The 987,884-nt window shown below is 39.8% G+C and overlaps 5 protein-coding genes, 5 long non-coding RNA genes and 1 other non-coding gene across 20 annotated transcripts; 6 read left to right on the forward strand and 5 right to left on the reverse strand.

Moving 5' to 3' along the window:
- Positions 1–17,524: 17,524 nt before the first annotated feature.
- LOC126940978 (peptidyl-prolyl cis-trans isomerase A-like) lies at positions 17,525–18,298 on the reverse strand. The gene has a single exon (XM_050767153.1). The coding sequence runs from the start codon at positions 18,244–18,246 to the stop codon at positions 17,749–17,751; it is 498 nt and encodes a 165-aa protein (XP_050623110.1). The 5' UTR covers positions 18,247–18,298; the 3' UTR covers positions 17,525–17,748.
- A 27,650-nt stretch (positions 18,299–45,948) lies between these two features.
- On the forward strand, positions 45,949–51,564 carry LOC126940984 (uncharacterized). Its single transcript, XR_007721026.1, has 3 exons — positions 45,949–46,102; positions 49,894–49,989; positions 51,398–51,564. It is a non-coding gene; the product is annotated as an uncharacterized LOC126940984 (long non-coding RNA).
- Positions 51,565–195,824: 144,260 nt separating this feature from the next.
- CHST9 (carbohydrate sulfotransferase 9) lies at positions 195,825–480,396 on the forward strand. 3 transcript variants are annotated; one of them, XM_050767139.1, is made up of 6 exons: positions 195,825–196,035; positions 231,553–231,777; positions 327,879–327,917; positions 352,796–352,837; positions 443,411–443,448; positions 477,427–480,396. In XM_050767139.1, the coding sequence occupies exons 2-6, from the start codon at positions 231,648–231,650 to the stop codon at positions 478,519–478,521; spliced, it is 1,344 nt and encodes a 447-aa protein (XP_050623096.1). In that variant the 5' UTR covers positions 195,825–196,035; positions 231,553–231,647; the 3' UTR covers positions 478,522–480,396. The 3 variants fall into 3 exon arrangements, with proteins under 3 accessions (XP_050623096.1, XP_050623097.1, XP_050623098.1); XM_050767140.1 differs by having other exon boundaries at positions 231,553–231,768; XM_050767141.1 differs by lacking the exons at positions 195,825–196,035; positions 231,553–231,777; positions 443,411–443,448 and having other exon boundaries at positions 327,882–327,917.
- KCTD1 (potassium channel tetramerization domain containing 1) lies at positions 315,970–938,905 on the forward strand. 5 transcript variants are annotated; one of them, XM_050767132.1, is made up of 6 exons: positions 315,970–315,977; positions 843,386–845,214; positions 890,839–891,017; positions 915,521–915,665; positions 933,962–934,267; positions 937,964–938,905. In XM_050767132.1, exons 2-6 carry the CDS (start codon positions 843,406–843,408, stop codon positions 938,120–938,122), a joined length of 2,598 nt encoding a protein of 865 aa, XP_050623089.1. In that variant the 5' UTR covers positions 315,970–315,977; positions 843,386–843,405; the 3' UTR covers positions 938,123–938,905. The 5 variants fall into 5 exon arrangements, with proteins under 5 accessions (XP_050623089.1, XP_050623090.1, XP_050623093.1 ...); XM_050767136.1 differs by lacking the exons at positions 315,970–315,977; positions 843,386–845,214 and adding exons at positions 738,274–738,350; positions 883,998–884,175; XM_050767133.1 differs by lacking the exons at positions 315,970–315,977; positions 843,386–845,214 and adding an exon at positions 738,218–738,350.
- LOC126940981 (uncharacterized) lies at positions 413,999–534,330 on the reverse strand. 2 transcript variants are annotated; one of them, XR_007721023.1, is made up of 4 exons: positions 534,306–534,330; positions 463,286–463,434; positions 415,483–415,539; positions 413,999–414,031 (listed from the first exon to the last, which is right to left on the reverse strand). It is a non-coding gene; the product is annotated as an uncharacterized LOC126940981 (long non-coding RNA). The 2 variants fall into 2 exon arrangements; XR_007721022.1 differs by lacking the exon at positions 534,306–534,330 and adding an exon at positions 520,976–521,126.
- On the forward strand, positions 533,853–585,624 carry AQP4 (aquaporin 4). Of its 2 annotated transcripts, XM_050767148.1 has the most exons (6): positions 533,882–534,008; positions 537,115–537,529; positions 538,418–538,582; positions 538,860–538,940; positions 543,207–543,467; positions 585,520–585,624. In XM_050767148.1, exons 1-6 carry the CDS (start codon positions 533,977–533,979, stop codon positions 585,559–585,561), a joined length of 996 nt encoding a protein of 331 aa, XP_050623105.1. In that variant the 5' UTR covers positions 533,882–533,976; the 3' UTR covers positions 585,562–585,624. The 2 variants fall into 2 exon arrangements, with proteins under 2 accessions (XP_050623106.1, XP_050623105.1); XM_050767149.1 differs by lacking the exon at positions 585,520–585,624 and having other exon boundaries at positions 533,853–534,008; positions 543,207–547,631.
- On the forward strand, positions 565,744–566,787 carry LOC126940976 (ubiquitin recognition factor in ER-associated degradation protein 1-like). Its single transcript, XM_050767150.1, is given in 2 exon segments — positions 565,744–566,083; positions 566,085–566,787. Coding segments are annotated over 2 exon segments (921 nt in total). The 5' UTR covers positions 565,744–565,820; the 3' UTR covers positions 566,743–566,787.
- Positions 658,885–716,277, reverse strand: LOC126940979 (uncharacterized). 2 transcript variants are annotated; one of them, XR_007721017.1, is made up of 8 exons: positions 716,043–716,277; positions 715,625–715,829; positions 712,625–712,709; positions 686,036–686,204; positions 685,610–685,661; positions 684,895–685,044; positions 663,016–663,197; positions 658,885–658,941 (listed from the first exon to the last, which is right to left on the reverse strand). It is a non-coding gene; the product is annotated as an uncharacterized LOC126940979 (long non-coding RNA). The 2 variants fall into 2 exon arrangements; XR_007721018.1 differs by lacking the exons at positions 658,885–658,941; positions 684,895–685,044 and having other exon boundaries at positions 662,938–663,197; positions 716,043–716,272.
- On the forward strand, positions 706,914–707,126 carry LOC126941622 (small nucleolar RNA U3). The gene has a single exon (XR_007721391.1). It is a non-coding gene; the product is annotated as a small nucleolar RNA U3 (small nucleolar RNA).
- LOC126940982 (uncharacterized) lies at positions 728,588–740,003 on the reverse strand. Its single transcript, XR_007721024.1, has 3 exons — positions 739,914–740,003; positions 736,256–736,338; positions 728,588–728,925 (listed from the first exon to the last, which is right to left on the reverse strand). It is a non-coding gene; the product is annotated as an uncharacterized LOC126940982 (long non-coding RNA).
- Positions 938,572–946,864, reverse strand: LOC126940983 (uncharacterized). The gene is made up of 3 exons (XR_007721025.1): positions 945,859–946,864; positions 944,737–944,903; positions 938,572–939,544 (listed from the first exon to the last, which is right to left on the reverse strand). It is a non-coding gene; the product is annotated as an uncharacterized LOC126940983 (long non-coding RNA).
- Between the last annotated feature and the right edge of the window lie 41,020 nt (positions 946,865–987,884).

Consider the following 987,884-nt stretch of genomic DNA (forward strand, 5'->3'; position numbering starts at 1 on the left):
TCTTGTCTGACTGGTATCCATTCTACTAAAGAGTGCTTTGGTCCCTAAGTTGTTAACAAAGTTGCTGACTTCATGGAAATGTCTCGTGGTGTTTTGTTTGAAGAGTAGATGGTATAAACTACTGGGCTACTCGTTCAGGACTTTTCAGATACTGTTTACTGTCTTCAGGAATTGAACATTGCCTTAGAGACATCTGTAGCCAACCCAATTTTCCCATTTGTACACTATTTGCCTTTCTTGTCCCATGCTCATTGTCATAGTCTGTTTATGCTGCTGTAGCAAAAATACCGCACAATGGTTGACTTAAACAACAGAGATTATTTCTCACCATCAGAGTATAAAAAGTCCAAGATCAAGACACCAATAGCTCCTGGTGGGCATCTAGGGAGGGCACTTTTCCTGGTTGTTGATGGTCTTCTTACCTTTGTACCTTCTCATGAGGGAGAGCAGAGAGAGATAAAACAAGCGCCCACTCGTGTGTCCTCTCCCCGGGCCCTTGTCTTTTTATAAGGGTACTAATCCCATTCATAGGGTTCCAGCTCCATGACCTAATTACTTCCCAAAAGTCCCATCTCCTAAGACTGTCACATTGGGGATTAGGATTTCAGCATGTACATTTCAGAAGGGACACATTCAGTCCATAGCATTCACGTTATGTTTTTCTGCATTGTTAAAGTCCAGTAAGTTTCCCAAAATGTCTCGGACGATTCTGTGTCAATTTTACAGACTGCACTTTCAATTTGCAGATTAGGTTTGTTCTCATTTCTGTGACATTTTCACCTGTGCTATTGCTTTGTAATTTTAATTGCTCCATGTTTTCCATACTCTTCTTCAGAGACACCAGTTATGCATAGACAGGATCTCTTTTTCTTTCATACATATATCAACTTCCAAGCCATCATTGTTGTTTCCATTGATCGTTTTCTTCCTAATATGACTTTCATCTTTATCATAGTTTAGTTTTCTCTTATATTTCCTCTGAATCATGCTAGGTCATTTTTTTTTTCTTCATGCTTTGTCTTATAATTTCTTCTTTGAAGCCTTACATCTACCCTGAGATCTTTGCAGAGACCTTTTCAGAGATCATTTCTTTGAGACCTAACAGGTTGAATGTTTCTGTGATACAGGAATATTTGTTGCAGTATTTGGTAGATGTGCTTACAGTTTGAAGTTGTGAAAACTTCCTTGTTTCATTGGAGGTAAAAACCTTTTTTGCTCTATTAGTTCTCAGTAGGAGTGGCTTCCTTTCCCTGGGAGTGACCAAATGCTTAGAACAAACTGATTGTAGGAACTAAGAACATGGGATCATTTTCCCAATTCTTCCAACTACCTCTGCCCAAGAAAATGTGGGGTATAGGAGGATAGAATCATTTGTCCTGATACCAGAGGTATGACTACAGGATAAAACACAATAAATATGGTTATAAAGAGCTTTTTCTCTGCCCATGTAAGAAGGGAAATTCGGAGTCAGGAACTTGACTGTATGTCCAAAAGACTGGGCTGGTTTCGCCATGTTGCACTCTGTATGAAATAAACTTTTGTTATAGAGCTAAAATATGAGCAACACACTTTGGAGGTTCTAGTTCTGTTCAAACTGTTTTTAAAGGTAGGTAGAAACCTAGCCACGTGTTTGCACCAGCAATAAGAATAAAGTCGTCCGGGTACGGTAGCTCACGCTTGTAATCCCAGCACTTTGGGAGGCTGACGCAGGCAGATCACAAGGACAGGAGATTGAGAACCTCCTGGACAATATGGTGAAACCCCGTCTCTACTAAAAATAGAAAAATTAGCTGGGTGTGGTGGTGCATGGCTGTAATCCCAGCCACTCGAGAGGCTGAGGCAGGAGAATCACTTGAACTAGGGAGTCGGAGGTTGGGTGAGCTGAGATCGAACCACTGCACTCCAGTCTGGCAAGAGAGCAAGAATCTGTCTCAAAAAATAAATAAATAAAGTCTAGCTGGAGACATTGACCAGATTATACATTTCTCAAGGAACCATAGTTTATTTAAATAATAAGCTAACTTTATATTTTCAGTGCCTTACACAGTGTCTAGAAAATACAAACTGCTTAATACTAACAAGACTAATAAACAATATGGCTAATAGGTCATTATTCTTCTTACTGCATACTGGTGCCAGATGCTATGCCAGTCACTTGATATGCATTATCACATTTTAATTCTCACACAAAATGGACAACTTATTTACTCTTCCTGATCTTCCTGATAAGGAAACTGAGCCTCAGAAAGGTAAATAACCAAAATTACACTACTGTTTAATAGATATAGCCAAAATTGAATGCTATCTTACTCTAGAGTGCATGTGTTTAACCACCATGAATAGAAAAAAGGAGGAAGGGAAGGACAGAAGAAAGGAAGCTACAGTGAGAGTAATGATTGACATAGCAAGGATTTTAAGGTTCTAAAGGATTGTAGTATGAAAAGAAGAAAGGTTGATCTTGGAGCAGCAATGGAAAAGCACAAATTTGCTGTAGAGACTCTGGCACTAGGGGCACAGGGAGCGTGAAGCACACACAAAAAGCCAACCCAAAAATAAGTTGATTAGAAACCAATAGCAGTCTGCCAGTGGTGAGCAGGTAATTGTGGACATAGGCAGATTAGACAATGATACAGGGAGAATATTTGCCTCTAAATTGTTCGGTGTTTTTCTTAATCCCTGCCTTCCTAACTACCATTGGCTTTCCTTATCTTATCTTTTCTTTTAAATATGTTAATAGGGACAGATCGAATGACTGATTGACAGTTTTATCAAGATACAATTGATATACAACAAACTGCACATATTTAATGTATACAATGTTATGAGTTTGGACATAGAAATACATCTGTTTCCATTCACACAATCAAGGTAATAAATGAATCCATCACCTCCAAAAGTTTTCTCATGCCCCTGGGTTATTTTTGTTGTTGTTGTTGTTTGGGTTTTTTTTCTTTACAGTAAATATACTTAACATGGGATCTACCCTCTGAACAAAACTTTTTTTTTTTTTTTTTGAGACAGAGTCTTACTCTGTTGCCCAGGCTGGAGTGCAGTGGCGCAATCTCGGCTCACTGCAAGCTCTGCCTCCCGGGTTCACGCCATTCTCCTGCCTCAGCCTCCCGAGTAGCTGGGACTACAGGCGCCCGCCACCACGCCCGGCTAATTTTTTGTATTTTTAGTAGAAACGGGGTTTCACAGTGTTAGCCAGGATGGTCTCGATCTCCTGACCTCGTGATCCGCCCACCTCAGCCTCCCAAAGTGCTGGAATTACAGGCGTGAGCCACCACGCCCGGCCTGAACAAACCTTTTAAGTCCATAATGCAGTATGGTGAAGTATACTTCAAGATTGTTCAGCAGACCTCTAGAACTTACTCATCTTGGATATCTGAAACTTTACACCTCTTGAACAATTCTCCATCTTTCCCTCCCATCAGTCCCTGGCACCTACCATTCTACTCTCTACTTCTATGAGTTGAACTGTTTTAGCCCACATGAAATGAGATATACACATACAATGGGATGTTATGTGGTCTTAATAAGAAAGGAATTCCTATCATGTGTGACAACATGGATGAATCTGCAAGGCACTGGCTAGTGAAACAAGCCAGTCACAGAAGGACCAATCATTTTATTGAACACCTGGAGAAAGTGTAAACATGGGAAGAATACAACGGTACTCCATATGGACCAAAATAACTCTTGAGAACTCAGTCACCTTGACTCACCAAGAATAACTAGCTGCAAAAGGCCTGAAGTTGGTGGGATGAGAGTTTGATGAGAAGGACGATCAAAGACCCCATAGTCTGTTCCTCATTTAATATTCTGCATAGCTATAAATTGGGATCCACATGTACAACTGTGTGTCTGTATACGTATCTGCAAAACCACAAAATACTCAGTCTACACTAGGAAAACATAAGCCAACAATACTTAATATCCTCTAGCCTCGATGCTAATATTACTTACAAAAAGGAAGTATTCTGTGGGTCTGGAAGTGAGATCCCAGCTAAGGGAAAATAAGTTAATTGAACTTATTTGAGTCAAAGTAGTGTGCTCCAGGTTTGTCTTTTCTTTCCTCAGTAGAGCTGAGTGATGTGACCCTTCTTGGCCTCAGTTGCTCACTATTTGGGGACAGTTCTATTTGCCCTATCTATGTTTGCTGTGCTGAGTCTAAAACCTATATAAAATAAATCACATTGCAGACACTCCTCAGAGTCCAGATGCACCGGACTATTGCATTAAGCAACTGAAGAATCTTCCAAGTTCCAGATCTTCTGAGTTCCAGATTCTCCTTCTCATGTCCCCTGCTATGAGGCTGGTCCTACTCAGACCTTACTTGCTGTGCTTTCTAATTCTAGTCTGCCTCTACCACAATTCCACTGTCTATTTTCATGTAATATAATTTGATTATTGGGAGACAAGGCCTGAGATAGCTCATTGACACTCATAGCTAGTTACCATCTCTGTATTCCGCATATCAAAAAGTGCTCTTATTTCCAGTTCTTCAGGATCTTCTTAAAGGATCGATTTCTTTATTTTTCTCATTCCTGTGCTTATTCTCATATATATATAGGCTCATTCCAACTACCATAATCACAACTTGTCACACCTTTCCTTTGTTATGTCAGGCAGAAATGAAATCTTAACCCCTCCCACCACCACATACCCACCACCTATAATTTCTTTTACAAGCATCTGTATTCGTATTGAGCTTACATAGGATAGATTTTTTGACAATCAAAGCCAAAAGGCATATTTTTGCTAAATATGCCAAAAGGCATATTTACACATCAAGTGATTTATCAATGAAATATACACTATTACTCCCAATTATTACTACTTCCATGTCCCAGTGACAATGCCAATATTTATCTGAGCTCACGTCTTACAGTTTAAACTGTTTTATCTTTCACCAGATCCTCTTCCCTGTCCCATATATGATCAGCAAAAATATGTGATTCTTAAGTGATTCTCAAATGCAGCCAACCTGAGATGAAAGAATAAGAGGCATCAATGTCTCCTAAATAAATAGGGACTTGAGATTTAAAGAGAAAAAAAATGTAGTATGACTTGTTGAAAGTAAAAGAAAATTGAGGAAGTTTTGAAAATGGGTATTCCAAGAGGTATTGAAATAAAAATCCACAAAATCTTTGATCTATCCAGCCTTCCTCCAGCAATAAGTTCTTTAGAAATACTTGTGCAATTGCACAGGTAAGAGCACACATAAGCAAGGGTATTAATTGGAGCTTTATGTTAGTGACATTTGAAGGTAACAAATACCTATCCTTTGGGGAATAATCAAATAAACTGGGATATACCTAAAGAAAAGTAGATCTCCATGTACATGTAAAAGTGATCCATGAAGCGATGTTGAAATTTTTTAGAGAAAGTTTCAAACATTGAGTGGAGACATAATGCCATTTTTTATAATTCATGCTTCATACCCAGGAAGGTGCCTATGGTTTTAAATTATTCAATAGGGATGAAGATGTTTTATAAATGTAAAAGATTCTTAAAATTCATTGTAGGCTTAATGGTTTGAGCATTTCAACTGTCAAGGTACATGCTCAGATTCTGAAGGTTACTCTTGAAAATGTTAATGGTAGTTATTCCAGGGAAGTGGGAGATTGGAGAAGGATGGTAAGAAGACATGATTTTTATTTTTAAAACTAGTCATCAAATGTATTTAAGTTATAAGGAATACTATACAAACAACAACAACAACAACAACCTCTGAACAGTGTTAGCTACACTATCTCTTCTGTTGAGGAACCAAGCAGTATATTTTCTCTTATCTCTTCCCACCTTGCAGACTCTTTTTTTCCTTCCGTGACTTGTGAAAATATACCTTAAAAGGCACATACATAGCATATAGCATATAGCTTAGGTATTATTGGATTGGAGTTTGAATTCTAATTAAAGTTATGCGTTTGACAAATTACAGGAGGGATAATGTATTTGAGTTCTTTGTAGTTGCTGTTCATATGTTGAATGGTGATGTGTAGGACATGCGAAACCAGCAGACTTATGATAACAATGACTTAGACTCAAGCTTTGCTTGGCCCCAGAAGAGGTGATGTTATCCATTTCAGTTAGAGTTTATCCACATGGTTTAACAACCCCGTGTAAAACCATTTCTATGATGAGCAGCTGTTTCTTCCTATCTGCCTTTCCCCTGTTGTCCCTAAAAATGTTTTCATATATGCTTTGGTCCCTGTGCTTTGATATCTTCAATGATGGACAAAGGTGTCTTACAAATATGAAAGACTATTTTCAAAAAGTTATTTTAAGGCTTAATATTTTGAACATGACTTAAACTGTAAATGCTTAGTATTTTCAGTGGCTTAATGTAATAAAACCCACCTGTTATTTTTGGCTGCTTTATTTGGACCATCTGCTCCACAAAAAAATGAAAAGCTCAACAGTGGATGGAGAATTGTCTACTCCTCATGTGTCAATAATTCATTTATTCTCTCTATCCAAGCCTCCAGGTCACTGCAAAACTGTTTATTCATTTTCTAACAAAAGGGAAAGCCAGTATTTGGCATTTGGCTTTATTAAAAATCATCACAGGGAATTATATTTTTTGAAAGTTCATAATTTCCTATTTTTCTCTATGTTAGAATAGCTTGCCAGTTGCATTTATTTTAGGGACACTGATTCTTTGTTCTTTCTGTGGCAGGTTGGGTATCAGCTGGCGAGGTATTTTTGGCGATGGTTAACCCAATCATGCATCATTCATGTTCAGATAGTTATGTGAGCATCACATAGTCTTGTTCCTAAATTAAGATGGAGTTTCCACTAGAGATGAGAATTACAAAGGTCAAACACTTTGGTCGCCAACTACTTTCATTTGAATGAAATGACTTTGCAATCCTATCCTAATCTCTTGGCAGTTTAGGACACAGAGAATCACCTCTTAGTTTATTGCAGTTTATGATCATGACATTGCTCTTGCCAGGGTTCATTCTTACACCTTTGATCATCTCTAACAATAATAACAGCAACAATAGTAACAGCTAGTTTTTACTGATTGATGACTAGGTTCTAAATACAATACTAAAGACACCACTTATGTACTGCTCATCTTTTTATGTAGTGCTTCCTTTTTTTCTCTCATCTTAAGTTTTCTCTAAATCTTATGCACTTTTTCTTCTTTTCCTTATTTACTTATTTCCTCAACACAACTGTGGACCTTACTTATGTTTCAGACTGCCACCTCTTTTTAGATGGTGGTTAACTTCACTTCTAGCTACTGAACTTACACCTGATTTCCAGTTTCTTGTTTCTAGCTCCTTGTGGCGTGATTTAGGATTACCTGAGAGAAACAAGGCCTAATGTTTTTTGAGTGCCTACCAGTGTTGGGCATTTTATGTGTTAGTTTGTTTAATAAACATAAACAACTTTATTCTCATTTTAGATTTGGGAAAATTTAAGTATAAATAATTTAATAATTTTCCTGAGATCACTGTTGGTTGTGAAGAAGCAAGCTGGGATTCAAACTCAAGTACAATTCTAAATTCCATAACTTTTATAGCATTTCATGTGCGTTTCAAATGAAACACTTTCCTCACATCATTGACTAACTACACTTTCTAAGCATTTCAGGATATCATCCATGCATTGCAAAATATTATCTTTAATGTTTCTCTGTTTATCTCATCTTCACCCACCTCCTTTGACCCTCATCCAAGTCTTCAGTAACCTCACCCTTAGGTCATCCCAGCAATCTCTCTCCTTACTCTTCATTTCCAATTTTCCTGCATAAAACTACCCAATCCATTTTCCTGAGGCTCTGTTTTCCTACAGTCATTTCTTCACTATAGAACCTACAATATCACCCATAATCTACCCATCAAAGCCAAATTATAGATTCAGAATTTTTCTTCAACTTGCTCTAAGCTATTTGTCCAAAGCGTTTGCTATTTTCTTAATTCACTTCACTCGCAGCAATTGTTTCACTGGGTTCTTCACACTCTGCTCTTTGCCACTCCTTTCCTACTTCCAGGAATCCTTTCCTTCTCTTTTTGGCCAATCCAATCTTACTCTGGTTCAAAGGTTCCAATGACTTTCTTCTTCCAAGAAAGTCATTTTGCTTGTCTACAGCCCACTAGCATCTCTTCTCCTCTGACTTCCTGCAGCATCTGCAGATGCACCATGTATTTATCTGTTGCCTTATTTTTGCCTTTCATCATTCGAATGTCCTAGTATTATAAATATACTTTTGAGGACAGAGGTCCTTTGTGCTACTCTTTAGAGCTTGGCATATAGAAGGCACTTGTGGTGTCCTCAATACACTATGACTGACCTAAGCTGTGTACTTAGAAGGGATCACCATCCCGCCACACAGAGCCCATAGCCTCCCTGAAAATCTTGACTATAACCTGCTTGCCCCACAGGTGGATGAGACACCCCATCTTTGATATTATATATGCCTAATAGGAAACAGCAAACACTGTTTATTTAGCTCTTACCTAGGTTTCATATCTAATACAGTCATGTACAAAAAAAGAATTGGTCTTATATGCTACCATTCTTCAGAATCTTCATATAATAACTGAAAATGTAATGCCTATTGTTTGCAGTCATGGGGGAGAGAGAACGCGATGAGGTGAACAATAGTGTATCACTAGGTTTCTTACGTGTAGTCACAATTCTCTCTTCTTTCCAAAGGGCATGCTTACAAGGTAGTATTTGAAGGATATATAAAGTCCTCTCCATCTCTGAAATGGGATCTATTATGAAACGGGCTGGAAAGATTCTAAAGAGCAGAAAAGGTATGATTTACTCAAGTTCTTCTTGGGCTGAATCCAATACGTGAACTATTTTAAAGATAGTACCCTCTGCAGAGATGTTTATTGTACCCTGATGAAGGTGGATAATGTGACAATAAATATGGTAAATGGCTGGAAACCCAGAGTTCAGACATCCTGATGGCTCTTGAGTAGTAATCTGGGCAACTCAACTCAGTGTAATATGAGACCAAAGATCAGGGCCTCTGATGAGATTCAGCTTCTCAGCAAGAGGATGCATTGTATGTAGGAAGCACTGCTTTACCTTTCCAATATTTTAAAACACATTGGCATCATCAGTGGAAGGCCATTTAAAGGTCTATAGAATTCCAATAGAAAAATCAATGACTAGTATAAGATAATACTAAGGTCACATAAAAATGGACATTAAATGGTCAGATAATTCCCAGAGATTTGCTGTGTGATTTCCAATGGGGCATCTAACAGAAGAGTGATTAAGTAGAATTTTAAATGCTCAGCAATACCTCTGCTTTGTTTGCAAATTAAAATTAGGATTTGATTTTAAATAGAATTTTAAACAAATTTTATATATTCTTATTTACTTTTAGAGAAAGGGTCTTGCTCTGCCACCCAGGCTGGCGTGCACTGGCATGATCATAGTTTACTATAACCTTGAACTCCTGAGCTCAAGTGATCCTCTCACCCCAGACTTATGAATAGCTGGAGGTGAGAGGACACATGCCTGCAGATCCTGCCTGTAGACCCAGGGTGTGGTGACACATGCCTGTATACCCAGCTATTCAGGAGGCTGAGGTGAGAGGATCACTTGAGCTCAGGAGTTCAAGGTTATAGTGAAGTATGATCACGCCAGTGCACACCAGCCTGGGTGACAGAGCAAGACCCTTTCTTTAAAAGTAAAGAAAAATATATAAAATTTTAAAAAATAAAGTTGAATCTACATTTTGGTATGCCAAAACATAACCTAAATTGTATGATGATGTAGAAACACAGTGATACAAAATACACCCGAAAACAAATGGCAAAAATTATCGCTTTTGGTATTTTATCTTATTTAATCCACTGACCAATTCTGTGACATAGGTGTTTGTATCCCCATTTTACAGGTAAGTGTATTGAACCTTGGAAAGATTAAATAACTTGCTCAAGGTAAAAATTACGAAGAGGTAGAGCTAGGACTCAGAGCTAATTCACTTCCCTCACTTCGCTATTTGAAGTTTCGAGAAATCCTGGAGTAAATAAATCCACTCCACATTGTTTAGACCAAGGTTTTCCACACTCATTTGATGAAAAAAATCTTGTTGTTCATAGAATAGTTTCTAAAAGCTCAGGCCACTAATGTTCTGTAGCACATACTTTGGAGAGTTCTACACTGGGAAGATGAGTAGTTTGGGATATCACATCTCACTGCATTGAAAGGAACTGTCTAAGTAGTTCATTGCAATTCAGTGTGTGGTCAAGCATGAACACACAAGTCAAAATGCATGCCTTGGTGCGACAGGTTTAAAAGAGGATCAAATCTAGTTTAGCTTGTAAATCGGAAGTGCACAGAGCTATTTGGCCAAAAGTAACTCTTAGGAAGTATCAACCAAGTCAACAAGTCAGTTGTTGGTCTCATTTGAGATTCTGATCAAATCAAACAAGATAAATTGTGGGTGAAACCTTTCTTCTCCAAGGTTGCTCTAGATTTAAAGCAGATGCAATCATTAACTTTTCCAACATTAAGTATTTGCAAAAACAGTCAACGGTACTGCACCTCCCCCAGCTGGAAACCACAGCTCTGAATCATTTCTCCTGGAAAACCCAGATGACCAGGCTGACAGCTTCTTATTTCTATTGAAACCTGTGAGTCAGGAGGCCAAGAAAGTTCCCTGTAAACAATTTCATGCAGCCATTTAGATATAGTTACAATGAAACAGCTAGTTTTACATGGCCTTAACGATTAGCCATTATATTTCAAACTTTCAAAATTAAAAAATGAGTGCTTCTTTTCCTACTTTTGGCTCTGCTCCATTCCTGCCCCGTGAGTAGGAGGAGTAAGAATTGGGAAGAGGGGTAGAAATTAGGTAAGGTGTGATTATGAATATTATTGCTATTTTAAAATGGTCATTTTATATTTTGATGCAATGACATGACAAATGCCCTGCAAATCAAAATTTCCTTGATAAAAAAGTCAAATTAATCAAAATAACTTGACCACCTTAGGGAAATGCCTAGGTCTTATCTGTTTTATGTTCCAAGAACCTAGCACAGTTCTTCACATTATATAAAATCAATTAAAAAAAAGAAAACACTGCCACAACCAATAAAATCAAACCCTAAGCTTGGAAGCTGGCCATGGAAAAATACTTTCCAATTGAAGGGGGAAATCCACTCTTCTATCCCCAGCTCTAATCCTCTGACTACACCTTTCCCATGAGGACCCCTCATTTTTCCTGCCATCAACACTTTCTTGGCCTCTGGGGACATTTCTTCATCATCCAGTATACCTTTTCGTAGCAAAATTGAAAAGAGGCTACATATTTAAATAAGACTTTTATTTAAAGCCTATTGATAAGAAAATGGAGAGCCCCAGAGATGAATGTATAACTAGATACAAATCATTTTCATTTGGGGAATACTTTAAGATATATTCTGCTTAGCTCTTAACCTGCTTCTATAATATAAAAGTCATCCTTCTTCACTATGACAAACGAAAATCCTCTATTTCTAGATTCCTTAAGACCTAAGGAAAATAAAGTTCTCTTTCTTAACTAGGACCTGCTTGACCCTGTTTATTTTTTTATAGCTGTTAGAAATACTACTTCATTTTCCAAAGACCTAGAAGAGTACAACATACACAGCTAGTACTCAATCTGGGGGCTGGCTGGCTCAGAAAATCCTTGAGTTAAACCACAAAAACCTGAAGGCAGCAACGTAGCTGAAAACAATGAATTCAACCTGGAGTTTGATTTTGAGGAATGCCGGCTCCTGGTCAGCCTGCAGCAAGGGTGTCTACCTAAGCATTCCCACCTCTTGGTAACTGGTTTCTATCCACTTTCCTAAGAAGCTCCCTACCTGCAGATTGGCAGATTCTGAATGTGAGGATGTTTTCACAGCATGTACGACTCCTGGGGGTCATTTGCAAAGGTGACTTGACAGAAAATGTCAATTAACAATTTATAGGAAGATCTCTTTCCTGTAATTGATAATTTTAAGGAAATCCTTTGCTTTAGGTTATAATCTCCATAGATCTAACTTACAAGAGTATCATGTTTTTACAAAAAGTCAACGTAGTCATAGCAGAGATGAACTCTTTTATATGATTCATTCTTTCCACATATTAAAAAGACTGTTTTGAAGTAATTCCTGCCCCTTGAACTGTGACTTTTCAATTCTTTATAGGAATTAACATTTAAAAACATATACAGACAATTGAGAATTTTTTCTATAATGTATGCATTATAGAAAATCTACATATATGTATGCATTCCATATGTATATGGAATGCATTCCATATGTATGCATTCCATACGTATATGGAATTAATGTGAAGAACCATTATAGTAGGTGGTGACAAAGCTATTTGCCAAAATTTGTTCCATACCATAACTTCCTTTTTAGAATATTTATATGTTTGATATGTTTAATTAAAGATAGCCCTTTGAGATTCAAAAATATGTTTTTGCAAAATTCTGAGGATTTGGGGATCAAAGGAAAGCAGTTTTTTGGATGAAAAAGTGAGCTTTCTTCAAGGAGGAGTCTCACTGGCAAACGGTAGTTAAGTAACTCTGCCAAGGTCAATGTTAACTTCAGTTACTGGTTACATACTTTACAGTAAACACTAACTGCCTAAGTTAACCTTGCCCGTGATGGTTAAATGGAGGCCCTCAATTATCCCCTCTCCTGGTTCGTTTGGTAGAGGTAACAAGAGAGAAGGCTGTGCATGCACTCTGGTTCATTTCCCTTTCATCTCTCTCAAGCCTTTTATTCCCTCTTTTAGTCTTATGTTTGAAAACTGAGAGTCCATCAAAATCATATCGTGAGCTGTTGCCATGAAGTCTCAAATTCCACCTTTCCGTTCCTGTTTCATTCATTCAGGCTTTTGGGTAAGGAAGTTTCTTCCTGGGCTATACCCATGGGGCTATTCTTTCATTTTTTAAACTCAGTACTACTCTTCACATATTGATTTAGCCTGCATATAACACAAGCAACTTTAAAGTGGGTGCAAATGTTCTCAGGCCACTAAAGATCCACTCTCTGATCCTGTGCAGGTCTAGAGGACTTGCCAAGGCTTGACTGGTCATTTCTCTTTCCCAAATCCAGTTCCCTCAGGCTAGAGCAGCTGGAAGACCTCCTTATTTGTATAGCCATCCCACGCTGAAGAGTTGTAAGTCAGATGTTTCTTTAGAAGTTGCCTTGGATTCCGCAGCAGGAGTCTAGGATCACGGTGTTTCTGGTGTGTCTGCAGAGAAAGAGTCTGAGTGCTGAACAGGAGGTGATAAGCCCGGTTATCGCTGGAGAAGGTGGAAGAATGGATGTTGGCTGTGCTTCTCTCCCCTTTGGTAATTCCCAAGAGATATGTATGTCCCTGCAGCTTAGTATCTGACCAGGCTATATTTCAGGGATAACTAATAGATAATGCTCAACTTATTTTGAAGATGTCTTTGTTACTAATCACTGGCTTACTAGACAGCTCTTTAGTTTCTTTCTGCTGATTTCTAGTCTCTTCTCTGAGTCAGGTCTCCTGGTGGCCTGGTGCAGAGACTTCAGGCTCCTGAACTACAGAGTCCTGCCCTCTCCACTCCCTTCCTTTCTCTTTTGCTCCCTTTTTCTAGATAGAAATCTTATGTTCTCTCTGTGGATTCCTGGATTCCAATCTTCCATGGTAGTCTAGGGGGTAAAGAGATCCTTCTACCACCATTCCAGTAGTACTACGACACTATTGCTCAGCATAGTGATTCTGTTTGCAGGCTGACATTTACTGGAGAGGACCTTCATGCCACAGGCTCACTACAATGAATGCTTCTACCTAACTGCTGGCTCTTTTGGGTTACCTTTAAAAAGGGCATTTTCTCAGCTCGAAAGTGTTACCATGGTCACTGGAATGGAGGTTGATAGAACCAGAGTTCCAATCACTATGGATATGGGTTCAAGTTAAGCACTTGATTACAATGTGGATATTTGACTTTTCTGTAAATAGCATAGCCCAAGAATGCCATGTTATATGCCCATTTTTTAAGCTGTTTTATGATTGCACTTTCTTAGTTTTCCATCACCCATCGAGTATTACTTTGTCTGTGTGGATCACAGAAGAATTGACACCTTGTGAAAAGATTTTAAAAGGGAAAAATTACATATACTCTATATATGGATTGCAGAAAGACTGACATCTTGTGCAAAACATACCAAAGTAAACACGGTCTGTAAAGAGTTTTTCATCATATATATAGAGAAAAATAGAAAGTGATCAATAAGGCTCTGTAGTTATTGACCTGTGAACACTTGGCTAAAGAAAATGCTTTTCTGATAAATCTAGAAAAAGAGCCAAATACCACAAATGAAAAGTCTAACAAAATAACCCACTGAGTTCCTTTCACATGTCTGAGGTGCTCAGAGGTGAGGGGGTAGCATGGGCCATGGGCATGCTGGCAGCCTGACTTCCCCATCATGTTCATGTTTCCTAACTCAATCATTCTTCTAGCCAGAATCAGTTTTCACTGCAGGAGCCTGCCATATTTTACAAATGGTTGAGATATTTTGCTACCATCTTCAGAAGCACTGAAACCTCAACCCTAGGGAGAACCCAAAGCAGTGGCCACTGCCTGAGCTCATGGATAACCAGAAGCATTCCCCGTGAATGCTTTGAGCTCTCTCTCTCGGAGCAGGTTACAAAGGTTTTGCTCCCTAGGAACCAAAGTGTTTCTCCTCCCTCACTTTCCCATGAAAACCAATTCTGAAGATCCAGCTCAGGATTGCCTTGAACTTGGTGGAGGGCATGAGAAATGTATTAAATGCTTTCTCTTTAGGTTCTGTAATGGACTCAATATAATTGACAAGACATTTTTTGCCCGGAAGGAACATTCAAGTTGCCATATGTTTATCTTATCAATTGTCCCTTGGAGTTATTAGTGATTAAATGTTCTATGTATTTGCAGTTGTGTGGTGGAGGGAGGGGTTAGTCTTAAACACTACTGATGAACCTATATGATTGCTGCCTGTTTCCCACTAAATAACGGGTATGACTTACAAAAGCAGAAAATGACTAAATTCTGAGGTGCTACTGAGAATAAGGAAAAAACATGTGCCAACAATTAGTCCTTAAAGGCTTCCTAGAGGCAATGAGTTCTGAATGAGGTTTTAGAAAAAAATAATTGATACTTTCGCTTAAAGGTATAGGCCACTACAGTACATGCAGCAGACCAGTCTAAACACTGTTGGGTAGAAATTGCATAGAAATATAAATATACCTTTTCAATCTTAGTCTTAAAATTGATTTCCAACTGTTGTTAAATCATTAGTTGTATTAGCATAGGACTGAATGAGCTATTAGCAGGAATGTGTAAATTGCAAATGAAAAGACAAGAAAGTTCTAAAATTGGCAATGTCTTCTTTCTGATTAAATACCTGTGTTATGATTTTAGAACAGGAAGAATAATGCAACATTTGATTTAATGCAAATGATTTCTTTGAAATGGAACTAGCATTTGATATGAAATAGACATTTATAATGAGAGACAAAATAGCATAATGTAGTGATTTAGAAAAGTAAAAGATTTTATATCAAACTGTCTTGTCGTTTAATCTAACAAATCCATACAAAGTCCTTAACATAGAAGAAAAACAGACAGGTCTTGGGACAGTACATAATCTTGTTCTAGATAATAATACACTGTGTTAGTTATAAACAACTTGACTCAGTCTATCCAAAATACCCTATATATGCATAAGAGATATTATTGAATAACTGTTATCTGATACAGTTTATTTTTAAGTCAACTATCTGCTTAAAACAGCGCTGAATTCACCCTAGAATACATGGTCTTCATCTCATTCTTAAATATTCTATTATGTATGATCTAGAATTTGTTGTGAAATGAAATATCTCAGTGACCATTCACTGCATTCCGAATAAAATCCAAAGGCCTTATCCTGCCTTTCAAAAGTCTTCCCAATGTATGACTTATTTAAAGATTAGCTTCATTTCCCATCACAAGCAGAAAGACCCCAGTATCCAATTAGACAAGCTGGCCTCACACTGTCCAACCTGGAACATCCCAGCCCTGGCTCAGCTTGTTACGTCTGCTTAGCCAGCTGTACCCTTGCTCTTCAGTCTCTGCCTCTGAAAAGTTTCCCCATCACTCATGATCAAACTCAAATTCCATCTGCTCTAAATAGCCTTTACAGGCCTTCTCCCTTTTCTCCTCTTCCCCTAGCAGATTGTTAGTTACTCTGTGCAATAAGCAACACATCCCGTCAAGCTCCAGGTGCTATGAATTTCACCTCTCAAGACAAAGAATAGTCGCTGGCACATAGTAGGCATTCACTTAATATTTGTTCACTGACTAGCTCAATACTTCTTAAATGATGCTTTCTTCTCCAAAACTGCCCCCACTGATAGTCAGGTCTCCATCTCCTTTGATCTACTCACAGAACCAGTAACCTAACAGACCAGTTGGCCTTCAGTCTTGTCTTCTACCACACTGGTGTCAGAATGATCTCCCCAGAACAAGAACTTGAACATGTCACACTAGTTTAAAAACTGCAGTCATCTCTCTCTCTCAGAGGCTGAATTCCATAGACTTTATATGACATACGAAGCCCCCATTCCATAGACTTTATATGACATACGAAGCCCCCATGATTTGTTCCCCCCTTCTCCAGCCACTTGTCTGCAACTTCCTGTTATATGCTTTAGGCCTCAGCAGCACTAGGGATTTTTATCTTACACAAGTGATGAATTACCGAAGTCCTATGCAATTCAAAACTGTTATGCAAAAATTAAAATTTTCCCATGTGGAAAAAAATCTAACCTTGGTGGGGCATTTTGAAGCAGGTGGTTTTTCGCCATTATAAGTTATTTTTCTTTCCACATTCTTTGACCTAACATTGCATCTATTATTATTTCATAACATACATGCTCTTATATTTACAAAAGAACAAAGGAGAGTGGGTTTTTTTGTTTTTTTGTTTTTTTTTTTTAACTTCGTCATGGTATTTTATTGCATTTAAATCCTGTTTCAAAGTTATGGATTTTCAGGTATTATCTCGGGCCCGAATTTTAGCCTTAGCCCTAGCAGCACTATTTAATGAGGACTTCGATTCTATTGTTAAAGGACATGAGGAAATAATTTAAATTCTAGAGTGGCGAATGCTAAAGTTACAGGATGAAAGTCACTGAAAGCGTTAATGGAAGTGTGAATACGGGTAAACATCCTGTGATTAGACACAGGGCGGAAGTTATTTCTGTTTACTAGCTAAAGTGACCACATGGCGATAATGGAAACTATCAGCTCATCAGCATTGAAATGAATCATTTAAGTTTAGGGAATTTTTTTACCTTTCAAATTTTGTACATAAGGTCATACTTCATTAATACTTTTGTATTTTACTATTTTTAATTTACATGATTGCGGTTATGTAAAATAAAATTGCATTGCATCTACAGTTCCCCAAACATATGCAACAGTTTCTTGCCCTGATGCTGTTCCCTATTGCCTGGGCTCTCATCCCAAACTCCTTTCCCATTACATCTCCTCCACATTTCTTTCTTTTTTTTTTTTTTTTAATTGTTACTTAGTTTTTATTTCATAATCATAAACTTAACTCTGCAATCCAGCTAGGCATGGGAGAGAACAAGGAAAACATGGAACCCAAAGGGAACTGCAGCGAGAGCACAAAGATTCTAGGATACTGCGAGCAAATGGGGTGGAGGGGTGCTCTCCTGAGCTACAGAAGAAATGGTCTGGTGGTTAAGATAAAACAACACAAGTCAAACTTATTCGAGTTGTCCACAGTCAGCAATGGTGATCTTCTTGCTGGTCTTGCCATTCCTGGACCCAAAGCGCTCCATGGCCTCCACAATATTCATGCCTTCTTTCACTTTGCCAAAGACCACATGCTTGCCATCCAACCACTCAGTCTTGGCAGTGCAGATGAAAAACTGGGAACCATTTGTGTTGGGTCCAGCATTTGCCATGGACAAGATGCCAGGACCTGTATGCTTTAGGATGAAGTTCTCATCTTCAAATTTCTCCCCATAAATTGACTTGCCACCAGTGTCATTATGGTGTGTGAAGTCACCACCCTGACACATAAACCCTGGAATAATTCTGTGAAAGCAGGAACCCTTATAACCAAATCCTTTCTCTCCAGTGCTCAGAGCACGAAAATTTTCTGCTGTCTTTGGAACCTTGTCTGCAAACAGCTCGAAGGAGACGCGGCCCAAGGGCTCGCCGTCGACGGCAATGTCGAAGAACACGGTAGGGTTGACCATGGCTAGTAGTACAGGACTTTCCTCGGGGGCAGCGTCTGCAAAGCCTCCTCCACATTTCTTTATCTGATTCATTCTATCGCTGGAATCAGTTATCACCTCCCTGCTGTATCCATTAGTTGTTCTTATACTTTGTTTCCCTGTGCATAGCTCTGTCTTTGACTTCACACTTATCGTGGAATGACGGCAGTTTATTAACTCATTCTTCTGGTCTCAGGAGTCAGTACAGTGCTTGGCACATATGTGTTTAAATACTATTTGAAACTAATGAAGTTTCATTTGTGCTTGAATGTCTAGTTACTCAAGAACTGGAATTACTGGAGAAGAGGAACTGGTATACAACCCTGAGCATATACTATGAAGCTTTATACTTAATTTATGCCCTAACTATAGATGGTTTTAGAATTGAGTTAAACACTGTCTCTTATAAGAATTGCTGCAGTATCTCTATAGGTACATTATAATGATGAGATAACACTGATTTCTAATGTTTTCTGTGAACCCTGAAAATCTGAGACAGGTTTCAGTTAATTTAGAAAGTTTTTTTTGCCAAAGTTGAGGATTTGCGCCCTTTGATACAGCTTCAGGTGGTCCTGATGACATGGGCCATAGGTAGTCAGAGCACAGTTTGGTTTTATACGTTCTAGGGAGACATGAGACATCAATCAACATATGCAAGATAAACATTGGTTTGGTCTGTAAAGGTGGGACAACTTGAAGCAAAGGTGGGAAGACTTGAAATGGGGAGCAGGTTTCCAAGTCCTAGGTAGATAAGAGACAAATGGTTGCGTTCTTTTGAGTTTCTGCTTAGCCTCTCCAAAGGAGTCAATGAGATATGCATTGATCTCAGTGAGCAGAGGGGTGCCTTTGAATAGAATGGGAGGCAAGTTGACACTAAGCAGTTCCCAACTTGACTTTTCTCTTTAGCGTAGTAATTTGGGGGCCCTAAGATTTATTTTCCTTTCACACTTCTTTCTGCCTTTTTTATAAAGACATTTTTTTACTCCTTTCTCTCTACACATTGACCATTTCACCATATTTTTCCTGTTTGCCTTTCAAAGCTGCACCCAAAAGTATGTTCAAACAATTTTCAAAAGTTGTAGGCGTTCAGTTATAGAAGCACGTCCCAAGGCACTGCCGTTCTTTCCGAGCTTGGTCATGCCACCTTCCTTGTTGAACTGTGAGACCCTGCTTCTAAATCATTGATTTTATTTTCTTTCCTGGAATCAGGTGTCAGTCGATGAACTTGCACTTTGCCCTTTATCTTTTCTATTTCTTTAAAGAAGTTCATATAGACCTCTTCAATTATGTACTACAATTTCTTATTCAATTCCATCCACAATTTCTTATTCAATTCCATGCTATACAGCTTCTTTATATTCTTTATAGCTTTCACCTCTGAACTGCACTTTCTGTTTTATAGAATCTAAGGCACTGTCTCTTAAACTTAAGGGTACTTAAGAATCACAGGGGAGAATTTGATAAGATGTACCGAGAAGCAGTGTTATGACTTGGTAAGCTTGGGGCGGTGTCCAGAAATTTTTATCTTAACAAATGAAGCAGAAGATTCTGATGCTGGTCTCTGTAATCTCTGAGCTTTGCTCAGAGTTTCCTCTCTAGGTTTCTTAGCAGGCTTGACCTCGGCTCTTCATTGTTTCTGATCTATGATACTTCTTTGTTTTTTGAGGTTCATTATTTATCTTTCAACTTTCCTGCGTTTTTCCTTAACTATGTCTGAAGTTGGAAATGCCTATCTTAAAATGTTTAATTGTGTTCTTTTGCTCGAGAATTATCAGTATATTATTGCTTGACGGTCAGTCACTAATATTTTGAAAGTGACTTGATTAATATCTTTATGTTATTTTGTATGCCATCCTGTTCTCTAAATACATGGGTCATATCACAACCAAATTTTTCAACTTTTAAGAAAATGAATTTGAGGTAACTTCATAATCACAAAATGTGGCAACTTTTTATTTACAGGTTGCAAATTTCAAGTTCCCCCATGTGTAAATCTTCTAGTTTCTCCAGGTCATTTCCCTTCATTAAATTGTATTCAGAACCATAAGAATGTACATACATACATGATTGAGTGCCTCTCAATCATGATAAATTTATAGTCTAGATATAAATATTTGTCTTCAAAGAGTACATTGTCCCAGTTGATGACTCTGCTATTGTAAATTCTGTTTATTCAACATATTTGCCTTTATTTCCTTCTTTCTTTTCTTTCCGTCCTTCTTCCTTTTTTTCCTTTCTTTCTTTCCTCTTTTCCCCTCCCTCCCTCCCTCCCTCCCTCCCTCCCTCCCTCCCTCCCTCCTTCCTTCCTTCCTTCCTTCCTTCCTTCCTTCCCTCCTTCCTTCCCTCCTTCTCTCCCTCCTCCCTCCCTCCATCTCTCCCTCTCTCCCTACCTCCTTCTCTCCCTACCTCCTTCTCTCCCTCCCTCTCTCCTTCCTTCTCTCTCTCTCTCTCTCTCTCTCTCTCTATCATTCTTTTGACAGGGTCTGGCTCTGTTGCCCAGGCTGGAATGCAGTGGTGCAATCATAGTTCACTGCCGCTTCGAAACCTGGGCTCAGACAATCCTCATGCCTCAACCTCCCAACACCTGACTAATTTTTTTTGTTTCTTGTAGAGACAAAGTCTTATTATATTGCCCAGGCTCGTCTCTAACTCCTGACCTCAAGTAATTTTCCTGCCTCAGCCTCCCAAAGTGCTGGGATTATAGGTGTGAGCTACCATACCTGGCCAATGTTTTTATTTTTATATTAAGAAAAATAGTTAAAGATTTCTTCTTAATTTATTGGGGAAGTTGGTCAGGGAATAGGCAGGAAGTACAATTGTGTTCTGAATTGATATCCCTGATCTTATATCAACACAGACCTACATTTTGCCTTCCTTTTCTCTTCTAGAAGCTATTGTAACCTCTACACATTTAGCACAGATGCCATGACTTCCCTATTTATTCCTTATTTCAATTGTTCTGTCCCATGTTTTGTAACATACACTCAAATTTTTTGCACTTTTTCATGACAGTGATTGTGCATAATTCCAATTGTACAGAAACCATTTTCTGTCTTTTTTCTCTAAACCATAAGCCTGTTTCTGAATTAATTTTATTACCACTTGACAAACTTTCCTTACCCTGAGCATAGCTTGGAAAGAGAACTTTAAGAGGCACATACATCAGGCAGTGTTCAAAGCTACTCTACATTTATTTTACTATTAAGATTTTCCATACACATGTTCCACATACCTAAAACTATTTTATTTAAATCAGTGATATTTAATCATATGTGTGTTGCCCCAAGTGATTTCCCCTTCTACAAAGGAATCCAGCAAGTAAAACGTTTCACTTTCTTTGATAAAATGTATATGTCTCTGCCTTTGTGTGCTTCTTTATAGTTGCAAATGCCCTTGACCTCTTCAGCCTTGCTTGACTACCTGAGTAATATTGCTGCCAGAATTTTTTTTTTAATGTAAAACCCTTAGGTTAAGTATTATGCAATAGGTTTCAAAATAGAGTATTTTTCTACAGAGCTTTTGATTAAAATAGAAGAATATCACGAGATCCTAATCCAAATTCAAAGAGGCATAATTTTAATCATAATGATTAAAGTGAGAATCAAGAGAATGGCAGTTTACATAGATATGTGAATGGTTTATTCATGGTCTGTTCTGTCACTTAAAAGTTTCTAGACATCTCTAGGCCTCAGTTTCTTCTTTTGTAGAACAGGAGAATTGGAATGATTAACCATTGGTTCTCAAATGTAGCTATCTCCATATCACAGAAGTGATTCTCAAGTCCTACTCCAAAATCTATGTTATGGGTTGAATCATATCCTCCCAAAAGTATGTTGAAATACTAACCCTCAGTACCTGACCATGTGAGCTTATTTGCAAATAGGGTCTTTGCAGATGAGTTAAGATGAGATTATTCTGGAGTAGAGTGAGCTCTTAGCCCAGTATAACTGTTATCCTTGTAAGAAGAGAAGAAGAAACACAGAGACACACAGAGAAGGGAAAAGGCCATATGAAGATTGAAGCAGAGTTTGGAGCAATGCAGTTGCAAGCCAAGAAATGTCAAAGATTGCTGGTCATCACCAGAAACTACGAAAAAGCAAGGAAGGATCCCAGAAACTACGAAAAAGCAAGGAAGGATCCCATACAGGATTCAGAGGCAACATGGCCCTGTGGATACCTTGGTTTCAGGCTGCTAACCTCCAGCACTATGAGAAAATAATCCCTGTTTGTTTGTTTTAAGCCACCTAGCTTATGGTACTTTATTATGGCAGCCCCAGAAGTTATCATAACAGCTAACTCAGAATGTTGAGGAATGTGACTAGAGAATCTGTATTTTAAAGACTCTACCCTTCCTGGTGAATCTGCTATGAGTAAGATTTGGTACCAATATGTAGGTGATCTCTGAGGTTCTGTCTAGATCTCAGATTCTGTGATTCAGGAATACAACAGTAGGAAAAAATGTGTATATATATCAATGATGAAGTAAGGTTGAAAAGGATTAGCATTTCACAACAATGTTAAAAGTTTCCCTCCTACTTATTTATGATAATGAAGCCCTAAATCATGCTATTCTATAGTCGGTACCCTAGAAGTACAAGGCACTTGAAGGTCAATTCAATTTCATCTTGACAAATGCATATATTTAAACTTATTTTCTCTTGGAGATATGATGCTTATTCGGTTTTCAGTTGGTAAGTGTTGGGGTACTGTTTGTGATAGATTTGCCTCATAATGGGTAATACATCTTCTATGTATGAACATCCAGTTCTCTCACAATTGTCTGTGATGATTGATATTAAACTATCATTTCTTGGTCTGTGGCACCAAGTGCAAACTTATCTTTCATACTGCCAACTGCAGACGCTCCCCTCTGCTGCTTGGGTCTGCCCTTGAGATGCCGTAATGGGTGTTGCAAAGTGCTGCAGCAGCATCAGGGATTCGCACTGTGCCCAGAGCTGACAGAGTGCCCTGAGTGATGGTGCAGGCTTCCTGAACATGCTGGCAGGGACTCCATCTCTAACTGCACCAGACAACAGTGACCTCTAACTCCACAATTCGTCTTGTTCATCATCATTCTTGGAAGCCATTCTTCTACATTTTTATCTTTATTCTGTGTCTTTGCTATGGACTACCAATGGGAATCCTATAGAAAATGCAGTTCTATGAGGAGAGACATGCACAGGAAGAAAAGAACAGTTCTTCAGCATTTTCCTCTCCTATAGAATATTATCAAATGAAACAGGATTAGCAATTAGTCAAATGTGATTGGGCACTTGGGAAACAGAAAGGGAAGGTGTTTTTGCAGAGCCCTGTTTACTGAAGTGGTTTACAACACACTCGGTGGGTGCCATTTGACTTCTGTCTTCTTCATAAACACACACACACACACATATATTTATATATATTTGTGTCTAGGCTTATTATCCACAACCTTGAATGATCTATCAAAAATTCTCAGATGAGAGTTCACCATCATGGTTGCTTAAAAACTGTTCTTTCTCAATCTCTTGCCTCACAAATGAATAAACTTGCTTATTTTAGATCATTGCAGCAAATATATTATCTTCTATCTCTCCTACTGGAATTGACAATATTAGTGTGTAGAAGGTATTCATTATGATATTAAAATGATCGCTTTATGAGTAGGTTACCTGCAGTATATTGTAGGGTCTCCAAGATTAGGGCCCATGTTTAAACCTATATTTGTACCCCCATTCCTTGGCTTTGTACGTGCCACATAATAGGAACTCAATAAAAAATTTCTTTGCACTGGAATTGTCTCCTTATAAAGCTTAGCTATTCTGGCTTCTCACAATAGAGTGAAGAAGAAGCATACAAAATCATGTATCGTGATGGCACTCAATCCAAAATAGATGGGAAACAGGTTTCAGATGGGGATCAAATCATGCATAATGCTGGTGCATATGACTGGTAGATTATAGATACACTATGAAAGTTCTGGTGAGCTAAGGCTAAGAAGAAAGGAGTAAGGTTTAAATTGTTTCTAAGCATATGTAGAGGCATAGAACTAAGGGGGAAGTCTAAAATAAAAGGGAATGCTCAAGTCCCTTGAGAAACCTCAAGTCTGAGCAGATCCATAAGCTGGAATTTAAGGTAGATAGGTAGGGTGGAAATACATTATCGCTAGTCTCAAATATCAGCATAGATGTAAAAAAAGGACTGGGCAATGGGAACTTAGAAAGTCCATTCCTTTTCCTTTTCCCAGACAAGGAAGTTGAAACTCAGAAAAGTGGTCTGTCATTTGGGGCAGCAAAAAAGAGGTAAATAGTTTCATTAAAAAGAGCAAATTAAAGCATAAAAAGCTTGAGTAGGTTGGAGGGTGTTTGTTTGTTTGTTTGTTTGTTTTTTCAGTACACGTAAAGAATTTCCCTGAAATAATTTTATTCAAATTGCCAGTTCCCAGGTTTTAGATATTTAATGAAATGGCTAAACTCAGCTTATTAAAAAACAAAAGCTATGGCTCATATTTAGTGATTGTGCTGGTAGTTGAGTATTTACAAACTCAGTTAATAAAAGTAAAAAAGCCTCGCCTCATATTTAGTGATCAGTCTGATAGACTAGGTTACAACAAAGGTCACACAGTAGATTGCATTTATATCTGAGCTTTAGGAGACCTCACATACATAATTGAATTTAAGCAGTGCTTAAATGGAGTACGCTGATATTTCTGCTTTAAAGAAAAAGACAGAATTTAAAACAACTGTTATTTAGTCAATAGTATACCTGCTCTCATCCATTAGATCTCTTCATTCTCAAAAGGCCAGTGATTACAACCAACAAAATGGCTCCAAATCAATGTAAACATCACCAGACTCGTGTTTTAAATATGAAAATTCAGTCCTTATTGAGTGGTAAGCAGTCCCAAGATGTGGGAATTTGCCATGTGGCATATCTTAATATAAGCAAAGATCAAATGGATTCAGCATTCATTTGAATAACTACTTGAAAATGCTATGGAGAGTAATAACTTAATCACAGAATATATGCTTACAAAAGCAAAAAGTCGTTGGAAGCAACATTAAGATGAAGAATTGTAATTTTTACTAGCGTTTTATTGCAGTATGATTTTTACACAGTAAAATGTCAAATCCGAAGTGGTCAGCACAATGACTTTCTTCATCTATATACTTCCATGTATTATTTTAAAATACAGAACATTTTCACACGATTAGAAATAATTTCCATCTTATGCTGAACTGTAAATATCAGGAGGAAGGAGTAGAATTACATGTCCAAAATTGTAAAGGAAGTCAGTAAGGAAGCTTAATTCAGTTTACAAATATTTTATTTGTGCAATTTTCAGCTACGCTTCAATATATATATTCATGATCTCTCACATATTTGAAAGTTATTTTACTATTGTCTTTATAATTCATTAAAATCTTTTACAAAGACCTTTGTCTAATCTGACTTTAAACAGAGAAGCACTGTTTGCTGAAGAAACAGTTCACATTGTTACCAGGAATGCCTGTATTTCTTCATCAGTCTACCTCACTTAAAGTTCCTCTGAAGGTATAGATAATTGTAGTTGAGAGTATACTAGTGACACCTAGTGCTTATCCACTAAAAATGTCTGCATTTAGGAGAACATTTATTTCTTCATGGTTAGCTACGGTTAATCAAGTTCTTGTTTATGTGCAGAAACTGACAATGATAATATAAGTGCTATTTCATGCTGTTAAAGACTAAATGGATAACCTTCCAACATAACCTCTTAACATAATTAAAGCAAACAAATTTGACATTAACATTGTGCATTAAGAGCAAAAGCAGAGAGTTAGAGGTTCTAGAATGAGAAGACATATGTTTGAATTGCATTTTTATTATTCATAAGCAGATATGAATGCCAAAATGTTGTGGCATATTGGCTTAGTCCATTCATTAGGAGCTAGTAGATGACAAGAGACAGAGGTGGGGTCTCTGACCACAAGCAAAAAAGACATAACTAAAACTCTTTGTTATTAATGAGTTGATTCTGAGAGGATTCTTTGTACCTTAGGTCAGATTCTGAACTATGAAAGAGCTCAGTAGGCAATGCTTTCGTTGCAAGGCTTGTCACTGAAATTAGGTTGACGAGTCTCAGCATCTTCTCTCCTTCCCCAGTCGAGGAAGAAAATCTCAGTTCCCAGTCCTAGGTTATATAGCCCATAACAGTGCCAAAATGTCTGCTCACACCCAATCAACATATCTCCCAATCTGCTTACCATTCCTATTACACCATGGTTAGAGATTCTATGTCCTTAACCTATGAAAACCTGGGTACAGGTTGAGCATCCCTAATCTGAAAATCCAAAATCTGAAATGCTCCAAAATCCAAATATTTTTGAGTGCTGAAATGATGCCACAAATGGAAAATTCTACACCTGACCTTAGGTGATGGGTCTCAGCAAAAAACACAGTCAAAACTTTGTTTTAGGCACAAAATTATTTAAAATATGTTTATAAGGTACATAAGAAACATAAACGAATTTTGTGTTTAGAGAGGTCCCATTCCCAAGATATTTCATTATCTATAGGCATGTATTCCAAAACCTGGAAAAATCCAAATTCCACAACACTTCTGGTCTCAATAATTTCAGATAAGTGATACTCAACCTGTATGTATGTATGTATGCATGTATGTACCTGTATATGTATCTATCTAACCCTACCATATTATACACATTTTATTTATGTGTGTGCATATATATATACATATATATACACACATATATATATATACAAATATATATATGTGTGTATATATATATCATATGTTAGGTTCCAGATTCTCGAAATAAACTAATAAAAAGAATAGATATCTTTCCTAATGGAGCTTGTGTACAAGTGTGATACATGGATAATCACTATAATAACAACAATAACAAAGATAACTTTAGATAGTAATAAGTACTAAGAAGAAAAAAAAAAGGTGGGGTAGTGTGAGACAGAGTGATGAGAGAAGAATGAGAAAGCAAATTTATCCTGAGGTGGCCAGGGACAACCTCTCTAAGGGAGGTGACGCCTGAACTGAGAGCTGAATGATAAGGCGGATGAAGGCATGGGGAAAATGAGGCACCAGCAGGTAGAAAGGCCCAGAGCTAGGAATAATTGTGGCTTACTTAAGGAACAGAAAGAGAACAAGTGTGGCAGGAGCAGTGGTGCACAACACGGTGGCAAGAGAGTAACAGAAGATCAGGTGTGAGGGAAAGGCTGCAGTGAGATCTTGCAGATCATTCCAGGCTGCAGTTTTGTGCCTTTGAAAATTCATGTACTGAAGCCCTAACCCCTAGTGTGATGGTGTTGGAGGTGGGGCCTTTTGAAGGTGATGAGGTTTAGATGAGCTCATGAAGGTGGGACCCTCAGCAAGGGGATTAGTGGCCTTATAAGAACAAGAGAGAGAGGCCATGTGAGCACACAGAGAGAGGGTGGACATCTACAAGCCAGAGGAGCAGGTGCTCACCATGCACTGAGTCTGCTCTCACCATACACCAAATCTTTGACCTTGAACTTCTCAGCCTGCAGAACTGTGAGAAGTAAAGGTCTATTGTTTACTTCTCCCAGCATATGACCCAAAACCCTTGGGTTGCTATTTAGTTATAGCAACCCAAGCAGATTGAGACACAGGTAATGGCCTGAAATTTGAAGTCTACGGATATGAAATCTAAGGAAAGTAGCAAACCATTGGAAGATTTTTGGCCAGAGAAATATCTATATCTAAAATATATATCTTTCTGGCTAAAAACTATATGTATATTTATATATATAAAACCATATATATTTATATATTACCTATCATATATATGTATAATGTGTGTTTATCTATATATACATACCTAAGTAAAACATATATAGTAGTATTATGTGGATATGGATATGAATAGAAAATGTAGTATTATATGGATATGTATATAAAATGTTTTGATACCCAGCACAGTACCCTGAACATCCTTGGTGTTTAATAATATTTGCTGGTAGTGACTCTTCTAAGAGTGAAAGTAACTATGTGGTTGTGTATAGATACACACGTTATCATTTTATTTGAGAACAGTATGGCTATCATGTAGATAATACATAATGGGGGTAAAGATTGGAAGCAAGATGGCGTGTCATTTAACATCTATTTTAGAAGAAAGGACAAATGAATAACAAAAGCTAAAAAGTGCAAAGAGTATAGCCTACATAGGTTGCTAGGCAGCCTTGATACTAATAAAGATTTTCCAGTAAGTACCTGTATTGCATGTTTAGAATGCTTTTAAGGAGGGAGCCAGGATAAGTCAGTGGACTTGGAAAAGCTGTATCCTGCAGTTCTACTGTCTTTGGGGAATTTATGCTATTACCCTCCTTCTGGTGTCATATATCAAGTCACTTGAGATGTCACCTCACATAATTTAAGGCTGCAAAAGTTAAACCCACTCCATCTCTGTGCACCCCATATTGAGTGTTTGAAGGGCAGGCCAATGATTATTTATTTCCCTGAAAACCTCCATGCCTGGAGACATAGCAAGAAATACCTCGAGCAACTTTGTGGAAGGGCTAACAAAAACTTCCATGCAACATCAGAACTGGTTTTTTTCTTTTTTTAATTTTCATGTTTTTCTTATATGCCTTAAGTTAAACTTAAGGACACAAAGTCTAGTTTTGGTTTTGTTCTTGCTTTTGTTTTTATGTATCATTTTGCAATGTTTAGGAATACCACCATAACTTCCACTCATTGTTCAGTTTAAATTTAGCATGTTAATAATTTTTGCTGTTTTCTAAACACACACACACACACACACACACACACACACACACACTTACAGTTACGCAAGTTTCAGTGACACCAACCATCCTGTCATTTATTGGCTTATTTTTCTTATTCTACTCTTTAGTTAAATGTGAACCCACTAAAGTATCAATGTTAGATTATAAACAATTTGGAATTCTAGATGGCAAGACCTCTTTTTTTTAGATCCCTTTTGTTTACTCATCATTGGTTACTCAACATCTGACATATATGTCACTTTCTGCATGACAACAGCTGATATGACATGGCTCCTGTCCTCAAGGACACACAGCCTCATGGAGAGGCTTCTAGGACAAAGCTCAGCCGCCCCATTATCTACATTTAAAAAATGAGTGAGGGTATCGTAGTGGTGGTGAGATATCTAGATATTATTTAATTAGGAGTTGCACGACTTATTACATGTTCCAAACATTCCCATTTGGGCTTCTGATTCTTTATTCATGTGTCCATTCATTCAAAAAATGTTTCTTCCAAGACTGTGCCAGGCACAAGATACAGGCAGTGGTGAATTGATAACAGCCAGGCTGTTGCCTGTGGCAGAATGCTTCCCACTCCTTTTAGCACCCATCCCAAATGTCACCTCTTCTGTGAAGCATTTCTTGCTCCACACAAGAAGTGTTACTGAATCTCTCTACTACTCATAAAGAAGCAGTAACTTTGTATCTTTGTATAACCTTTATTATAACACTTCATGTTACCTAACTTAATAAGGTGTGTCATTGACTGTTTTGGTTATTTACATCCCCATATATTACGAGATCCTTGAAACCAGCAATATTGCTCATTTCTCTCCTTCCAAACCTCAAAACCCAAGAATATGTGTGGCACATACTCAATACCATAGCATTGATTAAGTGAAATGCAAAGCTTCTAATAGGAGTTAGTATCCAGGCAGATATTTTAATGATGCCTCTCAATTATCTAATTTCTTAATAAAAAATATACAAGTTATTTTCCCAGTGAGTTTATAGTTTTTTCTTGAATTATTTAACAATATTTATATAAAGCTTACTGTATGCTATACACTGTCCTACACACTGTAGAAGGTAAAATCATTTAAGACTCACAACAGCCCAATGATCACCCTCATCAGCCTCATTATGCAGCTAATGACCAAGCAAGGAGATGTCGGGAACTTGGCCAAGGTCACAGAGCTGATCGGAGGTAGAGCCCAGTTTTGAATCTCAACAGTCTGATTCCAAAGTCTGTTCTTTTAACCACTACAATACTTGAGCTCACCAACCATGCTGGGCTTTCTCACATTGTTGACTCTTGAATCCATATGTCCATTCATTTATTCAGCAAGCATATGCCTTTTGATACACAGTACCACCCCGCTGGTCAAGCCCTCGCCTTCCTATGTTTGTGTTCTTGAAAGATTCTTTTTTTCCTTCCTCTCAGGATTTAATTGTCAGAATCACTCCAAGCTGTGTTCTTATCTTAGCATTCTACCTTTTCTTTTTTCTCTCTCTTTGTCTTTTATTTTTATTTTTATTTTTATTTTTATTTTTTTTTTTGAGAGAGAGAGAGTTTCGCTCTTGTTGCCCAGGCTGGAGTGCAATGGCGCGATCTCGGCTTACTGCAACCTCCGCCTCCTGGGTTCAAGTGATTCTCCTGCCTCAGCCTCCCAAGTAGCTGGGATTACAGGCATCTGCCACTATGCCTGGCTAGTTTTTTGTATTTTTAGTAGAGACGGGGTTTCACCATATTGGCCAGGCTGGTCTCAAACTCCTGACCTCAGGTAATCTGCCTGCCTCAGCCTCCCAAAGTGTTGGGGTTACAGGTGTCAGCCACCACGCCCAGACTCAGCACTCTGCTTTAATCTCATTAAATTCTTTCCCTTAGAGACCTCCTTCTGCCTTTCTATCTAATACAAATAACTTTCATAGTATTATTTTCTTGTTTACTTCCTCCCCATTCAAGGCCCTGCATCTTTTGACTCCAAATTATCTTCGCAACCTCATGTCTCGGTTTCCCTTTTCAAATGTTCTGCCCCAGACATACCTTGTAAACAAGGTATGGTCCTTGTCAATCTAGACTCTGTGTTCTTGTTTCTTCTTTCCTGGTCTCCACCAACCTCTACTGTCCACCTGTGAAAATGCTTGCTATATATCTAAGGAGATGGAACAGTCTCCAGGACATCTTTGCTGTGCCTCCCAGACAACAATGTTCTCTCCATCTCTCTCTGCTGTGTTCCTGTAATTGCCTATTGCCTACACCTTTTATTTGGTACCCTGGCAGCACCTTGTAGTGACTGAGAACACAAGCTCTTGAAACTACACTGCTGGACTCATAGCCCAGCTTTGACGCTTACTTGGTCTGTGACCTCCAACAAATTATCTCATCTCATTAACAAAATAGGGATAATAATAGCAAACTCATGAAACAAATACCAGGATGATCAAAGTAACTAATATCTTCAATAGTTTAAGATCATGATTAAGATTAGAAACTACCTGGCACATTGCTTTTAACACACGTTAGCTACTATTATTACTTAATTATATAGAGAACCTTGTAACATTTCTGCCTATGATATGTAACTACTATTGTGTTTCCTATCTTACTTTCCATGCCTTTGTTTCCTACAGTCTGAGATCACCTGACTGATTAGTTTTGCCCACCGCATTGAATTTTCTGAGCCTAATACCTGAACCAGATCTGAAATTGGACCCGATGAATTGGACTTTGTATCTGGCTTTTCTGGGGCTTCCACTTCTGCCATGTCCAAATGAGTTCTGTTTCTGACTGTTTACCACTGACACAACTGATTCTTTCTTCCTATTATCCTTCAGTGTCGGGACACCTAACAAGGTCTTCTCCATAATTTCCAGAGTCTATCCTACTAGATTTTAAGAACATTAAAAAGCGGAACTATATGTTTGCCTTCTTTGTATTCCCCACAGTGCTAAGCACATCCTAGATGTTCCCAAAACATTTATTAAATAAATTAATGACATAAAAATAGAGGTATTCATGGCTCGTTATTATTTTTCAGTTTCCCAGAAAAGACAACTTACATCAGTGAAATTTGACAGACACCTGTGAAAGTTGTATTTTAGTGGGTTCAAAGAGATCATCAGAACATTTCATTTGATTTGACAAATAACTGAGAACCTTCCCCTCCTACCGGCAGTAACACTTAAAAGAGACTCTGTTTCATTAGTAGGGAGAGGTTTATTTGCTTATGGCTCCTGGAAGACAGGAGTTTGATATTTATTCTCAGGCAATTGGAAAATTGATTCAACTCATTTAAGAATTTAACAATGGATTCATAATAACTCTTCTCAAAGAGTACAAAAGAACAAGTACATCAATTGATCAATAGTACATTTAAGAAGAAAAAGAACCAGAGATCAAGGGAATTTAAAGACACCACTGAAGAGCTCGCTTTCTATTCAGAGAATTAAATCATAAAGTATCTCAGAGGATACAAAACAAATAAAGTTAGAAGTGTTTCCTTAACTTTAGGACACCAATTTTAGAGAGGGGGGCTCAAAACACCCTCCTATCAGTAGAAAATCAATGTGGCTATCCCACTCAAAACCTCTGGGTCACGGAAAACATTTCATTTAGTCCTGTGGCCAGTCTCTGACGTCTGTTTTAAGAAATTCTGAGTTCCCACAAAGTACACGCCCTTAGCCTTCTCTTGAGGCTCACTAGATTCACTGATGGAAGAATAAACCCCAAGAAGACTCTAATAGAAAAGGGTTTCGAAGGGAAGAGGCTGAGTGGCTGCATGACAGTACATTCCGCCTAGGGAAAATAAGTAGTTTGCCTCCCTTTTGGTTTCTTCTAGAAGAAACACCAGAAGCCTGGGAGAGAATCTTTCCCATCAGTCACTGTCAGGACTTGGTTCAGATCAATACCTAGAAAATTCCAGTTCTAATGGGTTGGGTTCAGATTTTACCAGCTCCAGCTCCACTGACTTCATTCTCTCTCGTTCATCACTTTAGCTTCTGGAATACAACCACCCTATACTCTGTGATGTGTGCATCCCTGTATCTGCCAGTCTTGCTTCTCTGAGAGCAATGGTCTCCTGTGCCACTTGCTTTTATGACATTTACAGTGACATTTGGAGTGGGTGCTAAAAGGACTGGGAGGCATTCTGCCAGAGGCAACAGCCTGGCCGTTCGCTGATATTCACCACTGTCTGCATCTTGCGCCTAGCACAGTCTTGGAAGAAACATTTTTTGAATGAATGGACACATGCACAAAGAATCAGAAGACCAAACAGGAATGTTTGGAACATGTAATAAGTAATGCAACTCCTAATTAAATAATATATACATATTATTTAGATGGCTGAAACCTGGGGAATATTTTCTTTTCTTTCTTTCTTTTTTTTTTTGAGACGGAGTCTTGCTCGCAATCTCTGCTCACTGCAACCACCGCCTCCCAGTTTCAAACAATTCTCATGCCTTAGCCTCTCAAGCAGCTGGAATTACAGGCACGTGCCACCACTGCTGACTAATTTTTGTATTTTTAGTAGAGACAAGGTTTCACCATGTTGCCCGAGTTGGTCTTGAACTCCTGGCCTCAAGTGATGCACCTACCTTGGCTTCCCAAAGTGCTGGGATTATAGGCATGAGCCACCACACCCGGCCAACCTGGGGAGTATTTTCTACTTGACAAAACTGGGGCAGTCATCTGTAGACCAGTCCGCTGTCTGTATGTAGTGAGCCTCGTCCTGCCCACCTAACCCCTGCCAGGCTGGAGGGGGCAGAGCACCTGAAACTGCTCCTGCCCTGGCTACTGTGCTCGCCACTGCTGCTGCCCCTTGGCCATGACCTTCAGTGATATTGCTCAGCTACCCCTAGCAGTGAGGGCCTCACATCCTTTTCATTAACCAGAAAGTCTGAAGTGTTCAGCTAAGAGTGCAGATCCAAGCCTCAAAAAACAATCGCCCCCTGTGAGGCCTCCCTCATCTCAGGAATGTTTCCCTCTCACAGGGAATACTAGGCAATGTAGTGTTGTGAATGTAAAACTAAGGCTCAGAGTCATGCCCCTTAGATTCTATCTCATCTCCAGCATGGGATCCAGCTCTCTGAGTTTCAATTTCCTTCTCTAAAAAAATGGCATAACAATAGCACCACCCTGTATATTTATAGTGTGAGGATTTTAAAAAGTCATCCTCTCCACTGTGTTTCTTCTCTTAAACCAGCAGCCAAACAACAGATCTTTGTAAAGCTTCTGACAGGCAAGACCATTAGCCTCCAAGTTGAACCTAGTGGCACCATCAGGATTGTCAAAGCCAAAATCTAAAACAAGGTGGGCATCCCACCTGATCAGTAGTGTCTGCTTTTTACAGGCAGACAGGAGGAGAATGGCTGCCTTCTCTCCAACAACATCCAGAAAGTGTCCACCTGCCCTTAGCATATGGCTGTGGGGCTAGACGATGATCTAGTCTTTCCTCTACCAGCTTGCTCAAGGATACAACCATGCCAAGATAATCCACAGCAAGTGGTCTGCCCACCTGCAGCCCCACATTGTCAACTATTGCAAGAATTGCAGTCACCAAAGTCAAATAAGAGCCCCCTTACTGGCTCCTCTTGCCCTCGCAGGGCAGCCTCCTTCCTGAGCCCCATTGCCCTGGGAACTCAATAAGGTTTCCCTTTCCTTGACTGGGAAAAAAAAAGCATCTTTCTAGAGGTGTTGGCACAGGGTCTGCTCCTAGCATGACCTCCATAATGATTATTATTATCATTATCATTATCATGGTGGTGGTGGTGGTGGTGGTGGTGGTGGTGGTGAATATATTGCTGCTGCAAAGCCAAGCCATGTTACTAGGTGCTAGCCTGGAGAATGAGCACACTGTTATGCATATCATCTGCTGCCTGCCAATGTGAGGACTCAGCTATGACAACACACCTGCTCTAGTCTCGTGAAGTCTTGGTTCTAAATGTGTTTCCCAGAGAAATGCCCTTTAGGTCCTACTACAACATCTAATTGTATATTTGTGTGTTGCATTATTTCCACAGGCTCTGTTAATTATATTCTAGTGTATACTAAGTTACTCCCAGGTATATGGGTACCCTTAGCCTTCCAGTAAGGTAAGTTACTTGAATAAGACCTCAGGTAATTAATGTTTTCTAAACAATTAAGTGAACAAATAAATTAGTCTCCACAGACACTCACCAAGTTATTGTCCTTGGGAAATCAGAAGAGTTGGAATAGAAGGAGAGAAAAGAAAAACAGATACCTTAAAATTTTAAATCTAAATAGAGACTAAAGAAATAGGCCAATGTTAATAGGGTAAATTAACTTTCTAATGCTCACTTGGCAACAAAAACAGACAATGGAAATGTAAGGGATATACATAATTAAAGAGAGTTATGTGGAAACCCACATAAGTTCTTTAGGAGAATTGTAAGTGCCTATTGTAGAAGAATTAATGTTATATGGATAGTAGCTGAAATAGCTGTTTTTGAAGTTCATGCAAATATAATGATAATTGACAAGCTTTAAAATGGCAATATAGCAAGAGATGAGGGAGCAGAGAATTTGTTTATTGTCTACATTTACAGAAAAATCTTGAGGTGGAGAGTGAGTTAGTTAAGACTGAAGGTGGTGAAACCACTGCCAGCCTGTCCAGGTCACCACCAGCAACCTTGAAGATCAGCTTGAATAAGTCTGTGTCTTTTGTGAAGACATTTCTGCAACACCATTTTGGCCTGTGAACTATTGGTAGAGACAACTTAGACGGGAAAACAGCACTGTGAATGGGCTGTTTCAGTCTTTCAGAATGTGCGCGTGGTGGTGGGGCAGGGCTGGGGATGCACACGTGCACACTGTAGGCATGCTAAATGTTTGAAATGGTCCTTGTCTAATATCTCTCCTTTTGAACATGTTTCCTCCAACATTAGAAGTGAACAGTATCTTTGAGTTCCCATCCATCCTTTAAGAAAACTAAAAAAGCTCGAAGAACTTATTTACAAGTGTTTCTCCTCCTTGAGCTCACAAATTTTCTTGTTCTTCAGAGTTCACTCCTAGGTCCTCTTCTTGACTCTCTCCTTTAAAGGATCATATCTACTTCTCTAGGCTTGAATTGACATCCAAAGATCAACAATGTAAAGGTTCTATATCCAGTCCTTATCTCTCATCTGTGCTTGAAAAGGGTGTGTGTGTGTGTGTGTGTGTGTACACACTTGTATACACACACACACACACACACACATATATATATGCCAACTCAGCATGCCCACTTAGATTGCTCAAAGACCCCAAAAACTCAACATGTCCCAAACAACTGAACTCATGACTTCTCCTGTGCTAAGCCTGTTCTTCCTCCACTTTTCCCTATTTTAGCACACAATCCCAGACTAGGAATTATTCTAGATTCCTTCCATTCTCAACTCCCCAAATCCTACTCGTTCCACTTCCTAATATCTCCCAAATCCACTTCTTCGCTTCCTCACCCTCCAACATCCCGTAATGCCAGCTGCCATCATCTCTAAGAATAATCAAAAAATCTCATAAATGGTATACCTGTACCCATTAACACCTTCTTCTAGTTTATTCTTCAGATTGTAGCCAGAGTATTCATTTTAGAAAGCAAGCTGTTTTAATGTCTCTTCCTTGCTAAATACCTTTTGATGGTTTCCCATTGCTCTGAGAATGGAAAAAACCCCACATTTATAATCCTTAATATGTCTCCTGGAGTTCTCCGTGATCAGGCTGCCTCCCCATTCTCCTGCCTTACCCATCTCTTCTCTCTACACTACAGAATTATTGGCCTTAAAAATTTTTCTCTGATGGGTCATTCTCTTTCTTACACTAGGACCTATTTATACTCTGCCATATAATTTTTCTCCCTCTCCCACTTACTCGGCCTTTTCTTATCTAATGCCTCCTTTATGGTCCAAACAAATTTCACTTCCTTAGGAAAGTATTTCTGGACTCTCCAGGACAATTTCCTCTCATGGGCTTCCACTGAGCATTTCTCCTACACAGAACTCAATAAAGTTGTTTGATGACTGTCTTCCCTATCAGGCTGCAATCTCTCTAGTTCAGTGCTGCGTGTCTAGCAACCGGCACATTTTCAGGAAAGAAAAGTGGAATGCATGAATACATGTTTTAGTTAAATGATGACAGGCTCGAGTTAAAATCTTGAATCCATTTTTTTATCTTCTGGCAGAGCAGCAAATATCATTACATACTAGCTCAGCTCAAATGTGTTTATCAGATTAGCAGAAAGCAAGGTGTGAAGAAAGAGTAACACCACAGACAAGTAAGCGTTTTCTGTGGCGGGGCTAGGATGGAATAGTGGATGGTGGATGCCTGAAAGGGTGACACAAAAGAGCATACCAAAAGGGGAAAGAAAAGACACAGAAATCAACTTTATAGCATCTTGGAAATAACTTGGGCTTCAGAGTCAGAAATATCTGAACCTGAATCCCAGCTCTGCCATGTATAAGCCAATTAATTAATCTGAGTCAATATCTCCTTGCTGTGATTTGAAGAAAATAATACTACATAGAAAGAGTGAGGATTTTTCTTTTTTTCTTTCTTTTTTTCTTTTCTTTTTTTTTTTTTTTTTTTTTCTGAGGTGCAATTTTGTTCGTGTTGCCCAGGCTGGAGTGGAATGGCACAGTCTCGGTTCACTACAGCCTCTGCCTCTCGTGTTTAAGCAATTCTCCTGCCTCAGCCTCCAAAGTAGCTGGGATTACAGGAACATGCCACCATGCCTGGCTAATTTTTTTGTATTTTTGGTAGTGACGGGGTTTCATCATGTGGGGCAGGCTGGTCTTAAACTCCTGACCTCAGGTGATCCACCCACCTCAGCCTCCCGAAGTGCTGGGATGACAGGCATGAGCCACCACGCCCTGTCTGAGGATTTTTCTTTTAAATGGCAGGAAGATTCTTAGCCGAATTGTTAGTTTCCTTCTCTCTAACTCCAGGAGGACACACTTTCCTCTTATGTTTATTATGCATTCAGTGTATCATGCAGGAAAATTTATGGTGAATAAATTGAATGTAAATTGTGTATTAGTCAAGATTCCAGCAGAATACAAAAACCATGCTATGTAGTTCGAGAAACGTTTTTATAGAAGGAACTGGTTAAAATGGTATTAACAGAGTTGGAAATATAAACAGAGAAGTCAAGACAGCAAAAAGGTAAGCGGGGATAGGAAGCTGTTCCCCAGGCTGGAGGATCAAAGACAGCAGGCGAAACCTCTGCTGGAACACAGCTGCGGGGGGAGAAGAGTGGGAGCTGTACCATGGAGGGAGAGGCTGCCAGAGGGAAGGAGCTCCAGTCCACCGAAGAGGCCACTCAAAGCACAGAGAAGGGGGAAGATGCCCTGAATTTCCTCTTCCTCCCTCCTTCCACTCTCTAGCTGAAGGCCAATGGCCAGGGCCTCCTGGGAATTGCAGTTTGCAGAGTCAGACTTCTGAGACTAAAAACAGAGAGTGGAAAGCCAGCAAATAGACCTGAGTACAACAGGCAAATGACTGGCACAAATGGCAAACAACGGTAATGAGAAGTGATTTACTTGAACTCTGCTACCAGTGACAAGAGAACTACTTAGCTATGGTGAAACTCCATAGACCAACACAAGAAGGATTATTAATAACAGTAATTTCACTTTTTGTGCTTTACAAAGCATTTTCAAAAGGTAAAATGGGATAATGGAAAGAAAACAAGCTTGGAAGGAAATAGCCTTGGTGTGTAAACAATTTAAACACCAAGATATAAAAAAGTAAAGCCAGTATCTTATAATATTTTTTCCACTTCAAAATAAATGACCACTGTTACCAAGTTGTTAAAAATCTTATAGAAATTATTGATATATATGTCAAATAGATGTGTATAGAGATATACAACTTATAAAAAAATGCTAGACATATGGTTTTGAAACTTTGTACCCACTTCAAAATATATCTTTGTCCTCTTAATCACATATATAATTTAATCTTAACTATTTTAGTGGCTGCAGAGTATGTTACCATATACTCAGATCACAATTCACTTACCCAATTGCCTATTGGGAGTCATTTGTAGTATTTTTAATTTTTTTTTCTACTGCAAATAAGGTTGGAAAGAGTACGTTTGTATAAATACTGGCAGGATAAAGTTCTAGAAGTGGAATTGCTGGGTCAGAGAGTAAAGGGTTGTAAATTTTAATATATATTACTAAAAGGCATTCCAAATTTTCCTTCAATTTATATTCTCTTCAAGAGTAGATAGAGAACTTTTTTCATATACTCCTGACAACACCATGGTTTTTAAAATCATATCTAACCATTTGAAACATACACACATGAGAAAAAAAATTCCATAATTATTATTATTTGCATGTCTTCGTTGGTTAGGTTTAACACATAAGAGCACTTGGGCAGTTACTAGTTTTCGTGAACTGCCAATTCATATCCTATGCCAAGTTTTCCATTAGGTGATTTAAAAAATATGTTTGCTGATTTGTAAAATATAACAAACTTTATCTAAGGTTGTTAGGTGTTACAGTCTTTCTTTCTTTATTTGCCTTTAGTCTTCTGGATTTTTATGTTGTTTGCATGCAGAAATTTGCCATTTACAAGCTGTAGAACCTTGAGCAAGTCAATTAAATGTAACTTGCCTCTCATTGATTTATTCATCTGAAAATGGGGAATAACGATATGCTCTTTGCATGTTTGAAGCATCTCTCAGATCACCTGTATAAATTTTCTTTGACTAGAACATAAGTAGTCACTTTTATTATTAAACATTTTTTTATGTTACAACATCTTATTTGAAATAAGTAACAACTTTCTGAAGCGGGTGTGGTGGATCTTCATATCCTCATTTTACAATTCAAAAGCTGACACTCAGAAACTTTTCCTGAGTCTATTATAATCAGACAACTGTAAATGATATTGGTGGGCTGGGGGAGGTCCCCAAACGCTGGTGGGACTTTGACCCCAGCCAGTGTCCAGGCCCTTGGCACCATTGTGAGAAGGAATTCAAGGATAAGTCAGAAAATAGTGAAAGTATGGAGATTTATTGCAAGTGAAAATTACACACCCAAGAAAGAAGAGTGTGGAGTTCTCAAGAGAGACTCACTCAGTAGAGTTTGGGGTTTCTATCTTTATGGTTTTCTTTAACCAAAGGGTGGGATATTGATGAAAAGTCCTGGAAAAAGTTGATTTCTCAGAACTGTGGCGCCACCCTTTTTTCACAACAAATGTGAGTGTTCTCGGAACTGTCATGCACTGGTTGGGTGTGTTATTATGTTAATGAGTATACAGTGAGGTCCTAGGTGAAACCAAGGTCAAATCCAGTGCCATGTTGGTTCCAGTTGATCTTAGCCAGCTTGGTCCACGCCCTGGTTTTTCAGGATCTTACCAGTCCCTAGCTTCTGCAGCTATTTCAAAGTTTCCTTTTGCTAGTAATGTGAAAATGCTGCCTGGAATTTTCTATTCTCCTGCAACCACCTTGTATTATTCCTGACATGTTAAGATTTAGAGATTCAATTTTTGGTTCATGGTATAAAAAATAAATGCACTTACCATTTTACCACTATGCTTTTTGGTGGTTGGATGTTAAGACCAAAAGGAAAGATCCTCTACTACTTATGAAAAGAAAAGACTCCTGCAGGGCTATGTTAATAGTCAGTTGAGACAGAAGCAAGGTGGACTTTACAGGATTTTTTCAAATTTGTTTTAAATTAACGTATTAACTAACACACAAAGACGTTTAATCACTGTGGCTGTGAATATAGTGAAAGGAGGGAGGGATAGTTATGAGGTCTTTTTCAGGTGCATTTTATAGCATTATCTTCCATTCAGCTCCTGTTTACTGCCTAAAGTGACAGCCTGGTCTTCATACATGCAAAAAGACAATTATTTATTGTGCACAAATTTCTTCAACCAAACTTTAAGAAACAGGATGTCTGAATACAGAAAACTGATATTTTCCAAAAATATCATGTTGGAATATGCAATCATATTTCTTAGCTTTTCATCTCCTATTCCGGGAAAGTCACCTGTGACTGGAAAGAAGATTTAATAATGAAGGTTGATCATGTAGAAAAAGAAAAACATACACATAAAAATGCAAATGCCCGGCATATAGGACATTATCAGTAAGCCAGATGAAAGTTTAAGCACTTCAAATATCCTAGGGACTTCAGTTGCTCTAATAAAATGGAAATGCTTCCAGACATATGCTTGGAGAGATTATTTCAAGCTTTATATAGATGTAAAACGTTTTAGTTGTAGAGGCAAGAATGGAAGCCTAGGCTGGGCACAGTGGCTCCTATCTGTAATGCCAGCACTTTGGGAGGCCAAGGTGAGCAGATCACCTGAGGTCAGGAGTTCAAGACCAGCCTGGCCAACATGGTGAAACCCCATCTCTACTAAAAATACAAAAAATTAGCTGGGAGTGGTGGTGGGCGCCTGTAATCCCAGCTACTTGGGAGGCTGAGGCAGGACAATCACTTGAACCCAGGAGATGTAGGTTGCAATGAGCCAAGATCGCACCATCGCACTCAACCCTGGGGGACAAGAGCAAAACTCTGTCTCAAAACAAAAACGAAACAAACAAACAGAGAATGGAAGCCTAAAGCCGATGAGACTAATAGCTTCTGAAACTTCACACAGACACTAAAGATTTTTCACAAAAATATAAGGTAAGCCCTGTGGTTCTGCACTGAAGAGAGACATAGCTGTTTGGGTACTTGGAAGGTGGCACAAGCCATTAAAAGGAGAAGCCACTGCCAGCAGGCACTGTTATGGTGTTCAGAACATCTTTGGAAACAAGAACGTATCTCCATTATGGTCCATTGCACTAACTCTTCCAGAGAAGTGCCACCTTGGAAAACCTCCCGCATGGTAGACTTTACAACTAAAGCTAGACACTTTTAAACTTTATAACTTTTTTGGAAGTAAATTTTAAACAATTAAAGATGCATGATTCTTCAGTCAAGGAATATGTTAATGTATTTTAGAAACCTATTTATCTGGCCAAACATCAGCCTGAGTTTGCCAAGAGGCAGGAAGATCTGTCAGACAGGGTGACGTTAGGTGTTTCAGCTTTGATCTGGTCTAGGGAGAGTCTGAGCTGCCTCTATTCAATCTACACAAGTACAGACCTCAGAGGCTTTCCCTACTACATCATTGCTATCTGTCTAGGTGTCCGGAGACCTTCTGTCTCCAAAGGGGTTGAGTTTCCTGTGGTACTAAAAGATGGGTTGTTCATATAAGAAGGAAGACACAATCTCAGTCCACAGATGGGGATCACTATGATTGAATGTGATTCTACTGTCAAAGAATGGTGGGAGAGCCTTCTTTAATGGCCATGGAAACTGTGTTTAACTTGTCATTTCGGTACAAGCAATCACGTTTCCTCCAATGGAAATGTATGTGATGGTTTATGGGTTATTTCTTGGTTTCCGTGTAGTTTTCAGCACTGTGGAGACTAATTGCTCAGGTACAGACAGTACCTGGATGCTGATGCCCCTCCTATCATTCAGATCTGCTTCTCTAGGACTAGATCACTGATCCCTGCTCACAACATGCTCTTCTGTCTTTTGTCTTCTTTCCCTAAACTCTTCATTTAGAAGACTATGGTTGAGATAGCCAAGATCTTCAGCTATTCTTCAAGAGCCATTTTTTTTTTCTCTTTTTTTTAGAAGGAGTCTCACTCTGTTGCCCGGGCTGGAGTGCAGTGGCGTCATCTCGGCTCACCGCAAGCTCCGCCTCCCGGGTTCACGCCATTCTCCTGCCTCAGCCTCCCGAGTAGCTGGGACCACAGGCGCCCGCCACCATGCCTGGCTAATTGTTTTTGTAGTTTTCAGTAGAGACGGGGTTTCACTGTGCCAGTCAGGATGGTCTCGATCTCCTGACCTTGTGATCTGCCAGCCTCGGTCTCCCAAAGTGCTGGAACTACAGGTGTGAGCTTCCGCGCCTGGCTCAAGAGCCACCCTTTTTGTCCCAACCTAGATATTAAGTCTAAATGGCAACAATTTTTTTGATTTTTTATTTCTCCTACTTTTTTTCACTACGGCAATAGCTATAGGATATGGAATTTGTGAAATGGAATTGGACCTGGAAGTTCACAGGAAACAGAAAAATACATGGACTGGAAACACAATCGCTAGTGTATTAAATTTGTACTCTGCCTCATATTCATTTTAAGAATTTGAGGCTATTTTTTGTGATTAAAACTTAAGGAAAATTGCAAACTACAGACTTGCCCAGTTTATATTTGAGCTTTTAAGAGATTATACTTCAAAAATAGCATGGACTAATAGTAATGCTTCAAACCCATAAACATCCTCATTTGAACATTATGTCAGAGAGGGTTGGATGGAACTTGTTCTGTCACATGGTTGTTGTTAGAATAAAGCAGAGAGAGAAGAGAGAGTTCCACAGTCTGGATGCATTGTGCTTTTGAAAAGAAAAAGGAAGGTTACCTGCAGTAGGCCTTCCCACCAGAGAGCAATCGCAATGTCCAGTTGGTTCTCATGCCTTTGATTGTTCTTGACTGTATCTAGCTCTCCTGCTGAGTTCTTGTCTCAGGCTCACAGATTCACATTAACTCAGGCTGCAGTGAGGCAGATTTCTCTTACTGAGAGGGAGCTGTTTTGATCTGTGCACTTTATCTTTAAAAGGTTTCCTGAAAGCCTATCTTGCAGCATTTCCCAAATCATGTTCCACAGGATCCTGGTATCCAGTGAGATGTAAAAAGGTGTTGCATAGATAAAAGGGATCTGTAGTCAAACTATTCAGTGATATTCTGCAAACTTTACCTCTTATCATAAAGATTCAGAATTCAATTAACATATAAAAGGTTCAGAGAAAATCTACATAAAAGAAACCTGTCTAACTTTGATAAACCCCAGTATTTCCCAAATTTTGCAAACACAATCTTAGTTTTATTCATCTAGTATCAATAAATATCACATGAACCACATTTTGCAAAAGGCTGCTGTATATATATGACATAATTTATTCAGATATTTGATTCCACATACCCCTTTCAATAAAGATAGCAAGTATTTCTATGTAGGACAAAAATCATAAAATATTCAGAAGCATGAAAATATTTTTTACTTGTGGAAACTTTTCTACACACTAACTTCAGAACTTTAAGTGGTCCTTGAACAACCTGGACTGCTAATGTTTAAAGGCTGTGACACCATTAAAATGTATTTGTATTGACATCACCTTCATTATAAAAGCCATCGACCCTCTTTAATATAAGGGGCTCAAGTAAGAGGTAGATTCAGCTAAGTCAGGGGCAGATGAACCACATAGAATTGTGCTGCATGGTACCCTACGCTCAGAGTGAGATTATGAGGATTGCGAAGATTGAAGCCCAAGGGTAAGGCAAGCTGGCAGACAAACTAAGCAGGCAGTAAGGAGCCAGTGGAGTTCAGCCACAGGAAAGCAAGTTAAAGCAACAGATCAAACTCTAGGATCCTGGAAAAATGTAAACAAACACTAGAACAGAAGGTTAGGCAAGGTGGGGAGAGGGGCAGACACACAGAAACATGGGTGCAGGAACACAGGCAGGCTGAAGAGCAGGCACGTGCACTAACAAAAAAGACCTAGCGGCACATGTCTGCTACAATAAACAACTTTCAAAGGAAAGCCTTCCTCTCAGGACAGTTGATGATGGCAGGCAGGGCTATTCCAAAGTCGGAGGGCTGCGGCTGTTAAGTAGCTTATCTGGATAAGGAGGGAAAAAGACAAGCACAACAATTATATGATAAGGCAGAAATCAACCGAATGTTTACTTGTGTTTAGAGGAAGCAGGATTTGATTACTTTTATGGGTGACTCATCATTTTAATTATCATTTATAATATAATTCCAGTTTTACATTTTTTATGTACAAAATTATAACAAGTTATAGGATGAAAATACCCATATCAATCAACAGGCTAAGCATGTCCATCATATATGTGTCCTTTATGAGAGATGACAAATTAATATTAAAATGTTAACCAATGCCGATATCAACAAAAGCCAATATCAACAAATGCAAACGTCAATGCGAAGAGTCAGACTTAGAGTGGACATCACTGTGCACAAGAATTGCATATAAAATGTTAAGCATTTTTCATATACATAATTGTAATACAATTTATTTGAATGAATTGAGTGGTGTCTTATGGTTTTTAAGTTTTTATTTTTATTTTTATGAAGTTTATTTTTAATTTAGTAAAACATTTGATTCTAACCCATAGGTCATTATTTATACAAATTGTGTGATATTCACCATGTTACTCTTTTGAGGGATGTGCAAGCTGTACAAAACAGTAATAACAATGGTTTTGCCATTAGTCTGGTTAGGAGAGGCACTAGGGTCAATCCCTGCCAAATACTACTCAATACATCCTTACATCGTTGGTCCTGCAACGATGTCCATGTCCTACTTCCTAGAACCTGTGCGTATGTTAGGTTATGTGGCACAGGGGAATTAGGTTGCAGAAGGAATTAGGTTGCTAATGAGGTAAACTTGAGATGAAATCATCTTGAATTATCCTGGATTATTTGGGTAGGCCAATTGTAATCATGGAGCTCTTCAAAGTGAAAGTTGGAGGCAGGAGACACAGAGAGAGAACTAGAGGGAGAAGCAGAGAATGGGTAGCATGGGAAGAACACAGCCTGATTTTGCTGGTGTTAAGACAGACAAAGATGTCACAAACCCGAATGGGGCACTCTCTAGAACCCAGAAAGGGCAGAGAAACAACTTCTCCTGGAGTCTCAAGAAGGAACACGGCCTTCCCGACACGTTGATTTTAGCCCAGTGTGACCCGTTTCGGAATTCCGACCTCCAGAATAGTAAAGAATAAATTGTTGTTGTTTTAAGCCACTGTGTTTGTGATGATTTGTTCTGGTGATTATGATGCCATAAAATCCTCTTATGCCACCAGAGTTTCATTATCTTCCTGCTGATGGCAGAAGTGCAAAAGAGTGAGGAGAAGCCCCCAATGCTCTTAAAGCCTCAGCCCAGGCCTGTCACCTCTACTTAGCTTACTATCAGTGGGGTGAGGAAATATACATCACCTTCTGTGGAAAGAACGTCAAAGTCATACAGCTAAAGATGTGGAGACAGGGAAGGGTAAAGTCTTGGACACAGTAAAACAACTTACTGCAGGGGACATCTTACTGCGGTAACATCTTACTGCAGTCATGCATTCATAGCTCTTATGAATGGAGATTAACTACTAAATGTTCCCCATCTTAAATTAGAATTCAGGCATTCCTTCCTTTAAAATGAGCACTATGCTGCACTCATTATATTGGAAAATTGTGAAAGTTGAACAATTTTACTGCTACACGGGAAGGGTGAAAACGATTTGTTTGTGGGGCATTTGCACTGGTACAGCCGTTCCAAAGAGCAATCTAGTGGTACTTATTGAAATTAATAATGTATTTTATATATTCTGTCTCCCAGCAAGGCCTGTCTGTCCATCCCTCAGGAAAATTCAAAAAGTTGTACAACAAAACAGACACAGGAGAGGGGAAATGTATTGAAGTGTGGCTAAATGTTGCAAAGAGTACCCCACTGGTAGGAGAACAAAATACAAGATGTGACAGAGGCATATTATGGCTTATGTCATATACTATGTGGCAGTGAAGAGTAATGAGTGAGATGCACATGCAGAAACATGTATGGATTACAGAAACATACGTTGAGTGGGAAAACAGAGAGAGGGAAATCTCACAGCATAATACCATCTATGCATAATTAGGTGCCCACATAGCACTGTGTAGTTTTCAAGCATCTGTAATTATCTAAATAAATATGTAGCAGGTGGATTGCAACAAAATATAGTAAATACACAAATAGGTGCCTATGTGGGGGTTTGGAAATGGGATTGAAAAAAACAGGAAACTCAAAAGATTCTTAAAAGAGAGGCCCTGACAAATGGATGATGACAATAGTAACTCATAAACTAAGTACTGGCTAAAGCAAATTCGGCACACCTGATCCTTAAAAGCGTGGGAGGGAGAGAGGAAGAAAGGGAAAGAGAGAACCTAAGGGAAGACTCCAGGAAAGAAGTAGAGGAGGTATTTGGCAGTCAGGTAACAGCTTCATAAAGCGGCTAATTTTCTATATCACGGTTCTTATTTTCTATTAATTTCTTTATTTGGGAGGAGATATCAATGCTTTCTAGCCTTCCTTAATAGCACTGTGTGTGTGTGTGTGTGTGTGTGTGTGTGTGTGTGTGTGTAGCAGCACTCATATATATATATGAAACGTCTCTGTGAAATTTCTCTATAGCTATTTCATTTCTCTCAACTGTCCTTAGTAAGTAGTTTCTGAGAGCTATTTGACTTCAAGGGTTAATTTTTAAACCTACATTTCAAGGTTTTCCTTTTCAAAATGCATCTTTCTTGTGAATAAATATGGCAGAATGAGGCAGCTGAAGTGATCAGTTACCTTGGGTGTGTCCTCAATCACGGAGACTTTTCTCTGCAGGATGGAAATTGCTTTCATCTTTCAAAGTAAAGCCATGGAGAGAAGGCTGGACCAACCAGGCTGTTGAGAAATTAGAGAAAATCTCAGTCTTTCAATGAGAGGGACAATTGAAGAAGCTTCCCAGGCTGCAGCTACTGTGATGCCATTGTGTTGGCTTCAGAAGTTAGCTACACCTCATGCTGCTGCCTTCCATGCTGACTGCAGTCCCCTGGGCACGTTTACGTTTTGTCTGAGTTCTTAGCACTCATTTTTTCTGGCATTCAGGTTTCCCATCTGTAACCACTCTTGCCAGAGGTAGAGGCTTTGTCAAGATTGAGGACTATGCTGGACACACAGTAATTCCATTATCACCAGATAAATTAGTAATGAATGAACACATGATGCTCTGCGCTCTCTCTCTTTCTCTCTCTCTGTACACACACACACATCCATCATACCTATATTTCCCCTGGAGGTCTATTCTGTCATTTCTCTTACTACCATTCACTCCCTTCCCATTTCTGCTGGAATCCTGCATCACCAGCCTGCCTCTCTCACTCTTGCCAAAGCTCCACCGCCTGTGGGTCTCCACCGGCCTCTCTCTTCAGTTTGCTCAAGACCAAGATGCAGGAGCTGCAGCATTCAGGTAAATTATGTAGGGGAAGCGTAGGATATGATGGGAAGCCAAAGCAGAGACCCTTTTCTCCTAGAATATCCTGGCCTGGATTACCAATATTTTTGGCATTTAGGCACTCACTGGACTGGCAGGGCAGGGTATAAACGGGGCTGGCTGCTTGTCAAGCTGTTATCTCCCTTAACCAGTCTGTCAGCAGTTCTCAGGGAAAACACAAAATCTTTCCCACAAAGGTGCAGAGAACGCACTCTGATTGTATTTCATCATTGTAAAAGAAAAGACGATTACTTCAAAGAGGTAACTATGCTGCTGATGGGATTTCAGGCTTTAGTAGACACAATATTTTAAAAATCCAGAGCATTTCCACACATAAGAAAACAGACAGATGTACCCAAACATTGCCTCTCTTTCAACCCATTTCAAATGAGGAGCAGGATTAGCACTTCTCAGAGTTCAGGGTAAGTAATCCACTCATCAAGGTGTCCATAAACAATGTGCAGGAGTAGGAGGAAGGGTTTCATGTTACCCAGTGGATCGCATTTTACTTCAAAATTTCACCTCTGACTCTACCCTCAATCCTCCAAGAACGTACCTTGGTCCCTTCTCCCAATCTCCAAACTTGCCACTGGCACCCCTCTGACATAACAACAAGGCTTTCCTATTGGGCTCCCCCTCCTCAGAAGACAAGGAGAGTTTTCTGTCACACATAAAACAGGTCAGGCTGTGAGATAAGAACTGGAAAGTTGGGCTTTTTTTCTTTGTGTATGTAAATTCTTAGTTGAATATGCATGTAATGTTAAAAAAGACTCTTCGTGGATATTTACCAGTTCAAATGCTTTTTCCAGATTGTTTTCCAGCATGAAAAAAAAAAAAAAAAAAAAAAAAAAGCAATTGGAACCAGCCTTAAATTAGAATTAAAAACAGATACTTTTAAAAAGTGTATGTAAAAAAGCTCTAGGTTACTGAGATTCTTTAATCACGACAACTTTAAAATGTGCCATCTGTGGGCAGCAATAGGGTTCTCATCAGTTGAAAGGTGAAGGTTAATCGTAAGCCGCTGAAGAGCTGACTCCAAGCTTAGCTCTGAGTGGAGAATGTATTACATAGTCATGATCTTATTTAGCATGCAGGGTAAATCGCCTCATTAGGAATATAATGTGAAGGAGATTCACAACTTTTCCAACAGGGTCAGAGGGGTCAACTAAGGAAAAGAAGGGGGGCAGTCGTGGAAATAAGACTCTGGCTCGCTGTGGGTGTATGCTTGTCTTGTCTAGTGCCTATAAACTTACTCATTTTAAGAATGATATCTGTCGAGAAAGGAGAAAAGGCCCCATCAGAAGGTGAAGACCCAGAAAAACCTTTCAGAGGTTTGTTCCAGAGGTCATAGGTATGAAATGCAGTCACAGACAGCCAGTTGAGGGAGTCTGAAAGGCAAGGGTGAGAAAGGGTAGCAAGAGGTAACAATCGTTTCAATTAACAGTAGCTTTCGTTAACCCTGAGCTGGCCCTCAGCACAGGTGGGAGGAAAGGAAAGGTGGTTTTCTTTCGTCCAGTTTTCTTTCTTTATCCTGTAGGAAATCTTTTCCTTTACTCATGGCCCAGAATAATTTCTACCCTGAATGGCCCAAATCCAAACTTTCAGCACAGTAATCTTTATGAAACTCCTCTGATGGCTTAGGGCTCATTTTGGGTAGGATCTTGACCTTTCCGTCTTTCCCAAGGTTGCCTGCTTCCTCTAGGGCAGTCACGGCTTATCCTTTCTGGCTCCTCTTTTACCACCTTCTACTGGAATTTACCTGACCTCCTCTTCTCAGCTTGGCAGGCTCTAGAGAGACTGACCTCTGCAGATGGTTTAAAGGGAGAAGCACGAGGGTTCACAGTTCACAGGGCTGCCAATCAGGCCTGTGCAGGTAAGAAATGTATTCTAGCAGTGATCTCCTGGAGGCTTCACTTCCTGTTGCTTTCTCCCACAAAACAATGACTTTTTTTTCTTTCTTTTTTTTGAGACAGAGTCTCTCTCTGTCACCCAGGCTGGAGTGCAGTGTGTGATCTCGTCTCACTGCAACCCTCCACCTCCCAGGCTCCCGTGATCCTTCTGCCTCACCTTCCTGAGTAGCTGGGATTATAGACAGGTGCTACCAGGCATGCCCAGCTAATTTTTGTATTTTTAGAAGTAGTAGAGATGGGGTTTCACCATTTTTCCCAGGCTGGTCTCAAACTCCTGACCTCAAGTGAGCCACCCACCTCAGCCTCCAAAAGTGCTGGGATTATAGCATGAGCCACTGTGCCTAGCCTTAAAAGAATGGTTTTAGTAGACATTTCAGAGACACTGGTTTCCATTTGAGGTACAAGGGACAAAAGATAATACTCTTGGCATTAGGTAAAAAGGATAATGAAGAAGCAGTTTTTCTAGGCTTAGAACTATTTTTCTAAGACATGGAAGAGACACGGTTTTAAGGGTTCCTAAAATACCAATAGATATTAAAAAGAGTAATGCCTTTTCCATCATCATATCCCTCGGAAAGGAGTATCCAATGACTTAGGAGGTAAATCTCTAATGTTTCAATATTGAGAATTGATAGCGTTAACTTATCAAGCAATCAAATTTCTTACATAATATTGGCATTTAAAGATGCTGAGAAACTTTCAGGAACTACTTAATTTTACTCAACTCTATCTGTGACTCTGGCAAAATAACTTTGCTAATTTTAAAAAGAGGTAAAAATGATCTTACATGTACGTAACATTAACCACTATCATAGGGTAAGAATGAAGTTAGGGAACTTGAAGATTGCTTTGCGTGTAGACAGGGAACTATAAAAATGTCACCACTGAGTAAAAATGACCGAGACTTTAGTTCCAACTCCTCTGTGGAAGCTTTTCATTTTAATTTCAGTGTCCTGATTTTTAAAACAGAGTAAACTACAGGGTCTTAAGATTTAATCCATTTTGTCATTTTTAGTCATTCGATAAGTTATACTGTGGCATTTGAATAATGTGTTCCTGGCATGTGATGAGCAAAATGTGTAATATACACAGAAATAAAAATAAGGCAAGTAGGTCTCTATAGAGCAGCCATTAGCCGTTTCAGAGTCTAAGGTCTTTACCAGTAAAGAAAACTGTTGTTTGGTTTCCATTGTAGCCTGGTGGCTGGCAGATAATCCCTGCCTTATTCTGTGAGAAAGAAAAAAAAATCAGAGGGTTAAGAATGCGATAATAAGGAGATATTATAAAATTATTTTCTGACTCTGGTACTAAACATCCTAATTCCAACTGTAAAGATCATTGTTGGTAGCTAATGTAACTTTTATTCCATAGAAAACTCAACAGTCTAAAAGAATATAGGGAGACAGAACCCAACCTAGAAGAAATGGACAAATTCCCAGACACATCAAGGAATTCCTAGACAACTATCAAAACTGAATCATGATTAGATAGAAAATCTGAACAGACCAATATAAGTAAAGAGATTAAAGCAGTAATAATACAAAGATTAGCCAGGCGTGGTGGTGCATGCCTGTAACCCCAGCTACTCAGGAGACTGAGGCAGAAGAATCGCTTGAACCCTGGAAGTGGAGATTCCAGTGAGCCAAGATTGCACCACTGCTCTCTGGCCTGGGTAACAGAATGAGACTCTGTCAAAAGAAGAAGAAGGAGAAGGAGAAGGAGGAGGAAGAGGAAGAGGAAGAGGACTCCAGCAAAAAAAGCTGTTGGAATTAATAAATGAATTCAGTAAAGTTACAGGATATATAATTGACATGGTTTGCATTTTTGTCCCCGCCCAAATCCCATGTTGAATTGTAATCCTGAACACTGGAGGAGGGGCCTGCTGGGAGGTGATTGAATCTTGGGGGCAGATTTCCTCCTTGCTGTTCTCATGATAGTGAGTGAGTTCTCACGAGATCAGGTTTTTTTTTAAAGTGTGTAGCACCTCTCCCTTTGCTCTCTTCCTCTTTCTCTGGCCATATAAGATGTGCCTGCTTCCCCTTCACCTTCTGCCAAAATAGTAAGTTTCCTGAGGCCTCCCCAGTCATGCTTCCTGTACAGCCTGTGGAACTGTGAGTCAATTAAACTTCTTTTCTTTATAAATTACCCAGTCTCAGGTAGTTCTTCATAGCAATATGAGAACAGACTAATACAATAATCAATACACAAAAATTAGTAGCATTTCCGTACACTAATAGCAAACTATCTGAAACAGAAATCAAGAAAAACATCCCATTTATAATAGCTATAAAAAGTAAAAATAAAATACTTTGGAATGAATTTAACCAGGGAAGTAAAAGACTTACACACTGATTAAAACAAACAAAGAATTTACTAGGCGTGGAGGCACATGCAAGTAGTCCTAGCTACTCAGGAGGCTGAGGCAGGAGAATTGCAGGAGCCTAGGAGTTCAAGACTGCAGTGAGCTTGTTCACATCATTGCACTCTTATCTGCATGCAGAGTGAGACCCCTGTCTCTTAAAAAGTAAAACAACAACAACAACAACAACAACAAACAAAACTCAATCTGTACTTCACTATTTTCCCGCCCAAACTTTTTCCCTCTATCAGCATTCAGACCAGGTAGAAACGTGGCAGGCTATGGTACAGATGATATATTTTGAAGTAGCCCCATGACTGCCCAGTCCTATTACCTTCAACTCCTTCTTGCTGTATACATTATTAGTTCATTCTATGTTCCTGTATCTACTCATGGATCAAAATGCCCAGAAATTGCAAGGCAAGAAGAAACAGGAGGTCATGCATCTACTCTTAAGAAGTGTATTCTGAACAAGAAAAATGTCTCAGTTAATGCTAGAAATTTTAAAACGTGTGGTGGCAATGAATGTTAGAGATTAAAAATGTGTTTGATTAGTTCAAATGATCAGGAAAGCGATGCATACGAGATGTAAAAGATCCTACCTCAATTCAGACAGAGATATACTACATGAAAACCTTCCGGCACTCAAATCACTCCTGAGTGACCCCTTCCATAACTTCATTCATCACCGTATCTGACACAAAGTTCCCATTTTCTGATTGCTTCCTCTTAAACAATTAGTGGTAGCATTCCAGGTAGGAAAGTGGATTTTGGATCACTGGACTTACTGCAACTATTAGAATGTCATGCTCTTCTTTTAGAGTATTGTTTATAAATTCTCATCATTTCCAAAATCCCAAATTTGAGCATTATAATATATCCCAACTGGTTCAAACTAAAATTGACCCTGACCACAAGAAGAAAGACAAAATGTAGATAATAAGCTGTCCTTATTTGGATAAACTACAAAAGTCTATAAGTTTCCTGTTCTGTAAAATGGGAATAATGATACTTTTACAGAGCCACATGATAATAAAATGAAATGAAGCATATAGTGTACCACTTAAAAGAGAATAAAATCTAAATAAAGTTGCATTTATTCTTACTAAAAGAAAATAAACTAAGAAATAATCATTTGATAGTATTCAAAGCAGTATTCAAATCACAGTATACGGCCTTAAACATGTTTTAGTATTTAACAATATGGAATGGAAATAAACTAAGCATTAACCTAGAGAAGTTAGAAAAATATATTAACCACAAAAAGTCAGAAAAGTATTCATAGAAATTATTGCATAAAAAGAAAAACTGTAAAATTAATATTGTTTCCATGCTAATACTTTGAAACATCTCATTAAGTGCAGAAAGTATTTTCCAGTTTCATCAATCAAACGCAGAAAACTCAAATCTACATTAGCATATAAAAAGCATACAAACTCAGATTCTGAGGAAATTAATTATGGGAATAGAATAATATTTAATATTAAATTATAAAATATTAATAATTTTCCTAGAAAATATTACAAGACTGTAACTGACACAAGAAGCGGAAAACTTGACTAATCCAATAACTGCTCCAAAGTCCACCTGGTTCTGTCAATTTCTACCATTGCTCCTCCAGTCCATGGGTTGGTAAACTTTTTCTGTAAAAGGTCAGATAGTAAATATTTTAGGCCTTGCAAGTCATACAGTCTCTGTTGCAACTACTCGGTTTCATCATTGTAACTAACATGAAAGCAGCCATGGACACTAAATGAATGAGTTGGGCTGTGTTCCTATAAAACTTTATTTATAAAACAAGTGAGAGTCCAGATTTGGTCTGGGAGCCAGGGCTTGCAGACTCTTGATCTAGTCCTAGTTACTACCATCACGCTGTTTAGATTATGTCCATAATCTTCCAAATAGTTTGCTCACATCCACTCTGCAAAGCAGCACCCCTAACCAATCTGTTCTTCACAGTGCAGAAAGGCAAAACTAAGTAACAACACCCTGTTTCACTTTTAACATCTTTTCATTATTTGCTCTTAGGATAAAGGAAGAAATGCATAAGAAAGCCCAGCCCTCATCTGTTCCATACTCTGTTTCCTTTCAGTTGCTTCTGTCTCTTTGCTCTCTTCCACCACAGGACTTCTCTATATGCTTGTCCATCTGGATGTTTCTACCTCTCCTCTTCCCTAATCAACTCCTCATAAGTTATACCTCAGCTCATGCATCACTTTCTCAGCCAATCATTCTCTGATTTATCTGCCAAATTCAAAACCCCTGGCTTTTCCTGGCAGTATTTGTTTGGACTGCAATTTCATATGTATTTGTTATTTTTGGATCATTATGCATCTCTCCACTAGATTATATACCCTAGGATGGCAGAAGGTATTCCTGGTCTGTTTACCATTTTGACCTCGGTCCTAACATCGTGTCTTTTATGTAACAGAGGCTCAATTAGTTGAATGCGCAAACTAAAGAATGAGTAAGAAAATAAGTGAACCATGGAACAAATGTAAAACTCATCAAATAAATATCTCTATGAAAGATTCCAAGGTCAATTATACAATGATTTGTTTCAACTTTTTTAGTTCCCAGGCTTTACTAAAAATTCTAAAGCATAAAATATTTCAAAAGTCTACCCAATTTATTTCATAAAACTAACATAGACATATTAAAACATAAGAAGAAGACCTGGACATTGTCTTTCCACAATATTCTTTCTTGACCTACTTGATCCAATCAGCTGTATCTTCTCCTCTCCTCAGACGATTTCAGTGCGCACCCAAGGCTGAAACTCACACATTTAGGCAGCTTCACCTGGGTAGGGTGGGGGGCTCTGAAGGGATGGGAGGGGAGAAGGTGGATGGTTTATGAGAATAGCAGGTCATTGATGTCAAATGCTGATGTTATGAGAATAGCGGGTCATTGATGTCAAATGCTGATGTCTCCAATTAAGTAAACCTCTAGTCATGTACTTATATTATTAAACATGTATTTATAAATAAAGTAATACTGAGATTATCAGACTAGAATAGATTTTTATCTCTCCAATTATTTTGAGAACAATAACAGACTGATGTAAGGATAGACAGAACAATAGAACAAAGGAGCCCTGAGCTTTATATTGACCTACATAAGAATTCATTTTTAAATGAAAGGGATTTAACAAATCCGTGACAAAATAAATAAGTATTCAATAATTAGTGTTGGATAATTGATACCCTATTAAGAAGAAAGTAGGAATTTCTAATTTGCACAATAATCCAAGTAAATTCTAGTTAAATATAAACGATGAAATTATAAAACAACCTGCAGATTTTAAAATGGTAAATATTTCATTCACATCAAGTTAAAACTTCCTAAAGTATAAAAGTACTGATAGAAATACCAAGTTAAAATGTCAATGGCATTGTCTATATAAAAATATCCATGTACATACATATATATGTGCATGTGTATATAAATGTGTATATACACATACATAATAGATTAAAAGATAAAACAAAAAGTGAGACAAGAATTTTTAACAAATACTGTATGGCGGCCGGGCGCGGTGGCTCAAGCCTGTAATCCCAGCACTTTGGGAGGCCGAGACGGGCGGATCACGAGGCCAGGAGATCGAGACCATCCTGGCTAACACGGTGAAACCCCGTCTCTACTAAAAAATACAAAAAACTAGCCGGGCGCGGTGGCAGGCGCCTGTAGTCCCAACTACTCGGGAGGCTGAGGCAGGAGAATGGCGTGAACCCGGGAGGCGGAGCTTGCAGTGAGCTGAGATCCGGCCACTGCACTCCAGCCTGGGCGGCAGAGCGAGACTCCGTCTCACAAAAAAAAAAAAAAAAAAAAAAAAAAAAAAAAAAAAAAAAAAACAAATACTGTATGGCAAAGGGTTAATTTACTTAATATGCAAAGTAATTTAAGAATTATTTAAACTTAGGGGAAAAGAGGCAAAGAGCACCATCCAATAATTGATGAATAAAAGAAGAAATTTAAAAGTTGCTGACACACATTAAAAACAAATGTCCAATCTCACTAATGTTATAAAAACAGTCAATTTAAACAGTAATGAGAGATCATCTTCAGATAGAAGATTGACATCTTTTTTCTTTTCTTAATGACGATTCTCAGTGCTGATGAGAGTGAAGTGCAATGTTTACTTCCATTTATGGTTAGTGCTAGTGTAAGTTGATAAGCATTCAAGAAAGCAAATTAGGAACTAAAAGCCCTTAACATCATACTACCTTTTCTAGAAATTTATTAATGTCCAATGATATTTATTGCAGGGTTATTTGTAATAGTGAAATTTTGGAACGGCCTAGATAATATTAATTTGATAATGATTAAATTAAATCATGTGTTCCCTATGACAAAAATATGCATCCATTCCAATTCACGCTAGTGAAATCTACTTCAATGTCATAGGAAAATGTTCATGATTGAATCAGGGTACAACAGTGCATGAGCTAATCAGTATTAAAACTTTATGTGTCGTGTATTTGTTGCAGCACTATTTACAATAGTAAAGGCTTGGAACCAACCCAAATGCCCATCAATGATAGACTGGATAAAGAAATTGTGGCACATATACACCATGGAATACTATGCCGCCATAAAAAAAGAATGAGATCCTGTCCTTTGCAGGGACATGGATGAAGCTGGAAGCCATCATTCTCATCAAACTAACACAGGAACAGAAAACCAAACACTGCATGTTCTCAATCATAAATGGGAGTTGAACAATGAGAACGCATGGACACAGAAAGGTGAATATCACACACCAGGGCCTGTCGGGGAGTGGGGGTCACGGGGAGAGCATTAGGACAAACACCTAATGCATGCAGGACTTAAAACCTAGATAACGGGTTGATAGGTGCAGCAAACCACCATGGCACATGTATACGTATGTAACAAACCTGCATGTTCTGCACATGTATCCCAGAACTTAGGGTAAAGTTAAATAAATAAATAAATAAATGAATAAATAAATAAATAAATAAAACTCTGTGTGTGTGTATATGCATGTGCGCACCTGTTCATTGTGGAAAGAGAGTGACTGAAAGGAAATACACTAACACGCCAACAACACATCATTCTGGATGATAAAAATAAATTTTTTTTTATAGATTGATTTTCCACATTTTATTAAGGGTTATGTTTTGCAATCAGAAAAACATGTATTTTAAAATTACAGAAAAATGGAACTTCATAATATATTTTCAGACACAGGTTGCCTTTCCTCTTTTTACTCCCTTTTCGGCTAGTATAAATTAGTCCATGAAAGAGAGCAAATAACTAGTGAATTCAGATAATGATCTATTTCTGATGTTTGTATCATAATCCTTTTTCTTTTTTTTTTTTTAACGTCGAGTTCATGCTTTTGCAGTTATGCTTGGAAAAGAGACTCTATCATGAATCATGCATGTGTGATACTGGTCTTTATCAGACGACAGTATTTAACCATTATCTTTTCAGATCCAATTGAAAAAATGTCACATCTCCACAAAATATATATTTTGCTTCACACAATAGAAAGCTATGCCAAGGTTATCAGGAAGAAGCAGCAGTTTGGGCAGATCAGGTTTTGGTGCACATTGGTGGGTAAATATACCAGTGACAATTAAGAATCTATACTGTGAATGAAGAACTAAATCTCTATTGGTTTCTTTAATTCTCATCTCAGGATAGTCCAGAATGCTCAATTTACTGCAAAATAAAACAAACTTCCCAAGTATCCCAAAGCCTTTGCGTTTCAAGACAAGTTTGAATCTGAGCTCTAGAAAAATCTGAAGAAGTGGGGATGTTGTTGTGTCACTTAACTGAATTAACTCTATATTTGAAATCTTCTGACATACACTGTCTTTGCAGCATAGTACTGGACCTCAGTCTTACCATTGCCTTTCAGATTATATTTCTATTTATTAACATTTCCCAGATTTGATTTTGATTTAAATGTCAAAAGAAAAACAGAACTTCTCAACTTGTATCCCCACAACCTCCAGTATCCATAGAAGATACGTTTAACAACAAATGCCTATTACTGTCTTGCAGTGCTGTTATATTGCTTGGCACATTGGCATTCTTTCCTTGATACCTAAAGCCCTTCACAGAATAATTCAGCTTTCTGGATGAAACTCATGCAGAGAGGAAAGAAACCCCATGCTTTGGAACCATCCTTTCAATCTTGACCTGACAGGAACACAGACTAAAAGAACATCACTGTGGTTAGAGAATGTGACCCTGTAACTTCTTTTAACCCAGATGAGCCTCTTGCTCTGATAAAGATCATTTTCCTCCAGAACAGCTGATGGGAGACTCCAGTTGATTGGAGACCCCAGCTAATCCTAGTCCCTGGAAATAAGAATAAGCAACAATGACCGATGTTGACTGAGCATTTGTCCTAGGCTAGACAAATTTCTCACAATAATGTATGCATCACAATTCATTTAATCTCACAACAACCCTAAGGGTTTGTTGGTATTATTATCTCCATTTCATATGTGGGGAAACAGAGGCATGGACACAGAGACAGCCATACTACAGCTTGAATTCATTTAATGACAAAAATTAATTGTATTTCTATATTGTAGAAAAAAATGGAAAATAAGACCACTTTTAAATATTTAAACATTTATATGTATTGTTAAACAAAATATTAGGGAATATTTTAATAAAAACATGGAAGTCTTCTAGAATGAAAGATTAAACTATTGCTAAGAAAAATTAAAGAGGACCTGAATAAATAGAGAGAGATACCATGTTTGTGGCTTTAAAGACTTAGTATTTTCTTTACTTTTTTTTTAACCTTTAAGTTCAGGGATACATGTGCAGATTTGTTACACAGGCAGACTTGTGTCATGGAGGTTGTTGTACAGATTATTTCATCCCCCAGGTATTAAGCCTAGTACCCATTAGTTATTTTTCCTGATCCTTTCACTCCTTCCACCATCCGTCTTGCAATAGGTCCCAGTGTGTGTTATTCCACTCTATGTGTCCATGTGTTGTCATCCTTTAGCTCCCACTTATGAGAACATGTGGTATTTGGTTTTCTATTCCTTTGTTAGTTTGCTAAGGATAATGTCTTCCAGCTCCATCCATGTCCCTGCAAAGGACATGATCTTGTTCTTTTTTATGGCTGCATAGCATTCCATGGTATATATGTACTACATTTTCTTTATCTAGTCTACCATTAATGGGCATTTAGGCTGATTCCATGTCTTTCTTATTGTGAATAGTGTTGCAATGAACATACGCATATATATGTGGTTATAATAAAGTGATTTATATTCTTTTGGGTATATACCCAGTAATGGGATTGCTGAATCAAATGGTATCTCTGTCTTTGGGTCTTCCAGTATTTTCAAGATGTCAATTTTAAAAATTGACCTATGAATTGAAATTTATGGTGATACCAGCAGGATATTTTGTAGAAATTAAAACTTTAATTCTAAAATGTATATCGAAATGCAAAGGTCTAGAGTCTCCAAATAATCTTGTGAAAACTCAAGTTGGAGAACTAATATTCTCTGAAAGCTTACTGCAAACCTACAGTAATCAAGACAGTGTTGTATTAGTATAAGAATAGACCAATCAGTCAATGAAACAGATGGAAATATCAAAGAGAAACTTACACAGCCAATTGTTGTCTACAAAAGCACCAATGTAACTCATTAGACAAACATGAAGCTATAGGATAATGTCTACTCTTGTGGTTGCAGCTATGGCTAAAGCAGAACTCACTATATCAGCTTTTGAGGTAGGAAGGCACCAGCAACTCTCTGGGAATGATGCAGATTTAGCTCAGTTTAGAACCCAGATCTTTACCACTGTGGTCGACTATATCCTATGTTTGAATTGCAAAATGGGGGCATTATTTAATCAAAATATTCTAGACTAAAATCAAAGAAATAACTTTTGGTTTTTTATTTCAGTTAGTTAAATATTTAATAACTGCTATCATTCTTTATCATGAAACAAAAGCCACAATAGCATGAAAAAATGCTAGAATATCTGGGAAGTGATATTGCTCACTATCCTCTACATGTGACAAGAGCATGCAGATAAATACGCTCAACTTTCCTAGGTACTCAATTCCACACTACATATTCTTCAAGTTGTAAACAGGGTCTCACTCGTACAAGTTTATACTAGCAGATGTGCAAATCAGAGTTTTCTATATTTGTTCTTTTTTTGTTCTGTTTCATTTATTTATTTTAAAAACAATGCAGAGCTATAATGTGCACAATGACATATTTCTGAAAATTCAAATACCTGCACAGATGACAACTTAATTTTTTGCCTGCAAGAAAGAAATCTCCCTATCAACACTAGGTAATAACTTGGTTGTCTCCAACATGCTAACTTTTGGTATGGAGCATATTTGAGTATGCATATTGTTTGGTGTCATACTTTTTTGTGTGTACTTGTTTTCAATTAAAATTTTGTTTTGGGATAATTGTAGATTCACATGCAGTCATAAGAAATAGTACAAAGAGACTCTATGTACCCTTTACTCAGTATTCTCCAACAATAACATGTTGCAAAACTAGAGTGCAATATCACAATCAGGATATTGACACAAAGACAAAAATAATTCCATCACTACAAGAATTCCTCATGCTATCATTTTATAGGCACACCCACTTCTCTTCCACCCCATCCTCTCTAAAACCCTTGATGCACAGTAAACTGCTCTCCATTACAAGAATGTCATATAAATGGAATGAGATTGCCATTTTTTTTAACCAGCATAATTCATTGAGGTTGTTGGGTCTATGAATACTTTGTTCTTCTTACTGATGAGTAATATTCCATAATATGGATGCACCACAGTTTGTTTAACCCATTGAAGGATATCTGGGTTATTTCCAGTTTTTGGTTATTGTGAAAAATGTGCCATGAACATTAATGTACAGATTTTGTGAGAACATATGTTTTCATTTCTCTAAAATACATGTCCAAAAGTATAATTGCTGGTCTCCATATAAGAATATGTTAATTTTTAAAAATAAATTGCCATGCTCTTTTACAGAGTGGCTATACCATTTCATATTCCCACTAGTAATATATAAATGATCCTACTTCTCCTTATCCTAACCAGCATTTGATAATATCAGTCCTTCTGATAGGTATGTAGTGATACCTCATTGTGTCCACCGAAGACTTGTACACAGAATAACTTGCGTTTCCCTAATGGCTGATAGTGTCAAAATTCCTTTCATGTGTTATTTGCCATCTCTATATTCTCTTCAATGGACTGCCTCTTTATGTCTTTTGTCCATTTTCTAATTGGATTTTTGTTGTTATTTTTACTCTTTAATTTGAGAATTCTTTTACATTTTAGATACTAGTCTCTCAAATATATGGTTTCAGATACTTTCAGTCTATAAGCTTTTATTTACACCCACTTAACAGAAACTTTCTCAGAGCAGTTTTAATTTTGAGGAGGTAAAATTGATCAGTTTTTCCTGTTAAGAATGATACTTTCAGTATCAGGTCTGAGAGCTCCTTGCCTAGTCTTAGCTCTGGAAGCTCTTATGTATTTATTTATTTTTTTACTAAAGAAGTTATAGTTTTACATTTTACTTTTAAATCCGTGGTTAATTTTGAATTAGTTTTTTACCTATGAATGTCAATTGCTCCAGAACCAATAGTTGAAAAGGCTATTCTTATCCCATTGAATTTTTATTTTTATTTTTGCATTTCTATAAAAATCAATTAGGAGATTGGGGAGCTAGCTGTCGGTCAAAGGACACAAAATTTTAGTTAGGCACAAGGAATATGTTCAAGAGAGCTATCGTACATCATGGTGACTATACTTAATAACAATAACTATGTTGTATACTTGAAAATGATTAAGAGACTATATTTTAAGAGTTCTCACCACAAAAAAGGGAGGATAAGTATGAAAGGTAAAGCATATGTTAGTTTGATTTAGCCATTTCACAAGGTATACACATGTCATGTTGTACACCATAAACACATGTAATTTTTTTGTCAATTAAAAATAAATTTTTAAAATGTCACCATTGGCAGGGCACAGTGGCTCACGCCTGTAATCCCAGCACTGTGGGGGACCGAGGCGAGCGGATCGCCAAGGTCAGGAGCTTGAGACCAGTCTGGCCAACATGGTGAAACCCTGTCTCTACTAAAAATATAAAAATTAGCCGAGCATGGTGGTGCTCGTCTGTAATCCCAGCTACTTGGGAGGCTGAGGCAGGAGAATCGCTTGAACTCGGGAGGCGGAGGTTGCAGTGAACCGAAATTGTGCCACTATACTCCAGCCTGGGAGACAGAGTGAGACTCCGTTTAGGGGAAAAAAAAAAAAAAAAAGTCACCATTGAGAAAACGAAAAAGCAAGTCACAGAAAAAATTTTGGCAATATGTGTATCTGACAAAAGATTAGAATATTTAAAGAGCTCCTGCAACTCAATAATAAAACAACCTAATACATAAAACAAAAAATCAGGGGAATTTTTGTGTGGGTCTCTTTCTGGATTCTCTTTTCTATTTCATTGGTCTATGTGTCTGTTCCTTCAGCAATGTCATACTCCACTGATAACATAAGTCTTACAATTGATTACATTGATTCCTCCTACTTTATTCTTGTTATTCTAACTTTTTTTAGTTCTTCTATGCCTTTGCCTTCCAATATTTTAATAGATTTTCGGATAAGCTTATCTATGACTATAAAAAATTTTGCTGGGATAGGAATTGCGTTAACAGATAAACCAGGATCAACAGGGATTAACTAACATCTTCATAAAGATGAGTCTTCCAATTTGTGAACACAGTACATCTTTCCGTTTATTTGCTTCTTTCGTATTTTTCACCAGCATCTTGTCATTTCTAGGAAACACATAGTGCATGTGTTTTGGCACATTTATGCATATGTATTTCATTTGCTTTGGAGTAATTGTAAGTGGTATTGTGCTTCTAATTTCAGGTTCCACATGTTCTTTGTTAGCATATAGAAATGTGATTGACGTTTTGTGTGTGTTGATCGTATCTCTGTGACATGTTTGCATTAACTAATTAGTTTTAGTAGATTTCTTTTTTTTTTTTGGTCGATTATTTGGGATTTCTTACACAGACAACCATGACATCTGCAAACAGGGAGTGTTGTATTTCTTCCTGTTCAATCTGGCTGTTTTTATTTACTTTTGCCTTATTGTTCTGGCTGAGATTTCTAGTAAGATGTTGAATAAGCTTGGTGAGAGTGAATGTCTGCTTTGTTTCTCATCACAGGGAGAAAGCATTCAGTCTTTTGCCACTAACTCTGATGTTAGCTGTAGGTTACTAGTGATGTTCTTTATCAATTTGAGAAAGGTTTCCTAAATTCCTAGTTTGCTGAGAAATTTTTAGCATGAAAGCATGTTGAATTTTGTTGCTTACTTTTCTGCTGATAATTGATATGATCATATATTTCTTCTTTAGCCTGTTAATACAGTGGATTACATTAATTGATTTTTAAATATTGAATCAACCTGCATCCTGGGAATGACCCCTTCTTGGTCATGCTACGTAGTTCTGTTTTTTTTTATATTGCTCAATTCTATTTGCTAATATTTTGTTAAGGATGTCTGTGCCTATATTCGTGAGGGATATTGGCCTTTAATATCTCCTCCTTTTCTCTTTTAAACAAAAATCTTTTTGTCTGTTTTTGGTATCAGGTTAAGTGTTTACGCCTCTTCTGTTTTCTGAAAAAGATTGGGTAGAATTTATGTTAGCTCATTTTTAAATGTTTGCTAGAATTCTCCAGTGAAACCATCTGAGCCTAAAGGTTTCTTTTTTGGGGAAGATTTTTAAAGAACAAATTCAATTTCCTAAATGGTATATGACTATATAATCTTTCTTCATTGAGTGGTAGCAATGTGTGTTTTTTGAGGAGCTGATCCCTTTCATCTACATGGTAAAATTCATTTATGTACAGCTGTCCATACCATTCTTTATTACTCTTTTTATCTTTGCAAGATTTGTAGTGATATCTCCTGTATTTCTAATATTGGTGATTTGTGTCTTCTTTCTTTTTTCCTTTGTTAGTCTTACTAGAGGTTTATCAACTATATGCATCTTTTCAAAGAACCAACTTTTTGCTTTATTGTTTTTCTCTGTTGTTTCTGTTTATAATTTCAAGATTTCTATTATTATTTTTATTATTTTTTCGCTCTGCTCGTTTTGGATTTATTTTGCTTTTCTTTATCAGGATTCTTGGGGTGGCATCTTAGATAATTTAAGAATTTTTCTCTCTTCTAATACACACATTTAATGCTATATATTTTCTTCTCAGCATCACTTTTGTTGTGTCCCACAATTTTGATATGCTGTATTTTCATTTTCATTCAGTCCAATTTTTCAAAAATTTCCCCTTGAAACTTTCTCTTTGACTCATAGGTTACTTATGTGTAGTGCTTAATTTCCATGTGTTTAGAGATTTTCACATTTTGTCTTATTTATTTATAGTTCTAGTCCATTACACTGCCAATTATTTTAAATTTGTTGAGGTCTGTTTTATGATTCAGGTGTGGTCTATCTTAATATATGTTCTATAGATGCTTGAAAAGAATGTATATCTGTTGTTATTGGGTGGGATGTTCTATAAATATCAATTAGATCCTGTTGGTTGATGGTGTTGTTTAATTCTTTTATATTCTTTCTAATTTGTCTAGTTGTTCTCTCAATATTGACAAAAGGAGAGAGAGAGAGATATCAAAGTCTCTAACTATAATTGTGGATTTGTCTGTGGCTCCTCAGTTCTATCAATTTTCGCTTCACATATTTTGCAACTCTGTTGTTTGGTGTGTACACATTTAGAATTGCATGTGTTCTTGAAGGATTGTTCCTTTTATCATTATATAGTGTCTTTCTGTGTCTCTGGCAATTCTCTTTGCTCTGAAGCCTACTTTTTCTATTATTAAAATACTCACTTCTGCTTTCCTTTGATTAATATTTACATGTTATATCCTTTTTTATCCTTCTACTTACAATCTGCCTGTATGGTTGTATTTGAAGTCAGTTTCTTACAGATACTATACAGTTGGTCCATGTTTTCTAATGCACTCTTCCAGCTTCTGTTTTTTAATCTATTTAGATTATTTGCACTTAATGTGATTATTTAAATATTAGTGATTAAGTCTGATATCTTATATTTCATTTTCTGTTTGTTCTCTGTTTTTATTTTCTTTGAGTTTTTTGTTTTTGTTTTTGTTTTTGCCCTTACTTCTGGTGAGTTGCTTGTACCATTTAGAGAATTCCATTTTGATTTTTCTACAGTATTTTTGTGTATTTTTTAGTGGTTACTTTAGGTAATATTATGTGTTTGTCTGTGTGTATCAACACATAAAGTGCACAAGTGTCATCATTTTACCAACTCAAATGAAATTTCTTTGTATGTTTAAACCTCCCTTATTTATGATATTGCCTTAAAACTAAAGGGAAAAAGGAAAAATGATTGTATTTTCACATAATTTTTGCTAACCATTTTCTTTCCTCTTAATGTTACAAAATTTCTTCATTTATTATTTTCTTTCTGTTGATGCAATATCTTTTAGCCATTCTTTTTGGGTAAGTCTACTAGTGACAAATTCTCTTAGTTTTTCTTCATTTGAGAATATCTATATTACCACTTCATTTCTGAAAGACATTTTTGCTTGATGTAGAAATCTGGGTTGACAGTTCCTTTTCTTTAGCACTTGAAGAATATGGTTCCAGGAGAGAAGTCCACTGTCAATAAAATTGTTTTTTCTCTTGGTAGATAGGGGGTCATTTCTCTCCCACTGCTGTCAAGAGACTTTTTTCCATGTCTTTACTTTTTAGAAATTTGACTGTGATGGGTCTTGGAGTAGGTCTCTTTGGGTTTGTGATGGAGTTTCTTTGAATCTGTGGGTTTATGTATTTTGCCACATTTTTAGCTGTTAGTTATATGAGCACTTTTTTGCCCCACCCTCTTTCTTTCTTCCTTTAGAGACTCTGATGATACAAAAGTCAAATCTTTTGTTGTTGTCCCATGGGTCCTCCAGTGTTTGTTCTTTTTTTTTTTCCCCATCCTACTTTTTCTTTTTTGTTCAGATTGTGCAGCTATCTTCTAATACATTTTATTCCTATCTTTTATCTTCAAGTTCAGTAATTCTTTCCTCTGTCCATTCCATTCTGCTATTGAGCCCATCCATTGAGGTTTTTTTAATTGTGATTATTGTATTTTCAGCTCTAAAATCTCGAGTTGGTTTCAAGTGTGTTTGTACTTGCTCATAGAAGCATTTTTTGTAATGGCTGTTTTGTCAGATCATTCTAACATCTCTGCAATCTTAGAATTATCTATTTATTGTCTTTTTTCATTCATTTCAAGATCTTCATAGTTTGGGATATAAAAAATAATTTTCAACTGAAGGCTTAACATTTGGGATATTTTGCAGTAGGCCCCAGCTCTTATATCAATGTTCTGTTTTAGTGCTTCCTTAACACTGCTCCAGCACTGGAAGGACCGGGGGCAGCTTCTGCCTCATTACTGCCAGGTCAGAGGAGAAGTCCACTTTACCCACTCTGCCTTCACTGATACCTGTGATGAGGTCTCCTCCTTACCTTCGGGCATACATGGGGGGATTCCCCCACATGGGGCCTGCACCAGTGGAGAGCTGACTGGGAGGAGTAGGAGTGCTTTGCGACTTCCCCACGTACTTTCACGATGCCACAAGAGATGGTGGTGGCCTCATTCTAGGAGCAGTGGTGAAGCACTACTCTCCACCCAGCCTCGTCGGTCACTGCCCCAGTGGTGAAGGGGCGAGGTCATCATTACTCCTAACTGGGGATGGAAACACAGACTTTCCACGTGGACTCTGCTGACACCATAGGGGATGGTCTCACTATCACCAATGGGTATGAAAGTCCTACTTTCCTGCATGGCCCTCTGTGACCCCACCCCAGCAGGGTGTTTAGGTGCCTCATAACAGCCTTAGAGGACTGATGTCTATGCTCTTCACTTGGCCTTTGATGACCTGGACAGAGCAGGAACCAGTTTTCTTCTGTGGTGTCTGCTGGAGTATATCTGTTATTATCTAAACTTTTCTTTCTACTGAGGCTGCCCATTTCCTGGTCCTACAGGTAGGGAGAGCAAAATTTGAGAGCTTTTTGTATGTGCTTTTCTGGCATTTCCAGGTTGCCTGCTTCTTCTGCTCCAAGTATGGAATATATGAGAGAAAAGGGTATCCCAGGTAACTCACTACTGTATCATGGCTTGGGTCCTAGGTCCTGAGTCTGTCTACCTTCTCTGCCTCTCAGAGTCTTATGTTTGTTTTAGATATAATATTTGAGAGTTTTAGCTGTACTTAAAAGGTGGAATCCTTCCAGCTTTCTGGAAGGGTACTTCTGACGTCACTTGTTACAATAATCAAGCATAGATGTTTCAAAAAATAAAATCGAAATCAAATGTGGAAGGCTGGAGTCACTACTTTGAAATCCTAGCATTGTGAAGAAAAAGGTTTGAAGTCACTGCTTTAACCATGCAAAAAATTTGAAAGGATTTTAAGAGCAGAAGTAACAGAGTCAGACTGCCCTCAGAGTGAGATACTGGGGCACTGTGGAAGATGCCCTGACCTGGAAGATACAGAGAAGCTGGGTCAGAGGCTCTTGTTAAAGTACAGGGTGAAACACGGAGGGTCTGAATGAAAGTGATAGCAGTCAGGACAAAAGGAAACTAATTGGGAGAAAAGAGAGTAGACTTAATAAAACCTGAGTAATAAATGGATAAAAGAAGGAAAGAGGTGAGTGTTGAAGTCCAATTGTGAGGTCAAAAGTGTTAAAATTCACTTATTCTGCAAGCATTCATTCATTGTCTATTCTGTACTCTGAGCTGAATTCTGGGAACACAACATGAATATAAAACATTCTTGCCGTTTAAAATATAATTGTGCCAGAGATATAAATGCAAATAACTACAGTGTGTAAGTACTATCAGTTGTCCTGGCCTGATGTAAATATTGGTTGTTGGTTTTGTTGTTTTAATCTCTATTTGTAAAAGTTTAAAAGCTGATAATATGTCAGTAATCTCAGACATGAAGCCATTAATTAATCTCTAAGCCCAAAGGCTCTATAGTTTTGCAGAAAAGATTAGAACACGACTCATAATTCTGCAAACAAGCCAGAGTCCTCCTCTACAACCCAGATGTTTGGGACACTGAGCCTCATCAGGGCTGTTCAGCATGACAGATCCCACACAACCTGGTCCCTATTTTATGTACTGTAGGCAAAACCCTGTTCCTGTACAGCTTTCAATGAGAAAAATTTTCCTCTGACTATAGATTTAAATTATAAGGAAACTATGAATTATTTCCTGTGAATGTGGAAAGAGGAATGTTCTTGTTAAGCAAGTGCTCATGGAGATCAGTAACAAGACCTGGAAGATAACAGGAAACTCTGTCTTTTGTTTACAGAGTGAAACCATATCAATCATGAAGGTGGGATTCTGTCTAACTCAACCCAGATTGTCCTAGTCATACTCCACATTGGGTATTGAAAAAGCGAATATCTCAGTAAACACTGATGTTAAAGAATAAAGTCTTTAAATTGTTGTTCTTGTAAGGGCCACAAGTGAAAATGGAATCCCTTCTCTGAATGAACCTTATAATAACACTGTCAGTCACCTTGGGAAGATGCTAAACATGAACATGAAGTAAGGCCGTGGCCTAGTGGAAGGGAGAATTTGCAGGAACTGAACCTGAAATCTGAGCCACAAGCACTCATAGAAGTTGCTCATTTGTAAAGGGGCCTAGCCTCAGCCCTAGAGATATTCCCGGAGCCAGGCATAGGGGAGCACCACAGAGAAGCTTAAACATAGGTATGCATGGATATCCGGCTAGAGCCACATCTACTAATAGCAGGTGTAAGTTCTACTCACCTTCTGTTACTCCCAGTGTATGTTCTGGGGAATCTCAGCTGTGGTCTTGATTCTACAGTGTTACAGAAAATCAAGAGGTATGCCAGATCAATCTTTGGGCAGAAAAAAGTAGGGTACAATCTCCAGTCACTCAAGGCCACAGTGCCACTTCATGATTAGTGTTGGTTTAGAACAACATAACCCTAAAGGAAATGGTCTAAGCATGACTGTGTATAACATACCTCTAAACATGGAGGTGGGGGAGAGACTTATTGAATAGTTAATATGGAAGACACAACTGGGAAACAATATTTGAGTCACATGGGTCTTGAAAAAGAATCATTAAGTATCTTTCAAATTTCATGTGATCATGGGGAAGAATTTTCTCTCTTCTTTTTTCTTTGACTCTCTTCATTTTCCTCTTCATCTTTAGCTTTAGTGGCTAAAGTTGAAGGCCGCTTTAATTTACTTTTCTCATACGTTCAATAGATTGTTAGAATCTTCAGAAAAATTGAAGAGTAACAAGAGGTTCAAAAGTAAAAGATACACCAGGGGAAGAAACCAAAATAGAAATATCTCAAAAGCTGTAACAAGGAAGCAATGGCAATGGTTAATCTCCCCAGATGATGAGTATTCTACCCTTTCATGGCAAATAATTCTTCTAGCCAGCAGTTTTTATAACTGTCCCTCATTGTAGAGAATGGCACATGATTTAGAGTCAAATTCTGCTTTTGAAAATATACAAGAGAACTGATTATTGTTCATCAAATTATAAAAAATAAAGCTACAGAGAACCTAATGACACTTAATGGCTCTTTTAGAATTTGACATTTGAGCTAGCTTTGTGTAGACTAAATAATTCCTGTCCGGGAAGAGGAAAAGGGACTTCTATGGATTCAAGCGATTGACAGTATTGTTAGAATTAAGAGTATAAACCATGTGGAGAAGGGGAGGGAGGATAAAAATAGAATGTAGAAGTCCCTGGCAGCAATTTTAATTTTGGAGTAAGGAAAATACAAACGAAAGTGTGGAAAGATGGATGCTTTATACTAATAATATACAAAATTGGTTAAATTTTTTAATGCATATGCTGTGTAAAATCACCACTGCACCATTTATATGGTGTCTAGAATTTGCTTGTAAATCTCTCAAGACCTATGACAAGATTCTCTGCTTTTGCATATGCTGTATCATATACCTAGAATATTATTTCCCTGCCACTTTATCTGGCTGAGGACTACTCATGTGTTGAGAAGCGTTTCCAGTTTCTTCTTTCAACACAACATCTGAGAGGTTAAATACAGAAATAGACAATGGCTAGTTTGAATGGACAATTGCCATATATGAATACAGAACTCTAACTCACAACCTCTGTATCACCTGTCCAGGAAATCAGACCACAATTTCTGCAGCCATGGGCCCAAAATAGGCCTTAGACAATAACTACCCGCCTTCCAATTCAGGATCAATAAGAGAAAATCAACTGTGTTCCCTAAACAATTGCATAGGGTACCCCACTTCTAGTTAACCCACATCCAGCTCCCCATACTAACAGCTTCTTTTTTTCACTAAATAGCTTTCTCAATCTCCTGTCTACCTTTGAGTCTCCACCAAACAAGAACGATGATGTCTAACTTTCCTGCTATAACAAGTTCTGATTGACTAGCTTTTGTTTGTTCTCATTTAGGTGTTCATTTATTTCCATACATTCTGGTTTTTCGTCTTCCTAGCATCAGTATCAAAGGATTCCATTTTAAGTCACATTCACAAGTAAGGCTGACTTATGTTATGGAATCGTAATATTTCTCAATTTAATAAAGATTCAGCAGAAGTACAACTAACTGTGGAGCTGGTCTATATCTTCATCATATGTTTTTAGTTTTCAGCATAAGATTCTGTACATTTTTAAAATATCTATTTCAATTTTTGATGCTATTACACATAGTACTGTGTGTCAAACTTAAATTCCCAATTGTTTATTGTTAGCATACAGAAATATGATTGATTTATGTGCATTTACTTGTATTCTATGACCTTGGCAAACTCACTAATGATTTCAAAGTTTTTGTAAATTTCTTGACATTTTTATATTTGTCGCCTTAAAATACTACAGTAATTCAAACATTTTGAAGGTATCCTTACTGATTTTCAAGTCAAATGTGGGAGAAGCCACTCTAGTCAATCAGTTTCAAACACTTGTAGAGGTACAAATTCTAATAAATTGCTATTTTTTCCATTGTCTTTATTTTCTTTTAATCTTAACCTAGATTATCAAAGATATATACTGTGTTCATGGAATGGAAGATTTAATATCATTAAATATCATTTTATCCTGCATTTATCTATAGAACAAGCAATACAAATCAGAATCCTTGTAGATTATTTTTCAGCTATTAGCAAAGTTATTTTAAAATGTGGAATGGCAAATGAATTAGAACAATTTTTTAAAAGAAGAAAAAATTTGTGGGATTCACCCTACCTGATTTAAGACTTACTACAGTAATCAAAATAGTATTATTGAACGAATAGACTTATAAATCAATGGGATGTAGTGAAAAGTGCAAAAGTAGATCCATACAAATGGCCAGTTGATTTTGGCAAAAGTGCAGAGGCAATTCAATGGTGCTTAACAATTGGGCATTTATGTGCAAAAAAAATGAAACTCATTCGTAGTTTATACCTTATATAAAGACTCACTCAAAATGTATTATAACCTAAATAAAATTTAAAACTATACACCTTTTGGACAAATACATATGAGAAAAATCTTTGTGACCTTGGAATAGGTGAAGAATTCTTAGATATGACACCAAAAGAACAATCCATAAAAGAAAAGAAATGATAAATTGACTGTTAAGAGGAGTAAGACTGTTAAGAGGAGTAAATGATAAATCATAGACTGGGAGGAAATATTTGCAGATCACTTATTTGGCAATGGACTTGTATCAGAATATAGAGAAATGTATAAATATAACAGTAAACAACCCAAGTTTTGAAATGGGTAAATAATTTGAATATTCACCAAAGAAAGGAGATTTATGGATAGCAAATAAGCAAGTGAAGAGAAGTCTCACATAATTAGATGTTAGGGAATTGCTAGTTAAAAGCAATACACATCTATTAATAAGACTAGCTAAATTTTTTTTTAAGAAAACTGGTGATATCAACTGCTTTCAAGGTTGAGCAACTGGTACTCTTACATGTTTTAGGTGGGAATGCAAGAGATCCAACTTTGGAAAATGGTATGTTAGTTTACTACAAAGTTAAATCTATACTTGACATATGACCCAGAACCCAACCCATCAAGTAATTACTCAAGAGAAATGAAAACTAATGTTCACAGAAAAACCTGTCTGTGAATGTTTCAGCAGCTTTATTCATAATTGCAAAAAAACTAGAAACAATCCAAATGCCTTTCAGCTGCTGAAATAATTTTTTTAAATTGTGGTACATTCATGTAATGGAATACTACTCAGCAATAAAAAGTAACAAACCTCCAACAATGTGGATGAATCCAAATGTCTTATACTAAGTGAAGGAAATCAGACCTAAAAGGCTACAAACGTATTATTTCACTTATATAACATTTTGAAAAGGCAAAACTACAGAAACAGGGAAGAAATCACTGGTTGCCATGGGTTAGTGACTGTGAAGAGATTGGCTATGAGGAGAGGTAGAAGAGCATGCTTTGGGGGTTGATAAAATCATTCTGCATCTTTGTCATGATGGTGGTTAGGTGACTGTGTGCATTTTTCAATTCTCATAAAATTATAAAACAAAAATGTGAATTCTACTTTAAATTTAAAAACTAAAACTTCATTTTTTGTAAGCTATTAATGTGAATATAGTATAAAGAGAGAGGGAGATGACATCGCTACACTGGGGTTTGGTCTTGGCTCTCACTTAAACCATTTGGTCCTAGGTGCAATGCTTACGAGCCATAAACAAAGTGGGAAGTTTCAAGTAACAGTTCTCAGAATGTTGAGAATGGTCCCTCTTTTATGCTTCTTATGGGATATATTTCTACAACAGTTATATGTCACATAACGACATGTTGGTTAATGGACTGCAAATAAAAGGATGGTCCCATAAGATTATAATATCATATTTTTACAGTACCTTTTTTTTCAAAGATATGTTTAAATACACAAATACTTACCATTTGGTTACAATTGCCTATAGTATTCAGTGACAAACCATGCTATTCAGATTTGTAAACTAGGAGCAGTGGGCTACACTGTATAGCCTAGGTGTGTAGTAGGCCAAATCATGTAGGTTTGTGTAAGTTCACTCTATGTTTGCACAAAGACAAATTTAGCTAAGATCCCATTTGTCAGAATGTATTCCCCAATATTAAGCAACACATGACTGTAATCATTTCTGGCAAAAGAAAGAATCTGTCATGAGAGATATGGTTCTCTGTCTCTGAAGGTGATCAAATAATCAGAAAAACCACTCTGAGGGAACTCTGGGGAGAGGGGCTTGATGATCTTAAAATTCCTTCAAACCCCGAGATTCCAAAATTCAATTAAGAAAGATAGACGTAAACATTTGATATACGTAAAGGCAATAATTTCAAAAAGACGGTGGTGGGCTTGCCTAAAACTTTAAAAATTGAGCTTATTTGCCCGGGCATGGTGACTTATGCCTGTAATGCCAGCACTTTGGGAGGCCAAGGTGGGCAGATCATCTGAGGTCAAGAGTTCGAGACCAACCTGGCCAACACAATGAAACCCTGTCTCTACTAAAAATGCAAAAATTAGCCAGGTGTGGTGGCATGCACCTGTAGTCTCAGCTACTCAGGAGGTTGAGGCAAGAGAATTGCTTGAACCCGGGAGGCAGATGTTGCAGTGAGACGAGATCATGCCACTGCACTCCAGCCTGGGAGAAAGCGAGAGACTCCATTTCAAAACAAAAAATTGAGTGTATTCAAGTTTATAAAATATTTTTACATATAAAAATTTATATAAATTATATTGAAATTTGACATTAAATTATTGAAGTGTTTTGATATTGTCAAACTCATTTATGTCTGCTTCACATATTGTTATATCAATATTACTATTCAGTGGTATCATTCCACTTGATATTTAACATGGATATTATTGAATTTAGTTTTAACTTATTAAAATACATTAAAATAGTTTTATAGTTCTGTGTTTAAAAAATTCTATTTTAAAGAAGAAACTTAAACCTTTGTGGTTAATTTAACTATAAAGCTCAAAATAGCTGTCTAACTATGTTGGGTTACTGTATTATCCCCTCAGGATATATAGAAATTGATAGATTTTAAAACCTGCATTTTTTATTATTGCTTATTATTCTTTTATCTTTATTAAAGTAGAATTGATATGTAAACCTCCAGAACTGCATGGGAATAAATTTCTGTTGTTTCAAAACACCACATTTTTGATAATTTGTAGTGAAGGACTTAGGAAAGTAATACAGCCATGCAGGAAAACAATGGAAAAAGAGTGTGGGTTCGTTTTCATCATTGTACTTATATCTTTAATTTTTTTAATTGTTATCTACGTATCTTTTTTATATTGAATATCCAGAGGCCAAACTTCATAAACAGTTTCACTTTATTCTCATCTTTATTTTACTGAAAGGTTAATTTAGATTCACTTGAATTTCCCTTAACAAATTACCTTCATTTTTATTTGGCCAGAATGACCCAGCCCAATTCTAAGGTAGAACAATCAAGATAAGTGGATGGACCAATATTTCAGAAGGAGAAAAATGCTCCCTACAAGCACGGTTACTCTCTTTGTACTTTCCATTCCTAGACTGGGCAAAAAGATTTAATTCCTTTAGCATAAAATATATGAACATAAACACTTTGTCATTCTCCAAATGTCTTCCCCTTTATATTTAGTTTTTCTTTGACTTGATAATGGATGCCATCTGTTGAATTCAGTAAATAACCATCTTACATTTGATTGATTAATTAAATCTTGACTCAGCAATTTGATTATCTTTTTCTCAAATATGTTTACTGGAAGAACTATCTCTTTTCAGGATAGAAAAGCTCCTAATATAAGAAAATGCTTCAAGTACATAAGCAGTGTAAAAATCTTAAAAAACAGTTAATTGTAGCCTCCTATTTTTTTACATGGAGAAACTGAAGCACATCAATATTGGCACTTATTGTTCTGAATCTGCTCAGTAAAAAGATGCATGTACCCACATTTAATATCTCTTCACAGTGTATTGATCTGTTTTCACATTGCTCATGAAGACATACCTGAGACCGGGCAATTTACAAAAGAATGAAGTTTAATGGACTTAGTTCTACGAGGCTGGGGAGGCCTCACGATCATGGTGCAAGGCAAGGAGGAGCAAGTCATGTCTTACATAGATGGCAGTAGGCAAAGAGAGAGAGCTTGTGCAGGGAAACTCTTGTTTTTAAAACCATCAGATCTCATGAGACTCGTTCACTATCATGAGAACAGCACAGGAAAGACCTGCCCCCATAATTCAATCACCTCCCATAGGGTTACTCCCATGACACGTAGGAATTGTGGGAGTTACAATTCAAGATGAGATTTGGGTGGTGACACAGCCAAACCATATCACACCGGATTCACAGACACCTTGAAGGTCTATGTTAAGAATTCCTTTAAAAAGATAAAGGACATGGAGAAATAGGTCCTTTCATTTGACAGTTGTAGTTTTCCATGTAATAATTTGAAACTAAATAGTCCAGAGTAGATTCTCCCACACCTTATTTGAAAGTCAGTAAGGATAACATCAAATAGACTGAATCACTCTAGTATTTTCTGGTAATAAATAGTAGAAAGCAGATGGTTATAAAAGGACTTCTAAAGCAGAAATGTTGAGGACAGTTATTTCAAAGTTTCTTTTCGTCTGGGCAAGAGGCAACAGTCATATTTTGTAAGTTCACCACGGTCAGGCATTTAGAATGATTCTTCCTGCTTAATCACTTCTCTGATTGCATGATTGTTGTTATTGTTTGCACTGCAATTTCTTTACTTCAACAAGTAAGATGTCATTTCCCTTCTTTATTTGTGTTGGCAAGGGCCTTCTGGAGTGGAATGCTGTCCTGGCACGCAGTAACCACTGCCGAACAGAGATATGTGGCATTTATAAAGCATTTCTCATGTGCAGGGTTACATATCCAAATTGTGCACCATCTGGGTTAATACAAATAAAGTTGTAATAAATCATTCATCGCATTATGAAATTTTATATAAATTTATATGAATTCTTTTTTTTTAACTTACCACATGGATGTTTCCCAACAGATCTATGACTCTATAAATGCAAGCAACTTTATTTGCTAATAATCCCATAATTATAGCTTCGTTTGTTAGTTGCTTTATGCCTCATGTAAAAATGTCATTTTTTTATCACTAGCAAGGGAACCTTGATTCAAAACCTTTTAATACATTGCCTTTTGTGCAGATGGGTTCCATCCATCCACTGTGCTTCATCATGAATACATTTCAGGGTGATAGCATTTTAACATGTCTAATGATTTAAAAAAAACTATGATGTTATATTTTAATTGAGTTTTACCTTTACACTACTGTGGCATATGCATATCCCTTCTTCCTTCCTCTTAAAATAAAGGAAGTGTCCTCCAGTTTCAAAAAAGAGGAGAGAAAACCAATGGCGATACCGTATACACAAAGGAAGTAAACAAGCAAAGACACGGGGGGCGTGGAGCAGTGGGAAGAGGACAAGTCATTTCCAACTCTGCTAAATTGGAAATGAATTAACCTTCTTATTTAATGCCATTCTCTTCTAACCATCTCGACTTCACAGGAAGCCCTTCCTCACACGATTCAGGACTACTGCTGAATCCTGATTTTTAATGGATTGAAAGTAAATTATGCTAAAAAAAAAAAATCAATAATAGCACCTTAGGTTTAAGAAACAAGGTCTTACTATGTTGCTCAGGCTGGACTCAAAGTCCTGGGCTCAAGTCATTCCCCTGCCTCAGTCTCCCAAGTAGCTGGGACTACAGACATGTACCACCATGTCTGGCTGAATAATGGCACACCTTAAAATGCTATTCATCTCTGGTCGTTCCCCTACTCTTGTTATACATTGATGAAATTTCTTGCTTAATGTTGGTCTTTCCTTCTAGCTGGAAAACTTGGTGTCTTTGGAACACAGTGTGTTCATTTTAGAGGCCAACAACAATATAAAACTATTTAAATGAAGTTTTAAAGCAGGGAGATTTATTATAAAAGGAAACAGGGAATCTCAGAAAACCCTGTTACGAGCTGTGCCTTCCAGGAATCTCAAAGTTGTCACTCATGCACACACTCCCACTCCTCTTCCAATCCACATAGTGTCTCATCCTTGTTTTGTTTTTCTATCTGCTTAATTCTCTCAGCCCTGGAAGGAAGTAGGGCAAGTATTATTACACGAGTTTACAAATGTCTAAAGTAAGATAACTGCCAAATTTAGAACTTAGATTTTCTTAATTGCAACTTTATGCTCCATTTTGACCCCATAGCAGTGTTCAAAATGTGATGGAGAATGCTTTAGGAATTGCTATCAGCCAAGAGTTAACTGTAGCAACGAAAAAAACAGTGGTTGTGAATGCTGATAATTGCAATTCTAATTCTGCTGGCTGAGGGGTGTGTCTCTTAACCCCAACAAGCTTCAGTTTTCTCATCTGTGAAATTATGGAAAATAACACCTGCCTTCTCAACACCAAAGTTTGGCATTATCAACAAAATATGAAAATATTTTAAATTAATAAGTCTAGATAAACGTAAACTATTACCTATATGTACTCTGTTTTATAAAAGAGGTAACATTTCACAATTCTTTGCTATTATATCTTTCATTGGCTTTTTGAAATCTTTGTACCTTTCTTCATCCACTCACCCATCTCCCTATCCCAAATCCGGAGGAGAAAGAAAAAAACTTTTTCCGCATGTGTTTTCTACCTAACATGTTGTTATGGCTTAGCAGTAGTCCCACACTGTAATATTTGTAAAGAATAGATGATGAGAAGTGAATTGTGTTTCACTGAATTCTTGTCCATTCAAAGAATGGAATATTTAACTGATATTTTCACAAGTCTGTACTCTCGGTGATTAACACCTTGAAGGTCAAGAGAGATAGTAATAATGGCTTTTTAACTATCTGCAGAATTTCAGAATGCCTAACTAAAATCATGCTTGCATGGCAAAACTATTATCATAGGCTAATTGTCAAATGTTATTGTTTATAAGGAATTATATTAAATGGTAACGTTAATTCCATGAGAAATTTAATTAATTGTGATTTATTCAATACACAATTTTTAAAAAGAACATGAGGCTGATGGTGCAGTGGGCGGGGTCAGGGCATGAAAGCATCCTTTAACAGGGCAAAGTTAGACAAACTCTGCATTCTGGTTTAGAAAATAAAATTGTTCTTGGCTGAAGTGAGAGTATCCTGAGAGGAGGGAACTTACACTCAGAAACATGTCACTGTAGAGGTTCACACCCTGGAAGCAACCAAATAGTGAAATGTTACCCGCAAACTGCTTCTTCGGTAAAATGCTCATTGTATAAGGGCAAGAAATGGGAAGCTAAATGTGAATGCACCCCAAAACAAGGTGGGAATGAGTCCATGTTAAATAGTGACTCCCCCACCACCCAATTTATGTCTTCTCAGAACTCAGAATTCGACCTTGTTTGAAAGTAGAATATTTGCAGATGTAATCAGCAAACACAAGGTCATGATGAATTAGGGTGGGCCCTAAATCCAATGACTGACAGGAGAGAAATCTGGAGAGACATAGAGGAGAAAGATATGTGAAGACCCAGGGAATAAGGCCATGTGACAATGGAGGTAGAGATTGGAGTTATGCATCTACAAGCCAAGGAATGACAAGGGTTCCTGGCAACCACCAGAAGCTGCCAAAAGACAGTAAAGGATTCTTCCTTAGAGCCTTCGGAGAGAGCATGGCCCTGCTGACACTTTTATTTCATACTTCTAGCCTCTATAATTTTGAGAGAATAAATTTTTATTGGTTTAAGCTACCCAGTTTGTGGTATTATGAAAGTCCTAGGAAACTAAAATAGAAGGTTGAAGGCTTTTTCTAAGATAATTATGTCTACTGATTAAAAAGCCTTATCTCCTTTACTGAGACCCATGAGTGCAGGGCAAATGTACTCCTCTGGAATCTTTGCTCACTGCCAGTCTTAAATTTTCCAGTCGAGCAGTGAATTACTAATTCAGCACATAAATTGAATTTAGTTGCCCAAACATGATAGTGCAATTTTCCAAAGTATTTAATTTACTTGGCTCCTTGATTTGTTTATACTCAGAGCATCTGAGTCATTTAGTTGTATAAGTAAAGCGATGTATTTATACACAACTCTTTGTGTATATGCATAATTTGCACAGGAATATGATTTATTTTTTCCAGATTCAACACTATTCTAATGCATTAGAGTCTCCAATAAGACAGCAACCATCAGTTATACAAGCCATTAAGCAGAGAAGAATTAACTTAAGCAAAAATTTACTGATGTGCAGAATACTTAAAAACATTATCTGTTGCATATATGCCATGACATAGTTCATGATTTCATGCTAGCCAGAAAAGGTTTTGGTGATAACTTGTTTATAAGAGAGGGAATAAGCCCTCATAAGATCATAAAGTTGTTAGACTGATTTTCACTTGTGAGGGAGATAATTTTATAGCAAAACATCTTAGTATTTCCTGTACTCTCTCTGAAGTCATCTACATTTATTGTGTAAGTTTACATTATAAGGAACTAACTATATGTAATTTCATATTTGGTTCAGTAATATCATTTTTCTTCCTGAATATTGGTGAAAATGATGATGTGACACTTTTATCCAAATAATGAAAATACAGTTATTTCTTCTTTTTAAGAATACAATAAGATTGAGAAAATTTTAGAGCTTTATGAATCCATCATTATCAACAGGATAAAAAATAAAAATCATATGATCATATTAATGCAGGAAAACATTGGACAAAATCCAACACCCATTCATGATAAAAACTCTAAGAAAATAAGAATAGAGGAGAAATTCCTCAACTTAATAAATAGCACCTACAAAAAGCCAACAGACAATATCATGCTTAGTGAAAGGTATGAAAGATTGAATCATTTTCCCCTAAGACTGAGAGCAAAACAAGTATATCCACACTCACCACTCTTATTCAACAAATGCTGGAAGTTCTACCTGGCACAATAAGTCAATAAAAGAAAACAAGAATGCCTAGATTAAAACAGAAGAAATAAAATTGTCCTTATTTGTAGATAACATGGTTGTCTACATAGAAAATCCCAACTAACTCAAAAAAAACCTCTTAAAACTAGTAAGTATGTTCAGAAATGTCATAGGACACAAGATCAATACACATAAACAAAAATTAATCAGATTTTTCTATACCAAATATGAACATGTGGAAACAGAAATTTAAAATACCATACAAATTACAATTGCTTCAAATAAAATAATTAAGCAAAAACCTAATAAAACCTATGCAGGATCTATATCTTAAAAATTACAAGACACTGATGAAGGAAAGCCCAGGAAGATCTAAATAAATGGAGAGACATACCATGTTCATGAATTGTAAGTCTCAACATTGTAAAGATGTCAATGCTACTTAAATGGATTTATAGGATTAATACAATTTCCATAAAAACCCTAATAAAACTTTGTAGAAATGGACAAACTTATTCTCATATGTATATGGAAAGGCACAAAGCCTAGAGCAGATAAAATAATTTTGAAAGCGCGGAATGAAATGGAATGAATGAATCTAATTGATTTCATGACTTATAAAGCTATAGTCATCAAGATAGTAGAAGTAGAAGTCATCAAGAGAAGGCATACAGATTTAACACAAGAGACACAGACTTATGAATCAAAGACTTAAATGCAAATAAGACATCAATAGGACAGAAAAAGCACATAGAATAGGTCCAACTGATTTTTGACAAAGGTGCAAAAGTGATTCAACAGAGGAAGGATAGTTTCTTCAACAATTGGTGCTGAAGCAATTGGACATCCATAGGCAAAAATTAACTCAAAATGAAGCACAGACCTAAATACAAAGTGTAAGACTACAAAACTCTTAAATATACATGTTATAACACAATCTTTGAGGAGCTAGGAACAGGCAAAATGTTTTTAAACTTGACATCAAGAGCACGACTCATAAGAGGAAAAATCATAAATTTGATCTCACTTTAAAAATTGTTTTACTTGGCAAAATACTCTGAGAAGAGGGTAAAAAAAGTTACAGATATGAAGAAAATATTGCAAACCATATATCTAACAAAAGACTAGTGTCTAGAATATATAAAACATTCTCATACTCAACACTTACAGATAAACCAATAATCCAATTAGAATATGGACAAGGGACATAAGACATTTCACCGAAGAAGATATATAGATGGCAAATAAGCACATGAAAAGATACTCAACACTGTTAGCCTTTAGGGAAATGCAAATTAAAAACATAAAGATATCACTACACACCTATCCTAATAGCTAAAATAAAAAATATGGATAATACCAAATGTTGGTGAGGATATGGAGAATCTGAATCACTCATATATTGCTAGTGGGAATGTAAAATTGTATAGCCACTCTGGAAAAGAGTCTGGAAGTTTCTAATAAAAAATAAACATGTTCTTCCTATATAATCCAGTAATTGCACTTGGGCATTTATCACAAAGCAATTAAAACTTATATTTTCATAAACATGTACACCGATGTTCATAACAGGATTATTCATAGTCATCCCAACTGGAAACAACTCAGTTGTCCTTCAATAGGTAAATGGTTATACAAACTGTGCTACTTCCATACCATGAAACACGATTAAGCAACAAAAAGGAATAAAGTATTGATACACACAGCAACTTGGATGGATCTCAATGGCATTATGCTGAGTGAAAAAAAGACAATGTCAAAAGGTTGCACACTACATGATTCCATTTACTATTTGTGAAATTGCAAAATTGTAGAGATAGAGAACAGATTACTGATTGCTAGCAGTTTTGGAGTGAGGAGGGAGATACCTGAGGCTATAAAAGGGTAGCAAAAAGGACCCTTGTGACAGAGTAATTCTGTATCTTGACCTTGGTGGTGGTCACATGAATCTACAGATGTGATCAATTAAAACATATATAAACATATACACAAATAAATGAGTGTATAAAAACTGTTCAAATGTGAATGAAGTCCACGAATTGCACCAATTTCAACTTCGTGGTTGAGGTATTGTACTGCAGTTATGCAAGATTTTACCTTTGGGGGAAACTGAGTGAAGTGTATATGAGCTCTCTCTTTGTTATTTCTAAAACTACAATTAATCTATAATTACATCAAAATAGGAAATTTAGACAAATAAAAGCAACTGTAAAAATTCATAATTTCTCAACCATTTATCACACTGATTTTGGACATCTACATGCAATAGAAGCCCATGTGGGCTCACTGTTTCTATAGATACCTTAGCCCAGCCTCCACAAGCTTTTATGCAGAAGGTCTGCAGTGGGGCACAGAGGGTTTAAATTTTTTTAATTTTTATTTTTAAGTTCCGAGTTACATGTGCAGGATGTGCAGGTTTGTTACATAGGTAAACGTGTGCCATGGTGGTTTTTGCTGCACCTATCAACCCATCACCTAGGTATTAAGCTCAGTGTGTATTAGGTATTTTTCCTAATGCTTTTCCTCCCCCATCCCACCCTCCACAGGCCTCAGTGTGTGTTGTTCCCCTCCCTGTGTCCATGTGTTCTCATTGTTCAGTTCCCACTTATAAGAGAGAATATGCAGTGTTTGGTTTTCTGTTTCTGCATTAATTTGCTGGGGATAACCTAAGTATAAGAATATATATATAAATATATATAATATATGTAATATTATTAATAATATATTATATGTAATATTATTAATAATTGGGCCGGGCGCGGTGGCTCACGCCTGTAATCCCAGCACTTTGGGAGGCCGAGACGGGCGGATCACGAGGTCAGGAGATCGAGACCATCCTGGCTAACCCGGTGAAACCCCGTCTCTACTAAAAATACAAAAAATTAGCCGGGCGTGGTGGCGGCGCCTGTAGTCCCAGCTACTCGGGAGGCTGAGGCAGGAGAATGGCGTGAACCCGGGAGGCGGAGCTTGCAGTGAGCTGAGATCACACCACTGCACTCCAGCCTGGGCGACAGGGCGAGACTCCGTCTCAAAAAAAAAAAAAAAAAAAAATATGATATATAATATTATTAGCATATTTTATATATAAGAATCATGACTCCCATTATTATTAAGCAGGCTTTCAACAAGTTAGGTCCTCTAGAACCCTGCAGAGAATTTAGATGTAATTGGCAAAGACGTCAGAGGCTTTCGAATGCTTATGACAAAGCTCAAGTATGTGCTGCTCACTGGGTTAGGGAGGATCTCAAACTAATATTTAACATGAGTTGACTTTTCCTACAAAAAGTATTCTTACATTTTTGATGTATTGATTGCTTAGTGCACAAATAATGCAAAAGTAAATAAATCATACTAAGCTAAAAACTTATATGCATAACTCCAGATCCCAAATCACAACAGATATGCACTCTTACTGTATTGCCATCTGACCAAACATGGAAAATTGTTTTTCCTAAACAGGAAAACTTTATAAACATATGTAAACAGAGGATCAGAGGGGTTAACTGGATTTTCATGTGGCTAGTAAGGAACAGATTTAGAACCTGCTGTAGTTGACATAAAGCTTGTGCTTTTCTACAATATACTTGCTAAGCAAGTATATCATCAACAGAAATGGCTGATGGAGAAGATAGATACATACATGTTTTCTAACACAATTAAGCCTAGTGACAATGTGATGTCATATCAAGTTATTATTCTATCTCATATAATCAATGGCCTCCTAATAATTTTGATAGTCCTGTAATATAAGCAAAGAAGATATGATTGTTCTCCACTTCATAGATTAGAAAATGTTGATGCTTCTCAGACTAGTGCTCCTTATCCTATGGTTTTTAACCTTTTATAAGTATTGTAATCACTGAAAGCTTATTCAAATACATATTTCCGTGCCCTCCTTCTAGAAGTCCTAAATCAGATGGTGTGGGATGCAAGCTGGGTGGTGAGTTTTTTTTTAGGCTCCCAGATGATGCTGATGCTGATACTGTTGGTTCACAGAACACACTTTGAGAACCACTGTTTAGTATCATTGTTTCTTCTTCTCATCCCATTTTTCACAGTGCAGTACATGGTATCATCTTGACATTCCCATCCAACACCCATCATGAGTTCAATTCTGCAGAGTTACTAGAGAGTATGTTTTGCATGTGACCATTTAAAACTTAACCAATACAAAAATTTACAATCTACTCGTGAGAAGCAATTTGTAGGAATCTTGCTGACTCACCAGCACCTACATCGAAATGAAATTTTGACAGTGTCTTCTTCTTAACCATCTGTTTGGATAGCTGATCTGATAAAATGAACTTTTAAACTGTAGTTTTTTTGGAGGAACAAAATAATTTAATTTGATTGACAGCTGAATGATCTGTCCATTTATATTGGTCGATTCTCACTGGAAACAGATGACTCTATATGAAAGTGTGATTCAAGAGAAAACCAAAAGTCTAAAAAGGATTTGAAAATTAAGAGTTTGGCCGGGCGCGGTGGCTCAAGCCTGTAATCCCAGCACTTTGGGAGGCCGAGACGGGCGGATCATGAGGTCAGGAGATCGAGACCATCCTGGCTAATACGGTGAAACCCCGTCTCTACTAAAAAATACAAAAAACTAGCCGGGCGAAGTGGCGGGTGCCTGTAGTCCCAGCTACTCGGGAGGCTGAGGCCGGAGAATGGCGTGAACCCGGGAGGCGGAGCTTGCAGTGAGCTGAGATCCGGCCACTGCACTCCAGCCTGGGCGACAGAGCGAGACTCCGTCTCAAAAAAAAAAAAAAAAAAAAAAAAAAAAAAAGAAAATTAAGAGTTTTCAGTGCTCTCAGGACACCTGCCTACAGCAGAGTTTCCCAACCTTGGGATCGTTAACTTTTTGGGTCAATAGTTCTTTGTTGTGAGGGCTGTCTTGCCCATGTAGAATGTTTAGCAGCATCCCTGGCCCCTGTCTAAGAGGTGTCAGTAGCAGCCGCTTAGTTCTGACAACCAAAAATGTCTCCACAAATTGCTAAATGACCCGGGGAAGTAAAATTATTCTGGATTGAGGACCACTGACCTAGAGAATGTCTACTGCCACTCATTCTCTTCCTCTTCCTTTCCTGAATAATTTAGCCCAAGAGGCATTTGGTGAGTCTCCATAAGGTATATGACTGTGTGTTAGAGGTGGATGAGGCGAGAGTGAAGTGCAGTAGCCCAGAGCAGTACATACAAGCGTTGGTCAGAAGGGCATCCACATAGGGTTTGGAAAAAATAGTTCAACGTGTCTGAGTCTGTGATGAGTGAGGAGAAATTTTTGTGCAAGGGAGATAGTCTGGGACAGGCTTTCCCAGACTGAGTGGGATGAAGAATGTTTCAGTATATGAGAGTGGCCAAAACAGGATGTCAGAAAATAAGCAGGGTAAGGAGGCTGTCCATCTAGAAAGGAAGGCAGTGTGGGAGCATATGAAGATTGAAGAAAGCATCCATACAGTTGGGCAAGCTGGCTCTGGTTGTGACAGCCAGCGTGAGGAAAGCATGTAACCCCATTAGGGAGAAGAGGTAGACAGCAGTGATGGGAAATTGGACACACTCATGGGAATTGATCCCATAAGTAATCACATTAAGGATGATGGAAATCATATGTTTCACTATCAGAGAAAAGAGTTACAAATGAAAGGGGGGAAACCAGGTGTTGGATTAAAATTGGAAATTTTGATATAACTCATGACACATACATAAGAGGGCTATAGTAAGAGGTTTATTGAAAGGAATTGGCTTATGTGATTGTGGGGTCTATGTAGGTAAGAATGAAGTCTGTAGGGTAGGCCATCAAAAAGGACAGGTTGGCATTCTCAGGCACAGGCTGAAGCTGCTTTTCAGAAGTAAAACTTTTTCAAGAAAGGCTTAGTTCCACATTTGAGGTCTTTTAATTGAGTCAGTCAGGGAAATTCAATATCTGGGATAATCTGTGAATTATTTAAAGTCCATTCATTGTAAACTTTAATTATTTCTACTATCTTCACAGCAACACCAAGACTAGTGTTTTTTGTTTATAATTTTTTAGTTTTTAGTTTTTGTGGGTGAACTAGTCTTTGAATAATTGGTTATTGTACAGGTCATCACAACACACATAAACACTAATGTATACCCTACTTATATCCCCAGAAAGGTGCTGGGAGTGATGATACCTCAGTAGCAACAAGCACACCTGATGCCCACATCTAAATGACAGTGTATATTGAAACAAGGGTTTCTTGGAGCCATGGATGGATCCAGGCTGTGGCAGAAAAAAAGTACAAGGTGATTCTGGAACAGTTTATTGTACCGTAAGTTAAGTACACACAGAATTATGGAGATACATCAAAAGGACACAGCAGCCAAAGTGAAGAGGCTCCTACTCGTGAAATCCTAGACTATTTGAGCACCAAAGTAAATAGTAAAATATTATAGTGCATTGGCTATGCTAAGAGTGCATTAGTCTATAGTAATATAAAATAAATAGGCCGGGCATGGTGGCTCACCCCTGTAATCTCAGCACTTTGGGAGGCCAAGGCAGGTAGGTCACCTGAGGTCAGGAGTTTGCCACCAGCCTGGCCAACATGGCAAAACCTCGTCTCTACTAAAAATACAAAAAATTAACCGGGCATGGTGTCACGTGCCTGTAATCCCAGATACTCGGGAAACTGAGGAACAAGAGTCACTTGAACCAAGGAGGCGGAGGTTGCAGTGAGCTGAGATCACACCACTACACTCCAGCCTGGGCAACAGAGTGAGACTCCATCTCAAAAAAATAATAAATAAATAATAGATGACAGATAGTTTGATGAAAAATATATATTTATATATTCTCAAAGTACTTCCCCCAAAAATATTTATTAATTAACAGAAGAGGGTAATTTCACCGAGGAGAACCCTGATAGACACCACCATAATAAAGTCATCACATTTAACATGATCAAAAATGAGACATACAGAAACCATGTTCCACCTGATAGAATGCAGTAAGAAGAACACAGCATCACTTGTGTGATGTTCCTTTCAAATATGCAAACGTTGAATCTAATCATGAGAAAATACAAAACAAACCCAATTTAAGGGTCATCACACAAAATAGCTAGACCTGTAGTTATTTCAGAAAGTCAAGATAATGAAAGCCAAGGAAAGAGGAACAGATCTACAATGATGAAGACTAAGGAGGTGTGACAACTAAATGCAAAGCATAATTCTGGACTGGGGCCTTTTGCTGTAATGAACATTATGGGGATAATTGGAGAAATGTGAATTTGGTTTGCGCACTATATAGTAGTAATGTTACCTTCCTAATTTTCATCATTGGGCTATAGATTATGTTATATAAGAGAATGACCTAATTTGTCATCATTAGGGAGACAAATACAAAAGTATTTGTCTTTCCACAACAAATGAGAAGACATCATGTTGATAACTTCCCCTCAAATGGTTCAGATAAAAACTTTCTACACTTGAAAGTTTTTGTGAATTTGGTATTTTTAAGAAAAAATAAAACTATTATTTCTGAGAATACAGATAATGATAAGTTGGATATTTTGCTTAGATACTCAAAATACGTTGGTCTAGGATCTGGTCCTGAGTTCTGTAGACTAAATAAAGCAATTTGTAAATGTGTTCAGAAGTCATGTTTGTATGGAAAAGGCTAACTCATGTTAGTCAAATTCACAGGAGAGGGCAGTATAAATCCCAATATAAAATCGTTTAATAACAATTTTTAAATATATAATGTCCAAGGGAATCAACCATTCAAAATCATTGGGGGAATATTCTCTCCATGCAAGGAAAATATTTAATGTTAGTTCTAAGTAAATCAGAAAGGCATGTTTAGTAAACATGGAGCAAGAGTTGAAGGATGGTTAACAGCTAATGTTATTAAGCTAATTTTATATATATATATAAAATACATATATACACATGCATTATGTGAAAGCAGAGGGCTTTGAAATAAAAAACACCTAGATTCAAATTCTGGCTCCAAACTTTATTCATGTGGTCTTGAACAAATTAATTAAACTGTTTAGCTTCAATTTCTTCACTCAAGAAGTGGGAATAATAACTATGCGAGACTGATTTGAGGATTAAATACACTGACACAAGTAGCACACAGCTTACACTAAATAAATGATAGCTTGTGGTTTACTATTATTTTGCCAGAAGGTAGGCTAAAAGGTAGAAGCCCATTCTCCTCTAGACAGCCTTGGCAATGTACTGTTAAATTCTTATTCACTTTCTTAACATTTCTCGTCTCTCTGATAACTTTCTGCTTTGGGTTAACAGTATTTCTGCAGATTGGGTGCAATGCTATGGTAGGCTAGAACTTTAAAAAAGTAATACAACTGTTCTTTCATATGATGCCTAACCAAATGCTTGAGGCATATTGTGGGTTTAATGAATGATTAATGAATAACTACATGAATAGATAAGAGCTATAATTAGAATATGAGTGGCCTTCAATGTCTTCAGTCTCACCAATTATCCATGAGATAAATTATTTTTTATAATGGTTATCTAACCTTAGTCATCATAGAGATTTTTTTTTCCTAATTTCATTCTCAAACTATAATCTTAGCTAAAAGTATTAGTGATACCTTTAAGGTGTGAGATACTTTTTGGAAAAACAGTGGTAAACTTAGCCAGAAGAGATATATATATATATGCATATATTCTGGCAAATTCACTCTCTGATGATTCCAATGCATAAGTTGTTACTCGACTAAAATGTAAACTTAATGCATAAAACAACATTGCATATGCCTACAAACTGCTATTTCCAGTAATGCCCAAATTATTCCTTAGGTTGTTCATCACATGTACATTGCATTATCAATTTCATTTGGGGTGTAGTATCACGGCTAATTGAAGTTTATAGATTCTATTGTGACTAACGTGTATCCATAATAACAAAGAATAAAGAGAGCATTGTGATAAAGAAACAGGTCATATGCAAATGTCTGGGTGTTTTGGAAGAGTTAAAAGTTAAACTAGTTCACTTTTAAATACTTTAAAATATAGCTGATATCTATAGCAAATATGAGTTTAAACTACCATCTTTTATTCCTGTTTAAAAATGTCCCATTTTCCCTCTTGAGAAATTGGTGTCAGATCTCTAAGCTTCTCATGCTGTGCCTCAATCCTATTACTTTGTGAGTGAAAAGGAAAGAAGGCAAGAAGGTCATGTGAGAGAGTCCGTCGATGATGGCAAGTTTTCTGAGTGATTGGACATAGCTAATTTGTACTTCATTGTTCTTGGGGCCACACACTCAACAATGCAGTCTTTTAGAGTGTGCCCTGAAATCACCTCATCAGCGAGATGAGCAGTTTAGCACTAAAATTCTACACCTGGTAGGTTTAGTTCAGTCTCCCATCAAACCACTTTTCATTTCCTCAGAAATCCTAATGAGGCTTCTGGACTTAAAAGGAGTGTGTCTTTTGCTTTCTAAATGACCACTTTTTTTAAGAGGGGAAAAAATATCCCTTTTTCTCTCATACAAATAGGAACGTCTATAAATAGATGCCCAGTGTCTGACAAGAGAAATGATATCACAGTTCTTTTGACCCATTTTCAGCCACTTTACATCATGTAAATAGTAGTTGTTTATCACCTCATTGACACCCATACACGAAGCTTCGTGATGTTAATTAATATCACCACAGGCAACCCCTAAGCTCTGTGCTTTGCAATTAGTATTGGCTGGGGGCAGAAAAGCAACATCTGCCAGGCAATATTTATTTATTCAATAGGTTTTCTAGAACCCATCACTATAATCCCTTCCCAAAAAAGTGAAAACCTCCAATAGCATAAATCATTTGCAGGTTGTGACACTAAATTGAACAATTGCTAGTACTCCCAAAATAGCAGTTGCCTTATTATTGGAATGGGCTTAAAGTGAAAAAGCAAAACATAGACTCCCTCTTCTACTTCTGATGCATATCTTCTGCCAGAATACACACAAAACATCAAATCCCTTACAGTTTCAAACCATAAATCTAACATGGCCCAATTGTGATTTAGCCTAGCACACCCAACACTTGTCATTGGCCCAAAAGGAGTAGGCTTTGATTAATTATAAATAGGTAAATAAAATGCCATAAGCTGAATATTAACTAAATGATTCATTTTTCTTCAGTTTTTAGATATTTTATCCCCCCTGCAGTCTACTGCAATAATTTTCAGCTATGAATATTTCATGTCTTTTTCCAGTTAATTATTTATGTTGATGAAACATAGCACTTACTATGCCCTTCTAGAATTCCAGGTTGAACACAGTTCCCAGCTATTGCACAAAGAGGAAATAGAGCTCGTAGAAGGTTTTGGTTTGTGCAAAATATTTTAGAAGTTTTTTTTAAAAAAGTTAAATATTTCCCAGCCCATTGTATTCCTACAAAGTAATTCCATCTGTTACCTCCATTCCTGATTGCTGAATAGCGAATCATATATTCTTAACAATTTCTAGGCTGGGCATGGTGGCTTACGCCTATAATCCCAACACTTCGAGAGTCTGAAGTGAGAGGATCCCTTGAGTCCAGGAGTTTGAGATCAGCCTGGGCAGCAAAGCGAGACCCTCGTCTCAATTAAAATAAAAAAAAATTGCAACCTCTTGCAAAAGAGACTACCAGTCAAATTTCAGAAGTCAGGATAATGCTATAGCAACTTCCCAAATTATAATAAATGATGCAAAACTGAAAAAACTAAACATTCAACAATCTTTTTGTTTTCAGCATCAAACTGTTTTCAATCAGAATCTCTAATTGTCAGTCATAGTCCTACCAGAAGTAGTCTTCCTAAAATCCTGGACCAGCTTTAGAGAAAAGGAATCTAGTTCTTTACTTAGTGGGAGGAGGAAATCTTGGGTAAATAAGTTTAGAAGACTATTGTTTTCATGGCTTTTCTTCTTAGCGTATCTATTAACAAATAGCTAAATTGATTTCTGGAGAATCTGAGGCCTCATTTTCTGAAATAATACAATAAAGAAAGAAATCACTATGAATTAGCTCCAATTTAAGAAGGGGGAAATAAACTAGAAGCATGAAGATTCCATTCATTGTAAACTGTTTCCAGATGTTATAGGAATTACTGATAGGGCAGATGGCTTGGGTGTCTCTTTAAGAAAAAGAATACAAAATTAGGAAGCTAATGTTACTTAGAATAAGAAAATAACATTCCACAAAAACAACAATATAACATTTTTTTTTTTTTTTTTTTTTTTTTGAGACGGAGTCTCGCTCTGCCGCCCAGGCTGGAGTGCAGTGGCCGGATCTCAGCTCACTGCAAGCTCCGCCTCCCGGGTTCACGCCATTCTCCGGCCTCAGCCTCCCGAGTACTGGGACTACAGGCACCCGCCACTTCGCCCGGCTAGTTTTTTGTATTTTTTAGTAGAGACGGGGTTTCACCGTATTAGCCAGGATGGTCTCGATCTCCTGACCTCATGATCCGCCCGTCTCGGCCTCCCAAAGTGCTGGGATTACAGGCTTGAGCCACCGCGCCCGGCCAACAATATAACATTTTACAAATTAATGACCTACTCTACTTCTTTCATGTTTTTGTTTCTCACATTTTTTGGCTACATGCTCTTTGATCACCTTTTTATACAACAATGATTTGTTAATAGATTGTTTTTCCTCTAACATGAGTAATGAATTTTTTAAATTATTGATCATTTGGAAATGTTTCTTTCAGATTCAAATTTGTTTTGGTACTTTTGATGTAAACTTTTATGATTGTCATCAAATTCGGGACAAATTCTAATAAGTATCATGTATACTCATTTTTTTCAAATCAGATATAGGCATAGATATGCTATAAGATTTGGAAGATGGGTAAACTTCTGCTTTTGTTTCAGTTCATTTCAAACCTTGTTTCTCTTCTGTATTCATCAGGGTTCTCCAGAGAGACAGAACCAACAGGATATATACAGAGAGATGAGAGAGGATTTATTAGGGGAATTGGCTTATGTGATTATGGAGGCTGAGAAGTCCCAGGACAGGCCATCTGCAAGCTAGAGACCCAGGGAAGCTGGTAGCATGGCTCAGTCGAAGTCCAAAGCCCACAGAAACTGTGAAGCCAATGGTGTAAATTCAGTTCAAGGCCAGAGAGCCCAGGGGCCACTTGTGTAAGTCTTGGAGTCCAAAAGCCAGACAGCCTGCAGTTCTGATGTCCAAGAATAAGAGAAAAGTGCAGCCCAGCTCCAAAAAAAAGAGAAAAAAAATCACCTTTTATTCTATTGAGGACCCTAGCTGATTGCATAGTGCCTGCCTGCATTGAGGGCACATCTTCCCTACTCAGTCCACTGACTCACACTTCAATCCCCTCTGGAAATGCCCTCACAGATACACTCAGAAATAATTCTTTACCAGTTCTCCAGGCAATCCTTAATCCAGTAAAACTGACACTGAAAATTGACCACCACATCCTCTGTTACCCAAATACTTCTGCTGCAGGGTATCTTCTGCTACATATTGGAGGGTAGGAGGACTATTATTATGAAAGTCTGTGAATCATCTAAATACATCCCATAAAAGGGTCCTCAACTCAACTTTTATTTAGCAAGACTTCATAAATGTCCATGATTACTGCAATGACACTCCATTGAACGTAAAAGACTCTGAAGCTCCACTTCATTATTAGCTTTGGGATAAATGATGGTTCCCTTATTATTGCCTGGAAAAGAAAGAAAAATATCAACATAATCGAGTAATGACATCATATCAACAAAATGGAAACATGTTACTATGAGCATAACCTTCCAGAGGACAAATATAGGGGATGCTACTATATTCAATATTTGAAATCCAATCAATGATATGTAAATAATGGAAGATAAATAATATTTTAGATATATTATGTTAAGCCATAATTAAGAAACTGATGCCACATTGACTACTTTGGTATTTTCAGGTGACCTATCAATTTATTTAATCAACCTAAGGAATTGCCTAAATTATCTCAATGTTATGATTAGGTTGATAAATGTGAGAAACAGAACAAGTTGAGAAGCAATTTATTTTTGCAAGCAGTGAGAATGATGTTTCATCTCACACTATCTGTTTCTCATATGAGGGATAATTTTGAGAGAGCCTAGAGTTCCTAGAGGAACTCTCCCAGTATTTTTAAACTTAGTTCTTTTATACTCTAGATGGAGCACTTCACCTGCTTTCACTGTTTGTTTCATCAAGACTGAATTGCAGTCATGGAGCATTTTGAAAAGGCTTTCATTAGAAGGCTTTATTGGTGGTCTTCAAAAATAATGAAGAAATTTCAACGATTCCATACAAAATGGCTCCTCCTATCCATGCTGCCAAGCTTATGTATTTTAATGATTGCATTCCCAAAGCACATTTGACTTTTCGATTCTGGTTCATAGCATAAGAAATGAGTGTGTTGCTTAGTTCCTCATTATTTAAGTGGTACAAGAACATTTCTTTTAAGAGATTGAAAAATACAACCAACAATTGAGATTGAAATTGGCAAGCCTTGTCATGATTAAACCGTTCAGTTGGTGTACGCTTGTGCTTGTGGCAATGTCTACATTGCTACTAAATTTAATGTAAAAGCTGAATGTTCCAGGAACAATAGTTTTCAGTAGTTTTACAGTGTTTTCATTCATTTCTTTCTTTCTTTCTTTTAAATTGGATATAAGCATCCTGTAAATTCCCAGTGATAAGATAATACGGTTTCTTGTTTCCAGACACATTGAATTTTTTAAAAGTCAGAGCAGAATGTTCTCAATATTTTGAATTAGCAAGCAAACTAGCACTATAAAAACATACAGCTTTTTAAATTCAAAACTATAAAGACTCTATGTAACTAATGACCCATTTTACTGGACAAAAATAGAATATCTTTTTTAAAAAAGAGGATTCCTATGGCCATACTGTAAAGTAACCTAGGATTTATGGGACTTAAAAATAATTATTAATGCTTAGACTAAATTTGTCAGCTTTTTATGTGTTTTTTGCTGAAAGAGTGATTTATTTCCTAAGTAAAAGTGAGATGGAAACTTTCCCTGGTGCATTTCTTTTGTGATCCAGGGGACAAGCTAGCTTCACATGCAGTAAATTACAGGGGTAAGTACTAGGATTTATTCGGCTCAGCTATATAAAATACACCAACACCTTTTTCCAAATGGACTGAGATGGAGGAAAATAGCCATAGTCAGTGCATTCTGCTGTTCCCCAAAATCAAATAGCCAAGAGATTGAAAAAGAAGCTTCTGTCTTCTAGCATTCAAAGAAGCCAGGTTTGCCCTGAGTGTTTTCTATAAGGCTATGAATGCATTTATCTGAAGTAACTCTTTGGCTGAGGTCAACTAGAATACAATGTCTTTTAAATAAATTTGTCAATACTAGAAAACCTGAATGCCTTCTGTGATGCCCAAGGCATTGAAACTCATCCTTTGTGCTCCTTTTTTTTTTTTTTTTTTTGAGACCGAGTCTCGCACTGTCGTCCAGGCTGAAGTGCAATGGCTCGATCTTGGCTCACTGCAACCCCCGCCTCCTGGGTTCAAGCGATTCTCCTGCCTCTGCCTCCTGAGTAGCTGGGATTATAGGCACCCGCCACCATGCCTGGCTAATCTTTTGTATTTTTAGTTGAAACGGGGTTTCACTCTGTTGGCCAGACTGGTCTTGAACTCCTCACCGCATGATCCGTCCGCCTCGGCCTCCCAAAGTGCTGAGATTACAGGCCCAAGCATTTTCACGTCATAATACTTAATACTCAGTACAGGCATACCTCATTTTGTTGCATTTTGATTTATTGTGCTTCACAGATGTTAAACTTTTTACAAATTAAAGGTCTGTGACCACCCTGAATGGAGGAAGTCTATTGGTGCCACTTTTCCAACAGCATGTGCTCAATTAGTGTCTCTGGGACACATTTTGATAATTTTAGCAGTACTTTAAACTTTTATTATTATATCTGTTATGGTGATCTGTGATCAGTAATCTTTGATGTTACTATTGTAACTGTTTTGTGGCACCATGAACAGTCCCCATATAAGACAGCGAACTTAATCAATAAATGTTGTATGTGTTCTGATTCCTCCAATGACTTGCCTTTTTTCCATCTTTCTCCCTCTCCTTGGGCCTCCCTATTCTCTGAGACACAACAATATTGAAATGAGGTTATTTAATAACCCAGCGACGGCCTCTAAGTGTTCAAGTGAAAGGAAGAGTCGCACATTTCCCACTTCCAGTCAAAAGCATTTCTATGATTAAGCTTAGCATGTTGAAAGCTGAGATAGGCCAACAGCTAGGCCTCTTACGTTGAACAGCCCAGTTTTAAGTTGAAAGCAAAAGTTTTGAAGGAACTTAAAAGTGAATACTTGGATGATAAGAAAGTAAAGCAGCCTTACTATTGATAGGGAGAAAGTTTGAATGGTCTGGAGAGAAGATCAAACCAGCCACAAAGCCTAAGCCTCAAGCCAAAGCCTAATCCAGAAGCCTTAAGCCAAAGCCTAATCCAGAGCAAGGCCCAAGCTCTCTTCGAGTCTATGAAAGCCGAGAGAGGTGAGCAAATTCGCAGAGGTTGGTTCATGAAGTTTAAGGAAAGAAACTATCTCTAGAACATAAAAGTGCAAAACGAAGCAGCAAGTGCTGGTATACAAGCTTCAGCAAATTATCCAGAAGATCTGGCTATGATCACTGAGGAAAGTGGCCCACTAAACAACAGATTTTCAATGTAGACAAAACAGTCTTCTATTGGAAGAAGATGCCAGATAGGACTTTCATAGATAAAGAGGAGAAGTAATGCCTGGTTTCAAAGCTTCAGAGGACAAGTTGACTCTCTTGTTAAGGACTAGTGCATGTAATGACTTTAAGTTGAAGCCAGTGCTCATTTATCATTCCAAAAATCCTTAAAACGTTCAGGCTATTAAAAATTATGATAAATATACTCTGCCTGTATTCTATCAATGGAACAACAAAGCCTGGATAGCAACACATCTGCTTAAAGCGTGGTTTACTGAATACTTTAAGCCCATGGTTGAGACCTACTGCTCAGAAAAACAGATTCCTTTCAAAATATTACTGCTCATTAACAATGCACCTAGTCACCCAAGAGCTCTAATGGAGATGTACAAGGAGATTAATGTAGTTTTCATGCCTGCTAACACAACACCCATTCTGTAGCTGATGGATCAAGGAGTTATTTCAACTTTTGAGTCTTACTAATTAAAAAATAAATTTTGTAAAGTTACAACTGCCATAGACAGTGATTTCCCTGGGCAAAGTAAATTTAAAACCTCTTGGAAAAGATTCAACTTTCTAGATACCATTAAAAGCATTCATGATTCATGGAAGGAGGTAAAGGTACCAACACGAACAGGAGTTTTGAAGAAGTTGATTCCAACCCTCATGGATGACTTTGAGAAATTTGAGACTTCAGTGGAGGAAGCAACTGCAGATGTAGTAGAAATAGCAAGAGAATTATATTTCAAAATAGAGCCTAAAAATGTGACTGAATTGCTGCAAACTCATGATAAACTTGAAAGGATGAAGAATTACTTTTTATGGATGAGCAAATAAAGTGGTTTCTTGAGCTAGAATCTACTTCTGGTAAAGATACTGTGAACGTTGCTGAAATGACAACAAAGAATTTAAAATATTATATAAACAGTTAATAAAGCATCAGCAGGATTTCAGAGGGTTGACTTCAATTTTGAAAGAAGCTCTACTGTAGGTAAATGCTGTCAGACAGCATTGCAGGCTACATGGAAATTTTTTGTGAAAGGAAGAGTCGATTGATGCTGCAAATTTTACTGTCTTATTTTAAGGAATTGCCACCACAACCCCAAACTTAAGCAGCCACCACCCTGATCAGTCAGCAGGTATCAACATCGAGGCAAGGCCCTCCACCAGCAAAGACTACTACTTGCTGAAGGCTCAGATGATCGTTAGCAATTTTTAGCAAGAAAGCATTTTTAATTAAGGAATATATATATATTGTTTTCAGACACGATGCTACTGCACACTTAATAGACTACAGTATAATGTAAACATTACTTTTATATGTTCTGGGAAACCAAAAATTTGTGCAGTTTCTTTCATTGAGATACTTGCTTTGTTGCATTGGTCTGGAACTGAACTTGCAGTATCTCTGAGTTATGCCTGTGTTGTAATTGCCCGTTTACCTGTCTGTCTCTCACTGGTCCCACCATAGAGATCATCGAAAGCAGATAATGTGTCTTGTTTATCCTTATTTCACCACTGCAAATCCTGTGGAAGGCACTCATTAAATATGTATTGAATGGGTGGATGGATAAAGAACAGAGGGATGAATAAAAGTAGAACCATCCAGAGATAGTCTAGGTTTCAAAACCAAGTAATAGTCATCTTTTTACAAACATAGATGCACATATATTTAAACTGTGATAAACAACTCCCAAAGTGCTTAAAAACCTGTATCTAAAACCAACAAGAAATTTCTGAAGTTTCTACTGCCAGAAAAGATCACTTTGAGAAAAGGCAATACAAAACAATAGTTATAAATTCTACTACAAATAACAACTAGGTAAATTCTACTAAACCCACAACAGTTGTGGGTCTCCCATTATTATTACTACTAATAATGTATTATTAATTTTTCTCATACATTTATTTTTCACAACTCTTATATCCTTATTTACTAATAGGACAACTGAGGCTACAGAAAGATTCTATAACTTTCTAAAGTCACAGAGTAAGTGGAAGAGCTAGGGCTTAAATTCAGACACTATGACAAGAGTTTATATGCTTAATCACTAGACAATATTATTCTCTTTAGGTAGAGAGACTAAAAAAGAAATACCATCAAATTTGACTCACAAAGTATTTTCTGCCTGGGAGCCTGAATTACTGACAATAAAAGGAAAATTATTTTAGAAAAATTAAAAAGCATCAGTTTCAATTATTTTCCTTCATTGAAAAATGAACTTGTTGAAATACTGTGATATCACTTGATATTACTTTATAGCAAAACATGGAATAGATTTGTCCAACAGAAGTTACAGATTGTAATTGCTGTGCAAAGAGAGGACATTTTAGGCCAAGGATGAAAAATAAGTTCCAACATTTGTGCCAATATGGTAACTTCTAGAGATGACCACTAAAGACTAATCTGGAGAAAACCCACAGTCAATTAGCACTGCCTGCTGTGAATACACGAGCCCTGCTGCTGGGCAAGCACCAGCCACATGCTGTCCTTCTCTCAGAAGTATTGTGGAGATACATTCCTAGCATACTAGTTCTTCAATCAGATTGTACATCAGAATAACCCGTGGAGCTTTCATAAAATGCATGTAACAGGGAAAGACAATCTTTGATTTCTGTAAGCTTACAGTACCGAGAGGTAAAGCAATAGAAGCATCTTGTAGTGCACAGCTGAAAACAAAAATAAATCTTCCCCTGTCTTCATGAATTAGGTAGTCTTAGTCCATTTGTGCTGCTGTAACAAAATACCCAAGACTGGGTAATTTATAAAGGATAGAAATGTATTTGTCACAGTTCTCAAAGCCAGGAAGTCCAAGATCAAGGCACCAGCAGATTTGATGTCTGATGTGGGCCCCTTCCATCCATTGTGTTTTCTCTCAGCAGCATCCTTACATGGTGAAAGAGGGAAGGACAAAAAGGGGTGAATGCAGGGTGAAGCCTTTCTTATATGGCAGTAATCCCATACAGGAGAGAGGAGTCCTTAGGACATTATCACCTCACCTCAGCCCACCTCTTAATACTGGCACATTGGTGATTGAGTTTCAAAATATGAATTTAGGGAGACACATTCAGACCATAGCACACCTCTGGAGTAAAAAATGAAAAATATTTCTACCTGAAGTCATATATGCCTATGCAATTAAATATTTTACCTCCTTCAAGCAACAATGCAGCATGTAATTTGATAGAAACATAAACATAGGGAGTGTAATACATGTTGTACACAAGAATTTAATTATTAGAAGATATTATTTTAATATATAAGTTATTAGCAAGTAGAAAGTAAAATCAAGATGGGAAAAAAGCAAAGCAGGATATATGGTCCTTTACGGTGGCCAGTTATGTTCTCAGATATCTTTCTGAAGTTCAGTTGTTGGGATAAAGCAATGCAGTGAAAAGAGTAAACTCTACTTTACATTTCCATTTCCATTTCAAGTGGCAAAAACTCAATATTTTCCCTAGTGAAACATTATGAATCAAAGCTCTTTCAATAACTACAGAAGCACTGAAAGAATTTTAGTTACATGAAAGATGCTTTTGAGAATAAGAAAAGAGAAGAATACTGAAGACTCTTGAAAGTTACTTTTCCTTTACCACTCCACCAAAATAATAGATTTCTGAAATATCAGCATGTGAAGGGTAATCTCTGAGACCTTTTCCCACCTCCTAAAATGAAGAAAGGTTGCATACATTTTTTTTTCTTGCTGCTATGAATAATAAGAAGCCATGGGATTCCTTGTAGCAGTCCTGGAATAATTATGAAATAGCTGATTAAGTTCAAAGTTAGTATGGAAATCTGTTCCCTTAAAAGTCTTTCATAATCTATCTCTGGAGAGAGATAATTCTATCAAATTTGAATTAATCCATAGATAATGGCAAGACTATTGCCCACCATTATGTGTCTGTATATGTGAAATGAATACTGCATGGATCCTCAGATTTACCATCAAAATAACTCAGGGCCAGATTACAGAAGGGATTAATTGTAAACAGTAAGAGTTATGGCAATCACCTCAAGAAAAGGATTAATCAACTTCAAACACATAACTTGACCTAATAATCATAGCCTAACCACAGTAATTCTTTGGAGAGTAGATTTTTTTTAATGCAGGTCACACAATGATCCTTTCATAGATCTAATAAAACATTTTAAAAATTACCTTACCTGGTGTCATTATAAAGTATAATCAGGTCCTGTAATATCATCACTACTGAAGCCTATAGTAAAATTAATTGTTCTTCATTTCAAGTCAAAAATAGGCTTTTTATCAGGCAACCTAAATTAAAGCTTTCTAAGAAGGTCCCATTTTGAATAGTTAAGCACATTGTTAGTTGTGGGGATGTAAGCACTTACTCACTTTATCTTTTGTTCCTGGCCAATTCCTTCTTTGAGTTTTGAATCCATATGTGTACCATATACACAGCCAAACCTGCACAACATAAATGGGGTTGTCTGTGTATTAGGATACACAGTGTTCAAAGGCTAGGAAAAACTGATAATAAAATAGATTTATACTTTATATAGAATAACTGAATTAAGTGGGACAGTTAATGGGCACGAAAATATAGTTACATAAAATGAGTAAGAGCTAGTATTTGCACAACAGTGTGACTATAGTTAACAGTAATTTACTGTATAGTTTTAAATAACTAAAAGTAGAATTAAAATCTTTTTTCTAACACGAGGAAATGATAAATGTTTGAGGTGATGGATACCTCAATTACTCTGATTTGATTATTACATTATTGCCTGTATTGAAACATCACAGGCACCCCATAAATATATAAACTTATTATGTACCCATAATGATTAAAAACAAACTTTAAAAAACGGAGTTAAATTGTTTTACCTCTTTTTAAACTGTGGTAAAATATACATGAAATTCACCAATGTAATCATTTTTAAATGTACATTTCATTAGCATTAAGTACATTCACACAATTGTGGAGCCAATTTCCAAAACTATTTTCATCTTGTTAAACTGAAACTCTGTATCCACTAAACAACAACTCCCCATTCTGCCCTCCTGCTATTCCCTAGAAGTAACTCCTCTACTTTCTGTCCCTATGAATTTGACTATTCTAGGTACCTCACATAAGTGAAATAATACAGTATGTGTCTTTTTTTGTGACTGGCTTATTTCACTTAGCATAATGGCCTCAAAATTCATCCATGTTGTGCCACATGTCAGAACTGCCTTCCTTTTTGAGACAGAATAATATTTCGTTGTATGTATACACCACATTTTGTTCATTTATTCATGAAGGAATACTGAGTTGCTTCCTCCTTTTGGCCATTATAAATAATGTAGCTATAAACAGGGGTGTAAAAATACTTCTTTGAGACCCTACTCGCAATTATTTTGTGTGTATACCCAGAAATGGAAATGCTGGATCATATATGGTTGTTCTATTTTAATTATTTGAGGAATCTCCATATCGTTTTTCACAGCAGCTGCACCATTTTACATTTCTACGAATAATGAGACTGCACAAGTTTCCAGTTTCTCCACATCATCACCAACACTTGTTATTTTCTGTTTTTTAAAAACTATGAATTAAGATTTTTAACTAGCAACCTTAAATTTAAAGTTTCTAAATTAGGAAATCTCCAATTATAATTTTTCAAATGGTCTATCTAATATACTTGTTGGGGGTGAAATCTGAGCTTTTTCCTTTCTAGAGAAGGTTGTGAAGGGTGAAAGTAAAGAGAATAAAACTTTCCTAACAATGCGGATGACAGGCATGCCCTCCCAGCCTCACCTGGGACCGCCAAATACCTAATATAATGCTTTTCACAAAGTATATACTTGGAAAATATTTTTTTTTAAATAAGGGAGATAAAGAGTTTCAACTCACAGTTTTAAAATTCCAAGTGAATTTCAAGTTTCTTCAGGATGAAGGACATACACTTTTAGGTTTTTATTCTACCTTCATTGAAATAATGAACGTTACCTCATTTGCTCGTTGTGGGGATTAAATAAATGATCCATGTAATGCACCTAGAACTGTCCATTATAAATGTAATGTGTTAACTATGAGAAGTTTTATCATGATTTGGATATTATAAAAATTGATCAATAAGCAAGTATTATAAAATGCCTAACAATGTCCTTAGCAGTACCTTCAGCACAGTGTTGAACACTGTTAACAACCAGCAACGGTTGTTATTGTTACTTTAACAATGTTAAATAGATAAACATATTAACAATGTTAAATAGATAAAATAAAAATAGAAACATATTTTTATTTTAAGAGGAAAACAGATAAGCCCAAGACATATAAAATATAATGCAGGACAGGACTAAAATCCCCCCTTTTGAAAGTCCCTTTCTTTAGCATCCTGATTTTGTAGAATTCTTGCTCTCTTAATATTTCTTCCTCATATTTCCCCACCCCCCATTCAGAGATGGTTCTGGTCTGAGTCCTCTAGTCTTCTCTTTTTACATGTTCTTTCCCTTGGTGATTTTGGCTACTTTCATTTCACCATCTCGAGGATGATTGTGTCCTGGATCACATCATCTTTCTCAATATTGCTTATTCAATGGCCTGATGAACAATGAACTAGTAGTGCCATTTTGAAAGCAATCTAAAACTCAAGTACCTGTTTTAGTTGTTGTTATTGCTACTGCTTAATAAAATGCTGTAAAATCCTTTAATTATTCTCCCTTATCTGCAGAACAAAACCTGGAAACCCTAGTCAGTGACTTTACTTTTTAAAGTTTTTTTTTAAGTTTCTAAATCTTCAAAAGTTTTTCAGTTTTATCTTATACTCCAAACTAATAAAAGCAAGCTATATGTACCTGTCCTTAAAGAACATGCCATTTTTTCCTTATGTCTTGAATTGTGTTATTTCATCTCTGAATTGCTCTTTCTTCATCTCCACCTGCTGAAATCCTATTCTGACACCAAGATCTAGCTCAAACTCAGCTTTCTATGCCCCAACCTGAAGGAATGTCTCTCCTTCCTGGGCTGCAGAGTACCCACTGTATAACAGACATATACTTTGAGGTATCATGTTTCTAGCTATATGCATATATGCACTAGACTGCCAGTCCCTGACAATGACTTCTTTGCCTTGATTCTCCAAAATAAAGAATAGCTGAGCGATTAATTGAATAAATGAATACAACTAAATGTATGTGTTTTAAAGGAAAATTACTTTTGTAGCAGAATGGATACAGAAGAATCCACATTTAGGAAGTCACTGTGAAGACTGTTACATTACATACATAAAATCCAAGCTGGAACTGCCATAGCAGAATGAATAAACAAGTGATTTAAACTACTTAAAAGACATTTTTTACTGTAATGTTGATGTCTCCCATGGTACTTTTATTTTACTCAACTAACTGCACATTTTGTTTCAAAAATTAGCTATATGATGGGTATCTTAGTCTGCTCAGGCTGCCATAACAAATTACCATAAACTGAGTGTTTTAACTAACAGAAATGGATTTTCCCATTGTTCTGGAGGTTGGAAAATCCAAGAGTGAGGTCCTGCAGGGTTCAGTTCCTGATGAGGCTCTCTTCCTGGCCTATAGACCACCACCTTCTTATGTTCTCTCATGGCAGAGACAGAGAAAAGAAAGCAAGCTTTCTGATGTCTCTTCTTAAAAGGCCACTAATTCCATCATGAAAACCCCATTTATGACCTCATGTAACCCTACCCCAAAAAGGCCCCACCTCCAAATATCATCACACTGGGGATTAGTGCTACCACTGGGGGAGGGGGGCGGGCAGGACACAATTTAGTCCATAGCAGTTGAATAAGCGAGGAGATATTTTACCTTTCTAACATAGAGGCATTTGGCCTGAGAATGTCAGAACAAGTTACCCCTTTTTTATTCAAATTTCTATAACTTTACTTGTACATCTATAGGAATATATAGGTATACACACACACACACACATATATATGAATATATCTGTACACATACATCCATATAGAAATAGAAACACATGCCTGTATTTCTAGGAAGGAAGAAAATAGAGACCTAGGGATCACATCTTCCATGACTCTTGTACAACACACAGTCTCTACCAGTGACCCTGGATACTCTGAAAGAGCTAATCCTAAGTAAAAAGTTATGACATCCTTACTGGCATAATTTGAGGTTCATACGGTTCTGGATTTATGAAATTCCCACTGTAAGTTAATACTTCAGCTACTACATGTTGAAACTTCCTGTTAAAATTTAATTTTTAATTATTTATTTATTTATTTATTTATTTATTTATTTATTTATTTGAGATGGAGTCTCACACTGTTGCCCAGGCTGAAATGCTGTGGTGCGATCTCGGTTCACTGCAAGCCTCCGCCTCCCAGGTTCAAGCGATTCTCCTGCCTCAGCCTCCTAAGTAGCTGGGATTACAGGTGCACACAACCATGCCCAGCTAATTTTTGTCTTTTTAATAGAGACAGGGTTTTGCCATGTTGGCTAGGCTGGTCTCGAACTCCTGTCCTCAAGTGATCTGTCCTGCCTTGGCCTCCCTAAGTGCTGGGATTACAGGCGTGAGCCACTGCACCCAGCCCAAAATTTAAATTCTTACCCAAGGGCAGAAACAGGTTTATTATGGAGCTAAAGATACTTTTGCTAAATGTTCCTTCATTTTCATGGGTTACTAGGAGGAGTATTAGAAATGTGATAACATGATCTGCTTTTATGAATGTTCGAAAAATGAGATTTTTGAGAAATTATTTTACTTAAAGATAGCCCCTAAAATATATAAGTTTGAAGTGTCAAATCATCTTGATGAACCTCTGCTTGGGAAGTGTCAAATAACTACAAAAAATAGAAGCAGATGAACTAAACATCAGAAGATGCTCTGATATGGCAAAGCTACCTTGTGAGGCTACCAACAGCAAACACCCAGAAGAGACTGCTGTCACACAGGCCCTTCAAAGCTCCACCTTGCTCATCTGATCCCGGGCACTGTGGATGCTCTGTTCTGACATTTTATTTTGTCCCTAAGGATGTATTTTCTCATGGATACTTACTCAGATCTGGTTTCCTAATCAGTGCCCTGCTTCTAAATTCCAATCCCTGGTTTCCTCATTTATAAAATGAGAATGGAGACAATGCCTATTTCATGGTGCTATTATAAACATAAAATGATATAATGTACATATAAATGCTTTGTTAGCTATTTATTCTATACCTATTTAAGGTCCTCCATGAACCGGTCCCATATGAATTTTCCAGTCCTATATTCCATTAGACCCTCTTATGTATGGTATGTTCTGGCCAAACTTAGCTACTCTTCCATCTCTGAACCAATTTGCAATTTTTGTTAGATCAGTAACCATAGCAGAATAATATACTCTGTAAGGATTACTTCAAACAAACAAACAAAACCTCGGGATTAGATTAATTTGCCTACTAATTATGTTAAAATCTTAAGTAACAGAAATTTTTTTTTGCTTTCTGAATAGTTAACATCATTTTTAAAGTCTTTTAAGAGACACCAATTTATTAAATGAAGCTAGCAAAACCAGAACACAAAAGTACGTCAAAGTCTTATTAAAATAAAAACAAACAGCTGAAAATTTTTTGTTAGGTTAATTTCACTTTTTATGTTACTACAACAATAACAAAAATACCAATACCATTGAATACAGTTAGGAGGTTTACTTAAATCATGTTCCTCAAAATTTGGTGTGCATCATCACATGTGTTAGAATCATGGGAGTGAGGGCAAAGGGTTACTTCTAAATATTCAAACTCTCGGCCTCTCCCAGACCTACTGAATCAGAATTTCTAAGAATGTTGCCATAGACTCTGCATTTTAGCATTTCTTTCCAGGTGATTTTTATGTAAACCAAAATAAAAAACACTGCATTGACATTTTCTGTCCCAGTTTTCTGAAGACTGAAAGTTAACAGCAGGGTTGGGGTGGGCTGGGGTGGGACAAGGTCATGGGAAGTAGCAGCCCAGGAAGCATCAGCACTGTCATCCTCACTGAGGTTTGGATGAAGTACCTTTTCAACAAGCTCTTCTGTATCTCTTGATAAACAGCTACGTGGTAATGAAACTTTTCAAGGTTATTTCCTTGAGAATACAGCTAAGGCAGCTTCTTGTGTCTCTCCAGGCAGAATATTCTGATGTTATTATTAATCTTGATCTTGTCTTGCTCTGAAAACAATTTGAGCTATCTTACAAAATTCATAGTCTATATTAGTTTAAGAAGTAAATGAGAAAATAAGCCCAGGAAAATAAAACTATGGGTGTGTGTGTGTGTGTGTGTGTGTGTGTGTGCATGAAACAGAGACAGAGAGAAGAATGAGAGAGAGAAGGTAACTCTGAGATTAATAAATACTTTAAAAAATAGGAGTTATATGTATTTGAGTTTTTAATTCAACCTAAACCTTCTCTCTGTAAGGTTTCACAATTTTAAAAAAGTATGTCTTTTAATTTGACAAAATGCAAACATATATCTCTACTAGTGGAGAAGGTAGTGAAAAGCTTCTCTTGAGAAAAGTGAATGGACAAATAAAGATTTCTCATTTCAGACAAAAGAAAATAACCTAGGAATAGAACAAAAAAAAAAAAAAAAAAAAAGAAGATTCCAAGGAGAGAGATGGAAAATAATGCCAAGAGGCAAACACATAAAAAAGATTAACAGATCTGACTAATTAAAAATTTAAAAGTCTTATTTGTCAAAAACATCATAAACAACCCAAATGTTTTAGATAGAGGACAAGCTGAAACAGTCTAACCGTATTTGCTATGTAGGTGGGAATTTGCTGAGCTAGGGCTGTCTCTGGCTGACGAAGGTTAAGGATCCAGTTCAAGGTTACCCAGCTATTAACTGGTAGAGACAAGATATGAGCTAACATTTCTTAGCCCCACTGTACATGCTCCTAACCATCATTTCCTGTTTTTTAGATTTACTTGGGATTTCTCTATTTCATTCTCTTTTAAAGCTTTATTATTTCTATTCTGTATTATTTCTATAGTTTTTGTTTTGCTTTTATATTCAATATATTATTCAGTTGTTCAATGATTTTGTTGCTATTTCATTGTATATGGAATAAATAAATGAAGATTCAAATGGGTGATTTTGGTAAATAGACTTCTTTGATGTTTCAAAGCTATGCTATATTCTTACTTCCTGAGATTTTTGTATATTCTCTTGGATTTTTAATCAACCGAATTATAGTTTTGGGAAACAAATATGTTTCCCTTTTTCCAAGAATCAAGCTTCCTTTTTGCATCCCATTTCTTAATGTCTACACCAGAACTTTAGAACAACATTAAGTCATAGAGGAGATTTTTGATACCCTTGTTTAGTCCATTAACAAAAATGCTGCTAATGTTTTTCTGTAAAAATGTGCTAATGTTATTATTTTTTTCTGTTTAAAGATGCTGCATTAAAGTGATTATTCTCTATCATTTTGAGTATGCATCCTTTTATTCCAGATTTTATTATTTTTAAAAATAGGAATAGTTGAATTTTATAGACTGCATTTTAGCATGTATCTAGCAGATTTTCCCCTCTTTTTGTGTGGGGGTGTTATTGAAGTAAATGTTTACATCATCAGATGTCTTGATGTTGACCATTTCTTGCATTTTTGGTTGCTACAAACCTAAATGATTGCAAACAGATGTCAATACAATATTTTTTACTTTGGTTTTAAGACTCATGACAATCCCATGAGGCAGGAAACCAGCCCAGGAAGGTTAAATGACTTGCCTAAGGCCACATTGCTCATAAGTGACAGAGCTGGAACCTGAAACCACAACTGATTCCAAAATTTGCGCTCTTATTGATTCCCAACCTTTTTCTGCAAGTATTATTTGGGCATTAGCACAGGGTCTGGTATCTGAGCACTTAATTCCTGCTGGTTAATACATTCACCACCTGTGGCCCAAAAAAAATGGGCTCCAAAAATGTGTGCTCTTATTGATTCATGACCTTTTGCTGCAAGTATTTTTAAATAGGGATAGAGAGGCAGGAAGTTGAGGGAGTCGCGTCTAAAAGTCTCAACGGTCTCTATAGAAGCCACTGGCTGTGGAACAGGGAAGTAGCCTCAAGGAACAGGTGCAAATTTGGAATATGTGCAGTGGGGATGGAGAAAAGTTGGCCGGTCTCACCAACCACATTCATGGATGCAGTGGACTGCATGCCAGTGAAAGCACCACGTACTTGCAGTGTACTTAGAACCCAGCGTCAGATTTAGCTCAGCTTAAGAGTTTACTCAGCTCAGGATAAGGCACCTGAGCCAGAATAGATGGGTGTTCTCGACTGAGCTCCCTCAGGTCCTGGGAGACCTGCTGGTTGTTGCAGATCCTTGGAAAAGCCTGAACAGGTCTGAGTAAGCCAAAAGCTCTGAATATTTCCCACCGCCAAATGCGGTTGCATATGCCCTCCTACTGTGCAAGGCTCAGGGCGACTCTAACAAGACCCTTCAGGTAACAGGATGCACATTCATACAAACAATACATACTTACAACTTATATTTCCAGTTTCCTTACACCTCAGGATCACTGTCTTATGGGACCAGCAGCAGTCCAAGTTTTCCTGCACTTATACTCTGCTATTCTAAGAACACACAAAAATAGTGGCTAAGAATTGTACCAATGACCATAGGAATAGCAACAAACTGAAAACTTCACATTCTTCTACCAAAATGTCTACCAAAATGTCAACTTTAAAGGCGTAGAATTGAAGAATTATGAATAAATGATTACCTTGCATAAGAAAGAGAAAGAATGTGAATGCTTGAAAGACCATAAAAGTTAGTCTCAAACAGAACTTTAACATGAGTGACTTCATGCCAGCATGTGAATCTTAAAACTGAAAACTCAGATACAGAGCTTAGCCAGGGTCTGGTACCTGAGCACTTAATACCTGCTGGCTAATACATTCACCACCTGAGGCAGCAGCATCTGTCCACATAATCTCACCCCTCCTGAATCAGATAACGAGATGCCTGTGGTCAGTGTTCTTCCCTCTCTATGTGCCTGGAGCCAGTCCTTTCCCTCATGTAGTCAGTGATCCCCTATGGCTCATCATGCGCATCAGCTTCCTTCTCTGCGTGACCCCTCTCCTTTGCGCTTACAAACTTGTGCTAGACTCTTCATCAGTGAACAAATACATAAATCAAGCCAGCAACAAAATATTTCTTTGGCACATTCTCTAGTCTTGGTCTGCTTTCTCCTACCCTTTATAGCCAAGCCACTTGAAACAGCTGGGCAAGTATGCACCACGGTCTCTATTTTCTTAACTTTTATTTCCTTCCAACCCAATCTGCCTTCTGCTGTCACCACTCCACTACAGTCATCCTGTTAACTAGAAAGGTCACAGTTAACTAACCTACTAACACTACAAAGGTTAGTCTGGTAAACTGGCTAGTTACCAAATTCGTTGTTTTCAGTCATTACTGGACCTGTTTTTTTCTGTGGCACTTGCGACAGCCCTTTGAGATGTTCTGTGCTTCCAGCCTGGTTTTCCTCTTCTCTCTTGACCACCTCCCCCTTTGTTTTCGCAACCCTTAGGCCCCTTCCTCTCTACATAGCCCTTAAATGTTACACTGGTCCAGCCCTGATCTCACATCCTATCTCACTTTTCACGTACTTCCTGTGTGATCTCACCTACACACGTATCACCAAACCACTGAACAGTAAAGTGCCCAAATTTTGTTTAGATGGATTTTCCTAATGGCCAAGCAATGTTTGCAGTTATGGAATGCACGTATACATATGGATGTCTATGGTCCCTCAACATCCCATAGTATCTGTCTTGAATGTGCTTCCCTTCCTCAAGTCTCCCTTGCTGCATGACACACCATCACTTACAAAGAGCCCCACCCCGAGTAACTTCTACTCATCCATTCCTCAGATCTCAGCTCCAGCGTCACTTCCTCAATAAAGCCTTTCCTGACTACAAGTCTAACTCAAATTCCTTATGCTCTCATTTTAAAAAGGTAGAAATGAAAATGTTTCTTTCTTCAGTTGCAACTTACATTATGTAGGGTGATTATTTAATTAATAAAAATCTCAGTTATAAAATTGATGATAAAAATCATGTATATTTTCACCAAACATTGTAGTCCAATCACTTAACATGGTGATCAGCATATTTCAGCAGCTGCATATGCAATGAATACATGATTCAATCCAGGCATCCTAGAGTTATCCTAGACTCAAGTATCATGCTCCCTCCTGATATCCTATTAGCTACAATGTCCTACTGACATCATGTATATGCCCTAAATATTACTCAATACCTTTCTTATTTTTCCTATTTTATTTTCAAATATTTATTTTTTTCTTAAGTTCATATTGTTTTGCATCTATTATTCAATAGCCCCTTCATAATATAATAGCGTGGCATTTAATTCCATGATGTAATTCTACATCCAGAGTGCCAGCTTTTATTGTTATTACCATTTCTCCTCCTGGGGTTGCCATCTCCAGAATAACCTCAACAGGATACTGGAAACCCCAGAATATGCCAATAGTGGACCTGAACGTTCTTCGAAGGCTACCCATAACATGAGAATGAGCTTATATGTCGAGGGCCATGAAGAATCTGGCCCATGCTTACTTCTCTAGACTGCTCTTGTTACACTTTTCGGGCTTATACATCTATGTTTCAGCAGTACGGAACTATCTGAATCTTGAAACCTACATTTCAGCATTATGGAGTTACCTGAATTTTACCACATAGCCCATACTTTTAATATTTAGATACTTCTGGAATTATTATCTCATATCTGTCCATTTGTTAATGTGTACAACTTAAGTTTTAAAATTAGCTCGGGCATCTTCTCCTCGAAGCTGCCTGCCTCTATCTTGGTGAAATTTGGCATTCTTCCTCTTTACTGAAACCATTACTACACTGACAACAACTGTCTTGAGGTGATTCGCTGACTTGGACATACCCTTTACCAGCTGTGAATTCCTTGAGATCAGGAATGTATACATTCAGTTGTTCAGATTCTGAATATGCCTATATCATAAATAGCACTCAATAAATACTAAATGAATGAATCATTAAATGAATAACTATTTCAAGTTGTACTAGGGAAATTGGCTATATTATATACATGCTGTTTCCTACACTTTTAACAGAAATAGTAGATGACCACCTCTTTAGGTCGGTGGACAGATTACCTACTTTTCATGTAAGGACGTGGATGCAACCAGATCATGTGAACCTTTTAAAGGTTCTTTTGTTTTTCTCCTCTTATATTCTCATTTTTCTTTTATTAAGAAAAAATAGGCCGGGCACAGTGGCTCAAGCCTGTAATCCCAGCACTTTGGGAGGCCGAGACAGGCGGATCACAAGGTCAGGAGATCAAGACCATCCTGGCTAACACGGTGAAACCCCGTCTCTACTAAAAAATACAAAAAAAAAACAAAAACAAAAACAAAAACTAGTCGGGCGAGGTGGCGGGCGCCTGTAGTCCCAGTACTTGGGAGGCTGAGGCAGGAGAATGGCGTGAACCCGGGAGGCGGAGCTTGCAGTGAGCCGAGATCACGCCACTGCACTCCAGCCTGGGCGACAGAGCAAGACTCCGTCTCAAAAAAAAAAAGAAAAAGAAAACATAAGCAAAATTTCTCTCTCACACTGCATATCTCTATTTTCATTTACCGTGTCACTCCTTCCTAGTCTGTCGCTGATGTCTTCCATAGAGACGCTTCCCTGTCTGTCTCTGAGAAAGATAATACAGTCTTCCATTCTTCCACATGGGCCTTTCCCAAATGTGTTCACCAACTTAGTCGTGGGTAACACAGAGTATCTCTGTAGGTTATCTCCAAGTGAATGCTTGGTGTTGGAGTCTGAGAGGAGAAGAAGCAAATTCACTTGAAAGTTGTTATCGCATACCAAATATCCTCATAAAAATGTACCCACTCCACAGCACATTTTTTCCTCACACAGCACATTCAATTCTCTTATTTCCTTCAATTAAAATCTTGTAGTGCATTTTTATATTGCCTAATTATTTTTGGTAGTGATAAAATTTTAATGTATATTTATAATATTTTATGTCAAATTCATAATACTGTAAGTACCTTAACTATTTCAATATCCTCTGTATAAAACCATTGTCATCAAATCAGATAAATGCCCCAAAAGCTGAGGTAAGACAACTTTAACTCTCTGCTTTCAAACTGTAATAAGTTCTTTTAAACATTGTTTTAAAGGTTAGGCTGCACTAAGGAATATAGTCTCTAACTGTGACAGTTTTTAACATTGCAGTGTTACTAAAGAAAATTTAATGAAAAGCACTATCTTTGCAACAATAACAACATAAAGATACCCAGATTTGAGGGGATATTAAACTTATTATAAGAAAATAATAAATAGGTGAAAGAATAAGTAGTTTGGCCCCACAGAATCTTCTTCTGATTCAAAAAGATCATCATGAGTTTCTCTTTGGACAACCTAGGAGGAATGATTTCTTTTACTTTTTTTCTCTTTGAAACAGAGCAATCACATGCTAAAAATTAATTAGGGAGTTATGAAATTATGCTGTTTTTATATATTTATATTTTTATTTAGAGATATCTATTTCATTGATGTGTATCATTTAAATAGAGATCTGCTTTAAAAATCATTTAACAGAAACAATATTCTGATTGTACCAGTAGGAAAAAACACAACCTTTCCATTTTGTCATGTTGACAATAGCTTATATACCAGAAATAGAACCATCTCCCCTCTCTGGGTAAGAGCTTACCTGAATGAAAACAAAGTAATAGCAAGGAAATAAGAATCCCCTTGTGTGTGAACTTAGAAATCTAACCTACGAAGTGGTAACACTCAGAATTATTTATGTCCCTGATTTTCATCAATTTTCACTGCTCTTTCTCTTTCTTGCTTGCTTTTCAACAATGCTTTGCAGATTGAAGCAGTACATTAATGATTCCATTTGTCAGCCTCTATTGTTGCTAATCCTTTTTATTCATTTTCATCTTTTCTGAGTTTTCAGTGCATTATTTTCATCTTGTTATATTGTTATATTTATTGATGCACTGCTTTCAGTGTTCCACCAAACGTTTCTTTTTATTTTTATTTTATTCACTTGATTTCTTTCTTATGGAATTGGAGTTTTTAAATTTAGAAGTTCTATACAGATTTTTAGGACTCTTACTTGAACATAGCTCACAAACAGGAACTCCTTTAAGGAAATAAGGTGAAATGATAAATATGTGATCTATGGAATAAGACAGGCAGCAACAGATACTTAACTACTCTGAGCTTCAATTTTCTTACCTTTAAAATGTAGATAATAATACCTATATTACAGTCTTATTTTGAGAATTAAAATTCCAGAATGTCAACTGTCTCACACACACAAAAATGGCAGCACTATTATTATTATTATTATTTTATCTACTATTTCTTTGCACTAGTAATGAAAAGATTCTATGTGGATCCAAATGTTAAAGGTAAAACCTACGGGCTTCTAAATGAAAGTAAAGGAGAGTATTTTCAGAATCTTGGATAGAAAACACAAGAAGCACTAACTTAAAAGACAAGATCAATGTATTAGACTTAATTAAAATTAAAAACTTTTATACAAAAAAAATTAAGAGCATGAAACCATAAGGCTTACACCTACAACATATTAACATAATGTAATATGAATTTTTAACATTATTAAGAACTAATAGACACTAATAGAAAGATTGGCAAAAGACTTCATAGAGAGAATATACAAATGGTGAATAAGCATACAACAAAATGATCAACTTTATTAGCCATCAAGAAAATGCAAATTAAAGCCACAATGGGATACCATACCTACCAACCAGAATGACTCGAATTAAAAGACTGAGAGAGACAAGTGTTAAGTATGATGAACAACTGAAATTCCCACACTACTAATAGGAGTATAAATTAGTCCAATCACTTTGGGAAACCAGCAGCATCTATTAAAATTGAACATATATATCTCCAATGATCCATCAGCCTCACTCCTATATGGGAACTAAAAGATTTGTACAAGAATGTTCAAAGTTATGTTATTTATAATATCCCAATACTAGAAAATCCTACATACTGAACAGTATTTGAATTGGGTAAAATAAATTGTGGTGTATTTATACAATGAAATACCATTCAGAAATGGAAATGAATGAATTACTGCTGCATACCACATACAAAGGGTCTTCAAAACATTCATAGGAAATGTATATTATGAAAAAACCATGCATGGATTTCAAAAATTTGTTGCACCAAAATGAACTTACACTAACTTGCTATGACAGAGCTGAACAGAGTCTAGTTTGAGACACTAAGAAGGATAATCTATCAGTTTGAAATAACTCCTATCAGATCAACATAAATTCTGCTAAAATTAAAGCAAGAACAAACATCAAATTTATGGTGAAGCTTGAGTAGAGGAATGGTAAGATTGCTAATGCTTTATGAAAAGTTTAGGGGAACAATGGACCAAAGCAATCCACTATATAAATGGATAAGTTATTTTAAGAAAGGACAAGATAAGGTTGAAGGCAAAGTACAAGCAGTAGTCCATACACATCAATTTGCAAGGAATAAATTAATCTTGTTCGTATCCAAATTGAAAAGAACTGACAATTAATAGCAGAACTAATAGCCCAAACCCTAAACTTCTCAACTGGTTCAGCTTACACAATTCTGACTGAAAAATTAAAGCTGAGCAAGCTTTCCACTTGATGGATGCCAAAACTGTTGATCCCACATCATCTGTAGATAAGAGCAGAGCTTTCAATCGAAATGTTAAACAAATAAGATCAAGATCCTGAAGACTTTCTTCAAAGAATTGTACCAGGAGAAGAAACAAGGCTTTACCAGTACAATCCTGAAGACAAAGCACAATCAAAGCAATGGTTACCAAGAGGTGGGAGTGGCCCAGTCAAAGCAAAAGTGGACCAGTCAAGAGCAAAGGTCATGGCAATAGTTTTTTGGGATGATCAAGGCATTTTGTTTGTTGACTTTCTGCAAGGCCAAAATCATGGTAAGATCTGCTTACTATAAGAGTGTTTGGAGAAAGCTAGCCACTTTGTTAGCAGAAAAATGCCCAGGATACTTCACCAGAGAGTCCTTTCCCACAACACTTTTGCTCATTTATCCCATCAGACAAGGATAATTTTGTGAAAGTTTGGATGGAAAATCACTCGGCTACTGTATAGTCTTGATTTGGCTCCTTCTGACTTCTTTTTGTTTTCTAATCTTAAAAAAATATTTAAAATGCACTCACTTTTCTTCAGTTAGTCACATAAAAAAAATACTGCATTGACATGTTTAAATTCCCAAGACATTTGCTCTTTAATGATGGACTAAATTGCTGATATCATCACTTACAAAAGCATATTGAACTAGATGGAGCTTCTATTGAAAAATAAAGTTTATATATTTATTTTTATCTCTTAATTCCATTTTCCATGAACTGTTTGAAGTCCTCTTTATAACACTAAGTAGAATAAGCCAGCTACAAAAGCATACAAACTATGTTTTATAAAAAGTTCAAGAATAAGCAAAACTAGGCTATGTTATTTGATATTTAAAGTTACGATGGTAGCCACCTTTGCTTTGGAAGGAAATGGTGATTTGAATGGACATGGGGAGTCAGGTGTTAAAAATGTTCTATTGCTTGATGAGGACATTGTTGCCCAGGTATACTCACTTTGTGATAGTTCTAATGAATACTCAGGATGTGTGCGCTTTTCTACATTGTTGTTCTTTTTCAATAAGCAAGTTTACCCTAACAATTATTGCATTATTTAGGCAAAACTGTATGTTTTTGTTTGTCAAGGGGATTGATTCATCAAGATTTCATCCCCAAAATAAGTTGTATTTTGACAGGAGTAAGAATAAGCTCAATTTTGGAACTGAAAATGGAAATTAATTCTGCTATCTTTTTAAAAAATAAATACTGCATTTGTTGATTTTACCAAGCTCCCCAAGTCTCCAAGCAGAGGAGTAGATGTACAGAAAACAAAGCCCCAGCACTAGAAAAGACGTGAATTTTTATCAACTAATCACTTTTATAAGCACTCTATAAGCAGAATCTAATTTATTCAAAAACATAATCTGATGCATTTACTGAACATTGAATCAGTCGTATTGGGTCTCTGGGAGATGTAGAAACCTTCTTTATTTTTAAGTCATTCTTTTAGATAAGCCTCTTATCAGTTTCACTGACTTGTGCTTTAGTGTTATAAAGTCTGCCTTAATTAAGGAGTATATAAGGAACATGTAAGAATAACTATTTAGGTTAGTGCCAATGGCAAAACCACGATTACTTTTGGCACCTACCTAATGTTTAAAAACCTCTACTGGGTGTACTGATGTCGATGTTGAGGCTACGGCTTATTAATTTGTTCAGGGTCCCCATAAAATGCTTCTGTGATAGAAATTTATTATAAAAATTAGTCCCAGGAAATCATTTAATCCCCCTGAAATGTGTTTTCTTCAATGTAAATTAGATGAATGCCTAAATTTCCCTTTCCTTGGACTACCAGGATAAGCAGAGTAAAAAAAAAATTATTTCCTTTGCATTTTAGTTTCTGAACTGTTCACTACTTTTCATTTTAAGTCATATTTTTCTGTTTCTCATTTCATGTTTATTTTATTATTTTTATTTTCTGTAAGTTGCCTCCAAAATAGAAACAAGAAGATACAAAACTTATTTTCAAACAAATAAATATATAAATGTTTTTGTTATTTGCATTTGTTACAAAAAAAAAAAAAAGTGTTGTATTGGCTGGTCACAGTGGCTGACGCTTGTAATCCTAGCACTTTGGGAGACCAAGGTGAGTGGATTGACTGAGCTCACGAGCTCGATATCAGCCTGGGCAACAGGGTAAAACCCTGTCTCTACTAAAATACAAAAAAAAAGTAGCCGGGTGTGTCAGTGTGCACCTGTAGTCCCAGCTAGTTGGGAGGCTGAGGCAGGAGAATTGCTTGAACCCAGGAGGTGGAGGTTGCAGTGAACTGAGATCATGCCACTGCACTCCAGCCTGGGCCACAGAGAAAGACTCTATCTCCGCTTAAAAAAAAAAAAAAAAAAAAAAAAAAAGAAGGTTGCATTTATTAGAAAGTACTCTGCAATGAATACCCACATCAACAATAGATAGTAAATGTCAAATAAATGAAACAGACAATAAAAGCTGTTAGTTTAAAAAATGAAGACTTCACAAGTGCGATGAAGTTGTTGAAGAAATTTGACCTGAGATCTCAAGGGTTTCTATAAAGCAGATAAGCAAGAAAGATTCAATATTACACTGAATGAATGTATTACTTTTGCAGTTACACTTTAAATGTTAACCACAATTATTGAATGAAAGATATGAGATACTCTGTTTTATGTTGACAAACTGTAAGTTCAAATGAAACATTTAGGGAACAGCTTAGCACTACTGCAACTAAATAAATTTAAATAAATACTAGCTACTACTAAAACTGTGACAATTACAACTATTATTATAATCAGTAACTTGATAGGAAAAGTATTTGTAGTTAAGATAAACATCCTAATGCAAGTAAAGTCACTCTTGCATGGACAGTTGCCTGTCCCACCAGTAACTTAGCAGAGGATGAAAATACATTTTGTCTTTGTCTTTTCCAGCTGCACTAAATCAGAATAGATAACTGGAAAATTGGTCAACACAATCGAGCTAAAGAGGAAAAAACAATAAATACGTTTGAATCAAATCAGTACCACTTAAAATCCAGTGACGTGGGACAAGTAAATCATTTAAAATAAGACTATTAATTTCTGTCTTAAGATTTTGTAGAATAATTACAAATGATCATATAGATGAAAGTGCTAGTGAATGCATAGGAATCTCACTGGCCAATGTACCATAGTTAGATCTCAAACAGTCCTTTACAAATTCCAAGACCAAGTAAATAAAACTGCTGCAAACATGAAGAGGCTAATAAAATAGTCCCTGATGAGACAGACCCTGTTCTGCTGAATTTAATGTTCCAAAACTCAATAACAATGGGTACGCCACTTGAATTTTGATAATTTCTTACTTGACTCTTCTTGGTTACTTTGACCTATTCTTTGACCTTTTTATTCACCCCAAATTTTGGCTCTCAAATTATGGATTTTACCTGCTGACTCTTTGAGGAAAGCTGGCATGGCCCTTTGTTTTTATTCACTCAACAAGCATTTACTATCTAGTATATGTCAGGCACTGTTCTAGACTCTGAGTTTATAGCAAAGAACAAAACAAAATCCTCCTCAGATAGAGTGTACATTCCAAAGGGTGTAATTTTAATGAGGAAAATATTTTGTTCACACAATGCCAAGGATGATTACAATAATAAAGCAATTTAAGAGATATGAATAAATAGCACAACAATATTTGAATACAATTAGATTTGAAATAAGCAGATTCAATATAGCTGGATGTGGAGGAATAATTGAAGGTTATTTCAATAGATGTGAAACATACCATCATAATGAAGTGTGGCGGATAATATCTTCTAAAGATGGCTGCATCAATATATATTTTATTCCTCATGAACTTCATATTTTTTTTTTTTTTGAGACAGGGTCTCACTCTGTTGCCCAGGCTGGAGTGTAGTGGCACAATCATGGCTCACTGCAGCCTCAACCTCGAAGGCTCAATTAATCCTCCCACCTCAGCTTCCCAAGTAGCTGGAGCTATAAACACATGCCACCACACCAGTTAATTTTTGTATTTTTTGTAGAGATGGGTTTCTTCATGTTGCCTAGGCAAGTCCTGAACTCCTGGGCTCAAGCAATCTGCCCACCTTAGTCTCCCAAACTGCTGAGATTACAGGCGTGAGCCACCACGCCTGACCCCATGTACTTCTTTTCTTTTTAATTTTTTATTTCCATACGTTGTTGGGGAACAGGTGGTGTTTGGTTACATGAGTAAGTCCTATAGTGGCGATTTGTGAGATTTTGGTGCATCCATCACCCAAGCAGTATACACCAGATCCAATGTGTAGTCTTTTATCCTTCACCCTCCTCCCACTCCTTCCCCAAGTCCCTAAAGTCCGTTGTGTCATTCTTGTGCCCTTGCATCCTCATAGCTTAGCTCCCACCTATGAGTGAGAACATATGTTTGGTTTTCCATTCCTGAGTTAATTCACTTAGAATAATAGTCTCCAGTCTCATCCAGGTCACTGCAAATGCCATTAATTCATTCCCTTTTATGACTGAGTAGTATTCCATGATATATATATGCACACATATATATACACATATATGTGTATATATATTACACTGAGCGAATTTCAGTATGTGTAATATATATATTATACAGAATGAATATGTGTATATGTATGTGTGTGTGTGTGTATATATATACACACACCACAGTTTCTTAATCCACTCATTGACTGATAGGCATGTGGTTGGTTCCACATTTTTGCAATTGTGAATTGTGTTGCTATAAACATGTGTGTGCAAAGTATCTTTTTTGTATAATGACTTATTTTCCTCTGGGTAGATACCCAGTAGTGGGATTGCTGGACAAAATGGTAGTTCTACTTTTAGTTCTTTAGGGAATCTCCATAGTCGTTGTACTAGTTTACATTCCCACCAGCAGTGTAGAAGTGTTCCTTGTTCACCACATCCATGCCAACATGTATGTTTTTTTTATTTTTTGATTATAGACCTCATGACCCATATACTTCTTATAATGACATTGATCCTCAAATCTGGAGGGACCTGTGTAACTGTCTTAATCAAAATAACGTGATGAACGGGATGCTATGAGTCTTCCAATAGTTACAGGGGACAAAAGGCCAAAAAGCAACCATCATTCCCAATTTCACAGCCCGATCTGTGCACAAACAAACATATGACCTGAAGTCATTATTCAGTCACTCTCTTGAGGATTTGTTGTTAAAGCTGATTTGGATCACCTTTACATTGGTTTGGTTAAGCCCAATGGGTAGCTTCACTGAGTAACTGTAGCCTTGATAATCACCTGTGGTACAACTTAAGACCACTCAGCATCAGGAGAATCATATAATCAGTCAGATTGAAACAGGTTGTGTTTGTAAATGTTGTGCTTGGAAGCTACTGTTGATGGCATCAGGCACAGCAGAATAGGTCAAGGCCTGCCATGTTCACCTGAGTTTTGTTTCATTTTTATAGCATGGTAACAGATGACAAACTCAGCCTCAGTTTAGATTGTCAGATGAAGTTGTGGCTTGACTCAGGAAGCAGTGTTGGATCTAGAAAATAGAGTGGGCTTATCATTTATTTTCCCCTATACCTCTGGAATCTAAGTTCCCTCCCTAGTTGCCGGGGTTTTTTTCTCTTCTTCTACTACCAGAAAATTAATGCATCCTATCCCAGAGCACTTACAACTTTATCTTTTCTCCAATGATCTTATACTCATATGTATATATTTTTTCCTGATCATTACCTGGAAAGTTGTTGAAATGATATAATCCCTTTCTGGGCACAACCTCATTCACACTCTTACTGAGGTGTGTGGACCAGGAGGAGGTGAGGGAAGTAAAGTCAGAAGTCTTCCCAAGCTCAACAATACCCAAAATTTATAAATAGTAGGGGGCATGCAATGTCCATCCAATACTTCGGTCATTGTCTGATTACTGATAACCTTTGTGACAAAAAGAACATCACTGTCAGATCATAGAAGGTTCAAAAAGCAAAAATCATGGCACAGATTAGTTTCAATGGCCGAAGTATTATGGACTGGACCACAATACCGTGACCTGAAAAAGTGTCAAAAGTACTAAGGCATCATTGATAATCTTAAGGAAGTGAGGAAGATCCAAGGTAGTCAATCTGCCAAGAGAAGACAGGGTCACCAATCCTTGCAGTGTGTCCTCCATCATCTTGAGACAAACAAGTATTCAAGTATTTACTGGCAGGGATCACAGATTCAGTATGCAGTGGTTGCTTCTGTTTCAGACACAGAACCTCAAAGCCTGACGGTGATATATTTCCATATTTTGATGTGATGACAGATCCAGGAGGAGAGGCAGCATTTCAGCATCACAGGTGTGAGCAGCAGCTTGGCTTCAGTCAGTGAACAGAGCCTTCCTGTAGGCATTTAGGTTAAGTGATGTGAGGTCACATGGTCCATGTGAATGACCCAGACCACCATAGCAGCAGCCACAATTTGTTTCCAGTTTGTGGTCCTAAGGAGGAGTATCTTTACTCTGCCCATCTGTGGCCTTTCAAGTGACAATACAAATGGCTAGACCAGCACAAGGGTCAGTAAAAATATCAAAGGACATATCGGCCAGAGCTATGAAAACAATCTTTAGTTTTGCCTACTGAGTGGAGTCACCATGCCCATTTTCAGTTCTGTGTAGCTGGGGCTGAGGCTAAACAGCCACAGCAATCCCAGTGGACAACATTAAGTTTCGACTTCATTGAACCATCAGTGAACCAGGCCCAGGAATTGAGGGGAGCTTCTTTGAATTGGGGGCCCCACTGAATAGGAATTTTGCTTCAGGCAGCAGAGGGGGAGGTAAATTTTCCCTAAAGGAGTAGCTGCCACCCATTATAATAATAATAATAATAATAATAAGATGAAGCTGAGTCCAGGTTAGCTGATTCCGTGAACACATTGTTTTCATTTGACACGTAAGACTGTTTAGAGAGGCAAATGCTGTCTACAATATTTAAAGAATCCAATAAAGGGTTAGGCCTTTTTTTTTTTTTTTTTTTTTTTTTTTTTTTTTTTTTTTTTTTTGGTAATAGTGGGACCAAATAAGACAGCAGTTTTTGATCCATTGTTAGAAGAATTGAGCATTTTATTATAAATCTACTCACATAGTCCTAAGAAACTGTTCTTGGAATGCAGTTCCAAAATTGTGCTGAGGTTTATTAACCACCTCTGCCAGATGAGGTATGATAGCATTACAGCCAGGCCAATTGAGACTGGAGCTTCTGATTTGCCAATCATCAGGACATCACCTATATAGGGAAAAATCTGGACATCAGAGGAGTGAGGCACTCCTGCTGAATGCTGACTACCCCATCAGTTGCAAATGGCAAGGTACTTTGTTGCTCTAGCGTGTTTTTTAAAGGCCTAAAGCACATAATATCTTCTGATACTTTATGAACACTTACAGCACATGTTACATATTTTGATAACAATGTGTGTTGAGTTGACTCAGAGGGCTTCATTCGTAAGGTCACTTTAATGTTCTTCTTTTTTAAACTGCACATTTTGCTCAGGCGCTATCATTTAAATTCAGGCACTTTCCCCCCACACCATGGGAACACACATCAAGGACTTTAACAGCTATACTTTAGGGACAGCTACCAGGAGGTAATGTCATTTCCTAGCAAGGAGCCTGGGGAGTGCAGAAGGATGGTGGAGACTGGTCTGTAGGGATGGCTGGAGTACACAAGGAAGCATTTTTTTCCCCTGGCTTCTTGCCTGAAGGTCAGTGCTACATCCTCCCCTGTGCACCTCCAGCATCTGAGGCCTGCCAAAAACAGGGGCTCTTTCTTCTTGCACCCTCACATGTCACTGCAGCTTCTACCTGAAATGTTCAGCAGCATTCTGCCACCCTTGCACGTAGCATCCCCTATCCACGCCGAGCCAGCCAGGGGGTGATTTGGACTTCCACATCCTATACCACCGTAAAAGTTTGAGTAACGTCCCTGTCTGAAGTTTTCTAGCACATTGGCTTTTAGTAAAGAAGCTGAGGATTTGGTAGAGGGCAAAAAAAGGCATCAGGGGCTGCTGGTGAAAGAACCTCTTAGTGCCAATAAGCAAGGCTTTGCATTTACTTTCAGTTTTGAGCAGCTGACTTCTCAGTTTCAACAACAACAACAACAACAACAGAAAGACCTCCAGATGTTTAAAGATAACCAAAACTCTATATCCTTGTTGCTGATGCCATGAGGGATCCTCTAGCAGCCATAATACCTTTTGGCTGAGGACCTACCTGAGGCTTACTGCCCCCATTGCCATGATAACATCCCTTCCTTCTCCTTCCCATTTAGTGGAAAATGAACCTAAGCACCATTCAGGAGACTGATTTCAATCTTACCTCTCACCGTAAAGCCTCTGAACATCCATTAATAGGTAGAACATTGGGGAGATGCTTACTCCCACCACTCTACCACTGGGGCGAGAACATTCACTACCAGATCCTGGAGAGTGAGTTTTCCCATAACCCCTAACCCAGTCTATAGAAATCCTCATCCTTTCTATTCCAGAAATCCATGCCTCTGTTAGCACACCATACTCATTGCCAAAACTAAAAAACTGTACAGAGTTTAGTCTTGTTACCCTAATTTTAAATAACAAGTTATATTCTGTTTGAAGATTTACAATGCTGGAAGAAGACAAAAGACTCCTGGATCAGAGACAAAGGTCTGTATTATTCATGATTAAAACAGGAGCCAGGACATGAGATTGATTTGCATCAGTTTCGCAGAGGCAAACAAAATGACTCATTAGGGATTCCAGCACTTACAGTGGGTTGTGTTACAGGAAATAAAAAAGCAAAATAACTGAAATAAATAATTGACTAGAAGGGCTCAACAGCAGATTTGAGCTGACAGAAGAATCATTGAACTTGAAGAAAGGTCAATTGAGATTATCCAGTCTGAGGAATAGCAAGTAAAGAACAAGGAAGAAAGAACACAGTCTTAGAGATATGTGAGATACCATTAAGCAAATCAGTGTCCAAATAAATTGACAACCTAAAATGAGAGGAGATGAAAGATGGAGCAGGAAATATTTGAAGAAATTGTAACTGAGAACTTCCCCAAATTGAAGGAAAGCATTAATCAAACTTCAAGCAAAATAAGCTCAGAGAGATCCATAACTGAAAATTTCATGCTCAAACTGTCAAAACACAAAGAGAGAGATCTTGAAAGAACCAAGACAAATATGACTCATCATAGAGAAGAGATCCTAAATAAGATTAGCATCTGACTTCTTATCGGAGACTGTGGATGCCAGAAGGCATTGGGATGCCGTTTTCAAGATGCAAAAAGAAACAATCAAAACTGTTGACCAAAACTATCCTCCAAAAATGTAAGAGATACAAATATGTTCCCAGATAAAAACTGAATGAATTGTTTGATAGCAGACTTATTCTACAAGAAATACTAAAAAGAGTCCTTCAAATTGAAATGAAAGAGCACTAAACATAACTGAAATCCACATGAAAAAAATAAAGAACACTGGTAAAGATAATTGCAAAGCTAAATATTAAGGAAAGAATAACTGTATCTCTGCTCGTAACTAAATTTTGTTTCTGTTTTATCTAAACAATAACATCATAAAGCAAAAATTATAATAACAATAAACATCATAAAGCAATAATTGATGGACTTAAAATATTAAAAGATGTAATTTGTATGTTTTATGACAGTAATAGAACAGGGGCAAGATAGGAAATAATAATACTGTAGACAAGTTTCATATACTATTGACATTAAATTCATATTAATTTGAAATACATTCTTTTAAAATGTTAATGTTATTTGGCAACTTAAGGGTCACAACTAAAAAAATACTCAAAAAATACAGTAAAAGAACATGGTACATTTTAATCAAAATAGGACTAACAAAAATACCTATTTAACAACAACAAAAAAGAAAGTAATGGAGAAATAGAGTAACAAAATGACATAAGACATGGAGAAAGCAAATAGCTAAATGACAGATGTAAATTCTACCTTATAAGATATTCATTAAACACTGGTAATCAAACATTCTACTCAAAAGGCAGAAACTAACAGAATAGATTATTTGAATGACCCAATTATATGTCATCTATAAGGATATACTTTAGATTCAAAGACACAAATAGGTTGAAAGTAAAGGATGAAAAAAACATGATGCAAGTGGTAACCAAAACAAAAAAACAAATAAAAACTGAAATGGCTATAGTAGTATAAGACAAAATAGACTTTAACACAAGAATTGTCACTAGATACAAAGAAGGGCATTTTATAATGATAAAAAGTCAAGCAAAAAGACATAATTAAAAATATGTATGCACCAAACAAAAGAGTTCCAAAATACATAAAGCAAAACAGACAGAATTGAAGGGAAAAACAGACAAATCAACATTAGAGTTGGAAACTTCAATATCCCGATTTCAATAATGAAAAGAGCAAGGCAGAAGAACAACAAAGAAATGGAAGGTTTAAAAATACTATAAATAAATTAGACTTAACAGACATGTACAGAAAAAGTCACTCAACAACAGCAGAGTACACATTCTTTTCAAATGCACATGACTCATTCTCCAGGATAAGCCATATTAAACCAGAAAACAAGTCTCAATAAATTTAAAAATGATGAAGCCAGGCAAAGTATATCCTTTGCTCACAGTGAAATGAAACTAGAAATCAGTAATAAGAGAAAACTGAAAAATTAACAAATATGTAAAAATAAATGACACACTCCTAAATAATCAATGGATCAAGGTGAAAATCACAAAGACACTTATCAAATATTTTGAGATAAATGGAAATGAATACTGCATGTTAAGTGATATATAACAAAACTCATGAGGTGCAGATAAATCAGCACTTAGAGAGAAATACATACTATTAAACCCCAATAATTTAAAAAGAAATAAAATCCCAAAACAATAACCCAAACTTATACCCTAAGAAACTAGAAAGAAAAGAGCAAATAAAATCCAAAGCAGAAAATACAACACCTTTAACAGAAACATCCAGGTACATACATTAGGACTAATCAAGAAAACAATTGGACCAACTGAGAACAAAGAAAAGCAGGGCAGGATGACAGCCCAACCGGGTGTCACACGGAGCCAGGGGAACCTTCCTTGCCCAGGGAAGCAGTGAGTGAATGTGTAACCTGAGGAACCCACACTTCTTCTATGGATATTTGCAACCTTCAGGTCAGGAGATCCCTTGAGAACCCGCTCCACCAGGGCCTTCAGTCTGACATACAGAGCTACATGGAGCCTTGGCTGAGCAGCCACTCAGGCACATGTGAAGACCCAGGAGCCTTAGATACATTGACTTTCTGGGATTCCCAGCAAAAGCAGCTGCAACTTCGGCAAAGCAGGAGGTTAGACCCCCATACAAACCCCTAGGAAAGGGGTTGAATCCAGGGGGCTGAGCAGCAACAGTCTTCAGGCTCTGCTTTCACAGTGTCTCGCAGGATAATTGGCATGGAACTCAAGCTAGCCACAGGGAGCAGCATATACCTCCCTTAGATGGAGCTCCCAGCGGAAGGGGTGGGCTGCCTTCTTTGCTGTTTGGGCGACTTAGCTGTTCCGGCCTTTGGGCTGGAGGGAACCAGGGGCTGAAATGGACCCCCAGCACAGCTGTTCTACAAAAATGTGGCCAGATTGCTGTTTTAAGCAGGTCCCCAATCTTGTTTCTTCTCACTGGGTGGGACCTCCCAACTGGGGACTCTAGCTAGCACCGCCAGTGTTTTCCAGCCAACAGAGGTTTCAAGCCTCCCTGCAACAGAAAGAAGAAATTGTGAGGCAGGCCACCATCTCTGCTGTTTGGGCAACTTAGCCATTCTGCTTTTCAGGCTTTGGAGAGTCCAAGACAACCAGGGGCTGCAGTGAACCCCCAGAACACAACCACTCTACAAAAACATGGCCAGATGGCTTTTTTATGCAGGTTTCCCAATTCCATTCCTCCTCACTGGGCAGGACCTCTCAATTGGGATCTCCAGCCACCTCCTGCAGGTGTGTTCAGGCTGGCAACAGATCAGTACCTCCCTGGGATGGAGCCTGCGGAGGGAGAGGCAGGCCGCCATTTTTGCTGTTCTGCAGCCTTCACTGTTGATACCTCCAGGTACTGGAAAATTCATGGTGACTAGGGACTAGAGTGGATCCCCAGTATACTGCAGCAGCCCTACAGAAAAGTGGTGCCTGTTCCCATATCTCCTCACCAGGCAGGTCCTCCAAGCATAGGTCTCCAGTCACCCCCACCAGAGCTATTGAGCCAGTAGTAGCTCTGCAACTCCCTGGACAGGGGCAACTGAAAGCCTTTCTGCCGCTGCCTCTGCAGTGGAACTGTCCTTGCTATCCCCAGACTATTGAAAGAGCAAAGACCCTAAGTGCTTTATTGACACTTCCAACAAGCTGCAGTCAACCCAAGGAGAGGAGGCCAGTCCATCTCCCATGGATACCTCCCCCATTCCCCACTCATCACCAGAGAACCTCCAGCTTGGGCCCACAGTACATACCTTCCATTCCGGGCTGATTGCACTGAGCAATTGCTGATCTGCATCTCTCAGGGGTGGAGTCCCCAGGAAACAAGTAAAACACCCTTGGCCACAGTCACTACTAAAGTTCCTTCCTCTGCTGCCTTCAAGTTGAGGAAGGAACATAAACACACATGCACACCTATGTTCACTCCAGCACTACTCACAATAGCAAAGATATGGAATCAACCTAAATGCCTGTTGATAATAGACTGGATAAAGAACATGTGGTACACATATACCATGGAATACTATGTAGCCATTAAAAAGAAAGATATTATGTTGTTTGCAGGAACATGGATGGAGCCAGAGGCTGTTATCCTTAGCAAACTAACACAGGAACAGAAAACCAAATACCACACGTTCTTACTTGTAAGTGAGAGCTACATGATGAGACCTCATGAACATAAAGCGGGAAACAACAGACGTTGGGGTCTACTTGAGGGTGGAGGGTGGGAGGAGGGAGAGGATCTGGAAAAATAACTAATGAGTACTAGGCTTAATGTCTAGAAGATGAAATAATCTGTACAACAAATTCCCATGACATGAGTTTACCTGTATAACAAACCTTCACATACACCCCTGAACCTAAAATAAAAGGCTAAAGAAAAAAAATCCAAAGAAGCAAACAAATACAGTGGATATAAATGAAATAAAAATTAAAAGCAATAGAGAAAATTAACACAATAAAAATTTGGTTCTTTGAAAAATCAGAAAAATTAGCAAGCATTTATTTAGACAGCTCACAAAAAAAGAGAGAACACTCAAATCACCTAAACCAGGAATGAAAGAAGACATAGCAATATCTACCCTGTAGAAATGAAAAGAATTATAAAAGAATACTACAAAAAAGTGTTTGCCAACAAATTAGATAACCTAGACAAAAGGAAAGAATCCTAGAAAAATATAAACTACCGAAACTGACTCATGGTAAAATCTGCATAGACTTCCTACAAAGAAAATCCCAAGATCAGATGGCTTCACTGATGAATTCTAAAACACATTTAAAGAATAATTAACAATTTTTCTGAAAATCTTCCAAAAAATGAAAGAGGAAGGAACACTCCTCAGTGTATTCTATGAGACTAATTTTACACTGAGGCCAAAATTAGCAAAAACATCACAAGTAAAGAAAATCACAGACAATGTTTCTTAAGAATAAAGATCAAATATCCTTAACAAAATAGTTATAAATCAAATCCAGGTACGTATAAACAGGAGTACGCACCATGACAAAGTGCATTATGATGCATAATCCAAGGTTATTTAAACATCTGAAAGTCAATGCAATATACTATATCAATAGAATAAGGAAGGACAAAAACCATATGATCATCTCAGTAGATGCAGAAAAGACATTTGGCAAATCCACATTTTTATTATTAAAACCCCTTAATAAATTGGGAATTGAAAGAAACTGCGTCTAGATGCTAAACAGTTCCCATGAAAAATCCATAATTAACATCATATTTAATAGTGAAAGCCTGAATGCTTTCCCCTTAAAATTAGGAAGAAAACAAGTTATCCACTTCTTCCACTTCTATTCAACATCGCACTAGAGGTTTTATTCAACACAATGAGGAAAGAAAGAGAAATAAAAGACATCCAGACTGGAAAAAGGAAGAGTAAAAATACTTTTATCCAAAGAAGATATAATTTTCAATATGGAAAATTCTAAGGAATACACAAACACACACATAACCTATTAGAACTAATAAATCAGTTCAGCAATGTTGTAAGATATTAATATGAGATCAAAATATAAAACTCAAATGAAGTTTCATGAAACAGCAATGAACAATTCCAAAATGAAATTCATGAGACAATTCCATTTACAATGACATCAAAAACAATAAAATTATTGGGAACAAATTTAACAAAAGAAGTGCAAGATATGTACCCTGATAAATACAAAATACTCTTGAAAAATGTAGAGAAGACTTAATAAATGGAAAAACACACTATGTTCATAGACTGGAAGATAATGATGTTAAAATGGTAGTGCTCTCTGCATTGATTTATAGGGTCAATACAGTCTCAAACTCCCAGATGCCTTTCTGCAGAAATTTAAAAACCAGCACTAAAATTCATATGGATGTGCAAGGCATCCATAATCACCAAAACAATCTTGAAAAAGATGAACACAATGAGAAGACTCACGTTTCCTGATTTAAAAACTCACTACTAACCTACTGTAACCAGAACAGCATTGTACTCATGTAAAGGTAAACATGTAGCTCAACGGAATAGAATTGACATCCCAGAAACCCTCACAGTTATGGTCAATTGATTTTGACAATTCTGCCAAGGCAATTCAATGAGAGAAAAAAGTCTTTAACCACTTACAAATAAAAAGACAACTCATTTTAAAATTGGGCCAATAATTTGAATACTTTTCTAAAGAAGATAAACAAATGATCAATAAGCTCATGAATAGATGGTCAACATCATTGGTTATTGGGGAAAGTGAACCAAAACCACAACAAAAGCAAAAAACAGAAACAGTATCCACTAGGATATTAAATAAAGAAGAAAATGAATAGTGGATATATAGACAAATAGAAACCTTCATGTATTGTTGGTGAGAAAGTGGTGCAGCCACTTTGCAATACAGCTTAATCATTTCTCAAAACATTAAACACAGAGTTACTATATTACCCAGCAATTCCACTCCTAAATATGTGGGCTTGAAGGTGTCCACACAAACAACTCGTCCACAAATGCTTATAGCACCATTATTCCTAACAGCCAAAAAATGGAAACAACCCAATATTCAGCAACTCATGAATAGATAAGTAAAATATTGTATATGCATATAATGAAATATTATTTGTGAATTAAAAGAAATGAAGTACTAATACATGCTACAGCATGGATGAACCTTGAAAACTTTATGCTAAATGTAAGAAGCCAGACACAAAGGTCACATATTATATGATTTCATTTATATGAAATTTCCAGAACAGGCAAGTCCAGGGAGGCAGTAAGTAAACTAGTAGTTTCCTGGTACTAGAGGAGTTGGGAAGAATGGGAGTTGACCGTGGGTGGGGTTTTATTTGGTGATGATAAAAATGTTCTAAAATCAGATAGCTGCGATGGTTGCACCAATCTATGAATAAACTAAAAAACACTGGATTGTAAGAGTGATTCTGTTGTGTAAGTTATATCTTTTTTTTTTTTTTTTTTTTTTTTTTTTTTTTTTTTGAGACAGAGTCTTGCTCTGTCGCCAGGCTGAAGTGCAGTGACACGATCTCGGCTCACTGCAACCTCCACCTCCTGGGTTCAAGCAATTCTCGTGTGTCAGCCTCCCAAGTAGCTGGGATTACAGGCACACGACACTACACCCAGCTAATTTTTTTGTATTTTTAGTAGAGATGAGTTTCACCATGTTGGCCAGGATGTTCTGGATCTCCTGACCTCGTGATCTGCCGGCCTCTGCCTCCCAAAGTGCTGGGATTATAGGCGTGAGCCACCGCACCTGGCGTTAAGTTATATCTTAATAAACTGTTGCAAAAACAAACAAACAAAAAACCAACCAGCTTCTGAAACACTACTAAACTATGATAGAAACAGCTTCGGCCCATTGGACAGCAGCAGGTTACCATGGGGTCAGATGTTACTCTGATGGCTATCAAGTAATAAGGTCAAATGAGCTCAGTAGCAATCCATAGCACCAAATATGGGCTGTACGGTATGTCCTAACTCTCATTCAGGCTAATCTAGCTACTGTTACAGCTGAATGTCTGACCTGCCAGCAACAGTGACCAAGGCTGAGCCTCCAAACCATCCCATCCCTCAAGGAGACCACTTGGCCTCTTGGTGGCAGGTTGAGGATCTGTTTTGCACTCCAGTGATCAACTGGAATAGCTCCTGGTACTCCCGTGTCCAGTTTTAACTAAATGGGTATGCACAGAAACCATAAGCTGATAAATCATGCTAAACTGGGCTTATGCTCCTCAGAGATGATGATCTGAGTCAACACACCGGACAATCCACCTAAGCCAGCAAATGTGCTCGCTGAGGGGAAGAGGATCTAGAATTGGTGAAGAAGCAGTGAAATGATGCATATAAGTTACTGAAGGGTTTCCCAATTTCAGCACTGTTGACCTTTGCGCTGAATAATTATTTGCTGTGAGGGCTGTCTTGTGCTTTGCAGGACATAATGCCTGTAGCAACCTCCAGATATGGCAAACAAAAATTTCTCCAGACATTGGCAAATATCCCTTAAGGAGCAAAATCTTCCGTGATTAAAAACCACTGAGTTACAACCTCAGGAACAATGCAGTAGCAAGGGTTTCAGTTTGTCTGAGTAACCCTCTTCTCTTTTAAGTTTTCCCAAAATGTGTGACCAATCAAAATACTGGAGAAGTTGCACCAGGGTGGATGAACTTGGAGTGAGAAGCAAGTGGATCTGAATAATGCCAAGGATGGACTCTAGTGGGCACTGTTGGTGTCACATCTAGACCAGCTAACAGGTGCACATCCCCTCTCCCCACCCAACGCCCACCCACTCCCATGCTACTAGTTTTGTATGATAGCAACTCAAAGCTGCAACCTTCTCTTGAGAATTGACCTCTGCCAAAAATGGGACCTCCCATGCTGGAGAAGACATTTCTGCACACTCCTGCCTCCCTTTAAATGGGACTGATGCTAATGCAATTTGAGCTGCAGAGCTTCCCCAGGAAATCAAACTGAAGCTAGTTTCCAGGCAAAACTCTGTGAGCTTATTTCCTCTGCCCACTCGCCTACATCCCTCTCTCCTCCTAAAAGTATTTAACCATGAACCTCTTGACCACTAATCTTCATCTTAGGCTCTGCTTCCTAGGACAAAAACAAGCACTTATTTAATGTCTATTATACTCAAGCACTTCCCTGAGATTTTTTCTTACCTGATCTCATTTAATCCTCTGGGTAAGAGGTAGATGTTATTAATCCCGATTTATCCTGTTTTGCGAATGAGGAAAGAGCCTCTAAGAAGTGAGAGGTGTCCAAAGTTTCACCCAAAAGTTGCAGAGCCACCACTGGAATCCAGTTTGCATGACTTCTAACCAATACGCTAGCATCTCTTTTCAGTTGAAAGGTACTGAAGATTATATTTATAGTCCTTCTTAGAGGGACTGCTCCTGTTCTTGCCAGAGGATTTCCACAGTGTGTAAAAGACTGTTGCTTTCCATTTTATGACTCAGTTCACACAAGTTTAGTGTTGGAGACATTCATTAAATGTTGAGAGCTCCATTTCTTAGTATCAAATGATATGTCCTCAGGCAAGAGAGTATTTCTCAATTCCTATAAGAGCTCATATGCTCTCTGGTTCTCAAGTGAGGAAGGGGAGTTTGACATTCAGTATTAGCTTCTATTTTTAAGGAACAGGGGAGGATAATATGTGAAATTTCTCTCAAATGACTCTTACAATGGAAAATAAAAATAAATAAATGATCGTAAATTGTGTCAACATCTGATATTACAATCTCTTTTACTTAATTATGTAAATAAGAACTTGAAAACACTATGCATTGTGCATAAATCCTCTGGCAGTTGAGTTAGAGTCAAGTGAATTATAAACTTGAAAACATAAGTTCTAAGAGATTATCTCTAGCCTATTTAGGTGTTTTGGTGTTGATGAATATAGTTATTTTAGGTAAAAAGTAATGTAACACACTTTTGCTTTAGTGAGAATGTGTGTCTTATTGTACATTTAAAGCAAAGACAGGCTAGTAAACATTATCATACTACTTTGGGGGTAGCTTTGCATTGTGATTGAAATGCCACCAAGAGATACAGTTTCTTCAAGTAGAAGGATATTTTGTTATTGGTGGCAGAGTTCTGGATTATTTTTAGCTCATTTCTGATGTGGTGACTATTTTTAGCATTAGATGCAATATAATTGGTAAGGTATTATAGAGCAGAAAATCAAGGTCAGTACAGATTTTCCCCAATTCTAAGACCAATTTGTTTTGAGGAAAATGTTTTTTTTTTTAGGAGTAGCAATTTTTCAGATTTTCACATATTTTCTTACTAGATAATAGGTACTTTTTTCCATGGGCCACAGTACAGGCCTATGAGACCAAACATTGATGTAATATATATGATATGGTTTGACTGTGTCTCCACCCAAACCTCATCTTGAATTGTAGCTCCCACAATTCCCACGTGTCATGGGAGGGACCCAGTGGGAGATAACTGAATCATGGGGGTGGGTCTTTCCTGTGCTGTTCTCGTGAGAGTGACTAAGTCCCACGAGATCTGATGGTTTTATAAGGGGGAGTTTCCCTGAACAAATTCTCTCTCTTGCCTGCCACCAATGTAAGACACGCTTTTCACCTTCCACCATGATTGTGAGTCTCCCCAGCCATGTGGAACTATGAGTCCATTAAACTTCTTTTTCTTTATAAATTACCCAGTCTTGGATATGTCTTTATCAGCAGTGTAAAAAATTGACTAATACAATATATAATCACAATAGTGGAGGGAAAGGATTAATTTTAGGTAAAAAATAATTTTTAAACAGCCAATTTCTACTTGGCTGGAGGTTTCCCAATGTCCTTCCTCCTCCTCTTTCCTTCCTCCTCCCAGTTTACCACACATACTTCAGAGTTACTGCTACCAGACATCACAATGTTCAGTTAGTGTCTTCCTATCCCTGCTGGCTACAAGAATTTCCAAACCCTCATCCATGAAAAATAAAAACCCCATCAACAGCCAATGAGACTTGAAAATATGAAAGGGCGACCTGTACTCCTTCCAGAATTCCTGATAATTTGAACAAAAAAGCAAAGAAATAATTTAGATCTGTAAACAATTTGAAACTTTTAGATTAATGCATTATAAGGTATGGTTGTACGTAGAAAATGGAGGATGATAGAGTGGGAAAGAAACGGGCGGATCACGAAGTCAGGGGATCGAGACCATCCTGGCTACACAAAAAAAAAAAAAAAAAAATAGTTTAACTACTGAGCAAGTTGGTCTAGGGAGACTAGTGACACCTCGTCAAAGACTCCGTCTCAAAAAAAAAAAAAAAAAAAAAAAAAAGACCTATTCCGACTTATTTCTCCTCATAATGTCTGACATTTTTACCAGCACCTCCCTTTTCCCAATGACTGAACCTGAAACTGCACTAGTTAATTGGCACCAAGAGTACCTCAAAAAATTTTTGAGACTATTTTTGATACTTTAAATCATGGCTCTGTAATTTGCTAACTATATTCTTTGAGCAAAGTCTTTAAAGAATTTGCACTCCAATGTTCTTCTCCATAAAATAGTTTTTTGTAGAGATGTGAGATAATAGAACTAGTAAGCCTAACACAGTTCCAGACAAATTGTAGTTTCAACGAGTTTTGTCTGCCTGAAGTGCGTGTTTGCTTTAAATCATTCACACCTTATTGTGAATTAATTTAATCAGAATGCTGTCTTCTCTAATGTATATCTTTCCTGAATAAATAAGAGTTTGGGTGCATGAGGGGAAAGCTTAATGTGCCCAGAACAGCAAGGTATCACTATCAGTATTTATGCCTGAAGGGTAGAGGAGAGTTGCCCATAGAGATAGGAAGGTAGGCAGAATGGAGTTACAGGGCAGCAATGGGAAATTACACTATTTTTGACTTTTGAGACTAGAAAGGGAGAGCAAATACATTCCTTCTATTCTCTCCCCACTTAAAATCCTCCTGCAACCAGAATCTAATATTTGGACATCTCATTGGTATAATTCTTCAGATACATTGTGAATTACACAACTTTTTCTGAGTAATTTCGTAATGACTTATCTGAAATGTTCTTTTGATAGAAAACAAAAGCATTCTTTCTTACAAATATCTGTTTCCCTAATGAAATTTTGATGCACAACCTGTTTGTAATTGGAGACTGTAATTAAAATAGCACCCGATTAATATCTGTAATCTCCAATGCTGATCCCATTTGGTGATATTCTCTGCCATGCACATTAATAGATTAGTTCTACTTTGAAAGAGTGCATACCTTCCATTGATCACTTTTGAGATTAGTTTTGACTTAGATTCACTAGAACTCATTTCTAAACCATGAAGATACTTGGTTACACTCAAGATATTTGGTTAGCTCAAGAACAGCTTCCTTCTGTTTTTCAAATTATTGACTCTGCCTTCAGAATCTGAGTGCTAGAAAGAGTGGTCCAAATATGACCACCAACATGTCTTCAGGAATACTCGAGAAAATTAAAACACACACATTCACCACTCCTCATTTTTTCTAAGGCCAAAGCTGAAGAAAAAGGAGTAAGTAGATTCCATGTCTTTATAACTGCTTTATTTCTGGGGAGAAACTTTACTCCTTACATCGTCCGCCAACATGTTGAGAATAAGAGTTCAATATTTCAGGTCCACTGTCCATCCTCTCCATCACACATTATCATATGATAGGGTGTTATATGAAATCATCAGTATCTGACAACTCATTTCAATTTAGAGATGTCTTCTTTGAAATTCCTCCCTGCGTAAGGTTTTCCTGTTTGCTCCTTCTTTGTTTCTGTCAAGAATCCATTTATATGAAGAATATTTGGCAGTGTTCATGTAATGTTGCAAATTCATTTGGTAATGGCACAAATTTCATGGAAAAACTACTGGAAAAACAAGCAAAGTGCAATCATTTAGTGTCATTGCAGTGATAAGATCCATGGAGTGTAAAAAGGAAAAATAATCATTGCACCAAGCCCATCAGAACACTTAGTGAGACTCCCTGAGACTCTGCAGAGCAAGAGTACAATGATGGTCACAGTCATGGTCAATGGAAACATTCTCTTTCCCTGAGAATGACTGAACATGACATAAATTGGACATGCTATTTTTTCAAATATAAAATGAAGAAACTTGGGTATTTTCATTGTTTTCTTAAGCACTAAAAACTGTGCAAAATAGGAACATCAGAGATTAGTATAGCAATTCTGATTTTTGAAAGGATTTTTAAAAGGATAGTCCATGGAATATACTAAAGAGAAAATGATACTGATGATATGAATTTATTTTTATTTTCCACAATAAACTATTTTAAACAGGATGCCTAGCAGCTTGGCATGCTGCCAATATTTGACAAAGTGACAAATCAAATGGCACTAATAGGTAGAAATTTCAGAATCTTATACTAGAGGAAAATAGCTCTGAAAAAAATAAGTCCCTGTAAGTGAAAAAAGGGGAACACGAACAAAAAATAAAGGAATCCTAAAGACAAGTACTGGAAAATATAGGTATAAATCTTGCCAAAGCCCAGAGCAAACAGCCTCAATCTGAAAAAATAGCAGTTCAATACTTTAGAGCAGCATCAACAGGAAAAAGTCTGGTGTGGAGGACATTATTAACACTCAGATTCTAGTCTGTTGCCTCTTAGTTCTGCTTTGGTCCCCAACAAAACAGTTCTATTTTTTCATTCATTCATTTATTCAATTGTCATCTGTTTATATATCAGGCATTGTGTTAGGCACCAAGAATGCTGTTGTAAATAAGAAAAAATACAACAGTGAAAGAGACAAATAGGGAGATGCAAGATTGGTCGCTCATGCTGCACTGGGAATAAATATATGATGCTATGGTAGATCATAGAAGGAGTATAAACTCTAGGCTTGGGCTGTCAGAATGCTTTTTTAAAGAAAAATCAGAAAGAATAGTCCAAGCATATAAAAACACATGTGTAAAGGTCCAAAGGATGGAGACAGAGGTAGAGAGAGAGAGAGAGAGAGAGTTGGAGAGAGAGAGAGATGAAAGAAGTGTATAATGGCCAGAGTTTTACATTTCATAATAGTCACAGAAAAGGCAATAGAAACAAGCAGTGACAGGATAGTTTGGAATACTTTAATTGTAAATCTCAGAAACCAATTTCAAACCAACTTAAACAAGAAAGGAAAAAGAGGAATTATTGGAAGTATGTTGGTATATCTCATGCATAAATTGTACAATCATACTATGGGAAAAGAAGGAATATACCTGGGTCTCAAACAACTAAAAGGAGAATTAAATATCATCAAAACTATCTTTTGCTCTCATCACTGCTTTTGCTGTCTGTTGGCTTCATTATTCTCATGGCTTTGGCCTAGTCACAGAAAACAGGCACCAATAGCTCCTGAGTTTTATATCTAGAATTCAACCTTCAGAGAATGAAATAGATTATCTTTCTTAGTTTCAGCTTCAGAAATTTGAGGAAAGGGCTGGGCGCGGTGGCTCACACCTGTAATCCCAGCACTTTGGGAGGCTGAGGTGTGCAGATCACGAGGTCAAGAGATCAAGACCAGCCTGGCCAACATGGTGAAACCCCGTCTCTACTAAAAATACAAAAATCACCTGGGCGTGGTGGTGCATGCCTGTAATCCCAGGTCCTTGGGAGGCAGAGGAGGAGAATTGCTTGAACTGGGAGGCTGAGGTTGCAGTGAGCCAAGATGCTGCCACTGCATTCCAGCCTGGGTGACAGAGTGAGACTCCATCTCAAAAAAAAAAAAAAAAAAAAAAAAAAAAAAAGAAAAGAAAAGAAATTTGAGGAAAGTACGCTAATACAATTATTATTTCTCTTCTTTAGTTCACTCTTCTATGTGCCAGGTATTGTGCTGGGTACATGTGATGAACAAGACAGGTAAACCCACGCTCTCACGGAGTCCACATTTTAGTGGGACAAAAGAGGCAGTAAACAAGCAAACAAATGAATACATAAACAACACAATTGTACTTAGTGCTAAGTGTCAATAAAGAAATAAAGCAGAAAGGTGACAAAAATGATTGTGTGGATAAGAGAGAGGAAAGTGATGGGTATCACCAAGGAGGTGATATTTGAAATGAACTCCAGTCAGCTTGAGATAATATCAAGGGGCAGTGAGTTTTAGGGAAAGGAAGCAGCAAATGTTAAACTCTGAAAGAGAAAACAGATTTCACTTGTTCAAGAAACAAAAAGAGGGACAGTTAAGTCCAGTGAATGAAGAGAAGGGTGGTAGGAAATTGGGCTGAGACAAAATCAGGAGCCAGAAGATGTACGATGTATGAGCCTTATAAAATCAATTTTATTCTAAGTGAACTAGAAAATCATAATAGGTGACAGGATGGGGAGAAAGAGTCAAAGCAGGGATATCAATTATAAAGCTCTGGCAGTGATTTCGGCAAAAGACATCGGGTGACTTGGACTATAATAACAGCAGTGGAGGTGGGGAGAAGTGGGATGGATTTGCAAAATATTTAGGGGATAAGACCGAAAGAGCTTGGTGATGGATTGGATGTAAGAAAGTAAAGAAGAGAGAAAACTCCTAGGGTTGAAGCTTAAGTAAGCAACTGGATGGTTAATGAGACCATTTACTAAGACGGAAAACTCCAGAAGAACAGGGTAATGTTTAGAGAGTGGGCTGCATGAGCTGGCGTGAAGAGGCAGGAATTATTCTTGGCTATGTTAGGTTAGCTTTTAATACCCATTACACATTCAAGACAGTTATTAAAGATTCAGATAGATACACCCCTGGGAAATAACACCTGTAAACATTCACATTTTCCTACTCTTCTTATGTCTCAATGGATAGTAACTATATCAATTGGGGTAAAGCGGGGCAACGATTTTCAGAAGAAGGATAGGAAGATGGCAGATAAACATGCCAAGTACAAATGTATACACACACACATGCGCGCGCACATGCGCACATATTGTGGCTCTATAGCTATCTGTATCTATGCATCTGTATATAAATTCAGTTTGGGCCATGGCAGGAAAATAGCTCACGGTGGAAGCAAAAGGAGAGGCTGCACACACTAGAGTAAGGGAAGAGTGTGACTGGGTCACGCTACATGCCCCTTCTAATAGCATTGGAGTCAGCGATTCACCCTTAACTCAGAAGCTGTCAGCAGTAATGCGGGGAAGGGTTAGATGAAATAAATATGTATTGAACACATACTATGAGCTCAATTGGATGCATACCCTTACCCACACAACTACAGGTAACTGAGTTTAAAAGTTCAGTCTTTCATTGAACTTTTAAAATATATCCTCTCATCCAAAACGAGAAACAAAAAACAAAAAAACTTGCCAAAAAAGATGGTTACCATTTTAAATCCTGAGGACTTGTCAGGAATGTCCTACACAGCCAACTCCTTCTGCCTCATCCACCAAGGACATTCATCATTCTGACCAGATGTCTCTGTCTTTCAGAACATCCCTGCAGGAGGTTGTCAACTTTTAAAAATGGTGCCCTAAATAGAAGGGGGGAAAGTAGCTAATGTGCTTGTTTTCATGGATTAGAGTTCATGGAAAAACTCTGGACTCCTCCCCAAACATCACTGAGAACTGGTGTGACATGCAATTCATCCTGGCTCCTGTTATTTTCAAAAACATTGCTCTTCCTTAGAAATCTCTTTAATGAATGCTTGCTCCCTGGGCTGATTATCCTCTCCCCTGGCAATCCTTTTTGCATTTGTGTAATTTAGTTAAAGGACATATGTTAACTATCTACATTTGTGCTTAATACATAATAGATGTTCAGCTGACAGTAGCAAATTGGGAAACTTGTGTGGTTAGTGTCATTTTCTTAGATTTTAAAATGTGAGTTTTATAAAAACTGATTCCCCAATTACATATCATATGCTCTATGCTATGTCATAATTGTTGGCAATTTATCCTTTCTGCCTATTTTGTTAATCATTTTTTCCAAAGCTTTCCTGAAACAACCCATGGTGGTAAGCCACATACATCTATTTTGCAGACATTAATCCCCACTGCCTCGTTCAATACCATACCAGAGATGGTGCTGAAATTATCTTTTTACCTGAAAGGAGCCAGGAAAAAATTAGTTATTTCCTTTTAAAATTTTGTAAGAAGTGGCCAGGCATGGTGGCTCACGCCTATAATCCCAGCACTTTGGGAGGCTGAGGCAGGCGGATTGTGAGGTCAGGAGTTCAAGACCAGCCTAACCAACATGGTGAAACCCCGTCTCTACTAAAAATACAAAAATAAGCTGGGCATGGTGTCACGTGCCTATAATCCCAGCTACTGAGGAGGCTGAGGCAGGAGAATTGCTTGAACCCGGGAGGTGGATGTTGCAGTGAGCCAAGATCATGCATCTGCACTCCATCCTGGGTGACAGAGCAAGACTCTGTCTCAAAAAAAAAAAAATTGCAAGAAGTATTTTTTTCTTATAGTAAGGATATGATTTCTAGTAATATTTTGGAATAGAATTCTGTCTTTTCCATTTACAGGAGCTTTTATCAGTCCACCATAAGAAAGCAGTAAAACCTGGAGTCCACTGCATATCAGTCCTCTTCTTTTTGAGGCGTGGAGCCCAGTTCTCCTGGCCCCTACCCTTAAGAGTGAGCAAACTCATCAAAGCGCCACAGGACATAGCATAGCCTGTCTTTTGACAGATGGGTGCCTGAGAAAGTTGTACTTTTAAAGCTGTATTTACATTACAAAGCCATAACTTGTATTTTGACAGCCAGGGTTTGTAGCAGTTCACTTTAGTTGTCACATTAGGAGTTCATTTTTGACCCGACAGTCTGTGCCAATATTTGCTTGTGTCAAGTTTGACTTGTCAAAGTGGAAACTATATCAAAACTCCATAACACAAGTGACAGCAATTAACCCAACTAAAAAAATAATTTCAACTTGTAATGCATTTTGCTCATATAAATGTGTATAAATAAAATATTCTTTGAAAAAATAGTCAGACAATAATGAATAAAATGGGATTTCGCAAGATTCAGGCATAGAAAGGATGAACTGGGTATATTATGTATGTATTTCCAAAATAAGAATTCCTTGAATAAATTAAATGGCTAGCTGATTGAAGGATATTTTAAAGAATTTTGCTACTTGGATTTGTGCACATTTATAATAATAAACACATTTAATTTGTGTGAATTCCATGCATCTAGACTTATGGCAAATCTATATCAAAAGTTTGCATTCCACCACAAGAAACAAACAACTGAGAAATCTATAGGCATAGTTGCAGATATGTTTTAAGGAAGCAGTAATAAGATATTTAACTTTTCACTTTAATACACAAGTTGTTATTTTGTGACCCATCTATAAATTTGTCAGTGATATGGTTTGGTTTTGTGTCCCTACCCAAATCTCACCTTGAATTGTAGTAATCCCCACATCTCAAGGGCAGGACCAGGTGCAGGTAATTGGATCATGGGGGCGGTTTCCCCCCATGCTGTTCCCATGACAGTGAGTGAGTTATCACAAGACCTGATGCTTTTATAAGGGGCTTCCCCCTTCACTCAGCACTCATTCTCTCTCCTGCTGCCCTGTGAAGAGATGCCTTCCACCATGATTGTAAGTTTCCTAAGGCCTCCCCAGGCATTCAGAACTGTGAGTCAATTAAAGCTCTTTTCTATATAAATTACCCAGTCTCAGGTATTTCTTCATAGCAGTGTGAGAACAGACTAATATAGTCAGCCTGTAAACTCCAGGAAAAATTTCATTCTGCAGCATTTGAATTAGGTACTTCTGCTGATAAGTGGCTTCTCTTACAGGGAATGAAAATGAAATGAGCTTTGGAACCAACCATGATTCATAACCATGATTTGCTCACAGATAAGCAAAAACAACCAAGTTGCTTTTATAATTAGGCCACTAGGTAAGACAGTATTTGAGGATTAAGACTGAAAGCTCATAGAAGGAGCCAGGTCTCCTTCCTTTAGAGAATGAATTTGAATGAGTAGTTAATAAATAAATAAATGCTATGTAGAGGTGCTGTTTTTCTTGTTTTTGTTTTCTCTAGATAGCTTTCATTCTTAGATGAGCATGGATAACAATAACTTCGTAAATTTTCCTTGACCAACCATTACAGTTCTTCACCAAGGACGCAAAGAGGAAAATTAACTCAAAGAATGTTAATTAAATTTGGTCATTCAGAATTTATGCATCAAAAACAGACAATCAATATGCCAAAAAACAGGAATGGAATCACAAATTATAGGAGTGCAGCAATTGAGAATTGACATAACTGTGAGAGAGGCTAATTATCAGCAGAAGCAGCTAATTCAAATACTGCAGAATGACACTTTTCCTGTAGTTTATAGACTGGCACATTTATGTTACAAGTCACCAAAAAATAACATGTTTATTAAAGTAAAAAGTTAAATATATTATTACAGATTCTTTAGTATAATGGTTTGGTAACTATGGCTTACATATTTATATAGCTTGGATATAAAGAAAAAAGAGAATACATTTTATATATTTCTGTAGGAAAAACTGTTAAAATAATTAGAATTAAGTGTAAAAAAGATAAGGAATAGTCTAAGAGAAAAATATCATTTTAGAAGTCTATTCAATTATATAGAATTATATTCTATTTTATGACATATATGTATTCTATTACAATCACATTTTATATAAGTGGTTTTCAAAAGATGCCATAAGTTTTTCTCTTATGTCATAGAATGAATATACTCCAGTGTGAGATACACAGTATCCCAACACACAATCTCTAGGCCCTGGGTCATATTGTGTTGCATCTGAGTGTGCTTTGAAATTATACAGTTTGAGTCCAAATCCTGATTCTGCTACTTATCTTGTACAACTTTGGACAATGTCCTTAAAACTCTCTGTACTTGATTTTTTTAATCTGTAAAAGGGGAATAATAATATTACATACCTCACAGCATTGTTGGAGAGGTTAAATAATTAATGCATTAAAGAGTTTAGAACTATTTGAACATTAAGTACTCAATGGTGCCATTATCTTACAGAAATAACTGGGTGTTATTTTCATAGAATAAAGGAATGACTAAAAATTTTAACGTACATGTAATGCCTAGAAACACAGCTTATGTCACAATCCTTTTGGTGATATTTGATCAGTTTTTTTATGGTAGTTTCACACTGTAACTCTTTAATTAGACACTGTAGAATGCAATATATGACTGATTATTTCTGCCTATGGTTTTTAGAGTCCTAAGCATAAAAGTGTCCTGCAGAAATTCCTCCTTTGTTTAATAGAGGTATCAGTAGAAAGGAAAAAGTCCCTGTGTCAAAACACAATTAATAATCCTTTAAGAGATACACGGGTCATACTGGTCACAAAATAATTCTAAAGTGTCGGGTTCAGAAATCAGATGGAACCCCTTAATTTTATAAGTGAGGAAAAAGAATTAGAGAGATTAAATAGCCTGCCCAGAGTCACTCAGCTGGTTAGTAGGAGGCAGTGTGTCACAGTTTATTAGGAACATTCTATCACTAACTGGGTGACCTCCAGCAAATTATTCAACTTCTCTGAGTCCCCTTGTCTTCATTGGTATAATGAGTAAAACCAACCAATATGGTTGTTGGAAAGATTAGAATAATACACTGCACAGGTAACATTCGAGCAAGCTTCCACGCAGCCCCATGCCCTCTTGTGATCCAGAGTGGAAAAGAGGAGTGTCCTTTGCCAGATAGAGAAATAAATGAGTGCACATTATCGTAATTGCAGAAAAGGAATGCTGCAAGCTGTCAGTAAAGAACTGGCAGGTAGAGTTGCTCTAGTGGTTTAGAGATCACCAAAAAACGAGAACTTTTTGTAGCCTTTCAACAGATGTTTATTGGGCACTCACTTCCAGGTACCAGCTACTGTTCTAGGCACTGGCAATACAGCAGTGAAGAAAACAAAAATTCTGCCCTATGGAGCTTGCCCTTTAGTAGGGGAGGAGATAGAGATCGTAAGCAAATAACTAAATAATGTGTTGAATTGTGGTAAGTGCTCTATAAAAACAAGGTAAAGAAAGGGGTAAAAAGTTACTGTGTATAGAGAGGAGGGTGTGATGAATTCTAAATGAGATGGTCAAGGATGAGTGAGGAACATAAAGTTTCTTGAGTAAACCACTTTAGAAGTCATTGCTTCACAATGTAGGGAAAATATCTCAGGAAGATGTAAAAAGCTCTGATTTCTTATGTATTTGGAGTATTATCCATACAGATGTTTATCCAAGCTTTGTTTTATGATAGCAAGACAATGTAAATAATGTAAAGCCACAACTGAAGAGTGTGATTCTTCATAACACCATGCTAATGTTTTTAGATTATGTCATATTTAAATTACGTATGTATCCTTTCTGTCTTATTGAAGGCATTTGGAAGAGTTCAGTTTCTGGAATTTTTTTTTTCTTTTTTTTTTTTTTTTGAGACACAGTCTTCCTTTGTAACCCAGGCTGGAGTGCAGTGGTGCAATCTCGGCTTAAGGGAGGAGACCACCCCTCATATCAACTTATGCCCAATTTCTGCCTCCAAAGAAAGAAGAAGTAAAAACTAAAAGGCAGAAATGAAATTCGCAGGCAGACAGCCCGGCGCCACACCCTGGTAGTTAAAGATCAACCCCTGACCTAATCGGTTCTGTTATCTGTAGATTATAGACATTGTATAGAAATGCACTGTGAAAATCCCTATCTTGTTTTATTCCAATCTAATTACCGGAGCATGCAGCCCCCAGTCACGTACCCCCTGTTTGCTCAATCACGACCCTCTCATGAGCACCCCCTTAGAGTTGTGAGCCCTTAAAAGGGACAGTAATTGTTCACTTGGGGAGCTGGGCTATTGAGACAGGAGTCTTGCCGATGCCCCCCAGTCGAATAAACCCCTTTCTTCTTTAACTCACTGTCTGAGGAGTTTTGTCTGCCGCTCGTCCTGCTACAGGCTCACTACAACCTCTGTCTCCCGAGTTCAAGCAATTATCCTGCCTCAACCTACCTGAGTAGCTGGGATTACAGGCACCCACCACCACACCTGGCTAATTTTTGTATTTTTGGTAGAGACGGTGTTTCGCCATGTTGGCCAGGCTGATCTCAAACTCCTGACCTCAAGTGATCCACCTGCCTCAGCTTCCCATAGTACTGGGATTACAGGCGTGAGCTACCATGCCCAGCCTAGAACTTTTCAGTCTAATATTTTAAATATTTTAATTTTAATAACTTAACTTCAAAACAATACTTGTTTCTGGTAGAAAATGTAAGAAAATAATGCAAGTGTTTTTAAACAATCAAAGTATGTATGAAAAAAATCACACAACCTTTTAATGTTCTGTGATGGAAGAATAACACATGGTTATGTGCCACATCCAGATTCGAAGCCATATGTAACTTACACTCCTGAGTTCTTAAGTACACTTTTCTCAAATTAGAAAAGAACAGAATGGTATTCCGTAAAATGTTGATAGCATTTCTGTTATGAAGGTGTGATAGAGATTTTTATTTTTTTAAAAAAATCTTATCTTCTTACATTTTTCTACCAGAAAGAAGTATTGTTTTGAGGTGAAAAAAAAGTTATTGCAATTAAAATTTTAAACTGAAAAGTTCCAGACACCAAAACCCTTCCAAATGCCTTGGATAAGACCTAAAACTGAAGTATATCTAAACATGATATAACTTAAAAAGAACATTAGCCCAGTGTTATGAAGAATCGACAATTTAAAATTATGTTGACAGGCCAGAAGAAGGGCTAAAGACAAGCCAGAAGAAGGACTAAAGATATCAAGATGAATGTTATTAAAAATTAATGTAGGCTGGACGCAGTGGCTCACACCTGTAATCCCAACACTTTAGAGACTGAGGTGGGTGGACTGCCTGAGGTCAGGAGTTCAAGACCAGTCTGGCCAACATGGTGAAACTGTCTCTACTAAAAATACAAAAAAATTAGCTAGACATGGTGGCGTGTGCCTGTAATCCTAGCTACTCGGGAGGCTGAGGCGGGGAATTGCTTGAACCAGGGAGGTAGAGGTTACAATGAGCTGAGATCGTGCCACTGTACTCCAGCCTGGGTAACAGAGCGAGACTCAGTCTCAAAATATATATATATATAAAAAACATATATAACAAAATCGATATATAACCTATATATAAAAAACCTCCCTATATATATAATTTTATATATATAAAAACCCATTTGGATTTTTTAAAATATCAATTATAGAATTACAAAGCTGAGGATTCCATCTTGACAACAGCACATGCAAAGAAAAACCTGAGGGTATTAACGACCACAAGCTCGACGTGAGTTTCTAGTGGACGCAGTTGCCTGGGAACTAATGAATACTTACATTCATTAACAGGATTCTGGGGCCAGCACAGGAGACATAATTGTCCTACTGTGGTGTATATCGGCCAGATAAAATTGGGTCCCCAAACAGGCCCAACACACTGCACGTTGCTTTTCTCCTTCACAGCACTAGTCACAATTGCAAATCATTAATTTATGCAACGGCTTGCTTAACATCTTTTCTCTCTGCAGGTCTGGAAGTTCCCTGAGGATAGGGACTGTGCCTTTATTGTTTACTGTTTTATCTCCAGTGTCTAGCATAGGCTGTCACAAAATATTGCAGCTTGTTGTTTTGAGTATTGTTCAGTTCCAGTAGCCTCATTTATTTATTCTATTTAACAACACTTAGATGGTGTTTATATGTGCCAAGCATGAGTCTAAGTCTTATAGATATTGACTCATTACTCTTCACTACAACTATGTGAGGGAGGTAGAAGAGATCACTGCGATACAGAGAGATTGAAAACTGTATCCAAGCTGGTCAGCGGTGGAAGTAAAACTCTGAACCTATGCACCCCACACTCTGCTCATACTCCAAAATAAAACTTTAAAGATTAGATTCCACCTATATGAGGCTGACTAGAAAATGAAGATTGAGAAATATCATATTTGAAATGTTTGAAAGAAATGGACCTATTTGGCTAAAAGCAAATGAAAAACAGAGATAATATGATCATTTGACTTTAAATTTAGAAGAGCTTCCACGTAAAACAGAAATGACTAAAATTAATGAGGTTTCCTGTGTTCAGTCTGAACCTGCATCCTGATTTGCTGAGTCAGTCCCGGTTTGTGCCTACTGTTCCAACACAATTGTTATTAGAATCCTCTTCATTCATAAAAATGTTCTAATTTGGATAATCGATTATTATATGGTCACCAAATTCATGGCTTAAAAGATAACACATTTTTAGCACATTTGACCATCACAAAAGTCCTGTGTAGTTGGTATTAATATTATTATACTATTCTCCATTCTTCAGCCTGAAAAAATATAGAGTTGTTCCAAAATTCTTCCACCAATGAGTGGCAGAGCTGTGACTTGAATCCTGATATGCTGGTCCAAACTATTCTCTGGCTGCTCTGCTGGGTAATTTGACCAGTTCTGCCTTGCTACAGAGTGCCGAGCTAGGATAAATGGCTGGAAATTCCAGAGAGAAAGATTTATCCGCACATGAAGCACCATATGTAATGAGTTTTTACATTTAAAAAATTGACTTAATGAGTGCGCTTGCCTGGCCAAAAATCCCCTGACCATTTTCTGGATGGACATGTGACAAGGGTTTTACCCAGGGACCTCTTGCACCCATTGTTACTTGCATCACTACCTCTGAGCTTCTCAGAATGTGGAACATACATTGCTAATGGTAAATGAACTATAAGAGTGTCATGAAATGATTTTTAGAACTCCACGGATGCAGCATTCAAAATCACTGACCTTTCTAATGAGACTTTTCAATTCCCTTTTCAATTATAGTTTCACTCCTTCCATTACGGCCTAAGGGAAAGCCTCAGATTGGTGCTATAATACTTTTTAAACATGCTAACCTCCCTTTCAACCAAGAGAGCAGCAGGTTCTAGAATGCAGGCGGCAATAATATCCAGTTAACCAGATTGGATACTATTGTTCTACTTTCAATGAATTTATTCTAATTTTAGTTTTCCATTTATAGCAATGATAAAAATTTCTGTAAAGTCAACTTAAATAAAAATATTTCATACTTTGTATTAGAAGATGTAGAAGGCAAAAATTGTCCCCCACCCGAAGATGTCCACATCCTAATCCCCAGATCCTGTGAATATGTTATCTTACATGACAAAAGGGATCTTGCAGATGGGATTAAGGTTAAGAACCTTTGACATGGGGAGATTATTTTGGATTACCTAAATGTGCCTATTGTGATCATATGAGTTCTGAAAAGTGGAAAACTGTTCTCAGCTGTGGTTAGAAAAACATGTGAGAACAGAAAAGTCATCAAGATGCAATGTTGCTGGCTCTGAAGTCGGAGAAAGAGGCTACCAGCCAAAGAATGTGGGTGGCTGGTAGAAGATAAGTCAAGGAAACCTATTCTCTCCTGTGGCCCCTAGAAAGAAACAAAGCCCTGCCAACACTGTGATTTTAGCCCATAAGAGCCATGTCCAACTTTTGACTTATAGAATTACAAGACAATAATTCCATGTTGCCTAAGCTACCAAGTTTATGACAATTAGGCAGCAGTAGGAAACTAATGAAAAAGGGTATAGGCACTACCCAGTATATCCATGTAACAAAACTGCACTTGTAACCCCTAAATTTATACAAATGAAAAAAGACAGGTATTGAAATAGGTGAAGTTGTGAGAGTGGTGTTTAAATGATTGAAGTTTGGAAAATGATTATTCTAAATGATTCATAATGTCCCTTCAAGTTTAGAGATGCTCTGATCATGTTCCATCGCCTGTCAGACCTCTCAATAGCTAGTTGTGTTTCTTGTACTTTCATGGATGTTCCAAAAAGTCATTTTAAAACAGTGAGACTTATTCACAAGAAACTTGATCTTGTTTGAAAAAGTAGATTGTTTTTCAGGGATGCAGTGTTGGCAATGTATATGCGGCAGTCTTATTTCCAATTACACAATTTTTATGTAGATTCTCTTATGTTAGATTTATCTATTTGCCCCAGATTAGTGAGTTTTATTGTCCACACATCACAATAGTTGTTAAAAGTGCAAAACTATGCTCCTGGATTCTGGAGATTCTCAATTTCTAGGTTAATCTAAGAAATTTCTACTCTGTTTGAAAAGCAATCAAAGTATATCAATAAAATAGAAGTTGGATTTGATGGTGTTTAGTTTGTCAGCATTACATTGAAGGAGAAAAAAATAGGTTTAACCAAGTCTATTTTCTCCACATTGTTTGGGTCTGCCATTTTGAAAATTCACAGCCTACAAACTCATGTTGATTATGTTAATACCTGAGGACACCTGGGTTTATGTAAGAATTAACCATTCACCGTTCATCACTTTCTACTTTGATTTCATTACCCATGTTGAGAAATGTGAAAAGAAAGATTAATCAGTGAGAGGAAAATGTGTGCCCTCTACATTGTATGATTATACCTTACACATGTAATCTGTAGACCAATAAAGCAGAACACACAAATAGCCAGTGAATACATAATCAAATTCATTAAGAGAGAGCCTGTCATCTCATAATGTTAATATGTCAAATGCTATTCAACCAATTTGTCTCAAGCAGCTAATGGGGTAAATTGTTATTAGCTGATCTTGAATCTAAAGAGAGGCAATATTCTACAATTAAAGGGTTAAAATTTTTTTTGTCATCATCCTTACATTTAATTCATTTATCTTGAACAAATGTATTTTAATGCTAATGTCACTGAAATAATACCCAAAAGCAGATTTGAAAATGGCAAGCTGTAATTTATTGTGACTCTGGAAGGATGGAATGGCTACAAGATCTCCAAAAATGCCTGCTAACAAATGGTCAGAAAAGTGTTGACTAGGATACCACACTGATTCATTGTGTTCAGAGCACTAAAGTGCCATACCTCACTCACACACCACAAATTGTAATAAGAATAGAAAATTGATCTTTTCCCCTGGAGGAAAAAACAACAACAACAACAACAAAAAACTTAATCAATGTTCACCTCAGTTTTAAGAAGAAAATGTCAGACTCCTTTAGTCAAGAGTGATTGGACTATATATTATCCTTGATCCATATTATTAGGAAATATATATTCTGGCTCTCTAACAACTGAACTATCCACATGAAACAAGGCTAATTTTCAATTATCAGACTTTCACCACTGAGAAGAATGTAAAATAACCTTTTGCTTTTCTTTTTAATATGTGTTATTCCTGTCATAAGTAGTAATTCCTTTGAAACCATTTGGCATTTGTTTTAGAGCAGAGCTAATATTACCAGAATCCTGGGTTCTAGCATATCATTACTTAGTTGATAATTAATGTAGGATTTGTGGCAGTAATCTTACAGATTACTTCTAAATTATTTTTAATAAGTTGAACTTTATAAAATGTATTTTTATGGCCATTGCCTCTTCCTAACATATCCCCAGTTTCAGAGAGAACTAAGAGAAACTTCATACAATCACTTAACACTGCCCATCTTCACCAGGTTTATGTTGTGTTATAATATTAGATTTTCATTCCCAGGAAGCAAGAGCTTTCTGTTTAGACTTATATGACAGGGCTTGTGTTTCTTGTTTCACTGGATATCCTCAGTGGATAGTGTTAAAGAAACTATACACATACAGTTATATAGGCCTACTTTAAAAACACCTGAGAAAGCTGTCTATTTTATATTTAAAGAAAGAAAATGAGTTGACTTAAAAGTGAGCAGGTAAACATCTTCTCAAGACCACTGCTTTTGGCTCAAAAACTGAAAATCAGTTTGCCTAGACAGCCTCTTCTTCTCTGCATGTGTAAAACATCCTTAGTTCCAGGAGTTGTGCTGTATTAGTTGGTTTGAGGAAAAGCTGATCCAATTGTATTTGTGTCTTTAAACATGAAATTGAAAAATATCTTGAGGGTTGAGGTGCTCACTAGAGTCAGGGGACACTTTTATTAACTTCTAATTACTTTATGGTTCATACACTTGCCTAGATAATCAAGTTTTTTGATGAGAATACACAAATACTTAAACACATATATTATTTGATTTTTCTATTATGTCAGTTTGAAGTACTGGAAGCCTTTCCCAGAAAAAAAAAAAAAAAATTCTCAAAGATGGTTCTTAGTAATATATTTGATAGAAACACCAGATAACTCCTATAAGCCTTAGATATTTGTACTTATTTATGGTTTTTTAGTATAAATCAATAGTTATGTTTTCAGTGGGGATAAGATACTAGATGCATGCTATGTTTATAAACTATTAGCACTGTTCTAAAAAGGAAATAAACTCACAGCTGCTTCCAAGACAGTATATAATTAGATGTTAATATTTAACTTAGTTTGCTCACCAGCATTGATTTGCTATTGCTGTTGTTATGACTGCTTCCAGGTGGTTGTCTACTTTAAAGAAATACATAATTAAATTAATTCAGGAATGATCTATGCCTAAATTATATTTGCACTTTTATTTTCATTTTGAAGTGCCTGAAGTGAATCATTTCATTTGGCCCCTGAAAGTAACAGCATGGCTTCTCTTTGCCATGTGTCTCGTTTCTCAGAACATCAGTCAACAGAGAAAGCAATGTGATGATGGAACCTCTCCAGCAGAGATGGCTCTTGCACAAATGTTCTCCTACACAGATTACCACACTGAAGCCTGACACATTATTATTGAACACAATGCTGCATTTCTGGCCTTCTTCATGACGTCTTCTCCAGTTTTAATATAGAGAATCCTTTCTCATACCAGAAATATTATCCTATGAAGCAAAAGGAACAGGCTTTATCATTGGGGTAATTTAACATTATGCTTCTTACACGGATTGTTGACCGATTTTTACTCAGACTTAAGGTGAACATTCCAAAACTCAGTATTCTTTCAAGTATTTCACATCTCTAAGGGTCGTTCCATAATTCTGCACACTGCATTCTTTTGGAAACCCAATCTCTTAACCCAGCTCAGTTTGGAACCCATGAGCAATTTACCTTTGGATCTGCTCTGTTCCTGTGCACTTCTTCTTGGAATATAAATTTCTGAGCCTCAATGTGCCCTGATGCTGTTCCTTTCTAGAAGAAAGAAAACATTACTATGATGAAGCTAAAACTACAGGAGTTATATGATCGTGTATTGCTGTTTCTTAAATTTCTTGCTTTGGTTTGTTTTACAGGTTTTGCCCATTTGGGTACTGACTACATACACCGTCTTTATGGGACTAGCCTGGTTCACAGTCTGAACAGGTAACATCCTAAAAGGTGTGACTGCAGGAGCCAAAGATGGCCACCCTCCCATCACCAAAAGACCCTTTTCCTCAACCTCCCTACCTAACCTCTTTACTGCTGCCTGGAATGCCTGTTAGCAAAGGATGAATTTCTTTTCAGTGGACAATGAATGCCAGGTTGAAAATCTAAATAGTCTTGCAGAGAATCACAAACACCATAAAAATTAGATGTGCAGCCAAGCGTGGTGGCTCACACCTGTAATCCCAGCACTTTGGGAGACCGAGGCAGGTGGATCGCTTGAGCTCAGAGGTTTGAGACCAGCTTAGGCAACATGGCAAAACTCACTCTCCACAAAAAATTAGCTGGGTGTGGTGGCCAGGGCCTGTAGGAGACTGAGGTGGGAGGATCGCTTGAGCCCGGGAGGTTGAGGCTGCAGTGACCCATGACAGTGCCACTGCACTCTAGCCTGGGTGACAAAGTGAGACCTTGTCTCAAACAAATAAAAAGAAATTAGATAATTAGATGTGCTCTTGTGTGTAGATTTTACTGAGACAAGATGTGAGGGCATAGAACGCATGTTACTTCAGATGAGAGAAACTGGCATTAGATAGGCGAAAAGAGACACTACGTGTGAAACAGCTGCTCTTCCAGCTTTTGCTTATGGTCTATCCTTGTAATTTTTATTGTCCTAAAAAGAACAACACTTGCTGTAAAATATTCCATACTACCTGTACAAAACCCTTGATTTTCCTCTTTGGTGGATAATTTTTGAGAGCATGCGGAAACAGTTTGACATTGGAGTTTCTATGTTCTGTTACAGTTTAAAGTCTATCTTGCTTTTTGTATCATGGTCTCATTACTACCCCTCTAGTAGTTGTACATATATCCTTAAATAATTTAGATGTCAATGAAAGAATTGCTTTACATTGGATTCTAATATACATATAATCCCAAATAACTATAACTTGTAAATTCATTAGTGTTACTCTTGTTAATGAGTTATACAATATAGGCTAATTAACATTTATTGAACCTCAGCAGTACAAGCAAAAATAAACATATCCATTGAATTTTCTGAGCATGTACCTTATTCATTTTGAGTCTAACTTTCAGAAAACATATTATCAGCATGTGAACCATTTTTCAATCAAAATTTCACTTTTACTTGTCTATTTATTATAATGAACTACGAAAAATCAAGCATAGTTAATTTTTCCCTCATGAACTTAATACTTTCATATGATGGCATTTACGTTATTGAATAACTAATTCAGATTACTGTAGACTGGAAGTCAGCAAATTATGGCCTATGGGTCAAATCCAGCGGCTGGCTGTTTTTGCAAGTAAAGTTTTATTGGAATACAGCCACACTCATTCATTTACATGTTATCTGTGGCTGTGCTGCCACAGAAGACTTGCAAAACTGTAACAGAGGCCATGTAGTCCACAAAGCAGAAAATATCTATTATCTCACCCTTCATGGGGAAAGTTTGCCAACTTCTGCTATCCACTATAAACACTTCAGCGTTTGAAAATTCTTGATAACTGTGTAAATTATCTTGCTGTTATTAAAGAAACAATAAAAGTGGTACCTTCAAATGTTTGCCTAATCCAACATGACGCTGAAAAGATAGAAAAATCCCATGGTGGAATTTTAGGCAATACCACAATTAATTTATTTCACTTGGATTTTCTGAAAGCTACTTTTTATTCTTGCAGGCAGATGATTATTTGGTGATAATTTTTCTCTTTTAAAAAACGTGATTCGGCCGGGCGCGGTGGCTCAAGCCTGTAATCCCAGCACTTTGGGAGGCCGAGATGGGCGGATCACGAGGTCAGGAGATCGAGACCATCCTGGCTAACACGGTGAAACCCCGTCTCTACTAAGAAATACAAAAAATAGCCGGGCGAGGTGGCAGCGCCTGTAGTCCCAGCTACTCGGGAGGCTGAGGCCGGAGAATGGCGTGAACCCGGGAGGCGGAGCTTGCAGTGAGCTGAGATCCGGCCACTGCACTACAGAGCGAGACTCCGTCTCAAAAAAAAAAAAAAAAAAAAAAAAAAACAAAAAAAACACAAAAAAAACAAAAAAATGTGATTGTAAAAAGTAAAGTAGAGGTTCCTCTTCAAAGACTTTCCTCCCCATCTAATTAGGAGTAAATAGTAACTTCTCTTAGAAACAAAATTTATTCAAAGACCTGTGCTAACATTCTTTAATATCTGCTAGCTGTAATAAGGAAATTGTCAGGCCTCTGAGCCCAAGCCTGCATGTATTCATCCAGATAGCCTGAAATAACTAAAGAATCACAAAAGAAGTGAAAATGGCCTGTTCCTGCCTTAACTGATGACATTACCTTGTGAAATTCCTTCTCCTGGCTCAGAAGCTCTCCCACTGAGCACCTTGTGACCCCCACCCCTACCAGCCAGAGAACAACCCTTTTGACTGTAATTTTCCACTACCTACCCAAATCCTATAAAACGGCCCCACCCCTATCTCACTTCGCTGACTCTCTTTTTGGACTCAGCCCGCCTGCACTCAGGTGAAATAAACAGCCTTGTTGCTCACAGGAAGCCTGGTTGGTGGTCTCTTCACATGGATGTGAGTGAAAGAAATCAATGAACTTTACATCCTTAGCTCCCACAATTTAGCCTAAATATCTGCACTGGCATGCTTATACTGGTCCAAGCAAACATTAGGTCATAGCCTGTTCCTCTTCCTTATTTAGAAGTGTTTTTACCTTTCTCAGCATGCCACAAGTTACTTCCTCCTTCCTTTGTTTTCCTCTACCTTTGCCTTTTTAAAAAAGTTCTAAGTTGCTAGCCAATCAGGACAAATACAAATATGAGGTCCCATTCCAGCCAATGGAAACCAGACACAGCAGTAGGGTGGACGCATCAGGTTGTAAATGACCCTGTCTCCTTTGTTGGGTGTACTCTTGTGGCAAAACTGCTGGCGAATGTACCCTTTCTGCAGGAAGTAAAAATGGCCTTACTAAATAAATTAAATTTATGTTCAAGTGCTATTTCTTTATGGCACTGGGGAACAAGCATTTCAAACAGTGATTATGAAACTACTAGACAATGTAGGACAGTAATTTCACATTTACACGATCATGTCTGATCCAAACACATAGGAATGATAAAATACAAAGAGAAAGCAAATATATATAAATATGATCAAAATGAAGATAAATATTAGTAAGGACTAGAAACAGCAGGCAAGACTCATTCATAATAAAAATAATTTGCAAGCTAATATAAAGTTATTTTTAAAAATAATGATCTATTACAAACGTAATAGTGGTTAAACTTTAGAAGTATTCCAATAACAGTTCAGAAGACAAAGATTTCCCTTATATCAATTTCTATTAAATATTGTAATATATTTCTGAGATAATAAGTGATCAGAAAGAAATATGAGGTATAAATATTAGAAGAAAAGGTACAATTTGTTTTCTAAAAGATGTAACTGTTTGTAGAGAAAAATCCAGACAATTTAAAAAACAAAACCCTAGTAGAACTTATAAGAATATTCATCAAGATTGCTAGAAATAAGGTCACCATGTAAAATTAATATTATTTCTATATATTCTATTAGAATATCAGAATATGTAATCAGTTAACATTTCCAATCATAATAGCAACAAAATCATAAGAACTTGGAAATAAATTTAACAAAAGAAATACAAGAACATTTTTGAGCAAATTATAAAAGATTGTCAAATGATATAGAAGAAGATCTGGCAAGACAGCATACATGGATTAGAAGATTTGAATTTTAAATATACAATTTTCTCTAAATTAATCTGTAAGTTTAAGGCAAACTATAAGGTTAAGTTCAATCAAACTATCCACATAGTCTTTTGCAAACTAGATAAGCTAATCATAACATTAATAGGGAAGAGTAAAGGATCAAGCACATAAACTTGGAAATTTTGAACGTCTAAAGAGGACAGTACAATTGTGTGGTGTGTGAGGTGGAAGGAGAGTTTTCCCTAGAAGATGGGCAAGATATATTACCAAGCTAGAGGAAGTCAGACTGTGTGATAGTGTCAAAGGACAGCTAACCCCATGCAACAGCATAGAAAGCCAGGAATAGACCCATGTGTAAAAGGAAACTTGAAGTATGATATAGATGGCATTACAGATCAGTGGGGGAAAGGATAAGCTATTCAATAAACACAGTTGGTACAATTGTTTATCCAAACAGAAAATAAAATTAGATTTTTACCTCATATCCTGTGAAAAACTGTTTTGTTTTGTTTTTCTTTTCAAGTATGGTAAAGCCCTAAATATATATATAAAAAAGATATTTAAAACTTTTAGGGAAAAAATAAAGGAGAATATTTTGTGACCTCGGGGCAAGAAAGACTTTCTTGAATAAGACAAAAATATCACAACCATAAAGAAAAAGATTGACAAATGTGACTATATTGGAGAAGAAAAAGACTATTCAAAAGGGCACTATAAATGAAGTAATGACTGAACGAAACAAAAGAAACCAGCCACAGGCTTGAAGAAGATATTTGCAAGACACATAACCAACAAAGGATTTAGATTTGAATTATGTTAACAAAACACAGCTCCTACACACTCATCAGGAAAAGGCCAACAGGCCAGGTGTGGTGGCTCACGCCTATAATCTCAGAATTTTGGAAGGCCAAGACAGGCAGATCACTTGAGCCCAGGAGTTCAAGACCAGCCTGGGAAACATGGCAAAACCCTATATCTACAAAAAAATATTGGAGTCTGTGCCTTCAATCACCATACCATTAAAACCACTTTGCAAAATGATAGCAGTAAGAAAATTATGGCATGGGAGAAATCTGATGTAGCTAATCCCTATCTTGCTCTTAGCCTTCAAAGTTGTCCTTAATTATTCCTTGGTTTAAGACAAGCTAACTTTGGGAGACACGTAGCTTACAGTTTAACTGATAATAGCCCTTCCCCAAAACTCTTGGTGAAGCGTTTGTAAAGGTAACGAGCCACCACCAGGATAGGAGGATGGAGGAGCCTGAATTCTGCCCTGGTATAGAGGTAACCTTAAGGGATCACCAGCCATTATTCCGCAGGTCACAAGATATGCAACTTACACAATTACTGCTGCAGATAACGTCACTATTGAAGAGCTAAGATTGGGCTTTTGAGATCTCTTTTCAGGTTTTTTGCTGGACCTGCCAGCTGCCCCTGTGGCCCCACCAAGAACAACTCAGCACAAGAGGACAGCTTCAATCACCAATGATTTCATATCCAACCCAACCAGTCAGCACTCCCCATGCCCTAGCCCCCTGCCCACCATCTTTGAAAAACCCCTAACCACTGAGCTTTTGATGAGATTGATTTGAGTAATAACTCCATCTTTCCCATGGTGTGGCTGGCCTCGCCTCAAGTAAACTCTCTCATGGCAGTGCCGTGGTGTCTGCGAATTCATTTTGTTTGTGCAGTGGGCAGAAAGAATTCGTTGGGCAGTTACGCCATACACCCTTGCTCGTTTGCAAATATGGGAAAATCCTGATATTTGACAGAGGTGGAGTACATGTTTTTTTAAAAAAACTCTGTTACATTTTAATAATTTTATTACACTGTAAACATTTTAGTTGGAAGAAAGTATATTAATATGCTAAAAGAATGGTACTTATAAGAATAAGGCTTCCCAATGATTCAATTCCGACCATTTTAATCAATAATAACCTTAATAATCATGAAAATAAACGATTTTCAACTTTCCCTTATTTCATAAGCATTCAATTTTTGTCTTCAATACTCCTAAGCAGAATTTTTTAAAAATAGAACTCAGTACTACCATTATGTGGAAACCAAATTCAGTTATTATTTGCTCATGAAGGGAAGCCATTATGCTATATGTAGTTATAATATCTTAATCACCACTGTGGCATTCAGAATTCTCTGCAGGAATGTACAAGAGCAGCTATGAGGAGATTTTTGTGTGTAGTGAATTATAAATAAATATATTCAATAACGGAGAAAGCAGAAGAAGGAAATTGCCTAGATTCCCTCCGTTTGTGATAACATTTGCTTTCCCTATACCAAAAGCTACTTCACCGAATCCATGAGCTCTCTTAAAAACAACTAAGATGTAAATTATGTCCTGTTTACATAAGATCTTTGTGGAGATAAACAGACAATGGCAACTTTGTTCAGGGCTCTGAGTCTTGAAGTATGGAAATGAGCTGGCCCTCCAAAGATATTTTAGATGATTGGCAAGAAGAAGGAGGTGGGGAGAAAATCAGACAGTAACAATTTCTGGAACTGACCCCCACATTGAGAATGAATCAGATTTGCTTCCATGGACACCACTGCTCTTCTCCCTGGGGCTAAGCATGTGTTTCATTCTTAAAGACTTTTTTTTAGGTTAGCCATCAACAGACCCATGTCTTAGAAACATAGTTGAATTCTTGATCCTAAAAATACATTTCATGGTCCTAAATTCTAGCTTCAAAACCCAATGAATAAAGCACCCGTGGTAAGAGAAGTAATAGTGCCAAGGCAGGGAGGTAGTATGGGCTGATGAGACCTCAGGCTCCTAGAGTCTATGCATGTGCCCAGAGTTATATGTGCCAGTTTGGTTTTGACCATTCTCCCTGTCCCATGTGACTAGGTAAACATTTAAAGGGTGAAGTTAATAACATAGCCAAACAAGTGATGCTGCAGGTTTATCTACAAATTCAAAAGGAGTCAAGGGTTTCAACATTAGATGTGTAAGGTTCTTGTATCGGTTCAAACCCCGAGAGCACACCAACAGACAACACGAGGCGATATGGAGCAACATGCTGTTTTAATGAGTGCCTGGGTGCAGGTGGGCTGAGGCCTAAAATGGTGTCAGCACCAAGTGAGGATGAGACAAAGGTTTTTTTTTTTTTTTTTTTTTTTTTTTTTGAGACGGAGTCTTGCTCTGTCACCCAGGCTGGAGTGCAGTGGCCGGATCTCAGCTCACTGCAAGCTCCGCCTCCCGGGTTTACGCCGTTCTCCTGCCTCAGCCTCCCGAGTAGCTGGGACTACAGGCGCCCGCCACCTCGCCCGGCTAGTTTTTTTGTATTTTTTAGTAGAGACGGGGTTGCACCCTGTTAGCCGGGATCGTCTCTCGATCTCCTGGCCTCGTGATCCGCCCGTCTCGGCCTCCCAAAGTGCTGAGATTACAGGTTTGAGCCACCGCGCCCGGTGAGACAAAGGTTTTATAGTCTTCTGTAAACAGGAAGTGTCCTCGTCTGACCTAACTGCTTCCTTGTACCTGGATGGCCTCTTTCTCTATCTTCAGGAGTACATGTCTTCTGGCCGGCTCTCTTCCTGCTTCTGCTATCTTGCTGATGCACGCTGATGGTGCAAGCAGCCTTGCACCTTAGGACTGGGCCTGAGAAGGGAGGAGTTATTCATCTCCTCAAGCTTTCAGGCCTGGGGAAGAATCTTATAAGATGTACCTGTGAAACTCTTGCTTCCTATACATCAGAAGAAAAGCACTTCTCTAACTTTTTAGTTACCTGAGCCTTGTTTCCCGTTTGTTTGTTTGTTTGTTTTGAGGGCAGATATATATGCCATTGTACTAATGCCAAATTGAAATTATTATGGTGATGACTTACGTGTAGATGCTATTTCATGCTGTTATTATTTTTTATGTTAAAAACCACTGGATTCTGGCCGGGTGCAGTGGCTCACACCTGTAATTGCAGCACTTAAGGAGGCCAAGGTGGGTAGATCACCACAGGTCAGGAGTTTAAGACCAGCCTGGCCAACATGGCAAAACCCTGTCTCTACCAAAAGTACAATAATTAACCAGGCGTGGTGGTGAGAGGTGAAGCCAGCTGGACTTCCTGGGTCAAGTGGGGACTTGGAGAACTTTTCTGTCTAGCTAGAGGATTGTAAATGCGTGGATCAGCACTCTGTTTCTAGCTAAAGTATTGTAAAGGCACCAGTCAGCACTCTGTAAAAACGCACCAATCAGCAGTCTGTGTCTAGCTAAAGGTTTGTAAATGCACCAATCAGCACTTTGTAAAACAGACCAATCAGCGCTCTGTAAAATGGATCAATCAGCAGGATGTGGGCAGGGCAAAATAAAGGAATAAAGCTGGCCACCTGAGTCAGCAGTGGTAACCCACTCAGGTCCCCTTCCACACTGTGGAAGCTTTGTTCTTTTGCTCTTCACAATAAATCTTGCTGCTGCTCACTCTTCAGGTCCGCACTACCTTTATGAGCTGTAACATTCACCTCCAGGGTCTGCGGCTTCATTCCTGAAGTCAGCGAGACCGTGAGCCCACTGGGAGGCGACACCTTTAAGAGCTGGAACACTGACTGCGGAGTTCTGCGGTTTCACTCCTGAAGTCAGCGAGACCACCAACCCACTGGAAGAAAGAAACTCTGGACACATCTGAACATCTGAAGGAACAAACTTCGGACATACCATCTTTAAGAGCTGTAACACTCACTGCGAGGGTCTGCGGCTTCGTTCTTGAAGTCAGCAAGACCAAGAACCCACTGGAAGGAACCAATTCCAGACACAGTGGCACATGCCTGTAATCCCAGCTACTGGGGAGGCTGAGACAGGAGAATTGCTTGAACCCGGGAGACAGAGGTTGCAGTGAGCCAAGATTGTACCACTGCTCTCTAGCCTGGGCAACAGAGCAAGATTTTGTCTCAAACAAACAAAGAAACAAACAAACAAAAAACATTGTATCCTCCTTCCTATTTAAAAAAAAAAAAAAAAAAAAAACTTTAAAGCACATCATTACTTTTACTAGCGTGTAAAAGATGAACTATATAAAAATGTAGACAGACCTGGAAAAAATGGCAGATAGGAAGCAGGACTAACTTGCAGCTCCCACTTGAACAAAGCAGCACTTGGAGACTCACACTGTGAACTTTTGCTCCAAGAACTACCACAGGAACATACCAGAAAAGCTGAAAGAATCCACAGACACTTTAAAGGAGGTGGATTGCTGCTGCAGGCTGCATGGGACAGCCGAGGAACCGTGAGTCCGCTTGCTTTCTCAGCTGGGATGCTTGTAGCCTGGAGCAAGTTCTCAGCCCTGCTCACTGGCGGCCTAGAAATAAACTCGGTGCTGTTGTGGGGGCACAGTGGAAATGAGACTGGCCTTTCAGGCTGCAGGCTGCGTGGGAGCTGGGTGAGGCTTGAGGCTGCCGGCTTTCTCCCACTTCCCTGGCAACCTGTGTAACACAGCAGAGGTAGCCATAATTTCCCAGGAACATAACTCAGTTGGACTGGAAACCACATCCCATCCCCTACAGCAGCCACAGCAAGCCCCACCCAAGGAGAGTCTGAGCTCAGACATGCCTAACCCTGCCCCCACCTGATGGTCTTTCTCTACCTGCTGTGGTAGCCAATGAAAAAGGACTCAACCTCTTGGGAGCTCTGTGGACCTGCCTACCACCTGAGAAACCTGAATACTTATCCAAAGGCAACTCTAGGGAAAGCTTGTATCCTCCATATAATACCGCAGCTGATGCACTCTTGAAAGCTCCACGTCCTGGCTGGAAGCCAACCAACACAAAACCAGAGCATTCAACAAAAATACAACCAAGGACCCTCCCAGAGTCCAACTGACTCCCCTGCTTCCTCCATCAGAGCAGGTGCTGGTATCCATGGCTGAGAGACCTGAAGACGGATCACATCACAGGACTCTTTGCAGGCACTCCCCAGTACCAGCTCAGAACCCAGTAGCTCTGCTGAGAAGCTAGATCCTGAAGAGAAATAACAATCACTGCAGTTCAGCTCTCAGGAAGCCCCGTCCCTAGGCAAGGGGGAGAGCACCACATCAAGGGAGCAACCCAGGGACAAAAGAATCTGAACAGCAACCCTTTAGTTCCAGATTTTCCCTCTGACATAGTGTACCCAAATAAAAAGGAATCAGAACTAACAATTCTGGTAATATGACAAAACAAGGTTCTTTGACACCTCCAAAAGACCACACTAGCTCCCCAGCAATGAATCCAAACCAAGAAGAAATGTATGAATTGCCAAAAAAAGAATTCAGAAGGTTGGTTGTTAAGCTAATCAAGGAGGCACCAGAGAAAGGTGAAGTCCAACTTAAAGAAATCAAAAAAATGATGCAGGATGGGAATGGAAAAATCTCCAGTGAAATAGATAGCATCTTAGCAGATTTGAGGCTCAGTATCTGCTCATGAAGCTGGGAGTTAGAATCCCTGAGTTCATCATTTTCTTTCATCACTTCCTCCAGTGAACTTAGACGAAACCAACCAACTACATTATGTTCCTTGGTTATCGACATATAGTCAAATTTAGTATGTATGGAGTCACTAAACTCCTTGCCTCTCACAAGCAGTGAATCAGAAGTGTCAAATGCATTTATTTTGCATAACTCTCTGAAGAGTTCACGCCAAGTACTATCAGTGTTCTTCATACTATTAGAAGTAGAGTCCTTGGCATTTTGGGGTCCGATAATATTAAGCAGCCAACTCCAGAAACCTCCAAACCAGCAAAAGAACTTCATCCTTAATATTCTGTTCCTCTAGAATCACTCCTGGTACCAAAATCTGTATTGTCAGGGTGCTCTAGAGGGACAGAACTAGTAGGAGATATATATATATACACACACACACACACACACATACACATATACATACATATATATATGTTTTATATATATATGTAAAGGGGAATTGATTAAGGAGTATTGACTCACACAATCACAAGGTCCCACAATAGGCCATCTGCAAGCTGAGGAGAAAGGAAGGCAGTATATGTCCCAAAACTGAAGAACTTGCAGTTCGACGTTCAAGGGCAGGAAGCATCCAGCACAGGAGAAAGATGTAGGCTGGGAGGTTAAGCCAGTCTTAGTCTTTTCATGTTCTTCTGCCTGCTTTTTATTCTGACCATGCTGGCAGCTGATTCAATTGTGCCCACACAGATTAAGAGTGGGTCTGCCTTTCCCAGCCAGCCCATTGACTCAAATGTTAATCTCTCTCCTTTGGCAACACCCTCACAGACACACTCTGGATTAATACTTTGCATCCTTCGATCCAATCAAGTTGACACTTAGTATTAACCATCATAACCGCTATGGAAAACAGTGTGGAGATTCCTTAAAGAACTGAAAGTAGATCTACCATTTGATCCACCAATCCCACTCCTGGATATCTACCCAGAGGAAAAAAAAATCATTATATGAAAGAGATACTTGCACATTCGTGTTTACGGCAGCACAATTCACAATTGCAAAACTGTGGAACCAGCCCAAATGCCCATCAATAAAAAAGTTGATAAAGAAAATGTGCTGTATATATACCATGGAATGCTACTCAGCCATAAAAATAAATGAAATAATGGCATTCACAGCAACCTGAATGGAATTGGAGACCATTATTGTAAGTGAAGCAACTCAGGAATGGAAAATCAAACGTATGTTCTCATTCATAAGCTGGAGCTAAGCTATGAGAATGCAAAGGTAAAGGAATAATACAATGGGCTGGGCATGGTGGCTCATGCTTGTAATTCCAGCACTTTGGGAGGCCGAGGCAGGCAGATCACCTAAGGTCAAGTGTTCAAGACCAGCCTGGCCAACATGGGGAAACCCTGTCTCTACTAAAAATATAAAAATTAGCCAGGCGTGGCAATGGGTACCTGTAATCCCAGCTACTCCAGAGGCTGAGGCAGAAGACTCATTTGAACTTGGGAGGTGGAGGTTGCAGTGAGCTGAGATCACACCATTGCACTCCAGCCTGGGCAACAAGAGCTAGACTCCATCTCAAAACGAAAAAAAAAAGGGTCAATGAACTTTGTGGACTTGAGTAAATGGGTGAGAGGAAGATGAGGGGTAAAAGACTACACAATATGTACAGTGTACACTGCTCAGGTGATAGGTGCACCAAAAATCTCAGAAATCACCACTAAAGAACTTATTCATGTAACCAAACACCACCAGTTCCCCCAAAACCTATTTTTAAAAAAAACTTAAAAATATAAAAATATAGAAACTCTTATGCAAATGTGGATTAGAGACAAAGGCCTTAACCCCATCTCCTCACCAGATTGTGACCCTAATTTCATTCAGGAGCCTGTAGGGTAGCTACATAGCTCAAAGCAGGTCACATTTTAATGCCCCTTTTTTCTATACAACGAAGTTATTTTCAGTAATAATCATGAAGCAGCACAAACACATTTCTCATATGGATGAAAATTCATACTTACCAAACTAAAATAATACACTTTACAGTGTTCATTCATTCTGTCACCGTTTTAAATTTTAAACATGAATGGTCCCATAGAACAACGGAATTGTAGTAACTTTGGTTGTTTCTTCTTTATAATCTTCTCTGTGCTAAAATGTGTATTTCAAATCTATTGTTTAAATGCAGGAATCTATAACATACCACCGGGACTGGAGATGGAAATTTCTCTTAACACAAGCTCAGATGATTCTGAACTAAAGGCATATAGCTGAGTCCACATGTACAGAGGATGGGGACAAGAGTTGAGTGAATCCATTTTCATGCCAAATACAATGTATATTAAAGAATAAATATAAAAACATCAACAATACCCACAGTAATGACTTAGTAGACCAATGACATTGTTTTCAGGGAAGTTTTTTTAGTTGTCTTACATCTTTTTTTAAAAAAGTTAATTGACACATAATGATACATATTTATGAGGTGCATAGGGATGTTTTGATACATATAATGTACTATGATCAGGTCATGGCAATTAGCATATCCATTACCTCAAATATTTATCATTTATTTGTGTTGAGAACATTCAATATCCTCCTAGCTATTTGAAACTACATAATACATTATTGTTAACTGTAGTCATCCTACAGTGGTATCAAACACTAGAACTTATCCCTCTTATCCAGCTGTAATTTTATATCTTTCAACAAATCTCTCCCTATTCCTCTTGTCCTCTACCCTTCCCAGCATTTAGTGTCCTCTGTTCTACTTTTTACTTCTATAAGAACTTTTTATTTTTCATTTCCACCTATGAGTGAGAACATGTGATGTTTAACTTTTTGTCCCTAGTGTATTTCTCTGAAATTAATGTATTCTAGTTTTTGGTTTTGTTTTTTTTTTTTTTTAACACTAACATTGTTTAGAAATGCTACTATGTGATAAAACAAAGCACATTAACTTTTGGTCAGTTTTATTATTTTTTAAAATTCTCTATAGGCATTGAACCTTCTTATTCCCAGAAGGTGTGTAGACTGTACCCATTGCTCTAATCTTGGTAAGCCACTGGTCCACCCCATTTAGAAATTCTGGAGCCCAGAATTTCTGGCCAGTCTCCTGAAGGGCAGAGCGCTGGACAAAATTGCTGTCTGAGGAAACTTGTCCTGATTGGCTATGCCTTTACTCTGGTCTTCACACCTACTCACCGTTTTTTTGTTTTTGTTTTTGTTTTTTTTTTTGAGATGGGGTCTTGCTCTGTCGCCCAGGCTGGAGTGCAGTGGCACAATCTCGGCTCACTGCAAACTCCACCTCCCAGGTTCAAGTGATTTCTTCCTCAGCCTCCCTAGTAGCTGGGACTACAGGCACACACCACCACACCTGGTTAAGTTTTGTGTTTTTAGTAGAGACGGGGCTTCACCATATCGGCCAGGCTGGTCTCAAACTACTGATGTCGTGATCTGCCTGCCTCAACCTCCCAAAATGCTGGGATTACGACAGGTGTAAACCACTGTGCCTGACCCCTTTTTTAAATCTCATCTTTCTAACGGAAATGCACAAAATGAGATTTCCTGCCTTGTGGGGGCAATAACCTCCCTAGCTGATGCTTTTGGGGTGAACAGATAGCAACTGTATTGCACAAACCCAGGTGATAAGATAAATCTGTAATAAGGGTCAAACTATTCCGTGTAAAAATTGCTTCTCTAGAAAATAAATGGCTAGAAGTAAGGCCTGATTAAAGAATATGCTTTTCTCCTCTCCAGTAATGATTAAAGTTGTTTTTGAAAGTCTGACCATTTAAAGCAGTTAGAAACCACTGCACGGGAAAGGGACAAACATTTATTGAGCACTTATTGTAAGCAATATTAATATATTGCTTAATATACAATAGCTCCATTACTTTATCTCCATTCATCTTCATAGACATTATTTCCATTTTTTAGAATGCAGTGGTACAGAACACTGTGACTTACTCCTCCTATCTTGTTTCTGTAGGACTTTCTAACCAGCTGCCCCCAGTGGGGGCTGTAATGGTGTTTTGGGTTCTCTAGTATCAGTTTCATTCAAATGCTATGATATGGTTAGGCTTTGTTTCCACACCTAAATCTCATCTTGAATTGTAATCCCCATAATCCCCAAGCGTCAAGGGAGAGACCAGGTGGAAGTGATTGAATCATGGAAGCAGCTTTCCCCAAGCTGTTCTCCTGACAGTGAGTGAGATCTCACGAGATCTGATGGTTTTATAAGGGGCTCTTCCATCTTCACTTGGCACGTTTCCCTCCTGCTGCCTTGTGAGGAAAGTGCCTTGCTTTCTCTTCCCGTTCCTGAGGCCTCCCCAGCCGTGCTGAACTGTGAGTCAATTAAACCTCTTTCCTTTATAAATTAACCGGTCTCAGGCAGTTCTTTATAGCAATATGAAAACAGAAAAATAGATGTTATATCTAAGTGTTTTAAAAGGTTTTGGGTATTTCCTTTCACCTGTGTTCAGGTACTCTGAATATGGTAGCTCCCTTTGAGAAAGAGTTTGGGGAATTTTTCCAGATGACTGCTGTAATGAGTCAGAGTTTTCCCTAAAATTATAAATGTTTTGAAAATTAGAAGGTATTTACACACAGAGTTAGGGTGAAGGTGTTTACACACAGAGCTAGGGTGAACAGAAGAGAAAAATTAGCTTTCTTTAGGGATACATTACATGCTGGGCACGAAAGAACTTGTTTTGAGTAACATTCCAAAAAGACTTGCAAAATACATATTGTTTTCTCACAGTACAGAGAATGAAACTTGGTTCAGCGTTTATGATACTCAATTCAGCTCTGAGTGTATGATACTCACCCTTCATTACCATAAAATAAGTTAGTAAGACTCAAACCCAAGACTATATCCCCCTAGAAAACCTGCCTAATTTACTACAGTGTGCTTTTTCCTGTGGAAGTAAGCATGGGCTTAAGGCACTAAAAATAAATCAGGCTAGACCCAATGAAAGTGAAGTTCAGAGTCTGACATAAATTTAATAAATTCTGTGTCCTGATTATAAGAGTTGGTGTCTATGGGAAATGTGGATGTATGCTGGCTGCAGACAAATATTTTGGTATTCTAGCCCAGTAAATGGAATGGAACAAGGCAGGCATGCTTAGAAGAGAAAGAATTGATGTTAACAAACTGACAAGAACCCATGCAGTTATTACAGTATGACTTAGTTTGATTGCCCCGGAAGCAAGCCCTCACTGAAGGATTCCAGGGTGAATAGTTTATTTGGGAGGTGATCTAGGACATACTGGAAGGGAAATGGGCAAGTGAGGCAGGGAAAGGGAAGGAGTACCTTGAGGAGGACATTCGGATTTTCTCTCTGGCTATGTTAGTGGTTGGTGTGGTGTAGAGGAAATATTGCTGGATTCCATGATTATGTGCTCTTTGTCACACCTCCTCCCTCATAAAGTGGGAGTTCAAGCAGTGTTCATTCATTCAAGCAGTGTTATGTGCGATTCCATGGTAATGCACCAGCATTCTGTGAGCTCTCAGAAAGCAGTGCAGGGTGATGCGCTGTGGAGGGGAAAGACAACCCAGAACATGTATCAGTCTGAAGAAGCATGAATTGCTGCCCTACAGGATGACAAGGGCCCTATGTAATCAACTTGGCACCAAGTGCAGTATGTGCTATCTCCAAAATTGGAAGGAGTCTACTAAATACTGTGCCTCCTTCTTAGGAGGTGCAAAATGTAACACTTGCCCTGAGAATCTGAATAACTGGACCTCTTAAAAAACTTCACTGTGTAGCCCACCTCTTATACCCGAAGGGGTTTCCTTCTAAATTCAGCTGTGAATGTTTCTAATAAGGACGTACATGGTACTTGTGCATTTCTGCGTCTCAGGTGAAATTAAAATGATGTCATCAATGCGTGAAACAGTGCGACGCTTTAACATTCACGTGATGAAGTTGGACTGTACTGTGAAGGAGAGCGCAAGTGTCAACATAGCCCTGGGATGAGACTTTTAATGTGTAGTAGTCAATTCTAGGTGAATACAAACACCCAGTTCTCCTTCTTGATGGGGATTGAAAAAAACCCAAGTACTAGATCAGAAGTAGCATTCTTTTTCTGAAAAAAACAAACAAACAAACAAACAAAAAAACCTATCTGGCACTATGGCTGAGATTGGGGTTAACAAATGGTTACATTCACAGTAGTCTTTTGTCATTCACCATGAGGCACCACAGGAGATGAATTCAATAGGGACCTAACAAGGATGGCTAATAGGTTGTGAGGATGCCTCTAATCTCGACTTTTTCTCCCAGTGTACAGGTGTGTTTCTGATGTCCTCTCCTGGCCAGAAGGGAGGTGGCAGCTTCAGTGGTTTCTACTTGGCCTTTCCTGTCTTTATAGCTCTTACTCCACAGATCAGATGCTCAAGTTGAGGTTTCTGCCACCTGCTAAGCATATCTAATCCAATTACACACTCCCAGTCTAGGGAAATGATCCAGGTGGTGTGTGGGTTTATTAAACCCACTGTGAGACAGACTCAGTCCAGGAATCCACTTTCCACCTGGTTTCTGTAGGACTCCATACTCACCTCCCTGCTGTGGGAGCTGTGATAGTGTTTTGGGCTGTCTGGTATCAGTTTCATTCAAGTGCTATGGCTAGGAGTCCTAAAAGGATTTGGGTATTTCCTTTTACTTGTGTTCAGGTACTCTGGATATGGTACCAGGTCCCTTTGAGGAAGAGTTGGGGGGATGTTTCCTGATGCTTGCTCTGATAATTCAGAGTTTTCCCTAAAATAATCTGGCCTCCCTTTAGATTAATGCGCTCTTGATGTAAGAATTCACTAGGTATAGAAACTGGGCAAGAAGTCAATTTCAGTTGCAGGAGCTGAAATCACCCACTCTTGATCCTTTCTGGATATCATGGTTAAACAGAACTCTCATTAGCTGCCCATTTATCTTCCTTCTAGGAATACTATGGTCTATTAGCCATTGCTAAAGATCCTTGCTACTCAGAGCCCAGCTGCTAATCCAGCCCTGCTGCCCTTTTACAGAATTTCATTCCTTTTTCCTCCGATGATGAGGGGCAACTACCCATCTCTATTGTTTTGAAATCATTCCATCTTCTTTGACGCTATGGAGCCAATTTTATAGTGGCATTTCCTATCATCAACACTGGCCTATGATACAAATCATCTGATTTACAAAAAACAAAACATTCTAGCACACACAGAGAGACACACAAAACATTCTGTTACATTTGAATTTCAGATAACGAGTAATATTTTTAACATAAGTATATCCCAAATATTGTATCCTGTATTTTATTGGGCATCCTCCATACAGAGAGTAGACACCACTGAAATTCTCAGTGATGCTAATGCCCCCTCAGTAGTGAAGTCTCTATTGCTTTAGAGAAAGGAGTGTTCTCTGGGCCCTCCCAATATATATATATATATATAGGCAACTGGTGAAAATAATATCAGTTCTAAATAGTATTTGTTTTAGCATGATCAGCTCTTAGCTTTTTGACCAATCCTCAATACTGTACGAAGTTCTGGCATCGGCACTTAATTTATGGTTTGCCATTGTTTTTTCAAAGCTGTATGAAGACATCTCAGCAGTGCAGATATCCTTGTCACCATGTTAAATCCTCAGTCCCAGGAGAGTGCCCCCATGGCAATAAACTCTCTCTTATCCAGTCTTACATTCCATTCCCCACTTCAGCCTAGCATCTTCACAATCCCTTCCCAGGCATGTTCTCCTGGTTCATCGGGGTACCTTTTAGCCAGATCCTGTGGCTCTTTGGGTAAATAGTCTATTTTTTCCCATAGTAGACCATGCTGTGATGCAGCCCTAGTTATTAGTTCAGAAACAACAAGGAGAGGTGGGAGCAGATCTTGAGGGAGATTGATATCACCTTGGGAGCTATCTGTAACAGGTGTGGGCTGTGCAAGCTCTTCACACAAGAGGATGCTATTGCTTTCCAGCCAGAGGCACTGTGCCACTTCTCCTAGCCCTGTGGGTTCACTGACACTGCGGCACAGAGTGCTCAAGTGCATCCTCTAATTTCCTCAGCCCAGGTCTCAAGGTCCCAATCCTTTCTTATCAGAGTTCTTATTTGACTGTAGAAGGCCATTAATTTAGCCTCCTGTGTAATGCTACTACTTGTAACATCAGTTCCTTGGTTGATTTTGTAGCACAAGCTATTTTCCAACTGCAGACAAGAATCCCTTTAAACACTGTCACAGAGACTTTCTGGATTTCACCATGCCTTAAGATAACAGTTGATGACCCAAAGCTTCCCTCAGTCCTTCATTTAATCTTACCCACAATCTGTACAATTATCATTGCCCCTTTATCTCTCAAAATGCTAGAGATTTTTCACAAGCCCAGTTTGTCCCCTGGAATCTCTATCTCATTCCACAGGTGAAGTCTCCATCTGATGATACTATGGCACACCAGAAATTACCACTTTGCCACTCAACTTCCAACTATCTTAATGTGGGTTCCTCCAGAAATAACCCCTGCAATGAGGATTGGAGTACAAGTAGTTCATTTTGGAATTAACACCAGGAAGCATCAGTAAAGGAGTGAAGTGATCACACCTATAACACCAGCACTTTGGGAGGCTGAGGTGGGCAGATCACTAGGTCAGGAGTTCGATACCAGCCTGGCCAACATAGTGAAACCCTGTCTCTACTAAAAACACAATAAATTAGTCGGGCGTGGTGGCATGTGCCTGTAATCTTAGCTACTCAGGAGGCTGAGGTCGGAGAATCGCTTGAACCTGGGAGTCGGAGGTTGCAGTGAGCCGAGATCGTGCCATTGCACTCCAGCCCGGGCAACAGTGCGAGATTCCTTCTCAAAAAAACAAAACAAACAAAGAAGTGAGAGAAAAAGGAAGGCAGCCAACAAGGGATACATGATCAAGCAAGTCACCATCTTCAGCGATATCACGTAATTCCAGGGTAGAATACAGACCTCACTGTATTCTACCTGAGGGATGGGGCCTGGGTATGGACTGTACCACCCTCTCCAGTGATTGGTTATGGGCTGCTTCTGAGGTAGGAAATTAATTCCCCAGTACTTCTGGCCTGCTCCATAATCAGGTGAAGCAGAGACTGACGCAGATGCTGATGGTTGAAAGTGGAGGCTCACACTAAAGCTAGCCAGGAGCTTATTATTTAAGAGTTTTGGGGGATAAAAATCATCTGTGTGAATCCTTGCATTTTTTGAACAACACCAGAAATAAATACTGCAATTAGTAAATTCTCAACACATGTTTATCAATCAGTATTTGAGTTTGAATTTAACAACAGCAACAAAAAATCACCTGCTATTTTATTGTTGCCAAAGAATTATTTTCCATAAACTTATGCATTCCAGAGGTTTTACTTTATTTCACTGTTGACATCATTGTCAAAATCTATCAAAAAGCGTGTGGCCAAAAGAAACTTTAACTGCATTTTCTTTGATTTAGACAAGTTGCTCTCACTATCCTCTTCTTTTGGAGAAGGGAAATTAATTTCTTACACTCTCCTCAGGCTGAAAAAATACTCTATAGCACACCAAAATCCTTCTCTTTCCACCTGCAAGATTGATTAATCTATAGCTTAAAAAAATGTAAATCTTTGGGGATCTTGTCACTTTTATGGTCTGTAGAAGATGAATTCAAGCAGGATTTCAATATTGCTTGGCCTCTGGTCCCAAAATAATATAGCCATGTCGCCAGGGGAAAGTCTGTGGGAACATGCTGTGCTGTAATAGTTTACAGATTCATAAAAAGTATTGATCAAGCTTTGTCTCCTGTAGTTCTAAATAGAGTATTAAAGGATTTTATCTTCTTGACTGTAGCAACCCAATAATGCTAAGCATGGCGATGAACAAACACATGAAAATCAAATACAACCAACAAACACAAAAGCATCTGGCCTTGTGTTTAACTCTACTATCATCAAGTTAATGGTGCAGTCATGTAAAGCTTCTCCTTTTAATGAAATAATTAGCCCTTTTCTGATGGATAGCTTTATGCTTGGCCACACTGGCTGTTCCTAGAAGCAGAGCTGTCAGGCATGCCATGGCAGAATAATTCGTATAGCTTCAACAAGGTTTCAAAAAGCATCTATCCACTTCCTCTTGGATGTAATCTCCTGTCCGTTTTTTGTAAGTTTTTGTGGATGCATTGGGTTATTAGACTATTGGTAACGTCAGCATGACAATACTAAAAATTCAAGCTGGTTCTGATTCTCAAGTTCAAAAAGACAACTCTAGACTTTTATTTTCTGAAATAGGCTTGCAACAAATCACAGAAATTTTTACTTATTTTTCTGAAGCTGCAGCTACGATTATTTTCCCTAAGAAATGCTATGCAACTTTTAGCATTGACACAAAAGTTCACTGCATGAGTAAGATATTTCTCCTTTCTTGACTGCCCTTTTAATTGTAGATATTTGTATAGATATTTTTGAAGGGGTAGTAAGAGATCCAGATCAGAATGCTAAAATTCTTTCATCATTCTGTGATGAGAAAACTTCAGGGAGATGAAATAATACCTGTACTACTATCAGTAAATCCTGTAAATAAATGTATAGCGTGTGCTATTGTAAAAGTCCTGAATTCCCTAGTTCTTTCAAAATGAAAGAAAATATAAAGGTATCAATCTGCTTGCATACGTAAACCCTAACACCCAGTGTCTGTGTTTGTGTGTGTGTGTGTGTGTGTGTGTGCGCGCGCGCGCGTGTGTGTTGGGGGTTGGGGGGCGGTTCAAGGTACAGGGAATTCTGTAGAAAAGACACATCTTCATTGTTTTGTCAGTCAAAGATTTAAAATCTAATTGCTAAAATGTTATTTGCATTTTTGCAACACTTACTATTCAATGGTGGTTAATGGGTATTTAAATGTTTCTCTAATTAAATTGGGAAAACAACTTGTCTTTGTTATGAATGACTTCTTAAAGAGTCTTTCAACAGAGCCTCAGGGTACTTAGTGACAGCATGTTTACCTCTATATATGAGGGAGATACTATTTTCAATAGTCATTTTGTGGTCGATTCAGATTACAGTTCTTATTTTATTGTTGATGAGATCAGGCCTCTTCCTGGATCCACATGAGAAAATAATTTCTAACCAGGCTGTTTAGACATTGTATTTTTTATTTTGAATAAACTTTCCATCTAATAATGCACATATTTTTAATAGAAAGTCAATATCTCTTCAAGAAATAAATTTTTTATTCTCAAGGACACATTCTGAGCTTTAGGTAAACAATGAATTAACAACAGCCTGAACTTTACTAATATAAAAAATTACCATGTAGATGTTCAAACAGTTCAATAATGTGGTATTCAATTACACAAATCCAGGAGGAAAGTATGGCTTTTTTTAAAAATAAAGTTTTCAACCATTTCCGTGAAAGTCACTACATAAACGAATATTCTTGAAAAGATACTGTGTGAATTACATATGGTGCACACACTGTAGAAATAGACACAACCTGGATTAAGTTTCCTCTTCTGTAAAGTGAGGAAGTTAAGCTTGAGGTTTCCCAAGATCCCTCTAATTCTATAAGTAGACTCATTACAAGTTGTGACTCGTCACAAGAACATGCACTGTTACTGTACTCTGGTCCAGAGGTCATTCACTTGGATATCCCAGGGGGAGGCAGTGTGGCTGTGTTTCTATTTCCCTTTTGGCATTCTTAGGCAAATCTTGCCAGGTCGACTTCAGACTCCTAATTCCATAGGGGAATCCCTGATTCCACTGGAAGCCTGTCTTCAGGAGGTTCTGCATTTCCCCATACCTTGGAAAGGCATCAGTCCAAGACACAAACACGCAGTAATTCAGCACCCTAGATATCCACTTTCCAAGAAGGCCTCTGATTTCTTGCTCTCTCTCCCCTGGCTGGGCAGTGAACATTCCTGGAGGAAAGCTGGGAAATTGGATACACAGTTCCTTGGTTATCCATAGTTCTTCAGCTTCTTTTAAAATGTAGTAATCAGTAGTGCATAGAAAAAAGCTTATCAGTTGCTTTCCAAGACTTCTAGGACATGTCTAAAACTAAAAGAAATGCTCTCTACTATTTCCATGAAATGACAGCAGAAATTGTGCTAAAGGATTAGTAGGTACCGACAACTCCTTTCAATCATGTTCATTTTGATATTTTGATTTATTCTACCTGCTTAGTTAAAATTCCCCTGGCTTAATAAAGAAGAGTTAATTCCATATTTAATTACTGCTATGGTTTGAATGATGATATCCCCTTCAAAACTGATCTTGAAACTAAATCCCCAATACGGTTCCTATTAAGAGGGTAGCCTTTGGGAGGTAATTAATTCATAAAAACTCCACTCTTATTACTGGGATTAGTGACAAAAAGGGTAACCTTATAAAAGATTAAAGGGAGCACTCTTTTGCCCTTCTGCCTTGTACTATGTGAAGACACAGTGAGAAGGGGCTATGTTGAGAGCAGAGAGCAGTTAGCACCAGACGCCACTGCTGGCACCTTAATCTTGGACTTCCCGGCCTCCAGAACTATAAGAAAGAAATATCTGTTCCTTATAAATTACCTAGTCTAAGGTATTTTGTTACAGAAGCACAGATGAACTCAGACAGTTACTAATATCATTATTCAGGTTACTGGGAAGTACAAACATCTTAGCCTGGGTCAGAAGCCATATCCTTTAAACCCATTTGAATTTCTCTGGAATTTCAAATGGATAGTTACTTTTGTTTCATAACTTCATGACTAGTACATACTAAAGAAGCATCCTATGGGAAATACTTACCAGTCTCTCTCACTGCCCTCAGCAGCTAAAGTGAAGACAAAACGGGAAATATTTAATATGCTGTTCATGAGTCTTTGAGTTATTAATATCATTTAATAGGTTTTTTTGTTTGTTTTTTGTTTTTTTGTGTGTTTTTTTGAGACGGAGTCTCGCTGTGTTGCCCAGGCTGGAGTGCAGTGGTGTGATCTTGGCTCACTGTAACCTCTGCCTCCCGGGTTCAGCCTCCCAAGTAGCTGGGATTACAGGTATCCATCACCATACCCAGATAATTTTATTTGTATTCTTAGTAGAGACGGGATTTTGCCATGTCAGCCAGGCTATTCTTGAACTCCTGACCTCAGGTGATCCTCCTGCCTCAGCCTCGGAAAGTGCTGGGATTACAGGCATGAGCCGTTGTACCCAGCCCTAATAGTTTTCCTTTTAATTTTTTCCTTTGCATGAGAAAATCAGTATGTGGTAGATCCGGAAATGCATATATGAGAAAAATCAACTTTAAATATTTGTCTGAATAAAATTATGAAAAATTAGAATGTAAAACCAAAGTAGAATTTTGCAATTGTTTATTCAGTTTAATAATTAGAACAAAATAATGATGCAAGATATATAAATGTATTTAGAATGCAGAATATACCACAGTGAAAATAGTGGACGGTTTTTTTTTTAGCCATAAAATATCTTTATTCCCTTCTGAAAGTGGAAGAAAAATTCTAACTCAGAGGCATTGCATTAGGTAAATTGGAAAACAAACAGTTAAAAATATGTCAGCTTACATATTCCTAGGAAAAAGATATATGAAAGGCTGAAGAATGATCGATACCATTCAATGGATTATCAAAATCCTGAGGCATTTGTTCCAGCACTTTATATACTTGCCAGCCTTTGTCAGTCACAAAATTTTGTCAATAAATAGACTCCAATGAAATAAAGAGAGAGAGAAAGAGACTGTGTGTGAATGAGAATAAAAGCTTGGTTTATTTTGTTTTATTTTCCTCCTTTACTTGAATTTTAATTTCATGAGCAAATGTTCCTTCCTTGTTTTTAGCCCTTACAAAAGCTACTTAGATGTCTGTTCTCTCTGAGCACCTCTATCTCTGGGGTTAAGTGATGATTGAGTCCCCAGAGGTCACATTATCTTGCAAGATAAACTTGCTTGATACGTTATGAATACATTAAAAGAAATAGTTGTTGGAAATTCAGCTTGCACTATAGACCATATAATTCACTATTCAACTAAACAAAACACAACCAGTGCCAGAACTTGGAAGAAAATAGTAAGATGCTCCCAGAACATGGGGATAGATAGAAAATGTGTAGCTGAGGAGATGTAGGAAACAACTTACCTAATATCCATAAGTGTATCTATAATTTATGAGTAGGATCCACTGGTAAAGCAGGTTGCTGGAGCTTAATCAATGGTGTTAATCTATCTACAATAAAGGATAAGTCAGTAAAAGAAGGTGGTTATGCCTAGAATTCAGGGGGAAGATATAATGGTGATGCATGAGGAGCTGGAGAAGAGAAAATATAAAATTTGTGTCTGTGTCTATAATAATTTGTTTCCCAGTTTAGGAAAGAGGACATCCTGATAAACTCTAGCCTGTGATTCAGGCTATTTGTCAGGCTGATGTCTTTGTGTTATGGATGGATGCATTGCCTCTTCCAGCATGATGTACTCTAGCCATAGGAAGAGTTGGTATGTAAATGTATCCTTCTGTTTCTTTTCATAGTTACTAAATAACTCTGAAAATTATATGAGTTACCTTGTAAACTTTTCCTAGCTTTCTGTCCCACTCTATATGGACAGCTCTATTTCTTGTTAAAATACATATACAGTAACATTCTAGTTTTTACAAGCACATGCTTTTATCAGCTCTAGATGCACTAAAAAGATGAAACGTCTAGTGTAAGCTCAGGACTGGTACCACCACTGTGATGGTCATTTCACATAATGCCGTTCTGAGATGTGCTGTCTGATTTTATACATTTGGCCTATAGAATATATGTAGTTTTAAAAACAATATTGTTCATCCTCAGGTATACTCTGGATCTCTTTGAAGTTCATACCACAAACCATCCATCACTACCTTCCTTCCTCTATCTTTTCTCATTACTGCCTCCACCTGAACTTCTAGACACCTGGTGTTTGACTCATAGCCTCTTTTTACCATGCACTCTGCCACAGCCTGCCAAAGCATTCTTTGGATAAGAACTAGGCAAAAATCGTGATTCAGGCTCAGTTTAGGGCTCAGAGGAACTTTGATTAAAACAATAACAAAAATTGTAAAACCCCAAACCAAGCAGTACAGAAACTGGAGTTTAGAAAGACAGGCGAAATGACCTGGGTACCTGATGCAGGGATAGAGAAAACTTCCAGGTCAGAGGCATGGCAGCCCTGAATTGGCTGGTTTGTGGGCTGCTTGGCTGAAGGAAAGAACAGGTCAGCACTTGCTCTGCCCCGGGGAAGGCTCAGTGGGCACTGAGGTGTTTTATTACACAGCATATAAGCAGGACAGCAGCAGCCATGGCTTACCAGTGCATCCCATCCGACAGCCACTTCCTTTCTGAATTGAACAACAGCTAAGAAAAGTACAGCTTGAGATTCTCCTCTCACTCATGTTCTATTTTCCTTAGTCCTAGCCAGAGATCTTCCATTCAGATGCCTCAGTGCAAACTGGACTCCTCTTTTCCAGCTGCAGCCTGATTGAGAATAATTCAGTTCCATTGGCACCTCCAAACGTGAATTAATGAAACACCAATATCCCCTGGGTCCAAATTTTCCAAAGGCTAATAAAATACACAAGGACCTTGATGTATCAATCAAACACCCTAAACATTGAGAATTAAATGCAAATTTACTTATTCCAAGCTGGAAAACATCATATATACGACTTAGACCCACACTGCTATTGTCAGTCATGCTACTGGAAGAATGAGATCACCTAACTGGCCAAAAAACCAAATCTTCTGTGGTTCACCTTATTAAAATACCAGCAAATCTAGGGCACTTATACCAAATCCCTTAGACCTGTGAAGAGCCAATGATTTGGAATTCCCACTCACTCCATGATTAGGATTGCCTTTCTGTAGACATGTTTTTTTGTTTTTTGTTTTTTTGTTTTGTTTTTCTGGTTTTTGTTCATTTGTTTTTGTTTTTTGAGATGGAGTCTCTATCTGTCACTGAGGCTGGAGTGCAGTGGCACGATCTCAGCTCACTGCAACCTCTACCTCCTGGGTTTAAGCAATTCTCCTGTCTCAGGCTCCTGAGTAGCTGGGATTACAGGCTCCCATCACCATACCCAGCTTATTTTTGTATTTTTGGTAGAGATGAAGTTTCACCATGTTGGCCAGGCTGGTCTGGAACTCCTGACTTCAGGTGATCCACCCGACTCGGCCTCCCAAAGTGTTGGGATTACAGGCGTGAGCCACCCGTGCCCAGCCGACATTGTTTTAATCCATTTCATGTTTTGTACCAAATAATAGGCATCTCATTGTATTTTGTATCTCAGCCATTGGCCTATGCCCCGATGCTCTCCCTCAGTAAATCAGTCTGGCTACCGTTACCAAAGTGACATAATTATTTAACATTCTCAACCTCTGTCTCAAGTGTTAGAAGTTTGGACTGTAAAGTTCCACATCTGAATCATGCATATTCCTATAGGCTCTAACTATTCCTGTTAGGATTTCCTGCCTCAAAATCTGGAATTTCGGCTTGTGCAGCTCTTCTGCAAAATACGTTCTACAAAAATACCTGTAGCATTTCTACACACTGCCTGAAAGATTTGAAGACTTTATAGACCACCCTGAGGTCCCTGAATGTTGGCGGAGAGAGAAATATCTTCCAGGCTTAGTGTTCTCCTTCCCAATTTACTTTATTACTTTAGAGTCCTGTATTCTCTGGTTACTCTTTTGATAATGTCACAGTTCACAAAAATATAATCAGTTTGGAGAAATTTGGGTTGAAAACAACAATCAATCAGCTTTGCTGTTCAAATGTTTCTTATGTAGCTACTTGCTCTTCAACTTTTCAGTCTATTTGCTGTTTGTGGGAAGCAGAATTCTAAGACAGCTCACAAAATTCTCAGCCCGTTGTATATGCACATTGTGTTCTAATTATTCAATGAAACACTAATTGAGGTGTTGCTGTTGAAAAGATCTTGCAGATGCAATTAGTTCCAAAATCCATTGACCTTCAGACAGGGAAATATCTGGGCAGGCCTGACCTAATCACATGAGCCCTTTAAATGTGGGTTCAGGGGTCAGAAGAGAGAGAGAGAGAAGTCAGAGAGATTTGAGGTGTGATGAAGAATTAATAATGACTTTGGGCCAGGTGTGGTGGCTCATGCCTATAATCCCAGCACTTTGGGAGGCCGAGGCAGGCAGATTGCTTGAGTCCAAGAGTTCAAGACCAGCCTGGGCAACATGGTGACACCCCGTCTTTACAAAAAATACAAAAATTAGTAGAGTGAGGTGGTGCATGCCTGTAATCCCATCTACTTGGGAGGCTGAGGCAGGAGGACCATTTAAGCCTGTGATGCAGAGATTTCAGTGAGCCAAGATTGTGCCATTGCACTCAGCTTGGGTGGCAGAGTAAAACCCTGTCTCTCTCTCTCTCTCTCTCACACACACACACACACACACACACACACAACTAACAATGACTTTGGAAATGGAGGGGGCCTCTTGGCAAAGAAGTGCCTAGCTTTTAGGAACAGAAAATATCCCCCAGTTGGCAGCCTGTAAAGAAACGGAACTCTCAGTTCTACAACCACAAGGAATAGATTTCTGCCTCTGGAAAGTGGATCCTGAGCTTCAGATGAGAACACGGCCTGACCAACACATTGATTTCAGCATGTGGGACCCCAAGCAGAGGACCCAACCAGACCATGTTTGGACTTCTGACCTACAGAACTTTTAGCTAATACATGGATGTTGTAGTAACAGCATTCTGTTGCTACAGAATACTGTTCAACTATTTCTTACCTATCCATTTATCATGCAAGTTCTATAGAGTTTGCCTTCCAGATTACTTTTTAAGGCTATTGCCCAGAATTTGAATCCATAATTGAACTTCACATATAGAAGACAGCAGTAGGGTGAGAATGTAAGGAGTATAACGTAAGGAGCATATCTGAGTCCATGGTGTTTCCATATAAGGCCTTATAGCACTTATAATGATCCATCATGACTTCCATTTTAAAGGAGAGAAATCATGACTGTCTACTACCCAGATGTTCAATATAAACCAGTTTTTCATTTGTCAAATGCATAAGAGCTTTCACTGACAGCTTTGGAATAAACCATATTTCCTTTACAAATTCCATTGTATGTATGTGTGTATACAATCATATATCACTTAACAATTGGTTCTGAGAAATGTGTCATTGGGTGATTTCATCATTGTGTGAGCATCACAGAGTGTATGTACATAAACCTAGATGATATAGCCTACTTCACACCTGGCTATATAATATACCCTATTGCTCCTAAGCTACAAACCTGTATAGATGTCACTGCATTGAATACTGCAGGCAACAGTAGTACAGTGAGAAGTATTATAATCTTATGAGATCACCGTTATATATGTGCCATATTTTTGAAATGTCATTACACGGCATGTGTATATACATATGTGTGTGTGTGTGTATATATGTGTGTGTATACATATGTGTATATGTGTATAGATTTCTCTTACGTGTTTTGCAACTTTCCATTATCTTTCTGGGTAAATATTAGTGTTTTTTTTTTTTTTTTTTTTTGAGACGGAGTCTCGCTCTGTCGCACAGGCTGGAGTGCAGTGGCCGGATCTCAGCTCACTACAAGCTCCGCTTCCCAGGTTTACGCCGTTCTCCTGCCTCAGCCTCCCGAGTAGCTGGGACTACTGGCGCCCGCCACCACGCCGGGCTAGTTTTTTGTATTTTTTAGTAGAGACGGGGTTTCACCGTATTAGCTAGGATGGTCTCGATATCCTGACCTCGTGATCCGCCTGTCTCGGCCTCCCAAAGTGCTGGGATTACAGGCTTGAGCCACCGGGCCCGGCCACTATTAGTCTTAAGCAAGAATAAAATACATTACTTAATATTTAAAAAAATTTACAATGGCTGTTTCTGGTGGGAATATTGTTTCAGTAATGCATTCAACAAGTCTTCACAGAACTACTCTTTTTTAAAAATTAAAAATTATTAAAAATACTATCTTTATGATTGTCAGCACCTTAATATGTCTTCCCTTATCTATTTTTAAGACAGTCTAGCATGCTTTGAACTATGAGTAAGACATATTATACACACATGTATACACACATATACACACACACATATACATTTGAGAACTTTTTAAGCTGTGTATTTTATTTTCTAAAATTGATATATTAACTATAATTTTATATTACATGTAGATTTCAGGTTATAATTAGTCATAGTGAAAAAAGTCAGCAATATTTTAATTTGGTACATAATATCATTTATTGTTGAAACTACTCAACACAACAGGAAATATTTTAGATACCAATGTGGGTGAGAGGATACATAAAGGAAAACTGATATTTTCAAGAATTAAGACAAGAATGAGTTAGTACTCCCAGGATATAAGTGTTTAAGGCATAAACGTTCATTGAAAGAGAAAAATGAGACAAAAAAGTCAAGAAAAATAAATGGTTTTCTTTTCTAGTACATGAAAAAAATAAATACGTCTTGCCAGTGTATTATGATAGTGAAAAACAAGGAGGAAAATGTCATCAAGGACACAACATGTTATCCACTGATTAAACCTCTCTAGGGACCTTTGGGCATACAAGGATGACCTAGAATAGGCTTGAGAGAGAGAAACTGTGGATAGAAATATAATAACCACCCACAAACATTTGAACATTACACCAGAAATGGAACTATATATCATTTCATGCCAGCTACAACTGAAAGTGATAACAGAAATTTACAAAGAGGTCAGTTTAGCTTAATCTTATATAAAAGTTCTCAGTAGTAATCTATTATCTTTGTGGTTTGGGAAAACTAATAATTTGATGACGTGGATTTGCTTTGTCAAAATAAATTCATGACCCTGGTTAAATTTAAGTTTTTTTTTTTTTTAAGGTTTTTACTACTGTCACATTTTAAAACATCTTTACGTTTTTTATTTCCCCAAGTACCTTTTATCTAAAAAATATTTGACGATTATTTGTATTTATAGTAACTCTATTTCAGACATTTCTGAAAACTAGAGACATTTTTTTTCAACTCACCACGGTGATAATCAGTACAAAAAATCAGTGTAAAAACTGAGTAAACTAGAAAGTGATATTACTTTGTCCGAAAAAGTATAATAATTTTTTTATGTTGAGCAAAGCATTTTGCTGACTAAAATATAATATGTCTTACTCATAGTTCAATGCATGCTAGACTGTCTTAAAATATAGATAAGGGAAGACATATTTAGGTGCTGAGAATCATAAAGATAGTATTAGTAATAATTTTTAATTTTTAAAAAAGAGTAGTTCTGTGAAGACTTGTTGAATGCATTACTGAAACAATATTCCCACCAGAAACAGCCATTGTAAATTTTTTAAAATATTAAGCAATGTATTTTATTCTTGCTTAAGGCTAATATTTACCCAGAAAGATAATGGAAAGTTGCAAAACACATAAGAGAAATCTATAATCACTAAAGACATATTATAAACATAGTTTTAAGAAAGGACAGCTGATTAATTCACCCAGGAAATATTTACTTGGGGCAGACTGTATTAATGGCCCTGGTTCAAACTGCAATAAAGTCAACAACAGTATTCTTAACAAAGGCTATTTTAGCAATAATGAAAATGCTTCACTGAAATTCTTGAAAGGCTATGAAAACTTTAAAGTTCAGCTTTAACAGTGATAAGCAGAGCTATGTATATTCTAAAGTTCAGTTTGATATAGTATTACCTGTGTTGCCAGTGGCAAGTTTTGTATAGATTACATCTCTCCATTCTCTCCACTTTTTTCCCATTTCGACTGCTAAGACATTTGTCCAGGCCACTATCATCTCTTGCCTAGATTAATGTGTCAGTTTCCTCACTCATTCTCTGCCTCCAGCGTTGTGCAGTCACCTCTCTGCCCACAGCCTCGCACAGTTTCCATGCTACAGACAGTATGAGCTTTCTGAAGTGTTAATCCCTTGCTTATTACCTCATTCTTCCCATTGCTTTTGGAATAAAGTTCACACTCTTAAAACAACATGCAAGACCCCTGGTACCATTTGCGACCTCATATTACTCACTCCATCATGGTCTATGCTGCAGCCATGCTAAGCTGCTTTTTTATGCCATGCTCTTTCTCACCCCTGGAACTGGATAAATATTTTTCTCACTGACCAGGAAGTCCACTTTCCTTCTCATCCCCTCTCTTTCTTTCCTATCGCTCCCTTCATGCTTAAAATTAATTGCTCCTTGTAGAAATTTTCTTTGATTCTCCTTAACTACTACCCCAAGGTTAAGTGGTCCTCCTGGTTTCTTCTGAGGCATTGCCTTGAATGAATACTCAGTACCTTGAAGACCCACTGACCTTATATTCCCAACACCATACACCCAGACTATAGTAGATAATAAATAGGTCAAATTAAATAAATGGTTAAATACATGTATCAGAATGAGACCCTGTACTATTCCCTGTATTATTTTATTTATTTATTTATTTATTTATTTATTTATTTTGAGACAGGATCTTACCTGTCACCAAGGCTGGAGTGAAGTGTTTTAATCATAGCTCCCTACAGCCTCGAACTCCTGGACCCAAGTGATCCTCCCACCTCAGTCTCCTAAGTAGTTAAGACAATAGGTACATGCTACCATACTGGTTACTTTTTAAAAACGTTTTGAAGAAATGAGGGTCTCACTATGTTGCCCAGGCTTCTCTTGAACTCCTGGCCTCAGGCAATCCTCCCACCTTAGCCTCTTAAAATGCATTTATTAAATGATGTGACTGAACTGAAAATATATTTATTCTTTGGTCTGTAGAACCTATCTTTATTATTTCAGTTTAGCAAACAGAGGAGTTCAACATTGAGAAAAATTTAATAAATGGGCTATTTGCAAAGATGTGGGTGAGTTTTAAGGAAATCACCCAGGAATAGTGGGTGAATCTCAGGGATTATTGAATCTCAGGGATTATTGAATATAGAATCTCAGGGATTATTGAAGGGAATTGAAGGGGGCCCAGAGTTAGTATTCTTAGGACTGAGAAAGGAGGGGGTGGTTTCAGGACCCGGCACTGGTAGCCAGCTATTGAAAGTGCCTTTGGAAGAGCATCTCAGCTCTCTGTCCCATCCCCCAACCGCAACCCTCTCCAACAACTTGGGAAACTGGGAGCCAAGGGAATAAATATCTCTTCTCTTTTCTCTTGTTCTCTGACCTCCAATTCCACCATTCCTGTTAGCAAAACCCAACCAGAAGCCAGAAGGCAAGGAAATGTGTGAATAGAGTCCATGCACATTTGTGCTCCAACAAAGGGCAGGGTGGGGAGGGTACTGTTTGGGTGTGGAGAGGCAAACAGAAAAAAATCATCACAGTGATCTAGTATTTCAAGAATTAGACAACTTTAACAATTTTCAACATTACACCAAGACAAATGCCTAAAGGAAGAGAAACATGTCCTTAAACCAACTTGGAACAAGTCTTACAATCAGCATGTTTCAATGAATTAAAATAACCTAATCTTCTAATGAAATGGTTAAAATTACTTTGCGTCATATACTCCTTTCTATGTTCCCAATCTTCTCATTTCTGATAGAAATGTCACATAGTAATGTCATTCATCACCTTTCAAGTCTCCTTTCTTAAAGCCCTTACACGAGGGATAAAAGAAGGTATCTCGGTATTGCAAACTTCATTTAAATTTAGTAGAAGAAACTAGAGATGTTTGAGTTGGGTAGTTCGGTGTGGGTAGAAGGTGAGATTTTGAAAGTCTAGGTGACATCAAAATCGTGAGGTTCAGAGTTGAGTGCGTTTCAGTGAGGTCCAATCTGCACAAATACATTTTAATTATTTTTCCTTTGATTTTTTTTTTTTTTTTTTTTTTTTTGCATTTCTTACCCCCATCATATCTCCTGCAATTTTAAGCCTACAAATTTTGTATATAACTCTAGGATGCATTCTCTCTCCTGAATTATGTTGCCTCCCAAGGTTTTTGGACAGCCCACAATTTTATAACATGATTAAAACAGTAACAGCAAAACAGTGAAAAAAAATTCCAAATGCGGTGGAACACAGTGAGCATCCACCGGGCAGTGGGATGAGGGCCTGCTGTGTCCTGTCATCGGGGAACAGTCTGTGGGCCCCACTTTTTGGGTGTGCGGCTCAAGCTGGACCTTTTCTTTAACAAACCTTAAAACCAACCAAGTCTCTGAGATTACTGATGTTTCAAGGTGTAAAAGTCCAGAGGTCAACCATTTTAGTGGAAATACCAATGATAAAAATGGAAAGAGATGGTAAGAGATCTTCAATCTGCAGACAACTTTTTAGCCACATGAAAGATCTATTCATCACACATGAAAAGCTCACCAGAATTAATTGTAGGACTGATCCTGGATTTCATGATGAACCAATGGTGTGATTTATGATTTTCATTAAAAATGTACACTAGAAACAGAAGTAATTGACTTGCTATATTGTATGTATGTATGTGTGTATGCATAATGCAGGCATAAGGGGACCCACATTATGATTAATAACGTAATTATTTACACACACCTAGAGATAGGCACAAATATGGAACATTCTTCAAGGAGAAATTTTTCTGTTTTAAAAGATCTTTAAAAGATGGTAGGTCATGCCTATAACCCCAGAACTCTGGGAGGATGAGGTGGGAGGATCACTTGAGTCCAGAGTTCAAGACCAGCCTGGGCAACATAAGGAGACCCTATCTCTACAAAAATACTAAAATAAAAACTTAGCTGGGCAGGATGACATGCATTTGTAGTTCCAGCTACCCAGGAGGCTGAAGTGGGAGGATCGCTTGAGCCCAGGAGCTCGAGGCTGCAGTGAGCTATGATTGTATCGCTGCATTCCAGCTTGGGTGACAGAGCAAGTTCCTGTCTCAAAAAATCAAAAAATAAAAAATCTATATTAACTCAACTGTTGTCTATTGACATCCACTATCAAGATATATAAATCTGACTATCTCTATTTAAAATCTTCTGCAGGCTTCCCCTACACATAAAATGAAGTGTGGATGCCATGTCCTGTCCCAACCACCCTCATAGCTGGGCCCCTTCCACGTCTTTAACCTCAGCTCAAGGTGTCTCACCTTGCCACAGTATTTGGCTTCCTATCTTTTCTTGAAATATGCCAAACTCTCTCACAACTCAGGATCTTCACACGTGCTGATCCTTCTGTCTGAAACACCATTCCCCAGGCTGTTGGCTTAGTTTACTCCTTCTCATCTTTAAGGACTCTGCTCAAACATCACCTTCTTTCTTGATATACTCCCTCAGTATCCTCTCCCGCTATGAACTATTGTAGAACCCTGGTTATTTCCTTCATTAAAATTTTAGTCTTTATTTCTCCTGTTTGTTTATTTGAATGTTTATTTGGTATTCTTATCCTGCTAGAATTAATCAACATGAAGGTGATTTTCTTGTTTATGTGGCAATCTTCAAAGCGCACGGTAGACATGGAGAAGCTCAATAAATATTTGTTAAACAAATGAACAAAAGAAATGGTTTCTCATATATATATGTACATATATACACACATATATAACATGTAATATTATATAGTACTTGGTGCTTTACATTTTAGCCCATTTCTTTTTTTTTCAGTAGTTACTATGGCTTTTTTTTTTTTTAAACTTTTATTTCAATAGGGTATGGGTGGTTCTTGGTTACACGGATAAATTATTTACTGGTGATTTCTGAGATTGTAGTGCACCTATCACCTAAGCAGTATATACTGTACCCAATATGTAGTCTTTTATCCCTCACCTCCCCCTCAGCCTTCCCCTTTCCTGAGTCCCCAAAGTCCATTATATCATTCTTGTGCCTTTGCATCCTCATAGCTTAGCTCCCACTTATAAGTGAGAGTATATGATATTTGGTTTTCCATTCCTAAATTACTTCAATAAGAATAATGGCCTCCAGCTCCATCCAAGTTGCTGAAAAACACATTATTCCTTTTTATAACCGAGTAGCATTCCATGGTGCATATGTACCACATTTTCCTTATCCACTTGTTGGTTGAGGTAGCTCATTTTCTTTTATATTTTAAAGATATACTTTAAAGATATTTTTCTTTTATAAATCTTGAAGACAGCTTAAAAATGCTAGATTATTTGGTCTTTTCCATGGATCTTATTTTAAATTCAATTCTTTTTTTTTTTTTTTTTTTTTTTTTTTTTTTTTGAGACGAAGTCTTGCTCTGTCGCCCAGGCTGGAGTGCAGTGGCACGATCTCTGCTCACTGCAAGCTCCGCCACCTCCCGGGTTAACGCCATTCTCCTGCCTCAGCCTCCCTAGAAGCTGGGACTACGGGACTACAGGCACCCACCACCACGGCCGGCTAATTTTTTTGTATTTTCAGTAGAGACGGGGTTTCACCGTGTTAGCCAGGATGGTCTCGATCTCCTGACCTCGTGATCCGCCCACCTCGGCCTCCCAAAGTGCTGAGATTACAGGCGTGAGCCACCGCGCCTGGCTAAATTCAATTCTTTTTCTCTTCTTCTTTTTTTCTTTTTGAGACAGGGTCTCACTGTCACCTAAGCTGGAGTGCAGCAGCACAATCATGGCTTACTGCAGCCTTGGCCTCTCAGACTCAGTAATCCTCCCAACCTCAGCCTCTCAAGTAGCTGACATTACATGTGTGCACCACAATGCCGGGCTAATTTTTGTATTTTTTGTCAGGATGAAGTTTTTCCACGTTGCCGAGGCTGGTCTTGAACTCCTGAGCTCAAGCAATCCACCCACCTTGGCCTCCCAAAGTGCTCTGATTACAGGTGTGAGCCACCACATCAGGCTTACAATTTGAATTTTAAAACAAATGCTTAGCAGAGGCCATGTTTATTTTGCTAAAGTGACAGACTACTTAAGGTATCCATGGTATCTATAAATATTTACTAGTTCTTTTCATCAATAGACATGCTTCAAAATATTCAAGTAAAGTAGGAAGTAATAACAAACACTGAGTTTTTCTTTAAGCTCCCTAACTTGATGCTTTTTTCATTGCTCATTAAGGTCACTTCATTGCTGCTTTCTGTTTCATCTTATGTGATATAGTCATTTGTGTATTCAGCACCTGTGATAACTCATTATGGTTAAAAGTAATGCCATTTTGCTGCATTTCATCTGAAAGGCGATTTAAAAGTTTATGGCTAAGGAGTGGTCATTGAACATTCCGTTTTCATGCTTTAATTCCTGATATTTACCACATTTACAATAAAGTTGTCAATTGGGGCATATTTGTTTCTAGATTTTTTTCTTTTCCTTTTTTTTTTTTTTCTTTTTTCTTTTTGAGACAGAGTCTCACTCTGTCACCAGGCTGGAGAGCAGTGGTTTGATCTCGGCTCACTGCAACCTCCACCTCCTGGGTTCAAGTGGTTTTCCTACCTCAGCCTCCCAAGTAGCTGGGACTGCAGGGGCATGCCACCACATCCAGCTAATATTTGTATTTTTAGTAGAGACAGGGTTTCACCATGTTGACCAGATGGTCTCAATCTTTTGATCTCCTGATCCGCCCACCTCGGCCTCCCAAAGTGCTGGGATTACAGGCGTGAGCCACAGCGCCCGGCCTGTTTCCAGATTTCTTATGCAATACCTTTGCTTTCCTTCTTGCTACTTCTTCACATTGAAACACATTTTACTTTTCTCTGCTATTAAAATCTTTAGTCAGCATAACCACAGACAAGGGCCAGCTCCTGTGCTGGGAAAAATATCTGCACACCTAACCCAGAAGTATAAACAATGTTCAGAGGTAATAGGTATTCATTTGCTTTTAGTTGTGGTTGAAAAAAGATAGCACAAGAATTCTATAGTTTCTTGGCAAATAATGTAGACGTGATTTAGTACTCCATGAAATGCAGTCGCATGTGTCTAAACAATGGAGATCGGATATTTATGTGCAGGTTTGTTAAACGGTCCCTCCAATCAAGATGAAAAAGAAAGCTTGAAGGATGTATCAACTGTGACATGGTGAAAGCTTATAAAATTTGTGACCCAACATCAAAAATTAGACTGTATCACAATGTAACTGCAATAGAAGAGTTTCCATGTATGGAGATTTTTTACAAAATAAGGTTGATACTTGAAAATCAAGAATTAAAGTGCCCAGAACAATGGCTAGCTGCTACATAGAATATGAGGCAACAAGATAGAAGAAGAAAGGAGACTTATCAATGTAATAGTGATGTCACTTCATTGAGCTATTTTAATTAATTCAAAAATTCATAAATGCCTAAATCTAGGATTTCCCATAAACTGAAATACGAAAACGTTCTAAGGTAATTGCATTAGGACACATTCCTCCTTGGAAATTTTATTCTTAAGTGTTACCATGTGTATTAAGAAATGTATTGAAGAATAGACTTTAGCAAGAGATTGTGTCTTGAACTTACTTTTTTTTACCTTCTTAACTAAGGTTCAGGTTATATTCACAATTATAAGCCAGAAATAGCATCTTTGTTTTCCCTCTAAAATCAGGTGGCCTTTCAAGTTCTAAATCCCACTGTCATTACCCCTCACAAGTACAAGATGTAAATATCTAATAGACACTTGCCTTCTTTTCTAACTGTTAGGAGAGGATCTTAAAAAATTTTATTACAAAGGGAAAAAAAGGTTTTTAAATAGACCAACTATCCAAATGTTATTTAGAATAGCTATATGTAGACATAGATTCAGATGTAAATAACTAGCTAAATAAAAACATAAGCTTAATGATACTAAGCTGAATTGGTTTCATTTTCAACTCACTTTAAGTATTATCATTAGAAATAATATTTGTAGCACACTGCTAATATTAGACTTATTTTATGATGTTACTGAGTACAAATTTTCTTTTACAGTAATTTTTCATCATATGTATTAGTCTTCAAAAATCATTATTTACCTTTATTTGAAAAAAAAAATCCTCCCATTAAGGACAACACACTTTGAACAATAAACAAAATCCCTTCCCTCAAAAAGGCTAAGTCAGTCACCAAGCTCTGTGTCCCTCTGGGCTGAAATGATATTAGATTTGGTGAGATGAGCTGTATATCACAAGTACTCCCAGTGCTGGAAGAGGAAATATTTCATTGCATGGGGTGGGGGATGGATTTAGAATTACTCTGTGCCCTCAAATGCTGTATTTTATCTTAGGATACATCATTGACATATTCTCTATTTCATCAAATTTCTTACCAGCTTGCCTGTTACCTGCATTCTCTCTTTCAAGTACACGTACACACACACACACGCGCACACGAACGTGCACACGCACATCATTGATAGAAATCACAAAACCATTTTTTCTTTTTCCTTTTATTCACTCCCAGCAGATCTTTCTTTTTCCTGTAAGCTTACCACTTCTAAATTTAATGATATGGGTTTTGAGTTTATTATTTAAAGGAATCACATCTTGCTAATTTTTGTATACAAGACACCGGCACATAGTGTCTATACTGACTAAACAGGCCAAGCTTTGTGAGTTAATTAATAAAATATTTGGTAGAAAAGATCCATCAGTATCTTATCCCTTGACATGACAATGTCAAAACATACAGGATGGAAGGCATCTCATTAATTCAGACCATTTCAAATCAATTTTATTTTGACTTAGGGTCTTGAAATAATATATCATTATCTTTGGCCATATCAAAAACTGAACCCAGTTGGAAAATATTTATATGTCCAAATATTGGTTTAGAGGAAAGTATAGCATTTTTTTGGTAAATTGTTCACACAGAATTTTCCCTATTCCAACCACCTATCAAAAACCATCAAAGATGTAAAATATAATTTCTTTCTACAGAAGAACATTTATATTTCCACATTTTATCTATTTCCAATTTAGGTTTTGCTATATACACACATTATCTTATAAAAATTGTTATAAGACTTCATTGTTTAGGACTTAAAAGTAACTATTAGGAAAGGTTTTATCTTATATTGTTTCAAAAGGAAATTTATACTTGCTTAGTTTAAGAAATTACGTGCACAACTTCCCAAGCGACTTTGATTTTCCTAAAATAACTGCAAGCATTTCTTATTCAATCAACCAATCAATATATATTTATTGACCTGCTCTTTTTACCAAGACTATTAGGTGCTGACTGTTCTAAGTTGTTTGACCTTGAATTATTGCTTTACTGGGGCAGCTGATATATAATAATAATGGCAACACATCTTGTTTCAATTTTATTACTTATAATTATCTCTTAGTTTTTCTGTTTGATCAGTAATATTTTTCTGAATTTATAATTCTTTAGGAGTCATAGTTCTTCCTCATTTACTACTAAGTCTATGCTCTTTCCATAAGGCATTTTCCCCTTTGCATTCTGCTTTTTCTTCCCAATATTCTTCTGAACACTTAATTTGTGCTTTAGTTATAGATATTTGGTCCTCGATTTGTTCTTGATTTTTAAGAAAACAATACTTTCCTTAAAAAATGTTAAAGACAGAATCAAATCTTTTTTTAATTATGTCTTCCTCACATAATAATTTTGATCTACCCCAAATTATAAAATTTGCTATCCTCATGCTATGGCAGGAGGTAAATCATTATGTTTCCAGATCTCTCCTTGACTGGAAAATCTTAATGCTTTCTCCTTTCTTCTATTTATTCTTGATGTTACAATGATTTCTTCTTAAATTTCAGAAAGGAATTTCTACTTTGTACAATACCACATTCTGTATCCTATAGATCAACTTCTGGTAATCAGGCCTTTGTTTCTCCCTTGTATTCACATTTTTTTGGTTGTCAATTTCTTCTACTGAAGAAAAGTCCGCATCAGCCTTTTATTTCCTGATTAGAATTCACTTTAAATGTCCCTACACAGATAAATCAATATGTGAAGGTGAAAATGACTTGAAGAGCTTTGTCAAGGTAAGTGTTCTTTATCAGACATCATGGGAGTTTTGAAACCAGAAGGATCCTTAGGGCTTATGGAGTTCAATGACCTCATGTACTGCAGATGAGGAAACTGAGCCCAGGAAGAGAAGACTTGCCCAACTTAACGTGAACAAATCCTGTTCTCCAAGACTCTTTCTATTTCCTAGCACTAATGGAAGCTTTCTAAAAGTGATTTTAAATTTTTAATAGTTGTTTGTTATTTTTTTTTCCCAGAAATATCTGGATATAGTGGATTTTATCTTCTCTTTCAAGAGTTCTGTCACTCTTTTCTTCTGGTTCAGTGGGCTAGCTTGTGTTCACTTGACCATGAATCAGCATAAATCACATTCTATCATTTTTTTCTAGTTTTATTCCTATGCTGCAGAATAAAAGCAAGATAAGATAAAGGGAAACTACTGTAGCTACTGGACTATCCTCTATTGTCTTGTGTAAAAATATCTCTTCCCAGAAAAATATATCCCTGCTTTCCCTGAAAAAATAGTTGGAGTCATAAATAAGAAGGTTTACAGGTATTTGCAACACCCACATGACCTGGCACATTGTGCTAAATGCATTTCTGCTGAATTTTGACTTTGGCCATTCATTAAGCCAAGTCATCATTAACACCTGCATGATTAAAGCAAAGTGTAAACTCAAAAATAGCAAGAAGTATCCCTTAGCAGTGTCATGCTGATACCTTAAATTAGTTTTTTGTTTTGTTTTGTTTTTTGGTACATAAGGAAACCAGGAAAATATCCTTTCCTACTCTTTTCCTACCTCTCTACCCCAGGTCACCTTACCCACATTTTTCATCTCTGTGAGCAGCTCGCTGAAGTCATTCTTTATACTACTAGTTATACTTTCAAAGTTAAGTTTAACTTTGTCGTTGTGCTTAGCATAACGGTATCAGCATTGTATGTCTTGTCCAAATAAACCTGAGAATGATGACATCTTCCTTCTATAAAGGCACTCTTGCTATTGAATACACCTTGAGTTTGGATGCAGAAACCACGTTGATGGACCATGATTATTACTAACCTATTCATTAAAGGAACAATGATCCATAAGCTTCACACTTGCCCGGAAGCAGTCAACAGTTAAACATTTTAAGAAATTGAAAGAACTAAACAAAATTAATAGACTGGAGAGTTTAGAAACATGCTGTGAATCAGTGTCTTAGAAACAATTCACTGTGTAAAATTAAATTAGTTTAACTCCAAAATTAAAAGGTAATATTTTCACATAGCAATATAACTTCCAATCAAATGGCATGAGAAGATGCATCTTAGACTGGTGCTTGGTATACATTTTAGGTAATTTTTTGTTCCTTTATTCATCAACATTGGATATTAATAAAATTCAATTTTCTATAATAGTAATTCTTCAACTTTTTAAAATCAGTTTTAAACAGAGGTCTAGGAATGAAAGACAGCCACAGTTATAAGTATTTGATTTGCTGTGATAGATAAGTGAATAAAATAGATTCTAAAGACTGGAAAACCCCATAATGGACTAGCAATGTCTAGTAGCTCATCAATCAAGCAAATTCAATAAGTTGACCTGATCATGCCCATTTCCCCCGTTAGCTACTAAAACTTTTCAATTTATGCTCATTTTGAGCATAGAACTATATTCAAATACAGTTCTAATGATATTCTTGCTCAACTTCTGAGAAGGCACAGGCCACAAAATTTGCATGTCTTGCAACAGGCAAGAAGTAGAGTTCACGTATTATGAGGTTGGCCTGGATTTCCTCACTGCTGTGATATCATGGATAGTACCAACTCCAAGAATTCACAGAACATGGATGGATACACAGGGAACCAAACCAAGAGCGAATAAGTTAAATGGTTAGTCATTCAAGGAGCACTCATCAATTGCCTACTAGGCATGTGTCAGTTAAATACAGCTCAAGGAACACTAGCTTGTTTCTTTAAAAGTTCAACTCAAGAAACATTTATTCTATTGGAGAATGAGGATCTGTCCTATATGAAGGATATGTCCTATATGGGTTAAAAGTTAATCAGCAAGTTGTATTACAATGGTTTGCTTTTGTGGAATGATTTGTTTACTTTTTTTTATTTTCCAAATTTTCAATAATGTGTTTATATGGCATTCATAACTTTAAAACTCCTTTACAATTAAGCTGAAATAAAAAGAAATCTACAAAACAGAACAAAAAAACCCCCAGCAAATATACAAATTTAAAAAATTAAACTCTTATTTCTATTCAAGTCCTTTGCCCATTTGTATCAGGTTATTTGACTTTTTGTTGTTGAGTTGTAGGAGCTCTTTATATATTCTGGATATTAATCATACCAGAGATCTAACATTGTCAAATTCATACAAGCAAAAAGTAGAATGGTAATTACCAAGTGCTAGAGGGGAGAGGGAAAAGGGGAGCTGTTTGATGAATAAAGTTTCAAGTTTGTAAGATGAAGAAATTCTGAAGATCTATTTTACGACATGTGAATGTATGTTAACACTACTGAACTGTACGTTAAAAATGGTAAAAATGTGTTTTTTTCCTAATTTTTAAAAATGCATGAAAATAAAACACTTGTGACAGAATAATAAAATCGGGCTCTGTTCAAAAAGAAACCAGCATCAGGCAAACAAGTTCTATAATGGTAATTCTTCAAAGAACCAAAGTTCACTACTACCAGATGTGTTATTCCTAAACCATTAATAAGAATAAGACCTACTAGAAATACATAAGGCTAATATTTCAGTTTCAGCAAAAACAACAACAAAATTCTAATGTCGTAATAACTAGGTTTAACTAGTTAATGCTTTTTCTTTAAAAATCTAAAAAAAAAGTTGAGATTTTCTTTGTGAATTTATAGAAATCATCTGAATGCAAAATAAGCAAACAAGGGTTCATTTATTTTTATTTGTCCTAGTTTGGTCATTTGTTGCTAGCATAATATTTAGGACTAATTTTTAAACCTTAATGAACCATTTTTATTTTTCTTTTCTCTCTCTCTCTCTCTCTCTTTCAAGGCAAGGTCTTGCTCTGTTACCCAGGCTGGAGTGCAGTGTCAGGATCAGAGCTCACTGCAGCCTTTTACTCCTAGCTTCAAGTGATCCTCCCGCCTGGGCCTCCCAAAGCCTGGTGTTTCCTTTAATGATTTAAAAATGTTACTCTAGTGTTTGGTCTTTGCAAAGCCCTTTAAAACCGCCAACTTCAGCTTGTCCAATTTTGAAATCTCAGCCTGGCTCAGGCTGAGAAATCTCCTAGGTCTTGAACATTGTAAATGGGTCCTAGGCTCATTTTGAGGGAGCCCTGGTTTACACAAACCTGCTGCTGAACTTAGCCGTACTTACAACAAGCACTTTATTGATCTATTATAATTGATGTATTAAAACAAACATCACCTCCGGTCTGTAAAGCAAAACACATTCTGACTTTGGAGCTGATGTTTGCGACAGCCTTCTAACCTACGGATGTACCCCTCAGGACTGCGTTTCTAGAAAAGCTAGGAGAAGACCCCAGGGCAGGGGAGAGGAGAGGGCGAATTGGGAAGGAACTGCGAGGGTAATCACTTCCTCCACTGGGCATGGGATGGCACCTGAGCCCTGGGACGCGGGGCTAGGAGGAAGGGTGAGTCGCCAGCGGAGGCGAGGCCAGAAAGTCAGAGGAAAGAGGGGACGACAGAGCCACAAAGGCAGAGCAGGAGAAGGCAGGGCGGGCAGCGGGCGCGGGAGAGAAAAAGAGGGGGGCGGAGCTGCCCGGGCGGGCGGGGGCGCGGGCGGGAGCGGGCGTGGAGGCGGTGCCGCAGCCCCAGCCCGGCCGGACGCACGAGGGCCAGGGCCAGGGTGAGCGCCCGACTCCGAGCTGCCCCGGCTCCCGTCGCCACGCTCAGCTCTCAGCCACCTCACGGCCGCCAGGAGTGCGCGGGAGTTTGCCCTGGAGCGCAGGGAAGTTTCCTCCGAAGCTGCGCTCCTGGAACAGCAGCACCTGCAAGCGCCCGGCAGCGGCCCGCGAGGTAACCGCGCTGGAGCTGGGGCTGGGGGCACTGGAGGGGCAGAGATGACGGGGCGCTGCTGGGGGTACCCACGCCGGGAGCTGGCTCTGGTGGGCGGGGACGTGCGGTCTCACCTTTCCAGGTGCTTCGCCGCTGGGGATGCGGGAGGCATCTTCCTTTTCCGATCTCCCCCTCGTCCAGTATTCCAACCCACTTCCCTTCACTTCAGTGGACGGAGGACTGGAGGTGGGAGGCGGGAGCAGGAAGGGATCCTGACTTTGAGGGGGCGCTGGAGAAGGACGGCCGTGAACTTGTCAGCTACCTGAGCTGCCTTCCTGCGCCCCAGCGGGGCACCCTGGACTCCACATTCCGGAGTCAGACCCCGCTTGGGGCAGGCAGAGGTTGGAAAGAGGACGGCAGGAACAGTCTTGAGTTTCTGCTGCCAGTCTGTCCAGTCCTCCAGCGTGTGTGTGGCAGAAAGACGAGCATCTCTGCTGCGGGGGTGCCTCCTTTGCGTCAGTCTCAAACTCCGCGACCTGGCTCAGGCTCGGGTGCAGGCTGAGAGCGAGGTGGGAGGGAAGTTAGGGGGACCGGGAGGTCAGGTACGATCGTGGCCAGAGCGGAGGGGTTGGGAGAGGCGATCTGAGGAGGGGCTGCAAGTGGCTTGGGGAGAGAAGGAATGGTGTGTTTGTTTCTGCTGCTGTTACTTTCACAGGGTTACCTGCTGCCTATTCTGCCCCGTTTGAACATCCTGCCTATCAGCATGTTTCTGTTAGAAGGGGTTATGGTTGATGCCTGTCAGGAGTTATTTCCAACTAAGTTTACAGGTGCTAAGTCTAGAGCTGCAGGCCTTCCTCCTTTCTCTCTCTGCGGTCCACCCCCAGCTCCCTCCCACAAACAAACTGTGCCTGAATAATTCCCAGCGTTTTGAAAGCGATGGCAAGTGAATAATATACAATGTGTGTGTGACTTTTTTCTCCCTATGATGCTATCAGATTCAAATCAAAACGCCGTGGATGCTTAATAGGACTCCCTTTTCGCAGTTTTTCTGATAATTGAGAGTATTACCAATGTTTATTTTTCTTCGCTTTAACCTCAGAATTGCATTAATCTATCTTTGTATAATTTTATTTACATTATTATTCCTCTCTGTTTGAAGGCCGTGGGCCTCTTTTCAACTCATATATACTCACCCAAATGCAGTGTGACCATATTTAGTATTTGTCTTCTGATTCAGTTGCCGGGCACCTGCTAATTGCAGTACCTAATCATAACACCATATGCCTGCCAACCAACGTGAGGATAAGGTGAATGCTATTGTTTTTCATGGGCAAGAGCACCCTGAACTACCACTTTTTATTATTGCTCAAAGGGTTTAAGAGCTTGAATCAAAGTGAATCAAATTTACAAAGCAATATTACAATTCTACACCATACGATCAAACAGAATATGATTCCTAGGCACTTACAGTTGACTAGTAATTGAGGAAAAATTAAAATCCTCTCATCGTATGGAAAACATTAGGATTGCACATAGTCAATAAGAAATAGCACACACTAAATGCCCCCAGAAAATGGGAAGAATGTTCCTCCTACGTCATTTGGTTTTTATCTCCTTCATTACAGTACCGTCCTCCAGAAAATAAGCACCTTGCATATAGATGTTGGTATGTACTAACTAAACATCATATTTTTTAATACAGAGGCTTGGTGATAGTCCAAAACCATAAATGTTTTAAATCATTACCAACCATCTGTTCTCTCCCACTCACTTACAGCACAATGTTTTATTTTCACAGGTATCAAAACGTACTTACTCATTTCATACATTCCGATGACTATCCTGAAAGCTGTAATGGTATCCAGTATTGACCCAAGTTCAGTAACTGTTGTGTTTGGCTTATTACACCATAGGCTCTGCTTCTTTTATTTTCAGTGAAAGAAGACATTCTAAAAGTTTCAAAGCACTTGGCCAAGGCTGGTGTATACTCCGGTAAATATCTGATTGCTTCCCCCGACCCCAACCTTTTTGTTACCAGAGAGAAGCTGGAAATTAGTGCAGCTGCAGGGTCCTCCTGATGACCTTCTTTTCCTTTCTTCCTGGTCACAAGGGTAGCATTTGATGCTCTGAAGCAGGGCATTAAACAGCCCCGTGACTTCAGAAACCTTGTGTGGTTTCCAGGAAAGTGTAACATCTTCCAAGGAAGAATTCACAAAATAAGAGACTAACTTACTTTTACAAACTCCAAATTCAGTAAACCTAAGAAATACACATTGTTTCCCACATCAATATTGCATATGAATAGCATAGGAGGTGAGATAGGTAATAAATAACATGTTTACCTGTACAGTGTTCTTTGTATTTGAATTTGGGAATCTGGATGAGTTGGGATGTAATCAGCAGATAGATTCACACTCTTTGTTTTGTTGGTGTCATCAATAAAGCAAGATTTGAGATATTCAGTTCCCTATCCAAGAAAGGCTTCCCATTTAAGGGTGTTTGCTCTAATTAGAACTTCAATATTAGGGTATTTTATCATTCAAAATTTAGTTACATAGTAAATCCTTTGTTCCTTTAGCATAGCCAGCACATTAGGAAAATTCTTTTCACTCAAACACAGGCGCAATGTCCCAAAGCATTTTCGTATTTTTTGAGGAAAAAGATAGTGATGATTTCACACTTTGTAAATAATTGATATGTACTTGAAGATTATCAGGAACCAAGAAAAAGTGGGGCATTATCACCGGCTACACTGTTCTATACTGCTCTTTGCCTTGAAAGCGTTAAGTTTCTCCTAACTTAGAAGAATGGCTTTAGGCCGGGCGCGGTGGCTCAAGCCTGTAATCCCAGCACTTTGGGAGGCCGAGGCGGGCGGATCACGAGGTCAGGAGATCGAGACCATCCTGGCTGACACGGTGAAACCCCGTCTCTACTAAAAAATACAAAAAACTAGCCGGGCGAGGTGGCGGGTGCCTGTAGTCCCAGCTACTGGGGAGGCTGAGGCAGGAGAATGGCGTAAACCCGGGAGGCGGAGCTTGCAGTGAGCTGAGATCCGGCCACTGCACTCCAGCCTGGGCGGCAGAGCGAGACTCCATCTCAAAAAAAAAAAAAAAAAAAAAAAGAAGAATGGCTTTCGACAGAATAAACCCAAACTACAGATAATTTTGAAACTAAAGTTGCCTTTAAAAATATAGTCTAATTAAAACCTTTGGATATTACATAAGAACATGTTACATCTTATTTTTCTGTACACTAAAAATGAATTATTGAGGAGAAACAGTTTTACCATGTATAGTAAGTACTCTGAATTATTCATGTTAATGAGAGAAGTAGAGGCAAAGATAATGTAAAATCATGGTTATTTAAGAAGTCATTTGTGTTTGTCTTTGGAATGTATTGCATGTTTGGTTTAAAAAAGATTTGCATTGTTATTGTGGGCAAGTTGCCTTTCTAATTATTTTCTTGCGTTTAGGTTAATTTTTAAATGAGCTTTCATATCTCAAACACCAAAACCCATTTGTGGGGAGGTGGGGAAAATGGGCAGACTGCCCAGAAATGAGCTGGGTGGCAGAAGTAAGCAAACCTGTTATGAAAACTTTGCAGGAGTTTATATGTCATTCAAATAAAGATACTAAAGACTTGATTGTATACCTGTTTAATGAATATGTGTTAAGGATTAGATATGTTCCTAGCAAAAATAAAAGTCTTATAGTCAAAGTTTGAGAAATTCAATCCCACTTTACATGTAACAGGTGGTCAATATTTTTAAAAAAGTGATAATGGTTTCTCCTGAAAGCCAAATAAGAATGTATTAATGTATGCATCTTACTATTAATGCACTGCATTTTTAAGTGTTTTCCTAAAGCATACGTATGTGTTTGGCGTTAAATGGCATTCCTAGGCCTTATATATTAATATGTCCTTTCCAAGAGAAGGAATAGCAAGAAGCCATCTAAATAAGAGGTATGGTCCATTTGATCTTTGTACCTATGCTCCAAATCAAAAACACATTTCATCAAAGAGAACCTCTCAATTATTGTTACAGTGGACCAAGCGAGATAAAATAGTTGAAGTTCAGCAAGACTGCCAATTTAACAGATTTCTATTGTGTTTTTCAAAAGCTCTAGGGCAAAATTGGTTGTAAATAAGTTACTTGAGCAAGAAGCTGATTCATACCATAGCATTAAACATCTTATTTATAGTCAGTTTTTAGTTGGACATAGATTTTGTTGAATTGTTAGTTCTGTGGACTGTTAGAATTTAGAAAACCTGTGTGTGGAAGGTTAGAACTGCCAAAAATATATGACGGGAAAAACAGATAAGATCATTTTTATTTCAGATATTCACAGCCAAATTGTAACTTTTACAGAAGTAAGGAGAATGGGGATAGAAATGTAGATGTACCCTTCAGAATAGAGACTATGTTCTCATCATAAATGTGCTCACTACATAAAGTGTAGGGATGCTTTTTTTTAAGGAAACATTTTCATTTTTTATAAGGCATGGCATTTTTTAAAGACTTGACTAGACTGAATATTTTAAAAGAAATATTGTGGTTGGAAATATAATTGAGACCCACAGGATACATTTTATATACATTTATTAAAGGAATCCGTTTCTTCTTATCAGTGCCTAAGTCTTAGGATCAAGATTATGCATTTTTTAATAGAGCTGGAAAGAACCTTAAAAGTAATTTATTCCTGTGTCCTCATTTTACAGTTGCAGAAATAATGGGGACCTACAGTGATCATGATGAACTGCTAAAGGTCACACTGGCAGTGGCAGAGCAGAAACTAGAAACCTGGTCTCCTGACTCCTCATCCAGATACCTCTTAGAAAGTTAGATTAGTTAGGTAGGGGAGTTAACTCTTTCTGGCCATCACGGTATCAACTAATACGTGATAGTCATGGAATGAAGCAGTACAGAGGTAAATGTAGAAGGCTTGTGATTTGCTGTCTTCTCTTATACACTGAGTAGCCATCATGGACGAGACTTTGATCCTTGACTCTCTTAGACTCTGTCCTCTTTTTTAAAAACAAATATTTTGTTACTCCCTTAATATCCTCAAAAGCCATTTATAAATAATTACAGAATATAGTTGTAATTTTTAAAAGCTAATAAAATAAAAGTAATGTGTAATAAAATGTGTATTTCACTACTAATGCTTGGGGATAACTTTACTAGACATAGTAAAGTCAGCGCTTGTATAAATATATGATGAATAAGTTTGAATTTAAGACAAATAAAACATCAGAAGACATCCCGTACAAGAAGTGCACGAAAGTGAAAGAATGAGGGATAGACTTAAACTAGTGTTGAGATACTAACAACCCAGACTTATTTGTATGTGAAAACCGGAAGAAGGAAGTTAATGGTATAGGGAAAATTTGCCAAGTCAAATGTAGACTCTTGGAGTGGAGAAAATTTTAATGTATGATATTTTGCAAATGAGAGAGTAAATACCATTGATATGCTCCACTAAAATCCCAAAATTACTTTCTGGAACATTTCTATGTTGTTACTAGTGTGAATTCTATTTCAGGAGATGCAGGTTACTCACTGTATTGTCAATAAGTAAAATACTTCGAAAATAAAAATTACTGATTTGGTGCTGAGTTGGTCTTAAGTTTAATTTCTATCAACATTATAGTCTATCAATTCTAGAGTCAGAAGATAGAGTACATGAAATAATTAAACTATTATTATAAATTGCTTGGCTTTTGGTGGGAATGTAAATAAAATTCTTAATTATAATTATGTACCAGATTCTACAGTTTGATATTCATAACATTTAGTTCAATAGGATGCATAAACTTTATATGGAATATTTTTAGAAAAACTCATCATTAAATTGGACTGCCTCCCCCTATATACACTAAAAGCCAAAAGCACACCACCACTACCACCACCAATAATTTGTGACAACCTTGAACGTACCCAGTCCTACCTAAAATATGTTGTAGGGGTGTTACTTGCCATTATGAGAGCCATAGAGCTAGATAACCAAGATTTTTATGTAGGCATGGATTATTTTTCGTGCCCCTACCTATCTTTACTTCTTTTAAGTAGGACCATCCCATTTGTTCACTGATTCCCTGGCTCTAATGGACCAGAACCATAGACTTCACTGCCCTCAAGCAGGTCATGTTCTAATCTTTTTCTGTCACTGTCACCTTTATAAAAATTCACTTATTCTGATCCTTGTTTCTCTTAGGAATCTATCTTTTCTGGGTGACAGTAAGTGGTGAGCAACTGCAGTACATGCTGGATAATATTTAGTTGTCTTAGGCCTTAACTTTGCTTAAATGTATATCTCCATAAAGCACTGAAAGTTTTCATATATATATATATGTATACACACACATATGTATATACACACATATATACATGTATATATAGAGAGACGGACATCACACACGTATGCATGTATGTATATATATATATGTGCATATTTATGAAAGCATATCTGTATACACACATAATTTTAGGCTTTGAGAAAACAGGAAAGGAGATATTATTAAGATTTATATTTTTAATGCCCTTGAAACATGCTTATGCACAAAAGAACTGCACTAGTCCAATACTGGAAGTTATACCACAAAACATCGTGCTATGAAGTATGCTTATAGTAAAAGCCCAAAAGCTATTACCAACCCAAATAAACTGCTGTATTAGAATTTCGTTATATTGTTTGTGATAGATGCATCCTGTGCTACCATATTAGAAGTTGAGGGGAAGGGGTGTGGTCAATTTTGTCTGTTTCGGAGGTGTTTAATCTTACAGAAGTAAGAAAGTAAGAAGTCTACTGGACTGTAACTTATGATCTGCTCTTGAAAATGCAGAGTTAATATGAAATGTCATTTCAGTATTAGCTATACCATCTTGAATTTATCAAATTGAGAGATATTTTTTCTTAGATTACTTCCCAGTCAGGGTGCACCTTACATGTTTTTAGGCCGTTGTATATCTTATTCTTTTTAAAGAAGGAGGCTTTTTAATGTAAGCGCAGCACTTGAGATAGAAGTCAATAATATGTGTGTGTGTGGTGTGTATGTGTGTGAATAACCAATTGCTTTGACACAATCACAAAATTCTCTACATAGAAGGGCATGTTTTACCTAATCAAGAGAGGCAGCTTTCCCTACAAAGAGGATGCAGCAATTGTACAGAACACAATTTGATCTATGATTGTTTTCTGTGTATTGTTCATTCTTACTGAAAGCTTCTTGGTCTATTGAATTGCCCAACATTCAACCTCAGACTGACCCCTAACTTTATTTGGTCTGCTTTTGTTACAGTTTCTAATGTGAGTATAGTGGTGCAATGGGGATTCAGAGAAGATGAAATTGAGGTTGTTGGATTTGGGAGGTGATAAGGAAAATAAGGTGTTTCTTTCATTTGAACAGCACAAAGATCTATATAGGCAGTGAAATTTTACTGGAATATCTGCCTTTTACTCTGTTTTTTATTTTTGTATGGAATAGAGGGAAAGATTGTGAAAGTAAAACACTCCTTCCTCTTTGTACTGTTAACTCTGCTATACAAGAGAACACCTTCTTTGTCGGAATAAACATGTATGAATGACACATTCCAGTCCCATTGTTCAGAGATCCTCCTTTTACTACAGTACTTCAATGCTACCCTAAACTGAACTCTATAACACTAAAGAATATGGTTAAGAAAAGGAAAAATATACCCAGCTAATGTGGTAAAATTCAGAAGCCTCTGTTAGATATATGTGAAAATGGGAAAACCAAATAAGACAACACTGTTGATTCAAATGAAGAATGTGATACTTGTCCATTAATTTCAGTACCAAGAAGCCCAAAATTCCACTTAGTTTTGTGGTCATTTCTATTGCTTTCTCTTTTTTTTTCTTTTCACAGACGGAATTAAAGTGGTGACCTATAGGTCCTGCTTACTTTAAGCAAATATAGTCTGTAAGGATTTAGATAAAATAATGATGTTCATTATATACTTTAATGAATACATTTTAAAATTATATCGGCACAGTTTTAAAGAAATGATCATCTAAATTAATTTAGTTTTTTTACAGGATTCTTTGACAGTAGATTAGAAGGAGGGTAATTTTTCCCCCAAAAGATCGATTTCTCAAGTTATTTAAAAAAAATGCTTAGGTGTTGGTGACATTTTTTGGACAAAAAGCAGTAACTATCAACACCCTTTTACCTTCTAACATTTGTACTCTATTTTCAATTAGGAATTTTTATTATCAGAGAATGAGATTTTATTACTCCAGCAGGGCTGGCATTCAGCTGAATGCACTGGTATAGTCTTACTGGTTATTTGTAGCTGGAGTCCAAATTGTGCTGATTGTTAAATAATTTAAATACTAATCCTCCTCTTGCATGATCACTTTTGTAACTTCAGCCTATAAATACACCACTTGCTACTTGCTAAAAGTCTAGCAAATTCATTTTTTCAGATCTTGCAGATCAGGGAATTAGAACAGCATTTAGAATAGAAATGAATTTAAAAATCACTGAAATCCCAGGTGCCAGAGCTTGTTCATCTAATACCTCAGACCTTTGATTCACCTTGGGGTTTCTCAACATACATATACCAAGTACTATCCAGTAAGAATGCCGTGAGATTACTGATATATATTTAATGCAGAGCACTCTATAAAACATAATCACAGCTCAGAAAGTCCCTCTACATTGCCCACTTGTAGATACAGCTCATATACCTGGCATTTCTTCTCGTCTATCTTAAAGAAACATCAGATGAAACATGTCAAAATCAAACTCCTGATCTCTGTTCATCTCACCTCAAAGGAGCAGGGTTCCCATAGTCCAATCTGGTTTTAATCTTGACATTACTTCTCCTTCAATTCCATTACCAAGGCTTTGATTGTGACTTCCAAAATTAATTACAAAAATCTACCTCTGCCATCACACAAGTGTAAGGTTTCACCATCCTTTGTGTAGAAAACAACAATGTCTCCATGACTGACCTCCTGGCATTGTTCCCCACCCCAAATTCATCCTCCAATGGGATACTAGATATTATATTTGCATTCAAAATGCAAATATGGTAACTATCACCTTCCAACCACTGATACCACTTAAATAACTACCATTGCTTTGCTTAAGATAAAGACCAACGCTCATCACCTGATTTTTGCAGCCCAGCAAGGACAGCCTCCTCCACTTTTATCTCTTTAGATGCTCCCATTCTTCCCTCAGCTTCAGCTGGCTGGCTTTCTTCAAGCTGCCTTAACATTCCAGCTCTCTCCCATCCCCCCATCCTCTAAAAACACAATCTCAAGCATCTAGTTAACTGTCTTAGTTAACACTTTGAAAATATCAACTCAAATGTCACTTCCTCAAATGAACCATCTCTTACCCCTAAATTGAATTAAATCCCTTTATAAAATACATGTAAGTATATACACATTTATGTATCTGTATCCATTGCACTTAGAAGAGTGGCAAATTCACATTTATTTGTTTATTTAATTAACCACTAAGATAGGGATCCATCTGGTTTTGATGGTCCTTGTATTCCTAACAAATACTACAATGCCTGCTTCAGAGAGGAAGTATAATAAATATTTGTTGAATAAATGTTGAGTCAACATCTCTATCTTTAACTCCCCATGTACAAAGTTATACACATATACCACATGCAAACACACACACATATCCACCCTCACATTCTAATAAAACATAAATAAGTAAATAAAAGAAAGTTTGTAAGCTATGATGCCCCACTTTTTTCTTTGTGACCTCTTCAAGTATCATACTCCTCGTTCTTCTATTTCTCTTTCCTCTCCATAATTTAGATGTGGTTTGGGTGGTGCTACATTTACTTAGAAAGTATGGCAGGTCTGTTGAATTTCTTACACCCCCAAAAATAAATAAATGTCCAGGCATGCCTTTATATTATTTCCTCTGACATGTGAAATCCCTTGATAATTTCAGGAATTTTAAAAGGCTTCACTTTATGGGGGTTTTATGCTCTGCTCTTTGTATACATTCCGGCGTTAAGAAGTGGTCTAAGATTTTACCATACTGAAGAAAATGAAAATCCTCTGAAAGTTACCTATTCGTATGGCCCCCATGTGAAAATAAGGAAGTTTATCTTATTATCAAAAATTAAAATAAGAAATATGTGAAATTGAAAAAGTAATATAAAAATCTGTTATAAATTAAAGGTTTATATTTTTAAGAATTGCACAAAAGATTCAAACAAGGTATCAAATAGCTAAGGAAGACATGTGTCATACTGACGGGCACTTACTATGTTTTAGATACTATGCTAACATTCGTGACTAAATTCAAAATGTTGCATTAAAACTGAGTTGGGTTAGCACTGTTTAAAGCCTTCTAGCTTCAACTAGTTTAGGGGAAACTCTTGAACATTTTGTCCCAGAAAGCAAGGAATTGCTCAAAAACAAATGAGGGCACATTAGAAGGACATAGCCAGATTTAAAAGACTCTCCCTGGCCAAATTTGGGATCTTTTGTACGTAAAGAGTAATAATGGATGTAATGGATTAGAGCACATTGAATAAGAAAAGTATCCATGTACCCAGAGTGTGTGAATGCACAGATTGGGTGGAGAGAAGGAAAAGCTCTGTTTCACTGAAGAATACAAGCTGATAATGAAAAGAAAGAATAGAATAATAGAGCCAGATTTTTGCAACCACCACGACAAGAATAAAAAAAAATCATCCGCCATTGGGTGAATGGTTGATAGGGACAGGATATTCACATTATCTCTACGTGTCACCCCACAGATTGCTTATTAATTGTAAAGGGGAGACGTCCCTTTATAGTTGGTGTCTGACAGATACCAGCTAATCAAATGATCAGACTTGACATTACTAGAAGTAGTACAAACTGAAATCATGTATTTTTTAATGATACATGAAGAATGACACAAAAGTCTCTTCTGAAGTAATCTGCTAAAAATGTTAAACCTGAGTCTAATCACGAGAAAGCAAACAATCAGACAAATCCAGACTGGTAGATTTTCTTCACTACAACTAACCTGGACACTTCAAAAATGTCAAAAATGTCAGTGTGATTAACAAATAAAGCCTGAAATATTGTTCAGGATTAAAGGAGACTAGGAGACCTGGCAACTAATTGCAAGACATCCATCCTTCTTGATTAGATTCTGGATGGAAAAAAAAATCTATAAAGGATAATATTGGGACAATGGAAGGAATGTGAATTTGGGCTATAGCTCATATAACAGTATTACATCCCTGTTCAATTTCTTGAGTGTGATCATCATATTGAGGTTATATAGAAGAATGTGTCTTTAGGGACAGGATATATTTGAAAGTATTTAGAAGTGAAATCTCATATCTGCAACTTTCAAATGGTTCAGCAAAAAGAAATGTTTTAAGTGTAGGAAAGGGAGAGATAGGCAAATAATTATGGCAAAATGTTAATTTTTACATCTAGATAAAGATTATATACCATTCGTTATATTGCTAACTTTCTGTAGGCTAGACATTTTTCAAAATAAAAATTAGAAAAAATATCCTATGATTTTAAGTTAGCTATCCAAAGGATGAAATAATTTTTATATATTCAAGTGAACTTAAATGTTTGAAAGTTGATTAATTAACAGTGTCTTCTCTAACGTATCTAAATATCTTCATTCAACATTCTATAATAATTCCATAATTTATATGTAAACACTAAAGAAAAAGTTATCCTTAGAAGAATATGTTTCAGGCAATATAGGAGGCAATACGTAATATGATAATATCAGCATATATTAGATAAAATAATTTTTTTCATTTTTCCAGTTACATATGAGAACTTTTCAACATGAGAAATTTTAAAGGGAAATGAGTCCTCTATGGCAATATGTGTTTTATTCTTCTATGTCTTTCCTAAACATTGGTGCTCGCCTACAAAGTATGAGATTACTGATGATTTTCACTAAGATGTCTACAACCGAGCAGAATGCAGTCGCAGTGTAGAATAGATCTGGCCAGGGCCCACAGAGAGATTTACGATCCTGTGTGATTCTCAACTCTGTAACTTCAGGAAGACTGGCAAGCACCGTTAGTGCTAATGTATTAGAAGCAGATACTTACAGCCCAATAACACAGGTATACAAATATCAGAAGACAAAGCTCTCGATTTAGTCAAAACATATCCATAGAGTTCAGGTTCTATGAGAGGCACAAAGCAAATGAGGTTAAATAAAAATATTTACAAATTTGTAAATAAAAGTTTATTTCTTCAGGAAAATTTTAACTTCAAACTAAATGTTTTAAATATTCCTCATACTGTAAAAGCATATGATATAATATTTCTAATCAGGTCCCTGTAGGAATACTTTGCATGGTGCTAAGATAATATGTAGGGCTTCTTCAGATATGTATGGTAACTTGATCAAAGCAAGCAGAGTGGTGCCTTTTGGTATATGATAAAAAGAAAACATGTAAATCTTCTTGTATCTTGACATACAATATATCATGTATCTTAATGTACAATATAATAAACCAAAGATAAGAATATGGATAGTTATTTCCCCTCATATTTCATATAGTAAGTTGATAAGTTATTATAAATACTAGCAAAGAGAGAGAGTTTCTTGTTTCTGAAAAATCAGAAAGAACTGGTCTCTTGATACCGCCAGCCTACACTATCCTGAGGTTAAAATTCACTATGATGGAATCTCCTTATTAAAAAAATTACGGGTCATCTTCAGCTTATATTGAGACAAATATTAGCAATCAGTTTAAACTTGATATTGTTTTAATAAGAAGAAAATAGTAACAAATTGTTGTGGAGATGGAGCATGTTCTTAAGAAGTACTGATTATCTTAAAATAAAGGTAATAATATAAGAGCTTTGCTCTTACACCCTTATCCCCCTCCCACTCCCATGCTACTCCATCAGTGGTAACACAAAGGACACTCATACCACTAAGAAATTCAACACCCAAGAAAACTGGGTAAAATCGCATTTAGTTATCTTATTAAACTGTTAATACATTTTAATTTCACATACTTTTTAAAAGTTCCAAGACCATGAATAACATAAGTTAAAAGTTGTTTGAATTTATAGCAGTATGAAAGGTGGACTTCCATACAGAATTTGACGTTAAAAGAAAACAGCTATGCAAACAATTTGTGTAGGTAATTATTAGCTGGAAGCTATTTGTACTCTAAGTTTATTGAATATACAAATATGATAATAAGACTTTGCACAAATGGAACCTTTTGATAATAAATCCATGTAAAAGACTGTGCCTTGGGGAATAATTCTAGATGTTATATTTGAATTCCCTGCAAACAGAATGCAGACCTCTAGACCAAGTACATAACCATTTTTCATTCACGATATTTAATAGGTCATTTTACCTAAAGTCTCAGAAAGGACAAGTAAAACAATAGAGAATGAAGCTGTTTTATTTGTGCGTGTATTAAAACATTGCAATCACAGAAGAAATAGCAACGTAGAACTATAAAACCTCTCTTCAGAAGTAAGCAAAATTATAGTGGAAATCATAATTATTGGAAATAAGTAAATACCTAATCATTACCTGACAAGTATTCCTGATATTGCATATAGAACTCAATGATTAACTGTTTTGTTTTGTGTTTTGCCTTTTGTGGTATTTACTGACCAGTTTAGAAAAAACACTTTCATGGTAAAATAAAATGTGAAACAGCCACATTCTCTTTATGAACCTTGTACATTTACAATACTTCATAGGACTGTACTCTCCCCACCAAGTCAGTTTTACTGTATACTAAGAAAATAAAAATGAAGTATAGAATCTTTCAATTTCCTTTCCTCATTTTAGATTTTGGTTACATTTTTATTATGTTTCGTATTTTCACATTTAAATGTAATCAGTGCACAAAACCAGTCTTTTCACTCCTCTTTCTCCGAGTTATTTTAGTTTATTTTGTGAATAATTAGATTTCATGATCAAGGAGTTTCTTCTAGGAAGACTCATATAATGCTACCTCCTGCATTCTTTTGTGCCTAATCCATGTCCTCCCCATGCCCACCCTTTCTTCTTGCCTGAGCCTCTAGTCCATAAGCCATTTTTTTATTGTTTTCCATTCTTGAAGGGGGGTAATGATGTGGAGGTGTTGTACACGGGGAGCCTGCAGCTCCAGTGTGGGTCTTGTTTAGAATATCCTCTGTCACCAAGTGTATTTCACTTACCCTCAAGTTGGAAACATGCAAAGCCCCTAACACTGTGTTGTGATTTCGTAGTCATGGCCTTTTTTCTGTTTTCTCCCACAGTATCCTCATCTGGGAAACCACTACATAGCTAATAAAAATGGTAGGAGAGTGTGCTGTTTTCTTCAGCCTGACGTCCCCAATTATTCTGAGTTTCAGTAGGAAAACATACACCTTCCTTATAACCTATTTATGTCCCAGTGTTCCGGTAAGATTTGCTGGACAGCCTTTTGGGACTACAATGTTATTTGTACAAAAATCTATATCCAGCTCAAGATTTGAGGTGTCGATTCTTGTTCTCTTCTCTTTTCCCTCCAGATTTTATACAATTTAGCAGGTATGCTTGACAGTTGGTTGTTTTTATACTTTGTATTTTTGGGTTTTTTTTGTTTTTTTTTTTTTTTTTTTCAAAAAAAGGAGGTAGAGTAAAAAAGCCTTTACTTCATCAAGAGCAGAAGTTTCAGAGTTCTGGTTACCACTTTTTTGCATTAAATATTTTATTTAATGTTTAAAGTAAAATCACATATATTGATAATTTAAAGAATAATAAATGATAAATAGCCATGTATTCACTATCACACTAAAGGGAAAGAATTTTTCCAGTATCTTTGAAGTGTCCTACTTTTGTCAGGGGAGATTCACTGCTTAATCAGGGGAGATTTGACTCACCAAATATTTCAGGCATTTAATACAATAAAGGCCTGTTTCACATTCATGACACAATTCTGTGAGGATCAGTGGAGAAATTCTACTCCATGAAGTCATTCAGGGATCTGGGTTACTTCCATTTAGCAGTTCTGCCACCTTTCACTGCCTCAAAGTCAAGCCCTGGTTCCTCTCCAGATGAAATAAAGAGAGATAATGTGAGAATTTTATAGGATGTTTTAAGGGACCAGGCCTTGAAGACATGTGTATGACTTCTGCTCATATCCCACCTATTGCAAGGGGAAATCGAATAAGGAAAATAAAAGGGAATTTATCATGGTCTCAGCATACCTTCTGTGTTCTCCTCTCATTCTCTCTCTTCAAGAGGTAACCAGGCTCCTGATTTTCATGTTAAGGGTTCCCCTGTTTTGCATATGTACCTGCCTCAAGCAAATCTTATTTCGTTTTGCCTGTCTTTGACTTTTATAAAAATGGACTCATACTGCTGATATATGTCGCTTGGGTTTGTTTTGCTTCTTGCTGCTTAAAAGAATATATGTTTCCTACATTTTGGAAATAGTATGCTATGTGTGTCCATTACATAAAGTTTTTAAGTCTGTTATTCAAATATTCTTATTTTCTTACTAATTTTGTCTGAATGCTCTATCAAATACGAAAGAAGTATATTTTAAAAATGCTGATGATGGATTTATCCATTATAGTTCCATCAATTTTTGCCTTACACTTTTTGATGCCATGTTATTAGGTGCATATAAGTTTAGAATTATATTTCTAGTAAATTTAATTTTGCAATCAAAGTGTAGTGATCATCTATATGCTTATGACTCCTAAATTTATATATTCAGCCTAGACCTCTCCTTTGAGCTTGTATTAGTTTTCTGTTGCTGTGTGATAAATTACTGTAAATTTAGCAACTTAAAACAACATACATATATCATGTCAGTTTCTATGAGTTAAGAGTATGGGAACAACCTAAGTGGATTCTTTGCTGAGAATATCACAAGCCTACAATCAAACTGTGACTGGGTTTTATTCTCATCTGAAACTCAGAGTTATCTTCCAAGCTTGAACTTGTGGGAAGAATTTTGTGTTTTGCAGCTGTAGAACTGAGGGCCTCAATTCCTAGAGGACACCCCTCTCCATAGGAAGTTCAAAATGTAGTTTTTTTGCTTCTTCAAGGCTAGCAGGAGATCATTTCTAACTTCAGGGAAGTCCTGGCTCCTCTTTGAAAGGGCTAAACTGATTAGGCCAGCCTCACCCAGGGTAATCTCCCTTTACATTGACTCAGAATAAACTTATTAAAAACATTAATTATTTCTGCAAAATTTCTTTACTTTTTTTCATGTGCTTCATTAGAAGTGAATTACAGGTCTTGTTTGCATTCAAGAGGAGGGCATTATAGAGGGCTATTGAAGTTTCTCTCATAATTCTATCTACCACAAAGACCTTGTCTTACATATTCAACTCCCTTTGTGATACTCCTACTTGGTTTTCTCATTAATATCTAAAATTCAACAAGATCAAAGCTGAACTCTTGATTTACTCCTTCAAAAATGTACCTATATTGCAAATGTCATCTCAAAAAATAATTTCAAATTCTGTCACTTCTCTTTATCTCTACTGGTATTACCCTGGCCAGGTCATCATCATTATCTGTATTTGTAGATTATAACAGCCTCCTTCCTAATTAGCTTCTTTGTTTCTCAGTGTATTCCTCCTACAGCAACAGGAATGATCATAAAACACAGGTATAGGCTGGGCGCGGTGGCTCGTGCTTGTAATCCCAGCACTTTGTGAGGCCGAGGTGGACAGATCACAAGGTCAGGAGATCAAGACCATCCTGGCTAACACAGTGAAACCTCGTCTCTACTAAAAAAAAAAAAAAAAAAAAAAAAAAAAAAAAAAAAAAAAAATTAGCCAGGCATGGTGGTGGGCGCCTGTAGTCCCAGCTACTCGGGAGGCTGAGGCAGCAAGACTCCCACTCAAAAAAAAAAACCCAAAAAACAAAACAAAACAAAAAATAGATAGGTATAATCTTTTCACTCCTCTGATTATAACCATTCAACGCCTATCTGCTTCCCTTTAGAATTGCCCTCACAGACTTGATAGGCTTTTTGCCTGTCTTTCTAAGCTCATTCTAGACCACTTTGCTTTCATTCATGAAGCTCCAACCATACTGTCTTACTGTCTTATTTCAGTCCTTAGGATGCTTAGTTAAGTTCTTTTCTGTTTCAGAGCATTTTCTTTTCTTTTTTCTTTTTTTTAGATGGATTCTAGCTCTGTCACCCAGGCTGGAGGGCAGTGGGGTGATCTCGGCTCACTGCAAGCTCCGCCTCCCCGGTTCACCCCATTCTTCTGCCTCAGCCTCCCGAGTAGATGAGACTACAGGTGCCCGCCACCACGCCCGGCTAATTTTTTGTATTTTTAGTAGAGAAGGGGTTTCGCCGTGTTAGCCAGGATGGTCTTGATCTCCTGACCTCATGATCTGCACACCTCGGCCTCCCAAAGTGCTGGGATTACAGGCGTGAGCCACCGCGCCTGGCCTCAGAGCATTTTCATAGGGGATTCACTATTTGGAAACCTCTCTTCTTTCACTACAGCTTTGCACGTGATTAGATCCTTCCCATACTTCAGATTGCAGCTTAGATATCACCTTCTTAAAGATACTTCCTCTGACCAAAATGTCCAAAGACATCCTGTGCCCTTTACCCAATATTCTCTACCTTACGTCTTGATTTTAGCACTTGTCACACTTTATAATCATATGTTCAATTTGTTATAACTTCTTTCTTTTCTCCTGCTCACTTTTGTAGCCCAATACGTAAACACTGCCTGTGTAATAATAGGTCCTCAAAATATATTTGATGAATGACAACTACAGTATTGCTGTTATCATCAGAGTATGCTAGAGTAACTCCCAGAAGACTTTTCTGGGGACATCGGCCTTGAGCCATTTGTTTTAGGACTGAGAATCTGAAAGGAAGAAAGTTCTATGACAGATGTAGTGGAGAGCAAAAACAAATTGATAGATATGGAGATGGGCATGGAGGGCCCAGGAGTCAGTACACCAGAAGGAGGCTTTTTTTTTTTTTTTTTTTTTTGAGATGGAGTCTCGCTCTGTCGCCCAGGCTGGAGTGCAGTGGCCAGATCTCAGCTCACTGCAAGCTCTGCCTCCCGGGTTTATGCCATTCTCCCGCCTCAGCCTCCCCAGTAGCTGGGACTACAGGCGCCCGCCACCTCACCCGGCTAGTTTTTTTTGTATTTTTTAGTAGATACGGGGTTTCACTGGGTTAGCCAGGATGGTCTCGATCTCCTGACCTTGAGATTCGCCCGTCTCGGCCTCCCAAAGTGCTGGGATTACAGGCGTGAGCCACCGCGCCCGGCCAGAAGGAGGCTTTATGTCGGGGCAGTTGGACATTAGGTTGCAGAGATACAGTGACCACTTTATGAAGAACCTAGAAAGGCAGACATAAGAGTTTTCCACTTTGAATAAGGATCTTGATGGCTTTTTAGGTAAAGAGTTAAAAATAAGCCACTCTGACAAATTGACTATGGTGAGTTAAAAGCATCTGAAAAGCAGCAGGTGCAAAAAGATCACTCTGACCTTTCTTCTGTTTCTCAAAAGCAGGAGATGAAATTCCTAAGAGAAAGATGTCCTTCCTTTACCAGAAGGAAAGCGTCACTCTTAAAATCATCAAGAACAAGAAGTTGAGGCCCAGGAAAATCTGTGCAATCAAACTTAGACTAATCCTTATGCTCGGAGCCATTTCTCCACTGAATTAAGGAATCTACCCCTAGCTCCTTTGCCTTGTCACATTTTCCTGGTGTCCTACTCTTTGTCTAATTCAGTACATATGTTCATCACTGACTGCATCTTTGGGTCTTCATTTCCCTATGAAGGCTCCTGTGCCACATAAAACTTATATTAAATAAATGTGTATGTTTTTCTCCTGTTGATCTTAGGCCAATTTAATTATTAGATCCATCTGAAAAAGAAAAAAAGCCCTAAAACAATAGAGGAAAACATTTTTCCTCCCCTACATAGGCAAATGAAAAATAGTTAAAAAGCAATGTTTAAGAAAGATTAATGAAGCACCATTATTTGTGTTGAACTGAAGAGACTATCTAGAGATAGACCATCTACCCGAGAGTCTTTTTGTTTTTTTATTCAATAAATATTTCTGTTCCACTCACTATGTCTAAGGCACTGTCCTTGTCATGGAGGATTCTATGAGCATCATTTCAAAGATGAGTTCTAAAGAACAAACAGAGATCAGCCCAAGGTTGGTATAGGATCTTAAAAAGAAAGGAGAGAGTGTTCATGTGTCCAGAGACAAAAAAAAAAAAAAAGAATGCAGATAGTTCTTAAGAATTTAAATAGTTTAGTTTTGCTGGAGAATAGAGTTTGAGGGAGAGGTATGAATGATAAAATTAACAAAGTGATCAACAGCTAGATCAGGAAGAACGTTGTTTGTGATCATAAGAAATTTGGACAAATTAAGAAGTGTGAGAAATGGTGGAATATACAAATGAAAATAGTAGGCATTTAGAAATATGAGACCAGAACAGATGAGTTATTGGAACTGGAAATATAGATTGAGATTTCCTGTTTGAGAAGTTAGATCATTTTTTGGAGGACTAAACAGAGAAGAGAAAGAAGGGTAGAACTCCAAGACAGAAGAAAAAGGGATGAGATTGTTTAAGGTTGAAAAAGCAAAGATCACCACTATGGAAGCCAGGATTGTGAAACCTTTCACAGTAGTCTGCAGGTAAAATGTCACAAAGTGATCAGGAATTCAGAAGATATATTTTGTGATAGCAAGGACTTGTAGCTACCCGTTAAAAAAGGAAGTTCTATGTGGTATTTCAGTGTGGATGTCCACTTTTGTAAGTACTTAAATGTGGGTTAATGATGTAAAACTATTTGCCAGTGTTAGAAAATACAATGTTTTCTTAAGATAGTAGCACTAGGTTACTTAGGTTATCATTTATTTAATCGACCCCTTTTGTAACTAATAAAAAGTTAGCTCATTTAAAACTGATTTTTGATACATTTCATAATTTTGGCATTACTACAGAAGTTTTATTAGCAGGGGACACAGAAACAATGTAATTTGGAGACAGACAAGCCTATGTTTGGATTCTGGCTCGGCTGGTTATGAGTCCTGTGAACTTTTATATATCGTGCTTACTTTTATCTCTCAACAATATCTATATTGGAACTTGATATTTTAGTTTTAGGCTTTATCTACTGACTTCCCACCATGGGAGAGAGGATTTAGTCATTTTTCCTTCTTCATTCAGCCATACATGTATTTCCTGGTCCTTCCAACCCTCCTATTCTTCCACTATAGTGATGCCATTTTTTTTAGAGTCAGTGCTTTCATTATCATGACTGTGTAAATGTTATACATGATTTAGCTGTGTAGTTTCATCTAATTTTTTTTCTTTTTCTGCATTTTCTGTTTTCCCTAAAGTTAATAGTATCTTACTCTTTCATATGCTCAAAGTTCTAAGTTTGTATCACTTATCCAAGCAAGCTCTTCATCATTGTCTAAATATTCTGTCTAGATTTTAAGACAAACCATTTTTTTTTTTTTTTTTTTTTTTTTTTTTTTTTTTTTTTTTTTTGAGACGGAGTCTCGCTCTGCCGCCCAGGCTGGAGTGCAGTGGCTGGATCTCAGCTCACTGCAAGCTCTGCCTCCCGGGTTCACGCCATTCTTCTGCCTCAGCCTCCCGAGTAGTTGGGACTACCGGCGCCTGCCACCGCGCCCGGCTAGTTTTTTGTATTTTTTAGTAGAGACGGGGTTTCACCGTGTTAGCCAGGATGGTCTCGATCTCCTGACCTCGTGATCCGCCCGTCTCGGCCTCCCAAAGTGCTGGGATTACAGGCTTGAGCCACCGCGCCCGGCCAAGACAAACCATCTTGTCTGCCAGTTTTATCTTTCTAAACAGTCTCCCAAGCATCTGTTCTGCTCCAATTTGAAATGCTTGCCCTCTACACCTGTTACACAGCTGTCATCCTTCCAACCAATCAAAATGTTCTTTTCTCTCTCACCGTTTTCAGATCAGGTTTCTGCATCCCATTTCTTCCTCTCATCTAACTCCCTTGCTTTGTTGTGTCCTCTGGTAGCTTTCCGAAAGGTATGTATTTTAAGAACTTGTCTGAAAATGTTTATTTTACACACACAACCTTGATTGACACATTGATAGAATTTGGTAGCATTTAATAGAATTTTAAGTGATACTTGTTTTCCTTGAGAATTTTGAAAGCATTCTTGTTCCACTGCCTTATTCTAGATTCCAGTGTTGCTACTGACAAGTCTAACACCATTTTGATTCTTGATCCTCCCCATGTGATCTGTTTGTTTTTCTCCAGCAACATATAGAACCGTTTCTTTATTACCAGTGTTCTGAAATGTCAAGACAATGTCCCATGGTGTATTTATTTTTTTATCCATTTTGCTAAGTACTCGGAGTGATCTCTTTAGATCTGGAAACTCATGTCCTTCAATTCCCTGAAATTTTCTTGAATTATATCATTAATGGTCGTCTTCATTTTGTTTTCTCACTTCTAACTGTCTGAAATTCCTATTAGTTAGATGTTGAGTCTCTTAAATTAATCCCATTTCCTGGCTTTTGTTTCTCTTCAATTTTCCATCTTTTTGTTCTTTTGCTCTGCTTTCTAAGAATCACCTTAACTTATCTTCCAACTCATATACTGAGTTTTTCATTTGGTTACATTTTTCATTTGCAAAAGCGTTTGTTTGTTTTTCTGATTTCTTGTCTTGTTATTAAATATAGGACCTTTCCTCTTTTGGTGGAACCAAATTTTCTCTTATCTTTCTGAGGCTCTAACATATAGTTATTTTAACTTTTTGGTTTTACTTTGCTTTGTTTTGTTTTTTCCCCACGTTCTTTGCCTTGCTTCTGTTCTGATAATCTATTGCCTTCTCTCTTGCCTTCCCTCTTCGGAGTCTACCTTTCCTGGATTTTATAGCAAACAACATCTTGCTTCTTGTTGGTATCTATGAAAAAACTTTCATTTCAGCTTTTATGATCTTTAAAGTTAGTTATCACTCCTTTGTCTGCATTCTATATTTATAAAACTTTGTGATGTCTCTCTTGTAAAATTCTCTCTTATATATATTTTGTAACTGTATTTCTTTTCTAATTCCTTCTCTTTCATTTTAGAGGGGTTTGATGAGGGATAGAGATCAATGCATGAGTCCAATATGTCCCCATTTCACTAGAAATTCTCTTCATTGATTAGTTAACTAACTAAAATTAACCAGCATATTGATAACACCAAAATTATCACTAATTATTTATAATTTCATAGTATCCTTAAAGTTTCACAATGCAGTTTTTTTTTCTGCATGTTTTGTATTTTAAGATTGTTTTTATGGAATGTTAATTTTCAGAGTTATGTATTATTTCTGCTTTGATTTGCTGGCATTATTCTAGGCTTCTCTATATATCTATATTTATTTCAGTAACTACCTTAGGCAGTTACTTTGAAATTTTAATATGAGCACTATTTGGTGTGGCTTTTGAAAATGACTTAAGAGCTTCCTATAGGTTTCTTGTCAGTAGATATTTTTGCAGATTTAATTTGGTTTTCTTTTCTAAACCAAGATTTCTGGATTAGGACCTCTGCTGCTTTAGTCCATACTATTTCTCTATTAAATGGTTGCAGGCTAACCACACATGGGCTAGAATGTGAAACGAGAGGAAAGACAGGGAGCATATAGTAGAACTTAATAAATATTTGCAGTGACTGCTTGAAGCTAACAAGGAGTTCGTGGCTCACAAACTTTATCTATAAGAAACATATCATATTAATTTCAGAATATACGCAGACTTCTAGTGTTTATAGAGTTTTATGTTAGCCATTGAATTTTACTGTTGTATGGAAAGCAGTATTATTCTTTCTATAAAAGACACACTACAATAACAACACATCAGATGCCTAGATAATATATGATGAAGCAAAAAAATCAATCTTCCAAATAGGTATTGATTGCTAATCATTAACAGAAATAGCTATGTCACATATCTGGCATAAGGAAGGAGGGTTCTCTATGAATATAATACTTCTAGAAGGATTTTATTGTTATGTGATGAGCAGAAGGGGGAATTTAGAAATAATGTAATATATAGGTGACAACATATTTTATCTAGATAATAACCAAAACAATTATATTTATCTACATTTTATTGTCTCACCATAAAAATATTATTTGAAAATATATCTAGACACTGTTTAATATTGAGCAATACCAAACATTTTGTATAAATTATTTGTCACAATAATTTGTTGCATAGATGTAGCCTTAACTATTTGACATTAAGTGCAGAAGTTGCTATTTTACTGTAAATATTTATATTTCAAAACCAGCTTGATCCATTCTGCTTTGTATTGTGGCTAATAGTCTAATTTGAACTACTTTTTACTCATATGAAGTATGTGGAGAGATCAAAATGACTTTCTAGCATTCTGTTGCCTATTAACTCTTAAATGCTGCTTGGCTGCTCATTTTTGTTTACTTGTTTTTTTCTAGACCTTTTGAAAATATATGTAATGCTATGAAGCTTTTAAAAATCTTGGTCTCTGTCTCTTTCTCCTGCATTATCCTGTTTTTGGAATATCTCACTATCTTCAGTCACAACACCCCACCAAACTCACTCAATTTTATGTATGACACGACATCCCCCGAAAGGAAATTTCTTCTGTTTAATCAACATGAAAAACTCATGTACTGTCATCATTGAAACAGAAAATGAAAATTTAAATTAGTATTGATTATATACATAGTACGCAAAATACCTTATTTTTATTTAAGGTTAAAGAGCATATCTCACATACACTTTTTCTTTTCTGGCACTTCAAACTAATGGGAGGGATACTAAATTTCTCATCTTTCAGTTCCTTTCTTCAGAATCCTTTGGTCCTTTTTGATTTTCTCTCAATACTGTGAACAGTGGCAAAATCATCTTTTCAGGCTCATCTTTTTTCACTTTTTTTTTTTTTTTTGGCCATATTTCATAGTTAACCCTCATTCCTACTGTTCCTTAAATCCTTTCCTTGTACTTCTTTATTACTGTATATTAAAACTTTGTTTTCATGGATATAGTGTGATAATATCCTATCTTGGTTTCTTAATCACATGTTTTTTATAATATATTTCCTGCTTCATGATCTTTTCCTTTGAATTATTTTTTATATCTTGTATTTTCATGTCATGTGAACTGAAAGAATCCCCCAAGGTTCTAACATTTAACCTGCTTTATGCATCCATTTTACCTATGGATGCATTCAAGTTTAGCCACCATTTATATAGTGCTGATTCTCATAACACTGTTTGTCCATTTAATCATGCTTGGATTATTGTATCTATTTCTGAGCCCTGGATTTACAAAAAGTCATTAACAAACTAGAATATATCTGGGGAGGATGATTAAACTGATTGAATGCTCCTAAACCATGTTCCATACGAAATGGCTGAAGGAATTGTGTATATTTATTGTTTATCCTGGAGTAAAAAAGATTGAGTGTAGACAGGATAATTGTTTTCAATAATTGGAAAGTCTTTCATGTAAAGGAGAAAACAGATTTGTTATGAGTTGTTCCAGAAAGCTCAACTAGAGCAACCTGTACAAATTATAAAGAGATAGGTTCAAATATTCTCTAATGAAGATCAGGTATTACATCTTACTCATTTTGGCTTTGCAACATTCTCTAGCACAGGACCTTAGTCATATTTGGGCCTAATAGGTGTTTATTGATTGATCTGAATCGGCATGAATTGAAAGACTACACCTCTCTACCGGTAAAAATAGACTGTCTCTTGAAGTAAAAGTATCCAATCTTTCCACGAAGAATTATTGATTACCTACAATGTAGCTGTCCCTGTGCTAAGCATCTGGAATATAAAGATATTAACATCTTAATGTTGTAGATCATTTCTATGGGCAAAGCATTCTTCTAAACATTTAACATGTACTAACTTATTTTGCAGCAGCCTCATATGGTAGGGGCTTTTATTATCCCCAATTTAGATGTAACTGAAGCACACAGAGGTTACTTTTTTTTTTTTTTCTGTTAAGACAGAGTCTCACTCTGTTACCCAGGTTGAAGTGCAGTGCTGTGACCTTGGCTCACTGAAACCTCTGCCTCCCAGGCTCAAGGGATTCTCGTGCTTCAGCCTCCCGAGTAGCTGGAATTACAGGAGCGCACTACCACGCCGGCTAATTTTTATATTTTCAGTAGAGACAGGGTTTCACTGTGTTGGCCAGGCTGGTCTCAAACCCCTGACCTGAAGTGATCCATCCACCTCAACCTCCCAAAGTACTGGAATTACAGGCGGGAGCCACCACACCCGGCCACATAGAGGTTACTTAATTAGCTGTGTCACAGAGCTAGTAAGTGGTCAAGTTGTGATTTGAATTCAGGCAGTCAGGCTCCAGAATCTGCATACTGAACCGCTGTGATAAACCTCCTCCAAGAACAAGGCAAGATGTGCATATAAACCAAAGGACAGAAAGATTTTTCTATTGTACTATAATCTAGTATAGTTCTTTTCTGGTGATTCCCTGGCCAATTGCTAATCTGTCAACTTGAATGCCTGTGGCCTTCTTTATTTTCAGTCAGCTTGCACACCGTGTCCGGGTGATCTTCCCCCAAAGCAAAGCTGATCATTCAACTCCTTTGTCCACAGCACAAATCTATTCATTCTTCTTGTCCACAGAACAAATGTAATCACCATAATTTAGACACCAAGGCCCTCTGTGGTCTGTCTCCATCTGTACCTCTTACCTTATCTCTCCCTGAACCCTGAATTTGACCATGTGCTTAAATGAGATTTCTTGTCTGAAAAGAAAACAAGGTTATTGTGAAAATTAAGTTAAATAATCAATATAAAATGCTTAGAGTAGTAGCACCAAGAATATAACTACTGCTTAAGAAATGTTTGCATATTTATTTTCATTTATTTCTGATTATTCTGCAAAAATTGCTGTACCCTAACTAGCGCTTATTTTTAGTTCCATCACTATACCTTAAAATTGCTTCATAATAAAATTGAGAAATAAAAATGTATTGGCTTGCCTAATTTACAAATTCAGAGGCAGGGTGGGTCTAGTTAGGGTCCAGTGAGAACTTTTCCTCTGTTTCTCTGCAGGTTTCTCAGCTTAGCCTCCTCTGTGTTGGCTTATTTTTCAGACTGGCTTTCATCAAGGCAGTCAGAGAGCTGCCAGCAACAGCAGGAACTACATGCTTTCTTATTCACATTCACTAGGAGATAAAATATTACTTCCCATAACCAACCAACTGAGGCTCTGAGCTTCATTCTCAGATCACCTACAAAACAATCACTGCAGCCTGGGAAACCCTGAGTCACCTGGTGTAGTGGGTTGAATGGTGACCCCAAAAAGATATGTCCACATTCTAACACCCAGAACCTGTGATTTTATTTGGCAAAAGAGTCTTTGCTGATGTAATTAAGTTAAGGATCTCAAAATGAGATCATGCCGGATTAGCTGGATGGGCCCTAAATCTAAGGACAAGTATCTTTATAAGATACAGGACAGAAGAAAAGGCACACACACACACACAGAGAGAGAGAGAGAGAGAGAGAGAGAAAGACAGAGAGACAGAGACAAAGGGAAAGCAAGAGAGAGGAAAAGCCATGTGAAGTGGGAGGCAGAGACTAGATCTACGCAACCACATGCCTGGAGTCACCAGAAACCTAAAGAGGCAAACAAGATTCTGTCCTTGCCTCCAAGGGGAGTGTGGCCCTAATCACACCTTGATTTCAGACATCTGGCCTCCAGAACTGTAAGAGAATACATTTCTGTTGTTTTAAGCCACTGTATTTGTGGTCATTTATGTCTGCCACAGGAAACTAATGTAAGTGGTCATTCCTGAACCAACTATTTTGACAAGGAGCATAGGATTACACTGTTGGGATTACACTATATCAGGCCCATTGCTGGAGCTGGAGGTGGGGGCAATCCATTCCAAACTGTGTAACTTCCACACAGAGGAGCAGAATGGATATTAGAGCAGCAACACAGCATCCACTTCAGTATCCTTTAATTCCACTTTCTGCTTGTAACCTACTCATTTCTATTGGTTATAACACAATGGATCCCAATCATGGTCTTTATTCAAGAGCTTTATTCAGCACTTTTTAGTTTACATGATTAATTATGACATAACTAAAACTTGATCATTTCATCTGAGTTGCTAACTGACTTACCCAATCCATAGTTATCTTAGCTCATCAGACACATCCCTCACTAACTCCTTCAAGTCATCTTAGATATGTCCACCCATATTACCATTTTTTTTGTACCACCACAGACAAATCCCAGGACTCCAAAAAGTTTTTAAAGGGCTCCCTTTAAAATCTTCTATCTCTATTTTCATTGGTCTCTTTAATAAAACATAATTTGAGTCCAGAGGTACCTTACATGTTACTTAATGCAATGATGATTCTCAACATATGTTGGTTAACATTGATCCTGATGATGCTTAACTGGCATGTAAGTGCATGCTACATATTCTTGTGACTGTGTTTAAACAAATGTCAAATATTTTTCTTTCACCCAAATTTAATGCTTTTAAATTCTTTAAAACTTTGAAATCTTTAGAATGGGGAACAAGCAGACTCGAGGGATGGGATGAACAAATCATTTGGCAATAACCTCTGTGTTTTTCCAGTCTCTAATGCAGATGTGTACAATGGCCTTTGGTTTTACCTTGTGCTGTCTTTAAAGATAGACTATTGTTGCTTAAAAAAAAAAAAAAAAAGACTCTACACTGAATACTAGAATGTAAAATATGAGTTTAAAACTTTTTCTTCTAAAACAAAGAATATAAAGGCAAAGGCTTGTCTTGTTAAAAATTTTAATTATAATTAAATCTTAATCACAACAGCTAAAAGTAGAAGATACCTGTTAAATAAATTATAGAGAAAATCCAAGCAACAAGATGTATAAGGAAGCACCTATAAATTAGTGTCTAGAAAAAGGATATATTTCTGTGTTCTGTATGACAAAACACAGTGAATAGTTGAGTTATTACAGGAATAGCCCATGAAACACTGTATCTGAGAAACCATTTGAAAAATATGGGAAAAAATCCCAGCAGGATTTAACCCATTCAAAGCGATTTTACTACTGTCTTCTTTCAGAATGATACTTTACAAATGGCATTGTACTGTGTTCATTTTCTTTGCTGCTATAACAGATTATCACAAATTGGGTGGCTTAAAACAATGCAAATGCATTGTCTTACAGTTCTGTAGGTCAGAAGTCTGACGGGGCTAAAATTGAGGTGACAGCAGGACTGCAGTCCCTTCTATAGCTCTGGGTACAATCTGTTTCCTTGTCTTTTTTAGCTGCTAGAGGCCACCTACATTCCCTGGCTCATGGTTCCCTTTCTTTATCCCTCAAATGAACAAAAGTGAGTCCAGTCCTTCTTAATATCACATCACTCTGACTTCCTCCTTTGCCCACTCTTCCATTCTTCAAGACTCTGTGATTACAGATGATCCAGCGTGATCTCCCTATGTTAAGGTTGGCCTATTAGCAAACTTTATTCCATCTGCAAACTTAATTCTCCATTGTCATGTAATGTCACATATTCACAGGTTCCAGTGATTAGGAACTTTTGGGGGACTCATTATTCTGCTTGCCACATGTACCATTGTCTAATTCCTGGTCTTGGTAACTGTACTGTGCTTATGTGAGGTGTTATCCTTCGAGGAAAATGGATAAAAGGTATGCAGGGACTCTGCGCTATTTTTACAACGTCTATGTAAGTCTAAAATTATCTCAAAATCAAAGTTTAAACAATCCCACTTTTTTTGAGAATTGAGTGAAAATGTATAGAAATGATTACAAAATTTCAGGAATTACACAATATTAAAATAGATTAAAATGGGGTTATTTAACTTCTAAACTAGTAAATGAAAAAATAAATGATAAAGGTTATATTCTTTACATAGTAAATACTTACTATTTATGGTTGTTACACATTTTACAAAGACCTACATGAGTATTATCTCAGTTTCTTTCCCTTTAAATAAACCAATGCCCACAATTGACTAAATATCATTAAACTACATACCACAGTTTAATTTTACTATGGTTGATAGAAACAATACATTTTCAAAATGTTTATGTGCCTACCAAGCCTATCAAATGAAAATCTAAACCCCTTAAGCCAATTTATACTAAGGTGCTTTATAATACATTTCATACTGTTTTTATAGTTTTCTAAAAGACCATCACATTCTGTTTTACTTAATATTTTGTAAAGCTGTTGGAAACATAGGGCAGATTTTATTGACCTGTTTTTACAGACAAAGAAAATTAGGACTGAAAAGTTACATGAAGGTTTCTGGTCAAGAAAGACAAGTGTATTTATATTTGGGTATTCTAGTCTGCTCCCTAAACAAACCAAAGGCAGATCAAATTTAAAAATGAAAAAACAAGAAGACATAACCAGACTCAAAGTCAAGAACAGAAGTAAACTAACAAAAATGGTGAAATGGGTTGAAATTGTAAGCCTGTTAGACTTTAAATTTGGAAGCTGCTGGAACAGCTAGAAGATTAACTCCTAAGTTAGAGCTGGGAGGCAGGCTCACTGATTGAAGACAAAGACAGGGACTAAGGTACCAATCTATGCCCCAATGAGAAAGAAGATGGAAGTAAAAGAATGGTAGCAATCTCCACCTGGAGCTGCAGTGTTTGGAATGTGCTAGGCTTAGAGAAGCAGACTCAGACACAGACACAGAAGCACTGGAAAACCAGCTAATCTCCAGACTAACTCTCTTGTCTACAGTAGTACCAATGTCACTCTGGCTCAGGGGACACCAAGCCAACGATGGGAAAACAGCTCTGAAAAAAAGCCCAAAGAGCATTTTGGAGACAACTGCCAAATTGTTTGATAAGGAAGGAAGTGACAAAGAAAAAGAAGATAAAGAGGAAGAAAAAAAAATCAAAAGCCTTTCACTAAAATGAATGTAAACATCAGATTTTAAAATAAATAAATTAATGCTAAGAAAGGCCACAAAACTACAAGTAAAATTTAACTTTTATATTGCAGTCTGACAAAAACTTAGAAATATATTTTAAATATGCAAAGAGATAAAGGATAATTTTCAATTAAAGGGTATATAACTTGAAAAGCAAAGAAAAATGAAACTTGAACAAGTGAATATGAAATAAGTAGGAATAGAATATTAGAAATAAAAAATATGGCATTAGGAAAAATACAACAGGCAAAATAAACACTAAGATATAGATAAAGACAGAGAAATTGCTAAGTTGCAAAATGGCTCAGAAGAATTTACTCAGATTACTGCTTAAGAAAAAAGGAACATTTGAAAATAAATGGCAGAGCAGTTGAAAACCTTGTGAGGTATATTGAAAGGTGTCAACATTCAGTAAGAGTTTCAGAAAAATACAATGTAAAAAACAAACAAAAAAAAGCTGAAAATAGTTTGTAAAGACAACTTCAGCAATCCCATTACTGGATATATACCCAGTAATATAAATCATTCTATCATAAAGACAAGCACATGTTTGTTCACTGCAACACTATTCACAATAGCAAAGACATGGAATTGACCTAAATGCCCATCAGTGATACACTGGATAAAGAAAATGTGGTACGTCTATACCATGGAATACTATGCAACCATAAAAAATAATGAGATCATATCCTTTGTGGAAACGTGGATGGAGCTAGAGGCCATTATCCTTAGCAAACTAACCCAGGAACAGAAAACCAAATACCGCATGTTCTCAGTTATAAGTAGGTGCTCAGTGATGAGAACATGTGGACACAGAGGGGACCAGCAGACACTGGAGCCTATTGGAGGCTGGAGTTTGGGAGGATAAAGAGGGTCAGGAAAAATAACTAATGAGTACTAGGCTTAATACCTGGGTGACAAAATAATCTGTATGACAAACTCCTGTTACCTGAATTTGCTTATTTAACAAACCTGGATTTATACCCCTGAACTTAAAATAAGTTGAAAAAAAAAAAAAAAAAATAGTATAGTATTGAATCAATAGAACGGAACAGTGTCCAGGTAAATACACACCTACATAGGTGATCGCTGGAGGAGTTTACAGAGGAAGGAGTCACTGGGGAAAGAGGTTGAGGATAAGATCGGACTGGGGAGGTGTTGATGGAGTTGCGTTTCACCGGAACCTGGAAAAGATAGTGGCAAAAGTGAGGACTCTTGCTTTTCAGAGACAGAGGCAAAGATGTGTGGGTGTGGACCGATGAAGGTAAACTTGTAAGGGATGGTAGTAAATGGAGGCAGTTCATCCCTGCTGGTCTCTGTTTACTCCGAGAGTGGGAAGGAGATAGAGGATGGTGCAGCTGCTATGGAAGTGGGAGAAGGAGTGGGCTACGAACACTCATCTGGAACAACAAGCCCCCGACTCCTGGTTTCTTTTCTGCTAAATTGCCTGCATCATTTGGTCCAAACCGATCTTCCCTCAAACCCACCACTCCTTCCCTAAAATCATAAATGTCTGCTAAACTGGGAAACTCATGAATTCCTTTATGTGAATTGCCTTCAGTAAGTAATTTATTGCTATACTTAAGTCCCAAATTACTTCCGTTTGTAGCCACAATTATTTAAAAAAATAATTTTTAAACTTTTGGAATAGAGATGACAGAATGAAATGATTATATTTCTTTTCATAATTGTTAGAGATAAACAAAAAGATATGTAAATGAAAATATTTTAAACAAAGAAACATAGACCCTATCTTTTAGTATTTCTTCGTATTTCTTCATTTGGAGGTTAGGACTAAGGATTTACAAATACACCTATAAAAAGTATCAATTACCTGTATTTTGTTATTGGAGCTCCAAATTCCATTCAATGCAACAAGTTGTTAAGTACCTTTTAGGCTCAAGATATTGTGTTTATGGGAAGGGAGAAGAAGGAGCTGTACAAAATACAGGAAGCCTTTGGCTGTGGAAATGTATAATGCTCTTACATAAAGCAGCATTATTCCAAGTAATTTCAATCTCCAGTAGTCTGCACTTTTTCCGCAGGCTTGGAGATAGATATATGATTTCCAAATAGGTGTGTTTTCCCATCACAGCTGACCTTCAGGTTTGCTTGAAGCAATCCTGCTGCTCCTACCACCTCACCTTTGTTTAATGAGAGCCATTTCCTAATGCCAACCTTGGGTTAATGGACTGAGATGGGAGAAAATCAAACATATCTCTCCATTTTACACCAGATTGTCTTTACGCCTTGTGGCTTTAATCACTCAATCCTACTCACATCTGCCATAATAACAATTATGGGTTTTCTACTGCTTTCTCACCCAGGAGGATATGTCAGAGGATAGCAACATCTCCTGAAGAAAGGAAGGGCAAATTCTTAATCTTTTTTTAGCGTCATAGGTAATAATTTTCTTCTGCAAACCCCCAAGGAGTACTCCTTTTGTCTCTTACACCCACCATTCCCACAGGTTCATGGCTCTGCTTTGATTTACAAGTTTTCTTCTAGCCTTTTCTCTTCTGAGATAAGTTTTAATTATGTAGACAGATTGTAAAAGTCTCTTTCTTCTTGTAAACAACTATTTCTTTGTTAGTACTAGATTTTGTTTAACTGGTTTCCTCCTATCTGAATCTTCTTATGTACCCAGGAATTATGTCTGTTCATTGTTTAATGGCAGCATCAAGAGAAGAGAAAGCTGGCTTCATTTCATAGCTTCCCTTGAGGGATTCAGTTTGGAACACCTCAAATTGCAAATCTCCCTTAGGAACTGTTCTTTGTTACATATGTTTGGAAACCCATAATATTTTAGTTTAGATTCAATATAAGAGCAAAGTATCACCCATCAAATAAGCAGTATGATAATACTCTCTACTCTTCTACTTACTTAAAAACTTTCTTTACTATTTGAATCAAGGAAATGCCTAAAATCCTCAAAAGCACTAGTGAAGTGTTAAACAGTTGCCCCTTCCTCAGAGAACTCAGAGAATTGGATTTGAGAAAGCATCTTAGGTAGCGCTGACAAATAGCTCTTACCCTGGCCCCTTCCAGGTCAGAGCTAAAATATAAAGAAAATAAGTATTCAGACCAGGGGCAGTGGCTCACGCCTGTAATCCCAGCACTTTGGGAGGCTGAGGCGGGTGGATTGCCTGAGGTCAGGAGTTCAAGACCAGCCTGGCCAACATGGTGAAACTGAGTCTCTACTGAAAATACAAAAGTTAGCTGGGCATGGCTCGCAGCTGTAGTCCCAGCTACTCGGGAGGCTGAGGCAGGAAAATTGCTTGAACCTGGGAGGTGGAGGTTGCGGTGAGCCAAGATTGCACCACTGCACTCCAGCCTGGGTGACAGAGCGAGACTCCATCTCCAAAACAAAAAAAACAAAAACAAAAAACAGAAGAGAAGTATTCACGACATGACATTTTTTTCATTCTGCATAAAAACTTTTAACTGTTTGGTGTTTTTTTTTTTCCTAATCAAGAAATCATTCTAATTCCTTAGTACATTCACTTCCAGTTCTGACCTTCTTATATTGTCTTTGAAGCCCATTTGTGTGAGAATTGGTTTTTTATTTTGTTTTTTTTTTTTGAGACAGGATCTTGCTGTGTTGCCCAGGGTGGAGTGTAGTGGCACAGTCACAGCTCACTGCAGCCACAGCCTTTCAGGCTCAAGGGAAATGCCAGCCCCAAGGACTATAGAAACTCAGGGGTGACAGGAGGGCTCCCATTGAGTCATCTCATGTTTTGATTTCTGAGGCCACTTTTTGAGCTCCTTTAAGAGATAAGGAATTCTCTCACCACAAAGTTAAATGTGGTGTCATGGATATCAGCTATAGTTTGGTTTTTGGTTTGTTTGTTTGTTTGTTTTTTATTTGAGACAGAGTCTCACTCTGTTGCCTAGGCTGAAGTGCAGTGGCCTGATCATGGTTCACTGCAGCCTCCACCATCCTGGGCTCAAGTGATCCTCCCACCTGAGGCTCTCCAGTAGCTGGGACTATAGGCACATGGCACCACGCTGGGCTAATTTTAAAATCTATTTTATTTTTTGTAGAGACAGGGTTTCACCATGCTGCCCAGGCTGGTCTTGAACTCTTGAGGTCACGCAGTCCTCCTGCCTCAGCCTTCCAAAGTGTTAGGATTACAGGCGTGAGCCACCTCGCCAGCCCTGAAAATTGGTTTTGCCAAGAATACCTAAATATTATCCTTTAACCAGACAAGCTATTTCCCACAGCAGTTTTTAACTTTTAACTGGCACCCCGTAAAACACCTCTTAAACAGGCAAAATCAATATTTTCCCTCAAAGACTCTCCTTAAAGATTTTGAGGCAATGGAATAGAAGAGATAACTTTTTGATGCAGCAATGTGCATGGTATCTTCACACTGAAGAAACATTTATTCAGCTCACCCATAGGGGTTGTGTTCTGTGACCAAGGAACAGAGCCAGGGTTTCTGGCCAGCATGAGATACAAAGCCACGACCTTGGTCCCATTAGCCGGGCTGCTCACCAGGTGAGCTCACCAGGCAGGTTACTGCATACTTGTGTGGCAGTTCATTGGGAACAGGGAGTCTTTTTGTTTGTTTGTTTTTTCTATGTTTATTTTTATTTTATTTTACTTTAAGTTCCGGGATACATGTGCAGAACATGCAGATTGTTACATCGGTATACCTGTGCCATGGTGGTTTGCTGCATCTATCAACCCATCATCTAGGATTTAAGCACTGCATGCATTGGGGATTTGTCCAAATGCTCTCCCTCCCCTTGCCCCCATCCCCTGACAGGCCCTGGTGTGTGATGTTCCTCTCCCGGCATCCATGTGTTCTCACTGGGGAACAGAGATTCTTAATGTGGGTTTCAGTGAAGGTACATGGACACTTTGCCGTTTTATGCAAGATTTTGTATGTGATTATACTTTTCTAAAGAGAGGACTCACATTTTCATCAGATTCTCAAAAATGGATGTGATTTTTTTTAAATAAAAAGTTAAGATTATATTAAACGAGATTGTTCTAAAAGAAAGTCTTTTCAGTATTTTTAAAAAATAAAATAGCTCTTTATTACTGAGGTAGATTTCAGTGATTTCATGTTATTGTGGGAGGGGTCCTTGAACCCTGACCTTTTAATATTTTTCTTTTTATTCCTCTGAAGGATTTTAAATGTGCCCTTTAAATTGGAGAAATCTGTTACTTTATATGAGAGAAAAATGATAGAGTACAGCTTCCATTTTTGAACTTTATATATTCTTAACACAGGAGGTGATTTTTCCTTACGTTCTGCAAACATGTTTTTCAAAACCCATCCTTTAACAACCCATTCTGTTATTCTTCCTACTCGCAATTATTTTAAGTTATCCCAAACCTTACTTTACACTTTACAATATAGGAGGACTGAAGTCTGGCCAGACTTTGCCTAACTAAATGTTAGGATGTTACTTATAAACTGTAGGATAATACATTCCTTAGATAAGATAAAAGTATGCAATAGAAAATCGCCATTCTAAGAACACCTTCTAGAGTCATGTCTTCAGAGCATTGGTGTGCACATTGTCTTCAGCGTTGTTGAGATACTGCATATTTATACCATATTTGAGAATTAATGTTAGCAGACATGTACAATGTAGATTTCTTTTTAAAATTCTAGGTTACTTTATGGAATGGGCCCTTAGAGAACAAGAAAAGACTGAAGTTTTACAGGAAAACAAATCGTGTGGTCTTCAGATTCTGAAATGAGGAGAAATGCAGCCATTTGAAATGGTCATGAACCCCAAACAAGTCTTCCTCTCTGTGCTGATATTTGGAGTAGCTGGGCTACTCCTCTTCATGTATTTGCAAGTCTGGATTGAAGAACAACACACAGGTAACACATGTGCGTTTTCTTGTCTTTTAATTGTAACAATAATAGCTATTTTAAATTAGTTGTGATGCTTATTCATATATTAAGAATCACAATATTTTCAACAACAAAAAATGAGTCATAAGCTAAACTTGCGAGCTCCTAAAAGGAATGAAAATTATACAACTCTGGTAGGCATTTGTTTGGTGGCTTAACAATGGGAATTTTTGTTATCTCAGTGGGGAATAGTCGTGCTCCCATAGTCCAGAGAGAACTGCTTGTAGAGAATTTGTCTTCAAAAGTATAGCATTTATCCTACTTTTTGTCTGTCCGTGGAGCATCAGGCATAAGCCTAAAAGGAGGTGAATGTACGGCAGGCTGTCCTTTAATTCCTTCTTAATTTATGTGGATACTCAAAATTGGTATAAATATCATTTAATACCTTTATTATAAAGGAGGGGTTGGCAAATCTTTTCCATAAAGGACTGGGTCATAAATATTTTACTCTTTGCAGGCCATAGCATCTCTACCACAACTACTCAACTCTGATAATATATCAAGAAAATGTCATAGATTACATGTAAACAAATGGATCAGGCTGTGTTCCAATAAAACTTTATTTACAAAAACAGCTGGTGGGCAAGATTTGGTCCACCGGCAATAGTTTACTGATCCCTGCTGTGCTCATCTTGTACTTTTGTTTTTTAATTTGCAATTGCTGCACATTGGAGGCACTCAATTACTGTTAAAAATGATTGTATTTATAATGATATAGTATTATTAAAGTAAAAGACTTAGAATATCATAGAAATTTATACATACAGTTGTTGTGAAGTTCTGATGGCTTCCATTGGTAGAAATAGACTATGGCTTATGACTGTTAAGGATAATAAAGTAAAAACAAAAGAATTATTTCTCAATTGTCTCCAATTGTGGCCCATTTTCAAGTTATTCTAGATATAAAACCCTTTAGAATCTTCTCCAAAAGACAATTTAATACTGAGTTACAACTATGATTATTTTTTAAATTGTTTCCATTTTTAAATTCCTTTCTTTGGTTTATCCTCATACTTTTTTTTTTTTTTTTTCATGAGACAAGATTTTACTCCTGTCACCCAGGCTGGAGTGCAATAGCATGATCTTGGCTCACTGCCACCTCCACCTCCCAGGTTCAAATGATTCTTCTGCCTCAGCCTCCTAAGTAGCTGGGTCTATAGGCACACACCACTGGACCCGGCTAATTTTTGTATTTTTTGTAGAGACAGGGTTTCATCATGTTGACCAGGCTAATCTTGAATTCCTGAGCTCAAGTGATTCACCTGCCTTGGCCTCCCAAAGTTCTGAGATTGGGATTACAGGCATGAGCCACTGCCCCTGGCCAACGCTTTTGATGTATTTAATTTATATAATAACCTTTGTGAAAAGAGATTGCATATAATGATTTTCTGAAGAATATGTAACATATTGTCAAAATATATTCTTAATTCCCTTTACAATTTACATAAACTATTATGCCAACTTTTCTATACTACTGAAATAATTTATCATAATAACATCATATTTAATGAAATCACCTGTAGTAAAATATATAGGCTAATTCTTCCTGAAATATAACCCTTAGCATAGATCCTGTAACATAGTAAGCCTTCAGTAGGTGTTTGTTGAATGAATGCATGCATGAATGAATGAATGAATGAATGGATGGATGGATTGAAAATTCACTGAAGACTATAGACTGAAATACAGCAAAGGAGGAAGAAAGAAAAATATCTCATTGTTTCGAGTTTTGCTAATATCATGGTCTCATAACAAATTTCACAAAAAGACTATCACAGCAAGATTTTAAAACTTAAGGGAAAATGTATTCATATATATAGACTACTATTTGGCAGAAATGTGTTTAATCTGTCACTAAGAAATTATATATCTAAGGAAACAGGTTAATAATACCATACATATAAAATGTAGTTTACCAAATATGTCCATAAGCATTAATAGCTACCATTTATGGAGAGCTTAATAAGTGCCAAATGTTTACATAAATTTTCTGTAATCCTCATATCTTACTAGGTGAGTATTATTCTAAATTTACAGATGAGGAAAATGAGACTTCAGAGGGTTTAGGGGCATATCCAAGGCCTTGCATGGCCTTGGTGCAGAGGGGAAAGCCTGGATTTGAACCCAGGTTGTACTGCTACGAGGTCCATGCCTCTGCACGATGTGTCACGTCCATGAAGGAAAAAGGTGAATATTATTATTTCTCTACAGCACAGATGAAGCAAAGAAGACTCAGAAAGTTTAAATGACTTAACCTGTAGCTACAAAGCTACACGTTTTTGAAGTGTAACCCATACCTAGGTTTTCCTAATTCTCTGAATCCCTAAAAGAGTCTCCTAACCAAAACACTGGATTATGTAGACATATAATTATAAATGCAGTAGCATCAGTACAGATGTTTTAAAATCACTGAAATTGGTCAATTAAATGACATACAGATGTGTAAACTCTTCTACAAGCTTAAATCTTGAGTTCATAATTTTCCCAAGTGTTGGAAAATTATTTTCCTTGGTTAAGATTGACTGATAAAACACCACTTATTCTGTTGAATTTTATTTGTAATGTTGCTAGAAGTGCTTTTCCCTGATTCTTGATATATTTTAAATGAATTATGTAATATTTCATAAGCTACTCATGACAAAAAGCATAAATGTAAAAGTCCAGAGTCCTGTGGATAACCATTTCTCTGAAGAAAAACTGTAATATTCTTCAAGAAGACTTCCATCTGAAGTTCTGCCTTATACTAGGTTAGTGCTGTGGGTTGAAATTCTGCAGTTTTCTAGGTAGGCAGACATTTATGGTTTTTTGTGTGTGTGGGTTTTTTTTTTTTTTTTTTTTTTTTTTTTTATATGTGTTTCAAATAACATCAGGAGCATTAGGAATTTTTACAGGCAATCTCTTTTTAAATAAATAAATATATGAATATGTGCTTTGATGTTAAGTTTAAAAAATGGAAAATCTGTCTTTTGGACACTTTAGAACTGTCACTCAAAGAAACTTTCAAAGATGAGCTGGTTTGGTTCCTAGACTTTCTATAAGTAATGCTGGTTTTAAAATCTAAATGGCTTTGATCTCACATATATTTCAGTTATATATGAGAACTCTTAGGTTTTCTTCCTGTCTTTTATTTGAGGCCTTTCAAATCTAAAATATGGACTATTTTCTAAGCCTCCCTGGTTTTCTTGTTTTGTTTTTTTTTTTTTGTATTAAAATAAAATACTTTAGAATTCAAAAAATCTGAAATATGCTCTGATATACTGGTAAAGGATTATGAAAACAGATTTTTTGGAAGTAAAGAGAAGCTGTATGACAGAAATTAAAATCTATCCAATTATGCAGTAGAGTTCCATAATACCAGCTACTTTTTCAGTATCACTATCAATTAATTTATCCATTTCTTAGTTCTAATTTGCAGTATGTTGATATGTTATCACAAATTTTATTTTATTTTTTTTTTCGTAGTTGTTAAAGGTACAAACTTTTTATTCAGAAGGATCTTGAAATCTCAGATCTGTTTGTTAGCTTTGTAACCCTGGGCAAATTTCTTTGCCTCTCTAAGCCTCAGTTTCCTTATCTGTAAAATGAGCATAGTCATATTTTCCACATAGGGTTGCAGTGAAGATTAAAGGAGACAATGCTTGCAAAGCACTCAGCATGGTGCCTGGCAAACAGTAATGCACAATGAACATGAGCTGTTATTATTATCCTGGAAATGACGCAGAACATCTGCAAACTTGCTTCTTCTGAGTTGCCACAATTAAAACTCAGCCACAATTCAGGAAAACTTAATTGTGCCCAAGCTTGTGCCTTGACTGATTAAGGTTAAAAAAAAAAAAAAAAAAAAAAAAATTGAAGGCTTAGATCCAACTTTGGTTAAATTACCTGGGAGAAGCTAATTGGCACAGAGCCATTCTGGTTCCCAATGTAGAAGCTGGCAGGAGAAGGATAGAATTGAGTGCATAGACAGAGGTCATTGTCCAGGGACATCTCGTGTCCATACAAGCTGCCTCTACGGGCAGAGGAATCACTCATCCAGCACTGTTTCTTGAAGACTTAACAATTGGGTGTGCCGAGCACCATGGTGAATACAGCCATATAATAGCGAGCCAGATATAATCCTTTTTCTCAAGGAGACTACAGTCAAATGAATTGTAAGGGAGAAAATGGTCCTGAGTTCAGGCCAAGCTGCTGGGACAAAAGGAGTCCTTTGTGACACAAAAGGGATAGGCCATCCATTATGGGACAAACTAATGAGTTGGGGGCAGAAGAAGCAGTGTAGTCGGTTGTCAGGGATAGAATTGCTGACCAGATAGAAGCACTAGAAGGAGAGGAGTGGAGGCTGGGCAGATGATAGCGTGCAGAGGACCCAGAGGACCAGAGGAGGGCAGAGAGCTGTGGGTATGATGCCGCAGTGATGAGGGCTGGTTAGGATAAATCACAAGAATGGCGTGTTGTTTATTTTTTCCCCCAGCTACTGTTTAAGTTTGCAGTTTGGCACTTTTTATCTAGTTAGACTCTCACTGCTAAATGGAACTCATACCAAAAGGCAGGGTGTGTAACTGTTACGTGTGTGCCATAAGACAGCGTTGAGACCCTCTAACGACAGAGTCACCATCACAGCTTTAGATAAGAATTCAAAGATCCTCTTGAACCCACCTGTTTTTTAAAAATACAAATTGGATTACATCACTCCCACGTTTAAAACTTTTCGGTCATATCTCATTTCCTTTAACAAAACCTTCTCCCCAGGGCCCACAGCTGTGTGAGCTGTAGCCACCACCTGCCTCCTCAGCGTCATTCTCCATTCACTCACCATGCTTCCGGAGCCACCTCTCTTCCTCTGCTAAACCAAGACCTTTGCTGACTGGATGTGCTCACAGTTTCAGGAGCCTGGGATCCCTTTTGTTATCTCACCTGTCAGGACTTGGCTCAGATGTCACCTTCTTTGATCACCCCCACAGTCAATCAGTGCCTCTCTCTCTCTCTCTCTCTCTCTCTATATATATATATATACACACACACACACACACACATATATAAATAAATCAACATATATAGATTATATAATTGTGCATATAAATAAATATAATCAATTATATGAGTTAACATAATAGATAATAAATTATCTGTTGATTACATGTATAAATCAATCTGTACATCTTATTCATTTTCTTCAGAGAAATTATCACAATCAGCAATTGCCTCCTTAATTAATTGTTGACTTATTGTCTGTATCCTTTCCTATTTTGTGAACTCTGTATGGACAGGGAGCTTGTCTGACTTCCCTCAGCATCCCCTTTTCATAGCATGAAACCTAATATGTGACAGGTGCTCAACAGTATTATGTGTGGGTGGATAAATAATACTTTGATTGGTTTTCCAGTATCCCCGTCTAATGACCGCACAGACTGTTTGACTCCTGGGGACAAAAAATTCACTCCTTCCCAAGGTATCCACTCATCTTACAGCAACTTCCTCAGAAAGGCTCCATATATTCAGCAAGAACTTGCATTTTAACTTCTGCTTAACAACTTGCGCTACCTGCATCCCTGACACTTCATGAGGCTCATCCTCCTTTCATAGCATAGTCTGATCATTTTCATGGAGAATGAAACCCCAAATTTTTGAGACACATTTTCACTCTGTCACCCAGACTTCTTAACCATTTCATGGAGAAGACAATCTGGTCACTCTTGCCTGGACCATGACACCTACTATATAACTCCGTTTAAAACATGATGTTACTATTCCTGTGTGTAACTTGTGTTAGAAATATGCATGTGTAACAACACTTTCTATCAAGTAATGAAGAGTTATATACACATATTTTAAAATATACAAAGCAGTAAAAATCAATACAGATCCCATCTAATAGTTTACATTATATATTTTCCTGAGATTTTCCAGAGTCAAGTTTAGTTTCAGCCATTCCAAACTGAAACCATTTCCTCAATGTAGCCTACATTACAAAAATCTGTCCAAATAACTTCTAAGCATTTCTATCTAGGACCAGTAATTTTTTAGCTATTTATTGATAACAATTTTACATGTTTACTTAAAACCCAGAAACTTCTTTAAAAGCTTCATAAAACTTTTGTTTGAAAACAAGAATGGCAGCCTTGTAGTTTCAGCAGTTATCAGGTCCCAGGCAATGCTCTAAACACATCCCACCCATTATATCATTTAATCCCACAACAAGTCTGAGACAGGTACCATTAGTATTCCCATTTTTCAAGATAAGAAAACTGAGGCTAAGCAAATAAGAAACCAGAAGTCTGATTCAAGCAGCCTCACTCTAGGACTCCAACTAAGCCACCCTGCAGTGTGCAGAGATGGTGAGCATTGTAGAGTCTTACTAAGAGAAGGCACTAGAGAAAGACACAGTGCACTGGCCAGGCAATGGGCTGCCTGGGCAGTCACTCCAGATGCAGAATGACACTCCATGCTTCCAGACCACACCACGCTCCCGGCATGCCTCGCTGTGCCACAGTAGGTCATCACGTGTGTCCTGGTTGGACAACCTTTCTTGGGTTCCTGTGAAACCTGATCTCTTATTTCCACAAGTGAGCCTTCTCCATTGCTCTGGATAAACTGTGGTATCTCCCTTTCTTGCCCCTCAAAAGCCTAACACTCAAGTAAACTGAAAAATATTATCCAATCCAATAGTGGTTCTCAAACTTTAATGTACATCAGCATCCCCTGAAGGTTTGGTTAGAACAGACTGTTGGGCTCCACCCCCAGAGTTACAGATTCACTAGATCTGGGATGGGGCCCAAGAATTTGCATTTCCAACAAGATTTCTGTGGACCCTGATGCTGCAGATCCAGGGATTATATTTTGAGAACCCCTGATCCAGAGTCTCTGTACCCAAAATGTGGAAAGCAGCAGAAGCAACAGCGTCACGTGACAGCTGTTAGAATTGCAGACCCTCGGCACCCACACAGGCCTGCTAAATGGGAATCTGCATTTTAATAAGAATCTCAGGTGCTTGCTGCACATGGTGAAGTGAGAAAAGTACAGTTAGATCATGGTTCTCACCAGCTGCTTGAGAAAGACCAGATGTTTTAAGGAACACGTGCCTTGGTCCACACCCTGACATGTTGATTTTGGTTCCTGGCTTCCTCCCCAGAGATGCTAATTTGCCTGGCTGGGAATGTGGCCCTGATATGGGGAGTTTAAAAATCCCCCCAGGTGATTTTAATATTCAGCCAAGGTTCTGAACCACTGACCCAGAGGTACTGACTTTGGCTGATTTATTGGCACTTCCTCTTACCTCTCACTCATCTACAAGGCATGCACTAGAAGAAAAAAGAGTGGTCACTGTAATACTTATATTAAGCTGACAGAAGAGGAGAAAGACTGTAAACAGTATGTCTGAGGTCTGCATTTTCACCAAGACAGGCTTCAAGCTATAAAAAGTTGAACAATAAAATGAGGCCAACAAAGCGAAATTATTTCTAAACCCAGCAAATATGACTGCAGTATAGATCAGCTGACCCAGCCAAGGAGTCAGACAGAAAAATATACTCTTCCCAAACAAGTGTTTGTTCTCCATATGAAATGGCTCACTACTGCTTCCTGTCCTTCTAAAGCACATTTTTGTCCCTTGTTTTGTGTTATTTTTAAAATTTTTTAATAAGTAAAAATTGTATACACTTATGGTATACAACATGATGTCTTAATACATGTATAACCTGCAGAACGGTCAAATCAAGCCACTTAACATGCATAATCTCACATACTTATTTTTTTTGTGTGGTAAAAACCACTTAAAATCTCCTCTCTTAGCAATTTGAAAATATACAGTACAATATATTGTTATTAACTATAGCCAGCATAGTGTACAATAGATGTCTTGATGTAATTGTCTCTAACTGAAATTTTTTGTTTTCTGACCATCTCTCCAGAACTCAGAAACTTTAAAAATTTTTCTTGTATACTTCTAGTTAGATTTTTTTCCTGACTTCTACCAGTTTCTTTCTGATTCATGCCAAATAAGTACAATGTCTGAATTTAGGATTCAACATTAACATCTAAGGTCAATGCTTTAGTTATGAATTATCATTGCTAGCCTACAAGAGATTTATATAAATATAACCCCACCTTTTAAAAACTCATTGTCACCAATCCATGCTCTGTAGGACTCTGGTCCTGAACATATTTTGCCTGAAAATACTTTTTTTAGTCAGTGATGTGACCTTTCAGTAGGTCAAGGTTCTATTCAAATCCTACATGCTACTATCAGCGTCAAGTTGGCCAAAATAGATGGTGACTTGTGCTAGTTTTTGTTTGTTTGTTTTTGTTTTGTTTTGTTTAAGCGCTATAAACATCAGTAGTCCTGGTTGTATTTCAACCCTCTCACTTTGTATGAAAATGAAAAGTAGTAGCTGCAAGCTTCTGATTTCAGGCAAAGTAAAGCCACCTTATTGCTTTTCCTCAGATAATTGATTCTGGTCTGTGCATCTGGTGTTTCTAAGGAGACTTCATCTTGCTTTTTTTTCAGACTAAGTACACTTTCTTTCTCTATACTGAAGCATATTTTTGGCATATAAAGTTTTGTTTCTAGACTGGACTGATATTCTTTTCCCCTGAACCTCTCTGATGGGAGAGTCTATTCTTTTCCTCTAAAAAGCAGACCGTATATCCTGATTGTGATGTTGCTCTTTTGAAATTGCATTTTCTTTCAGGTTATCTTTGTATACCTGAACTAGAACAAAGCCATTTTTTACATAGAAGGATTTTATGTTTACTGTCAATCATATACTCAGGGAAATAAAATTGTTTTTCTTTACAAAGTCACTCATTGGAATTACTTTCTCTTATATCTGTAAGTGTGGCAAGCAATGTTTTTAATCAAATGAGTACATGCTCTCGCTGCCCACTTCCGGACAGTGCCACACCTCATCTTCCCGCTACATGATTATTCTCATGTCAGGGCTGTTTCCTCTTCCTGGAGCCCGTTTCCTTGGCCATTTCCATGACTGATTTTTCCGAATCCTTCAGGGTACAGCTCAATATCACCTTCCCCAAACATCCTATGTAAAGTGGAAGTTTTCTCTCTCTGCACCTGTCTTATGGTTTCTTAAAATTTACTTCATGGCACTGATCTCAATTTGTAATAATTCCTTTTGTTTGCTTACATATGCTCTGCATCTCCCAGTAAAATGGAGGCTTCCTGAGGGCAGGAAACTTGTATTTTACTCACCAGAGTCCCACAGCTGCTCCTGCTTCCAGATGCAGATTTCAGTCCTTACCTTGCCATGTACCCCCAGCAACCCTATTCACTCAGCCAACTACAACTCAGCTCTGTGGGCTGTCTTAACTCTCTGCCCCAGCTTTTCGAGTCTCTTGTATTCTGTGTACTGTCCCCTGCTTTTGCCCCATACCCCAGAAGTGAAGGAGTCATGGATGTCAAGTTGCTTAAAGTCTTCTGAACCTGAATAACATGCAGCAGCGAAGCTTTGCAACAGAGTCGATCCCATCAACATAGATGTTTAACATCTAGTAATATATTGAATGTGTTTGTTCTCCCAATATGTTTTGAGCAATATAAACAATGATGCACTTGCTATCTACAAAGTGGTACCAGGAACTGCCATATTACAATGTAACCCTTCATTTGTTCTGTTGGCAGGTACCTGGCCAATGCTAGACCTGTCATTCATAGTGTACCACACATGATGAGTATAGTAAAATTATCGTCCAGGGGATGGAAGGCTAATCAAAGTTTGGCCAGTGATTCCCTTTCTGGGGATTCTGGCTTTTGAGATTTGGAATATAGGCTGAGTACCTGGACTATCTGATGCAAAGCTCAGAAGCTTGTTCAGCTGCTTTCTACCATGTGGACCAGAGCAGCTGAAGATTCTAGGCTTAGAGCAAGAGAAAGAAGAAAAGCAGACAGGAAGAAAGGAACAGAGTTATATACAGGGAGCCCCAGCAACTGTTGGGGTCCCTTGATCCATTTCCTCCCAGGTCTAACACTATTCCTACTCTTTCTTAATTTTCTTTCCTACCCTCGGTGAGCACTCATCTGTCTCAGAGAAGGCTTATTGAATTTCAGAGGGGCCTCATAATGAACCCCATTAGCTCTATTTACCTCTTAGAGTAGAGGGTGAAGCAGAGGATGGCACAGAGCAATCCTTCTTTACTGTTTTTAATTCATTTTATACCACAAACCCCAAGGTACTGCCTTGTTCACTCCTGTGCCCTACCACTGAGCATGGTGCCTGGCACTTAGTAGACACTCAGTAAGTCTTAGCTGTATGAGTGAATTCACCCCAAAACTAAGCTCACCTAAGCTAAGGAAGACAAGTGAAGCTGGTGTTTCGCTCGATTTTTCAGAAGTTAAATTGCTTGGTTTGGGGTGGGGTGGACATTTTCTCCAGGGATATCCTGAAATGTCTTCCTTGAGGTCAGAAATGTGTTACCTATAGTTTATTTTTCCTTTTGCTATACAGTATTTTGTTTGAACAAAACACTGGATCATCATTTAGCTGACATGTTGTGAAGAAAAGTCAAAACTTGAATGAGGAATTATAGAAGATAACCTTTTAAGGTCTCTTACAATGTTAAATTTTATGTGACTATCATTTTGTGTCTAAAGGAGATGTTAATGGAAAAAACTAATCTCTGTGAAATATTTTAAAGAAGCTTATTCTGAGCCGATAGAAGTGACCAGAGCCCAGGGTAAACACAAACTCAAGATGCCTTTAGTAAGTGGCCCCAAGTTGGATGACGCTTTGGTTTTGTACATTTTAGGGAGGTGGGCATTACAGGCAAAGACATAAATTAATATATGAAAGGTATGCATTGGTTTGCCTGGAAAATGCAGGGTATCTTGAAGTGAGGGCTTATAGGTTAAAAATGGATTAAAAGATTCTTTAACTTACAACTGGTTAAAGCACTAAGACTCTGTTTAAAATTTGGACTCGCAGAAAGGAAGTTTTAAATTAAAATAGGGATGCTGTGTAGCAAGATTAATGGCCTGCAGGTGTGACTTCACCCTTGCCTTTCATGGCCTTAGGTCTTATTGATACTTTATTATCTATTGCCACAAAAAGTCTGTTCTGTCAGTCTTATGATCTCGATTTTAACATGAATGGTGATCAGTTGTGTCTAAACTCCAAAAGGGGCAGGGAGGGTATAACAAGGCATGTCTGACCTTGTTTCTCATCATAGCCAGGAACTCAATTTTTCTTTTCTTTTTTTTTTTTTTTTGAGACGGAGTTTTGCTCTTGTTGCCCAGGCTGGAGTGCAATAGTGCAATATCTCTGCCTCCCAGGTTCAAGCAATTCTCCTGCCTCAGCCTCCCAAGTAGCTGGAAGTACAGGTGTGCTCCACCATGCCCAGCTAATTTTCTGTATTTTTATTAGAGATGGGATTTCACGGTGTTGGCCAGGCTGGTCCCGAACTCCTGACCTCAGGAGATCCACCCGCCTCGGCCTCTCAAAGTGCTGAGATTACAGGCATGAGCCACCGCAGCCGGCCAGGAACTCAGTTGTTTAAGATTTCTCTGGGGTCCCCTGGGCCGGGAGGGGGTCTACTTAGTCGGTGGGGAATGTAGGATTTTATTTGAAGTTTACAGAGATATTAAGAAATAAGTCTCAGAAGCTCTCCAAAATGGATTAGTATTTAATGCTCCAATTAGTAGTCTGTAGTGAAAAGTATCGTCTAGGGTACTCACTTCTAACCTGCTTTGTGTCTTTGAACAAATTGGTAAATCTGTGCATTATGGTTTCTTTTCTTCTCTCATTTTCATACCTTCTTTCTTGCCTTCCTGAGGTAACTGCATCCTAAATTTGATGTTTATTACCACATTCCTGTATGTCTCTATGCTTTTTAACACATGCATGTATTCCATTTTCATATCTGTAGGTTATATAAAAGGTATCTATCTGTATATACCCTTTGGCAACTTGCTTTTTCATTCAACAGTAGGTTTTTGAGATTTATTTGCATTGATATATGTAACTCTCGGTCATTTACCTAACTGCTAGCTAATACCTCATTGTATGAATGAGCTGCAGTTTATATATACATTCTCCAACTGATGCACATTAAAGTTGTTTCTAACTTTTGACTCTCACACATAATTCTGCTAAGAATATCATTATATAATCTCTTTGTTTACGTGTTTGAGTGCTGCTATAAGGGGCTGAACTGCATATTCTCCAAAATCCTATCAGCTTCAAAATTCTATGCTTCCATATTATATCTTTTCATCTGCTGACATGAATCCAAATTAGGGTTTCTTAAAACAGTAGAAGTGTTCAATGATAATTCTAATAAAACATACACAGAACTATTTTTTGGATACACTGATTGCTATTCAGAATTATAGCAGAAAGATATTAATATAAGACATAGAATCTGCTCTCAGTGTTTCTTTATTGGTATGCTAACAGAGTATTTCACAGTTCATGGAAAATCAATTAAAATAATTACTAGGTCATTAGTGTGGACTTTGAGTATGAGTGTAAAGACCTCACTCACTAAATAATTCATGGCAGTCAGCGAGTTAAGTACTGTTAGCAAGTATTGATTCAGTAATATAATACTACCTAGTCCAAACTATCTAATTTTCCTAATAGAAATAAACTCCTTTAAATGTCAAAGCACCATCTAGTCCCAGCCTCCTTCTTTTATAGAGAAACAACTGGAAGGCTTAAATTTGCACAGCCGGTAGGTAACAAAACTGGAACTAAAACAGAATTTCCCGATAACTGTTTTTCTACACTATATTTTTTCCCTTCCCCTCCTCCACCTTTGCCTTCTTTCCTTCCTTCTTGAAATCCAAGAGGGCTCAAAATCCTTTGGGATTATTGGCTCCTTTCCCAAACTGGTTTGAATATAGCTTTTCCAAAGCCTAGAATTAGGAAGTTTAGCAACTAGATGCACCACGAGGAGCAAGAACATGGTTTCTGTTCTCTAGCTGAAAATCTGTCTGCTGAGAACTTACTGCTGTAACGGCCCCAGACTTCAAGAGAAAGTTCAGAAGTACAGAACCAATGTCTTTGGAACAATTCACTGTGGTTTTCTTTTCAAACATACCTTTCAAGAATAAACCAAGGCTGGCACGTTGGCTCACATCTGTAATCCCAGCACTTTGGGATGCCGAGGCCGATGGATCATTTGAGGTCAGGAGTTTGAGACCAGCCTGGGCAACATGGTGAAACTCTATCTCTACTAAAAATACAAAAATTAGCTGGGCATGATGGTGCACATCTGTAATCCCATCTACTCGGGTGGCTGAGGCAGGAGAATAGCTTGAACTCAGGAATTGGAGGTTGCAGTGAGCCATGATCACACCACTGCACTGCATTGCACTGCACTGCACTCCAGCCTGGGTGACAGAGCAACACTCTATCTAAAAAAAAAAAAAAAAAAAAAAAAAAGAGAATAAACCAAGCAATTAAGGCAATTAAGAGTATTGGTGGCAAGTTGCACAGTATCTCTAGTCCATCATGGACCAAAGAAGTATAAAACTTGAAAAGAAAATAAGGATCATTTTTAAATGAAAGAAGGAACTTAGTTTTCATTAAGTGTTCTGTTATTTTTCCCCAAGGCACAGAATACTAAAAGTTTCCTCATGTTTTATATAGAAACTTGAAAGTACATTTTGTGTGTGTGCTAATCCAATAGACAAAATTAATCGCTTGACTTTCCTCTACTATTTCTCAACCTTTTAGCTTCATTTCTTACTGCATAATTCTGCCTGGGTTGTAAACATTTGCCATTGTGCCTGCCTGCTTCCCTACCGAAAGCCCCCATGAGGGTTACGACCACAGGGCCTAGAACATAGGAGACCCCAAAAAGGAATTCAATGGAAAGAAATGGAGGAGAGATTCCAAAAAGAGAGAGCAGCCAACAGTTTATCCATGATTCACAATGTATCAGATCTTTGGTGTAGTCACTACCTTCTAGGTCTGTTAAATTCTAGATACTTCATTTTGTCAGTTTCCAAGAATTAAACAACTTTTGGGTCATTAACCATCCTACACAGTCACATAGGAATTAATGTATAACCCAGAAATCATTTAACCAATGATTATCATATTAATGGAGTAATATCTTGCTAGTAGTTAAGTAGATATATGGAATGGCCAATCTTCTCTGTTTTGCTAGGTACAGAGTGTTTAAGAAAAAAACTTACTCTTCCTGGATTCACTTAATGATCTGGGGCCGAGCGCGGTGGCTCACGCCTGCAATTCCAGCACTTTGGGAGACCGAGGTGGGTGGATCATGAGGTCAGGAGTTCGAGACCAGCCTGGCCAATATGGTGAAACTCCATCTCTACTAAAAATACAAAAATTAGCCGGGCGTGGTGGCACTCGCCTGGGGTCCCTGCTACTCAAGAGGCTGAGGCAGGAGCATTGCTTGAACCTGGGAGGCAGAGGTTGGAGTGAGCCGAGATCGTACCACTGCACTCCAGCCTGGGTGATAGAGCAAGACTCTGTCTCAAAAAATAAAATAAATAAAAAATGATTTTGGAATCTTCTTGTGGGTGTGTTTTGCTCAGGTCATGAAGAAGCCTCATAACCAGTGTTTTACAAAATGCTATATTTCATGGTTTCATCGCCAAGATCAGCCAGGGTGTCTCTTTTTATATCTGGCAGCTGTAGATTGTGATAGAAAATTACACAAGACAGATTGGTACCAGTATAAATTGATGGGTCCTTAATGTTGCTTCACAATCCTAAGTTCTCTACTGAGCTTTTTCTCTCCTGTTTTCTAGAGAGGCAGCTTTTATGTTACTTTCTCCTTGACACTCCAAGCACATCTCCTCCCCATGTCACTGAAGATCACCTCTCCATGTCACTGAAGATCACCTTTCCCCTGTCATCACAGAAAAGAGATGGCTAGCATCAAAGAAAACTCCCACAGTTTCCTGGGAGTTTTCCTGGGAGTCTACCAAAACAGACTCACTTATTTCCACCTTCATGCCTGGCTCCCCTCTCAGCTACTTCCTCCTCCTCCTTATTCTCCTACTCACATCTGGCTCCCAAGGGCTTCTGCCTCCTCAGTGGTCTTGCCCATCTCTATGTATTGTCTTCTCCTATATCATCTTCTCTTTCTGTATTGCTTTGTTGTTTCTGTAATTATACACAGTTCAATCTCTTCTATCTAAAAAGAAAGCACAACTCAAATATCTAATTCTTTCAACCATATCTTCCCTATTCCCCCCAATTTATTCCTTCCCTCCTCTTTAACTTCTTTGAATAATTTTGTGTCATACCTCCACTTTATGACTGTCCTCATTCTCACCTTTCTTACTGGAGTCGGCCCCTAGCAACCACTGGTCCTTTTCTCCTCAATCACCTTCCCACCATTAAATCCAATAAGTCCTTTTCAGTCCTCCTCTTTTGAGCTCTGTGCAGCATTAGATACTGGTGATGTCTACTTCGTGCCACTTTCCCTTGACATCCATGAAGACAGGCCCTTCCAGTTTTCTTACTGCTATCTGGCTGCACTCTCAGTTTGCTCTTCTTTATTTCCTTTTCGCATCCCTTAGATATTGATGTTCTTCAGAGTTCTACCCTTATTCTCTTTCACCTCACTCTACTTGGATTCCATGTGTGATCCCATACACAGAAATTTGATCCCTTGCAAGTCTCTATAGTGCCATTTGTTCCCTGGGCATCTATACTTGAATGCTTCCAGACCCCTTAAACTCAGTAATTGAGCTAAAGTCATAATTTATCTCCAAAATCTATACTTCCTCCAGAATACCCCGATTCAGTAGTGATGCAATTGTTCCACCTAAGACTGCTGCCATCTATGATGCCTCCAGTTTCCTCTTCCTTCCTCTCTGCCTGCAACTACATGTTATCCAAAAAGATCTTTGTAGCTACTCCCAAGTGTGTCTACTTCTCTCTATCCCATTACTACTGCTTCAGTCTATGTCACAATTATCCTTTTCTGAGGTTGCTGCAGCAGCCCCTAAATCAGCCTTCCTCCCCATCCCATGACCTTGCCTTGTCCGCATCCCATTGTCCTCACTGAGCCTCATTGTCCACCTTGGAAGCCTGATTATCCTCCTGCTTGAAGCTCTTCATGGCTCCCCAGTGACTCTCAGAACAAACCTTAACTCCATACTCGGGCTGTCAAAACCCCTCATGATGTGGCCTCTGCCTACCTCTTTAGGCTCATTTCTGGTCACATTGCTCACATTGCCCTAAACCACCTGCTGTCCTACATTTTCAGTTTCTCAACCGACCATCAGATCTCTCAACCCTAGGCCTCTGCAGGTGCCTCTCAAACAGTTCCTGTTAGTCAAACACTTAAGTTGCCCCTCCCTTGTGCTCTCTATTCTTCCTAGTTGAAGCCCTCATGAGGGTAGATTTAAAGTGTTGTTTAATATCATCCTTATCACACTCAACCCACTAGACCATGAGATCTGTGATGGTGGCACTGGGGGAACATTGTACCATTGCTCCCCCTGTGCCTAACATATGTCTTCCTCGGCCACAATTGGTAGGATTTTGTTAAGTCAATTTGAAAATATCAAGTTAGAAATCTTGGAAAAGAAATACAGGTGTATGCCTTCTCTCTTAGTCAGAGGCACGTGTATCAACCTCCTAACTTCTGTAACCAGGAAAATGAGGTTTTTTATCAGAGTGTCTGAGAATCCATCATCTGATTTCATAGAGCGAAAGGTGCATGATAGTACTCTATCAGAGCAACATGCTTTTGCAAAACTTCTTTATCATGCAGTATTTTACTGAAAAGATAGCTAAATTTTAGTGTAACATAGTTTTGGCTTTTTTCTGTAATAAATACGATTTACTATTCAGATTAGTTATTAAACTTTCATTCTGTTATCCAGACTCCTTATTTCTCTTATTTTCTCCATGTTACCCTGTTACACTTCATTTGTTTTGGAGAATATTGAAACTCACTTGGGTAGCCTGTCTATGTCACTCACAGTAGAAAGTTGTTGTCTAAAGTACTTGTGGTTTTTTAAAGCCAAGAAAAAAGAATATGGAGGCAGAGCTAACATCAGTGACATTGACGGCTATCTTCTCCGGAAGCTTCCCATTTGTTTGGATCTGTCTCAGAGAAAGAACAAAATAGATCCTGTACAGATGCCATTTTCTTCTTTTTCATTGACACTTAACTGATATGTGGGTGGCTGCTGGCTACATATTTAGTATGAATCTCTTTAGTAAGAATCTTGATGGAAAATTTTTCTCATTAATTTTTCAAAAAATTGAGAAGGCCAAAAATTGATATCAAAAATGGTTCAGATTTATTTAGAGAGGAAGCAATACAGAAGGAAACTCCCCAGCTTCCCGTGCTGGGGCTGTGTTCTGAGCCCAGTACTGTTAGAAAATGCCTAGAAGTACTCTTAAGAAAAACATCAGAATGACAGATGTGGAATTCCAGAATGCTTAGCAGGTACCATATGGGCAAAGTCTCAATTAATACTTGTTTATAAATGAAAAACAATAGACATAAATACTTACATATTTCATGGTCTTATGAATAGCTTTCAAATTACTTTTATAACTAATGTGAATTGATAGTTTGTATAAATTGGGGCTCTCAGTTTTACATTTCTTATATGAAATATACTTAAAAATTGGAATGATTTTTATGCTAAGATGTTCTCATTGGTTTCTATATGACTCATCACATAATAATTAGCTAAGAAAGACATATGTAGTAGCACAAAGAAAAATCCTCAATTTGAAAATACTTTTCAGATGTATAAAGCCAAAGAATGTCCAGTAACAGCAATAAACAGAGTAGCAGCCTTCTTTTTTTTTTTTTTTTTTTTTTTTTTTTTTGAGACGGAGTCTCGCTCTGTCGCCCAGGCTGGAGTGCAGTGGCCGGATCTCAGCTCACTGCAAGCTCCGCCTCCCGGGTTTACGCCATTCTCCTGCCTCAGCCTCCCGAGTAGCTGGGACTGCAGGCGCCCGCCACCTCGCCCGGCTAGTTTTTTTGTATTTTTTAGTAGAGACGGGGTTTCACGGGGTTAGCCAGGATGGTCTCGATCTCCTGACCTCGTGATCCGCGCGTCTCGGCCTCCCAAAGTGCTGGGATTACAGGCTTGAGCCACCGCGCCCGGCCTAAGCCTTCTTTTAAGTTTGCTCGGGAGAGAGACAAATCCATAAAACGATCAGGCTGCTTATTATCACTCTGCCAGAAATATACTGTAAACAATGAAATTGCTTCGGAATTTTGGACTCAGAATTTTATGATTGACATTAAGGGTCAGTGCCTGCATTTTAGACCCATCCCAGAAGCAATTCAATAATCAACAGAAATCAAAACTCTATTCACTGAACCACTGGCAGAAAATTAGGTAGAGACTCCCGGTTTGCTTTGAATCAAAGGTGTGTCCAATAAACTAAAGCTAAGGGAAAAGTTATCACTGCAACCTGAAACTCCATATCCAAAAAGCAGGATGCTGTAGTTTTGGAAGAGGTTTGAAGAGTTATGAGCAATCAAGAATTGATGGAAAAATGGTGGTGTGCTTAAAGGGAAAACTAGTGGTAATGTGAAAATGTAATGGGTTTTAATTCTGTTTCTGGTCCTTTTGAAGTGTTTTTGCCTCAACTAGATTGAACTTGTAAAAGCAAGTATGCATTTGAAATCATCCAAACAAATTCAAATTTTACTCTGGCACTACCCATTGAGATTTAAATAGCATAAGTCTTTGTTCATTCACAGCAACAGGTAGGCAGCTTTTTCTCTCTGTATCTCTGAAATTTAAATTTCATGCTCTCTGTTTACAGTTGGCAAGAGTCAGGTTATCCTTGATTTCTGCCAGGATGCCAAGTTAACTTGGCTCATGTTGGATTCCAGAAGGTAAAGAGCCTTCTTCCCTGAAGCAATTTCTGATTAAGAAGAAAATGAGATCTCAGGTGTATTTTTAGCATCTGGATTTCTTAAATATTCATTTATTCAGTTTTGACTTTGGGGACCCTTTGGGTTGTTACATGTGTGTGTGTGCAGCGAGTAGCACTACAACGTGAATCACTGTATTAACTTCAAAGAATTGCGTTGCCTTTCCTTTCTGTCAGCTCCTTTGTAAGGCTCATATAACTTCATAAGGGCATACGTCTATCTGCATTTGTACTCTCCAAATATTCACGAAAGTCATTGATGGCCAAGGACTGCAGGAAGGAGAAAGAATTCCTGAGAAAGATGGGTCTGTGAAAATGTGACAGAGTAGTGTTTCATCAGCTTGGCGCGGTATGAGACGGAGGTCCCAGGTTGGCTGTGGTGGTGGTGGTTTGCAAAGAGTAGCCTTGTTGCCAGTCTCTCTCTCGTCTCCTCAGATCCTAGCAGACCATGTTCTTGAAGTCAGCACATAAAAATACTCTCTTCTGTTGCTTTGAAGCAAACTGCTCACCAGCAATTCTGAGAACTAATAAGGTATCTTGGGGAAATAAGTAAATCTTCCCTGGTTTTTGCCATTTTTCCCATTGCCTATTAGCCCTCCCCAGACTTCTCTTCCCCCCCACCCCCCCGCCCCGCTCCTGTAGAATTTAAACCCACAGCATGATGGTCTATCTTTATGGTATTATAAACTATTTTGTACCGATAAATGCAAGTTTCTAGTTTTAAAAACCCTATATAATTTCAAAAGACTCTCTAGGATATTACTGAATACGATGGCCTTTTACGAGGGTGATGTTGTGTTGGGAAAAAGAAGATAATCAGATTTGGAGGGGATTACAGGGCACCAGCTCTGAATTGACAGTACTCTTGGGTGAGCCAAAACATAACTGTCAGAGTATGGGCGTATGGAGGTCAGGCGATCAATGGAGTTTCAGCTCAGCTCCATCTCATAGTAGATCCAATGGTCCCCATATCCATGCTGTGGTCATTTCTCCTGTTTCTGCAGGCACCATTGGAATAGACATACATACTCAGCACTGATAGAATCCCCACATTGGGAATTCTGAGAAATGTGTCTAATATAAGAACTGTGCTTGATCTGTATGTTATTTCCTCATTGACATATATTTCAGAGAGGGAAATAAGTCATTAATTGGCACCACAAGAACACCCATTTAGCAGCTGTGTCGTCTTAGCCAAGGCCCTCAGTCCACTCAGATGCATCTCCTGACCTAAACCATGAAGAAGTAGTAAGAGCAGTTGTTCAAGTTTCCTTTCAGCTCTGCAGTACTGGTGTTTTCACTCACTTCAAATGCTTTCCTTTTACCCCTTCTTTTTCTTTTGAGTAGTCAAACTGAAGATGTATTAGGTTCCTATCTATTTCTTCATATGATAACCAAAATAAGCCTTGGCATTCCTGCACATTTTTAGTAACAGACCGTTCAATAAAAGCTGATGTTTTCCTATACTCTTTTGCTTCCACATGCATCAAATTTGCCTTTTTCTGCTTCACTCTTTCAGCTCCACCTCTTCATTTTGGAGTTCTTGCTAGTTCTATATGACAAATGTTCATTACTAAGTTGAATGGATAATTACATGGGATGGAGGGGGAGAGAATGATCTAGATTTCAAACATGGAACTATTACCTAAATCTTAACTGAAACTAGTGTAATTATGTACTTTCTTTCCTTCAACTTTTTTTGTTGTTGTTCTACATGTACAAGGCTGATTTTTCATTAACTTTTAATGTTGCTTGTAACCCTATTCCAATTTGTATTCAATGTAACTCTGAATAGAGGTCTGCTCACAATACAATGCAATATTATAAAGCTTTAATGTAAGACAAAAGCTCTTATTGAAGTTGTAAGAACAGCATTTTTATTAAGGTTGTTTCATTTAGTGGAAAGAACAGGCCCACACAAATCCAGAATTATATCTGGGCAGTAGCAAAATTTCTGAGCAGTTCAGATAGTAAATCAATTTTTAAACTTTTTATGAGCAATGTCTCTAATTCATTCATTTTAAATACACTGGTGTGTTTGTTCTTCTATAATTATAATACAAAGATTGCTAGAGCAGTTATGATCCTGCCTCCATCTCTTATCCATACTCCTGCTTTTACTCCTCTGGGTTGTTAGAGAGAGACAGCCTCAGCCTCAGCCCCTCGCCTCGAGCTTCAAACACACACCCCAGAATAAGCCACATTGACCATCAATTTGTCAGAAAAATGACAAGTACACCCAAATGTATTGTATAGAAGTCTGGGTTTTAAGTGGCAGAAATTCATCTCCAAGTAAGTTAAACTAATAAATAAATAGATAGATACATAGAAACCTAATGCATTCATTTGATGAGAGATGTTCTCAGTATTGCCCCTGGAAAGTCCAGAGTGATTTCAGAATTGCTAGATCCAGAGTGCCAACCATGTTTTCACCAGGGCTCTCTCCATCCATGGCTTCTTCTCTTGACTCTACTTTCCTCCATATGGTGTCATCCTCAATCCTCAGCAGGTTCCTTCATTTGACATCAATGACACCCACTGGGAAGTTCCAGGCTTTTATCATTTTTATTGATAGCAGTTTCAAAAAGGAGATCCTTTCTTCCTTGTTTCCCCCATTACTTACCAAAACTGGATGCTGATTCATCCTACTGAGGTCTTCTGCTAACCTATGTACCAGTTGCCATACCCACAGAAATAAATATTCTGATTGGCCAGCCTGAGTTATAGACCTTCTTCACCAGTGGCTAGGAAAGTATGATTTGAGAACTGACAGCCTCCTGCCAATCAACAGGGAGGGAGAGTGGGGGCAGTACTCCAAAACAGGCATATGGTACTCCAAAACAGGCATGTAGGCAGGTTTTGTAACTGTAACTGGTGCCAGGCATGGTGCCTCGTGCCTGGAATCCCAACACTTTTGAAGGATGAGGCAAGAGGATCACTTAAGCCCAGGAGTTTGAGAGCAACCTGGGCAACATGGTGAGACCCTCTCTCAACAAATAATAAAATAAATTTTAAAATTAGCCAAGTGTGGTGCATGTGCTTATAGTCCCAGCCACTGGAAAGCCTGAGGTGGGAGAAACACTTGAGCCCAGGAAGGTCAAGGCTGCAGTGAGCGGTGATTGTGCCACTGCACTTCAGCCTGGGAGACAGAGTGAGACCCCGTCTCAAATAAATGAAAACAAAAACTACAAAAAAACACTAGCTAATATCCATGATACCACATTTAACTCTGTGGTGGTAGAATTGCTCATCTCTTAAAGGAGCTCACAAAATGAACTCAGAAATGAGAACTAGAGGTGACTCCATGAGAATCTTCCTGTCTTTGGGAAAACCCTGAGTTCCTAAGGCCTTTAGAACTGGCATTTCCTTCAGTGGCTGAGCTTCCCATCCAAATATGTCACATGAACTCTGAATTCTCTACCTCTTTTTATACTGACAACAACCCCACGAGATAGGTACCGTTATAATTCCCATTTTATAATTGAGGAAACTGAGTCACAGAGAAAATAAATAATTTGCCCAAAAGCACATAACTAGGAGTGGGACAAGGGTTCCCAGCTCTCCTTCAGATCAGAATCACACGAGAAGCATTTTTTTGTTTTTTTAATGTGGATTACTGAAGTCTTACCCTGGGACATCTCAGTTCAGGAGTTCTGGAATTGGTTGGGCAATACTACAGTTTGTAAGATGGCCAAAGTTATTCTGATGAGTAATTAGGCTCAAGAACCACCAACCTTAAGAACAAGAAGGAAGCAGAACGGCAGAGGGTTCAAGGGTTTTAGTCATAAAATAAGCAATAGTAAAAGGCAAGGGAAGAAAAATAACTTATCTGTTATTATTGGTGGTAACCTTATCAGGAAACTCTGCTACTGGATCATCAGGAAAGAACATTCTGGGAAGATCATAAGTGGTAACGTACTTGGATCTCTCCTTCACCCACTACTTTCTTTACCTGTATCAAAAATTTACTTGTAATGTAGGCAATTGAAATATATCCAACTGTTTCCTTGCCAGCAATATTGAAAAATTGCATGGTTTTATCTTTGGTTAACAAATACTTGTACTAGTGTGAAATGTAAAACTTAAAACAAAACCTTGGTATCATTCTAAATGCTGTTTCTCTCGATGAGGCCTTTCCCCCTCTACCCATCTCCATTAGGTTCCCTGGATATTCTCTCTTACAGCGCCTTGTACCTTTCCTTCGTAGCATTTATCATACTTTGCAATCATTACTTTACTTGTGTGACTTATATTCAGTCTAGTATTGGTCTCCCACACTAAACTGTAACTGAGTGATCACATTTTACTGTTGTATTCTCAGCATGCTTTACTGTGCCTGACCCTTACTTAATATTGGATCATTCTCTGTTGAGTGAATGAAAAGCCTCCTTTAAGAAAACATCAATACCTAGAATAAGTGCTTAAGGAAACATCACTCTAAATGGAATTTGAACCACTCCAAAGAAAAAGGAGTGGAAGAAAGTCTAGGAGAAACTTAGAAAAGGCTTAGGGAACTAGTAGAAAAAAAAAAAAACTCAAAACAAAAAACTGATAAGTAGGCAATTATCACCTGCAATCTAAGTACAGACATAAAAAAAACAGAGGCTTAAGCTGTGAAAATAGCTGGAGACTCATTGGAGAGGGGCAAGTAATCAGGCTAGAGGAATAAGAGCTAATTACAGTGAAACAGAGATAATATTCTTGGGAGTATTTTGTTGTTTCTTTTCCACAAATGTTACAACTGAAAGAGACTTTTAATATTACCCATCTAGTAGTCCACAAACTAGGGTCCCAATATCCCAGGTACTCAGACCCGAGAGCTATTAAGCTAAGTTCAGAACTTCTAAAAGCCCAATGAATGTTACGCCTATAATGTGGCTGAGTGATGTAGAAAACAAAAGCCCTTTGCATTTGTTTCTAGGCATATTAATTCTGTGAGGCTATAAGTACACATTATTAATTAAACCGAGAAGGCAAGTGTACTTGGTTTGGTGGGTTAATCATTTAAAAATGCTGGGCTAAAGCAGAGATGAAATGTGGTTGGATAATTTTTTTCCAGAGGCAAAACTCTAATCAATCGCTTGCCCAGAGCCTATGATCTTTTCAGACTTCTGAAAATGTTTGGGTGCTGAAAAACATAGTTTTGGGTTCCAAAAAGAGAAAAGAAAAAGGAAATTGCTAAATCAAAATGAATACATGCCAACATAAATGCCTACAAAACATAGCTGTTAATCAATTTTATTAATTGTTAAATAGAAATAATTTTGCATTATTTTTGAAAACTATATAATTATTTAGGCAAAGATTTTGATTTGGGTAGGGTGGGTGATGGAAAAGGAAAAGTTAGAGGAATAGTGGCCATTCTGGCAAGACCGCGGGACTACTTGGGAAGAACTGATCTCACCAGTGGCTAAGTGAAGGAAGCCACCTGGCAACCCAGGAGCATGACGTTTCAAGGCAGCATAGATGAGCATGGCCTCAGAGGCCATGGGGCACCATGGGATGCCTTCTCCAGAGCCAAATGCAGACCTAAGGGTCATTGGTATTATTTTTCATTTATTACAAATCTCTTTCTAAAGCATTTTGCTGAGTACCTTAAATCTGGCTTTTAGCCAAACAACCTGGTTTCAGATCTCTCCTCGATTGATGGATATCTAAATCCCTGATGTTGAACTCTGTTTTCGCATCTGTAAAATGAATTACTAATACTTATTTCTAAGATGCTTATAAACTTATTACATAATGTAGGGAAAAGAAGTAATTGATAAGCTGGACTTCATTAAAATTAAAAAACTGCTCTGCATAAGACAATGTCAAGAGAATGAGAAGACCAGCCACAGACTGGAAGAAAATATCTGTCAAGGACATCTAATATAAGACTGTTATCCAAAATATGCAAAGAACTCCTGAAGTTCAACAATAAGAAAATGAACAACCCCATTAAAAAAAATGGGAAAAAGACCTGAATAAACACCTTACCAAGAAGATAAGCAGATGTCTAGTAGGCATATGCAAGATGCTCAACATTGTATGTCATTAGGGAATTGCAAATTAAAACAGTAAAGTACCACTGCATACTCACTGAGTGGCCAAAATCCGAAACACTGACACCACAAATGCTGGCAAAGATGTAGAACAATTGTAGCTGTCATTGTTGGTGGGAATACAAAATGGTACAGTCACTCAGGCAGTCTGGTACTTTCTTTCAAAACTAAACATACTTTTTCATATGATACAGCAATCATGCTCCTTGGTATTTACCCAAATTAACTAAAATCTTGTATTTATGCAAAACATGCACACAAATATTTATAGCAGCTTTATTCATGATTATCAAAACTTGCAAGCAAATAAGATGTCCTTTAGTAGGTGAATGGACAAGTTAACTGTGGTACTTCTAGATAATGGAATATTACTTGGCACTAAAGAAAAATTAGGTGTCATGACATGAAAAGACATGAAGAAAACTTAAAAATGCATATTAATAAATGAAAGAACCCAAACTGAAAAGGCTACATACTGTATGATTCCAAGGATATGACATTCCAGAAAAGGCAAGACCATGGAGACAGTAAAAAGATCAGTGGTTGCCAGGGTTAAGGGAGAGGGAAGGATAAGTCAGCAGAGCATGGAGGATTTTTAGGGCACTAAAACTACTCTGTAAGAGACTATAATGATAGACATATGTTGTTATACATTTATCAACCCTATAGAACGTGCAGTACCAAAAGTGAATCTCAATGTAAACTATGAGTCCACTTTAGTATGTTCATTTGTAACCAGTGTTCCACTGTAATGAGGGATGTTGAAAATGGGGGAGGTTGTGCTTGTGTGGGGCAGGGGGTATATAGAAATTCTCTATCTTCCGGTCAGTTTTTCTTTGAACCTAAAACTCCTCTAAAAAATTAAGTTTATTAATTAAAAAAGTAGGAATCACTTAGCACAAGGCCTGACGTAGGATAGATATATTTTTTCTATCATAAATATCCAAGTAATTTAAATATAACATACATCTTATATATTGCTTGATTATTATTTCTGTTTTTCAGTCATTTAAGAGAAGAATCATCAAAACTTCATACGAAATGTATACTTAAAAAGTAAAGTCCAGTATGTAGATTGGAAAAGATGAAACTGTCTCTTGAAAAATCCTAAATAATCCACCAAAAAAAATTAGAATTAACAAATGACTTCAACAAAGTGGCAGGATACAATCACTTATAAAAATGATTAGCATTTCTATATGCTAGTACTGAACAATTTGAAATGGAATTAAGAAAATCATTTATAGTAGCATTACAAAGAATAAAATACAAAATTAAGGACACATTTAACAAAACAATTGCAAAACTTATACTCAAACTATAAAACATTATCCAAAGAAATTAAATAAATCCTCAATAAATTGAAAGATATCCAATGATCAAGGATGGGAAGACGTAACTTTGTTAAAATGGCAATAACCCTCCAAACTTATCTACAAATTCAACATACTTGCTATTGAAATCCCAGCTGCCTTTTTGGCCAAAATTGATAAGCTGAGTCAAAAATTCATATGAAAATTCGAGAGACTCAGAATAACTAAAACAATCCTGGAAAACATGAACAAAGTTGGAAGAATCACACTTTCAATTTTAAAACTTACCATAAAGCCACAGTAATTAAGACAGTGTGGTGCTGGCTTAGGATAAATACATTCATCAGTGGATTGAAATTGAGAGCTCAGAAATCAACCCTCACATTTATGGCCAATTGATTTTCAACAGGGGTGGCAAGATAGTTTAATGGAGAAAGAATAGTATTTTCAACAAATAATACTGGCGTAAATGGATATTCATATGCAAAAAATGAATTTGACCCTTACCTCACACAGGTAAAAACCTCAAAATTAAAGACCTAAATGTAAGAACCTAAACTATAAAACTCTTAGGAGAAAACATAGTCATAAATCTTCATGACAATGAGTTCCTTAACTCTGACACCAAAATCACAAGCAACAAAAGAAAAATAAGGTAAATTAGATTTCAACATTAAGAAACTTTGTGTTTCAAAGGACACTATGAAGAAAGTGAAAAGACAACCCAAAGGATGGGAAAAATGTTTGCAAATTATATACTTGATAAGGGACTTGTAACTAGAAATATAAAGAACACTTACAACTCAATAATGAAAAACAACTCAATTAAAAAACAGGAAAAGGATCTGAATAGACATTTCTCCAAAGAAGACGTATGAATGACCAATAAGCACATAAAAGATGTTCAGCATTGTTAGTCATCAGGGAAATGCAAATCTAAACCATGATGAATTATCACTTTACACTCCTAGGAATGGCTAAAATACAAAAGACAGGGCTGGACATAGTGGCTCACACCTGTAATCTCATCACTTTGGGAGTCCAAGGTGGGAGGATTGCTTGAGCCCAGGAGTTCAAGACCAGCCTAGGTAACAAAATGAGACCCCATCTCTACAAAAAAATATTAAAAAGTTAGCCAAGTTGATGGCATGCACATGTGGTACCAGCTACACAGCAGACTGAGGCAGAAGGATTGCTTGAGCCCAAGAGGTTGAGGCTGCAGTGAGCCCTGTTTGTGTCACTGCACTCCAGCCTGGACAACAGAATGAGATTTAAAGAAACAAACAAACAAAAAAAGATAACAAGTATTGCCAAAAATGTGAAGAAATTGGAATTTTATATATTACTTGGAGAATTGTAAAATGGTTCAGCCACTTTGGAAAACTCTCATGGTTCTTCCAAAGGTTAAACATAAAGTTATTGTATGAATCAGCTATTCCATTCTTAGGTCTATTCCCAAGAGAGTTGAAGACATATGCCCACACAAAAATTTGTACATGAATGTTTATATGTTTATATGATATATTATTTATAATATCCATAAAGTTCAAACAATTCAAATATTCTCAATGATAAATATATCTGTATTAGTCTGTTCTCACTCTGCTATAAAGAAACACCCAAGACTGGGTAATTTATAAGGGAAACAGGTTTAATTGACTCACAGTTCCACATTACTAGGGAGGCCTCAAGAAACTTACAATCATGGCAGGAGGTGAAGGAGAAGCAAGCACTTTCTTCATAGCGCAGCAGGACCGAGTGAGTGCAAGCAGGGGGAATGCTAGCCACTTAAGAAACTTCTGATCTCGTGAGACTCACTATCACGAGAACAGCATGGGGAAAACTGCCCCCATGATTCAATTACCTCCATCTGGTTCCATCCTTGACACATGGGGATTATGGGGATTACAGTTCAAGATGAGATTTTGGGTAGGGACACAGCCATACCAAATCAGTATCCACATATTCAAATGTGGTATTCTCCATAAAATGTGGAATGTGGTATTCTATACAGTGGAAATGATATTCAGCCATAAAAAGTACTGATAGATGCTACAACATTGATGAACCTTAAGAACATTATTCTTAGTGAAAGAAGCCAGACATAAAAGGTCACATGTATAATTTCATTTATATTAATGCCCAGAATAGGCAAATCCATAGATTAGTGGTTGCCAGAGGCTGAGTTGACTGCTAATATCTATAGAGTTCCTTTTGGGGACAGTTGATAAATGTTTTGAAATAAAATAGTGGTGACAGTTGTACAACTCTGTGCATAATTCCCCAAACCATTGAATTGTATACTTTAAATGGATGAATTGTATGGTGTGCAAATTATACCTCAGCATAGCTGTTAATTTTGAAAAAGTAGAGTCTGGAAAAACTTGATTAAATATAAGGAAAAACATCTTAGCTGGGTGTAATTAAACATTAAAATGTATTGAGGAAGGTCGTAGACTCTTCAGAGGAATTTAAAAATAGGACAGACAACCATCTCTTCTATGTAAAGTATAGTTCTGTTTTGGGATAGAAGACTATATACTTAGATGTTACTTCAAGTCTTTTTCACTTATGAAGATTCCATCATTATAATTGGGTCATAATCCTCAAACGTAAAACATCACCTATTGCATAACATATGACAATATAACACAAAAATTCACTCATTTTCAAACTTCAGTTCACTAAGCAAGTTTGCATTATGTCAATTTGTCTCTTTATATCCTCTGCTGTATTTACCTCAGCTTTATCTAGGTCCAAGAGCAGTATTACTTAGATTAACAACATTAACTAATAAAGTGTGGACAAGTAAGTGTCTGCATTATGTTCACCCCTAACATTTAAATTTTCCTGCAGAGCTGTGTACAATCTAGTTAAGATTTGTTTTTCTATTTGTGAAATGCTAAAATTTTTACAAATTGACCATTTAATATAGCTCATTAGCTGTATTAAACAAAATTTGAATTGAAGTACCTTAAGTTTGTGAGACCAGCAAGGGTTGTGTCTTAGTCCATTTGGACTTCTACAACAAAGTACCATAAACTGGGGAGCTTATAAACAACAGAAATTTATTTCTCATCATTCTGGAAACTGGGAAGTCTAAGATCAAGGTGCCAACAGATTTAGTGTCTGGGTGAGGAGCTGTGTTCTAGCTCATAGATAGCACCTTCTTGCTGTGTCCTCACATGGTTTAAGGAGCAAGTGAGCTCTCTGGGGTCTTTTTTATAAGGGCACTAATCCCATTCCCAAGGGCACCACCCTCCTGACCTAATTACCTCCCAAGGCCTTGGGGTTAGGATTTCAACATATGACTATTAGGGGGACACAAACATTCATACCATGTCAGGCTAAATAGGTTTTAACGATTATTAAATGAAGCATATTAATAGTTTTTTATTTTTCCCTTTAAAGTAGAAAAACACATATTGATAAATAAAAACAAATATAACATTTGAGTTGAGTGGGGTACCAGCTGAGTGAAGAAAATGACTAGAAGGTATTTGACTAAAATGAGTTATTTAAACTACTTTTGTTACTGAAAAGACCAAGTCTGGGAAGATGATAGGTTATGTGATAGTACTGATTGGTGTCATCAATTGATTTTTAAAAAGACGTAGCCAGCAAATTGCCAGAAAGGTAAGTCATATTCTTAGGGATGTATGGACTGACTACTCAGGGGAAATGCGTTGCCATTTTGAAAATGAATAATTGATATGTGATGTGCTCTAAGCATTTTTATTTTTTATTTTTTTGCTTCTTGACTGCATGACTAACAAAATATAGGTGGCTTTATTTCAAGACTTAGAGTTTTGTGTCAGGAAGTTTATTAGAGTTTTCCAAGAAAAGAGAATCAATAGAATATATATATATCCTACACACACACACACACACATTGAACATCCCTAATCTAAAATCATGAAATCCAAAATTCTTCAAAATCAAAAACTTCTTAAATACTGACATGACACCACAAGTGGTAAATTCCACACGTAAGTACTTAACACAAATTTTGCCTTATGCACAAAGTTATTTAAAATATTGTATAAAATTACCCTCAAGGTATGTGTATAAGGTGTTTGTAAAACATAAATAAATTTTGTGTTTAGACTTCGGTCCCATCCCCAAGATATTTTGTTATGTATATGCAGATATTCCACAATCCAAAAAACTTTAAAATCTGAAATCCTTCTGTTATACACACGCACATATACATCCTGGGTTTCCAGCTTGCAGATGGCAGGTCATGGGGCTTCTCAGCCTTCATAATCACATGAGCCAATACCATATATATATATGTAGGTATATATAAGTAAGTATAAATATAAATATAGTTATATTTTTATTAATAGATATACATTATTAATATACATTTATATGCATATGTAAATATATAAAATATATATCTATATGTATATTTTTAGAAAGAAATTTATTTTAAGGTATGGGCTCACAACAGTTATGGAGTGAGAAGACCCGTGATCTGCCATCTGTAAGCCGGAGACCCAGGAAAGCTGATGGTATAGTTTGAAGGTCTGAGGGCTGGAAAGCCAATGGTGTAGATTCCAGTCCATGTCTGAAGACCTCAGGGCCAGGAGTTAAGGGCAGGAGAAGATCAATGCCTAAGAGCAAAGTCAACCTTTCTCAACTTTTTGTGCTATTCAGGCCCTCACTGAATTAGGTGATGCCCACCCACCTTGGGGAGGGTGATGTGTCATCTGCCAATACAAGTGCTAATCTGTTGCAGAACCATTCTCACAGATGCTTTCAGAAATAATGTTTAACCAGCTATGTGGGCATCCCATGGCCTAGACAAGTTGACACATAAACTTAATCATCACAGACAGCAATTCAGTTTACTTCAGTGGGTGATCCTGAACTATTTTAAGTCTGTGTGGCACTCCTGAATTCTTATGTGTGTAAGGGGGCTTTGTGTCATTTTCTTGCTACTCAAAATACTTTCCTGGAAGCAAGAAGTGCTCCCCCATGCCTGTCCCACCTGAGCAATGTAGTTCTGCCCCAACTGGCCTGGGCTCTAAAACTCCAAGACTCAACTCTCGTTTCTACCACAGAAGGATAAAATGTAATTCCATTTTCTTATAATTTCTAAATCTTTCACATTTTGACATTTCCAAAACCCTGTAAAGTCAATATATGCACTAATTATCTGAAAAGTGGTGATTAAATTGCTGGTGTTTCTTATAATTTATAGTGTCTTAGAAAGCAGGACATAGGGTGGTTTCTGATGATAACGGAAGATCCAGCAGATAATAATCCTGTGTGCTGTTTCTCCTGGGTTCATTCGCATCAGAGAAGTTACCTACAAATAAGGTTTGTTCTCTCATGGTCATCAGCCCCACAGCATCAGGGAGTCCTGTTCTTTGTAGACCTCTCTATGACTTCAGCAACTCATTTCTTCTCACAATATACAGTGGAGAGGTCACACTCATAGACTTTAAAGCCATTCTATCCAGGATGGTCAGTGGAAGTCAAAACTGAACTTGAATCAAAATCACTGGAGGGTTAAAGCACAGATTGCTGGTTCCTATCTCCAGAGTTTCTGAAAATATAAGTTTGGGGCTCAGCCTGAGAAGTTGCATTTCTAGCAAGTTCCCAGATGATGCTGATGCTTCTGGTCCAAAACCACACTTTCAGAACCACTAGCCTTAGGTCCACAATGCCCTAGCTCAACAATGTCCTAGGTCAACAATGCCCTAGCTGTCCACAGATGAAGAAATTGACATGTGATCTGAATTTGGTCTCTGAAGCATGAGGGGACGTCTGCTGGGAGACATGTCATGCCTCATCTGGGAATGAACAGTGTCCCCTCCCAGTTCCCCACTCTTTTTCCTCTGGGTAGTGTGTTTCTATATGTCCAACCTAGAAACAACTGAGGCCATCCTGGACCATCCTATAATCTTGGGAAAGTAAGTCATACCATTACTCCAGCCTGAGATTGCCAGAGCAGGGAACTGGAAGTAATATGATTCTGTGATGACAGGTGGCCCGGATAGTAACTGGCTTGGGGCCTGCACTTTCAGAGAAAATAAATATCTTCATTGTTTTAGCCAGTTTGTGTTAGATACTTCTGGTTTTTATAATCTAAAGTATCCTAATTAATACAGAAATGTCAGGGAATCTGAAAATTATAAAAGGAACAGAAAGAGGTAAGTAGAAAAAAAGTCATCACATGTAAATGAGGAAATACTAGACAGTGTCAAACAGGAGGAAATACTTAGATCCCTAAGTGGTAAGAAAGCAACCAGCCTAAAGAAGTAGCAAATTAGCAAAACAAACGTTTCTTTAAGTGGCAGGAATAATCCAAATAAAAAACTAGGCTAAAAACACTCTGGTGAGGAACTCTACATTGAATCTACACTTTTATAGTAGGATTTATTTTAATGTGTTGAAACCCTGAGACAAAAGCTCTGTCTTTCTCCATCTGCCTTCCCAGACCATCCTGGTAATAAATGACTCAACTCTGCTTATACCTAAATAAAGGAAATTGGACTTTGCCATTTCTCTGCTCATCTGAGAGCTTCGCCTCCTGCTAATGGATAAGACATAGAGGACTAACTTCTCTCCATGGTGCCAAGGGCTCAGGGTCTGACTGCCTTGAACCATCCCTGATTACGAAGAGAACCATCAGACTGTCAAACTCACCTAAGTAGCTGGGGCACAGCCTTGAGGTTAAAAAAAAAAAAAGTTGTCAGAATCAATTTTATAATTCACCAGGAGCCCCTGTCAGACAAATGAAGCAGCAGTGATGAATGGATTCAGATAGATCGTGATGGGAGTCAAGCAACTGGCATCAGCACCAATTAGATCTGGCACTAGAGCAGTCCGCGCATGGCCCCGTGCTCCCTTGAAATAAACAAGCTGTCACAACTACACTGGGATAGAACAATGATATAAACACAGATCTCAGCTGGATCAGTCAAAGGCTTTGCGTAGTCTTCAACTGTGGCTGCATGCCCTTTCCTCTCTAGGTTATAGGACAGCAGCTATATCACTCAGTATTTTGCTGCATAAATCCAAAATGAAAATGAGCAACTTCTCAGCACAATTTAAAATAACCCAAGCTTTTTCATACCATAGAAGAATACCGCTTTTCAAGGTAAAATACAGATAATAAATCCCAAGAACCAACAGATTGTGTCCTATGGGTTTGCAGGGAGAAAAAAAAGGTGCTGGTGTCTTGATTAAGAACTTAACTTATGCGCCAGCTCCCAGGTGGCTGGAGGCCATCCCCGGTGTGGACACGAATTCTTGATATTGCAGTATCATCTGCTTTCCTGTGCTTTGCTTATTTTTTACATAAGTCTTGCTGTGTAGTGGGATTTGCTAGAAACACAACTGGCATCTAATTTTGGATACAACTCAAGACTTCTGACCTCCTCAGCATACAGTTATCCCTTGACATAACAGTTGAGACAACTGCCTTGAGAGTTGTCACGTGATAGTTTGGTGTGTCCATCAATGTGTGACAGTGTAGTTCTGCGTAGTAAGGATCGTAGGATAGAGAAGTAGAATAACAGTTATTATAAACTTTGAAGCAAATTTTAAAAGATATTTTAGTTTAAATTTTCCAGGAAAAATAGTTTCAGTTCACCCCACCCTCTGTCCTGTTAAGGACCAGAATTAAAAAACAAAAAACAAAAAATAATTTTTGTGTCCCACTATGAAAGACTGTGTCTCTTTATATTATGTTATGTTTGCAATTTAATTAATCACAATGATTTCTGATTGGTAGGATAAGAAGTGATCATTTTTCTTATATCTCCAGTGACTCCTTCCTTCCCTTTGGACTTGCCCACAAATATTCAGATGTTTCTTTGTAAAAAGTGAAATAGAATGATCTTGAAAAGAATTCTTTGGGACAGAAAATTTCATATTTCTAATTGGTTGCATTTTTTTCTTTTCTATCTTTTTTTTTTTTTTTTTTTTTTTTTTTTTGAAGTCTCGCTCTGTTGCCCAGGCTGGAGTGCAGTGGCACCATCTCTGCTCACCGCAAGCTCCGCCTCCCAGGTTCACGCCATTCCCCAGCCTCAGGCTCCGGAGTAGCTGGGACTACAGGCTCCTGCCACCACACCCAGCTAATTTTTTGTATTTTTAGTAGAGACAGGGTTTCACCGTGTTAGCTAGGATGGTCTCGATCTCCTGACCTCGTGATCCTCCCGCCTCGACCTCCCAAAGTGCTGGGATTACAGGCGTGAGCCACTGCACCCGGCCAGCTAAACTCTATCTTTTAAAGAAATTACCTGTATTTATCATGTAAAACTCTATCAAAGTGAAAAATAATTTAATGTTATTGACATATCATTTAAATACTTGCCCACACTAGAAAAAGCTCGTTTGCTTATTGCTGTACAATAATGTATGTGTTGGCATCATTTTATATTAAAAAGTCCTAAAGAATACTGACAAGATCTAGGTAAATAAAAAAGATTATTTTATGGAAATAGGATAGTAAGTAGGTAGATTAACTTGCCAACTGTGATAGACTGGTAAATTGTTCATTATGAAATTTATCAAAATTAAGAAAGAAAATTACATTATCTCTGCTTTTTGACAGAATTGCAAAGTGAAAGGATGTGTTATATAAATAAGCAATGCTTTAATTTAGGCTTTACTCCTACATTTTTTACCATTAGCCAGAAAACAAACTATAAATACTAAATAAATTCTTATTTCAACGTAGTTGGGAATAAATTATCATGTATACAAAATAATCTAGAAGGGGGAAAGTTTTAGTATACAAGTTATAAATGTGGTTTCCAAAGGTCATGTTCAAAGTCTGAGAGAATAAGCTGTTGCTAAGACAACAATTACAACAAAATAGGAACAAATTGGTTGGGCTAGCAGGCAAATTTATCCAACTCCAATAATGGCATTAACAAAATTAGAGAACTGCTTTCCAAATGGAGCTAATCATTAAGATGGGAAACTAAGAAGAATGATCCTTCATCAATAACGTTGTTCAAAGTTGAGGTTCAACTAATTTTACTCTTAGAATTAGTCCCACACAGCATGGGACTGTCTTTATTTCCTTGGAGGCAAATAAAACCAATGGAAAAAATCTATAATTCAATTAATGGCATGGATGATGATGGCAACCATTACTAAGAATAATGTCTGACTGAGTTTCCTGACTGTTTATACGTTGGTAAATCCTTAAGCTTATAAATTGCTAAATCTTGAAGAAATTTAAGTTTCTAACTATATAAGTTACATTTTTCCTCTACACATTTAAATTTATTTTTTAGTTTCCTGAGTAAAACAGGTAGAAAGTTTACACAGTGAGTTGGAATCCTAAAAATTAGAGAAATATATTTGATAACTTGTATCTGATTGATACATGTTTTGCAAACTTCCTAATTTGAAGGATGCTTCATCCTTATTACCTTAAAATCTCATTCTAACTTTATCATCCACTTAGACTGTCGTCTTAAGTTTTAAAAAACAGATTATTGCATGTGTGTGAGGGGTTGAGTGCCAAAGCACATTTCTGGTCCATATAAACTTTTAAAAGTTTTCACAACTGCATGTGTAATCACAGTCACACATGCATCAGATTTTGCATGACATAATAGTAAAAGGAATAGCCGAAGAAATTAAAACAGAACTTCCATATTCAATTGGGTCCCTTGCAGGGCTTGAAAGAGGTGTAATTCACTGCACATAGGGATATTTCTCAAAAGTTTCTTTTCTTTTCTTCTTAACTTCCCTTCTCTTCTCCTCTACTTTGGGCTGCTTCAGAATTTCTCATACACCAAACCTACAAAACTTTCTCTCAGTAAACATGCATAACTTTTCTGCAAATCACCTTCCTTTCTCTCTGTTCTTTATTATGAGACTCTCCAGGTTCTAAATCACAGTGAGTCCTCAGATTGGTCTGACAAAGACAGAAGTCTTCTTAGGGAGAAGTCAAGGAGAAGAAATTGGTCAAAGAGAGATTTTCTTTATTGCTTTCTTTTCTTTCAGGCAAGTAGAATGGTTTTAGGAGAGGAAGAGGAAAAAGACTTGAACAATTCAAAATTAGTAAATTCTGTCTTTTATGCAAACTTTGATGAGTAAAGTGAAAGGCCATGTATCTTTTTTTCATAGTAATAAATTATATTTTTTAAAATGTTTATTTATTTTACTAATGCCTTACATGCTGTCTCCTGTTCAAATGTCACTAACAAAGAAAAAGAAGAAAGGATAAAGGAAGGGAGGAAAAGAGAAGAGAGGAAACCCTGAAAAAATAGATGCTAGTAAAACTTCATTTCCATAAATTACTGGAAGGTGAATGGTTCCTATGCTTAAAGTGACTAGTATTTGCATCTTTTATTCATTTAACAACTATGTCTTGAGTGCCTTCTATGAGCCAGGCACTAAAAAGGCAGCCTGCTTCCTCAGATCCAAATGCTGAACAAATTTCTTTTTTTTTCAAGTATTCAAAATGAAAGCATGAAAAAGAAGAAAAGATGCCATATTCTAAATGATCTGTGGGCTATAATTGTTTGTCCTAATATAATTACACTGCACCCTGGCTTCATCTTAGTCTATGAAATTTGATTTGAAAGTTTATGGTAAGTGCATATCTCAACAGCACCATCAATCATTTTTCAAAGTTGAAATAAACAGTCAAAATCAACAGCTTAGCCAAAGATGCTGCTTATGGTATACAGACGCACCATCGGAATTACTAACCAGAATAGTTTTGGGACTATCTTATTGGCATGTTGCAAGAATCACTCTTGTATGCTGAGTTGTCTCCCAGCAGCATCTCTTGCCTGAGCAAAATTTGACTTTCATAATAGTCTAAGGAAAGGGTCTTCATTAAGGGTGATTTATCACCAGTCATGGAAAACAAAAGTAACAACTTCTGATAAAAAATGTCTACCCATGCAAAGCAGGCGAAGAACATTTACCAATGAAGTTAGCACAGCACAGAAAATTTTGCATCTGCCAATCAGTCAGGCACACAACTCCTTGTTCAGACACTGTGAAAAATCACAACAATGCCCTGACTATGTATTTGAATATATTCAGTCCATCTTTTGCAATGTATAAGATGAGCTTGGAAGGATGTAGAATTTACTTACATTACATATGAAGCCTTTTCCTTGGGTGCCCAATTCAGTGCCTAGTTCTTAGTAGGTGCTCAGTATGTGGTGGTTTCAGTGGCAGGAATAGTGGTAAGGTAGCAGGTAATGGCTTATTTTAAAGTATGATAGAAGATTTTAAATATTATATATTTAATGCACTTTTAACATAGTATGCATTTAAGGTTTATTAAAATAAGTTGAATTTTCACCCCCTTGCATCAGGTAGTATTGATTAGTAAATTACCTGTAAATTCTAGAAATCTCACAATATTCAGGGACTTCAGGGTAATGAACCTCTTGTTTCTCTGTACTCTTTACTATAGTATTTCCAAACAGCTATGTGAGAGCAGAAAAACATTAATTCCAATTGTATCATTGGTGGCTACAATTAATTACTTGCCTTGGACTCTGCTAATGACCAGCAGTTGATGATTTAAAGAGATCTATGCCACAAAAGGCCATTTGACTTAACTCACCAAAGTCATCTATATACTCCCATGGAAGGAATCCAGTCTTTTTCAATAATCCTTATTGATTGTAAATGATATCAGAGTATAACCTGGTTTTGGTAAAATCCCCTTAAAAGTCCCTCATTTGATCGTATGCTCTTGCGGTCACCATCTTAGCACCATACTGGTTATTTGCAACATGGATTGCCAGATACCATTGCTTTTTCTTAAAGTAGATTTTCATTCACTTTGATTGAGTCTTAGGAGTTTGTGGAGAGGGACCATGACTGAACCATTAACCTTGTGCTTCCACACCTTGAAGCCAGTAACGAGGCTAACCCAGAGGCACTGCCTGTCCCCTGAGACAGAGGTTAGCAGAGACTGGTCAGGTACAGCACTTCCTCATTAACAAGGGGAGTCAGGACTAGGGGCAGAAGCAAGGAGAGCAAGCACCATAGAATCATCCTGAGACAATGTGAGTGCTGGTTCTGATTCTACTATCTTGTTATGTCATCTTGAATCAACCACCTACCCATTCTATGCTTCAGTTTACTCATTTTAACAATAAAGGGAAAAGGCTAGAGAAGGTGTCTCTAAAGTCTATTGAAGCCAAAGAAATCCAAAATTCTATTTGTCATTTAAGTGGCCATTTTTCCTTTTTTTTTCCCACTGTCTACAAACACACTTAGTTGAAGACTTGGGCAACAACAAGAATACATTTGGCTATTACCACATTTTCAAGACTAATGAGTCTCTTTGTCAATGACAAACAAATGGCCCATTATGCAAGCTGATAATTGCAATATATTACCTTCTCACATTAAGTTAGTCACAAATAGTACTTTAAAATTCAATGCAGAAAAAAAAAGTGTTGAGTCCCAGTTTTGGCTAAAGTAGACACAATCCCTGCCCTCAATGTAGCTTTGAGTCCTGTTGGAGAGGCAGCTATTAGACAGATAATCATAGGAATAAATACTATAGTTGAGAACCTGCCTGTGAGGGAGAAGTTCAGGGTGATACACAAGTATGTCCCAACAGAACCCAATCTCATCCAGAGATTAATGTGTGAATAAACTTGTCTGTGCAAAGCTTAATATCAAATTTTGAGGTGATATTATGGTTGTCTAAGAAGTTGTTACGTATTGTTAACTGAATAAGATTCTGTGTTTCCCCAATAAAGAATTCTACATGTATATAGAAAAAATTTATCATTTAGGATGGGGTAAATATGGCAGTGTAATTTTAGACTCTCTTTATAGTTGAGGATGGTCCATTTTCAATAGTTGATGCCGCTAGACCAAAGTAGAATGAATCCCCAAAATAGGGAAAAATCACAGCCCTTGTTTCTCAAGGGTTAATCATCACAGTACTTTCATAAATTTTTCCATAGCCATCGATCTATTCTATAAATCACTAACACTTTTCCTCAAATTGACTTAAAAAATTCTTACTTACCTTTATCCTAAACAAAGATATCCATAAATCAGTACAAAAGTTTTTAACATACTAGTTATATTGTTTGATTAACTTTTAAAAATGAATGCATATCTCTTCAAATAAAACTTGGTTATCGGTATATTTAACATCATTTTGGGTACCAAACTTTGGAAAACACTGGCCTCAAGTCATGGCCCCATACATACGCACAAACACAAACCATAACCCTGGGAAAACTCTTCAGTTAGTGGGAATGATGCAGAAGCCCAGTTGCAACTCACAATCTGTGCCTTTCAGCAAAGTTTTTATAGATTTTTCTCATGAAGCCACCTGTGATTTCCAGTGGTTTTTAATTTACTTAATACGTAATTATGAAGGAACAATTGTGTAGTCTTATTTCTGAATGCAATGACACCTGATCACTCAACATACAGAAATTTGGAGCGATTTTGATTTAACATGATGACTAAGAGCATTTTGTACCTCCAGTCTAAGAATATTCACACCTAATATAATTTTGCAATAACATGTTAGGATATATAGTTCCTCAGAAAGGTAAGTTAAAGTATTGGCAGTGGTAGTAAGAACCATTGGTAATTCTGAGAGCAGAGATATCATTTATAGTAGTTAATACCCATGAGATGTTAACTACTATGTAAGAAGAAAGTGTTTAAAGGCAAAAAATTGTATATTTTTTCATATGGTAGCTTCACTCTATGGTATTCAAAAATAATAATGCATATTAAATAAAACAATTACTTGACAACAAGGAAAATCAATTATATTTTGGCTTTTATTGGATTTAGAATCCTGTGTTAATAAATTGACAGAGATTAGGGTGTGTAGAACAAGAGTTTATCTGTGGCTGGAGACTCAAAGTTTCCTATAGTTCTCTTGACAAGCATACAAACTATTCCTTAAAAAGGAGAATTAAAGCAAGCGGTATGCTTCACAGACAGCAAGATGTAGCTGACTTGGCTGATAACATTTGGCTGCAACAATCTCCTCTGTATCAACCAATGGGAAATGCCAAAATCAATTAGGATGAACTGTGGATTATACCATCATGTCTGAATTACATGCTGTAAGTTCTTCTTGTTCATTTTTCATCTGAAATTATTTAAAAATCTAAAATTGTGGCAAAGATATTTGAGGCCACTATATTAATTATCATATTATGATTTTCTATTTGTTGCCCACATAATATACGCACTAGGAATTCTAGTCATGACTGAGCTCTGTTCAACTTTATTTTTACATTTTTATACAATAATTTATTTTTTATTTACACATGCATCATATTTTACTGCAAACAAAGCAAAGCCAAACTGAATACCATTTTACACATAAAACCACAGGGGAATTTTTGCACTGTACTCTAGCAGTCAGTCAAGAATCAATGCCTCCCTTTCCCTAACTATTCCATACTCACTCTTATTCTTCCTTCCATACATGTGTGTTTTTAACTTGCTTGACTCCCTTCTTTACTGCTAGCACCTATTTATCTTTTTTTTTAATCAGTTTTTATTTTAGATTCAGGCAGGACATGTGCAGATTTGTTTCCTGAGTATATTGCATGATGCTGAGGTTTGAGGTACAAATGATCCCATCACCCAGGTACTGAGCATAGTACCCAACAGTTGATTTTTCAGCCCTTGATCCCATCCCTCCCTCTTCACTCTAGTAGTCCCCAATCTCAATTTTTGTCATATTTATGTCCATGAGTAGTCATTGTTTAGCTCCCGCTTATAAATAAGAACATACAGTATTGGGTTTTATGTTCCTACATTAATTCGATTAGAATAATTGTTTCCAGCTGCACCCATGTTACTATAAAGAACATGATTTCATTCTGTTTTATGCCTTTGTATTATTCCATATATATATGTGTGTGTGTGTGTATGTATATGTATGTGTGTGTGTGTGTGTGTGTGTGTGTGTGTGTATATATATATGTAATTTTTATTTATCCAAAATACCATTGATGGATACCTAGGTTGATTCCATGTCTTTGCTATTGTGAATAGTGCAATGAGCATGTATCTTTTTACTAGGATTTGTTTTCTTTTGGATATAGAGCCAATAATGGAATTGCTGGGTGAAATGGTAGTTCTGTTTTAAGTTCTTTGAGAAATTAAAGGAATTAGCTTTCCACAGTGGCTAAACTAATTTACACTACCACCAACAGTCTATAAGCATTCCCTTTCCTCTGCAGCCTTGCCAATATCTGTTTTTGTTTTTTGTTTTTAAATAATAGCTATTCTGACTGGTGTGAGATAATATCTCATAAGGGCTTTGATTTGCATTTCTCTTGTGATTGATGATGTGGAACATTTTCTCACATGTTTCTTGTCAACTTGTATGTACTCTTTTGAGATGTGTCTGTTCATGTCTTTTGCCCATTTCTCAGTGGGATTATTTGTAGTTTTTCTTTTTGTTTTGTTTTGTTTTGTTTGCTTGTTCAATTGTTTAAGTTCTTTATCAATTCCGTATATTAGACCTTTGTTGGATACATAGTTTGCAAATACTTTCTCCTGTTCTGTAGATTGTCTATTTACTCTGTTGATAGTTCTTTTACTGTGTAGAAGCTCTTTAGTTTAATTAGGTCCCACTTGTCAATTTTTATGTTGTTGCAATTACTTTTGAGGACTTACTTTTAAGTTCTTTCCCATGGCTGATTCCAGAATGATGTTTCCTGAGTTTTCTTCTAGGATTCTTGTAGTTTGAGGTCTTACATTTAAATTTTAATCCATCTTGAGTTAATTTTTGTATATGGTGACAGGTAGGAATCCAGTTTCATTCTTCTACATATGGCTCACCAGCTATCCCAGCACCATTTATTGAATAGGGGGTTCTTTCTATTGCTTATTTTTGTTGAGTTTGTCAAAGATCAGATGGCTGTAGGCATGCAAGTTTATTCCTTGGTTCTCTATTCTGTTTTATGTGTCTGTTTTTGTATCAGTACCATGCTGTTTGGGTACTATGGCCTTATAGTATAGTTTGAAGTTGAGTAATGTGATGCCTCCAGCTTTTTCCTTTTTGCTTAGGATTGCTTTGGCTATTCAGGCTCCTTTTTGGTTGCAAGTGAGTTTTAGGATAGGTTTTTTTCCCAGTTCTGTGAAAAATGCCATTGGTAGTTTGATAGGAATAATGTTGAATCTGCAGTTTGCTTTGGGAAGTACAGCCACTTTGTACTCCCACTTATGAGTGAAAACAGGCAGTGTTTGGTTTTCTGTTCCTGTGTTAGTTTGCTGAGAATGATGGCTTCAAGCTTCATCTATGTTACTGCAAAGGACATTAACTCATTCTTTTTTATGACTGCATAGTATTCCATGGTGTATATATGCCACATTTTCTTTATCCAGCCTATCATTGATGGGCTTTTGGTTTGATTCCAAGTCTTTGCTATTGTAAATAGTGCTGGAGTAAACATACAAGTGCATGTGTCTTTATAATAGAATGAGTTATAATCCTTTGGTTATATAACCAGTAATGGGATTGCTGGGTCAAATGGTATTTCTAGTTCTAGATCCTTGAGGAATCGCCACACTGTCTTCCACAATGATTGAACTAATTTACACTCCCACCAACAGTATAAAAGCATTCCTATTTCTCCTCAGCCTCACCAGCATCTGTTGTTTCCCGACTTTTTAATCATTGTCATTCTAACTGGTGTGAGATGGTATCTCATTGTGGTTTTGATTTGCATTTCTCTAATGACCAGTGATGATGAGCTTTTGTTTTTATGTTTTTTGGCTGCATAAATGTCTTCTTTTGAGAAGTGTCTGTTCATATCCTTTGCCCACTTTTTGATGGGGTTGCTTTTTCCTTGTAAATTTGTTTAAGTTCCATGTAGATTCTGGATATTAGACATTTGTTGGATGCGTAGATTGCAAAAATTTCCTCCCATTCTGTAGGTTGACTGCACACTACCTGACTTCAAACTATACTACAAGGCTACAGGAACCAAAACAGCATGATACTGGTACCAAAACGGATACGTAGACCAGTGGAACAGAACAGAGACCTCAGAAATAATACCACACATCTACAACCATCTGATCTTTGACAAACCTGACACAAACAAGAAATGGGGAAAGGATTCCCTATTTAATAAATGGTGCTAGGAAAACTGGCTAGCCATATGCATAAAACAGAAACTGGACCCCTTCTTTATATCTTATACAAAAATTAATTCAAGATGGATTAAAGACTTAAATGTAAAACCCAAAACCATAAAAACTCTAGAAGAAAACCTAGGCAATACCATTCAGGACATGGGCAAAAACTTCATGACTAAAACACCAAAAGCAATTGCAACAAAAGCCAAAACTGAAAAATGTGATCTAATCAAACTAAAGAACTTGTATATTGATTTTATACCCTGAAACTTTACTAAAGTCATTTATCAGTTCCGGGAGCCTTTTGGTGGAGTCTTTAGTGTTTTTTAGGTATAGAATCATGTTGTCTACAAAGAGAGATAGTTTGATTTCTTCTTTTCTTATTTGGATGTTTTTTATTCCTTTCTCTTGCCTGGTTGCTCTGCCTGGCACTTCCAGTACTATGTTGAATAGACATAGTGAGAATGGACATCTTTGTCTTGTTCAGTTTTCCAAGGGAATGTTCCAATTCTTGCACATTTTCAGTGTGATGCTGGCAGTGTTTGTCATAGATGGCTCTTATTTTTTTGATGTATGCTCCTTTGATGTCTAGTTTCTCAAGGATTTTTAAAGCTATTTCTCCATCAATTGAGATGATCATATGGTTTTTGTTTTAAATTCTGTTTATATGGTAAATCACATTTATTTGATGTTTATTGAACCAACCTTGTATCCCAGGAATGAAGCCTGTTTGATTATGGTGAGTTAACTTTTTGATGTGCTGTTGAATTCAGTTTGCTAGTACTTTGTTGAGGATTTTTGTGTCTATGTTCATCAGGGATGTTAGCCTGTAGTTTTCTTCTTTCACTGTGTCTTTGCCAGGTTTCAGTATCAGAGGGATGCTGGCTTCATAGAGTGAGTTGGAGAAGAGTATCTCCTTGATTTTTTTGGAATAGGTTCAGTAGAATTGGTACCAGCTCTTTGTACATCTGGTAGAATTTTACTGAGAATCCATCTGACCTGAGGCTTTTTTTCATTGGTAGAATTTTTATTACTGATTCAATTTTGGAGTCTATATTTATTTATTCAGTGTTTCAGTTTCTTTCTGATTCGATTTTGGGAGATTGTGTGTTACCAGGAATTTATCCACTTCTTCTAGGCTTTCTAGTTTGTGTGCATAAAGTATTAATAATACTCTCTAAGGATCTTTTGTATTTCTGTGGAATTGGTTGTAATGACACCTTTGTTATTTCTGATTATCCTTATTTGAACCTTCTCTCTCTTTTTTCTTTGTTAATCTAGCTAGCAATCTACCAATCTTGGTTATCCTTTCAGAGAACCAACTTTTGGGTTCATTGATTCTTTGTGTGGATTTTTGGGTCTCAATTTCATTAGTTCCACTCCAATTTTGGTATTTCTTTTTTTCTGCTATCTTTGGGATTAGTGTGTTCCTGTTTTTCTAGTTCCTTGAAATTTGATATTAGATCATTAATTTGAGATTTTTTTTGTGAGGTAGGCATTTAGCACTATAAACTTTCCTCTTAACACTACTTTTGCTGCATCCCAGAGACTTTGATATGTTGTGTCTCTGTCTGTTTCCATTTATTTCAAGGAATTTTTAAATTTCTGCCTTGATTTCATTGTTTACTCAAAAGTCATTCAAGAGCAAATTGTTTAATTTACATGTAATATTGTGGTTTTGAAAGATCTTCTTGGTATTGATTTATATTTTCACTCCACTGTGGTCCAAGAGTATGACTGGTATGATTTCTATTTTTTGGAATGTATCGAGACTCATTTTATGGCTGAGCATGTGGTCTATCTTGGAGTATGTTCCATGTGCAGATAAAAAAATGTCCATTTTGTGGTTGTTGGGGGCAATATTCTGTTTATGTCTATTAGGTCCAATTGGTCACATGTTCAGTTTAAGTCCAGAATTTGTTAGTTTTTTGCCTCAATCATCTGCCTAATGCTGTCAGTGGGGTATTGAAGTCCCCCACTATCATTGTGTGGCTGTCAAGTCTTTTTGCAGACCTAGAAGTACTTGTTCTATGTATCTGGGTGCTCCAATTTTGGGTATGTATAGTTTTAGAATAATTAAGTCTTCTTGAATTGAACCATTTATCATTATGTAGTGCCTTTCTTTGTCCTCTTTTACTGTTTTGGGTTTAAAATCTGTTTTATCTAACATAAGAATAGCAAACTCTGCTCTTTTTTGTTTTCCGTTTCCATGGTAGATCTTTCTCCAACCCTTTGCTTTGAGCCTATTGGCGTCATTATGTTTGAGATGGCTCTCTTGAAGACAAAAGATGGATGGGTCTTGTTTTTTTCATCCAACTTTTCACTCTGTGCCTTTTAAATGGGGCATTTAGATCATTTACATTCAAAGTTAATATTGACATGTGAGGTTTTGATCCTAACATGAAATTGTTAGCTGGTTGCTTTCTAGTTTTTATTGTGTGGTTGCCTTATAGGTTCTGCAGTCTATATACTTAAGTGTGTGTTTGCTGTAGCATCAACCTAATTTTCATTAAAAGATTATTCTGTTCACCTTCATGCTAGATTAGAGAATGATGAGGAAATTTACAATATACATTGCTTTTCCTTCAAAGTAGGTCTTGTTTCCTGACTGTAAATATGTGGTGCACAGTTCACAAACTTCTTATCTTGCTAATTACCCATTGTTTACTCAGTGCTTGAAACTAACTTGCACATTTTATATATCCCTGAAAATTGTGAGTTAAACTTTTTGTATAATACAACACTTCATTTTAAAGGGGATCTTCCCCAAAAGAATATTTTTTAATGTGAACTAACCTGTCTCTTAACATAGTGGATAGATTGTGGATAGTGGAAATAGGAAATTTGGGTTTTAGTTGTGCTATAAAAAATATTCAAATCACTTAACCATAACTAGAGTGCAATTACCTTGTCTGTAAAAAGAAGACAGAATCTTAGGCTTTAAAATCACAAAGACAGAGGTGTTGATTCTGCCTTAGACACTAGCTAGCGATGTGATCTTTGATGAGTCACCTGAACTCACAGAGCCACATTGTGCTGAATTATACATTTGGGGTTGTAGTCTGAACTTTGTTAGGTTGCCATGAAGATTAATTGAAATAAAAATGTCCAAGCTTTGTATCTATTATTATATGAACATAACACTTTATAAATTCCTTCTGACTATTGCTTTTTCTCCAAGTTCTTGAAATCTCTTTTTGGCATATTTAAAATGAAACATCATTTATAATTTTCATTGCTAACATTTCATGTAAATACACATTATTATCAATATAAAAATAGTTATACATAAGAAATTGCTAAATCTCCTTGACAATTTGGTAATGAAAACTGAGAACTCAGTCATACACAGTTTGGTCACTGTGACATTATTACCTCACAGAAAGGCTCTTTACATTTTCTGATGTTAATATTTATTCTGAATCTTGAATAAAAGAGGGGTTTCTATTTGGTATATAGAAAACACCAACAATAAACAAATGAGAGTGAAGATTTTCTTTTAGTAAGATTTTCTGTTTTCTGTATCAAGTGTTCAGTAATTTCATCCCATTCCTCATCCCTACTGTGAATGTGATAAGGCGTTACAGTTCCATCAAGATGTCTCAGTGTTTTATGATTTTGATTCCCCCCCAGTTCATTGTTTTCTATAGCAAATAAGAGTTTTCCACTATATATATGTAGTTCCCTTATAAAAGACACAAATAAAAGTAGGAAAAAATTAGTTTCCATCACATACTTTAATTCCCTCATTGTGAAAATAAATCCTTTTCAAATATTTACCTAAAATTTGCATGCTCTACTATATGGTGTTTTACCTTTGATTGTAACTTAACATGAAGATAAAAACTAAGAACATTCACCTTTTAATGTTTGAATAGCATTATTCAATCATCTCTCATCCTCTTCATTTAAAAAAAAACAAAAAAAGGAAGGGAAGATGGCCGAATAGGAACAGCTGCAGTCTGCAGCTCCCAGCGTGATCAACACAGAAGACGGGTGATTTCTGCATTTCCAACTGAAGTACCTGCTTCATCTCACTGGGACTAGTTGGACAGTGGGTGCAGCCCACGGAGGGCAAACTGATTCAGGGCAGGGCATCGCCTCACCTGGGAAGCACAAGGGGTTGGGAGATTTCCCTTTCCTAGCTAAAGGAAGCTATGAGAGACTACCTGGAAAATCGGGAGACCTTTGCCCAAATCTGTGCTTTTCCCAAGGTCTTAGCAACCTGCAGACAAGGTGATTCTCTCCTGTGCCTGGCTTGACAGTTCCCACACCCATGGAGCCTTACTCACTGCTAGTGCAGCAGTCTGAGATTGATCTGTGAGACGGCAGACTGGTTGGGGGAGGGGCAACTGCCATTGCTGAGGCTTGAGTAGGTAAACATAGCCGCCAGGTAGCTCAAACTGGGCCGAGTCCACCACAGCTCAACAAGGCCTACTGCCTCTAGACTCCACTTCTGTGGGCAGGGCAGAGCTGAACAAAAGGCAGCAGACAAATTTTGCAGACTTAAATGTCCCTGTCTGACAGCTCTGAAGAGAGCAGTGGTTCTCCCAGCACAGCATTTGAGCTCTTAGAACAGACAGACTGCTTCCTCAAGTGGGTCAGGCAGCAATATTTGCTGTTCTGCAATATTTGCTGTTCTGCAGCCTCCGCTGGTGATACCCAGACAAACAGGATCTGGAGTAGAACTCCAGCAAACTCCAACAGACCTGCAGCTGAGGGACTTGACTGTTAGAAGGAAAACTAACAAACATGAATAGCATCAACATCAACAAAAAGGACATCCACACCAAAACCCCATCTGTAGGTCACTAACATCAAAGACCAAAGTTAGATAAAACCACAAAGATGGGGAGAAACCAGAGAAGAAAACCTGAAAATTCTAAAAATCAGAGCGTCTCTTCTCCTCCAAAGGATCTTACCTCCTCCAGCAACGGAAAAAGGCTGGAGGGAGAATAACTTTGATGGGTTGACAGAAGTAGGCTTCAGCAGGTCAGTAATAAAAAACTTCTCCAAGCCAAAGGATGATGTTTGAACCCATTGCAAGGAAGCTGAAAACCTTGAAAAAAGATTAGATGAATGGCTAACTAGAATAAACAGTGTAGAGAAGACATTAAATGGCATGACTTGATGGAGCTGAAAACCATGGAACAAGAACTTCGTGACACATGCACAAGCTTCAATAGCTAATTCAATCAAGTGGAAGAAAGGATATCAGTGATTGAAGATCAAATTAATGAAATAAAACAAGAAGACAAGGTTAGAGAAAAAAGAGTAAAAAGAAACAAACAAAGCCTCCAAGAAATATGGGACTACGTGAAAAGACCAAATCTGCATTTGATTGGTGTGCCTGAAAGTGATGAGGAGAACGGAACCAAGTCACTCTTCAGGATATTATCCAGGAGAACTTCCCCAACTTAGAAAGGCAGGCCAACGTTCAAATTCAGGAAATACAGAGAACACCACAAAGATACTCCTCAAGAAGAGCAACCCCAAGACACATAATTGTCAGATTCATCAAGATTGAAATAAAAGAAAAAGTGTTAAGGGAAGCCAGAGAGAAAGGTTGGGTTACCCACAAAGGGAAGCCCATCAGATTAACAGTGGATCTCTTGGCAGAAACCCGACAAGCCAGAAGAGAGTGGGGGCCAATAGTCAACATTCTTAAAGAAAAGGATTTTCAACTCAGAATTCATATCCAGCCAAACTAAGCTTCATAAGTGAAGGAGAAATAAAATCCTTTACAGACAAACAAATGTTGAGAGGTTTTGTCACCACCAGGCATGCCTTACAAGAGCTCCTGAAGAAAGCACTAAACATGGAAAGAAACAACTGGTACCAGTCACTGCAAAAACATGCCAAACTGTAAAGACCATCAATGCTATGAAGAAACTGCACTGACTGATTAACAGGCAAAATAACCAGTGACCATCATAATGACAGGATCAAGTTCACACATAACAATATTAACCTTAAATGTAAATGGGCTAAATGCCCCAATTAAAGGACACAGACTGGCAAATTGGATAAACAGTCAAGACCCATCAGTGTGCTGTATTCAGGAGACCCATCTCACGTGCAAAGATGCACATAGGCTCAAAATAATGGGATGGAGGAAGATCTACCAAGCAAATGGAAAGCAAAAAAAAAAGCAGGGGTTGCAATCCTAGTCTCTGATAAAACAGACTTTAAACCAACAAAGATCAAAAGAGACAAAGAAGGCTATTACATAATGGTAAAGGGGTCAATTCAATAAGAAGAGCTAACTATCCTAAATATGTATGCATCCAATACAGGAGCACCCAGATTCATAAAGCAAGTCCTTAGAGACCTACAAAGAGACTTGGACTCCCACACAATAGTAATGGGATACTTTAACACCCCACTGTCAGTATTAGACAGATCAACGAGACAGAAGGTTAATAAGGATATCTAGGACCTGAACTCAGCTCTGCAACAAGCAGACCTAATAGACATCTACAGAACTCTCTACCCCAAATCAACAGAATATACATTCTTCTCAGCAACACATTGCACTTATTCTAAAATTGATCACATAATTGGAAGTAAAGCACTCCTCAGCAAATGTAAAAGAATAGAAATCACAACACACTGTCTCTCAGACCACAATGCAATCAAACTAGAACTCAGGATTAAGAAATTTACTCAAAACCACACAACTACATGGAAACTGAACAACCTGCCCCTGAATGACTACTGGGTAAATAATGAAATGAAGGCAGAAATAAAGATGTTCTTTGAAACCAATGAGAATAAAGACACAGCGTCCCAGAATCTCTGGGACACATTTAAAGCAGTGTGTAGAGGGAAATTTATAAGACTGAATGCCCACAAAAGAAAGCAGGAAAGATCTAAAATTGACACCCTAACATCACAATTAAAAGAACTAGAGAAACAAGAGCAAACAAATTCAAAAGCTAGCAGAAGGCAAGAAACAACTAAGATCAGAACAGAACTGAAAGAGATAGAAACACAAAAACCCTTCAAAAGAAAATCAACGAATCCAGGAGCTGGTTTTTTGAAAAGATCAACAAAATTGATAGACCACTAGCAAGACTAACAAAGAAGAAAAGAAAGAAGAATCAAATAGACGCAATAAAAAAATGAAAAGGTGATATCACCAACGATTCCACAGAAATACAAACTACGATCAGATAATACTATAAACACCTCTATGCAAATAAAGTAGAAAATCTAGAAGAAATGGATACATTCCTGGACACATACACCCTCCCAAGACTAAACCAGGAAGAAGTTGAATCTCTGAATAGACGAATAACAGGCTCTGAAATTGAGGTAATAATTAATAGCCTACCAACCAAAAAAGGTCCAGGAGCAGATGGATTCACAGCCGAATTCTACCAAAGGTACAAAGAGGAGCTGGTACCACTCCTTCTGAAATTATTCCAATGAATAGAAAAAGAGGGACTCCTCCCTAACTCATTTTATAAGGCCAACAGCATCCTGATACCAAAGCCTGGCAAAGACTCAACAAAAAAAGAGAATTTTAGACCAATATCCCTGATGAACATCAATGTGAAAATCCTCAATAAAATACTGGCAAACTAAATCCAGCAGCACATCAAAAAGCTTATCCACCACGATCAAGTTGGCTTCATCCCTGGGATGCAAGGCTGGTTCAACATATGCAAATCAATAAACGTAATCCATCATATAAACAGAACCAAAGACAAAAACCACATGATTATCTCAATAGATGCAGAAAAGGCCTTTGACAAAATTCAACAGCCCTTCATGCTAAAAACTCTCAATAAACTAGGTATTGATGGAACATATCTCAAAATAATAAGAGCTATTTATGACAAACCCACAGCCAATATCATATTGAATGGGCAAAAACTGGAAGCATTCCCTTTGAAAAGTGGCACAAGACAAGGATGCCCTCTCTCACCACTCCTATTCAACATAGTGTTGGAAGTTCTGGCCAGGGCAAATAGGCAAGAGAAAGAAATAAAGGGTATTCAGTTAGGAAATGAGGAAGTAAAATTGTCCCTGTTTGCAGATGACATGGTTGTATATTTAGAAAACCCCATCATCTCAGCCCAAAATCTCCTTAAGCTGATAAGGAACTTCAGCAAAGTCTCAGGATACAAAAGCAACGTGCAAAAATTAGAAGCATTCCTATGCACCATTAACAGACAAACAGAGAGCCAAATCATGAGTGAACTCCCATTCACAAGTGCTGCAAAGAAAATAAAATGCCTAGGAATCCAACTTACAAGGGATGTGAAGGACCTCTTCAAGGAGACTATAAACCACTGCTCAACGAAATAAAAGAGGACACAAACAAATGGAAGAATATTGCATGTTCATGAATAGGAAGAACCAATATCATGAAAATGGCCATACTGCCCCAAGTAATTTATAGATTCAATGCCATCCCCATCAAGCTACCAATGACTTTCTTCACATATTTAGAAAAAAACTACATTAAAGTTCATATGGAACCAAAAAAAGAGCCTGCATTGCCAAGACAATCCTAAGCAAAAAAACAAAGCTGGAGGCATCACGCTACCTGACTTGAAACTATACTACAATGCTACAGTAACCAAACAAAACAGCATGGTACTGGTACCAAAATAGATATATAGACCAATAGAACAGAACAGAGGCCTCAGAAATAACACCACACATCTACTATCATCTGATCTTTGAAAAACCTGACAAAAACAAGAAATGGGGAAAGGATTCTCTATTTAATAAATGGTGCTGGGAAAACTGGCTCGCCATATGTGGAAAGCTGAAATTGGATCCCTTCCTCACATCTTATACAGAAATTAATTCAAGATGGATTAAAGACTTAAATGTTAGACCTAAACCCATAAAAACCCTAGAAGAAAACCTAGGCAATGCCATTCAGGACATAGACATGGGCAAGGACTTCATGACTAAAACACCAAAAGCAATGGCAACAAAAGCCAAAATTGACAAATGGGATCTAATTAAACAAGAGAGCTTCTGCTCTGCAAAAGCAACTACCATCAGAGTGAACAGGCAACCTACAGAATGGGAGGAAATGTCTGCAATCTACCCATCTGACAAAGGGCCAATATTCAGAACCTACAAAGAACTCAAACAAATTTACAAGAAGAAAAACAAACAACCTCATCAAAAAGTGGGCAAAGGATATGAACAGATACTTCTCAAAAGAAGATATCTATGCAGCCAACAGACACATGAAAAAATGCTCATCATCACTGGTCATCAGAGAAATGCAAATCAAAACCACAATGAGATACCATCTCACACCAGTTAGAATGGCAATCATTAAAAAGTCAGGAAACAACAGATGCTGGAGAGGATGTGCAGAAATAGGGACACTTTTACACTGTTGGTGGGACTATAAACTAGTTCAACCATTGTGGAAGACAGTGTGGTGATTCCTCAAGGATCTTGAACTAGAATTACCATTTGACCTAGCAATCCCATTACTGGGTATATACCCAAAGAATTATAAATCATGCTACTCTAAAGACACATGCATATGTATGTTTATTGCAGCACTATTCTCACCATAGCAAAGACTTGGAATGAACCCAAATGTCTATCAATGATAGACTGGATTAAGAAAATGTGGCACATGTACACCATGGAATACTATGCAGCCATAAAAAAGGATGAGTTCGTGTTCTCTGCAGAGACATGGATGCAGCTGGAAACCATCATTCTCAGCAATCACAAGGACAGAAAACCAAAAACTGCATGTTCTCACTCATAGGTGGCAATTGAACAATGAGATCACTTGGACACAGGGCAGGGAACATCACACACCAGGGCATGTCGGTGGGTGGGGAGCTGGGGGAGGGATAGCATTAGGAGAAATACCTAATGTAAATGATGAGTTGATGGGTGCAGCAAACCAACATGGCACATACCTATGTATCAAACCTGCTCATTGTGCACATGTGCCCTAGAACTTAAAGTATAATTTTAAAAAATGAAGGAAAGAAAGAGAAAAAGTGGAAGAAAATAGAACTTCATTAACAATTACATGTAATATTGGTTCTAAGTGTTACGAATAGTGTGAAGTTGGAAACTATGGAAAACTAACCAGGCTGTTAGCTTTTATGTTTTAATATCAAATCAGATCATGACACTTTATTTTGAGCAGTGACGGAAGGGTAGCCTTTTCTCCTCTCTGTTTACAGAGGTTCTGAAGGGCAGACTGATAGAGCTGCCGATTCATTGACATGGGCGTTCTGCAGGAGGATTCTAAACCAGGTCCCTGGTGTGTGAAACTCTGTCTGGCAGCTCCTCTCCATAGCATGTCCCTAAATCTGTGCATCTATCTCAAAGATGGCATTAAATTTACTAGCAGCTTGAGTAGATAGTCTTTGTCTATCCCTAAGGAAAGTTTCCCAGCACGCAGGCATTAAAAAAAGTGATAAGAGGCCGGGCGTGGTGGCTCACACCTGTAATCCCAGCACTTCGGGAGGCTGAGGTGGGCAGATCATGAGGTCAAGAGATCGAGACCATCTGGCCAACATGGTGAAACCCCATCTCTACTAAAAATACAAAAATTAGCTGAGTGTGGTGGTGTGCGCCTGTAGTCCCAGCTACTGGGGAGGCTGAGGCAGGAGAATCTCTTGAACCCAGGAGACAGAGGTTGCAGTGAGCCGAAATCGTGCTACTGCTCTCCGGCCTGGCGACAGAGTGAGACTCCATATCAAAAAAGAAAAAAAAAGATGTTAATAATTGGAAATGCAGTACAAATGCTTGTAACTAAGTATATTAGTAACATGGGAAATTGAATGTGTGAGGTACAAAGGTGTAAATTATTGGGAACATAAAGAAGACTTTTCTTGGTAGTTTTGTGTCCCTTACCTTTGCCAGGAAAGCCTGTCTTTCCAACCTTTCAATTGCTAACATTGTTCTCCTATGACCGTATGTGAATTCCTCTCTCATTTACTGAGCAGTCCAAAACTATATGCAGAGTATTCTGCAAAATCCTGGATATTACATTTTCTAAAATGTTGGGATAATTATCACTAATATAAACTTGGAGCCTATAATGTAATATTATACTTGAAGAACACAAATAGGTCTCCAAAAATTCCAAAGTCTTTGAAAAGGAGCATTTGGCTTTTTGACAAGTCATCAACTGTGAGAAATTGAAGTGATGAAGAATTTTTAACATGTTCTTCTTGAAATACGCAAAATTGTTGGGGAATTGCTCATTAACACACAGATCACCTTGGGCAGTGTCTAGGACCAACAAGTGTAGGGACAAGCTCTCATTTCTCTTACAGATGCCCTTTTCACAAATGCCATTCCCTAGGGGACTGTTGTATACATTAGCTTCTTCTAGAAGTTAGCCCACTAGTAAGGTCATCTGATTAGTTATTGTTAGCTAATAAGGTTATTAGATACTCAAGTGTAATCCCCCAATTCATTGTGGGATAGTGTTCCTACTGATTTAGTGAGGTCTCAGAGGCAGGTATGTATGAAAATATAGTCACCATGAGTTATAGTTCTGGGTATTTCAATTGTTACAAATTTGCAAAACAGGATCTACTAAAATATTGAGGTGAAATATGCCTGGTATACTTTCCTTATGAAAAGGAGGTACTCAGTACATATTAGGGAGAAGAATGAATGATTGAATAATTTACTGCAACCTACAGTTGGAAACCATCCAAAGGGGCAAATAGACTCAATAAAAGGGCAAAGAAGCTCAGTCAGAAAGGTGATTTTGCCAGTGTTTCTGCTAATGTTGGGTTCAGATGAATATCGAAAGTCACAGATACGGATGACAAGACAGAAACATGCTTCCTGACACCTTTTAAATAATTTTTTTCTTCTTTCCCTTCTAGCTTCATGCTGACATTTCTGATGTCAATAAACATTAATTTTTAGAAGAGACTTTAGGAAAGAGAATTGAATCCAATTCAAGAATGCTAACTTTCAGATATCCTAATAAGTGTTCTGTAGTTTTATTATTATATGGTTAGATTCATACAGTAGAAAACAGGAGCAGCTACTGTGTTTAAATAGGTTGACTTTCAAGACAGTATAACACACACTTCAATTCTTGCTTCATGTGTCTATACATAAAAGCCATTCTGCTGTTCATAAATCATGTTTTAGGTACCACTTTCTGTTTCATTTAATTAGTTTTAGAAAATTTAAGAAACCACCTCATGTAAGAGCCCCACTTTTTGGTTAAGCAAGATTATCCACACCTCATAGTCTGACAACTTACCTTACTTCATAGAGACCCTTGAAGAAACAGGTTAGAATCTTATCTGATTCAGTTGAGTACTCATTAAGGCTTTCAATCTCTGAAAGTGTATATATAGTATACTCACTTTCTCTAAAGAAAAAAATCAAAAATTATTTTATGTGTATGTTTTTTTAAAGTAACTATCACCTTCATTAAAAACACTTTCAGACTGTTTTAGTTTCACATTAAGCACTCCTGATGTAGAATCAAATAAGCTAGATTCAAGTCCCAGTTTGCTACTTAATAGCACTATGACCTTGGACAAATTACCTAATTATTTTACTCTTCAGTTTCCTTATCTGTTAGAAAACTCTTTTGATTACTGTCAGAATTCAGTGAGATGATACTTACGAAGTACCAGATATAAAGGAAACATTCAATTAAGAGTGGCTATTATTCTTCGATTTTCTTGGATAGTTTTAGGACTGCAAGTCAATTTGCAGAAAACAAATTTCCCCAAACTTTTGGCAAAGGTCAATTCACCAAATTTTTAGTCCCCGGAATTGTAATTTGTCAAAAGAAAATTTCACTTCTGTTATACAAATATATATATATTTTCTTTCCAACTTTCATTTTAGGTTAAGGGGGTACATGTGCACGTTTGTTACATGGGTGTCTGTCATAGAGGTTTTGTGTACAGGCTATTTCATCATCCGGGCAATGATCACAGTACCCGATAGGTAGTTTTTAGACCCTTACCCTCCTCCCACCCCCCACCCAAGTAAGCCCGTATCTATGGTTCCCAACTTTGTGTCTATGTGTTTAGCTCCCACTTGTAAGTGAGAACATGCAGTATTTGGTTTTCTGTTCCTGCATTAACTTGCTTAGGATAATGGCCTCTAGTTCCATCCACGTTGCTGCAAAAGACATGATTTTGTTCTCTTTTATGGCTGTGTTGTATTCCATGCTGTATATATACCACATTTTCTTTATTTATCCAGTCCACCACTGATGGACATCTAGGTTAATTCCATGTCTTTGCTAGTGTGAACAGTACTGCAGTGAGCATACACATGCATATGTCTTTATGGTAGAAGAATTTATATTCCTTTGGATATATACCCATTAATTGAAATACTGGGTCAACTGGTAGTTCTGTTCTAAGTTTTTTGAGAAGGTTCCAAACTTCTTTCAACAGTGGTTGAACTAATTTACATTCCTACCAACAATGTATAAGTGTTTCTTTTTCTTCACAACCTTTCCAACACCTGTTGTTTTTAGACTTTTTGATAATAGCTATTCTGGCTGGTGTGAGATGGCATCTCGTTGTGGTTTTGATTTGCAAGTCTCTGATGATTAGTGATTTTGAGCATTTTCTCATGTTTATTGGCCACTTGTATGTCTTCTTTTGAGAAGTGTCTGTTCATGTCTTTTGCCTACTCTATAATGGGTTTTTTTTTTTTTTGGTTGTTGATTTGTTTAAGTTCCTTATAGATTCTGTATACTAAACCTTTGTTGAATGCATAGTTTGCAAATATTTTCTTCCATTCTGTATGTTGTCTGTTTTCTCTGTTAATCATTTATTTTGCTGTGCAGAAGCTCTTTAGTTTAATTAGGTCCCACTTGTCAGCTTTTGATTTTGTTGCCCTTACTTTTGGGGTCATTGTCATAAAATCTTCGCCAGGGCCTGTGTCCAAAATGGTATTTCCTAGGTTTTCTTCTTGGATATGGTAGGTGCAATATACATCTACAGAACACTCCACCCAACAATAACAGAATATACATTCTTCTCATCTTCACATGACATATACTCTAAAACTGACCACATGCTCGTCCATAAAGCAATTCTCAATAAGTTAAGAACCAAAATCATACCAACCATACCTCAGATTACAGTGCAATAAAAATAGAAATTAATACTAAGAAGATCTCTCCAAACCATATAATTTCATGGAAATTAAACAACCTGCTCCTGATTGACTTTTGGGTAAATAATGAAATTAAGGCAGAAATTAAGAAATTATTTGAAACTAATGAAATTCTTTGAAACTAAAACAAAGATACAGCATACTAGTATCTCTGGACACAGCTAAAGCAGTGTTAAGAGGAAAATTAATTAATTTATTTATTTATTTATTTATTTATTTATTTATTTTGAGACGGAGTCTCGCTCTGTAGCCCAGGCTGGAGTGCAGTGGCTGGATCTCAGCTCACTGCAAGCTCCGCCTCCCGGGTTCACGCCATTCTCCGGCCTCAGCCTCCCGAGTAGCTGGGACTACAGGCACCCGCCACCTCGCCCGGCTAGTTTTTTGTATTTCTTAGTAGAGACGGGGTTTCACCGTGTTATCCAGGATGGTCTCGATCTCCTGACCTCGTGATCCACCCGTCTCGGCCTCCCAAAGTGCTGGGATTACAGGCTTGAGCCACCGCGCCCGGCCAAGAGGAAAATTTATAACACTAAAAGCCCACATCAAAAAGTTAGAAAGGTCTCAAATTAACAATGTAACATCACATGGGATGTGGGATTACAAAAACAAGAGCAAACCAACCCCAAAGCTAGCAGAAGAAAAGAAATAACCAAAATTAGAGCTGAACTAAACAAACTTGAGACCAAAACACCATACAAAAGATCAAAGAGACCAAAAATTAATTTTTTGAAAAAACAGATAAGATTGGTAGATCACTAACTAGACTAATAAAGAAGAAAGAAAGAAGACCCAAACAAACATAATCAGGAGCAACAAAAGGGGCGTTACCAGCAACCCCACAGAAATACAAAAAACAAAACAAAAAACAAACAAAAAAACCCAGTGACTGTTGTGAACACCACTATGAGCTCAAACTAGAAAACCTACAAGAAATGAATAAATTCCTAGAAACATACAAACTCCCAAGATTGAACCAAGAAAAAATTGAAACCCTAAACAGACTAATAATGAGTTCTGAAATTGAATCAGTGAAAAAAAGCCTACCAACCAGAAAGAGCCCTAGACCAGATGGATTCATAACCAAATTCTACCAGATATATAAAGAACTGCCCGTACCAATCATACTGAAACTATTCCAAAAAATTGAAGAGGAGGAACTCCTCTCTAACTCATTCTATGATGCCAGCATCATTCTGATACCAAAATCTGGCAGACACACACACACACACACACAACAAAAACAAACAAACAAACAAAACTTTGGGCCAATATCCCTGATGAACATAAATACAAAATTCCTCAACAAAATACTGCTAAACCAAATCTAGCAGTACATCAAAATACTAACCCACCACAATCAAGTAGGTTTTATTCCTGGGATGCAAAGTTAGTTCAACATCCACAAATCAATAAATGTGATTTATCACATGAACAGAACTAAAACCACAGACTACATAATTATCTCAATAGATGTAGAAAGGGCTTTCAATAAAATTCAACATTCCCTCATGTTAAACTGTTATACAAATATTTGAAACAAGACCCAGGATAGGTTGTTGCAGACAAAGTCTAGGGTAGATACAAGAACCCAGATGGAATAGGGCCCATGAGAAGACTAGAGGCAGAAGTTCCAAGAGTTCTAGGCATCTACATTTTAAAACATGCCAAATACATATTCACCCAATTTGAAATAAGTCATTGGAAAAGGAGGCAGGGAAGACATGATGAAATTAACAGAAAAATGTTGGATAAAATGCAAATTGGTCATTTGACAAATTGGTTTGTAGTGAATTGGCTTTGGATAAATTAGTCATTTAGCAAATTGGTCTGTTTTGCTATGAGGCCTATTTTTGTAACATGCAGGGGAAAATTAACATTTTAAATTTATCTTGTGAAAAGACATGTTCAGAGGCAATCAAATCATATGTTAAAGAACATCAGCCTTGTAATACAAAAGTACAATTTTCATCCCACCCAAAGTTTTCATGGATTTGGATCTCCTGCAGAATGTGCCTTAAATAATTAATGACAACATAAAGTGTAATTCATATTAAATTTTAGTAACTAATAATAAGCCCTTCACAATTGTAGATATAGGAATAAGTGATAATTAGAAAGAACACTGCATTGCCTCCCTTCCAATGCTTATTTAAGCAAGCTTAATATTGAGTTAAATAGGAGTTGATGAGTGTGCGTATTTATCTGTATATCTATATCCGTCTATCTACTTGAATATACATATCATTCTTTAGGTTAAATGTATTACCTTTCCTTATGGCTATCTCTTCATATGGATCATGTATTTCTTTATGGATCCTTCAGCATTTGGGTTGAAATGAGCAATACCTTACAATTTAATAACCTGTCTAACATAAGATCCAACACACCTACCAAAGAAACATGATGTTGTCTTACCCTGAAAAACATCTATTCGCTAAAAGATTTGTGAAAATCTCCTGATTCCTATAGGGATGTAAACCTAACAAATTGCACGTAGCACACCAAGTAAGCACTTAGAGAAAATTTTCTTGCGCTTGAGTGCCCCTTCCGCTGGACGTATCAAAGGCTTAGTGTGTTCCTCTTATACTATCACCTCGTTCTCTCAGGTAGAAAAATGCCCAAAGTCATATCTTTTCCTTGTGTATTGATAAAACTTCAAGTAAATGACAGTGGAAAACAACTGTGAGAAGCTTTTGAAATTTTTGCCTAGGAGTTTTACTTAGAAATTGCCTTTCTTTGATAAATTAATCCCAGTTCCTGAACAGTGAAATTCACTCATTAATTTTACTTTTTATTTTTGTTGTGCACAGTGTTGAGGCAGGGTAAGTGCTACACTGAGGATGGGAGAAGCAGCTGAAAAGATTGATGGGCCAGGTGGATGATCATTGTCATAGAACTCACTTGTGGGACACAGTATTATGAGGAGTTTGTACTTACTTGGCTGTGGTAGAAACATAATCTGTACATTGTATGTTTTTCCATACAATATTGTTCTTTAGATAAATCAATCCTAATTCTGAGAATTATCTGACAGTAGAAAAACTCATTGAAGTTAGTATATTATCATTTATTTTATGCTTAAGTATAAAATATGAACATTTTGATGAATTTCTCAAATATCTATTATTTTGACAATACTAAAAAGCAAATTTTCATTATCTAAATAACTTCACATATGTGGATGTCCTTTGTCCTGAGTCTTTGGAAATCTTGTCTTATGGGATGCATTTGTAGTTAATGTGTTTTTTAAGGGACACTTTTAGGGGAACTTGGTGGATCTTTTATTAGGGCTACATTTCTAGTATCTTAGGTACCAATTACCCTCAGGGGAAACATTTAGTCAGACTGGCTGATAAACATGTCGCAGGTGACTTTAGAATTAAGTCTCATCTCGGAGATAGAAAGCTTGGGTTTATATTTTTAATTAAGTGCAGGCTTCTGTCCTTTACTTGAACCTAAGAAGTATCATGTAGCAGGAAGTTTCAGTTCAGCAGGATTCTGACTATTTTCATGCAGTTCCACTTTGCAAACAAGACAGAATCAACACAAGGTGTGCTTTTAGCTTCTGGCTATGCCCAGTATTTTTAAGCTGCTTTGTAACATTTTCCTCATTCCAGGACCTTAAGGCAAACTTTAGGAGAAACTGGATATATTATGAAATAAAGAAATACCACATCTGACTCTTTCATTTATTACTCCATTGCTTAATAAATATACTAAATGTAAAGAGGTGAGCTCAACACCCAGGAAACATAAAAATAAAAAGACAAAGCCCCCACCCTCAAGAAATATACCATCTAGGAGGGCTGGGATGGGAGACAAGTTCCATACTCAAAGAACAATAATGTAAGGTAGGTGCACTGCTTTCTGCCATTCAGCAGCTCAGAGAGGGGAACACTTGCCTGTTCTCCTGCAATCAGAGAAACCATCATCTGAGAAAAACTGCTGCAGCCTTCATCTGATGTTGATTCTTTTTTCTTTTCTTTTTTTTTTTTTTTTTTTTTTTTTTTTTTTTTTTTTTTTTTTTTGAGTCAGGGTCTCGCTCTGTCACCCAGGCTAGAGTGCGGTGGTACCATCATAGCTCATTGGAGTCTTGAATGCCTGGGCTCAAATGATTCCACCTTAGCTTCCTGTGTAGCTGGGACTACAGGCAGGTACCACCATGCCCACAAGTTGTTTTTTCTAATTGTCTGTAGAGATGAGGTCTTGTTGTGTTGCCTAGGCTGGAACTGATTCTTTAAAAAGTGCCCCCACCTAGGGTCCCTCTGAATACATTCACCAACATTCTGTCCTTGATATTTTTATCTTCTCTTTTTCTCTTTTTGTCTACCTCTTCCTTTAAGCCATCCCTATGGCTTGTACTATCGCTCCTAAGGAAACTAACCTCAAACATGACCCTGATTTTTCTTCTAAATTCCGTTTCTTTATTTCTTGGTCATATCAACAAGCTGTTGCCTTAAATTCTTCAGATTCATGGAGCCTGAAGTGAAGCAGATCACTTCTGTAGTACCTGTCATTCCCTTGGGTATTTATGTCTAATTTCTGTTAAAGACATGACCATTTGCCTGGTTACCCAGGCTTGACAGTTGAGCTGCATTCTGCCATTTCTCCCAACTTCTTTCCAGATCTCCCTGATAACTAGTTAGTTGAAAAGACCTACTTGCCCCTAGTTCCAGTGCGTGGCTCACTTTTCTACTCTGCAGGACATCCTCAACATACCAAATGATATATTTGGCCACCTATGCCTCTGTACACAGTGCCTACCCACATTAACTCACACGTCAAGTATTCACTGAATGCCTATTATATGCAACTCAGCATGAGCTGCCGAAGAATACAAAAGTAAAATTTTTAAAAAGCTGGAAGAGTTTTATAGAGGACAAGCGTTTTTTCTAATGAGAGATACACATAAGCTATTCTTCAAAACCAATGTGACGAAATTACCACCTCTGTTTGGGCATTCGGGAACATATCCTAAAAGAAATGACTTGAATTTTAAAGGCTAAGTAAGAGTTAACCAAGTAGAAGAGGAGGAAATGGCATTTCCAGATGAGAGAGAAGTATGAACAAAGGCATATATTGCCTTGTGGAGATATGCAGGTTGAACCATTTTTCGGTCAGTTAATGACCCATCTCTTTCTTTGGTGAACTCCCATATGACAAGAAAGTTCTTCTACCTTGTTTTATGGTCGTTGTAGTATTTGCCAGCTCCTGCCTAGATTACAGGTTTTAAGGGCAAGGACCATGCATCGATTATCTTTGAACTCTCTGTAGAACTTGGACCTATTAGACATTTGTGGTAAACTGAATAAGGGCCCCCAAAGATACCCACATCCTAACCCCCAGAACCTGTGACTCTGTAACCTTACATGGGAAAAGGGGCTTCGCAGATGTGATTAAGCAAAGGACCCCAGATGGGGAGATTATTTTGAATTATCAAGGTGGACTCCATGTCATCACAAGGGTCCTCCTAACAGAGTCGGGAGGGTCAGAATCCAAGGAGATGAGAGAATGAAAAGCACAAGTGAGAGTAGTGGGATAGCCAGATTTTAAGAGGGTTGTGAGCCAGAGAATATAGGCCTCCTCTAGAGGCTGCAGAAGGCCGGAGGTGGACAGAGTCTCCCTGAGGACCTCCAGAAGCAGCACAACCTTGCCCACACATGGTAGACTCCCGATCTCCAGGCTGTAGAATAATACATCCATGCTATTTTAAGCCACTGTTTGTGACTGTTTGTTACAGAAGTAATAGAAAACTAACATGATGTTTAATATTCATAAATGTTTTATAGGTTCATGACCTGATTTTTAACCTTTTTCGTCTATATGGTATTAGGATGACAGATATACATATTAGGATGACAGATATACATTTTTTTAAAAAAAATTTATACAGGGAATCCTTAATGTAACAACCACTAGATTGTGCTCATTTGATAAAGTAAAAAAAATAAATAAAATATTATATCATCAAAGAGGATTTTTTAAATGGTGAAGAGAAATTCTAGATACTGTGATTTTAGAGTCACGTTCTTGAACTAATGATACCCTATACCTTATAATACAATTCTAAGAAAATTTGACTGGGTGCAATTATCACAGTCTGTGAATTTTCACTCACGTTTCCACAAAATATCATCCTCCATTTATCTTTTACTACCTCCGTAATTTAGAGTAAAAAGACAGTATGTAATGTGCATTGCAAGCTTCCCAGTATTTTCAAAGAAGAAACTCCATAATCCCTTTTGGTAAATATTGGTAGGCAATGAGGATGAAATATGGTTTACAGTATAAACAATTCTGCCATTATTAGACCATAGGAGGGATTCAGAGTACACCCACTCGTTGTCGCAAGCTGATGATGGAGACGAATACCTGTGGGACCTCAAGCATGCACAGGACATTGTTCATGGCTTTAGGAACTGAGCTACTCAATATTTGGTCCTCACCATAAATGACCTTTGCTGATGTAAGATTTACAAATATGGTAAATCTCATTAATGAATTCTATATCTGCAAATTCACCCACTCACAAAACCTTATATGTAACCCCAAAAGCAATATTTGCGGCACTTTGATGGTCAAAAGTGGATGTGTGCAGAGTGGCAAAAATTTGTGTTGTCCAAATGTGCATACTCCTAGCTGAGGCTAAGGAAGGCCACGCTCTGCCACCCTCTTTTCAGCTCTTTTACAGAGATGACCAGAGGATGGAGATGGAAGAGACAGTCCAATGTAGTTCAAGAAGACTTTACTCTGAGGCCATCTGGATAGCTTGAGTCCCATCTCTGATCCCTGTTCGTGGGGAATCCTCAGGCAAATCACATGACACATTTGAACCTTTTTTTTCTTGTGTAATAAAATAGGATCTACCAGGACAAGGTGTTTTTAAGATTTAAGATTATAATATATGTGAGATATGTGTACATATACTTTACATACACACGTATGTATTTCCCCTAAGTGCAATGGTTCAGTATTCATTAATTCAGTGTTTGCAGAGGCTTGGTAGAACAAAACAACCATGAATAACAAGAACCGACTATACATTTCAATGTAAAGCATTTTATAGAGTGACTAGAGCTGGTCATGATGATACTTAGAAAATGCCCGTAATGAACCTCAGTTGGGAATAGATGGGCTCCACTCATGTGTTAACGTTCAGGCTGGCTGTTTGTCACACTCTGTTACCCTGTTTCTCTCTTAGAGAAACAATAATGGATAAAATAATGAATTCCTTCTACCATGTTTGATATGGTTGGACTCTGTGTCCCCACCCAAATCTCATGTCAAATTGTAATTCTCAGTGCTGGAGGAGGGACCTGGTGGGAGGTGATTGGACCAAGGGGTCAGACTTCCCTCTTGCTGTTGTTGTGATAGAGTTCTCACAAGATCTAGTGTTTGAAAGTGTGTGGCACCTCCCCCTTCACGCTCTCTTTTTCTTGCCCCTGCCATGGAGACATGCTCGCTTCCCCTTCACCTTCTACCATGAATGTAAGTTTCCTGAGGCCTCCCCAGAAGCGGAAGCCTGTACAGCCCACAGGCTGTGAACCAATTAAACTTCTTTTCTTTATAGATTATGCAGTCTCAGTTATGTCTTTACAGCAGTGTGAGAACACATTAATACAATGTTGTATATTTTTCTGTCTTCATATGAACAAGATACATTATTTACCTACTTGTAATTAGCAAGTTACAAGTTTTCCTCACAGTATTACATTTCAGAGGTGTAGACAAAAAGATATACAGAATTCAGAGATGAAATCACTTAATCATTCCCCCACATTCCTGAAAGAAGTTGATCTCTTAGTTGCAAAAACACATCCAGACAGAGGCTCCCTCTCCCACAATACTTCTCTATTAGGAAACAGAATCTTTCTTTCAAGACTCTAATTTAACAAGGTTTTATTAAGCACTGCACTGAGTGCTATGGAAGATTCAGATATAAAGGGCATTCTTCTTTCTCACCAATGCATTTCTACCATTTTGGGGGACATTAAGTGAACATACAGAAAAGAAAAACTATAGAATAAAATATATGCAAGTATATTAAAGTATAAACATTTAGTCACTAGCTTAAAGCATTCCAAGGGAATTTGAAGAGTATTCAAACTAAAATTTTAGCCATTTGGAATTTTCCTTGATTTTAATTTATGTTCTAATTAAAATTATAATTGTTTTCTTCTATCAATGTGATTGACTCTAAACATTAGTAAAGAAAAGGAAAAACCCACTAGCACCACCAATGGCTGTAACAAAAATGCTTCCAAAGTTTCCACACAGAGTCAATAAACTCTAGCTTGCTGGGTTAAATGAACCATGTGAAGCTATAAATTCAGAATTTTATGCACCTTATAAGAACACAGTATAAAACATAGATGGACTGTCTTTTCTAGTAGAGTGAGAACTCCCTGATCAATTTTGCAGTTATGCTATGTATTAAAGCCACTTGAATCCATTTGACAGATCACCTCTCTAAAGAGCTAAATGTGTGGTTAAATGATTGATTATTCTCCCTGTTCAGCTCCTTTCCCCTCACTGGGCATGTAGCATTCGTCTGTCTCCTTTTCCCATCATGTGCAGAAAATATGGAACAACCTCTGTCCTAAGCTTTCTGTCAAACACTTTATTGGCTTGATCGTAGATGAGGAGAAATGCATAGGATTCAAAGCTTACACAGAGGATTCATATGCTGAATAGAATGTAAGTTGCAAGACCTCAAGGTTATGCAGAGGAAAACCAGGAGTCCCTCGTGTAAGCTGTGGATATAATGGTCTGTTCTGGACTTATTTGGGTATACACTAATGAAAGCCTAGCTGCTCTCAATAGGAGTTGGTCGAGAAGTACAGGCTTAGGGACTGTGGAAGTTCATTCTGAGCTCCTTTGGCTCTCACTTGCCACACTGGCCCACACCGATACCTGGATTTGCTTATTGGTCAGGCACCAAAATGTTCCAAGAATTCTAAAGAGTTTCTCCTTTGAAAATAAGTTTTAAGTGGAAGCTTAGTGACCTAGAAAAAAACTGAGCCTACTAAAATAGACCAATACTACACACACACATACACACACATTCATTAATAACAAGTCAGTCTTTAAATTAAATTAAACAGGATAGAGTTACTCCTACTGCTTCTGGAATTGTCCCATATCAGAAAGAGCCTAAAATTTCTAATTATGTCTCATTTAACTAAACTCTCAGGAATTTAATCCTCTTCAGAGAGCCTATTGTCTTGAAATTGCACATTTAGATAAGGAAACCAAGTTCTTTTTATCAAAGTACTTTATGAATGTTGAGAAATGTCAGATTCAGTAATTTATCACCTGGATACCATGTGCTTTGAAGGGGAGGATGTGATAACAATGGTAATGACACGGTTAATTATTTTACCACGGCAGGACAGCCTCCAATGGCTACTCCGGTTTCAGCTCTGTGCACTTCACATCTTTATCACAACCTGGATCAAGGGGCCATGGGCATCACACAGGTGTTAAAATGGTTTGAGCTCCTAGAGTTTAATAATTTGCTCCATGGATCCTGGTATTCATGACAGTCTTTTAGGTGCCATTAAAATATCCCCAAATCTGGCAGACTTTTTTTTTTAATGTTTAGGGGTTGTGTAATCAATTTTAGTCATTCTTACACAGTACATATGAGAAGAGTGAATGTTTTCCACGTCTAATAGGAGACATAAGAAGTTTTGCACATGTGGGAGTATGTGGGTGGAAGAGATACTTTATTGTAGATAATTGATGCTGGCAAATGAGATTTTTAAATTTTGTTAAAAACAGCATTTCTGGTACAGTCTAATATTATGTGTTATTATGATCCAATAAACTGTGTTCACATGAATTACACCTACAAGTGGATAAAGTTAAATTTGTAAGAATGTCAGGCTACTTGGAGTCAGAATGTATTTTCTCAACACTGAATCAGAACCTAAGGAAGAATGAATGATAAGATCAGTTGGCAGCCTAGAATTTGTTTTATTTTTCCTTCTTTGGTATCTTCCTGAAAATAAGGTTTTCTTTTTTCTTCTCTGTCTCCCTCTTTGTGTGTGTGTGTGTGTGTTTATCTTGAGTACTTTGCTTTCCTAAGCAATGGAAATTTAGTATGTTTGCTATCTGGTTGGACAAGTTTCTAAACTGAGCGTGACAAATATCAACCCACCACTGGAGCTCCTTGCAGCTAATGAAATGTGTCAGCCAAAAAAAAAAAAAAAAAAAGCAACCCACAGAACCCTCTCATAAGAGCTGCAATATATGCTAGTCAAAGAGGCAATGGCCACACCAATTTAGGAGCATTTCATTTTTCTTTATCAGTGATCTACAGTCTCTACTTCCTAGCTTTTACACATTAAAAAGAAGAAAAACATAGTGGAAAAACATTTTCTTTAAAGTGTTACATTTTTCCTATTTGATGACTATACTATAGATGTTAAATCTTATATGTTATTGTTCTTTCAATATATGAAATATAAAATTCATATATTAGATATATAGATATACATAAACTATCATGTATTTATATAATTATAATGTACATTTTATAATTATACATAAGTCAATATTATTTTTATTAAGATTATATATATAAATCTAACATATTGATGTACTCTCCTAACCTTAGCAACATGTTAGAAAATAAAGTATAAGCTTTGTTAATTTTGCAAAGCTAGGAAATATCATGTGTTTCATATAAATAGAATATCAACATCAAACCCCCCCAACCCTAGACAGGCTAATGGCTTTATGTCAATGCCAGGACTTGGAGTGGGGGAAGACAGGTGGTCAGGAGGATGGGAACCTTTTGTCCTCCTCATCTCCTAGAGAAAGTCACAATTTGACAGACAGAGGAAGGATAACATTAGTAGATTCCATTTTATTTAACTCTATAAACACACAACCTTTTACCCCCGGGCTATTTTTTAAATGCTAATAATTTTAAAGGCCCTCTCATTAACTTGAAACATTTTTATAGTTTTGTTTTTGTTTGAAAACTCATACCAGCCATTAAAGACTATGTCAGTTACTCCACAGATGGTATTCATGTGGATTCAGATATTTGGGGTAAATAATAAAGAAGAAAAGAAAATGAATTTGATGAGAAATCCTTCATGCTAAGCTGGGCAAAATAAATCACAGTTCTGAAAATAACATATCCCTTGGGAGAAAGTTGCTTCCATGCTTTATAACTTAAGGATGTTAGTCTCATAAAGTTTCACACATTTGAAGTGCATGGTAAACAGCTAGTTGTCATATTCAAACGTGCTAGGATAAAATATGAATATCTTTGTTCTGTTCTTTTGTTGCCAAATATACACTACTTTAGGTGAGACAACTGGTTCTGTGTCTCAGTTATAGCTTTGTTGCTACTTACCAAAGATGAATGATGCCTGCACCTCCTCATAGAGTTGTAGGGTGCAACTAAGATTACAAAAAAATAAGAAAAGATGAAATAATAAATGTGAACCCAAAGAGATAGAAAATGTAATGCTGCTACTTTATATTATACATATATATATGTGTGACTATATATACTCACTATATATATATATATATAAATAGTCACAAAAAGTAAGCAAAGCACTGTTTAAAGAAGTAGTGAATGTCGGAAGCCACAAATAGCTTCTTGCAGGGAGTTGCTGGGGAGTGGGGCAACCACAGAGAGTGCAGCATGAATGGCGACTGAATATGACAATCTCATGGAATGGTGACCTTGACTCTCTTTCCTGTAGCAGCCTCTCAGCATCAGCCCCTGGATGACCCCTCTCCATTACCCCTAGAAACTTTCCTGTCTAGACTATACCATCTTCTCTTTGGTCACACTGCAGGTTTACCCGTTCCTGACTACATACTTGCTGCTGATGTCACCTCAGTGTGTCACATAGTGTTTTACAGTCTGGGCTACTCAGTCTAAGGGTTTCACTTTCCTGCTTTGACCCAGTACCTGCTCCGCCCATCAGCTGGGCACTACCAATGCACTAGCTTAACTTGTTATCCCAGCGGTGACATCATTCTTCTCCTGAGTTGTCTCCTTAGGAGATCCTGGAAAATCCCTCAGCCAGGCCAAAACTCCAATGGGATAACTACGTCCTGTTAAGCAGTTATAGCAATGCCCCTCCAGAGCATATGCTCTGCTCTTCCAAGCCACTGTGGCCTTGCATGTCACAGTGGTTGGAGTTCTCAGAGCATTGTGAGGCAGATCAGTGTGAATTCCAGCTTCTTCATCCAGCTACATATTCATCTACAAGTACAAAATTCCCCTTGCCAATTACAGGATGCCCCGGTGCTGATTCTGCTCTAGTCACTTGGTGATTTAGGCCAATGCTCCTCAAATTTCAGTGTGCAAACAAACTACTTAAGTCTTGCTGAAGTCCAGATTCTGATTTGGTAGATCCTGAAATGTAACCTGAGACTCTTCATAACTCATGAGTTCCTGGTGATCATGCTGCGGCTTGTCCCCCATGCTTTCAGTTGCAAGGATCTACCCAGATTTGGATTGTACTTCTCAAACAGAAAGAGAAGCCCCTGCTGGACCAATAAGTCTTAATAAGGCATACTTCTATGCTTCCATTAGTTCCACCAGTTACTTTAAAGCCATAAACTGGACCAAAGTCTTCCGCCAAGGCTTGGATTGGAGCAACAAAGCCTTTTGTATCTGGTAGGAAAGAAGCTATCTGTCAGGATGATCTGACCTGATTTTCTGGATCTCATCAGGTTTGGGTCCAAGTGAGGCTGCTCATCCGGCCAAGGAGAACTGGTCTGTGTGTAAGGCAGAGTGTCAATTTAGTTACAGGTCACACATGCAGACACACAAGCCTGCAACTTCGACCTCTGGCACATCCTATGTCCCCTATTAACTTAAAGCATTTCATCAGCAGTGTAAATATTGCCAAGAAGTTGCTAAGAAAAAGCCTTTTGGCAACTAGATGGTCTGTCTGCAATGTTCACCATGAGTCCACTGGAACTAACAAATCATGAAACTGTTGACAACCCTGGTTGCACAGCATCCTGAAGTGAGGGAAATGCCAACAATTATGCCAGAAGGAAGGCTTTAAGGATATTCTACATCCTGGTTTCAAACAATAAAGCTTTACTGCAGACTGCTAGGAAGTGGCAGACACAAGGAAATGAGGCTGGTGAATTGAAATCCACCAAGGAAGAACTTTTCTCAGACCAGAGACTTCACAAGCTCACTACTAGTTTAAGATCTAGAGCTACAAACAGTCACAGCCTCTCAAAAGCCCAGCTGTGGTCCAATCAAAGAACAATCTTCACACTGGGCCATATGGAAAAAGCTGTTGAATCAACATTCATCCTAACAGCCACACTTATACATAATGGTAAGCAGGGACAGCATCACCGTCAAATAGAAAGGACTGCAAATATGTAGAAGGCCAATTGGTAATAAAATATATCACGTGTAGGTATATACCAGCCGGAAAAAGGGGAAGATGAGAGACTATTTATACTAATTCATTGTGAAGATGTCTATAATTGATGGAGTCTTGGAATCATCAAAATAAGGACCTCCCAGGACCTTTGTTATTACATTAATGACTGCTCATTATTTGCATGTCCTCTAGCAATAATGTCACTTTTATATGAATAATGCACAGTCCATTTTGTCCTGGCAGCTAATTTCTCAACACTGTATTTATGAGGATAATACAGATATTTTCGTGATTTCTCCAAAAGAAACAATAAAGTTTTTAAATCGAGAAAAAAATGTCTAATATTTACCACTAAGAGGAATGCAACAATATATTTATTGAGTACCTTCTTTGAGTGAAATATTTTCTCTTAGGATGTGTGATTGCTCATTTATGCTAGAGTGTGTCCCTGTGCTCAAGGACAGCAGATGTATCTACATAAGTCATTATCTAACGAGTTAGAACATTTTAAATATCACAAGAGAACTATAAGCAAACTGTTGGGGAATTTCAAATATTAAGTCTAGATAATTTCCAGTTTTATAGTTCAGGGCTGGGGAAGAAGCCAGGGAAACCTTTATAACAAGGTGGATTAAACTTGTGCCCTGAAGAGTGAATGAAATACTGATGTGTATCAATGATGGAAGGCTAGACAAAGAGGAGGACTATTTCAGAAGAACAGGATCCAGACAAGAGAAACTCCTCTGGTTACAAACGTGCTAGAGAGCAGAGGAGCCTAACAGTGGATGGCGAGGTGCCCCAAGAAAAGCAAGACCAAGAGGCCACCAGGGGTGCAAGGACAGTGGAAGTAAATCTTTCTCAGAGCCCAGAAACTAGTGCCAGTTGGCAGAGGCTGGCCATAGGGAGCTGGAGCCACGAAGGGAGAGGCAGACTCATGGGAACTAGGTCCATGGAGAGGCCACAGGACCCTGTGGGGTACTGCGGGGTCAGCAACAGAAGAGATTCTGGCCAGCTCCCTCCTTTTATCCTCCAAAGATTCATCAATACCCAGCACTGACCAAACCTACCAAAGAGCACAAGCAAACTTGGAAAATTTAGCTTCTGCTAACATAGAGCAAAGTAGGATAAGGGTGTGAATAAACCTGAGAACAAACCAGCAGTGGACCTGCATAACTGGCAAAAGCAAGGACAACAAAAAGCAAGGGGTGTTTGGGAAATGGCAAGTCCTATAGTTTACCTCTAACACGGGGGTGACATAGCACAAAGTCAAACCTCTTTTGTTCCCAGTTAGTGGGGGACCTAGCAGAGTACCTGACATATGGTGAGTCTCAATAAACACATCTTCATTAAATAAATGCATGAGTGAAGTCATGTAAATATAGAAACATAGATTGGAACCATTTCATGGAAGATATTAAATGGCAGGCTAAAAGTTTTGACATTTACTACTATTTGACATGGTCAGGCAATGGAGAGCCACTTCAGACCTTTATGAGTGGAAACATGATCAAAATTATGCTTCCTATTGAACAGATATAGAGATAAGCCTTATTGTATTTGGCCCAGTCAGCCAATTATATTATGTTTAATTTGTAGGGCTTAGTATAAAATAAAAATATAGGGCCTCTAGTTCAAATGTTATTAAGAATTTTATAAAGAGCATTAAGTATGGAGCCCCTGAAGCTGATCCAAGCCCTGTGCATTATATTAGATGCCTCTGAAAAATAAATTTACTAGTATCATTGTTAATTGTCAAACTTAGAGCAGATAGTAGCTACAAGAGAGTTCTAAATATAATTTAAGACAACCCTCATTATCTGATTTATTCTTGAATGGACATTATCCTAATCTTTTCTGAAATTAACTTTTTATGTGCCAAACAGTGGCATAGAGGGTGATTTAAACACCAATTATCTTCCTATGAAATTATTGCTTTTTAAATCATTTAACATGTTCAAGGCACTGTTGCTAAAATGGTAACCCATGTTCTTCTGCATTATTTAATTCATGTTCTTAAAACAGTTCATTCTGAACCTCTTTCTGGCTCAAATGCAAACCAGTACCCTGCTGCTTGGTTTACTAATATTCAAATTAGAACAGTAGCCTTTTGCTGTAATTTGTGTCTGGTGGTGCTCAATTCAATTTAGGTAGTCCCCACATTGGTTTTTACATATCTGTTTAATATTCATTTTGTAGCAATAGAAGACAGGTCTATTCAAAAAAATTGCAATGAATTAATATAGTAGGAATTTGGAAACTGGAGTTATGGTGCATATAGCCCCTATGTTTCAATAGATGTTGCAGAGTATGTTCAGTAGCTCATAGCAGATTTATCGTGCTATCTATACAATGGTTGGCATCTGCAATCCATCAAGACTTCATGCTTGTGAAGAAGGAGTGTTGATTTTGTATCTAATATGAGTATAGGAAGAAGACTGGCTTTTTGGAAAAATTTTCTATCATTCTGATTTTTTAAAGTCATATATTTTCTCAGTTATGCATGTCGAGGACTTATAAAAGAAATTCTTAGAAATGTTTGCAGTTGTTTCACAGGCTTATCAAACCAGAGAAAGGGAGATAAGAGAGTATGTCACAGGTGGGATCATTGCTTTTTATAACTGCAAATTTATATTAAGGAACTGTAGGGTACATAAGAGAACATAAACAGCCTTTATTATAGGATGATAAGAAAACTGGTGGTCCAAAAGTTAGCAATAAGTAAAAGTACCAATTCCATAAACCAATTTATTAATATTTCTTTATCTATTCTACAGTTACTTATTTAACCCTAACACCACTTTACATTTTGGCTGCTCCTGATAGTAAGAGCTTAAAATCTACTGGAAGGGAAAAATAATTAAAGAAACATAAGCAAGGATTTCCAGGCAATTTGGCAACCTGAGCTGATGTGAAGGAATGTCTTCCCCAAATCCAAACACATAAAATGGCAGGCAAAATACAACAAAAGCTTTCAAGTTCACCATGAAACAACAATAGAAAACCTCCATGTCCTAGAAAAGAAAAGGAATTAAAAGTAAAAATATGTGAGGAGGAGCTGATACCATTCTTACCTTACGTTTGTAGAAAAATCCAGGCCACAGACTTCATACATTTGACAGTGTGAAATCATGACCACATTTGTGAAAGGGGCCTGGAAGAAACCTGCAGTTGTCTGCAGTGCTGCAGAGATGCAGCACTAGCAAGTAAGCCAAAGACCACAAGAATAAAATGAGGCATCCCAAAGAAACTTGAACCTCTGACTTACATACCATATGAATGAATGTAGAGTACAAATTCAACTACCCTAGTAGTATGTTGGTAAATTAAAATAACAAATGATCCAAAATTGATGAAATACCTGGATATCATCAGAAGCAAATGCAGATTACTCTAGAAACATTTCCACAGCCAAGGACATATGTAATGTACACAAAGAGTTATCCTCATCTTTCAGTGGGGATAATTCAAAGATTTAAACTTACATAATGATATGAATTATCTGAAGGGAGATCAGCACACATAATACAGACGTTAGTTTTTACCCCAAGAACTAGAAACAAAAAACCTGAAAATGAAAAGTCTTCAAGTACATCTTAAATGTTCAAAGAAATAAAAGAAATAAATGAATAGCTAAACACTCTAAGGAAAATGTAAGTCAGTATGAAGAAAAGGACATATGGTATAAGTAAAAACCAAGTAAAATTTTAAAATAAAAAGTGTCTATCAAGATAAAATTTAATAAATGAGATGGACAGAGGACCAATCATAGTTTTCAAAATTACTGATTTGAAAAGCAGATTTCAGGAAATAGCAGAGAGAAACTAAGAAATTATAGATAGACAGATAGATATCTCAGTTAAGTTAAAAGAGAACAAGCAAATCCAACATGTCTCTAATCGAAGTTAGAATAAAGAAGGAAATACTCAAAGTAATACTTATTTTGAATTTTACAGAATTAAAGATTGTGAGTGGATAAAAACATCATGTCCCAAACATGATAAAAATAAGAACTTAGCACCTAGAAATAGCATAGTACACCTGCTGAATGCCAAGGACAAAGACTTAAACACTCCCAGAGAGAAAAGAATGCTGTTTAAACTAACAGTATCATTCTGTAGCAGCAATAGATGTTAGAAGGCAATGAATTAATATCTTCAAAGTGTTATTTAAAAAAAAGGTGCAATCTGGGATTCTATACCTAGCTAAACTATCATTTTAGACTCAGGAAAAGGTAAATACATCTTCAGGCAAACAAAGACTAAGAGTTTACTACCCAGAGACCCTCAATGGAAGACTGAGACCAATGATAACTCCCACCATTCTGGCTTAGGCAACTGGGGGGATACTCTTACCATTTACTGAGATGGTGAACATGGTAGAAGTACATTGCATTTTCAGTGTTACAGACATATATATGAAGATGTTCAGTAGATAATTGGAGCTAACTATTTTGCTGGAGATATTGATTTGAGAGTCATTGACATTTAGAAGATATTTAAAGATATTGGAGTGGAGTTGGTTGTCCTGGGAGATAATTTAAGGCAGAACCAGAAAGGCGCTAGATAAGTCCCATAAAGGATCCAACATTTAAGGAATGAGCAACAGAAGGACATGAAGGAATACAGAAAGACTTGTCAAAGAGGTAAGAGGAAAGCCAAAAGAAAGTGGTATCATGAGAGCAAAAGAAAATGGTAGACAACAGTGATAAGTATTAGAGATGTCAGAGATGGCATAAATGTCAGAGATAAAATAAGGCAAAGATTGAAATAATTTCACTGGATTTACCCAAAAGAATATTGTTGAAGATCTAGACAAGAAGAGAGTCATTGGAGTAGTGGGCGCAGAAGACAATTACAGTGAGTTAAAGACTGAATGGAAAATGAGCAATGGGGACACACTGAACATGGGTACTTCCCACAAGTCTTGGCTGTGAATGGGATGAGGGAAGGCAGCAGCTGGAATGAAATTGTAGGCTAGAGGGAGGATTTGCTTTGTTTTGTTATTATACAGCAGGGAGGTGTTATTCTAAAATACTCATGGAAAGGATCCAGTGGAGAATGAAAAAAATAGAAGGAAATAATTTGGGGAGCTGCAGGAACTGGGAAGCCTTGAAGAGGAAAGGGGTATCTCTTCCACTGCAACAAAGACAAGGAGATAAGAATCCTGTGACTGAAATGTGTTGACAGAACTTTTAATGGGAAGCTCATTTAGGGGAGTCTATTTTCACCTGTGATGTAAGGAGTAGGGTGGTGTGCTGTTTAAACTGACAGTATGAATCTGTTCCATACAGTATGGAGCAGGTAGGTGGTGAAGTCTATGGAGAAAAGAGAAGCTATGCATGTTATTAAAAGTGGGTATAAATATGACTGCAAAACTGCCCATTAGGCTGCTACTCTCAGCACACTTCCTATGGGGTAGCCGGGCACCACAGGAGCAGTCACAGGGCTGTAACACTGCCACTGCTTCAAGAAAGCTGTTTTCTTCTAAAAAGAAGGAAGAGTAGGAAGAGGAGGAGGAGGAAGAAGAAGAAGAGAAGGAGGAGGAGAAGCAGCAGCAGAAGCAGCAGCATTAGCTATGAAATGCCTGTTTAGGGCTGGAAACTATGAATTTTTGGTTGTGTATTTGTGACAGTATGGATCTTATTTGTAAATGTGTGCAGCTGAGTATCCATCTTCACTCAGCAGTCAAATGACAAGGTGGAGAGTTGAATTGATCCCCAGATGTGATTTTTCCAGAAAGTTAAGCAGAAAAGCAAGAGAGCAAGGATGTTGAGGTTATGATAAGAGAGGGTTTGATGTGATGGAACATTGTATAAATGATACTAATTTACATATACAGTGTCCATGTATGAATTGAAAAAGAGCAGAATATCTTTAGATTGAGTTATTAAACATTTTTTCACTTTTTATAAGAAAAAATAATGTTTTATATAGTGTCACTGGCATAACTTTGTTCAATGGCCAAGCACCATTTCTAGAAGTAAATGGTTGGAATTGAATTTCATCAAAAAATTCTCTCTATCTCTCTTTATTCCTCTTATTTTCTCTAATTCCCACTCGAGTATCTGTAACATATACAGGTTCTTATCAATATAAGGAAAAAAAGTAAGCACTTTATTTTCCCTTTTAGGGACATGATTAGGGTTGTGAGACAGAGGAGCAGACCGTGAAAGCTGAGGAAGGGAATGTTTATGATAGTCTTGGGGACTCTATGGGAGAGAGGAAAATCGATCATTCAAAAGCAACTCCCAAAGTAATATGATATGCAATAGTTATAACTTCTTTGTTTTCCCACAGATTATTTTAAATATCTGCTTTGAGTTTTGGTACCCTTCCTCCAGACCATGCCCTAGTGTGGCTGCAGTAAAATGATTGAGGGACAGAGGGGCTTAATAAACTAAACTGGACTGGCACTCCTAGAATCATCAGGGCCATCAGATTCAGTCAATCTGAATATATTAGGTTTAACATTCTAAAACTCACAGTAACTACTCCTTTTTAAAAACCTACTGTAAGCAAGAGTACATATGGCCTATAGAAAAGTGAAGATATGAGAGCAGAACTATAAATCCTCCTCAGAACAAACCACTTCTTGATAAAAATAGATAAATGAAAAAGAAACATCTTGGGTACTATCCCACCATTAACATTGACAGAATTGAGTTAGTAGTTGAATCTTTTGACCCTATTACAGGAAAGCCCTTTATTTATTATTTATTTTTTACTTTTTTCTTCTTTCTTTTTATTTTTCTAAAGAGAAGGAAAATGCCAGACAGCAGTGTGTTGTTACTGCCACAAAATATTATTAAAGCATAACTAGCAGACCAGAAAGCATCACCCTGTAAATTTAGTGAGGTGTCAGTTTTGATCTAGGTGTTTTGCTCTCCAAAGAGATGCTTAATCTTCTAAACAAAATTGGACTGAATGATTTTCAAAAAAAAGTCTGTTATGGTAAAGTGTCAGTGCAGTTTACCAGCCAAGTTATCAGCTAGTGACATTCCCATAGGTGAGTATATGAATCTGAAACTTTAGTCTAACTATGAAAATATTGATTGGGTGGTGCAATAATAAATGGTACCATACCATTTTACTTTCAATAAAGTATTTAGAAAATTGGGTCCTACTACTGGAATTTAATGTTTGGTATATAGATAATTCTATCTTAATAAAAAAGATCAGAGTAATCAAGAGATCATACACATGAAACAGAAAGCACTACAGAAATGTAAGGCCTTATTTAAAATAATGACTAGTAAGACAAATAAATTTACTGAACTTTGTGCTCTCCTAGAAGTCATGGTATTTATAAAAGTTTAATGAGTCCTATTTAGTAAATCTTTTTAGAATCTACTCTAGCTTTTCAATAACCAAATAAATATGTGTGAGAAGTTAAAGTAATTTAGGTTATATAGTGAAGTACAATTAATGAAAAACGCAACTAGGTTTACGTCAAATTATAAATGCTAAAATATCACCAACTAGTTAAGCCCCTTCATTAAATAATTAATGTAGGAAATGTGAATAATTTAAGCCTTTGGGGGTTAGTGTCATCCTGACAGGTGTAACAATCACATTGGCTGGGTACTGTGGCTCATGCCTGTAATCCCAACACTTTTGGGAGGGAGGCTAAGGCAAGGGGATCGCTTGAGGCCTGGAATATGAGGCCAACCTGGGCAACATACAGAAACCCTGTCTCTAAAAAATAAATTTAAAAAACAGAATCATAGCTATTTTTATTTTACTGTGACTTAAGAGTTGTGAATTTATATTCATCATTTAGTAAGCATTTCTTTTAACTTTTATAATAAGTCCAACAGTTTAGTATTATTGCTTCCACCTTGAACATGAGAAGATGGAAGTTCAGAGAGGAGAGCAACTGGCCGAGGTCACTTTACTATACGTGGAAGAGAGAGGGTCCAAATGCAGGCCCTCTCCCTTTTTTACCTTGTTAACTCCTAGCAATTGAAACTTAAAATATGCAAATAAGTAATAGCTGTGTTGCAGCAGGTTCTTTTCCTTTTGACTTGCCCAGATCCAAAAGTCTCCCACCCTTCACGAAGTACCCATTTTTTAAGACCCAAATAAGTAGACTGTTTTCCCACCCTCTATGAGGTCCTGTGCCCTCTACGTGCCACCTTTACTGCGGGCTAATAAGCTCTTCTGGATATCACCTGTTTCATTTTCTGCTTATGCCACATTCTTGTTCCTATTCCATGTTTTACCTCCTAGAACAAGACACTCTCTGATGTATATCAACCCTAAGATGGTCCGTAACCTTTTGCCACCCTCACATGGCACTATAACGCCAAACCGACTTTTGTTAATTGGAAGATTGATAGAATGGAGCCCAACATAATGCAGAATTGGAAATAACTTAATATTGAAAGTAGTTATCATGGTTCCAAGTATTTTCTTTTTGTTTCCTAAAAAGAGAATTTCTTGTTGATTGGATCCTTCCTTGGGTTTCAACTGACCACCATATTTATATATTCACCTAGGGGAGGCCTCTCTTTTTATATCATTTTTCCCTTAACTATTTTCAGGGTCATTAAACCTTATCTCTCAAAAAAAAAAAAAAAAAAAAAAAAAGCAGTGAACGACTCTATAAATCCTCTTATTTCTTTATACCTTTCCTTTTCTCCACTCTCCCAACTAGACTATACCAGGAATGTCACTTTCATAACCAAAACAAATTTTTAAAGGATCAGGGAATTTTCCTGAAGAATTGTTGTTGTTGTTGTTTTTTTTTTTCCTAGAGATGGCATTCTGCCCCTCCCCTAGAAGGCAAAAGAAAGTGGCTGCCATTTGTTTTGTTTTGATAGCAAACTCTCCTTCTTGTTACATTTGTGTTTTTAATACTATGTATTTGCACACAGTGGTTATAAAAGATTCCAGAATTTTAAAAAAATGAGGTCTAAAATTCTTGGCTTTCCAGAATTGGAGAAAAACAAAATACCCTGAAGACTCTTACATTCCTCTGAAAGCAGACCAAAGTCCGACTAAATGTAGCTGGCTGTGAGCTGTTCTTTAGCCAGCAAACTTCCTTAATATGTATGTATTTTAATTCCATTACATGACATTATCCAGTCTTCAAGATGAAATATTAAGATGTTTATGGAAGAGTTTTCTGCCACTTACACACAGGAAGAAAAGCTTCAGGCGGTGGCTGTTCTTTCTGTCCCCTCAAGTTTATACATTACAGACCTTATTTGCATGCACCAAAACTAAACATCTTGCCAGGGGATACAGATCCCTGTGTGCCCTGCTAAAGAGGTGGCATGTGATGCTTGAAATGTTTGAGATGACAAATAGCCCAGCAGGTCTGGCCTCTTCCTCTCCTGCCCTGGGCTGCTGGCAATCTATTTCAAATTGTGTGTGCATTGTAGGGTGAAGCCTGTACCAAGAAGTGCCAGCCTTACCCCAAGCAGTGTCCTCTTGAATATGGGATTAAGTGAAAGTCTCTGGGGAGTAGCCAGAGAACAAAAGAGCATATCATCACCAGAGGCAGGAGCAGCTCACCAGAAGGAACCTCTACGCTCTGCGTTTCTTTCCAATGTTTATGTTGTCATATGGAATCCTGTCAAATGTTTTCAAATGGAAAAATGCACCCACCATGATTCTTTAAATGAATAGTTCCGCCATCCATGGGGGCATCATTTGAATGCCTAGAAGAAAATCTGGAGTTTGAACTATCTTGAGTTGAAGCTAGCCTTGCCATTTTTGTTTGTAGCTCAAATAGTACTTTCCAGTGCAAAAATGTCACTGCTCTGATGTGTGCGGAACAGAGTGCTCTGCGTGTATTAATCATGGTGCCGTCTGCATGGGTGGATATTGTTGGAAGCAGAGATAGCAACCTGGGCCCCATGATGCTGGCTCCAGGAAAATGTTGGCGGAGCTCACAAGCTGATTATTTTTTCACTGTAAAGCTTAGGTATTACAAATGTGTGATCTGAATTTTTTAACATTTTTCTTCACCTTTGAAATTACTCTTTTCTCTATCTATCTGTTATCACTTTCCCAGGGTTTCCAACGAGCTTGTTAAGAACTAAGATCAGCCTGCCTATTAATACTCAGGCCTGATTTTTCTTTACCCATAATATCTAGCAGTGTCACAACGGAGCTTAAAAAAAAGTCACTGTATATAGCCCATAGGTATTCAGGATTCTGGGGGATACCTGTTAGACGTCCCTGGAAATATAACTGTATTGTACACATTGGGGACTGCCTTCTCCTCCTTCCAGAGGCACCCCATTAAGATGGAACACAATACTACAAAATTTACAGCCCTCCTGGCCTCCGACCTTCACAACCCCCACCACCCTCACCCAGATTTGAATACAACTCGTTCAACTGAAGGATAAAACCTCAATTTAAAAAAACCACACACATGTAAAATGCAAATGATCTCATAATTTTTTGAAAAAAGAATCTATAGCAAATGATGAATTGAGGAGTTTAAAATCAAACTGACAGATTGGGGCTATGTAAGCAGCCAGTTCAGATAATTTTATGGAAGGAAAAACTTACATATTTTGCACAACAAAGGAAAAAGAATAGAAATGACCCATTTCCACAAGACTTCAGAGAACATTTTATGCACATGACAGTGGATTGTCTGTATCCTATAAAATAATGCTAGGAGGAAAGGCTAACTCCATCCTACTTTATTTACTTCACATCAGCAATTTTTAAAAGAATTTCTCCAATTTTTGAAACATACAATAAATTTGACAATGATCATTTATAAAGATACTTGTTTTTATTTGTATTTTGTCTCCTTAGGATAAGCTTTGCTAGGTGTGTTTGAGATAGGAAACTGAAGACTGTATAAATCAAAAGGATAATTTAAATCAATTTGTGTCTCTCAGTTTTGTACATAAATTAGGCCAGTATCACAAAAATATGAGGGAGCATATGTGGTAAACAGTGTGATTTGTGAAAGCTCTGGATTCTAATCCAGGATCTAATGTTTACTGCGTAATCTTGGGCAAGTTTATGCAAGTTTACCTTTCTGAGTCTCTATTATTTATTTACAAGCTGTGGACAAAATATTTCCCTGTTCCTTCCCCTGGGACTGAGCTAAGAATCCAGTGAGATAGCGCATGTGTGCTAGTCATCTCTGTGCATTCTCCTGGGAACTACCCTTGGTGTTTTGTCATGACCCACCTGCCCCTGTAATTGCTGGGCCTGAGGCAAGAGAACTACTGGGTGAGGTGTCAGAGCCCCGGCAGCAAAGAGTGGTTGCCTCTCAGCAGTAAAAAGAATTGAGCAGCAACAGCGTAAGTTTGAAGAGGAATGTTTTATTAGATAGAAGGAATGCGGCAGCAGAGTGCAGCTTCAGTAAGAGAGGACCGAGTGTACCAGGTTGGATCTTCCTTAGGGGTATTTGTGGACCTTAATGCAGGAGCTGAAGGGTGATTTGGACCATATTAGTCATACTGGTCATGAGAAATGATTACATTTGTGCATGTTTTGGTGTCTTGATGTCAGCAAAGATTGTACAATGGGTTTCAACAGGATTGCATTCTAGAAATGTACAGAAATTCTAGAAATCTCATTACTTCTGAATTCCTCACATAAGGAGATTTTCCTCCAGATGATCTGCTTGGCGGCCACCAGGTGATCTTTGCTCTCCTTGAGAACCAGTGTAGGTCCCCTTTTCTTTCTACCTTCATCACAGTCCCTCCAGCATTGCAAGGGGCCTCATGCACGTGCATTGGGGCCATCGATACACACATCAAAGCCCCAGGAATCCTTTGAACACTCCTCGGGCCTTGGAGTCTACACACCAATGATCCAATCTGGTCCCCTCCTCCAGTGATCTGATCTGGGCAGAGTTAGGTCAGAGAATTCTGGCATCCCAGGTACTCAGTGCATGGTCTAGGAAAGGTGTGGACTCCATAGACAGACACCTGGGCCCTCCTCACCTTCTGTGAAAGTGATATGTGTGAAAGAGAGCAAGAGAAGATCCTCTAAAGTACAGTGCCTGGCTGGGGAAGAGTCTCACGCCTACAATTTTTGGAACTGTTTTAAAGTTTAAAATTAACTCTAAGTAATATTAAAGCTCTTAATTCTTTCCTTTAGATTTTATTCCTAGTGTATTTAGCATTGACTATTATTTTTGTAGTTGGCTTGTGTATGCTTTCAGCTACAAGTACAAAAACTTGAACTTATACCCAAAAAGGTTAAATAACACATAACAAAAAATCCTGAGGTAGGGTGGCCCCATGCTACATTAATTCAGAGGCTTGGTGACTTCACCCTTGGGGTGTGTTCCCCTCAGTCATTCTTGGAGTAAGTTGGTTTTGTCCTCATGTCCCAGGCATCATGCCCCGATGTGACAACATGCACTGAAAGAAAAGGAGATGGTTTCTCCCATGCGTCTCTCTTTATTGGCAAGAAAAATCTTTTAATGAAGTTCTTCAACAGAATTCATCTCACCTATAACCTACTTGGGAGGCTGAGGCAGGAAGATCACTTGAGCCCAGGAATTTGAGTTTGGCCTGCTCAACATAGTGAGACCTCATCTCTAAATAAATAAATGTACATGTCATTAGCCAGAAATATCAAACGACCACCTAAACTAAGGGGGATGGGGACCATGATGATTAGTTTACATGTTTTATGCATGTCATGTGAGTAGAGAGTTGGGTACCAGCATAGGAAAAGAGGAGAAAGGACTGTGGACAGGCACTCAGTTGTGTTTTTCACAGTAAATAAAGCTGGAAAGTTACTGCCCTTCCCTGACAATGCCAAATTCTTAGTCTTGTGCAAATCTTAGCTCTCAGTGACCCCATCTAGTCGGGATCCTCTTTTCGACATTCCCACTCTCCTTCCTGGAGCTCACCTGCGCCCGCTCCCTGGAGTACCCTACTTCCCACCCTTCTGGTGGGCTGCACTGTGCCAGTGTCTGGCTTGCTTTTTCTGAAGTCAGCAATTCACACTGAACACTAATGAAAGATTTTTCCAGAAAATAGCTTGTTGCCTTAGGCATTCAGACAACATTTCTCTTCACTCCTGGAGTGTCTCTTCCTGTGTGTCTCTATTATTAGGTACAGGCTCATTTCCAGCCCCCACTTGGAGGCCCTATGAGTTGTACCAGTCCCCAACCTCTTCTCTAGGGCCCCTCCCTGAATCTTGACTGTGAATTTCTTGTTTACTTTTTACAATAGCGTTGCAGACATGAAGTGCCTATCTTTCTGTCTCTCACATAACAGACACTCAACAAGATGTGCTCTGGTTGTTTTCTCCTAAGTGCCCAAGTGGTGGGGAGCCTCTTCTACACCTAAAATGCACTAGACAATTAACAATTTTCTTAGCAAATTCCATTCAACCAAGTTTCCGGGGGACAGTCTTTACAAGCTTATAAAGTAGCCTGTAAGGCCTGAAAACAATAAATCAGTATCCACTCATCTAGGCACACTTTTCTTGTTTTCTTCCTTCTATCCATGAAATATCAGCTTCCCTGAATGTCTAAGGTCCAAACCTTTGATGTGGGTCAATGTGAAGGAAAAGATGAGTGTGACAAGGATATTTTTAAGATAAAAAAAGGAAAAACTTGGGGCTAGCAAGATTAAAAACTGTAGTGACATCTCAAAGAAGAAAATAAAGTTCACCTCTGGCCTCCACCAGCTTTCTCCACAAGCTAATGAGATGATGATTAAGAGTGTGGGGGAAAAGAGCAATGAAATGTCCTTGTTTCCCCCAGATGAAAATCTAGGCAGGACTGTGTGTTCGTTAGTCACATAAATTGCTATTTAAAGTGAACCAACTCAGACTTCACAAGCATAGATTCTGATTGGACTCATATCATTGCCTTTCCTAATGAAATGATTCCCGTTGTTGCCTTCACACAGAAAATTAACTCTAAATAATATTAAAGCTCTAATTCAATATAGATTCCACTAATTGATCCTTTAGAAGTAAATCTACCCAGGGAAAATAAGACTATTTTAAATTATTTACCAAAAATTGTGTTGAGTCTTTCGAGTGTTTCAGTTCAGAGGATTTCTATATAATTGTAACAATATATGGTAAAGTTTTTGAAGGCTAGATACATATTTTAATGTCATTGTTTCAAATGGGTACCCCAATTGATGGTTCACAAGTTCTGATGTGCTGCACTACTGGCAAGTCTCCACTTTACTTTTACTCAGCTTGACAGGGTAAAATTGTAAAACTCTAATAAAACAAAGCATGTAGTACTCTATAGAAATTGTGCTTTAACTGCACTCCTAATAACAGACTTTATTCTTTTTTCATGAAAAGCAATAATTTTAGATGCTAAAATGCTGAATAATAAAACATATTTATAGGTATATTGAGCAAACCCTCTTAGGAAAGAAGGAATCTAGGTGACTCCTGCTTTAAAGGAAAAGATATCAATATATATTGATATGTATGTCAATAAATATTCTCATTATGAAAAACAAAAGCATTGTTTTGACTATTCCTGTGTAACCAAGTATGACAAAACTTAATGATATAAAAATGATATTTTGCTTGCAGTTTTGTGGCTTAGGGATTTGGGAAATTTTGGCAGGGCAGTCTGTCTCAAATCCACATGGCATTTGCTGAAGTGACTAGAGCTGGAAAATCCCCTTCTAAAATGGTTTCTTGTCCCACATATCTGGTCCCTGGGTTGAGATGGCTGGAACACCTGGGAGCTGGTCACATACTGTTCAGGCAGCTCTCTTTCCATGTGGCCTCCATGTGTGGTTAGCTTGAGCTTCCTTACAGCGTGGTGGTCTCAGGGTAGTCTGACTTCTTACCTGGTGTCTGGAGCACATTTTTAAAGACAGGAAGTAGAAGCTGCCCGATTCTCAAGGCCTAAGCTTAGAGATTGGCAAAGCATCATTTCTGCTGTATTCAATTGGGTAAGCAAGTTACTAGGCCTGCAAATATTCAAGGGGAAGGAAATTAAACTCTAACTCTTAATGTGTTACCATTTTTGTTCCAGCACAGGAGTGAATAAACATATTATGAAAAGATTTGTCATTTTACAAAATAATTTATTCCAGTTTCTCTCAATATAATAAACACACCAAAGACATTTAGAATATTATATTATTTAAAAGTGACTACTCACACCTAACTTACTAGAAACATGTTCAATGCTCAAAGGAAAGTACAAATGCTCACATCCCTGCTTTAGTCAGTAGCTGCAGCTTACGCAATTAAGACTAGCATTCCTATTTTGCAAAGCTATTTAAAACCTGGCACTAACTATGTATTTACTATTGCCAGTCTGACTTCAACCTCTAAAGGTCTTCCAAAAATCTTCTCTGCCAAGAAATGACTGCCTCAGAATGAGATCCTGAATATCAAAAGGTTTACTCTAAGATTTAATTCAGCCAGACCAATGTTGGAAATCTGAAAGGGGCTGTTGTTTGTCACGTTAATTATGTGCTTGTCGGGTAGATCTCAGTGGGAAGAAATTTTGTACTTGGGAATTTCCAAGACAACCTAAAACCGTTGTTTCTCATACTGATTTTACTATTTCTTTGCAGAGAGGTCAGCCGCCTGCAAATCTTTGGGCATTCGGTCCTTCTCAGGCTTTCTCCATGCTATGCCGGATGGCAGACCCCAGGGCTGGGGAGTGCAGATGGAGAGTCAGCCCTGCCAAGGCAGATGGCTGACCTCAGAAGCCCAGATCTATCTGTATCGATATGTTTCTGAAGGGCCAGTTTTTGTATCTCAGTACACACTGTCTGGAGCTCACAGTACTCGCTGTGCTCATAATGGCTCTCTTTGCCTAAGTGTCCTAGCAACATATCAACTAAGCAAATAGAAACAGACAGGAGCAAGTGTAGTTTATCTAAACCTGCAGGAGGGCAGAGAGGATTCACAGCCGTACAGAAGCTATCCTCAATGTCTATGGAGGCTGGTGTTTCAACATCAGCATGAATCCAGCCATAAATTATAAAATAAATTCCTCATTCTTTTATACCGTTGACCACCCAGAAGCTACAGTTTTATGTACCTCTACAGACCAGTTGGTTTTCAAATTGGCCCAGTTAAACTTCTCTGTTCCTCCTCTTACAATATAGTACATAAAATCCTCTCACATCCCTGTTTGCATAATTTCTTTTGAAATTATTAGTAGATAGCATTTACCTGTCTAAATGAATAGACCATTGAATCTTGCAAGAGCCAAGTTACTTTTTTAAGATCCTACTACCAATTGTTGAGGAGAACAAGTTCTGGCAGGGAGGTCTCTGATTGCTAGAGCAGCTCTCCCTTTCTCTTCAGACCACATTCCACTATTGACAGTCCACAGCAGCTGGTCACTCCAAAGTGTGAATAGGAATTCAAGCCATAAAGCCTGCATCCTAAAATCATATGATCTTAGCTCATAACTGGGGATAATTTTGACATGTAAATTTGGTTTTCATCAAACCAATTAGTATTTGAAAAGAGTTAGGACATGAGGATGACAGAAAGGGAATTCACTAAAATGGGAAGCTCTTTTCCCTTGGAAACAAAAAGAAGAGAAGAGAGGGAGGTGATGTAAATATACCAAAAACCTCCCGAAGTCTCAACTTTATAATATTCATAATAGAAGTCATCGACCCTGAGGATATAAAGAATTATTATATGCTATTAAGGACTACCTGATACAGAATATTTGTAAAGAGGAGCACCTAGCAATGCACTGTGTGCTGTGTCCCAGGCACCAAGGTGACAGCATTACAAATATTGTTGTGTTATGCACTCAAAACATGGAGAGATTATTATTAAACACATCATTTTATTTAATCTTCACAGTGACCCTGTGAAGTAGGTACTTGCATTACCCCCATTTCCAGATAAACACAAATCACCTTAGATTAAATGAGGTACCACAGTGATCAAGTGGCAGAGCTACAAATCTAAGTTCTTCACCACTCTACAAAATTGTCCTTAATCACCACAGCTAATAAGTACAGAAAAGGTAAAAATATCTGGATTCATATTCCAGGTCTGACATTCATTAACTGGAACCTTGTGCATGTGAAAAAAAAGATTCGGAGCCTGCCTTCACCCTCAGAAAGTGAAAGTCATTTTCATCTACTTCATAGAGTTACCTGGAAAATTAAATGAACTAATATTTAAGTGTCAATAGAATGCCCAACTCATAGTAAGTACTGAATAAATACTTACCTGATAAAAAGAAAATTTCAAGATCTTTCAAGTATCTTACTCCTGAAACACTGTGGTTAGATAATTAGAAGTTAAAAAATTGTTTCATCAAAACAAATAATTTGATAATAATTGACTAGTTAAAAGGCAGTCTGCAGAAATATTTTTAAAAATAATTTATTCCTGCAACTTTTAAAACCTAGGGACTGATTATATATTCCAAACAAATCTTGTGTGCACGCACACACACACAAAAGAGAGAAGAGGTGAGAACACAAAGCACATGTAATGAGAAGATACTCTAGACTTCATTCCATACATAGCTCACAGGCATCCCTCGGTAGGATGAGAAGTTAGTCCATCGAAATCTAAATCCATGTTCCTTTTGTTATATTATGCTGTTTCCCATAGGAAGGGATTGACTAAGAAAATCTTGCATTTAGGTGGATTTTATGTATCCATATTATCTCATGACAACCAATAAGAAGGATTTTTTGGTGTACTAGCACCCAAGATGGCATAATTTTGAAATTATTTTAATATATTGATAAAGGCTTTTTTTTGCTATTATTATCCAATTCCACATCCCACTTTTCTCAAAAATTTTGCATTAACATAGCTAAACATGGCAATAGTGGTGACCTGGGTTTTAGGTCTGGGCTTGCAAATCAACTAGCACTATAACCTAGTCACCCTGTCTGGTAAAGGAAGCATTTGAAGCATTTCAAGCTCCTTCGTCTCTGAAATGAACCGAACCGAAACCCTACCACCTTCCACTTTTTCTAGTTAACTCAGAAGTATAGAAGCACTACAGATTCTCATTATCCAAAAATATTGCCAGTTTTTTTCCATTAAAATCTAGGTGAAACAAAAATGATATTAAGCAGTTCATGGCAGTTAGCATTATATTATCTGGTGGTTATGCTCTTCCCCCCTTTTTTAATAAGTAGCATGTGCACAGTAATTTTCATTGTCATGATTCTATGCCTTCTTCATACTGCGTTTTGCCAAAGAAACATCAGACACAAATGAACATTCTCAGGTATCCTAGCAACAGGATGTGATTAATAATACCTCTCAGAGCAGGGCAGATAAAAATGCCTGAAAGTGAACGCAAACTCAGAATTGGCTACTGAGAAATTGGTAGTGCGGTGAGACAAGTTTCATAAGATACCACGACAGACTTTATCATAGAAAGATGGAAGCAAGTAGAAGAGAGAACATATTTTAGAGAGGAGACTATAGTTGAGCATGAAAATATAGTATATGTGTGTGTGTATATATATACACACATATATATAGTGTACATATAAATGTGTATAAACATACGTGTGCACGCATACACGCGCGCGCGCACACACATATATAATTTCCTTTTCCTGAGAAGTGACATGAGATACTGAGTTGTAATACAGATGCCCCTACTCATTATTGGTGAGACAGCATCAAATTGCCATTTATGTGCCCGTGGTTTTAAAAGATCAAAAACAATCCCTGTGATTAAGAGACTACTTCCATACTGAAGTATTGAAATGTACTGTAAATTGATATATATGTAATGTTTCTCCATGAAACAATATCCACAACCTCAAGTCTAAAATAGCTTTTAAAAATATTGAGACTCAGTTTACATAGATAAATAGTCATGAGATGCGGAACTTTAGTGTTCAATTAAATAAATTTTCTCATATAAGAAAAAGTTTTATCTTGCAAATTCAATTTTTATGAGGTTATGGTCTATTTTTATTCATCACAAGTGGATGCCACATCCAGATTTAAACAGAAATAAGATGCAAACCATATTTTAATGTTTTGTTTTAAAACTAGAATCTGTGATAAAATAAAGCACAACTAGGAGAGAATGTGTGTTCATTATTCTGAAAGCCTTTCTATTATTTTATCACCCTCTTTTCTAATATAATAGTTTTCTTGGTTGTCAGTTGTAATATACATACCTGCTAAAAGCTCTATTCTTGGTTGTACTTTCACTACATTTTAGCAGCACTAAAATTGACTTCATGTTCTCCAGCATTTCAGAGTGGGTTGGAGTATTTGTGTTTAAGGCACACTGCTAGACTTCGGGAGAGAGAACAATGTGGGACTCTCTACTTGTCCTGAAGGAAGCCACCATCCAGTTAGGCAAACAAACACACAACTAATTGTGAACCAAAATAAGAATTAGTTCTATGGCAGAGGCATAAATGAAAGGCTACAGGAGCACAGAAGAAGGGTGCTTCATTCTTCAGGGCATGGAGAGTTTGGGGAGTTGACCCAAAAGAAAAGACTTCACAGAGGACTGGCAGCTGAGCTGAGCTCTAAAAGTTGAATAGGGTTTTGATAGGCAGAAGCCATGTGACAGGACATTCTAGGAAGCAGAAACAGCATGAATGGGGAACTGGGGTGGGGGTGTAATTCCTGGTATAATGGGTAACTCCTCTATGTGATGCTTGAGGAGTGGCAGCAGAAGGAAAGTTATGGCCAAATTGTCCAAGGTCATAAATTTTATATTAAGAAATGTAGAGTTTGATATTTAGGAGTGATTGGATTACAAGGAAAGAAAAAACCAACAAACCAGTTAGGAGCCCATAGAAAATAGATAACCCCAGGAACAGATAGAAAGTTCATGAACTCGGGATGGCAGTGACAAAGAAGATATGTTTCAAAGACCTGATAGAGAGGAATGGATCGGACTGATGGACAGATTAGATGGGAAGAAGGAGCAAAAGAAAGAAGGCTGTGGTTCTTAGGTTTTATGTTTGGTTGCCTGAGCAGACACCAAGGATGAGCAGTTTTGTAGGGGACGATAATTACTCTTGTTTTAATGGCATCTTGTTTTAATGGCGTCTTGTTTGCCTAACTGGATGGTGGCTTCCTTCAGGACAAGTAGAGAGTCCCACATTGTTCTCTCTCCCGAAGTCTAGCAGTGTGCCTTAAACACAAATACTCCAACCCACTCTGAAATGCTGGAGAACATGAAGTCAATTTTAGTGCTGCTAAAATGTAGTGAAAGTACAACCAAGAATAGAGCTTTTAGCATCTTCCTCCTCCTCCCCCTCCCACCCCTCCTCCTTCTCCTCCTCCTCCCACCCCTCCTCCTCCTCCTCCTCCTCCCACCCCTCCTCCTCCTCCTCCTCCTCCCACCCCTCCTCCTCCTCCTCCTCCTCCTCCCACCCCTCCTCCTCCTCCTCCTCCTCCCCTCCTCCTCCTCCTCCTCCTCCTCCCCCCCTCCTCCTCCTCCTCCTCCTCCTCCCTCCCACCCCTCCCTCCTCCTCCTCCTCCTCCTCCTCCTCCCACCCCTCCTCCTCCTCCTCCTCCTCCTCCTCCTCCTCCTCTTCTCTCCTTCTTACTTTAAGTTCTGGGATACATGTGCTGAACGTGCAGGTTTGTTACATAGGTATACCTGTGCCATGATGGTTTGCCGCACCTATCAACCCATCATCTAGGTTTTAAGCCCCGCATGCATTAGGTATTTGTCGTAATGCTCTCCCTTCCCTTTCCCCCAACCCCCAACAGGGCCCAGTTTGTGACGTTCCCCTCCCTCCTGTGTCTGTGTGTTCTCATTGTTCAACTCCCACTTGTGAGTGAGAACATGCGGTGTATGATTTTCTGTTCCTGTGTTAGTTTGCTGAGGATGATGGTTTCTAGTTTCATCCATATCCCTGCAAAGGACATGAACTCATTCTTTTTTTTTTTTTTTGAAACAGAGTCTCGCTCTGTCACCCAGGCTGGAGTGCAGTGGCCGGATCTCAGCTCACTGCAAGCTCCGCCTCCTGGGTTCACGCCATTCTCCTGCCTCAGCCACCCGAGTAGCTGGGACCACAGGCGCCCGCCACCTCGCCCGGCTAGTTTTTTGTATTTTTTTCAGAGATGGGGTTTCACCGTGTTAGCCAGGATGGTCTCAATCTCCTGACCTCGTGATCCGCCCGTCTTGGCCTCCCAAAGTGCTGGGATTACAGGCTTGAGCCACTGCACCCGGCCATGACATGAACTCGTTCTTTTTTATGGCTGCGTAGTATTCCATGATGTATATGTGCCACATTAAGCTCATCATCACTGGTCATTAGAGAAATTGGGACTATAATTATTTAAGTTAAGGACATGTGTTGAAGTGCAGTGGAGGACACAGGTAGAGATCTCCAGGAGGCTTTAAAACCTAAGTAGATTTTGGAGCTAGAGATGTAGTGTCACAATCATCTCTTTTGGGGAAAGTGAGCATTGAGAGAATGAGAGATAAGATCACCCATTCAGACTGAGATAAAGATACTAAAGAAGGAAGCCTAGAGGGTCATCTCCATCTGAACAGTTCAATATCTGTGTCCACTGATCAATATAATACTGTCCTATGTAATTTTTATTTTTCTAATTTGATGTTTAGTGTGTACGTGTGTGTGTATATATATATGCACACCTATATATACACACATACATATATATATAACTAAGAAATCTAAGTAGATTCCTGTAACAGGACTAATTCATGATAAAACTAATAGGTAGCATTTATATAGCACTCCACAGTTTACAAAGCCCTTTCATATAACATAGGGGCTGAGAATTGTTTGAGGTCTTCATAAAAAAAATTTGAGGTATTCATAAAAAAAAGTTGCACTTTTCAGCCTCCCTTCTGAAACAGGAGATGCCAATATTTCATGTTAATTTTGTCCATTTCTTGCTAGCTTTACCATATGGAATTGTTTAATCCTCACAGCATTCCAGAGAAGTAGGCCCTGATCCCCACTTTACAAATGAGAAAATCAGGGAGACTGATTGATATGCCTGCAATTGGCACTACTGTAGGTATAGTATATTAAATGATGAATTATGACAGACTTTCGTAACATATACATAACACCTATCTCAGCATTTAGCAGCTAAAAACAAACCTATCAGCTCACATGGTTTCTGTGGGGGACTCTGGAATAGCCAACTGGATGGTTCTGGTTTTGGCTTTCTCAAGATTACAGTCAAGATGTTGGCCAGAGCTGCTGTCAGCTGAAGGCTTGACTAGGGCTGGTAAATGGATTGCTCATATGCCTGGCAAGTTGATGGGGGCTGCTGGCAGGCCTTTGTTCCTCATTGGCTGTTGACAGGAGGCCTCAGTTCCATGTCACGTGGACCTCTCCATAGGGCTGCTTGAGTGTCCTCACAACATATTATCTGGCTTCCCCCAGAGGGAGTGATCCAAAAGAAAGGAAGATTGAAGCCATAGATTTTTGTCTTTGTTTTTCGAGATGGGGTCCTGCTTTGCTGTTCAGGTAGAGTGCTGTGGTGCAGTCATAGTTCCTGGTAACCTCAAACTCCTTGGCTCAAATGATCCTCCTGCCTCGGCCTCCCAACTAATTAGGGAGGCGACAGATGCGTGCCACCAGGCCTGGCTAATCTTTTAAAAACATTTTAGAGATGGTGGTCTCATTATGTTGCACTGGCTGGTCTCAAACTGCTGGTCTCAAGTGATCCTCCTGCCTCAGCCTACCAAAGCACAGAGATTACAAGCGTGAGCCACCACACCCAAACTGGAAGCTACAATTTTCTTAAGGATCAACCTCAAAATCACACTCTATTATTCCCGCAAAATGCTTGATTACACAGTCAGTCTAAATCAGTGGGATTACACGGGACATGAATATCGAAAGAAGAGAAGATGGGAATCATTGGGGACACCTTGATCACTACACCATATTATTTATCTCAAATACATACACTTCCAACTTTCAGAATTAGAAACTCATTCTAATATAGGTTAAAGATACTTCAAAAAGATGCTTTTCTTTACGTAATTTACAATTCAAGCCTTGAATACCATTTTTTAAAATTTATGAAAATGTCTGAGGCCTCTAGTATTCAGAAGTGAATAATCAAACAGTAAGCAGTGGCTTGCCCAGTGGAAAACTTAAATGAGGAGGTGCCCTGTCACACTTGGTAATGAATGAGGCCTTTAAATGGATTATTCGTGTTATTTATCTGTTGGAATCATTGAAATAAATTGCATCAAACAAGTCCTCTGGAAATCACCCAAATAAATATAACGTGCCATTAATCAAAGTGCCAGTGAAATGAATTGTACACTTTTCGCAGCGACACGAGGGAAGATTGTACATTTTCCACCTTATATTTTAGGACTTTAGAAGACTTGAAGGGCTGCTAGAAAAGCTTGGATACAGTTTACATGTAGCTTCAACGTGTGGCCTAACTTCTCAGTAACTAGCTCCAGCTAAAGAATGTTGATAGATGACAAAAAAGTGGCAGCTGGAAGGATGGCCCTCACTTATCCAAAACCAAGGCCCTAACCTCCACCGTGGTGTTCATCGCCCAGGTGCACAGTTTCTTACCTAAGTCTAGAAGCATGCTTACGTTTTCCATAGCTTAGCAAAAACCTTGAGTTGACTTCTGTTCAAGCTATTGTCCCATTTCACTTATTTGACTCATTTGGAGGCTGACAAATTTGATAAACAAGAAGCCATGTCCTCAGCTCCACTTCCTCATCACACACTTACTTCCCAGACCCTGGCAGTCTCTCTTGTGTTCTCTGCCCACTCTCTGCTAAAACTACTCTCACAGTCTAGCAAAAATCATGTGAACTCCCCAAGTAGTAGCAACATGCTATTGAAAACCCCCATACTTCTAAAACTTGATTTGTGGTACAGGAGCTTGCACTTTGTTGAGCTCCCTGGATCTCGGCTGCTTCCAACTTCCCATGGGCCTGTATCACAAAACAAAAGCAGCCGTCATGTCATCTTAGTTATTGTCCTCCGCCCACTCCTCTGTGCTATCTGCCTTTATGCCCCATTCACTCCTTCAGCTTCAGCCATCTTCTTACAATGAACACTTCTTGCATCTGTAATTTCAACTCAGATTTTTTGAATTTATTGAGACTTGCTTTGTGACTGAGTATGTGGTCAATCTTAGAGAATGTTCTGTGCACAGATGAGAAGAATGTGTATTCTGTGGTTGCTGGATGGAATATTCAGTAGATGTCTGTTAGGTCCATTTGGTCAAAAGTTCATTTAAGTCCACAGTTGCTTTGTTAGTTTTCTGCCTCCTTAATTTGTCTGATGCTGTCAGTGCCTGTTGGAGTCCCCCCACCATTACTGTGTGGCTGTATCTCTTTTCTTAGATCTAGTAGTATTTGTTTTACAAGCCTGGATGCTCCAATGTCAGAGGCATATATATTAGGACATTTAAATTTTCTGACCTCTTACAAGCTCCTTGTCCCCATAGTACTTCAAAGTCAGTCAGTCTAACACTGAACTTGTTATTCCCAGCCCCATCGCATTCTATAATACCATTTCCCCAACTTGCATCTCTGTGCCCAAAGTCACCTAGCTAACCATTCATCTTGACTTCTCCACCTTCCTGGCAACTCACATTTTATAAATCGCTGGGCCCTATTGTTTTGGCCTCCCCACTGTCTCTCGCATCCACTACTTCCCTCCCCTCCATTCCCACTGCCATAACTCAGTCCCCACATTCATTACCTTGTGCCTAACCTCTAGGATAGTCTTCCTCCTATGCACTGCTGTAAGTGTGCAAGGTCTTCTTGCACAAATACTCTGTCCATTTAGCCCATACTGTTTTCTTTGCCAAGAGTCAGTCATTTCTCTATTTCAAATTTATCAAATCCCATTTGTATCTCAAGGTCAAAATCAAATACCACTTTCTCCGTAACTTCATGAGCACCCCCTCCTTTCTTAAAATAACTGCTTCATCAACTCATATCTTTAAACATTCTACATCGTTTGAGGCACGTCTCACTTCATGTTATATTGTCTGTCCTTTCTATTTTTTCAAGTGGATTGTAAGAAGGCATAGTCTTATTTAGCTGTTTTTTCCATAGTACTTTCTATGGGGATTTGCCCTTTGTAGGTTTATTGTTGAGTAAATGACCCTTACTAACAAGATTTTAAAAATCCAATAGCACATTTAATGCATAGTTATTTATTTTTTACTTTCATAAATTGGTTTGCAAGCAGTTCTCATGCCTGTCAGCTGAGCCCAGTCATCTCCAGGAGCACATTGGACATGGCTGAAGTAGTGGTTGTGTTTAGAAATTGCTGTAAACTGGGCTTTCATCTTATTTTCATCATATTCTCATGATTCCATGCTGTAACTTATCTGCCACTTCTCATTTCAGGGAGAGTGGAGAAGAGAAGAGAACAAAAAGTAACTTCAGGTAAGATTTTTTCTAATGGGCTCCAGCTTTATTTCCTGATTTTATTTCCACCTTTAAAATGTTTTTAATTTATTATTCAAAAATACACACTAAAATTCATCATTTATGGTTTTTGAACTGGTCGATATTAATTTAATTAAAATAAATTCACACATTTAGCTTTTTCACTTTCACATCAGTTATTCCCTTTTCATTCAATCATTACATTCAAAAGAAAATGAGATGTAATGTCGTTTAATTTTTTCATGATTATCTATTTAAAGGTAAGTCTTGCAACCAACAGTATTAAAATACAGACGTTGTGATGTGATAGTTGACAGTTGACAACCAGTTTAGTTTCCCAAGTGACTGTGAATCTCAATTTTATTTCCTAAAACAGTTTATGTAGTGGATGTTTTTCAGGACAATATCAACTGAGAAGCATCTTTATGTTTTGGAGGAATTTCAAGAATGCCTTCACTTCTAAATTCATATGGATGCAGAAGTGAACCACGCTTTGGCAGAGTGCCATTGCACATAGTAGGGGTCAATATTTGCTAACTAATACAAACTTAAGTTTTTACATTTTCGTATTTCCATTACTCGCCTTTTAGCTTAAAGTTGTGAGGTAAGACAGATTTTCATTTATCAAGTCAATCTTTGCATAGGAGCAGTGTTGCAGCTCACAGTGCCCAGAAATTGCCAACAACCATAGAGAATGCTAATTTGGCATGTGTACCTATGCCCGCCATCCTTCCCAAGTTTCCACCAACCATTACTCCTGTGATAAGTGAGCGCTACCAATCACTCCCATCCACTAGCTTCTTTTAGCTTCATTTCTTGTCTGGTAATAAGATATTGTGTGTGTTTAATAAGATATTGTGTGTGTTTCCAAAAAGTCAGTATAGTCAATAGAAGACAAAGATCCATCTTAATCTAAAAGTGTATAAAGAGCATAAGCTCCTGTCTTTTTTCTCCTTTCTAACCTTAGCGTTCATTTCAGATAAGTGGGCAACTTACTACCTGCATGAATTTCCTGTTAAATATTATTGTTTGCGTTCTCTAGGAATCTTTTAAGGCCTGATCATGAACACACACACACATACACACACACACACACACACACACACACAATTATGAAAGCAAGAAAGTTTCTGATTCCCTCACAGGTATGATTACCTTCATTATTGCTCCTTAGGGGAGAAATTATTTGTACAGCTTCTAAAATTCTATTTCCATAATGCTGTAAGTCCTACCTTCTTAGTTAAAGAAAATACACAGTTTGGAAGAAAGCTAAGTTGGCCAAAGTGTTAAGTCTGATGCCTCATTAGGTTCCCTCCATAGTCATGGCTTCTAAAATTCTGTGTGATCAAGGTGACGCCAAGGTTAGAGACAGAGGCAGGACGAGGACTTAGGCATCTTCACTCCTTGTCCTTTCCTGCACCCCCACCATGCTAACCTTTCTTTTCAAAACAAAGTGCTAGTCATTTTAATGCTTTGTTCAGTGACTTGCTTAATAAAACACTTCTCAACAAATGGAAAATCTTTAAGGCAGCAGCATCTTTGATAGGGAACACAGGTCACTAGAGTTATGAGAAAACCCCCTTTACTAGTGGGATTTTTACAAATTTGCCCTATCTGATTTATAGCTTGTCAATTGCCTGATTTCTATGAGAGGGTGAGGTTAAGGAGAACTAATGGATAGAGCCCATATTCTAGGGGAATGTTAGGGGACTCCTAATCATTTCAAAGGACAACAAATCATGCCCTCAGGAAATCTAAATTTGTAACAATAGTCTGAGTTTTTAAGATTGGAACATACTGTTTGCCCCTATAGTCATAAATACTACAATCAGTCTGTGGTGCTGGCCTGAATGTAGACTTCTTTAGATAAAGTACGTGGCTAAGATACCGAAAACATCATGGACACTCCTATTTCTGACTTCCTGCTTGGATTTTTTCACATCTTTGTTCATTTTCCTCAGATTCTATGTCCTGCCTCCTCAGTTACTATATACCCCGCACCCTCTTGTTTACAGCTGAGTTTATCTCCCAGCTAAGAAAGACGAATATTAGGTTCTAGACCCTTTCAATCTACCCTATCCTATTGCACTAAATGTATAATAATTGAGACAAAAAAAATTAGAAAATATTTTAGAATATTCCTATTAAAACCAGGACCTACCAAGACCCTCATTTTTTGGTTGGTTAAGGTTAATTCTTTGTTTAAAGACTCTTGCACTAAGATGAAAGTTACACAGAAGCAACTTTTTGTTCAGGGTAAGAAATAACTTCACAACAAGGAAACGTCTCTGGCACTGGAAAGAATGAGATTATGTTTGTAAACATGTGCAGGGGTTGGGCACCTCCTAAAAGAATGATGACAAGAGATTGATAAAGATTTTGGTTAAATCATTGCTAAAGTTTTTTCTAATGTGTCTATGATTCTATTGCCATTTTCACTTAATTGAAATGGCTCTACTATGTATAATGGTCGTCAACAAAACTTAAGTAGCTTTCATTTCATTACATAACTGAGTGAATCATGTTCCAAAGATTACACTAATTTAGTTTGGACTGAGTTTCTCAGTAAAGCATCTAGCTGATGGTGTTAAGACTGTGGAATTAAACTGTCCTGTAGTCTATTTAGTGACTTCTATTTAGAGTCCGTCTACAGTGATTGCAATCCTGGCTATTGATTCATGTGTAATGCTACTTTTCATACACCAGAAATAACTCACAAGAGAATATGTATAACTTGGTATCATTCATTGTCATTTTTGAAAACCCATTCAAATTATATGCCCCTTGATACTAAACTTGGAAGTCTATGTCATATTCATACAATATGGTTAGAAACATCAAAACTAAATTTGGCGATTTGGCTTGGTAAAGAATATTATAAAATATATGGTGGTATAATGATAAATGGACAAATATGAGGAGGCAAATATCTGATGTCATCGATGTTCTATTTTCCTTTGATTCTCTTTACCAGGAAAATTTTTTAAAAGATCAGCTATTTCATAGATTTTACATAAAAACTTCATTGTTTGAAGTACCTTTGTCTCATCAGAAGAAAGACTTCTTTGTGGGCCATGGAATTCTCAATATTAGAAAGCAACACAGCATAAAATTCAAAGAGGAATTCTTGTGAAGAAAAGTGGATTATCAATTATTGTTAGGATGCTTACTAACATAAACTATGGGAATACCATCTGTTAAATCTATATTCCAACATTTCCAAGAAGAAGAACCCTTTCAAATTCAGTTAAGTATAATGGAAAGAATAGCCCTAGTGGACCAGAGAATGGAGAAATCAATTGTGTACTTTTCGCTTATGACATTAGAGCAATCCCTAAAGTTAGAAATGGTTTGTTCATTTGCCTAATTTGCAAAAAGCTACCCATAGAGAAGAACAATGTGGTTGGTTTTTTTATTTTTTATTTTTATTTTTTTTTGTCAACTCAAAAGGCAAAATTCATTATTGGAAATTTAGCAAATGTAGAACATCTGCTTTGCAAGCTCAGTCCCTTGCCACTTACTTTTTGAGTGTGTTCCTTCTTGGAAATGTTCTACAACAACAATGGCAACTCCATTTTAAAACTTTTTAACACACATTTAACATGCAGTCATTCAGGAAAAAAAAAATAAGTAGATACTGAATAAAATCTTCCATCTGTGCGTGAATAACATGTTCACTTTATTATATGTCACATTTATTGAATACAAATAATATTTAGCACATTTAGCATGATTTTTCTCTAGGCTATTTCTATTTTTATAGTGTTTTTGCCATAGTTCCTATACACTATCCAAAAAAAAAAAAAACTTAAAAATCAAGAGTGAAAAGGACCTATTTTGTGATAGTCTTAATTATTGGTGACCAACATTAAACATATGAAGTTAGCAGGTAGAAGACATTGTGACAAATACATTTAAGCAAACGTATTTGAAAACCCATCATTTTGGACATCGGTATTTTGCAATATCTGCACATTTCATTCTCACTTTGAGAATCATTATTCCAGTTAGAATCAAGCTTAAAATGCTTACCATTCTAACTTGTTCATAGCTTATAAAAGCTATTTTCTTGACAGCACCTCAGGCACCACAAAAGGGGCAAAGAAGGAATCTGAGGCATTTATAAGTTGATACTTTCAATTTGATAAATATTTTAATGGTCCAGGACTTGTGCTTAACATCAGAGATGCAAAGTGAATAAGATGTGGGATAAATATCCTTAATTCACTCACTTTCAGTTCAGGGAGAAAAGCAAGTACACATGATTACAACACGGTGCCTTTTAAAGAATGATGTACAAGGTATTATGAGGAATTCAGGGAGGGCTTCCTGGAAGAGGTGAGACTTGAGTCAATCCTTGAAGAAAGAATTAGAGTAGTTTACCAGGTTAAAAAAAAGGGAAAAGAGCTTGCTGTCCAAAGGAGTGTGTTCATGCAAACTAAACATATCTGAAACACCTAATAGTTAATGAAAGAGACATTGCCAGAGAGATGAAGGTAGCTGGAAAAGGCATGGCCTATTGAGGGAAAGCTTAGTGATTTAATAAGACTGGAGCAGAGTCATAAACAAGAAGTGGGAGATGTGGCCAAAATGTAGGCACATGCCAGAATCAACAAGGACCATCTATGCCATTCCATGGAGTTTGGGCTTTATGCAGTAAGTGCTGTAAGCTAATGAAGTACAAGGAATTACAGAATCCATTTGCCTTTTCTAAAAATCTCTCCAGAAAAGAGATTTCTAAAAATCTCAGTGGAAGTATGGATTGGAAGAGAAATTGGCGGGAGGCAAGGAAATCAGGGAGGATATCATTTTAATTACCCAAGAATAACAGGATGAAGGTCTGAGGTGTCTTTACTAAGACAGTGACATTAGAGAGGAAATGGAATCCAGATACATTTACAAGATCAAATTGACCTGGTTGGATATGGAAAGTATGGGAGGACAACTCCTAGGTTTCCCGCCTTAGAGAAGAGATGTATACTGCAACCTGTGTAGGGAATACAGGGAGGGAGAGAAGTTTGGTAGAGAAAATAATAAATTCAGTCATATCTATGTTGATTATAATGTAGCATGTGTGATATGGGGGCAGAATTGTGTCAAGAATGTCAAATAAGCAGTAGGTTTTGGACAATAGAGCCTAGAACTTCAGAGAGATGCAGATTTGCCTTTTAAGTGGTTGGTTCCTGGATAAGAGCTGAAGCCCTTGCTATGAATGAGCTCCAAAGGGAGTCAGGAGTGAGAAAAGAGACAAGGCAAGGCTGAATCGTTAGAACATCCCCAACATTAATAAAGAACACAGTAAGATAAATCAGACACCAAGAGCGTAGGAAAGAGAAATCAAAGCTGTCCTGTGAGAATCAACAGCATTCTCTGTCTCTGAATCCAAGAAAGAGAGAACGTTAAAAGGAGGGACTGGTCAAACCTGTCCAGTGCCACAGAGTGAGCAAGTAAAATAAGCACTGAAAACATCTATTGGAGTTACGGGGAGATACCTACTCATCACCACAGAGAAATTATTCTGGAGGAATTCTGTAAGTGAAAACCAAGTGATAAGGGATTGAGGAGCGAGTATAAGACAAACGCAGACTTGTTCTTTCAAAGAATATGTGAAGGGAAGGAGAGTGAGAAGGAAGAAGATATAAAAGAGAGAGACAGGGAGAGAGGGAGGGTGGGGGAGAGAGAGAGAGAGAGAGAGAGAGAGAAGAGAAGAGCTTAATCCTTAAGCCTTTAAGTTGGGGAAAATTGATGTTTATTGAACCTGCTATTTTCAGGCTCTGTGCCCGGTATCTTCTACTTGAGCCTTTAAATGAACATGTAAAGTTTGTTTATGGTCAACATTTTAAAAATTGGAAAGCTGAGATTGGGAAGAGTTAAATTACTTGCTTTAGGCCCCATTTCTTAACTGGTGGAACCAGAAATAAAACCTAGGCCATGGCTTGCTAGAGCCAGCTTATAATATCTGGAAAGCTGTCTGGAGAGAACTGATTGTGCTCCTCTCTTCCCGGCCCTGCATTCAGTGAGGTCATGCAGGTGGCTTAAAATTGGCCATGGTGGGAGTATTTACACCATGGAAATTGGCAAACACTACAAACCAGGTTTCATTCAGTTTTAAACATTGACCAGTGTGCCCCTGGATCTAGGTCTGTGTGATAGCAAAGCCTGCCCATTTCCCACTGCCCTCCTATGTGACTTGGTCAAGTTCACTTGGGTTAGCTAGAAGATGGCAGAGTTGAGACTTGAACCCAGACCTGTGATCCACATCTGGCCTAACAGAGACCCCAAGGGACTGCTGAAAAAAGAAGCAAAATATTTTTTCCTAAGATCTTATGCCCAGTGGCCCAGGTTGGTATAAACAAAGTCTCATATTTTTCCATCCTGTAGTTCAGAACTAGGGCTTTTCTGCCTCAGCCTCCCAGGCAATCCATCTCCAGCATGTTTGCTTTTTTAAGCAGCTTTCCTGAAGACCTGGCTCTCTGAACTACGTTAATGAATTCTACTTTTAAAAGCAACCATTTTTCTCTGGGTTTATGGTTTCAGAACAATATTTATTGTTAAATGAAATAAAGTCTCTTAGATGCATTTTCCATCCACAAAATGGAAGACTTACACTTGGGCTGTTCATTAAAAGAAGTCCTACAGACTTTATCTTTAAACAAATTTCATTTTCCAGCCAGTCGAATTTATGATAGAGATTAAATAACAACACAGCTGTGCCACATTATTTTTTAAATACCTTAAATTTTACTGTATAACACTGCATTTAAAGGAGTGTGTGTATGCAAACTAGACAAATCTGAAATGATAAGTAGCTAATGAAGGAGAAATTGCCATGTCACACCACATAGTCAAAGTACAGAAACGAACACATCTACCTGAAATTCTCTCCACATATTTGATGTTTAATTTGGATTGGTCTTCTACTACACTGAACAGGATTTATTTTCACACAGTTGAGACTTGAAGTATGCTTTCTTTGGTGGCAGGGGAGAAATATTATCTTCAGCTGCATCACAATAAATTTCACAGGGTACCTCCTTGTGTAACTGAAAAAGAGAAATTTTATCTGTGTTGATTCTTTCACAAACAACATGTGTGTTTTTCTTTCACCCAGAAGAGGAAATGGAGAATAATTTCATAATTTGTGTTAGCCAAAGATTACTTTAGGCTTTCATCTTCAATTAAATATAGTATTACAAAAACAAGTCCCAAGGAATTCCCAATTGCAATAGAAAGTAACTCAAATAAAAATGAATACTCAAGAGCTAGGTGATAAATCTCATCAAGGCAACATGAGACGAAGCAGGTCTCGACAAAATTGGGCTCATGCTATTAGGCTCATACGTATGTGTTGAATGATCAACTACTTTATCATGGAAGTTGTATCAAAGGGCAACCTAGGTGTGTGGATCTCTGTATCAATCAATATAATAATGACCGTAACTACACTCTTATGTGACATGACCTGTAATTGAGCATTCTAGGTAAATGCATATTTTGACTAGCTGAAAGTGTCATTTATATAAACAAAGGATTACAAATGCACACAGAAATAGAATATCGGAGATCCTCAGCCTGGCTTGTGAAAGGAGTGTTAAGTCATACCTGATTTTCCCACAGGGAAAAAAAATGAGGTGGTTATTTCTAACCAGGAAACAGATGTCTAACTTGTTCTTTTAAATAGAAATGAGCACAAACATTTTAATCAACTGAAAATGATATACTTGTGTACTGTGCAACTTAAAACCTTCTAAAGTGAATATATGTCACTTGAGTCATGCAGTACAGAAATCAATCATATACATTGTCCCATTATTTAACTGAAAATCCCCAGATAAGAGCATTTGTAGGACAACAGAGAAGCCATGAAACTCTAAGGAAACATGAAATGCCTCAAGTCCACTCACCTTAGAAGTGAGGTTATGACTTGAGTGGCAGTTGGAGGAATTCCAAGAAAGGCTAAGCCTTAGTGGGAAAACAGACCCACAAAGGGAGGTGCCTGTTGTGGGGGACACCAACACCAGGAGTCCCTTTCAGAAGCAGCTGAGTGATCTGATTAATTAATTCACACTGAGGGGTTATAGATGACCATGAAGTACCACATTATTCAGTGTAACCAGCATATTTAAATTTTCTTAGACGTGATCCAGTGTCTTGGCTTCCATTTGGACCATTTAAAGGGTGGGATGATCCTGACCATGCCCCATGCCTTTCTTTAACATCTTTCCATCGTTTGAGTCCCTGGCAAATGTCCGTCTACCCTAGCTTACCTTCATTTCCTTACACATCTTTACTATGGCCTAGTTATTAGTATGACTATAAGTCTCTAATACATTTCACACTGCATAGAAACAATCTGTACTTCTCAGTCAGATATAGTCCTTTCCTCCTCCAAAAAGTCCCTGAAATGCAATTTTACCAAGCCTTCTCTCAAAACGAATAGTTCTTTCACTGATATCCAGAGACAAACAAAACACTACATTCAAAACCTGACTTTATTTAATGCACTTTTATCTTGTTTTCTCTGGCCATTTTTCTTACCTAATCTGCTAGCTTTCTTGCCATTTCAAAATGTTCATCCCAGGACATATAGATAAGCAAATATGAACCACATTAAATTTAATATTTTCCCTTAACCTTCATGGTAACTTGAAATGAACTAGATCTTTCTGCAGCAATAGGAGCAATATCGTTATATGACTTTTAAAAATTATGTATTTATTTTTTTAATTATAAAATACACATAAGACTTACCATTTTAATCATGTTTATGTGTTAAAAACATTCAGTGGCATTAAGTACATTCACATTGTTGTGCAACTGTCATCACCACCCATTCACAGAAATCTTTTCCGCTTGCACAACTGAAACTCTGTATTCTTTAAACAGTAACTCCCCATTCTGCCATCCCTCTGTCCCTTGCAAGCACGATTTCACTGTCTGTCTCCATAAATTTGACTACTCTGAGGCCGGGCGCGGTGGTTCACGCCTGTAATCCCAGCACTTTGGGAGGCCTAGGTGGGCGGATCACGAGGTCAGGAGATCGAGACCATCCTGGCTACCACGGTGAAACCCCATCTCTACTAAAAATACAAAAAATTAACCGGGCGTGTGGTGGGCGCCTGTAATCCCAGCTGCTCGGGAGGCTGAGGGGGGAGAATGGCGTGAACTCAGGAGGCGGAGCTTGCAGTGACCCAAGATCGCGCCACCGCACTCCAGCCTGGGCGACAGAGCGAGACTCCGTCTCAAAAAAAAAAATAAATAAAAATTGACTACTCTGGGTACTTTATATAGGTAGAATCATATAATATTTCTGTTTTTGTGGCTAGTTAATTTCATAACGTCAAATTTCATCCATGTTATAGTATGTGCCAGAATTTCCCTCCTTTTTACGGCTGATTCAATTGTCTGTATATATTGCATTTTATTTATCCATTCATCCAACAATGGGCCCTTGGGTTGCTTCCACCTCTTGGCTATTTTGAATTATACTGCTGTGAACATGGGTGTACAAATATATCTCTTCAGACCCTGCTTTCCATTTTTTTGGTATATACCCCAGAAATAGAATTGCTGAGTCATGTGGTACCTTACAAGGTTTTAACTTAGGCAGAAAGAACAGGTAAATTTGTAAGACTCTCCAGATTTCATAATTATTTACTTGTTGGTGTGTTTTTTGTTGTTGCTGTTGTTTTTTACTCTCTTGCTTTCTTCTAGATCAGTAGTATCCAATAAAAATGCAATGTAAGCTATATATATAAATTACATTTTGAGTAGCTGCATTTCAAAAAGTAAAATGTAATAGGAGAAATTAATTTAATGATACATTATTTAAGCCAGGATATTGAAAGTATTATTGCAGCATGCTATCAATAGAAGAAATTATTCATTAGATGCTAGAAATGATAGATATGCTGAACATGTGTATTATAATAGAAAATAGTAGATTACATGATGCAATCACTGAAGAGAAAGGTAGTCTATGAAAACAATAAAGTTACGGTTAATAAAAAAAACACTTTACTTCAGATTTTAAAGTAACATTTTAATTAATTAAAATAAAATTTCAATTTCTGAACTGTTCTAGTCACATAGCAAGTTCTCAACAGCCGTGTGTGGCCAGCAGCTACCATAGTGGACACTGCAGAGCTGAACCCCTCACTGGAAGTTCTTTTTATTTTTTGAGACTGAGTCTAGCTTTATTGCCCAGAATGGAGCGTGATCTTGGCTCACTGCAACCTCCGACTCCCGGGTTCAAGCGATTCTCCTGCTTCAGCCTCCCAAGCAGCTGGGATTACAGGTGCATGCCACCACACCCAGCTAATTTTTGTATTTTTAGTAGAGACAGAGTTTCACCATGTTGGTCAGGCTGGTCTCAAACTCCTGACTTCAAGTCATCCGCCCACCTCAGCCTCCCAAAGTGCTGGGATTACAGGCGTGAGCCACCACGCCTGGACAGAAAGTTATCTTCTTTCTTTAACCCAGTGCAAATGTACAAAATATTTTTTAAAGTAAGATATGAATTCATTTTTAAAATTTAATTTACTTTTCTAGTGCTTATCTAAAACACAAGAATAAATAATTCTTGTCATTTAATAAGAAAGAATAAAAAGAGAGATAATCCAATTTTTAAAATATAACCCCATAGCAGAAGTCTTTAAATAACAGCTTCTGAACATATGTGTGTTAGGTCCTGGTTTCACATTAAATTACCAGTAATGCCCTATTCTTGTCGTCTTAATTATAGTTGTAATGTTTGAATTTCAGTGAACTTCTCAAGAAGCATTTAGTATATATACTTGGCAGCAATGCTTTCTTATCTGAATGGCTTGAGAACTGGCAGGAGTCAAAGACCTTGAGAGCTTGTAAAAATTAAAAAAAAAAAAACTTAATTAAATGACCTGAAAGATGGATTTAATCATCTCTTGTTTTTAAATAACATATTATTATTATTATTAGTGGCAAAAATAAGCCAACAGGTGCCTCTGATCAGCTTGCATTGTTTGTCTTTTTTGTTTTGTTTTGTTTTGTTTTTGAGACAGGGTCTCACGCTGCACTCAGTTGCTCAGGCTGGAATCCAGTGGCACAATCACAGCTCACTGCAGCTTAGATGTCTTGGGCTCAAGTAATCCTCTTGCCTCAGCCTCCTGAGTAGCAAGGACACACAGGCGTGCATCACCACACCCAGCTATTTTTTTTTATTATTTTTTAGTAGAGACGAGGTCTCACTATGTTGCCCAGGATGGTCTTGAACTCCTGGGTTCCAGCAATCCTCCTGCCTCAGCCTCCCAAAGTGCTGAGATTACAGGCGTGAGCCACCATGCCCAGGCATTTGTTTGTCTTTTCAGAGACCACTGAGTTGTATCCAGTATGAACACAATAGGATCTAGTTCAGTGTAAGCTGGGCATCATACCCTTTCCACTAGTAAATTATCAAATTCATTATTATTACTCATGAGAAAATGTCAAAGGAAGATCTCTTTTCTGGGTGAACAGTAACAGGTTTGGATATGAAGATGGCAGATATGAGGGACCACTCAGTTCATATTGCTGAAAAAAATGTAAACGCCAAGGCTAAGATGTGAGCAATTGAGATTTTTTAAAACCATTTAACTTCAGAATTTGTATAAGGAATATACTACGTGACACAATAATCAATAAATACTCATTGATGAAGGACCTCTCTAAACGACAGAAAACAAATGTGCCCAATAAGCATATAGATGTTTTTCACAGCAGTGGCGTAAGAAGACTTGAAGACAAAATTTAGTTCAGAGCGTTTTCAACCAACAAAAATATAGCCGCTGTTTAGCAACTCCCCACTTCCCCCTTCCTGCAGCCCCTGATAAGTTCTAGGGATCCACTGGACAGCATCGTACCTACAGTTCATGATACTGTATCATACATGTAAAGTCTGTTTAAAGGGCGGTTCTCATGTTGTGTTCTTACCATAAAATAAAATTTAAAAAAATAATAGTCTCTTTCTATCTAGCAGGAGCGATTGGCTCATTGCAGGTATAAGCACACCAAAAAGGTAACCAAAATGTCAAAAATCATGTTGTGGCCCAATTCTTGGTCCCAGGCACTTAGAGATTTAGAATATACAGGTCTTAGGCAGACAGGAAGTTTTCATGTTGCTTGGCTTTGCCTGAAGTAGGGAGAAATATGATCTTAAGGAATGAAGCTTTTCAGCTTTTCAGTGTGTTTGAAAATTATCTTAACAAAATGTTGGAAAACAGAAACAAAACAAAACACAGCACCTGTGCCTCTGTATTTCCTTCTATAGAAACCCTGTAATGTAATTCTAGGTTACATTATTTAACTCTAGGTTACATTGTATTCCCAGAGGTCTAGTTGGATTGCCACATCAGTTTGTGTCTTCTGGACAGTTTAGACAAGCAAGAGATATTAGTTTCTTTTTTAAATGGTCCATCCTTTCTTTCCTGAAACTGGAGATATAAAGGTGGAAGTCCAGTTATCCTCAGCCTTGAGACTTACCTATGAAGCAGGATTCTTGCTTCTTCCATGTCCCATGGGAAGAGCTGATGCACTTTGCTCTCTTTTTTTTAATTTTTAAATTTTTATTTATTTATTTATTGTATTATTATACTTCAAGTTCAAGGGTACATGTGCACAAGGTGCAGGTTTGTTACATATGTATACATGTGCCATGTTGGTGTGCTGCACCCATTAACTCATTATTTACATTAGGTATATCTCCTAATGCTATCCCTCCCCCCTCCCCCCTCCCCACAATAGGCCTCGGTGTGTGATGTTCCCCTTCCTGTGTCCAAGTGTTCTCATTGTTCAATTCCCACCTATGAGTGAGAACATGCAGTATTTGGTTTTCTGTTCTTCCAATAGTTTGCTGAGAATGATGCTTTCCAGCTGCATCCATGTCCCTACAAAGGACACGAACTCATCCTTTTCTATGGCTGCATAGTATTCTGTGGTATATATGACCTTGCTCTCTTTTCACCAACCTGAATCATCCAGTGTCTGTATTTGTTCTGCATTCAAAATATCATATGTACCATTACACTCGGAAAATGGATGTGTACTTTTGAATTTGGCACATGAATATAGATATATATAGCGTTTTAAATATTTTTATTTGTTTCCGAATTTATTGAGGTATAATTGACAAAATTATATACAGTTAAGGTGTACAATCTGATGTTTTGATATATGCATACATTGTTAAATCATCACCATTATCACACTAACATATCTGTCACCTCACATAATTACTTTTTGCATATGTGTGTGTGTTGAGAACACTTATGATCTACCCTCAGGAAATTTTAAATTTTACAACACAGTATTGTCAACTACAGTCACCATGCTCTACATTGTACCTCTAGAACACAGGAAGGGGAGCATCACACACTGGGGCCTATTGTGGGGAGGGGGGAGGAGGGAGGAATAGCATTGGGAGATATACTCAATGTAAATAACGAGTTGATGGGTGCAGCACACCAACATGGCACATGTATGCATATGTAACAAACCTGCACGTTGTGCACATGCACCCTAGAACTTAAAGTATGATAATAATACAAAAATAAATAAATAAATATAATTATGAACTCATAATTATATCTATGAGTTCAACAATTTTAGATTCTACATATAATTGAGATTATATAGAATTTGTCTTTCTGCCTCTGGCTTATTTTACTGAGCATAATGTCCTCCAAGTCCATCCATGTCATCACAAATGGCAGGATTTTCTTCTTTTTTTGAGACTATATAATCTATTATGTGTGCATTATATGTAATGCATTATATATTATATGTGCACATATATAATACATATACATATATAAAATGTATATATGTGCACATGTAAACAATGGAATACACACACACACCCCTCACATCTTCTTTATCCATTTATCTGTTGGTAGACATTTAGGTTGTTTCCATATCCTGGCTATTTTGAATAATGCTGCAATTATATAAGAAACGCATACAACCTAATAGCAAAAAAACCAGCAAAAACCATGATTTAAAAATGGACAAAGACCCTGAAGAGGTATTGCTCAAAAGAATGCATACAAATGGCCAATAGGTATATGAAAATGTATTCAACATCACTAATCATCAGGGAAATGCAAATCAAAACCACAATGGCATATTAGCTCTCACTTATCAGAATGGCTATCATCAAAAAGAGAAAAGATCACAAGTGTTGGCAAGGATGAGGAGAAAAGGGAATCCTAATACACTGTTGGTGATCATGTAAATTAGTACATCCATTGTAGAAAACCATATGGAAATTCCTTAAAAAATTAAAAATGAGCTACTTTATCATCCAGCAATCCCATTTCTGGGTATATATAGCCAAAAGACTTGAATTCAGCATCTCAAAGAGATATATTAAACTGTTTTTCTCTAACTTTAAATAACCTGCTTCAGTAGGCCTATATTTTTCTATTTTAAGAAGCAAAGCTTTCAACTTTTTCAACTTTCAACTTTTTTAATTAAAAAAGAACACACACATTCATCAGTCTTTGGTAATTATCCCATCAGAAGACGTAAAATTAAATTCTGGGGAGTTGTACATGGGTATCACATTAGCCAGAATGGGAGAGGAAGACTTCTCTGAGGAGGAGGCATTTGAGCTAAATCCTGAGTGATATGAAGGAATCAGCCTTGAGCACATCTGAGAGAAGAGTGCAAAGGCCCTGAGGCAGGGCAAGCTTGGTGGGTTGAGGAAGAAGAAAGTTGGTGTGGCTGGAGCATGATGAGCAAGGGTGAACGTGTGGCAGCATGCAGCTTACATGGGGCCTTATAGACTGTGGGAAACCGTTTGGGTTTTATGATAATTGCATTGAGAAAAAAATAAACACTGGAGAATTTTAAGCCAGGTAATGAGATTTTTTTAAGCTCTCTGATACAGGTGGGATTTTAGAAAAAAAGTGGAGATGGGGAGCCCATTTAAGAAAGCTGTTAAAGTAAACCAGGAGAAAAATGAAGTGGCCGAGACCAAGGTGGTTTCAGTAGAAATAATGAGATGCTGTCAGGTTTAGGAAGGATTTTAGAAGTAAAACTGACAGCACATGCTGATAGAGTGGATGTGGAAGGATGCGAAAACAGAGATAAAGGAGGACTCCAGGTTTACGGTGAGAACAAGCTGGTGAATAATACTATTAGCTGAGATATGGCAGACACGAGAGGATCCATTTGGGGGGCTGAGGATAAAAGGAGATTTCTATTTTATTTATCTTAAATTTGAAATGACTGTTACCTACCAAAGCAATGATGTTTCTTGGATATCTACAGCAATTATCTAGGTTAGAAACAGGGAAGCAGCAGTGGGGATGGGGAAGTGGGTGGGTTTGAGAAACGTTTGAAGAAGGAATGAACAGGACCTAGTTATCGATGACATGTAAGCAATGGAGGACTGCAAGAGGAATTCCAAGGCCCCTGATTTGAGTGACTGAGAGGTGGCACGGGAACCGGAGCATGTTTGGAAGGGAAGAGGAGGACTTCATATTTAGATAGGCTCTGTTTTGGTGCTCATGGAAAACCTGAGGCCATGTGCTCTGGGCACATTCTTATTTTGAGCTCAGGTAAGAAATACAGTTCAGAAACTTAGGAGTCACCAGTGTTAACATAGTTGTCATTAGAGCCAACAAAATGAATGAGATTACCCAGAAAAGGCCCATAGCACACACACAAAAAAAGAGACTTTATTTCAGATCAAAAGAAAAAGCTTGATGTGTGTCTTGCTGGTGAGCAAAGTAATCTTGAAAATGAGAGAAAGAGAAGGGAGGCAATGGCGCAAACATCCTTCCAAATCAGAGGCATTATTTTATCAGAAGTAACTCCTCTTCAGCCAGGACCTGCAACAAGGAAATATTGGACATAAATGCAAGTCTCACATCCAAAGAGCAAAACCTGCAACCACAGAGCAGGATGATAAAGAACTCAGAAATGGAGACTTTGATCTCGAACTGTGTGTGTGAAAAGGGTGGGGTAAAAGACGGATCACTGTATATCCAGATGATTATTTGGGTTGGGTGACTGTCTTCCAGACAGTTGAGGACAGCAGATGACAAACTGGAAGTAATAGGTACAAACCACGGTGACAGGGACTGATAGCAAGGGTGCTGGGCTATTCAAAGAAACCTGGTTCTGACTCCAAGATTAGTGAACACTCACTGCCCGACAGCTGCCTTTGTGGAATAATAGAAGGTCTGTGTCTGGGAGGAATTCTGGAGATTACATGGTGCTAATTTTTAATTTCACAAATGAATTGAATAAAGCCCTGGGACATGAATTTGTTAAAAGTCAGACACCTGCTTTCAGGTAACGTGTGCAATGATAGTGGAGGCATTCCTGTGGTACTCTGATACTGTTTATGGAGCTATTTTCAAAGGATATGAAACTAATTTTAAATATGCCTTTGGTATGTTGCAAAGCTGTAGCTACTCCTGGCGGAAGTCAGGTGTAAAGGGTGCTGGCTCTCATTTCCAACTACCCAAACTAGAATCCTTGCTTGGTCCCTTGTGAGTCCTATGACCTTCACCTTTCTCATCTTATATGTAAAATGGAGATAATAATCTTTTTATCTCGTAGAGTTTTAATAAGGATTAAGTGAGATAGTATCTGCCAAGCCCTTGCCTACTGTCTACCTAGTGGTATGCTCTCAATGCATTTTAGCAATTTTTTGTTGCTTTTGGTAATTACTTAATATCACTTGGCTCTGCCTTTTAGCAGCTCAGCTGAAAATATCAATAACAAACCCCGAGGTGTGTTGTTCTGACACAGAGTGTGCATAAAACAAATATTTGTTGAGCAAGTGACATAAGAAGGAAGAAAAGAAAGAAAGGGAAGGAGAGAGGCTGTACTGTTCAAAGATCTTTCTTCATTATCTGGCCCACATTCTGAAATGTGGAAATGTATTGGGTATTTTTATTAGTAGTATTACTCTTTTTCTGATCTATGAAATATGCAGTCAGCACTTTCGTCAGAGTAGAGGAAAGATCAAGAAGGAAGGTGTATGTCTGTGTGTTTTGAGCCCAGAGACACTGTCAGGGGTTTGCTGTTGTTTCTACTGCTAAACTCCATCCCTGGACCTCTAAGGCTGCACGTACAGGGTGTTTCTGTGTGCTAGTCACAGGCTACAGAGCACAGAGACAAACAGCCTTCCCTTAAGGAGCTTGCATGTGCTAGAGACAAGTGGCACAAAAGGATTTATAGAGCAACAGAAGCTTCGATAGATCGTATGGTGTAAAGGTTAGAAGCACAAACTCTATGGCCAGAACACCAAGGTTTGGATCTAGCACTTGGCAAATCTGTGACCTAGACAAGTTATGGACCTGCCTGAGCCACATTTTCTCCTCTAAAGTAGGGACAGTGATGACGCATGCCTGGTGAGGTTAAGAGCAGATGAGTTCAAGTAAATACAAAGGGCTTGGCCTGGCATGCTGCTCGTGCCTGTGCTGTTGCCTTCCTCCCAATGAGCGATGCCTGCTGTAGTTCAGAGGGCGGCCACTCTGAGAGGAGAAACCATCTTAGATCTTGAAGAAGCTATATGAATTTTCAAACAGAAGGATGAGAGCTGTTTCACGCTTGGGATTGGAAGTGGCCTATTCAGGGGACTTTCAGAATTGGTAGAGGAGAATTCTGAGTTACACAGGGAAGCAGAGATTGTATTTAATGCAGTTATAGTGGATCCTGTAACAGTGAAAGGAAAAGCAAGGTTTTTAGAGAGGAGTTTAGCATAGGGAAAACAATTTGTAAAACAATTCATCGGATAAATTAAGATGAAATGGAAGCTAAAGCCAGGGATACCAGCTTGGAGACACTTGAAATAGTCTAGACTTTGATGTGCTAAGGGCCTTGGCCAGAATGCTGCAGTGTTTAAAAGCTAAAAGGAATGATTATGAGATATAGAAAGAAAGGATCAAAGGGTGGCTGGAAGCAAGTGTTGAGGAGAGGAGATGGTGGGGGGAGATGTCAAAGCTGCATGCCTGAATAGCAGGAAGAAGTGTCCATATAATAGACACTTGTGCAAGTTCAGAGGGGTGGGTGGTTTGGGGAAAAGGATTACAAGTTCATTCAAGTCCAGCTGCAGTTGATGCAACAATGGGACACTGATGCGGAAGCTAGAATTTGAAGAAGCAGAATTGAAGTTCAGGAGAGGTCAAAGCAAAGATTATATAAACATTTGGAACTGAATCAAGTACAAGTGAGAGTGAAATAATTGAGAGAGAGAATAGTATGGCAAGATTAAGGCAGACTACCATGCCAGCCAGTAAGCTCACCATACTTGGGGAACTATTGTGAGAATTACATGAGGTAACACATATGAGAACACTTATAGGATGGGGGTGGGGTGGACTACTAAATACAGTGTAAACAGGAAAAACTTGATGATTGCATGATAATGAAGAGATTGTTTGCTTGTTTGTTTTTGCCCTATTTCCTAGAATCTCAAGGCTGAAGTGGACATTAAAGCATTGTATAGGTGAAGGTGAGGGAATGAGGGCTCAGAGAAGCTGAATGAATGGGTTTCCCATGAGATCGCTGAAGAATCAGGCCTGTGCTCAGGCCCTCCACCCCTTTTCAGTGCTATTCTCTTTAGAGGCTGCCTCTTGAGCCAGTCCTGTCTCTCAGACGCTCCCCGAATAGGATTCGATTTGCACTCTATTTTATACAAAGCGTGCTCTAAAGTGCTGGATTCTGCAGCACAGGGGACCTGGCACACGGACAAGCACGGCCGGCAGCCGGCAGTGCACAGGAAGCTGCCTCCGCACAGGTGCGGCTTTGTGCAGGGCGTCCTGAAAAGAAGCACTTGTTTCAGACACTGACCTTGCATCTCCCCGTCTTTTAAATTTGTGTTTCCTTTTAGTTAATTAACTAATTTTACAATCTTTAAATCATGAAATAAGCCATCTACTCTTGACTTGTTTACTCATGTTAATCAAATAATTAATCCATGACTTGTAATCTCCTTCCAAAAAGATATTCAAATTTTATAAAAAGAAAGTTTTTAATCTCAACCACAATACAGCCACATCATGGCAATAATTAATTTTATAACCAGATCAGTTAAAAACTAAACAGCTATTTTTGAAAGTCCGTAAAAGTGATGTCCCATGTACAAACATTTTGAACAATTTAACATAATTTTATTGAAGGGATAGCCATTTGAGAGCTTGACCTTTTTATGAATTCCTAGTGAAGTCATAGAAATCTGAGTACCTTTTAAATTTTTTTCTTGAAGGAAATAACTTGGGAAGTGCCAAGGAAAGAAACGGAGAAAGCATTTAACATAAACTGAAATCACTAATACTTAATGGGAAAACATAATATTCTATTCTGAGACATTTTAAAACAGCTACTACAAAATCATCCTTTCTAGGGGACTAGGAAGTTCTTCAAAACTGGTGCTTAAATCGTATTACCTAAAGAAGGACTGGATGGAAATAGAACCTGTAAAGGCCAAAGATCAGAAAAAGGGGTATGATGAGATTCAAGTTACAATCAGCCCTTTATGTATGTTGGTTTCTGCATCCATGGATACCACCAAACATGGATTTAAAATACTTGGGGGAAAAAACATGGTTGCATCTGTACTCAATAACTGCAGACTCTTTTCTTGTCATTATTTTGTAAACAATACAGTATCACAACTATGTACATAGCATCTACATGGTATTAGGTATTATAAATACTCCAGAGATTATTTGAAGTATGTGGCAGAATGTGCATAGGTGATATGCACATATTGTATATCAAGGACTTGAGCATTCACAGGTTTTGGTGTTTGCAGGGTGCCCCAGAACCAATCCATCACAGATACCAAGGGACAACTGTACTTCATTTGAATTGCTATTTTTGGTCACAAATTTCCGTAAGCTTTATCCCACCCTTGGTTCCCCATGGGACCACTGAGTCATGGGTTCTTCTGTGTTGTTATTGTTTGCTGGAAAGACCCGATGCCCTTTCAAGATTTCTTCAATTTTAGAGTTAGAAAAACCAGTACCACTAGCAAAATTTGTATGCTAAATCCCTTTTGTTTTGAACCAGTGAGATACGAAGTCAAGAAATACATGGATTGACTCAAGGAAAACAGAATCATAGTGCTCTTCTTTTGCAAGAATAGTCTTTTTTCTAAGTCTATTTCATCACTTTGTGGTTTCTTCTATCTTCTTTCGCTCTGTTCTCCTGTTGACCAGGAGAACTGTCTTGAGCCCCCTTACTGGTCTGCAGCAGCACACCCAGCCCACCACAGTCATCTCTGTCCTAAGGCATAATGGGAGGCAGCAAAAGAATTCTAGACTCGGCGGCCAAATTCAGGCGTCAAATTCTAGTTCCACCACTAGTTTTGCAATCTTGGGTAGGACACCTAAACTCATTCTCTCCCTCCTTGCCCTTCCATTTTAAACTTTTAAATAATTTTATCAAAATAACGTATTTTATCAAATGCATACATAGGTAACGTATAAAATACAATAGAAGTTACTTTTACTGGCCTCTTAAGTGATTTGCCTGATTAAGCAACTCTCTCCATTCCCTCAATATATCCTACCAACTGATGCTGACAGCCAGCTCAGGACCGGATGCCCTCTAGCCCTCCAGTAAACTCCTGATCCCTCCTGTGAAGATGTATGTGGACCAAGAGACAGCGGTGTTTGTCCCCAGATCTGCTGTGCCAGTTTTACTCATTCATACAATTATTCAATGATAATTATGTAACCAGTGACATATGGGTGTGTAAAAGAGAATTGCTATGTCTATTAAAATGTTTTGTAAAGACTCAATAAAGTTGAGTTACTAAAAATGAAAGGCTATAGGTCAGGTGCAGTGGCTCACACCTGTAATCCCAGCACTTTGGGAGGCCGAGGCGGGAGGATCACGAGGTCAAGAGTTCAAGACTGGCCTGACCAACATGGTGAAAATCCATCTCTACTAAAAATACAAAAATTAACTGGACATGGTGGCACAAGCCTGTAATCCCAGCTACTCAGGAGGCTGAGGCAGGAGAATCGCTTGAACCCGAGAGGCAGAGGTTGCAGTGGGCAGAGGTTGCAGTGAGCCGAGATCATGCTACTGCACTCCTGCCTGGGCGACAGAGCAAGACTCTGCCTCAAAAAAATACAAAATAAAATAAAGGTTATAGAATTATATGTGAGCAAGATAGTGGTAAAATATTGGGTAAAAACTTAAATCTAAAAGGATTCTGCTTTGTGCCTTTTTCAATCTAATGAAGCAGAAACTGAGAAATATAGATGATGATTATGGGTGTAGTTTATGTAAGAAAATGCAGAACTGGAAATATGTGGCTATATTCTGTATGTGGAAATCCTGGCAGTATTTCCAGGGGATTCTTATGATACTAAATTAGATAAGGTTCATATAACACACTTAGCAGCATGCCTGATATTTAATAAGCATTCAATCCATGTTAGCTGTTATTGTGGTTATTATTCATTTAATAATTGCGCATCCAGGCAATTTTAAAAGCAAAGATAAAACAAAAGGCAAGGTGAGACCAAATCAATATTTCAAAAGAAAATATTGGGATAAACTTTTAAACCCAGCGACCAAAGGACCTAAACTTCACTATGATGATTTTTTTCTTTGCATCCAAATATCCGTGTGTAAAATTAAGAGGATATTGATGATCAAATATCTACAACGTTTAGCTGGAAAAACAAATCCTGGTTCATTATTGAAAATAAGGCCTTGGCATTCCAAGTGTAACCCTATTTCAATTTTAACAACAAACTGCCACATAGCCTTAGGAAGCTCTTTAACCTTTTCCTATCCTTGTATTCTCAGTTAGATAAGGATGATGACAAACAACTAAATTTATTTATCACATGGCCAGAAGAATTATTTTGAATTCTTTGAGAAAAGTACACTATGGTTGTATTTGTGTTCTCTCTTGAGTGTGAGCTCTGCCTGGCTGAGTGCTGTGTGAGGCTCTAACCCTCAGGATAAGGATCAGTGAAATGCTAATTTTTTAAAAAATTAAATTTTCATCAAAGCTCTAGACCTATTCACTTATTACGATGTTTGTGCCAAGTTTCAACAGGTAAAACATGCTTCACCACAAAAAACAACAATGATCAGAATAAGTTATGGGATGAAAGGGAAAGATCCTATTTTATTCGATTATATGTACAACTAAATTAAGTTTTAATTCTTTTTCAATCTTGTAAAGGCAATAGAAGAACAGATATACTGGATGTGAGGTTTAAACTCATTAATTTTAGTGGCTCTGGCCGAACCCAATTAATTTCTGTTTGTGAAGCAATCCCCATTGTTGGGGTTTCAAGTTATTTTCACAGTTGACCATGGAAGAATATGAATAGCTATTCAGTGCATGATCTTGTAGCTAGTCAGTCAGTCTGTATTGATTGTGTGGACTGAGCCCAACATCCTACATATTTATTACATACAAATATAGAGAAAAATAACAATGATTTAAAAGATATAGTTAAAGCCTTTAAAGAGCTATATACTCTATTACTATTACTGAGAGGTGGGAGAGGATACTTTTCCTTAGGAGACAATTCAAAAGATAAAAAATAAATTGTATTTATTTCCCTGTCATTTAATCGATCCTTAAAGAAATAGCTCTTTCAAAAATCTAGGTTAATTCAATATATATGCATAAGACTAAACTAGGCTCAGAGAAGTTAAAAAGAGGAACCAGACTGGATCATCCCAGTGTTCAATGAATTTGCTATACTCGGGGAGAAAGGCATTCATATAACTAGTATACTTCCATCCATGATGTGTGGAGGGACAAACTAGATCAGGGAAGAATTACCAGTACCTGAGTGTACTCTCATCGTAATGCCCTAATATCAGGTTTCCAGACACCCTTAAGAAATTGCCAGATTTGCACAACCTTCATATTGGAGCCATCATGGAGATGGAGGAAAGAGCCTGTCATGTCCACAGTTTTTAAGGAAATGACTTGATTGTTATAAGTCAGATAGCTTAAAAGCAATGTCTGATGAGAACAATCTCTCATACAATCAATAAGCAACTTACCAGAATATTGTAGGATATAAAGAAGCAGACACACGTGACTTTTTGAATAACCAGTTTTTCTATATCAATTTAACTTTCTTCCTTGATTCAGTGACAGCCTACGTAAATAATGATAATATGCTAGATAAAATAAATTTTGTATGGAGGAAGATTTTGAGTTCTAGTCTAAACAATATTCTTATCACCAAGCCATGACAGTGTGACCTTACCTTAATCATGCTACCATTACCTGGGTGAACGGGTAAATATAGAGTTGCAATTACCATAAAGTGGGTGGGAGCAATGCATTACATATCCAGGTCCAGCTCCTGGGGATCAGTTGTACTGAAGGACCTGTAACTTACTGATGAGCTATATGACTCATAAATACCTGCCTCCAAAATGCAAATATTACTAAATCAAGTAGAATGCACAGTACCTTACACCAGGAAGTTCATAACAAGATAGTTGAAAATGCCTTTGGATATATGCTTTAAATCATTCTAAAAACAGAATAGCATATCATTGATGCAAGTGTAAACTGGTATTTTTTTGGCACACGTGAAATTTGCTAAAAAATAATTTAAAAGACAAGTGCCGATAAGATTTTTATTTCAATTAGGGTTAGCAAAGCAACATTATAAATGAATCACACTGAGACTAGGTGATTTAAGTGGGGCAGGCTAGCAGGACGGACGATTAATCCTACCATTTCTTAAGCCACACCATCCTTTAGTACTTAGTCACGTTTTAGTCAACATATTTTGAAAGATTTTTTTTAAAAGGCATGCAGAGAGCAAAATATTACATACATATTTATAAAATATAGAATAGAATATATATTAATATATATAAGTAAATGTATTATATAATATCTATTTGATTATATTATATAAAATATATGGTATGACATAAGTATATATGTTATATGTTTTATTATATATAATATATATTATATATACATATATATAAAATGTCTTTTAAGGAAAGAAATGGAACCATATTAACCCAAAAAGCCAAAAACTAAGTAGTCATATAATTACATTCTTACTGCTCTGTAAGATTGTTCTCAGAAGGAGCTGAGGCTCTCCTCTCCCCATAGGTGACTGAGCAAGAAGAAATACACTATGTTACAATAGGCCAACTTCATGTGGCAGAAACAGGCCCTTTGTAATCACCATGAAAAATCACTGGTTCAAGGAAAACCTTAAGATTTTCTTTCTTACAGCTGTTTACTACAGAATAAACTATCATTAGTTCTGGATAATTTAAATATCCATGGGGTTGCTTGCCTCAGAGCCCTCTTCTTTTGTCCTAGCTTTCCGTTCATTTACTCTTCCACGCTTCCCAAACTAAGGCATCCAATAGTGGGCCACTAATACTCAATGCCAGGAGCTGCACATGACATCTCTATCTCAGTTTCACCCGAAGACATCGAGCCCAAGTACTCAATTTTAGACAACGATTTTATTAATAAGTGAAAATATTATTGTATATTAGCACATTGATCTGTGATGGGGTGGAATGCTGAGAATCAAAGGAAATTATCTTCCTTGTGATGGTCATTTTCCAATGCTCCCCAGCCCACAGTCCCTAGCTCCATTTCCCTGTCACAGACAGCACAGGCTTAAAGCCCAGACTTTTCCTTAGCAAATTTTCATGGTAGTGCCAGGTTTCCTAATAAGTGACACCAAGCTTAATCAGGCCAGAAACACAGAGGATGACACATTGTATTTCATGACCCTCTCCCTTCCCATGATTTTTCTTGTTACAAATAAAATATTAGAGACTTTGAGGCATCTTTGTGTAGAAAGTTTTATAAATGTCTTTGGATGTGATGGTAATACATGAATTTCTTTCCTCTTCTTTTTCAGGATGGGGACCAATGAAGTACTTGCAGCCTGTACCCAGAATCAGTGAGTAACTTCCTCATAGTGTTTGAGTCTTGGGTAGTTATAGGTAAGCAGAGCAAAAACTAGAATATCTGAAAACCTCAGAGTGTTGCTTTTAAGCACCTGTTCTGGTGATGATAGCCATCCCTAGAAAGCACAGCCTCGGCGGCATCGTTGGAGGCATAAAGTCTTGGAGGGTGGGGAGAAAAGCAAGCGAACCATGACCCTTGTCCTCAAGGGAATTACAAAGGAAACTAAAGGCTCTGAAGACTGATTTCAGTTACACATAGGTTGGTGTTCACCTTATTTGAAAAAGTTTACATATTTTTTAATTTTTCTTTTAAAAGTATTTAACACTTTCCTGGCAAATTGCACTATAGTCTTTTTTTAATGTCTTCCTCTATGAATAGAGTAAAACCTCATTAGTTCAGATATTGCCAATACACAATTCTTGACAATTTGATCTAGACTAAGCTGAAATTTAGCTTTGAATTGTCTGCAAGGAATGGATTTGCTAAGTGAAATGGAATATTTGTAACCCATGTAAAAAGAATACATTGTTTTTATGACCTTAGCATACAGTGGTCTTTAGGCAAAAAGATTCAGCTGTAAAATGAGGATTATTAAGGTCATGAAGTAGATGTCCCCTTAGACTTTATTAGTAGGTAATAGTATTGAAAGTAATAAAACAATGTTGCTTTCAATAAATTCTGACTTCCATAATTCAGGCTAGATCTTCCTCTCCTCCTTTCCATACTAATTGTTTTAATCTAATGAGGTTTACTATTGTGTAAAATGTGGATGAAAGCATTTAGTAATAGAAGATGATCAATTCCTATTATCTTAAAAATTTATAAATATAAATTCTAATTTTGCGATGCATGTCTGTAATGTTGATCACCTAGATGACAGTAGTGTTTACTTTACAAGAAAAATAATGTTTTATTCCATTTTCTGTTTCATGATCTCACATGGCAGGTAAAATTTTTTTTTCATTTAAACCTCAGCATTTTTGCAAAGCAAGCAAGTCAGATTCCTGGGGCAATAGCAAAGATTTGAGGTGAGGGAAAAAAACAAAATCTGACCATGCCCTCCTAGGGGTATGTTGAAACATTGGAGTAGTAACTGAATCACCATGCATCCATTTATTCCTTTATTCATTCAACAAACACTTAGCCAAGGGCCATGCTTATTGCATCAAGGGATAGAGAGATAAATAAAACTCCCTTTTTGTCTTCATTGTACTGGTAGCCCATAAGTTGAGATAGAGATGGAGACAAATGATTTTCTCATATGATAAGCAATGCATTATCCCAAAAAAAAAGTACTCTGGGAATGCACAGAATACACCGTTAAATGTAACAGGAAGAGTTGGGAAAATATTCAGTAACAGTTATCATACTTGAACTGATTCTTAAAAGCATGGAGACATCAAAGCACATGTACTGCCCGAGTAAAACCACATATCCTTAGAGTTAGTTGTATAGAGCTGAGGGAATGTGGGAGTAGTGTATGGTCTATACATAAAAGTATATTACCAAGAAAAGATACCCTTTAAGTGGTCAAAAACAACAATTGGAGTTTAGAGAGAGAAAGATTTGAGAGTCAGTTGCATAGAGAGTTGACATGTGAAGAAATGGAAATAAATAAGATTATTCAAGGGCACGGGAGAGAACTTTTAGGAACACAGAATAGAATCAACTTCTTCCTGAGACAGGAGAAAAGGAAGAGCAGGGAAAAAAACTAAGATAAGTTTAAAGATGGATATAAAGAAATTTGAGGGAGTTTATGCCTGAAAGCTTCCATTTTCTTGACACTATACTGTGAATAAGCATGGGATGCAGAATAGGAGAACACAAGTTCGAAACTCAATTCAGCCGCCCACGAACAACGCGACATGGGTAGGTCACGTAACCCCTCTAAAATTTCCATTTTACCATCTGTGAAATGGAGATAATAATAACATGCAATCCATAGGTCAGAGAACTTCATAACACATGCGGAGGCACTTTATAAATTATAATGCACTTGACCAGAACACATGCTGGGTGACCTCACTGAGCTCTTGTTTATAAAACAGGGACAAGCTGGGCATGGGCACATGTGCCTGTCATCCCAGCTACTCAGGAGGCTGAAGTAGGGGGATTGCTTGAGGCCAAGAGTTCAAGATTGTAGTGTGTGATGATTATTGTACCTGTAAACAGCCACTGCAGTCCACTCCGTGCAACACAGTGAGACCCTATCTCTAAAAAATCAAATAAAATAAGGATAACAGCACATAGCTTACACGGGTTACTAAGAGCATTAAAGATAAGGTATCCACCATGTGTGCTCTGTAGAAGGGAAACACTGGGTTACTGTCTTCTGTGAGTAAGAGCTTGTCTCTGGGGAAAGAGGAAAAAAATCTGCAATGGGGAAACAAGACAAGAAAGAGACATGGAAAAATATTTTTGAACAGAATTAAAAGCCTATCCTGAAAACATGAGTTTGCAGGTACAGTCACACTTATGTACTCTGGAGCAATCAAAATGAATGAGTTGATGGTCTGGAGCTGGGGTAGATCAAAGCAGGTATACTAGTGGCTGAGAGCAAGTGCCATCAAGGGGACAATTGGAAATGCTGGCCAATGCACATCTCAGAAGTTTAGAGGCCCTGTTCTCTGGCCTCAGCATTTTGACAGAATGGCACCTTTCTATTCAGAGTCCTCAGCCTGTGATCCTATGACTTGTTGTTGTCAAGTAAGTGAGTGGTTTATGCAAAGGACTGAGCCGCCAGATGTCTCCAAGGTTATACGCTGTCACCATCAGCTAACCTCCATCCCTGATGCTACTGATCAGATTTAGGACAGTGGCCAGCCAGACCCCTGCCTGACCCTCCTACCTTCTCACCTCCCACCCTTGTCTCACATCCCAACTGCAGCCTATTCTCAGCCTCCCCTTCCACTTGAACTTTCATTCTTCCCTAGCACATAAGGTAGTAAAAAAGCTGTCCACCTCCTCTGAAATAGAAAGGTAAAGTTTCAGTCAACTATTAATAAAAAGGAGCCAGACTGCAAGCTACCTGCCCCTCACACCTTTAGCACCAAGTCTAAACCTCATTCCAGAATTGGCTGGTTGCAACAGGCAAGACTGCACTTCCTCCCATACTTGGAAGTGAGTTATCTCACCATCCACTAGGAAAATGTTCAGTGTCCTCTTAAAATGTTTAGTGAGCCTTGGGGACCCCAAGAGAGAGCTGCCAAGATCTATCTTGATAGTTAACTAAACTTACCTCTGAGAGAGATTTGAATTGTTAGAGCTTTCATCCTCAATTTGCCAAATGGCAGTAATAAAGGAAATATAGGCTATATCTTGCACATTATTGACTCCTATTTTAATTAATGTAAGACATATTCCTCATTTGGGAGCATGGTTGATTCACTCAGCCAATGGTTATTCATTAAGTATACCAAATGCAGGGTGCTAGCTCCTAGTCAAGATCTTTGGAGATAATGAATATAAACATCTCTCATGAATAATATTTGAAACATCCAGAAAAACACATCCAATTAGACAAAATTCCAGGCTCCTGTGAAAAGGCAACTCCAAAGACTCATTAGGGGTTGAGAAACCCAGAGCATTTTCTTCTCTCTTCTCAGCCTTGGCTCCCAAAGCCCACTCTTCTGTGACTACCAACATGAATCACGTGAAATTCACCTCCAAGCGCCTTGCTTCCTGTCCATTTCTTTCAGTCCACTGTGGTAACCTGCTAATGTGGAGATTGCCCCATGAAACATTAACACCCCCAACCCCACAGGTGGGCCTTCCCTACACAGCATGAACCACACTAAAGTGCAGCCCTGCCTTTCCTAGGGTGGGAAGCACCAAGTAATGTGTCTGCTAATACGGTTTCAGACAGGGTGCTCTCTCCCATTCCACAAATGCACATCAGTCCTTTCTCCAAGGTGCTTTAATCTCCTAGTGTCATGCCAGCCAGCCCCCACCACACCCCTGCCCAGTGCCCTCTACAACAGAAAAAAAAAAAATTTTTTTCTGCCTGGTTTGTATGCAGTCTTCATTCTAGACCTGCTCAAGAAAGCAACTTATCTCTCATTAAACACAAATGCAAAGACAAACATCTATTCATTTTATTTCTTTGACCCTAATTACACCCTCCTTCTATTTCCTCCTATAATCAACATGCCTCCCATTTCTGGGTTCTTTGTGTATGTTCTTTTACTCTGTTTCTATCCTTTATATATCTCACAGATGTGAGTAACACTTGGAATGTAGTCTTTTAGTTTATTTCTTAGAAGAACACAAGACTCACATCCATGCAGTGGCAAAGCCAACATTAGGGAGAGGTGTGCAGTGGTATGTCATTAACATGTTTTTCTCTCTTTTTTTTTTTTTTTTTGCCATGTAGTGAAACAGTGTTCAATTTGGACCAGTTCTGTGAGTCCTTGACAGCAAGAATATAGCCCAGACTAGCATCTCCGATTTGGAGATCTTGATAAATTTCAAAGCAAAATCTAAAACTTGACTCTTCTGATTCTGACTCCTGTATGTCCCTAGGCCTCCACTTACAGGGACTGAAAGAAAATACTTTTCCTCTATTTTGTAAGTGGAGAGTAATTCAGAATCATTTCTTATGGTCATTGAACTGAGAAATGTTCCTTGGAATTTCATGAAGAATATCTTGAGGCAGGGTTTATGTACCAGCAAAAGGATACACATATTCAAGGGTAATACCTTTTAACGTATTGATAGCATACTCTCTCCCAGAGTAGAGGGCTGCTTTTGTGCCAAACTGCAGTGCCGTGTGATTTTAAAGCTAGAGTTAATCCTCGCAGGCTACTGTGGGTCCACAAACCGGCACTTGGTGCTCTAGAGCTTTGCATTTGGTAAGCATGTTCTCCTGGGCACGGGTCCTGAAATGGGCTATTGTTTACCTGTACTCAGTGTCTTTGTCCTCATTTGGCAAAGGGAGGGAGGTACATCATATTCACAAGCACTGCAGATTGCAGAGATACAGTTCCTAAACATACGTTAAGACTCCAGCCCCGCACAGGGCATGACTCAGGGTATTTTCTGGGGCACATATTGCTAGGCCCTCTGCACTCAGTTTCTCCGGGGAATGAGACAGATTGAGAAGAAGATGCTACGGTGTTAGAATCAAGGGTGGGGTTGTCATGAAGGATAGAGGGTAAAGAGGGTTGGTACTCATCTCGCAAGGGTCTGTATCTGGCCCACTCTCCTGCTCTCCTGCTTGCCTGGGGGCATGTTTCCCATTGTCAGCCTGAACGTTCTTTTCTGTAAATCCAAGATTACCAAAGTTGGTAGGAAAGGATAGTTAGAGACTTTTCTGCAGCCTTCCTAAGCTTTTGTGAGAATTAAGCCTTACAAATCTTATAAGAATTGATGAACATGATGATATTTTTTAAAATTCAGTATAAATCTTCAGATTTGTAGCCTAACAATCTCAACTGAAAAGGCCTTATCCTGCTGGGGAAAGAAAAAGTACTGTTTGCCAGCCTTACTGTCAGACCAAGCCTCAATTTTCCAACAGTTTGTACATTCTGCACACACTGGGGCTGTCCTTCTCACATGTATAAAAATAAACTGTGAAGTTGTTGGGTTTTTCTTTTCTTTTGTAAGGGAAAAGGCTGTATATGATTATTCTTATATGAAAATAATTAGCAAAGAAAAAGTGGCACCCTGCAGTTAATTTAGCTATTCTCTTAAATATTTTCCTGGTACCTGAATTACATGAACATAATATTTTAATAAGCTGGTCTGCAAGTATTTTTCTCCTTTTCATTGAGGTTCGGAGTAATCTAAAGGGTCAAGGTTTTCAATCTTTTTCTCTTGCGTTAAAATGATCTGTCATTTCCATCGTGACAACACCCAAAAGTCAATTTTTGGGGCCTTGTTAAAGTGCCCCATAGAATAATTCAGTGGTGATGGAGATGGAGCTCTTCTCAAAGTGTAACTACTCCCCTTGCTGGCATAGTGTGGCAATGACATTCATCTCTGAAAATTTAATCTTGATTCTGGACAAGGCTTTTTGGTTTCGGTTTTTGTGATTCTTCATGTTTTTGAACTTCACAATAAATTGAGGCTTAATCTAAGGAAACTGATACTTGATAAACTAAGTTGTTAAATTTATAAAATATCAGAATTCTAAAAACGTTTCACAATGCCTACCAAGTAGGGAAATATTCCAAATAATGTTCAGTAATGCAATTTTAAACAAAATAACAGAATCTCTTAATTTTAAAATTGATGTATAATTTACAATAAAATGCACAAATCTTAAGTATCCTCTCAATCCAATAAGTTTTGAGAATTGTATACACTTGTATACCAGCCACCCAAAATAAGGTATTGAATCTCACACCCTAAATAGTTTTCTCTTTGCCCTTTCCAGTCAATTCCAATTCAAAACCTTATCACCTACCTCCCTACCCTTCTTCTACCTTCTCCCTACTTCCCAGGAAACCACTTCCTATGTATTTCACCATAGTTTAGTTTGGCCTGTTCTTGGACTTAATATAAATGGAATCACACAGCATGTACTTTGCAAAGGCCCCTTTCACATGTTATATTTTTGAGATTGTTGCATATATCAGTCATTCCTTCCTTTTTTATTGATGTGTGATATTCCACTGTATGACTACATTACAAATTCCTTATCCATTGTTTTGTTTTTGACATTTTGATCATTTCTAGTTTGGGGCTATTATGAATAGGACTGCTGTGGACATTTTTGTCCTGTTTGTGAATATGATCTGTTTGTGAATACGATCTGTTTGTGAATATGATGTTCTTTGACTTATGACAGGGTTATGGCCCAAGAAGCCCATTATAAGTCAAAAATAACATATGTTGAAAATGCATTTAATACCCCGATAAACTCATAATAATGTTAAAAAAATCGTAAGTTGACCATTGTTAAGTCCAGATGCTCCTTGACCTACAATGGAGTTATGTCCCAATAAACTCATGGTAAAGTCAAAAATCCTAAGTCGAACCATCATAAATCAAGGACTGCATATATATGTTTTTATTCCTATTGAATAAATACCAAGGAGTGAAATTGCTAGACCATAGGTAAATGTCGGTTGGGAGTTTGTAAGAAACTCCCAACCAGCAATGTTGAAAGTTCCACCTTCTCCTCATCTTCATCAACCGTGAGTGCGAAATGGTGTCACTTGTGGATTTAATATGCGTATCTCTGGTGGCAAGTGATGTTGATTATCTTTTTATGTACTTGTGCCTGTTTGTATATTTTCTTTTTACAAAATCCCTGTTCAAGTTTTTTTCTCATTTTTGTTGGATTGTTTGTCATTGATTCTAGGAGTTTTTCATATATTCTGGCTGGCAGTCCTTTGTCAGACACAGGTATTATGAATATTTTCCCAGTTTGTGTATTTGCCTATTTACTTTATTAAAAGTGCCTTTTGATGAGCAAAAAATTTTAATTTTCATAAAAAAAATAAATTATTTTTCTCTATATGGCAAATAATTTTTAGTATCTTGTCTCAAAAATTTTACCCCAAGTTTACCCCAAGTTTGTGAAGGTATTCTGCTATAACTCAAAAAGTGGTGATAGCAACTTATAAAATTGGGAATAATATTAAGGAGAGTTTGCAGGTAGACAAAGAGGCATGTTTACAATGACTAAAACACATGGATGTTGCTACACTTTCATAAATTTGTGATTAACCATTAATTTTCCAATGTCTCCTTGGTTTATTCTCTTTTTTCTGAGAAATATAAAGTAGAAATAGAAATTTGAGTGTTCTGAAAATTGTCAGGCTTGAAGTACTAAAAAAAAATTCAATGTGAGATTTGAATGTCCCATTTATGATAATGACTTTAGATAATGATCTTTATATCACAAGTGATTTTATAGCATTATTCACTGTCTTTCAGCAAGGACTTCAGTTCCAGGGAGGCAGAACATACTATTTCTGTTCTTTATCCTCACCTTTGCAGTGAGAGGATGATGGTAAATTATCAAACTCTCCTAATAATATTATGTATTGCATACAGTGATTTAGTACTGTAAATCAGTATTTAAAATAATCTTTAATATCATACATGCATACTATATCTATCATCATACATATATACATACACACACTCTATAGAGAGATTGATGTAGGTATAGCTGTGTAAAACACCTTCATCACCTTTATTAAGATAATGTTCTAACACACCTAGAGCTTAGGAAAGCTCTGACACTATTTCCTTTGATTAGTGTTTGTTGACCCATATTGTGCTAGGCACTGGATATACAGTGCTGAGCAAGCGACCAGGTACCTGACCTCTGGGAGCTTACCGTCTGAGGGGAGAGTTAATCAAGTAAACAAAGATACAGTTTTTGATTTTGTTAGCTTCTCTGCAGGGAAGCAACAGAGTGCTGTAAAGACAGGAACAGGGGCCTGCCTGTGCAGGTGGCATCTAGTCACAGACTTGGATCAAGAGGGACCCAGCCACATAACCAGTGGAGAAGAGCACTCTGTGCAGGAAAAGCAGAAAAGGTGAAATCCTTAGGCCGGTAAGAGTCATGTGTTCTAGGCCAAAGTAACAGGAGAGGAGAGAAACGGGTAGAGGTAGGAGAAAGGCGGTGGTGAGCATGCTGGTCATGCTCAGGGGTGATAGCAATGCAGACTACTCTGCCTTTCAGCAGCTTATAAGCCAAGCCACACTCCTTACAAAAGAAACATGAGGTGTTTATGGCCACAATAAGCCAGAATTAATACTTCTGTTTAGAGTGCCCAAAAAGCAACTTACATTTATAAGTGGTGGCTGATAGCCCATGGCTGGATTGAGTGGGTCAGAATTCTCCAGACAGGAGGTCTATAGAAGGGTGAGGCAGAAAGGGGGATGCTCACCAAGTGGGTTTGAATGTAGGATCCACATCAGGTACATGTGCACGCATATATTGAAGAAGTTTGTAGAGGGCCACGTGTCACATGATTAGGCGGAAGCAAAGTCTTGAAATAATGTCCAGGACTTAGACTGAGATCTTGCAAGGGACCCAGATCTCACATACACCATCAATCTGAGGCAGGTAATATGGACCGCAGAGAAACAAGAAGCAGAGAATTCTACTAAAAAACGGTTTTAAAGAATTCATAGAAATGATGCAGAGTGATAAAGGAAAAGAAGTTCTGAAACCATGTGTGGAATCCTCTACCCTTTGGTCAGTCTAGTCTATTGGAGTATAGGAGCCCCTACATAACCCTCTCTGTGACTTTTGAATTTTTCAAGCCATTATTTCCTGCTATTAGGAAGTACGTACACGTATGCTACCAAGCATCCCTCCACAGAGCCGCCAGGAGGGACAGGGGTGGGTGTGACTGGAAGCTCCCGAAAAGGCTGCAGACAGGCAAATGGATGAGCTGGGTGCAGAGTTCAAAGTCACTGTCCCCTCCTTGATTCCACGCCCTACACTGGCCAGGCAGCATTTGCCTTCCTCTTCTCAGGTCCATTCCCCTCACACTCTCCCAAGGATGCCCAGTGCCTGCATACACGCACGCACGCACACACACACACACAATCAACTGCCTCTCTGGTGATCGTTTAATCTTGGGAAAATAAAAAGTATGTTTCTTTACACTGAAAAACTGGAGAAATGTGCCAGGATATCTAATCATGGGGCATGAAATTCTAGGTCGTTGAGCTTGCGGCACAGCCAGAAGGCACCAGCTACAAGAATATCTTAGCAGGAAACTCTAGGAATTTTAATACTTTCTTTTTTGAGCTTTGGCATCACATTGGATATCTACAAATGACAATAAATAAAACCTAATTTTAGGAAGAGGCTCAAATGGAAACAAGTATTCATGAAGTAAATCATTGACTTCATAGGTGGAGTCAAAAGACTAAAAATGTAGAAATGAATGAGTAAGGAACACAGGGCAGAGTCCTCAGTGACCCCCACTGGGGATTGATAAAGAAATAAGCAAAAAAGAGAAAATAGAAAAGAGAGAGACCGTAAAAGAATGACAAAAACTGGGAAAGCAAATAAAAAAAAAAAAGAGTATCGCAGAAATAAAGGTCAAGAAAATGTCTAGAATGTGTTGTGAATACTGTTTACTACAATTGAGAAATCTGCCAAATGTAAACCAGAAAAATTCCCCCTTTTCTGGGGGGAATGTGTACAGAGAAAATATTTTTCAGTCACTGTTCAATTTAGAGGTTTTTTTTCAGGAAGTGGACTTTATTTCTTCTATAAATCCTCCAGTTTTTGATTTGCTGCTTTCAAAATCTAGAAGTAAATCTGTAGTTAAGCTTGCCTGTTTAGTAATGGAGCAGTTTGAGGGGCTTTTACAATATAAAATATATGTTTGTTGAGTTGGTTGCAAAAACATTCGTTTTAACAGATCTGTAATTCTTTAAAAGGTTTTCCATTCATTGTATTAGATATTTTTTCATACCTCCTGAGGCTAAATTCGGCTAGTTGATATCAACATAGAATTGGAACATAGGAGCATAGAACTAATTTACTCATTTGACTTTTAAATTAGTTTTGTGTGTGTGTGTGTGTTAACTAAAATTGAAATGTTTCGATTATGAGTAATGCCAAGATGAACTGGTACACTCCATTGACTTTAATGAAATGCACATGTTCTTGTAGGCTTGTGAATGAGGGCCTGGTTGCAGAGTTCTTGAATCTTGTTATTTAATATTTGTTGCACTCACATATTTTATTTATGATAATACCACAATCGTAGCTTTCTAATTTCATTAATACAATTGAACTTAAATTTTATTTATCAAGTTTTCCAAAGGGTTGACATTACCAAAGGTGTGCCCAACCTACTTTTGCATAAAAGAAAGAGTTGGTGATCAATTTATTAAATCCAAATTAGCTTCCATTTTCTATGTGACTGTTATTGGAAAGGCACTGTGTCAAGAGATTAATTTTCAAGAAATAAAGAGATCATCTAGGAAATTCTAGGTAATTAGAATTTTAAGATGAAATTTGGGATTTTCAGTGATATAACAAAATGTGTATAATAACTTAAATACAAAACAACACCTGCTGCTAATATATTCAAAAGAGAGAAGCAACTAAGAAAATTCTCAATATTGATATTAATTGCACAGTACCTTGAGTAAGGTTCTTTGCTAATTTTTTTAAGTCAAAGAGTCCTTTCCTGAATTAAATCTTTAGAAGTTGTTAGAAGAGTAAAATATGCTCAGATACTCATAAGTGTATTTGAATTTCATGTCATGGATCAGGGCCTCGGGCTCTGGCTTCGGGTTTCTTGTTTGTTTAATTATTTTTCCTAAATTTTTCATGCCAAATGAGTAATCAAATTATAAAAGAATATTTAAATTAACAACTGTTCATTCAATAGTAGAAAGGTAAATGACATAATAATTCATGAATCTGCCACTGTTGTGGGTAAAGGGCTCTGAAATGGACAGTATATTCAGTACGTGTAACATGCTCTGCAAATTAGCTATTGCTATTGCATGCACAGACTTGGCAAATATGCACCCCACACGTTCATGGAATGAGAGACTATGGAGACCACTTCACTTGTTGTTATTGGATACACTGCATGTGTCATGAAAGTCATAACTAGTTGAATCATATAGTCCTTTATTTCATAAATGACAGAGTTTAAGTGGCCCTACCCAAGCTCATACGCTAAATGAAAGAATTAGATGTAGAAGGCAGGACTCCACTGTACTGGTTTGACAGAGGTATATGACAGAGGTAACACATATACACTACAGGGGTAGCCTAACATTTTGCAAACTATTAAGCCACAGGATGTAAAATTAGATCCTCTGTACAGTGTGTTAAATTAGATATAATTTAATATCCAGTTTCATAGTTTACATTCATTGACAGATGACCACTAGCTATAATTTTTAGCCCCACGTCCAAAACTATTGAGAATTAAATTTACTTATCACTGTACCTTTTGTTTTATTTTGGACTCTGAACTTGGAAATATGTCACCTGGACTGGAGTTATAAGTTGACTACATCCTGTCCGTGTGAGTTGGGAAAACTTGATCTACCTTGCTGAACTGCAGGCATTTGTCTTGTTTGTTTGTTTGCTTGTTTGTTTATAGTTCCCATTTCCATGCCAAAATGCTCTGTAAACTGTAAAGAACTACAGTTAACCCTTGGAACAACATGGGTTTAAACTGTAGATTCACTTAGACGTGAATTTTCCTCTGCCTCATCCACCCCTGAGATAGCAAGACCAACTCCTTCTCTTCCTCTCCTCCCTGGCCTATTCAATGTGAAGACAAGGATGAAGATCTTTATGAGATCCACTTCCACTTAATGAATAGTGAACATATTTCCTCTTCTTTATGATTTTCTTAAAAATATTTTCTTTTCTCTAGCTTACTTTATTGCAAAAACACAGTATATAACATATATAACATTAAAATATATGTTAATCGGCCGGGCGCGGTGGCTCAAGCCTGTAATCCCAGCACTTTGGGAGGCCGAGACGGGTGGATCACGAGGTCAGGAGATCAAGACCATCCTGGCTAACACAGTGAAACCCCGTCTCTACTAAAAAATACAAAAAAACTAGCCGGGCGAGGTGGCGGGCGCCTGTAGTCCCAGCTACTCGGGAGGCTGAGGCAGGAGAATGGCCTGAACCCGGGAGGCGGAGCTTGCAGTGAGCTGAGATCCGGCCACTGCACTCCAGCAAGGGGGACAGAGTGAGACTCCGTCTCAAAAAACAAAAAAAAAAAAAAAAAAAAAAAAAAACAAAAACAAAAAAAAATATATGTTAATCGACTATGTTATCGGTAAGGTTTTTAATCTACAATAGGCTATCAGTAGTTAAACTCTGGGAGAGTCAAAAGTTATACTCATATGTTTGATGGCACAGGGGGTTGGCTCCCCGCTAAACCCTGTTTTGTTCAAGGGTCAACAGTATGTAAATTATAATTAACAAATAGGAATGTACTTACGTATTTGTCAATTTGTGGTCTTGGGAGCATACTGCTGGCATCAGAGGCTGGGCAGATGCACGCCTCCCCTTCCCCTAGTATCTTGTAGAAAGGCTTGCATGGGCAGAAGCACAACTAGATACTTGTGGGCCTGTGCACCAAAAGAGGAGGAACTTGCTTCCATATTGCAAAGGGCAAAGGCAAAGGTGGTCTTGACAGTAGAAAGCAAGCAATCTAAATTTTGTATCCAGTGTGCAGGGAATTGCCAGGAATCACCAGCAGCCAGCACCTGCTGGCCTTGTGGGAACTCTCCTGAAGAGAAATGGAAAGCAGAAGCTGTGAGTCTAGCTCATTGCCTGGCACTCTAGAGAGAAACCCAGCTCACTCACTGGTATATTCCAGTCTCCTTGAGACTGAGAGTTTGGAACCTTTTTAAGTAAGATAAATAGATACAATAGACAGCTGAGCAATTCAAGTTCAAAGACTCCCTGAACTTACTTCTATTGTCTTCTCTTAGAAGGTCTCCCCTTTTCAATTTCCACCCCTGTTCTGGGTGGCCACTCTAGTCTCCTGGTGGGATTTCCTCATTCTAGCAGCCTTCACTCTGCTAACCCTGACTTGGCCCCTCAACAAGTGATTTACTGCACGGTGCTGCTCTTGTCTGTTTTTTCCCAGCCTGAGAATGGCTCAAAGTTTTCTTCATGGGGCGCTGGCTCTCCTATTCTTCCTGGGTGGCATCCCTTACCTTCCACTCATAGCGCTGCACTCGGGGCATTGGTGTGCCTGATTCTATGAACTGTTTGAAGCATGTCTGTTTACACCAATGAGCACTCTCTGCTCTGTTAAAATAATTCCTGCATTCACCAAGAGAAAATGCAAGCCACTTCGGTGGTGGTTTATTATAGGAATTTAAATAAATTAATGCATATGATTATAGGCTTGCTATTTTGTTATTCTTTTTTTACTTTATTACTACATTGTCCAGGCCAGACTTCCATGTCACTAATTACCCAAAAAGACCTGGAGATAAATCTTCCTGTGGCTTCAAGTCCTTGTTATTGTTAATCTCCATGCCAGGGCTTCTCAAGCTTGGCTGCATATCAGAAATCACCAGGGGCCTTTACAAAGTCTGAATATCTGGCCCCACCCCAAGAGCCCTGGCCTCAGCAGACCTGTCACTCCTCAGCCACCGCCTACCTGAAGCTGATCTCCTGAGCATATTCACTGCCTTATCTTTCCTTTCCCCACCCATCTGCCTTTGAGACAGCTCATGGCCATAATTCCTGCAAGTGACTACAGCTTCTGCAGCTGGCATCCTGAGCCCCTTAGAAATGGTCCCAATCAAATATCAAGATGGGGCTTCCCATCATCCCTGGAGACATTTCTGCTGATGCCAAAATACACAGTAATGATAGGTACTAATTCTTGAGTACGATGAGAGATGGAAACTATCTCATTCAATCCTCATATCAACTCTATATCAAAGACATTATTTTATTCATGTTGTATATGAGAAACCCAAGGTTCAGAGCAGTTTTGTTCCTCATCCACAGCCCCACAGGAAGTAGAGGAGGAGTTAGGATACAAGTTCGAGGCTGTAGGGCAGCAGACCTCACATTCCTCCCATTGCACTTGCCCTGTCTCTGTCCTGATGGAACATCAGATCACTTGAGTTGACTGTAAGACGACAACTCTCTTGATTTCACCCTGATAATTACTTCAAGTCATGTAACATTCATGTGTGGCCAATGACTTACACTAGGCAAGAACACAGGGCGAGGGGACCATTTTTTTTCATATGTCATTAAAATTATAATAGTCTAAAAGAAGGAAGTCGAAGTGAGGAAAAAAACATAGACCATGAGAGTGACCTCCTTTAAGTCCCCAGGGCTAAAAGTTAAGGATATGAGATCTCCCTTTCAGCTGTCAAGTATCATTTTGTGATCTTAAATAAATTTACTTCATATGAAAAAAAAATATGTATCTTCAGACATGTTATAAAGGAGAATGATTACTGAGTATGATAGAATTATATGTAAGTAAAGAGCCTAGTAGAATTAGAAATATTGCAGTCTAAGACTTACAAGGCTTCACAGAAAGCTGAGGTTAGAGGGTTAGATATAAGTGAAAACAGTAAAGCAAAAGTATTACCTTGTTACTTTTGCCAGTTTAATTTAGAAACTATGCCTTCTGGTTTTACCTCCAAGGCTCATGAAGTGTGTATTTCTGATGCAACACCAAATAATTTACCATGGATATGATTCTACCAAAGGCAAAAGCAGAAGAAAAGAAAGTCATGAAGTGGATGAGAGGAAGGCTTCTTCGCAGTTCAATAATGCGAAAGAACTCAGAAGCTTTGTTTCAGAAGATATGGTTTTTATTTAAAGTGTTTGATGGTACCCTTTTCAGCAGAGCTACAGAAAAATAAAAGCTTATTTAATTTAATTTTCCACTTCATTACTGCCCAAAGTACAGGACCAAGTGAAGGAATGCCTTCATAGATTGCATGCCATGTGTCAGAAATGTATTACCATACTTACTGGCATTATTTCACCCACCTATCTATAATATTTTAATCCTGAACTGAAAGAAGGGAAATTATACTAAGACCCAGATCTCAGCCTGATGATGACTTGGCAAATTATATTAATCCAAAGATCTGTGCTTATTTTTTTTAGTAAAGGATCATGAACAACGAATTCAAATTATCCAGCATTCATTAAGCAATAATGAGTGCAGAACACCAGGCTAGAAAAATGAGCATGTAAATGCCTGGCCTTCTCCTAGGAAAGAGTTCTTTGTCATGTTCATAAAAACTCTAAGGTCATTATTTCACAGAATGGGCTCCTCAGGACACACACTTAACCATTGTAGGTTTTGTCATCCATAAAATAGAGTGTAGTCCAGGCTGGAGGAGAGATGAAACTGTCTCTATGATCCTTTTCAACACTAAAGACTTGAGATTCCATGGCTGAATCAGAGTTACAGATTGTTACAAATTGCCACAAAATATTTAAGCAGAATAAACAGGACCCCCTTTCTTCTTTAAGTCCTTGATATACGTGCAAAACCCCTACCTAAAATATAGAGGTATATTTCTATATGCATGGGAGAGAAGAGCACAGGACAAGAGTGAGAGCACTCGCGAGTGATTCCTTTGGTTTTCAATTCTGAGTTTCAGTATTTCTGACAAAGGAAAGGAAAAACAACAACAACAAAACAGAACCAAAAAACCAAGAACCTGCCACAATCCTGTCTCAAGATTGAAGGGCCATTGAAGATTCAACTCTCCTGATGATGGCAGAAGAATGGAATGTCAGTATTCCAGAATACTTCCTGTGAGCCCAGCACTGTGCTAGGTGCTAAAGGAGTAAGAAAGCAACCAAGATAGGTAGGGAAAAGAGATCAATACAAGAGCACAGGGGGAGCAGCTGAATGAACGACTGCCTCCTAGCCTAGCAAGGAACTCATGTAACACTTTTTGCAATTAATTTTTACTTTTTCCATTAAGGATTGTCAACTTAAAGAAACATCTGCTCAATACACACTGTTTCAAAGCCAAAAGATATATCAAGTGGTGGAGAACTACAAACTAAAAAAAGAACTACATTTAAATTGATTTTTTGTTTGTTTGTTTGTTTTTTGAGACGGAGTCTTGCTCTGTAGCCCAGGCTGGAGTGCAGTAGTGTGATCTTGGTTCACTGCAAGCTCTGCTTCCTGGGTTCAAACCATTCTCCTGCCTCAGCCTCCCAAATAGCTGGGACTACAGGTGCCCACCACCATACCCAGCTAATTTTTTGTATTTTTAGTAGAGACGGGATTTCACCATGGTCTCGAGCTCCTGACCTCATGATCCGCCCACCTCAGCCTCCCAAAGTGCTAGGATTACAGGCATGAGCCACCGTACTCGGCCAAATTGATTGGTTTTAATATAACATGCTTAGGAGGGACCAAGTATAAGAGGGGAAATAATGTCTTTCAGATTTATATGTGATATGATCTCATTTCTAACTACTTGATTGCTGTTATTAATACAAATGCTTGAAGGTACTGCTTGACCATGCTGAAATTACTTCTTTAGTTAGGTCAATTCTCTGAAATAACCATTCCATATCTCCCCTAGTTTGAAATTTAATCTAAAGAAGCCCATCTTCTTCTCCTCTTTAGTGGATGACCTTCTTGATGTTCCAGAGAAGTTAACAAAAGGCACCTGCTGAGATCTATCTCTGATATCTTCACCAGATCTGTATACACCAATATGCTTTGCTCTCATTGTCTTCTCCTTCCCTCCTGTTACAAGGAGGGAGTGGACCCACCTCCTATCAGTGGTGAGTCGTCCCACCTATGCTGTGGGTCCCGTCTCTCCATGTCCTCCCATGAACCTCCCTGATGAGTGACTCGCTTTGTCTTCTGGATCTTTAACCTCTTCTCTACTGGATGCTTTCTGTCCACATTTGCAATGCTCTGTATTCTCCCCCACCAAAAAATAAATCAATCAGTAAATGATCTTCCTGAATCCTGTGTCCCCTTCCAGATATAGCTCTTTTCCTTAGCCATGCATTTCAGAAGAGCTATCTATACCTTTTCCTATCCCCCCAGACCCTATTCTCTCCACATTCACCCCAGTCTGGCTCTGTCCCAGCCACTCCACTGCTTTGCTCTTGCTAGTGATTGAGCTCATTGATCTCCATGTTGTTAAATTCAGACGTCATTTATTGTCCATCTAACATGACCTGTCCTCATCTTATTATCCTCTCCTTCTAGAAAAATAGGATTCCCACTTCCCTTTCTGACTGTTCCTTTTCTATCCCTTTGAGTTTTGTTCTTCTACTGGAATTTTACTCATTAGATTCTTCTTGGCTTGGCCCTTTGTTTTTTAATCTATCCTCTTTCCCTCCTACAGTGATTGTATCTGCTCTTGTAGGCCAATGTCTCTTCTTCACTTGCTTATCTTCAGAACATCAGAGCCACATAACCACCTGCCTATTGATATGCCATTAGTGTTCCCTGCCTCACACCTGGCCCTCTTCCAGCATCCCTCAGTTCAGTAAATGTCACCTCATTGCTCCTGCTGGAAACTTAGGACTTGACACTTTCCCTCTTCTTTAGTCTGCATTTTCAATTAAGGGCTGTCTATCAATTTTACCTCCAAAACATATATTGTGCTGTCTGTTTATGTCTTTCAGCCACCATCTCTCACTGACTATGGAAACAGGAGACAGCCATTTTATTAAATAGTTGTAATTGAAAGGGATACTTAAGCAGAAAATATCATAAAGAAGTAACACTGTCAACAATTCACATTTTAGTGAATCAACACTTCGGTGAGTTTCTCCACCATGGAGACTTTGATACCAGGTGGGGATTGTGCCTGTTGAATCTGGAATTTTAAGAACTTGAAGTAAGCTCCATGGAATGCCCCCACACACATATACACGCACACACACATGCACGTACACATGCTCATATGCACACAAGGGGGATTGGAGTACAGAAAGCATAATATGTGCTCTCTCCTGCTTTCATGCTATGTGTGATATCGCCATGACAGGATCACCATCTCTGCCATTCACCAGTGCCTCGTTTACCTGCACCAAGGCTGTTCAAATGACCTGGCTTTGCTGGCTTTCACTCAATCTATCTCAGGGAGATTGGACTTTTCTATGCAGTTTTTATATGACAGGTTGAACCGAAATAACCTCTAAAAATTGCAGCAATCCCAGAAAGACTGAGAAGCGATCACATAAATCACTGGAATCTGGAATGGTGGGAGAGGCAAGCAAAGGTAGTACAAAACAGAGCTGCAGCTGCAGATGGGAAATGGGCTTTAGAAACAAACAATTGCTCCAGCTATCTAAGACACTATGAGGATAAACTAATGATCTCTGACATCTCAACCATACTTGAAAACAAGTGAATGGAAATTAAATAATTAAACAGGCCAAACAGCATTATAATAAACATTTATATGGCAGGGAAAACTATTTTAAATTCAGTTCATGACCCACACATTGCTGGAGGTTTTCAGAACAATCAAAGTACTTATTTGTGTCAAGTTCACTGGAATTGGTGGACTTCTTTCTACAAACATACCCTCTCCACACCTGGGGTATACATTTTAGAGAGCTCTGAAAACAGATTTATCAATGAGCATTTGATCCTGACCAAATAAATAAATAAATAAATAAATAAAATTAATAAAGCCTAGAGCAGTGGACCTCCTCTCTTAGGGCACAGGCTAAGATCTATTTTTCTGATTACATCAGAGAGAAAATTCCAGTGGCATACCGATCCTTTTAATTTCATGCTAATCAGTTTTCCTTTTAACTAGCTCTGTAAAAAGGTGATCGAAGTAAGACTAGGGTGGTACAGGGAGTGGAAGTGAGAAAAACCACAAATGTTTGAAGCTAAAAATTCTGAATAAAGAATTAGAAGTAAGTCTTCTTATGCAGCTATGGAAATATAAATATAATAGACCTGGATTCTCGTTCAAAATCAGTTACTAGCCCAGTGGTCCCTAACTTTGTTTCCATCCCATGCTTACATCAATAATAGTGGCTCAGGGACTGCAAGGGCAGAGCTGTTCAATTCTTAAGCTTCTCCTGCCCCTAGTGGAAGAAGAGGGTTCATAGCTAGGAAGAGCTTCCCCTCTTCCCCCAGTAGATGGTGATGCCTCCCCTGGAGAGTCGCCCCTTTCCCCATGGAAATTGATATAACCCCTCTGTGCCTCAGTTTCTTCATCAATAAAATGAGGAAAATGCATTCCAGGATCTTTTAATGTGTAAAGCAATATATGAAGAGAAATATCTCCTATTTGCATGTTTAAATTCATGGACAATTTGCTAAATATGGTACAACAGACCTGGATTTGTTGAATGTTCTAGTTAAGCTCTTGAGTATTCAGAATCTAGAGAGAATCTAAAAATAGCATCAATTTGAAGTAAACATCATCCACACTCTATTTAAAGGTCATTGTGACTCTGCTTCAAAGTATTAAGATTGATTCTACCAAATTTTAAAGAGAGAAAAGACACAAGGTTAGATTCTATAAATTATTGGACTGAGCATTTTAATAACTATCATTTATTAAGTCCTAAATATACGCAGAGATGCTGCTAAAAGCTTGACATATAATATCTCATTTAATCCCCACAATAATATTTTTATTATTAGTAGTCGTATTCCCATTTTACAGACATAAAATTGAGGCTTCAAGAAATTACATAATATGCCCATATCACACAAGTCACTAAATCAGTATTTAAGCCTTAACATTTATTCTTGCAATGTCTATGTTTCATGCTAGATTGATAGGAATATCAGAAGTGATCAGGCGAAATCATAACTGGAAAAGTATAACCTGTCATTCTTCATGTCTGTGCTGCTATTTTGTTGTTTCACAAGCTGAATTAACAGAAACCATGTCAGGAATCTGAGTCTTCATATAACTTAACAGAGGAGAAGGCAATGTGACTACTCACAGTCCAAATAGTTTATTTTGTTAATAGTGTAATTTGGGGAGTCCTGCTTTTATTTTAAGGGACTGTGGATTTTTCCAATTATAAATTAATTTATAAAGAAAAACAGTAATTTATTATGGTGTCCTAGACCTACTCAGAAAACCCTCCTTTCTGCCTAATTAAAATAAACTGATGGGAAGTTGCATCGTGTGTCCCTACGACAGCCACATTTGTACTGCAAAAAGGGAAACCGTTAGAACAAAATTACTGTGAAAGAGATTTTGAAAATGGACCTTGTCACTAGGGGGCACTTAGGGATATAAAATCAGCATTGCCAAACGTACTTTCTGAAATAAAACAATTAGTAGCGTATGTCTTTCCAAGAGAGGGAAAAAATACGTTTATCGACATAAGGATTCAGCACCTCTCTTGATGGATTATTGTTAGGTGCCAAATGGGTTAGAGAAAAAAGACCATTTAAAGTGGACACAATTTTGAAGTGAGAAGTCTTATCCCTCTGCCTTTTACCACTGGAAGCACAAATGTGTTGTTAAGGGAAGAAACATAAAAAAAGACAGAAAAGAGCAGCCGAGTGAAACCCCCCTGCTCCCCCCCCCCCCCCCCCCCCCCCCCGCAACCTGCTTGATTCTTTTCACTGCTTTCTTGTGGCCTCTTTCTCTCTGGCCTTTTCTCTCCTTAATCCTCCCCTGAGGAAATTGTCCTTCCCTCTGTTGCTCGCAGTAATTTGCTCTTCCTTTTTACAGGCCTATCTTTCATTCCGTTCTTCCTCCCATTATGCCTGGTTGTGTTCTTCCGCTTTATTGTTCTTCTCTGCTTTCATTAGGTGTGAGACCGAGGTTCTGGTTTTGGTTTTTATCTCTGTTTTGTAAGTACATTTTTTTTTTCAGACACTCATATTCCTATTTCCATGAGAAATCAATAAAATGTGTTTCCAGGCTCTGTTTTACCTAAATGTGATGGTAATAGATAACATGTTATCTGAGGCTAGAGGAGAATAGTTTCTCACACTGATCAAGTAAATGGGGAGAAAAATTGGAGCAAATAACACGTTCTTACATTACAGTCTTTTATAGGAAACAATCAAGCAGAAAAACATATTTCATGGTATATATACAAGACTAAGCCCATAGATTGAAAAGTAAAAAGATAGCAAAACAAAAAAACCTTGTTTTTGTCCATGTGATACCCAACAACCAATTTAATTGATTTTCTATTCCAAATCCACCATTTCTTTTGGCTGTCATGTGCAGGAGTTGTAAAGTACAAAAAAACCCATGAAGTGCTATATGTGAGGAATATCAGATATCTCAGCAACAACACCTTATAGGAGAAATGGAAGACCTTCAATTGCCCTACTCCTTAGTGTGAGGGGGAAAAAATCTTTCTATATTTTGCACCCTATCTGCGGAAATTACCCTGCAGTTATAATTAAGAAAATAATTGCAAGTACAATTTACCAGGTCCATGCCCATTATTTCATCCTGTAAATTGAAACAAAGAAAGCGTCGCTGCACTTCACCCAGTGACCTAGTTTGTGAGCTTTGGGCTAACCTCCCATGAGTGGGTAGATCTAGGTCTTCTTGAATAATGAAATGGTGGTCTGGGACTGGGAATCATGAATTTGATTCCTTGTTCCCCTGACTCGCCATGTGGTCATGGGAAAGTCTACACATCATCAGATTTTCTGGTAGGAAAATGATTAGGATAATTATTATGCAGATTACTCTAGAGCTTTGATTTCAATAAGCCACTCTTAGCACCTTACTCTGCCCTCAACCTTTAAATAAACTTTTCATTCACGCAAACAACAAATGTTATTTCCAAAGCCAGTTTTCACACAATTATTATTTTAAAATTATTTTCAGGATACTGTTAACTTTTTAAAATTTATGTAATGTTAGGTCAAATTATAAGATTTCTATCTAGTTAGCCAACCGTTACAATGTACAGATAATTAATTTGAATTTTATTTTTTTAACTTAGTAAAAGATTTTCATCTTTTCACATTTCTGCCATTAACTTTTCCTCACATTTCTGCCATTAACTTTTCCTCCCACTTGAAACTACTCTGGTGACCTAACTTCACAATTTATGTGTATATTCACACAGTCATTACTTTAACATTGCATAATTTCTTAACATTTTTCCTAGGAAGATAAAATATTTGCTTTTCTTGTGAACTGTAATATACAGATGTTCCTCATCTTATTATAGGGTTACATTTCATTAAACTCATCATAAACTGAAGATATCATAAATTGAAAATGCATTTAACACACCTAACCTCCCAAACATCACAGCTTAGCCTAGCCTACAGAACACTTACATTAGCCTACAATTAGGCAAAATCATCTAACACAAAGCCTAGTTCACAATAAAGTGTTGAATATCTCATGTAATTTTTTGAATAATTTACTGAAGTGAAAAACAGAATGGTTACATGAGTACTCAAAGCACAATTTCTACTGAATGGATATAGCTTTTGCACCATTGTAAAATTGAAAAATCATAAGCTGATCCATCGTAAGTCAAGGACACAGGTCTGTATGACATTTCTATATTGCATTTACTTCCTAGTTTCTAGGAACATCAAGATGATCCACACTGGCAAAGAGCTCAGTTTTTGTTGCAGGAGGCTACATAATGCAATAAAGGAAATAGCAAGGCTATCGTAGCCTTCCAAGTGAGCGATGAATTAAAAAACACAAAATTAAGGATGGTGCAGGCCTCCAGGTAGGATTCTGCAGTTTATGCACTGCAGGGTGAATGGGGACTGAAAGCTCACTTACATCGTTTCTCAAGCTGTGGGCCCTGGCCCAGTACTGAATTCGCCTAAAGGAAGGAGTGACTTTTTCTCATTCATGCACCCAAAGGATGTGCCTTTTTTTTTTTACTTTGTCAATCTTGAGTGGGCACTTCTTTAAAAAATTCCCTTTCTGTAGGGGCAGCATTTTGAAATTCACAAAATGTTCTGTGTATGCTTGGCCCTGAGTTTAGAGGTTAGGTTGTTATCTCATAATTCCACTGTTCCCTCTGCCCCCTTTCCCCCGTCTTCCCAGTGAATGTCTTCTGTTCCGTGGGTGTTTCTGATTCTGTGCCATTCCTCACCTGAGTGTGCCAATCCACAGCCCACATTTGTGTTGACATTTTACCCAGTCCAAACTTCTGTCATAAGTAGTCTTATCCGAAATGAGATCCTCAATAACTCAGTTCTGTCCTATCCCTGCTGCCCTCCCACCATGCATTCTGAGGTCTCTGAGGAAGGGTGTGCACAGCTAACAGAATTAGGCAAGGGCATAGCCTTTTTTTAAATAATGCCTTTCTTCCAAGCCCCAGGAAGTCTCTGCAAGACAAAGTTAGAGGCAGGCCAACTAGCCTCCAACCTAATTAAGCCATGAACCTTCTTTTCTCTCTTAACTAGTTCCACATCCAAATCTCAGCTTGTCTTATTAGTCTGAAAGTAAACGCACTTCTAGGAAAGCAATAAAAAAAATTGTTTGCAAAACAAACTTCTTTATACTTCTCTTGCTAATGCTTCACCCAAATACATTCTTGGACTAGATGCAATATCTCAACACTCCTTGGGCATGGAGTGTGAGCAGCCGAGGGCGGTGCCTCTTTTCCAAGGGGATAGAATTCTTTCTCTTCCTCCTCTTAATCTACCAAGTTTAATGTCCAGTCCTAGAGTCAGTCTGGCTTTTTATTATTCCCTTAGAGAAGATCAGTGCATAATCTACTTATATGCACACACATCATCACCTCCTACATTATGTTTTGTATCCTCCTCATTCTTCAAAGAACCAATTTATAAATCTACTCTCTCTGTAAAGTCTTTCCAGTTCCCCTAGTGAGTTAGTTGCTTCTATCTCTGTCCCTTCTGATGGTATCTGTTCACATGCCTAATAACCTTTGGGGGCAATGATCTCCAATGTGGACTGCTTATATCCCAAGGGGTATACAAGATTATCTACTAGGGAAAAATGATTAGAACTTCCATTTGTTCTAAGAGCAAAGTAGATGTGATTAGACAATTCAGAGATGGGGGGTGAATCTAGAGAGCATGGTTAGCTATATACACAACTTTGGAAACCCACGTGGGTATCTGTAATGTGATCCCTCCAGGGATGTAGTAGGAGGGAGTTGGAAATGTCATTTGTGTGTATTCTTTATCTTTTTAAATCTCTATTTTAGGGTAGAGGTAAATTTTATGAGATCAAAATATTCTATCTTGGTGGTATATGATAGAGGATGGATGGATGGATGGATAGAATAGATAGATAGATAGATAGACAGACAGACAGACAGACAGACAAAACAAATAAATGATGGAGAGAAAGTGCTTACAATGAAAAAGGCTTTAAGACTGTTTCTCCAGGCTGAGGACTGCTAGGCTAGGGCTTCTTCATCTCTATGTTTCCAGGTCACATATCACTTGACTGATAAATTAATTTTGAAAGAATAGATATATTATTTTAGATTCTCTATATTTGAGTTCTCTGAAAGCAAGGCATACCTGGACTAAAATTTTGAAAAGTCCCTTCATAAGTGAACGTCTTTGCCACTTAACTCAGCTTGTTATTCTTGAAAGACTCTTTTATGTCTGTAGTTTTTTTTTTGCTGAAGTTGCTAAAGCCCTCAAATGTCCAACAAATCTAGAGTTCTGTATATGGAAACTAAGAACGAAGCAGATGTGGTTAGACAATTCGGAGGTCTGGGGTGAATCTAGGAGCATGGTTAGCTATCTGCACAACTTTGGAAACCAGGGTGGATATCTGTAATGTGATCTTACCAGGGATGGGGTAAGAGGTAGTTGGAGATGTCATTTAGAATCTGCCCCTGAAAATGAACAAAGACAGCCTAGGTCTCTGTATTTACAAGCATGTTACTGAGTTGAATGTGTGCATCATCAAGCTGGTTTTCTGTTGCATTTTTATTACATGGGTCTCTTGTATTTAAGGGGTTTCCCCTCCTATTTTAACCAATGTGCTTTATAACCAGCTACTAAATAATTGGCTTTGCATCATTACACACTGTCCTCACTTAACATCTAAGTACCCAACTAAACTAATTCTATGTATTTGTTTTTATTTTTATTTTATCCATAGTCTTCCCTTAATATTTAGATGATAATAATAACTTTACTACTACCAACTCTGTTATATTTTATACATTATAATACTTAAAAATCCCTGAAAGGTAGGTAATTTTGACCTCATTTGTTAGAATTTAGGAAGTTAAAGACAAAAATATAACTTTCTCAGGATATACAAAATGATATAATATAGTGAAATTCTTTTTATTTCACCAATGTTTTCTTTATATAAACTTTTAAATGTTTTGTTTGTTCTATTTAAATTTAAAATTAAATATTGAGTTTCATCTTACAAAACATGTAATTACTTTTGGAAATGCATTTTATGAGACCCAGTAAAGTTAATATCAATGATATGGACTAAAAATCTAATATCAAGCTTGGAACACAAGTTTTTAGAACACACTGCGTCAGTGATGCTATTTACTTTGAAAAATGAATTACAGTGTTATGGACTACATCCTTCCAGAATTGATTTTGAAAATCCAAAGTTGAGTATTTTAGAAGCTATAGTTTAATATGAATTTAACAGGCAAATAGTATTTTTATTTTTAAAAGTAATAAAAATGATTTCAGGAAGTTGTCATAGTCATATTTATTACCTGCTCCATGGCTCTGAACCATAAATCGACAGCTATATCTGAAGTGTAAGCAAATACTGTTTCATATAAATGTGGTATAAGCATTTTCAAAGCTTGTTGCACAATCTCATTATTGTGATCTGTTATTGCTTTTCTTCCCAAGAGAAAGGCTGTCCATCCTAATTTAGTGTTGAATAAGTGATTTTTATTATGTTCTCCCAAGTGAAAAGTAGCTCCAATTCTTTCAACTGAAATGATAACCAGAATGACTTAAAAGGAAATGGGGCTGGGGAATCGTGGAACCTCCTGCTACCAAGAGAAAAACCCATCGGTGCCATGGACAATGCACCTCACTGTCTGCTGAGGGAAAGAGCGTGGCCTCAGAGGTCCTTCCCGGATGCTGCCACATGATAGCCAGAGACTGCCAGCATTGGCAGGAAATTCCTTCCCATTTGGTATGAATGAAAAAGAACACTAGGACATAATCGTTGATCTGGATTTTTTTTTTTTTTTTTTTTTTTTTTTTTTTTTTTTTTTTTTTTGGCCAGGGGGAGGGGGTTTGTTGTTGTTTTGTTTTGTTTTGAGACAGAGTCTCTCTGTGTCCTCCAGGCTGGAGTGCTGTGGTGTGATTTCAGCTCACTGCAGCTTCTGCCTCCTGAGTTCAAGTGATTCTCCTGCCTCAGCCTCCCAAGTAGCTGGGATTACAAGCACACGCCACCACCCCCAGCTAATTTTTGTATTTTTAGCAGAGGCAGGGTTTCGCCATGTCGGCTAGGCTGCTCTCGAACTCCTGACCTCAAGTGATCCTCCCACCTCTGCTCCCAAAGTGCTGGGATTACAGGCATGAGCCAACGCACCCAGCCTGATCTGGATGTGTTTATACTTTCATTAATACTTTCATTTATTTCATCTTTCATATTCTTTATTCTCCTTGTCCATTCATTGATTATCAAACATTTTTAAATATCTGTTTTGCGTCTATCTTGGAATCAGATCCTGGAATTGCAGAGGCATGGGGTTTATTCCCTCAGAGGGCATACAGGAGTGCAAACCAGTGAGTGAGACCCAGCGATATAGGTGCCACAATAAAATATGAGCAGGGTGCCAGGAGGGCACAATGGAGGCAGCCAAGTCAGACTGTGGGAAGTGAGTGTGGAAGGGCTCCATGCCCATCACACTGTGCTGTGTCTCAAAAGATGAGAAGCTGTTCTCCAGCTGGGATTTGGTGTTGGGCCCTTCAGCAACGGCTGGCTATGACTGTTGACACTGCTCCTCCTGTTGATGACAGAAACAAAAAGGATGCAAACTAACTAGCTATGCAGAATGGGAATTCAAAATAAAAATAATGCTTTTTCATAGTTCCACGTTGTATGCTGTGGTTTAGAACTGTGTGCTTTGTGGCAAAAATTAATGGCAGAGAGTATACGTAAATGGCCCTATGCAGGCCCTGACTAGAGGCCTGTGGCAGAAATTTATATTAGGCCAGAAAAATCATGGTTGAGCCTTATTCCCAGGCCTTGAAGACAGCGATATTACCCACAATGTCTTGTTAGGTAGTATAGTAAAGTGGTTATGTGCTATTATAAAGAAAAAGTGATTCGCAGTTGGAGATTAATTTTGAGTGCTATTCTGTGGTGGTGTCGTGGAATGGCCACCAGGCTACAGGATCACAGCGATCTTAACCTTTCCTTATCAAAAGTTTCCAACTCCGTTTGCAAAACTCTTTCCCATGGAATTATCATCTAAGATGCAAGTCAAGACATACCCTTTGCATGCAGCTTAGCTAGAAATCTTGCATTGTGTAGAGAAATCTCATCGCCACATAGTGGTTTCTCCTCTAATTCCATGCCATGGGATCCTCTTCAGTGAGATTATATAAGAAGTAACCAAACCCTCACAGACGGCTTAGAAAGATGGATTACATTATAACTATTGTGCTTTATAATAGATAATATAGATATTACTGGAGCATTTTATTTTATAGTTCAGGATTATACTACTAATAACAACACTTTCTCTACTTAGAATTTTGTTTGCACTTATATGCTGGAGAATTACTTGTTTTAAGAAAGTTGTTCCACCTTTCTGCATGATTACCAACATTTATTGATTAATAGCTGTGTGTGGATCCTAAGCACTCTATAGCCCTGTCAGTAAGGTCTGCTGTTATTCCCATTTAAAGATGAAAAGGTGGAATTCACAGAATGAAACAACATATCCACGTAGCTAGCAAGTGGTAAAGCAAAATTGGAACTCGAGGTCAGAATTCAAGACCCATGCTAGGACTCATTGTGCTAAGATGTTTAAAATACTAACAAAAAATACTGAATATTTTTCTGATGGTTGTGGGACATGCATTTAAAATACAACGGATTATTGTTGATGACAGAGGAAATACGGCCCAAATCAACAAATTTTCTACTGCTTTTCTCTGACAAGCAGCATAGAGTCAAATTAAGAGGTTAGGCATAGTTTAGGTACCTGTATATACACACAGATATAGCATCTGATGTTAGATTACACACACACATGCATGCAGCCATGCATTTCACATACACATACACTGTAGAGGGAGAAGAGAGTATTTTGGACAGAAATCCAAGGCAATGCTTTAACTGGAGTCTATATCCTCAAGCCTGTCTGAAGATTATGAAACCGCCTGTTCTCTAACATCCTTTGGGGCAGCTATCCTCCTTCCTGTCTTACAGCCTCTCCAGCCCGTGGAGTTTGGTTTTGTCCTATATAAAAGCATTGCTACCCTAACTGTTAACCAATTATTGATAAAGCACTGATGAAGAACAGGCCTTTCCTCTCCCTCACATCCTGCATGTATTAGGCTGTTTTCGCATTGCTACAACGGAATACCTGAGGCCGGGTAATTTATAGAGAAAAGAGTTTTAATAGGCTCACAGTTCTGCAGGATGTACAGGAAGCACAATGGCAGTATCTGTTTCTGGTGGGGGCCTCAGAAAACTTGCCATCGTGGCAGAAGGCAAAGGGGGAGCTGGGGTATCACATGATGAGAGTGGGAGGAAGAGACAAGGGGAGGGAGCGGGGAGGTACCACACATTTTTAAGCAACCAGATCTCTCGAGAACTCACTATCATGAGGACAGCACCAAGCCATTCATGAGGGATCTGCCCCCATGACCCAAACACCTCCCACCAGGCCCCACCTCCAACATTGAGGGTTACCTTTCAATGTGGGATTCGGGGGGGACAAAACATCCAAACTATATCACTGTGTCTAAAGCCTTCCAAATATATATATTTTTTGATGGACTACCCGTTAGGGGTATCACCCAGGCCTGCCCACATCATCTTAGATGGACAGGGCAGGTGCCTGAGCACCACAGGAAGCAAATCTTGATGAACTCACAGATTGGACCAGACCCATTCCTGGCCTACAAGATGTGTGAGCAATGAGTAAAGAATCTGGCTCTGTCATCCAGATGGGCATTTCATATTAACTATATAATTTCTTATTGCTAACTCTATTAATTTGGTAGTTCTTGAACTTTTAGCTGTCTCTTAAAAGGGAAACTAAAATTGCAACTGAATTTTTTTTCAAAATTCAACCTAAATTGTTATAGAACTAAAATGTAAATCAATTACATTAAGATACACAACAAACAATTTTGCTTTAATAATAGAAAGACAAAGCAAAGCAGTCTTCCTTGTTGGGTTTGTTATTGTGTTGAAAGCTTTCATCCTAGGTTTTTCATCTCAATTTAAAGGTGTTAATGACAGTTTTCTGAAACTGACTTTTGAAAACACTTATTTTTCATGTACCCCAAGCTACAGCTTGAAAAGGAAAATTTGGACTGACATTTGCAGGCTAAGCTTGTATTAGTTATCAACTGCTGCGTAACAAATTGTGTCAACACTTAGCCACTGAAAACAGCAGTCATCTGTATTCCACAGTTTTTGTGGGTCAGGAATCCAGTCAGCTTAGCTAGGAAGTTTTACCTTGGGGTTTTCCTCAAGGCTGCGGTCATCTGAAGGGTTCTACTTGCAGGCTCACTCACGTGGCTGTTGGCAGGTCTCACAAGCTCTACTTCCATCTCAGTCACATGGGCCCCTCCGCAGGGTTGCCCATGACATGGCCACCAGCTTTCCCCAGAAGTGAGCACTCCAAGAGAGAGGCACCCAAGATCGAAGCCACAGTCTTTTTACAACCTAATATTAGAGCTGATGTCCTGTCACTCTGCTATATACTATTCATTAGAAAAGAATAAATAAATCCAGGCCAGGCACAATGGCTCATGCCTGTAATTCCAGCACTTTGGGAGGCCGAGATGGGTGAATCACTTGAAACCAGGAGTTTGATACCAGCCTGGGCAACATGGTGAAACCCCATCTCTACTAAAAATACAAAAATTAGCTGGGCCTAGTGATACGCACCTGTAATCCCAGCTACTCAGGAGGCTGAGGCAGACAATCACTTGAACCCAGGAGGCGGAGGTTGCAGTGAGCCAAGGATGCACTACTGCACTTCAGCCTGAGCAACAGAGTAAGACCCTGTCCCCGGCCCCCCCCCCAAAAAGAATCAATAAATTCAGCCCACACTGAAGTGGATACACAGGGCATGAAGAACAGGAGGTGCAGACCACTGAGAGCCATTTGGGAGGCTGCCTAACAAAAGTGTTACCAGAAATCAAAAGAGAAAAGATATTGAGAAAATGTACTGAGAAAATCGTTCTTTCTGGCTCTGTCTCCCTGTGTCTCTCTGTCTTTCTCTCTGTCACACACACACACAACACAGAGTAAGCATTTGGCTAATCATAAGTATTATGAATTAGGTCACTTTAGTCCTCAGAAAAATTATAAGAGAAAAGAAAAACGAAAAACACATTTCTAGCATTATCTTGTAAATATATACAGTGATGTGTAAAATCTTTTCTGAAATCCAGTGTTAGGAACTGAGTTGTGTGCCCCCAAAATATGTATGTTGAATTCCTAATGGCTTGTACCTCAAAATGTGATTGCATTTTGAGATAAGGCCTGTAAAGAGATAATTGCATTAAAATGAGACCTTTAGAGTGGGCCTTCATCCATTCTGACGGTCATGCTTATAAGAGGCATTTTGAACACAAAGAGAGACATCAAACATGTAAGGGCAGAGAGGAAAGACCATGTGAAGACAAGGGGAGAAGAGAAAGAGGGCCATCCCCCAGCCAACAAGAGAGGCCCCAGAATGAAACGTGCCCTGCCGACACCTTGCCCTTGGACTTCTAACCTCCAGAACCATAAGGAATACATCTCTGTTTAAGCCCGCAGTCTGCAGCATTTTGTTACGACAGCCCTAGCAAACTAATACAACTTGTTATTTTATGATCGGAATTTCTCTGTGCAATCTCAGTTCACAGTTCAGTTTCCAAATGGCCGCATTTAGAACAAAGCAAGTGTTCTGTTCTGCTTTTAGTTTCCTCCAGACACAGTTCTAAACCTTTTATTTTTAAGATTGTGTGTAATTTTCTAAAAACAATTAAATTGAATATAGCCTTTCTGGTTTTCTTTCTTTAGTTGTCTTTCTTTTTACTTATATATCATATTGTTTTCTCATTTATCTTAAGATAATATTAAACTGCCTTTACAGTGTCTTAGTAGCAATACTTGTGGCTTGACAGAAATCTTGGCTCTATGTTGGTAGCATAAAAATTCACAGATAAAGAACATTTCTTGCGTTCTTTGGTTATTCTTTATGAGACAGTCACCAACATGAGTTTACTAATACCATTTTAAAACCACCTTCATTTCTGGACCTAAAAGTTCTGATTTTTCCCCAGATAATAAAATTTAAGGTTTAAATTCGCTTTAATTTCTGTGATTCTTCCTTTTTTTAAAAAAAAGCTCGTGGTACCTAAGTATTTTTACTATGAAGTGGAAATACTCTGGGTTGAGACAGATTTCACACCTGCAGCGCTAAGCAAGATTAACCATGGAGAACTCTGTGTGGATAGTCTGAGATTTGAGTCCTCTAGAATTTACGAGTCTGTTGAAACCATAAGGTGTCCCTCCCACTCCTTCCTATTGGTTGTCATCGTCAGCAACATGAGGAGAGGAAGGTGGTGATTATCACGCCCAGTAGACAGATGTTCTTAATGAGTAGTTTGAAATTATGAGATGTGTTTAAGTATTTGAGCTGCATTTAGGGCGTCTGCCTGCAGATTATAAGGAAATGAAAACTTGAACTAAACAAAAGAGCCTGCAAATGAATACTTACAGAAGCTTGACTCACAGTGGATTTACAAGTGCATAAGTAAAAATGCCCACTTTAAACTCAAGCATAGTTATTTCTCTTCTTGTTCTTTTTATTTAAAACTATTATAGTGGCTTAATGCCATTGCATTGCTCAAGAAAAAAATATGTTATTGTTTTTCATTTTTCTGTCCTGTTCTTCTCCTTTTCCAGTGTTAATGCATCATGTGAAATGTTGAACAGTCCATTTAGTCAATACCAAATATAAAGTCTGATATCAAGGCGCACAAAATCACATTCCTTTAAAAAAAAAAAAAAAGAAAGAAAGAATTTCAAAGCAATCCTAGCTTCAGTTCTGTTCCTTTAAGTCTGATTAACGTCCGCTAAACAAGGGATAGTGATTGAAGTACACCTTTGAAGTGAATTTGTTCACACTCTAATCTATGAATCAACCAACTAAGTTAAAACTAGTCTGTATTCATTTATTTATTCAGCACATATTTAATAAACTTCACTTGGTATCAGGAACTGTGCTAGGCTCAGGAGCTTCAATGGTAAATAAGACAGAGTCAATCCCCAACCTCGGTGATTATAAAATCCTTTAAAGAAAAACATAACAGTTTTCTTTTTCTTGAACTTTATGTGTCTGAGGTCTCACTAGCATCTGTTTCCAGAATAGATATGGTGTGATCTGTTCTTCATGTTACTCACTTCTAATTCAGAGTGAGGGGCTGAGGCATCTGGTAGTAGACCTTCTTGTTTCTGTGCCCCATCTTTGTGGATTCTGGGAAAGTGAGGATCTGGGATGTGTGGGCTCAGCCTCAACGTTGGGATCCCCAAACATAGGAACAGGGTGGGATATGAACAGGAACATAAGTGACAAATAACAACATAAATTTTTCCTTTTTTGCTGGATTGTTCCATCACCACACAAACATGCCGTTCTTCCTCCCACCCTCAATATTCTCTTCTAACCCTACTTTCTTCACAACAACTGCCCACTGCTCTGCCTCTTCAAAGGAGTTCTTCTTGTCCATTCCTTCTCAAAGCCCTTCCATGGGCACTTTCACTTCCATCACTTTACAAAACTGCTCTGGGCCATCAGTGAACACCCTGTTACTAGATCCAGTGGTCAAGTCTTAGTCCTCGTCTTCATCAGACCTGTCAGAAACATTTGACACAGTGGACCACTCCCTCCTCCTCAGAAAGCTATCTTCGCTTGGCATCTAAGTCACCACCGTCTCCTGCTTTCACTGGCAGGTGCTTCTCAGTTTCCTTGCTGCTTCCTCCTGTTTCCCTAATTTTCTAACATTGAGGTAGCTCAATGCTGTTTTGTGCTCTTCCCTTCTTACACCGTGGTAACCTCATCTAGTCTCCTGCTGTTAATCATCAAATTCATATCCAACCACATCTCTCTCTGGATCCCAGCTTTATATATCCAACTGCATATTTGGCATTTATCATTAAAAGTCTGAGAAGCATAATATGTCCAAACTAAACATGTTTTTCAGTTTTCTTCCCATGAGTCTACAGTCTTCCACATGTCCGTTGATGGCAACTTCATCCTTACTTACAGTTGTTTGGTCAATAAAACTTGGAATCATCTTTGATTCCTTTCTTTCTCTCACACCCCATATCTAATCCATTAGCGAATTAAGAGGACTCCACTTTCAAAATGTCAAGCACCACTTGTCCCCAGTATCACTGCTACTTCCCTGGTCTAAGCCCCCATCATCTCTTGTTTGGAATATGCCGTAGCCTCTTAAGAAGTGACCCTGCTTTCTTTCCCTCTTATCCTATACTTACCACCATCTAATCTCAACAGATATGTTTAAGTGGTCATTTGAATATATAAGTGGGTTCAGAGACTGCATAGGTCCCCCATTTCACACAACCTTACAAATTTCTATGCTGCCAGATCTCAGTCCCAAGGTTCTCTCTGACCTTATTACCTTCTCTTCCCTCCTTTTCTCACTCCATTCCAGCCACACTGGGGAGGCAGCAAGCATGTTGAAGAAAAATAAGATAGGCCTGAAGAGCAGAAGGAAGAAGGGAAGGGAAGGGAACAATGAAAGAAAACTGTGGAAAGGCAAGGAACATGGGATTGCAATGGACTGGAACTTCCTTTTCCTCAACAAATTTGTGTTCATTTATTAAACACAATTTTCAACCACTGATAATGAGCAAGACACTAGACAGATTCTGCAGGGTGCATGAGGAATGACACACAAAGGAATGAGGCACACATAGTCTTTCAGGGAAGACACAGCAAACACCTAAATTACTACAGCATGCTAGAGAAAATGATGCATGACATGAAACATACAGATAAAATGCCGAGGCCATTAATTAATTGATGGAGAGGTTTGAGGCTCACTACCAAATAGCCATTGGCTACAGATTATTTTTGGAAGTGAAACATATATCACTTTCAAAGCAAAATGGTTTTTGGAGCATAACATACTTATAAAAAAGTGAATCCTAACAACCCAATACATTTTCATTCATGTAACCACCATGCAGATCAAGAAACAAAGAGTTATTTGCATCCCAGAATCCCTCCAGCCTCCTTCCAATCACTAACACTCAGCTCCCTGCCATTAGCCTTTTAAAGTAGCTTTATTGAAGTATAATTAATATACAACAAATTGCACATATTTAAAGAGTTTTGTTGTGTCCCTTTTGACCCTTTCCTACCACCCCAATCACTGTCACAATAGGTGACAGCTTCTTAAAAAGAAGTTTAACATTTTCTAGAGTTTTGTATAAATGGAACTCATATAGTATGTACTCATTTCCATCTGGCTTCTTTAACTCTACATAGTTATTGTGAGAATCATCAAGGTTGTGGCATGTATCAATAGTTCACTCTTTTTTGTTGCTGAGTAGTTTTCCATTGTGTTGGATATACCACAATGTGTTTATCCATTCTCCTGTTGATGAACTTTTTTCTTTATTTTTAAATTTTATTTATTTCTTTACTTATTTTTTCAGACTGAGTCTCACTCTGTCTCCCAGGCTAGCGTGCAGTGGCATGATCTCAGTTCACTGCAACATCCGCCTCTCGGGTTCAAGCCATTCTTGTGCCTCAGCCTCCTGAGTAGCTGGGATTACAGGTGCCTGCCACCATACCTAAATAATTATTGTGTTGTTAGTAGAGACAGGGTTTTTCCATGTTGGCCAGACTGGTCTCAAACTCCTGGCCTCAAGCAATCCAAAAGTGCTGGGATTACAGGCATGAGCCACCACACCCAGCCTTGATGAATATTTGAGCTGTTGCCAGTTTCTGGCTGGTACAAAAAATGCTGCTATGAACATTTGTTTACAAGTATTTGTATGGACATTCTTTTATTTCTCTTGGGGAAAATGCCTAGGAAGGTTGGATCAATGGTAGTTATATGTTTAATTTTTTAAGAAGCTGCCAAGCTATTTTCCAGAATGGTTGCACCATTTCATGTTACCATCAAGAATGTATGATATTTGTAATCCTTTACATCAATGACAATATAGGTATGGTCAGTCTTTCTCATTTTAACCATTCTAAATAAGTATGTAGGGGTATATCATGGTGCTTTGATTTATATTTCTGTGATAACTATATGATGTTGAGCATCTTTTCATATGCTTATTTGCCGTCCCTATATCTTCCTTGGTGAAGTGCCTGGTCAAATCTTGTGTTCATTTCTTTATTCTATGGTTTGTTTTTAAATTAAGTTTTCTTTATGTATTCTGATATAATTCATCAGTGACATGCTTTGCATATATTTATCTTGGTCTGTTCTTTGTCTTTTCATTCTCTTTATTTCCTTTCTTCTGCTTAATTTGGGTTCAATTTGCTCTTGCTCTGTTTTACAAGTCTCTTAAAGTAGAAGTTCAGGTCATTAACTTGAGACTTTTATTTTTTTCTTATATAGGTGTTAAGCACTATAAAATTCCTCCTGAGTACTGTTTTAGGGATATTTTTAAAATTCTGATATGTCATGCTTTCATTTTCATTCACTTCAAAATTCATTTCATTTTTCTTTGACCTTTGTATTATTTAGATTTTCTAGAGATTTTCTCATTATTGATTTCTTATTTAATTCCATTATGGCCAGAAAACATGTTACATGACTTGAATACTTTTAAATTTACTGAGACTTGTTTTACGGACCAGACTTATGTTCTATTTTGTTAAATATTGCATGTGCACTTGACAAGTGTGTATTATCCTATTGTTGGATAGAGTCTTTCTCAATAATCAAGCCATCAAGCCAGTTTGAATAATGATGTTCTTCAAGTCTATTATAGCCTTGTTGAGCATCTGTCTACTTGTTCTATTCTTTATTGGAAGAGAGGTATTGAGTTTTCTGACAACAGTTATGGATTTGACTATTTTCCCATGGTGCCCTATCAGTTTTTGTGTCATGTATTTTGAATCTCTATTTTTAGGGACATAAACACTTAGCATTGTTTTGTCCTTGTGACTTATTGACCTTTTATTATTATATGACCTTCTTTATACCTGGTAATATTCTTTGCTTTGAATATCACTTTGCCTGGTTCAATATGGAAATTCTAGCTTTCTTTTGATTGGTATTATAATGGTGTATCTTCTGTCTTTATATTTGAAGTGCCCTGTCAAAGGCAGAATATTGTTTTGCTATGCCTTTTTATCCAATAAACATAAATACCTTTTAATTGACATGTTTACACCATTTATATTTAATGTGATTATTGATATGGCTAATTTAAATACTATCTCCTTGCTATTTGTTTTCTATTTGTCTCATGTCTTCTTTGTTCCCTTTTTCCCTTTGTCAGCCTTCTTTTGGATTAATTGATTTTTTAAATTATTCAGTTTTATTTCTTTTGTTAGGTTTTTTTTTTTTTTTTTGGTTGTTCTTTTAGGGTAAATATGCATCATTAACTTTAGCAGTCTACTTTTAAGTTATTTTAGTCCATTGTAGCTACTGTTAACAAAATGTCATAAATTAAGTATCTTATAAACAATAGAATTTATTTCTCACAGTTCTAGAGGCTGGGAAGTCCAATATCAGGTTGAACATGGTCAGGTTCTGGTGAAGGCCCTTATCCAAGTTGCAGACTGCCAATTTCTCTTCGGGTCCTCACATGGTAGAAAGGGCAAGGAAGCTCTCTGAAGCCTATTTTATAAGGGCACTAATCCACTCATTAGGGCTCTGCTCTCAAAACCTAATCATCTCCCAGAAGACCTCACTTCCCAGTGCCATTACCTTTGGTATTAGGTTTCAACATATGAGTTTGCAGGAGGTGGGGAGACCCATTCAGATCAGGGCAGACATGTACCACTTGATGTATAATATAACATAAAAGCTTTATAATACTTCCATTTTCCTCACCCTGTTGGTGGCGTATATGTTATTTTTATATGCCATAAATCCCACAATACATTATTATTATTTTTGCTTAGTCAGTTGTCTTTTAAAGGGTTTAAATAACTTTTTTTCAGTTTTTTATGTTTATTGTTTTAGCCAATTTTGTGTTGCCATAACAGAATATCTGAGACCGGGTCATTCATAAAGAAAAAATGTTTATTTGGCATATGATTCTGCAGGCTGGGGAGTTCAAGCACATGATGCTGGCTTCTGACAAGGGCTTTTGTGCTGCAAAGCAAGGCAGAGAGGTCAAAGGGGAAGTAGACATGTGCAAAGGGAGCCAAAACCTAAGGGATGTCTTGGTTATAAAACAACCTGCTCTCCCTAGAACTAATCCATTCCCTTCAGAACTAATTCAATCTTACTGGAGCTAGAACCAACTTATTGTCATGAGAATAGCACCAAGTCTTTCATGAAGGATCTGCCCCCATGACCCAAACACCTCCCACTATGCCCCATTTCCCAACACTGCCACACTGGGGATCAAATGTCAATATGAATTTTGGTGGGGACAAGCAAATCATATCCAAACCACAGCATTTACTCACACAGCTAATATTTCTATTGCTTTTTATACCTTTGTATAAACACAGTTTTTCATTCAGTATCAATTTCCTTCTGCCTACAGAAATCCTTTTTATTTCTCTATAAATTATTTCAACTCTTGTATGTCCACAAACATCTTTATTTAACCTTATTTTTGAAAGATATTTTTGCTGGATATAAAATTCTAGGTTGACAGGTTGTTTTCTTTCAGTACTATAGAGTTGTTACTCAAAGGTCTTTTACATGTATTGTTTCCAACAAGAAATCCTGTCATCTTTAATTTTGTTCTTCAGTATAAAACATGTCTTTTGTTCCTCTGGCTGTTTTTAAGATTTTCCTTTTAGTGCCAGTTTTGAGGAATTTGATTGTGATGTACATTGATATAGTTTTCTTCAGATTTTCTGTGGTTGAGGTTTCTTGAGCTTCTTAGATCTCTGAACTTAAAGTTTTCACCAAAAGTATGAAATTTTCAACTATTATTTTTCAAATTTTTAAATCTTTATCTCCTCTTTTCAGGTACTCCAATTACAAACTATAGGGCTGCTTAAAGGTATCTGATAGCTCACTAATTCTCTTTTCTTTTTTTATAGCTTTTCTCTGTGTTTTTGTTTTGGATAATTTCTATTGCTGTGCCTTAAATTTCACTAATCTTTGTCTAATCTGATATTAATCATATCCCATAAAATTTTTTGTCCCAAATATTCTAGTTTTTATCTCTAACAGTTTAATTTAGGTCTTTTTTGTATTTTCCATGTCTCTACTTAACTTTTTGACCATACAGAATATAGTTATAACTCTTTAAAATATCCTTGTCTGCTAATTCTCACCTCTGAGTAATTTCTGTTTAAGTTAAGTTGATTTATTTACTTTTCTCATTATTGGTCTTGCTTTCCTGCCTTTTTACATACCTTGTAATCTTTGAATGAATACCAGACTTTGTTAATTTTCTCCTGGTTTATGTTGGGTGTTTTTATATTCCTAGAATTTTTCTCAGGCTTTATACCAGGATACAGTTAAATTACTTGGAGACAGTTTGATCATTTTGGTTCTTGTTTTTATGATTTATTGGGAAGATTTTTGCATCTACTCAATGCGCTAAAAATTATAACTTTTTCCAGTTTAGTTGGTAGGAACGGGCACTGTTCCCAGCCTTGTGTAAGTGTCAGGCACTATCCCCTCTAATCCTTTCTAACCCAGGTTATTTCCCTGCCTTGAGTCATTATGACATATGCATGTACTCATCAGAAATTGCTGAATACCCAATGGGGAGCCTCAGCAGATGTTCAGCATTCTGTCTTTGAACTGCATGCACCTCTCTGGTTCTTTGTCTTGAGAGCTCTAGACACCTTGTTCATGAATTCTCATATTCGTCCTTTAAACTCAAAGAGTCTTCTGGGCTCTATTGCAGTTTTCTCTCCTTGTGTTACAACCTGGGAACTCAAGTTGGTAAACTGGGACAATCACATGGCTTGCCTTGCTTGTTTACTGTCTCTCAGAAATTACTGTCCTCCTTTTCCTGCTGTTCAGTGTCATGCAAACTGTAGTTAATTCTATTTTGTTTTAATTTGTTTGTCTGGTTGGTTGGTTTTGGCAAGAGAATAAATTTGGTCCCAGTTATTCCATCTTGATCAGAAGCAAAAGTCTCTTCTCAACATAGATTCATTTTGACTGGTTTAGAACATTGCATAAATTGAATAGTGTCTGTCTTCTTTTGCTTAATCATATGCTTATGAAATTCATCCATGTTGTTGCATGTAGTAGCAGTTCATTCATTCTTGTTGCTGTGTGGTTTTCTCTTATGTTGATGTACCACATACATTTATCTGTTTTACTCTAGCTACACCTTTGGATTGTTTCCATTTTGGATCTGTTATAAACAGTATTACAATAAATATATTTTGGTGAACATGTGCATGCATGTCTTTCTGGTAGGTATACAACTAGAAGTGGAATTTCTGGGTGATGGGATAGGCATATGCTTCACTTTGGTTTATACTGATTGCTGAAGAGTTTTCCAAAATAGTTATGCAAATTACATTCCTCCATCAGTGTATGAGAGTTTCTTTTCATCTATACCCCCACTAACGCTTGGCATTGTTCACTTTTTCATCTTAGCTATACTGATGAAGTGTGTACAATATAGACTTTTTATTTTCCTCATGACTAATGAAGGATTGAGTAGCTTTTCAATTTTTTTTTGGTCTTTTCATAATCCTCTTTTATGAAGATCCTCTTCAAATTCTTTGCCATTTTTCTGAGAGATTGACATTACCTTATTGATATATGGGAGTTGTTTATATATTCTTTTGTCAGCTACATGTATTGCAATATCTTCTTATTGGTAAATTTTCCTTCTATTAATGGTGTCTTTGGATAATAAAATTCTCAATTTTAATGTAGTCGACTTTACTAGATTTTTCCCTTATTGCTAGTTCTTTTATACCCTTGTTTGAGAAAGTGTTGCCTAATCCAAGTTTATGAAGATATTACCCTATGTTTTCTTCTAAAAGCTTTATCATTTACCTATCTCAGGTACTTCTACAATCTATCCAAAATCAATTTTTGTTTGTGAAGTGGGAGTCAAGATAGAAATGACTACTTGGTCAAGCATAATTAATTGAAAAGACTATCTCTTTTGAGCTAGAACTTTTTGAGCATTGATTATGCTTCAGTCACTAGGCAAGTTGATATTTCATTTTATCTTCACAAAATCCCTATAAGTGTTTCCCCATTTTATATATTGGAAAAGTTACAATTAAATGAGTTATATTAATTTCTATAGCCCATGGCTAGTCAGGTGTAAATTTGGGTTTTGAGCTTAGGTCTTGACTCCAACCTTGCCTAAGGTTATCTTAAGTCAGTGTCAGCAAAAAGGACACTTTTATAGCTTCATAGTGAAAAACCAAGCTTGCAAAGGGGTTGGAAACCACTGGGAATGTGGGAGTGAAGAGGGGTTGACCCTAGAAAAGAACAGGGCCTTGAATAGTGTCTTGCATATAGCAAGACTCAGTGACAGTTTACTGAATTGTAAAAGTTATCCACTTTTAAATAACTGCAAAGGTTTGTTATCTACACTCGTGGGGCCCTTATAACTTTTATGTATAAAACTTAGTGATTTGTTCCTTGTCTAATTGCCTATGGCAGTGGTTTTCAAAGTGTGGTTCTTCAGATCAATAATCTACCTAAAACTTGTTAGAAATGCAAATTATTGTCCCCTTCCAAAGACTTAATAAATCAGAAATTCTGAAGATGGGACTATATTAGGCCATTCTTGCATTGCTATAAAGAAATACTTGAGGTGGGCTAATTTATAAAGAAAAGAGATTTAATTGACCCATGGTTCTGCAGGCTATACATGAAGCTGGCATCTGCTCGGCTTCTGGGGAGGCCTCAGTGAGCTTTTTTTTCACGGCAAAAGGCAAAGAGGGAGCAGGCATGTCACATGGCAGAAGCAGGAACGAGAGAGAGAGTTGGGGGAGAAATAACACACACTTAACCAGATCTCATGAGAACTCACTGTGGCAAGGGCAGCACCAAGGCTTGAGGGGATCCACCCCTCTGAGCCAAATTCCTCTCAACAGGCCCCGTCTCCCACATTGGGGATCACATTTTAACATGAGATTTGGTGGGGACATACATTCAAACTATCAGGGACCCAGAAAACTGCTTTAATAAGTTCTGCAGGTCATTTTGATGTCCACTAAATTTGAAACACACCGGTCTAGGGCCTATACTTTCTCCAAACATACTCTCTACAGAGGGTTCCCCTAACCTACCATGCTTGGTTATACCACCAGTGATTGCTTATTGACAGTGCCTCTTCCTAGACGCCCACTGTGATTCTTAGCCTGGCTAATATTTGCACAGAGGTCAGATCCTCCCTCTCCTTACACAGATGGTCACACACTTAGAGGTCTGGATTCAGTCCCTCAGTCCTTCTTCTTGTCACATCACTTAGTAATTGTCTATCTGCTTGTCCATATCTGCCACAAAACTATGAGGAGCTTAAGGCAAGGGCAGTTGAATTCCCAGAGAGTGGCATATAATTTTTTGAGTATATGAATTTTATTCCATTTTATCTTTGAAGAACTATCATGTGGAAAAGGAATGACTTAATATTTGAATAAATGAATAAATACTTGAAGGACCATCATGGGGAATCATGAAACAAGGTACAGTGAATGGAGACTTGAAGGAGGGTGGGAACACAGAGATACCTGTTGCATGAAATGTTGAAGAAAAGACTGGAAAACCTTAACTGTATAACCCCTCATCCCCATCCCTTCTAAATTGTGAGCTCCTTGAAGCCAGCAATAGTATCCCATTCACTGTGTATCCCCCGTCCCTAGTAAGGTCTGGAACGGTGTCTGACACACAATGAATTTACTGTAAGTGAATGGCTGAATGAACCAAAAGTTTCCTTTGTGACATAGGGTGAGTTTTGTTGCTACTGTTTTGTTTGCTTGACTGTTTTTGCTAGAGAAACAGCTCAGTTCTAGATCACCCAACTGGCAAAGTTTGAGTATTCTTAGGGGCACTTGCAAAGCAGAGGCAAAAAAAAAAAAAAAAGTAAGAGGAGTTTAGCTTTGATAAATTTATCCAGAATTTTGTAATCAGAACTGTTTTAAGAAACTATTTTAACTACAACATACATACGTGTTTCATATTTTATAGTTTCTTCCCTTCTTAATTACGTGTGGATGAAGACACAAAGTAGAAAGTGGATCACTGTAATCTTTTCAGTGTTGAGGGACTCAGAATTCAGCCTCTGGGCAGAGGCTAGATCATGGGTCTTTTTAACTCTGTGGAGGATTTTGTACTTTATCTTAAAGGCAGCTGTAAGCCATTAAATGACGTTAAGGAGGGAAAATAACATAACAGATTTGCTTTTCTAAAGGTCATTCTGACTGCTGTGTGGAGGATTTACTGGGAAGTAGGAAGGGGAGGATGGGAGACTGGAATACAGAAGACTGGTTAGAGGAAATATTGCAACTGATCGGGGACTGATAGGAACTTCAGCTAGGGCAATGATGGCATGGAGGAAAATGGACTGGATTCAACTTAGTAAGTTGACTCAACCCACTAAATTTGCTGACAAAGATAGGGGACTTGTCAGAAATGATTACAGTTAGTTTTCAATTTAATAGCAATAATTAAATTGTCAGGCCTCCGCTTCTACTGGATGTGTGAGGTTATGTAATGGAAGTCTTTGTTAACTACAAAGCACTGTACACATGCAAAGTGGGATAATTACCCACAGAAATCATACCTCCAAAGTCCATGTGCCAGAGGCAAGCTCTGAGGGTTGGAAAATGAGTTCATGTTTATTGGCGATCAACAGCAGGATTGCACATGTATTCCTGAACAATGCACTTACTGTTCATTCTCAAGTGCTCATTACAATGAAAATTAGTAACACTTGAATGATTGATGTGGCTCTGTTCTGAATATGCCACTTAGCAAATACTTGCTGCAGCTAAGTCAATCAAGAATTCACACATTGATGGATGCTAGACATGAGTGGCTATTTTTTGTGAATGGAATGAAGATGGTACCTCACCTCACCCTGAAGAGTAAGCGTCATGTCTACATGGGTTAAGCAAGATTTTTTTTTTTTTGTAACTTGGTATTTAGGTGTGAAGGACTTTGTCTGGTTATGCATATTTACGTTTTTGGCCTTGTAAAAAGAAACCGTTGGCTCTTTCTTACCAATATCTTTTTAAGTCAAAAGCCTTTATTTAACATGGAAAATTTAGCCTGTAAGTAATTCTAATTTCCCAATCTACTTCTTAACTTGAGAAACTAGAAAAACAAATGCAATAATCCAACTCTGCTATTAGGGAATGTGAATATAAGAAAAAGGGAGCCTCCTGTGGCTCCATCAACATCACAGAACTCTCCTTACATATTTAATGATCATTTCTATATAGATGATATTGATCAGCATTTTGAAAAAAAACCGAACAAGTGAAAAAAGTACATATGTTCCTTAAGATCACTTCATTTTTACATATTCTTTCTGCACTGGGATTTAGGACATAGCATATTTAGGCTTCGTTTTGGCCGATGGGTTGCTAGGAAATAATCCCATAGCCTCTTTCATACCTCTTTGCTCATTTTCTGCCCTTGGTAAAATATTCATTATGAACTCTTATAAATTATGAAACCTTTTTTTTCCCCAAGAAAAGTGTGGACTTTCTTTTTTAACAGATTTAGCACTGATAGGACTGCTTGCCTTAGGCAGCACTACCGGTAATTGAATCTGCATGCTGAAGTGGTAAACCCTAAGAATTTTTAGAGGAAGGAAACCTGACATATAAAATGGAGTAAAGGCAAGCTGATGGAGAAGGGAAAATTCAGTGTTGGGCAACTTCCTGACTCCAGTGTGTGAATTATTGAATAATTGAATGTTATAGCATGTACTGAACATTAATTCTGTCAAAGTTTCCAGAGTAAAGAATGAATCGGTAGTCTAATCTCTCTCATCCTGCAATTTATGTTTGGTACATAATCATTGCCATTATTACCCTCATTCATGAGTCAATTTTATTACGCAGTTGGATTAAGCACTAGTTTCTTACAGTCAACAAGAAGTATCGTGAATCTGTTATACTTCTAGGCACTAGGGATTGTAATAACTTATTACATTTGCCTCTTCCCTTAAAGGAGCTCATAGTCTTCTTTGGAAGAAAGACAAGTAAATACGTAACCACAACAAAGCATCCTAACTCTATAGCGAAGGGTTATATAGAAGCATAGAGGAGACACACCTAAGCTTAACAGGTAGAGTGGGTAGGGAAACAGAGAAGGCTTCCTGGAGGAAGGAGTATCCGTCCTGTCTTAACGTAGTCTTGATGGACTCTGGGATATAGCTTGAAAGCGATGAAAGTAGATCCAAGTTCTTTAAAAGCAATTGGAAAATACATGTCAAAAGTCATTAAAAAATATTGAAGTTTTAGAATTGAATTTCTAGAATTTCTCCTTTATGAATCTTAAGTTTAAAAACAATCTGAAACAGAGAAAAATACATTTAAAAATGTTAATTGTAGTGTAGTAACGATATGGAAACCAGCAATTGAGGTATTTTTAAGGAAATTATAGTTTATCAACTCAAGGGTCTAGAAGGCAGACACACGTGATTTTTGCTAAGAATTTATCATAGGAATTGGTAGTCTATTCCACAAATATTTCTTGAGCAGTTTACGCCAAGCACTGATCTGGTCTCTGTGTATAAAAAGTTAAATAGACACGGCTCCTACTCAAAGGAGCTCTTGGTAAAATGAGAAATATAGACAATTAAATTAACTCTTAGAAGAAGAAGAGAGATGGATTCTAGTGACAGAAACATGTCATTAGAATGCAGATGACGCCTTTGTAAGTCAAATCAGCAAAACATGGGGAGCTACCAAAGGAAGATGGGGCAGAACATGAGTTTTGAATGATAAGAGGGGAGAAAAAAAATTGAAATAAAGGAAATTTCTTATTTTACATTATGTGGGAAACAAAAGCAGACTATAACATTGGATATGCAGATAGGCAGTGTGTCCACAACTATATAAAACCAAATATAGTTTTTTTTCCATATATGCATAGAAAAAAAGAAAGTGAAGAAATAAACTAATGTTAATAGTGATTGTCTTATGGGTGATGTTTTTCTTCTCCTTTTTGGCCTTCCCCAAATAGTCTATTATAAGCATTATTATTTGTAAAATGAAAGAAAGATGCAAAGGGTTGCCAGCAGGAAGATAAAAGGCACAAAGTGTTCACATTTTAGAAGAGAACTATTTATGGTCAAACTCTCACAACAAAATAGGATGGGCATATTTCCAAAAGGCAATAGCACAGGGTAACATGCTCAAGGATGAAAGACCCTTCTATGCCCTGACATACTTGCCACAATCTTAAAAAAAAAAGAAAAGAAAAGCCAGCAAACAACAAAAACCACAGATATAGGCCATGTCACATAAGTCACCTAGAAAATTCTTATTGGCTAAGGTCTTGACTCTCCCTTGGGTTTGTCCCTTTGTAGGGAACCCACTTTGCTCAGTTCTGAGCCAGGCACCAAGTCTGCCATTTCCTCAATGCATTAGTGCCTTGAATTTGCATAACACTTTGAAATTTATGAGGCATTTTCATAACATTTACTTTCATTATATTTTCTCCACAGCCCTGTGAGGTAGGTAGGACCGATATTATTTTTTCTCATTTTACAGTTGAAGAGACTAAGACTTAGATGAAGTTTCTTCCCTCTGGTTACAAGGCTGATAAGTGTTAGAAGCAACACTGGAAGTCAGATGTTTTTCTGAACATATGTTTATTCCTCTGCATCACAAAACTCACATGATAGACACTTCTGTCTTTGCTAACAAAAACAGACGAATATTTGTGAGAACAGAAGAGATGTCTTATTTTTCATCTAAGTGGGTTCAAGTGGCTAGGAAAGTTCTAGAACACTAGAGATTCTCCATACATTCGTGGGGGGTGGCAATAAATGTAAGGATTATTAATACTCTGATTTAAAACTTAATAAACATACAAGTCCTAAATAAAGCATCTAAATAGATATTGTCATTGTCCTTAGGAATCTACTCTGAAGAGCAGCACACGCACGCGCGCGCACACACACACACACACACACACACATCAGAAAAAGAGAAAAGAAACGGGTTAGTTGAGAAGAGTAAAAAGAAAAATTTTGAGACAAAGAGATTTCTAATTACAGAAAATAAAACAATTTGTTATGAATTTCTGTTTTATTCCAAAAAATATATATATTTTCCACTTTAAACAAAATTTTACATTGGGAGAAAAAAAAAACACAGGAAAAGAGCAAGTATCTTTGAGAATCATCAAAGCATGTCTTATTTCTTACACATGCACATACCTGCTCTCTTTCTGCCTGCATCTAAAAAGCGGACTCATTTAGCATTCACTGATGAACATAAGAGTGTTTCTGTACTCCTGCTGAGCCCATGAAGTTTTTTTTTTAACTTGTTAAGGTGGTGCACGCATCATGCCCTAGTGACTTGGGCTATATATGCCCTTTGAAAAATCTCTAATGACATGTTGGACACCCTGCATATAAATGTCACCACTTGGAATGAAAGTCAGACTTTTGCTCATGGGAATGTTCTCTGCCCGGCCTCAGTGTAATATCCCTGATCTAATGAAAGCAAATGGTTCTCAGTAACTCCCTCCTAAGTGTAATAATGCATATTGTTTTTCGGATGCTTATAATATGGCGTTGGTAAATAGCTTAGCAATACACATAGGAACAATTATACTAATGGATAAGGAAAGAAAATTAAATTGCTATCTGTATAGCCCTAGACCTTTTAGATTATTTTCAAAACTCATCACTGCAACAATGATTTCTCCCATATTATTTTTAACTAGCATGGCAGACTTGGCTTCCTACATGTATGGAAGGTATCTTTAAATCCATATTACTTTTTTCTTTTTTTTTTTTTTTTTTTTTTTTTTTTACAAATGACCTTTGGAAATGATTTCCAATAACTGCAGCCAACTTTAAGCTCAAGGCTTGGTAGTGAAAGGTCACTCTACATTTAGACTAAATGGGGATAGATTTGTACTCCCTGCAGCAGGCTATTGCTTTAGGACTTGCTATTGTATTTGACCCAATCTTCTTTCTAACCCAAGCATTTAGACAGCTTCCATCTGGGTTTTGTTTAAACTTTTTTTTTTTTTTTAGCTTCAGTACAAATTAAAAGGCTTTATATATTGGCAAGTAACTTTTTTTTCTTTAGAGATGCATATTTTTCTTAGAAATCTAAGACTATAGAATAGAGTATGCATGCTGAACTTCTCTTAAGAATGACTCCATGAATTTTGCACGAAGGATGCTCCCAGTCGATAAAAGGGCCTGGCAAGGCATATGAGACTGCTCAGATCCCTCATCTCTCACTCATGTTTTTCCTTCAAATAACATCTTTCCTTATAAAAGAGGAAGAAACAAAATGAAAAACGCTTGGACTAGGCAGCTATACATAAGCACTTCGTAAGATTGCCTGAAGAAGAATGCAAGGAGATGGATTTTTTTTTCCTTCTACTAAACTCTGAGGACCTTCAGATCACAATTGTCACTGTGATGGCCTTCTCAGAAGCAAAGCAGCCCCCTGTCCCCAGCTTTCTTTCCTCACTGTGGCCTGATGGCTTCCCGTATTCATGTGACTTTGTCACATCATGCAGTCTTTACAAATGAGTCACAGGAATGCTTTCCTTCCCTTCCACAGTAGAGAAGGACTTGAAAAGCATTCAAGAGACTTAGTCTCTCTCCATGTCTGAGTAGGCTTCAAAAATGCTGAAGATCAGAGTCAAAGAAGGCAATGGCTCCCTCACCTCTTCCCTCCTGGATCCCTGTCTGGCCCAGCTAGAAAGCAAAATCGCTTCCTAATGCTGGGCAGGCAGGGACTGGAAAGGACTCTGGACTGGGTGTCAGGAAACCTGACTTCACATTCAGGTTCTGTCAGTTACCAGTTATGTGGCCTACGGCTAAATCACTTCTCCACTAGGCTTGATCTTTTATCTGAACAGAATGAGTTAAAAGAATTATCTCTGTAAATTCAGTGAAACAATATCCAGCTTTGGCCACAGCTCCTTTTTCTAAATGAGTGTCTTCATATCAGATTCCTCAGGGAGAGAGTCAGATTACTGCAAGTGTATCTGATTCCGATTTCAAAGAAGGTTCTGGAATGACTCCATTTGCCCTAAGAATGCACCAGAATAAAATGATTTCTTACATTCAGGTAGCATTTTAAAAATTCTAAGTAGCTTTTGCTGATCCCACTTATTTAGTCCCCCTGTTGAGCACAGATTTGGAGTACATTGTTGGAGCCCCTCCAATGTGCTTTGCTGCTAACAGGCTGGCACTCCCACCCATGAGAAGATTGCTCAGGTGCACTGGGTCCTCCTTGTTCTCCTGGTTCCTCCCATGGTGGGGGACACCTCCTGCTGACTGGCCAATAACAGAAGTATGTGGGAATACAAAAGGCCAACTCCTTTGCCCCAAGGTGAATAAATTCTGAGATGTAATTTATGCTCTGCAGTGCCCCTCCCTCAAAAATCAGGCTGAACTATAGCAAAGATATAGAAACAACCCAAGTGTCCATCAATGAATAAGATAAAGAAAATGTTTTTTTATATATATATATACACACACACATTTTATATATATATATACACACACATATTATGTATATACACATATGTATATGCACATTGGAATACTATTCAGCCATTAAAAAGAATAAAATTAGGTCCTTTGAAGCAATGTGAATGAAACTGAATGCCATTATCTTAAATGAAACAAGTCAGACACAGAGTGTGGAATGATGGACAATGGAGACTCGGAGTGGTGGGGCAGTGGGAGAGGGCAGACGATGAGGTATTGTGTAAGGAGTACACTGCACATTATTTGGGTGATGTATACCCTAAAATCCCTGACATCACTACTGCACAATGTCTGCATGGAACAAAATTATATTTGTATGCCATACATTTATACAAGTAAAAAGAAAAGTCAGGCTGAGTGTGGGCTCCTTCCCATTCCCTGTGTCTCTTCCCCCCACCCTCACTGGCTTCTCCTGGAAGCACTTGTTCACTACATCACTTGCAACTGAAATCTTGGCTCAGAAGAACCTTATCTAATAAAACAGTAGATTTAAACAACAAAGTAAGGGTGGCAGGACACAGTAGGTGTGTTATCAAAAGACCCATGTTTGCACTTCTGCCACATAACAGCTCTCGGGCCTGGAGCAAGGTGCCCAGAGCCCCAAGCTTCTCTTTCCTCATTTGTGAAATGAAAATAAGTATGCCTGGGCTGGGCACAGTGGTTCACGCCTGTAATCCCAACACTTTGGAAGGCCGAGGCAGGTGGATCATTTGAGGTCAGAGTTCAAGACCAGCCTGGCCAACATGGTGAAACCTTGTCCCTACTAAAAATACAAAAAATTTAGCCAGGCGTGGTGGCACATGCCTGTAATCCCAGCTCCTAGGGAGGCTGAGGCAGGAGAATCGTCTCAGCCTGGGATGCGGAGGTTGCAGTGAGCCGAGATTGGGCCGCTGCACTCCAATCTGGGTGACAGAATGAGACCCTGTCTCAAATAAAATAAAATAAAATAAGAAATAAAGAAAAAAATAATAATAATAAGTATGCCCGCTCTGCCTACTATATGGTTGTTGGGAGGACCAGAGGAGACCATGGATGATGGAAGTATTTGAAATCTGTCAGGCACCATGCAAACATAAGGAAACTAATTTTTAAATTGGAAACAAAATTATAAGCTAAAGCTAAAGTCACTGATAGGGTTTCAGAAGAAATCAATTCAACAGCCGTTATAAAATACAGAAAACATACTTCACATCTTATTCTCCTCTTCCCTCTTCCTTTCCCACATTTTTCATACTTCCATCATCCAAAATGTTTGCTGTTCTTTTCAGGACTCCACCTGTGTTGGAACACTGATAGTGACTAAAGAAAGTGTTGGCTGGGCGCGGTGGCTCACGCCTGTAATCCCAGTACTTTGGGAGGCTGAGGCGGGCGGATCACAAGGTCAGAAGATTGAGACCATCCTGGCTAACATGGTGAAACCCCGTCTCTACTAAAAACACAAAAAAATTAGCTGGGCGTGGTGGTGGGCACCTGTAGTCCCAGCTACTCGGGAGGCAGGAGAATGGTGTGAACCTGGGAGGTGGAGCTTGTGGTGAGCCGAGATTGCACCACTGCACTCCAGCCTGGGCGACAGAGCCAGACTCCGTCTCAAAAAAAAAAATGAAGTGTTGCATTCGCCTCTTTGGTTACTCACAGTTTTTCACCTGGTTAACGATCTTTGCCGTGCCTGCCTGTGTCCACTGTCCACTCCTAAAGACTGCTTTTCATCTTATTAGTCCCTTATTTCTTTCATTTCAAATTGCATTGGATCTTAAAACTTCAGGAAGGAAATAGGCGTCTCCTTGAGTTGTTATAGTCATAGTTCAAATGCCATACTTCAGATTGTGTGAGGCTGCCATAAATTGATGGAACGCGGTAAAATAGAGTTACCAAAATGTATGGCCCAGATGGTGGCTTGATTAAAAACATCTCAATGTGTCCAAAATATCATGGCAGGCATGCACAATTTTTTTTCCATGAAGGTCCTACAAGATTCACGATAACATTTATTTTTAATGAGGATCTAATTAGAGAGCTCAGCATGAGAGTCTGAACACATGAGCAGTCAGTATAGTTTGGTGCAATAAAATATTCCTTGAGCCCGTAGACACCAGGGATAAAAGGAAGACTAGCACATAGTCCCTGGTGGGGGAAACAGATACAAAAACCAGGTCATTAGAATATGATAAGGGCCCAGCATGCTCAGAGTGATGGCACCCATTTGGGGGCTCAAAAAACTCTTTCCCATTTAAAGGGGTGTCCAGTCTTTTGATTTCCTTGGGCCACATTGGAAGAAAAAGAACTACCTTGAGCCACACATACAATACACTAACATTAACAATAGCAGGTGAGCTTTTAAACATTGCAAAAAAAAAAAACAATCTCATGTTTTAAGAAAGTTTACAAATTTGTGTTGGGCCACATTCAACGCCATTCTGGGCTGCACGCTGCCTGCAGGCCGTAGGTTGGACAAGCTTGATCTAAAGCAACATCTTCTCCAGTTTTTCTGAGACTACTTGAACCCGGGGCCTTCTATGCACTGTTCCGCACCTTCGCCTCCTTGATGCCTTCTCATCCCTTGGGACTCTGGACTCATGCATTTTTTCATACACACATTTGTTGTGTGCCTAATTCTGCCAGGTACTACTCTAGACACTAGAATTTCCACATAGGAAGACACGACCAATCCCAGCAGTCTGATTATAGAGCTTACGTTCTAGCAGTAAGAAATAGACCACTGAAAAGGAATTAGGTAAAGGACTGCAGACTGCAGAAACCACCATGAAAGAAGTACGTGGAGCTGTGAGACGAACAATAAACAGGAGAGGCTTCCTTGAGGTCAGGGAAAGCCTGTCCAACAGGAGACATTTGAACTAAGACATGAAAAAAGGAGAGAACATGTTCTAGGTAAAGGGAATGTCCGTGAGGCTGGAAGAATTTGTTGTAATCAAGTGACCAAAAGGAGGCCAGTGTAGCTGGCTTCCTTAAATGAGGAGTTGGGTGCCAGGGGGTGAAGCCAAAGGGTGAAGCTCCGCCGTCTTCTGGGTCGTGGGAAGAAACTAGATTTCATTGTTAGTGCCATGCAGCGTTTGAAGCCAAAACCACATTTAAAACACACCCTCGAAAGGAAATCTGGTATCAAAAGCCATGGCAAGGAAAAGCGCCATCTCCGGGTGAGCCGCCCTCAGCTCTCAGCCGGATCACTGACTTGCTCGCCGCCTCCCCCTGCCTCCATCTTTACCCTCCCAGAGTCCATTGGCAACACAGATCCTTTATCAGGTTAGTGCAATCGTGTTATTTTTCTGCCTCAAATTCTGACACGGCTCCTTGTACCATTCGCAGGAAAACCTGGAATCCCCAAGGCCTCACGCCCCAAACTCTGTCGGTCCCCATCTGCCCCACCACACTGGCTTCCTTGCTGCCTAACACGGCCATGCTCTCTCCCCCTGTAGGGCTTTTGCGCTGCTGCTCCCTCTGCCTGGAACCTTTTCTCCCAGGATAGCTGCATGACTGACTCTGTCACCTCTTCAATTCCTTGCTCAATGTCACCATCTATTTTTTCTTCCTTTTTTTTTAGTTTTTATTTTTATTTATTTATTTTTTGGAGTTGGAGTCTTGCTCTGTCGCCCAGCCTGGAGTGCAGTGGTGCGATCTTGGCTCACTGTAAGCTCCGCCTCCCAGGTTCAAGTGATTCTCCTGCCTCAGCCTCCCGAGTAGCTGGAACTACAGGCCCGTGCCACCACGCCTGGTTAATTTTTGTGGTTTTGGTGCAGATGGGGTCTCGCCATGTTGGCCAGGCTGGTCTGGAACTGCTGACCTCAAGTGATCCACCCGCCTCGGCCTCCCAAAGTGCTGGGCTTGCAGACGTGAGCCACGGCGTCTGGCCCAATGTAACCATCTTAATGAACACCCGATTCCCCTACACACCCCTGCCACACCTCCACCACAGCCTCCGCATCCTGCTCTGCTTTTTTTCCCCCATAATACTTGTCATCTTCTAACATCTTCTACCATTTGCTTATCGTGTCTATTTCTTATTGTCTGGGTCCCCCTTGAGGGTCTGGAATAAGCTCCACCAGGCAGAAATCTTTTGTCTGTGGGGAGTCGTGGGAGCTATCCATAGTCATGGGCGCTCTGTCTTTCCAGGTCTAGTGTAGGAGTGGATTTCCCTGGCCCCCTGAGTTGGGCGTGGCTGTGTGACTTGCTTTGGCCAATAGAAAGCGAGCAGAAGGGATGCGTGGTGCTGCTGCTGCGGGCAGATCTCTTCGCAGCCAGCGCATCTGCCACGTCCCTTCCTCTCTCTGACACAGCATCTGCACCTTTCTAAATGGCGGCTGCTCCACTGGGCTTGCTCCCTGAGTGATTAATTCGAACATTATTCCCCTGGCAGCCATTAAAGGACACAGAGCACGATAAAGGAATAAACCTTTCCTTTTAACCCACTGTGACTTGGCAATTGTTTGTTACTGCAACACAACCTAGTCTATTCCGACTATGTCTCATTTGTTCAGGGATGCCTCCTGAGTACTGACGACAATGCCAGGTGCACAGCATATGCTCCACAAGTTTGTTGAGTGAATTTCTCTGTCTTTACTCTTAAATTTTTACACAGCATATTTTAAATTTAAATGCACTAAAGTTGTCACCAATATCTGGACACAAGCCTTATTCCATTGAGTGTTCTATGACTGACATGGTCAACAATCAACATTAAGTACTTACTATACAAGTTAGGTCTTTCTTAGGGCCCCAGAGGAATAAGCCACTGTGTCTACCTTAAGATAGTTTGCAATCTAGTTGCAGAAACAGAATATGTGTTCAAAATCATCTGCTCCACTGTGTAGTAGTGGGTGATACCTCCTAAAACTGTCCTGAGAGTTCAGGGGTGGAAGCCGCTAATGACGATGAGGCTGGTGAGAGAAGGGGATAGGAGGCTACCTGAGCTGGGCCTTGAGGACATAGTCAAGCAAAAATAGAGCTGGGAAAAGAGGATTTCTGCCAGAAGGAACAACATTCAATCACACACAAGCAGGAATAGATCTTGAAACATTAGACGGTAACATATACCACGATGGGTAGAGGCCAGATTTCTTCGATTGCAGTGATGGATGTCTATGTGCTGGCTCCATGACTTTAGACGAGTCAGGTAACTTCTCCATGCTTCAGTTTCCTTATTTATAAGGTGGCAATTATGGTGATACCTACCTCAGCCAGGCACAGTGGCTCACACCTATCATCCCAGGACTTTGAGAGGCCGAGGCAGGAAGATCACCTGGACCCAGAAGCTCAAGACCCGCCTGGGCAACATGGTGAAACCCCATCTCTACAAAAAATATAAAATTAGCTGGGTGTGGTGGCGCATGCCTGTAGTCCCAGCTATTTGGGAGGCTGAGGCAGAGAATCGTTTTAGCCCCAGAGACAGAGGTTGCAGTGAGCCGAGATTGTGCCACTGCACTCCAGCCTGGCTGACAGTGAGACCCTGTCGCAATAATAATAATAATAAATAATAATAATAATAATAATACCTACTTTAAAGGGTTGTTGTGTAGATTAAATGAATCAATACATACAGCGTTTAGAATTGTACCTGGCAGATAGGAAGCATTCATTTGGAAAGAAGAGTTGAGAATTGAGCAGATCTCAGATTTTGCAAGATCTTGAATCTGAAATAAAGCAGTCTAATGTCATTCTATAAGCAAAAGTATTTTCCATTTTCAGTTTAAAGATTTTTATCAGAAATCTGTATTTTAGAAGCTTCACATCACAGCAAGGTGAGTCTGAGTTGAAAGTGGGAGACACTGGAGGCAGAGACACTGGTTTAGAGGCAGACATGATAATCTCACTTGTGGGCCATTTTAAGCACACACCATGGTAATGGCCAAGGAAGAAACATGCCGGAGACACCCTGGAGAAGGTGCTCTGGACCTACCAATGGGTCATGTGGGAAAGGAAACAAAGAAGCAAATGGTCCCAAAATGTCAGGATCTGGATGACTAAGAAATATAATGATAACACTGACCAAAATGGTGAAGATCAGAGGGGAACAGATTTTAAGTGAAAGACAACAAATTCTATTTTAGACACTAAAGTATCAAGGTCAAGCTATTTAGAAAGAAATTAGATATGATAAACTAAGCTTAACTTAAGGCTACGGTCGAATGTCACTCAGAAAACCTTCCCCAAATAACTTATCTAAAATACCTCCCTCTTCCCTCACTCTCTAGCTCATCACCCTAATTTATTTTCTTCATTTCACTTCATGTCACAATAAGACCGTACACATTTGTTTATTTGGTACTTATTTGTACAGCCCCTCCCCAGCCCTCTAATGTAAACTCAGCAAGAACAGGAACCTTTTCTTTCTTATTCATTGCTGCATCCGCAGAGCCCAGGAGAGTGCCTGGCCCAGTCGGCTTTCAATAACTATATTGTGGAATAAACTCATCTTTATCTGGGAGCTTAATTGCCAAATATATACTCAAAACCCAAGGTCACCTTCAATCTGTATGCAGACTTCTATCCTTTTATTATTAGGGCTTCATACACACACACACACACACACACACACACACACACACAGAGAGAGAGGATCAAGGAAGACTAGCTAGTAAAGAATATTAAAATATAAGGCTGCATAAATTCAAATGAGAATGGTCAGTGGAACAGAGTGAATATAGAGAGACTTGAACCCATGTGAGGATTTTGCGTAAGTAAAGTGGTAATCAGTAGAAGAAAGATATATGTTTCAATCAATATTGTGAGCAAAACTCACCAGCCATCTGGAAGAAAAACATATCTCGATCCTTTCCTCAAGCGTTACACCAAAATAAATTTCAAATGTGTCAAATTTTTAACCATTAGGTAAGAAATCATCAAAAGAAAATTATAAAAGTCATAGAAGAAAATAGCTCATTTTTAAAAAACAGCTGTGGATTGAGAAAAGTCTTTCTAAGAACAGTATGAAATGCATGCACCATAGTAGAATATTTAATAAATATACACATATTAAAGATACCCCCATACATGCAAAAAAAATCTTTCATGACTTCAAAAGACAGCAGAGTTAAAAATTATTTAGAATTTGGCCCACAAATATGTAATTTCTTTAATGTGCAACAAAACTATTATAAATAAAAAGTAGACGTGGAAAATGGACAAGCTATAGTAAATAAACACCAATGATTAGTAAACATAAAGGCATCGACCTCACTCACAAGTTTTTTAAACATTGGTTAAAACCATGAGATAGCAATGCCAACGATTTCAAGGTCTGACAATGCTAAAGGCTAGGGGATGTGGGTGAAATAACAAACCCTCATATATCATTGGTGGGAGTGTAAATATATATTACCTTTTTATGGTCATTTAGCAATAACAGCCAAAAATTAAAATTTCCATGCTGTATTAGTCAGGGTTCTCTGAAGGGATAGAATTAATGGGATGGATGTGTATATGAAGGAAAGTTCATTAGAAGAATTGACTCACATGATCACAAGGTGAAGTCCCACAATAGGCCGTCTGCAAGGCGAGGAGCCAGGAAGCTATTCCCAAAGTCCCCAAACCTCAAAAGTAGGGAAGCTGATAGTGCAGCCTTCAGTCTGTGGCCGAAGGTCCGAGAGCCCCTGGCAAATCACTGGTGCAAGTCCAAGAGTTCAAAGCTGAAGAACTTGGAGTCTGATGTTTGAGGCATCCAGTATGGGAGAAAGATGGAGGCCAGTAAACTTAGTCAGTCCAGTCTTTCCACCTTCTTCTGCCTGCTTTTATTCTGGCCTCACTGGCAGCTGATTAGATTGTGCCCACCAGGATTGAGGATGGGTCTGTGTTTCCCAATCCACCTACTCAAATGTTAATCTCCTTTGGCAACCCCCTCACAGACACACCCAGAAACAACAATACTTTGCATCCTTCAATCCAATCAAATTGACGCAATATTAGCCATCACACACACCTTTTGGCCACGTAATTTCACTTCTAAGAATTTAACCTATAGAATATACTCACACGAGTACACAAAGATTACAAGAAAGTTCATTGACAAGTTGCTTGTCAACACATAAAATAGTTATCTGCCCCCAGAATTATAGGACTTCTATTCAGTAGAATACAATGCAGTTGTTGAAAACAGTGAGATAGATCTATAGGGACCAACAAAAAGATGTTTACAACATACTGTTAAACAAAAGCAAAAAACAGAAGTAGCTGAAGAGCATCTACAACATGGTCCTGCATGTGTAAAAAGCAAAAAGACAAATATAAAAATCCTTGTATATGCAATAAAAACTTTCAGAATGTTAGATAAGCAGTCTCTTGTATAAGCAGCTTCCTATATAGCATTCAGAAAGCTTTCATTGCATATACAAAGATTTTTATATTTGTCTTCTTGCTTTTAAAGACATAGGGGGTGTGACTAAGGGTGAAGTGACCCCTTTGATTTTCACCTTATACTCTCTCAATATTAGAAATTGTTTATGATGATTATGATTACTGTTCGGATTTCACAAAAGGAAGAATAAAGCCCTCAGTGTTTCAGTCACATGCTCCTTTTGACCCATCCCCCAAAAAGCGTATCTGTAGTGTCTGCCTGATTATTCCTGAGTCTGAAATGACAAGTCCTCAGGCCAGCCCAAGGTATCTACCAACTGAAACATTAGGAAATCATGTCAATTTCCAGAATCTTCTGAAACTCTGCAGGAGGTTTTTTTTTTTGTTTATTTTTTTTTTTTTTAAGAAAGTAACAATTAAGTCTTATTTTCTTATCTCCAGTAATCATCAAAAACTTAGCCAGGGACAACCAGAAATCCTAAAATGATGCATGTGCCTTAAAATACCCAACTTTCCTTCCCTTGTTCAGTTGATAACAACTTGGGATCCTCTCCACCACTGCCAGGGGAGATAGGAAGCTGAAAGAATGACTGGCAAGACTGTGTCATGACAGGAAGGTCTGTGGCCAATCCATCGGAAGGCCAAACAATTCTAAACAGCTACGTCACAGGTATACGTACATGTGCACACATGAACATGTGTGTAGTGAGAGAGATTCCAAGTCAATATCATCGTTTCATCAAAGATGTTTAAATCCAGAAGTACTATATGTATTATTTATATTCATGCCTTGTTTCAAAATCATTTAAGGCAAAGAGATGACATTTTTAAAATCCCCAAAGATCTAGATTATTATTCTTGCAACTTAAAATGAGTGTATATTTCTGCTTTGGGGTCTAAGACACCAATAACATATTTTTAAGGCTTCAACTCACTTTTGCTGTGCCTGATCTTTTCCAAGAATTTAAAAGAGATTTCTTTAGAAAAATGGAACAATATTTTCAATTGTATTTGGTCCTTGATTTTTTACAAGAGCTGTTATATAAAGCATAGTTTGTATGGTGTCCCACCTTTTTAACACATCAGAAAAAATATTAAAAATTGTCAAGATTGGATTTTCTTAACTTACCCTTTTTACACTAAATGATCCATTGAGTCTATCATTTGGAATTGCCAGACACTTTAGAAAGAAATAAAAACAATTAGTTGAGAAAAATAAAAGCAGCATTATGAATAAACTGTACTTTTTGCCAAACTGTATAACATTAGGCAAAGGAACTGAGGCATGGATCATATTATTTCAATTCTGTTTTAATTGTCAATCTCATCTCACTGGATGGTAGTCAGGGTTCCAGAGAGTTCGTTTCCTCAGTGTCTACTTCTTTGACACCCTTTCTTGTCCTCCTATGAGATGTTTTCTTCCTGAGTCCCTCACTAGGCCTACCAGTTGACCATGAGGCTCTGATCCCTGTGAGTTTATTCAGCATCTGATGCTACTAATATCAGATCTTCTTACTGTTAACTCTACAGATGATTTTTGCTGTTGCTGCAGGAGTGAAGAGGAGAGTGAACATGTGTTCAGCTCTTCTAGATACATGGCACACATTATTCATTTAGTCTTCATAGCAACACCATGCAGTAAATTTTTTTATTATCACATCTCTCTGATTTGCAATCAGTGGCTTAGAGATGTTAAATAAGTTGCCCAGTGTTGCTCAGCTAATGGTGTTGGAGATCAGACTTGAACTCAGGTCCGTGAATTCCAAAACCCATGCTATAGGCCAGGTCAAACTAAAGGGCAAGCCGGATGGCCTGCTGCCCAGGAGTGCTAATCTATAAAAAGCACAGGACATTACTGGAGTAAATCAGTAATGTGTTGTCAGTTCACTGAGGTTCTCATACACAAATCTTCACATAGTTAGAAACTGATTGCACTGCTACGGAGCTACACTGCTCCTGCAAGTGGAAATAACACTGCCACCAGCACCAGTACTTGCTACCTCAGTTGAGTATTTTTATGAAACACATTGCAGGCTGCACAGTGCAGCTGCAGACCACGACCCGCCAAGCCAGGGGACACTCACATGAGTCTCATAATCCATTCACAGTCAGCTCAAATTCTAAAACCAAATAATGCTGGTCCAATGCTTGTAACTGGGAATGCATTCATTTGTAAATAGTTTTCATAATAGCTTCCCAAGAATTTCTTCACTTTGGACAACTACAATTAATGAAGAAATCATGATTCTGGACATTAAAGAAGAGAGGAAAGCGTCTTATTTTCTATCGGGAGAACCCACTCCTGATGTTTAACGTGGGTTCTTTTCTATTTCCTAAGTGTCTCGGCTAGGTTGAGAAATAAAGGGAAAGAGCACGAGAGAGAGAAATTTAAAGCTGGGTGTCGGCAGGATCCATGATGTTCCCTGAGCCGTAAAACCAGCAAGTTTTTATTAGCGATTTTCAAAAGGGGACAGAGTGCACGAATAGGGTGTGGGTCACAGATATCACATACTTCACAAGGTAATAAAATATCACAAAGCAAATGGAGGCAGGGCGAGATCACAGGACCACTGGATGAGGTGAAATTAAAATTGCTAATGAATTTTCGGGGCACACATTGTCTTTGATAACATCTTATCAGGAAACAGGGTTTGAGAGCAGATAACCTGTCTGACCAAAATTTATTAGGCGGGAATTTTCCTCCACCTAATATGCCTGGGAGCGCTATAGGAGACCTGGGCATATTTCATCCCTTCGGCTTCAGCCATAAAAGACGGGACACCTTAAAAGAGGCCGTCTGTAGGCCTACCTTCAGGGCACATTCTCTTGCCCAGGGATGTTGCTTGCTGAGAAAAAGAATTCAGCGATATTTCTCCTATTTGCTTATGAAAGAGGAGAAATATAGCTCTGTTCCGTCCGGCTCGCCGGCGGCCAGTTCAAAGTTACCTCTCTTGTTCCCTGAACATCGCTGTTATCCTGTTCTTTTTTAAAGATGCCCAGATTTCATATTGTTCAAACACACATGCTCTACAAACAATTTGTGCAGTTGATACAATCACAGGGTCCTGAGGCAACATTCATCCTCCTCAGTTTACGAAGAAGATGACGGGATTAAGAGATTAAAGTAAAGACAAGCATAGGAAAACACAAGGGTATTGATTGGGGAAGTGATAAGTGTCCATGAAATCTTCACAATTTATGTTCGGAGATTACAGTAAAGACAGGTATAAGAAATTATAAAAGTATTAATTTGGGGAAGTAATAAATGTCCATGAAATCTTCACAGTTTATGTTCTTCTGCTGAGGCTTCAGCTTGTCCCTCCGTTCGGGGTCCCCGACTTCCCGCAACAATTTTCTAGTCTAAGGCTCCTGCCATCACCCTCTGGCCTTCCTTCTGACTGCCAGGCAGAAAGACCTCCCATCTTCCCTCCTTTCCCTGTGAATTTGTCTCTCATGTCACCTCTTCCTGTCTTGGTTGCTTTGTGCTGTCTTCTTCCGCTCTACTCTGAAACACAGGGTCAATCCTGCACATTTCCTTTAGCCTTGTTCTGGAAGGGCACAGCTCAAAGCTCCTCCTTCTCCAAGAGAGAGTTTTCTATCCTTTCCAACATCACAGCATATGTGGAAGGAGGTGGTATTTGTGTAGCACACACAGTGGACAAGACTGTTCTGCTGGGAGTGGGAGGTCAATGAGCTTAGAGATTTGGGCTCCAGGTCCTGACTGGTAGACTCAGGAGCCAGGGCGCCAATACCGTGGCACGCCTGTTGACTGCCCACAGTCTGCTGCCTGAGAAGCTCTGCCCTGAAGAACACTAGAGCTTCCATAACAGTAAGCTGGGCCTATGTCTGATTTTCTGACTTATTGTAAATACATCAAGAAAAATAAAACAGCAGATATAACTAATGTGCACTAAATGGGAAATAGGAATTTGAAGTCTAAAATGAAAATATTTGTTTCTGGAGAGAAAAAAAAAAAAAAGACAGATGGGTGGTTTAGAGTGAGCATACATTTCATGTAACCCGTACCTTGTTAAGGTTGTTAACTGAGAATTATAAGAGCTGCCTCTGAAAACATCCATAAAGTATTACACTAATTTCTTAGTGACTAAGTTAGATATGAGCAGTAAAATAAAGTAAATTATATGGATTTCTATTTGGTCTCCAATTTTAATAAAGCTTTAGAACTCTGATAAATGTTGTCTAACTTGTGTTAGCCACATCAGGGTTCTGCTTCTATTTTTTATTTTAAATGTCTATGGTTTCCCTTTAAATTAATCAAAAACATTCTTCTTATAAAACTATAAGAAGAACTATTTGCTTCCCTGGCTACAAATATTTAGATTACATAATCACTTTTTCTTTCTTTCTTAAAGTTGTGGTAAGTGAAAAAGATAATGCGTATAAAAATAGTGACTATATTTATTGAGCACTTACTATGTGACCTGCACTGCTCTAAGTATGAAACGTGCATGATATCATTTAGTCCTCATGAAAACCTCATGAGGTAGGGATTGTCTCTGATAATCTCTACTTTAGAAGACTAAATCAAGGTTTACAGATGCTAAGGAAATTGCCTGAAGTCACATGGCTACTAAAAAATGAAGAATTAGTACTGGAACCCAGTCTCACTGACACCCAAGTTTGTGCTCTTACTCACTATGTTCTACTGCTACAAAATATTCTTTGAGTTGAAATAGATGTTTTCATTTGGAGAGACAGTGAAATAATTGCTTCCTTTTATTTTTTATTTTTTTATTTTTTAATTCTACTTAAAAACACAAGCTGGAATCTGCACTGCCCAGCACCCTAGGGCTCTGTGAAGTTTTTCCATTTGAACAGATGGGGGAGCTTTTAGGCAGCTAATCTTTTCATTCTTTGTGTTCTTAAAAACAGACCCAACGGCTCAGTCATAAGTACCAGCATTAACGTTTGTGATTAGTCCTGGTGATGACTTACCAGGACACAGAGTTTAGGAGGTTGGAGATCCTGCCAAGCTTAGCTGAAAGTGCGCACCTGGAAGAAAAGGTGCAAAAGTAACCCACGGTTCCAGGAAATGGCAGAGGAGTGAGTTCTTCACGTCATGTTTTGGAAAAATGAGATTTATCAAATGTTGAATAGAAGGCACTTTGCGACAGTGGAAAGAACTCTATGTTGAGAGGCAGACCGACTTGGGTTCAAATACGGCCCCATGAGGGTTTTTGTTTGTTTCATTCACTCTATGCCCAGTACGGTGCCTGGTACATAATATGCCCTCAGTATTTTCTGAATGGATGACTAAACGGGTAAATTAATAACTTACTGAATCTTCAGTTTTCTCATCGAAGTAATGGATGTTTCTCAGAAAAATGTCAGCTTTAAAATTTCAAATACACAAAAAAACTTATAAAACTTTATCTGGCTTCATCCCATCTCACGAATGATTTCTAGAGGCCTTCAGTTTGTTCCACCTGACTCATAAACACACCATCTACCATCTATCACCTACCACCTGCCAATTTTCTCCCATTTATACCAGATACCTGTGGAGATACTTCCTGCAGCAGCCTTGGATCTCAATACCCAGGTGATAAGCAAACTACCCCAGGCGATGGTGAGGCCACCAGCCTTACTCTACCAGCTCCCAGCAGCTGCACCTGTCCCCAGGCGAAAGGCACCAACTATCAGTAAATGTCGCGAAGGAAACAGAGGCCACATTCAGATTGAGATAAATTAAAAAAGGATTATATAGAAAGGGACTATAATGCTGAGCGCAGTGGCTCACACCTGTAATCCCAGCACTTTGGGAAGCTGACGCGGGTGGATCACTTGAGGTCAGGAGTTCAAGACCAGCCTGGCCAGCATGGCAAAACTCCATCTCTACTAAAAATACAAAATGTAGCCGGGTGTGGTGGCAAATGCCTGTAGTCCTAGTTACTTAGGAGGCTGAGGCAGGAGAATCGCTTGAACCCTGGAGGCAGAGGTTGCAGTGAGCTGAGATCATACCACTGCACTCCAGCCTGCCAGCCTGGGCGACAGAGCAAGATTTGGTCTCAAAAAAAATTAAAAAATTTAAAAAAATAAAACAGAGACTATAATCTGGTATAGGATTAGAGGGAGCAGCAGATCACAGAACATAGTATAGTAACCCCCAGGTTAGTAACAGAGTCGTGAATACCCCAGACTGGAAGAAACGGTGTGAACAGTTATGGGAACTGGAAAGGGAAAATTCTGTAAGCTGTGTGTCTCAGTTTAAAAGCTGGAGCTTTTGGGCAGTTTTTCCTGACACCCCCAGGCCAACTTTGGCCCTCTTCCTCTGAGCGGAGACTGAACTTTGCCTTATTCCTACGGCAACTCTCACTGTGAATCTGTCCTGTGTGTCTCCCTGCCAGACTGAGAGGAGGGGCTGATTATATACCCTTTCACCTTTGCGTTTCCAGTAGCCAGCCCAAGACCAACACAAACTAGACTTTCAAACCAGGAATGAATGGTTGCATAAGCGAATGAATGAAGGAACGCCTGTCCTAATGTGCAAAAAAGAAAAGTGTATTCAAAGACTCACCCATGTTTCTTATCCAAAACAGAAACATTGTTCTCTTTAAATTGATGCAGTACATTTTCCTAATAAAAAGTTTAGAAAAGCAAGAGCCCGTCAGGCCCAGTGGCTCTCACCTATAATTCCAACACTTCAGGAGGCCAAGGCAAGAGGATCAATTGAACCCAGGAGTTTGGGAACAGCCTGGACAGTAAAGCAAGAGCTCCATCTCTACACGTTAAAAAAATTAACTGGGTGCAGTGACGCATGCCTCTAGTCCCAGCTACTTGGAGGGCTGAATTGGAGGACTGTCTGAGCCCAGGAGTTCGAGGCGGCATTGAGTTATGATTGTACCACTGCACTCCAGCCTGGGCAATGGAGCGAATTGCTGTCTCAAGGAAGAAAAAGAAAACAGATGTGCTTAAATTAAAAGTAACTATTACTCCTTTCCCACCAGGCCCTACGTGTAACAAAGTGCTAAAGTGTATCTCCTCTGACTTCTTTACGTATAATTATATGTACTTTAAAAAACACATTAGTTATACACATTGTTCTAAAAATACAATGGAGATACTGTTCTCTAGCCTTACATACAGATTTGACCTTGTTATTTGTAATTGCTGCAGAGTTGTGCCTTTCCATGCTGGACACTGAAAGCAGGAACCAGAAAAGAAATGATGTAGGCTCGTAAGTGGGGCTTGAGCTCATCACCTCCCAGCTGCAATCCCAGGCACGTTAATATCTGTAGGCCTCATTCTTCATCATCTTCTATAGCCTTATCCCACAGAAGTGCTGGGAGAACTGAGTGAAGAACGTATCGATGTTCCTGGTATGTTGTAAGTGCTTACTGAATACTAGCCATTGCTATAATATTCTTTTATTCCCTAAACATTGTAAACGAGTAAAGGTGAGTGACAAATTAGGACAAATATTCATAAAACATGATGGGCAAAAATTATTATTACTAAGAGGAAGAGAATACTCCATTAGAAAAAAGAAGAAGGCCTGGCACGGTGGTTCATGCCTGTAATCCCAGCTACTCAAAAGGATATGGCAGGAGAATTACTGAAGCCTAGGAGTCGGAGTTCAGAGTGAGCCATGATGGCACCACTCATCTCCTGCCTGGGCAACAGAGAAAGAGCCTGTGTCTAAAAAATAAATAAATAAATAAATAAGTAAATAAATAAATAATAAAATAAAGAAGCTGGAAAATAAAGAAGCTGCTGAGATGAATAAAATGAAGAATTTTTTAAAGTCAATTGCATAAATGCTGTTTCTTAAAAACTTAGTACTGGCCGGGCGCGGTGGCTCAAGCATATTAAAATGCTCAACCATCCTCTGACAAGTGAAACCCCGCTCTGTAATTTTTTAAAGTCAAAACCACAGGGTTGCATAAATAGCACTGTTTGGGCGACAGAGCGAGACTCTAAAAAAAAAAATAGCTTAGCACTTTTTTGTAAAAATCAGAGTTAACAGAGTGCTGGGACACAGATATTTAGTGACATTCTTAGTATTAGACACTTCATAAAACTCTTTAATCCATCAATTCTACTTCCAGGAATTTGTGCTAAGGGTCATGGAGATCTCAGGGATATTAGGCTGGCGCAGAAGTAGTCATGGTTTGCACCAACTCTCTATTCATGTGGACACTCCTAACAGGGTTGTATGTGGTAAGGCCTCCTTACCCCAAAAAATACAATAAATAACTTCAACGTCTCTAAAAGAAGGTTAAGAAACTTTGGTATTTTTTAAAAATGAAACCACTACATAGCTATTCAAATCAATACAGATTGAGACTATTTAATGGGATGCAAAGATTATTTAAGTGAACAGAAAAGTTTTTAAGACTATACATTAGATGATACCACTTTTGAAAAGAAAAATACAATATATGAAAGGGTGTGTGTACCACAAGTGTTAGCAGGTCATACCTACTGGTGTTAGGATCACAAGTAGCTGTTCACTTCTTTTATCTGTATTTTCTAGATTCTTCACAACAAAGAAACATTTATTTAGTAATAATAAATAGGACAATAAAAATTTTTTAACACAACCATGATAAAGGTATATTTATGTTACATTTTCAATTTGTTTGAAATCCAGACTTTTTTATTGCACACATAACACAACTTGTAGAAAACAAGAATGTACAGAGAAACAAAAAGAAAGAAATCACTCATGAATCTATCACGCAGAGGTTTATAGTTTCCCATAAAAATATATACATTTTAATAAAAATATATACATTTTAATAAAAATAGGTGCATGATAGACATACTCTTCTGTAACTTATTTTTTTCACTAAATATATCCAGATCATCATTTTTGACTGGCTACATAAGTCACACTGGAAGATTTTGTTGTGACTTCTTCAGCCAGTCCTCTGCTGAGGGCCTCTTAGATTGTTAGGTTTTCGCTTACCCGGCCTGGAGGACATATGCGGCCTCAGCTTTGTGAATGCCCCTCAAGATTTTCTTGGAATAAACTTAGAAAGGGAATCCGTGCTTCACTTTTGAATCTATTGTAGGTCTCTTTGTTGGATAAAAAGAAACTGAGCCAGGTGCAGTGGCTCACACCTACAATCCCAGCACTTTGGGAGGTCAAGGTAAGAGGACTGCTGGAACCCAGGGGTTTGAGGCTACAGTGAGCCGTGATTGTACTACTGTACACCAGCCTGGGCAACACCGCAACACCCTGTCTCCAAAAAGAAAAAAAAAAAAAAAGAACGAAAAAGGAAAAAGAAAAAACTGAGTAAGGCCATTTTTAAAATGACAGTAAACCAAAATTGGATTCCACATTGACAAAAATTTCTTCAAACTTTTTCTGGTAGAAACTGGAACGAAGCCTATACTCATGAAATTCTAAAGATCTATGGTTCTGGAGAAAATTCAATGCAACCATGTGCTCTGTGCTCCACTCCAGCCACCAGCTTCCATAGCCACAAGTTGACCCTCACCTGTAATTGCTCTATTTCAAAAATAAATTTCAGGGATTCCAGTCTCAGCCCACAGCTTGCTATTATTATTCTCTGAGCATTTCTCACTCACCTAACTGTTCTTCAACCTCACAGGTGTCTCTGGGCCTTTTATCCAGCCATTCCTGTGTGTTCTTTGTCTTTGGCCACCTTCCTTCTCTATCTGGCCTGAGCCTTCATAGTCCATCATCAGATCTCCGCTTCTTGTGGATCACTGAGATCCTTGCACCCCTGAATTTTCACATCACCTGTCTAGAAAGATGGAGAAATGACACGATCTGCTGATGGGAGCCACTTTGAAATCATGTTCTTCGACATGAAAAGGGTCTTTACACCAGCCAGTGTCCTAGCAGTCCTGTTCCCATTCATGATCGTTCTAACCCTTCACTGCCTTCTCTTCATCCTCACTCCTCATTTTCAGCGACTGCCTGCTGCAGACTTTTGGAGGAACTCCCAGCCTCAGGCATGCCCTCTCTCACCTTCCCACCCTCCCTACAAACCCGCTGTACACCCTCAACCCTCTTGTACTCTAAGATCAGAGGGCAGCTTGTTCCTTCTCCAGTTTGAAGCCAAGCCTGTGCCTTGGATATACTGCCCACCCCCCACCAAGGACCCATTTCTGAACATTTCCATCACGTCTCTCCAGCATGTTCAACCTCTTTGTTTCAGCAGGCTCTTTGCCCTCAGCCTAGAACTATTTTAACTTCTCTGGTTCCATCGATATTTCTACATTAACTCAATCTCTGGCCCCCCATTTTCATTCTGATTTCCCATAGGTGGGTCTGTCCTTTCTGTTTTCATTTTCTCACCTCCAGTCACCAACGTTTGGCTTCAGCTCCCACCATTCTTTTGAAAGTTTTCTAACTAAACTCACCACTGGTTAAAAAAGAGGCTTTTCCTCCCAGATCTTATCTGTACCACACTTAACACCTTGATCGCTCTCTTCTTTTTCCCGTCAACTTTGCATTATGTAGGTTTTCAAACCTACAGAAAAGCTAAAAGAATGGTATAATCAGCAGCTGATTGGCCATCACCAAGATTCCCCAATTGTTACCATTTTGCCTTAAATACAATCCTCCCAGTCTGGTGTATGCTTCTGTATATAGTTAAAAGTAAGTTGTAGATATCGTGACATCTCCCTCCTAAATTCTTAAGATCATTTCTCCCAAAAATAGGGGCATTCTCCTACATTACAATACCACCTTCACATCTAAGAAAAGTAACAATAATTTTACATCATTTGATATCAATTCCATATTCTAATGTCTCCAACTGTTTCAAGAATGTCTTTTACAACTATACTCTTTCTGAATCAAAATCTATTACAATAATCAATGTCCAAACACTGATTTTGGGTTTTATGCTTCTTTATTCTTTCATAATCTGAAATCGTCCCCTAGACTTTTTTTTCCCATGACATTGAATTGTTTAGGAGTGTAGGTCAGTTGTCTTTTAGGATGTCCTGTATTTTCAGTGTTTCCTCAGAGCATAGCGTAAATTGTTCCTTTGCTCGGTAAACTGGCAGCTCGGCCTAGAAACTAGGATGAACACTTCCAGCACAGATAACTCATTGGTAAGATATCTGCTTCATGTTGCATGTTACCACTCATTTCATATTGATGGTGCCAAATTTGATCACTTTGTTAAAAGTGTGAACAAGAGATCTCTGTTGTTTGTTGTGGTTTTGGGGAGGTGCGACGGAGGTTTTGAGACAGATCCTCACTGTGTCACTCAGGCTGGACTGCAGTCGCACAGTTTTGGCTCACTGCAACCTTCACATCCCGTGCCCAAGTGATCCTCCCACCTCAGCCTCCTGAGTAGCCGGGACTATAGAGATGCACCACCACGCTTGGCTAATTTCTTAAGGTTTGTGTAGAGATGAGGTCTCACTATATTGTCCAGGCTCGTCTTGAACTGCTGAGCTCAAGTGATCCTTCCTCCTCGGCCTCCCAAAGTACTGGGATTACAGGCATGAGCCACCACGACTGGCCACAGATCTCTGTATTTTAAAAGTACATTTTTCTTTTGCAATTATGAAGAGATCTATGAAGTCATATTTTGTAAGATGGTAATATCCTACTTTAGAATCCATTAATGGTCCCTTCCTGAATCATTCACTGCATTAGGGATTTAAAATGTATTTTCTTAATTCTGTCATCTCTTCTACATTTATTATATAACATTGTTTAGTAAGAAACTTTCCCTTTGTCTCCTTTCTCCCCGTTTTTTCTTGGGATGCAAAACCACTATGAACTAATTGATTTTTAATTATGCAACATATTACACTAACATGGACAGTGAAAAACTCTTTAAGCTAGCTCCTATGTCTTTTTGGTACAACCTCAGTAGTTTTTGAGCACTTCTTTAGATTGCCGACAAAAAGAGGTATCCTTTCCTTGCTCCAGCTCTGGAATGAGTTTCTCTGAGGAGCCCTGGTTTCCTTTGACGAGAAATAGCATGTAAAACCAGGATCCAGGTGTTAGGTGTGCATATTGTGAAGAGGGTATTTGCTTTTCTGAATAATGACTTCATATTAATATTTCCAATTGAAGTTTAAAATTCCTCTGTTTTGTCACTTCTCTTTTTTGTTATACTGAAAATTTTTGTTCCTAAAATTAATAATGTTAATATACTTATTTGCTTTATCCCACAGTATACTTAAAATAGTTATAAAATTATAATGCCAATATTACTACTGAAAATAAATCTACCAAGGGATGCTTACAATTTTATTACAGTACTTTGTGTTCTTGGGATATAAACCATAGAGATAAATAAAGTACTGTGTTTACAGTTACTCAAAATTATGTTTTTCTATATGGTGTCTTATCTTCCCAATAGAGAATTAGGTTCGTTTGTTTCTATTTGTGTTCAATTTTAGGATTTACCTTTTCACTTAATTTTATGTTTTGTATATGTAAAGTATTTCTATAGTTCCGAAGTCAGAACTATTATCAAAGGTATCCTCAAAGAAGTCTCACTCCCAGACCAATCTTCTCCACTCTACACATCTACACCCTTCTCCATGAATACTTTCATTAGTCTCTAGTTTGTTCTCTCTGTTTCTGTTTGCAAATATAACTGTATAGACATAAACCTATCATTATCTCAGTGAGATTTACTTTACTCTTTTTAAATAACTGAACACTGTAGTCATCCACAGAGTAATGTACTGTAGCTGTTTCTAATGAGTTGTTTCTAGTCTTTAGTTACTACTTGTAATTCTGTAATGAATAACCATGTGCATGTATGCTTTTATATTGTGGAGGTATATCTTCAGGGTAAACTGGAAATAGATGTCAAAGGGCTTGAATCAAAGGACAAATTTGCTCATAAGTAATTCTACTGAATATTGAAAAATTCTCCTCCCAAGGGGTTGTGCTTCTACCACCAGCAATGTAATAGTGGATTCTCCCTACTTCTTGGTTTCCTTGATACCATGGCACCACGCCCTTTTTACATTTCTTATTCCTTTCTAGACATTCTTTTCTTTTGTCTTTCTGAACTCCTCTTCCTCTGATCACACTTCAGTTCTATTTCTTCAAACTTTATCTATCTTCTCTGAGTAATATTATTCATTGTCCATAGCCATGAACACCAGTACTCCGATAACTTCCATACCTACATTTGCAGGACAGACAGTTTCCTGGAGCTTCATGTCTTCATCTGCTTACCCAACATTTCCATCCTTAGATGTCTTGCAGGTATTGAAATCATAAACAAAATAGAACTCGTTAATTTACCCTCCAAAACTGCCTCTTGGATGGCACCACCATCCAGGTAGACACCACACTTTCAACCTGCTAGTAGCCCTGATTTCTCCCTTTCACTTACCCATCAGGCAGCCAGTTTTACCTCCTGCACATCTCTGGAATGGGTCTCTCCTTTACGCCCTAGTACTAGTTGCCCTCTCTCCGGGCCTCTTCTCCTCTCCTCAAGAGCACTGCAGTGATCTTCTAGCTTGTTTTCTGTCTCCCACCCTCGGTTCTTCTGAAAATCGTCTCGACACAACTGCTACACCGAGATTCTTTTTATAGATTTCTAAGTTCTACTTTGCTTGAAGTGTGGAAAACCTTAGGTAGTCATTGAAAATGAAAAGTAGTGCTCCTAGACTGCTTTCTGAAAGGGACCCTCCCAGGGTCAGTATTGTTAGAGGGAGCACTATGTAGCTGGTTATTTGAACCAAGAGCCAGCATCATGCTACTATGACCAGTTTTTTATATAGCAAAGATTTCCCGACAGATGAAATAAAAGATTCTTTAAAGGTAGTGAATTTAATCAAAGTGACTGGTGATTCAAACTACCAAACACGTATTAACCTAACTTAGTTAAGAGAAAGACAGATTGAGCAAGACAGTGATAGGAGGTAAATTGCCATCTTAAATTCTTAAAAACTTGAGCATATTTAAATGTAAAGAGAATTGCAGTGAGGTAAGCATTCATTATAGCACTCTAGTGAAATTAGGATTTGCCTATAACATAAAACTCTAAAGTTTTATATTCTCTTTTCTTTGGAGGAAAAAGAATAATAATCAGAGATTTTTAAAAGAGAAAATCATATAACAATTCATATATTAGTTTAGTACTTTATGGGTTTAGGTTACTTGTTTATAAAAGTTATTACTTTTATAGTAACAATCAAAAGTGACAAAGGTATATATTTTCCAAATAGAAGGAAACAAATAAAAGTATCCTGTTACCGTTGTGAAACAGAAAGGTCAACATTTTCCTGCAAAGTAAAATAATAGCTTCAAAAGAAAAACTATTTTTTACAATGAATAAGAAGCTAGGAGTCAACTTCGATTCCAATGAATATTAGCTGATTTTCCCCTAAATAATACTAATGATGTAAAATAAGAATTTAGTTAAAGATAATTCTCAATGGTATAACCATAGATCACATTCAATATTGCCATTTCTATCCTTTCTGGAGTGTTTTTTTAAAAGCTAAAAAATTGATAGATTCCCACCACAGAACTGATTTTATGAAACCCTTTCACCCCTGCAAAGCCATCCTACCTCCACCCCTAAAGGGAAGTAGAATTATACTTAGGACTTCTGAAATGTGAAACAAGCAAACAAATGGAAAAGTACCCCAAATGCCAATTATAGGGAAATTATATAAAAGCATCTAATGTACAAGCCTCCCTCTGCTGTTGGAATTGTACAGAAAAATATCTGTGGATTGATACTGGAAAAAGGGTGCCACATGGAGCCACCTCAGAGCTGCCTGTTTACATTTGATCTCTGCTGCCTAAACCACAGGCCCACCACATGCCACGGGGTTACCCAAAAACACAGAGGGCTTTTGAGAAAGGCAGAGCCTTTGATATTTCCCTCTACAGAACCTTCATCTACACTATCTAAACAAACTCTCTAGAGGTATGTTTATATCATGTAGAAAGAGCTGGGAAACTAACAATCACAGTGTATGAACAATCCTTTCAGCTAGTTCTGGCCTTCCGTGGCTGATTGTTGATGTATGGAAAAAATAATATTCAAAAAACATCCATATTTATTGTCGGTAGTCCCTTGTACTCTAAAAGTTAGCTGAGAAGAAAAAACCAAGTGTTCCATTTACTTGTCAGGTTTTAATTTTTTTGGAGGGGGGTGCTTCTAGAAAAAGAAATATCTTAACGGCACTCCATCTCAAACATCAATTTGATTTTGAAAAAAAAACAGGCTAGAATAGACCTTCTCACTACTTTCTAAAGGCAAAAGCAAGGTACTGTGGGAAACTGAGTTCTAATAAGTATATGGAGCCTACTGTAAGGGATCATGAGATCCTCTGTCTACCATTGATGGACTGTGTGATTTGAGTTTGCCTGGCTCCATACTAAGGTTTTGCATGGTCACTAGAGATAATTAGAAGCTGAGAGCACATAGAATCTGAAAACTTAGTAAGGAATTAATACAACTCAGTAAGTTTTGAGAATATAATGGATCTAAAGGAAAGAACATGAATTTAATGCTAAAACATTAGAGTCCGTATAATAATCCACCCTAAGATGTATATAAGGTAAAACAGCAAACTCTACATACCTTTCTTTTTCTTTCTTTCTTTTCTTTCTTTTTTCTTTTTCTCCTTTCTTTCTTTACCTTTCCTTCTTTCCTTCTTTCTTTCTTTTCTTTCTTTCTTTCTTTTTCTTTTTCTCCTTTCCTTTCCTTTCCTTTTCCTTTTCCTTTTCCTTTTCCTTTTCCTTTTCCTTTCCTTTTCGGAGAAGGAGTCTCTCTCATCACCCACGCTGGAGTACAATTGTGCAATCTCGGCTCTCGGCAACCTCCGCCTCCCGGCTTCAAGTGATTCTCCTGCCTCAGCCTCCCAAGTAGCTGGGATTACAGGCACCCACCACCACACCCAGCTAATTTTTGTATTTTTAATAGAGACAGGGTTTCACTGTGTTGACCAGGCTGGTCCTGAACTTCTGACTTCAAGTGATCCACCCACCTTGGCCTCCCAAAATGCTGGGAATACAGGTGTGAGCCACCGTGCAGACCCATACCTTTCTTCTTAAGGCGTGTTTGCATGAGAATTGGAGCTGCCTTACTAGAGAGGCCTGGGCTCCCGAGTTCCCCCATGCAACTCCCTGCTGCCTCCAACTCAGCTGGATTGTTCCACTCAGGGGAAGCAGCCGGATTCTTTCTCCTGTGCAGGTTGGCAGTCTGGGAAACAGAGACCAAGAATAGAATCTGGAGTAATGTCTATGCAGATATGCCTTAAGGTAAAAATAGGATTCCAAGCATTTTAGTTTTCATTTATTTGTCTAAGCTAAAGTTCTTGACTATTTTTTAATCATCTAAATGTGACTTTTTTATTTTTTGACATTAAAAATACGTATTATTACTTCTAGTTCTCTTCCATACTTCCTGGTCATTTCAAAATAGTACACATTACTGCCTTGAAACTTGTTTTTATTCTTCAAAATTAGCTTTCGTTTGGATTTTAAACAACTGGGTTTTATTATTCCTTGTTTGGGTAATCCTGTGATACAAGGGAAAGAGAACTGGTCCTAGAGTCATTAATGGTGCCAGGTGCCATGGTAAGCCCTTTACATATGTGAACTTGTTGAATCATCAAAAACAACTCTATACATTTGTTTGTGGGCCTTATTTTACAAATGTGGAAGCTGAGGGGTTGTGACTTGCGCAAGGCTTCCCAGAGAGTAGGGAAGCTGGGATTCAAACCCAGACATTCTGATTGCTTGGTCCCACTATTGACCATTACCAAAGTCAGTGTTCCAGATTCAGCTCTGCCCTTAACCCATTTATGCCAGAGGTTGCAATTTTTTGAATCAGACCTTGGCAATAACCTTGAGCAGTAGGATATAAATAACTCCCATATGCTTAACGTTCCAATAATGGAACGCTAGGCATAAGTAATTAATTCCATTGTTCTCAGATAAATTCTAAACATTCCTTAGCCTCAGTTTAATAAATAAGGAAATCAGCCTAATTTTCTTCTGCTAAAACTTGCAATTGCCTTTTAACTCCACAACCAGTGAGAATTTAAGCTCTTACACCAAATGTCAAATCTACTTCCTGAAAATAAATCCTCGTAGTGGCTTAGGGAAGGGGTCTCTTCCTATTCACTATGGATGACGTAAAATTTCCATTATCTAAGGTAACATCGAATTATTCAAATATAAATAAAATACACCGTTTTCAAAATTTCAAATCTTGATATTTATTTCCTTTCAACTCGAGACTCTTCTTCGCTCTCTTCTCCCCATCATCTCTCTGCAGAAGACAGCCTGGTATTTTCCTGATTTCTATTTCTGCCTCCTGCGGGATAGATGTTTTACTGGTATTTTAAACCAAATAAATGCTAAACCGACTTTATCATCCCACCTCCTCTGTTACTCACCAAATTTACTTCTTTAAATTGAACCTATTTCCTTATTTTTATCTTTGCATTAATAACATCTTCTCCCAAGTAACCAAGCTTAAAATCTTGGTCCTCTTTTATTCCTTTTCTCCCCATCCTACTAACCCCCCATCTAAAACTTCGAGTCCATTTTACTCATACAATGTGCCCTACATTCATCTACACTTTCCCATCTCCTTGCCAGGATCCCACATCCTCAAGGTTAATCTTCCTAGGGTACCATTTGGATCAATCTTTGGCTCAAATTATTCGAGGACTCCCTCAACAAATAGTATGTCAAAAAATATTTCTTTAAGTATTTAGAGTGCTCCATGATACTGGTCCATCATACAATTTTTGCTTTGTCTCTTATTACTTGCCAGTATACAGACTACCTTTAAGTTCAGCACAACTATTTACTGTTCCTTAGACATTCATTCCCTGATGTGCTTTTACTCATGCTTTTCCTTCCAGGTGAAATACTGTTCCCCTAATCTGCTTCTGTTAATGTCCTACCCAGATCAAATGCTATTTCTTCCATGAAATCTTCCCAGGTTCCCACACCAAACATGACTCCTTCCTTTCTTTTTTAATATGATTTCAACTTTTATTTTAGATTCAGGGGATACATGTGCAGATTTGTTACCTGGGTATATTGTGTGATGCTGAGGTTTGGGATACGGTTGATCCCATCACCCAGGTACTGAGCACAGTACCCAATAGTTTTTCAACTCTTTCCCCCTTCAACCCTCCTCCCTCTAGTGGCCTTCAGTGTCTATTGTTTCCATCTTTACGTTCATGTGTACCCAATGTTTAGCTCCCACTTATAAGTGAGAACATGTAGAATTTGGTTTATGTTCCTGGATTAATTTGCTCAGGATAATGGCCTCTAGCTGCATCCATGTTGCTACAAAGGACATGGTTTCATTTTTTCATGGCTGCATAGTATTCCATGGTTTATATGTACATTTTCTTTATCCAATCCACTGTTGATGGGCACCTAGGTTGATTTCATGTCTTGCTATTGTGAATAGTGCTGCAATGAACATATGAGTGCACATGTCTTTTTCATAGAACAATTCCTTTCCTTTTGGATATATACCCTGTGATGGGATTGCTGGGTTGAATGGAAGTTCTTTTTTAAGATTTTTGAGAAATCTTCAAACTGCTTTCCACAGTGGCTGAACTAATTTACATTCCCACCAGCAGAGTATAAGCATTCCCTTTTCTCCATGGCCTCGCCAGCATCTGTTACAGTTTGACTTTTAGTAATAGCCATTCTAACTGGCATGAGATGCTATCTCATTGCTATTTTGATTTGCATTTCTCTGATAATTAGTGATGTTGAGCATTTTTTCATATGTTTGCTGACGGCTTCCTTTGAGAAGTGTCTGTTCACGTCTTTTGTCCATTTTTTAATGGGGTTATTTGTTTTTGCTTGTTCAGTTAAGTTCTTTATAGATTCTGGATATTAACCCTTTTTGGATGCACAGTTTGCAAATATTTTCTCCTGTTCTGTAGGTCATCTGCTTGCTTTGTTGATGGTTTCTTTTGCTGTGCAGAAACTCTTTAGTTTAATTAGGTCCCAGTTGTCAATTTTTGTTTTTGTTGCTGTTACTTTTGAGGGCTTAGTCATGAATTCCTTCCCAGAGCTGATGTCCACAATGGTGTTTCCTAGGCTTCCTTTCTTTTTTTTATTTGTGCCAATCCTATGGGAATTTTCATTACCCTTCATTCTTTTAAAAGTCAAAGAATGTAATCAACTATAAGCAAATTTAGTATTTATATCCCTGTTGTTATGCAATAAAGACAAAACAAAAGCCAGAGAGGTGAAGTAATTTGCCAAATATCATATAGCCAGGCAAAGTCAAGACTAGAAAAGTCTGAGAGTCAGGCGCAGTGGCTCACACCTATAATCCCAGCACTTTGGGAGGCTGAGGTTGGGGGATCACCTGAGGATAGGAGTTCAAGACCAGCCTGACCAACATGGAGAAACCCCATCCCTACTAAAAATACAAAATTAGCCAGGCATGGTGGTGCATGCCTGTAATCCCAGCTATTTGAGAGGCTGAGGCAGGAGAATCACTTCAACCCGGGAGGCAGAGGTTGCAGTGAGCCAAGATCATGCCACTGCACTCCAGCCTGGGCAACAGAGAGTGACTCCATCTGAAAGAAAGAAAGAGAGAGAGAGAGAGAAGTAGAATTTAATTTTTCATCTCATAAACGGAAAATGTCCCTAGGCACTCTTCTGCCTTTCTTTTGCACAGGTGTGAGTATATGCATACATACCTGTCTGTTCACCTGACATAACCCACACATACACCTACAATCTACTCACACCACATCTATCTTTGAAAAATAGGTAACTGCAACTCCAGAAGAAGATTCTCTGATGGTGGTGAAAATTGTAATTTATCATTATGACAAGGATGATTGTGATGGCTATTGTCATTATTAAAGTCCAGATCTGATACTTGGCTTTTTTTGCAGTATAGTTATAAATGATGAATACAGATTTTTAAAATAAGGGATCAAGGTAGTAGCTATGTATGACAGCTAAGAATTCCTATTTCTAAATAGCTCTCAGTAGGGGATAAAAAGCAATTGATAGCTCTCTTTGGGACAAACGTACTGAGATAGCATGTCTACACTCTCTGTATTACTACCTGGTCTTCTTAGCCATCTGTCAAAGAAACAGACTGACTTCAACCAACAGTTTCCATCAAACTCATTTTCTAGACAAAGAAACTGAGGCTTGGCAGAGAATGAAGTATAGGCTTGGTGAGAGAGCGTTCTGAGCTCCGTAATTCACTTAGCCTCTGGGCTCCTGCACCCCTCATCCTTTTTATTCTCAGTGTTTCAGGGCATTGTTCCTTCAGTTTGCACTGGGTTGGTTGGAGGTAGGCACCACAGGTTTGATTGATACAGCAATTTGCATCTCAAGGCATCGCTCGATAAATACAGTGCAATGAAAGGCTACTCTCTCACCAGCCAATTTCCCCCCCTGGGCTGACTTTAGAAGCTCATTGATGTCACTTCCTTCCTCAGTCAGCAAGTGAATTTTCTTTAATTCTCAAGACCAGCTGTCCATGCTGTCAACAGAAAGTTATTAAAATTCCTTTAAAGTGAATAAAAATAGCCTAAAAGCAAATGTACTTGGAAACAGGAAAGAATCAGTATGCAAAGTCCACAAACCTCTGAGCAAAATAATGTTGATCCAACCAGAGATTTCAAACATTGTATATTCAAGTTGCTAGAAAAAAATAATTAAAAGATGCTAAGCCACATACTTCTTAATCTTTTATTAGCAAAGGCTTATACAGTTAAAATGTATCCCCCTAAATTTCATTCCGCCTTTTCAAGTATGATTTGAATAAATTTGAGAATGACTTAGGTTTTCGTTAAGTGGGATTCCCTCCTCTTTTCTTGCATAGGCTAGAGAACATTTTCATCTCTGCCAGGCTAAGGTGATCCATTAGCAAAAGACAAACATTATCAATAGCAGCAATCATAACCACTAGGACCACAAAAATAATATAATTATATATATATATATATAAATACATATATAGATTCTTTCTTTTTTTGAGACAGAGTCTCACTCTGTTGCCCAGGCTGGAGTGCAGTGGTGTGATCTCAGCTCACTGCAACCTCTGCCTCCTGGGTTCAAGCAATTATCCTGCCTCAGCCTCCCAAGTAGCTGGGACTACAGCCACGTACCACCACACCCAGCTAATTTTTGTATTTTGGGTACAGACAGGGTTTCACCATGTTGACCAGGCTGGTCTTGAACTCCTGACCTCGTGATCCACCCACCTCAGCCTCCCAAAGTTCTGGGATTACAGGCGTGAGCCACTGCACCTGGCCCTATAATTATATATTTTAATTTATTGGAATTTTACTAGCTCAAGGGAAGAGGTAATTGTTTTCTTATGTTTAAATGGCTATAACTCACAGAAATGAACTATGTCGCTCCTGAGTCCCCCTGATCCTCAACTGACTGCCTGACATCAGTCACTGGAAGACTGCCCTGTTACCTCCTGAATCAGTCCTTGCTTTATCCTTCAGTCCCCCAGCAGCTGAGCTCCTGCCTTCTTGCCTAAGTTGTACACGACGTGGTACCCAAGCCCCTCCAAAGCATGGATGTGTTCCTTACCACCAGTAGTCACCTGCCTCTTCCTTATTTGGACAGATGTCATGAATGCTGGACTCCCTCTGACCTTTTGCCAAGGAAACTTGTATCTAGCCTGCCTTGTCATCCCCAAACACACCCCAACTTTGTGTCTTGGGTTCTTCTCCCGTGCCTGGGCTCTCAAGTTCAGCCTGCACTTGTGCTGTCCAGCCTACCCAAGGCTTCCTTGCTACACACACTGCACAAAGCAATTAAAAGAAAGTGCGTATATTTACCATAGCTGTGCCCAAACAATTTTAGTAAATAGTTTAGTGGAAAAATGGTAGAAATTTGGGTAAATTCAAACTAAAAGGACAACTATATTGTGGTTAATTATCAGGAAAATTGCAAATCATAATCATATAAGTTATCTAGAATTAACTCTCAGTCTTTCACTTCAGTTCCCATAATTTGGAGTACACTATATTCCTAATACAGAACTATGATGGTATAGATGTGTAAAATTTACAAAAAAACCCAGAATTTTGGTATAATTCCTGTTATTGAGATGCTTAAACATATTGGAAAATCAACTGGGAATGAATATAAAAAGGGCTGCTATTGCAAACAAAGCATTTGATATGGTCCAGAATTCATCAGCAGCCAAACTCAGGCCCTAATATCATCCATCTAATGATTTTTAACCCATGCACCTTTTCTTTCATGAGCAAAACAGGGCCAGGAGCAGCTGCCCTCAATATGTTGGAGGTAGTGCAAGGCTTCACACACTGAGATCAATATATATATTGAACACTCTACGTGTTCAATGCATATATTTATGGAATCATTGATAGTGGTCTCAGTATCACTGAGCTGCGTCCTTAGGATACAATAAACAAAATGAATGTAGTCCCTGGCCTCAAGGAGCGTACATTATAGAATAGAAAACAATCAAAAAAGTAACCAGACCTACAAATAAAATAATTGCAAGTAGTGGTAAGTTCTATGGAAAGAAACAAATAATAGGCTGAGATCAAGAATCACAAGAAGAGATGGGGTGACCAGGGAAGAACTCCTGAGATCTTAATATTAAAGCGAGACTTGAAAAACATGAAAGAGTCAGACCTGCAAAATTGGAGAAACAAGACAACAGCATGTGCAAAAGACCAGAGGCCAAAAAGGACCAGAAATGAACATAAGACCAGAGTAGATGGAGGGTAGAAAGGAAGGGAAACAGACAGCAAGGTGAGGTTGCAGAGGTGGTGAGCAAGAAACAGATGGTGCAAGGCCTACAAGATGTAGAAAGGAACTTGGAGAGAGCCAGAGTGGCAACTGGGAGACCCCAGAAAGCTAACATCATAATCCGGGGGAGAGATATTGATGAGCTCAACAAATTGGGAGCTGTGGTTAGACAGCATGCATTGTAGATATATTCTGAAGATTCTGAGACACTGTCCTGCTACCCATGAACTTCTTTGAGTCCCTGTTCCCCACCCTGTCATTGGCCCCTTGAGCTATTTCCTGGTCCTGTGCCTTTTCATAAGCAATGGCTACCTCTCTGTGCTTCTTTGAGAGGTAAGGACAGGGCCCCAGTTTGCTGAATGACCAAATCTGCCCTGTTTCAGATCATCATACTGGCCCTCTTTCCCAAATTCTCAGGTTCCTTCTTAAAATACTCTTTGATGGGGAAAAAGCGGGGGTGTGATACTCCACATCACCACAGTTCTGGAATATGAAATTACTCTACATGTGCAGATATATAATGGGCATATTTGCACTCCAGGAAACAGGAATACATTCATAATCTCATCTTCTTTTCCTTGCCCAATTTCAAGACTTCACATGTGGCACCTTCAAAACAGTTCAAGCACCCCTACAGAAGGGGTCATGCTAAATGTAGGTTATAGTACAGGACGAGACAATGTCACAGAAAGTGGGGAACAGAGCCAACCAGTTCTTTGAGAGAAAGGAGCAGGCTAATTGGGAGCAATGGTCTTGTTCACAGTTGAGTCTCCAGAACTTAGTACCCATCCATATATGACACCTAGCAGCTGATCAAACAGTATTTGTTGGAATAAATAAAGTCAGGTACAACTCTTTCTAATCTTTATTCCCTGTATTCATTTGTTACCAATTTCTCTCAAACATTACTTCAACAGACTGTCTTTGATTTTCTTCATCTTCCTTCTCATTTCTACCTCCCTAGTCTAGGCCCCAAACCATCACTTAGTTTATGCACCCCACCAATGCCTCCTAGATATTCTCCAATTTCTCCCCCTACTCTGAGCAATTTATTTACCAGTTTAATCTTCCTTTATAACCCACCTCTGCTGAAAAAAATGATAATTGCCCCCCCCAAATTGTCTATTGCTTTAAACATAAAGCAATTGACCCAGACCTGCCTGGGCAATGCTGTTTCCCTCTAAACCCTCTCCCCTAGTTAGGGTAGTCATCGCCATTATTCTTCACAACTTCTATCCATTTTTGAAGACCTAATTCAAATTCCACCTTCTAATTATTCTGATTCCTGTTACCAAGACAGGTCCTATCTCTGAACTTACTTTTAAGTTCTTAAACTCACCGTATCTCTAGAATTTGCTCAAACATGCAAAAGAGATATCCAATAGATAGTACAATATGGATACTTAGATATCCATATCCAAGAGATATTCTTGAACTCCATGAGGTAAAAGGCTAATAATAAATAAATTACAATCACGGTCCCTGGTTGTTCATGACATATTTCTGCATGAGTTAAAAGGGAGTATAGCAGTGATTAATGGCAGCATACCTCTTGGAAACCTACTCGCTCCCCAAAACCAATCATATTAGTTGTTCCCCTCTGTGTGCCCACAGCTTGTTTTCCAGAACTCTATGAAAACACTTCTCAGGAGGCACTACAGTTTATCTTCACTTATCTCTCTCTGCCACCTGACCCTGACCTCTTTGAGGGCAAGCACCCTGCTGTATCATCTTTGCATGCCCAGCACTTAGGAGGTATCTGACACAGTGAAGGTATTATATTTTTTGGAATGAATACACTATACTATAAGATATTAAACTTACATTTTTAGTTCTTTAAGTTAGAGAAAATTACTATACATCTAATGAGTCTGTAGCTTTGAGGGACTAGTAACTTACCCAGAGAAGCCTACATCCAAGAAATTATTTCACACATTAGAGCCTATGGTTCAAAATAAACTTTCACAAGGTGGTAAAAGATACACCCAGGTATGAAGTGCTGCTGGATGGACTGGTCCTCCAGGGTTTATACCGATTGTCAGAGCCCCAAATGACTGTTCATTGCAGGAAGTAAAAGCTATGGTGCAAAGGCAGTCTCTATGTACAAAATCCCCACCATAAAAAATTGTTGATGTCCCAATTGCTCAAGAGTCCTACCTGCCTGAGGACATAAGTTGAGATCCACAATGGGGATTGTAAAGTAAAGGTTTCCAACACCCTGGAAAGCTGACTGGATCTCAGGCCAGCAGATGATGCCAGAAGTCCAGGGAGCCTTGTTTGGTGCAAATGCCAAGAGGAAGTTTGTGGACTAAGCTTTTGGGAGGTGAAGTCCATCCCTAGCTCTCCTGCTATGACTTCACCTCCCAATTCCACTGCTACGATGTGGAAGCTTCTGATATTTGAAGAAACAAGAATGTCTAAGTGGCTTCCTCTTTGCTGTTCCAGTATTGCTCTGTCTTTATTAGTGGATGCCCCTCTGTCACTAATGTCCTTGCCTAATTACTAACAATGGGAGAGAGTCTCATGTAATATGATCAGGAACCCACCTCTAGTTTATCTCAAAGTAGCACAGCTCCAGTTGGCTCTGCAGCGTTAGGTGATGGGAGCAGATGGTGGCTGCATACACTTCACCAAGTGTCCTGCTCATCCTCTGGCTCCCAGCAACCTAGTCTGGAGGTGGTGCATGTGGTGTTCTCTGCCCTGAAGTCTCTGCTCTTGAGGTTTAAGACACACGTGGCACATCATTCCTTCCAGCAGTAGTAGCTTCACTGTTACTGTTTGGGCCTAGAAATTTCCCTCATCTATAAATGTGATTTTAAAATCTAAGCCATGAATATGCTTCATTTATTAAAACAAAAGATTTATGTTGATTTAATTGTAATTTCTTATGTAAGGCACTACAAATTTATGGTTTGAGAGAGTAAAGTTCCTACTGAGATACCTAGAAAAGAAGTATTTTCCAAATCCCTTTGACCAAAAAAAAAAAAAAGAAAAGATAAAAAGACTTTGAGCTACAGATAGGTTCTTGCAGATCTATGCATGGCTACAGAAGGTCTATTAGCCTCGTGCCTTTTTCCATTTTTTCTGTGTGTTGGCATTTTTCTGAAATGCAGAATCATAGCTGCTCTTAGTTTCTCAAAGGAGCCTGTTACCTGAAAGAGGTTCAGAACCGCTGCTTTAAACTGTTTAGGCAGCAAAAGAACTTTCCCTAGAGTTTTAGTCAGTTCGTGGTGATTAATCAAACAACTTACAATGAGAAGAATTAGTCTTACTGCAGAGTTTGGAGAATTTGAGGCAGTTGTCCTGGAATTATAAATCTTAGAGAAATAGGTCCTTCCCCACCCATGTTGATGATGGTGGGTCGGGGCTGTTTCTACAAATTTTATTGCTGAAGCTCATGAATGCGACAGAAGTGTCTCAACACCAGCTTCATCATAAGATGAGCCAACAATGTCCACAACCTCCCTCTGCAGTTTATTCTGCTTTGTTTTGTGAAGACATAATGAGATTAAAATTTAAGAAATCTGGGAGAATTCTCCACTTTATCTGCCAGTCAGACAACCTTGTCAAATGTTTTTATTTTTTCCCCTTCTAATCCTCTAACCAAAAGCTGGAGGGACAAGACCCAAATATGAGACAAAAAAGACTAGTTTTATCCTGAAAGTCAGCTTTAAAAAAAAATTTTGTTTCAATAATTTTTGCAGAACAGGTGGTTCTTGGTAACATAGATAAGTTCTTTAGTGGTAATTCTGAGATTTTGGTGTACTCATCACCTAAGCAGTGTACAAGCTACCCCATTGTAGTCTTTAATCCCTCACCCCTCTTCAACTCTTCCCCCTGAGTCCCTAAAGTCCATTACATCATTCTTACACCTTTGAGTCCTCATAGCTTAGCTCCCACTTATAAATGAGAACATGTGATATTTGGTTTTCCATTCTTGAGTTATGTCACTTAGGATAATGGCCTCTAGCTCCATCCAAGTTGTCGCCAATGCCATTGTTTCATTCCATGTTATGGCTGAGTAGTATTCCACGGTGTATATATACCACACTTTCTTTATCCACTTATTGGTTGATGGGCATTTAGGTTCTACATTTTTGCAATTGCGAATTGTGCTGCTGTAAACCTGCGTGTTCATGTGTCTTTTTTTGCATAATGAAAGTTTGCTTTTCTATGTTGTAAGAGTAGCTACGTTGTTCCTTAGAATGCTGGCCGTCCTTTCACCCATAGACCATGAAAATTTGGACAAGTTTCTGCATGTATTTGAGCCCTGGTCACATAATCTTTAAAAACATAGAAGGAATAGTCTCTACTTTTCAGGGTAGTTCCAAGGACGTAATAATGTCTGTGGGGCATGTCGCCTAGGCCCAGGACACAGCAATTCCTCAGCAGAGTGTGCTTCCTCCCTGTCCCTTGAGGAACAGCTGAGAAAAAGCATGAGAACTTGTCTGAATTCATTTCCTTTTGCTGCTGTAACAAATTACCAAAAGCTTTGTGGCTTAAAACAATACAAATGTGTGCAACTTACAATTCTAAAGGCCAGAGTTCAGATGGGCCTCACCAGACTAAAATCAGGGTGTCAGCAAGGCTGTGTTCCTTTGCAGTGCTCTAGGAGTCATCCATGTTCTTCCCTTTTCCAGCTTCCGGAGGTTGCCCACAGACCTTGGCTCATAGCCCCCTTCAGCAATGGCGTCACTCTAACCCCTGCTGCTACTGCTACCTTGCCTTCTCTCTGCTGTAAACTCTCCCGCCCCTTTATTATAAGGATTCTTATGGTTACACTGGATGTGTCCAGATAAGCTTCCCATCGCCAGATCCTTAACTGAACTACGTCTGCAAAGTCCCTTTGTCCTGAAAGATCCCGTATTCACAGGCTGATCAGGATGTGGACATGTTGGGGACCATAATTCGATCTGCCATAATTGTCATGTCAGCTTCTGTAACCTACAGATATCTTCCTCTTTATTACAGGCACAAGCCTCACTTACTAACTTCTTCATTTTTTTTCCTTCTCCCATTGCATCTTATTTATTTATTTATTTTTCAGACAGGGTCTCGCTATGTTTCCAAGACTGGTCTTGAACTCGAGGGCTCAAGCATTCCTCCCACCTCAGTCTCTTGAGTAGCTGGGACTACAGGCACATGCAACCACACCCAGCTAATTTAAAAAAATTAGAGATGAGGTCTTGCTGTGTTCTCATTGTATCTTTAATCATGCTATCATCTGACAGATTCCCTAATAAAAACCTAAGGGTAGCCCTTGCTTCCAGCTCATGTTTTTCCCACATTCAATCAATCTCCAGAACCTACCTCAGAAATGCCACCTGCTCCTGGCGTCCCTCCCTTCCCATTCTCACTGCCTGGGCTCAAGCCCTCACCCCTCCTATCTGGACACAGCACATGCTCATTGCTGTCTTCACCACCCGCCTCTACTACCCCTTAAACCCATCTCCATACCACCACTCAACTCATCTTTCTCAAGAACTGCTTTGGCCACCTCATCCTCATCTGAAAGACTTTTGCTGGCCTCCTTCTGCCTGCAAAGCCTCCAATATCATCCCAAATCACAACCTCCGAAGGCTGTCCTCCTTCCCTCTTCCCACATTCCATCTCCGCACCTGCTAAAGTGTATGCATGTATTACATAAGCCACTCAGAACTTCTCACAATTCACCCACACACACCCTACTCTTGCCTGCCTCTGAGATTTCTTTACTCGTTCTGCCCCAACTAACTGGAGTGCCCCTCTTTTATCCTTTACCTGCAAAATTCATTCTTGTTTCATTCAATCCTCATAAATCTGAGAGTGGGTGGATATTGTTAACCCTTTGCTATATATAGGCAAACAAGTCAGAGCATTAAAGTAACTGGCCCCAGTTCAAACACCTAGTAATTGTCAGAGCTGCTGTTAGATACAGGCTGTCATTTAGTCCATTTTCTAGAGTTCAGTAGGCTGCTGCATCATTAGGATGTGAATATTTTACTGTTCGGCTCTTATTTGTCTCTTCAATTTCTGCAGCTTTCCCTTGGTCCCAAAGGAAACAAAACTAAGGTTTTGTAGTGCTGCTGCCACCCCTGACACCCTAAGGAGTTGATGTTTCAGTTGCCAACCAGAGTTGAGTGGTCTTTTAAAAATGCAAATCTGTACATGATACATATTTTTTTAAGTTTAAGTTCTGAGATACATGTGCAGAACATGCAGGTTTGTTACATATACACATGTCATGGTGGTTTGCTGCACCCATCAACCCATCATCTACATTAGATATTTCTCCTAATGCTCTCCCTCCCCTATTCCCCCACTCCCTGACAGGCCTCAGTGTGTGATATTCCCCTCCCTGTGCCCATGTGTTCTCATTGTTCAACTCCCACTTATGAGTGAGAACATGTGGTGTTTGGTTTTCTGTTCCTGTGTTAGTTTGCTGAGAGTGATGGTTTCCAGCTTCATCCATGTCCCTGCAAAAGACATGAACTCATCCTTTTTTATGACTGCATAGTATTCCATGGTGTATATGTGCCACATTTTCTTTATCCAGTCTATCATTGATGGGCATTCAGGTTGGTTCCAAGTCTTTGCTACTGTGAACAGTGCTGCAATAAACATACATGTGCATGTGTCTTTATAGTAGAATGATTTATAATCCTTTGGGTATATATCCAGTAATGGTATTGCTGACTTAAATGGTATTTCTGGTTCTAGGTCTTTGAGGAGTTGCCACACTGTCTTCCACAATGGTTGAACTAATTTACACTCCCATCAACAGGGTAAAAGCATTTCTATTTCTCCACATCCTCACCAGCATCTGTTGTTTCCTGACTTTTTAATGAGTGCCATTCTAACTGGCGTGAGATGGTATCTCACTGTGGTTTTGATTTGCATTTCTCTAGTGACCAGTGATGATGAGCTTTTTTCATATGTTTGTTGGCTGTGTAAATGTCTTCAAGAAGTGTCTGTTCATATCCTTTGCCCGCTTTTTGATGGGATTTTTTTTCTCATAAATTTGTTTAAGTGCTTTGTAGATTCTAGATATTAGCCCTTTGTCAGATGGATATATGGCAAACATTTTCTCCTATTCTGTAGTTCACTCTGGTGATAGTTTCTTTTGCTGTGCAGAAGCTCTTTAGTTTAATTAGATCCCATTTTTCAATTTTGGCTTTTGTTGCCATTGCTTTCGGTGTTTTAGTCATGAATTTACAAGCATCCCTATACACCAATAATAGACAAACAGAGAGCCAAATCATGAGTGAACTCCCATTCACAACTGCTACAAAGAAAATAAAATACCTAGGCATACAACTTACAAGGGATGTGAAGGACCTCTTCAAGGAGAACTACAAACCACTGCTCAAGGAAATATGAGAGGACATGAACAAACGGAAAAACATTCCATGCCCATTGATAGGAAGAATCAGTATCATGAAAATGGCCATGCTGCCCAAAGTAATTTATAGATTCAATGCTATCCCCATCAAACTACCATTGACTTTCTTTACAGAATTAGAAAAAAACTACTTTAAATTTCATATGGAACCAAAAAAGAGCCCGTATAGCCAAGACAGTCCTAAGCAAAAAGAACAAAGCTGGAGACATCATGCTACCTGACTTCCAACTGTACTACAAGGCTACAGTAACCAAAACAGGATGGTACTGGTACCAAAACAGATATATAGACCAATGGAACAGAACAGAGTCCTCAGAAATAACACCACACATCTACAACCATCTGATCTTTGACAAACCTGACAAAAACAAGCAATGGGGAAAGGATTCCCTGTTTAATTAATAGTGTTGGGAAAACTGGCTAGCCGTATGCAGAAAACAGAAACTGGACCCCTTCCTTACACCTTATACCTATATTAAATCAAGATGGATTAAAGACTTAAGCATAAGATCTAAAACCATAAACCCTAGAAGAAAACCTAGGCAATACCATTCAGGACATAGGCTGTGCATGCTATTCTGATGTCACTACCCATGCACTGGTCTGAATCCCCTTAATGGCCAATTTCCCACTGCTCTTGAGAGGATCTTACATTTCCCAAAAATGGTCTACCTGAATTCTTTGCAGGGTTTCCTGCCTACCTGTGTAGTCTCCCTCACACTATGCCCTGCTCACCTCTCCACACCTGCCATGCTGGCCTCCTTTCTATCCTTGAATCCACTATGCTCCCTCCTATCACATGGCCCTTGTCATGTTCTTCCTTCTACCTGAATGTTCTTCCCCCTCTTCTTGGTCAAGTTAACTCCTTTATCATCTTTCAGGCTTTGACTCAAACGTCACTTCTTTGGGGAGCCCACATTTAAACACCAGTGAGCTGTAATTTAAAAGGCCAAGCTTTTCCCACAAACCATGTTGTCTCTTCTTTAAACACTCTGCATATAAACTGACAAAAGAAATCTAAAACATATCAAGAGTATCTGATTGAGCATTGCCCTTGCGAAAATGAAGAAAATTGATTCTTATTATCTGGCGAGTCTAAGACTGGCCCTAGGCATCAGACATTTCCTAATAATGACACCATCAAATAGCCCACTCTGAACATCATCATTCAATTTCCCCTATACTTCTTACACTTCTACTGTATCTCATATGACATCTAGCTTGGTACTGAATACTTAACAAAATGTTTAAGTATGCTTATTATTGGTTGACTACTTGACCAGTAAGTTTCAATTGGGACATCTTTTTTTTGAAAACGGTTTGGCAGTTTCTCAAACAATTAAACCTACAACTATTATATAAACCCAGCAATGTCACTTCTGGACATTTATTTCAGAGAAATGAAGATTTATGTTCACATAATAACCTGTACACAAATGTTTATAGCAGCTTTATTCATCATAGTCAAAACTTAGAAACTACCAAGATATCCTTCAACGAGTAAATGGCTAAACAAACTTTGGCACATCCATACCATAGAATACATCAAAAATAAAAAGAAACCCACCACGTTGACACACACAGCAACCTGGATGAATCTCCAGAGAAGTACGCCGAGTGAAAAAAGCCAGTCCTTAAAGGCTCTATGCTTTATGATTCATTTGTATAACATTCTTGAAATGACAAAATGACAGAAATGGAAAACAGACTAGTGGTTACCAGGGTTTAAGGAGAGCATGCAGGTGGAGGGGAAGTGATGTAGCTATAGTGGACAAAAAGGGAGATACTCGTGGTAAGGAAATACTCTTTACTTTGACCGTATCAATATTAACACCCTGGTTGTAACGTTGTACTATAGCTTTTCAAGATGTTACCATTAGGGGAACTGGGTAAAAAGTACAAGAAATCTCTCTGCATTATTCCTTACAACTACATGTGACTCAACAGTTATTTCAATTAAAATTAAAGTTTGTTTTTTTAAAAGAGACCCATTTAATAAAATGTTCGTGAACACTGAGGTGTTCACAAACACGTAATAACTGTGATGCCACTAAATGTCTTCTTTCTTTTCTTTTCTCATGGTTTTTTATTTATTACTACTAAGGATTTTATTTTCCTCTATTTAAGACATACATAACATTGATCACTTTCAGGCTGTTTTCACAATGACTGAGAAATATATTATATTAGAATTCTTATTTTTTATGCCCCTTGGTTGCCTGTCATATATTTCTCTGAATGTTTTTCATCCTGATCAAGATACAATTTATAGAACTGTTGGCTTGTACTTCAATCTCTGGCAATACCATAACAACAAAGTATAATAAGGCCTTTATCACTCCCCATGTAAGAAATGTTTTTTGAAGTAGCACTTCTGCCCTGCCACCTCAAATCTCCTTGTCTGGTTCTCAGGGTTCTCTGAGCTTAGTATTAGTATTATACTTCAATAGGTTGTTATTGTTTGGAAAACTTTGTTTTGACTGGCTGTTGTTCAAATTTCTCTTCGGTCCTTTTCATCTCTTCATCATTTCTCTGCGAAAGTTTAATACCTTCTGCTGGTATCACCCTTATTGGATTTCCATTCCATTTTCTGTTATCTTTGCCTAACACAGTTTATTTAGGTTTTAACTTTTTTCCCCCAGTTATTGAAGTGGTTGTAAAAGTCCACATTGTGATAGAAATCTTTGCTCAGGGAGTCCATGACCGCTTGGAAGTGTTTACTGTAAACAGAGCAGGATCAGTACCACATTTTATTCATTTTCATGCTTTAATGTAAAAATTCTTTTTGCTTTCTTTTTCAGTGAGTACAGAAAAAATCCAGGAACATATCACCAACCAGGTATTCTCTCACTTCTCATAAACTCTAATATAGAATTTTGTTTCAAATGTTAATAATTAAACATGTGTAAATGTAAAAAAGGCGGGGGGTAATGTTAGCTGTTAGTTATGAGCAATATATATGTTACTGGTTCTGGGGGAAAAAACATATTTGGTCATATGTAGATGATCATGCACTTTCTTTGTCTTCTGCCAAGCCAAGTCCTTCCCTACCACATCCTACCCAAACAGGAAACAGTAGACTAATGAGACTCTGCCAGTTCTAACTTGCAAGTATCTCTCTGACCTGATTGTGACCTCTGCATTGATACTATCATGGCAGCAAATAGATATTTCCATCTGCTTTTCCCTTAACTAAGGTTACTGTCCGTGATTTTCTCAGGTTTTCATTCAATCAGCTCAAAGTCACTGCCTCCCAAACAGCTAAGAACTGGCCCCCTATATACCACAAGTTGATCTTCCATTCTGGTCTTTTGTTTCTACTCATAGTTGACCAGCATCTTCCTGTTTGCATCACGGTTTTCTTATCCCATCTTCTTACTGATCTATTTTTGTATTTCTAGGTAGATGGTGTCCTTCTATAGAACTGTTTTAGGAGCTTGAGACCTGCAGCCACACAAACAAACCAAGGGAGACCTTCCCCCAAAGCACATCTTGCCCTACCCCACCTACTTTTTCCCCAGGCCAGCTTAGCTACGTGTTTCTCCAAACCCTGCCTGTGCCACTAGACTCAGAGAATGCAGACATTGACCTGTGGAAAAATATGCTTGGGTTTCACCCATAGGTACAAATTTCCGTATCTTCTTTCTTTTTTCCTTTCAATGGCATAAATTACAACTCACCCTTACCAAAGAGAAGGGTGGTAAATCTACGTTTATACCAATTAAAAGTGCATTTTTCAACCTTCTAAGTGCACTCCAAAAGAAATTCCAATTCTAGTTCCTATTGTCAGTCCATCCCAATAAAGTTCTAGTTTCACCCAATCTGTGCCAGATGCCCTGTAACTCATCAAGCTTTCAAAATTGTCAACTCATTTGGCTAATACACTATTTTTCAAATTCAGTAGCCAAAATTTAATCAGGTGCCATTTTGTTTTTGAATACTATTGTACATGTTGACTTCTAGTAGCAACTCTCTTAATACTTGAAAATGCCATCATTGTGAAATAGCAAAATCAATTGGCCATTTCAAATAGTTCATTTGCCTTTTGAACATAGTTTCTTTCTTTCTTTTTTTTTCTTTTTTTTTTTAGATGGAGTCTCGCTCTGTCACCAGGCTGGAATGCAGTGCCACAATCTCGGCTCACTGCAACCTCCACCTCCCAGGTTCAAGCGATTCTCCTGCCTCAGCCTCCCAAGTAGCTGGGACTACAGGCATGTGCCACCACGCCCAGCTAACTTTTGTATTTTTAGTACAGACCGGATTTCACCATGTTGGCCAGGATGGTCTCGATCTCTTGACCTCATGATCGGCCTGCCTCAGCCTCCCAAAGTGCTGGGATTACAGGCGTGAGCCACCGCACAGGCCCTTAGTTTCTTTATTATTGCATTTTAAATTATTTGTATGTACTCAAGTGGTTTGGTGAGGCTCAGCAACAGTTAGCCAGTAAAGTTTACTGCTGCTATTTTTATTTATTTAAATCATATAGGAATACTTGACCTGTTTTCCTTATAAATGTAACAACCTACCTGTTTCCCTTATTAACAACCTAAAGCAGTTGGTCAAAAAATATACTAAGGTCACTTCTGATGGGTAGATTTTCATCTCCTGTTTTTGCTTCTTTTACATTTAGCAAAACTAACAAAATATGTAGACACCAAAATAGAATGCCACATATTTACTCATAATCTTAAATATTAATCTGATGCCAGATAAAATTATAATGGTTTTCAGTCTCAATAAGACAGTGAAATTCTTTAGATTTTAACTGAAGAGGGAAAATTCTTAATATTTTAATTATGTAGTCATTCTCAGAACAGATCATTATCTCGTTCAGTCATTGCTTATATTTCTAATCCTACAATGAAATTTCTATTCATTCTTCTCCCAAGTAGAGAAATGCTCTCCATTCTCAAGAATGATATACTGGCAATACAATTCAAAAAGGTATCTTATACCTCTAGTTTATATAAACTCTGGCAAAAAGTAAAGAAATAAAGTTACCTTCTTTTTCAAATCACTATGCCACCAAAATAGTTTGGCTCTTGAAAAACATTTTTGAAAACCCACTTTAGATAATCAATACAGCATTTTTTATCAGAAAGAAAGGCAAAATGGAACACTGCTGAGCGTTAATCTTGCCCCTAAATCCTTCCCACTAGGCACTATAGATTGTGTAATTAAATTGAAATTGAAAATCGAGTCTTCCCGCACCACCCCCCCACCCCGCCCACATCAGGCAGGCTATGAGTTGTGCACCAACGTGAGAAATCAGGAGCGGAGCGGAAGCTCTAGCCTGCTGGCTAATATCCAGCCTGTGCTTTTAGCCCATGGCTATTTTACCACACCTGAGCTCTGAGAACAAACAACTATTTGAGTCCTCTGGAGGGAACGCTGGATTCTTTCCTATGCAATTCACTGGGGAAATCAGTATGCTTTTTAAAAGTAACTTGTTAACGCAGCTTGTTTACCAGAAGAGGACAAAAATGAGCAGTGAACTGCTTGGTAGCCTCTGTTCTAGAATGGGATGAATGCATGACCCAATTTTTTTTTCAGCTGTCTCTTTGGCAGTTCCTTGCTGCAATCATTTCCTATCTGAAAAATGTTACTTGTAGAGATGAAATTTTCTATAGGTTTTCTAAATAATTTTTACGATACTAGATGAAAGATAACACTTCAAAATATTACCAAAAATGCTTTCAAAATAAAATTATACATGGTCAGCATAAGAATGGGAAAACTGAATGTAAATTCTTAATTGAATTTTTGGAAACTGCCTTATTATATAAAAGACAATTTAAACCTTTTATGTTTATGCCTTTTTATATAGCAGATAATTGAAACCCTCAGTGAATTAATACCTTGTGTTTGTGCCGCTAGATGACAAAGAGGGACACCGAATATGGGGCTCTGTTTCTGGTGCAGAGATGTCTATGTTGTGGAGAACGTTCACAGACAGGTGATCCCTATGAGAAATGCTTGCCCTCACTGACGACCCAGTGCGGAGAGGCAACACCAGCGCAGGCCCTTACAGCTCTGTATTTGGTCCCTAGGGCTGCCATAACAAAGTACCATGAAGACGTGCCTTAAAATAACAGAAATGTATTGTCTCACATCCATAAGAGGGTGTCAGCAGGGCCATGCTCTCTCTGAAACCTGTAGGGAAGGAGCCTTCCTCGCTCTTTTTATCTTCCAGTGCTTGCCAGCAATCCTTGACATTCCTTGGCTTACAGCCGCATCACTCCACTCTCTGCCCCTGTGGATACATGGCTGCCCTCCCGTTGTGTCCCTCCCCTTATAAGAATCCCAGCCATCCTGGCTTAGGGCCTTCCCTCAGTGACCTTCTCTTAACTTAATCGCAGTGGCAGAGACCCTATAATCAAATAAGGTTGCATTCTTGGGTACTAGGAGTTAGGACTTCCACATATCTGTTTGGGGGATATAATTTGACCCATAACAAGCTGGAAACCTCAGAGTCATCCTCAACTCCATCTCTCCCTCTGAGCACCGGGCACTTCTGATGGGATCTCCTGTTGACCTCTCCCAACCAGCTCCTCACCTCCACCCATAACCCCTGCTTCATCCATGCCCTTGTCTCATTTCCTCGGTGATTTCTTGAGGCTCTCCGTTAGCCTCATCACCTTTCTGTTCATCTTCCATTCCGCTGCAGTTTGCAGTAGTTTGCAGTTTTAAAATATCATCTTGCTGAGAAATAAAAACTAAGTAGAAAAACCTCCTCATTCCTTGTTAACAGTAATTTTAACCCTAACTGGGCGTTATAGTCACCTCTGAAACTTGTTAGCACAGATCCTGAGACCCCATCTCCAATTCTAACCCCAAGACATTCTGGGTCAGTAGCTCTAGACTTGGGTTAAGATACAGCACAACCCTCAGACCCGACCAAGAAAGGTCACAGGCTTTAGGAGTCTCCAAGCATCACAAAAACAGCCATGCAAAGACAGATTTTTCTTTTTCTCAGCCTCATGTTTTAAAGTTTCATGACCAATTGAGAGCTCACAAAATGTGGAAAGGAACATAGCAGCTGAACTGGATCATCTGGGCAAATGGGACAGACCAATAAAAGAGTGAAATTCCCTTATTGAGAGAGGTGGGGCTGTGTGGGCCCTGTGAAATCAAAGAAAGAAGGGATGCTTTAGTTTCCAGATAGCCACCCAATAGCTCCCGAAGTGGGAGGACATACAGGCAGACTGTGTTCCCCAGCTAACTGTACTGCCACCATCCCCTCTGCTTGGGGAGGGGCTGTGGAGTGGGTGAGTATAGTTTCAGCTGGTGCTTAGAACTCCTGGTAATCTGGAACCAGAAAAGGAAAACATGAGGTAGGAGAACATGTTCTCCTCAGTAACCAGAAGACCTGGACTGAGTCATTTCCATCCTTGATGGGGAGAGATGCAGGCCCTGCCCACGAGTCCCCAGGCTAAGTCCAGGGTCCATCCTGTTCCCCCCACTGAAGTTCCAAGCAACCAATCAGACCTCTAGTGTAGGACGGCCTTGAGGGACAGCAGGGCTCCTTAGGTCTCCTAGTCCCAGAGCAGTCCCTTGGATGGGAACAAGGACCAGGACTTGGGTGTAGCTTCCCTTAACACTAAGAAATAGTTCCACATATACTATGTGGACCTCCATTCATGCTCTTGCTGTAGACCCCACAAAGGTTGGGAATGATCCTGCTCAGACATTTGCAATTTCAAAAACTCAATATGTGATTCTGATGGAAAGCCATACAATACATTTCTTTCTTTTTTTTTTTTTATTATACTTTAAGTTCTAGGGTACATGTGGATAATGTGCAGGTTTGTTACATATGTATACCTGTGCCATGTTGGCGTGCTGCACCCATCAACTCGTCAGCACCCATCAACTCGTCATTTACATCAGGTATAACTCCCAATGCAATCCTTCCCCCCTCCCCCCTCCCCATGATAGGCCCCAGTGTGTGATGTTCCCCTTCCCGAGTCCAAGTGATCTCATTGTTCAGTTCCCACCTATGAGTGAGAACATGCGGTGTTTGGTTTTCTGTTCTTGTGATAGTTTGCTGACAATGATGGTTTCCAGCTGCATCCATGTCCCTACAAAGGATACGAACTCATCCTTTTTTATGGCTGCATAGTATTCCATGGTGTATATGTGCCACATTTTCTTAATCCAGTCTGTCACTGATGGACATTTGGGTTGATTCCAAGTCTTTGCTATTGTGAATAGTGCCACAATAAACATATGTGTGCATATGTCTTTATAGCAGCATGATTTATAATCCTTTGGGTATATACCCAGTAATGGGATGGCTGGGTCATATGGTACTTCTAGTTCCAGATCCTTGAGGAATCTCCATACTGTTTTCCATAATGGTTGAACTAGTTTACAATCCCACCAACAGTGTAAAAGTGTTCCTATTTCTCCACATCTTCTCCAGCACCTGTTGTTTCCTGACTTTTTAATGATTGCCATTCTAACTGGTGTGAGATGGTATCTCATTGTGATTTTGATTTGCATTTCTCTGATGACCAGTGATGATGAGCATTTTTTCATGTCTCTGTTGGCTGTATGAATGTCTTCTTTTGAGAACTGTCTGTTCATATCCTTTGCCCACTTTTTGATGGGGTCGTTTGTTTTTTCTTGTAAATTTGTCTGAGTTCTTTGTAGGTTCTGGATATTAGCCCTTTGTCAGATGAGTAGATTGCAAAAATTTTCTCCCATTCTGTAGGTTGCCTGTTCACTCTGATGGTAGTTTCTTTTGCTGTGCAGAAGCTCTTTAGTTTAATTAGATCCCATTTGTCAATTTTGGCTTTTGTTGCCATTGCTTTTGGTGTTTTAGACATGAAGTCCTTGCCCATGCCTATGTCCTGAATGATATTACCTAGTTTTTCTTCTAGGGTTTTTATGGTATTAGGTCTAACATTTAAGTCTCTAAACCATCTTGAATTAATTTTCGTATAAGGAGTAAGGAAAGGATCCAGTTTCAGCTTTCTACTTATGGCTAGCCAATTTTCCCAGCACCATTTATTAAATAGGGAATCCTTTCCCCATTTCTTGTTTCTCTCAGGTTTGTCAAAGATCAGATGGCTGTAGATGTGTGGTATTATTTCTGAGGACTCTGTTCTGTTCCATTTGTCCATATCTCTGTTTTGGTACCAGTACCATGCTGTTTTGGTTACTGTAGCCTTGTAGTATAGTTTGAAGTCAGGTAGCGTGATGCCTCCAGCTTTGTTCTTTTGACTTAGGATTGTCTTGGCAATGCGGGCTCTTTTTTGGTTCCATATGAACTTTAAAGCAGTTTTTTCCAATTCTGTGAAGAAAGTCATTGGTAGCTTGATGGGGATGGCATTGCATCTATAAATTACCTTGGGCAGTATGGCCATTTTCACGATATTGATTCTTCCTATCCATGAGCATGGTATGTTCTTCCATTTGTTTGTGTCCTCTTTGATTTCACTGAGCAGTGGTTTGTAGTTCTCCTTGAAGAGGTCCTTTACATCCCTTGTAAGTTGGATTCCTAGGTATTTCATTCTCTTTGAAGCAATTGTGAATGGAAGTTCATTCATGATTTGGCTCTCTGTTTGTCTGTTACTGGTGTATAAGAATGCTTGTGATTTTTGCACATTAATTTTGTATCCTGAGACTTTGCTGAAGTTTCTTATCAGCTTAAGGAGATTTTGGGCTGAGACAATGGGGTTTTCTAAATATACAATCGTCATCTGCAAACAGGGACAATTTGACTTCTTCTTTTCCTATCTGAATACCCTTGATTTCTTTCTCTTGCCTAATTGCCCTAGCCAGAACTTCCAACACTATGTTGAATAGGAGTGGTGAGAGAGGGCATCCCTGTCTTGTGCCAGTTTTCAAAGGGAATTTTTCCAGTTTTTGCCCATTCAGTATGATATTGGCTGTGGGTTTGTCATAAATAGCTCTTATGATTTTGAGATACATTCCATCAATACTGAATTTATTGAGCGTTTTTAGCATGAAGGGCTGGTGAATTTTGTCAAAGGCCTTTTCTGCATCTATTGAGATAATCATGTGGTTTTTGTCTTTGGTTCTGTTTATATGCTGGATTACGTTTATTGACTTGCGTATGTTGAACCAGCCTTGCATCCCAGGGATGAAGCCAACTTGATCATGGTGGATAAGCTTTTTGATGTGCTGCTGGATCCGGTTTGCCAGTATTTTATTGAGGATTTTTGCATCAATGTTCATCAGGGATATTGGTCTAAAATTCTCTTTTTTTGTTGTGTCTCTGCCAGGCTTTGGTATCAGGATGATGTTGGCCTCATAAAATGAGTTAGGGAGGATTCCCTCTTTTTCTATTGATTGGAATAGTTTCAGAAGGAATGGTACCAGCTCCTCCTTGTACCTCTGGTAGAATTCAGCTGTGAATCCATCTGGTCCTGGACATTTTTTCGTTGGTAGGCTATTAATTATTGCCTCAATTGCAGAGCCTCCTATTGGTCTATTCAGGAATTCAGCTTCTTCCTGGTTTAGTCCTGGTAGAGTGTAAGGGTCCCGGAAATTATCCGTTTCTTCTAGATTTTCTAGTTTATTTGCGTAGAGGTGTTTATAGTATTCTCTGACGGTAGTTTGTATTTCTGTGGGGTCGGTGGTGATATCCCCTTTATCATTTTTTATTGTGTCTATTTGATTCTTCTCTCTTTTCTTCTTTATTAGTCTTGCTAGCGGCCTATCAATTTTGTTGATCTTTTCAAAAAACCAACTCCTGGATTCATTGATTTTTTGGAGGGTTTTTTGTGTCTCTATCTCCTTCAGTTCTGCTCTGATCTTAGTTATTTCTTGCCTTCTGCTAGCTTTTGAATTTGTTTGTTCTTGCTTCTCTAGTTCATTTAATTGTGATGTTAGAGTGTCAATTTTAGATCTTTCCAGCTTTCTCTTGTGTGCATTTAGTGCTATAAATTTCCCTCTACACACTGCTTTAAATGTGTCCCAGAGATTCTGGTATGTTGTATCTTTGTTCTCATTGGTTTCAAAGAACATCTTTATTTCTGCCTTCATTTCGTTATGTACCCAGTAGTCATTCAGGAGCAGGTTATTCAGTTTCCATGTAGTTGAGCGGTTTTGATTGAGTTTCTTAGTCCTGAGTTCTAGTTTGATTGCACTGTGGTCTGAGAGACAGTTTGTTATAATTTCTGTTCTTGTACATTTGCTGAGGAGTGCTTTACTTCCAATTATGTGGTCAATTTTGGAATAAGTGTGATGTGGTGCTGAGTAGAATGTATATTCTGTTGATTTGGGGTGGAGAGTTCTGTAGATGTCTATTAGGTCTGCTTGCTGCAGAGATGAGTTCAATTCCTGGATATCCTTGTTAACTTTCTGTCTCGTTGATCTGTCTAATGTTGACAGTGGGGTGTTGAAGTCTCCCATTATTATTGTATGGGAGTCTAAGTCTCTTTGTAAGTCTTTAAGGACTTGCTTTATAAATCTGGGTGCTCCTGTATTGGGTGCATATATATTTAGGATAGTTAGCTCTTCCTGTTGAATTGATCCCTTTACCATTATGTAATGGCCTTCTTTGTCTCTTTTGATCTTTGATGGTTTAAAGTCTGTTTTATCAGAGACTAGTATTGCAACCCCTGCTTTTTTTTGTTCTCCATTTGCTTGGTAGACCTTCCTCCATCCCTTTATTTTGAGTCTATGTATGTCTCTGCATGTGAGATGGGTCTCCTGAATACAGCAGACTGATGGGTCTTGACTGTTTATCCAGTTTGCCAGTCTGTGTCTTTTAATTGGAGCATTTAGTCCATTTACATTTAAGGTTAATATTGTTATGTGTGAACTTGATCCTGCCATTATGATATTAACTGGTTATTTTGCTCGTTAGTTGATGCAGTTTCTTCCTAGCCTCGATGGTCTTTACATTTTGGCATGTTTTTGCAATGGCTGGTACCGGTTGTTCCTTTCCATGTTTAGTGCCTCCTTCAGGGTCTCTTGTAAGGCAGGCCTGGTGGTGACAAAATCTCTAAGCATTTACTTTTCTGTAAAGGATTTTATTTCTCCTTCACTTATGAAACAGTTTGGCTGGATATGAAATTCTGGGTTTAAAATTCTTTTCTTTAAGAATGTTGAATATTGACCCCCACTCTCTTCTGGCTTGTAGAGTTTCTGCCGAGAGATCTGCTGTTAGTCTGATGGGCTTCCCTTCCCTTTCCCTTTACCTGACCTTTCTCTCTGGCTGCCCTTAAGATTTTTTCCTTCATTTCAACTTTGGTGAATCTGGCAATTATGTGTCTTGGAGTTGCTCTTCTCGAGGAGTATCTTTGTGGCGTTCTCTGTATTTCCTGAATTTGAATGTTGGCCTGCCCTACTAGGTTGGAGAAGTTCTCCTGGATGATATCCTGAAGAGTGTTTTCCAACTTGGTTCCATTTTCCCCCTCACTTTCAGGCACCCCAATCAGACGTAGATTTGGTCTTTTTACATAATCCCATACTTCTTGCAGGCTTTGTTCATTTTTTTTTCTTCTTTTTTCTTTAGGTTTCTCTTCTCACTTCATTTCATTCATTTGATCCTCAATCGCTGATACTCTTTCTTCCAGTTGATCAAGTCGGTTACTGAACCTTGTGCATTTGTCACATATTTCTCGTGTCATGGTTTTCATCTCTGTCCATTCGTTTATGGCCTTCTCTGCATTAATTATTCTAGTTATCAATTCTTCCACTTTTTTTTTCAAGATTTTTAGTTTCTTTGCGCTGGGTACGTAATTCCTCCTTTAGCTCTGAGAAGTTTGATGGACTGGAGCCTTCTTCTCTCATCTCCTCAAAGTCATTCTCTGTCCAGCTTTGATCCGTTGCTGGCGATGAGCTGTGTTCCTTTGCAGGGGGTGATGCGCTCTTTTTTTTTGAATTTCCAGCTTTTCTGCCCTGCTTTTTCCCCATCTTCGTGGTTTTGTCTGCCTCTGGTCTTTGATGATGGTGATGTACTGATGGGGTTTTGGTGTGGGTGTCCTTCCTGTTTGTTAGTTTTCCTTCTAACAGTCAGGACCCTCAGCTGTAGGTCTGTTGGAGATTGCTTGAGGTCCACTCCAGACCCTGTTTGCCTGGGTGTCAGCAGCAGAGGCTGCAGAAGATAGAATATTGCTGAACAGCGAGTGTACCTGTCTGATTCTTGCTATGGAAGCTTCCTCTCAGGGGTGTACTCCACTGTGTGAGGTGTGGGGTGTCAGTCTGCCCCTAGGGGGGATGTCTCCCAGTTAGGCTACTCAGGGGTCAGGGACCCACTTGAGCAGGTAGTCTGTCCCTTCTCAGATCTCAACCTCCGTGTTGGGAGATCCACTGCCCACTTCAAAACTGTCAGAGTCGTTTGCGTCTGCAGAGGTTTTAGCTGCTTTTTGTTGTTGTTGTTGTTGTTGTTGTTGTTGAGCTGTGCCCTGTCCCCAGAGGTGGAGTCTACAGAGACAGGCAGGACTCCTTGAGCCGCTGTGAGCTCCACCCAGTTCGAGCTTCCCAGCCACTTTGTTTATCTACTTAAGCCTCAGCAATGGCAGGCGCCCCTCCCCCAGCCTCACTGCTGCCTTGCCTCGAGATGGCAGACTGCTGTGCTAGCAATGAGGGAGGCTCCATGGGCATGGGACTCTGCCGGCCAGGTATGGGATATAGTCTCCTGGTTTGCTAAGATCCTTGGTAGAGCGCAGTATTGGGGTGGGAGTTACCCGATTTTCCAGGTGTTGTGTGTCTCAGTTCCCCTGGCTAGGAAAAGGGATTCCCTTCCCCCTTGCGCTTCCCAGGTGAGGCGATGCCTCGCCCTGCTTCAGCTCTTGCTGGTTGGGCTGCAGCAGCTGACCAGCACCGATTGTCAGGCACTCCCCAGTGAGATAAACCCAGTACCTCAGTTGAAAATGCAGAAATCCCCTCTCTTCTGTGTAGCTCGCGCTGGGAGTTGGAGACTGGAGCTGTTCCTATTCGGCCATCTTGCTCCGCCCCCCATACAATACATTTTTAACTTTTGAGTATGAAATACAAAGCCTTGGGATCTTGTACTCCTTTGGAGAGGATTCTCCCCACCTTCGTAGACTGATTTCCCATTCTACTCCTTTATTTAAAACTAGTGGTTCTTTATAAAACTATTTCATCAGCATAATAATCCCCTTCTCTGCATGTACAAAATTTACTCATGTAAGACCTAACTCAAATACTACCTTTTATGAAGCTTTCCTTTGTCACATAGCCAAGAATAATCTCACTCTCTTCCATGACCCCATTTTATTTTTTATTTTATTTTACTACAGATATTTTCTACCCTATATTCTAATCATTTATAACACAACAGGATTTTTGAGACTACCTAGCATTGCCGTAAAGAAAAGAGATCGTGTTTGGTTCATTTCTGTGTCCACCGTTGGGCCTTGCATATCATAAGAACTCAATCAACTGCTGGCGGAATGTAAATTCTTCAGATCACTAAATTCTTATTCTAGTAGCTAGAGGGGCTGCTAAATTTAAACAGTCTACTCTATACACCGGAATGTTCAAACTTGCTGTGTCATTGATTCTTACAAGGCAGGAACAAGGTATCCTTCCTTCCCCTCCCAGGTAAGGATTCTAAACCAAAAACAGAAGGAACAAACCAGGACTGCACATGGTTATTAAGAATAATGGTCACAGAGTCAGGAAATGAAAGAATCGAAGGGCAGGGAGATCCAGATCTTTTTACCTGTATGTCCATATCCATATTGCCTGCAGAACGTTAAATGTTTTGCCCGGTTCAAGACTTGAGCTCCTGATTCTTTCCCCTAATGTAAGCATGGCAGTGCCACTCACTGATGACTTTTCAACGTAGTGTGAACTTTAGAACTTCCAAATTTAAAGTGGGATTCCGTTACCTTGCACTATTCTTGTCAAAATGGCCATGCACTCAAGGAGACAATTTTGACTTAAAGATAGTTTCTCTTTGCAAGTTTGGCACTAATGGAGCTAGTAAAGATCCCACATGTCCCAATTCCCTTTTAAGATTACCTTCAGAATTGAGAGAGTTGCACTTTTAGAAAAGCTATCCAATTGATGAGTCTTTTTCAAAATCCTGAAAGAAGGACTGAAAGGATCAAAAAGTGGTGACACTAATGGTGGTTAACAAAGAAGAATTTATAAAAGATGTCTTTTTTAAAGGTCAGATGGCTTCTACCTAGAAAATACTTAAGTGTAAATGTCAAAGTTCTGGGCTTTGCCTCTTTAATTGGAAGCCAAGAAACTTAAAATGTGAAAGGTATCTGTGGAAAGGTATTTAGATTGACAAGACAAAGCAAGGCTGAGAATATGGCCCTCAGATGTTTTAAAAGCATGACCACCAAGAAGAAAATAGTGGTGGGAATAAACGCTGTGAGAATTATTCACCATCAAATATGCAGATAGCTCTCTCTCAAGCACTCAATGATTCTGAATAATTGCCATCAATAATTGTGCTAATTACTCAGTGCTCCATATCTCATGTTTTGTCACAACAACCCTGTGAGGACCAGGATTTTAATCTCCACTTTATACTTGAAATCAAGTTTAGTAATTTTTCAGGTCCTACCACATTTAGCACGACATTAGTAATAATAATGGTTAGCATTATTATTACATGCTCGATGAGCTTTTTGTGTGTAGGCATTATGCTAAATTTTACATTAAATTATCTCTCTTAAAGCTATTTGCGAAGTAGGAACAAATCAAAAGATTCATCTTAGTGAGGCGACTTAATTTGTCTAAAATCATGCATGCATAGTGGTCACGCCAGGATTAAATAAGGCATTCCAGCGCTCTCTACAGTGTGAGCAACGGCCACTATTCTGGGAGGCTTTAAATGTCTTTCTTTACTGGCACTCAGCTGGTGAGTGACAGACTTCAAATGTGAATCCAGGTGTATCTCATTCTGAATTCCTTTCTCTCCACCATTATACTACACTCCCACCTCTTCTGGAAGTTGTTCTATTAATTAACTGATTTCACTTATGACCATCCTAATTAACCCCCTAATTCGGACATTAATCCCGAAGCAGTCTGTTTTGAGACCCTGGAATACAGATTTTTATGATGTGATATGTCTTTTTTTCCAAGTGTTTTAACAATGAAGATGAGCATATACATACTCCAGGGTCCCTGTTGAGCAGTAAATTAATTTTTTAATTAAATAAGTGAAAACTCAAGTGAATCTGGTCTAAGAGAAAACTATTTGTCACCTGAAAAGAGCTTAAAAACTCAGAGGGGAAAAAAGTATATATTGGCATAATCTGTTGCCCACTGCCAGTTTTCCTTGGCAGAGCCCAGGCAGAAATATCATGGAAATAAAATGAGAATTTGAAGTAAAAACCTTTATTTTCACTCACTATAAAATGTTTTCTTTGTACTTTTGTATTTTTTTTTTTTTTTAAAGTAGAGATGAGGTTTCACCATGTTAGCCAGGATGGTCTCGATCTCCTGACCTCATGATCTGCCCGTCTTGGCCTCCCAAAGTGCTGGGATTACAGGCTTCAGCCACCGCGCCCGGCCTTCTTTGTACTTTTTAGAAAAGCATGTTACTTCTAAAAGCTCTCTTACAAGTTCTTTGTTGTTAGTAATAACAGTGTCATTGTGTATGTACACATGTGAGAAAATATGGAATACTGAAACTCCGTACTGAAAATGTAGCATTTATGAAAAATAAAAATAGTTAATTTACCATTTAATGTAAATTAGCATTAACCACACCACCTAAGATGTTAACACCCAATAGGCTGGTGAAATATATTCCATGAATAATTTTTAGTCAATCTTTTTCTCATCTTTTTCCTCCTTTCTGTTGAGTTTTTCAAATCATATCCTTCTCTACTTGCTAGCATCTGTACTAGAAGATGAACTGAGTAACTGAAATGTTTCCGCTTTGCATATTTTATTAGAAAAATGGTTAGCATCATCGTTTGAGATTTTTCTCTCAACACATAGCAACGAAAGGCAGTAGCCAAGTTCTGATACCCAAAAGCACAATTAGTAGAGCCCTTCAGTATTCAGTAACTCATCACCTCTGTGTAAAAAGACATTCACTCACTTCATAGGTTAAAGCTATTGTCAAAATGAGCCATAGAGCCCACTTGTCATCAGGTTTGAATATGCATTCTAAAATACAGTATTTTTTGGAGTATGTTTGAATATGCATTCTAAAATACAGTGTGTGTGTGGTGGTGGTTGTTGTTGTCTACCTTTAAACCATTTTACTCATGCTATTCTTTCTTCTTGTGGTAAAGAACTTGAATTAAGGACTCAAATCAAAACTTGGTATTTTCTGGTGATATGCAAAAGAAGTATTCGAGTAGTCATCATCTCAGAAAAAAGCTGCTTGGTGACATAAAAGAGTTATGTGTTAAGAAACAGTGATCGTGAATACCAGGCCAATTCTGTGGAATCTGTGTTTTATATATGGTCTACATCCCCTAAGGCAGATCCCTCAGATATCTATCTATGGACTTCTCTTAAATTTGATGTGTCCCTTTGCGTATGTCTGCATTTTGCAGAGGTAACGTTCCTTGGTGCTCACCAGAACCTCAGGAGTGAATAAAGGCACCTGGAGAGTTTTCTACCTCCCACTCGAGACAGAAAATCACCACTCATTCCTTTTGTTGTGCATAAATTGAAATCAATTTTAGTTAAGCTTTATTTGACAAAGTAGCACTTGTTTTTCCCAGAGAACAAATTTCTGGGAAGGGGAAGAAATGCGGACAAATAGTGAAAATTCAGAGTACCAGTAAGGATCCAGTGAAAACTACCTTGTCTTTATTATTCTAAGTGTGGAAAAAATTCTTATACACAGAAGTGTTATGTTATATTCTGTGGTCGATCATCAAACAAGGATGGAATAAACAAGATTCTTCCCTTTTTCACCACTGGTATATGCATTGCTCAAAATGTATTAAAAGGGATATTTTCATCATTACTGGATAATGCAATTAGGCCAGTGTTCTGTGGATGTGGAATAATGTAATTTACTATGTTGAATGATTAGCCAATCAGAATTCTCTCATTTTCTAAAGCAGTGGATTGATTAAAATGTGACCATAAACAAAATAGATTTTATTAGGCATAATCTACTTTGTAAACAAATGAAATTAATTCTTTGCCTGACCTAAAGCTTTGAAAATGAAAAACCAAAATTGAACACATGCTTCCAATTTTGGTTCTGTTACTAAGATGACACTTAATATAAAAGTTACAATTTAACTTCCCCTCAAGTATTCCATACTTGAGACTAAATGACTCTTAGAAATATGTTCATCAACAGATGGGAGCCACTTATGGCCTCATAAACTCCAAAGCAAGTGAAATTATCTCAGCAAAATAGAAGGAGATTACAATAAAGCCTCATCTGGTGATCTCAGTGATGATTAATGCATTGCACATCGGTTCAATCATGCAATGAATATTGACAGATAATCACCCTTCTTCATACAAGAGAAATATTGAAGAGACAAATGCCAGTGATATATGCTTTTAATCAATCAATAAGCAATTTCCACACGTGCCTTGTGTACAGAACTGTGCTAAGTGCTATGGAGGATGTGGAAGAAAGTGCCAGCAGAGTTCCTATTCTAAAGGGATTTTCTATCTTGAAAGAGAAGACTAAAAACCTGAAACACTGCACAGAATAGCAGATAGTGTGTGATTCCTTGTTTGCTTATTAATTATACAGTATGGATCATATGGGAGTTTGAAAAAGCCGGCCATCAGTGAAAGCTACAGTGTTCAGGGAAGTATCATGGAAGGCTTTAAAAACCGAAGTGATTAGGACTTGATTCAGCAGGAAACACAATGTGGGGGCACTGAAAATATTCGAGTTCAGAAATGATCTCGGGAAATTGGTATGAAATTTTTCCTGAAACTGTAACCTGTATTTTCCTTTTTGCTCCATCCCCACTGGTAGCAGCCACCAGTCTCTCTCTCTCCAGGCTCTTCGGGTTTCCTCCTGCTTCCGCTCTTACGAGGCCCAAGTCTGTTTGCCACTTGGCTGGCAGAGTACGCTTTAGAAAATGTAAATTACTCCCAGCACTTTGGGAGGCCGAGGCGGGCGGATCACGAGGTCAGGAGATCGAGACCATCCTGGCTAACATGGTGAAACCCCATCTCTACTAAAAATACAAAAAATTAGCCAGGTGTGGTGGTGAGAGCCTGTAGTCCCAGCTACGCAGGAGGCTGAGCCAGAAGAATGGCATGAACCCAGGAGGTGGAGCTGGCGTGAGCCGAGATCATGCCACTGCACTCCAGCCTGGGTGACAGAGCAAGACTCGGTTTCGAAAAAAGAAAGAAAAGAAAATGTAAATTACTTCTGTACCTGTCTAAAACTCCCCATGGCTTATACTGCACCCCTGCTAAAATCCAAAGCCCTGACCATGATCTGATATCCCTATAAGGTGTGGTCCCAACCTCCTCTTTCATCCCATCTTGGGCCGTTCACACTCACAGGGCAACCACAACAGCCTTGCCCTCTGTCCTTCCACCTGGCCAGGCCCATTCACGTGTGGGGGCCTTTGCACCCACTGGCCATGTTCAAAACGCTCTGCTGCCAGCCCTTGGGTTCCTTGTTGTCATTAAGGTCTCAGCCCTAGTAGCTTCTCCTCAGAGAGATCTTCCTTGGACATCTATTTAATGTAACCTTCCCACTCTCCCTCTGACATCTTCTATTGCATCACCATTTTAGTGTTTGCATCATACTCGGCACCACCCAAATTGTTTGTCTGTCCAACTTTTTCCTTGTTTGTTATCTATCTTCACCCGTATGAATGTGAGTACCTTAAGAACAGAGACTTGCCAGAGTCGTTTGCCCCCTCGCCCCAACACCAGAAAATAGTGCACGTGGTAGGTGCTCGGTAAATACTTCTTGGGTGAATGTGTTGCTTATTAGTTCTTCCAGCTAAGATGATAATCTGGACATGAAAACAAAATGTGTTTAAGCAAAATCTTGATCATGGGAATGAACATTTCAAGGGGAAAATGAATGGAGTTTGGTGTCTAAATATAGGAAAGGAATGCGCAATCTAAGACAAGAGTAGTGCGAGGTTCTCAGGGTTGCTGCAGGAAGGTGATACTCTTGGCAAAAATATAAAGGTTGTGGTTAAAAACCACATTCAGTGCGTATACACTACATGTCAGGCATTACGTATTTCTCAGAACCCCATTGGGTAGGCATCATTCTCTCTTACAGATGAGAGATTGATTCAGTGACCTCAAGTTGTTCAGCTGGGTATCCTATTCCAGTGATTGAGGTTGACTTGGTTAAAAGTACTGATTTAAGATCAACTTACAGTTGCAAGCATGGATGGGGGTAAAAATGTACTAAGTCTGGTCTTCAGCGCTACCTCTCCCCCATTTCCCAAGTTACTGGGCTGAACTGGATGTGGGATATGCATCTCACAACCTACGTTGGCGCACAGGCTCTTTTGCAAATTGGTCTATGCACCTGTAGATTCCTCCAGGTGTCCTCCTCATTCTGAAACAGTTCAGGGCGGGCAACTGGAAATGCGTTGAAGATGCTGCTGAAGAGAAAAGTGCCCTGATAAAGGTAGGGGAACGTGATTCATGGAGCAGAATGACACCTGTTATTTTGGAGACAACCACCTGAAGGGTGATAAAACCCCAGAGAAAGTAACTGAAATGCAGTACATGAAAATGTTTTGCTTCCATCTTTTTGACCACTATCTGATAAGTTAATACCAAGAGTATGGAAACTTGACTTTGCTAAAAATGAGTTCTATAAGAAGCCCAGAGAAGACAGCGCTACTGATGCATCTGGGGAGTTGAAGATACTGCAACTGAACACTCAGGTGGTCTCTTACTGGTGGCAGGAAATAAATGTTCTTCTTCACTGTAGAAATCACCATGGAGATGGCATTATACAGCTAGCATCTCAGTGATAAAAAGCCATGGGGACCAGGTTGCTTGGTCCCTGGGAGTTTATCAGGGGTTAAAAGATACCTTCAGCTTACCCCCTTTCACCCTGATCCAGCTCACACACACAGCTCCACAAGTGCTGACTCGTTCTCCCAGATTTGCAGCTGTGGAAATGCCGAGATTTAAAATAAATTTTCTTGAAAAAAACCAGCATTGATGGAGTGAAGATATTATTACTCCGTTACTACCACGTCTAGGTATATGTGTTTCTGACAGTAGTGTGGAGGCAGAAGAGAAGATAAAGATCCCATGAAGATAAGGAGATTTGTTGCAAGGCTGGCATAAAAGCTGAGCAGATGATCACAATCTCTGTGTGGTTTATGCTGCCTGAGGGGAGACCCGAAGTCCAGGCAGTGCTGGCTTACATCATTGTTTTCCAGGAGCAAGAGCCTAGTACTTTGGTCATTCCAAGTATTTGGGATTGTTCAGTAGAGCATCAGTTCTTGGTACACAACATAGGTTATTTTAAATTGGAGAACTGAAGCAACCAAAGGTGGGGTGATGTCCTCATTCATTCTACCTAGAGTTGACTTCAGCACATTTGGCTACCTCAAGGTAACTGGCTACAAAGGATTGTATTCACTTGGATCTGATAGCAAGGAAACACTCTTGTAGTTACAGATGTGATGTCACTGAGAGGGAAGCATGGGTTAGGTAGTGAGAAACATACCATTTTGGAGCCAGACAAGACTGGATTTTAATCCCAACTCCAGCAATTAATTGCCCATTGTAAAATGCTGAGCACATTTAATTAAGATATGATCTCAACCACCTGTTAGAGCTGGAGTGAGGGTTAAACTCAATTATTTTGTGCAGCACCTGGTGCATGTGAAGCCCTCAATCCATACTCATTCAAAACTCACTCTTACCATGCAGCGTCTCCCTCCAGCCTTGCTTCAGGAGGTCTCCTGTAACTGAAGGAGAGTGGAGCCCTGGCAGGAGTAGAGACAAACAAATGGACTTTCCTTGCCCATTGAAATAAAGACAACCTTCTTTGCTCAGGAGAAAGCAGGCTCCAGAGATTTGGGAGTCTCAAAACATGGTCATGAGTCACAGGTGACACAATAGGGTCTTCCCACAGGTCTGTGAATGAATCCAGAAGTGCAATTCTTTTCTTTGGTTTTTACAGATGAATGGTACCCAAATCCATATACTTTCATCTTGCTACAGTACTGGCTATAGGTGAGTTACTAGTGGCCTAAAATGATGGAAGGCCTTAGGAAAATTACCTGTGTGGCACTTGAGACTTCCTTACCTCTCCTGTGGACAGTCGTTATCCCTTATGTGGGGAGTAGATGGAGTTAATAAGCTGTGATATTATTTCTGGGCAAGGTGCAATAAGATGTGTTTGTTCCTCCCAAGGTGCAGATTACAGAATTGCAGTGAGGGAAGCGGGTGAAGATACAGCATCTAAGGAATGTTTAGAGAGTTATACTTGCCTGCTTTATAATATGTGTGTCTCTAGAGAAGACTAGGTAGACTCCTGTCCATCAGCATCTCAGTGTAAAAGAGCATTGCAGTTGGATGTCATCACCAGTCCCCTTCCAGGTCCCTGCAGCTATTGTGGTTAGCATTGCTGTTCCCATGGCTCAAGTGGCTTTGGACTAGTAGGTAATGGGTGGGGGAAGAAACAGCTCCCCTCACCTCCCCACCCCACCCCACCCCAGATATATTCTGCTTCCTGAGACTTGGGCTGTACCTACAGGAAGTAACAAAGGGTTGGCGTGCCCCCGGCTCCCTCCCCTCTGCCAACTGCATATTGCACTTACCAAGGCTGGGCTGCAGGTGGCAGGCGCCCCTCTGCGATCCTCCCATGGCTGGAGGAACTCATTCTACACCAGCTCTTGGGAGTAAAGTTGTACAGATACTGAAGACTTCCATCCTCAGGCCGAAAGGTCAGGATCCGTGCAGCTTATAACTGCCCTCACAAAGAAAGAGAACAAAAAGAGAGGCTGTGGCCATGGCTGCCTCCAGTACCCATTTAATTGGCGTCTTGAATCAAGTACAACTGTTTTTAGAAGAAGTAACCCATTTTGGAAGCCCCCCAAAAGCTTCAAAACTTAGAGTTAATGAAATAATATTCTAAAAATAAAATTGATAAAATGTATCTGAAAGCATGCATACTTGCAAATATCCATTTGATGCTCGCTTAGTTTCGTTAGGGCTCTATTCACTCTGACCTCATCGTATGACAACCCACTTGACTCCTCTCCTCCCTTCTGACCTCCTGCTTTGCTGCTAGTGTAGTTCTATATTCTTCCTTTGCATTCTTTCTCAGAATTCAATCCTGAAAAGAAACCCCACTTGGCATGGACTCAGAATCCCCCTGGCATGATCTAATACCACAGGCAGTCTCTCTTCCTAACTCAGGGCCCAGGTAACACGTGGTAGCGCCAGGGTGTGAGCTGCCTGCTCTCCAGTGAGGTTTAGACCAGGCTTTGGGGAGCTGCCTTGAGTATAGCTGAGTTGTCAAATATGTAAGTGATATAAGCCAGAGGGACGTGTGTGTCACTGTAAGGTGCTGACACAGGCCAATCTGATCTGGGACCAGTAGATGCTTAATCCAGTGAGACGAATGGAATGCATTCCTGCTAGAGCCCCTACTACTCTCGCATATGGCAATGCTGCTCCCGGGACTCAAGTGGCTTTGGACTAGTAGGCATTGGCGTGCTGGGCAGGGTTGGGGGCAGGTATATGCTGCTTCCTGGAAAAGGACTGTCACTTACGTCCTAGCCCCCAGTTTCACCTTATCTTGACTCAGATGCTGTCTCAGACTCCTATTCTGCTACTTTTGTGCCTCCTCTTCTCTCTTCATCTCTCTCTGTCTCTCCTCCTGCCCCTTAATAACTGGCCACTCTCCATATTTTCCAGTCTACAGCCCAAAAGGGAAATGGACACATTGATTTAGCTGGTTACTCTCTATGCACTTGGACAGTGTCTCTTGCTCCAGGTCCCCTCACTGGTTGCCCACTGGCCTATGGATACTATTAATTGAATTAGCATCCACCTCTGTCACTGCTTATGCACACAGGGACTGTTCCCATGGTCATCTTAATGTGAAGTTGGGAAAGCAGCGTTATAGATGATATGCCCGGTATTTAAGGAAAATCAGAGAAGAAAGGCATAGAGACAGGATGCATTCACATTTTGGAGAAACGTACTGTATGCCAGATGGTATATGTCAGGTACCGTACTAGGTACTTTATAACTGCATTTATCTAGTTAATTCTCAAAAAGACTTACCTTTTCCCAGTATCAGAGTTTGAGAATCAGAGGGCTGATATTTTAGCATGGCTCTTGGTTAAAGGGTCCAAAGAGGCCTCCCGCCCAAAGTTAGGATTGCCTTCTCTGAGCAACAGAATTCCCACAAATCTATATAGTCTTAGCTGAACAGGACTAGGGTTCCATCTAGTTGTAGGGTGTTCCTTTTCTCAGCCTTGTTTGTGTGCATAGACACAAACATACACCATGGACACTTCCAAAGGAAGAGTGAATATAGGAAGACAGAATTGGGATCTCTTACTATGGTAAGACAGAGTGTTTGGGGTCCTGGATCCCAGCCAATGCCATCACTTGCATTTCAACATTTCCAAAATAGTTCTTGGAATTCCCACTTTAAAAATGAGAAAACAGACTCAGGAATGTTAATGGACTCTCTGTAAGAGTGCTAGCTGTGCCTTCTCATATTTACTCATCTCTTAACATTCTCTTGCACTCTAGCCAGACTTCCAACCAACTACCCACACCTGTGACTCTGCCTGAGTGAGTCCACCCTGTCCACCTGTAGAGCAGACTGGACTTGCCAGAACTGGCCCTGCAGAAACCTTCAACCACAGCTGACAGGATGGTGTGGAATAACTCTGGGGAGATATGTTCTACATTTGCTCTGAGGGCTTCTCAGTAGAATTCAGCTCCTATTCCCACTGTGCTAACTTGCTCGATAATCCACCCTATATTCTGTGCCTTTCCTTTCTCAGTTCCCTACTGTCCTGCCAGTGTTTCCTGGAATCAACGCTAAATTAATTAACTTGCTCTCAACCCCTTGACTTAAGGTCTGATTCTAGGGAGCCATGAATGATGACATTGTCCTAAAATCACCCAATTAATAGGTGGAGGACCTGGGCGATCTGACCCAAAAGCGAATGCTCTTCATACTTTGAAGATCTATCCAGGCACCATGCTCCTGACCTCACAACAACTTTCTTCTCTCTTGCACTTTCAGTCTCCATCCCAGGGGAGCACCCCAACTCCCGCCTCCAGGGATGACCCATATCTCTGGCCCCCTGGTGTACCCAAGCCAATCCCCTATTGCAGGGTCATCTTATGGACTCATCCCCCTTGCCTGTGAAAACCTTTTTCTTGCCAATCCATGGCCATAACACACACACACACACACACACATAAAAAGAAAACTTGACATTTTGAAATTGCAACCCAAGACAGCTGGTTCCTTCCTCTTCACCACATTCCAGAGAACAAGAGGAAGAACTCTGTATAACAACTGTATATTTTAGAACAAAGTGTCAGAGTCAGGGTGCCCCCCTCCATTGCTCCTCCATAACCCTCTTGGACACACACATTATTGTTGGCATTAACTTGAAATGCAAGGGGAGGGGAGGCTGACTGACCAATACTAATTTCAGACAACTAAATACATGGAAATATTAATGAGCCATATCCCAAATCTATTAGATATCTGAATTCCGATGAAGTGTTTAAATAAATCCTAATAGTCAAAACACCAACTTATTCTACTTCTTTCCTACCAAATATAATGTATTGGTTTTTGTTATTCTCATCCACATTTAATATGTACAGACACACACCTAAGAAATAAAATAGAGAAGGCCAAACATTTTGAATGTATTTCATTTATCAAGTTGCAGCTCCTCAATAAGGTTTTGAGTTTCTTTAAAAAACAAACTGCTAAGATTTACTGGGTTAGAATTAGAGAACTGGACGACATTCCTGACTTCTCCATTCATTTCACAGAGTGACCTTGGGCAAGTTATTACACAAGTCTATCTTGATTTATTTATCTGTAAATTTGCAAACAAAAGAATCATCTCATTTTTCCTACAAAACTTGGAAGGAAGATGGAATGATAAATCTATAAAAGCATATTGAACCCCTTGGGGAGTAGCCTTATCTACTTATATACATTAAGCTTATGTCAGTTTTCAGCTTCTAATGGTCTTGTCAAACCACAGCACTATTTCCAATAGAAACTTCTCTTTGACATTCACATTTTGTTACGTCCTCAGTCCTCATATTTTAAGCTTGCTTGGCTTCAAGCAGAAAAAAAATAGGAATTAAATCCAAAAATTGAAAGAACTGGCAAATAAAATCATAGTTTCAATCCTTGCATCCAAGAGGACCATAGAAATTAACTTGTTGGATCAACTTGAATAGCCTCACAACAGAAACAGCTGTTTTGTGTTGAAGCAGTTTAAATATTTTAAAGCTCATAGCTTGGAGAAGACTGTGATTCAGTAGTTTCTCTCTTTACCCACTCTCCTCAAGTGTTCACTCTTCCTTCCTGTTACCCATAATTGTGATTTCTTTTCTTCTGTTTTCTTTCTTTGCCTTTGTCTCCACTTAAGCTTATCTTTTCTCTTTCCTATTTCTGTGTCTCAGTTGTCTTATCCTTCTCTTTTTTCCCACTCGTTTTTATTGCCATTGAACATTTAACTTTGCTACATGTTGTGAGAGAGAAGGAAGAGGAGAAATAGATAAAAAGCAGAGTAAAAAACAAATACTTACCTAAAAACTGCTTATCATATAGAAATTGCTCAAAAATATTCAGTGCCTAAATCAATAAAAATATCTAATATTTATGGAGAACATATTTACATTAAGGAATCTCTACAGGCATTTCCTATAATCCAACAAGGTAGATGCTGTTATTATCTTCATTTTCCAGATAAGGAAACTGAAGCTCAGAAAAACAAGATAACCAAGGTCACCCAGAGAGAAAACGACAGAAGAGGACACATAACCAGTTCTGTCTGACTCAAAACTCCATGTTCTTAACCACCATACTCTCTTGTAACAGGCATGTGCCTGGTGCTTTCCTGACATTAGTTCATTTAACGGACGTTAAACAAGAAATAGATTGCTTGACATACGATGCAGCTGAAAAAAACCAGACGTGACTAAGACAGAGATTTGACACACCAGCTCCAGCAATCGCTGTGTTAACTTGGCACATTATTTAAATTCTGAGCTCAGGTTCTTAATCTGTAAAATGAGCTTATCTTTATCTACTCTTCTGTTTGATGCCGTGATTAAACCAGCTTGCTCCATGCCCTAGCCTATTAACTAGGCTAACAAAATGCAGAATAATATTCAAGAGAGAGGAAGTAAGCCACAGAGACAGGAAATGGAAATGATTCTGCCCGGCTCATAGTTTCTCCCAGATACCCTCCCTCACCTGCGAACCAGGATTCCTCTTTCATGCTTTCCTGCACCAAATTTTTTCTTGCACTTTCATGCACCAAGTTTTTTCTCCATCTTATTACCTCCCATAAGTATAGTTCTTGGTTTTCTTAGTTGTATCTCCCTACCCCACCCTGACCCCAAGGGTGCCCCATAAGATCAGGGACCAAGTCTGTCTTGCTAGCTATACCAGCAACACACAGCCCAGTGCCTGGAGCACAGTTCATGCTCAGAAAACAAGTGTTTAATGAATAACTGAAGGTGGAGGGGCAAAGGGTGAGGATGGAGAGGGAGATGGGGCAGATGGCACTGGATATTAGGACTCCATACTCACATTCTTCCCAGTTGTCCTCGGGGTCTGTTGGAAATGCAGTCACAGTCTTCACCCCTCTCATAACTATGCCATCAGCTTCTGAAGCCCTTGAATCAAGATTTAAGAGGAGTAGCTGTGGCACAGAGGGATCAGGGAGAGACACACTGACCTGTGTCCCCAGAAAAGACTGACTTTTGAGCACCCCACCCTCTCCCATCATTTATCTTATCAATGACTAGAGACAATTAGGTCTCCTTGATGGTGTGAAGAAATATAACTGCACTTCTATCTAGATTGAAGGTAAATCACAAAAGATACATTATTAAGAGTAATATTATAAATTACTCCTTGGGCAGTGCCTTCAAGGCCCATTAATCCAGCTGCACCTCCACCAGCCAATAACTCCTGAATCTATACCGAGCTTTTCAGTCCTGCTGTCTACCTCCAGCTCTCTAAGGCACCTTAAACTCAAGAGGTCTGAAATTGAAGATAGTGAATGCCCACACCCACCCCAGGTCCCCCACAAAAACTGCTGCTTCTATTTCTTCTCTCAGAGAGGAAATGGGGAGCCATTCTTTACACTTCTGTCACCCTTATGCTTTGAATATGAGCAGTTTCCTAAGTTTGTCTCAACTCCCTTTTTCTTCATTCTTACCCCATTGTCTTAGTTCCTCTCCTAAGGATTCCTGATGGACAATCATAATCATCTTCCAGGAGATCCCTCTGCCCCCAGGCACACCTCCCCACTGCCACCAGAATGTTTGTTTTAAATCATGAATCTTGTCAAGACCTTATTGAAAATTCCCGTCCTATATGTGGTAAAGTCAGACTGTTTATATCGGCCCAAACCCTCCTGGAATGACGCCCAACCCCACCTACCTCTCCCTATCATCTGAGTCTGGCCCCCAAGCAGACTCTTGACGTCAGGGTGCACAGCCCTTCCCATCTCTGGCTTGTCCACCTGGTAGCTTCTCAGTCATCTTCCCAGACTCATCTCAGGCATCACCTCCCTTGTGAAATTTGCCCCCAAAAATCTCTCCAGAAAAATTAAGCACTTTTTTATTTTCCAAATACCTGACATATCCTTTTATTATAGCAATTATCACATTTTATTCATAAGCTGCTTATTTCCATCCGATCAATTAAACTTTGGTGTCCTTGAAGGGCCACAAATTTTATCTATCTCATCCTTATTTATATAATGCTTAAAACGACATACAGTAGTAGTTCAATATATGTGCATTGACGAATGAATGATCAAAGTCTCAAGTTTTATAGTTTCCATAGGATCCACAATAGTATATAAGGTCTTACAAATGTACAACACTTATCAACAGTATAAAACCGATGTGAATTTGTTGCCTCAATAAGGAGCAGTACAGGAATGATATTCTTTGCTTCAATCAAATTCAAACGTATATTATTAATGTGAGATAGTATTCTTGATGCTAGTGGAGGTTATATAGATTTATAAGACTGCACACTGACATTCAATGAAATTAAAATAGAGCGATCATTACCTAAACAATTAACCTAACAACTACCTAGAATAAAATAAAACACACTAAACAGAGGACTTAACACTCAAACTGGGCCAGTCTTTTCTTTGTATCCTGGACCCTCATTTCTGCTCTCCCAGCTTCCAATAGCATGTTGCTGGAGCCTTTGCCACTATGTTAATAGATTAATTAATTGTGCAATTGTTTACTTAATATACTTTTCCCTATGAGAATACCAACTCCATATAAATAAGGACCGCACGTGTCTTATAAACCCCACCATCTCTGGCATCCAGCACAGCACCTGATGTATAGGAGGTGCTCAACAACTTTGACAGGGAGAAAGAAAGTATAATTCATATCAATGTTGAGGATCAGATAAGAATTCACAGAGGAGATGTGCTTAATACAGAACCCCTTGAAAATAACAATAATTGGCCAGGCACAGTGGCTCATGCCTGTAATCCCAGCAGTTTGGGAGGCTGAGGTGGCCGGATCACCTGAAGCCAGGAGCTTGAGACCAGCCTGGCCAACATGGTGAAACCCTGACTCTACTAAAAATGCAAAAATTAGCCAGGTGTAGTGGCATGCATCTGTAATCCCAGCTACCCAGGAGGCTGAGGCAGAAGAATTGCTGGAACCCAGGAGGCAGAGGCTGCAGTAAGCTAAGATCACACCACTGACCACTGCTCAGTGAAATAAAAGAGGACACAAACAAATAGAAGAACATACTATGCTCATGGATAGGAAGAATCAATATCGTGAAAATGACCATACTGCCCAAGGTAATTTATAGATTCAATGCCATCCCCATCAAGCTACCAATGAGTTTCTTCACAGAATTGGAAAAAACTGCTTTAAAGTTCATATGGAACCAAAAAAGAGCCTGCATTGCCAAGACAATCCTAAGTCAAAAGAACAAAGCTGGAGGCATCACACTACCTGACTTCAAACTATACTACAAGGCTACAGTAACCAAAACAGCATGGTACTGGTACCAAAACAGAGATATAGACAAATGGAACAGAATAGAGTCCTCAGAAATAATACCACACATCTACAGCCATCTGATCTTTGACAAACCTGAGAAAAACAAGAAATGGGGAAAGGATTCCCTATTTAATAAATGGTGCTGGGAAAATTGGCTAGCCATAAGTAGAAAGCTGAAACTGGATCCTTTCCTTACTCCTTATATGAAAATTAATTCAAGATGGATTAGAGACTTAAATGTTAGACCTAATACCATAAAAACCCTAGAAGAAAACCTAGGTGATACCATTCAGGACATAGGCATGGGCAAGGACTTCATGTCTAAAACACCAAAAGCAATGGCAACAAAAGCCAAAATTGACAAATGGGATCTAATTAAACTAAAGAGCTTCTGCACAGCAAAAGAAACGACCATCAGAGTGAACAGGCAACCTACAGAATGGGAGAAAATTTTTGCAATCTACTCATCTGACAAAGGGCTAATATCCAGAACCTACAAAGAACTCAAACAAATTTACAAGAAAAAAACAAACAACCCCATCGAAAAGTGGGCAAAGGATATGAACAGATAGTTCTCAAAAGAAGACATTCATACAGCCAACAGACACATGAAAAAATGCTTATCATCACTGGCCATCAGAGAAATGCAAATCAAAATCACAATGAGATACCATCTCACACCAGTTAGAATGGCGATCATTAAAAAGTCAGGAAACAACAGGTGCTGGAGAGGATGTGGAGAAATAGGAACACTTTTACACTGTTGGTGGGATTGTAAACTAGTTCAACCATTATGGAAAACAGTATGGCGATTCCTCAAGGATCTGGAACTAGAAGTACCATATGACCCAGCCATCCCATTACTGGGTATATACCCAAAGGATTATAAATCATGCTGCTATAAAGACACATGCACACGTATGTTTATTGCGGCATTCACAATAGCAAAGACTTGGAATCAACCCAAATGTCCATCAGTGACAGACTGGATTAAGAAAATGTGGCACATATACACCATGGAATACTATGCAGCCATAGAAGAAGATGAGTTTGTGTCCTTTGTAGGGACATGGATGCAGCTGGAAACCATCATTCTGAGCAAACTATCACAAGAACAGAAAACCAAACACCGCATGTTCTCACTCATAGGTGGGAACTGAACAATGAGATCACTCGGACTCGGGAAGGGGAACATCATACACCAGGGCCTATCACGGGGAGGGGGGCGGGGGGAGGGATTGCATTGGGAGTTATAGCTGATGTAAATGACAAGTTGATGGGTGCAGCACGCCAACATGGCACAAGTATACATGTTATTCACATGTACCCTAGAACTTAAAGTATAATAAAATAGAATAAAATAAAATGGAAAAAAAAAAAAAAAAGATCACACCACTGTACTCCAGCCTGGGCAACAGAACAAGACTCTATCTCAAAATAAATAAATAAATAAAAATAACAAGAATTAGGCTCTCAAATTTATTGCAGACTTAATGAACATTCCACACATTTTCCATTATATTTTTTTAGATACTCGTTTTTTTAAATCTGTAGTTACATGTCTTTCAGCTAACTCTGCAATATCTACTCTTTAAGGATATTTATGGAAAACTATAGCTTTCTGCCATAGCTTACAATTTAGCTGGAGTTAAAAGAGTTTTTCCAACAAAACAATCAAATAGCCATGGAAGCTGGAATAAAATTACTTTCCCTACAGGAGGTACAGACTAAGTGCTATAGTCATTTCAAAGGGAGTAGAATCACTCACTGGAGACCTGGGTGGTTGTCATGGAGAAAGTAGGATTTTTACATCAAACTAGAAGATTTTGAAAGTCCCAAGAAAGGAGGAGACCATGAGACCATGAGTGGGGAATGCCGAGAGCCCAGATAAAAGCAAGTGGAGGACAGGGCATGTGTTAAGAGAGAAGCAAAAAAAAAAAAAAAAAAAAAAAAAGAGAAAAGAAAAGAGGAGAAGAGGCTCAGCAGCACCAGGCTGCAAATGCCAGCAAACGAATGGGGACGTTCACTGATGCTAGAGGATCCCGTCCAAAATGTTAAGAAATAAAAAACAAAATGTTTGAGGAAGAATAATTTAGTAATAATTGCAGGGAGACTAATTAGGAGGATAATAAATATCCAATTGGGGGTAATTAATTTAGAAAGATACAAAAATAGAAGTATTATGAGATGTAAAATAGCCAATTGACTTTCCCATTGTTAAAGCATCTCTCAGATTTTGTGAGTGGATGACAGGAAAGTAATAGGACCATTTCAAAAATGGAAAAGAACACAGGGGGAGCCACTTTTGAAGGCAACAGGATAATTTTGGCTTTATTATACGTGTTTGCGTTAGGGACAATCAGAATAAAGTGTCCCAAGGAAAATGGAGATGTAAGATTTTATTCTTTTATTATTGTTGTGGTGATGATGATGATGATGATGATGATGACGACGACGACGACGGGACTTTGTTGGTATGAGCTTTAAATGTGAAATGTCATTAGCTTTGACTTTAGTAATGTAAACCCCTTAGTCATGGAGCCTTTGCTGTGACTGGAAGAAAATGGAGTTGGGTGGGGGTTAGGAGGGATGTCATCAAACCCAAGTAACAGATTTTATAAGGTGAATGACATTGAGATGAGGAGTTCCAGGAGAAGGTCTGGTGGCCACCCTTGTGGGTCACTGGTGCTTTAGAGAATTAACCCTTTTTGCCATATCTCAATTTGGTTACAGTAGAGAAAACTTACTAGCACTCAATAAACTAGCAGGAGACTAATTTACAATGAGTGGTAAACCTTTCCCTCATGCAGTTATCTCCCCAGCTAAACTAGTCTTTAGAAAGTTACTTGGGAATCAAAGTCTTCCAGCAAAGAGAAATTGATAAACAAGAAAGACATTGCATCTAGTCTAAATGAGGGCTCATGTGACATTCCTACTCTATATCCAAATAATTCCCCTCCTTCTGAAATATTCAAGTCCACTACATTTGATGTCTTTCTCCCCCAGATAGGATGAAAGGAACTTGTCAGGGCTTGTGCCTTATGTTTATACTTTCCTTTCAAATGCTATGACTGCCACTGGAGTACCTGGGGATCTTGTTGAAATTAAAGTCAGGAGCCTTACACTCAGACATTCTGATTCAGGATGTCCACAGTAAGGCCTGGGAATCCAGGTTGCTGGGAAGCCCTTGACGGGTTTGGAGACAGCATTGAGGAACTTTGAACGGATCTGATTTGGCAGGCAGGTTAGACTCGAAGCCTCCACATCTATTTGACTGCAAGCAGCTTCCCATGTGCTTATTTTATTTGTTTTCTCTTTTGCCAAAGGTTTATTTAAACACAGATTCTCGTCACCTTAACAAGAATTGGTCAATTGTTTACGCAAGTTTAACTTGACCTTTTGATCAATGTTGTTTTTCTTCAACAAGGTCCTAAAACAATTGTTTAGAAGACCACTATTAAATTATAAGCACATTTACTTATTCAAGAATTATGTCTTGATCACCTTCTATGCACCAGGCAGTGTGCTTAGTACCACAGAGAGCAAGAAAGATAAGACCTCTCTGCAGTTATATGCTAGTGCAATGGAGGTGGAGTGGGGTGAAAAAGACAACAGGGAAGGAAATAAATCATTTCTCAGTGTGATGAGAAAAATAAACAGGGTTCTGTAGGAAATATTTTGGAAGGGAGGAAAATAACCTAGACAGGATGAATAGGGAAAGCCTTTTTACAGAGGTGACTTTCCAACTGAGAGCTGAAGAATGCAGAGCCAGTCGTGCTGGCTGTTAAGACCTGGGTAACAGTGAAAAGTGGTCAAAGAATTGCAAAGCAGGAAATAACACTGAACTGGAAGGTGAGACAAGGGTGGTCAGAGAGATGGTGGGAATAGTAAAGGCTCTGGTTGATGTGAAGTGGAGAGCTCCTCTGTTAAAAACGAAGTGGTCAAGGAACTGAGAGTTGACTGGATGTCAGAGTCAATAAACGTAATGACAGGAGCTGAGTTAGAAGCTGGAGTGCATAAAGTGGACAGATCAGTGATAAAGGTAGATGACAACAAGAGGAGGGGGAAAGGGAGACTTAAGGAGAATACTTTGATTTCACAGAAGCAGGAGGCTTAGCTGGGTGATGTCCTGGAAGCAGCCGTGGTCTGCAGGGAAATCACTCCCTATCTTCTGGCTGGAGAGACAAGTAGTTTAAGGAAGTGAAGTTTCATCTACTTGAGAAAGTGCAAGAGACACAGAGTGTTGGGAGTCAGCCAAGTTTCATTTACAGAGTCTTGGAAACAAACATTCCAGAAATCCCTGGAGATTAAAGGGGAATTTGATGGCCACAAAGCAGAAAGTCCAGAGGCCACAGGGGAAGGTGGATTTTGTTTTTGTTTCTGATTGTCAAGCAGAGAAGAGACCTGGTGAGGGCATATGTAGGGACACACAAATTACAGACTGAATAGTAATGGACAAATGGGGAGCCTTGAAATTCACCAGGTCCCTGGGATTAAAGCACTGTAACTACTACTACTGCTGCTGCTGCTGCTAAAACAACAATAATAGTAGTTATGATGTATAGCGGTAATAGCAGAAGAAGTAATAGTACAAATATCATGGCAGTTTTATATTTGGCCTGTACTAAGTATTTTCCATGCATGTGTACCGATAACCCTATGATCTGTCAAACCACAGTCAAATTTTGTATTTTCAGTGACAACTTCATGTACTACAAATCACTGATTAAAGAAGTATAAAGGGCTTTGAAGTAATCCTGGCAGTCTCTGGAGAAGACAGCAGACATGGTTTTAGAGTTAAAACTCCAAATAGATGGTCCAGTGGTATGGAAGATTTGGATGGTTTGGCTGTGTCCCAACCCAAATGTCATCTTGAATTGTAGCTCCTATACTCCCCACTTATCGTGGGAGGTAATTGAATCATGAGGGTGGGTTTTTCCCATGCTGTCCTCGTGATAGTGAATAAGTCTCACGAGATTTGGTGGTTTTAGAAAGGGCAGTTCCCCTGCATATGCTCTCTCTTGCCTACCACCATATAAGACATGCCTTTGCTCTTCCTTTACCTTCTGCCATGATTGTGAGGCCTCCTCAGCCATGTGGAATTGTGAGTTCATTAAACATGTTTTTCTTTATAAATTACCCAGTCTCGGGTATGTCTTTATTAGCAGCATGAGAACAGAGTAATACACGGGGCTATACACGTTGGTATATGGTGTTCAGGGGCTTATTCACACAGTCCTCTTGCACTAGAAAAAAAGCAGTGCCCTTCAACCTCAGCTGGTGGAATGACCACGATGTCTGGAAGTGGCTCCATGAACAGTGCTTCATTCCTCTGTTCTATTGCTTAATTTGCTAGAAAATTACTAATTATCCTTGAAGAACTAATTCCATTCACTCATTCACTTGTTCATTCCACAAATATTTGAGAGAAATTATTATAGGCTATAGACCATTCTAGACACTCTTGGGGATACAATAGTTTAAAATTGTGTATATACACACACACACATATATACTACATATATATGCAATCATGTGTATCATGTGTGTATATATATATTTGCAATCATGTTTATATTCCCTAGGAAACTTTCCCCACTACTGCCTCCACCTCTAGGCTGATGACACCATGCATTATGCCCGCAGCACAGAATTTATTCATTTACTTTTCCAATAACATGCTGAAAACCTTATATGTATATCTCAATCCATTCCTCTCCACACCATCCTTTTCAAGTCTAAGTAAGATCATGTTACTTACAAAAGTTCCCTAGTTTACCCAGAGTAAACGCCAATGTCCTTAAAATTTTCATCCCTACCAGAGGATGCCACCTTGTAAATCCCATCTTCCATGTCTTCTTTTACTGCGAGAGTTGTAGGAAGGATGTGGCAAGATGAACACTATGTAGTAAATGGACTCATTCATCCTGCTGGAAAGATAACTACATTTTTACTCTACCTTGATACAACTTTATGGAGCAGGACGTGAAGTAGACTTTTCTGGATTCCTTAGTCATTCTTCACTTGGGAAAAAGGGAAGGTCTCATACATTAATGAGATTGTATACTATGATCATAATAAATTCTTAAATTATTGTGATAACTACTTTAGAAAAATAGAGCATTTTCCCAGAAAAAAAAAAAAAACATGACTTTTTGTAAGCACTTAGAAAACTGAAATGGTCATCAAGATTTATAATTAGGCTTGACACAATTTTAAGTTGTAATTTATGATTTTGAACTACTCTGTGCATTACAGAGTGCTCCCTAAAAACAACAAAAGTTTCAATCTCAAAACATCTCCAGTTTGTATCTACATTCAGGTGCACAAACTAAAACAGTACTTGAAGATGACATACTTATTAATATCCCAAAAGTCATAGATGCCCAGAATGGTTGAGTTACATTCTATTGCATTACGGGTAAAGCCAGAACAAAAATACAGGGCTCTTTCCTCTCTATGCTGTAGATGCCATTTCTCATTGCTACATTTTCTGTGAAGAAGCTCACTACAAAATGTATATTCAGCATGCCTTGCTAAATTGTTCTGGCAGCTTATATGAAATATGCTCTCCTCGATAGTATTTTAAAACAAATATGTTAAGTTCCTTATCTAGTATACCCACACTTGTGACTGTGCTTTCAACATTTCTCCTTCTTTATTTTAACAGAACCCCAAGTTTCACATGCCTGAGGATGTAAGAGAAAAAAAGGAAAATCTTCTACTCAATTCTGAGAGATCTACTAGGGTCTTAACAAAGACCAGTTATTCGCAAGGAGGGGATCAAGCTTTAAGTAAGTCCACAGGGTCACCAACAGAGAAGTGGAGGATTGAAAAACATCAAGGAGCTAAGACTGTTTTCAACAAGTTCAGCAACATGCATTGGCCAGTGGACATTCACCCTTTAAACAAAAGTTTAGTCAAAGACAACAAATGGAAGAAAACTGATGAGATCCAAGAGAAACGAAGGTCTTTCCTTCAGGAGTTTTGCAAGAAATATGGTGGGGTGAGTCATCATCAGTCACATCTTTTTCATACGGTATCCAGAATCTATGTAGAAGATAAACACAAAATCTTATATTGCGAGGTACCTAAGGCTGGCTGTTCCAATTGGAAAAGAATTCTGATGGTACTAAATGGATTGGCTTCCTCTGCATACAACATCTCCCATGATGCTGTCCACTACGGGAAGCATTTGAAGAAGCTAGATAGCTTTGACCTAAAAGGGATATATACCCGCTTAAATACTTACACCAAAGCTGTGTTTGTTCGTGATCCCATGGAAAGATTAGTATCAGCCTTTAGGGACAAATTTGAACACCCCAATAGTTATTACCATCCAGTATTTGGAAAGGCAATTATCAAGAAATACCGACCAAATGCCTGTGAAGAAGCATTAATTAATGGATCCGGAGTCAGGTTCAAAGAGTTTATCCACTACTTGCTGGATTCCCACCGTCCAGTAGGAATGGACATTCACTGGGAAAAGGTCAGCAAACTCTGCTATCCATGTTTGATCAACTATGATTTTGTAGGGAAATTTGAAACTTTGGAAGAAGATGCCAATTACTTTTTACAGATGATCGGTGCTCCAAAGGAGCTGAAATTTCCCAACTTTAAGGATAGGCACTCTTCCGATGAAAGAACCAATGCTCAAGTCGTGAGACAGTATTTAAAGGATCTGACTAGAACTGAGAGACAATTAATCTATGACTTTTATTACTTGGACTATTTAATGTTTAATTATACAACTCCATTTTTGTAGTTTGCATTCATTTTCTAAAATCCTGTATATACTTAATGATGATGAGCTCAAATCAGCTACTGTAATTTTTCTATAATTCTCTGTATGAGAGAAATTTAACTAAGTGCAGTTGTCTTGATTTAATGTAGATTTTTACCAAATAGTATGACACCAATTGGCACAAAGTTATAGGAAAATCACCCACAGGAGATGTAAACAACTTGAGTTGCTCTAAAATGTTTGGAAAAGAGCTGCTTTTGCATTATGAATTATATTGTTGAAGCAATAACCTAGCCAGCTGTTGCATTAGCTAAAGCAGCCTCTTGCAATGGTAGGAAAAAAGGATCTAAAATAGCATGAGTGTATGTCTATATCCTGGAATTTATCGTCTAAAATGCATGAATATATTTTTAGCAGTCTGTGGCATATTAATCAAACTGTTGAATTGTTTTCTTACACCCTGGAAATCTTTCTATCAACTATAATGATAAATCCATTTTGAAGTGGTATTTTGGACTTAGGCATTTTACTTTAGATTGGAAGGCATTATGTGATTTACAATATGAGAATACAACAGAAAAACCAGATGAGGCTGTGGCTTTTTATATTCAACAGCCAATAAAAAATGTACAACATGCTAAGATCAAAGCAACAAAAGCAACCTTTTTCTTCCAGAAAAACTTAAGGGAATTGATTCTGTTTTCTTTTGAGCCCTCCACAAAGAGACAAAATGAACACAAGCACTAAAGGTCTACATTTCTGAAGCAGGCAGTCGAGAAGCTTAAGTCTCTTCAGATATAAATGTGCTCCTAATTCTGGTTTAATTGGGCAGGGGGGAAATTGTTTCAGGATGGAATAATCATCAAAAACAAAAGTTGCCATTCTGAATATGGAACTCAAACAATAACAAAGTTTTATAAGTATATTGTTTGAATCAAAGCATCGTGTGCATAGTTTTATATGTGGAATACACCCTAAGAATAGCTTTTGTTTTCAGTTTAATTATTCAGCTTAGGAATGACTTTTTAAAAACTAATATACCACTTCAAAGATAGGTTATGTTCTAGAGAATAAACATAAAAAGATCCGCTAGAAATGTGTTTAATAGGCTTATGCATAAGCAAATTAAGGTATTTTCTTTTTAAGTTTAAATATTCTATACTAACAAAGTCAAATACCGTTGCATTCAAATATTAAATCAAAGTCCTTAGAAAAATAGGTCCATGTGTCACCCTTATGAATAGTTGTAATGCATTTTGGAATTTTTTTCCAAGGGATCCTAAATTGGATCGCTTGGGGAAAAAGAGGGATCATTTTGGATGGGAAACATTTGGATGGGAAACCTACTTTAATTGGTCGACTATTACCCTGAGTTAAGAAAATCACAAGTCTTTCAAACCCTGCTTAAATGCTTTTCCTGAACATCTTCCTCTTCCTAAACTATCATTTTTTTCTTACCAGTAAATATTCAGTAATGGCTTTCAAAGAACAGTAGGTATTAATATTTGAATGTTAATAGACCAAGATAGTTACAGTCATACTTATTTCATTTTGATTTTCTATTTCATGGCTGAGTATTCATGAATTGCTTTGCTCCTTACACACACCTGCCGTGTCCCATCTGTGTCTCCTAAGGAGTGAGTAAACTGCAATGGGCTGAGAGATCATAAGTATTAAACCTTCTAATCCAACCTTTTACTACTTTTCCATGCCATTAACTCTTGCCTCTAGACCATACACTTAAGCTGTGCTCTCAGTTTTTAAGAAGTTTTACTCTGGAGTAATCTAAATTACATAATTTAAAATTTTGCTACACCATGAAGAGTAGATTCCTTGTAATTTAGGGAAATTGAAATTATCTTTTTATGGAGAGACAAAATAGAAAATATTCCAGAAGCCTAAAATTTTATTCCTAAGCAACACAAAACTTGCTTTATATGAAATCTGCTATAAAGAATAAAGGCAATTTCCTCAAAGGTATTCCTAAAACTATATAAGGAACAAACAAAGAACTTTTCATAGCTTTAGAAAGAAAAAAATAGAAACAACAGTCCTACCTCTCTTATTGGCATGTGTAATGCATCGGGCAGGGTAGCATGCATAACTGTGTAACTGTTTGGCTTTGACGATGGAGAGGAGGGATGAGTGGAGGAAAATGATACCCAGCGTTCTCTACGGAAAGCTGTTATGTACCTTTTGCTGTATATGTTCCTTTCCTGACCCTTTCCAACAAGCCCATGTCACCATGGGTCATTCTTTTCCTAAATGGGCTCTCTGATGCCAAGTGACACCCTGTGTAGTTACAAGTTCCAGAAACCATGCATGTTTTTGCCAAGTAAGAACAAACTTTTTATATACCTGCTCTTCATTTTAGATGAGTTATTTTCATGTTAGGACCAAAGAAGCCAGTCATCATCCTGGATTACATGTGAGTTTAAAACCCAACTCCATTCTTCTCTCCTGACTTATGTGGCTTTGCAGACCAGCTCACATTCACCTTTGTCATTTCTGCCTGTGCATAAATCCAGGTGGGAACACCACTGTTCTTTAGGACCATCACAATTTCATGAATTTAATTCCTAAAGGCAAGTGACCAAATCCAGACTCATCTTCCAGATGTCCAAAGTTCCCATTTTAACGTTAGGTGCAATTATAAGTCCTCCAATTGAACCCTAAGGATCCTATTTGTTTTTATAGGCAGCAGTAACACAATGGGCAGGCCCCTTTGCTCTGTTATTCCCCTGTCTGCAATTACTATCAGGTTAACGAGTTGGCAATTAAATCCAAAACCACAGTTATGTAACCTGTAAACTATCTATAGATGTGCAATGTTGATGTGATTGTGCCCAGAAACTGCCATAAACTTCAATGGAAACGTACGAAGAGGACATCCAGTTTTCGGATTTTCTCCAACGTTTAGAAATATCTATGAATTCAATGGAACTGTGAGGCCACTTGCTAGATGTCTATAAAACATTCTCTAGCAGAAAATAATATTATTATTATTAAGGAATTGGTAGTTCTAATTCAAGAACTACTTGTATGTCATGTTTAATTAGAAAGAGAAAAAATATTTTGACATTTTATTCATGTATTATTATTCTTATCTCCTAAAATGTATAGTGTTTAGCAGAAGGAATATATAAGAAGATGCAGAGAATTTTGAATATTAGAATGCCCTTTGAAAAGATCACTTGCTGAATTAATAGAATTTGGGATTAGGCTAGGACTACAGTAAATGTCTCCTTCCTGTTCATTCTCATATGGCCTCTCAGGGCATCCCAGTCTCTAGGCCTTCATGGGGCATGATGAAGCAGAAGTTTTGCTCAGGGCTAACCCTCCCAAGATCTCTGATACTTGAAAAAGGATTGGCCAAAGGCATTTATTTATAGCTCAACTACCTGAGAACCTTAGACCAAGGCTAATTCAATTTAGTCCTACCTTTAGGCTCATACCTTCTCAATCTCAATCATGATCATTATACAGTAACTGTACGCATGATCCTAGCTAACATTTATTCAATACTTACTGGGTGTCAGGCACTCTTTAAGTAGTTTACATGCATTAATTTAATCTCCATAGCCAGTCTAACATAGGTGCTACTTTGTAGCCCTCTCCCTTCCCATCTATCATAAAGGAAAGTAAAGCAGACTATAGCTGAGTAACTTGCCTAACGAGACACGGATGATAAGTAGGTCAGAAGCCAGGATGAAGCCAAGCAGCAGATGCCACTACCAAACTCTTTGTTTAGAATACTACAAACAAATATTTACTTTTGCTTTCTGTTACCTGTCAGGATAGGTAGAGGCAAAAAGAATATATTGGAATCCTGAAATTCTTTCCATACAAATGTGTGTGTGTGTGTGTGTGTGTGTGTGTGTGTGTATTTAGCTAGTTAGTTATCACATTTCAAATCAGCTTATTTCTTTATTCCTGCTGAGTTCAACTGACAGGTTCAAAGATTTTGGAAGAAATTAGGTTTCCTCCCCACAACTTTTTTTTAATCCTTAGTTAATCATGGGACACAATGTTTTTAAGAAGAAAAAAGTCCCTGGAACAAATTTAGCCTTACGAAAACGAAATATCATTTCCTTGTCAAGAAATTACAGATAGCTACATGAGCGGTCAAGGATAAGCAGAATCTAAGAGGAGGAAAGTTCAGGCAAACTTTCCCCACATAGGCCCCTGACAGCCACTGCAGATGGTCATGGTTCAGCAAGCTAGTCACACACAGTGAGAACCACTCCTGCTGGAAACAGAGCAACTGTGCATTGTCCCCGTCTTCCTGAGTCTCCATCCCTAGTACTAGCTTGTAGTCAGATTACCCTGAGCCTACACGGGAAGACTACAGAAAAGAATAGAGGAGCAAGTTGACTTAAACCAACTGAAAAACACCACAAAACCAGGTGAAAATAAATAAGCTCTTGCTAGAAGATGGCAGACTTTTCCCAGGCCTGTGGACATTACCTGAGGAAGGCCAGGTCTGGGGAGTTCAACAGAACATTGCCTCATATCATTTCATTCTCAGAATTTCCTAGTCAGTCACATCTTAGTTTTTCACCAGGATCATATCCTTCCAGGCAAAAGTATTTAAATCCATTTAAGCAGTCATCTTTTTCCATCCCTAAACTGCTCCTCAAGTCTCACACTATATTTGGAATGCTCCCCTCTCTATATATCTGGACATTCATTTCTTGTTAACTCACCAAGGAATCTCTTGAGATTACTCAATTTCGAAATCTCATCTCTTTATGAGCTCCCTGATAGATAGAAAAAGACAACGTGGTTTTCCCCTGGTGTAACATGCATCAGATTATTCTCTTACCAATAAATGCAGGCATCCCTTTCCTCAATTTTTTTTTTTGTAGGGAGGTTCATTAATTTATTTGTTCATGTGCTATTTATCTCACTTTATATGAATATAAAATATCTATTGTTTTTGTAATGTCTTAGGTCTTCCAAGAGGAAAGGAACTGTGTCTGTTGAATTCACTTTGTACCGTATCTAGCAAAGCACTCAGTGGAAAGCGTTACTTTAACAGATGCTTTCGATGCTGTTGTTTAAAGGTTCCTGTACAACTTCTTTTAGTGTAGAATTTGTATATTTCTGCCTGTGACATTCAGGCATCTCTAGGACCAGAGGATCTGAAAGGAAGGTGCTGGAGCAGGGCAGCTGAGGGAAGGGAGCTGAGCCGCACACCTTTTCTACACTAATAGTCATCTCTTGACCTGAAGGATAGTTGCAGACACTGCAATCTTTTACATTTCTAAGAAAAGGCAGTTGCTTGATTGTTTGGGGAAGAAAATGTTGAAAAAAAAACGCATGATTCTGATCAATATAAGAGCCATTAACTGAGGATCTACTCAGTAGCAGACACTGGAAAAATACTTTACATACATTCATTTAAAGACATGAAGTGTAAGTCTAATTATTTCCAAAACTAACTTTCAAAAAAAATCAGTCGAGTATTTTTCCACGTATCATTTCATGAATGAGAAAACTGAGTATCAAAGAGTTTTAATAACTGTCTCTCTGGCCCCAAAGCTAAGACCATGCATTGGCAGCCCGTGGGGTAGATCTGGCTACAGATATGTTTGGTCTGGCTGACAGTGCATTTTACTTAACATCTGAATTAGTTGCCAACATTGGGCCTCATTAATGACAGAGGATTTATTTGTTGCCCTACATTCTATATGCCCACCTGAAAATAGTTGGACAGAGGCAAGGTCAGTCCCTTTAGGTGAGGTTGGAGATCTCTTAGTTGTTCACACTCTACACTAATCCACCATCACTCATTCACCTTACTTGCCTGGCCCCTAAGCATCTCACTTTTCAAGTCTTGCTCTGAAGTGCGTATTCCTTCCCCCGCCAAGCTTCCAAAGGAAATCAACTCCTGAACATTCTCCTTGACCCGATCTGTGTTGTGCAGGTAGTGAGGTATCCCTTTCTGGGTTTCCATCTCCTTGCTCACCATGCTGCTTGCCCTTTGGTCCTATATCCAGTGGGATCTCCAAACAGTATTTCATTGTTTGGGGAAGTCTCTTATGACCAATGACAAAGGTGTTGGGAGAAATCCAGTACCAATTTTTGGCATCTTTCTGTCGTAGCCACTGGGTCCCCTGGCAACAACATTCCTTCCTACCTCCTTCTGCAGAGATGAGTCATTCTCTCAGGCTCTTGGAGCTCTAGTATCTAGGGACAGAAACTGGCTCCCACTGCTGCCTCCAGACTGCTATTCTATAACCTTCATCCAAAAATCTCTTCTGTTTTACAGGTGTACCCACTTCCTCAACTCTGAAAATTACCTGCTTCCCAGCCTTCTCTGAGGATTCTTCTTTCTGATTTATAACATGCCTCTCCACCCCACTTCCTGCTATTATCTCGGTGATTGTAGCACCCCCAGTAACATTCTACTCTCTTTGCTTCTTAATGCTCTGATTACCTCCTCCTCCTCCTCCTCCTCCTCCTCCTCCTTCTATACGTAGAGAGCTGGAGAAAACAGGAGAAAGGATAACTATGACTTTTGTCCTCAAATACCAGTAAAACTGTAGTAAAATACACAGTATCTCATTTTATGCATTCATTTGCTGAAAATGTTTCCAAAGTTTAGAAAAATGATTTTTGGATGTACTATATAATAAATAAAAATGCACTCAGAATGCTAGAGTATCTACCAATTTAAAAGAACAATATTATTAGTTTGACTGTAATTATCCTTAAGAAAAAATAAGCCCCGATTTCACTTCTCAATTTCTGAAAAAATAGTGTATGGACCACCTGTATCAGAATTAACCTACTTTTTGTTAAAAAGAGATTCCCAGACCCCATCCAAGATATACAGAATTGAAATCTCTATGAAAACCACTTGGAAATTTACTTTTTAATAATCTCTTGGGGTGCTTATAGACAGCAGAGTCTGATCCTCATGTGTGTGTGAATTTTTAAAGTCCTGGTTGATTATAAGGGATAAAACCTGCTCTTTTCATTCTGTCACTGTGTTGAAAAGTTAACAACTCTCAGCTCAGAGAATTATCAGCGGGTATTGGTACCAAAGTCCTCTGTAGGATTTTGACCAGCACTGAAGCAGAAACTTGGCGTCCCAAGTCTGCCAAGTGCAATAACTAGAGCTGAAATGATGAAGTGAGTGATGGGGACAGCACTGGGCACTGCCCAAACTTTTTGAAAACTTTCACAATGAAGTGGGGAAATGGAAACTTTCCTCTGTTTGAAATACAAAGGACAAACGTGTACTGAAGGCAATTTTGGCAACTCAACTTCACATTGAACAAGTGAAGACAATATGAGTTTCTCCAATAAAAAATAAAAAGCTGTTTTCAAATTGACCTAAGATGATTGAAAATGGAAAATATTTGCTATTTGGATTATTAGTTTGAGAGCAAGTGCCCCAGGAAATATTCTGCAATTTAATTTAAATGGTTAGAATGTACATTTTCTTGAACTTCATTAAAGGATTTGTCTCCTTTTGCCTTTCTACTATGTTGAACCATATGACATTGCCAACATTTGACTGACTCTCTGACATACAAACACAGCTCTTTCATATGGGTCCACTAACAGTTCCGCTGCTACCTACCCAATTCTAGCCACATTGGCTCTCCTCAGAACTATTGGAAATAGCCTCTGAATAGAAGTCCTGCTTTTTTAAATTTCTTTCTTTAAAAATTACTTCTTTTCTCTTTGCTTTTTTTCTTCTTTTGATATGTTTAATTGTGGCAAAATAACATAACATAAAATTTTATCATCTTACCATTTTTTGGTATCCTTTTAATGAATATTTTCCTATCCCTCCCCATCTTACTTGTTTTTTTGGTTTTTTTTTTGTTTGTTTTTGAGATGGAGTTTCACTCTTGTCGCCCAGGCTGCAGTGCGGTGGCACCATCTCTGCTCACTGCAACCTCCACCTCCTGGGTTGAAGCAATTCTCCTGTCTCAGTCTCCTGAGTACCTGGGACTACAGGTGCCCACCACCATGCTCAGATAATTTTTGTATTTTTAGTAGAGACGGGGTTTCACCACATTGGCCAGGATGGTCTCGATCTCTTGACCTCTTGATCCGTCCTCCTCAGCCTCCCAAAGTGCTGGGATTACAGGCATGAGACACCATGCCTGGCCACCATTTTTTAAGTGTACAGTTTAGCAGCATTAAGTGTGGTTGTGCAAACATCACCACTATCCCGTCACATACCTTTCTTCCTTGTGAAAAATGGATACTCTGCACCTATTAAACAACTCCACTTTTTGCCCTTCTCCAGCTCTGGCAACCACCATTCTACCTTTTGTCTCTACAAATTTGATAACTTAAAATACCTCATATAAATGGAATCATACAGCCTGTGTCTTTTCGGGACTGGCGTATTTCTCTTAGCATAATGTCCTCAAGGTTCATCCATATTGAAGCATGTACCAGAATTTTTTTTCTTTTTAAGGCTGAATAGTATTCCATTCTCATTGCCTGGCCTCAGGCTCTCAATACTATAACCCATTCCCAGCTTAGTCACCTGATACCTGCATCAAACCCACTATTATCCAGCCACATTGAACCATTACATTCTCTGAAAACATCTCTTGCTTTTTCCCCTGTTTTGCTCACACTATTACACTGCCTGAAGTGTCCTTTATTTCTCTTTAAGGACCTTCACATGGGTGTCCCCTCCAAGAGTTGCCTGCCCCACATGACCATCCCACATTCAGCTCGGTCTACCCTCTCTGCTTGGGGACTCTCTTCCACTCTCCTTGCTTTAACTTCACCATTAGGCTGATGGTTCTGAAATCTTTTTCTAGCCCTTATGTCTATCATGAACTTCGATTCAGATTCCCAATTTCTTGTGGGACTACTTCATCTAGATGTCTCACTAGAGCTTCCAACTCAACATGACCAAAGCTGAACTCATCACCTAACCCCCAAACCTGCTTTCTCCTTATTTGGTGGCAGCACCATCTATCTACTCCATCTCCTGGGTTAGGAACCTAGAAGTCAACCCCGATTTCTCCCTGAGCTGACTCCTCACAGCCAGAGAATTCAGAAAGCCCATTAACGTCACTGCCTGACTTTTTCTCAAGCTTCTGCTCTCCTCCCATCCACTCTGCTAATATCTAAGTTCAGACTCTCACCTTCTCCAGTCTACAACTCTACAATAATCTTGAACTTCTCTCCCACTCTCATTTCCCTCAATGCCATCCTCCATACAGCTGCCCTTGTAATCACTTTAAAATGCAAACCCAATTCCAGTTCTGTTTCCCACTATACATTCTATATCCTGCATGATCTCGATTCTTTTTCAGGCATATTTCCGGCTAATTTCTGCCTCCTGGCTTAATCTCCAACAACCTAGAATGGACATAGTAGCCTAACATTGGATAGTTTTCTGCCTCCTGGGTCTACTCAGCTTTTCCCTCTATTGGGGCACCCATCTACCCCCCTTCACCTCCCCAACACTTCCTAATCCTAAACTCTGCTCAGGGAGGCATTCCTCATCTCTGCCTGGCTCAGATGGGATGCTCTGCCCTGAGCACTATGAGTGATTGGGAAGCAGGATTCTATGTAGGATGGTTAGGAGCCTGGGGCTTGTCATGAGTAAGAACCGGGTTTGAATTCCATATCCTCAACTTTCAAATGTTGGGACCTCTGAAATTGATTTAACTTCTCTCAGTGCCAGTTTTCTCATCTGAAAAATGAGGACAGAATACCTACCTAGTAAGGGGGGTATGGGAAATGCATGTAAAGTATTTAATAAGTGCTCAATAAAATAAAACTATTGATTTATCTCATAGCCTGTACATATTTCTATCTCTGTGCTGGAAGAATTCTAATGATTTATGTATGTGTCTTGCTTAGTAGAATCAATTCCTTGAAAGTTAAAGTTTGTGTCTTGTTCATCCTTGTAACCCCAAAGAAGATACTAGTTAAGTATTTGTTGAAGAAATGAATGCAGCAACACATCCAGTACACCGGTTCCTGCGTTCATGTGGTACTCTGTCCTTCCCTTAAGGTACATTCTGACTTGTATTATAATACTACGAACATGTGTCTTCTGTTTCCTGTTAGATTCTAAGTTATCTGAGGTCAGGAATCACGTCTTAATAAATGTACATACATCAAATTAAATTTGAGGCTTTCAAATGTGGATTCTTCATAATTGAATTAATGGTTTAGAATAGCAGGCTTCCTAGCCAAACAAAGAAACGAATAAGTAAACTAAAACTCACTTTGTTCAATCATCTTCAACCCTTTTCTTTCCATTAGCACTACACCCTGACCATGATGAACTTTTATCTCCTCAAATAAGCCATGTTTTCTCTGCCTTAGGGCCTTTCTATGGGCTGCTCTCTGAGTGTCGAATACTATCAGACAATCTAATACATCACTGTTTTCAGAAAAGCCTTTCCTGGTCCACAGATCAGGCTTATTCATTCATAGTTACATTCCCACTGCAAGATGAGATGGTTCTCTGGGTCAGGGAGTGTCTCTTAGGTTTCTTCTGTTTTTCTCAGCCCCAAGCGTGTAGTCAACATTCAGTAAACTCTGTTGACTGACTAAATAAACAAAGTTCTGAATTTCACTCTTCCTCTTTTCTAAGACATTGGCAAATGCTAGACTGAAACGGATTACACAGGAGTTACTCTACCAGAATTTACTTAAGACTAAATTCCTAAAGACTGCATTACAGCAACAGAAGCCAAGACAGTATTAGTGCTTTGCTCTACAGCAGAAAAGATTGGGGAAAATTAAAAGGTGACCTCTATGTCGACCAAAAGCATTGGCTAGTGTAATTTAGCTTGGCATTAATGTGGTAATGGAACTTGTCCAGTAACTGAAATGAGCAGGGGAAGGCTTGAGAACAACTATTCTGTTCACACAGTTGGTCAGCAGTCCATCTGGATCCAGAGCTCTGTCTTGCTGAACCCCTGATGAGCAGTGTTTATTTCCAGTGTGGAGTCTGTAGAACAGGTACCCCTCCTTCTAGGCATTGCTTGCCTGTAGAGGCTTTGCCATCCTTCCTCACTCATGTAATCTACTGAACTTTGGTACACCCCTCCACACAAAACTTAATGAGGCTCATCATGACTGATACCTTGTACTCATGACAATAGACAAAACCCCAACCAACCCTCCACTAATTCAAGTGATTTTATGAAGTCTATAAAATAGGACCTAATTTCTGATTTTCTATTCACTCAGCAGTGAATGAAAATAGTATTTAATAGTTTAATAGAGTCTCATAAGTGGACCTTCTCCAGGTACTTTGCATAAGGTCACTTTGGGAGAAGAGGTAGACCACTGGCCCAATGGTCCTCAGCCATATGGACTGTGATATGGTTTGGGTATGTCCCCACCCAAATCTCATATTGAATTATAGTTCCTATAGTCCCCACATATCATGGGAGGGACCCAATGGGAGGTAATTGAATCATGGGGTTGGTTATCTCTATGCTGTTCTTGTGATAGTGCATGATTTCTAACAAGATTTGATGGTTTCATAAGGGGCTTTTCTCCCCCTTTACCATGCACTTCTCCTTGCTGCCACCATATGAAGAAGGACATGTTTGCTTCCCTTTCTGCCATAATTGTAAGTTTCTGGAGGCCTCCCCAGCCATGCTGAACTGTGAGTCAATTAAACCTCTTTCCGTTATAAATTACCCAGTCTCAAGTATGTCTTTATTAGCAGCGTAAAAATGGCCTAATACAGTAAATTTGTACTGGTAGAGTAAGGTGCTGCTGTAAAGATACCCAAAAATGTGGAAGCAACTTTGGAACTGGGTAACAGTCAGAGGCTGGAACAGTTTAGAGGATTCAGAAGAAGACAGGAAAATGTGAGAAAGTTTGGAACTTCCTGGAGACTTAGAGGGCTCAGAAGACAGGAAGATGTGGGAAACTTTGGAACTTCCTAGAGACTTGTTGAATGGCTTTGACCAAAATGCTGATAGCAATATGGACAACAAAGTCCAGACTCACGTAGTCTCAGATGGAGATGAGGAATTCATTGGAAACTGGAGTATAGGTCATTCTTGCCATGCAAAAAGACTGGTGGCATTTTGGCCCTGACCTGGAGATCTGTGGAACTTTGAACTTGAGAGATGATTTAGGGTATATCATGGAAGAAATTTCTAAGCAGCAAAGTGTACAAGAGGAAGCAAAGCAGAAAAGTTTGGAAAATTTGCAGCTTGACAATGTGACAGAAGAGAAAACCCCATTTTCTGGGGAGAAATTCAAGCCACCTGCAGAAATTTGCATAAGTAACAAGGAACCAAATGTTAATCACCAAGAAATGGGAAAAAAATGTATCCAGGGCCTGTCAGAGACCTTCATGGCAGCCCCTCCCATTACAGGCCTGGAGTCCTAGGGGGGAAAAATGGTTTCCTGGGTTGACCCCAGGAGCCCCCTGCTCTATGCAGCCTCAGGACATGATGCCCTGTGTCCCGGCTGCTTCAGCTCCAGCCGTGGCTAAAAGGGGCCAACATAGAGCTCAGGCTGTCATTTCAGAGGGTGCAAGCCCAAAGCCTTGGCAGCTTCCACATGGTATTGAGCCTGTGGGTGCACATAAATCAAGAATTGAGGTTTGGGGACCTACGCCTAGATTTCAGAGGATGTATGGAAATGCCTGGATGTCCAGGCAGAAGTTTGCTGTAGTGGCAGACTCCTCAGGGAGAATATCTGCTAGGGCAGTGTGAAAGGGAAATGTGGGGTTGGATCCCTTACACAGAGTCCCCACTGGGGCACTGCCTGGTGGAGCTGTGAGAAGATGGCCACCATCATGCAGACCCCAGAATGATAGATCCACTGACAGCTTGCACCATGCACTTGGAAAAGCCACAGACACTCAAAGTCGGCTGATGAAAGCAGCTAAGAGAGGAGCTGTACCCTGCAAAGCCACAGTGGTGGAGCTGCCCAAGGCCACTGGAGCCTAACTCTTGCATCAGCATGACATGGATGTAAGACAAGGAGTCAAAGGAGATCATTTTGGAACTTTAAGGTTTAATGACTGCCATATTGGATTTTGGACTTGCATGGGGTCTGTGTCCCTTTGTTTTGGCCAATTTCTCTCATTTGGAATGGATGTATTTACTCAATCCCTGTACCCTCATTTTATATAGGAAGTCACTAACTTGATTTTGATTTAACAGGCTCGTAAGTGGAAGGAACTTGCCTTGTCACAGATAAGACTTTGGACTTGGACTTTGGAGTTAATGCTGGAATGTATTAAGACTTTGGGGGACTGTTGGAAGGCCATGATTGTGTTTTGAAATGTGAGGACATGAGATTTAGGAGGGGTTAGGGGTGGAATGATATGGTTTGGCTGTGTCCCCACTCAAATCTCATGTTGAATTGTAGTTCCCATAATCCTCACATGTTGTAGGAGGAACCTGATGGAAGGTAACTGAATCATGGGGGCGGTTATCTCCATGCTGATCTTGTGACAGTGAGTGAGTTCTCATGAAATCTGATGGTTTTGTAGAAAGCTTCGCCCCCATCCTTCACTCTGCACTTCTCCTTGTTGCCGCCATGTGAAGATGGACATATTTGCTTCCCCTTCTGCCGTAATTGTAAGTTTCCTGAGGCCTCCCCAACCATGCTGGACTGTGAGTCAATTAAGCCTCTTTCTTTTATAAATTATCCAGTCTCAAGTATGTCTTTATTAGCAGCGTGAGAACGGACTAATACAGACTGCCAGACAGTTGGTCCCTCTGCCCAGTCAGCCACAAAGGCAGAGACAGCACAGCATACAGAGCAGAAGACTGAATTGGAGGCAGCCAGATTCTCAGAATACAGATTCTCAGAAGTCACCACCGTGCACTTTTCCTCATAACACCATGCCTGCTGTGTCTGTTCCTGGCCGGCTGGCTCTGAGAGCCATTTCCTCTCCTTTCTTTGCAGCAGAGGACACTTGTAGGCTCTATTTCCAAGTCCCCTGATGCAGCTGGCTCCTAGTTGGGTTTAGACAATGAAAGACAATGGCAGGAGATTGGAGCTCAAGAAAGGGAGCTACTGGTGCATTTTTCTCCTCTCTCTTCTCTGAATGTTGCTCCCACACAGATTACCATAGTTCAGACATCCCTAATGAAAACAGTGTCAATGAATGTATACCTTTTAAGTGGAGGTGAGTTTATGTCCCATGGGTAAACTTTTAATCTAAGGGAAATGTGACCATGTGGATATATTATTTCTCCTTTCTGTCTTCAATAGACAGTATAAAAACAATGTTCTTTCTTCTAATGGTTCTGTAATTTAAGGCAACCAACTAGATATTGCATCCTCACATTGGCCAATGTCTCTTCCCTGATCACTGCCCTGACCCTCTCTACTGATTCCTTAATACAGAAATATTAGCATGTAAGGTGTAATAGCACATAGGAGTAACCACATGTAAGATCTCTGCCTCAAATTCTGCTTTGTTGGGAACCTGGTTGTATTTGTTTCCTAGGGCTGGCGTAACAAAGTACCACAAATTAAGTGGCTTAAAACAATAGAAATTTATTCTCTCACAGTTCAGGAGGCCAGGAATCTAAAACCAAGCTGTCTCTAGGTTGATTCCTTCAGGGGGCTCTGAGGAAGAATCTGTTTCATGCTTATTTTCTAGTTTATGTAGTTGCTGGCAATCCTTGGTGTTCCTTGGATTGTAGCTGCATCCCTCCAAGCTCTACCTGTTATCACATGGTGTTCTTCCCTGTTTAGCTCTGTGCTTCTGTATGTGGCCTTCTTATAAGGATACCAGTTGTTGGATTTAGAACTGATTGTCATCTAGTATGACCTAATCTTAACTAATTACATCTACAAAGACCCTACTCACAAATAAGGGTGACTTCTGAGGTTCCAGGTAGTCATGAATTTGCCAGGGGGAAGAGGACACTCTTCAAATCAGTAGACTGGGCTACAACATTTGGAGACAAGAGTGAAGTTATGGGAATCCCTAGCAAGGAGTGGCATCCCAGCCACAAAAGCTGCGGTTACCACCTGTGGTTAGTTGGGATGAGGTTCAAGTGGAAGGTGAGTCATTGGAATATGCAGAGTCTGGACTTTGATAACTGTAAGGATTGTGGAGTGGGCTGGCTTTCTTTAACTGTATTTGAAACATTGAAGGAAGCAAATGATAGGCTCAGAGTGGCCTATTGATAACACAAGGTACATTGTTAAAGCCAGAGCCTTTTTTATAGCTGTCAAGTAGACTCTCAACTCCTGAAGCAGCAGGGTGGATTGTGCTGGAAAATCAGGCCCAGGATCAGATTGTAGCGTGGCAGAGCTGAGTGCACAGCCTCCATGGATCCTCTGTGTCAAGGTCAAGGCAGTGACCTCTGTGTCAAGGCAGTGAGCAGAAGAAAATGGGACACTGAAACCTGGGATGGGAGTCCTTTAGATAACAGAGTCTGAGAACTTTGAATATCCAGCCTGGGGAAAGCAGTGCTATTCCCCTTGCTAGAGAAAAGCAATTTCACCTTCCATGGAGATCACACAAAAACATATCTGAGGCAGGCACTTCATAAAACAATGTTTTCTTTCCTCAGTATCCTCCCTCATTACCTCCAGGTTGATAACCAGGATAGGCCCAAGATGGGGAGTTCTGAAATAAAATAGTTTGCTTGCTAAAAGCATTGTAGGACATCAACTATATAAATCAGTAGAAATTAGGGCAATGCATGTGAAAGTAAAATGTGAAGGTGTTGTATAAATGGAGACAAGGCAAAATATTAATGTATGATAGGGCACAATTTATTGACATGTTGATACTTATCATGCCTGGGACTCAAGTTCTGGCAAGAGCTTCTGGAGCAAATCTTAATAGTTGGTTGGGATGGCTCCTTGAATCTTGAGTATGATGGTGACTGTCTTAGTTCATTTTGTATTGCTATAACATAATACTACAGACTGTGTAATTTATAAAGAAAAGAAATGAGTGAATTCAAAAGAGCTCCTGATGGCCAGGCATGGTGGCTCAGGCCTATAATCCTAGCACTTTGGGAGGCCCAACTTGGGTAGATTGCTGGAGGCCGGGAGTTCAAGACCAGCCTGGCCAAGATGGCAAAAACCCATCTCTACTAAAAATACAAAAATTAGCTGGGCATGGTGGCACATACCTGTAATCCAAGCTTCTTGTGTGGCTGAGGCATGAGAACTGCTTGAACCCAGGAGGCAGAGCTTGCAGTGAACTGAGATTGTGCCACTGCACTCCAGCCTGGGTGACAGAGCAAGACTCTGTCTCAAAAAAAAAAAAAAAATTGAACTCCAGACTGGGAGTTGAGAGACCTGGCCCTATGTAACTTGTGTGTCATTTTTTACAATTCACTTCCCCCACTGAACCTCAGTTTTCTTCTATGAAAAATCACAAAGGAGGATTTAGTTATGCCTCAATTCCTTCTCAGCTCTAAAAAGTAAAGAAAGGCCAATAGCAAGAGATTTTGCAATGACGAAACCTTAAAACAGGTGACTCTTCTATCTGTGGTTTGCTTTACTATAGAGAAATTTTAAATGTGGCTAAAAGAAAACATTTCTTTATGGTATTCTGTAATCCCAAGGGAAGTCTTTTATGAGCAAGCAGTCCAAATGACTACGTCTCGTGCTATCCCCATGAAGTTGGCAAGCAGTTTTAATAGCAATAATGCCTCCCTTTATCTATATACATTTTTGAACAATTATTAAGTATTTGTGGGAGTTACAAAGGAGCCACAATGGTAGGTAGGCATACAAACCTGGCAAATAGAGCCCAAGACAGCTCTCAGTCTCCAGGGAATGGTAGACAAGCCACCACAGAGACTCTGTGCTGTCTGCCCCCCTGAGCCGCAGAGAGCAGACAATGGACCTAAGGAGCCCTCAGGGGTAAAGATGACTTGAAACATATGGACCAGTGACCAGAGACACTAAGATGTGTTCACAGTCATTGCAAAGATGCCAGAACGATGACAGGCATCAGCAACCAGAAATCACGGTGGACCTATGGACAGCTCAGAGGTGGCAACACAGGACAGAGGAAGACCCTGAAGTAGGCACTTTCATCCAGAGGTCATGAGGCAATGTAAGCTGCCCAGAAGTTACAGGTCACCTTGGAAAGGAAAGTGGGAAAGAATGGCCCCTATGATTGGCAGAGGTGATCTATGATCTATGAATTGCTGAGAAAACCCTAAATGAGTGAGTTTTCTCAGGATTGGTAGATAAGCAGCTAAATTATGCTGCAGAAAACTGAAATAATGAAAACTTTTACACAACTGAATGGAAAGAAATACAACGCAGAGACTGAGAAAGAACGTACTTCAAGTTTTGGAATAGCGATTAAGTAAGAAGAGAAGAAAGCACCAAGGTAGGCTGACTGGTATATGGAATGCTCAACAAAAGTTGGGCACTGTGAATCTCACTGACACCAGTCTGCCCGGTGATGGGATCTTGTTTTTGTTTTGTGACCTGAGCTAGAGAAAGTGGGTGTTTGAATTAACATACAGTTGCATTTTACAGGATGGGATAGTTTTTTGGTTTTTGTCTTTTGTTTTTGAGATGGGGTCTCCTTCTGTCGCCCAGGCTGGAGTGCAGTGGTGCGATCTCAGCTCACTGCAAGCTCTGCCTCCTGGGTTCACACCATTCTCCTGGTTCAGCCTCCTGAGTAGCTGGGACTACAGGCGCCCACCACCACGCCCCACTAATTTTTTTTTGTATTTTTAGTAGAGACGGGGTTTCACCGTGTTAGCCAGGATGGTCTCGATCTCTTGACCTCATGATCCACCCATCTCGGCCTCCCAAAGTGCTGGGACTACAGACATAAGCCACTGCCCGGTCAGGATGGGATAGTTTTAAATAAGAGGTCTGCACTCTTAGCTAGAGGGAATTGGGGAAAGGTTACACATATATCTGTGCTGTTGAAAAAAACATTATGTGAATCATTGAGATAACCCTCAAGGATCTGTTTTCTTTACAATAATGCCTTATACTTTCATGGAATTACAGTTTATCAAAGGCTTTCAAATAAAATTATTTCAATAAAATGAAATTAAGCACATCTATAATATCAGGAAGTAGATATTATTATTCACATTTTTCAAATGAGGAAACTGAGTTTCAAGAAATAAAGTGGCCTATTTCATGTAAAAGAACCAGCAAGTGGCAGGACTTGAAGCAAAAACTGACATAACTAAAAATAGCAATAGATAATTCCACAATTATATTTGATTTTGAAATTGCTTAACACTCCTCTCTCAGCAACTGTCAGAACATTGAGTCCAAACAAAGTCACTGAAAACAGAGATGATCTGAATAACATTATCAACCATCTTGACCGAAGTAATGTTTATAGAAACATTGCACCATACAATTGCAGAATGTATCTTTTTCACAAAAATAGACCGTATTTCTGATTTCAGCTCTAACGTGTAAAGAGCTTGAAACCTCAGCCTTACAACAACAAAAAGTCACTCTCAACCTTACAACAACAACAAAAATAAGCTGGACAAACTGAAACAACTTCCTTGGACCTGGGGTTAAGAGAAAACTGCAGCCCTGAAATCTACAGAGACAGTCACATGCAGATTGTCACCTCTGCTTACCTGGAACAGAAGCTGCTCAGGCTGCAAACTGGCAGGGACGCTGAGATGGCAGTTTGACAAATGCTGGAGGCTAAGTGTGGACTAGCATGAGAGTGACAAAGTCCTTGGGGGTCACAATCTTAGGGAAGCCCCACACTTTTGTGGGCTTTACCTCCAGGAGCCTCATCGAGTTTTCATGGCGAAGATAACCTTATGGCTCCAGCATGAGAAGAGTTATCATTATGAACTGCAGCGAGAGATTTCTCCATAATAAAGGCCTACCTTTAAGGGGAAACACTTTGCTGAACCCTTATTGTTACAGAGGAAGTGCATTCCTCCCACTCCAGTCCCATCTAGACCTCCTGTCCCACCTAAGAGTTGGGGGTAGGGAGAGGGAAATGGTCACCTAAAAGTTGGGGGAAGGGGGAGGGAAATGGTCAATAGGGACCAGAATTTCAAGATAGGAAATGCTGCAGCCAGGGAAGGGAGTAAAGGACAGATGAGGTGGAAGGGCAGCTATATCAATGGAAAATATTCTTGTGAGGGTCACAACCCCAAAATACAGGCCAATTTTAAAAACTCAGATTTAACTATAGAATGCTTCTCCTTTCATACCTTACCACCACACTAGTATAATAACAGTGAATAACAGCTGAAAGAGTTGTAGGACACAGATTATCTCTGAGGAGGATTATTTAGAGAAGACCAAAGTTAAGAGAGGAGACAAAAGCAAGTGTACTAGAGGAATTTGAAGACTCTGGCACCTATACATACAGCAAACATCAAACTCAGCCCAATTCCTAGTGAGATAAACTAAAGGCCTATTTACCTCAATTTCTGTTGCCTGATACAATATACTTGGCTTTCAACAACAACAACAAAATTACAAGGCATGCCAAAAGAGAAGAAAATATAGTCTGTAAAAAGCAATCATCAGAATCAGACTCTGATATGACACAGATGTTGGAGTTATCAGACAGGAAACTTCAAATAATTATGATTGATATGTTAAAGCTTCTAATGGGAAAAGTAGACAACATGCAAAAACATAATGGATAATGTAAGCAGAGAGATGGAATCTCTAAGAAAGAACTTTCTTAAAATGCTAGAAATAAAAAACTCTGTTACAGAAATGAACAACGTCTTTGATGCATTCATCAGGAGATTCAACATGGCCAAGGAAAGAATCGGTGAGCTTGAGATAGACCAAGAGAAATTTCTCAAACTAAAATGCAAAAAATTAAAATAAAATAAAATAAAACAGAACACAATAACATCCAAGAACTGTGGGATAATTTTTAAAGGCCAGGTGCAGTGGCTCATGCCTGTAATCCCAGCACTTTGGGAGATCTAGGTAGTCGGATCACAAGGTCAGGAGATCGAGACTGTCTTGGCTAACACAGGGAAACCCAGTCTCTACTGAAAATACAAAAAATTAGCCAGGCGTGGTGGCAGGCACCTGTAGTCCCAGCTATTTGGGAGACTGAAGCAGGAGAATGGCATGAACCTGAGAGGCAGAGGTTGCAGTGAGCTGAGATCGTGCCACTGCACTCTAGCCTGGGTGACAGAGCAAGACTCCATCTCAAAAAAAAAAAAAAGTATAAAATACAAAACACGTGTAATCAAAATATCAGAAGGAGAAGAAACAGAGAATGTGGCAGAAGAAATATATAAAGAAATAGTAACCAAGAACCTTCCAAAATTAATGATAGACACTAATCCACAGATCCAAGGTGTTCAGAGAACATCAAGGAAGATAAATACCAAAACAAAGCAACAAAAACAACAAAAAGCTACACTTAGGCATATGATATCATACATAAACTGCAGAAAACCAAAGACAAAGACAAAATCTTGAAAGAAGTCAGAGAAGGAAAACAAAAACACCTAACCTATAGAGAATCAGAGAAGTGGATTATAGTGGACTTATTAGAAACCATGTGAGCAAGCAGATGGAGTGGAATATTTAAAATGATTTTTTTAATCTAGAATTTTATATCCAGTGAAATTATTCTCCAAAAGTGAAAGAGGATGATTTCCTCAAACAAACAAAACCAAGGAATTTATCACCAGTAAATTTGTCCTGCAAGAAACATTAAAAGAATTTCTTCCAGCAGAAGGAAAATGTTATAGACAGAAACACAGATATTCATAAACAAAGGGAGAACACTGGAGAAAAAGAAAAATAAAATAAAATCTTTTCTTCTTAATTGGCCTAAAAGATAACTATTTGTTTAAAGCCATAGTGGTGATAGTTACATGAATAAATGAATGATTTAAGTGAATAAATGAATGAAAGAAAGACATTATCACTTTCAGATAGTGAACATTTAGACCAGAATCTGAAATATAACTTAGGAATTAAATCACTGAACATTCTAATGATGAATAAATACATGCATAAATGAAACAATACACTTATAAGTTGACTTTTGAGTAATTAACTTTTATAGTAAACTAAAGATTGCTACCAATGATTCACTCTTATTTCAAATTACATATACAAGAACTATACTTCTAAAAGTAAAAATACATTTTTAAATATTTTAAATCTGATATTCTTTTCTTGCAAATAAAGGTTTAAAATTAAAATTAGTTTTAGATTATTCAATTATTGTCATTGAGAATCATTTTTAAAATATTTTATTACAAGTAACTGAAATGCCTGTCCTGACCTATCTGTTGCTGACATTACCAGTGACATAACAGGTACAAATTTTATAAAATCTTTATTTTAAAAATTAAGATAATAACTTTTTGGCACTAGAAATCTGAAATAGCTATAATTATGTTTACATTAAAAATTACAAAATATAAGCCAGCGTTTTATAGATTTCTTTTTCTGGATGACAGCTATAAGATTTGAAAATTCAGGATAAGGCTGTGTTGCCAATCTGGTTATCTACTGTAGTTATTATTATTAATTATTATTTCTATTATATTACCATTTTTGTTGTGATTGTAGTTACCTTCAAATCCTTTGTGGAAAGAAGCCATGTGTAAATACAAATGAAGACATTTACATGTAAACTCTACATTGTATGGTAAACAGTTAGTAAAATACTGAGTATTTCAAAATTAAAAAGAATGAAACATGCACTGCTTTGAAAGAATGGAAAATGCACTGAACATTGCCACTTGGATTTACCAAAGGCCTTTGATCTGTATGCTAGAAAAATGCATAATAGAGCACACACCTCTCTCTTCCCTCTCACTCACTTGTCCACCTTAACGTACTCTCACCCCCACAATCCCAAGGTCACTGCTTTTTCTCAGGCCATCACTGTGTCTACCTAATTGGTCCTCCTCAAGAGACTTCTAACAGCTTCCCCCAATTCTCTCTCTTGTTATTAGAGTACTTCCTTAAAACATAAACATCATTTTCCTGCCTAAACCTTGCTGATGGCAGGAGACACAATAAATGAACTGAGTGGCATATGACTAGTAGAATACAATACAACCGCCACAAATCCAACTTGAGAGGAATATTTCATGACATTAGAAAGTTTTCATCTCTTTTACACTGCCAGTGGGAGTGTAAATTAGTTTAACCATTATGGAAGACAATGTGGCAATTCCTCAAAGACCTAGAGGCAGAAATACCATTTTACCCAGCAATCCCATTATTGGGTATATACCCAAAAGAATATAAATCGTTCTATTATAAACATACATACACGTATATGTTAATTTCAGCACAATTGCAAAGACATGGAATCAACCTAAATGCTTGCCAATGATAGACTGGATAAAGAAAATATGGTACATATACACCATAAAAATCTACGCAGCCATAAAAAGGAATGAGATCATGTCCTTTGCAGGGACGTGAATGGAGCTGGAGGCCATTATCCTCAGCAAACTAACGCAGGAACAGAAAATCAAATACCACATATTCTCACTTACAAGTGGGAACTGAATGATGAGAACACATGGACACATGGCAGGGAACAACACACAATGGGGCCTCTCAGAGGGCTGGGGGTGGGAAGAGGGTAAGCATCAGGAAGAATAGCTAATGGATGCTTGGCTTAATACCCAGGCGATGGGATGGCCTGTGCAGCAAACCACCATAGTCCACATTTACCTATGTAACAAACCTGCACATCCTGCACATGTACCCCTGAACTTAAAATTGCGAGAAAAAGAAAAGTGTTCATGATGAATGGGACAAGTCAGATTACAAGTGAGTATATATAGTAGGATGTCAGTTTTAAATGTTGTAAATACTTTTTAAAATGAAACACAGTAAGATTCTTGCATTTCTGTTTATGTCTGCTGTTTGTAGTTAGCCTGAGTTGGGGATGGGGGTAGGCACCTAAGATTGGACCTATTGTAGCAGTGGTTCTCTAACTTTTTTTTAACTCAGAACCTCTTCACAACTTTTGAACATTATTGAGAGCCTCAATAATTTCTAGTATTTTAACTACTGTGAGATATTTGCTTATATGTATTGTATCTATTAAAACTTACCATATTAGAAATTAAAACAGAAAAATTTAAAATATTTATCAACATACCAAAAATAAATCAACTAAATTAACATAAATTATATATTTTTGTGAAATAATATTTTAACCCACAAAAAAAGAGTAAGAAAAGAGTTATTGTTTATATTTTTGCAAATCTAATGTTTGACTTAATGGAAGACAACTGGATTCTCTTCGTATCTGTTTATACAATCCATTGTGATATGTTGTTTTGATTAAAGTATGGGGGCACAAATCTACTCTCACACAGCTTGGAGCTGGAAAAAGAAGTATTTTAATAGCCTTTTGAGCTAATTGTGAATATTCTTCTTTAATGCTACACCAAAACTCAAAAAGCAATGTTTCTTAAATGCTAGATACAATATGCAATTTGAAACCATTTAACTGAATGTTTATGCTATTACATTGAAGTCCATCTATCTCGCACTCTGAAAGTATCTTTTATTCATGCATGATTTTGAACACAGTGCATTTATCGCTTGGGAGAATATTAGTTTTTCTGAGTTATGTAGATTTTCCAAATGTTGGCATATTTTATATAACATCAAAAAATCACATCAGTTACCATCATCATAAATCTCATTTTTTAAAAAAGTCTTTAATTATTGGGAAGCCATCAAGTTCATGGAGGTAAATACAAGTATTTCATACTTCTAAATTTTGATTGAAAGCTCAAATTTTACTATTAGCAACAAATATTTTCAGTTGTTATCTTTGAAATGACAGGCCACATCATTGAGAGAATATCCACCAAATATGCAAGTCTGAATAATCAGTATGTTTGCTTACTAGTATTGTTCTTTTAAGTAAAAATCATATTCCTAGGGGGAAAAAAAAGCTGCTAGTTCAGCTCACAACTCAAATAATTGCATAGGTGTCTTTCCTGAAACAACCATCATGCTTCAGTATGAATCAGGAGTACTTCACTTGTACTTCACTTGCCACACAGACTATAAAAAAAGATGAGTAATCAAAAGTTAAGATTTAATATAATTCGTAATTGTGTTGCTTTACCAAGGATGTTCTTAAGTGAAACTAGGAGGTTATTTTTGTCTTGACTTTTTTTGTCTTTTGGGGTTTAGGGTGTCTGTGTGTATGTGTGTGTGTTTACTCTAAGTGTGTGGTGTTTAAGAATGCAATGACTTCTAGCAGAATTCAGTGTTAGCACCTTCATTAGTGCTAAGGAGCCAGCAGTTTTGTCTACATCACTTTCGCATCATCAGTGCAAGTGTCACACAGTAAAAATGGGAAATAACTTCTCAGTCCTTTTTTGAAAATAGTTTTGATCTCATGGACCCCCTGAAAATGTCTCAGAGATTCCCAGGAATCTGTGAAGCAATAGAAACCACTATAGAAAGTAGTCCTTAATTTGAATAAATTATAAGACTAAAAAGAAAACTAAAAAGAAATGTGTTCAGTGTTACCAGTGGTTATCTCTGGTTAATGGAATTATGCATGGTTTCTATTATATTTTCAGGCTTATCTGAATGTTATTCATTTTTATAGTAATCATTATTTTAATAATAAGAAAATAGGTGGTTATTTCCTGAAAATTACTGTTCACATTTCTGATCCTGGTTGAAAAATGATCCTCTTTCTGCTGACTCTACTTCATCTCCTCATCTTCCTCTCCCGAAACCCCACCACCAAGTGACTCGCAGCTTCCCATATGAAAAGCTTGCTCAGGGTTTTTGAAGAGTTCTAGCAAGATATGCCCACTTAACAGTAAATGGAGAAATGGCCTCTATTGCAAAGGGTAGGTCAAAGCTCACAGAACAATTTGTATTCTCCCCAAAAATATCTTCACATAATAAAGGGGCATTAGTCACTTTCACAAGCTCATCTGGTTAGCTAATATTTGAAACAGCACAATTACAGAATAATAAAAGATGAATTTAGCAACCTCTTAGAGCTGCGCTGTTTGATACAGTTCTATTTAGCCACATGTGGCTGCTGAGTACCTGAAATGGGGCTAGCGCAACTGAGAAACTGAATTTTCAATTTTATTAATTTGAATTAGTTTAAAACTAAAACTTGCTACTCATTTCAATTTATAAGAAAAATTTTAAGTATGTTTATATATCTACTTTTTCAACCATAAATTTTATGACATCTGAATACAAATCAAGTATTTCCAACGAAAACTTAGCATCCAAATGGAGAGATGTTGTAAGCATAAATTATAAATGTCATACAGTAAGATTAAGAGTAAAGTATTTCACTTCTAATTTTTTATATTGATTATATATTGAAATGATAATATTTGAGACATATTGATTAAACAAAATACAGCATTAAAATTAATTTTACCTGTTCGTCTTAACTTTTTAAATGTAGCAAGTAGAAAATTTTAATTACATATGTGATTCACAGTGTATTTCTGTTAGACAGTGTTGCCTTCAAGTTGTATGTGGTAGAATTAGACCAAAAATAATTTTGTTTGCTATACTGCATATTTTCTACTTTTGACTGTTACTATAGATCTACTTAAAATTCTTCTAAATCTTAGCCGGAAATAGTATTCTTCTTCTTCTCAAACATTGTTTCTCATAAGTACTGTAACCCCTTAGCAACCTAACAAGGTACTTATAGTGTGTAAAAAGTTTAAATACTTATGACAAGTAAGTACTTATGAGAGCTATCATTATGTTATTGCCATATAGCTGCAACTATGTCTCTTTACATCTAGAAAGTTCTATCTTTCTTTTAAAACCCAGGCTGGTGGAAAGTGGCTCCAGACATTGAGAACTTTTCTCTTAAAGCTAACAGTACTTTTATTTTCTATTTGCCATTATGACTTGAACCACTTTGTCTTGGCTCTGTGGCAAAGGATTGGACAATTCAAATTTTCCAGAGGTCCCTTTTCTTAACTCTTAACAAAGGCATAGCAAGTGCTTCTGTCTCTTATTTACAGCCATGGTTTTTGCCTTTCAATGAGAAAGTAAAACTGAGAATAGTTTCCAGAGCTTTCAGAACTTTTTCCATTGAAATGCAAACACCCCCCTGGCGCCTCTGAAAATTCTGAGAAATTGTTGGGTTTTGGCGATGTTTCCAGAAAACCTGGCATTCTTCTCCTGTTCGTGGCTGGTTTAAGTTCTTCCCTTTCCAAGTACATTTTGAGTGAAGTCAGTGGTTGACTGTCTCTTGCAGGGAAAACTCCCAACTTGAATGCTAAACAAAGAGTAACTTTTTCATTCCAAATTTGGAATTGTTACCAGTAAACCTCTGAACCCTACCTTTGTTACATCTCCTCTCCAAATGTGATTTAGTTTCTCCACATGCACCCTTCTCCTTAACCCTGTCCATGACTTACCACAGCCCTGAGGCAGCTTACATAATGACAAGGTACACACAAAAATCAGTGTGTGTTGTAAAGATAATGGCAGACTTTGTTTTGGATTCTCTAATGTAGCCATCCTAACTGGTCTAAAAATTATCCATCCGTATCTTAAAATATTTTATACAACCCATGGTCTCTTAACGCAAAGCATCAGTGTAACATATAATAAAGCCACCAATCTTTTCTATCTTCATTTCCTCAATAGGATAAGTAATCTGAATGGGTAAACTAAGAAAGCAATTGACAAGTGTTCAATTAACACATCACCAGATTCTGATCTTAGAATCAGCTCAGATATGTCTTCCTTACTTACTGTCTATAATACATAACCTTGATCCTGTAGTGCCACCATACACTTGTAAACTGAAAGATGATGCGTTCCCCACTGTTTCACATGCGCTCATCTTTTGGGGAGGAATCATGTCTGGTTTTACTTTCATTGTTCATCAGTTAAGCTCAATGAATATTTACTTAATAACTGTGTGACCTAAGAAAAATCTTATCTCATGGCTCCTAGCAAATTCATGCTCCGACAGAAGAGAAGCTCTATCTCATCTGGAGTGGAGTTAACAGAGTCTAATGCATGTAGAAGAAGAGCAAGTGAAAACTAAGAAGGAATAAACTGTCCTCTATTACTTGCTCTGCAAATCTGGTAAATCAATCTCCATACCCACAAAATGTCAGATATTCAAATGTCATAATACACCCCAAATAAAAATTCTTATCAAAAATTAGAGTATAAAATTCAAGTTGAAAACACAACTATTGGCTGGGCACAATGGCTCATGCCTGTAATCCCAGCACTTTGGGAGGACAAGGCGGGCAGAGCACCTGAAGTCAGGAGTTTGAGACCAGCCTGGCCAACGTGGCGAAACCCCCATCTCTACTAAAAATACGAAAATTAGCCAGTGTGGTGGCACATGCATGTAATCCCAGCTACTTGGGAGGCTGAGGCAGGAGAATCACTTGAACCCGGGAGATGGAGATTGTAGTGAGCCAAGATTGTGCCACTGTACTCCAGCCTGGGCAACAGGGCAAGACACCATCTCAAAAAAAAAAAAAAAAAAAAAAACCCAACTGTCTAATTTAACAATAAACTTCTCTAAGACTCTGTTTCATCTTCTGAGAAGTAGAATCTTACTATTATTTCAGTGATTCTACAAATCAGTCATGGGCCTTTACTTACTGACGTCTTAAAGCTTTGCAAGCCTATGACCCAAAATAAAGTCAAAAGATCAGTACTCATCTTTGACAATAAATTTACATATACAGGCAATTGTGATTTTCTCAAAAAGGAAAACATTATAAAAACCAGGTGGCAGAAGAGACTGAAATACAAAACAACTTTTAGCCACGAGACTATAACTACAGTTCACATCTAGACACTAAGAGGGCTCAGGCACAGTACTGGCCATAGAGTATATGCTCAAGACATTTTTCTCAAGTTATGTAAATATATTCTAGAGCACTCCCTGAGAACCAAAGTAGCAGTTCGGCGAAACTGCTGATCAGCCAGCACATCTTCTGGATGTTATGAGAACAAGAAGAAAATGGCATCACCCATGTGAGCCATATTAACCTTGACCTTGTGACCAGGAAAGGCACTGTCTTGGACCTCTCCTCTCAGCCATACATCCCACCCGCTCTCCATTCCACTCCATGGCTGGCCAAGATGTATTTTTCTGAACGTATTTTATAGACTTTGGCAGGCTCCAGGAGACGAGATTTTTTGGAAGGGACTCAAACTTGAGGCTGTAACTAAAGTTCTAGTATTAATAGCAAGGTTCCTAAATATGGATTTTAAATAGCAATAAATTTAATAATCAAAAGTACTTTAAAACTGTCATTCACAAGGCAAAACATGTTGATTGGAAACTCTTATTAGCACAATAGATTTCTCTTTTATTATGGATACATACGCACACACATACACACATACACACACACATACAGTCTTTCCATATTCATCTAATAATACAGACACGAGGACTGGGGAGATGTGTGGAGGTTATCAATTATTAATGTTTATATTCTAAGAAATGCAATGAACTTACTATTTATCACGAGAAAAAAATGCATTTTTCTTACAGTTGAGGGATTGCTGAGGGAAGTATAACATATTAGTTAGAAAATAATTTAAATTGGGAAATAAGATTTTGAGTAGGTGACATACATATGTAGAAAATGGAAATTCTTTAACAGCAATTTGCTCAATCCTTAAAACTTTCCAAACAATGAAATTTACAAAGGAATCAGTACAATCGCTTTACTGGGGAAAAGAATACTGGAGAGAGAATCTTCTCAGTTGAATCATAAATGCACTCAATTTTTACTACTCTGCCACCTGTCTCTATTTAGAATGCCATTCTAGAATTCTAACGTACGGCACAGAACAGTACTGAGGGCCACAGGATCCAGGGTGGCAGAGGCAGGGAGGGGTAGGGAGAGAGCTAGGCTTAGCAGCACACTGCTTTAAATCAGCTCTTCTGTTACATAGTAAACATCGAGATGTCTCAGTTTGCAAAGAAATAAAATGAAAAATTGCTTTCAAAGGCCTCAGAATCGTCCCTGCTTTGAGGCATTGGAAAAAAGTTGATTTCAGTAATTGAAAGAGAGTTTTGCAGTGCATGAACAATCAGCTCCCCAGAAGATCCTGTCTACACGGCCCACTGACTTCACGATATCTGAGTTCAGATTGTTCTATACCCACAAACAAGCCAAGCAGACTAAAACCTGTGTCTCCTTTTCCAGATACCATTAAACATGTGAAGTGTAAAAGTTAGTAATTAAAATGCCAGTTAAGATCTGGAAATGATTGCTTCCCTGATATGGCCATATTACCACATGAAAAATTAGCCCAGTCTGGGTTCAAGTTTTTTCACTTGAAAAACGAAACACTGTCACAGACACCCATACTTTTCCACCACAGCATAGGCAGACAAATCATTTTGTTTAAAAATCTATTTTTTCAAGTCTAAATAATGGAATTAAGTTCTCATTAATTTTTCTACCAGTGGAAGCCCAACTCAAAACAAAATTTTAAAATACTAAGTTTGATTTCACATCCCTAAAATCAGGAAGGGATGACCTTATTTATAACTCTGCTTCCAAACAAGGCCACATGGAAAATATTCCACAACAGCCAAAATAATTCAATCAACTATAATGACCTTTCAAGATGATCAGATCACATTTTACCTCAGTCATTCATTCTGAAATTGTCAAATCTTTTTGTTTGTTTCGTTTTTTAAAATTTGTTTACCTTAAATGACAAGTAAAAATTATATATATTTATAGTGTACAGCATGATGTTTCGATATATTTACATATTGTTCATTGGCCAAATTCAGCTATTTAACAAAGCCCTATCTCAAATACTTATCATTTATTCTGTAAAAAGAACACTTAAAAACTACTTTCTTAGTAATTGACCATTTCTATGTCTTCTTTGAAGAAATACCTACTCAGATCCTTTGCCCATGCGTAAACCAGGTTATTTGTTTTCTTGAGTCATTTGATTTCCTTATATATTTTGGATATTGACCACTTACCAGATTTTGCAAATATTTTTTCCCATTCCATAGGTTGTCTCTTCATTCTGTTGATTATTTCCTTGCTTGGGCAGAAGCTTTTTAGTTTCATATAATCCCATTTGTTTATTTGCTTACTTTTGCTTTTGTTGCCTGTGCTTTTGGGGTCATATCGAAAAAATCACTGCCCAGATCAACATCATAGGGTTTCCCCTTATATTTTCTTCTATAGTTTTACATTTTCAGGTCATACATTTAAGTCTTTAATCCATTTGGAGTTGATTTTTCTGTGTGTTACGAGATGAGGGTCCATTTTTATTCTTTCACATGTGGATACCCAGTGATTCCAGCACTGTTTGTTGAAGAGACTGTCCTTTCCTCATTACATAAGGAAACTCTCATCTCTGGGCTGGGCAGGAGACATGAGATCATAAGAGAATATGGGGAGTAATATCACCCTGCACTCCTCCCCTGGATATTACATTCCACATTGCAGGGGAGTGGGCACCCCCCCCACGATATGGGGAGTAATATCACCCCCTCTCTCCCCCTGGATACTACAATCCACCTCGCAGGGGGATGGACAGCCCCCGCGAGGCGGGGAGTAATATCAGCCCCTTCTCCCCCCCTGGATATTATGATCCACGGTGGACTGACAGCTTGTTTACGATATTGTGAGTAATATCATCTTCCCCTCTGGAAATTGCGAACTATTTCCAGACAGGTATACACCCTCTGCAGTATTGGGAGGAATATCGTCCCTCTCCCCACCCTTGATATTAAGAACAATATCACAGGAGTGTTTTTACTCTCTGCAACATTACGTGTCCTATCATCCTCTCCCACCTTGAAATTAGGAATAATATCTGGGTGAGTGTATACATTCTGTGATATTGAAAGTAATATCCTCCTCTTCTCTCCTGTATCATGGGAACTATATCACTGGGGGGTGTACACTTTCTGCGATATTGAGAGTAATATCATCCCCTCCATCTTTGAATATTAAGGACAATCTCACAGGGTGTTGTACATTCCCTGCGTTATTGAGAATGGTATTATCCTCTCCCCCCCGCCCCGCATATTAAAAAAAATCACAGAGTGGCTGTACACCTCCTGCGATATGGGGAGTAATACCATCTTCTCCCCTTCTGGATATCAGGAGCAATATCACACGGGGGTGTACACTTTCTGCGATATTGGGAATTATATCAACCTCTCGGCCTTTGAATATTAAGAACAGTATCACAGGGTGGATGTACACCCTCTGCAGTATGGGGAGTAATATCAGCCTCTCTCCTCCATGGACATTAGGAACAATATCCCAGGGTGGGTGTACACCTCCTGCTATGTGAGGAGTAATATCATCCTCTCCCTTCCTGGATATTAGGAACAATATCACAGGGTAGGTGTACACATCCTGCGATACTTGAAGTATTATCACCCTCTCCCCCTCCAGATACTAGGAACAATATCACAGAAGAGGTGTACGCTCCCTGCGATATTGGGAGTAATATCATTCTTTTCTTTTGTGAATATTAGGAGCAATATCACCGGGTGGCTGTACACCCCCTGCTCTATTGGGAGTAATGTCATGCTCTGACCCATGGATATTAGAATCATATTCACAGGGTGGGTGTACACCTACTGTGATGTTGAAACTAATATCATGTTCTCCCTCCCTATTGGGAACAATATCACAGTTGGGTGTAGACCCCGTGAGGTATTAGAAGTGATAAGAGTAATAATATCATTATTAATCATTAAATATTAATTATTAATATTAATTAATAATAGTAACTATTAATTATTGATATTAATTATTAATCATGTTATTGGTATTAATTATTAATAGTAACTAATACTGATTTCTAACACAACTGTATTAATATTAATGTTAATATTAATATTTGTTATTAATCAATATTAATTGCTGATATTTTATTTACTATTGCTATTATTGATAGTGATTATTAATATTGTTATTATTTATATTAATAATTAACATTAATTTTATTGTGATCACTTTACTAATATCAGTGATTAATATTAATTAGTGTCATTTTATTAATGTTAATAATGGACATTAATTTTAATTATTAACAATAAATATTATTCCTGATATTGGGGGGAGACGATGATATAACTCCCAATATCACAGAAGGCGTATACCACCTGTGTTGTTCCTAGTAGCCAGCGGGTAGAGGATGACATTACTCAAAATATCGCAGTAAGTGTACGTCCCTTCTGTGATATTGTTCCTAATATCCGGGGGGGAGACGAGGATATTACTCCCAATATTGCAGGGGGTGTAGACCCCTCCTGTGATATTGTCTCTAATATCCAAAAGTGGAGAGGATGATATTTCTCCCAAATTCGCAGGAGGTGTACACCACCCCTGTGATATTGTTCATAATATCCAGGGGGTGAGAGGATAGTATTAGTCTCAGTACCACAGGAGGTGTACACTCGTTAGTGATATTGTTCCTAATATCCAGGGACGGAGAGGATGATATTACTCCCAATATACCAGGGGGTGTACACCCCTGCTGTTACATTGTTTCCAATAGCCAGGGGTGGAGAGGAAGATATTACTCCCAATATCATAGCAGGGGTATACTCGCCTCCCCCACCCCCGTTATATTGTTCTGAATGTCCAGAGTGGGAGAGAATGATATTACTCCCAATATCTCAGGGGCTGTGCATCTTCCTGTGATATTGTTTCTTATATTCAGGGGGGAAAATATGGCATTACTCCTAATATCGCAGGGGTTGTACACACCTGCTGTGATATTATTCCTAATATCCAGAAGGGGAGAGCATAATATTACTGTCAATATCACAGGGGGTGTACACCTCCCCTGTGATATTGTTCTGAATATCCATGATGGGAGAGGATGATATTACTCGCAATATCGCAAGAAGTGTACAGCCTCCTGTGATATAGTTCCTAATATCTAGGTGGAGAGAGGATGATATTACTCCCAATATCGCACAAGTGGTAAAACCCTTTCGATAATTTTCCTACAATCCGGGGGCAGAGGATGATATTACTTCCAACATGGAAGAAGGTGTACGCCCTCCCCCATGACATTACTCCCAATATCCATGTTGGCAGACGATGATATTACGCCCAATATCGCAGGGGATGTACACCCACCTTGGGATATTGTTCCTAATATCGAGAGGGGGAGAGGATATTACTCCCAATATCGCAATGGCTGTACAGCCACCCAGTGATATTGTTCTTGATGTCTGGAAAGGAAGGGATGTTATTACTCCAGATATTGAAGAGGTTGTACTGTCTTCCTGGGATATTGTTCCTAATATCCAAAGGTAGAGAGGATGATATTACTCCCAATATCGCAGGGCGTTATGCACCCCTCTTGTGACACTGTTCTTAATATTTGGGGGGGAGACGATGATATTACTGTCCATATCACAGGGGTGGACAACACCCCTGTGAGATTGTTTTTAATATTCAGTGGGGGAGAGGATGATATTAATTTCAATATCACAGGGGACATGCCCCCTGTGATATTGTTCCTAACATCTAGGGGAAGAGAAACGATAGGACTCACAATATGGCAGAGGGTGTACACCCCCTCCATAATATTGTTCCTAATATCCTGGGGGAATTAGAATGATATTACTCCCAATATCACAGGGGGTGTACACAATCCCTTTAATATTGTTCCTAATATCCAGGGAGGGAGAGGCTATTACCCCCAATGTCATAGTGGGTGTACACACACCCCCAAAATTGTTCCTCATATTTAGTTGGGGAGAGGATGATAATACTCTCAGTATCTCAGAGGGTGTACACCCTTCTTTGGATATTGTTTAGTAATATCAAGTCGGGGAGAGAATGATATTACTACCAATATAGCAGGGGGTGTACAGCCCCCTGTTATTTTGTTTTGAATATCCAGGTTGGGAGAGGATGATATTACTGCCAATATCGCAGGAGTTGAACACCCCACCTGTAATATTATTCCTAATATCCAGAAGAAGAGAGAATGATATTACTCCCAATAGCGCAGGAGGTGTACACACCCCTGTGATATTGTGCCTAATATCCAGTGGAGGAGACGATGACATTACTGGCCATATCGCGGGGGTATACACCACCCCTGTGATATTGTTTTTAATATCCAGGGGGAAGAGGATGACATTACTTCCAGCATCGCAGTGCGTGTACACCAACTCTGTGGTATTGTTCTTCAAATCCAGGGAGGGAGAGGATGATATTACTGTCAATATCGCAAGGGGTGGACACCCTGTCTTTGATATTGTTCCTAATATCCACGGGGGAAAGCATATTAATCCCAATATCGCTGTATACACCCCTTTTTTATATTGTTCCTAATATCCCACGGCAGGGGGAGTCTATATTACTGGCAATATCACAGGGTGTGTTGTGTACACCACCCCTGTTATATTGTTTATTTGCAGCAATTAAGAAATTGATATTACTCCCAAAATGGAATGGGCTGTACACCTCCCATGAGATTTTGCTCCTAATATCCAGCGGGGAAAGGAAGATATTACTCCCAGTGTTGCAGATGGTGTATAATCTGCCTGTGGTATTGTTCCTAATATCTAGTGGGACGGAGGATGATATTACTCCCATTATCGCAGACAGTGTACACTGCCCTTGTGATATTGTTCTCAATATCCATGGGGTAGAAAATAATATTACTCCCAATATCGCAGGTGGTGTACACCACCCCCCCCCCATTGATATTATTTCTAATATCCAGGTGAGGGGAGGATTGTATTTCTCTCAACATCACAAGTGATGTACACACTTTCTTTGATATTTTTCCTACTATTTACGGGGAGAGAGGATGATATTACTCCCAGTATCAAAGGAAGTGTACATGCCAGGCTCCTGTGATATTGTTCCTAATATCCAGGTTAAAAGAGGATGATATTACCCCCAGTATCGCAGGGGGTGGGGTGTACACTCCACCTAACATCTAGCGGGAGTGAGGATGATATTACTCCCTGTATCGCAGAGGGTGTACATCGCCCTTATGATATTGTTCTCAATATCCATGGGGGTAGAACATAATATTACTCTCAATATCGCAGGTGGTGTACACCCCCCCATGATATTATTTCTAATATCCAGGGGAAGTGAGGATAGTATTACTCTCAATAGCGCAGGGGGTGTACACATCTTGTGAAATTGTTCCTAATATTCATGGAAGGAGCCGATGATATTACTGGCCTTATCTCAGGGGGTGTACACCTTTCTGTGATATTGTTCCTAATATTCAGTGGGGAAGAGGATAACATTAATCCCAATATCGCAGGAGGTGAACAGCCCCCCTGTGATATAGTTCCTAATGTACAAGGAAAAGAGAATAATATTATTCCCAATATCGCAGGGGTGTAAAGCCCCCCTATATATTGTTCCTAATATGCAGCGGGGAAGAGGCTGATATTACTCCCAATATCGCAGGAGCTGTACACCCTTCTGTCATATGGTTCCTGCTATCCAGGGGCTTTGTGGATGATATTATTCCCAATAATGTAGGAAGCGTACACCCACCCTGTCATTTTGTCCCTTATAACCACATGGGGACAGGTGATGTTACTCCTAATATTGCAAGGGGTGTACACCACACCTGTGATATTGTTTCTTATATCCAGGAGGGAAGAAATTAGTATTACTACCAATATTGAAGGCATGGACATTCACCATGTGATATACTTCTCAATATCCAAGTTGAAAGAAGATGCTATTACAATATCCAGGTTGTTACTCCCATAACAAGAAAGGGTGTATACCCCGCCTGTGATATGGTTTCTTATATCCAGGAGGGGAGAAGACAGTGTTACTACGAATATTGAAGGGATGTACAGCCCCATGTAATATTGTTCTCAGTATCCAGGTTGAAAGAAGATGCTATTACTCCCAATATAACAAGGGTTGTACACCGCTCTTGTGATATTATTCGTAAAATCTAGAAGAGGAGAGAATATTACTTCCAACAGTGCAAGGGGTGTACACCCCCCCGTGATATTGTATCTAATATCTAAAGGAAGAGATGATGATATTACCCCCAATACTGCAGAAGGTGTACACCCTCCTGTGATATTGTTCCTAATAACTAGTGAGGGAGAGCATATTACTTCTGCTATCGCAAGGACTGCGCACCCCTGTGATATTGATCATAATTTCCAGGGGCTACAGAAGGATATTACTCTCAATACAACAGTGGGTGTACACCCACCCTGTGATATGTCTCCGAATATTCAGGGAATCACAGGATGATATTACTCGAAATATCGCAAAAAGTGTCCACTCCTTTCATGATATTGTTCCTAATATCCAGAGGGGGCGAGGATGACATTACTTTGAACATCGCAGGCTGTGTACACATACCCTGTGAAATTGTTCCTACTCTCCAGGATAGGAGAGGATGATATTACTTCCCATATAGAAGGAGGGTGGACGCCCCCCACGATATGGGGAGTAATATCACCCCCTCTCCCTCACTGGGTATTACGGTCCACATTGCAGGGGGGTAGACACCCACCACGATATGGGGAGTAATACCACCCCCCTCTTTGCCCCTGGGTATTACAATCCACATCGCAGGAGGGTGGACACCCCCCGCGATATTGGGAGTAATATCACCCCGTCTCTCCTCCTGGCAATTACAATCCACATTGCAGTAGGCTGGACACCCCCCGCCATATGGGGAGTAATATTCCCCTCTCCCCCCCACTGGGTATTATGATCCACATCACAGGGGGATGGATACCCCCTTCCATATGGGGAGTAATATCACCCCCCTCTCCCCACTGGGTATTATGATCCACATTGCAGTGGGGTGGACACCCCCCGAGATATGGTAAAGCAGGCAGAGTGATTCCAACACTTGGTAAATGTTCTAGAAATTTGTATTCAACTTCTTCAATGTGTCCATCTTGGTATCTTTGTCAAAAAACAATGGATTGTAACGTGTGGATTTCTTTCTGTGCCCTCCTTTCTGTTCCATTAGTCTGTACATCTATTTTTATGTCAGTGCTATGCTGCTTTGATTACCATAGCTTTGTAGTATATTATCAAGTCAGGTAATGTGATGCCTCCAGCTTTGTTCTTTTTTGCGTAAGATTACTTTGGCTATTCAGAGTTTTCTGTAGTTCCGTGCAAATTTTACCATTTTTTTTTTTATTTCTAGGAAAAATGTCATTGAAATTTTGATAAGGATTTCATTAAATCAATAGATCATTTTGGGTAGTATGGACATTATAACAATATTAATTTTGGAACTGTCAAATCTTTAAAGCTGAATTTCTCATACTGAACTTCATCCATGTTCAGTATACACTGAAGCAGTTGAATACAAATTTCTAGAACCTTTACTAAGCTTTGGAATGACTCGGCCTGCCTTTCCATCTTACACAGCTTGCTGGCTCTCTTATGATCACATGCCTCCTGCCCAGCCCAGAGATGATCCATTTAAAGACTTAAGAACAGAAACTGGCATATAGTAAGAGCTCAAAAAAAAATTGTGAGTGATTATGATGATGATAATTAGCCCAGGCAGCATGGTCAGCCACTTCAATATTTAAGTCAGTACTGTGCCAAGCGTGACCCAGTTCCCTCCACCCATTCTTCCTGCTCCTCCTCCCAACCACAGAGCCTTACTAAGGAAAACCGTAGAATCTTGATGACCACCCTACAAATTCATGCTAGCTTCAAATGTACTGCTAGCTGACCAAAACCTTATTATTTATATTATGTGCCTTCCATAGCACATTTTCCAAACAAATTACTCCAAGTCTCTATGTTAAATCTTCTCCACCTGTAGTCTCTCTCCCACCTGATTCCTGCAGGAATTTATTTTCGTGCTATTTTATTAACACCAGTGCCTTCCTTAATACATGAAAGATAGAGTTTGTTCAATACATACGTATCTTATTGAAACCAAAACCAACAATACTTGGTGTCACTTCAATGCTAACTTCCATTTCCTTTTTTCCTAAAGAATTGGTGAAAATCTTAGCCCAGTGCAAGTAAGGGAACATTTCTGTGCACAGCTCATGCAGGGCCTCTTTGCTGTCTTGTTTCCACTCCTGTTGCTGTTCTTCCTGTGTTCTACATCGTCCTGTTCCAATTCAGTCTGTATCAAAATGGTCACAGTGAGGATTCTATGAATCTAGTCTTTGGTACTAACTGTACACAGCCCTCTGTCTCTTGATCTGCTTGCTAAAGGTTCTCATTTTATTTATTTATTTATTTATTTATTTATTTACATATTTGTTTTTCTTTTATGAGACAGGGTCTTGCTCTGCCACCCAGGCTGGAGTGGAGTGGTGTCATCATAGCTCATTGTAGCCTCAAACTCCTGGGCTCAAGGGATTCTTCCACCTCAGAGTAGCTGCGACTACAGGCATGCACTACCACGCCCAGTTAATTTTTCTTTTTTTTTTTTTTCCAGTACAGATGAGGTATCGAACTCCTGAGCTCAAGGGATCCTCCTGCCTTGGGCTTCCAAAGTGCTGGGATTACAGGTGTGACCCACCACATCCAGCCCCCATTTTAAATAAAGTCTTCCTCACAATATTTGCACAGCTGTGGATAATTCTAATTCCTACTACAAAGTGGGAAGAATGTGCAGAGGATGGAACTTGCAGGGCATGTTCTCTTTGAACTGTCTCTCCTGTTCCCTGGGAATTGCTTCTCTCTCTTTTGCTCAGTTCTCTGAGTCTGTGGTAATCAAGTTCTTTCCTAATATTTGCATCCCTTTTTTTCCCACCCATGGCTTTACTCTGCAGCACAAGGAGCCTAGCATATGTGTGTGGACACCTCAGTCCAAGGTCCAACGCACACACACCTGCTAACTATTGGCCACCAGCTGTCTATTGGCTATCACTGGGACCTAAGGTTGAGACAGAGCAATGTAGTTCAGGTGGGAAGAGGGATGCAAAAGAGACATGCCCAGGCTCTGAGAGCAGAGAATTCCGGAGTCCCAGTTATGGAGAGTGTGGGTGTGCCCAAGAAGGAAGGTGGTGTATCCTGGGAAGGAACAGAGCATCCTCAAACAGGAACCCAGGGCAGGGGTCCCCAGTGCCTAGGTCAAAGGCTAGGACTGCTGCTACCTTCATCCTTCGCTGCTCTGCAGGGAACATACCAACGGACAGCAGAGCCCAAGTCACCACTTGAAAAATGTAAAACCTCTATTCTGAAGTAATTAATTCTCTAATGATTTCTGTGATGCCCTGTCCAACATTCCTTGATCTGTATTGCCTGAGGGGCTATACAGACCTTTAACCACCTTCAAATGAGATGCACACAAATCTTCATCCCCATCTGAATATAAGGCATTTCCTCCTGAATCCTCGTTTTCTTTCCTCCTTTCTCAAAAACAGTGTCATTCCTCATCATGGAGGCAGCATATGGGCCACTGATGGTATGCAAGATGCCCTTAGGTGGTACATGGAATGGATTTTCCTGAAAGTATATATATTGAATTTAATACGCATTTTAAAAATACAACTAGCATGTCAAACCTGTGGTATTGTTGCATAGGCTGATGCTAAGTAAAAATCTGAGTCGAATATGTGTATTGATACACACACACACACACACATGTGTACATATACATACACACAAAAAAAATAATAGTAAGGAGCTGACTTCAATATGGCAGAAATGGTGAAGGTGGCACAGAAACGAAAGCAGTTTGGGAAATGCTGTGGAAGGAAAGCTCATCAGGAAAAGTTAATTCGAACACGTTCCTCATCCTAGGTCTTCCAGTTCACAACTGTACAAATCTGGCCCCTGTTAAATCAATTTTCCTCATCTGCTTATCTCACAGCCATTAGAAGGATCAAATGAAAAATATACAGAAATGCTATAATGTGGTTCTCCAAGGCTGACTTCTCTGTAATCCCAGTTCTCACATTTTCTAGATTCTGGCTTTCTCAGCTGTACCTTTCTATTCAATCATTTTGGTTTCTTCCTATCCACTGCTATTGGCTCATTCTCTCCCTCTAACTTGATTCCAGTATCTCAGAAATAACTAGGATACTAGATTCCAGTATCCTAGAAATAAAGGCCTCTCCCTTATTTTTAGTCAAGCTCACTAAAACAGGGTGGTGTCAACAACAGCTATTTATACTGGCAGGATTTATTTCTGGTGAGACCTCTCCTCCTAGCTTGTAGATGGCTGCTTTCTCAGTGTGGAGAAAGAGAAAGAAAGAGAGAGAGAGAGAGAGAGAGAATACTCCAGTGTCTCTTCCTATTCTTATAAGGACACCAGCCCTTTTGGATTAGGGCCCCACCTGTATGATGTCATTTAATCCTCATTATTTATTTAAAGTAAATATAGTCACATTGCGGGTTAGGGCTTCAACATACAAATTTGAGGGGAATGCAATTCAGCCCATAACACTTCCCCTAACCTTACTTCCTTCATTACTGCACCAGCCAAACTAATAAAGTGACAGACGTACACTAAAGATTTTTCAACGAGAGGTTCAATCATCCATAATACTTTTCGAAATTACAGAATCCCAGGCCCCATTCCAGATCTACTGAATGAGAAAACTGCAAATGGTGCCAGGGTTGGTGATTTGTACATCTGTGCAGGTGAACTGATGTGCATACCTGGTTGAGAACCACCGAGCTATATATTATGCTTCACCTTCAACCTCAATTTCTTCACTATCCACTTTCTCCTCACTCCCTGATTTTTATCTTTTATTCAACTGCAACAGTTCTTTCTAAAACCACAGAATTGTTTCAAAATCACATGGCATTTAAAAAATTTTTATTCCCTTTAATGTGTTTGCAACTGTTGGACCCCAGGGTATCCCTATTTTATGAACTTTCCTCATTTTGTTTCCATGGCATTGCAGCCACACTAATTTCAACTCTAACCCAAGCATTTTTGAGGGTCCTTCATAGGCTCTTATTTTCCCATTCCCCGAGACATTTTTTTCTTCTTTCTCCCATAGTGTCTAATTCATTCCAATAACTTCAAACACTATTTCTGTGAAAACAATTCTAAAATCTTTAGACCACTCTTGAAAGCACCTTTCCCCATTAACCACTTCCAGATACATATCTCAGAAAGGTCCCATTCGTTCCTCACACCCAGCATATTTATTTATTCATCAAATATTAAGGGGCAACCATATTCCAGGCCCTGTACCAGATTCTGGGAGTGTAAGGTGAAACTCAGGCACAATCTCACCATCTCAAAGCTAGAACTCAATGAAGAAATGTAAGCCACCAACTTCAATGCACTGTAAGACAATACCACAAGGGAGGAAGCTCAGGGCACCAAGGGGCACAGCTAATCCGGATTTGGAAGTCAGGAAAGGCTTCTGGGAAAGAGCAGTATCTAAGTCGAGTCTTAAAATATGAGTAGGAGTCAGTGAAAAAAAAAGAAGAAAGAAAATAATAAATCCTAGTGACCATTTATCAATTCTGAATGAAGTAACATCCAATTATTCTTTGGCTTGAGCAAGACCCTTGGGTACAGGCTTAGGGGTACCTTCCAGAGCTACAGGGTACGAACCACCCATTCCCCAGCATGGCAAAGGCAGGGGCTGGGTGTGCCCATTACTTCGCCATGGCCAGTTTAGTAACCTTTCCCAGGACTTTTGCTATAAGCAAAGCAAGAACGTGGAACAAGTGTTTTTTTTTTTTCACATACAAAGACCTAGAGAGGAAGGAAAATAAACCTGGAGAGTGGAACTGTGGGAAAGGGAACTGAATGTTTCCAAAAAGGGGTATATTGTGGTTAAGGCCTCTGAATTTGGGGTCATGGAGAGCTGACTTTGAGACTCTATACTTTGACTTGTGACCTGTATGACTTGGGCAGTTTTCTCAGTTTTCTAAATTATGAGATGGAATAACAATCCTGGCTATATCACCAAGTTACTGTGAGGATTAAATGAGCTATTTCATTTAAAGCACTTAACCGAATTCATGGCACAGATTGTGATGAACAAAGTGGTCAGAGGGGTCAGATGCTGCAGAAGGGTCAAGGAAGGCAAGGACTGGAGCATGTCTCCTTGAGTCACATGGCAGGAAAGGCCCTTGGAACCTAAAAAGAGCAGTTTACAGAAACAGATAAGGGCAGAAATGAGATTGGAACGGGTGTGAAAGCACGGAAGATGGGAAAAGCAGAGACAATAAGTGGAGATGATTCTTTAAAGACATTTGGCTGTAAAGGGAAAATAGATTTAACGGCCTTTGGTGGGTAACTTGGAGTTACCTTTCAAGTTTTTTTCTAAGTTGGGAGACACATCAGCTGCTTAAAAGATACAGACACAATATGAATTAGAGAATTAAGATACAAAAAAAAAGGGACAATCAATTAGATCAGTGGGTCTCAAAGGGTGGCCTACATACCCCTAGAGATCCCAAAAACCTTTTCAGGGAGGCTGAGAGATCAAAGCTGTTTTCATAATAATAATAATAAGATGGCATTTGCCTTTTTCACCATGTGGCTTTTGTATTATCAGTGCAAAAGCAATGGTGGGTGTACTAGTCCATTTTGTGCTGCTATAATAGAACATCTGAGACTGGGTAATTTATAAAGAAGAGAGTTTTTTTTTTCTTACAGTTCTGGAGGCTGGGAAGTCCAAGATCAAGGGGCTTGCATCTGCCAAGGGCCCTTTTGTTACATCATCCCATGGAGGAAGACTGAAGAGTAAGAAAACACAAGAGAGAGCAAGAGGAACGGAGTCAAACTCATCCTTTTATCAGGAATCCACTCCCACAATAACTCACCCACTCTCTCGATATTGTCATTAATTCATTTTCTGCCCTCATGACCTAATCACCTCTTAAAGGCTCCACTTCTCCACACGGTTGCATTGGGGATTAAGTTTCCAGCACATGAATTTGGGGGGGCACAATCAAACCATAGCAATGGATAAAACTGCTGGCCCCATGGCATGAATCAAGGTAGAGCCATCACACCATCATGGCTGCCATTATCCTCTTCACCACCACACACAGTAAGATCAACACCAGTTTCATTTAAGAAAGTTCTCGGTGATGCACACAAATTTTAATCTTACTAAATCTTGATTCACAGTCCATATCTTTTTAACATTCTATGTGACAAAACAGAAAGTGCATACAAAGCACTTCTGTAGACCAAGTGTGATGGCTTTTTTCGGGTCTATAGAGTTGTGTGCTGAACTAACCCCTTTCTTCATGAAATACTATTTTTACTTCAAAGGATGGCTAACAAACCATGGCTATTCAAATTGAATGTTTGGAAGATATTTTCTTGAAATAAGCAAAATGAGCCTGTCTTCTCAAGAAAAACTGATGGAATTTGTTTCTAATATTAATATTTGAACTTTTAAGCAAAAATTATAATTTTGGAAAATTTGTATCAGCCTCATAAGTTTGACAACTCTCAATGCTTAAATGCTCTGATGTCATTGGTCACATTAATGAATATGGTATTTTTATGTTATAAAATAAAATGTGCCAACATTTGGATGATCTGCACAACTCAGTGAACCAATATTTTTCAAAAGACCACGGATACTGTTAAAAATCATGCCTTAGTAAAAAATTAGTTCCAAGTGTAAATAGATTAGTGGATTTTAAAGTAACAAGGTATGAAAAATTCATTAATGTGTTTTCAGATTCCACATTGCAACTAGCCTTTAAGAAAGTACCACTTGTTGAGTTTTGGTATAGTATTAAAGAAAAATATCCACAATTATCTGAATAGATTGTTAAAAGAGTCCTCCCTTTTCCAACTACATATATGTATGAGGTAGGACTCTCTTCTCATACTTCAACTAAATAATTATTTCACAATAGGCTGTATACAGAAATCCAGGTGATTTCTACTAAATCAGACTTAAATTGATTTGAAAAAATATAAAACAATACTCTCTTTCCACTAATTGTTTATGTTTTGAAAATTACATTTATTTTTATTTATGAAATAAATGTGACTTATAAAATAAGGTGACTCACACCTATAGTCCCAGCACTTTGGGAGGCTGGGGCAAGAGGATCACTTGAAACCAGAAGTTCAACACCAGCCTGGCAACAAAGCAAGACCCCTGTCTCAACAAAAAATGTTTGCAAATTAGCTTAGCATGGTGGTGCATGCCTGCAGTCCCAGCTACTCAGGAGGCTGGGGTAGGAGGATCACTTGAGTCCAGGAGTTCAAGATTGCAGTGAGCTAATGATAGCATCCCTGTACTCCAGCCTGGGCGATGGAGCAAGACCCTGTCTCAGAAACATAAACAAATAAATAAATAAAAATTCAATTTAGTTAACATATATTGGGTTTATTCTTGATATTTTCAGAAAATTATAACATATTTTTAAAATTTTTCTGTTTCAGTTCCTAGTATGGTGTCAACATATATAGCTCAATTTGAGGACTGCTGGATTAGATAATGGTACTAGAGGAGGTAAGAGAGGGTGGGATCCAGAACAGAAGTGGAGAAATTCATCTGAGACAAGGGAGGGATATTTCTCCAGTAAGAAACAGAAGGAGGAGGGGATGAGACAAATGTGGAGACATTTTTAGATTTGGTGGCAGGAATTTGAAGGACTTCCCTTTGAAGGTTTCTTTTCATTGTGATGTAGGAGTTGAAATCACTGGTTAAACATAAGAAGAAAGTGCAGGGGATACCAGGAGTCTGAGCAGCCAGTGGAATTGTTCTAGGGTACCTATCAGAGCCACGCAAAGGGAAGACAGAGCCGCATCGAAGCCCCAGGTTGGGGTGAATATTCCTGAATCGTGGACAAATCTTCAGAGAGCATGACCCTGCTGAAGCAGCTGGGCGGAACACTGAGCATAATAATATCAACCAGCATTTACGATATGTATTTAATTTCTTATTTATTTAATATCCCAACCATACAGAAATAGAAAGAATGATATCTCAAACACCTGCCTGTCCACTCCCAACATTTCAAGAATTTTAATGTTTTGCCATAGGTAACAGGCTGAATGTTTAAACTAATTTATTTCTAGATGTTTTTAAGTGTCCCAAAATACTTTATTAGTTGCTTAGTCCACTCTTTATCTTCTAATTTTATAAATGTTCAGTTATTCAATTCTGCTACTGCTGTTGATTTTGAAATCTAACTCTACTAGATGGACAACACACTAGGAATTGTACACAGAACACACACCTCCATCAAGATTGAGGTGCTCACTGAAGATGACCATCTTGCCATCTTTAGCTTCAGAGAGCAAACAATTTTACTGGGAAAATGGTTAAATGGATCTGTTTTCACTTTCTCTTTTAAAGGATACAATATGGCCTGTTGACTCAATGTATTACGTAGTGAGGATGTGATGCAACCAAAAAAATCAAAGTTCAGCTTCCTTGTCGGAATGAACAAATTACAATAGTTAGAGCTAAGTCTTCAGAACCCAAACTCTGGGAATAGTTCATGTCTTCTACTACTATGTAATTTGGACAGACAACTAACCATTAGAACTTTAATCTTTTCAACTATGGAAGCACTTGTTCTTCTTTCACCAAAATTAAAGGTTTCTGGGATGACATAATACTTAGGAGTGTCTGAGGAACTATATTCCCATATTCAGCTGTAGTTGAATCTAATGATCTCAGCTGAGGCTGAGGCCTTGAGGCATTCATGAGTTCTGGTTCTAGCAATTTCTTTTGGCCTCCCTAACATTTCACGAGCCACAAGGCACTTGGGGCCGCACTTTCTTTACTCAAAATGTTGTGCAGTATGGAAAGGGTAATTTGAGGTTTTATACTTATTCTGTGAGATCTCCAATGTAATATGCTTTCAAAGGGTATAGTGTTGGTGCTACCAAGGCACTATAGAGTTCTTTCATTTATTCCACACAATTCCTCATCTTTAAAGTGAAATTATTAGCAATAAAAAGAAATAAGAATCACATTGCTCTTGAAAGCTTATAAGGTGATTTTCATATACCCCTTTGGTTAGTTACAAAGACTGTGCACAAAAAAAAATGATTACAACAAAACTGTAAAGTATATACTGAGTATGTTTCTGAAACCATTCAGACTTAGTTACAATGTTCTATTGTACCATTCACTCTCAGATATCAATGCAAATCATAGCTCATTATGTCAGTACTTTACTGCTTTATTAAATTGTTTCTCAAGAAGTGTCCCCCATTTGAAATAAAAATTTAGTTTTTTACTCTAACCAGTTACACGTATAGGATTCTGTGTTTGTTAAAATATTTTATCAAATGATTCTGAAATTAGCCAATTTTTCTACAAACTTATTCTATTTTCAAGGAAGACCAAAGTACAACCATTAATTATGGAGCAGTGTAATTATAACACAACCCTATATGTAATTATAACTAAAGCATCCCTGTGTACAATTCCTAGTGAGTCGTCCATTACTGGTGAAAAAGGCCTTTGATTCTTATACCTCCTTACTGGGGCAACTCATGTCTTTCGGGAGCGACATGAAGGGGATCTGATATTTATATGCTTGGAAATAGGGAGGTATGAAGCTATTTTGGAAGGGTGTTGTGGGGGAAGAAAAGAGAAATGACATCTAAATAAAATTAGAGGAACAGGGAAGGTTTTACAGAAAAAGTGAAATTTAAGTTGAATTTTAAAGGATGAAATATAACTTACCTAGTCAGGGAAGGGAAGAAAGAAAGTATAAGAAGCCCTAGGACTTCTGTTGGACAGGTCCCTGCTATGCACTGAATTATGTCCTCCTCCAAGGTCAGATGTCAAGAAGAACTCAGGTACCAGGGATGTGCACACACAGAGAAAAGGACATGGGAGGGCATGGCAAAAAGGCACTCTCTGCAAGCAAGGAGAGGCCCCAGGAAAAACCAAAGTCACCAAATTACCCTTGATCTCCAGTCTCCTGTGAGAAAATAAATGTCTGTTGTTCAAGCCACCCAGGCTATGGTACATTGTTATGGCAGCCTGAGCTGACTAATACAGTCCTATGTAACTAGAAAGAAAAGTGGGTGTCAGGATGGTGGGAGCCAAGTAGGGGAGAACCTGCAGCCAATGATCAAACGGCGAGGGTCAGCAGTTTGAAATCTATCTGGAACACAAGCAGCACCTTTGAAGGATTTTAAGCCAGAGAGTCGCAAAATCAGTTTCAGGTTGTGTGTTAGAAAGCTTACTCTCCAGCAGTTTGGGAGGCTGGGGCAGGTGGATCGCTTGAGACCAGGAGTTTAAGATGAGCCTGGCCAACATGGCGAAACTCTTATCTCTACTAAAAATACACATACACAAAAAAATAGCTGGGCATTGTGGCGCATGCCTGTAATCCCAGCTACTCGGGAGGCTGAGGCAGGAGAATTGCTTGAACCCAGGAAATGGAGGTTGCGTTGAGCTGAGACTGTGCTGCTGCACTCCAGCCTGGGTGACAGAGTGAGACTCCGTGTCAAAATAAAAATATTTTTAAAAAAAAGAAAGCAAGCAAGCTTATTCCTGCAGCGATGATTGGTTAGAGGGGTTCAGGGCTATGGGAGGGAAACTCTCTAGGAGGCTAATAATCCAAATGTAAATCATTAAGTTTTGACCTAAGAAGGTGACAATGGGGTAAAAAAGAAGAGATGAATGCAAGAGATATTTATGAGGTAAGAGTGACCGAATCCTATGATTGATTGGGAGTGCGGATTGAGAGAAGAAGTCAGGAATGACTCCCCACTTTCTGGCTTGGGGTAGCTGGATGAATGGAGACGGCATTTGATTTGAAGGGAAAAAATACAAAATTTTGTTTTGGCTATAGAAATTGTAGAGGCCATGTGTGTAGGTGAAAGAGAGCAGCGGACAGAGTGCTTGGGTGGAAGGCTTCTACTTTCCCAGTGAAGAATGAGGCATGTGTTCTATGCAGAATTGAGGTAAAGGGAGACAGGTGGAAGAATGGTGTAAAGGGGCATTTGCTGTTTTTCAGCTGCCTGTATCAAGCCGCCTGCCGAGTTGCATCCCAGAGTCCTCTTAAAGAGGCAGCATACTAAAGTGATAAAAAACAAGAACTCTGGAGTCTGATTGCCATGGTTCAAATCCAGCCTCACTGTACACTGATAGTGTGACCTTCAAGCAGAGTCTGTCATCTCTCTCTCCCTCAGTCTCCTTATCTGTAAACAGGGATAGCAATAGTATCTCCTTCAAAGAGTTGTGTTAAGGATTACATGAGATTGTACGGAAGAGCTGCCATCATTATTACCTCTCACCCGCTGAGTGTGGCCTTGGGAGGAGGATAATGCCCGATGACTCTCTCCCTCTGTGGAAGTCATCTGTCTCCCTGACCCAGTACCAAATGATCACTTCTGCGATTTTGCTTCTGAAGGTAGCAATGCCAGAAAAGGAGGAAGGCTGGAAGGCCATCCATCCCAGCAGCTGATGTGCAGGGCCTGCCTCCAGCTTCCAGAGCCACCTGGGGTGTTGCCACTTGCACACTGGTTCTCCATCCTCCCCACAATTCTGTGAGCCTTAATATACTTTCAATAAACTTTCCTTTGCTTAGGGAAGCCAGAGTCATTTTCTATCTCAGCTAGGGTTCTGACTGGAGAAGGAGAAAGACAGATGACTCTGAACCCATATAGGATTGCAGGGTGACACTGAGGAGCACCTTTACTTTAGAAACCGTAATTTCAGCAAGTTATTGATTCTCCACAGTGTTACTCGCAGCAGTACTCAGTAATGTCACTTATTATCAACCACAAAGAATTAATAAGCCAATGAGGAGATGACATACTAATCAGCTAATTTTTAAATAAAATTTGCAAGATATTTTTTATTAATCCATAAGACAAAGTAAAGTTTCAAAATGTATTACTTCCACCTTAAACTCTAAAATGTAGCCATGGAATTATCTATACCCATATGAAGTTTATGAAATTTTATCATTAATATTAATACTCTACAGTTACCTAACTTCTTATTTTAAAAGCAATATGCTTCCATTAACCTGGATCCTTACCTATGCTAGAAAAGATTTTTTTATTTCCTTCTGTAATTTGGATAATAAGATTAAGAATGCATGATTTTTTCCAAGGTTTGACATGACTAAGTTTCTTAACTCATAAGCAAATGCCTTTTTTATTTACTTGTTTATTTTTTAGCAGCAGTTTCTCACTCTGTCACTCAGATTGGAATGCAGTGGTGCAATCACAGCTCACCGCAGCTGCAAACTCTTGGGTTCAAGCGATCCTCCCACCTCAGCCTCCCAGTGGCTGGGACCACAGGTGCATACTATCATGCCTAATTTTTAAAAATTTTTTTGTAAAGACAGCGGTATCTCTACGTTTCTTAGGCTGCCTTGAACTCTTGGCCTGAAGTGATACTCCTGCCTCAACCTCCCAAGGCACTGGGATTCGAAGTATGAACTGCCACACCCGGCTTGAATGCCTTTTTTAAAATCATGAGCCTCAGCATCATCCTTACTCACATTTATTAACACTAACATGTATGAAGTTTACAAAGCGTTCCTGCTGGTACTGCCTTATTTGAGCCATATTCACTTGTTTACTCCATCATTCTTTTTAATCTTTACAATGTGACTAATTAATTAGTAAAATGACTAAGAGAGGGTTCCCTACTCCCATTGCCATCACAGGCCAGTGATGGAGGTAAAAGAAAACAAGTGATTCTAGCATGCTAGACACAGTTCTACAATGGGATTGGGAGCCCAAACTATTAGGGAAGCATACAAAAGTTGGACCCAAACCAGAATGAGGTGAGAAGGACACCTTGGTCGATTTTTGTGTTATTATAAAGAAGTAACTGAGGCTGGGCAATTCAAAAAGAAAAGAGGTTTATTTGACTCACAGCCATGCAGGCTGTATAAGGAGCATGGCACCAGCATCTGCTTCTGGTGAGGGCTTCAGGAAGATTCCACTCATGGCGGAGGGGGAAGCGGAGCTGGCATGTGGAAGACCACATGGTGAGAGGAAGAAGCAAGAGAGGGAGGAAGGGATGCCAGGCTCTTTTCAACAACCAGTTCTCATGGGAGCTAAGTGAGAATTCAGTTACTCCTGCAAGAATGGCACCAAGCCATTCATTAGGGATCCACCCCAATGACCCAAACACCTTCCACCAGGCCCCACCTCCAACACTGGGGATCAAATTTCAACATGAGATTTAGAAGGGTCAAACAGACCAAACCATCACAGAGGGCATCATAGATTTCCCATAAATTTGCAAAAACACAGAACAGATAATCATCTATTCCATTTCAGATGTCGAAAACAGCTCAAAGAGGTCAAGGGTCTACAGCCAACAAAAGGTAAATGATCCAGCCAAGACTGTCAACTCTTACCTTTCTCCTTCCACTACACAATGGTATTATCAACAAAATCATTACCATCACTTTATCATCATCATCATCATCATCAACACAGTAAGAAATTTCATAGGACATATATTCCCATAACTACAGTTTATATTTTAAAAGAGAGATAAGGTAGCATCAAAACACCAGCGAATGAGTCAATACATTACCTAGTTATAACTGCAGAGTATCACATAGGCCTTCCGTTTCTTACGGGTTTTTTAGGTGACTAGAACCAAGCAAGTTTGTGAAGAGCAGATTTCACGAAGGAGATAAATACTGAGGAGTTTTGAAGAAGAATCAGAAAATCCTGTGGTGGTGAGAGAAGGGAAAGGGATTAAGGATAAAAGAATCACCTAAATTGGCTCCAAGGTGGGACCTAACAAGGTGTGGTCGCAGCATACTCCCTGCAGCAAAAATGCTGGCCAAAGTGCAGCAAGAGATAAGAACATTCACGAAAGATAAAACCAGTAATGCCGAGACTTGATACCTCTAAGGCCCTTTGAATTTCAGATGTGCTTTCCTGATTGTATGAATGTGGGGGGAAAAAAAAAAGTACAGAGGTTAAAGAGAAGGATGTATGATCATTTAGGAAGGAAGAAAAGAAAGTATCTGAATTATTAGAAAGTGCAGAGTGTCACATAGGCCTTCCATTTCTTACGGGTTTTTTAGGTGACTAGAACCAAGCAAGTTTGTGAAGAGCAGATTTCATGAAGGAGATAAATACTGAGGAGTGTTTGAAGAAGAATCAGAAAATCCTGTGGCAGTGAGAGAAGCAAAAGGGATTGAGGATAAAAGAATCACCTAAATTGGCTCCAAGGTGGGACCTGACAAGGTGTGGTCGCAGCATACTCCCTGCAGCAAAAATACTGGCCAAAGTGCAGCAAGAGAGAAGAACATTCAGGAAAGATAAAACCAGTAATGCCGAGACTTGACACCTCTAAGGCCCTTTGAATTTCAGATGTGCTTTCCCGAGTGTATGAATATGGAAAAGAAAAAAAAAAAGTACAGAGGTTAAAGAGAAGGATGTATGATTATTTAGGAAGGAAGAAAAGAAAGTATCTGAATTATTAGAAAGGTCATCCAAGGCCATTCCTAAATAACTTGACTGTTGAGATCAGTCATTTCTTTTTGTGGTCACAGATGATGGCCACTTCTGCTCCTTTAAAAAGTGTTCTGTTTCTAGCATTATTCTGAAAGCATTTTTTTTAACCACCTAGTTTTTTGGCTTACTCTGCTGGTCATACCCCATGTGTACAGAATTTTAAACACCTTTTCTGTCCTTGAAGCTGGAAACATCTCTGTTAGTCTGTTAAAAATACGGGTACTCTGAGCCCTTCTGTAATGATCACTGTAGATGACAGTGGTTACTGAGTGACAGTGGTCACCAAAATGTTGGCTTCGTTTTTAATATATTCAAATTTAATTTAAATTCTGAAACAATTACTAGTATAGGCTACACTTAGACTATTAACCATTTCAAACATTTTGGTCCAACCCGTTAAATCCCAAAGTCCTTTGCTTCCCGGAGAACTGATTGTCTACTATGGATGTCTGAGCTGTTTTTTCAAATGCCCAACCAGACTCTGAGCTGTCATATTAGCTGGGGAAGAGATAAGGTGTAAGAAAAGTATCCAGTCATCCAACCACATTTCTGGTTTTTTGTACCAGCTTCAGATGAAATACAGTCACTCAATAAAGTCCTTCTGTTTTCTCTTTCCCTCCCTCCCGTTCTCTCTCCCTATTTGCCTAGAGAGGGGAACCCTAAACCCTTTGGAGCATTTCCAGCAGCTCCAAAAGAATCTCTTGACTATTTTCCCAGGGAATTCCTGCCTTAAATGTCAGCAGAGTACAATTCCCCTGCCAAAGCAGAGTCCGCCTGGATCTGAATCAAGAAAAATGTGCCTGCTACACCAAACACGAAAACCTGGATCTGTGGGGCGTGGGGGCACAGAGCGAGATTTATGGTGTTTCTGGAAGGTTCAACAACCATTGGAAGGAGAGGTTTTCTCCCATTAACCTCACTAAGGAACAGGAAGCTAAGTTAAACACTCTGATTCCTTGCTGTATTTGATCATTATTTCTATTTCACTCTTTCAGTGGTGAACTCTATTTCTGGAAGCTATCCTGAATTATAACCATAAGGTAAAGCTTCCTTGAAAAAGGAACAAAGCCCCATTAAGCCCTTCGTGGTGATGGTAGTGGTTGCGGCGGCGGCTGCTGTTGTTGTTCTGTTTATTTGTTTGTTTTTAATGAACATACTGATATATAAGTGCTCTGGGGGAATTCATGATGCTGAGATTCACGAAAAGCAAAGTAAGATTTATGAGTTGCGATTGAATCTGCCCTTACCAGCCTGGAGACACTTCCCGTCTGGTACTGAGGCATTGCTGGCATGTTTAGTGCTTTTGTTTCAGTTTTCAATCTCTGAACACATGAAGAAATATTAAAAGTTCTGAGGGCAAGGATGGGAGAAGGAGTCCACAAATCCCAAAGATATACAACAGCACCCAAGGAAAATAGTATGGCATAGTAGATTAAAAATTCAGAAACAAAGTGTGTCAATTAGCTAGTGTTTGCTAAGTACTTGTCATTTTCACTTATGCTTCTCTCTAGTTCCTCATGTGTTACTGACCCCCAACTTTGCAAGGCTATTGAACTAAAGATTCATAAGGTCGTCTGGCGCAAAGACCAATTTTAAATCAATGTGCCATGTAACTATCCTCCCCCAAAAGATCATAACACTATACAATGAGAAAGTCAATAAGATTTAATTAATAAACTGTTATTCAATTTTTTAATGAATTGCACGCTTTTAAATATACCAGTGGCGGGAGGTGGCGGTGGTGGGGGGATTAGATTCCAACTGTCACTTGGATCCAGGTCCACATCAAAACATTTCAATGTAGAAGGTATTACTCATATTTACCAGAGCTTCCCACCTCCTGGTGACCCACCACCACCAAAAGCACATTATAGCTGCTTTCCTTCATTATCGCATTCTGCATACAAGACCACAGACAATCCTGTGGGAAATTTCTGCCCCTAGTCCAAAGGAAAGCCAGGTAACTAGCTGATTATTGCCTACAGCTGACAGTATCACAGGACGATCAGTAGTAGCAGCTCAAGTACAAAAAGAATAATCAGCAATACTTAACAAGAAAAACTACCTCTGGTAGGTGAAGAGTTAATCCCCAGTCAATTTTAAGCTACTCTGCTGAGAGTACTAAGAAGTGTAGGGGTTGGTGCCAATGAGGGTGGCCCCTTCCTTGATGGGAACAGTCATCCCTTAGGAACTGCACTGTCAAGGCATCAGCCAGCCAGAAAACAGGGAAAGAGGCTGAGAAACCGTGGTAACCAAGTTTTGCTGGCACTTCGTAAAATGGTAACTGCAACTGCCGAGGTTGTGCAGAGAATTCTAATAAGCCTAGGACAACCTGTGAAGATGGACCTAGAAAATGTCCACCCACCGACCAGAACAGCACCCCTAAGGAGCGCCACTCTGTAGATTCCTGTGGATCTGCCCACAGGACTCATTCACAAGGAAGCCCCTAAACATGGCTGCCTTGTGCCTTAGCTTCACAGCCCTCAAAATACCTCTGACTCAAATGCCTTAGGGTCAGAGTAATGACACTTAGCACATCTGCCTAGAAAGTCAGTTTTCCAATTTGTAACAAACATTTTGCAGCTTTTTAAAATCTCATTCTAAAATCCAAATGGTAAACAGCTTTAAGAATCAATATAAAATGTTTTAAGTGTTCTTTGTGGATTCACATCAATTCTCCCTGCCACTCACTCTCATCACAATTTATTCTGACTTTCAGGGAGCATATTAAAGGTAGAAACCACTGATGTACAATAATCAGTGTACAACCATATTATTAAGAATCTAAATTCAATCTTGGTTAGCTCAAAATGCTTGAAAAAGTAATAAAGTGTTCCTCTGAAAGTCACACTCAAATTTTGAATTCCTCTTTCGAATGAGAGTTCTTCACCCATTCCCATGTCTCAAGTACGCAAATGAAAACAAAACAAAAAACTGTAACTGGGATTTAAAAGTATAACAGTCTTTCTTCTCTCTTATGTATTTCTTTCTTGTCATACTTCATTCTGGAAAAAAAAAAATCCAATCTGAAATATAAAGTGGGAAAAGGGAGGCGTCCATAGATAATGTGAGTTATTATCATTGTTCTAGTTGTCGACTTGAGTAGTGGGTTCATAGATGTTCATTACATTATTTAAAAGCCATTATAATTAACTATTAGAAAATAAGAGGGCCATACATGCACGAGTGATGACAGAGTGTTATAACTCAGGAATTCTGATTATTCCAATCCCATGCACCTACGGTCTATTTAAAGAAAAAATAATAATGAGATGGTGATGCAGGTAGCTAATGGCTAAACCTTCTAGAGTTCACCAAACTCCTTAGACAGGGACGTCTTCATAAGCACGTAGCCTGTGCAGCTGCACAAGGTCCTGCCTTTAGCAGCACCCAGCCTTCATTTATGCTCTGCTGTCGCAATCTTGAAATTTAAATAATGTTTTACCAAGGTGTCCTGCATTCATTTTGCACTGGGACCAGTAAATTATAAAATCAGTCCTGTCTCTAGGTTTCCAGAGGTTAAATTTACCTACAGTTCCCCGTAATTTCATCCCCATCCAACTTTGATATTTTTTAAGTTTGCTACTTCTTCCCCCCGGATTATTAATATAACAGTCAGGTGAGCACCTAGAGCCGTCTTATTTCCTGTATTTCCTATGTTTCCTTATTTTTAGTGTCCAAATCAGTGCTGCCTGTGCTATAAATGGAGCTGCAGTTCTATATTGTGCTTATAATGCTTCTTCTCAGATCAAAAACTTCAAACAGAATTCATTGGCTAAAAAATAAATGCACCAAGTGTCTATCTCAATTCATCTCAACTGCTGGATTATACAAATTCATTTTCTAATAGTTGCCCGATTTAAACTACAACATGTAACCAAACAAGACAAATTCTGAACAATTCTTCGTGGTAGGAAGAATTCAAATAAAGATTTGAGGAAATCCTCATTTTCAAACATTACTGGCTGAAAAAAATAAACATAACGTAAGTAAATGTTTTTGCATTCCTGAAATGCCCTGTGTCTACAGTGATCAGGTACAGAAAAGTTACTTCAAGTTCAAATATAACTTAGCGATTGCCACATGGTGCAGAATCTTTCCACCCCTAACACTCCAAAAACCCAATCAGACAAGTGGCCGTAATCTGACTCCCAGCACACAGGGAGCTGCGGGGCAGGCAATGAGAGCTGCACTCTGGCTGGGGAAGGCATGAGTGACAGACCCACAGCAAGGCGGTGGGGGTAAGTCCTTCTTTGCCTTAAGGGATCAATGCTCAGGGCCAAAAGATGAAACTGTCTCTTTTATTTCAGATGTTTGTGCCTTCTTAGGCAGAATCTGGAAGGCAGCTATGGGGCAGGTGGGTGGTTCTTTTAGATCTAAGTACTGGGCATTTTCAGAAGAGAGGCATAGAGAAGGTAGAAGAAAAGGGATGCTTTTTAGGCAAATCCTCCGTATGTTTGAGATCTGCAAAAGCCCAGGAAAATTACCTTATGGAGGTAAATCTAGCTATAGTGCATTTCATCAGAAAAATTACTCACCCAGATGCTCAGCTGTCCTGGAGTGGATGAGGCTGAGTGTTCAGCTAGAAAATGATGTGTCCGATTCGGTACAACCGGGTCACATCAACAAATCCCCTTTGTTCTGGGGCAAAAGAAGCAAAACTAATTGTATTGATCATTTCCAGTGAGTGTGAACATGTAAGGGAACACTGACAATAAAAACACGGTGCTATGGGTGACGCTGGGGTGAGCCCTCATAAGGCCAGAGATATGTCTATGCTGCCAGCAAACTTCAGGATTCACAGCCGACTGAGGCTGGTACATCTGCCTTGGAAGGAGATCAGATTTTTGTAGATTTAAAAAAAAAAAAAAAAAGCTAAAAACATTCTTAAAGAGTACGTTTATGTTTTGTTTTCAAGTTTTGCACTCTTTTAAATTTCTCTGGCTGATGAAAATTTGAAGCTGAAAGAGCAACTGAGTTTCTTAAATTAGGTCTCTGGAGAGGTAGACAGGTGCATGAGAGACCAAGCAGGGAGAGAACTCGGGAAACGGCAGAAGTGAGAGGTGAAGCGGGTGAGCAAGGCGGCTGGCCTTTTCTGGGTCCCACCTTGCCTGGTGTCTCCTGCGGGGCTGAGACGGACGTTTTCTGCCCACCTAGCTTCCTTAGCCTCCTGTTTTGTCCTCCTCCTTCTCCCCACTAACCCTGACCACAAACAACAGCACCTGTGATCGCATTTTGCCCCCTTTGCCATCCCGGCTACAGCCCTGGGCTGCCAGTGAGTTCAGAAGTGACTCTCCTAACTTCTTCAATGTGTGACTTTCCTGAGTTTGCCCTCTTTGGGAATATTTTTAGTGTCTCCTCCAGGGTGCCCTCCCTGCCCCATTCCAACTACCGTTTTTGTTTCTTTACATTCTCTTCCTCTAGAGAGTATGATGTCATTGTCATCCCACCTGGGGTTTTTCATACTTCTGAGATTTGCTTCACTGGGGCAGGGGATGCATGGGATGTGGCTGGCCACCCCGCTGTGGAGCCAGCTCTTCCTTTATCCTGCCACCCAGGCTTAGGCAAGAAAGGGTTTTTCACCCTCCACCTCTAAAGCAAAGCCCCGTAGCAAACTAAGGGTTAGGCTGAGCTGGAAATTCCCCTCACCCTTTTTGGCACTGCATTTCCTCACTACCCATGCAGAAAGCAGGCTCCTGGGAACATTCAGTGACATGGGGAAATGAGGGCCCCGCAATTTGTCAGAGAGAAAGCCACAATAATATTAATCTCTTAAAGTACTTGACTTTCTTACCTAACCCCTTACGTGGTCCTCTGCAATTAGATTCTCTGGTAAATGCTCTCCATACTTCTTGGCTCTCATGACTATCACAGGCAAAGGACAAGGGCAAAAGTCTTAGATGACATGGTAACTGGGGTAATTGCCCCCACAAAAGGGCAGTCCTAGCCATTTCCTCCCAGAATGAGCAGTTGGCATCAATATCGTCAAACCACCCCTTCTCTGCTCCAAAGATCTAATGACAGCAAGAGGGATATAGACGGGAGGAGAAGGCGTCCTCCCTCTCCCAGACTGCCTGCCCACCACCCTCCCCCGAGAAACTCCGCAAGGTGAGACGCACTGTCCTCTAAGCCCATGTAACAGAAAGCCATCAAGAAGACCTTAGAGAAAAGCCGTTTTCCATAGAGCCTTCTGTTCAGGGGCCCAAAGTTTCCCTAGCCACACCCCCTTTTCCTGACTTCCCGAGCTCTGCACCATGAAGGCAAGAAGGGTACAGGGGCATTGCTGGCACACCCCAGCCTCCAGGCTCCCTGTGGCAGGTTTATCTGCATTTGTACGGTCAGGGTCAAGGGGTGAGAGAGGGTCGGGCACGAGGAGAGGCTGTCCTTCCTCCCCTAAAAGCATCCCCCACTCCCATCTCTCCCCACCTCCAGCGGCCAGGATGCAGCCGGGCCGGCGGGCGGGCGGGCCGGCGGGCAGGCCGGCGGGCTCGCGGGGCCGCTTGTGTGTGTGCACCTGGCTACCGCCCTGAGCCTGGCACGAGCCGGGAATGGCCGCTGCTCCGCCCTCTGAGAGGCGCTGCAGGCTCCCTGGGGACGGAGGTTGACACGTCCCTGTGCCGCACGCCCAGATCTGGGCGGTGCGCGGTGTCCCTTGGGCAGGCTCAGCTCCCGGACTCCTCCCGCTGGCAGCCTGCTCGCTCCTGGCGCAAAGGAGAGTGAGGGAGTGTCTCTGTCCCAGCTGAGGCCCCGCCTGTTCCCATCGCCCTAGCTAGTCACCAGAAGCTCCTCTCCCCTCAATGAGTTCACTTTCTCAAAAGACAGTCTTCAGCACCCTGGCTTCCTAGAAGTCTCCCCCTTAATCCAGAGTCTTGGGGGAGGGGGAGATTTTCAGAATGCCATTTCAAAGCAATCAAATGCAAAGCTAGAAAAGACGACCCCCCCCCCCACGCATACCTTGTTTTAATACTTTATGTTCAAAATATAAGTGGCATGTAAAATGTACTTGAAACTTAAAAAACTTGCTCTAAGGGAATTAAGTACAAGGTAAATATATTTTATTCTTAATCTTTTAAGGAATTTGATTTAGACATTTTCCTTTCTAGGGACAGTTTGGATAATTTTCCAGTGAAACTGGATGATCTTTGAATATTAAATCAAAGGAGACTAGAATAACAGTCTCTTGACTATTCATGAAGGAGCTTTAGCAGAAGCATTCTTTCTTGGTGTTCTAATCACGCTTGGCAGCACCTGCCCACAGTACCCGAAGATGGCAGGCCTTGTTCCCTTCATCCAAATTCATAAACCCGGTTGTAGTGGCTTCTGATGATGACTTGTTTCTCTTTTCAGTAAGTGTGGACCGTTGTGTACCAGAGAGAACATCATGGTGGCTTTCAGAGGGGTCTGGACTCAAGCTTTCTGGAAAGCAGTCACAGCGGAATTTCTGGCCATGCTTATTTTTGTTCTCCTCAGCCTGGGATCCACCATCAACTGGGGTGGAACAGAAAAGCCTTTACCGGTCGACATGGTTCTCATCTCCCTTTGCTTTGGACTCAGCATTGCAACCATGGTGCAATGCTTTGGCCACATCAGCGGTGGCCACATCAACCCTGCAGTGACTGTGGCCATGGTGTGCACCAGGAAGATAAGCATCGCCAAGTCTGTCTTCTACATTGCAGCCCAGTGCCTGGGGGCCATCATTGGAGCAGGAATTCTCTATCTGGTCACACCTCCCAGTGTGGTGGGAGGCCTGGGAGTCACCATGGTAGCGTCTTTAGCTATTTTCAAACTAGGACTCCAAGCTTCTTGCAAACTCTTTGCTAAATAATGCCTTGGTGGCATGAGGCACATCCCTAAAATAGCTAATTCACTCCTAAGGAATTTTTGGATGATTCTTAATAATGTGAAAACTGATTCTGGCAGTGTTTAGGTATATCTGTAAGAAATCATTGTTTGCTCTTGAGTGCCCTAAAAATAACAAAATCTAGGTGGCCTGAAAATTGTGTTGGTTTTTACCTCTCCTTCTCCCATTCCAGTTACTATATTGACTTTATATTTAGCTTAATGCATTTTCCTTACAATTATTTGTTCACTAGCAGAAAAAAACTTTTCTTGTCGTGTTCATAAGATGTACAATGATCTACATAAAGGGTTGTGCTTAAAAAACATAGACCTCCGATCCTAGTTTTGTTCTTAGCTGATTAGGAGTATCAATTGTTAACTCAGCACCAGGGCTGATTAAAAAAAAAAAAAAAAAAAGCACATGGCTTAAATTTTAATTGAAATATATATTAATTAATTTAAACCTAATTAATGGATTTAATCATTGCCTTATGCAATTACAAGGCTCTCAAGAAATTCTTTTACGAGTTAAGTGCTGCAGTGGCACATTTTGCTTCCTTTGTAGAAAAGGACATTCAGCACAAACTCCTGCTTGGTCATTGTAAGAGTAATTATCTGTGATGACCCAAAACGAATGTAAATTTATTCCTTCTTTTTGGGGGATGAGAGAAGGAAGGCCTCAGTTGAAGGTGGGGTAGAAGACTTACCTTTATTTTTACACAGATCAAATGTGCCTTTCACAGTGATACTAATACATTGTCATCAAAAATACTCTTGCTTCAATTCTGATGGAATATTTTTCTTTCTCTAGGTTCATGGAAATCTTACCGCTGGTCATGGTCTCCTGGTTGAGTTGATAATCACATTTCAGTTGGTGTTTACTATCTTTGCCAGCTGTGATTCCAAACGGACTGATGTCACTGGCTCAATAGCTTTAGCAATTGGATTTTCTGTTGCAATTGGACATTTATTTGCAGTAAGTTTCCAAGTCCATTTATATAATCAATCCCACCTCATTTATCCTCACTCTAGCTGGCCTGAAGATGTTATGTTTTACAGCAGTTGCTCTTTAGTATCCAGCCATGACTGTCCATTTTAGGTTATAATTTTTCCAACTGCGCAATAAGAATGTTGATCTAGCTGCTAACATCTTGAGGTTCCTCTAAGTGACAAATGACAGCAAATTGCAATGAATGATACTTGCTAGTAGCCTGTTTCAGCAATGTCTGAAGTTGTTTTCTTGTTTCCTATAGATCAATTATACTGGTGCCAGCATGAATCCCGCCCGATCCTTTGGACCTGCAGTTATCATGGGAAATTGGGAAAACCACTGGGTAACCCTCATATTGATAGTCCCTATCTTCCTACAGTTGAGGACAATTACCTGTGGGACTCTTTTATTTTTCATTATCTTGCTTACTAGTTTCTCTTGCATTTCTCTAACCTTGACCCCCACTTTATTTACATCTTTTGTAAAGACTAGGGAAAGACTAGCACAGATCTGCTGTAAAACATCTCTTATATCTGTTCTAGGCCTTCAATAATAGTTTTTTCCTTTTTTGAAGCACTATTTTAGACACTGTACCTGACAGATTGCAGCAGAATACACTGTATATAGAGGTTGCGCATGTGGATCAAGTTAAAGTCAGCATGGTGTAGTAAATACGGTGTTTAAATAATTGAAAGTAAAGTCTTCCCAGCAATAACAGAAAAAAATTGCAAAAAAAAAAAAAAGAATGAATGAAATACTTAAAAGCGCTGCCCATAGCAAAGATATTTACCCTTTTTTGTTTACAAATGCTTAAACTCAATTAATAGTATGTAAGTTGCAAATATTTGAACTGCAGATGGTGTCGAATAAATAATGCAAAGGTTTATGCTATCATCACCATAACCGTAACTGGAAAAATGAATGACTCACAGAAAAGGCTCACTTTTCAGTCTCAAACCCAACCTATTATAAATAAATATTTATGAACGTAGTGGCAGCGCTTCCAGAGAATAGCAGTGTCCATTTAAAAATATTATAATTAATTTTGTTTCCGTTGTTTCTCACAGCAAAGAAATTTAAATCCTTTACAATTAAATAAGTAATGCAGCAATTGTGAAGGCCACCAACATGCTAACTTACAATAGCCAATAAAAATACAAGACCTGTAAGCCAGCTTCAAAGAAGGCTGGCTTTTATTATAGCTTACATATTGCAAATGTCACTTGCAACTTTAAAAAATTCATGAATATAACAGAATATGCCCCTTGTGTTTATTCAGACAGTGATTACTGACCTAGTCACAGCCATTCATCTATGGTATACACTGCAAAGGACAAGAAAATGCACCACTGCTCTGTGCATTCACTTCTAAGAAAAGTATACCAAATCTTTAAAAGTAATCTACAGCATTAAATAACAGAATGAGAGTCAGTGTTCAAATCAAGACTTGGCCAACAATGCCATCCATGAGATTAGTCATTTTGCCACTGATACCTCCATTTTTGTGTCAAAAAACGTTACCACATTAACAGAAATGGAAATTTCTAGTGAGTAGTATATGATCGTTTTTTTCTTCTTCTTTTTGAGATGGAGTCTTGCTCTGTTGCCCAGGCTGGAGTGCAGTGGCACGATTTCGGCTTGCTGCAACCTCCTCCTCCTGGGTTCAAGAGATTCTCCTACCTCAGCCTCCCGAGTAGCTGGGATTACAGGTGCACACCACCATGCCCAGCTAATTTTTTTATTTTTTCATAGAGACAGGGTTTCACCATGTTGGCCAGGCTAGTCTCGAACTCCTGACCTTAGGTGATCCACCCGCCTCAGCCTCCCAAAGTGCTGGGATTACAGGTGTGAGCCACAGTACCCAGCCCTGATCTTATAATGAAAATAGAACTTTCAGTTCAACAAATTAAATTGAAACGATTTTGTCATTAACAACTTTTAGTTAAATTTATAAGCACTTGAAAATGTAGATGAAAATATATATTTTATTAATTACTTGTCAGTTGTAGTAAGCTAGTTAAAATTTAAATAGTAGGAAAATTCTTAGCTTGTTGATTAAACCAAAAGTTTCCCATGTTATATTATACCAAACTTAATTCTACTAAAAATAGCAATGGTTATATGAAATTTAGAACTAATTTAAAGTATATTTGTAGGTAGAGAGATTAGGAATAACATTAAAATATTAATTGGGTTTTTTGTGTAGTATAATGATATTATTTTAGTTTTCTTTACACTTTTACACATTTTCTAGATTTTTAGCAATAAAGAGTCTTTAAAGTACACATGACTTCATTTTGAAATAGCAACCTGACACTGAGATTTGTTTATTTTTGAGAACATGCATCTAGGTATCTCACTCATAGATGTTTTGGAAAGGGTAGTAATTATTTTGCTGTTCTGGTCTCCCTCGTGGGATTTGAAGCCTGTGGAATAGTATATGTCTAATGAGACCTTACTAAAGGAACAAAGAGCAAAGACATTTAGAGGAGCGCTCCCATTTCTCCTTTAAAAGAGCATAGAGAAGATAAAGGCTCATATGGGTTTTTTCATGTTCAAGAGAGGAACTTGATTCTTCCAGCCACTCTAACAACAGTTTCCCCGTGAATGTTATGTCTTCAGCCTCAGCTTAAATTTTGAATTTTATTTAAATCTTACAATGAGGATGCAAACTGAGATTAATCTGCAGAGGGTGTTTTAAACAAAAAGCATCCATCATTTTTTTTTTCAAATGAGTAATACAGTGGTAAACAGTATACTACAGTGTTTGGAACAGTGTTTCAAAAGAGAGGTTTTCATTTTGTTTTTTGTTTGTTTGTTTGTTTGTCTGAGACAGGGTCTTACACTGCTGCCCAGGCTGGAGTACAGTGACATGATCATGGCTCACTGCAGCCTCAACCTCCCTAGACTCAAGTGATCCTCCTATCTCAGCCTCCCAAGTAGCTGGGACTACAGGCGCACACCACCAAGCCCAGCTAATTTTTTTGTATTTTGTAGAGACAGGGTTTCACCATGTTGCTGAGGCTGAATCGAACTCCTGGGCTCAAGCGATCCACCCACCTTGGCCTCCCAAACTGCTGAGATTACAGGGGTGAGCCACTGTGCCCAGCCTCAAATGAGAGGTTTGAAGTCAGACAGGTCTGAAATCTCAGCTCAACCATTTGCTAAGCACAAAATCTTAAGCAAGCTTCTTACCCTCTCAGAGTGTCACTCTTCTTTTCATAAAATGGGAAGAATAATAATATTTATCTCATAGATTATTGTTAGAATTAAATGAGATTATACAAGAAAAGTGCCAAGTACGGCTGGCTCGGGGACAGTGCTCAACAAGCAGGGTTTCTGTTGACCAAGTGCGTCTGCTAAAAAAATGTCTAATATTCTACAGCACACATGTGCTCTAAAGCAAATGTCTGCACTTCATTCAAACTCAAAACTTTATTCTAGGTGCATAGTTAATATGTAATAATTTCCGGCCGGGCACGGTGGCTCATGCCTGTAATCCCAGCACTTTGGGAGGCCAAGGTGGGCAGAACACGAAGTCAGGAGATTGAGACCATTCTGGGTAACACGATGAAACCCTGTCTCTACTAAAAATACAAAAATTTAGCCAGGTGTGGTGGCGGACGCCTGTAGTCCCAGCTACTCGGGAGGCTGAGGCAGGAGAATGGCGTCAATCCGGGAGGCGGAGCTTTCAGTGAGCAGAGATCGCCCCACTGCACTCCAGCCTGGGCGACAGAGGGAGACTGCGTCTCAAAATAATAATCATCATCATCATCATCATCTCCATTTATTGAAATCCTATGGAATTGCTACTTCTCAACTAGCCATAAACTAATGTTTTTTCACCAAGCCACCATCGTAAGGAACCACATAGATGAAAGCTATCTGCACAGTAATGAACACATGAGGTTTTCATTTAAATCAAATCACCAAATTTTGGAAGCCTGGAATGGAGCAGGTAGTACTAAGAACTAAAAACTATTAAGTACTTTACAAGTATTATTGCACTTAATCCTTTTACCCCATGAGGTTTGTATTATTATAATCCCCACTTTACAGATGGGGAAAGTAAGGCTTTGAAAGTTAAGTAACTGATACAAGCACTCACAGCTCTGCTAAGTGGTAGAGCTGGGTTGGTTTTGATCATGCTGACCTGAATAATGGAATCCCCAAAAGATAAAGCCTGTGTGATGATCATGACTATGCAGGAAACCAGTGAAAGATGGCAATATTGAGAAAATAAGAGAAGGACTCTCCACAAATTTTTTGTCTATATTAAAGAATTCTTAGCTCGCTTAATTTGTAATACCACCAAAGAGGAGCTATCTTTACATTAAGGATTATCATAAGATGGAAAGAACATAATTAATGAAAAGAGAATAGGAGATGAAACAGTTCCTTCTTGTTTTCTGTTCAAATGCTGTTTAATGATTTATGGATCTCTGATGAGGATTTGGTGTTTTTTCTTATTTCCTCTCCAGTTCCCCTCTTTTTGATGCATGACACAAATACACTCTTAATTTAACCCAGCTAGATTATATATTCATGAGCTGCTCAATGGAATAGCTTCTCTCTACTTATACTCTATCCTCTTCCATCTTTTCCTTAGATATATTGGGTTGGGCCCATCATAGGAGCTGTCCTCGCTGGTGGCCTTTATGAGTATGTCTTCTGTCCAGATGTTGAACTCAAACGTCGTTTTAAAGAAGCCTTCAGCAAAGCTGCCCAGCAAACAAAAGGAAGCTACATGGAGGTGGAGGACAACAGGAGTCAGATAGAGACGGATGACCTGATTCTAAAACCTGGAGTGGTGCACGTGATTGACATTGACCGGGGAGAGGAGAAGAAGGGGAAAGACCAGTCCGGAGAGGTATTGTCTTCAGTATGACTAGAAGATCGCACTGAAAGCAGACAAGACTCCTTAGAACTGTCCTCAGATTTCCTTCCACCCATTAAGGAAACAGATTTATTATAAATTAGACATGTGCAGGTTTGTTGTTTCATGTCATATTAGTCAGTCTAAACAATAAATATTTCATAAATTAGCAAGGAGGAAAGGAAGAAACCTGTTGTGAATTTCAAATCTAAAAAAAGAAATATTTTTAAAATATGCTTAAGCAAATACATACCTATTTTATCTAGTTACCTTTCATTAACAACCAATTTTAAATGTGTGTCAAGATTTGGTTAAGTCTTGCCTGACAGAACTCAAAGACACGTCTATCAGCTTATTCCCTCTCTACTGGGATATTGGTATGGTCAATTCTTATTTGAATATTTATTCTGTTAAACTAAGTTTAACAATGGCAAAATACAGTATGTCACAGTCATGCACATAAAAGAGAGAAAGTATAACAAGCTCTTTCATGAGCAATCCCTTATTTATAGAGTAGCTCAGCAAAAGAGCATTAGCCAGTGTCACTGCTAATCAGTTACTTCCTTCCATTTATATCACAAATACCCAAGTTTCAATTCTAACTTCAATTCAAAGTATTTCTTCTTCCTCCTCACTGCCTAAAGTAATGTGGGACTAAAGCCAGAAATTTGAAAAGAATATTCAGAAACCCTTCCCAAATCATCAAATCATAAGAGCACCTATTGAGATGCAAGACAAGCAAACTCATAAAATCTTGTAGAGGCAAAGTTACCATCATACGAAAATCACAAACAAAAAGGAAATCTGTACTCTGTTATCAAATGGTTGATCTGTTTTCAGTGCACACCCTCAAATGCGCCACACCAGTTTAATGATCTAAGCTCTTAACCCCTTTACCACTTTGCTTATTTTTTAAAAATTTATCGGCAAAACTGGGGATTTTGTTTGTAACTTTGGTTATCTATATTTAAACATTAGCTGAGACATATTTTTGGTAACAAGAACTTAGCTAGTTGAGTCCTGGCTTTTTGTTGATTATTAAGCTGTGTTCACTCTAGAAGGTGTAAAGGCCCTGTCCCAATCTCGGCCCTCTCACTTCTCATGACATTTGTTGATAATCTTTACTGCATGTGTAATCATATTTGAGTGAATTAAAATGTATGACAGACAAGGTACAACATGGTTGTAGAATAAAATGGTAAGGACATCAGATCACTCTGTATTCAAAGCTTACCAGAAGACCAATCTTTCATTTCTGGATATATTGTACATAACCCAACACATTTTTAAAGTATTTTTGTTACTGACTCATTTACTTGTCAAAATAATTTGGCTTTTTGTCCTGCTTTGCCTTTTGTCAGTAGAATGTTCTCCAGAAGCCCCAGTTTCAGTCATCTTAACTAGTCTAGTCTAGCTGTTATCTTAGACAAAGAACTGCATATGTCAATTTCACTGAACAAAAGCTACTAGAAGTAAAGCAGAAACCTATCACCGCAAGGAGTGACTTGTGAGTAACTGATGATCAAGGGCTGTCTTCTCTTAAGCATGGTTCCAACTGTGTGTCACTTTTTAGCATTAATGGCAGTTGTGTGTCTGTGGCAGTGAGATAATGGACCACTATTAAACCTGATTCTCTTCGGTGCTAGGAAAGAGTGATGTGTGAGATTCCCAGAGAGTCATCACACCACTGTTATGCCTGGGAGTGCCATTGGCATACCGCAGGTGCCTAAATCCCAGGCCCCTTTCTCAGGGGGCGTGGCCACACCACACACTGTGCCAGTGACATATGGTTACTTCCTAGCAGGGATGGCACCTATGGAAACTAGGGTGCAAATCTCCCAAAGATGGTTTGCACCGTCATTTCAAATGTTTGCACAATATACCACTTAGAGGCTTAAAATCAGGGTGGTTCAGTTCAAAAGGTAATATCAACCATCAGCAAACATGTCAATTTAAAAATAAGTTCGGTTAACAAGGAAGTGTTAAACAGATTTTTTGAATACACTTACAATATACTGGCTTATAATCATTTTTATTCTGCCATATGGTTTATTTCATATACACTCACTTTTACACTCACTTCCAATTATAGTATTCAGTAAGTTAGGGTTTTAAAAAAGTGAATGATGTTTTTGTAATTTGTTTCTAGGAGCTAGCAGAGAGCCTGGCACATAGTAGGTATTTGAAACAAGTGTGTTAATTAATAAAAATATATAAATCTCATTTGAGATTTAAGAATATAAATAATTTTCTTTTAATCTTTATTTTGCTCAATATTTAATAGGAAGCATGATTTCAAGGACTACTGAAGGAAGGCAATATAAATGTGAAAACCATAAAATATATTTTTTGCATTCTACTATTTTTAGGGGCATGAAATGAATGAAAGCTTTAGCACCTTTTTTCCCCTACATATGAGACAACATATTTTTTATTTCACTTAAGGCTCTGCCAGTAAAAAGTAATGAAATTGTACCTTTCTAATGACATCTATGCAGCAGGGGTCTATCGCCTTGTGGATGGCACCAAATTATCCAAGTGTATTAGAAGACTGGGGCTTTTTTCTTTAATCCCTTCTTATTAATGAAGTGCATAGTGCTGCTCCCAGGAGACCACTGCTGACAGACACACAGAGAAGAGATCAGAGAGGAAAAACTGGGAAGACATAAATGAATTATACCCAGCCATGAAACAATGCCAACTGTCTCTTCCCTATGGAGGAGTACAATTACCCTAAAATTGTAAGGTGGTCCCTACACTGAAAACGCACATAGTTTGTCAAAAGTGTACAAAAGGGAAGGAGTCCGATTTTAAGCTTTCAGGGGACCAGAATTCGAATGTATGTTTCCATTGTTGAAGATAACATTTTCTTCAAAGAGCCTTAACCTTTTATACTGGAAGGAAATATTTTCTGGACCTAAGTAGTTGCCTAAATTTAAGATTCCTACACGTTATTTCTGCCACTGATGCTTTTCCTAAACCCTTATACTATCTTTTTATCATCTAAGCCTTTTCTTAATGCAGCTCCTAGGTGCTAGCTAGAGCTGCTGCTCAGTATTGAAGATTTTACAAGAAGATTAGAAATCTTTGGAAAATATCTGTGATGAAATTGAGCTATATGATTTATTAGAGATCTGACTCCAAAGAGCACAGAATACTGTTCTCAGACCATGAAACCAGACAACACGTGTATTGGTTTAAACTCGATAATAACAGGAAAATCCCAAAATAGAGCAGTAAATTCAAATGGTAGGATGAATCCTGGAAAACCTCCGATTGCAGCATGTTGACACCAACCTCACATGTTATGAACATTTCACATAGAAATTGCCTTTGTGACAACTGAAGATGGCACAGACAACCTTATCAAACAATATAAAAGCCAATATAATTTCTCATTGTAAGTACTATGGAATATGCAAATTCAGAACATTTTATACCTAAAGGTAATTCTGTCTTTCCTAATGTGTTTATAACACGAAAATTATTGGAAGATGTGGTTACTATTTGGAAAGCATAACGTAACAAAACTCTCTTTCGTTACCACAAATTTTGGGAGTTTAGTACTTTACAGATTGTCCCATAAGGTCAGTAGCTTTTGAAACCCATAATTCTCCAAAATAAATGAAAGACATTTAATTCAAGGATCAAAAATTGTGGCCACTTTTGCAAATGACTACCTATAGCCTGTGAAAATACATTTCAAAAAATGTCATGTGCAATGAACACTAAATGTAAGAGCAGTTACAGTGTGACTCACTCATGTTAAAAAAAATCAAAGAGCTAAAAAATACATCTAATTTATGTAACCCATTGGAATGTATTTCTAGGTTTTCTTCAGGATTAATTAAATAAACATGCAATTTATGAAAACATATAAACAATTATTTATCACTTTTATGACCCAAATCACAATAAAATTGTCATTTAGGATAAACTGGGGAGAATAGACTGAACATATGGTTATATTCACAGTTATTTATTAACTTAAATGTTATTCCAACATTAGAGCTAATGTTAAAAAGATTTAAACTGTAATGTCTAATATTTGGAATAATATATTAAAGTATTAGCATTGTGGTTGATTTTCACAAATTATGTTGCATCTTGTACTACTAAGCTCGTGAAAATAAACATTCGGATGTTTTAAAAGGTAAACATGTTTGATGAAGTTAAAAATTCATTTGTAGTTAGATCTTAAGATGATCCTTTAGAATGATCAGGTTTTGATATTTAAGTATAATCAACACCAAAGGAAATGGTGGTAGGCCCATGAAATCAAATGTATTTTTTGAAAGCCTGCAGAGTATACACTGTGCGATGCCCTGATACAGATAGTGAAAATTGTGTTTGTACAGGCTTAATTCTGAATGTCCACATCTATGCAAAATAAACCATTGGTTATCAGCTATCATTACGGTGAATCTAAAAGTGAAGACACAAACAACTGCCACTAGTATTGCTAAATAAACGATCCGTCCGCAGGCCATTTGGCAGATTCTGCCTACCCAGATGGATAATGTAGGCTCAATGAGTACTGGTTTAACCCGCTGGGTTCTTGGTTTCAGGGGCTTCTCAATTTTGAGAGGTTATACACTCTCAGTGGAAGACTAAGGACAATCATGTATGTAGTGTGCAACCCATCAGATGAGTGATGAGTGATACCTTAGGAGCCAGGTGGATAAGTACCTCACTTATAGCATTGGTCACACTGTAGTGAAATCATTGGTGTAGGTGTCTATCTCCTCCACTAGATTCTAAACTCCTTACTGTGTCTTATTTCTTCTGTATCTTCCCACTCCCACCTCTACCCGTTGGCACTGAGACGAGGCTTGACTTTTCACTCAATAAGTGCCTTTCACTCAATAAGTGCTTGTTGCATGGATAAAGAAAGAATTAATATCTTACAATCATTAGGAAATGTTCAATCCAGTTGGATTTTGCTGCATAGATGTGTGCTAAATATTTGAATTCTTATAGTTTCAGGTAGAAGCCCAAAATTAGCTCAAACACTAAAGAAAAAGGGAAATGCACACAAAGAATAAAACACTAATTGGATTTCTAAAATTTATACCTAATGTGTAGGCAACTAGACATGTTTTCATTGCTATATTTATACAATGGCCAGATGTTAGATGAAATTTAGCTCAATGAGTACTTCAGCAAAAAAAAAAAAAAAAGTTTTTTAACAAGCATAGAAACCCACAGATATAAATGTCAGCTTGCTTTTGGATAATTAGTCCGTTTGGAAAATGTCCAAAACAATGTCACCTGAATTAATTCTTACTATTTTTCCATTTTTCCACTTCTTCTATCTTTGGGTTTAAGGCAAATTAAGAACTCTAAAAAGCTGAGTTGAGTTCTTCAATTTCCACATGTTCAGAAATCTCTGGGAAATGATGATGATGTTTGTAATCTTTTTGCATACCACATGGCTGATGCTCAATACATGCAAGATGGATGGATGGATGGATGGATGGATGGATGGATGGATGGATGGACAGATGGATGATGGATGGATGATGGATAGGTGGATAGATGGATGATAAATGATGGATGGATGGGTGGATGACAGAAACACTCTAATCTGGGAGTAAATGAAAATCATAGCCTGTATTCCTTCTATCCTTTCAAGGATTGCTTTTCATAGAAGAGTTATAGAATTATGAAAGCATCAGCCGAGGGTTTCAAGGGAAGAGGAGAAATGAATGCATTAGAATAATTATCAATTGTGAGCACATATATGGGAATTTTGAATGTATAAATATTATTCTCAAGTACTTAATATTCGAAGCTCATTGTGGGCCAAGCATTATTATCATTCCCATTTCCAAAGATGAGGTAACCAAGTGTCAAGGAAATTAAGTAAATTACCCAAAATTACATTTAAAGGTAAAGCAAAAACTGGAATACAGATCCCAATTGATCCCAATCCCCACATAGTTCCCCTAAATCACACAAAGTTTTCCCATTTGTCTATCAGCTTCATTTCCCACCAGCTATGTTTCCTTTAAGTGGCAAAAAATAAAAACGTATTCTATCTATACCATGGGAACACCCCATGTCAACACCACCAAAGGGCAATAAAGTAAGTACTACAGGACCAGACTAAGTACTGTAGACCTTACAAAAGGTCTCAAATAAGAGAATAGGGCTGACTGCTACAATGGGTTTAATTTAGGATACTCTGGATAATTTAGGAAATTTTTGGTTGTTTTATCCTTAGGAAAATATTATAAATCCCACTATTTGAAACATTTTTCATTTAGTCTAGAAAACAGAGTTGAGGATAACTGCAAAGTTAGTGAGAAGATCTTCCACATTTCAATATGAAAAATAATAACATTAGCTTTGTATTTTTGTGCGCTTACTCAAGCTTTACATAAGTTTACTTATTCCTCATAGACGCCTTATAAGGTAGGTCCTGCTACTATTCCTATTTTTCAGGTAAAGAAACTGGAGCTGGGCCAGGCGCAGTGGCTCACGCCTGTAATTCCAGCACTTTGGGAGGCCGAGGCAGGCGGATTACCTGAGGTCAGGAGTCCAAGATCAGCCTGACCAACATGGTAAAACCCTATCTCTACAAAAAATACAAAAATTAGCTGGGCGTAGTGGCACACGCTTGCAATCCCAGCTACTAGGGAGGCTGAGAGGAGAGAATCACTCGAACCCGGGTGGCAGAGGCTGCAGTGAGCAAAGATTGCGCCAGTGCACTCCAGCCTGGGTGACAGAGTGAGAAAAAAATATAAATAAATAAACAGAAAGAGAGAAAGAGAGAGAGAGGAATGAAAAGGAAGGAAGGAAGGAAGGAAGGAAGGAAGGAAGGAAGGAAGGAAGGAAGGAAGGAAGGAAGGAAGGAAGGAAGGAAGAAGGGAGGGAGGGAGGGAAAAAGAGAGAAAGAGAAAGAAAGAAAGAGAGAGAGAAAGAAAGAAGAAAGAAAGAAAGAAAGAAAGAGAGAGAGAGAGAGAGAAAGAAAGAAAGAAAGAAAGAAAGAAAGAAAGAAAGAAAGAAAGAAAGAAAGAAAGAAAAAGAAAGAAAGAAAGAAAGAAAGAAAGAAAGAAAGAAAGAAAGAGAGAAAGAAAGAAAGAAAGAAAGCAAGGGAGAAAGAATGACTGCACGCTAAGGATAGTAAATAACTTGTTCAAAGACACACAGCTACTAAGCCATAGAAGTAGGATTCGAACCCAGGCAGTCTTTCTGTAGCTCTCTACTCTTAGTCACTGCCTGTGTTGCCTCTTACCTGTGGCGCTTTGGGGTTCCACTAGTTTCAGCTTTCATTATCTGCTTTTTCCAAGCCTTTGACTTTTTCATATCCAACAGAGATTGCAGTACATTGGAACTCTTCAGTAGTTCCCGACTTAATCTATAATAATCATTTTGACCACCTCTGAAGGAAGATTTAAACACTCAAGTGCAAATGCCATGAAGATAAATCAGCTAAACTTACAACATATTTTTGAAAGGGACTTTGAATGGCCAATTAAATTCTTTATTTAGTGAGCGGGGCGGTGACAGAAATCTCTTATACAATATACCTTCCATTTTTCAGCTCAGATTTCCTTGTTAGCCTTTAATTTACCAAATGTGGTCATTTCTCTCTGCCTTTCATTGAGACTTAAGCTCTCATTTCAATTTCAATTGTCAATATGTATTTTACTCCTTCTTTACATATTAATCACCTGATTTATATATGCTTGAGTCCCTATTTTGTTCAAAGATCTATCACAAATTTTAATAAGTTAAATTTATTTATTAAATATTTATCAATTTTATTTTATTAAATTTAAATAAGAAAATCAGCAAGATGGTGTTCAGCAATCATCTGAGCTAGCGTTTGATCACTTACCCTAGATCAGCCTATAGAGTTGAAAGACTGGCTTTTTAAAAAATAAAACAAATAAAAGTGGGGTGTGTGTGTGTGTGTGTGTGTGTGTGTTTGAATGGGCCAAACTGTAACATTGTTACACTGCCAACAGCTTTGGGAAATGATTGGATAGGATGACTATTGCCAGTACTTTCTCTTTCTTTCAATAAAAAGACCAACATTTGCATTTATAAAAATAGGACTGAACATACCTATCTCCATCCTGTTTCCAAACTACTGGATTGTAGCCTAAGTCCCCAGACATTTTGACTTCACACTCTTGGAAGAAAAAAACAAAATCTTTAAAAATGTGGAGAAAATGTACTACCAATGACTATTTTTTAAATTTGGGGCCCTCAGAAAGGAAAGAGAGGAAAAGAGAAGAGGGAGGGAAGGACAGCCCTCATCCCACAGTAGCAGCAAAGCAGATAGAAAGGGGCGCCCAGTTCTGCCCTCGACTGAATGCAGGAATCACTAAGATGGCAGTTGCCTCTGTACGGAGAAAAGTCCCTGTGCTAAGTCAGCATGAACCTGTCATCCTATATTGTAATTAGTGCCCCAAAGAGAACTGGGCTATGCATTGTCTTTAAGAAACTCAAGCCCATATCTCAATTTTAATTGCCAAAATGTCTATTTAAAGGAAAACAGATTCTTCTTATGAAATGAAAAGACTCACTTGATTTCATCAGTGAATGCAGAATTTTGATTTCATCAATGAATGCAGAATACAAGCAGGATTTCTCCATTTCTCTCAAGAAATCTAGTCTCTAAAATTTATTTCTTTAAAAAAAAAAAAGAGTCTAAATTTTAGTACTTGGCTCCTGGAAAAGTTTCACCATATTAAGCTACTCCAAGATTTCAATGTCAAAACTTATCACAAAGGACTTGAGTTTTATCTTGTTGTTCCAAAAGCCGATATTATGGAAACAGTCACAGAACTGAGGAATGAGAGCAGCTGCGATTTCTCCAGTGACCTGAAGTAAGGAAGACTTGAGAAATTCAGATATAGATTATTCAGCCCTGTGGTGTTAGTACGTTGTGGTTAAATCATTCATATTCTTTGAACTCTAATAAAAAATTCTCATCAAACAATGACATTTTCATCTCATCAAAGTTTAATCACAAGAGTATTGTAATTCTGATTTTCTTCACCTCAGTTCAAATTGAAAGTAATTGTCAGACGTCATTTAATTCTAACCATTACATCCATTCTTATCTGTTCTCCCTCACATTATTATGGCCCATTGTGCTCTCCAAGAGGCATGTCATGTTTTTTCTATTATTCAAGCAGTTTTAGAAGAACTTTGTCACATACTTACAATTAAGGCTCATTTAAAAAAATAATTTGAGATGACAAATTAACATGAATGGAAAATGTTTTCTTGAAACACTAAGAGACATGAGGGGCAATACATTCTAACTATTGAATTGTTTCATGTAAAAAAACCACTTAATTGCCTGAACTTTTGATTGTTTCAAAAACATTCTTTGCAATTTCCAGAATGACGGACTTAAAATGAACAAAAGCAAAGAGGAAAATACAGCTTGTTTAATTTTCTTCCATTGATGTTTTGGGAAAAACCTCCCTGCTCTAGTCCTGAAACATCCTGGGATCTGGCTTAAGAAATGGGATAAAGTTTACCTGAGTGGAGACAGAGAGGATTGGCTCCTTCCCAGGGGTGGCCTGTGAGTCCTAATCACCTCTTCCAAGGTATATGGAAAGCTAAAACAAAATCCAAGAGGACTATAGGATTTGGGGATAATATACATGTCGTATTTTCTATGTTTTCCACAACAGACATGTAATACTTTTAGAACCAGAATGTAAAAAAATGAATGATATATTAAAAGAGACCTAAGAGGCCTGATTTAAATATATGGGCCAGAGGGGAACACAGGATATAATGTGGGGCCTTTTAGATAGTAATGCTTCTCATGTTTGTATCTATTTCAAAGGTCAGAAAGCTTCAACAAAGGCAGGGGTCATAAGCTCAAATTCTTGCAGGGGTAGGTAGGCAAGCAATGGAGTCAAGAAGTCCATGAAGAGACTGGGACAAACTGGGGCAAATTCAGCTCTGCAGAATTTTGCCACCAGAGTTCTTGGGTCCAGTGTAGCCTGATTTGATTTTTCAAACAAACTTAAAATTAAAAATTGTATATGAAGTCTCCAATTATCTTCAATTCTATAGTTTGCCAAATCAAAGACTTCTTAAATTCTTTTTGCCTCCATGCCTATTTCCTCTACGTTGGTTCAGACCATTGCAATAGATAACTGCATTAGCCTCCAGCCTCAATGGTTATCAAGAAAGGGTGACCTTGCCCACAAGGAAATACCCCAAAATGTCTGGAGACAATTTTGGTTGTTTCAATTCAGAGTGAGTTTCTGCCATCTAGATGCCAGCAATGCTTCCAGACGTTCTGTAATACATAGAGCAGTCCCCTACTCCCAACAAAGAATTATCTGGCCTAATATGTGAATAGTGCTGAGGCTCAGAAACTGTATTAGTCCATTCTCATGCTGCTATAAAGAACTGCCTGAGACTAGGTAATTCAGAAAGGAAAGATTTAATTGACTCACAGTTCCACGTGGCCTGGGAGGCCTCACGAGACAAAATCATGGCAGAAGGGGAAGCAAACACACCCTTCTTCACATGATGGCAGGAAGGAAAACTGCCAAGGAATGAGGGAAAAGCCCCTTACAAAACCATCAGATTTCATGAGAACTCACTCACTATCACGACAACAGCAGCATGGGGATAACCGCCCCCATGATTCAATTGCCTCCCACTAGGTCCTTCCCACAACATGTAAGGATTATGAGAATTGCAATTCAAGATGAGATTTGGGTGGGGGCACAGTCAAACCATAGCAGAAACCTTGAAACTGATCTACCTGCCTTCAGTTTTGCTTCACGCCAATTCATCTTCACACTGCAATCAAGGTTACCTCTTAAAAATGAAATAACCTTCCTTTAGTAAAACCTGGGAGATATTATTTGTTTTTCTACCCAGATCCCACTCACACACTTCTTTGCAACAAGAATCATTTTGCTTCAGAGAAAGATGTGTTCTCAGTCCCAGGGAGTCAATCATTGTTAGGCTTACTCAATGAGAATAACGTTACTGTCCTCCCCAGTGACTGATTTAGAAAAGGACTTGAGAATAACTAATTTACTGTGATTTGAGACAATATTTCTTACTTCAAAGGGAGCCCTGATAGGTTTATTTGCAAAGATGGCCATAATAATGTATACCATTCTTATGTGTGTGTACCTTTGGAATATGATTTTGCTGTTTTTCCCATCATGTGGTAAAATCTATTCTTAATTCCTCGAATTTGAGCTGGCCACTTGCTTCAACCAACAGAATGGAGTCAACTGGGTATTGTGTGATTTTGAGACTAGGCCTCAAGAAACCTTGTAGCTTGAGCTCTCATTGCCTTGGAACACTGCTTTGAGATTGTCATGTGAAGAAACCAAGCCTAGTCATCTGAGGGATGAGATCACATGCAGCAGAGAAGTCAGTTGCCCCAGCCATGAAGCTGAGGCCCCAGACCTATTAAGTAAGGTTATCTTAGAACCACACCACCCCGGCTAAGCCACCAACTGACAGGCTGCAGGTGAATGAGAGTCTAAGCAAGAGCAACAGAAGAACAGCCCAGCTGAACCCAACCCACTCTGCTGAGTCCCAGAATCATGAGCAAGTGAAATGGTGGTTGTTTCTGGACATTAAATTTTGATTTGGTAGGTTTCAAAGTAGTAATAAATAACTGATACAGAAACATATGGATATTTCTACCCTTTGGATGCTGTTGTGTAATAAAAGCAACATCCAGCTTTTGCAGCTATTCTGAGGGACATACTTGGCACCTGAGAAGAGCAGGGCAGGAAAAAGAAATGATCCTGATCTTTTATGTTGCCACACAGTTGCCAAATTAACCATCTTACCTCCAGACTTTATTTATTTATTTACTGAGACCAAGACTCACTCTGTCACCCAGGCTGGAGTGCAGTGGTGCAATCTCGGCTCACTGCAACCTCTGCCTCCCAGTTTCAAATGATTCTCCTTCCTCAGCCCCCTGAGTAGCTGGGACTATGGGTGTGTGCCACCATGCCTGGCTAATTTTTGTATTTTTAGTAGAGACAGGGTTTCACCATGTTGGCCAGGCCAATCTTGAACTCCTGACCTCAGGTGATCTGCCCACCTCAGCCTCAGAAAGTACTGGGGTTACAGGCATGAGCCACTGCACCCGGCCTATTAATTTATTTTTTAATAGACAAGATCTCACTCTGTCACCCAGTCTGGAGTGCAGCAGTGCAATGAGAACTCGCTGTAACCTCAAACTCCTGGGCTCAAGTGATCTTGCCACCTCAGCCTCCTAAGTAGCTAGGACCACAGGCATGCACCACCATGCCTGATTAGTTTTATTTTTTATTTTTCTAGAGGTGGCGGCAAGAGGTCTCACTATGTTGCCTAGGCTGATCTCAAACTCCTGGCCTCAAGCATTCCTCCTACCTCAGCCTTTCAAAGTGCTGGGATTACAGGTGTGAGTCACCAGCCTAGACTTCTTGTTATATGATAAAACATAGTAAAATGAGATCCTTTATTGTTTAAGCTACTTTTGTTAGAGCTTCCTCTTCCTTAAATATGAAAGTGTTCTTCAGTATGAAAGTATTCTTCTTTGGATTTTCATTGTCCTTACGATAAAATTAAAGCCCATTCATGATCTGGGCCCTGCGAATTCTGTAGCTTCATATCTCATTTCTGCCCTTTTCATCATCCCTACCACTCCTCTGCCCATCACACTCATATTGAACTTCTTTTGATTCTTCATATGAGTCACTCTCTCTTTCTCTCTCTTCCCTGCCCCCCACCCCAAGGACTTTAACCCAATCACCACAATGCCATCACTCAACCTTTCTCACCTTTTAAAAATGTAGTTCTTCAGAAAACCAAACACCACATGTTCTCACTCAAAAGTGGGAGTTGAACAATGAGAACCCATGGACAAAGGAAGGGGAACATCACACACTGGGGCCTGTCAAGGGGTGAGGGGCTAAGGGAGGGATAGCATCAGGAGAAATACCTAATGTAGATGACAGGTTGATGGGTGTAGCAAACCACCATGGCACATATATACGTATGTAACAAACCTGCACATTCTGCACATGTGCACCAGAACTTAAAGTATAATTAATAAAAGAAAAAGTGTAGTTATTTTATGCAGAATATATTTTAACAGCTCTGCAAAATTTGCCCTACTGATGATAATGCCCTACTCTTTCTACTCATTTTTCCCTCCTCCCCTAAAGGCAATCACTTTCACCTATTCTAACTATATATTTTGGTAATTACCTCTATGTTTCTAAATAATAGATTTGTGCTGCCACTTGCTGATTTTGTTAACTCTGGGTTTTAGACATTTATCTATTGACTTGACACTATTAAAGAAGAAGATTTATTGTGTTTCTCTCCCTTGTTTCCAACACGCAAATATATACATACACACTGAGCCATGGAGTTAACCCTGGTTTCTTTGCTTTCCTTGCATGAGTTTCCCTTTTTCCTGAAGTTAATAATAATATTAATTTTTGTTTTCTTAATTTTTTATGTATTTGTCAGTTCAACCTGCAAATCCTTCATCAGTTGTCTACATTTCCTCTTTAAAGGTTTGGACATAGCAAGCATTCTATCAGTTTTACCTTCCTAAAGAAACCTCTCTGACAGCCTTCCTGTTCCAACATGGACTGTTGGAGCTTCTCACCTGGTAACTGTCTGTCATCCCAGAATTTCCCGTCACCATCATCTTGGGGATTCCTTTCACCCCTCTCAAGTGTTTCTCATGTTCTCTACTTTCCTCTTCCTTTGTTTATCCTGAAAATTGATTTGTAGTTTTGCTGAGTATGGAAATTGTGAAGGCCTCTGGCTTCTAGTTGATGAGAAATCTGATGCCATTTATCTTTTTAATCCTGGATCCTCTCTTTCTTTCTCTCTCTCTCTGTTTCTCTCTCTCTCTCCCGCCCCTCCCACCGCCCGCCCGCCCCCCGCCACCCCTCATTTTTTTTCTCTACTGCATTGAAATTTAAAAATGATATGTCTTGGTTCTGTTTTCATTCATTTATTTTGCTAGGCATTCAGTGAGCTTGTCAATATAGAACACAAATCCTTTAATTCTGAGATATTTACTTGAATTAATCCTTACATCCTACTTTGCATTTTATCTACCTCTCTTCTTCAGCTCCTGTTATTCAGATATTGGGCTTCCTGTACTCTGTTAGATGCTTTACTTGGACATCTGATTATCCTTGGCTGTCTGCTCACATTTAAGTGGTAGAGACAAAATCGTCCAAGCAAAAGTGTGTGTAGAACATATGAACTGTGAACTTTAGGGTAACTGATTGGGCAGTTTCCCCAGCCATTAAGGTGGGGAAGACTTGATGTCAATATTTGCAGGTCTTTGTTCGTGGACTGGTCAGATTCCTCAGAGAAAGCTCTTCTGTCCCCTGAATGGAAGGTGAAGGCCTGGCTGCTGGACATCTGGAAGCTCAATGTGGGAAGGCGACTGGGAGATGCTCTCAACCTCCAGTTTTGTATACATGCACTTTATCTCCTAATTTTTTTAATGGTATCTCCATCTTCAACTGAGTCCAGTGTCTCTAAAAAAATAAATCCACCTTCTTCTGCCAGGGTTGGGAAGATCTATTGCCTGGCTTTATGAAGCTGGCAAGGTGATCTGGGAATCTGAGTACTTCAAAAGCTTTCCATCAATCCTCCTCATGTTAGTACTTCTAAGTACCCCTTCTGAGCTGTCAATCCTGAGGAGTAGAGTGTGTTGGATTTCACCTTTCTCTACTTTAGCTTATACTTCAGTTCTCTCTGGTCCTTCACTACTCACCCACCTACTTTCTAGGTTACAAAAGTTTGCAGCTATTGCCTTCTTTTTTGTTGTTCTCATCCTTTAGGGCTTAAGGCTTTTTTAAAAACTCGCTGTATAGTTGTTTTGTGGAGAACTTGGGAGGGAGTGAAAGTGTTTAACTTGCCAACCTTGCACAGAAAGCCTCTCATCTCTTCTGCCCTTGGAATAATGTTACTTCCTCTGAGAAACCCCCGAACCTAGGAAAAGTGCCTCTGCAACATGCCCCCTGTTAAAACCTTGTGTTCCTCCCACAAATATGTGGATGTGGGTGTGGTTGGGACCAAAACACAAATTTATATTTGTCTATTTGTGTCCCTATAAACTTTTATTCAATGATGATAATCTCCTCCATCTCTGTAAGGAAAGTTGGTGGATCCCCACAATTTTCTGCTTACATGAAAAAGTCCTATGATCACATTAACTCACAAAACTCAATTCACTGACTGAAATGTGTTCTCCCCAAAGTATTAAACAACTCCTCAATATTTCTTCAAAGTTAAGAATTCTTCTGCTCTCTCTTGCTTAGGCCTACATTTGTCAGCTGCCTGCTGCCAGAGAGGGGTGTGACCAGCTTCTGCTCTCTCCCTACTCTCCTCTTTCATGATGGACAGCAGCACATTCAGCTATGGACAAGAAGGGAAGAAAGCAAACCGTTGGCAGATTTAACAAATAAAAATAGTGGTTAGGTGGCTTCGAGATATCTGGGTCTAGCAGCTTATTAGAGCTGAACTCTTTCCCTTGTGGGTTGGTGTTCTGTTTTTAATTTTTTGGAATTCTCATCCTTAGGGACTCTCTTTACCTGCAGTTCTCAAGATGAGAAGGGGATCCATTGATCTCTAAGTCCTAACATCAGCCCTCTCCCTTTGCTCCACAGCAGGAATCCGGATGACTCCAGTTTGGCCCTTTCTTCCATGAAAAACACTCACATGTCTTCTGATGAACTCTAGGCACGCAGGCTGATCCCTGTGCAACATCAAAGCAGTGTGGCATCCTTTCTGTCACCTTCTGGATTTCCCAAGGAAGAGTGAGACCCCAGTGCAAGGTTCCCCCTATTCCTAAAACACACAGAAAGCTCTCCAAGTGAACCTATTAAAGGATTGAGGGAAAGAAAATGTGGTGTTCTCCTCCCACCCTACCCCTTCGGGTAGAAAATTAGAGGCTTCTAAACATCATTTCCTCCAAGAAAATCTTCCTCAAATCCTTCTTTCTGCTCTGCAAGCTTGTACAACCTTCATCTGAATGAGGGGTCCAAAGGTTAAAGAACTAGTCCTAGTGCATTCATTACCTTATAAATCCTGTGTCACAGGGAACTTTTTTCACATTGACTTTGATTTCTCACGTCCATTATGTCAATTTCTTGATCAAAACACAGACAAAAAGAGTTCATTTTCAAAATTCCTTTTTACTTCATTGCTTGTTGTCTCCACCTGCTAGAAAACTCACTAAGCATAAGGACTCATCAGAGCATCTCTACCATCCAGCACGTGCATAGCACATAGATGGCAATCTATAAATAAATATTGATTGAAGACTGAATGAATGAATGAGTTGGTCTTTACTGGTTTTCCCCAATGGGCTGTTACGTAACAAATGGTCAATTACTTCTCCATTCCCTGCCCAATAGAGGTATGAATTTTATCTTCAATTTGCAGATGTAAATTAAACAGAAAAAAGAGAATGCTAAGTCTTGAGGCAAGTTATTAATGAAGGTCTTTAAAATACCTTTTTCAAAAGATTTTAACATGGAATCAATATTCTTCTATTTCAAGCAGTTTAGGTGTTGCCCTGAGTAGACAGTCAAATAAAATATCTAACTACTGAGACAGTCCAACATCACAATGCCATAAAAATACACTTTTGTTTCATTTCTAAAAAGAAATTAAAACTCAATTAACATAAAATTAAGTTGATCAGGACTCTTATTGCTCACACCAAGTGAAACATGAAAAGTAAACAAATTATATCCTATTCTAAAATTTTATGATGCTATGATATGAATAGTGGAAAATAATTTGAACTTTTCAAATACTTCCAGCAAAATTTTGCAATTTCTAGTTAGCAGTTGGTACATAATTTATGTTAGAATTTCCATAATAAATGGTTCTCACCAGAATACTGAATTTGCTTTTAGTTATTCAAAAAGGAGTGAAACAGTCTATACAGGATCATAGGGAAAATTTTGGATCATATAAAGTTTACCTGAAGTAAATATCACCTAAAATGTGTTTTCTTTCTAACTCTATTATTTGGAATTCATACGTTTATTATATGTGTCCCTGTCTGCTTCCTAAAACGATTTGAGGTAGATTTCAAGTTTTAAAAAAGATATCTGGGTACACAGGACAAAGATAAGAAATAACAAAGAAAATAGACATAAGGGTGATTGTGTATACAGAGTCAGAGATGAGATATTTGCTGCACTTCAGCACTAAATTTAGCTCTAAAATTTCTGATAATAAGTCAAAAGAAGAAATGTAGTGGCCTATATTAAATCTACCATAAACTAAAATATAAATACCAGCTTTTCAAGAGTTACTATTTTAGTTTTTGTCCTAAATTCCAGGAATAATTTGTCCTATAAGTCCTTATAAAATAATAGCTAGCATATATTGAATATTTACTGTGTGCCAAGTACTCTTCTAAACTCTTCATATGTATTAATAATTTAATCCTCATAACAGCACTGAAAGGTAGATTATTATCCCTGCTTTACAGGTTAGAAAGCAAAGGCACAGAGAAATCAGTCACCCATGGTTACAGCTAAAACAAAGCAGCAATAACCTGGACCCACGCAATCTACTTCCAAACTCCTGCTCCAAATTGCCACACTGCATAAAATCCTCTTCAGTGACTCCACAGATGACCTAGAAAGTCTCCATTTCTTAAATCAACACTCAGAGCCAAGGGCATAATATTGAACCTAAAGCATTTTCACCATTAAAACTTAGCTCACTGAACTATTGGAACTTAGCTAATGACACACAAATTGTTCATTACTCAGTCCACTGTAGGAAACCTAAAGGAATAATAATAATTATTTAACTCAACATTTATTGAATGCTGACTATATAGCAGGCATTGTGCCAAATAGCTTAGATGCATTATACAATGCAGCCCTCAATCAAGCTTATGAAGGAAGTATCTATTTACCTATTCACTCGAAAATATTGACCACATACCTTCTTTTTTTTTTATTTTTTTGAGACAGTCTCACTCCTGTCACCCAGGCTGGAGTGCAGTGATGCAATCTTGGCTCACCGCAACCTCTACCTCCCAGGCTCAAGGAATTCTCCTGCCTCAACCTCCCTAATAGCTGGGATTACAGGTGTCTACCACTACACCCAACTAATTTTTGTATTTTTGGTAGAGATGCGGTTTCACCATGTTGGCCAGGCTGGTCTTGAACTCCTGACCTCAGCTGATCTGTCCGCCTCAGCCTCCCAAAGTGCTGGGATTACAGGCATAAGCCCCCACACCTGGCCGACCACATACCTTCTATGTGACAAATACTGTGCTAAATTGGGCCACAGTGGTGAACAAAACTGGAGCTAATCATGATCTCAAAAGACACAATTATGAACACCATAGTTCCAAATGTTGAAGTCCTGAAAATATTATTATGGAAAAATAATTTTAAAAATTATTTTAAAGATATTTACTTAACATTTTTAAAAGTGACTTTATTCGAGAAACATAAAGACACAACAGAATACTTCATAGGCCACTCTACACAATAAAATAGGCACTAATAATATTTTTGCAAGCATAAGCACTCAGGTATACTAATGATAGCCACATGGGTATAACAGTTATAAGCAGATAAACCATATTCATAAAGAAATAGGTAAGTGAAATATACATATGTATAGCACTATGATAATTGTGTGCACTCAGCTTGATAACTACAGTCAGCTGAAGTACTATGACAGACAACCTAAGTCTTTTGATGAGGTCAATCAAAACCTGTGATGCGTCACCACCACATCAGCACCACACCATTCACCCAAAGAGCCAAGAGCTCAAGAAATTTTATCTTTCACAAATGTAGATGGACAAAAAGGGCATCTCTTCATTTACTGAAGGAGTTTCAATGTTTTTATGTACATGCACAATGCTTACACACAAAGCCAATGCTGCGATAATGCACCTTTGTGGAGTTAAATTTACAAAAAACAAAAATGCATAAAATGAAGAACTCTCTAAAAGTCTTTAGACAATTTATAGCTCCAGTACTGGAATGATGCAAAGATTAAATACATAGCATAGCGAATTGTAAAAAATAATGCTGACAATTTAAAATTGTGGGGAAAAAAAAACTTGAAAAAAAGATAACAGCTAGAAATTAACACCTTTAAAAAGTGTATTACAGGGATAAATTATGGGAAATTGCACAGAGATAGTCCACAAAAGCTGGTCCACTTTCACAATCATTGACTATATTTTGAAGTCTTGCATCGAGATCTGGTGGGGTTTTTTGGGGCTTATTTATTTTGTTTGTTTTTCTTTTAGGACATGGCTCTCTTCAGTGAATACATTCACATTCATTTTCTACATGGCTCTGCCCTTTCTGGAATTCTTCTACAATTTTATATACATTGACATCAGCGTTCCTATTCAATTTTCCCATCTTCTTCTGTGCTCTGCCTCTATGTTGTTTTGGGCATGCAGAAATCCATTTTTTTTTTTTTTTTTTTTTTTTTTTTTTTTTTTTTTTTTTTTTTTTTTTTTGAGACGGAGTCTCACGCTGTTGCCCAGGCTGGAGTGCAGTGGCGCGATCTCGGCTCACTGCAAGCTCCGCCTCCCGGGTTCCCGCCATTCTCCTGCCTCAGCCTCCTGAGTAGCTGGGACTACAGGCGCCCGCCACCGCGCCCGGCTAATTTTTTGTATTTTTAGTAGAGACGGGGTTTCACTGTGGTCTCGATCTCCTGACCTTGTGATCCGCCCGCCTCGGCCTCCCAAAGTGCTGGGATTACAGGCTTGAGCCACCGTGCCCGGCCTGCAGAAATCCATTTTACATGCACTCATACACAGACAACTGTGTTGGAAACAATACTGTGATCCAACAGCCTAAGTGTCTTCTTATCTTACTGTGTATATAATTATTTCCTCACCAGTCAGTAACTCCTCTGGCTTCTTCAGCCAAATATGGCTTTAATTTATTAAAAGTTCCTGCAGTGTCATCAGGCGGAAGAAATGCCAATGCTCAAAAATGACAAATTTTTAAACTAAAGTTTTTTCCTTGCCGTATCATATAACCAATCCATTCACTTGAATTTTCCACCAAATGCATTGAGCTGAGTGGGAAAGACAAACTTTATTTTTAACGACTAGAAATTCACTTTTAGTAGCTTTGAGCGCACCTAATTCCAAATCTGTGATTATGGTTTGGAAATTCAATTGAAATTAATTTTCTTCCGCATAAAGACAATAACAAGGTAGTAGCTCCACCTAACACGTAACTGTATTTATTTTCAGAATTTTAGACATTAGGGATTTTAGACTTTTGGGAGTTTGGACTTTCAGAATTTCAACATTCAGGATTATGGCTTTCAGGACTGTGTCTTTTGGGATTATGATCCAAACCCAAACAAAAAAGGGTAGTGCTGGAGGCATGCATAAATTAATCACAGATAAACACAGAACTACAATAGAGATGCTGTGAAGAAAAGGCACAATGTGTTATGATATCATTTTCACTATCATTTTGAAGGGGCATTTGAAATGCTATCTGTGTGGGAGGTAAGTAGGTGAAGAGGAAGGAGGAAAAGCCTCTGGGATCTGAAAAAGCATGAAAAAACTCCGAGAGAACAAGAGCAAGAGTGAAAAACAGAGACAGAAATTAACTTGCCCAGCATCAAGAGCTATTAAGGGAGAACGCCTGGATTCAAGTCCAGGTGTCTGCCACATCCAAGTTCATGCTGTTAACCCTCACATTACAGTGCTCCCAATGCCCAAGGGTGTCTCTCTTATATAACCTTTGGGAGCTAAATGGCAGTCAGCTCAAAACTGAGTTTTTGAATAGCACTGCATGTGCACATTGAAGGTGTTCTTCCGGTATTTGAAAAAGCTCTCTCCATTGTGAGTTGCATCATTCTCTCACTTAATTTTCACTAATTCAATTACATGCATTGGCACTAAATTTTTTTTTAATGTATAGTTAACAGTAAAACTGATTTCACCCAGCATTCCACGTTGAGTATGAATGTCTTAGAATGAGAGTGAAATGGGCAACATGGATCATGCATCCTGTCAGTTTTATCCCAGCCAGCCTCTCCTGGGGAGAGCCTCTCATTGAGAGATCCAGGGCTCTGGGGCTTCTGGACACACATTCTGCAACATTTTCCTTAACCATAAACTGCATTTCCAGAACAAGCACTGTCCTTTCCACCTCCACGCCCAAGTGCAGGCGTCTGTGCCCTCTACCTGGGCGGTGCCTCCACCCCTCTTCGGCCAAGCAGATTCTCTGAACTTCTACCCGAGGGCTGCTTTTCCTCACCACTGTTCATGCTGTGTCTTCACTGTTCTGCACAAACTGGCTGCGTTACATGTTTGTTCCCACGCTAGACCTTGAGTTCCTCAAGGACACTAATAACGCTCCACAAGTGTGTCTTCCTAAAGCCCAGCGGATAGCAGGTCTTCAATAATTGTTTGTGAATTGATGAGAGAAAACATATTTACATTGATAATCTGTCTATCCAGGGTATTCATGGCCTTCGTGTGGCCAGGGAGAGACTCTGAGCACACCAGGCATGTCGACAATGAGCTTTCTTGTCTTATCCGGAAAAGATTCCAATGTTGAAAGGAATTGCTTGTCTGTTAACAAGTCTCTGGTCAAAAGGCTCACAGGCCAAATTCTAGACTCTGGTTAGAGCCTGAAAGACTGTACCCACCAGTGTACTTGCCACGTAGGGGTTGGGCACACCCAAGAGACTGCACCCCCACACCAACCATGGTAATTCCCAGGCTACAGTGTGGGAGGGGCAGGCACCAGAAATGGCGAGGCATTGCCTGGGACCCCAGAACAAACATTTTGGAGTTTGTGCTAAGAATGGGCACTCTGGCCAACTGTGGTGGCTTACACCTGTAGTCCCAGCACTTTGGGAGGTCAAGGCAGGAGGCTCACTTGAGCCCAGGAGTTTCATACCGGCCTGGGCACATATCAAGACCCCGTCTGTACAAAAAAAATAATAATAATTAGCTGGGTGTGGTGGCACATGCCTGTAGTCCCAGCTACTTGGAAGGCTGAGGTAGGAGAATCACTTGAGCCCAGGAGTTCGAGGCTGCAGTAAGACATATTCCCACCACTGCATTCCAACCTGGGTGGCATAGCAAGACTCTGCTCTCTCTCTCTCTTTCTCTCTCTCTCTCTCTCTCTCTATATATATATATATATGACATTTTTTGATGAATTTTATGCTTAAGGAGATCTGCATTCTGATCTTTTAGAAGTCAAGGTTAAAAACAACACACTGGGGCGTTGGTGGTGGCGGTGGCCGCGAGGAGAGAGGTCAGCGGGGTGCCTTCGTTGCATTGTCTGAGAGAAAAGGCATCTCAAGGTGGTGTCCATCATGTTCTCTTTCAACATGTTCAATCACCCAATTCCCAGGGTCTTCCAAAACCGCTTCTCCACACAGTACCGCTGCTTCTCTGTGTCCATGCTAGCAGGGCCTAATGACAGGTCAGATGTGGAGAAGGGAGGGAAGATAATTATGATGCCCTCAGCCCTGGACCAACTCAGCCAACTTAACATTACCTATCCCATGCTGTTCAAACTGACCAGTAAGAATTCGGACCGCATGACACACTGTGGCATGCTGGAGTTTGTGACTGATGATCTGCTACCTCTCACACTGGATGATGCAGAACTTGCTCTTGGAAGAAGGCAGCCTGGTCCAGGTGGAGAGTGTCAACCTTCAAGTGGCCACCTACTGCAAATTCCAGCCTCAGAGCCATGACGTCCCAGACATCACCAACCCCAAAGCCATATTAGAAAACACAGTTAGGAACTTTTCCTGTCTGACCACTGGGGATGTGATTGCCATCAACTATAATGAAAAGATCTACAAACTCGAACTGTGTGTGATGGAAACCAAACCTGACAAGGCAGTGTCCATCACTGAGTGTGACATGAACATGGACTTTGATGCTCCCCTGGGCTACAAAGAACCCGAAAGACAAGTCCAGCATGAGAAGTCGACAGAAGGTGAAGCCGATCACAGTAGCTATGCTGGAGAGCTGGGCTTCCGCGCCTTCTCCAGCTCTGGCAATAGACTGGATGGAAAGAAGAAAGGGGTGGAGCCCAGTCCTTCCCCAGTCAAGCCTGGAGATATTAAAAGAGGAATTCCTAATTATGAATTTAAACTTGGTAAGATAACTTTCATCAGAAATGCACGCGTCCTTGTCAAAAAGGTTGAAGAGGATGAAGCTGGAGGCAGATTCGTCACTTTCTCTGGAGGACAGTTGTTGCATAAAAAGGGAAGAAAGCCCTAAATGAGGACTGTTGGATGGTTGGAAAATAATAAAAGAATTAATTGCAACATCTTGGCTTTTAGTTACTGGCACTGAAGGGACGAGCCTCATTAGAGAATACTCTGTTACTCAAGATTTGTTTGAGTTAAGAATTACCAAGTTTGACTCGGAAGTGGAGCAGCAGGACTTTGTAGTTGTATGCTTGATTTGGAGAAAGACAAAGAGCTGTCCCTGAGGGCCTGGAGGCAACTGCCTCCTCACCTCATGCTTTCAGCTTGAGTGGGGCTCCCACTGCCTCAGCAGGAGCAATTCCGAGTCCCTAATTCTGTCAAAACTGATGGAGGTGACTGAATTGTCTAACATGAAGTGTTCTTTCTCTTTCTTCATTTATCCTTTCTTTTCCTAGGTCAATTGCATAGGTGTCAGTCTTTGGCCCAAAAAAAGGGTTTAACTAGACATGCGTTCTCAAGTAGTGGCTGTCCCACTACTGTGGCTGCAATTTAAGTATTTGACAAAGAGTGTTTCTATTTTTATTTTACATATTTTTTTCAAAAGCCCACTCCTCAGAAGAACCTGATCTGAATGAGTTTGCACTTTTATTCTCGCTTCATATGGACATAATTGGCTCCTTAGTGAACCTGTTCATAGTAAAACAACTCCATGCAGAAGCAAACATGTGAATGTTAGAATGAATAAATGCTAAAGAGATGCTCCTCTTTTTCCTTCTTCCCTATTCCTCCACTCCCAATTTTAATTTATTATATTATCCAAGCTTCAAAAAAAGAAAAAAAAAACACACACACACACACACACACACACACACACACACACACACTGAGAGTTGAACTAACTTGTCACCAAGAGAAAGAGAAAAGGAAAATAACTTAAGCACGAAGACATAGAGGGATTAAGGCAATCTTTCTAGCAAATGAAAGACAAAGATGGTGAGAGATGGATCCTGGCCCTGGGGCAGGAGGAAATGTGACTGAAAATCTAGGCTGGGAGTGATACTTGCATTTGATTCAGCTACAAACTTCACTGCTGCTGAGTTAGAATCAAGCAGCTGACTAGGCCTCAAGCCCCATGATCCCTTGAAGCTTCTCCTAATGTAGAGGACACTCCAACCTGGCTGGGCATCAGCAAGGACCTCATCACAGAGGGGAGGAGAAAGGCTGGAACCAGGCCGGGCGTGATGGCTCACGCCTATAATCCCAGCACTTTGGGAGGCAGAGACGGGCGGATCACCTGAGGTCAGGAGTTCAAGACCAGCCTGGAGAACATGGTGAAATCCCGTCTCTATTTAAAAAAAAAAAAAATTAGCTGGGTGTGGTAGCACACCTGTAATCCTAGCTGCTCGGGAGGCTGAGGAGGAGGATCACTGGAACCCGGCAGGCAGAGGTTGCAGTGAACCGAGATCATGCCACTGTCCTCCAGCCTGGGTGACAGACAGAAACCCCATCTCAAAAAAAATAAAAAAGACTGGAGCCAAACAGGAAACTTCCTGCCCAAGGTCCTCCTAGGCAGAAGAGGCAACCCCAAAGCAGCAGGCTAGGTCTGTCTCTCCCACGTGGTTTAGGTTTGTCTCCCATGTGATTTAGGTCTGTCTCTCCCGCGTGGTTTAGGCATGTCTCTCCCGCGTGGTTTAAGCGTGTCTCTGCCACGTGGTTTAGGCGTGTCTCTCCCACGTGGTTTAGGCGTGTCTCTCCCGCGTGGTTTAGGCGTGTCTCTCCCACGTGGTTCAGGTCTGTCTGCCCCGCATGGTGTGCCTACCCTGTGTGGTTTAGGCGTGTCTCTTCCACATGGTTTAGGTCTGTCTCTCCCACGTGATTCAGGTCTGTCTCCCCGACGTGGTGGGTCTACCCCGTGTGGTTTAAGCGTTTCTCTCCTGCGTGGTTTAGGTGTGTCTCTCCCGCATGGTTTGGGTGTGCCTCCCCCACGTAGTTTAGGTGTGTCTCTCCCACGTGGTGTGTCTACCCCATGTGGTTTAAGCGTTTCTCTCCCACGTGGTTTAGGTCTGTCTCCCCCACGTGGTGTGTCTACCCCATGTGGTTTAGGCATGTCTCTCCCACGTGGTTTAGGTCTGTCTCTCCCACGTGGTTCAGGTCTGTCTCTCCCGCGTGGTTTAGGTGTGTCTTTCCCACGTGGTTCAGGTCTGTCTCTCCCACATGGTGTGCCTACCCTGTGTGGTTTAAGCGTATCTCTTCCACATGGTTTAGGTCTGTCTCTACCGCGTGGTTTAGGTCTGTCTCCCCGACGTGGTGGGTCTACCCCGTGTGGTTTAAGCGTTTCTCTCCTGCATGGTTTGGGTGTGCCTCCCCCACGTAGTTTAGGTGTGTCTCTCCGTGTGGTTTGGGTGTGTCTCTCCGTGTGGTTTGGGTGCGTCTCTCCTTCGTAGTTTGGTAACCAACACAATATTGTCTTGCACAATTTTTTTAAAAAACAGCTGCCAGGGTTCACAGTTTGGGAAATTTTTGTATAAAAATTAGACCTCTAAATTCTTAAAAATTGGGTTATGAGGCCACACTGGACCTCCATCCTCACTGGCAGCCATCAGCTGGAGCCCAGTTGCTTGTGGTCCCTTTGAGTGAACTGTGACTCTAGATATATACTCTGTCCCTCACTCCACACTGCCTCTTCCACCAGATTCCCTTGACTCATGTATGTCACATGCCAGCTTCGTAGAAGCATTTGAGATTGTGTTCAGCGACCAGGAGGCAGTAAGGCAGGGCTTGGAGCATTCGGTTAGAGCAAGCTCTGTTGCCACCAAAACATAAATTAACATTTGGTTTTGTCCTTCTCCCCTTTGAGAAAGAGTCTGTGGAATTGATTTGCAGGGGTAGCAAATATATCTACGCGCAGATTAAAACCAAGTGGAGAAACTAGAACTCCTTTCAGAGATGGCTGCCCTAAATAAGACAAAAAGGAGAAATTCTTCAATGTGCCAGGAAGAAAGGGAAGAATGGGAGTGAAAGGGTGAAGCTAGCAGACAGAGGGGCAAAGAATGTGCCCTATGATATGACTCCTCCCAGTGACCCACCAAGTCCTCAAGGTTTCCTGAAACAGTGAAAGGAAGGTGGGAATGGAGGAGGGAGAAAGGAAGAAGGAAGTGAAGGAAAAGAAATGGAGGGAGAGGAAATGTGAAAGGACAGGCTAGCTCGATGTAAGAGCTTCTTCTAAACATAGCTAAAGAGGCCAAATTCTGTATTTAGGGCTTCTCTAAACCCAGCAGAGCAGCCAGCATCCACACAGGACCCCAAGGACAGAAGGACACACAAAAAGACAGCTGTAGAAACTTGCAGAAATTAAAATGAGGCTTCTGGATTCTCATGGCCTCGGAGGTAGTGTTTTGAGCCAAGTCTAAGACTATCTCAAAAGCATAGGGCATCCCAGTGTTACACTAATTCATAAGGCAGTAATTCTTACAAAGGAAGTTTATTCCCCCCTAAGCCTCAAGGAGGCTCACAGGGTCGACAGCAGGTATGGAAAAATCAGTGGATAATAGTCTCAAACCTCAAACTATTTTGTTCATCTCTAAACAACCAGTTTCCAACATTTCAGGAAAAATTCCTTTAGCAATATTAGAAAGCTTTAGATTCATAATTCCCCTCTCAACCCACCAACACACACACAAAAATGCACACACAGTTTCCTTCTCTAAAAACAAAACAGCAGTATCGATAACCATGTCTATTTTGGTATCATGACAAACTTATCTATGTATATTCTGGAAGGATTACAATGACTTGATGGGGAAATCTTTTAAAGAGAAACATAAACCTGATGTAGGATAATTGCACCACTGGTAATCTCTAGGGATTTGCATTCCTTTTTTTTTTTTTTTTTTTTTTTTAACTTTTCAACTGTTTTGAGGAAACGTTCCCCAGAGGCCAGGTGTTTAGGATCAGGATCTGACTAACCGACAGTCAAAATGATGTTGATGACAATAAGCAACAATAGTAATCAGAAGAAATAACTGTGATGATAGTAATAATCCTGGAGGTGCCATCAGAGCCAAACGTTGCCATGGAAACTGCGAAAATGAGAGGGGGTGGGAGACATAGAAAATCTTTTACAATGGAGTGCTGTGTTCCTGGAACTTCTGAGAATGAGCTCATGTATTGTATCCTAAAGAAGATTCAGATAAATAGCGATGTTTCATGATTACACACAACAGAGTTAAGGACAAAACGACTTGCCAAGATAGGAAAGGACGTGCTGGGGCGATGGGTATTTGGGGTGATGGGTATTTGCCTTCAGGGTCTGCCTCAGAGAAACAGCTGCACACCATCTTTTCAGAGAGAATTTAAACCAGCTGCACCGTAAGGAATGTACACAACAAAATGAAAATGTTTTGAGCACGGTAGTTCTTTTCCTTCTGCGCAGCTGTCCAGAGCAGTTCAAGTTTAATAGTGGCACACGTCACTCTTTAAGGCACAATACAGAAATCTTCTGAGTCCCAAGATTGAAATCTGAATGGCTCTAAAACCCTCTGCAGCTATTTCCTAAGAACATAAAGAAAATGCTGGTGCAGAAAGAGGTCAGAAAACCCATCTGGATTGCTTTCGAGCTAGGCAAGTCTATCTCTGAGGTATTTTTTTGTTTAAAAACACTTATCACGATGTTATACAATTATACATGAAATCATTCTTCATTTTAGGCCACACCCTGGCTACTAAAACTTGCAAAAAGAATCACTCTCATTTCCTGGGATAGCCAGCCTGTCTACATGTCCGCCCACTCTCAAGCAAGCCCTGGAGAAGCTGGGCCACAGAAGGTGAGCCAGGCCCTTCCAGTCATGGTGCCCACATCCAAGGGGACCAGAGGACAACCTCCCCGTATATGGTAGCTTCACCAAACACAGTTTGTCATAAGCACCCAGAGATGAATATCTGGAATAATCAGTAATCTGGAAGTTCTTTCACTAACAAGAATAGTCTTCCCTTCTCGTGGGCTGATACTTTGTGTCACTATAGAATGTTCTCCATTCTCCTTCCTACCTGTGAGATAATAGCTACTAATTTCTCATTCTTTTCCTGAATAAATATATTGTGATGGTAGAGGTATGATATCTGGTCAGCAGCATACAAGCTAATCTGTTAATAATACGGTAACTAAAAGTATTCATCTTTTTATTTTGTTCTTCTTCCCAGAAATGTAAGAGGTTAGAGGGAATATTATGTGCTTACATTTCTTTAACTAAAAGTGCAAAATACTGAATAATTCTCCCCAGTGACACTCTGAGAGAGTTATACATGTCTCCTAGTGAAAACCAGTTTGGAGAGCCAGATAGAACTGTACTTAAATCCAATCCCAGCTTTGCCATTTACCAGCTGTGGGAACTTCATCTTTCTAAACCTCATTTCTCTCCTTCATAGAAGAAGGATGATGAAATTACTAAAGCCATTGAGAGGATTAAAGGAAAGCACATATGCGCCATGCCTTGTCCAGAGCAAGTGCTCAGTACTTTTATTATAGGTGACAAGTGGATACCTGATAAGTTGTTGTAAAAGATTTGTTCATCCTAATGGAAAGAAGAGTAAGGCAGCATGATACAAAACTATAGAGTTTTGTGCTGAAAATGCCTTTTCTACTAGAGCTGGAACACCAGCTTCAGAGGGTCTGCAGACTAGGAAGTCGGTGGCACCCAGAGGGTCATCCCAGCGTGGACGGGGGAGTCTTCTACCCTTCTTACAATAACCCCTGGAAATCTCCAAAAATACACAGCACTACAAGAGCTTTCCCCAAAGTAAGAAATTGAAGAAAAAAAAAAAAAAAACACCCTCTAAGGACAAGAACCCAGTCTCATTTCTTGGTGCCCTGAGGCATCCGACAATAACAACAACAACAAAAATAGCCATAGCCATCACCCCAGTTTGGAAACACTCTTGAACCACAGACCTGGCTCCAGGTTGCTTCTGAGGTCTCACAAAGTGAAGGCTTTCTCTGAGCCCTTTCCTGGTAGTGATTTAGAATTCTGCAAACAATCTAGAATACAGGCCTCAGCCCTCTTCGTCACTAACAATTCTGTTTTCACACTTATCCAGCCAAGTTGCAGGAGGAACCCCTGAAGTAGTCTAAAACACATACTCAGTTATCAAAGTTTTTGGTCCTCAAGTCACTTTGATTTTACTAAAAGCAATCATTTGAAGGACATCTTGTCAGCTGGAATCCCAAACAAACAGACGAGCTTGAAACAGGAGTAAGTGATTTGAATTCTAACAGTTTTCCCCTGAAATAAGCTTTGTAGTAAAGGTTGTGATGCCAAGAAAAGATAAAAGGGAGCAGAGCTGCAGATAGAGTTCAGGATGACTTAAAAATCAAATATAATCATAAAATGCTAGGAGTTTAGCCAGACGAGCACGCAGGAAAATCTCAGCCCTCCCTTCTTTCATTAAGATTTCTATTTCATATACTCTGAAGGTTGATGTCAAAGGGTGAACAAGCACCGGGGAGCCCCTCAGGGAAGGTTCAGAGGGCTCCCAGTCAAGGTTGGCCCTATCATTAGGCAGAACAGGCAGTAGCCTAGAGCCAAAGAGTATTAGGAGCAATGAAAACGTGTAGTGACTGGATACCCTTTGGCTGACTTCAGGCTTGCAGGCATCACAACATTTTCCAGTATACCTGGGGCAATAAAAGTCTTCATCTCCACCTCTCAATTCAATCCAGGACATACAGCATTGATTTCTGACATTAAATTGTATTGAGGGTTTTTTTTACTATTGTTGAATATAGCTATTTCCCATTGTTTATAATGCATATCTCTTTTAGAAAAAAAATAAAAATAAACGTGAAAGAGCTACATAATGTGAGATACCATCTACTCAAAAGTGTTTTAATAAGCAGATTTTGTTGATTTATACATTTCTATTGCCTGAATAGATTCACTGAATCTGCAAAACAATACTGGATTTTAAGGGATTTTAAACTACATTTGCTTAAAGACAAGCAGCATTATTCAACGGCTGCCATTCTGTATGTTGATACAGCTTTTGACCTACAAGAACCTACATACTTGATGATAATAATTCAAAAACTGTCTCTTCACCAGCCTCTACTCAAGTAGGAAAGATTTATTGAAGCTCTGCCTTCTATAAAACCTGCTGTTTGGTACCCATGGAATATGAAATTCTCACAACTGCTAGACCACTCGCTAGTACTGTATATCCATGCAGTTCTGTCCCAGACCCTGCCTTGTATGCCTAGCAACATGTGAAGATTTCAATATCTAAATCCAGTGATTCCAGTTGTATGTATTACTGTCATTATGCGGTCTCACTAAATATTATTAAAAGCAATTATGATGAATATGAAGGACAAAAGATCTACTACCTCTACAAAAACCAAATCAAATGTATTGAAAAGAGACAATAAAGTCAGGTCACCTTAAAAAAAAAAATAGTCTCATCTTAAGATTGACCAAGGCAACGGTAAAAGATTGAGGGAGGAAATCAAATCATTTAAAAACGGGAAGAATAGTAGTCTTGGATTGCTTTGTAAGTTTCTGTAAGTTCTTCCTTCACCTAAGAAACTGAAGCGTCACATGGCCAATGACACTGTATAGGTGTCACTTGTCTGTGAGAGCCAATGAAGAACATTAATCTGAAGAACCAAACTCAAGAACAAGGCCTTTTCCTGCTTCACAAGGTTGATGAATTTGTGTATAATTATGGATTTCTATTTATTTATTTATTTATTTTTTATTGTTTTGAGATGGAGTCTTGCTCTGTAGCCCAGGCTGGAGTGCAGTGGCGCATTCTCAGCTTACTGGAACCTCTGCCTCCCAGGTTCAAGCAATTCTCCTGTCTTAGCCTCCCAAGTAGCTGGGATTACCGGCACCTGCCACCATGCCTGGCTAATTTTTAGTAGACATGAGGTTTCACCATGTTGGCCAGACTGGTTTCGAACTCCTGACCTCAAGTGATCCACCCACCTTGGCCTCCCAAAGTGCTGGGATTACAGGCATGAGCCACAGCACATAAGACTTGTGTAAGCTATTTTTACGCTTCTCTACGTTAACTGACTTTTTTGATTGGGTGATCCACTAAGGGTTTTATTTTGGTCAAAGAAGAATAATTTCATTTTATTACACATGAAATGATATTTTGGGATGATACTGAGGTAGTTTCTCCTTTTCTATTGTCAGGGCTATCTTTACTTTGAAAGATACAGAAAGACTGTGTATATCCTTGCTTGTGATCTTCCCAATCAGTCGCATCTGTTTCTAGGTCAGATGGCATACAAGTTCCTCCCCTGCTAAGAGTTACTATTTTTGTGCCTCCCCCAAAAGATAAATAAAAATAAGATTGAATATGGTCTTTTAATCTTGGAGTCATAAAAGAAATGTTGAGTGGCAGGGGCTCAAATCACTCCCAGATGAGACATCACAACTTGACAAGTGATAGAGCATGTGGCTTTGCATGTGTGAGGTTTCCTCCTGGAAAACAATAATGGCAAACCACAGACAGGATCAGGAACACTCATTATTGCTTGGGTGTAATTCATTATACCTTAGATTCTGGAAAACAAAACATAGCAACATGCTTCACTCTTGTCATGCAGAGAAGCTGTGACTATTTCTCTGTAGATAATCAGAGCCTGGACAATGGTCCTGAGATTGTCTAGGTACCACTATGAAAAATGCCTCAACCACAGATGGATTTCTAAGTAGCCAGACCTAATGGGCCACCTTTAATGATTAACAGAGCCAAATCTTGTTATTTTATACTTAAGGTTACTGGAGCAGATAAACCACATATGATCTGATCAGTGTACTCATTAAAGAAAGTTGGTGCATTTGCTCTAATATATGTCCCTGTGTCAGATATATGTGCCAATGACACATTAGATAAATTTCTGTTAAGTAGATAATCATTGATTAATTAACCTAATTAATTTCATAAATTAAATTTTCCCATAACGATAATAAAAATTTTTATGATGTGGTTTGATATACAGAGAATAGAAAATATCCAGGTTAAACCATGTCTATACAAATACTTCCTAAATTGTGGATACTATAATACAACCTTACTTTTTCTTGCCTCTATCTCAGGATGCTTTCCTTTTTTATATACCTATCATCCCTCTGGTGATATTTAATTAGCAATAATTACTTCAATCATTTATTTTAACTTTACCATCTTGGTCAAACTACTTTCTTTCTAAATTCTAACAAAGATCCACCATGAAAGGTGAGCCACCTTGAAATCACACCATTGTGATGAAAATTGCCAGGATCACCATAGCTTACTGCCACAAGGCACAGTCATCTGTGTCTTAGCAGACTTCTAAGAGGAAATCTTAGAATGCATTGTACTAGAGTTCACTTTTGAGAGCTGGTAACCACCTGGGACTCCATTAATCCTGATTTACGAAAAAAGAGATATCAGAGAAAAAAGCATATTGTCCCCTTCCTTATTTTTATTTTAAACTCAGAATTTCCTTGACAAAATGTAATTCCAATGCAAGCATTCTAAATGGGAAGTTTAACTAGTAAATAAAGTTGTGTTCTGAAGGTGGTAGAAAGAAGATAGGAAGGAGGGAGGGAGAAAGGAATGGGGGAAGGAAGGGAGGAAGAGATGGGGAGAGAAGAAAAAAGGAAAGGGGTGGAAGAAAAAGAAGGCATGTTTTCTAAAGAAATTATTATTATTATTATTTTGAGGCATGGTCTTCTGCCAGCTAGGCTGGAGTGCAGTTGTGCGACCACAGTTTACTGCAGCCTTGAACTTCTGGGCTCAAGCAATCCCCTGCCTCAGCCTCCCACAGCACTGGGATTATAGGAATGAGTCACCATGCCCAACCACTTTTACATATTATTTTTAAACAAGGAAAAGAGATATGCAGCCACTAATCGAATAGCTAAAGCTTTCTTGATGTGATGACTACATAACACTCTCAGAGAAAAATTCTAAGAGGTGCGGGAGAGTGTAAAATTGTAGGGAGTTGTGAACTATTCCCCATCCACCATCACACTCTATCAACAGAGGATTTTAAAATCTGCATTCAATTGGAGCCTAGGCTGGGGGTACCTCAAAGAGCTGGAAGCATTGATCACCATAGCACAAAATTACAAAGGGTGATCAACAATGTAATATTGATAAAGACATAAATGTTGGATGAGTTTAAATATTGGGTACTATGTCATGCTTTTTTCCCACATACACAGCATCTTCAATTTTAAAAGTCCATAGAATGCAAAGACAAGTGCATATGGATGTTAACTGCAGCAGCACTTAGCCAAAAAAAAAGTGAGTATTACAAAAATGAGCATCGATAGAAAAAAGGTGAAATAAATTGTGATACAGCTGCACAGTGGAATACTATATAGCTATTTCTATATTTAAAAATGATACTAAAGAAAATTATTGTGTATGTGTGCTGCATATGCAAAGAAAAATAGTCAAAGAGATGTATAGAACTATAAGAAATATAGCAACATAGGAAAGAGTTGGAAGGGATATATACCATACTTAACAAGGACTACTTCTGATGGAGAATGGTATCAGAAAGAACAGATGAAGAATACTTTCTACTTCTTATTTACATAATTCAAATTGTGTAGAATCGTATACTTTTTTGTGATAATCTTAGTATTTTTTCTCAAATTTCAAAGATGTTTTATGTTACTATTCCTAGAAACACTCTGGGTATGAACCACAACTTCCACCATTCCAAGTGTTTTTAGAATGGAACTTGAAGAACCTTAGACACAGTAGGGTTCCCTTTATAGAATCAGCAATCCCCAGCAGAAGACACTACAACATTTTGTGGATCCACCCAATCTCTCAGGGTCCCAAAAGAATGAGCAGCCTAAAACAATCCTGGAGTATGTGACCATGTCAGGCTAAAATACCTATCAGGTGCATCTCAGAAGTGAGAGCTACAATATCAAAGTATACTTTTCCTTCCCAATATATCGCATACAGAAGTTTTTAGAAGCTAGTCACAGAATATCTTAGAAAGTTGCATTGCTTATTTAAATTACATTTTGTGGATTTCATGGATACATGAAAACACTCTCAGGATGGTAAAATAAACTGTTCATATTGCATTTAGGAACTTTTTGTCTTGCCCACTCCCCAAAATCATTTGAGAGCAGTGTATGTAGACTGGAAGTGAAAAGACTCAAGAAAGATGGAAAAATAGTACTTTCCAGTGCTCGTCCTCCTGCAGAAACATCAGTTTGAACAATTACTCAGGCACAAAAATACCTTCAGAAGAGCTACGGAAACCAAGTAAGTGATTACAGTATCTGGGTGTAGCACAGAAAAGATGTGTTGAAGAAGGTAGGCCGGGCGTGGTGGCTCACACCTGTAATCCCAACGCTTTGGGAGGTGGAGGCAGGTGGATCACCTGGGATCAGGAATTCGAGACCAGCCTGGCCAACGGGGTGAAACCCTGTCTCTACTGAAAGTACACAAAAAAATTAGCCAGGCATGATGGTGGGTACCTGTAATCCTAGCTACTCAGGAGGCTGAGACAAGAGAATCGCTTGAACCCAGGAGGCAGAGGTTGCAGTGAGCCGAGATCGCGCCATTGCACTCCAGCCTGGGTGACAAGAGCAAGACTCTCTCGAACAAAAAATAAATAAATAAATAAATAAATAGAAAAAAGGAAAGAAGGTAGGAAGGACAGTTCACATTACCTACCCATGACACCCTCCCCCAATCCCAGGCAGCACAGAATAAAGACAGATACCCTTCATATGGAGGAAAGAGACGAGAGTGAGCAGCAGACTTTGCCTCAGACTCCAATGCTAAGCCTGCCCCAGTAAAATCCAGCACTGGGGAGCACCCTATGGCTTTAGACTGCAGGCCAGCCTGCCAGGCTGAGCCTCCAGACTTGCCTAGGCACCAGGCCAGATCTTATAGCCCCAGATTCCAGGCCTGCCTGTGAGACTCAGTCCCCAACTTCCAGACCACACACATGTCTCTGGATGAGCTGACTGGTAAAGGGATTGCCCAGACAAAGCCAATCTGCAAAGATTGGAATAAGTCCCTACTTCTTCAAATGCACAGACACCAATGCATAACCACAAAGATCAAGAACAATCAAGGTAACATGACCTCACCAAAGAAACAAATTAAAGCTTCAGTAACAGACCCTAAAGAAATGGGGACTTACAATCTGCCCAACAAAGAATTCAAAAGAATCGTTTAAAGTAAGTTCAGCAAACTTCAAGAAGATACACAGAAACAATTTTACAAAATCAGAAAAATAATAAATAACCAAAATGAGAAAATTAACAGATTGAAATTATTTTTGAAAACCAAACAGAAATTAAAAGCTGAAAAACACAGTGAATGAAATAAAAAATGCAATTGAGGGCATCAACAGCAGAACCAATAAAACAGAATAAATAATTTGTAAATTAAAAGGCAAGTTATTTGAAAATGTACAGAGAAGAAAAAAGAAAAAAATGAAAAGTAAAAAAGAAAGCTTACAGTATTTATGTATCAGCATCAAAAGAGCAAATATTCAAGTTATAGGAATTAAAGAAAGAGAAGAGAGATAAAGTAGAAAGATAAAGTTTTCAAATCTGGGGAAAGATATAAAACTTTTCAAATCTGGGGAAAGATATAAATATCAAGGAGAAAGAGGATCAACATTCTTCAATCAATCAGATTCAATCCAAACAAAACTACACCAAGACACGTTAAAATCAGATTGTCAAAAATCAGAAACACAGAGAAAATGCTGAAAGCAGCAAGAAAAAAGAATGAAATAATAAATAAAGAAGTTCCAATAAGACTGGCAGTGAACTTCCCAACAGAGACCACATAGGCCAAGAAAGAATGGGACAGTATATTCAAAGTGCTGAAGGAAAAAAAAAAAACTGCCAACCAAGAATATTTACCTGACAAACTGTCCTTCAGAAATGAAGAGATAAAGATTTTCCCAAACAAAAGCTAAGGAGGTACATTGCCACCAAATCTGCCTTATAAGAAATGCTAAAGTGAATTCTTCAAGCTGGAAAAAAAGTGATGCTGACTAGAAACACATAAAAGTATAAAATTCACTGGTAAAAGTACATGGTTGAATTCAGAATACTCTAATACAGTAATGGTAGTGTGTAGGTAACATATCATGATTATGACAGTTAAAAGAAAAAGATTATTTAAAATACTAACATAACAAAAAAAACAAAATAGTAACAGCTACAATTTAAGGATACACAATACAAAAATATGTAAATTATGATATCAAAAACATAAAATTGGGGGTAGGGTGGGATAAAAGTGTAGAATTGTATACGCAATCAAAGTTATGTTGTTATCAGCTTAAAATAGCCTGTTATGAAGTGTTTTATGTAAGCTTCATAGACTACAGACTATAATACAATAACCTTTAGACTAGACTAAATAGACCTAACAAATATATACAGAACATTTCACCCAATAGCAATAGAACACACATTCTTCTTAGGAATACACGAAGTATTCTCCAGAATAGCCATAAAACAAGTCTTAATGAATTGAAGAAGACTGAAATTATATCCACAATGTTACGAAACCAGAAGTCAATAACAGGAAAAGCCTTGAAAAATTCCCAAAAAGATGGACATTAAACAACACTCTCCTTAGCAATAAATGGGCCAAGGATGAAATTTAAAAATATCTTGAGACAAATTAAAATGAACACACAATATAGAAAAACTTATGGGATGCAGCAAAAGTCATTCTAAGAGAGAAGATTATAGCAATAAACACATACATCCAAAAGAAAAATGATCTAAACTAAATAGCCTCATGTTATACCTCAAGGAACTAGAAAAAGAAGAACAAACTAAGCCAAAAGTTAGTAGGAGGAAAATAATAAAGGTCATAGCAAAAATAAATGAAAGAGAGAATAGAGGCAGGCAGGCGGATCACCTGAGGTTGGGAGTTCGAGATCCACCTGGCCAACACAGTGAAACCTAGTCTCTACTAAAAATATAAAACTTAGCTGGGCATGGTGGCATGTGCCTATAATCCCAGCTACTCAGGAGACTGAGGCAGGAGAATCACTTGAACCTGGCAGGTGGAGGTTGCAGTGAGCTGAGGTTGCACCAATTAACTCCAGCCTGGGTGACAGAGTGAGATTCCATCTCAAAAAAAAAAAAAAAAAAAAGAGAGAGAGAGAATTGAAAAGAAGTAGAAAACATCAACAACCCTGAGTTGGTTTTTGAAAAGATAAGCTCAGAAAACATTTAACTAGACTAAGAAAAAAAGACTTAAGTAAAATCAGAAATGAAAAAGACATTACAACTGATAACACTGAAATACAAAAAAATCACAAGAGACTACCATGCACAATTATATGCCAACAAATCAGATAGCCTACAAGAAATAAATTCCTAGACACATAAAACCTATCAAGACTGAATCATGAAGAAGTAGAAAATCTGAATAGACCAGTAAAAAGTAAGGAGACTGACTCAATCTCCTTAATAAAACATTTCCCAACAAAGAAAAGCCCAGGACCTGATGGCTTCAGTATTGAATTTTACCAAACATTTAAAGAACTAATACCAATCCTTAAACTCTTTCAAAAGATTGAAGAGGAGGGAACACCTCCAAACTCATTTTATGAGACCACTATTATTACCCTGATACAAAAGCCAGATAAGTACACTACAAGAAAAGAAAATTACAGGCCAATATCCCTGATGAACATTGACACAAAATCTTCAACAAAATACTAGCAAACCAAATTAAGCAGCACATTAAAAGGATTATTCACAATGATCAAGTGGGACTTATCCCTGAGATGCAAGGACGATTCAACATACACAAATCAATAAATGTGATATACCTCATTAACAGAATGAAAAACCAAAAGCATATGGTCTTCTCAATAAATGCAGAAAAATCACTTGACAAAGTTCAACATCCGTTCACGATAAAAACAAACTTTCAGAAAAAAGGTATAAAAAATGTAGGCATTTATCAAAAAAATACATACAATGGCCAAAAAGTATATGAAAAAGTCTCAACATTAATCATCAGGGAAATGCAAATTAAAACCACAATGAGATACCACCTCACACCTGTTAGAATAGCTATCACCAAAAAGATAAAGGATAACAAGTGTTGAAGAGGATGTGGAGAAAACAGAGTCCTTGTGCGTTGTTGGTAGGAGGAATGTAAATTAGTACAGCCATTATGGAAAACAGTATGGAGGTTACTCAAAACCTTAATAATAGAACGACAACATGATCCGACAATCCCACTACTGGGTACATACCTAAAGGAAATGGAATCAGTATGTTGAAAAGATACTGGCACTCTGATGTTCATTGCAGCATTATTCCCAAGAGCCAAGATATAGAATCAACCTAAGTGTTCATCAACAGATGAATGGATAAAGAAAATGTAGTATATACATCATAAAATACTATTCAGTCTTAAAAAATAATAAAATGCTGACATTTGGTATAGCTTGGATGAACCTGGGCATTATGTTAAGTGCAATTAGCAAGGAACAGAAGATAAATACCGTATGATCTCATTGATACATGAAATCTAAAAAAGTCAAACTAATAGAACAGAGAGTAGAATGGTGGTTGCCAGGAATTTGGGGTAGGGGTCAGGGCTGGGGAGATGTTTGTCAAAGGATACAAAATTTCAGCTGGGAGGAAATAAGTTCAAGAGATCTATTGAATGACATGGTAATTATAGTTAATAACGATTTATTATACTCTTGAAAATCACTAAGAAAGTCAATTGTAAGTGTTCTTACCACAAAAAATAACAATGTGAGGTAATGTGTATGTTAATTAGCTCAATTTAGCTACTCCACAATGTATACATATTTCAAAATTTAGGTTGTACATAATAAACATATACAATTTTTGTCAATTAAAAAAACATTTTTGAAAATAGAAAAAGAAAAGTCGTATATATAGCTATGTAATGGAGAATAAATTCTTCAATGAAGACACCATTTGGAAATAAAGAGAGCCTGAGAATATGCTCTTAATAAAAGCTTCTTATTGTTATTGTTTTTTGATTTTCTGCTAAATAAGGTAACTTTCATAATAGCCCTGCAATAGAATAAGTATGAGTACAGTAAGTGTTATTATGTGTCATATTTATCAATAGCGATGCATGTTGTCTCAGAAACATATACCTTTTTTCATAAACTAACTTTGGTGTAATTTCTACATTATCAAAAGTCAACATAGAATTAATTTTCTCTACCTACAGTACTCCACTTATTCATTCGAAAACTGTCATGACTGCTTACCTCCAATATTCCAGGAACTCTGACATGTGGAAATTCTTTGTAAAGTGGAAAGTACTACTCAAATATCAATGCTTGTTTTTCAGTCTGAGCAGCCATTTTTGTGTCTGCTGTCTCCTTAGAGCAGCTATTGACTGCTCTCCAGAAAAAAAGAGAATCTGATAGGTCTCACAGAGGTGACAGATAAATTTCAGCCACTTCCACCTTTTATAAGAGAATCACATAATATTCTCCATTGTACCCACAATAAAGGCAACAGGACTCATGTAGGTGACCTAACAGGGAAGGGAATGTTGGTTAGGCAGCACCACCTAATGGCTGCTGGACAGAACCTGTATCCTCTACCTTGAGAACATGGGCTGCTTTATCACTTTTTTGTAGATGGGTTTTAGATACAGGTAGACTAGGCATTACACTATTAATTTTTACCAAGGTCAAAAGAGGTACATGACCTCGAGCACCTCCTTAAATGCTGGTAGAAATGTGACTGGACAATGTCAGGCATATCAGAATTACTGCCACTTAGCCTACTCAAAGCTAATAGATTCAGGACACCAAGACTAATACGATGGCATCTTGCTTTCTATTAAAGGCACTTCTTTTAATTTCTGCTACAGACAAAGAAAGAGGAAATAAAAGCTACTTAGAATAAACCCTGCTATAACTTAGCATATGTCTGGAAAAGAACTTCAGGGAAAATTCAAGTTGAGATTCACTTCCCAACAATTAATTTCCATGATCATAATAATTGAGATGAGGACTGATGTTATCCCCTAACCCTACTCCGCACCTCCCTCTTCTCATTGTTAACACATCGACGTAGAAAAACGCTTTCTTCAGCTCTTTCTAGTCTAACCATAAGTTATTATCACCCAGAAACAGTAATGCATACTTGTGTGCCAAAAAGGACAAAGGACTGCTTTTTATTGGAGTAATCCATAAATTCCAACTTCATTACTTCCACATTTCTTTTCTGAAAACAAAAGGGATGATTTAATCAGATAAACACACCTAACTTTACTCCTCTCCCATCCCTCTCACAGCTGCTGAATCTAGTCTTTGTCTTCAAGGCTTTCATTTCCTTGATCTTTACATTATCGCTGAATCCTCTACTACTTTTTTCCATTTTCTCAGTCATACTTTCAATAGGATCGTGGTTTTCCAGGACCCATTTACCCACCTTCATACCTTCCCTTCTAATTTTTAATCTCTCATTCTTCGAGTCAGTCATTTTGCTTTTGAGACCCATTTTGAATACAGAGCATTACTGAGGGGGAAGTTCACATAACTGAGTAGATGGGATCTGCAGCATGTCCATGCCATCTAATTCCACTTGTCTCTGTCCACTGAGCCGTCTCCATCAATCATGTATACTGATCCCTGTTGAGATTCTCTTTATAGCTCTTTGAAAACTTCTACCCTTTACAAGTCCTCACCAAACTACCGCCATATTACCTGGTTCTTTCTTCACTGAGATGCTAGATGACTTCAATTTGAACTCTTTAATTATTCTTTCTTAAACTTCCAATCTCCCTGCTTCTCATGGTGTTCCCCCTTTTAATCACATTCAACCAGAAGTGTCCGCCGAGGCTAACCTTTCCCCTCAGGGTTTTATCTCACTCTTTCCCTCCTCGGGTACTTAATAACAACTGCCTCTCCTCACATCTTCCACCTCTCCGTCCCCCGGGCACCTTCCTTCCTTGGTTTAAAAATACAACTCTTGGCCAGGCGCCTTGGCTCACGCCTGTAGTCCTTGGGAGGCCAAGGCAGAAGGATCACGAGGTTAGGAGTTTGAGACCAGCTTGACCAACATGGTGAAACCCTGTCTCTACTGAAAAAAAGAAAAAATAGCACGGTGTGGTGGCACGTGCCTGTAATCCTAGCTACTGAGGAGACTGAGGCAGGAGAATCACTTGAACCTGGGATCTGGAGGTTGCAGTGAGCCGAGATTGTGCCACTGCACTCCAGCCTGGGCGGCAGAGTGAGACTCCGTCTCCAAATAAAATAAAAGTAAATAAATAATAAAAATACAACTCTTCCCTCAAACCTGTTTTCTCATCAAGATGAAGTTCCATCCCGCTCCTCTTCTTTGTTGAGCTTCTGGAAAGGATAGCTGTAACTCACTGTCACCACATCCTTCCACCTCTTTAGCCTTCTTACCACTGACTATCAGGTTTTTCAATGGCTTTTGGCTTCTCTAAGGCACCAGTATCCTCCTGATTACGAAATCCAAGACCTATGCTTGGATTTTCCCTTCTGTCTCTCCTCAGTATCCAGTCCTGTTACCATCTTCTTCATGAAACCCCCTTCTACATTGGCTTTCAGGAACACATTGTTCTCCTACCACCCCAATTATTCCTCCCACTTCCTCTACTTCCTTTGCCTTGAAATTACCTCCAAGGTAACCATGTTCCCAGCACATGGGATACACAGGGATCAATGCAAATAAAACTCCCTGTCCCAGTTTTATTTGTAGAAGCTAACATTCTAGGGGGAGACAGAAAATAACACAGTAATTAGACAAATCATTTAGCATGTTAGAAGGTGAATCAAGTATAATTCTCTCTCTTTCAGATGAGAAAATGGACGCCTAAAGGGAATGAATCATTTGCATGAGTACATGTAATCAGTATCAGGATTACTCCAATCCAGCGCCCTGACTCCCAACACCGTGCTACACAACATCTCCAATGCCCAAGAAAAGACCTCTGGAAAAGAACTTCCCTCGTAGAAAAGGATTCTGTCCAGCAGAGCCTGACTTTTCTCCTACACTTTCCTTAGTGCATATTCCCTCTTTAGGACCCTGACACCACGAAGCCTAGTCTCGATAGTCTGTTACTCTCCACATAAAATTCCAACCCAAAATAGAAAAGAATCACCTAAAGTTGGCTTTGTTTTCCTTCACTCACATAAGAAAGACAGAGGGAAATTTTGAAAAATGTCAACACCTAAGGAAAAATGTAACTTAAAAATATGAAGAAAATACACAAATTATACAAAAAAAAGAGGCATAAATATGGTTAATCTTATGAAGTACAGGTTTCTGATTTAGGCATAAATACCTAAATGACTCAAGCAACTCACCCATTCCATCCTTCCCCCTGCTTTTGGAAAATGTCTATAAATAAGTTCCCCAAGACTTTTGTGTTGTCTACTTCAAAACTGGAACACACAGCAGAAGGCAGGCTGAACTCCCATTGTAAGCCCATGATCTGGTCCTTGCAGATACAGGTTGTTACCTCCGCCTCCTATGAAACAGTTCTCATTATGCTTCCACTCCTTCACCCAGTCCCCAATAAACTAACGGTCCTACCAAATAAAGTCTACCAAGTAGAAGTTCTCAATAGAATGACAACTAGGTAAGGATCCATAAAAGTTAGTTTAGTTCAATTAAGCAAACAATTATTCAGCTCCTGTTACATGCCAGGCCCTGATACAGAGTAGTCATTTAATCAATATTGGTTGAATGAATAAATGAATAAATGAATAATTAAATAAATGCCTTGTTGTGTGCTAAGGCTACACAGGCGAATGAGACGTATCCCAGCTCTCAAGGAGCAAGTTGACCTCTCAATCTGAACATGTATACACTCAAACTTCAGCATATTCAAAAACTAGCTATTCATCTTTTTTTCTCTCTTTTGAGACAAGGCTGGAGTACTGTTGTGCTCCTGGCTCACTGCAGCCTCCACCTTCCTGGGCTCAGGTGATCCTCCCATCTCAGCTTCCTGAGTAGCTGGGACTAGAGGCATGCACCACTAATTTTTGAATTTTCTTTTTTTTTTTTTAAGAGGTTTACATCATGTTGCCCAGGCTGGTCTTGAACTCCTGGGCTCAAGCCATACTCCCACCTTGACCTCCCAAAGTGCTGGGACTAGAAGCATGAACCACTACGCATGGCCTTCATCTTCTTATTAAAAGTAAACTTTGTTCTCCTTTCTTACTTTGCTTATGTTCCCAATCTCATTTAACCTCAGAGTCATTCATACTTCCCTCTCCATGGGCCCCTACATCTTCCAAGTCCATGGCCTTATTTTCCTTCCCATGATCACTTTCCTAGGTCATGATTTATGAGCTTTCATCTGAATAATTTGCTGTACCTTCCTGACTGGACACTCCAGCTCGTCTGTCCTGTCCTCCACCCTCACCCATGCCACCTACTCTCCACCTTGCCCCCAGAATTATCTTTCTAAAACCTAACAATCTCAACAACTTTCCTGTTCAAAAACAATAACTGACTTTTCATCATCCTCTACTGTGGTAGTCACGCCATCCATGATCAAACAGCAGCCTCCATCTCCAATCTTACTTAAACCATACTTCCTTGTCTTACCTGACATCCACATACCCTTAGCCCAAACTCATTGGATTATTATCTGCCCTAGAGCAGGTTCTACTCCCTCCAGCTTCTGTGCATACATCTGGGCCATCCCTTCCCCCTGAAATGCCGTGACTATGGGCCATGCCCATTATGGTTCTATACCTCCTCCAAGGCCTGACTCTAATTCCTTCTACTCCAAGGCATATTCCTAATTGGAACGTCCTCTCTCTCCTTTATTTCTCTTAACGAAATCCATTCATAATTTCATTATGGCATGTTTCACAGTCTTTCTCATGTTAGAATCACTATCTGCCTCTGTGAGATTTTGAGCCCCAGGAGATCTTGGACTTTATCTAATTCATCCATGTAATCCCCACAGTGCTCATTCCAGTTGTGGCTGAATTGGCTGGGTAGTAAAATATTTTGTCTATAACTGAACTGAGCATACATAGAATGATGCTAATGAGAAGTGACTGAGATTTAAACCTGATTTTAAATAGAAGAAAATAAACAGTTTGCTTTGCATGAAGAGGGGTTAGTACCCTGGTCATGAACTCTCTCAATCTCATCAGTCTTCCAGGAAATACATAGTCCTCCAGGAAACCCCTATAATTTTTTTTTGCAAATGCAAAGCCAGATTCACAGGGGAGACTGGTGAGTTTCATGAACTCCAGCTTAATTCTTCACTACTACGTACACAACTCAAAGCACAGGCCCTGCAGACAATAAGAGCAACACTTAAAGACAACCCTAGTAAAGGACAAACTTGGTGGAAAATAATACAAAAACATACTTTTAACTTGTCCAATGCCAGTTCCTGAGCCATGCCAAAACATTACCTCTTGAAGATGAGAAGGCATTGGAAGAAGGGGTAAAAAGAAGGGAATTGAGACTTTAAGGGTATTGAGACAAAGAGGAGGACCCACGACCATCTGCTGGACCCCACCCAGGGATTTTCCATGTTCTGCAACCTAATATTTGCTTCCTGGACACCGAAATGGCCCTTCACATCCTCTTGATTTGACCAACAATTTCTGCATCCCATCTCTGGTCACACACTAATGGTTAGCTGCCACTTTCTTGGATAACTACATGGGGTGTGGCATCCCCGTCAGATCCCTGACTCTGTTAATCATATCTTTGATGGCAATAGAAAGATTTATGGTCCTGATCCCATATTCCTAAATCACCTCCAGCTGGTCAGTCGACTGGTGAAAGAGACTCGAAAAGATGAATCTAGAGAAAAGATTGCCATGAACAATATGTACTTGCCTGATGCGTTCCCTCTATGCCAAACTCTACATTAACCCACCAAGGTGGCTTCCGCCACAGGATATGGGAAGATCTGAATATGCAGGGCCATTTCTCCACAAAAGAAACAGGACAAAAATGGACAATAATTCCTACTTGCTGGATACCCTGACATTGACATCCCCTCATTCCTTGAATTTACAGTCAGTAGTAAACTTGCACGATCGAAATTAATCCTAACATAACCTCCTCATTGAAACTCCTAATGCTGTCAGGTTCTTTTATCTCACCCTTCCCCTAATGCACATCTCCGATCGGGTCCCACATGAATAATTTCACTGTACCATTACTGATACCAGCATTCGAATGATTTAACAAAAAACATGGCAATTTTTTCTTAACCAGAATCTAGCTGATCAAAATTCTGATTAAACTTTGGCATAAAAAATAATTTTTTGAAGAAAAATTTAAAGGACAATGAAAACGAATAGATATTCAAGTTTTTAGAAAATAAACTTCTAGAGACTGTCCAGGATCAATCCATATTTAGCCCAATTTCCTGCAACTTCTCCATGTAAAATATTGTACAATGAGAATTTATAGTCTGACTGGCAACCCTCAGGCACTGTAAAATTCTTAATCATCAAAAATGCAATTATGCTCACTATACTGTAATTACTAAGGAAAGAAAGTGCACTCATACATTTTACAAAGATTTTCTAAAGAGAGGAAATGGTAGGTGGTGGGGGGAGAGTTTCTAATTAACTTTCAATTAATCAGAAATTCAAGTATAACCAGAAAACTCCACTTCTTAAACATTCCATGAGTACTTGCTATGCACCAAGCACTCAATTACTATAAATTGGTAAAGTGCAAAAAAAAAGGCCATTTCCTAATTGATAGATGGAACCCCTTTCTGGAAATTCAATTTAACAGATGATTCCACTCTGGGTTTGTACATCAAGGGAGGTCATATGTAAGTACCCAAAGCTTTGAAATTTTTAAACATTTTAGACATCTAAATCCAAATGAGATAGCAAGAATAGTTTTCAAGTTTTATCTTCTGAAATCATGAAGGGTTTCTGTTTGCCACAGGTATGTTTTAACGGTAATGCAGCATTTCAGTAGAGACAAACTATTTATGCTGCAAGTGACACACACACACACACACACACACACACACACACCCCTCCTCAACTCGGACTAAATTAATAAGGGATATTTGCTGAATTTTAGCTGAAAAGGCTGGAGGAAGATGCGGTGAGTTTGGATCCAGCGACTGGAAAGATATTGCCCAGGGCTAAGTTCCACCTCTCTCTATGTGGCTGACTTGCTCCTAAAGCTGCCTTACTCCAGAGCTCACATTCTCAGGCTTCTTCAGGCAGAGGAAGGGAGGAGTCTCTTCCTACAGCATTTGGAAGAAGTGCTACATTATCCTTACCCAGAAACCCCAGCAAATATTTCCTTAGGTCTCTACAGTCCTGATTTGTTACAGATCCTTCACTGAGCCACTCACAGGGCCAGAGCAGATAGGATGGTCCTGACAGTGGCCAGTCAGGGGCCACTGTGGAACCAGGGTAGGTTCAATCTTTCCCAATCCTACAGGGCTGAGAAGGAAGGAAGGTAGCTTCCCCAAAGGAAACTTGGAGTACTTTTAAGAAGGAGAAAGGGAGAGTGATGGCTAAAATATAAATACATGAATGTCTAACTAGACCACTAAATACAAAGCAAACTCTGAGGGCTTTACTCTTACTTGCCAGCCTTGGCATCAGGTCAATCATAATTTTCATATCAGAAATTTTTTTTAACATGTTTATTTCATGGAACTTTCCAGAGTGAGGGGTGAGAGGGTAGAGATAGCAACCTAAAGCTGCCCTCATTGTTTCAGCATTCTAGTATACTGGGGCAAAACATCAGAGACCCTTGGCATGAAATCTCAATGACCTCTTTGGAAAAAATGGACACTAGTGGTCAGTCCCCGGAATATATAGATCAAATTTTTCTAATAATACTAATAGCTGACATTGGTTATATGCTTGCTATGAGCCAGGCACTGTCAGCCCATTACACGCATTAACTCATCTAATCCTCAGAGCAACCTCGGAAGTTGATCCTGTGATTGCCCTCGTATTACATATGAGAAAATTGAGGCAGAGAGAAGTTACCTTATCCAAGGCCACACTCCTAGGAAGCGGAAAGGCCAATACTGGAACCCAAGCTGTACAGCTAGAGGAAGACCAGGTCAGGATTCAAGAGTCCAAGGCTTTATTCTGGAGTATAACTTGACTGTTGGTGGAAAGGAACATTTCTGGATTTGATCATTGGTGCTGCTACTTAAATCTTCCTCAGTCCAGCTTCAGGGGAATGCATTCCAAGTTCCTAGAGTGGGAGAACTATAAAATACTAAAAGTCCAAGGTCAGCCTCTTGCTGGGAGCCCAGCGAGAGTATCTTTTGCCATAGGAGTGATGGGCTCAACAAAATATTAATAACAGCAGGAGAGGCAGGGCCAGCGTGGGCAGCACAGGTGTCTCTTCTTTGGGTGAGAAATCAGAGCGAATAGTGCCAGGTAAAATAAAAAGAAACTGTAATGGCCTCCAAGGAGAAGAGCCTGTACTGCCAAAAACTGTCAGGAGTAGGATGGGGAATTCAGGGACTTTGCCCTTAGATTCTGCTGGGTGGAGGACCTGGAACCAAAGACTATTATTGCCACCCTTATGATTGTAAACTGCACTTTGCAATTTGTCCCTCTAGCCAGTGTGACCTGAGAAAGTAAAGGTTACATATTATGGGACATAATTAAACGAAAAGTATTGCATTAGCAGATGCTGAGAGTCCTAGCAATTACCATGATTTCAATTTTTAGCTGTTGTTTTCTACTTTTTGCCCAAACATTAGAAGACAAGGATGGAATTCTAGAATCGCATTTGTTACAAAACACACCAACCCACTACACTAATTCTCCTGACCCACTGGAAATGGAGTGAATACAAAAGATAGAGTCTTCAGTCCAAACCCAATGCAGGTTCTGACACGCACGTGGTGATGAAAATCCTACAGCTTAAAGAACTAAAGCAGCAGGGGCCAGCCAGCTCAGACACCACAGGAGGGCAAAGAGAAGCTGAATGAGCAGTCCATGCAGCTGAAGACCAAATGCTGAAACAGTGTCAAAGGTGCATTAAAATGCCTGCTGCTGGCTTCCATGCACATTGTCTCCTGCAAGCTTAAATGACTGAAAGAAAGGTCAAGGAAAGGGACCACGCATTTCTGCCTTGGTGTCCAGGCTCGCTTCCACCCAGCCTAAGTGACAGCTGGCTGCAGTGTGCCTGCCACCTAATGGTGACACCAGTTGCTTTTTTATTTAAGTGGCTGATTGCACTTTTCAAAACATCTAGATTACTCTCCTCACGCTAATTTCAGTGAAATGATAAGAGTATAAATTGCTTTGTTACAGTTCCAAACAGTAGCCCTGCTTGAATTTTTTATGGCTGTAATGAAGATCCTGAGTATGCTTTTAAATATTAAAATTCAGATTAAATATCAACTAGATGTAATGACAGCTTAAAAAACGTTATCAGTACATTGCTATGCTTCATGAATATAAAACCCGAAAAAAGCTGGGCTTCATTTACTATGCTCCTTCCAACCCAGGAATTTCAGGCTAAATTTCCTGACACCTTCATTTTCTCCCTGAATCCTATGTTTTTAGCTGTTAAGTGGGGGTGCAGCAAAGAGCTGTAGAATCAAACATTAAAGTTAATAATCCTTCTTTAAGAAACACATTTTCTGCACCATCATTTTCTCTGGCCACTTATTTCTTCTCTGCATTTTATGCACACGTCTTATCAAGATGTGTTATTTGAAGGCTGTGCCCCCAAGAACGCTCTCTGTACCCCGATCTTACATCACAGGGGTGAATTGTTAAGGAATTTACACCACATTTAGAATCCAGGTAAAATTACCAGAAAAAAATAAAGGGCTAAAAACCCAATACCATACTTCATCAGAAAAGTAATGGAAAGTGAGTCTTTCTGAAGCATTAAAAAAAAAAAAAAGAAAAGTGTTGTTCTGATGGGACAGGAGAAGCAGTCTGCTGGTAGTCTGTGGTTCTGCAGCTCCACCCCTTGGCAGGTGTTGAAAGTAAATTATTTCTGCATGAGCCATCCTGGATTTTTTTTTACATTAGATGTGTATGTGTGTGTAAAAATTTTGGTTTGGGGGATATTTTAATCTGCTTGACTGTAGTGATCATTTCACTTTGTATATGTATATCAAAACATCATGTTGTACATCTTAGATATATACAATAAAAATATATTAAAAATAAATTTTTAAAATATTAAGTTTGAGGACATGGAGGATGACCAAGAGGGTGACAGAGCTGGTTTTGGCAAAGAATCATTGAAGCAAAACTGTGAAAGGAGACATAATGATATTTGCTTTCTGTTATAGGATTATCTATGTAATTGCTTTAATAGCAATTGTAATGGCATTAAATTCGGTGCCTGAAAGTGGTGAGATGATGAGATTGAAGGACATAAAACCAAGCAATTTAACCATAAGTTGGCATTTTATCCTTTCACTTTCAACTCTCCCTTGCCACACTGGTAAAGGCTAAATGCTCAGATCAGTGCCAGTCATTTTGTAGATTCTGGATATCTTGTAAACCAAGCAAATCTCCCTACATATGCAAGATCCATGGTGATATCACACGACCACATATTAATAAATTGTTATACAACATCCTTAAAGGCAGGATACATTACAGTTAAGAAAAATAATACCTTGGTTAGAAATAATGACTGGTATTGCCAATAAGTAAGAGGAAGGGGTGTAGGGAGAGAGGAGTGTAGAGTGCCGGGGGATGGCCTCTGCCTGCAGCTGTCTGCAGCCCAACTCGATTTGTTACCCAGCTTCCAGAAAGAGCCTTAGGCTGCCAGGGCCTGGCTGAGCCACAGAGGCTGAATTGGGACATGCTGAAAAAGGCTGACCACCTCATTGCTGTGTGCTGCTTCAAGCTAGAGCTTGTTTTCCTGCCTTCCAGATAGGAAAAGTAGGCTGTTGGAGCCTAAGCTGTGTCTCTGGTGAGCTCAAAAAGCCTTTGTCTGTGGCTCCGGGCTTATGAGTTGTCAGCCACTTCAAAGGCACTACTGGGGTCTACTTTGGCATTGTTTCCCTTTTCAACCTTTTTTGTTTTTAGCTTAGACTTCAGGCCTTTTTGTCCTTGATAAATTCATTTTTATAATTTTGGTCAGTGAAGAGGTCTCTCATAATGGACAATAAATAGGTAACAACAACTCAAAGGGGGATAGTTTAATATCTAAAATCCAGGTAAGAAGGTGAGAAGTTTCTGGACCTGTGTTAGTTCCTCAAACATCTGTACGCATTTTCAACATGGTGACTCGTGCTTCCTTTCTCTTATAAAGCACTACCATTGTGTATTGCTGCTTGGCTTACTCCTACTCCAAGAGATCCTAGTTGTAAAAGGTGGAACCTAGACACCGGTACTTTTAAAATTTTCCCAGATATATCTAGTGCACCATCAGGATCAATGGTCCTAATTTTATTTCATTTTACTTTGTTTTTATTTCTAATTTGTTATTTTTAATTTTTGTGGTTACAAAGCATCTCATGTACTCATACTATGTGTATATATTTATGGGGTACAAAATATGCTTTGATATAGGCATGCAATGCATAATAATCACATCACGGAATGTGGGGTATCCAGCCCCTCAAGCATTTATCCTTTGTGTTACAAAAAAACCAATCACACTTAGTTATTTTAAAATGTACCATGAAATTATTATTGACTATAGTCACCCTGTTGCGCTGTTAAATACTAGGTCTTATTCATTCCTTCTAATTATTCTTTTTGTATCTTTTAAGCATCTCCACCTCCTCCCCACACCCCTACTATCCTTCCTAGACTCTGGTAATCATCCTTCTACTCTCTGTCTCCATGAGTTCAATTATTTTGAATTTTAGATCCCACAAATCAATGAAAACATGCAATGTTTGTCTTTCTGTGCCTGGCTTATTTCACTTAATATAATGACTTGATGTTCTATCCATGTTGTTGCAAATGAAAGGATCGCATTCTTTTATACAGCTAAATAGTACTCCATTGTGTGTAAGTACTACACTGTTTTTATCCATTCATCTTTTGATGAACACTTCAGTTGCTTCCAAATCTTGGCTGTTGTGAACAGTGCTGCAACAAACATGGGGGTACAAATATCTCTTCAATATACTGATTTTCATTCTTTGGGGTACATACCCAGCAGTGGGAATGCTGGCTTATATGGTAGCTCTATTTTTAGTTTTTTGAGGAACCTCCAAACTGTTCTCTTTAGTGGTTGTGCTAATTTACATTCCCACCAACAGTGCACGAGGGTCCCCTTTTCTCCACATCCTCACCAGCATTTGTTGTTGCCTGTCTTTTGGATATACGCCATTTTAACTGGGGTGAGATGATATATCATTGTAATTTTGATTTGCATTTCTCTGATGATCAATGATGTTTAGCACTTTTCCATATGCCTGTTTGCCCTTTGTATGTCTTCTTTCGAGAAATGTCTATTCAAATCTTTTGCCCATATTTTATCAGATAATTAGATTTTTTTCATATGAAGAGCTCAGGTTATTAGATTTTTTTTCCTATAGAGAAAAAATTTGGTTATTAATTTCTGTCAGATGTGTAGTTTGCAAATAATTTTTCCCATTCTCTGGGTTGTCTCCTTGCTTTGTTATTTCCTTTGCAGTGGAGAAGCTTTTCAACTTGATGTGATCCCATATGTCCATTTCGCTTTGGTTGCCTGTGCTTGTGGGGTATTGCTCAAGAAATTTTTTCCCAGACCAATGTCCTGGAGATTTTCCTCTATGTTTTTTGTTTGGTTGGTTTTTGTTTTTTCATAGCCATTTCATAGTTCGAGGTCTTAGATTTAAGTCTTTAATCCATTTTGATTTGATTTTTGTATATGGTGAGAGATGATCTAGTATCTTTCTTCTGCATATAGATACTGTTTTGCCAGCACAATTTATTGAAGAGACTGTCTTTTCCTCATGTCTGTTCTTGGCACCTTTGTTGAAAATGAGTACACTGTAGGTGTGTGGATTTGTTTCTAGGTTCTCTATTCTGTTCCGTTGGTCCATGTGTCTGTCTGTTTTTATGCCAGTACTATGCTGTTTTAGTTACTGTAGCTCTGTAGTATAATTTGAAATCAAGTAATGTGATTCCTCTAGTTTTGTTCTTTCTGCTTAGGATAGTTTTGGCTGTTCTGGGTCTTTTGTGCTTCCATATGAATTTTAGAGCTGTTTTCTCTATTTCTGTATGTTGTTGGTATTTTGATAGGGATTGCATTGAGTCTGTAGATTGCTTTGGGTAGTATGGACATTTTAACAATATTTTTCTTCCAATCCATAAACATGGAATATCTTTCTGTTTTTTTGTTTTTGGTTTTTTGTTTGTTTGTTTTGGTTTGGTTTGGTTTTTTTGGTGTCCTCTTCAATTTCTTCCATGAGCACTTTAGTTTTCATGATAGAGAACTTTCACTGCTTTGGATAAGTTAATTCCTAGGTATTCAATTTTATATGTGGCTATTGTAAAAGGGATTACTTTTTTCTTCTTTTTCAAATTGTTCACTGTTGGCATATAGGAATGCTACTGACTTTTGTATATTCATTTTGTATCCTGCAAATTTACTGAATCTGTTTATCATTTCTAATAGTTTTTTGGTGGCATATTTAGATATTTCCAAATATAAGATATTATCTGCAAACAAGAATAATTTGACCTCTTCTTTTCCAATTTAAATGTCATTTATTTCTTTCTCTTGTCTGTTTTAGCTAGGGCTTCAAGTACTATCCTCAATAACAGTGGTGAAAAGTGGGTATCCTTGTGTGTTCCAGATTTTAGAAAAAAGACTTTAATTTTATCCCCATTCAGTGTGATACTATCTGTGGGTCTGTCATATATGGCTTTTATTGTGTTGAGGCATGTTTCTTCTGTAACCATTTTTTGAGGGTTTTTATCATTAAGGGATGTTGAATTTTATCGAATGCTTTTCCAACATCAATTGAAATGATCATATGGTGTTTGTTCTTCATTCTGTTGATATGATGTCTCACATTGATTGATTTGCATATGTCAAACCATCCTTGCATCCCAGGAATAAATCCCACTTGATCATGATGAATGATATTTTTAATGTATTGTTGAATTCAGTTTGCTAGTTTGTTGAGGATTTTTGCATCATTATTTATCAGAGATATTGACCTGCAGTTTTCAGTTTTCTTCTTTTCTTTTTTTTTTTCTTTTGATGTGTCTTTGTTTTTGGTGTCAGGGTAACATTGGTCTCACAGAATGAGTTTGCAAGTATTCCCACCTCCTCTGTTTTTCAGAATAGTTTGAATAACCTCTGCTATTTTTCAGAATAGTTTGAGTAGGATTTGTATTAGTTCTTTAAATTTTGGTGGAATTTGGCAGTGATGCCATTGGGTCCAGGACTTTTCTTTACTGGGAAACTTTTTATTATGACTTCAATCTCATTACTCTTTATTAGTCTGTTCCAGTTTTGGGTTTCTTCATGGTTCAATCTTGGTAGATTAAATATGTCCAGAAATTTGTCAGTTTCTCCTAGTTTTTCCAATGTATTGGCAAATAGTTCCTCATAGTAGCCACTAATGATTCTTTGAGTATCTGCAGTATCAGTTGTAATGTCTCCTTTTTCACCTCTGATTTTCTTTATATGGATCATCTCTCTTTTTTTTAGTCTGGCTGAAGATTTGTCAATTTTGTTTAACTTCGCAAAAAAACCAACTTTTTGTTGTATTGATCTTTTATATTGTTGTCTTCATTTCAATTTAATTTATTTCTGCTCTGATCTTTACGATTTTTCTCCTACTAATTTTGGGTTTGATTTACTCTTGCTTTTCTAGTTCTTTAACTTGCATCATTAGGTTGTTTATTTGAAGTTTTTCTTTTTTTTTTTCTTTTGACACAGGCACATGTAGCTGTAAACTTCCCTCTTAGTACTGCTTTTGCTGTATCATAGGTTTTGGGATATTATGTTTCCATTATCATTTATTTTAAGAAACTTTTCAATTTCTTTCTTAATTTCTTCATTGACCACTGGTCATTCAGGGGCATATTGTTTAATTTTCATGTATTTGTATAGTTTCCAAAATTCCTTGTTACTGATTTCTAGTTTTATTCCACTATAGTCAGAGAAGATGCTTCATAGTATTTCAGTTTATTTGAACATTTTAAGGCTTGTTTTGTGACCTAACATGTGGTCTATCCTTCAGAATACTGCATGTGCTGAGGAAAATAGTGTATATTCTGCAGTCCTTGGATGAAATGTTCTGTAATATCTATTAGGTCCATTTTGTTTATACTGCACATTAAGTCTGATATTTCTTTATTGATTTTCTGTCTGGAAGATCTGTCCAATGCTGAAAATGGGGTGTTGAAGTCTTCACCTACTATTGTACTGGGACCTATCTCTCTCTTTAGCTCTAGTAATATTTGCTTTATATATCTGAGTGCTCCAGCAATTGGGGACATATATATTTAAAACCGTTATATCTTCTTGCTGAATTGAGCCCTTTATAATTATATAGTTACCTTCTCTGTCTCTTCTATAGTTTTTGTCTTGAAAGGTATTTTGTCCAATATAAGTATAGCTACTTCTGCTCTTTTTTGGTTTTCATTGGCATGAATATCTTTTTCTATCCTTTTAAGTGTATGTGTGTCTTTACAAATGAAGTGTGTTTCGTATAGACAACAGATTAATAGGTCTTGTTTTTTTGTCCCTTCAGACAGTCTATGTCTTTTTGTTGGAGAGCTTAGTCCATTTATGTTCTATGTTAATATTGAAAATTAAGGACTTATTGTTATTTGTTTTCTGATTATTTTGTGGTCTTCTCTTTCTTCTTTCTTTTCTGTCTTCCATTTAGTAAAGGTAATTTTCTTTAGTGATATGATTTAGTTCTTGATTTTTTTGTGTGTGTATCCATTGTATGTTTTATGGTTTGAGGTTACCATGAGGCCTGCAAATACTATCTTATAACCCTTATTTTAAGCTGATAATAACTTAATACTGTTTACATAAACAAACAAGTAAGCAAGTAAAAAGAAAATAAATACTCTACGTCTTAACTTCATTCCCCCACTCTTTAACTTTTTATTGTTTCTATTTATCTCTTATTGCACTATGTCTTTAAAAGTTGTTGTGGTTAGTATTCTTTATTCATTCATTGTTTAGTCTTTCTACTTAGGATAAAAGTAGTTTACATGCCATAGTTACAGTGTTATAGTATTCTGTATTTTTCTGTGTACTTACTATTACCAGTGAGTTTTGTACCTTTAGATGATTTCTGGTTTTGGTTTTGTTTTGGTTTTGTTTTGTTTTGTTTTGTTCTGTCACCAGGCGGGAGTGCAGTGGCACGATCTCAGCTCATTGCAAGCTCCGCCTCCCAGGTTCAAGTGGTTCCCTTGCCTCAGCCTCCCAAGTAGCTGGGACTACAGGGGTGTACCACCATGCCCAGCTACTTTTTTGTATCTTAGTACAGACAGGGTTTCACCATGTTGACCAGGATGGTCTCGATCTCCTGACCTTGTGAACTGCCTGCCTCGGCCTCCTAAAGTGCTGGGATTGCAGGCATGAGTCACTGTGCCCAGCCTAAGTGATTTCTTATTGCTCAGTAATGTCCTTTTCTTTCTGATTAAAGTACTCCCTTTAGCATTTCCTACAGAACAGGCCTGGTGTTGATGAAATCCATCAGCTTTTGTTTGTCTGGGAAAGTCTTTATTTCTCCTTCATGTTTGAAGGATATTTTCACTGAATAGAGTAAAAGGTTTTTTTCCATCAGGACTTTAAGTTTGTTATGTCACTCTCTCCTGGCCTGTAAGGTTTCCAATGAAAAGTCTGCTGCCTTTGGTTTGGAGCTCCATTGAATGTTATCTGTCTCTTTTCTCTTGCTTCTTTGAAAATCCTTTCTTTATCTTTGACCTTTGAGAGTTTGATTATTAGATGGCTTGAGATAGTCTTCTTTGGGTTAAATCTGCTTGATATCCTATAACCTTCTTGTATGTGGACATTGACATATTTCTGTAGGTTTGGGAAGTTCTCTGTTGTTATTCCTTTGAATAAACGTTCCACCCTTATCTCTTTCTCTACCTCCTCTTTAAGGTCAATAACTCTTTAGATTTTCCCTTTTTTTTTTTTTTTTTTTTTTTTTTTTGATGGAGTCTCGTTCTGTTGCCCAGGCTGGAATCCAGTGGCAGGTTCTCAGCTAACTGCAAGCTCCACCTCCCAGGTTCATGCCATTCTCCTGCCTCAGCCTCCCGAGTAGCTGGGACTACATGAGCCTGCCACTAAGCCTGGCTAATTTTTTGTATTTTTAGTAGAGATGGCATTTCACCATGTTAGCCAAGATGGTCTTGATCTCCTGACCTTGTGATCCTCCTGCCTCTGTATCCCAAAGTGCTGGGATTACAGGCGTGAGCCACCGCGCCCAGCCTAGATTTTCCCTTTTGAAGCTATTTTCCAAATGCTATAGAAGCGTTTCAGTTTTTTGTTCTTTTTTCTTTCCTCTCCTCTGTGTATTTTCAAATAGCATATCTTCGAGTTCACTAATTCTTCCTACTGTTTGCTCAATTCTGCTATTAAGACTCTGATGCATCCTTCAGTAGACCAATTGCATTTTTCAGCTACAGAATCTCTGCTTAATTCATTTTAATTATTTCAATCTCTTTGTTAAATTTATCTGATAGAATTCTGAATTCTTTCTGTGTTATCTTGAATTTCTTTGAGCTTCCTCAAAAAGGAATTTTGAATTCTCTGTCTGAAAGGTCACATATCTCTGTTTCTTCAGTACTGGTCTCTGGTGACTTATTTAGTTCATTTGGTGAGCTCCTACTTTCCTGGACAGTCTTGATACTTGCAGATGTTTGTCTGCGTCTGAGCATTGAAGAGTTAAATATTTTTTCACAATCTATATAGTCTGGGATTCTTTGTACCTATCCTTCTTGGGAAGGCTTTCCAGGTATGCAAAAAGACTTGGGTGTTGTGATCTAAGCTGCATCTGCTTTAAGGGGCACCCCAACCAAGTAATGCTATGTTTCTTGCAGACTTATAGAGGTACCACCTTGATGGTGTTGCACAAGATCCAGGAGAATTCTCTGGATTACCAGGCGGAGATTCTTGTTCTCTTCCTTTACTTTCTTCCACACAAATGGAGACTCTCTCTCCGTTCTGAGCCACCTGGAGCTGGGATTGGAGTGACACAAGCAACCCTGTCGCCACCACCGTGAGGACTGCGCTGAATCAGACCTGAAGCCAACACAGCAGTGGGTTTTGCACAAGTCCTTCTGTAACCACCCCCCGGCTACTGCCTATGTTCGCTCAAGGTCCTGGGTTCTACAATCAGCAGGTGGCAAAACTAGCCAGGCCTGTGTCCTTCCCATCAGAGTATAAATTTCCCTAGGCCCTGAACGGGTCCGGGGTGCCATCTGGGAGCCAGGGATTAGAGTCAAAAAACTTAGAAGTCTATCTAGTGTTCTATTGTACTGTGGCTGAACTAGCACTCAAACCACAAGACACAGTCCTTCCCACTCTTCCCTCCCCTTTCCAAAGGCAGAAGAGCCTTACCCCAGGGCCACTACCATCACAGGCCCATGAGAAGTACTGCCGGACTACCACTGACATTCACTTAAGGCCCAAGGGCTATTCAGTCAGTTGTGGTGACTGCTATCTGGCCTCAGCTTCACCCTCCTCTTTGGCCCAGGGCAGGCCCACAATAGCCAAGTCCTAGAATCAGTGACCCCAAGAGCCTACTTGATACTCTATCCTTCTTGGTCCAGCTGGTGCCTAAGGTGCAATACAAAGTCCCCTTTAGTTTTCCCCCACACTTTTCTCAAGCAGAGGGAGTCTTGCCCCATAGCCACCACAGCTGGAAATGTGCTGAGCCTCATGTGAAGCGAGCAAACCTGAGTCTCACCCAAGGCTTTCAACATAGTACCTGAAAGTACCTGAATATTGCTGCTGGTTATTCAGGGCCTACGGTCTCTTCAGTTAGTAGGTGATAGGTCCTGCAAAGACTGGGTCCTTCCCTTCAAGGAAGCAGGTTCCTTTCTGGCCCAGAGTGTATCTAAAACTATCATCTGGGAGCTAAGACCTAGAAAGGGGGCCTCATAATTCTAACCAATCCCTATCCTGCTGTGGTTCAGCTGGTATCCAAGGTGCAAGATAAAGTCTTCCCACTCTCTCCTCTCCTCTCCTCAAGTGGAAGATAGGGAGTCTCTTTTGGAACCACAAGCTGTGTAGCCTGGGGTTAGGGAAGGGATAATGCCAGCACTCCCTTAGCCACCCCAGCTGCTAGTTCAGTAGGTCATGTACCCTCCACCAGTCCACTGTGCCTGGGCCCAGTTCAGCGCTAGGACTCCCCTAGGAGTGGCAGTCCTTGTGGCCTAGACTGCTTTTCAGGTTAACTCAGGATCCCCGAGCTGCTGACTTGTCAGAGGCTACACAAGGGACTGTTCCAACTCCCTCACACATGTTTTGCAAACTATTATTTCCCCCATTACATAAAATGGTCCATAATCTAGGTATTAGAAGCCAAGTTTATTCCAAATGCTCACAGCAAAGTTTAATAAATCTTCCAGATAAATCTAAAAACAAATCAAATATGTAGAAACAGAAAAGAATGATAGCGGCGGTGGTGGTTGGGGGTGTGGTAGGGAGATGTAGATCAAAGGATACAAAGTTTCAGTTTTGTAGGATGAATAAGTCTAGAGATCTAATGTATAGCACGAGGACCCTAGTTAATAATGTTGTATCGTATACTGAAAGCTTGCTAAGAGTTTAGATTTTAGGTACTTTTGCCACAAAGAAAGAGAGAGGAAGAGAGGGAGGGAGGCAGAAAGGCCGAAGGGAGGAAGGCAGAAGGGAGGAAGGAAGGAAGGAAACTATGTGAGATGATGAAGATGTTAACAAATGTTAATTTGCTTGATGGTAGCAATCACTTCCATATGTGTATGCATATCAAAACATCATATTGTAGACCTTAAACTTACAAAGTACAATACAAAATTAAAAAGATAAACAAGAAAAAAGAATCTACATATGGCAAAATAAAAATAACCTAAGTTGAGAAACAAATGAAAAATTTAAAATAATAGATAATAATTCATTTTTAGGAACATAGCAATAATCAGAGATATTCAGAAATATTTGCATCTTTTATCAATTTATTAATACTTTATTATGTGAAAAATATTGTTCATTCATAGGGTTGGCTACAAAATTATTTACGCTACCCAAAATATGAAAATAATCAACATGTCAAACATCACCGAAGTAATTAGATAAATTTAAGATATATCTAAATAATGGAAAGTAATGTTTTGAAAATATTAAAGATGTGAGAAACTGTGAGATAATGTCAGTAAAAAGCCAACATACCAAAAGAAATATACACAAGAAATCTCAATTTTGTTTATATACATATAATTGAACATATATCCATATATACTAAAAATATTTTTTAGATTTTTTTACTCTAGGTAGTAAGATTATGTTTTAATTACCTCTCTTACCTTTTATATATTTTCAATTTATCTACACTAAGCATTTGTTACCATCATAACTCCCAAATGAATGATAACTAATTTTTTCTAAAATTAATAAAACATGTATTTAATGAACAAAAATTGTTGTTCTTATTAAATATTATGGTCAAGACTCACTAATGCCTGGATTTGGCATTTTCTTACGTTATATTTTTTCCAAATTATATTCACTCAGAAAAGTTTAAAGAGATTCTCTTGTTTTTAAATGACATTTTTATGAAATTAGCCATTTCTTTGTGTGTATTTAAGCTCTTAAAACTTCCTTTTAAGTTAGAGTGCAGTCATTCCAATGGAGGTCCTCTGGTTGCTATGACAATTTACCTCTTATCTCTGCTACCCTGTGATCCCATCACTTTGGCATTTGGCAGCATCTTACTTGAATTGTTTGTGTAGTGATGCAGAGAAGCTTTGAACATTCTTGCCTTTATATAATATTCTTTAGTAAAGAACTAGTCCTTTGCAATGTGCCATTTGAAGAAAGTTCAGAGGGGGGAAGATAAATAATTCATAAGAAATAACAAGAGAACCATCACGCCTAGGTTGTTCTGAGCATAGACACACAGGCCATAGCTGAGTTGTAAATAGAATTTGAGTAGCACAGTCGTGTGTATTCTAGTTAAGAAGCAAGCCTGGATTTGTCTTTTGAAATATATAGAAAAATAATGCTACCATCCCATTATTTATGTATTCATTCTTTCATGAAATATTTAAAAAACACTAGCTCTGCACAAGGTCTGTGCTATCTGTAGAATGAAGAATGTGATGAAAGACAAGACAGTCTCTGCCCTAAAGAAGTTAATGTTTGGGGCCGGGTGTGAGTTGCAGAGTGTTGCCACCAAGAAATGGCTGCCTGGCCAGAGGCTACATTTTCCAGCCACCCTCTGAATCCAGAATTGGCCATATGACACTCGTCATTGGAATGAGAATGGATGTGATAAGTGTCATTTTCAGACAAGTGTTTTTAGCAAGATGGTGTGCCTTCATGCTTTCTTCATTTTCCATCCGCTGGAAGCTAAAGAATGCAGGCCCTAGGAGATTGCATAGCCCCACAAAATGGAGGAAGGCATGGAAGGTTCCAGGCTGTGGTGGTTTTAAAATGGGTGCAAAATCCCTTGTTACACTTTTCCTTGAAAGCTGGAGCTTAGTTTCCCCTTGCCTGAGTGTGACCTAAATTCAGTGACTTGCTTCTAACACGTAGAGTGCAGAAATAATGACAGAGTGTGACTTCAAGGGTAGGTCATGAAGGACAAGGTCCATCGTGCTCTTTCTTGCATCTCTCACTCTGGGAGAAGTCAGCTGCCATGCCATGAGGACACTCAGTTAAGAGGCCTGAATGGCAAGGTACTGTGAGTGAGTCATCCTGGAAGTAGATCTACCAGGCCCAGTCCAGCCTTCAGGTGATACAGCCCTTGCCAGTAGTTTGCAACCTCATGAGAAACCCTGAAGTCAGAACCACCCAGCTAAACTTCTCTCAAATCTCTGAGCCACAGAAATTGTGAAATGTGTTTTATTACGCCAGTAAGTTTGATGGGGTGATTTGTTATGCAGAAATAGATAATTAATAAATAAAATAGGTAGAAAAACATGAACTAGATTAAACTAAGGCTGTCCTTCAATCAACACCTGGAGAAGAGCCTCCTGCTAACCAGTAATACCACATTAGACTATTACATTAAATCATTAAAAGTTGGGGGGTTGTTAGAGAAGCTAGTATAACCTTAACTAATACAAGGAGATTACATATGTTTATATTCAACCTCCCTTGTACCATACTGTTTGGCACTTTTAGATACTTGATTAAAAATGATTATAATTATATTAAAACATTACTCACATCTTAAAAGAGGTAAAAAAAACAAGTACAAGAGACACTTAGAAGATGAAGAGTTTGTCTCCATTTGTAAGAACAGAAATTTTTTTATGGACCTGGTGACTTTTTTCCTTTTTTCTTTTCTTTCCTTGTTTTTTTTTTTTTCTTTTTTCTTTTTTCTTTTTTGAGACAGGATCTCACTCTGTTGTTGCCCAGGCTGGTGTGCAGTGGCTCAGTCATAGCTCACTGCAGCCCCAAACTTCTGGCTCAAGTGATCCTCCTGCCTCAGCCTCCCAAGTAGCTGGGACTACAGTCACGCACCACAACACCTAGCTAAATTTTTTGTAGGAGTCTCACTATGTTACCCCAGCTGGTCTTGAACTCCTGAGCTCAAACAATCTTCCTGCCTCAGCTTCCTAAAATTCTGGGATTACAGGTGTGAGCCACTGTTCCCAGTTTAAAACTGGTGACACTTGAACAATGCCATGTAATGAAAAAAATTTTGAGATAATTGGTGAGAGGGTGTTTCATCCAAGAGTAACATCAGAAGAACAAACACAAAGGTGAGAAACATGGAGAAAATGTGAGGGCTAATGGGTTATGCAATCTGAGTGCAACATTAAATGATAAAGAGAATGAGGAGTCAAGATGGGAAGGAAAACCAGGGATGGAACACAGAAGGCTTAAATACAAAGGCATTGGGTTTCAACTACAGGGCCATTGATGAAGAGGGCATGAATAGAGGTGCCCCTGGCCTTCATGTGTAAGATTATTAGGGTGGGAAGAGACTAGAGACATGAAGAATATTAGAAGCCTACTGAAACAAGCTGTGACAGGTCACTAAACCTCTCTTCCCAGAATGGAAAAGGAACAGGTGTGAGAAACACAGGAACAGCTTAGGCTCCGTGATTTGCTTTCCCAGAGGTGATGATGGCTTTGTCTTGAGCAGGCCACACTGTTTCTCTTCGTGAGTAAATTCTGTGAGCATGGAAGAAATTTCTTCCATGCAGTTAAACCACAAGAACATGAGACCAAGATAATGGTCTCATTAGCATCATGTTCTAACCAACTGAGCTAAGTAGTCTTTCAGAAAAATCATACCTGTCTCTTGGGCTCATCTAAGAAAAGAAAGCCAAATATCGATTACTCAGTCTTCCTCATGGCTAAACCCCCAAGAATCAGCTGTTCTTTAGAGCAATGGACCCCAGGGAGTGGGAACTTGATAGGTAGAATATACCATATCGTCCCTAAAAATTCAAGCTTACATTTGGCCCAGCTAACAGAGGTGATCTGTTCTCTTTAAATAAGCAAGTTAAGTCCCATAAAAAAAAAAAAAAAAAAGAAGAGCATCTGGCAAGATGGAAAAACATCATCTCAGGGTTAAAGGAACCTTCATGCCTCCTCACATAAAGCCTCTTCCTCAAATATTTTCTTGTCTTCCTCTGGTTTTCCATTGCAGGTCCTTCTCTCACCTACATTGATCTTTATTTACTTTTACTGACATGCATAGCCTGTGCTAAAACTCTTCCTAAAGCCCGGGTCTTTCTGGAAGATGGACTTCTTTCATCCGGTGGTGCTTCCTTCCCTCTATTTCTGTCATAGAGAATTACTAACCATGCCTCTCTCATCTTTCTTTTCAGGGCAGAAGCCACCCCAACCCACCCTTATGGATCAACCGCAGCACTCAGAAGAAGAGAAAGTTGCTGGTATATTTCAGCTTGCTTCATTAAAAACAACTCTAGGCACTACAAAGTGTGTGTTATTAATATGCATATGTGATATCTTTGAGGCAGAGCTGCCTTTAAGGTGTATTTTCAGCAGGACAACATTTTCCCACGTGAGGCGGGGAACAACAGCGCATCATATGTGTGGGAGGGAAAAGCCTGTGGGCTATGTACAATACTTATTCCCTTTGTGTCTCGCTTCCCTCTCCCCCTCACCCCCTCCCACCCACTTTATTAATGGTTTCTGCAATTACTGGTAACAGTGCATTGCCAGCAAAGAAAAATCGGTGACTGTCTGACAGATTGTTGGAAGGAGGGGCAGGAGAGGTTGCCTGTGAAGAGAAAGGAGGGCACTGCTACTGCAAAATGGAGTTTCTGAAGCCAGGGTACATTAGGATGTGTGGAGGTCAGACATCCAGGTGGATATAGGATTCGCTGTGCTACAGTATCAACATTTTATAAATAAAAAGGGAAATCTTAATACAGAAAATGTCACCCTGAGAGCACATCCGATCATACCATCTAAGACAACACTTTCAAGGGATTCCAGGAAGGCTGACATGGGAGGCCCCCAAAAATTTGATTGAGCATATTTTTAATGTCTGTTATAGGTTTAAAAAGATACATTTTACATGGAATGCCGCGGTTCAAATCTCCAATAGATTTGCTCTTCATTAAATATATTACTTGGTATACAGTATAAGGATTTCACGTGAAGGCCAGAAATGGAACGAGAACCTCTGAAAGAAGTTATCAAGTAAACGAATATATATTTAGTCGCTAATAGGACTGCTGAGAAATGTTGGTAAAACTTGGCTTTTTGATTAGTAGATTTGACAGTGGAAACATTAGCCCAGCTAAATACAGCTGTATTCTTGGCCTCACTAAACACAACTGTATTCTTACCCACATGTAGAGAATGCTATAACTGCACACATGTTAAAATAAATTTGAATGATTTTGCCCATCAGAATAAGTATATTGCACCTGAAACTAAAAGCAAATGTTGAGATTCAGTATAAGAGTATTTCTGTTTATTTGTCTTTTATTGGTTTATAATATCCATCAAGCATATATTACGTTTTTATATTTTGAAAAATGTTTTGAAAGAGAACTATCGGTTATAAGGAGATATTTTGCTTACAATGGCAAATCTTCATTGTATTTTGGGCCTGTAGCATTTAGATCTTATCCTTTAAGTAAAATATTTGGTAATGGTGGTCATAAAAACATATGATATTTTTCAAACTACTGTGGTTACAGTTTTTAGGATATGTGTGAATATATATCTAAAATTACATGAACTGCATTTGGTTCCATTACAAAGTTTTGACAAGTTAAGAAAATGTGGCTAAATCTCCAACAGGACTTTAGTGATTAAAATTCTTTCTTTTATTTATTGGTGAATCTTAAAAGAGGATCTGAATACACAGGTCATGGCAATATTTTTAGAATCTTCTTTCCTCTTCTCTCCAATTCTCTAGCTTCCCAAATCTGTGATTACAGACTCCTCAAACTCCAGCAAATTCTCTCACACTCTTCCTTCAAAGGTACCTCTTTCTCACTCACACACACTCTCTCATCTTTTGCAGAATGCTCTCCAACTGGCAACGATCCCCACAACCCACAGTCGCTTCAGCAGAGCAGTCATTTTCACCACTTTTCAAGAGAACAAATCTGTCAGCCTGCATGGCCCTCATCCTGTCCTCTCCTCTCCTGCATGGGGGCTGTGTTAATATCAACACGTCAATATGCTTGTTCTCCGTAACACACAATTGTGTTATACGTATAGATACAAACAAACACACACACACACACACACACACACACACCCCAACTTCCTGCTGTCTGGTTCTGGGCTTTCTCAGATGCTCCATCCGGTAAATCCCATCTAGCTCTAAGCTTCTGTTGATCCAAATTCTGTGGAGTCTCTACTAAACTCAGATCAACAAGTCTTCCCATGTCAGGCACCAAGCTAAGCCCCGAGATGAATGTGACAAAGCCCCTCTATTGGAAGATCACAGATCAATGTGGTTGAAAGGATTTAGGAAGTAAAGGAGGAGAAACAATGCCACTTGCTAAATCTGGGGGCTTTACCTAAGTACAGAAATAAAAATATGTCATTTCGTACCCACTAGATTGTTTTAAAAAGTGCTAAGTCTGACAATATCGAGGGTTATAGAGAAAGCAGATCAGTGGGGAAACCTCATAGGCGGCTTTGGGGAGAATTGGTAGATCCACTTTGGAAAACAGTTTGACATTGTCTTGCAAAGTTGAATACCTGCAGGCCCTGCTTCCCAGTGTACATGCCCCAGATAAATGCATACACATCTAGTGGTTCCTACCAGCCAAATATAATAGCAAAAACTTGTCAAATGCCTGTCGACAGGAAAGGGAAATAAACAATTACTGTATTTTCACATCATGAAATATTATGTAGCAGTGAAAATGAACAAGCAACAGCTACATGCAACATGAATACATTTGGAAACATAATTTTAAGCAAAGAGAAGAAGGCAAGAGAAATCTACAAGCAAAATGATGGGCATTTTTAAATAGAACTTAAAAACAAATGCAACTAAACAATATATTGTTTGAGATTATACACATTGAGATAAAACTGTATTTAGGAGGAAATTCAATGGGCCATTAATCATAAATGTTAGCATAAATGTAGCTACCCACTGAACAGAAGCAGGATTTGGGGTAAGGTAACACACAGGATGGGAGTTTTAGTAACATTCTAACACTTAGATTGGGTGGTGGTTGTGGGCATTCCATTTATTTTTAAGCTTTGTAACTATCATTTTTTACAAAATAACATAAGTATAAAGTCATAGAATAAAATAATATTAAAAATCAAATTTTCTTTATTTAAAAAATTAGTGTATAAAAATTAAAACATGTCTGAAACAGTAATTTTATTTAAAATGTATTATTGCTGTCCTTTAAAAAGATGTTGTGCTAGACAATGTTGAAATTCAAAAGCAAGTCTTTGAAGAGTCTGATGGGAGGATAGGTCCATCAAACTGGAACACACATGGAAGCAAGCATCTTAACAGGGGGTGACAGATTGGCTCAGAAAGCTCATATTCAGTGCCTTCCATGTCAGGCACCCAGGTAAGCCCAGAGATGGATGAGATAAAAGTTCCTGATTGGAAGATCACAAACCAATATGGTTGAAAGGGGTCAGAAAGTAAAGGAGGTGGGGAGACTATGTCACCTGCTCAATCTTGGAACTTTACCTAGAGAAAGAAGGATGTCACAACCCTGAAACACACAAGATGCCCACTAGACTCACCTATTTTTCTGGTACCTGACCTCATCCTCCAGCCCTTTCTCCTTCCTACCCTCGGCACCTTGAGGTCAAGTATTTGCTAATGACCCAACAGAGTCATCCTGTTCCTCAGAGCCTAGGCTGTGCCCATGAGCACCGAGGATCCTGTGAAGATATTCACGTAAAAATGGTCTGGCAGGGTTTTGCAGCCATGCCCTCCACCAAAACAGCAGCTTCCGCGAGTCATGACACAAGGTCAGTTCCCTCTTCAGGGTCGCCTCTGGAGTGGATCTGCTGCTCTTAGAAATGGAAGAACAGATGCTTCTAAAGCCCACCTCTTTTCTCTCTCAGCCTTTCAAGTTTCAGTCCTTCCAACTCAACTCCAGCATTGGGAGAGTGCCTTCCAAGCTCAGTGCATCAGGAGACGCAAAAACTTGCAAGTTCAGGCCCACCCTCAGGGAGCACACAGTTCAGAAAGGGATACAAACTCACAAGGAGCAACTTCTGAGGCTAAGTGAGGTGCTGAATGCTCTTGGAGATCCAAGAGGAACAGAGTCCGCCTTCAGGGGAATCAGAGAATGCTTTGTGGAAAAAATACCATTGGAAACAGGCCTTGATAAAAGGCCTTTGACTCTCCACCAAACTTGTCTAATTCTACATGTGAAGATCCAAGAACATCTGGATTCTACATGTGGCATCCTGGTATAGAAATGAGTTGCCACCACAAAATTTGATTGAGAGAGAGAGAGAGAGAGAGAGACACTCTTAATTTATTGAAAAAGCTCAGACTTCTGCTTTCCAAACTCACCTACCTCTCCTCTCTTTTACTTAACTACAGACTCCACACATCTTTTGTCTATACTACCTCTTCATTCTCTTTCCTGAGCTCACGCTTCCAAACACCCTGGCATCTGGAAGCCTAGCACCTATCGAGCTGTTCTTTCATTAAAATAGTAGGAAAAGTTGTACTTCAACCAAAAAAGTTAAGGAGGTAGGGCAAGGGGAGGCACTTTGCCATTGGCTTTGTTTCCAAGCATTGGCCTTTCAGTAAAATTGCCAGCCCTCTATAGAGGAAACATCAAAGTGTCCACTAAATGCCATCCCAACACTTGAAAAATGTGTCAAGCTTTATTTGTACGTAAAGCTTCTACCATTAATGTATATAAATGCCTTACTAAAAAAGGCCAAGAGGAAGTCATTAAGTAGATTGACAGACTGGCTGAAGAGAAGGGACAGAGAGGAGCTTAAAAATGCATCTGTTACCCAGGGACCCCAGCGTAACTCATGGAGTCCACATAAGCCAAGGGATACTAGGACGAACTGCGTGTCACGGTAAAAGTAATAGAGCTGGATATGATGAGGGCATTTGTTAAAACGACGAGAATGGTGTCTATAATTTAAATTGGTCTCACCTCAATTCGCACTATATTTAAAGTTACGTAAGAGGAGTTGGTAAAAATGCCCTGAAAAACTATGTACAGAAAAAAATCATTTGTGATTTATTTGCATATCTCTTAGTCATTGTGGACAAAAATAACAATGTTAATTCCCTAAGGAACAAAAATGTGACAACTGAAAGCAGTCATCCAGATATCCTGAGGACTCTGAAGAATCCGGATATGGAAGGTAAGCATTTTGGATATTCGAGCTACAGAACTGTAAGCATTTATGCTGCCCTGCGTAAGATGCCAGCATAGATTTCCTGATCCAATTTGTCTGCTGATTATTCTAGTTTTCTCATTTGTATTATCAATTACAAAAAAAATGTTTAAAATAATGTCTAACACAGAATTCTTGACCTAGTCTTGCAAAGAACTACTAAAGAATCCAAATACCCTTCATAGAAGAAGAAATTGTCAAAAGATGTGTCTCTTGTTTTGTGGGGAGGCACTCCACCAGTACTTCCACAGGAAAATGTTAAGTTCAGAGACAAGAAGCAGATTCTGTTCAAATCAACTCAGCAGGAATTTGTCAAAGACACACTTGTGACATCTATGGTGCTTTGCTATCTTGAAAAAAAAAATAGCAAAAATTCCCTCCCTAACATGGGATTTTTTTTTTTTTTTTTTTTGCTTTTTTTAGAAGTTCTGTGATTTGACTGCAAATGGGCTTCTGTAAGTGATAACTGTTAGATTTTTCTGATAGCCCAGACATTGCCCAAGCTCACCACCGAAGAAAGTGATGCCTTTGCATTCACAACATAGACTGGCTCCCTTCAGTAGGTCTGACATACAAGATGGAAGTCCCTGCTCAGAAAGATGCTCTTCAAAGACACATAATAAATCATTCCATTCAGATTCTAAGAGGAGCCTAGACTCTACTAGCATGAACGAGCAAATGAAGTTAACAACATTGTGTTGGTTTCAAGGACTTTTTAAAGGAATGCCTGATCCCAATGGACCTGGACATCATAGGACAGAATTTTAATTTGGGTACATAAGCTAAGACTTTTTAAGATTTTTTTTTCATATCATAAAGCAAATGAACATAAAGACTGTAGTAGAGTACAAATTCAATAGCTCATAGAGGAAAAGCTTGAGGGAAATGATGAAACCTGAAGGAGAGAAGACCTAGGACCAGGTACAAGATGAATGCTATAGAAAGAAAGAATTCAATATATGGGAACATTTTCTAAAGGTTATAAAATCACTTAAAACAGAACGGGCTACCTTATTAGGTGGTGAACTCCCTAACACTAAAAACATATAAGAGCAGGCAGCCCTTGTCAGTTATGCTGTGAGGTCATTCTCATATTGGGGCAGGAGGGTGAACCAGATACCCTTCAAAGGCTGGAAGAGTCAGGGACTCCACTATATGCTCCATCCTGGTTCTCAGGAAAAAAAAAAAAAATGTTGCACGTGTTTGGATAAGCACAGCTCTGTCAAACCAGGAGGTGTTAAACCATTATTCCAGAGAGCATGTTAATTCTGAATAGCACAGGGACCCTGGAGATTAGTGAATAATAAATAAAGCATTTCTTCTTTTGTTGGTAGCGTCTGTCCCTGTTCATTAACTCTCTATTTCTGGGCAGCCAAGGGGCATTCTGGGAGGCACGATGCCTTTGGGTTTTCTCACTGCTAAGCAGAGCCACTCAACAGCTTGGAGCATGCTGTCTGCACTCCCCAAAGGAAAAATCTAGAGTCTTTTCATTTGTACTGTCTGCAACACCCTACTTTTCCTCTTTCTCTCTCCTGATCTATCAAATATAATATTCATAATCTATGTACATATTCACACCCCATCCATTGGTATTCCTTTATAAGTGACTTAGGTCTAAGTCTTAGACTGGAAAGATAACTAATTATGGTGGTTTTTAAAGCTATTCATTTTATGTTTTCAAGCTCATAGTATAGAATGTCATTTTTTCATTGATTTTAATTGAAATTTTAAAATTGGAGGCTTTCGTTTGCTCCTCAGAAAGCATAGTCTGTTTTTCACCACAATTATTTGTCTTTTAATTGATGAAAAATGACTAAATACAAGAACTGGGGAAGGGCCACCCAGCACATAAAGAAAGCTCATAGCATCTTCCTCAGCGGCCTTCATGCACCGCTCCTAACATCTACCTCCCACCCACCAGTGCACAATGGTGTCACAAGTTGTATTCAAGCTCTAATCCCAGGGCCTCTGGCAAGCCCACATGCTTGCAGTCTCTCCACAGCCTTTTGCATGTTGATCCTTCCTCTGTGAAGGATCTTTATTTGACACTCTCTTTCTTGGCATCCGCACCACTGAATTATTCTGATTCTCTTCTTATTTCTCTGATGCTAATTCTATGCTTCTTTTGTGGGTTTCAAATTCTCTTGCCTTCTAAATATCACTTTCTCTCTTCTTTCCAGATTCCTCTCACCCCCAAGTCCTTATTGCCTCATTGAAAGTGAGTCACAGAATTATATCTTCATCCCTGACCTCTCTCTTCAGCTTCACACCTGTTTGTCAATTGCCTGCTGGACATCTCCACCTGAATCACAACAGCCCATTAACTAGTCATGTAATTGTCCTAGGTCAGTTTCCTCTAGGGCTTCCTCCACTGGAAAACAAAGGCGTTTAACCAAAGTATCTCCAAGATTCCTCCTAACTGCAGTGATTTTGTCGACTATTGAACTCATCCTCTTCTCCCATAAATAAGCTCTTTTTCTTGTCTTCCCTTCTGTTTGACTTCCCCCAATCACGACTGGGCTCAAACCCCCAAAGACCTCAAGGCGCAGTTAAAAACAAGAAAGCAAATTTGAAGCAAGTCTGGCTTCCAGCTCAGGATCTTTTCACCTTACGCCCCTCAGGATTTCCCAATCTGCCTCGAAGCTTCACCTTCTCCTGGACACGGCTACTCCACACTCACATGGAGGGCGTTTGCTTACAGTTCCCTAAATACCCACGCACCCACCCACCCTGTTTCACACTTCGTGGCTTTCGTCATATTTTTTCTCCTCTGCAAACAAGTCCTTTCCCTTCCAAGTTTCTCTGCCTGATGAACTCACACCCACTTTTCAAGGCCTTTCTGTTACCTGAAAGTAAACAATTTCTCACCCCAACCAACCACAACTGTCTCTTGGACATCTCTCGGACACTCTTCACTAGGGGTCCTTAACCTCAACTGCACATTGGAGTCACCTGAAAAGCCTTTCTAAACTCTCAATCCCCAGGCTGTCCCCCAGACCAATGAAATCAGAACCTCTGGGAGAAGGACCCTCGCACTGGTGTTTTTAAAGCTCCCCAGGTGATTCCAACCTGCAGTCAAGGTCGATAACCACTGCTTCGTGCCATTTATCACTTTCTTCCTTGTAGTCGTAATTACGCTGTATTTGTCTTATTCCCAGGACTAAATTTGAAACTCCTCGAGGGCACAGACCATCTTACCACATCTGCTTATGCCCTGCAGTTCTTAGTGAATCAGAGCTGCAACAAATTTTGTTGAATTGAATTTAGAAACTTAAAATTAACCAAAAAACTTCCATTTTAGATTTTGCAAATAATTTTAGAAGAGGCATCATATTAGTGGAGGACTAATTTGAATTTTTTCATGTGGTTCTGTCTGCCATTACCAAAAATATTCTGATATGACTTTGAAATCAGAATAGCTCTCATTAAAGACCAACAACCCGCAAATATGTGGCCTTTGCTTTTATACTTTTGCTTTTGAACTCTTCACAAAGAAGTCTTCTATGATTCTTTGAGAACCAACCGCAAAATGTGACTGTGTACATGTGCTCATTTCTAACTGAAATAAACAAAAGCATTCAGTAACATGGACAGTTATCTGCCTGCCTAGCTCTGGTACAGAAGGTACCACAAGCAAAACTGCAACGTGAACTTAACACAGAGCATCTGACCTCTTTTCAGGAACTGCAGAAAATGAAATGAAAAATGAGACAAGGACGACTTGCGAGCCTTTCATATGGCTACAGTTGCTAAGGAAACTGCTTTCTTAGCTTCAACCTGTCCGGTATAGCCCATTTCATGCATTCTTCTGGGTTTTTGAAACTAAGGATATCAAAGAGGGAAAAAAATGGTAGAGAATAAAAGTCAGGGTTGTCCTGGTCGAAACAGAGCCTTGCACTGTTTCTCTCTGCTATGGTGTTGCTGTTTCCCAGGCACCTAGAATATTTGCCACCTGGCAAAATCCTCCTGGAACTAAAATCATAGAATTAGCCAATAGGGTAAACAAAACAATAGGAAGCCCTATTTGACATGCAGCAGTAGCTAAAAAACTGTTTTCTTACCCCAACTGGGCTCTCTTTCCTGCTGGGAACGTAGGAGGCAGCTCTTAACGCAGCAGGAAAAGTTCCTCAGCTCTCTCCTGCCCCACATCTCAGGAGAAAGTGCTTCAAGTTTCTCAGCACCGTGAATACGACCTGGAGTTCCACCTGTGAATCCAAATTGCACGTGTGGGAAGGGGCAGGCTAGGAACTCCAGTCTGCAAGTCAAACAAGGGTAATAGGCTGGTCATAGGAAACAGGGAAATCAAAGGTAAGGAGGGCCAACTTACCTAATATTTTTTCTTTTTCTTTCTTTTTTTTTTTTTTTTTTTTTTTTAAGAGAGAAAGGATCTCACTCTGTTGCCCAGGCTGGAATGCAGTGGTGCAATCACAGCTCACTGGAACCTCAAACTCCTGGGCTAAAGCGATCCTCCAGCTTTAACTTCCCAAGCAGCTGGGACTACACGCACGTGCCATCATGCCGGGCTAATTTTCTTTACTTTTTTTGTGGAGACAGGGTCTCGCGATGCTGCTCAGGCTGGCCTTGAACCCCTGGGTGCAAGCAATCCTCCCAATTTGACCTCCCAAGGTGCTCGGATTACAGGCATGAGCCATCATGCCTGGTCCCAATTTACCTAATTCTAGAACCTCACAGAGGATGTGGAAACAGAATAAAACACACAAGACCAAATGACGTGTTAGGAAGATATCACTCCATCAGTAGCCAATTAAATGAGCAAGTATTTCTCAGCATCTACCGCGGAGGCATTAGGTTTGGGTGGTGATTAACAGAGATTCATTTTGGAAAGTAACTTGGCAGTAAATATTACTGTACTTCATATTCAAAAATAATGCCACCTTCCTTCTTCCCCCATTTTCTATCAAAACTTGTTTTCTGGGCTTCAGTGAGAATAATCTATTTCCTTCTTCAATTCTGGTTAAATGTAGCATAAACGAAGGTTACCTATACAAGAAACTGTAGCACTGTTTGAATTGCAGAAGGGAAAGTTGGGTAGTGGGGAGACAGGCCAGCAAAAAGCTTTTCACTTTTAACTATTTGCCCCTTTGGAATGTTGAGCTATGTAAATGTTTTTAAATAAATAAATAGCACTTTAAAATAAAATAAAGTGCTGTTTACTTAAGAGCTGAAATGTCCAAACTAAACTAGAGATTTTTTTTTTAATTTTACATGTCTTTAAGAACATGTAAAATTAAATGCTGCTTGCTTAATTAAAGGCTAAGATGTCCAAGCTGAACTATAGATTTTTAGGGTATCTTTGAGGAAATTTATACTGATTTTTCTCAAATTTATAAAGTTTTCAAAGAACCCAGATAATATATTGAATGTGTTGTCTTCTAGTTACTAATTCTTTGAAAGGCAATTATTAAAATATTTTCTTAGATACTGTATAGCATATAAAATATCTACCTCCTACATTTTTTAAATGTGGAATCCTACTATATTATGCAACATAGCTCAAGAAGTTCTATTCAGACTCCTGGGATATTACAAATTAGTCGGAAATAATGCCCTAAGATCTAAAGATATTTTTTATTTTCTCAGTCCTTAAGTCAAAAATCATTTCTCCACGTGGCTTCGAAAGGCAGCCATGTATTCATTACAAGAGAAGTGGACTCACTGCAGTTAGAAACTACGAACTGGTTGGTCTTATCAAAAGTAGATAACTCTGACCAAGTATTCCAAGATCTTCCACCTCCTCAGCTAAAAAGCAGGAAGCATGGTGTGATTATGGTAATGTGAAAAGGCTCATTAATGACCAGTAGGATGCTCCCAGAGCGCGAAATCCATCCAAACATGGATTACATTTGCGTTTTCTTGATTTTTCAGGTGAATGAAAAGATGCCAGTATGTTCTCTCAGATGTGTGTCTCCAGACGGGGAAGTTTTCTGTGGATGTCACAGCCAGAGGCTAGTATATTCTGCTAAACCCCTAGATTACTGTGTCGGTCACATAGGACCGCCAGAGCATTCTTAACACTTCTGGAAACCTGCTCCGCAAAATCAATAGGTCAAAAGGATTTCCTGTATCTCAAAAGTGTGACAGTAAAATACACAAGGAATCTATTGAAATACAATATGAAGAGCGTATCATAATATGGCTTAAACTCTGATTCCTGCCGCTCTTGCTGTCATCTAGGCATAGCGGGAAGGATGCAGGAAACAGGTGAGGAAGGTGTGTAGTGCTTCTCCAGGGATATCGGGGTCCCCAGCCCCAGGCTGCATTTCAGAACCAGGCAGGGAGCAGGTAAAAAACACCCAAGTCAGGATGGCTACTAAAAATACAAAAAATTAGCTGGGCATGGTGGTGGGCACCTGTAATCCCAGCTACTTGGGAGGCTAAGGCAGGAGAATGGCATGAACCCTGAAGGCAGAGGTTGCAGTGAGTCGAGATCATGCCACTGCACTCCAGCCTGGCGACAGAGTGAGACTCCATCTCAAAAAAAAAAAAAAAAAAAAAAAAAAACCACCCAAGCCTGGGACCTGCTGCAGAACAATTAAATCAGAATCTCTAAGTACAAGGCCCTGGTGCTTCCCGGGTTGAAAATCACTGGTTTACATGAAGACTAACTTCAAAATGTGATTAGTCAAAGGTAAAATTACTTCTGAATGCAAGAGCCATCTGAAGAAGGTACTAAGATGTTAGTTGTTGGGTTCTGGTTACAAGGTAAGTAGTAGTGTGTGTGTGTGTGTGTGTGTGTGTGTGTGTGTGTTTAACACGATAGTATGTTTCCTTGGTGTTCTTGTTGTTCTTTTGTTCGTTTGCTTGTTTTTATTTTTTGTGGTTTTTTGTTTTGTTTTGTTTTTACAAAACTGCCTTAGCTAATAAAATCTTGGGATACCCTAGACAGAAAGGCATACATCAAAGAAGCCAAAGATGTAGCTTCCCATTAGGGAATGCTTTTGTTGTATAGGTGCCAACTACTTGGCCCCGCCTGAAGAATGCAAACTCCCATATGAAACTCTGGCCAACCCTTCCAGAGTTGGCTGCAAGATTCTATTCCTTGGGCCATGAAGCATTCTCCGGTCCCCACAGCACCAGTTGGCAAGGACTTTGCTCTGTCAGGTCTCAAGGCCAGGAGCTTTTTGGGCACCCCCAGGAAAACTTCTCCTTGAAGCCTTCCTCTTTCCAGAATGCACGCGTATATGTGTGTTGGCAGGGGAAAGATCTCCTTTAGCATTTCCTTTGAGGATGCATTTAAAGTACTGACTTCAGGCAGGGCCAAAATGACCTGTGAGCAGAGGCATCTGCAGGCAGCATATGTGTTCTTTCCACCTAGCATGAAATTTGATACAGCATCTTTGGGTCTGAGAAAAAGAAGGTGGGAGGAGAGCTGAGGAATGTCTTCATTTCCTTTCCTGTCATTAAGCCCTGCCTAGCCTGGGCTTTGTCAGCTCCAGGCAGACTCCCATCTCCAATGTGAGGCCAGGCTGCTTTGATTTTGCTTCGATTGGGATCTAGCTCAACCTTGTTATATGCCAAATACCCTCCAGGGTGTCCTACTTTTTGGGATCTTCTCCTGTGTTGGAGCTCCTGTGGCTCCGCCTTTCTGTCCTTTAGAAGAAGAGCTCCCACCCCCACCGCCACCCTTCCCAGGGAAAGAGCTCCGAGGCTGGTTTGCCTGCTATTTTAAAATGCTGTGCAAGAGCATTTTGCAATCTCAAATGAAAATTATGAAAACGTGAATTCCTATGACAAAAATTATACCAGCCAGGTTTGCAAATAAATGGGGCATGCTCTGAATTTGATTGAAAGAAAAAAAAATGATTCGAAAATCATTTGAAAATTGAGCTAGGGGGGAAAAAAAATCTCCTTTCTCTGCCCCTGCTCGGAGTTACTTGGTTCCTTTCCTCTCTCCCTACCCAAATCCAACTTATTCCCATTTCTAGTGATTTCTCAAGTCCGAAAAACTAGTTTTTTTAGAACTAAAAACTAGTTTCTAAGTTTTTTTAGAAACCAATCATATTTCCAATCATATCAGCTCCAGAAGGAATTAAGGTGCACTGGGATTTCACGGGTTTTGGAGTTACACAGACTTGGTGAGACTCCCTCTTGATCTGTCACATAACAAACGTGTACCTTGAGCACTACTCTTAATCCCTTAGGGCCTCAGTTTCCTCATTAGTAAGAAGAATAATGCCTCAGAAGGTAGTGATGAGTACTAAATGAAATAACATGACATATTGCTGTTCACTAAACGTTGTCTTTTGAAGACGCAAATTGGTTAAGAATACTTTCAACTTCAAATTCCCTCTTTTGAACTTACTGGTTGGGTAACCTTTGGCAGACAATTTAACCTCTCTAAACCCCAGTTTTTTCAAATATTAAATAGGAATTAAAAATTTAGCTCACAATTTCTGACACTTTCGAATTACTCGAAAAGTCACAATTTTAGAAAAGCATAATTTTAAACCACTTTTGTAGATAATTACAATATTTTTCTTTCTTTTCTTTTCTTTTTTTTTTTTTTTTTTTTTTTTTTTTTGGCAGAGCCTCCCTCCATCACCCAGACTAGAGTGCAGTATCTCAATCTCGGCTCACTGCATCACTGCAAACTCCGTCTCCTGGGTTCAAGCGATTCTCCTGCCTCAACCTCTCAAGCAGCTGGGATTATAGGTGCCCACCATGATGCCCAGCTAGTTTTTGTATTTTTAGTAAAGATGGGGTTTCACCATGTTCACCAGGCTGGTCTCGAACTCCTGGGCTCAAGCAATCCACCCTCCTTAGCCTCCCTAGGTGCTGGGATTAGAGGTGTGAGCCACCAAGCCCAGCCTATAATTACAATATTTTTCTATTAGCTTGTATATAGCTCTGTCTCAAAATATGTGTTTTACCAGTACATGGGAAATTTACTAAAGAGTATGGTTATCTCCCCTCATATGCTAAAGGTGTTTATGTTTAGTTAGCAAGTCCTTTTTATATGGAATGTTTGTTTTGAGTGTCTGAATCAAAGATAACTTTGTACTGGACGATAAGACATGGCTACAAAATATTTCTATTCCCAAGTCTAACTATACCATGTCACCCTACACAAGATAATCAGCTGCTCTATTATTGATTAGGACCTTGATGAGGATCTTAGTAGTAAAAAGTCAACAAGAGAGAAGTCCTCATTGTAATTAAGAATTTTCGTGGGCCAGTGGGAAACCTGTGTTGGTCTGATAGACAGCAGCCTGGGGCTAGGGGTGTGGAGAGAAGGGAGAAGTGGGCATGGTAGGAGGACTGTACTCCAGTCGGGAGACTGAGACCAGAACCCCACAGCAGGTGCAGCCTCCCTGATCAGACAGCACCTGAGACCCAATCTGACCTCATGACTTCTGTCAGCAGAGACACAATAATGACAAGATATGGTCCAATTTTACCCACACATCAGCCACATCCAATCCAACAGGGAGCACGCTCCAGGGATAAGAGAATCTGGTCCTGGGAACAGAAACAGGAGACTGGCAGCCAGCTGGGGGTAATTGCTGCTTCTTTTCCTTTACTTACTCTTCTGGTGTTAAGAGTTTGCAATTTGGTTAATGAACACAGATGAATGAGAATTTCGCAATATGATGGAACATGTGGGTGCAAGAATGAATTTCATAGGACTTTAGCCTGTGAATTCCACAAAGTAAGTATTTTATAATTATTTTCAGAAGATATACAAACAGCCAACAGACATGAAAAAAAATGTTCAACATGACTAATCATTGGGTAAATGCAAATTAAAACCACAATGAGACACCACCTTACTCCTGCAAGAATGGCCATAATTAAAGAGTCAAAAGCAATAGATCTTGCTGGTTGTGGTGAAAGGGAGCACTTTTACACTACTGGTGGGAATGTAAATTAGTACAACTACTGTGGAAAACAGTGTGGAGATTCCTTAAAGAACTGAAAGTAGAATTACCATTTGATCCAGCAATCCCAACTACTGAGTATCTACCCAAAGGAAAAGAAGTCACTATATGAAAAAGACACACGAACATGCATTTTTATAGCAGCATAATTCACAACTGCAAAAATATGGAACCAGCCTAAGTGCCCATCAACCAACGAATGGATAAAGAAGATGTGGTATGTACACACCAAGAAATACTACTCAACCATAAAAAGGAATGAAATAATGTATTTTGCAGCAACTTGGATGGAGCTGGAGGCCATTATTCTAAGTTAAGTAACTCAGGAATGGAAAAGAAAATATTGTATATTCTCACTCAAAAGTGGGAGCTAAGCCTATGAGGACCCAAAGGCATAAGAATTATATAATGGACTTTGGGGACTCAGCAGAGAAAGCTTGGGAGGGGTTATCAAAAAACTACATATTGGGTAGTATGTACACTGCTTGGGTGACAGGTACACGAAAATCTCAGAAATCACCACTAAAGAACTTGTACATGTAACAACAACAAAAAAAACACAGGTACCCCAAAAACTACTGAAATTGTAAAAACAAAAAAAAAGTTAAAAAGTATTAATATTTTCAGAAATGAACTGAGCATGAAGCACTGAGTTTCCCAGTTTATGAGTCAATGACTCTCAACTCATCCAAACCACTTTCTCTCTACTGCATGCCCTTGGCCACCCATGAAGCATATGGACATACGCACAAACACACATGCCTTTAAGCAGCATCCCTCAAATCACATCAGCTCAGCAATCACCTACTTTGCCTTCCTACAAGGCTAATATAATCTCAGGTACCTACTACCTCCACTCTCCCATGTTAAACTGCTAGACACATCTGCAGCTTCCACTTTCTGTGATATGTTTATTAAAGTAGGAACTAGCACTTGCTTATTATTCTTCCACAGGGCTAGCACTATGCCTGAAACACGGTAGGCACTTATTATAGCAAGGGAGGGAGGCAGTCAGGAAGGCAGGCTGGCAGGCAGGAAGAATTTTTACAGTTCGACTAATACTAACTTGCCCCAACTTTTCTTTTTCTCATTTTTTTGCTCTGATTCCAAGGTCCCAGGGGGAAAGAGTGATCCAAAATTAAAATCAGATACTTTACTGCTCAAAATAAATATATTTCTAGAAGCAAGTTTACAGATATAAAAATAGATGCTATATTATCCATATGCATATGAACTATAAAAGTCAGAATACTGTTAAAATTTTACCATAAGGAAATGGTTAAGTAAATATAGTACATTTACTATACTATAGAAAGATTTACAACATTAGAACTATGCCACCTTAAAAAAAGCTGTATTTAGAAGAATATTTAATTGCAGGGAGAAATTTCCACAAAAACCTTTAAGTAAAAAAAAAAGTAGATTGCACAACAAAATGTATAATAGATCCTCTAATTTTGAAAAAAAAAAAAGACCAAAAATATATGAATAAAAGGTATACCCCAGAATGGTAAAAATTGGTATTTCTGAATAATGAATTATAAGTGATTTTTAAATTTTATCTTTATGCCATTACAGATCTTCCCCAAATTCATGCAAAATTTATATTAGTATTAAATATATAATCAAAAAAGGAAATTATTATAAGAAAATAAAAGCCATGTGAATACGAAATGGATTTATGAATACTAAATGAGAGAGAAATGATTTAAGAAAATCTCTTCATGCAAGTCAAGATTCCCAGAATGTGATGGTTAGTACCAGATGTTGTAAAAGCAGGAAAGATTTTTAATTATTGTTTTCCAGACCAAATTTCCAGAAACTACCATTGCTGTGTGAGTGCTCTCTGATTACTCCGTACAAGAAACCAAGCTCTTCATTTTTCTGCTCATTTTCCAAGCAGGCTGATCATGTTCTCTTGAGAAATACACAAGACTTTATATTAAAAAGTTCTCCTGAAAACTTAAATGCCACCACAGCTAATTTTGTTGTTATTATTTGCTTATTTGTTTGTTTACGAGACTTGTACAAATAAAGACCCACACACAGACAGGAAACCATAAAACAGCAACTACACTGTTTGGAAACAGGAAGACCTGTCTCCATGTATACCATGATAACATCTGCTTCTAATTGAAATGATTTATCAAAGTGACCATCAGCAGGAATGGGCCGGCAAGCGCATAAATCTAGCACAAGCACTTTCAGCTCTGAGCTGGGAAGCATAAAGTCTGGTCTTGTTTCTGATATTAACAAGACAGCAGCTAGCTGGCTGAGCCTATGGAAATCAATTACTATCTCAATAACTCAGTCTCCTCATCTGCACAATGGAATTAATATTAGATATCGATTGCCAATTTATCTCTCTGGTCCCAAGGATGCTTCTCTTTCATTCATTTATTATTCCAATAACTACCGATGGAGGGCCTTCCATGTGACAGGCATTAATCCTCCAGGTCCCCTGTACCAACCTTATTCTTTGTCCCCACAGACAGGCTGCATGAGCATTACTGGGCCCCCACTACTAGCCTTTGCAAAAGGCACCTTGATGTTTCCACTGCCTGTGCCTTCGTCTACTAAGGTGAAAATGAAAGATGAAGGAGGAGCACAGGTGAAAAAGCACCACAGGTGTCTGATGCTTGCCAGGTAATATGGTTTGGCTGTGTCCCCACCCAAAATCTCATCTTAATTATAATCTCCATAATCCCCATGTGTCAAGGGAGAGACCAGGTGGCAGTAATTGAATCATAGGGGCGATTTCCTCCATGCTGTTCTATGATAGTGAGTGAGTTTTCACGAGATCTGATGGTTTTATAAGTGTTTGGTAGTTCCTCCTGTGTTCACTCTCCTTCCTGGTGCCTTATGAAGAAGGTGCCTTGCTTCTCCTTCTACCACGATTGCACGTTTCCTGAGGCCTCACCAGCCATGCAAAACTGGGAGCCAATTAAACCTCTTTCCTTTATAAATTACCCAGCCGTGGGCAGTTCTTTACAGCGGTGTAAAAATGGACTAATATACTAGGTATATTGCAATGTGACAGGTGACAGTACAAGTTATGTAGAACACAGTTGGCTTCTCAAATAAAATCACCTTATAAGCTGAGAGCCACATTGCCATGTGGGGTGGTGGTACCTGGAAATGATTCGAGACTTACGTGTTGTTTTGCATCTGTTTGTTTTATTCCCTAGTCTTTATTGGGCTATGCCACAAGGACCTTCTGAAGGTCAGAAACAAAAACACAGTAAACAAAGAGATGACCCCAGATGCTGCAGCAGGGTTAAGAGAAGGATAATTTTGCTCCATTAACAATGTTAGAAGCACTTCTCTGGTCTCACCAGCAGGAGGAGAGGAGGCTCACTCTACTTGGGAGGTTTCCCTGCACAAGAAGGCATTTCTGCCCTGAGCAGTGATACATCTGCAAACGCTGGTGCTCAGAACTAAATACCTCAAAAGAACCTGGTCTTCAGATTTAAAAATAAAATGAAATAAATCCGTTCTGGGATCACTGAATTCTTTATGACAGCACTGGATCTGCCATCTGTGCACCAAGTCACAGAATCAGCGCCACCAGGGCCCTTTCCTTTTAAACAACAAGGAAGTTGATACCTGTTCAAATGGCAGTACATAGCCTGGCATGGGGTGGAGGAAGCTGTTTTTCCAGGATGTGTCTGAGACGCATATCAGTGTAGCCTGCTTAAATTTTGTCTCATTTTTTACATTTTTCTTTTTTGGGTGAATCCAACTCAAGCAAGCAATTCCCAAGCTTTAATTTTAAGCAGTAAGGACCCTTCTCAAATATTTCCCTCAATAAAGAAGACTGGAACAGAAGGGCAGCCACAATACTCACATGGGTTGTAGACACCAGTCCTCATAAACAGGAAATAATTCAAGTAGTGACACGTGCGGAAAAACAGAAAACAAAATCGGATCACTACAGGTTGGTAGCCAGTGTTAATCCTTCTATGAAAGGCACTAACCTGAGAGTTACACAAGCAAGGCCACAATCATAGTCTACACTACCTGTGATGCTTAATTTTAGGTGTCAACTTACCTGGATTAGGGAATACCTAAAGAACCAGTAAAGCATTCTTTCTTTCTATGAGGGTGTTTTCAGAAGAGATTGGCATGTGAGTCTGAATTGAGTGTTGGGACTCCAGGACTTACACCAGTGACCCCTACCTCTCCCCAGCCCCTGCCCCCAGCCTAGGTTCTCTGAGGCTTGCAGACGAGGATGAAGCCACACTAGCAGCCTCTCTGGGTCTCCAACTTGCAGAAGGCCTGTCACGGGACTTCTCAGCCTCCATACTCATGTAATCAATTCCCCTAATAAAACCCTTCTCATCTATTCTATCTATCTGAATCTGTATCAATCTATCTATATCCTATTGGTTCTGTCTCTCTGGAGAACCCTAATACACTGCCATATTTTTTTTAAAAAAAATGTATAGCCATGTTTTGTAGCAGCATTATTCGTAATAGCCAAAAAGTGGAAGAAACCCAGGAGTCATCATTGGATGATTTCATACACAAAATGTGGTCTATACATACAACTGAATATTACTCAGGCTTAAAAAAGAAGGAAATTCTGACACCTGGTACAGCATAGATGAACCTCAAGGACGTTATGCTAAGTAAAATAAGCCAGTCCCAACATTACAAATATGATTCCACTTACATGAGATACCTAAAATCAAACATATAGAGATAGAAAGTAGAATGATGTTGCCAGGGGCTGGGGGGGAGGGGGAGTTGGTGTTTAATAGGTACAGAGTTTCAGCTGGGAAATATGAAAAGTTCTGAAGATGGATGATGCTGATGTTTGCACAATAAGGTACTTAATGGCAGAGAACTGTATACTTAAAAATGGTTCGTATGGTAAATTTTATGTATATTTTACCACAATTTTTAAAAAGCTCTGTATTCATAGACCATCTTTTGTCCAAAAGTTAGAGTAATAAAGTCTTTTGACCCAAAAATTTGTATAAACAGTCATCTGGAGTTGTATTGCCCATAGCTATGACATTAATATTTACATCTGTTCATCTGCCTGTTTCATTCCCTGAAAGTTAGAGGGTGTAAAATGATTGTCCAGGAGGAAGGGTGAAGTCTCTACCTATAAAGAGAAAAAGGAGTTCTTTTTTCCTGCAAACTCGAAGTTTTCTCATGCACATGAAAGTGGAACCTCTGATCTTGGTTTGCTTCCACCACACACTATGATTTGCTCACCATTATCATCAATCAGCGTTGAGCACATGCAGTGTGCAAACCACCAGTTAAGTCACAGTGGAAATGACAAAGAGATGTGGAACACAGCCCCTACCCTCCAACACATAACAGAGGACTTGAGACAGTGAGACACACATACAAAGACAAATACCAATACAAGATGGTATTTAACAGGTGCTGCATCCAATCAACAACCCTAACAAACAAGCAAATAAGAACTTACAGAAATAGAACAGGAAAAAGGGCTAAAAACTTATCCAAAGTTATGGGGCATCACATCTACTACTGCACAAATAATATCTAGTATTTACTGAGTCCTTTCTGTGCTGGGGACTGTGCTAAACCTTCTATATGTGTTGTCCCATTTATTCTACGTAAGAACCTAATGAGGTCATCGTCATTGTTATCCCAATATTACAGATGAGGAAACAGAGGCTTGGTGATGTAAAATGACTGTGCAAGGCACTCAGTCATTCAATGAGAAAGCTGAGTTCTCATTCAGGTCAGTACAACTCCACAGGTCATGTCCTTAACTCTCATTCTCTATTGAATGTGTGTTATCATACTCAATATCTGATTTCCTTTTTGCACCCTGTAAGTGTGACTTTGCCATTTGCTTCACAATGTAAAATATTTGGCAGTCAAAATTGCTAGGCGTATAAACTATGTCAAGCATCTGGAGCAAATGATACTTAGATTTGGCTACTCAGAGTCACATATGGACAAAAGACAAAAAAGAAAATCCCAGGTTGTGATTTTAAACCACAGAATGACAATTAGCATTCCAGGAATCACCCATGCACTAATTAATCATGGATGTCATTTATTGCTTTAGGACACACAGATAAGAAACTGCTTTTAATATCCAATTCCATATTAAGGATAGTCCTTTTCATGATTCTAAGAGAAAAGATAGGTATTATAACATCTTTGTAATGACATCAATTTATAATAGCACATAGAGGTAGCCAAAGCTATGAAAGTCTGAATGCTGACACTAAAACATGTCTGGAGACTGACCTTTTGCTTTCAAAACACCCAGTCGAATGTCTCTGGACTCCTACACCTCAAGCACCAACAAAAGTTAGCATTCTTCCATGGCAGTTCACTTTTAATATGATACCATCAGCAATGATCACTAGAATATGATTTGGGCCATTTTTGTAACAGCAAGCATCCACTTGTGCTGATTCATCCACAGATTTTCCGGCCAGATGCCCCATTGGCAAAGCCCTGGAGCCTTCCCTTCATTAGTTCTCCGCTCCAGCCATCCGAGGTAATTCCTTCCTTTTCTCTCTCCTGATCTGTCGGTTGCAAATGGAAGGAATAAACAAACCTTCTGGAGTGGATAAGCCAGCCTGCACAGAGGGATACACAGGAAGGATGTGCAGGGCTTACAGCTTGAACAAGGTATGGGGCTTCCTTTCTCTACCCTTGATGCCCTAATTTGGGCAGGGTTGAGGGCAAGGTAGAAAGGTCAAGGGCACCAGTGAAAGAAAGATAATAAGAGGAGCATCTGCTGCTGTGAAGAAACCATCTCTATCGATCTCAGAATCTCCTATTTCTCTTCAAATTTGTTCTACTTTTCTCTGGTTAGTTTTTATGGAATCCAAACTTGGAGACAAGTTTTTAAGTGACCTAGGCCTTTTGTCTCACTGCTAACTGAGCAAAGAGAGAAATAATGTCACGTCCGTGCGTGCGTCTGCGTGTGTGCGCGTGGGTGAATCAGGAATATCACATTTTAGCCCCAAAGGTTTCACAGTCGGTCAATTATTGAGGGATAGAATGAAGCAAGAACTAGTGAAGATAGCTACCAGGTAACTGATTGTTCTCTTGATGAGTTTGCCTTGAGGGAGGAAAGACAGAAATGGATCAGAGCCTGGAGAGGGAAAAGGAAAGTAACTTCTATTAAGTACCTATTGTGTGCACAGGTGATTCATTTAAGGTAGCTTGTTAAATCCTCCTAAACACCTTTCAAGTTAGTAGTATCTCTATTTTTTGGCTGTGGAAACTGAATAACTAGAAAGGTGTTTAGGAGGATTTAACAAGCCACCTTAAATGAATCACCTGTGCACACAGTAAGACCTCAATAGAAGTTCATTTTCTTTCTTCAGGCTCTGATAAAAACTAACCAGGTGCTTCCAATCTTCCAATAAGATAGTCAAAGGGTTAGGATTCATAATCTGTATCCTGCTCTTTAATTCTTATTTAATAAAGATTTTTTTAAAGAAAATATATAATCAACAGAGAAACATGATAATCTGTTAATTAACAATCTTCCTGAACTGGTCGTACCTTAAACTCACAGGTAAACCAGCACCTATAAGCCAATGTCAACACCTCATAATTACAGGGAAAGTCTGCAGGCAGAAATAAACTCTATCTCGGGCAGTAGACTTAAAGATGGAAACTTATGAAATAACAGCTTATGATAAATCGAAGATGGCCACACCTTTTGTTTTACATTCTTCTCACGAAGAGTTGGCTTATGCCCATTCTTGAGCTAGATGTCCTTGGATCTAGGTGGGCTCTGTGACTACTTGACCAACAAACTATGGCAAAAGTGACTCTGTCCGTTGCTGGGCCTAGGACTTAAAAAGACTGACAGTTTCTTGGAACTTAGCCACCATGCTATGAGGAAGCCCAAGCAGTCCCACAGAGAGGCTACAGTAGAGAGGAAAGGAGGCCCCCAGCCACAACCCCAGCTGAGCTTCCAAATGACAACCAGTGTTAAATACATGAGTGAACCACCTTGGAAGCAGATCCTTCAAGCACCTCATCTGGTGCTGTGTGGAACAGAGATAAGCTATTCCCACTGAGCCCTGTCCAAATGGCAGATATGTGAGCAAAATAAATGACTGCAGTTGTTTTAAGCTGCTAAATTTCAGTGGGAATTATAATGCCCAATAGATAATAAAAACACATTTCATTGCTTCCTTAGCATTTAATAAGATCTGAAATTACATAGATATGTGCTTTTATCTTGTCTGTAGTCTTTCTCTCCCCAAAGAGTGTAAGCTATGTAAAGGCAAGAACCATATCTGTTTCATTCATCTCTCTATACCTAGCACCCAAGCACAGTCTTACCCAGAGAAGGTGCTCAATTAAATATGTGTTTATTTAATAAATAAATGAGAGCAGCATCATGCTTGTGTATGCTGCACTCCTTCCTCCCTCCCTAATTTAAGGATCAAAACCACAAATTGGAAAGATTTTAAGCATTTCTCTAATACGTTGAGATTTTCACAAAACAAAAGAACAGCAACAACTAAAAAAACAATAATTCAGCAAATATTTGACCCCAACCAGTGTGAAAAGAAGACTCACGAGGTCTCTGGTCAGGCATTACAGGCCACTGTGCACAGCCCATCAAATTCTGAAACATGGTCATGGTGTTATATCTCTATGATACCATGGAGGAATATCAGAGAGACATATTACCTCAAAGATACATCTTCTCTGGGTTAAATATTCTCTGGGTTAAATAAACTTCTTCATTGCTCAAACAACAAATGACATCAAGAGTGAAAATACATGGGATTTGACCCTTGGACAAATTATTTCATATTTTCTGTGCTTTGCATTCAAAGTATGTAAAGTCACTATGTTAAAAAGTCCTTTTAATCTGAATTTTATATGTTTCAAATGAAATAATAATTTCATTAAAATTTCAATAAAATTTCAATAAAAATTAAAATTTTAAGATTTTTAGCTGTAAAATGCAATTTCCTTATTAGTTATCACCATCATTTTCATGGTGATGGATGAGTTAATTTTTGCGAAGGACTTGGAACAGTGGTTGGCACACAGTTCAGTGCTGTGTACCTGATTGTGTAATAATATAAAATAAATGGGATCATTTTGCACCACCTCACTAGAGTCCTTGGCACCAGCCAACCCTACCTTGCATTTCTGACATCGGCTTGCTGTTCTGCTCTCATACTGCTCACTGCTTCCAAGACACACGGGCCCCCTTTCTATTTTCTAAGCTTTTCCCTCCTCAGGGTCTTTGCTGTTCCTTCTACCCGTACAATTGTTTTCCTGGGTCTTTCTATGCTTACCTCTTACTCATTCCTCAGATCTCAGCTCTTCTGGGAGGCTTTCCTTGATCACTTTAAATAAGTAAGTTATTCCAAACCCCCTACCATTAAGTCCCAGCACATCATCCTACTTTATTTTTCGTAAGACTTATTCCTATGTATAATGATCTTATTTATTTGTGTACAACTTTGCTACCTCTCTGCCTACTAGAACAAATGGTTACTAGGAACAGGGACCTTGGCTCTCCCATTTGTGACTAAATCTCCAGTGTCTCCAGTGTCTAGGAAAGTATTTGATACTTAGTAGGTGTTCATCAAATATTTGGCGACTTAATGAAAGAAAGAAGCCTCTCTTCTGGCTACCTTCTGGTGTGCCAATGATCCTCATGAAATGTGGTGCCCGGTACTGGACTCGGTACACTGGGTCGTATCAGACCAAGACTCATTACAAATTCTATGGACATCTCTCAGGCAGCCAGAGATCAAATGAGCTATTTTGGCAAGTGCATTTTAATACTGACTCACATCATGCTTTCAATTCAAGTCCCTGAGCCTTTTTTCTGCATGCTACTCCTAGACATAGTTTCCCCTTTCTGTATTTATGCTTGTCCACACCTGGCTGATGCCTTTCACTGTTCCCTCTCCACCCATGCCTAAGGCCATCATAACAGATAAAAAAAACAGTACAGCAACCATCAGCACAGGAACTGCCCCAGGCTTTGCCTACAACCTACCTCCCCCACCCTCTGCAAGACTTCTCTGTCAACAGATCCCTATCTGGCTGGCTTTGTAGCCAGATGCTCTCTGCCTCCCTAACCTCTTTGGATGTTGCTCTGTTGAATGGCCTGGCCAGCTTTTAGCTAAGCATCTCCCCCAAGACAATACCACCCTGCCTTCTACACAAGTGCCGTGCTCAAAATCCAATCCTCCTTTGTCTGGGGGACAAGAACAAATAGTACTAAGGGGTGTGTGTGTTAAATCCAAGTGTAGGACCTTACATTAATCCTTGCTGAAGTCTGTCTTGTAAGATTTTACTCACTGTTCTAATAGTTCTGGATTTGTATTCAGTCATTCAATAGTTTTGCGAAGCTCATCCAGCTTCACAAAATCAACAAAGGTGATCAGCATGTCGTGAATAATCTCATCCAAGTTACTGATAACAAACATTGAACAGTACAGATTAAATACAGCCCTTCTTCAAAGCTCCAGCAAGTTGACAACGATCCATTAGTCAGCAGGATTCAGGAACTGGTGGGTCCATCAGGTGACAATGCTGCCGAAACGCAGAAACATCGAATCCGCAGGTTCCCTCTAATTCATAAAAGAATTTGCTAAACTGCCTTGCTGAAATTCAGTAGTTTGTTTGCCCATGTAGTTCTTGTGCCATGCTTACAGGCAGCACAGTTAAGAAATGGAAATACAATACTCCTGTGAGTATTAACTTTACCCTCCTCTACCCATCAGGAAAGAATGTGGCCAGGGGCCAAGGTTCAGGATGGTGTATCTCAAGCCATCTAGACGAAGAGGGGTCCCTGGCTACACCTGCGGGCAATTACTGCCTGCTCAGACCTGATGGGCTCTCTCCCACCTCTCTGAGAACTACAGAGGGTCCAGATGGATTCCCCTGCCTGCCCTCGTTGGATTTCTTGAGGAGGACAGATTGATCACATACCCATATGGCTGTAGTTCAAAGCAGTGAGTTAAGAGGCAAGGTGCCTGAGGGAGAGGATGTCTTTCTGCCAGAGTGAGAACACAAGACAGCTATAAATTCAAAGTCCAGAGTCCAGACCCAAAAGTGCTACCACAATGGAATAGGAATGGGGAAGCCATTCAGGGAAGTCAGCTCTATCTTTTGAAAACTTTTTGTGCTATAAAGGAAGGAAAGATAAAGACAAAAATGACTTCCTCTAAAGAAGAGTGGGAAGGCTGCCTCCAATCTGACCTTCCTCTCGCCTCCCACGTGGTTATTATCTCTGTGTCTAAAAAAGATGTACCAAAAAGTGGAGGAGGTTAAGAAAAAGCAAACTAATTGTTAATTATAATATGGCTTGTTGTTTTTGTATTTACATTTTCATTGTTCCCCCACCGCCCCGCCATTTGACTAGGACTTACTAATTAGTGATTGATATATGTCTTTCTTAACACAGATCTCAGCAGCCAAAAGAAAAGATTTGTCAATACCACAAATGCGTCATCTCTTTAGGTGAGTGGCATGAAAAATGTAGGCAAAGGCAGTCAGAAAATAATCAGGACCCAGAATCTGTAGGTCAAATATATTTCACCCCACTTTCTAAGCTATATCCTATTTGGTTCTTCATTAAGCCTGCAAACAAGTAGAACCACTCATTCTCCAAGTTCCTAAAAAACGAACAAACAAAACAAAACAAAGTATAATGTTTTGTGGAAACAATTTTTCTTTATTAATCAAGAAGGAATAAGCATGAACCGTTTAACTATGTGAACACAGCAGAATCAGACATGCCAAATATCAGAAGGCATGAATCCAAGTCATTTTTTGAAAACATCAAGAAAAATGTACCTTTATTCATTCTTTCAAAAAATATGTAATGGCATTTACTATATGCAAAAAAACAAAAACAAAAACAAAAACAAAAACTTTTACTAAATACTTTGAGGGAGATGCCAAGGCACATAGACAGTCGTCTCTGGCCGGGTACGGTGGCTCACACCTGTAGTCCCAGCACTTTGGGAGCCCGAGCCAGGCAGATCTCGCGGTCAGGAAATCAAGGCTATCCTGGCTAACACGGTGAAATCCCGTCTCTACTAAAAATACAAAAAAATTAGCCAGGCATAGTTGCACGTGCCTGCAGTCCCAGCTACTTGGGAGGCTGAGGCAGGAGAATCGCTTGAATCCGGGAGGCAGAGGTTGCAGTGAGCCGAGATCGCAACACGGCACTCCAGCCTGGCAACAGAGTGAGACTGTCAAAAAAAAAAAAAAAAAAAAAAAAAGACTCATCTCTTTCCTCTCCAGAATTTTGTTATAACATTTTTATAGGCTGGATGTGGTGGCGCATACCTGTAATCCCAGCACTTTGGGAGGCCAAGACAGGAGGATTGCTTGAGGCCAGGAGTTGGAGACCAGCCTGAGCAATGTGGCAAAACCCCATCTCTACAAAAATTCAAACATTAGCCAGGCATGGTGGTGCATGCCTGTAGTCACAGCTACTAGGGATGCTGAGCTGGGAGGATGGCTTTAGCCCAGGAGTTCAAGGTTTCAGTGAGCTGTGAGCTTGCCACTACACTCTAGCCTGGGTGACTGAGTGAGACCCTGTCTCAAAATAGTAATAATAATAATTGACATTTTATACAGGTAAGAAAAAACAAATGTCTGTAACAATGAAGGAATTATATGTGACAGCACTATATTATTGTTTGTATTAGTTATCTGCTGCTGTGTAACAAATTGCCATAAACTTAGCCACTTAAAACGACACACATTTATTATCTCAGTTTCTGTGTGTCAATAACCTGGGCACAACTTAGCTGGGTTCTCTGACTCATAGTCTCTCATAGAGCTACAATCAAGGAGTCAACTAGGGCCAGGGTCTCATCTGAAAGCTTACTTGGGGAAGAATCTTATTTTTAGCTTACATATGTAGTGTTGGCAGGATTTGATTCCTTTTGGCCTATTGGGTGGAGAATCTCAATTTCTAGCTAGCTATTGGCTGCAGGCTGCTCTCAGATCCTTGCCACATGGGCTTCCCCAACGTGGCAACTTGCTTCATGAAGCCATCAGGGAGGATCTGCTATCAAGATGGAAGTCACACTCTCTTGTAATGTGATCCCAGAATTAGCATCTCCTCAAGATTGACATGTCCTACTCATTAAAAGCAAGTTACTCAATGGGTTGAGATTACATGGGCAATGAATACCAGGAGACGGGGACTATTATAGGCCATCTTGGAAACTATGTAGTGCAATATTTAAATATAATAGGAAACATAAGTACTCAAAGGCATCCATTCAAGTTTGCTCAACATTTTTTCTTTATTACATAAGGAGAAACAGAGGAAACCTCTTAACCTTTACAGCCCCCTGGTATTGGGAAGATAAGAATCACAGTTATCCTAGAGGTACCCTCACACGGAAAAGAAAATAGAGAGGAAAGGGTGTGGGGAGGAACAAGGCTTTACTGAGTGCTGCTCACAGGCCAGGCACTAGCGAAGCACCAGCTATTCACAGGGCTCAGAGAGGGCGCCCCTGTGGACTTGAGTGTGTAAAGCATCAACGTGATATAAGATAATGGAGATACTTCATTGCATTGTTAGAAAAGTAAGCTTTTGACTTGAAAACAACAGAATCCAAGACACCTTCCCATCATCAAGGGATAGAAACCTTCTACTTTCTTAAACCTAGAGCAGTAAGCTCCACCTAAAAAGGCATGTGTCTCATAAACTTTTCATGATTGAAAAGGTCACATGTGTTCACCATTCCTACAATGTTATCCTCAACCAATAAGCCTTGTGAAAATATGAAATTCAGCCAGGCACAGTGGCTCACACCTGTAATCCCAGCACTTTGGGAGGTAGGTGGATCATGACGTCAGGAGATTGAGACCATCATGGCCAACATGGTGAAACCCTGTCTCTACTAAAAATACAAAAATTAGCTGGGTGTGGTGGTGCATCCCTGTAATCCCAGCTACTCGGGAGGCTGAGGCAGAAGAATTGCTTGAACCAGGGAGTCAGAGGTTGCAGTGAGCTGAGATCGCGCCTCTGCACTCCAGCCTGGCGACAGAGCGAGACTACCTCTCAAACAAAAAAGAAAAAAAAAGAAAAGAAAACACAAAATTCAGAGGAGTTCTTATATTTGCACTTTGTCTGGCTATGACTCTTATTTAAATGACTAGCAGGCTGGGCGTGGTGGTTCACGCATGTAATCCTAGCACTTTGGGAGGCTGAAGCAGGTGGATTGCCTGAGCTTAGGAGCTCGAGCTCCTGCGCAACACGGTGAAACCCCGTCTCTACTAAAATACAAAAAATTAGCCAGGCATGGGGGTGTGCACATGTAATTCCAGCTACTTGGGAGGCTGAAACAGGAGAATTACTAGAACCCAGGAGGCGGAGGTTGCAGTGAACCGAGATTGCACCACTGCGCTCCAGACTGGGTGACAGAATGAGACTCTGTCTCAAAAAATTAATTAATTCATTAATTAATATAACATAACACTCTGCCCCCATATACTACTTCTTTGAAATTCGTGGCTTAAAAACTAGACACTCCATTTCATTTGCTGCTTTCAAGTGTCCTAGTATGTTTGCCATGAATTAGGCAGGGGTTGGGGGAAATTTGAATGGACAGGACAAGCCATATCCACAGTAGAAAGTTGAAACCAGCTACACTGGCTCTGTTTTTCTAAGAGGAAAGTGTAAAGGAACATTTGTTTCTCCCCCTTCTCTCCAACTCCAAGGCAAGCTATTAAGAGTTCTATGGGACATACTAACAGGGAATAAAGCATCATGGATTTGACTTTGCCACTGAGCTACTAGTGTCAGGTTGCCAGTTGATCATCTTATCCAAGTTTGAGATGAGAAAGCTTTCCACTGATTTCCCTTCCTCTACCAGATTCTCCAAGGATGAAAATCTTTAATCTGTGCAAAGCAAATTTTGATTTTCCTTTTCACCACAACAATTATTACCAAATGCAAGAATCAGTAGCTAAGAAACCTGAAGTAAAAGCAATTTCCCATGACTTGTTTTAGTGGTACTGAATGGAACCTAAACCTGTTATTGGTAATTCCCATTAAGTGTCATATGTACTTTCCTCCCTCCCAATTTCTTTTCTTTCTCCTCACCCAATGTCCCTCCATCCTTCTCTCCTGACAATCTTCAAGACAAAAGACCCCTCTCCTCAAAGAGCAATGTTGGCTTGTGAAGGCTGCCATCCCGAGTAGTGCAGAGAAGTTGATGTGCTCTTTAAGCTCTAGGGTCGAGTCCAGGCATCCATATTTTTTGATTCTTAGGTAATAATTCTACAGTGAAGCCAGAATCAAGAGCTTCTTTCATGTTTGGCCCAATTCTCTACTGTATTTGGTGCCTATATTTGAAAAATTAGAAAGCTTTTGATTGAGAAATAGAAAGCAGAAGAACTTACAAGGCATGTCAGAAAGACAACACCAGTGTGTCTATAACACCAAATGAACCTGTTTATCCTTAACAAGGTGGGTTCAATTAAAACTGAGGATCGCAAACTTCATGCACATTAGAATCACCTCATGAACCATTTTAAATCCTGATGTCCTGCCATACTCCATACCATGTAGGTCAGAACCTTAGGGAGCGGGACCCAGGGTGTTCTCCCGAGAAGCCTCCCAGACTTGTTCCTCTTCCACTGAGTCAGTTTCCTTTCACCAGATTACCAGATGTCCAGGCAATTGCCAAGAGCGGCAAGGTTGAGAACTACCAATTTAGGATCCTTTCATTTTACCATCTAGCCAAGCAAGACATTTTGAATCAAATCCTTTAATATGCAATAGACCAGGACTTAAGGGAGTACAAAAGAGGGTCATTTCGTTCAAGGTGGTGGGTAGGGGAGAGGACAGGGAGAATGGGAGTAAACGAGCAGCTTCCTAAGGACAGTTCCTAAATGGAATGTTCAAGGTGGCCATGAGCAGAGGGTATCCCAGGTACAGGGAACAGCTTGAAGGAGCCAAGAGTTGTGAAAGTCCATGACACATGAAGCCCTGCTATGTGCTGTAAGGCCCAAGAGAACAGAAATGGGGCTGAAAGTAAAGCCCCAATTAGGAAGCGATGGCTGTATCCAAGGGCTGGGCTTTTCCCACCAGAAAGGGGCATGCTGAACATGCAAGGGAGTGATTGGAGCAATTCTGCATTTTAAAGAGGGGAGTCTGGCACATCTTGACTGAATTTGAGGGTCATAAAGCCTAACTAAAAGGAATAGAGAAATTGCAAGGACCAAACTAAGCCCATGGCAGCAGAAAGAGAGTAGAGAGGTACAATTGGAGATCTTAGGGTATGGGATTTGGTGACTGATCCAGTGTGTCCTGACTTTCTGGGTTGAGCAGCAAGGCGAATGAATAGTGGGGTGTGAACTGAAGAAGGGAATATCTGAGAGGCTCTGATCCCAGGAAAAGATGAAGTCTGTCTGTGCACCTTCTTGGAAGAGCATCCTAATTATCATAGTTACAACATGTGACGGGTTTTCAGATGCACTCCAGGGCCTGGGACTCAGCTGCTGTTGGGAGAGCTTAGCTGAGCGCCTCCTCAAGCCCATGACTCTAAAACTAGACAGCCATTTAGGGTGCCTGCTGGAATTCCTGATTATATGTTAGGATGATCACTCTCATTACATCCAGAACTCAGATGAGCCCAAGAAAAACTCATCCTTCAGTGCTTGCTGGAATATGGCTTTACATCCCGTTCTCAACCTCAGAATTCCAGGACCAGAGCCCCTGCAGTTCCAATCAAAAGGGAGGGCTTGGACTCATTATGATCCCCAGCCCCGGGGACAAGCAGGAGGCCTAATAGGCTGTGCACCACAGATGGGTCCATATTAATTCTATAGCAGTAGGTGGCTCTGACAAAGGAGAAGGAAAATGGGGAGGTTAAGGACCCTACACCCAAACCTTTAGAGCATTCTCCAAAGCCTGGATCTCTGGAGATGAGCTGCATTAAGCTGACTTGAGCTGAATCAGACTATACCAGGTCAGTTAGTAATACTACATCACCTGGAGGGTCTCACCCAACACCTTCCTCTAGGAAAACAATGAGAATGGTGATGTAAAATGCTAGAAAGTGAATTAACTGCTCCCCAAACGTTATGCTATTTTAACATTCTGTGGTCATGTTTTTTTTTGTTTTTTTGGTAAACACTGACAAATGCTGAGAATTTTGTCAAAACAGACCGAACTGCAATCATGCTGTGTTACACTGACATTATTCACACTTGCTAATGATTAACTCCCTTTGACACTGTAGCGTTGTAGAAGGCAGAGTTGAACAAACAGCTTCAGGGGGCCCAGAAATGAGTTACACGAGACTGGGCCAACTGACTTGGAAGAGCTCCAGTGCTATTTCCCTAGTTTAGACTTGTCCTAAGGGGCATTTCCATTTGGGGACCTGAAGTCCTGGAATTCCTTCCTCTTCCTGGTTCAACAAAACTCTAATTTATTGACCTGCAGGGCACAGTCTAAGACATCTGTTAAGTTTGGCATTTCCTTGACCTGTACAGAGAATTCTGTGGAGTAAAAATGGTTTGCCTTTTTCATTCCAGTTTTTGTAGTGTGCATGCAATAATCAAAACTCTGATCTAAAGGAAGTACCTTCTTATCAGCCCAAGAAACAAAAGCGTTTTGCTTTTTTTGCATCAAAGCTGCTCCCTTTGGGGCATCACCTCAATGCAGTCTTCTCTCTTCAGTGTGACAAAACTTTGGATAAATATCCAAGAATCCTTCCTTTACTGTACAAGGAGAAAAGAAGAAAGTGTATTGAACAGCAATTTTTTGTGCTTTGCATGAAGAAAATCAGCTGCAAGAATGTGAGAAAATTTCGGTATACAAGCCAAACCATTGCTTCATGAGCACTGCCTAACAGCCTATGTTCACCTTGGAAGAAAAAGGTAACGAAACATAAACAAACTCTGGAACGAAGGAGAAGGAACAGAAACGCTTACAAAGCTCCCACCCTGCACAGGCGGCAGACACAGCTACTGACAGCCCAGGCAATACTTGGCAGGTGTCAGAGACGGAGGAAAGAGAGGCTAAAGGTGATTGGTTTTCAACTTCAAATGAGAGGTCCCCTGGGTAACACTTAATATTGCTTCATCTCTGATTTCCTATCAGCTGCCTTTGCCGTAATGGGAGATGTCCATGGGAATTAAACTGAAAAGAGGCCTGGGGTTAAATCTCTATAGTCCTTCTGTCAGCTAAGGAGAGAGAGATGAGAAACTTGCACAGGGCTGGTGGGCTCCCCACCCCTCCTTTTTATCAGGAACAGGCTCCCCTAACTTAAAAAAAAATGAAAAAGCTTCTATCCCAAAATCAGAGATTTATTTTTTAGTATATCCAGATCAAAAGGAGAAATAATTCCAATTTGTTTATAGAAAATGCAGACATGCCCAGGGGTTATGATAAATTGAGATCTAGACTTCATGTGGGATTTGAGGCTGCCCAGCTTACAATAATGCTAGACTATTTGCAGTGTCTTTAATGCAATGTCCTCAGACCTTTCAAAGCCGGTATAATTGAAAATCGTAGGCAGGGGAAGATTAAACTGTTTGATCAAGGATAGGAAGAGATATTTTTTCATTGAAGTTTAAGAGGATCCAGGAAGTTGGGGGGGAAAGGCAAAAAGTAGACTTTTGTCTATGCATAAGAATTTCAGGAGTGAACACATAACACTATGTAAACTTAATAATCTAAAATGTGAAATATAGCTTAAGGTTTGATGAAAAAGGAAGCTATTTTCTTATGTTTTCTGTACTTAAGTATTGAAAGAAAGCAAAATATATATTCTTAAAACATATGATTATACATTTTTGGCATGTTTCTAAAGTACACGATAGAGTCCACTGAGAAAGAAGAAAGAGAACCTGTTTATGGTTCACATTAAATTAACTAACAATAATCAAAAGTATTACACTTGGTAGAAGGTCAAAGATACTGCCCCAGTGAGTCATTTTCTTTCAGATTTCTAGCACTGGCAATGAAATACATCGACCTGCCATGCTAATTTTTTCTAGAAACAGCTACGAAGACTGGAGTGCGATCTACAGTTAGAGAGAACAGCTAAGTGGTGCTTGCCCAGATCTGAACCATCAGATTGGTTTTCATGGGCACCCTTAACTATGCCAGAGTCATCCAGCAAAACAGAGCAGGACATTCCCTGTGTCTCATGTGGTTTTGCTAATTGAATGCAGACTAGTGCCGGGTCCTTCTTAAATGTATCCTAAACCCTGTAGCCATTTGCAGTGGTAAGGAAGGGTTGGAAGCCAAGATTTATTTGACTTTAAGACTTCTTTCAACTTTTTATGTCCTGCCCCAAATAGCAATTTTATGAGAGCATTGACAGGGAACTCAGGTGGGATCAAGTTTGGCTGCAAAAGGAATGAAAACAATGAAGAATCTGATTGTGAAAGTAAGAAATGTATATGACAAAATCCACACTTATATTGGTTTGCATAACAAAATTCCACAGACTGGGGTGGCTTCAACAACAGAAATTTATTTTCTGACATTTTTGGAGGATAGAAGTCTGAGATCAAGGTGGCAGCAGCGCTGGTTTCTTCTGAGGCCTCTCTCCTGGGCTTACAGATGGCCGCCTTCTCACTGCGGCCTCACATGGCGTTTGCTCTGTGTATATCTACGTCTTAACCTACTCTTCTTATGAGGATACCAGTCATATTGAATTAGGTCCCACCATAATGACCTCGTTTTAATTTAATTACCTCTTTAAAGACTCTATTTCCGAATACAGTCACACTCTGAGTTACGAGGGGTTAGGACTTCAATATATGAATTTGAGAGGACAGAAATTCAGCTTATAACAACAGTTAAACATGCTAGTATCCCCCAAAGGGACCACTGCAAAGAAGAAAGGGAAGTACAGACTCAGAAACTTGAAGAACTGCATGGGGTTTATTTGGAGCAATTGGATCTGCCACACATGTAGCTAAAAGTTACCCGCACTTGAGATGAAAAAATTTGAGTCCTGCTTTCCACCCCTCAACAGAAAACACCCAAATTCATCCCTGAAGTGTGGTTAGGTGGCTTCAGAACTAAACAGGACCACAAAGAATCATGCTCCATCCTTTCTACATGAAAAGGAGGTAAGCATTTGTTCATCTGTGAGGGTACCTTCTGTGGCCAATGAGAAACATGGATGCCACTTGGCATAGTACCTGGCACATGCAGGCCCCTCAGTAAAGCTTCTTTGTATCGTAAGTATCTGATTTGAAACAGGTATAGGCTGTGTAATTACAAATATTGCAAATAATTTTTTTTAAGAATTCAGAAAACCTATGCCTTCCCAGGGTCAGAGGACAAAAAGGCATTTGTTTCCTACCCTGCTTCCCTTTTTACTATTATTTCATCAAGTAAACATGTATCCAGCAGTGACTAAATTCCTGGAACCACACTAGGCACTTCAGATAGTGTCTACCCTGGAGGTAGTCACAGCCTAGGAAAAAAGGCAGATATGAAAACACATCATTAACCAACTAACAGACAAAAGCTACAGTGTCGGTGTGATGGCTACTTTTATGTATCAACTTGGTTCTGCCAGCATGCCAAAATATTTGGTCAAATAGAATTCCGGGTGTTTGTGTGAAAACGCTTTTTGGTTGAGGTTAACATTTAAACTGGTGGACTTTCGGCCAGATGTGGTGGCTCACGCCTGTAATACCAGCACTTAGGAAGGCCAAAGCTGGCAGATCGCTTGAGCTCAGGATTTCAAGACCAGCCTGACCAACATGGAGAAACCCCATCTCTACTAAAAATACAAAAATTAGACGGGTGTGGTGGCGCATGCCTATAATCCCAGCCGAGGAAGGAGAATCGCTTGAACCAGGGAGTCGGAGGTTGCAGTGAGCTGAGATCGCGCCACTGCACTCCAGCCCGGGTGCAGTGACAGGGCGAGACTCTGTCTCAAAAAATAAATAAATAAGCTGGTGGACTTCGAGCAAAGCAGACTGTTCCCCACAATGTGGGTGGACCTCACCCAATCAGTTGAAGTCCTGAATAGAACAAAACTTGCCCTCACCTGAGCAAGAAGAAATTCTGCCAGCAGACTGCGTTTGGACTGAAACTGCAAATCCCTGAATCTCCAGCTTGCCAGCCTACTCCACCTGATTTAGCAGATTTTGGACCCACCAATCCTCCATAATTCTGAGCAATTTCTTTAAAATAAATCTCTCTCTGTATCTCTCTTCCTGTTTCTCTCTCTCTCTCTGTCTCTCTGTGTGTGTACATATATATACATATATACGTATGTGTATATATGTATTATGTATATATACATATATGTATATATATACACACATGTATATATGTATATGTATATATATATAAATATGTGTACATATATACATAATACATATATACATACTACATATGTATATATACATATGTATATATGTATGTATACGTATGTATATATACGTATGTGTATATATTATGTATATATGTACACATATTTATATATATATATATTTATATACGTGTACATATATGTCTATATAAATATGTTCTGTTTCTCTGGAGAACCCTGACAAATACAATATGTATAATGTTTTTAAACCTTTAAAATACAGAAGGCTTCCCAGAAGAACTGGTATCCAAGTTGAACCTGGAGAAGAGATTATTTCCTAAAACTGGCCAGTTAAAAATCTGGGCATTAAGCCAAGGGACAGTTTTTCTAAAACTAGTGTCTGTCAATGAGACAAATATTCCAGAATCCAAAGATCTCTCCAAGAATTTTTTTTTTTTTTTTTTTTTTTTTTTTTTTGAGACGGAGTCTCGCTCTGTCGCCCAGGCTGGAGTGCAGTGGCCGGATCTCAGCTCACTGCAAGCTCCACCTCCCGGGTTCCCGCCATTCTCCTGCCTCGGCCTCCCGAGTAGCTGGAACTACAGGTGCCCCCCACCTCGCCCGGCTAGTTTTTTATATTTTTTTAGTAGAGACGGGATTTCACCGTGTCAGCCAGGATGATCTCGATCTCCTGACCTCGTGATCCGCCCATCTCAGCCTCCCAAAGTGCTGGGATTACAGGCTTGAGCCACCGCGCCTGGCCTCTCCAAGAATTATTTTTCATTTCATGCTTCCATTCTGATACTCTTTAAGATTAACATGAGCATACCTAGTATCACCTGGATAACTGCATAGAACCAGAGTACTTTCATATAACGTTAACATCTCCCATTGCATTTATGCTGATGATCAAGTTTGCAAGAAATCACATTAAAATCATATCTAGAAACGACATGATGAGAGAATTTTAACACCACACAGCATGCCCTGTGCTGAATTGCCCAATAGTTAAAGAAAGGAGAGGGACATGCATATACACACACACACAAAGATTCATTCACATGTTTTTTTATTTTTATTTTATTTTTTAAATATCTTGATATTTCAATAAGCCTAGAAAATGGTAGATTTAAACTCATATCCGGCTGGGCACAGTGGCATGTTCCTGTGGTCCAAGATACTCAATAGGCTGAGGCAGGAGAATCTCTTGAGCCTGGGCAACAAGACAAGACCCCATCTCTTAAAAAAGAAAAACCACACACACACACACATGCACACACACACACACGCACACACACACACGCACACACACACACGCACACACACACGCACGCGCATGCGCACACGCGCACGCACACGCAGGCACACGTGCACACGCGCACGCACGCACACGCACACGCACGCGCACACACACGCGCACACACACACACGCGCACACACACACACGCACATACACACGCGTGCACACACACACGCACGCACACACAACAGAAATCCTTTACCTGCAGACGCCGATAAATGCTGCATAAAAATGGAATAGTTGAGCTCTGAAAGAAGAAAAAGAGGGAGAGACAGGCCTGTTGATACTAGAAATAAAAATGAAACTGAATCTTGATTCTGGCAATCACTCATGCTGATGAATAAGCATGGGGCGGGATAGGGGAAGGGGACTAATTGAAGGCAGTGAAGCCTAAAGTCTTAAGTTTTATAATGAATAGAGAGTTATACAATGTAGAAAGCTGGAAGTGTAACTCATACATAAAGTCACATCTTGGGCCAGGCCCAGTGGCTCACGCACTTTGGGAGGCCAAGGTGGCCAGATCACCTGAGGACAAGAGTTAAAGACCAGCCTGGCCAAAATGGCAAAACCCTTTCTCCACTAAAATACAAAAATTAGCCAAGCACAGTGGCAGGCACCTGTAATCTCAGCTACTTGGGAGGCTGAGGCAGACAGAACTGCTTGAACCCGGGAGGCAGAGGTTGCAGTGAGCCGAGATTGAGCCACTGTACTCCCAGCCTGGGTGACAGAGCAAGACTCTGTCTCAAAAAAAAAAAAAAAAAAAAAAAAAAAATCACGTCTTGAAGGGCTGCAATTCTGGCCAAGTAAAACTAGAAAAACTCTGCGGGCTGTCTGGAACCCAACAAAGAATATCTCTGCTTTGTAGGGGAAAACATGTTAAGAGAAAGCAAAAGACTTGGCCTGGACCTCTGATGGGTTTGAAGTCTGAATGCTTTTCTTCACAAGGACTGGGAAATCCCAAGTCAATAAAACATCACATATTTGCTCACAACTTTGGGGCACCTTGCAGAAGACATGCAAATCCCTTTTCGAAGGATGTCACTGCATCTTTGTCACACAGAATTTTCACTTTAAAATGTGCAAGTCCTGTGTAAAATGAGCCCACAAGAAGAAATTACAAGAGAGAGTCAGCAGACACAACAGAAGGATTGAGTGGCCTAGAACTAGAACTAATAAAATCATAATCTCAGAGCTAATATGAAAAATATGAAAAGTACATTTAAGCTGATTAAAGACATTAAAAAGCATAAAATAAACAGAAGAATATAAATGACAAAAAATAGATTTGAAAAATAATTAAATAGACATACTAGGGAAAAATATACCAAAATTTAAAACTCGATGAGTTAAAGAACCAATTAGATGCAATTGAAAAGAATCATTAATGAGTAGCTATGAAAAAGTTAACCAGAATAGATCCTAAAATTATAGATATTTTAAAGGATAATTATGAAAAATTAAGACATTTAGAAGAGAATAAAAATGTTTAACAATCTATTAGGAATTTAGAAGAAAAGAAGAGAGTGTCAAGGAGAGGCAAGATTTGCAATGATAATGGCTGAGTATTTCTCAAAAGTGATTGAAGGGATGACTTCTCAAATGAAAAAATATGAGTCTTAACCAGACTAACTAAAGTAAAAATGCTCTTTGATATAATATACCATTGCGAAACAGAAAGAGAAAATCATAAAACTAAAGTAAAACAATAGGTGAGCCTAAAAAGAAAAACATTCAGACTAGCAATTGACTTCTCAGTAACAAAAGTAGAGACCAGAAGATAATGGAATAATTTCTTCAAAGCGCATAAAAAAGCAAGAATTCTTTAACCACCTAAACTACCATTCAGTAGTGAGGGTATTGAAATATATACATATAGATAATATATAATTTAACATATATAATTTAATATAGATAATATTTGTCTATTATATAGTATATAATATTAAAAGGATTTATTCAGAAACCCTCAATGAAAAAAATTTCTGTTTTAAGGACTCCAACCTCCCCTGTCCCCACATAATTAAGTTTGAAAGAAATGATGAGGTTGGGTGCAGTGGCTCAGACCTGTAATCCCAGCAGTTTGGGAAGCCAAGTTGTGGGGATCACTTGAGGCCGGGAGTTTGACACCACCCTGGGCAACACAGCAAGGCCCTGTCTTTACAAAAAGCAAAAAACAATTAGCCAGACTGGTGGTGCAAGTCTGTGACCCCTGCTACTCGGGAGGCTGAGACAGGAGGATTGCTTCAGCCCAGGAGTTTGAGGCTGCAGTGAGCTATGATTGTGCCACTACACTCCAGCCTGGGTGACAGAGCAATTCCCTGCCTCAAAAAATAGTGATAATAATAAAATTTCAAAGTAAAAGAAATGATGAGCAAAGTAATTGATAAACATGTATAGAAATTTAAACAGCACTATTTTTAAAAATACAGGGAAACAATAAGAAGGAGTGATTTTAAAGCATTCTAAGAGCTTGGCATTTTTAAAGAAAATAGTAAATATACTGACAACTGTAGATTTGATCTGGTCAAATGATCATTTAAAAAATTGGGCCAAGTGTGGTGGCTCACGCATGTCCAGCACTTTGAGAGGCTGAGGCAGGCGGATTGCCTGAGGTCAGGAGTTCAAGACCAGCCTGACCGACATGGAGAAACCCCATCTCTACTAAAAATACAAAATTAGCTGGGTGTGGTGGTGCATGCTTGTAATCCCAGCTACTTAGGAGGCTGAGGCAGGAGAATCGCTTGAATCGGGAGGTGGAGATTGCGGTGAGCCAAGATGGTTCCATTGCACTCCAGCCTGGGCAACAAGAGTGAAGCTCTGTCATTTAAAAAAAAAAAAAAAAAAAAAAAAAGGAAAAACAGGCACTAAAAGAATAGAAATCAAATGTTTAAAAGAAGATAAAGGGAATTTTTTTTTTTAAGTAGAAAAGATGGTAAGAAGCACCAAAGAACAAGCAGGCAGTTAGAAAGCAAAAATGAGATGGTAGGAATTAATTTTAAATATCAGTAATCTCAACCAATCTAAATGGATCAAACTCCTCTGTTAAGAGACAAAAGCTCTCAGGCTGGATTATTTCCATTTAAATGAAACATAGGCGCTATAGAACAGGACACATAATGTCACAAAGGAAAACACAGACTTCAGAAATGCAAGATATGGAGCGGCCTACAAGAAACTAACTTGTCTCTGAAACAAGTCAATAGCATGAAAGAAAAAAAAGGGGAACTGCTCTATATTAAAATAGTTTGAAGAAGTATAACAAATTAAATACATTGACCTTGTTTAGCTCTTGATTTAAATTACCAACCATAATAGGGCCAGGCGCGGGTGGTGGCTCATGCCTGTAATCCCAGCACTTTGGGAGGTCGAGGCAGGCAGATCACCTGAGGTCAGGAGTTCAAGACCAGACTGGCTAACACGGTGAAACTAAAAATACTAAAAATACAAAAATTGGCCAGGCATGGTGGTGCGTGCCTGTAGTCCCAGCTAGTCAGGAGGCTGAGGCAGGAGAATCACTTGAACCCGGGGTGAAGACAAGACACAGACACAGAGGAGAAGCCGTATGAAGATGAAGGAAGTGACTGGAGTTATCAGCCAAGGAATGCCTGGAGCCACCAGAAATTGGAAGAGGGAAGAAAAAAATCTCCCCTAGAGAATTTTGTTGAGAGGGAGCGTAGCCCTGCCATCACCTTGATTCCAGACTCTTGCCCTGCAGTTAGAGAATACATTTCTGCTGTTTTAAACCAGCAAATTTGTGGGAATTTTTTACAGAAGCCCCAAGAAACTTACACATATACCTCTCTGCATAGTTGGTAGATCAAGCCAACAAAAAGTAATAAAAACATACAAAAGATTTCAAGCGCATAGTCAGCAGTTTTTATCTAATGAGCATATGTGCAATCCTGCACTCAATTAGTTGTTAAAATACCCCTTATTTTTCATTGCACATGAATCATCTATATAAATTTGAGTCATCTTGTAACAGAATGATTTGTCAATATTGTAGAGCTGAAATCATTTTTATCCTCTAAAAGAGCAGGTGCATTGCCCAAGTAAGAGGAAAATTGGCTTAGAACTTTCTGACCTTTTAGTATCCTAGAGACAGCTTGTCTTTTTTTCTGCTTAGGAGAGAATATAGTTCACTAATTAACCACAAATAAACAACTACAACCAGGCTCTTAGTTTTATCTATTTTGGACGACTCTTACAGGAATTAAAATTTTCAAGGACACACAGATTCCTTTGTCATTTCAAAGTAAGCACTCATGTTACAGGCATTGTCATCGTTACTAGCAGCATAATTACTCTTAAAGGAACAGTCCCCAGAAGGAAGATGGTTCCCCCCTCCACCCCCGCCCCCCGTGTTGCTGATCAGCCCTGAGGCTTCATAAGTAAATACACACAAAGTTAACATGCTTAAATAAATGTTGCATGAATCAGATCATGCATTTTATATGCCTCTCTCACACACACACACACAAAAGGTAGGTTCACAAGTATAACACAGTGAACATCCAGGGAGAAAAAAATAAAATAAAAGTAATTTTCAGAAAATAGCCCTACCTATCCTTCTTAACTAGTATACCAACAAAAAACAACAATCAAAATATAGCAACATGACGGGAAGATACTGACAATATAAGCTGTCTTTTCCTTTCTCCTTGAATTGCATCATTCATACCGTTACCTCCTCGGGGCAAGGACTAGGTTATTATTTTTTGGCACAACTCTATTTAACCATGCAATGTGTGTGCACTTCCAGCTTGTAGAAATATTAGATAATTTTATTAAAAGAAAAAAAATCTCCACACTTTTGCACCCTATTGTGTCTCCTGGCCCCCAGCAAGGAAAGAAATCTTTAGAACTGAATCCAGTTTGGAAGAAGGGATGTTTGCCTAGTGAAGCATAAAGTATATCCTAGGATATCTGGGAGAAAGGTCACCATACCAGGGTTTCCATTTCATCAACTATACACTGTCACGGCATTTCCTGGAGGGATTATGTAATGTATTTGGACAAAGACCTCTCTGGTTGCCCACTCTTAGTGAAAAGTAAGCTTTGGAAAGAACAGTTAAGGCATAAAAACACAATTCCTGAGGGCAGCTTTGCAGACAGAGCCAAAACGACTCATGACCCATAAAATACGTTAAGTTCTAACCAGCCCTACCACGGAGAGTGTCAGAATCACATCGAACAGCATGAGCCACATCTGCCAGCAGACGTCACATGATGGGTTCCAAATTTCAGTTTAATTCTCATTCTTCCTCATATTGTGCTTTCTTTCTGAACTACACTGATTTCTTTTCAAATGTGACCTGGGCAGTTTGCATGGATGCCTTACATAGGTAAAATGGTACCTTCTGAAGAGCCGTCCAGAATGTTAGGTAACATCAAATTCCTTGTGCCAGATTTTCAGAGACAAAATACGGGTGTTCTAATTGCCCTTTCTGAAAACAATGATTTAAAATTTTCTTTTCCCTTCTGAAGGGGCCATCCCAACCTATCTGACGATAAACTGATGTGTTAATGTTACTCCTTGATTTGCAGGAACAGAGCAGTTAGAACCAAAAATCTTAAGTGAATCACAGCATGCAAGTGTCTCCTGAATAAATAGAAGCACATTCCTTTAGGGAGGTAGACATCATAAGCCAGGCGTTGTTAATGAGTGAAGAGAAATGCTTAGAGCTTGTGCTTGGAGACCCAAGTCCTGCAGTAAAAGGACTTAGGAGTTGCCCTGTCCCTCTGATGTTCCCTGGATCTGCAGCTGTAGAGCTTCTCCCTGGTTACTCCTATATCTGGACCATTACAACTTTCTTCTCCAGTAGATTCTCCATATCACTGCCAAAGGCTGTCTTTTCCTCATTGTTTTCAACTACCCATACATTTCTGGGATGCTACGGCCATTTTCCATTGCCCTAGGCAGCAAGACTTAGACTCGAAGAAATTCGGCCCTGACAGTCTCTGAAGACTCTACAATCAAAATACCCTATGCTTCAAAGTCTCCCAAGGGCCCTCCCAAATGGTCTTTATTCCCTTGTTTTCTCCCTTCCTTTGTTTATTTGCTGCCTCTACTTCCCCTCCCCCCATAAGAAAAAGGAGGAGATATACAGTGCTCTACCAGTTATGCTGAAGTCACACTGACCCCACGACACCAGCTCGTAGGCTCACCCTGCCCTCTCCAAGGTAAACAGTGCCTGAGCCCTTCCTGTCCTCTTTGGCAGCTTCATCAGCCACCTGAGAGCTGTCGCTGCCCAGTGCCAGCTTCCTTGTTCTCTGTCATCCACCCACCTCACCCCCACCCCACTGCGTCTCCCTAGTCCTTGGCTTTTTAGTGGGTTCCAATCAGACTGCCAGGTGGTGTACACATTCATCAGATAAACACGGTTTATCTCACAGGGGTGACCATTTTTCTCAAATTGAAGATGGGTGGAATGAAGGGAAAGGAATTAAGTAATTTATCTAAGTCATCTGAAACATAATTTTTGTAGTAAACAAACACGGATGTGTTACGGAGTAGAATGCAAAATCTACATTAATTTTTAAAATGAAAATGAGACTTCAAAGAAGTTTAGCATCTGTGAAGGGTGGCTTCTGGCGGCACCAATAGGTCTCTCCACTTGTACATTCTCACTTTTCTCAACCTGAGGGGCCAGGAGAGACACAGGAAAACACATGCCAAAATCCCAGGCTGTTCTTGACTTATTAGTCAATTTCTTCCTTCACTGATTTGAGCACCTCCTATGTGCCGGGCCCTGTGAATACAAATATGATTTAAACAAGTCCCTACCTTCAAGCAGCTCACAGTCTAGCAAGATTAATGCAAATAATCGGCTCTAACAGAATGTAATCACTTTTGCAATAAAGGTATGTGCAAAATGTTATGGTATCACATATAACATAGCAATTAACCATTTCATATGTTTTTCTACCATGTTTTTCGTATGTATCATATGTTTTTCTACCATATCTCCTGCCCTCAACAAAGACTGCCTCAGGTGTTACATTTCTGTGTCTAATTAATTTACTTTGCATAGTACCAAATGCATATAGAACCCAATGCATTATTTTGATGCTGGGAAGTGGTCATGGTTAAACACATTGTTGTGGATTGAATTGTATTCCCCCAAAAAAGATATGCTGAAATCCTAACCCCTAGTACCTCAGAATGTGGCCTTATTGGGAAATAGCGGAGGTAATCAATTAAAATGAGGCCATCGGAGTGGCCTTAGCCCAATATAACTGGGGTACTTATAAAAAAGGAGAATTTTGGACACGTACACACAGAAGGAAGACAACAGGAAGACAGACAGGAAGAAGGTGGCCATGTGACTGGAGCGATCTGTCTACAAGCCAAGGAGCACCACGGATTGCCAGAAAATACCAGAAGCTAGAAGAGACAAGGAAGAGTCCACCCCTGGAGCCATTAGAGAGGACGTGGCCCTGCCAACACCCTCGGTTCCGGACTTCCAGCCTCCAGAACAGGGAGAAAATAAATTTCTCCTGTCTTAAGCCACCCAACTTTTGGTACCTGTCATGGAAGCCCTAATAAGCTAATATACAGATGCATGTCATTTCAGTGTAAGTTTCTAATATTTTTTGGAAAATTAAACCTCGCCTTTGCCATTCTTGGCAACATTCTTTGCTTGAAGCTAACCTCCAAGTCATTTTCTCTACTGCAGTGGTTCTCAACGTGTGGTCGCTGGGCCAGCAGCATCAGCATCAGCAGGGGGCTCATTAGAAATGCCCTACACTTCAGGTCCCAGCCCAGACCTTCTAAAGTCAGAAACTGTGTGAGCAAGCCCTCCAGGTGATTCTGGCTTGAGAACGGTGGCTGTACTGAATGCATGGGCCAATCTCACTTTGCTTCTGAATCCTGTTCTATTCCAAGTATTAAGGATTATTACAGATTAGTTCTCATCTTCCGAAATATCATAACAATAAAAATAAGCTACTGCTTTCATTATCATTATCCCCAAGCTAAACCTCTAAAGATCCAACAGAGTTTCTTTGGAAGGGCTTTTAACTCCGTGATAGACAAAACTGGTTAAGTGAATGCAATGTAGAGATTTGGGGAATTTTCTCCCATACTTGGCACCGCCCTGCTGCCTTCGAAGCACCTCAGTGCAGATGTTCTCATGCCACAGAATACCCACCCAACTCACCCGACTGCCCCATCCAGGCCTTGTCCTGTCATTCCCCAGAATCCCAAATTTCCTCCTCTCTTCCTTCAATAAAATGTCCAGGCTGGGCGCAGTGACTCACGTCTGTAATCCCAGCGCTTTGGGAGGCCGAGGTGGGCTGATCACAAGGTCCGGAGTTCAAGACCAACCTGGCCAATATGGTGAAACCCCATCCCTACTAAAAAAGTACAAAAATTAGCCAGGCCTGGTGACGTGTGCCTGTAGTCCCAGCTACTCGGGAAGCTGAGGCAGAATTTCTTGAACCCAGGAGGCAGAGGTTGCAGTGAGCAGAGATCGCGCCACTGCACTCCAGTCTGGGCGACAGAGCAAGATTCTGTCTCAAAAGGAAAAAAAAAAAAAATCCATTCACTTGCAAGTTTGGTCTCAAGAGAGTAGTTGGTGAAAAATATTGATTAATTTATAATTAAAATATTAATCACTAATGACCTCCCTCCTTAATTGATCCAGGTTGTATAATTTTCTAAGTTTTTTTTTTTTTCAACCTCAATGAACTCTATTTGGGAAGATTTCGAGTACTGTGTCAAAATAAAATGAAGGTCTTTTGTTTGTTGTTTTTCTGGAGGGTAGGTTTGGAGACTGGGTTGGCCAGTGCCCTTTAAATGACAAGTTCATGGAGCAAACACTCAGCTAACACGAGGCCAGTCCTGTTTGGCAACTGCTTCCCATTCCTGGGTCAACAGCCCATCAGTCTGTTGACCTTGAAGCCATGGCACCAGGCATATCCTTGTACTTTTGCTGCATTCCATATTGGGTGGGGTTTTGGTTTGGGTTTGTGTGTATGTGTGTGTATGTTTTGTTTTATGTTTTGTTTTTTTTTTTTAGATATTTCAATTTCTTAACAGGAAATTTTAGCTGCTGGTTTGAATTTAATTGAAGTATTTTGTATGTACACCTTAAGACCCTCAGGCTAGGGTATATTTTTAATAAATCAAACAAATAAATTCCAAGTTTGTACTAACTGAAATGTCCTCATGTCTTCAATGATGGCCCTCTAAACGAAAATACTGAAAAAGGCAAGAATAATGCTGCCTTAGTGGCAAATATATATATGAAAAGCAGCCCAGATTTTAAAAGAGAAAAAAATTCATGGCCTAAATTTTCCTGGAAATGAATCCCAGTTCCAACTTCCAGAGATCACTCTGAACCGAAAGCCCCAAATAGGAGGAAAGGGAAATTGGTGTGTAATGAACATTGTGCCAGGTGCTTTATTTCTTTACGGGACAGTTGGGTTAAGTGATTTCAACCAATCAGATACAGCTCCCTGAAGAGAAACTCCCATTCCTGGTCAAACTATAGGACTGACTCAGGTTTGCATATAATGCATCAACCAAAGTTAGGCCATTGTATTAGTCAGGATATTCTTTTAAATAACCAGAGGGCTTTGTTGTCTCTTAGAATTGGAATGTCAAGTGGGAAGATAAGTTTCAGGGGCTGTTTGATTGAGCAATCCAAAAATGTCATTAAGAAAAGATCCGGTTTCTTTCCATCTCTCCACCCACTCTACTTTTTACAAGTCAATCAACCCAAGTTGTCTTTTTGTTTTGTTTTGTTTTGTTTTCATGATGACAAAATGGTGGCAGCCATTCCAGACTTCATACTGACACGCCACAGCAGCTGGAAGAAAGATTCTTTTCCTCTGTTGCCTCTCTCAGAAGAGTGAGGAGGCTTTTTTTGCAGAATGCCCCAACAAAACTCTTTTCTATTTGTTCTTTCATCGAATATTTACTGAGACTTACTATGTGGCAGGCACTTGGGTTTTATTAGAAAACAAAACAAGATGTTTGCCTTCATGGAACTTCAGCAGAAACTTACATTTTAATGTCTTTTGAGTCTTATTTGAGCTGTCCCTTGACTTCTTAGGTTCTGGTAACCTCACTTATTCCCTTTGTCCCACAAACTTAGGTGTGGTATCTGTTTTTAGCCATTAGTGATCTCTGGTTACCTGAGTGTTCCCTTTTTTCTCTCTTAACCTTTCAAAGAACAAATATGTGTCTCCTTTCTAAAAGGGATCCTGACTGATATGGGATGAAAACCTAAACAAATATCTGTTTGCAATGAGAAAAAGTTGGGAAGGTGAACGCAAAGCCTGAGTAGGAACCCAGTCTATAATCACTAGATGATGTATCCCCAGCTGGGACACTGCCAAGCAAAAGGCCATGGGTCAGCTATACTAACAGAAATTGAGGACTGATTTCTGTAAAAGCAGCGCATATCTAGGCATAACTGGTAAATTTATCCCTAGGCATCTATCTATGTGAATGGGTTTGTGTTGAACAGAAAGAAACCTTCTAGGAGAAGTTTTCTGAATAGGTACCCAGTGGCAGAGAAGGTACCAAAGGAGGGAAGGAAGAAGGAAGAGATTGTAGAAAGAAAGCACAGTGATGTTTCCTCTGTCCACTCACAGGGTCTAGGTCTGCCCCCCATGGAGAGACAGGGAGCAGGCTGGCCAGAGAAGACAAGCAGCACTACTTGAAGCCCAGGTGACAGCTGGCTGGAGCGTTCTCTGACTCTGAACTCTGTGGGGTCTGGCTCATTCTCTCTTTGGGCCCACTTTATCTGGGCTTTCATCTCATCATTCCACCAAAACTGCTCTTGTAAAGGCCACAAATGACCTCTGTACTGCCAAATCCATCACTCAAATGTCAGTTCTCATCTGACTTCAATATCAGCATTGCTAATCTTTTGTTTTCTTCTCCAGAAGCTTGTATTTTAGAGACATTCAGCTGCTCTGAATAAGTGCCAAATAGCTAAAGGAAAACGAAACCATCATCTAATCCATTTGACTAATAAGAGTGATGACAATAGTAATAGCTGACATTATTGAGCATTTACCATGTGCCAGACAACATTCTAAGCACCTTATGTGGATTATCTCATTTAATCCTCACTGCAGTCTTGTGAGATAAATGCTATTATTATCTTCATTTTATAGATGAGGTCTCTGAGGTACAGAAAGATTAAGTAACTTGCCAGAAGTCACACAACCAGTAAGTGGTAGAACCAGGAAGTCTCCGTATTTCCATTGTTTGAACTCAAGCGAATCGAATTCCCTATCAGAATTTTCAAATTGTCATCCGCGTATGTTTTGGTGATGTACATATCAGAAGGAGAGAGAACTGAGTTTAAGGATGTCAGGTTCTTAGAAAGATCACCACACTAGTCTGCCTCCTCCACACTACTGTCTTAGTTCAGACCATGGCTGGCCATGGTGTACTGACTTGCAGCCAGAGGGGTCAGAACACCATTCAGAGGGACCCGGAGGGGCGTGTAGTCCAGCAGACAGAAGGTCTATGGATGGCCAACAACATTCAAGAGGCCCGGGGTTCACAGAGCAGGACAACAGGAAATCTCAGGAGTGGATGATGTTCTCATCAAAGGCCAATGGAGACATCCATTGGAGGGTTCCAGGGACCGAGACACCGGGTTGAGATTCAGGAGTAGAACTATTACCCCTGAGAAAGGAACTGGAAGAACAAAGCAAAACAGGAGCCCTAGTGGGAAAGATATTTCAGCAGATTATAAAAATTGAGACTCAGGAGCAACATACAAAGCATAAAAACATAGGCTCCAGGAGGGCAGGGAACCTGTTTGTCCTGCACCATCATATTCTCCTACACAATCTGGCACACACCCCATACTGTTCTATGACTTCCAGGTATCCAGTCTCAAACCGAAGGCCTGCCACCAATAGCATGGTCAAGTTCATATTCAGTGGATATTGAGCACTACAAGAGGTGCTGTGCCAGTTTCTCTCATGCTGGGTCTAGGAGCACTGGACTAGGAGTTCTTGAATGTCCCCAGCTAAGGATATAAACATACTAAAGACCAGGTTGAGGCTGGATCTGCAGTCTGTTGTCTTAGCAGCCAACAGAGAAGGCATGTGAAGGATAAAAACTAGACACACCAAGCAATTTCCTTTTATCTTTCTTTCCAGAAGTATTCTTCATATTTCTAAATTTTTATGTAATTGCTCATTCAAGTCATACTGCTGGCAGAGGCTGAATGTATCACCAAGCACTCTCAAAGTCTGATAAAAACTGATCGGATAGTCTGATGTTTTTGAATAACCTTAGCAATGAAATCAATTAAGATCAGAAGCAGATTGTTTCCCAAATTTTTTTTTTTTTTTTTTTTTTTTTTTTTTTTTTTTTTTTGGTAAATATCCTTTATGTATTGATTTTGACCTGGCTAAAATGTTACTATACATTTTTAACCATTGTTGAAATACTCCATAAAAATGACTAAATACTAAAACTAAGTGACATCAGTATTCAAAACAAAATCAGCTAGTTAAAAAGGACTCATTTACATAAGTACAGAAGCACCTTTTGGTTTTATTATTGGTTAATTATTGCTTTATTGTTAATATGGTTAATATATTGACTTCCTATTATTTCAAAATGTAAAATCATGCAAAACTGTGAATTAGTTACAGCAAAACTTCCAGTGCTCTTAAAATATATTTTCTTTGTGACAATGGTGCACTTCCCTTTCTTGTTGGTTTATCATCCCATGAACCGTAAAGTCCCAGTCTCAATGACTGAATCTTTAACTCCATGAAGTCTCTGCATCATCAGAAAGTTCATGTCACTCAAAGGATGACACATAGAACAGTGGTCCCCAACAGTTTGGCACCAGGGACCGGTTTCCTGGAAGACAAATTTTCCATGGACAGGGTGGTGGGGATGGTTTTGGGGTGAAACTGTTCCATCTCAGATCATTAAGCATTAGATTCTCATGAAGAGTACACAGTCTAGATCCTTCACATGCACAGTTCACAATAGCTTCGTGCTGCTCTGAGAATCTAATGCAACTGCTTATCTGACAGGAAGCAGAGCTCAGGTGGTAATGCTCGCTTGCCCACCACTCACCTCCTGTTTTGCAGCGGCTTCCTGACAGGCCATGGACTCGTACTGGTCTGTGGCCCCGGGGTTGGGCCCCCAAATGTAGAGTCAACTGTCCTTGCTCATAGAATTCCACTTTAACCTTCTCCATCTTATTATTTCCATCTGACCAAAAATACTTCCATTATAAAGAATGATGAAACAAGAGAATACATCAGAGAAGTTAATTTAAAATACTGTAGTTCTAAATTTGAATTGAAAGTAACAGTATAAATTCAGTATAAACTGAAACATTGGAAAAGAAATTTTAAGACAACTAGAAACGTGAACACTGACTGGATATTTGGTAATACTAAAGAATTATTGCTAAATCTCTTGGGTATGATAATGATATCATAGTTGTGTTTTTTTTTAACAGTCTTTATCTTTTAGAAAACCATACAAACATTTTCAAATAAAATGATATGATGCCTGAGATTCTCTTAAAAATACTGCAGGAGTGGAGGAAGCAGGCGTTGAATTTGGATAATGGGTATGTGAGTGTTAACAGTACTAAACCGTCTCTCTCTGTATGCTTCTACTCCTTCTGCATCTCAATTTTGTTAATTTTCAATGGGGCCAATAATAACAGTCATAAGATTATTATATATATGTATACATATGAGTGTGTGTGTATATACATATACACACACATACTGAAGTAGCTTATGACTGGAGAGTCATACTTGCCTAGCGGCTCAACAATGTTTTCCTCCAGAAACTCTCTTCATATGTTTGTGCAAATTAAGATACTTAATTCTGTTGCTTTCAAATAATCTTAATCCTTTTGCTTTCCACTATCATAGGGTTTCCCACCACAGATTCACCTCATCCTCCTCTTTCATTCATAGAAAGCAGGTTGAATCAGATTGAATATGAATAAAGAGAATCAAATTAGACAGCAATCCAAAAGGAAGTCAATTAGACATGTCATTTTGAGGGGTAGAAGAAGTGGTAAATGCTGGCTTATTGTATTAGTCCATTTTCAAACTGCAATGAAGAAATACCCAAGGCTGGGTAATTTATAAAGAAAAAGAGGTTTAATGGACTCATATTTCCATATGACTGGGGAGGCCTCACAATCATGGCAGAAGGTGAAGGAGGAGAAAAGCACGTCTTACATGGCGGCAGGCAAGAAAGCAGGTACAGGGGAACTGCCCTTAATAAAACCATCAGATCTGGTGAAACTTATTCACTGTCATGAGAACAGCATGGAAAAAAACCCACATCTGTGATTCAATTACCTCCCACCAGGTCCCTGCCATGACACATGGGGATTATAGCAGCTACAATTCAAGATGAAATTTGGGTGGGGACACAGCCAAACCATATCACTTACTTTTTTAGTTTCTAAGGAACGTACTGTTTATTACTAGTCTTCAGTACTAGAGAAAAACCTTTGACCATCATATAGCATAAGATAGCCCTAATTCTTCTGTGCATCTGGGGAAATGTTACTTCTGCAATCTCTAATATGCAAAAGGCTGAGGAACATTACTGTGTCTCTTGTTACACTTCCAGAATTTTCCCTCTAATCCCTTGAGTTACCAGCAGTTAGCATTCATTAAGAAGTCAAGGCCAGGCATGGTGGCTCATCCCTGTAATCCCAGCACTTTGGGAGGCTGAGGCAGGTGCCTTGCTTGAGCCCAGGAATGTAACACCAGCATGGGCAACGTGGCAAAATCCTATCTCTACAAAGCGGGGAGGATCACCTGAGCCTGGGGAGGTTGAGGCTGCAGTGAGTCGTTATCGTGCCACTACACTCCAACCTGGACAACAAAGTAAAGAAAGTTAATACCTGAAACAAGTTTCTGAGGGCTAACTTCAGTCCACTAATGTAAACAATAATAATAATAATAATATAAATTATTTCCATTTTATGTATAGGAAAACTAATGTTAAAGAAGGTTAAATAACTTTTCCAAGAAATTCAATAACCAGGGAGAAACAAAGCCAGGATTCAACCCCGATCTCGCTTGATTCAATGTCCATGCTCTCCGCCATGCTCACAGACCTCCTTCAAACTTAGAGAAGCTACTCCAGGGAAGTGCACACCATGTTCTCTCTTTAAATGCATGACCACAAATTCTCAGTAGGTGCTCAACTCTGCTGGGAAATCCTGCTACACTCCTCCATTTAGGTCAGTCCCTCTATATTATCTATCATCTATAATAAATAAAAATCACAATACTGCCCTTTGCCACACATCTCCCTCCAACTACTGCCCCATTTCTCTGCTCTCCTTCATAGCAAAATTTCTTGAATGAATAGCCTCCTTTTCCTTCCTTCCTTTTCTCTGCTCCCCTACTACAATGAGGCATCCATCTCACAATAGAAATTGCTAATGTCGGCCGGGCGCGGTGGCTCAAGCCTGTAATCCCAGCACTTTGGGAGGCCGAGACGGGCGGATCATGAGGTCAGGAGATCGAAACCATCCTGGCTAACACGGTGAAACCCCGTCTCTACTAAAAAATACAAAAAACTAGCCGGGCGTGGTGGCGGGCGCCTGTAGTCCCAGCTACTCGGGAGGCTGAGGCAGGAGAATGGCGTAAACCCGGGAGGCGGAGCTTGCAGTGAGCTGAGATCCGGCCACTGCACTCCAGCCTGGGTGACAGAGCAAGACTCCGTCTCAAAAAAAAAAAAAAAAAAAAAAAAAAAGAAATTGCTAATGTCATAGGCTCTAATGACCCCCATCTTCCCAAAGTTAGTGCAAGATCTTCTCAACCAACATCAACCACTCTCAACACAGTTGATCATACCCTCCTTGAAACTCTCATCTCTTAGACTCCATGACACCAAGCCTTGGTGCACCTAGGCAGGAATGAGGGTTGGGTGAATTCAGGGCATAGAAAGAAAACCAGTGTGGCTGGAGGGTGCAGAGTGATGGGAGAGCAAGATGAGGTATTTGAGGTGCTAAGGAGACATAGCATCATGTGAAAATCTAAAAGGTGAAGGGAAAAGTTTGCGAGGCTTTAAGGGGATTTTAAGCAGGTGACCAGTGTGCTCTTCAAAGGTCACTCCAGCTGTTTGGCAAGTGGACCATGCAGGCAAGAGAGTAGGAACAGGGACAATTAGAAGGCTCATAATAAATTCTAAAGAAGTGTTTGTTGGCTTGAATTAAATTGGGAAGAAGAAGGAGGGCACCAGTAAGCAGAAATGTCTGGAGGACAGAAACAGAGCCAAAGACTGCAACTCCAGGCAGCAGATAAAGTGCTCTAGGAATTAGTGAGGGGACAGTCTCACCCGTGGGATTCAGCCCAGTTTCCAGCAAACCCAGGAAATTGCCAAATGAGGCCCCCTGTCCAGAGGTGGCCGTGGAGTCCAGTTGCTCCTCTAAGTGGGGAGTAAACTGCCTTCTTCAGCACCTGCAATTCCTATCAAGTAATGTTCGGCAGCAGGGAGAATTTGACTCATTATCTTCCACTGTATCTGTCATGTCACATTACTCCTAGGGCCCTGACAGAACACTCTAGAAGCATGATGCGTTATGACTTGACACCAGTTACCCAGTGCTGTACCTCATTAGAGGGAGCAGGGAAGGCATGAGCTAGGGGTAACCCGCTTTGTACTATCCCAACTCTCTCCATGACTTCATTAGTCTCTTGATCTTTTTGTGGTTGTCATTAGGGGCTCAGAGTTTTATGTCCTGGTCAATTTCCAAATGACAGCTTTTAGTGTCAAAGTGATCAAGGAGAGCTGCTTTCCCCTCCCCCTGTGACAGCGGCAGACAATCACAGGAAATTGATCATGTTGGATAAACTCACCTGATCCTAAAAATGATATTGGCTTCATGCTCCAGGGCAGGGCAAAAACAACTGAAAAATAATTGCCAGTACACCCCAGAGGGAAATTCCTTCCCTTCCCCAAATTTGGCAATCAATCTAATCCAGTACACGTGACTAAAAATCACTGCTGTAAAGAACGTAATTCCATTTACACACCAAAGACGCCATGGCAGTTTGGTTTGAATAGGGGATCATTTTGTCTAGGCTTTTATTTTTCTTCATGAGAGACTATATTTGCAAGACTGGCAAAGACATACAATACTAAAATAACAATCACATTTAGGACAAAATAAGCATGTCCTGATGCATGTTCTTACCAATCTTAGATTAACTTGTCTTTAGCCGTGTTTTGATCATTCCTTCTCAATTTCTAAAAACATTCCAAAAACAAAAACTATATGCATCATTGCAATGTTCTTTTCCACCTAGTCTCAGAGTTAAATGTGCTAGCTATCTTCAGAAAACACTCAAAACACTCAACATTTTGTGTTACTTTAGGCTTTTATAAATGGAAAGTTTCCAGATGGGTTTATTCATCTCTCTGGAAGTGAGGAATCAACCTGACCAATATGATTCAGAGAGAGAGAAAGAGACTTTCTGTAACCAGGAAAAACAGTTTACATTCCTTTACATTTAAACTCCAGATGCAACCAGGCTTTGAATTTTTATATTCCTTGAATTCTTAGGGAAGTACTGGGGAAGGCACTTGGGTAAAGTTGCTCTCTAAATTAGTATGAGAGCGTTCATTTAGAGGTTGTGACCCTATAGTGTGTGCTTCTGTCTTGAACATATTCAGCTAAATATGGCATGTCTACTCATCACTTAAGAGTACCTGGCTGGGTGCAGTGGCACACTCCTGTAACCCTAGCACTTTGGGAAGCCAACGTGGGCAAATCACTTGAGCCCAGTTGTTCGAGACCAGCCTGGGCAACACAACAAAACCCCATCTCTACAAAAAATAAAAATAAAATAAAATAAAATAAAAAAGAGTACCCAACTTTCTACAACAATATGGGCTGGTGCTCATTTGTATGTTATTAGAGTCTGTTTGATTTGTTGTTTTTCTTCTGAAACCTCTGCTCTCTCCCTAAGTCCTTCAAGGTCCAGAGGTCCTCACCTGCCATGTACCCGCCTCAGGGCCACCCACTATGCCAGTTTGCCACCATGCCTCCTGTCTGTTTTTTTCCAACTAGGAAAATGGTCCTGATTAGTGTATAAGAAACCAAACTATTTGGGAAAAAAAAAAGCCAGAGTTCTAGCAAATGAACCAGGATTAAATTTCAGAACTGTGTTTCCTAGACTCTACAAAATGTAGTTGGAAGGAGATTCAGTAGCCAATAAACATACAAGAAACTCTGAAAGTGTTCAGCAAGGAGGTAAGTTGATAAAGGACAAGGGAGACATCAGAAGACACATGACAAGCTTGCCCAATGTCATCCAACAACAGCATCTAACTATAAGCAGTATGTCAGTAATATTTCCCATCCACAAAATATGGTCTGTTTTTATATCCACGTATCTATCTATTTATTTACTCACAAGATGAATGTATGTGTTTTTCTTCACATTTTCCTGAAGATATCAAAGGCCATAAAACTTAGAAAGTAAAAACTACAAATGAAAATTATGTGGTGTACATGTTTTCTGGATTTGTTTTAGAGGGCTTAATAGGCAAATATTTTTGTCAAATGAAGGTTAAATTTACTTGGATATAGGGTGATCTAAGAGCTCAGAATGAATGGAGCTATGTCACCTAGTTAGGCAGCGTGGACTCAGGCAGGATCCTAGCTCTAGTATTGATTTCTTGTTGTAATTCTTTGGGTAAGCTTCTACTCCTTCTGCATCTCAATTTTGTTAATTTTCACTGGGGCCAATAATAACAGTCATAAGATTATTGTAAGGATTTAGTAAAACAGTATGTGTCAAGCAACAAGCATAGTTCCTAGCATACCTTAGGTGATCAATGGATAACTAGTTCTTTCCCCTTTTACCTCCAGTTAGATTTTAGACATATACAACAATCTAGGTTTATAACGTTTTTTAGAAGTCCGTACTTACATTGTAGTATAATCTGTAATCAGCTTGAATATAACTATGAGATGTTTTTCCTTCATTCTAGATTCAGGTTTATGTCTTCCTCTTGCTTATTTGAGGACTAAAGTCAAAATGTCTATACCATCCTGTATAGCCACGTATGGGTCTTGAGCACTTGAAAAGTGACTGGTCCAGCTTCAAATGTGCTGTAAGTATAAAAACACACCAGATTTCAAAGACTTAGAACAAAAGAGAGAATGCAAAATATCTCATTAAGTTTTATAGTGATTGATTACTTTTATTATTATTATCATTATTTAGAGAAAGAGCCTCTGTCTTTCTCCCAGGTGGGAATTCAGTGGTATGATCGTGGGCTCACTACAGCCTTGAACTCCTGGGCTCAAGCAGTCCTCCCACCTCAGCCTCTTAAGTAGCTAGAACTAGTGCCACCACACCCAGCTAATTTATTTTATTTTTAGTAGAGACAGGGGCTCACTATGTTGCTCAGGCTGGTCTTGAACTCCTGGCCTCAAGATAGCTTCCCACCCTGGCCTCCCAAAGTGCTGGGATTGCAGGCATGAGCCACCACACTGGCACATTTTTTAACGACAATATTTTCTGTATAGTGGGTTGAATCAAATCTATTATTAAAATTACCTTCACCTATTTCTTTTTCCCTTTTTAGTGTGGCTACAGGAAAATTTAAAATTATATATGTATTTCATGTTATATTTCTATTAAACAGCATTAGTCTAGAGAGTAAAGACCCAGAGATATCCCAAATAAATCTCGAAAGGTGGGGCTGAGTGTGGTGGCTCACACCTGTAATCCCAACACTTTGGGAGGCCGAGGCGGTCAGATCACTTGAGGTCAGGAGTTCAAGACAAATCTGGCCAACGTGGTGAAATCCCGTCTCTACTAAAAATACAAAAATTAGCTGGGCAGGGTGGCAGGCACCTGTAATTCCAGCCACTCGGGAGGCTGAGGTAGGAGAATCACTTGAACCCTAGAGGTGGAGGTTGCAGTGAGCTAACATCACGCCACTTCACTCTAGCCTAGGTGACAGAGCAACACTCCATCTCAAAAAAAAAAAAAAGATATCTCAAACAGTGAGCGTTGACCATGTTCACCAACAGCCCAAGGCCCAAACTCAGAATTCAGAGTCCACAAACTTAGTGAGCTCAGTCCTCCTGTTGCTTTATGTCTGGCTTAGCTGACCACTCCCCTTCGGTTCCTGCTTTTTCCGACGATGAGAAGTAACCCACCACTGCAGGAAAAGAGCTAAACCAGGGCTATCAATCTAAATGAACCATACTTCCAGTGTTCAGTAGCACAGGTGATTAATGGGGACTGCACTGGGCAGCCCAGTTCCAAAGAACAACACCCTCATATCTTCCTGACTATAATAAGATAGTTCCCTCTGGTGAAATTGGGGTGGATTTTTACAATAGAAATATAGCCTCCCCCAAAAGAACCAAGCTCAAGATATTCCCCTAATCTTAACCAAGCCTTATATTTTTATGTGTTAAGATTACAATAAGGCCTGGCGCAGTGGCTCAGGCCTGTAATCCCAACACTTTGGGAGGCTGGGGCAGGCAGAGAGCTTCATCTCAGGAGTTCAAGATCAGCCTGGGCAACATGGTGAAACCCCTTCGCTACAAAAAGCACAAAAGTTAGCTGGGCGTTGCGGCGCATACCTGTAGTCCCAGCTACTCAGGAGGCTGAGACAGGGAGATCACTTGAGCCCAGGAGGTCAAGGCTGCAATGAGCCAAGACTGTGCCACTGCACTCCAGCCGGGGTAACACAGTGAGAGCCCATCTCAAAATTTGAAACAATTACAATAACACCCTTAACTCAAATACTAGCCTCAATTTAATAGTTTAGGTTTGGCCTGGCAATGACAAGAGTTGGTCTCATAATAGGCTTATAAAAGACTGATGGCCTAAGAGAAAGCAACCGAATTGCTCATTTGCTACTAGGTGCCGGATGTTTAATTTTCACCCTTGAAGAATTCAGAGGCACACACCTCGACTAATTGCACGCTGGGTATGGAACATAGAAAACAGTGGCCATGTAGGAGTTTGAATCAAAAGGACTTTTTTAGGTTAAGTTGTTATTCTTGCCTTTCACTGAATGACAAAATATTTTTTTAAATCATGAAACACCATGCAGTGTGTATCTCAGGTGTCTAAGGCCCCATTAGTAGACCAGTTGTATTATGGAATGGTGTGTGATCTACAAAACCACACTGGCTTATTTTACACTGAAGATTGTACATAGGAATTTTTTTTTTTTTTTTTTTTTTTTTTTTTTTTTTTTTTGAGACGGAGTCTCGCTTTGTCGCCCAGGCTGGAGTGCAGTGGCCAGATCTCAGCTCACTGCAAGCTCCGCCTCCCGGGTTCACGCCATTCTCCTGCCTCAGCCTCCCGAGTAGCTGGGACCACAGGCGCCGCCACCTCGCCCGGCTAATTTTTTGTGTTTTTAGTAGAGACGGGGTTTCGCCGTGTTAGCCAGGATGGTCTCGATCTCTTGACCTTGTGATCCGCCCGTCTCGGCCTCCCAAAGTGCTGGGATTACAGGCTTGAGCCACCGCGCCCGGCCTGTACATAGGATTTTTAAAGTGACACCTTTAAAATACTGGGGAAATAAAGATGAACGCTTTCCATATAGAATTCTGAAAACTAATTTTTGCAAGGGCATTAATTATTATTCTGGGATAAATGCAATTTGAGATTTCCCCACCCCCAAAGAAAGAAGGCTCAAGTGGAGCTCGTGGTCAGGGAGAATTGGGGAGCTGTCATGAACTCGCCAGAGTTATACTCATGTGTTATGCTCAGAACACTAACCATTTCTCCTCGTTCCTTGATTTGACCAGATATCTTAAATTGATTTATCCACTTCATAAAATGTGCTCCCTTTAGAAAAGCAAATCTGCGCTTTTTAAAGAGCAAATGTCACTTAGTTGAGTTGTTGGACCACACAGGAAGCACAATGGCAGGAGCAGTGGAATTAGGAAAGCCGTCCTCTCTTTCTCTCAATTCTACCCAAATAACCATGAACTAATTATTCAGCCCCTCTCAGTCTCTGTTTCCCATTAGTAAACTGAAAGCAATGACTGCAGCTCTCCTTACCACACAAAGACGTCTGGATGGCTAGCAGAAATGACAGCATGGCTCCTTCCTCTACTTCGGGCACACAGGGGATAAGGACTTGACTACCAATTCCATCCCCTAATCCCCCTCCTTCTCCTACCACCCCATGCAGCTAAGAGCAGAGAAATAGAAGACAGTTCTGTACAGCAGGACTCAAAGAAAAAAGTAGTTAACTGAAAGCAATTAATTCTTGGTGGTTTTGAGAAGACCCAGAACTCCTAGCTAACTTGATCTAGCTTCGTAAGTCACTAAAAGCCCAGTGCCTTTTCTGTCTCCAGCACTGTACCAGCCTCTGGAGGAAATGCAAGAGACCTTCCAGACCTGATCACCATACCATATTTATAATCTTGCCATGGAGAAGACATCCACTCATGAAGCCAGCAGAACAGATGTGGGCAACTTTCAAAAACAAAGTAACAAATGGTCAGCTCCTGTTATTCTGTAGTGCTAAGGATGGAAAGAGAAAGAGTGAGTAAAACATACGCCTAATCCCATACGTGGCTGACAAAGTGTAGCGGGGTTTGCATAGGCCAGCTCTTGAAAACTCATTATGCAGTGGTCAAGGAACAACAGGGATTCGGGTGCATTCAACCACTGAATACGAGGAATATACCATTTCAAAATCGGAAGCATACACAGTTAAATCCATAGATGTCTTCAGGAATTTTTAGTAGAAAATATGAAATTTCAACAAAATGTGTGAACCATGCTGTTTCAACTTGTCCTGCTCGAAAGGACACATTCACTTCCCTTTGCCCCTGGTGGTTCTTTAATGTAACTTACATTACATTCTTTTTGAGAACTTACATCAAATTTCTTGAGCTTTTTTGCTACCACTAATGGTACTTGTCACTCAAGTGTTTCAATAGACATATTCTCAGAGAGGATCCTCTCAGGCACAGGGATAAGTGCTAACCTTCATTCTTCTGAAAAACAAATGTAAAATGGTCAAGCCAAAAAACAGGACCACCTCTGGTAGGTCCTCAGAAGCATCAGGCCATGCTGTGGGGCATTCCTAGAGGCAAACAGCACACGTCCATGAGGAGCTCAGTGTGTAGTAAACAGATCCAGCCCATCTTTTTTATTTTCAATTTATTTGTCAATACGGCCAAGTTTAAAAAGTTCTGGAGTTGTGGCAGGCAAGTGGGTTACATTAAAGGTTCTGTTTGGAGGCAGAGAGATGGAAGATAAAGGATGTGCCTTTAAATTTCCCCTGAACTTGTTACTTTCCAACTCTAAAATGCTTTTGGCAAGAGAAAATAACACATAAGACAACTTCTGCTTATAGATGAAATATCAGAAACTGAATTTATTCTCCTGCTTAAACAAGAGGAAAATAGAACAAAACCTGTGACTGGTTTTCAGACATTAAACAACAGGCACTGTGAGACTGTGATGTCAAGAAGATAGTCACGGCTACAGTTGGTGAAAGCCATTTTCAGGCTGCAGGACAGGGAGGATGAATCCAAACACAGCCCAGCAGTTCTATTGAGTTGTAGAGTCAGAGACTAGAAATCAGAGAAGCCAAGGCAGCTAAAACTTGAGGGGCAGAGAAACCAGGAGCGAAAGGACTGTATATAAAGAGAGAACTCCAGTATCTATAAAGGAAGGTCCTCAAGTATTTGGCTGAGTACTGATCTGCAATTGCAAAGAGGAAGGAGGAAGAGGAGGAGGAAGAAGAGGAGAAGGAGAAGAAATTGCCAGAGGTGAGAAAAAGAATCACTGGAAGTGATAAACAGAATAATTTCCAAAGCTTGTTCAGGGCTGGAAATAATTTGTACTCCACCAGGCAAAGTAGTTAACTGAAATCAATTAATCCTTTATGGTTTCAAGAAAACCCAGAACTCCCAGGTTATTTAATCTGGCTTCGTAAATCAGCAAGATCTCATAATATGGGGCATCAGGTAGGATCCACAAAAGGGTATTATATAACCTTAACAACGAGATTAAATTAGACCTAGATTAAAGACTGCTGTGAAACTGCCCTAACAAAGTATAAAAGCAAATCAAAAAGAAAAGCTAATTCGAAGTCACTTAGCAGTTCACAAAATCCAGCAAGTAACAGTATAACCTTCACAACGTACAATATCTGATTTTTAAAAAATTACAAGGTATGAAAAGAAGCAAGAAAATGTGTTCTATAGCAATAGAAAATCAATACATGGAAACAAGCAAAGAAATAACAGAAATGATGGGACTAACAAACAAGAGTGTTATAACCAATAAATAATAAGAAAAATTGGAAATGTATAGCTACTAAGTTGAAAGTAAAGATGACATGAAACCATAAAAAAATTAATCTAGGCCGGGCATGGTGGCTCACACCTGTAATCCTAGCACTTTAGGTGGCTCAGATGGGAGGATTGCTTGAAGCAGTTTGAAACCAGCCTGGGCAAAAAAGAGAGATCCTGTCTCTCCAAAAAAAAACAAACAAACAAACAAAGAAATACAAAAAAAGTTAGCTGAGCATGGTGGTGGCTACCTGTGGTTTCAGCTCGGGAGGCTAAGGTGGGAGGATCACTTAAGCCAAGGATGTCAAAGCTGCAGTGAGTTGTGATCATGCCACTGAACTCCAGCCTGGGCAACAGCAAGATTCTGTCAAAAGAGAGAAAGAGACAGAGAAAGGAAAGGAAGGGCAAGACAGGACAGGGCAAGGCAGGGTGGAGAGTAAGACATGGATAAGTTAAAAGTAAAAGGATGGAAAATTTTATGCATGAAAACATGAATCAAAAGAAAGTTGGAATGGCTATATCAGACAAGGTAGACTTTTAGAACACAGAATATTACCTAGGATAAAGATATTTTATAATGACAAAGGGTTCCACTTATCAAGAGGACACAATAATCCTAAATATATGTACCTAATAACAGAGTCTTTAAATAGATGAAGAAAAATTGACAAAATTCAAAGGAAAAATAAATGAATCCACAATTATTGTTGGAGAGTTTAACACTCCTCTCTCAGTAACTGATAGATCAAGTAGACAGAAAATCAGTATAGCTATGGAAGATTTGAACAACACTATCAATGAATTTGACCTGACATTTATAAAACACTCCAGTCAACAGTGGCAGAAGGTATATTCTTTTTTGAGTACACCTAGAACAATCACCAGAATAGATCATACTGGGGGCCATAAAACAAGTCTGCGTGTGTTCACTTGTGTATGCATGTACATATAGAAATTAATTTAAACGAAAACAGAAAAACAATGGAAACAAAAGTTGTTTTTTGAAGATATAAATCAAATTGATAAAACTCTAGCCAAACTGATGAAAAATAAAGAAAAGAAGATACAAATCACCAACAGCAGGACTGAAAGATAGGCCATCACTACATTTTCGATAGCAATTGAAAAGATAATAAGGGAATATTATGAATTTGATGCCAATAAATTTGATAACTTAGATGGAATGAAAAAATTCTTTGAGATGCAAACCTCATTCAAGAAGTAATCAATAATCTGAATGGCCCCTTCACAATAAAGAATTAAATTAAATTATTAAGTAAATTGAATTCACAGTTTAAAACATTCATATGAAGAAAACTCCAGAAAACTTCACATAAGGAATTCACTGATGAATTATTCCAAACATCTAAGAAATAAATAATACAAATTCTATACTCAATTTTTCCAGAAGAATACAATACTTCCCATTTCATGTTATGACATCAACATTACCTTAATACAAAAACCACACAAGATATTATCAGAGAAAATTACAACCAATTTTCTTAATAAATATAAACATTAAAATTTTTTTTAAAGTTTGAGAAAATCAAATCCATCAATACATAAAAGGGATACCACCTTATAACCAAGTGAAATTCATCCCAAGAATGCAAGATTTGACATTAAAAACCAATTGATGTAATCATCATGTTAATAAATGCAAAAAGAACAACCACAAGTTCATCTCAATAGATTCAGAAAGAGAATTTGACATAAGTCAGCCTTCATTTATGATAAAAGCTCTCAGCAAAGTAGAAATAGAAACTTCCTCAACTGGACAAAGAGCAGCTACAAAAAGCCTACAGCAAACAGTATCCTTAATGGTGAAAGACTAAGTACTTTCACCCTAAGATCAGGAGCAAGGTGAATTTCTTTCTCTCATGGACTGGGAGAAAATGCTTGCAAAATATATGTCAGATAGAGGACCTGTATCTATAAAACTCAATAATTAAAAGACAGGCCAACTAAAAAACAGGACAGGGTTGGGTTCACACCTATAATCCCAGCGCTTTAGGTGGCTCGGGAGGGAGGAGGCCAGGAATTTGAGACCAGCCTGGGAAACAAAGTGAGACTCTCTCTACAAAAAATTAAAAAATTAGTCGGGCATGGTTGTGCATGCCTGTAGTCCCAGCTACTCAGGAGTCTGAGGTGGGAGAATCACTTGATCCCAGGAGTTCAAGGCTGTAGTGAGCTATGATCACACCACTGCACTCCAGCCTGAGTGACAGAGTGAGACCTTGTCTCTCTTTAAAAAAAAAAAAAAAAAAAAAAAAAAAAATTTAACCGGGGGAAAAAAAAGGACAAAAAATTAGAATAAACACTTCACTAAAGAAAATATATAAATAGCAAATTAACACAGGAAAATATGTTTACCATCATTAGTTTTTCAGGAAATACATATATGAAAACCATGAAATACCATTCCACACTCATAGAATGGCTAAAATTTAAAAGACGATGCTGACTAGGATGATGACAAGGGAAATGGAAGAACTAGAACCATCCATCATACATTGCTGGCAGAAATACAAAATGGTAGAGCCACATTGGAAAACAGTTTAAAAAATTTGTTTAAAGAATGCACATACCATATGACTCAGCAATCCCTTTCAGGTATTTATCCAAAAGCAATGAAAATAAACGTTTTCACAAATGTTTATAGCATTCATCCCAGGAATGCAAGATTTAACATTCAAAACCTTCATGTGAACCAAAAACTAGAAACAATCTAAATGCTCATCAACTGTTGACCAGATAAACAAACCTCTGTATGTTCAAATAACAGACCACTACCTAGAAATACGAAGGAACAGACCAATGATACACACAACGATATGGATGAATCTAAAAAATGTAAGCCAGACGAAAGAAACCAATTACAAAGGACCACACGCTGTGTGATTCCGTGTAAATAAAACTCTAGAAAAGTCAAAACTCTACTGACAAAAGGCAAATCAGTGATGGTCATGCGTAAGAGGTAGGAGGAGAGGAATGCCTATAAAGCAGCACAAGGGAACTTTTTGGGGCGATAAAGTTTGCTGCTGTAGACATTTGTGTAGACATTTTTGCGTGAACATGTTTTTGTCTTGGGTACACCCCCAGGGAAAGGAAATTACCAGATTGCAGGATAACTCTGTTTAACTTTCTGAGGAACTATGTCTCTATCATGATTGCAGCAGTGGTTACACACTGTATACATTTGTCAGAATTGTACACTTACAGTACAACTAAGTAACTTACTGAATTGTCTGCTTAAAATTGGTCCATTTTCTTGCATATAAATTATACCTCACAAAAGCCGATTTCTTAAAGCAAAAAATATGAAATCCAAGAAAAAGAAACAATTGTAATTCATCCTGAATTACACACTTTACTAAAGTACAGTGCTCAAATTACTAAGATGCAGCCAAATTTCTACTTACTTTGTGCTGTGTAGACCCTGCTAGTCTCCTGTGCTTATTCTACAAACTGTGGTGGAAATATGGCCACTAGAGAGGAAAGGCCTGGGTTTCCCTTCTGGAACCATCACCTACCACCAGACGGGCATGTGGCATGTTAGTTGCCTCCAAATCTCCCCTGCTTCAAGGGTCCTCCACCTCCACCTCCAACAAAGAGTACCTTCTCTGAGCATCTCTGATTGGAGCTTCTTCTTCAATCTGATTCTGTCTGTTTTTCCTTGCCAGGATTCCTCACAGTTTATGGTCCATGGGAAGATTCCTACTCTAGTCTCTGAATACATGTATGTGTATGTGTATGTATGAACATGTTTGTGTGCATATACATGCACATGTATGTGTGTATTTCTATCATTTCTAATGACCTGGGACAGGTCTGTGTGTGCTTAGTCCACCTTCTTGTACCTCTCAGAGCCTAGTTTCAAATAATGACATAAAGGAGCTGCACAAATGGAAAACAAATAAAAGGCTTATAATTAAAGCCAGTGTGTTATTTCGACTGACTTGGAAGTCAAACAGGAAATTTCTCATTAAGAATTTAACTATTTCACTAATAAATTTATCTAGTCTGCATAGGTCCTATTTGAGGTCTCTCACTCTTCCCAGAAAAGTCCTGAAGTGTATTTACCCAGAACGACAAAGTATATTAGTGCTGGATTTTTAGAATGATGTATAGATGATAGAGGTAGCTAAATAGATGATTGATTGATTGATAGACAGAGAATAAATAGGTATAAATAAAAGGTTTTCTTTATGTTCTGTTTTTTAAAGGAACATTAACTATATCTAGATGTGTTTTTATTTAAAAGCAACGAAACTGCCATCCTGTACATAAGAAAACCCCTCCCCTGCAGTGACCTTCTAAAATTCTGCCTTAAAACACAAGTGGAAGTACATTCGATATCTCGCTCTCCCAGTCACAAAACACCAATTCAAAATCTCAAAACATTTTCTCAGCTCCTCTCAGCAAACAGAAATGGGTTTTCTGCTTCTGGTTGTACAAAATTGCACCACAAGCACTCACTGGATGGTGTCTGCCCAGTCAGGCCTGCAGTTGCCCTGCCAGAGGTTTTCCCAGGACTGGAGAAAGTGCCAGAGAAAGAATTGTCAGGGAGCCAAAGTCAGAACACCTGAGACAAGAGTGAGTTGCATGGGCAGAGCTGAGTTATACTTGCACTGTGCTGGTGTCCAGGTACCAAAGTGACGTTAACTATTTTGAAAGTTAACAAATGAAACTTGCCATGCACGAAGGCATGCAAATATCCGATCTAAATGCCAACTCCATTTCACTAACAAAGGAAAAACCGGACTTGGCCAGAATTATGAAACCCTAAAAACAATTTGCAATCATTTCACCATTCTAGCAAATGTTGGACAGCACCCACAATCAGGAGACACAGCCAGAAGGTTGATAACACACACCACTGCCTCACTGCGGTGGCTTATCCCGTCCAGCTGAAAGAAGAGGGCAGTTGTGATCAAGACATTTGCTCAGAGGATTTCCAATGCAATGGAGGCGAATGTGAATATGGAGTAATAGAGAGTGACATTCCTTATGTTGTGTCAGTTTCGAAATCCAGATCGACGGAGATATAGATGTCAGCTCGGAGGACAGGCAGGCTTCATTGCCCATGGACATCACACTGCCAGCACCTGTCCACTCAGCAGGTTGTGTGCCTTGAAGTGGAGGAGTACACATGATCTCCTCCTCAGCCTCCCCTCCCCGGGCTGCAGCGGCCGTAAAGGGGACACCTCCTCTCAGTCTGTGTCAGCACATGGAGATCAGTCAGGGGAGACCACTAATAATTATTTGATGCAGATGGTCACTTCATTAGCATACACACCAAGCAGCCAGTTACAGGGTGTTACCCTGCCTCCCCAGCCCTCTTCCTGAGCCGGCCTTCAGGCTATCAGGCAATATATTTTAAGCAAAAAAATAGCCCGCTCATACCACTCTGGAGTCCTCTTTTGTGAGACACGCAGCCCTTTCTTTTAGTAAATCCTAAAAGAATGACAAGTTTCTGGGTTCCTGGGACTTAACAGCCAGATGCAGAGACTCACCTATTCCTAAATGAGGTCATCAGAATGCCTGAAACTTGTAATGAGAGCTGGCAGGCTCCTCAGCTCCCCTTCCATGGGTTGAGCCTCTGCGCATTTGTGGCAAGTCCTGAATCAGAGAAATGGGCTCTCACAGTGACACTGAGCTAAGGCTTGGTAGGTCCACAGCCTCATTTTGACAACTCACCTCCCCCAGCACAAAGAAAGGACCTGGGGAGCAGGGAACGGCTAGAGATGCAGGGCTCCAAATTTTAAAGTGAAAAAGAAATGTAAGAGACACACAAGTCCAGTGGGTTTTCAATATTTTTTAGTAGGAGATCTCATTTTGCAAATAACACCATGGAATGAATGCTAAAGTATAGAACAGGAAAAGCAAAACTGCTTTAAAGGAGAGTTTGGGGCTCCAGAACCCTATCTGCCTACCTCTACCCCCATTCCCAGCTGCCACAGAATTATCTGACAAAACCTAGGTCTTCTCACAGAGCAATTTGGAAAGCAGTGATTAGTCAGATGCTCTTACTGGGGAGAAGAAACAGAGCCCCAGAAAAAGGAAGTGACTTGTCCAAGGTCAAACCATGTGAGTCTTCTAAAGTGGCAAAAAATAAAAATAAAAAAATAAAACCCCCGTGAACCTATAATCTCATCTCCTTATTCCCCATGCCAGGCAGGGGGGATACTGACCCACTCAATTTGAAGTGTTATTTACAAAAGTGCAGTAACCTCCTTGGACAAAGAGTAATTTCTTTCACCTTCAGCCCCACATTTTCTCCCCATAAGAAATGATCACCATAGAGGGGTTACGCATATAAGATCATCCAACACAGCCCACAAAACTCCCCAAAAAGACACCTCATTCTCACCATCAGCCCAGCATAGAGCTCCTTGTCACCAGAAGGGCATGCCCAACCCATGCTATGCGACGTATTTTGTGGTGAATTGATAAGTGAGTCCCTTCTTCCCAGAGAAAATGAAACAGGGACTCAAGCATTTGAACGTGATCAATAAGGACAGACCATCTGTAAGAAACCAGGATCCCCCATTCCTTCTCATCCTCCCCTCAACAGGATGCTTCTGCCTGAGTTACATAAATAAATGTACTTTGCCTGACCTCTGTATACACAGCAGACAAAATTATTCCTGTTCATAAACGGGAATTTGCCCTGGCTCTTATTGATACATCTTTTGTGCATTTTAAGGTCTTTTAACAGAAACTTGTGCCATTCTTAAAAGCGCCAGCTATCTGGAGAGCGTATCTGAATCTCAGAGTACGAGGTTGATTTATATTTCTGAGGGATCACAACTAAGATATGCTGTAGCCACATTGATTTAATGGTTCCTATAAGGCTCCTTGCTTGGTGCAGTCTCCATGCATCTTTTCACTAGTCAACATTCGTGTCTTTTTAAAAACACAGTAAATCTCTTTGATTGGGACTTGAGGCTGGAATCATTCAATTTGTGTTAAACTAAACTGTCTTATCTCCTTGTGTGCCAGGCTGTCCCTGGCATGTCCAGAACGGCATCCCAGCATGGCCCGGGATGCCCGGGCATAAAAGCAGCAAACAGTATCATTCAGACAGGTCAGACAGGCTTTCTCTGGCCCTCCCACTACTCAGCTCCCAATGATGAGAGACAGGAAAATGTCACGTGATTACTACGCCATGAAATAGAAGAAGGCACTTCCTCCTCTATGGAGACAGACAGAAGCTTGAGCAAAGACCAATTAATTTCAAAGGGGAAGAGACAGCTGCACATATGTTCCCTATGAGTGATCTTAGGCAGAGTCTCCCAAATGCCAAGAAAAATATTTCTGTTGGGAGCTTCTTTAAGAATAGCATTTCTCCTGCAGTTTTAATGCTCTTTTTGATACATTCATCCCATTGCCTAACATTTATTGAACACCTACTACATGCAGGCATTTTCTTGCTCATGGATGCTTTCAAGCATCTCCTCATCATGGATTCATCCATTGAACAACTATTGAACAAGCTCTTTAATGTCAGGACCCTGGCCAGGTGCTGAGCACGCAGAGAGCAAGGACACCATTCCTTGCTTGGAGAGTCAAGGAGCATAGCACTGAGTCAATTCCCACTTAGCACTGGGCCCCTGCTAAGAGCTCTATGACTGTTGTCTTGTTCACAACTCACAGCGATCCCGGGCACATTTTACAGATGAGAAAACAAAGGATTCAGAAATTTTAAGGCACTGTTCCAGGCCTTTCCAATTTCATTGTGGAAATTCTTTCCAGCTCACTATTGACTATCACCTCAGAGAGCAAAGAATGTGCTATAAGAGAGATACATAAAAAATAACATGATAGCACCATCCTTTCCAGCCAAAGATGACAGCAATTTCCATTTTTCTTTGTGCCCCTGCAGTTAAAAAGAGATAAATGATGTAAAAAAGAGTTTGGCAGTTCTTTAAAAAGTTAAACGTGGCTGGGCGCAGTGGCTCACACCTGTAATCCCAGCACTTTGGAGGCTGAGGCGGGCGAATCACCTGAGGTCAGAAGTTCAAGACCAACATGGCCAACATAGTGAAACCCCATTTCTACTAAACATACAAAAATTAGCCAGGCATGGTGGTGGGCGCCTGTAATCCCAGCTACTCAGGAAGCTGAGGCAGGAGAATCACTTGAACCTGGGAGGCAGAGGTTGCAGTGAGCTGAGATCACGCCGCCGTACTCCAGCCTGGGCAACAGAGTAAGACTCTGTCTCAAAAAAAAAATAAAAGAAAAAAAAAAGTTAAATGTAATTACCACATGGCCCAGCAATCCCAATCCTAGGACTGTACCCAGAGAAATAAAAACCTTTATTGAACAAGGATATGTACACAAATGTCCACAGCAGCATTATTCATAATACCCCAAAGCAGAATCAACACAGACGTCGATCAAATGATGAACAGACAAACCAAATGCGATATATCCATACAAAGGAATAGTATTCAGCCATAAAAAGAAATAGAGTGCTGATACATCCTACAACATGGCTGAACATGAGGGAAGCCAGACACAAAAAAGCATAGATTGTGTGATTCCATTTATATGAAAGTCCAGAACAGGCAAATCTGCAGACAGAAAGTAAATTAGCAGATGCCAGGGCAGGAAGGAGGAATGACAGCTAGTGGGTACAAGATTTCTTTTTGGGATGATGACAATGTTCTGGAATGAGATAGTGCTGATGATCAGACAGTCTCGTGAATAAACTAAAACTGCTGGATTGTATGTACACTTTAACGTGGTGACTTTTGCAGTATGGAAATTATATCTCAATTTAAAAAGTGAGATGAATGGGCTGTGGTGAATCAAGATGCTGGTAAGGATCCTGCATCCTGCCACCCTGAGAGTCACAGCCCAGGAAGAGCCTCAGAATGGAATATACTCAGCCATAAAAAAAAGAATAATGTGTACACATGGACATAGAGTGTGGAATAATAGATATTGGAGACACAGAAGAGTGCGAGTGGGGTAAACCGTGAGAAATTACTTAATGGGTCCAAGGTACACTATTGGGGTGATGGTTAAGCTCAAAGCTCAGACTTCACCACTACCCAATATATCCATGTAACAAACATGCACTTGTGCCCTTTAATTTTTTTTTTTTTTTTTTTTTTTTTTTTTTTTTTTTTTGAGACAGGGTCTCGCTGTCGCCCAGGCTAGAGTGCAGTGGTGCAATCTTAGCTCACTGCAACCTCCACCTCCTGGGTTCAAGCAATTCTCCTGCCTCAGCCTCCCCAGTAGCTGGGAATATAAGCATGCACCACCACCAAGCCTGGTTAAGTATTTTATTATTAGTAGAGACAGGGTTTCACCATATTGGCCAGGCTGGTAACTCCTGGCTTCAAGTGATTCACCTGCCTCGGCCTCCTGAAGTGCTGAGATTATAGGCGTGAGCCACCACGCCTGGCCTACCCTTTAAATTTATACAAACAAAAAAAAGAAGAAGAAGAAACACAGTCCTTAAAAAGAAAAAACAAAAGAGCTGGGCATGGTGGCTCGTACCTATAATCCCAGCGCTTTGTGAGGCAGAGGCAGGAGGCTCACTTGAGGCCAGCAGTTTGAGACCAGCCTGGGCAACATAGTGCAACCCCATCTCTGTAAAAAAAAAATTTTTTTTTAACTAGACAGGTATGATGGCTCTTGCTTGTAGTCCCAGCTATTCAGGACGCTTAGGCAGAAGGATCACTTGAGCCCCTGTAGTTTGAGTCTGCAGTGAGCTGAGCTATGATCATGCAATCTCACCACAGCACCCCAACCTAGAAGACACAGCGAGACCCTGTCCCTGTCTCAAAAAAAAAAAAAATGCCTCCTTGAAGAGCACCTTTGACAGCTCCTGCTGCTTCTGCTGCTCACAGCAAGGATGTCACTCTGGGGGGACCCAGCATTGCTAATGCACAGGTGCAAGGAGGGCAGCCCTCAGCAGAGCCTAGAAGCAAGTGACAGCCAGCCCCAGGCTATCTGTCCTTGTCCTGAGCCGGCCCTGGGCAAAGTGTCAGGGACCCTCGGCACTCACTTGTGTTTTGACTTCAGACAAGTCTTAGTGCTCTTTCCAATGGGCTAACCCTTCAGATTCTTTGCCTCAAATTAACGAATGAGGGAAGTGTGTTCACCCACAGTAACTTTTTCTCCTCATAAAATAGCAGCTGCCTATTTAATCTTGGGCTTCAGCCCAGCAACTGGAGGCTGCAGTGAGCTATAATCGCACCACTACCCTTCAGCCTGGGTAATAGAGTGAGACCCTGTCGCAAAAAAATGAAAAATAAAATAATATAAATTAAAGTAAATTAAAAATCGAGCAGTCACTGAATGCAGATGTAAAGCCCATTACTACTCAGTCTACCCATTCTGAAGTGAGTCACTGCAAACTGGAAACCTCCTCCCAACGGGGCGCCCCACATTAGGGGCATCCTAGGAGGCTGAGAAGCTTCCTACTCCCCTGGAAGGGCTGACTGGGTGCTTCAGTTCATTAAGTCATACATCTTCCGAGCTGGAAGGATCTTCCAAACCATTTCACTCAGGCCCTTCGTTTTATAAATGAGAAAGCTGAACCCTGGCCACTTAACTTCCTTATCCCCAAGTCACAAGCTAATAGAGGCACAACCCCATTCTCTGCTGCCTCCTGCCCAGGGCTCTTTCTAACCCAGCACACTGCTTCTGTAGAGTCAGCTCTTATTTGTGGAAATTCTACACTCAAGATGACCAATATACATTTCTCCTAACGCCTGCGTCGAGCCCAGTCCTCTCTGAACACACTGCAACCTAGATATGAAATTTCACTAATTAAGGTCTTTTTTTTTGCAGGTTCACACAGAATGGGCCCCTAGTGATATGACAGTCAAGAAAAAGCGACGAGTATCATTAGGGGAAAATAAATGCTGGACCTCAAATGCTTATCTTAGCGGTCTTAACTCACGAAACCATTCCTCACCATTATAGCATCTGTTTGATGGGTGAAGGCTATTGTTAGATGTTGTGACTATCAGAACCCTTGATTGGGAGTAAGAGAAAAACCAGCTCAAACTAGCTTATGAAAAAGGAACATAATTAGCACACAGAAGTAGACTTTAGGAAAGCTTGATCCGGGCTTCAAAAATGTCACCAAAGATTCAGTGTCCCTTTCTCTATCTCTTGACTCTGCCCTCCTCCAGATTGGCTCCGCACTCATGCGGACTCACCCCATTCCAGAACGTACTCTTACTTTTAACTGGTGGAGAAGAGTAAGTGTCCACTTTCCCGAGAGCTCCAACAAAAGGGAAGTGAGGCCCCAGGTGCAATGGCTCACACCTGTAATCCCAGCACTTTGGGAGGCTGAGGCGGGCGGATCACCTGAGGTCAGGTGTTTGAGATCAGCCTGGCTAAAATGGTGAACACGAAATACAAAATTAGCCAGGTGTGGTGCTGCATGCCTGTAATCCCAGCTACTTGGGAGGCTGAGGCAGGAGAATTGCTTGAACCTGGGAGGCAGAGTTTGCAGTGAGCCGATATCGCGCTACTGCACTCCAGCCTGGGCGACAGAACAAGATTCCATCTCAAAAAACAAACAAACAAACAAACAAAAAGGCCAGGCACAGTGGCTCAAGCCTGTAATCCCAGTACTTTGGGAGGCTGAGGTGGGCGGATCACAAGGTCAGGAGTTCGAAACCATCCTGGACAACATGATGAAAACCCCTCTCTACTAAAAATACAAAAAATTAGCCGGGCGTGGTGGTGGGCGCCTGTAATCCCAGCTACTCAGGAGGCTGAGGCAGGAGAATTGCTTGAACACAGGAGGCAGAGGTTGCAGTAAGTTGAGATCACGCCACTGCACTCCAGCCTAGGCGACAGAGCAAGAATCTGTCTCAAAAAAAAAAAAAAAATGAGTCTCAATACTTCAGATTGTCCCAACAGATATTTTTCTTCCTCCCATAGAACCATAGTCTGATTTTTATTCTTTCTATGATGCTGAGGACTAATTAATAAAGGGCCATTAAACATAGAAGAGAATTCTGCAACCATTGGGCCTACGCTTATTAATAAAGAGATCTCAACATCAGATTCTACTTTCTAAAGAGTAGCTTTCTCAGTCAGCTTGGACATCTAAAGAACTCAGTAAAGGGATGAGGAAAAATAAAGCTTATGAGAATACTCTACTAGATCAACACAATATTTTCTTTAGAGTAAGAGATGATTCTCTGGAGGTTTGCATTGCTAATTATAATACACAGTTTGAGACCTTAAATTGATCTAGCATATAAGCAAACGAAAGCCTCCTGCTATCTGGGGTGATTTATCAAAACCAGGAAGTGTGCCATGTCACCCCATCCCCCCAAAAAGGAAATTGCTGGAAAGCATGTTATCTTTATAGAGTCATTTGGCTCAGCAAATACTTTCCTGTCAGTCAGCGTCAGCCACAGGCAAAAGTGTGAAATTAAAAAGGTTGGATCTTCACTATGAGCAACATCCCTCACCCAAGCCTCTTTTTGGTTGTTTTGGTTTGGGTTGGGTTGGTTTTTTTGTAGAAACAGGTCTCACTAGGTTGCCCAGGCTGGTCTCGAATTCCCACCTCAGCCTCCCAGAGTGATAGGATTACAGGTGCCTAGCTCCCAGCCTCCTTTTGGAGCAAAATTTTTCTCATTTTCAGTGCCCTTGACCTTTCCCACACCCCCAGCAGCACCCTCATGTGCCCCCAGATGCCCAGAATCCCCCTCTTTGGATCCCTAGTCTTGCTTTTCCTGCAAATACTTCATCGTCATTATCAACACACATTAGTTAAGTACCTATAAGGTGAAGGCATTTGTGGGGTGATTTGGACATTGTTACTTTGTTGGTTCCCTATATCAGTTTCTTTGTAAGACTGCCTCTTCCTTCTTCCCTGCAGCTCTGGCAGGGTTGTCAATAAAAAGAAAACAGTGTCCTCAGCAAATGGTAGACCTGCAAGTCAGGCTGGCCTGTCTGCATAGACAACTATGTGACCCAAGTAAGACCCATGAGAGCCCTTTCTAGGGATTGCTATGAAGAGTGAGAGTGACAAAGAGTATTTTCCTTCTGCTACACAACCATGTGCTGTAAGAACCACCTAAGCCAGACACTGATGGTGTTTATCTTTGGGCCTGAGAATAACGTCAACCCAGAAGAGAGGAGAAGCGAAAATGGGAGAGACATGGTTCTAATGGCATTTGGAGTCTTGGATTAAGCTGCATCTAAAATTTTATCCCTAGCTTTTTATTTACAAAGCCCTTAAATGTTCTCTTTAGTTAGGTTACCCAAGTCATTGTCTTGCATGCAACCAAACAATCTTGAGTGATCTAACAGAATATCAAGAAGTATAAGGTATCAACAGCTTACTATATAATCAGCTGAAGAGGGCCATGGCTACATGACCCAGATAAGAAATTTTAAAAACAATGCATCAACAACACAGGCTTCCCATCAAAGCTTATTGCATCCCAGAATTTTGTAACCAGCTGACTGATCTTCCTGTCTCCTGGTCCCTAATCTTCACTTTTTTTTTTTTTTTTTTAAACCAGGCCTTGGGTTGGTTGAGTCGCTATACCTGCTAACCAGAAGTTGGATTATTTTCCAATGACATGATTCTGTCACAGCATTGACCTGCAAGCCAGAACCTGATACCTAGTGTCCTGCTAGAGCCAGAATACCCCTTTATATGACCAAGGAGCAAGAGGTATAGTGATTCCCAGAGTGGTACTGGTACCTGCATCCATTCATTGCACAGACCTGCCTACCAGAATGAAGGAACAGCCACCCTACTAGCAAAATGGCTCTGCAGTGATTCAGGCCTTGACAAGTAACAGTGTGTGTGGCCTCTGGATCAAGGGGTTAAGGACTACCTGAACATTAAAACCAAAACCAAAGCCAGAAAGTCACTAATCCAAAGGAAAGAGGTAAAGGGAAGAATCCAGGTAAAAGCATCATGACAGAACCCAGGATACTTCAGGAACAGGCAGCAGTCGCTGCTCTCCGCTCTCACCCAAGTTAGCCTCTCTCGTCCCTCAGATCACTAACTTGGTTCCTGAGCACTCTGGGAGCTGACTATAAAGTTGGTGAATAAGATGCGTACAAATGAAAGAATGTCTACAACAAAGATAAGGGTTTTTTGTTTTCTTTTTTTTTCTTTTTTACTTCTTTCATTTTTTAAATTTTTAAAAAATAGGGCCAAGAGTCTCACTATGTTGCCCTGGCTGGTCTCAAACTCCTGGGCTCAAGTGCTCCTCCAGCACCGGCCTCCCAAAGCACTGTGATTACAGGCATGAGCCACTGCACCTGTCTCTTTTTTTTTTTTTTTTTTTTTTTTTTTTAGAGGCAGGGTCTCGCTATGTCAACCATGCTGGAGTGGCACAATCAGCTCATAGCAACCTTGAACTCCTGTCTTCAAGAGATCCTCCCAGCTCTGCTTCCCAAAGTGCTGGGATTACAGGCATGAGCCATCACACCAGCCCAAAGACAAGATTTGACTAATGAATGATACAGGTAATGAACGTGAGGAAATCAGATGGAGGAGAGCTTACTTCTTTCTAGGTAGCTCAAAAATACTGCAGAGAAAAGGTAAGAATTGAAGTGGACAGTTGAGGCAGAGTTGAATTTCAATGGCAGCAAGGGTGTATTTAAAGCAATAGAAGATAAATTCACAAAGGCCCCATAGTCAAGACAGCAAAGGGCCTGTTGAAAATACTTTACCCAGCCTCTTTTCCAATCAGACTAGGCTTTCTATCTCCTGTTCCTTGGGGTCTTATTTTCTCTCCTCTGATCTGATAAACTAATCCTTCTTGAAGTGCAAATGGATTGATGAGTAGCCCTTTCTGAGTAACATATTTGCATTTTAATAGAGACCTTCTGGACAGAGAGCCTTAAACCAAAGAAATGGCTGTGAATACTGGTCATTTCTGCTACTATGATAAATTGGTAGGAGAGAAATTTAGGACAGGAAAGTTTTCCCTCAAATAACTATTTTTTTGCATGTAGAGTTGGTACTCATCCCAGAGTTCAGAGTTTAATAAAACTCAATTTGCCTGGTAACCCGTATTTCTCATGGGAATGCTAGCATTCACATGCCAGCCATCCAAATCATAGCTACCTAAGAAAAGCTTACTTACCAATCACTGGTATGTTTCTAAATGTTCTGTAGGTCAATTGATAACTTCAAATGGACCAGAGCTTTCCCATAAGTGCCATGGACCTGTCATGCCTGCTAAACTGGATGGGAAAGTCCTTTAAATACAATAAATATTACAGGTTACTTTGGGTTTCTTGAGTCTAATGCTCTCAAGTTTGGGAAATCTTGTGAAGCAATGATTATGTAATAAAGATAAATCACAAAGGAAATTGTGTCAATTTTTTTTTTACAATAGCAACAAGTCTTTTTTTTACTTTAAGGTTGTTTTTATTAATATTAGTAGTAGCATTGTTCTGGAAAGAATGTTCCATTCGGAAGCATAAAATGGGAAGTAACTGTGAATTTACCATTTTCTTACTCTAGCTCATATTTATTTCTTTCAAACACAAGTACTTGTCATCAAACCAAAGTTAAATATTATGATGTCACAGATGCTGAACTAATAAGTACATTAAGATACACAAAATACACGGGTACTATCAGAGTCCATGACAGAAAAAAACTCATTAATTAATCTTTGAGACAAGAGAAAAAGGTTGGTTGGAACCCTACCTCAGCTTCTCTCATGACATGAATATGTTCATTAATCTTTCTACACTTTAATATTCCCATTAGCAAAATGTAGGCCTTGTCAACCCCAAAGTATTGTCATCATAGCTTGTCAAATGGTTTCTTTTGAAGACTCAACTGAATGCCAAGTTTAAAATATTAATTATTTTGTATTATTTCACTCATTACAACTCAGCTTTAAAATATAAGGGAATATATTACACAAGGTTATTTTGGAAGTAATTCCATAAAAACTTCAAAACCAAAGGATATAATTAAGTATATAATTAACTTCTACCATATCCATATGATAGAAAAATTGGCCTTCTCCTGTGCCTTTACTGGAACATTGATTAAAGTCAAGTCCAAACTGACTGTTGTTGGCCACAATGGAGTACCTGATATTATATATCAAATACCCCTGGTTCTCAATACAGTCATACCTTCAAAGAATTTTTTTTTTTAATTCCCAGAAGAACCACTGTAGGAGGCGTCTTACTTTCTCCAGAGTTTAACATATGTACAATTTCAGACCAAACACATTTCTTTTAAAAGCCCACATATCAAAACTGTGCACTGCATCTTAATGCTGTCTGTGCCCCAGTATGTAATTTGTTTGGGGTTTTTCTGTTGCTTTTTTGTTGTTGTTGCCTTACTTTGAATAAGTAAATTAACCAATGAATGCCTGAGGACACGCAGCACATGTTCAGGGCTTGTGACACAGGAGGGCATAAAAGCAAGGATGGTAATATCTGCTAATAGAACTTCCCATCCCAGGAGGGGGTTTTCATTTCTTTTGTTTGCACAATTTAAATAGGCAAAGCTACCCCTTTAAATGACACGAACCTTTTGTCCCTATGAGATTTCGGTTATCAGGCCACAGTCTGTCAGTTTGAAACCATTTCCTTCCCAATTAGCTTGCAGTTGGGTGGTGCGTCGTGCTGTTTTGCGGTTTCTCCACCTTCATTTGACCTTCAGCATCATCTGCAATGCTCTCTGTTTAGCACCAAAAATCACAATCAATGCAGAGAGGCACCTGGTGTGTTTGCTCAAGAATTTCGTGCTTGAAACCTTATAGCTTGAAAGGATTTGGGGACTGTGGTTTGTCTGTAGTTGAAGGTTTCCTCTGTGACCGGGATACTTTCTCTTCCTGAGACTGCAGGGAATAACAACCCCAGAAAATCTCCCGCACATTTAATGCTCCCGCGCATTAGTGGCAGTGCAAGGGAACACACCTTTATCAGGAGATTCTATCTCTTCCACGTTTATCTTGTTTTAACTGAGATTTGGGCTATTTCCCCTTAAGCCAATTCTCTCCAGCTATTCCCATCCCCTTCTTTCCTGCTTCACAATGATTGCCTACAGACAGAGTACTGCAGCCCACCTGAACATCATTTCTCATACTTTTCTTTCTCATCACTGCAACTACCCAATTATAAAATACAACTGAATAGCATAGAATGACAATGTAAGTGGTGGGGAAAAAGTCAATGAGTCCAGTGCAAACATCCAGTCTGTCTGAAAGAATCCCAGAACAAATGTAAAATAAATACCAGCTTACCAAGTACCTCTGCAGTTTGAGACTGAATCCTACCGGAGTGAAACTGCAGCATCTGAAAACAGTAAATGGCATAATTAAGGAAACCCTTAAATCAAAATATAAAAGTGAGACCTGTTTCCATGAATATATCAGGTTATTATTAAGCCATTGGAGAAGGTGTAGGAAATATTAAAGAATTACTTATAATTTTTTAAAGCAGTATCTTCACCTCCAAGCTTTAAGAAATTTCTTAACTTCTAACAACATAGAAAGTTAGTTTTGAAATTTCAGAAAGAAAGTCCTAAATGCCATTTCTTCCAACCGCCCTGTTCTACAAGTGAGGAAACTGAGGCCCCAGAAATTCAAGGCATCCAATCAACACGAATGAAGAGACCCAGAAGCATAGCTGCACACGTAAGAGCAGAGGCCCGTCCTTCCAACCCCTACCTCATTTTTCCATCCCATTCTCTGGGAATCAGAAGCAGCTTGAGAAGTAGTATGGCAGTAGAATGGCAGAAAAGAAAGGTCTAAGTCCTCAAAATTGTTTGTTCAGCATTTTATTTGGAGTCTGCCTCTTTTGACATTTAAATCATGAACGTTTTGCCAGGTGAAAACTCTGAAAAAGAAGAGAAATTGCAATCTGGCTTAAGAAGTTTGTCTGACAAAGAAGTAAAGCGAAGAACTGTCAAAGGGTTAAAGCTGACATCCAGACTGCACAAAGAAGCCCTAAGTGAGCTGATTGTAGTAGGAGCATTAGCCTGAAAATCAGTACTGCCCGGGAGCACTTCCATCTGTCAATCAGAAAACATTAGAGTGGGTACTTAGAGAGTTAAGAGCAGACCCAATAGCCAAAATGATGAGCTTCCAAGTGAAATCTAAGGAATATCGACAGCAATTTGCTACAGAGAGGTATCTATCACTCTATCATAACTATTGCCATTGTCATCAACATCAATTTTCTACCTAGACACCTACCAGAATGGCTAAATTAAAAAGGACAGATAACTCTAAACACCGACAGGGGCGTGGAGCAATACCATACATTGTTGGTGGGACTGGAAAGGTGGAGCCACTGTGCCAAGTTTTGATAGTTACTTATACAAATAAACGTGTATCTACCCTTTGTCCCAACAATTCTACTTCTTGGCATTTACCCAGAGCAACAAAAACATATATTTACGAAAAGATTTATGCAATAATATTCAGAACAGCTTTATCCATGAAATCCAAAAACTAGAAAAAGTCCATCAACAAAAAAATAAATAAACAAACTATAGAATATTCATACAATGAAATATCAATCAGCAAGTAAAAGGAATAAACAACATTACCCACAGCAATACGGATAAATGTCAAAACGTTATACTAAATGGAAGAAGCCTCACACAAAAGAGTCATTGGTGGAAAAGTCAGAACAGTGGTTATCTCTGGAGGGGTGGGGCTGGAGAGAGGCAGAAATTGACTGGGAAAGGGTGTGAGGGAACCTTCTGGGGTGATAGTTACATTTTATATCTTGAGAGAAATTTGAGTTACACAGTATTCATCAAAACTCTGTAAATATGTACTCAAGACCGGTGCATTTCATTGCATGTACATCCCACATCAAAAGAAAAAAAAACTGTAAACATATATTAAACTTTAGTTATATATGTGCATTATGAAGTACTTAGGGTTAAGTGTATTGATGTCTGCAATTTACTTTGAAATGCATCAAAAATACAGACTCATAGATGGATAGATGAATAGACAAATTAGAGAGATAAATAGATGATTGATAATAGCTAGATAAAAATCGCTTTAGTATAATATTAATAGCAGACACTCCATTGTATATGTGTTCACTATATAATTCATTCAACTTTGTTGTCTGTATGAAAAATGTTATAATAAACTGTGGAGGGCCAGGTGAGATGGCTCATGCCTGAAATTCTAACACTTTGGGAGGACAAGGCGGGAGGGTTGCTTGAGCCTAGGAGTTGAAGACCAGCCTAGGCAGCATGGCAAAACTTTGTCTCCACAATAAAAAATAAAAAAAATTAGCTGGGCTTGACGGTGCCCATCTGTAGTCCTTGCTACTAAGGAGGATCTCCTGAGCCTGGGGTGGTCCAGGTTGCAATGAGCCATGATCACACCACTTCACTCCAGCCTGGGCGACAGAGTTAGACCTTGCCTCAAAAATAAAATAAAATAAAGTGTGGAGAATAAATCTATTAAAATTTATGACTATGTTTAATCTGTATTAGCAAATGTCTGTCTCTCTTTCTCACACACACACACACACACTTTACCCAATCCTCTAGGAATTTCCAGTCCCAGGTGTAAAGTTCATTAATTTGAATGTGAACCTATCTGTGGGAACTTCATCTAAAGGTCCCTTCAGCATGTGCAGGAGAAAACATGGTAGTCCCATGTCTAGTTTTTGCTGCCTGACCAGCTTGGGCTTGGATCCTGGTTCTACTACTTTAGAAAAAGTTGTCTACTCTCTCTGAGTCTCACTCTCCCCATCTGTAAAACGGCTAATGATCACCCACCTCCGTGAGTCAGTATAAGGTGGTATGATCCATTTAATCACCAGCCAATCCCCAACCCCTGCCGAGTGCTCAATACACGGACCCTCATCAGATGGGCACTCAATGAACAATGGTCAACTTGGTTTGATAACAAGTTAGCTTCAACACACTACATACTCCTTCATTTAGGGAAAGCCGTGCTTGAGAAATGCCCTATTTGGAAACACACTGTTTTAACATCCTAACTTCCTTCAAAGTTTTTCAAATAAAACAATCTTGGATGAGACAGGGTATGTTCGTGCGCTTTGTACATAGTGCAGCACGGTGTGAACCAAAGCAGGCAAACAATTCCATGAACTAGGGACAGTCAGGGCATGAGGGCTTCTTGTACATTTCTGTAATTTTTCTAATCTTAAACACACAGGCATGCACACATACACCATCGTCTTTACACGGTTGGAAGGCTGTCTGGAAGGGCAGGCTAAATAAACCCATCTCATGAGGACCTCCCACTCCTCACCCCTCCACTGAGCATAAGTACTTCATCAGCATTTCCTTGACCAGCACAGAGCCCTGATATGCTGAACAATAAGCGCTCTGTTTCTCACAGATGTGCTTGTGCCAAAAAAAAAAAAAAAAAAAAAAAAAAAAAGCTCTTGTACCTCGCCAAGATGAAAACCTTCCCCTTGTTTTATTCAAACGCCTGTGTTTCAACATCATGAATTCTTAGAAGAAACCATAGTAAGGTAGTCAGAATTGCACATCGCCATCCTATACATCGTACTTCTTAAGGAAATAAATGGAAAAACTGTTGTCCCTGGACAGTCTGCTCCCCTCTTCTTTCTGCAAAGTCCCCAAAACAAGATGTTTGGTGTACCTCTAAAACAAGATGGGGGTAACAGCATGGGGTTGCCAAGAGGCAGTCACAAACGAAGCCACCAGTGTGTTCTCATTAACCTTCCTTGTCTACTGAGAACATTCCCTTGGTAGTTTCATAAATAGTGCACAGTGCTTTGGGAGCATTTCCTCTGATTGAAAGATTTTAATTATGGGTTCAAAGGACAACCCATAACGCAGAAGTCTGAGAACTGAGAACTAAGGTCATTCAGCAGTAGCCATCCAAATACGATAACCTGTGAGCTGAATGTAAATCTGCATGTTGCATGATGGTACAGCTGGCCTTGCCCACAGGACACCCTAGAGATTATTTTCCCAGTACAAGGGCAGGCCTCATTCATCTTCCCTGATAGGGAACTGAACCATAGAAGGCATCATGTCCATTAGACTTGGCATCACTAGTACCCAGCACACATCCAGGCACATAGCAGGTCCTCGATAAATGTTGGTTGGAACTAAATTATAAGGCTGCGGGGCAGAGGCAGCACGGTGCAGTGTTCATATGCACAGGCTCTGGAGCCTCTTAGGTTCAAATCCTGGCTCTGCTGCTTAGACAAGCTGTTTAACCTCTGTGTTCCTATTTTTCCATCTGTAAAATGGAAACAAAAATAGAATACCAAGGGCCGGGCGCGGTGGCTCAAGCCTGTAATCCCAGCACTTTGGGAGGCCGAGACGGGCGGATCACGAGGTCAGGAGATCAAGACCATCCTGGCTAACACGGTGAAACCCCGTCTCTAAAAAAATACAAAAAACTAGCTGGGCGAGGTGGCGAGCGCCTGTAGTCCCAGCTACTCGGGAGGCTGAGGCAGGAGAATGGCGTGAACCCGGGAGGCGGAGCTTGCAGTGAGCTGAGATCCGGCCACTGCACTCCAGCCTGGGCAACAGAGCGAGACTCCGTCTCAAAAAAAAAAAAAAAAATAGAATACCAGTCTCACGGGATTGGGAAGATTGAATAAGCTAACAAATGCAAAACACACAGAACAGTATTTAACATATGGTAAGTGCTATATAAATGTTAGCTACTATTTTTGTTTTATCTGAGCAGTTCAGCAGGCATGGGATTCACATGAGAACTTCCTAGGTTTTCCTGGGAGAACATAAGAAAACCGTCAGGCTGAGTGCTGTGGCTCACACCTATAATCCTAGCACTTTGAAAGGCCATGGTGGGAGGATTGCTTGAGCTCAGTCCTCAAGTGTTCAAGACCACCCTGGGCAACATAGCAGAACCCCATCTCTACAAAAAATTTTTAAAAGTTAGCTGAGTGTGGTGGTGGCTTGCCTGTAGTCCCAAGTACTCAGGAGGCTGAGATGAGAGGATTGCTTGAGCCCAGGAATTCAAGACTGCAGTGAGCTATAATTGTGCCACTGCAATCCAGGCTAGGTGACAGAGTGAGACTCTGTCTTTAAACCAAAAAAAGAAAAAGGAAGAAGAAACTGTCAGACTAATCACTGAACACTACCCCTAAAAAGATCAGGCACACGTGAGGAAGAACAGAACGGCAATCTCAGGGACCCCTGTTGCACTGGTGTCATTATTCATAGCACTTCCATTCATTCTCAAAATCATCTCAGCTCGGACCACAAATTATGTGGTCACTGTACACATGATCCACCTTCAGACCCTGGTTCAGAGTGAGTGAAGAATTCAAGAATTCTTGCTGTTCCCTCAGCAAGTTGCTGTGCCATCAAAAATTGCCCTTTACAAACCCAGCTGCTCTGATTCTGGAGAACCCGTTCCCCAAGTGTCTCGGCAGAAACCACTACCAAACACAATAAGCAAGACTCTTTGATCGCCCAAGAGTTGCAATTAGTTGGAATGAGGAGGGACACCCTCCAGCTTTGAGAATGCTGGACCATGACCTGACATGGCGGCTCACTCCTGTAATCCCAGCACTTTGGGAGGCTGAGGCAGGTGGATCACCTGAGATCAGGAGTTTGAGACCAGCCTGGCCAACATGGTGAAACCCCGTCTCTACTAAAAATACAAAAATTAGCTTGGCATGGTGGTGGACACCTGTAATTCCAGCTACTCAGGAGGCTGAGGCAGGAGAATTGCTTGAACCCAGGAGATGGAGGTTGCAGTGAGCCAAGATCATACCACTGCACTCCAGCCTCAGTGATAGAGCCAGACACCATCTCAATAAAAAATAAAAAAGAATGCTGGACCTAGAGTAGTGGTGCGTTAAAGAGGACTGGCCATGAGGAAAGGCAGCCACACAAGAAACAGAAGTACAGGAAGAACAGAGCAGAATATCCACATAAAAGAAGCTTACAGTCGGCCACAGCTGCGACCAAAGCAATGGCAGCAGCCAAGTTACCATGGATGCTGAGGAAGATTACGAAGTGCCCTAACTCTGTCCCCCAGAAAGGGAGGGGTCTTGGGAAGTTGCAATCTTAGCAACTCAGGTACAATATTGGATTAGTACCTGCATCTAGCATGTAGTAGATACCTAACAAATTATCTTTGTGAAACACAACTCTGATCACTCTATCCTTAGCCCTGTTAGCAAACCTTACTCATCTGTGTATAAAACACCCCGCCGGCTCCCAGAGGTAGGCTGCGAGTGTGGAAGCCAGGGAGCAAGACGACTGTCTGGAACACCACCCCTTTCTAGTTCCTCACATATGTAAGGAGCTCATGGCTCCGGGGCTGACCTTGATGCCCATCTCTCAGCCCTCTTGCCTGGTATTTATCATGTGATTTCTGATATCAGCCTTGGATTTCTCTAGCCAGTGAACAGGCTGGTCCTTTGCCTCCTAGCTCCTCCAGTGCCCAGTTCAAGCTCCCTGCTTAAGACAGGTTCTTTCAGAAGCTGTAACTAGGTCAGTGCCACAGATAGGCACTCAGTGGCCCTTGGACAAATGAAGGCATGTGCTTGGCAATAAGACTTGTACCTGATTCCTGAGCCTCCTTCCAAGCAGAGGGGGCTGCACCAGCATTAACACACTTTGCCTGTCTGCACATTCTCACTCCTTGCATGCAAAGAAAGACTAAAGTATCTAATTGGGAAATTCAGGGAAAATAATTTGGTGATGTTGACTCAGCGCCTACCTTTCTGCTAACTGGTGAAAGGGTCTACCCAGGGGTGGTGGCCAGCTTTTTCCAGAGACACCTGTGCTGGGTGGTTAAGTCAGCCAGATCCCGAGTTTGTGGATTTGCAAGCTCACCTGGCCCCAGAACAAATAAAGTCATGCTCTTTTCAGACCAGCTTTATCTGTGTGGCCGCACCTCCTCCTTCGCAGGCAAGGAGGGCGGGGAGTCCTCTAACTCCACCCTAAGAAGCAGAGTGGCCAGGAACATGTATACCACTGAAGAGCTCTTTTTCTTCGTAACTTCATGGCAACACGACCTACAGTTATTCATTTTTCAGGCCTGAGTTGATCGTTAATCATCTTAATTATGTTCATTCTGAAGCCAACAGGAGAACTAAGACCAAAACTTTATTGTCTCTGCTTTCATTTCTTGATTAAACCTTTGGACTAAGCACACATCTTCCTTGTTAAACTCACTCAAAGGAGTGTGGAGTGCTTCATCTGGACATCCACAGGAAGAAGGAAGACATGAGGTAGGCGGTGTCCTTGTGTTCGAGTCAATAAGGAAGAAAATGTTGTGATCAAGCAGCGCTGTGAAGTAAAGGAAGGAAACTCCCTGGCAGGCATGCAGCCGTACCTCTCTCAGGAACTTGCACTTGGGAGTAGACACAGGCTGTTGGTTCAGAGAGGAAGAGTCGATCTTTTTACAGTTAACATGTCCCTAGAATGAATCCGTCTTCTCTAAGGATCACCATTCCTGCCATGGTTTTGGAATTTGTAAGCTCTTCCTTAGGCAGAGGTTCTCAAACTCTAGTCTCAGAGCCCCTTTACGCTCGGCGATTATTGGGAATCCCAAAGAGCTTTTATTTATGTAGATTATTAGTGACGATATTTGAAATTAAAATGGCTCACACCTGTTAATTCCAGCACTTTGAGAAGCCAAGGCAGGTGGATCACTTGAGGTCAGGAGTTTGAGATCAGCCTGGCCAACATGATGAAACCCTGTCTCTACAAAAAATACAAAAATTAGCGAAGCATGGTGACTGGGGCCTGTAATCCCAGTTTCTCAGGAGGCTGGAGACAGGAGAATTGCTTAAACCTGGAAGGAAGAAGCTGCAGTGAGCCGAGATTGTGCCACTACACTCCAGCCTGGGCAACACAGCAAGACTCTGTCAAGAAAGAAAAGAAAGAAAAGAAAAGAAAAGAAAAGAAAGAAGAAAGAAAGAGAGAGAGAGAAAGAAAAGAAAAGGAAAGAAAGAAAAAGGAAAGAGAGAGAGAGAGAGAAAGAAAGAAAGAAAAGAAAGAAAGAAAGAAAGAAAGAAAGAAAGAAAGAAAAAGAAAGAAAGAAAGAAAGAAAGAAAGAAGGAAGGAAGGAAGGAAGGAAGGAAGGAAGGAAGGAAGGAAGGAAGGAAGGAAGGAAGGAAGGAAGGAAAGAAGGAAGGGAGAGAGAGAGAGGGAGGGAGGGAGGGAGGGAGGGAAATTAAAAGAGTAAGAAAACTTTAAACATTCGTGTAGACATTTATTTTAAAAGAACAATCAACCCATTACATGCTAAGGTACATAACACATAGATAACATAAATAGCATTTTTATTCTACTTAAAAAACTGTATTTTCCTCAGCAAAAAATTTATGAGAAGAGTAACATTATTTTGCATTTTTGCAAGTCTCTTTAACACCTATGTTAAGAAAAGGCAGCTAGATTCTCATATCCACTTCTGCATTCACTTTGTTGCAATATGTTGTCTTAGTGGTATATCTAAAGAAAATTCAGCTTCACATGACTACGCAGTTGGAAAAGGGATGGCCTCACACATTCCCTGAGAGGGTTCCTAAGTGAACTGTGGCACTAGTGAACTCCGGAAGTCATAAGGGACCTCCAGAGGACCCCCCTCCGCCCCCCAGAGCACACTTGAGAACTGTGGCACTAGCGGTCTCTGGAAGTCACAAAGGAGAGTGCCTGGGGCTGGGTTCTCTCTCCCACCATCTCTCCTCTGAGCACTGTGCTCTTAGATTTCCAACCTACTCTACTCTGCCCTCTTCTTTCTCAATGTAAGTAGTGAGGAAAAGTCACATCTGAAAGTGGCTTCTGCTGGAGAGGCCTCCCCTAACCATGCACTGCTGGACTGCCAAACAGAGCAAGGGTGAAACCAAACTAGTACTTTGCCTGGAATATTCTGTGCTATGAATATCCCCTGGGAACCCAGGGTAATAGCAGGCAGCTTATTGCACATTCAACCATCTAGACATTGGTTATGGCTTTTTTCCCATCAAGAATGTCCTAACCTCTTCTCCTCGCCTGCTTTCCTTTCTTAGAATCACCCAACAGTCTTCCCAGCTGTGCCTATGGGACATGGGTGGTTTTACAAGATTTAAGAACCTGTGGTTGAGCCTCATATGCAGAGGGAAAAAACGCTCCTTAAAAAGAGATACAGAAGCCGGGCGCGGTGGCTCAAGCCTGTAATCCCAGCACTTTGGGAGGCCGAGGCGGGCGGATCACAAGGTCAGGAGATCGAGACCACAGTGAAACCCCGTCTCTACTAAAAATACAAAAAATTAGCCGGGCGCGGTGGCGGGCGCCTGTAGTCCCAGCTACTCAGGAGGCTGAGGCAGGAGAATGGCGTGAACCCAGGAGGCGGAGCTTGCAGTGAGCCGAGATCGCGCCACTGCACTCCAGCCTGGGCAACAGTGTGAGACTCTGTCTCAAAAAAAAAAAAAAAAAAAAAAAAAAAGAGATACAGAAACCATCCTGAGAGATTTTAAGCAGAAGCAAATGTCAAAGATCCAAGAGGAGAGATGAAGAGAATGTGTGTGTGTGTGTGTGTGTGTGTGTGTGTGTGTTTCATATGTTCCATTATCACTTCCAAGGAATTATTTTACAAAAGGAAATATTTTGGACCCAGAGTAGAAATTAAAATTCCACTTAAGGATGGCGACACCCACATTAGGGACCATCCCATCTGATAGACAAGCAATTGACATTCTTTATAAGCAACCTTGCTAAAAGTTAGCCAATGGACCACCAAATCATTTGACTTTTTCATTAGCATCTCTAAGACTAGAGTTGATATCTATTTCTGTTGGAGGGTATCACTGATTTCCATAACCTGAGAATCCTTGACTTTCCACTTTTACTGAATATTTAGATGAATAAATGATGTTGGTTCGAATATCTCAAGCAAGACAGTGAGCTCATGCCTCCAATTCCAGAACCATGAAAGGCCTCTACTGTTCCCTATTTATAGTAAGATTGCTGAGCTATCAGAAATGCATCTACATCAACTTATAGCAGTGGTTTTCATGTTTGTATGCATGGCCTCAGCCACTACCCGTCATCAGGTTCTGAAGTGTGTGTGCTCACACAGCCCTCTATCCACTCATCCTCAATCTCTGCAGAGAAAAGGAAGAAGCAGCTTTTCTCTTCCTGCACCCATTTATCCCAACCCTGTTAGTGTGCCTCTCATTCATTCCTTTCCCTTTCCTTACAGCCCCAAAGCTTTAGTCTTGTAAAGAATTGTACCCTGCCCAGTCTCTGCCCTGCATAGAGCTATGAAACTTTCAGTACATTGTAAAGAGGCTAGGCACAGAGGCTTAGGCTAATTCTCAGTCACCTTTCGTGCTGCTAAGTGCAAACAAGCACTTTTTATCAGCTCTCCCCTCCCCAGCGTTAGAGAATATTATTAGCCCCAAAGAGCCTCAGGGTGCTCTCTCTCTCTCTCTCTCTCTTATTTTCTAGCTGCCGGATCAAACCTCTCTTCATTCCGGTTTGTGGGTAAGAGACGTGCATTACACATTCTTGTGTGTAGCCATGAGTGTACAAGCATTTCACTTCCTTTTTTGTTTTATATCCTACCCTCATGCCTCTGTACCCCAGAGTCCCTGTTTCCTGGAATGTCCTTGGCAGCTGACCCCAAACTCTACAGGAAAGGAGAACAGTGCTCCTGCAGCCCTGCGCCACCCCCACCTGATATCTCATTAGAATTAAGGGCATTCAAAGAAGAACATTAGCTGACAAGGCTCTTTGAAGAATTTTTTCCATTCCTGTAAGAGGATCTTCCCAAAGGGAGATTCAGATCACTGCTTCGGTTTGTTTAGTGCTTTAACTTTAGTTTGCAGCTACCCCTTTGCAGGGAATCAATCAACAAATATTTAATCAGCACCTACTATGTATCTATCACTCCCAGCCTCTCCAAGTGAGCAACAAGGGAAACTAAAGCATAATCTTTGCCCTCAAGGAGAACGTGACCTACTTAGGAAGACAAAGCTAACACAGAACAATTAAATGCTACACTGTGGATCTAAATAAGGGAGAGAGTTGTAGAAAACTATATCCTAGAAGAGATAGAATTTGTCTTACAACTTGAAAGATGGATAGGATTTAAACAGGGAAAGGAGAGAGGTCCCTAAAAGCAAGAGTAGCTTGTTTAAGGAGGGCCGCTAAGGAGAATGCACCAATTTGGAAGAGGATAACACCCTGGGAAGTCTTGGGAAAGAGGCTGATTAGAGCCCAGAGTGTGGAAAGTCAGAGACTTCAGTCAATTTGAACAGAATCTTGATGCTTTCTGTACTTCATAATTTTAGAGTTTTCCTCAGTGTTTTTTTTTTGGGGGGGGTGGGGGGTACTTTGTTGTTTTTGTTGTTTTGAGACAGGATCTTGCTCTGTCACCCAGGCTGGAGTTCAGTAGTGTGATCATAGCTCACTGCAGCTATGATCACTGCAGGCTTGACCTCTCTCGCTCAAGCTATCCTCCCCCGCTCAGCCTCCCAAGTAGCTGAGACTACAGGCATGTGCCACCATTCCCAGATAATTTAAATTTTTGTTTGTTTGTTTGTTTAGAGATGGGGTCTCACTATATTGCCCAGGCTGATCTCGAACTCGGGTTCAAGCAATCCTCCCACCTCAGCCTCCCAAAGTGCTGGGATTACAGGCATGGGCCACCATGCCCAGCCTTCCTCAGATTCTTTCCCTGAAAAACAGGGGACATTATCCTGAGGTTGTGATGTCCGACATGTCTGGAATTATGTGATGTATATGTTGCCTGAAATTCAGTCTCTAGCTAGGAACATTGCCCCTTTGTCAAACAAGTTTTAAAGCATTATTAAAACAGTCAAGCTGTAAAGACATTAATTGCAATATTTCTTTAGGGCATTTGTTTTCACCCAGACTCCTCTGAGCCCTAGAATTCCAAAGGGGGAGCCTCAGGGGCAGCTTTGGGAGATGAGACAGAGATAACTCAAGTGAGGGCCTGGGTGCCTTGAGGCAATACTGCTTTTATATTACTTGTTATTGGTTTTCCATTTAGGATTTTCAAACACATCAATAAATTCCTGGTGAAAGTTTTTTGTTACTAGTCATTCCACCATTTATAGGTCATCAAAACCACTTATCCACTTATTTGGGTTGAATCTTCCTTTTATTTTATTTTATTTTATTTATTTATTCTTTTTGAGGCAGGATCTTGCTCTGTCACCCAGGCTGTAGTGCAGTGGCTTGAACTCCTGGGCGCAAGCAATCCTCTCACATCAGCCTCCTGAGTGCTGGGACTACAGGTGCTCACCATCACGCTCAGCTAATGAATCCTCCTTTTAAAGACACACACACACACACACACACCACTGCACCACTGTAATTACAATATGATTGATAGATTCATTCACTCATTCCCTTATTTCTCATAAACTTGTTGATGGCTATGTACCTAGCACCTACTAGTCAACATCATATGATTGATGGAGTTTGGCCTTGAACACCAGCATAAGAAAATAGATGTGAGGAGGCTGGTTAATGACAATGATGACAACAACAGTGATGATGATGATGCCAGTGCTGAGTGCTTACTGTATGCCAAGCACTGTGCACCAAATACACTTATTAATTTAACTTTTGACACATTCTTATGAGTTATTATTAAACTGAGACTGACTGAGGTTTAACATATTTGCCCACAGTCATGCAGCTAGGAAGAGGTGGAAACTAGCATCAAAGGTCATGCTCTCAGCCAGAAGGATTAACTGACGTGGCTTTATAATGAAGCCATGCTACCAGAAACATTCATTTGTTCTTTAAATATTATTTTACACAAGCGGATATTTTCTGAATATTTTCTTTATAAAACCTCTCACACTTACGGGTTAAATAACTATCCCCTAGACCCCTAACCAGGGAAGACCCTCCCATCATACTTTTCCTTGCTTTGACAGCTGATCCCTCCCTCCTGCTCAGAATCCACAGTCAGCCAAATGCAAGGCAGAAAATTAAAATGAGAAAATGGACACAAGACCTGAAGATCACTTTTAGAGAAAATAGGAGCTACCAAGCTCTAATGCAGTATATTTTTCAAAACATGCAACTGAGGTAGGACACCAGCGGGACTCATATCCCGGTCCCAAGGGGATAAAGTGAAGAAACCTGCAGGACCCAGCAGATGGCGAGGAAAGCTAGCTGCCCTCATTGCCTGTTAGGATGAGACTCTCTCCACCAGTGCTATGATGGTTTACAAATGCCATGGCAACGAACTGAAAGTTACCACCCCTTTCCGTGGCAATGACCTGGAAGTTATTGCCCCTTTCCTAGAAAGTTCTAAATAACCCATCCCCTCAAATTGCATTGACCCACCCCCTAATTTGCATGTAATTGAAAGTGGGTAGAAATACAGTTGCCAATCGACCAAACATTGCAAGTTGTAGGCCTGCTGCCTAGGAGTTAGCCCTGTTCCTCAAGGAGCACTACTGTTCAATAAATATTGCTGTTTAACACCGCCAGCTTGCCATTGAAATCTTTCCTGCACAAAGCCAAGAATTCTCCAGGATAAGCCTTAAAATTTGGGGGCTTCACAACCATTAAGGGGAGACACACCCTATTAAATTGTTAGTCCGGAACTTAGAAATATAAGAACATTATGTGCTAACAGGATTTGGGTACGTGCTGGTGTCACAATGCAATTTTAAAAAGGGGAGGGGGTCAATTGCTCTGGGAAAGGGGAGTCTCCCCCAACATTATCCAGTTGTACAGTAAGTTACTATAACTCTTATGGTCAGTAGGAACAAACACAGGCATACTTTGCAGAAATCAGCAAAATTAACCAGGCCCTAAGCAACTTCTTATTTGTTGGGTTCAGCAATGCATCGTCAACAAAGGCAGGAAGAAAAGTGAAACTGGAGGGTACCACCAAGATGTTTCCTGGCTAGAGTTATTTCAGAACACTATCATTTCCACCAGAAAGCTTTAAACATTTGCGTTTCTCCTATGAATCAGGCTGTATGGCATCAAAACAGACAAACAGAAAAAGTATATTATTAGCATAAAACAATATTAGCATAAATAGAAAGGGAATCAGGATATTCGGAGGGGTGGAAGAAAACAGCGTGTATAATATGTGGCCTACTCATTTCAGTCGACTTCAGTGTAGCTGATAAACTGTGAAATTTCCATAATAACATAGAGTACAGAAAGCAAACAACAATTTTATTTGATAGGGAAATTGCATCCTGATACTGGATATAAAATTCTACAGCATGTTCGATGATATTTTCAAAGCACTGAAAATATAGACGTATGTTTTCATTTTACAATGCAGTTGTAATGTAAATAATAAATCCACCACAATTTGGCTGGTCCAGAGACTGCTGGCATCATTAACTCAGAAACTCAGAGATGCAAACGCTCTACTTACCTTGCCAGGCCCTCAGCCAGAAGTCTCCTATAACTCTGCAGATGTTTATACATGCCCTCTGCTTCATCTACATTTCTGTCTTGCTTAAGGGTCTTCTGGGGTTCCCTATTGCTATTTGTATCACATTTTAACCAGCCATTGCTCTTTGATGCCCTTCTTTCTCCCTGCCTGTATCCTCTTTTTATTTCTTCCTACTTCTCCACACATTTTTTCAACAACAAATCAAGACCATCTTCCCTCAGCTTCCCAATACTGTTCATGATAGTAGATTGATCGAAAAATGGCCACGCCGCTCCCTTTTTTGTATCTCTGCCCTTTGAAATGTAACTGCAGCTCCTCTCATCAAAAAGGCTGCTCTTATCGTTTTTTGGAAACTATAGTAGCATGCAGTGGAAGGAACAGAAGATGAGATCAAAAACAATCCTTAGAATACCTTCCTTTTATGTGTCCTCTTTTTCTTTTTCTTTTTTCTTTCTTTCTTTCTTTTTCTTTTCTTTTATTCCTTCCTTTCTTCCTTCCTTTTTTCTTTCTCTTTCTTTCTTTTTCTTTTCTTTTCTTTCTTCCTTCCTCTCTTTCTCTTTCTTTTTCTTTTATTCCTTCCTTTCTTCCTCTCTTTCTTTCTCTTTCTTTCTCTTTTCTTTTCTTCCTTCCTTCCTCTCTTTCTCTCTTTCTTTCCCTTCCTTCCTTTCCTTCCTTCCTTCCTTCCTTCCTTCCTTCCTTCCTTCCTTCCTTTCCTTTTTTGAGACAGGGTCTTACTGTATTGCCCAGGCTGGAGTTCAGTGACATGATCTTGGCTTACTGCAAACTCTGCCTCCCAGGCTGAAGCCTCCTGCCTCAGCCTCCTGACTAGCTGGGACTACAAGTCCGTGACACCATGATCAGTTAATTTTTGTAATTTTTGTAGAGACGAGATTTTGCCATGTTTCCCAGGCTGGTTTCAAACTCCTGGGCTCAAGCAATCTGCCTGCCTCAGCTTCCCACAGTGCCAGGATTACAGGTGTGAGCCACCACACACAGCCCCACTTTCTCTTAAAATTCTGCTACTACTATGGGAATAAGTGCATGTTAGCCTTCTAGAGGATGAGGGACCATGTGGAGGAAAGTCCAGGTATTTCAATCAACAGCTGTCAACTCCCAGAAGACCCGCATAGTCACCCCAGCGTTGCAAAAGACACATGAAAAAGATGAGATCAAAACTGCCCAGCTGAGCTCAGCCCAAATTGTCAACCTCCAGAATCACATGCTATTGTTTTAAGCCACTAAGCTTTAAGGTAATTTATTCCACAGCAAGAGAAAACTGATACATCTATGTTGTCTTGTTTTCCTCTTCCTTCCCTGCGTTCATCACACCTGACAAAACACTTATTTCTTCTAGGAATTTCAACGTATCTTGGAAAATGACATCCACCAACCAAACAAATCAGACCGATCAACAACTCCCATATATGAATGTGTGGGTAGATGGGTAGTCACCATGCTAAAGGATATGAACGTTATTACCAGTTTCTACCAACACCACTCCCATGATCATTTTTAGTTTTTATTTTCTGCCTCCATATCTTTTAACATGGGAATGAACATCTGAATTTACCTACTATTGAGAAATTACTAATAATTACTTCAAAATTTTTCATAGATTGCCTAACATCCACTAATTTTTCTAATTTTAAAACTGAAAAATACTTGCTTTCCTTCAAAGTCACCTAGTAATGTGAAGTACCTCTGTGAAACAAATAGAATTGAATCCAGTGATTCCTATGTAGTTTATTAATTTCAGCCCTGACTAATTATTTTCAGCCCTATAGCATCTGAACCATAGCTATTGTGAAGCAAAGGCTTTCAGTGTCTATACCTCTATGACCAACATTTATCCAAACTACAATATGCATAGTACTTTGCTTCTCATTTCTCTCCTAAAATGCCTCAAAGTCTTATCTTTGAATGTGTAATTTAATTGATTTTTAACCAAAAATTAAATTTGTGTATAAAACTCATACTTTCATCAAGAACATAACTGGAAGGAGGCATCAAACTTCCTAATTTCAAAATATATAACAAGCCAGGTGTGGTGGCTGACACTTGTAATCCCAGCACACTGGGAGACTGAGGCAGGAGGATTGCTTGAGACCAGGAGTTTGAGACCATGCTGGCCAATACTGGAGACTTTGTCTCTACAAAAATCAAAATAAAATAAAAATATGTTATTAAGCTACAGTAATCAAAACAGTATGGTACTGGCTTAAAAACAGACATATAGACTAACAGATGGTCAAATAATCTTTGACAAGGGTGCCAAGAATACACAATGGGGAAAAGATAGTCTCTTCAATAAACAGTACTGGAAAAACTGGATATCTCCATGCAAATTGGACAATTGTACCTTTATCTTAAACTATACCAAAAACTCAACTCAAAATGGATTGAAGATTTAAATATAAGACCTGAAACTGTAAAACTCCTAGAAGACTACATAGGAAAATAATTTCTTGACATTGGCCTTGGCAGTGATTTTTTAAAATATAAAACCAAAATGCAGGCAATGAAAGCAAAAGTAGGCAGATGAGATTACATCAAAATAAAAAGATTATGCACAGCAAAGAGAACAATCAACAAAATGCAAAGGCAGCATAAGGAAAGGGAGAAAGTATTTGCAAATGATATATCTGATCAAGGGTTGATATATCCAATATATATAAATAATTTCTACAACTCAATAGCAAAAAGCAAGTAAGTTGATTAAAAAATGGGCAAAGGACCTGAACAGTTTTCAAAGAAGACATACACATGGCCAACAGGTATAGGAAAAGGTGCTCAACATCGCTAATCACCAGGGGAATGGAAATCAAAACCACAGTGAGATATCACCTCACATCTGTTAGTATGACTATTATAAAACAAACAAATAATAAACAAATAAAACCACAATGAGATATCACCTCACATCTGTTAGTATGACTATTATAAAACAAACAAATAAACAAACAAACAAGTAAAAGATAACAAGTTGTTATTGAGCATGTGGAGGACAGGGAACCATTGTACATTGTTGATGAGAATGTATATTAATAAGTCACTATGGAAAACAGCATAGAGGTTCCTCAAAAAATTAAAAATGATGGCCAGGTGCGGTGGCTCACACCTGGAACCCCAGCACTTTGGGAGGCCAAAGTGGCTGGATCACCTGAGATCATGAGCTCGAGACCAGCCTGGCCAACATAGTGAAACCCTGTCCCTACTAAAAATACAAAAATTAGCCAGGCGTGGTGACGCATGCCTGGATTCCCAGCTACTCGGGAGGCTGATGCAGGAAAATCACTTGAACCCGGGAGGCTGAGGTTGCAGTGAGCCGAGATCGTGCCACTGCACTCCAGCCTGGGTGACAGAGCGAAACTCCACCTCAAAAATAAATAAATAAATAAATAAATAAATAAATAAATAAATAAAACAACCATATGACCTACCAATCCCACTTCTAGGTAGATATCCAAAAAAAAAGAAAAAAGGAAATCAGGATCTGAAAGAGATACCTTCACTCCCATATTCATTGCAGCATTATTCACAATAGCCAAGATATGGAAATAAGCTATATATCCATCATCAGACGAATGAATAAAGAAAATGTGGTACATACCTACACTGGAATACTATTCAGACTCACAGAAAAAAAAAGAAAACCTTGCCAGTTGCAACAACATGGATGAACCTGGAGGACATTATGCTAAATGAAATAACCCAGACACAGAAGGACAAATACTACATGATACCACTTACGTGAGGAACGTAAAATAATCAAATTCATAAAAGCAGAGAGTAGAATAGTGGTTGCCAGGCACCAGGGGGAGAAAGAAATGGAGTTATTAGTCGAAGGGTACAAAATTTTATAAAAGAAATATTTTGTTAAGGAAAGAAAAAATAAATTTGTACCTTTATCATTGACAAATTCCATTGGCCTAGCACAGCACCCAGCAGATAGGAAGAATTGGGTCACTTTGGTTTGCACTGAATCTAACTTGGACATTGCTGCAATTGCTTATATAATATATATTGAAAGAATATATCAACATCATATGGACTTTACATACATTAGCTGTACTCATTTTCAGTTTCATGGATAAAGAAAGACTGAGAAAATAATTTCTTGTAAAACATATTCTTGGAACTGCCATCAGGAAGTCTTAATTAGGATTAAGCTTGATGCTAACAAAAACTCAAAATAACAGTGACTTAAATAAGACAGAGGTTTATTTCTTTCTCAAGTAAGAATTCAAATGTTGGCAAACCAGGGCTGTAAGATGGCTTGCTCCCTGAAGTTCCTATGGATCCAGAATCCTTTTAGCTCATGGCTCTGACATTTCTGAAGTAGAAATCTGGCGTCATGATACAAGACGATAGTTAGAATTCCAGCCATCATACCCACATTTTGGGCAGCACGATGAAGGAAAGGACAGAGAAAAAAGGACAAAGGGCACATGCTTGCTGTCATTTAAGGAAATTACTTGGAGAAGCTGCTTAAATCCCATCGGCCAGAGATTAGTCAGACGGCCATGCTGAGTCACAAAAGAGTCTGATGAAGTCTTTTTAAAAAATCTACTATATGCTCAACTGTAATCAGGATATTAAGAAGGAAAGAACAACTATCACAGTATGTAACCAGCAATCCCTGCAGAAATGTGCTCTACATTGGGGAGATTGTCTTTACATTATCTCAGAGCATAAAATTGCCCATGACTTGCCAGTTTTCCATTTTGTCCTTGGTTTGCAAAACAGCCACCTAACAGACAAGCTCTATCTATACTTCACTATGGCATTGAGTGGGGAGAAAGAGATCCTTTTCCAGTTGGGACTCTTGTATTAGTCTGTTCTCACGCTGCTATGAAGAAATAACCAAAACTGGGTAATTTATAAAGGAAAGAGGTTTAATTGACTCACAGTTCCACAGGGCTGGGGAGGTCTCAGGAAATTTACAATCTTGGTGGAAGGCACCTCTTCACATAGTGGCAGGAGAGAGAAGGAGTGCAAGCAGGGGAAATGCCAGATGCTTATAAAACCACAAGATCTCATGAGAACTCACTATCACAAGAACAGAATGGGGGAAACCGCCCTCACGATTCAATTATCTCCCACCAGGGCCCTCCCATGACATGTGGGGATTATGAGAACTAGAATTCAAGATGAGATTTGGGTGGGGACACAGCCAAACCAAATCAACTCTCTTCTGTTGAAAATGAAAAAAAAAAAACCAAACAAACAAACAAACACTCCGCCAAAACTAGCTCAAGGCAGAAGAAAGTGTATTGGCTCACATAGGTAAAAAGTCCAGGATGGGATTTTCTCCAGGAACAGGTTCATTTAGGCTCCAAAAATGTCATCAAGACTCATTTTCTGTCCACCTCTCTGTGGGCTCTGTGTTCGTCCACTCATTGGCCTTATTCTTGACTTACCTGTGGTGGCAAGGTGGCAACAGGAGCACCAGCTCACCTGCTTCCAGGTTCGAGTCCCTTGGGAAAGAACAACAGTCTCCTTGTGCCTCATTCTGACCGGGTCACATGGCGGATGAATGAACCAAATCCTCTAACAGAAGAAAATGTTAAGAATGGATGTGATGCTTTTTAAACTATGTGGCCTGCGAGTGGGAGAGAGTGGTTCCCCAGATGGAATTTGGGGTGTCATTTTACCCTAAAAACAGTGAATGGATACTGGGAAGACAAATAGTAAATCTCTCCAATGGAGACATACTTCACACGATGTGGGATTCGATTGGTATTCTCCATTACTCAAGATGTAACCACTTCCCAAAATATTCCCAGGACCATGGGGCTAAAAATAAAACCAATTTCATAGGCTTGATGTGAGAACTGAACGACAAAACATACTTGCAAGAGGATAGTGTAACATCTCCAAGCAGGAAGAAAACTTGTCAAGACCCCATTCTGGGAGGGTTACTATTACCCTCTGCCAGATTAGGTCACTAGAAAATTGTCATCTTCAGTATTGTTTCCGGCATTCAGTGGTGCCCAATTGTGGAACTGGAGAATCCCTAAGCCAGGTCTTTCCCGCCTTTCCCTGTACACTATTCTCATTTCACCATCCGAAGTATGTGTGTCTTTTCTGTATCCTACTCTGTGACATACCTTTTATGAAAACTTTTATTAATACTACAGAATCATGGTCAGGCGCAGTGGCTTATGCCTGTAATCCCAGCACTTTGGGAGGCCGAGGTGAATCATTTGAGGCCAGGAGTTCAAAACCAGCCTGGCCATTATGGTGAAACCCCATCTCTACTAAAAATACAAAAGACTAACCGGGCGTGGTGGCAGGCACCTGTAATCCCAGCTACTCAGGAGGCTGAAACAGGAGAATCACTTGAACTCAGGAGGCAGAGGTTGCAGTGAGTCAAAAATCACGCCACTGCCCTCCAGCCTGGGTGATAGAGCAAGACTTTGTCTAAAACAAAACAAAACAAAACAAAACCTCCAAAAAACCACTACAGAGTCATTAGTCCGTCTGTTGTCAGTATCACAAAGTTCCCATTTCATGTATAAAGCCTTCATCACATTAATTTCTAGGTATATTTACCATCTCCCAACACATAGTCTCTGTAAAAATACCAGCTGTAGAAGTTATCTGAAAGCAACTGCCCTCTATGATTGCTGCCTTTACTTTCTTTCTCTGTCTCCTCCCTCAGGGAACACTGGAAGAGGAGACAGGCCCCAGGTTTGGGCAGGAAGTTCGAGACCAGCCTGGCCAACATGGTGAAAACCCGTCTCTACTAAAAGTACAAAAAAATTAGCTGGGTGTGGTGGCAGGCAGTTTTCAGGCTGAGGCCGATCTAACTATGCACACAGGAACATTCCAATATTTCTTCAGCAATGTTGTCCCAGCACTTCACTGGTTAACTTTTTATGTCCACCATTTGTGGATTCCACAGCTACTTGTCAATGGTGAATATTGATCATCATGATTATCTACTGAGCAGCTACCATATCCCAACTACTCCTTGCATGTTGTTCATTATTTTCTGAACACTCAGCATATTTGCAATGTGTTATTTCATATCACAGACAAGGAAACTGAATGCAGAGACGTTTTATTTCTTGCCAAACATCGCATGAGGATGAATAATGAAACTGATTTGAAACCAGAATTGTCCAATTCCAACATCTCTGTTGTTTTTTTTTTCACTCTGATATGCTGCAATTAAAAAGTTATTTCTAAGACTGTACTTTCCGACATCGTTTCTGTAGTTGGTTGTGAGAGAACTTTCTCTGAACTTGTGGAGCACAGGAAACCGGGAGGAGGCGGCACAGGGTGCTCTCCACATGCGTGAAACCCGCTGTGGGTGTTGCTTTCCTGCAACTGCCATTTGCCACTGATGATCTTCTCTTCCTCTGGAAGAGTAAGAGGGGAAGGACACAGTTTCAGTGCTTCCCATTTATAATTAATTAATTAAGGGCAGGTGCAGGGGCTCACACTTGTAACCCCAGCACTTTAGGAGATTGAGCAAGGAGGATTCCCTGAGTCTGGGAGTTTGAGATCAGCCTGGGCAGCAGAGTGAGACCCTGCCTTAAAAAATTTTTTTTTCTTTCGTTTTAATTTTTATTTTTTTGAGACAGGGTCTCGCTCTGTTGCCCAGGCTAGAGTGTAGTAGTGTGATCTCGGATCACTGCAACCTCTGCCTCCGGGTTCAAACGATTCTCATGGCTCAGCCTCCCAAGTAGCTGGGATTACAGGTGCCTGCCACCACACCCAGCTAATTTTTTTGTACTTTTAGTAGAGACGGGTTTTCACCATGTTGGCCAGGCTGGTCTTGAACTCCTGACCTCAAGTGATCTGCCCACCTCAGCCTCCCAAAGTGCTGGGATTACAGGCATGAGCCACCGCACCCAGCCAAAAAAAATTTTTTTTTTTTAATTAGCCAGACATTGTGGCATGTGCCTGCGGTTGCAGTAACCATGGGGGCTGAGGTGGGAGGATAGGTTGAGCCCAGGAGTTTGAAACCAGCCTGGGCAGCAAAGTGAGACCCTGCCTCAAAAAAAGAAAAAAAAAAAAAAACTGAAAAGCTATTTCTTACAGATATTCATTGAGTGGAAAGCAATTTAATTTTACATATAATAAGTTATTTCAAAAAGAACTGTAGTTATGTGTGGCAATTTTTCATAAAAGCCTGATACAAATCAAGATCGACCACGGACTCAGTAGGTGTGCTCCAGAGGCACCCTTCGTGACCAAAACAAAGCAGGGCAGAGGTCGAGAGGCCTTTTGGGCTGGGCTCCAGGACACAATGACTAGAAGATGATGCAAAGCGCATGACAGAGTAGAGAGAACTACACAATTTGCTTCCATATTAGACTCTGCAAAAGTAGTTCTTAAATGTTAGCTCACATGCCACCCAGTCACTTTACTAAGTAGATTCCTGGACTCCAGTCCTGGGTGATTCTTGCAGGTGGTGCATTGACCAGATTAGGAGAATCATTGTCCAAGGTCTCAAAGCCAAATTTAGGACGCTGAGAGAAAGAATCCTAAGTGGTTGAATGGGAAACTGATTCTCCTTTTGAGCACACCTTAGATTCAAATAATTGATTGGAGAAGATCATTCTATACAAAAATCCTCTGACCTGCAGAGTTTCTACAAAAAGTCTTGAGAAAGAAAAAAAACATATATTTTTGGAAAAGATTGAATTTAATTATAATTTTGCAAATTACACTGTGAGAAAGGTCAACAAAAAGAAGTGTATTGCGGATGATCTTCTAAAAAGAACCTTTTGTAAAGCAAACAATTACCTTCTGATTTGTCTACTCTGAACGCTTGATGTTTATTTAAATTGGATGTTCTCATAGCAGGACACACCTGATACCTGGCTTGTCTAAACACTTAGAAAGTCAAATTGTCTAGTTATCAAAGCCCATCTTATTTCCTGAACACGTATGGATGGTCCTTCAGGAGTCATTTCACAGTGATGTGCAGAGAGAAAAATGAAACAAACAAACAAACAAACAAAAAACAAATCATTGTTCCTGAGTGCATTTTCTAGCCTATGTCTAACTTTCTAGCAGATAAAAGGCAATAAAAATGTTTGGGTCCAACACTGCAACATAATTTGAAATTCCTTGCTTACTGAAATCCTAGCCAAAAGGCTTTCTTTAGTTTTGTATTAAATTATCCCACTTGGTTGGCGGCCTTAATCAACTTAACCAATTATTTACCAGATCACCATTTGCCTCTGTGCAGACACCCCGTCAGAGCTCAGGTGGACAATTTCTTGGGCCAGAATGCCTTTCTTTTTCGTCAATACCAAGACTGTCTCCTGCCACACCTTTAACAGTGCTCTCCATCTGTAACCTCAGGTTCATAATGCAGCTTTGTTACTTGGTTTGTCTAAAAGCAATTAGTAGTTTCAGATTTGTATTTCCTATTTAGGGGAGAGATGATTTGGGGGAGAGTTGGGGAGGTGACTGAACAAAGCCAGTTGAACAGTTAATACTTTAACCTTGCGTATAATTTATACAATAAACAAAGTCACATGCTTCCCTAATAATTTAGATGTAAGCAAATGTTGATTTATTCAGGAAGGCTACTGCCAGAAGCAAAGCCTGCAGCACTAAAATTTGAATTAAACTAGGACAGAAGCAGGCTAGTCTATAATAACATTTGTATAATTTTATTTTTGCCCTTGGCTCAGTTCATTTCCTCGTACAGTAGATGCATGAAATTGGTTCTTCAGCCACCTTTAGCTGATGCTCATTGATATCCGGGCAGGCAGAGAAGCAAGAGAATGCACCTTTCTAAGCTTTGTGTTTTCAATCATAAGGCCTTGACTTCCTAGGTCATTTCTGACAATGATTATCTTTCTCTGAATTGTGTCTTTGGCAAATATCTCAGAAAAGCTTCATTTAACCTAGAGATACAGTTTCCCCCCTCTTACTGTGAGGGGACTCTTAGAACTGAGACAGTTAAATAGATGCAAATGTTGTGCTGTTTTTATTCCTTTATTCAAGCCCTGGGGCATGAAATCTGAGTTCTCTTACTCTGCTTTCGGCAGTGAAATAAGGGCCTGAAAAATTCTTTAAATGATGGTGAAAAATAAACATTAACTTGAAACAGTGAGGAATCAACCCCCCCTTTTACTATTAACCTTTGACTTAAGTAAAAACTCGGACCTACATTTTACAACTTACCACTTGTGTTAGGATCTGAGGCTCCTTTTGAGGGAGCAGGCTCAAGCTGGTAAATAATTTTGGAGAGCTTCTGAAAAGTAGATGAAGTTTTACATCCAAACATAGGGAAACCTGGTTTTTTCATGGCAGTTCCTGAAATAATGACATTGCCAACACACACAGCACACACATGGAAGCATTCTCAACCCCCATAATCACCTGGAAATGTCTTACAATTTTTATTCTTCCTCCTCCATACTTCCATTTTAGGCATAGTAACAGCATTTTAGAGCGTCAAAACTTCTGAAATGAAGAATTTATTCCCTTAGTTCAGGAAATCAATTATGCTAAAAATTCTTCCTGACCTTTTATTTAAGGGGAGTTAAGAAAAAATAAAATCCTAAAAATTTAGAAACTAAAGAATTGGTATTTACACTTTATGTGCAATAATGCATTTATGCCTCACTTCCTCCAGCTGAGAAGGTAAATAGCAGCCCTAGTGTTTTGGAGGCAAACATTGTTCTGTCCTATTCTTGGTAACAAAATCTGCTCCCAGGCCTTCTCCATCCCTGTCTGATTGTGCCCTGGGGCTGTTGCAGGCGGCCAGAGGAGCCTTTCAGAAAATCCAGGCCATGTTTTGACTTCATTAGAGATTCCAAATAGAACAAGTTTTAGCCTGGCTCAGGCTTTGGTTATGAAAGTTTCCCACAGCTCTCAAAAATATACAGAATAATAAATGGCTGGGCAGAGAAATAGAAGGCAATAGTCATTCCATCAAAGGTTTCTAGTCACATCATAAACTACAATTGCAGAGCCTGAGGAGCTTATGTCACTAGGACCCAGAGATAAAATGTTTTGCCTTTGGCCCCCGAGGTCACGCGCTGGGGCAAGAGCTTTGAGGTTGGGTCCTTTGTTTGCAGACTGGCAGGGGAAGGGCACTTGATCCCTGCCTAGGAACAGAAAGAATGCCTCTGTCCCCCACCCTGTGGCCCCTTGGCCTTCCCTGGGGACAGGCTGTGTGGCTCAGCGGGCATTGTGAAACCTTCCACCCCAAGGGGTGGCTGTGAAGCTTCAAATGTTTTCGGGCATTTCCAGCATAAAGGCAAAAATTGATGAGTTTCAGTGGGATAAGCTCTGAGGCTCCAAGGAAAAAACCCTAAGGCGGTGGGTGTGAGGAGGAAACTTTTTATTGTCTTGCTGCAGATTTTTTTCTTTCATTTTTCTTTTCTTTTTCTTTTATTAAGTCAAGATGTTATATGAATGCACCAGTTAAATATTACATGCAAACTTCTTAAGGGAACCATTTCCTCCCCAGTTTACAGATCAGTCTGTAGTTTGTCCATATTCCTGTTTCCCATCCTTCTTCCTCCTCTCTCCCTTGTTCCAGGTTCTCCCTTCTCTTACCCCCAGCCTTTTTTGGGAGGAATCATAAAACCACACTTTAATGACAAACTCCAGAAGGCTAGACCTGATGAGGATCCTAGATATTCACCCTACCAACTTCCATGGAATGGCCTTCATTTTCCACACACTTTTATTTCAGAAAACATATGAACTACTAGAAGTCACTCAAACAAGGAAGGATTTACATTCATTTTTTCCCCCAAATAGTCTTAATATACATGTTTCTTGCTAGAAGCAGATTTTGTTGATGCTTTATTTTTTAAAGCCAGTAACTAACTATAGCCTGACAATTCCTATCCTATCACATTGATATTAGATTGGTGGGCTGTGACTTTATGACATCAAAGAAATTGATTACAACTTTTTTATATGTGGCTCACATGCAGTCATTACCATGATCCAAACATTATATGCTAACCTCGGAATCACGGAAGTGATGGGAGAAACACACTGTGGTTAGTGATTAAAGATTGGACTCAAAATTGTCTCCAAACCCATTTTTTAAGTCTTTGAATATGACCAAAATTGTATTAATGAGCTTTGGCTGGAAAGAACACTACAGTGTGTCTCTATCTCCATTTCTCACATTTTAGTTAAACTTATAAACCCTGCCCCCAGATGGGCTTCCCCTGGTAACCATATTAAACAGAAACATTAGGTAGAATCCATAAGAAAATATTCATGCTTGTAATCCTAGCACTTTGGGAGGCCAAGGGGGGCGGATCACCTGAGATGGGGAGTTCTCAACCAGCCTGACCAACATGGAGAAACCCCGTCTCTACTAAAACAATAAATAATAATAATACAAAATTAGCCAGTCATGGTGGTGCACGCCTATAATCCCAGCTACTCTGGAGGCTGAGGCAGGAGAATCACTTGGACCCGGGAGGCAGAGGTTACGGTGAGCCGAGATTGCACCATTGCACTCCAGCCTGGGCAACAAGAGCAAAACTCGGTCTCAAAAAAAAAAAAGAAAAGAAAAAAGAAAATATTCATTCCTTTTTTTAAATGCATAAACCATCCAGAAAATATATACCTTAAAAATAAAAAAGGGGTTTAGTAAATATTTTATATTTCACTCATCTGGAATTATAATAGAAAGGAAAACTGTTTTATTAGAAAATTTACCATTTGCAGGGAAGTGTGTGTGCCTATGCCCCTGAGTCTTTATTAAGGCAATGGAGGAAAAGCAGCCAGGAACAAGGTGAAAAGAAGTTCATTCACTGTCTCAGAAAATAAAGACCTCAGACTTTCTAAATGAAAATATACCATTAGCATCAGATACTAATCACAAGGTAATTATTTTTAAAGAGGTTCCTAAGTAAGACACACACACCCATGACACCCCGAGGCTAATCTACGCACCGAGAGACTTATTCTGCCCTTCGTTGTATGTGAGTTAGTTGTCCTTGGAGTGAATAAAAGCTGCTTTCCATGTTATTCTACCCTCCTGTAAAAAGAAGAAAAAAATGTCACTTCAGAAGATATGGATAAAAATGCATCTGATTAAAAAACATTCCTCAAGGGCAATTTGGATAAAAGTTAAACTGGGCAACATCAAACTAGGCCCCTTCCTATAAAATACATCAAATTCAAAGAAGTTTCTTGTTTTTGTTTTCTTTTAAGTTACTAATCTTTTTAATGAATCTCAGACTCCATCAGCCAAACTGCTTTTTTGGTAAGAACAGTTTTTACCTATGTAAAGGCAAGGATTGGTTTGACAGAAAGCACCCAAAATATTAAGGACACGGCAAAATATCTTTCTATTCTTTAGTTAAGAAAAAAACTCTGTTCAAGGAATTTCAAGTGAACAGAATTATCCACACTGGAAAGGACAGTCCTCATCAATCTAGGTGACTTACTATGGGCTTATGATCCCTAAAAGTGGCCCCCAGTACCCCCCCATATCCCTGCTGGCATGAATTACAACACCAGGTCACCTCTTCAAGAAATCCCCATTAATAAGCCTCCAACAGTGTAAAATATCAGCTGTTGTGGAAATTTTTTTCAAGTATAAAGAGAGTTTCTGCCCTCATTAGGCTACATGTTATTAGACTGCATGTATATCCATATCTTATACCAAGCCTATGAGCTATCTAATGTCCTGTAACTCCCTTTGGAGCTATATGCTAGTCAGCACTCTTCATTCATTCATTCATTCATTCATTCATGTAACCTCCCTTATTGAAGACCCCACAATGTGCCAGCACTGCTTCTAAGAGCTGGGACATCAGACATGAAGGAGACAGGTAACATCCTGCTCTAGAGGAGTTTATTTTCCCCCAGGCAGAGGCATTCAATAAACCAGCAAACAAATGAAGGAAACCATTTTGGACAGTGATCAGTGAAATAAAAATAAAGGAACGTGGTCAGATAGGGTGGGCTAACATGGACGGAAAGTCTTTGTTGGGTAGGTGGAGATGTTGAGCTAGAATCTGAATGTCAAGAAAGAGCCAGTTGTTGAGAAGCTAGGAAAATGAATTCTGCTTGTTTTTTAGTAAAGATTGATTTACTCACATTATTGTACGGATTGTACAACCTCACAAGCAGTATCACAGACAACTCACAGGATTCCAAGCAGAAATTCAAAACCCAGGCATAGCAAGAACGCTTAGCTTTTATTTGCCAGCAGGACAACCCCAGGCATTATTGCTCAGCTGAGGGCATATTTAATTACCAAATGCTCTGCAAATGTCTTCCAAATTGTATAGATAAAGCCATCTAAATTGCTGACTTTCAAGAGGATATATTCCTTCCTTTATCATAGAAATGCCCCATTCCCTGATGAATTTGCATTTCCAATGATTCACCATTCATTTTAAATTCATTTTAATTTACAATTATTTTCTTAAATTCTTCTACACAGCTGGGAATCTGTAAAGTGCATTTGCTTTATTTCATTAGATAACTAACTTCATTGCTACCTGAGCAGTTCTTTGCTTCAGAAAAACATGCAGCACTCCTGCTATTTCACTGTACAGGCAGCATACTCACCATGCCAGCCAGATTTAGAAATGATTGCTTTTGCTTGTGGCTTACAAGAAAAGACTTCATATCATATATTAATTTTTAAAATGTTTTCTTAAGCCTCATTTTAGCCTCTATGGCAAACCCAGAGGCCAGGTAAAAATGAATGGTTATAATATGGTTTTGTTTAAAGGCATGAAAGTTAGCCATAGCCTTTTCCCATGACACATCTGGACACTTCCATTATGGTCACTTAGGTGTCTGATGGTTTGTCAGAAAGCTAGCCATAACTTAGGCGGAAAACTGGACTCCATTAAAAAAACATTAAAGGCTGAGAGGGAGGCAAGTTGATGTGGCATGGCTCCCAGCACTAAGAAAGCAAGAGTGCATGGTGAAGCTTAGAAATAGAAAGTGATGTCCTCATAAAAACATGGCTCCAGGCTGGTGTGCCACTAGAAATTCTTCTGTCAGTTTAGAATATTTAGCTCTAAGGGATTTCGACTTTCAAATGTATCTTTGGATGCAAAATAGGCTGCACAGGAGGAGATAGCATAGAAGGGAAAGAAGCGTTTGCTCCCAATTATGATCAGCTTACGTTAAACTGAAAATTCCTTTTCTTCCAGATAGAATATTTGATTAGAAAGGGGGGCAAGTAGATTAGAGGAGCTACCTTGCTGACATCAAGTGATCCTCTGGCCTCCGTAACTAGAAAACGTTGCTGATAACTGATAGAGCTAAACAATATTAAAAGCTTCAGCACTACTGGTTATCAGGGGAACCTTTCAGCCTAATTGGAAAGCTCAAAGCTTCAGGCATCTGAAATTTTTTGGTTTAGGGCTCTTCTACAGCATTCCAATGCAGTATATCCAATCAATAATGTGATGCTATGCACAATACCATCACGAGGCTTATTAACTCCCCTGAGTTTTGTATTTGACTTGTTAAACTGTAAAAAGAGTTGGAGAAAACAAACAGAAAAGAAATATCTCGGTCCCTAGCTGCCAAAATATAAAATAAATAAACAAACTCCAGTGCTCAAAGAAAACTGAAAAGGGCAAAGTGGAAAATATACACAGATGTACTTTCATGCACAAAACATGAGCATCTTGGATGATTTCTCTTAGTGTGATCCGTCCTGTGTTTTAGGCAAAGGGGGCATCCATCCAAGCAGATTGAATTATGTGCTAAAATTCAGTTATGATGATGTAGATTCCACTCTAAAACCTATGGACATGAGGCTTTTTTCCACAGCAGACTGTGGTGCTTTTCAGCCCACCCTGGCTACAAGCAGTGGTTACAGCTGCAGCAATTAGAGGCGGGCATCCCAAGGAAGTTCAATATAGTCGGTTCCTCAGAGCGACAGCTGTCTGCATCTGGGATACTTCACAATTTTCTTACCAATCTCCTTGCACAGAACTAAACAGCAGAATCTTCACACTCTGGTGACTCTGACAGAGCCCGCTTGATTCAGATGTTTGTGAAATTGTCTGCTCCAGAGAACTTCCGCGGAAATCATCAGGGAGGTTTCGACAGCAACAACCAGAAAAAGTTCTTCATTTGGTTTTGAATTTTCCTTTTCCCCCAAAGGTTCACCAAGCTGCCGCTATAAGAGGTTTGAAAGGGAACACAGGTGGTACTAACAACCGAGTGAAAGGTAAGGAGCAGAAGTTGGAGTTCAGATCAAATCCAGCACCCGCTCCTGCCCTGTGATGGGAAACAACCACCTCTAGAAACACACGGCACAAGCCTCTTTTCTGTGCCTGAGTTAAGAGATACACAGACCTAAATCTGAACTTAAAGACACATATTTACTCACATTTTAATCTATCTGAAGTGATACTACAGCCCACAATCGCTGTTAGCCAGCAGCAGTCAGCCGTCGTTGTCATTGCGTATACACGGGCATGAAACTGTGCAATGGCTGGGAAGAGAATCCTGAAGATGAGTGGGGACATCTCTTAGGAAATGCTACATCACCAACACTCTCAACAGCAAAGCAGATGATCCTGTGCAGCCAAACAGGAACTTGATGACTCCAAGTTGGAAAATAATTCAGAAGAGTCAGACTCAGAATGTGAAGTTTCGTAAATACCTTAACTAATTTATTTCACGTATACTTTCCTTATTACATACGCACAAGAGATGTATATGAGAGAAATCCACGCCAAAATAAGTTTAAAACCTTTTTCAGGGTCTCACTCTGTTACCCAGGCTGGAGTGCAGTGGCTCAGTCTTGGTTCACTGCAACCTCCACCTCCTGGGCTCAAACAATACTCCCACCTCAGCCTCCTGAGTACTGGGACTACAGGTGCGCACCACCATGCCTGGCTAAATTTTTTCGTATTTTTGTAGAGACGGGATTTCGCCACGTTGCCCTGGCTGGCCTCAAACTCTTGGGCTCAAGTGATCCACCTACCTCTGCCTCCCAAAGTGCTAGGATTACAGGCGTGAGCCACTGAGCCTAGCCAAGAAACTCTTCCAATAGGTATACAATGAAAATTCTAAGGAATAAAACAATTACTGTGGTATAGTTGTGGTGGTACATCTTTCTTTCTGCATGGTACATAAAATCAATACAACCTAGACATCTAAAATTCAATGAAATATACAATTTTTGTAACCTGGAAGAGTTTGCCTAGCTTCTCTGAGCTTCAGATTTCTCTCCTAGAAAAGGAGAATAATAACCCCAACTCCCAGAGAGATGGGGGCTGACAGAGCCAGCTCAGATAGAGTTCACAGAAGTCTATGTCCAACATGGTCTATTCCTAGTCAACAGTAGTAGCTACTCACCTCTTGTCATTCATCTGTTTCGGCCTGGACACAATGCAAGTATCACAAACATACTCATTTACTTAACCCGGTGTACTTTACTTTGTTCATTAAACTCACCAGCCATGCACCAAGTGGACAAAAAAACAAGTACCAAGAAGGCCTTGATGTAGCGTATTTTTTTGGTGATCATCTATGAAGCAGATAAAGTGAAATGAAATGATTGTTTGAATCCAGTGTTCTAATGGTAGAATAATTGTGACGTCAAAACAGATTTTTTTAAATGTGACTCCAGTGGAATAGAAATGAATACATCAATCTCAAAGTGGATAGAGAAAATTGTTTTTTTTTTTAAAGGAAAACTTTTGACAGTGAAAGAATGAGCCAACTAAAATGCCAAATTGTGTTTAAGTCAAAAGGTTAGATGACAGTTATTTTTCTCTGATTCCAACAAACAGGAAAAGGGGAATATGCAAATGAGCAAACGCAACCTAAAGTTAGCTTTTATTTTTACTTATTTTTTTCCTTTTAGAAAATCCAGTTTTAAGTGGTTGTTTCCTTTTAAAATAGTAGAGAAACAGAGCCAATGGGCTTCCAGTTTCCATTTTCATTCTTTCTTAGTATTTTCCTGCACAAATCTTCACCATAATACTGTAGATATCTCCTTTCTGCTTTGTAAGGTCACAGTTGGTAGAGTCATATACAGAAAAGAACAAGTTAGCCCCCTTATGCCTTAACAAATGTGCAACTGTGCTCTTTTAAAAGACTAGATGGCTGTCCAGAGAGATAGAAGGGCATCAAAGTAGAGAATATGAAGACAAGCTAACAATCACTAATGTATTCTTAGAGGCAAGGCCTGTATTAAAATGATGGAATTACAATTTACGACCAAATTGTAATCTCATAATTTTAGGTCAATGTACACCCCAAACAAACAAAAACACAACCTGTTTTTAATGCATAGGGTGGGAAAGATAAGATAGAATATAACACCAAAAGAAAATAATTCTGCCTGACAGAGTCCCCGGAAGAGTGAACTGAATAAGTAAGCAAGTGGACATCAGCCTTCACCTGAAGTACCCTTCTTCCTTCAGTCCACTAAGCTAGGCATTTGGAGTTGCTGTTGCAGCTGTAGGATATTTACAAGGTCCATTATTTTATGCTGTCTGCTGTTGTGCACTTTTGCAAATAAATATTTTGCATGTCCCAAAATAAGCTCACAGGTGGAGATGGCATCACACCCAGAGCCAAGAACAGGACCGTAAACTGACATGACATGGCTTTGAGTGCCTGTGACAGCACAGCTGCTGCTGGAGTTAAGACAGAGTGTTCCCTGTGCCTCTGCCCCTCTCTGCTAACCCAGCCCCACATTTTTAGATAAATATAGTTGAACAGAATCTATTCCGCGAACGTAGAGCAAAATGGTACAGACTTTGGGCTCCCACAACCCCACCAAACCTGCTCTCTTTAAGGACACCAGTGACTTAGTAGCCAAATCTTTTGGACAGCCTTTAGCATCTTTCTTTTCCTGTCTTGACCACATTCTCCTTAAAATCCTCTCCTTTCCTGGGGGCTTCAGGACACCATCCTCTCTTGGAATTCTTCACAAAAGCTATGGTCTCTGCCTCTTGTGTTTCTTTTCTTCTTCTTCCTTCTTCCTCCTCCTCCTCCTCTTCTTCTTCTTCTTCTGCTTCTTCTTCTTCTTCTTCCTCCTCCTCCTCTTCCTCTTCCTTCTCCTCCTCCTCTTCTTTTTCTTCATCTTCTTCTTCTTCTTCTTGTTTTTAGAGACAGGATCTCACTCTGTTGCCCAGGCTGGAGCACAGTGGTACAATCACAACTCATTCCAGCCTAGAACTCTTGGGTGCAAGCGATTCTCCTGCCTCAGCCTCACGAGTAGCTGGGACTACAGGTATGCACCACTATGCCCAGATAACTTTTTTTTCTATTTTTTGTAGAGATGGGTTCTCATTATGTTGCCCAGGCTTGTCTTGAACTCTGGGCCACAACTGATCCTCCCACCTCAGTCTCCCAACATGCTAGGATTACAGGTGTGAGCCACTGCACCTAGCCTTGGGTTCCTTTTGACACCCCTTGAATGCTGGTGTTCCCCAGGACCTTCCCACTCAAGCTGTTGTTCAAGAGCCAGCAGCATGTACCACCTGAAGGCTTGTCAGAAATCCTAGTGCTCAGGATAATGCTTTGAGAACAAATCTACCTCCCAACATCTGCAATCTGACTCTACCTTTCTCTCCCCACTGCGACTATCTTGGTCTATGACCTGATCATCCCTCATCTGGAGTATTTATCAGTCACTTAACTGGTCTTCCTTAGTCCATTCTCTCCTCTTCCATCAATTTTTTAATGCAAATTTTATTATGTCTGGGGCAAGTTGAATAACGACCCCTCAAAAATATTCACATTCTATCCCTGGAACTTCTGAATGTTACCTTACATGGAAAAAAGCGACTTTGCAGGTGTGATTAAGTCAAGAATCTCGAGATGAGATTATCCTGGATTTCCCAGGTGGACTCGGTGGACTCTGAAGGTGTCCTATAAAAGAAAGGCAGGAGGATCCGAGTGAATAGTTGGAGATGTGACAATAAAAGCAAGAAGCTGGAGTGATTTAGAAGCAAGAAGCTGGAGTGATTTGAGGAAGGGGCCATAAGCCAAGGAATGCAGGTGGCCTGCAGAAACTGTAAAAGGAAGCAAGGAAATGGATTCTTTTCTAGAGCCTCCAGAAGGAACATAGCCCTTCTGACGTTCTGATTTTTAGACTTCTGACCTCCAGAGTGGTAAACTAAAAAATGTTCACCAGGATCACTTGAGGCCAAGAATTTGAGACGAGCCTGAGCAACATAGTGAGACACCATCTCTACCAAAAAAAAAAAAAAAAAAAAAAAATTAGCTGGGCCTAGTTGTGTACACCTGTAGTCCCAGTTACCCAAGAGGGCTGAGGCAGGAAGATTGCTTGAGCTCAGGAGTTTGAGGCTGCAGTGGGCTATGATCATGCCACTGGACTCTACCCTGAGTGACAGAATGAGGCCCTGTCTCAAAAAAAAAAAGGAAGGATCTCCTTAAAAAGGAGTTTAAGGCTGGATGTGGTGGCTAATGCCTGTAATTCCAGCACTTTGGGACGCCAAGGCAGGCAAATCATTTGAGGTCAGGAGTTTGAGACCAGTCTGGCTAAAGTGGCGAAACCCTGTCTCTACTAAAAATACAAAAATTAGCCAGTCATGGTGGAATGTGCATGTAATCCCAGCTACTCAGGAGGCTGAGACATGAGAATCACTTGAACCCAGGAGGCAGAGGTTGCAGTGAGCCAAGATCGTGCCACAGCATTCCAATCTGGGTGACAGAGAGACTGTCTCCAAAAAAAAAAAAAAGAAAAAGAAAAAGAAAAAAAAGAGTTTAAGATGGAATAATCATAGCATCTTCCTCCTTGAGTTACTTGATAATCCATCCTAAGTGGTTGGCACCACACCAGAAACTTAGTAATTGCTCAATACTTTTATCTGTTAACTACACTTTATTAGCATTCAACTAAAAATCGTTAACATTTATTAAGCCTTTATTATATTCTAAATACTGTTAAGTGTTTTACATATAGGCATTTATTTAATACTCACAAATACCCTCTCAAGTAGATATGATTATTATCATCCTAACGATGAGGAAACTGAGGCACAGGGGTTACATGGCTTGCCCAAGGTCAAACATTAAATAATAGAGCTGAGATTCAAACCCAAGCAGCCTGACTCTAAATCCTGTACATGTAATCACTGTGCTACATATTTCATTGATTCTAGGATGCATATTTTTTCAATCAGTGATTATGGTAGTTTAATTGGCTGGTTTCTTTTTTCCTGTGGAACATTGTATGAGTCTGTTCACATGCTGCTAATAAACGACATACCTGGGACTGGGTAATGTATAAAGGAAAAGAGGTTTAATGGATTCATAGTTCCACATGGCTGCAGAGGCCTCACAATCATGATGGAAGGCAAAGGAGGAGCAAAGGCACATCTTATATGGCAGCAGGCAAGAGAACGTGTGCAGGGGAACTCCCCTTTATAAACCATCAGATCTCATGAGACTTACTCACTATCATGAGACCAGCAGAGGAAAACCCACCCCCATGATTCAATTACCTCCCTTGGTCCCTCCCACAACATTTGGGGATTATAGGAACTACAATTCGAAATGAGATTTGGGTGGGGACATAGCCAAACCATATCAGACATAAAATAATGTTATGACTTACAGTTGATGGCACCTTAAATTCCACGGTGTAGAATGTGTTGCTTAATGACACAGTCAAGGTGGAAAAGCTCTGACTCCTATAACATTTTCACTCTCGTTTCCCTTCCAATCTCAATCCAGAAGAGGGATTCTGATGATAGGGAGTACAAGACTTTTTAGGAAACTGAAACTTCCTTTTGTTGTTAGGAGGAGGCCAGGGCTAGGAGTCTTACTCTTATGTTCATTTGGACAAGGATAGGTCAGATGCAGCCTAAACGGGAGCCACATGTCTCTCTTCTCACCCAGAAAGCGTGGATATGCGGGATTCTCAGAGTGTTTTCACAGATAAGGGTGAAAGGCTGGCCAAAGTTCATAGCAACAAGGCCCAGAAACAAATTAATAGAGTAAGATTCTGTGTATAACCCTTAAGGGAAAACTCTTCCTTAATTAGAGACCAATTCGTACAATAGGACTAGAGCTCACAGAAGCTTCCTTCTACTAGTATCTCTGATCAAGCTTGCACTTAAGCCAATACAGAATTAAGTTTAGCAAGAGATATGTAAACAGAACCATTCCTGTTTTATGATAGGAAAATTATATTCATTCAAAATCTCTGTTTGTTCCTTTCCCAGGGGTCCTTGGGTCCCTACCCTAAGAGACTTGGAACGGGCAACATCCTGAGACCGTAATTCAGGTCTTATATTTATACACCTCAAAGCCCCTTGTGGGCCTTTCTCCAGGTATTTGTGGGCCAACTGTAAGAATGAATGAATGGATGTATGTATAGAAGATGGTTTAGAGGAGGCTGCTTGGGGTCAGGAGGTCTGGAAACAAGATTAGGGACATCTGGTTGGTTTTTAGGGAATCAGGAGCAAGGTCATGTTCACAACTACATTACATATTGTACTGGACTCAAGTGTTAAGTGCAAAATCTCCAGAATGTTCTTAGGCCCTAAGAACTCCAAAGAAGTCCTACATATTTCAAATATATTTTGGGCTTTTTTTTTTTTTTTTTTTTTTGAGATAGAGTCTTGCTCTGTCATCCAGGCTGGAGTGCAGTGGCATGATTTCAGCTCACTGCAACCTCCACCTCCCAGGTTCAAGCAATTCTCCTGCCTCAGCCTACTGAGTAGCTGAAATTACAGGTACGCACCACCACGTCTGGCTGTTTTTTGTATTTTTGGTAGAGACAGGGTTTCACCATGTTGGCCAGGCTGGTCTCAAATTCCAGACCTCAAATGATCCGCCTGCCTTGGTCTCCCAAACTGCTGGGATTACAGGTGTGAGCCACTGCGCCTGGCCTTTAAAATATTTTGAATAGACAGAAAGATGGAAAGAAGCTTGCTGGTTGGTACAAGGCTGAGCTATTCTGCTAGACTGAAAAGTAGTGAAACAAGAATGACATCTGTAAACACTCAGAGTCACAAGCAGAGGTTGGTTCTGAAGCTTACCTTGAGGACTTAAAGAGGAAGTGAAGCCTGGGTGCAGTGGATGGGGAGAGATGATTAGGAAGGTAAGGGGGAAGAGGGTCTGGCATGGTAGCTCATGCCTGTAATCCCAGCACTTTGGGAGGCTGAGGCAGGTGGGTCTCTTGAGCCCAGGAGTTTGAGGCCGGCCTGGGCAAAATAGTGAAATCCCATCTCTACAGAAAAATTACAAAAATTAGTCAGGTGTTGGTGGTCCACACCCTGTAGTCTCAGGTACCTGGCTGCGGTAGGAGGATGGCTCAAGCCCGGAAGGTTGAGGCTGCAGTGAGCTATGATGGTGTCACTGCATTCCAGTTCTGGGCAACCAACCAAGACCCTGTCTCAAAAAAACAAATAAAATAAAAATAAAATAAATTTTTAAAAAATCAAAGAAAGATAAGGGGAGAGAGAGCCTAAGAGTGACGAAGACACCTTCACTTCTAGTTGAGAGGAAAGCAAGAGCAACTGTCGTGAAGAGGAAGAGGAATGAAAGGATACAAAGGAAGGGAGGGAGGGAAGGAGGAAGGGGGGACCCCCACATCACAGAGTAAGACTCTCCAAGAAGCCCAAAAGCAGTAACCTACTGTGACTTTTGCACCCCGAAGCCCCTCTACGCCTTTCCCCAAACCTCAACAACCCAGGTTGTAGGTGTCTCATTGGGGAAATAACTTACAGAAATGAAAAAGCCATTAGGTTTCAAATCCCAAGCATCCAAAAGATTTTAGAAAGAAATATGCATACATCTAGTCACTGAGTAATAGCTTGAGTTGCTAACACAATAAATGGAATTAGAATAACACAGATTCTCTCAGGTTTTGCCTATGAAACATACTAGGTGCAATCGGGGGAGGTGATATGTTGATGCTTTATAAGCAACCCAGACTTACATGCAACTTTGGTGAGTGCCTACTAGTGAGGAGAAGAGAATTCATTTTGTCTTATGTAACAGGGAGAGGTCTGAGTATGAGAGCTGCATTGGGCAGCTAGATCACCCCACAAACTGGGTTTGATATTATAATTGGGGGTGACTCCCAAGAGAAAGTCCGCAGCAGTGAACTTGAGGGAAAGGAGCATACTCCAGGAATAAGAAGAAAATGGTTAATAGCAAGCTGAAGGGCAAAGAAAAGCTCAACCCTCAGAATCAGCTGGAGGCAGTTCAGACACCATGCGGAGGTGCACAAGGTCTGAATGCCTCTGAGCACAAAACCAAAGTCTGAAAAGAGGAGGTAAATTAAAGACTGTTCAACAGAAAGTGTGTGGATTTTTGAAAGCAGCCTTTAAAAACTGCACACTTTACCAGAAACTAATGAAACAGAAGAGTCCTCTCCCTCTTCTCCCCTACTCCCTTTACCATCATTAATCAAAAGAACGGAAAAATAAAAGATCATGAAGATTTGAAGGGGAAAAAAAAAGAGACAGACAGGGAGGGGTCGGTGAGGAAAAGAGAATTCTACATTTGAAGATAGAATCCTACAGGTGAGACTGGGGGCAAGAGTTTCCAATTACAGGGAAGGGTGAAAATGGCAGAGAAGATATGAAATATCTTATTTGTGTTTGTTCTGTACCGAAAATGAGGATCTTCCTACCCCAAGGACAATTTTTACAGAAAGCAAAATGTACTGTGAGAGATGATGGAATCTCTCTACATGTTCACAGAGCAGCCCAAACAGGACTGTTCCAACCACCACTGACAGCTGATCGCATGCTCTGACCCCTCACTGCAGCTAGGAGGAGCCCAGCAATGACTCATGGGTCCTCCACCCACCCCCAACTAAAGCAACCACCGTGAACCCAACCAAAGCATGAACACAAACACCCAGAGAGGCATCTCCCTTTTTTTTTTTTTTAATGTAGGGACCAGGTCTTGCTAGGTTGCCCAAGCTAGCCTCAAACTTCTGGACTCAAGCAATCCTCCTGTTGGCCTCCCAAAGTGCTAGCATTACAGGTGAGAGCCACTGCACCTGACTGCATCTCCATTTTTAATCAGAAACTACTATAGTTCTCCCGCCTCCAATTTTTCTTCCCCTTGCTGGGTCCATCCATGTTCTGCTCTCTGATAAGTCTGGAAAAACTTGACTTTCTCTGCCCTTTCTACCACCCCAGGGAGGCCTTGGACCATCTCTGAGGTTATTGCTCAACCTTCAGTGACCCACCTCAGCAGCTCGCCCCCATCTCATACCCTTCAGGGTGAATATTCTCTTCCATTCCCACAAATCCATGGTCACAGACTTGGGTTACATGGTCCATTTTCCCTCTGCTCTGCCCTTCTGTGAGCTAGAAAGGTTTGTATACCACCTGGTATTGTTCTCTGATTATTTCCTATGTAAAACATTATCTTCCTAACTAGGCAGTAAACATCTCATTGGCTAAAACTATTCTATTTCTGATTTGTACTTGGGAAGCAAAATGCTAATAAACACTTAATGAGTTAACAAAATTTTTGGAGAGTTTGAAATGTTTTGCTTTCTTTATTCTGAGAGGTGGAGGATAAGTTAAAGACACAGAATTTCCCTTTCAGCTTCTTGTCTGAGTGAAGTAAGAAGCTATAGATGTGACAGTGCTCCCATTCAAATTCACATAACCCCTAAAAATAAAAACAGAGACCAGACATGGTGGCTTACTCCTGTAATCCCAGCACTTTAGGAGGCCGAGGCAGTCGGATCATGAGGTCAGGAGTTCAAGACCAGCCTGGCCAATATGGTGAAACCCCCTCTCTATTAAAAGTACAAAAATTAGCCAGATGTGGTGGCACATGCCTGTGGTCCCAGCTACTCAGGAGGCCGAGGCAGAAGAATTGCTTGAACCCGGGAGGCAGTGGTTGCAGTGAACTGAGATCTTGCCATTGCACTCCAGCTTGGGCGACAGAGTGAGACTCTGTCTCAAAAAAAACAAACAAAAAACAAAAACAGAAATCTGTGTTTCAGAGATTATTACCTGTTTTTTAAGCAAGGCTTTATAATATAAAAAATAACATATAATTTGGCTTTTTCCTTGAAACCCAAAATACACATAATCTACCACACACACACACATATGTATGTACACGTGTGCTTTTTTTGCATGTGTATTACATGCCCAGGGCTTTATATATGTTATGTCTGATCCTTCAGACACCACCACAAAGTAGTATTAATTGCCGGCATTTTATAAATAAGCAAACTGATGCCCAAAAGATTCATTCAAGCAAGGCTGTGCAGCTAGTAAATGGCAGGAGCAACTCTGGCCTGATATTGTTTTCACTGTACCACACTACCTCTTTCAGATGTCCAAGATGGAGCCACGTAGCTTGGTTATGGGGTTCCATTAGTTTGCCCTCTTGTCTTCTTTCAGCACCTACCCTGTGGCCGTGAACCATTGATTCATAATCTTCCTGTACTCTCAATCGAATCAGGAACCACCAACCCTGACAAGGCTACCATCTATTGACTCTAGGTTAGAACTAAAAGGTGGTTGTGGAGAATTGTTTCCCACAGAGGACTGAATTCATCCTGAGGGAAATCTCAAGGCCCTCTCCTTACCTCTTACAGATAGAACAACACAAAATATTTAGACAAAGAACATGGACTTAGCTGTGTTCTCTAAAGGTTCCTCCTCTAAGTAATGTGGACCTTTTTTAAAAAATAGAGATGGGGTCTTGCTGTTTGTCCAGGCTGTTCTCAAACTTCTGGCCTCAAGTGATCCTCCTGCCTTGGCTTCCCAAAATGCTGGGATTACAGGTATGAGCCATCATGCCCAACCTAGACCAGCATTTCTAGTGTGTGATGAGGCTTACTTGCATCAGAATGTCCTTAGGTGATGGTTTTGAACACAGATTTTCACACTAAATTTACTGAGTCACCCTCTCTAGCACTGAGGTCCTGGAAATCTACATGGGATTGTTACCTTCATTCTAGAAAATACAGTAAAAGTACAGTATTATAATTTTATGGGACCACCACCTGAAATGTGGTCCCTCATTGATGGGAATGCACTATGTGGTTCATGACTACAGTTCCTCCTTATGGAAGCTAATGGTAATTAAATAATCCCATAAAGGAATACTTACAAATTGATTAATACTCACAAAAAAAAGTCCAGTGAACTATGAGTGCTTATTATAGACAGCACTGATCTGGTCCCAAAGGGAAGAAAACCTTCCCTAATGAAGTGATACCTGAGCTGAAGGATGAATAGTCATTACTAGGCTAGAGGAAGGAAACCGCATTCTACTTACAGGAGATGCTTCCTGTGCAAAGGCTCTGGGGCAGTGAGCTGAGCTGGAAGAGCTAAAGGAGGCCAGACCAGCTAAGGGTACTCAGGGTGGGAAGAGAGGAGCTTCATGAGAGTGCAGAGGGAGACGGGCCAGATCAAGCAGGCCCTTGGGAGATTTTGGTCTTTACTCCAAGAGCAGAGAGAAACCATTGAATAGATGGTTTTATTTTTAATCTTTTAATGTTATTTTCAATTTTTTTAAAGTTTATCTTATTTTTTGTTAGGTGCCTACTGAGGCCCAGGGCCCTTGTATCAGCAAGGTAAGTCTATGCCCTAGGAAGTAGAGTCTCTGGCTGTCTTCACCGCAGATCACATTTTTCCTGCTTGTGAAAGGGAGAAGCAACTCCTCTGCATAACGCAAATGTTATGGGTGTAATGGGTGACTGACTTGATTTCTATATCACAAGTCAGTGGCTTAGGTTCATACTCTTTTCAAACATCTCTTCTTATTGTCCAGACAGCTACTACTACAGTGCTTAAGCATGGACAGGGAGTTTCGAATTCTGCATCAACCAAGTCTTTTGTTGACTCTCAAGGACATTTGGAATTAAGCAAGCCAAGGGTAATCAATTCTGATGCTTTAGGCTATTAGACTACCCGTGGGGCCTGGGAGATATTTCCTGTTGTATATAAAATGGTACAATGGCTTCGTCTGTGACAAGCTCTCCTCCCTCTCACCCTAATGTATTACATAGTGGCCTCTGCCGGAGGCAAGTACCTGACTAACCTTTGCAGGGTTCAATTCAGTTTGGGCAAACTTAGAGTCACTAAGAAATAATGGAATTTGTTTTCATTTGCAGGAGCAAAACTCCTTTTTCTTCGTCAAAAGGAAATATGCGTGTCTACATCTATAATCAATATGAAACTACATATAGAGTCATAGAACAGGCAGAGAAACTGGGAGAATCTTCTAACTTTAAAGTGTTCAACTTAGACCTCCTCAAGATTTTTTTCTGTGATTTGGCACATGGCATCCTTCATTGGCTTCCATTCGGCTTCCAGGCATCCTGCATTGGACCCCGTGAACGAAGCCAAGTTACAGGGATTATGACCCAGCTTGGTGGTGCGGGCATATTAATCAACATGGGAGCATTGGAAAGGTATTTTCTGCCACTTGTGTACTCATCTGCCTCCCTGTTTCCCTCCTTCCTTGTATTAAAAAAAATAGGTGTGGGCATGGGCAATAGAAACCTCAACCTCATCGTGAATAGCTACCCTTCCTTTGGGGCAAAGCCACCCCTTTCCTGCTAACTCACAGGACAAAAGTCTTACTGAGGTTCTAAAGAGCCGCACTGTAGATCACTATGGCACACATTTACCTATGTAACAAAGCTGCATGTCAGGCACATGTATCCTGGAACTTTAAATTCAATTAAATTATAAGAAAGAGCTGCACTTTGTTTGATGTATCTGAGTTATGCATTTGACGAGCACACCAATGAATGAGCGTGCTGACTCCTACCAAGCTCTGTCTGTAGAGAGATCATCACAGAATCTCAGGAGCCCTTCCCACAGGTATGACATCAGAACAACTACAAGAGTCAGAGCCTTCATAGAAAAGGGAAACAGAACGAAGGAGGAGGAGGAGGAGAGGAAGCAGGAAGTCATTAGTTTCTTCCTTCATACGAGGAGCTTGATATCCCATGGATAAAGAAATTGGCTGATTTGATGTCTCCTGTTTTATTTACTGACTTTTGCGACATAGAACAAATTATTTGAAAAGTTTATTCACTGTTTTAGTTTATATATGCTTCCTACAAGAGCCTGTTTTTTGTCTAGGAAGCCAGAGATGCATATAGAGAAGAGGGACTTGAGAGCAAGACAACTGGTTAGGAATAACACAAATGCAAGGTTTCATCTGGTACAAAAAGTGCTGGTCCTAGAGTCAGACGAAGGCTCTTTCTCCTCTGCTCCATGACTTTCGGGAAGTCATTCTTTCTCTTTCCTCATCTTCAATACAATTAGATTAACAACCTGGGTAAAAGAACAGAATGAAGCAGTGGAGGTAAGTGTTTGGTAAATTGTGCAAATACAACTTCTCATTGTCTCTGTCTGAATAAGGAGTGTTAGAAAAGAGGAACGTTATCACAGGAAAATAGCAGGACTAGGTAAAATAATGTCAGTGCTAGCTAAGGCTAAATATATCAGAGATTAAAATATAGACTCAAAACTGTGTCATAATGCTTTGAAACTTAACATGTTGTCTAAAAGTGGAGATTAACATTATCATCTTAATTTACTTTCTGGTTCTTCCAGGAATGACAATGAGAACCTGTGACATCCATGAACTCAAAGAAGAAAAGGGAGAAGTGGTTTTACACCTTCTCCACCACCTAACCCCAATCCTACTACCTATAAACCTGCAAAGAAGCAGACTGCTTGGGCTTGTATTTGTCCCTTAATTTATTCATTATCAATTTTTCATTTTTTCTTAAGTTTCTACCATAGGCTTAGTTCTTTCTAGATCAAGCACAAGGGAAAACCTTCTCAGTCCTTTTGCCTTGATGTATTTCTAAGAGAACCAAGACACAATTCGGGGAGGATGAGTTGAATATCCCAGTATTTAGAAAAGGCATGCCTCTAAATATGATTATGACAGGCCACTCTGCCATCAGCACCAATGTTCCTTACAAATAATCCACAAAATATAATAAAACGTGAACTGCAGATGGAGGTCAGTTTTCAGGTTGAATAGATTTTAAAATCAGAGAGTGGCACCCTCATAGGAAATGAAGGAAGCAGAGAAAAGATGTGTTTTTACTCTTCAAAATCTAAAATGTTCTCTTGCTATTATTTCCAGAACAATAAAACAACAACAACAACAAACAAACAAACAAACAAAAAACACCTCTATTTTCAGAAAATAAAAGAGCACCAATAAAACTATAGCAAGTACAATGAGACCAGAGGTAGCTATTTAGGCTGAATGGACAGATCAGGCATCTCTAGATGGCCACAGAAATTATGAAAGAAAATCAAGGCTGTGGCTATCTCTAACCCAATCCAAACCTCAAAAAAAAAAAAAGTAAAAACAGGTTTTTGTTTTATGATTCTAAATAACCAGTTTAGTTCATTATTTTATGAATCTGCAAGCTGTTGTAGATTTTGTATTTTCAGGTACAAGTTCACAGCTACACAATGACAAACACATTAGGGCATGTCTAAAATATTTGTCAAACACCAGGCTGTTTTGCCTACATAATTTCAAGTATCCAGACACACCATTCGGCAATTTCCAGTGATTTGATCTGGCTCAGAATATCCAAGTTTTTGTAACACAGTGAAGGAATCCGCAACGAATGAGGCATTTTAGCTATGCCAGACAAAGAATGGAGATCAGTCCCAGCTTCCACTCACGCTGGGTCTTCAATGTGATAACATGGTCAACACAAGGTCCTGGGGTTTCTGCCCCACTTCTTTATGGGCCATCGTGACCAGGTGTAACTCAGATGTAACACTAATTAAGGAGAGAATCAGAGAACTAGATGCTTTGCTTTGTTTTTTACCATATTGTACTTTTCTCCTTTCACCTATTTCTTAGAGTTTAATATTTGTATAATTTATTGATTTTTAATTGTGGCAAACTATATATAAAAATTTCCATTTTAATGATTTTTAACTGTACAGTTCACTGGCATTAAGTACAACATTCACATTGTTGTCCAACCATCACCACCATCCACGTCTAGATCTTTTTCATCCTCCCAAATCGAAACTCTGTACCCCTTAAACAACAACTCCCCATTCCTTCCTCTCCCCATCCCCAGGTAACTACTATTCTACCTTCTATCTTTATGAATTTGACTATTCTAAGTACCCTACATAAATGGAATCATACAATATTTGTCCTTCTATCTCCACTGTATTTTGATACTACCAGAAAATCCAAAAGTTAGAAAGAGTTAAACCCTGGGTATGATCAATAAAACTAAAATAACAAATATATATGAATACTGGCCATTTTCTGGGTTCTGAGTTAGATGCTTTCTCTTTGATACCTGTGTTTACTACATAAAGATAAGTTTTAAACTTTGTATTTGTTGTAGAAGACCAAAGGTTTAGCTTCTTCTCTCCTCAAAAGACATCTTTAAGTAGGCTTTACTATAGGAAGAAAACCTACAGTAATGCTTGCCCTTGCCTTGGGGAAATAAGGAATAAGAGGAGTATAATAATGCTTTATCTATCAAAATCTTCAGACGCAAAGAAACAAAATAAAAGGCTGATGAGTTACTACCATTATCTGCAAGCTCTTTCACAGAGGGTTTGTTTTGTTTAGGGACATCTACAATTAGAAAAGAAATAGACACACCAACTTTGTTTTCTCAGCAGGAGCTGCTGTACGTTTGGTACAATCGATTTCTTTTTCTCTTTTAAAAAATTAAGATATTCATTATCTACAAAGCAACCTTAGAGGGACAGATTGAGGATTTAATTTCAGATTTTCATGTCTGACTCTCATAGCCAGATGGTCTTTAAACAATGGAAGTTTTGTACCATCAGTCATAATTGTTTCTTATCACTACTATTATTAATGCCATTAGTAAAAATAATGTTGAAATCATTTAAATGTCCATATTGAATAGTCCTGTTGATTTCCTCTCCATCTCCCAGTGCACATTTTAACTGATCAGGCTAATACTCATTAAGACCCTAGAAACTGCTTTCTCTCCTGATAACTTTGAAGAAAATGCACAGATTCTTGCTATCAGTAGCAATTTGTTTATAGCAGCTGTTGCCACAGTTGGAAGAGTTAATACTTTATTTCTCTTTCTTTTTCTTTGTGTTTGTTTTTTATTTGTTTGTTTTTTGAGCAAGACTCTTGCTCTATCCTGGCTGGAATGCAGTGGGGTGATCTTGGCTCACTGCAATCTCTACCTCCCAGGTTCAAGTGATTTTCCTGCCTCAGTCTCCCAAGTAGCTAGGATTACAGGTGTCCGCCACCATGCCCAGCTATTTTTCATACTTTTAGTAGAGACGGGTTCATCACGTTGGCCAGGCTGGTCTTGAACTCCTGACTTCAGGTGATCCACCTGCCTTGGCTCCCAAATTGCTAGGATTACTAGGTGCACCTGGCCTTGTTTCTTGTTTAATTATTACTTATTGACAAGATTTGTTGTTGTTGTTCTTGGCCTTTGGGTTGTGTGTGTGTGTGTGTGTGTGTTGTTTTTTGTGATTTTTTGGGAGAGGGGAGGGTTGGCTATAGCATATTCACAATTCTTTTTCTTTTAAATACATTTTATGTGTTTAACCATAGCATGATTCCACCGGATAAGTTTTATTGGATTTTTTCAGGGGTGGAGCAGGGAAAGGTTTTTTAAAAATTGAAATACGACATCCATATCATTAGAGTTTTAAAGTTAGTAATATGCTTAAGGCGGATTTTTTATGGTTAGCAAAGCTGAGAGGTTCTGACACCCAAAGGATGCAAGAAGAGATAACTTACATAAATGTATATGGTGCCCCGGAGGTGCCACAATTGTATTATGGGGTTTCTCATGAATGGTCTTGGTTCAGACAGTAGAACAGTGAAGCAAAGCTAAGTGGTTCTGTACTGGATGGGCTGTGCATGTGACACATTACACTGCAAACAGAAGTACCTTTCAGTGCCAGATAGTTTACTAGGAGGCACTGGAATATGAACTAGTACAAAATATCTAAGGAAATGTATATCTTATTAAAAATATTTCTTTAAAACAGTCACTGCATTTCTTTAAAAAGCCACTAGCTTTAAAATGGATAGCCTAACAGATTGCATGGAATAATCTGAAAATGATAAGGTCTGAAGCTTAGCAAAGAATATATTTAATACATAAACTGGAGAATGTAGAAAATAGGACGGTATGATATGATTGATTGATTGAACTATTTCTTAGAGATTTCAATCAGCCCTGAAGTTTATTTCTTCCTATTTTGAAAACTGCATTTTCTTTTTTTAAAATTTTGTTTGTGAAGTGCTTGCTTATACTGATTTTGTAACTCCTGAAAGGCAAAAAGCAAATAATTATGAAGAAAGAGGTTCGTGGCAGAATTCTAGTCAAGTACCACTTCTTACACGAGCAATTATACATAATGCTTAATTAATTGTTTTATATGTGTGAGGCAGTCTTGTCAAAATCAAGGATCCTCAATAGAACTAAAAGAAAGTGTGCTCGCTAGTAAGCAGCATCACAAACATACAATTTTTCATAGCTAGGATTTACCTTGGAGAAATCTCATTTCACCCCATTATTTTACATGTGACCAAGTGAGATGCCCATGTAATTTCTTGATGAAATAAAAAAACATGATTTGGTTATTAGCTTTTAAAAAGATTAGCCACAGAGATGTTGATAAATTAGTACTCCCATTGCAAAGATATCCTTCTTCTATGCTGTTAACTTAAACACTAGAGACCATGTGACTTATTCAACTAATATAAACCAAAATGATAATAGTTGCTATCATTTATTGAGAACTGACTGTGTGCTAGACTCAGTTCTAGACAGTTTCCATATATTATCCCATTTAACCTCAAAATAACCCTTCAAAATAGACATTTTCATTCATATTTTATGGCTAAAGAAACTAAGAATCAGGTAATACCACAAGTTGAGGTGGCAGAATTACTATTGTAACTCAACTAGAGTAATAAAACCTACTTGCAATTATTTATTTAAAACATAGAAGGTAAGTATCCAGCAAAGAATTTCAAATGCCAGTAATGAATACAGATGCTTCACAACTTTCTCCACACATCTGCCTTCTTGTGGACAAACAGATTTCTCAATTGAATAAGACTACCAAAAACGGCGGTCAGGATATCCAATCACAGTCAGGTTTTATTTCTTCATACATCTGTATTGTTTTATGATGTGAGATTATACCTAGCGTTCACATTAGACGACCAGAGAAGAAACTTTGATAAAAGACCACATTGGGCCAGGCGCAGTGGCTCACACCTGTAATCCCAGCACTTTGGGAGACCGAGGCAGGTGGATCGTCTGAGGCCAGGAGTTCAAGACCAGCCTGGCCAACATGGTGAAACCCCATCTCTACTTAAAAAAATACAAAAATTAGCTGGGCATGGTGGCACATGCCTGTAATCCCGGCTACTGGGGAGGCTGAGGCAGGAGAATCGTTTGAACCTGGGAGGCGGAGGTTGCAGTGAGCCAAGATCGTGCCACTGCACTCCAGCCTGGGCAACAGAGCGAGACTCCATCTCAAAAAAACAAACAAACAAACAAAAAAACCCATTGATTTAAGGGTCTCAATACAAGGACTTGGTACCTATTTCTGTTTCAGAAATATGCCCATTGGCATATCTGCAACCGTTAGAAGATTTACCTTCTCAGAAGATGAGATATTACAAACTCAATATTGACAGTGATACAGGAAACTAATAGGTTTTCCAGAGGCTAATTACAAACAGGTGGTGGCTGGGGCCAAACTCCAGGAATCACAAACCCATTTTGTTAGAGCTCATTAATGCTTCTATTCAACTCCAGGAAAACGTGCACATTCCACAGCATTATAGGGGGTTTCAGGTTGGCTGATAAAAAACAGGTGATTTTTCTCACACACAAACTGACCCAGGGATAAAATAAAACAATATAATTAGCCTTCCCACGTGGCAGGGCCTCTCGTGGTAGTTACAGGTGGATTCTGCTGGAGCGATAATGGAAATGCTGTTGTTTAGTGACCAGGTAGGGGAAACTGTGGCAGCTTCACCACAGCTAGTAGTATCTATGCACACCCAGGTTGAGCCCAAGCACTGAGGCTTCTCTCTTCTCCCTAATGGAAAGTGCAATGGGATTTTAAAATTTGATCTGAGAGTCTGACTGCTTCAGTGGAGGGCTCTGAAATTTCACATTTCATCTCAGCAGCTAATGTCCAGATCTTGTCAAATCACCACCAAGAATATACCGCAGGGCTACCCTGGACAAAACTGTGCTGTTCTGTGGCACCTTCTGAGGGTTCAGTGACTGTGATGCAATCAAATGTGCTGTCTCATGCTAACATTAGAAGGGGGGCTGCTGCTCCCCTGAAAGAACATCTTGTTTTCTCTTCCACAACCGTCGTAGTGCTAACCTTTTTCAGCTGAGCTGCTAGTTTCAATTCAAAATATCCTATCTTGTTTTTTTCTGCCTTTTAAAAGTGGTAGAACTTATTTTGACGGTGAGACCCTGGAAGATGAAAACAGAAAGAAAACAGTTTTCTTCCTGATTGTTTTCTTGCTGACAATTTTATTGCCATTGTCTTCCGTGTGGCTAATGGTTGGTAGGCTGCTGGTCTCATACCAATTATTTCCAAAAAAAAAAAAAAAAAAAAAGGAAGTTAGATGGATTTTTAATATACTCTTTTTCCCAGTTTCTTAAAGATGGGCAAAAAACATTGCTACCGACACCACAAAATGCAGATTATTAATTAGATAAAAAGCACAAAAGTACTTTCAGGTCATTTTATGATTACAGAGGCTGATTGAAGTCTGTTAAGTTTGTATGTCATTCTTGGCAAGATATGAACGTGACTTTTCACATGCTATTTCACTGACAGCCTATTTTAAAATTTAAAATAAATTGTCATTACTCTGATTTAAAGGTCATGAAGTTTACTGATTTCTTTGTATTGCATGGAACAAAATAAATTTTCAAAATATTTTATACAGCCTCAACTTTGAGATCCTTTTGAAATGCAAGAAAATAAAGATACCCACCACAACAGAATGAAAATTTACCTTCAGTCTATTTGCCACTGGAATTACTACAAGTTCAAGATCAACCAAACAGGTTGAATCACTTTAAAATGTCAACGGCCTAATGCTTAAAAAGATCATCTTTTTGTAAGTGATGTCATTCTGGAATATTAAAATGTCTTATAAATGTACATTTCAGAACTTAATTCACTCAAATGAATATTATTGCCTTCAGAACAGTTATCTGAAAAAGGAAAGCCCTCTTTCCAGTAATAATTTCATTGCTTAAAATATTTTGAGAACTGTCTTTATTCCTCTTAGGAACTAATAAGAAAACGGTCCTGTTTTTAGTCCTATTTTCTTTTTTTGACTCTAAGTAGCATAAGCCATCCTTCTCATCTACTTAATGTCTAGACCTGGCAATCATTTTTTTGTGTTGTTCTTGTTTCCAAACTTAAATGATCAAAGATCAAAAATTTTTTGCCATCAAAGATATTTAGAAGATTGTGCTACAGGATTTGAGGACAATCTCAAAAAGGGAATTTCAAAAGCACGGTTCAAGCCATGTCAACAAAATTTAGAATGCTATGTGCAACTTCGCAAGGTCAGGACTCACAGAGGGACGTTACTCACCTTTCTTCTTGTCTTGCCTCTTGTGGCAGATCCCCTTTCAATGGCTGGCTTCTGACACTGGACGAGCTGCCTGTTTTCCTTGTCTATAAAATGATGCCAAAGGACTGGATGTCTGCAAAGGATCTTTCCAGTTCTAAAATTCTAGGACAATGATGTGTGGTTCTCTATGTGACACTTGGTTGTTTTCGTTTGTTTGTTTTTAATTAAAAGTCACTTTAGGCCACAACTTTAATGTATTCAGTCATCATATCAGTGATTGGGGATATTTCTTCCATAGTCTCTTTTCTTCTCACATTCTCCTGTATTAACATTTATTGCCACTTAGGGGCAAGAACAAAGTTTTTATTCCATTGAATTTAGGGCTTGTGGACATTTAAAATTTTTTATTGTAGATCAGAGAATGTATCAACCTTGTGCGTGGGGAGAGAGAGAAGAAGAATGTGCAAAGATACTCATGTAATATAAACTTGTTACATTAAAAAAAAAATCTGCCAACACCCCTGGTTCTCACTCTGATGTTAATCTTTCATGTACTATAGCACTAATCTGATTGACTCTATTTACTTGTTAAAAGCTTGGTCCTTCCCTTTTCTGTTGGCATTGCAGCAGTTGCTTACCTTAAAGGAAAAATGATGGTTAAAAAATACTTCCTGTGAACTGCTGCCAGTTGCAGGTATTTGCAGGACATGTCTGGTTCTATTTAGGGTTTTTTCTTTCTTTCTTTAGTATCCTTGGCCATATAACCTGATCTTTTTCATAAGAAATGTCAGCAAAGTCTTTGAATTAATGAGCTGTGAAGTGCTCAAAAACATACCATTTCAAGAAGTATCTTGCAAGGATATAACACTAATGGGAGGTGATCCTTGAGTTTATAACCAAATATCCCACCCTAACTAAAAAGAACTAAGATAACGACTGGCCCAGGCACAATCTCCTTGAACAAAGACATAGAGAAGAAGTGATGAGGAGTGGGGGAGGTCAGAACCAGAATAGCAATCTGGGGAAATGTGTTTTTTTGTTAGTCTTTCTAGCTCTGCTGAGCACTTCCGTCAAATAATGGAATTATACAAACCCCCCTTTAAAAGATAACCAGGTGGAGTATAGCAAAGAGAAGGGAGGAGGTGAGGTGTGTTCAGGTTGATCAAATAAAACTGAATGGTAGGTCCTCGGCTACACCTAATGTGGGTTTTGTTTTCTTTTAATTTTGCCATTAAAAAAAATGCGGTGTCACTCCTTCAATCTTTTTACAATTCTGCATGGTTGAACATTTGAAATGAGTTTGTGTATCACCCTCAGGCGCTGATTCAGACTTGATTGGGGCAAAGCAGACTGCATGTGCTTATTTTTATCCACGTCATTTGGGACGTTATGTCGCCAAAGGAACCAAAAATGTGCTGCTCTATTGCCAAATTATCACCTATCCTTTGATGAGACAGGGCGATGATCCTCAACAAGTTGTGCGACCTTAGTGTAATAGCAATGTCAGGTCAACTTGAGAAAGTGAAGAGAGAGCCCTAGACACAAATAAAAAGAAACAACCAACAATCCTTATAATTATCATCATCTGCTGCTTTTCCCTCTTTTGGCAAAGAAACACTCCATCCATTTGCAGAAATCGCCCGCGGAAACGTTACATCAAAACTAATCACAACGATTAAAATCAGCTTTTCTGTGCAAGAGGAGGGTAAAAAGCAAGTTGGAGGCTGGAATGAGACTGTTTTTCCACCAAAAAAAAAAAAAAAATCTGGAAAAAAATTTCCTATGTGTATATTTCTCTATACATATATGTAGAGCTTTATTTTTGAAGATCAATTGTCTGCCCTGTGACCAGTTAATTTGATTTAAGTTTTATTTTGGAGATTGATTTAGACTAGAGGTAGAGGCATGAGCTAATTGTATCCTGATCCTTGCCTTGAGGGGTTTCAAAGCCCTGGAGCAACTCTTCTCTGTATTTTGTTCTGTCTACCTTAGCCAAGCTATTGCATTTCTCTCTGGTGTGGCGAGCCGAGCAGATCGCTGGGAGAGAAATCGGAAAAGGGGGGAGAGGAAAAGGAAAAGGGGACTTGGAGAGAGACTTTGTGCTTCAATGTTTCAGGTAAGATCTGACGGTTTGGGTTTGTTATTATTTGCTAAGGAGGGTATGGCTGGGACTTTGGGCGCAACTCGCTTTTACGCATGTGCCAGGCATGGGGCGAGAGCGCGGCACACTCGCACACACGCCGCCCGCCACGGCGGGCGACTCGGGATCCGGTCGGACCCGCGGCGGCCGCCTCCTCCGGGGCTGCCGCTCCCGGTTCTCGGCTTTCTTCCTCCGGTGGGAGCGGGCGCCAGCAGGGCGGAGCAGAGCGGGCAGGAGGAGCGGGTGCGGCCGGCCGGGGCCGCGGCTGGGGGCCGGGAGCCGGCGCGCCGGGGCCGGGTTTCCGGATCTCGGGGCCGGGTTCCGGATCTCGGAGAGGAGCCGCCTTGGCTCTGGGAGCCCGTGCCAGAGCCGCCCGCCCGCCGCTCCGCGCGCCAGCCTCCCCGGCGGCCGCTCCGCCGCGGCTCTCCCCCGCCCTCCCCGAGCCCCTCCCTCCTCCCCCGAGCCCCGCGCGTCCCTTTCTTCCCCGGCGCAGAGCTCCGCGCCCGCGAACCGGCCCCGCCGAGAGCGCCCAGCGCCGCGGGTTCCCGGCCGCCGCCACGGGGGCGCCCCGAGCCCAGCGCACATCCCTGCGGGGCGCGCAGGGGGTGGCGGCGCTCGGGGCGGCGCTTCCGCCGGGGGTAGGGGACCCTCCGCCCCCTTCTCGCAGGCAGCCTCGGCGGCGCCCCCGGACGCCCCGTGAAAGACGCCATTGTGGCGGTCGAGCGGACTGCGGCCTGGGGCGGTTTTTTCTTCCCCCTTTTGCCCGGGCCGGACCGCGCCGCTCCCCTTTGTGAGCCGCGGCTCGTGCCCGGCGCTCTTCGTCTCCGGCCGGGCTGATCCAGATTCGCCGCTTCCGCCCACCCGGGCGCCTTTAAAGCCCCCTCCCGCTCCCTCCCATCTCCAGCCCCCCTCCCCCTTTTGGATGCAAACGTTTCATTTATTTTTAAAAAGCTCTCATTCCTCTTCCTCCCCACCTCCTCCCCGGATAAAGGGCACGGCACATGCTCCGGATTAGAAGTCTCCTTGGGAGGCGGGGAGGGGGTGGGGGCGGCGCTGGGACGCGGGGAGGATGCGAGCGCTGCAGGTAATGGCTGTGGCTTTGCTGCGCTCGCGTATTCCCCGCGCTGCCGGCAACGCCAAGTCCGAAGCCCGCATCCTTCCCTCCCCTCCTGGCGGCCTAGGTTCCCTTAAAGGGACAGAGTTTCCCGGCCGCCTTTGGCTCCGCCGTCTGAACCAGCGCTCGGGGCGCAGAGGTGGGCTGGAGGGATGCAGTTTGGCTCCTTTCTGACCTCTTTCCTCCTCCGCTCCCCTCAACTCCCGCCGCCCCCCCTACCCACTCCCGCCACCCCTCTTTACTGAAATGTGAAGTGTGCTTCCTCTCCTGCCCCCAAGAGGGACCTGGCTGGAAAACAGAGTCCGCGCCTCCTGGAGAAAGAACGGGGTGGGGGGCGCGTAATGGTGAATTCGCGTTAAAAGTGAGGTCGAGCCCCAAAACATCCAGGAAGAGGAAAGCAGACCTGTGGTGCAGGAATCCCTTACCTGCACGCGCGCTCCGCACAGCCTCCCCGCCACCGCAACTTGCGAACTGTCGCGGGTAGACAGTGTCTGCCTTTGTGCTTTCGAACACTTGCACTGTCGTGGAAATGATGTTCTGGTGTCAGAACGTTTTCAGTGACTGCTTCGGGGTTCGGCTGGGCGGAAGCCAACTAAGTTAGCAAAGTTGTAAATGGGGCCGTTGGCTTTGTACGTGGAGAATGGCACGCGAGAACTGTCCAGGATCCCAGTGGCACTGGCTTCGTCGCTAAAAGGTGCACCGCAGTAGGCAGGAGTAATTTGGTACAAATGTATTACCTTTTAGATAATAGAACTGGCTGCTTTCAAGCAAATCCTTGACTATGCGTTGTGTGTGCGTGTGTCTGTGTGTGTATCCTGGGTGGTACTGGGAGACATAACAGTTTAACATATTCTTTAAGAAACGTTTGCCTTCTGTTTTCAATCAACTAAGCTGGCAGCTAGAGATACAAGTTTATTTGAGAATACCCTCTGGGTACCAAGCATGCTTGGATTGTTTTAGCAAATTAAAAATGAGCAAAATGCTTTTACCTTCTCAGCAGTAGACTCCTTAAGAGACCTCCTGTTTTGTGTGTATGTGTGCGTTTTTTAGAGAAACATTTTCTGTGTGTATCTCAAATGTGTTTTTAATGTGGAAAAGGAGAAAATAAAGGATTTTAAAAGGCTGAGGCTGATTCTGTAGAATGATTCATTAAACCTGATTCTACATCAAGGAATTCACCTACATATATGGGAATCTGTGGCAACTAATAGCCTACTTGGTGAATTTAAAATAGCAGTGGATCCATTTGTCTCCTGGATAATGGGCAGTGTGCCGATTTATTCCTCGTGTTTGTATTTGTGTGGCATTTGGCTTACTACGAGGGGCTGATGTTCAGGAAACTAACACACTGACGGCAACAGTTTGACTCAGGAGTCCTGCTGCTGCCTGAATGGAAAGAATTGTAAGCAGTTGTTATGATGACAGTAGGTTAAATGTTTACTAATTAGGTTGCAAAGGTGACCACGAAACTTTAAAACTTTGCATCACGGAGAAAACTTCATTGGGTTAGGCTTATATTTGTAAGAGAGTAATTAGGCAAAAATGTCACATATTAGCTGGGAAGAAATTTTGAAATGAATTGAGTGTGAAAGATATTTGGCAAAAATCTCCCACCACAGTATGCAAAACGACTGCAGTGATTTTGCTGTATTAATTATGCCTGAAGCACAATATATAAAGTTCTCCAGCACACACTAGAGGTCTCTCTTCTAGCTGTAAGGTTTTTGTGTTTGTAATTCTTTGCCAGGGCTTGCATAGTAGGGGTGCACAGTAACAGCTTGGTTCATATTTACTTAAGTAATGGTGATTTACTGACCATTCAGCTTACTCTGATGTGAGATATTTATTTTGGGGGGAGCCTTCAGTAATCATTGTACAAATTATACCACTTAAGGACTAGGAAAGTAACTTCACTAAGACTTCAACTAGATGATGATGAAAGCATATTATTCGATTTGCGTTGAATAATGCGTTATGGACCTTTTGGCATCAAATTATTTATCCAAAGCAATTTGTTTTTAAATGTAAGAGTAATTAGTGACAGATGTATTTTATCAGAGAACTTTCTTAAATTAAACCTCCATTTAGCTCTACGTTTAGCAATAACAATTGCTTGCACAAATGCTTTCTTGTCTTAATGTTTCTGAATCAGAATGATAGTTTTCTACTTCTGATGTGATGTTTTTAGCTAAGATCTTTTCCCATTTGCATTGCATTTGAGTCATTCAAATGATGTTTGTGAACTATCAGTTCACCAACGTTTTTATTTAGTTGTTTATTAAACTGCATTTCTGAACCTTCTTTTGGACTGCAGTTTATGATTTCCCAAGCAAACAGAGCATTTATTTGCTCCATCTTTAGGATGAACTATCTTGGGAATAAAAATGAAATTTTTGGATGCAAGCGTGTATGCTTATTTTAATAGCTTACTCATGCAGAAGTGAGACACAACTCGCTCTGGCTTTTCATTCATAAAAACGTGGTAGATATAAATAATGTTTTGCTTGTTAATGAGTTTGGTTTGAGATAACTGAAGAAACAAAACAGAGAGATTATCCTTTAAGAATAATAAGCCTGTGTTCATTAGGTCCGTTCATTCATTCATTGAACAAATATTTGTGCCTGCTGTATAAGAACTACTGTGTTAAATGCTGGAGACACAATAGTGAGAAAAAGCATTCAGAGCCTCCAATCTCCTGGAGCTTATAGTCCAGACAGAGAGGCAGACATTCATCGAATAACTGAACAACTGACAGAGATGAGTGCTTTGAAGGAAAAGGAATATGGGTTCTGGTAGCATTAACTTAAAGAGCGCCAAAACGGCCTGGACCAGGGTCAGAAGTGCCACACACTGAGATCTGAAGGATGAAGGGGCCTAGGCAAGAGAGAGAGAACAGAGACTAAGTCCAAGGGAGAGAGAAGAAGGAACAGCATTTTACCAAGCCAGGAGAAGCTTAGCAAAGGGGGAGGAACTCAAGGTTTAACTGGCTGGAGTAAGACACGGAGGAAGCAGTGATGCAGACTGCAGGGACGGGCACCTGGTCTTCACCCTACAAGTAAGTGATGGGGAGGATTGGGAGAGGAGCAGCAGTGACATAATCAGATTGGTGTTTGGAAAGAATGACTCTGCTGGCACTCTGGGAAGTGGTTAGAGGGACCCAGGTGGATGAAGCATAGCTCTTGGAAGGCTATTACAGTCATCCAGGCAAGAGAAGACGTAGCTGGGTTTAGGGTAGGGGAACCACTGTTGGAAGGGTTTGAGATCTATGTAGAGGGGACAATTTATAGAACCTAATAAAGGTTTGGCCATAGGTGAACAAGAAGAGAGAAGTGTCAAGTGGACACCTAGGTTTCGGGCATGTTAATTGAATAGACAGGGGAATTCTGAAGCCTGGGTGGATTTTGTATCTTTCACTTCGTTTGTAATAGCCAGATTAAGTAGCAGTGAGAAGCCTCATTCATATCCGGTGTAACAGCATTCACAAAGGAAACCAAAGCATCTAGTCATTCTTTAATCCCTCCATTTGTTCAGCAATTGGGTCTGGAGTGCCTACAGTGTATCAGGCACGCAATGGCCTGCTCTTTTCATCCTGTTATCCAAAATGCCTTTTCCTTTATGAAGTGTACCATGTGGTTCCATTTATCCAAGTCTGACTAAGTTGGAATTCATCATTAAAGTAGGCCTATGTTGAGCCTTCTGAAACAAACCTGTGCCTTATAGTACAAATTAATTGTGTTAAAATATTATAAATGTGTCAAATGATTATAAAATGAATGGTTGGATGCTTTTTAAAAGTCCGTTTACATACAAATAACTGACACAATTATGCAAATCACTCGACTGAAAACACTTTGAATATCACTCTCTCCATAGGGGTTTGATGTACAAATGCAATTCCATAAGCTACTTTTCTTGGTGGTTCTCATGTGGATGGCCCTCAGGGCAAACTCCAGTTGGAAAAACAACCGTATTTTGACCTATTCCTTATTTCTCTATAAAAATGGGAACGATGCCATCTCTCTAACCTGCATTATAGGATTGTTAAGAGGAAAAATAAGAGTATGTCCAACTGAAGTGTGTATACGTAGTATCAAACAACCCCAAAGGGCACTTTCTTTGGAGGAGCCGCCGCAAGTCTGGCCCCTGCTGTCTCAGTCCCTCGGTCCACATCAGTCCCACCTTATCCTGGCTGCCTCTGAAACCCCAGGCACTGGTAACATCCGCGGCTAAGATTTAGGGAACAAGTAGCAGAGGCCATCTGGAATACCTACCTCCCTGAGCCCTGCAAACAAGACTGTGAGGCAAGTAGTATTCCGCCCTCATCTTATTCTGCACCCACCCTAGGTAATATGCCGGAAACCTCGGTGTCCACTTGACACTTCTCTCTTCTTGTTCACCTACGGCTAACCCTTTGCTAGGTTCTGTACACTTTACCTTCTTCTTCTTCTTTTTTTTTCTTTTCTTTTTTTTTTTTTTTTTTTTTTTGAGACTGAGTTTTGCTCTGTCACCCAGGCTGGAGTGCAGTGGCTCGATCTCGGCTCACCGCAACCTCTGCAGTGATTCTTCTGTCTCAGACTCCCAAGTAGCTGGGACTACAGGTGCCTGCCACTATGCCTGGCTAATTTTTCTATTCTTAGTAGAGGTGGGGTTTCACCGTGCTGGCCAAGCTGGTCTCAAACTCCTGACCTCAAGTGATCCACCCACCTCAGCCTCCCAAAGTGCTGGGATTACAGGTGTGAGCCACCGCACCTAGCCAACTTTCCCTTCTAAATAGATCTGACTCTTCCACCAGTGTTCCCCCTACCCTAACCCCAGTTGTATCTCCTCTTGCCTGGAGGATTAGAAAGGTTATGTGCCTTGCCTGAAGTCAAACACTAGGCTAGTGGCAGAGCAGGGATTCTAACTCAGCTGGCTGACTACAAAATCCCGTCATTAGCCCCCGTTAGCCATTCTGCTTTCTCATCTACACCCATAGTCCTATCTGTCCAGGACATACTATTTAAGCCCTTTCAAGGGCACTTGGCAGAGGGCTTGCTTGTTCTGCCACCAGCTTCCATTCCTCCTGTTCTCTCTTCGTCCTCAGCTCTGTATCTCTCTACCACACCAGCACCCTACTGTTATGCCAGGAGAGAAAGAAAAAAAAAAAAAAAAAAAAAAAAACCAGCGTGAGATTGTTGTGATCAGAACATGTGAATTGGTCTCCATCTCTTGCTGAGCAAAGTACTCTGTCATGCTAACCAAAATAGGGATTTGTTTTCTATCCAATGGGAACTGACAATTCAGCCCTTGCTGCCGACACCAATGCTGCTATTAAGAAGAAGAGTTATGAACTGAAGAGAATGTTAACGAGATAGATTTCAAAGGCTGGCTAGAGGAAGGGATATTCTTCCTGATAAATCTTTCCAGAGCATCTACTGCTATCATCACTTACTTGTTTTTGTAGCTCTTTCACTTTGCTGGAAATTTGTAGCTAATGGAACAGAAAATGTGTATAAAACAAAAGACTCAGACTTTCTATGTGAGGGGGAGAAAAAGCTACCACATTGGTCCAATGGTACTGATCCTTCTCTATCCTACCCATCCACTCCCACCACCCCATATGCAAATCCCACTCCATCTCTGGAGTCTGTGCTATATTTTCTTGGTAATTACTGAATCTCTCTAAGCTTCAGTTTTCTGAACTACAAATGAGATAATAATATGAGATCATTACAAAGGAGATAATAATAGTCTTAGAGTTGTTCAGAGAATAAAATGAGATGTAACGGGATGGATATGCCTAGCACAAAATAAGCACTCAGAAAATACCCATATATTATTAAGAGTAGGGACTGTGTTTATTCACCTTTGCTTTCTCAGTTCCTTAATACAGGGCCTGGCACACGGGATAAGTGCTCAATAAATAACTGTTGAATACATGAACACATAATTTCAGAGAACACAAGAATAAAGCGAAATGTTGATTTCACTTCCCTGTAAGTACTTTTTGCCATTGACAAGAGGACCCAAGTTCTGCCAGACACCCTCACCTGCTGGTTATGGGCTTTTTCTTTTTTCTTTTCTTTTTTTTTTTTTCTGAGACGGAGTCTGGCTCTGTCGCCCAGGCTGGAGTGCAGTGGCGCAATCTCAGCTCACTGCAAACTCCACTTCGGTTGTGGGCTTTTTCTAACCAATTAGATCAATCATTTGGGAACAGATCAAATTTGATCTGGGGAAGCACTGATGCTAGGTAGGATGTTGCCTCAAAGATGGTCCTGTTTTGCCTTTTGATTACTCACGTGGAGGTCCTCCTGTGCACATTTGTCATGGGATTTCCGAAATCTGCAGACACTTATGCTATGAAATGATGCAAATACACCGCTAGGTTCTGAACCCCCACAATGGGAATCACTGAATTTGCGTTTTAACACTGCAAAGCAACACGGGACCCGGTCTGATACCCATTCCATCCAGCAGATGGCAGTGACACACATTGGCAAGTAAACTTGGAATCGCCTCTGGTCTTGCTGTTAGTTTCTCACCATTGCCTGTCTCTCCTGGAAAAGCCAAGCCCAGCCAGCTTTAAAAAGCTGCCTTTTCCCAGCACTTTGGGAGGCCGAGGCGGGCGGATCACGAGGTCAGGAGATCGACACCATCCTGGCCAACATGGTGAAACCCCGTCTCTACTAAAATACAAAAAAATTAGCCGGGCGTGGTGGCGGGCGCCTGTAGTCCCAGCTACTCGGGAGGCTGGGGCAGGAGAATTGCTTGAACCCGGGAGGCGGAGGTTGCAGTGAGCTGAGAGCTCGCTACTGCACTCCAGCCTGGGCGACAGAGCAAGCCTCTGTCTCAGAAACAAAACAAAACAAAACACAAAACCAAAAAAACAAAACGGCCTTTGCTCCTTCACCCAAACAACCGAGGCTCAACGGGGACAGCTGGAAGGATCAACACCTCCGAGCCGCCTGTTTCTTCCTGGGCTGTGGGGCAGGAGGAGAAAGAAAGCAGACCTTGTTATCTGGTGCAATCCACTTACTGCCAGTTTCCCAGATATATGAACCATAAAAGGCCTGCTTTCCTGTTTATTTAATCAAATCAACAGAAGAAAGTGCTGTCCACCTCCAGCGTCTACCATGCTCTGGATTGAGAGCACTTGATGCCAGAAGTGATCAGGAATACTAGTAAAGATAATAACCCAGTCTTAGGCAGTCACGTGCCGCCAGGGAATGGAACAGTGTCCTGTGCTGCTGAAGACCCGTGTGAAACCCTCTCCTGTGGGGTCGTGAAATGACTTGGTCTTCTGGTTGCTTAGAAATAGAGACCCACTGTTAATTATGTGACCCCAAAGCTTTGGTTTCATTATTTACACAATGTAGGTGAGGAAAACCACCTTAGAGGGTTGTTGTAAGAACTGAATATGTAATACCAATACAGTGCTTTAAGTGCCAGACTGTTTTTCAAGGGCTTTGCAAGATATTACTTGTGGAATCCTCATCCATCACCTAAGGGGGTGATATTATTGGCACCCCCATGTTTTAGATGAGGAGATGGAAGTGCAGAGAGATAAAGTAACTTCCCCCGGGTCACATATGATGAGTGGTCGAGCCAGGAGTTGAACTGTGCATTCGAGCTTCCAGTCTTTGCTCTTAGTCTCTACGTGCGGCTGCCTGTTACTAATACTGATTAGTAATTACTAATACTAATAATTATTAAGCACGTTCCGTATACTAGGAATGTTACATATTTTAACTCCTCTTTCATTTTCACGTTCACTTTCCTCATCTTAACAAATGAGGAAAAAATATTTACTCTGTGCCCACTCAGTAGGAAACACAATAAAGTAATTCCAAAGAGGTGTAAATACTTCTGCTCCAATTTACACTTGGATACAGGTAAACTAATGACAAGACTGTCATTTATTTAAGTGCTGTAGGATGGGTCCCTCTGTAACTCCCCCTGTAACTGACTTAGCAGTAAGAGAAATCTGCAGTGAGGGTATATGGGGCTTATGCTCCCATTGCACACGACAAGGTATGTAAACATTTTTAACATTGTCTTGCTCTTTAAAATTTTCATCAGGGGCCCTTGGGTATTTACAGCCTCACAGCCATTTCCGGAAATGGTGAATGGCCTGCTGAGATTCGGTTTGGCCCCACTCCCATTTATAGCACTGCTTTCTCCTGCTAAGAGTCACCATCATCATTTGATGAAGAGGTAAGATTTAGGTGACTTAAAGCCTGGCCCAGTGGCTCATGCCTATAATCCCATCAGTTTGGGAGGCCGAGGTGGGTGAATCACTTGAGGTTAGGAGTTTGAGACCAGCCTGGCCAACATGGTGAAACCCCGTCTCTACTAAAAATATAAAAAAATTATACAGGTATGGTGGTGCACGACTTGAACCTGGGAGGCAGAGGTTGCAGTGAGCCAAGATTATGCCACTGCACTCCAGCCTGTGCGACAGAGCAATAAGACTCTGTCTCAAAAAAAAAAAAAAAAAAAGATCTAGGTGATTTGTTAAATGGCCATCACCTATGAGGGCCAGCTCCTTTGCCCGTGAGTTCCAGGAACTCACAATGGTCAAAGAAATTCACCTGCAGTATGAACCACCTTGGTTTCTCCCTTATCAGAAATGCCATTCCAAGTCTGGGATGGAAGGCAGGTTTTTAGGATCTGGAGTCTAATGACTTTGGACCCTACTTTGTGCAGTCTGCACAAATGAGGTTTGGGTAGAAGAGACAACTCTCAAAGTGAGGCTAAAATTTCAGAATTCAGCCTTTTTTTTTTTTTTTGAGATGGGTCTCACTCTGTCTCCCAGGCTGGTGTGTAGCGGCATGATCTCGGCTCACTGCAACCTTCACTGCCCGGGTTCAAGTGATTCTCCTGCCTCAGCCTCCTGAGTAGCTGGGATTATAGGCACCTGCTAATTTTTGTATTTTTAGTAGACGGTGGGGGAGGGTTTCACTATCTTGGCCAGGCTGGTCTTGAACTCCTGACCTCATGATCCACCCACTGCAGCCTCCCAAAGCGCTGGGATTACAGGCATGAGCCTCCGCACCTAGCTGAATTCAACCATTTTTAGTGGCTGAGAATATTATATTTCAAAGATCCAAAGTATCTGAAAAGTGAGTCATTCAAAGGTTGCGTAAGTCACACTAGTTCTATAAGAAGCGCAGGTGGTTTTCTATAGGAAAGACAGATCTTGATCTAGACCTGCTCCAGTCTAGCTCATCCCCACTTAGTAGAAATAGCCACAGGAGTTCAAGCCCAGTGGAGTCACAGACACCTGACCGATCATGTATATTGCTGCAAGGTGAGCCAGGGTTGAGTAAGTGAAAGACAATGGAAATTCTGCACACTTCCACCTTAAGAAATCAGGGGCATTTCTTATATTTTTTTTCTTCCCATTAAACCTTTGTGTTCATGCAAATCTTTGCACATGCTATTCTTTCACTTCTGATGTCTTTATGTCTAAATGCATTAGAAACAGAATGTTTCTAGCTGAAGTTCAAATCATTTAAAAAGCTCAAAATTTTAGCTATGCATAATTGTTCAAGGGGTCTTCTTTCTTTTTCCCTCTTAAAAAAATTCTGAGTCAAAATGCATTTTAGATTTTAGGCTGAGATTCAAATTTTACTTTTGAAAACATGCACCCAGATTCCTTTTAGAGTCACACTTTTTTTTTTTCATTGTACAGTTGAAGTGTTCATATAGCTGAGTTATTTTTGACAGCTATTCTGCAAACTATAAATGTCTGGTAAGAATGTCTCCAAATTATTCTGCTAAGGAGCATGACAGATACATTTTTAACACCTGAAAATTATATCTTCTGATACGTTTGGTTATTCAAGAACTGATGATATAGCTTACATACGATCTGTCTTCTCTCTTTGCTTTTTACTGTTGTCTATTTTTGGCCTCATAATTACTTTTTTGGTGCCTCTGTCAAAGGATGGAGAAAAAGAAAAGAAGGGAAATACATTTCAAATCCGTTTCTCTTTCTTTCTCCCTCCTGCTCCTCCTAACAACTTGACAAAGTATATTGGAAAGGAGTCAGCTCTTGATCCATGCTAACAGAGGGACATAACAGCATGAAAAATCCAAAGGAATAGTCAATCCAATATCATTTTGTTAATATATTGATGTGATGTATTAATTAGGCTAGTATTAAATATAGCGATCTTAATTTGCATATTACTATTGGACTCACATTTTTCTTCTTCATTTCAACTTCTGCAGTCTTACTATATGACTTCAGCATTAATATGAAAGATTTATCCAACCCCTTACCAAATAGTCATTTCCAAATATGAATATGAACCAGCCTTCCCAAAGTATTTTCTAGCTCAGTCATTCTTAAAGTTTAGTATACAACAGAATTGTCTGCAGAGCGTGTTAAAACACAGATTCCTGGCTCCACTCACAGAGTTTTCCATTAGATAGGTCTAGGGTGAGGCCTGAGAACGTGCATTTCTAGCAGGTTCCCAATGGATGCTAATGCCACTGTCCAAGGGACCGCACTTTGAGAACCTCTGTTTTAGGGGTATAGTAGACCCTAGAGATGCTCCTGGAGGGAAATAAAAAAGGATTCACACAGCTGGGCATGGCAGCTCATGCCTGTAAAACCAGCACTTTGGGAGGCCAAGGTGGGAGGATTGCTTAAAGTCAGGAGTTTGAGACCATCCTGGGCACCATATCAAGACCTCGTGTCTACAGTAATAATAACAAGGCATGGTGGTGCATGCTTGTAATCCCAGCTGCTCTGGAGGCTGAGGGAGGAGGATTGCTTGAGCTCAAGAGGTTGAGGCTGCAGTGAGTTATGATTGTAGCTCTGCACTCCAGCCTAGGTGACAGAGCGAGACCCTGCCTCAAAGAGAAACAAAAAAGGATTTGTGTGCCTGTAATCCTAGCTACTCAGGAGGCTGAGCCAGGATGATCACTTGAGCCTGGAACTTTGAGGCTGCTGTGAGCTATGATCACACCACTGCACTTTATATTTTTTAAGATGGGGTCTCACTCCAGGCATCAGTGAGACCCTATCTCTAAAAAATAAAAAAAGGATTCATCAGTTAAATAAGTCTGGGAAACATAATACACTCTTTTGAAGCCTTTTTAAGTATTTTGAAGATTTATAGAAGTTGGCAATATGGGGAATCCATTTTCTAACTTGCATTTTCTAAAGTTATTTGACCACAGAGCCCTTTATTCTGTCAGTACAATTTAAGTCTCAGAATTACTATTCTTGGAACACACACGTTAGGGAAGGCTGTCCTATTTTGCAGTGCCTTGATGGGCTAAACTTCAGTACCTCTCACTTCTGCTTCATGTGGGCAACCCACTGTCATGGACACAGGTTGGCCGTTTGCATCACTTGGCATCTCTGCAGCTCAGCAATCTCCCACTCCCTGCATTCTGTTGACCAGGGTGTATTATTCTCCAAGTGTTCCCACTAAGCCTGCTTTTCGACCTCAGGGCAGTCTGCAGTCCCTTCTCTGCTTCCTCTCTCTCTCTCTCTCTCTCTCTCTCTCTTTTAGACAGAGTCTCACTCTGTTGTCAGGCTGGAGTGCAATGGTGCAATGTCAGCTCACTGCAACCTCCACCTCCCAGGTTCAAGCGATTCTCCTGCCTCAGCCTCCACAGTAGCTGGGATTACAAATGTCCACCACCACACCCAGCTAGTTTTTGTATTTTTAGTAGAGACAGGGTTTTACCATTTGACCAGGCTGGTCTTAAACTTCAGACCTCAGGTCATCTGCCTGGCTTGGCCTCCCAAAATGCCAGGATTAAGGTGTGACCCACCACACCCATGCCCCCTGCTTCCTCTTTACTCATCCCCACTGCCTGTCTTCCTTGTTACCTCTCCCTCCTTACTCAGCCTGGGTTCAGTGGACACTTCTTTCCACAGTGTCCTCACTGCCACCCTTAATTCTTTCATCACCTTGACCTCTCTGTCTTTTCTGTCTTGCCAACAGTCGGTCTTGGATAACCTTCCTTTTTCCTCACTTTTGATCCTGGGGCCCTGAGTGGCACTGGTGGATTGTCACATAATTCTTCCTGCTGCCATTACAACGTCCATCAATTCATCCAGTATTTACGTGGCTTTTTCTATGTTAGGCACTACTTTAAGCCTTAGAAATACAAGGCAAAAAATCCAAGGTCTCACAGAGTACTTTCTCGGGAGAACGGAGATGAGAACCAAATCAGATAGGACTAAGTGCTATGCAAAAAAATTAAAGCAGGTGAGACCTCCATAAAGAGGTGATGTGTAAGCTGATCTCTGGGTGGCAGTCATGTGAGCTCACCTTAGCAGGCCCCTTGATATTGCCTGGCAGTACCCAGCTAACTTCTTATTTCATTCCCCCTGGAGGCTGTTCTTGATCTCTTTACTCTTCCCAAATTCCAAGCTCATTCCCACTTATCAGATAATTTTGCCTCCTGATTTATTGAGATGTCCACTCCCTCTACTCCTGACACCAGGTCTCCACTGTGGCTCTACTAATCCTCTCTTTCTTTGTTGTCCCTCCTAACGTCCTGTCTTTCCTCTCTCCATTGGCCCCTTCCTGTAGCCTACAACCATCTATTGAACAACCCATCTGTTTGTGTACCCCAGAATTTCATATGTTGAAATCCCACCCCCATGGTGGCTATATTTAGAGATAGGGTCTTTGGGGACATAATTAAGAGTAATTACCAGTTCGTAAGGGTAGGGCCCTGATCCAATAATAGTAGTGTTCCTATAAGAAGAGACACCAGATAGCTCAGTCTCTCTCTGCTTTCACACAAAGAAGAAGCTGTGTGAGCACACAGCAAGAAGGTGACTGTCTGCAAGCCAGAAAGAGAGCCCTGCCAGAATCTGCATCTCCGGCTCCTTGATCTTGGACATCCCAGCCTCTAGAACCATGGGAAATACATTTCTGTTGTTTAAGCCACCCAGTTTGTGCTATTTTGTTATGGCAGCCTGAACTCACTAACACATCATCCTTCAACACAAAACAGACTCCCTGCCTCCTGCTTCCACTTCTCTTGCCTCCCCTCACGCCAGCGCACGCCCCCCCACCCACCGCCATCTGGCTTGGCTTCTCACACCTTCCGCCCTCCTCCCCTCCCCGCAGGTTGTACTTTTCAAATTACATTTCCTTCTAGTGTGTTCATTTAATGCATTCTTACGCCTTTTCAAAATGGGACAGCATTATAAAACATAGGATGGAACATGCTCTAAAAGGTTTTATTTTTAACTTCTCTTGGGATCGCAACTTCTGCAGTCTTTCAGTGTTTCACGCTACTTAACTGACCTCAAACGCCAAATGTAATCTCTGCCTCTCACTGAATCCAACATATTTCTCAGTGAAGTTCCCTTTCTTACCTCCTTAACAGTTTTTTTGAATGACTTAGGGAAATAGAGATTAGTTAGTGCTCTAGTTTGTATTTTTTCAACATCAACACTGTTGGTTTCCTACCACTTTCCAACTGAATGGTAATAGCCCTAAGCAGGACTAAAAATCAAAATTGGGAAGCTGGTTTATTCTTTCTCAGGAAATTTTCCCCGCTAAACTTTTGCATTCTCTTTTTAATTAGAATCCCATCAATCATTGCTTATTTAGTGGAATATTTTCACAGGACATGCCCGAGAGACACCGATTTCTGGGAGAGGACAAATGTCATTGCTTCCGCAAGTTGATATATTGCATCCAAGGCCGTGGTCACTCTCTCTGAGGAGAGACGATAAAACATAGAGATGAAGCAGGATTAGGACATTCACTTCCACTGCTGTGGATTTCCTCCAAAGCTCCTGCACTGATTACAAAGAGTTCCTGGGTCTACTCTGTCACATCCCCACAAAGAAAGCCAAGAAAACCCACCCTGCATTGCAGTGATTTACGATCAAGCCCGAGTCCATAGGGCATGGAAAAGTGTCAGGCAGGGAAGAGAGGATTAAATAGAGCAGACATCTAGAGAGCACTCTGCATAGTGCCCGGCATATAGTAAGTACTCAGAACATGGTAGTCATTGTCATCAATGCCATTGTCAGTATTTATTACTGGTCCTCATCATATAAATATACGTATGCATATGTATGTACACATGTGCATGTGTATATGAGTGAGGATTCCTTCTGGCTCTAAATGGAACCTATGAGTCTTGAAGGAACTCAAGGTGAAATGGTGAAGCTCATCTCGAGATCTGATACCTGCCATTAGAGTTGTCTAGAAGACTGGTTGAAATGTTACTTTAGGCACTGATTTTGTGCCTAGAGAAGGGGCATGGAACAGGCTCTGCCCACCCAACCCCATCAGATCAATGAATACCTACAAAGAGTTAAACAGCTTGGCAAATACGGCACGCCAGAAGGACCGCGCCAGGGGTTCTAGGATGGGGGGTTGTCATAACTTGGGGATAAGAGGGGTGGGAGGCTTACTGCGATGGAGACCAGTGGGGAAATGAAAAAAGGAAACTGAACAGAAGGTGAAACTTCACTCTTGGGCTGCCTGTGAAGAGTAGCAAAATGCTAGCCCAACAGGAAAGAATATGCCATGGGAAGCAGTCACAAAGCTGTGTCTGAGCTAAAAAGGGCAGAGGAGCTTCTGGTGTCTCGAGAAAGAATATTTTTAAAAATCCGAACTATACAAGTAAAATATTACACTCTATGCTGTGGGTTACAAGCAACCAATTAATCAGCACCTGGTTCTCAGGCACCGTGGGGTTACAAGGAAGGCAAAGGCTCTGCCCCCAGATGTTTGGAATCTTGGGGGAAATGCGGTAAATGACAGTGGGGTAGGGAACTTGAACAAAGTACAAGGCCCAGCGGCCAGTGGGATGGGAAGGCTTCCTGGAGGAGGTGAGGGTATAAACAGGCCTTACATACATACACAGCAAGCCAGGCTGAAACAGTGAGATGAACTGCAGGTAAAAACGATTTTAAAAGGCAAGTAAGAAATCAGTCTGGCAGAAACAGGAGTCTGGGGAGGAGAACTGCAAATTCAGCCCCCTTTCCTGTTCCCATCCACCCTGCTTCTGGGATCTTGGCTACTCTCTCAGATCTAGATTCCACAGTACCATCCAACTCTGCCGTCCTTGTCCTGTCTGTGTCCCCAAGCTTCCTCCGCAGATGCCTCCTCTTTCTATTTTGACCACTCTTCCCAGGGAACCTCATGTTCCTTGACTTCAGAACAAACCAGTGCAGCTGACTCCATTCTGTTTTTCTACCTGCATGTGTCTACCTGCCCAGTGCACACCCCCTCCTGACAGACAGCACACACACTCATAAGGTCCCAAAGTAAACTCATCACCTTCCTCCTGTCCTGAACATTTCTGCCTCCTATAAGTGCTCTGGTGCTCAGTACAGAATCCCCATGATTTTCCTGATTCCTTCCTTTCCCTCAATCCCTCCTGTACTCACATAGACACGTGTCTGTGCAGATGCATCATGGTGCATATGCATTTGCTCACACACAGACTCATCAAGGTCATTCCTACTTCCACGCCCCCATCCCCTCTCACTCTCATTCCTTTTTGTATGTTTGTTTTTCAGAGACAGGGTCTCACTCTGTCACCCAGGCTGGAATGCAGTGGCACCGTCACAGCTCACTGCAGCCTGAATCTCCTAGGTTCAGCTCCCGGGAACCTCAGATCCCCCACCATCTGCCCCACCAGTACCTGGGACTACCGGTGGGCAGCATCATGCATAGATCATTTTTAAATTTTTTGTAGGGATGAGGTCTCACTGTGTTTTCCAAACTGGTCTCGAACTCCTGGGCTCAAGCAATCCTCCCACCTCAGCCTCCCTAAGTGCGGATTATAGGCATGAGCCACTGTGCTCAGCCACACTCTCATTCTCTACACTTACTCATCTACCCTCTCTCCTCTGGACCACTGGAGTTTCTCCTTTAGACCTCTCTTCTCTGGACCATTGCTGTGGCTACCACGCTTGTCCCTCCTGCCTCCTCCCTGTAAACCACTCCCCACCAACACAAGCTCCTTCCTGCCCTTACCAAAATTCTCTTTTGACAACCCAGTTCAGAATATCAGGATGCCAAACTCTACCTTAAACAAAACTGGCCATCTACTGATGCACGTGTTTATTGATTCTATGCTGTGTGACCCCCAAGCAGCAGTGTGGCCCAGGGATTCAGAATACAGGTGTTGGGGCCTGATTGTCTGGGCCTAGACCCCCTACGCTGCTGCTTCCAACTATGTGACCCAGGCTTTGAACATTTCCTCATCTGAAAATGGGAATCAGCATTTGACCTACAGCACAGCGGTGTTGTGAGGATTAGACAAAGCAAGCCCTTGTAACAGACCCTGGCACATAATCTGCGCCCATTACACGGTAGCTACGATGGGGTGGGGGAGAGAGATAATAAGAATACAATAATGTTATCGATAATGTTTATCATTATCGTATTGTCGTACAATAACGTTTAACTCTGGGCCCTAGGATTTTTATTTTCTCATTGTTTTCTATATTTTTTCCAATTCTCTGTAATAACCATGAAATCCTTTTACAACCATTAAACTGATCATTTCTTTGGAAATTACATGATGTTACATCCTTGCTTAAAAAGGTTCAATAACCTCCCACTGCCTACAAGATAGTAACCAAAGCCCTGGGCCCGGCCTCGGGAGCCCTGCATCTGCTGGCCTCAGCTGGATGGACTGGCAACTCCCCCACTGCCTCACTTGCATTCCAGACTCCAGCTTCTCCAGACTTCTTTGCTCCCAGATGCTGTGTCCTGCATCGTCTTCTCTTTTTATGCTGTCCTTACTTCCCAGGGATTCTCAGCGATTCTGACTTCACTACTGCCCAGCGAGACCCCTGTTCACACTAGGAACTCCGGACGCAGGCAATCTCCATGATTCAGATCCCAGCTTTTCTGGGGGGAAATGTTTCTCGCCCGGGGGATTCTGGGGCAACATGGGTTGCTCACCAAGACTGAGAGCTCCCAACGTCTCCACGCTGGGTCACAGTCCCCTGGCCATCTCCAGACATTTGCAGAATCCTCCAAGGTTTGAAGAGAGGTAGAGGGATGGAGAGGCAAAGAAGGAAGGGAGGCTGTTGCATGCAGAACTGTAAAAACAAGACACAGCAAGAGGGAATTTTGCATGCTTTTTTCGAGGACAGCATGATAAAAGCAACATTTTTAGGAACAGATACGGGCAATAATATTATGCAAAATGAATAACGTGCAGAGGTCAGAAAGTCAGGAAAGAGGCAGTTGGCTGTAGCTGAATCAAAAGGGGCGAGGTCTTGTTCTCAGGTGGACTGGCTGCTGAAGACAGCACCGAGAGCTCCCACAGCGCCTGTTCCTGGCCACTTGCCCTTTGCTGCCCTGCCGAGCACTTGCCCAAACACGTCCAATGATCACCACCAGCCTCTGTGACTAATACTAACGTCGTTGCCACCTAACGTGAGACATAGTCACACAGCTAACTGTTAAGCAGTAGAGACGTGATTCAAACCCGATAAAACTGACCCCAAAACGGGGGCTGCTAACTAAGCCTCCTCCACTGCGGCTGCTGCTACAGCCTGAACAGCCAGCGGATCTCTTGGCCTTCAGAAATGCTGAGGTTAAAAAATGAATTGTATGCTGTGCTCACGCCGGGAATAGTCTTGAAGCTGTATTTTAAGATTTTTTTTTTAACTACTGGAAAAACTTTGGTGAGAGATAAATAACATATTAAAGGAGAAAAAGAAGATATTCAAGTGTCTTCTAGGAAGTTATGAAGGTTATGAATAGAATGAACTTGGACTGATTTGACGTTGAACTGTGGAGCGTGGGAGTTTCTGGATAAATGAAAGATGCTCTATTACATAACAAGCTGCAGTGCTTTTGAACTTTATTACCTGCAGGTATGATACAGGCTGAAAATGTAAAGTGAGTGCAAAAGACCTGGATATACTGATAGATAATAAATTTGCAACTGATTTTTAAAAAACAAACTATGTATATATGAGAGAGATTTCCTTAGGTCTTTGATGTGACACGCAGGAGAGCCGGCCTACAAATTCAGACTGTCCTTGCTAAGACGGTCTAACATTACAAAAATGATAACAATAGCCACAAAGTGCCAGTCACTGCACTGACACCCTCTTACTCAATTCTCACAACCACCCTTTGAGAAAAGCATTATCATCTCCACTCTTCAGATGAGGAAATTGAGGCACAGAGGGCTTATGTAACTTTCTCAAGGCTGCACAGCTAATAAACTGACAAAGCTGAGATTCCAGCCCAGGTCGGTGGACCTCAAAGCCCAGGCTCCTCCCATTATAGACACTGCCTCTAGGGTGAGCCGACCGCTGGACTCACAGAGACATGCCTTCTTTCGTGTTCTGGAATCTTCTCCAGCAGCAAGAAACAGGCTTCATCTCACTGAAGCGACAGGGCTACCTTTCTCCATTGAAAGGACGCCAGGCTTCTTAGTCATGGCTTAACTTCCCTCTGTTTCCAGCTCTTGAAATCAGCAGAGGGGAGGGTGACCACACTAGGTGGGCTGACCCCATAATAGAAGCCTTAACACATTTCACATTTCTGCCCACACACCCAGCGCCTCCTCCTCGCAGCTCACATCAGCACCACCCCCAGCAATCTGGATAGTCCTCCTGCCATTTGAGAGAACATTCTTCGTTGTTCACAGTCTCTGGGGTTCACATAAAGCCAAAGTTTACACTTTGAAGTGTTCCTTTGTCCTGTGACAGATCTGGCCCGGGGTTCAGAAGGAGCATGGGAGGCACCTAATCAGAAGCAATCCAGAGAAGACAGAGTCAGGAAGAGGAAGGAGGGGAAGAGCAAAACATGGGAGACGCCTGGAGAGTTCCAAGTACCACACAGGAACAACAACAAAAAAATTTAAACAGTTTGAAAACTAGGCACAGTGTTGGAAGCGTCAGCGGTAGATGGAGCACAAACGCGAGGGGTCTGAAGCCCTCCGAGGTGCTCTGGAGTGGGCGAGGCGTGGCAGGGACCGCAGCGGGTGAGAGCAGTGGGAATCCCAGCTTCTCTGCTGTTGAATGCCAGGGGAGTTGCTTCACCTCTGGGGACCTCAGTTTCCTCTTCTATATAATGAGGATGATAATATTCAAGAAAATGAAAATAGTTCCAGCAACTGCCGGCTAGGTTGGAATGGGGTCCAGCTGTTGGATGTCCAGGCCCCAGGCAAATAACTTTGGTGGGGGCCCATCTGTATGAACACTTCGGGTTTCTCTGAAGCATGGCAGGACTATTCTGGCAGCTCAAGCCACTCACCAGGCTGCCCTCCTGGATGAGGTGTCCAGACACAGGGCCATGGGGGATCACATGGGTGTGAAGTCTTCAGGGCATCCGGTGACCCCAATGCTCAGGTATTCGTTGGTACAAAAGGAATTGTGGCTTTTGCCATTGAAAGTAATAATAAGAACCGTGATTACTTTTTCAACAACCTAATAGAGATTCAGAAAGCACTTTGAATGGGAGAAATGGGAGTTTCAGTTGGGACTCAGGGCATCCTGGAGTGATGGCACTGCCAGCTCTGGCTAGTCTCAGGCAGCGGGGAGGGACCTAGAAAATTCCAGGAAGTTGCTCCAATGTGAGGAGCCCTGAGAGGCACAGGGTCCCAGCTTGCTCAGGTCAAAGGACAATACTAGCTGTGATGTTCCTAGGGGAACATAACCATCACTCACATAATAAAAACAATAATCAGACAGGGTCCCTCCACGACCTTGTGAGAACAAACCAGCAACCCAGACCGCCATGAAACAGAGAGATGGGCACTCTGCAATCACAAACATAAACTACCCCCTCTTCTGACTAACTTGACTATTGCTTCTGTCTTCACGGCAATCTTAGCCCACTTTAATCTTGCACCCTCCTGGACAAATGACCAAGATACCCCCAATCGTCAAATCGCCCTTGCTCTTGGATTGCACTCAGTCTAAAACTGTCCACTCATTCCTTGATCCCTCCTTAGACTCTCCCAGCACAAGCCCCAACCCCGTAACAACCCCTCCCATGCCCTCCTGCAGTTCCCTGGCGTGCGTCCTCACTTGCTGCAGCAAGCTGAATTAATCTACCCCGGCGTGACCGGAAGTGTGTTCTTGGTGGTCTTTGGTTGGGGAGCTTCATCATAAAAGAACCCATCTCCCGGGACTCTTTTAAGGATTGTGCACAACTGTGCCTGGCGAGTAGAGGGCTGTCATTATTTGGGGACATTTCACAGTCCTTCTGACCTCACCAAACGTCTAGCCTGGCTCCTCAGTCCTCAAAGCACTGTGGTTTGTGGACCAGTAACCTCAGCGTCACCTGGGGCTTGTTAGAAATGCAGACCCTTGCACCCCACACTGGACTGACTGATGTGGTTTTTAACAAGATCCCTGAGGGGATCTGGGTCGCAGCTGACTTAGAGAAGCACTGCTCTAGCTTAAGAGATCCATTCGCTCACCACAGGCTCACAACGGCTGAGAGGGGTGCATGATGGGTGAAGGCTCCTGCGGCTGCCATTCAAACAAACGTTAGGTTCCAGGCGATTTTCCAGCTATGGGTGTGGGCACGCCAAGCGCGCAGGAGCATAACCAGGTCTGGGGATTCAACTTGCTTATCCATTCATGAGCAACTCTAGTAGCAACAATATGCCTGTTGCACTCAAATTTTGTATTCATATCTTCTTAGTTTCTCACCCTAGTCCTGTGGGCACGGTGAGCAGGGAAACCTTATCATTCCCACTTAGGAGATGCACAGGTTTTGTTTAGTGTCACGTGGTGGCCAAATGGTAGAGACAAGCAGGTCCGGCACAACATTTAAGGGACACTAAAAAACTCAGAAATTGAGATAAATAATATTTTAATGCAATATTTTTTGAAATAAAAATTAATGCCAAAAAAAAAGCCATAATGAGAAACAGATCAAAAGTTAGTAAAGACAAGGTTCCAAGGCAGCTGGAATTACATTAACGATTTTGATGATTTTGTTCAATGTGGATGTTTTTAACATTAATTTTATTATTTTTAAAATGCTGTTTCTTTTGCTTTCTGAGTCTCTTGGCACCCCCTTAAATTTTGCCTCACTCATTTCTGCTAGAGCCTCAGAGGGCGTTTAGCAAATGGCCAGGGTTGTGTGTGGTTTGTGGAGTTAGACTACCCGGATTCAGATCCATGGTGGGTCAATTCCTAGCTGTGTTCATTTGGGGAAGTCAATTAAGCTTTACTGCTTTAGTTTCTTCTCCGTAAAATAGAGAGGGCTGAAGTTCAATTCAGTAAAAATAAAGAAGGACCAAGATGATGTAGTCCAATTACAGAGCTCTGAAGTTCTAGTTTAATCCAAATTTAAAATATCTACAAGATTGACAGCATTTACTTGAGTAATCCTCTATAAATATAAATTTTAATTATATAAATGTGCACATGTAATCATATCAGACATACTGTTGTTTTTAGCTCGGTCTTTTAGCTCAATGCCCCTTTCCTCCTGTTTTCCTTCCCTCCCCTCCCCGTGTAACTCATGCTAACATGCCTGGTACGTATTTTCCATATTTTCCTTTATATTTCTATAATGAGGTACAGACCACAAAACACACATGCATATACATGTGTACACATTTTGATACGGAGGTTGGGATCGTTGTTTCACAAAATGGATTATATCATAAATGCTTTTCTGTACTCACTTATAAATCATATCGTATAGGAATCCCTCCAAGCCAACCGGTGTAGCTCTATTCTTTGCTTTTTCCTTGGCAGTATGCTGGTCTAAAGGTGCACTACCGTGGTTCATTTTCCCATTTTGTACTAATGAGGATTCATTTTTTCCAACTTTTTTGCCACCCTGGATAATGCTATATTTAAACATACTGATACATATATTCTAATACTGTAGATCATTTTCCCTGTTCCAGAATTTTGATATAAATGGAATCATACAGTCTGGAATCTTTTGTATCTGGATTATTTTGTCAGTATGTTTTTGAGATTGAAGCATGCTGTTGAGTGTAGCATAGTTCTTTCCTTTTGATTGCTGAGTGGTCTGTTGTATGCATATACCACAGTTTGCTTATTCTTCTGAGTATGTATATTTCAAATTTTAATAGATACTGCCATGTTACTTCCCCAAAACGCTGTACAATTTACATTTCAACTTTGTAATATATGTTGTAGTTGTCTTTAATTTTGGCAGGCCTGATAGGCATGATCTGATGTCTCATTAGTACTTTAATTTGCATTTCCCTAACGATGGTAAATTCAAGCATCTTTTTGTACATTTGTTGACTCTGCTTTTGTGCTTCTATAAATTGCTTTTCTTATTCCTTCATCGTTTTTCTATTGAGTTGACAAATTATAAGATCTCTTTCTATATGATAGAAGTACATTCTTTGCACTTTCGGTTACAAGTATTTTTTCCAAATCTATCATTTACATTTTGAATTTGCTTAGAATATTTAATACTCTACACGTTTGGGGGGTAGTTATTTTATTTTATTTTAATTGACAAATAATAACTGTGTATATTATGGGATCATACCACATTTACCATATGGTCAACTGTATCTTTCTTTTATGGCCTCTTGTGTTTTCCAGTCTTGTTAAGGTTTCCTTGTCCTTGGATTATACATGAAGCCTCCACAATAATTTGTCTTGTTTTGTTGTCTACAGTTAAGACTTTACTCTCTGGGGAATGTATTTTTGTTTATGGTATAAAACAGGGATTTAATTTTACTTTAATTCAGGTGAATAGCCAGTATTGCTTTTGAAATAATTTATTATTTTCCCACTACATTGAACTCCCACATTTGATATATGATGTATATTACATTCTCATATCCAAGACTTCCAGATCCTCTTTTCTCTTTCAGTGATCTATTTCTCATTCTCATACCAATACAATATTTACTTCATAACAGCTTTATAATATCCTCTGATGTCTGGTAAGGCAATTCCTCTTGCACTGTTCTTTTTTATTATGTTCCTGCTATTCCTAAGCATTTATTCTCAAGTGAATAAATGTATTCCTTATGAAATTTTAAATCATTTTATCCAGTCTTTTCCCCTCCTCACCCCCTCTCAAGACTGTTGCAATTCTAATTGTAATTACATAAAATTTCTATATTTCTTTGGAATAATTGATAATTTTATGCCATATTCCATTTTCATATCCAAGAACTTGGTATATCTTTTCATTTGTTCAGACGTTGTTTTGAGACCTTTACTAAGATTGAATTTTATTCATATAGATGTAGCTATATTATTAATTATATCCCTAGCTATTTTTGTTCACTATTTTTTGAAGAGGATACTTTTCTCTTCTCTATTTCTATATGCTTATTAGAATAGATAAAAGCTAACATATATGTCATTATCCTATATCCTCATACTCTTGTATTCTCTTACTAATTCTAATTTTTTTAGAAACTCAGTATCTCTTACATTTTCATATCAGCAAAAATATTTATTTCTTCTTTCCAATTGTTTATTTCAGTTATTTACTACCCTTTTATTGCATTCACTAAATCTTCCATGACAAAGTCAAATTGTAATGGTTAAAGCAAGCTTTCCTGTCTATATGTTGATTTATTTTATTTTTTAATATTTTTTTTAAGATGGAGTCTCACTCTATCACCCAGGCTGGAGTGCAGTGGTGTGATCTTGGCTCGCTGCAACCTCTGCCTCCTAGGTTCAAGCAATTCTCCTGCCTCATCCTCCCGAGTAGCTGGGATTACAGGCACCTACCACCATGCCCAGCTAATTTTTTGTATTTTTAGCAGAGAGGGGGTTTCACTGTGTGGGCCAGGCTGGTCTCGAACTCCTGACCTCAAGTGATCTGCCCACTTCGGCCTCCCAAAGTGCAGGGATTACAGGTGTGAGCCATTGCTCCCAGCCTATATGTTGATTTTAAATGAAATGGTTTTAAAGTTGTAGTGCATTTAATGGAGGGTTTTTTGGAAATATTTTTATTCTATTTAAGTGATTTCCTCATAGTCATATTTTCATTAAAATTTTATTAGGAATAGCTGCTATGTTGACTTCTAATTCCTCATAAGCTTTTATTGATGTTTATATTAATTTTCTTTCATTGTTGAAGTACAGTCAATCATGCATTGTATAATGATGTTTCAGTCAATGACAGACCACATATACAGTAGTGGTCCCATTAGATTATAATGCCTTATTTTTACTGTACCTTTTCTGTGTTTAGATACATACTTACTATTGTGTTACTACTGCCTACAGTATTCAGTGCAGTAACATGCTGTACAGGTTTGTGGCCTAGGGGCAATAGGCTATACCTTGTGGCCTAGGGGCAAAAGGCTATACCATATAGCCTAGGTGTGTAGCTGGCTATAAAAGGGAGGTCTGTCTAAATATATCCAGTGATGTTTGAACAAGGACAAAATTTGCCTAATAATGCACTTCTCAGAACATATCTCCATGGTTAAGTGATACATGAACGTAATGATATGTTCATTTCCAGCTATGAAAATACTTTTGCATTCCTGGAATAAGCCCTACCTGGTTTATTGATAAGGTGCTTGATTTGGTTCTATTTAGAATTCCAGTATCTTTATTTATAAATGAAATACAGTTTTTCACAAAGGAGATTTTGGTAAGTTTCAGTGGCAAAATTAGAGATTATATTGTCTGACAGGTAACTAGAATAGTATCACCACCGATCTTATCAGAAAAGCATATATAAGTGTTGGGAGGATATCAAGGTCGCAGTTGCAGAAAGAAGTTTTCCAAAATTCTAAAACTTTCACTTAAGAGCTTCAAGTGAAGGTCTCAAAGCAGCAAAGACTACCAGTTGTCTTCCTTGAGGTGATAAGTACCCTTCATTCAAGGAAACATCTGCCAATTACCCAAGTCTCCATAATTATAGTTTGTCTGCCACTTGCTCTTTCAGATAAAAATGGCATTCCATGACAAAGTGGCTAGTGCAGCTCACAACTCAACCACACGAGTACTTTTCCTTGAGATCATCTTCATAGCACAGTATGCAGCAAAAATGCTTTATGCATACTTTCCAGTCAGCAACACAGAACACTAAGGAGACATGTGGGCTGGGCACAGTGGCTCATGCCTACAATCCCAACATTTTGGGAGACCATGGTGGGAGGATCGCCTTGGCCTCTCAAATTCCTAGGAGTCCAGGAATTTGAGACCAGCCTGGGCAACATAGCAAGACCCTGTTTCTACAAAATATTTAAAAAAATTATTTGGGCATGGTGGCATGCCCATAGGACCTGTCTATTCAGAAGCCTGTGGTAGGAGGATCTTTTGAGCCCAGGAGTTTGAGGCTGCAGTAAGCCATGATTGTGCCAACGTACTCCAGCCTGGATGACAGTGAGACTTTATCTCTTAAAAAACAAAAAACGACATATACTCAAGGGTCAAGACTTAATAAAATTAACAATTTTTACTGCTCTATCAAGAGCACTTTTAAGTGAAACTGGATTTTTTAAAAAAAACTGGGGGTGTGCAACAGTGGAAAATACAGTGATCACTCACGTAGTGTGGTTGCTGTTGCCTGTATTATCAGGAAGGCACCGCAGTTTTACCCGTCATTGCTTTTGCTCCATTCAGATAAATGTCATCACAGTGAAAAAGCAAATAACGCATTAGTGTTATTATGAACACAGTTTTGACCTTGCTGATCTCTCATGTGGGTCTCAAGGGACCCCAGCGTTCTGTGGGCTACACCTTAGGAACCACTGCTCTGGACAGATGAGCTTCCTTTTTTGTTCCTTGAAAGGGCCAAGCTCCAGGAGTTAGTAACCGTCCTGGCCAACATGGTGAAACCCCATCTCTACTAAAAATACAAAAAGTAGCTGGGCATGGTGGCAGACGCCTGTAATCCCAGCTACTCGGGAGGCTGAGGTGGGAGAATCGCTTGAACCCAGGAGGTGGAGGTTGCAGTGAGCTGAGAGCACACCACTGCACTCCAGCCTGGGCAACAGAGCAAGACTCTGTCTCAAAAAAAAACGAAAAAAGGGTCAATCTAGGCTCAGCTGCTGTGCTCTGTGCTCTCAGTAAACCTCGACATTTCTATCACAGCTCTTATTACAATTGTAATTAACATTTACCTGCATGTTTATCCATGAATGTCTGCTCCCTCTGCTCCCTCAAGAATCTAAACTTTTGACTCTGCCTACCTCTTCTGCCTTGGTATCTCCTGCACCTGGCACCTTACTTACTTATTGCATTCAATCAATATTATTGAACAAATTAAGGAGTGAATGATCTGTTTCGCTTATGGCTGGTTAGCTCAGTTGGTTAACTTGCAGGGCAGAGGCCAAGGTCATGGGCTGGCCCAATTTTACCCTTTTCTCCTTTTACAGCTCCCATCACCAGCTTTTCCTCCTCAAGCCTGCACTGCACACCAACTGGGATGGAGGGTACAGATGAATAAAGGCAAATCCATCGCCATAAGTAAGAAAACCCTTCCACACTTCCTCCCTCATAATTTGTTGTAGATTTGTTGCCATCTGCAAAGCCAGAAAGACAACTCCAGCACTTCCTGACCATCTTGAGACCCACTTAAACTTCCTGAGACTGTGAAAAGCTCTCCTATTTATTCATTTACTAGAAGTCCCCTGGTCCCCCAGCAAATACACATGCCTTGCAGAACCTAGAAGAGTAATCGGAAACTCTCCAGCAGTTATGAGCCATAGTTTAAAAACCTCTGAACTCACAAAATTATCATTCTGTCCCAGATTTAAACCGAATTGTGGTGATCATAGCGTAGACTCTGCAGTTCTGGTTGAGAGGTCAATTTAATTAGAAGCCTCTATCTTCAGGCTCTTATAACTCCACCCCATACCCCTTTCCCAAAAATAATTCTTTAGGATGAAATTTCTAATACTGTCTCTCAGCCTAAAGGTATATTTTCTTGTAGAAGGTTGAGTAAGGTTTCATTTAGGCTATTTTTAAAACATAAGAAAAAGGGCAAAAAAGGGGGATTTCACCACTTAAGAAATCACTCAGACACTTTTTTTTACTGTTTTTTTTTTTTTTTTTTCCTAAATGCAAACGGCTTCCTTTAGAACTTTCAAGTTGTCCTTCTTAGTGCCTTTGGCATGTTTGAAGAAATTTGGTTAAGCTGTGATGAAGTTGTTCACAAAATGTGAATTGCCCATAAGTAGATTTATTTCCACTCTTTAAAAGAAACTTGCATGGAAATGTTACATGGAAATTATGATAAAAATCAGTTCTATGAAAAAAGGTCTCTCTCTCTCTCTCTCTCTGTGTGTGTGTGTGTGTGTGTGTGTGTGTGTGTGTTATAGATGCATTAATATCTTACCAATGAAAATGTCATTGGTCAACCACATGGCCTGTTACCAAAAATGACCTTAGAAGTATTTAGTCCAGGTCCTGTTTACAGTGAGAAGACTGAGGTCCAAAGGCTTATATAAATGTTTTAGTCTGGATGAAAAATAAATGATTGACTCTGAAACATGTATCTTACATAGAGAACACAGACTCATAAAACAAATGTAAATTATATGACCACGTTACCATTTTGGAGGGAAAGGAGGGCCTCTAGCCCAGGGAAGGTTATAATTTTCACCACTCCTGGCACATCACGTGGTGGGAAGTGGGGTGGAGGCCAAGGCAACCTCGCGGCAGCCTGCAGATCCCTGGGGGCACTGGCTTGTCTTCTTCCAGTCAGGCGTGGAAAAGCAATTCCAATACCAAGTTCCTACAGCAAGAACCAGGTGGATTCTTCCTTTATGGATAACCAGGTACAGTCATGGCTTCTATTAAGAGTGGCCAGGAATTTCTTGACTGAGGTCACACATGTAGTAACATCTCATTGCTTTCCTCAAATTATATCGCTAAAAACTAATCACATCATAAAATTCAAATGCAGCATCTAAGCCTAAATGAAAACAAATGCTAAATTGCATAGTCTTGTTTATTCTTGCTGTTTTGATTATTTGCTGCCCACAACTAATTTAAGGGACAGTCTGGTGGCCAAAGATACATAGCTTCATTACAACCGAGCATTTCCTTAGAGGACCCAGGTTCCAAAAAGAGAATTTTTCTGGAACCATGACCAATGCATTGGGACAATTAGCTGCACAGTTGAACTATAGTGTCATATAAAATGATGTTTTAGTGTGTGTTGAGCCATATGACAATGCTGATATTTGATATTTTTGACCCCACAATGCATGACAATATTCAAATGCACCCTGGTAGTGAGACAGTAAATCGAGAAGCTTGGTGTATTTTCACAACAGTTAGGCTTACTGGCATTAAGCTTTTGTGATAGGCGCACCAAAAACAAAACAAAACAAAAAAAACCCCAGAAAATTGTCTCAAAGACTAGAATCAAATTGAGGAGAGTCAATAAAATCATAAGAAAAACATCAAAAGCCGTAGAAGACAGTACATGGGAGCTACTTTCCAATTTCCAGTTTCCAGGTGCTAAGTACGGGAGAGCCCAGGAACTCTTTAGCACAAAAGAGAAGTGATCCTTAGCTCAGTCAGGGAGAGTTCAAGAAGGAGCTGGGGCGTAAGTTAGGCCTTGAAGTCTTCAAAAGATGTTTAGAAAGAGGGGAATGTAATTAAGAAAGAGGAACAAGCATCATTATTCCATACCTTTTATTTCATACCATTATTTGCTATTTCATACCCTTTGTTCAGCCGTAGTGGCTCCTTTCTGTTCTTGTAATCCACCAGGCAATTTCCCACTGCATGGCCTTTGCACTGGCTGTTCCCTTTGCCTAAAATCTTCTTCCCCCTCATCTGCCCATGGATAGGTCTTGTTTCTTATTAAATATTACTTCCTGCTAGGCACAGTGGCTCATGTCTATATTCCCAGCACTTTGGAAGGCCAAAGAGGGAGGATCATTTGAGGCCAGGAATTCAAAACCAGCCTAGGCAACATACAGAATCCCTATCTTAAAAAAAAAAAAAAAAAAGTTAGCCAGGCATGGTGGCCCATGCCTGTGGTCCCAGCCCCTCAGAAGCTGAGGTAGGAGGATTAATTGAGCCAGGAAGTGGAGGCTGTGGTGAGCCATAATTGCACCACTGCACTATACCCTGGGTGATGGAGCAAGGCCTTGCCTCAAACAAAAAAAAAAGAAAGAAAGAAAAAAGAAAAAATCACCTCTTCAGGGAAGCCTTCTCTAAATCCCAAATCTTAAGTAGCCATCACTCTGCCCAAGCTGTGTCTATCATTTTGTTTTGTTTTCTTCATTGAACTTACCAATAGATAAAGTTATCTTATTTATTTATTTCTTGATTTCTGGTCTGCTTCTTTCAAGCCCTGTGTTAGGAGGTTAGCTTCGTGAGAATAAGGACTTTTCTGGAACAGTGCCTGGCATAGGCTTAAGCTGATTGGATGCTCTTGATTGCAAGCAACAGAAATTCCTAATCAAGTTGGCTCCAACAATAAAAGGGTTTTTTTAGCTCGTGAAACTGTAAAGTTTAGTGTCCCATTAAGGAAGGATCCAGTTTCTTTCCTTGTCTTCACTGTGCTTTCACAGAGTTAGCTACAGCCTAAACCTCATGGTGGCAAAATGACCAGAGCAGTTCCAGGCTTCACATCCATATGTACATCATCCAGGACACAGCATCTTTGTTCTAGGATTCAGAAGTCCCAAATGCACTCTGATTGATCTGATTTGGGCCACTTGGCATGCTCTCTCCAAAGCAACAACTGTAGCCAAGGAAGGGGAATATATGGTCTGGCCAGGGTGGACTATGTGGAAGAGATATGAAAACCAGAAGGAAATGCTGGATTCTGTTAGGAAGGGGGACTAGAGAGGCAAAAGGCACTACATCACTAAAACTTGAGTGCATGAAGATGCCTGGGATCTTATTTATGAATGGGGCTTCTTATTGTAGTATAAAGGAACAATGTTATAGGACATTACAACAGAATAGCCAATGTATTACTCAATTCTTACACTGCTATAAAGAACTGCCAAAGACTGAGTAATTTATAAAGGAAAGAAGTTTAATTGACTCACAGTTCTGCAGGGCTGGGGAAGACTCAGAAAACTTACAATCAAGGTGGAAGGGGAAGCAAACACATCCTTCTCCACATGGTGGCAGGAAGGAGAAGTGCAGAGTAAAAGGTGAAAAGCACCTTATAAAACCATCAGATCTCATGAGAACTAACTATCATGAGAACAGCATGGAGGTAACCACTCCCATGATTCATTTATCTCCCACTGGGTCCCTCCCATGACACATGGGGATTATGGAAACTACAATTCAAGATGAGATTTGCATGGGGACACAGCCAAACCATAACATTCCTCCTCTGCCCCTGCCAGATCTCATGTCCTTACATTTCAAAACACAATCATGACTTTCCAACAGTCCTCCAAAGTCTTAATTCATTCCAGCATTAACCCAAAGTCTAAGTCCAAGGTCTCACCTGAGACAACGCAAGTCCCTTCCACCTATGAACCTGCAAAATCAAAAGTAAGTTAGTTTCCTCTCAGATACAATGGGGGTACAGGCATTGGGCAAACCCTGTTCCAAATGGGAGAAATTGGCCAAAACAAAGAACTACAGGTCCCACACAAGTCCAAAATTCAACAGGGCAGTCACCAAACCTTAAATTTCCAAAATGATCTGCTTTGATTCCATGTCTCATATCCAGGTCATGCTGATGCAAGAGGTGGACTCCCATGGCCGTGGGAAGCTCTCCCCCTGTGACTTTGCAGGTTACATCCCCCCCTTCCAGCTGCTTTCATGGGCTAGCACTGAATGTCTGTGGCTTTTCCAGGTGCACGGTGCAAGCTGTCAGTAGATCTACCATTCTGGGGTCTGAAGGATGGTGGCCCTCTTCTCACTGTTCCACTAGCCAGTGCTCCAGTGGGCACTCCTTGTGGGGGCTCAACCCCACGTCTCCCTTCCACACTGCCCTAGTGGAAAGTCTCCATGAGGGCTCCGCCCTGGCAGCAAACTTCTGCCTGGACATCCAAGCATTTCCATAGGTCCTCTGAAATCTAGGTGGAGGTTCCCAGACCTCAGTTCTTGACTTCTGTGTACCCACAGGCTCAATGCCACATGGAAGCTGCCAAGGCTTGGGACTTGCACCCTCTGAAGCCTGAGCTGTGCCTTGGCTCCTTTTAGCCATGGCTGGAGCTGAAGCAGCTGGGATGCAGGTCACCATGTCCTAAGGCTGCACAGAGCAGGGGGTCCCTGGACCTTGCCCACAAAACCATTTTTCCCTCTTAGACCTCTGGGCCTGTGATGGGAATGGCTGCTGTGAAGGTCTCTGACATGCCCTGGGGACATTTTCCCCATTGTCTTGGTGATTAACATTTGGCTCCTCATTACTTATGCAAATTTCTGCAGCTTGGCTCCCCAGAAAATGGGGTTTTCTTTTCTATTGCATCATTAGGCTGCAAATTTTCTAAACTTTTATGCTCTGCTTTCTCTCGAATGCTTTGACTCTTAGAAATTTCTTCCACCAGATACCCTAAATCATCTCTCTCAAGTTCAAAGTTCCACAAATCTCTAGGGCAGAGGCAAAATACTGCCAGTCTCTTTGCTAAAGCATAGCAAGCATCATCTTTATTTCAGTTCCCAACAAATTCCTCATCTCCATTTGAGAATACCTCACCCTGGACTTCATCGTCCATATCACTATCAGCATTTTGATCAAAGCCATTCAGCAAGTCTCTAGGAAGTTCCAGATTTTCCCCACATCCTCCTGTCTTCGGAGCCCACCAAGTCTCTAAGAAGCTCCAAAATTTCCCACATTTTCCTGTCGTCGTCTTCTGAGCCCTCCAAACTGTCCCAACCTCTGCCTGTTACCCAGTTTCAAAGTCACTTCCATATTTTCAGGTATCCTTATAGCAGCACCCAACTCTACTGGTACCAATTTACTCATCTGTTCTCATGCTACTATAAAGAATTGTCTAGGACTGGGTAATTTATAAATGAAAGAGGTTTAATTGACTCACAGTTCTGCAGGGCTGGGGAGGCCTCAGGAAACTTACAATTATGGTAGAAAGGGAAACAAACATTTCCTTCTTCATATGGTGGCAGAAAGGAGAAGTGTCAAGCAAAGGGTGAAAACTCCCTTATATAACCATCAGATGTCATGAGAAGTCACTCTCATGGGAACAGCATGGGGGTAACTGCCCCCATGATTCAATTACCTCCTACTGAGTTCCTCCCATGACACATGTGGATCATGGGTACTACAATTCAAGATGAGATTTGCGTGGGGACACAGCCAAACCATATCAGCCAAAATGGGGCTACCTTTTAAGGAAAGAGGAATTTAATCATTATCTGATAGACAATAGGAAGCCATGGAAGATTCTGAGTGATGGCATAATAGAATGAAAGAAGCGTTGAGGAATATCAGTTGGCAACAGTTTGCAGACTTAGTAAGAAGAAATGTTAAGGGTGGGGAGCAGGGAGGAGGGATAGTCAGGGAGAGGGAAGAGATCTGGAGCCAGGAGAGGCAATGAAGAAATTCTCAATGCATGAGGTGAAGGCCCAGACCAGACATTAAAAATGAAAAAAATATAAGAGACAGAAAAGATGTTCAACACATATTAACCAGATTTGATGGCTGATTGCATAAAGATGATGAATAGGAGGACTTAATAAAAGATGACTGGCCATTTTCCTAGAATAAAACCATTCCCTGGTTGGCCTGAAGAATGCTGTATGCCTCTTCACCTGTGTCTTGCCCCTTTCTGACTTGTTCACTACCCCCACGTCACGCTGGTCTTCTCAACACGTGGTCTCCTCTGACGCACCCTCTGCAGCCCCAGAGCCTCTGTACACACTTCCGCCACCCCCTCTCCACCCCTACCCATCTGGTAGGCTCCTGCTTCAGCTCTCAACTTAAATGCCATCTTCCCAGAGACCTCCGCCACCCAAACTAGGCTCTTTTCTTTATCTCACATGCGTATGCACATTATTTTTTATTAAGAATCCTTCCTGTCTTTATGGAATTCATCAGTGTTTATGTTGGCATATGTATTTGTTAACCCTTTCACTGTCCCCCTCACCAGAGTTTAGCTCTATGCTAAGAAACTGAGACAATGGCTGGCAAGGACTCCAGGGTTGGGTGTAGGTGATATTCAGTGTGCTACCCAGCAGCAGGCATGGATACTGGGAAAGAGATGGTTTATGGGGAGAAGAAATGACTTTGATGTGGAGCAAGTTGAGTCTATGGGAGATATCCAAATGGAGATAAAAAGTAAGAAGTAGCAGAACCTCAGAATGTAGAGCTTGAAGAAAACTTAGTCCAGTGTTTTCTCAAAATAAGGTAACTCTTTACCAACCCAAGCCTTTGCACCTCCTCTTCTGCTCCCCTCCTGAGTTCTTACAACTTGGTTCTTCTTAGCCCTCCTCACCCTCTTTTTTTTTTTTCTTACTTCTGTGATCTTTGGTAGAGAACTTAGACAGCTTGCAAGCCATAGTTGTATTGAATTGAGAAATGCCCTTAATAAGTCCCTCTGTTTTGCAAATAAGAAAAATATGTCCTAGAGATGTTAAATCACTTAAAACCACACAGCTAGTTAGAGAGAAAACCTGGACTAGAATCCATCGTTTTAAAATTCCAGTTCAGTGCCCTTTCATTAGCCCATACTCAGTGCAGAAGTGGAGGTCAAGCCTTGGGGGTAAATTGTCAGAAATCCATGAACTTCTTGGCTCTTTTCTGGAACCAATTTAACTCTCCTGCAAAGAGGCCACAGAAAGCACGTGAGGACCATCAAATGCATATTTTGTTCCTATTTAACAAAACAAAAAATGTGTTTTCTGGAATGCATGATGACACTGTGAAAGAAGGGTTTGGGCCTTCCAGTGCCTTTTAATAAGAGAAATTGTATTTTCAAACCAACTCCGTATTAACCCATATTATTTAAAAAATGCCATTAGCAAAGACCAAGAGAGCCAACAGGTTGGCGTTCACCGCGGCTCTGCTCTGCCCCCTTGTGCAAGTTTCCTATTAGTGCATTTCCTTAGGATGGCTCGGAGTGGGGCCAAGATGGGCTGCTGCTTTCCTCTGCCTTCCCCTCCCTCCTCTCCCCCGATGTGGCCCCTGCTTGTCTCTTTTTTCCACGTATAGTTCAGATTGCAGACTTAGCTCTTGGACGGCTAAGATTTTTGTGCAAACATGAATTCCGCCGCCCCAAATTTTAATCATTCATTCACCAGGTATTTATGGAACAACTAGGAAGTGCTGAGCTCAGGGATGATGGCTTCCCGTCTAGCAGGAAACACGCACGATCAGGTAGTCTATGGACGGCGTATGTGGACGCTGGAGTGAGTATTTTGTGACATGGGAAGCACAGGAGGTTAGGGGAGCAATAATCAGGGTACCCAACAACATTCATCCAAATGAGTAAGTAGCACCCCTATATTTAAAAAGAAAAAAAAAGATAAACATATGCCCCAAATCCCCCCAAAGAAATAAATTCTTCAGCATAGCTTTGTAAAGAATTCTTTTCAAGTGTTTGAGGATGACTGCTATGCATGAATAAAGCTACACCACCATCTTATCTTTTATTTTAAAATTGCTATCAAATTTGCAATTTTAGGCCAGGCTCAGTGCCTCACACCTGTAACCCCAACACTTTGGGAGGCCGGGGAGGGCAGATCGCTTGAGCCCAGGAGTTTGAGACCAGCCTGGACAACATGGTGAAACCCTTTCTCTACAAAAAATACAAAAATTAGGCGGGCGTGGTGCTGCATGCCTTAGTCCCAGCTACTCAGGAAGCTGAGGTGGGAGGATAGCTTGAGCCTGGGAGGTGGAGGATGCAGTGAGCCATGATCGCACCACTACACTCCAGCCTGGGCAACAGAACAAGACCCTGTCTCAAAAAAAAAAAAAAAAAATTGCAATTTTGATCACTGTCATAAAAGTGTCAGACTAACTTGTTACAGCTTTTTTTTTTTTTTTTTTTTTTTTTTTATTTACCTTCAGCAAATGCAAACTCCCATGTGAATTTCGTAAGGACAGCTCCCTGGAGAACAGTGAGGACAATCTGTCATGCTCAATAAATACTTGTCACCTTCTACCAGGGCCTTTTAGCCACAATAAGCAATTCAGTCATCAGTCCCCGTATTCCACAGAATCTTAGTGTCTACATTGTGCCAGACATTGTGTTAAGGTCTGATTATGAGACGGAAGAAATACCATAAAACAAACAAAAATCCTTCATCTCTGCCCTTGAGGAGTTCAGAGACCTGTGAGGAGAGACACAAGCAAGTAACAACTACCGTTGTGTAGGGTTTCCTTGTGAAGAATATTGTATGACTAGGTAAGTGCACACAATATACTATTGAGGAAAGAATGCAAGATAAGTTAGGATGATTTTGGCTGAAAGTCACAGGAAGCACAGTGGAAAGTAATTTAAATGAGAAGGCCAAAATTTGCAAGCAACAAAGGCATCTATACACAACATATAGCTAAGTTAAACTTTCTTTTCTAGTACTCAAAATTAGACACTTAGGATAGTACCAATCATTGCTAATTCTGCCAAACAGACAACAGTTATCCAAGACTCCAGAGAAGGCAGAAGACTCCAAGGAAGGCAGAGCCTCCCTCTATAGACAAAGGGAAACAGACACTGGCTTTCCCTGGAGGACTGTAAAAGGCCAACTACTTATTCTTAGAGAAACACTGGGACAGACGATCTCTGCAATTTGCGAAAGGAAGCATCCAACCATAAATGCAGTTCATCTATGCATAGTTTTCCAAGTGTCGGTAGAAACGCAGCTACTTTAATTCTAGATAATAACCACCCTGATTTGGAAAATAGTTGAAAATAGTTGGAAAATAGTTGAATTTTCCAAGTATCCGTAGAAATGCAGCTACTTTAATTCTAAATAATAACAACCCTGATTTGGAAAATGGTTGAAACTAATTGGATTTGCAGCACATCAAGTCGTGTACAGAATTGTAAATTAAATTGGCCCACGGAGTCAATCTTGAAACAGTCTTGCCTTAAGGTCCTTCCTCGTTCACCTTTATCCTTATCACAGGATCTGGGTGTCTGAGAAAGATGAAGAGAGAGGCATCGTTTATTCTGAGAATGTGTTTTCTTGAGTCCTTGATTTGTGGTTCTCTGAAGACAGAGTAGGTAGGTGGTAGGTGGAATGCACCTAGTTCCTGAAGCAAAGGCTCTAGTTCACTTGGCAGGGTTCTCTGAAACCATAATTTATCCTACAGGAGTACCGACAAAACTAAATATGCTGATTCATCTCCTACTCCATTCAATTAACTTCTTGGAGGTAAATTGTCTTTTGAACCCTCACACGTGAACAACACTTGACAATTTCTAAGGACATTCCCACTGAGTCTGCATAACCACTTGTAAGATAATTGTCTTGCCTATTTTGCAGATGAGAAAAATAAGATTTAGAAAGATAAAAAGACTTGCTTAAGGTCACATGGCTTTGAGTGCCAGAGTCTTTCTTTTCTTTTTTTTTTTTTTTTTTTAACCTAGGTCTTCTTATTTACCCAAGTTCAGCATTTTTTCCTCATTAACACTGCCTTCATAACTGGGCATAGGCAGAACCAGTCAACAAAGAAAAACTGATTATTTGTACTGTGATGAGAAGGTTATAGCTTCAAAGTTCACAGAGACTTTCTGTCTTCCTTTTTTTTTTCCTTCTTTTTGTTTCCCTCTCCCTCCCTTACCTTGCCTGCCCTTCCTTCCTTCCTTCCTTCCTTCCTTCCTTCCTTCCTTCCTTCCTTCCTTCCTTCCTTCCTCCTCTCATTGCTTAATGCCAAGCTCACAGCTGTAGTTTTGGGGATAAAAACAAGTACATTTAACTAAGTTCTCTCTTCTACCCACACTCTTTTATTTCTCTATCCAACTTTTGGTTCAATTATAACCAACATATGGGAGATCTGGACACCGCATTGTACATGCCCAAACCATTCTCTACCACATAGGAGGCTGTGGCATAATTTGAAAAATTACATGCATTAAAACAATATTGTTGGCTACTTAAAATACCTCTCATCATTTATAAAACATTATTCCCTCTAGCTTCTCATATTTTCAGCTCAATAATAGTACCCAACAGACTGAAAGACTCTTGTTTATCCTGATTTTCCCGTATCATATTTCAAAAACTAAATTGTTAGGTATCCTGTCTATTAAGAGCCTTTCCTCCTCAAAGACAGCATGAGAGAGAGAGCTATGTTGGGAAGCGTCAGCTGTGATACACATCTTTGTACGGCAGTTGACGGCACACATTCCTCTTGGCTGACATAACTAGCTCTGTGGATTACTGTAATGCCTGTTCCTTGACCCTGAATGTAACAGTACTCAAGACATACTCTGTTTTTTGGGCAGTGTTTTTGAATGGACTTAGCCTGGAGAAATGACCTGGAAAGGTTATCTTGGAATGGCCAATTTGTTTAAAATGCGTGAGTCCACTACTCATAGGTTCATAGGTGTTAAGTGAGCAGAGCAAGACATACCCAGCAATTCCTACCCCTTTCTTTTCCTTACTCCACCAAATCAAGGTCAGGCAGTGTACACTTAACAGTCTGGGCAAAGTTCTGTGTTTATTTGGTCAATAATAACAATAATGGCAAGGTTTGCTTGTTTTCCACATTACTGAAATACAAAAAAATTGAATTTATATGTAAAACTATTGATCTAGATTCAGCATCCTGTTCTCTTTGAAATAGCCTCCCAAAAAGCAAGGTCTCTGTCCATCACTGGGAGAGTGGATTAGCAAAACAAGTGTAGATTGCATTACAAGTAATGGATTAGGCTGGATGCCATGGCTCATGCTTGTAATCCCAGCACTCTGGAGGCCAAGGCAGGAGGATCGCTTGAGCCCAGGAGTTTGAGACCATTCTGGGTAACCAGACCTGGTCTCTACAAATTTTTTTTTTTTTAATTAGCCAGGCATAGTGGCACATGTCTGTAGTCCCAGCCACTCAAGAGGCTGAAGGGCAAGGATCACTGGAGCCCAGGAGTTGGAGGTTACAGTAACCTATGATTGTGCCACTGCACTCCAGTCTGGGTGACAGAGTGAGACTCGGTCTCTTTACATATATATGTGTGTGTGTGTGTATGTGTGTGTATACATATATGTGTTTATATATAAAGGTAACGGATTAGCTGTAAATGTGTATCATAGATGGACCCTGAGGGAGTTGTACAGAGTAAAAAAGAAAGAGGCATATAAAACAACAATCTGCATCTGGTAAGAACATATAAAACAAGGGAATAAATCTTAAAAACCATGAGGAAGGCCACCTGTGGTTGGGAAATATCGGGGAGAGGATGGAGATTAAAGCACTTGATCAATCTATCAATCAATCAGTCACAGATCCGTGATGATGAGCCATGTACTGTGGAGGATGGTTAGTTCCAACTCAGCACCTGAGTTCCAACAATAAAAAGAGAAGAAAAAAAAAGAAACACTTAAAAAACTTATTGTCTCCCATGACAATTCAAAGCACAAGTGGGCTGGGCACAGTGGCTCACGCCTGTAATCCCAGCACTTTGGGAGGGTGAGCAGGCAGATCACCTGAGATGAGGAGTTCAAGACCAGCCTGACCAACATGGTGAAACCCCATCTCTACTAAAAACACAAAAATTAGCCGGGCTTGGTGGCGGATGCCTGTAATCCCAGCTACTTGAGAGGCTGAGGCAGGAGAATCGCTTGAACCCAGGAGGCGGAGGTTGCAGTGAGCTGAGACAGTGTCATTGCACTCCAGCCTGGACAACAAGAGCAAAACTCTGTCTCAAAAAAAAACCAAAAAAACAAAAACAAAAACAAAAAAACCACTAGTGATCCCAATTCCTATAGCTAGTGCTGTAATGTTTCTTTACAGTCCACGTCCTTTCCTTGGAATTCCCTTTTGTCTCCAACCAACAAAAATATGCCCATTTGAAAATAGGTAGATAAGTGCTCACGTTCTAATCAGAACGGGGTAGAATGCTGTATCTCAAATTTCTCAGGGGACCAGTACTGTAAGGGGACAGGATACTGTGGCTGGAGGGGACCACCCAAAACAGATATTTCTTTGATATCTCCTGTTCCAGCTTTAAAACCCAAGTTGATTTTGCACTATTCTCATAAGAGATCTTCATTTGAACATCACAATTCTCAGTACTACTTGTTTCTAACATTATTTAAGTCTCCCATCCCCTTCTCTATCCACGGACTCCTCCCCTAAAACCCTGAGTAAATCCAACAGATTTATCCACATTGAGGTTGTTTTTTTTCCAGTAGCCTTGACATAACCCACCCTTGCCCCATAAATGAGAGGAGTAGAAAAAGTTCTCACCTGACTCACAGGTTTGGTTCAGCCACTGGGTTCAGCAGCTGGGAGCCACAGAACCAGTCATTCAGTCTGCTGAGCCTCAGGACTGGGATGAGCTGGATGGGGTGGGAAGGGTTGGGGGGTAGTTATTTACAAAGCTTTGTAGTCTATCAGGTTTTCATAACCCCATAACGTTTCCCTGCCCAGCTGGGGAGGATGTTATGATTTGTTTCACTTCATGTTCTGTCCTTCTACTGATTGCATGGAATTCATTTGGTCCATGTAATCAGATCAAGAGCCTTTCTCAAGAAAGTGCTGGGTTCATTTTTATACAGAAACAAAAATGAAGGCAAATTTTTATTTGAAAAATTTAAAAAGCAAATGAATCAACGAGCAAATCGTTAGTGAAAGCTACTCAGTATTCTTACAGTTGTGCCACAGTTTCATGGTACATAATTGCTTAGAGAAAAGGTATCTCTGCACATACGTTTAAGGGAACAAGATGAGTGTAGGTCACCACATTAACGAGTTCACATTCAATGAGATGCTGATAAACAACTATGTTTCCTGGAGAGAAGATTGACTAGCTAGAGGTGGTTTAAAACTACTACCCACTTAACTCCTTTAAGATAGATTCCAAATTCCAAGCATTCCAAAGCCTTCCAAGATCAGGCCCCATGTCTCCTTTCTTGCATGCTACATCTTCACAAACCCACACAGGTTTCCATCTGGGTCCAAAGCATTCTGTCAACTCCTGGGGTTCCAAATATCTGCTCACTCTGTGTTGTGAGGCTGAGCGGTTCATCCCTCTCCTCTGCCCATCCCACATCTGCACGAGGCTCATCTCAAAAACTCCCCTGCCTCTCCCCACCCCTTTTTTAGTTGTGCTTTCAAAATACATTATTCAACCCATTCTTCTGCTTTGGAGCAGAGTCATGGATTTTTTCTATTTGTCTTTCTACTAGAAGGTGAACTTCTTGGAATTCAGGGCTGAGGTGATTCACATCATAGCTCCTCCCTCCAGTGCCTTTGCACAGAGAGGAAATCAGCAAACATGTGTTCATTTATTCAACAAATACTAACTGAAGGCATACTGTGTGCCGGCCACTGATCTAAGTGCTAGAATATAGCAAGAACAGTTTCTGTTTCCATGGAGTAGACACTAGAGTAGGAGAAGAGGATAGATGATAAATAAATCAACACATGTATGTTAGATCAATGTATATGTGTAGATACACACAGATATTTTTCTGACTGACTGTCAGGTGGTAAGTGATAAGTGATATGAAGAAAATAAAGGAGGTCAAGTGAAAAGAATGTCACATAAGGAAGGGGTGGTGGGGCTGCAACACTCTGTTAAATAGGATGGGCAGGGAAGGCCTTGCTCCGAAAATGACCCTTGAGTGTAGGCCTGAATGAGATGAGGGTGTGAGCCATGTAAATATCTGGAAGAAGAACAATCCAGGCAGAGGGAACAATATGTGCAAAGACCCCGAGGTAGGGGCATGCTTGATGATTGATGAATAAATGTATGAAATTATGTTTTCAGCACATTCTGCTGGCAGTTTGGTCAAATGAAAGAGCCTCTTCCCTCTGTTCAAAGTAGGACAAAAATGCTTGCCTTGTAAATGATATACTAAAGCCATGAGTCTACAGCTTTACAATTTAAAAAGCTTGTACTTGGGAAATTTTGGACCGGAGTTTCTTCTGTATGTTTTAGCTCTCTGTGGACACTTTAGCAGTACAATAAAAAATGGAGTTAATTTGAATCTCCAGAATGAAACCAAAAAATGCGATTCTCTCCTTTCGCTTTCACACTCATGTCAAGGAAAGGCTGGGTACCAAATTGTGTTACCTCCTTCCTTGAAAAGAACTGAGAGACAGACAAAAATGACAGATAGAAAATCCAGATGAGCAGTGACAAGCTGTTCATTTTACTTCACAGGCTGGGTGGTTTGGGCCCAAGAATTTTTCCCACAGCTCTGTGCTACAGGTACATGACTGTTAATTTAAAAAGGAAATCGTCAGAGTGTCACTTCTTTGAAAACAAGGTAGGAACTAAAATATTTCAGTTTCAGGCTATTTTTCACACACTAAAAATATCAAGTGGAATAAGAAATTTCACATCCATTGATTTTTCATCACAAGTCAATCCTCAGCGTGCTGAGTCCGAAAAACCAAAAATACACTGTTTAGCTCAGATACACTCCAGTCGTGCACAGAGGACTAGTTCAGGCATTGTGGTTGGTGCAAAGGTCTCCGGTCTCAAAGTTTATAATCCCATTGGCAAACCGAAGCGTAGTCCCCAGAATATGAAACAGTGACACTGGACACTGGACAGTTAAAAATCAAATGTGCGAGGACTTCTGCTTCCAGCCAAGAAGCAATAACAACAGGGACCACATTTACCCTTCCACCTGAAACAACAGAGACCAAACTGACACTGGTTTTTAAGACAGTGGATATCAAGCAACGAAAAAATGAGAGGTGGAAAACAGATGTGCTGAGCCCTATGCTTGCTCCTGCTCACTGCCCGAAGAGTTTCCAGGCTACAGCGCAAGGAAGATGTGTTAAGTTTGCCAGAGCTGCTGTAAGAAAGTACCACACATTGGGTGGCTTAAATGACAGAAATTGATCGACCACAGTTCTGCAGGCCAGAAGTCTGAAATCAAAATGTCAGCAGCATTGGTTCCTTCCAAAGGCTGTGAGGGAGAGTCTGTTCCAGGCCTCTTTCCTAGCTTCTGGGTGCCCTGGCGTTCCATGGCTTGTAGATGACCATCTTCTCCCTGTGTTCTCCCGTGGTCTTCCATCTGTACACGTCTCTGTCCAAGTTTCCTCTTCTTACAAAGACACTGGTCCTATTGGATTAGGACCCATTCTAAAAAGTTCATTTTAGCTCGATTACCTCAATAAAGACCCTATTTCCAAATCAGTTACATTCTGAGGTACTGGAGGTTAGGATTTCAACATATTTTTGGGAATGGGATCATTTCAACCTAAAATAGATAGGGACCCCAGAGAGAATCTGGTGGACTCTCTGAGTTGAAGAGATAAAGCAAGATTCCAGGGACACCAAGGCTGCCAGAGTTTGCGAGTCAGAGTATCAGAGAGGAAACAGCTGCACAGAGAGAAGCCCTGGGGTCTGCACTGGGTCCCCTGCATTATTTAACAGAATTTGATCAGCACATGCATGTGAGGAAGCTATCCAAGACCGGGGAAAGATTATTCAACAGAATTAGAGGAAACCGTGCCCAGTACCACACAGGGCCAGGATAGTGCCTGTTCCTACCAGCCAGATTGGAAAAACTCATAATTTACAGGGCATTGGGTAGATGACTAAGGAAAGTCTTGCCTCAGTATTGGTGGGTAATTAGCTAAGCTCTACTCCAGAGCCACCTAACAAATCTTAAAATCAAAACCCCAAGAGATCGAACTGTTTCTAAGTAACTTAACTCATCCCAGAACAAAGCTCAAAAATATTTATAGCAACACATAAGTCTTCATCACCCAACAAAGTAAAATTTACAATGTCTGGCATCCAATTAAAGATTACCAGGCATGCAAAAGAGCAGAAAAATATGACTTATAATGAGAATAGTCAATCAATGAAAACCAATCCAGAACTAACACAGATGTTAAATTAGCACATAGGGCACTAAAACAGTTATTATGGCCGGGCGTGGTGCCTCACCCTTGTAATCCCAACACTTTGGGAGGCCAAGGCAGGCAGATCACCTTAGGTCAGCAGTTTGAGACCAGCCTGGCCAACATGGTGAAACTCCCATCTCTACTAAAAATATAAAAATTAGCTGAGTGTGGTTGTGGACACCTGTAATTCCAGCTACTTAGGAGGTTGAGACAGGAGAATCGCTTGAACCCGGGAGGTGGAGGTTGTGGTGAGCCAAGATCATGCCAGTGCACTCCAGCCTGGGAGACAGAGAGAGACTCCATCTCAAACAAACAAAATCCAGTAATTATAACTGTATTCCATAGGTCCAAAAAGTTAAGTCAGGCGGATCAAGCTCCTAGAGATGAAAATTCAGTGTTTGAGGTGAAAAAAATAGATAAAGATTAGACATTGCAGGTGAAAAGATTAATGATGTTGAAGACATAGCAACAGACACTATCCAAAATGAAAGAGAAAAATTAGTTTTTTAAAAATGAAAAAAGCACCAGTGAGATGTGGGACAACTTCAAGCAGCTGAATATACCTGTAATTAGAGCTCCCAAAGAAGGAGAGAGAGAGAGATCCAGAGAGAAATATAATATTTGAAGAAATAGTGATCAAAAACTTTCCAAACTTGACAAAAACCATAAACCCACAGATCCAAGATTAACAAACCCCAAAGACAAGAAGCATGAACAAGGAACACCAAGACATGTCCTAATCAAATTGCTCATACTCAGTTATACAAAGAAAATCTTAGAAGAGCCAGAGAAAAAAGACATATTAAGTACAGAAGAATAAAAATAAGGATAACAGTGATATCTTGTCAGAATCCAGAAGCAGACCCACAGGTGCATGCAGCTGCTTGTTGACAAAGGCCATTGAGTAGTGAAAAGATAGACTCTTTCTTTCTTTCTTTCTTTCTTTCTTTCTTTCTTTCTTTCTTTCTTTCTTTCTTTCTTTCTTTCTTTCTTTCTTTCTTTCTTTCTTTCCTTTCTTTCTTTCCTTCTTTTTCTTTCTTTCTTTCTCTTCCTTCCTTTCTTCCTTCCCTCTGTCCCTCCCTCCTTCCCTCCCTCCCTCCCTCCTTCCTTCCTTCCTTCCCTCCCTCCCTCCCTTCTTTCCTCTCTCTCTCTCTCTCTTTCTTTCTTAGAGCCTCACTCTGTTTCCCAAGCTAGAGTGCATTGGCGCTGTCATAGCTCACTGTAACCTTAAATTTCTAGGCTCAAGCAATCCTCCTGCATCACCCTCCCAAGTAGCTAGGACTACAGGCATGTGCCATCACACCCAGCTAATTTTTTTATTTTTATTTTTGTAGAGATGGGGTCTCACATGGTTACCCAGGCTGGCCTTGAACTCCTGGGCTCAAACAATCTACCTGCCTTGGCCTCCCAAAGTATTGGGATTACAGGCATGAGCCACCATGCCTGTCCAAAGATAGTCTTTTCAACAAATGGAACTTAAAATTGTTTCATAAGGAAAAATTTAAACTTTGAGCTATACCTCACACTATATACAGAAAGTAACTCAACTGGAATCTGCTGATGAGGAAAAAAAGAAAAAAAAATAACTCAAAGTGGACTTATAAGATAGATAGGGACAGACACCACAGATGTGCCCACATCTTAGATTTATTCTCATAACATCATGAGATAATGCCTTATTCTCTTGGCTTCTCTAAATAAATTTTTGAACGAAGCATTTTTTAATGACTTGCTAAATGTTCAGTATTTCAGTTAAGATATTCATGAAATGGGTATGTATAGTGCAAATACCCCCATTTTGCAGATCACAAACCAAAATCAGTAAGTTGACACACTTTATGTGTTTTATGGCAGAAATTTAGATCACTTTTGGCACAAGCGTTCTAGAAGTTTGTCACTGGAGCCTGTGGAATTTAAATCAACTATCCCAGATGAAATACAATTGACTTTATCCTTGTAAAAGTTGTATTTTAGGCTCTTTCTGGAATTTGAAAGCTGTAGTTTCAGTCACTGACAAAACAGAAAATCCTGTTGGTGGTTACATGGGCAGACACATTAACAATCTTAGCATTGGAGTCAATCTGAACTACCCCTTTAAGAGTTCAGAGGCAGAATTTCCACACCATTCTGAGAAACAGTCTTAATGAGGGGAAAATCAGTTATTAAAAAAGTAAATTGTATCCAGGATTTTAAACAGCAAAGAACTTTACAGCAAGTCTTCTCTGTCCTTTGAGCTGTTATTGAGACACCACTTTTAGATGTGGTGGTCCATCACCCGGTAATATGGCCCTATTAACCTCCTGAGGGCTGAACTTGGTGCTTAAGCAAGAAATCTTTTGCTTCATCCAAGTTGGCCTAATTTGCCCAGCGTGGCAGTGAGGCAGGAGCTGAATTCATTTTAAAATCACAGCCCATTAGGGAGAATTACGCCATGATGCGTCAATGCCAGGCACTTGAGATGTTTACTCTTTTCATTAAAAATTTTTCTTCTTAAATATTTAATGCTAAGGGATTTTCGTTTAAATGTATCATATAAAGTGCAATGGCTGACATGGCAGGACTTGTTCATTGCATTATATTAGGTGTTGGTACTACTTTAACATTTTATCCTATAAATCCAGAGAGGTCTAGTGGACAGGACACAAGAGTTATAACCCCAATTTTGACATCATCCTCTGCAGCCTTGGGCAAGTGCCACTAATCTCTTGTCTTTGTTTCAATATCTATAAAACAAGCATCACAATTTACTGAGCCCCACCAGAATACAATGAACTATAACTAATTAGTGTTTACACTCTGGTCTGATGAAAGGCATTAAATGTTATTGTTGTTGTATTATTTTGCAAATGATTGCTAAGTTTGACATCAGAAGCAATTGGCTTGTTCTAGAAGAGCTTTCTGATGAAATCAGAACTTGCAAAAAAGACACAGCTCACTTCTTGTCAATGGATTTCCTTCTTCAAAATAATCAAATATAGTGTGTTCAATATAAAGTGGGTGAAGCATCACTGTGCACAGTAAGACTTAGGAGGTGATTAATTATACATTCAGACATTTGGGGACTGACACATAAAATACAACAAAGAATAATGAGGGGGCAGCGGGCTGGGGGGTGACAGTGCAGAGGGTGGGAGCAGCCCACCGACCCTGCCCCATATGGACTGCTGTGCTCTCCCAGGCTCTTTCTAGGAATGCTACAGTGAGCAGAAGGATGGCTTTGGTACCTTTCTTCAGCTCCTTTCTGTCACAAACTTATCATTTTGCACTAAGAACATGCTTGAGCCATGTCCAACTGGCACATAACAAAAGAAGCTCTAGGTGAATCGGGTGAACTAAAGAACTGAAAAACCACAGGTCACAAGATCCTACCTCGTTGCCAATTAGCCTGTGGTTAGAACAATTTTCTCAGCCATCTCCACTCTCACTTGGAAATAGAAAATTAGTGAAGCAGGCAAGACAAGAGATCAAACAGAGCGTCTTTTAATCACTTTTAAGGAAGCGGACAATAGTATCATTAAAAATAAGCAATGCATTCAAAGGATATTTTAAAAATTTAAAATTTAAAAAGCAAATAGGTAAACTTTTAAAATTTATTTACAAGAGTAGTGGTGAATGTAATTGAAAACTAAATCAAACAATTGAGAAACTAAGAATTTGAGACAGGTGCAGTGGCTCACACCTGTAATCCCAGCACTTTGGGAGGCTGAGGTGGGAAGATTGCTTGAGGTCAGGAGTTTGAAATCAGCCTGGGAAACATAGTGAGACCCCAACTCTACAAACAAATTTTTAAAAATTAGTCAGGTATGGTGGTGCACACCTGCAGTCCCAGCTACTTGGGAGGCTAAGGTGGGAGGATCACTTGAGTCTGGGAGTTCGAGGCTGCGGTGAACCAAGATCACACCACTGCACTCCAGCCTGGATGACAGAGTAAGACCCTGTCTCAAAAGGTAAATGAATTAACCCCATCAAAAAGTGGGCAAAGGATATGAACAGACACTTCTCAAAAGAAGACATTCATACAGCCAACAGACACATGAAAAAATGCTCATCATCACTCACCATCAGAGAAATGCAAATCAAAACCACAATGAGATACCATCTCTCACACCAGTTAGAATGGCAATCACTAAAAAATCAGGAAACAACAGGTGCTGGAGAGGATGTGGAGAAATAGGAACATTTTTACACTGTTGGTGGGACTGTAAACTAGTTCAACCATTGTGGAAAACAGTGTGGCGATTCCTCAAGGATCTAGAACTAGAAATACCATTTGACCCAGCCATCCCATTACTGGGGATATACCCAAAGGATTATAAGTCATGCTGCTATAAGGACACATGCACACGTATGTTTATTGCAGCACTATTCACAATAGCAATGACTTGGAATCAACCCAAATGTTCATCAGTGACAGACTGGATTAAGAAAATGTAGCACATATACACCATGGAATACTATACAGCCATAAAAAAGGATGAGTTCACGTCCTTTGTAGGGACATGGATGCCACTGGAAACCATCATTCTCAGCAAACTATCGCAAGAGCAGAAAACCAAATACCACATGTTCTCACTCATAGGTGGGAATTGAACAATGAGATCACTTGGACACAGGAAGGGGAACATCACACCCCAGGTCCTATTGTGGGGATGGGGGATGGGAGGAGGGATAGCATTAGGAGATATACCTAATGTAAATGACGAGTTAATGGGTGCAGCACACCAACATGTCACATGTATACGTATGTAACAAACCTGCACGTCATGCACATGTACCCTAGAACTTAAAGTATAATAAAAAAAAAAAAAAGTAAATGAATTTTAAAAAATAAAAGAATTCAAAAACTTCAAGGAGTAACATGACTGTTCAATATGGGAAATTACCAATCAATGAAAATATGACACTGCATAGGCTTAAAAGCCACACGTGACAAGGAAAAAGAGGTGTAAATACATCCTCCAATATGTGATCAGTGACTGAAATTCGGGTGAGTGGGGACATATTATAGAAGGAAGGACCTAAGCATTATAAGACACTATATTTATTGTTTGGAAGAAAGAGAATAAAAGAGAAAGAATTACATATACTTAACATCCTAGAATTTATTTTTTCATTCGTGCAACAGATATTTTTGGTGCACATCATAGGATAGGTTGTCCTTGCCCTCAGCTAGCTCAGCCAAAAGGAGAAATGGCTGTGTGAACAAGTATCTATATGTTACATGCTATAATAGAGGTGTGAGGTTTGTCAAAGAAAGTGTCTAGCCAGGCACGTTGCTCATGCCTGTAATCCCAATTACTCTGAGGCTGAGGCAGGAGTATCACTTGAGACCAAAGTCACCAGCCTTGGCAACACAGCAAGATCCCATCTCTAAAAAAATTATTTTAAATTAGCCTGGCTTAGTGGCTTGCACCTATGGTATCAGCTGCTGAGGAGGCTGAAGCCAGAGGATTGCTTGAGCCCTGGAGTCAGAAGTGAGAGTGAGCTATGATTGTGCCACTGCACTCCAGCCTGGGCAACAGAGCAAGACCCTATCTCTTAAAAAAAATAAAAAAGAAAGAAAGGGGCTAGATCTGCCCAGATAGGGACAAAAAACTTTTCCAGCTAAGATTATATTTGATCTGGGTCTTGAGAAATAGATGAGTTTAGGAGTTTACTAAGCTGACAAAAAAAAAACAGGCATTTTAAGGTGAAGGAATAGCACATGCAAAAGCACTGTGTCCTTGATCTAATTCCATAGTGAACACTGTCTCCCATAGCTTAGTGGCTTAAAGCAGCAACCACTCTTTATGTTACACGAGTCTATGTGTCAGCTAAGCCATTGTACTGATCTGAGCCTGACTCAGCTGATCTTGAATGGGCTGGCACAGAGCTGAGGTCGGCCAGCAGGTCAGCCAAGGGCTGGATGGTTAGAACTGGACTTGACTGGGATGATGTGCAGCACTGCACTTGGCCTCTCATCGTCTAGCAGGATAGCCCAGGCTTATTCTAATGACAGAGACAGGTTCAAGAGATCGCTGAAGCACACAGGCCTCTTTAGGCTCTCACTCAGAACTGGCATGTAGTTATTTCACACATATTCCATTGCCCCAGCAAGTCACGAGGCCAGCCCAGATTCAAAGACTGGGGTACTGGACCCATCTCTTGATGGAAGGAGCTACAAAGTGTAAACCAAAAATAAAATTCAAAGGCCCCCCAACTGTCTGAATGAACCCCTCCTCTTAGCCAAGGGCATTCCAAAGTTAACCTAATCATACCCTCCTCCCTTTTGAAATTCGGGAAAAGCCAACTGGCATTAACATCAACACAGACCTTAAGAAACGTTTACAAACTAATCTCTCTGAAGCCTGCTACCTGCAGGCTTCATCTGCATGATAAAACCTTGGTCTCCCCAACCCCTTACCTTAACCCAGACATTTCCTTCTATTGATAATAACTATTTCAACCAATTGCCAATCAGAACATTTTTAAATCTACCTATGACCTGAAATCCCCTGCTTTGAGCTGTCCCACCCTTCCAGATTTAACCAATGTAAGTCTTACATGTACTGACTGATGTCTCCCTAAAATGTACAAAGCAAGCCACGCCCCAACCACCTTGGGCACATGTTGTCAGGACCTCTTAAGGCTGTGTCACAGGCGTGTCCTTAACCTTGGCAAAATAAACTTTCTAAATTGATTGAGACCTGTCTCAGATACTTTTGGGTTCACAAAAGTCACATTGCAAAAAGAAGGGTAAACAATTTTTGTAATCTATCTACTACAGTTACTAAGATGTTAAAAAAAAGTTTGTGTATATATATGTGTGTGTGTGTGTGTGTGTGTGTATATAGTGTATTTAGGGGGAGTGGAGAGGACAGGATTTAGGTATGGCTTGAGCAAAAAGTTCAAGTAGAGAGAGAGAGAGACAAACAGAAGCTACAGCTATAACAGTGGTCTAGGGCCAGGTCAAGAATGAAACTTGGAAACCACAGGTAGGAGTGGGAAATTTTTTCTGGAGGCAATTGGAAAGCCATTGAAGCTTTGATGGGATTACATACTTATTTCAGAAAAGATATAATGAAAATTTTTCTGAAGGGAAGAGATTGGAATTAAAAAAACACACACACACAGTTAAGAAGCTACAGTACCGTAGTAATTCAGGTGAGAAGCTATGAGGACTTGTATAAGGGAGGAATGGCAAAGGAAAAATGGTGATACATTTGGGGAAATGTTGGGGCAAAATTGACAGATCAAATGTGTGTCTGTAACTAATTTGTTGTCTCTCTTCTTTTTTCATAATAAGACCCTCAATTTTAGTGAGCCCATGTTGACTTAAAATAAAGACCACATCTCCCAGCTTCCCTTGCAGCTAAGTGAGACTATGTGAGTACATCCTGATCAATGGAACAGAAACAGATGTGTCATGTGGTGATTTCCTGGACCTTCACTAAAAGACAGCTGAGGCATGCCCTTTGTCTATTTCTTTTTCCTTCTTCTACCCTATTACCTGGAACACAATAATCCATTTTGGGGACAGGAGAATAAAGGCTATACTGTGAGGATGGCAGAGTAGTGAGCTAGAAGGAACCTGAGTTCCTAAAGAGGTAATAAAGTCATCAAGTCAGCCCTGGACTGCAGGCCTACGTCCTGAATTTCTTTAATTTTTTTAAACTTTTATCTTAGGTTCAGGGATATATGTGAAGGTTTGGTATACAGGTAAACTCGTTTCACAGGGATGTATTGTACAGGTTATTTCATCACCCAGGTATTAAACCCAGTATCCAAGAGTTATCTTTCCTGCTCCTGTCCCTCCTCCCACCCTTCACCCTCAAGTAGACTCCAGTGTCTGTTGTTCCTTTCTTTGTATTCACGAGTTCTCATCATTTATCTCCCACTTGTAAATGAGAACATGCAGTATTTGGTTTTCTGTTCCTGTATTAGTTTGCTAAAGATAATAGACTCCAGCTCCATTCATGTTCCTGCAAGACATTACCTCATTTTTTATGGCTGCATAGTATTCCATGGTGTACATGTACCACATTTTCTTTATCCTATCTGTCACTGATAGGCTTTTAGGTTGATTCTATGTCCTTGCTATTGTGAATAGTCCTGCAGTCAACATTTGTGTGCATGTGTCTTTATGGTAAAATGATTTATATTCCTCTGGGTATATACCCAGTAATGGGATTGCTGGGTCAAATGGTAGTTCTGCTTTTAGCTCTATGAGAAGTTGCCATACTGCTTTCCACAATGGTTGAACTAATTTAAACTCTCACCAACAGTGTATAAGTGTTTCCTTTTCTCCACAACCTTGCCAGCATGTTATTTTTTTGACTTTTTAATAATGGCCATTCTGACTGTGTGAGATGGTATTTCATTGTAGTTTTGATTTGCATTTCTCTAATGATCAGTGATATGGAGCTTTTTTTCAAATGTTTGTTGGCCACATGTATGTCTTCTTTTGAAAAGTGTCTGTTCATGTCCTTTGCCCACTTTCTAATGGGGTGGTTTGTTTGTTTCTTGTAAATTTGTTTAAGTTCCTTATAGATGCTGGATATTAGACCTTTATCAGATGCATAGTTTGCAAATATTTTCTCCCAATCTGTAGGTTGTCTGTTTACTCTATTGATAGCTTTTTTTTTTTTTTTTTTTTTTTTTTTTTTTTTTTTTTTTGGTGTGTGCAGAAGCTCTTAAGTTTAATTAGATCCCATTTGTCAATTTTTGCTTTTATTGTGATTACTTTTGATGTCTTTGTCATGAAATCTTTACCTGTTCCAATGTACCGGATGGTATTGCCCAGGTTTTCTCCTAGGGTTTTTATAGTTTTTATAGTTTTATATATGTGTATTTATTTATTTATTTTCTTTTTTTGAGACGCAGTCTCGCTCTGTCATTCAGGCTGGAGTGCAGTGGCGCAATCTCAGCTCACTGCACCCTCTGCCTTCCGGGTTCAAGCGATCCTCCTGCCTCAGCCTGCCAAATAGCTGGGATTAGAGGCGCGTGCCACCACACCTGGCTAATTTTTGTATTTTTAGTTGAGACGGGGTTTCATCATGTTGGCCAGACTGGTCTTGAACTCCTGGCCTCAGGTGATCCACCCACCTCGGCCTCCCAAAGTGCTGGAATTACAGGCACAAGTCACAGTGCCTGGCCTACATTTAAGGCTCTCTCTCTCTTTTTTTTCAAAAAAACAGGGTCTCACTCCAGTTGCTCAGGCTGGAGTTGCAGTGTGGCAATCTTGGTTCACTGCAGCCTCGACCTCTTGGGCTCAGGTGATTCTCCCACCTCAGCCTCCCAAGTAACTGGGACTAGAGGCATGCACCACCACGACTGGCAAGTTTTTTATATTTCTAGTAGAGACAAGGTTTCACCATGTTGCCCAGGCTGATCTCAAACTCCTGGACTCAAGCAATCCACCTGCCTCAGCCTCCCCAAATGCTGGGATTACAGGTGTGAGCCACCGGGCTTAGCCTACATTTAAGTCTTTAATCTATCTTGAGTTGGTTTTTGTATATGCTATATGGAAGGGGGTCAGCTTCAATCTTCTGCACATGACTAGCCAGTTATGCCAGCACCATTTATGGAATAGGAGTCTTTTCCCCATTGCATGTTTTTGTCAGCCTTGTCGAAGATCAGATGGTTGTAGATGTGTGGCCTTATTTCTCAGCTCTCCATTCTGTTCCATTGGTCTATGTGCCTGTTTTTGTACCACTACCATGCTGTTTTGGTTACTGTTGCTTTGTAGTATCAAATGAAAGAGAAATAAACTATTATTCTCTCACATTTAGGCCCTTTGTTCTTTAGGATCTTTGTTATTCACAGGTGAGCCTATGCTGAACTGATACAGCTGTGTAAGGAGAACTTAAGTTTATGTGGATCATGATGTTATTAACCCAGGAGGAGGAACAGGTCTCTAAGGGGAATTTATGAGATCTATCATGTAGCTGATAAGTTCCTGATGCCTGTGGAAGAAACAGATAAAGACCTTTACCTCTGGAGAGAGGAATTGTGTGATGAGACTCTGGAAGAGGGGCCTGGATGACTTAATCTGATACTAAAAACACTTTTGAATCTTTGGTATTTTATACCATTTGCCTGTTGCACCTAAGCATAAATAATTAAATATTTTCAAAAAAATGAAAGAGGAGAGAACAATTCCAAGCTTATTCTATGAAGTCAGTATTACCCTGATAAAAAAATCAGATAAATCCATCACAAGACAGGAAAACTATACCCACATTTCTTATAAATATAGATGTAAAAATTTTCGACAGAATACAAATGGAACCCAGAAAAATATGAAACCATGATCAAATGAGATGTATCCCAAGAAGGCAAGGTTGGTTTAACCTGAAAATCAATCATGTCATATATCATACTAATAGAATAAAGGACAAAAATCACAAACATTTCAATTGACACAGAAAAATCAGTTGGCAAAATTCAACACCCTTTCATGATAAAGACACAAAATAACTTCCTCAACCCAATGAAAAGACATTTATGAAAACCCCACAACTAACATCATACTTAATTGTGAAAGACTAGACACTTTCTCCTAAAGTCAGTAACAAAAGAAGAATATCTGTTCTCATCACTTCCATTCATCATAGAAGTGTAGTTGGAGGTTCTGGTAAAGGCAATTAGGCAAGAAATGGAAATAAAGGCATAAATATGAGAAAGGAAGAAGTAAAACTATCCTCAGGTGACATAAATTTTTATTATATAAAGTACTAAGAAATCCACCAAAAATGATCTAAACAAGCGAGTTCTGCAAGGTTGCATGATACAAGATCAATACTAAAAATCAGTTGTATACACTAATAATGAACAATACAATAATAAAATTAAGTAAACATTTCCATTTATAATTGCAGCAAAAAATCTAAGAATAAAGTTAACAAAGGAAATGCAACATTTGTAAACTGAAAACTACAAATTATGTTGAAGAAAATTGAAGACCTAAAGAACTAGAAAGGCATACTATGTTTATGGATTGGAAGACATAGTATTGTTAAGATGGCAGTGCTCCCCAAGTTGATCTGCAGATTCAATGCAGAATCATGGCTGTGTTTGTTGCATACAATCTTGAAAAGGAAGAACAAAGTTGGAATACTCACACTTCCCTCAATTTCAGAACTTAATAAAGGCTCCAGTAATCATAAAGATAGATATATAGATATGATGCTGACATAAGGATAGTTGTATAGATTAATAGAATAGAACTGAGAGTCCAGAAGTATGCCTTTACATTTACGGTCAATTGAATTTCTAAAAGAGCACCAAACAATTTAATGGAGAAGGAATAGTCTTCAACAACTTTTGCTGGAACAACTGGATATCTACATGCAGAAGAATGTGACAAAAATGAAATAAAAGCCATCATACGTTATACCATTTATAAAATTATCACATACAAAAAAAACTCATAACTAATTCTAAGAGCTAAGATAGTAAAACTCTTGGAAGAAAATATTGAACTAAGTCTTTGTGATCTTGTTTTTGTCAATAGTATCTTAGATGTGATACCAAAACACAAGTAACAAAAGAAAAAATAGACAATTTGGACTTTATCAAAATTAAAAACGTTCTTGCTACAAAAGATATCATGAAGAAAGTGAAAAGACAGCCCACAGAATAGGAAAAAATATTTACAAGTCATAATCTGATAAGAGATTTGCATCCAGAATATATAAAGAACCCTCACAACTCAACAATAAAAACAAATAAACCTATTTAAACTGGGCAAATAATTTAAAGAGAGATTTCTCCAAAGAATATATATGAATGGGCAATCAGCACATATAAAGATGCTCAATCTTATTAGTCATTTGGGAAATGCAAATCAAAACTACAATGAGATACTCACACCCACTTAGGATAGCTATATAATTTAAAACACAGACAATAACAAGTGTTGGTGAGGATGTGGAGAAATAGGAATTCTCAAACACTGCTGATGGGAATGTAAACTTGTGAAGCTGCTTTGGAAACAATTTTGAAGTTCCTCAAAAAAGTTAAACATAGTACTACCATAAGACCCCGCATTTGTACTCCTAGAAAATCAAAAACAGATGTGTATGTGTGTGTGTGTGTGTGTGTGTAAAAAGAGAGAATTGAAAATATATATCCATACAAAAGCTTATACATGAATGTTCATTCTAGCATCATTTATAATAGTCTTAACAGTGAAAACAATGTAAGTGTCCATCAGCTAATGACTGGATAACAGAAGGGAGTACATCCCTACATGGAATATTATTCAGCCATGAAAACAAATGAAGTTCTGATACATGCAACAATATGGATGAACCTTGTAAACATGCTAACTTCAAGAAGCCAAACACAAAGGTCATATATTCTATGATTCCATCTACATGAAATGTCCAGAATAGGTACAGGATTCATAGAGACAGCGAGCTGATTTGATTAGTGGTTGCTAGGAGTTGAGGGGAAGGCAGAATGGGGAGTGACTGTCAATGAATACAGTGTCTTAGAATCAGCCTTGGAACCCATCATTTCTCCAAGAAGTCCTGGTTTCTGGCACTGAGCAATAGTATCTAGAAGCCAAGGGCCAGGTGCGGTGGCTCACGCCTGTAATCTCAGCACTTTGGGAGGCCAAGGTAGGCAGATCTCTCGAGGTCAGGAGTTTGAGACCAGCCTGGCTAACATGATGAAACCCTGTCTCTACTAAAAATACAAAAATTAGTTGGATGTGGCAGCGGGCCCCTGTAATCCCAGCTACTTGGGAGGCTGAGGCAGGAGAATTGCTTGAACCAGGGAGGTGGAGGTTGCAGTGAGCCAAGACGGTGCCATTGCACTCCAGCCTGGGTGACAGAGCAACATTCCAAACAAAACAAAACAAAACAAAACAAAAACCAACCAAGACCTCAGTACTAGGTATGTTCATTTGCTACTGGTGTGTTGTTGCTCCCAGATTCTCTCAGTGGAAAGAGTTAGGAAGTATATATGTACATACACATAGTCATTAGCACCTTTTGTTTCCAAAAAATACCCATTTGTTTTTATATCTGCTTATCTTGCAAAACTTCAGGTCATACCAATACCTCCAATTCCAGTCCCTCATCACAGGGTAGTTGTCTCCCACCCTATATGATACAGGATATTATCTGATCAGTCCTCTGTATGTAATCAATATTGCCACTGCTGCCCCTCCCTGCCCAATGCCCTCCTCTCAGTCTCCACACCTCAAGTTGGTTCCTTCCTCCCATGTGCACGTCATCATCACCTTGCTCAGGCCCCAGCAGCCCACACCAGGCCACTCCTTTATGGGGTGCCCTTGTGCTTTCACCCCAGGCTCTAACTTTCATCTCAGTATCCCCTCTTTGGGGGTACTCTCCTCAACTTGCCTGGGCTCCAGTGACCTGAGCCAGTCTTCCCCTCCCACATGGAGGTCCTCCTCACCCATGGGACTCCTATTCCTACAACAAGCAGCCCTCCTACACATATATTCTCTTTACCCACTGAGACTCCAGTGCCTTCTCAGGGTCACTGCAGCTTCCCCAAAGCAGGCCCAGATGACAACTTGGCTCTGCTCTAGTGGTGTTACAACCAAATTTTTCAAGAAGGAAAGTGGATGAGAAAGAGGAAATCGAAGAGTCATTTGTGATTTTAAGAACTCTTTCATCAGCAATTCCAACTAACATGTCTTAGATTAACAGAGATGGAACTCGAGCCTTGAAGAGAGAAGAATGTTTAAAACAAACATTATAGATTGTAGTAACATTCTTAACAACAGTAGCAATGGCTACCTGTCATTTAGTAAACTATTACTATGTGCTCGGCACATTGATTTAATCCTCACAAAAACTTTGTAAATTGAATATTATCTCCATTTTTCAGAAGAAGAACCTGATACTTAAGGTGGTAAACCAGCTTAGTCAAGATTACCCAACTCTTGTTGGTAATGTAGAGTCCAAATGCAAATCTATTGGAATTCAAAGCATCAGTTGTTTAACCACTAAACTCCCTCACCAGAAATCCCTTGCCAGGTACACATGAGTCAGAATTAGTGTTTAATTAGAATTAAGTCCCCTCGGGCTGCCATAACAAAATATCACAGACTGGGTGACTTAAACAACGGAAATTTATTTTCTCACAGTTCTAGAGGCTGGAAAGTCCAAGAGTAAGGTCCTACAGGGTTCACTTTCTGGTGAGAGCTCTCTTTCTGTCTTGTAGATGGTCACCTTTTTTTACTATGTGTTCAAATGACCTCTTCTTTGTGCACACAAAAAGAAGAAAGAAGAGAGAGAGAGAGCTTTCTGGTATATCTTCCTATAAGGGCACTAATCCCATCTTGAAGGTCTCACCCTCATGACCTTACCTAACCCTAGTTACCTTCCAAAGACCCCATCTCCAAATATTATCACAGGCGACTTAGGGCTTCAACACATGAATCTGTGGCAGATACAAACATTCAGTCCATTACAATTAGGATTACATTACTTTATTTTTAGTTATTTTTAATTTTTCTTTTGAGACAAAGTCTCACACTGTCACCCAGCTAGAGTGCAGTAGTGTAATCATGGTTCACTAAAGCCTTCAACTCTTGGGCTCAAGTGATCCTCCCACCTCCTCAGCCTCCTGAGTAGCTGGGACTACAGGTGCACACTACCACACCTGGCTAACTTTTAAAAATTATTTTTTGTAGAGATAGGGTCTTGCTATGTTGCCCAGACTGGTCTTGAACTCATGGTCTCAAGCAGTCCTCCTACCTTGGACTTCCAAAGTGCTGGGATTACAGACATGAGCCAATGTACTCAGCCAAACATTTCTAATGTTAAAGCTTTGCCTTCTTCAATACAAAACTTAGAACTTTAAGAGGGTCTACTTAAAAGTAAATGGAAGCCCAAGAAGTCCAGCAGTGATGAGCCTCAGGTAGGTGGTGGTGGCATAGTGCGGGGCACCTAGGCACTTCTCTGTGATTGCCCCTCTGTGTGTGGCTTCTTATCCCAAAGTCACTTTGTGGCAGTCCAGCCCCTCCATCCTGCCAGCAAGAAGGAGGAAGGAAAGACATTGCCCACGAGCTATGCAGGCCCCTCCCTCTAGCATCCATTGACCAGAACATAGTCACATGCCAAAGCCTAACTGCAAGGGAAACTAGAAAATGTGATCTTTATTTAGAGAGCCAAATGTTCACCTAAAAATTGGGATTCTGTTTCTACTGAAGAATGGAGACAGGTTATTAGAGATACACTTGTGGCTTCTGCCATATCAGAGAAGAATGAAGGAATCCTAAGGAAACCGAGGGCTGAGGTAAATTGGAAATAAGAAATGTATAATGATGCTCAGGACCTATCACAAGAATGGGGTAGGAGGTAATGAGAAAGCCTCTTGTGCCAGGCCTGACATCATTCATCAAAGCCCTAAATTTAGACTTTCAACTTAATGTCTAAATAGAGTTATACATTGAGGATAAGGGTGTGTATGAGTCAGGGTTCTCCAGAGATACAGAACCAATTAGATGAAGAGAGGAGAGAGATAAAGAGCAGAAGAGCGGGGAGAGGAAAAGTGGAAGAGGGAGAGGGGAGGAGATGGGGGAGAGGACAATGGAGAGAGAGAGATTTATTCTAAGGGATTGGCTCACATGATTGTGAGGGCTGCTAAGTCCCAAATCTGCAGGTCTGGCGGGTGGGCTGGAAGTTCCAGCAAGAGTTGATGTTGCAGCCCAGAGTCCAAAAACAGCCTGGAGATAGAACTACTGCTTCCTGGGGGCCTCAGTCTTTTCTCTAAAGGCCTTCACTGACTGGATGAGGTCCACTCACATGATGGAGGGTCATCTGCTTCACTGATTTAAATGTTAATCTCATTCCAAAATACCTTCTCAGCAGCGTCTAGACTGTTGGTTGACCAGACATTTGGGCACCGCAGCCTAGCTGAGTTGACATAAAGTTAGCCATCATGGGGGCCTGCAGATCCAGTAACAGGCTTGAAAGGAGCAGATACTCTCTGATTGCAATGCATTTGTGCTTCAGTTACCCGGACCCCCTCACCGAGGTTCTTCTGTGATTTTTGTCTTAACTTCTCTGTCATAGGAACAGCATAATTCTAGGTGCACTATATTCTTAACTTTAAAAGACTTAATTTGTTAAATATAAACTTTAGGATTTTAAGGAGACCCAATAAAAATCCTTCTCTCCTCCACCTGACTTCTAGACATCAATTAAGAAATAAGTCTGTGCACAAATGCCAAAAGTTTACCGTTATTACTAAATAAGCTTATATTACAGAATGCAGCATACATTTACAGACAAGTGGTCTTCCTAATACTCTACTGATTTAGGCTAACTTCCACTCCAGTCACTGGCAGCTCTTGACCTAGGCCTTCCCTAGCAGGAGGAGGAAGGAGCAACCCTTCTAGACTATGGAGCAGAAGAGCACAGAGAAATGCCTGGAGGGCAGAAGAGGAGCTGTCCAAGCCCAGCTCCTTCAAGCTCACCAAGATGGTAAATGATGCCACTTGTTATGCTAATGTGATTTCTTCTTCCGCATAAGTGAAGGCATCAAGGATGGGGTTGGAGTATTTCCTCTAAACAAAATATTCCACTATTTTTATAATCCTGTTTTGAGTGCTTCTCCCTCCCTTCTCTTCTTCCTCGTCCTACTCCTCCTCCTTGTCTTCCTCTTCCTCCTCCTTGTCTTCCTCCTCCTCCTTCCTTATGAGAAGCTTCAGAAACAGAAATGTACAGGGCCTCCATGGCCAAGCTAAATGCTCTGGGCAGTCCAAGAGCAAGAGTGAAGCATGGAAGTGGTGCATTGTTCCAGGCCTGGTGTTAGCCTGAGCCATGTGGTGTAACATCAGAGAAATGAAATGACTGACCTTGAAGCCCAGAGGGGTACAAGAGACTGGAGAGACCAGTGTTCTCTTTGAGATTGAACAATAAAGTTAATAGATGTGAGGAAGAGGGAGGGAAGGAGAGAAATTAGCTTCACTGAGCATCAACTGTGTTGCCAGGTGCTTTCAGTCATATGCAGCTCACCTTACCATCCTGCAAAATCCTCTGTCACAGACAAAGAATATAAGGCTCAGAAACATAATTTACCTGAGGTCACACAGCCAGCAAGTGGCAGAGCCAATATTTAAACCCAGATCTCTGCTTCTAAAGCTTGCCCCCATTTCCCCATTAGATTAGCTGCTTCCAGGGACATAAGAAAGGTAGAAAATGGGAGGTTACCAAGCAAAGGGGATTATAATGCTTAAGCTTTCAGAGCTGGAGCACTTCCCACTGAAGACAAAATAAAGGATGTGATCATGGGGTTGGGTTGCTGAACCGGATAGAAGTCAAGATCTTTGGAGTAGAGAAGGGCAAGAACATATGGGGCTCATGTTGGATGGGCCATCAGCATCGACAGTGATGGTTTACTAGGCTGGGCTGAATAGAGGTGAGTATGCATGCAAGACAGAAACCCCTGAACAGATGCTAGGGGCAGAACTAGAGATTGGCGGACATGGAGTGATGGGCACAGAGCCCACAGCTTGGTGATCGGAGTCGTGGAACTGTTATAAATGAACAATCCCAAGGCGACTGCAGAATTTTGAGTTTTTCCTCTTTTTCCTGATTTTCTCAGCAAAGCATATGTTGCCATTTCACTGTCATCTTCTTATACTTCACTGCAGAAGAACTAAATAATTTGAAAGATTACTTAAATTATTTTTCTGGTAAAGAAAAAAACTGTTTCTAACTTTTTGTATTAAAGGGATTTTTTTCAAGGATGGGTTTTAAGAATTAGACAACTCTACTCTTAAGAGATGGGGACTGAGACCTTAATTCTCATAATCAGTAGTGATGAAGCTCTGTATGAGCCATTATTACACATGGTAAAGACTTTCATGAATATGCCCAGGTGTCAGAAGTTGTTACTAGATTAACAAAGTAACTAGTAGGTATAGTTACTTCCACAGTAGCTACAGTGCGTGATTTATGCTCTAATGTTAAAAATAGTATTGTATCATGTGTTCAATAGATTCCGGCTAGGCCCCACATTGTATCTCTTACAGGGACTAATTTTACACAAAAACTGATTTGTAAAAAATGTTTCCATGTCTAACAGTCCTGATGGTAAACTCCAAATCATGGCTGGTTTGTTTGACGCGCCAGGAGTGCTAATTTATTTATTATACACGCTAAGAGGAATATAAAGTTTGGTGGTTTGAATTAGATAATTTAGTGTCCCCAGATTTTTATTTGATTGCCTTAGGCAGGACTTAAGGGTAACTAGAGAATTTGCACAGCTTCCTCTAGGTATGTAGAGTATGGAGGTCTGTTGCTTCCACCCTCTCCTTTTGCACACTTTTTGAGCAGTTTACTACGTATTGCAATTTCTGCAGGAAGGTGGCCATGGTGAAGGCCTTGGGGAAATCCCCGCACCTTGAACAGAATTTGGGATGTGGCTCTGTAGTAAGATGGACTTGTGGTTCAATCCCAGCTCAGGGTCTTTTATTATTATTATTATTATTGTTGTTGTTATTGTTATTGTTATTATTAGTATTAGTTGGGAGGCCTTGAGCAGAGCAACATGCTTTACCTTGTATCTTCAGCAACCCTTCCTGAAAGGATGAAAGTATCCTTAAAAGATGGGTAAAGAAGATTGAAAATAATTTCGTTATTTAAAGTATTTTCAGGCCCTGCATGGTGGCACATGCCTGTAATCCCAACATTTTGGTAGGCCAAGGCAGGAGGACTGCTCGGAGCCAGGAGTTTGAGATCAGCCTGGACAACAAGGTGAGACCCTGTCTCTAGGGGAAAAATCATAATAATTAGCTGGTGTAGTGGTATGCACTTGTAGTTTCAGCTGTGTGGGAGGCTGAGGCAGGAGAAAGGCTTGAGGGCAGGAACTCAAGCTATAATTGCACCACTGCACTCCAGCCTGAGCAACAGAGCAAGACCCTGACTCAATTGAAAAAAAAAATCAGTGATTTTCATATACATTATCTAATCGGAACCACTGATCTTCATATTCCCCTTAGTGCATATTAGTAATAAGCATTCCTTGGGTGTCAAAGCAGCCATGATTTGGGGTTTACCATCAGGACTATTAGACATGGAAACCTTTAGAAAAAAATTTAGTTTTTACTTAAAATTAGTCCCTGTAAGAGCTACAATGTGGGACCTAGCCGGAATCTTGTGAACACAAGATAAAATGTTATACTTCATGTGTATAATACATTCAGATTTCTGGAGTTAGAAAAACCAAAAATGCATGTAGGCAGTTTTCACCCATAATGGAACGTAAACAATAGCCTAAATAATTGAATATTTGCAGGTGCATCATGTAACCTTTTAACATTGTTCTGCAAATAGCTATTCATTTTTCAGCAGGTTAAACTGTACCAGACAAGGGGAAAAGGCCTGGCTAAGTTTATATTTTTTAAGAGAAGCCCTGCTAAAAGAAAACAACCATATGTTTTAAGGTATTGCTTGATCAGCTACCTTTCTAAATAGATAGAGCAATATAAGTCACAATTAGCTTAGGATGCTTTGGGCCACTAATAATAAGAGACTCAGAAATGGTCTAATACATTTCTAATAAATAAGAAAAATGCATTCACAGCCGGGCACAGTGGCTCATGCCTGTAATCCCAGCATTTTGGGTAGCCAAGGCAGGCAGATCATTTGAGATCAGGAGTTCGAGACCAGCTTCGCCAACACGGTGAAACCCCATCTCTACTAAAAATGAAAAAAAAAAAAATGAGCCTGGTGTGTTGCCACATGCCTGTAACCCCAGCTACTCAGGAAGCTGAGGCAGAACTGCTTGAACCCAGGAGGCAGAGGTTGCAGTGAGCTGAGACCACTGCACTCCAGCCTGGGTGACAAGTGAGACTCTGTCTCAAAAATAAAATAAAATAAAATAAAATAAAATAAAATAAAATAATGCATTCACTTATGAAGTACAGAGATAGGGCTGTTCCAGGATTCACTAATTTGGCAACCTAACAACAGAAGCATTGCCTCCTTTCAGTTCTGCCTTCTCAGATCGACTCCCCTCGTGCTCACAAGGTGGCTGCCAATAATCCGGGTATCACATGTAGTTATGACTTCATGAAGTCAGAGAAGATGCTGTTTCTTCCCATGCATCCGTTTACCAGCAGTCACATATAATAATAGTCTCCCAGTAAACTTGCCTTTCTCTCTCACTGACCAGAATTGCCTTGTGTGCTCATTTCTGGTAGGGGATGGAATCACCATGCTGTGCTTATACCAGTCAAGGTTGACCCACTGTGGGTAGGGAGGGATCTAACCTTCCTTGGTACACACAGCCACCAGATATCTGAATATAAATGGGGTTCTGTTAGCAAGAAAGAAAGGAGAATGGCCAGCGGCTAGGCCATTGATAGTAACTACCACAGTAGCCAAAATACTTTGAAAGCATTCTTGTGATGTCTTTGATAATGCTTTTCAAGTTTATTTAAAGTCAGAAAGACTTTATATAACTAGCTTTACATTGAGAATTTCAGAAAGCCTGGCTCCACCACTGAGACCTATGCCCCTTTGCTCCAGTTACTTAATTTCTTGAAATCTGTTTCCATAAAATGTGGAAAGTCATAAAATCCCATAGAGGTTTCATGAGGATGAAACAGGACCATTTGTGGAAAGTGCTTTACTGAATGGCTTGCATATGATAAATGCTCAGTTAATGTTGTTATTCATTCTTCATGCTTTTTAAATGTCCTCCTGTGGCCAATGGCCAATCCAAGGTCCAAGACTGAAAATCTGAGCCACAGGCCTGAGTCTTGTCTCTCTGTTGCCCTCACATTCATGTTACCATCCTGTCCTCCCCCAGGTCTTATCCCACAGCCACAGGTCTAGACAGAGCCTTTAATTATGAGGTCGCCTCATGCAGGTATCTCCCTTCATATCCTCCATTCCCCGACACATAGGCCTAGGAGAGGGATCCTTAGAGAGTATTTATCGCTGCTCTGCTGATTGTTTGCAGTTAGATCCGTGGTTTTCCTCCACTCTTCCTGGGAGCCTAGGGATCTGAGTTCATGCTTCAGTAAGCCAGGCCACATGGACCTCTTCCCTACTTCATCCAAAGCAACACACTGCTCTGTACTGTATATATTACGGCTTTGTGTTGGATTCTTGTGAAAAAGGGGTTCTGCTCCTTGTAGAAAGTGTGAAAAGCAATGGATTGGATAATGTCTCCAGTGGGGTATCAGGAACCTTCCAGAACCTCTCTCAGCTCTGCAAACTGTCTCCTATCTCATGCAAACTCCAAATGGCCTGAAGTCCCTCCCAAATCAGTGCTTCCTTCTCTATACTGTGCTTCTTTGACAGCCCAGCCTCCAACAAAATGCTTTCTGGGCCCCTGATAACGGGTGTTGCACATATCAGCTACCTTGTTTCTAATGTCAACTGCTCCCTAGGCAATTGTCACCCTTCAAAGCTGTGCCCAACTCTTTATTACTCTGCAGAATTGTCACTATTTCATACTTATTGATAAATTCCTGCATTCAAACTCTGTTTTCCACAGAGTACAAATTATTTTCAGCTGATCTGTATTCCAGAAGTTCTCACAGTGTGGTACAGGGTCCCCCGGGGTTCCTAAAAAAAACTACCCAGGGAGTCTGTGAGTCAAAACTGTTTTCACAATGATACTAAGGCATTATTTGTCTCTTTGACTCTCATTCTCCCATAGTTGTAGAGTGGAGTTTTCCAGAGGTCACATGACACGTGATATGACAACAGGTTGAATGCAGAAGTGGTATGAGAATCTAGCTGTCGCCCCTTAAGATGGACATTAAAGAGATTTGCAGAAATGTAAAACAATGCCACACTTTTCACTAAATCTTTTGTTTTAAAAAATATAGGCATTTCCATTACAGTATATTGTGTATCATGACATGTAACTGTTTATTTTTAAATGAATTTTAAAATAAATATTATGTTTTCTCAGTTTCAATTTCTTAGAGGATAAATATTGACAGATATAACCCATGACAGCTTTTAGGGGGTCTTCAATAACTTCTACCAAAGTAAAGGCATCCTAAGACCAAAAAGTTTGAGAACTGCTGCTTTCTACTATGCTGTTTCAGTATTTCCCAGTACAGTGCTCTATATTCCACAGTAGAATCTAGAACATTCCACACAAATCCTCTGTGATGGCTGCTAGAAAATGCTCCAAAGCTACTGGAAAATTTATTGTGTCAGAACTGTGCTAGTTTTGTTAGCTTATTTCATATTTTTATAATACCCTTTTATTGCAATATAGTCCAGAGATACCCTCAAAGATATTGAGGGCTCAGTTCCAGACCATTACAATAAAGCAAGTCACATGAATGCTTTGGTTTCCCAGTGAATTAAAAGTTATGCTTACAATATACAGTAGTTTATTAAGTGTGCAATAGCATGATGTCTAAAAAAAAGTACATTCCTTAATTAAAAATACTTCATTGCTAAAAAATGCTAATGTTCATCTGAACCTTTAGCGAGTCATAATATTTTGCTGTGGAGGGTCTTGCCTCAGTGTTGATGGTTGCTGACTGATCAGGGTGGTGGTTGCTGAAGGTTGGAGTGACTGTGGCAATTTCTCTTTCTCTTTTCTTTCTTTTCTTTTCTTTTTCTTTCCTTCCTTGCTTCCTTCCTTCCTTCCTTCCTTTCTCCCTCCCTCCCTTCTGCCCTTTCTTCCTTCTTTCTCTTTCTCTCCCTCTCCCTCTTTCTCTCTCTCATTCTCCCTCTCTCTCCCTTTCTTTCTCCCCTCCCCTCCCCTCTCCTCCCCTCCACTCCCCTCTTTTTCCCTCCCCTTCTCTCTCTCTCTCTGTCTCTGTCTCTGTCTCTGTCTCTCTCTCTCTCTCTCTCTTTTCTTTTCTTTCTACAAAGTCTTACACTGTTGCCCAGACTGGCACCATTATAGCCCACTGTAACCTGGAGCTCATGGGTTCAAGCCGGCCTTGGCTTCCCAAAGTACTGGGATTACAGGTGCACACCACCACACCCGGCCACAATTTCTTAAATTAAGACAGATATGAATTTTGCCACATTGATTGACTCTTCCTTTTGTGAAAGGTTTCTCTGTAGTATGCAAGGCTGTTTGATGGCATTTTACCCACAGTAGGACTTCTTTCAAAATTGGTGTCAGTTCTCTCATACCCTGCTGCTGCTTTATCACTAAGTTTATGTCATATTCTAAAACTTTTGTTATTGTTTCAGCAAGGATCACAGCATCTTCCCTAGGAGTAGATTTCATCTCAAGAAACCACTTTATTTGCTCATTTATAAGAAACAACTCCACATCTCTTAAAGTTTTCTCATGAGCTTGCAGCAATTCAGTCACGTCTTCAGGCTCCACTTCTAATTCTAGTTCTCTTGCTATTTCCACTACATCTGCAATTGCTTCCTCTACTGATGTCTCGATGTCTTGAGCCCCTGAAAGTCATTTATGAGGGTCAGAATCACCTTCCTCCAAACTCCTATTAATGTTGATAATTTTTACCTCCTCTCATGAATCATAAATGTTCTTAATGGCATCTAAATGGTGAATCTTTTCTAGAATATTTTCAGTTTACTTTGCCCAGGTCCATCAGAGGAATCACATAATCTATGGCTGCTATCGCATTATGAAATAGATTTCTTAAATCATAAGACTCCAAAGTCAAAATTACTACTTGATCCATGGGCTACAGAATGGATGTTATGTTAGCAGACATGAAAACGACATTAATCTCTCCTTTGTATATCTCCATCGGTGCTCCTGGGTGACTAGGTGCATTGTCAACGAGCAGTAATATTTTGAAAGGAATCTTTTTTTCTGAGTAGTAAATCTCAACAGGGAGCTTAAGATATTCAGTAAACCATGCTGTAAGTAGATGTGCTTTTATCCAGGCTTCGTTTTTCATTGACAGAGCACAGGCAGAGTAGATTCAACATAATTCCTAAGGGTCCTACAATTTTCAGAGTTATAAATGAGCACTGACTTCCACTTAAAATCACCAGCTGCCTTAGCCCCTAACAAGAGAGTCAGCCTGTCCCTTGAAGCCAGGCAGTGACTTCTCTCTAGCTATCAAAGTCCTAGATGGTATCTGCTTCTAATAGAAAGCTGTTTTATCTACATTGAAAATCTGTTTAGTGTAACCACCTTTATTGAAGAAATAGATCTTAGCTAGATCTTCTGGATAACTTGCTGCAGCTTCTCCATCAGCACTTGCTCCTTTACCTTGCACTGTTATGTTATGGAGATGGTTTCTTTCCTCAAACCTCATGAACCAACAACCTGTGCTAGCTTCAAACTTTTCTTCTACAGCTACCTCACCCCTCTCAGCCTTCATAGAATTGAATAGAGTTAGGGCCCTGCTTTGGATTAGGCTTTGGCTTAAGGAAATGTTGTGACTGGTTTGATCTTCCATCCAGACCACTCAAACTTTCTCCATATCAGCAATAAGACTGTTCTGCTTTCTTGTTATTTGTGTGTTCACTGGAGTCGCACTTTTAATTTTCTTCAAAATCTTTTCCTTTGCATTCACAATTTAGATAACTTGTGCAAAAGGCTTTCCACCTGGTTCGGCCATCAACATGCCTTCCTCACTAAGCTTCATCATTTCTAGTTTTTTATTTAGACATGTGACTCTTCCTTTTACTTGAACACTTAGAGACCATTGTAGGGTTATCAGTTGGCCTAATTTCAATATTGTTGTGTTTCAGGGAATAGGAGGCCTGAGGAGAGGGAGGGAGACTGAGGAACAGCTGGTTGGTGGAGCAGACAGAACACATGCAACGCTTACTGATTAAGTTCACTGTCTTATATGGGTGCAGTTCATGGCACCTCAAAACAATTGCAGTAGTAATATCAAGTCATTGATCACAGATCACCATTACAGATCTAATAATAATAAAAAGTTTGAAGAATTATGAGAATTACCAAAACACGACACGAAGATACAAAGTCAGCACATGCTGTTGGCAAAATGGTGCTGATTGATTTGCTAGATGCAGTGTTGCCACAAACCTTTAATTTGTAAAAGATGCAGTATCTTTGAATTGCTATAAAGTGAAATACAATAAAACAATTGAATTGAAGAGACTGCTTGTTTTGTTTTGTTTTTTAAGAAAAAGGGTCTTCCTCTGTGGCCCAGGCTGGAGTGCAGAGGCCCAATCCTAGCTCACTGCAGCCTTGAACTCCTGGGTTCAAGCCTGCCAAGTGGCTAGGACTTTAGGAATGCACCTCCATACCCAGCTAATCTGCTTTGTTTTGTTTTGTTTTGTTTTAATAGAGACAAGGTCTCACTATGTTGCCCAAGCATACCTGTACTTTTAAAGTTTCGACTATAGTTAATCATATTTGGGAGATTTAAAAATTACTACCACGGAAAATCTGTCCAAAGGGTGCTTATTGTTTTCATTTGCCAATTTTGTTTTTTTTTAATTAGATGCGTCACACAGCGTAATTCAATAAAATATGATACTTTGAATAATAATTGCAAAATATATAATTGGTTCTCTGACTTGGACCATTAAACTGAATGAAATCCCATTTTTGCCTTCTTGGTATTGTATCTGGCCTTTTCCTAGTTAGATAATTATTTATTAGTGTGCACACCATTTACCAGACTCTGTGAAAGTTAAAACTAAAAGAAAACTAGAGATCACTGAGTTGAAAACTCTTATTAAAAAATGAACAGAGGCCCCTGCATGTTAATTACCTTGTTTAAAGTCACTCATTAAATAGTTGAACAAAAACTTCTGACTCTAGAATTTATTGCAATGCCTTAGTCAAACACAGAATTCTTTGTACAGGTAGAAAATTCCATTTGGATGGTAACTTTAGGCCTTAAGTATATTACCAATATGGATAGATAATGATCTTACCGTAATTGAAAACTTGTTTGTTAAAAGGCATTAGTTGCCAAAAGTATGCTGGTGGCTGAAATGTTCAAGAAATGTACCTTCCCAACAGATGGAGGTCCTGGCTACACAGGTGGGGCAGTTAGGGGTCCAGCCAAGTTCACTTTTCTCTTTGGCTCCCCAAAGCAACCTCCAGCCTGGTATCGGGGGGCAGCATCAGACCAGGGCAAGAGTGGCCTGGAATGCTCATGAGGCATCACCCAAAGTCAGAAGCAGGAAACACCTAGAAGAGGGGCTCCTTGCAATCTAGACCTACCTGCCACCTCCACAGTCCCTCAGTTCACCCCCACACTCCAGCAGGACTACATGCTCCTCCTACAGGGAGCTGCGCTCTCTGCCTCCCAGTCTTATACATGCCGTTCTCATGCCGTTCTCCACGCCTGCAACACCTTTCTCTCGTATCCCTTTTTCTCCTGATCTGGTTAATTCCTGCCAATTTTCAGCACTCAGTTTATACTTCACCTACTCCGGGAACCCTTTCTTGCCTCAGCCTCCATCATCACACCCTACACAGCCAGTGCAGTGGGCTCCCCTCTCCTAGGTACTCACAAAACACCCTGTGAATACCTGTCTCAGTACTTCTCGTCTTCCTCTTGCACTAAAATGAAAGCTCCTTAAAGGCTGGGGCTGTGTCTCATTTGTCATGATGCCTCCTGGACCCAGCTCAATGCCTGACACATAGTAATCTCCTCATAAATAGTTGTCAAGTGAATGACTGAAAGAGCTAATGAGTAGGAAACCCCCTAACTTAGCACTGACAAACATGTAATGCAAATTACATAGGTAGTTTTAAATTTTCTAGTGATCACATAAAAAAGGTTAAAAGGAACAGATAAAATTAATTTTATTAATATATTTTGTTTAACCCAGTACATCACAAAATTATTTTCAATGTGTAGTCAATATAAAACATTGTTAGTGAGATATTTTACCTTTTATGCCCCTAATCTTCAAAATCCAGTCTGTATTTTATACTTGCAGCACATCTCAATTTGCCTTGCCACATTTCATGGCCAGTGGCTACTGTATTGGGTAACATAGGTGGATCCACGCCAAGAAATATCTGTTCCGGGTATTGCCAGCACACTTGAGGAGCCCTCAAAGCCCTCACTCCAATCCCAATATTGCCTCAGAACCCTGGTCTTTCCTACGAGAAATGACTTCGAATACACAAAACCTTCTGGTCTGGCACCAAACCCAGCTGGATTCTAGAAAATACAAAGACGGCCACTCTATAGGATTTATGTCTTGATCTGTGGACTGATGTTAACATGAGGATGCAAAACAACAGACCCAACTCAAAATCAAGAAATGCCTGGCACTCCTTTACAGGGAAGCTGGGTGGCTGTCCTGTGCTTAAGAAAACAGCTACCATTACTGAGAATGTCAAGGTCTTCCTCCAGCGTCCTGAGGAGCCACTTTCGTATTTTGATAGATGGAGAAAGAAGTTGGACAACTTTTCTTAAACAGAAAGGATATTTTTAAATTTCCTAAAACACCTGTTAATATATGTAATCAAAATGATAGCTGAAATAACTCATTAGGACCTCATTGTATTTTTGTTGTGCTAAAGATTTAGATGATAGCAGCATCAGATGAAATAAACTTTTATCCTCTTTAATGGAACTTATGTATGGCCAAGTGCTTTTGAATTCCTATAAGGTGAAACAGAGTACATCAGAGAGTACCATTTGCATAGAATAATGTCACACATGAAGCCAGATTACATTTGTTAGATGATTTGGTAGTTGTAGTAGCTGTCACAGTAAGTCCTATTACCCCTATCTCTGACTGAAAGCTCATGCAAACTTTTGCTCCTTTTTTTTTTTTTTTTTTTTTTTTTAGACGGAGTCTTGCACTGTCACCCAGGTTGGAGTGCAATTGTGTGATCTCAGCTCATTGCAACCTTCGCCTCCTGGGTTCAAGTGATTCTCCTGCCTCAGCCTCCTGAGTAGCTGGGATTACAGGCGCCTGCCACCACATCCAGCTAATTTGTGTATTTTTAGTAGAGACAGGGTTCACCATGTTGCTGGTCTTGAACTCCTGACCTCAGGTGATCCACCTGCATCGACCTCCCAAAGTGCTGGGGTTACAGGTGTGAGCCACTGCACCCAACCTACTTTTGCTTTCTTTTATCTCCATCATATTTTTAAAAAATTACCATCTACTATTAAACATTACAGAAACATATAACTTAAAATTGAAAAATCCCTGTAATGTTGTTTGTTTATATTCATTCGGATTTTTCTATGTATACTCATTTTTTCTCTAAATTGAATTCATGTTCATATTTCAATATTAATTATATTTGTAAAAGTTACACTTCTCAAAGGCAACCACTACCACCAATTTCTTCTGTATTTTTTCTAAAGATAGTCTATGCAAAGAACTCCATATAAATCTTTTTTTTAAAAAAAATGGTATTATTCTATACATGCTCATTCTACTTTTTCATACTTCACATATGTTGGAGATCCTTCCATATCTATACATGAAAAGTTGCCTCTTTCTTTTCTAGAGGTGCATGGTATCTTGTAGGCTGCACATTAATTTATTTCACCTGTTGATGGACAATTTAAATTATTTTCCATATCTTGGGATCATAAGCAATGTCTCAATAAATAACCATGCAATTGTGTCATTTCGAATGTGAATATTTTTATAGGATAACTTTCTGAAATTAGAATCATTAGAGAAAAGGATATATGCACTTTAAATTTTGGTTACATATTGCCAAACTGTACTCCCTAAAAAGTTCTGCCAATTTACAATTCCACTAGTACAATGTGTTCTCGTTAGCTGAGAGGTAGAAAAACAGTAACTCATGTAGTTTAATTTGCTTTTTTCTTATGAGTGAACTTGGCCATGTTTAAATAGGTTTAAGGAGCCATTTGCAGCTACTTTCCCTAAATTGCCTGTTATTATTTGCTGACTTGTTTTTTTTTTTTTTTTAGACGGGGTCTCACTCTGTCACCCAGGTTGGAGTGCAATGGCACGGTCTTGGCTCACCTGTAACCTCCACCTCCCAGGCTCAAGTGATCCTCCCACCTCAGCCTCCCAAGAAGCTGAGACCACAGGCACGCACCAACATGCCCTATTAATTTTTTTTTTTTTTGGTAGAGACAGGGTTTCACCATGTTACCCAGGCTGGTCTTGAACTCATGAGCTCATGCAGTCTAACTACCTCAGCCTTCCAAAGTGCTGGGATTACAGGCATGAGGCAGCATGCCCAGCCCTATTTGCATACTTTTCTATTGGGTTGTTGATCTTAATGATTTGTAGGAGTTCATTAAGGAATAGGCCCTTGGTGATTTCTTGAAGTTTATCATGAGTTGGCTACGTTTATTTATGATGGTTTCAGCCATGTAAAAAAAATATATTTTTATCTTTTAAATTTTTATGAAACCAAATTTCATATATATTTTATATAGCTCCCTAGGTGTTGTGTTATAGTCATTCATTCATTCAACAAATATGTATGTATTTATTTATCTAGAGATGAGGTCTTGCTGGCCTTGAACTCCTGCACCCAAGAAATCATCCTGCCTCAGCTTCCCCAGTAGCTGGGACTACAGGTATGTACCACTGTGCCCAGCTCAGCAAATATTTATTGAGAGTATACCAGGGGACACAAGGTTCTAGGTACCGGGGCTTTAACAGTGAACAAAGGCCAGGCATGGTGGCTCATGCCTATAATCCTAGCACTTTGGGAGGCTGAGGCGGGAGGATCTCTTGAGTCCAGAAGTTTGAGATCAGCCTGGCGACATAGTGCCATCTCATCTATCCAAAATGTTTAAAAATTAGCCAGGCATGATGTTGTGTGTCTATAGTCCCAGCTTCCCAGTAATACTATGGAGGGTGAGATGGGAGGATTGCTGGAGCCTAGAAGGTTGAGGCTACAGCAAGCCATGATTAACCACTGCACTATAGCCTGGGAAACAGAGTGAGACCCCATCTCTAAAAACAAAAACATGTATGAAACAGACACAGGGCTGCACTTATGGAACTGATACCCTAGTGGAATATTTAGAGAAGTCAAATGTATTACACTCAAATTGTTTTTGTTTTACTCAACATATCATAGACATCACCCATATGGAAATCTAATTCTTTTTCATATCTGTATAGTATTCTTTTTCCAGCACATACCAAAATGTTATACCCAGTTCCTTGCTGAACACAAGCCATACTCTTAGCCAGAGCCAACAGACTGTCTTATGGGACCAAATCGTAAATAGTTGAAGCTGTGTGGACCATACAATCTTATCACCACTATTAATTCTGCTATTTCAGCGCAAACGCAGCCAAGACAACATGTTCAAAATAAGCATTGCTGTGTTCCAGTAAAACCTTATGTATGAACACTAAAATTTGAATTTTATAAAATTTTCATGTCACAAAGTATTCTATTGATTGATCTGTTTATTTATGTAGTTTTGGCTGCCCATTAAAAAATGTAAAATACAATACATCCTTAGCCCCTGGGCCCTATAAAAATAGATAGCGGGCTGGCTTAGCTGCAGGCCATGGTACGCTGACCCAGGCTCTAAGCCATTTTGCCACATTGCCTCCCCAGTGTCCTCTGGTATGTGAGTTTCTGTGGCTTCTTTTAGAATCAGATTTAGAAACAATGCAAACTTCATGGCCAAGGCCGACAGAGGTGATAACAATAGTAATAATCAATCACATCCTTGGGCTCCACACTAAGGCAGGCTGAGAGTGTGTTCTCAGCCACTGCTTGCCCAGCTATGTTGGTAAACAGTGTGCCCTGTCCTCATCAGAATTTAGATCTGACTGAATGATAAAGGTGATAGGTTCACCAGGGAACCACATTGAGCTCCTGTATCACACTGGGTAGCCTAAGATCCCTTACTAGATGCAAACCGCACCCACTGCACAGCACCTTCCGCCTATTACTCAGTATCCCCTGACCCTCCTGTCCTTGTTATCACTGCACTCAGGACACCTGACATCATATTATGCATTAGCGTGATTCTTGTTTGTCTCCCCGGCCAGAAGCAAGCAGGAACTTTGCCTTACTCACTGCCTAGACCAAGAGCCTGGAATGGGGCTTGGCATAGGGTAGGTGCTCCACAGATGTTTGTTGACTCAATGAATCACCTCTCTAAGTCACCCACTTGGCTTTGGGCAGGCTGAGCCTGAACTCTCAGAAACATGGAAAGCCTTACTAAAACTGGAACTTACCTGCTTCTGAGAGAATCCACAAGGACTAGGCTACTGTTGGCCAACTTCTCCACACAGCTAAGTAGATAGAGATGAGGCAAAAATGGGGGTAGCTCACGGTTTCATCATCCTATACTTCCTTTGTGACTCAAAGGATAAACAGGGCTCCTTCCAACGTGTGGGAGACCTAAGCACCAAGAGAGGGTGCCCAGCTGAAGAAATGGCTTCAGTTTTCCCCTTCCAGCTGGAGTCAAAAACAAGCCTTTTTTAAGTGCCACTTATTGTTCTCAGGCTGTAGCTTGGCCATTTATGGGCTATTTCATCATTATTAAATATTTCTGCATGCTAATAAGAAATAAAAATATGAAAATTTGATGATGGGAAATAACTTCTGGGTTTTGCATGTAAGTTATGGAAAATCTGACTTTTTCCCCAAACTATTTCTATGTTACACTTACACTTTAAGAGACCACAGCTAAATTATAAGAAGGAAATTAAACCTCTTAGGGGAAGCAGTACAGAAAACCCTAACTTTATCTAAATCAGGAGGAACTCACCAGATGACAATTATTGAAAAAATCTACAACTTTTGTTTTCTCTGTAGTCATCTGCAAAACTGTTGTTTAATTTAATTAGTTCCTAAGGTCAGGCATAAAATAGAGCAATTAACCAATCACCAAATATGTTTTGATTGCCAAGTTTGTCCAACACTAATTGGACACTAACTGAACATTCAAAACTTTGGATGCTTTGTATGTCTGTGAGAGGGTGAGAAAAAGTTCACACTGTATAAAATTAACTTATTTTCTACTGGAGGTATTAAAAAGATCCAATAAATATGTTTAGAGCACTGACTGCGTGCCCAGCTAGGTGCTGGAAGTATAGTGGAGTGAGACAAATAAGGAGTTTGCAGTCTACACATTTCCTACTTATTAAGTCTTCATCTTGTATATGCATCCAGTATTTGGTGGACTGAAAAAAAAAAACAAAACAAAACAGGTAAAAACACATTCTGTAGGAACTATATGGGATGCATAAAATAAGCCTGGCTTTGTTGAGAAGCCTTCCTATTTCCTATGCAATTGGCATGTGGTAATTATTTTTGCTTTCTAATTCCTAATGAGCACTTCTTAAGTAATTGGTACCCTGTTCATGCTCCCCAGTACTAAGAATTACACTGGATAACCTCCACGGACGTGTGGATGTGTAATTTGATCAACTGGAAGGGGTAAGGCATCCACTGTAGTAGAAATCAGTTTCCTGGGTGCGTTTAATATTGGCATACAGGCGGGGAAGAGAAGTCATATATAATTACGATTAAAAGGGAGTTTCTCAGGCATGTCAAGGGCTCCTTCATACAGTCACCTAGGGAAGAAATGTGTAAGGCTTAGAGCCTGGAGTCTGCAATGGAGGATGGTTGGTTGGTTCAGTTGAGTTCAGCAAAACTAATGGAACACCAACTACATGGCATGTACTTTGCTAGGAACAGTTTTATTAAACAACAACAACAACAAAAAACCAGTAAGATGCAACCTTGGAAGTTCTTTATAATTCTTCAAGCAGCTTACTATCCACTTGGGAATATAAATAGGAGCAAATACTAACAATAGTTTGTGATACAAGCAATTTCGAATCCTTGATAGAGTTTTAATTTTAGTATAAATATGTTTTCATTAAAGGCAGTTCAGTTCTTTTGTAAACAACAATATACTACCAAAGTTTGTAAAAGTGATTTATAGAAGAGCAAAAATATTTATAGAAGAACACCGATATTACTGCTTACTAAGAATAAAGGTGGAATTAGCTGGGTGTGGTGGTGCACACCTGTGGTCCCAGCTACTCAGGAGGCTGAGGCAGGAGGATCGCTTGAACCCAGGAAGCTGAGGTTGCAGTGAGCCAAGATCAGAATTGGACCACTGCACTCCATCCAGGGCAACAGAGCAAGACTCTGTCTAAAAACAAAAGAAAAAAGAAAAAGAAAAAGAAAAGAAAAGCAAGGTGGAGATGGGGCAAACAGAAAAATACTACAGTGAGTTATAGTGATAGCCCAGAAATAATCATCTTCATTGACTTCTTACCAAATCCCTAAACTCTTTCCAACACAATTCAGATCACAGACACCATTGAATTTATGGGTGATCAGAATTAAGAAATGCTCAGCCAAGCACGCTGATTCACGCTTGTAATTCCAGCATTTTGGGAGGCTCAGACATTGGAATCACTTGAGGTTTGGTGTTCAAGACCAGTTTGGATGACATAGTGAAACATCATCTCTACAAAAAAAAAAAAAAAAACTAAAAAATAATTAGCCAGGCATGGTGTTGCACTCCCATAGTCCTAGTTATTCAACAGGCTGAGGAGGGAGGATCCTTGAGCTCAGGAGTTCAAGGCTACAGTGAGCTATGATTGAACCACTGCATCTCAGCCTGGATGACAGAGCAAAACCTTGTCTCAAAAAAAAAAAAAAAAAAATTAAGAAATGCTCATGAATTTATCTAAAAGAAATAGTCACATTGAAAAGAAAAGGAGAGCCCTGTTCAAGATGTCACAATAAGCACCTGTGTTTGTCTCTACTACCTCCATAAGCCTCATCAAGATGATAACAAAGATACCCTGAAAAGAATTGATTGATAACAACATTAACAAGGGAGGTGTCATTAGCAGATAAGAAATTTCAAGAAATTTCTAGAAGCCAAAAGCAGAGACACTGGACAGAATAAATGGAAACTACTAAAGCCCAGATGTAAATATCATAAACCTTGACAGTGACGGATGGTGAAGATGAGAGAAGTTTGAAGAAGTGGAAGGAGAGTGTAGGTGTTCTAACATCTGCAAAGTGCACAGCAGGGTACCAGTATTTTCTGAGTAAAGTTGATGGGGCAAGATGGAATTTTAGCATTTTATATAAGGTTATTAATGTAACCACTAAAATAACTAAACATAAACCACTAAATTCTTCAACTTATCAAGGAGTTCATAGATACTTTCTAATGTTGAGAAATCAAGAAACAATTCATAGTTGCTGGGATAACCACCAAAAGTACTAAAACTCAGCACAGTTACAAAGTGTTTACCTCTGTGATATGGAATAAGCAAAGGGTGGTAATGGACAAAGGCAGTTTCACTCTTCATTTTATACCCTCGGCGCTGTTCAACCTGTTAAAACAAGTGCATTGAACATTTTAATAATAAATAAATATGTAGATGAATACCTGATGAATAAATATTCTGAGCCTATATATACAAAATAATAAGATATGTTATATATTAAGTAGAAATGACAAGACAGAACAAATCCTAAAATATAACCCTATTTTTTTAAAAAATCTTTTTGTTGGTATATTTAAATATGCATTTATAAATGTGAGGAAAGGGCCGGGCGCGGTGGCTCACGCCTGTAATCCCAGCACTTTGGAAGGCCGAGGCGGGCGGATCACAAGGTCAGGAGATCGAGACCATGGTGAAACCCCGTCTCTACTAAAAATAGAAAAAATTAGCCGGGCGCAGTGGCGGGCGCCTGTAGTCCCAGCTACTCGGGAGGCTGAGGCCGGAGAATGGCGTGAACCCGGGAGGCGGAGCTTGCAGTGAGCCGAGATTGCGCCACTGCACTCCAGCCTGGGCGACAGAGCCAGACTCCGTCTCAAAAAAAAAAAAAAAAAAAAAAAAATGTGAGGAAAGGCTTTAACAGTGCTTTCCTCTGGAGGAAGCGGGTGGGATTGATGAGGAATGATGAAAACAGATTCATTTTTTCCCCTCTGTATGTACTTCTGAATCGTTTGAAATGGCTACCAGGAGCACGTGTAACTCTTGAAAGCTTAAAAGCAACTTGCAAAGATTAATAAATTAAGGGAAGTCAAGAGACTGGCAAAAATACATTAAAATGCATTTTATACATTTCATTCGATAGGAATTCAGTATATGTGTGTTAAATGGGTGAATGGAAACAAGTTTGAGCACCCAAATCTCAGCAAGGGAGTAGAATATGGATGATGGATCCGTTCATCCATTGAACAAATATATACTGAATTCCTACCATGTGCTATACATTGTACTAATCACAGGAGAAACAGCAATAAACAATACAATTTTTGTCTTCAAAGAATTCGTAGTCAAATGATACAACAAACAAAAACACACAATTACGCGACACGGTGAAAAGTGCTGTGACAGATGTATGCATAAGAACCTGGAGAGGGCTATAAAGGGACATTTACCCCTACTGAAGCGGATGGAGCAGTGTTAGCAAAGCTTCCCGGAAGCGATGCTATCCATAAGGAGTATAGACACAGGGGTGCCAAGGCATGTATGAGGTGTATCCTTCTGTGAATATATGTATTTACTTACACGTCCATGTGTCTGGAATGTGTAAGCATTTGTATGAAGTAAAAAAGCAAGCAAGCCAGCCATGCTAATAGCAAAGTAACACCGGATATCGTTGTGGCTGACACTTAAAGCCTCATCCTTGGCTCTGTTGAAGAAGCTCCAATAATCAAAAGATCAGTGCCTTCAAAGAGGCTTTAGGGAGGGCAGGAGGAGGAAGGGACGATAGCATGCTAAAGTTTCTGGGTGATCCAAATTCCCTGAGAAGTTTGGGGGAGCATAAATAAGTATGAAGAGCGCAGCCTAAATGATGTACAAATATTTGAATAATAGTTCAGAGTCTTCCTTTGAAGATCCCAAAGCGCTTCAGCAAATAAAGGCTTTCCCTTTCTAGCTGGCAAGCTAGAGACTAAGCCATTTCCCCAGGTCACAAAGACCGTGACTTACAGAAACAGACACACCATTTTAGACCTGGCTGTCTTTTGTTCTGGTGTCTGGATCGTGCTCCTCCCTCCACTCCTGGAGAGACAGAGAGAGGAAAGTTAGAAACGGCCCTGTCCAGGGGGTCGCCGTCTCTGGCGTGAACTCGCTTTGTTTCCCGAGCCCTGCCCGCACGCACACCACGTTCTTGGGAGACGCTGCATGTGGTTTCCCAGGAACGCAGGCTTTGGCGCGGCGCTCTGCATTTTCAAGTCTGCACGCGTATCCGAGTTGCCACGACTCGGCGATGCTTTGCTGGCAGGTTAGTTTATGCCCTGCAGTACTTTCGGTTGGTTTTTATGGTCTTTTAAAGCCACCGTGAAAGTCAATGGGTCTGGAATTCAAACTTCTGAAATATTCTACTCCATTGCTGAGATTCGGGTGTTCAAACCTGTTTGTTTCTGCAACAGGAGGCTCAGCATTTAAGACAAGATGGATGTGATAAGACAATGGCAGAGGAAATTGTGGGTTTATGTCTCCAGGTGGGCTAATTTCCAAATTACACTGGAGAAAATTGCTCAGGATAATTTCACAGATTTCCTCCATGGTTCGTGGTAGCAGGATTGTTGCACCTGCAAAATTTAATTACACGTTTTATTTTTATTTTTTTTTCCACAGCAAAGATATCACTATAATTGAGGGTTGCTTGTCCTAGCCAAACTTGTTTCTCGTAGGGCCCAGGAGAAACAGTTTTATCCTGGGAATGAATAAATGATGATGTGAAGCTATCTAACATAATTACTCTGCAGATTCCGGGTTCTTCATTTTATCTATCATAAAATCACTGGAAGAAGAACCTGTGCAAAAAGTTTTGATCTTCACCGCAACTCACATTTCTCTTTATCAATTGTGAGATGATGACATACTTGAAAGTGAAATATAGTACATTAAAATGCTGTCTATCTGGAGGGATTGAAGCTAGTGTGTTTTGATTAATTAATATTGGTAGTTACTATAAATAGCTTACATAGACAAATTCAATTCAACAGATCTGTATTGAGTGCCTTCCATGCTTACAGCTACCTGGGAGGCACTCAAAGGCTCACCCTCAAAGCCCTTGTGCTCTTGAGAATTACTTTTTGTGTGTTTGAAAGACCACAGTAGAAGTCCGTGTTAACTGGGAGCCGTTTTGAGTATAAGTTAATCCTTCTCAAATGGCTGGAAGATACTGTGCTATCTAAGGGCATCACGAGTCCCATGGCAACAAGCACGGAGGGCTAATATTTAGAACAAATATCTGACATCAGCTCATTTATTTGTCAGCTTTTATAAAAGGAGCCGTGTGTTTATAAAAGAGGAGAGTGTGTTTATTTAAGATCCTCTGTTATTTGGTTGTCAGCCAATTAGGCAGCACTGTTAAAAAGCCATTTTATTTTTTATTAATTATAATCAGTAAGAGATAATCAAACTATGAGCTCCAAGATGAAGGAAATCATAGTGGAAAGAGGGATCTGACCAGCACTAGTGAAAGGGTGCCTGAACCTGTGGCACAAAGTATGGCCAGCACGTGCCAGTGGCTCTCAAGAAGGGGTTTGATGAAAACTTGGGAGGTCTTTTGGTTGTCACAAAGACTTTGGGGCAATACTGGTATTTGGTGGGCAGGGACCAGGGATAGGAGATGTCCAGCAAATGCAAGGACTAGTCTTGAAACACAAAAACTCCTGTGTCTTCAGGACTTTCACATCCAACCCATTCTGTAGGTGAAAAATTGCTTAGAATAATCTATGAATTCAATTTGTTTGTACATATTGAATTGAAAAACACGATGTCTATTTTGCAAGATTTTAAAGACACTGAATTTTCCAAAAATGCAACTACCATATACATGTAGACAAAACTGTGCCTTGCTTTGGGCAGAGCTTTCTGAGAGTTGGCCACCATTTGGCAAATCCCGTGCACAGCAGCATTGCTCTGGAAAGGCACTTATAGCTGACTGCGTTTGTAGCACACACATCAATGGTGATTCCAGAGATAACCAGCTTCTCACCACCTTCTCATGTCTTCCGGCATAGTTGTGCCCAAACATTAATATTTTATTGTTCGTATTAATTCAAAATAAACGTCTTGCCCTTTTTGTCTCTTTTATAAGTAGGGCAGCATCACAATTTTTAAAATTGTGGTAAAATACATATAATATTTACCATCTTAACAATTTTTAAGTGTATAGTTCAGTGGCATTAAGTACATTCACATTATTGTACAACCATCACCATCATCCATCCACAGAATTTCCATCTTGCACAACAGAAACTCTGTATCCATTAAACAATAACTCCTCATTCTCCCCTCCCCCAGCCTCTGGCATCCACCATTCTAATTTTGTTTCTATGAATTGCCTTCTCCGGATACCTCACTATGTAGTGATTTTTGAGGTTAAAGGTGAAACGATGTTATATTATCTATGAATTACATTGAAGGATGGTAAGGTGTTATGAAATATTTGTTATAAAAAGGGGTTATTGCCACTGCACTCCAGCCTGGGTGACAGAGCGAGACTCCGTCTCAAAAAAAAAAAAAAAAAAAAAAAAAAAAAAAAGACAGGGGTGGTTATTGGGTCTGGAGGGTTACAATATATATCAGACTATAAATACATGGTCTGCATCTTAGAAACTCAACTATTAACTTAGTTGTATACTTAATATAAAGTCATTTCCTTCAAACCTAAGCCATTTTGAGGAGGGCCTTTGTTTACTTGAGTTTTTCCAGCATTATTTCAACTCCTACACTAGTTTGACCTGCAACTATCTTGAGATTTTATATCCTCTCATCTGCAAACATGAGAGCTCCTCACCTAGCTCATGGTCTAATTTATTTAGTATCTCAGGGTTTACTACCATGGAGGGCAGTTCCTGAATAAATAATTGTTGGAATGTTTGGCAGCACAAGTGGCTCATTGGTGTAACCCCATAGTCTACTTCGCAGTTACTGCATCAAAAGCAACCGAGTGCCTCATCCCATTGCCATAACCCCACACACTGATTCATTTAAATAGGATCATTATATTGTAGCCATTCTAATGTTCACATCCCTTAGCTCTTCTGATTACTCTGGCCCTAATAAAATACCACCCAAAACCAATACAAAGAACTTGGTATAATCGGACTCATGTACCATGCCTGTGACTTTTCACTTTCCTTAAATTACCTAATTTTCTTGCACAGAAAGAAATTTCATGTGTTATTCTGTAATGGTGCCAGCCAAGAACTGTAAAAACCAGCAGTGGCTCACACCTGAATCCCAGCCCTTTCGAAGGCCAAGGCAGGCGGATCACGAGGTCAGGAGTTCAAGACCAGCCTGGCCAATATGGTGAGAGCCTGTCTCTACTAAAAATACAAAAATTAGCCATGCGTGGTGGCACTGTAGTCCCAGCTACTCGGGAGGCTGAGGCAGGAGAATCACTTGAACCTGGGAGGCGGAGGTTGCAGTGAACCAAGATTGCGCCACTGCACTCCAGCCTGGGCAACAGAGTGAGACTACGTCTCTAAAAAATAAATAAATAAATAAAAATAAAAAATAAAACCTTACCACTAGCATGAGGTTTAATTTTAATGAATACAGAATTAAGTATCATGTACTATCTCACATTTGAACAGAATAAATTCACTCAATGGGTTAATTTGTTCTTCTTCACCTCTACACCAAACACTTCATACCATTGTCTGAAGAGGCAACATGGAACATTATATATGTAGACACGTTTTAGCAAAGCTTGCATTTGCTACCCTGTGACTTTTTAAAATAAGGAATGGCTATTTGAAATGGGTTACACTATGAATGCCAGGTACCATGCACAATCACCATACCATATTCATGATCCAAGAATATCTATATATAGTTGCCTCTATGTATCTGTAAGTTCCGCATTCTCAGATTCAACCAACCTCACATTGCAAATATTCTAAAAAATAAATAAACCATAATAATACAACAATTAAAATAACACAAATAAAAACAATACAGTGCAACAACTATTTTCATAGCATTTACATTGTATTAGGTATTATAAGTAATCTAGAGACGATTTAAAGTAAACAGGAGGATGCATGTAGGTGATATGCAAACACAACACCATTTTATATCAGTAACTTGAGCATCCTCAGATTTTGATATCCTGTTGGGGAGGGTATCTTGAAACCAGTGCCCCTCAGATACCGAGGGACAACTGTATAACCAGATATGGGTATTTTTTTAAATTGCAATATGGAGTGTTCTTGATTATTTCTTCTCTGTTTGTTAAGGCCATGGCAGTTTTTCCAAAGCTTGGAGAATTGGAACTCAGTTGTTCATTTACTTACCCATTCATTCATTCAATAACTTGTGTTTACTGGCCTGCTATGTGCAAGGGACATTCTGTTAACACAGAAATGAATGGATACTCGGTCTCCACCCTCTAATTAGTGAGAGAAAGACTTTTTTTCATATTCAGTGGTTACTTAGAAATCTACTATTAAGCCTTTACATTCTATAAAAGAAAAAGCTGAGGAATTTTAGGTGTAATGACTATTTACCAGTAAAAATATTTTATAATTAGCAATAAAAATACAAATGGAGTATTTGGAAATGTTATCTGGCCAAAAATATTCTTAGAACCATGGAAGTGCCCGAAACAAACTCAGAGATTAATTGTGTTATACTCGGCATATGATTTAGACAACCTCACAGAATAATAGAGCTATACATGACTGAGGCATTCTTAGAGAATAATGGAATTATACTCAGAGTACATATATAGATATATGATTTAATTTATATAACCACTCCCCCCGTTTTTTTTTTGTTATTGTGTGGGTTTTTTTGTTTGTTTTTTTGTTTGTTTGTTTGTTTGTTTTGTTTTTTTTGAGACGGAGTCTCACTTTGTCACCCAGGCTGGAGTGCAGTGGCAATAACCCCTTTTTGTAACAAATATTTCATAACACCTTACCATCCTGCAATGTAATTCATACATAATATAACCTAGTTTCACCTATAACCTCAAAAATCACTATATAGTGAGGTACCTGAAATGAATGCGATTTCAGATATATATATATAGAGAGAGAGAGAGAGAGATGGAGTTTCACTCTGTCACCCAGGTTGCAGTGCAGTGGCACGATTTCATCTCACTGCAACCCCTCCCCTTCCTGGGTTCAAGAGATTCTCTTGCCTCAGCCTCCCTAATAGCTGGGATTACAGGCATGCACCACCACGCCCAGCTAATTTTGTCTTTTTAGTAGAGACAGGGTTTCACCATGTTGGTCAGGCTGGTTTCAAACTCCTGACCTCAGGTGATCCACCCACCTTGGCCTCCCAAAGCGCTTGAATTACAGGCATGAGCCACTGCACCCAGCCTATGTGACCTTTTAGTTAATTGACTGCTAATATCTAATTAATTCAGCTTCTCAGACAATATATTATTCCTAATTATTTGGGAGTGAATAGCTTTATAAGCTGTGTGTCTTTCTGTCTAAAACTAAATTCCAATAGATGATTTCAGATCTGAGCTAGGAGAGGGTTAAGATCAAGTTAGAGCAGGTATTTCATAACCTGAGGTGAGCTGGGAATTATCTTTTCTTTGTGAATAATCTGTACCCCTTCTTCCCCCTCAACAATTAATGTAACAGTTTAGTTGTCATTGTCATGAGAATCAAGGCAATGTGCTCCCCGCACCCCCCACCCCCCACCTCCCTGATGTGTGTCCCAAATGCTTTGCAAGAGGAATCTGACAGCCTGAATAGAAGAGTGTTGTCGGGGGCGGGAGAAAGGCGAGAGAGGTAGGAAGTGTTTCTTTTCGATGACATTTGAGCTGTGAGTTGTCAGGAAGGAAGGGATCTGAGTGGGTTTTATCAGTTACTGAGAGAAGCTCTGCCCAAAGCACTAAGATTATTTCTCAGAGCCCCATGTAGTACTTCTGCAATTTTTAGGTGGCAGCTGTAGTGTAATGAAGGAATACAGGATTTGGGATATAAGCACAGGGTTCAATTCCTGGCCCTGCATCTTAATACCTGGATTATTTGGGGGCAAGTTGTTTAAATGCTCTCAGCCTGTTTTCTTATCTGTCGAGTGTAGAATAATAATACTACTTACTCATTTTTTGTTGTGAAGTTGAGATGAGATAATACATGTAAAAGTGCTTTGTAACCTCTAACACACCATACAAAGGTCATATGATTAAGTTACATATGATTATTACAAGTGCTTTAGCTCAGTCCTTTTGTTAAAATGCTACTTATGCAATAGAAGTGGGATCAGTTAACGGACTAATTGCCTTTTGAAAAGATTAAACAGTAATTCCTGTCCCTTCCTCTTAAATCAAATTGTTATGCCCAAACCTAATAATAATAATAATAACAAAATATTCTTTATTTTCCCAAAGAAAATATATTTGGAATCCAGCTTTGTATTTTCAACAGTATCAACAAGGGTCAATTTAGCACAAAAAATATCAGAACAATTTGTTGAGCTTCCAGTGTTTTGCTTGCAATCTACAAAGCTGTGTATCAAAAGTATACCAGTAGCAGCAAATTAGTTACAAATTAACAGGAAGCAAACAGAGTGTTGGCCTTGATTAAGCTCTCCATGGATCATGTTAATGACTTTATTTTTTATTCGTACTATTCTACAGTGTGATGGTTTTAGATGCAATTATTATATAAATGACTGTGTACACAACCTATCTCATTTTTTTTTAATGTTGTAGGAAAAGAAATCATTAAAAAAAAGTATGAGCTGAGGCTGGGTGTGGTGGCTCACACCCACAATCCCAGCACTTTGGGAGGCCGAGGTGGGTGGATTGCTGGAGCCCAGGAGTTCGAGACCAGCCTGGGCAACATGGCAAAACCCCGTCTCTACTAAAAATACAAATATTAGCTGGGTGTGGTGGTGCGTGCCTGTAGACTCAGGTACTCAAGAGGCTGAGACAGGGAGATCACCTGAGCCCAGGGAGGCCAAGGCTGCAGTGAGCTAGGAGTGCCACTTCACTCCAGCCTGGGTGACAGAGTGAGACCCTGTCTTGGAAAAAAAAACAAACAATAATTGTATGAGCTGATCCACTTATATTTGTTAACTACTCCACTCTTTCCCTCTTGATAATTCCACTTATATTACTCTTGCTGTGTGTGGGGTTTCATTTAACATCACCTTATGGAATCTGTTAATCATGCTTCATTAAGTAGAAGGAAATGGGTAGGAAATGAATTTTCCAATGGCCAGAGAAGAAAAAGATAGAAAATGTTGTGCTAACTTAAAATCTTACAAATGTTTTACAAAAAATGAGGCCTTGATCATCTTGATTTTGATTTCATAAACAATATTTTTCTGAAAAATATAATTTCATTGTTGTTTTCCTCCTTCTGATGGAGTAAGAGAGGGGGCAGGTGGAGAGGGACAGCTGCTTTTTTATATAGATTAAAAGAAATCTCAATCTTCTTCAAAGTGTGCATTCAGTTTCTATTTGCCAAAACAGTAGGTTTTCAAAGAAGCACTTGGCCAGGCACGGTGGCTCACACCTGTAATCCCAGCATTTTGGGAGGCCGAGGCAGGTGGATCATGAAGTTAGGAGTTAGAGACCAGCCTGGCCAACATGGTGAAACCCTGGTCTCTACTAAAAATACAAAAATTAGCCAGGTGTGGTGGTACATGCCTGTAATCCCACCTACTCGGGAGGCTGAGGCAGGAGAATTGCTTGAACCCAGGAGGCGGAGGTTGCAGTGAGCCGAGATCATGCCACTGTACTCCAGCCTGGGCAACAGAGTAAGACTGCATCTCAAAAAAAAAAAAAAAAAAAAGCATCAGACCTCTGCTTCTAGAACAACAGCATTTCCCTCTCATCCCCACACCATCCCTAAGTTGGAGACACAATTAACTTACTCTCAAGAAAGCATGTTGGAATTGCAAATAGATTCCAGAGTGGTTGTTACACAATTTGTATGTAAATAACCTTCCGATTTCAGCACCTTTGAATTAGTAACACATTTCTTGAAACACTGAGCAATGCCTGGGGATCTCTTATCTGAAGGTAAGGATTAGCAGAAATCCTAAAAGATAGAGACCTTGGTGGTGTTTGGCTATAGCTCTTTAAAATGTAATTGGTGGAAGAGTAGGCAACTAGTGTCAAGGGAAGACTGGGCAGTAGATCTGAACTCTACTGGCAAAGAGAGGCTTTGCAGGAGCCTCTCAGAGTCATTCCCTTTTCTTTCTTCCCTAGCTCCCAGAGAGCCACTTGCAGCCAAGAAAACGAACCCTCCCCTGCTCGTTTGTCTCCGGGAACAGCCTTTTGTGGCACTATCCTCAAGGCTGATGCCTCCACCACCCCGGGGATATTGGGGCACAAATCCCTGACTGGAAATGAACAGCTACATAGATCATAATCCCTTCCCTGTCTGCCCCCACCCCCACCTTTTTTTTTTTAAAAAAAAGATCTTGCCTCCAAAGTAGAGCTTAGGGATTGTTGTCTAATCCAAGCCACCAGGGGAAATGCCAGTTGTGTGGGCTGTGACTTTGGGATGAGACCACAGAGCCTGTAGAATCAAGTTGAACCTCAAAGTGCCAGCCTTGTGGATTTCGGCCCACAGGCTGCTCCAGCAGAATGTTCATGCAGATGCTCCTTGAACAAACTCCCTCCTCAAACTGCAAATTCAGCCTTCCCAAATGGATTTGTCAAGTTGGAAATCTCTTATATATACCCATCCTCACCCTTCGTAGGCAGAAGCAATTCTAGAGCTGTCTTCTCAGCGAATTGTTAACCAACTCAGAGCCTGGTGGTGTACCGGGAGTGGCAAGTTCTGTCGGTTTATTTCAGGACAGCCAGAAGGTGTTCGGTGGAACTGGTCCCGTGCCTCTGCAGTGCAGGTGTGGGCCTGGTGGGGTGGGAAGTGCAGCCAGGGAAAACACAGGGCAGAAGCCTGGGCAGAAACTGTCCTTATGGAATCTGGCTTCCTACTCCCTACCCAGTTCACAGATACAGTGCTAGGATCCTTGGACAGACCATGAAACCTGGAGAATTCGAATTCAAGAAGAAAATGGTTTCAAATGCCATAATCTTGCATTGAATTCATTGAAGAGGAAACAATATTTGATTACAGCTATTTGATACCACTTCAAAATGGCAAGCCATTAGATTCAACTCAGTTCAACACATTGGTCCCTACTGTGTGCTGGGGTCTGTGTTAGGCACTGAACATAGTGCCTGGATACAATGAATCCCATAGGGTTCAGCTTCTACCAAGACAAGAAAGTTATCTTGGGGAAAAAAAAAAAGTAAAAAGTACTTGTCAAAGAAACACATTTTTCCTAAACAAAACTTAACATCATAAATCTAGAGAGAAAATTATCCAGTAATAATATACTCTCTGAATGGAAAATTCCCACAATAATAACAAAAATAACAATGATATGTATACTTAGTACAGCTCTATTTTTGCTTTTCATCTAATGATTTCAAAGAGTTTAGCAACCACTGCTGAGCTAATCCTTAGTACTAAACTTGACTCTTCCATCCTTCTTTGAAAAAAAAAAAAAAAATTGGCACTAACACATCAACATCCCACAGGGAAGAAGTTCTGGAAACAAAGCTTGGCTCACTCCCACACAAGCATCAAGCAGCAAATTAAAGACAGTCTAATTCATCCAGAAAAGTAAGTTGGGACCCAGAAGAATCAAATGAATGCCCACAAAATGAAAGTCATTTAAAAAAGAAATACAAGTTTTTTTCTCATAGATGAAAAGGAAAAACTTTTCAACGTACCATTGGGCATTCTTGATGGGTTTATATCTCTTAGAGATGTAAGTTCCAGAGTATGCTTTGGGAAGGCTTTCATTTTCAAAGACAGAATTTAAATCCTGTTTTAAAAACAGAAAGGGAGATAAAGATTTCATTTCCATAACATGGTATGTAAAGACAACCTGATTCAGCTGATGATCTCCAGGCTCTTTGATGAATCCCCTCAGAACCACATCCATATAAAGGGAAAGGTTACGAATGAAAGAATTCAATTGTTTGCAAAAATAAAGCGAGACTCTGCCAGAGATAGAGATGATCTGGAACAGAACTGGTCCCTAATTACACAGTAATCTGACACCTTAGTACTCTCACCCTGCAGTCTTCACCTTCAAAGGATCTTTCCAATATTAATGAATTCTTCACCTCCTTTTCTCTCATCTTATCCATAATAGCTACTCTTTAAAGAAAAGTTGATCTAACTTTTTAGAAGACTAAACATTATGTTAGAAGACTAACATTATCATTTTTAGCCTAAGATTTAGTCACAAGTATCTCTTTCCTTTTGATGCTTTGTGGTGTTTCCTTTTGCCTGGTTTTGAATACATATTGCAGGCTGTATTTATGACCCTTTGAAACTGTTCTTGTTCTTTTTTTTTTTTTTTTTTTTCCTTGAGATGGAGTTTCGCTCTTGTTGCCCAGGCTGGAGTGCAATGGCACGATCTCAGCTCACTGCAACCTCCACCTCCCAGGTTCAAGCGATTCTCCTGCCTCAGCCTCCCAAATAGCTGGAATTATAGGCATGCACCACCATGCCTGAATAATTTTGTATTTTTAGTGGAGATGGGGTTTCACTATGTCGATTGGGCTGGTCTTGAACTCCTGACCTCAGGTGATCCACTTGCCTCAGCCTCCCAAAGTGCTGGGATTACAGGCATGAGCCACTGTGCCCGGCCTGAAACTATTGTTACACACACACACACACACACACACACACACACACACACAGAGAGAGAGAGAGAGAGAGAGAAGCCTTGCTGGGAAGATATTATTATAATAAAATAATATAGAAGTATTACCATAGGACAAAGATCAGAGATGGCTTTCTAAAAGCCTCAAAGACATGTGTGAGTTGGGTCCTAACAGATAACTAGGAACGTATCAAGTGTGTAAGAGGGAAAGGCATCCTAGGCAGAGGGGAGCTGTTTGGAGAAAGGCCTGTGACATGGTGGGAATAGATGGTTCAGATATAAGGCACACTGCAGTGCAGCTAGAGCCCAGGCTGGGGGTGTGTATTGAGTTAATCAGAATGAGACTGGAAAAGTGACTTCCTCAAGGTTACACAGCCAGAAAGTAGCACTGCCTGATATCAGTGAGGCTGTCTGGCTCCAAGTCCATGCTCAGTCTGAGTTAGCACCCCAGTCCTTCTCCTTGTGCAAAAAATGAATGGATACAAGGAGTTCATAGTCGAATGGGTGATACAGGCATATAAATTCACAATTACAATACATGCAAGAAATATCTGTCGAATATGTGCCAGTAACTATGCTAGGCAATGTGAATACAAAAAAAAAAAAAAAAAAAAAAAAAAAAAAAAAAGGCCCTTTTTTGAATGAAGCCTAAGGAGTCTGGTTAAGAAGAAAAATAGCAATTACAATACATGCAACTGCTAAAACATGGGTCAGTCCAAAGTGCTGGGGAGCCAAAGGAGAAATCTGCCATACGGAGTGAGAGAAGGTGCCTCAGAGGACTTGAGCTAAGACTGGAAGACTCACAGTTCAGTGGTTGGCACTACCAAGGCAAGATCATGATCATTGCTAATATGGATGAGCACTTAACAGTATGCCAGGCACTCTTCTAAGCTCTTTATCCATATTAACTCATTTAGTCATCAAAACAATCCCCTATTCTACAAACAAAATGGTGAAGGATTTTGCCCAAGATCACGCAACACATAAGTGGCAGTGCCAGAATCCAAGTTGTTTGGTGCCAGAGCCCATGCACTTACCACTATACTACACTCTCTTGCTATAGAGAGAGGGAAGCCCAGGCCTGCTGAAGTCAGGGAATGCTTCCAACAGAAGGTAACATGTGAAACCATTCCAAAAAGATCTCTGGGAGTTGAGTTGTTGAGCCAGGAGATGAAGAGTATGGCCAAGGGCATAAGAGCCAAGGTAGGATGAGAGACAAGTGATTTCAAGGAAGAGCAATTACTTCCTGGTAGCTGGAGGGTGAGGCTGGTTTTGGAGAATGGTGGACCCCCGTCAAGGAGTAGGCAGGGAGTACATTATAGTTTGGTTTGTTGGTTTTCAGGGAAGACAAACTTACACCAATAGTCTAAGTTAAAGGATACAAGGGACCAGGGATCAGAGACTAAATTCAGCCTGGACACGTTTGCAGGCTGCCCACTCTCCTGTGGGTGGTGCGGCCTCCAGATTCACCTTCTACTTTGTTTGCTGCATCACTGAAGAGCAGAAGTGGCCTGAATTAGTGTGATGCCATTGGAACTGGAGAGCACAAGCTGAATGGGATGGATTTGACATAAAGGAGAGGAAGCAGGGAAGGGGACTGCAGAGTTCCTAGCTTGGGTGTGTTGCAGAGATGGGAAATAAAGCAGGAGGAGCAGATTTGGATGATGTTGCAGACTGAACCATGTTCCTCCCAAATTCATATGCTGAAGCTCTAACCCTGCAGTGTGACTCTATTTGGAGATAGGGTTGTTAAAGAGGTAATTAAGGTTAAACAAGGGCATAAGGGTGGGCCCTAATCTGGTAGAACTGATGTGTTCATAAGGAGAGAGAGATACCAGAGATCCCTCTCTCTCCAGGCTCTCACACAGAGAAGTGGTCATCTACAACCAGGAAAAGAGGTCTCACCAGAAACCAACCCTGCTGACACCTTAATCTTGGACTTCCAGCCTCCAGAACTGTGAGAAAATTAATTTTTGTTGTTTAAGCCACCCAGTCTATGGTATTTTGTTAATGGTACCCCAAGCCGATTAATAGAAAGGAAAAGACTGTTAATCAACCTTTGGATGAAGACATAATAGATGGATTTAAAAACAATTCTTGAGGCCAGGTACGATGGTGCATGCCTGTAATCCCAACACCTTGGGAGGCTGAGGTGGGAGTATCACTTAAGCCCAGGAGTTCAAGACCAGCCCAGGCAACTTAAGGGGACCACCCCACCCCCCCACCCCACCAGTCTTCACACACAAAAAATAAAAATTAGCTGAGCGTGGTGTTGTGTGCCTGTAGTTCCAGCTGCTTAGGAGACTGAGGTGGGAAAGTCACTTGAGCCTGGGAGGTCAAGGCTGCAGTGAGCTGAGATGGCACCACTGGAGTCCAGCCTGTGTAGCCCTATCTCAAAAACAAACAAACAAATCTTGAGATACAATTGGCAGGGCTTGGTGCTTCAGTGGAAGTGGAGTCTGAGAAGGAGGATGGGATATTGTCCAGTTTTGAGTTATGGATACAGGGTGAATTGTGGTGACTTTCCCTGAGTCTGAGATTTGGGAGTTGCACCTGGGCAGAAGGCGAAAGCATAGTTAGGATTTCTTGGTTGTAAGCAAGAGAAATTTAAGACAGGGCTGATTACCTGTAGGGATATAGTGAGACTAAAAGGGAAGTGGAACCTCATTCAAACCCAACATCAGCACTCTAGGAGAGTGAGACTCCTTGGAGGCTGACTAGACTGTGGGTCTGGATACAGAGCAGCCCAGGCCCTCAGCAGGTGCTCATGCCAGCATGGGACTGGGCTGATTCCATGGCCCTGCCCCCTTTCTTCTAACTACTGACTACTCTGACCCTGATTCCTAGAGAAAGAGAGACTGCTTGGCTCAGGAGTTTCAATCCAGCCTTCTAGTTAGCCTAGGGATTGGCTGCCCAGGGACCCATCCTTGGGCACATTCATTATAATTGCTGGTCATGTGACAGACCACTTGACAAATCTGTCCCTTGATCAGTGGTTGTGAGCAAGGCAGCATCCTTAGAAAGGTCTGAGGTGTGGCAGGCACTATAATAGAAACACCTAGAACAGAGGGTTGGGGTGGTAAGAAGATCATTGTGTTGGTTTTAGACTTACGGGGTTTGGAGGACCTGCTTGACATGCAAGCAGAGAGACCCAGGACATATATCTACAATAGGCACCTGGAGACATGGGCCACTCAACAGAGCAACAAAGGCCATGGAGACAGAGTTCAGAAATGACAGCACATGGACCCAATTCCTATTAAATAAGCAATAAAGGGACACATACTCATGTTGCAAAATTCAAACAATACCAAAGTATGGAGTATAAGAAGTTAAAGTCCCTCAGTGCCACTCTCTTCTCCCAAAGTCACCACTGTAAATTATTTTATATGTTTTCTTTTTACTCCACTGCAGTTACATTTGTAAAATATGTATGGATCATCTTAGGTCAGAGGTTTTTTTTTTTTTCAGCAAATTGGCTTATACTTTTCACTAATGTTTTTATCTTGCTTAATAAAATGTCTTGGAGACCATTGCACTCAGCACTTACAAACCTACATTATTCTTTATATCTATAGATAGTGTTCTGTTGAATAGATGACACATAATTTATTTATTCATCATCTGCCTCTGAAGTTAGATTGTATCCAATGATTCTTTATTACAAACAATGCTTCAAGAGCACCCTTGTACATATATCTTTGTGTGCAGCCCATTTCTAGAAATGAATTACTTTCAGCGTTGAAAGGGATGTGCATTTTTCTGCTGTCCTCTAAAAAGACTGTACCATTTACCCTTCTAGCAATGACAGAGGATGCATATGCTTATTGCTCTACACCCACGTGGATGTTTCTTGAACTATTTTGCATCACAGACTCCTTTAAGATGTGGAAAGCTATGGATTTTAATTCTAGAAAAATATACAGATGTACATATACAGAACATTTTGCATACAATTTCTGCAGGTTCACAGACAACCTAAACATACCCCAGAACACACCCTTCCCCACCCCCTGCCAGACCTGACACTGAGGACCCTGAATAGACATGTGTGAATGGTGTCAGTCTAAAGGCAGCGGGTCCCAATCTTAGTTGCACATTAGAATCACCTGCAGGACTTTGAAAAGTCCTCATGCCCAGGCCACTTCCCAGACCTATTCGATCTGGTTCTTTTGGAAAAGGATCTGGGTATCAGTATTTTTTGCAAGTTCTCCGGGTGATATTAACATGCAGCCAATCACAAGAACCACTGCAGTCTAGGAGAGGCCTGAAGAAGGATTAAAAAGAATTTAATAACAGAAAACCAGAGTGGACAAGGGGCTTTTGGGGGGCTCACATGTGGCTGGGGGAGCTTTTATTTGAACAAATCTGGGGTGGGATCTGGCATTGATACATATTTTTTTTGTTGTGAGAATGTTTGTCATAGACAAAAGTAGAGAGAATGAACACCCATGTATCCTATGTTCAATACTTAAACAAAATTTGGCACATTTCCTTTTTTTTTTTTTTTTTTGGTTGGGGGAAGGTGGCAAGGGCTAATATTTATCTTACATTATTCTGCAGTGTTTAAATTTGTAAAAGCTCCCCTGGTGATTCTGAGGTATAGCCAATGTTGAATGCTGCAACAAACATGGAAGTACAGATATCTCATCTATATACTGATTTCCTATCTTTTTGGTATATACCCAGCAGTGGGATTGCTGGATTGTATGGAAGCTCCATTTTTAGTTTTTTGAGGAACCTCCAAACTATTCTCCATAGTGGTTGTGCTAATTTACATTCCCACCAACAGCGTACAAGCGTTCCCTCTTCTCCATATCCTCGCCAGCATTTGTTATTGCCTGTCTTTTGGATGTAAGCCATTTTAACTGGGGTGAGATGATATCTCATTGTAGTTTTGATTTGCATTTCTCTGATGATCAATGATGTTGAGCACATTTTCATGTGCCTGTTTGCCATTTGTACGTCTTCTTTTGAGAAATGTAGGCACCCTGCTTCAACAAGCCTTCTGGGTGATTTGGAAACACGCAAGTTCCGTGATCACTGTCCTGGGGACTCCCAGCCAAATGTCCTCCCGGTGTCTGAGCTCTCCAGAACTCTCTGGAGTCTTCCCCAACAGAGAGCTGGACTCATATCAGGGAGATGAAACAGACAATGTCAGGAAATTAGACTGTGGCAAGACTGTGGGGAGTTTGGACTTGAAACTAAAGTAAGAAAGGAGCCACGATGATGTTTTGGCCAGGGGAGGATATGTATTAAAGTGGTATTGGAGACCAGGTAGCTGCAGAGCTTCAAGAAAGCAGGCTTGACTCCAATCCCTGCTGAAATGGTAGGCAAAATTGGTGTGTGTGTGTGTGTGTGTGTGTGTGTGTGCATCTTCTGAAGAGGTTTCACAACTTGCATTCAATTTTCAAGTGAATTCACCGCCCCAGAATGATTGCTAGAGAGGAAATTATTTTATTGCTTAATATATGAGCTTTGAGGCAGTGGTCTCAAAGTGTGGTCACATCAGTATTAGAATTGTTTGAGCTGTGTGTTAAAAATATACATTCCTGGGCCACACTCAAGAGCTACTAAATCAGAATCTCTGGAGTTGGCACCCATGAATCTGCATATTTTAAGCAAGTTCTCCAGGTAATTCAGCTAATTCTGATGTACTCTAAAGTTAATATATCTCAGGCTGTAAATCTAAAAACTAGCAATTCTAGGAAAGCAAAGTTAATAGTGAATTTAGAAAGCATGTTGACCACTAAAGCATGGTACTGAGGTCTAAAAAGCACTTACAATATCCAAAGTGTCACCGAACTGGGAACAGTAGCCACAGCAAACACTTTCCTGGGCATTTCAGTGACCATCCACTTAAAAGCTGTATTCTGTAAGTAACACCATATAAATAGCAAGAAAAGCTTGAGGAATTCATCCTCAAACTCTGACAGTTCAACTAACTTCTCAGAGGTGGATAGAGAATAAGTTTGTGTGTTTTCTATGGCAGATTGCACTAAGATAACCATGAGAAAGACAGGAGAAATGCTATTGACAGAAGAAACACTATTGACCATTTTGGGCTTATTGAAAATCTGCCCCTCCCTGGAGTCAGGGAGCTCCTGGAGAGAGCCTTCTTTCCTTCCTGTCTCTTAGCAGGTGCTTGGCAGAGTTTGCCAAAAATCCACGGATTTCGTAGTTTGAATTACAGATTTTCAAATACTGTATGCAGTACTTAAACGGTAAATGGCATGTGATTGAAATCACGGAAATAACACCCAAATGTATTTGGGTGGTTGTCTCTGGCAGTGGAAATAGAACTCAAAGGTCATGGTCTGGTGAGTTGTTCAGAAAGTGTGCGTGCCCTAGAGTCTGGCCTCACTAACTCCGTGAGGTTGGGCAAGTTATTGAAGCTCTCTGTGTTTCTACACATGTGAAATAGGAATAGAAACAACCCTCACATATACTCATAAGAAGAAATCGAGAGTGTTAATGTAAAAACCCAGGCCCACAGCAAGCATTCACTAAACGTTAGCAAGAAAGAAATAAGACACATATATGTTTCCAGATTTCTGTACTTCCCAAATCTTTGCCAATGAACACTTACTGCTTTTATAATCAGAAAAGAATGATAAACCACATTTTTGTTTTGTGTTTTTTAGTTTAAGGCAATGAGCTATAACGAGAAAAGACTGTAATACAACAGATGCAATCCATGTCAGGGGAGTTTGTTTTCATTGGGAATAATAACACCACGTGACCCCCTGGGTATCCTAATCCAGGGACAGGCTGTAGGAAGACTAAACATGAAGAATGGTGAGGCTTCCCCTGGGAGCAATCATGCCCTGGCTCTGCAAACTTAGGTCACAGAAGAGAGGGACCAGGTCACAATGTTTGCTGCTTCTCTGCCCCTCTCCAAGGCAGTCTCCTTCCATCAGGTGCAAAGCCTGGATCTCTAGCATCAAATTAAAGAAATAGAACAAACCCATCCCAGGGCTTCTTTAAATATTCAGATAAACCCATGTGCCCCTATCAGTTAAATTAAGCTTTCCTAAGAAAAAGTAAGTCAATTAGTTCAAAATGTGGGTTAGTGCTTCTGGGTATTTAAAAGGGGATTTTTTTTTCTTTTCTTTTTTAGTTCATTTAGAAACACAGCCACGGGGCAGGTACATACCCACTCCTCCGCACATCCTGTGAATTGCCCCAATACACCCAGATACCAATTTCTGATATCTAGAGCTTAAAAATCTGGTCCTTAAACTTTCTCAATGTCATGAAGATATTGAAATACGAGCTTTAAAATTTATCTCGTTTTGCCCTTTGAGTACATATCGTTTATTTTCACTATCATTATCGTTAGTCATTCAATGGTAACTGACATTGCTGTAGAACATTGATAAGACATGATTTTACCCTAATTGAACTTCTTTCTTCTCCATTCCACAAATACTTATTCTCTAAACTTCTGTGAACAAAGATAGGTCTCTAAGACATTATAAAATGTAGTTCTACAGCATAGTTCATGACATATACCAAAAAATTCATTTGTCCAGGTGGCCTGGATGCAATAAACCAAACTTTACCAAAATACAAGTAGAACAGGATATTTCCTAAGAAGATGAACTTCTAGAATCAATTTGTGGGTCAAAGAATATGAACATTTTCATGGCTTTTGAAGAGGTTGCCTAATAATTGCATTCTTAAAAGGCTATTTTATTTTTATTTTTGAGATGGAGTTTCACTCTTGTTGCCCAGGCTGGAGTGCAGTGGCGCAATCGCTCACTGCAAACTTCGCCTCCCAGGTTCAAGCGATTCTCCTGTAAAAGGATATTTTAATTGATATTGACAGTTAAAAGAAGATAAGGATAACATTTTCATACCAACATTTGGGTAGAAAGTGTTTAAGTTTTTATTTGTTTTGCTTTTACTAAATTAACAGACCACTTTATTTGAAATCACAGCAAATCGTTTCAGGAATATTTTAGATTGTGAGACCATTGTAAGTAGTTCTACCATTATTTTAAAAATACATATTTGTTACATGACATATTATCACATACCTTTATCTCCATTTCCACCATAATTAGTATTCCAATGACATTGAAATAAAATTTTATTTAATAACAGGACTAATGTCCACTTTAATCCCACATACCTTTTACAGACATACAACTAGAAGATAAAGAAATGACAATCATTCTGAATTTTAGGTTTCTTTTAACTTTGACAACCTTTACATTTGACTTCTTTATTAACCAAGTGAAGTTTCATGATCAGAATATTGTAACGATGAAAGATGGTACACTTTTACGCTCGACAAAAACCCAATTTACTTACGGAAAACTACATATCTCTTGCACATTATTTGTTTCACAAATAGCCTAGGAAACAAGTAGGTGATTATTAGGTGGAAAGACCTAGAATTGTAGTTACCAGGTAGCAATTAGGAACTAAATATTCTGTCAATGACTGCATTAAGTCTACTCTGACCTGTTTTTTGACAAAGCATTGAAGAAAAAAGTAGGAATACCCTCTTTGCCCCAGGAGATTCACAATAGCTCAGGATTTCAACAGAAAGCACCTCTTCCTAGTCTGGTTGAACCTCTGGGCGTTCCTTTTGGCTCTGAATTCTTCACTGCCATGTCTTCTAAGACACAGATGGGCCCCTACTTCCAATAGCCAAGAAAAATTGTACCAGTGTTTAGGTGGCCAAGTGACAAAGATGACACTGTGTCTCAGTCCATTTATACGTTGTGTCACAGTCCAAGACACTGGCAAAGTACTATTCTGCCTTTCCAAGTTTCCCAAATCCAATTACACACAGGGGTATTTTAATGGTAGGGAATTTTTCCCTTGAAGATTCTTTTTTCTCTTCTCTTCTTTCTTTCTTTTTTCTTCCTTCCTTCTTCCTTCCTTTGTCTTTCTTCTCTTTCTTTCTTTTCTTTTCTTTTTTCTTTTATTTCTTTCTGAATTGTTCCCTTGAAGATTTTTTCTTTTTCTTTCTTTTTCCTTCCTTCTTTCTTGCTTTTTCTTTCGTTCTGAATTCTTCCCTTGAATTTTTTTTTTCTTGCTTTCCTTCCTTCCTTCTTTTCCTTTCTTTCTGAATTATTGAACATTTTTTCTTTCCTTCCTCTTTATTTCTTTCATTCTTTCCTTCCTTTCTTTTCTTTCTTTCTTTTTTTTTTTTTCTCTCTCTCTCTTCCTCTCTTCACTCTTTGGTTCCTAGAGGCTGAATATGGTCAAGTGGTTCAAGCACGGCCTATGGAACCAGATTTGCCTGCCCTGGTCAGATCTGGGAGACCTTGGGAAAATGTCTTCACTTTTTTTTTTTTCCTCCTCTCTGGCCTTAGTTTTCTTGTTTGTTATCAAGCTTGGGAAACAATAGGGCCTTAATAAATAAGAAGTAATGGTTGCATGTGCATGAATGTGTTAAGTGTTTTGTGCATATCAACTTATTTCATTCTCAAAACAATCCTGAGGGGTAGGGACTGTTATCATTATCACCCAGGTAATATAATGAGAGAACTGAGTCATAGAAAAGGGTGGTTAGTAAGGCAAACTAGGATTCACACCCAGGTAGGCTGGCTTCAGAGAGAGTTTTTCACCACTCTGCTATACAACGTTTTGTTGAAGTTAGCTTTCTCCCCACACATAAATGTGTGTATATTTATTGAGTATCTACTATGTGCCAGTCACTCTGCTAAAATATACCAAGAAACTGAATAGGAAATGAACTGGAAATACAGAAATAAATAAGACATAGTTTCTACTCCTGTGGAGCTATTTTTCTTTTCTTGCACTTTGTCAACTTAGATTACATGGGTTCGATCTTCATCTGAGTTCAAAAAACATTACTCAAGATGATCCTCAATTGAATTGAACAGAATTAATAGCTAAACTCTGAGACAGGAGTGGTGGCTCACTTGAGCCCAGGACCTCAAGATCAACATGGGCAACATGGGGAAACTTATCTCTACAAAAAATACAAAAATTAGGAAGGCTTGGTGGAGCAGGCCTGTAGTCCCAGCTACTTGGGAAGATGAGATGGCAGGATCACTTGAGCCCAGGAGGTTGAGGCTGCAGTAAGCCATAATCACGCCACTGCCCTCCAGCCTGGGTGAAAAGAATAAGACCCTGTCTCGAAAGAAACAAAACAAAACAAAACAAAAAACCTCTAAAACCAAGATATACCAAAATAGTTTCAATTTGAATTCATATTTAGCCTTGAAAGCCCTTTATGAATCTTTTAGTAATTACATCAAGAGAGTATGGCGTTCTCTTTTAATTTGTGTCTTTAAAATGATGAACTAAATGCTTTTTCTGGCCTCTGCTCTCAAGAGCCCACAAAATTCCTCAAATTTAACAAATTAAATCCTCCCCAGCCCACCTCTCTTAACAGAGACACTTCCATCCCCCAGATCTGCCCTCAGAACAGGCAACATTAACTCTGCTGAGAGAAAAGGGTCCCTCATTCTACTTCTGCAATAACTTTCTAAAGCATGTTCCACTGGAGAGAGGATTAATGATAAGGGAATATTCATCCAAAGCAGCCATTCAGTTCATTTTAACTTGCAAACAATAATGTTGCCTTGTAGTTACTATTTGTCCAGGTTTTTAATATAGAACTTCAGATTCATGTTATTTTTAATTTTTCACAAAAACTTCCCTGCAAAATGTAAGATTTAACCAAACACAGATTCTCTTCATTCAATATAAATGACAAGTGCTCACCATGTCCCCAGGCACCAGACTGAAACTACAAGGGTGTGTGTTGCTTAGGAGAGAGGAAACAGGCAGATAAAAAGCAACTATATCCAGTATATTAACAGGGATGATACTCAGAAGACTGGAAGCAAAAAGGAGGAAGAGCTGAATATGATTCTGTATAGTATAACCTTTCATAAAATGTTAGCCTGAAATGGAAGTAGTTGGGTTATGAATCAAGGGGGAAACATTTGGAGTTTTTCATCCCGAAATAACCGTTGCACTATTTTCAAGTATTCTGAGAAGTGGAGAAGCACAAATATACAAGGAGACCTCCCCACCCCCACCAGCAAAAGATGGAGAATCTTGTTAAAAGTCGTAAACATCATACCATAGTTTAAAGAGTTCTGACAGTTAAATAATTGCAATAAATGTTCCCTATAGTGCTGGGATTATAAAGAAGTCACGTATCCTGCACAAGAAATAAAGCATCCTTTCAAAGGGGTGACCGGCAGCTTCGATTGCCAAGGTGGTAGTCAATGGACTTCATGATATGCAGAGGTCAAGTAGAGGAATCGAATGCTGGCTGATAGGCAGAACGACAACCAATATTGCCTCTACAGAAATAATAAGAAGAAAGCTTTTTTGATTCTTTCATTTTGGAATTGAGTTGTATGGAACCACAAGATGTTTTTAAGGGATCATTTATTAAACTTGGAATTGAACTACTTTATGAACTGCACTGTAATTTTGTGTTATTGGGTTTTAAAAATTAAGCAACTTTTTTTTTTCTTTCTTTCTTTCTTTCTTTTTTTTTTTTTTTTTTTTTTTTTGGTCAAGGGGAAGCAGGGTTCATATCTGTTTTTCTGGGTGTTCTTCCCATCACTCCTACAGATAGTAGCCCAAAGACGTCTTCTTTTCCAGTATTTAATGAAGTATCCTACCGGCAGATCATTTTGGTAGCCTTTCCGGAGCTGGTGCAACGAAGCAGATCCACAGTTGCCCGGTAATCAGGCCAAGGCATACTTTCCAAGGTGCGTTTTTCATATCGAATTTAAGCGCGGGTCCTGCCCGTTGTTTGCAAACTGTCCAAGCAGCACCCCAAACTGCTGCTTTTCCAAGTCCGTTAAAAAGTTATTTGCGCTTGGGGTTTTCTTTCCTCTGACTTTTGCCAGTAGAGACCTGCCCTGGGGGGTATTTTGTCCTGGGAGCACAAAACTATTTTCTTTTCTGGAAATAAGTTGACGTCAACTGGGAGCTGTTTTGGGTTGCTTTGTTTCCCGGAGCGTCCAACCCAGCACACCGCCTCCGGCAAACTGCGAGCAATTCAAAGCAGCTCACCCAGTAGGGAGGGGAGCTGGTGGGAGCGGGGGTGGACCCCGCCGCCCGCAGAGGTGGGGAGACCTGGGGGGGGCTCCGCTCCCAGGCTGGAGCGTGGGCCTGTGTCCCCGGTCAAGCCACGAGCACAGCCCGGAGCCAGCGCGGCCCCCGGGTCCCTGCGCTTATGGCAAGGGCCGCGGGGGACCAGCCCCTGGTAGGTAACTTGCCGGGCACCCACCTGAGTTCTCCGCACCGCGGCCCGAAAACCTGGGAGCATCCCAGGACAAAGGGCCAGCCCTCTGGAAGTAGCCGTGTGTGACTAGTGTGTGCCAGCTCACTATGTGCGGGTCCGAGTGTGCAACTAACTTAGCTTCTCACCGCAGCCTCGGAGAAACGAACACGCCTTTCTGCACGTGTCCAGGGTGGGTGGGGAGGGCAGTGCATTGTGAACAAAGCCGGCCACCTCTCGGACCGCACCTCGGGGACGATTCCCGGACGGTTCTCCGCGGAGAGCAGGGCGGATGAGAGTGTGGGGTGTGTGTGTGTGTGTGTGTGTGTGTGTGTGTGTGTGTGTGTGTGTGTGTGTGTGTGTGTTTCCCTAAGGAGCCGGAGGCGGCCCGCGAGGCAGGGACTTGCTCTAACTTGTTTCACACCTGGCGCGGTTTCCCCAAAGCTCGGGTGGCGTCCAGGGCCGGGGAGGCACGCGGATGACCAGCAGCGTTCGCTGCAGTAAAAGACATCGCCAGCTCCCACTCAGAAGCCCACGCGGCCCTGAGACCTGGTCTTTCTTTCTTTCTTAAAAAAAAAAAAAAAAAACAAATTGATGGATGGGTTTCAATTGATACGTAAAATGTATCCCATGAGAGCAAGACAGGAGGGCCAGGGAAGGGGGGAACAGGCAGTTGACAAGATTCTCACAGCCTAACTGCCGAGAATTTGGACTCGGAGGCAAATTCGAGGGCACCCGAGGAGCAGGCGAGGCTGTCTCCCAGGAGGACGGCCTGGCACCGGGCCGCGCTGCTGGGGACCTGACTCCCTCGAGTCCCCTCACCCCAGGGACTCGCAGTCGGCCCGCGCACCAGGGGACACACGGGCTGCGGGAGGAGGTGAAAGTTAGGATGCAGCGCGAGCTCCGAAGGTGGCCTGGACTGTGCCTCCTAAGAGAACAGCCGAGGTCCTGGGCGACTCTGGGACGCTGCCCCTGGGCCGGGAGAGCGGGAGGCGGCGACGCAAGGACGCGCCCGGAGCCTGGGCGCGCCGGGGGCGGGCGTTTGGCTGGAAGTGGGGCAGTGTCTCCTATGGGAAAGCGGGACCCGGCGAGCTCTTTGGCTGCTTTTCCAGTTTCCGAGGTGCCCGCCCCCGCGCGCCTGAGGCAGCGCAACCCGGAGGGCGAACGAATGGCGGTTGGCAAACTTTGAGTGAGAGTGCGCTCCGGCTCTGAATTGCCGAATTGTGGCGGTGGCAGGGTCGGCCGAGACCCAAGTTCGCTTTTTCCGTCTGCCCGACGGGCCTTAGGGAGACTTTAGCTCCAGCCTGGTGGAGCGCCTCGCCCGAGGGAGTTGTGTCACTTTGCCCGGGGGCAGGGAGGGCGGCGCCCTGGGCGGGTGCGGAAGGGTCCCTGGGGCCCCTGGGGTCCCGAGCGCCTGTTCCCTCGTCTCCCCTCCCACCGGCCCCTCCCATTCTTCTCTCGCTCGCTCCTTCCCGGGGCTGGCTGGACCGGCGCGGACTTGCCCCAGACCTACGGGGAGCGCCCCAGGTCTTTAATGACAGCTTAAATGTGGCTGTTGGAAAAGTCGAAAGGGATGAGGCTGACGTGGGGCGTGTTTCGCTCCTTTCCAAGAGTCGGAAAGGGAGTTGGGAGCCGCGCGGCTGGCCCCAGGCCCCCGCGCCTCGCCGCCAGCAAGTAGGTGGGGGAGCCGCCGCCGCCGCCAGCCCCATCCCGCTCCCAAGCCTCGCCCGCTGCGCCCTGGCCGCGGGCGCCGAGAGGGTGCGGGGCCTCGCCGTGCCTCCTCCACCCTGCTCATTAACCTGCCTGCTCCGCTCCGCTCCGGGCGGCCCCAGACACGGGTTTCCCGCGGCAGCACCCGTGGCCCGCCCGGCGCAGCCGCCGCCCCGACCCCCCGGCTCCGGGGGGCAATGAGGGGGCAGTGGAAGGGGCACTGCTCCTCGGGCATTACTTAGAGAAACGAGACCATCCCGCCCTCCCGCCGGCCCTCCCTCTCTCCTGCCCGGGCCCGCGCAATTCTCCGCCAGAGGGTAAGTTGGGAGTGTTTCGCCCCCACCGACAGCTCTCCCTCCCTTTCCTTTTTTTTCCTTCAAAGTTTTCTTAGAAGTGGGAGCCGGGTGGGGGAGGAAGAAGGTCTGGTCAGCCTCCGTCCTTTACCCTATCTCTCCCGTCTAACTTGTCCCCCCCCCCCTCCCCTCCATCCCCTGCGCGCCGCTGCCCCTCCGGAGCTGCGCTCGGGAATGACAATTGGAGCGCGGCTCCTTTAAGAGCCCGGCTTTGCCTCCCGGTAGCTGAAGGTCATTAAACACAAAAGCTCTCAGCGCTGCGGTCCAATATAGCGCATGCGCCCTGCCCGAAGACTGGCAGAGAGACGGCAATATGGCGAGAATGCCTGGCAGCGGGGACTGTAACACCAGCGCGGGCGGCAGCGCCAGCGCCGCCGCCGCCGCCGCCGAGAACAATGGGGAGCGGGGCGAGGGCGAGCGCGGCGCGGGGGACCGCGGCCGCCGCCACGGCCGTCCGCACTACTGCAGCGCGGGCGAGGAGGAGGAGGAAGAGGAGGAGGAGGACGAGATCCAGGAGGTGCAGATAACGGGGGACGAGGAGGAGGAGGAGGACGGCGGTGGGGGGCTGGAGGAGGACGAGGAGGAGGAGGAAGAGGAGGAGATGGGGCTGGACTGGGACGAGCCCCTGGAGCCCGAGGACTCGGCCGGGGAGGAGCTGGAGCCCGAGCCGGTCCATATGATCAATATGGACCAGAGCGCAGCGCTGGAGCCCGAGGCGCCGCCGCGACTGCTGGCGCCCCGGGCCCGCGGCGGGCCGCCCGGGGACGGCGCCGAGCTGGACCCCGACGTGCTGCAGCGCCCCGAGCGGGCCCGGCTGAGCGAGAACACCCGGCTGGCCACCCGCTACGCCGTGCGCATCTTCCGGGAGTACCTGAGCGAGAAGGCGCAGAGCCCGGACTTCGAGACCATGGACAAGGGGGCGCTGTGCCGCGTGCTGCGCTCCTTCTATGCCGAGGCCCGCTCCAAGAGCGGCCAGCTCTACAGCAAGTCGTCGCTCATCAGCATCCGCAGCTCCCTCAACCGCTACCTCAATGAGCCCCCGTACTGCCGCACGCTCGACCTCACCAAGGATCCCGAGCTGCGCAGCGCGAACCTGACGCTGGCCGCGGTCATCCGCAAGCTCGAGGAGCAGGGCGCCGGACCGGTGGTGCAGAAGCAAGCCATCACGCGCGCCGACCTGCGCAAGCTGTACACCTCCAGCGTCTTCAGCACCAACACGCCCTTCGGGCTGCTCAACAAGGTCTGGTTCGAGACGTGCATGTACTTCTGTACCCGCGGCCGCGAGAACCAGCGTGAGTTGGAGGAGGACTCTTTTGGGCTGGCCATGGACGAGGACGGTCGCAAGTTCGTCTACTTCAAGTCCCTCGGGCCCTACCACAAGTCGCGCTCGTCGTCGTGGAGCAAGAAGCGCGCCGAGAGCAGCGACGAGGAGAACTTGCCCCGCATGTATGAGACGGGCACCGAGTTCTGCCCCTACGCCAGCTTCGTCAAGTACCTGTCGAAACGCAACCCTCTCTGTAAGGCGTTCTTCCAGCGGCCCCGGGACCACTGCAGCGAGGGCGATGTGACCTGGTACGAGAACAAAGCCATCGGCAAGAACTTGCTAGGCACTAGGATGCAGATGCTGTCCAAGGCGGCTAAGCTCTCCAAGACCTACACCAACCACTGCATCGGCGCCGTCTCCATCGCCACGCTCAACAGCATCGCGGGCATTGGTACCAAGCTGGGCTCGCCCGCCCCGCAGGGCTGCTACGCCGAGGCTCTGAACGGGGCGGCACGGCACCACTCCCACCACCCCCCCACCCATCCCTCCCACCACCACCGCCCCCAGCCGCCCTCGCTGGGGAACACTTACATCCTCCCCAAAGACAGCCAGGTCGGGCCCGACGTGAAATCCGAGGCTGCGCCCAAGCGCGCCCTGTACGAGTCGGTGTTCGGGTCGGGGGAAATCTGCGGCCCCTCTTCCCCCAAAAGACTTTGTATCCGCCCCTCGGAGCCTGTGGATGCGGTGGTGGTGGTTTCCGTGAAACACGACCCCCTGCCTCTTCTTCCAGAAGCCAATGGGCACAGAAGCACCAATTCTCCCACAGTAGTTTCACCTGCTATTGTTTCCCCCACCCAGGTAACCAAACCAAACTCTATGCATGAAATGTTTCTTTGGTACAACTTCGGGACTAACTTTTGTGCTAATGCAGCTCTGGGCAGGGGGGAAGTTTTAAAAAGTAGGCAATGTACTGAATGGGATTTGGTTTCACCCTTAGAAGTTAACTCTCTTGGTGCTTTTTGGGAAACTTTACACCTAACCTTAAAAAATGTGAGAGAGGGCATGCTACCTAACAAATCACTTCTGTGCAGTAAGGCGAAAAACTTCAAAGTTCGCCGAACAAAAGGATTAGCTCACTCTTGCAGCCGCTCTTCATTGAATGTGTTGAGTTTTATAAGGCAAAGAGTGCGAGAACGCTGTAAATGCAAAGGAAGCAGTTGCTTAAGACATATTTGAATCAAGTATCCCTTAAAAGACTCTATTACATATTCGCCATGACTTTGGAAGGTAGAAAAACAGTTATAAATTATTGAAAAGAAAACGTGCCAATCCCACTTCCTGTAGCTTTTTTTTTCTTTTTCTTTCCTTTTTTTTTTTTTTTTTTTTTTTTTAAAGAAAAGGGGTGGAGAGTGGAGAGCCAGGCAGTTGAGTGCCAGTTTATACTGTAACATGTAGTCGAATGTAAAGTGGCCGTGTGGGGTGCAATTTTCAGAAACTAAAGTCTCTTGTTAGAGTTATTATTCAGGTGGGAACGTGGTATCTGCAATTTCAGTCAGGCTACAAATTAGTGTATGGGCCTGTGGTGCCCAGCACTGTGGGCACTGAAACATTGCTGTCTCCCTCTAGCCCCATGGAGCTCACCATCCTAGAGGGCAGATAATACCTATGAAGTAGGTAATGAGAGTAAGAGTGCTAACCCAGCAGCTGAGTCAGCATGAACAAATCACTTCATTTCTCTTGGCTTCACTGTCCTCATCAAAGAGGAAGAAATTATTTCAACCCTAACATTATTTAAGTCAAAGCAGTGCCAAATTCTGGGTGGAGATTGGAGCCTCTAGTGTTAGATGCTTCCTCCCTTATTTTCCCCAGGGTAGTATTTTCGTGAGTATTAGTAAAGTTATATTCATTTTTTGGACACACTCTAGGAGTCAGGAACCAGAGTCTTCGGACACTGTGCTCTATTCTGCAGAGGCAGGCGTAGCCACTGGAGGTTTTACAACTGTGACCTGCCTGCCATCAAGCAGAAGTAGGAATTTTGCAAGTCTGAAGGTATAGTGCAGGCCCTCCAGGAACATATGTCAGGTACCTCTGTGCTTTTTCCAAAGTGGAAATTCCAGTTCTGGACAAACTGACCCTTTCAAACGTTTACCAGCTAATGGGCAAGCCTCAAGGCCAACTGAGAAAGGGGCTGTGAGTGGTAATATAAACACCAGAGTTCTCTAAAATACACAAGACCTGTAGGCTATGTGTCTTCTGTACTTCGGGTGTGTAGTCCATTTCTGACAGGTTGTGTTAGAGTTTTAAGAATGGGGAGGAGAATTTAGGGTTTGCTTTTTCTTTGAAAGAAAAAATAAATGTTCACGTTCTTCTGATACAGTAAACACCCTTGAAATGCTCTAGTTTAGAAGAGCACCTAATTAAGAGTTAAAAGCCTAAGAAAGTTTATTAAGGCATGCATGGCCTTGGGATAACAATGAAACAGTTTGTCTACTGGCATCTGTCTGCTGGTTTCTTGACACCAGTGTAATATAGAATTGTGACATAAAGAACCACAAAAGATAAGAGGGTTTTGTTTCATTGGTTTGGTTTTGTTCTAAGGAATGCAATCTTTCAGTCATTATCTTTTATTTACCTGAGTAAAATAAATCAGCTCCAAAAAGACTGTATACTGATGCTTTTATTATTCTTGCATTATTGTCAGGTAACTCCTAAGTTAAATATAGATTTGAGTGTCCATATGTGGCTTATATGATTATTATGGCTCTCAAACAAGATCTTAGCTCCAAGTCCCTGTTAGTTAAAACACTACAAAAAGTTGTTCAGTTTGCACATATTTAATAGTCAGCTTTTCACTTATGAAGTCTGAGCAATCGAACTGTTGCTCAGTAGAAAGTTGATAGCAAACTTTTTCCTTCTTTATTTATTAAAATCACTGTAAGGGTTGAGGTTCAGTGCATTTCCTGGGGCTTAATGCCTGGTGGAGGTTGCTGGCCTGTGGCATTGCTTTGGGTTATCAACTGTTCTGGCTGGTCATTAACCCCCAGGAAATGCCCGGTGCAGCTCCAGCTTCAGTCATTATTACTTAATCATAAACATAGGCTCTCTAGCCTAATACTGAGTGGACTTCATCAAGTAGTGTCATACGGAATTCCACTGTTGACCATCTTAAGACTTCTCGATAACAGAGAGGTCACACACTGATGTTTTGACTTTCTACTAATGTTGCAAGTTTCTCAAAAGATGAAGAGCCAGTTTCTTTAAATGCATTTACTCTTTTTACTTTTTGAGGGTGTTATTAAGTATATTATAGATGGGACTGGTTGAAAAATGAATGCATTCAAGGATTAACAAAGATTATGGAATGTGTGATTGCTCACGTGAAGTATCTGGCTTTTGGGGTGAGTGAGGAATTATGGCGATGGTTGTAATGGTCGCTTTAACTGATCCACTCTTTAATTCTCTTGAATGGTTGTGTTAAAAGTAAAGGGTAGTTTTAGTTCCCTTGTCCCCCAAATAGCTATTGTGATCTGAAATGATTCAGTTATTGGTACGGTTTGCAAGCTCCCAGGTGGAGGTCATGTAGTCCATTTTAAACTGCTTACCACTGTATCTTCCATCCTTATAACTATCCTCTTTGCATAAAAATAGAGCATTTTTCCTACCTCAGAGAACAGTACTTCAGGTTAGAGGGATGATAGAGATTAAAAATTTTGTTCTTTATCATTCTCAGAGGAAAAAATACTAATAAAGTTTAGATTCTGAATGTCATAGTTTTGTCACTACAGTTTCTGTAGACATGTCTCTCTCCTGTGCCAAACAAAAGTGTGAAGCATTTGCAAACTGTGACAAAGGTGTCTTTAGTTGCACTTGCTTGACCCTAACCTAGATTATTTCCAGAAATACTTTTAAGGAATTCTGTAGAGAGGACATCTGTTAGTGGAAAGATTGTGGGGGCTGGTGCACATCCCCTGTTTGTGTTTTATTGTCTTCACTGTGGGCTGTTGGTCCTTATAGTTTGCGGGGTGGAAACTGCAGAGGCTGCAAGCAGGCTGACACAGTTAGTTGTTCATTAACTTACCTTTGAGGAGAAGCCAGAGGCTGACAGCTCAGGGAATCGACTCAGGTGCTGTAGGGGCAAGGAAGAAGGAATACTTAATGTATCTACTTAATAGAAAAAGGCATGCGTTTTATGTATTAATTGAAATAACTGGTCAAGTCCTAGTTTGAATTTGGAGACTAAGAGGGAGGGATGTTCTTTATTTCTTATAGATGGAATCAAATTTTTATAAACATGAAAGGAGTATAGCAATTGTAACAAGACTTCTTGCCATGGTTATTTGGAGCTATTAAGATTAACTGCCTTTTAAAGAGTGGGTGTTTTTCTGATTTTTAATACTAGTTTGTGGCTACGTTCCTTTTTCTGCTGCAAGAATGTTTGCTGTCCTTTATGAAAAGTTCAAGTTGGTGGAGAAACTAAATGTCTTGTACACAAGTACGTAACTTTCTTCATTCAGGAAGTAGTTACTGAGCACCTACTATTTTGGCTTTTGTAACAGGAATCTATAAATTAATCGTTTACCACCTGACAAGTAGTCTCATTGGCAAAATTTTGGCTTCTTTACCTGTTTAAACTAGATCAAAATAAAGACAGTTAAAAGGTGATGCACTCAGTGTTTTGCAGCAGTCATTTTGGGAAAGAAATCTGAACCTTTATATTCTCTTTCATGCACTCATATATTAATGTTGCAACCAGTATTCAGGAGTATTATTTTAAATTGATATAAACTCATATCTGATGTCAGTTCACTCTGTATTCAAGCTGACCCATGAAATAGAAAAAGAAATACTTGCTGCCAAGGGAGAAAGTAGACCCCATTCATCTAAAACTTAAATCTTTGTGTCATCCTGATTTTAAAATCTGGCTCCCCAAGCAAATGTCACCGAAAGACCACCCTCTTGTCATTACTAAGTAGTTTTCAAGCAGGAAGAAGCCTTTCTTTTCTGGGAACCACTAGTTACATATGAGACCACTTGGATGAACTTTTCACCCAAGTGGGTCCAGGCCAGTCAAAGCGCTACTTCAGTTATCCAATAAAACTTGAGTTTCAAGACACCTTTTGGTGTTTTACCTGCCATTTCAAAAGCAGAATCGATACAGGAGTTCCGGTGTAGTATGTGTCTTTAAAATCTTAGGAACGTAAATGTAAACTAGTCATCTGTAGGTCTGTCACGTGTTAGAACTTTCATTTGTAGAACCGATTTTACTTCTCTTGACTTAACTGTCATTCATTGCATTGTACCAATAGTCAAGTTGCCTTTTTAAAGATTTCTTTGGACAATTTATATAAGGGATAAGGTAGTATGAATTAATTTGTTCAAAAAAGGGGGATATGGATTGACCTTGATAAACTAACATGAACGAAAACGTAGCTTTAGGATTTGAAACATTGCACAGGCACGCTTCTTTAATTAACATTTTTAGTGCTCTAAGATGCTGAATTCAATTCATCCACTGTTAACTGAGCATCTTTCTGCTTGCTAAGTGCTGCAGAGAGGAGCAGGATTCAGTCCTTGCCCTCAAGAGGGATTCACAGAGGCTGGGCAATTAGTGGACTTGTACCCTTAAAGCTGAAATAATTCTCTGCTCGCTACATGATCATCAGAGGGGAAACAGGTGAACTCTTAAAGTTTTGGGCTCTATAAAGTTCTTTTGGATTTTCAGATTTTTAAAAACTTTTCGTTTGCCTACTCTTCTCTTCCAAGAGAACATGGGTGGTGAGTGGTTTTGAGTCTTTATAACAGCATGAGCTTCTAGATGGCCCGGAAATAAATGATCTTTTCAGTCCTTTGAAATACACTACAGCAAAGGGTATGGGTAGAGATTCAATCTGAATATGAGGTTGTGTTATCTAATGCCCATGACCGTAAACTGGACAACAGACCCTGCTGTGCCCACACTAGCACTACAGGAAGCTGAACCTAATGAGGCGTGTTCTGGGTTTTCAGTGATTCTCCAAATTCCTTTCAACACTTTCTTTACAGTCAGACTTCTTACCTTTTAGCTTATAGTATATAGCAACCTGACAGAGCCTTTTCTTTTTTCCTAAAAAAGATCCACTTACATATGACAGCAAACTTTCATTCATGACAGGCAGGGCTTTTTTTTTTTTTTTTTTGGTTGGGGGTGGATATGATACATTTTGCCCAAGTCTTGGGTAACAGAATTTTCAACAATAACGGAGGTAGGAGCTATCTTACGGTATCGTAAGTCAAAAGTGTCTGCGTTTTCTTTGGAGTTTTTAATCACATGTGCTTTTAGGCAACTCCTGCATGTACACAGTTTGCTTTGGGCTAGCTTTTCAAATTTTCAACCCCAATGAGAATTTCCTTTCTCTGAAGACCCTCTCAATCCAAAGGTGTGTGATTCAGCTCCTTTTTCTCCAGGCAGGGACCTTGGTTGTTTTTAATCCTGTGGGCTGCAGGGCAGAGGGAAGATGGAGCAGGCCTCTAGTGATGAGTTCATTTAATGTAACCCGGGAGAGCTGAGGGAATTGGAGAGACCTGGAGGGAGAGGGCTGAGGATGGACTCAGGCTTCTTAGTGATCCCCACTCCACCAGCCCATTCTGCACCTCCAACCCTGCAGCACCATCTCCACCGGGAAGAGGCAATGCCACTTGAAAATCCTCTTCATAATCCAAACCTTTCCTGGGAGTATCTGGACTCGTTCACACCCTGAATTACAGTTGACCATTGAACAACTCAGGGCTTAGGGACGCCAACCCCCTGCAGTCAAAACGCTGCTTATAACCAATTTTTGACTTCCCCAAAACTTAAGTAATAGCTTGCTGTTGACCAGAAGCCTTGCCAATACCATAAACAGTTGATTAACATATATTTTGTATGTTTTATATATCATCTGTATTCTTACAATAAAGCAAGCTAGAGAAAAGAAAATGTTATCAAGAAAATCATAAGATAGAGAAAATGTATTTACTATTCATTGAGTGGAAGTGGATCATCATAAAGGTCGCCTTGTCTTCAGGTTGAGTAGGAAGTGGGGAAAGAGAAGGGGTTGATCTTGCTGTCTGAGGGGTGGCAGAGGCAGAGGAGGCAGAGGAGGTAGAAGGGGAAGCAGGACAGGCAGGCACACTTGGTGTGACTTTCATTGAAAAACATCCGCATATAAGTGAACCCGCACAGTTCAAACCCCTGTCATTCAAGAGTCAAGTGTACTGCTTTCCCCCAACTGGCAGTGAACCTGGAAGGTTTTGATCCAGTCTGGGAGGAAGGCAGGTAAAACGTGCTGCCCAAAGAGGCTGGCAGATTTAAGACAGCATTAGGTGGTAGGCCTCTAGGCGAGAAGAGGAGGAATCCAGAAAGGAATGCTAAGGAATGACAGAGACAGATGTTGCTTCCTTTGTGAGTAATTCAGTTGCAAATTAAAATGTCAGGACTAGTTTGGGAGCTTGTGATCATGAATTTCTAGTTTTACTTCATGTCCCTAGTCCGGTTTAACCCAGTTCAGCCTAGTATCTCCCCATTCAATCCCCATCCTTTCTGTCTTAACACAAGAAGAAAAAGGAAGCAATTGTTTATAGCACCGGTTCCCATTTGGGCCCTTTCACCGTGTGCCAGGGACCAAACTAGTTAAGTACACTATCTATAGCTTTAAAATCGAATTTCCTATTTGTGTATTTCTCTGCTTCACCCTCTATTTAGACAAAATGTTCATAGATAATATCTTCATATATACACATATATGTAAATTTGATATTTGAAAAAATCCTTCATTTTCATCATGATCTGAGAAATAAGTGTTGAGGATAAGTTTCTTGTGCCTGTGGATTAATTCTGATATTTCAAGTTGCTATGGTTTTTGACATGCGGTTTTAAGGAACTTAACTTAGAAACGTGAATTATTTCCACATTCCTGGCTGTTACGGGTCAGCGAGTGGACTGTTAGACCAGATCCAGGGAGGAGTGAACGTGGGGAGCACTGTAGGGGCATAAGGCACGAGGCTCCCATCTCGTTGTACTGCAGTCTGCTGAGACAAACTTGATTCATTCGTTGGAGAGTTCTGATGTAAACTGTCACAATCTCTAACTGGTTCTGTAGCTGTGGAGTAGAATATAACCATTAACGTTAATAATAATGAAGACATACTGAAAACTTGAAAGTAGTCCACCAGCCAGCAGCATCTGCGTCACTTGGGAGCTTGTGGGAAATGCAAAAATCCCGCCACTCTGTGCCCCTGAATCAGCCCCTGCACTTGAAAAGACTCCTAGGCAGTGCATGTGCTCTGAACATCTTGAGCACTGGCTGATGTGGTCTCTCATTTAATCCTCATGCAGCCCTCCCAGGAATTATGGTTATTATTTTCATTTTGTAAAGGAGGAAGCAAGCTAAGGGTCATAGATGCTGATTCAGTTGTTTAAGCCCTAACAACTGGTAAGTAACTATGCTGGGATTTGAACCCAGCCTGTCAGATTCCACAGTCTGCGCTTTCAAACCCATGGCCCGTCGATTCCAGAATTCTTATCAACTGTTCAAATAAAAGAATCCAATAAAGAGAAGATGATAGAACATGAAATCACATTATTACCTGTGATGCTTTTCTGGAACAACTGAAGAAGAGAGAACGTGTTAAAAGACAGCATTACAAAGCAATGATATAAGTAGGCAGAGACACACAAAATGATATTTCCAGTGTGTGGCATGCTTCCGTTTTGCTGTGTGGGGCCCCCAGCCTTTGCTGAGTCTGGGATTTGGAGCAACCTCATTTGAGAAACCATATCACGTAGTGGTTAAGAACAGACTCCAGAGCCACATCCCCTGGAGCAAATCTCAGCTCTGCCCAGACCGCTGGGTGCCTCAGTTTCCTCCTCAGTCAAACGGGGATGATGATAACATTGATCTCACAGGAGCGTGGGTGTTAAATGAGATACTGCTTGAAAAGTGCTTCAAACATGAGCACTATATGAATATTTGCTATCAGTTTGTTATCTTAGTGCAGAATGCTTTACATTTGAACAAATGCAGATCTTTACCAGCCTTCAGTTTGGCCCTTGGAAGTAGCTTGTCCAGGTGCTGTGCAGGGGGCCCCTCTGCCGTTTCTTCTTTTGCGGTGTCCATAGACTGTGGTCAGTAGCACTTTTGCAGGTCTTCTGGGAGATACGAGATCTCAGTGCAGGCTCGGGCACTCTGGCCTACCTGGGCCCTCTTCCCTCTCACAATTAACCTAAAAAAGCCCATCTGTGTGGATGCTTTACCTCAAAGCCTGTTTCCTCTCCTCTACTTTTCCTTAAGATTTGTATGTTCTGTGGCCCACGTGGGATTTAACTCCACACCTTCTTCTAACTTAGTTCTGCAGACCCTTCCTGTTGCTCTTTACAGAGGCTTAGAAATTTTCTTTTCTTTTCTTTTTTTGAGACGGAGCTTTGCTCTTGTTTCCTGGGCTGGAGTGCAATGGTGCGATCTCAGCTCACTGCAGCCTCTGCCTCCTGGGTTCAAGTGATTTTCCTGCCTCAGCCACCTGAGTAGGTGGGATTACAGATGTGTGCCACCATGCCCGGCTAATTTTTGTATTTTTAGTAGAGACAGGGTTTCACCATGTTGGCCAGGCCGATCTCAAACTCCTGATCTCAGGTGATCCACCTGCCTCAGCCTCCCACAGTGCTGGGATTACAGGCGTGAGCCACCATGCCCGGCCGGAAATTTTCTAGTGCTAAAAAATTAGCACTAGAACTTGGGGAGCCTACTGATGGGCATAACTGCTGCCCAGGCTACAGCACATTGACAAATGAAATGAGACAACAATGAACAGAGTGAAATCAACAGTTTTTCAAAAGAGATTAAATTTTATTTGGAATGGCTTGAGATGAAGGGAATGGTCATTATACTGGGATTCCTAAAATATTATGAAGGTCATTATAGCTATAATCTACATAAATTTCTTAATTTCAGTATTCTAGAAGTAGGGTCTATATTTGGCTAGAGCTTATGCTATGATGTTTACGTTTCCCTAATGCAAAAATGCATTACAACTTTCTAATACTTGACTTCTGTCTTGGATACTATGTAAATCAATAGAAATGTCACTTAAAGTTGAGGTGTACTAATATACAGTTGAAATAGACTACAGAATTAAGATAATTGGTTGGTATTTTGATACATTATTGCTGACCAGTTAATGATCTTTTGTAACTTGTTTTTAGTGTGACAGTGCAGGGATTTATTACCTCTGATTTAGTTTGCCCTTCAAGTACTTACAGTATTCAGCCAGCATAGTCCTTATGGAATAGGTTTTTGGGTTTTATAGAATAGCATATTGTATTAAGCCAGTTTATATGGAATATTGGCTTCTATTTTGTGATATTCTTTCTGACAAAACTATATCTAAATAGATTTTAGATATTTTCTTACATCTTGAACAAATATTGTTGTTGTTGCTTTTTACGCCAGAAAAAAAGAGACTTGCTGAATGTTTATTTTTCAGTGGATTGAGGTAGCAATTTAGAAACATGTTGCTGTAGAAACACACAGACCTAAATAAAAGTATAACAAGAACATTAGAAAGCTGATTATGCTAGCTTCTTTTCCGCTCACCCCAGAGTTCTTTCACATGTTCGTCTTTTATAATTAATGGTAGGGTGTTCACAATGCTGGATTTTACTGTTTTTTCAGGATCACTTTATGGAGGTGGTGGGGGTGGTAATGTTCCAGGAATGTGTCTCGTGGTTTTTTTTTTTTTTTTTAATTTATGAAAAGGATCATGGAGTCATAGAATCCCATGTCATCCTGTAATTCCTCCCTTGAGGGGTTTTTAGAACCACCTCTTGGGATGTGAGCCAAGATCTAAGGAGAGAAAGGCAAGGTGAAAGAGAATGCTATTCAGAAAAACTCTGAAAAGCAAATTCATTTATGAAAGCATTTATTGAGCACTTACTGTGTGCAAGGTAGGAATTTGGAGGTAAAGAATAACTTAGAAATATTTAAGAGAAGACACTGGAGAAACTACAGTGGAATATCTAGGGCAAGTCCAAAGGACTGGCTGGAGATCCAGTCTTATCTCATTGGTGAGTGTTCCCAGGTCAGCCCTGGAGAGCAAGGGGTGTGTATTAGTATCTCAGAAATGGGACCAAAACTGGCCTAAGCGAACTGAAAGACTAAGCAGTTAAACCTGAAGTGCATGTACGGGGAATGTGGAAACCCAGGAAAAAATAAAATATTACCTTGTCAAAAAATTTAAGCCTTTTCTTTGCTGTAACATTGCAGGCTTCTCTGGTAAGCCTTAGTACACTTGTATTTTAGGTGTCCCCATTCCAAGTGAGCTGCCACATTCCACCACATATGAGCCACTCTGAATGTTCACCCTGTTGTGAAGCCACATATTTTAAGATTGAGCGTATGTACAATAATCCCACAAAATCCAGAACTGGTACCCTGTCAGTTCACATGTTAATTACAACTCCCACTCACTAAATGTATGGCTTTGGAGCCCAGCGTGGTTTCCTTCACCTCTCAGGTCTGTGGGGCCACACTCTGAGTAACCACTAAGGTGCTTGTAGACAGTGCCTCACAGTTGGCAAAGGGCTTTCCTGTATGTGATTTCATTCCAGGGACTTTGTAGGGCAGTTCCTAGTGTCAGGTATTGGGCTAGACAGACTGAGGGGACACAGAAAAAAAAATCTTTTTTTTTTTTTTTTTTTTTTTTTTTTGAGGAATCACTTAGTCTCATGGGGGAGGCAAATAAGTAACCAAATGAATAAACCCTGACTGTGTGATAAGTCCTGTGAATCTATGCACAGAATATTAGCAAGCTGAAGAGAAAAGATAGGAACTTTCAGCATACCCATTCTACAGATGAGGAAAACAGACCTTCGCATTCACCTACCTACCGAAAAACAAAGTTCAAGTTCTGGTTCCAACTCCAGGCCACGTCTACAGTGGTACTTTTAAAGCTGTACCTTATAGATAAAGTTATAAATACGGTCCAGTTAGGTATTAAAGGGAAGATAAAAAGGACACCAAATCCCAAGTGTATTGATGGATGTGTCTTTTGAAAATAGAATGAATCCTAGTGTGATTTTGTGTTTTTGGAGCCTCAGGAAAAGAAAGGGGAACATGATGGGTTCAGGTGAAATGAACAGCCCAGTCTTCCAAATGTCAGTATACACCCGAGACATCAGTGGTGGAAAGCTACAGTTTTAGGTTGACTTGGGGACTTTTTTTAAAATACGAAGTCGAGCCCCCGGAGCCATTTCTGCAGTGGGTCGGTGCAGACTGGCTCCTTGCTGGGGGTCTGACGCTCACTGGGACCAGTCCTGTGTTTCTGTGGTTCTTTATCTGTTCACTGACTGTTTGGCAGTTGAAGACTTGCTCCCCAAGGCCCTCAGCCTTTGGCACTTCATTCAGAACACTGAATTAAAAGAGAAAAGGAATGCAGTTCTGATGCAGTTAGAGCTAGTAAAAAGAACCAATAAAAATGACTATAAAGTGCCTGACAAATAGAAAATGTTTAGTAATACCAAGGTACTTTATGGGGGAAGGGTTTACCTCTTGGCACAGGATGACAGCCCCCTGCAACCCCAGGCTTTTCCCTCCATGATGCCCTTGGCAGGGAGCTCTTGCCCAGCCAGAACAGGTGAGTGAAAAGATTGTACTGTCTTGGAGTCACCTGACTTCTTACCACAAGAACATCCTTCAGAAGTGGAAATCACAGACACATAGGTCTTTTGCTGGTGACAACAGATAACACAAGAGATAAAGAACACTTCGGTGATATGAGAGTAAAAAGGAAAATGAGGAAAAGACAGTAAGTATAGGAGAAGTAAGTGGTTAAAGAACCTCTGGTCATAAAGGAAGAGGTACATCAGTTTGGAGCAAAACTCATATTCTCTATGGGTTCTGGTAGAATTACCAAGGGATGGACCAACTTAAAGTTACATGAATCATTGACCTGAATGATCTTAGGCAGGTTACTACATTTCTTAATAGGAATAATACAAATACATATGTATAAAATATATATCTATATTCTATGGGGTAGAGATTATTGACAGGTTAGAGGAAAATGAGAGAGATTATATACAATTTACAGATGATCTTCAGTAGTCTGTTTGAAAGATAAGACAAAGGGTCCAAAAAAATTACAAAATATTTATAAACACAGGCAGAAGTGTGGAGATGTACAAAGAAACCAGTTGGAGAACTCACATCTTTGGCAAGGATAAAATAATGATAATCGAGACAAATAAGAAAAACTAAAGCTTAGAGAAAGATGGATATTAAATTATAGGTGTAGGTAGGTATTATGTGACTCACTAAAATATAAAAATAAAATGAAACACCAACTTTTTCCTCTCCTTTATGCCACAGAGAGAAAAGTTTAAATATACTTTATGTAAAATATTTAAAGGATTAATTTTGAACAAACACTAAGTAGATTTTATTTTCTATGTATATTTTTAAGTAGATTATAAATAAAAAACTAAAATGAATTACAAGTGTGGGCAATAGAAATCTTCAGGTTTCAATAAGATTATCCATCTCGTAATAAAAAATACAATTTGATTTTTCCTAATTATAAGCAGTGTACTTACAGAGATCAGTCACTTTTTATTTATAATTTTCATTAGAATGTTGTGATACCAGTAAACCATATTCCAAATGTGTTTCAATAAAGAAATATCTTCATCATCTAGAATATGGAGCTAGGCTACTCTTACACTTTTATTATTAAAATCTAACACAATCAGATGATAAATTGCAAATTCCATGGCTTGCTTTTTTTTTTTTTTTTTTTTTTTTTAGTTATAGCTTTAAAATATTCTCAAAGGCCAGGAGTGGTGGCTCACACCTGTAATCCCAGCACTCTGGGAGGCTGAGGCAGGCAGATCACTTGATCTCAAAGAGTTCAAAACCAGCCTGGGCAATATGGTGAAACCCCATCTCTACAAAAAATATGAACATTCGCTCAGCAGGGTGGCACATGCCTGTAGTCCCAGCTACTTGGAGGCTGCGGTGGGAGGATTGCTTGAGCCTGGGAGGTGGAGGTTGCAGAGAGTCAAGATTGTGCCACTGCACTACAGCCTGGGCTACAGAGGAAACAAAGAAAAAAAATTCTTATGGCCACTTAGCTAGAAAAGATCTCATCGAAATACAATAAAGAATATGAAACTTTCTGGCAATGTATTACATAGAACAGTAGCACTCTTTGTAATAAAGTGCTCATTTGAGACAAATTAAGTCATTCTCTTAGCCCCCTTTTCCTACTTGACTGAAATAAAATACTTGCTCAGTTGACAAAAACCATCAAATAATTCACATTTTAGTCGTAATTGAGTTTATACTAGCTTGTTTAGAAATAAAGTCAGCAAACATTATCTGCATCATAAAGCGTGAATCGCAGTTAGATTATTAGCTTTCAATGCTTTGCTTGGTAAGAGGGCTACCACATATCTCATTCCTGAAGAATCTGTTCCTACAATCAACCCAACAACTAACATCCGTGTATCACATGTTATGTAAATACTCAAGGTTCTCTATTCCGTATGATCCTCATAGCAACTCAGGCTACAGAGCTTAAGTGACCTGCTCCAGGAAGGAGGTGGTCAATGGCAAACCTAGGACTGGATCCCAGGTCTTTCACTTGTTCTGTTCACTCAACAAACATTTATTGAGCACCAGCTTCACTGATCACTGAGTACACAATAAAGAACAAGGCACTGAAGGTCTTGTTTCCCATGGACTTGACAGTCAAGTGGGAAAGACAGGAAAACTCATAAAACCATGCTTAATATAGATGGAAGTAACTGAGCAGCTACTCTAGTCCCCAGGATTCCTCCTCTTAATGTGTCATCTTTTTCCCCATCAGTTGGGTCACACCCCCACAGAAGCCGGCCACACTGACCACTCATGCCAACATAATCACAATAAGGCACTGCATAAACCCAGAGCCAACCTTCTCTGACCACCTCAACCCGTTGTTAGGTAGGGTAGACATCACAGGTGAGGAGATGGAGGCCCAGAGAAGGTGAGTAGCAGATTCCGGCCTAGAGGCAGGAAGTGATCAGCAGGGAGCCATGACTCACACCTGTAACCCCAGCACTTTGGGAAGCTGAGGCTAGAGGATCGCTTGAGGCCATGAGTTTGAGACCAGCCTGGGCAACATAATGAGACCCCATCTCTACAAAAAATTAAAAAATTAGCCAGTTGTGGGAGTGCATGTCTGTAGTCCCAGCGGCTCTGGAGGCAGGAGGATCTCTTCAGCCCAGGAGTTTAAGGCTGCAGTGAGCTATGATCATGCCACTGCATTCCAGCTTGGGCAACAGAGCAAGTTCCTGTCTCAAAAAAAAAAAAAAAAAGAATAAAAAAGGAATTGATCCTGACCCAAAGACTCAGAATCTCTTTCCTTCTTGACAAAGCCACCTCTCCTCACTTGTTAGGTTATGTGTAGCCTTTATGGTGGGATTACATCCTGCCTTATTCAGCCCGTCCTCATCCCAGCATACCACTCAAAATCTGAATGAATTGCTCAAGGGCTAAGATCTTTGTTCTCTGGGATACACACTTTCCTTCCAACTGCCGCTCTCCAGATAGGTCTGTCAAGAAATCAGGCCTTTCTCCCTCATTCTTATAAAAGAAAGCAGCTAAGGTATTATTGATGGAATCAAAAGAAACTGTTAAGAAAGGTAAGCACTTGTTTGTGAAATCCTTCATCCATATTTGTGATACTAAAGAATCGTGGGATTAGCTTTGGAGAATGAGATCAGCTCAGGAGGCTGCTGTTCACAGCTAAACTGTATCCTGATCCTCCTACTTGCTGTCAATGGGTGACCTCACCAAACAAATTTAGGAAGAGCCCTTCTGAATAGGGCAGCTAGGATCCAGGAATACCTGGTCAGGTGATATTTAGAATCTCTTTCCACCCTAAGAACCTATGATTCTATCCTGGCAAAAAAATGTCTGCAAATCAAACGCTTCTAAATTAGATCAAAGTTTAAGTACACTGAGGGAAATTCTGTTTTTATAGCTCCCATTTGTCCTTGATACGAATTTTGATACTGGGTCAGGCTTTTTAAAGTTGAACATACTTTGGTATACCTTACGATGCTGTCATTTTTGGTTAGGATTTATATGTTTTAAGGATATATACACATACTTCTTTTTTACAATATTTGATTTAATGTAATGTGTATGTATTTGACTTAAAGTATTTCAACCTGTGGTTGAAATTTTCTAATTGATTTTGTATTATTTTATTTTAATAGAGACACAGTCTCCCTATGTTGCCCAGGCTGGTCTCAAACTACTGGGTTCAAGGGGTCCTCCTGCTTCAGCCTCCCAAGTGCCAGGATTACAGGTGTGAGCCACCACGCCTGGCCTCCCTATTTTATTTTTTATTTGCCATAATCATAGTCCTCCAAAAAAATAATGGTTATACGTTTTTAAGAGTGAGAAATAATATTTTCATGATTTTAATTCCTTTTACTCTTTAAATAAATAAAGTCTATTCCTCAAGGGCAGGGACATGGTCTGTGTTGCTCACTGCCCTAATCCCCATGCCTGCCACAGTGGTTGGTACATACTCAGTACTGAAAGTACTTGTAGAAATGAATAAAAATATGTTATAGTAACATTTTAAGGTTACTTGATAATCTTTGCCCTCTTTGCCTTGAACAGAAAGAATCTAAGTATTTTACCCTTATTTGAAAAGATGAAAACAAATTCCTTAGCTGTGAAGGTTAGAAATAAAAAGCTCTTCCAATAGCACATGAAGAAAAAACCCCATATCATCCCTTAAATAGTTTTACACACCTACTGTGTGCCTGGCACTGTGCTGTTCTCTGCAGGATCAGACGATTGAGACAGTGCCCTGAAGGTTAAGTCAAGTGCTCTACCACGTATGTTCCAATTTTAATTTGTTCTCCTCTGTTGATTTCTTAGCACATAGTAGGTATCACATACACCCAAAATAAATCACCAGCCAAATTAACTGTGGTCGTGGTAGTAATACTGCTGTCCTAGTGAGGTGTGGGTCTGGTTTCGTAGGTTGTGCCCTTTGTGCATGAGGGAGGGGTAGGACCAAGATGGACTTGCCCCAAAGTCACCAAATCTGGACTTTCAGCCTCTTCTGTGTTTTGGGTCTATATGGATGTCCTTTTCCTTTTACCTCAAGCCTACTCTTCTTTTCTTTCTTTTTTTCCTTTCCCCTTAACCCTCATATCTCTTTTGTCTTCCCCTGGCTCAACCTCTAAATCCTTCGAAATACAACAAAGATAAACTGTTTTATAGAGGTTCAGAATCACCTAATATATATTTACTCAAAGTGTAGGGTTGACAGGGCAAAATTGAGAAGTTCTTAGGGAAAGAACTCCAACTTGAGGGGGTCCATGTTAAAATTTGGGTGTAGGGAAAAGAGTAAAAAGAACTCTAGACATACTGCTTTGAAATCCTAAGGGAATAAATATCAACCCAGGGCATGAATCTGTTTAGTCTTCCATTTCCATTGCCTTGGGAGACTCTGATTTGTAAGTAAGCACCCTTTCTACAAAAGAGAAGGGCCAGAGACAGGCCTGGATCCTTGTCTGTAGGTGTAGCCATCCACCTTGGGGTTTTGTTGATGTTGTTTATGTTTAGCACCTCTTCTCGCTTTCCTAGTTTAATTCTGTTACTATTAGGACATAGCATTCCTCTGTTAGGAAATGTCAGTGACTATTGTCACTAATCCTGTTTTACTTTTTACTTTTATGGGATTTGGTCATGGATCCCATTTGTCTTTTTGATCATTCACAACTGCAGAAATTAAAATCAGCGTTCTCAAAGTTATTTAATATCATTTGGAAATTTGTATTCTGTTAGGCACAACCTCCTTGGGTTGCATTTTGTTTTAAATTTAAAGAATGTGGTCTGAGAGGACAAAGTACAGTTAATAAACGGAGATGAACTTACCCGTTTTTCTGTCTTGGTACTTTTTGTCAACTGGTTAGTTTCTCTTGGTTCTCCTTTTCCTTTGGGATTTACTCTGTTTTAACTTCTGGGGGTGCAAAGAGAGCAACAAAGAGAAGGATTTTGGACTAAGAGACATGGTAGACAGAAATGTACATGAGCAAAGGCCCTGATACAGGAAAGAACATGGAACATTCCAGAATATTCTAGAAAGGAAAGTTCATGGGCTTGTAAGCTAGAGAGGATAGGGAAGTGGTAAGAGAGAAAACTGAAGAGTTCAGCAAGGACCCTAAAGTGCAAGTGCCAAGGCCATTTAAAGGTTTCAAGCCTCATCTTATATATAGGCAGGGCAGTCATGGAAGGGATTTGAGTGGAGGAGGAGATGCAGACCATGGATTGCAGAGGGATCAGAGCAAGGGGAGAGGTCATTGTGTCTGAGGACTAGGATGGCGGTAGTGGGTGAACAGAAGTAGATATTGACATGCTGGTGCTACGTGTGGAAACAGAGGCCACTGCAGGGGAGTACAAGGGGCTGTGATGAGTCTGCTTTAGAAGCATTGGGCTTGAGGGGCTTATGGTGTGACTAGGTAGAAATGTTGGATAAGCAGGTAGATACACAGGTTTGGCAAAGGTCTGGGCTGGAGGACTAAATTTGGAATTTCATCAGTTTACAGATGATCATTGAAGCTATTCGGGCAGATTGTTTTGCTTAGAAAGAAATTACAGTGACAAAAGAGAAGAGGGCCTCAAGAAACTGGAATCTTTGGAGGCAAAGCAGAGAAGGTGTTGCCGGCATAGAACCACAACAAGTGGCTGGAGGGGAGGAGGGGAACTGTGGGCCTTAGTTTCAGGGGCAAAGGGAATGGTCCATTTTGTTCAATGCAGCTAAGATTTCAAGTGAGATGAGGCCTGGGTGTGTGTCCTGCAGCTGCTCTATAGGGAGGCCATTAGTCATCTCTGCAAGAACAGTTCTGTGGGACAAGGAGCAGAAGCCATATTGGCGAGAATTGAGGGAACCTGAGAGGTGAGGAACGAGGAACAGAAACGTGGCTCCGGTTTGACTGTCAAGGAGTCAGGCAGCAGAGCAACAGCTGGAGGAAGGCAGAGCTCCAGAGGAGATGATAGGTGGATCCCGTATGTTTTTCAGAAGAGAGAGGACCTGAACCTGTTTAGAAAGAGCAAGAGAGATGGCAGGGTGTAGGCATGGCGGGATCCTGAGGACAGGTGGAGTGATTGGCTTTAGATTGTTTTATTAACTTTTTATAGACTTTAAACTCAGAAGGAAAAGATTGACCCACGTTCGGCTGTCACTGTGGTCTCACCTTCCTCCCACCATTCTGGGACCCTCCTCCTCACATGGGGCCCACTGTACTCCCTTGGGAGTCCTGGCCAGGAAAGGATCCTGGCTCCCCATTAAAGACTGTTCCTCGTTCAACCAGATGAACTCCAGCATCCTTTTTACTTTGAGCAGGAGACAAAAGCTGAGGATCAAGTTCAAGGTAGGGGCCCATAGTATTGAAAGAAAAGCTAATAAAATAGGAGCACTGTCTAGAAATATTTCTCAGACCACAGAGAGAACCAATGAGTTCCATTCTGTGCAACATGCTGGTCTGGTGTTTTTTGAATTAAAATAGGCTCTTGTTAGCATTACTTTAATTGATTTTAAGTGCAGTGCCTGTATGCAGAGAGAGTTTCTAGATTTCAGGCTGAGTTGGACCTGAGTAGACTGGATGCTCATCAGGGAAGAGCTAGGCTGCTATTTGCTGGCTTTCTCTGGAAAAAAATTACTGGATTTGCAATTATAATTTTTCCTTTTATTTATTTTTCCTTAACATTTGTCAGAGCAGTTTTAGGTTCACAGCAAAATTGAGCAAAAATTATGTAGAGTTCCCATAAACCTCCTGCCTCCAAAAAAGCACAACTTACCACAAGATTGACATGTAGAACCAGCGTGGTGCATTTGTTGCAATTGCTGAAACACTGACACACCATTATCACTCAAGGTCCATACTTCACAGAAGGGTTCATCTTAGTGTTGTACATTTTATGGATTTGGACAAACGTATAGTGACATATCTGTGCCATTATGGTATCACATAGAATAGTTTTGCTGCTCTAAAAATCCTTTATGTTCCACCTCGTCATCCCTCCCACTCCCCCCACTTTTTTTTTTTTTTTTTTTTTTTTTTGCAGTAGGTCTCTTTCACGTAAACATAAAAATGTGTTTTTCAGCCTCACCTGTTTGAAGATCTTGACACAACCTTAATAATAGCTTTGTTTTGGTTTGAGTACACAAAAGAAAAATTCAGTTGCTGACATGGAATGACATTAGAGCAGTAAGTCACTCAATTGTCTTCCACATCTAATGCTAGCTTTATTCTTCTCTCTGTTAGTTTCTCTTCCTCCCTTTTGAAGCTCTCTGTAGTTCCCATTTCAGCAGAAGCTTTTTTCCCTCCTCTGGGCTGGCAGACCTGTCCTTGATCCTGACCTCCCACCTTGCAGAGGGCCAGTCAGTGAGGATGTGTATGGCCCTTCCTGGCATTACAGAGTAAATTTCTGTCCCTAAAAGGCCAAGGAGGAGAAACTTTGGCTTTTTAAGTTGCTTATGATAATGTCTCAGGCAGAGGGCAGGGAAGTTAAAAAACAGGTAGTTTGGGAATTAAGGGGTTAAAGCATTAGTGCTCACAGCTCCACTGTTTACACATCACTACATTTTACAGAAAATAGGCTGCTTTAAATCCTAGGGAAACTGGTCATTGTATGTTCTGTGGTTTGAAAGTTGTCGGAGACAAAAAAGAAAAATGTAAGATAAATGGGACTGAAAATACCAATTCTTCAGGTGAAAGGCTTCCTCAGAGAGAAGCTGCTTTTAATCCACACATTGTTCTCCATTTCCTAGTCTTTTTTTTTTCTTTTCTTTATCTTTTCTCAAATGGGATTGGCTCAGCATTTTCAAGTGTTGACTGAGCCCCTCCTGGGTCTCCAGCGTCCCTCTGGATGCGCTGAAGGAGGCAGAGGAACAGAGGGACCCCTTTCCGTGTGCCTTGGGCTTGACTTTTGCTCTTTCTGACTTTGCCATATTTCTGTTTCCCTAGCATCTTTCTCTTGGCTATGCTAGCCTCATCTCAAGTGACAGTCGCCACGAAATCCCAGGTTTGATGCGCTAGTTATATTTTCTAATACCTATTCAAACACATGTAGGACTATTTAGAAGCCGTAAAATGGTCATCACGTGCCACCTCAAATAATCCTGCAGCTCTGCAGTGGTGCGACGTCCTCTATTTGGGAGCCCGGATCTAGATCACAGCCTCCAAGAGCTGGAAGGAATCCCGCAGATTTCCTGAATTTCATGAATTCCTTGAGGCCCAGGGAGGTTCACTGTGCATGGGCAGCATGGTCTCCCTCCTCCTGCTGCTCCCCAAATCTCCAGAAATGCATAACCAACAAACGGGCTGTCCTCGGAGAGGGCTGCTTCTTCACTGGTCTCTTTTCTCACATTTAACTGTCACAATTTTGTGCCACCTTGGATTTTTTTTTTCAACCCAGAGGAAAATGCTATTAAAGACTGGCCACCTGCCTCCAGAAACATAGGATCTGTGTAAACTGTCTAAATAATTTGTATGTCTCTCTCTGAACTACTCTTCACTAAACACCTACTACAGGTGTAGGCTCTGGAAATGACAGCAGGCCACAAAATGACAAGCGTCCTGCCCTCTCAAGAGGTTATATTGTAGCGGGAATGAGATGGACAGAAAGGGGAAATAGGTAACATTAAGAGAATATGCTGAGCACAGTGGCTCATGTCTGTGATCCTATCACTTTGAGAGGCTGAAGCGGGAGGATCGTGTGAGCCCACAAGTTCGAGGTTACAGTGAGCTATGATCATGCCACTGCACTCCAGCCTGGGTGACAGAGCAACACCCTGTCTCAAGGAAGGAAGGAAGCCAGGCAGGGAGGGAGGAAATATTATATAGTAGTAAATATAAATGTATCTACAGAAAATGAAAACAAGGGGACATGACAGTTGGTTATCAGGGGAGTGAGGCTGCTTAGATGTGGGCTTCAGGAAAGAAATTGCAGAGGCAGGAAGAAGCTGACCATAGGAGAGCATCCCAGGCAGAGGGATCAGCTCATGCAAAGGTTTTGGAAAATCTTTGGGAAATACCAAGTTAGTTCAGTTTGACTTGGCTGCAGAGAAGGGAATGAGGTGGAGCAGTTAGTTGGACCTCACTGGAGGCTGTGGGGAATGATTGAATATTGGCTCACAAAAGGTAATCACATCCCTGAATTCAGCCCTGGAAATGAAGCAGATTTGTTCCGCCAGCGGATCAGAGCACGTGCATTGTTGCAGTTTGTCATGTGGTTACTTTAGGATCTCAAATCTAGATTTGATCTGTGGGGATACTAGTGGTCCTACCTCAACAGAGTGTGTCTGCACCCTGCTTAGCACAACGGAGCTTCCTCCTAACCCCTAAGGCCTTCTGGAAAGTCCATACTGATAGAAAAAGAGACTTGCATGTGCAAAAGAAACCAAGATTTTTAAAGTTGGTGTTTGGATCATTCTGCCCTGTACTACTCATCAAAGGAAGGTGTTGGGGATTGGCAGTTAGTATTGGCTGGGTTTTCTATGAGAGAGTTTTTTTTTAGGGAAATGAACTTTTTTGATATTCAGCATTCTTTCCAGAGGTCCTTTCTGGGTGGAGTTCATCCAGGCAGTACATATAAACAGTGAGATCAAGGCATTTTGTTAAAGGAGAACTACAAGTTGTGCCTCTAACAAATGACTCCAGAAGAGCATATGCGGTTTGTGCCTTTAGATTTTTTTTTAAATTAAAAAATGTCTTAAAATTTAACACATGTACATGTTAAAATTTAAAAATATACCATGAAAAATGACTCTGCCTCCTATTTCTGACTGCCAATCCCCCATTTTCCTCTTTAGAGACAACCACTGTTAACATTTTCCTATGGATTCTTCCAGATATATCATATGCACATTCAAACATATATGTACATACCACATATGGGTTTTGAAAGGTAGAGCTTTCTTAATGTTTGGGTGTATGGCAGCTGCTTAAAGGTTAGGGAAAAATTGAACAATATTGAAAAAAGAACAATACAGGATGAATAATATCACTGGGATACTGATTCCTGAGCCTGAGTGACTTTGGGGGCTCATGTAAATAATGCAGATCATTCCTACAGGAAAAAATATAAATAATACATACAGTTAAAGTGAGCTAATTCTATCTGTAAAGACAATGTTTTGAAATAAAACAGGACCTTGAATTTTCTCATTTTGTCTGTAATAGGGGAATCTTTGGGAGTCTTGTCTCTCTCTGTGTCTCACTAAAGCTGGATAGTGATGGAGCCTCTGAGCACTGTCTTGCATGCTCCTTGGCGCCTTCACCTTGGCCCATAAGTAAGGGTGGTTGGGAGCTGTTCCTACCAACAGGCATCCCCCTCCCCCTGCTGGAAAGCAGGCAGTGTGTGCCTGGTGAGGACTAGATCCTAATCCAGTTGTTATGGGTAGGATGCACCTTTTCAACGATGGGCTCAAAGTATTTGCACTAGAAGATACCAAGATAATAATTGAGAAGTTTATGAATTCATTCCCTCTTGTCCCCTACATTGTCTCCAGTGGGACTGCTGCAGTCTCCAAATCCTGCTCAGGCTGAGCTGTTCTGAGACTGCAGATTCGAGTCTGTTCTCTGCTTGAAGCCCTGTTGGCCAGCAGTGAGTGTGCTCAGACCCCAGAATCCAAGTCATCTTTCTGGCATCAGCCAGAGTTTGATCTCCTAAACATTAATTGTTGTTTCACAAATTGCATTTCCCAAGCTGCTTGAAGCTTTTCTTAATTTAGGAAAGAGGAATCAACAATAGATTATGGGAGGCTCCCCACCACTATTTTTCCAGACTCAAAAAACTCTGTTAGATAGTAAGATTCTCAGAAAACCACACAAGGCTTACCTTAGGCGTATGATGGTTTGATTTTATTTTTTTGTTTTAAATTTTTAAATTGTATTATTTGTTTGAGAGAGGATCTCACTGTGTGGTCCCAGCTGGCCTTGAACACCTGGGCTCAAGTGATCCTTCTGCCTCAGCCTCCTGAGTAGCTGGGATTACAGGCTTGAGCCACCACACTCAGCTTTTTTCAGATTTTAATGTGCTTCTCATGTATATCTAATTTGATCTCTTTGGGGTGGCCGGGGGAGGACTATTATCTACATTTTATAAATGCAGAAATTGAGTCTCAAAATAGCCAAATCCCATGATAGTTTCGTACAGAAAGTAAGTCACTATCTGCAACAGAGTTTCCCCCAAAGTAGAGGGAACACTGACCCTTCAATAGACATCTAAAGAAATAGAGTTCCAGGGTCAGGGGAGCTTGGCAAACAGTGCCATCCTCTTGGAAGCCCTATATAAAGAAGCCTGTTTAACTCAGTGTTTCCCAAATTTACTTGATCGTTAATCCTCCCCTGCCTCCACTTGGTAATATCTTGCACCACGGTTTCTCATAACACTTTGGGAGACGCAAATCTACAACATCACCATGGAAAACAAAAATGTAATTTTTGAGTAACTTTAAAAAAAAGTATCTCTATTTAAAATAACTTTAGCTCTAATTCAGAAACTCCAAAAGTTATCCCCATGGCTGTCAGCTAAGAGTAATACTTCCAGATTCATGGAGCGGTATACAAGGCACTGTGGGAGATGTTTAAAATCTAGTCTAAGTCTCAGTTAGTTACTAGCTTTGTCTGTAAGCCTCAGTTTCTATACCAGAAAATGGTATTTATTCCTGTTTCATGGTCATTGAAGAGGGTAAATGAGCCAGCTCGCACACAGCACTTGACACAGAGCCTGGCACATAGTCAGTGCTCAGAAAATACTAACTTTTTATTTTTAGTTCATGAGCTCCAAGCAGATTTGCTGTTCAGAAGAGCCCAGTGGCCTCTGTCTTAGGGATGGTAATGGGCATGGGCCAGAAAGAGGTGCCATCGAGATTAGATTAAACCTGAGAAAGTTACAGTTGGTTGAAGTGTCTAATCCTATGTAGCTGGAGTAAAGCACGTGTACCAGATTATATTATTTTCCTAGGACCACCATAACAAAGTACTACAAACTGAATGGTTTACACAACAGAAATGGATTGTCTCACAGTTCAGAAGGCCAGAAGTCTGAGATCAAGGTTGTCGGCATGGTTGGTTCCTTCTGAGGGCTGTGCGGAGGAATCTGTTTCATGATTCTTCCCAGCTGCTCGTGGGTTGCTGGCAATCTTTGGTGTTCCTTGGCTTGTAGACACATCAACCGATCGATCTCTGCCTTGGTGCTCACGTGGCGTGTTCCCCATGTGCTTGTCTCAATCCAAGTTTCCCCTTTCTGTAAGGATGCCAATCACTGGACTGGGGCCCACCCTATTCTCAGATGATCTCCTCATAACTGATTACTTCTGCAGCAACCCTATTTCCAAGTCAGGTCACATTTTGAGGTATTGGTTTAGAACTTCAACATATGAGTGTTTGGAGGACACAGTTCAGCTCACAACATGAGTGTAGTCTGTCAGTCCCTGGAAGAACCTTCAAGAGGAATTTGGCTAAGCATCCAGTTGTTGCATCTTTTTCTTTAGAACTACTTTTTTTTTTTTTTTCCAGTCACCTTTATTAAGGTATGGTTTATATACAACCAAGTGCATCTGTTTTTAAGTGTACAGTTTAGTGAGTTTTGACAAATACACTGCCCCAATTAAGGTATAGACCGTTTTCGTCAGGTTAGAATTTCCTCCTGCTCGTTCCCCGGCAGCCCCTCTCCCATGTCCTAGCCCCCAGGCAGCCACTGCTCTGCTTCCTGCCACTGGAGATTAGTTGTAGCTGTACCTTTTCTAGAGTTTCATGTAAATGAAATTATACAGCATATATTTTTTATGCTGACCTTTCGGCTTTTATGTTCTTTTAATGTGAACTGTGAGTCCACAGGAATCGAGCATGGAAGTTTTTAATAACCATAAATCCAGCCTTTAGAATTCTGTAGCTATTGGGGCACAATCTTGATAGATCTTTAAGGAAAAATTTATTGTTTTCTTACTGTGCCCGTAGCCCTGTAGGAGACACCTCATACCCTCATTAAATCCCCAGACAGCCCTGTGAAGTAAGTGTTCTTTTCTCCATTTATAAAAGAGGCAGTTTCTTAGGGAATCTTTTTTTAAGTCTTTGATGACTGCTACCTGGAAAATGGGTTGAACTGAGAGATTTTTGAGCTTTTGCAAAAAAGCATTTAAGAATATTGGCATATGCCCATAGTGGTGTTTGTAGCGAAGTGTTACAAGGCCACTGTAAGGATTAAATGAGATAGTGATGTCAAGGGTTGAGAATGGTGCCTAACACACAGTGGGCACCCCCAAATGCCACCTGGCATTACTGTGATTAGCAGACTCACAGGCTGTCACAACCAAAGCCCTTCTGTGATGATCCAGGCCAGCACTCCACCCTTCAGGGCCCTGAGGTTCCCCCCATCTCCAGGGAGGACTTGACCTGTCCCTGTCCTTCACTCCCGTTCCCCCAGCAGCTTTGCCTTCTGGGTTTTTATCTGCAGCTAAAATGTAAGCTTTCCTCTGTAAAGAAGAGGTTCCACAATGAACAGGTATGGGCACCCCACCAGTGGGGTTCTGCTGCCTCCTTTTTACAGCATGAGAAGGCTTAGCGACTTTGGGCAGCAGGTGTGGGCAGGAGCCTGGAGCCCAGCTCTCTGAACTTCCAGCCTTTAGGAAATTAAAACAGGGAGATGCCAGCCCAGTGCTGAGATATTTTAATGCCATGCCAGTTCAAAGTGAGGACGACTCTTACTATCTCAGTATCTCGGTATCTCCAGGCAAGCTAGAGGAGGAGTTTGTAGGCATGAATTGAAAGCTAATAATTTTCCAGCCTCCTGTTTGGGACATAGCAAACATTTTAGAGCTAAAATATGGAATCAGCCGACACTGTCTTTTTAGCAGTTATTTTTAATTTTGGGGGTTTGGGGGAGTTCTAATTTGTCAAATTTCCTCATCCCTTATCTTTCACATCACTTCAGAAATACGTGTGAATTAAGGTCAATTAGCATGTGTCGACATCCACCTCAAACTAAATCTCTAAATTATCTTCGTATAAATCTTGAAGAGGTAGTAATTTCAGCTTAAGTGGCAATTAAAAAGCAAGGATTATACTTAATAACCTCTGGGGGGGTACCTGAGGTCTTCTGTTGTAAAGTCTTGACAAATACTGTTAGTCATCAATAATTTAGGGGGATATCATCTGACTTCCATTTAGTTTTACATGGTTATGAAGGCTCCAGTTCTCTCTGGGGAGATGGCAGAAAGAAAATAGCGGGCACATGTGTGTGTGGACTCTGGCGGCTGTGCTTCCCAGGTGCTTCTCAGCTGTGGCACTGAGCAAACCACTCAGTCGCCCTGAGCCTCAGTTTCCCTTTTCTCAGAAACGATCATAAACCAGATCTTTTCCAGCCCTGAATTCATTTGCTATTCATTATAAAAATGCTAATATGCAAAATCTATTTTAGAGCTACTAACTCAAATATAGTCCTGTGTTACGGGATTAACATTAATTTAGTTAACTGTATTGTCAGATTTGACATTGAGGACATATTCATGCTAATTAGAACAGGTACAGTGAATAGGCTCTCACTCGAGCTGTCTCATTAAGACTGAACTGAATTGATTTTGATGCTTTCTTATAGATTTTTAAATTAAGAGTAACAAATGGTAGCAATTGGCTCCGAATAGATAGACTTTTACCTAGAGCAGCCACAGTCCCTCTCCACAATTATTTTTTACATTTCAGATATGCTAATTTGTTACCTCCTCCCATCTTTCTCTTTATTCTTGTCCAACTGAATTATATTAGTACAACTGAATGTATCTTTAGAGAGACACGTGGTAATCACTGCTTAATTTGTTTAACATTTTAATACCCGTAGCCCGAGTACATGAAACAGGATATCGAGTGTGTTATTAGCAGATAAAATAATTCCATCGATGGAATTTATTTTGAGTCTTAGTTTATATAAATGGTTGAGTGACTGTTAATATCAGGTCATCTCCTCTAAATGGTGATAAACAGGCCAGAACGTTAAGTGTCGTTATTATTAACTTCATTTCATTACTTCTAGTTTAGGATTTTCATTAGCTGACCAGAGCATTTTCAAATAACTTAGACTTAGAATATTTTTTAATTTGTCTCAAGAAAACATGTTTCCATAAAATACTGGACTGACTTAGGAACAAGAGGTTAATATTTAATATCACGCACATACCAGAGTCTCATCTTTTGCATATTTGCCATAGATAAGACAAACAGGAAGGAGGTATGTTCTGTACTTCTGAGGGCACTTTTTCATTTACATGAGGATTCTTTAAGCAGTGACTATCTAAGACCATCATTAAAGTTAGGCATTTCTGAATACAGGTGAAAATCATCACTTGTGAGATTTAAGCATAAATGTAAAAGTCGGGCAAATTTTCATTTACCATGTCTTAATTGAGAATTTATATTTTAAAAGCTTTGAGAATATAATAAAAGCAGGAAAAATAATGAATTTACCATGTATTATTCTTGTAATTAATAATATCAGAAGTTCATTAGTACACATTATCCATCAGCAGAAAAGATAATACTTGTAAAGTTTACATTTATAATAAAGTTTACTTTGTATAGCACAGTGTCCTGTGCAGTATAAAGTGTGTTGGGATTTCACAGTAAGTTCAGAATCACTGGGAAACAGAGGGAATAAGGAAATAAGGATAGCTGGCGCAGTGGCTCATGCCTGTAATCCTAACACTTTGGGAGGCTGAAGTGGGAGGATCACTTGAGGCCAGGAGTTTGAGACCAGCCTGGACAACATAGCAAGAACCCATCTCTAAAAAATTTTGTTTTAATTTTTAAAAAAGGAAAAAGGAATAAGGATGGTATGTGAGCAACATGTGTAGACTGGTGTTTTGTAAGTGTCCTTGAAAATAATCATTAAATCTTTAATATGTTTGCAAAATTTTGAAAATCTTCATGAAAAATTATAGCTTTGGCTAGGCGTGGTGGCTCACACCTGTAATCCCAGCACTTTGGGAGGCCGAGGTGGGCAAATCACAAGGTCAGGAGTTCAAGACCAGCCTGACAATGTGGTGAAACCCCATCTCTACTAAAAATACAAAAATTAGCCGGCCATGGTAGTGTGCACCTGTAGTCCAGCTACTCAGGAGGCTGAGGCAGGAGAATCACTTGAACCCAGGAGGCGGACCCCGCCTGGGAGACAGAGAGACAGAGTGAGACTCCGTCTCAAAAAAAAAAAAAAAAAAAAAATTATAGCTTTGCGTTTTACAAATTAGTTTGTTTCCCTTTCTGCTTTTATTCTCCATACTAAAGTGTTTTCTAATATTTCATATGGTTATTGGAGAGAAGAAAAAGTTTATGTGAAGGAAGGTGAAAGATGGTGAGCTGTGGTGCACCTACCTTTTAAATTCTCTTCTGGAATGCCATATTAATGTTTATTTAGTGCCTACTGACTGTCTTGCCCTGTGCTAGAGACGGGGGGTACAGCAAGCAAAATCCAGTTCTACCCTTGCAGAGCCTGCAGGTAGACTGATTTCCTAGGGTAATTCTGAGTACCATATTTCATTTCTGAAAACACTTTGCCCTGATTGGGGGACCACCCTACCCACTCTGAATCTGTCCCTTATAGCTACAGGAATCCAGAGTCAGCCCCGCAGAGCTGTTTGGCTGCTGTATTAGTCTGTTTTCACGCTGCTGATAAAGACATACCCGAGACTGGGCAATTTGCAAAAGAAAGAAGTTTATTGGACTCACAGTGCCACGTAACTGGGGAGGCCTCACAGTTACGGTGGAAGGTGAAAGGCACATCTCACATGGCACATGGCGGTAGACAAGAGAAGATAGCTTGTGCCGGGAAACTCCCGTTTTCTTTTTTTTTTTTTTTTTTGGAGACGGAGTGTCGCTCTTGTTGCCCAGGCTGGAGTGCGATGGCTCACCACAACCTCTGCCTCCTGGGTTCAAGCAATTCTCCTGCCTCAGCCTCTTGAGTAGATGGGATTACAGCCATGCACCACCGTGCCCGGCTGATTTTGTATTTTTGGGTAGAGATGGGGTTTCTCCATGTTGGTCAGGCAGGTCTTCAACTCTTAACCTCAGGTGATCTGCCCACCTCGGCCTCCCAAAGTGCTGGGATTACAGGCGTGAGCCACCACGCCCAGCCTCGAAACTCCCCTTTTTTTAAACCATCAGATTTCGTGAGACTTATTCAATATCACGAGAACAGCATGGGAAGGACCCGCCCCCATGATTCAGTTATCGCCCACGAGGTCCCTCCCACAACACATGGGGATTATGGGAGCTATAAGATGAGATTTGGATGGGGACACAGAGCCAAACCATATCAGCTGCCTTCTTGTCATTTTTAAAAACTGCAGTATTACCAGCACTCCTAATGTCCCGCTTCTCAGAGTGTGGGCTGATAACCCAGAGATTCCTCAGCGAGCACAGGCTGCCTCGTTCCTCCTGGTTACTGGAGTTTTTACTGTGCAGGGTGACTGCATCAGTGTTTCTGTCCTGGGAAGTATTATGTGTTTACTTTATTTCCACAAAATCTCTATCATCTTGTGAGTGTTTGATTTTCCTTTACTTGACATGTGTGCCTATTAACAGCATGAAATTGTGGGGTTGGTTTTTTTCTTTTAATTGACATTTGGGCTGGGTAGGTAACAAATCAAACAGCATTTGATGCCTGCTGTCCCAAGGGACAAATCACTACTGAGGTCACTTACTGGAAAGAGATCAGAGCACTCCATCATAGAGCCTTGTCGGCTTGCTTTGTCATCTTCAGTACTGTGTATTCATTTTCTACCAAGTACCAAAAATAAAAAAGGATTTCATGAAGTACTGTGGGGAGTTGATAGGAAAAGTAATTGGATGGTATTCACCACCTGATTTTATTCTGATTGCATCTGCAGGCTTTCAGCTGATGCCTGTGATTCTGTGAGCTCATTTAGTGGTGAACTTTCCATCAGGGCCAAGGATCTACCTGATGCTCTAAAAATCAGGCTTCAGCCCCAGGATCTTCAGGAGGAAGCCACACAGAGAGGGATCTTTCAGATTGGTTGGCGGGAGGACTGAAGCAAAATGCAGGAGCTGGGGCCGGGCGCGGTGGCTCAAGCCTGTAATCCCAGCACTTTGGGAGGCCGAGACGGGCGGATCACGAGGTCAGGAGATCGAGACCATCCTGGCTAACCCGGTGAAACCCCGTCTCTACTAAAAAATACAAAAAAAAAAAAAAAAAAAAAAAAAAAAAAAACTAGCCAGGCGAGGTGGCGGCGCCTGTAGTCCCAGCTACTCGGGAGGCTGAGGCAGGAGAATGGCGTAAACCCGGGGGGCGGAGCTTGCAGTGAGCCGAGATCGCGCCACTGCACTCCAGCCTGGGCGACAGAGCGAGACTCCGTCTCAAAAAAAAAAAAAAAAAAAAAAAAAAAAAAAAAAAAAAAAAAAAAAAAAAAAAAATGCAGGAGCATTCTCTTCTTACAAACCTCTCTCATTCAAAAGGGCCCACTTGCAGAGGGATCAAGTAAGTTCCTCCCGTGGATAAACAAGATCTATAGGGAAGCACACAGGCATTAGCCTGACCTCCTGAATATGTAAGTAGACAGGAGGTTGGGAAAATGAGGAGGTGAAACTAGTCTGATCCCTCCTCCCTGACACACACCCCTGTCCTCCTGTCTCTCTCATCTCCTATATTTTCCTTTCCATCAGTTTCTTTCTCACTCCCTCCCACACCACTGTCCTTTCCTCACTTCCTGCTCCCCTTCCCTTTCTTCTAACTTCTTGGCCTCTTTAGAGCTGCTGTCTGTCCCTTTCCTGCTTCTCTGACCCTGACCCCTTTTCTTCTCAGACAAAATTGCATTTATCCGCTGTGTTCTCCCAGCCCCTGTCATTGTCTTGGCATTATATACTGTGTCTTTTGCTTTAAAAACCATCTAATGAAATTCAGCTGGGCTCTTAACAATACCAAAGAAATTCTGTCGCGCATTTCACTTCCTCGGGCAGGAATGCTCTAGCGCAGTGCCGTCTGCTGCCACGGGCAAATGGCCTATTTTCCGCTGGCCGTTGTGGCTCACGTCTGTAATCCTAGCACTTTGGGAGGCCAAGGTGGGTGGATCACCTGAGGCCAGGAGTTTAAGACCAGCCTGGCCAACACAGTGAAATCCCGTCTCTACTAAAAATACAAAAATCAGCTGGGCTTGATGGCGCACACCTGTAATCCCAGTTACCCACTCTGGAGGCTGAGGCAGGAAAATCGTTTGAATTCAGGAAGTGGAGGTTGCAGTGAGCTGAGCAAGATCGTACCATTGCACTCCAGCCTGGGTGACAGAGTGAGACTCCATCTCAAAAAAAAAAAAAAAAATAGGAAAAAGAGGCCTGTTTTCAGAGTCTAAGCCCTAGTGGGTCAGACGCCACCAGATTGCCCCAGACATCTAAGATAGGAGGATGCAAGTTTAGATCCTGGAATATTTTGCCTCTAACTTTTAAACCAACTAGCTTGTTTGAACTTGAGCAACTAATCTAAATATTGCTGCCTCCGTGTGTTCCTTCTTTGCAAAAGATGGTATTGGCTTTCTCTACTGCTTCCTCTGGACCTTACAAGGGTCATGGTTGTTCGTAAAGTCTTTGGAGTTCTGGGATCTCATAAATGGCGGCTTCCTGTGCATGAAGCACTATCTGGATACAAGGTACGATGGTTTTCTAATGCATTTCCATTTTTACAGGAAACTTCTTCCCAGTCAGGTTGATCTTTTAAAAGTTGGTTTGTTTTGTACTCTTGTTGGTTTTTATTTTAAGATATATCTCCAAGAACACAGATGTCTCCTTTACAGTGTGAAAATTGTAAAGAATAGCTCAATGCAATAAAATACTGAGGAGGATGACTGTTCACTGCTGTCTTCAGGGCTCATTCGAATGCCTGCTTCTTAATCTGTGCTTTCAGTGATATCTTCTCACCCATCTGCTCCTAAGCAGGAAGTTTCATCCACCACTGTCCTCTCCAAAATATTCCAAGAAACAAATCTCCTGTGCTAATACCAGGTCTGGCAGTTCAGCTGCAGGCAGTATTGGTCCAAATAGGACAAATGTAACTAAGAACTGGACAGGCCAATGGCCAGAAGAGAATTGGTCTATAATTTCTGAGGACAAATGAATGCCAGTGAATGCCAGATGTCACCTAGGTCCAGGAGGAGTGTTTCTGGCAAATCGCTAGGCCTGGAGCCTATCAACAGGACACATGACCCATTAGGTCTGAGTGTAAACGTGGTACTACTTCCCTCAACATCTCTCTGCCTTTTCTTTCTTTTTTTTTTTTTTTTTTTTTTTTTTTTTTTGAACGAGGTCTCACTGTGTTGCCTGGGCTGGGATGCAGTGGCATGATCATAGCTCACTGCAGCCTCGAACTCCTGGGCTCAAGTAGTCCTCCTGTTTCATCCTCCTGAGTCACAGACTGTAGGCTGAGACCACCACGCCCAGCTAGTTTTTTAATCTTTTTAGAAACACCGTCTCACTATGTTGCCCAGGCTGGTCTCGAACTCCTGGCCTCAAGCATCCCTCCTACTTCAGCCTCCAAGTCACTGGGATTGCAGGCATAAGCCACTGTGCTTGGCTCTCTCCTCCCCAACACCTTTAAAAATTTTTATTACCGAATATGTCTTTTGGAAAACTCGGCACTGATTCTGCTTACAAGAGATCGTTACTTTATTTTTAAAGAGCATCACTTTATATCATTGAGACAAATTTTTTTTCCTGTTCTACAGGCGAATCTCAAGCGGCTTTCAGACTAATATTCTAGAACAATGAAAGACATAAATAAGTAAATGATACTCCAATAAAATGACACTAAGTAAAGAATCTTTCCCAAGTAGCCATTTTGCTTATTAAGCACCATATTTTATTTGCTGTTTTCTCCTGCCAGTGGAGGCAAATAGAAAGCAGTAGTGATTAAAATGTAATCTTCCCGATCAGCTAGAGAAAATGGTGTGATTGTTAAGGAATCTCCCTGGGTTGGCTTTTTTTGCACTCATGCTTTTGGAATGCCTTTCATTTCATGACCAGTTCTCCTTTCTTTCAAAGGCGTTTTGAATTCCAATTCTGACCTTCTAAAATGTTAGCTTTCTTAAGATATTTGAATCTCTATGGCTTATATTTTTTAAAAATCATAGACTAGTAAAAATTCAGAACTGGAAAGAGCATTATAGAGCATCTGGTCCGACTGCATAGATTATAAATGGGAAAGCTGAAGTGAGGGAGAAAAGAATTTGCCAAGGCCACATAGCTCATCGGTGACATGGCTTAGGCTAAAACTTGGTCTCTATGTTGTTGCATCCTTGGGAAAACGTTCTGAGTTTAGGTCCCTTACTCCTTGTCAACACTGTTAGAAGTGCCACAAATAGTTTGCTCTTTAAAAGGTAATTGGGGCAAAAGTTAGAAGTGTGATCTTTGTAATGTGGAATTACTAAATATAGGTACGTCTTATTTAAAAATAATACACCCTGGATTTATAAAACCCAGAGAAGTGCAGTCTTTGGGGTATTTAAGTATTATTTAGTTCTCAAAGTATTTCAGATATAATTTGATTGAAAAAAAAATTTTCAGCCCACTACAGCCTCCACCTCCCTGGTTCAAGTGATTCTCTTGCCTCAGCCTCCCGAGTAGCTAGGACTACAGGCATGCACCACCACACCTGGCTAATTTTTGTATTTTTAGTAGAGATGGGATTTCACCATGTTGTCAAGGCTGGTCTTGAACTCCTGGCCTTAAGTGTCCACCTGCCTTGGCCTCCCAAAGTGCTGAGATTCCAGACATGAGCCACCACATCTGGCCAAAAAATTTTTATTTATGTGGGGTCTCTTGTCATCAGGAATTCCCTGTGCATATGACTAATTCTCACATTAAACTTACAAACTCCCTGAGGAGTTCATTTCCATAGTGTCCTAGCCTGGCATCAATTAGAGCAACCAGCCAACATTTTCTAAATGAATGAACAAATGAGCAAATGAACTTTTTATGAACACATTTATTATATAGAGCAAGTCATGTACGTATAAACCTGTGTATTTTAACTTTTCTTTTTTTAATACAAAAAAAGTCAAGCAAATGGGCACTTAAGAATCTCAGAGGAGGCCAGGCACGGTGGCTCACGCCTGTAATCTTAGCACTTTAAGAGGCCGAGGCAGGCGGATTGCCTGAGCTCAGGAGTTCGAAACCAGCCTGGGCAACACAGTGAAACCCTGTCTCTACTAAAATACAAAAAATTAGCTGGGCATGGTGGCGGGCACCTGTAATCCCAGCTACTTGGGAGGCTGAGGCAAGAGAATTGCTTGAACCCAGGAGGCAGAGGCTGCAGTGAGCCGAGATCGCGCCACTGCACTCCAGCCTGGGCGACAGAGTGAGACTCCATCTCCACAAAAAAAAGTCTCGGAGGAGGTTCCCAGAGACTCAATTCAGATTAAAAGGAGCACATTTAGCTTTGGATACTCTGCTGAATGAGGACTTTCTGTGACCACATCCAAGAAGTTAGTAAGTTTATGATTTATGTAGAGGCCAATACGTCCTGCTAAATGCACATGGAACTGAGAGTTAGGGGAGTGAATAAAGTGCCAATTTTCTGTGGTAGGGGAGGTGTCCACTTCCTGGGCCAGCTGGTCCCCGCCTTCTCTGTGATCACTGACCCTCCTTCTAAGCCTCCAGCCAGTATGTTCACCCCCAAACACAGACAGGGTGAAAGGAGCAAGGCAAATCTCTCCCTCCTCCAGGGAATGCCAGAGCATGTATAGCCTAGTAATAAGAGAGTGGCAACCTTATCTGGGTACACAATGGCTAGCATGTAAAATATCACAGTAAATTTATTACTAGATAATTATAGGCTAAGCCACTTGACCTCAGAGTCAACTTCCTTCTCTGAAATGGTGATAATACCTAACATTGTGCAGAGGTTTCTGATTTCAGACTTGAAGGCCCCCTCTACGTGTTAGATGCTGTTTCATTGCCAACATTTGGTGTCGTTCGCATCTTCCCCCCACAAGAGTGTGTGCAGGGCGACTTCAGGAAACGCAGGCAGTGTACTTGGATAGCTTTGATCATTTTGCTCTCGCCGTGTTTTAGAGCTGGGAATGGAAGGATCTAGAAGAGGGGGCAGACGACCAGACAGACCCTGAGAGTGTGGGAAGTATAGGCGACTGACCCTGTCTTTCAGGATCAAATGAAATCGTCTTGCTTGTCAGCTGAATACAAGCTTCCTTGACCTGAAGCCCATTTAATACTCAGTTCCGTGCATTTCCTCCCTGGCAAGAAAATTAAGAAAAGGGAAGTATTATCCCTAAGTTTAGTTCCATTCCTGTATTTCTTCATTCTGGCCTCTTAAAAATGTCAAAAATCCTATTATGAAGGTAAAATATAGCAGTGTGTCAAGAGTATGTACTAAATGATTTGATTGGACAATTGAGCGCTATTTTTTTTCCATTTTTAAAATTCAATAGTAGTAAATATTCAACTCTGTATAGCATAAATAAAAGCAACTAAAAATTTTTGCCTGTAGCATCATCACCCGGTCCTAATGCCTACTAATATTTTGGTGCATTTAATGCTACAATTTTTTATTGTACCTACACACATTTGCAAAAATGGCCTTTCCCTATAGAACTATTATTACTGAAGCTGCTCTGTCACTTTTAATGCTATGTTTTAGCTTTTTAAAAGTGAACAGTATCTATAGTTGAGCTGTAGAATGTATTTAAATTATTCTCTAGTGTTTTAAGTGTATTTAAAAATATGTAAGAAATCTATTTTAAAAATTAATTCGGCTATAAGAAACTTGTGAAATTCTATTCAGATGTTATTTTTCTCAAGTTCATTTCCTTTTTGAACTAAAAGCAGAGAAATGTTGGCCAATAGTCATTCTTTTCATGGCCTCAGCTTGGTAATCTAATAAGGGAGCTTCTCAGATACATATTTCACTATGAAAAAGAAAAAAAAAAGGCATGTTGAGGACACTCACTGTATCTGGCAGACAGACTGTGCAGTGAAATAGATAAACAGCAGTAACACCTTGTCCTGCCCCACAGCAAGAAGGGTAACATTTTACCACTTCAGATTAGGGAAGAACTGCAGATTAATTTAACACAGTCCCTGGTCATTTTGAAACAACTTTGAAGCACCCTATTTTTAATTTGTCTTTAATTCTGTGAAATTACGATTTTAATCTGAAAAGAAAAAGCAATACAGCTCAAGTACCATTTCATGAACCTACTGTAATGTTTTCATTCTCTGCTTCCTTTCATACACTTTGTCCAAGGCACATAATTAGCATCTCCGTCCCATTTTCTTTTTATTTATGTGCACCCCACAATGCAATACTGTGTTACATCAATGCAAAGCACTGCCTTTTTGTTGGGCCTTGCCGCTCAGTGACCTTAAAGTAGTTCCCTGTACTTCTCACTAGGTCTGTAGAAGGCTTGTCTGTCTGTCCATCTGGCTTGTCAAATTTCACTTTATTTGTGCTCAGAGGAAAGAAAGAAACTTCATTTTTTCCTTCTAAATGCCAGACACTCTGTTAGATGTCTTCCCAAGCACTGTCTCATCTACTGCCATCTTTGCCCCTCTGTCGGGTAGGGCAATTTGATTCCCGTCTTAGAGATGAGGATACTGGAGTTAGATCAGTTTGGTAACTTCTCAGAGATTGCACAGGGGGCGGGCGGCTGAGTTCAAACCAGGTCTTCAGATTCCGAAGGAGCAGGGCTTTTTCTCCTGTACCCTTACTTAGGGTGCCCTGTATATGTGACTTTGCCAGTTATATGGAGTTTTGAAAATTGTCTTAACTTAGAAAAATGTTTTCCTTTACTGTTTTGGGATGGAAATTTTTATTCAATATATTGTATACTTTCCAATCTAATTTATTCTGAGGATTGATCTTTGGATGACTTAATTTTAGGTGATTTTAGCAAGTAGCTACTGTCCTGTGAGCTAGAAAACCAATAATCCCACTTCTTATAATGATTAAGAATAAGTAACACAAAGAAATGATAAATGGTTGAAGTGATGGATATCCTAATTACTCTGATCTGAGCATTGTATACATATATGGAATTAACACTCTGTACCTCATAAATATGTACAATTAAGTGTCAATTAAAAATAAAATTTTTAAAATTTTATTACATTCTTAAAAAAGAGTAAGTAGTCTCTATGAATTTGAAGGGGGCTCCTATGAATAAAGTGACTAGAAAGCTTGACATCAAATTTGGATACTCAGGAGACTCTTTTGGGCTAATTCTTCGTTGTTTCCCAAATGGTCAAGATTGACAGAAACTGTTCTCTAAATTATGCATACAGTACTCATCAATTTTGAATCACTGCTGCGTTTTGTTTTGTTTTGTTTTTCTTAAGTGAAATTACCAGAAAGATTATTTTCTTTCTCTTCAGGCTCATTCTGCTGTTTAGTTAAAGTCAATGGAGAACACAGAGTTTGGCAGGTGATAGGTGCCCAATAAATAGCACTTGAATGAATGAAGAAACCAGTGAGGCCTCTTTCAAAATACATTGACGTTATGGTTGAGAGTCTTGCTATACAATTAAGTAGCTATGGTCAGTAAAGTGATGTTTTCTTGGAAGAACCTTTATTGAGAGTCCAATGATTGTCATTCTTGAAACAACACTCCCAAGGCAACTACAGATTTCCGTCCCAGGAAGCAAGATCCTTGCCTAAGACACTTTTGATTACCCTTGTCAGACTATCAGAGTTAATCAGAACATTCCCATATCCAAGTATGCCATATAATACAGATGGTGTGTGTGTGTGTGTGTGTGTGTGTGAGAGAGAGAGAGAGAGAGAAAGAGAGAGAGAGAGAGAAATATATTTAAATCGAGGTTGAAATTTGTGGAAAAGTTATAATCTGTATTAAATTATTTCACTGCTCTACTGAATGTTATGAATTAAAATGTCAGAGAATATGGGTATTTTACCACTGACATGCTTTTCTGGAGCTATCACTAAGAAGCCTGTTTCTTTCTCCAGTGAAGGAGGTAATATGGTCAAACTCAATAGTGAAACGTGACATAAGACAGGGACATACACATTCTTAACAAATAAAGTCATTAAAACTTTCAGTTTAAACTTCAGCTCATTTGTTCAAGGCAGTACCCCTAGGGCTCCCGTTTGAACAGCACACAGCTAGGTTAGAAGGCAGATTTTTCATTTGCTTCTTTTGAAAGATGCCTGAAGTCAAATCCCTTGAAGGATTTTACTACCAAAAAAATCATTGCTCCTCTGTTGGGTAGGTGAGATGGATGATGAAGCTATGGGAAGGAGCTGGGAAACGGAAATGTTAAAGATGCACTGATCAGCACGCCTGGAAAATCTGTACAGGACAGATATGGGAAAGGAGGAATTAGAAATAGAATTCCTAAGGGCTGATTCAGGTCAGAGTATATTTTAGTCAGATTTGGTGAATTCTATCAAAGGAAATAATAAGCACTTTTTTTGGCTTTAAAAAAAGTGTTATTTCACAGAAATTTAAGTAAGTATTTCAACAGTAAAGTGTTCTAATTGGAGGATTTTTTCCCAAGATTATTTTCAGTTTATCTTATTTTTATTTAATAGAACTTAAAGTGAACGAATCCTCCGCGTGCATATGTATACAACTGTGTCACCACTCAGATCAAGATGTGCAGCTTTGCTGGTCACTCCCTCCTCCAGCCACTACTCCCAAAGGTGGCCGTTGTTCTGATCTTTGTCATCGTCCTGCCTGCCTGTCACTTCATGTAAATACAATCATACAGTACGTGTCCTTTTGTTCCTGACACCTTTTCTTCAGTGCTCTACCAAATCCATAGGGCATCATTCTTTTTTTTTAAAAAAAGTATAGTGTCAGTAAAGAAGGGAGAAATACTGTTAGAAAGGGAGAGGGAAATGAATGTGTGTGTGAGGGGTCATAAGGCATTTGATCACTTGAGGCCATGTGTTCAAGACCAGCCTGGATAAACATAGCGAGTCCCCATCTCTACAAAAAAAGAAAAAAAATTTTTTTAATTAGCCAAGTGTAGTGGCACACACCTGTAATCCCACCTACTTGGGAAAATGAGGCAGGAGAATCGCTTGACCCCAGGAGCTCAAGGCTTCAGTGAGCCCTGATAGCACCACTCCATTCCAGCCTTGGCAACAGAGTGAGACCCTGTCTCTAAGAAATAAGAATAAATTGTATTCAGTTCTAAAATACTCCTGCTTCTCCATCACAGGAGTGGGAAATTCAAGTCAGTCATGATTTGGGCTTCCAAATATTAAGAAAAATTTTAGCAAAGTTTACTTCTACCGGAAGTTACTACACTGTCCAAAATGATGGCAACTAGCCACAGGTAGCTATCTAAATTAAAATTTATTATTATTATTATTATTGAGACAGAGTTTTGCTGTGTTGCCTAGGCTGGAGTACGGTGGTACAATCTTGGCTCAATGAAACCTCCATCTCCCATGTTCAAGCAATTCTCCTGCCTCAGCCTCACGAGTAACTGGGATTACAGGCACCTGCCACCACACCCGGCTAATTTTTGTATTGTTTTTGTTTTTGTTTTTGTTTTTGTTTTGAGACGGAGTCTCGCTCTGTCACCCAGGCTGGAGTGCAGTGGCCAGATCTCAGCTCACTGCAAGCTCCACCTCCCAGGTTTACGCCATTCTCCTGCCTCAGCCTCCCAAGTAGCTGGGACTACAGGCGCCCGCCCCCTCGCCCGGCTAGTTTTTTTGTATTTTTTAGTAGAGACGGGGTTTCACCGTGTTAGCCAGGATGGTCTCGATCTCCTGACCTCGTGATCCGCCCGTCTCGGCCTCCCAAAGTGCTGGGATTACAGGCTTGAGCCACCGTGCCCGGCCAATTTTTGTATTTTTAATAGAGATGAGGTTTTGCCATGTTGGCCAGGCTGGGCTCAAACTCCTGACCTCAGGTGGTCTGCCCACCTTGGCCTCCCAAAGTGCTGGAATTACAGGCGTGAGCCACCACGGCTGGCCTAAATTAAAATTTAAATTAACTAAAATAAAATTAAAGATTCAGTCTCACTATGACACCCACTTGTGGCTGGTGGTGACCGTATTGAACTGTGTAGGTCCAGAGCATCTCCTCCACTGCAGAAAGTTCTGTGGACAGCTCTGTTTAGAATGTGGGGTCTTAGCTCCCTACCTTTCCACCTCTTCTTCTCCAGACACAAGGATGTTATTATGGTGGGCTTCATTTATTTTTTCATTGTAAATTATCATGTAATTCTGTGGTTCTCAGACCACAGATCACCATACAAGCTTCTGTCTCCCGCATTATCCCTCAACCTGGGAGAAAAAAATAAGTGGTTGTGACACTATGCTGAACTTTTAATTTCTGGAAGGTACCATGCCCTCTCCCACTTTGGAGCCTTGGGAATACCACTTGGGACCCTCCTTCCTACCTCCCAGTGTTTGTTAAGTTCTCAGTTCTCAGTCTCTAGGGATCCTTCCCCATCCTTCCAGCCCCCACCCTGGGTTAAATGTCCCCTCCATCAGCTGCTGTAGTAGCCCGGCCTTCCTCTGTCCTGATTGCAGTCGCATGTTTCATGGGCTCTCTTCTACTGAACAGCAGGACTGGTGAGGCCAGAGACCAGCCTGTTTTGTTTACTCTTGTTCACTTATCATTTGGAACAATGCCTGGCACTCAAGAGATGTTAATAAATGTCATGGGCTGGGCGCAGTGGCTCACACCTATAATCTCAGCACTTTGGGAGGCCGAGGCGGGCTGATCGCCTGAGCTCAAGAGCTGGAGACCAGCCTGGGCAACATGGTGAAACCCCATTTATACTAAAAACATGAAAAAAATAAATTAGCCAGGTGTGGTGGTGCACTCCTGTAGTCCCAGCTACTTAGGAAGCTGAGGCATGAAAATTGCTTGAACCTGGGAGGCAGAAGCTGCACCAAACTGAGATCATGCCACTGCACTCCAGCCTGAGTGACAGAGGTGAGACCCTGTCTCAAAATAATAATAATAATAATAATAATAAAATGTCATAGTCCAGGCCTGGTGGCTCATTCCTATAATTCCAGCACTTTGGGAGGCCTAGGTGGGAAGATCAGTTGAGGCCAGGAGTTTAAGACCAGCCTGAGCAACATAGCAAGACCCCGTGTCTACAAAAAAATGTTTTTAGTTGGCCAGGTGTGGTGGTGCACACCTGTAGACCGAGCTACTGGGAAGACTGAGACAAGAAGATCACTTGAGCCCAGGAGCTCAAGGCTGTAGTGAGCTATGATTGTGCCACTGCACTCCAGCCTGGGCAAGAGAGTGAAACCCTGTCTCTAAAAAATAAAAATAAGTGAAAATGTTTTGAAGGAGAGAACAATGGGCTGCACAGGGGAGGAGCAGTAATCAAGTAGCTTCGTGTTAGGACAGGGTTCGTCTCCCGGATTCTTCCTCTGTATTCCGGAAGGAGTTTTAGCACAGAGCGCTCTGCCTGAGCAATGCGCAGAAATCGAAATAGTCTTTAGCACTCTCAGTTGTTTCTTCAGCAGTGTGATGGCGCATCCAAGTCACTTGCACTCTTTCTGGTTAAAGGTTATGGTTTTCCTTTCTCTAGAAGTAATCCTGAAAGACATACACAAACTAAGATGATGATGGGAAGGTAGAGTTGAGGACGATGATGGAACGACAGAAGGCTCTGCTGCATCTCAGCGGGCAGCCATGCTTGGCATCACTGGCCAAGGCCCCCCAAGCCAAACAACCTCACAGGGAAGCAGCTGTGTAACAGGAAGGATTCCTTATCAAGACAGGTGGCAGAAATCCCACTTCAAACTCGCTTTACAAATACAGAAATTTATTTTCCCAAGTCACAGAAAATCTAGAGGTGGGAGGCTGAGAGATGGCTGATGCAGTGTGTCAACAATGTCAGCGAGGACCTGGCTTCCTTCCAGCTCTCAGCTCTGCCATCCTGGGCATTGGCTTCATCCTTAAACTGGCAGGGAGATGGCAGCTGCAGGTAGCAGCGTCCCATCCTGGACTTCAGTGTCCATCTAGGTAAAGTTGAGAAAGTGTCAGCTGCAGCTACTGGCCAAGGAAAGAGGTTGCCACAACTGTGTTAGATGAAGCATCTGGAGTCAATGGGATAGATACTGAGCATCAACTCCAACGTCTATTACAAGTGCCCAGACTCTCAGCCCCAAATATCCTCCCCTAACACCAGTCTGAGGATTTTAAAAGTTCTCATATATCAGGTACAGTGGCTCACACCTGTAATCCCAGTGACTTGGGAGGCTGAAGCAGGAGGATTGCTTGAGGGCAGGAGTTCAAGGCCAGCCTGGGCTACACAGTGAGACCCCTGTCTCTAAAAACGTTAAAAATAAAAAAATTAGGCCTGATGTGGTGGCTCATGCCTGTAATCCTAACACTTTGGAGGCCGAGGCAGAAGGATCACTTTGAGCTCACGAGTTTAAGACCAGTCTGGGCAACATGGCAAAAACCTGTCTCTACTAAAAATATAAAAATTAGCTGGGCATTAGTGGCCTGTACCTGTAGTGTCAGCTACTCAGGAGGCTGAGGCTGGAGAATCGCTTGAGCCTGGGAAGTGGAGGTTGCAATGAAATGAAATGGCGCCAGCCTGAGTGACAGAGTAAGATACTATGTCAATAATAATAATAATAGCCAGGTGTGGTGGCATGTACCTGTAGTACCAGTTACTTGGGAAGCTGAGGTGGGGGGATCGCTTGATCCCAGAAGTTTGAGGCTGCAGTGAGCAGCTTTGATCACACCACAGCACTCCAGCCTGGGCAACGGAGAGAGACTCTGTTTCTTAAAAAAAAGTTCTTACAATCTGCCCCATATGGAAAATACCAAGTGAAGTGAAAAGCCCTGACTGGGTTAACTAATATCAGTTAATGCCTTAGAAATGAGCATAGCCAGAGCAACCCTGCAGAAAGAGGAGAACATCCAGGATGGGGAGATCCAGCCTAGGAGAACCAAGAGGACTCACCAAAGGAGGGCAGTTCTAATCCTCGCCCTTAAGGGTCAATGCCCACCCCACCCCACCCCTACCCTGAGCTGAAGAAACACTAGTTTAATTTTAAATTTAGCAATATCCATTGCATTTATGACTTACAATGTAAATGGTATATATTCTGAGAAATCTGGAATGCTTCAACCGATCAGTTACGCTTTCATTTTTCTCTCTTTCTATATAGACCTGACAGTGTTAGAGCCGTGCTGAATGAGGTCACAGTCTAACGACAATATTAACCCTGCAAATCTGTTCATTTTCGCCTGAGCACCTTCAGGCAGGATAGAGAATGCGTCCAATTGAAAAACTATTACAGACTCTGCCGCACTATGATGGGCTAAAATGTAACAGGGAGGGAGGTGTGCGTGTGCCTGTGTGTGTGCGCATGTGTATGTGTGTGTCTGTCCCAGGGAATCATTTTCTAAAAGGAAGTCAGTATGTGTCTGTTAAAAGTGGAGGTTGTATGATAGCATTTTTAAAGGAAAAATGTGTTTTCTGTCATCCAAATTTTAAAATGCTACTTTTAGTATTTCTGAACCTTACCTGTTTTATATTTACTACCAACTGTCTTGGTTTTTAAATTTTTTTCCAATACCTAATACCCCTTTAACTCTCCTTCTTTGTGTGTTACAAACATCCTGTTGTGTTTTTCAATATCTATTTTGCATTGTTAAAAATATCTAGAAACATATAAAGAATAATGTAGTAAACACCCTTGAGCCGACCAGCCGATTTAAGAACTAAAACGTTAACTCTTTTTCTATAACTGTTTCTAGGCTCTGTTAATTCAGCATGTAGAAACACATAACACAGATGGTAAACATTTTGCGTAAAGGCCCAGTCACCACCCCATTCACAGTAGATGTTGAGTTTCAGAAAGCATGTGCATTCACAGTCTTGCTTGGACATGTGGTTAATGCTAAGTGGTCTAACAGTTGTGCCCCAGGTAACTCCTGAAGCTGTTCCAGATCATAAAATCTATGATGTTTTGCAAATTTATATTTTATCATGCTGTGTTTTATGCAGAAAAGCTAGATGACTTCCCCTTTGTGGTCTCCATCAAAGGCATTTTTCAAAATCCCTGGCTTTGCCATACATTGTTTGCATGTTTGAAAGCAATCTTTGGCTAAATTATAAATCTGAGAGTATACGTGTGTCATTGGTGTTACAGAATTCGTGCATAAGTGCTATTTTAGCTTATCCTTCAGTTAGATACTCTAAATGTTTGACCCCTTCATTGAATACCAGAGACCTATCTTTACTTGTCTGTGGTTTGGGCTCTAATTTAAAAGCAAACAACCATGTTTTGATAGCATTTGAAATATTTATATTGTATCCATGGAAAGGATGTAATAATTTATTTTCTCAAGAGTATAGTTTCTGCCCGGGTGAGGTGGTTCACGCCTGTAATCCTAGCACTTTGGGAGGCTGAGATGAGCAGGTCGCCTGAGCCCAGGAGGTCAAGATCAGCATGGGCGACATGAAGAAACCCTGTTTCTACAACAAACATAAAAATTAGCTGGGCGTAGTGGCGGGTGCCTGTAGTCCCAGCTACTAGGGAGGCTGAGGCGGGAGGATTGCTTGGGCCTAGGAGGTTGAGGCTGCAGTGAACCATGATCATACCACTGCACTCTAGCCTGGGGACCCTATCTCAAAAAAAAAAAAAAAAAAAGGTACAATTTCTTAAACATGTTCTTGCTGCCAGCAGGTGATATCCTCATTCTGGTCTGTTTGCTCACATTGCCCCTTCGCCTGTGCGACCGCACATCAACATCTGCCTCAGTTACACTTTGGGAACTTGAGGCATACAGAAGAGCAGTTCGCTTGTGGTCCATGAGCAAGCACATATTTATCATTTGAGGGTATATTGACTGATAAATTTGTCGTATCTCTTTGCGAGGTTGCTTTGAGTATGTGAGCTGATGGCTAGACCAGTATGCTCTCTTTTTCCTGATTTGAAAAAGTTTAAGAAAACATTTTGTAGAACACAGGTGTCAGGGGTCTGTTTTATTCCAAGTGCATAGCAATGAGGAAGTTTTCAAAGAGAGGGCTAACTCATATGCATTTTATTTAAATATGTATTGTTTGAAGGGTTTGATTGTTGTTTTATTTGGAATGAATAGACTTTTCATATCATACTAGTTGCGATTTGTCAATTGATAAATGCAAGAATTTGTTAGTATAATAAGCCTTCATAGTCCTCAGAGTTATTTGAAGTGAACATTAGTTCAGCTCCTTATTTCTGAGCATGTGAAGATTTCCTTTTCTTTTAATACAGAATTTGTTTTTCTGATACTCATGATAACAAAAGCAAGAGCTTGCCGGTTTTTCAGGTTTTATTACTGAATGAGTATCGTTAATCACTTGTTCATTCCTTATGCTATATGTATTTCCTATCTTTCTGCTGTAAAGAGAAAAAGTGTCTAAACTTGCTTATCTCTCTGTAGGACAGTCGGCCCAATATGTCAAGACCTCTGATCACTAGATCCCCTGCATCTCCACTGAACAACCAAGGCATCCCTACTCCAGCACAACTCACAAAATCCAATGCGCCTGTCCACATTGATGTGGGCGGCCACATGTACACCAGCAGCCTGGCCACCCTCACCAAATACCCTGAATCCAGGTAATCTGAAAAACTGAAAAATCAGACTCTGACGTGCATGTATTTGATAACCTAACTGTTTTTCCTTTGACAAGCATAGCAGCGTAGCCTCGTGGAGGCAGGGGGCAGGACGTGAAAGTGTGTGAGCCACCCTGCTGCCTAGGCTGGACGTCTTCGAATCAGGATTGGACCCGCAGCTTAGTCGAGTCCATGTAAAAATGTCACAGGAGAATGGAATACTGTGATATTTTGCTCTACAATGATATTCATAATTCTCAATGTAGTACAAAAAAGATGGTGATTGCTCCCCAACGCCTTCGTTCCTTCCTTCTTTAAAAACATGCTTTCTTATAGGTTCTGATAATTTTATAGGAAATGAGTTGGTTCATCAACTTGTGGACTAGAAAAAAAAAAAAAAAGAGATTCTCAGCAGTGAGGCATTATATTTAGATCTGTATGCAAAAATCCATGAAGCCAAAATAGTATAGTTTTAAAAAAAGGGCGGGCCATGGAACTTACGAACTTAAGGTAGATAAATAAATATACAAATTGTTTAAAGATAAAGGGTGATTTACAAATAGGCAGTATACATTTATGTTTATGACTTATCTCCTCCCATGCCCCTGCCCACCCATTTCTTTATTATTATTATTATTATTATTGTTGTTGTTGTTGTTGTTATTATTATTTTGCAGTCAGGGTCTTGTTCTGTCGCCCAGGCTGGAGTGCAGTGGTGCAAACATGGCTCATTGCAGCCTTGACCTTCTGGGCTTAAGTGACCCTTCCACCTCAGCCTTCCCGGGAGCTGAGACCATAGGTGCATGCCCCCATGCCCACCTAATTTTTTTTTTATTTTTTGTAGAGACAGGGACAGACTATGTTGCCAAGGCTAGTCTTGAACTCCTGGCCTCAGCAATTCTTCCATCTCAGCCTCCGAAAGTGCTGGGACTATAGGTGTGAGCCATTGCACCTGGCTAATTTTTTTTAATTTTTTGTAGAGATGGGGTTGCACTATGTTGCCTAGACTGGTCTCGAACTCCTGGCCTCAGGCAATTCTTCTACCTTGGCCATGGCCAAAGTGCTGGGATTACAGGTGTGAGCCACTGCACCTGGCCCCAACCACCCATTTCTAAAGGAGTTTCAAAGAAATAATTTCCTTTCTACCCTGGGACAACCCTCCTGGCTCTGCACCAGATGTGGGGGCTATGCCCAGATCCTGTAAGGGAAGTTTTTTGCTGGTGGATAGGGGAGGAGGCGTGCACTCATGTGGGGTAACGTCAGGAAACAGGGTGGTTCTCTGTTTCTGATGAAGCCCTTGAGCTTCAGAAGGGCACATTTTTAAGAATATCTTATGAAGTGACAGATAACAGATAGCTTGCAGTCTAAGTAGACAGCACTGACATAAAAGTCACTGTCACCTTGCATACTACATGAAGGCAGACTTTTTTGATTTTGTTTTAAAATCTCACTCCATTACTTGATAATTGATGAAAGAATGTGAAGGTTGAAAAGAAGAAAGATGAAATGTTTTCTCTCTTAATTTCCAGATTTAATTTCTACAATAGAAATGCTTTAAATAAAATAGATTTCCATTGGTTCAATTATCCAAAAGACTATATACTTTAAAATGAAATGATCGTATTAGTCATCTATGACTATTATTTAGTCACTACCTTTCCTAAGTATATTGGAATAGGGACTACAAAAAATCATTTTATAATAATGGCTTTATTTTTCAAGTATTTTGTTATATAAGTAGTGTTCTTTTGGAAAATGCCTATTTCCATTCCTTCCAACCCTCTGTGAATACCACCATCAACTACAGAAAATCACAGCTGCCTCTTTAAATGAACACTTAATTCTAGGGTTTAAGTCACAAAATGCATATTAAGAGACAAAAAGCAAACCTTAAACTGTAGCAAGATTTACTGGTCTGATCTGATGGCCTTTTGCTTCAGTTTTTTAAAATTAAACCTTGAGACAGGAGGGAAGTTAATAAAAACTACATTTTCTGTGACTTAAGCAATTGGTTTTCTTCTATGTTCGTTGTAACTAGGTGGGTCTCCTTCCACTGACTCATTGCCCCCAGGGTTTAGCCCCTAGGAAGCTCCCTAGTATCACTTGGTGGGCTGGCCAAAGTAGAAGATAGAGGGAGAGAGGCTCTATTCGTTCAGTTCTTATCTCTCAAATAATTTGTTACTTTCATTATTCTGTCGCTATATATTATGAGGTAAAGACTTCATATAGTGTCCCATTTGGAGATTCTTTCTCAGTCCATCTTTCCATGGATATTTCTGAGAGTCTACTTTTGTTCCTTCTTATCCACACCCTGAAACATGCATCAAATAGCATGGATCTCATCACTTTCTTTACCTGCGCTGTGTCATACAGTAGTCACTAGCCACGTACAGCTATTGAGCACTTTAAATATGGCCAATCCAAATTGAAATATCATCTAAGTGTGAAATATACACCGATTTTTAAAGACTTAGTACCAAAAAATGTAAACTCCTAATTTTTATGTTGATTTCATGTTGGAATGATAATATGTTGAGTTAAATACAACATATTATTAAAATTAATTTCACTCGTTTCTTTTGATTTTTTAACGTGGCTACTAGAAAATGTAAAATTCCATGTGTCTTGCTTTTTATTTCTGTTGGACAGCGCTGAACTATGAAACAGATGTTTTTAAAAAAGCATCTCACTAAACCTCCCCCTCCCCCAACCTGATACTGAAATACATCAAAAAGTGAATGTCTCTTTCACCAATGTGATTAGAAAAGATAGAATTGTTGATCTTCCTTTCCTAGACTTTCCCTCTGCTTTCTGTCACCAGTGAGTCCTAGGATCACGGGAGCAACAGGAAAAATAATTTGGATTCATTAGTTCTAGGATTGGATGCTGGCAAATGGCGAACAGTTCTTTGGCTATGGAAAGGTCTAATTTCTGAACACCTGTCGTCTCTCATGTAAAATAGGCACAAATAGGTCTCCTTGCAAGGTTATTGGGAGGATTAAATGTGATTATGAAAAGCACACCATGGCCCTGTGCCCAACACATAATATTGTCTTCATACTTAATCTTCTGCCAAACCCAGGAATTGTTTCTTTTCAAAATGTCTTTCAAATTCCAAATATTTTCCATTTCTTGCTTTCCTAGCCATGGAAACAGCTTTACATCTGGATTCTTGCCTGGATGACTCCCATCTCGGGGGACTCCTGGCCTGCACCTTCTCCTCCTTTATCTTAAATAGCCAAGCCGGTCACAAGTTCCGAGACATCCTTATCATTAGGAGATATCTTTAAGAATTTGTCAAGACTCTTTGAAACAAGCCTTACAAGGTAACCTCTGTTTCAGCTGCTATTACTAAAGCAAATGACACTGCTCAGGTAACACTGGTTTTGCTGTTGAATTGACCACCGGGTATTGCTTTGTTTCCTCTTGGGTTTTGGGGGGCGTATTTTTGTAGGTAATTAAATGTTCATTTCAAAGCAACATCCAATTTAATGGGACCCATACACAAATTTTAGTAATCAAAGATACAGAGAACTAGTTCTTCATGCTTTTCCCATAGGCATCAGGTGCTCCTTCCAATTACTGGGAAAATCTCTTGCATATTATTAACCTCTCTTGGAGAAATCCAAGGACATTAGGTTGCCCATGGCCATGGAATCACAAATAACTCCAATTAGTTTTGTAGATTCTGGGGTGCGTCAAACCCTTCCTACCCTATGAGACCATTCTCTGCTCCAGCCTCTTGGATTCCCTGGTTCCACTCTCACCTACCTCTTCCTTAGTGTCACGCAGAGGATAGGAGGGCTTTTCCTAGATTTCAAGGGAAAGACTTGTAGTTTAAAACTACTAATTTGTATGTAACAAGTGACCATAAAAGATGTAATATTATCTTTCTACAATTTCAGAGGTCCTGCAAAGAACCTTTACTCCATTTTGAAATGTTGTAGGTGTTTTTAAAATTCTGTCTCTACTTAACCTGCCCTCTTGGCTAAAGAGCACCCTTAGAACTTTGTCCCCCAAAAAGTAGTATGGTGGACTATATAGCTAAACATTAGAAGCACCTGGGAAGCATTAAAAAGCCATGCAAGGCCCTGCTCCAGACCAATAAATAGGAACCTCTGCAATTTTCCAAAGAGGTCTTGATTTTCACCATCTGGCTCTGAATGGCACCAAGATGTATGATCCCTTCTAGAGAATGGAGGCCTCTTCCTCAATGAATATTTCATGTATCTCATAATGGCCATTTCACCAAAAGAAAATAGCTTTCAATCTTCATTGCTCTAATTACCAAGGTTACCAGTGGTTCCAGTGTGTGTGTGTGTGTGTGTGCGCGCGCGGGCGTACTTTTTTTTTAGCTTGTAAACCCTGAGTAATGATTCAGTGAGTAAATTGACTTTTACACCTCACGGTTAACCACTCATGTTGTTATTCATTTCCATCATCAGGTGTTTTTTTAGCTAAAGGGACTAAAGTTTTCAAATTAACTGAAGTATTACATATATCAGTAATGTACTTTGTCTTAACCAATGTGTATGTAAGATGCAAAATAGCTCTTTAGGAGGTGTTTCTGAGACAGAGGTTAATCTCCACCATCTCAGTGGTAAACACTGATTCCTTTCAGAGGATCATAAGAGTCTCCAATTCTCACTGCCATTTTGAATTGTAATCCCCAAGAAAAACACCCAATTCAGATCTGCAATAATTTCACTTTAAATAAGTATGTTTTAAGTCAAGAAAAATAGATCACCATCAAAAAAGGATTATAAATGGACAAAGAAGATAGAACATATTTTATTAATAGTTTGTTAGCTTGATTTATAGCTTGTAAATATCTAGAAGTATGCAAAGTAGACCCTCCACTCGCACTGTTGCCCTGGACTCTGAAAATTTTAAGAACAGACCTGATTATATCTTAGTCAAAAATCCAAGGTACCCTTTATTAACATCATTGGTAATAAAAGATCTAGGTAACTAAGTAATTTTTCATAAGTAATTAATATTGGTACCATATTATACGGCCTCTTTAAGATCTGCTGTTGACACTGAAATATCCTCTTAGCCACATGCATAATATTGAAAATACATTCTATTTCTGCTTTAAAAGAAGACACAAGTCTGATTTCAAAGTTAGGTCTATTCATTCTCTACTATCACCTCCAACAAAAACAATCTTAATAGCAGCTGTATTGATGGTTATTCAGATGTGGATAACCATTTTTAAAACCAAGAAGTAGACTGATACTACTAATTCGTTGAACCTATCAAGTGGTAATAAGACAGGGGTCTTAGCTAAAAGCACTGATTGTCAACCAGTGACCTGGAGGTAAAAGGCGAGATCTCATGTTTCAGTCCCCTGAGCCATCCAACCTGACTGCTTGACAAAGCTTTTGTATATTTTAAACCCAGTACATGAGTTAACTCCCACATAAGTAGATTATGTTAAATTGGTCTCTTCTAAATAGCAGTAGAGTTACTAAGCACGCTGGCATATGTAGGTAATTGCAAAACACAAGAGACTCTACTTTCAGCCTTGCAGCCGACACCCATGGCCACCCAGGGGTGTGTGTATTTGGAGCTTTAGGATGGAGATGCCAAACATGTGTGTCCTGCCAGCAGCAATCCAGCTTTTGGCGTGCGTCACACTCGGATGTGTTAGCCATTACCGGATTGCTTATGTGGAGCTACACCAAAAGGAAAACCAGATAACTGCAACACTAAGGGACTGGTGCATACGTTCAGAGGATAATTGCATTCAAATATTTGGCTTTCTGTGTAATTGTTGCATGCCAGCCTAGGGAGTTTGCTGTAATCCTGTATTAGGTTGGGGATTCTGTGCCATCACTTTTTATGACTTTACAGTTCCAGTTTTAACACTACAGTTCCTAGACATGGGTCCAGCAGCCTCATCGTGCAGGCCGTTGTTTTAGGATCTCAACAGAAATGCCAAAAAAAAAAAAAAAGCATTCAGTGTATTCACTGCACTTGCTTTCGGAATCACTGCATGGCATTGAATAGAGAGCTTTTTATTATAACCTGCTCTCTACATCCACATGCTTTATAATTCAGTGTCAATAGCAAATGTAAAAGTCACAGAATAGGTATTAGGGATTTTTAGATGAGTTGAAATCAACCTTCAATATATAATCTCGGCACAGATGGAAAGAGAGCATATCCCTGCTGCTATGAAAAGTCTTAAGGAAACGCATAAAATGATGAACAGTTTTGATTGGTAAGATCGGTTAATCTTTAAAAAAAGAAAAAAGAAAGTTAGTTTATGGAGGAACCTAAAAGGGGGGAAAGCACCTGGCAAATGAAAAATGGAAAGTTTCTCCAGGGTAATAGAAGAAATTTTCCTCTTCTCTCTCTCTTCTTTTCATCTTACAATATTGCTTTTCCAAAATTGCTCCTCAGTTATATAGGTAAAGAGTAAATGAAATGGTTGGCTTCAAATGACTTTAAAAAAAATGAAACTGGATTTTATGTTTCGTGCTGAAAAGCCAGTCCTTCAGTAACTTACCCTGCACAACTGCTAGATTCAGCAAACTTCCTTTGCCACTAGGGAACAAAAAAGGCCTTATTTTTAAAGTAATCTAGCTCATAAGTCTTGGAGCATAGTTTAAAGGAAAGATGCCATACAGTGCCGGAGTTTCCTCTGTTGTGTTTGTTTTTGTTTTGTCCTGTTTGTTTTGTTTTTTGAGAAAGGGTCTTGCTCTGTCACCCAGGCTGGAGGGCAGTAGCAGGATCATAGCTCACTGTAGCCTTAAATTCCTGGGCATAAGTGATCCTCCCACCTCAGCTTCGTGAGTAGCTGGGACTGTAGGCATGTACCACCATACCCAGCTAATTTGTATATTTTTGGTAAAGATGAGGGTCTCACTGTGTGGCCAGGGCTGGTCTCAAACACCTGGCCTCAAATGATCCTCCCACCTCAGCCTCCCAAAGTGTTGGGATTACAGGTGTGAACCACTGAGCCTGGCCTGTTCTTTCATGCTTTCAACAGACTTATTGTATTCGCCTCATCTGCCCAGTGTATAGTTACCAACAAAAGTCCTTGCTCTTATAGTTTACCTGGGTGAGGGTGAAGGACAGCCAGGAAACAAGTAAACCACCAGTAAGCAAGGTTTCAGTGAGTAGTGATATTAAGAAAAATATTTAGGTTGGTGCAAAAGTAATTGAGCTTTTTGCTAATGGCAACTAGGGTAGTGGGCTGGGAGTGGAGGGGAAGAGAGGATGGTTAATGGGTACAGAAAGTATCCAGAAAGAACAAATAAGACCTAGTATTTGATAGCACAACACAATGACTATAGTCAATAATAATTTAATTGTACATTTTAAAATAACTAAAAGTTATATTTGGATTGTTTGTAACACAAAGGATAAATGCTTGAGGGGATGGACACCCCATTCTCCATGATGTGGTTATTATGCATTGCATGCCTGTTTCAAAGTATCTCATGTACCCCATGAATATATATACCTACTATGTACCCACAAAAATTTTTCAAAAAAGCAAAAGAACGTCTAGATGGAAGTGTGACATCTAGGTGTTCTTTTTCTAGAACAAGAAACAAAAAGAACACACATGATAAATAGGCCCACTTTGACATATCGTTTTCTCCCTATATTAAAACTAGTTTTATTCCTACATGTTTTTCCCCCCAAAAATACATCTTTATTTGTTCATCTGTATTTTCAAGACAAAATCTAGTTTTCATGTTAGTTTAGATTTAGAAGCAGACTTTGTCACTATCACACATCACACTGGATCTGTGAAGGTGAAGGCCACTCTGCTAGCCACAGACATCTCACATTTGCATCCCTGCCAGAGCCTTTGATGGCCAGATGAGTCATACTGGATATCCTAATGTGAAATAACTTAGGGCGGGACTCCGGATCATACGCTCAACTTCCAGTAACTTCTCACTTACCCAAAACTTAGTCTCATCATAGACAGAAACCCTCTCCCTGGAAAGCCCTTTCTCACTTATTTTTCATCCTGTATCCTTGGGACCTGGTAGCATCCCAGCCACAGGTGAACATTCAAAAGTTTGTTCCATATATAAATTAATGATTGGGTAAAATATTGTATTCAGAGGCCAGATCCTCCGAAGAGCGAAGGGAAAATAATTGAGTAACGTTATTCAAATTATAAAGCTAAATGTAAAGGCTGGGCTGGTTTCATTGCATATATTTTCATGTATAACCTTATAGATAGAGACTGTATTTATCCCTCTATCCCTACAGAGAAGAGCCCTAAAACTCTGAGAGGTTAAGTGGCTTCACCTTAAGTCAGTCTTCTTTGGGAAATGGGGTAAGAGCCGGGCCTCCAGCTCCCACTCTGACTCCACGATGCTTATTGTTTCCTCCTCTTTGATAACAATGGTTCTCTTTATTTATTTATTTATTTATTTATTTATTTTCTATTTTTTGAGACAGTGTCTTGTTCTGTCACTCAGCCTGCAGTGCAGTGGCATGATCCTACCTCCCAGGCCCAAGCCTTCCTCCCACCGAGTAGCTGGGACTACAGGCACACACCACCGTGTCTGGTTAATTTTTAATTTTGTGTAGGGACGGGGTTTCACCATGTTGCCCAGGCTGGTCTTGAACCCATGGGCTCAAGCGATCTACCATCCTTAGCTTCCCAACGTTCTGGGATTATAGGCATGAGCCAGGGCTCCCAGCCTGATAACGATGGTTCTCAAACTTAGGGGCAGGTTAGAATCAACTGGGACTCAATAACAACAACAAAAAATTGCCTGCCCCTACCCCTCAAAGATTCCTTTTTTTTTTTTTTTTCACTCTATTGCCCCAGCTGGAGTACAGTGGTACAATCACAGTTCACTGCAGCATAAACCTCCCACGTTCAAGCAGTCCTCCTATCTTAGCCTCTCGAGTAACTGGGACTACAGGTGCATGTCACCACGCCTGGCTAATTTTTTATGTTTTTGTAGAGACGAGGTCTCACTTTGTTGCCTAGGCTGGTCTCAAACTCCTGGCTCAAGTGATCCTCCCTCCTTGGCTTCCCAAAGTGCCAGGGTTATAGGCATCAGCCACTGTGCCCAGCCCAAGTGGGCTCTTTGGATCCCAATTGTGTTGGTCTGGGGCAGGTCCTGGGCACAGGATTTTTTAATGTTTCCCATGTTCAGCTGTATAATCCAACACACCCCTTTTGGAACTGTGTTCTCAGAGTGGTTTTTAGACAAAAGGTCAAATTGTCTATGATATTTCAAGCCACTTTCTTCTCAAGGCAGCCTTTACCTTATTCACTAGCCAAGGGCATCTCCGTTAGTGCTGGGACATGGGTTACCCTTGTGGAGCCCTTCAGCCCCCAAGGCAGCCAGAGCTCCAGGCCAGTCACTTCCTGCCGTGAACAAAATTCTTGCTACCCTAGTGTCATACAAATACGGCACCATCATTTTCTGTGTGTGTCATGACTTGGAACAGTTTGGAAAGGACCGCCTTGGACTGGGCAATGGGATAAGTGGGTCTTGTTCTTATTTGCCTGTGGGTTTCTGAAGTCCTTTTCTTTCAGGCCCATATGTCCAGTGTACAGGTCTGCCTGCAGCCAGGGACAAAGTTGACTTTGGACCAGTGACCTTGCCACTTGTCTGATGGCTTGCTGTTTGTACCTATGAAGAGAAAGTTGTTAGCAACAGTCAGTGACCAGCTTCGATCTTTGCACGATGTGCCCACCAGAAAGAATGGTGCACTTGACAACGCTGGGATATTGAGGGCCACTCCCCAGGCTGGGAGGATTGAGGCCCGTGGCTGTGTTAGTCACCACCCTCCTGCTGTGCCCTCCTTTCTTGTTGCTGATGGAACAGTAGACCCCAAAACACCCCGCCAATGCATCAACCAGTGCAACACTCAAGATTCACACTCCTACACGGAACACGCATAAGCATGCATGCATGCACACACACACCAATCCAGGAAACTTTGTTTAAATTTTTATTGTAAAAATATGCCCTCTGGGCCAGGTGCGGTGACTCACGCCTGTAATCCCAGCACTTTGGGAGGCTGAGGTGGGCAGATCATTTGAGCTCAGGAGTTTGAGACCAGTGTGGGCAACCTGATGAAATCCTGTCTCTACTAAAAATACAAAAATTAGCTGGGCATGGTGGCATGCACCTGTTGTCCCAGCCACTTGGGAGTCTCAGGCATAAGAATCGCTTGAGCCTGGGAGGCGGAGATTGCAGTGAGCCGAGATCATGCCACTGTACTCCAGACCCTGGGTGACACAGCAAGACTCTACCTAAAAAAAAAAAAAAAGACCTCCAAATCTATGCCCTAGGTTTTAAAACAGATAATAGATCCACCAGTAGTCTTTGGTGCCTGGCATGGAGCAAATGCTTGATAAATATTTGTTGAATGTGAATGAATTTTGCTTAGTATCTCCCTTTATGTCCTGGAGCAACTCAGCCACCCCAGGACAGTTGCAGCGTGAAAGTCAAACAGTTTGAGTCTTAGGTGCTAGAGTAGCCTTAGGACCTGCCTGGCCTAGTTTAATATGGGTAGCAAAGATTTACATCGTTTTTAATTCAAGGCACAAACCAGAAAGGATTTTTCTGGTCTCACTATCCTGGAGGGAAAGAGCAATGGACCAGATTAACAGAAGAGTGATCCCTGCCTTCAGAGTGCTTTCCTCCAGTTGATAGCTTTTCCCTAATCCCTCTGTATCAGGGTCATCTCAGGGTACTTCAGACGATGCAGATTCCTGAGTTTCCACCTGCTGTTTACTTAATCTATATCTCCCAGGTTGTGAGGGAAATCTTTAGTTTTAATAAGTTTTCCCGCAATCCACATGCCTCTCCAGGTCGGAGCACCTGAGCTGCAGAGAAAGGTGATGACATGTAAACGCGTCACCGTGCAGTACCGTGGGCACCATGGTGGTGTGGCAGCAGACTCACTGGCAGAGTGAGGGCTTTCCTATTGACTCTGGCACGATCCACGTCGCTTGGGACAATAATACTGACTGTACTCGTTTTTGATCAGTCATGAATAATATCATTGAGCAACACCCCAGGCATTTTTGCTCTGTTTTTTTCATCGTATTTCGAGTTTACCCTCATCATACCAGAAAGAACTTTTATAATAATAAACCATGTGATCGAATTACTTGTTTGAAAAATTCATAGGCATTTCATAGAAGATTCAGATAATCTCTTACAACATTAACATGTGACAAATATGCTCCACTTTACTGTGTCTTGAGAACAGTTCCATTCAAAGGGGTTTAATATTTTAGATGTTATTTCAGACAGCCCAGCCCACGAATCTCACGCATCTCCTTTCAAGGATATCTGTGCTATATGTATGCTAGGCTGGAAGAAAATCCCGTACAAGTTATTCTCAAGCTGGGGAAATGTTTTTTATTAGGCCAATGTGGAAAATAACCTTTGTCCCCAATTCCCAAAAAGAAGCATTTATTCACACCCCAAAACCATGATGTTATAATTTTCATTTAAATATTCAGGATTAAAAAAAGAAAACAGGCCAGGCACAGTGGCCTGGAATCCCTACACTTTGGGAAGCCAGGCAGGAGGATCGCTTGAAGCCAGAAGTTCAAGACCAGTCTGGGAAACACTGGAAAACACTCTCTCTGAAATAAATAAATAACCCAAACTTCCTATGAGTAGTATCAGAAAGTCCCTCTGAAAGAGATCTCAGGGGTCCACAAAACTGCCACATAAACGCCCTCCACTGAAACATGAGCTATGTTAGGAGAAGAGTCTGGGCCACCACATCTACCAGACAGTTCAGTCTATTATTATTATAGAAATCGCCTATAAAAATACCATTTCTTTTTACTAAAAATGCAGGATTTGTAGCCTCAGTTCGATGAATTACCAACATTTGGCTTCTGAAAGATGACTCTCAAGCTGCCTGGAGATAGGAAGTGGTGACAGTTTGTCCCCAAAGCAGCCAGCTGCGTGGGTGCAGAATGTTTTCTGTGCTGCCTTTCAAAGGTACCCAGGATGGTGCTGGTCCGGGCAGGGGATGAGAGTCAGGTGTAATCTTACAAGATGTGTGTTTTTCATGCATTCATATTTCAAAAGTAGGCACCTGGAAGCTCCAATCTGATGGCAGTGACATTTGCAAATGAAAATGTTTTTTAAAAATCATGTTTCAGTGCCACAATCGTATCAGCTATTTGCCCGACTGTCTGAATCTATTCAAGACGTGGTATCAGTGGAAAAGACACTGTCGCTGGATAATGGCTTCCTGCTGCTACCGAGTATCAAATGCCGAGTGTCAGTTTGCTTAGTAATAACATTGCTGTTTATCTTTTCTGGTGGTAATGATTATTTTTATTCTTATGCAACTTTTCTTATTGTGTTCTCCATATTCAGAAGATAAATTACAACCGTACATAACAGCTAACCACCACTTTCAAACAGTGGCAAACCTTGCCAGGCTGGGAGGGCTTCATAGCTGAAGGGTGAATTTGAGCTCGCCCGAACTTGTTTCTGTGATCGGAGCCGAGTGTGTTCCAGAACTCCCACCCAGCCTCATTAAACGTGGTGAGGCCCCTCCGACCCCGCCAAAAATTGATTTTCAAAAAAAAGCTAAAAAGTCCTGAGGGCTTTAGAGCTTAGCTAAAAACGGAAAACTCTTCTAGTCCGAAAGCAACACAGTCAATATAAAAGAAAAAAAAAAATAACAATGCTCTTTTAAGTGTATCCCACGGATCTGTAATGTTAGGGGCCCTAAAGAAGGTACTTTATTAAAACATCATCATTTTGATGATACATTGCAGAAGGAACAAAATAGCATGAAGGTTGGAATTCAGAGAAAATGGACTGGAATAAAGGTTGTTGTAACAACTAAGAAAACCTAGGAAACCACGTTAAAAAAAATGAAGTTCCATTCTTCACCCTAGCTTGATGTCTCTAACGATTGGAAAAGCTGAACGGGGAAGATATGGTTTGGATTTCCAAGTACACCAGGTGTCAGGCTCTGGAGGAAGCCACTGATAATTCTCTATGCAGATTCTTAAATGAGAAAAGTATTTCTTTCGCACCCAGGCCTTCTGAATGAAAAGCTAGTGGAAACCACAAGTTATGGGAAGTGAAGTCATCAAACTACTACCAAAACTTGTCAGTGTCTATACATGATCATCTTAAAAGGAAGAGGAAAAAAATGAGGAATCCTTGTTAGCTGGGAAACTTTTCTTTCTTTCAATGATTTTCAGGTTAGGGCTTGGTTCTGTTCTTTGTTAGAGGGGTAGGGAGAAATATTGATAGATATTCCTATCACCTAGCATGGCTATGGACTGGCTTGGGGCCTCTGGGTAAATTTTTGAACTATGATAAACCACGACTAAGCCTAGAAGGGCGTAGACGGTTGCACAAGACACACACCTACAGACCGCGCATTGTTGGCCACAGTGCACCCAAGGGCAGAATGCTGTCAGCGCCTTCTTGGGTATTTCCCAACCACACACACCCACAAGTGTTGTCTTTGAATCATGAGCTGATATAAACTTAATATTTTTCACATGTCATTTTGATTTGGTGACTATTTAAATAAGCTTGCGACATAAATTAGAAACCTTAAAAGCTTCTCAGAGCATAAAGCCTCATCCTCCACGGTGATTTGAAGAAGCAATTAGACATTCTTAAAATGTTGGGTATAGATTCTTTAAAATGTCTATATACTTTTGAAGTTGTGTATTAGGATTCTTGTCCAATTTTCAGCTTTCTGTCCTCCTTTTCAAGAGATATAGCTCACCGTCCTGAGGCTGTCTCCTGCCTTTGACTTGGTCATTGCAAGGCGTAGCTTCTGAATGTGTTTTTAAGCTTCCTAGTCACTCTAACATCATAAATGACAGAATAATTCATTCCTTTTCATTCATCCAACCATGTTTCAATACTGTAAATATTTGAAGAGATATTCTGTTGACTGATACCATCAATGAAGTTTTGTGTGTGTGTGTGTGTCTGAGTATGGAGGGATAAAGTAGGGGTGTGAAGGAATCAGGGTAGATTCAGTTATTTGCTTCCAAATATCTTCTGTTAGGTGTCCAAAAAGTATTTACTTAGTCTGTAAGTAAATTACATCTATTTTCTAGTTCTCTTTTTCTGAATTAAGCACTGTGTTAAGCCTCTGGTTTTTCACGTATAGGTAAAAAGCAAAAGGTTTAAATACTTTCATTGTAGGCTGTTCTTTTGCTGGCATGATTGCAAGTGGGAAAAATTGTAAAATTGAAAATACATACAGCTGGCTTGGCCATACTCTTCTCATAGTGCCATATAATTAATCTGACGTTTTTATATGAAGTGACTGCAGTGACATGTAAGTTAATTCTAACAGTCTGGAACAGTAAAACACCAAGGGAAATAATCAAAAAATAGGGAGAGATGGGGCCACCTGGAGAGCAGCAGTCACACGGGGATGGGCCCAGAGTCTGTTCCATTTGTTAGAGCTGTTGACACCACAGATGAAGAATCAAGAATGTTTCTTCACACAGGAAGGCTCCAGTCCAGTAGTTAGGGTTGCTAATACTGAGAAACCCAGGAATAGGAATAGTCCTTCCAACGCAGATTAAGTTCATTGGGAACACATGCAAAAGAGTTTGTTCTGTAACAAAAAGCACAACTACGACATGAAGAAAGATTGGCAGGAGGTGCCAGAGCAGGAAAGGAGCTGGGACTTCTGGGACAGACGGACACTGTGAGTCAGGGACAGCTTCGAGCATGGGCTGGCCCTCACTCTTCAGGGACAATAGACTATGTAGCTCAGAAACCCTTGGCAAGTTACTCAATGGCTCTGTAACTCAGTTTCTCCATCAGGAAAATCAAAATACTTTATAGAGCTGCAATAAGATTAAATCAGGGCCGGGTCCGGTGGCTCACACCTGTAATCCCAACACTTTGGGAGGCCAAGTGGGGCAGATCGCTTGAGGTCAGGAGTTCAAGACATGGGGGCCAACATGGTGAAACCCCATCTCTACTAAAATATAAAAATCAGCTGGCCATGGTGGCGCACACCTGTAATCTCAGGTACTCAGGAGGCTGAAGCAGGAAAATCACTTGAACCCAGGAGATGAAGGTTGCAGTGAGCCGAGATCATGCCACTGCACTCCAGCCTGGGCAAAAAGAAAAAAAAAAAAAAAGATTAAATTAGATAATCCATAAAGTTTTTAGCGGAGTACTTGATATGCTTAATACATGTTGGCTATTTTAACATTTTTTTCTCTGAATAGTAATTATTATTGTGAAATGGAAAACAAATTATGGAGTTTTAAATTAAGAGAAGAGACTAAGGAGTGTGTCAGAAATACCTCCAAATATAGAACAGTGTTGGGAGGAAGGTGGGCGTGGGCTGTGGGGGCAGGCTCTGTGCATATGTTCGTGCTCGCCTGCCCAAATAAAAAGTAAGGGAAAACCTAAACAGAAACTGTTCTAGCTGAAAAAATACTAAATTGGGCTTCCCAGGGAGGTTACGATGATCTGATCCTGGACTGATCTTACACAAATAGCCATTTGCCCTAGAAATCATGTTTAAACACTCAAGTCAGAGAACAGGCCCAGGTGATCTTAAAAGTTTTCTTTCAATTCAAGATGCATGCAGGATTTTCTGTTCAGTTAGAACTCTGTTTTTGCATAGCACATCGTCTCCCAAGGATGCACATCTGTCAGCATTTACCAAGGCCATGCACAGTGCTTTACTGAGCAGTAGAATGGCCACAGTGAGGATGTGGGTCCCAGCTGGACCCTGTGGTCCAGCCGCCTGGTTGTGAAATGTGGCCTCACTGTTGATTAGTTGGCCAGGTGTCCTTGCCTGTAAAACGGGGATAACAGTACCTACCTCATGGAGGTGTCAAGACTCTATAGTGTGCCCCGCACAGATGAACACTCAGTTCAATGTAGGGCTTATTAGATATCCACTTATTCCTCATGAGAACTATTTGAGGTAGGTATTATCCCATTGCTCAGGTGAAGAAATCAAAACTCAAGGCAAGTTTCAAACCCAGGTCTATGGGTCTTGGAGCTGAACATGCCAGGAAGTTCCTAAGACATGACTGAAGGGCTGTGCCAAAACTCTTGTGAATAATGGTGCCCTTACCTACCCCGCTCAGGTCAATACTGAGAGAAATGCTCTTCACTGGCTGTGTCTGTACCTCGCCCATCACACATCATGTTCTTTCCTGCCTCCGTGGCCTCTCTCCAGCTGAGCCCTCAGGCTAAAATCTCTTCTCCAAGCCCCTGTGCACTTCCCCTTCCTCCAGACCCTGCAGAGTCATCGCCTCCAGCAGGAGGCCTGCCCTGCCTGCCTAGGCCAGCTGGTTCCCTCTCCTCTGTCCTTCCATGACACCCAATGGGACCATATCATGCCCAGTTTAAGGCCCCAAAGAGAACAGGGAACATGGTGGGCATTCAGTAAATGAAGAAACAAAAAGTCTACTTATGTCAATTCTTAAAAAGTTCAGTTTCATTGTAATAGTACTTTTCATAGTAAAAAGGCAGTATAACCCTCTAATTTTTAAAAATGTTCTAACCACAGTCAGGGGAGGATTAATAAGCTTACTGGAGAATCAGCTACCCCTGAGTGGCCCTGTGATGGATTCTCCACAATGCCGAGTTCCTGACTTGTTATTGAGCTCATACTTTTTCTTATATTTCAAACTTGCCTTTCCTTTCTCCCCTACTTTCTTCAGTTCTATGTATCATTTAAGAAAATGATGCCACCTCAGGGAACAGGTACTAGAAACATTATATCCTCATAAGTAGATATAATTTGTTTTGTTTGTTTTTACTTAGAAGGTATTTCCCCCTTCTCTTAAATTACTTCTATCCATTTCTGTAACAAGCTCTGACTTAATTTTTGTCTGTGTTCATGAAATATAGATGAAATTTCTTGAGTCTGGAAATCTTAAAGAGCTATTCCTGGAATTTTTAACAGTTATAATACTTTAAACAAATTAAATGCTGTTTATGATAATGCAGACTTCTGAAACAACTAATTGACTAATGATATTTTTTACACTATAATTATCTCCAGCATAGCATTCTCTTTTCTAACAGAAAAACGTTTTATTATGGACATTCAAAAATATTTGCAAACACAGGGAGAATACAATATTGAACCCCTATTTTTCCAAACGTTTCGTGTATTAACCTAGCATTTCCTTCCCTTCCACCCACTTTGTTTCGTTCCTCTCTCATCTCAGCAGAAAGGAGGCAAAGGAACCCTTTGTTTGCAACACCATCTCCTCTTTCCAGGACTCCTTCCCTTCCTGCTGTCCTGAGTTTAGGTTGCACCTGTGGTGTCAGCTCTGCACATGCCTCTTATGTGCACACACACACATACACACACACCATCCCCATTGTGCATGCACACAACTTCCACACCTTCACCCAGCCTCCACCCTGGATTTATCTATCTTAGGTTTCAGACATTAGGAAAAAAAGTTGGTTGGGAATGCAAATTAGTAGCCATAAAAATGTATGAAGCTACAAGTGCTTCCAAAAACAAAATGGTTCAATGGAAATATACTCATTAGGCCAGGCATGGTGGCCCATGCCTGTAATCCCAGTACTTTGGGAGGCTGTGGCGGGAGGATCACCTGAGGTCAGGAGTTCAAGACCAGCCTGGCTAACATGGTGAAACCCCAACTCTACTAAAAATACAAAAATTAGCCGGGCATGGTGGCAGGTGCCTGTAATCTCGGCTACTCAGGAGGCTGAGGCAGGAGAATCACTTTGACCCGGGAGGCAGAGGTTGCAGTGAGCCGAGATCATGCCACTGCCCTCCAGCCTGGGTAACAGAGCGAGACTCACTCCCAAACAAAAATGAAAAAGAAAAGAAAGAAAAATACTCTTTAAATCAGATTTTAAAAAGTAATTTCCTGCTGAGTGGTGGGCTCACAGCAGATTGTTCTTCTGTTTTGCTGCTTCTTCACCCTCTATACTTTTCCCGTTGACAACATGAGCAGGTATCACTTTTGTAATTAAATATCTCCAAATGCTAAAGATGTCATTTGTAAGCAGCCTCTGAATCTCTTGGCCAGCAAAATAAATCTGGACCGGAATCTAAATGAAATCTTTTCCTAAAATCCAAACCTTATTTCCCATGGCTTGGAAGCCTAGACGTAGAGGAAAAAAGGCATTTCTTGGCAAAGGAGAGCCAAATGGATAAAAGGGCCCAACCACCGGTGCCCTTCCCTTTGCACTTCTTTCCCCAGCCTCACCCCTGAGCAGGATGCATCCGCCCGCTCTGGGTTGGTCGATCCTGCAGCAATGCAGATGAGCCCTCCCTCTGTAATTACCACGCATGGACCGCAGGGGAGAGTTGGAAGGATTAACCTGCCGGCCTCTCGGTAAAGCTGGGCCTGGTGTTGAGTTACATGCCTTGGTGCATGAGGTGGCATGGGGTGCCCTGGACAGCGCAGTATGGGAAGGGTGGGGTATATAGAGCCTGGAGCCAGAAGGCAGCTTTGGCAGAGTTGGCAGCCTCTTCAAGCTAAACTTCCTTAGCTGTAAAGCGACAAATCCCATAAGAGTTTTCAGGATTAAGTGTAGGGACACAGCATATAATGGAACAAGAGCTGCAAGGTAAATGGAGACGGAGCCTCACGTATACTACTCTTCTCAGAGGTTTCCATTTCCCTGGGAGTCCTCTTTCCCATCCCTCCTCAGACCTCTTTACAGTTGTAACGGCAGTTTGAAAGGAACCTAAGAAGTCTTGGGGTGTTTCAGTTTGGTTTGGTTCTGTTCAGTGTAGGGTATCTTCTCAGTCTACCAATGATTTCCTTGACCTCATTGTAAAGATTAAATGAGATACAAACCCTTAAAGCAGCCAGCTCACTCTTTGGCACATAATGCTATTCAATGAGTAGTAACTGGCATTAAAGCCGTTGTCTCCCGTAGGCTTGAACTTGACCATTGTGCCGATCACCACAGGGGCAGCATGCTGGGGTCTGGAGCCAGCTCTGTGTCTATCCAGCCATGCGTCCTTGAGTGTTATATATTTGGGACTCGGTGTCTCCATTTGTAAATGAGAGGCTGAATTTGGTTGTCCTGGAGATCCTTCACAGTTTGAGAAAGTATGCTGTGACACTTCAGAATGACAGGGTCTCCATTGAGATTTACTTGCCTCCTCTTTCGTCTCTCTGCTCAACCTCCTTTACACTGGTTGTCAACTCAGTTGAGACTTACAGAGTTTTTTTTAAAGAAATACAGATGCCTGGGCTTCATTCCCGACCAATTACATCAGAATAGCTGGGGGTGGGGAGCCAGCATCATTATTTTTTCAGAGTTGCCCAGGTGATGCCACCGTGTAGCCAGGGTTAAGAACCACTGCATTATGCAAATGACGTAGTCAAAGCAAGGCAAAACAGACAGGATTTGGGTAAGCCAGAAGCTGTGTCTGTGAGAAGGTGTGATTTCAGATGTGGCATCTTGACTCTGTCTCACTCCTAAATGTGCTCTTTTACTTACTGTCCCTGACAACATAGCCTGACACCAGTCCCCATTGCCCTTGAGACCAAATCTAAACTCCTTGACCTGGCTCACATGGCTTTTTACAATCTGGCTTCTGCTGCTCCAGCCTCGTTTCTCAGCCAGCCTGACTACACCCCAATAGAGAGTAATCACGTGGCAGGGTTTGGCTACAAGCCTTTGTATCTTCCCCACCCTTCTCCCTGCTTACCTAACCTTACCTCCCGCCCCTGTACCTGGCCAACTTCTTCTCCTTCAGGTCTCCGATGAGCTTTCTCTTTCTTCCCTGCCAACCCCAGATTGAGTTAGGTGATCCAGGTGCACCTCCTGAGCCCACTGTACACACCCAGTGACACACTTGATCACACTGTACCTGACCTGCACTCCCAGCCCCGACGACTTAAATTCCACAGAAGCAAGGACTGTGGCTGATTTACTACTGCATCCCCTGTATCTGGCATAGTGAGCCCCCACTAATACTGGTGGAAAGAGTGAATGAGTAACTGAATGATTACACAAGAAAGAAAGAAAGAGAAATTCTTAAGAACCTGAGTCACAGGAAATTAGAGAAATCAGGTTCATAAAATGAATGAATACACAAGAAAAAAATTCTTAATGAATGATTCACACTAAGCCAAATGTAGGATCCTAGCCCTATACTCTCTTTGACGTAAGACTATTCTTTAATGCACAGTATGGACAGCACACGATGCCAGGGAGAGTGGAGAAAACCAGACTCACTTCCCACCAAATAAGCTTGGTTTCCTCAGAGATTAGGTCTTGCATTACTTGCTCTATAAACAAGAGTAATCAACAGAGCACTATTTTTTTTTTTTTTAAGACAAAGTCTCGCTCTGTTGCCCAGGCTAGAGCGCAGTGATGCGATCTTGGCTCACTGGATTCCTCCATCTCCCGGGTTCAAGCAATTTCTGCCTCAGCCTCCAGAGTAGCTGGGATTACAGGTGCACGCCACCACGCCCGGCTAATTTTGTATTTTTAGTAGAGACGGGGTTTCACCATGTTGGTCAGGCTCGTCTTGAACTCCTGACCTTGGGATCTGCCTGCCTCGGCCTCCCAAAGTGCTGGGATTACAGGCATGAGCCACCATGCCCGGCCTCAGAATGCTAATATTAAAAAGCTAGTATTAACAGTGGAATTCAGTATCTGTTGTTTTTAATGAACTTTTTTTAGTGAACATATTTTTAGTGAACTTTCTAATCTTACTAGTTTATGAGATATGTACAGTAAAATAATACAGTGTTTGAGATATACCTCAGAATTACCAGTTGAAAGGAGAGTGAGGCACAGAGGTAGAGTTGAAACAAAATTAACCAGGAATTGACAGCTTTTGAAGCTGGTTGATGGTCATATGGGGGTTCATTCTATTATTTTCTCTGCTTTGGCATAAGTTTGAAATTGTTCAAAATAAAATGTTTTAAAAAGTAAAAAAAAAGTTAGTTAAAATAGTAATGATCATCCTTAAAAAACAAAAAGAAATTGGTGGAAGAAAGTCATTCTCAGCATTGCCACTTGATTCAATGAGCGAAAAAAAAAAAAAAAAAAAAAAATCCAAAACCAGCCATACGTCGTCTGGAGCCAGCTTGGTCTTGGTTAGTTGGAAAACAGGAATGTTCTCCAAGGTTAGTAAACTGTAATGAGTTCCACATAGTTTTCAGGCACCAGAGTTTACAAATCATTGCAGTTTGATTTGTAACTCCATTCACATGTCCACAAGAAATACAGCCTGTGCCGATTTTCCCCATTATTTGCTTAGCCAAACAATACTTTTCCACAACACAGCCCTGCAATCTCAAACACCACCCAGGGACGCCATTTTACGACCCTTGGCACCACATGTCCCCTCCGCCGTGTTTTCACAACTCCAACGTTCCTCCTTTTAAAGTTGGCAGAAATCAGCAGCCCTGCGTTTCTTGTCATTACTCCTAACGTTTGTTGCTTCCAATGGGGAACGTTTTCTTCTCCGAGAGGCTTTCACCTCCGCCAGGCCTGTGCCTCTGCGGCCCAAGCGCTCATCCCTTCCAGCCCTTTCCCCTTTCTCTCCACAACCCTTGCCGGCTCGGCTCCCACGGAGCCCACGAGACCTTTCCTGCCCTGGCAGCGCGCGTTTTTCAGCCCCTTCCATCAGGTCTGGCCGAGCTGGCCGCCGCGTTCCTTCCCACGGCCTGGCGGGGGCCTGCGGTTCCACCAGGCAAGGGGGCCCCAGACAGGGCCTGGGCCTTGCTTGCTGCCCTTTGACTGGACCCCCTCATGAGAAAAATTCCCTGGCTAGGGTTCCTCTTGTGCTGGGTGGAATCCAGGCCTTCCTCAGCTTTTCGTCTCCTCTGATCTTGGTGGAGGCCGCCTGAAGAGTCCAGTTCTCCCCACTCTCTCTCCCGCCCGGACGGCCAGGCGGCTTCTAGGTTACTCGCGGGCCAGCTCTGCAAGTTCTCGCTTCGCCTCTCCCTCCTGCTCTGCTCTTTGCAGCTTTTTTCTATTTTAACTACGTTAGAAGTGAAGATGCTTCATTGTATCCACACCCGATGTTGTTTTTTATTCTTGGTTTTTGCATCCTAAAAACCATTTAAATGACACTTCTCTCCTATTTTTAGAAAGGTCTATAAACAATGCACTTCCAGGATTGTTCCTTTTTCTCCTTAAATCCTGTGCCTTAGCACTTGCAGTCTTCTAAGAGTTGCTTTTATAGAAATTTTTGTTGGCTGGTTTGCAATACTTTCTATTGCTGTGCATTTTTTGAGCTCACCATGAGCACACTGAATTTCCTCATCAACCCCGAGAAAAAGTTAAAGTTATTTTATAAAACAAAGTGAGACTTAATTTTTAAAAAGAAATGGAGACAAAGAAGTCGATTCACCTAGATTACAGCTAGTAACTAGCCAAACCCCATTCTCATTCCGCACTCCTCAGTCCTGATTCCTTTACACGTTCACTCCGTATAGGTTTATTAATCACTCATTCTGTGCAAGCGTACATCCAAGTCTAGACCTGAAAATGAGAGTTTATCTAAAAATTTAAAAACAGGATTTTTAAAAGAACAAAATACCTACTTTTCCTCTCTTAGTAAAGTGACAGGATCACTGATACTGACTTATTTCGGTATAGGTGCTTGGATTTCATTGTAAAATTCTCACTCCCCGAATATATGGCAGAAATAAAACTCTAGACCATAAGCTTTCATTCGATATTGGTAATTCTTTTCATTCCAATTGTTGTAAGGGAGGCCCCTCTAGGACCAGACAGACTGTGCACAGATCCCCCAATGCTGCTTAACTAGTTGGGCAAGTTAGTCATCTTTTCAAGCCTATTTCTTCATCTTTAAAATGAAGATAATGGGTTTGTTACATATATAAAGTACTAAGGATGGTACAAGGCATCTGGAAAGCACTTAATATAGCTCCCTTTTCTTCCCCTGTCAACTGGAAATTTATCATGTTATTAAGAGTGAAGAGTAAAATGTTTTAATAATAGGCAAACAAATCTCATTCTTTTTCATCCTGTATCAAATTGTCCTGGAAACATTAGAAGTAAGTAACTAAGCATAGTTTAGTTTCAAGCCTACTGTTTGATTGATGTGCCAGTGAGAAATGAATGACTAGGTGACATGCAGTGAAAGAATCCCAAAAAGGTTGTAATCCACACCCTAGATAATCACGGGCAATTCATGGAAAGTTGGATAAAACACTAGCTCAAAAATATTTATTGAATTTTAGAAAATAACCCTACCATATGTACTTGCTTTCCTCTTTGCCCTTACTGCCTTCAGAGTAAGGTAACATGGGTTTTTAAAAATGATTTTAAAACATGAGTTTTAAAATTATCTTTAAAAGATTTTTGTTGAAACAAAAATTCACATGCCTTTCTTTTGGGGGAGAGAGGAAAGTAGCTTTCCTACTTGTTTGTTTGTTGTATTTTAAGAGGGGTGGAATTATTGATTTATCATTACACCTGCCCCACTTCAACCTAAGATTAGAAAATGTATAATTTCAAGATCTTCAGAGCAACAGAATGATGTTATTCCAAATCAGAGAGAGATTTGTTAGGAGATCAGCAAAAGCTTTTCGTTAAAAAATGGAGCTATTTGCCTGCCCACACTGTTAATGAAAGTAAAATGTACCTTTTGGTACAGGAACTGATTTCTAGTGTGTAAATTCTATTCTATTCTCTGATATGGAATGTTTGCATGTCATTAGCCAGCCCTCTGTGTTTTCACAGTATAGATATGACCACCTTCTATTAACTGAGCATATACTAATGTGTATAGGTTCAGCCTTTATTAATGGGATAAATGATAGATGCAAAACACTTTTAACTGCAGCACACCATACAAATGTTCATTCCAAAATTGGGAAAAGCATATTATGGATTCTTGTTTTTAAGCGTAGTTACTCATGTTCCTGAACAGGTCATATTTTGGGGGTGGCCAAATATTTTTTTGTAATGATGCCTGGCTGTTAAAAATGCTTTTTGCTGAGACCTAAGAAACTGTAGTGTCTATTGTTATTGGAAAACATATTCACCTAGATGAGTGGTATTTTAAATTATTCTTTTTTTATCATTAAATGTAGGTGTCAACATATAGACTTTGCCTTATTTTTAGAAAGTTTGGGATTCATGGGTGACAAAAACTCAGAAAACAATTTCTTAAAAACAAAATTGCTTTTTTAGTAGAATCTGTTTCAAAGACACTTTGGAGCAATAACATTTTTTAAGTAGCAGAAAAGCTTGTTTTAAGTAACACGGGGAAAGATGTGACCTTCCATTACAGTGACAGCACTTAGCCATAATCACCACATCAGGAACATTTTCTTTGCAGGTGAAAGACAGTGAATAAAAGAATTTATTTGACAGAGCCTAGGACTATTTTGAATGGTCTCATCCTGAGATATTTATCAAGCAGGGACCAACACTTTGCAGACAATCGTGATTTTTCCCTACTGCCATCTTCAAAAGTGCTACCTTTGACAGTGATAAAAGTCACCTCTTAGTCTCAGTGGCTGAACAATTGATCTAATTGTCTTCACTGTTCCCTCTTTTCTATCACAGAATCGGAAGACTTTTTGATGGTACAGAGCCCATTGTTTTGGACAGTCTCAAACAGCACTATTTCATTGACAGAGATGGACAGATGTTCAGATATATCTTGAATTTTCTACGAACATCCAAACTCCTCATTCCTGATGATTTCAAGGTGAGGGATCCATGTTAAATCACCAATAGCATAAATATGTGATTTTTTTTATGTGCTCCAAAAACATATTTCTAGTTCTACATTATTAACATACACCAACTCAAAAGGTGCCAGAGTTCTCTTTCACATGGTTATGCTGTATTCATGAAATAGTGGATATGGTCATTAAACTTCTACATGACTAAAATAGGATCACTTTGCATTTAAAGAATTGAATTATAATTCACTTGAACAAACTGAAAAGGAGTTGATTAAATTCAAAGCTCATTTCTGATATGTCTTAGAGAGCTAGAGAATAAAAGAAAACTTTCTTAGCTTAATGAAGACTTCCCCTCCCCGCTCCCAGAAATCGAAAGCATACATGAACAGTAAAATTTTAGAATTGTTCCCTTTACAGTTAGAAACAAGTGTTAAGGTTAGTCACGCTGAGATAGCCCACGTTGTGCTGGTAACTCTAGGCAATGGAGTCAGACAAGGAGAACAAATAGAAAGTGTTAATATTAGAAGGGAATTTACGAAAATGTAATTTTTGCAGCTGATAATGTTTCTTCAAATGGATGATTCTAAAGAGCCAACTTAATGCTATTAAAACTTATAAAGAACTCATTAAAGCAGCTCAATTCAGGATCAATATACAGCTTTTTTTTTTTTTTTTTTTTTTTTTTTTGAGACGGAGTTTCGCTCTTGTCTCCCAGGTTGGAGTGCAGAGGCGTGATCTTGGCTCACCGCAACCTCTGCCTCCTGGGTTCAAGCAATTCTCCTGCCTCAGCCTCCTGAGTAGCTGGGATTACAGGTGCCCACAACCACGCCAGGCTAATTTTTCCTATTTTTAGTAGAGATGGGGTTTCGCCATGTTGGGCAGGCTGGTCTCAAACTCCATACCTCAGGTGATCCGCCTGCCTCAGCCTCCCAACATGCTGGGATTACAAGCATGAGCCACTGTGCCCGGCCAGTCAATAGCCTTTTTAGAGAATAGCAAGAGCCAATTGTAAACTATAATAGAAAAATATACAGCAAAAATTATAACACCTAGGAATAAACCTAACAAGAGACAAGCAAAGGCTGATTAAGAAAACCACAAATCTCTCCATACAACTGTAAAACAGTTGAATAAATGAGGAAACATTCTAGGTTCCTGGATGGGAAACCTCAATATTGTTAAGATGTCAGTTATCCTCAAATTATTCTGTATAGTCAGGACAAATCCACTTAAGTAATAGAGTTTTCAAAATGAAATTTGAACCATTTATAAAGTTTGTGTAGAAGAAAAAAAAGTGTAAGGATAGCTAAAAAAAAAAAAGTATTTCTGGTCATAGTGATGGTGATAAAGGTGGGTAATGTGGATGTGTCCTACCAATGTCAAAACAGACTTTCGAGCTATGTTAATTTAAAGGTGTGGTTCTGACAGCGCTGAAATATACAAATCAATGGAGAAGAGTAGGGTCCAGAGATAGATGTACAGGTACACAGGAATTGGATGTACTATAAAGGTGGCATTTCACATCAGTGGGAAAAGAAAGCAGTAGTCAGTAATAGGCGCTGAGACGATCAGCACTGAGACATTTGAGGGAATTGTAAAGCCAGAGCCCTGCCCTACATCATAAATTCACAAAATTTCAAAAATAAATACAAAAACAAGGGCAATAAAAGTATTAGGAAAAAATACAAAGAAATTTCTTTTTTTTTTTTTTTTTTTTGAGACGGAGTCTCGCTCTGTCGCCCAGGCTGGAGTGCAGTGGCGTGATCTCGGCTCACTGCAAGCTCCGCCTCCTGGGTTCACGCCATTCTCCTGCCTCAGCCTCCCGAGTAGCTGGGACTACGGGCGCCCACCACCTTGCCCGGCTAGTTTTTTGTATTTTTTAGTAGAGACGGGGTTTCACCATGTTAGCCAGGATGGTCTCGATCTCCTGACCTCGTGATCCACCCGTCTCAGCCTCTCAAAGTGCTGGGATTACAGGCTTGAGCCACCGCGCCCGGCCCTGAAATTTCTAAAAGTATAATTTTGAGGCAGAAAGGGCCTGTCTAAATGAGACTTCCTACCCAGAAGCTATCCTTTAAAAAAAAAATAGTTGAGTTAAAGACATCATATACAAATAAAAGATAAGTGTGAGACCATAAGAAATATTTGCAACAAAAGATGAATACCTGTCCTAAAAGATCTATCTTAAAAATCTGTAAGAAACATACAAACAACCCAGTGGAAAAAATTTTTTAGCTATGAACAAAATTTTCCCAAAGAAAAAAACAGAAATTGGCATTAAACATTTGAAAAGGCATTCAGTCTCTTTTGTATCAAAGAAACAAAAATAAAATGAGATACTCCCTTTTATCCATTAGATTGGCAAAATTTTAAAAGATGTATAATATACAGTGTTAGGGAACATACAGTGTGGTTGGAAGTAAAAATCATTAAACATTTTTGGAGGACAATTCAGGAGTAAATATTAAAGTTTCAAATACACATACTCTTTGATCTGCTAGAAATAGTCACATAAATATGTAAAGATATTTATATGTAGGATGTTTATTATAGTCATGTTTATAATAGCAAAAACTGGACTTTCTAAAAAAGAAAGTTCAGCAGTGGCAAATGGTTACAAATATTATAGACTATCCATACTATGGACTAGTTTGAAAGATGTGTTAGATCTATATCTGTTGATATGTGCGGGGGAAATCCCATAATTCCATGATTCAGTGAAAATATTAAGTTGCAGAACCATATGTATAGTATGTTTCTATTTATGTAAAAGATCAGGTATGTATGCATATATAAATGCATAGAAAAAGATCCAGAAGGGTAGATCCCAAGTTCATGAGAAGCTCAGGGGCCCCTTATTTATCTTCTCCTTCAGGATTTTGAACAGTGGGGCACATGCCAAGGATTATTAGCCAAATGGAAAAGAGAGCACAGAGGAGTTGCATCATGTGCACATTTATTTTACATGGAAACAACTATATGCAACTGGCAAGAAAATAGAGAGAGTGTAATAACTGCAGCCAGTGAATGAGCTTCCCGCAGCCCTGGAATGAGCCTGAGGAAGGCGCAGGAGCCCACTGCTCCCAGCCAAGGGCAATTCCCAAGGCCCCCTCAATGGCGTGCATCTCACTGCACTGAGCTTGATTCCAGGGTTTGAAGACATGCGGGCTTGGTTTGTGCAACATGGCTCCTAAGCAAAAGCCGCTTCATCAGTAGTGATCTCTTCCAGCTCAGGAAAGGAAGCATATTGAGGAGCGATTTCTTTTTTATTATTATTATTGTTATTATTTTATTTCAAGTTCTGGGATGCGTGTGCAGGACGTGCAGGTTTATTACATAGGTAAACATATGTCATGGTGGTTTGCTGCACCTGTCAACCCATCACCTAGGTATTAAGCCCTGCATGCATTAGTTATGTATCCTGATGCTTTCCCTCCTCCTACCCCTACAGGCCCCATTGTGTGTTGTTCCCCTCCCTGTGTCCTTGTGTTCTCATTGTTCAGCTCCCACTTATAAGTGAGAACATACAGTTTTTGGTTTTCTGTTCCTGTGTTAGTTTGCTGAGGATAATGGCTTCTAGCTTCATCCATATCCCTGCAAAGGACATGATCTCGTTCCTTTTTATGGCTGCATGGTATTCCAAGGAGCAGTTTCTAATATGGTACCTTCCTAGAGGCTGTTCAAGGATAATTTTCAACGTAGTGTATACAGTTTTTTCTTGGCATGACAACTTTTGAACCTCTTTCCTGCCTTTTTCTCCATGCTACTTTATTAATTTGAGCAAAAATTTTATCCAGGGCTCTCAGATCATAGCTGAATTAGACAGCACTCTGCAGGCCCAAGGCCAAAGTGCAGTCTCTACCTCCAGCCCTCAGTCTGCACCTGGGGTCACACACTCTCAGACATGATCAAGGGAACTGACTGGGTTTAGACAGCAGCCCCACGTCTTCGAGGCCACGGCTGATGAATAGCATAGTTGAAGAGAGCAGGCCAGCATCCCACAGCAGCTGCAGGTGAAACAGAGAGACCTAGGGAGAGAACGAGGCCTGTTCTCAAAAGCAGGTGCTTGCTGCACGTGGAGACAGGAAGAGGAGTCAGGAAGCTGGGTCCCTGCTCAGGGCACAGATTCCAGCAGTGATCGGCCGCTAGTCCAACCTGGCGCCACCAATGTCAGGCGCTCCCCAGTCAGCTCTGGACCCTTTCCCACTTTGGGGAGCAAGTAAGCTCTTGTAGAGAGAAGGGCCAAAGCATGATGTGGAGAGGTGGGGGAATGACTTCTTACTCTCTCATCTTTTCCTAGAGGAAAGGCAGTAGAATTGGAAAGAGGTAAGGGAGAATATTTCACTTTTAGTTCCATATGCTTTGGTATGAATTTTATCATTAGTTTTTACAATGAGCAGGCATTCACATAGGACTTAGGTCATTAAAATAAAACAATAAAATAACAATTTTAAAATAAAGTTGTCAAAAAAGAAGTCAAGTCGTCACAGCTACGGACATGTATACTAGTAAGGAAAAACTGCCATAGGATTTCGTATTTTTTGCTAAGTTATATATGGCCTGGACTTCATCAGGAGAAGGTTTGGTTAGTACAAATATGAAAATCACCTCATGTTTAGCTGATCGCATTTCCAAATACTGACTCAGAATCCCTGCCTGGATAGTTCATTCGCTCTTTAAACTTTACATGCCCAAAAATGAGCTCCCTCTGCCTGCCTCCCCCTCTGCCACCACCACCACCAAGAACAAAATCTGCTCCTCTTCCTTTGTATCCTATCTCGGTAAAAGATGCCAGATCCACCTACTTGCTCAAGGAAGGAACCTGCAGTCCTTCTGGACTTTTTCCTCTTCTTTGCCTCCCACACGTGATCTGTCAGTGCGTCCGTCATCTTAACCTCCTGGACGCATCGCGAATCAGTCCACGGCCCTCATCCTACCTCCCTAGCCCAAGGCCCAGCAGCTCTCTGGACTCCTTGGAATGGCTTCATAATTGGAGTCCACTCTCCCACTCTTAACCCCTTTTTGACTCATTCTCTGCATGGAAACTGAGATGCTTTTTTAAAATTCAACTTTTAATTTTGACATCATTATAGATTTGCATGCAGTTATAAGAAATAATAGAGATGCTGTGTTACCCAGCTCCCCCCAGTAATAACATCTTGCAAAATACTATCACAACCAGGATATTGACAGTGATACAGTCAAGGTTCGGAACAGTTCCATCACCACAAGGATCCTTCCTCTAGTCCTTTGACAGTTACACCCACCTCTCTCTCTCCCGGCCACTATCTCCTACCCCATCCCTGACCATGTGACACTTTTTAAAAAGGATACTGTATCAGGAGTTTCTCCTGCTTGAAACTCTGCAGGGACTTTCTCTTGTTCCTGAAACTGTGGAATGAAGAAGATAAACCAAGCTTTTCAAGAATTAAAGTTAGTTCGACTCAGAAGTCTTACTGAGGTCCTACACAGGATTTCAGCCCACAGCTTGTATACAGGCGGTGGAGGTTCAGTACTCGGAAAATCACATGATGCTTGCTCAGACGCCACAAGCAGAATACATCGAGCTTTGGGTGTAAGAGTACAGCGTGTTATAGATTACAGAAGCGTCCTCACCAACCTGTCAGACGTTATCTCATATGGAAGAAAAGGCAAGGACTAGGGTCATGTATCTCTTAAGGAATGTAGTGACTCAGGCAGGAGACCTGGGGGTGCCGTATGCTCGGCTCTGTTGTGTCTTCAAGGCATTTTCCTGGAGAGCTGCACGTCCTCCCAGAGTCAGAGGGTCAAGCAGAAATGAGCAGCCACGGCTTCTTCCATTCATTCCTCTGTCTCACAGAGCAAAGCACCACATCCCTGTCACAGCCCACAAGGCCCAGAAGGCTCTAGCCTCTGCCCACCTCACCCACTGTCACCCTCCACATGTCCCTACAGGACTTCTCTCTGTCCCTCAGACACACCCTCCTCTTGCCCCCTGACAAATGCCCCTCTGTGCGCCTACACAGCCATTCCCCTGGCCTTTACTGGAATTCAGGACTCATCTTTTTCACCACATCCCCCAGCAAACCTACCTGGGCCCAGGGTAGCTTAGGCTCACCTGTACCCCCGATTCTCCATGCACACGCAGTGTGTCTATCACTCACTGTGCAGCACCATCTGGCCAGCTGTGAGGTAGGGATGCTCCCGGCCACGAGAGTGGGAACAGCCAATGAACAGCGGCTTACACTGTTGGAGATTCATTTTTCTCACGTGAGAAGTCAGAGGCCTGTGGTTGTTGGCAGAGGTATCTGCCCAGCAATGTTATCAAGGACCAGGAGGCTTTCTGTCTTTTCGTTTTGCCATCCTCAGTGTTGACATTCTGGCCTCATGCCTGTCACCTCAAGATCATATGGTGACTGCATCACGGCACCAGGCATCGCCATTCCAGGCGTCACATCCTCAGTCAAGGCAGGAAAAAGGGGCAGACAGCTTTTCAACTCACAAGACTCTGTCCTTGTCAGACAATCCCACAGAAGACTTTCCCTTTGTGGCTCATTGGCCAGAACGGAGCCTCCCGTTGGTGGCTGAGAAAGGGATTTTTTATTTATTTATTTATTTATTTATTTTTTGCTTATTTTTAGCCTCTGTAGTAAGAGAAATAGGCAAGGGAGAGAGGTTGAAATGGCTGTTAGCGAAGCTAGCCAGCAGCATCTGTCCCACACGCTCAGCACCTGCCACATATTAAGCATGTAAATATTTGTGGAATGAGTGAATGAACGCATGGATGGGTAAATAGATGAGTGGAGTGAGGTTCACATTCAAACTAGGCTCTGGCTCCCACAGTTTATCTGAAACCTGCTGATCTACTTTCTGATGTTTGGACTCTGGATATTTTGTGTATATATCTTCACTTCCTTGCTGCATTTTATAAAGTTCTTGCAGGCAAGGACTTTTTTTTTTTTTTTTTTTTTTTTTTTTTTTTTTTTTTTTGAGATGGTCAGTGTTGCAATCTTGGCTCACTGCATCCTCTGCCTCCCAGGTTCAAGCGATTCTCCAGGCAGGGACATTTTTATGTTTTTCCAGAGGATATTGTGTGTTGGGCACATAATCATTGCTTAGTATTAATTCATTGAAATACAGCAAAAAAGGGTTAAAAGAGATGCAGGAAACTGCAATCTAAATATGAGTAGGCAATGCACTTCTTTTCAAAGTTATATAGGACTAAGTAGAAAATACAAAACAGGTATATAATATCATCATTGTGTGCTGCTTATCAGAATAATATTAATTTATAATTCCCATTATTAAAAAGGATGCAGGCTGCAGGGAATCACAAACGAATATATTGGGAATTACAGTTAGAAATGATAATAGCCATTCATTTTTAGTTGCAGTATGTTCCAGAAACTGAGCCAGGTATTTTAGGCATGTACTTTGGTTTAACGCTCAGCACATAAACCTACATAGCAGTCGTTATTTTTCCTCCAAGAGCATTCAGGTTAGATGCTGGGGAGGGAAAAACGTCCACACGGAGTTCAGCTGCGGCCGGTTTCCTTAAGGACTCACCCGCCCACCTGCCGAGGATTGGCACAGCTGCTTCTCTGCACCTTTTGCGTGCTTCCTGAGGATTCCAGAGCCTTTAAAGACCTGCTATTTATCAATCCTAAGTACCAAACACACCCTTTAATTGGCTAAGGATTTAGCTGTAACCCACGCTTGAGGAAAAACAAACAAAAGCATGTCAAATGAAACTCACGTATCCCAGGGCCTTAAAACATTTCCCACAGAACCTCTGGGTGACAGGCTGTAAATTACAGTACCGGGTGTTCTGGAACCTGGGAGGGGCAGCGGAAGCTGAAGGGGTCCTTCCGCTCTGGTGGCTGGTGATGGAACTGCATCAGCAGGAGCAGTGCAGTTTACAGGAGTCACAAATACAGGTACACAGAGGAGCTTTGAGTCTGTGCGTCCCGAACAGTACTATTGGTGCTTTCTTCCTCGTCAGAGTTTTCTCTTTTACCTGGGAGGGACATGGTTTTTGGGGTTTTTTGGTTTCTTTGAGGTCTTGCTCTGTCGCCCAGGCTGGAGTGCAGTGGCGCAATCTCGGCTCACTGCAACCTCTGCCTCCCGGGTTCAAGCAGTTCTCTTTCCTCGGCCTCCCAAGTAGCTGGAACTACAGGCGTGTGCCACCACGCTCGGCTAATTTTTACATTTTTAATACAAACGGGGTTTCACCATGTTGGCCAGGCTGGCTTCAAACTCCTGACCTCAAGTGATCTGGCTGCCTCAGCCTCCCAAAGTGCTGGGATTATAGGTGTGAGCCACCGCGCCCAACTGGGACATGGTTTTTTGCATGAGGAGAGAATCTCTTTCACTACGTTTGCTGGGGAGAATGTTGGTTGATTACCTGCTTCTCTCCCTAGCCGTTTAATACTGCGTGAGCAAGTGCATGCAATCCTGAAAAAACAAGATCCTCCACCCCTAAAATCTCATTCTGCAAATGTGCTGTCCAAGCTGGATACCCATTTCATCTTTGAGATAATTTCATATTTTAGAACACCATTTCAGTGGCAGCCGCTTGTGTCCTGGCTTCCATGGAAAGCTGTTGAGATCTGGTCTCTGCATAAGTGACTGCAGAGCTTTTCTGCAGTGTTTTATTATGGACATGACTGCCCCTCTTCCCTTAATTTTCCCCTCCCTCCAGTTTTACTGATTTGCTCATTTTTGCTTTATGCCCTGCACATGCACATGTACGCATGCATATTCACACATGCACACATGTGGTTGCAGCTCTCAGCACACCAAGAGTCTAGAGCTTTGGCCCCATTTTTTATGGAGAACCATACAATTCTCTCTCTCTCTCTCTCTCTCTCTCTCTCCGTAGCCTTGTATCTTTAATGTTGTCTTTGGTAAGTGTCCCCCATGTTGCTCACATCTTTCATGTTCTATCTGTATGAATGTCCACCATTCCTAGACATAGACAAATTTTCTGGCAGGCAGCTCCCAACTTACCTAGCCCTGGATATGTTCAAAAGTCTATTGGGTATTTTTTAAATTAATTTAAAAAAATTTTTTTTTTTTTTTTTTGAGACAGAGTCTCGCTCTGTCACCCAGGCTAGAGTGCAATGGCACGATCTCGGCTCACTGCAACCTCCACCTCCTGGTTCAAGTGATTCTCCTGTCTCAGCTTCCCAAGTAGCTGGGATTACAGGCACCCACCACCATGCCCAGCTAATTTTTGTATTTTTAGTGGAGATGGGTTTTCACCATATCAATAGGCTGATCTTGAACTTCTGACCTCAGGTGATCCACCCACCTCAGCCTCCCAAAGTGCTAGGATAACAGGCATGAGCCATTGTGCCCAGCCTTAAAAAAATTTTTTGAGACAGGGTCTTGTGCTGTCACCCAGGGTGGAATGCAGTGGTGCAATCATAGCTCACTGCAGTCTCAGCCTCCCAGGCTCAAGCAGTCCTCCCGACTCAGTGCCCCCGCAGTAGCTGGGGCTGCAGGCTTGCACCACCACACTCAGCTAAGTTTTTTTTTTTTTTAATTTATTTTTTATTATTATTATACTTTAAGTTCTAGGGTACATGTGCATAATATGCAGGTTTGTTACATATGTATACTTGTGCCATGTTGGTGTGCTGCACCCATCAACTCGTCAGCACCCATCAACTCGTCATTTACATCAGGTATAACTCCCAATGCAATCCCTCCCCCCTCGCCCCTCCCCATGATAGGTCCCGGTGTGTGATGTTCCCCTTCCCGAGTCCAAGTGATCTCATTGTTCAGTTCCCACCTATGAGTGAGAACATGCGGTGTTTGGTTTTCTGTTCTTGTGATAGTTTGCTGCGAATGATGGTTTCCAGCTGCATCCATGTCCCTACAAAGGACACAAACTCATCCTTTTTTATGGCTGCATAGTATTCCATGGTGTATATGTGCCACATTTTCTTAATCCAGTCTGTCACTGATGGACATTTCGGTTGATTCCAAGTCTTTGCTATTGTGAATAGTGCCGCAATAAACATACGTGTGCATGTGTTTTTATAGCAGCATGATTTATAATCCTTTGGGTATATACCCAGTTATGGGATGGCTGGGTCATATGGTACATCTAGTTCTAGATCCTTGAGGAATCGCCATACTGTTTTCCATAATGGTTGAACTAGTTTACAATCCCACCAACAGTGTAAAAGTGTTCCTATTTCTCCACATCCTCTCCAGCACCTGTTGTTTCCTGACTTTTTAATGATCGCCATTCTAACTGGTGTGAGATGGTATCTCATTGTGGTTTTGATTTGCATTTCTCTGATGGCCAGTGATGATGAGCATTTTTTCATGTGTCTGTTGGCTGTATGAATGTCTTCTTTTGAGAAATGTCTGTTCATATCCTTTGCCCACTTTTTGATGGGCTTGTTTGTTTTTTTCTTGTAAATTTGTTTGAGTTCTTTGTAGGTTCTGGATATTAGCCCTTTGTCAGATGAGTAGATTGCAAAAATTTTCTCCCATTCTGTAGGTTGCCTGTTCACTCTGATGGTAGTTTCTTTTGTTGTGCAGAAGCTCTTTAGTTTAATGAGATCCCATTTGTCAATTTTGGCTTTTGCTGCCGTTGCTTTTGGTGTTTTAGACATGAAGTCTTTGCCCATGCCTATGTCCTGAATGGTACTAGGTCTAACATTTAAGTCTCTAATCCATCTTGAATTAATTTTCGTATAAGGAGTAAGGAAAGGATCCAGTTTCAGCTTTCTATTTATGGCTAGCCAATTTTCCCAGCACCATTTATTAAATAGGGAATCCTTTCCCCATTTCTTGTTTCTCTCAGGTTTGTCAAAGATCAGATGGCTGTAGATGTGTGGTATTATTTCTGAGGACTCTGTTCTGTTCCATTGGTCTATATCTCTGTTTTGGTACCAGTACCATGCTGTTTTGGTTACTGTAGCCTTGTAGTATAGTTTGAAGTCAGGTAGCGTGATGCCTCCAGCTTTGTTCTTTTGACTTAGGATTGTCTTGGAGATGCGTCAGCTAAGTTTTCATTTTTTGTAGAGACAGAGTCTCACTATGCTGCCATAGGTTGATCTCAAACTCCTGGGCTCAAGCAATCCTCCTGCCTCAGCCTCCCAAAGTGCTGGGATTACAGGTGTGAGCCACCACCACAACCAACCTCTATTTTTTATGTTTAATAACGTTTTAATATTATAGAAGAAGTACATGTACATTGTAGAAAATTTAAAAATATAAACAAACCAAAAGAAAAAAAAAACTATACCATATGTTCCCACCACTCAGCTTGCCAATGGTAAAACATTAGTGAGTAGCCTTCTGGATCTTTTCCTGTGCTTATTTTGGACAATAACCTTTACCTTTCCATTTTCAAAAAAAAAACCAATTATTTCCTCTAATTCCGCAATTATATTCGAGTTTCCCTGCTTGACCCCACAATGCCTTTTACAGCTTGCTGGAGACTGGGCCTTGTCGTGTGTAGTTTAGCTCATGAATCTGTCCCCTGATTTCCTGTAAACTGGAAGTCATCTCTAAAGACATGATGGGTTTAAGTTAGACATGTTGGGGAGAATACATCACAGTGATGCTGTTTGCTTCATGTTACATCACAGTAGCAAAGGCATGTGGTTGAGCCACCATTAATGATGCTAGGAATGAACTGATCATTGGATCAAGGTGAGTTGCATGCTCCTTAGGCTGCAATAAAAACGATCTCTGTCAAGCTCAGAGTAACATTTGGGGCCAAACAATTCTTTGTGATGGGGGTGTCCTGTGCAATGTAGGGTTTTCAGCAGCATCCCTCCCTACCCATCAAATTCCACTAGCACCCGCTTCCTGGTTGCAACAACCAAGAGTGTCTCCAGACCTTGCTAAATGTCCTCTAGTGTCAAAATTACTCCTGCTGGAGAACCAGTCGCCAGCTTAAGGAAAAGTTAAAGGGAGTATTGACAGGAAGCGCTTACTAGTTTATCTCACAGAATTAGTGGAAGCTTTCTCTCAGGGGTGGAAGCACCAGGACCGCCCTGAGGACTTCAATTGCAGGAGCTGCCATTAACATGTGCCAGTCTCAGCAAGCCCAGGGCCTCTTTTCCCTCCCTTGGTCCTACAGAGACACCATCTGATTGGCTCGGCTTGGCTCCGATGCCTGCCCTTTAGCCAATGTGGCAACACACACATTGCTTCTAGGTCCTCATTCCTGTGGGTAGAACTTTCTCGGAGAAGGCAGAGTGGCAACCTGGGTAGGCCCCCACTCACTGGAGTTTCTTCACCGGTACTTGCGGGAGTGCCCACTCAGGACGTGCCCCAGACCACGGCCTCAGCTGCCGCCACCGAGGCTGTATCTGTGGTCTGTTGACTGGCACTGTCTAGTACTGCCCATGCCCTCTTTTCTCCTCCCAAGGATATTTTCCCGGAGGCAGGACTGGGAAGATGGGAGAGCAGCCAGCCCCAGCCCCGGCACCATCTCTGATGGTGTCTCTGGTCCCCACCCTCAGCACGCTCTAGACATCAGGCCTAGCTCCTGTGGTGTGGCGTCCTCGTGACTTACCAAGCCAGGGTGTTGTTTCAGAATGCTGGTGGGCCTGCCTTCCGTCCCGCCATCAGCACCCTGGCACGACCACCTGTGTGTGCTTCTGTCTGTAAGATGGGGAGTGGAGACAGTGACAGGGCATAGACGGGACACTGCTGCTGCTTTCATTTCTTTCAGTAGCCATCAAGACTAATCCTAGTCTGGGTATCCTTGACCCAGGAAACAAGAGTAGTCAGGAGAAGCTGGGAGTCAGTGCCCCTGGATGGGGAGGGGACTGCCTGGTGAGAAGTATCAAGTAGTGGCAGGAGAAAAGGGGCACATGGGCCAGTCCCTCCAGGCTTTGAAGAAAAGAAAGAATGGGCCAGGCATGGTGGCTCACACCTGTAATCCCAGCATTATGGGAGGCTGAGGTGAGCAGATCGCCTGAAGTCAGGAGTTCAAGACCAGCCTGGCCAACATCGCAAAACCCTGTCTCTACTAAAAATACAAAAATTAGCCGGGCCTCGTGGCGGGCGCCTGTAATCCCAGCTACTCTGGAGGCTGAGGCAGGAGAATCTCTTGAACCTGGGAGGCAGAGGTTGCAGTGAGCCAAGATCATGCCATTGCACTCCAGCCTGGGCAACGAGAGAGAAACTCCATAAAAAGAAAGAAAGAAAGAAAGAAATTATTCCAGCCCAAAGGAGTATGACAAGCCAGGGCAATGAAGAGCTTTAGTACCCCAAACACTGAAAAAACTGCAGTGGCCACTCCCCCAACCTCCCGTCCCTGACAAGAAAAACAAAACCTTTACAACCAAAGGAAAGTAAGTGCTGCAGAGATCTGTCTTTTCTTGTGATGACCACTACTTGGATGCTGTTTTGGAAATGGAAAAGGTAAAATCTTCTCATTTTCTTGGCACCCCTGCTTTGTTGGTGGTACCCCTGATACATAGGTGCCCTGCCTGCTAGGGAACCACCCACTGCCGAGGGTCCCAAGAGCAGGATCCCACTGCCCTGAGCCTGGGGATGGGGAGAGCGAGAGCTCCTGGGAGGTATTAGAGACATTCCCCAGAGAAAAATCCTTTTTGTGCTCACGGTGCCTTCCATGGCATCTGGCACCTACACAGGTTTTAAAATGAAATAGGTGAACAGTTGAGTTGCCTTTTGAGTGTTAAGGACCTGTCAGCTACTGAGTAAAACCTCAGGTACATTCAGAAAATAAGCCTTTGAACTGTTTTGCGGAACCATTGACTGTGAGGGGAAGTTTGCCCCAGTCCTCAGAACCTGTGAATACGATGCTTGACATGGCAAAGAGGACTTTGCAGATGTGATTAAGTTAAGGGTCTTGAGATGGGGGGATTAGCCTGGATAATCCAGGTGGGCTCTGTATAATCACAGGGGTCCTTATTTGAGGGAGGCAGGAGGGCTGGGGTTAGAGAAGATGGGATGAGGGAAGTGATGTGCGTGCTGGCCATGGGCCAAGGAATTCTCGCAGCCTCTGGATGCTGGAAAAGATGAGGAAGTGGATTTGTCCCCACAGCCTCCAGAAGGAAGGCATCCCTGCTGGCACCATGACTTCGGCCCAGTGAGATCCATTTCCGACTTCTGACCTGGAGAACTGTAAGGGAATAAATTTGTGTTGTTTTAAGCCACCAAAGTTGGGGTAGTTTCTCACAGCAGCAGTAGGAACCTGTTACACTGAATATATCGTTTTCCTCCCTCTAGGGAGGATGTTTTCTGAACTCCAATTATTTAATCAAGAAAGAAGTTTCAAAACCCGGCCTGTTTGCATTTTGGAGTCCACCACCCATGTCTGTTTTCTGGTCCCATGTACCTGTCCTCAGGATCTTAGGGAAGCTCATCTGTAAAATTATTGTAAATCTTAAATTATTTAAAAGTATGTATTCAGGCCAGGCATGGTGGCTCATGCCTGTAATCCCAGCATTTCGGGAGGCCAAGGCAGGCGGATCACCTGAGGTCAGAAGTTTGAGACCAGACTGGTCAACATGGCGAAACCCTGTCTCTACTAAAAATACAAAAAATTAGCCGGGCGTAGTGGCAGGCGCCTGTAATCTCACCTACTCAGAAGGCTGAGGATGGAGAATCGCTTGAACCCAGGAGGCAGAGGTTGCAGAGAACCGAGATCATGCCACTGTACTCCAGCCTGGACGACAAGAGCGAAACGCCATCTCAAAAAAAAGAAAACAATATTCTAAGATTTTGAAATGATTTAAACATGGTAATAGGTCTGTGAGTAACTGGTTTCCCTTTAACTGTATATGGGGCTAAGCAAGAAATACGGATGGTGCTTTTTTTTTTTTTTTTTTTTTTTTTTTTTTTTTGATGGGTCTTTCTTGATCTCCTAGGCTGGAGTGCAGTGATGCAAACATAGCTCACTGCAGCCTCAACTTCGCTGGGACCACAGGCCCAGGCCACCACGCCCAGCTGATATTTTCACTTTTTGTAGAAATGGGGTCTCCCTTTGTTGCCCAGGCTGGTCTGGAACTCCTGGCCTCAAGTAATCCTCCTGCCTCTGCCTTCCAAAGTGCTGGAATTACAGGTGTGAGCACTGTGCCTGGCCAGATGGTGCTTTCTTAATCACAGAAGATAAAATGGATATGGGACCAGGGCAGAAGAGTGACAGCAGCTAACACACTCTTGAGTTGCTTTGCTGAAAGCTCATTGCTCAGAAGGGAGGAAAAGTGGATGTTGTGAATTCATTTCCTTCAGAAACACAGGTGCTGAACCTGCTGCTGCCACATAAACCCCTGCCTATTTTCACCAAGAACCTTGGAAACAAGAGACCAGTCATCTCAAGTTTATAAAAGCCCCAGAAAGGACATTGCCAGATTAGAACAAAGGCTTAAGGAAAGATTTCTGAAGATTCAGAGGCCTGAAGGAAATAAGCACAAGGCCAGAGAACCTAACAAAAACACACTAAACTTTAAAAACCATGGTACTTAGAGAGTCAAGTTAAATGATCCCGTTTAAGGAAGGAAAGGAGGTTTCTAAAGACAGCAGCCAGCGGGACTGACTCTGCTTTGCAGGTTCATTTCTGATGAGCTGAAACTGTGAGCGGGTGTTAGGCAGGATAGACAGACAGACACAAAGGAGCCTGCCAAGAAAATGAATGGCCAGCATGCACTTCACCGTGTGCAGAAAATGGTAACGCAGCAAGAAGGACCATTTCAGTTCTCCAGCCGGCCAGTGCTTAGAGGCAAGGCAGCATGGTGAGCGGCCCCCGGAGAGAAGCACGAGCACTCGGCTGTTCTCTGTCATCTGCTCCCCATGGCGCAGCAGTGGCTCTACTCTGGAGATCAGATAGAACAACATAGTAAAGGAAAAAATGGAGCCAGGATGGTCAAGAGAGAATAAAAGAACACCTGGTGGCTTAAAGCAGTTCAAGGCTAGGCCCGTGAGACTATAGCCAGGGGCAACACGACCTTCATGGGAGCGCTTCTGAACTCTCGCTTTAATAAACCCTAGCAGGATCCCAGAGTGGTCACTGAGCAGGGCCAAAATCGGAAAAGGGCCAGTGTTTCTCGACTTTTCGAAGAGTAGGTAACAAGGAATTGGAGCAACATCATGTTGCGAGCCTCACTGCCCATCCAGGGCCAGACCTCAGAGTGGATTATTAAACAAGTGGCTTGTGAACCTAGAGGGAAGAAAAGATGGTGAGGACTCGGGGTCAGCGTGGGGAGGACTTCTAACCCCAAGTCCTGTTAGCTTCATTCACTTCATTCCCTTCGGACACATTGGGAGATCAGGGCTTTGTCCGCCACCACGCCCAGCTAATTTTTGTATTTTTAGTAGAGATGGGGTTTCGTCATGCTGGCCAGGCTGGTCTCAGACTCCTGACCTCAGGTAATCCACCCACCTTGGCCTCCCAAAGTGCTGGGATTACAGGCGTGAACCACCGCGCCCAGCTGATAAGTGGTATTTTCACTGGAGTCTAGATCCTTCCTTGTGCTTAATTTTGTAATTAAATCTCACAAGAAAATAAAAAGCAATAGCATAAGTTCTCACTTCTCTTTCTTGTGTAACTCTCATTGCCGTTTTAAAATCTTGAGAGCTGTCATCTTGGTAACTAAGTATTTAGGTCAGTATCTTAGAGTTGGTGTGATGCCAAGATGACAAAGGCCTGGAGTGGGGATCCCAGGTAGAACCAGGAGGAACCTGCAGTGGCTTCCCCACTCCTACCCCTCAGGCTGGGCTAGGGGCCCTGGATCTGCCCTGTCTTAAGAGTGGCCACACCTCAGCCTAGTTTTCAACTCCTTAAAGCAAAACAGTATCTCCTCTGGGTCAGGAGGCTAAGCAGGTAGAAACATGTGCAAGGAAGATTTTCAGAGCAATGGGCTCCTTTCCTGTAAGGAACCAAGACTCCTGTGGTAAGGGGGTTGCCAGGAAAAGGACAGAATAAAGCAGCAGCCCATTCCACTGAGATGAGTGTCGTCATCAGCATCTTCTACTGGGTCCGAGTTTCTTTATATGGAAAGTGGATTACCCACCTCAAGGCCGCCAAGTACTCTCATCTCTCCATGCTGTTTTCTCTGGAAGTGTTGAATAATGCCCCTACTGCTGCTACTGCTATTGCTTGATTTGTAAGAGAAGAAGCAAAGTGCAAAATGAAAATAATTATCCCATGGTCATCTTCTGCTTCTCATGCTCTAACCCACCTGGACATCAGGGGCCTCTTTGAGGCACTCGGAGCACATGTTTGCAACACTGGCTGTCGTGCAGGCACCGGGCATCCCCTGCCAGGTCTTGCCCATGGACGGAAGGCACAAATGCCTGTGTCAGCTGATTAAAATGTTCTCAGTCAACGTGTCTAGACAAGTATCCACTTATCTTACACCCAGAAATGATTGTGGCCATAGCTACGTTTAGCCATAACATTGACCTGCTTGTTAACATTGTTCCTGAGTTGCTGCCTCCCCCTCATTCTCTTTTGTCTTCCCATTCAGTGGCTTACGCGTGTGTTTTAATACCTGTTTTGTTAGATTTCTGTTTCAATTCAATAGATTATTTTGAGGCTGGAGGAAAGGAAACCATGTCAAAAGACCAGGTGTTCACGCTTTCAGAAGTGCAGAAATGGACAGGTTTTCTTTACTGCACATCTTGCAGGAGTCAAGGCCTAATGTTGTTTATGTCTCTGACTCTGTGATGGCAGCTCCAACAGGTGGCACAGGGCGGTACACTAGCCTTCCAGATCTCCACCAGCCTCCCCCGAACCATCACAGATCAACACCCAAGTTCAAGTAAAAGCCACATGCCCGCCCTCCAGGTGCCCATCCCCGCCTGTCTCTAGCCTCATATCTCTGTCCCACACACTCCTGTAGCCACCAAAGGTGACCCAGAGCTTCTGATGAAGGGTACCTGTTGGCAAGGTTGTGCCTCCCCTTGGTCAATGTATGCGTTCCATCCAAGAGGACAGAAATTGGGTTCTCACCGACACAATCAAACTTGAAATACCCAGAGACATTTTTTTCTACTAAAAGAAACAAGTCTTGGGTGAATCTTTTCACATCTCACTTTTCTCATCTGCAAATGGGAATAATAATGGTTCCTAATTCACTGGGCAATGATGGGGGTTACAGGATTTAAATCATGTAAAAAGGCCTGACCAGCCCTAATCTGCTTAGCTCCTTTTATCCTCACTGAATGAATGAATGCAAATTGAGCCTCTACGAACCTGTCGCAAATGAAAAACGCATGTGCAGATTTGATTATTGACATAACAAGAGGTGGGAAAAATCACCTCTTAGATGTGGACATGTTCAGTACTTTATGTTTGCAGTTTACACTGTGAAATACTTTTTTTCCCCCCCAGGACTACACTTTGTTATATGAAGAGGCAAAATATTTTCAGCTTCAGCCCATGTTGTTGGAGATGGAAAGATGGAAACAGGACAGAGAAACTGGTCGCTTTTCAAGGCCCTGTGAGTGCCTCGTCGTGCGTGTGGCCCCAGACCTCGGAGAAAGGATCACACTAAGCGGTGACAAATCCTTGATAGAAGAAGTATTTCCAGAAATCGGCGACGTGATGTGTAACTCTGTCAATGCAGGCTGGAATCACGACTCGACCCACGTCATCAGGTTTCCACTAAATGGCTATTGTCACCTCAACTCAGTCCAGGTATAGCATTGTTACACACTGTGTGGCATCAAATGTCACTCTCACCGTTGTCACTTAACCTTGCCCCCACATAGTGCCTTTCCTCCAAAGAGCTGAGAAACTCTCACTCAGTGACACTTCTGTTGGGTAGGTGAATTATCACCCTCTACAGCAGTCATTCCGTAAGTCTTGTGATTATGCCAGGTGCTGGGATGAGCACTGGAGATACAGAAGGGACAGATGTAGAACACAACAGCTGGGCACGGTGGCACACGCGTGTAGTCCCAGCCACTCCAGAGGCTAAGGCAGGAGGATCACTTGAGCCCAGCAGTTCAGGTTCAGTGAGACAAACAGAGAACAAGATGGGCAGCTCTGTGTTCATGGAACTGCATTATGGGAGTGGAGTGGGGGGCAAACAGTCAACATAAATATATTGCCCAGGAGGTGGTAAGTGGATTTCTGGGGTAGAGTATGCTGGGCATATTGAGGACTATCTGGAAAGCCAGTTTGGCTTGAAGAAAGTGAATCAGGGAGAGAAAGTGCCCAGACAGGAGGGAAGATCAGGGACAGATCATGGAGAGCCTTGTTAGGGGGTGGCAAGTGCCCTAGGATTGTTTATTTTGGCACCGTTTGGTTTTGGTTCATTTGTGTATGTGAGCCAAATGGAAATCCATTGGAGGGTTTTGAGCAGAAGGGAGAACTGACAGAACTCGTATTTTAAAGTGAACACTGTGACAGCAGCTAGAGAACAGGAGAAGCGAGGAGACCGGGCAGCAAGCTGTGGTACAAGCAGTTGAGAAGTGTCCAGTTCTGAGTGTCTGGAGGGTAGAGCTAATAAGGTTTTCTGACGATGGCTGTGGGTTGTGAGACAGAAGCCCGGGATGACTAAGATTTTTGACAGAGGAACTGGGTGAGTGGAACTGCCATTTCTTGAGATGGAGAAGTCTAGGGGAGCAGGAGATGTGGGGGTGGAATTCAGAACTCAGAGGCTAACATGTGCTGAGCACCGACTCTCTGCCCTACCCTGGGCCAGGGCCTGGACATGCGTTGTCTTCTTACAACCCTAACAGGTAAGCACTGTTAATCCTCTCTGTCTTTCTGATGAGAAGGCAGAGGCGCACCTGGGTCTCGATTCCAGCTCCGTGTGACACAAAACCGTTTGAAGTCAATGGAGTGAGGGTTCTAGTTTTTTCCCTCTTTTTAACTGGAATGGGCCCATGAAGTTGTTCAGTATTTAGTCAGCAGAACCCTTCCCAAAGCACAGAGACTCGAAGCACCCACTCTTCCGTGCTGCCTCTTAAGGATTGTTCCATGACTATTTATAACTCTTTAAATGTATGAACAGATGTCTGAGAACAGAAGAGCAGAAAATTCCGGCAGAAAATGTTCCCTAAGCATGCTAGCAGAAGGCACATGCTCCCAGGCGGCGGGGCGGCCGCTGGGTCGCAGGGTTCCGGAGGACGGCATTCGCGTTCTCACCTGTGTGGAGAGCGCCCCCTGGAGGTGTGTGGCGCTCCCGCATGGCCCTGCACAGCGTTTCTGAGACGGTCTCAGCTGTTTAAACCTCTTTAAAGCCCAGAAAGCCGGTCCCCTTCCACACAACAGCCTGCCCTGGCTGCCACTGGAGCAGACAGAGGGGCAGAACCATTCAGAGCCAGGACAGGAAGGCCTCGGCCACACCCTGGGACCAGTGAATAACGATCGTCAATTCATATGCTTGACAGTTTCCCACGTCAGATGTGGAAATTTTCATCTGGATTAACGTGATCGTATGACACAGCCATGACCTACCCTTGCTTCCTGCTCCACTGACCAAGAAATAGTCACCAGCCTGTGGGCACGCAGAGACTCTGGGATAAGGCTTATGACACCCTATACCTCACTAAGTTGTTATATGATCACTCAGTTTAAGGAACTTTGCTGTGAACGTGTTGTTGTTTCCAAAGTAATGGCTCCATCAGCTGTTTGCATTACATTGAAATAAGCTTTTGACCACATCCAAGGTAACATTGGATCACATTGAATAATTATCACATGATGCCTATCGAACTCCGAAGAAGAGCTTAGAGATTTCCTCCTGTTAGCATTTAGTGACCTTAAGACTCAAAGAAAAACGGACATCAGGGTTAGGTTCTCTGCTGTTCACAGCTTCCTCCCCTTTGGATTTCCCCTCCTAATCATGGCAAGGAATGTTTTCCAGGGTCTGCTTCGGCCAAGCAAGCTGGAGTGCCTCTTGCTGAAAGCTGCATTCCTGCCTCTGCTGGGGAATACGTGGAGGGAGCTGTTGTTCGTCTTTGTATCTACCTGCCACCAAAGCACGTCTTGATTTTGAAATTAGGGATTGTTTTCTTCCTGTCCTTATGCTGACGGGTATCATATGCATTGTGAATTTACCTACAGAAATAGCGCACTGCTGGGTAGAATGTTAATTTTGTTCTCATAAGGACTTGTGTGTGTTTTTTTAATTTGCCAGCACTTGAGGTTTTAATTTTTAGAAAACACACTCTCTTGCTTTCCAGTCTCATCTAGTAAGCTGTTTTGCAACACAGCAGACTATATTCTATATTGAAGTAGGCAACTAAAAAATAACTTTTTTAAAAGTAAGGATTCACGTTACATTGACTACATTTCGCTTCCTTCCAATAGAAGTTTTTTTTAGGTGGGCGTTTTTTTGTTTTTTTTGTTTTTTTTTTTTTTTTTTTTAAGTTATGACTGAATCACTTTGCTTTCAAGGTGGTGTGGAGGTAATTTAATTATATTCAGAACTCTGGCAGGAAATATTTGCAAGTCTAATAATATTTGTTGGATTCCTAAAGAAACAGAATGCTCCAGATCAGTTTCCTGTATTTGTGTCTAAGAGTCACAGGTACTGTTTCCTGCATTTAAGAGTGTCAGACGTGTAGTGCCAAACCCGGGAATCTTGCTGGCGTTAGGTATTTGATTTCAAAATTAAGAAACAGATTCTATGGTTTACATTTGTATAAAAAGTTTAGAATATCTTTATTTTTCATACATTTTCTTATATGTAATCATTGTGCTGATTCTTGTCTCCTTGAATGCATGCAGGGAAATACATCTGTTTCAAATGCTACAAACTTGAAAATCTGTAGATAATCCTCTAGTGTCTTCAGTAGTCCCTTTGTTCTGCTATTGAAATTACATCAGTCTTCCAGTTTGAAACATATATATTAACTTGGTGTTAGGAAACTCGAACAAAGGCGGAGTTGAGAATACAAATGAATCACTGGCTAAGTAAACTCTGCCATCACTGTCCTTTCCAGATCTATCATCTCATAGGATGTATTTTAGTGATAAATGAGCTTTGAAATGTGAACCCTCATTTTTGACAGAGAGGGCAGCATTGCGTATACAAAAATAACAGGTTTGAGGCCAAACAGACCTGAGTTGGAAACCCAGTTCCATCACTGACTAGCCATGGGCCTCAGTTTTCTCATCTATAAAATGGGCCTACCACCACCGAGTGTTGTAGCTGGTGTGTGTAAAGCAACCATGTAAAGGCACATTTTAGGCACTAGAAATGCTTACTTCCTCTCTCCTGCCCGTTAATCCAGGATCTTCCTTTGAGAGGAGCAGCTCACAGGGACATGGGTGCTGGATGAGATGAACCAGAGCTGCGCATAATCTCAAACTTTGGGGTGTTTATGTAGCCATAGGATTTACCTCACCCCTAACTGGATGCTTGTCTTGTCCTCGCAGGTCCTTGAGAGGTTGCAGCAAAGAGGATTTGAAATCGTGGGCTCCTGTGGGGGAGGAGTGGACTCGTCGCAGTTCAGCGAATACGTCCTTCGGCGGGAACTGAGGCGGACGCCCCGCGTACCCTCCGTCATCCGGATAAAGCAAGAGCCTCTGGACTAAATGGACATATTTCTTATGCAAAAAGGAAAACACACAAAACCAATAACTCAAACAAACAAAAAAGGGACATTTATGTGCAGTTGGAACAGCAAACCAAGTCCTGGACCTAAAATCGAATAAAAGACACATTTATATCCAATAGAGACCACACCTGTATTCATATGGGAACAATTGGAATAGTGATATCCTCAAGGTGTAAAAAATATATAAATATATATATATACATATATATATATATATATGTCAAAAGGTAGGAAATGCAAAAAAGAAAACAAAAAGGTGATAGCCGCAGTTGGTGCTGTGATGGCCGTGAAGTGTCGTAGGCCTCCCGAGGTCTCTGACTAATAAACAAGCCATGAGCGGTGAGGACACAGTCTCCTTACAGTTTCCATTGCCAACAGCCATCCATTCTTTCTTTTTCCTTTGTCTTTCTTTTTCCTTTTTTTTAAAAAAGAAAAAAAAAACCAAACACCTTGAATCCAGTTTTTTTGTATATGGAGGTTCCACGTCCCTCTTTAGGCTGGGACCAGGCGGGACTTCAGAAAAACCCTCATGAGCACATTGCAAAGATGTTAGACATGAAATTTTACATGTAGTTTGTACAGAAGTCACACTTTTTTGTCCACCTCACAGATGTGAACTTTACTTTGTTTTAAAACTGATCAGTTTTGCCAAGGGGCCAGAATTATTCCTTGTTAGAATTGCTCCAGTTCAAGTCTGCTGCTTTCCTACAATTTTTCAAATTTTATAATGTATTAAATACAATAAACTCTGTTTAAAAAAGATGGTCTGTGTGAAACACACATGTGGGGGTGAGGCTGGATTAAAGTGAAATTTTTTCTTTTTGAAATTGTCCGTGTTGAGCATCAAAAAGAGGCTTGAAAGCCGGGGTCAGTTTTGAAGGCAAAACCTACTAAAGGCTAAGGATGTCATCACCTGTTCCAGACAGTGGTCTTCTGACTCAGCAAATGTTATTTCACGTGCTTTGTGATTCTGCATTGGTTAGCAAGGTAAATCTTCCTTCTTACGGACTTTTCGGTTACACCTATTTCAGTTATCTCTGGCCGCAGAGCAAGCCACACCAAAATTTAATGGCTTAAAACATTTTGTTCTGACCTGCGATACTGGCCTTCGCTGGGCTGTGTCTGCTCCACGAGTCTGCTCCATTGCTGCAATCCAGGGGGTCTTATTGGTGTGGAATGTCCTACATGGCTCACCCAGATGGCTGCAAATACTTGGCTGTTGGCCTCTATGTGGCTTGGGCCCCTCTCAACATGGTAACCGGATTCCAAGAAGAAGGCAGAGAAAGCCACAGTTCTCTAAAAGCCTGGGCCCCGGGCGGCACAGTACACTTCTGCTGCTTCCTGTTGTTGAACAGCCACATGGCCAGCCCAGACTCAAGGAGGGGGAAATAAGAACCTCCTGTTGGGGAAAGTAACAAAGCATTTGTGACCACCTTCAATCTACCATAACACCTGTCCAAAGCATCTTATAAGTAGGGCATTATGGTTTTGCAAAAAGTAGGGAACATCGCAGAGCCAGAACTATCATTATATTATTAGCCAGAGAAGTAAAAAACCTGAGATTTCAACAGCACTTTAGAATGAAGTCCTCAGCTTTTCCAAGGTATTAGTGACCCTGATTCTTCGATCAGCCCTACACCCACCTTTCTTCCCTCCTCTTCCTCATTGCAGACACTCAAAATAAATCTGACATGCTGGTAAGATTGACAGGTAAACGAGAATGTGTTTCTGGTGCAGAGATATTCCTGTGGTGATGGGTTATTTCCATCCTGAACTTACTTTCTTTTTTTAAATTAAAAAGTGTATGCCTGAGGACACTAGTAATGAAAATATCTCTGGCTTCTGAAACTAAAAGTGAGCTGTTAATGGCTCCTATCACTGCCTGAAACACAGGCGGCCCAAACGCTGAATTACTTTAATGATGGCTAGCCAGGTTTCCACATTGCTGCGTAATTTCCCTATTTGAGACTAATACACCACTCTCTCAGATGGGGACAGACAGGGCTGCTCCCACCAGCTGCTCAGTCATCCACGTCCCACTGAAAGGAGAATAAAATTGCTGTATGATTTACTAGCAATCCATTCTCGTTAAGCAGAATTTCCTCAAATCAATAATGCAAGGGCCTCACTTTGGGACTCTGCTGGTTATTGTCATCAGTTAATGTTTACCCAGCACTGCTTATGTGCAGTTAGCATTGTCCCAACCAAATACTGCACAGAACGGTGTACATTGGCTACTGGCATCCACTTTGTTCTTTTCTAAGTTCTTCGGTCTATTTATATGACTGCATCCCAGTTGCACATTGTTTCTACAAAAACTCTGATCCAGTTCAATGGAGCAAACAGTTCACTTGTAATGTTCACCTTTTTAGGTCTTGAAACATGTAGATTCCCAGACACCAAAATACTTTAGGAAAGAGTAAGTCAATCAAAATGTCAAAATATAATTGAATCATCTTTTTTCTTTTCTTTTTTTTCTTTTTTTTTTTTGAGACAGGGTCTCACTCTGTCACCCAGGCTGGAGTACAATGGCACAACCTTGGCTCACTGCAACCTCCACCTCTAGGTTCAAGTGATTCTCCCACCTTAGCCTCCCAAGTAGCTGGGATTACAGGCATGTGTTACCACACCCAGCTAATTTTTTTTTTTTTTTTTTTTTGGTAGAGATGGGTTTTGCCATGTTGGCTAGGCTGATCTTGAACTCCTGAACTCAAGTGATCCACCCCCATCGGCCTCCCAAAGTGCTGGGATTACAGGTGTGAATGAATCACAATCTTATTTTTCACTACTGCTTATTATTCAATGTAAAGTTCATGTTCAAACTTCACCAGTGTCCCCAAAAGGATCTTAACAGCTGTGCTTTGCACCTAAGGATCTGATCAAGGATTATGCATTGCATTTATTAATAATACCCCCCCACCCCTTGCTTTTCTTTGGGGGGATCTTTCCATGACATCGACTTATTGGAAGAGTCTAGGTCAACTGTTTTGCAGATTTGGATTTGTCTGATTTGTCCCTCATTGGTAGAGTCAGGTTTGTTTGGTTTCAAGAATACTACATAGGCGATTACATGTCCTCAGTGCATCATATCACAAGACTCAGTTTGGCCCATATTATTAATGGCAGTTTTAGCCTCTTGGTTGAAGTAACATTCACCAAATTACCCAGTGTAAAGGTAGCTTTTTCTTTTTGTAATTAATGATTACCTATGGGATGATGCTATGAGACTATAAATATCTTGTATCTCTCAACACACTCTCACCAAATGGTTTTGACATCCATTGGTAATCCTTTCCCAAATCAATCATTACCTTGGGAGCACTAAAAGTTTGCTTTTTAAAAAGCCACTGTTGGCCATGCGTGGTGGCTAACGCCTGTAATCCCAGCACTTTGGGAGGCCGAGGTGGGTGGATCATGAGGTCAAGAGATTGAGACTATCCTGGCCAACATGGTGAAACCCCATCTCTACTAAAAATACACAAATTAGCTGGGCGTGGTGGCGCATGCCTGTAGTCCCAGCTACTCCAGAGGCTGAGGCAGGAGAATCACTTGAACCCAGGAGGCGGAGGTTGCAGTGAGCCGAGATCACGCCATTGCACTCCAGCCAAGGCGACAGAGCAAGACTGTCTCAAAAAAAGCCACTGTTGCCTGAATCTTTGATAGTTGGAATACTCTCTCTTTTTTTTTTTTTTTAGCAAAATAAAAAATCTTTAGTCTAGGGCAAACAAGCTACACTACTTGACCTGCTCTTTTCTAAGAAGTATTTTAGAAAACTAGAATAAGGCAAGCCACTTATAAACTGGTTCCAAATATTAGATGAGTTTCTCCATAATAGTAATAGTCATCCGTTTAGTGTTTGCTGTGTGCCAGACCTGTACTGAGCACTTTACCTGTTAACTCATTCAATCCGTTGACCATACTGGAGGTTGTATTATCCATCCCTATGTCTTGGTTAAAGTAACTAAGACCCTAAGACATCAAATAAAGGATATGATTAAGGCTAATGTTCGATTAAGTTTTATAAGGAGGACCCAAAACAACTATTTAAGAAAAAGTAAGTTTTTATGTGCAATAGGAGGAAGCAGTAGATTATTAATTAATAGCATTTTCTCCTCATAATGGAAATGTACTCCTGTTGTTAAGTATTTTGACCATCTTCTTCAGTATGTTGGGTACTTGGCTTTGCTGATACTAGGGTGACCATGACATGGTTTCTGCTGTGGGTTTCTGGGGAGTGAGAGGAGCAGGGCTCTCTGCACATCTAGCGGTGAATTAAGGTATGTGCATACCTAACTACAGTCCAAGGCACAATGGGATATGTGTCATTTCATAGTTACAAACCAAGGATTCTAGAAATGCCCAATCATATGGGATCATATCTAGTCGGGGATATTAGAAAAACCATCCTTGGGGAGGTGGCGCTTGAAAGATGGGTAGGCTTTGCAAGGAAGGAGTATTTGGGGGTGGGGCAGAGGCTCTGAGCTGGAGGAGCACAAGGCAGGGTCAGCACATGGTATGGGACGAGGGAAGCATGGGCTAGAAAAGGAAGGTGGAATTGGATTTTGGGAGTGTGAGAGGGGAGCTGATCTTGACTGCCAGACAAGGATTTGGACTTTATTTAGGAACCATTCGAGAATCACAGAAGGTGGGCAGATACTCATTTAGGGAGTCTGTAGGCTTGACTGTCCGGGAACAGTCTGTTGATGGGGGGGGCAGTTAAGTGGCTGTTTTCCCCATTCATCCATTCATGATCTACAAAGCAGGCTAAGACCTGATGACATAAAGATGTATGAGAAAATAAGATATCACCTTTAGAGTTGGGGCGGCAAACTCAGATGCCTCCAAGGGCAGGGCAAGTTACATGAATCAGTAAGAGATAGCCGAACGGGAGTATTCGAAGGAGCAGCCCCTACTCAACCCCAGCAGGTTGCAGCTATAGGAGAACAGCGTCCTTGTACTTAAACATCTCATTTTTCTAGAAAACCTGGGAATCCAGACTTTTGTGTGAAATCTCTAGATGTGTAAATATTGGAGCTGACTCATTTTTTTTCAAATGTACAGCCCAAACAAGACATCTGCAAACTAGGAGTTTGTAACTCTGAGAGTTATGAAATAAAACAATTTTAGACACTCTAGGAAAATTTCATTTGGGTGGGATTGCATGTGAGATCACAAAAACTAAGTTGATCGAGGACATACTTTATAAAAAATCAAAATTTGATGCAAATTTTTAGTTTGATTTGATAATATAAGCTGATCACAAAAACAACACTTATTCACATACACATACACCAGGTCTGAATCATACTTTGAGCTCAACTCTTTCTCCCTTTCCAACCCATGCAAAAAATGCACTTGCTGGCATCGGCAGCTGCAGTGTGCTCCACTGCAAGACACTAGACAAATGGCATTGCAGTAACTATTAGTAGGAATCTACTGGTAGGAATTACTAATAACATTTGTGACTGACTAATATTCATCTATAGGACTAAAACCCTGAGAATATGCATTGTGTCTGACTTTGTCACTGTCGGGCAGCTTTTATCCATCAAAGTTGATCACGGGTTCTATCAGTGATTTCCAAACTTGCCTGTTCTTAAGACACACACAAGGCATTTTTTTTAAGTTATAATTCAAGCCCATCACCACCCCTGTACCCCATCTCCCCACAGATTTCTGAATTTCACTTTTTTTTTTTTTTTTTTTTTGAGATGGAATCTCGCTCTGTCACCCAGGCTGGAGTGCAGTGGCGCGATCTCAGCTCACTGCAACCTCCGCCGCCTGGGTTCAAGTGATTCTCCTGCATCAGCCTCCTGAGTAGCTGGGATTACAAGCACAAGCCACAATGCCCAGCTAGTTTTTTGTATTTTTGGTAGGGTTTTTGCCATGTTGGCCAGGCTGCTCTCGAACTCCTGACCTCAAATGATCTGCCCACCACAGCCTCCCAAAGTGCTGGGATTACAGGCGTGAGCCAGCATGCCTGGCCTGAATTCCACTTTCTAAGTGAAAAGTCTGGGACTCCATATTTTAATAATGCCCAATACAGTGACTCTTCAGACAAGTATTAAAAACACTGGGTAATATCATTGTGCTCCCCAGCGTAGCCTCAGAACAGTAAATAAGGATCTTCTGAGTGTGCTTTTGTGATGTGCCTTTTTATGATTTCACTGATGTAAACAATAGTTGGCATCTCCTATTTTGAAGCTCAGATTGAATTCTTCCAAATGCAGTTAATGGAGGAGGTAGGGGATGTGTGTTGGGGGCGTTGCAGGGAAGTCCTTAAGTGGCATTTAATCCAAGGGCCTTCATCCTTTCCTAATTAGGCAGAAAACTGCCCAATCCAGTGGAAATAGCCCACCAACTACAGAATTCTTACACCTCCTCTTAAAAAGCTGTCAGAGGTTCGAGTGAACAGAAAAGAGCACAGGAAGTAATTACCATAGCATCTACCACCCATAACAATAGCCTACTGTAGGTGTATACGTCCGTCTTTTCCCTTGTATTTTAATCTAGGTGAGTTTCTCTGAAACTTAATGATTTCAAAACTTCCGAATTTGAAGGGGAATGTAAATCGATAACCTAACCACTTACCACAAAACTCCCTTGCATGTGCTGAAACGTTCGCGTCAGAGGGCTCAATCTGGCTGCATTTCATGTGACTCCAGGTTCATTCTCTCTCCACCTCTCCTTTTCCCCTCATTCGCAGTGTGAATCACACAGTGCTGCACTGCTCCTCCCAATCTGTTTATCAGATTGTGCTTGTCAGAAAAGGGAACAGACAGTACAAGTATTAAATTATGCTGTTGATCAGCAGGACTAAAAAAGCCACAGAAACATGTATTGCGCGTTCCATTCAAACTTTGGAACTTGACTCGGAAAGCCTGTCCCAAAAGCTGAAGGTCAAATCCTTGTCACAGAAGATCACACTTGTTGGAAAAGAAGCAAGATCAGTTGGTTAAATCCAGTTTGAGGAGGCCTTCCAGGATCATCTTAAGGTCTAGCAACTTGAGCAATCTGACGCAGCTGGGTTTTTAAGTGAATCAGCAGTAATGGGAAACTGGCTTGGGAAGGGGCAATGGTGGGAGGCAGATGGCTTATGTGCCCCTAAAAGTTAAATTTTCATCCACTATTGCTCTTTATTTGAAATTTTAAAAAATTATTTAAGATGTTGTTCTTTTGTAAGTCATATTCTTAAATGTTTGGTCTCTTAAATACATAAATAACAGAAAATTTGAAATTCTAAGTAGAATGCATATTCACGAAAATAATTCAGTTATAGTTCTTAGTTTAAGCATAGTAGATGTGTTTATAAAACAGAATATTGACCTGTATAATCTTTTCCCTACTGCCATTATAATATCAAAATCAGAGTTATTTTCCTCTAGGTAGGGAAGGAGTGGGAGAAAAACTACACACACCCCCCAAATTCTTTCTTCCAATAACTTCCTGCCTCTGTCCAGTCTGCAATAACACCCCTCCTCCACCATCCACTCCCCACTTTTCTTCCAAGCAAAGTTAGTCAAGTGATGGATGGAGATGACTTCTGCACAATCACTAGAAGCCTTCGTGTTAATATTAAAAGCATGTAAAGGGAATGGCTTGCCTGGACACTGACAGGGCTGCAGGCCTGCATTGAGGTGGCCTTTCACAGGGCCCACGGAAGAGCAACAGACAATGCAAGGCCACCAGGTCACTTACTTCTCAAATTCTTACCCCAGGTGTGAATATCTTTTTCTTGCTTGTCACTGCTTTTCTCAGTCTCCTCTCCTCTCCCTGGGAGATCTCAACCATCGATGGCTTTCCTGTCACCTGTGCTGCAGGCACACCTCTCCCAGAGCTTGGGTGGGGTAGGCAGCCCTGAGGATACAGGACAAATAAGACATGACCTTGCCATTTGACTTTTAGTCAGGCAGGAGGGTAAGCCATGTAAACCCATCGTTTCAATATATTGTGTCATAAGCAATGATAGATGTAGGATCTGCCAAGCATTTCCATTGGACTATCAAGAACAGAGCTTATTTTGGTCACTGGGCCTTTTGTTTCTCCTTTTAGATTTCCTATTTCAGTTCAGGATGCTCCTCTCTGTTCACATCAGGGAGCCATTTCTGCAATCCCCATACTTACATGGTCACCAGGTTCTACAGAAAGTATCATCTAAATATTTCTTCAATCGGTCTTTTCCTTTCCACCCCTACCTCCACTTACCAATGTCATATTATCAATTCCTCCTATATGGACCATTTCCACAGGATCTTAATTGGTTTTCCTGTTGAGAATTGAGATGGTCACCCCTTAAAATCCATCCTCCACATTGCAGCCTGGTTACTCCCCTGTTAAAATCCTGACAGTTTCCTTGTTATTTTTAGAATCATCTTGTCTCCTTAGTGTGGCATCCAAGCCTCCTTGATCTAACTCTACCTACCCCTCAGCCTCACCTGGGGCCACCCCTGGCCTCCTACAAAATACTTTTAGTGTCATATTTGTTTTTTTTTATTTGCTGTTTTTTGTTTTGTTTTGTTTGTTTTGGAGACAGGGTCTCACTCTGTTGCCCAAGCTGGAGTGCAGCAGTAGCACAAACATGGTTCCCTGCAGCCTTGACCTCCCAGGTTCAAGTGATCTTCACACCACAGCCTCCAAGTAGCTAGGACTTTAGGCACCTGCCACCACGCTTGGCTAATTTTTTTTTTTTTTAATTTTGTGTAGAAATGGGGTCTCACTGCTGGGCGCGGTGGCTCATGCCTGTAATTCCAGCACCTTGGGAGGCCAAGGTGGGTGGATCACAAGGTCAAGAGATCGAGACCATCCTGGCCAATATGGTGAAACCCCGTCTCTACTAAAAATACAAAAATTAGCCAGGCGTGGTGGCACATGCCTGTAATCTCAGCTACTCAGGAGGCTGAGGCAGGAGAATCACTTGAACCCAGGAGGCAGAGGTTGCAGTGAGCCGGGATTACACCACTGTACTCCAGCCTGGCAACAAAGCAAGACTCCGTCTCAAAAAAAAAAAAAAAAAAAGAAATGGGGTCTCACTATGTTGCCCAGGCTGGTCTCAAACTCCTGGATTTAAGCAATCCTCCTGCCTCAGCCTCCCAAAATGCTGGAATTACAGGCATAAGCCACCATGCCCTGTTTGTCATATTGTTCTGAGTCTCCCTGCTTTGTAACACATTTATCCTGTTATTTGTTTAATCACTTGCCACTCATCCTTCAAGACCTTCTTTACCCATCACCACCTTTTCATGTGCTCCTCAGATGGGTGACGCTCTCTATGGTCCTAAAGCACCCGATTTGTACTTTTATTATCATACTTACCACTTAATATTGAAATATCTATATGTATATGTTTACTAATCTAATGGCCATCCTTAAGATCTTCAGTGGAAGAAATCTGACTTATTTATGTCCTAGCACCTAGTAAGTGCTAACTAAATGATTGTCGATGACAGATGAAATTCACAACTGAAGTCTACTATTTGAAGAACTAGGCAGAGTATGGGTTTCATGTTCCTCGCTCCAACACTTAGAGAACTTATTTCTACTCATAAGCACTAAAATAAGAATTAATATAAAGTATAATAACTGACATTAGAGAATCAATTACTAGTAATATTAAATCCCTTAAGCACTTTGGTTCTTTTGATGTTTACTTTGAATTTTGCCTAATCTAAAGTCATTCAGGAGTTCCACATTTGGCCAATATGAAGTAGCAGATTATTCTCCCTCCCGAAACAACCCACAAACTGGGCAGAATATATGAAACAATGATTTTCAAGACATTGAATATGAGGCACAGTGACCCCTGTGAGGTGGAGAGCAAACAAGGTGAGCCCTGTGGTTGCCCTGGCTAACTGCCTTGAGGAAGTTTCCGGGCCATGTTGAGGGAGGGGTAACCCATACAGAAACCAATGCTTTCCCTGAGTTGAAGAGATGGAGATGGTAGCATAGGGAAACAAAGGCAAGTAGAATTCACAGGGCAGAGCAATGGAGAAGGAGAGATACATGGAGAAAGAGAAGACTGAAGAACAGAAGAGACTCTTCAGCTGAGTACTGATCAGTGCATGTGTTGGAAGAAGTCACCCAAGCCTAGGGGAAAAGCTACGTAGAAGAATGAGAGAAAGCAATCCCCATAGCCCACCCAGGACCAGAAATAGTTCCTGCTCTCAGCAGACAGAGTGGAAAGCCTCATAATGAATGGGGCATTGGTTAGAATACTCAGAATGCCGGAGTGCTGGAGGGAAATGAGCCCTAGACTAAACACAGCTCGGATCTTACCTAACAAAGCTTAAAAGCAAATCCCAAAAAGGATCAAAGTGTTTCCAAGTAACTCTACTTCATTCTAAAACAAAGTCAAAAAATATTGATAGAGATACACAAATATTCAGCACCCAATAAGGTAAAATTCACAACTGGCCTCTAATTTTCAAAATTACCAGGCATTCAAAGAAGCAGGAAAATATAACTCATAGTAAAAAATAAAATAAAATAAATAAATTTAAATCAACCCAGAGGCCAACACAGGTGGCTCATGCCTGTAATTCCAGCCCTTTGGGAGGCCAAGGTGGGTGAATCACTTGAGGCCAGGAGTTCAAGATCAGCCTGGCCAACATGGTAAAACTCCATCTCTACTAAAAATACAAAAAATTAGCTGGACATGATGGTGTATATCTGTAATCCCAGCTACTCGGGAGGCTGAGGCAGGAGAATTGCTTGAACCCAGGAGGAAGAGGTTTCATAAGCCGAGATCGTGCCACTGCACTCCAGCCTGGGCAACAGAGCAAGACTCTGTCTCAAAAAAATAATAAAAATAAAAATAAATAAACCAACCTAGAAATGATGAGACATTATACAATCAGTAGACAAAAACACTAAAACAGTTAATAAACTTTATTCTATATGTTCAAGGAGCTAAAGACTTAACATGTTAAATGGTGACATGGAAAATATAAAGAAGAACAAAATCAAATTTCTAGAAATAAAAATTATGATGTCTGAAACACTCACCTGATGAGATTAGCAGCAGATTACAAAAAATTAGTGAACTTGAAGATAATATTAAATAGCAATAGAAATTGCCTAAGATGAAACACAGAGTCTTGTCTTTAAAACTCTGAAACAAAATGAACAGAGCATATTGAACTGTGGAGTAACTTCAAGCAGCCTAAAAATACACATGTAATTGCAGTCTCCCTCAAGGGGTCAAGGGGGGAAACAGAAAAATACTTGAAGAAATAATGGCTATTTTCCAAATTTGACAACATCTACAGTATAAACTCATAGATCCAAGAACCTTAATGAACTCTGCAAAAGTAGCGTAAAGAAAAACACACCAAGACACATCATAAACAAATTGCTTAAAACCGATGATAAGCAAAAAATCTTAAAAGCAGCTAGTGGGGGAGGGAGAAGATACTTTATGGACAAAGGTGGAAAGATAAGGATGATGGCAGATTTCTTATCAGAAACATGCAAGCCAGAGACATTGGAACAACAAAGTAAAATTATCTTTCAAAAACAATGGTAAAATAAAAACTTTTTCAGGAAGACAAAATCTAACAGAATATATCACCAGCAGCTTCCTCTATAAAAAGTGCTAAAGGAAGTCCTTCAGGCAGAAAATGATGACAAATGGAAATCAGCTTCTACACAAAGAATGGAGGGCACGAAAAATGACAACTACGTGGGTAAACATAAAGGGCTTTGTTCTTTATTGTTCATATTTTTATAAAGATAACTATTTAAAGAAAAAATAATAACACATCATGAGTTTATAGCTTATGTAGAAGTAACATTCGTAACAACAATATTGGAAGGGAGAAATGAAATTATAAGATTCTTATATGTTAAGTGATATCAAATCATTTGACAAATGACTGTAATAAGTTAAAGATAATACGATAAACCTTGCAACTACTAAAATAATGCAACAGAAGCCAATAAAGTGAAATTATTTTTTAAAGTACTCATTTTATCCAAAAGAAGGCAGAAAAAGAAGAAAAACAAAACAAAATACAGATGGGAAAAGTAAAAATTAGCAAGAGGATATAGTTAAACAAAACCATACCAATAACCACATTAAATGTAAATGGCCTAACACCTCAATTGAGACAAGATCGTCAGACTGGCTAAAAATATGACACCCAACTATATACTGCCTAAAAGAAATCAATTTCCAATTTTTTAAAAAATAGGTTAAAAGTAAGAGCATAGAAAAACATATCCCAAACTAACACTAATCTAAAGAAAGCTGGAGTTGCTATATTAATATCAGGCAAAGTGGACGTCAGAGCAAAGAGTATTACCAGAAATAAAGAGATAATTTCATACGATAAAGGGGTCAACAAGACATACTTTTAGCCCGTTCATTTCACATAATAACAGGACTTGAGAATACAGAAACTAATCATTGATGTAAATTACAGGTAAATATAGGCAAATCACATGTATAATCAGAGATCTGAACACTACTCTGTCAAGAAGTGATAGGAAAAATAGACAGAAATTCAGTAAAAATACAGATTTGAACAACTCTAAAAACATAAAACAAATCTTAATGGATTTAAAAGAAGTTATACAAAAGAAATTCTCTAACCACAATGGAATTAAAGAACTCTGGAAAATCCACAAATATTTGAAAATTAAATATTATGTTTTTAAGTAGCCCATCGAAGAAGAAATCAAAGGGCAATTAGAAAGTATTCGAACTGAATCAAAATGCAAATATAAGATACCAAAATGTGTGGAATTCTGCTCAAGCAGTACTTAGGGGGAAATTTATAGCACTAAACATCTACATGAGGAAAGAAGAAAACTTTCAAATCAACAACCTTAAGAAACTAGAGAAAGAAGAACAAAGAAAATCCAAAGTAAGCAAAAGAACAAAAATAATAAAGATCAGAATAGAAATCAACAGAATAGAAAAAGAAAAAAATAATAGAGAAAACCAATAAAATGAAAAGCTGGGTTATTGAGAAAATTAATTATATTGATAAACCTCTAACCAAACTGGGGAGAAAAGCAAGAGAACACAGATAGTCAATATCAGGAATAAGTAAATTACAGGAGTCCAGATTCTAACCCAGATCTGGCCAGCTATCAAGTCCACACCAAGTTGACTCCTGGGAGTTGAATGAGGCGCACCAGATGGACAATCGGGTTGGGCTTATATAAGGTTTTCCTTGATCCATAAATGGGTCTCTAACAAGCTGAATAACCTTCCAAATTGCACGTTGACCACCCAAACACTTTCCGGCAGCACTTACTCATAAAGAATTTTATATTTTGTTGCTCTTAGATGAACTGTAGTAAATTTGTAATGAATTAGAAAGGCAAACATTACTTTTTTATTTGGTAAATTATCTGACTTTTCAACATTAAAGTATTTTTTAAAATAGATTCTTAAATTCTGTACTTCCTTCAAACAAAAAGCATTTGCCAGAAAAACAAAAGTCATGGCTCGTGTTTCAAAGATGTTTTATGCCTGGCTGCATGCTTGAATCCTGACTATATCCAAGTTTTGGATAGGGCTGCCTCCTGGATAAACACTGGGAAGTCACGACAGGGTTAATCAGAGTGATGGGACAGGATGCAGAAAAGAACCTTCAACAGGCTGATCTCTGCCTCTGCCTTTCTAGTCTGAATGCAGCTGATAAATGAGTTCATCTACCACACAAAATAGCCTTTGTTTCATTCTGTAGCTTTCTGGCTTTCCACTGCTAGGAAAAGAAAAGAGGCAGTATGGTTTGCCTCAACTTGCCTACTTACCACTGGAGCTTTTCATTTTTAGACTTATTATACAGTAAAACTATTTCCTGAAATTTCCCTCTATTTCAGTGTTAACCATTTCCCCCCAGCTTTCATTTTAAAATATTCAAACCTGCAGAAAAGTTGAAACAACAGTACAAATAACGCCATGCACTCTTCACTTAGATTCATCAGTTGTTAACGTTTCACCACGTCTGCTCTCTCCTGGTCCCTGCCTACCGTTTTTGCTGAGCTATTGGAAAGTAAATTGCAAGCAGTGCGGCAATCACCCCTAAGTACTTCAGCACAAAATTGCCTACGAACAAGAACATGCTTCTACTTAACTCTCAATGTGATCACACACACACATACACACACACACACACACGCGCACACACACACACACAGTCAATATTCAAATTTCCCCAATTGTCCCAATAATTTTTTTTTTTTTGAGACGGACTCTGGCTCTGTCACCCAGGTTGGAGTGCAGCCCCGCGATCTTGGCTCACTGCAACCTTCGTCTCCCAGGTTCAAAGGATTCTAACCCCCTCAGCCTCCCGAGTGGCTAGGACTACAGGCACCCACCATTACACCCAGCTAATTTTTGTATTTTTAGTAGAGACGGGATTTCGCCATGTTGGCCAGGCTGGTCTCAAACTCCTGACCTCCAGGGATGCGCCTGCCTCAGCCTCCCAGTGCTGGGATTACAAGTGTGAGCCCAATATTTTTTTTTAAAAGCTGTATTGTTTTGTTTGCTGACTCGACCTAGTCCAGGATCACACGTTGCATTTAGTTGTTACATTGCCGAGTGCTTTTTAGCACACATTAAACGTGTGTCTGATTTCCCACTCCCGCTGATTAAGAAATCGCAGATAAATGAAAGCTTGATTCTGCAATTAATCCAGAAGTTACAACTCTCGAAGTACAGCCCTGAGTATCAGAACATACTGTTCCACACGGCGGAAGTGGCTACTTCATTAAATTATCCTGTTGCATAAATGACATAACTCATTCAGAAATGGTGCAGGGCATACAGGCAGGAAAAATGTTAACTGCTCACCACCTCTCATCGTCTGTAGTCAGGGACACAGAGAGTTTGCAGCAGAGACTGACATTCTGACCTCGTCAAAGTCACAGACACTAGGAGCTAGGCATCTTTCAAGGTAGTCCTTCTCCCTCCCACGGAAGGAATCACCTCTATGGCATCCCACGGGAGTCCCCGCCACGGTCTTCCAGCTTCTCCTTCAATGCTTTTCATGCGTAGCCTGGAACTCAGAATGCCTGGGTTCCAGCTTAGCTCTGCTCCTTGAGCTATGTGACATTGAGCGGGTCACTTAAACACTCTTTATCAGCCCAGCTTCTTTAGCTAATGAGAGCACACTGCCATCCACCTCAAATGCACCTGAAGACTGTTGTGGGGAACAAACAAGAAAGAATGTGGGAAGCACCACCCTTCACCAGGTCAGCCATCACTACCTTGACAAGGAGCTTGCTATTGTCACGCCGGGTGCCTCTGCTGCCCGAACAGCAATTCCTCTGGGTCCACTGTCCTCCACTAAGGAAGAAAGGCATTTATTTAATCAGTCCTTACTGCTTTCTTCACCAGATTAAGCAGCCCCATTTTCTTCAACTAAAATGCCCTTAATCTGGACACTGTACTCAACTTAGTTCAGCCTAAGAAGCAGACACCACCTGGACCTTGAGTTTGATCAAGCCAGATATCCCCCATGCCTTGAGTAACTGATCATTTATAACCAAAGAAAGAACTGGCCCTTATTCCCCATGAAATTTCACAGAATTGGTGTTTTGGATGCTTTGGGGTTCTTCCATCTGTCGTCCAGGAAGCTATTCACTCCTTCAAGTCTTGAGTCATCTGAGAATTCTCTGAGCATGGCTTGTCCAACTTCACCCGAGTCACAGATATCATTGTTGACCTGAAGTACACCATCAAAGTTCTCCCTCCAGGGTGATGCCAGCCTCTTCACCAGCATTACTTGGGTACGGGTGTTCCCAACAGCTGTGAACCCACAGGAATAGGCTATCATTCATTCATTCATTTATTCGTTCATTCATTCATTCATGCATTCAGAGCTGCTGAGCACCTACTGTGAGCCAGCCCTGCACTTGGCACTAGCCCCCACCAAGACAAAGAGGAGGCAGCTGGCACACTTACGGCTTTTCCACCCAGATCCCTGCATTACAAATCCCTGCATCCTCCCTTTCTATCCCTTTAGTACGTCCATCAAGAAGGAAATGACTTCTTTGGAAGGACCTGGGCATCTGCTTTCTTTGATATGCTATTCATAAACTTTCAGCGCACAATTTATCAAGAAACTTGGGTGTCAGCTTAGATACCACCACATCTAAGAACAGTTTCCTATCCCCTGCCCAAGTTTCTGAACACACACACACACACACACACACCCTTGCCTCCACTGCACCATAGTTTGAGAAGTTACAATTACCCAGGACACCGCCACCTTCACTGATCGGCCCAGAGGGAATACCTGTGTCAACCAGGTCTCTTACCTGCAAATATATAATTGAGTCCAGGAGGCTCATCTCTGTCTGGCTGCGCTGTTGAAAAGAGGAAGTATCAGCCTTGGCTCTGTGGGCTGCCAAGTTCACAGGCAAGAGAAAATTCAGAGGCAGGTGTACAGCAGAAACAGCAACAACAGCAGTTGATTTCCTGGTTCTGGTTGACTCCTGAGGCCTGGTGGGTCCCTGCTGTCCCTTCTGTGAGACAGCTGTGTACTGTCAGAGTAAGCTCCACTTCCTTTAAGCTGCATAAATTGGTATATGTTATTTGCAATTTAAAAATTCCACCCAGCAGGGCACGGTGGTTCATGCCTGTAATCTCAGCACTTTGGGAGGCCCAGGTGGATGGATCGCTTAAGTCCAGGAGTTCGAGAGCAGCCTAGCCAACATGTCAAAACCCATCTCTAGAAAAAATACAAAAATTAGCCAGGTGTGCTGGCGCATGCCTGTAATCCCAGCTACTTGGGAGGCTGAGGCACAAGAATCACTTAAACCAGGAGGTAGAGGTTGCAGTGAGCCAAGATCGCACCACTGCACTCCAGCCTGGGTGACAGAGCAAGATTCTGCTTAAAAATAAAAATAAAAATCCCACCTAATATATAATGCATAAAAGGTGCCATTAATAGTTGATTTTAGATGTTTTTGTACTCTTTTAGGTAACTAGGAACATTATTGATTTTGTTCCTACTTATTGATTTTTTATTGTTACTGATATTCCATTGTTACCCTTCCCCACTTTCTCCAGGAAATCTCACTAGTTAACACATCTACAGGTCTGTCCTTATCTGGAAATGTATTTCTTCTAAACCGAGAAGCTCCAATTCAGGTATGCTGCCAGGGGCCAGCGCACACTCCACACCTGTCCTGAGGTCCAGTTCCTTCCACACTTTGTTCCACTCTTTCCAATTTGAAGTCCATTCTCTGAGATGGGGAAGGCAGCAGTGACGTGTGTCTGCCTTATCTTGGCCACCAGTCACATTACACTGCTCTAAGATGTGGTGCCATGGCTACCAGTGTTGGTTCAGATCCCTGTCCCCTGCTTACTGGCTGTGTGACCTTGGGAAAGTTAGGGAACCTCTCTGTCCATCACAGTCCTCATCTAAAAACTAGGAATCACATCAGCGCCTACCTCATAGAGCTCTTGTGAGGATTTGACTAAATGAATTAACACAAGTAGAAGACAGGGCCTGGCTCAATAAATGTTCACTTTTATCTTATTCTTTTCCTATCCTGACTAAAGCTAAAAGAACCCTCTTCTGTGTGTGCAAAGTTCCTAGAAACTTCTGTTTTAGTCTTCTTGTCATTTTTCATGCTGCTTCTTTTTCCTTGGGCTCTTCCTGCTTCCTTGTGAGCGGGAAAATAAAACCAAGGCCAACTACAATTTAATTTAATTTAATTTATTTTTTGAGGCAGAGTCTCATGCTATCGCCCAAGCTGGAGTGCAGTGGCACGATCTCAGCTCACTGCAACCTCTGCCTCCCAAGCTCAAGCAATAGTACTGCCTCAGCCTCCTGAGTAGCTGGGATTACAGGCACACACCCCCATGTCCAGTTAATTTTTATATTTTTAGTAGAGACAGAGTTTCTCCATGTTGGCCAGGCTGCTCTCAAACTACTGACCTCAAATGATCCACCTGCCTCAGTCTCCCAAAGTGCTAGGATTACAGGTGTGAGCCACTGTGCTCAGCTCCAACTACTATTTGAAAAGGTATAGCCCCGATAAGAAATGTTCACTCCTATAAGGAGTAAGGAAAGCATCCAGTTTCAGCTTTCTATTTATGGCTAGCCAATTTTGCCAGCACCATGTATTAAATAGGGAATCCTTTCCCCATTTCTTGTTTCTCTCAGGTTTGTCAAAGATCAGATGGCTGTAGATGTGTGGTATTATTTCTGAGGGCTCTGTTCTGTTCCATTGGTCTATATCTCTGTTTTGGAACCAGTACCATGCTGTTTTGGTTACTGCAGCCTTGTAGTATAGTTTGAAGTCAGGTAGCATGATGCCTCCAGCTTTGTTCTTTTGGCTTAGGATTGTCTTGGCAATGCAGGCTCTTTTTTGGTTCCATATGAACTTTAAAGCAGTTTTTTCCAATTCTGTGAAGAAAGTCATTGGTAGCTTAATGGGGATGGCATTGAATCTATAAATCTATAAATTACCGTGGGCAGTATGGCCATTTTCACAATATTGATTCTTCCTATCCATGAGCATGGTATGTACTTCCATTTGTTTGTGTCCTCTTTTATTTCACTGAGCAGTGGTTTGTAGTTCTCTTTGAAGAGGTCCTTTACATCCCTTGTAAGTTGGATTACTAGGTATTTTATTCTCTTTGAAGCTATTGTGAATGGGAGTGCATTCATGATTTGGCTCTCTGTTTGTCTGTTACTGGTATATAAGAATGCTTGTGATTTTTGCATATTGATTTTGTATCCTGAGACTTTGCTGAAGTTGCTTATCAGATTAAGATGTTGGGCTGAGACAATGGGGTTTTCTAAATATACAATCATAACCATAAAAACCCTAGAAGAAAACCTAGGTAATACCATTCAGGACATAGGAATGGGCAAGGACTTCATGTCTAAAACACCAAAAGCAATGGCAACAAAAGCCAAAATTGACAAATGGGATCTAATTAAACTAAAGAGCTTCTGCACAGCAAAAGAAACTACCATCAGAGTGAACAGGCAACCTACAGAATGGGAGAAAATTTTTGCAATCTACTCATCTGACAAAGGGCTAATATCCAGAACCTACCAAGAACTCAAATTTACAAGAAAAAAACAAACAACGCCATCAAAAAGTGGGCAAAGGATATGAACAGACATTTCTCAAAAGAAGACATTCATACAGCCAACAGACATATGAAAAAATGCTCATCATCACTGGCCATCAGAGAAATGCAAATCAAAACCACAATGAGATACCATCTCACACCAGTTAGAATGGCTATCATTAAAAAGTCAGGAAACAACAGGTGCTGGAGAGGATGTGGAGAAATAGGAACACTTTTACACTGTTGGTGGGATTGTAAACTAGTTCCACCATTGTGGAAGACAGTGTGGCAATTCCTCAAGGATCTAGAACTAGAAATACCATTTGACCCAGCCATCCCATTACTGGGTATATACACAAAGGATTATAAATCATGCTGCTCTACAGACACATGCACACGTATGTTTATTGTGGCACTATTCACAATAGTAAAGACTTAGAACCAACCCAAATGTCCATCAGTGACAGACTGGATTAAGAAAATGCGGCACATATACACCATGGAATACTATGCAGCCATAAAAAAGGATGAGTTCGTGTCGTTTGTAGGGACATGGATGCAGCTGGAAACCATCATTCTCAGCAAACTATCGCAAGAACAGAAAACCAAACACTGCATGTTCTCACTCATAGATGGGAATTGAACAATGAGATCACTTGGACACAGGAAGGGGAACATCACACACTGGGGCCTATTGTGGGGAGAAGGGAGGGGGGAGGGATAGCATTAAGAGATATACCTAATGTAAACCACAAGTTAATGGGTGCAGCACACCAACATGGCACATGTATACATATGTAACAAACCTGCACATTGTGCACATGTACCCTAGAACTTAAAGTATAAAAAAAAAAAAAAAGAAATGTTCACTCCTGGCTTGTCCCACCACACTCTACAAAGGGGTACTTGAAACTGCCATTGTCTTTCCAGACAGCTCTTCTCTTCCAGACGTCACCTTTCCCAGGCAGTGAGGCCTCCCCAGGCTACAAAGATCAGGCAGGCTGCAGCGCCCCACTAGTTGAAGAAATGAATGTTATCTCCTAGCTACCAGGAGGGCTACCTCAGTGAGGCTTTTCAACTTGGAAGTTCCTTATATTGAAATAGGGAAGCTTCTCATTATGCCCAGCTAATACAGCACTGATGGGCACAGGGTTGAGAAGGCGCCCAAGGGAGGCTCTGAATTCTCTTTCCTGTTGCGCCTCTCAACCCCTCCTTAATTTTCTTCTACTGAAAAAAAAAAAAAAAAAAAAAAAGAAATAAAATGTTCCAAAACTGACTCAGAGAAGCTATAGGTCCTAACTAAAGCAACATTTGCAAAACAACAAACTTACTATTAGCTCCGCCCATCGCACTACCTGACAAGCAGTGCTTAAAATAAGACAGAAGGCAGCAGGGAGGCTCATTCACGCACTGCCCACAGCCAGGAGACAGTGCCCTGCCTGACTTGGAGGGGCGCTCCCAGCAAGGGGAGGCCGGTGGGAAACCACCACAGCAGAGGTGGAGAGGCCCTGACACGGCTGTTCAGCCTGCTCTGGGAACATGAGGCAGGAACAAACCACTAGTTCATCCTGGGGAGGCCAGGGAAGGTCTCACAGAGCTAGGGCAGGAGCAGAATCTTACAGGATGCGCCCACCAGGAAGACAAGAGGAGGAAAGTGGGAAGCAAAGGGTGTTTCAGGCAGGGACAGTAGGCTGTGCAAAGACAGACACCTGAACAGAATGATGCTGAGTATAGGAAGAATAGCCGAGTTCCCTGTGGGGCAGGGGCAGGCAAGGAAAAGAGCAGGGAGACCCAGCATCAGGAGAACTTAGGACGGGGGCCCTCCTGAATGCTGCTTTTCAAGCCCCACAGACTGATTCAGAGTCCTTAGGGTGGGACCCAAGAGTCTACATCCAGGTGGCCCTGAGGACCCAGTGTGGGAAGGGGTCATAGCCAACAAGGAATCACTGGCATTTTCACACAGCAGTGTGATGCAACCAGATTTGCTTTTAAGAAACACTGTATTTGTGGGAAAATGGAGAAGGAAGTGGAGCTTGCAGAGCCTGAAGAAGAGATCAATCAGGAGATGATTCCAGCTGTCCTGTGGAGCCGTGATAAATGAAAGCAACTGGGGGGAGGAGAGGGGTGAATTCATGAGATATTTCCAAGGTACAAACAACAGAACTTGATGAGCAATTACATGTGGGTGGTGAAGGAGAGAAAACAGTCAAAATGATTCCAAAGTTTCCACCTCAGGCTCCCCAAGGGTTGAGAGCCCTTAAGAAAAAGAGGGAATGGAGGTCAAGAGGAAGCTTGCAGTTGTCGGGCAGGCAGTGAGAACTCTCCACGGAGTTTAGCTGGGGTGTGCAGCCCACGAGATGGCTGTGGAGAACTGCATGTCCAGAGAGGAGAGCAGGAAGCCACAGGCACTGCAGGGAGGAGCGGAGGTTAAACATGGGGATTTGGAGTAGTAACTGGCAAGGAAGAGCTGAGGACGCCCAGGGAGAGTGGACAGAGTGGGCGCGCACCTGGAGATGCCTCCAACAGGAAAGGTGGTGGAGACCCAGAAGGAACAGCAAAGAAGGAGGAGGAAAACCTGCTTAAAATAGTGTGGGAAATTGGAAAGGAGGGAGTTTCAAGGAGAGAATGAGAATGTCCAACACCCAAGAAAGGTCAGACAGGGATAGAGCGGAAACACGTAGATTAGGTGTGGCAATTCCAAAGCCACTGCCAACCCTAGAGAAGGCGACCATGGTGTGCTGGGATCTGGAGCCAGACCGCAGCAGGCTGAGAAGTAAATCAAAGCCAGGAGGAGAAGACAGCAATTGCAGACTCTTCTTTTATTGTGGAGGAAAAGAGACAGGACAGTCACCAGAGGGAATGACAGAGTGAGATATATGGAGCCTTTCCCCTCTTTTTAAACTTTTCACTCTATTAAAATAGCATGCTTTAACATGAGTCATTGAATATAATGATTATTTCCTACATTCTATAGATATCCAAAATGATTAGAAATATTTTCTATTCTAGCACTTCCTGATAATGTATTTGCAGAGGGTACAATCTCAGCAAGTTAGGGTGAGAATTTTCTTTTCAGTTTGAGTATTTGAGAATGGCCATATGGATTCATATCATCTCATATCCTTGCAGTAAAAAAACATGAACACCAGGGTTACAAGGGAGTTTGCACAATGTTTGTAAGAAGTGATGTAAGCAATAAGAATGAGATTCAAACTCCATGCTCCTTGGGTAACCCTTGCATCACAAAAGTGTTGGTATTAATAGTGTGTGACCCATTTAATTCTCACAACAGTTCAGTTGTTCTTCCTAAATAACAGCAAACCTTTATAGAGTGCTTAGTATATTCCAGGCAATATCCTCAGTGCTTCAATATGTAATCCCACCTGATACTCAAAACCATCTTATGAAAAAGATACTATTATTATCCCATTTTACAATGAGAAAACTGTAATTCAGAGGGCCTAAAGTAACCTGCTCAATATCACATAGCTAGTAAGTAGGGATGAATTTCCAAATGATGTTATTAAATTTAGAAATTAAGGGGAAATGGCCAAATGTGAAAGAAGTTAAAAATACGAAGGGGCCAAAACCAGAAACAACTCAATGTCCTCCAACAAGAGTATCAATAAACAAATTGTAGTTTATTTAAACAACAAAATACAACTCAGAATCAACTACAGATATATGCAGTGACATGAATGAGTCTCAAAAATTATGTTGAAGTATATGAAAAAAAGCTCAACACCACTGATCATTAGAGAAATTGAAATTAAAACCACAATGAGGTACTATCTCACACCAGTCAGAATGGCTATTATTAAAAAGTCAAAAAATAATAGATGCTGGAGAGGTTGCAGAGAAAAAGGAACACTTACACACTGTTGGTGGGAGTGTAAATTAGTTCAATCATTGTAGAAAACAGTGTGGTGATTCCTCAAGGACCTAAAAACAGAAATACCATTCGATCCAGCAATTCCATTACTGGGTATATATCCAAAGGTGTATATAAATTGTTCTATCAGAAAGGCACGCTGGGTGTGGTGGTTTACACCTGTAATCCCAACACTTTGGGAGGCTGAGGTGGGAGGGTGGATCAGCCTGACCAAACCAGCCTGGCCAACATAGCGAAACCCTGTCTCTACTAAAAACACAAAAATTAGCCAGGCGTGGTGGCGCATGCCTGTAGTCTCAGCTACTCAGGAGGCTGAGCGGGGAGAATCGCTTGAACCTGGGAGGCGGAGGTTGCAGTGAGCGAAGATTGTGCCACTGCACACTCCAGCCTGGGTGAGAGAGCAAGAGGCTATCTCAAAAAAAAAAGAGAAAAAGAAAAAAGAGAAAAAGAAAAGAAAAGAAAAGAAAAGAAAGAAGGAAGGAAGGAAGGAAGGAAGGAAGAGCATATGCACAAATATGTTTATTGCAGCACTATTCATGATAGCAAAGAGATGAAATCAACCTAAATGTCCATCAATGACAATTAGGATAAAGAAAACGTGGTACACAGACATCATGAAATACTATGCAGCCATAAAAAAGAACAAGATCTTGTCCTTTGAAGGAACATTAATGGAGCTGGAGGCCATTATTCTTAGCAAACTAATGCAGGAACAGAAAACCAAATACTGCATGTTCTCACCTATAAGTGGGAGCTAAATGATGAGAACACATGAACACATAGAGGGGAACAACACACACTGGGGTATATTGGAGGGTGGAGGGTGGGAGGAGGGAGAGGATCAGGAAAAATAACTAATAGGTACTAGGCTTAATAACTGGGTGATGAAATCATCTGTACAACAAACCCCCATGACACAAGTTTACCTGTGTAACAAACCTGCACATGAACCCCTGAACTTAAAAGTTAAAAACAAAATAACTTTTATTTAGGCCGGGCGCGGTGGCTCAAGCCTGTAATCCCAGCACTTTGGGAGGCCGAGACGGGCGGATCACGAGGTCAGGAGATCGAGACCATCCTGGCTAACACGGTGAAACCCCGTCTCTACTAAAAAATACAAAAAACTAGCCGGGTGCGGTGGCGGGCGCCTGTAGTCCCAGCTACTCGGGAGGCTGAGGCAGGAGAATGGCGTGAACCCGGGAGGTGGAGCTTGCAGTGAGCTGAGATCTGGCCACTGCACTCCAGCCTGGGCGACAGAGCGAGACTCCGTCTCAAAAAAAAAAAAAAAAAAAAAAAAAAAAAAACAACTTTTATTTAGTAAAATAAATTACATTGAATGAAAAATCAGACAACCAAAGAAATATATACTGTACAATTCCATTTATATAAAGTTCCAGAAGAACTAATTTCCAATAATAGAAGTCAGAATAGATGTTACTAGGTACAGGAGTGAGAGCGTGGTGGGCTCGTGAAAGGGGTTAGGGGAATTTTCTGAGGTGAGGAAAATGTCTTATATGAGGGTGGTAATCCAAAATGAAGTCATATGTAAATGAACTTTAGAAAACAAGAAAGAGTCAGAGGTACGATGGAGGAAAGCCAAGGAGCAGGCTGAGGTGCTCAGTTAACAAACACAGATGCAGGCTTAGCTCCAGACAAGCCCCTAAGCCCTAATCCCTGAGAAGGAGGGAGATCCAGTTCTGTGGCCAGCAGAAGGATGGCAGTAGCCAGCCAAGGGAGCTGACATCAGAAGACTCGTCTGTCGTTTCAGTTGGAGGAGTAAGACTGGGAGAATACTTTTCCAACAGTAGATGTTCTTGGGGCCAAGGATGTTAGATCTGGGACAACCCCCTTTTACAGATAAGGATACAGTGTTAGTGACTTATTCATCGTTACATAGCTAATTAGCCACAGAGCTGGAATCAGCACCTAGTTCCTTTACATCAATAAAATAAGTCTATTGGGGTAGTGTCAGAGCCTCCTCAAATGCATGACCCTGCATCACTTCCCACCATTGACTCCCGTCACTACTAATGAAGGCTCTGACCCTTGCTTACTCAAAACAAATGAATGACTTCCAGTTGTATCTTCATTAAATAAACACTCATCTATCACCAATCACTGGCCAGGTGCTGTTAGGTGAAAATCCAAAAAGAAAAAGCCACTGTCCCTGTTTTCAGATAACTTAAGGTTGGTGAGGTGAGACCCACGTGAGTGGGTCACACTAGAGAGTACTAGAGTACTCATCACACTAGAGATGAGTACCAGAGTACGAAAGAGGGGAGAAGGTTTACTGACGGCACAAGCAGAACTCAAGCAATCCTGCTAAGGTGAGGAGTTGAGAAGTCCTCCTCAAGCCTCTGAGAGGATGGGGCAGGCTGAGGTCAGAGAACTGAAGAGAAGGGTTTAGGGACAGAATCACCCCCACTGAAAGCACAGGCGAGCACGTGCACAGAGACGCAAGCAACTCTCTTCCCCTGCTCCCCATCCAAGACCCCAGGGCTCAGGGGTATAAGTCTGGCTCCCCTTAGTGAAGTGCACCAGCCAAATGGACCTGTAAAAACAATCAGTGTCAAAAGTATCCATGAAGAGTTTGGCTTCAATACACCCCTGAAGATAAATATGATGCAATCTCAACATGTGCTTATTCTACAAACAGAATTTCCACAACAGAATATGGACTAAGCTTTGGTGAGTGGAAACATGATGCTTTTAAGCACATTTTAACGAACACAGTGATCTTTAAACAGTCACCTACACAGCATGGTGCTGGCATAAGAACAGATGCACAGACCAATAGAACAGAATAAACCCACAAATAAATCCATATATCTACAATGAACTCATTTTTGGCAACAGTGCCAAGAACATACATCAGGGAAAGGACAGTCTCTTCAATAAATGTGCTTGGAAAACTGGATATCCATATGCAGATGAATGAAACTAGACCCCTGTCTCTCACCAGATACAAAAATCAAATCAAAATGGACTAAAGACTTAAATCTAAGACTTCAGACTATGAAACTACTACAAGAAAATACTGGAGAAACTCTCCAGGATGTTGGACTGAAGAAAGATTTCCTGAGTAATACCCCACAAGCACAGTCACCAAAGCAAAAATGGACAAATGGGATCACATCAAGTTAAACAGTTTCTGCACAGCAAACGAAACAATCAATGAAGTGAAGAGATAGCCCACAGAATGGGAGAAGATATTTGCAGATGACCCATCTGACAAGAGATTAATAACCAGAATATATAAGGAGCTCAAACAACTCAGGAAAAACATATAATAGGAAAAAAATACAATAATCTGATTTAAAAATGGGCAAAAGGTTTGAATAGATATTTCTCAAAAGAAGACATAGAAATGGCACACAGGCATATGAAAAGGTGCTCAACATCACTGATCATCAGACAGATGCAAATCAAAACTACAATAAAATTTGTACTACAATTAGTGCAATAAAATTGGCTTTTACCCAAAAGACAGGCAATAACAAATGCTGGGGAGGATGTGGAGAAAGGGGAACCCTCATACACTCCCCTTAGTACAATCACTATGGAGAACAGGATGGAGATTTCTCAAAAAACTACTGTATGAGCTACCATATGATCCAGCAATCCCACTGCTGGGTGTACCCGAAAGAAAGGAGATCAGTATATTGAACAGAGACAATCTGCACTCCCATGTTTATTGCAGCACTATTCACAATAGCAAAGATTTGGAAGCAACCTAAGTGTCCGGAAACAGACAAATGGACAAAGAAAATGTGTTATAGGCAGGGTGCAGTGGCTCATGCCTGTAATCCCAGCACTTTGGGAGCCTGAGGCAGGAGGATCACTTGAGCTCAGGAGTTTAACGCCAGCCTGGGCAACATGGTAAAACACCATATCTACACTACATTTAAAAAAAAAAAAAAAATTAGCCAGTGCACGCCTGTAGTCTCAGCTACTTGGGAGGTTGAGGTGGGAGGATCACTTGAACCTGAGAGGTGGAGGCTGCAGTGATCCATGATCATACCACTGCACTTCAGCCTGGGTGACCGAGCAAGACTCTGTCTCAAAAACAACGACAACAAAAGTATATGTGTTATATACATACAATGGAGTACTATGAAGCCATTGAAAAGAATGAGATTCTGTCATTTGCAACAACATGGATGGAACTAGAAGACGTTATGTTAAGTGACGTAATTCAGGCACAGAAAGAAAGAAATTTAGCATGTTCTCACTCTTTTGTGGGAACTACAAATTAAAACAATTGAACTCATGGGGACAGAGAGTAAAAGGATGGTAAGCAGAGGCTGGGAAGGATAGTGGGGAGAGAAAGGTGGGAAATGGAGATGGCTAATGGGTACAAAAATACAGTTCGATACCACGAATAAGATGTAGTATTTGATAGCACTAGAGGGTAACTACAATCAGCAATAATTCGTTGCACATTTTAAAATAACTGAGTGAATACAATTGGAATGTTCATAACACAAAGAAATGATTAATGCTTGAGGTGACGGAAACCCATTTACCCTGATGAGATGATGACATGTTGCATGCCTGTATCAAAATATCTCATGTGCCCCATAAATACCCACATCGACTATGTACCTATAAAACTCAATCATTACAAATATTTTTAAAAACCAGTCGCCTCAACCTGTTCCACAATCAGTAGTCATGAACAATAAACTGCTGGCTTTATCAACCAATATCTCCTGAATCCAAGAAACGTGCACACTAGCTGCAATGCAGGCCACAGCTCTTCCAGTGATGGATAGCCAAACAAAGGCAGCACTAATGAAAAATTAATGAAAACAGTTACTTCCATAAGAAAAATGATCTGTTTTCTCCCACCTTCGTATTGATTTTTAACCAGCCCTGTAATTGGAATGTATATGTTATCCTAAGGTAAAGGCAGACAGAGGGGAGCAGAGTGTGTAATCCACTCCAATGTGGGCAGGCTGTCAGCCATGCAATGAAGCTTTAGCCTGAGAAGCACAGCCTCTCCCTCTCATATTCTCTCCACCCAGCTGAAACCTCATCCTCCCAGGCTCTGAGTCCTGAGTCATTCCAAGGTTATGAATACTGAAAACACCCTAATGTTCCTATGTCCATCAGGGAATCCACTTTTGGGATCATCTTCTCCTATAGCATTCAATTGAAATAAATACAACCCCAATCTTCACAGTGCAGGAAGTCCCGTCTCTCCCCCAAGTTCTGAGGAATTCCTTGGAGATTTATCCTTTCCCATGGTCACTTTTCTTTTGAGACGGAGTCTCAGTCTGTCGCCCAGGTTGTGCAGTGGCGCGATCTCAGCTCACTGCAACCTCTGCCCAGGTTCAAGTGATTCTCCTGCCTCAGCCTTCTGAGTAGCTGGGATTACAGGTGCACACCACCATGCCTGGCTGATTTTTGTATTTTTAGTAGAGATGGAGTTTCACCATGTTGATCAGGCTGGTCTCGAACTCCTGACTTCATGATCCACCTGTCTCGGCCTTCTAAAGTGCTGGGATTACAGGCGTGAGCCCCTGCACCAGGACCATAGTCACTTTTTGTATCTCACTCACTCAATTCCAGCCTCAACTCTCCCATCCCCTCTTCTCTCATCTGCTGTGGCTCTCACCGAATCTACCACATTTTGTCACAAGCTTGGATATAGCCCACCTCCTTGCCTCTCCAAAGACACTAACCTAAAGCAGTATTAGGTTAGGATAAAGTTAGTTAAAGCAGACTGGGTGTGGTGGCTCACGCCTGTAATCCAGCACTTTGGAAGGCCGAGGAGGGCGGATGACCTGAGGCCAGGAGTTCAAGACCAGCTGGGCCAACATGGAGAAACCCCATCTCTACTAAAAAATACAAAAAATAGCTGGACGTGGTGGCGTGTACCTGTAGTCCCCGCTACTTGAGAGGCTGAGGCACGAGAATTACTTGAACCTGGGAGGCAAAGGTTGCAGCGAGCCGAGTTTGCGCCACTGCACTCCAGCCTGGGCAGCAGAGAAAGACTCCGTTTCAAAAAAACAAAAAACAAAAAAACATAAAGTTAGTTAAAGTAGACTGAGGCAGGTTGGAGGGTAGAATCCTCATTTGCTTTGCTCACCACTGAATCCTAAATGCCAAAGTTCTACTTGGAGTATCATAGGAGCTTATAACTAATAATAGGCCTACAGTATAGACACAGACCTTGAACAACCAAATTCATAGAGACAGAAAGTAGACAGGTGGTTGCCAGGGGCTGAGGGAAGGGAAACATGGGGAGTAATTCTGTAATGAGTGCAAAGTTTCAGTTTAGAAGATAAAAAAGTTCTGGAGAGGCCAGGCACGGTGGCTCATGCCAGTAATCCCAACACTTCGGGAGGCTGAGCTGGACAGATCACTTTAGGCCATGAGTTTAAGACCAGCCTAGCCAACATGGTGAAACCCCATCTCTACTAAAAATACAAAAACTAGGCCGGGCGCGGTGGCTCATGCCTGTAATCCCAGCACTTTGGGAGGCCGAGGCGGGCGGATCACAAGGTCAGGAGATCGAGACCATCCTGGCTAACACTGTAAAACCCCGTCTCTACTAAAAATGCAAAAAATTAGCCGGGCGAGGCGGCGGGCGCCTGTAGTCCCAGCTACTCGGGGGGCTGAGGCAGGAGAATGGCGTGAACCCGGGAGGCGGAGCTTGCAGTGAGCCGAGATCGCGCCACTGCACTCCAGACTGGGCGACTAAGCGAGACTCTGTCTCAAAAAAAAAAAAAAAAAAAAAAAAAAAAAAACTAGCCAGGCATGGTGGCACACACCTGTAATCACAGCTACTTGGGAGGCTGAGGCATGAGAATCACTTGAACCCAGGAGGCAGACCTTGCAGTGAGCCAAGATCGTGCCACTCCATTCCAGCCTGGGCGACAGAGTGAGACTCTGTCTCAAAAAAAAAAAAAAAAAAAAAAGAGTTCTGGAGAGGCGAGGCATGGTGGTGAATGTTGCATAACATTGTGAATATTCTCAGTGTCACTGAACTGGTCACTTAAAAATAGTTAAAATGGTAAAGTCTATGTTATGTGTATTTTACCACAATTTTTAAAATTGAATGAAGCAACGATAGAAGAAAAGAGGAATGGAGCTCGGTTCTCTTTTATCCTAAAACTAAACATCTGTTCTCAGGACTCCTAAATGTCCCAGCTCGTGGGGTGGCTGCCCGGTCCAGAGCTCTCCCAAGTGAGTGCTGTAGACCTATTTACAACATAGTCCAACTGGAGAGAGTAGAGCGAATTACAACTTCTATTTCTATATGTTAATATTTTCTATTTTGGGGGTGTATTTAAACATATATAATACTATAGAAGCACATGTAGATAATTTAGAAACAACTACATTTACATTGGAGGAATGTTGTCAAAAACTTTACACTCCTGGATTGCGTAATCAACAAACCTTGAAGATCATCATTATTATTAATTTGTATAGCTTTAAGTGGTACAAGTACAGTTTTGCTACATAGATATATCGCTTTTGGTGAAGTCTGGGCTTTTAGTGTAACCATCATCTGAATAATATACCTTGTATACATTAAGCAATTTCTCTTATTATGATTTATTTATTTATTTAGAGACAAGGTCTTGCTCTGTCCCCCAGGCTGGAGTGCAGTGGCACCATCTTGGCTTACTGCAGCCTCTACCACCTGGGCTCAAGCGATCCTCCTACCTCAGCCTTCTAAATAGCTGGGACTACAGGCACACACCACCATACCCAGCTAAATTTTTTATTATTTGTAGAAACGAGGTCTCACTATGTCACCCAGTCTGGTCTTAAACTCCTGGGCTCAAGCAATTCTCCCACCTTGGCCTCCCAAAGTATTAGGATTACAGGTGTGAGCCGCTGCTCCTAGATTCATATTATTATTTTTTAATGTCTAGCTCACTTTACTAGCTGCGAGCTCACAGGGACAGGGATCTTCATATGTTTTGTTTTTTGTTTTATTTAGTTGTTGTTTTTTTTTTTTTAATTTTTACAGATGGAGGGTCTTGCTATGTTGACCTGGCTGGTCTCGAACTCCTGGCCTCAAACGATCGTCCCATCTCAGCCTCCCAAAGTGCTGGGATTAGAGCATGAGCCACCAAACACCCCGGCCAGATGTTCATACATTTTGTTTATCTGTGTATCCCATACCCCCAGCACAGTATCTGACATACAGCAAGTTCTCATGGATAGTTGCTGATGAATGAGTTGTGGCTGCTGTTACCACTACTCTCTCCAAAGCAGACACTCTTAGCCCATGACCATACCATGCTGCTGGGGGCTTCCGGCCCACTGGGACATGCTCTCTTCCTCTTTCTCCTCCTTTTCTTTTTTTGCTACACCATCCTACAGTTTCCTAATCTATAAAATGAGGACATTGGGCAGAATGCTTCCAAAGTTCCTTTCTTTTTTTTCTTTTTTTTTTTTTTTTTGAGATGGAGTTTCACTTTTGTCCCCAGGCTAGAGTGCAATGGCACGATCTCGGCTCACCACAAACTCCGCCTCCTGGGTTCAAGCAATTCTCCTGCCTCAGCCTCCCGAGTAGCTGGGATTACAGGTATGCGTTACCACGCCCGGCTAATTTTGTATTTTTAGTAGAGACGGGGTTTCTCCATGTTGGTCAGGCTGGTCTTGAACTCCTGACCTCAGGTGATCCACCTGCCTCGACCTCCCAAAGTGCTGAGATTATAGGCGTGAGCCACTGCACCTGGCCCAAAGTTCCTAACTTTCTGTGATGCTGATTTTCCTGCCTAAATGCCAGCTAGTAGGTTGAAGTCATTTCTAAGCCATAACATGAATCTGAATCAGGGATAGACACTTGCAGCTTCAAGGTGACTTTGGGGACTTGGCCTGACTTTTTTTTATCAATATGGGCAAACTGCTGACATCTCCTCTAGGATACCAAAAGCCATGTACATTACAGAATCTCACCAGTCAAGGCCCTTCTGCTGTTCAAAGTAGAAAGGTGGCCCTTTTAGAGGCAGAAAAACAAATTTACATTGAGTTACCATTAAGATCTTGGTTTCACAGAACCCAGGTTTGATGGGAAATCCATGTTTCCTGACTTGGCTCTGTGTTGGTCTTGCAGCTGGACAATCCCAGGTGGACCTCCCTTGTCCATGCACACATTCCCGAAGTGACTTGGAGCAATTTTCTCAACCTACCTGCGTCTCATATTTCTCTTCTGATAATCCAAGAAAATAACATTCATTTTGTGGGGCTGCTGGAATAATAAAAAGATGCATACACAGTGAGATCTCCATAAAACAGAACCTTGATCGCCAGTATTATATTTTGTTTTCTCAAATGGGAAACAAGAGACTAAATCAGTAGTTTTCAGAGGAATTCCAGAATTCTCAAGAGCTGCCAAAATGGGGCTCCAGGTAGTTCATCCTCCAAGATGCCCCCACCTTTTTTTCCAGCTCTGCTTTTTCTCAGATTTATGGATGTTTATTTCTTTTCAAAAAAAAAGAGGGAGATTCTGCAGATTTTGCTTTAAAAATATTGGACTAGATAAGCAGATAATTTTTAATCCTATGAATCTAATTAAAAGAAAGTAAGATGCCTAAACTCAAACCACTGCGCAGGTGATCTCACTTGACAGAGAAAGTGGGATTGCCCCGCCCCCGAATTTCCCGGTTCCCTTCGCTGGGCTCTGCCCCGAAGAGTTCCCTGTTGGAATCATCTCTGGGACACGTTGGCCATCTCCTAGCCAGGTGGTGGTTAAACACCCACTCTTTGGTGAAATATCTCACACTGCCATCTCTGCCTACAACCGCTCATCCCTAACCACTCACTTTCAAGAAAGGGAGGAGGGAGGAGAGAGTGAGTTATTAGGAAATAATCCGAATACACCCAGGCCTGCTGTCTCTCCCATCTTTCCAATCCAAGTTCAGCCTCGAGGATAGATTTAAAACAACATTGTTCCGGAGTGGTCTTCAAATGCAAAAGGCTGTGATTAATGCTCACACTGTCCTTTAAGGCCATGGGCAGCCTTCTGGACTATTCTCCATGGGCTGGTGCTAATCTGAGTTCAGGTCATGGTGGAAATAGCCTGGTTCACAGGTGTGGAGCAGACTCAGCTTCTTCATTTGTGGCTGAAAAACCTTGGGCAAATAACTTGCATGCTTTAAGCCTTGGTTTTCACACCTGAAAAATGAAGGTAAACAGCATTCACCTTGCTTATCTCACAGGACTTTTGTGAGAAGCTCACTGAAGACTGGATGTCAGAACCAGATAGAACCACACAGAAGGGAGGTCCGAGGTTACCAGAGACCATCTGAGTCTGCCTCTAGCTGAGGAGGTTGGTGTGGCAGGAAGGGGCCGGGCCATTCTCTGGACACATCCATGGATCCTCTGGCATGAAGTCATTTGGAGAAGGAGAGGACATGGGGCTGCAGGTTCCTACATGATCCATCCTCGCGTCTGATCCCAAAGCTCACATTCACAGCTTGCCCAATGCCAGGCAGGGAGGATGAAAGTGTCCTGGCTGAGATTCCATCCAGATACCACTAGCTCTTCCAAGATGAAACAGATAGTGCCTCTCACTCCCACAGCCTCTCAAAGCAGAGCTGGCCTTTGGTTCAACAGGGCCCAAGGCAGGAATGGGTGGGGCCCCACCTTCTCCTGCCACTCAAGGTGGGCATGAGGGATCTGCAGGCACAGTCACTTGTTTTGAGGACATCTAGGGTGTGGAAAGCCAGAGAAAGCCCATAGAAGAGAGCTAATGACATGGGCCAGGGAGCAAGTGTGACTGAACCAACTGGGCAGGTCCAGTGCACGTGGAGGCACACCTCATTGTCCTGCACTGGCTCTTCTTCCTACTCTGTGTGGCCTTGGGCAAGTCACATCACCTTCTCAGGTTTCCATAGATTAATGGAGTTGGACCAGAATCTTGCTTTTCAGATGGGTGCATTTAGGCTCATTACTCAGTGGCAAAAAGCTACAAGTTACTCATCTTCCCAGAATGCCAATTTTACTTGGAGATTGGAAGAAACAGTTTTTCATTTTCTTAAACAGTTTTATGAGATATAATTCACACCCCATACAATTCACCCATTGAAAATGTACAATTCAGTGCTTTTTAGTGTATTCACAGAGTTTTCCCAGCATTCTCACCATCAATTTTAGATCATTTCCATCACCCCAAATGGGAGAAACCCATTTCCTTCAGTCACCACCTCCTACCACGCAGTCCTTCCAGCTCCTGGCAACCACAAATCCACTTTCCATCTCTACAGGTTTGCCTGTTTGGGACATTTCATATAAACAGAATTATACACTATGTGTTCTTGGAAGGCTGATTTTTATATTAAAACAAACAGTTGTGTTATGAAAAGCATGCCAAAATTACATTAATTTTCAAATCACAAAAGACATTTCAGAAATCTCCCGCATGTCTGGCAGCTTCATGCTCAGTCTGAGTCTCCTCTGGGGACAGTAATTCACTCTCCTCTGCCCCCGGGGCCACTTGGTGGATATTCTGGACGGCACTGGACTTAAGGATCTAGATCCAACCTTTGAAAGACCCCAAGGCTCAGTTAGATAAACCAACAGAGTGATTTTCCAGGAGAAAAAGTCACTAATCATGACTTTCTATTGCCATTTTCCTCCTCATCCCCTCATCTTTGCATCTTATCTCACCTCCAAACAGAGGTCTACATTTAGAATAACTGAAAAAAAATAAGAAGATGATCCCACTATTTCAGATTTCCATGTGAAAGAATAACAGGTTGTGGCTGCCCTCCCTGCCCACTCACCTCGTGCCACTCTTCCAGTCTCTGGGAGGAGCTTCTTCATCTGTTTATTCATTGCAGCCTCCCCGTGCCCAGTACAGAGCCTTGGAATATGATAGTGAAGCCCAGTTCCAGCTCCACAAATATTTGATGGAAGAAAGAAATGGAAGAAAGGCTGAAGGAAGAAAAGGAGGAAGCAAGGGAAAGGGAGAGAAAAAAACTAGGATTTCAGGATCTGACCAGCCCTCTATCTCCTCATCTCCACACCGTGCTGCAATGCAGCCCCCTAGGGCTTTGAATTTGCCCATATCAATCACCTGCTTCTCAGAAATCATTACTGCCCCAAATCAAGACAACGAAACCACCTGCTCACTAAGGAATTTGAAAATGAAGAGCTGTGAGTGGGTTGGGGAGGGTTATTAGACCAGGAAGCAGAGCGCTTTTCACTGACACAGTGCTTGTGCATATATTATCTCATTTGACCTTCCCAGAAGTCTGGCGAGAAAGCCAAGGCCGGGATTTTGTAGGCTGTTTTGGATGAAAAAAAAAACAAAAAAAAAACAAAAACCCAGCACTTAGGTAGAATGCAGTACTTTGGCACACACAGGTTCTAGAATCACTTAGCTTTGTTTAAATCTGAGCTCTGGCCCTTGCTATCTGTGTGACCTTGGCACCAGTGCCTGACCTTGGTTATGCTAAGGGGCACAGGCAACTGCACAGTGTCATGGGGAGCAGGTGGGACCTCACAGGGAGGAGGGTCTGCAGGTGCCTGGGTCTGTCCTGCACACCCTCAGCGTCCTGCTCAGAGCGCAGGCTGTGCTATGCTTGCGCTGGAGGAGAGGGGTCCTGTCCCCCTTGTTCTTCCTTTGTGTTGGGCATAAAGGGAGTCTTGAGGGGGAGGGACAAATGGCGCAGGAGTGCAGGGCAGTCTGAGCATAGATGTGGGCTGTTCGGGGAGGTGCTGGGAATGCCAGCTGCCCAGGACATGGAGACAGCAAGCAGGAAGCCACCAGGCCACTTGAGGGTTATCCACTGAACGATTCGGCACGCCTCTCTGCAACCTCTTGGAAGATCAGTTTCCTCATCTGCCTTCTCAGAGGATTGTGGTGAGGGTCCAAATGAAAAGTACAAGAAGATCTTTTGCCCAGAAGCCGGCCTCCAGACAGTACTTGGAAAGGGTCCTGTCCTCAGAGCGAGAAGAGCTGGAGCGGAGACCTTGATCCATGGCCTACGTGTTTGTCCAGGGCCCCTGCAGGGACTCAGGGCTGCCTCCCTGTGCCCAGTGCACTGTGTGCTCCATGCATTTGACCTCAGAGCAGTTTAATGATATCTGTCCCAAGGCACCTGCTGCCCTAGGATACAGAGGTGCTAATTAATGTATTCATGAGGTACAGAGAACCTTTTCTGTTTAATACACACTTTTCACAAATCCAGAGGTTAAAAGGAATTTTCCTGAAAAAATAAATGCGCAAACTAAGCTTGTCCGATAGGAATCCACTCCAGCAAAGACTCCTCCTGAGAGCTGCCTGGGTCCCCAGGCTATGAGAGGGCATTTGTCTCATGGAAGGGGCATATGCACCCCACTCTATGCCTCACCTGGAGGGCTGGGGCAGCTCCAGTGAGTAAACCCAAAGGAAATGGCACCCAGGCTGGGCTGACCACCCCAGGCTTTTCTGAAGGCACTCCGACCTCATGGGATTGGCAGTCAGAGCAGCCCTCTGTCCATGAAGCCACGATCACAACCTGGTGTTCTCTCGCAGGGCTGCATGGGAAATCACAGAGCACTTTTCCCACCCACTGCCAGTACACCTTCAAAACTGGCTTACCACCGGACGCAGTTGCTGATGCCTTAATCCCGGCACTTTGGGAGGCCGAGGTGGGCAGATCACCTGAGGTCAGGAGTTCAAGACCAGCCTGGCCAACATGGTGAAATCCTGCCTCCACTAAAAATACAAAAATTAGCCGGCTGTGGTGGTGGGCACCTGTAATCCCAGCTACTTGGGAGGCTGAGGTAGGAGAATCACTTGAACCCAGGAGGCGGGGGTTGCAGTGAGCCAAGATCGCGCCACTGCACTCCAACCTGGGCGACAAGAGTAAAACTCTATCTCAAAACAAACAAACAAACAAACAAAATAACTGGCTTACCTTCTTGCTGTGGATAAAGCCGGAGGGCAGAAGGTCCAGTAACATAGGTAATGCTGACCACATAGAGCCGCCATAACTTCTAGGGTCCCGAGGCATCTTTGTCTTCATAAGGCCCTTCTTCCAAAAAATACTACAAATGTAATTTGAGATTGCATTGATATGAAGATGTCTTAGTTTGTTTTCTGTTGCTTATATCAGAATACCTGAAACTGGGTCATTTATAAAGAAAAGGAATTTACTTCTTTCAGTTACGGAGGCTGAGAAGTGCCAGGTTGAGGAACTACATCTGGTGAGGGCCCTCTTGCTGTTGGGGATGCTGTAGAGTTGCTGCAGGACGTCACACCACGAGGGGGCTGAGCAGGCTAACACGCTAGCTCAGGTCTCTCTTCCTTTTCTTATAAGGTGGCCAGTCCCACTCCCATGAAAATGCATTAACCCATTAATCCTTGAATGGATTAATCCACCCATGAGGGCAGAGCCCTCGTGACCCAGTCACCCCTTAAAGGTTCTACCCCTCAATCCTGCCACATTGGGGATTAAGTTTCAACATAAATTTCGGTGGGGGCAAACATTCACAGCAGAGCAGGAGACAAATATAATCCAGGCTGGGTTTACATGTTACATATTATATATATGAATCAAATTTATTTCTTCCTGTGATTTCAAAAGAATTTTAAGTTAAAACATTTTGTAGGCCTTAGGACCTGTGTTTGCTCTTGCTGGAGAAGTTGCCCTGAGACCAGGACAATTCAAGAGCCTACAGCCCATCCTACTTAGGCTGGGCCAGTCACCTACCCTGGGGTGTTTGGTTAGTCAGTTAAAAGAAACTCGTGTTAAAACAGTACATTAGAGACAGGCTTCCTTTAACAAAATCTGAAGCTCCACTGTAAGAATAACACAAAAAGAAATGAAAGAAATCAGATTTGAATGAAGGTGTTTTAAGTTTATGGGTGGCCTTAATAAACACCCGCGTGTACAACCAAGAGGTGAGCCTGGTGTTTGATAATGGCTTTTAGCTAGGAAATGAGTTTGATTTGAAAAAGGGATATTTTGAGAGGATAGAAAGAGCTTCCATTTTATCTGGATAGAGAACAAGCCCCTTTATGGTGTTTTACAAAATTTCCTTTAGTCCTCAGTTGCTGGCTGAGTCCTGCCAGGCACGGTGCCAGACCTTGAGGTGAGGACGGCTTGGCCATGTTGTTTGCCTAGAGGGGCTCACCCGGCAGTGGGAATGGATGTGGAGGGCATCTGGATATCATTCTGCAGGGAACAGGGAACCAGCAGAGCAGGACCAGCTACACCATTCATGGGGCCTAGAGCAAAATGAAAGCGAAGGGCCCCTTGTTCAAAAAGTGTTCAGAATATCATGGCAGCAACATGAAGCATTAAACCAAGTGCAGGGTGCTGGTGGGGGGCCCGGTGTCACTGTACGGGCTGCTGGCCTGGGAAGCTGCTTACCTGGTGCAGTTCGGGGTATGAATCTTGCCTGAACCAACTGCAACCTCCAGTCTAGCCTAGTGTACTTGGATTGTACTTGGAGTGTCTTTATATTATGGCTATATTACTTTTTACTTAAATGTAAGATTTTAAAATATATACTTTGATCTTTTGTGGGATATTGACAAGGTTGTTTCTTTGAAAAAAAGAAAAGTTGTATGTCATTAAATACACAAATTATCCAACTAAACAGAAACTCACTCCAGAGACAACTTCTCCAGAATCTCTTCTCCAGACGGTGAGGCCCAGTCAATGATCCAGGGTCCCTCCCTGCAGCTGGGAAAAGAAGGCATGGAAATTACTGCTGGGGTCAGGAGCTAGCGCTGCCCTTACAAACAGAACAGCAACACAGAAGGTTTAAGTCCTGCCAACAAAGAAGTTTTAAAATTCTCCTTCTACATATTCTACAGCAAAGGTGGCCAAATTCATCCCAAAACTTTCTAAGAAATTCTTTTACTGGCCTGGTGCAGTGGCTAACACCTGTAATCTCAGCACTTTGGGAGGCCCTGGCTCGCAGATCGTTTGAGCCCGGGAGTTCAAGACCAGCCTGGGTAACATGGAGAGACCTCGTTGCTACAAAAAAAAAAAAAAAAAAAAAAAAAAAAAAAAAAAATAGCTGGGCATGGTGACACACACCTGTAGTCCCAGCTACTTGCGAGGCTGAGGTGGGAGGATTGCTTGAGCCTGGGAGGTCAAGGCTGCAGTGTGAGGTGATTGTGCCACTGCACTCCAAACTGCATGACAGAGTGAAACCCTGTCTCAAAAGAAAAAAGAAAGTAAATTCTCTTACCCCATGCCTAGGAGAAAGTAGAAGCTGGGGAGAAGAAAAGAAACCTCATTTAAAAATGACAGGCAAGGACCTATTTTTGGGGAGTGCTCGAAGCTCCCCTTTGCCCTGAACTCTGGGTTCTTCCAGCGCTGCAGGGTCTCCTGTGATCTGCAGGATCGGTCACGAGTTGAATTGCACAGGAGGGCCAGCGCCAGGACAGAGTCTTCCCTCCTCCAAGTGGCCCTGGAAAGAAAAAGGGTCTGCTGTGCTCATGGTGCTAAGAAGCTAGCCAGGCCCTCTCCACAAGGCAGCAGGGAAGGTGGCAGCCTTGCAAAAGTAGGTGCGATTTCTTAGGTTATTTCTCTGGTGCTTACATTTCTGCCTGGAATCTGTAGAAGACTCCATGGAAGACTCAAAACTACCCTGAGGCAGAACAGGCAGAAAGGGGGAGCCTGGGCTCTGGAGGCACACTACTTCATGGAGGGCTAAGCCTTGATTTGCTTATCTGTAAAATGGGCATAATACTCCATTGCCACAAGTCACAGCAGTGCCATGATTAGGAAGATGGACATGAAGGCCTTTTAAAAACATCTGGCACACAGGGAAGGTCCAACACATATAGGGTAACTCCTGTCATTTCTGCCCAGTTCCCTAAAACAAATATTCTAAAATTGAAATATTCAGAGATGGCAAGGGGTTAGCAATGATTGGGGAGGAAGGTTGATTTTTCACAAAATTATTGTTTTCATTTCCCCCAAAACCCCGTATGAGGTCCTGCCCAGTGGCACCAGGTGTCTCCTGTGAACTCACTGCCATGGATTTTATCTGTGTCCTTTGGCCTCTAGCCATGGGCCTGGAGGGGGGCCTCAGAGATTCTCATGATCACAATGGCCCATCCCTGCGGCCCCTGACCTGTTTAAGTCAGCAAGTGTCTTCACGGGCCATAACAATGGAAGCTACTCCCAAGAACACTGCCTGGGGTTTGACATCCCTCAACCATACTTTACCTGGTTAAATTAGTAACCGCACATCTGTCTGGCACAAAAGCAGATTTTCTCCCTGCTATCATATAGAAGAATGAATGGAGAGGAAAATTATTTAATGGGTTTTTAGATCTGAACAACTGAGCCTTCTTGGGTCCCGAGCAGGTTGGAAATGAGTCTCTGGAGATAGGTGTGTGGGTTACAGCGCCTGACCTGGGCCCTGGGAACAACCTCAGACCCCTGGGTCCCAGCGGCTGGCTCTGCTGGCTGTTTGCTATAAAAAAAAAAAAAAAGTCTGTATCAAAACTGCTGATACTCACTGGGAATCTCCAGCAGGAGAAAACAGCCTGCAGCATTCCCCAAACAAAATTTACCACAAAATACTCTTATTCAGGGAGTTCTGAATGAATGGCCACCGAGAGCCATTGATCTGGGGCGTGAGGTGAAGGGAGAGCCACAGTTCCGGCCACGAGGAGAGTACAGCAAGTGGGCCGGAGCACGCAGCCGCCATATTGGAGAAGCTGGACACGTGACCCCAACTAGCAACGCGCAGGGCAGATGTCATGGACTAGGGTGCATCCTCCTTCCTTTTTCTCCACTGTCTCTGAACGTTTATGCCACTGGGTGTTCTCGTTGCTCCACCGCAGCATCAGTCAGAGAGGCTTTCGTGAGGTTCTTGCCCCTCACACTGCTCCGAATGTCTGACCCCAGCCCACATTCAAGCCTGAGGCAAAAAAGGGGATCCCGAATTTTATGTGAGTATTTTCCACGACCAAACTTCTCATCATCAAATGGGATTTTTCAAAGGGATCATACCCATTTTTTTAAAGGATAAAATTTATGGTTTGAAAGTAATGGCCACCAACCTCATAAAATGAGGTTTAATATCACCAGAAACATTCTCACAATTGGCCAAATCCCCAAGACATTCATGAAGAGTGAACAGCCCTAGGCAGAAAAGGATTAAATCCGCTCAACGTCATAAAAATACACAATGAGCTCCACATCCTTTCTCATTTTCCAGTGATAGTCATCCTGGGCAGGGCATCTTGGTACGCCCTCTTTCCTCACCATTTCCCCTCCTGGTCTCCATGCTAAGCCGCACGCCTTCTCTTCCAATGCTGGTCTCGGCCCAGACACTGACCTGGAGCTGCTCCAGCCCCCTCAGGATCAGTGTCTTCTCTTGGTTCCTGAAGAACTGAGTGAATGTAAGATTTGTTACTAGGCATTAGGAATATGGATTCATTAATTAATATAGATGAATTTAAAGCTTATATTCACCTTGCTTTGTGAGATATGTGAAAAACCCGGCTTTGCTTTATAGACTGTGACCTTGGGGAATTCACATAATTGCTCTGAAAAAGCTTATTGATCTGTTAAAAATAAAAACATATAGAAAGGTAATTTTATCATTAATAGGTCACTTTACTTTTCACTAAAATCCTATGTGATGAGTGACATTCCTCTCACAGAAATGAAGGAAACTGACACCCCACACCCAGTAAGTAGTGAAGTTGGGATTCAGATCCTGACTTGTCGGATTCTCTAATCCATCGTCTTTTTCCATAGACCTCCATCAGACCTTGAATGGAATTTTTAGAATATGTGCAAGAGGACTGAGAAAGGAAAGAACATGATAGCAGAGGCATAGCCAGGGAGCCTGATGCCCTCATCCAGGGATGAGTCCTAAACCAAAGCAAAGACAGCTGGAATCGAGGGAGATTTTGTGGAGGTTGAGCCACCTTCATAGGGGGTGAGAAAGCAGGGAATAAGAAATTGGGAAAGATCAAACAAAACTGAGACTGCTGAGCCTAAAGGAACCAGGAAGTGATGGAAGAGATGAACATATTGAGGAAAGGGAGCCTTCTTGAGCAGAGGGGCATCAAATGAAAATGTCAAGAAAGAATTTGAGAATTTAGATTTATGGCTTTAGAAGAAATTAGGGGAGGAGAATGAAGATGCGAAAAGCAGCCCCATCCATAATAGCTAAAGTCACAAACGTGGGCCGGGTGTCCCGCAGTATAGGAAGGAAAGCTGTGAGCTGAGAACAGGCTTGGGCGGAGGGGAGGAAGAGTGGTCAGAGGGCAGGAGACCCTGGCAGCACCCCAGGGCCACAATGGGCAGAGGTCACTCTCCCACCAGGGGTGCTCAGAGTATCAAACAGAAGCTGCAGAGAGGACATTGTGGTGGTAATCAGAAGGAAACTCATTTTTAAGAGTGTAGTCTAAGTAGAGTGGTGAGAGCGGAGGTCAGATTACAGATGGTTAAAAAAAGATGCAGGGTAAAGAAAGAAGACAGAAGTCACAGACCATATGTTTAAGATATTTAGAAAAAGAAAGATAAAAAGGGAAACAGCAGGATTAAGCAAAGATTTTTTTTTCTTTCCCTTCAAGTTCCAAAATACTTGAATGTGTCTGACCATAGAAAGGAGGGATCTAGTGAAAATGACGACAGAGTGAAGAAAAGAGACTGTTGAAGAGACTGATTTCTAAGGAAGGCAAGAAGCATTTACAATGAGCCACTGTGTGCAGAGTATGTTCTGCACAGTCAGAAAGAATGCAGAAAATGCTGTCTTCCGTAAGGAACTCACAATTTCGAAGGAGAAATGACGGTTATGCAAATAATATTTACAGCAGTGTGAGTCCTATGTCAATGTTATGTTAACAATAAGGTGTTCTTGGAGTCCGGAGAGGACATTTGGGATGGAGGTGGAAGGGACATTTCAAAAGGCATCACAGGAGAGAAAGTACTAAACTCAGTCTTGAAAGATTAGTAAGAATATAATTGGCAAAAGATGAGGAACAAGGAAAGAGGAATTTTGGGCACAAAAGTGGAATTCATAGCAAGGGTAGAGGATTTGGCCTTAGAAAGGAGCGGCAATTCTCCAAGTGAGACTTTAGGGGGAAGAGTAAGTGGGAAAGATTAAGTGGATAAAGAGGTATGATAAAGTAGAGAGGACAGGAAGGAGAGAACTCATACCTGATAGTCTCTCCATACTTGTAGGAAAGCAGAGGGCTACAGGTCAAGGCCAAGAGGAAAAAGGTTTTAAATAGCAGTGAACATTCAGGTGAATGAAGTTAGAAGCTCCCAAAACTTTGTCTAGCAAGAACTGGCACTCTGGGAATAGGAACTAGGATAGTAAATGTCGAGAGGACTTGAGCTTCTGAAAGTCTGATGAAGAAGATACTCTGGCCTATCCTCATATGGAAAACAGTGAACAATGCAGATATACAGAAAGTACTGATGAGTTTGGCAATAAAATAAATAAATAAAAGGTGAGTGACTGAAAACCAAGCAAAGGTGAGAGTGAAAGCCCAGAAAAATAAGCAGAATTCTAATGCCACCTTATATCTTGATAATATTTACTCTAAACTTGAATTTTTATTTTCACAGCCTTGCTGGGTAAAAAAAACAGGGCCCAGTCAAGGTGGGGAGGCTAACAGAAGAGCCCCTCCATAAATCTAGAACCCTAATGGGTTATATCTTCCAGTTAATTAACTAGTCAATAGATTCACCCACTCCCTCCCTCAAGGGGATGCAAGGAGTTTGCCTCTTTGAACCTTACACCTGAGTAGAAGAAAAAAACCTCAAGTTGAATATTTAGTTAAAAGATGCCTATGACTGGTAGTTCCCCCAGATGCCCGGAAGAGGTAAGTACAAACCTTCCCAAGAGAAACTTACTCAACCCAGCATCAAGTAATTCCTACAGATGTGAGCTCACAGTCAAAAATCACGAAGCAGACCAGGCATGGTGACTCATGCCTGTAATCCCAGCACTTTGGGAGGCCTAGACAGGAAGATTACTTGAGTCCAGGAGTTCAAGACCAGCCCAGGCAACACATGGAAACCTCAGCTCTACAAAAAATCAGAAAAATTAAAAAATTAGCCAGGTGTGATGGTATGCACCTCCGGTCCCAGCTACATGGGAGGCTGGCACAGGAGAATTGCTTGAGCCCAGGAGGTTGAGACTGCTGTGAGCCAAGATTGCACCATTGTACTCCAGCCTTGGTGACAGAGTGAGACCTGTTGCAAAAAACAAAACAAAACAAAAAAGTAATAATAATGTCTTATAGAGTTAAAAATTAGAACCAAAATACAAGACACCAATAGCACATGATCTAAGATGAGGGAAGGGGTTTGTTGATAGGATTTAAAGTATTCTGAACTATACACTATTTAGAGAGAAAAAATACTGATTAACTTCAGACTGATAAGTTAGAATTTTTAGAATAATAATAAAGAATAAAGTGTATCATTCCCAAACTAGTAAGAATAAAATTACATAAGAAAAATAATGTTTATTCCAAAAAGAAGAAAGAAATGGGTGGACCTTGTTGGATCCAGTTTCAGACAATCCAAGAGAAAAAAACAAAACAAAAAAATTTTGTGTGTGTGAGACAGGAAAATTTGAACACTCACTGCATATTTAATGATATTAAAGAATTGCTATTTTTAAAGATGTAATAATGGTAATGTAGTTTTTTTTCATGAAACACTTCTTGAATATTATACACATACTGAAGAATTTATGAATAAAATAATATGATGGCTTGGTTTTGCTTAAAAACAATCCAGTGTTGGGTAATGGGGAAGGTATAGAGGATAGATAAAATGAAATTTGTTGATCGTTGCTGAAGTTGAGAGATATTTCTCCACTTTTGTTATGTGTGTCAATTACCTATAATGAAAAGTTAAAGTAAGAAAGTAAATATTGAAAAAATAAAAGAAGACAAGAAAAGAAAGATAAAGGAACAGAGAAGGTAAGATAAATAGAAAGCTTTTAATAAAATGGTAAATGTAAGTGCAAATATTTTAGTGATCACGATTAATATAAATTAAGTTTCAGCTTTAAAAATCCACCTATATGCTATTTATTGGAAACATATTTAAAACATAAAAGGTTAAAAGTAAAAGAATAGAAAATAATACTTCAGGCAAATACTAATCCAAAAGCTGGTATACCTAAATTAATAGCAGACAAGTTAGACTCTAATGTAAGAAGCACTACTAGGAAGAAACAGGATCATTACACAATGATTAAAGTTTTAGTTCCCTGGGAAAATATAACAATTTTAAACATGTATATACCTAATAACATAGCCTGTAACATATAAAGCAAAAACATATGCAATTACAAGAAGAAATAGATAAATTTGCTTTTATGGTAGAAGAATTTATTATAACCATCCCAGTAATTAAAATATCAAGAATACTAAAAACAAAACCCAAAACTGTACAAATATAGAAGATGTGAACACTATAAAATTGACTCAATATATAGTTACAGAAAATTGTACCCACCAACTATAGGAGACATTATTTTCAATGACAACTGAGCCAAACAAGTTTCAACAATGTTTAAAGTATTAGTATCATACAGACCACACTGACTACAAGGCAGTTAAATGAGAAATTAACAGCAAAAAGATGATTTCCCAATGATTGAAAAGTTTTAAGTGTGCTTATAAATAACCAATGCCTCAAATAAGTTAAAGCACACAGTTTATTTTTTATTTTTATTTTTATTTTTTGCGAGTCTTGCCGTGTTGCCCAGGCTGGAGTGCAATGGTGCGATCTCATGCACTACAACCTCTGCTTCCCAGGTTCAAGCAATTCTCATGCCTCAGCCTCCTGAGTAACTGGGACTACAGGTGTGTGCCACCACACCTGGCTAATTTTATTTATTTATTTATTTTTATTAGAGACAGGGCTTCACCATGTTGGTCAGGCTGGTCTCAAACTCCTGACCTCAAGTGATCTGCCTGCCTTGGCCTTCCAAAATGCTGGGATTATAGGCATGAGCCACCACGCCTGGCCATAAAGCATATAATTTATAATAGAATTAATCATCTATTCATATGATTTAAGATAGAAAAAGAATTGAATAATCCCAAAGAAAGCTAAAAGAGACTGATGAAATAAAAGGCAAAAATATAATAGACTCAACACAACCAAAAATCATTTGACAAAACTAATAAAATTGATAAATTTCTGGCAAGATTGATCAAGAAAAGAGAAGACACAAGTAACAATGTCAGAAACAAAAAAAATGAGACATAAATGCCGATGCTGCAGACATTACAAAGATTTCAGGTTATTATAAACATTATACCAGTAAATTTGAAAGTGTAGATGAAACAAATTACTAGATAAATATGACTTTTCATAACAAACTCAAACTCAAGAGGACATAGAACACTCAAATAGCCATAATCAATACAAAAATTGAATCAACAGTTTAAAAATCTTCCTACAAAAGGAAACATCAGGCACAGATGCTTTTAGCCACAAGTTCTACCAACATTCAAGAAATGGGCACAGTGGTTCATGCCTGCAATCCCAGCACTTTGAAAGGCCAAGGTGGAAGGATCACTTGAGACTAGGAGTTTGAGACCAGCCTGGGCAACATAGTGAGACTCTGTCTCTAAAAACAAAAAGAAAGAAAGAAAGAAAACTAGTCTTAAATTATTTCAGAATAGAGAAAAGTAGGTAAGACTCACCATCTCATTTTAATGAGGCTTGCATAACTTTGGTAGCAAAACCAGGTAAGAACAGTAGCTGAAAAGAAGTTTGCAATCTCACTTATGAAATGTAGATGTAAAAATCATAAACTAGCTACCTATGGAAAATGTAACATAATAGAATATGGCAGAAGTGGCACTGAATGACTTCTAAGGCTAGTGAGCAGAAGCTTGTGGCTTCCATCCTAGTCTCAGAACACTCTGTTGAGGAGCCCTGAGCTGTCACATAAGACATAAGACTGCCCTGAGAACACCAGCTAGAGAAAGCACTGCAGTGACAGTCCCAGGCAATTCCAGTTTTTCTATCAATGGGCCAGAAATGTGAATGAGGCTCTCTTGAACCCACCAGACCAGCCCATCTGCCAGCTTAATACCACCAAGTGACCTCAACGAGTCCATAGGGAACAGCAGTATTCCTGAGCTGAATCCTGCCCAGATCCCTAACCTGCAAAATGGCAGGTATAATAAAGTGGATATTGTTTTATTTTTTATTTTTTTGAGACACAGTCTTCTGTCACCTGGACTGGAATGCGGCGGTGTAATCACAGCTCACTGCAACCTCCACCCTCCCCCTACCACCTCCCCAGGCTAAAAAATCCTCCCACCTCAGCATCCCAAGTAGTCGGGACCACAGGCAGGCACTACCATACCCACCTACTTCTTTTATAGAGATGGTCTCACCACATTGCCCAGGCTGGTCTCAAACTCTTGGGCTCAAAGGATCTGCCTATTTTGGCCTCCCAAACTGCCGGGATTACATGTGTTAGCCACTGTGCCCAGCCTGGATATTTTTTAAATAACTAAGTTTTGAGGATAATCTGTTATACAGCCATAGACAACCGGAACACTCACAAACTCCAGCATTATATAAAGTCATTATAGGCCAGGCACAGTGGCTCATGCCTGTAATCCCTGCACTTTGGGAGGCAGAGCTGGGAGTCTGAGACCAGCCTGGACAACATAGAGAGAACTTGTCACTACTAAAAATAAAAAAAATAGCCAGGTGTGGTTACATGAACCTGCAGTCGCAGCTGCTTGAGAGGCTGAGTCAGGAGGATTGCTTGAGTCCAGGAGGTTGAGGCTGCAGTGAGCCATGATTGTGCCACTGCACTCCAGCCTGGGCAACAGAAAGACCATGTCACAAAACAAACAAACAAACAAACAAATTTCAGGTGGGCTAAGGAGCTAAATGTGAAAAACAAAACTGTAAAACTTTTAAAAGACACTAGAGGAAACTACGTTTATGAATTTGTATGTAGCAGGGGAAGATTTCTGAAACCAGACACAATTATACCAACTATAAAGGGAAAGATTAAAGAATGTAACTGTTAAAGTTAATAACTTCTGTTCAGCAAAAGCCACCATAATGAAAGAATAAGCCAAAATTGGGAGAATATATTTGCAACACACATAAGTGACTCAAGATTGGTATCCAAAACATATAAAGAACACCCACCTATTAATCCGTCAAGAAAAATAGGCAAAAGATTTGAATAGGTGTGTCACCATGGCCAATTTGCATGTTAAAAAAACCCATCCTCATTAACCAACAGGGGAATTCAAATAGAAACCAATTCTATTTATCAAGCTATCACTTCGTGCCCACCAGGTTGGCAAATATTAAAAACAATATCAAGTGTTGGTAAGGATGTGAAATGAGTGGTAGATCTATGCCCCACTTGTCGGAATGTAGACTGACCTAGCTGCTTGGAAAACTGAAGATGTACAAATCGTATCATCCAGCAACTTTACTTCTAGGGAAAGTCCTGAACAAGGAGCCATGTCTAGAATGTACACAGCATAGCAAGGGAGCCTGGGAGAGTAAAAACCTGAAAACAACCCAAGTGTCGATCACAATCAATGTCTACACGCAACGGGACTCAAGGCAGCAGCAAAACAGAACAATTTACAGCTGTGGCCAAATGATGCTTCTCGGCAGCCTGGTGTCCGGCAGAAAGAAGCACGTTGCAGAAGGCTATGTCCTGTATCATTCCATCATGTAAAGCTCAAAGATACGCAAACAGAAAGTGCTAGTTAGATGAAGAAAGGCGAAGGAATGGTGAATACACAACTCAGGATGATTACTTTTAGTGTAGAGACAAGGTGACAGGAACAGGGTAGGGGCCACATAGGAAACTCCAAAGTTAGGAGCAGTGGCCTTTTATGAAAGGTGGGTGTGGGGTGCATGAATGCTCCCAGGATCATTATTCTTTTATTCTATTCAATATCATTATTTAACACAGCTGGGGAGCCTCCCACGCCCGCCACCTGCCCCAGGATTGGCGACTGGCATGGTCTAAGGTGCCGCTACAGAACAGCTCTTCCCACTGTGACCAGAGCATTGAGTCGAACGCCTCCAGAGCAACATGCTGCAGGATTCTTCAGTCACCTCCCAGAAATAAGAAAAGGCTTCTTTTCCTTTCCAAGCAGGTTTTCCACCTGAGCTAGACCCAGGGAAATCTCTGACTCTACTGGATAAAGGGTGATATATGTGTGAACTGTGCGTGTGGCCAGAGGAGGGGTGGAGAAGGACAACCAGAGGTGAGGAAAGGGTGTTGGTTAGGGCCAAAGACAAGCTGCAAAATAGGAGAGGTTATGGGAAAGCGCCTCACAGCACTCAGGGAACACGAGGATCAACGCTGAATGCACCAATTACCCCACATTGCGTCTACACTCAGGGCCTGATGAAACCAGTTTGATTCTGGCCAGCAGCCAAGGGAAGAAACCCCACTGGGCCCACTTTCACAATGCCCTTGAGGATGGGCCTGGTAAATGGGCATCTTGGAAGGAAGAATAAAGGGTTCTGTCCATTCCTGCCAACTTCTTATCCGTGCAAGGTCCTAGCATCAATTAAAAATGCCCCGTCCTGTTTGGCCTGTCTGCCAGAGGGCAGGGTGGAATACGCTTGCCTCATCTAATACCAGGGATTGCTCTGCCTTCATTTCTCCTAAAGCAAAACTTGGCACTGGCCCCCAGCATGGCAGAAAGACAAGCCCGTCCCTCCCAGGTCATTCATTCTTGGCCTGAGCTTGGGGCGGGAAGGCAGGAGGCGCATGAAGCACCTCGGGAAAGGAGCCCACGGCGCTGGCCCAGCTTCTCCAACCTTCACCTATCAAAGGGCTGGGGAACCACCGCGGCTCCAGTTCGCCTGACTT

Source organism: Macaca thibetana, chromosome 18, assembly GCF_024542745.1.
Source record: "Macaca thibetana thibetana isolate TM-01 chromosome 18, ASM2454274v1, whole genome shotgun sequence".
Taxonomy (NCBI): Eukaryota; Metazoa; Chordata; class Mammalia; order Primates; family Cercopithecidae; genus Macaca; species Macaca thibetana.

Excerpts from the sequence above, each read along its gene's own strand:
- LOC126940978 (XM_050767153.1), bottom strand. The coding sequence starts at position 18,246 with ATGGTCAACCCTACCGTGTTCTTCGACATTGCCGTCGACGGCGAGCCC.
- CHST9 (XM_050767139.1), top strand. The coding sequence starts at position 231,648 with ATGCAGCCATTTGAAATGGTCATGAACCCCAAACAAGTCTTCCTCTCT. Across the intron at positions 352,838-443,410 it reads GCAGCCTGTACCCAGAATCA|TGAGTACAGAAAAAATCCAG; the intron begins GTGAGTAACTTC and ends TTTCTTTTTCAG. Across the intron at positions 443,449-477,426 it reads AGGAACATATCACCAACCAG|AACCCCAAGTTTCACATGCC; the intron begins GTATTCTCTCAC and ends TTATTTTAACAG.
- AQP4 (XM_050767148.1), top strand. The coding sequence starts at position 533,977 with ATGAGTGACAGACCCACAGCAAGGCGGTGGGG. Across the intron at positions 534,009-537,114 it reads CCCACAGCAAGGCGGTGGGG|TAAGTGTGGACCGTTGTGTA; the intron begins GTAAGTCCTTCT and ends TTCTCTTTTCAG. Across the intron at positions 543,468-585,519 it reads GGAAAGACCAGTCCGGAGAG|ATGAGAAAATGGACGCCTAA; the intron begins GTATTGTCTTCA and ends TCTCTCTTTCAG.
- KCTD1 (XM_050767132.1), top strand. The coding sequence starts at position 843,406 with ATGGCGAGAATGCCTGGCAGCGGGGACTGTAACACCAGCGCGGGCGGC. Across the intron at positions 845,215-890,838 it reads CTATTGTTTCCCCCACCCAG|GACAGTCGGCCCAATATGTC; the intron begins GTAACCAAACCA and ends ATCTCTCTGTAG. Across the intron at positions 934,268-937,963 it reads GTCACCTCAACTCAGTCCAG|GTCCTTGAGAGGTTGCAGCA; the intron begins GTATAGCATTGT and ends TTGTCCTCGCAG.